Source organism: Muntiacus reevesi, chromosome 17, assembly GCF_963930625.1.
Source record: "Muntiacus reevesi chromosome 17, mMunRee1.1, whole genome shotgun sequence".
In the NCBI taxonomy this organism is placed as follows: Eukaryota; Metazoa; Chordata; class Mammalia; order Artiodactyla; family Cervidae; genus Muntiacus; species Muntiacus reevesi.
Window position 1 is genome coordinate 41,953,863 of NC_089265.1, and position 1,061,981 is coordinate 43,015,843.

At 41.1% G+C, this 1,061,981-nt stretch overlaps 7 protein-coding genes, 1 long non-coding RNA gene and 3 other non-coding genes across 24 annotated transcripts; 6 read left to right on the forward strand and 5 right to left on the reverse strand.

Annotated features, from left to right (window-relative positions):
- Positions 1–23,373: 23,373 nt before the first annotated feature.
- PIP5K1B (phosphatidylinositol-4-phosphate 5-kinase type 1 beta) lies at positions 23,374–362,053 on the forward strand. Its single transcript, XM_065908234.1, has 15 exons — positions 23,374–23,510; positions 146,529–146,612; positions 149,960–150,028; positions 191,526–191,656; positions 208,119–208,236; positions 219,303–219,455; positions 226,512–226,811; positions 249,457–249,668; positions 250,991–251,074; positions 251,198–251,246; positions 254,247–254,331; positions 274,925–275,080; positions 279,851–279,995; positions 342,830–342,947; positions 361,326–362,053. Exons 3-15 carry the CDS (start codon positions 149,960–149,962, stop codon positions 361,326–361,328), a joined length of 1,623 nt encoding a protein of 540 aa, XP_065764306.1. The 5' UTR covers positions 23,374–23,510; positions 146,529–146,612; the 3' UTR covers positions 361,329–362,053.
- Positions 115,743–117,430, forward strand: PABIR1 (PP2A Aalpha (PPP2R1A) and B55A (PPP2R2A) interacting phosphatase regulator 1). Its single transcript, XM_065908235.1, has one exon. It carries the CDS (start codon positions 115,856–115,858, stop codon positions 116,717–116,719), a length of 864 nt encoding a protein of 287 aa, XP_065764307.1. The 5' UTR covers positions 115,743–115,855; the 3' UTR covers positions 116,720–117,430.
- LOC136148807 (small nucleolar RNA U13) lies at positions 275,227–275,331 on the reverse strand. The gene has a single exon (XR_010659578.1). It is a non-coding gene; the product is annotated as a small nucleolar RNA U13 (small nucleolar RNA).
- LOC136148601 (uncharacterized) lies at positions 332,440–456,757 on the reverse strand. Of its 3 annotated transcripts, XR_010659527.1 has the most exons (9): positions 456,210–456,757; positions 384,806–385,297; positions 383,852–383,956; positions 350,259–350,372; positions 346,799–346,958; positions 342,860–343,029; positions 340,363–340,390; positions 338,565–338,712; positions 332,440–338,240 (listed from the first exon to the last, which is right to left on the reverse strand). It is a non-coding gene; the product is annotated as an uncharacterized lncRNA (long non-coding RNA). The 3 variants fall into 3 exon arrangements; XR_010659525.1 differs by having other exon boundaries at positions 332,440–338,712; XR_010659526.1 differs by having other exon boundaries at positions 332,440–338,712; positions 346,799–347,458.
- On the forward strand, positions 396,599–396,671 carry TRNAG-UCC (transfer RNA glycine (anticodon UCC)). Its single transcript has one exon. It is a non-coding gene; the product is annotated as a tRNA-Gly (tRNA).
- On the forward strand, positions 399,634–420,975 carry FXN (frataxin). Its single transcript, XM_065908236.1, has 5 exons — positions 399,634–399,823; positions 403,802–403,899; positions 408,833–408,953; positions 415,348–415,445; positions 418,484–420,975. The coding sequence occupies exons 1-5, from the start codon at positions 399,656–399,658 to the stop codon at positions 418,650–418,652; spliced, it is 654 nt and encodes a 217-aa protein (XP_065764308.1). The 5' UTR covers positions 399,634–399,655; the 3' UTR covers positions 418,653–420,975.
- TJP2 (tight junction protein 2) lies at positions 455,560–579,725 on the forward strand. 4 transcript variants are annotated; one of them, XM_065908229.1, is made up of 24 exons: positions 455,560–455,781; positions 483,406–483,529; positions 541,433–541,486; positions 544,023–544,147; positions 544,799–544,901; positions 546,309–546,870; positions 550,363–550,466; positions 551,105–551,258; positions 552,915–553,023; positions 553,130–553,263; positions 555,152–555,218; positions 556,054–556,204; positions 560,250–560,358; positions 561,495–561,705; positions 562,561–562,748; positions 563,614–563,709; positions 564,422–564,501; positions 564,906–565,116; positions 571,762–571,862; positions 573,065–573,277; positions 574,380–574,490; positions 575,701–576,030; positions 577,506–577,591; positions 578,804–579,725. In XM_065908229.1, the coding sequence occupies exons 3-24, from the start codon at positions 541,442–541,444 to the stop codon at positions 578,967–578,969; spliced, it is 3,456 nt and encodes a 1,151-aa protein (XP_065764301.1). In that variant the 5' UTR covers positions 455,560–455,781; positions 483,406–483,529; positions 541,433–541,441; the 3' UTR covers positions 578,970–579,725. The 4 variants fall into 4 exon arrangements, with proteins under 4 accessions (XP_065764301.1, XP_065764302.1, XP_065764303.1 ...); XM_065908228.1 differs by lacking the exons at positions 455,560–455,781; positions 483,406–483,529 and adding an exon at positions 501,527–501,701; XM_065908230.1 differs by lacking the exons at positions 455,560–455,781; positions 483,406–483,529; positions 574,380–574,490 and adding an exon at positions 501,526–501,701.
- Positions 558,858–558,964, reverse strand: LOC136148827 (U6 spliceosomal RNA). Its single transcript, XR_010659591.1, has one exon. It is a non-coding gene; the product is annotated as a U6 spliceosomal RNA (small nuclear RNA).
- A 41,013-nt stretch (positions 579,726–620,738) lies between the features above and the next one.
- On the forward strand, positions 620,739–688,595 carry ENTREP1 (endosomal transmembrane epsin interactor 1). 2 transcript variants are annotated; one of them, XM_065907880.1, is made up of 12 exons: positions 620,739–621,165; positions 631,503–631,559; positions 660,839–660,949; positions 670,153–670,281; positions 671,773–671,880; positions 672,014–672,147; positions 679,456–679,585; positions 679,758–679,836; positions 681,612–681,764; positions 683,973–684,265; positions 687,732–687,972; positions 688,186–688,595. In XM_065907880.1, the coding sequence occupies exons 1-11, from the start codon at positions 620,755–620,757 to the stop codon at positions 687,933–687,935; spliced, it is 1,809 nt and encodes a 602-aa protein (XP_065763952.1). In that variant the 5' UTR covers positions 620,739–620,754; the 3' UTR covers positions 687,936–687,972; positions 688,186–688,595. The 2 variants fall into 2 exon arrangements, with proteins under 2 accessions (XP_065763952.1, XP_065763951.1); XM_065907879.1 differs by having other exon boundaries at positions 687,732–688,595.
- Positions 688,596–725,331: 36,736 nt separating this feature from the next.
- On the reverse strand, positions 725,332–958,001 carry APBA1 (amyloid beta precursor protein binding family A member 1). 2 transcript variants are annotated; one of them, XM_065908281.1, is made up of 13 exons: positions 957,847–958,001; positions 815,351–816,616; positions 769,585–769,680; positions 765,170–765,209; positions 761,684–761,829; positions 750,430–750,462; positions 749,302–749,388; positions 748,240–748,425; positions 744,536–744,715; positions 741,862–742,074; positions 731,863–731,982; positions 729,726–729,866; positions 725,332–729,063 (listed from the first exon to the last, which is right to left on the reverse strand). In XM_065908281.1, the coding sequence occupies exons 2-13, from the start codon at positions 816,545–816,547 to the stop codon at positions 728,992–728,994; spliced, it is 2,511 nt and encodes an 836-aa protein (XP_065764353.1). In that variant the 5' UTR covers positions 816,548–816,616; positions 957,847–958,001; the 3' UTR covers positions 725,332–728,991. The 2 variants fall into 2 exon arrangements, with proteins under 2 accessions (XP_065764353.1, XP_065764354.1); XM_065908282.1 differs by lacking the exon at positions 750,430–750,462.
- Positions 958,002–982,711: 24,710 nt separating this feature from the next.
- PTAR1 (protein prenyltransferase alpha subunit repeat containing 1) lies at positions 982,712–1,031,025 on the reverse strand. 7 transcript variants are annotated; one of them, XM_065908269.1, is made up of 8 exons: positions 1,027,947–1,028,145; positions 1,023,254–1,023,423; positions 1,011,799–1,011,865; positions 1,009,936–1,009,991; positions 1,004,716–1,004,820; positions 1,002,734–1,002,947; positions 994,347–994,651; positions 982,712–992,046 (listed from the first exon to the last, which is right to left on the reverse strand). In XM_065908269.1, the coding sequence occupies exons 3-8, from the start codon at positions 1,011,847–1,011,849 to the stop codon at positions 991,704–991,706; spliced, it is 1,074 nt and encodes a 357-aa protein (XP_065764341.1). In that variant the 5' UTR covers positions 1,011,850–1,011,865; positions 1,023,254–1,023,423; positions 1,027,947–1,028,145; the 3' UTR covers positions 982,712–991,703. The 7 variants fall into 7 exon arrangements, with proteins under 7 accessions (XP_065764341.1, XP_065764340.1, XP_065764338.1 ...); XM_065908270.1 differs by lacking the exons at positions 1,009,936–1,009,991; positions 1,027,947–1,028,145 and adding exons at positions 993,204–993,265; positions 1,030,836–1,031,025 and having other exon boundaries at positions 992,000–992,046; XM_065908268.1 differs by lacking the exons at positions 1,023,254–1,023,423; positions 1,027,947–1,028,145 and adding an exon at positions 1,030,836–1,031,025.
- Positions 1,031,026–1,061,981: the final 30,956 nt, after the last annotated feature.

Sequence of the window (1,061,981 nt, forward strand, 5' to 3'; positions counted from 1 at the left end):
ATTTTTAAAATCCCACAAACCAATATATATAAGCTGGCAAAGGAAAAACTTATAGAAGTAATGGGTTTAGCAGAGTTGCAGGATTTGAGGTCAATATATAAAAATCAACTTTGTTTCTGTATACTAGCAATTGAAAAGCAATCTTTTTTATTTTTTTAATTTAGTATATTTATTTCCCCTTTTAATTTTTTTTAAAATCAGAGTATAATTGCTTTACAATATTGCGTAGTTTCTGCTATACATTGAAAGTCAATCAGCTGTATGTATACATATATTCCCTACCTCCCACCCCCACCCCCTTTCTACCCATCTAGGTCATCACACAGCACTGAGCTGAACTTTAACACATATATTTTTAGATATTTTTAAATTGAAGTATAGTTGATTTGCAATGTGTTAATTTCTGATATCCAGCAAAGTGACTCCGTTATACACATATATGCATTCTTTTTTGTATTCTTTTACTTTATGGTTTATCCCAGGATATTGAATATAGTAAGCTTCCATCATGGCTCAGATAGTAGAGAATCTGCCCATAATATAGGAGACACAAGTCTGATCCCTGGGTCAGGAAAATCCCCTGGAGAAGGAAATGGCTAACCACTCCAATATTCCTGCCTGAAGAATTCCATGGACAGAGGAGCCTGGCAGGCTACAGTCAATGGGGTCACAAAGAGTCGGACATGACTGAAGCGACTGAGCAGGCACAAACTGCACCCCAAAATAGAAAGTGTGTGCATGCTCAGTCACTTCAATCATGTCTGACCTCATGGACTGTGGACCACCAGGCTCCTCTGTCCATGGGATTCTCCAGGCAAGAATCCTGGAGTGTGTACAGTGCCTTCCTCCAGATGATCTTCCTGACCCATGGATCCAAACGGCGTCTCATGCATGGGCAGGCGGGTTCTTTACCACTAGCGCCACTTGGGAAGCCCTCCAAAAAAGAAATAGTATTAGTGAAATTGCTCAGTTGTGTCCGACTCTTTGTGACCCCATGGACTGTAGCCTACTAGACTCCTCTGTTCATGGGATTTTCCAGGCAATAGTACTGGAGTGGATTGTCATTTCTTTCTCCAGGGGATCTTCCCGACCCAGAGATGAACCGAGGTCTCCCACATTGTAGACAGACGTTTCACCGTCTGAGCCACCAGGGAATACTTCAGTATAAATCTAACAAAATATGTGTAGGATTTGTATGGTAAAAACTGGAAAACACTGAGAAAACAAACAATGACCTATATATATTAAGATACATAGCCTTGGGATAAACCATAATGGAAAAGAATATATAAAAGAATGTGTACAATTTCCTCGGTGGCTCAGTGACAAAGAATCTGCCTGCCCAGGTAAGAGACCTGAGTTTGATCCCTGGTCCGGGAAAATCCCACACACTGCAGAGCAACTAAGGCCGTGTGCCACAACCATCGAGCTGGTGCTCTAGAGCCTGGGAATCGCAACTACTGAGCCCTCAGGCTGCAACTGCTGAAGCTCGCATGCCCTAGAGCCCTTGCTCTGCAACAAGAGAAGGCCCCTCAGTGAGAACTCATGTGCTGCAACTAGAGAGCATCCCCAGGCCCACTCACCGCAACTTGAGAGGAACCCACACAGCAAGGAAGACCCAGCACAGCCATAAATAAATAAATATTATAAAAAAGAATCTGTATATGTATAAAGTTGAGTCACTTTGCTGTAGAGCAGGTATTAACATAACATTATAAATCAATTATACTTCAATGAATTTTTTTTTGCTTTTTATTTTATATTGTGGTATAGGCGATTAAAAATGTTGTGATGGTTTCAGGTGAACAGCAGAGGGACTCAGCATATACATACATGTATCCATTCTCCCCCAAACTCCCCTGCCACCCAGGCTGCCACAAACATTGAGCAGAGTTCCAGGTGCTATACCTACAGTAGGTCCTAGTTATTATTCATTTTAAATAAAACAGTGTGTACATGATCATCCCAAACTCCCTAGCTATCCTTTCCCACCATTCCCATCCCCACAACCATAAATTCATTCTCTAAGTCTGTGAGTCTCTTTCTGCAAAAAAAATTTTTTTAAAGACAGATAAGCATGTTCATTGTTAAAATGTCAGTTTCCCCCCAAATTAATCTATAGATCTGACATAATCCTAATCAAAATCTCAGCAGAATTTTTTGTAGATATCAATAAACTGATTCTAAAACTGATATGAGAGGCAAAGGAATTAGATTAGTCAATACAACTTTGCAAAAGAGGAACCAATTTGAAGAGTCATGCCATCTGATTTCAAGAATTACTATAAATCTCCAGTAATCAAGACAGTGTGGTATTGACAAAAGGAAAGACCTATAGGTCAGTGAAACAGAACAGAGAGCCTAGAAGTTGACCCACATATGTATGTGTGGGTCATAGATTTTTGACAAAGATGCCAAATAGTCTTTTCAACAAAATAGTGCTAGAACAACTGGTCATCCATAAGCCAAAAAAAACAAAACAAAACAAAAATCAACAACAATCTTCAACTCATATCCTGTATTGTATATAACAATTACCTAAAATGATTTATAGATGTACCACAGATCTAACTGTGAAACCTAAAAATATATAAAACTTCTAGAAGATAAAATTGAAAAATCCTTGTAACCTTGGGTTAAACAAAGATTTCTTTGCTTAACCTTGGTTTTAACCTTGGGTTAAGCAAAAGATATGCTACCTGAAACACGATCCATAAAAAACAAACTAATGAACTTGACTTCATCAAAATTTAAAACTTGTGCTCTGTAAAAGACGCTTCAGAGTGTGAGAAGACAAGCCACAGACTGGGAGAAAATATTTGCAACTCATGTATCCAACAAAGGACTTGTATCTATGATGTATAAGAGTTTACAATACTCAATAATAAGAGAACAAAACCCAGTTTTTGAAAAAAGACTGATAAAGAGTTTACTTAGATACAACTGACAAGAAAATATGCAAAACCCAGTTTTTTACAGGGGCAAAAGATTTGAACCAACACTTTACCAAAGAGAATATATGGAGAGAAAGTATCACATGAAAAGATGCTTCTCACTATTACTCATTAGAGAAATATAAATGAAAACTACAATGAAATACAATTTTACATCCACCAGATTGTAAATATGTTTTCACAACTCCAAGTGGTGTGAAAGATGTAGAAAAACGAAACTTCTCATGGCCTATTGATAGGAGTATAAATCTGAACGGTTTCTTTAGCAGGCAATTTGGCATTTATCTCGTTGGGTTGAAGACTCACATACCCCCATGACCCAGTAATTCCACTCCTAGATTGAGAAAATCTTGAACATGTGCACAAAGAAAATAATGTGTACAATAATGTTAGGTACAACATTTCATAGTAACAGCAGAAAATGTAGAAAAATGTCCATCACAGGTGAACAGGCAAACTGTGGTTTATTGCCACAATGTCAAACAATATAGCAGGGGTTATCAGACTATGTAGCCCGTGAGTCAAACCCAGCCCAACACTCTTTGTGTAAATAAACCTTTATTGAAACCCAGCCACCCGCAGTCCTTGATGTACTGTCTATGGATGCTTTCCTGCTACAATGACATCATTGAATAGTTGCAACAGAAACTACACAGCCCACAAAGCCTAAAATATTGACTGTCTGTTTTCCACAAGAAAGCAACACCAATAAATTAATCAGAGGTGTGTATCAGGGTTCAACCCAGAGAAACAAACCATCAGTCAGGGCTCAACCAGAGGGAAAAACCAGTGGGAGATATATGGTAAGAGGTTTATTGCAAGAAATTGGCTTACATGATTGCAGACTTGGCTAATTTAAGTCCAAAATCCACAGGGTAGGCCATCAAGAAGGGCCATCTGGAACTGTTAAGCAGGAGGTGAAGCTGCTGTCCACAGGATTTTTTTCTTCTTCAGAGAAGCCTCAGCTCTGCTCGTGATACCTTTCAACTGATTGAATCTTATTCATCCAAATTATGTGGGATGATCTCCCTTACCTGAAGTCAACTGGTCAAGGGCTTTAATCCCATCTACAGAATACATTCACAATAATATCTAGATTAGCATTTCATTGAATGACTGGACACTAGAGTCAAGTTGACAAATAAAACTGACCATCACATGTATTAATAAAGAAAGATCTTGTAAATATAACACTGAACAACAACAAGTTACAAAATGATATGTGTGGTATGGTAACTTATATAAAACTTAAAATAGTCATAGGAATTTAATGCCATTGATGGATACATGGATATATAAAACTATGTGAAACACTAATGAACAGCTACTGTAGGATACTGTTTGACACTGGGGAGGAAGAAAAGGAATAGAATTGAGGGTGGGTATACTGTATCTATAAATTTTTTTTTTAATGACAAGAGACTCCAAAGCAAGGGAGGCATGTAGGAATCTTATTAAGCTTGACCCTTTATTACAATTTTTAAAATATATCATTGTTAATACTTGTTTGTATGCTTGCAATTCTACATAATCATTAGTTTTTAAAAAATCATAATGATTGGGCTTCCCTGGTGGCTCAGTGGTAAAGAATCCACCTACCAATGCAGGAGATACAGGTTCGATCTCTGATCTGGGAAGATCCCACATGCTACAGAGCATAAGGCCAAGCGCCACAACTATTGAGACGGTGCTCTAGAGCCTGGGAATTCACAACTACCGAGCCCCTGTGCTGAAACTACTGAAGCCCGAACACCCTAGAGACCATGCTCTGCAACAAGAGAAGCCACTGCAGTGAGAAGCCCAAGCATCACGACCTGAGAGTGGCTTCTGCTCTCCACAGCTAGAGAAAGGCCACACAGCAGCGAAGACCCAACACAGCTGAGAAATAAATAAATACACTTTTTAAAAAACTGTAATGATTGCCCTCCTTTGGACAAACCTAAAAAGCATGTTTGCACTGGGCAGTCAACTTTGAAACAGAACCACCCTGGAAAGGACCAGAAAGTAGAAGCTTCTTTTTTCCCCCCCTAAATTCCAAACACCTCTTTGGAGGCTGCATCAGACTTTTTTCCAGGAATCTGTATTTCAGGGACTGAGCCTCACATCCTGGAAGCCGAGCGTGGAAAATCAGTGTTCACTGTGCTGCAGCCTGTGTGCGGAGGAGAGCAGGGGGCAAGCTGTGAGTTATTCTTATTGGAGCCCTGACCTTGGCTGACCTCCACGGTGTCAAGCTCTGTAGCCAAACGGAACTCCTGACTTAAGGAGCTAGAGATAAAGAAGCAGGTGGCCAGTCACATGGCACGTGGTTGCTGATGGAATGAGACCTGTCAGACCTCCCAGGGGGCTCTCACCAGGATCCACATGTGTGTTCACACACTAAGAAACAGCACTGAGCATGCTTCCTGAAGAAAGTCAGATGACTTCAGACTTAAGAGGTGGTTAAGCCTGAGTCCAGAGATGGCAACTTTCAGTATGTCTGCAGAAATCAATCAACTGACATTTCCTACAGCGAAGCAACATAGCTCTTTTTACAAAAAATTAACTTTTTTATGATTTGGAAAAGTACATGTTCTTTGTAAAAATTTAGAATATCTGAAAAGCTAGAGAGAAGAAAACAAAAATTCCCCTATGCAGAGTTATTAGTGGTCATCATCTATTCTTTTCTTTGTCATATATATTTTTTTCCTATAGTTAATTCATCTTTTTATCAATGGTTATTGAGTACCTACTATGTGCCAGGCTTTATTCTAGGTGCTAAAGATATATGAATAAACAAAAACAGCATCAAGTTTCCTACCTTATAGAGCTCACAACGAGGAAGGTAAACCAATCATGGAAAAGTAAACACATAAATATGCAAGATAAATTTAGATCATATGTGCCCTAGTGGAAAAAACAATACCTAAAAATACTGGAGACTTACAATGTGTTCTTCTAAGCCCTTCACCTCATATAATAGTAATACATTGAGTAAAACCGGTGTACGTGGGGTGTGTGCGCGCATGTGTATGTGTTTTAGATAGAAGGTCATCACTGTAAATCTTTCTGTATGGTGGTCAGGGAAGTCCTCTTGCAGGAAATGACACAAGAGTCATTTGTGACTCAGGGAAGAAGACAACTAGAGAAGATCCAGCTTAAGGGCTTTCCTGGCAGAAGGAACAGTAAGTTTAAGTTCCCTGAGTACAAAACAGTTTTAGCATGTTCATGAAATAGAAGGAAAAAGACAAGCATAGCTGAAACTTTGGAGAGCAAGGAGCAGATGGTCTGCAATGACACTGAAGATGTATGTTTTGTGATCAGGCCATGTAGGATCTTGAAGGCCACAGTAAAGAGTTTAACTTTTATTCTAAGACATTACAAATCCTTTAGATTTTAAGCAGCAGAGTGACAACATCTGATTTCCACTGGTTTAGAGATCATGCTGCACAGAGTTTGGCAAATGAATTTTAAGGATGCAAACCAGAATCCGGAAGACGAGTTGAAAGTTTCCTGAGGTCGTCCAAGTGAAAGGCGATGGCCCATTGGACCAGGCTAACAGCAGACTAGATGAACAGAAGTGGGGAGAGTTAGGATTCTATTGAAGTGACACTGTTTTTGTAGTTTTATGTAGGCCCTGTTCATTTTCCTTCATTTGAAAAAATAAAAAGGATTTAGAAAATTCTTCTAAAACAGAATTTTAAAATATGTCAGCCATAGTTCAGAAGACCCAAATTGGGAAACAAGCAGGGAATGCTAAGAATGATAGATCCTAAGAAGATGGAAGGCTAACCCTGGACTGTGATTTGGAGGCTCCAGGGAACTCTTAAGTACAGCAGATCCAGGCAATGTTTTTTCCAGCTGTTTCATTCTCTCCTTATCCCACCTCTGTCTTCACACTCTCACTTAAGTATAATTAAAGGTCTGAACACAGCTGCAACTCATGGAGAAATTGACACCACTCACTGACAGTGCCTGTGCCTGACTTACCAACATCCTACAGTTGGAATTTGAAGCTTGGGGGCCCTTTTTGCTAAAACCTTGCCCACAGTGCAAAGTTGCAGGCAGTTGCAAATGGGGTTTTACCAAAGGCTGTGGAGCCCATATTATTGATTGCTACACAAAGTCACTCTCTAATACTTCTTCCCCCAAGAACCTGCCCTTTACTATAGAGAGTGACAGTGCCAGATATTTTTCCCTAGCTTCCCTTGAGCCAGGCTTCCCTGATTGCTCAGCTGGTAAAGAATCCGCCTGCAATGCAGGAGACCCCGGTTTGATTCCTGGGTCACGAAGATCCCCTGGAGAAGGGATAGGCTTCCCACTCCAGTATTCTTGGGCTTCTCTGATAGCTCAGATGGTAAGGAATCCTCTGGAGAAGGGATAGGCTATCCACTCCAGTATTCTTGGGCTTCTCTGGTCTCAGATGGTAAATAATCCACCTGTAATGCAGGAGACCTGGGTACGATCCCTGGGTCGGGAAGATCCCCTGGAGGAGGGCATGGCAACCCACTCCAGTATTCTTGCCTGAAGAATCAAATTGACAGAGGAGCCTGGTGGGCTACAGTCCAAGGGGTTGCAAAGAGTTGGACACGACTGAGCAACTAACTGACAGCACATCCCTTGCAGCCAGACCTCAAATCTCAAGAGTATTGTCTTGGTTCTCAGATTTGCTCCCTGATGCCCCCTGGAAGGGCTGCCTCTGTTTCCTAACTAGAGTTTCCTACAGTCTAGATTTTGCTGATTGAATTCTTATGATGTCATTTAAGGTGGCCTTCTGTTCTCTGTATTTGCTGTAAAACGATAGTTGTAAACCTCAACACATATAAACCTTGCAGCAACCCAATGAGGCAGGGCTATTAAATGTCCCCATTTTACAGAGGAATAATCAGCTAAAGCTTAGAAAGGCTCTGTACTAGAGGTCACGTGGCCAGAAATTGCATCTAAGCAGATGCTTCTAACCTCTGTGCTGCACACAAGGAAATATATCAACAAGACATTCATGCAGCCCACTTGGCTTGAACATTCTCCAGGAGCAGATGATTGGTTGGCTTGCAAGCCTAGAAATCAATTAAGTCAATTAGCAGCAGCTAGTGCGCATGTATAGCGTGCGCTGGGCTAAGCTGTGGGATGCAAAGAGTGACAAGATGATTTTGAAGATGATGATAGCTGCCCTACCGAGCACTTCCTGTGTACCAGACCCTGGGCTCAGTGCTATGAATACAGCAGTGATCATCACAGTCAAAACGAGTTTCACTATGTATCAGTCTTATGAGAGACGAACCACAGTGTGGTAAGTGCTATGGTGGGGATTGTTGAGAGCTGTGTAAGTTCTATCCAACGGTCACTAGCCCCATGGGGCTATTTCATTTTAAATTAATTACAATTAAATAACACTTAAAATTCAGTCTGTCAGTCTCTGTAGCCGCTTTTAAAATGCTCAATAACCACTTATGGCTAGCGACTACTTATTGGAAAGCACAGATTACAGAATGAAATCATTGCGCTAAGTTCTATGGGACAGTGCTGATTTAGATAATTGGGAAAGCACAGAGAAGAAACACCACCTTATCTGGACTTGGAGGTGAGGTGAGGGTTGAGGGAAGGGGGTCCCAAACAAACGATATTATATTTAAGCTGAGACTTGAAGAATGAGTAATTTTACTCCTTACTGTACTCCTATCCGGAGAAGGCAATGGCAGCCCACTCCAGTACTCTTGCCTGGGAAAGCCCATGGACGGAGGAGCCTGGTAGGCTGCCGTCTGCGGGGTCGCACAGAGTTGGACTCGGCTGACGTGACTTAGCAGCAGCAGTACTCCTATCAGATGTCTTTGTTGTTGTGGTTTAGTCACTAAGTCATGTCTGACTCTCTGCAACCCCATGTACTGTAGCCCACTCGGCTCCTCTTGTTCAGGCAAGAATACTGGAGTGGGTGTCCATTTCCTTCTCCAGAGATCTTCCCAACCCAGGGATTGAACCCACAACTCCTGTACTGCACGTGGATTCTTTACTGCTGAGCCATCAGGCATGTCTTATATACCTGTTTAATGAATGAGGAAATGGACTTTGAAAATTTACAAAATTTGCCCAAAATCTCAAGAAAAAATGTGAGCAGGAACATTTGATCCTAGATCTAAAAAAAAAAAAAAAAAAAGTGAAGTTGCTCAGTTATGTCTGACTTTGTGACTCCATGGACTGTAGCCTACCAGATTCCTCCATCCATGGAATTTTCCAGGCAAGAGTACTGGAGTGGGTTGCCATCTTCTCCAAGGGATTTTCCCAACCCAGTGGTCGAACGTGGGTCTCCCTCATTGCAGGCAGACACTTTGCCATCTGAGCCACCAGGGAAGCCCAGATTTATCTGTCTGCTCAAAACACTAATGCTTGAAATGCTAATTCTAGAAGTAAAGGAACCCTGGGCAAAAGAGACCTCTTTTAGAAGAAAGTGGTGACATCTTCACAAATATTGATTGAACACTTTGTGCTGTATTTCAAAGCGCTCTGTAGGCACTGATGTCATGTGAGCAGTTTACCAAAACTGGGGCCTCTCACTACATGGAGTTTGTCATCTTATTGTGGAATGAGTGCAAAAAAGTGAGTGTACTCTAAGTGCCATGAGAATCCCAAGGGGTAGTGGTGGCTTCCTGTGAAGACTTTGGAAAGAGAAAGAGTTAAAGGGGTCTTGAAAGACACATGGGATGTGACTAGTTGCAGCATTCCAGGGTGGAGGAAAGGCTTGTGGGAAAGCATAGGGTAAGGCGTACAATGCCAGTGCCAAGACTACAGGTAATATCTCCACAGGTTAGAGATTTATTAAGATGAGATGACTCGGTCCTTTCTGCAGACGTGGAACTTCATTGAAAATTCCTCTTGAACAACATTTATGGGTATGTATATGAACTGATCAATTCAGGGGCAGGCCCAAGACTTCACTAATTTCTGCCTGATCTCTGAGAGCATCAGAGATATCACAGCAGAGCTTGTCTCTTTCCATTAGGAAAGTCTTTGGGAATATGTAAGAGAGGTTTGGAGGGTGATGCTTCTTTGTTTTCAGAAAAATTGTGGTTTTTCCCCTGTCTCTCACCCCCCTCTTCAAACCCTTAAATGGACACCAGCTCCAGAGAGGGGAAGACATTTAATCATAGGGTGCAAAATTAATTTGGGGAATTTTATATTTATTTATGTGTTCATTTATTTCTTTGGCTGTTCCAGGTCTTAGTTGCGGCATGTGGGATCTATTAATAATTCCCCAGTTCAGTTCAGTTCAGTTGCTCAGTCGTGTTCAACTCTTTGTGACTCCATGAATCACAGCACACCAGGCCTCCCTGAATAATTCCCCAACCAGGGATCAAACCTGGACCCTCTGTATTGTGATCATGGGATCTTAGCCCCTGGACCTCCAGGGAAGTCCCAGGGAATTTTAAATCAATATATTACTATGCATGTCACTTTATGGGAAAAACAATCCAATTAACAAAAAAATATGAATTGACTTGGGAATTGTACAGACACGATACATCAGTGCCATACAAACATTTTATATAGTAGCGTTCACTGTTCACAAACTGTCTATTGTTCCATTTTTTGGTCTTAAATTATGTCATGTACCTTTTTTTTGCACATCAATATAGTCCAAATAGGGCTTCCCTATTTGGGAAGCTCAGGCAGTAAAGAATCTGCCTGCAAAGGGGGAGACCTGGGTTCCATCCCTGGGTTGGGAAAATCCCCTGGAGGAGGGCATGACAACCCATTACAGAATTCTTGCCTGAAGAAGCCCCATGGACAGAGGAGCCTGGCGGGCTACAGTCCATGGGATTGCGAAGAGTCAGACATGACCAAGAAACTAAGCATAGCACAGCAAAGTCCAAATAATATTTCTTTGGTGATAAGATGTGCATAACATAATCAGTCTTCCACTGTTGACTGTTGAACTTATTTCCTGCCACTATTAATATCAATGCACTGAGTAGTTTTGTGCAATCATTATTTAAGCTATATAATGTTTTAGAATATATTCCCCAAAGTAGGATGTCTGGGACATAGGTAATAATAATTGCATATTTCTTGTTAGCTGCTCTCTAAAAAGACTCTGCCAGTGTTCATTTGGTGTATTTATTCCCTCAAAGTGTCATCAACATTAGGTTTTGAATTATTTCTTTGCTTTCAATAATTTAAGGGATTTGGAGTCATGGAAAATCTTGTTAAGGACTTGACTTACCCTTTCTGCCTCAACTGCTTCATTGTGGAATGGGAATAATAAGACTACTTCTCTGGGTTGGGATTGAATGAGATAGTTCAGATGAAGCAGCTGGCACATTACACAGGTGGCCAGTGTCTACTCCACGTGCCTTAGGGAATTGGAGGTACCTTAGAGCTAAGAGTCGGACACGACTGAGCGACTTCACTTTCACCTTTTACTTTCATGCATTGGAGAAGGAAATGGCAGCCCACTCCAGTGTTCTTGCCTGGAGAATTCCAGGGACGGGGGAGCCTGCTGGGCTGCCCTCTATGGGGTCACACAGAGTCAGACACGACGGAAGCGACTTAGCAGCAGCAGCAGCAGTAGAGCTCCCACTCTGCATTTTCCTTTAATTGCTGCTGAGGTTATGCATTTTTGGGGGTAATTATATATCATGGGATTACCCCTAGAATATTTAAGACCCCCAGTTCCCTCCTGTGCTTGTGCTAAATTACTTCAGTCGTGTCTCTTTGCGACTTTTTGTGACCCTATGGACAATAGCCTGTGAGGCTGCTCTGTCCATTGGATTCTTCAGGCAAGAATACTGGAGTGGGTTCCCATTTCCTTCCTACTCTTCACCATCTCCTCTGTCTCACAGGATGCTTCAGTCTTGAACTAGAGTCCTTTTTATCATCTTTTCTTTCTTTGCCACCTGGTTCAAGGTGATGTTTGCTACCACCATGGCATCCAGACTTGAGGTCCAGTGTTAACAGGATATAGCCTAGCATCCTCCTTACAAACCCAGAGTCCCAGACTTACAGCCTCTCTGAGTTTAAAATAAGCCACAATGGTTATTATCCAACAGTGGAAATGGTCTTTTTTAAAATTGATTAAATGATGCCAATTGGATACATGGGCTTTCCTGGTGGCTCAGGGGTATAGAATCTTCCTGCAATGCAGGAGACCTGGGTTCAATCCCTGGGTCAGGAAGATCTCTTGGAAGAGAGCATGGCAACAAATTTCAATATTCTTGCCTGGAAAATTCCATGGACAGAAGAGCCTGGCAGGCTACAGTCCATAGGGTCACAAAGAGTTGGATGCAACTGAAGCATCTGAAAAGTAGCAGCATTGGATAAACACTATGATGAATTTAAGGTGAGGCCAGAATGTAGTCTCTCTATTCTTGGCCCCCCAGGCAACACAGAATTTTCATCCACTATGGTCAATTCTCAAATAAATTATATTATCACCTAGCCAATTTGTGAAACATCTTTGAGAAATATTTTAAGTTCTGAATGTCATAATTAATAGGCAGCAGTCTTCTGTTAATAGAACTCAGTATTTTATTTAATTGATTTTTCCCATAGTTTATATAGTTATGAAACATCTAAAGTCTACTTCCTTCTAGTTAATAGATGGTGTCTAAAACTAATAAATCAAGAAATAGAGATGAGTATATTATAAAAATGGAAACTATTACAAAAATAAGAAACACAAAAATTGGGAGGCAAAAAAGAGGAGAGGATGTGGGAGTTAGATTAAGAAAAGCAGAACTGTATTATTTAATGTTAAAATGAGAGTCAGATGAAGAACAAAAAAACAGAAACTTAAAAATGGTATTCTCTAGAACTAGAGGTTGGATGGTGAGTAGGAAGAAAAATCTTAGTTTTAACTTTAAACTCTTACATGGTTTGAAATTTTTTGACATATGTATGTTGCTTTTTCCTTTTTAAAAACTGCTTTATTGAGATTAATTTACATACCATTCCATTCACCCACTTAAAATGTACAATTCAGTGTTTTCCAGAATATTCACAGAGTTGTACATCCATCACTGCTATCCACTTCAGAACATTTTCATCATCTCCCCCTAAATCTATTACCTAATTCTATTTTACCTATTCCCTGGTGGCTCAGATGGTAAAAGAATCCTCCTGCAATGTGGGAGATCTAGGTTCGATCCCTGAGTTGGGCAGATTCCCTGGAGAAGGGAACAACTACCCAATCCACTCCACTGGCCCGGAGAATTCCATGGACAGAGGAGCCTGGCAGGCTATAGCCCATGAGGTCACAAAGAGTTGGACATGACTGAACAACTTTCACTTTCACATCTATCACCTATTAGCAGTCACTCCTCATTTCCCCAGGAAGTCCTTCTCTCCCTAGCTCTAGAGAACCCCTAATCTATTTTCAGTCTCTATAGATTTGCTCATTTTGAATATTTAATATAAATGAAATCAAACAACTTATGAACTTTTGTATCTGGCTTTTTTTCAGTTAGCATAATGTTTTCAAAGTTCATCCATGTAATAGCTGTACCAGCACTTCACTCTTTTTTATTGCTGAATAATATTCCATTGTTTGGATATACCACATTTGTTTATCAACTCATCAGTTAATGGTAAGTTGGATTGTTTTTATGAATTTTCCTGTGGATGCATGTTTTCGTTTCTCTTGGGCATATACCTGGCAGTGAAATTGCTGAGTTATATGGTAACTATGTTTAACGTTTTGAGGAACTGTCAGAACATTTTCTAAAATAATTGCATCATTTTATATTCCCACCAGCAACATGTGAGGTTTGCTTCTCCACATCTTCACCAATACTTGCTATAATATCTTTCCAATTTTAGCCATCCTAGTGGGACTGAAGTGGCATTTCATTGTGGTTGTGATTTACATTTTCCTAATAGCTGATAATGTTGAGTATCTTCATATTCTTACTGGCTGTTTGTATTTCTTTGGAGAAATGTCTATTCAGTTCCTTTCCCCCATGCACATGTTATTTTTCACCATTAAAAAATAGTATAAAATATCTTAAATCCTAGTAAGCAAATACTAAATGTTTAATAGTCTCTGAGTGAAGAAAATTGAGCTATTTCTTTTTTCCTTTTCCATTTTTTTTCTAAAATTTTAAAACAAACATAACTTTTAATCATAAAATATTAATGTTTCCTTTATCTTTTTTCTGATTTAAAGTAACACAAGGAATTTTTTTAAAGGAGACACAATATTAAGCTAAAAGCAATAGTAACTAATATTTTAGCAGATTTCCCTCCAAGATATTTTACTAGAAACCTTCTATACTTTTTGAGGTTGAATTGCATGTGCAAATTTAAATTATGCCTTTTGTTTTTATTCTAATGTAGTAAAGAAGCCCCTGCATGTTAAAATTCTTTAGTCACTTCTTCTGAGAGTTTCTAAGGAAAATGCCACTATATCTTTTGGTGTGCAGAATGGTCATGAGAGAGGGCTCCTTTCTCACACTTATTGCTTTAAAATTGAAAAACAGTGAAAATGAAAGTTGCTCAGTCGTGTCCAACTCTTTGAGACCCCATGGACTAGTTCATGGAATTCTCCAGGCCAGAATACTGGAGTGGGTAGCCTTTCCCTTCTCCAGGGGATCTTCCCAACCCAGGGATCAAACCTTTAAAATTAAGGGGAAAAATTAGGTCGCATACGTACATACTGTCCCTTAACCTGTAGAAAACACAAAGCCAGTAGAACTTGGAGAGGACATAGCCTGGTCCTTTGCTTCCGTCTGATGCTCTCTCCCCACTTAAAACAGGGAAAACAAGAAAGGAGTCTTGTGCAGTAGGAAGAAGCTTGACTGCTCTCCACCTTCTTCTATCTTCATGGTGTGGCTTTGCCTTTGGTTTAAAGTATTGGCAAATCCCCACGCTACCACCAATTCCTGTATTTTTCCTTACAGAATATTTGTTCTAAAAAAAAAGTATACTTTTCTTGCTTTCCCCATCCTCTTTCTCTTTCCCTCATTATAACTCTTTCTCCTGAAATCATTCATGCCATTAGGACAGATTGACTGCAGATAGAGCTATGATTTAACGTTTCTTATCCTTTTTTTTCCCCTCGCAAAGCCTCCAAAGTTGCCAATTGCAGCCACTTCAAATGGAATCTGATTGCAGCAGATTCCATTTCCTCCCATGGTGATGGAATCAATAGCCCTCTCCTTCTGGTGAGAGCTCGGAAAAGATACTTTTTATACACTTGCTTCAAGTGTTCAATTTTCTGTAACAATATAGGCTGTTGACTCTTTATGTTCCCATGTATGTCCACAAGCACTTCCCAGACTGCAATACCGTCCCAAACTACACACATACAACAGGCTGCTTCTAGCCTAAAAATGCAGGGGAAGCACCAGGACCCAAGCATAAGAGAATAAACCTGACTGCCTACAACTCTCCCCAGGTCTCCTATCACAGCTGTGCAAAAATAAACAAGATGATTGATTCATCTTTAATTCAGCACACTGGGAAGCAAATACAGTGCTCACTGACACCCATGGTCCCCTCTTCTTCCTAAGGACAGCACTCAGACGTAGCTTTCTAGGCTTCATGCTGATAGGTGGGACCATGGACCAAGTTCTGCCCATTGGATTATGGGTGGATTCGATATTTGCCACTTCCATAGCTGGAGTCTTAAATCTTTTGCCCTCTCTCCCAGTTTAATAGGGATTTTGGAGGGCACTTGTTGAAGATAAGATGCCACCAGATGGAAGCACCCAAAGTCCCTGAATGCAGGAAGCCAATCCCACTACCATATTGAACAGAATCATGAACAAGAAATGAACCTTTGTTATAGTAGTCCACCTTACCTGAGGATTGGGGCTTGTATCTTACATCATTTGCATACCCTGATTAACACATTTCCTTTTTCTATCTCCCACCCCCGCAAAATATTCTAAGTTGCTGTGATAACTTGTAGACAATGTCTTTTAAAAGGGATCACAATAAGGGCTCCATTTTGCTAGCCACGCATTCAAATTCAAATATTACCAAGAGGAGACACTTGCTAGTAAGGTTCTGCCTAAATGGTTTCAAGTCTGAGAAAGTCCAAATTTGGGGGGGGGGGGAAATAAAAGCAAAAATCAATACTGTCTTCCTGGTGCATTCACATGGTGAGGTGTTGTGGGGAACCAGAGAAATCTTAGTGAGGGCTTCACTGGTTGACTGAAGTTAATGTTCGCTTCTCTTTGTCAACTATGTATTATGTCATCAGCATCTTGGCCCCGCCAGCTGCCCTTCCACATGGGGTGTGAGCTCATCTCACTCAGACTGTTAGTACCCGAGCCCTTTCTGAAATGGCTACAGGAAGGTGTCACTTACACCCAGGGCATCTTGGGTGGCCAGTCATTGCCTCTGTTTAGGAAACTCAAGGGTCTTTATTGACTTCATTACCTTTCCTTCTTTTCAAACCTTACTTGTAGATTCCATTGTTTCTTGGTATTGTTTCTAGACCTGTCACTCTTTTTAATACACTTCTATTTATTTATTTTTGGCTGGGCTGGGTCTTCACTGCTGTGCGCAGGCTTTCTCTAGTTGCAGTGAGCAGGGGTTACTCCGTAGTTGTGATGCACAGGCTTCTCGCTGTGGTGGCTTCTTCTTTTACAGACAGGCTCTAGAGCGTGAGGGCTTCAGTACTGCAGCCTGTGGGCTTAGTACTTGCTGTTTGAAGGCTCTAGAGTGTGGGCTCAGTAGTTGTGGGGCAAGGGCTTTGTTGTTCTGAAGTATGTGGGATCTTCCTGGACCAGGAATTGAACTCTGCATTGGCAGGCAGATTCTCAACCACTGGACCATCAGGAATGTCAACCTGTCATTCTTTTATTGTGTCCCATTTCATTTCAAGTGTGCTCATTATTGATGAGAAACTTAAATGGTTCAAGAAGGTAGAACACAAACCGAGTATTTCACATGTTAGAACAAAGCAGACTTTGACATGAAAAACTGGTGCTTAGTCATGAAAAGTCCAGAGCCCATTCTGTTGGCCACTTCCTAATGTAGGGATAAGATGGAAGCCCTAGCTTTTGTTCCTGGTTCTATAGCTGATTTTTGTGACTGTAGATAGACTATTCTAACACACTGTTCCTTGGGGGTATGATCATTGTAACAGATTTTATGAAGTTTTGAGGAACACCGCTGATTCATTTCTGTCTTCTTCCTCTACCTTAAACTTTTCAATCAGTATCTCCAACCAAAAGGGGATTTCTTTCTTGTGAATTATGAAGACCTTGTCTTTCAGGTTCTTTAAAAGCCAAGTTTGGACTTGATACACAAACTGTGTGTAGAAATTTTACATGCCTTTAGTATGCTTTCTTAAATGCAGCTGGATTCTCTGTGCCATCCTCCCAATTCTCTATCTTTCCTTCTTTATTCCCTTCATTCTGCTATTCTTTTGTTTCTTGTTCAGGCTTCACATTGAATGCTATTAAGTTTATGTTGTTTTTGCAACTTCTGGGCAAGGTGAACATTAGAAAAGGTATGTGTGTGAGGTCTGTAACAAGAAAAAAAATCTATTGAAGAGAAAAAGAGTAACTGAACTCCACAGAACACAGTATACAGGCTAGCAGAAATTAGAAGTTGAAAAGGCATATGTATTTTTTAAGTGTAAAAACAACATAACATCAAAACATTTTTTAATCTTAGAATTCCCCTACCCTAGCACAGGCACTTTTCTTTTTAATTGTTTTCTTTTAGAAGCTGTTCATGTGCACATTTTCCCACATAATTATAATCTCAATGCATGTAACTTTGTATTTTGGTATGAATTTGTTACAGAAATCTTTCTTAACTCTTTTTCATAGTTTCTAGATGAGTTATCAGATATTTGGGCAAATATTTTTAGGGTGAGACCTGAACACCTGCTAACAGTGGGCCTCCAGTTTTCATATTGTTTCTGGCCAAAGGATGGAAACAGTAGCTGGTGTCTTGAGAGGATGATACCAACATCCAGGCAAAGAGTAATGAGTTAAATAGGGCTTGTAGGTGCTGGAGTTGCATGTTTTCCAATAGAAAAAATAAATAAAACACCTTAGGAAAAAGTACCTACATGTTGGGAATTGCTTGAGAAGGACTGAGACACGTGTACTTCTTCTAAAGAGTCCTTAATATTCATCCCCTCCAAGTCTTGCACTGTTTATGTGTTGCATAAGGCATATATGGATCATAGACTATCAGGCTTGTAAGTGACCTTTCCCAGAGCATCTCATGATATACCCTCATGATACACACATGAATCTGAATTCAAAGAATCTGGAGCCAAGAGAGAAAGCAGACTTCACTGCTGCTGGGACAGAGGTGGGATGAAAAAGTAGACCTAGGGCTCCTAGTTCAGTGCCTTAGGATTAAGGGAGAAAGGATGCAGCAGGATAAGAAAACAAAGCTAGAGGAAAGGAAGATGGTCCAGGGAGAAAGAAGAGATGGAAGGAAGTTGGGGGGGCGCGGTTTCAAGCCTCTGCTAATTTTAAGAGCAAACCTGAAATTAGAGACTATAAGGTCCCCTAGGTAAATGCACCCTTTGAAATAAGCATCTCAAGTTATACAGGGGAGTCAGCTAAGCATTCAACTTACCTGCTTAGAAATGAAGTTTCTAGAAAGAGGGGACAATGTGATGAAAGATGACCCTTCAGGAGTCGTGAGGGATGCAACCTCCTGCTTTACTGTTTGATGTTCATGGAGGCAGTGCATGTCTTTCATGTGGCTTCTTGAGAATTTTTCCTTGAAAAATAAGTAACAATTGAAATGCTAGAAATACCCATGGTTGACCAATGTGCCCCAAATTCCCTCTAACACCCTTCTAGGTATTTATTGGACTTCAGTTTGCCCTTGAGATATCATCAAAGAAAAGGTTAAATATGCATTAGCAATATGGATAAACTTAACTTCCCTCATTTCATAGAGAGATTCAGAAAGGACTTGTAACTAGTCCAAAGTTCCATAACTTAGCCATGCAGAAAGAGAAAGGTCGTGAGAGGCAGATGGAGGTATCTGATATATGAGTGAAGGTTTCTCGGGCCTTCTAATTTGGACCAGCTGCCAGCGGCCACCTAAATGCAGCCAATTGAGTGACTCTAGCCGAGACCCAGCTGAGCCCAGTTGACGCACAGGCTCATGAGAAATAGTAAATGGTGGTTGGTTTAGGCTGTGAGTTTAGAAGTGGCTTGCTATGCAGCAATAGATAATTAATTGAAGTCAGAACAGCAACCATGTTTTATTTCTCCCAAATCTTTGAGTTGGGTGGGTGGTTCTGCTGGTCTGGGTCAAGCTTGGCAGATCTCATTTGAACTTGTTTGTACCTCTGCAGTCAACTGAGGGCTGACTGGTCAAGGATGACCTCAACTTCAATGACTCAGCTCTGTTCCACAGGGTCTTTCATCCTTCAGTGGGCTTGTTCTCCTGCTGATGGCAGAATTCCAAGAACAGAAGCAGAAATGCACACAACTTAAAAGAAATAGACTCCATTTTTTAGAGCAGTTTTGGTTCATAGCGAGATTGAAGGGAAGGTTCAGAGATTTCTCATATACCACCTGCCCCTACACATGCCTAGCCTCCTCCATTATCAACATCCCCCACCTGAGGGGCACATTTGCTACACCTGGTGAACCTACACAGATGCCATCGTTATCACCAAAGACCATGGTTTACATTAGGATTCATTCTTAATGAATTTTAAGATTTTGGACAAAAGTATAATGACATCTTCATTGTTAAAGAATCATACAGAGTAGTTTCTCTGCCCTAAAAATCCTCTGTGCTCTGCCTATTCATCCCTCCCTCCCCCTAACTCTGACAGCCACTAATCTTTTTACTATCTCCATAGTTTTGTTTTCTCCGGAATATCATATAGTTGAAATCATACCATATGTAGCCCTTTCAGACAGAGTTATTTCACTTAGTAATGTGCATTTAAGTTTCTTCCATGTGTTTTCGTGGCTTGATAGCTCTTTTTTTTTAAAGCACTGAATAATATTCCATTTTATCACAGTTTATCCATTCACCTACCAAGCAAATCTTGATTTACTTCCAAGTTTTCGCAATTTTGAATAAAGCTGCTATAAACATCCACATGCAGGTTTTTATATGGACATAAGTTTTCAGCTCCTTAGGGTATATACTAAGGAGTATGATTGCCAAATCACATGGTAAGAGTATGTTTACTTTTGTAAGGAAGTGAAATACTGTTGTTCAAAGTGGCCATGGAATTTTGCATTGCCACCAGCGATGAATGAAAGTTCCTTTTGCTCTACATTCTCACCAGCATTTGGTTTTGTCAGCGTTCTGGGATTCTGGAAATTTTCATAGATGTATAGTGGTATTTCCTTGTTGACAAACATTTTTCAAACCTCCATTTACATCAAGTCTGCTACTGTCCCACTGATCAAAGTAGAGCAGATGAGTGAACACAGTGGGAGGAGACTACAGAATTAGAAAAAAGGACATGGCTAAAGGGACGTCATTAACTGGGGCCATTAATGCTATTAAATCTGTTATAAGAAATCTATGCCTGTTTCTCATAGGGGAGTACTAAATAACATTATTAAGATTTTGGACTAAGATCTGAAATCAGCTGGAAAAATTATACTCGGAATCAAGGAAAACATTTAGATAAGCATTATCTGATTTTTAAATATTTCCAGAGTTTATGGCCAAGCCACTATTGCAAATGGTTCAGTTCAGTTCAGTCGCTCCGTCTTGTCTGATTCTTTGCGACTCCATGGACTGCAGCACACTAGGACTCCCTGTCCATCACCAACTCCCAGAGTTTACTCAAACTCATGTCCATTGAGTTGGTGATGCCATCCAACCATCTCATCCTCTGTCATCCCCTTCTCCTCCTGCCTTCAATCTTTCCCAGGATCAGGGTCTTTTCAAAGGAGTCAGTTCTTCACATCAGGTGGCCAAAGTTTTGAAGCTTTGCAAAGCTTCAGCATCAGCCCTTCCAATGAATATTCAGGACCGATTTCCTTTAGGATGGACTGGTTGGATCTCCATGCTATTCAAGGGGTTGTCAAGAGTCTTCTCCAACACCACAGTTCAAAAGTATCAATTCTTCAGCACTCAGCTTTCTTTATTGTCCAACTCTCACATCCATACATGACTACTGGAAAAATCAGAGCACCTAGAATCCTGTTTAGCTCTCTAAATAGCCAGTGGGCATTCTGCTTTGTGAGTTTGCTCTGGAAACTGAAGGCTCTTGGCATCTGTGCTTTACAGAAGGGAATCAAACACGCTCTTAATGGAAAAGAAGGACAGGTGTGTACACGTGTGTGTGTCCATTTGTAAGTAGCAGAGGTGACCACATCTGAGCCATTATTTTAATTTTGATTTTATCTGTTTTTATCTCCTCTGTATTCCCAGGAAATATCGAGAACTAACTTTGTATTTTCACTTATCGTTACCACTCTGGGAAGCAGATTTGTTTTCCACTCCTTGGATTTCAGAACAAATATCGGAGAAGCAGAGGAGAAACTGGGATTACCATCCCCAGATCCCAGCAGTCTGCTACTTACAGCGGTATGCTGCTGCCCTCTACACGGTGACTCACACCAGGCAGATGAAGGGTTCTTTGATCTGTGTCTGTTTCCTCCACCCAGGCCTCTTTAGACCCAAACTGAACTTTGTTAGTCCAGCATTTCTGGGAATCAAGGAACCAGTGTTCTGGCCTGTGGGTCACTTAATATTTTGGGGTCTCAGTTTTTACTTCTGTGAAGTAATCATGTTGGACTAGATTTGTGTTCCTGCTCTAAGGCTCTGAAGAGCCTAAGATGCTAAAACCACAAGTCACAGGGTCCTGAACAAGTGATGCCCTAAAACTCCCAGGGGTGGCCTGGCACATCTGGAAGAGGTATGCTAGAAAAAGTTTTACAGATATGTGTTACTAAGGAATTATTACCCTCCATTCTGAACTGGGAAGTACAAGATTTCAACTCAAAAAAGGTTTTTTCATTTGCTGAAAACTAACAGAGTATCCTTTCAAACAAATTCATTTTGACTCACTCATTAGGCCGTATCTGAGGATAAGGACATGAAAGGTTGGTTTTCCTGGGACAGAATGTATCCTACGTTTCCCACGAATGTGTTTGTTTTTTAAATAAGGGTAAAGGGGAAGGGTCAGCCTGCAATGCAGGAGACGCGGGTTCGATTCCTGAATGGGGAAGATCCCCTGGAGAAGGAAATGGCAACTCACTCCAGTATTTTTGCCTGCAAAATTCCACGGACAGAGGAGACTGGCGGGCTACAGTCCAGAGGCTTGCGAAGAGTCGGACACGACTGAGCGACTAAGCAACAAGGTGGAAGGAAGTGGTGAGGGTGAGAAATACCACTTGCTGTGATCCGGCTGGGAGAGATCCGCTACCTTTTCGGTTCCAATTAAGCATATGTAGGTATAGCTTCCATGATAGCAGCTCCCTCCTCCTCCCCCTCTCCCAGACCCAAAAGAGTCCTTTAGACCTGGCCGGTGTCCTCTCCGCTGCTGAACTGACGTCGGGTGAGATTACGAGGGCCCCACGCCCTCTCAGCGCCGTCAGTAAGATTTGGCCCGAATCCTCATCACCGACCATCAGTGCCTGACGTCCCTCCAGCCTTCTCTCTCCCAGAATCCCTTCTCCTACCTATTTCTACCTGTTGGGTAGGTCTTACTTCCTGGGAACACGTGCTGCCTTCAGACTGCCTTGCCCCTTCCTGGTTAAAGTAGGGGGTTCGGCGCAAGCGGAGTCCAGCGGGCAGGAGACCAGGTGTCGAAGAGTTTGGTGGCCCGAGGAAGCGGGAGCCCTGTCCCAAACACAGCCCTGTTTTCCGGGGCTGCAAGACTTTGAGCACCGCCGGGAAGCCCTTGGCTAGCCCTGCAGGAAGCGGCTGGATCTAGGGGCCCACTCCACCCCCGCTCTCTGTCTTAGGCACGCGGCGGCGGGAGCAAGCGCCTTGTCCCCAACGTCGACTCGGACGCCCAGTCCTACTGCGGTACAGGCTCCCGCCGCCGCAGCTGCAAACCGGCCCGGCTTCCCTGCGGGGCGTGCGGGGATGGAGCGAGGGGGTGGAGAGAAAAGGGGAAGAGCCTGGGCGGCCGGCGGGCGGGGCCTGCAGCCTCTCAGAGCCGCGGCCGCCGCCGCGCAGCCCGCTCTCTCCGCTCCTCGCTCCTACTCCGGCGCGCTCTGCGCAGGAACCTGCGCCCAAGCCCGGGGGCGCCCTGCTCCTCAGTCCCCGGCCTCCGACCCCAAACGCGCCGCGGCCAGAGTGCGCCCGGCGGTGGAGCGGCTCAGAGCAGCGGGGGCTTCGGCGGCTGCTCCGGGCTCAGTCTGGCCGCAGGACCGGCGGGGAAGGAAGGGGAAAGCGGGGACACACTCCGGCCGCGGCGCGCGCGCATTGCACACTCGCAGCCGCGCGCCCCCGCTGAGGCGCGTCCGGGGCGAGTTTGGCCCCGCGGCTCGGGCCCCGGCACCTGCCGGCTCCGCGCGCTGCGCCCGGCCCGGGCCCCGCCCCGCTGGCCCCCCCGCCCCTTGCCTGCACGGCTCTCCTTTCGACCCGGGGAAGAGACAACGTCCCGGTAACTTGCACGCTGTGGCGCAACTGGTCTCGACACCGGAGGTGCCCGAAGGCTGTCCCGGTGAGGTAAGTTTCCTGCGCATCCCCTGCCCCTCCTCCCGCGACCCTCCTTTTGGACTCGAGCTTGGGGGCTCTGAGTCTCGGATGAACCCTGGCGATCTCTCGCCGCTCTGACTTTGTCCGTCTGGTGCTGGAGATAGGGCGGACGGGGTTCGCGTGGCCACCGAAGCGGGACCTTCATTCCTCCGGGCCACGGCTGCGCGCTCCCCGCGGGCACCCACTCCGCTTACTACCCGGATCCCCGGGGCCGCAGCGACCCTGGGGGTCACTCTGGGTTCACTGGAGCCGGAGCCCCCTTCCCTTTTTCTCGGTAGCCAGCAGAGTTTGGCTGCAAAAAGAGAGCTCTCCCACCACCCTCTCCGGATATTAAACAGCGGCGAACTTGTTAGGCGCCCCTGGGATCTCAAGAGGGGCTTGCGAGTCGATGTTCTGGTCATTTCTGGCGCCGGAGCCGGATTGAACAGGTGCGGCGTGGTTTCAACCTAAATGCAGCAATATACAGACTTCTGCGTTTCCCCTGCTTCTCTTCCCCAGCCGGGTCAACATGACGCTTCAACAGCTGGGACCGGGGGGGTGGGAGTGTGGGGGCACCTGAGAGGGAGAACTCCGGGGTTTGATTTGCCAAACCGGTGCCAAGAGTCACCTAACAGAAGACAACAAATGGCAGCTTATCGTTCATCTATGCAGATAAGCCTGTTGTCAGTTCTTACCCCCCCACCCCCACCCCTAACTCACTTGTCTCTGATGCCCGGCGTGGTTGAATGGAAACCTGTTCCAGAGTTGTTTGGATAGGCTGATGAATTTTTTCTTCTAATCAACTGAAATCTGGGTTCTTAGCAAGGAAATGCTAGTTACTCTGATTTTTTTTAAGGCAGCTAGCATGTTGCAGACCAAAAATACTGCGCACCCCCACTCCCCCACCCTTCTATTTTTCTATGATAGTCTCAGCCTGCCAGGGGCCCTAGCTCTAAGGTGAGTGACCCTTGAGAGGCCGGTTGGGCCTAAGAATGTGCTAGTCATCCACAAAGAAGCAGCAGTCTCCCCATCAGTACTACCGAGCATGGGTTTGGGTAACCCTTGTTGCCCTTCCGGTGAAAAACATCCACCCAGGCTTCTGTCTCTTCTATGTAAAGGCTGAAGTCCTGGGAGTGGAGAGAAGCCAAAGGGTTGGATTCCTTATCACTTTTAATGTGATGAAGTATAATAGTGTTCATGGAAGCTTTTGTCAGGGCATTTCCAGTCAAAACGAGGCCCTAGAAATAAACCTTTCTCGGATAAGTCCTTGCCAGTGGGAAGTTGAGTAAGCAGCAAGCATGATCTCTGAGCTGAGGGAAATGGTGCCTTCTGTGGAGACTTAGGAAAACTGATGAGAAAGCTGGTAAGACTGAGACTGATGCATAATGACGTCTTAGTTGAGGAGGAACACTTGAAAAAATGATTAAAATCTTGTTATATCTTTGTCCAAATAAGACTAGAGGGATTTGGTAATACCTCACATTTGCATCGATGCCTAGCTTTGTAAATGCTTTTTCATATTCTCTGAAAGGGTTGACCTGGTGGCTCAGTGGTAAAGAACCCGCCTGCTAATGTAGGATGCTCAGGTTGGATCCCTGGTTCTGGAAGGTTCCCCAGATAAGGAAATGGCAACCCACTGCAGTATTCTTCACTGGGAAATCCCATGGACAGAGGAATCCCATGGGCTATAGTCCATGGGGTTCCAAAAGAGTCAGATTTGAGTTAGCAACTGAAACAACAACAACCTTCTCTGAAAAAGTTTTAATTCTGACCATTTCTGGGGGAGGCAGGGCCAGAATTGTTAACCAGATATTCACAAAAGGAATGTGAGGCTCACAGGTTTAATGACTTATCAAGGTAACAAGTGACTGGAATTAAGAGTTGAAGCCAGGTTGTCTGAAGTCATCACCACCACTATTATCATCCACCCAGTGCTAGGTCTGTACTTGTATAAGGTTTTTACAGTGGCCAGACATTTCTGCATTTATTGTGGTTTGCACGGTCTCACTGTGAATTACTGTTCAAATTTCAACAGATGAGAAAACTGAGGTTTAGACAAGTGATTAGTTTTGTATAGTATCATGTCTAATCTAGTAGAGTTCACAAGACTAGAACTGCAAAGCTCTTGATGTCTAGTCCTTTGCTTTGTGGATTGTGACATTGTTTCACTTCTGACAACAATGAAGAGACATCATGGGATACTGGACATCAGGGACTGTTAAGTATGCTTGCTGGTGACCTGGGTTCTAGTTCTGGCAGTATACTTGACTGTATGTTTTTGTTTAGTCTCTAAGTCATGTCTGGCTCTTTTGTGACCCCATGGACTGTAGCCCGCAAGTCTCCTCTGTTCATGGGATTTTCCAGGCAAAAACATATGGGAGTGGGGTTGCCATTTTCTCCTCCAGGGATTTAGCTGTATAACCTGGACCAAATCCTACCACCTTTGAGCCTCAAGTCTCTCACATATAAAACAAGAAGTTTGCATTGAGTTATTTTTCTCTTTCTGGTTTTAGCATTCTATAATGCTTATCAATAAATTTGTAATCCAATAAAATCATTTTTCTAGGGGAAAGAAAATTTTTCACCTTATATTAACTGATAGGTAATCCGAATTACCTGTTCCACTTGTAATTTACTTCCTCTTCATCACATACCACTTAATGAGGTCGTTCAGATGGTAAAGAATCTGCCTGAAGTGCAGGAGACTTGGGTTTGATCCTTGGGTTGGGAGGATTCCCTTGAGAAGGGAATGGCTACCCACTCCAGTGTTCTTGCCCAGAGAATGCCGTGGACAAAGGAGCCTGGTGGGCTACAGTCCATGGGGTCACAGAGTCGGACATGACTGAGAGATTAACACACACACTTCCCCTTCATCACATACCACTTAATGAAGGGAAAGAAAATTCCAAGGGCACTTTAGCTTAGCATCTATATTATTTACTATTATTGTTTTATTTTGAAATATTCTCAGGGGCTGCACTACTCTAAAATAAATGTCAAGATTTACCTGAATATTATAGACTGTCAATTCATACCTTCATTTATTTTTTTGGCTTTGGGATTTGATATAGTAAGTAGTCAATGAAGAGTTGACTGGAGGATAACAAAGCATCTTATCATCCTTAGAAAGAATTTCATCATGTAAATTCCCAGCATCTGCTGACCCATAAGGTAGTTTACCTATGAGAGGTGTGCCTCCTGAAGCTGGCAGGTGCATGTTGTGCCTTTCCTTCCCGAGTACATCAAATAAAGATGAGTTTTTATTTCTCAGTGTAGACCATAAGCTGACATCTATGTCATTCTCTTTTGCTTGCCTCTTGCCTGCCTTAGTTGTTAGTGATGTGCAACTGGCTGAAATATACATTCCTAGAAACTGACTTGTGCCCTTTCCTGAAAGAATATGTCTTGAGATGAAGACACCAACCATTCTTATATTTGGGTAAATTTCAGTATATGCTAATACTGACTCGTGGTTTCAGAGGAGGAACCTAATTAACAAAACCAACCTAGTTTCTCTTCCCTCTAAGAATCCTCTTCTCTTCCCACCCATCCTTCTATATGCACAGAAGAGTGTTTTAGCTCTTAGAAGAATGATGACAGATATTTAGAATGGGTCTTACTGATTCCGCCATGGGGGATTGAGGTAGATTTCTTTCTGATAAAGAATTTAAATATTAACTGGTTCAGAAACTTGGGCCTTTTATGGGTAAAATACTGAGGCTTGGAGAGGTGAATTGACTTGCTTGTAGTCTCACAGATATTTAGCAGGAGGACTACGGCTAATGTGAAATTCTTAAGATTCTTGCTTTACTAGGGATTCTATGGTGAGAGTGCATTTTTGACTTTTAGAAATCATAGAGATTAACAGAAATTTTCTGTTTACTAGTAATTATTCATGAGGTGTCACATTTCTAATGGCTTCGTATTTTTTTTTTACATCTTCTTGTCCAAACAGATGATAAAGGAGACAATGTCCATTTTCATCCATTCACTATGATTCTCTTGGCTTATATATATATATATCACTAGACTCAGAATTAGTACTTTGCTTCCACCAGTGCTTGGAGAGAAGGAACTATATGAATAGAAATACAAATCTATGGTAGTTTTTCAGACTTTTCTTCCTGGTTAATAAAATCAGAAGCCACAGGCTTTGTCATACATGGATAAAGTCATAAATATGTATATATTTAATTTGAATATTCATTTAAGTTGTACTTCTGTTAAATGGTGAGTCAGAACATTTAATATCCTGGAAAAATAATTCTTTTCCCCTATGGCTGGAGCCTTCATTAGTTACTCTGTAAAAATCAAGCCAGAAATATATTTGTTGCAGTAACATGTTCTTTTTGTATCAAGCACGTTAACTGGGGTTGGAAGGAGTCCTTTTATTTTTCTAGAAGCTGCCCAGTTAGAACTGTACATTATGTAGCTCAGCTGTTCATTTGTAGACTTATCTAAGGCAGTTCTTCTAAATGCCAGGGAAATTGAGGAGGGGAGAAAGCTAGCCTTTTGTTTTATTTAGTATTTTTCTTTTTTTTTAAATGTTAAACTTAATCTCTTGATGACATTTTTGAAGTACTGTTTAGTCAAAATTGGCTGCTATTGACAAAGCGTTTTATTCAGTCAGTTTCCTTTTAGGGTAAAAGATTAGGCCAGGGAACCAGGCTTAATATTATGTATTTCATTCTCAATTGTATCTACTTGTGTCTGACTTCATTAGAGGGTTGTGTGTGTGTATGTGTGTTTGTTAGTCACTTGGTCACATCCAGCTCTTTGTGACCCCATGGACTATAGCCTGCCGGGCTCCTCTGTCCATGGAATTTTCCAGGGAAGAATACTGGAGTGGGTAGCTATTCTCTTCCCCAGGGGATCTTCGCAACCCAGGGGTCGAACCCAGGTCTTCCATATTGCAGGCAGATTCTTTACCATCTCAGCCACCAGGGAAGCCCATCAGAGGTGTATAAGGAGATAATATAGGAAAACACTGGAATCTTACCCAAATTAGGTTACTGTTGGGAAGATTTGAAAACATAATAACTGAGATGTCTTTACATGTCCCGTCAACTGACAGTTCTTAGGTGTTGTCATTTTAAGTTAAACCTGTGTTTGAAAGACAACTCCATGAAGTGTGTATTCTTTTAGAAAGTCTTCAGCATTGTTTATGGGGTGAATTAACAGTAGGTGTGCAGTATATTTGGAGGAGTTGACTAATGGGTGAGCAAGTTCTTGAGAACTGTTTCTCTAAAGGTTTTAGAAAGTCAGTTATAAAATTGTATATTGAACTACATAGCATTTGTGTGTAGTAGTGCTCCCACTAAAAATGGGCTTGTGTCTTTCAGTAGAGTTTCTTCAGGCAAGGATGGGGCTTGCAAGCCCTGCAGGCCCAGAAAGGACAATATAATTACCTTGAATTGGAACAAAAATCCCAGGACTAAAGACACAGGACTGTAGAAAATCCCTCTGTTTTGTAAGAGAGAGGTGATACTTAAGCCATTGCTAGCCAGTAATGTTGAGCAAGGGGTTTAGGAGGAAATTATGGCTAGCCATAAAAATGTGTTTCTTTGCTTCATAGATTTGCACAAGAAATTCAGTAGATTCTATTTATTGAGTAGTGAATTTTTTTTCTTTTTTTTTTTTTTTTTGCTTAAGTATAGTTGATTTCCAATGTTACTGATTTCTGAGGTACAGCTAAGTTGTACATATATATACACACACATACACACATGCATTCTTTTAAAAATTTCCATTATGGTTTATCAGAGGATATTGTACATAGTTCCCTGTGCTGTACAATAGGACCTTGTTATTTATCCAGGATTTTCAACAATTAAAGCATACTTTAAAAAAAATACTACGATCAGCATAATTATCTCTTGATCATTTGGTCATAGCATTTACTGATGAAGTAAGGAAACAAAACAACAATAAAAAGAAGCAAAACTATGACCAGCTTGAGGAAGTGGTAAGTGCATCATAGGGGTTTAGCTAATATTTGTCAGTGGGAAAGGTTAGGCATCACATTTTGTTTATTTTTGTATTCTTGGCACTTAGCATTATGTATGGGAAAAGGTGGGGATTTAATAAATATATACTGAACAGCTTATGAATTTACATGAAGATTACTCTTCAAAACCTTGAGACATTTCATGATTATTCTGATTTTATTATTTTCCAGACCCTCTTCGAAATGTCAGGCAAACTGATAAATACTAGCTTTAATAGTTTATAGTAGTCCTTCTTTTTACATCATAAACGGTATTTATTCACCAGACCGCCAACTTTTTTAAACCAATGTTCCTAAGAATGATTTTTTTCTCTTCCTTCACAGAAATAATCTAAATAGGAAATCTGTTCTTTCTGCTGTTTATAATTATCAGATAAACATTTTTAAAGCTCCCAGAGTGGCATAAGAGTGAATTTGGTTCAGGATACATAGACAAGAATGGACTTTAAGCTTCTCTAAGTTAATCAATTTGAATGTCACCTTCTCTAGACACTTTCTCTGATCATCTAACCTAAAGAGGACCTTCTTCATATCTTTTCTTCACCTATCACAGTAGATACTTATACATTTATGTATTTTACTTATTTTTTTATCACCTCTACTCAAACTCACACTCAAGATTGTAAACTCCTTAAAGGTGGATGTCATGGTTCCTTAACATTGCTTATTAAGAAAATGCTTGACATACAGTAGGTGCCCAGTAAACATGTAAGTCAGTGAATGAATAGGTCCCATTCATCCTGTCAAGATGAATTGGGCCACCACTGAGGTTTCTCAAGCCAAGCAGTTTGAGTTGTGAAGATTGTTCTTAAAGACTGGCTATGACAACTTCATGAGAATGACAACTAGGTCCTCCAGAAGAAGGGAACAGTGATGGTTTAGGCTCTGGCATCAGTATGAAGAGGTATCTCTAAAACTCTCTTAAAGAGTTCTTGCTTTTTCTTTTCCAAAAATAACAGAATAAGTAGAAATTGTGAAGCATAAGACAAGACATTAGGAAACTATTAAAATAAGGTCTGAAAGTACCAAAATCCCAAACATAAATAACTCTTAAGTGAGATACTATAGTGATAATATACAGGGCAACTTCCTATGACACTCCAGGTAAACCTTCCCAACTTTCTTTTTAAACGTTTTTAAATGTTCGTTAGACATAGTAATTACCCAGTCTCAGGAAGAAGCCAGGTTCTTGGGTGTTGTCCCTAGAACTGAGGACTTGTTAGAAATGCACTTTCTTATATACCCCAGGCTAACTGAGTCAGAAACTCTGGGGATGGGGAGCAACAATCTGAATGACAAGTGATTCTGAAGCACACTTGATATTGGTGTGTGTGCACATGCGTGCATTCTCAGTTGCTTCAGTCACGTCTCTTTGCAACCCCGTGGACTATAGCCCACGAGGATCCTCTGTCCATGGGGATTCTCCAGGCAAGAATACTAAAGTGGGTTGCCATGCCTTCTTCTAGGGGATCTTCACAACTTAGGGATAGAACCCACTTCTGCTGCATGTCCTGCATTGCGGGTGGATTCTTTACCCACTGAGCCACCAGGGAAATCCCAATATTGGCAGGAAATGGTAAACCCATTGCTTAAAATCTAAGCCTCCTGAAGTGCTTGGTATTCCCAGGTGAATTTCAGGGTGTGTGGCGAGGGTGCCATCTGCCTGCTCTAGAAATACCAGAGGAGAGAGAGAGCCAGTCTTGGCTTTTCTCACATCCTTGTAGACCACAAGAGAACAACTTCATATGACTGGATTGGGTATCAAGGACTTTAGATGGTACAAACAAGCTCTGGATAGTCACTGGCCCCTGCCAAGTGGTGGGTACTCCCAGGGCTGGGAGATGCACCAGGGTATGTGGGTGATGGGAGGAAGATAAGTGTTCCAGGCATAGCTTATGTTTGGGTGTTGCTTCAGTAGGGTGCCAGGTGGAGGAATGATTTTGAGAGCTAGTGGTTGTCTAGGAAATAGTGGTTTGCTGACAATTCTGAGTATTTCAAGTCAGTTGAACATACTAAATGTTGATGGAATCCTTAGCCAGGACAGTATCAAGTGCTAGGGGGTATATAAAAAAGTATAGCATTTTCTGGCTCCACTGTGTGGAGAACTTGCTCTGTTCCAGGCACTTCTCAAGTGCTGTTTCTTCTCATCTTCACCATGCTCTTGATGATGGGCTGCAGCTTCCTCACTGATAAAGGGGAAATTGGAAACCTGATCAGGTTAGATGCATGCTCGTGGACAAAGAGTCAGTAAGAGATGGTTCCATCTCTGGATTTTCTGATTTTAAAGCCCTCGTTCTTTTCTCTGTTTCAAACACTTGTGTCTCAAAATGTAATTTTGGAGTGAGAATTTAAAAAGAAAGACATAGTGAATCTAAAATCTACATCTCCAACCTAGGCCTCTCTATGAGCACTAGATTACATAATTGATATTGCACTTGGCTATCTCAAAGGCACCTCAAATTTTTCATGTCCAAGACCATAATCCTGATCATTTCCTGCCTTGTCCTCTTGCTTAGCTCTGTGATGGACATCACCAGCCACTGCCTCATAGGAGATAGAAACATGGAGCTATCTTTGACCCCATCTTTCTCATCTACCACTTCTAACCGAGCCCCTATTTCTGTCAGTCTTGCTTGCTGAATATCTCCCTCTTCCATCTGGTTCTCATAGTTTCTGCTGATTCTGCCCTAGTCCAACTTCTCATTTCTCTGCTGGATTCTAACCATCACTTCCCTGCGCTCCTGAGTCCACCCTGGCCCTCCTCTAATCCATCATCCATACTGCAGCCAGAGCAAGTGAAGTGGCTGGAAAGGATCGTAGGTTTCCTGGCTGGATTCTTACCTCTCACACCCAGGCAGGCCATTCAGAAAGCAGACACATTTTGGCCCCTGGGGCTCTCCAGATCTGTAGCTTTAGAACTCTCGCACAAGTCTGAGGACTTGCTCTTCCAAACAACATCCTACGTTGATGCTTTTGCTTCCTGGAATGTGGTCAGGCCATGGTCATAACTATAGTTGACTGCTCTTAACAGCCGCAGGATGAAGACTGGTGTGATCCTAGGGTCTTGCCCAAGCCTCACCAAATACCAAGGTTTTGTAGTGCACCTGGGCTTTCCTGGTGGCTCATCAGTAAAGAATCCAACTGCCAATGCAGGAAATGCAAGAGAAATCCAGGGGTTCGACCCCTGGGTGGGAAGATCCCCTGGAGAAGAAAATGGCAACCCACTCTAGTTTTCTTGCCTGGAAGATTCCATGGACAGAGGAGCCTGGTGGGCTACAGTTCATAGGATTGCAAAGAGGTGGACGTGACTGAGCAACTGAGGACACATGCATTCTAACAGGAACCAAAGACTGCTATTGAGATAAGAGAGAAGCAGCTGTTGAGTAAGGAGTTAGTTAAAGGCTAAAAACATTATCTTTGATCTTCTAGGTATTTTTAGGATGAATATGAAACGGGATTGTAGGATCCTTTAGAGACCAGTTAACAGAAATTAGCTTACGCTAAGCTTGTTTTTAATCTTTGCACATGGCTTTTTCAGTTACTCAGTGTCTCTTGAACTGTAAATAATAGAGAAGTACCAAACTCTGTTAATCAGCTTGGGCTACCAAAACAAAGTAACACAGACTGGGTGGCTTGCAAACAACAGGAACTTATTTCTCACAGTTCTGGAGGCTGTTCCTCTGAGATCAGGATGCCAGCATGGTCCGGTTCTGGTAAGAACCTTCTTCTAGGTTGCAGACTGCCAACTTCTTTGTCATCAAATGGTGGAAGGAGAGCAAGAACCCTCTTTGGGGTCCCTTTCATAAGAGCACTAAACCCATTCATAAAGGACCCCCCTACATAGCCAGGTCACCTCCTAAAGGCTCCATCTTCTAATACCATCACACTGGGGGTTAGGATTTCAAAATATGAATTTGGGGGGCGGGGTTCACATACACAACCCTTTGTGGCCAACTCAGTGCCCTTTAAGAAGCACATTCTATGTTGAAAGCCAGGAGAGACATAGACATATAAATAATATATTCAAAACAAAGGTTCATGGAACAATACTTAGCCTAGACTGTGTGAGATGTGCTCTTGTTGTTTAGTTGCTAAGTCATGTCCCTTCTTTGCAGCCTCATGGACTGCAGCACACCAGGCGTCCTTGTCCTTCACTGTTGCCTGGAGTTTGCTCAGACTCATGTTCATTGAGTCTATGATGCCATCCAACCATCTCAGTATTTTCTGATAAGTTCCATCCCACCTCCAACCTCTACCAAATACTGATCTTGATCTGCCATGTTGGTTTTACTCCCCGTTGATGGGCTGAGACCCAATTTGGAAGACACGAATCTATGCTCTTGTCCCCTGCCAGTGCTGCCTTTGCAGAAGCTCAGACCAGAGGTGTACATTCATTGAGGGCCTCTCTGTCATTTCCCATCCACTGCTCTTTCCATCCTTGTGGGTTCAGGGAGGGTTGTGAGTTAACAACCCTAGAAGACCCTCCCTGCAAAGTTTTAATTTCTGTCAAAAAACATTGTGAGATTGGAGAGTAGGTATCTCACAGAACATGGTATTGGGGGAAATTAACCCATAAAACCACTTTGTCTGCTATACAGGGTAAATCACCTACAGTGATGAAATACAACCTTTAAACTGGGGCATGGTTACTTTTTTTTCATAGAATGCTCATTCAAAAGTTCCTAATAATTTATTTTAGCAAGAACCTAAATAGTGCTGTAAGAAGAAAAATGAAACTAACCTAAAAAATATGTCAAGAACAGTTTGACAGCATGTTTTTTTTCTTCTGCCTGAAATTCATTGAGACATCAAGTCTGGCAATTTTAATTGGCCATTCAAGCATAAAATGAAAGGAGCTTAAAATAGGGAACTCTTATTTTTTAACATTATTTATTTATTTTTTTATTGAAGGATAATTGCTTTACAGAATTTTGTTGTTTTCTGTCAAACCTCAACATGAATCAGCCATAGGGATACATATATCCCTTCCCTTTAGAATCTCCCTCCCCATCCCATCCCTCTAGGTTGATACAGAGCCCCTGTTTGAGTTTCCTCTGTTTGAGAGCCATACAGCAAATTCCCGTTGGCTATCTATTTTACATATGGTAATGTAAGTTTCCATGTTACTCCTTCCATACATCTCACCCTCTCCTCCTCTCTCCCCATGTCCATAAGTCTGTTCTCTATGTCTGTTTCTCCATTGCTGCCCTGTAAGTAAATTCTTCAGTACAATTTTTCTAGATTCCGTATAGATATGTTAGAATACGGTATTTATCTTTCTCTTTCTGACTTCACTCTGTATAATAGGTTCTAGGTTCATCCACTTTATTAGAATTGACTCAGAGGTGTTCCTTTTTATGGCTGAGTAATATCCCATTGTGTGTATGTACCACAACTTCTTTATCCATTCATCTGTTGATGGACATCTATGTTGCTCCCATGTTCTAGCTACTGTATATAGTGTTGCAATGAACAGTGGGATCCATGTGTCTTTTTCAGTTTTGGTTTCCTCAGGGTATATGCCTAGGAGTGGGATTGCTGGGTCATATGATAGCTTTATTCTTAGTTTTTTAAGGAATCTCCATATGGTCTTCCAAAGTGGCTGTTATCAATTTACATTCCCACCAACAGTGCAAGAGTGTTCCCTTTTCTTCACACCCTCTCTAGCATTTATTGCTTGTAGACTTTTTGATGATGGCCATTCTGGCCGGTGTGAGGTGATACCTCATTGTGGTTTTGATTTGCATTTCTCTAGTAATGAACGATGTTGAGCATCTTTTCATGTGTTTTACAACAGCGAACTCTTGACTACTCAGAACTTTGGGGAGGGCTGTTTACTTCTAGAACAAATTTCTTGATTGCTAAGGGTTTGCTTACTCAAGAATCCAAATTTATTATAGCCAATTTTTGTATAGAAAATTTCCCCAAAGTTGCTACTACCTTCCCCAATTCTTTAAAAGATTTTACAGCATAGAGTATATCTCATTTGTTATAATAAAGTGATAACTTTCAGATTCATTCAGGGATATAAGGCTCTTTGCTATTGTCCCCAGTGGCCCCACTTTGCTAATTTTGAAAATCTTACCTGCCTTTTAAAAAATATTTTTTGACCCCGTTTCTGTGACTTTAAACAGTGATAACCCTTCCACTCATTGTTTGCTACTGAGAGTATGTTGTGATCTTGGGAGCCAAATAACACCTATGTTATCTGAATTGTGTTTCCCAAATAGACTCATCTTACTCTTTGACTTGAAACTTATTTTAAGAAAGAAAAAGTAGCTTTTTAAGGGAAAATCTCAAGCAAGCAAGCTTTAGTGTTTCTCATTCATTTAGTTCTTTGGCCAATAAAGAGTATGGTTTTCTTATCTATTGTTTTTTGGGCCAAGATAAAGTGCTACCTTCTTAGGCTGAGATAGTCATGGTTTCTTTTTTATTTGTATAAAATATTTGAGTGTGTTTACTACATTATGGTCTAAAGCACACTTTCATAGGCTTTCTTCCCCCCATTTAATTTAAACAGTGGTAACTTATGGGTGTAATGGTGAGACTTTCATTTTTAAAATTTTATGCCTTTGGAAGTTATAGATTACCAAAGGTATCTCATGTTCCATTGAAAAAATTGCATAGAAACTTCTCCAGTTTCTCTTATATCCATCTTCTATTGGAAAAAATAGCTTTAATACCTACAATAAAACAAGTGAGGTGAATATGAAAATTTTAACTTATTTTTAAGAAGTGGTGAGAGCTAGACTGTTCTTAGGCTTATGCATTCATATATGGAAACAGTAGTGTCATTGCTTTGGCAAGCTCTATTTAAACACTCTTTATTGTTTTTCCTGGTAGTTTAGGCAGAGTGGTGAAGATTTATGGAAAATGCAAAATCTAAGGGTTTCTAGAGCAAGGGTTTCATGCTAAGGGTTAAGAGAGAAACATGACTTTGCTTATGTCTGTTTATAAAAGATTGAATGGAAATAAAGCCTTTAAGATTTGTGTGGAGGTGGGCTTCACTATTTAGTTTTGCAGTTTCGCAGAAACTTCCTCTCCTACATGGCAATTTATATTGTAAACATGATGCATCATTTCATTTCGTGCAAACCGTATATAAAGAACAGTCACTCTCCACATATGTCAGAAGACTTCTGGCAGCTTTTTAGAATTGAGCCTGAAGTATCCTCCCCACGCACCTAACAGCTTTAGAGATGGTCGCAAGCACTTCCTGATATTCCATTTTTGTTGTTTTCATCATTGTCCGCCTCTCACAATGGAAGGTGGACTCCTACAAGGGGAGGGACTGTGTTTGTTGGCTCTTGTATGCTCAGCACCTAGAAAAGTGTTTAGCACAGATAACTCAGTGGATGTTTGTTGAATGAATGAATTATTTTCTTAAGGCACAATTGTTTTTTCTTTCTCTTCTTAGGTCCCCCTCCTTTCTAAAATGTTAACAAGTCTAGCTGCTAGTCTTCCAACTGATTTCAAGTTCCTTTCCCAGTGAGCCGCCTTGTTTTTGGCCAAATTTTATTCTTTTTGTTCATCTCTTGCGTTTTGGCCTGTAACGTTTAGAACTATTTAATAATTCATGCTTCACTCTCTCTTAGGCACTTATCCGCTCTTGTGAGCCCAACTCTTACCTCTATGAAAAATACTTATATTATAAAATCTATACTTGTACCTTTTAAAAATATGAATTGATCTGCATCCCCAAATTCTAGATTTTCATCAGATATCTTTTTTTTTATCCTGCTCCTGAAATTTTAGCAGTCTTTCTATTTTGCTCATTGTTATTTCTGTGCAGCTATTAAGTCGCGAGGAATTTTTTAAGTTTTCTTCCATTTTCACGTGTATTTCCTATATTAAACACCTCCTACCTGGACTATCATAGCAGCTTCCCAAATGGTCCCTGTACCTACCCCCCCCCTCCCTTTTTAGTCAGTTATAATACCTGCTACCAGAGATTATAATTTCATCAGTACCATGCCCCTGAATCCTTAGATGCTTTGTTATGCTCCAAATCTAAATGGTTTGGTTTTTGTCCATAAGACCATCCACAGTTTGACCCTAGTTGGCCATTCATCATCATCATCATCCATGTTGTTGTCATTGTCATCCTTGTAGTAGTGATAGAAACTACCATTTCTTAAACTCTTAGTCTGTACCAAGCACAACACAGGAGACATAAAGCCATAAAGTCTCCTGGTATGTTTGGGAGCTATATAATCTGATAATGACTAGGGTATGTGTGGGTGGAAGGAAATCAGGCTGGAGGGGTGTGTTGGGGCCAGACCATGGACATCTTATCAGATGTGCTGAGGAGTTTGAACTTTCATCTATTGGCAGTGAGGCAACACCTAGAAGATTTTCATAGACAAGTGATGAGTCATGCTTTGTGCTAGATTAGCAGCCTGGGCTACAGTTTGGAAGGTGAATGAGATGGGAAAGGGACTGAAGACAGAAAGACTAGTTACAGCAGATGACATAGCTGCAGTAGAGATGATGAGGGCCTCAACTCGGTAGTGAGGATGGGGAAGAATGAGCAGATTTGAGATTGAAGAGGAGAACTGATAAGACTTGGTGACCACCTGCATGTGGATTTTGAGGGAATGGAAGAGGTAGATGATGATGGTTCTCTAGTTTTGGCTTGAGTAGCTGAGGAGATTGGAGAATGATGGTCCACTGAGAGTATGGAGAAGAGACAGCATACATGTGGTGGCAGGGGTGGGAGGGCCGTGATGATGAGTCTAGTTTTGCACATTTATTTGCGATCCCTGTGGGATATGTAGGTGGAGTGTAGCTGTAAGGAGAGAGGTTCATGATGGAGACACTAGCCATGTTATGGTCATGGGTCTCTGAGCAGCAACTCAACCCAGCAGGACATTCCAGTGTGTACAAGTGTGGAGGTGAGGAGAGAGGCCCATGATGGAGACAGTGTCATGATCTCTTGCCAGTGATTAAAGCCATGGAATTAGATGAAACTTCCCTGGAAGGGTTTATAGATCAAGAAGAGAGCATGTCTGAGAACCAACATCATTCCCCGATCTTCACTTGCAATTTCATTTCTTTATACCTTCCTCATTCTATTTTTTTAAAAAATTGAATATTCTTCTATTTTCTTCTCTGTTGAAGGAAATGGTATCAGATTTTCATGATACCACATATGTCCCACTTCTGATCCCCACATGTGCCCAAGAAGGATTTCTCAGGCACTCACTCCGTTTGGCATTCTTGCTCTTACCACTGTCTTGGAACTTTCCCTTGAGGCTGACTTTTCTTTTGTTCTCAGCTTCTCTCTTCTTGCAGGCCCAGTCCTGACAGCCAGGTCCACATCGTCTCCTACTTCATCTTTCCCACCCAGCCTGACAGCTCCAGTGTCTTCCTACACACTGGCTGCTGCTTCTGCTTTTTGTTTATTGTTATTCTCCTTTAGAGGAATAAGGTAAAAAGGTGAACAACTCAAAGTTCTTTAAGGATTTAGAGCAGTTGAGGCCTCTTGAACCAAATTGAAAATGCCTGCTTACAATAAATTTGTGACTAAAAGGGTCTATTTCTTATTAAACAAAAAAGAAACTAGCAAAACAAGTCCATGAAACCATTGTAAAATTCTTGTCATCTGTTATTCTTACTATTTGAAACTTTCAGAGGAAGGGAATTTAGCTGCTTCCCTATAACTATCATTACTTACTGCAGAGTTTATCTCCAGGTTTCATTGGATTGTACTTCCTCTATTTTTATTCCACGGACAGAGGCACCTGGTGGGCTACAGTCCATGGGGTCACAAAGATTCAGACACAACTGAGCAAGCATGCACACGTCATAGGTCTTCACTGGTAGCTCAGCTGGTAAAGAACCCACCTGCCAATGCAGAAGATGCAAGAGATTCGAGTTCGATCCCTGGGTCGAAAAGATCCCTTGGAGAAGGAAATGGCAACCCACTCCAATATTCTTGCCTGGAAAATTCCGTGGACAGAGGAGCCTCACGAGCTACAGTTCATGGGGTCACAAAGAGTTGGACACGACTGAGCAAGCATGCACACATCACATATAGTTGCCTAGCCTGAATCTGGGTGCAGTGAGAGATCTGGCCCTAAAAGCAGAGATTGTGGCTCATCCTGGTCCATCTCCTGACATTTTGGTGACCTCTGGTCAGGGGCTTGACCTCTTTGCACCTTTTTATTCTCATCTATTGGGCTTCCCTTGTGGCTCAGTTGGTAAAGAATCTGCCTGCAATGTGGGAGACCTGGGTTCGATCCCTGGGTTAGGAAGATCCCCTGGGGAAGGGAATGGCTACCCACTCCAGTATTCTGACCTGGAGAATTCCAAGGGGTCACAAAAATTGGACACGACTGAGCAGCCTTCACTAGACTATTCTCATCTATGGAATAAGAATATATACACGGGCTCCCAGCCTAGTTCAAAGGTATGCTGTGAGGTCAAATGGAATGATGGCCTTTGAAGTCCATAGAAAAAAGTCATCATGCACATTAGACAATTTATTTCATAAGAATTACAGGAGGAGGCCAGGCTCCAAACAACCCCCTCTGTAGCCCATAGGTAAAGAGGTCTGAAGTAGAGGTTGTATTAATAGCATGTACTGTAATGGGATTCCATAAAAGAAGTCTGCTCCCCAGTCCGAGACACCATAGGACTCTGCTAAAGCCTGATCAGAGTTCCAGAACTTAAATGTACCCTTAACATGAATGAGGGGAGCAGCATAGTTTTATCTTTAAAAAGAGGTGAATTTTGGACATGGAGATTTGTTGAAGAAAGCGAAATGTCTGTTTACTTGTTAAAGAAAAAGAATGCTCTCCAATTAATCTATAACGAAGAAGGTAAGTATATACAATGGAGAAAAGACTTCAATAAGTGGTATTGGGAAAGCTGGACAGATACATGTGAAAGAATGAGATTAGACCATTTCCTCGCACCGTGTACAAAAATAAGTGAATGACCTAAATGTAAGACCTGAAACTGTAAATCTTCTAGAAGAGAAAATAGAACATTCTTTCAACATAAATTGTAGCAGTATTCTTTGGGATCTGTTTCATAAGGCAAAAGAAAGACGAAAATAAACAAATGGAACTAATTAAATTTAAGAGCTTTTGCACAGCAGAGGACACCATCAACAAAATGAAAACAGCCTACTGGATGGGAGAAAATATTTACAGATGATAGGAAACAGAAGGGGTTAATATCCAAAATATACACAGATAAACAGCAGCCTGGTTAAAAATGGGCAGAAGACCTGAATGGACATTTTTCCAAAGGAGACATACAGATGGCCAACAGGCACATGAAATGATGCTCATCAGCTCTAATCATCAGGAAATGCAAATCAAAGCCATCTGAGATAGCACTGTACATTTTACAGATACACTTTACAGACAGCTATTGACAGATAGCGATGGTGCTGCTGCTGCTGCTAAGTCGCTTCAGTCGTGTCCGACTCTGTGCAACCCCATAGACGGCAGCCCACCAGGCTCCCCCATCCCTGGGATTCTCCAGGCAAGAACACTGGAGTGGGTTGCCACTTCCTTCTCCATTGGATGAAAGTGAAAAGTGAAAGTGAACTTGCTCAGTTGTGTCTGACTCATTGCGACCCCATGGACTGCAGCCCACCAGAACCCTCCGTCCATGGGATTTTCCAGGCAAGAGTACTGGAGTGGGTTGCCATTGTCTTCTCCGGACAGATAGCTATAGCTATCATCAAAAAGTCTAGCAGATGTGGGTGAGGATGTGGAGAAAAGAGAACCCTCATACACTCACCCTCATGCCCATTGTTGGTGGGAATGTAAATTGGGGCAGCCACTATGGAAAACAGTATGGAGGTTCCTCAGAAAACTTTAAACTACCATATGATCCAGCAATTCCACCCCTGGGTATATTTCTGGAAAAAACAGAAGCATTAATTTGAAAAGATACATATATCACAATGTTTATTGAGCAGCATTATTTGTAATAGCCAAGATATGGAAGCAACCCAATTGTCCAACAGATGAATGGATAAAAGAGTTGTATATGTGTGTATATATATGTGTGTGTGTGTGTGAATATATATATGTATGTATATAGTGGAACATTACTTAACCATAAAAATGAAATTCTGCCATTTACAGCAATGTGAATAAACTTGGAGAGTATTATGCTTAATGAAATAAATCAGAGAAAAGTACTGTATGTTATCACTTATATGTAGAATCTAAAAAATAAAACATATATAACAATAGACTCACAGATATAGGAAACAAACTAGTAATTACCAGTGGGGAGAGGGAGATGCATGATAGGGGCATGGGATTAAGCAATACAAAGTACTCTGTGTAAAATAAATTAGCAATACAGATATGTTGTACACCTCAGGCGAATATAGCCATTATTTTGTGATAATGTTAAATGGAGTATAATCTATAAAAATATTGACTCACTATGCTGCATATCTGAAACCAATATATAAATAAACCATATTTCAATTGAAAATATAAGGAATGCTGATGAGTAGCAAATAATTTATGATAGAGACCAAACTAGGATATGATGGTCAGTATATTTTTAAAATTCATTGCTTATTCAGTTTAGATTGAATGGTATGTGGTGGTCATTATCACCCCAGTGCTGTCCCTCACATATAAAATGGTCAGTGTTTGTTAGTGCATATTTAGATGGAGTAGGAGAAGCTCATAAAAGTCATTCAGAAAGCATTTTTGATACCTGTGGAGTCCTTAAAGCTGCTTGAGGTTAACTAGACATTCCTCAAATGCTATTGAAGCTTCAATTAATAATATAAATATTTATAGTTCAGTACTTGTATCAAATGGTGGGGGGAGAGGGCGACTGGGGTTATTGACATAGGTAAGTAATACCTGATCAAAAGTGAGGGGAACTCATAGAGTTTAACATCATTGGCAGAGGGAAGCTACAATGGATGTGTAATCATGACTTGGGATCTCTGGTAAGAGACTGAAGTCTTAATTCCTTCCTTAGCCTGGCTGTGAGCATAGTGGTATTATCATAATTATATAGGTGCTTTTCTTGGTTTCCTGTCCTTAATAGTTGATTATGGACTAAGTGTGCTGGACTGGCTTATGGATGTAGGCTAGATTACAAATGCAGCAACCTCAACAGAGTAAAGCTGTAGCTGAGAGAAGGTGGAATGTGGAAACAGAAGAAAGGACTAAATGTGCTACTATTCTCACCTCATAAAATGTGGAGTAAGATGTGATTGTTAAAAGTTGGTGGAATTCCACCAACTGGAGATGGAGTTGTGCCATCTCGTTTCCCCACTGGTGGCGTATGAGAGTTCCAGTTGCTCCGCATCTTCAATTTCACTTGGTGTGGTTAGTCTTTTTCATTTTAGAGATTTGGATAGGTATACAGTGGTAGCTCACTGTGGCTTTAAATTGTACTTTCCTAGTGGCTAATGGTGTTGAGCGTTTTCTCATATGTTTATTTGCCATCCATATATGTTCTTTGGTGAGCTGTTAAACTCAATGTATTCATTCTCATAACTTCTTTTTTTGTAGTATGCATAGAATTTTTTATAGGGACAATCATGTCTGTGAATAAAGACAGATTCACTTAAAAAACATTGATGGAAACACAAATGAAGACCTGAGTACTTGAAGTTGCAATGATAATGAACAGAGGGGGATAAAATGATATGTCTTAAACTTTGGTTGGAAATCAGGGCAGTATGAGGAAAGTACTTGATGTGAATCAAGAACAAGAGATTTAAGCCTGTTATCACGAGTTATGCAGATAACCACCAGGCGACCAAAACAGAAAATTTTAAGAATTGTTATCTTTAGAGAATGGAACTAATAGCAGGAGTAGGGAAATCAAGAAATGGTTTATTCTTGTAAGATCCTCTATGTCACTTGATATATTACCTTGTACATGCATTTTGTTGATAAAAATAAATCATTGGTATGTTGGACCATAAAGATAAAAGAGAACATGAAATAACTAAAGCAGGTAGAGGGTAAGAGCTGGATATTATAAAATAAACACTGGAGAAATAATCTATGTTCGGAAAGCTGTGTAGAGGAAGGAGGGATCCTAAAATGATAGTCATTGCTGATCTGTACCTAACACTTTGTCGTTGTTTAGTAGCTAAGTCATGGACTGTAGCCTACCAGGCTCCTCTGTCCATGGGGATTTTCCAGGCGAAAATACTGGAGAGGGTTGCCATTGCCTTCTCTACGGGATCTTCCCAACCCAGGGATCAAACCTGTGTCTCCTGCATTGGCAGGTGGATTCTTCACCGTTGAGCCACTGGGGAAGCCACTGGGCACCTACTATACCCCAGGTATTTTTCAAACAGTAGACATGCATTAACTTGTTTAATATTTATAGCAACCTGTGAGGTTGGTACTGTTGTCATTTTATAAGTGAGGCAGCCATGAAGCTGAGATGTAAGTATGTTATTTAAAGTCACACAGTCAGGTTTCAAAGCCAGGTGGTCCAGCTCCAGAACCATCTCTCTTAGCTGTGATACTGTGTGATGTCTCATGGTAGGCAGAAGGGTGTGACATCCCACAGTACACACAATGCATGCTCATTGATTCTAAGATGACTTATTCTTTGAGGCTGTCTCCTGAAGAAGTATTGAACTTGACTTTATAGTTCACTATTCATTCAACAGATGAGTGTCTAGTGACATGGTTTTTGGTTACTAGGATCATTATATCCTAGTGGGGGAAGCCAATGATAATGATGGGGAACTTACATCCACAAAAAATACATGTAGAATTTAATGTAAGATGCTGCAGAGAAAAAAGTAAAGCAGACTAAAGAGCAGAGTGATGGTAGTGGTAGTGGAGGAATGTTATTTCAGAAAGCAAGGTCAAGGAAGACCTCTCTGAGGGACTGTATTTGAACATTGTCTTAGCTCAGGTTGCTCTAGCAAATATACCACGGACTGCATGGCTTAGACAGCAAACATTTCTGAAGATCTCAACAGATGTGTCTGGTGAGAGACTGCTTCCAGGTTTGCAGATGGCCTTCCTTCTTCACATGGTATCCTCATATGGGGAGAACAGAGAGATGGGGGAGCAGAGAGATGGGGGGGCAGAGAGATGGGGGAGCAGGCTCTCTCACATCTTCTGATAAGGGCACTAAGCACGTTTATGAGGACTCTTATCTTCTTAAACCAATTACCTTGCAAAGGCCCTACCTCATAATGTCATATTCAGTTCAGTTCAGTTGCTCAGTCATGTCCAACTCTCAGTGACCCCATGAACCGCAGCACACCAGGCCTCCCTGTCCATCACCAACTCCCGGAGCTTACTCAAACTCATGCCCATCGAGTCGATGATGCCATCCAACCTTCTCATCCTGTGTTGTCCCCTTCTCCTCCTGCCCTCAATCTTTCCCAGCATCAGGGTCTTTTCCAGTGAGTCAACTCTTCACATCGGTGACCAAAGTATTGGAGTTTGAGCTTCAACATCAGTCCTTCCAATGAACACCCAGGACTGATCTCCTTTAGGATGGACTGGTTGGATCTCCTTGTGGTCCTAGGGACTCTCAAGAGTCTTCTCCAACACCACAGTTCAAAAGCATCAATTCTTCAGTGCTCAACTTTCTTTATAGTCCAACTCTCACATTCATACATGACCACTGGAAAAATCATAGCCTTGACCAGACCGACCTTTTTTGACAAAGTAATGTCTCTACTTTTTAATATGCTGTCTAGGTTGGTCATAATTTTCCTTCTAAGGAGTAAGTGTCTCTTCATTTCATTGCTGCAATCACCATCTGCAGTGATTTTGGAGCCCAGAAAAATAAAGTCAGCCACTGTCTCCACTGTTTCCCCATCTACCTGCCATGAAGTGATGGGACCGGATTCCATGATCTCAGTTTTCTGAATGTTGAGCTTTAAGCCAACTTTTGCACTCTCCTCTTTCACTTTCATCAAGAGGCTCTTCAGTTCTTCTTCACTTTCTGCCATAAGGGTAGTGTCATCTGCATATCTGAGGTTATTGATATTTCTCCTGGCAATCTTGATTCCAGCTTGTGCTTCCTCCAGCCCAGCGTTTCTCATGATGTACTCTGCATGTAAGTTAAATAAGCAGGGTGACAGGATATAGCCTTGATGTACTTCTTTTCCTATTTGGAACCAGTCTGTTGTTCCATGTCCAGTTCTTTTTTTTTTAATTTTTTTTTATTAGTTGGAGGCTCATTACTTCACAACATTTCAGTGGGTTTTGTCATACATTGACATGAATCAGCCATAGAGTTACACGTATTCCCCATCCCGATCCCCCCTGCCACCTCCCCCATGTCCAGTTCTAACTGTTGCTTTCTGACCTGCATACAGGTTTCTCAAGGGGCAGGTCAGGTGGTCTGGTATGCCCATCTCTTTCAGAATTTTCCACAGTTTATTGTGATCCATATCTTATTAGGGGTTAGAATTTCAACATGAGAATTTTGAAGGGATACAAACCTTCGGTCCATAACAAGCCTAGATCTAAATGAAGTAGAGAAGGGAAATATCCAATATCTGTTAATTATACTGGGAAAAGCATTCCAGGCAGAAAGAATAGTAAGTGCAAAGCTCCTTTGGTTTGTTTGAGGACCTGTACAAATGGCGGACCTGAGGGAGTGGAGGGGAGTACTTGGTGCCCAGACAAGTAGAGCCTCATAAACCTGATAGTGACTCTTATGTTTAGTGTGATGAGAAGTTCTTTAGAGGGTTAAGAGAAGGGAAGGGAAAGGACATCGTTAAAAACTTCCTTCATTGTAAAAGGTTATTCAGGTTTACATTTTATGGGAAAATTGGAATGAACTCATTGGCCAACCCAGTATCTCTTGAAGAGGCAGTATTTCAAGAAGAGTGTTGAAGCTGAGAGCATCTTGCTGGTCAATGAAGGCAGGAATGAATGAACTGCTAGGGAAGTCAAGTCCTCTGTGAGCAAGGGAAAGTGTGTGTGTTCACCATATTAATACATACCTGCCTTAAAGGTGATTTGTTGGCTGGGACAGTAGTTAAGTTGTGGCTCCTTAGAGATTCTGATTCATGGCACTGTTACTGATTGCTTCTTGTGTTTAATGAAGTTCATATGTTTAACAACCATTAAAAAATTGTCTTTCTTAACTGTAAACAGTTGCAAGGATACATTAGGGAACTGTTTGGGGTGGTACAAAAAGAGATCAGGAATTTCAAAGGGAGAGTTTCACTTGAATTTAAAATATTTGGACAAATGGAGATACTAAATACCTAAACATATTCATCTTTTATAATACTTTTCTTTTTTACTGAAGTATGCTTGATATACAATGTTTCAGGTGTACAGCAAAGTGATTCAATTATTCATATATGTATTATTTATATATATATATATATATATAACTTTTCCATTAAAGTTTTCTACATAGTATTTTTCCTATAAGAACTATTTTTATTTACTTACTCAAGCTATGTATATTTGTAAATAAGTATTCACTGAAGAGTAAGTGTAAATCCTTAATTTCTGTTATACAGAGCAAATTATATCTTGGTTATTTTTGGAAGATACTAAAAATCTCATCTAATGGAGAAAAGGGAACCCTCTTACACTGTTGGTGGGAATGCAAACTAGTACAGTCACTATGGAGAACAGTGTGGAGATTTCTTAAATAACTGGAAATAGAACTGCCATATGACCCAGAAATCCCACTCCTGGGCATACACACCGAGGAAACCAGATCTGAAAGAGACACGTGTATTCCAGTGTTCATCGCAGCACTGTTTATAATAGCCAGGACATGGAAGCAACCTAGATGCCCATCAGCAGACGAATGGATAAGGAAGCTGTGGTACATATACACCATGGAATATTACTCAGCCATTAAAAAGAATTCATCTGAATCAGTTCTAATGAGCTGGATGAAACTGGAGCCCATTATACAGAGTGAAGTAAGCCAGAAAGATAAACACCAATACAGTATACTAACGCATATATATGGAATTTAGAAAGATGGTAATGATAACCCTATATGCAAAACAGAAAAAGACACAGATGTAAAGAAAAGACTTTTGGACTCTGTGGGAGAAGGCAAGGGTGGGATGTTTTGAGAGAACAGCATCGAAACATGTGTGTTATCTAGGGTGAAACAGATCACCAGCCCAGGCTGGATGCATGAGACAAGTGCTCGGGCCTGGGGCACTGGGAAGACCCAGAGGAATCAGGTGGAGTGGGAGGTGGGAGGTGGGAGGGGGGATCGGGATGGGGAATACGTGTAAATCTATGGCTGATTCACATCAAGGTATGACAAAAACCACTACAATATTGTAAAGTAATTAGCCTCCAACTAATAAAAATAAATGGAAAAAAAATCTCATCTAATTTACTTATCCAAAATATGAAAGAAAGGTAATTTCTATTGTTGTTCAATATGTTCTATTGTTTTTAAAAATTATAAAATGAATGCTTTTGAAAAAGCAATGAAATAGGTAAAATATATATATCTATACAAATGCACACATATACACACATATAAAGGTTAGTATTCAGAATGTTTAAGGCATGTATATGTTACAACTAGTCTTTATTTGGATAAATGGCCAAAGGTTAAATACTATCATTTTTACAACATGAAAAAGACCAATGTGTGCAAAAAATTCATGATGATGAAGGAAAGGCAACCTGAGGTAACTGCGATTTTAAAAATTAATTAAAATAAACTACAGTGTTGGTGGGACTTTAAAATTGGAAATATTTGCACATGAGTGGTCGCATTTGAAGTAGTATACTTCCCAAAGGGTGTTAACAATACTTAACAAAAGCTGTAATAGTGAACATACCCTTTGATTCAGGAATTTCTCTTTTGGGGGAAGAAAATCAAAGGAGAAAAACATCTTTTTGCAAACTGTTATTTTTAATAATGGAAAGCTAAAAATAACTTCATTATCTAACATTTGGGAAAATGATTAAATGAACTATAATAGCTCATAATGATGTTCTATCACTTGCACAAAGTGATGTCTATCACAAATACTATGAAAAAGTCTATGTAAGATGACTAGAAAAATACAATATTATGAAAGACAGTTTGTAACCAAGCACACTGATGAGAATGACTTTGTACAATTTGCTTTGATTTTGCTTTTCTAGTGTATATTTGGTTGACTCTATAAGAGTATGATGTGAAGAATGTAAGAGAATATAATTCACATAAGAAAGGATATCATAAGATGTAGAAAATAATGTGTAGGGTTAAGAAAACTGGAGCACTGATACCAGTGCTCTGATACCCAGCCAAGAACTGGGACACAGTTTACTCCGTGCTCCAGTGAAGGTGAGCATGAACGAGGAGGAAATACTCCTCAAGGCTAATTGAACATCAGTTCCCAAAAAATGACTCATATCAGCAGATGAGATTTATTTTGGGGTTAAAGCTGTACTTCAGAGAAGATTTTAGGTCTATTATCATAACTTGTACCTAATTATATTTTTAAAATTCCACTGCTATATTTAAATCAATAACCAACAAGGACCTACTGCATAGCACAGGGAGCTCTGCTCAGCATTCTGTAATAACCTAAATGGGAAAAGATTTTGAAAAAGAATAGATACAAGTATATGTATAACTGAGTCACTTTGCTGCATACCTGAAGGTAACACAACATTGTTAGTCAACTATACTCCAATATAAAGTAAAAAGTTAAAAATAAAGAAAAAATTCCATAAATAAAAGGAAATTTCTCAATTGTTGACCCACTGATCCCTGATTATGAACACAGTTTATGATGTACCACTAAATTCCAGAAAACTGGAGAATATCCAGTAGGCCCACAGGAATCACTGTAATGGAATTTGGCCTTGACTACACCGAGAAATAAAACTCTAGAGGCTGTCTCCTTAGGTCATATTGGAACTGGGCAATAAATTTAAAGGGTTAAATTGGGTCCTTAAAGTGGGCCCCACCCACTTTGTATAGACACTGACTTTAAATAGACATCAACTAGAATAAAAACAGAAAAAAATAATGGGCTTCCTGATTGTTTTGAACTCAGGATGTTGCTCCAGTATGTCTTCTCTTTTCAGCAAAAATGATTATCCCTGAGATTGGGCCTGAATGGGGCACTTGCATAGGTGAAAGCTGGTTACCCCTTACTCATCCTTCAATCATTAACAGATAAATAGATATGACTTCCATAGTCATCACTCTTAAGGAGAGTTACCTTTAGCACAAGCCTTTGGATCCTTTTGAATATGTGTGGTAGTTCAGTTTCAAGGGTCATAGGTCATGTTTGAGTGCCGCTTTAGAATCTTAGAGGCCGTTCTAGAACTCCGGATATCTAAAACTTGTAGCATTTAGGTGTATGAGTATCTGTCTGAAATGATTTCTGATTCTCCTGACGTCTGGGTAGGAGTATGATGTGTATGTTTTGCAGAAGAAAGTGAGTTGAGGGGAAACTGACATTGTGTTGTGTACAGTGGATGAGGTCTTCCTAACAAGAACAGTTTCTAAAATTAGCTAATGGTGCCCACTTCAATGAATTCTTGAGGTAATTAATATAAAGGGATGAGGGTAGTAGAAGCTAAGTACATGTGACTTCCTTTCACTTTTGGTGTGCAAAGCCTTCTGTAATGTGCTAAGGACAAAGGGGTACCATTAGAGTGAGGGGGTGGGGTGAGGAGGCAATAGTGAAAACAGTTGAGTGGTCCTTGCCCTCTCAACTTTACAATAAATGGGGAATTTACACGAGGTGGGGAAGCCAGGCAGAAGGCATCCTTAATTAGGTGAAAGCAGTGCAGTTAAACCTGGAGACGGGAACAGCTACCCACTCCAGTATTCTGGCCTGGAGAATTCCATGGACGCTATAGTCCATGGGGTCACAGAGTCAGACACGACTGAGCAACTTTCACTTCACTACAATGCAGGTAAAAGAAGGCTGGCGAAAGTGCTGTGTGGTTTGAGCTAGGGGAAAAGCCAGCCTCAGGGTTCCAGATTAAGCCTCTGAGGTTGTAGTGTGTGGTGACGGTTCTCTCCAGGTTTCAAAATAGGCTGGTGTCTAGGGATAATGCAGCTATGAGAGTACTCTGAGAGAGTCACACTTTTTTTAAAAGAGTAATAATACTAGAATTATGCTCTTTGCTTTTAAAAGTTGCCTCTTTTTCACTGTATTTCAGGAAGTATTTCATAATAAGTGAATTGAAGTCCTTTTTATTATGTAGATGAAAGGAGGCTGGGAAGACCAGACTTTCAGCTGTTTCTGTTCATCTTCCTCTTTCAGAGGCTTCTGTTACCTAGTCCCAAGGTAGAATTCTTCTAGAAGATCCTGAAACCTTTATGACACGAGTAGACAGGGAGGTCAAGGAGATAAGCATTTTATTTATACTTCTCTGATGGGACTTACCACCTTTCAGGGTTTTTCAGTTATTTTGCAGACGTGTCTTATCTTCCCTGCTAAATTGAAAGTTCCTTGAAGGCAGAAAGGTCTCTTGTCTACTTTTTAATAAATAAAAGTTGTTTAAAGCAGTTCCCTTTATCCGAGAGTCTTGCTGACAGATTGAATTACATGGGTCACTTTTGCTTTATAATGGCAACCCACTCCAGAATTCTTGCCTGGAGAATCCCATGGACGGAGGAGCCTGGTGGGCTACAGTCCACAGGGTCACAAAGAGTCAGACACGACTGAGCGACTTCACTTCCAGGGCTATTCAGGAGGTATCTAGAACTCTGTATTCATTTGGTTTTTGGCATATTTGGAATTCAAAGGAAATTCATTCCCTCACCATCTCTAACTTAATCCTCTGCTAGCATTTTCCCTTCCGTCTACTTAGGAATCAGCTGCAGTATGTTTTAGTCTTCATTCAGGTTTTTTTTTTTTTTTTTGAGACTCAGAACTCTAGCTGAGTACTGTTTGCAAAAGGATATCATAAGAGGAGGCATTGGTCCCAAGTCTGAAAGCTAAACCAGACATGTGTCTGGTAAACAGAAGCTCCTCCGACCCTAAAGAGGAGTAATTAACACATGCAACAGATGTAGGAAGGGCAGTATTTTCCCTGGGCAAGACTTTCTGGGAGTGCTCAGAGCTAAGGAGCCGCTGGCATGAGAGTGATGACAGGAACTGGGCAGAGCATAGAGGTCTTCCTACCCCTTAGGCTTAGCTTGATAATTCTTGATTGTGTGGAGTGGGTTTTACCATTGAATGCTGGCGCAGTGTACTGGCATCCTTTAAAAGCGCATCATCTGGTGGTGGTGATGGTGATGACGATGCTGGTGAAACGGGAGCCCAATACCAATTTTGATGCTTTACATCTGCTGAGGAGTTCAGCATCATCTTCATTTCATAGAAAGTATGGTGGTTTAATTTAGCCGTGAGCTTATATGATAACTGTAAATACTCGTGTACTTGTGTAATTGAATTGGTGGTAATTTATTTTTAGAACTCTTCTAAGAAGCTGATCATCCAAGCACAAAATTGCCAGTAGGAAATGAGAAGCAGATGGCTGAGGAGGACCTCACTGTGCTGGCCGTGCCCATATGGGATGGCACTGGGTGCTGGTTGCTCCTCTAGCGGGGTGCTTTGTCTCTGCCCAGTTTCCTCAAAGCATATGAGCCAGCCTGGCTCTGCAGTCCAAACTGTCCAGGCTTGCATATTTTATTTTCCTCTGTTGGTTCACTCTGTGTCCATCAGTCCTCCTAACTGGTTCGTGTGCAAAGAATGATGGCTCACCACAGTGCTTCCTAAAGAACTGGTTTTTGAAACAGCTTTATTGAGGTAAACTTTATATACCGAAATTTCACCCATTTTAAGTGTGTAATTGGAAGACTTTTAGTAAATTTATATGATTGTGCAACCATCATTACCATCCAGTTTTATAACATTTCTATCACCCCCAAAGTTATCTGGTACCCCTTTTGCAACCAATTCACACTTTATCATTCAGCCTGAGGCAACTACTGACAATAATTTATTTTTCATTAAAAGTACAAATAAGGATTTTTTTTTGGTGAAATGCAATTATTTATTTTATTCATTCACAGCATCAGCTTTAGTGCTAATATATGGGTCTAAATAGACAATGTGGCAGGTTAATCAAAGAGAAACAGTAGAATTATTAAAAAAAAATAGCCTAACCATTGTTACATTATTTGTTGTTTAAACCTAGGTGTATAAACACATGTATTTAAACAAGTAATTAGACAAACCAAAATGTATTTATGTATTTTAATTCCCAATTATGATTAAAAAGATGATGCTCAGTGTCAGAATATATACAATGGAATTACTAAAATCCACAGAAATTTGCACAAATAATGGAGTATATAAAATGCTATTTCCTAAAGGCTTTTAAAAAAGTACTGTCTCCCATGAGTCCTATTGCCTATGCTGTACATAAACTCTAACTTTTAGGTTTTTTGGGGAGGGACAATTGAAAAAAAAAAATCCTTAGTCAATTTGGAATCCACAGACCAAGGGTTTTTAAACTTTCCTTCTAAGATCACCACTTAATACCTAGACTCTGTGAAGGATCACTTATCTAGTAAGTATGAATTAGGAGGCAGTAGAATGTACTATTGGAGAAGGAAATGGCAACTTACTCCAGTACTCTTGCCTGGAAAATCCCATGGACGGAGGAGCCTGATAGGCTGCAATCCATGGAGTGGTGAGGAGTTGGACATGAATGAGCGACTTCACTTTCACTTTTCACTTTCAAGCATTGGAGAAGGAGATGGCAACCCACTCCAGTGTTCTTGCCTGGAGAATCCCAGGGAAGGAGGAGCCTGGTGGGCTGCCGTCTACGGGGTCGCGCAGAGTTGGACACGACTAAAGTGACTTAGCAGCAGCAGCAGCAGAATGTACTATGGTGATTAAGAGCTTGAATGTGGGTTCAAATTCAGGGGCTGCAACTTCCATGTGACCCTAGTAAAGTCACTCAGATCCCTTATTCCTCAGTGTTTTCAGCTCTGAAATGGAGGTCATTATGTGCCTACTTCATTGCTGGCAGATTAAGCATTCAGTGGCAGGTGCTCAAGTATTTGCTGATATTTTCGAGGCAATTGAATGATCAGTGCACTAAGTGTCTACAGAAAAGTAGAGAAAGTTCTCCCCAGTGAGGAGCTGGAATTGTAGTTGAGATAACTCTCATGAAATCAATGGTGCTAAGAATGCAGAGTGACTAAGGTGGGATTTAGGAGGGTTCAGAGAAGGGGAAAATCATTCCTGTGTGGGAGGCACATTGGATTAATGAAGCTGCAAGAAATGAGAATATGGAAATAGCCTCTGGGAAGGCTTAATAGGGAAATGGGAGGGAAGGACGACAAGAACAAGGGCCTAAGCTACACCACGCCAAGTGGGCAGTGCCAAGTAGACCGGTCCTGCTTCTTTTCCCCATACTTCTTTAACGTGGGGTTGATACTTGCTCCCAGGGCTTCCTGCCCATGGGGTCCTGAGACTCACAGGGATGGGACTGTCTCTCCCATCTACGGAAGAGAAGAGGAGAAACAGGATTGATAAATAGGCTTATGTATAAATCTAGTCTGATGGAGGAATCATTCTGCAGAGCATTAGGTGAAGTTAAAAGGGAACAAAACGGAAAAAAAAAAAAAAGTTGTTAGCCTTAACACTAACCACTAAGCAAGAGTTACTTTATGAGGTGGAAGTTAGAGGAGCCTTTGAAGGCAGTGATCAGGATATCTTAAAATAAAACCACAATGAGGTACCATTACACGCCAGTCAGGATGGCTGCTATCCAAAAGTCTACAAGCAATAATTGCTGGAGAGGGTGTGGAGAAAAGGGAACCCTCTTACACTGTTGGTGGGAATGCAAACTAGTACAGCCACTGTGGAGAACAGTGTGGAGATTCCTTAAAAAACTGGAAATAGAACTGCCATATGACCCAGCAATCCCACTCCTGGGCATACACACCGAGGGAACCAGATCTGAAAGAGACACGTGCACCCCAATGTTCATCGCAGCACTGTTTATAATAGCCAGGACAAGGAAGCAACCTAGATGCCCATCAGCAGACAAATGGATAAGAAATCTGTGGTACATATATACCATGGAATATTACTCAGCCATTAAAAAGAATTCATTTGAATCAGTTCTAATGAGATTGATGAAACTGGAGCCCATTATACAGAGTGAAGTAAGCCAGAAAGATAAAGACCAATACAGTATACTAACGCATATATATGGAATCTAAAAAGATGGTAATGGTAACCCTATATGCAAAACACAAAAGGAGACACAGATGTACAGAACAGACTTTTGGACTCTGTGGGAGAAGGCTAGGGTGGGATGTTCTGAGAGAATAACATTGAAACACGTATACTATCAAGGGTGAAACAGATCACCAGCCCAGGGTGGATGCATGAGACAAGTGCTCAGGGCTGGTGCACTGGGAAGACCCAGAGGGATGGGATGGGGAGGGAGGCGGGAGGGGGGATTGGGATGGGGAACACATGTAACTCCATGGCTGATTCATGTTAATGTATGGCAAAAACCACTAAAATATTGTAATTAGCCTCCAACTAATAAAAATACATGGAAAAAAAAGATTTTTAGCACATTTTTTATTTTAAATATTCTTAGATTTAGAGAACTCTTGAGAAGATAGTATAAAAGACTCATAGTTCACGCAGAGTTTTTTTATTCCCTTTCATTGTCTTACGTGAGTGTGGCACATTGGTCCCAATTCATGATCCAACACTGATATATTATTTTTAACTGAAGTCCATTCTTTATTCAGATTTACTGCTTCACCCTGTTTGTTATTGTTGTTTCTCATCTGGGACACCACATTACATCTAGTTGTTGTGATAGTTTCTCGGAATTTTCTTGTTTTTGGTGACCTTACTTAACAGTTTTGAGAATTACTCTCAGAGGTTTACAGAATGTCCTTAAATTGAGATTTGTCTATTTTTTCTCATGATTAAAGTGGGCAATGTGTTTTGGGGGAGATGCAGGGACATTCTCATATCAAGGGGACATACTGTTCATGTGACGTCACTGTTGCAGTTGATTTGGATTACCTGGCTGATGCACTGTTTGCAAGGTTCTTCACAGTAATGTCATTCTTTTCTTTCCTCTCTTTTCCTGTAATGTACTGTTTGCAGCCCACATTGCAAGAGTGGGGAGTTACATTTCTCTTCTTTTAAGGAAGCGTCTCTATAAAAATCATGTGAAATTTTTCTGCATGAGAGATTTGTCTGTTCTCCATTTGTTTACTTATTCTATCATTTATTTATATCACTATGGACTCATATTAATTATACTTTGAGTTACAATCCTGTACTACTTTTGTTTTTCACTCAGATTGCTCTTTGACTCCTTTTTTTGTTTCCTCTTGCAGTCAACTCCTGTATCCCTTGATGTACCCCCTTACTTTCTGAACATTACAAGATGGTCCTGACTCATTTGATGTATTACTGTCTTAGATATCTGGGAATTTGTAACCATAAAGGAAAAAAAAAAACAAAACTCTTGTCATAGACATGTTGCTAGAGCTTTAGCAGAGCAGATTTTAAAACATCCAATAGAAGTACGTTGAATTTTATGGCTTTTGAGGAGCATGTGACCCAAAGGAGATGAGGGTTTCTGAAAAAATGAAATTCTGATCATATAAATACCATGAAACCTCATGAGAGAGATGGGGAGATAGCATCTAAAGCCACTAGTGTGGTTTCAGAGGATACTTTATGATTAATTTGGATTTTAATGAGGTATGCACAGAAGACTTGTGATTGAACTGTTTCTAAAAATAACATCATCAGAATTGACCTAGCAGCTAGTTTGTTAAAACAATGCTATGAGTACACTAAATGAAGTTATTTAGTGTAGGTTCCCCTTTAAAACAGTTCTATTAAAATGGGAGTTCTTTTCATTTCTTTGAAGTCATCTCTACTCTTAAATCATTCCCTTAACAAATATGTATTGAATGCAGAACACATGAGCTTGTTTAGATTGTGTGGATGCATCAATAAACAAAGCTGGGAAAGTCTGCGCTCCTATGGAGTTTACATTCTAAGTCCGAAAGATAGGTAAAAGTAGGTATTGTTTAATATGACAGGTGGTAATAGATGCTGTAGAGAAATTGAGGCAGAAATAGGGGACTGAGGGGTTCTGGGGCTAGGTAATAGGATTTTTACTCAGTATAAGGTGGCCAAGGAAAGCCTTTTCATAAGGTGGTAGTGTGAGAGTGGAGAGAAGCAAGATAGTGAATCATCGACATTCAAATGTCACAGTACAGATGCTACATACTAGATACACAGGCACACACACTTACCGGGAAAAGGTTCAACTTAGCCAGTGACGTGAACACAGCAAAATGTCATAACAAACCTACGAGACACACCTTTTAAGAAATAAAAAGCAATTCTACTGAGGTTGTAGGGAAACAGACACACTCAGGTATTTACTGATGATGTAGCTCTGTGTTTGGAGAGCAAATATATAAGATGTTTATGCCCTTTGTTCCAGGAAACCTGTACCTAGACATTACATGCTTAGGGCATTAGGAACAGTGAATGCAAAAAGTACGAAGGAGTGTGCTTCATATGTGCTAGAAATAGCGAGCTGGCTGGTAAGTCTGGAGTGGTATCAACAAGACAGAAGAAGCGTGAAGGTGAGGGAGATGGGGTGAATGCGGGCAAACCCACACCAGAGAAGGGGGTGTCTTGCATACTTCCAGGATGCCGGTCATATAAAATAAGTGTGAGTGCCACTCCCCAGAGCTTGCACTGCTGTGGACCTGGGCTTTGTAGGTCCTTCTCAGGACTTGGGCTTTTTCTTTGAGGGGATTGGAGCCATTGGAGGATTTTGAGCAGTAGAATCTGATTTCATATTTAAAAGAACCACTCAGACTGTTCTGGGTGTTAGGGGCTCAAGAGCAGAAGCAAGGAGACCAGCTTAGAGGTCTTTTAGTCTATTAGCAGGTTTTAATCTATGAATCTTGTTCTATTTGTAGGTATAGTTTCCATTAGTAGATTACACAATAATTTGAAATAATTATGTACATACAATTTTCAATTTGCATATGTTAATATTTTTCATTTGTTGCTATACAGTCCTCAGATTCATAATATCTGTGCTTAGTTGCTCAGTCATGTCCCAGTTCCTTGTGACCCCATGGACTGTGGCCGGCCAGACTCCTCTATCCATGGGGATTCTCCAGGCAAGAATACTGAAGTGAGTTGCCATGCCTCCCTCCAGGGGATCTTTCCAACCCAGGGATCAAACCCAGGCCTCCCACATTGCAGGTGGATTCTTTACCATCTGAGCCACCAGGGAAGCCCATTTATCTAGTGGCTGCTTAATAGTTGGTGTGTGTGTTCTTTATTATTGCCGTAAAAAATTGCCTCAAATTTAGTGGCTTGGAAGGACACAATATTCAAGTTCTGGAGATCAGAATTCCTGAAATTGAGATGCTGCAGGGCTGTGTTCCTTCTAGAGGCAATAGGGGAGAATCTCTTGCCTTTTCTAGCCTCTAAGGGCCCCTTGCTTCTTTCTGTTTTTTTTTTTTTTTCTTTCCTTTGTCTGTGCCAAGCAGCATGCAGGATCTCAGTTCCCCTCATGCCCCCTGCAATGGAATCTTAACCGCTAGACCCCCAGGGAATTCCCCCTTCCTCTGACTTTAAAGCCATAGTATCTTCATATCTCTCTCCACCCTCCATCCCTCTTCAATCTCTCTGTCTCTCACCTCTGCTTTTGTCATCACATCTTCTCTGATTTTAACCCTCCTGCCTCCCTCTTATATGGACACATGATTACACTGGATCCACCTATATACTTCAGAATAATTTCCGCATCTAAAAATTCACAATTTATTCACATCTGGACAGTTCCTTTTACCACGTAAAGTAGTATATTCCGAGGTTCTGGGATTAGGAGGTGAATGTCTTTGTGGTGGGACTGGGATGACCACAGTTGGTCATCTAGCTAGTTGGTCATCTAGCCATTGTCATGTTGGACACTTAGACTGAATCCAGTTTGGGCTACTGCAGGATTCCTAAAGATGTATTTGTATACTCGGACCTTCTTTTCTTTTTGTAATGTGTTCTTTAACTTAAATGTGCAGGTGTAGGGTTCCTGGAGGAAAGGTCATGAGCATCTTGTATTTGCTCTCCAAATACATAGTTACATTATCAGTAAATATACATATGTTCATTTACTTACAACCTCATCAGCAGTTACTTTGGTTACTTAAAGGGTATGTTTCTGTGGTTTGTTACTAAACTACATTTAACTGTTGTGCTCATTTAATTTCTTTACTGGCTAAGTTGAACATTTTTGGTGCATGTGTGTGTGTGTCAAAGTGTGTAATATGTGTGGTATGTCATTTTTATTCTGAAAGTAGTAGTTTGTTTTTCTTTTTAGTTGTATGTGGAGCTAAAAGCATGGAGACAGAGGCAGACTCTTGCTTAAGTGAGTAAGACCAGTATCAGTAGATGGCATATGCAGAACTACTTTCCATTAAAGAGAATGATCTGCAAAATGAAAAATAATTAATTAAGAGGGATTTAGAAGACAGTGAAAGATCATCTAGGTAATTTGAATGAGTTCACATCTCTAGGGTACACTAGATTGTATCTCAGGGTGTTGAAAGACTTAGCAGATATCATCTGTGAGTCACTGCCAGTGATTGTTGAGTAAATCTTGGAGAGTGGGCAAGCTTCCAGAAGACCAGAGACATGTAGATGTTCTGTGTAGCTTTTGAAAAAGCCCAATTCCTAAAACTATTAACGTAGAAATGCTCTCTTGCAAAAATTCTATATTATCATCTTACAAATGATTATGAGCCTGTAGAAGGCACTGCATTGATCCCTGGGAACCAGTATAATGTTACTAATGTGTAGTGATCAATTCATCACATTTTTTTTAAAGTGAGAGTTTTAGATTAGGAGAGGAAGAAAATGCCAAAGACATTAAGCATTTGACAAAAATCTCCCACAGGTCTCCTTATGTACCTAGTAGAGAAAAGTTCGGGGATGATGGAATAATTACATTCACAACTGATTCTTTTCATAAGCCATAGCATAATTAATGACTGTGCGTCAGCCTGGAAAGAAGTTTCTAGTGTCAGGCCTTCAGATTTTTCTTTGACCCCAACTTAAGAAAGCACCTTAGGACTTGGATAGAAATCTTAAAAAGTCATGGTTTGTGTGATTAGTTAGCCTCATAGAATAAAGATTCACACTGTGAAATACATGTTCACCAATGATGAAAATACCCCAAAACCAACTAGATAGATTTAATAGAAATGATGAGAATTTTAAAAACTGAGGTTTTTAAAATCGAAATTGCAGTTCATTCTCCTCCTTTTTTGGGGCTTTCGTAGACTTCCTCCAAATGAAAATGAAAGCAGTCGTACTTGTTTGGTGAAAATAATTATTTTGAGTTTAATTCATGTATGATGGGAGAATGGTGGGTCCATGGTTGATACTTGAGCAAGGTATAATATAAAAATTGGTGGAATAAGAGGAAAAGATCTGGATGCTAACTCTGGTATTGCTGTGTACTAGTTGTCATCTTGGGTGAACAGTTGGCATCACATTTCTTATCCAAAATTTGGGGACGGCAAAGGGTGGAGTCCAGCTAATTGATTTGTCCTATTCCCACTCTTAGGTTCTGTCAGACTATTACAAGTTCATCCTCATGTTCCTTGGTAAATTTGGCTAAATTTCTAGACTAAGTGGAAGCTTCCAGATTTTTTTGGATTAAATAGGTCCTTTAAGGCCATCTCTGAAAGAGGCTCGATTTTCTTTTAATCTGTAAGTTATCTCCTCCCTTCAAGGTTCTGTTGAGTTGTTGAGTCTCCAAGTTGTGCCCAACTCTGGGACCTCATGTATTGTAGCACGCCAGGCTTCCCTGTCCTCCACTGTCTCTTGGGGTTTGCTCAGATTTATGTCCATTGAGTCAGTGATGCTGCCTAACCATGTCATCCTCTGTTGCCCCCTTCTTTTCCTTCAGCATCAGGGTCTTTTCCACTGAGTTAGCTCTTCACATCAGGTGGCTAAAGTATTGGAACTTCAGCAATAGCCCTTCCAATGAATATTCAGGGTTGATTTCCTTTAGGACTGACTGTTTTGATCTCCTTGCTGTCCAAGGGACTCCAAGAATCTTCTCTAGCACCACAGTTCAAAGCATAAATTCTTTGGCACTCAGCCTTCTTTATGGTCCAACTCTCACATCCTTACCCGCCTACAAGAAAAACCATAGCTTTGACTCTATGAATCTTTGTCCACAAAGTGATATCTCTGCTTTTTAATAACCTGTCTAGATTTGTCATAGCTTTCCTTTAATTTCATGGTGTCGTCATCATCCGCAATGATTTTGGAGCCCAAGAAAAATAAAATCTGTCACTGCTTCCACTTTTCCCCCTTTTATTTGCCAAGAAGTGATGAGACCAGGTGCCATAATCTTTGTTTTTTGAATGTTGAGTTTCAAGCTATCTTTTTCACCCTCCTCTTTCATCCTCAGCAAGAGGCTCTGTAGTTCCTCTTCATTTTCTGCTATTAGAGTGGTATCGTCTCCATATCTGAGGTTGTTGTTATTTATCCTGACAATCTTGATTCCAATATGTGAATCATCCAGCCTGGCATTTCACATGATGTACTCTGCATAACAGTTAAATAAGCACTGTGACAACATACAGCCTTGTCATACTTCTTTCCAAATTTTGAACCAGTCAGTTGTTTCATGTCTGGTTCTAACTGTCACATGGGAAATGATCGCAGTTGTATGGTAGTTTGGACATTCTCTGACTTTGCCCTTCTTTGGAATTGGAATGAAAACCTTTCCCAGTTCCGTGGTCACTTCTGAGTTTTCCAAATTTGCTGACATACTGAGTGGAGCACTGTAACAGCATCATCTTTTGGGATTTTAAATAGCTCAGCTGGGATTCTGTCATGTCCACTAGCTTTGTTCGTAGTTATGCTTTCTAAGGCCCACTTGACTTCACACTCCAGGATGTCTATCTCTAAGTGAGTGATCACACTATCATGGTTATCTGGGGCATTAAGTCCTTTTATGTATAATTCTTCTGTGTATACTTGCCACCTCCTCTTAATGTCTTCTGCTTCTGTTAGGTCCTTACCATTATCTGTCCTTTATCATGCCCATCCTTGCATGAGATGTTCCCTTAGTATCTCTAATTTTCTTGAAGAGATTGCTAGTCTTACGCATTCTATTGTTCTCCTCTATTTCTTAGCATTGTTCATTTAAGAAGGCCTTTTTGTCTCTCCTTGCTATTCTTTGGAATTCTGCATTCATTGGGTATATCTTTCCCTTTCTCCATTGCCTTATGCTTCTCTTCTTTGCTCAGCTATTCGTAAAGCCTCCTCAGACAACCTTGCCTTCATGGCATTTCTTTTTTCTTTGGGATGGTTTTAGTCTCTGCCTCCTGTACAATGTTATAAACTTCCATCTATAGTTCTTCAGGCACTCTATCAGATTTAATCACTTGAATTTATTCATTACCTCCACTGTGTAATCATAAGGGATTTGATTTAGATCACACCTGAATTGCCTAGTGGTTTTCCCTACTTTCTTCAGTTTAAGCCTGAATTTTGCAATAAGGAGCTCATGATCTGAGCCACAGTCAGCTCCAGGTCTTATTTTTACTGGCTGTATGGAACTTCTCATCCTTGGCTGCAAAGAACATAATCAATCTGACTTCAGTATTGACCATCTGGTGATATCCATGTGTAGAGTCACCTCTTGGGTTGTTGGAAAAGGGTGTTTGCTATGACCAGTGTGTTCTCTTGACAAAACTCTGTTAGCCTGTGTCCTGCTTCATTTTGTACTCCAAGGCCAAACTTGCCTGTTATTCTGGGATCTCTTGAATTCTCCTTTTTGCATTCCAGTCCCCTATGATGACAAGGACTTTTTTTTTTTTTTTTTTGCTCTTAGTTCTAGAAGGTTTTGTAGGTCTTCATAGAACTGATCAACTTAAGTTTCTTTGGCATCAGTGGTTGGGGCATAGACTTGGATTACTGTGATGTTGAATGGTTTGCCTTTGAAACGAACTGAGGTCATTCTGTCATTTTTGAGATTGCACCAGAGTTCTGCATTTCTGACTCTTGTTGACTATGAGAGCCATTCCATTTCTTCTATGGGATTCTTGCCTGCAGGTAGATAAAATGGTCATTTGCATGAAATTCGCCCTGTCCTGTCCATTTTAGTTCACTGATTCCTTAGTTGTCAATGTTTACTCTTGCCATCTCCTTTTTGACTACTTCCAATTTACCTTGATTCATGGACCTAACATTACAGGTTCCTATGTAATACTGTTCTTTACAGCCTCGGACATTGCATTTACCACCAGACACATCCACAAGGATATCAGCCCATCCTTTTCTTAACCCTCACATCCAGGAGTAATGAAGCACTGTACTTGGACCCCCTTTAATCTTAGGAAGACCAAAGTGTTTTTTCTTTGTTTGTTTCGGGCACAAGCCCATCCATTGGGATTTCTGGATGAGATTGGAGCCTCTGCTTCACCACTCCAAAAAGTTTTCCATGGCTTTACCCAAGGGTTACTTGCCTACAGCACCTCTGTCCCCCATCCAGTCTACACTGAACCATCTTGTCCTGTTCCTTGACCTTCCTCTGCCTGACACCTTTATAGTATTTTATTTTAGTTGTAGCCATAATGAATGTTTAATTTTGAATTTTAAACTTCATATTGTTTCTCATTTGTATCTTCATGTCATCGTTTTTAAAGTGGTTGAGACGATTTCATGTGTCTTAATTTACTCTTGTCTGATTTTCCCCATCATTAGTCATCAAATAGGATCTAGTGTTTTTGAATCTGTTCTTATAGAATACAGTGTATTATGCATCTTCATACAACCTAACCTTTTGCTCCATTTGTCTTCTTGACTTAGATTCTCAGGTTTGACTTATGTTTTTATTGAAGTTTAGTTGAATTACAATGTTCAATTTTTGCTATACAGCAAAGTGATTCAGCCATATATTTATGTGTATATATATACATTTTTATATTCTTTTCCTTTATGGTTTATCATAGAATATTGAGTATAGTTCCCTGTGTTATGCAGTAGGACCTTGTTGTTTATCCATTCTATGTGTAATATCTTACATCTCCCAGACTCCTACTCCACCCCTCCTCAAGCCCCCTCCCTCTTGGCAACCACAAGTCTATATCCACGAGTCTGTTTCTGTTTTATAGATAGGTTCATTGAAATTCTCAGAATTGGGAGTCTGATTAAGCGGTACTTTGGTAATATCCTTGTTCCATTTTAGATGTTTTTTTTTTTTTTTTTTTTTTTACAAAATAAAGAGAAGAGATCACATTCTGTCCTGTACATTTGGCACCTATAGTTAAACATATGAATTTTAGTCTTTTTCTAGGACTTCCCTCAATTCTGAAATAATTTTGGTGGGGGGAATATTTTGCAACCTGAAATATCTCAGGTTGCAGTACGTTTCAGCCAGCTCTTACCTATATTCTCCTTGGATTCTTCTACTGTAAAGTCTTACAGTGTAAGCATTTTCACATTTTTGTGGCCCATCTTAGGTGCTTCCTGCTCTGCTGTGCCTGTGCGTCCTCTAGGCTTTGCCTTCTTTCATATGATGTACACAGCTAACTTCAGGTTCTAAGCCTAAATTAATTACTGCTTAACCCAGGCAACTGGTGTATTGTTCAGATTCCTGCATGCTCTTTACCCACCGTAAGTATATCTTAGTTCCCTAGTATGTTTCTGGTTAGCACACTGGACCGGAAACGAGCTAGCCGCTGTACCTGTGACCAGGGTTAGAGTCTCTCTGCTTATCTGAAAAAACCAGCTCTTTGACTTGCCAGCTGTGGCCTCTGCTACCGTGTCCTTGGGGACCACCTCCCCACCCCTGGCCCCAAAAGCTTCCCCAGCCCAACCCGCTCAAGATAAGCAGGACAAAATAGGAAACCGTTTCTATGAGGCCCAGGGCGGCTGTGTTTATACCAAATGTCTGAATTTTCTCCCTATAGAAATGAAAGAGGTTGAAACTGTGCTTTTTGTCAGATTTAGATGGCACTTTGCACCTAACAAGGCTTCATGTTTATAAATAGGCAGTACTTAAAGTGAGAGCTACTAAAGAGGCTTTTTGATCTGTTTTTTTCTACGTGTTTGGGAGGTGCATAAATGTTAAGTAGTTCTCATACAGTGTGGTATGGTGGAATGGAAGTTAAGTGGCAGTTGTATGTGACGTTAAGCAACAGTGGAAGACCACAAATAAGCCATTGCTTCTCCATCGTCACTAGGACGCCTAGATGGGTAACCTAAGGACAGAGGTGCCTTTCGATGTATTTTCATCTTGAAAGTCTCTGAAGGTAAACTTCTCTGCAACACAGGAGTAAAAATGGTGAAACCAGGACTCTGGTGCAGTAGCCCCTATGAAGTCACCAGAGCTCCTGTAGCAATCGAATTGTTTGCAGGTCATAAAATTATGATATGACTCTTGGCAAATATTTATTTAGTGAGAAGTGTAGGTGTGTACAGTCAGACTTGCTCCTTCTTTATGGAGTATTTCCTTCTGAAGTTCATTAGTCCCTGACTGTAGGACACACCATGATCTCACGGGAGTGGCACAGGCCATAAATGTCATAGGATCTGAGTTCAAGCCACAGTTTGGCTAGTTCTCTACTAGTTGGAGGACTTTAGGCACATAAGTCACCTGTGGGGCCAGAGGTGTTCTTCCTATATAATTAAGAAGAGTTGGAGGAAGTATTGGATTGGGTAATTTCTAAGGATCCTTTTAGCTTTAAAATCTCTGATTAGAGTTTCTAAATTCCATTTTACCTCTTTTGATAGTTACTCATTTAACCAGACTTCATAGAAAATTATAAGTAAATGAAGTTGTACACATACATGTGTGCATACGTAAACACATTCTGTATTTCTGTAACACAGACAAAATAATTATTCATGTTTTGGAGTCTTTTTCCTTCATAGATATGTAAGAATGTATTAAAATATAGCATGTGCGTGTACTTCAAAATTGAAATCATGCCATATATACATTTTCATAAAACATGTTTTGTTTCATTTAGGACATAATGTATCACATTTGTATCATAATTGTTGTCCCATGTTGTCTGAGTAGTACTTAGAGCTTTTATGCAAAACCAGATTCCCTTGGTCATTTCTGCAGTTTCTGCCGAATTTTCCATATTGGAGGCAACATTATAGACACTCGCCAAGCTAAATACACTTAGCTTGTGAACATCCTGTAAGTATAAACAGCCATTCTCTGCCAATCCAAAGACAAACAGCATGGAATATCCCAGAGCGCTCTGTGCTTTTTTTGCTGCCTACTGCATGAAGTCAGAGTGGGCATAGCCGGGGTCAGACTGAGGTTGACAGATAACCCCTGAAATACTGCATATGCATGGTGACCCATCAGGGTCTCAGATGACCTCCGCAAATAGTTTTAATTTGTGTGCACCAGGTGAAATAGGGCTGTTGCTGGGCAAAATGATAAAGGAGGTGAACTTGGTAACCAAGTTCTTTCCCGTGCCCTGCCCACATCTCATTCCCTTTGACACCCGCCTCTCCTCCCCCAATTGTCTGTCTCTGTGGGTCTGCTGCATTTTGTTCATGCTGCAGATAAGTTCCTGTCTCATGTTAACTGTAAGTTTACCTTGGTAGTTGTTGGATGTGGGGAGGGGCAGAGTGGGTTATAAGAAATAAGAAGCTGTCTCCCTGCTTTCTACATGGATGAGTTTCCAAGTATGGTTAGAAGAACATGTGAAGATAAACTACTGCTCAACACTTGAAAATCATATTCTGCTATTTTTCGTGTGCTTACATGTAGTATTTTAGCTATATTATACATCATGTAAGTTTTGATGGATTTACCTGAAACTTAAACCCCAGGGAGACTGTGTTAGGAGAAGCTCCATTTAGTGGGAAGTTTTATTACGTCACTAGACGAGCTTTGAGGCCCCTTCTAATTGTGAAATTCTGTGATTTATAGCATTGTTCCTATGGGAGAATGCATTCCAAGTTCCAAACAGCTGGGTCTTGGATCTCAGATCCTTTAAGAGTGGTGGACACTCATACATAAAATCATCTTTAAATATGCAGGTAGGTGTATGTAATTTAGTTTATGTGTAGATAATGATAGTAGAACTTTTGTTTGAGCCTGTATTGTATGCCAGATACTATAATCAGAGCCTCCATATATGTTCCTTTGTTCTCCACACAGTGGTTCTTGAAGTGGGCCTTATGGTTTCCATTGTACAGATGGAGAAGCTGAGGCCCAGCAGAGCCAAGGTGTAACTGATTGTAGACCTGTCCAACTCCAAAGCTTGTGACTTTTCTTCTTTGGTGCCTGATGCCTCCCCACCATCTGCTAGCGAACCTTTCCTTTTTCTGCTTCGTCCCCAAGATCCTTCCACAAGAAAGATGAAAGTCAGTGCTTTTCAATGTATCTATTTTAAAGCAGTATTATTCCCTTTGAGAGACCCAAAACATGGATTACCTTAGATGGAGTCGTATACCATGACGGATCTTTGCTGTTGCCTGGTGAGGGTGAATGGCCAGTTGATCTGATCTCGGGGGCCTGTTGAAAGAGTAGCCTCAGAACATTTTTTTAAAAAATACTTGTTTATTTGACTGCACCAAGTCTTAGTTGTGGCATGCAAATCTTTAGTTGAAGCATGTGAACTCTTAGTTGTAGCCTGTGGAATCTAGTACCGTGAGCAGGGATTGAACCCCGGGTCCCTTGCATTGGGAGCACAGAGTCTTAGCCATTGGACCACCAGAGAAGTCTCAGAAATATCTTTTATACAGAGTAACACTAAACTATTCAATTATAAGATTCAAATACACACACTAAAATTAGTAGAGAGAATGGAGTAGTCAGAAATGATGGATAGCCAGTCTGTCCTTTTTTAAAAACATATTTATTCAATTACACTGTTAACATACATCTATCTTGAAATGGAAGCCAGGATATTCATTTGTTTGTTCATTCACTTATCAGCCTTAGGACTTTATTGAACTCTCTATGTACCATATTCTATGTTAGACCCTAAGGGACACAAAAGCAAATGAGACATAGTCTCTGCCTTCGTGGAGCTTGAAAATTAGTGGATGCAGACCCAGAAACACCTTTTAAAATTGTCTTGATTTTAAATGAGCTCTTATCAATGTAGGTTATATATATATATATTGTATAGCATGTATTTGGTAGCAGTATTTCCAATAACATAAAGACTCAGCCTGTGTGTGTCGATTTGCTAAAATTTACACAACAGATAATGATGCTGAAACTGTTGACTTTGCACATTTGCTTGACCAAAGTGCCAGTTTATTGAAGATGAGCTCTGTTTCATGTTTTACTGCTCTGCATTCTATGATATCCTTCTCGTGACCCAAGACACAGGGAGAATGAATGGAAGGGAGTTAGATATTAGATAGGCTGCCATCTTGGGACTGATACCCTTGGTTTACTGCTGGGTGTGAGTTGAGGCTCTGGCTTTACAACTCAGTCTCAGTGGAAGGAATCCTATTAGAGTGATGTCTCAGGAGAAGACTGGTGAGGCTCCAAGTTGGAAACTCAGTCAGAGCCTATTTTATGTGGATTAGCGCTGAGCATGGTGGTGGCTCCTAGTATCAGACATCCCTTCCTGACCCACATGTGTGTTTAGAAGAGGAGAAGGGTGTAAGGAGATGGGCAGCAGATCAGTAGTCTTTGTTGCTGTAGCTTCTGCAGACTCTTTATGGGCCCACCAAGGACATAGGGTGTTCAGAGGGGAACCCAGAACCCATAGCAATCTTCATGTCTGAGTTGGGACACAGTGGACTTCTTTTGTGGAAAGTATAAATTTGCCATGAGATGTGCTGCCACAAAGTGGTTTCGTGTGTAATGTGCCTGCAACAAGTAGGTTTCATGGGGTACTACCAAAAACCGACTTTATCTAGTCTCCTACTCTCCCATTAAAATGTATTCAGCGGAAAGCATCTCCCCTGTTTCTGGATGAAAACATATCCCATGACTATTCCGATTACTCTTACATAATAAAAAGTTTCAGTGTAATGTGCCAAATACTGAAAATGTCTAGTATCATGTCACAGTCAAAGCTTCCAACTTCCAACTTTATTTCTACTTACACCCACTCTCCTACTTTCAGCAAGGGCCTGTTGGAGGGAGAAGGGGCTGGGGTTAGATACGTTCCCCTTGCTTTCTCAGTAGCTCTTGCATCTGGCTTTGGGAGAAGAATGGGCAGGACAGGAAGGGGTGCAGGAAAATTTTGACTGGCAGGCAGCATCACAGAAGAGCTGTCTTTTGTGTCGTGAGTGTTTAGAATTGATTTTTTCTCTGGGAGGACCCTTTGTAGGTTCTTCAGAAATAAAGATATTCTTCAGAAATATCCCCTCTATCTCTGGGAACCTCTCACCTCCAGTATCCTTGATGGGACCACCTGTCCTTTCATAGTCTCCCTGGTCCATGTGGATTCCATCTGCTGGGTTCCTCTGCTGTGCAGGAGATGGCCCTTGTTGGCCAGAAGCTGAGAAGATGGTGCCAGACATGTTCTCAGGGTGTATTCCACATCTGGTCCTTGGGAAAGACTCGCACATCTTGGCTCCCGCAAACTTGAGAACTGCAGGCTCATCCCAGTGCAACTGTTACTTCCTCTGACTTGTCCATCAGCATCCCACCAGCCTACTTCTTGTCCTTTTTCTTAGGCAGAAGTCACTAACGAGGTCACTATGTCTCCCATGTCGCAGGAGTCTTCTGCTCTCCTGCTAGTCCTGCGAGGCCCCTCACTAGACTAGCAAGGGGAGAGCCCAGACTCCTGCCTCTTCCAGAGAAGAACCACAATCTGCTTGCTTTAACTGTTCCCTCCTTAATTTAGCCGCCAACAGCCTGACCCATTTGTGCCCTCACTGTGGGTGAGGAGCTCAAGATTGGTGACAGTGGTTTGGGGCCACTGTCCTTTGAAGGATTGCATCCAGGGCTGGCACTTCATTTTGGAGGGTAGTATCTAGTCTATCTTAGTGGTTGCCATGTCCATGTTGACATCCTGTTAACATTCTTTTGGAAGGCCCTGCTTACCATACTCCTCATTTTGCCTTAGTGTCTTCCTCTTTCTCTTTTTCCTCAAAAATTTTATTGAAGAGAAATAATAGTACATGGACAAGTAGATTATAGCACACAACAAATTCTTCAGATACGTTGTTCAGTGTTCTTCTCAGCTTGTGTCTTTACATTCTTGTTAATCAAAGTGTTCATAACAGATTCTCAGTGCAGAGGAGGTCAGTTCTACCTGATTCTGTCTTTCTTACCTACCCCGCACCAACCACACACCCCCCCAACCATCCTCTCTCTTTTTTCTCCCTTTCCCTCTCCCCCACCACACTCTTTTTTTCCTCTTTTTTTGTAGTTATTTGGCATAAACAAAGGGATTTTCTAAGCCATTTATTTATGTGGATCGAGCAACTAACACTTTCACTTACTTAAATAAAACAGGTAAGGATTGTTTTCCTTCATGGGAAAATTTGATGGGAGTAAAGTAAAAGTTGCTCGGTCGTGTCCGACTCTTTGTGACCCCATGGACTATGTAGTCCATGAAATTCTCCAGGCCGTTACACTGACGTGGGTATTCAAAGAAGTTCCCTCCTCCCACCAGGCTTCTCTCTATATGTGTCTGTGTGTGCTAAGTTGTGTCTGATCTGTGACCTTTTGAACTGTAGCCCAGCAGGATCCTCTCTCTATGGAATTCTCCAGGCAAGAATACTGGAGTGGGTTGCCATTCCCTTCTCCAGGGGATCTTCCTGACCCAGGTATCAAACCCAGCTCTTCCATATTTCAGGCAGATTCTTCACCGTTTGAGCCACCAGGGAAGGCCCCACCCCCCCAACAACTCCATTTATTTAGTTCAGTTCAGTTAGTCACTCAATCATGTCTGACTCTCTGCGACCCCATTACTGCAATATGCCACGCTTCTCTGTCCATCACCAACTCTCGGAGCTTGCTCAAACTCATGTCCATTGAGTCGGTGATGCCATTCAGCCATCTCATCCTCTGTTGACCCCTTCTCCTCCTGCCTTCAATCTATCCTAGCATCAGGTTCTTTTCCAATGTGTCAGCTCCTTGCATCAGGTGGCCAAAGTATTGGAGCTTCAGTTGGTGTTCACTAAATACTTGTTGAATAAGTGAGTGAAGGCACAAATAATCAAGCCAAGTAAATCATTTCCCAAAGCTTCTCTTTTGCGTGCACTCTTAACACCAAGGACTTGGAGGCATGGTATGCCCGGTGGCGTTCGTGAAGTGCTGATGGCTCTGCTCTCTGTCTGCTTTTCACTGTCGTCCCCTTCACTCCATTTTTATTCTCTTTTCCAACAGGAACTTTGAGGCAGGCGGGGCTGAGTGGGGCTACCTCCCCATTTTACAGAGAGCCGCACGAAGGAGGAGGTGTTGCTGCGAGGTCACGGAAGGGGCTACTGGCCAGCATGGCCAGAGATCAGCCCTGCCAGCTCTCTCCTGGGCTTGTCCCTGCCGTCCCTGCTATGGCCTGGCTCACCACTTCTCAGGCACAGAGGTGTCGGGAGCCCAGCTGCCATTTGGGATGGAAGCACTGGTTCCCCGTGCAGAGTCTACCCTACAGGGTGCAGAGCAAGAGAATCTAAAAGTCAGTTCTGTGAATGTGGCACTCCTAAAGATGGCCAGTCCCCTGCCCAACCTCAGCCCACACAGCTGGAGCCTCCTGGGCCTGCCTCCCCAGGGAGCAGTAGCGACTGGATTCTGAAGGATGGTGGTGGGCTTGAACTAAACTTGGTGATCGCCTTAGCTTTCATCCTTTCCCTGGTGCTCAATAGACGGCCCTGACCCCGGCCACAGTCTGAGAGCTTTACATTCTTCCTTTGACGAGTCTTCCGTCGCATAGGGCCCCGGGGCAATCCAGACTCCCAGAGGCAACAACCTAGAGGTGCTCACTTCGGAGGAGGAAGGCTTATCTCCTACGAGCACATTCTTCTGGTCTGTCCCAGCTGGTTATTATCACATCAGAACTGCAGTTCTTGACATTTGCTGCTTAATTACTGTCTGTTGACTGAACACCCGTTCTTTGGTTAGTTGTTACTGCCATGTTGTGGTTTTTTTAAAGCACCCACTGCATCATGGCAGTATTGTACTTGATGCTATCTTTTTTATGAGTATCATTATGTACACCAACAATAATGCCTTGCATGTGAAAGATGCTTCCGAGTTAGAGCATTTTCATTTTATTATCTCATTTGTCTTTTTTTATAGGAAAATCCAAGTAGGCAACTTATTTTAGGAGACTGGGAGGTATAGTTTTTATTATAAGTATTACTTTACTATGAATTTTGGCATAATTATTTTTACACTAGTAGTTAAAAAAAAAAAGGTGAATTAAAAATTTTTATGACCTCTAGTTCTGGAAGACTTCTTATCAGAGTCTAAAAGGTAGAATAGTAGAAGACAGCTTCTGTCCAGGGTCATAAAAAAAATAGATCATAGTTTTTTTTGGCTAGGAATTGAACCAGAATATGATTTAACGCTATATCATAAAGAAGTGAGTTGTCTGCTCCAGAGTTTGCTTAGCATAGAGGTCTCTGATTATTCTTTGTTCATACTGAAGTGAAAGTCACATAACAGAAAATTAACCATATTAAAGTGAAAAACAGAGGCAACCACTCTCTCTGTTTAATTGTAAAACATTTTCATCACTTTACAATAAAACCTCATATCACTAAGCCGTCACTCCCCATTCTCCACTCCCTGCACCCTAGACAACCAGTAATCTGCTTTCTCTTTTTATGAATTTAACTATTCTGGATGTTTTCATACAAATGGAATCATACAGTATGTGTCCTTTTGTGTCTGGCTTCTTTCACTTAGCCTGTTTTTAAGGTTCATCCATGTTGTAGCATATATATGTGCTTCATTCCTTTTAAAGGTTATATACCCAGTATTTTTAATATGACAAAATTTCTGGGGTTACAAAAAGTATAGCATCCACCCACATGTAGACCCACCATATCGTTCCCTCCATTGGCAATAACTTCCTCTCACCAGAAACTTGGCATTTTAGTCCATAATTCCAAATCCTGAAGGAACATGTGCAGTTAAAACTTTAATCATTGCTTGTTACTTAAGATTTGGGGGGAAAGATTGTAGGCTGTTCTTTGAAAGGATTATGGGTAGTTCTTTGTGCAATAAGATACCTCAAAAGGGGATAAGAAATGATCACTGAATAATGTAAAGAAAAAAAATAATGTAAAGAAAATAATGAGTTAATGCAAATACTTTTGAGACCCTCACATCACGGAAGTTTGTGCTTTCATGATTTTCACTGGTTGTGCCCAGAGCATATGTGGAATTTTAGTCTTTTTTGCATTATTTGCTACTTGGAGTTTGAGACTTGCTAGTTTAAGATCTTTTCTTCAGCTTTCCTAAGTGACATAAAGATAAGAAATTGAGATGAACAGAGCTGGGTTCAAATCCCACCTCGACTGCTTGATAGCCTTTTGTCCTTGGGCACATGATTTAAAAGTCCATCATGGATAAAATGTGAGTATAGTATCTACTTGTGGTAAACTGGAAAATGGCCCTCCAAAGTTGCTCAGGCACTCATCCCTACAACCTATAAATGCTACTTTATTCGAACGAGAAGAGTCTTTGCAGATGTGACTCAGGATCTGTTTTTGGTTTTTTTTTGGCTGCACTGAGTCTTGCTCTGGGCTCTCTGTGGTGCACAGGCTTAGTTGCCCTGTGGCATGTGGGATCTTAGTTCCCCAAACAGGGATCAACCCCGTGTCCCCTGCATTGCAGGGTGGATTCTTAACCACTGGATCACCAGGGAAATCCTTAAAGATCTTCAGATGAGGATTTTCATCATCTGGATTATGCTGGATTTTCTAGGCCCTGAATGTCATCACAATGGCCTAATTAACAAGAGAGAGAGGCAAGGGAGACTACACATAGAGAAACAGAAGACTATAATGTGAGGATGGAGGCAGAGACTGAAATGATATGGCCACCAGCCTAGGAGTGCCAGTGCTGGCTGCAACCAGAAGCTGGGAGCAGCAAGGAATGAATTCTCCCTGAGCGCCTCCTGAGGGAGTCTGGCCCTGCCAACACCTTCATTTCAGCACAGGTATACTAGTTTTGGACTTGAATTTTCAGAACTGTGAAGCAATAAATTTTTGTAGTTTTAAGCCAGCAAGTTATCTGTTACAACCTTCTAAGCAAACAAATATACTTCTTTTATGTGGTAACTTATACCTGACTATTACTGGCATGTTCTGCATAATTGTCCTCCTTTAGTCCTTGTGTCAGTGGTGGTGTTTCTAAAACTTTGAGAACAGTGGCTAAGAGTTGGAGCTGCAAGGTTTCTCAGCCTTGGCACTGTTGACATTTTGGGCCAGATAATTCTGTGTTGTGGGGCTGTCCTCTGCATTGTAGGAAGTTTTGTAGCATGTCTACCCACTAGATGCCATCAGCACCTTCCCTCCAGTTGTGACAATAAAAAACACCTCCAGACATTGACAAACAGTACCTGGGAAACAGAACCACTCCCTGTTGGGAACCACTCAGCTGGAGTATGACTCCTGGGTTTGATCCCAGCTCCATCACTATGTAACTTTGTAGTCCCAAGCAGGTTAGGCAACCCCACTGAGCCTCAGTTTCATTATCTATAAAATATTGGGTTGGCCAAAATATTCGTTTGTGTTTTTCAGGAAGATGTTATGAAATACTCGAATGAACTTTTTGGCCAACCAAATAGTACCTACATCACAGGATGGTTATGAGGTTACTCAACTGATGTGACATATGCAAAGGCCTCAAAACTGTGCATGCTACCTAGTAGGTAGGCAGGTGGTTGTGCTCAGTCAGGTCCGGCCCTTTGCAACCCCATGACCATAGCCCACCAGGCTCCTCTGTCCATGGAGTTTTCCAGGCAAAAATACTGAAGTGGGTTACCATTTCCTTCTCTAGGGGATCTTCCTGACCCAGGGATCAAGCAGTGTCTCTTATGTCTCCTGCATTGGCAGGTACATTCTTTACCTTCTGAGCCATTGATACCTAGTAAAATGTTTAATAATTAAAACACCTATTAACCCATGCTCTGCAATACTGATTTATTATAAAGTATTCTCTAATTTTCTTTGCAGAAATAAGCATTTTAAAACATTTCCAAACATGTAGTAACTTCTGTTATAAAGATCAGTGTTTGAAACTGAACATCCATCTTTCATTGCTCCCGCCTCCCATTGCACTACTTCTCAACCTTGTTCCTAAGTGTTGAGGAATCAAGGCTTGGTTTGCATGCTCTGATCATCTGTCAGTCATACTAACTCACAGAACTCTTCATATAATTCCGTGGATAAGCTGTAGCAACAGGAAAAACCCCCTTCCATCTGTCAGTGATATTTCTATTATTCCATAATTACAGCTTTCTTCTCAGTGACGTAGCTGTGTAATTCACAGCTACGGATGTGTCAGTGTCTCCATGCAAACGTACGAAATATTTAGCAGCATTTAGCGGGTTTCGGTGAAATGTTAGAAAGTGTTTTGAATAAATACCATCATCTACTTTTGTAAGGAATAGGAATGAATGCATTCCAACTATGGTTTAGGCCATTGTGTTTCTTAGCACAGGGACACAGCAGTAAACAAAGATTTACTTTGTTTTACAAATAAAACAAAGATTCCCCCATTCTCAGTGAGTGTGCATTCTAGCGCAGAAGAAAAATAATATGCACAGTCCATAAGTCAACTGTGTAGTGTATTAGATGGTGATGAGAACTGTGGGAAAACAGTCTAGGGTGAGGGGGTTGGGAGTGCTGGAGATGGCCCCCAGGGAAAAGATGCGATCTTGTGTAGGGCAGAAATATTTCTGAATATTTTCACAGGGATAAATGAAAATGTCTTTGACGTGGATTGAAATCACTGTTGGCTAATGTATTTCTGCTGATAATGAACAGTTGGAATATCCGAGGAGCTGAGCCTCTGCTCCTTCTCCATAGCACTGCCTGGGAGTGTCTTTCAGAGTTAAGCCATGTGGCTTTTGGTTTATCCCAATTGCCGTGGGAATTTTTGATAGAAATGGTTCAGGGATAATTATTGGTGGTGCAGCCTCAGGGAAGGACTGTGCCTAGCCAGTCAGAGCACTTCTTTTTTTCCTTTTCTTACGTCCTTCCCTTACATCTTTTAAATTCTAGCCTTTCACAGCTAAAGGGGATGGTTTGGGGGCAAGTCGTTTCATTGCACTTCACTTTATTGTAATTCGAAGATACTGCATTTTTTTTTTTTTTTTAAACAAACTGAAAGTTGGTGGCAGTCCTGTATCAAACAAATCTAGAGGTCATTTTTTCAGTGGCACTTGCTCATTTTATGTCTTGTGTCACATTTTGGTAATTCTTGCAATATTTCACACCTCTAGCAAAAAGACTATAACTGACTGGAGGCTCAGGTGATGGTTAGCATTTTTTAGCAATAAAATATTTGAAAATTAAGGTATGTACATTGTATTTTTTTTTAACACATAATGCTACTGCACACTTAATGGACTACAGTATAATGTAAATGTAACTCTTATATGCACTGGGAAGCCAAAAAATTCATGTGGCTTTATTGCAGTATTCATTTTGTTGTGGTGTTCTGGGACCAAACATGTATTATTTCTGAGGTTTGCCTATAGTTGTAATTTTACAGCTAGTACAATAAATATTTCTAAGGTAATGTGTAAATATAGTCACAGTAACTGTGACTGCATTCAAATGTTTCTCTCAAACTCTGTCTGCAAAGTGGGGCTCCTACCTAAAGTGCCTGCGGACTGGGCTCTTGTGAACCTAGGCCCCAAACACACTGCAAGGGCTCTGCAGACTCTCACAAAGGGAGAATGAAATGAGAGCATAGACGCAGTGAATGATTCAGATAGTAAACATCCGGCTGTTGCAAAGATAATTAGTACTGAAGGATGGTTCTATTGATAGGCTTTTCTAAGTAATTGTTTGGCTTGACACTACTGATACTTAGGTGGGCATTGGTTAAGTGATTCTGGAGTTGAGTAAGTTGTCCACTTTTGCTGAATGATGTCAGAAGTCCCTCCAGAAACCAAAGGGCTCACCGGGGAAAGGCCGGGGGCAGGAATGGGGTGTATCTAGGATGTGTTGCCCCACTGCAGAAGTTTCGGAGCTCGTAGAAGTGGTAGCTGCACAACATTGTGACTGTCCTAAGTGCCACTGCGCTGTTCACTTGAAAATGGTTACTTTTATGTTATCTGAATTTCACCTCAGTCAGTTTTTTAAAAATGAAACTCACTGCCAAATTCCCCATCTCCTTGTCTAGTCTTCAAAAGTTATTAAAGAATATGATAGCCTGACATATAAATATTTTTATATATAATATGGGCTTCCCTGGTACCTCAGATGGTGAAGAATCCGCCTGCAATGCAGGAGACCTCGGTTCAATCCCTGGGTTGGGAAGATCCCCTGGAGAAGGGAATGGCTACCCGCTCCTGTATTCTTGCCTGGAGAATTCCATGGACAGAGGAGCCTGGCAGGTTACAGTCCATGGGGTCACAAAGAGTTAGACACGACTGAACGACTTTCACATATATATATTTATATTTTTTATGTACGTAAATATATATATATATATATATATATAATGAAATATTGTGCCTGTTTGCTAATTTATAAAATTCAGTTCTTTCTAGCTGTAAAATTTTATGGTGCTATATTGCTTATTTAGAGGCCAAACCGTATCCCCACAGTATCTATCATGGTATTTAATATCTTGCCCATAGTAGGTGCCCAGTATCTGTTCATTGAATTGAATATATATTGTTTTCTGTGTTGCTCATAGCTTGTAATGTCACCATTTAAAGTTACTGAAGTTAAACTGTTACAGTGTTAGAGATCTTCAGATTGAGTTTGCTATAAGATGTGTAACCTAGGCCCAGAGAGGCTAGATCCCTCCTGGAGCTAGGGGGCGGCCAGGAAGATTCCTGCTGCCACTTTTGTTAAGATCTGACTGACATACAGCAGTGTATAAATTGAAGATGAATGGCATAATGTTTTGACTTACATGTATTGTGAAATGGTTACCATGGTAAGTTTAGGTCCATTATCCCATATAGATATAAAAAGAAAAATTTTTTCCTTATGACTAGAGCTCTTAAGATCTACTCTTAACAGTTTTCAAATATAATACATTTGAAACACATTTCAAATATAACACATAGCAGGGTTAGCTATAATCTTTATGTTGTATGTTATATCCAGTACTTATTTATCTTATAACTGGATGTGTGTACCTTTTGACCACTTTCACCTAATTCCTCCTCCTCCTGTCCCCTACCTCTGGTAAACACAAATATCATTTTTTTTCCTTTGTTTTTTTCTTTTAGATTCCACATATATGTAAGATCTATAGTACTTGTCTGTCTCTGTCTGACTTTTCACTTGGCATAAATCCTTCAAAGCTCATTCATGCTGACACAAATGGCATGATTGCTTCCATTTTTATGGTTGAATAATACTCCGTTGTATGTATGTGTGGTGTGTATCACAAGTTCTTTATCCATTTGTCCATCTGTTGACTCAGGTTGTTTTCATGTTTTGGCTACTGTGAATAATTGCTGCTGTGAATGCAGGGGTGCAGATATATCCTCAACATTGTGGTTAAATTTTTAAAATTTAACTTTTTATTTTATATTGGAGTATTGTTGACTTACAATATTGTGTTAGTTTCAAGTGTCCAGCAAAGTGATTTAGCTCTATATATGTACATATATCCATTCTTTCTCAGATTCTTTCCCCATATATGTTATTACAGAATATTGAGTAGAGTTTTCTGTGCTATACAGTAGGTTCTTCTTGGTTGTCCACTTTCTATATAGTAGTATGTATATACTACTATGGAGCTCCAAACTTCTAATTTATCCCTCCCCTCTAGCTTTCCCCTTTGATAACCATAAGTTTGTCTTCAAAGTCTGTAGGTCTGTTTCTGATTTGTAAATAAGTTCATTTGTATCATTCTTTTAGAGTCCACATGTAAATGATATCATATGGTATTTGTTTTTCTCTGTCTGACTGATTTCATTTAGTATGATCCTCTCTAGGTCCATCCATGTTGCTGTAAGTGGCGCTATTTCATTCTTTTTTATACCACATCTTCTCTATCCATTCCTCTGTTGATGGACATTTGGGTTGCTTCCATGTCTTGACTATTATGAATAGTGCTGCAGTAAATATTGGGGCGCGTGCATCTTTTTGAATTATGTTTTTTTGCATATATATGGCTCAGGGCTTGCTGGTGAACACAGTGTTTTCATTTCCTTCAGTTATATTCTCAGAAGTGGAATTACTGGATCATGTGGTAACTGTTTTTAATTTTTTGAGGAACCTCCATACTGTTTTCCATAATGGTTGCAGTAATTTGCAATCCCATAAACAGTGCATGAGGACTCTCTTTTTCTCCCAGGATGTTATATTTTAACTTAACACTTATAAAAATCATATGTAGGTAATTCATTCAGCCATAAACATTGGAATATGGTTTGGTTTCCTTTTCTTCCCCCTTTTCTCTTCCCTCTTTCCCTCCTTCCTTCCCCTCTTCCTCTCTCCTTTTGTAAAAGATTCATGTGACCTGATACTGTAGAAGAATTGTTTCCATAAACATATCTCCTAGCTTTCATTCTTTCTTTTTGCTACCAGTCACCAGTGTGTGTTTTCACCAGTTCGTCTTCCCTGGGCTTCTCTTACCTCACCTATCCAATGGGGAGAATAGTGCTTTTCCTGCTCTAAGGATCAGGGACCAGACTCAGTGTGCTTTTGAAGCTTCGTTTGATTTCACATCCAAATTCTGTGATTAGTTGGGTTTTCTTTGAGCTGATTCAAAAGATGAGGGACTGTTGCAGGTTCTGTTTATAATTAGTCTTCATACTATCCTTAACCATTTTTCATACCGTTTTCATGATAGTACTTGAGAAAGAATATAGGAGGAATGGATTTTGCTGTGGGAAGGGTAGGAAAGGGTCCTATCTGAGTGCAGACAAAGGTTCTATTGTATGTTAATTTGAGTGTGATGAAGTGTGGTTGGCTGAGATTAGAAAGTTGGAAAGGGGTGTTTGTAAGAAGCAGGATCATAGGTCCGTGGGACTTACAAATGAGGCTGGCAAACTGTGTCCAAAACAAACAAGGTAGTTTTTTTTGTTTGGTTTGATTTTGACTTTTAGTGAAAATAAAGGAGGAAACAGACTTTTTTTTTTTTTTTAAGGTGAAATAGCCCTGGGAGAGCAGGCAAGAGGAGACAATGTGGAAAAGCAAATGGGCAGTAAAAGAAGATAAAACCTCTAGTAACCTCACAATTTAGAATAACTGATTTTAATAATTTTGGTATGTAGCCTTCAGTCTTTTCTGCTTCCAATCACTGCAGATGTTAAAAACATAATCATAGCAGGTATTCTGCTTTAGAATATGCTTTTTAAAAAGTTAGGGTGAAGGCAGAAAAGAAGAACCAAGCAACAACAAAAGTTAAGCTACCTTGAAATATATTTTCTGTCTCTAAATAGTCTCTAATAATATTATTAATCATTGCATCTTCTAATGAATATAGCGTAATGTATACAAATTACTAGTGTCAGAAATGTATTTTAGTCATTATATAAGTGTGCTTTAAACATCCACAGTCATTTCCATGGGATAAATTCCTGGAAATGAAATTACTGCATCAGTGAGTGTTGCAGAATGTTAGGGTTTTTAAATATGCATTGCCAAATTCCTCTCTTGGAAGACAATAAAGAGGTGTGAATCTATAGATTCACACCAGCAGTGGGAGTGGCCAACACCCTCCTTCCTTGAAAACATTGGAGGTGATCACTTTTTTAAAGTCTTTGATATGTTAATGTTGAAAACGTGGTATTGTGTTTTAATTTGCACACATTTGCTTTTGTATATGTTGGAATTTTTTGTATGATTGTTTTTTGTAAATTGTTTTATGTCTCTTCCCTATTTTTAAAAGCAAAATTTTTAATCAGTTCTCAAGAACGCTCTTGGTTAAGGTTATTAACTCCCTTTGTGCTATCTTGTTGTTGTTGTTAAGTCTTTAAGTCATGTCTGACTCTTTCTGATTCCATGGACTAAAGCACACCAGGCTCCTCTGTCTTTCACTGTCTCCCAGAGTTTGCTCAAGTTCATGTCCATTGAGTCGGTGACGCTATCTAACCATCTCATCCTCTGCTGCCCGCTTCTCCTTTCGCCTTCAATCTTTCCCAGCATCAGGGTCTTTTCCAATGAGTTTCTACGCATCAGGGGGCTGAAGTATTGGAGCTTCAGCTTCAGTTGACTGGTTTGATCTCCTTATAGTCCAAGGGACTCTTAAGAGCCTTCTCCAGCCCCACAATTTGAAAGCATCAATTCCTTGATGCTCAAACTTCTTTGTGGTCTAACTTTCTGCCACATTCTGCAAATATTTTAATTCACCTTCCTTTCAGTTTTGTGTTGGTGGTTTTATTTTTCTCAAAGATTAACATTTTTATGCTATCAAATCTAATATTTTTCTGTGATTTTGGTCTAGGTATTAGGCTTAGACAGTTCTTTCCCACCCCATTATTATAAAAATATTACCTTAATTTTCTTTTGTGATCTCCTTTTTCATATTTAAATTTTATTGCATCCAAAATTTATTTTTGTGTATGGTAAGAGATGGGGATCCAACTTAATTTTTTCCAAAAGTGAATAACTGGTTGATGAATCTGATTTAATAATCCATCCTTTTTGCATTAATTTGAAATGTCATTTTATTGTCTGATGAATTTTAGACTATATTTGGACATTCTTGTAAGATCAAAACAGGTTTCAATTCCTATAGCTTACAACACATTTTGATAATATTTGATATCTGATAATGCAAGCTGCATCTAGTTCAGTTCAGTCGCTCAGTCATGTCCGACTCTTTGCGACCATCTAGTTACTCATCCCTATTTCTCCAAATTTCCCTGAATATTCTTGACTATTCTGAATGAACTCTAGATTATTTTTGTCAAGTTTTAAAGACTATTTCTAATGAAGTATTAATTGTAACTGTATTACATTTCTAAATTTATTTGGAGAGAAATTCTAATCTTTACAATTAAGCTTTCACATTCAGCAGGATAATACCTCATTTCATTAATTCAGATCTTCTTTTGTGCCCCACAGAAAAGTTATGTGGCTTTCTTTATATTGGCTCTGTACACCTCCCTTTAAATATATTACTATTTGTTTACTATCTTTTTCTTCCTTTATGAATTGACTTTTACCCTGTTTTATTTTCCTGCTGGTTATTTCTGGAAATGAGGGAAGCTGTGAATTTTGTATATTGACTCTTGAATTATTTTCAAGCATTTCTACTGGGTTATATCAGTGAACTACCATTTCATTTCCAAATAATGTTAGTTACATTTTTCAGTTTCCATTATCTATTATTTTTCACCACTTTGGTGGTAAAATAGATGATTTGTTTTGGTAAAAGAAATATTAAAATGACATTGAGCTAATAGGAGGCCTCCTTGTCTGGTTTCTGACTTTAATAAGGAGAGTCACTAGCCTTTCACCATCATGCGTGCTCTGTGGATCTGTTCCCAGAGTACTTTGGCAGTGCCAGTCTTCCTCTCCAATTAAGATAATTTTAATAATTTATTCTTTGTGTATGATCTTCTTGAATATAGATGTTAAACTCTATGAAAATGGTACCTATATTTGCCTGGAGCCTAGTGGTAAAGAACCTGCCTGCCAGAGCAGACGATGTAAGAGATATGGGTTTGATCCCTAGGTTGGGAAGATCTCCTGGAAGAGGGCATGGCAGCCCACTCCAGTATTCTTGCCTGGAGAATCCCATGGACAGAGGAGCCTGGTGGGCTACAGTCCGTAGGACTGCAAAGAGTTGGACACGACTGAAGCCACTTAGCACGCACACACTATGACTAAAAGGTGGCATATCAATCAAATAAGTACTTTTTGTATTAGCTTAATTTATTAATACAGTAAATACCTCTCTGCCCTGCTGAGCTTTTAAAAAGCTACAAGAAATAATTTGAAATATATCATATTCAAGTTAGAAAAGTGGGTCAAAAGTTCATGTAATGTAGTGTGCTAATTTTTCATGCCGTATTATCCTGAATTTAGATATACAATGTAAATGAATGATTGAAGTGTACATTCATGCTTCAGGGAAGAAATGTTTTAGTCCTATTATGTCTTACTTTGGAGAGCACTTTCCTAAAGGAATACTTTTTAGTACTGATCCTGGTTTTTGGATTAGCAGAGTGGCACACGGAAAGCACACTTATAAGTACTTTTGTTGTTTAGTCATTAAGTTGTGTCTGACTCTTGCAACCCTATGGACTGTAGCCCACCAGGCTCCTCTGTCCGTGGGATTTTGCAGACAGGAATACTGGAGTGGGTTGCCATTTCCTTCTCTTAGGGGATCTTTTTGACACAGGAATCAAACTTGCATCTTCTGCATTAGCAGGCGAATTCTTTACCGCTGAGCCACCCAGCTATACCTGTGCTTAATGATGTTACAAGCAGTTTGCAAAATATATTAGGTGCTAATGTCAAAGGAGCATACTAACTCAAAATATATTCAAGTACCTTAGGAATATGAGTGTTATTTTGTTAACACTCCCCTGTACCAAAAAAAAAAAAAAAAAAGAAAACACCCAAGGAAAATCAGCCTGTATGAGTAATACAGGTCCCCCACCCTGCCCCCAAATGTAGAAAATATTGAAAACTATAAAGAATATTATCCTTCCAATAGAGATACTACTGTTGGTATTTGCATTTCTTTTTCCTGTGTTTGTGTAATTGCTATCACACTGCATATATAGATTTGTATACTGTCCTTTTATCTGAATATTATAATCATGTGTGTTTTGCTTAGAGGTAGCACTTTTAAATAGGAAAGCTGGACTGTTGGGTGGTGGAAATGGAGAATGAGGTGATCCGTGCAGTCTTACAGGCCAGAGTCCTGGGGATGAATCCCAGGGTGAGCTCAGCAAAGTCCACCAGGGTCCTCAAACAATCACTGACCCAAGTGTCCACAGAGAGGCTAGAAAACAAAGCTGAGATTATTCTGCATGACCCTGGGAAGCTTAGGGTCACCTGAACTAAATACCCCTTTTCTTGAGGAACCAGGTGGCCTCTGAAAGCTGGCCTCCTCTGAACTGCAGTGTAGACTGCTGTGACTTTTTGATCAGTCATCTGTCACATGGGGATATTTCCAGTGTAGACGCACTCCTGTTGTGCATATAGAATTGCATGAAAAAGGAAGTCAGATGAATTGGTTTACTGTGCTGTGCTCACTCATGTCCTGCTCTTTGTGACCCTATGGACTGAAGCCTGCCAGGATCCTCCATCCATGGAATTTTCCAGGCCAAAATACTGGAGTGGGTTGCTATTTCCTACTCCAGGGGATCTTCCTGATCCAGGGATTGAACCCACGTCTCTTGCATCTCTTGCTTGGCAGGTGAATTCTTTGCCACTGTGCCACATATCCTAAGGCCAAATTCTAGGGATTTTTATAGGCCCTTTGGCTATGTGATATTTTTACACAAACATTTTTCAAGACCCTTGTCTGATACATCAGCATATCTCTCTCTGTGGTTTATTAATAGTATTAGTTCTGAAAACTTATAGCTGATCCATTACCAAGGCCAAGAAAAGGGAGAGCTTGGATTAGAAGTTTCATGCAAAGAATTTGTGAATCGCTTGTATTCTGTCAGCTTGACACATTTGTAGAAAAAATAGATAATAATAATAAATAAATAAATAGATAATAGAAAAAAGACTGCTATGCAGTCTGTGTGCTCATTCTTATAGTTTTGTTTTATGATGTTATTTGTAAATTAAGAGACTACTAACAAGGTATGTTTTAAGAAGAGCAGGTTTTATTCTAATCATTTTTGTATTCCAACTGATTAAAAATAAAATTTAAAAAAATTTTCCTCTACTGTGACCGTGCTGCAGAGTTTGAAGATTCTTACCATATATGTATATTTTTCTTTCACATGTTCCCTCTATAATTTCTTCTTTGCATCAAACACATACCTGGTATTTTTTGTTGTTTGCATTTTCTAGAATGTCAGATTAAAATGCATGTGTATCTCAATCTATTCCTTTATAACAGTACTGAGAGAAATATGAGAGCCACATGTGTAATTTAAAATTTTATATTAATAGTATAATTTATAATAGTAAATATATTTATATTTATATATTTAATATATTTATAAGTTAAATTTTTATAGTAATATAATTTATAATAGTAAATATATTTATATATTTATTTTATATATTATATATACTTTTATATATTTATATGTATTAAAATTATAATTTATAATAGTAAAATTTTATATTAGTAATAGCTACATTTAAACTTACTAATATATCAAAACTACTTTCATTTCAGTATTTAATCATATGAAAAGTTAAGGATAGACTTTATATTTTTTCTTCAGACTGAATCTTCTAAATCCAGTGTGTATTTTACACTCTCAGTGCATTCAGACACTGGATTTTCATCAGAAATACTTGACCTGTGTTTGGATCTCGGAAGCTTTATGGTTGAAAAAGTAGACGCACATTCCCAGATTGTTCCAAGCATTCCCAGTAACAGAAACATCAGTTTTTTTTAAAAAAGATTTTTAATTAAAATGAAATAAAATTTAAAATTTACCTCCTTGGTTGCCTACTGCTCAAGTGCCGTTTTAGTTGTATGGGCATTTCATTTTAGCTACTAGTAGCATAGGGCGGAGGAAGACAGGGAGGGGAAGAGAGTGAGAGGATGTGTATGGCTTTGTGATTAACTAGCTCTGTGACTTGGAGAATAGTACTGCCCACGGCCTTTGGCCTCGATGTCTTCACTTATAAATTAATTATACGGAATGGACCGGATGTTCTTCTCTGAGGTCCCTCTGGTGCTCATAAAATCTTATGAAACTTGTATGTACAAAGCCTCAAAACGCCACACCAACTTGAATGTATTTCAGACCATGTATGTAAAATAGATGGGTGTAAAGTGTTCTGTTTCATGGTAAGTTTTAGGTGAGGGCAGAGAAGGGGAGGGCCACATCAGACCTGGTCGTCTGCAGGAGCTTCTGGCTCTCCTCTTGGGGGATGGCGGGGTGGGGTGGAATAAATGTTCATATGCTATAGAAATTACAGAAATCGTGTATCTCTTCTCTCAGGTGAAATTCCCTGTATTCCTTTCCTATTGCTCCTGTTACAAATTCCCACGGGGTTAATGGTTTAGAAATAACACAGATCTTATAGTTCTTGAGGTCAGAAGCCCAAAATTGGTCTCACTGGGCTAAAGTTATGGTATCTGCAGGGCTCCCTGCTTTCTGGAGGCTCTGGTGGAGAATTTGTCATCCTGGCCTCTTGCAGATTCTGGAGGCCAGCAGCAGGCCTTGGCTCATGTCCTCCTCCTACCATCAAAGCCAGCAATTTCCAATTCAGCCTCTCTCACTTTGTATCACTCAGTCAGCAACTCTTCTGCCTCCCTCTTCCCTTTTAGGATCAGCTGATTAGCAACCTTAAAATTCCACCTGCAACTTTAATTTCCCCTATGCCACAGTCATACATAGTTACAGGTTTAGAGGATCAGGACTTGGGCATCTTCTGAAGACCATCTTTATGCCTACCAAATTGGTATGTCTCTGAGGTTTCATAGTTTTTATGAATCATTTCAGAGTAAGTTGTTTTTGTCTCTCTGTTTCCCTCTTCCCACACTGAGTTAGGCACGGTCAGCCTGTAGTAGGCGGAAGTCAACTGAAGGGATTAGGCTGAGCAGTGGCCTTGAATGACTGAAGCACTGCTCTTCAGCAAAGCCTGCCTGCATCTCTAGCTGCTTCTTGAAGCTAATTGTGTGTGGAACGTTCTTGGACCAAAACCCATGTTCCCACCCATGGAAAAATAAAACTGTGTCCTTTTAAAGAAAATAAGAATGTATTGCCTGAGTTTTGTCTTTTTTTTTTTACCTCTAATCAAAGATATCATAAATGTTAGCCAAAGTTCGGTGTGTCATTTTTTCTCTCTGCTGAGCAGGTGATTGGAAGTTGTGAAATGTTGTGGAATGTTGTTTTTCTGAATTTAGAATCATACTGTCTTTGTGAATGTGCTCAATAAATAGAAAAATTGAACTGTATTGGTTTACATTTTAGTCCACTCTTTTGGATAGACTTTTGTAACTGGCTCTCACCACCATTATTTGAGTCTGTGACCCTAATCTTTAGCTTGACTGTTGTTTAGACATTACTTTATGGAGTGTTGATTTAGAGGGTAATGAACTGGTTGGGAGACTTCAGTGGTTAAGCACCATTTCCACAATTATTGTGAGCTTTGGTTTGGCCGTTCAGTTACTTAGAAATGTGCCAAATTCTTTGGAAGGCAATGGGGATACTGTCTTTAGAGCTGCTATATTATACAACCCCAAGAGTCACCATTTACATCACTCTGTAGTCTATGAATGGCGCCCCCTGGATATGTGCATTGAAAGACTATGAGGCCTTATCAGTGACCCTGACATTGCCTATGAGAAAGCATGTAAGCCCAGCGGGGGACAGATTTACATACAGACTCTTACAATCTTCATGTTATGTGTGAGTGGATACATATTGGTAATAGGGGTGCAGAAGAGGGTGCATCTAATTTATCTTAGGAAAGTCAGGGTATTTAGAAATGTTTCTTGGCGGAGGCCCTGCTTAACCTGAGTCTTGAAGAATCAATAGGAAATGGTTAGATAAGAAAAAGTGGAATGGTTTTTTGGACAAAGCCAATTGTGTGCAAAAACATATGGCATTTTGTAAGACCTGCAAATATTTCAGTATGACTGAAGTGTGAGATTCATGTTGGAATGTGATGAGGAAAAGCATTTAACCTTCCTGTGCTTTAATCCTCCATTTAATAAACCAAAGAAAATAACACCAGCTACCTTGTGGGGTTTTATGAGTGAAATCTCATAAGTAAAATGCTTAGAACAGGGCCTTGGATATAAAAAAAAAAATCTCTTAACAAAAGTCAGCTGTTGATGTTGATCACAATCATATTACATGAGATTGAAAAAAGGAGGCAAGGTCTGCATAGCCTGTGCTGAGGAGTTTCAGCATCATACTGTTGAGGAAATTGTTAGTTTTTAAAAAATATTATTTGAGCTTTGTGGATTTAAAAACTCTGTCATTATTTTGCAAGGCTGATTAAACCATGATGATTCAATTCATACTACTCAAAATCATCAGAGAGACTGATGAAGAAAAATGCCACTTTTATCAATTTATACTCAAAATGGAAACCTCTCAGCATGCTGTGACAATGATGGCAATGAGGTGGTGTATCTTCTTCCCATGAGCTGGTAAACTTTCTTGAGCTCCTGTGTTAACATCAAATGGTCTTATGAGTGAGATGAAGAGTTGGAGCAAATGCAGACGAATGTTTTGAAGGGCTGGTTTCAACAGATGATGCCGACCCAGTGGATCAGTTTTGCTCACTTATTCCATGTCTGCCAGACAAATGAGAATTCTCAGAGCATTTGGCTCAGGGCACCATCTCTCTGGAAATATCAGAGACACTCTGATTTTCTCTTCTGTCTCTTTTTACAGATAACTCTTTTTTTTTTTTTTTTTTTTGGACATATTCCTCCCCGCATTTTTTTTTTTTAAATTATCACCTTTGTTTCAGCATGCTTTCAGATATCAAGATTTTTCAGTTTACCTTGACTTTCTTTAAAATTGATTGCTTTTTATATTAATCTCAGCAATAAACTTTCCATAGTAGCCATTTTTTTCATTGCATTCGGGAGCTAAGTGGTGGGTTGCTTCTGGGAATATTTAGTTGGTTAAGTCCATCCATTGTGGGTGACTTCACAGTACTATTTTTTTTTCACAGTACTATTAATTCCACAGAATGGTCTTTCCACTTTTTTTTAGTGTCATCTTATTTTCCTAACCTGTTGCTTTAATCATCTCTTATACTAGATTTTAGAATCTGTTAATATTTGGGGGCCTATAGCTCAATGAATGAGTTATGAGGATAAGATTTGTCTCCTGAAGTTGCTATATTTGTCTAGTAATTCTTTGATCAAAGTACTGTTGAAGGACCTTAGAATTTTAGTATTTTCTACTGAATGCTTTAAGAATATAAACTTTTTTTTTTTTTTTTTTACTGAATTTTCATTTAATGCTCAAGTTACTTTACACGTTATATCAAGCATTCCAAGGTCAGATAGATTAGGCAGTACTTTGTCAAAACAGAAAATAAGAATGGTAAAAAGACAGAAGGTTTATTTTATTTTATTTTTTTGATTTTTTTTCCCATTTATTTTTATTTGTTGGAGGCTAGTTACTTTACAATATTGTAGTGGTTTTTGCCATACATTGACATGAATCAGTCATGGATTTACAGAAAGTTTATTTTAATTATACTTGATAAAGTAAACCTTTTCTTGCCCTTACCTTTATTATATGACCTCTTGATCATAAATGTCAGTATTTCCCCCTCCAAAAAGATTTTATGTTTCAAATTATAACTACCTTGATTTCTTTAATGATAGTTATTAATAACACTGAAGCATTTCACATATTTGGCATGTGCATTTTAAAATAAAACTAAAAAAAAAAATGAGAAGGCCTATCTAAATTTGCTGCCTTTGGAATATGTATTCTGAATCTTGTTTTTCAACATTTAAACAAAAATGCTTTGATGGAATGCTACAATTACTGCTCATTATCTTGAATTCACTTGCAGGTCATTTGTTCTTAACTGTTTTTAAAAACGTGAATGTTCACTAAGTTAATGCTCCAAAGGAAATCAGTCACAATTGTTTATAATGGGTGGTTATTTAAAAATGAAAGCTCTGAGAAAAATGACACTCCTTATTTTTAATGCTTCAAACATTACAGATGTTGACAATGTGATGAAATGTGGCCTGCCTTTAGTATTCTTTCAGCAGTCTGTTCCATGGAGCAGTTAGAGATGAGGCTGTATTATATTGTAATATCTATTAAAATTCTTATACTATATTGGAAAGTTGGATGTGTACCTGTGCTACACTGAATTCTGTGCTCCAACAAAGCATTTTATGCTGTTCTGGTACTCATTTATGTTACTACAACAAGAAGAAAATGGCTGCTCTCCCTTACTTGGAATAAACTTAGAGCAAAATTCCAAGAAGAGCACCAGAGCTATTTCTAAAAATACAGGGCATGTTTTTATTTCTTTTTTTTTTTTTAATTCTCCAGAATAGGACTGAAGATTTTAAGAAATAAATATGATTTATTATGACAACTTTGTTTATAGATAGATGCTAGATCATATAAAATGACTTGGCAATTTATTGTGAAGGGACAAAAAGTACATTAAAGAAGTGTCCAATTTATTAATAATTTTTAAATTGCAAAAGACAGCAAACCCAAGTGCCACTATTTGTTATCTAAGTTTAAAAACAAAAATACCGAGATTGAGGTAGCGAAAAAGCACACAGTGGAAATGCTGACTGATGCAGGCTTTCTCAGGGGTCTTGTGTTCATGAGAAGCCTTGAAGTACATACCCTTTGATCTAGCAGTTCCACCTCTGAAAACTTAGCCTAAGGAAGTCATTGAACAATGGAGACCAAACTAAAGAAAATAATACTCATTACATGGGGTTGGCCAAAAAGTTCACTGGGGATTCTCTGTAAAATCCTGTGGAAAAACCAGAATGAACCTTTCGACCAATTCAATACCATTGTTTATAGTAGCAAAAATCGGAAACATCTCACATTACCATCAGTAGATAATTAAATTATGATTATTTTATCCATTGAACATCTTATAACTGTCTAGAATGATGCTGTACAGGAAAAGATGGTATAATATGGAAAGTAAGCTGCAAACTAGTATGTATACTATGGTCCTATTTATAGTTAAAAAAGAAGTGTACACTAAGACTTGGTGGCTATATCGCTACATACTGTGAACAGAAGTTTCACTGGAGAATGGATTGCTGGACATCTTTACTTTGTCCTTTGCTGATTTTTCCTTTGTGGATTATTTTTTATAAGAAATATAAACTTTATAACCAAAGAATTGTTTTTAAACATGTATGTCTTTGACTGGAACTTGCTACTTTAAATAATCTGTCCTACCAGTATAGCTGGATGAACATGCAAAGATGCTGGATAACGTTCAATGCCACATTGTTTAAAATAATTTTAAAAAATAACTTACCTATCCCTTTCTGTTAGGAATTTAAATAGGAAAGTCATGTATAACAATCATGCTTTGCTGCCATTGAAGTTGAAGGTGTAAATATGTATGTGTTGATGTGGGCAAGATGTTCACATCATATAGCATGGAAGAGGCAGGTTAATGAGCACTGTGTGTGGGGAGGTAGGAAGGTAGGTTTGTATACAGCTAAAAGTGTGAAATGCTTCACATGACAGTATCAGTAGTAATTCTGATTAATGGGGCTATAGGTAATTGTAAACTTTTTCTTTGTATATGTTTTTATTTTTAAAATTTTGTACAGTGAACAAATATTTCTTTTGTTATCAGAGAAAATTTTAAAAAATCAACAAAATTAGAGACCAAAAAGAGAAAATAACCAAAAAAATATTGTGAGGTACTATATGAGATTCCATAGAGATAGATATAGGTGGTATTTCTAGGAAAACTTAAGGTATGAAAGTGGTTTCTAGAAGAGAGCTTAAGTCAGTTACCATGGAAGAAATGAAAAAGCTATCAAAAGGTGCTTTCTAAAAGTGCAAGCTCCAGATGGCCTCAGTAAATTCTTCCAACACGCGAGGATATTGATGATAGTAACTAGGGTGACTGTATAATTTATTTATTTTAAATGTTTTGGGTTGCACTGGGTCTTTGTTGCTGCGTGTGGACTTTCTCTAGTTGCAGAGAGTGGGGGCTACTCTCTAGTTGCGGTGCTCCGGCTTCTCATTGCAGTGGCTTCTCTTGTTATGGAGCATAGGCTCTAGGGTGTGCGGGTTTCAGTAGTTGTGGTGTGTGGGGTTAGTTGCTTTGCGGCATGTGGGATCTTCCTGGACAAGTGATTGAACCTGTGTCCCCTGCCTTGGCAGGTGAATTCTTAACCACTGGACCACCAGCAGAGTCCACAATATAACTTATTAAACTGGGTTTTGCTAGGGACAGCTCATGTAAACTGGATGAATGTTCACATTACTATCACAGGTTTTTCTAAGCAAAGAGCAAAAGGAAAACTTCCAAGTTTATTTTATTCCTAAATGATCTTTATATCAGAACTTCACAAAGACAGTGTGTGTGGACATGTACATGTGTCCTGTCACACACACAGAAAATCAATCTGGCTTATGAATACTGATGGAAAACCCTTCAATAAAATGCCATCAGAAAAGTTAGCAGTACATGACTGGTCAAGTGGAGTGCATCACAGGAATGTGGGCTTGGTTTAGTACTAGAGAAACTAGTCTCCATGATAGATCAAAAAAGAAAAATCTATTTGTCATCTTAACAGGTACCAAAAATGCTTTGCTAAAATTCAGCATCCAATGATACATCAATTGTAGCAAATGGTTATGTGCCTATACACATTTATCACAACTCACTGAACTATATTCTACAAGGATGAAAGTTATGAAATGTGAATTATTTGTCGATAAACCTAACTTCATAAGAACAAATAAAATCAGTCTTCGCTAACAGGAAAAAAAATATCTGACAACACATTCTGGATTATAAAGAAATATTTTAAGCTTAGTAAAATTAAAATAAGTGGATTTGTCACCTTTGTTGTTTTATTTTAAATAGTCTCATGACAAAACAGTGTCATATCACGTGAAACATGAGAAACATTCCCAATTATATCAAATGTATAAGAATGCTCAGTTTCTTTGAAATAACAAACTTGACTCACAAAGTACCAGCCAGGAGATAAGAGAAAGTTGTAACAGATATAAACATTGAAGTGGAAGTTGCAAACATCATTATTTGTAGATATTTGAAGTACATACCTAGAAAGAATGGAGAAGGAAATGGCAACCCACTCCAGTATTTTCCTGGAAAATTCCATGGACAGAGGAACCTGGCGGGTTACAGTCCATGGGGTCGCAAAGAGTTGGCCACGACTGAGCACATCAGCACCTCGAAAGAAGAAAATCAACTGGAAAATCATTAGAAACAATAAGAGAAGTCAGTAAGACACATGACTCGCTATAACTGGTACTTGTAGGGACAGAGGTGGGAAGAAAAGGAAAAACTGGATGTACTCGTCACCCACTAGGGGAGGTTTCAGCCGTATCACCCACCATCATTCGCATGTTCCTGACATGCCCCCGCCCTCAGGCCAAGCAGTACAGGACATCACTTCAGCTCTGAGACGTGGTACTGCTGTCTCTTACCCTGGCCAGATACCAGGTGGAGTATAAAGAAAAATGACAAAGGATATTATGGAAGGACATGTCATTGGGCAGCAGAACCTGAATGACAGTCCTGGGGAAAGAGAGCTGAGACTATCAAATAAGGAGGGGAAAGAATGGGTTTTCAGAGGTTATGAGCTTGTGCCTCATAGCCTAAAGCAGCCTTTTTACAGTTTTGATCAGAGTCACCCAGTGTGTTACTTTTTTTTTTTTTTTAACATTTACAAATTGTGAGACTCCATGTTTTTAAAAATCTGAATGTTCGGCATGTCTTGAAAAATTAGAAACTTCAGCATTGCATGACACCTTTTCTGCAAAGGGCAGCAGTTGGCTGGAATTGTGCAGTGGCTGTCTGTCTCCTTTAGATGCCCCCCGGGCTCTCCAGTCTGCTGAGTGCAAATGCTCTTTCTCTTGTAGCACTATCACTCCTCTGTCTGCCCTGGGAGGCATTTCAGTGATTGATAGTAAACCAAAGAGTGATACTGGGTACACGTATAGGCAGTTGACTTGTCATTCTATTGGGAAAAGTGGTGAAATCATTTGAAGAAATTAGGAAATATTTGCTTCTTTACACAAGTTCTTCAAAACCAGTGATACATCTCTGGTTCCCTCATCTTATTTCTACAGTTAAAAATTGTTATTTTAAAAATTCAAAGATTGATTATGGCCATTCTGTCTGGCGTGAAGTGATATCTCACAACAAGTGCTGGAGAGGGTGTGGAGAAAATGGAACCCTCCTATACTGCTGGTGGGAATGTAAATTGATACAGCCATTATGGAAGACAGTATGGAAATTCCTTAAATTCCTTAAATTACACAGGAATAAAACCACCATATAACCCAGCAATACCACTTCTAGGCCTATACCCTGAAGAAATCAGAACTGAAAAAGACACATGTACCCCAGTGTTCACTGAAGCACTATTTACAGTAGCCAAGACAAGGAAGCAACCTAGATATCCATTGACAAATGAATGGATAAAGGAGCTGTGGTACATATATACAATGGAATACTACTCAAACATAAAAAGGAACACATTGTAGTCAGTTCTAATGAGGTGGATGAACCTAGAGTCTATTATACAGAGTGATGTAAGTCAGAAAGAGAAAAACAGATATTGTATATCAATGCACATACATGAAATCTGGTAAGATGGTACTGACAAATTTGTTTGCAAATTTGCAGCAGCAGTGGAGATGCAAACATAGAGAACAGACTTATGGACAAGTGGGGGGAAGAAGAGAAAGAGGGTGAGATAAATGGAGAGAGTAGCATGGATGCATATACAATAATGTATGTAAATAGACAGCCAATGGGAATTTACTGTGTGACGTAAGGAGCTCAAACTAGGCCTCTGTAATAACCTAGAGGGGTGGGAGTGGGTGGGAGGTGGGCGTGAGATTCAGGAGAGAGGGGCCATATGTACCTATTGTTAATTCATGTTGATTTATGACAGAAATCAAACCAATATTGTAAACCAATCATCAATCAATTAAAAATAAATGAATATTTTAAAAAATTCCAAGATTGAGGGCCCATCTTTGCAGAAAAGTAGCCATTGCCTACATTTTCCTCGATGCATTGTTCTTTCTGAATTCTGCAACACATGCAGAATTCATTTTAGCCCAGGGAAATTTTTGTTCTTTCTCATGTCATTAGGATTAATTGAACCTTTAGATTTTACACATTTTATAAAGCACATTAGGTAGGAAAAATGGGACAGGCTTTTGCTGTCATTTAGGCTGTGGTTTTTTTCCTAGCCTATATCAGCCTATATCAGGCTTCCAGATGAGCTAGGTATAGTAGAAGCATGCATTTTCCTTTCATTTTTGCTGAAGAAAGGTGGATGATTTTGTCAGTGAGGAAGTAGATCAAGTATAAGATCAAGTATAACCTTTGAGACTATAACTAGCTGTTGTTGATGAAGCAAACAACAATTTGATTTGACTTATTTAAAGCTAAAGTTTATTTTATAGGCTTCAAATAAATTTTATAACCTATTGCTTGTGCCCCCAATTCCATTTCTTCCATTCACTCCAGGACTTTTTGTCCCAATTATCTTTCCTTTTGTATCACTGGTATTTCTGTTACCACTAGTCACTTTTCAGGAAAAGAAAAAAGCTTAAGGAAATCCCTAAGAACCCTTCCGTGACCCACCACAGTGACATTTAATTGCTTGCTTTCCTTTAAGCCTTATGTGGAAGCACCTGGCACGCCATCAGAAATTGCAAAATGTTTTCTCAATTTGAATCAGCCACATTTTCCAAAACATAGTCTACTGGCTGCCTCTCGTTTCTGACTGTCCACTTAGTGTGTAGCTCCTCCCGGTCTGAATTCTTCATACACATTCCTCTGTCTCTGTTGGGGTCCTCTCTCTAAGACCCCCAGTTGTCTCCTGTACATCATCCTCCATGCTCCCCAAACGAAACCAAACCCATAGTCCTAACATTCTTCAACATTTCGACCATATTTGACATGTGTCACATGTCCTTCTGAGTGTAAGAGGCAGCACTCATGGGATGTAACTAGAACTCTGTTTTTGCCTCTCTGTAAATTTTTTCAGTGTGGAAAAGTCTACTCTTTTATCTGAAGGGAAACTCAGAAACCTGTGTGTTCACTTGCAGGTAATAAAATGTCATTGTTGTCATTCAGTCACTTAGTACTGACTCTGCAACCCCATGGACTGCAGCACACCAGGCTTCCCTATCCTTCACCTTTTGGAGTTTGCTCAAACTCGTGTCCATTGAGTTGATGATGCCATCCAACCATCACATCCTTTGTTGTCCCCTTCTCCCCCTGCCCTCAATTTTCCTCAGCATCAGGGTCTTTTCCAATGAGTTGGCTCTTTGCATCAGGTGGCCGAAATATTGGAACTTTAGTATTAGCTTCAGTATTAGTCCTTCCAATTAACTTCAGTATCAGTCCTTCCAATAAGTATTCAGAGTTGATTTTGTTTCGGATTGACTAGTTTGATCTTCTTGCTGTCCAAAGGACTCTGAAGAGTTTTCTCTAGCACCACAATTTGAAAGCATCAGTTCTTCAGTGGTCAGCCTTCTTCATGGTCCAACTCTCCCATCTATACATGACTACTGGAAAAACCATAGCTTTAACTATACAGACCTTTGCAGCAAAGTGATGTCTCTGTTTTTTAATATGCTGTCTAGATTTGTCATAGCTTTTCTTCCAAGGAGCAAGCATCTTTTAATTTCACGGCTGCAGTCACTATGCACAGTGATTTTGGAGCCCAAGAAGATAAAATCGGTCGCTGTTTCCATTTCTTCCCCATCTATTTGCCATGAAGTGATGGGACTGGATGCCATGATCTTATTTTTTGAATGTTGAATTTTAAGCTGGCTTTTTGACTCTCCTCTTTCACTTTCATCAAGAGGCTTTTTAGTTCCTGTTTGTTTTCTGCCATTAGGGTGATGTCATCTGCATATCTGAGGTTAATGATATTTCTCCTGGGATTCTTGATTCCAGTTTGAGTTTCATTCAGCATGGCATTTCGCATAATGTGCTCTGCATATAAGTTAAATAAGCAGGGTGACAATATATAGCCTTGATGCAGTCCTTTCCCAATTTGCAACCAGTACGTTGTTCCATGCCTGGTTCTAACTGTTGCTTCTTGACCTGCATACAAATTTCTCTAGAGGCAGGTCAGGTGATGTGGTATTCCCATCTCTTTCAGAATTTTCCACACTTTTATGATCCACATAGTCAAAGGCTTTAGCGTAGTCAATGCAGTAGATGTTTTTTTGACATTCCCTTGCTTTTTCTATGATCCAGTGGATGATAGCAGTATGATCTCTGGCTCTTCTGCTTTTTCTGAATCTTGTACATCTGGAAGTTCTCAGTTAAAATGTTCTACTGTTACTTTTTAGGTTATGTATTTATTTATTTTTGGCTGTCCTGGTCCTTCATTGCTGCGTGTGGATTCTGTTTTGTTGTGGAGCACAGACTGTAGAGCCTAGCTTCAGTAGTGTAGCACATGTGTTTAATTGGCCTGTGGCCTATGAAATATCCCCAGAACAGGGATCGAATCTGTGTTCCCTGTATTGATTGGCAGGTGGATTCTTAACCACTAAACCACCAGCGAGGTCTAGTAGTGTCCTTAAATCACTGCTTTCAGCCAGTGTCTCCAGGGTGATTGGAAGAGCCTCCAGCTTCATTTCAGCTCTTCTCCTCTCCTTTGGTAAGACTTGCTGCAGGCAAAAAGCCTCAGCTCCTTCTCCTTTGGCCATCTTGCTGAGGTTCTGTCCTTTCCAGATCACAACATGAATAGGAAGAAGTCCAGATAACAGGAAAAACAAAAACTCTCACTTGAAGATTTTACTCAACTAGTGTTATTAGAAGACGGCTTCTCATGCTGCAAATGAAGCAGACTAGAACAGACACCCTTGGGGTCCTTTTTTCAAGAATTCTTTGTAGACCTCTGTTCTTCCCCTCAATCAGCTAAAAGCAACCTCTTCAAATGTTAATACTTTAATTAGTACTTATGAGCAGTAGAGCTGATTTTCATTCCAATCATTTCCAACCTTTGAGGCACATCAGATTCACTTGGGAAAATTTTTTTTCAATAAAAATACCAATATCAAGCCCCAAGCCTATTGAGTGAGAATCTCTATACTGGGGCTCTGTTCTATTTGTTTTTAAAATTCCATAGATGATTATGATGCTCACTTAAGGCTGAGGACATGAGATCTAACCTAGTTTATAGTTAATAATGTGCTACTTACCTCCTCCCTGGACTCTCAACTTCCCTGAGGTTGTTTTCATCTTTATTATACCCTCTACAGTGGTAAAGAATCTGCCTGCAATGCAGGAGACCCTGTTCATTTCCTGGGTTGGAAAGATCTACTGGAGAAGGGGTAGACCACCCATGCCAGTATTCTTGGACTTCCCTGGTGGCTCAACTGGTAAAGAATCCTCCTGCAATGTGGGAAACCTGGGTTCAATCCCTGGTTTGGGAAGATCCCCTGGAGAAGAGAAAGGCTACCTACTCCAGTATTCTGGCCTGGAGAATTCCATGGACTCTATAGTTCATGGGGTTGCAGAGTCAGATGTGAGTAAGTGACTTTCACTTTTTAGAGATCCTTAATCATACGAGATTTTGAATGTTTTATGGTTTGAAGGAATTCAAAATCTCAAGGTTCTGGCAGAGAAGCTTTGTCACCAGTATTTGTTTAGTTTTCAAACTGAACTGCATATAGCTTCGTCACTCAGTAAATATCGCAGGAAGAGTTGGCTGGCTGGGTGGTGCCTAGGAAGAAGAGGTGAGGCAACAGTCTAGTTAAATAAGATGCACTGTTTATGGTTCCAGGATTTGTTTTGAGATATCTCATGTCTGGCTGTGGAAGAGCTTCCTTCATTTAACCTCAATTCATGTTCAGGACAATCATTCAATAGTGGGACTGTTTACTCTCATTTTTAGATGAGGAAAAAGACTTTTCTGGTGGCTCAGATAGTAAAGCATCTGCCTACAATGAGGGAGACCAGGTTCGATCCCTGGGTTGGGAAGATTCCCTGGAGAAGGAAATGGCAACTCACTCCAGTATTCTTGCCTGGAAAATCCCACGGATGGAGGAGCCTGGTAGGCTACAGTCCACAGGGTCTCAAAGAGTCGGACACGACTGAGTGACTTCACTTTCACTTAGATGAGGAAACTGAGTCTCAGGGAAGGAAAGTAACTTGACTCTCAAGGCCACACACCTGTAAGTTACACAGTCCAGATTTAAACCCAGTTTCTCTGACTTCACAATGCAGATTTCTTAAATACTATTTAAGTAGCACTTTTCAAAGAGAGTAGAGCTTTAGAGCAATTTGGGCACATACTTGGGATTGCCACTTCCATTGCCCCTTCCACTGCCTTCCTTCTTTTTGGTCTGTCTTCCTCTCTATAGGTCTGTTTACCTGCTCTCCTACCATACAGGGTGCAGTAATGGAAGGATTTTAGTGAAAGGAAGGGGCTGTACCCTGATGAGATTATTTCAGAAAGTTCACTCTGGCAGGATTTATGCAAATTGTGTAGGGCTGGAACCATCCTAACATGCCCAAAACTTATTGAAGCTTTTGAAGTAGTTAGGGGCAGACAGAATGCTTTAGTAATAGAGGCAGAAAGAAAGGAGAGGCTATCAACTGTTAAGCAAGTGAAGTTGAAGAGATTTAGTGATGGGTTAGATGGGAGACATGAAGGCTAGAGAGATTTAGAATCTATGGAGTGTTGCTGTGGTTGTCTGTAGAGATTGCTGTGAATTCATTCTCAAGAGAAGTAGTAGATTTGGGGTAGGGAGGAGTGAGTTTGTTTGCAAAGGAGTTTGATGGACCTGTGAAACATAAACTGTGGAATTGTCTTGTAGGTGTTTATATATTACAGCCTAGAGATAAGTCAACCCTATATAGGGATACAAATCTGAGACATCAGCATTTTGGTCATAGTTGAAACCATGGAAGTGGATACTGTTGTTTAGAGAAAGAGTTGAAAGGGCAGCCAGAGAGCACTGAGGAAGTGATTTCTGTGACTTTTAATAAGGCACACTGCCTCTGTCCTAAGGCCTTTTTGACCTTGAAGAAATCTTTGGCTCTCTCTGAACCAATGTCCTTGCTGATAAAGGTTAGTGTAGGGGATGTCTAAAGTCCCTTTTGCAGCTGACATTCTGTGGTACTAATCCTTTGCATTAGTTTTCATTACTGCTTTGGGACAAATATGACATTTATTAATTGCTCGATTTTGTAACCTTGCAAGTATCAGTAAACACATGCAGTCAGCATTGGTCCCTCATCTGTCTGATTTGCAGAATGACTTCCCTGTACATGTCAAGTCCTCTATCATTCTTTTTTTAAAATTATTTTATTTCTGGCTGTGATGGGTCTTCGCTGTTGCCTGAGGGGTTTCTCTAGTTTGGTCAGCGGGGGCTACTTTCTTGGTGCGATGCGTGGGCTTCTCGTTGTGGTGGCTTCTCTTATTGTGGAGCACAGGCCCTAGGGTATATGCTTTCAACAGTGGTGGCACCTGCGTTCAGTAGTTGTGGCACATGGACTTAGTTGCCCCGTGTGGGATCTTTCCAGACCAGGGATCAAACTTGTGTCCACTGCATTGGCAGGTGGATTCCTTTTTTTTTTTTTTTAATATTTTATTAGTTGGAGGCTAATTACTTTACAATATTGTAGTGGGTTCTGTCATACATTGACATGAATCAGCCATGGAGTTACATGTATTCCCCATCCCAATCCCCCCTCCCACCTCCCTCTCCACCCAGTTCCTCTGGGTCTTCCCAGTGCACCAGGCCTGAGCACTTGTCTCATGCATCCAACCTGGGTTGGTGATCTGTTTCATTATAGATAATATACATGTTTCAATGCTGTTCTCTCAAAACATCCCACCCTCGCCTTCTCCCACAGAGTTCAAAAGTCTGTTCTGTATATCTGTGTTTCTTTTTCTGCTTTGCATATAGGGTTATCATTACCATCTTTCTAGATTCCATATATATGTGTTAGTATGCTGTAATATTCTTTATCTTTCTGGCTTATTTCACTCTGTATAATGGGCTCCAGTTTCATCCATCTCATTAGAATGAATTCAAATGAATTCTTTTTAACGGCTGAGTAATATTCCATGGTGTATATGTACCACAGCTTCCTTATCCATTTGTCTGCTGATGGACATCTAGGTTGCTTCCATGTCTTGGCTATTATAAACAGTGCTGCGATGAACATTGGGGTGCATGTGTCTCTTTCAGATCTGGTTTCCTCGGTGTGTATGCCCAGAAGTGGTATTGCTGGGTCATATGGCAGTTCTATTTCCAGTTTTTTAAGAAATCTCCACACTGTTTTCCATAGTGGCTGTACTAGTTTGCATTCCCACCAACAGTGTAAGAGGGTTCCCTTTTCTCCACACCCTCTCCAGCATTTATTGCTTGTAGACTTTTGGATAGTAGCCATCCTGACTGGCGTGTAATGGTACCTCATTGTGGTTTTGATTTGCATTTCTCTGATAATGAGTGATGTTGAGCATCTTTTCATGTGTTTGTTAGCCATCTGTATGTCTTCTTTGGAGAAATGTCTGTCTAGTTCTTTGGCCCATTTTTTGATTGGGTCATTTATTTTTCTGGAATTGAGCTTCAGGAGTTGCTTGTATATTTTTGAGATTAATCCTTTGTCTGTTTCTTCATTTGCTATTATTTTCTCCCAATCTGAGGGCTGTCTTTTCACCTTAGTTATAGTTTCCTTTGTAGTGCAAAAGCTTTTAAGTTTCATTAGGTCCCATTTGTTTAGTTTTGCTTTTATTTCCAATCTTCTGGGAGGTGAGTCATAGAGGATCTTGCTGAGATTTATGTCGGAGAGTGTTTTGCCTATGTTCTCCTCTAGGAGTTTTATAGTTTCTGGTCTTACATTTAGATCTTTAATCCATTTTGAGTTTATTTTTGTGTATGGTATTAGAAAGTGTTCTAGTTTCATTCTTTTACAAGTGGTTGATCAGTTTTCCCAGCAACACTTGTTAAAGAGGTTGTCTTTTTTCCATTGTATATCCTTGCCTCCTTTGTCAAAGATAAGGTGTCCATAGGTTCGTGGATTTATCTCTGGGCTTTCTATTCTGTTCCATTGATCTATATTTCTGTCTTTGTGCCAGTACCATACTGTCTTGATGACTGTGGCTTTGTAGTAGAGTCTGAAGTCAGGCAGGTTGATTCCTCCAGTTCCATTCTTCTTTCTCAAGATTACTTTGGCTATTCGAGGTTTTTTGTTTTTCCATACAAATTGTGAAATTATTTGTTTTAGTTCTGTGAAAAATACCGTTGGTAGCTTGATAGGGATTGCATTGAATCTATAGATTGCTTTGGGTAGTATAGCCATTTTGACAATATTGATTCTTCCAATCCATGAACACAGTATGTTTCTCCATCTGTTTGTGTCCTCTTTGATTTCTTTCATCAGTGTTTTATAGTTTTCTATGTATAGGTCTTTTGTTTTTTAGGTAGATATACTCCTAAGTATTTTATTGTTTTTGTTGCAATGGTGAATGTTATTGTTTCCTTAATTTCTCTTTCTGTTTTCTCATTGTTAGTGTATAGGAATGCAAGGGATTTCTGTGTGTTAATATTGTATCCTGCAACTTTACTGTATTCATTGATTAGCTCTAGTAATTTTCTGGTAGAGTCTTTAGGGTTTTCTATATAGAGGATCATGTCATCTGCAAACAGTGCGAGTTTCACTTCTTCTTTTCCTATCTGGATTCCTTTTACTTCTTTTTCTGCTCTGATTGCTGTGGCCAAAACTTCCAAAACTATGTTGAATAGTAGTGGTGAGAGTGGGCACCCTTGACTTGTTCCTGATTTCAGGGGAAATGCTTTCAATTTTTCACTATTGAGGGTAATGCTTGCTGTGGGTTTGTCATATATAGCTTTTATTATATTGAGGTATGTTCCTTCTATTCCTGCTTTCTGGAGAGTTTTAATCATAAATGGGTGTTGAATTTTGTCAAAGGCTTTCTCTGCATCTATTGAGATAATCATATGGTTTTTATCTTTCGATTTGTTTATGTGCTGTATTACATTTGTTGAAGAGCTGGTTTGATGGTGCTGAATTCTCTCAGCTTTTGCTTGTCTGTAAAGCTTTTGAATTCTCCTTCATATCTGAATGAGATCGTTGCTGGGTACAGTAATCTAGGTTGTATGTTATTCTCTTTCATTACTTTCAGTATGTCCTGCCATTCCCTTCTGGCCTGGAGGGTTTCAATTGATAGATCAGCTGTTATCCTTATGGGAATCCCTTTGTTTGTTATTTGTTGTTTCTCCCTTGACGCTTTTAATATTTGTTCTTTGTGCTTGATCTTTGTTAATTTGATTAATATGTGTCTTGGGGTGTTTCGTCTTGGGTTTATCCTGTTTGGGACTCTCTGGGTTTCTTGGACTTGGGTGGCTATTTCCTTCCCCATTTTAGGGAAGTTTTCAGCTATTATCTCCTCGAGTATTTTCTCATGGCCTTTCTTTTTGTCTTCTTCTTCTGGGACTCCTATGATTCGAATGTTGGGGCATTTCACATTGTCCCAGAGGTTCCTGAAGTTGTCCTCATTTCTTTTGATTCTTTTTTCTTTTTTCTTCTCTGCTTCATTTATTTCCACCATTTTATCTTCTACCTCACTTATCCTATCTTCTGTCTCCATTATTCTACTCTTGGTTCACTCCAGAGTGTTTTTGATTTCATTTATTTCATTATTCATTTTTAATTGACTCTTTTTTATTTCTTCTAGGTCTTTATTAAACATTTCTTGCATCTTCTCAGTCTTTGTCTCCAGGCTATTTATCTGTAACTCCATTTTGTTTTCAAGATTTTGGATCATTTTTATTATCATTATTCTAAATTCTTTTTCAGGTAGATTCCCTATCTCCTCCTCTTTTGTTTGACTTGGTTGGGCATTTTTCATGTTCCTTTACCTGTTGGGTATTTCTCTGCCTTTTCATCTTGTTTAGATTGCTGTGTCTGGAGTGGGCTTTCTGTATTCTGGAGGTCTGTGGTTCCTTTTTATTGTGGAGGTTTTACCCAGTGGGTGGGGTTGGACGATTGGCTTGTTAAGGTTTCCTGGTTAGGGAAGCTTGTGTTGGTGTTCTGGTGCGTGGAATTAGATTTCTTCTCTCTGGAGTGCAATGGAGTGCCCAGTAATGAGTTTTGAGATGGGTCTATGTGTTAGGTGTGACTTTGGGCAGCCTGTATGTTGACGCTCAGGGCTATGTTCCTGCGTTGCTGGAGAATTTGTGTGGTATGTCTTGCTCTGAAACTTACTGGCTCTTGGGTGGTGGTTGGTTTCAGTGTAGGTATGGAGGCTTTTGGACGGTCTCTTATTACTTAATGTTCCATGTAGTCAGAAGTCTTCTGGTGTTCTCACGTTTTGGGCTTAAGTCTCCTGCCTCTGGATTTCAGTTTTATTCTTCCAGTAGTCTCAAGACTTCTCCAACTATACAGCACTGATAATAAAACTTATAGGTTAATGGTGAAAAGATTCTCCACCGTGAGGGACACCCAGAGAGGTTCACAGAGTTACATGAAAAAGAGGAGACGGAGGAGGGAGACAGAGATGAGCAGGAGGAGAAAAAGGGGGACTCAAGAGGAGAGAGACAGATCTACGCAGTTCTCTGTTCCCTAAGTGTTCCCTATAGCCCAGACACCCACAGAGATTCACAGAATTGGATTGGGAAAAGAAGGGGGAGGGAGGAAATAGAAGTGATCTGAGGGAGAAAATGGAGAGTCAAAAGTGGGAGAGAATAATCAACACACTCCTGAATAAAAATTGGAACTGAATATTGGATTCTTAAATGTCCAAAATTTATATCACATACTGAAAAACAGATTAAAAATCAAGAGTAGAGGTTAGACTCTTAAAAATACAATATTGAAAACAAAAACAAAAACAAAATATTTTAGAAATATATATGAAGTTCAGTTTAAAAATAGGGCTTCTCTTTTTTTCTTTTGCAAGGTTATAGTGAAATGAAAATGAAAATTAAGGAGTAGTAGAGGAGTAATAGAGGACTTTAAAAGGAAAGAAGAGAAAAAGAAAAAAAAGAAAAAAATTTTTTTCCTAATTAAAAAAATCGTAAAAATCTATGAAAATGAAAGTTAAGGAGTAATGGGGGAGTAATAGGGAATTTTAAAAGAAAATAAAAGAGAAAAAATAGAAAAGAAAAAAAAAATTTTTTTAATTAAAAAAAGGTAAAAATATATCTAGGAATTTCTCTGGAGCTGTTGCGGTCAGTGTGGGTTCAGTTCAGTTTCAGATAGCTTCTCATTCCAGCTTACACTTCTTAATATCTATAGGCTCCTTCCAGTGTAGTCGGTGTTACCTACAGGGATTTTAATCTGTTGCACTGGTCCCTTCTGAAGCGGTTCCCTTTGTTTATTTGGCTTCTGTTTGCCGGTCTCTTCAGTGCCTAATTTCCGTCCTGACACAGGCCGGCGGAGGTGGTCTCTTGTTCAGGTTGCTAGTTCTGGTTACGCTGCGGGGAGGGAGGAGCGCTGCTTTCCCTTTCTATGCTGCTCAGGCTCCCGGCTGCTCTATATGGAGCGTGCCCTGCGCTGCACGCGGTTCCAGCCCTCGGGTGTTCCACAAAAGCTCGGACTCTGCTGCGCCTGCGTTTTGTGCCTTCCCCGCCCGAGCGGCTCAGGCAGCCAGGAGCTTGACGGGTGCACTCTCCCCAGGTGCGGCGCACCTTCTCCCCTCCGCGGTCCCAGCCTCAGTTTCCTCCCGCGCTGATTGGGTGCGTGTGCCCTCTGCCCTCCACGTCCCCAGCCCCAGTCCCCGCCCACTGGTCGGGTGCATGTGCCCTGTGTCTAGCCGTAACCCTCCAGGCGGATGTTGACCATCCAGAATCTCAGAAGGTCTTTGGTTAGAAACTGGAGGCCTGTTTGCAGTGTGGTAGGGGATGCAGTCCTTGGGACCGAGCCTGCCCCTTTCTCCTCCCCCCTGCCTCCGGCGGGGCTGGGCCGGTCTGCAGCTGTCTAGCTCCTCTGGACTTGCTCGGTCCCTTTGTTCTGTGAACGGCCGGCAGCGTGTTCTGGCCGGTTAATTTTCTCTCTCTTTTGCTATCCCACAGTTTAAGTTGGTAACTCACAAAAGCTCCCTCCGATTGCCCTCTGGGCACTCAGGCCCGTTCCGGTCTTTACCCTAAGCAATGCCGCCTGCTCCTCTCTGTTCCGCCCCCACTCGCTGGTGGCGGATGCAGGCATCTGGGGTACTTTTCTGCTGGGAGTTGCTTTTAGGCACGTAATCTGTGGGTTTTATTTATTTTTCCCCTCCCAGATAGGTTGCCCTCCGAGATTCAGAAACTTCCCCCAGACTCGCCAGTGCGAGGGTTTCCTGGTGTTTGGAAACTTCCTCTATTAAGACTCCCTTCCTGGGACGAATCTCCATCCCTAGCTCTTTTGTCTCTCTTTTTATCTTTTATATTTTGTCCTACCTTCTATTGAAGACAATGGGCTGCTTTTCTGGGTGCCTGATGTCCTCAGCTAGTGATCAGAAGTTGTTTTGTGACGTTTGCTCTGCGTTCAATTGTTCTTTCCATGAATTTGTAGGGGAGAAAGTGGTCTTCCCATCCTATTCCTCCGCCATCTTGGCTCCTCCTTAGCAGGTGGATTCTTAACCACTGGATTACCAGGGAAGCCCCCCCATCATTCTTTGAAAATAGCCTGGAGCACCATGATCATGGCAGGTTTGAGGAATCCACCTGTGTTTCATGAGCTGAGCCTCTGAAGCCAGATCCCTGGGCTTCAGAGACTCAGCTTCCTCTACCACTTAACTGGTTATGTCATCTCAAGCACCTTTTTTTAACCTCTGTTTCTCTTTCCCCTCATCTATAAACTGAGGATAATAATCCTAGAAATGGTGTAGAGATTAAATGAGCTGATATTTACACAGTACTTTGAAGGGTACTTGGCACATATGCCCTCAGTAAAATGTAAGCTCTAAGTGGATGATGATAATGATAACGACAACATTGTCTGGTAAAAAGTGTCATAACCATAGAAGCTGATGAAGTCTCCTCTCTTAGAATTTCAGTTTTCAAATGGAGAGTGAAGAAGAAACATCTGTACCACTTCCTAATAAGTGGGACTTTCAGATGATTGAACTCCATCGATGGTAAAAATTAATTTCCTACCAACAAACTGAACTGCAAGTAAAAGAAGGGATGCAGATGCTGAATTATGGTTGCATTTAGTTTATAAATTAGTACGAGATAGGAGAAAATAGAGCACCCCTCCCCCTATTTAATACACTGTTTTTTGTTGCATTTACTAGTCATATTAGCTTGAAGCTGGATAAAAGCAAAAGGACAAATTAGGAACGTCCCCCTTTCTCAGTAATAGCACTCACTGTCTTCAAGTGTCTTTGAAGTTAGGTAACTCTTGCCTGTGCAACTGTCATCCTCTAAAGCTAAAAATTTTCCCCTAAAGCATGTAGTTTACAAATCTTTAGATTTGGGGCAGCAGCTTCAAGCTTCTGCAGATCATTTGACCTGGTCCTCAAAATATACCTACAAGGTATCAGCTACCTGGAGGGAAAGATGCATCTCAAGGAATGGTAACCCTTGAAACTTCTTGAGTCTTTTTCTGATCTCTTCCCTTTCCTTTCACAATTTTGAGAGGGACTGGGTTCATGGTGTTTATCAGGCTCAGCCAAATGTGTGTCTGTGCATTTTATTATATGCCAGGAAGGACAGTAGCATGACAGCAGGAATTCAAAACAGGGTTTACAATGAATAAATGAGATTAAGCCTCTGGGATTAGTCCCGACTGAAAAGTTCAGCGTAATCAGGGACGGTTGCTCCTGCTATTGGGATGGGCAAATGGTTTGCTGCAGGGAATAGGATTCACTGATCCAGCTACATTTTTAGTTCCTGATGGCCTCTCCACCCCTACAGGGTTCATCTCTCCTCAGACAGACTCAGAGTGAAATTCTTAGAAATGTGTTTTTTCTTATTTTGCCACCTTAGAAGTTGTCCACTTGATTGCAGATGAACTTCTCAGTTCATACCTTTTAGACCACAGAAACTGTGTCTCTCTAAAAATTACTACAGTCTCAGAGAAGAAAATGAGGAGAGAATTTTCTTCCGCAGAATCAAATTAAAAAGCAAAAAAACAAAGGAAGCTTTTTGATGAAAGTAGTGGAAGGGTTTAGTTCAGTTCAGTCACACAGTCATGTCCAACTCTTTGCTACCTCATGGACTGCAGCATGCCAGGCTTCCCTGTCAATCACCAACTCCCAGAGCTTGCTCAAACTCATGTCCACTGAGTCGGTGATGCCATCCAACCATCTCATCCTCTGTCATCCTCTTCTCCTCCTGCCATCAATCTTTCCCAGCATCAGGGTCTTTTCCAAGGAGTCCGTTCTTTGCATCAGGTGGCCAAAGTATTGGTGTTTCAGCTTCAGCATCAGTCCTTCCAATGAATGTTCAAGACTGATTTCCTTAAGGATTGACTGGTTGGATCTCCTTGCAGTCCAAGGAACTCTCAAGTCTTCTCCAGCACAACAGTTCAAAAGCATCAATTCTTTGGTGCTCAGCTTTCTTTATGGGCCAACTCTCCCACCCGTACGTGACTATTGGAAAAACTATAGCTTTGCTAGATGGATCTTTGTCACAAAAGAATGTCTCTGCTTTTTTTGTGTGTGTGTGTGTGTTTGTTTGTTTTATCTCTGCTTTTTAATATGCTATCTAGGTTGGTCATAGCTTTTCTTCAAGGAGCAAGCATCTTTTAATTTCATGGCTGCAGTCACCATCCGCAGTGATTTTGGAGCCCAAGAAAATAGAGTCTGTCACTGTTTCCACTGTTTCCCCATCTATTTGCCATGAAGTGATGGGACCGGATGCCATGATCTTTGTTTTTTGGATGTTGAGTTTTAAACCAGCTTTTTGACTCTCCTCTTTCATTTTCATCAAGAGACTCGTTAGTTCTTCTTTGCTTTCTGCCATAAGTGTGGTGTCATCTGCGTATCTGAGGTTATTGATATTTCTCCCGGCAATCTTGATTCCAGCTTGTGCTTCATCCAGCCCGGCATTTTGCATGATGTACTCTGCATATAAGTTAAATAAGCAGGGTGACAATATACAACCTTGATGCACTCCTTTCCCAATTTGGAACCAGTTTCAGCATCAGAAGAGGCATTTAGAAAAGGCAGAGGAACCAAAGATAAAATTGCCAACATCCATTGAATCATAGAAAAATCAAGAGAGTTCCAGAAAAACATCTACTTCTGCTTTATTGACTATACCAAAGCCTTTGACTGTGTGGATCACAGAAAACTGTGGAAAATTCTTAAAGAGATAAGAATACCAGACCACCTTACTTGCCTCCTGAGAAAATTGTATGCAGTTCAAGAAGCAATGGTTAGAACTGGACATGGAACAATGGACTGGTTCCAAATCAGGAAAGGAGTGGAAGGGTAGGCAGGCTCATTTTCGATCAGAGCATGGAGTATTTTCATTGAGAGAAGCCCATTGTGTTTGGAGTCTTTATTGCTTACAAGGCCTATTATGGACATCATTTGATGTTTACAACAAAGACATTATGTCTCCACTTCATAAATGAGTAAACCAAGCTCAGAGAAGCTGACAAACTTGTCTAAGGTCACTGTGCTGGAAGTACGATTGTCTGACGCCAGGTTTGGAACTTTTTTTTTTATTGCTATAGTCTTACTGGCACTAATATGTTGAACACTTTTAGAAGAGTTTCCCAGATACCCAACTGGAAGGCCCAAGTATATAAACCCTACTATATTTGCAACTTTTGCATGTTTTATAGTTAACTTTATACATTATCCATAAAGCCATCAGTTCTTTTTTTCCCTGCTTGCTGGTTGGGTTAATCCTTGAGAAGAAAGATAGCAAACAGGCAGAGAGAAACGTGTAACATGTAAACAGTAAAGGACAACAATCAAAACCCTGGTTTATGGCCTAGAAGAAGGCACTAAAAAAAATGGGTGCTGCCTAAAATGTATAAAAGTGGTGAAGAACAACAAAGAATGATACCAACTCATTGTTCTATTCTGTTTGAAGGACTTAGTGGGAACTGGATGGCTATTTTTAATATCTTCCCTGATATTCTCTCTTGAAAAAAAATTAAAATAACTACAATTCACATTTATTTGTTTGTCTGAACTTTGCTGAGGCCCTAGACCATAAGTTTCTTCTGCCAGACCTTTGAAGCCCCCATTTTGCCTTTTTACTTCCTACATTTAAAGACTGTGGCTCCATGCAAGTGACATGATAGCCTTTTAGCTATTATCAAAGACGAAAGGTGAGGGGGTCAAAAGCCCCTTAGTAACCTCGTGCTTTGATTTTCTAATCCTTGCTGCTGCTTTTAAGTTTTAAGGATTAGATTCAGCACCCTCAAGGTATATGCTATGAAGGGTCTCTACTTACTGGCTCTCCGAAACTGTCCAGTAAACCATTGATCACAGTTCCTGAGATCATCTATTTTTCTTTCATTATGATAACAAAGTAAGATCTTGCAGCCAGAATCGCATCCTCAAGCACATTTTTCATTCCTTCCATATGTAATAACAGCCCCTGCTGAGTTTCTTTGATGTTACTTTTGTCTTATTTGATGAATTATGCTTCGGAGGAAATGGCAGAACCAACTGGGCAGAATACACAGATTGCAGTTGAGAAAGTCAAAGGCTATGAAATGAGCTTCATTTCCTTGACTTCATGCCGTCTCAGAAATAAATAACTTTGAGGGCTCTTTGGGAACAGTGCCAAGGAGAACCAATGGTTCTGTCGGTGATCTGTAACTCGCCTCAGACAAGTGTCCAGTGTTTGTGTGAGGCTGCTGGAGACTTATTGGTGTTTAGGGCCCCAGTGAAATGTAGCTTGAGGGGTGTGTGTGTATGTTTCTGTCTCCTTTCTTTGTCCTGTCAAGGCCACTGATAATGGTGTGTGTCAAAGAGATTTGGAAGGTTAGCATTCCAGTTTAGACTCGTGGTTAGCATTTAAACAAAGGATCTTCATTCTTATTCTGTTTTGTCTTCCATTTAGATTCCAGTTCCCATTCTGTTTTTCTCTATATTGATACATTTTGAGGACTAACTTCATATGCAATAAACTGTGTACATTTTAATTACTTTTTAAATAATTTTTTGCATATGTTTATGCCTGTGTCAGCAGCACCCAGAGCAGGATATTAGTCCCAAGGGTAGCCACTGTTTTGACTTCTACCTTTGTAGATTGCTTTTGGTTGTTCTGGAACCTCATAAAGAGGGAGTCATAAAGTATGTACTCTCTCATGTTTGATTTTTTTCATTCAACATTATACATGTTGTTGAGTAAAGAATTCATTGTCCAGTGCTGTTCTCGTCAAGGACTTTTGGGTTGTTTCCAGTTTGGGGCTGTTGTAAGTATTACTGCAAGGAACATTCTTGTACATGGCTTTTAGTAGACATAAACACTCATTTCTCTTGGCTGTATACCCCAAAGTGGAATTTCTTAATTGTAGAACATGTATGTATATTTTCTTTTAGTAGGTAGTATGATGTAATACCAAACATTTCCCCTAGGTTATTGTACCAGTAAACACTCCTGAGTTCCTATATTTTGAAAGTACACTTTTCCGCTGCAATATTTTTGTTCTAGATTGGTGATATTAGTTAATGTGGGATATGGAGACATTTTCAGTTCATCTAGGATTATACATGTACACATATTTTTGTATTTCACATTCATTCAGTATGAATTCAGAAGTGCATATTTGCCTTGTCGTATGCTTGAAGATTTAATTTTAAAATGCTCCTAGGAGTTAAAAGGCAGCTATATGTTAGTTTGAAAAAAATATTAAGCACAGTAAAGTTTATTAAGTAGGTGTTTGATTTTTATGATTTACTCTTAAGTGTGGTATTTACTTCATGCTGCTGCTGCTGCTGCTGCTGAGTCACTTCATACCCAGAGTTAAAACCAGAAGGGTGAATTGATTCAGGGAAGAGCTAGATCCTGCATCTGGTGTTATTTTTACAACAGGCTGAAAGGCCTTTTTGCATTTTATTTAAGAGCGGAATTGCTGTTTTCTCTCATTTATTCTTTATTCCTTTGAGAGGAAGGAATAACACAGCTTAGAATTCTCAGCCCTGAGCATTTTGATTCTGTCAAGTGTATATCAGCAGATGGTTAAAAAAAGAATGGAAACTTAGAACTTAAATGTCTTAGTTCACATCTTGGATTCATTCAGGTAACCTACCTGCATGGGCTGGAGGGCACTGTAACTAATGATAGTGTTGATATGAGAAGAATTATCAAAGTAAAAAGCACATAGAATCAGTCTAGAAAGGTCTATTAGGCTGGATTTTCAAAAACTAGAGTTCTCTTCCCTTTTGGACAGAGCTATATTAGTCCGTGTATTCATTCAGCATTCACTTGTACAATGATTCAACACTTGCTTACTGAGTGCTATATGCCAGGCCTTGTTCTGGGTACTAGGTGTATAGCAGGGAGCCCTCATGGAGTTTGCATTCTTGAGGACAAAGAGGCAAGAAAGCATTGTATACCTATTGTCATGTGGTGCCCTGGAGGATAAATGAAAACAGAGTGGGGGGATGGGAGTGTAGGCTTGGTGGTGGACTCTGCTGTTGCATTTTATAAGGAAAGGTCAAGGAAAACCTCTTAGTCAATGACATTTGTACAGAGAGCTGAAGGAATGGAACAGTGTAGATGTCCACTGGAAGGAAAAGTAAGCTGAGTGGAGGGGGAACATGCCTGGTGGGCCAAAGGACAGTAAGGAGGCCTCTGCAGTTGGAGGGAAGGCAGTGAGTGGGGAGAGCAGTTGGAGGTGGGTACGCAGAGGGATGGCAGGGACCCAGACAGAGCACTTACAGGTCATTGTAATGACTTCAGCTTTTTCCCTGAGTGGGAATCCACCAAAGGGTTTTGAACAGGGAAGTGACTATTCAAGTTTTCTTTTTAAGGATGACCTTGTAGGTTGGGTGGAGAAGTGATAAGGGTAGAAACAGGGAAATGGGTGAAGATCTCTAATAGGTGTATTCAGGTAAGAACCAAATAGCACAGATGTTTGATTTTGTGGTTATCACTATCTCTGATCTTTATTAGTGAAGATAATTATTGTTTATCCAGACATGCATGAACAATGTTGGCATGTTTGAGTCATGCTAGAATTAATTTAGTAATATGCAAGTTAGCAATATGCTATGGATTATGGTTAATACTTCTTTTCTACTCATCTAATATTGATTTTCTTCTGGAAACTCTTCCTCTCTCACTTGTTCTTATTCAATACTGTTGTACCATTTGTTCAGTTGTACATGCTTGAACTTCAGTTGTTTGTGACTCCTCTCTCTTCATCCTCTGTACATCCAGACAGTCAGGATCTGGGTTGTTACCTTCCAGTCTCCACATCCGTCTCCTTTTCCTGCCATTCCCAACTTTAGTTTAGATCCTCCTTTCATCAAATGGCAACCCACTCCAGTATTCTTGCCTGGAAAATCCCATGGATGGAGGAACATGGGGGGCTACAGTCCATGGGGTTGCAGAGTCGGAACAACTGAACAACTTCACTTCACTTCATCTCAGAGTTAGCTATCAAATTCTCCATCTTTAATTCATGAAGAAAGCATCAAAAAGAATATGGATTTTGAAGTGACATCTTGATACGGATTCATTCAGATCTTTGTTCTTCCATGTAACTATAGGGCCTTTTGCAATTTTTGAACCTTAATTGTCCCTTTTACAAGATGAGCATAGTAGTATCTGCTTTATAGAATTACAAGGGAAATTAAATGATAAATGTTTAAAGTAACTGGTAGCCCTGGGCACCTAGAAAATGTTGGTTCTTTCCACCTTCCATTCTTCCACTTCTATCTATGATTCATCCACCTGGCAGGCCTTAAAGTGAAGCTCTCATTGTGTTGTTCCTCTTGTTAAAAACCTTCAACAGTTCCCTATTGCCCCACATGTTAAATACAAGCACTTTTCCCTGGCATTTAGAGCTCCAATACTGATTCCAACTTTAATTTCCATCTTTTCCCTATTACCTATTCTTCTCCATGTACTTCATGTATTAGCCAAGTTCACTATTTTATACCTATGCTGCCAAATCTATATAAAATATTGTCTATTAAAATCCTACCTGTCCTTCAAATTCTCTCTCAAATACCATTGCACTTGCAAAGGTGTAGACAATCTGGAAATGGTTTCTCCCTGTCTGAAATGTTACTGCGCATGGAGGAGGCATCATTGTGCCTGTGCTCTGGAGCCAGAAGGACAAGGTCCCACTGCTTCCTGTCATCCTGGACACATTGCTTAATCCTTGCATCTCAGTTTCCCCTGCAATATGGAATAATGATACTTCCTTTATAGTTATTGTGAAGATTAAATGAGGTTCTACATGTAATGCACTTTAAATAGTGTCAGGCACTTGGAAAGCTTAAATCAGTTTCTAGAATTATAGGTATGCATAATCAACATTATTTCATTAGCTGGATGACTAAATGAAATAGGGGGATTTCAAATTAAAAGCTGTTTGAGAGACAGTGGAAAGGGTATGGTCTAGTATTCTCATACTGCATTCTAGTTCTGGTTCCCATTATTAAACAAGCTGTGTGATGTTGACTATGCCAGCCTCTCTGGATCTTACTTTCTTCAGCTGCAAAAAGGAGACCAAACAAAAATCACTAAGCTCTCTTTCAGTTCAAATTAGGCACATGGATATCTGACCCCTCCAAATCAAATCAACCAAAACAGAACTCAATTTCTACTCCAAAAGAACTTTCCCTGCCTCTGTAAATGATGCTGCCATTTACCCAGTTTAAGTAAAACATCTCTGAGTTGCCTTTGGATTATTTCTTTCACCACCATCTAAATCTAATCCATCTAAACATCCTATTAGTTCTACTTTCAAAATATATCCTGAATCCATCTACTTCTCCCCAATCACCACTGATAGAACCCTAGTCCAATAATCTCTTGTCTGCCCTGTTGCCATGGTTCCTAATCCATCTTTCTATCTGCACTCTTAGTCTCTTTCAGCCTGTTTTGCACGGAGCCAAAGTGATATAAAATATCAACCAGATAATATCATTCTCCTGCTCAAAACTTGCAGTGGGTTTTCCTCATACTTAGACTAAGATCCAAACACTTTTACCCCCTCATATCACTCCCTTATGCTTCAGCTGCACGGCCCTTTTGTTTTCTTGCCAGTTCACCACACTTATGTTTGCCTTGGTCCTTTGCATCTGCTATTCTTTGTGGTTGGAATATTCATTCCCCAGATGTCAGCAGGACTTGCTTCTTGTCGTTTTGATCGCAGCTCTGTCTAATTGCACCCTCGCTTCTCCCAGTAGTGCTCCATCACACCACCCTACTTTATTTTTTTCCCTAAGGCTTACAACTATCTAAAAAATAGCTCATGTATTTATCTCTCTCCGCCCCCACCCTGCCCCAAGTAGAAATTAAATGTTTTCATAGGGCCTGATTCCTACCACAGTGCCTGACACATAGTTGGCACACAGAAGAAAAAAAGAATCTGACTGAATACACTAAAGACTAAGTATAAACTGATTTTTAATGAGATATGAAAGTTTATGTTAATTACATGAGCCAAGTATTGTGTTTTTAAAGTTCGAGGTTCTGTTGGTTTTTCCTTCATTTAATCCTTCATACTGAATGAACATGATTGAGCACATATGCTTGTGTCAGATATATGATTGTAAATAAAACAATAGTAATACAATTACAGGTTGGTCTTTTCCCTTTTTGACCTGAATAGTTCCCAGATTTACCACTCTTTCCAACTCCCTTCCTACAGTACCACCTTACTGGAAATTCCCATCTTTCTGGTCTCTGTCTTTTCCTGTCGGTTCTAATCTCCCAGTAACGTATTCTCCGGAATGCAGCCAGAGACCTTTTCAGTCGCTATTATACCCATGCTGAAAAACCTGCTGAGTTTTTCACTGTCCACTCCAGGCCATACTCACTCCCTCCCTTCCTGGTTCCCCCCAGCCACAGGGCTGGTAATCCTCTTTTCCCAGGGAGTTATACACCACATCCTTTGGGCCTGCTTTTCAGGATCTCAAGAAATGGACCCTTCCTCAGAGAAGGCCTCTCAGGTTAAGACCAACTCCTCTCCTCACCATATAACACAAAGTCGCAAAGTGCTTCTTTTTCAGAGCTGTAACTTTATAAACATATACTCCTGAACATGGTAACCTTATTAACATGTGTTAAAGCAAGTTTGCGCTCAAAGCTATTTGCGGAAGAAACATATTGACTGCCTTCCCAACCACTCCTCGCCCCTCCCCCTAGGCCTGCGGCGCAGCTATTACGCTTTCAGCCGGCGCCAGGAACAGATATTGCAGAGCGCTTGCGCGGAGGGGCACGCATGCGCAGAGGGACGAGCCCGCTGACAGATTCTCGGTGGCGGTGGCGGCGGCCGCGGCCCTGGACTGCGGGGAATGGGAATCCTAGGTCTCTGACTGAGCACCGCCCCCGCCTCCGTGCCCGCGACATGGCCCAGGAGAAGATGGAGCTAGACCTGGAGCTCCCTCCGGGCACAGGTGGGAGCCCGGCGGAAGGCAGCAGCAGTGGCGGCGGCGGGGGCCTCAGGAGATCTAACAGCGCCCCCCTGATCCACGGCCTCAGTGACACTTCTCCGGTGTTCCAGGCCGAGGCGCCGAGCGCCAGGCGGAACAGCACAACGTTCCCGAACCGCCACGGCCTGCTTCTGCCGGCCTCCCCCGTCCGCATGCACAGCAGCCGCTTGCACCAGATCAAACAGGAGGAGGGCATGGACTTGATCAATCGAGAGACTGTCCACGAGCGCGAGGTGCAGAACGCAATGCAGATAAGCCACTCCTGGGAGGAAAGTTTCAGCCTGAGCGACAACGACGTGGAGAAATCTGCCTCCCCGAAACGCATCGATTTCATTCCGGTGTCGCCAGCACCGTCGCCTACCCGGGGAATTGGAAAGCAGTGTTTTTCACCATCCTTGCAAAGTTTTGTGAGTAGCAATGGATTGCCTCCAAGTCCTATTCCCAGCCCAACGACCCGATTTACTACCCGGAGAAGCCAGAGTCCCATTAATTGCATTAGACCAAGTGTTCTTGGACCATTGAAAAGAAAATGTGAAATGGAAACTGAATATCAGCCAAAGAGATTTTTCCAAGGCATCACCAACATGCTTTCTTCTGACGTTGCGCAGCTGTCAGATCCGGGTGTGTGTGTATCTTCTGATACCCTTGATGGAAACAGCAGCAGCGCCGGATCTTCTTGTAACTCACCAGCGAAAGTCAGCACCACCACTGACTCTCCTGTGTCTCCTGCCCAAGCGGCCTCTCCGTTTATTCCAGTAGATGAACTTTCATCTAAGTGATTAACCCACCCATCCTGAGACTCGGTTTTGTTTTTGCAATGGAGAGAAAAATCAAGTTGGAACAAGCACTGAACTTTGTCGATTAATTTGAGGCTATTTCCTATTTGACCCTTTTCCTTTTTTGGAATTTCCTGAAATGTTGTTATTCTAGAGAACTTTTATGTCAGATTCTTGGGGATGCCCGTGAATTCAGTGTAGTAATATTTTCAGACATTTTCCCAATAAGTGTGTTGAAGCATACATCTTTACGCTGCTAATATGTCTAAATACATATGTTATCCCTTGATTTTTTAAAAAACTGAGAGCTCTATTTATTTATGGGATTATTAAGTTCTGATGCAAATATAAATGTTGAATTAATCAGCATAGTAAACTGATGTTTTAAAATTCCATACTTCATGCCCACACTAATTTTTAATGTTATTGTCAGTGATTACTAACTTCTATTTGATGAAGAACAATAACTTACTTATGTACAGCTATTTTTAAAGTGTTAGTTTTATCCATCTGGTGGTTGTCAGTTTTACCCAGGAGTCCTTGAATATTTAATTTTCTGGGTTTAGAAGTGGATGGGGGGGAAGCTGATAAAAGAGCAAAATATGAAAGTTTGCAACAGATCTTTTAAATATACAAAAGTAAACATTTAAACATTTTCTAATGAAATTTTAATAGTAATTTAATATGTCATACAAATATAACTACTATACAGAATTTCTTCTTCTTCTTTTTTAACCAGATAGTGCATTCCTGTGGATATATTCCTGAAGTTAAATGGGACAGTGCCTTGCAGTCTTAGCCCACTGTACATAGGCTGAGGCCAGGTTCTTTGTACCACTGCAGACTTTATCAATTGTAGAAAATGTGTGGGAAGCCCTGTTGAACTTGAGCAGAGCACCTAGGCAGATGAAACTCTGTCAGTCATTGATATGCTTTAATAAGATATTCAGTCGTGCCTCAGTGAAAATTCTTGCCAACAAGGAGCTCAAGAAACTTTTGGCTGCTTTTCCACTTTGTCCATCTGTCACCTTCTTGGTTTTCCCTGGCTCAGAAGGAAGCAGCTGTTTCCTTGCCAACAGGTCCTTCCTTTCCACCTCCCAAGAAACTAGGGCATCATCAGTTAGACAAAGGTACAGTGTGACTCAAATTTCTCACAGTAAGCAACAACAGGACTGTGGAATTGTTTCAGGAACCTCTGTGGTTAAAGCTACAGCTGGAGTTGACTGTCTGGGGGATGTCAGTTAATGACTTGTCAGAGAAAATCAGGGGAGAGTCACCTAAGTAAATTATTATTTAATTTAGGTTTTAGTAAAGGTAGAATTATGAAATGTTCTTTTCTTTGCCTTTTACAATTAAGACAAAGTGTGAAAATATTTAATGACAGTTTTTTTCATATGATACTTTTTTATTTCCTGTATCTTCCTTAACTAGATAACTAGGTAGACAGAAAGAAGGGCAAACAAAAGGGAAAGGGGAAAAAAATAAGAGAGACCAAGAAACCAAGAGAAAAATTTCCAGCTCACTTTAAGTTATTGCCTACAGAGACGTTACAGTTATATGGAATTTTTACAACTATGAGAATAAATGGAACTGGTCAACTCAAGAATTCAGTGAATTACAACGAGGGTAAGATTGTGTGCACAGGCTTAAAATTCTCTCTTCTGGGTAATAGTGTTAATATGCTCCAGTTCTGACCTTGTTGCTCAAATTCACATGTATATATCCAACTTCCTGTTGGGCACTTTGACCTACTCCCAGAGGTTCTTTAACCTCAGCATCTCCAGAGCAAAATATATTACCTTTTCTTTTAACCTGTCCTTGGATGATCTAAAATTATGTCATCCTATCTAATTTCCTAAACTCAAAACGGTGGGTAGCATCTTTGACTTTCCCTCTTCTGGTGCTGCCACATCCAGCTCAATCACCATGTCCTGTCTGCTTGTGAACTGAGTGTCCCTTTCTCTGTCTCTGTTGCCCCTGAATTTAGCTTAAGTCCCAGCCTAAGTGATCTCCGAGCCTATTTTCTTACCTCCCTTTTGATCCAGGTTTCGTACTGCCTCTGAAGTGATCTTTCTAAAATACTTGATTTTGTCATCCTCCTGCTTAAAAATTTTATATGCTTCACCATTTTGTACATTTTAGTGAATGCTTTCTTCAGCTTGACATAGGAGGTCCTTCATGAACTGCCTATATGCTAACACAGTATAGGCATCCTCTGCTCATCCTGTCCCAATTACATATCCTTCCTTCTTTGTAAACCCTAGACCAGTTGGTAATCTTTAAATATGCCTGTACTCTCGTGTGTTTGTACCTTTGATTAAATAGTTTCTTTCCCTAAAATGCCATTCCTGTCCTTTTCACCCAGAAAAATGTTTCTTTTTATTGCATTTGAATTTAACTATGAAATAATGTATACCTTCTACTTATAAAAATATTTAAACAATGCAGGTATCTACATAGTAAAAAGTGAAAATCTGTCTGTGTTTACTATGGAAAATTCATCTTCTTTTCCTATAGGTAATTTCTGTTAATAATTCAGTTTATATTGTACAAAATATTACTGTGCATTCCATGTGTATAGGTATATAAATTTCAGAAAAACAACATCTCACTGACATCTCTTTTCTTTCCCTCGTATCTAATCATTCACCAAATCTTATTGATCTTTTCTTCTAGAATCTGTCTTTTCATCTCAGCTGCCACCCCGATCCCGCCTACCATCATGTCTCACTTAGGCCTCCTGATTCCCACTTGTCCCTTCACACTCTGTTTGGGTACCTGTTCATCTTCCATACATCAACCAGAGTAATCCTTTTAAAGTTGCAGATCAGATCCTTACATCTCTCAGCTTAAAGCTTTTCATTTGCTTCCTGTTGTTCTTGTGGTATACCAAAAGGTATTCATTCCAGCTTAGGAGGCCCTGTGCAATCTGGCCCTTGCCTTTCCCTCCCCTTGTTTTCTGCATTCCACCCTTACTGGCTTGCTTCTCATGCAGTACATCTTGTTCTCTCCTGTCTTACCACGTTTTACCAGATCCTCTTCCCTGAAGATATAGAGAAACTTTTATTTCTATAAGTTTGTTTTTCTGTATCGGTGGTAAGTTTTAAATTCAATAAGCCTCTAAGTTTTTATAGACAATTTACATTATTGTTCATAACTTCAGTCATTACTCTGTAGACTGTAAGGGGCTAGCTGATATAAGAATTATCTTTCAAAAAGCATTTTTAAGGTATTAGTATTGCTAATCTATAAACTTGGTGCTAGAAGCCCCAAAGCACATATCAACCTTGAGTTAAAGTGCAGTTCATCATATGTAAGAAACCTCTGTTGTATATTTTCCTGTTATGTTTGTTAAAAACAGCAGTGTAAGTGGAAAAAGTAATTAGTAGTCACCAAATCTGTGACTGCAGGATGTCAGAACCTTTAAGCATACTTAAAAGATTGATTGTAATCAAGAATAGTCGGTATGGGGTTGCCTTCCAGTGGTTCTCATTTATCCGTTCAGTCGGCTACATACCTACAACAAGAGACCTCTCTTAGATATTTGGCATATAATGGGGAAAGGGTCAAGGCTTATGAGGGAAACAGGACTGAGAATTGTTTTCTTATTGGCATGTTTTTAGGTCAGTAGGAAAAGTCTGAAGGCCCAAGAGAGAAGTGGGATCCTGGGGGTGCCGGTGGTGGGGAGGGAATAGTTGCCAAAGCAACAAACCAAAGATGGTGATGTAATTGACATTTCCTGAGTAGCATCAGAGAATAGAAGAAAGAGTTGGTCTTGGAAAGCACTTTTTTTTTTTTCCTTTTGCAATAGGAAGGAGAGTGAAAAGACTAGACAACAATAGCAGTAAATGTTGATTCATGTTGCAGGAGTTTAGGGGTATGGAGGAAGGCATATGAAAATTGAAAGAATTTCTGATTGCTTCTATTTTCCAATTTTTAAGGAGTGTAGGCTATTTGAGGGTAGGGCAGGAGTACTTTTGGTAGCTTGAGTGAAGTAAAGTTTTAGTGCTGCCTCTGTGAGAACCTGTAAAGGAGTGACAAAGGTGAGTAGGAGTTTTGTTAGGCCACATTAGATGGCAGGTGCAAAAGAAGTAGATTGGATTAACCTAGGTTTGGGAGTTGGTTATGCAGGTACTTGGTAAAGCCCAGTGTGTGAAGCAATTAAGGGTTTTGCTGAAAGTGGAGTTCAGTGATTGGCCAAGATCTTGAAGATGTTACACGAAGTCAGCAATGGGTCATGGACTAGGCTGTTTTTTCAAGATCTTACATTCCATTCACCCATGACAAAGTATACAGAAAGTCTGATCTCACTGCAGAACTCAGTTTATCAGTTTTGCCCATGTTTTTTCATGTTCATGTTATTCAGAGAATCAAGCCTAAATCAGCAAGCCTTGAATTCCATTTAGATGATTAAAAAAAACACACACAAAAAAACCTTTTTTTGAGTCAGATTGTTCACTGTAGCCAAGGCAGTTCTTTATGCCTTCCCTACCTTGCCATCCAACTAAAAAAGTTTTCTTAAAAGTTAATGTGACCTTTATATTCAAATGTCTATTAGAGAGTACTTAATGGTGTGTCAGGCTCTGTTCTAGCTGCTAAACAAATGTATTATTTAATCTTCATCACTGTCCTCTGAGTAAATTAGTGCCATTATTAGTCTCATTTTATTAGTGAAGAAATGGAGTCACAAAGAGATCAGGTAACCTGCTCAGGGTTCCGAAGTAGGAGGCAGACAACATACTGTAGTGGTTAAAAACAGGCTGTGGAGCCGGGTGGCTGAGGTAAGGCTTCAGTGGGTCACTATATGTCACGTTCTTACAGCAATGCTGGCAACTTCTGTAGAAGTATCGGCTATCATTACTATCCTTGTGGGGATGGTGGTTGTCATTATATTATTATTGTCATCTCATGTGGACTTGCTGAGGAATCTTTCATCATCCTTGACTGGTGAGGCTCCTCCTTTCACACTAACGACGTTCCCTTTTCCCCTCTAGGCAGCCTGTCCTTTTATAAGGTGAGTGTTTTCAACATCGGCGTCTTCTTAACAGTGAGCAGACATTTCCCTCTGTAAGTTCCACCATTTAATTCATGTCCAGCTCTCTGGAAAATGCAGAATAAGTCTTACCTCTTATTTATATGATAATCTTCCCTTCACAAATCAGAAACACTGATCCCTCAGTAATTACCTCTTCTTCTGGATTTGGGGACTCCTGAGGAGTCTTTTCGATGTGCTTTCTTCATAAAGGAGAGCTATTCTTGCTTGGCAGGTAGGATTTTCACAAGACAGTGATTCCTTTAAGACTGTTTGCATTCCCTCATAGAAAAACAAGAGATGGTCTAATAACTTGAATCGTTGCCAGTAGTAATAATAATTGGCACTAATGTTTATTGAATATTCAGTATGGGCCTAGACACTATTTTCTGTGCTTCAATCCTCATGACAACGCTGTGAGGTAAATGCAATGATTATTCCCATTTAACATGAGAAAGCCAAACACATTTTCTCAAGTCTCTATTACTTTCTTATTTTCTTCTCCTTTTGAATTTAAGTCTTTTTGTCATTTCCTCTGAACAAACTTTTGGTTTGGTTTTTGAGATGAAACCTATTTTCCAGCTTGCTAGTGTTACCACTTCTGTTTTGAATCAAATGATGTGTTTATTTAAAATGATGGCTTTAGACATTATTATCATATTAGAGAAGCGATCAGGAGGATTGTTTTCTTACTAAGAGGTTAGAAAAAGTAGAATAGAAGGAAATCATAATTTACTTATTTTAAAACTGATTTGCTGTTTGAAATAAGAAATCCCAAACTACAAATTTTAGATTGTTTTTAAAAAACATGTATAAATAAAAAATACATATATGTGTTATATATGCTTTGTTATACTTGAGTTGTACAATATCCTTGATTGTCCTTAGATTGTTCTCCTAGGGAAACAAGCAAGAACCACTTAATCCCTCTTCCCCCAGATAAACTCTAATGGTAAAAATGTATCATTTTTAGAGGAAAAGTAACAGGATTTAAATGCGTGATAGTTGCTCAGCCATGTCTGACTCTCTGCAACCCCACAGACTGGAGCCTGCCAGGCTCCTCCGTCCATGGAATTCTCCAGACAAGAACACTGGAGTGGGTTGCCATTTCAGTATTTAAACAGCAGGATTTAAAGTGTGATCCAAAAACCTTTTATTACCTACATAACAAATTCGCCTTCTTTCTCTATAAGACGCTGTCCCCAGAGGTTAGAGATTTAAATTCAGAACAATTGAACAATCCCTGAAAAACTTTTTTTTTTTTTAACCTTTACTTCATAAAAAATCACTTCACTGTTCAGCAAAAGGACCCCAAAAAAGGAGAACTTAGAGTGCATTTAGTTGGTGGTCAGACTTCAAATTTCAGTGTCACATCCCTGCATTAGATACTTGGAAACAAACCATTGAAAGCCACAGTTTATTCTAAAAGGTTGCTGTCATTTTTGGAAGTTCAATAAATATTTTCAGATCACCTCAAAAGTGACTTTTGGTTCTACCTGTAAGAGAAAAGAATCTGAAGAAGCATAGGTAGATAGAGATAATTGAATCACTGTACTGTACCCCTGAAGCTAATGCAGCATTGTAAATCAACTACACTTAAATTGAAAAATAAAAATAAGGAAATTAGCTTTGGAGAAGTTAAGTGATTTACCCAAACTTAGACATAGTAAGTGGATGCAGATAAAATTTGTACATATGTAACTTGCTTGTGAAAATAGTTTTATAACAAGTTAGGAAGATAACATCAAATACTCCAGTCGTGTGCATGTACAACTAAATGTCCACTCACATTCGCACATATACAGACCTGGCCTACTTTGTGAGTCTTGTTCTGTATGCTTGGAGCCACATTTAGCTTTATTTCCATTTTATATTTCCTCTCATTTTCCTCTCCTTAGTTTTCAGATAGGTAGGTTAGATTTTTGTAAATTATACACACACACAAATATATATAGGTACTGTTGGCAAGAGTGTTTTGTGCCTTGATTTTTGCATCAACTTTCCAAATTCCAGTTGCCGCCCTAAAAGAGAGATAGGTATTTTGTTCTCATACTTAGGGTTTCTTTGTGCCTGATTTCTATTTCTCCTGTTTGAATTTTGGAATAAATACTTGGGTAGATGTGAAAATCATTCATTAACAAATTCTCAGAGAGTATGACTGAAGCTAGGGAGCAGAGAACATATCGCTTTTATTTACCTGTGAGAGTTCAGTTCTGTATCAACGCCAGGGGTGGTTCTGGTTCTTTTCCAATTGCCTACAGCGGTCTTCCAAAGCAAACTGACATCTAAGGCTTGGCTAGCAAGGCAGGTTGTGAAAGAAGACAATTGAAAAAGATCTTTTGTGCCCTTGCAAAGTAAAATGATTGGTTGAGGTTACCATTCCTGTGATTCAGACAATCCCTAACCCCTTACTTTCAGGACAAAGAATGGTTTTACTCTTTCAGTGCCAGAAGGGTTACTGGAACATCAGTGACGAGTGGCTATTGAGTGTTGTGTCTTTTGGACAGAAGAATGAGAGCTGTTGAGAAGGGGATGGGAGTGAGGAGATGATGATGGATTGGACGCACCTTTTGGCACCTGAGCCCTCGGACTCCATTGTGAGCTCCCTGTGGGCTAGAGAGTGACATTGATGGTGGTTTTCTCCATGAATCTTTGTTTTTCCTTTGTTCCACTTCATTTGCGATTTGGGGTTGAATCAGTGTGTGTTTAAGAATTTTTTCAAGCATCTTTCCCTTTAAGGTCTCATGTTTTATGTCTTCTAAAAAAACAGTGAATAATAATACAATGATGCTGATAATTATCTTTTGTTATTATTGAAGATTACTTTGAGTCAAGAATTAAAGTTCTTGGAACTCTTTACCACTTTATACTAGGTTTAAAACTCACTTAAAATAGTCTTTCTCAAGGCCCCATTTTACCAGACTCCTTGCTTCCTGAATTTCTAAAATGCGCACCTGAAATCAACTTTAATGGCTACCCCTTCACTTCAGGATTAAGTCCGGTTACTGCGTAACTGGGTAATTTGCGTGTCTCCACAGGCCCCCTGAGCCCCCTAGCTACCCTGCACTGCCTGGGGCTCCCCCAGCTTGCTGCTCCCATACACTAGCTGCGCTTGGACAAGCTGTGTCCTTACTTACAACTGCACCTTCTTCTTCCTCTGCACGCCCTACCAACCTTCTTTCCTTAACCTAGACCGAGGGGATACAGCTTCTGAGAAGCCTTTCCTGATGTCTCTGCCTCTCCAGCCCTGGTCAGTTAGATAGCTTTCCTCTATGATCTTGTTATACTCGGGCCTTGCTTCCATACAGGTCCTTAACAGGCTGATATGTGTTTGTGTGGTTTCTTGACTCTTTAACCTGCTTAAAAGCAAAGCCTCTTTTATTTCTGCCCCTAATGCCTGTGCATAGAACGTTAGAGTTACTCCATTTTATACTGAGTAGATGATTAATGGATGGATAAGTGGGTGGGAAAATGGCACAGATTATTTTAAAGAGAAAGGAATGTAGTAAGATTCTTAGTGGAACAAGCTCAGTCACATGGTTGAGTTCTTTATAGTTTGCTAGGAGACTAGAAATTCATTCACTAAGTAATTTTGAATTGAGCACCTGCCTCACGCTGGCTAGTCCCTTAGGATACGTCAGGGTACAAAACAAAGACTCCCATCCCTATAGAGTCCACATTTTGCTTATATTCTAACAGGGTGGAGGGAGAGCAACTAAACATAATAAATTAAGTAAATTACTATAACAATATATATAGTGAGGAACAGCAAGGACGTCAGGGTGGCAGGAGCAGAGTTATTGAAGGCAAAGATAGTTGGAGGGGCTTAGAGAGGTGGGCAACGGTGGGGACTGTTGCGGGCAGAGGGGGCATAAGGTCTTGTGTGCCATTAACGGACACTGACTCTGAATATGAGAGATGGAGAGTTTTTGCAGGGGGTTGAGCATAGAAATGGCATGACCTATCAGGTTTTAAAAGAAACACTTCTGCTGTCTTGACAGTAGACTATGAGTGGCAGGGGAGGAAGCCAGTAAAGACAGGGGGTAGGAACTCCTCCCATTAGGGGGACCAATTAAGAGGCTTTCCAACATCTAGTAAAAGATGATGGTGGCTTGAATGAGGGTGGTAACATTGGAGATGAGGAGAAGTAGTTAAATTCTAGATTATACTTTGAAGGTAGAACCAATAGATTTTGCTCTACCTTCAAAGAAGATAGAGCTGACAGGTTTAAGGTGGGTGTGAGATGCCTGGTGGAGGAGAGAGAAACTGGAAGGATGGAGTTGCCATCAACTGAGGTGTGGAAGTCTGTGTGTAAGGTAGGATTTTTTGTTCTGGGGGTTTGGTTTGTTTGCTGCTGCTGTTTGGCGGGAGGTGGGCAAGGGAGGTATGGGGACAAGAGGTATCAGGAGCTCAGTCTGAATGTTTTGAGTAAACGAACCTTAGTAGACATTCAAGTGGAGGTGTCAGTAAGCAGTTAGATATCCGAGTCTAGAATTCAGAAAAGAGGACTGGGCTGGAAATACACAACTGGGAGCTGTGTGCCTGTGATGATATTTAGAGTCTAGAGAATACATGAGATCAGTACCAGTCACGTGAATGTGTGTAAAGAATAGAAAAATAGGAACTAACCTTGGAATACTCTGTAATATTGAGAGGTCAGGAAAAATAAACTGAGAAGAAACAACCAGGGAGGTAAGAAAACTGTGAGTGTGGTGTTCTGGAAACTATGTGAAGAAAACGTATGAAAGAGGATGGAGTGATCAAATGTTATCAGTTGCAGCTGATCTGACAAGTAAGGGAGGACCAAGTGTTGAGCCCTGGATTTAGTAATGTGTAAGTTACAGGTCACCTTGGTGAGAGTCATTTCATTGGAATGATGGAGTAAAAGCCTGATTAGAGGAGGTTTAAGAGAGAATAGGATGAGCAGAATTGGAGACAGCCAGATGGCGGAAGAAAGAGATTGAGTTCTTCTAGATCCTTGAGGATAAAGAAGAACTAAAGTGAAAAGGTCACTCCCTTCCCCTTCTTATGGGTAAAATGTTTTTAAGCATTTCAAATATCTCTTTACATATGTATGATTATAATTTGAGAAAAAAGCAAAGTCTAGTAAAATTGTTTTCTGTCCTTTTTTTTTCTTTTTGGGATTGTTATGAGGAGAAGGATCTGTAAGTAAATGCTTTTACTCCAAACATGAGTAGACTGTTCAAGCAAAAGGTTTACAGATTCACTTTCCTCATGAATTCATCTGGTTCATTTTATTCCCTTGTCATCTGTTTCTCTTAATGTCTTTTTTTCCACTTATAAATTTAGTTCCACACCCATGACACAATTATTTCTGTCTGCAAGTTTGGCCCAGTTTCTTAACCCAGAGACGTTTTCCTCTTCAGTGAGTACTGTGAACTTTCTTTTTTTTTTTTAAGTAGTTCATTGTCCTCTTAGGTTTTATTTAGGGACAGATTTTTTTTTTTCCTTATTCCTTTTCGAAATTGTTGCTGATCAGTGAGAGAGGAGAGTGCCAGTTTAAGGAAGGAAGAATGCTTTCCTCACTTTGAATTGCTATGATTTCATTCTGATCATAAACTATTGTCAGATTCATTCTTATGGGTTGGGGAGTCTGTCCCAGTCTTTCACACAAGAGGACTCAAGGACATCCAAACCATATTTGTACTCAGGAGGGAAGAATGCTTTCTCCTGGAATTCCCTCTCTCTCCTGATATTGCATTTCTGCATTTCAAGACTCCAGTCAAGTCCCGTTTACTCCATGGAAACTTCTGTGATTCTCCTGGCTCTGGGTAGTATTGGTTTCCTCTTAATTGCTGTACTTACTGCTTGTAGCCCTTACTTTGTTGGTTGGTTTGGGGATTTTTGTTGTTTTGAGGGAGTAGGAATGGGAGGTGGGCAGTGGAGGGGGTTAAAAACACTGCATCTGCGGACTGGTAGAACTGCTTTCCTACCTCAAAAAAAAAGTTGCTAGAGGAGAGAAAGCATTAAATTCATTTAGCAGAAAATTTATCTGAATAAATGCAAACCTGAAGAATATATATATTATATTTAATAACCCCCTATCTTTATGGCAGATTTCCCGAAAGAGAGAGACAGAGGCTTACATATCTTTCCTGACAACCAGTTCTTCTCTATAGAAAGAACTCGGTTCTTAATAGTGATGATAGATGGAGCTTAGGAAATGTGGTGTGTTTGCAGTCTGGAAACCTGTGATATACGTGTCATAATGTAGTTCATCATTCCACGTTAGTGTTTCAGGCTTTAGGAACTCTCCCAGACTAAAACCCTTCCAGTGCGCAGGCTAGAGATGATGTTGCAGCTTTGATGGTCTGTGAAGTCAATATGCTCTCCTTTTAGTTTTCCTAACACTCATGAAACTTGCTGGGTTTTTTCCTCTCATTCACATTTTCACAGACCAGAATTCAGAAATCTACTTTAATTTTAACACAATCTATCAAATTCTGTATAATTAGGAGAAGAGTTTAGATGACATTTTCTGTTAAGCAGCCTTTCAAAAGCCACATATTTTAATAATGTGAAAAAAAGATTAAAAAGAAAGAACCAGATAGGCTAAAATAAGCAAATACTTTCTGATGATAAAAGCAATACAGATTCATTTCAAAATTAAAAGAATTCGAGTAAGCAAAAATAAGTATACTTCACTGAGATGCTGCTGTTAACCTTCTTGTGAAGGTTGTTCCAGGCTTTTTCTTTGATTAAATATCACGTGTAATTTTTATACAAGAATGGCATTTACTGTATAGGTAGCTCCACAGAGTGCTTTTTTCCATACAACATGCAGTGAATGTTTTAAGTATACTTTTGCATCATTTTGCCCTCTGTGGCTATATACCAGGTAATAGGTCACCAACTGATTTTGGCTCCCCAGGATGTTTCTAACATTTTTTTCACTTACAATGTTCTGATGTACACCTGAACAACCTTTACAATTTAAAGACCACAGAACTTTCTTGGACTTGTCAACATGAAATAGTTGGCATGTTAATTTCAATTCAATTTTGTCCAATTCTAAAGCATTCTTTTCCAAGTCAGTTTTGAGTGATTTATTTGATGCTCATGTTTGGAGATCCCATGTGTGACCTGGGAGGGGAAAAAGTATTGTTCTCTGAAAATAATCTATATTTCAGTTTTTTTTAAAAAAATGAATATGAGATAGCCTTTTCTTTAATCCAGGTTAGAATATTTTGATAATATCATTTAGGAATGTGTGGCCTTGAGATTTTTATCGCTTTCCTATACCTGACTTATCTGTAATTCAGAGTTAGTGAGGTCAGCAGAAGGTCAGTTATTATTGTTCTATCATTTCAGTGGGAGAAAGACTGGACCATGTGGAGGTGAAGAGGGTGCAGAGATTTGTGGGTGGGTGGTGCTGGAGAAGGAGGCCAGAATTAGATAGATATCTGCCTCACAGACTTGAGGGTCCCCACTGTTTTTATCTTTCACAGCTATGGCAACTTGAGATCTCACATTTTCTAAGTTAGTCATTAGTCAAGATATCAAATATTGGCTCCAGCTGCCCATTGAAATGTATCAGAAATCTTGACATTAAAATTGGTATTTTTCTGTTTTATGCATCTGGAAATGACATGAAAATCCTTTGTGATATCATGGTTGTCAGTATTAAGGTTATAAAATATGACCACCAAATTTATAGATTTTAGCAGGAGGAATAATAGAGACAATGTCATGTAACATATGCAAAGAGCAGAGTATGTTCTAGCAATTTCCAGCCAGCAAGAATTTCAATGTTCATTTAAAGTAAATAATTAATTCTTAAGTTTAAAAAATTTTTTCTACTTAATGTTTTCTAATTTCTCTATTTCTGGCTTTTAAGAACCTAATTATTTATTTGTTTATTCCATTTTAGGAAGTTCTTAACTTGTTTGATCCTAAAAGAATAAATGAAATGAACTTGGCTTAATAAGGTGTTCTTGTAACTACTTGTGTCTCAGTGACATTCTTTTTCTGTTGCTTTGAATTTAATAGCTTAGAAATTATGGCTGTAGATTCATAAGGAGATTGAAAGATAGAAAGAGTATGTAGGTCAAATTATCTGTGAATTTTTCATGTTGTTAGTAATGCTTCAAAATGTGATCAAGAGCACTGTGCACATCAGTTGGTCTTAGCATTGGAAAAGCATTCAGCTGTACATCCTGAGACTTCAGATAAAGTGGATTAATAGTGGAAAGGAACCAGAGAGTTAGACTAAATAGATATGTTGTAAGAGAGCCATAATAATCTTATTTAAATATTTTCCACATTAAAATAAGGTATATAGTACTGCTGTGTTACTGCCATGATTTTTTAAAATAAATGAATTTTCATCCATGATAATTTTTTAAAATTCTCCATAGGAAAAAAAAAAAAAAAAGTTAAAAAAAAATTCTCCATAGAGTACCACAAAATAACTAATGTGAATACTTGAATAAAATAATCTGTTGAAGCCCAGATTTGAATTAAGCTTCCTCAAAACATAATGATTCCCTTATTAATTTTAATCTTTTTTAATAAACAAGAATTTTTTTGTTTAGGAAGCCTAATTAACAATATTCTGGAGAGTGATAATTGGGGTGAATTTCTAGTATGGTTGTAACACCGTTTACTTGGTAAATATTTCTCAAGCACCTATTCTAGGCTAGAGACTCACCTTTCATGAGCAGTTTTATCTCAGTTTTCTAAAAGACACATTAATTCTCTTGCTTCATGGAATTTATATTATAGTAAAAGGAAATTTAAAAGACAAAAACAGTGGAATCCTTGCCAATTACAATAAAGATTAGGGACATCTTGTATATAGGGGAGGGAGGATGTCTGCTTTCCTGAGCTAAGACACAGTTGTCCTTAGATTGTGATGAAAGCTGCTCGAGTCGGGCTATTCAAGGGGAAATGACAAGCCTGATGGGCACAGAACTTGAACTTCCAGGGAGACTTAGTGGTACTAACACTAGGGAAAGGGCACATGTTTTTCCATGGATCACTAATAATGACAAAAATGTTCAATCCTTCCTGAATTGCATACAATTGGGCTGAATTTAAGCATCATAGTTTATCCTTTTCCTTGATGTTACGAGGTCATGTTCAATACTGAGATACCAGCACAGTGGTGAGCGTTGAGGCAGCCTGCCAGGTGGGTGGGATTTGAAATAAATTGTAAAGCTAAAGATAGGACATTTCCCCCCCTACTTTCAAAGGAGCTGAAATAGGTTAATAATAAGATTAAAAGTTACTCCTGTGAGCTTAATACCCCACTTGAAAAGAAGTCTTTGCCAGAGTGAACTGAGTTTCATCCAACAGGTAAGTGAAAATCTAGACAGTTTTCACTTAAACTTAAGGTTATTTTGCAGCATAGATTTTCCCCAGTAGAGTGTGAAGATGAAGCCCAATCTCAGGTTGAAGTTCACTCCTTAGAGCGTCTGCTATACAGTCTTCTTATTTTGTCCTGTGACAATGCTACGTTGAATTCTGTTGGAATGAATAAAGTAGGCTTGCCCCAGGGTATCACAGCCCAATTCAGCCCCCGTGCTGTTCTAGAAGCAGTGAGGGGATCAAGAGCAAGGCAGTGTGTGAGCATCATAGAAAGCAGATTAGAAGAGACTCTGAAGGAGCAACAGTGGGTGTCTCTGGGCAGTGAGATTGCTGACCACTTATATTTACTTTGTGATTTACTATGCTTACTCATTATTTCTATAATAGATATGAGTTGCATTTATAGCCATATTTTAAATGCTCAAAAAGAGATTCATTTGAAGAAAATGAGATGGAGGGAGGGATAAGTCAGGAGTTTAGGATTGACAGATGCACACTACTATATATGGAGCTTCCCAGGTGGCGCTAGTGGTAAATAACCCACCTGCCAATGCAGGAAACCTAAGAAACGTGGGTTCAATCACTGGGTCAGGAAGATACCCTGGAGGAGGGCATGGCAACTCACTCCAGTTTTTCTGCCTGCAGAATCCCTTGGACAGAGCTGCCTGGTTGGCTACTGTCATGGGGTTGCAAAGAGTCAGACACGACTGAAGCAACTTAGCATGCACACACTACTATATATAAATTAGATAAATAATAAAGACCTTCTATATAACACAGAGAACTATATTCAATATCATGTAATAACCTACAATGCAAAAGAATCAAAAAGTATACACTCACACTGGATCCCTTTGTTATACTCTTGAAACCAACCACAACATTGTAAATAAACTATTCCTTATTAAAAAGAAAAGAAAATGAAATAAACTTGTGTGAAATAAACCTAAAACAGGGAAGGAGGTAAGGGAGGAGAGAAGGAGGGAGGTAGGAGGAAGGTAGAAAGAGGTTGACCTCTTATAGAAGTATTTGGGATGCTAAATCACCATCCTAGTTTGTCATATTGTTTTCTCACTCTGAAAACCAAACCTTCATTTATTACCAATGATAAAAGGAAAAATAAAACATTTATGAAGCATTGACTTAGCTGAAAATTTAAGACCTCATTTCTGCACTCAAGGTCACTTATCTGAGAAGGTGACAGACATTTTCATGTGTACATTCATTATACTTTCAACTTTTAAGTCTGTTCAGGTGCCAAGCGCTGTGCTAGTTTCTGTGATTTACAGAGAAATACATAGAAGCCCAGAAAAGGCTTATAGTATAGTGGAAAGAAAAGAAATTTAAACTGATAATTATCCTCAGGAAGTGTCACAATAGGGGCAGGACCAGGGCACCCTGAAAACTCAGGGAGGCACAGAGCCCTGAATTGTCAGGAGTAAGGGTGGATTCGAAGAAGGAGGTGATACCTTAGATGCGTCTTGCAGGATAAGGAATGCCTAGCGGGGGAGGGGAAGGAGGAACAGTGGCTTGTCAGGCTCCGGAGGGTGTACAAAGGAAGGAGCAGGAGAGTGCTGTGGCTTCTGGGAACTCCAAGTCATCCCATACGATGGCAACCATGTGGGTAGCATGGAGAGATGAGTTGAAGAGGCCAGGTCATGAGAGGTCATAGGCTGTGCAAAGACTCTGAAATTCTGCCCTGAAGCAGTGGGAAGCCACCAGAGGATTTAAAAGGAGAGTGGCACAGACAGATTTGCATTCTAGAAGGATTCTTCTAGCAATAGTGTGCCCCAGTGAGGCAGACTAATTAAGAGGCTGAGGCAGTAATCTATGCAAGAAATGATGAAGTCTCAATTAAGATTGTAACCAGGAAAATGCCAAGAAAGAGTCAAAACATTAAGGAGATTGATTCAAGAGAACTTGATCGATGGGCTATGGGAGAGCAGTAAGGAGGAGGCAGGATGGCCCCTTGATTTCTGGCTTCGACAACTAGATGGATGCTGGTAGCTTCCTCCGAATGGGGAGAAGTATGGTAAACTGTACAATTTATAGTGCCCCTAAGATGCTATGGGCCTTCCCTGGTGGCTTAGACGGTAAAGAATCTTCATGCAGTTTGGGAGACCCGGGTTTGATCCCTGGGCTGGATGATCCCCTGGAGAAGGGAAAGGCAACTCACTCATTGCCAGGAGAATTCCATGAACAGAGGAGCCTGGCAGGCTACCTTCCATGGGATCACAAAGAGTCGGACATGACTGAGTGACTAGCACTTCATAAGATGCTATATAAAAACCCTGAAATCACTTGAAAATACCGATTTGTGCATGTACATGCTCAGTTGTGTCTGACTCTCTTCGACCCTCTGGACCGTAGCATGCCAGGCTACTCTGTCCATGAGATTTCCCAGGCAGGAATATTGGAGTGGGTTGTCATTTTCTCCTCTGGGGGATCTTCTCAACCCAGGGATCAAACTCACATCTCCTGCATTGGCAGGCAGATTCTTTACTGCTTGAGCCATGGGGGAAGCCCTGAAAATGTAGGTGTAGAGCTCAAGAAAGAGATGTAGGCTCAAGAGTTACTGTAGGGGACTCATCCTACAGTAATAGGTGAACCCTTTGGTAATGGAGGGCATTATGCAGAGTGAGTAAGAAGAAGAGAATACAGACCATGAGGAACGTGAATTTTAAGAGGCAGCCAAAGAAGAGGGAGCATGCCAAAGAGACCAAGATGTGTTCAGAGAGGTAGGGGGGAGACCAGACATGTGAGGAAGGGAAAGTCGGGTATATATGGAATCCTGGTTCAGGTTTACCCTCATGCCTGTTGTCCATGAAATAAAGGGCAAAGAGCACATGACAAGTGGCAGAAATGCCCCCAGTAACTGAGTTTGCCTCTAACAGGTCTCCGTGGACATAAACATCTGCCAGCATTTCATTTCTAAAATGTCTGGGAGTAGAAGTTTTGTTTAACTGAGCATATTGCCTCCCCACACAAAATCAGGGCTCTGTTAGTAAAGACCAAGAGAAAAAGGATTTAGAGTAAGCAGATGACAGTGTTGGCCACGTGGAGTAGCCATGGGAAGAGGGGCTGTTGGTGAAGGAAGGTCTGGTCGTCAGCTCAGCAAGAGTTTCAGAGCCTGTATGGAGGCTACCTAAGGTCAATGCTTCGAAGAAGTCCAGAAAGGTGATAAATGAAACTTCATGGGTGAAGCAACCAGGATTCCACTTGTGAACTTGGAGTGGTTGTGGGGGAGACTGGATTGCTGGTGCATTTGAAAGTGAACGGGCAGGGAAATGGAAGTGAAGGCCGGGAGTATACACTAGTCTTTGGAGGATTTGAACCTAAATGTAAGGAGAGTGAGATGGGATTGCAACCAGAAGAGAGCATCAGAGTGAAGAAGAGGTGTCAGGAGGAAGGGTCTTGGGAAAGGAATTGACATGCTCATATTTTCAAGATAAAGAGCCATATGAAAGAAAGACGTAGAAGGTCCAGGTCAAAGGATAACTGGTGGAGAGAGGGCTCCAGACAGGTGTGTGTCGGGGGAGGGGACACAAAACATGCCCTAGCTGTGCACTTAGCGAGGAGGAGAGAGCCCCAGAGCAGAGAGGAGATGGGAATCGGTGTGCAGGACTGCACAGGAGGGAAGGCAGTATGTGAAGGGGCCATTCGTCCGTCTGTGAAGAAGAAGGCAAGAAGCAGAGATCATCAGGCAGGGGACTTGAGGCCATAAGTGGAGTCTTAGAGTGGGCAGTGTTCACAGAGTGGTTAGGAGCCCCTCTTTGGAATTGGACAGTCTTCATGCTTGCGCAGTCTGATGTCAATCCTGGTTGCGCCCCTTAACTAACTGTGTGAATTCGGACAAGTTATCTTAACCTCTCTGGGCCTTAGTTTTCTCAGTTGCAAAATGAGGGTAATAACAGAAGCCTGTTACTTGGAGTTGTTGAGAGAATTAAATGTGTTAATATAAGTGTGCCTGGCACACACAAAAGAGTGTTCTGTATATATTAACTGTACTAAGTACTGTTAGCAAGATTGAGAGCAAATGCAGCCTGGGCTCACATAAACACCAAAATGTTAAGTGGTTGATGGAGAGATTCTGTGAGCCCAGCCAAGGAAGCTCTGTGTTCTTCTAGGATAGAAGGAATCAAGGAGGTCCTCAGAGATGAGAGAGTCTTGACTGATGCATGGGCCATGGAGAACAGCACTGGGCTTTGGCGAGAGGCTGTGGAAGAGCATGCACTCCCCTGAGACTTGAGAGGGAGCAGGTGAGGTGCGGGGAGCTGTGTGTGTGTGTAAAGGCTCCTCCCGCCTCCAGTGAGGGAGTGAGCCGGCAGAGCAGAGCCATGAGCCCCAGACCTCACAGGACCCTGAATGCTGGGCGCCCTGCCCCACTTGAAGTTTGGAGGCAGAAGAGTGACAAGACCTGCTCCGCCTCACAGGATTCCTGCTGGTGAGAGCAGGTGATGAGGATGATGATGGTGGTGATGACAACATTAGGTATGGAGTGTGTGCCGTATGCCTGGGACCCTGTCTCCTCACTCTGCTCTGTGAGAGAGGTTCTACCGCTTCCCCCATTTCTCAGATGAGGAGGCAAAGTCACTTGAGGAAGCCAGACAGCTGGTAAAGCCTGGCAGTCTGACTCCACCCTCGTTCCCATGACCACCTCGTTGTCACCACTCGACAGGTGGAGGCTGAGGTGATGACCTCAGCTAAGCCTCTGGTGGCGTACTGAGAGTAGATTTTCTGTCTTAGTCCAGGAGAGTTTGGCCATAGGGATTGGAACCCCCTGCAGAGAGCTCAGGGGAATGGTGGGCATGTTTACAGAGATACAGGACTCTCCCAGCAGACAGCTTCTAGCCAGGGAGTGTGACTAGATTCAAGGACTGGGTGTCGGCAGGCAGTAGTACTATCTCTATCTGGACACACAGGGCTTTGTCCGTACGTCTTTCTGCAGTCTGATTAAACTGCCAGGTTCTTAGTTTCACTCTCCTGTGACTTTGGCCGGCCCTGGACCAACCCCACTTGACAGTTCAGTCCCTGCATTGTCAGAACGTTCTCGACTCAGATAATCCAGTGGTTTGGCCTGGGCCTAGCATGCCCCGTTGATTCATTCCAAGGCAGGGATGGAGGTGGGGAGGGGACCACAGGCAGGGAGACAGCTGCTCTTAGAGCTGCCGTGAACCGACACAGTTAGTGAGGCTCGAGAACTCCGTCACCCTGACTGACCCTCATACTCCCGCAGACCCTGGCAACGCCTGTGCTCCGACCATGTTTTTGTTGTCAGCACCACACCGGCTCCATCTGTTCAGGCTCCAGCTCAACCCTGGCCTTCTAAGTTCTCACCACCATGACCGCTCTGGCAGCTGCTACGTTCACTCTTTCAATCCAGTCTTCCCTTCCCAGTCCATCTTGTCTCCTCTTAAGCAATATTATTATTATTTTTAATCTTACTGGCCTCCCACTCAAAAGCCTTCAGCAGTTGTTCTCTGATTTGTCATATCTGTGGTGGGCTCCCAAGGCCGTCTAGCCTGGGACTAACCACTGGCTTCAGCTTGATTGCCTGCTATTGGGTCAGGATGGTCATCTTCTCTCACCGGCAGTTTTCCCATATGTGCCAGCCATAGTCACCTGCCAGCGCCTGCATTTGCTGGGACTGCTTACTTTAGACCCCATCACCTGCTCTTCTCTGAACCAACTCCTTTGGTCTTGACTGTCCAGCTAAACAGTTGGTTTATTGAAAACAGCTCCGTGTCAGGATGTCTCAAAACTGTACACAACCGAGTACATATTAGAACTTGGGAAATTTAATATTTAGGGATTAACAGCTGATTTATGATCTCATGGACTTGGGTTTTGGGGTTAGGTTTTTTGTTTTGGTCTTTAATTTTTAATTGCATTTTTTAGAACATTCCATGTAAGCCCTCTGACTGTGATAATTGAATGCTTGTTAGAGGCAAAGCCAAGTATGGGGTATTAGCTCCTAATCCTGTTAAAGACTTGCCCATTATTCCTGGAGCTTTTGTTTTGGCCTCTTTTTTAAGTACCTTGACAACAGGGACCATCTTATTCCTTGTTGTTTCCCTCCAAGTACTTTTCATAGAAGTTCTGGAATCAATGTTTAGGTAAATGTCATAAGTGGTCACCTCACCAGTTTTCCCTCTATCTCAGTTTTTATATTTGTGCCTTGTTTGAAACTTCTTTCATTACTTGTTGATTTATTAAGGTGTATTAGCCTAGAACTCTAGAAAATTTTTTGTTGGATGAAATTTTTCTCCTGCTCAATCTCTTTTTACTGTTCGGAGCATTCATCATCCCCTTGAACAGTGTGTTTCTTTTAGGGTCCTATCTAGTCCCACTCTTTGTCCTTTCAGACTTCCCCTAGACATACAGCATCCAAACACTGGTAAAAAGAAGGTGCTTTGGGGTAAGCTACTAGCTACCCTTTGTTTCTCTGGCTTTCTCTAAAAAAAGATGAAATAAACCCAGAAATGCCATGCACATTTCTGCAGGAGCAGAACCCAATTGATTTTGGTTATTTTGTTGGGGCTGCCCCTGAGTCCAAATATTTTTCTACCAATCACAACTGCTTTGTTCACATTTGGTTTACACCATTATTATTACTGTAATAATTGACTAATTTCTGAGACATATATTCTTGGGAGGAGAGGAAAAATAGCTTAGAAATAAATGTGGACAGAAAACATAATCTAGTAAATAAAAAAATAAAATTTACAGTGCGGTGGGAATATACTATTGTGAAATCTACCCAATATCAGATGTCTAGTAAAAACTGGGAAAGAAAAAATTTAAGCATTATGCAGAGGTAGAAAGTTCAACTGTGTGAAATTCTTACTGATTATTCCAGATGTTTCTGGGAAGAGGCAAAGTAACAATGATTATAAAGGCTTCGTGGAGGCTTTTCAGAAGTGTAAGTGTCATGACCATATATGAATTTACTCTCCTGACTCTCGGCTTTTTTGTCTTTGTTTAGCTGTGCCAAGCTTTGGCTGTGGCAGGTAGGCTCTTAGTTGTGGCATGCAGGATCTAGTTTCCTGACCAGGGATCGAAGCAGGCCCCCTGCACTGGGAGGACAAAGTCTTAACCACTGGACCACCAGGGGAGTCCCTGACCTTCTGCTTTCCCCCCACCCTCTTATGCTACACACAAACACACAGTAGGTCTTTGTGTATTTACCATGAAAATCGGAGGAGAGGACTGTGCAATCATGTTGTTTTACTGAAAGACTGTGAGTTATACTGGTCTGGAACCAACACATCCCTCACAGTTGTTTCCGTGGGCTGCTTTCTTCTGTCTAATGTTTGCAGTGAAGGCTTGGTTAGAAAAGATGTATGAATTCTTTGAGTACCTTTGTTGGGAAAATGAATTACAAGTGGTTTGTTTTATGCAGAGCCTTTTGTCGATGCCATTTATAGCTATTCTCTGTATTCACTTGGTAAGAGCCACTCTGAGAGTGGATGAATGTGTTTTGTGAGAGACTGTAAGAGCTCTGCAATTTGTTTTGGTTGGTCTCCATTTGGATTCATAGTGAGCAAGTGCCATCATTTGGAATCAGTTTTGGCAGCAGCTTGGTTATATAAATATTAGATACATGAAATGCAACCTCATTTAAATTATTTTCATCAGTAGGAATAGGGGAACCTCATATTGACTATAAGAGCACCACGATTCTATTTTTATGGCTTCTGAGCTTACAAATGTGTAATATATCATATGTCTGAACATATGTGTGTATAGGTGGTCTCCATTGCACAAATACTTAACATGCTGATCTTCTGCATTTTGTTGAGAGTTTATGCAAATACTCTAGGGAAATAAATATGAGCCTCTGATTTCTTAATTTAACAGAAATTTTTTTTTCCGATCAATCCTTAATGTACTTTGGAAAATACATCAAGGATTGTTTTCAGTTTGGTGTGTTTTTGTTGCTTATATATTTAAGCCTTGGAAAATAACCTGTCACATTTTAAAGCTTTTAATTTTTCCTGTGTGTTCTGTTTTTGTTTGTTGCCAAAACCACAGAGTGTCAAACCTCTTCTTAAGTGCCTGGGTGATACTCATTACCTCCCCAGCAAAACTATTTACAAGGCTGACATTTTCCTAAGAATGATTTTCAAGGTTTCCATGAATCCATATACATTTTTAGAAATGTATTTTTAAACAGGCAAAGGATTGAACAGGGACTTGTGATCATAGGTGAAATGAGCAATCTGGATGTTTGTAACCCTTTAAGTAACATCATAAGCCTTCTCCTGGGTATATTCTTAAAATGCAAGATTCAAGATCCTTGAGAACATCCAGGAAAATGTGTTAAGTATGCTTCATGCTACTGGGGCTTTCTTAAATCTGCCATGGCAACTGCTGTCTTCCTCACTCTCTACTTCCCAACCTTGTAGCCCCCAAAACTGCTCAGTTTCAGTATTTCTCATAAGTGACATTTTCCATGATCCCTGCAGGCTGACTCAGGCATTTCTTTCTCCAAGAACCCTAGCAAAGCACGTGTCATGTTGTATTGTACCTGTCCCCATGTCTCTCTCTCCCACTGATGTGACTCAAAATGATTGAAAACATAGAATTGTAGAAGACTCTGAAATAGTATAAATTATCTGTTTCTTACACTAACAGGATCCAGATACCAAAATACCAGAAAGGATAGATAAGTCATCAACTAGTTACAAAAAATTTCATTGTGTGGCGTGTATAATTGTTAGCTGAACTGGTATCATAATTGGATCATGTGACACCATAAATTGACTCTGTTTTATGTCAGAAATAGTTTAAGAAAATAAATTCAAAAAAAAAGAAAAGAAATTCTAACTGGGAGTCTTGTGTCAGATTATGTAGTAACACATCTCCTAAGGAGACCTGAGTCTTATGATTATGCCCTTGCTTGGCCATTAGAATTTTTTCATTCCTAGCTCTTGCCAGGGACTATAATTTTGAGTGCTTGCCTGTCCAATTCTTATCAAAAGGCTTGTTATGAGAAATAATTTTCATAGAGCACTGCCTGAAGGATATGAGTCCATTCATTCATCAACTATATAGCCTACATATTATTCATTCATGAGTTAAGACATCAGATCCCTGTGTAATAGCTTCTTGTTGATTTTCCTTCACTGGGCAGGACTGACAGAAAAAGAAATATCTGTCCTTACAGAATTTTTGAACTCTGTGTTGAAAGAGAAAGCTCTTATAGGTTTCTAGACAGAGAAAACCAATAAGTTATTAGGATAGGAGCATCAGATTAGCATCCAAACTCATCTGTAAGCCAGGAAGCAAGAAGATGGCAGGGTCATTATCAACACATACATGAAAGAAAAGGGCTGGGAGTTAGGAATTCAAGAGATCTAGTGACAAAGGAAAGACATTTCTGGACATGGAGTGACACAGAGTGGACCGTCAATGTGCCACTTCTGAGTAATTATTTGAGAAGTGTGCCAACTGAACGAAAATTGAATCAGAACACAGGTGTTCAGATAGCAGGAGATGAAGAGCCAAAGAAACAATGATGAGCAACAAACCTTGTAAAACTTATGGTCAAAGTCTAAATAAATGATAATAATGTGACCATGAACTATAAACTGTTCATTAAGAAGAGCCATCTCAACAAAGAGGGGATAGTTCAAAATGGAGCAATCATTGAGAGAGTCAAGTTTTTTCATATATCTTGTCTTAGGGATGAGGAAGAAGTGTCATGGGCCAGGCTCTCTGGAAGCACATCCTGGGACTGAGTTTGGGGTGCAAGAAGTTTTTAGGGATCAAAAAACATGTTGAAGTCCTCACCCCAGTACCTGTGAACACTGACCTTATTTGAAAATAGTCTTTGCAGATAAAAATCATTATGTGAAAACTCTTCAATTAGTTGCCCACGCCACCGCCCCCAATCTAGTTTTAAGCTATATGTCAGGAACACAGTTGAAACCAAATGACAAATAAAAAAGCTGAAGTTAAAGAAATGGAAGAGGAGATACCTACCATGTACAAATAAAAGAAAGCAGATGAGGCTATTACCATCAACTAAGATGGAACCCAAGACCAAAAATATTAAATAAGAAAAAAAGATAACTTTACAGATAAGAGTGTGCAGTTCAACAAGGACAGTATTATTCACATATCCTTTGTACACTGACCAGCATAGTTTTAGAAATCTTAAGGCGAAAAAAAAGAAGTAAAAATATATGAGAATATATAACCATATCAGAATTTTAATATTTTTTTTCATAATTTGATAAAGTAGACAGTAGTATAAGATGATATAGTGTTTTTCTACCCTATAAACAGAAACTGCACGCTTCTCTCTTGTGTCTTTGGAACATTTTCAAAAAGTTATTCAATGTCCATAGGAAAAAGCATATTTTGGGGGCCAGGGGTAGCTTTTATTCATTCCGTATTTTGATCCCAGTTCAGTAAGCAAGAATATGGCAATGAATGAAAGAATAATATTAATAATGAAAATGTAAATGCTTAGCACTAAGGAACCCTCTTACAGATGATTTCTAGATCAAGTTGAAAATCAAATCCAAAATGACAAATTTATTTGGAAATAAACTAAACTGAATACTTTATCAAAATTTATGGGGGAATCATTAATATATTCAAGAGTACTTTTAGCCTAAGTGATTTGAATACTGTTTTTTAAAAGAGTGAAAATAAACTAAGCAGTGTATCTAAGAAATTCTTAAAACCTGAAGAAGATATTATTAATAGTAAAAGTTAAAATTAATGGAAGTGGCCACAAAAAACAATAGAAAAAAGAAGTCTTACTAAAAAATACATATTCATGACATATATATGCAATATGTAATACACACATGCACACACACACTCTATCAGGAATAAAGAAGAAGACATTAAAAGAATTCAATAACAATATTATGTTTAACTATATGACAATAAATTTTACAATCTAAAGGAAATTGATGATTTTCTAACAGAATATAAATTATAGAAATTTGACTCAAAGAAAGGTTATAAATTTCAAGAAGTGAATAATCCAAAAAACTGAGTGTACATAGAAAGCCTTTCAATTTTATGAAAATATTCATTTTTTATTAACAAAACCTGATAAAGATAGAAGAAAAATCATTCAACTTCAATTATAAAAATATCCTTTTTAAAATAGTAGCACGTCAAATCCAAGTTAGAGTTTTTCTAGAAATATATAATTTTTCATTGTGAAATTTCTCAATGTTTTATTTGTCAGAGCAGAATAAAAGATAACGATTGTATCAACTGATGTTGAAAATGCACTTGATGTAATTCAGTAGACATTCCTAATAAAAAGTAAAGTAAAGGAGAATATAGCAGAAAGAAGCTACCATGCTACCAGGCAAACGAAAACATTATGGAGGATAGTGACTACTGTAGGATTATATTATAAATATCAAGCACTTCTACTGTTACTCAACCACTATTATTCAGTGTTTTTTTTTTAAAGAAGTACAGTGAATGCAATAAGAAAAGAAATAGAAATAAGATGTATAAATATTGCACGTGATGAAATTGAGACTCTACTTAAAATCTTATTTTTTTTAATGAGACTCTACTTAAAAATCTTTTAAAATTCTGTAAGAGGATTTGGTAAAATGACTAGGTGAAAGATAATAGATGAAACCCAATCATTTTCTTTCTGTGAATTAATAACTGGTTAGAAATACAAATAGAAAAATTTAAATTGTCACCCTATTGAAAAGAGTGGCATGGGGATGAATTTAGTAAGATGTAAGACAAATACAAAAATATGGATGTAGTAAAAGATATAAAATAACATTTGAGGACAGAGAACTAGACCATGTTTTTGAATAAGAAAACTTTAAAAATTCCTAAAATATTAATGCTTCCAAAATTAGTATATAAATTTAATATAATTCTGGTCAGAATGCCAAGTTGACAGGGGTGAATGGGGTGAGCATGTTTTCAGGTCAAGCAATGTGATTTTAAAGTCCATATAAAAATATAAACTTGGAAGAAAAATAGTATGGGAACTTGTAACAGCAGATATCACAACCATGCTGTCTTATTACTGCATTTAAGACAACATGTTAGCTTAGAAATGTCAAAAAGTCTTTTGACTCAGAGAGTCCAGAAATATATTATATTAAAGTATATAGGAAAACTTAGTATTTGCTAAAGGAGGCATGTCTTTCCAGTGAGAAGAAGATAAATTATAAACTAAATGATGCTGGGCAAATTAGCTACCCATCTGAAAGAAGATGAGGTTAGATTCCATTTGAAGTGAAGATCTAATGTTAAAAATGAACTATAAAGCAACTCCTGCAGCTCAATTTCAGAAAAATAAATGACCCAATCAAAAAATGGGCCAAGGAACTAAACAGACATTTCTCCAAAGAAGACTACAGATGGCTAACAAACACATGAAAAGATACTCAACATCACTCATTATCAGAGAAATGCAAATCAAAACCACAATGAGGTACCATTACACGCCAGTCAGGATGGCTGCTATCCAAAAGTCTACAAGCAATAAATGCTGGAGAGGGTGTGGAGAAAAGGGAACCCTCTTACACTGTTGGTGGGAATGCAAACTAGTACAGCCACTATGGAAAACAGTGTGGAGATTTCTTAAAAAACTGGAAATAGAACTGCCGTATGACCCAGCAATCCCACTTCTGGGCATACACACCAAGGAAACCAGATCTGAAAGAGACATATGCACCCCAATGTTCATCACAGCACTGTTTATAATAGCCAGGACATGGAAGCAGCCTAGATGCCCATCAGCGGACAAATGGATAAGAAAACTGTGGTACATATACACCATGGAATATTACTCAGCCATTAAAAAGAATTCATTTGAATCAGTTCTAATGAGATGGATGAAACTGGAGCCCATTATACAGAGTGAAGTAAGCCAGAAAGATAAAGACCATTACAGCATACTAACACATATATATGGAATCTAGAAAGATGGTAATGATAACCCTATATGCAAAACAGAAAAAGAGACACAGAAGTACAGAACAGACTTTTGAACTCTGTGGGAGAAGGTGAGGGTGGGATGTTTCGAGAGAACAGCATCGAAACATATATATTATCTATGGTGAAACAGATCACCAGCCCAGGCTGGATGCATGAGACAAGTGCTCGGGCCTGGTGCACTGGGAAGACCCAGAGGGATCGGGTAGAGAGGGAGGTGGGAGGGGGGATCGGGATGGGGAATACATGTAAATCCATGGCTGATTCTTGTCAATGTATGGCAAAAACCAATACAATATTGTAAAGTAATTAGCCTCCAACTAATAAAAATAAATGAAAAAAAATAAATAAAAAGATTAAAAAAATGAACCATAAAGATGTTTGATGAAAATATAGGAGAATACATGTAGTATAACACCAGACTTGGAAAAACTCTCCCAAGTAAGACAGTAAATCCATAGTCCATATAGGAAAAATAAGTAGATTTGACTATGTAAATATTTAAAATGTCTACCTGACAAGACACCATAAACAGAACCAAAAGATGAACAATACCTCAGCTCATGTGACAAGAGTTAATGTTTAATATACCAGGAGATCTTACAGATTGATTATAAAAGAAAGGTATAAAAGCCCAGTATAAAAATAAGCAAAGGACGTGAACTGAAAATGGGAATCATCAGTAAACCTGTGAAGAGAATAGGCCTCATTAGTGGTGCGTGTGCTAAATCACTTTAGTCATGTCTGACTCTTTGCAATCCTATGGACTATAGCCCAACAGACTCCTCTATCCATGGGATTCTCCAGGAATGAATACTGGAGTGAGCTGCCATCCCCTCCTCCAGGGGATCTTCCCAAGCCAGGGATTGAACCCATGTCTCTTATGTCTCCTGCATTGGCAGGTGGATTCCTTACCACTAGCACCACCTGGAAGCCCATTAGTGGTAAAAGAACATTAATTAAAGTGACTGAGGTGTCATTTTCTGCCCATCAAATTGGCAAACATTTTAAATATGGCAAACATCCAGTGCTAATTAGTATGTCAATAAGCAGATACTCATGCATCATGGAACTGATTTTCTTCACCCTTTTTATACAAAGGAATGTAACAAAGATCCTTCAAATACTTAATGCACTTTACAAGTTGGGATTGATTGCCAGGATTCTTTCCCACAGAAATAAAAGCACTAGAACATTAAAGGTGTTTATGTAAATCTATTTCTTCCTTCTCTGGTTACAGTAGCCCATCCTGGAAACAGTCTGTATGTTCTCCCAGAAGGGAGTGTTTGTTTCAATGATGGTACATCCATTTTGTGGAAACAATGCAGTTATTTGTAAATGAGATAGATATGTAATATAGACCTTCTGAAGAGATATATTTAAAATGCCAATAAAAGTAAATGGCTGAAATAAGTGTGTTCATGTGTATGTATAGGATAGGTAAGATTTTGGGAGGATAGTCAACAAACTGTTCCCATTGATTATCTCATTGGGGAACCTTATTCACTTTTGTTTTCTGTGTGTGTGATGCTAAGTCCTGTCCGACTCTTTGTGACCCCATGGACTGTAGCCCACCAGGCTCTTCAGTCCTGGAGTGAGTTGCCATTCCCTCTCCAGGGGATCTTCTTGACCCGGGGATTGAACTCAGGTCTCCTGCATGGCAGGTGAATGCTTCACCATCTGAGCCACCAGGGAAGCCCATTTTTATTTTAAACTCTCTGTGTTTTTAAAATTGGTTACCATGAGCAAGTATCTCTTTTGTATAAAAGCATAACAAGAGAAAAGGTTTGTTGAACTCTCCTTTGAAGTTGTGTTATTGAAACAACCCTCATGAAAATCATATGATTTATCACAGGGATAATAGTGAAAAATTATCCACACATCACATGGGGTCTCTTTTATGAAGCCCCACAGGAGAAATATTCACTCCAGCCTCAATCCCCAGTGATTTGAGCAACTGACTTGTTTTTATCTTATGAGCATTGGGCATTTATGTAACTGGTTATGTCTTCCTCTGCTATGACCACTAGGAATCTCAGAATCAATGGGAGACTGACCAGGGTATTCAACGACTACAGGATTACATAATGCACATTCTTTGTCCAACCTATACTGCCGGCACCATCTTGTTCCTCACCTTTATCTTCCCTTTATTTACACACATTGCTTCCTTTGTTTTAATTTTGAGTGAGTGAATGAAAGTTGCTCAGTCATGTCCGACTCTTTGGGATCCCATGTAGCCTGCCAGGCTCTTCTGTCTATGGAATTCTCTAGGCAAGAATACTGGAGTGGGTAGCCTTTCACTTCTCCAGGGATCTTACCAACCCAGAGTTCGAACCCAGGTCTCCGCATTGCAGGTGGCTTCTTTACCGTCTGAGTCACCAGGAAGGCCCCTTAGCTGACTGCAGTGTATATATATATCCCTATAGCCACCTCTTATCCTTTCTGAGAGATGAAAGAGAGGTATGAATAAATAATGACCAGTGATTTCTATTTTAACAGAAACCTGGGAAGGGAACAGTCTCAACAATGAATAGGCCACTCAACACCACCAACTACAGATGACTGGCCATTTCATTTACAAAGGTAAGGAAGTACAGTCTATATTTTAATTATTTCCAGTGGATTCATTATGTTTGCAAATACTGTAAATCATGTATCTAGTTCTTGGCCTTTAACTTTGACAGTATCAGATTAAAAACAGAAAATAAGCAAATAGGAAGAGGAAATTTTGTGGATGTTGTTATGCTGAAAAGGGCAGAACCCAGGAGATATGGTCTGTGCTGTTAATTACTGCGTGTGGTTAAATATCTGACACGTGTTAGTGTTTTCATTACTTTTAAATGTAGCAGTGCTTACTGCAGAATGCTTGGACAATATAGCAAAAAGTTAACATGAAAACACAAAGCATTCACAATCTCATCATCTATAGATACTTACCAGTACTTCTGTGAATGTCTTTCCTTCTTCCTTGTACTCATATGTAGAAATATATATGATTATAATGTTTTTGAAAACAATATTTTTAATCCATACTTACCTTGGCTTCCATAGTTATTATATAAGTGATGTACCTTAACTAGTGCAGAACGTTGCAAGTCTAGGAACAAACAGTAATTATCACATTCATGGTAAGTCGCTTCAGTTGTGTACAACTCTTTGCAACCCTAGGACTATAGCCCGCCAGGCTCCTCTGTCCATGGGATTCTCCAGGCAAGAATGCTGAAATGGGTTGCCATGCCCTCCTCCAGGGGCTCTTCCCAACCTAGGGATCGAACCCAGTTCTTCTGAATCTTGGCAGATGGATTCTTTTGCCACTGAGACACCTGGGAAGCCACTGTAATTATCACTGTGACCATTTTAATAACCATTTACAGTTAACCAGGGCATCCCCAAGCATCTCATTTGCCTCTCCTACATGGATATCCTACATGGTGAATAGGTCCACGCGGGCTTTGTTAAACATCATCCTACAGGGGAAAAAAACAGAAAACAGCTTTGAACCCAGGTGATATCTCATGGCCTCCCTTTAACATTATTATCTCTTTTGTACTGTCTAAAGGGAATTGTTGGGTTTTTTTTTTTAATATATTAAGTTTACATATTTCTCTCCTCCTCTGTCCTACTGTCCAGTAAGGAATGATTTGCAAAATAATAAAAACCATCTAATCATCTGTCCTTCATTCATGCCATTTGTCAACCCCTCATTAAGGTTGTATTTTCAAGCCCCTTCAACAATGCTCTTGAAGTTTTTCAGTTTTAAAAGCTGCAAGGGCTTAGATAAAGTGAAATTACTGAAGTGGCATTCTTTACGGAGATCTTCATTCTGTGGGCCCTGTTAAACAGTTGAAGATTAAAGAAAATCCTACTCTTACTTAGTAGTAGTAATATGTACTAAATTACACTAACATACCCTAATATAGAAATTGGGATCAAATATTCGATTACTCCTTGTATATTCTTAAAGTGGTTATGTAATTTGAGCTTTCAAGAGGGATGATACAGGATTGGGTTTGGTTTTTATCCTGAGCCTGATATTATAAAACATGTCAGATATTCTAAGTCTACTAATATATTATTCACATCTCACCAAAATACCATGAAGAGACTAGAAAACTCAATTATTCTTTTAATAAATTAAGCACGTAGAGAGTGGGAAGCAGTAGTGTATGAAACATCTGTCCTTGAAAACTTTATATTCTAGTATGGACAGATTGAATGGAACTGAATGTTTATCTAAGAGGATGCTTGGGTTGGGAGGCAGTCATAGGTCTGGTGAGATTGTCTTGCCGCGGTCCATACTTTCATTTTCTTGGGTGGTTTTTAGTCACATCCAGCTCATGGCAGTCATTTTGTTCCAGTATAGAGAAATGGCTGGCGGGTTCTTAGGCTTCACCCACATTGTTTATTAAAAGCCCAGGATTTAAAGTGTGCTTCAAAGGCTTATGAGAAAGTCAGAAGTTTCTCCGTGGTGTATAGAATGCTCTTCATTGCAATTTAAGATGTGGCCCTTAAATATCACAGCTCTCTGATTATGTCGTTACCCTTATTTACCACGTAAGTAACTGACTTTAAGAAGTCAGATGAATTAGAATATACAAAAATCTTATTATTAAAAGATGAGAGGAATACATGTTTAAATATCTGATACCTCACAATGAAAAAGTTTTTATCTAAAAGCATTGGAATAAATCACAAAGACAGTCAATAGTTTTAAGTATAAAACTATAAAGCTTCTCCATGTTGTAATTATAAACCAAATTAAAAGAAAGGAGCATGGAAGATGCTAATAATGTGCTGTAAGCAGCTTAATAACCTTAATACATTAAACACCAATAAGGAAACCACTAAAAAGGTAAAAAGTCAATACCTAAGACACTAAACCCCAATAGATCAGTGAGCAAAATAATAGAAAAGTTGAAAGAAGAAATACAGAGAGCTAAAAAAATAAAAGACATATAAACAATGTTAACCTTCACTAACAGTTTTCAAAGAGGCAAATTAAAGTCAGCAGGTACTTTCTTTTACCTGTCCAATTAGCAAAGATAGTTAAAGCATGTAATGAAACCAGCTCCCACTCACTGCTGATAGTGTGAATGGGTGTATTCTTCTAGGAAAGAAATCTAGCAACATGTGGTAAGAGCTTTCAATTTTTTAATGACCTGATAATTCTGGGAAACTAGTTCAATAAAACACTGAAGTTGGACAAAGATAGAAGCACAAAATCATTACTATTAAATTATTTGTGGAAACAAAACCCCTGAACCACATCAACTGTTGTTCAATATTGGCATTGTTAACTAAAGCATTAACACACAATCGTGTTCACACAGTGGTGTCTCTTGCAACTAGTAAAAATTATTCCTCCACTGAGGTTTTTGTATTCAAATGGGAAAATGCTCATTACATAAATGTTCAGTGAGAAGTGCTGGATTAAGATGGTATCATAATATTTTTCATATGAAAGTACATGGAACAAAAGGTGGAAACAAATATGCCAAAATGTGAGTGGTAGAGTTGCCCAAGGGCAGTAGAACTGAGTAATTGTTTTGTTGTGATTCATATTTTTTGGGTACTTTCCAGATATTTTTACAGGAGACATATATAACCAGAAGAAAAGGGTTTAAGAGTTTGTAGAAAGAAACTTATACACATGATCTGGGCTTGGACTTCCATGGCACCTTTCTTAGAGCGTATGGAGTAAAGTATGCCACCAAAATGGTTTATAAGTAAAGCGCTATTTTGGAAAGATTGGGGAACACAGAATTTTTTTTTCTTAGTATTTTGAGAAATTTCTTCCTTTCTTAGAGACCACAGCCATAACAACGAAAATGTAATTAACCGAAATAGACTCTCTAGGTAACAATATTATTAGCCTATTGTATTTCAGTGTAGAACTTCTAAATTCAAATAGGTCCGCTTCTTTCTTATAGATGTCGTCTGCTGCTGAGAATGGAGACACGGCACCTGGGAAACAAAATGAAGAGAAAACCTATAAAAAGGTGAATGAGTGTGTTGTTTTCTTTTTTCAGCTCAGAAAGAGGAACTGTTTTATTGCTTAGAATGCTAATATTGCCATAAGCCTTTGCTTCCTCCAAAGCATTTGTATGGAAGTTACTGCCTTAGCTTCCTGTTTCTGTAACAAATGACCAGAAAGGTAGCGGCTTAAACAACATAAATGTATTATCTCACAGTTCTGTAGGTCACCAGTCTGACATAGGTCTCACTAGGTGAGAGCCAGGTGTCCACAGAACTGCCTTCCTTTCTGGAGGCTCCAGGGAAGAATCTGTTTTCTTGCTGTTTCCAGCTTCTTGAGGTTGCCTGTGTTCTCAGAGTCATGATTTCCTTGCAGCCAGGAAAGGCTAATTGAGTCTTTATCGGGCCTTATCATTCTGACACTTTTTTAAACTCTTCATTGAATTTGTTGCAGTATTGCTTCTATTTTATGTTTTGCTTTGGGGGGGAGCTGCCGAGGCATATGGGATCCTAACTCTCTGAGCATGGATTGAACCTGCACCCCCTGCATTAGAAGATAAGTCTTAACCTTTGGACTGCCAGGAAAGTTCCAGTTCTGACACTTTAAATTATAAGTCCATAACTTGCAGGATCTAACTTGCCTGATGATCTGATGTAGAACTGATGTAATAATAATAGAAATGAAGTGCACGATAAATGTAATGCTCTTGATGGTAGTTTACTCACTCAGTCATTCCATCCGACTCTTTGTGACCCTATGAACTGTAGCCCACCAGGCTCTTCTGTCCAAGGGATTTTCCAGGCAAGAATACTGGAGTGGGTTGCCGTGTCCCTCTCCAGGGGATCTTCCTGACCTAGGGATGAAACCCGGGTCTCCTGTATTGCAGGCAGTCTCTTGCATTGCAAGTGGATTCTTTTACCAACTAAGCCACCGAGGCAGCTGCTTTGCTTGAGTTATCCTGAATCACCCCCTCACCCACCCAGTTATTGCTTGTGCAAAGCCAGTACCTGGTACCAAAAAGGTTGGGAACCACTGCTGTAAAGGATGCTTGTGATTACATTGAGCCCCCCTGGATAATCCAGAATACTCCCTTTATTTTAAAGTCATCTGATTAGCAACCTTAATTTCCTCTCCACCCTTACTCCTTGTTGTCATGTAGTGTAGTATATTCACAGATCCCAAGATTTGGGTGTGGACATCTCGGGGTGGGGGTGGGAGACATTTTTCTGCCCACCACAGTTACTGTGATAGAACATCAACAGAAGATAGTTACTTGAAAACCCTTCCTAAGATAAAGGCCCTATGTGTGTGAAGTGCTCTGTGTCTACCATAGAATCTTTTAATTGACTTGCTACTTACCACCAAAATTTTAAACTTTTTCCACCCTTGAAAAGGATTTTTAACATGAAATTTCATCGCACCCCTTACTAAGCCTCTCAGATTCCATGTCTTCAGCCCATTTCACAAAAATCTCTTTCCACACTTCCCAACATATCTTGCCTGACTACTCTTTGACTTCAATAAATTCTTGGTTCCTGGCAACCAAACTGATGTTCAGAAGCATTACTGGGTAATATATGTCCCCAAGCACCACTGTTCCTGATTTTAAATTGACTATACATTTTACCTTTTAAAAGACCTTGCTCTCCTTCTCTCTTGGGAGTAGATGGTTTGTGTACCATAGGTTTATTATACCTTAACGTTTCCTTTTGCATTTTACTCTGTAATGGATAGCTAGCAAGAAGTTCTGTCATAAAGTACATGAGCCATGTGATCTACCCACAGATTCAGGTCGTGGAACTTACACGATATATTTCCTGTTCCATTTTCATGTGGAATAATATGTGCTTTTTCCTGACGTATCTTTTCTTCTGACTTTTCTACTCAGCCAAACCTAGAAGTGTAAACAGAGCAGTCACCACCCAAAGTGGTGATGTGTATGGGGAAGGGTAGGGTAAATATTCACGAGCTCTCATGTGTCATGTTGTAGCTTATAAAATGTGTAAATCTGAACAGAGACAGCAATACATTATTATTTATTTTTAAGCACAGGTAGGAAATGAAATCCTACCTGACATACCCAAGACTCTTTGTAAATTCGGTCAAATATGAGACCAACACAGAGATCATCAGACTGCCAGCCTGACATTGCTTCAGATCGCTTTCAGGCAGTTTTCTCAGTCAGCTTCAAGATGCACTGTGATTCTTGACTCTGTTCCACTTTACAGGAGCTCTCTAGTGATGCACAAGTGATAGAAGGAATGTGACTTTGGAGTCTGCTAAGTCTATCTTGCCCAAGAAGTAGTAAAGTAGGTTTTCAATATTATAGGTATGATTCTGTGATGAATGTCTCTAACAAGAAATTTGGCTTAGCATATTGGGAAGGTTATAAAAACTAAAAATCACATTGTAGGACTGAAAACGATTCTGATAAATAAGAGAAGATGCAGGAAACTTGAGGACAAAAACAATGATGTCTTTTCATGTGTGATGATATAGCTTTTTAATGATCTCTGATTTTAAAAGGAAGATTAACAAGAGAAGAGGTGTTTAGCCTTTTTATAAGAAAAGTACCACAGCACAACACAATGCCTAGAACTGTAACCCTCAGTTAATATTCTGTTGATGCACAAAACGAGAAGAAGGGATTATGTAGAGGAAAAGTGTTGCTTTGCTAACAGGTAATGGCCCAGCTAAAACTATTCAATTTAGTTCTTTAACATTAAGCAAAAGGTCTTTAAACCGGAGGTGTTAATGGTGGCCTTATAAGAGTTGATAGCAGGAGTTACGTTAGCTGCTGCAGATGTGTTTGTCTCTAGGCCCAGTTAAACCATTTCCCAGAAAAAAGAACTCGAAGCTAGAAAAGGGAAACCACTGAGTGAACTTTGAAAAATTTGGAGACTAGAAGACTTACCAAAAGTCAGGAGATGAGCAAATATCATCCCAGTTTTCAAAAATGAGGGAAAGGTACATTCTGGAGACCAGACGTGAAACTGTCCCTCAGCATAATTTGAGCATGGATTAGTATAGCTATGTACATTTAGAGAAGAAACACGTGTCTTTTACAAAGCTGCAGAGGTTCATAAAGATGGAGTTTATGTCAAATTAACTGCACTTCCTGTTATGAAAGAATCATTAAATTGGTTGCAGATAAGGAGAATTCTCAAGTTTAATGAATCTTGATTTAAAGATAGCTGGCATATTCTTGTTGCGTCCTTTCAGACAAGGTGTAAAAGTATGGATAAAGTATTATAGTTAGAAGGTTGTACCTGGTTAGACTAATGTTCCCGAAGAGTAGAAGTTTTGTTCCTTATTCACTTAGTCTTTACCGACAAGATGCATAAATAGTCCCTGTGTAGTTTCATGTTTACCCATGACCTTCATGAAGACATCAGATTTATACTCTGCAAATGTGCAGATGACAGAAAGCTGGGAATAGTAACAGACTAGATTGGTGTCGTCAAACCCACTATACATTTCATAACTCTTGCCCCTTTTATAAATACCTGAAAATTAATTTCTTTCCCAGTCTTGAAACCTTGACCATGGGGTATGCTCCTTTAAATGATCCATTGGATTTTGCCTGGAACTGAAGACAGTCCAGGTTAAGAACACCCTGATCTTGGGTGCTAGGTGTGAGAAGAATATCACAGAGTTTATAAGGAACTGTATTAAGAGTTTATAAGGAACTTACAATTGAGTGGGAGACATGAAAACAATTTTAGAACACAGTAGTCTGTAACAAAGGTTCAGAAGAGAAGAAATCAATATAGGGTTAGAGTTAATGAGAGGGTTTAGGTTTTCTGTATCAAGATTCATTGGGCAGCTGCCAGCAACACTCAGCATCATGAGTGCTGTGATGTCCACGTGTTTTTAGGGAACACTCAGAGTTCGTGGAACACGGTTATGCTCTCTGAGTCTCAATTATTTTCATGTGACTACTTAGGCTGACTGCTTTTTGTTCCTACGGTTGACCATTTCTCTAATCCATTATCAGTTCCTGGCAAGCCCAGGAAGAATAGTTAAAATCAGTTGGGAAGGTTAATGCCTTTAGCTAATGACTGAGATAAGAATTTTGATTTTAGCTGCTTAAAACAAACATGTTGCCTGTGAAGACAGGTATTAAGAGCTGCCTGGCTTTATTAAGGAGTGTGGTGTTTCTGTTCTCAGTTCATTTATTGGGTATCTTCTGCAAGAATTGTAAATGCCCAGGCCTCAGGGGCCAGGCAGATAATAAGGGAATAAAACAAGCGGAGAGAAGGTGGTAAACAAGAGGATACATTCCTTCTGTGAAGGGGACAGATGGCCTTAAGCACTAGCTAATAAACCTTTGTGTGCGGCCTTACTCAGGGTTGCCAGATAACTGATTTTTCAAGAAATAAAGAATGTGGATTCCGATGTAAAACTCCTAACTGTTGAAAGATTGGCAACTGACTCAAAATTATTCAAAAATACACTCAGGAAGTCTGTACACAGTGGACGGTAATAAAGACTCTGACCCTTTCTCTGAATGATTCTCCCTTTAAAAATCTTCATGGTCTGGCAGAATTTTGCAGTTGGTTTCTGGACAGGAATCCACTGTTTCCCCAGGTGCTGGTCTCCTAAATAAAGCAAACTTTCTGTTTCTAGCAAAAGAAAATAAAGCCCCCCCCCCCCCAAAACAAAACAAAGAAAACCACTCTGAAAAAAGCAACAAACTGTATCAATTGTATCTTTTCCTCACATGGGGTCCAGTTTGCAATCTCTGCACTGTTTGGGTAAGGAGGTGAGATAGGAGAGGAAGATGTAAAAGAAATGCATGTAAGACCTGGTCCCTTCTTCCTATATCCATACAGTTTATTTAAGAGAAAAAAAAAATAGGAGACCCACATGAAAAAATTAAATAAGTCAAATTGATGTTAAGTGCCAAGATGAGTGGCATTTTACTTAATTCTCTAGCAAATCCTGATGAGCACAAAGCTCATTACAGTCTTCTGGGGAAGCGTCCTTTTTTGGGACTTGTTTGTTAGCAGAACATTCTGCTGGGATAAAAATTTCTTAGATGCCTCATTGCTTTTTGTCATGGCAGAAAATCCCACTCGTTCAGGGACTGTGTGTTGACTGATCTACTCATGTGTCTCAGTGATGGGGAATCAATAGGCACAGGCACTGAATCTTCGGGGGTGAATGTAATTTGTTTGAGGGACAGGAGTCTGGCCTAAACAAAGCTAAGTGCCATTGTTTGGAGAAAGCAGAGGAAATTTTGGAAGTGTGGCCTGGCTGTACGTGACTGCTAGCTTTGAGTGCTGGTTGAAGGCCTTTGGATTTCATATTCTGAGCCAGCACCGTCCATTAGAACTTTTGGCAGTGATGGAAATGTTCTATGATCTGTACTAATACAGTAGTTAAAAGCTGTATGTTGCTGCTGGACTTTTGAAATGTGACCCATGTGTTTGAGGAAGGAATTTTTTAAATTTTAGTTAAATAAACACATGTAGCTAATGGCTACCATATGACAGCACAATTCTAGGCAGTGAGGTACTGTGACATTGGTTTGGTGGTTAGTGAGATGATGAAATGACAGTACAAATTACAATGAAAGTTGGCCTGGAAGTTTTCAATCATAGTAACTGATAGAAGTTTTCTACTATTGTGGAACTAGAGAAGTTTGAAGATGAGATTTTTTTTTTTTTTTTAACAAGGTCATAAGGAAGGAGCAGAAAGCAGGACATCAGTTCACTTTATGAGTGGTTTAAACTTGAATAAAATACCAATGCTGGAGGCCTGAGTTTTCTTTCTTTTGGATGTGAGGAAATTGCCCACATCTACTCCCACCCTTCCAAAACAAATATGTCATTGTGGTTCAATGGCTTATCCCAGGTCATCTAGCAATTCTCTATCAGGAACATGAAAAGCTCCAGCCCTAGGATGTCCTAATTGTGTGACTTGTCCATCAGAATCAGTCAGTGTTTCCAAGTTGGCTGGCCGTGGACAGGCATGGGAAATTTTTAGTGCCACCATTTGCTTTTCTCCCTCTCACCTCTCTAGCCAAAAGTTGTCATTTCAAGCCTGTCACCCTCCCTCCTCTCTTCCTCCTTCCATCCTGGGGCTGCCCACAACAGGGCCTCCTCCCCTCAGGAGATTCTGGTTTTGATGACTTCCACAGGCTACTGTAGGTCTGGAGGGTCCACCTTTAGCACCAGTACCTCAACTTCAGATGACCTCTTCATTGTGTTAACCAGTTCCCACCAAGATGGGCACACTTCATAAGAGCACTCACAGTGCCCTAGGAGGAAACTGACCGCTCTAGCTATAAACAGGGTCCTTGACCCAAATTCCCAGGGTCTTTTTTTTTTCATTTTGACTTTTAAGACCTAGGTTGTCATGTACATCCATTGTCTCAGCCTGTGACCCTCTCAGTGGAGGCAGGCAGGGACATTTGGGAGGAGCCACGCCTTCCCCCATCCACACTGTCAGTGAAGATATCCTTGATGACTTTTTAAAAAAAATTTATTTATTTATTTTAATTGGAGGCTAGTTACTTTACAGTATTTTAGTGATTTTTGCCATACATTGGCATGAATCAGCCGTGGGTGTACATGTGTCCCCCATCCTGAACCCCCCTCCCACCTCGCTCCCCCTCCCATCCCTCAGGGTTGTGCCTGTGCACCGGCTTTGAGCGCCCTGTTTGATGCACTTGATGACTTTTGAAACATGAGTGAACTCATGACTCAGCAATACTTTGAACTAAGAGGAAATATTTATTTAAATACAAGCTCTTTTATAAAACATCCATGGGAAGATACACAGGCAGATGTCAACATTGTCTGCCTCTGGGGAGAACTGGGTGGTGGGAATCTTGGGTCAAAGGAAGCTTTTCTGTATGTACTTTTGATGCATATTTAACTTTGAACCATATAAATGTTTTGCTTATTCAAAAATTGGAAAAATAACATTTTGAGATGGGAAGAAGGGAGAGTTGGCATGCATCCCAGCGCTAACTGCTCTTCTTCCCTTTAGACTCTAGAAAGCCTCCACTTCCAGAAATAAGACCCTTGCCTCTGCCCTGATGGAGCGACACTCTGTAGCTGAACAGAGACAACCTTGTCTCTGTATTGAGCAGCCCTTGTCTTCAGTAAACCTCCACTGGTCTGTAGGAGAGTGATCCTCTGGCATTCTGAGTGTTAGTGTTAATGTAAGTTCATGTTCCCACACACAGTGAGGTGGAGTTTGGAGCAGAGAAAGGTTTATTGCAGGGCCCATGGAAGCTCAGGCCCTAAAAGCTCTTGAGCTCCCTGAAGGGTTTTGGCAAAGCATTTTTTTGCTTTTATTTATTTATTTTTTTAATGACCTTATTTTTTTAATTGAAGGATAATTGCTTTATAGAATTTTGTGGTTTTCTGTCGCACATCAACAAGAATCAGCCATAGGTACACCCATATCCCCTCCCTCCCGAACCTTCCTTCCACCTTCCTCCCCATCCCACCTTTCTAGATTGTCACAGAGCCCCTGTTTAGCAAAGTATTTTAAAAAACCAGGTGAGACAGTGGAGAGTCACAGGATACTGATCAGATTGTAAACAATTCTGTGATTGGCTGATGCTGAGGGAGCAGGGTGGTGTCATGGGGGTTACCTTCATCAGTCCTTAGGCTCAAAGAGACCTGGGGCTGTTTACTCATGGACATCAAGTGGTTAACATCTTGCATTTGGTGGGGCGTTTTTCACATCTGTGAAACAACTCAGGAAATTTGCATCAAGTACCATTTTCTATGTACTTTAGAGAGGAGCTGAAGCAGAACTTGGGGGGAGGCGGGAAGGCCTGTCCTGGGAAGGCCCCACAGGGTCCTGCTAGGTGACGTTATTCCTAATCCATCTTAATTCACGACACCCTAAACCAGTGGTTCTCAACCAGTGCCCAGGGAACATTCAGCAATGTCTGGATACATTTTGTTTGTCACAATTGGAGGGTGGTGTTATTGAGATTGAGGAGGTAGAAGCCAGTGATGCTGTATCCTACTCTGGCCAGAGCAGAGCTCACAGCAAAGAACTATTAAAATGTTAATAGTGAGAAGGTTTTTCAATCAAACCCAACTACCCTTTTAAGTGGAGGATAGGTGTCAGTGACTGAGCGCAGACTCACAGATATGAGTCCAGCTCTTTTAGACACTAGTTGTATCATCTTGGGCTTCCCAGGTGACTCAGTGGTAAAGAATCTGCCTGCCGAGGCAAGAGACACAGGAGACGTGGGTTCAGTCTCTTCATTGGGAAGATCCCTTGGCAATGGCAACCCACTCCAGTATTCTTGCCTGGGAAATTCCATGAACAGAGGAGCTTGGCAGGCTACACTCCATGGGGTCGCGAAGAGTCAGATATGACTGAGCATCACACACTGTATCATTTTAGACACTTTCCCTAATTGATCTGAATCTTAATGTTTCTCACTAATGAAATGTACTTAATACCTGCCTTTACCAGCTCACAGCACTGTGAGAATCAAACGATTTAATAGTGTGAACAAGTCCTGGGAAAAATGGAATGCCAAAGAGTGAAGTCTCTGTTGAATTAGCAAAGGCAGGATCTCTCAGCCTCTGATTTCTAATCAGATTAGTTCTGTTAGAACAGAGCATGGCAGGCAGTGCAACTACCTCCCCCAGTGCTGGGCTCAGGGGGAGAAGTGTCACTTAGCATTCTGGAGCTGGCCCTGGTCTGGCCTGGGCATCAGAGGGTAGGTGGAGCTGAAAGAAGACAGTCTTTCCTTCCCGACAGCAGGGGTTTCAGAAATAAGAGAGAAAGATGTGCTTCTAGTGGTGGGCTTCCTTGGCGCTTTTAAAATTAAGCAACAAGGAAATGAGCTGCCCCATTCAGAGAGGGGGAGTCCTAATCTCATTTGATGTAGAAGCATGTGTAATCGTCTACCGTTGCCATCCACCCCTTTGTACAGATCTTTCCTCCAAGTCTGTCAGCTTTCATAGAGGATCACCTGCCCTTCTGACTTCTTTCTCGAAAAGTCCTCAAGCAAGTGGTTTGAAATCTTCCTTGATGACTTTCAAGCAAGATGTGGCAGGTAATTAAGCAAAAATGATCTGCAACTTGTAAATAAGAGGAGAAGCTCCCCTATCCCACCCCAGAGTGATTACCTGAGCTCTTCATTCCTAAGTGACCTCTTTTAGCACTCATATGGCCCTGATCCTGTTTGTTAAGCCACCCAGGTTTGTTATGCTTCTGCATCCTGGTTAACCATGGAAACTCCCCCAAACTCTGAGTCCAGGCGATAATAGGCTACACCCCAAACTTACTGCACAGCTTCCTTCCGGGGCAACAAGAAACACGACATTGTTGCATTTGGTGTTCATGGCAGGCTGGGAGGCTGGAGTTTCCAGTGTTTCTATAGCCAGTTGGGCCATCTGAGCTGGAGCTCCTGCTCCCAGGGCACAAGGGCACTTTTGTTTTCAAGTTAAAAGGGTTAATATGTACAGGCCATTTGCATGCCTCCCTGCACAGCTTGGTCAATGGGTTTCTGGTCTGGTCAGCCAGTCCCTGTCGCAATGCTCAGGGCTTAACCATTTTTATCACTACCACCCCGCTCACCTCTCCTTGTGTGCTTAAGGATTTTTAAAGACAACTCTTAAGATATTGCATAAGATCATAGAATTTTAAAATTCTGAAATTCTTCATTCTGGATTCCAAAAAAGATGATAGACAATGTGTGTTAGGTTCTAGGTATTTATCTACTTAACAGATGCTAATAGGACATATGCCATGTGCTTATTCAGGACTTTTAATATTTTATGACGTTTGGATCATTGGTTGCTGGAAGCATCTTATTTATCAAACTCAAGTGGGTATATTCTAGCCTGAAATCTACTATTTCATCAGGATAAAGTGTAATTATTACCAACTAAAAGTACTTTCAAAGCTATGCTGGTAATAAGAGCTAACATTTATTAAGTGCTTAACATATACTAGTCACCATTTTAAATACTTGAGAATTACTAACTCACTGTTATGACAACCCTATGAATTAGGACAGAGGAGAACATGAGGTACTGAGAGGTTAAGTAACCTGCTCTGGGCCACAGAACAACCAGTAAGTGGCAGGATAAAACTGGGATTCTAACCCCAACTGTCTCTCTCTAGAGTCTGTCAGATCCTAGAGATCATGGAACCAGTACACTGTCCTCTGAACACTGTGGTGCCTCCGACAGACAATTAAAATGGAAAAACGCTTCATTATCCAGTAGAACACTGGGGGCCAGCGGCACAGACAAACCCAGCCATCTTTAGAATGGAAAAAATGAACTAAATTCAACAACTTTAAAGCATGATTTCCCTAATTTGGTGGCTCAGGAGCCAAATTTTCTCCTCCAAAGTGTTTCACCTCTGAAGATAGAATCCGAATTGTAGCCTCAAGAATCCTTTTCTCTAGAAAGTACATCATTGTCCAGTCACTAATTCATGTCTGACTCCTTGCAACCCCAAGGACTGCAACACGCCAAGCTTCCCTGTCCTTCACCATCTCCTGAAGTTTGCTCAAACTCATGTCCACTGAGTTGACTAGAGTACATAGTCATTTTGAAATGAAAAAGAAATCGATCCCATGGGCACTGTCCAGAACATGGGAAATAAAATGAGAAAGTCGTAACTTCAAAAATCATTCTTGACCACAGCACTTCAAATTGACAGGGAGGGTTGAGATCTGCTTGGAGGGGTGGCATATTCTGGACTGTTTTAAAAGCTAACCGTTCCATAGACTGTCACAGGGGGAGTGATGTCTCACTAAAAATCTGCTCGATGGCTAAAAGATCTGATAAAGGAAGCGCTGGGTCCAAGGGTGACTATTTTAGAAATTATTTTCCCCTATGGGAATCAGGTTCCCCCCAAAAGCACACCTGCCTTTTCCGGTGAGTGCAGTTCAGTGTCTGATGCTTTTGTTATGAAAGGATGATCTCTTTTAGTGAGTTCAGTTCACTGTGTCTGAGACTTTCCTTAGGAAAGGACAGTGAAGAGGCTGACTCTCTGCTTGGAAGCCTTCACCCCAAAGACACACAGCACATCACTAGGGAGTGGAGAGAAAGAGGGTGGGTGTGGTCTCTGGAGACAGTAGTGATAAGATATCCTATCCTCCTGAATCTATTTTGTTCAACTCCCAGTGCATACACACACACCCCTAGACACCAGAGATATAAATTGGGTGTAATTATAAGGAAAATAAGGAGTGATGAAGAGTTGGGCCCTAGCTGTACTTCCTTCCCAGTGGAGAGAAGATAAGCCGCTCTGACTGTCATGTCAGAGCTTTCTTTTCATCCAAGGTGTGCTATCATCTATTTTGCATTGTGGACCAGGCTGCATTTGGTTATTGAGCACAGAGCTGATATATAGAGTGTCTTGGTGACATTCTAGTTCTTCTGAGCTAATTTTTCATATTGTAGGTTTGTTGTTTTTATGGGTGTGGTCAGTGCCTGGGCTGTAAAACGTATCTCTGATTGTATAATACATCTGTGGATTCACTCATTTATTTAGTTGGCAAATATTTATTTAGCTTGGCACTGAGCTAGGCCTTAGAGGTAAGACAGGGGCAGGATAGACATAATCCGGCCCTGATCCTGCTTTTGTACTTGGGGTAGAGACGACCAGAAAAAGTAGACATAATAAAATGATTACTGCCTTTAAAAAGCGTTATGAAGAAAATCAACACCGGCAGGGCTGCTACCTTTTAGACAAGGTATCCAGGGGGTTCTAAGGAGGTGACCCAGGGCTGGGATCACAAGCTTGAGAAGGAGCCAGCTAACAGAAGAGTGGGATTGAGAACTTTCTTGATAGAACAGCTTCCGCTGAGCCCTGGGGGCAGGAAGGGGGTGCATGAACTCAAGCCCCTAAAGGCGAGGCCAGTGTAATGGAGGGTCCCAAGCCTGGAAGAGAGGGACGGAGTGAAGCGAGAGCAGTGGTTTCGACTAGGGCTGGTGTTGTCCCCCAGAGTCATTAGACAATGCTGTCACATCTCAGGGGAGGGCATGCAACTCGTGTCCAGCGACTAGACCCAGAGATGCTGCTACACACCCTGCGATGCACAGAACTGTCCCCCGAAACAGCTTTCTGCCCACAAATGTCAGCAGTGCTAGCCTGAGAAACCCTGGCTTAGAGCAATAGGCAGAAGCGAGCTAAGGTGGCCGGCTAAGAAGAGGGAAAGGAGTAAATTCCAGGTATACTTCAGAGTTAGGATGGACTGGACTGGTTTGTGGTTGCAAGTGGGGGTGAGGGCATGACTGGAATGATGATGAGCCAGCAATTCTAACTTGAGCACTTGAGTGACTTTTGTGACTATTTATCAAGATGGAAAAGGATGGTATGGGGGAAGGGTTGTGAGGGAAAATCAAGGTCTCCAATCCAGACATGCCAGTTTCAGGGTGTCAGTGAGCCCCTGAAGCGGAGAATCAAGTAGGTAGTTAGAAGTGTGGGTTTAGGACTCAAGGAAGAGGTCAGGGTTTTGCTTTAGTATGTCAGACTGTAGATTCACAGTGAGATAGATGGAAAAGCCAGACCCCCAGACTAAGGAACACCCACATTTTGGTATTACCTCCTAATACCCTCCTCCAGAGTGTCAGATTTTTAAAATAAACAAAATTGACCAAGTCCTTCCCTTAGGATCTTCCACTGGCCTTCTGTTACCTACCCATGCTCCACAGCACACAAATCCTTTATAGTCTTCCCCTCACTGGGCGTGTCCACCTCCCGCTGCTACCTTGAACATACCCCTGACTCCAGCCACACTGAGGTGTCTATCCCAGGTCCTCGGTGCCCATGCTGGTCACTGTGAATGCCTTCTTTCTAGAAGCAGCTCTCTTGTGGCCCTTCCCCATGCTCCCAGGCTGTGACTGGTAGTCACTGCTTCCCAGGCTGCCCTCAGTCTCCTGCACTTACCTCTGTTATATCATGGATGACTTTGTTCTGTAATAATCGCGTGCGGTTACGTCCTGCCTACTGTACCGGGAGCAGCTAGAGAGCAGGGGTCTTGCCCAATCATCCAGACATCCGTAGGGCCCCACACAGTGCCTGGCACATAGTGTTCAAGAGATGTATCACTTTTTTCTTCTTAATTCTAAGATTATTATAGACTTTCCGGAGAGATATGTTCTTGAACCTACAGTTCAGGATCTGCAATTAGAGGTGAGATATGTTGGGGGGAGGGAAGTGGGGAACACAGGAATGGAATTTGGGCTTATCTGTTTTTTTGGCTGCACTGGGTTTTAGTTGCAGCGTGTGGGATCTAGTTCCCTGACCAGGGATTGAATCCCGGCCCCCTGCATTGGGAGTGCAGCGTCTTAGCCGCTGGACCACCAGGGAAGTCACAACAATGAATTTTAAAAGGTATTCTTTTTCAATTTTGGTTTCCTCAGGGTATACGCCTAGGAGTGGGATTAGTTTTTTTTTTAAGGAATCCCCATACCATCTTCCATAGTGGCTGTATCAATTTATGTTCCCACCAACAGTGCAAGAGTGTTCCCTTTTCTCCACACCCTCTCCAGCATTTATTGCCTGTCGACTTTTTGATGATGGCCGTTCTGACCTGTGTGAGGTGATATCTTATTGTGGTTTTGATTTGTATTTCTCTAATAATGAGCAGTGCTGAAGTAAGTCAGAAAGAAAAAGATAAGTATCATATTCTAACACATACATACAGAATCTAGAAAAATGGTACTGAAGAATTTACTTACAGGGCAGCAGTGGAGAAACAGACATAGAGAACAGACTTATGGACATGGGGAGAGGGGAGGAGAGGGTGAGATGTATGGAAAGAGTAACGTGGAAACTTACATTACCATATGTAAAATAGACAGCCAACGGGGAATTTGCTGTCTGGCTCAGGAAATGCAAACAGGGGCTCTGTATCAACCTAGAGGAGTGGGATGGGGAGGGAGACGGGAGGGAGGTTCAAAAGGGAGGGGATATATGTATACCTGTGGCTGATTCATGTTGAGGTTTGACAGAAAACAAAATTCTGTAAAGCAATTATCCTTCAACAACAACAAAAAAAAATTTTTTTTAAAGGTATTCTTTTCCCAACTCTGTCACATAAAGGTTCTATTCTTTCCAGATGTTGGCCCAATTAAAAGCTGCCCTAGATAGCTGCCAGGAATTGTCAGGGGAATCAGGATCTGGAGTTGGGTGGCAGTCTTTCTCTAGCACAGCAGCATAATAAACCCCCTTTTGTTGCTGTTGTTACATAAAAGAAATGGGATGGACAGTTTTTCAGGTTTGCTGTTTCAAAGAGAAAGAGAGGCAATAATAATTTAGCAGTTTTAAAAGCAGCTACATTCTTCATGAAATCATGGAGGAGTGCAGGCCTTAAAGCTGCACTCAGGACCTCAAAACAGACGGTGATGTGAGTGCCAGCCCTTGACTCTGCCAGCCTGCCTTCCTCACCAGCATGGGTGACAGTGGGTGTGGCCGGGCAGGCAGGCTGGCTCTGCCATTTGTGCAGGACAGTGAATGTCTGAGCCCAGCCGTACCAGTGTGGTTTGAGCATTAGATCTGAGAATGTATGAGAAGGTGCTTCGAAGACAGTAGTTGGGTGTACAAATATTAAATCTCTGTTATTGTTGCTGGATTCCCACTCACCTCCTATGGAACTTAAGCCACGTGAGAGCAAGGACTTGGCAAGCTGGGAAGAACTCAGTTCTTAGTGAAGGAATAGACACCAGTCCTCCCTTCTCCCTACTGCTTAAATTTGGAATTCTAAATAACCTGGGACTCTGACCTCTCCTGATGGCAGTTCCTACTATTGGCAGGTCATTTTCAAAAGGCAGTGGGATTCTGTAAAAGAATCTCACTGTAAAAAAGACAAAAGGAAATCTAACTTTTGTCTATTAAGGAAACCTTAAAAAAAAAAAAAAAAAAAACTATGTCCAGAAAGGGGAAATATTGTCTTTGCTTTCCAGCATATTAAGTAAAAATTTGAAGATTTCTGTTGTAGCTTTACTATCTCCTAGAGTCTGAAATAGTTTGCAGAAACTATACTGGGTTTCTTAGGAGTCCTTTCCCCTCATCTATTTCTTCCTTTATATGTTTTATCTGCTTGCTTTGGGGCAGTGGAATTCTCCGGGGGAAATGAGAAGTCGTTCTCTCCAAGGACACAGAGTGCAGTAGAATGGGGTGAAGGTGTGTCATTGAAGAGAGCAGGAGAGGGGAAGTTGGGGTGGACAGGGAAACTCCAGCTTTGCGTTACATGCATTTTCAAGAAAATCATGGAAAAACTAAGCAGTGCAATCAACACAGTCCTCCTCCCGCAAGATTATTTCCTTATTTTTACTTAAAGACAGATCTATTCCCTCGCCCACTATATTCTGTGAAACACTGAAATTGGATATAGCTGTGATATTATAAATTAGGAGTGTCTTAAAGTTGTAAATAGGAAAGGGATTTTGAAGCAGTGAAGCTGTATTTGTGAACAAAATCAAAGGATGAAGTCTTCTGAAATTTTGCTTAGTAAGATGAAATCCTGTTTTTCAAGGGTGTTTACATATGCAAATATCCTAAGATTCAGTTTCCTTTTGAAATTTGTAATAAGCCTACCCAAGCCACCTTGATGTTCTTCTTCACACTTCTTATTCATTCATTCATTTAATTTTAAGTAGGCTTTTAAAAGCATATTGAATACTTTCATTGGCATATTGCTAATTAAAAAAATTTTTTGATTGTGGAGACTAAAATGCTTCAGGCAAGTTTAGAAATGGGTGAGAAGAAACTGCACAGAATGAAAAAGCTCCTGGTTGCTCTAGCCAAGGGAAAAACAGCTGCAGAGGGCAGAAGCAGGTAGAGTATATGGCAGTGGGCATCTCTTGGCCCTCAGAATCCTTTTAGGTACACTCAAGGCAAAGTCTGGCCAAATGTGGGATGCTAGGCCATAACCTTTTACCCTCAGGCCTTTAGCCCAATGTAGGAGGAATTTAAAATAGCAGTCTACTCTTTATTTTTTTTTTTTTTAGTTGGAGGCCAATTACTTCACAACATTTCAGTGGGTTTTGTCATACATTGACATGAATCAGCCATAGAGTTACACGTATTCCCCATCCCGATCCCCCCTCCCACCTCCCTCTCCACCCGACTCCTCAGGGTCCTCCCAGTGCACCAGGCCCGAGCACTTGTCTCATGCATCCCACCTGGGCTGGTGATCTGTTTCACTATAGATAATATACATGCTGTTCTCTCGAAACATCCCACCCTCACCTTCTCCCACAGAGTTCCAAAGTCTGTTCTGTACTTCTGAGTCTCTTTTTCTGTTTTGCATATAGGGTTATCATTACCATCTTTCTAAATTCCATATATATGTGTTAGTATACTGTATTGGTCTTTATCTTTCTGGCTTACTTCACTCTGTATGATGGGCTCCAGTTTCATCCATCTCATTAGAACTGATTCAAATGAATTCTTTTTAACGGCTGAGTAATATTCCATGGTGTATATGTACCACAGCTTCCTTCTCCATTCGTCTGCTGATGGGCATCTAGGTTGCTTCCATGTCCTGGCTATTATAAACAGTGCTGCGATGAACATTGGGGTGCACGTGTCTCTTTCAGATCTGGATTCCTCAGTGTGTATGCCTAGAAGTGGTATTGCTGGGTCATATGGCAGCTCTATTTCCAGTTTTTAAAGAAATCTCCACACTGTTCTCCATAGTGGCTGTCTGTACTAGTTTGCATTCCCACCAACAGCGTAAGAGGGTTCCCTTTTCTCCACACCCTCTCCAGCATTTATTGCTTGTAGAGCAGTCTACTCTTGAATAGCAAACATTACAGCCATCCACAGTCATCCTGCTTTATTGACCTATACACATCCTCAGCAAAGTCACCTGGAGCAGAGAGGCCCCCAGTGACCCCAGCAGGAGAGCATCTTTGTTCTCAGCTTTCCACGGTCTTAGAATACTTATTTCCTGATGTGTTCTTACTCAGTAGATAAATCTGGGTACCTACTGGTGTTAAGCAGCAGGAATGCAGCAATGAATAGGAAGGACTTAGCCACTTACCCCACGGAACCAGGTTAAACTGTCTGGACATTTTAGCACTATTACTGAATTACTTTTCAAAAAGTTATCCCACTTTAGACTCCCTCAGAGGTTTTGATTTGCATTTCTCTGATAATGAGTGATGTTGAGCTTCTTTTCATGTGTTTGTTAGCCATCTGTATGTCTTCTTTGGAGAAATGTCTGTTCAGTTCTATGGCCCATTTTTTGATTGGGTCATTCCCGTGGTATTTTTAATTTTCAAAAATTTCCTAGTTGATGCATTTATATTTATCCCTTTAATTGAACTTTGACTTATAAGGTCATTTCCCCCAAAAAGATTTCTATTGTGATATTTGTTGAAATTAAATTTATTAATGAATTTAGGGAGAAATAGCATCTTTATTCTACCCTTCTAAGAATGAAATGTCTATATATTTATTGTCTTTTCCATTCCTCAGTAAATTTTTATTCAAAGATTCTCTACCTATGTTTGGTTAAATATACTTCTAAGTAAATTATGTGGGAATTTTTTTGTTACTGTTTTGGATTTTCTTTTTCCTACTGTGAATAGGATGCTTTTTTTCCCCCAATTACATTTTCTAGCTAGAAATGTATAAGATCTAGATTTGTGTGAGTACATTTTATAAACTGCCAACTTGATCTTTCGAAACTACTTCACTAGATCCGTGATTGATTCTTGGATATTACAGTTAATAATCATATTATCTGTGAGTTATCATTTTTCTCCTTGTAATCAGTATTTTGTACTTGGTTTTCTTGTCTTACTTTACTAGCTGGATCTTACAAAATCGTATCAAAGAATTTTTATGATAAAAGGACAGCCTTGTTTTGTGCATGACTTTAAAGGGCAAATGGCTCTTGCGCTGTTTCTCAAACTGCGTTCTTTGGCACACACACATCATTAGTAGATACGTAAATGCAAATCCGTTGGTCAAATACATTTGGGAAGTGTCCCTCCAGTGCTTCCAACAGTAAAATGTTGTCACTTAGTTTAAGAATTTTTTTCCATATTAAGAAAGTTTCTTCCTGACTCTAGCTTTACTAAAAGATTTTTTGTAAACTTTAATTGGATATTGACTTTTTTTATAAAATTGATTTAAGCAGACAATGAAAAGGCAGTCATTGGAAACACAGTTCTCTTTTTGATATACTCTAAGTACTTGAAAATAATAAAACTATGTTTTTCAGAAAATATTAATATAGATTTGGTATCAGTCCAGATGAACAGGGTAATTGTATTATTTCTTTATAGATTGGGATGATTTTTAGAATTTCTTCCTATAGGCATGCTGATCTTTCTCCCATATTAGAGTAATCTGTGTGGAAATTATCCTGAGATTCAATTCTTTCTGCAAGCTATTCTGGGGTAGACAGGTTGCTGAAATCATTCTCCTCAGAAATTGTGTTTGGGGGGAAAAAAAAGAGGGGACTTATTTTTCCACCTGAATAGTGTTTATTCAACTTAGTTTTACTTTTGTTTGTAATTTCATATTTGGGCTTCTCTTTCTTCATTTATTAAATTGGGGATGTGAATGACAAGCAAATGCCCTTTAAGTTGCTTGGGTTTTTAATGTTGTTTTATTTGTTGTTTGTGATTCTCTGATCATGCCCTGCAGCCGTTGCTTTGTTAAGTGCATGCAGGATGCTATGGAAGAGAGAAAGAGAAAGAAAGAGGTGAAAGGTGGGCTAGAGGTTACGTTTTATTCCTCAACTGTTTTAAGAAAGTCTGTGCTGGTTTTCTTTTGGTACAAAGGCGATTATTTCTTGCATATTTTCCCACCCTTTCTTCAATATTCTGTGGATTAGAAACTCAAATGACTTTGGGTTTAAAAAGACTAATCCTCTATGGGAAAATGTGGAGATTTCCCCCCTTTTCTATGGTCCAGGGAAAATTAATACACCAGAAAATGATCAAAAGTCTGCCATGACACTTTAAGGACAATCTTGTAAGAAAATAAACTGAAGTATGTATAAACTTAAAACAAATGTGTATAAAGCATGGCACTGTGACCCAACCTCACTTGCTCTTCAAGTCTTGGGGAATCCTGACATAACCAGAATGTAGTATATAGAAGTGGTCTCATGGAAGAAAAAGGAGAAAGACCAGAGCGCTGTATTTCTGTTGAGTCCAAACTTGGTTATCGCTAGTCCACAGAGGTCCTATAGAGACCATTCCTCATCCAGAAGGACAATATGTACTCTTCGGTGTCAGACTCATCAGTCATGGATTCATTCAACAAATGGTTATTGAGAGCCCATTTTATACCTTTGCTGGTACCACAGAGATACAAACCCATCTCCTTAATTTTAACCCAGAGCAAATTAGATAAGAAGAGTGCCTTGGAAATAGTTTTTTTTTTTTTTTTTTTTTTTTTTTTTTTGGGCAAATACTGAGTTTAAAGAAGGAGCTAAGAGGACAGTTCGTCCTGTTGGTCTGACTTTGGTGTGTTTAAACTTACTGTGTACCGACAGCAAGTGTGACTTTTGCCTTTTAAGTAAATAGCTAAACCACTCCAGACAGGTCCCAGTAGAACATTTTGTTTATAAATAGATCCACCCTTTTGGGCCTGATGGAATGAAAAGGTTGGGTTGCCTCAAAAAGACAGGATCTAAAAGTATTGAGAGTGCTTTAAAATTAATATATGCATTAGTTTCCCTGCTGCAGTAAGTTTCCACAGTCTTAGTGGCTTAAAACAGCACAGATTTATTATCTTAAAGTTTTGTATGATGCCCATCCAATACCATCTCCCTGAGCTAAAAATCAAGGTGTCCAGAAGGTCTACATTCCTTTCTGGAAGCTTTGGAGAAGAAACTGTTTCCTCACCTTTTGCAGCTTCTGCAGGTCCTTACACTTTTTGATTTGTTGCCGCTTCCTCCATCTTCAAAGCCAGCAATGGCAGTTGTGTCCTTTTCACATCTCACTCACTTTTTGCCTCCTCTTTTTTTACTTTTCAGGATCCGTATTGTTACACTTAACTCATCTGGATAATTTAGGACAATCTCCCCACTTCACATTCAACTGATTAGCATCCTTAATTGCATCTGCAACCCTGTGGGGTAACATTTTGCCTTCTTAGATAACATTCTCTTAGGTTTCAAGGTTCTAGGTGTTTAGGACATGGACATATGTAAGGGTCAACCTTCAATATAACTTAACAGCATCCTCCTTTGTGTACTAGAGCACTTTGCCATCCTTTTATCATATGCTGTTAGTCTGTCTAGGACTCTCAGTAGATCTTGGTAGGGGTCCCTGAGGTATAGACTGTCTCCTGTCTGGGTTTTTTCCTCTTCCTGTCTTTCCTCTGTTGCTTATATTTAACTCTCTCCGATCAATAAGCATAATAACCTTAACTTCAGGACCTAAATCTTTCTGTAATAAATGTATATAAATAAGAGATCATTTTACAAGGTGTGATCATGAAACTGGGCTTCTGATATTATTCCATATGACTGAAAAGCAAATATGGCTCCTATTTTCAAAGATTGACTGTTTCATGTTACAGTGGTAACATGAGCCATGTTTGCTTTTCAATCTTTGAACACAGTTTTGAAAATCTAATGCTGGGCTCACTGCTGGAGATAGTACAGATGGTGTCCTTCATTTCCTGTATTATTATGCATCTCCCACAGAACCATTCGCCATGTGATTTCTTTGGTGTTTACAGAAGCAGGTCATGTTTATGAAGCATGTCTGGAAGAAGGAAATGATATATGGAAAATCTCTCCATGGGGTATAGAGTCAAGTGATCCTGAGGTTGGAATCAAGGGCCGTAAATACTTTTGGTGATTTCATATGCTCCGTGGGACTGGTATTTTCCATCTTTTAGCACATAGTTTGGATTAACTTGAATGAATTTTTTAGTACTTCTTTGAAAGTGAAATATTAACTGTCCACAGAGATTTAATCTTGGGCAAAAAGAAAAAAAAAAAGGGTAGTAAGGACATCACCTCTAATGACAGGATTAGACCTTTCTCTTGAAAGTAATTGGATATCTCGTGCATTTTTTGCTATTTCTTTTGAATTGCGAATACTCATTATCACTCAAGGTGGAAGTAACAGAAATGATTAATTTAGAAAGGAGAAAGATTGTGAGGTGGGTGGAAGTGACATTTGTCTGCATTATATTCTTAGAAACTTAAACTGTTAGAATTGGAAATGCCTCTGATAAAACTGTTCATTAACATGCAAGGAAATAGAAGCCCAAATCCTTCTCTCTGGCCAAGAGTGCGCTGAGTCCAGAAGCAGAGCTGCAGCTTAAGTTGCAAGTTTCTGAGTCCCCAGTCTTTCTTAGAGCACTGTACTCATCGCTAGTGCCTTTGACGGGTGCACTGGGGTGGCCAGACCGAGCCATCTGCCCCAGAGAGGACCTTCACGTCAGTTTCCAAGTGGGCATTTCTGCTGAACAGATGGCCAAAATACTTCCTGTGCATTTTACCCTGAAGAACTGGGGCGTCATCTACTCTGGGCTGCAGTAGCCCCTGTTTGTGTGTACACGTGCAAGTAGACGGGGAAGGCAGGGAGAGGCACACATACTCTGCCAGCTACATTTTTAAGGACCAAAATCATGACAAAGGTGAACTGAGTGTACTTGCTTGTTCTGCTTCTCCATCATTGATTTTTTTGTTTGTAAATAACTTCAGTACTTGGGTTTTGCACTTGGTTTGGTGCAACAAAACGCAAGTTAAAACAACTGTGAAGCTTTAAGACATTGTTCTTGATAAACTTAACATACAAGGTATTCTGTTGACATGGGCACTGCATATGCAGACAACAAAGTAAGGCAACCATGTGGCACATTCATCTGCAGTTTGGAGGGTGATTTGTCTTGGTGTATATTATGAGAGCTGTGTTTTTCAACCAGGGCTGTTTGTCCCTCTCTGCTCAGTCACCACTTGGCAATATATGGAGGCATTTTTGGTTGTCTCACTTGGAAGAAGTAGTGCTCCTGGCATCTAGTGGGAAGAGACCAAGGCTGCTGCTGAACATCCTATAGCACTGGACACAGAACAAACCCCCACTTATGTAACAAAGAATTATTCAATCTAAAATGTCAGTGATGCCAAGGTTGAGAAACCCAGGCCTCAGGGAATCTATGACTTAACTAATACTTGGCTTTAGAAGGCTATGTAAAGAGTTGATTAATTTAGAAACAGCTTAGCTTATGCAATAAACATGTCAGTTTAATATATGACTTGAGGAAGTTTCTGTAGTCTGGTTGGGTAAAGGAATAAGTTTGCCCCACAGTCCTAGAACTGCCCCTGCGTGCTCACTTTCAGGCCTCTATTCTCAGTGACTCTTAATTGAAAGTTAGCTTCCCTCTGCTCTTCACAACTATGAATTCTGTTGTTGACGGTTTAGATGTGTTGTTTTGTTTGGGGATCATGATATAATTTGCATAAGCAAACATAGTATTAAAGAAGATAGTTAAGGATATAAAGACTAATGAATGTTGTACCCTTATCCATTCTTTACAAAAACAGCCCATTCAGGGGACCCTGTGGCTGGTAAGGGCCTCTTGGCAAAGTCTACGATGGCAGCAGTAGCTGAAAATGGAGAAGAGTCCAGGGGAAAGAAGTGATGAAAAGGCTGCTGGAACCCTTCCCGTATATTATGTTCTACTCGGGCTCTGAGTGTAATAAGAATGATTTGTATTTCCTTGTTCCTTTTTGAATCTTTAAAAATTTCCATATTGTTAGGTTTTTCCCCATTACCAGGTGGCTAAATTCCAAACAAATTAAATCATGATATAGAGACAGCTATTTCCGGTCATGCTCATTTTATAGGACTGGTGGCAGGTGGTTCCCCTCCCCTGAAACTGACTCTGCTTGGTGATGCAGACTCATCAATGTGTGTGACTATGGTGCTTGGCATCAGGACCCCCTGTACTTTTGTCTACCAGCCCTGTTTAGCGGTGGCTGATTGAAGAAACTGGGGCTGCTTTCATCCCCTTCAATTCACAGTGAAACACTGCTCCTCTTGGGAAAAGCTGTTTTCTTACCCAGCCGGACTGTAGAAATTTCCCCCAAGCCACATACTATACCAGGTATGTTTATTTCACAAGCCAAGCTGTTTCTAAGCAACCCTCCACAGAGCTGCCTAAAGTCAAGCGTGAGATATTGGTGCTGGAAAAAGGGTGAAAGGATTGTGCACAGGACCAGGTTGTTTCAAAGTTGACTTGGAAGAGCCAACATTGGAGGTGTGGGTCAGGAATCAGCTAGAGAATCTGCTTTTCTATAGCAGATTCAAAGAACACAGAATCTGCTATAACACAGAACATAACACAGATTTCTAGACAGAAAACTGACTTCCTTATTTGCATCCTGAGAGTCAGCTACTGTGGAGCCTCAAGAGGGAGAACCCCCACGTTAGGCTTGATGTTTCCATAGCATCATAGAATCTTAGTGTTGAGATGGTCTTTATCCATCTGACATCATCTGCCCAGTCATTGAGCAAGGCACTGTGGTTAGATGGCAGACAGGTTAGCATAGTTGGGGAGAGAGAGAGAATGGGGTCAGAGGCTTGGGCTGCAGAAACCCACCACAGTTTCCTCCAACTGTTACCAAGAAAGAGGGAAGGAACCAGCCTTCTATTGAGCAATGGCCTGTAGGTTAGTTAACTTTCTTTGTAATAGCAGGTCATCCACCAGTTGGGGCCATCTATGATCCATCTTGAACTGGGCCTCTGGAAGGCTGGTTTGTTGGGATCAAATCAAGAGCTTCTAAGAAATCTGCTGAGAACAGTCACATCACCTGATGATCCAGAAAGTTTTCTGAATCTGGTGGCAAGCTCCTGTAGGAAGAATCCTGAACTAGGTGTTTATCTGTTGGTAACTCTGACACCAACTTTTATGACTTTAGGCAACATCACAATCAATTTAATAACACTGAGCTCAAAAGAAAAGGACCAAACACATAAGCAGCACCCTCAGCCTTTACCCAGCTGGGGCTTCTGGAAATTGCATGTGGGTGAAGCAAGGTTGCTTCCTCCTCCTTCTGTTGTGAGAAATGACTACCCTGTTCTCCTTTCTCAGTATCAGTCTTACTTACATGAAGGGTTGTAATCTAAAGTAGGCAAGATGCAATTACTTATGCTTTTTAAGGAGCAACTGTAATGGGTGGAAAAAAGCAGAAAATGTTGGAGTGCAATACGTTAAACCTTGCAAAACAAGTGACTTCGGGTTGGTGACTGCATAGACTGCAAAATGAATGTAATTAGAAAGTAGACTTATAGAATATTATGTGGGTAAGAGATTTTGGCTATCATCCAGTCAAATGCCTTCATTTTACAGAGGCGGAAACTGATGCTCAGTTATATCAGTAAGTTTCTCAGTCTCCAGCCACCCTGGTAGTTGAGGGGGCCCCAAACTCAGGTTTTTCTGCCTGTTGCTGATCCCAAATGTCTGTTCGTGTTCAATTGTTAATATGGTGGGCTTTATGAAATGAGGGCAGTAATCATTGTGAATATCTTTTTTTCTTCTATTTTTCTACATTTGGTGAAAAAGCTGGTTGCTGGTAGAGCTAGGAACCTCCAGTCTGGACTTTACACGTGTCTGGACTTCGCCCTGCATTCCCAGTGTCCAGCTCTAGGTGAGAGGAGGGAGGAGACGGCCTAGGACAGTAGATGGTGGCATGGTGCCATGGAAAGGATCTGGGAGAAGCTTCTCCAGCAACCTGGAGTATGGTGAATGCAGAATCATCTTAGGCAGGCAGGGCCCCATGGTAGAGCTTCTCAGGGATGCAGGGAGAGGTACTGGCTGCCACCATTCCATCACATTCGCCTCAGTGACCGGCAGTCCCCTGGCCAGGGACTCTCCCATTCCATCCCTGTTGCAGCCCTGGTGTCCAGCTAGGTTTTGATAATGTTTCTATTCTAGAGACCTAAGGAGTTTTTCTGGCAGAAGGGACTAATCCTAGCTCCTGGGACGAGGAAAACCACAGTTATTTGAAAGGCTCTGATGGGAGGGATCCAGAGACAAGAGAGGAGAAGCCATCAGACATGAATTGAGGGAGCTGCCAACAGATGGGAAAGTCCTGAGCTCCTAAAATGCCTAGGGTTTTGTTGTTGTTCAAATGTATGAGGTTCTAAGAGAATTTTGGAAATGGTTCTATGATTCTAAAAGAGAATGCAATGTAATCCTAGATCTTGAAACATAGCGGTTAGTTACATGGGCTGCTGCTGCTGCTAAGTCACTTCGGTCGTGTCCGACCCTGTGCGACCCCATAGACGGCAGCCCACCAGGCTCCCCCGTCCCTGGGATTCTCAAGGCAAGATCACGAGTGGATAGTTACGTGGGCAAAGCATGTAAGTCCCTACTTGAAGCTGTATACAGTGTTTCAGACTATCCTCTGACTTTAACCTGATTATTGAGGTTATCGAAAGATACATAAATAACCTCAGATATTTCTGTCTGTACTTTTTAATGTATAGTCTTTTGTGAAAAATGACCTAGAATTTATCTTTCAGATATGTTGTGTTTCTGAACTTCAGTTTATTCACCTATGAAAAGGAAATAATAGGGTTATGGTGAGAAATCAATAATGCAAATAACTTGGCCTGTATTAAACACTTAAAACAATAACAGCAGAATCTAAGGCAGTATTATAGAAGTATGTGTGCATATTTATCTCACAAAAGAAAATTTTATATTAGGGCCTTTAAATACTTAGTACCAACCTTTTTGTATTAAGGAAACACCTAAATTCCAAATTGTAAAGCTCCATCAGATAAATACTAGCATTAACATTTCAGATCTCGTTGTTACAAACTCTCTTGACATTGTTCTTCTGTGGTTTACCAAAAATATGGGCAGCACTACCAAGCAAGTAGCAATAACATTAACAATTACTGTTACGATCATTTAACTTAATTGTGAAAGGAGGAATAGCTTCACTCCTCTTTCTTTCAGGAAAGAGCTTGATTATAGGAATTTAAAGAGCAGCCATTTTTTTTTAATCCTTTGTCAGCATCCATCATTCCTTAGTTCTGACAGCTGCTGGTTCTGTTCTGTAAAGAGTGTTAGGGGCTACCTATAGCAGAGAGGTAGAAGATTGACAGATAGCACATCTCTAGCAAATGATGCTTTTCATTATCAGTCTATAGAGATTACTGTATTTTCAGTTTGTAAAATTATTTTTGTTTTATGTATGATTCCATCACATTCAACAATTATAAGATTTCCCCTTCCTTTCTTATAAATCTTTGATCCTTGAGCTTTGCCTATTTCATGAATATTATTTATTTCTGTAAAAAACATATATGCATATGAGTATTATTTTCCATAAGTATTATTTATTCCTGTAACACATGGTGGAATATATTATGTATATATTATGATACCATATGCTATTATGTGTGTGTGTGTGTGTGTGTGTGTGTGTGTATTCATATAAGTTCCCTCTGGCCCACTGAAAGAATTTATCCTGAAAATTAAACTAAGGGGGAAAAAATAAGCTGGAAGAGATTTGAAAGAAGCAAAACTATTTTTACTTCTTATAGGCCTGCCTGTATACCATCTATTATTTTTCTCATTTAATCATTTTTTACAGATCAGCAAACTTAGTTATTAAAAACATTATGACTAATACAAATTGAGGCAAAAATGGAAAAAAAAAAAACCATAAAACCAGCGACTCCCACCTCCCGCTACCACCCTAGGAAGAAGTTTCATTTCTGTTTTTGTTCTCTTTATTCAAGTAAAGATACAGCAATTAAGCCCTCCTGTTTTATGAAGTCAGAGAATTTACTTCCTGAATTAATTAATTGCAGAATAGTGACCAATGGCCCTACCGACACTACTGAGCATTGAAAGATAGTAGATTATTTCTCCTCCTTAATACATTCTTCTTTTATAAGCTGAAGAAGTCAGAGGAGTGAAAGCAAAGGTTTGAGGTCTCTTGAAGTTGATAATAAAAGTGGAACAACACTCTCTTATATACCACTGGTAGTTCCAAAAGTATATTAAATTTCCCTGCAGGTCTTAGCCTTCCTTAAGAAGTTGCAGTTATCCCCTCCCATCACCTGAAACAGCAACAACAGCGGTGCGTGTGTGTCTGTCTCTCTTCGTATTAAGCAAGAGCATAAAAGGGTAGGGGTGTAAGTGGGGCAGGGATTAATATCCTCTCAGTGTAGATGGGTCTAATAGAAGGCTGGGAAGGATGGATGAGAGAGTGGAGGTTCCTCAAGGGTTTCTTTTGGGGGGGAGGGATTGGTGGCTTGTCCTCTAGCTGCCCTGTGGAAAGCTGGTAGACAAGCCTAGATTTTAATTCCGTTTCTAAAGATTCCAAAATGCCAATACTGCAGTGAAACTTTTCTCCTTTGGCCCTATCTAGGAAGCCTTTCCCTCAGGTGCCCACATCTCTATGTACCTGAACTGGCAGAGTTCTGTGAAACTCCGGGCAACTCTGGAGGAGGGGGGCTTGGCTTGGCCCTGGCCCTGGCCCACCTCCACACCTCGGGGCACAGAGAGTTACCATGACCTTGCTGCTCAGTGGAAAATACAAATAAAAAAGGGTAGAAGCTGGCTTGATATTGTCTGGAAATAGGCCCACAGAGCCAAGAAACAAGTAGTTAGACTAACCATAGAATTTAGCTGAGCCTGTCCTGAATTGAAAGACCCAGTCGGCAAAGCTGATATCTCTCTTTCTAGGTCCAGTTATGATGTCAGATGTGACGATTATGAACATGAACTCAGGTTAAGAGATCTGGGTTTGAGAGCTTTATCACTTCCTCGCTGCGTGGCTCTGAATACTTCTTTGTCTTTCTGAACCAGTTTCATCTTAGGTGAATCATCTCACCTAAAGGAGAAAATGGCTCTGACACTCTCAGGAGGAAGCCCAGATGACAGTGAACTCCCAGAAAAATGCCCGCTAGCTAATAGAGTGGCGAAACGGTCTCAGTGTGCCCCATTTATTCCTCCCTAAATGGAATGAAGCAGAGATTTGGTAAGAGTGATACTGCCCTAATGTGCATACAATTCCAGTTCAAGAGACCTGATTGCGTCACACAGCAGGGGTGTAAAACTCTGAAGGGGCAGTTAAACATGCACTTTTACAGTTTCTCTGTATCTCTCTCTGAACAGGTGTGTTTCTCAACCTCCCAAACAGCCCCCAGGCTGTTGGTTTATATTCCTCCAAAAGAATCCCCTGTCCCTATGAGCTGATTATGGAGTACATCTCTTATTTGTTACTGCAAAAAAAAGCATTTTTTAAATTGTGAATATGGGCATAAATTCTGAAGTGCTGCTTCAAATTGGAAAAGCTATCTAGAGAAGTGGAAAATTTTGTTATAGTAAAAAGGAACAAACAAGAACTATCTGGTAGATGACAAGGAATAGCAGTAGTTGCTGCCCTGTGAGAGCCTGAAATTCACCAATAAAAATACTGAAGAGCAGGCATGGAATCTTATTCTTTTTAAGAGTTTCCAGGGTGATTGTTTTGTAAATGTAGTTTCACTGATATAAAATAATTGAGCATGTTATTAGGGTGTAGTGTGTTACCATAAAACAGAAAGAAGAGTATGACATTAAGGGTGCATAATACAAGGAACTCACAAAGGGGGTCTCCCTCATTAATGATCAGGAAGATGGAAACTGAAACAGTAAGATTCACAAAAATTAACAGTATTAATTATAACAGTGTTGGTGAAAGTTTGATGCCAAATTCATTCTTCTGTTGATGAGTATACAAACTGATGAAGTCTTTTTTTTTTTTAATGAAATTTCTTTTGGAGGGCATTTTGGCAGTACCAACAAAAGTATAAATGTGCATATCCTTTAACTCAGTTCTTTTTCTAGGAATCAATGCTGCAGAAATCTGCAAGAAAGAAATGTTCAAAGTTATTTGAGCAAGGATGTTCATTACAGGATATTTTGTCATTAAAAAGAGAGAATAAGAACCCCAATGTCTACCAATAAGAGAGTAGTTGAAGCAGTTGTGTTTACATACAAACTATGAAAACCTGTGTAATTATTAAAAATGAGAATCTGTATAGATAGACATGGAAGAATATTGTGTAATAAAAACACAAAATGCAATAGAGCATGAATAATAAGATCCCATTTAAAAAATTTGTAATGTATATACATGTGCTTATATTAATGTTTTCAATGTGTTATTATAAAGAAAAGATATGCAGAAGGATACACACCAAAGAAGTGATGCTAGTTAACTCTGAAGAGGGAGATTGAGAAAGGGTACTTTTGTGTTTTACTTTCTATAGCTAAGAGTTGTCTGACTTTTCCTCAGTGAGTGTGGGCTACAATTTATTTTTTTTTAATTAAGCAATACTGTCTGCGCAGACATTTCTCTTTCAGTTTGAGTTCTCTCTGAGTCTGCATCACTTTTCAGGTAGAGAGCATTTGGTCATATGTTCATTGATAAACACTTGGAATATAAGTTCAGCTACGTGTAAAAGCAAGAACCTGAGTAACTGTGACTTAACTAAAGTTGAAGTTTGTTTCTCTCTCAAGTAACAGTTCAGAGGTTATTTACCTCCTCTTCGGAGTCACAGGGCCCAGGTTTCAATCTTGTTTTTCTGTTGTCCTCAGTGGACAGCTTCCAGGTAAGATCAGTCAGGGCTGCTTCAGCTCTGGCCACTGCAGAGGGCATTCTCCTCCGTGTTAACTATGAGACCGGCAAGTTGGCCACATCATCTTCTCTCACATCTCAGCGGTCAGAAATTAGACACGTGACTTCACCTAGCCTCAAGAGAACCTAACAACCACCCAACCCGAGTTTCTGTTACCACATGACAGGGGTTCTCAATCTTATCACTATTGGCCTTTGGGACTGGCTAACTCTTTGTTATGGGGACTCGCCAGAGCATTGTAGGACGAGCATCCCTGGCCTCTATCCAATAGATGTCAGTAACACTCCCTAGTTGTGACAGCTAAAATTGTCTCCAGACACTGTTCCATGTCTTCTGGAGGACGAAAATCAACCCTTGCTGAGAAAAACTTCTAAACAAGAGGGTACTGGGGACGGATACTGGGGACAACTAGCAACATCTGCCATAAGCATTGTGTTGTTCCCCCACAAACAATGCTTAGCGCTGATGTAATAGTTCCCCTTAAAAATTGACACCCCCCCCTTACCAGGAAATATCATACTTGAGACCCGAAGTGTTTCTGATTCTAGGAGGACGAAAATCCAATCCTTTGTTATTTTTATTTCTTGAACCTAAATTTGTAGTTGCATCAAGTAAATACTGTTTTTGTTTGAATATACAAACAAATGAAGCTTTTTTCCCTAGTGTTCATTGTAGTATTAACGATACTTGCATTGTGTCACATTTATGATGAATATCTCAGTCTATACTGTAATATTTCTGGAAGACTAATATAGCAGCATTCATAATGCCATTCTGTCCTAAATCAAAAATTTCATCTACAGTTGATGGCATGTCTCTTTTAAGGGCAATTAAGTGTGCATAATTTGCCACTGCTGAACACCTTGAATATAGTATTTTTCTGTTAATGAGAAATGTTTGCTTAATATGCTTTTCCATTCCAGTGAGAGTATGTGCTTCACTGCCAATCATATAAATGAGGGGAAGATCATTTACAAGAGAACACGAAATTAAGTGCTCTTTGTTCTGCCTTTTCTAGCATATTTAGAGAGTCAAATCTTTCTTCAAACAGGTGAATACACTGGGATCTTGTTATAATGGCTGCTTAGCAATAAGGAAAATTTACACAGAAAGTGCATCTGTCTTGGGCTTCTTCCAAAGTTGTTGAGTGCCTAATGTGTCAGAATGACCTTGTTATAAGGCAATTTCACCATGTATAAGGTCCATGCAGGCACAGCGGAGGACATCATTATAATGGTGCTCCAGCATTCTTGTTTTTGAAAGTGTCGATGACTGCAGAAATTGTATCAGAAAAGTAGTTGCCAGCCATGAAAGTAACAGTACCCCCAAAGTATGAAACCACTTGTACTGGGAGAGGAGAGTAGTTGTGTCTAGCCCCTGGGTGAGCAGACACTGTGTGTAGAGATGAATGGAGCACTGGACCTGGAAGACTCAATGGGGAGCAAAGGAAGATGGGAACAACACTGAAGGCAGGGGGATCCGCGTGGGTGGAGGCCAGGAATCACATAGCAAGTTTAGCAGGAGACTGATTGAAGATGTAGATCTGTGCAAAGGCTGTCAGGTGTGTTGTGCAGCCTAAGCAGCAAATTGTCCACCAGAATTTGTGGACATAGCAGAGCAAGACCTGGAAAGCAGCAGCAAAGCCAGCTCTTCTTGTGTCTTGGTGAAGCCATATGGGTCATCCTTACTAGTCAACTATCTTGGGGCTTCCCTGGTGGCTCAGTGGTAAAGAATCCACATGCCAAACAGGAGACTTGGGTTTGATTCCTGAGTTGGGAAGATCCCCTGGAGAAGGGAAAGGCTACCCACTCCAGTATTCTGATCTGGAGAGTTCCATAGACTGTACAGTCCATGGGGTCTCAGAGAGTCGGACACGACTGAGCGACTTTCCCTTTCACTTTCATAAGAGTATAATAGTTACATGGGTTTCTAGCATGAAGGCTTTGTCCTAAAGAAAATTAAGATTTTAAAAAATGTCACTAAGTCATGTATGACTTTTTTATGACCCCATAAGGTTCCTCTGTCCATGAGATTTACCAGGCAAGAATACTCAAGTGGATTGCCATTTTCTAATCCAAGAGATCTTCCCAATGCAGGGATCAAACCCATTTTCTGCATTGGCAGGTAAATTTTTTACCACTGAGCCACCAGGGAAGAAGCCATCTTAAAAATTAGCAAATCCCAAACATGGCTTTGTCATCATTCAAAATGTATTTTTATAAACATAGTAAAAATGCTTTCATGGAAGAGTATTTCCATTCTTACCTATAACACAAAATTTAGAAAATCTGAGAAGTACAAGACTTGAAAGTAAAAGTCACCCAACATCCCACAAGCCAGAGATAATCACACAATTTGATATATTTCCTTCCTGTCTTGCTTTCCTCTGTGGATGTGTATAAAACATTTGTGAGTTTTTCTTTTTCAAATTTTGTTGTATGTATTTTATATCCTGCTTTCTTAATGTAATATTTTTTAAGTTATAGAATATTTTTAAAATATGGTTTAAAGGCACAAATTGACTAGAGTTTATCAAATAATTTTGTCAAATATTCTCAACCTATACTTGGACTTTTTTTTCCCCATAATTTTATTTATTCATTTACTTTTCTCTGTGGTGAGTCTTCGCTGCTGGGCAGGCTTTTCTCTATTTGCGACGAGCAAGGTGGTTGTGGTGCATGGGCTTCAAGTCGCGGTGGCAAGTTGCTCTTCTCTTTCCCAAGGTTATTCATTCAGCCCTTTGGGTTTCAATACCGTTTATATGCTGAAAACACTCAAATTCAGAAGTTCAGCCCAAACCTCTGTTCTAAGCTCCAGACTTGTACCTTGACATCATTTGGATGTCTCACTAGCATCTCAAGTAGAACTCAATCTGCCCCCCAAAATGTGTTCCTCACTCAGTCTTCCCAACTCAGTAAAGCAACCTTGGTCCTCTCCACTGCTCAGGGAAAACACTAGAAGGTATTCCAGGACTCCTCTCTCCCTCATTTCTAGTTCACGGCAAGTTCTGTTTATTTCCCTCCAAAATATATACAGATTCAACTCTTCTTTCCATCTTCTTGTTTATCACCCTACTCTTAAGACATCCACATCTCAACGTGAACCATGACACATGCATGCGTGCTAAATTGTTTCAATTGTGTCCAACTCTTCATGACCCCTGCCAGGTTCCTGTTCCCATGGGATTCTCCAGGCAAGAGTAGTGGAGTGGGTTGTCATGCCCTCCTCCAGGGGATCTTCCCAACCCAGCGATCAAACCCATGAACCTTGACACTTGCCTCCTAATCACTTTTCCTCATATATTCTCTCTAGTCTATACCCCACATGGCAGCCAGAGTGAAGTTTTCAGTTTAGACAATAAGTCTTTCCTTATGGAAACACATCAGATCCTTAGCAGGATCAATGAGGCTCAACCCTAGATTCAGCTCATCTTTGCAGCCTTCAATTCTGATGCTCTCTCTGATGCTCACCTTAATTCATCTACAGTGATTTGCTTTCAGATTCTTGAACTGCTGCTTCTGTATGCCTGGAAATTGATTCCCCTGACCTCCTAATGTGACTTTAAATTCCTTAAGGGCAAGCACTCAGGCCAGGTCATTTCTGTATCCCCAGTGTGTAGATGAGTGCCTGGCACATGGTGGGCATACAGCCAGCGTCTGTTGATATGACCTGCCAAGTGGTTCTCACCTTTCATGTCTCAGACTGTGTTAGACCTTTCCTAACTTTCCCCCATTCTAAAGTGGATCTCCTCACTTTTGGCCTGATCACATCACCCTGTTATTTGTATCAGTGCCTATTATGAATGCATATGTTTAATCTCTCTTTCACTCACTCACCTAGAAGCTCTCATGAGAGCAAGAACAAGACCTTTTTATTTTTTTATTTATGCTTTCCCCAACATCTAGCATAATGCTTAGGTCACAGAAAATTCTCAAATCTTTGAGAATGAAGATCTAAATGAGTGAACAGCATGTGACTGAATGGAGTTCTAAGGGGAGCTCTTCTCTTTACCTAGGCAACACTGGAAACAATTCTGAAATCTATCCTGAAATAGAGGGTAGAGTGTAGAATCATGGGTCCCCAAAAGACAGCCATGCCCTAATCCCTAGAGCCTGTGATATGTTACTTTATATGGCAAAGGGGACTTTGCAGGTGTGATTAAGTTAAAGATCTTGTGATGGGGAGGTGATCTTGAACTATCCAGATGGACCCAATGCAATCACAGAGGTTCTTAGAGAGGCTAAAGAGTCAGAATCAGAGGAGGAGATGTGAGACAAAAGCAGAGGGGAGACAAGAGAGAGATTAAGAGAGATTTGAAGATGCTGTTATTATGAAGATGGAGGAGGGGACCCCAAGGCAAGGAAGAAGGGACACAGCCCTCCCAACACCTCGATTTTAGGACTTCTGATCTCCTAAACTGTGAGATCATACACTGTGTTGCTGGAAGACATGAAGTCTGTGGTCATTTATACAGTAGCAGCAGAAAACCAAATCAAGGAGGGACTGAAGAAATGGGTTGAGGAACCCATAGCAAGAGGTGGTCCCACCTTCTTTCAGAAGACATTCTGCTTGCCTGTCCACAAACTATTCCATTTCCATAGTCCTACAGTCAGTTTTGTGAAACCTGTCCCTTTTTTTTCTTAATTCTCTCATTGGGACAAATAAGAAATCTCTGCTTTCTTTCTTGAGTTCAGGTTCAGAGATAGGAGAGAGAACCCAGAACTGGACTTGAGCTATGGCAATGAAGGAGAGGCAGGGTCTCCCAGCCAGACAAGGGTGGTTTTCTCTCGTTCTTTAGAGGTGTTGGACTCAGTCACTTCAGTCGTGTCTGACTTTGCGACCCCATGGACTGTGACCCACCAGGCTCCTCTGTCCGTGGAATTCTCCAGGCAAGAATACTGGAAGGAGGCCCTCCTCCTGAGAATCTTCCCAATGTGCAGGGATAGAACCCAAGTCTTCTGCACTACAGGTGGATTTTTTTTACCCCTAAACCATGAGCCATGGGGGACGCCCCCTTTAGAAGTGTTACTGAACCAGTTTTTAACATCTTGGTTTCAGGTGCTTGTCAGTGTACATCTCTGGTTTAGAATTAATCTCCACATTTGTGGTTTTGGGAAAGGATATCTTATGAGAAAAAGAGAAAGCATTGGACCTCCTCCTCAGGAAAAATGCACACAGCAGAAAATATCACAGGCAGTTGTTTGGGGTTCATGGACCTGTAAGGTTATCTTGCTCAAAGGATAGAGGGTGTGTTTAGAATCTTTTAAAAAAGATATTTGTTTGTTTGTTAATTTGGCTGTGTCGAGTCTTAGTGGTGGCACACAGGCTCAGTAGTTGTGGCGCATGGGCTGAGTTGCCCCACAGTATGTGGGATCTTAGTTCCCCAGCCAGGGATTGAACCCACGTCCCCTGCATTGCAAGGCGGATTCTTAACCACTGGACCACCAGGAAAGTCCCTTGTTTGTTAGGATGCAGGACTCAGTGTGAGGCTGGGAAGGACTACATTGAAAATTGGTTTCCATGTCAAGCTAAGATATTTGGAGTTAATCCTGTGGTGAGGATACTATACTACACATCCGTTAGTTTTCAAGCAAGGGGGTGACAAGATTAGATCTGTACTTTAAACAGAATTACTCTGGGACAGTTAGGGACTTTGGGAAGGTCATGTACACACTGCTATATTTAAAATGGGTAACCAAGAAGGACCTACTGTATAGGACAGGGAACTCTGCTCAGCGTTATGTGGCAGCCTGGATGGGAGAGGGGTTTAGGAGAGAATGGATACATCTGTATGTATGGCGGAGTCCCTTCACTGTTGACCTGAAACTTTCACAACATTGTTAAATGGCTATACCCCAATACAATACAAAATAAAAAGTTTGAACTTCGGGAGAAAAAAAATCACTCTGGCATCATGTATATTGTCTATAATCATATGCTTAGGCCAGCAGATCACCTGAGATGGGGAGAAATGCTGCTGACTTGAAATGTTTTAGTACTTGCTTTTAAAACCAGTTTTATCAGATTGCATATTAAGTGATCTAATTTCATAGACAATATGCTGTAGAAAGAAGTTTCCTGTGACCAATGTAAAATCATTAAAATCTTACTGCTGTCAGGATCATTGCTCCCCTAATAGCAGGTTTACATGGACATGTAGTCTCATTGTTAGTAATCATCATTATTATCTCTTTGTTCAAGTACTTCTCAGCTTCAATCAGATCCATCTCCTGCAGAGAGAATGGAGGCCAGTAAAGCAGTGCACACTGGTATGACACTGTCCTGGTGCCTTGTAGACCAGGGTATCACTCCTGGCATTATCACGTACTTGGCCAAGGGATTTAGGTCAAGTTAGTCTCCCAGAGTCAGTTTCTTTATAAAATGGACATTAAAACCCCACCTACCTACATAACAATTGTGACAATCGAATGCAGTCATTAGAAGGTAGTATTGTGAAAACCATAGCATATTATCTAAATGCAAACTGACATTAATTTCCCTTTTAGTATTACCATCATCCCTGAACAAATTTGGGTAGTAAAGAGCCATGAATGTAAATATATGCGATTTGCTTTTGTGGTATTAGCTGGTTCTTTCTCCAAATATCACATGCTTTAGAGGTGTTTGTAATATCCATACAATATGTTGCCTCTACTTAGCCCTTGAAAAGTCCTGAATTAAATGTAGACTCTGGCTATGTTCTGAAATCTGAACCTATGTGTTTTGGTGACGCTAATATTAAAGAATCCACCTGCCATTGCAGGGGTTGCAGGGGATGTGAGTTTGATCCCTGGGTCGGGAAGATCCCCTGGAAGAGGAAATGGCACCCCATTCCATTATTCTTGCCTGGAGAATCCCATGGACAGAGGAGCCTGGCGGTCTACAGTCTGTGAGGCTGCAAAGAGTCAGATACTACCAAGCACAGAGGGGAAATGGTTACATATCAACGTGTTTAGAGCCTATGCAAAGCCACACAGAAAATTGGAAGGACCACATCTGTGTGTGTGTGTTTGAATCTGCTAATGAGTTAGCAGGTCTGTTGGTGGGCATGTTGGTCTGAGAGGGCTTGTTGGTCGGCTTCAAGTTTACAAGGAAAGAACTGCTGGTTCTAGAAGAAGACAAACCTGAACTGCACAGGGCAGATTTGTAGTCCTCATGATTTACTGGTCTGCTAATCAGAAACTCTCCCGTTAGCATTTCTGTTTTTGTAATTTTAAAACACATCTTGCTCAAGAGTGACTGTGTCAGAAAATACTGTGGTTTCTCCCATCTTGGTCCCTGTGCCTAATGTCCAATAGGAAAATGCCAGGTGGGGCAGCCTTTCCTGCTGGCAACTTAGAAAGCCATGTGCCACCGTGCAATCAGACATATCCATGAAGTAGTCAAGATGCTTTTTAGTTATATGCAATGCATCTGTGCTAAAGCATTTAATCTTACACAGAGATGAGGAAGAAACCCTGAGGTAGCCAGAGGTAGCCATCCTCCCTTGGCAGCAAAATATCTCCTTTTGTTTGTACCTCCCCATGTTACTAGTAGTGACTTTAACAGAGATGTTCATACTTGTTTACCAGGTGGTTTACAGGTTTCTTTTAGGCTTACCCATGATTGAGTATGATTAGTAGCAAATAAAATATTTTATTCCTATTTCATCAAAAGGCATGGCTCCCACACAGCTGCTTCCTTTGCTGAGGTCAAACAGCCAGGCTTAACACAGAGCTCCTGACTTTGATTCTAGACTCATTTTGAAAAAAAGAGACGGGGAAGCGGCATGGGCTTTGCAGGCAGACTCTGCCATGTGCTAACAATGTGAGAGAGGCAGTCACATAACCTTGCTGAGCTTCACATCCCCACCTGTAAAATGGGTGTGATTCTCCCTCTCTTCAGTGTCCTTGAAAGGGTTAAATGAGGTCAGAGATTCTGATGTTAGAGGCAGCACAGTACTTGTTTATAACCTGGATCTGGACTGTGGAGCCAAACTTGCCAGGTATGAGTCCCAGCTCTACCTCTTTGCTACCCGTGTGACCTCACGTAAGTAACTAAACCTACCTGAGTCAGTAAAATGAAGATAATAATAGTACCTACCTCACAGGGTTATTGTGAGGATAGAAGAGTTAATATAACCAAAAGCACTTAGAATAGTGATTGCCTCATAGTGTTTTCAGTAAACACTCTTTAAGTATATGCCATAATTATGATTGATTGTGATTATTATTGTTGTTATCCATATGTCAAGTCCCTGGCACAAATAGTTGATTAAAAATATTCACTTTTATTAAGACTTCTCTTATTTCTGTCTTCAGAGCACTTGAATTTTAAGGAGCATGACAAGAAAGTAATAGTATTATTATAAGTCTGTTTTTTTTTTTTTTTTTTTATTTAACTAAACGGATGTCAGTGAGCTCCTTTCCAAAATCTTATTCCTTCAGGAACTCAAAATTCAATCTTATACCATAGGAGGAAAAAGTTTCTTGATGCTCCTTAGAGCAAGAGCAAGTTTTTGAGCCTCACTGCAGACTTTCCGAATCAGAAATTCTGGAGATGCAATTCATACGTCACTTTGGTTCTTGTTTTTCAGTGCTTGCTGACATTTTTATAAAGATTTTTTCTTTAGATCAGTTGTAGGTTAACCAAAAAATTGAGAGGAAGATATAGAAATTTCCCACCACCCCCTGTACCCACACATGCACAGCCTGCCCATTGTCAACATCCCCCACCAGAGTGGTTCACTGTCACAACTGATGAACCTCCATGGACACATCATAATCACCCAAAGTCCACAGTTTATATTCCAGCTCACCTTAATGGAGTACATTCTATGGGTTTAGACAAATTCATAATTATGTGTATCCATCATAAAAGTGGACTTCCCAGGTGGCTCAGTGGTAAAGAATCCGCCTGACAATGCAGGAGAGTCAAGGGATGTGGGTTCGATCCCTAGGTCAGGAAGAGCCCCTGGAGAAGGAAAAGGCAACCCACTCCAGTATTCTTGCCTGGAAAATTCCATGGACAGAGAAGCCTGGCGGGCTGTAGTCCATGGAGTCACAAAGAGACACGAAGGAGCATGCATGACACACCATCATAAAGGAATTGTGCAGAGTGTTTTCCCTGCCCTGAAAATCCTCTGTGCTCTACTTCCCCTCCCCAACCCCCTGGCAAGCACTGGTCTTCTTGCTGTCTCCATAGTTGTGGTTTTGGTCCGTTTTAACAAATGACCCAGTGATTCTCAGACTTTCTAAAGTTTGCAAGTACCAGATATAGACTGCTGCAACTTTGACCACCTTCTGTTGCTGGGGGTGGGATAAGACTGCTCCTACTGCTGCTGCTGCTGCTAAGTCGCTTCAGTTGTGTCCGACTCTGTGCGACCCCATAGACGGCAGCCCACCAGGCTCCCCCGTCCCTGGGATTCTCCAGGCAAGAACACTGGAGTGGGTTGCCATTTCCTTCTCCAATGCAGGAAAGTGAAAAGTGAAAGTGAAGACACTCAGTCGTGTCCAACTCTTAGTGACCCCATGGACTGCAGCCTACCAGGCTCCTCTGTCCATGGGATTTTCCAGGCAAGAGTACTGGAGTGGGTCGCCTTTGCTTTCTCTGGGATAAGACTGAAGGGTGATTAACAAGGAATTGGGCATCCCATGTTTCACATGTGTTCCAGTCCAAGAAGCACACTAAATGACTGAATTAAGCAGAAATACAGGTATTTCTGGAAGCAGAGTCAGGGATGTGGTAAAGGGAAGGAAAAACTGAGAGTGTGTGCGTCTGTTGATAGATCTGGAATAGAAAGTTTCAGACCGTAGGTGTCTTCTGGAAAATGCTGATGTCACGTCCTGTGCCATACTGCCCTGTGTGACAGATAGGAGAAGAGAAACCTTTTGAATTTTTATGTGAGGTTAAAATGAGAAAAATCCATTTCAGCCTTCAGAAGTCAGAGCTATCGGTACAAAAGGTCACTGATGCCAACTGGTGGCATTGCTGAGCTCGCAGTGGGAAGATTAAAATAGCAGCTTTTTTTTTTGAAGCACTAGTTGCACTATTTGGGCTTGACTCTCAGTCTTTTGCCATCTTGCTGCTCTGGGATTGTAAGTAAAAAGGCACATGTAAAGAAGAAAAGCCCCAGGATGTTTCTCTTAACTGCACAGAAGGGGATAGATATTATAGTTGTCCTCACACTAAGGCTGATATGATATTTGCAGTGAAATAAGCAGAACGATTGAATGATGACTCCATGGGTTAGTGAGGGTTACTGATTGAATAGTGGAAGTGACTGAGCCGTATGAATGACTGTGACCATTTCAGGCCCAGTCAGCAAATATTTCCTGGAGACCCAGCCCTGCGCAAAATGTGGTTTGCTTGGGGTTCACCCTTCAGTGACAGGAGTACAGAGCTTAGGGAGAGGGACATCAGGGGATTGGCTGTAAGATAATGGTTTGGTGCCACATGTACTGTGTTTGTGATGATAAAACAGTGTCCAAGGAGGTTCTGAAAGTCATATGCATGGAGCCAGTATGTGAAACCATTAGGAAGTATTGATAGTCTACATAACTAAGGAAATTTGAGAATCAAGGATCCAACTTATAGGGACACAGCAATTACAGCAAAAAAAAAAAAAATATGAGAATTTAGTGCAGAAATGAGAGACCATCAGAAAAGGTAGACATGGACACAAGACTGTGTTCTATCATAGAAATCAAGAGGATACATTTTTTCAAGAAGAGAGATATCTTTTGATGTTAAAAGCATGAAGAAATTTTTAAAAAACAGCAGCATCTGGGAAGATGGAGATAGGTCTTGAACTTGTTAAGTGAAAATGTTAACGCAAAAAGAATATTTTTTATTAAGCAGGTGATCTTTATACATTCATGGTTTCTCAGCCTCAGCACTAATATTTGGGACTTGATAATTTGTTGTTATGAGAAGCTGTCCTGTGCATTGTAGGATATTGTAACAGCATTCCTGACCTCTACCCTCTAGATGCCAATAGCACTACCACCACCAGTTACGACAACTAAAAAATGTCTCCAATGGCAAATGTCCCTGGCTGAGAACCAGTGATTTAAGTATTTATTTAGTTCCCACTGTCTGAGTGAGAGTGATAATCACTCTGTTGTGTTGGACTCTATGCAACCAATAGGCTGTAACCTGCTAGACTCTTCTGTCCCAGGGTATACTATATTAAACATTGCAAGGCGTAAAAATATATGCCACACTTGTACCATTAAGAAGAATGTTTTCTGATTTTCTTAAGTTATTCTATTTCTATTATGTTGGTTAAAACTATTTATATATACATGCACACGTGTGAACACACACAAATATGTATGTCATTCCTCCAAGTTAACATTATGTCAGTTTAACTGTGGAATAATATTAGAAAAGCAGTAAATTTGAAATATTGAGGTTCCAAAACTCTGTGTTTTATTATAGATCAGTGAAGGAAATTTTGATTATGAACCCTTGGCAAGACTAGTAAGCAATTTTCAAATTAAATTTTATGTATTCCAAAGGCTGAAATTATTTTTTACTCTCTCATTTCTTATGAAGCCAAAATTCTCTTCCTGATCCATAGATATGTTACAGAACTTCTGATTTTTTAAAAATGTGACTGTACCAATTATCCTTTAGTAGAAATTATATTGCTATATTTTGAAAGTTTTTAAGTTCTTAATAAAAGAAAGATGGAGATTTCGGACAGTAATTTGACCTTAGGAACATTTATAGGAAAGGTAATCACCAAAATAATTTCATGGAAAGAAGGGTCCTTGATGTTTGGAAAGGATTCTCCATCAAAAGAAGCATCCTGTCATCTTTCTAAACCTAGCTTCCTTGTTGCTTAGGAACAAGAGAAGAAATCTAACCTCACTCTCCTGTTTTTGCTACTTGTGACATTGAACAAGGTCCCGACTATTGAGGCTAACGCTGAAATCCTTGTTTTCCCTGCAGACTGCATCATCTGCCATCAAAGGTGCTATTCAGCTGGGAATAGGATACACAGTGGGTAATCTCACCTCCAAGCCAGACCGAGATGTTCTCATGCAAGATTTTTATGTGGTGGAAAGTGTGTTCCTGCCCAGGTAAGAACATTGTTTATTGTGATGATTTCCATGTTAAGGAACCTTTCTTGTGACATCCCCATATTGAAGACTTTTCTGCTGGTACAAGACTTTTCTACCCATGTGTACATCATGTACTGATGTTCATGTTGGACCTTGGTGTGCCCAAAAGTAATCCAAGTAATTATTACTTTCAGTTGCATTAAATGGCTTGCATTTTTTTTTTAACATGGCCTACATTTTTATAGCAGATGGTAAATAGAGTTCATCCTATGGGTCAGCTGTAATTAATTAGTTGTAATAATGCCTGAAAGACTGTATGGAGAAAGACTTTGAAATTCAGTGGGAAAGAATAGAGTAATCACAAAATGATGTCTGCATAGGTTTAGAAAAAGAGAGCACCTGGGACACAGCAGATGGTGGCAGGTTTTTGCTGTAGCCCTAATTTAAGAAATGAGTTGGGGAACCCATAATTGATTCTGCTATCTAAATATTCTCATGTGTTTCCTCTTTTAACTCTCCTCCAGAAAACTTAAGGGAATTCCCCTATTTTGACAGCATATTTGAAAAGACAGCCAAGTTACCCATACATGTCACCTCTAACTTTATCATGTGCATGCTAATGTGCCAAGTCACTTCAGTCGTGTCTGATTCTTTGTGACTTTATGGACTGTAGCCCACCAGGCTCCTTTGTGCATGGGATTTCCCAGGCAAGAATACTGGAGTGGGTTACTATGCCCTCCTCCAAGGGATCTTCCTGATCCAGGGATCAAACTCACATCTCTTAATGTCTCCTGTATTGGCAGTTGAGTTTTCTTTTTTTTAAACCACTAGTGCCACCTGGGAAGCCCCATACTGGGGGGATAAATCAATTAAATAAATCTGAGATGGATGATAGTGATGGTTGCACAACAGTGTGAATGGACATAATGCCACATAAGTATACTTTTAAAAATGGGTAAGATGGTAAATTTATATTATGCATGCTATACCAAAATAAAACAAATAATTTAAAAGTCTAATGCTCAGTTAATGTAAGAAGAGAAGTACTCACTATTAACTTGGAACTGTCACTGCCACTGACAGGACTTTTCAAAGAAAGAAAATATATACTCAACTTAGGGGTTTGGAAGCAATTATATTGTCTTTGTGGCTATAAGGATTAACTTGTCATTTATTTTAAAGTAAATGTTTCTCTCTAAAATAAGTCAATTTTATTATCAATTATTGCTAGGTTTGAATGAGAATGGTTGGGTGACACTTCTCCTCTTCATGTTTTCATTGTCTTTAAAAGTCTTCAGGGAAATGGTACTTACTTTTATTTCTTTGTCCAGGCGTCAGCTTCGTAGAAATAAAACCTTTAGATGAGTGTGTCCATGTAGTCACAACAGAGCACATAAATAAAAGAAAGTCAGTATAAACCCAGGCAGCCTCATTCTTTTAAAATTTATCATCTCGGCATTATTTTTTGAATTGGAGTATAATTGCTTTACCACAATGTTTTGTTACTTTCTACTGTACAGTAAAGCATATCAGCTGTGTGTATACATATATCCCCTCGCTCCCATCCTCCTGCACCCATCTAGGTCATCACAGAGCCCTGAGCTGAGCTTCCTGTGCTAGACAGTGGGTTCCCACTAGCTAGCTATTTTACACATGGTAGTGTATACATGTCAATCCCGATTTCCCAATTCGTCCTACTCTTCCCTTCTCCCCTGTGTCCACATGTCCATTCTCTACATCTGCATCTCTATTCTTGCCCTGAAAGTGGGTTCATCTGTGCCTCATTTTGCTTTAAATCCTCTTAGCTAAAGGACAAAGTTGGCCTATGAAAGGTTAGAAGTTTGCCTCTCTCTCTTTCCCTTGCAGTTATGAGAACTAGTTTTCATGCAGAATATGGACAACTCCAAGCCCTAAGATATAATCCTGTCTGTTCATGACATTGTTATTCTCTCTGTGGCTGGAAATTGTCCTTTGTGTTTGTTTTTTAACAGTCTATCATTCAAAAAAGTATGTATTAAACCATTTTTTCCTCTTTCAAGTCAGGAGGTCATGAGTTTATCTTAATCTTTTGGTATGTTCTCTTAGGCTCAAATTCTTTTAAATGTGTTTACAGAGTATTCTAATTCTCATGGTCTTCTGGGGCCTCTACTCAAACCGTTCAACCTTATTATTATTATTATTTTTTGAGTCCTTTTGTGGAAGGATGGCTGTCAATGAGTTAGGGCGCTAGAGCAGTTATAACAAAGATGGGTGTACAAAGAACAGGGTGTTCCATCCTGGCTGATCTCTTCTACTCACACTGTCCAATCAACAGAGCCAACTGTTGATGGACACCAGGAGAAAGCATATGGTCCTCAGGCCTGCAGCATCAACACCATCTAGAACTAGTTAGACATGCAGGTTCTTGGGCTCCCCGCTCCCAGATCAACAAAATTAGAAACTGTGGGGCTAGGACCCAGGAATCTGTTTAATAATTTCTCCAGGTGACCCTAAGCACATAAAAGTTTGAGAATCACTGAGCTGGCACATTGCTTCCCATTTTAGAGTAACAATTGTTCTAATAGGTAACAAATTTTGTTCTTGGAGCACATGAAACCCCAAGTGATTTTTAAATTAATATCTTAAATATAAAAATCATATATATTTAACAATTGAATTATACACGACACTCTATGAGATACTATACAACAAGGAGTGCATAAATAAGGTCTTCATAGACACTTTTAGGGGGCTTCCCTGGTGGCTCAGACTGTCAAGAATCTGCCTGCATTGTGGACGATCCAGTTCAATTCCTGGGTGAGGAGGATCTCCTGGAGAAGGAAATGGCTACCCACTCCAGTAGTCTTGCCTGGAGAATTCCATGGACAGAGGCTACAGTCCATGGGGTCACAAAGAGTCAGACACAGCTGAGCAACTAGCACTGTTTTCAGGCCCTTCTGAGTGTTTTGATTCCTTTTGTTCATGGACAGTTTAGCATAAGCATACTGCATCTTTATGATTAAGACAAAATGAGACTTTTTTCTTCAGGAATAGAGAACCAAAGTTGTACCTACCTGGATTTTGCATCTTTGACCATAACTCTGTATTCCAAGAGAGCAGCAGCAGCCACTGAGTGACAGGCATGTCCCTGGGGCTGCGAGCACCCAGCTAACTGATCCTATCGAGGAGAGTCCACTGTCACATTCACATACATCATTCAGAGTTGGATAGCTTTTAAATGTCAGTATGACATGAAACATTTGATTCAGACTAGAATTTAAGCAAATACTGTATTGCTTGTTTAAAGAATACACAGTACAAGGAACTCTATTCGGTGCTCTAGTGGTAAACTAAATGGGACAGAAATCTAAAAAAGAAGGATTATATATATGTATATCTAGTTCACTTTACTCTACAGCCAAAACTGACACAGCAGTGTAAAGCAACTATTGTTGTTCAGTCAGTCAGTCGGTCGTGTCCAACTCTCTACAACCCCTTGGATTGCACCATGCCAGGTTTCCCTGTCCTTCATCATCTCCCAGAGCTTGCTCAAACTCATGTCCATGGAGTCGGTGATGCCATCCAACCATCTTGTCCTCTGTCATCCCCTTCTCCTCCTGCCTTCAATCTCTCCCAGCATCAGGGTCTTTTCCAATGAGTCTGCTCTTCACATCAGGTAGCCTAAATATTGGAGCTTCAGCTTCAGCATCAGTCCCTCCAATGAATATTCAGGATTCATTTCCTTTAGTGTTGACTGGTTTAATCTCCTTGCAGTCCATGGAACTCTCAAGAGTCTTCTCCAACACCACAGTTCAGAAGCATCAATTCTTCGGTGCTCAGTCCTCTTTATGGTCCAACTTGCACATCCATACCTGACTACTGAACAACCCGTAGCTTTTACTATACGGACCTTTGTCAGCCAAGTAATGTCTCTGCTTTTTGATATTCTGCCTAAGTTTGTCATAGCTTTTCTTCCAAGGAGCAAGCGTGTTTTAACTTCATGGCTGCAGTCACCATCTGCAGTGATTTTGGAGCCCAAGAAAATAAAGTCACTCACTGTTTCTATTGTTTCCCCATCTATTTGCCATGAAGTGATAGGACTGGATGCCATGATCTTCATTTTTTGAACATTGAGTTTTAAGCCAGCTTTATCACTCTCCTCTTTCACCTTCATCAAGGGGCTCTTTAGTTCCTCTTCGGTTTCTGCCATAAGGGTGGTGCCATCTGCATATCTGAGGTTACTGATATTTCTCCCAGCAGTCTTGATCCTACTTGGGCTTCATCCAGCCTGGCTTTTCGCATGATGTACTCTGCATATAAGTTAAATAAACAGGGTGACAATATACAGCCTTGACATACTCCTTTCCCAGTTTTGAACCAGTCCATTGTTCCATGTCTGGTTCTAACTGTTGCTTCTTGACCTGCGTACAGGTTTCTCAGGAGGCAGGTAAGGTAGTCTGGTATTCCCATCTCTTTAAGAATTTTCCACAGTTTGTTGTGATCCACACAAAGCCTTTAGCATAGTCACAAGTAGATGTTTTTCTGGAACAACTATATTCCAATAATAATTGGAAAGATAATTATTACTCCAATAATAATAATTTAAAAAGAACATATATGCTCCAGATGCATTACATGGAAACAAGAAGCTCACATGGGGTCTTGCCTCAGTTTCCTCATCTGGACTCAGTTTCTTTGGTTTAGCAAAGGGCTTGGTCCCAGTGTTTCTCAACAAATGTGCTATTGACTTTTTTTGGATGAGCTAATTCTTTGTGCAAGACTGAACATTTGTCATCCCCAGGCCATGCCAGTAATATCTCCTCATTACTGTAGCGATCAAAACCCTTCCCACAAAGTGATGGATAAATTCAGTTTCTTGATTCTGGTGGTGGTTTCATAGGTATACACATATGTGAGAACTAAATGTACATTTTATTGTATGTCAGTTACAACTCAGTAAAAGGGGCCAAATAGTGCTCCCTCCCCACCCACCCATATTTCTCTACCTGCCTGGGGGTGAGAGGCCCTTGTTGCAAGCTGTTGAGCCATTCTGAAGTCTCTGGTGGCTATAAAATCCAATGCATTTTTCTGGGTCATAGAACTAATTGCTTAGGGTGCCTTGAGATGTTTTAATTTACTACTGCTCTGAGACTGCAGAATCTGTTTCCCTTAGCAACGGAGTGCACTGTGTTATTTTTTATTTCTTTATTTTAAAATGGCTTGAAGTTATTTTTAGATATTATGTATTTGCACCACAGATTATTTCATTTTGTAGATGGAAAAGAGCTCTAGACCTGTTTAAGATTTTAAGGATGGTATAAAATTCTTTTTAACTGTCTGGTTCCATGATCTTCCAAAACCACAAAATAGATGAGTAAGAGAACCATGACCATATCTTCATCTTTTGACCCCAAATTCTGTACCACCCAGAACTCAAGGTTGTAGATTTTTCATGTGTAAACGGGATTAGGAAGATAGAGACTGTTTTATCATGTTTCTACCATGTAAACTTGAACCTGAAGTGGCAACAGAAGGCAAAGTTTAAGTACCATCTATGAACTAAGCATAGTCTTATTGATAATATTTGTATGTTCTGTAATATTATTGTTATTACTTTTCATCTTTACCATTAAGAAAAAACTATTTTGTATATGAAGTAGCTAAGGCCCTGAGGCATTAGGTATCTTAACCCAAAGTGATAAACCAGTAAATGGTAAAGCCAGGATTTGAACTCAGCGGTGGCTGGCTCCACAGTTTTGCTTCTCCCTATACTATGATGATGAAACACAGGAATGGTATTTCTTTTTGAATTAAAAAAAGAAACAAAACAGAACTTATGAAACTAAATCTACCTGTCTGGCCCCTTGACAACCAGCTTGAATCCATCCCTCTGTTCCCCTGTAGGAGACACCATCACTGCCTTCTCTGGGATGGAAAGTATGGTTTGAAAGCTGGCAATAAATATATCTTTCCATATACAAGAATGATTATCTAATTGAAGAATTTGTTAAAAAAAAAAAAAAAAAGAAAGAAATCGCCTGTATTTTCATCTACTCACTGGAGTTTAACTTGATGTGAAGATCATTGCAGACTGCCCTTAGGTTTGATGGATTTTCTTCTTTGGGATTTATTTGAATCACCAGGTGAAATGAAAGTCACTCAGTCATGTCCAACTCTTTGCGATCCCATGGACTATACAGTCCATGGAATTTTCCAGGCCAGAATACTGGAGTGGGTAGCCTTTCCCTTCTCCAGGGGATCTTCCCAACCCAGGGATTAAAACCAGGTCTCCCGCATTGCAGGCAGATTCTTTACCAGCTGAGCTATCAGGGAAGTCCAAGAATACTGGAGTGGGTAGCCTATCCCCTCTCCATGGGATCTTCCTGACCCAGGAATTGAACTGAGGTCTCCTGCATTGCAGGCAAATTCTTTACCAACTGAGCTATGATATTATTCTAAATGACAAGCAAACATATATGTCAAAGATGCATATAAGCATTGCCAAATATCAGTGCTACATTTAGGGTTTTGACAGACTAGCCAACCACCTGCATTTCAAGTTTCACTGACATAAACTCATTCAAGAATCCATTTGTACCATGAGTCAGCACACTACAGCTCATGAGAAAAAGATGGCCCTGTGCTTCTTTTTTTTCTAAATAAAGTTTAATTGTAACAGCCACGTCCATTCACTTACATAATGTTTAGGGTTCCTTTTCCACTACAACAATAGAGTTGAGTAGTTGTAACAAAGACTGTAAAAGGTTTGCCAACCCTTGATCTATACCTGGTTTTTTCCATACAAGGTTTTATATAGATGTGGATAGAACACAAAGCTACCGGAATATTCTTCTCAGGATTAAATGAGAGGTGTGACTGTTGCTGGTAAAGCCAATAATACAAGGTCCCTTCAAGTCAAAACTTTTCAAATATTTGTTGAATATTTATGTAGTGGGGATGGGGGAAAGATAATTTCCTATCGATAAGAATCATATGCCTCTTCCTTTAATTCAAAAGTGAAAAATTTGTTGCATGCACTGAATATTACATAGCATTTTAACTTATTTGAAATTGCTTGTAAACCTAATTTTTCAGTGTGGTAATAACTACTTTAGAAGTTTAGCATTTAGATGATGAACAATGATATCACACGTTCCCAGTAAATGACACCCTGGAATATGTTCTGTGGTTTTGGAATTTAAGCTGTCTTCAACTACTCACTTTTAAAGACTGGCTGTTAGCTTCTTCGCCTCAAAGCCTTGTGTTCCAGAAGGCAGCTCGGGGTACCATCACAGATGTGTTCAGCAGAAGGAGACTGGCACCTTCAGGGAGTGTGTCTTTTGTTTCATTATGTTTGTTTTGTTTTTCCTTCAGGAGAATGGAATAACAGTCACTGTCTGATTTGGCAAGAGAGAGAACCAATTTCTATTACCCAGGTTAAATAGTTGTATGTGAAAACTAAGCAATGTCCACCTTGACAGAGCTGGCAGAGGCAATTAGTAATGCCTAATGCTGCTTCTGCATACCCTGCCTTACACAGGTTCACTTTGAAGACTGGGTGCCCCCACTAGTTTGTTACTGGACTGTGTCATTGGTCCAATTGTATTACACTTAAGTTTTCTTTGTCTCAGTATCACCGTCTGTATATTAGGACAAAGTCACTTATCCTGCCTCATGGGAGGTGTGATGGTTAAGTTGATGTGTCAACTTGACTGGCTAAGGGATGCCCAGATAGCTGATAAGACATTTTTTCTGGGTGTGTCTGTGAAGATATTTCTAGAAGAAATTAGCATTTGAATCAATAGACTGAGTAAAAAAAGATCACCTCACAGTTTGGGTGGGCATCATCCTGAATAGAACAAAAAGGTGGCAAAAGGGCTGATTCACTCCCTACTTGAGATGGGACATCTGTCTTCTCCTGCTGATGCTGAAAACTCAGCTTCTCGGTACACTGGTGGTAAATCAAATCTTGGAGACAGAGTTTTAGGTGAAGTAGAAAAGGATAGCTTTGTTGCTTTGCCAGGCAAAGGGGGACACAGTGGGCTAATGCCCTTAAACCTTGTGTCCCCAGTTGGGGAGGATAGTGAGAAGTTTTATAGTAATTGTTCAAAGAGGGTGTGATCAGTCCGTGGACATTCTTCTGATGGGTTGGTGGTTAAGTAAGTGGGAGCCTGCCTTCAGGTCTAACTGGGTCTAACTGGTCTGGGGTCTTCATGCTTGTGGGCAGCATACCACCATTAATCATTAACTCCTTCCACCTGGAGGGGGCTTCAGTATCTGCAGAAGAGCTCAAAGATATTTTTGTGTGTATCCACTGATGGGAAAACAGAACCTTGCCCCAAGGCTACTCTTGACTGTTTCTCCCTGGCCTCACATCCCCTCCGTTCCCTAATTAACTGCTTGAATCTGCCCCTTGGAACTCAGGGAAGGTCAGGGAGACTGAAGGAAGGATGTTTCCTATAATCAAAGAAATGGAGGACACAGAAAGGGCTTGTACCCAGGAGCCCCACAGGCCCTCGACCTTATCACTGCCCTGGGACGTCAGTGTTCCTGATTCTTGGGCCTTCAGACTTAGACTGGGACTTTATACCATTGGCTTCCCTGACTTTCAGACCTTTGGGTTTGGATTGGAATTACACTACCAGCTTTCCTGGGCCCCCAGCTTGCATATGGCAGATCGTTGGACTTCTCAGCCTTCATTACCACATGAGCCAATCCCTTATAATAAATCTGTCACCTAGGAGTTGCTGACCCACTCGTTTTGCCAGGAGGCCACTAACAGTTACAGTTTGAAATCAAGGAAGCTCACCATATGTAAAATGTTGCCTCTAAAACATCAAAGCTCTGGGCCTCAGCTCCAATACTGAACCTCTTAAGAGTCCTGGAGATATTAAATCAATTTCACCCCATTGCTGAGCATCGGATCTCTCCACTCAGTGCCACTGAAAACAGTGCTTGGTTATCAGGCTCTGAACCCACACATGCAAAGCAGGGTGTTCACGGTACATACAAATGAGAACCCCTAAATGGCTAATCAAATTCAGCCCACCTGATCCTGTAGCATGATTAGAGATGGGGAGCATGGGGATGGGGAGATAATTGGGGTATTTGGGAAGGTTGTACCCTGAAACCTTTAACAGGATCCTGAAAAGGAAGGCTAACCGAGGAACGTCAAGTTGAAATTAAGGCCAACCTAATTGCTGCTGACTTTTCCACTGCCTTGGTGTAGATCTAATCTCCTCTTGTTTGTTCCTGACTAACTTAGGTCATTACTTTCCCTCCCTAGGCTCTGACTTCCTTATCTGCTAAATGGGAAATTCCAGATGCTGGCTACTGCTTCCTCAAGCTTCAGCATTATAATCCTAAACATTTACTGCCGTTGAGAAATAACATACTTTTGAACTGAAGACAAGCACTAACTTTAAGTTCAGTTAAATTGAAAATTGAACTCACCTCCAAAGAGTAAATATCAAAATCCCAGAGCTGATCCATAATAAACTCTTAACTGCTTTTTGATGAAATAAGGGAGAAAAGAACAAGATAGAGAAAGTACTATTTTTTATTTGAAGTTTCTTCCTCCTTTGGTGAGGTTAACAAACTCTTTCTTTAGTGACTTGATAGGGTAGAACTGTGTGTTGGCTTACTTATTTAGGTTCTTACTTGGCAAAAGAAAACTGGAGATCCTACATGGGCCTCAAAATTTTTTAAAGATTTTTTTTCTTAATATATATTTATTTTATTGAAATATAGTTGACTTACAGCGTTTCAGGTACACAGCAAGGTGATTCAGTCATACATATACACATATATTATTTTTGAAATTATTTTCCATTATAGGTCATTACAAGATATTGACTATAGTTCCCTAAGCTATACAGTAAAACTTTGTTGTGTGTTTCATATCTATTTTTTAAAATCAGAAACTAGCATTCTGTCCATACTGTCAGACAACTAAAAATGTATGACATTTTGGCCTCCAGATTTTTATTGTTGAGATTTTACCAGCTCACGGGATCCAAACATCTCGATTTAGTGCTGATAACATCGCAGCTGAAATTTCTAAAGCCTCAGTTTTTTACTGAGACAGGAAACTGGAGTCTTTTTTAAATGGGTTGAAGAGAACTAAATCTTAAATTGTGAAGACGTCTTCCCTTCGGCAGACTTCATTTTTGCTGAGTCTAGACACCTGACCGGCTCCTGATGGCTGCCACCAGGCTCGGGCCGGAAAGCCTACAGGGGTCTCTGGTGGAGCTCTCCCACTGGCCGGTGGATGAATGCTGCCTGCAGTTGTGTTTGCTGCCTTGGCTCAGCATTTCCTACATGTGCAGAGGAGCCTCTGTGCTGGACATCAGTGGGTCAGCACCCACACTGGTCCCCTCTGGGTCCCCCGTAGGTCTGCTGCTGATCCTCGCTGCACCTGCTGTGTGGTGTTGCTCTTGTTCCCTGTTACCTCCTGACAACCTCCAGCTGGGGCCAACAGCCCAGTAATTTGCATTTTTTTCAGTAGAGCTTCATTCATGTCAGGTTGCTATTTGTTATTCACTGGAGCAGTTTACTAAGCAGAAGGGTTACTGAACCTTTCTGCTGGGTGGTACCGAGTGTGCAGAGCTTTGTTTTGGGCTTATGGCTTTTACCCCCAACTTAAAAAAAAAATTAATGTTGTAAATGGTAATACATAGAAGAGTTAATCCTCATGATGCTTTTAATAGAAATACTGTGAATAGTGCCCCTTTCATTCCTGTCGCTTTGCACCCAGTGTCTAGCTCTACTGACCCCTGTTACTAGGGGTCTGTACATCCTTCAAGAGTTTTTTTATGCAGATACATGCCAAAGATATATTTTTTTGTTTTTGTGTATAAGTGTTGGCATGCTGTACACAGTATTTTGCATCAACCTTCTTTCACTTAATTTGTCTCAGATCTCACCACATCAGTGCGTTTTGTTGTTCAGTCTCTAAGTCATGTCCAACTCTTTGTGACCTCGTGGACTGCAGCATGCCAGGCTCCCCTGTCTTTCAGTCTCAGAGTTTGCTCAAATTGCTGTCCATTGAGTCTGTGATGCTGTCTTACCGTCTCATCCTCTGTTCCCTCTTCCTCCTCCTGTCCTCAATCTTCCCCAGCATCAGGGTCTTTTCCAATGAATTTACTCTTCACATCAGATGGCCACAGTACTGGAGTTTCAGCTTCGGTATCAGTCCTTCCAGTGACTATTCAGGGTTGCTTTAGTGTAGGATTGACTGATTTGATCTCTTTACTGTCCGAGGCACTCTCAAGAGTCTTCTCCAACACCACAGTTTGAAAGCATCAATTCTTTGGTGCTCAGCCACCTTTATGGTCCAGCTGTCACATCCATACATGACTACTGGAAAAACTACAGCTTTGACTTTATGGACCTTTGTACACAAAGTGATTTCTATGCTTTTTAATTAAGCTATCTAGGTTTGTCACAGCTTTCCTTTAAGGAGCAAGTGTCTTTTAATGTCACGACTGCAGTCATTGTCTATAGTGATTTTGGAGCCCAGGAAAATAAAATCTGTCACTGCTTCCATTTTTTTCCCCTCTGTTTGCCATGAAGTGATGGAACCAGATGCCACCATCTTAGTTTTTTGAATGTTGAGTTTTAAGCCAGCTTTTTAACTCTCCTCTTTCACTCTCATCAAGAGGCTCTTTAGTTCCTCTTGACTTTCTGCCATTAGAGTGGTATCATCTGCATAACTGAGGTTACATAAGCTTCCTCATTCTTTTGTAATAATTGCATAGTATTCCGGTGTGTGACTGAAACTTAATTGACTGGTTCCCTTCTGAGAGACATCTAAGTTGCTTCTAATCCTTCATCATTATAAACAGTGCCATAATGAATAACCAGGTACACATATGTCATTTTATACAAACACTAGTTTAGCATATAATAATGAATTTGCTAAATCAGGAGTTATATATACATTTGTAATTTTGACAGTTGTAAAAAATGTCCACCAAAGAAAAAGTATCAGTTTACTTTCCCACTAGTAGTGGCTCAGGGTGCTAGTCTCCCTTGAGCTATAGCAAAGTTTTAAATTTTTACTCATCTGAGAGAGAAAATGATCTCTTGGTGACAGTTAATTTGCATTTATTCTATGACAAATGAGGTTGAACATCTTTTCATATGTGTAAGTCATTTGTACTTCCATTTCTGTGAACTGCCTGATTATACCTTTGGCTATTTTTAAAAAATATTAATATATAACTTTTTGGCCCTTTCTTTGCTGTATCTTAGAGCTCTTTATATTGGGTGGTTAGCTTTTTGTGAAATGAGTTGCATTATGATGGAGTGGCCAAAAAGTTTGCGTTTTTCAGTGCAGTGCTACGGAAAAACCCAAGTGAACGTTTTAGCCAACCCAGTATTTTCTCATTTTGTAACTTTCTTTTTCCTGCTTTTTAAAACCAAAAAAAACCCAGCCACCTCATTCTTCATGTGACATGTTCAACCTTGGGCTATCTCTTGTTTCCATGAAACTCAATCATCCAGACTCACTGAGGGCTCCACATGTGCTGGGGCATGGCCTTCCTTTCACATTTTCACCCACTCTGCCATGTCATTTCTAGAGGTTCAGTACCAGGTCTCAAAGAGCACAACTTGTCAGTGGCAGAGATGGAACTTGAACTCAAGTCTCCCTGCACTACAGGGAGTTAGGAGTATCTCAGCCCCCACATAGGGGGTCCACTGTGATTTGAAAGAATGTAAAATCTTAATATTTATCAAAGGAGCAGAATTCATGAACTACAATCTACTAGGAGAAAAACAAATGAAAAGAGGTCATGTATTATGATCCACTACTAAGGAGCATTGCTCTCCATTCAGGCAAATGGAGAAGTTCAAGATTGTATAACCTCAGCAGTTAATTATTAATATCTGTTAATTATGCTGTGAAGAAATTGCCACTTCCTGTAATGCCTCTGTTAAGTATTATCCTTGTTCTCTGTTCATTGTCTCCATTATACACATATAATTTATTGATGACCCCATACAGGCAAGCCTGTATCATAGTTGATCCATACCTTTCTTTATATCTTAATGTGACCCAAAGCTATTAATAGATTCAGTTTACTTTTTTCATTTTTAGTGATGTAATGGCTTTTTATACCAGCCGTCAGGGGACAGGGTGGATATGTGAAGAAATAAAGGTTCCCTTTCTTTACCTAGAGATGTTCCCTGTGTGTGTGTGTGTGTGTGCACACATGTGTCTACCTGTCTCATCTCCAGGGAAACTTAACACTATCCTTTTCACACCTTTTCTGAATGAGGCACAATAGCCAGGGAGATGTGAATCCAAGGAAAGCTGTTGTAATTAGTGGTAGATTCAGGGAAAGGTGAAGAAGTCAAGAAGCTCTGAGTAACCAAAAATGATAGTAATAATACTGTATCCTCTCTGATAAAATCTTGGGTCCGCAACTGCATGAGAATAATCATTTAAAGAATAATTCCATGTAAGTGGAATGGGTGTTTTATTTTACTCTTAAATGTTGAAGGTGATCTGTAATAGAATGAATTATTATGACTGCATGAGATAGAAAGGAGATAAGAGAGTGGAAGAAAATAAAAAATTGTGGCAACACCCTTGGCCCACTAAAAGTAGCCTGCTTCAGATTATTTTTTTAATATAAATTTTTAAAATTGGAGGCTAATTACTTTATTGGTTTTGCCATACATTGACTTGAATCCGCCACAGGTGTACATGTGTTCCCCATCCTGAACCCCTCTCCCACCTCCCTCCCCATCCCATCCCTCAGGGTCATCCCAGTGCACCACCCCTGAGCACCCTGTGTCATGCATCGAACCTGGACTGGCGATTCATTTCATATGATAACATATATGTTTCAATGCCATTCTCCCAAACCATCCCACCCTTGCCCTCTCCCACAGAGTCCAAAAGACTGTTCTATACATCTGTGTCTCTTTTGCTGTCTCGCATACAGAGCTATCATTACCATCTTTCTAAATTCCATATATATGCATTAGTAATACTGTATTGGTGTTTTTCTTTCTGGCTTGCTTCACTTTATATAATAGGCTCCAGTTTCATCCACCTCATTAGAACTGATTCAAGTGTATTCTTTTTAACGGCTGAGTAATATTCCATTGTGTACATGTACCACAGCTTCCTTATCCATTTGTCTGCCGATGGACATCTAGGTTGCTTCCATGTCCTGGCTATTATAAACAGTGCTGCGATGAACGTTGGGGTACACATGTCTCTTCAATTCGGGTTTCCTCGGTGTGTATGCCCAGCAGTGGGATTGCTGGGTCATATGGCAGTTCTATTTCCAGTTTTTATAAGGAATCTCCACACTGTTCTTCATAGTGGCTGTACTAGTTTGCATTCCCACCAACAGTGTAAGAGGGTTCCCTTTTCTCCACACCCTCTCCAGCATTTATTGCTTATAGACTTTTGGATAGCAGCCATCCTGACTGGCGTGTAATGGTACCTCATTGTGGTTTTGATTTGCATTTCTCTGATAATGAGTGATGTGGAGCATCTTTACATGTGTTTGTTAGCCATCTGTATGTCTTCTTTGGAGAAATGTCTGTTTAGTTCTTTGGCCAATTTTGACCCAATTTTTTGATTGGGTCATTTATTTTTCTGGAATTGAGCTGCAGGAGCTGCTTGTATATTTTTGAGATTAATTCTTTGTCAGTTTCTTCATTTGCTATTATTTTCTTCCATTCTGAGGGCTGTCTTTTCACCTTGCTTATAGTTTTCTTCATTGTGCAAAAGATTACGATTACTTGCTTGCAACAGTGAGAAAAGATGTCAGAGGTCTCTATGAGCCTCTTTGCTCTTAATCTCTTATTTCTACACAGCCTATGTTTTCAAGTTATAATTATGTAAGTTCCAAAATCACTCCTTGTGGCAGTCCCATAAGATGTATAACTGAGTGCATGTCTCATAAATCCCAAAATATGGGATGAGGAAATGTTTGTACACCCTGCCTGGGTATCATACAAGCATTACGAATATTCAGCTGTGCTTGCTTAAGGCAACAATAGCCATCTCAGTGAGCGGATGATCTGGTCATACATGAGTTCTTCTCCCAAGCAGCCTCCATTCCTGTGTCACTCCTGTCCTGTATGTGCCTTGCTGCTGCCTGAGTGCAGTCCTGGCCTTCCCAGAGAAGATTGGTTGTTATAGGATGGCCCCTAACAACACAAGCCTAATACTTCTTTTGGAAGTCACCAAAAGACACGGTCATCTGTAACCATGCATGGGGAAAACTGGTCACACAATATATTGAACAGGTCATTTCCTAAATAGTTTTTAAGGATGATTTTGGACTATATGATTTTTTTTCCTTTTATATTGACTTTTGAACCTAAGCTTCATCTAAGAATCAAGTTTACTGAAGTAGCATTATCTTAAACTCATTTTTTCATTCAAAAAATACTTATTGTCTACCATGTGTCAGGTCTTGACACAAAAATTCTGACAGACCTCAGCAAACTTAAATTGTAGTGGATTCTAAGTACTTGTTGTATGCTGAAAGCCTTTTTATTTGCACAATGTATTTATGTAATATCCATGAAAGACTGGCCTCAGTGTCCCACCTAGAATGTGGTGAAAAAGAATTCTGAACCTCTAAATAACAAAATTTTTTTACAATAAAAGTTAGGTAATGACATGTGAAATATATTACTGCAAGTAGTCAAAGAATAAAATGGATGGTAAACATCATAAACATAAAAATTCAGAGTAGTAGATGTCTCTAAGGAGGAGTATATGATCCATAGAAAGTACTAAAGGCAATTGAACTACATGAATAATATTTTATTTCTTAAGCAACAGTTTAGATGCATGAGTATTTGCTGATCTCCTTATACCTGTCATAAATTTTGCACAAAAATTTTCAAAGATGAACCCAGAAGAGGAAGAAAATCATGATATGTATGGAAATGGAAAATAGGTTTTAAAATTCCTAAATATTTAAGGTCTTTTCCCTGTAACTGTGGGTATAAGAAAGAGTTTAGATTCAGCACCCATCTATTTCCACTGTGTTGGTTCTTTCTGTTGATGAGACATTTTCTAAGTTATTTTACTTATTCCTAGTTTAAAATTTTTATGCAATATTCAAATTTCATGGCCAAAAAAATGCATTTTTGAAATTGCACAAAACACTGGATCTTATACCTAAAGAATTACAGCAGTGGTTTCATTGGAGAGAATTGAGTCATTTTCCCAGAAAGGAGGCACAGGGGGATGAAGAATTTTCAAGCTGAAGATACATTGTGACTGGCAGGGGATGCAAGCTTGGAGTGGCCCTTGCTACATTAGCAGCTGTTTTTCCCTAATGGCCATTGACCTTTGTGACACTAGCTTAGAGAGATTCAGTATCAAGGGATGTTTCACTAGACGGGAAATTGGTACAGGACTAATAGAGCTGGAATTTGAAGTCAAAATTGTCCTTACTGATGTTCTTTATCTCTCTCTCTCTCTCTTTTTTTTTTTTTTTTAACATTTTAATTGCAGTGAAGGGAGCAATCTGACCCCAGCACATCACTACCCAGACTTCAGATTTAAGACATATGCTCCACTAGCATTCCGATATTTCAGAGAACTTTTTGGTATCAAGCCTGATGATTACTTGGTAAGAACTTATCATTTTCCTTCCTTCTCCAGAAATGTGTGATGTCAACATTTGTCTCATAGCAATAGCAACAAGTGTCTCATAGCAACAGCAACAAATGGCCTGCGTCTCTTACTTTACAAAACTCTGGAGCATAGCAAAAGGATCAAGTTTTATAATGATTATAAATTTAGCTTCAGGAAATATGTTTTGACTCTAAGTTTTACCTGATAGCTATAGAATCTACTATGTTAACTGATATTTAGATAAGTGGAATTCAGTTGCTACTTCAGATAATTCTTCTAACAGATATAATTAACTATAAATACTCCTGTGAGTTTTGCTGATTGGGTTCTCTTTGAAAGTCTTCCTATTTTAATTGCCTTATTGATACTATTCATCTCAAACCTGCCATGGCCCATGGCCATGTTCACCTTGACCTACAATTTGAATATGATTTTAGAGAAGCTGGATAGTTTTGTCCTAAACAGCTCTTCGTGTGGACTCTTTCTGAAGGTATTTTTTATTTGGTACGAGGGCATGTATTATCCTTAAGTCTGTCTTTTCTCCCTGTCTGCCTTTTGGCATGCAGCCAGTACAAACAGAGCAGGCTTTTTGTGAGAAAGTCTGATGTGACCTCAGAGTTTTACCTTATTCCTGTTCAAGAAGCCAGGAAGTCTCTTTCTGTTTCAAGAGAAAAATGGTTTATCTTATAATTTGATCACTGTTAACACCCTGGGGCTCTTGAAAATTGGTTTCAAGAAGCTTTAGGAAGGATACCATCAAATATTTATTGTTCATTCCATTCTGAATGCTGTTAGTAAGACTTGAGCCAGATCTGAGAATAATCCTTTGCAGAAGAAGTATAGCAACATGTGTTACTTATTAAAGGAATATTTAAACTCTGTTTTATAATTTGAATATGGTATAAATGATTAAACTCAAAGCTGATTCTGTTCTGAGCTGATAAAACCTATGAATGATCCTCTCCCTTAGTTGGGCCCTAGGGAAAACTTCTGCTTGATGAATGAGAGAATATACTGGTTGCTCAAGGAAGTAATAGTAAGTCTTCACAGAGCATGAGAACTGAGTAGAACTGTGTAGTACTGTGAGCATCCTGCTGGCTTAAATGTGCACTCATACTACTCACATTTGGGATTCCCTGGTAGCTCAGCTCGTAAAGAATCCACTAGTACTGAAGGAGACCCCAGTTCAATTCCTGGGTCGGGAAGATCTGCTGTAGAAGGGATAGGCTACCCACTCCAGTTTTCTCGGGCTTCCCTGGTGGCTCAGTTGGTAAAGAATCAGCCTGCAGCGTGGGAGACCTGGGTTCGATCCCTGGATTGGGAAGATCCCTGGAGAAGAGAAAGGCTACACACTCTAGTATTCTGGCCTGGAGAATTCCATAGGCTGTATAGTTCATGGGGTCTCAAAGAGTCAGACACAACTGAGTGACTTCCACAAACAACATCAAAAATAAATAAACAACCTGATTTAAAAATGAACAGAGGCTCTGAATAGACATTTCCCCCCAAAAAACATACAGATGGCCAACAGGTACATGAAAAGATGCTTAGTATCACTAATCAACAGAGAGATGCAAATCAAAACCACATGAGCTGTCACTTCACATCTGTCAGATGGCTGTGCCGCTCTCTGCCTCCCCACACCCCACACATCTACCTCTCCACACCCCGTTGGTGGAGAGATTAGGTGCTTCTAGAGCAGTGTCAATCCTGCCCTCTTAACCACGCAAGTACATGAACACAGGCATTTGCAAGATGTGGGGCAGGATTTACATTAGGGAAGATCCTTTAGTTTCTGGCCATTTGGCAGTTACTGAGGGTCACTCTGGTTTTAGAAAAGGCAGAGGAACCAGAGATCAAATTGCCAACATCTGCTGGATCATCAAAAAAACAAGAGAGTTCCAGAAAAGCATCTATTTCTGCTTTATTGACTATGTCAAAGCCTTTGACTGTGTGGATCACAATAAACTGTGGAAAATTCTGAAAGATATGGGCATACCAGACCACCTGACCTGCCTCTTGAGAAACCTGTATGCAGGTCAGGAATCAACAGTTAGAATTGGACATGGAACAACAGACTAGTTCCAAATAGGAAAAGGAGTACGTCAAGGCTGTATATTGTCACCCTGCTTATTTAACTTATATGCAGAGTACATCATGAGAAATGCTGGGCTGGAAGAAGCACAAGCTGGAATCAAGATTGCCGGGAGAAATATCAATAACCTCAGATATGCAGATGACACCACCTTTATGGCAGAAAGTGAAGAAGAACTGAAGAGCCTCTTGATGAAAGTGAAAGAGGAGAGTGAAAAAGTTGGTTTAAAGCTCAACATTCAGAAAACAGACCATGGTATCCGGTCCCATCACTTCATGTCAGATAGATAGGAAACAGTGGAAACAGTGGCTAACTTTATTTTTCTAGGCTCCCAAATCACTGCAGATGGTGATTGCAGCCATGAAATTAAAAGACACTTATTCCTTGGAAGGAAAGTTATGACCAACCTAGACAGTGTATTAAAAAGCAGAGACATTACTTTGCCAACAAAGGTCCGTCTAGTCAAGGCTATGATTTTTCCAGTGGTCATGTATGGATGTGAGAGTTGGACTGTGAAGAAAGCTGAGCGCCGAAGAATTGATGTTTTTGAACTGTGGTGTTGGAGAAGGTTCTTGAGAGTCCCTTGGACTTCAAGGAGAGCCAACCAGTCCATCCTGAAGGAGATCAGTTCTGCGTGTTCATTGGAAGGACTGATGCTGAAGCTGAAACTCCAATACTTTGGCCACCTGATGTAAAGAGCTGACTCACTGGAAAAGACCCTGATGCTGGGAAAGATTGAGGGCAGGAGGAGAAGGGGACGACAGAAGATGAGATGGTTGGATGGCATCACCGACTCGATGGACATGGGTTTGGGTGGACTCCTGAACTCAATGGACATGGATTTGGGAGTTGGTGATGGACAGGGAGGCCTGGTGTGCTGCGGTTCACGGGGTCGCAAAGGGTCGGACACAACTGAGCGACTGAACTGAACTAAACTGAAGGTCACTGTTATTCAGGAAACATGTTTGGAGAACCCAGTGGGGTCTTGATACTGTGTTATTGAAAACAAGATTGATGATAGCTCATCTTCTGCCGTATGTTGTAAGTTAATGGATTCTCACTTTCTGATTTACCTTGAGCTTCTGCCAACCAAGGTGATGCCACAGACTTGCATTTCATAACACAGATTCAATCAGTGTGATGAGATTGCTGTCTACCCTGACAAGTCTCTGTTTAGTGGGCCAATGGCCATCAACCCGCAGACTAGGAAGCCCATTAGTCAGTCTGCCTCACAGGATTTCTTTCCTTGGGAAGGCCTTTTTCTAAGCAACAAGTCACACAGCTTATACAGTTTCCTAATGGGCCTTTAAGCTGGAAAAATTACCTTCATAATGAGGTCAGAATTTTTACAAAGGAGCAGGAGGCTATGCTGATGGCTTCTCAAAACAGAAGTCCTCCTTCATATACCTGGCAGAAGGTTGTTCATTGATTATTGGGTACCTTGAACAGCAACTGTAACTAAAATGCTTTGCTAATAATTATGGAGAGATTCAAAAAAATTACAAGTCATGACACTCAAAGAACTTAGAATCCAATTGGGATGATGATTGATGTGGGAAAACCACTCATTCTACCAGGCAGTAAATAAAAAGAGGAAGCGAAACAATAAACGCTCCAAGATTTCAGAGGGAGAAATCGCTCTCTCTTGGATTGATGATTAGGAACGCTTCTTATGGGTGTGGCATGGTTTAAACGTGACCTAAAAATTACAGTTAAATTTGAGTAGGTGGGGAAAAAGGGAAAGATGCTGAAATGGCATGTAAGGATGGGGAGCAGTGTTAGAACTATGAGACCAGAGATGCAAGTGCATTAGATAGGACTTTGAATGACCCAGTATAGCAGGAAGGGAAGGTTTTGATCAAGAATATCAGAAAGATCAGTTCAGTTGCTCATTCGTGTCCAGCTCTTTGTGACCCCATGGACTGCAGCACGCCAGGCCTCCCTGTCCATCACCAACTCCCAGAGTTTACTCAAACTCATGTCCATTGAGGCGGTGGTGCTATCCAAGCATCTCATCCTCTGTTGTCCCCTTCTCCTCCCTCCTTCGATCTTTCCCAGCATCAGGGTCTTTTCAAATGAGTTGGTTCTTCACACCAGGTGGCCAAAGTACTGGCGTTTCAAAGTATTGGAGTTTCAGCTTCAGTTTCAGACCTTAGAAAGATAGGGCCAAATAATTCAAATAACCAGTTTTTGTTTTTGTTTTTTAAATTCTAGGTAATTAGTGAAATGTAAAGACTGACTAGATGTTTGATTATGTGGAAGATATTTTTTGTAAAGGGATGGTATAAGGGTATTGTTGTTCTCTTTTATAAGAGGAATCTCATCCTTTAGAGACAAATAGTAGCTTAGCTGGTAAAGAATCCACCTGCAATGCAGGAGACCCCAGCTCAATTCCTGGGTCAGGAAGATCCGCTGGAGAAGGGAGAGGCTACCCACTCCAGTATTCTTGGTCTCCCCTGGTGGCTCAGCTGGTAAAGAATCTGCCTGCAATGTGGGAGACCTGGGTTCAATCCCTGGGTTGAGAATATCCCCTGGAGAAGGGAAGGGCTACCCACTCTAGTATTCTGGCCTGGAAAATTCGATGGACTGTATAGTCCATGGCGTCACAAAGGGTCGGACACGACTGAGCAACACTCGGTAAAATATTTATTAGAGAAATGATTTAATATCTGTGATTTGCTTTAAAAGAATCTGAGGAAAGCAGGAAGGGGAATGATTGAGGATGTAAAGAGACAAGATAGACTATGAGTTGACAGCTGTTGAAACCGGAAGATAGACACATGAATGTTAATTACATAGTTCTCTACTTTTATGTATATTTGGAATTTTTCGTGATAAAATGCTAGAGGGGGGGAAAGATAAGACTGGGCAGGTTAAGTGTACTTTTGTTTGATTGCATTTTCTACCTCCCTTGTTAATTGTACACACAGTTCCGTAACTAGACCCATCTCTAGGAACTGCAGAAGACAGAACAAGGGCAATGGGCCTTTAACTATATGGCTACCTGGTCCCCAGTGGATAGGACCTCACACAGCCCAGGATGGAGGCAGCTCCCCTTATTGGTCTTGGAGCTTCTGAAGGCTCACCTCCAAATCACTGTATCTGAGGACCCTACCCAGTGATGTGAGTGTGATAGATGAGGAAGGGGTCTTTTGCCTGAGGCATTGTGCTTCAGAGAGTCAGGTAGAACCTCAGAGACTTTTTGGCCCAACTGTTCATTGTAAATGAGGAATCTGAGGCTGGTGAAGGGAAGTGCCCAAGCTTACCCATGCTGAGGGGTGGAGGCACAGCCCAAGCCAGAACAGTAGTCTCACATGCTTCCAGCCCCTGAGTCTTAGACCTGTCATTAGATGGCAGGAATTACCTGGACTCCACACTTTCACTCCCAAGGGCCCCAGCTCAATCCTTGGTTGGGGAACTAAGATTCCACAAACTACACAGCACCCTCCCAAAGAAAACACCAAAAGGTATGGTCTCGAGGTGGTCACTCCCTAGCCATCAAACTGTGAACTGTGGTTATCCATTCTGAAAAATGAGGCAAAGAGGTCAAATACACTTAACAAAGCACATTTTGGAATGGTTAAGCCCAAAAAACAGAAGAATGAAATAAGATGTCCCCTGAAACAGCATGTGAAGGAAAACAAATGAAAGGATAAGGCATACATCACAAATACATCCTGGCATCCACCAAACTCGGGCTATCAAGCCAAATTTGTGAAGATATACTGATCTAGATGGGAGGGGAAAGGCAAAGATGTAGGGATTGGTCACTATAGATAGATTTGATATCAGATCCCTGTGATATGTGTGTATTTCTGCTTAGTCTTACACTGTTGCATCTGGATTTCAGCCTGAATTACTCTGATTACATTCTCAGTACTATTAAAATTCACCAAGTGCATGCTGATTACAGATTCATGTTGAAACGTGCACATTTGGATGTGAGACAGCGTGGTGACGGTGCATCCGCGTGTATTACAAAGCAATGCAAATGCTCCTTCTTCCTTATTTGTTCCTAAATAAGACCTCCCGGGGGAAGGGGCCCCAGAGCATTTCCCCCCCATTTCTGCTTAGGCAACAAACCTTTGGTTCATTTCCTTCTTTTCCAGGTGCCTGGGTATTCCCAAGTCCAGGGTGATTTAGGTTTATTGACACCCATAAGAAAGAGTGCAGGGTAAATAATTAAACACCATTGATGGGAAGAAATGGCAGGGAAAATGATCTCCACCTCACTGTGCAAGTTTACAGCGTTGATTTGCCTTGGCAGATCCCAGCTGGCCTGTGCTTTGCATTCTTTCCAGTGGGTACATAGGGAGGCCCTGCAGGAAATAGAAGGCAGGGAATGAGCACACTGCAACAGCTTGCACAGTGAGGGTGCCAGGAGGGTGCATCAAGGTGCACACAGGGGCTTGTTGATCACAGCTAATTAAAATGTTCCCATAGCTCCTCTTTATTTGCTCTGAAAAGGCAACATTTTGGAGAGGATAGCTTAGCAGAGAACACTGTAACAGAGTTGCAAGGTGAAAAGCCATAGAATCAGAGGTGATAATGGTAGAAGGGGTTCTGCATCCTAATGCCAGCTTATTGTAGACTGACACTGTGCTAGGAGTGACCCCAAAATGATTATTGAAAGAGGTCAAAACAATTGATTTCTCCATTCATATTCATCTGTAAATTGCATAATAAAGGAGAATTTGGCAATTAAGTAACCAATGAAAGAGTCTCCAGTTTGTGTCACTGCTTCTGGAAGAATCTGAGACTTTAATTGGAAGCAGATGTTCACATCTGAATCCAGTTTTCCCTAGACAGCTCTTCCTGAATCACCCCCTAATTTCTCTATTTGCAGCCCCTAATTTCTGCATTCTTTGTTGTTTTTGTACTTTCACAACATTTACTCCTACCCACAAGAGGATTCTATGCCAGAAATCCAAACCCCATGGAACAAAGAATCAAAATCCTTTAGAGAGTCTGGGATCTGCCTTCGTTTTTTATGAGAATGGGGTTTACACCTTTATTTTCCTGAGTCTCAGATTCGTGATTACACAAATCACCCACTTTTTCTTTTTAAAAATGTTAATTTATTTAATTGAAGTATAGTTAACTCGCAATGTTGTATTGGTTTCAAGTGTACTGCAAAGTGATTCAGATACATAGATATATATATATGCATGTACATTCTTTTTAAGATTCTTTTCCATTATAGATTATTACAAGATATTGAGTGGAGTTCCCTGTGGGTCCTTGTTGTTTATCTATTTTATGTAGAGTAATATGTCTTAATCCCAAACTCCTAATTTATCACCCCCACCCATCTCTTTTCTTGCTTCACCAAGATCATCTTAGTGTACCTTTGAGTAGCCTTCTTGTCATGGGAGTTAGGCTGAAACTCTCAGTACATCCTAGGGCACTGCTGAGCATGTACTGAAAAATGGCAACAGCAGTGCATAAATGGTCACTCTTTGCCAGGGATTTCAAAACCATTTATTTTTAAAACTCTGAGATGCTATCAAGTATATATCACCAGCTTTATTTTAGAGATGAGGTTTCTAAGACTCCAAGATGCTAAATTACTCAAGGTCACATTACTAGCCACTGGCAGAGTCATGATTTTACAAACTGTCATTTGATTCCAAACCCAGGCCTTTCCTTCCACGTGGACTCTGCCATGAGCAGGGAAGGTTCCCTCTGCTTCCTCTTGGCTTTTACAGCATCCTGTGTGGAGGCTGATGACTTTTTATTTTCCTTGCTTATCCTCAGCTCATTCTTAAGGGCTTAGGTTGCAGTGCTGCTTAGCAAGAGATCTTCAGGAAGCAAGGCTGGAAGAAAAATGAGAAAGTAGGTTATGAAAGTTGCCAGTGATGTTAAGAAAGGCAGCGAACTCTTGCTTCTTTCTTTTCCTGGTGAATTTTGTTTCCCTTACCCACAGTGCTGCCAAAGCAGGATGATTTAAAAGGTAACATCTAGACACTGCCTTTTAACCATTTTTCTCCCAGTTTCTGTTTCTTCTCCTCCCTCGATTCCCTTCTTCCTCATATCCTCTTAGATGTTTCTGTGAAATGGACTTACATATTCACAAACCCAGATAAAACACTTTGAAGGATGTTCAGCCCTGGTGATTTCAAATGCCTCCATCCTCAAAATACAGTTGCTTAAATCCCTGCTATTGTATCTCACCAGGGCTGGTCTGATCTCACACATTAGCTTCCTTACCTTTTTCTCTGCCCACAATGTTTCTATAAGTCAATAATAGGGATTATTAACTAATAAACACTAAACTCATAAACCTGAAATTGCCTGTTCTGCTGGTTTGGGGCACTACTTGGGGAGACTGACAGCCCTCCATTTGTTGGTAAATTTCAGTTGTTTATTTGACAAAAATTTATTGAGTCCCTTCTGTGTACAAGGCACAGGTCCTGAACCATATCAGAATTTAAGAGAGTCATTGTTTCTGCCCTCATAGAGTTTTACAGTCTAGAGGGAACTTGGAAGTAAATAGGCAATTGAGGTATTTTATGGTACTCAAATGGTAAAGAATCTGCCTGCAATGCCAGAGACCTGGGTTCGATCCCTGGGAGAAGGGAATAGCAACCCACTCCAGTATTGCCTGGAGAATTCCGTTGGCAGAGGGGTCTGGTGGGCTGCAATTCATGGGGTAGCAGAGAGTCAGACATGACTGAGCAACTAACACGTTGACAAGGTGTCCTCTGTGACAATAGCATCCACTGTGATGAGCAGCAGGTGATCTGGACCCAGGCAGAGTTTTCCAGAGCAAGTGCTGTCCAGCAGACACTGAAGGCCAGTGTCACTATACCAGCCTCTCACTGTGTCCTCCTTTTGTCCTCCGACTGGGGCCTCTCAGCACAGCAGATGGAGTGAGTGGTCCTCTGCTCCAGACCCTCCAGTGGCTTTCAGCGCCCCTAAATAGAAGGCCACATTCCTTATATAGCCTATGACTCCCTACTTGTCTGTCCCACCAGACCCTTCTGGCTTCTTCCCCTTCAGCTGTCCTCTCTGCTCCCTCCGCTTCAGCCGTGGCCTCCTTGCTGTGCCATGAACACTCCAGGCCTCAAGATCTTAGCCTTTGCCCTTCCTTCTGCCTTCAGTACCCCTTCTCCAGATATCCCCAGGCCTCTCCTCAAATGCCACCTTCCCAATAAGGCTTTTAGTGACCACCTTGTCTTCATCGTTGATGGTACTCCCTGCACCCCCCTTTCCCTATGTCCTTTCTCTCAACAACACTTAAGCCACATTCTGATGTGTAAGTTATTTACTTTTTTGTTGGCTGTTTCCTCCTACTGCTGTATAAGCTTCCTAAGTGCCTGGGGCAGTGCATCTGTCTGCACTCAGCAGGTACTTTTTAAATGTTGAGTGAACATGGATAATGCATTTCTGGCATAGAACTAGAATCATATGTGATATTAACCAAATTTTCCTAAGGGTTTTCGTGAAGAATCAGCAAGCCAAGTAGATGATAAACCCATATGTCAAGTGTTTAATTTATTGTCATATAATGGTAGTCCTGTGTCTGTTGTCAAGAAAATAAGGGTTTTTTTAAAAAGGAAGTTTTATTTGGTGGTATTCAGTCAGATGAAGGTAGCATGGAGGTGGTTTCTGTTAGAAGAAAATGCAATCAATAGTCAAGAGTGTGTGGCTCACTTGAGAAAACGAGAAGGTTCTCTGGAGTTAGAGGTAGAATTTAAGGAGGAAAGGGACGAGAGAGAAGGCTGAAGAGCAGAGCTTTGTCATCCACGGACTTGAATGCTCTGCTAAGAAACTTGGATGTAATTGTCTCTATTAACAGTGGAACCCATAGAAAGGTTTGAAGGCATGGACGCCTATGCAGTTTGGAAAGATTTCTGGTTTCCTGGTTGAGGATGCTCAGGAGGAGTCGAGAGTGGATAGCTGAGAACAGGTGGAGCTTGCATATAATCAAGGCTGAAATAATGAAACCATTGAACTTCAGGAATTTGAAAAAGAGATGTCATGAATGGGGCAGATATTAGCAGTAGTCTGGATATGGAAGATGAACAAATGTGAAACATCAAGGATGATGTCCCAGTTTCTGGTTTGGAGAACAGAGGGAATGATGCTTCCTTTCTATAAGAGGGAGAGTGAATGATGCTTCCTTTTCATAAGATAGGGAGAAAGAGAGACGATGGAGAATGGGGGAGCAACAGATGATCTAGTCAGCATGTATAGTTGTACAGGGTGCGCACCGCCCAGGAATACCTGGCTAAGGTGAAGGAGTGAAGACTGGAATCTATGTCTTCATCTGTTCACCAACCTGTTTATGGCTCAGAGCTGCATATACCAGGGGAAAAAAAAAGAGTTCCTTCTTTCTAATCACTACCAAGGCACCACATGGGTTAGCCACAGGCTGAGATGAACTTGCTTTTGAAATTGTTACATATGAAGTGTTTGTGGTATAACTAAGTAGAAGTGTCTGTTACATAGTTAGGCATACAGGTCTGGATCCCCCAAGGGAGATCTTGGCTGGAGATGCAGATGTTAGAGTCATCTCTTTGTTGAAATCTTGAGTGAATGACCTCTCTTAGGAGAGTAAACAGTGAGACAAGAAATGTGTTGGTGTCAAGTAAGTGATGAATACACAGTGGGTACCATGGCTTCCATTCTTATTTTGTGGGCACTTGCTAGAAACAAAGGGCCTTGGTCAACACCACTCTTGCGAGTTATCTCATTGAACAAATATGGTGATTCATGATTCTGTGGTACTGGGGGTGGAGGAAGACTTATTGTTTCCTACCATAGAGTTATTAAGGTAAATGGATTAGCTAAATCTTTAGAACTTTCGTAAGAGTTTTTAGTATATCTAGAGTCTCCTCTTAAAGCTCTTGGAGAGGGCTTCCTATTTTAACATGAGTAAGACATGTAATGCTGTGATTTTCTTCATTGGATGCCTCATACACACTAATGTACTTTTACTGCTTATGTATTTGCTCTTGTAGTATTCCATATGCAGTGAACCTCTAATAGAGCTGTCTAACCCTGGAGCCAGTGGATCCTTGTTTTTTGTGACCAGTGATGATGAATTTATCATCAAAACAGTTCAGCATAAAGAAGCAGAGTTCCTTCAGAAGCTACTGCCAGGCTATTACATGGTAAGTGCACATAATTAACTCTTCTACTTAAGATTTAATTACTTTCCTCCATAGTTGTTTTTAATGCTTTGTTTTTTTTCAGTGACTCTGGCATGTTTCTTTCTCTTCGGTGAGGTTTATTTTGCATTTAGAGTATACTATGAAATCGAATGAATAGATTTTGAAAATTAAGTAGAACTATGTATGTAGTAGAGCATAGTTATTGGCTAACTTAGTCCTGGGCTCATATCCCACTCGCCCATCAACTAACTTGTGTGACCAGGAGTAAATGAGGTAAGCCCTGAGCCTCAGTCTTTGAAGGCTGGGAGACACCTGTCTTCCATGGTGGTTGTAATAAAGACAGGATCCAGGATGCAGGATAAAGGAAGCAATGCATTGGAGAGCTCTTTGTACATAGTAGTAATATGAGTAGTTAACATTCATTGAGGACTAAGCTGTAAAACTGATGAGGTAATTGAGACAAAGATAAACGGAATCGGTTGCCAAGGGTTATTTAGCTAATGGGCTGTAGATCCGGGGCTTGAACACAAGCAGTAGGAGTCCAGAGAGTGATCTTTAACCCCTGCACCTTGTAGGGGCCACATTCAGTATTAGCCACTTTTAGCCATCACACTTCAGAATTTAGGATGTCATAGGTTAAATACAACATGAAAATCACCTTCCATGTAATGTTTTAGAGACAAAGAAACTATAACCTAGCCCAGGATTTGGATTTGCTAAACATTTAGACCAGATTTTTAAAAATAAACATTTTCCTCAGTAGTTTTGTTGTTTTCATACCTCTGATTTCTTTGTACTTTCATGGCAATTATTAATTTTCTGTGATTGGAATGGCAGCAGGATTTCAAAAGCCACAGTTCTGCTATTCATTTGCTATGAGAGGTGATAACTGTCATCTTTGTTTCAAAACAAAATTGATGAGATATACCATACAGCTCATTAGTGTGTAAAAATATTTTTTAATTCCCAAATCTGCTCAAGATAACAGTAACTGCTATAAATTAGTCTCATGTATAAATATAAGAATTGAAAATCTAAACAAAAATCTTAGTGGGCAGCATACACAGATTTTAAAAGATTTTGATCCTGAACAAAACTGGAAAATTTTTTTTAGCACAAATTATCTACTTTATATTAGGGAAAATAGAAAATACAGAAAAGGAAAAAATGCAACCAATTGTATTTATTTTCTCAGAGATACACATTGCTAGTATTTGGTGTATATCCTTTCAAATGTATCCTAGTCATATACACATTTTTAAATAATTTAAAATTTCAGTCAAACTCACATAGCACTCTTTGTTAATCTTCTAAGTGAGTAAATCTTAAACTTCTCTATTTCTAAGCTTAGGTAGACTAGTCTCTTATTGTAGAACTGCACTGACAAATATGATAGCCATTAACCATATGTGGTCATTAAATAGAGTAAAATTTTAAAATTTAGCCTAACCAAGTAATTTTATCCCAACCATGTAAGCTAGTATAACAAATAATATAATTCATCTTATTAGCAAGAAAAAATGTAAGCTAATACGTGGTTATCCATCTAGATATCAGGGAGAATTCTTAAAATTGGAAAATTTTACATAATAGGCACATAAACCAATAGGCATAAAAACCAACTTTTATTAATCTCCCAGAGTTCACATAATGTTTCATGGAGAAGAACAAAAGCTCTTTCACTGAAGGTAATAGAAAAAGATAAGGATACTTTCCATCAATGATCTTTTCTAACGTATTTGCTAGAATTTTCAGCAGAACTTTTTGAGTATAAAAAAAATAGAAGAAGAGTATAAACACTGTTCTGTATAGATGATGCAATTGAAAATGAGCAGAACTTCAAGAAAATAAACCAATAGTTTCTAGAGGTAATGAAAATCAGGTAGATTTGCAGGATATTTGATAAACAAAATCCATCATATTCCATTATGTAGATCATATAAAGTTGGAGGGTATAAGAGGGAAAAAAGAATTCCATTCATGATGACAATAATTTATGATGATTATTATTAAAGATATAAATAAATGAAGACATACTATAATTCTGATTGGAAAAACAGCTTATAGTAAGTATAGCATATGAACAATAATCCAAAAAGAAGTCATAAAATTTTATTGAATAAGAACTCAAATGCTTATGTCTATAAACAAAAATGAGCAAGACCAATATGAAGGAAACTACAAAATGTTTTTGAAGGACATAAACAAAGTTCTGAAATAATAAAGAAATGTGCATCATTCCTGAACTCAGAATTGTAATGATTTTAATTGCCCACATCATTTTATAAATCCAGTCTAATTCCAATAAAAAATTCTAATAGGATTTTTTCCCCTGAATTTGACAGAGCTGGTTCATTTGAAAGTGACAATAAAACAAACAAAAAAAAGAAAGTGAAAACAAATATTATGTTAAGAGTAGTTTAAAAAACAAACGGGAAAGCAAGCCTGTAGAAATGGACAAAACATTTTGGCAAAGGAGAAAATGTTAGGCCTGCCATAACATACACCAGTAATGTGTAAATCTATATTAGTATTAAAGTGATGGCATTTGTACAGATCTAGACAAAAAGATCAATGGATTAAAATAAAGTGTCCAGAAATAGACCCATGTGTATTTGACAACTTATTGCATGATATAGGAGGGACTTAAATTCAATTGAGAAAGGACAGACCGTTCAATAAATGGTTATCCATTTGAAAAAAAAATCCCGTATTTCAGATCTTTCACACACAGTTACTTCCAGACAAGGGAAACAAAAGCAAAAAATAAATAAATGCGACTGCATCAGACTAAAACACTTTTGCACAATAAAGGAAACTATCAATGAAATGAAAAGATCACCTACTATATGGGAAAAGATATTCATAAATGATATACATGATAAGGGGTTAATATAAAAAACATACAGGAAACTCATAAAACTCTACATGAAAAGTAAATAATAAACAACCCACTTAAAATATCTTTTAAAAATGTCAGAAACAGGCACATGAAAAGATGCAAATCAAACTAGAGAAATACAGATCAAAACTCCAATGAGCTATCACCTCACACCAGTCAGAATGGTCATCTTTAAAAAGTCTATAAATAATAAGTGCTGGACAGGATGTTTAGAAAAAGAAGCCCTCCTACACTATTGGTGGGAATGTGAATTGGTATAGTCCCTGTGGAGAACATTATGGAAATTCCTTGAAAAACTAAAAATATATCTACTGTATGATTTTGCAATCCCACTCTTGGGCATATAGATGGAGAAACTCTAATTTGAAAAGATGCATCCCAGTGTTCATAGCACTGTTTACAATAACCAAGACATGGAAGCAACCTTAGTGTCCCTCAACAGGTGATTGGATAAAGAAGATATGGTACCTATATAAATAATGGAATATTAATCAGCCATAAAAATTAATGCCAATTGCAGCAACATGGATGGACCTAGAGATTCTCTTACTAAAGGAAATTAAGTCAGGTAAAGAAATGTGTGGTATCACTTACATGCGGAACCAAAAAACAGTGCAAATGAACTTAATTTCAAGACAGAAAGAGTCTCACAGACATAGAAAACAGACTTACACTTACCAAAAGGGAAAGGGGTGGAGAGGTAAATTAGGAATTTGGGATTACAGATATACTAGTTTATATAAAATAGATTAACAACAGGGTCTACTGTATAGCACAGGAAACTATATTCAGTATCTTCTAAAAATATGTAATGGAAAAGAATCTGGAAAAGTTACTTATGTATGTATAAAGTTATATATATGTATATGTGTGTGTGTGTATATATATAAATAGCTGAATCTCTCTGCTGCACACCAGAAGCTAACACATTATAAATCAAATATACTTCAACAAAAAAAATGAAAATAAATTTGGCACACTATCTGACTAGATATTTTCCCAAAGAAGATAAACAGATGGCACAGGAAAAGATGCTTAATATAACTAATCATCAGAGAGATGCAGATCAAAGCCACAGTGAGATGTCACCTCACATCTGTCAGAGTAGGTATTATCAAAAAGACAACAAGTAGAAAGTGTTGGCAAGGATGTAGAGAAAAGGCAACCCTCATGCCCATTGATGGGAATGTAAACTACTTTACTATGGAAAACAGTGTGGAGATTCCTCAAAAAAAATTAAAAACAGAACTACTATATGATCCAGAAATACCACTCCTGGCATTTATTCAAAGAAAACAAAAACACTGATTTGAAAAGACATATGCACCCCTATATTCACTGCACCATTATTTTACAAAAGCCAAGATATGGAAGCAACTCAAGTGCCCATCATTAAATAAATGGAAAAACAAGATATCATGATATACATATGTAATGAAATATTACTCAACCAGAAAAAAAGAATGAAATCTTGCCATTTGTGACAACACAGATAGACCTAGAGGGTATCATGCTGAGGGAAATAAGCCATACAGAGAGAGACAAATACAGTATTGTTTTACTTATATGTGGAATCTAAAAAAATAAATGATCAAACATAAAACAGAAACAGCATCATAGACACAGAGAACAAAGAGGCGGTTGTCAGAGGGAAGAAGGGTCAGGGGAGGAGAGAAACAGGTGAGGGAGATTAAGAGGTACAGACTTCCAGTTGCAAAATAAATGAGTCATGGCTATGCAATGGACGGTGTGGGGACCGTATGCAATATCTTTGTGTTGTGATAGATTTTAACTAGACTTACTGTGGTGATCAGTTTGAAATGTATAGAAATATCTAATCACTATGTTGTATAACAGGAACTGGCATAATTATGTAGGTCAATTTTACTTCAAAAACAAGCACATAGAAAAGGAGATCAGATTTGTGGTTACCAGAGGTGGGAGGTGGGGGGAAGGGGTAGTTAGAGGAAGGTGGTGTAAAGGTACAAGCTTCTAGCTACAAGATAAATAACTACTAGGGATGCTAATGTAAACATGATAAAGATAATGAATACTGCTGCATGTTATATATCACGGGTCCCCAAACTCTAGGCTGCAGACTGGTACTGTTAGGAACCAGGCCGCACAGCAGGAGGGGAGCAAGTGAAGCTTCCTCTGTATTTACGGTCACTCTGTGTTACTCACATTACGGCCTGTGCTCTGCCACCTGTCGGATCAGTGGTGGACTTAGATTCTCATAGGAGTGCAAACCCTACTGTGAACTGCGAATGCACAGGATCTAGGTTGTGCACTCCTAATATGAATCAATGCCTGATGATATGAGGTAGAGCTGAGGCAGTGATGCTAGCCCTGGGGAGCAGCTGTAAATACAGATTATCATTAAAACAATAAATGTAATGTACTTGAGTCATCTAAAACCATCTCCTCCAAAACTCCTGGGTCCATGCATGGAAAAATTGTCTTCCATGAAACCGGTCCCTGGTGCCAGAAAGATTGGGGACTGCTGTTACACATGAAAGTTGTTAAGAGAGTAATCCTAAGAACTCTCTTCTAAACTTACTGTGATACTCATTTCATGATGTATATAAGTCAGAAGATCAGTGCTGTATGTACACTTACCCAGTGCTGTATGTCAATTATATCTCAGTAAAACTGAAAGAAAAAAATTAATCCCATATGAAGTAAAAGCCAAATGTAATCACCAAAACTATTAAAAATTTGTAAGAAGAAGGAAGAAATTTATAACCTTGGGGTATAAAAAGCCTTGCTAAATAAGAAACCAAAAAAAGCATGAGAAACAAGTTCATAAATATAACTACATGAAAAGGCAAAACATCTATAACCAAAAATAATGCCAGATATAAAATTAACATAAGCACATAGAATATTTCCAGAATGATAGAAAGAAAGAGGAAACGGTTTCCGCAAAAGCTGGGAAATGGGGGAAGGATTAAGGATAGAAGAGAAATTTTTCATTATGTAAATGCCTTTTAGTAAACTATTTTTGGTGCTTCCCTTTTGGCTCTGTGGTAAACAATCTGCCCGCCTATGCAAGAGACATGGGTTTGATCCCTGGGTTGGAAAGATCCTCTGGAGAAGGAAATGTCAACCCACCCCAGTATTCTTGCCTGGAAAACCCCATGGACAGAGGAGCCTGGTGGGCTATAGTCCATGGAGTCTCAAAGCAGTTGGACGTGACTTAATGGCTAAGCAACAACCGCAAAAACTATTTTTTAGTTTTCCCATACTTTTAAAGTGAAACAAAAACAGACACATACTCCTTATTTTTATAGCCTAGTGGTCTGATGGTTAAGACTTTGTGTTTCCAATGAAGCGGGGCATGGGTCCCATCCCTGGTTGGGGAAATTCTGCATGCCCTGTGAGGCAGCCAAAAAACAAAGTTAGATTGTCTATTTTTGTAACAAAAAAGACAACATAGTGGAAGAAAATATTTACCCCAAGTAGAAGAGGAAAGTAATAAATATCCAGAATATATCAAGAACTCCAACAATGACAAAAACCTAAGGAAAAAGGAACAAAGGAGAGTAACACAAAATTATCTTTAAGAGGTGGCTAAAAATACATAAGAATATTAAATTTCTCTGGTTCTCTGTGGTATTCACATTTAAATTAACTTGAAAACACGTTTCATTTTTCACCAAGCTTGCTTCCAGAGATTGTAAAGTAGGATAGTATTCAGCATTGGTAAAGAGTGGTGGGATATATGTAACCTTATAAAGTGTGGTTGTGAACTGGTCTGGTCATTTTGGAAGACAGTTTCTCAGGAGCTATTAGGATTTTAAATGTCCACCCTTGTACCCCAGCACCTAATTTTCTCTTGAGCTACCTTAGAGAATAATCACACATGGCACTAATTACATCTCTGCCTGTTTTTAGTTGTAACTAATTAAAGAAGGAAATTCTGTCCATTTTCAGTTCAGCCACTTTTAACACCCTGAGTTCAGAATGATAAAGTTGCAGTTCCCATAAGCTGACTTAGAAACTAGATTCGGAACAGCAAACTTTTAACAATGACTGTTAACAAGAGTAATCACATTCCATTTTTAATTATCATTTTACATGAAAATGCATCACAGCGGAGTGTTGCTTTGTAAAAGTACACTGTAAACATTTTTTTCTTTTTCTCTTTTTAGAATTTAAACCAGAATCCAAGAACTCTTTTGCCAAAATTTTATGGACTGTATTGCATGCAGTCAGGGGGCATTAACATCAGGATTGTGGTGATGAACAACGTTTTACCACGCTCCATGAGAATGCACTTCACGTATGACTTGAAAGGCTCAACCTATAAGCGAAGAGCATCCCGAAAAGAGAGAGAGAAATCTAGCCCCACGTTTAAGGACTTAGATTTCCTGCAGGACATGCATGAAGGATTGTATTTTGATACAGAAACATACAATGCGCTCATGAAGACACTTCAGAGAGACTGCCGGGTAAGGAAATGTCATTGTTGTGAATGCCTTTGCAAAGTTATCTGTGGTAATGTACTTTTTTAAGGAAGGTCCAAAGGCCGACACATGGAATCCCCTCATTCCCAATCCTTGTACTGATCCATGCTTCCCTGTTGTTAAAGGAACTGGTGGATGACGACGCAGTTGTCTGGAGTCTATTAATTCTACTAATAAACGAAGTCAGCCTTCCTTGATCAAATGACACAAAGATTTTTGTTTCTTTTCATCCTCTGTGGGAAAGATAAAGTGAAAGGAAAAGAAATTTGGGTTTTAACACAGTGATTATTGAGAAAAGCTACATATTAATACAAAACTTAGATGAAGTAAGATTCCAACAGGTGAAAGAAGCTTAGAGAAAATGCACTTAATGCAATTGGTCAATGGATCCCTAGAAATCCGTTATAGATGCCAAACCATGGGATGGGTTCATTTACTGAAACTGCTTTATATGATCGGCGTAAGAGGCAATCAGGAGTGAGATTTGACAGAGCAAAGGCCTTTCCATGCAAAGTAACCAAATCCTTTATTTAAAGGATGCGAGTTCTCAGCCGACAATGCATAAGGAAAAAAACTAAAACTAAAGTTGAGGATAAATATTTCTGACATGGTAAATTTACAGAAAGTAGGTAAAAGCCCTTTCGGAGAAATAGATGAGAATGTTATTCTCATTAGAATGCAACTCTGCTGGGTTCTGTAGGGTGATGATCATTTGGTCAAAAGATTGTCAAGGGTGTTATTTCTTGGCCCAGATGAACTTTTGAGAACCACTCAGTTCTCAGCTGAGTTAAGCATGTTGGAAATGGGCCGAAGAAATGATGATAAGGGTTTGGGTCCAAGCCTGACCAGGGCTTTCTAGAAGAGAGGACAGGATTCTTGGGGCCTGATCACTGGGAAATATGCAGTGTGTCTTGGTTTCCTGGGCCTTCTGTGGACCTGGTCAGATGACCCACATTGTTGCTGGGGAGGGAAGATCCCTTCCCTGCCAGGCTTGAGCTCACCTGAAGGTGAAGAATGCAGTCTTGACCTCCCCATGTAATGTATAAAGTAGGGGATCCTCCCCGAGAAGCACAGCCCCACTGTTGCTGCGTTTTGTCTTTCTGTGTGTTAGAACATTTATGAAAACGCAGAAAGATGCGTCCTTGGAATAGTTTCTTTCATTGGTAGGGGATTTATCCCACAGTTCCTGGTCTTTAGCTGTCACTCATTGAATGCTTCAAGTTTGCCAAGCTAGCCTCAGATTTTCCATTTTTAAAAAATATTGAAATATAATTGATTTACCATTACAGTGTTGTGATAGTTTCAAGTATTCAGCAAAGTGATTCAGTTATGCATGAGTATGTGTGTGCATGTGTAATACATCCTTTTTCAGATTCTTTTCCATTATAGCTTATTACGAGATACTGAATATAGTTCCTTGTGCTATGCAGTAGGCTCATGTTGGTAATCTATTTTATATACAGTACTGTGTATATGTTAATCCCATCTCCTGATTTATCCCTTTCCCACCTTTTCCTTTGCTAACCATCACTTTGTTTTCTATGTCTGTGAGTCTATTTGTGTTTCTTAAGTTCATTTCTATTGATATTATTTTTTTACATTCCACATAGAAGTGATACCATATATTTGTCTTTCTCTGTCTGACTTACTTCACTTAATATCCTAAGTGCATTATTTCATTTCATTATCTCAGCCACCATGTGACATCAATACCATTCATATTCCCATTTTTCTCTTTTTCTTTTATTTGGAAGATCATACACCTATTTTAATTGGTGAATAAGTTCTTAAAAAGATTAAGAAACCTGTCCAGCATCACCTAGCAAGTCAGTGGCAGAGCCCACACCTGTTTAGGGACAAAGCATGTGTTCTTAACAACTGAAATTTACAGACTCAAATGTAAGGATTTTTTTTAAAAACTATCTTTTCAGAAATCATAGGCAGAACAGGGGGAACCAAGCAAATAAAAATATCCAGCTGAACTGTTCAGATATCTGGGTGTATATGAGGGACTCATATTTTTCTTTAAAAAAAGAATAAAACATACATACATTTTAGTAGAATCCTTTTTCTATGCTTTTCAACCCTGACAGGATGTGAGTGAAAAGTGACTCTCAGTTCCCCAGAGTTTAGTACAGTTTTAGATTTGCTCTGTGTGTGTGTGTGTGTGTGTGTGTGCGCGCGCGTGCGCATGTGCGTGTGTACATTTCTTGCCTCTTCAATATGGAAAGCCTCTTTCCTGCTGTCTTCTAAGGCTCCTATGCCAGAAAAAAAAAAAAAAAAGGAAAGGTCAAATGTAAAAAACCATTGCACAGGATTTGTCTGTTTATTAGCATTTCCTGAGCTCAGCCCTGATAGAATGAGGTCAAACACGACTCTTCTTCAGCAATGAGACCCTGGAGATTTGCCTTTTTATTTTTTGAGGATTTGTTGTGCTGAGGAACATAAAGGTCAAAGTAGAGGCATCATAAGCCTAACTCCCTCTCTTTCATTGCATTTGAACCTGTAAAAGACACAGATAATGAAACTTCCTTAAATTGCACATTTGTCTTCAAGAAGGCTCTTCTTGAGGTGGTATTTGGGCATGTGAGCGGCATGCTATGGAGGAACCTGGGTCCCTTCTGTGATCTGCCTTGGTGAAGACCAAGGCCTCTGTGATCTGGAGTCAGCAGCTGATTCTCAGATCAGAGCTGCCTGGAGAAGGGCGCGTTTCTAGAATGGTAGGTCTTAATATTTAAAGATCAGGGACCTCTTTGCAAAGCTGATGAAAGCTGTGAACTGTTTCCCCAGAAAAATGCCCATCTACACACCAGTTCATGAATCCCTTGGAGCCCCCTGACCCCCCACCCCTACCCTACCCCACCCCAGGCAGAGTACTCCCATCCTAGAGCCGGGTAGACTCATCTCTCTCTTTCTTCAGGTCATCCCCTGAAGGGCTAGAATGGGTTGTATGGGACCCTGACATTTCCCTCGCTTTGCAGAAAACTGAGCTTTAGTGCCAGACAAGGTGCTATGGAGATCCAGGGAAGGATGTGAAATCACCCTGGGGCTGCTTCCAGCCCCAAAGGATGGAGACTCTCTGCTATTAACGTTCCTCTGAGTGAGGCCGTACTGCTAGGGCACTAGAAACAAGGGAGGCGGGGGACTGCACTGCTGTGTCAGCAGCCCAGCCAAAGAAAGGTGAGCCAGACCCCCATTCAGATGCATCCTTTCACGAACTTATCCGACACATGTATTGCGGGCCTACTGTGTGCCAACATGGGGTAAATGACCTCTATTTTTAATCAATTGCCATTCTGTATATTAGTGCCATGATGATATTCTAAGGTGTTTATAGGGATCAGAGTAAGTGACATCATAGTTTGGTTTTGAAGAAGAGGAATTCTCCCAGTAGGCAAAGAAGTAGAAGCATATTTCCAGGCAGGGAGAATAATATGAGTTAAGTATGACATGGCATAACATGTTCCTAGAATTGTTTGGTGTTGTGACAGTTAATAGGAAAGGAACATGTGAGGTAGGAGAGAAAAGCAGTCAGGAGCCAAATAATGTCAAAAGCCCCTTTCTGGTGGTGCCAGGTCCTCTTAAGGGCTTAGAAGTAGTAAAGCCAGGAATCCCAGACCTTTGGACCCCAGCTTTTCTGCTGTTCCCAGATGGAAAAGATAAGCCTCCTAACCTCTTCCTGCCGTCACTCCTACTTCCTGCCCCACCTCTTTCATATTTCAGCTTGACATCTCAGACCCCAGGGCTCCATATCCCCTGTATGACTGCTGGCTGGAGGATACCTGCCTGACTCACTGACCCAGCTTGACCCACATGCATCGTGCCCTGTTCCCCACAGACTACTTACTTCCCTGACTCCCCATCAGAGCTGCTTCTGGACTCTGCATCCAAAACAGCCAAACCCGCACCGAGTCCTCTTGTCAAGGGCCATCTTCCCCGGCACCCCCTGAGCACCCGAGTCCCTTTCCTCAGCTTTCCCGGCCCAGCCTCAGGCCCTTGCCTGTAAACCTGCCCCCACCCCACTTCTGCTCCATCCCTATCAGCTCCTCCACGTGGCACTCTGGCTGCTTGGCAGTCTTCTGGAAAACAGAATGCACTTTATCCTTCAACCTTGCTGAACCCACTTCCCCACAGAATTCAGAAAAAGGACTCTTTCCAGAAGCAGGAATCCAGATCTTGGTTTTCCTTGACTCCCACACTACTGTTCCCTATAGGCTATGTCTGGGGGAAATGAACATGGAAATAATGGGGTTCCCTTTCTGGAAGCATTACCTCTTCCTTCGCCTCACCCTCTGCCTGCTATGACAGCTATGTGCACCCATAAGAGAACTTGGCTTGGGGTAAGAGTCATGTCAGTAGAAAGTTCCACCGGGACAGCACAGGTCACCTGTCATCAAACACAGAAGGCAGGATTTATTGAAACCACCCCTGTGGTCCCCACGTGACAGGCAAGCTGAGAGGCGCATCCTGTGTGAACACTGCTCTTTCCAGGTGCCCCGTTGTCTCCCCTAGCCTCGTCTTCTGCCTGTCCTCTCTGGCCCGGGGAATGTGATCAGCATGAAGCTAGCTGCCCACTTCACTTCCCTGCAGCTGCCCTTCCCATCCTCCTTCCTTGTTCTCTTTCTCCACACTCAGTAAATCACCACATCCTGTCCAGTCTGCCTCCTAAATAACTCTTGGCTGCCTGCTCCTTCCAGATGCACAGCCTCTGCCCTTGCAGAGACCCCTCTTTGCCTGGCGTTTTCACTAGCATTGTTTTTCAGCATATTTCCAGTGCTGCCCCCAAAGTCATCCTAAGATCGGAAGACCACCAGCTCTTGAAGCCATACATACTTCACAGCTTGAAACTTTCAAACCCTGTCTGATTTGATCCCTGCCGCTTCCCCAGATGCCCCTTCAGCATCCTTCTCCAGCCTTGTCTGTCCCCTTTCCCCGGAGCATCCTTACTGCCCGGTCATTCTGATGGGCTGGACACTTTCTGTAAAGATTTTGGTCTCTTCAGGCATGTCTCACCCCGAAGGATCATTCTCCCACTCTCTCCTTCACCTGGCCCCTGCTTACGCATCTCAGGACTACCTTTCCCCACGACCACCATGCTGTGGGTCCCCCAGGCCTCCAGGGTTAGCCTCTTTTGTGGGATTTAACACATGTAGTTCCTTGAGCCTGAGGATCAAACCTGACTTCATGGCCTGGTGCTTAGTCAGTACTTAGTAACAGTTCATTGAAATACACATTTGAACAAAGGAATTAATTATCTGATGATAGAGGGAGACAGGTTTAGGCATACCTCCAAAAAAAAAAATCTATCTTTGGTGACTTTTACATATCTAGCTGTTTTTTAAGTTCTGTCTTTTGGAAGCGGCATCCAGTTTCTCTGCCATGCCTGCCAGATACAGCCTGCCCTGAGAATTTAATAAAGCAGATGAGTTCCCTTTTGAATCACTTGGGTTTTTTTGAAAAACTGAACTGATTGTCCCCATGTTCAAAGTCATTTGTGCAACAAAAGTATTTTTATCTTTCAATTATTTTCCCATAGAAACATTATTATAGTCATTTGAATTTATTTGATGCTGATTCTTGTTTCCTTTAGATACATGTCCTGTCTCCCTAGCCAGACTAAATGTCTCAGAGCCTAAAGCTCATTCCTTATACCTCTCTCCAACTATGTACCTGGCTTATTGTGTACATTCAGTATGTATAAGATGATAAAATTTAAAATGACTTGAAATTTATGTATTAATTTTGAAAGAACAATTAGGAGCTATTTGGTGTTCATTTTTTTAATTTACTATAATTCTTCTCTGACATAACTTATATGTGAAAAATCTAAAAAGTCTCATATCATTTAATTAGTTTGATACATTACTACATCCTATGGTATTTATTGATAACTCTGGGGACGTGACACTGATACAAAGTACATTAGTGAAAATTCATGTTTGCAATTCAAATAGTTTATTCCTTCATGTGGGAGTCATATCAGACAGTCTTGATAATTAATAACCTAAATGACTTATTTTGCATTTATTGTTTTTTTGTTTAGCAGCAAACTTATTAATTTTTATTTAGTGTGGAACCAATTTTCTTTTTTTACACAAACATCTGTCGCCATAAATATTAATATTAATGAAATATTCATGAAGCTAGTCTTAATACTGAGACTTATTATTTTTTTTGCAAACTGGTATTTCTTTCTGTGTATGGCAAGTTCTAAATTTGCAGATTAGATTCTTCTCAGCTCCGGACATGTTTGCATGGGTTACAATGTAGATTATTTTCTATAATACTTAATTTAGCATAATGTTAGTGCTTACCACATAGCTATAATTTTGTTTAGCAATTTTTTTTTTTTTTGCATTTAGTTTAGACAGGTTCTTTTCTTTTTTTATCTGTATTGGTTGCCTTCCAGTTATCTTTAAGGGGAAAAAAACACCTCAGACCTAACATAAAAAAGATGTATATCTTTTACTGATGACAACACTTAACATTTAGGCTATTTTCTTTATCAGTAAGGAATTGAATTTTGTTTTTAGATTTCAGCTAAAACATGGGAAGAGATATCATTGACTCTGCATCTCTGTTCCAGAGATGAAAGATTACTTCCCTGAAAAGATATAGATGAATGCACTGTTTGGCAAATTAGGTCTTAAAAACACTATAATCTCATGATATATTTATCTGCTCCATTGTTTTAAATTATGAGTTTTGCTATCTCTTATTAGCTATATTGATAACATTGTAATACCTACATAAAGCAAAGATAAAGTTGGTGAAAAAAATAAGTAAATAAAACCAACTTATGGACTCAGAGGCTGTTTGAGCTAGAAAAAAAAAATCATAAAGTTCCTGAGAAACAGTGAAGCAATGCCTTCTATGCTCTGATCTAAGAGAAAATGATCTTGGACATAGATCTCTGTATCTAGCCAGGCCAGATTTCCTTGTGAAACTGCACATAAAGACATTGTCATATGTGCAAGGACTTTTAAAGGCTTTCTACCTGTAAATCTTTTATGAAAAGAAAAAAATTTTTTAAATAATTATAGATTTGCATGCAGTTGAAAGAAAAAGTACAGAGGAAATAGACGTGGGTACATGGGTACATGCAGGGATCTTTTTCAGATTTCACCAGTTTTAGGTACACTCGTTTGTATGTGTGCATGGGTATGTATGTATGTAGCTTATGCAGTGTGATGCATATATGTATTTCTGAAACCAACATGGTCAAGTATCTTGACAAGCAACAAGCGACAATTCTTGACACAAATCCTTCCTGCCCCTGTTTTATATGTAGCCACACACACAGCTTCCTCATCCTGCTCCTCTCCAGTCTCTTGCAGCCATCAGTCTTTTCCATCCCTGCAGTTTTGTCATTTCAAGAATCATTCAGGTGTAACCTCTGAGTTGGGCTTTTTTCACTCAGCATAATACCCTTGTCATCCATTCAAGTTATTTTGTATATTGGTGGTTTGCCCTCTTTTATTGCTGAGTTTCATGGTATGGATATACCACTTGCTGAATAACATATAGTTTTCGACTGGTTACAAATAAAGCTACTGTGAATATTTGCATGAAGGTTTCTGCATAAGCACAAGTTTTCATTTCTTTGTTGTAAATGCCCAAGTGCAGCTTCTGTGTTGTATGGTAAGCACACGTTTACTTGGGGAGAAATTGCTAAACTTTTTCAGAGCAGCAGTATAATTTTGCATTCCCACCAGCAGTGTATGAGTGATCTAGTTCCCCACCAACATTTGCTGTTGTCACTGTATTTTATTTTAGTCATTCTTATAGGTGTTTATTTAAGTTTGTTGTTAAAAAATTACTTAAGTATATACTTCAGCAAAGCAAAAGATAAATCCAATAAAGAAGTAGTTTGGGGATATAAGAAAGAGAGGTGAAAATGAAACAGAAGAACTTACAATTAAGTCTAAAGAGTAATCACACATCTCTGGGCCTTAATGTAATTGCTAGGGATTTCTGAGGAGAGGGCCAAGGTATAGGACTTTAGCACTAATAATTCACTGTGACTTTAATGCTCATAGCACTTGATCTAACTCTGTTCTATAACCTTTGGTATTTCTACATTGTATTGTGATTACATGCATACATGTTTTGTTTGCCTACTCTGCTCTCTAGGAGAATAGAAATTGTGTGATTTCATTTTCTTACCCTTCAAATCACTTAGCAGAATAGCAGTTGTCTTAGTGTTAGTCTCTCTCTCTCTCTTTTTTTTTTTTTTTTACCACTTTCTATAGTTTATTTCTTTACTAGCCTATTCAGTAGGAGAACATTTTTTGTAGTTAAATTATTATCACTTATTTGTCTGTGTCGGGGCTCAGTTGCAGCACATGGGATCTTTGTTGTGGCACACAGACTTGGTTGCTCCATGGCGTGTGGGACTTTAGTTCCCCAACCAGGGATTGAACATCGGGTATATTGGAAGGCGGATTCTTTTTTGTTTTTTTTCAGTGTTAGTCTTTTAATGTCCATGGGGTCACAAAGAGTCAGACACGACTGAGTGACTAAGCACAGCACAAGAGGAAACATTTTTGAAATGATAACTCTTAACCTAATCGATAAATATAAGAGCAAGCTTTGATGATAATGTACCAATGGTCTGATATGAAATAGACCTAGAGTTAATCATCATATCAGTGTTGTGGATTGGAAAATAATTGACGTACATTTATATTGCTTATTTGTCTAGTGTCCATTGTTGTTGTTTAGTCACTATGTCGTGTCTGACTCTTTCTCGACTTCATGGCCTGTGGTCCTCCAGGCTCCACTGTCCTTGGGATTTCCAAGATGAGAATACTGGAGTGAATGGACTTTCCTGGTGACTCAAATGGTAAAGATATGCATGTCTCTCCCTGCAAGGCCAGAGACCAGGTTTGATCCCTGAGTCAGGAAGATCTGCTGGTGAAGGAAATGGCAACCCGCTCCAGTATTCTTGCCTGGAGAATCCCTTGGTCAGAGCAGCCTGGTAAGCTATAGCCCACAGGGTCACAAAGAGTCGGGAATGAATGAGTGACTAACACACTTTTTGTCCAGCTGTGGCACTGGCTGCATTTCAGCTTTCATGCAGATGTGTGATAGAAAGGGACTCCAGTTGCAATAATACACGGGGCAAGGTGGTCAATACCAGAGAATTTCAGGGTAGCTGCAAAAATCAAAATACTCATCTATGTTTCTGTTCATACCCGACTTTCTACTCAGCAACAGATACCTCAGTTTGAGCCAGACAAGTAATTCTCAGTATTTCAAAACCAGCTATTCCAGTTTGGGGTAGAGGGAGAGTTCTGTCTTAGAAATAACCTGTAGATAGATACCAAAGTATCTTAATACCAAATGCATGATTTTATAGACAGTAAGGACACACTTCCAAGGTTCAGTTCATCTCTAGATTGTTTCTAGTAACATTTATTATGAACTTGGTCTGAGCCAGGCAGTACTTGACATCACAGATAGATTGTCTCATTAATCCTCACAACAGCCCTTCAGAGTGAGTGCCATGATTCTGTTTTGACAGATGAAGTGGGGACTCAGGAGAGGTTCAGCTTCTCCAAGCCAGCAGAGCTTACATTGCTGGAGCCACGTCTCTCTGGTTCCAAAATCCAGGTTCTTTCATCTGTACATTCTCTGTAGTAGGAGTAGTGGAGGAAAGTCTGTGGAAGTGAAAGTGTTTAATTGATAACTTGGATGCAGGCGGGATGGGTTGGAAGTGCCTGATAACTGGTTTTCTAGCTCTGAAACTGGTTTTCTAGCTCTGACACAGAGCTGGTGAGGATTTGATGGAGGAGTTAAGAAAGGACTCTATCAAAATAGAGAACTTGGTTTGGACAGCGCAGTGAATTAATGAAGTGTCTCACAACCTACTTCAAGGAAGGAGGCAAAGAGGAACATAGTGCCAAGTGACTGAGAACCACAAAGTAAAACTAGTAATCCAAACATTTAATTTTGAAAGTTTAATGAAAAACATAGTCAAGCCCATTGACACTTGCCAACTGTTACCAACATGTGTGCACATGAAATCCTATTAACTTAAAAACAAAACTTCTTTCTGAGAAATGTGATGGTTTACAGTGGAATTGATTGTTTTTCCAGTCTGGCAGAGAGGGAGATCAGGGACACAAAGTATGTCACTGAATCCTGGGTGGCAGCTTTTAAGAATCCTCATTAACTCCAGAATTGGAAGGATTATCAAGCCAGTAGGTTTTTTTTTAACCCTCACTTCAAACCAAGTGGAACATAATAAGAATTTCTACAGTAAAGAATAGAAATGGGACACTGAAAATATCTTCCTCAACTCCTTTAAAACTCCTTTACCTTTTCTTCCTAAAAGAAATATGACCTAAGGATTAGAAAGCTCACCTATATCCTGAGGTGTGGCAGTGGTGGTGCTGTATTTGCTCAACTTGCATTATAAGTAAATTGTCACATGTAAATAAATATAAATAAGAATAATGCTTGTTCAAGGAAGCTAAAGTCTCTGGGCTTTATGAAATAAATACAGTATGTGAGGGTTTCCTGCTTTTGTGAGAAAAGAACCTACCTGTCTTTGATTTTGTTGATGACGCTAGGTCTAGAGGTGAGGTCAATGGAGGCCCCAAGTGAGAGGACTCACGGAGAATCTGAGGGCAGGGAGCAAAGGGAAGGAAATGTCCCCGTGACCATATCCTCCTCCACTGGGGAAATCCTGGGAAACCAGAGCACAGAGAGCAGGAAGAGGAAGTGGCCACGGAGGGGTGGGCGGCATGATGGTAACATCCCTGGTTTTGAAGATATGTCAGGAAAGGCTATGAAGTTGGCCAGGGTGGATCTGATGTGGATGCCAGGGTAAGTCTGTCACACAGATGACTATGTAAGTTAGAGTAGAGTTGTAAATTCTAAAGCCCAGGGAGACAGAGGGGTGGCGAACCCCAGCAACTAACAAAATGGACTTGAGCTTCCATACTTCAGGAGAAATTTCTGGAATCTGGTAAGAGACTGAGTTCCAGAGACTTAGGAAGTATTTGAGAGTTTTCAGGGCCTGGGAAAATGTTACAAAGTTTAAAAACTGCTTCAGAAATGTGCCCTCTGGAAACACTTTTAAAGGGTGAAATCAGTTTGATTTTTATAGGGCTTTATTTTATTCATTCAGTATTCAGTGCACATTTACTCAAATACTCATTCTGGAAAAACAGGGCTTCCTTGACTGTCACGGGAAAGGCACGGTACTTCTTGGGCCACACTTTGGTTCTAGTTCTTTCCCAAAAGGTCAGCACTTACTGGCCTCTGAGAGGCTTTGGCTCCTGTACACGGCTCTTCGTCCCTGTCCCCACCAGCCAGCACATTTTATATGCCTCCCCTCTCCTGCAAGTGACTGTCCCTTTGATGTCACCAGTGTTCCTCCTTCAAAGTCATTGTTTAATTGAGTATTTCAACCCAGCAAGTATAACACTTCTCTCCTCATTCCTGTTCCTCAAAATTCTGCCCTCTACATTGTGAGGTAGAAAATCTCCGCGGGAGAATTTCTTCCTCCACTCTTAAGAGTGAAATGGCCAAGGACAATCTGTTTTTAATGAATTTTTTAAATTTCAACTTTTTATAAAAGATGCATCTGTGAATTTGTCTACAGGTACACTTGGGGAAAAAAGTATTTTAAAAAGAATGCATAGTCCACTAGATGTACCAGTTGTCCTTAGGTAGTAGGGATGCAGAGAGGTTAAAACCTAATCTTTATTTAAAATGTCCTCATCCACCCTGAAAGTGACCCTGGCTGAAGCCTGATCTTGCTAACATCCTCTCTTCATTTCTCCACACGAAGACCTCATTTTTAAACTTCACCTGTGTTCGGTCAACTCCAACTGTTCTGAAAACGAACCATTCTAGATGCCATCTCACTGTTCGCTGCATTTTCACCTGATAATCTGGCTTCAGATGATAGGGACATTCTCTGTAGGTGGAGATTCACCAGCCTCTGATATTTCTGTTTATGAAAGAGCTATATAACTTTTTCTAGATTATTAGCAATTAGAGAAAATATTTCAACCACTTCATCCTCCAGGAGCAGAGAAAGCAGTGATTTGGGTTTGCAAATTTACTTTCTGTACATTCAGATGTGTAGGAAAATTAGACTCTCTTAATTTTTCCATGATGACTCTTTTTTTTTCTTTTTATTATTTCTTTTGCCGTGCCAGGTCTTAGCTGTGACCCCTGGGATCTTCAGTGCTCGTTGCTGCATGTGGGATCTTTAGCTGTGGCATGCAAACTCTTAGTTGCGGCGTGTGGGATCTAGTTCCCTGACCAGGGATTGAACCCAGTCCCCTTGCATTGGGAGCGTAGAGTCTTAACCACTGGACAGCCAGGGACCAGTAGACTTTTCATAACTACTCTTGTTCACTAAAATCCACAGTCTTGTACTTACCAATTAATATTTGTCTCTTCAAATTTAAACATTCATGTCTGAATTTAAATAATAATCTTACTCAAAATTGAACTCCCTCTCAGGGCTGGTACAGACTGACTTTTGATCACTCCATTTTGTTAGGTAAACATCATCAAAAATGTAGGGTGTAGATCACATCTTGACACAGAGACTAGAATATTGCACCAGAGCCCGCCACTTACTATATTCTCCTTTCACCTCCAACCCTCACCCTCATGCTCTGTGGGACGTGGCACTGAGCTACCATCTTGCACTTTCCTTAATTTTGACCATGTACATATATAGTTGTTTCTTAATTTAAATGCCTCAAGACCCCAAAGAATTCATTTCTAGTGATGCCTCCCACAATCTGGGTTTCCTGTCACTTCTTAAAACTTACCCTATGGGTAGGTACCTATTGTTCTTCGTAAATTGTAAGCTTTTCAGTACAAATGGTGACTTTCCCACACCTGAGGTTCCGCCTGCCTTGCGGAACCCTGAATGATCTCAGAGCACGGTGTGGTTTGATTTCTCTGGCTTCAAACTATCACTGGAATCTCAGTTGACAAATCCTTCCTTACCTTCCTACCAACTTAACTACATGTCATTCAACAAATAGTTTCAAATTCTTGCTCTGCATAAGGCTCTGTGCTAAGTCTGTGGGAGAGAGAAAAGTGAATAGGGTATGGCCCTTGCCTCAAAGAAGCGTAGAATTTAAACCTTAAAGCCACACAATCGAGGTTTTATTTATTGTGGACAGATTCTCCCATTCTTCTTTGCTCTCTTTGTTTATTAAAGTGAAGAGGAGAGGGAGGAGGACTTTTTCCCTCTTTACTCAGAGACAGTTCACTACAAGGAGTGGACTGTAGTAGGCGGGGAGAAGGTGTCAGGAATTGCACCTCCTACATTGAAGTGGGCATGGGAACTTGGGCCACGAGTGGCCTCCGAGTCTCACTAGACAGCTTACCAGCCCAGTTTCTCAACTGTCCCACCACTTAAGCCACAGTGAAGCAAGTCACTTCTAGTGATGGCAACTAGAAGATAGAATGGGAAGTACTTGACAGTTTTAATGTTACTTTTAAATATGTTTATAAAATAATTTATTAAGATATATTAGTGTGTAAAAATAGTCTTTATAAAGAAAAGATCCATAATCCATCTAATATAGAAGCTGATGAATATATATATACATTCCTTCATACATTCATATACATATTAATAGATTGATACAGCTTTTAAAATAATAGTGACTATTTCTAGTGTTATAAGGTATGCTTCTATTTCTTTAAGCTTTTTAAGTGAGCAAAAAAGACCTTGTTACATGTTTATCAAGCACAGCTTGATATTCTAAGTCACCACATTAGACACAGTGAAAAACCACATTATTGCCATCACTAAATTAGAGATTGAATATTTATTTCAGTCTGCTCTACCAGTCAAAATTGCTTGGCTTGTCACAGCATGTTTTTTCTCTTTATCATATTAGCAAAGAACACTCTGAGCTGTATTGAGGAAATTAAATTTAAAAGACAACTTTTGGCTTTAACTGAACTTGCACATGCGAGTAATTCTGGGGCTGTATTCCAAGGAGCCTACTTGGGGAGGCTTGGCATACCCTTGCATTCATTTTACCCTAAGCCAGTGGGTCCAGGAATGTCTACTTGAAGAAAATCTTCAGGATACTGTTTTGTCTTACTGAATTAACATAAATGTTTTTGCCAATCATTTTGCTCAAAGAATCCCTAGTTACTAACGACTCCTTTTTTAAAAAATAACTACAACCTCTTCATCATACCTGTAGAAAATTAATAATTCTTACTAGTCAGTGTTCGAATTTCTAGTTCTATCATGGGGAAAAAAAAGAGCTTTTTTTTATAGTTTGGATCAAGGTTTAAATAGGGTCTACTGGTTAACCACTCCCCTTTACCCTGGTCATTTTTTATTTCATTGATACTTGTTGAAGAAATTGGTTTGTATATGCCATTGTTCAGATTCTACTGGTTATATTTCCCATAATTTCTTTCAGTATATACCTCTTTCCCCTTTCATTTCCTGTAGATTGGTTGTTGGTTTTAGATGTTTGACCACTAACTAGATGCTTTAATTCATTAGGGGTTGTAAAATGGTGGTGTTCTTATTTTACCACACATTAGCTAGACTGCTCAAAGGATTTCTGAACAAGAGAGTGCCAAGCACATAGTTGTTGTTGTTCAGTTGCTGAGCCATGGCCAACTCTTTGCAACCCCATGGACTGCAGCACACCAGGCATCCCTGTCCTTCACCATCTCCCTGAGTTTGCTCAAACTCATGTCCATTGAGTCGGTGACACCATCCAACCATCTCATCCTCTGTCTTCCCCTTCTCCTCCTGCCTTCAATCTTTCCCAGCATCAGGGTCTTTTCCAGGGAGTTGGCTCTTTGCATCAAGTGGCCAAAGTATTGGAGCTTCAGCTTCAGCATCAGTCCTTCCAATAAATATTCAAGGTTAATTTCCTTTAGGATTGACTGGTTGGCTCTCCTTGCAGTCCAAGGGACTCTCAGGAGTCTTCTCCAACACCACAGTTCAAAAGCATCAATTGTTCAGTGCTCAGCTTTCTTTATAGTCCAGCTCTCACATCCATACATGACTACTGGAAAAACCATAGCTTTGACTAGATGGACCTCTGTGAGCAAAGTAATGTCTCTGCTTTTTAATATGGTGTCTAGGTTGGTCATAGCTTTTCTTGCAAGGAGCAAGCGTCTTTTCCTTTCATGGCTACAGTTGCTGTCAAGCACATAATAGGTGCTCAATAAAATAGTTAATGACTTGATTAATTTCCATAAGAGCCCCCCCGACATGAAAAATTATTAGAAACTCTGCTTGCCTAAAATCTGATTAAAGAGCATCTTTTTCCTCCTAGAATCATCCTCCTCCTCCACTTTGCATAAGGCATGATTTACAGATGAATTCTGTTATACTGCCCCTGTGAATATTTCGTGGTGTTCCAAACCATCTTTTAAAAGATTTATTTATTTTTTGGTTGTGGTGGGTCTTTGCTGCTGCACACGAACTTTCTCTCGTTGTGGCGAGAGGCGCATACTCGTTGTTGCCATGTGCAGACTTCTCTCTGCAGTGGGTTCTCTTGTTGTGGAGCATAGGCTCTAGGCTCATGGACTTCAGTTGTTGCAGTGCAGGCTCAGTAGTTGTGGCTTGCTGGCTTAGTTGCTCTGTGGCATGTGGGATCATCCTGGATGAGGGATCAAACCAGTGTCCACCGCATTGCAAGGCAGATTCCTGACCACTGAACTGCAGGGAAGCCTGGGTACCATTTTTAAAATGGAGCCATTTTTCAGCAGTCTTTTGGACTTACCTGGTTATCATCCTTTCTCAGTCTTGTGCCAACTTAACTTCACATATCTTCCAGATTGGAAGAGCAGAGAAATAGAGGACAGGAAAGCTAAGGAAGTCCTGAAATGTGTTTCAGAACAGAGCCTCCAACCTAAACTCAGCACCAAGCACTCTTGGATGGTTAATGGGTCTTTGAACTTGACCCAGCCTGTGACATGCTCTTTTTGCAAAGGCTTCCTTAAAAGAAATGCGGTAGTCTTACCAGATTCCAAGCTCAGCCTAGTTTATAGAAAACAAGCTTGCCTTTTATCTGCCATTTAGTTGTATGCGTACAAAACAGTAAACTAAGAGTCTCTAAATAACAGCTTGATTTTTGTCCTTGACAAAGTGGATATAAATACTTCTGGTGTGGGAAGGTTTGAAAATACTGTAGGCTATTACCTTTATTATTTTTTTTTTTTTCTGACAACATAGAGCACAGAATCACAGTAAATGCTTTCAGTACTGAAGATTTTTCACAAGCATTGTAACTGTGAAGCACAATATCCAAGTTCTTATATTGGAGACATTAATGTAAGATGTATTGCCATACATTCTTTGCTGCTGAATATTTTGTTTTTCCCTTACTTTTTCACATGGAAAGCAGTACAAAAATGCATATTTCTGCTCTGATCAGAGTGCAAGCAGGGAGCACAAAGTAAAACAAGTCTTTGGTGAGTGGAGCAGCCTTATATGTATGATAGGAAAAGCATAGATAAATGGATAGTCGTATTTTATTCCATAGAGGAGTACTAATAATATGCCTGAGTTTTCAGAGGGGAGATGTGTTCCTGATATTTTGTGTAGATCATGAGTCTAGTCTTTATGGAGGCAAGAATTGAGATAGGCTTTGAAAAACCAGTAAGGTTTGAAATAAGGACCTTTAAGAAGAAACGCCTGAGCACATTTAGGGGTAATTATGGGATTTCAGTTTGACTAGCCTGGGAGGTGTCTCTAGACAGCTAAATAGCAGATGTTGGCCGGGGACACAGTAGCAAGGACCTCAGAGTCACCTGAGCAATGGTGAGAGACCGCAGGCTTTGAGGATGGATGTGAGGTGACCTGGTCAAGTGAAGGGGTCAAGAATGAATCAGAAAAAGAAAGGGAAGTTGAAATCAAAGTATTAGCAAGGAGGATGATTTTGATTATAGAAGCTGCAGGGTTAGGAAACTTAATGAAGGGAAAAGGAGTCGTGGAGTCCAAAATCCACACGAGGATGATTTCAGAGAACAAGTGAGAAAGAAGAGCTGGAGGTTGCACAAAGCCGGTGCTCTGTGACAACCTAGAGGGGTGGGATGGGGAGGGAGGTGGGAGGAAGGTTCAAGGAGGAGGGGACACATGTATATCTATGGCTGATTCATGTTGATGTGTGGCAGAAACACATCAAGTAATTATCCTCCAATTAAAAATTAAATTTTAAAAAGAATTTTGGGGTTGCAGCAGGGCAGTGTACAGAAATGTCCAGCAGAAGGCCATAGGAAATATACAGGACTGGAACTTAGGCATTAAGTTCAGATTAAAGATAGCATCTTAGGAATTGTCTGTGGACCAACGATAGTTGGAATCAACCCCTAAAATATTCTTAAATCTATCCATGTCTCCCTTGAGCTCCCCTGCTGCTATGTCATTCAAGTACTATCATTTCTTACCTGCTCTATTGCTACTTTCCCGTAGTTAATAGTAGGTCACCATTTTGTGGCGTATCTCCACAGCACCCTTATTTTTCCCTCCAGGCCTTACTTCAAACTGTGGTGCAAAGCTCGTTTAATTTTGAGGATGGTGTAGTTGTCTGTTTTACTTACCCCCGAAGATCTAGCAACTTCCGTGGGGCCTGGCACAGACTAGACACTCAACTTATTTTTTCCAGGGTACTAAATGAATGTCACTATAGAAAAGTAGACACAGAGGAGTTGAAGAGAGAACTCTGGTGAATAGTCTTAGCGCATAGAGGAAAATACTGGGAAAAACAAACAGAAAGGCAAAGAACCAAGAGAAGGTGGGTCTTATAGCTAAGATGAGTGGAGATTGAGTGGGGGTGGTTTATTCTATGGGTGGTGGAGAGCAAGGGCAGTAAGAACCAGCATGTACTGGATGCTTTCTATTATGTCATGACTGTCCTAAGACTTCGCATGGATGAACTAATCTTCACACTAACTCTGAGATAGGTGTCCCTATTATTTCTATTTCATGAACAAGGATACCAGGCCCAGAGAGGTTACATACTCTGCTCAAAGACAAACCAGTGGGGGAGCCATGAGTCAAACCAGGCCACCTGGCCCTCAGGCATGGAGTCTTCCTCACCATGCAGTCATTCTGGCTCCATCTAGCTGAGGAGCAGAGAACAGTGTGCAGCGGGCTAAGGGCTATGGCACAGAGGATGGAAGAGGAAAAAGAACACCCCTCTTTCTGAACTTTGTCTGTGAAAAGGGCATAGCGGTGCCTGCTGTTCTAAGCTGTGACATCTCCCGTGTTAGGTCACCAAATCTGCAGAGATTGTATGTGGATGAGAGCACCCCTGATGCAATGCCAGCCATGAGAGCCTAGAGGAGATGCTTTATCTTAGAAAACGTAGTTTTGAGCACGTCTTCAGGATAGTGTAGCAGCTGCTTTGACGCTAGCTTTTTTTTTTTTTTTTTAACCACATTCCAATATTATTACTGACTTAAAATAGTCCCTGAGAAAGAAGAGAAAAAATAATCTGGCTCTCAGGATAAAAAAAACACTGTGGTATTTCAACTTACTTTCAGTTTTGCATATGTCTGTGAATCCTTCCTGCTTTCTCTTTTTCACAGGTGAGGGAGTAAGGTCTGGCCCAAGCTGGATGGGAAAGCACCTGGGTTTGCCTTGCAGCTGTTTTGCAAAGCAAATGCACAGGTACAGGATCCACCAGCAACAGTGAAGTCAGGCCAACATTCTGGGGAAAAATGTGCACCTGAGTGACAGACTGGACTGGTGCCTGTCGTGTTGCAGGATGTTGCACCCTCTTAACACTCACACGTTAAGGTTCTGGCAGATTTATTGATTCTTTTCATTAACGATCTGGGAAGATATGAATAACAACTATTTTGTTCCTAATTGATGCAAATCTGTTGTGCACATGGCTAAAATCTGTTCCCAGAATTTTTCATTGCACAAGTTTGGGAACTTCATTTAAAATATGTGACTATATATTTATTTTTTTCTTTCTTAACATTTGTTATGGATGGTGACTTTCCCTAAGCCCAAATCCAACTATCATGCTCAGATTTCCACACAATAGGAAGAGAATGTATCTTTTTTTTTTTTTTTTAAGACTCACTTGGAAAGTAGAAACCTGGCCTCTTGAGGACAATCCGGACCCTTCAGGGATGCTGGCAATCCAATTAAAATGTACAGAGAAATCTAATCTCTGTCTCAAATTTATTTATAGCTTTTTCTTAGTTAATTCTAAGTTTTGGCTTGTATGTTTTTTTTAATAAACCCAGCCTGATATTTGACCACATAAAGCATTGAAATTGCTTCTTGCTTTGTCCAATAGTTAAATTTGGACCATAGCCTGACTTCACATCACTTATAAAACACACATGTTCTCTGTGGCCTGTCCTTGAGAAAGAAAGGAGACTACAAGTACAGGTAAAACAGTTGTTTGAAAAGTGCATTAAGCAATTATTGTAAGAAACTTTAAGGAAAATTATTGTATGAAGAAAGCTTATTTATAAGCAGAATTAATACTTGGGTGCTTTGCAGAGAAAAATGAAACCAATATGATGGTGTTCAGGAGTGCCTTTCAGTTTTCACGCTGGAGGCCTGTGAGGGACGTGTACAACATTGTCCTGGAGACAGACTAGAATTTGCTCTTGAAGCCAGGTCACTGCTTTGGGGGAAACATTTCCCAGTGGGCACTTGGGGCTGTACCGAGCACAAGGCTGCGATTTTCACCCACTGAACACAGGACCGTTCCCTCAGGCAGACTGCAGGGCCATTATTTTATAGCCCATTGACCAGAATTGCTGTGTCAGCCGACCTTTTCCTGTTGAACATCCACGCAGTGCTTCTGGGTACCATGAACCCAGAACTTCTGAAGGAATTGGGACACACCAAAGGGATACTAGCAAGCAGGCTGGAAGTGCAGTCATATTTTTGTTGGCTTTTTATGAATGTCTGTTTTCAGAAGTATAACCCCAGGGTGTCTGCTTCCAGCTGACACCTCACATGTGAGCAATGAGTTGTAACCGTGATGCTAACTAACAATGAACTGAGCACTTTCTTTGTGTTAGGAATTTCTCTAAACACCTTACCTGCATTACCGTGTTTAGTTTTCACAAGCACCCTGTGTGGTAGCTAATGTTGTTGCCACCATTTTTACTGAGGAGGAAACTGAAGCCTGGGGAGGTGACATAATCTACCTAGGGTCACAGAGTTTGTACACTGTATCCTGCGTGTCCCTCTCCAACATTCTTTCTAAGAAGGGACATAGCAGCAGTGCCACATGAGAGCAGGAAAACTGGTATCTCAGACAGTGATCATTGTGCAGGGTCACATTGTCTCCGGATGGGCACTATTCCCAAGCCTTTCTTTCAGGACGGTGGGGGATTGGAAAGGCTAAGATCCATCTATGCTTGTTTCTGTCTGAAGAAAGCATCCAGTGTCTGTTAGTGTTTTCTTTTAAGAGGTTGGGTCCTTGGCAACCCTGATGCAGGCCTGTCTTCCCCAGCTCTGTGTTGTATTCTAGAGGGGCAAGGCATGGGTGCGCCTCCACAGGGAACCAGCCAGCGGGTCTAAGGCTGCAGCGCTGGGTCAGTGGTGAGGAGCTTTTCCCGTCGCCCTTCCTTCTTCCTCCAGTCTTGGAGTCCCTCTTCCTCAGGTTGGGGAAACTGATTCCACTTTGCTGTCAGGCCACTCTGTGATATCCTGGCTTAGAAAGTTCCAGGGCCTATACTGCTTAAATAATGAGATTCTACTCTTATCTCTTGCCTGCCTCCTTCTGAAAGTTTTCAACTCAGTTTACTGAAAGGTAAATGGTGAGCACTCAGGATTAAATAATACTTCCAAACAACTTAAAGTTTCCTCATTGCCAACAAAGATACATAAGACCTAGGAATAACCGTATTTTCCAAAGGCCGTATGTGTCATAGTTCACAAAAATGAAAAGTGAAAGTGAAAGCCACTCAGTCGTGTCCAACTCTTTGTGACCCCATGGACTTTACAGTACATGGAATTCTCCAGGCCAGAATATTGGAGTGGGTAGCCTTTCCCTTCTCCAGGGGATCTTCCCAACCCAAGGACTGAACCCAGGTCTCCTCATTGCAGGTGGATTTTTTTTACCAGCTGAGCCACAAGGGAAGCCCACAAAAAATAGTTCACAAAGCCTACCATTAAATGGCATCCAGTAAGTGGCAGCCACAAGTATTTGAATCCTCAGGCCTAACCCCTCTTTCTTGTTGCTTTAATCATTCAGTCATGTCCGATTCTTTGTGACCCCATGGACTGTAGCCGGCCAGGCTCCTCTGTCCATGGGACTTCCCAGGCACAAGATACTGGAGTGGGTTACCATTTCCTTCTCCAGGAGATCTTCCCAACCCAGGTCTCAAACCTGTGTCACTTGTATTGGCAGACAGGTTTTTTTTTTTTTACCACTGGGCCACCAGGGAAGCCCCAACCACTCTTTAGTATGTCATAAGTGTCTGATCCAAAGCAGTTGACTGAGGGAGAAGGAGAGGTGTAAGATATACTGCATACGTATTCAATCCCCGGTGAAACAATTATCTATGGACTCTGTTCTCCAAAGGCATTTCCTAACTAGGGTACAGAGATACATTGTCATGTTGGTTCGGGGTAGCTATTCGCCATCAGGCTGTTTTGATTTCCTGAGCAGCTTTGTGTGAGAAATGCCAAGTGTCCGAAAAATCTGTTGTAGAGGAGAATCATAGACAAACCATTAGGAAAAAAAAAACTTTATTGTATAATAGAGAATATCCCATTTTCCTGAACTCCCCCTGAACACTTCCTCAGTTGAAGGGTCCTGAGTACCAGACTTACCCATACTCAGGAGCCGTGTGGCTCCCCACCTCACGTCTCGAGCATGTCTCCATTTTTTGTTTTTTTTGTCCTATCTCTTGGTCTGGCTACATCCAGCTACTTTTAATTCCTTCTCTTCCCCACTGTTGGCTGAGTGGATAATTAAACAGTAAGTCCTGTTCTTTGTTGAGACCATACGTTTAAAAAAAGACTTCCTACAGGGAACCGAAGGTAACTTTGAAAGACAAGCTTTGAAAAGGAGGCCCCTGAGCTTTAGGAAGATGAAGGTTTTGAGAACGGAAATCAGGTAAAAGCCCATTCCAGCTGCGTCTTCACACTCAGGAGGGCACAGGTTTTCAGAGACCATTGATTGTTGGTTTCTGTCCTCTACTACTTAAGATGCTGGAGTTGACTACTTGGTTTCAGATCCCAGCAGTGCCACTTACGAGTTGTATGATACTGAACAAATATACTTTCTCTGTGTGTCTCAGTTTTTTTTCATCTGTGAAACAGACAATAATAGCACCTGGCTTAAAGAGTTGTGAGGACTGAATCAAAATGAACCACTTAGCACCTGGACTCACGGAAGACATTCAATAAATGCTTAGTAAAACGTTCATGGACTGCTAAAGAAAAATGTACTTACTCTAGATTTGTATAAAAAGATCATCTTGGAACCATGGTGACAATGGTTACTGCACTTGACCTAATAATAACCGCCAATGTTTTTACTTTGATTTTTCCTGTCAGCCACCCCCTGGGAGGGAAGCAGGAGCTGCTTGTCTGCGTATCTCTCTGATCCTGGGCAGATGAGAATTATAAGCCAGTGGAGTGATGGGCCTCCTGGTTCTTTTTCTTACTCAGGTGCTGGAAAGCTTCAAGATCATGGACTATAGCCTTTTGCTGGGAATCCACATCTTGGACCATACCCTCAAAGAAAAAGAAGAGGAAATTTCTCAAAATGTGCCTGATGCTAAGCGGCCTGGGACGCAAAAGGTTCTCTACTCAACAGCAATGGAATCCATCCAGGGTCCAGGGAAATCGGGAGACGGAATCATCACAGAGAACCCAGACACGTAAGTGCACCCATCTGCCCACACAGTCCTTGATCATGGCAGCTGACGTCATTGGGTAATTAAATGCAATCATATTCCTTTCATGGTGGCTCTTTAGGAATAGATTCCTACCTGGCACTAAAATGGATTAAGCCAGCCTAATTTCCTCTCATCCCCAGATAACTGGATGAGTGGCAGTTTTTTTAGTTGTTATGCTTTCACCCACATGATTTCTCTTTTTACATGGCTTCATAATTTAACAATGGCTAAAAATGTTTTTATTCCTATTTACTACATATTCAAAACATCCTTCACAAACAGAGGGGATATACTTTGAATTTGAATAAGCATGCATTTAAGCAAATACTTGCTAGAAGTGATGTCTGCAATTTAGAACTTTTTATCTGTGTAAGAGGATTCTGTTGTCCTAGTCCTACATCCTGACAGATGTGATCACTTGCTTCAGCCAGATGTGCAGCATTAGTTTGCTTATTGACTAACAGAAACAGTTACAACCAAAGAAAATTATTGAATTGGTTGACTGTATCATGTGTATGTACTAACCGAGCAAAAAGACTGAAAGAAAGAAATCATTTTCCTTGACTAAGTGCCTGTCTTGTAAGCTTCTCCAGCAGTGACTAAACCACAGACATATTTTACTTTTATGAAGGAAATTCATACATGCTAAAGTTTTTAATCCTTCCTATAAATCCATCTAAATATCCAATAATTGATTAAACAAGTTATTCTATGTCAGCATACTGAAGTACTGCACAGTACTACACAATAGCATACTGAAGTACTACACAGCCATTAAAAGCACATTAGCATTGAATATGAAGAAATGGTCATCATTTAGCAAGTGAAAAATTCAGGTTATAAAACATGATAAGTAATAACATGCAGATGAATAAATACAGAGGAAACATGTTAATAGTGGTTATCTTTGCATGCTTGGAATGGATTCTTTATATATTTTTTCCTTTGTGCTCACCTATATTTTATTTTTAAATCTCACAGTAAATATATAAAAGTATTGCATTTTTGATGAGCAGTACTTTTAAATACTTTAAAAATTCTTGCTCATGGTTTTAAAGTCAGAATAATTTTTTAATTGAATTCTTCCCATCCAACTCTTCAGAACTGACAACTATGGTATTCTTCTTCTTCTTGAGAAGTACATCTTTCTTGATTCCCAGGAAGAGTTTAGCTGAAGCCAAAAAAATAAAGATGAGAGTCCATGATTTTTAGAGACTAACCATTTTCATTTACAGTCTATTTATTAGAAATGATTTTTAACTTCCTGTTCACATAAAATGATTTCTCTTTTGCTCTGTTCACAGAATGGGAGGCATTCCAGCTAAAAGCCACAAGGGAGAAAAGCTGCTTTTATTTATGGGCATTATTGACATTCTGCAATCATATAGGTAAAAAATTTGGGAAAATAGTCTTTTATTATTTCAAAATAATTCAGTGAAAAGTTCTGAGAAGTCACCAAATGGGATTGATTTTACATTCTCACTTTTATTTTTCTGTATGTTTACATTTAGGTTAATGAAGAAGTTGGAACATTCCTGGAAAGCTCTTGTTTATGATGGGGTGAGTGATTTATCATGCTCCTTGTTAAACTGGATTATTTTTCTGATTTCTCAGAGACCTCAAAGTATGTCTAGGAAGCTGTGTCACTTGAAAAAGAGAGGAAACAAAGATCTTTATAAACTCAGAATCTCAGGCTTAGCAAATCAGTTCAAATCTAAGAATAAAGACAACATAAATGTGAATGGCTCTTCAAATAGAGGCCATCCAGGTGGGTGAACAGGTACAGGCCAGGAAAACAAAATGATGTCTTATTTTGATGTGCAGTCTAAAGGACCCAATTAGGAGATGATGAGAAAAAGCAAAAGGCTTTTCATAGGCACTGGAAAGACCAGTAGGACAGTTGAAGTTCTCCCAAGACTAGGCTTAGAGGGGTTTGAACCTGAGTTTGATGGTAGACAGCTATAGGCTGGAACCCTACATTTAAACCATGTTACTAACCATGTGACCCAGACACATTGCTTGCTTCTCATCTCTTAGTGTAATTTCCCATTTATAGCAGGAAGCTAGTAATAGTACATATACCTCAGAATATTCCCCTGATGGCATAGTGGTAAAAAAATTCGCCTCCAAGTAGGAAATGCAGGTTCAGTCCCTGGGTTGGGAAGATCCTCTGGAGGAGGAAATGGGAACCCACTACAGTATTCTTGCCTGGAAAATTCCACAGACACAGGAGCCTGGCGGACTGCAGTCCATGGGGTCACAAAGTGTCTGACACAACCTAGTGCATGAACTACTACACTGCCTGCCTCACAGGCTGACATGAGGGTTAAGTTAAATAATGCCCTTTGGTGTTCAACACAATGCATAACACATGAGGACGTGGGAAGGGAAAACTTTTAAATTGTTTTGGATTTAAATATAACAAAGGTTGCCTGAAATGAGAATGTCTTTTGGACCCAGATATGGCATGACTGAAGAAAACAATTATCAAAGAGCAGTCTGTCTACACACACACACACACACACACACAACTTCCTATTTAGAAGTTAAATTTGAACTTCCTGCTGCTTGACAGAACATTTATGGCCTCAGCCTCACTCAGTTAATAACTCAGAGTGACACTTCCAAAGATTGTATTGGTCAAAGATTCACTCACATGTTTTTTAAGATGTTAGCAGATGCTTTCCTTTGAAAAAAAATTATAGATGCTATTCTTCTCCGTTCCTGGAAAAAAACATTCGCTGTCTCAGTTCTGTGGAAGACTGGTAATAACCTCTCAGCATGTCAGATCTGCATTTTTGTCCACAGGCTAAGGAAATGAACTTTGTCAAAATGCACTTTTAAACAACAGGTTCACAAGTTTGTTTCTGAGAATCAAACTTAGGCTTCTTATTCAAATCAAAGATTCTTTTTTAAGAAAAGGCCAAGAAGGAAGGTTAATTTTTTTTCTTCTAGCTGAGAAAAGTACCAATTACATAATGCCTTGAACATGGAAGGGAGAGAGAGTAAACACTCGCTTCATTTTCCTCCTGTTTATTGACAGTTTCAATTCCCTGTTACCAAATGAGACTTCTGCTCCAAATGGTCTAGTCCTCTATCGGTCAGATACTTCTAAGGAGCCCATACCTTTGTTGAAATAAAATATGTCTTCTGTTTTTCAGTGTCCTTTTTGTTTTTTTTTTTTAAGAAAATCTCTGTGCTGATTATATATTTATGTAATTATAAGCAATAATTAGGACTTTTTTTTTTTGTCTTTTTACAATTGTGCCTCTCCTTTAAACATGGTTTCCTCATACCAAAAAGAGCCACAGTTTAATCTCTCATAGGAGGCAAGGGCTGACTCAATCATCTTACATCCTACGTATTTCTAAATGACTGCACTTGTGACTCCATGTCCACTTCCAGCAGAAACTGACAGAACAATGGGGAGAGTGCATGTCAGACCAGTGGGAAGTTTTCCATCACATCTGCAGGATCACTGATAGTCTAGAGAACATTATCACTTGGCAGAGGATTCCTCCATGATGTGTCCTTCATAAAATGCTGATTACAGAATTCTCTTATGCATCATGTAACACCCAATTTCACAGATGAAATGACTGAGGCACTGAGATACTGTCTTTACCCAGGATCACAGAGCTCTTTAAAATTAGAGCTAACATGAGAACCGGGTCTCTGGATTCTGGTCCAATGTGTATTTCTTCTTCCAAACCACTGCAGATGATATTATCTAAATATAAATTTTTAGAAGTTTCCCTGTTGGAATCCATGAACCTCAAATCAAAATGGAACACTAAATAAGCAAATTTACTATTTTTAGGAATGTCTGTCTCAGATAGCAAATAAATGACTACTCAATAAATATATGGAATTAGCTCCTTCATCTATCTTCTTTCCTGAACTTGTGATAAAATGCCCCCTCAATCCTAAAGACTCCTACCAAGCATGAGAGAATTGAGCTAATGATTTAATTCAATTCAACTGTATCTAAATAGTAGCTAATTGAACATAACAGGGGTCATCAGTCAGTCTTGTTTCCTAGGAATCTTCATGGTGTTTACATACCTTATTACTGGAAAGTGAAACCAGCAAACTTTTTTTTGCTCTCTATCTCAACCTTACATTAGGGTTGTTTTGCTTGTTTATGTCCCAGTTTTGTTCTGACTGAAAGTGATTATGTCTTTGTTCCAGATGACACTTGAGGCACTGGTTGCCTATATGTTAAAAAATGGAATTTAAAAGCCCCTCTTGGTGGACAGTGGATCAAGGATTAGCTGTTTGGGTTTATAAAGCAGAGTCTTTGCTATCTCAGCTCTGCCCTGCTTCATGATCTGTTTCACCATCAGTCTGGAATCTTTACTCAGATTGATCCTTATGCTTTTTGCCCCAGACCGGCTCTTGTGCACACAGCACACAGGCATCACTCATGTCTGGCTCCTAACTTCCACACCTTCTGGTTAAGGACTTTGGCTAGCAGAGAGCCAGTTGCATAGAGCTTTCTTCTAGCTCGAAACAAACTGTGTGAGAGGTAAACCTGTGGTACCTGATTTATCTTTTCAGGATACTGTTTCGGTTCATAGACCCAGCTTTTATGCAGACAGATTTCTAAAGTTTATGAATTCCAGAGTTTTCAAGAAAATTCAAGGTAAGATTTTTATGAATTTCTTTTTTTTTCCCACCTTTAGCACTTACTGACTGGTTTCACTTTGTAAGATTTTTATTTATTTATTTTTTAATTGCCAAACCAGTTATTTTCTTTTTTTTTTTTTAATTTTACCTTACAATATTGTATTGGTTTTGCCATACATTGACTTGAATCCACCATGGGTGTACATGTGTTCCCCATCCTGAACCCCCCCTCCCACCTCCCTCCCCATCCCATCCCTCCAAGTCATCCCAGTGCACCAGCCCCAAGGAGCCTGTATCTTGCATCGAACCTGGACTGGTGATTCGTTTCACATATGATAATTTACATGTTTCAATGCCATTCTCCCATATCATCCTGCCCTCGCCCTTACCCACAGAGTCCAAAAGACTGTTCAATACATGTGTGTCTCTTTTGCTGTCTCGCACACAGGGTTATCGTTACCATCATTCTAAATTCCATATATATATTCCAATACAGTTAGTATACTGTATTGGTGTTTTTCTTTCTGGCTTACTTCACTCTATATAATAGGCTCCAGTTTCATCCACCTCATTAGAACTGATTCAGATGTATTCTTTTTAAAGGCTGAGTAATATTCCATTGTGTACATGTACCACAGCTTTCTTATCCATTTGTCTGCTGATGGGCATCTAGGTTGCTTCCATGTCCTGGCTATTATAAACAGTGCTGCAATGAACATTGGGGTGTACGTGTCTCTTTCAGATCTGGTTTCCTCAGTGTGTATGCCCAGCAGTGGGATTGCTGGGTCGTATGGGAGTTCTATTTCCAGTTTTTTAAGGAATCTCCACACTGTTCTCCGTAGTGGCTGTACTAGTTTGCATTCCCACCAACAGTGTAAGGGGGTTTCCTTTTCTCCACACCCTCTCCAGCATTTATTGCTTGTAGACTTTTGGATAGCCGCCATGCTGACTGGCGTGAAATGGTACCTCATTGTGGTTTTGATTTGCATTTCTCTGATAATGAGTGATGTTGAGCATCTTTTCATGTGTTTGTTAGCCATCTGTATGTCTTCTTTAGAGAAATGTCTGTTGAGTTCTTTGGCCGACTTTTTGACTGAGTCTTTTGTTTTTCTGGAATTGAGCTGCAGGAGTTCCCTGTATATTTTTGAGATTAATTCTTTGTCAGTTGCTTCGCTTGCTATTATTTTCTTCCATTCTGAAGGCTGTCTTTTCACCTTGCTTATAGTTTCCTTTGTTATGCAGAAGCTTTTAATTTTAATTAGGTCCCATTTGTTTATTTTTGCTTTTATTTCCAATATTCTGGGAGGTGGGTCATAGAGGATCCTGCTGTGGTTTATATCAGAGAGTGTTTTGCCTGTTTTCCTCTAGGAGTGTAATACTTTCTAGTATTACTTTTTGATCTTTAATCCATTTTGAGTTTATTTTTGTGTATGGTGTTAGAAAGTGTTCTAGTTTCATTATTTTACAAATGGTTAACCAATTTCCCAGTATCACTTGTTAAAGATTGTCTTTTCTCCATTGTATATTCTTGCCTCCTTTGTCAAAGATAAGGTGTCCATAGGTACGTGTATTTATCTCTGGGCTTTCTATTTTGTTCCATTGATTTATATTTCTGTCTTTGTGCCAGTACCACACTGTCTTGATGACTGTAGCTTTGTAGTATAGTCTGAAGTCAGGCAGGTTCATTCCTCCAGTTCCATTCTTCTCTCTCAAGATTACTTTGGCTATTTGAGGTTTTTGTATTTCTATACAAATTGTGAAATTATTTGTTCTAGTTCTCTGAAAAATGCCAGAACTAGAACAAATTGGTAGCTTGATAGGGATTGCACTGAATCTATAGGTTGCTTTGGGTAGTATAGTCATTTTCACTATATTGATTATTCTGATTCATGAACATGGTATATTTCTCCATCTATTTGTGTCCTCTTTGATTTCTTTTACCAGTGTTTTATAGTTTTCTATATATAGGTCTTGTTTCTTTAAGTAGGTATATTCCTAAGTATTTTATTCTTTTTGTTGCAATGGTGAATGGTATTGTTTCCTTAATTTCTCTGTCTGTTTTCTCATTGTTAGTGTATAGGAATGCAAGGGATTTCTGTGTGTTAATTTTATATCCTGCAACTTTACTATATTCATTGATTAGCTCTAGTAATTTTCTGGTGGAGTCTTTAGGGTTTTCTATGTAGAGGATCATCTCATCTGCAAACAGTGAGAGTTTTCCTTCTTCTTTTCCAATCTGGATTCCTTTTATTTATTTTTCTGCTCTGATTGCTGTGGCCAAAACTTCCAAAACTATGTTGAATAGTAGTGGTGAGAGTGGGCACCCTTGCCTTGTTCCTGACTTTCGGGGAAATGCTTTCAATTTTTCACCATTGAGGATGATGTTTGCTGAGGGTTTGTCATATATAGCTTTTATTATGCTGAGGTATGTTCCTTCTATTCCTGCTTTCTCAAGGGTTTTTATCATAAATGGATATTGAATTTTGTCAAAGGCTTTCTCTGCATCTATTGAGATAATCATATGGTTTTTATTTTTTTATTGAAAGAGTTTGAACTATTTATCTCCACAAGGCAGTAATCAGTAATTGTAGTTAAATATCTTAGCTAGGTGCTTATTGATGCCATAATCATTAGAGTCCAATTTTATGCTGGAAAAAATTATAAACTGTATAATATATTGGCTAAATACATTATGATATAATTAAATAATGGGATAATATGAAACCAAAATGATGTATTAAAAGCACATTTAGTCCTTATAGCTTCATTCACATGTATATAGTTATTGCCCTGCATACCTAAATGGACAACAAAATTCTAGTGGGGTATATAAAAATGTAACTAGTCTTATGGAATATTCTCCAGAATAGACCATATGTGAGTCCTCAAAATATATTTCAATAGATTTTAAAAGATTGAAGTCATGCAAAGTGTCTTTTCTGATCACAACAGAATAAATAAAGAGCGAAAACTAGAAAATTCACAAATATGTGAAAATTAACACATGCTCACATATTCAGAAATGTGTGAAAATTAAACAAACAACTACCAATGGGTCAAAGAAAAAAGCACAGAGAAATTAGAAAAAACTTAAAGATAAATGGAAATGAAAATGCGCATTCCAAAAAATTGTCAGTTCAGTTGCTCAGTCATGTCTGACTCTGTGCAACCCTATGGACTGCAGCATGCCAGGCCTCCCTGTCCATCACCAACTCCCAGAGCTTACTCAAACTCCTGTCCATTGAGTTGGTAATGCCATCCAACCATCTAATCCTCTGTCGTCCCCTTCTCCTCCTGCCTTCAATCTTTCCCAGCATTGGTCTTTTCCAATGAGTCAGTTCTTTGCATCAGGTGGTCAAAGTTTTGGAGTTTCAGCTTCAGCATCAGTCCTTCCAATGAACACCCAGGACTGATCTCCTTTAGGATGGACTGGTTGGATCTCCTTGCAGTCCAAGGGACTCTCAAGAGTCTTTTCCAACACCACAGTTCAAAAGCATCAATTCTTTGGTCCTCAGCTTTCTTTATAGGCCAGTTCTCATATCCACACATGACTACTGGAAAAACCATAGCTTTGACCAGACAGAATTTTGTTGGCAAAGTAATGTCTCTGCTTTTTAATATGGTGTCTAGGTTTGTCATGGCTTTTCTTCCAAGGAGTGTCTTTTAATGTCATGACTGCAGTCACCATCTGCAGTGAGTTTGGAGCCCAAGAAAATCAACTCTGCACTGTTTCCATTGTCTCCCCATCTATTGGCCATGAAGTGATGGGACTGGATGCCATGATCTTAGTTTTTTTGAGTGCTGAGTTTTAAGCCAGCTTTTTCGCTTTCCAAAAACTTACAGGATGCTGCAAAGTCAGTGCTGGGAGGGAAATATATAGCTATAGATGCCTACATTCAAAAAGAAGAAAGATCACAAATCAGTACCCTAACTTTAAACTATAAGGAATTAAAAAAGGAAGAACAGACTAAACCCAAAGATAGCAATGGCTATGTGATATTTTCTTTTTCTTTACATCAATATTTATTAAATTTTCTATAACAGATGTGTATAATTTATGTAGAAATGTTTTTAACTATGTTAAAAGAAAAAAATATTGTTCCTTACGTTATCATTTAGGTATTTTGTGGTCCAATTTCATAACAATTTAAAGTGAAAGTTGCTCAGTTATGTCTGACTGTTTGCAACTCCATGGACTATACAGTGCATGGAAGTCTCCAGACCAGAATACTGGAGTGGATAGCCATTCCCTTTTCCAGGAGATCTTCCCAACCCAAGGATCGAATCCAGGTCTCCCACATTGCAGGTGGATTCTATACCAGCTGAGGTACAAGGGAAGCCCCATAACAATTTAGCCATACACAGAAAGCTGAAAAAGTGGAAAATTCGTATTTTTTATTTATATAAGACAGATTTTTTAAATAATATTTGTTGGAGTTTTTTGTTAAGGAAAGTGAAGCACTTTCTTTTTTAAGGCTTTTTCCTCCTAATGTTACATATAGCATTCACATAATGTTACATATAACATTATGTAAGTTTAAGGTATAATGATGTGATGATGTTACATATAACATTTACATGTTAACATATAGCATTTTCCCATAATGTTACATATAACATTATATAAATTTAAGGTATAAAATGTGATGATATGATACATATATATATTGCAAAATGATTATCACAGTTAGGTATCATGAGAATATTTAAGACCTACCCTCTTAGCAACTTTCCAGTGGATAAGACAGAATTCTTAACTGTAGTCACCATGCTGTATATTAGATTTCTAAGACTTATTTATTGTATGAAATGCAAGTTGGTGCCCTTTGACCAATATATCCCCATCTCACCTACCTGTCAGCCCCAAGTAACAATTCTTCTACTCTGTGTCTATGAGTTCAACTTCTTTAGCACATGTAAATGAGATCATACAGTATTTGTCTCTTTCTGGCTTATTTTACTTAACGTAATGCTGTAATGATCCATCTATATTGTCACAAGTGACAGGATTTCCTAATTTTTAACAGCTGAATAATATTCTTATATGTGTCACTTTTTTTTATCCACTCATCTGTTGGTGGACATTTGGGTTGTTTTCATGTCTTGTCTATTGGGAATAATGCCTCACATACATGGAAATGCAGATATCTCTTTGAGATGGTGATTTCATTTCCTTCAGATACATGCCCAGAAGTGGGGACTGCTAGATCATATAATAGTTCTATTTTTAACTTTTTGAGGTGTCTCTATACTGTTTCCATAGTGGCTGATCAATTTACATTCCCACCAACAGTGTACCAGGGTTCCCTTTTCTCCATATCCTGGCAATGATTGTTATTTGTTGTATTTTTTTTATAATAGCCATTCTGACAGGTATTAGGTGATTGTGGTTTTGATTTGCATTTCCATAATGATTGATAATGTTACATATCTTTTCATGCACCTGTTGGCCATCTGTATGTCTTCTTTGAAAAATGTCTATTCAGGACATTTTTTTGCCCACTTTTAAATCAGATTATTTGATTTTTTGCTATTGGATTGTATGAGTTCTTTATATATTGTGAATATTAACCCCTTATTTGAAACATGGTTTGCAAATATTTTCTCCCATTCTGTAGGCTGCCTCTTCATTTTATTGATTGTTTCTTTTGTAGATGCTTTTTAATTTAAGGTAGTCCCACTTGTTTATTTTGCTTTTGTTGCTCATGCTTTTTTGTGTGATATCCAAAAAGTTATTCCCAAGACCACTGTCAAGGAATTTTTCCCTATGTTTTTTAATGCTATTGTTAGTCTTGGGTCTTATATTTAAGTCTTTAACCTGAGTCGTTCCAATGTAAAGATATTAGAAAATGCAAAAGAATGCCAAGAAAACTGTGAAAATTATTTGAAATCCCACTACCCAGAGATATCCACTACAAATATTTTTTCCTCCAGTTTTATTGAGCTATAGTGAACATATAATACTGTTTAAGATGTGCAGCATGCTGATTTGACTTTCATGCATCATGAAATGTTTATTACAATAGTTTGTTGTTGTTTAGTTACTACGTTGTGTCTGATTCTTTGTGACTCCATGGACTGTAGTCCACAAGGCTCCTCTGTTTGTGGGATTTCCCAGGCGAGAATACTGGAGTGGGTTGCCATTTCCTTCTCCAGGGAATCTTCCCAACCAAGGGATCGAACTTGTGTCTCCTGCTTGGTAGGTGGATTCTTTACCACTGAGCCACCTAGACAGCTGTTATCTCAGCTAGGTATAAAATTAAAGACAGAAAAAAATTTTCCTCGTGATGATAAATCCTAGGATTTACTCTGTCAACATCTTTCCTATGTAACATACAGCAGTATTAATCACACTAATCATATTGTACATTGCATCCCTAGTACTTATTTACCTTATAACTAAAAGTTTATCCCTGGAAGGTTTTTTTACATGTATTTATTTTTAATTGAAGGATAATTGCTTTATAATATTGTGTTGATTTCTGCCATACATCAACATGAATCAGCCATGGGTATACATATGTTCCCTCCTTCTTCCACCTCCCTACCACCCCATCCCACTCCTCTAGATTGTCATAGAGCCCTGGTTTGAGTTCACCATGTCATATAGCAATTTCCCACTGGTTATCTCTTTTACTTATGGTAGTGTATATGTCTCCATGCTGCTCTCTCCATTCGTCCTACCCTTTCCTTCCCACCCCCACAACCGATTCCATAAGTCTATTCTCTTTGTCTGTGTCTCCATTGCTGCCCTGCAAATGAATAGGTTCATCAGTACCATCTTTCTAGAATCAATTTCTATGCATTAATATACAATACTTGTTTTTCTCTTTCTAAGTTACTTCACTCTGTGTAATAGGCTCTAAGTTCATCCACCTCATTAGCTCTGACTCAAATGTGTACCTTTTTATGGCTGAGTAATGTTCCATTGTCTATATGCACCACAGCTTCTTTGTCCACTTGTTTTTTGATTGACATCTAGTTTGCTTCCATGTCCTAGATATTGTAAATAGTGCTTCTGTGAACACTGGGGTACATGTGTCTTTTTCAGTTATGATTTTATGATTTTCTCAGGGTATATGCCTAGAAGTGAGGCTGCTCAGTCATGTGGTAGCTTTTTATTCCTAGTTTTTTATGGAATCTCCTGTCTTCCATAGTAGGTGTATCAATTTACATTCCCACCAACAGTGCAAGAGGGTTCCCTTTTCTCCACATCCTCTCCAGCATTTATTATTTGTAGATTTTTTTATGATGATCATTCTGACTGATTTGAGGTGGTATCTCATTGTAGTTTGGATTTGCATTTCTGTAATTAGCTATGCCAAAGCCTTTGACTGTGTGGATCACAATAAACTGTGGAAAATTCGGAAAGAGATGGGAATACCAGACCACCTGACCTGCCTCTTGAGAAATCTGTATGCAGGTCAGGAAGTAACAGTTAGAACTGGACATGGAACAACAGACTGGTTCCAAATAGGAAAAGGAGTACATCAAGGCTGTATATTGTCACCCTGCTTATTTAACTTATATGCAGAGTACATCATGAGAAATGCTGGGCTGGATGAAGCACAAGCTGGAATCAAGATTGCTGGGAGAAATATCAATAACCTCAGATATGCAGATGACACCACCCTTATGGCAGAAAGTGAAGAAGAACTAAAGAGTCTCTTGATGAAAGTGAAAGAGAAGAGTGAAAAAGTTGGCTTAAAACTCAACATTCAGAAAACTAAGATCATGGCACCCGGTCCCATCACTTCATGGCAAATAGATTGGAAAACAATGGTTGATTTTATTTTTCTGGGCTCCAAAATCACTGCAGATGGTGATTGCAGCCATGAAATTAAAAGATGCTTATTCCTTGGAAGGAAAGTTATGACCAACCTAGACAGCATATTAAAAAGCAGAGACATTACTAACAAAGGTCTGTCTAGTCAAGGTTATGATTTTTCCAGTAGTCATGTATGGATATGAGTTGGACTGTAAAGAAAGCTGAGAGCTAAAGATTTGAAATCTGGTGTTGGAGAAGACTCTTGAGAGTTCCTTGGACTGCAAGGAGATCCAGCCATTCCATCCTAAAGGAAATCAGTCCTGGGTGTTAATTGGAAAGACTGATGTTGAAGCTGAAACTCCAACACTTTGGCCACCTGATGCAAAGAGCTGACTCATTTGGAAAGATCCTGATGTTGGGAAAGATTGAAGGCAGGAGGAGAAGGGGAGGACAAAGGGTGAGATGGTTAGATGGCATCACCGACTCAATGGACATGAATTTGGGTAAACTCCAGGAGTTGGTGATGGACAGGGAGGCCTGGAGTGCTGCGGTTCATGGGGTTGCAAAGAGTCGGACACCACTGAGCGACTGAACTGAACTGAACTGAATGAGTGATGTTGAGCACCTTTTCATGTGTTTATTAGCCATCTGTAGATCTTCTTTGGAGTAATGTCTATTTAGATCTTTTGCCCACTCTTTTTTTTTAAAGATCATCATAAAACAAAATCATCATATAGTCCAGTTGTTTTTAAATATGAATGCCCATTAGAAAGGTATCTGGAGTCCTGGAGGAAAAAAGCAACACCTGGGCATTTATATTTTTCAAAAAATTTCAAGATAATTCTGACATGCATCTACATTTTAAAAAGTGATTGCAAGTATTTCTAATAAATCATAGTTTTGGTGATACAGAGTTCTATTATTTTGCTGAATTGACCAATCATGGATATAATGGTATTAAATGAATAATAATTATATAATCAGAATAGTGAAAGATGTTTATCACTTTTCACAATCAATAGTCAAACAAAAACTGAAAGATAATGACAATGGCAAACTATAATGGGAACATGATTAATTTAACTATAAAATAATTACATACAATTTGGGGGGTCAAGCAGCGTAACGTGTTAAGTGGAAGTACATACATGCACGTGTTTTCTTCGGCCCACCCAGTCTGTGTCTTTTGGTGCATTTAATCTATTTAAATTTAAGGTAATTATCAATATGTATGATCCTATTATCATTTTCTTAATTGTTTGGGGTTTATTTTCTGTAGGTCTTTTCCTTCTCTTATGTCTCCTGCCTAGAGAAGTTCCTTTAGCATTTGTTGTAAAGCTGGTTTGGTGGTACTGAATTCTCTTAACTTTTGCTTGTCTGGAAAGCTTTTTATTTCACCATCAGATCTGAAGCAGAGTCTTGCTGAGTAGAGTATTCTTGGTTATAGGTTCTTCCCTTTCATCGCTTTAAATATATCATGCCATTTCCTTCTGGCTTGTAGAATTTCCATTGAGAGATCAGCTGATAGCCTGATGGGAGTTCCCTTGTATGTTATTTGTCATTGTTCCCTTGTTTTCCCTTGTCGCTCACTCGGACATGACTGAGCAACTGAACTGACTTTTTCACTCTCCTCTTTTACTTTCATCAAGAGGCTCTTTAGTTCTTCTTTGCTTTCTGCCATAAGGGTGATCTCATCTGCATATCTGAGGTTATTGAAATTTCTCCTGGGAATCTTGATTACAGCTTCTACTTCATCCAGCCTGGCATTTCATATGTTTGTATTCTGCGCGTAAGTTAAATAAGCAGGGTGACAGTATACAGCCTTGACGTACTTCTCTCCCGATTTGGAACCAATCTGTTGCTCCATGTCCAATTCTAACTGTTGCTTCTTGACCTGTATACAGATTTCTCAGGAGACAGGTAAGGTAGTCTGGTATTCCCATCTCTTTCCGAATTTTCCACAGTTTGTTGTGATCCACACAGTCAAAGGCTTTGGCGTAATCAATAAAGTAGAAGTAGATGTCTTTCTGGAACTCTCTTGCTTTTTTGATGATCCAGTGAATGTTGGCAATTTGATCTCTGGTTCCTCTGCCTTTTCTAAATCTAGTTGAATATCTGGAAATTCACAGTTCACATACTGTTGAAGCCTGGCTTGGAGAATTTTGAGCATTACTTTGCTAGTGTGTGAGATGAGTGCAATTGTGTGGTAGTTTGAACATTCTTTGGCATTGTCTTTCTTTGGGATTGGAATGAAAACTGACCTTTTCCAGGGAGGGACTGATGGTGGGGAAAACTGGGTCTTTCTATGGCAGGCTGGGCCTTGCTCAGTGAAGCTTTAATCCAGTTATCTGCTGATGGGTGGGGTTGCACTCCCTTGCAGTTGTTTGCCCTGAGGTGACCCAGCCCTGGGGTCTACAGGCTAGTTAATGGAGGACTCCAAGAGAGTTTGTGCCAAGGGGGACCTTCCTGGCTTGATGCTGCCAGTGCCCCCATCCCTATGGGTGAGCCCCTGCCAGCCCTTGCCACCACAGGAGACCCTCCAACACTGGCAGGTGGTTTTGGTTCGGTCGCCTGTGGGGTCACTGCTCCTTCCCTCTGAGTCTTGGTGCACACAAGATTTTGACTGTGCCTCCAAGACTGTAGTCTCTGTTTCCCCCAGTGCTGTGGAAGTCCTGTAATCAAATTCCGCTGACCTTCAAGGCCAGATTCCCTGGGGATTCCCAGTCCCTTTGTCAGATCCCTAGGCATGGGGTTCTGAACTTTCAAAACAGTGGGAAAACTTCTTTGGTATTATTGTTCTCCATTTTGCAGTTTACCCACCTGGCAGGTATAGGATGTTAGTTTATCATGATTGCACCTCTCCTATGATTTCTCTGTGGTTTTTTCTTTGTCTTTGGATGTGGGGTCTTTTTTTGGCGGGTTCCAGCATCCTCCTGTCAATGGTTGTTCAACATTTAGTTGCAGTTTTGGTGTTCTGGCAGGCAGAGATGAGTGAACGTCCTTCTACGCCACCTTCTTGAACTGGAAGGTTGCCCACTTTTCAATTGAGTTGTTTGTTTTTCTGGTATTGACTTGCATAAGCTACTTGTGTACTTTTGGAAATTAAGCCTTTGTTGTTTCACTTGCTAGTATTTTCTCCTATTCTGAGAGTTGTCTTTTCACTTTGTTTATAGTTTCCTTTGCAATGCAAAAGCTTTTAAGTTTAATTAGGTCCACTTGCTTATTTTTGTTTTACTTCCATTACTCTAGGAGGTGGGATCATAGAGGATCTTGCTGTGATTTATGTCATAGGGTGTTCTACCTATATTTTTCTCTAAGAGCTTTAAAGTTTCTGGTCTTATATTTAGGTCTTTAATCCATTTTGAGTTTCTCTTTTAATATGGTATTAGGAAGTGTTCTAATTTCATTCTTTTACACTCAGCTGTTCAGTTTTCCCAGCACCACTGATTGAAGAGACTGTCTTTGCCCCACTGTCTATTCTTACCTCCTTTGTCAAAGATAATGTGCCCATAGGTGCATGGGTTTATCTCTAGGCTTTCCATCTTGTTCCATTGGTCTATATTTCTGTTTTTGTGGCAGTACCATACTGTCTTTATGACTGTAGTTTTGTAGTATAGTCTCAAATCAGGAAGATTGAGTCCTCCAGCTCCATTCTTCCTTCTTAAGCTTGCTGTGGATATTCAGGGTCTTTTATGTGTCCATACGAACTGTGAAATTTTTTGCTAGTTCTGTGAAAAATGCCATTGATAATTTGATAGGGATCACACTGAATCTGTAGACTGTGTTTTGTAGTATAGTCATTTTCCCAGTATTGATTCTTCCAACCGAGGAGCATGGAATATCTCTCCATCTATTTATGTCATCTTAGATTTTCTTCATCAGTGTCTTATAGTTTTCTGTATACAGTTCTTTTGTCTCCTTAGGTGGATCTGTTCTAGGTATTTTATTCTTTTTTCCCTGGAAGTTTGGACTGCCTTCATCTAATTTCTCCTCCCCACAACCTCACCCCCAGTCTCTGATAGCCACAGATCTGATCTCTTTTTCTACAAGTTTGTTTTTGAAGTATAATTGATCCACAAAACTATATTAGTTCCTGTTATGCAGCATAGAGATTTGATATTTTTATATATTCCAAACTGATCATCACAATAAGTCTCCTTATAATATGTCACAATGCAAAGATATCACATAATTACTGGCTATTCCCCACACTGTACATTTCATACCTGTGGCTCATTTATTTTGCAAACAAGAGTTTATACCTCTTAATCTTTCTCACCTATTTGCCCCACCACTACCACTACCTGAAATATCCGTATTTATCTTTCTATGTCTGACTTATTTCACTTAGCATAATACCCTCTCAATCTATCCATGAGGTCACAAATGGCAAGATTTCATTCTTTTTTATGGATGAGTAATATTTCTGTGTGCATGAGAGAGAGAGAGAGAGAGATCTTTATCCATTCATGTGTTGATAGGTGGGCACATATTTTGCTTCCATATTTTTACTGATGTAAATAATGCTACAATGAACATAAAGGTGCATATATCCTTTCTAATTAGTGCTTTGTTTTCTTTGGATGAATATCCAACAGTGGAATTGTTGGATATGATAGTTCAGTTTTTAACTCTTTGAGGCATCCCCATACTGTTTTCCATAGTGGCTGATGATTTAACCTTCCCACCAACAGTACCTAAGGGTTCCCTTTTTTCCATATCTTCACCAACATTTGTTATTTGTTGTCTTTCTGATAATAGCCATTCTGGTTGGCAGCTGTATGTCATCTTTGGAAAAATTTCTGTTCAGATCTTCCACACTAATATTTTGACATACTTCCTACCCATCTTTATATCTGTACTTTGTGTATTTATACAAAAGTAGTAGCACAGTGGTGTACAGTTTTATGTCTGTGCCCTCTGTTTTTTACATGAGTAGTTTCCCATATCATTGTATATTGAACAAAGAAGCTGTTTAAAATTATGATACAACATTAAAATTATATGGGTATGCCATAATCTATTTAATGATTCTGTCATTATTGGGCATTTACATTATTTCTCCCTTTTCTAATTAGTATTTTTATGAGCATCATTTTAGATAAATATTATTTCCAAGCTTATGATTATTTCTTTAGGATAGATTCCAAGAGAAGTACCAAGTGTATAAAATGCACATTATTGCACAGAATGATTATGCCATTCTAGACTTTCCACAAGTGCCTATATTCTTCTAGCCTTTAGCCAGAATTATTCTTTTTTAATTATGCTACTCTGATAAGGAAAAAATGTTATCTGGTTGTTTTATTTTGCATGTCTTAAGTACTGGTGAAGTTCAACCATTATTCATGTTTATTAGCCATTTTAGTTCCTTTGAGAATTGAACTTCAAAATATTTGCTCATTTATATTAGTGTTTACTATTTATCCAAATGATTTGTGTGAACTCTACATACTAAATATATCAGTCCCTTTTTCTAAACCTTATTTCATTCTAAGAAAAACTTTTATTTCACATTTGACTGTCTCACTGGTATCTTAAAAATGGTCTAAAATTGAGACCACTACAAATTAAATTCTCTGATTGTCTTTTCTGCCTAAGATAGAGCATAACAGTATTTATTCAGCCTGAAATCCTGTGTGAACACCAACTTGTGGTTCAAATTTTCTGCCTCTCTTCACCCTTTGCTGTGGTTAAAAACATGCATTTCTTTGTGGCCCCTGGTAGATTTATGGAGGAGATAGTCCTTGGGACCCCAGCTTCAGTGAGTCTCCTTCATGAGATTCCCCATCTTCAGAGCTTTTGCTTTCTTAGCAGTGTATAAATTCATGGTACAGTCAGTGGCATCCTCAATTCCATAACATATGGTGTGAGTTGTGGAATCTTTCTAATTTGTATAATTTATTGTGTTTTTAATATTACAGATCTTTTACTCCTCAGGTGGTCAGATCTATTTTTTTCCCCATTTTGATCTCTATGTTTTACAACATCTTTATTCAGATATAATTCACATATTGGGAAAGTCACCTTTCCAAAGTATGTGATTTGGTGATTCTTAATATATTCACAAAGTTGTAAAAATATTACCACTATCTAATTTTAGAATATTTTCATTACCTCAAAAAGAAATCCACATACCCATTAGCAGTTACTTTTCAGTCCTTCCTCTTCCTAGCCCCTGGCAACTACTCATTTATTTTCCCTCTCTCTCTGGATTTGCCTGTTATGGATATGTCATATAGGTGAAAGTATCCAGTATGTGGCCTTTGTGTTTGGTTTTTTCACTTAACATGATGTTTTCAAGGTTTAGTCATCTTATAGTACTTTACTTTTTTATTGCTGGATTATATTCCGTTGTATGGAAAAAATACATTTTGTTTATTGATTCACTGGTTGATGAATATTTGTGTTGTTTACATTTTTGGCTGTTATGCTGCTATGAAAATTCATGCACAAGATTTCTGTGGACATAAGTTTTCATTTCTCTTGGTATATACCTAGGAATGGAATTGGTAGGTCAGATGGTAATTCTATTTAACATTTTGAGGGACTGCCAAACTCTTTTCTAAATCAGCCATACAATCTTGCAGTCTCACTAGCAATGTATGAGAGATCCAGTTTTCCACATCCTCATCAAGGTTTGTTACTGTCTTTTTATTTTAGACATCCTAGTGAATATAAAGTAGTATCTCAGTTTGGTTTTGATTTGTATTTTTCTAATGACTAATGATGTTCAACGTCTTTTTTTTTGTGCTTTTTGTCTATCTATATCTTCCTTGGAGAAATCTCTATTCAAATACTTTGCCTATTTTTAGTTATTTCTCTTTTTATTGTTGAGTTATAGAGAGTTCTTTATATATTCTTGACAGAAATGTCTGTTAGCAGATATATTATTTACAGATATTGATTTAATTTATACTAGATGGTGTGAGGTAGGGTCTGGCTTCATTCTTTTGCATGTGAATATCCAGTTGTCCCGGCATCATTTGTTGAATGGCCTGTTCTTTCCCCCACTGAATTATCTTGGTTTCCTTGTTGAAAATCAGTTGTCCACAAATTAGGACTAATTTCTGGATTGCCCCCAGGGTGCTCAAGAACCTACTGCACATCCTAAGGCCACATATCACTGAAGGCCACCACAATTTACTCAGTCATCCAGACCAGACATGTTGGCATCAAGCTTTGTCAAGGCTTAACCACTGACTTGCAGTCACTCACCAATACCTAGTTGTACCTAGAAATAGCAAGTGTCCATCCCTTCTTCCACAGTGCCTTTCCTTTTTAATTGTGTTTCTTATGATTTGGGTTTGTTTTGTTTGTTTGTGGCCCTCACATTGCTCTCTTAGCACCAGTCATAGCCACCTTGTAGTTTATTTTGTACTACTGAATAATATTCCAATGTATGGATGTAACCCATCCAATCCAGTGTCACCCCACCCAGCCACAGGGATCAATTCAATCGCCTCTTTCTGATTTCCATGCTTAAAAAGAAAACCCTCTCATGTTTCAGAAGTTTTTTTCTTGTTAAGAACTTCAGTGTATTACCTAGTATGCAAAATCCTCAACTCTGCTTCTGCGTCCCAGTGTGAGGCGGCCTCTCTTTCCCTCCCCTGCGATTTCCCTCCCACGTTCCATGCTCTGCCCTATCCTCTAGGCTCCGGCAGCTCTGAGCACCCACAGTTACCCCTACCTTCAAGACTGCCTATGCACCTGTACAGTGCTTGTCCCTTTGCCTGTAACAGTCTCCATCTTTTCCTGGTCTTCCTTCACTTCTCAACTTAGACAATGCTTCTTTCATAGAACTTACTATTCTTTGTCATAGTGAGCTGTTGTCCTATTTCCCCACTTGACTTTGCGTTCCTGAAAAGTAGAGACCATATTTGGTTCTCATTTATATTCCCAGACCCTAGCACATTTCCTGGCACATTGTAGGCAATCATTATTTGATGAATAATTGAATGAATGAATGGAATTTAATTTAAAGTACTTAGGGTAGCAATTTAATTAGTAATGTTGACACTTTAAAATGCAACTTCATGAAAAGACAGCCCTCAGATTGGGAGAAAATAATAGCAAATGAAGAAACAGACAAAGGATTAATCTCAAAAATATACAGGCAACTCCTGAAGCTCAATTCCAGAAAAATAAATGACCCAATCAAAAAATGGGCCAAAGAACTAAACAGACATTTCTCCAAAGAAGACATACAGATGGCTAACAAACACATGAAAAGATGCTCCACATCACTCATTATCAGAGAAATGCAAATCAAAACCACAATGAGGTACCATTACACGCCAGTCAGGATGGCTGCTATCCAAAAGTCTACAAGCAATAAATGCTGGAGAGGGTGTGGAGAAAAGGGAACCCTCTTACACTGTTGGTGGGAATGCAAACTAGTACAGCCACTATGGAAAACAGTGTGGAGATTTCTTAAAAAACTGGAAATAGAACTGCCATATGACCCAGCAATCCCACTTCTGGGCATACACACCGAGGAAACCAGATCTGAAAGAGACACGTGCACCCCAATGTTCTTCGCAGCACTGTTTATAATAGCCAGGACAAGGAAGCAACCTAGATGCCCATCAGCAGACGAATGGATAAGGAAGCTGTGGTACATATACACCATGGAATATTACTCAGCCATTAAAAAGAATTCATTTGAATCAGTTCTAATGAGATGGATGAAACTGGAGCCCATTATACAGAGTGAAGTAAGCCAGAAAGATACAGATCATTACAGCATACTAACACATATATATGGAATTTAGAAAGATAGTAACGATAACCCTATATGCAAAACAGAGAAAGAGACACAGAAGTACCGAACAGACTTTTGAACTCTGTGGGAGAAGGTGAGGGTGGGATGTTTCAAAAGAACAGCATGTATATTATCTGTGGTGAAACAGATTACCAGCCCAGATGGGTGGGATGCATGAGTCAAGTCTCGGGCCTGGTGAACTGGGAAGACCCACCCAGAGGAATCAGGTGGAGAGGGAGGTGGGAGGGGGGATCGGGATGGGGAATACGTGTAACTCTATGGCTGATTCATATCAATGTATGACAAAACCCACTGAAAAAAAAAAAAAACTAAATAAAATTTAAAAAAAAATAAAATGCAACTTCAACATCTTTTATCAACTATGATTAAGTTAAAGCCCTTAGTTCCTTTTTTTTTTCATTTATTTATATTAGTTGGAGGTTAATTACTTTACAATATTGTAGTGGTTTTTTTCCATACATTGATATGAATCAGCCATGGATTTACATGTGTCCGCATCCTGAACCCCCCTCCCACCTCCCTCCCCATCCCATTCCTCTGGGTCATCCTAGTGTACCAGCCCTGAGCACTTGTCTCATGCATCAAACCTATAAAGCCCTTAGTTCCTATAGGCATACTTTCTTTGTAGGTGAACACTTCCCCTCCCTACCCCTAACCTCAAGAAAACAGTACCTGGTCTTTAGGTTTCTTTTTTTTTAATCAAATTTTTTAATCTTCTTAAATCCATTTATCCACCCCAGAATTGAGTCCTGCTGTCAATGTAATAATGTTTGCAAAATCCAATAATGCTTTCTGGAAATATTAGTCACTGTAATGTTGAAACCTCACTAAAATTCTCTACCCAGATAATGTGTCTAAAGTACTAAACCTTAAGTTTTCTGAAAGGAGTATAATAATACATTAATTAGTTAAAAATCAGCTGTCCTAAAATTTTGAAATAGTTCTTTCAACCAACATTTGAGCACATATTATGTACCTAGCACTATGCTAAACATTAATAATATAGAAAGCTTTTTTGAAAAAAATTAATTCCCTTGGTAATTTCATAGCATATTTTGGGTCAGGGATTGGAACTTGTAACAGATTTATAATGTAATAAAGCAACTGTTAGTAGAGTTTTTGCACAGGCTACTGTAGGTACACAGCTAGAAATAAAATTGATCTTCCCAAAAATAACTTCACAATGAAAAGAATACTTAAGTCCTAAAATGCAAGCCAACATTTAAAGTTAGAGGCAAGAAAGACATCTCATGTAGGAGGAGCAGCATGTACAAAGGCCCAGGGGTAGGGTTGAACATAAGAGTTTTCAGGGGTGGCAGATAGGTGAGCTAAAGACAAATTCAGGAGTTTCTGTAGCACAAAAGAAAGTAACCAGCCCAAACCATCCTTTGAGATTCTCCCATCAAAACAAGTCCCTGAGATATTCAATTTCTGCAAGATTCAAGTCCTTATCCACTGAGAGAGTCTCAGATAATTCCTTTGAGGAAGAGTCACCATTTATGACAAAATTAAAGGCTTTCTTAAGATGCTGTGTGGTCCTTGCAGGAATTTGTTTGGGGTCTTCTCTGCTCCATATTGCATGTATGCTGATAATGAGCAAAGAGTTATTTCTTTACTGGGACTCTTGGCCTTTGGTCCATTATAAGTCACAAGTACTTTGACCATGAGCACAGACCTCTGAGCATCTTCCCCTCATTCACCCTTCCATGTCGCTGCCAACATTCTTCTGATCCTAGCTGTTCCTCAGTTTAGGAAATGAGCATTGGCCTAGAACTATGCAGGTCTCAAATCTTTTGGTCTCAGGGCCACATTACATTATTAAAAATGACTTAGGACCCCAAAGATCCTTTATTCATGTCATTATATCTCTTAATATCTATATTTAACCTATTAGAATTTAAAATTGAGGGAAGTTTTAAATATTCATGAATTCTTATAAGATAAAAATAAAAAATTGCATGTCAACAGAAGTCAATATTAACAAAAAAGTAATTTTGAAAAATCATTATATTTTCCAAAATAAATAATTGTATGAGAAAAGTGGCATTATTTTCTATTTTTTCAAATCCCTAATTCTAGCTTAATAGAAGACATCTAGATTCTCATGTCTGCTTCTGAATTCAATCTGTGATTATAACCACAGGTCATGTAGAAAACTCAGGACAGAATAGGAGTGAGAAAGATAAATAACTTATTGATATTATTAAGAAAATTGTTTTAGCATCACAGACCTTCTAAGAAAATTTCAGGGATTCCTAGCAGTCCCTGAACCACACTGAGATCTTCTGACTTAGAAATTTTAAAATACAGTTGACCCTTGAATATCAATGGGAGGAGTGACTAGGAGCACCAACCCCTGTGTGATTAAAATTCCTGTGTAATTTAGTCAGCCATCCTTCGTATGCTTTCTCTGCATCTGATGGTTTAACCAACCCCAGATTATGTGAAACTGTTGTATTTAGTATTGAATTCAAACCTGTGTTGTTCAAGAATCAACTCTACTATAAAGATGAGAGTTGAAGGTTTATAAAAGTTAGCAGATAGAATGTTAAAGCAAAAGCCAGCATATGGTTAATGACTTCAAGCAAATATGACCACTGTTTTGATGGGATGGTGAGTTTAAAAAAATGTGACTTACTTGTTCCACTTATTTACCATTAAAATCCATTTCAATCAGTTTTTAAACATTCAAAATCTTCCTCCTCAAAGAAAAACAAACTCTAGTTTTATCTTTCCCACCCCTCACTTTAATCAGAAGATAGAATGCCAAAGAGCTTGAAAGTGAACCACCAATTAAACAACTTCAAAGAAAGACACCTGGGGTTTCATGCTTTCTAGCTCTGTGACCTTAAGCAGGTCACAACTTTTCTTCTCTCAGTTTCTGGACCCATAAAAGGGCCTACCTCCCTCACATGACCTTCTGGATAATTTGAGATGTGGAATGTTAATGTTGGCTTCCAAACTCTCAAGCCCTCTACACATGTTATTGATTATAATTATGCTATGATCATTTTAATACTGCTCATGGGACACATAAACCTCCACTTCTCTTTAAGTGGAGAGATTGCCCTCTATGCTTTCCTCATTTGTGTGTCCCAAAGCCCTTCTCCAGTTAAGTTCTTGCAAGCTGCCGATGGGAAGGCCCCTGATGAACTGTGTAATCTAAGCTCTGAGATTCCCAAGGCCAAACATCAGCTGTCAGGTTACCCCTACATGCAAACCTCCAAAGGAAGAGAGACACTGCAAAGACCAGGTTCAGGGAGAAGTATAAACAGGCTTCAACTTCCCTCTTCCTCTGCCTTCCAAGGAAATGCTCTCACAATGTTCAGACAAGGAGAATAATTAAAGAGAATATAAATGAAGATGGTCTGGCTGCAGCTGAAGCAGCTCCCACTGACATATCAGAAGTAAAGTCACAGCCTTCGGTGAGCATGATTGATGGTGAAGTACACTTGCCTTGGCACAGGTTTCCAACATACTTCAGAAGTCATAGAATGCTGTTTGGACCAAGATCAGGAGTGAATTATACATCTAATGTAACTATGACCTAGAGAAGACCGAAAGGGTAGGAAATTTCAGTGGAAAGTCACTGAAAAAAGCAAACCAGAAGTAACTTGGCTAAATTGGGTAACGTAAGTATAAGATTAAACATTGGCATGTTTAGAAATTCCCAGTCCCAAGTTAATAAAACTGGGGTCATGAGAATTCTCCTTACTTTACCATCTGCATTTATCAACCCACTCAGCCTCCTCTTAGCACTAGAAAAACATTGCTCAGAGGAGGAAAAATAATTCTTTAGCAATAAACATTTGAATTTCACCTCAAGTAAGACTACATTTCAAAATCTGAAAAGACAGCTCAACCCGGATTTATTCTAAGACATTTTGATTTAAGTCACTTTGGACAAATATTGTCTCCCTTTCCTTGTGTATGTAAAACAAAGCTCTTTGCATCCTACTCAGATAATGACTAAAATGTTAATAAGTCATAATTTTAATTAAAAATATATCTTTAATGTAGTTTTACAATAATTATCTATTCTTTTTCTTTTTCTAGCTTTGAAGGCGTCACCTTCTAAGAAACGGTGCAACTCCATCGCCGCCCTGAAGGCAACCTCACAGGAGATTGTGTCCTCAGTTAGCCAGGAATGGAAGGATGAGAAGCATGATTTGCTTACTGAAGGGCAGAGTTTTAGCAGCCTTGATGAAGAAGGTAAAGACACAGAACTTAAACCACAAGAATTTTTTCTTTCTTCTTTTTTTTATTCATACAAGTAATGTAAACTCACAGTAGAAAAATTAGATGATAGTTTCGCTAAGAAACAAAATCTCTTAACTGATTTTTCTTTTTTTTTTTAACATCAGACAGATAATGTGCCAGTGTCACAACAAGGTTTGCAGGGAGGCACATGTCACGCAGCAGCATGAACACCCAATCATCATGCTCATGAACTACAACAGGATCTTCTTAACTGATTTTTTTAAATATATTTATAGTATGACACAGTTAATGTAAAATTTTTGAAACACATAAACAATCTGGTATTGGTTTATGGTTAAAAAAAAATTAGAACATACTAAAATATTCAGAAACAAAGATCTATAATCCCACTACCTGGAGGTACCAAATCTGAAGGTTTTGGTATTTTCACTAGTAGACCTTGGTCTGTGCATATATATATATATATATTACATATATATAATTTTTTTCCCCCAAACATACATAGACATTGTATACATATGTGAGGCAGGAAAAAAAGGGGACAACAGAGGATCAGATGATTGGATGGCATCACGGACTCTATGGACATGAGTTTGAGCAAGCTTCAGGAGTTGGTGATGGACAGGGAAGCCTAGCGTGCTGCAGTCCATGGGGTCGCAAAGAGTCAGACACAACTGAGCTACTGGACTGACCAACAGCATAGCAGTGAATTACCAATTTATTTTGGTCCTTTTTAACGAGTTTAATAGAAGTTTTCTAATTTTCTCCTGGCATGTCATGTTCCTACTTCATGTTAGATTTATTTCTCAAATGGTTGTAAAGATAAAGATGGAATACGTGTTTTGTGTCTTTTCAGATAGTGTATCTTTAAGATTTGGTTTTTCTGGCTATTTGTTGCTACTGCATAGACCTCACATCTTTCTTACTTGCTGATTAGGGCTTCTGGTACAGTGATGAACAGAAGTCGTGCTTGTGGGCAGTCTTGCCTCATCCTAATTTTAGAGGGAATTCTAATGTTTCACTTCTGAGAAAGTAGTTTGATGTATCATATACCCATAATCAAGTCGAGGAAGTTCCTTTTTATTCCTAGTTTCTAAAATTTTTATCAAGAATGAGTATTGCATTTTATCAAATATTTTTCTCTATTGAGTTAATCATTTGGATTTTCTCTTCTAATCCTATAAAAGGAAGTGACATTTTAGATTTTATTATCAGTTTATTCTTTTGGGAATCCCAGCATTTCCTGAAAATTTCTTTTACTTCCTGTAGAATATTAGATCTCCCCTTGGGGTTTTCTTTTCCTCGGGGTCTTTAAAATAGCGTGTTCATCCTTGGCCGTTTTGCAGCACTTATCCATATGTGCCAAGTTGGATTTCTTTTTTTCTCATCTTATAAACCAACTTTTACCCAGATTTAGTGATTTCAACAAGAGTTACTGAAGTGCCCTTGCTCCTCACTCTGAGTTAATGGCTCCAGTTTCTGACATCCATCCTCTTTCCCTAGCTTCCCTGCATTGGTATCTCCCTACCACACTGCCTAGGTCTCTAGAATTAACTCATTTTTAAACTGTGACAAGCTTTCAGATAGTGTGCTCAGTACGGCTTCTGTCAGCTATACGTATATAAACATGTATTTATTGCTTCTAAAGTGTAAGCTGTGAGTCCAGTTGTTAATCTGAGGGAATAAGTATAATAAATATACTACATAGAATCTAGAAAGTCTGAAAACATAGGAAGCAGTGCACAAATCATGCTTTTTTTCAAATGAACTATTGGACCTGTTGCTTTAAATCAAAAGGCACTTCACCAGAAAAGGTCTCTGAAGGTTGAAAAAGAACCTGTTGAGCATATTCTTTGAAACTGTTGACATATTATTTTTAAATGAATTTATCTGGACAATTCTCTGCATCTACAAAGTTTGCTGCAAGATTCAGTCTTTTTATAATGCTCTGCATTTGGGGACTTCCCTTTCAGGGTGCACCAAGTCATCACCAAACGCCCCTTCAGTTTTTAAACATGTTTTCTGTCATTCTCAGTATGTCTGGTTGTATTCATTTTCTTTTGCCATGTGACAAATTACCAGAAGGTTGGCAGCTTATCATTACCTCTATTTACTATCTCCCAGTTCTGTAAGTCAGAAGACTAGCAAGGTTTACCTGATCCTCTGGACACAACTTTATATCAGGGTCACCTCAGAAATGGGTCATCAAGGTGTCAGCTAGGCTGAGTTCTCATCTGGAGGTTCTGGAGAAGACCCCTTCTCCAAGCACTTCTTATTGTTGGCAGAATTCACTTCCTCGCAGTTGTAGGGCTGAAGTACCCATGTCCTTGCTATCTGACAGGTGTGGACCGGGCTTACCCCTAGAGACCATCCTCGTTCCTTGCCACGCAGCCCCCTCCATCTTCAGATGGAGAATTTCCTGCAAATCAGTGTCCCTCACACTTAGAATCTCTGCCATGACCGTATCTGACCCTTTAATATAGCTAAAGGGTTCACATGATTAGGCCAGGCCTACCTGGATAAAGGGGAGACCCTTTGACTAACTCAGAGTTAACTGATTAGTAACCTTAATTAAATCTGCAAGATTCCTTTTGCCACGTAAGATAAAATAATCACAAGAATAATATCACATCATTCTCACAGCTTCTACCCACACTCAAAGGGAGATTATATAAGGTTGCAGGTCACTGGGGAACATTCTAGAATTCTGCCCGCCACACTAATTAGATTTTTTTAAAACTGAAGGGTGTGGGCACATAAGGAAACAGTTCTCTGGTTCATTGAGCTGCTTCTAAGAGTCAGCTCCCTGGTGTTTGGATGCTCTCTAACCCAGGCCCAAGTCACTGGACAGGTAGTGTTTTTCTATAATCTATCACTCAGGAAGCCTCTGGTTTATGAAGTCAAGCTGAGTATGCCCAGGACCCAAGTCTGTATTAGCTGTTCTCAGTCCAGCTCCATCCACCTTATGTTTAATAGAGATTCATTGGAATCTGATGTGAGGTTGTGTTTCAGTTCCTCTTTTCTGTAATCTTGAGAGTTTTCATATTTTTCTGTGTATTTAATGAGAAGGTGGAATCAAGTATGTTGAAGATTGCCAGCCAGTTGTCAACTGCTAGACTTGTTGGTTTTTGAATGTTGAGTACTTGTGTAATTTTATATGCTCATCATCTGTTAGTCATCATGGCAGTTCTTTATTTTGATCTGACTCAGCGGCAAAACTGCACCATCTCCTACACTTTAATGTGTCTAGTCTCCTAGTCCAGAGTCCAGGCCTTCTGTGCCTGACCTCTTCCCTCCATTACTCACCCCACCTCTCCATCTATGTCCCTCAAAATCCAAAGTCCAAAACCTCACACTCATGTAATTGTGCCAGTTAGGGTCAATTTCCATTCATACACTTCATGACAGTACATAATTCTGAGCCTATGGTACCTATAAAGGAATACCACAAACACCTTAAGGCTATATTGTATTTATTATCATCTGTTTTAGCTTACTTTGGGGAAAGGATTAAAAAGGATCCACAGTACAGCCTAGTGACTCAAGTTAATAACTGTATTGCATATTTGAAAGTTGCTGAGAGAGGAGATCTTAAAAATGCTCATCACCAGAAAAAAATTCTATAAGTGTGCGTGGTGCTGGGATGTTAACTCAACTTATTGTGATGATCATTTCACAATATATATCGGGTTACCCAAAAAGTTCACTCGGGTTTTTCATACCATCTTGCAGAAAAAAACCCAAATGAACTTTTTGGTCAACCCAATAAACATATCAAATCACTCTGTTTTATACCTAAAACTGATCCAGTGTTATTGAATATGTGTCAGCTGTAGTTCCATAAAATTAAAAAATAAAGTGTCTCCATGAGGGGAAATAAGGTCCAACTATGGAATGATAAAAACAAGATTTGTTCACAGTATTCTATCTCTGGGAATTTATATGTCTCTTTTTAAAGGAACTCTGATCTTTGTAGTTGGTCCTTTAAGCAAAATACTGTCTCTGACGGGCTGACCATTGGGAGAGGATGAGTTAAGATGATCCAGATTCAACTATCAAAAAAAAAAAAAAAAAAAAAATCCATGTAGACTCAGAGTGAGCATAGACTTGACTGTTCTACTTTTCTGATGGGGGATACTCTTGCATGAGTATTTCCATAGGTACCTACATTTTAAAGAAAAATGAGTTTTAAAAAAAGCAGTCTTCCTTGTTAAAATATAATATCAAGAAGAGCTGTGAATAATATTCATAGATGCATATGGGCTCAAACAGGGTTAAGGTTTAGCTGGCTGTTAGTCTCTGAAGCATTTGTTTCCTGGCTCTTAGCAAATCTGAGTTTTTAGATCTGCACTGAGAATCACAGATATGAGCATAGCCTCACAAGGGGGATCAGGTTCACTGTTTATACATTTGCCAATCATCCTTTTAATCTCTGTCGAATTATCTCTTCAAGCTCCTAGGAGTTTTTTATGTCATCTTTTGAAAGAGTAAATCACTTTATTAGGTTTGAAAAAGAACATTCATAATGTCATTTCCATTAGCCATTTTGTAAATTAGTCCAATTTCCTTTCTGTTTAAGCTGTTTTTGCAAGGAGCTATTTGCATTTCTGCTGCAGTTCAGAAGAGCACAATTAATTCACAATTTAATTTGCAGCCTGATGTGTAAAATGTATGCTTTTGACTCATTTAGATTATCATAGACACTGAAACAACATTTATTAGTGAGATTCATGAGGGCTTGTTTTGCTTTCTGTCACCCAGCACTGGGATCCCGACACAGGCCAGATCTGGTGCCTAGTACCCCATCGCTGTTTGAAGCTGCTTCCTTGGCGACCACAATTTCATCTTCTTCCTTGTATGTCAATGAACATTATCCACATGACAGGACTACGCTTTATTCAAACAGGTAATACTTAGTACAATCAAATTACCAATCAGCTATTACCATGTTAATGTCACAGCTAGACCAGCGTCTCTGAATGAGTCATCCAGTCATCTGTGACAACCAGGTTGTGACCCTCACCTGCCCTGTAAGAAAAACAGAAAATCTGGACTTTTACTGTGGTAGGAGGGAAAACCCTCCTGATTTTTATTCACAGTTAATCATTATATCCTGTAGAAAGTATATATACTTGATTCTATGGGAAAAAATGTGAATCTTTCATCATTTCTATTTTGACAATCTTATGAATTTTTTTAAAGCGAGCACTCTTGGTTAATATTTTCACAAATAGCTACAAAGATATTTGAATATTTCCTTTTTGTATGAGTGATCTTAGTAGCCATGATAAACAGAATAACAGCTCTCCAAAATTGTCTATGTCCTAATCCCCAGCACCTGTGATGCTCTTCCCTTATATAGTGAAAGGGGCTTTGCCAATATGACTAAATTAAAGATCTGGAAATGAGAAGAGTACCCTGAATTATCCAGATAGACCCAGCACGATCACAGGGTCCACATAAGAGGAAATCAGGCAAGATTAGAGTCAGACAAGGAGGTGTGATGGCAGAAGCAGAGATCAGAGTTAGAGAAAGATTTGAGGATGCTACACTGTTGGCTTTGAAGGTATACAAAGGGGCATGAGCCAAGGAATGCAGGCAGAGTCTAAATGCCAGAACAGACAAGGAAACAGCCTGCCCTAGAGCATCCACAGAGGAACACAGTTCTTCCAACCCTTTGAGTTTTAGGACTCTGACTGATAGAGCTATAAAATAATAAATCTGTCTTATTTTAAGCCATGAAGTTTATGACAGTTTGCTACAGAAGCAATAGGAACCTAATACAGTGACTCTCAAACATTTACTGTGAATCTGAATGTTTAGGTGGGTTACTGAAATTTCGTAGATAGAAAGTGAATTTTTGTTAGATATTTTTCTAATAAAAAATTAGATAAATGTTCTCAAACACTGGTTCTAGTAATAGAAAATATATTTACAAAAAGATCACAACTTTGTGAGACAAACTATTTTTTCTATTTTTATATAGGCATTTCTGTAACTAGCTTCAATTACAGGGTAGGGACTACTGTGTATACCTTCTCAATAATTATCTGTTAAATGTCGAACTGGTTCTTGTTAAAATTCAGCTCTCAAAAATCAAGATCAAATTTGTACAAGGGCTTTTTATACAGTAAGTCATTTCCCCCCTCCAACCTAGCAACTTGGTTCACCTCCAGAAAGAGGACTCAGTGTGATAGATTCATTTTTAATGTGTGCATCCTTGAAAATCCTAGCTTGGTCTTCAGCAGGTTAAGATTTGGTAGTTGAAGCTTCTGTTCAGTTCAGTTCAGTTCAGTCACTCAGTTGTGTCCGACTCTTTGCAACCCCATGAATCGCAGCACGCCAGGCCTCCCTGTCCATCACCAACTCCCGGAGTTTACTCAAACTCATGCCCATCGAGTTGGTGATGCCATCCAGCCATCTCATCCTCTGTCATCCCCTTCTCCTCCTGCCCGCAATCCCTCCCAGCATCAGGGTCTTTTCCAGTGAGTCAGCTCTTCGCATGAGGTGGTCAAAGTACTAGAGGTTCAGCTTCAGCATCAGTCCTTCCAATGAACACCCAGGACTGATCTCCTTTAGGATGGACTGGTTGGACTGATCTCCTTGCAGTCCAAGGGACTCTCAAGAGTCTTCTCTAACACCACAGTTCAAAAGCATCAATTTTTCGGCGTTCAACTTTCTACGCAGTGAAGCTTCTGTAGAAATTCCTTTTTGTTGCTGCTCCCTTGTCTCTCAGCTAGATACAGGTTAGGTGGTAGCAGATGAGACAGTCTGAAAAGAGGAAGAAAGGACAAGATGAATCACAAATCTTGCCTGGACTTCCATTTGGATCACTCTATTCGAGGACCAACAAATAAGGCTCTGTTGTAACTTATTCAACTCATTTGAACTGTAAAAGTCATTTGGGTAGCTTCCTCAAATTAGAAAAATTTAAAGTAATTTATACCTAACATGAACGTGTACCTTGAATGTTCAAATTTGTTATGTAAATTAGTTAAGCAACAGTTTCTCCTATTCATACGGTACAGCTGTGAAGATTGTTCTTTTGCTCTCAAATGTAAATAGCATCTCAAAAGATGACTGGAAAGTCACAGGAAGTTCTTTGAAAGGTCAGAATCAATTCTCATGTGAAGCTGTAGTGATTTCTTTACCATTTGCTAGTGCACTCATTGTCAGGGCAGATAGTTGGATGTGCTGTTAAATTACATACTAGAATTTTCAGCAAAATTACAAGGGTTTTGTATGTTTGTTTTTGGTGGCAGTGGTTGTGGTCAGTCTCTTTACCAGAGGTATTCAACTCTTGGGTATTTATAAGGTTCCTTGAGGATCTGAATCAGAGTTCCTTCTAACTCCCAATCCTTTCTGGCCAGCTTGGGAGATACCTTGCCTGCTCCAGGGCTGTGGTATACAACTCTTGATACCTTTATTTATGCTGATACAGGTTATCATTTAGATGGGCAAAGCGTCAGTGTTGTCTATGATATTTTCCCCTTTCTCTCTCTTTTTTTAAGTGAATTGTTTGAAATTAGTCTTCTGTGGCATTGTATCTCCAAGTTGCAATTTGACATATTTAGCTATCCATCTGGGTTCAGTTGCAAGAACAAGAAACCACTGGGTCTTAAGCAGAAAGGGATTTGATACAGAGAATTCACAAAATCTCTAAAAAGGCTTGGGGGGGCATTGCACTGTGGGTGGGACGTCAGAAAACCTACTCCAGGTACACATCCCCGAGCTGGCCCACCAGTAACCTTGCAACCTTTGTCAATCAAGTGGAGGTCCTGCCCAAGGGATGCAAGCCAGAGAAGAGCATGTTGTGAACCAAGAGTATTTTTTAAAGAAACCAACATTTTAAAATCATATCACTAAATCATCACTAAGTAATCATATCGTATTTCACTAAAATACCCAAATTCTTTTGAAAAATCACTAGTTGTGGCACCACTTGGCTCCCTTGCTTCACGCTGGAGAGGAGAGCATGGATGCTCCGGGTCAGCACCCTCTGCTGTGGTCATCTCTGCTCTGGCCTGCGTGCTCCTGTGGGCATTTCAGCTCTTCACCCATGATGTGTAAGAGAAGTCAAAGACATGCCTCAGATCTTAATGACTGCTGTAGGGAAATCATAAGGAAAAGGTGCAAAAAAGACAGAGGTGCTAAAGAACCTTGAAGAGAAATAATAGTGATTCAACCCCCGGGAATCAATATGCCTAGTTCCCCACCCACCATGCCCACCCCTAATTACTCAGCAGGGAAGCCTTTCCAGCCAATTGAAGAGAAGTTATCATATTTTGTTCCTATCATTTTTTTCCTTTAGAGTCCCCCTAGTCCTACATGGTGTCTCTTGAGGCAATACATAGACAATATTCTAAGTCTCTTCAGGCCCACTAAAGTTTAAAACCTAATCCAGACAGCCTGGAAAGAAGATTGATGTTTATAATTCATGTTAGGTTTTTCCCTTTCTTTATGAATCATTTTTATGTTAAGGCAGAGTGGTCAGTTTTCCCACTTCCACATTATACTATACATATCTGTACTTAAATATGAAATAATAAATATTTCAACTAACAGTTGTCATTGTGTCCATCCTTTCAGAATCTTTTAAGTTTGAAAAGTGTCAGTTAGTGCCTGGATGTTTCCACTCCTAAATTATATACTGTAGTGGGCTGCTGCTATCTCTTAGAATTACTCCTTTTCTTTTTTTAAAAAGATTATTCTTTGTGACTTCAAAAATTCCAGTAGCAATTTATTCTTTTTCTTAAGTGTACTCCAAAAATTGACTAGGAAACAAAAAAAAATACTATCATTTTTAAAGCATATTACCGGAAGTATATATTTTCAAGTTCTACTCAGCAGTCCTATGTTAGAGCATGCAATTCATAAGAATACAAAGAAACTGTTATAAGTTCTTGCTTCCCAGTCAAATGGTGGGATTTTAATTCTGAAGTTTTGATTCTTGAATTTTTCTTTCCTAATAAGAATTCTGTTTTTTGAAAGGAGATACAAATTGAGCACTAAGGAATACAGAGGCAAATGTGTTTTATCTCAAAGTTAAGAACAGTTTAGTGTTGTGGAAGTTGGTTGCACACATGAATTTTAATTCTTTTTGTAATTTCCTGCACAGTTGGTAGCAAACGTGAAGCTCTTATTATATATAAGGATTGAAAGCCCTACTGCATTCCAATATGTTTATCCTTTCCCCACCAAAGATGACTTTACCATCATCACCACTCTGTCTAGTCTCGTGTTTTGCTAGTGGCTATTTCTAATAGTTGGCTCAGACTGAAGACATTTGAAATATTGTGAGAAGGACGGGTAGGTCAGAGAAAAACCACTGGTCATTCGTCCACAGAGGGCCAGCTGGCAAAGGCTCCCTAAGTGAGGAGTCCAACATTTGAGACCTCAAAGGCTGACTCGGTGGCTCCAAGCACAGTTCTCTGCCCTTCCTTCCTGCCAGTAGAGAATGGTGAACCTCAGAGAGGGTGGAACAGTTGTCTCTATCTACAAGCTCCTCCCCACAAATTGTTTATCATTCAAATTTAAAGACATATAGGTAGAGCCATCCCAAAGAATATTAGAGACCCATTATTTTACAGATGTTGTCGAAAAGATAAAGTAAGAAAAATGCAGAGACGTGCATTATATGACATATCCAAAGTCACAGAGCCTGCTAACAGGATTTAAATTGGAACACAGGTCTCTGGAGTCCAAGCCTCATGGTCTTTCCACTGTGCCACCTTTCTCATCATGGTCTCCGAAGACCTCTCGTCTTATCCTTGATATGTATGTTATGCACAAATGGTCAGTTGGGTTTTTTTTCTTAATATGAATTCTGGCCCTCTGAGTATTTTTTTTTTCTTTACTATTTAATAACTAAAGTATTTCCAGTTGGCAAAGTGGTGAGCTTATGTTAACATCTACCTATGATGTTTATTCTAGAAGTCACTGAGCTGAGTTTGCTTACTAAAAACATGATAGTTATGGGAACTTTTCTATCATAGTACTAGTTATACTTCAATCCATCAATAATAATCCAATAATAACTACAAAATAGCTAGTTATTGGGGCTTGTTAAGGATTTGTGTTAGGTTCTTGACTCAAGTCACTTCATTCTCATTGTTGTTCATTCGCTCAATCATGTCCTATTTTTTGCGACCCCATGGCCTACAGCACACCAGGTTTCCCTCTCCCTCACCATCTCCCAGAGCCCACTCGAACTCATGTCCATTGAGTCAGTGATGCCATCCAACCATCTCATTCTCTGTCCTTCCCTTCTCCTGCCTTCAGTCTTTCCCAGCAGTAGGGTCTTTTCTAATGAGTTGGTTCTTCACATCACGTGGCCAAAGTATTGGAGCTTCAGCTTCAGCATCAGTCCTTCCAATGAATAATCAGGGCTGATTTCCTTTAGTAATTCTCACAGCAACCCTGTCTTATCTCCAGTTTACAGATGAGGGATGCTTAGCAATTTAGCTAACTTTCCTGAGGTCACGTGGCTAAAAAATAGAGCCACATAATCTACACAAAGCACTGACAGATAGAGTATTAAGGCATAGCCTCAGCCATTCAACAATTGTCCTTCCCCATCTTCCACATCTCAGACAAGATGGCTTTTAGATGATGCTTTTAATGGAAATTCAGTAACATCCACACATGTTCTCTTCTTCCCTATCTGTTTTGCCTTTTCTTTTTCCATGTGATTTTGAGTAAGGATTTTCACTTTCAGAAATGTTAGTTTTGGTTTTCAAACACTAAAAATATGACATATTAGTTTAAATTCACAAGAAACCTAAAATAGCTGTTTCCTTATGTTTTTATTTTCAGTTCTCCAGATACACTTCAAACTGTTACATGATCATTGAGAGATTTTTTTTTAATTGAACTATAGTTAATTTATAATATATTAGTTTTATATGTACTACATAGTGATTCAATACTTTAGTAGATTATACTCCATTGAAAGTTATTATAGAATATTGGTCAGATTCCCTATAACCTTGTTTCTTATATTTATTTTGTACATGGTAGTTTGTATCTCTTACTCTCCTACCCCTAACTTGCCCCTCCCATCCTCTCTTCCCCCACTGGTAATCACTAGTTTGTTCTCTATATCTGTGAATCTGTTTCTATACTTGTCATATTCATTCACTTGTTTTATTTTTCAGATTTCACGTATAAGTGTTAATATACAGTTTTTGCCTTTCTCTGTCTGACTTTCTGCTAAGCATAATACCCTGTACATAGTACTCGTTACATGGTCATAAATGGCAGAAGTTCACTGAGAAGAGACTTGTTAGGTATGTTTCTGCTGCTTTAGAAAACCCCGTATCCTCTGTTGACATAGTAAGGTTCAAAGGAATCTTTATTACTTACAAAACAAAGGGAGAAAAAGTTGGGGGCACAAACTTGCCAGTAATTCCAGTTCTGTAACCATAATCTCCAGAGAGGGACACTGCATGCCTGCAGTATCTGCTGAGGCCATGGCAGCTCCTTGCTGTACCTAGATGCCAGTTGGGGGCTCTGCCAGCCCATTAGAAGGTCTCTGTAGCCCTTCTGTTGATGCTAGATTTTGAACCTGACCTCGACACACCCTTTGTGCTTTTATGCGACTTCATCTCAGTACTCCTGCCTGCAGATGGACCTTCTTGCCACCATTAACCCCAGTCAGGTTTTTCTCTTTCACTTTCATTATTATAAATCATCAGTTAGGGCATTAGTCCTCAAACTGCCACTTCTACCTCTCGAACATTGGGCAGGTCACCTTAACTTTGTGCATCTCAGTTCCTCATTTGTAAAATGTGGATTATTATGCTACTGCCCCAGAGCATCATTACATTAAATGTAATAATCTTCGGAGAGCACTTATCATGCCTCTTGGCACATAGTAAGCCGCTTCAAAATACTCGTTAAAATAAGTGATTCCAGACCCTGACACTTTGCGGCTTCCCCATAAGTCCCACTCTAAGGGGCAAGATATAGTTATTTTTGGCAAAAAGCCCTCATGGAGTTCTCTGTAGTCAGAGTCCTGTCAAGGAAACAGAAAACACACTTGGAATTTCAGAGAGAATTTAGGAAAGGGTTACAGAGTGTGGGAGGCTGGAAGAGTGAAAACAGGGAGTTGCAGAAACCCAACTAAGTAACTGCAGGAAACAGCTCCAGCAGGAGCCCTGCCATGCCACCAGAACCTCAAACTCAGGAAGGAGGCCACACCTGGGGACACATGCGCCCTGAGGAGCAGGAACAATAGAGAAGGATGTCACCTACAGAGCTGGGAGAGCGGCAGGGACACGGCCAGCTCTGAAGACACCACCCAAAGAAGAAAGAAAGAAAAATGTAGGAAGAGACCCAAGCCTTCTCCCTTCCTCTCACCTCATTTCCTGGCGGTGTCCTCAACTGGCAGAACCTGGCCAAGGAGCCTGAGGAACGTGGTTTGCCAACCCTTGGCCCCAGCTTTGCAAAGGAGAGTTGAGACAGAATATTAATAACAGCTTCAGCACACAAAGGGAAGACTGAGATAGATGTAAGATCTTTCACACAAAAGAATTACAAAAATCAAAGTTTTATAGAGATTGAGTGTGTGCAAGAACAAGAATCAATTTAGACTCTTATAAAGGGAATCAGAGCCAATTTTTACTGTGCCAAGGTAATAACAGAATGTAAGGTAGCTATGATTTTTTTAATAATGTGGGTAATTAGAGACTTCAGTATTTACCAATAAGTCTGATAGCCAGTTATGCTTTCCCTGATACTATACTAGAGTAGATGCTGGTTTTAAATACTCAAAGAAATGTCTTAGCTAATTCCAGGTACATGGGATAGAAGAGAAAGTTTCTTGAGCTCAAGAATTCCACAAAGAGGTTTGTAAACCTGGGGAATCCAGCTGATAGAGCAGGCAATAGCCTTCAGAGACAAGGTAGCCATCACCCCTGCCCTAGGCAATGCACTTTATTGCCAAGACCCCAGTCCACCCCATTTATTTACTGAATATATCTCAGTTTAGAGCAAACACACATTTGAGGGAGTGGAGAGATGTAATGTCATTTCTGTTCTGCTTAGAGTTAAGAGAAGGGTTTAGTGTCTCTAGTGTCAGGAAAGCAGGTCATCAAGCAAATGATGATACACATTTGGGGAGAATAGCAGTCCTGAGAATCCTGAGGCAAAGTCTGCTTTGTTACCCAGCCTCCCTAGAGAACAATGTCTTATTTTAGAAATTAGGACCTCTTTAGGCATGCTGTGTTACAGGCGAACCTAAGAGCCACGTTCATATCCTTTTCCAGTTGTGATTGGGGCCCCTGCAGAGAAAATTGGAGCCTGATAGCGGCATCACAGTATGCCTGTTAGTTTAACTTCCTCTCCACAAACTGAGGCAAAAAAAAACCAAAAAAAACCCAGATTTACATCATATACTCTATGCCTGGATTTTGTTAGATGGCATTTTTTTTTGACAAATTATAAAATTACTTCCGAAGTGATCAGCTTTTCAAATGATCCCTCATATGTTTCAGCCTAGGCAGGAAACTGAAGTGAATTTTTCAGATATTTGACATTTATGAAGAATAATTTAGGATTCAACATTAATTCAAAGAACACTCACATTTTTTGATGAATTGTTACATGGTAATATTTCTAGGTGCTTTTCGTGCATTATTAAAAAGTTTTAATGGATCCAATTGATGAGTAAGCTATATGAGGGGAAAAAAATGTGGAAAAATGTTGGCCAGCCTTTGGATATCTTAACTGATTAAAAATAACCTCTTCAGTCTTTTTTCTACATTGTAGTTCTGGGACCAAACCATCATGTCTCTATTTGCTTGACTTCGGCCACGTCTTGCTGGTGGTAGATGTATCTCTGTACAGACCCCTGCCCTTCTTCACTGAACCTCTAGAGAAATGCATCTCAGAATGTAATTGGTTCCTCCATCTAGGTTTTCCACACTTCTCAAGGAATTCTTCAACTCATGCTAGAGTTGAAGAAAAAAGTTCTTTGAAAGATACTCCTCTCCTTCTCTATTTTTCCTGAGGTATGAAACAATTTCTTTGCCTTGTGGTTAAGCTGATACACAGATGGGCTCATTCAAGGACTTAAGAGGATATATTATGTAATGCCTGCCATATAAATTGGAATGATATCAGATGATAGTGGGGAGACAAGACCTCAATGCCTTTCTTGTACTTCAACTCTACCTGGACATATTCTAAGCAAAGGTTCCCTTGCCTTAAAGGAATTTTAGGTTAGCAATACCTCTGGAAGACTCCAGCCTGCCCTAGACTGGCTTCCCAGCTCAGCCTCTGTGACCTTTGGCCAAACTACATTTCTGCTCTTCTGAACTTGACTAAGTCTACAGAGACCCTTGACTCAGTGGCCAAGCAAAGCCATCTGTTTAAGACCCCATGAACTTCATGACTCTCTTGGTCTACTTAGAGATCAGTTAAGATCCTTCTGGGCCCCTAGAAGTCACCCTCTCGATCCTGACCATCTCCCTCTGCCTGCTTGACTTGTCCACATCACGCTCTAATTTCACCCTTCGGTTTAGCCTGTCTTATGAAGTTGGTGTCTTGCCCTAGCCAACTCCTGTCCAAGTGACCCCACACAGGGCTGCGCCACGGGCTTGTCCTCATCACTTCAGCTGTCACAGCCTCCCTTTGGGGTACCCTCTTCTAGCGCATCTCCTATGTTCCCATTTGCCTTCTCATCTAGTTCTGATAACCGCAATGCAAAGTAATGATGACTGCCAGGGCCTGAGACTGTGATGCGTGAAGTCCTTCCAGGTTCTCTCTACTAGCTCCCTCCCTTCTCCATCCAGGGACCCCCAGGTGCCAGGCTCTGCCAGGATCCCAAGTTTGATTTTGCAACTCTTATATACCTAATATACACAAAGTAACAAACATCGTTTCTTCCAAGGCTCTAGAAGGAAGTTGATCCTCAACATCCTCTGTTTAATCCTGTTATCTATAGAATTATCTCCCAAGTAGCCAGCTTTATCTCCTTGTAATTTAGATGAGTTGGTGATCTTTGAGGGTACAATTTCACTGTGGAAGTCCATAAATGTAAACCTGCTACTGAGGACTCATTAATTTCAGAGAAACTTGACAGACCGCCCCCCCCACCTCCACCCCCACCCCACAGGCCAACTAAACACAACAGCCCTTTGCTTGAAGCTCATTATAATCTGGGTGTCAGGAGAATTAGGTAAGTGTAATGAGGGAATTAGGAGGCATTGATAAAATCTCAAATCAGAATAATACTAATCCAAAATGTAATTATTTAATAACCTGCTTTCAAGAATAAAGTAATAAAGATGAAATATAATGATATAAAGGAGCTTATTAATTAATTTTCTGGCCAGCCATATTAAGAATTAATGTTTGGAAGGTCACAGAAGAACTTAAAAACAACCAGACTTGTTTTCTCAACAAAGGATTTGGCTAAAATGAAAATTCATCATGATGGCTACTTGATAAAATATGGGTTAATTTCTTTTGTAGTTTCTCATCACATTGGAAGAATATTTCTATGTATTCAGGCACTAAGTCTGGGCAAAAGTGTTTTATCTTTTATTTATATGTAAGTGCATCTGGGTTCATGTCCTAATAATTCTAACTGCCATTACTGGCCATTTTCTTTGTCGTCACTGGGTTGTGACAGGAGAGAAGTCAGACATGCCAAGGCCAAGTTAATAAGTGAGTTTCCCTGCTCACCTTCCTCATGCATTTCCAATCCTAGTAGCTAAACTTGCCCTAAAAGAATCATGGAGCTTTGGAAATAGAAGAGTCCTTTTGACATCATAGGAGAAGGAAATGGCAACCCACTCCAGTATTCTTGCCTGGAGAATCCTATAGTCCATGGGCTCACAAAGAGTCGGACACAACTGAGTGTCTAACACACACACTTTGACATCATATCATCCAATTCTTTTTTTCTTTTATATCAAAATTCTATATACTGAGTTAAACAGTCAAATGGTTGTATAAAGTTAATTAGGAAAAAGAGCAGGTCCTTGTTCACCTCCCCTTACACTTTACTGTCCCCAGATGTAACCACTTTCAGCTCTTCTGTCTGATGCATTTGGCAATTAATTCTGTATCTCTAAACAGCATGCTTGTATTGCTGTTTCTTGACATTAGGTTTGGACGTTAGCTAACAATTTCCCATTACAGATGAATATTTAGCTGTCTTTTCACCCCATACATGCACCCTTCCCACCCACCCTTCTATAGAGGCTCCAGTACAGTTACATCATGATTGTGCTTAGATCTATATTGATTGTTTTATTATAACTATGTAAATATTGTGCTTCAGTTTCCTTTTCTGTATGACTTTTTGTTTTCTCTGTAATAAATAATTATCTTGTCCTTTTATTTGCTTAGCTGTCTATGTATTTGTATTTAACAGAAGTCTAAACTCTTTACCAGTTGTCTTAATTGCTTCCCAAACTATTTAGATGCATCCAGTTCTGTTAATTTCATTGTTTCACAGAAGTTTCCCCAAAGTCTTCTGACCTGTTCCCTTCTGGGTTGGACTGCCCTCTGGGGCCTGAAGTTCATATGTTATCTTGGAGTTTCCCTTCTCCACCATCCTGGGATCCTAATCACCTCTTGTCTGTGTTGATTCCCCTGTTTATCATGTCCTGTATCTGCCTCTTTTTTGGTTTACTCCCTCATTTTTGTGGAGCACATCCTCTAGTGTCTTCCTCAGGATTCATCACAAGTAAAATATTCAAGGCCTTGCGTGTCCAAACAAATCTTTATTCTTACCCCTAACACTTGATTGATAGATTAGCTGACATAGAACTCTGCACTGTAAATCTTTCTTGTTTTTAATTGTGAAGGCTTTGCTCTGTTACCTTCTAGTTTCCAGTTACCCTTGAGAAATGCAGTGCTATTCTGATTCCTGATCTTCTGTATGTGGTCTGTGTTTTTTTCTAAAAGCTTATTATCTCTTCAGCTTCCTCCTTGTATCTCAGTGGTTCATGGTGATAGGCTTTGGTCTATTTTCCACCATTATGTTGAACACTCAGAGGACCTTTTTGATCTGCAAATACATGCTTTTGAGTTTGAGAAAATTTTTGCAACTAATTTTTTTTTTTTTTTTAATTTCTTTCCTCCACTTTCTTTCTTCTTACAGCTCCTTTTTTAGGACTCTTTCCTTATTTCACAGTTGAAATTTCTTCTCTTTTCTTTCTGAAGAGATCAGGATTTTTTGTTTGTTTGTTTTGCTCTGATTTTTGTCTCTTCTTATCTCTTGGTCTCAATTTTTACGTGGGTTGTCTTTTTCTGTTTGTTTTGGTCTGCATCTTTCATATTCACAGCTTTCCTCAAATTTCTGAAAAACCTTGCTTTTGCTCAGCCACATGTTTGAATGGGGAATTAAAAATCTGACTGGAAACTTCAGTGTTTGAGTTACCCAAGCTTCACTAAAAGGCATCGGTTGGATTCTTTGATGTTAAACCAGTGTTAGTCACCACCAGTCTTTACTTTGACCTAGTTTGATTTCTTACAGAAGATGCTTCTAGTTTCCTGCTTGACAGATAAAGGACTGGCTGTAAGCCTTGTGGGACCTGTGGCTGGGAAGAGGGCCGGGTGTCTCAGCATCTATTATAATAGGCACACATTCAACCTCATCACACTGTTTTCCTTCAACTGCCTCTGGTGTCCCTGGGTCTACTTGTCCCCTGTTCTATGTGCTCATCAGAGGGGGGAAATGTCTTCCAGTTTTCTGCCAAAATGGGCCTGAGTATTTGGCCTGGCTGTGTGTGTCTCTGCTTTCCCCACTGGTGACTTAGGATTCAGCTCTTTTGGGTTTGCAATCAGTTCTACCTATCTCTGTGCCTTCCAGGCTGGTAAAGAATCTGCCTGCAATGCAGGAAACATGGGTTCAGTCCTGGGGTTGGGAAGTTGCCCTGGAGAAGGGAATGGCAACCCACTCCAGTATTTTGCCTGGAGAATTCCACAGACATAGGAGCCTGGCAGGCTACATTCATGGCATCGCAAAGAGTCAGACACGACTGAGCAACCAACACTTCCTTGTGTGTCTCTGCTTTCCCCACTGCTGGCTTAGGATTCAGCCCTCCTGGGCTGCAACCAGTTACTACCTATCTATGTGCCTTCTAGGCTCCAAAATATCGTGTCTGTTACCCTCTCCCCATCTTCTGCTCTTTTTTAAGTTTATGTCTTTTTTAACCCTTTGTTGTCATTTTAAGGGGCAGGATGTCTGGCTCTGCTTCTTTGTCTATGTGTTAATAGAGGCCCAGAGAGTTGCCAAGTGAGAATTCTGAGGTTGCAACATAACTTAATAGCAGAGCTGGTACTCGGACCTGTACTGTCTGACTCCTTGTTCAGGACATCCTTTTTCAAAACAGGGATAACCATCAATAATGGATTCATCCATAACAAGTGTGTGTCTGGTTGAGTGTGCATGAGTTTAAGAGTCTATTTTGCCATGAGTACTTTGTATTTTTGCTTTGAATTATAGCTCATCACCATGCTGGAAATCGGGAAGCATACCCCACTCTGTGACTTTCTCTGTGTCTCTAGCCCTGGGAATAAAGCATGAGTCCTTAGGGTTAGCCTAACACTAACTAGCCATACCCTCTCATATTTAAGACATAGTTCATCTGCTTTCTTTTTTTTATTATTTTTTTTATTAGTTGGAGGCTAATTACTTCACAACATTTCAGTGGGTTTTGTCATACATTGACATGAATCATCCATGGAGTTACACGTATTCCCCATCCCGATCCCCCCTCCCACCTCCCTCTCCACCCAATTCCTCTGGGTCTTCCCAGTGCACCAGGCCCGAGCACTTGTCTCATGCATCCCACCTGGGCTGGTGATCTGTTTCACCATAGATAATATATATGCTGTTCTTTCTTTTTTTTTTTTTTTTTTTTTTTTTAGGGCTCATTTTCTTTCTTTTTTTTTTTTTTTTTTTTTTAATATTATTTTATTAGTTGGAGGCCAATCACTTTACAACATTTCAGTGGGTTTTGTCATACATTGACATGAATCAGCCATATAGTTACATGTATTCCCCATCCCGATCCCCCCTCCCACCTCCCTCCCCACCCGACTCCTCAGGGTCCTCCCAGTGCACCAGGCCCGAGCACCTGACTCATGTATCCCACCTGGGCTGGTGGTCCGTTTCACCATAGATAATATACATGCTGTTCTTTCAAAACATCCCACCCTCACGTTCTCCCCCAGAGTTCAAAAGTCTGTTCTGTATTTCTGTGTCTCTTTTTCTGTTTTGCATATAGGGTTATCGCCACCATCTATCTAAATTCCGTATATATGTGTGGAGATTTCTTAAAAAACTGGAAATAGAACTGCCATATGACCCAGCAATACCACTTCTGGGCATACACACTGAGGAATCCAGATCTGAAAGAGACACGTGCACCCCAATGTTCATCGCAGCACTGTTTATAATAGCCAGGACATGGAAGCAACCTAGATGCCCATCAGCAGATGAATGGATAAGGAAGCTGTGGTACATATACACCATGGAATATTACTCAGCCGTTAAAAAGAATTCATTTGAATCAGTTCTAATGAGATGGATGAAACTGGAGCCCATTATATGCTGTTCTTTCGAAACATCCCACCCTCACCTTCTCCCACAGAGTTCAGAAGTCTGTTCTGTACTTCTGTGTCTCTTTTTCTGTTTTGCATATAGGGTTATCATTACCATCTTTCTAAATTCCATATATATGTGTTAGTATGCTGTAATGCTCTTTATCTTTCTGGCTTACTTCACTCTGTATAATGGGCTCCAGTTTCATCCATCTCATTAGAACTGATTCAAATGAATTCTTTTTAATGGCTGAGTAATATTCCATGGTGTATATGTACCACAGCTTCCTTATCCATTCATCTGCTGATGGGCATCTAGGTTGCTTCCCTGTCCTGGCTATTATAAACAGTGCTGCGAGTTCATCTGCTTTCTTAAATCTCCCTCAACCCTTAGCAAACAGACTTGCACTGGGCTTGTCCCAGTAGCCTATCAGATCTAAATCCTAAAAACAGACATTGCCCAATCTCAGTGTCTCAGGCTAGGATCTTAGCACATCTATTAACATAGATAATACACATTCTTACATACTTTAATTCAGTATCTCCCAACATTTGGGAAGGACCTTCTAGCCACAGGATATTATTATATAAGATTCTTGGGGGGGGGGGTGGAAAGATGGAAAATCTTTACTCTTAAGAAACCATCATATTTGTATGAATAGATAAAATGGAAGGTGAGCAGTATTCAGAAGTTCAGTGAAAGATCTATGCAAAGTGAGTTAGGAAAACGAAGTTAGGAAAGATAACTTGTCAAGAACTATCTGTGATGCCTACAGCAAAGGAAATGTGCTAGAGTAAAAACTCCATGTCCCTAATGGTAGTGTCTGTTTCTCTGGCTCAGAAAATATTTCTTCATTATCCAAATGCAATATTTGAGATGCATATTCTTAGTTGAACTAAGAAGGGATGTCCAAAAGGGAAATGCCATTTTATTAAAAAGCTTAATTCCAGGAAGATGTGTACTGATCACTTGCTTCTAGCCATATTTGTAACAATAATGAATACATCTACCTTTTCAAGTACAGACAGATGCCTTGAGCTCATCATCCCAGGCTCTGTGAGAGAGCAGAGTTCCCCAGTTTGCCCCTGATTTTCATTCAGCCCCATGTGTCATTCTGTGGCTGAGACAGATTTAAAATTCATTTCCTTGCCTTAGTGACATAAAAGCAATTCTTAATAAACAAGGGGCTCCCACATAAAAACCCTCTCAGCCTGTTCTCTAGAGAACTGGGGAACTGGATATTTTTGTTGAAGAGCACACAGCTCTCCGCCATATCCAGAGCATGATACCTGTTTGCCAAGACAGGAAGGCAGATCACCTGGGAGCTGGCCCAAGACTGAAATAATTACATGAATTCTGGGGATGGTGAGAGCTTCATATTTTATAGCACTTATCTAATAATATTTATAAAGTCTTTTGCTAAATATGGAAGATAATTTTTGAAAACTGATGAGTTGTATGGCTACCATTGTTGTTTAGTCACTAAGCCGTGTCCAGCTGTTTGTGACCCCATGAACTGTAGCATGGTAGGCTCCTCTGTCCATAGGATTTCCCAAGCAATAATACTGGAGTGGGTTGCCATTTCCTCTGCCAACCCAGGGATCCTTCCCAGTCCAAGGATCACCTACTTGGCAGGTGGGTTCTTTAGCACTGAGCCACCTGGGAAGCCCATGGCAATTAATTAAGGCATAATTTTTACATTTCTTGTTGTGATAATAATATTAAGAACATGTATTGGATGCCTACTCTATACCATGTATTCTGCTAGGTACTATACAGGTATTGTTTTATTTAATGCTTCTGTCAACCCTATAGGGTAAGCTAGTGGAATTGGTTAGAGAGAGTTAGAAACATACATGACAGGAATATAGAAAAGTCAGTTATTATCAAGGCCCTGTGTACCCAAACCTAAGACTGTATAAAAATATACAATAACTTGACCCATAAAATGGACTTCTATACACTAATGAATTTTATTCCTCTAAGATTGACAGTTCTTCAATCATGACTATATTCTCAATTGCATTGTTTGAAAGCTTTCCTATTTGAAGTGAAAAGTGAAAGTTGCTCAGTTGTGTCTGACTCTTTGAAACCCCATGGACTATACAGTCCATGGAGTTCTCCAAGTCAGAATACTGGAGTAGGTAGCCTTTCCCTTATCTAGGGGATCTTCCCAATCCAGGGATCGAACCCAGCATTGCAGGCAAATTCTTTACCAGCTGAGCCACAAGGGAAGCCCTTCCTATTTGAAAATCTCATGAAACATGACCTTTGTCAGTTAGAAAGTGGCCCCATATGCCAAAAAAGAACACAAGTTAAATAACATGTAGTCCAGTCAGTGGAAGCTTGTGATTTAGGCTTCAATCATTGTTTCTTATGTATTATATGTTGCTAGAGAATGTAGAAGATACCTTATGAAATCTTGTCACTTTGCATTAAGAAGTAAATGTGAGCCCAGTATAGGTTGGAAGTGCTTTTAGCCCAGGTAACAGAATATATATTGATAAGCACAGCTTAAACTAGAATGATCTAACTTGTATAGTGAGGCCCACAGGTGAACCACAAAAAGAAGAGCAGAAATATTTATCTCCTCGGTCTTAAGGGTGATGAAGGGGATGTAGGACAGCCAAAGCGCCCAGGGCTATTCACCTCAGGTGCCCGCAATCTCCTCCGTGTTTCCCACAAGCAGTACAAATATTATCATGCCCTATGAATGTCATGACACTAAAAAATGGATGAGCAATACTTGCTTTAAAATATAATAAAGAATATCTATTTGAATAAAGTCTGAAAGTGTGGAGTCCAGGATGGTTGCAAGTGCCCAGTGACAGTCTCAGGGATCCAGGCTCTTTCCATATTGTTGCCCCAGAGTCACAAAGTGACTGCCACAGCCTTAGACATTGTGTCCTCACTCCAGGGAATGCATTCAAGAAGGAAACAAAAAGAGCAAAGAAAAAAAAGTGAGGGCATTTCATATTGCAATGGTCTGTTCTTTTATCCAGTGGGCAGGGGAGCTGCGGGGAGCTTTCCCAGTCATGCCTCCCAACAGCATCTTCTTAGTAACTCGTGGCCAGAAGTAGATCACATGACCACTTCTTGTTGCAAAGGACTCTGGGAAGAAGTTTACTTACCTTGTGACTACTGTTCTCCATCCACTACCTAAACTCAAAATTTGAGGCTTCTGTTAGCAAAGACAGAGAGCTATGGCAGTTGTGTAGGCACCAGTGATAGTGCCAAACACAGCCTGTAAGGAAAAAGCTAGTTTTGTTGTTTTTTTTAATGAGACAGATTTTCTGCTTCTTAAGTAACTGTTTAGACTGTTTCAACCAAAAAACTACCCACAGGATCATTTACCCCTGAAACTAAAATCTTCCTCTGTGGAAGTGAGTTGTAAACAGAGCATCCTACAGATAAGGGAAGGGTTTGTACAAATACTAGTCAAAGAAATTCTCAGTGTTCATTTTCATTCAGAGACATCCAAGTGGCATTTATGATTTTGTAGCTTTGAGTTGTGGAACTAGGTATGATTTTTATACTTTTTTCTCCTGTTTGATAATTTACTAAATTTCATTGTGTGTCACATTTGCAACGAAAAGGCATTAGTGTTTTTAATTACTTGTTAAATCCCATGGGATCTTCAGAATGTTGTATGAGGTGTCTCCATAGTTAGACCACAGAGCTGCTTTTGTTTCATTTCTTAAGCATTAAAATTAAACATCATTACTCTACTACAAAGCCACAGTCATCAAGACAGTATGGTACTGGCACAAAGACAGAAATATAGATCAATGGAACAGAATAGAAAGCCCATAGATAAATCCACGAACCTATGAACACCTTATCTTTGACAAAGGAGGCAAGAATATACAATGGAAAAAAGACAACCTCTTTAACAAGTGGTGCTGGGAAAACTGGTCAACCACTTGTAAAAGAATGAAACTAGAACACTTTCTAACACCATACACAAAAATAAACTCAAAATGGATTAAAGATCTAAATGTAAGACCAGAAACTATAAAACTCCTAGAGGAGAACATAGGCAAAACACTCTCCGACATGAATCACAGCAAGATCCTCTATGACCCACCTCCCAGAATATTGGAAATAAAAGCAAAACTAAACAAATGGGACTTAATGAAACTTAAAAGCTTTTGCACTACAAAGGAAACTATAAGTAAGGTGAAAAGACAGCCCTCAGATTGGGAGAAAATAATAGCAAATGAAGAAACAGACAAAGGATTAATCTCAAAAATATACAGGCAACTCCTGAAGCTCAATTCCAGAAAAATAAATGACCCAATCAAAAAATGGGCCAAAGAACTAAACAGACATTTCTCCAAAGAAGACATACAGATGGCTAACAAACACATGAAAAGATGCTCAACATCACTCATTATCAGAGAAATGCAAATCAAAACCACAATGAGGTACCATTACACGCCAGTCAGGATGGCTGCTATCCAAAAGTCTACAAGCAATAAATGCTGGAGAGGGTGTGGAGAAAAGGGAACCCTCTTACACTGTTGGTGGGAATGCAAACTAGTACAGCCACTATGGAAAACAGTGTGGAGATTTCTTAAAAAACTGGAAATAGAACTGCCATATGACCCAGCAATCCCACTTCTGGGCATACACACCGAGGAAACCAGATATGAAAGAGACACTGTTTATAATAACCAGGACATGGAAGCAACCTAGATGCCCATCAGCAAATGAATGGATAAGGAAGCTGTGGTACATATACACCATAGAATATTACTCAGCCGTTACAAAGAATTCATTTGAATCAGTTCTAATGAGATGGATGAAACTGGAGCCCATTATACAGAGTGAAGTAAGCCAGAAAGATAAAGATCATTACAGCATACTAACACATATATATGGAATTTAGAAAGATGGTAATGATAACCCTATATGCAAAACAGAAAAAGAGACACAGAAGTACAGAACAGACTTCTGAACTCTGTGGGAGAAGGTGAGGGTGGGATGTTTCGAACGAACAGCATATATGTTATGTATGGTGAAACAGATCACCAGCCCAGGTGGGATGCATGAGACAAGTGCTCGGGCCTGGTGCACTGGGAGGACCCAGAGGAATAGGGTGGAGAGGGAGGTGGGAGGGGGGATCGGAATGGGGAATACGTGTAACTCTATGGCTGATTCATATCAATGTATGACAAAACCCACTGAAATGTTGTGAAGTAATTAGCCTCCAACTAATAAAAAAAATTTTTTTTAAAGAAAGAAAAATAAATAAAATTAAATGTCATTATAATGCAAATGTCTTACACCACAAATTTTAAAACATTAACTTTTCTTTATTCAAGCAGTATTACCTTGGATATTTGAAGATACTTTTTCTCATTCCCTCAGAATTGACAGAGTAATTGTTTTTATTGTGTTGCAAACACTATAGTTGAGACAATAGCGGCAATGAGTGGAGAAGCTAAATACAAACATTACTTCTGATTAATTGATAATTTTTAGAAACTTGGTTCATAATATTCCTGATACTGATTTGGAAGGAAAAAAGAATAAGAAAGAGAGAAAACACCAGCCACCCAGGATCTCTCCTTGGTAACTTGATCTTGGATTTGGGAAATAGAATTAATTCTGAACCAGTTTTCAGTCCATGATAAGGAAAATACATTTTCAGATTCATGAACTCACTTTCTGATTATCAAGTTATGTAAGCACTTTATAGTGTTGGGAATTTGGAAAAGAAAGCAGTTATTCTTAATCCTACCACCATAATACAATTGTTAATGCCTTTGTAAATCCCAGTCAAGCTCTTTTCGGATGTTATATGATTGTAATCAGAGCATGAGTGCTACTTTGTATCATACATATTTTTGTGGCACTGTCATACTTTTTTTCATGTTTAAGTTTTATTTTTATCAAAGATATACCTCAGAATATACACCAGCCCATCTATCCCTCACCCTCCTTTCCTCCTTCCCACAGGCAATCACTTTCACCTTTTTTGTCTGATCTTTTGGCTGTTTCTCTCCTCTCTATATACAAAATGTTTGTGTTGCTACTTCATGTTGTCATTTTAGAAAAGGATAATATAGCTCTCTTTTATTACCCCTACCTCTTCACTAACCCTTCCCTACACTGCTGTCCCCCTAGTGGAAATGTATCATAATTTTTTACCTTATTATGCCATCATGACTATTCACAACTGCGCATGCATTGTGTTCTAAGTTGCTTCAGTCATGTCTGACCCTTTGTAATCCCATGAACTGTAGCCAGCCAGCCTCCTCTGTCCATGGGACTCTCCAGGCAAGAATACTGGAGTGGGTTATCATGCCCTCCTGCAGGGGATCTTCCTGACTCAGGGATCAAATGCACGTGCCTTATGTCTCCTGCATTGGAGGCGGGTTCTTTACCACTAGCACCACCTGGGAATCCCCATTTACAACTGTGCCTTATTGTAAAATCTCATTACCTTTCCTCGTATTCCCCCCCCCCCCCAAAATAAATGATGTTCTGTTATTTTTTTGTTTCCTTAGTTGTGTAATACTTCTTACTGATTGAATATCGAGCTGTTCACCCTGTGTAATTTGTTCAGATCCATCAGACGTTGCATCACTGTCGTCACCTGAATTCTCTCTCCCCTGTGCCTTCTGACCTGACTCAGCCTGCCCTCTAGGCCTGGTGCACAGCTGTCATACTAAGAACTTCCTTCACCTTTGTTTCTGACAGTGGCTCCCCTGCTTCACGATTCTCAAATCTTCCTCTTCAAGGGATCTTTCCCTTGTTTTTGTGGAGCACATCCTCTGGTATCTTTTTGAGAAAAAAGACTTATAGAGAGCATTTTGTTTTTTGAGGTCAGACATGTCTGAAAATATCTTTATGCTAAGTTCACTCACAAGTAATAATTTGGCAGGATGTAAGATTTTATTCTGGGAATAGTTTCCTTTAGGTTTTTAAAGGCTTTATTCCATTGTTTCAGACTCCCCAGGTTTTGTTAAGAAGTTCAAAGTCATTCTGCTTCCTGATCTTTTACATGCTACCTGTTTGTTTTCCCTATATGAAAGTTTAAAGATCTTCACTTTCTTCTTATAAAGTGCACTAGAGTGAGTCTTATTTTATCCATTCTCCAGGCAAGAATACTGGAGTGGGTTGCCATGTCCTCCTCCAGGGGATATTCCCAACCTAGGGATTGAACCCAGGTCTCCTGCATTGCAGGCAGATTCTTTACCATCTGAGCCACCAGGGAAGCTCAAGAATACTGGAGTGGATAGCCTATCCCTTCTCCAGGGGGTTTTCCTGACCCAGGAATCGAACCAGGGTCTCCTCCATTGCAGGTAGATTCTTTACCACCTGAGCTCCCAGCTGGTAGCTATATATATATATATATATATATATATATATATATATATATATATCGGAGAAGGCAATGGCACCCCACTCCAGTACTCTTGCCTGGAAAATCCCATGGATGGAGGAGCCTGGTAGACTGCAGTCCATGGGGTCACTAAGAGTTGGACACGACTGAGCAACTTCACTTTCACTTTTCACTTTCTTGCATTGGAGAAGGAAATGGCAATCCACTCCAGTGTTCTTGCCTGGAGAATCCCAGGGACAGCAGAGCCTGGTGGGCTGCCGTCTATGGGGTCACACAGAGTCGGACACAACTGAAGCAACTTAGCATATATATGTATGTAGTATATTCAGTGGATCTTTTCAGTTTGCACACTCATGACTTTCAGATTGAGGAAATTTTCTTTTTTCCTTTTTTGCTTTGTTTTTTGACCTGGGACATTTTCTTTTTTTATTGAAGTATAGTTGATTTTTTGTTGTTTTTTAGTCCCTAAGACGTATCTGATTCTTTTGCAACCCCAGGGACTGTTGCCCACCAGGCTTCTCTGTCTATGTGATTTCCCAGGCAATACTGGAGTGGGTCTGTTTGCCAATGCAGGAGATATGAGTTTGATCCCTGGGTCAGAAAAATTCCCTGGAGAAGGAAATAGCAACCCACTGCAGTATGTTCTCATATACACCACATCTTGTTTATTCATTCATCTGTCAGTGAACACTTTGGTTGCTTCCGTGTGTTGGCTATTGTAAATAGTGCTGCTGTGAACATTGGGGTACACGTGTCTTTTTAAATTATGGGTTTCGTCTTTTCCAGATATATGCCAGGAGTGGGATTGGTGGAACATGTGGTGACTCTAGTTTTAGTTTTTCAAGGAGCCTCCATACTGTTTGCCATAGTAGCTGTACAATTTTACATTTCTACCAACAGTCTAGGAGAGTTTCATTTCTAGGACTTCTTTTTTGATGACTTCTTTGCCTCTGTTTTCTCTTTTCTGTCTGTATTTCTTCATTTGAAAGTCAGAACTGCTGGACTGGCCTTCTGTGTTTCTCTTATTTTCTCTGTCTCCCATCTCTTTGTTTCTTTTTTGATTAATTAATTTTAATTGGAGAATAAATACTTTACAATATTGTGATGGCTTTTGCCGTATGTCAGTGTGAATCAGACACAGGTATACTTGTGTCCCACCACCATCCTGAACCCCCCTCCCACTTCCCTCCCCACCCTATCCCTCTGGGTTATCTCAGAGCACTGGCTTGGGGTGCCTTGCATCATGCATCAAACTTGCACTGGTCATCTATGTTACATATGGCAATGTACATGTTTCAGTGGTATTCTGCCAAATCATCCCACCCTGTCCTTCTCCCACTGAGTCCAAAAGTCAGTTCTTTGTATCTGTGTTTCCTTTGCTGCACTGTGTGTAGGATCGTTGGTACCATCTTTCTAAATTCCATATGTATGTATTAATATACAGTATTTGTCTTTCTCTTTCTGACTTACTTCACTCTGTATAATAGGCTCCAGGTTCATCCACTTCATTAGAACTGACTCAGACGTGTTCCTTTTTATAGCTGAGTAATATTCCATTGTGTATATGTACCACAACTTTCTTATCCACTCATCTGCTGATGGACATTCCATGCCCTAGCTATTGTAAATAGTGCTTCAGTGAATATTGGGGTACATGTGTGTCTTTCAGTTCTGGCTTCTTCAGGGTGTATGCCCAGCAGTGGGATTGCTAGGTCATATGGCAGTTCTATTCCTAGTTTTTAAAGAAATATCCACATGTTCTCCATAGTGGCTGTACAAGTTTGCATTCTTACCAACAGTTTCTCCACACCCTCTCCAACAGTTATTGTTTGTAGACTTTTTGATGACTGCCATTCTGATCAGCATGAGATGATACCTCATTGTGGTTTTGATTTGCACTTCTCTAATAATGAGCAGTGTCGAGCATCTTTTCATGTTTTTATTATTGATCTGTATGTCTTTGGAGAAATGTCTGTTTAGGTCTCTTGCCCTCTTTTTAATTGGGTTGTTTGTTTTTCTGGTATTGAGCTGCTTGTATGTTTTAGAGATTAATTCTTTGTCAATTTCATTTGCTATTATTTTCTCCTATTCTGAGGGCTGTCTTTTCACCTTTCTTACATTTTCCTTCGTTGTTCAAAAACTTTTAATTAGGTCCCATTTGTTTATTTTTGTTTTTATTTCCATTACTCTGGGAGGTGGGTCATAGCAGATCCTGATGTGATTTATGTCATAGTGTGTTCTGCCTATGTTTTCCTCTGAGTTTTGTATCTGGTTTCTGGTTTTATATTTAGGTCTTTAATCCATTTTGAGTTTATTTTTGTGTGTGGTGTTAGAAAGTGTTCTAGTTTCAATCTTTTACACATAGTTGACCAGTTTTCCCAGCACCACTTATTGAAGAAACTGTCTTTTGTCCATTGTATATTTTTGCCTTCTTTGTCAAAGATAAGGTGTCCATGGGTGTGTGGATTTAATCTGGACTCTCTGTTTTGTTCCATTGGTCTATATTTCTGTCTTTGTGCCAGTACCATACTATCTTGATGAGTGTAGCTTTGTAGTGTAGTATGAAGTCAGGAAGGTTCATTCTTCCAGTTCCATTCTTCTTTCTCAATTGCTTTAGCTATTCAGAGTCTTTTGTGTTTCCATACAAATTGTGAAATTATTTGTTTTAGTTCTCTGAAAAATACCATTGGTAGCTTGATAGGGATTGCATTGAATCTATAGATTGCTTTGGGTAGTATAGTCATTTTCACTATATTAATTCCTCTAATCCATGAACACAGTATATTTCTCCATCTATTTGTGTCATATTTTATTTATTTCATCAGTGTTTTATAGTTTTCTATATATAGGTCTTTTGTTTCTTTAGGTAGATTTATTCCTAAGTATTTTATTCTTTTCTTGCAAAGGTGAATGGAATTGTTTCCTTAATTTCTCTGTTTTTTCATTGTTAGTGTATAGGAATGCAAGGGATTTCTTTGTATTAATTGTATATCCTGAAAGTTTACTGTATTCATTGATTAAGTCTAGTAATTTTCTGGTGGCATCTTTAAGGTTTTCTATGTAGAGCATCATGTCATCTGCAAACAGTGAGAGTTTTACTTCTTCTTTTCCAATCTGGATTCCTGTTATTTCTTTTTCCTCTCTGATTGCTGTGGCTAGGACTTCCAATACTATATTTAATAGTAGCGGTGAGAATGACCATCCTTGTCTTGTTCCTGATTTCAGAGAAAATGTTTTCAGTTTTTCACCATTGAGGATAATGTTTGTTGTGGATTTGTCATATATGGATTTTATTCAGTTCAGTTCAGTCTCTCAGTCATGTCTGACTCTTTGTGACCCCATGGACTGCAGCACTCCAGGCTTCCCTATCCATCACCAACTCCTGGAGCTTACTCAAACTGATGTCCATCAAGTCAGTGATGCCATCCAACAATCTCCTCCTCTGTCGTCCCCACTCCTCCCACCTTCAATCTTTCCCAGCATCAGGGTCTTTTCCAGTGAGTCAGTTCTTCACCTGAGGTGACCAAAGTATTGGAGTTTCAGCTTCAGCATCAGTCCTTCCAATGAACACCCAGGACTGATCTCCTTTAGGATGGACTGGTTGGATCTCCTTGCAGTCCAAGGGACTCTCAAGAGTCTTCTCAACACCACAGTTCAAAAGCATCAATTCTTCGGAGCTCAGCTTTCTTTACAGTCCAGCTCTCACATCTATACGTGACTACTGGAAAAACCATAGCTTTGACTAGATGGACCTTTGTCAACAAAGTAATGTCTCTGCTTTTTAATATGCTGTCTAGGTTGGTCATAACTTTTCATCCAGGGAGCAACTGTCCTTTAATTTCATGGCTGCAATCACCATCTGCAGTGATTTTGGAGCCCCAAAAAATAGTCTGTCACTGTTTCTATTGTTTCTCCATCTATTTGCCGAGAAGTGATGGGACCGGATACCATGATCTTAGTTTTCTGAATGTTTAGTTTTAAGCCAGCTTTTTCACTCTCCTCTTTAACTTTCATCAAGAGGCTAATTTAGTTCTTCACTTTCTGCCATAAGGGTGGTGTCATCTGCATATCTGAGGTTATTGATATTTCTCCTGGAATCTTAATTCCAGTTTGTGCTTCATCCAGCCCAGCATTTCTCATGATGTACTCTGCATGTAAGTTAAATAAGCAGGGTGATTTGGAGCCCCTTTCCCGATTTGGAACAAGTCTGTTGTTCCATGTCCAGTTCTAACTGTTGCTTCCTGACCTGCATACAGATTTCTCAGAAGGCGGGTCAGGTAGTCTGGTATTCCCATCTCTTTCATAATTTTGCACAGTTTGTTGTGATCCACACAGTCAAAGGTTTTGGTGTAGTCAATAAAGCAGAAGGTGTTTTTCTGGAACTCTCTTGCTTTTTTGATGATCAAACAGATGTTGGCAATTTGATGTCTGGTTCCTCTGCCTTTTCTAAAACCAGCTTGAACATCTGGAAGTATATGATTCATGGAATGTTGAAGCCTGGCTTGGAGAATTTTGAGCATTACTTTGCTAGCATGTGAGATGAGTGCAGTTCTGCAGTAGTTTGAGCATTCTTTGGCACTGCCTTTCTTTGGGATTGGAATGAAAACTGACCTTTCCACAGGTCATATTTCCGTGGCTACTACTGAGTTTTCCAAATTTGCTGACATATTGAGTGCAGCACTTTAACAGGATCATCTTTTAGGATTTGAAATAGCATTTGAAATGGCTTTTATTATGTTGAGGTATGTTCCTTCTACGTCTACTTTCTGGAGAGTTTTTGTCATAAATGGGTGTTGAATTTTGTCAAAGGCTTTCTCTGCATCTATTGAAATAATCATATGGTTTTTAATCTTTCAATTTGTTAATATGGTGTATCACATTCATTGATTTGTGACTATTGAAGAATCCTTTCGTCCCTGGAATAAAGTCCACTTGATCATGATGTGTGGTCTTTTTAGTATGTTGTTGGATTCTGTTTGCTACAATTTTGTTGAGGATTTTTGCATCTATGTTCATCAGTGATATTGACCTTCAGTCTTCTTTTTTTGTGGCATCTTTTTCTGGTTTTGGTATCAGGGTGATGGTGGCCTCATAGAATGAGTTTAGGAGTTTTCCTTCCTCTGCAGTTTTCTGTAAGAGTTTGAGTAGAATTGACGTTAGCTCTTCTCTAAATTTTTGGTAGAATTCTTCTGTGAAGCCATCTGGTCCTGGCCTTTTGTTTGTTGGGAGATTTTTGATTTGTATCTATTTCCATGCTTGTGATTGGTCTGCTCAAATTTTCTATTTCTTCCTGGTTCAGTTTTAGAAGGCTATACTTTTCTAAGAATTTGTCCATTTGTTGCCAAGTTGTCCATATTTGGGGCATATAGTTGCTCATCATAGTCTCTTACGATCATTTGTATTGCTGTGTTGTCTGTTGTAATTTCTACATTTTCATCTCTAATTTTATTGATTTGAGTCTCCTCCATTTTTTTCTTGATGAGTCTGGCTAACAGTTTGTCTATTTTGTTTATGCTCTGAAAGAACCAGCTTTTAGCTTTATTGATCTTTGCTATAGTCTGTTTCATTTCTCTTTCATGTATTTCTGCTCTGATTTTTATTTCTTTCCTTCTACTAACTTTGGGAGTTTTTTGTTCTTTTTCTAGTTGCTTCAGATGTAGAGTTAGGTTGTTTATTTGATGTTTCTTTTGTTTCTTGAGGAAGGCTTGTATTGGTATGAACTTCCCTCTTAGCACTGCTTTTACTGAATCCCATAGGTTTTGGGTTGTCATGTTTTTTATATTTGTGTCTATGCATATTTTAATTTCTTCAGTGATCAGTTGGTTATTCAGAAGTGTGTTTTTCAGCCTCCAAATGTTTGTGTTTTTTTATAGTTTTTTTTTTTTCCTGTGGTTGATATCTAATCTTACAGCATTGTGATCAGAAAAGATGCTTGAAATGATTTCAATTATTTTAAATTTACCAAGGCTAGATTTGTGATCTATCCTGGAGAATATTCTATGTACACTTGAGAAAAAGGTGAAATCCATTGTTTTGGGATGAAATGCCCTATAGATATCAATTGGGTCTAACTAGTCCAACGTATCATTTAAAGCTGTGTTTCCTTGTTAATTTTCTGTCTGGATGATATGTTCATTGGTGTGAGTGTGGTATTAAAGTCCCCTATTACTAATTGTGTTACTGTCAATTTCCTTTTTAACAGTTGTTACCATTTGCCTTATGTTTTGAGATGCTCCTATGTTGGGTGCATATATTTATTGTATCTTCTTCTTAAATTGATCCCTTGATCATTATGTAGTGTCCTTTTGTCCCTTATAATGGTCTTTATTTTAAAGTCTATTTTATCTGATATGAGTATTGCTACTCCTGCTTTCTTTTGGTCTCTATATGCATGAAATATCTTTTTCTAGCCCTTCACTTTCAATCTGTATGTGTTCCTAGGTTTGAGGTGGGCTTCTTGGAGACAGAACATATTGGGATGTTGTTTTTGTATCCGTTCTGCCAGTCTTTGTCTTTTGGTTAGAGCATTTAGCCCGTTTACATTTCAGGTAATTATTGATGAGTATGATCCTATTACCATTTACCATATTATTTTGGGTTAGTTTTTATAAACCTTTTCTGTCTAGAGAAGATCCTTTAACATTTATTTGTTGAAGAGCTAGTTTGGTGGTGCTGAATTCTCTCAGCTTTTGCTTGTCTGTAAAGCTTTTGATTTCTCCATTGAATCTGAATGAGATCCTTGCTGGGTAGAGTAATCTTGATTGTAGGTTTTTTCCTTTCATCACTTTAAGTATGTCCTGCCATTCCCTTCTGGTCTGCAGTTTCTGTTGAAAGATCAGCTGTTGTCCTTACGGGGATCCCAGTGTATGTTGTTTGTTGCTTTTCCCTTGCTGCCTTTAATATTTGCTCTTTGTGTTTAACTTTTGTTAGTTTGATTCATATGTGACCTAGCATGTTTCCCCTTGGGTTTCATTGTTTCTGGTCTTCGCTTTTATGTGTGAGAGGTCCTCAAATTTTCATCCAACTTTATTGTTGAGTCATTTCTATTATATTTTTGCTTTTCTAGACCTTTCTTATCTTTATTATTTTTAAAGTATCATATTTTTTATTTCATAGTTACAGTTACTTATCTGAAGATATGAAACATAGTTAATGTGGATATCTTGGCATTTTCTTCTCCCTGCATAACCTCAGCTTCCCTCTAATTAGTTTTTTGTGTATTTTCCAACTCTGTCTTTAAAATAGTGACTTTTCTCAGGCTTACAGTAGTCTTTGCTTGTCTCTTCATACTTAAAAGGGTGCCACTATAAATCTATAGGAACAGAAAGCTGATTAGTAGTCACCTAGTGCTGAGGAATTAGAGGGTGTCCTACTCATAAGTAGAATTTTTCTTTTCGGGGTTTCTCACTAAAATTAGTTGTGGTGATAGTTGCACAACTCTAAATATACTAAAAACATTGGATTATACACTTTAGATGGATTAATTGTATGGAATGTGTATAATAAATAAAACCACAATAAAACCATTTCAGACAAATAGTGGGATGCTAGTAAGATAATTAAAAGCTCCATGTATGTGGCTGGTGATTATTGTCTGGGGTATCTTTTTCTTCCTAGTTGATTAGATTCCCCAGGAAAGACTCTATCAGTCTCTCCAGGCTGAAAAATAAAAGCTAGCTACAAGCATTCTGGAACTTGACTGAGGTAAGAAGGCTGGTTCTGAATCCAGAAAGCTAATGCCCACCTAGTCTTCTCATTTCCAGGCCTCTTAGTCTTCCATGGTACTCGGCGGACCCCAGTCCTGAGATCTTCTCTTCTATTCACTGTAGAGAATGAATCTCCATTTGTCTGTATGTGTGTGTGTATGTGCACACGCATGCACCAAGATTGAGAAGGGGCAATTGCCCCATGATATGGAGTGGGAGAGATGCTCTGCCTGCTTCTTAATCAGACTTGCAGCCAAATGTTCTGATCTTAGTTGCCCCCCACCATGTACTTGGCTTTGTTGTTTTTGTTTAGACGTTCAGTCCTGTCCAAACTCTTTGTAACCCCTGAACTGCAGCACACCAGGCTTCCCTGTCCTTCACTGTCTCCCAGAGTTTGCACAGACTCATGTCCATTGAGTCAGTGATGCCATCCAACCATCTCATCGCCTCTGTCGTCACTTTCTCCTCCTGCCCTCAGTCTTTCTCAGCATCAGGGTCTTTTCCAGTGAATCAGCTGTTTGCATCAGGTAGCCAAAGTATTGGAGCTTCAGCTTTAGCATCAGTCCTTCCAATGAATATTCTGGGTTGATTTCATTTAGGATTGATTGGTTTGATCTCCTTTCTGTCCAAGGGACTCTCAAGAGTCTTCTCTATCACCACAGTTTGAAAGCGTCAATTCTTTGGCACTCAGCCTTCTTTATGGTCCGATTCTCACATCTGTACATGACTACTGGAAAAACCATAGCTGTGACTATATGTACCTTTGTCAGCAAAGTGATACTTGCCTTAAAGACCCCAGTAATCATTTACTTTGGTTCCGTCATTACAGGGCTGACATTCCTCTTCTCAGGGAGCTTTACTATGAAAGCAGTTGGAGCTTTGATTATACAGTCTTTGCCTAAAACTCTGCATTTCAGGCATATACTGGGGTTCATTCACACAACTGTTATTCGTTCAGACTTCAGCTCCTTGGGCTGCATGCTTTCCATCATGGGTGTTCAGTAATTGGTGGTGGTAATTTCAGGTGCTTTCTTCCTGCTCTGACAGTAGCTTTCAGTCCGTCAAATTCTTCAAGCTAAATTAAATTAAAACACGAGAGTTGATCCCCAAGGGAAAAAGAACTTGAATAAAAATATACTTTCTGTTTCTCGGCTCCCGGCAGTTGGTGGAGCTACTTATTTTTTCCCATCTCACTTGTTTTTCAGCTTCGTGTGTCTGAGCACCTGCTATTCATATCAGAAGGAAATGAAATAAGTCACATTTTTCTTTCCCAGTGGCAGTCTTGAAACTTCCTTCTCTTTTGCCAGTAAGCCATCATTCTTCTTTGAGATTGCTTTTCTATTCAGGCACATCCAAGATTTCCTTGACTTGTTTATTTTGAACTGTGAATCTGATAGACACTTAGAAATGCATGTGGTTGCATCCTCACCCGTAGAGGCACTTTACATGAACACAGTGGACTAAATGTCTCTTAAGGGTTTGCCAAGTGATGATTGTGATCCCATTAAGAGAAGTGAAGGTCCTAAGGGAAGTGCAGAGCTAATATTTATTCATCATGAGTGACAGCTGATCTTTGCTATCTCAGAAGAGGGGCATAAATTAGTACAGTAACTTGGGATAAATTGGCATCTTGGGTCTGTGGTTGTCTTGCTTTGAAGGATGCTCTCTTGGATCCGCTACAAAATAGGCAGTGCCTGACCTGGGGCTAACCCAACTCCCCACACAGTCCAGGAAGCTGATGGTGCTGGCATGTGGAAGCCGACTGAGAGCTAACCCAGCCTAGAAGTTACAAAGAGATGATTGTTCTGTAGAATGAAGAGTTTAATAGTGTGGTTAAAGAAGAAATAGCCTACCTTGGAAACTGCTGAGCCTTTCACTGAAGCTGAGCAACCATCTGGGAGAGGTGCTGGGGAGGGGAGAGAAACATGGCATTTTAGCTAGAATGCCTTTCGGTTTCCTTCTAACTTTGCAGTTCTGGGTTTCTCTTAAGGTAACTCCCAAGAGAAGAATGCTTGTTTTCAACCAATACAGAGCCTCGTGAGAGGAAATCTAACCCCTCTTTGCCCTTTCTTATGAACAGAGCGAAACCAAACCAGCAAGAATGTGGCCTTAAATAGACCTGAGGCTTATACTGCCCAAGCTTGACACAGCAGGCTTCCTTTGAGGGAACTGTAAGATTATATGGCCGTAATTTCAAGTCTGAAGGGGTAAGCTAGCATAGAGACTTTTGAATTAGAATGCCACTCTGCCATTCACCAGTTCTATGACTTAACCTTCCAGGCCCCAATCTCTGTAACAAGAGAATAATGATATCTTCCTACAAAATAATTTTGAGGAGAAGATGAGAAAATATATATGACTATCTACTGCCTAAAATCTAACATATTCTCAAATATCCAGTTTTTTAGTAAGATAGCCCTTCAGACATTTTTGTAGACATACTGCATGCTCAGAACTGTGCCCAACTAGCATAATTAGAGGATACCTGGGTCCCCAAGGATAAATTATTCCATATTCTCTCCACATTAGTGCAGGACCTCCAACCGTGAAACTGGTTCCAACCTGTGATAACCAGTGGACTGCTTCTAACTGGTGATAACCATTTGGATGGTTCCAACCAATGACGGTGAAAGATGTGATTTAATTTGAAAGTACAAGATGAAGTACACAGGAGCAGAGGGTCTCTCAGGAAAGGCTGAAGTTCCAGTACAGTTTACTCCACCACCTCTGATGGACAGCCTAGTTCTGAAAGACCTAGCCTCTCAGTGTGAATTAATACCAGTCGTGCATTGGGAATGATTTAAGGAAACTAACCTTCTGAACCCCTGCACAAAGTTTGTCCCATAAATGAATGATGAAGTATTGAGGTCAGTATTAACCCTTTGAATTAACTGTAAAGTGATACTAGAACTCAATATTTACTAAGGATTAAAAGATTCAGCCTAGTCTCTCAGTGGTTCCATATATAAGCCATCCAAAAATACAAATGCCTATCCTTCCCTGTTAAAGAGAAAGTAATTGGTGTTCAAAGAGCAAAACAACGGGGACATGTCAGAGGGCATGGGAGCCAACTGAAAGAAATCTCAATGGGTAAAACTGGAACAGTTCAAGCAATAGAATAACACAGTATTGAATTATAAGTCAAAGAATAAATAAACATACAAGTCCATACTGATACTACTATATGTTGTGCTCAGTCGCAGCTGACTCTTTGTGACCCCACTGACTGTAGCCTGCCTGACTCCTCCGCCCATGAAATTCTTTAGGCAAGAATACAGGAGTGGGTTGCCATTTCCTTCTCCAGAGATTATCTGTATGGCTGAATAAATAAGTAAATGTGGAAGAAGAAACAAATCTCCCACCTGAAGAATTTCAAATAATTTATGTAGCTACTCTGCCCTCAAAGAGGTGGACCATAACTCCCCATACCTTGCTGCTGCTGCTAAGTCACTTCTGTCGTGTCCGACTCAGTGCGACCCCACCGACCCTTAAGTGTGGGCTATACATAATGGCTTGCTTCTGAAGAACAGGATGGAAAGCGAAGTCAGGGTAACTTTACAGTGGAGCAACCTGATAGCCACCACCTTGACCAGGTTGTCAAGGTTAACGTCATAGTGATCACTCATGTTAATAATACTGTATACCCTTGATACGATGTGATGAGAATGGTACTTTACTCTGTGATCTTCCTCCCAAAATACTGTCTAACAATGAGAAAAACATCAGCCAAACCAAAATAGTGGAACATTCTACAAAATATCTAATGAGTACTCCTGAAAATTATCAAGGTCTTCAAAAATAAGGAAAGTTTAAGAAGCCATCACAGTCTCTAGGAATCCAGGGAAATATGATGACTAAATGTAATATGATAGTCTGATGGGGACCCTGGAACAGAAAAAGAGCATTAAGGAAAACCTACAAAATCCAAATATTGTGTGAAGTTTCATTTTGCTTTTCTTTTAATGATTGGAATGTATTCCCTCAAAGTGACATCACCAAAATCTACACAATAATCATGCATTATCGTATTGAATGGTGTTTTTAAATTTGATTTATTTATTCTTGTCTGTGTTGGATCTTCATTGCTACATGGGCTTTTCTCTAGTTATGGAGAGTGGGGGCTACTCTCTAGTTGCAGTGCAGGTGCTTCTCATTGCCGTGGCTTCTCTTTTTTGCAGAGCATAGGCTCTGGGTCATGGGCTTCAGTAGTTGTAGCACATGAGCTCCATAGTTGCAGCTCCCAGGCTCTAGAGCACAGGCTCAATAGTTGTGGCACATGCGCGTAGTTGCTCCGAAACGTGGGATCTCCCCAGATGAGGGGTTGAACCTGTGTCTCCTGCCTTGGCAGGTGGATTCTTTACCACTGAGCCACCAGGGAAGCCTCTAGGATCATCTTTTAAAACTACTTCTGAGGCTTTACTTGAAATTAGGTGTATTCAATATATGTGTTATGCACACAGGGACACAAGTAACCTGTTGAGTAGTATAGGACTTTTTACAGCCGGGCTTAACCATGATTAATGTATTACATAGATTATATTTTAATCTGCCATGGAACCTTGACCCATAGAAGGCTGCTGTGGATAACTTTGGCCCTTATAGCCAAATTTGCCAGTTTCAAAATTTTGGGGTTGGATCAAAAAAGTGTTTCATGTGTATGTGTCCAGGGTAAGGAAAAGTTTCTTGCTTATATTTAGCTGCCCGTATTGGACATACAGACAACCATAATTTCTTTATGTCCCAAATACAGAAAACCAGGCTGTGTCTCTCCTATGGAAAGTACGTGTAGTCAGACCTAAGTCCCATTCACTACAGGCTTAGGAACTTTACTCAGAGATTGTCGACTTTGCAACACTCGCCATCATCATTACTCTAATGCACTTTTTTTTACATCAGCTCCAGCCCTTTCCACTGTGAAGAAAATGAAAATCAAAGCAAAAAGGCATATGATTTCTTTGAAAAGGCTACTATGCACACTATTGGTTTTTATATATTAATATCATTGCTCAAAACCAAGCAACCCACCTCTTCCTGAGAAGATGCTAATATTTCCTATTAATTCATATGCTGCTTGCAATGATTTCCTTTTCATAACTGCACCTGGATAAATGTATGGAAGTTTGTCCAAGTTTAGGATGAATCAAATGCAGTGTAGAAATAAACCACTTCCTCACATATTGTAGGTGGTCTTTTTCACATGGATCTGTATATGCCACTTAATAAACTATCTCTCCTATGATAATATATAGTCCCTTGATGCCCCAGTTGAAGAATTTTCTATCAGCATCCTTATTTGGGGGTGACATTAGTATGGAAAATACATTGCTATAGAAGAACAGATCACAATAGGACTGTATTCTCAAATATTATGGCACGTGTAACAATGCTGGAAATAATATTGTGATAGGGTTTTTTGCTTGCAAGCATGAGAAGCTGGCATTACAAAAGAAAGGGAAATCTGGCATTGCACTGGGAAAATAGCAATTAATTTACATAATATAGAGAAAAGGCTAAACTGTCCAGCCAAGGGAAGAACATGAAATGCAACAGTTCAGAGGATTCATTCATACATTGAGCAATATTTAATATTTAGTGAGCGTCTGTGACATCACAGGCACTGTGTCCAGGGTGAGGATAGAGCAGTGAGTGTGTGGACTCTGTCATGTTTGTGCTTCCATTGAGCTTGCTTTCAGAGGATACCAAACCTACAGACAGCTTCACATTTGGCTGCTTCTGGTATTATTACTGAGCCCCTCTAGTCTTCATTGATTATTTGTCACACAGTGCAAGATTCAGGTCCCTTACATTGTCCATGAGCATAGGTGAGTCAAAGGCCCCCTCTCACGGGGTGAGGTGCTATCATGGGCATCCCCCATAGGACCACATGGAAAGAGGGGAGGCTAAGTGGGATGCTCTTACCAGCAGTAGAAAGTGTGCTGGGTGGGCAAAAAAAAAAAAAAAAAAGTCACTATATTTAATACTAATATTGTGAGGAAAGGAATGAGGAGACTCAGATCTGGCTTAGAATTCTGGCTAAAGCCACTTATAACTATATAAGTATAATGTAGGCTGTGTTTTCATAACCTAAAGTCCTTTTCATCTGTATAAAGTGGGAATAATAATCCCTACCTGATATTAATAGAATTGTGTTTATTGTTACTGTTTTTCCCAGATGCCCTCTCCAGGCCCTTTGCAATCACTCCCCCTCTTCTCCTTCCCAAATGCCTCCACCTTCCAGACTTCTAACACTGTATATTAGTTTCACCTGATTTTGAACATTCTATAGACAGAATCATACTGTATACTCTTGTATCTACCTCCATATTATATTTGTGGGTCTCATCCATGTTGTGTGGTGTGGCTATATTTCTTGATTCTCTTTGCTAAATAGTATCCACTGTATACCAATATTTCTTTATTCGTTCAATTGATAATGGACATTTGTGTTGATTTTGGTTTAGGGCTACTATATAAAGCTTCTAAAGGCATTCTCATACATGACTTTGGTATCCTGTGGATGCATTTATATGGGCTGTGTACCTAGGATTGAAATTGTTGGGTCAGTGAATAGGTTTTTCTTCATAGTAGTTTTCAGCGTACATTGACCCCAGCAATGTACAGCAGTATTAGTTGTGTCACCACCTTGCCAGTGCTTGGCATTATCATAAAATCATATTGATGTTCACATCTGGATCACATTTAGTAACCAGCTGAGAACTTGTGATAGTTGAGTAATAAAGTTAGTTGTATTCTCATGGCGTTGTGATATATACATAGTATGTATATAATTTTCCCAAATTTTCTAACAAAAGATATTTCAGTACATTTGCAAGTACGACTTTTAGCTTAGCATTGAAAAGACCTTACAGGATTGCACAGTATGTTGGATAGTCCTTAATGAATCTTTTTTTTGCAAGTGTTGAAGTAAAGCTTTGCTTGGAAAAGTGTCACATTCACTTCCAAATGGGCATGCTATCCCATTAACAGTGAAATTGCCAAGCACAAAATCTCTTAGAGCTATTCCACTGCTGTCTTCCCCATTCAAAACCAAGACAGGCATCAGTCCTACTTGAGTCATGCTGGAGTTTTAACTTGCAGTGGCAGGTACTGTGAAGGAGGTCATACACTTGTTGTTTGGTCACTAAGCTGTGTCCGACTCTTTGCGACCCCAATGGATTGCAGCAACCAGGCCTCCCTGTCCCTCACCATCTCCCAGAGTTTGCCCAAGTTCATGTCCACTGAATTGGTGATGCCATCCATCTCATCCTCTGTTACCCTCTTCTCCTTCTGCCTTCAATCTTTCCCAGCATCAGGGTCTTTATCTCTTCGCATCAGGTGGCCAAAGCTTTGGAGCTTCAGCATCAGTCATTCAATGAGTAATCAAGGTTGATTTCTTTTAGGATTGAGCAGTTTGATCTCTTTGTGGTCCAAGGGACTCCCAAACATCTTCTCAAACACATCAATTCTTTGACGCTCTGCCTTCTTTATTGTCCAGATCTCATATCCTTACATCACTACTGGAAAGACCATAGCCTTGACTATGTAGACCTTTGTCAGCAAAGTGATGTCTTTGGTTTTTAACACACTGTCTATGTTTGTCATAGCTTTCCTTCCACAAAGCAATTGCCTTCTAATTTCATGGCTGCAGTCACCATCACCAGTCACAGACAACTAGCCAATCTGATCACACGGACCAAACCCTTGCCTAACTCAGTGAAACTAAGCCATGCCGTGTGGGGCCACCCAAGACGGATGGGTCATAGTGGAGAGGTCTGACAGAATGTGATCCACTGGAGAAGGGAATGGCAAACCACTTCAGTATTCTTGTCTTGAGAACCCCATGAACAGTATGAAAAGGCAAAAAGATAGGACACTGAAAGATGAACTCCCCAGGTCGGTAGGTGCCCAATATGCTACTGGAGATCAGTGGAGAAACAACTCCAGAAAGTATGAAGGGATGGAGCCAAAGCAAAAACAAAACCCAGTTGTGGATGTGACTGGTGATAGAAGCAAGGTCCAATACTGTGTAAAGAGCAATATTGCATAGGAACCTGGAATATTAGGTCCATGAATCAAGGCAAATTGGAAGTGGTCAAACAGGAGATAGCAAGAGTGAATGTCAACATTCTAGGAATCACCAAACTAAGATGGACTGGAATGGGTGAATTTAACTCAGATGACCATTATATATACCACTGTGGACAGGAATCCTTTCCAAGAAATGGAGTAGCCATCATAATCTAAAAAAGAGTCTGAAGTGCAGTACTTAGATGCAATCTCAAAAATGACGCAATGATCTCTGTTCGTTTCTAAGGCAAACCATTCAATATCATGGTAATTCAAGTCTATGCCCTGACCAGTAACGCTGAAGAAACTGAAGTTGAACAGTTCAATGAAGATCTACAAGACCTTCTAGAATTAAAACCCAAAAAAGATGTCCTTTTCATTATAGGGGACTAGAATGCAAAACTAGGAAGTCAAGAAACACCTGGGTAACAGGCAAATTTGGCCTTGGAGTACAGAATGAAGCGGGGCAAAGGCTAACAGAGTTTTGCCAAGAGAATGCACTGGTTATAGCAAACACCCTCTTCCAACAACACAGAGAAGACTCTACACATGGACATCACCACATGGACAGCACCGAAATCAGACTGATTATATTCTTTGCAGTCAAAGATGGAGAAGCTCTATACAGTCAGCAAAAACAAGACCGGGAGCTGACTGTGGCTCCGATCATGAACTCCTTATTGCCAAATTCAGACTTAAATTGAAGAAAGTGGGGAAAACCACTAGACCATTCAGGTATGACCTAAATCAAATCCCTTATGATTCTACAGTGGAAGTGAGAAATAGATTTAAGCGACTAGATCTGATAGACAGAGTGCCTGAAGAACTATGGACGGAGGTTCGTGACATTGTGCAGGAGACAGGGATCAAAACCATCCCCAAGAAAAACAAATGCAAAAAAGCAAAATGGCTGTCTGAGGAGGTCTTACAAATAGCTGTGAAAAGAGAAGCGAAAAGCAAAGGAGAAAAGGAGAGATATACCCATTTGAATGCAGAGTTCCAAAGAATAGCAAGGAGAGATAAGAGAGCCTTCCTCGGCGACCAGTGTAAAGAAATAGAGGGAAACAATAGAATGGGAAAGACTGGAGATCTATCTCATCAAGAAAATCAGAGGTACCAAGGGAACATTTCATGCAAAGATGGGCTCAATAAAGGACAGAAATGGTATGGACCTAACAGAAGCAGAAAATATTAAGAAGAAGTGGCAAGAATACACAGAAGAACTGTACAAAAAAGATCTTCATGACCCAGATAATCACGATGGTGTGATCACTCACCTAGAGCCAGATATCCTGGAATGTGAAGTCAAGTGGGCCTTAGGAAGCATCAACACGAACAAAGCTAGTGGAGGTGATGGAATTCCAGGTGATCTATTTCAAACCCTAAAAGATGATGCTGTGAAAGTGCTGCACTCAATATGCCAGCAAATTTGGAAAACCCAGCAGTGGCCACAGGCCTGGAAAAAGTCAGCTTTCATTCCAGTCCCTAAGAAAGGCAATCCCAAAGAATGCTCAAACTACTGCACAATTGCACTCATCTCACACGCTAGCAAAGTAATGCTCAAAATTCTCCAAGCCAGGCTTCAACAATATGTGAACTGTGACTTCCAGATGTTCAGGTTGGATTTAGAAAAGGCAGAGGAACCAGAGATCAAATTGCCAACACCCACTGGATCATTGAAAAAGCAAGAGAGTTCCAGAAAAACATTTATTTCTGCTTTATTGGCTATGCCAAAGCCTTTGATTGTGTGGATCACAATAAACTGTGGAAAATTGGGAAAGAGATGGAAATACCTGACTACCTGACCTGCCTCTTGAGAAACCTGTATGCAGGTCAGGAAGCAACAGTTAGAACTGGACATGGAACAACAGACTGGTTCCAAATAGGAAAAGGAGTACATCAAGGCTGTATATTGTCACCCTGCTTATTTAACTTATATGCAGAATGCATTGTGAGAAACACTGGGCTGGATGAAGCATAAGCTGGAATCAAGATTGCCGGGAGAAATGTCAATAACCTCAGATATGCAGATGGCACCACCCTTATGGCAGAAAGTGAAGAACTACTAAAGAGCCTCTTGATGAAAGTGAAAAAGGAGAGTGAAAAAGTTGGCTTAAAGCTCAACATTCAGAAAACGATGATCATGGCATCCGGTCCCATCACTTCATGGCAAATAGATGGGGAAACAGTGGAAAGAATGAGAGACTTTATTTTGGGGGGCTCCAAAATCACTGCAGATGGTGATTGTAACCATGAGATAAAAAGACACTTACTCCTTGGAAGTAAAGTTATAACCAACCTAGACAGCATATTAAAAAGCAGAGACATTCCTTTGCCAACAAATGTCTGTCTAGTCAAGGTCTGGTTTTTCCACCAGTTATGTATGGATGAGAGTTGGACTATAAAGAAAACTGAGCACAGAAGAATTGCTGCTTTTGAAATGTGGTGTTGGAGAAGACTCTTGAGGGTCCCTTGGACTGCAAGGAGATCCAACTAGTCCTAAAGGAGATCAGTCCTGGGTGTTCATCGGAAGGACTGATGCTGAAGCTGAAACTCCAATACTTTGGCCACCTGATTCAAAGAGCTGACTCACTTAAAAAGACCCTGATGCTAGGAAAGATTGAGGGTGGGAAGAGAAGGGGATGACAAAGGATGAGATGGTTGGATAGCATCACCGACTCAATGGACATGAGTTTGGGTAAACTCCATGAGTTGGTGATAGACAGGGAGGCCTGGCATACTGTGGTTCATGGGGTCACAAAGAGTCGGACATGACTGAGTGACTGAACTGACTGAGTGACTGAACGGACTGAGTCACCGTTGCAGTGATTTTAGAGCCTAAGCAGAGAAAATGTCACTGCTTCCACCTTCTCCCCTTCTATTTGCCATAAAGTGATGGGATTGGATGCCAAGATCTTAGTTTTTTGAATATTGAATTTTAAGCTGACTTTTTCACTCTCCTATTTCGCCCCTATCAAGAGGCTCTTTTAGTTCCTCTCTGGTTTCTACCATTCTACCATGGTATCATCTACATATCTGAAGTTGTTGATATTTCTCCCGGCAATCTTGATCTAGCTTATAACTCATCTAGCCCGGCATATCTCATGACTTACTCTGCATATAAGTTAAACAAGGTGACAGTATACAGGCTTGTCATACTCCTTTCTCAGTTCTGAACCAGTCAGTTGTTCCATATAAGGTTCTAAGTGTTGCTTCTTGACCCGCATACTTCCTGACTCCAGGTTTCTCAGGAGACAGGTAAGGTGGTCTGGTATTTCCATCTCAAGAGTTTTCCACAGTTCACTGTGATCCACACAAAGGCTTCAGTATAGTCAATGAAACAGAAGTAGATGTTTTTCTGGAATTCCCTTGCTTTCTTTATGATCCAGCGAATGTTGGCAATTTGACCTCTGGTTCCTCTGCCTTTTCTAAATCCAGCTCGTACATCTGAGAAGTTCTTAATTCAAGTACTACTAAAGCCTAGCTTGAAGGATTTTGAGAATAACCTTACTAGCGTGTGCAATTGTTTGGCAGTTTGAACATTCTTTAGTACTGCCCTTCTTGGGAATTGGGATGAAGATTGACCTTTTCCAGCCCTGTGGCCAGTGCTGGGTTTTCCAAATTTGCTGATATGTTGAGTGTAAAACTTTAACAGTATCATATTTTCAGATTTTATATTGCTCAGCTGGAATTCCATCATCTCCACTAGCTTCATTGGCAGCAATACTTCCTGAGACCCACTTGACTTCACACTCCAGGATGTCTGGCTCTAGGTCGGTGACCACATCATCCTGATTATCTGAGTCATTATGACCTTTGTTGTACAGTTCTTCTGTGTATTCTTGCCACACACTGTGTTCTTGTCATACACTTACTGGCCTGCTAAACCTGGGCACAATATATAGCTTCTTGGGGCTTCATTTGCTTCATGTATGAAACTTGAAAATACCCACTTGAGGGGTTGGTAAAATTGTAAACGAAATAATATATGTAAAGCACCAACTTCAGTGCCTCAATAAGGGGCAAGTATTACTGTTCTTAGGTGTGATGGTTACTGTGTTTGTTTAGTCTCAGGCACACATGCTTAAAACTACAAAAATTTTTAATTGGACAGTTCTGAGAAAAGACCACAGACTCAGAATTTTTTTTTTCATTTATTTTTATTAGTTGGAGGCTAATTACAATATTGTAGTGGTTTTTGTCATACATTGACATGAATCAGCCATGGATTTACATGTATTCCCCATCCCGATCCCCCCTTCCACCTCCCTCTCCAGAATTTTTAAATTAAGGTTTAGCCATTTTTAAGAACTGCAGTGAGAGAAGATAGAACAACACTCCCCAGCCCAGGGGCTGGGACCACCACACCTTGTCTTCTTAATACATTGACATTATATCTTTTGTACCTGGGTATGTCCCACACCTCACACCCCAGCCCTTTCTGGGAATTGCTTGCTGATCTACTGGAAAAAGAGAGCCTTGTTCTCTCAAGTAAACAAGCTTCAATAGGGAAAACTGAGAATACACATTTGAAAGGTCAAATGTACATTTAGAAACTAGAGGAATCACAGTGTGTGTTTGCAAGAACAAAGAGGAGTGTGACATTGAAAATCTGCAAGAGGGCTTAACAGTTGTTCAAGAGAGTTACATGGAGGATATATTTGTGGCATTTTTAATTCATATGGGTTTTTTAAGCAGTAGAAAATGCTTTTGATTATGGAGGCTAATTTCCTCACTTTTAAAAACTGGCCATTATTTAGCCCAACAATTTATTTTAAAAATTAGCAAACTAAGGTAAATAGAGGAAACATTACTTACTCAGCATCACTCGAGATAGGTAGTAGCAGAATCAAGACCAGAATCAAGGTCCTTCAACTCTGAATCCAGTGACCTTTCCATTGATCTTTTCCATTGATTATAAGGGATGAGGCTGACTTTCTAAAATCATTGACTGGTGAAGTCTGAATTTGTTTAAAGGAACATTTGTTTTCCCTGAAATTGTTTTTCACTGAAACTCTGTGACATCTAGAATTATAGCCAGGGTTAATTATAGGTTGTCAAGACCAGGCACTGTGCAAGTCTTTTAGATGCTTATTCATTATGTACTTGTAATGGGAAAGGACTAAGCTTTGACAATTACCGCTGGTGTTTGGTTGTTCCCAGCAATTGGTAGGAAACCAGTGTTGCATCAGGGGATCATCTGAGATCATCTTTCCCACAATGTGAGGGAGTGTTGGTAAAACAAAGTAGGTCATTAGTACCAAGATAGACAAACTTATGTCTATCCAAGCATTATAGATTTTATTCCCTTAATATGCATTATTTTTCATTCAAGAAGGTAGTAGACTCCTTTTTTAGTTTGTACTTTTTGAACTAAAAGAAGTGGGCTTGAACTCTTCAAAGTCTGAAGTTCATGTAATTGTATTTTCAATGTCTATTGATTAAGAAATTGCAATGGGTGCATGGACTGAAATTATTCGGAAATCCCACCAGTCTCTATTGTTCACTGGTAACATTATACCAGGAGTCATGGAATCACTGTGATTCCAATGGAAGCAGGAACTCTGATAAATTGTGTCCATAATATCTCCTAAGGTTTTTCTTTAGTTTTTGTCCAGTGGTGTCCTGGAGCCCCCTCTTTATCGCTTTTGAGATTCACTTGTCATATTTTAGAAGCCAGTTGTTAAGCACAGCCATTTTTAGAAATTGATTCGGTTCCGTTCAGTCACTCAGTCCTGTGCGGCTCTTTGCGACCCCATGGACTGCAGCACACCAGGGCTCCCTGTCTATCACCAACTCCCAGAGTTTACTCAAACTCATGTCCATTGAGACAGTGATGCCATCCAACCACCTCATCCTCTGTCATCCCCTTCTCTTCCCACCCTCGATCTTTCCCAGCATCAGGGTCTTTTCAAATGAGTCAGATCTTCGCATCAGATAGCCAAAGTATTGGAGTTTCAGCTTCAACATCAGTCCTTCCAATGAACATTCGGGACTGATTTCCTTTAGGATGGACTGGTTGGATCTCCTTGCAGTCCAAGGGACTCTCAAGTGTCTTCTCCAGTACCACAGTTCAAAAGCATCAATTCTTCTGTGCTCAGCTTTCTTTATAGTCCAACTCTCATCCATACATGACTACCATAAAACCATAGCCTTGACTAGAGGGACCTTTGATGGCAAAGTAATGTCTCTGCTTTTTAATATGCTGTCTAGGTTGGTCATAGCTTTTCTTCCAAGGAGCAAGTGTCTTTTAACATCCTGGCTGCAGACACCATCTGCAGTGATTTTGGAGCCCAAGAAAATAAAGTCTCTCACTGTTTCCACTGTTTCCCCATCTATTTGCCATGGAATGATGGTACTGGATGCCGTGATCTTGGTTTTCTGAATGTTGAGCGTTAAGCCAACTTTTTCACTCTCCCCTTTCACTTTCATCAGGAGGCTCTTTAGTTCTTCACTTTCTGCCGTAAGGGTGGTGTCATCTGCATATCTGAGGTTATTGATATTTTTCCCGGCAAACTTGATTCTAGCTTGTGCTTCCTCCAGCCCAGTATTTCTCATGATGTACTCTGCATGTAAGTTAAATAAGCAGGGTGACAGGTTACAGTCTTGACATACTCCTTTTCCTATTTGGAAACCAGTCTGTTGTTCCATGTCCAGTTCTAACTGTTGCTTCCTGACCTGCATAAAGGTTTCTCAAGAGGCAGGTCAGGTAGTCTGGTATTCCCATCTCTTTCCCAATTTTCCACAGTTTATTGCGATCCACGCACTCAAAGGCTTTGGCATTGTCAATAAAGCAGAAATAAATGTTTTTCTGGAACTCTCTTGCTTTTTCGATGATCCAGTGGATGTTGGCAATTTGATCTCTGGTTCCTCTGCCTTTTCTAAATCCAGCTTGAACATCTGGAAGTTCACGGTTCACATATTGTTGAAGCCTGGCTTGGAGAATTTTGAGCATTACTTGGCTAGCGTGTGAGATGAGTGCAATTGTGCGGTAGTTTGAGCATTCCTTTCTTTGGGATTTTCTTTCTTTGGGATTGGAATGAAAACTGACCTTTTCCAGGCCTGTGGCCACTGCTGAGTTTTCCAAATTTGCTGGCATATTGAGTGCAGCACTTTCACGGCATCATCTTTTAGGGTTTGAAATAGATCACCTGGAATTCCATCACCTCCACTAGCTTTGTTCGTGTTGATGCTTCCTAAGACCCACTTGACTTCACATTCCAGGATATCTGGCTCTAGGTGAGTGATCACACCATCGTGATTATCTGGGTCATGAAGATCTTTTTTGTACAGTTCTTCTGTGTATTCTTGCCACTTCTTCTTAATATTTTCTGCTTCTGTTAGGTCCATACCATTTCTGTCCTTTATTGAGCCCATCTTTGCATGAAATGTTCCCTTGGTACCTCTGATTTTCTTGATGAGATCTCCAGTCTTTCCCATTCTATTGTTTCCCTCTATTTCTTTACACTGGTCGCCGAGGAAGGCTCTCTTATCTCTCCTTGCTATTCTTTGGAACTCTGCATTCAAATGGGTATATCTCTCCTTTTCTCCTTTGCTTTTCGCTTCTCTTCTTTTCACAGCTATTTGTAAGACCTCCTCAGACAGCCATTTTGCTTTTTTGCATTTGTTTTTCTTGGGGATGGTTTTGATCCCTGTCTCCTGCACAATGTCACAAACCTCCGTCCATAGTTCTTCAGGCACTCTGTCTATCAGATCTAGTCGCTTAAATCTATTTCTCACTTCCACTGTAGAATCATAAGGGATTTGATTTAGGTCATACCTGAATGGTCTAGTGGTTTTCCCCACTTTCTTCAATTTAAGTCAATTTGGCTTAATTAAGGAGTGAACTTAAATAAGGAGTTCATGACCTGAGCCACAGTCAGCTCCAGGTCTTGTTTTTGCTCACTGTGTATAGAGCTTCTCCATCTTTGACTGCAAAGAATATAACCAGTTTGATTTCGGTGCTGTTCATGTGGTGATGTCCATGTGTAGAGTCTTCTCTTGTGTTGTTGGAAGAGGGTATTTGCTATGACCAGTGCATTCTCTTGGCAAAACTCTGTTAGCCTTTGCCCCGCTTCATTCTGTACTCCAAGGCCAAATTTGCCTGTTACCCAGGTGTTTCTTGACTTCCTACTTTTACATTCCAGTCCCCTATAATGAAAAGGACATCTTTTTGGGTGTTAATTCTAGAAGATCTTGTAGGCCTTCACAGAACCATTCAACTTCAGTTTCTTCAGCGTTACTGGTCAGGGCATACACTTGGATTACCATGATGTTGAATAGTTTGCCTTGGAAATGAACAGAGATCATTCTGTCGTTTTTGAGACCGCATCCAAGTACTGCATTTCAGACTCTTTTGTTGACTATGATGGTTACTCCATTTCTTCTAAGGGATTCTTGAGCACAGTAGTAAATTTAATTTAGAAATTAAATTGCACAAATTTACAACTAAATCCAATTGTATTTTTTAACAGGTAATACTCAAAAGTGACCCCCTTCTAATTGCTACGTGCCTTTTGTTATTTACCCTTAAGGTTGTTTACGTAGGTTGGATCTGTTTGGCGGGAATGCTGGGTAGTCACAGCTACAGTGCATTTCATTCCAGCTCCTCATTCAGTGACATCACATTGGTAAACTGAAGTAGAAGTGTTTATTCCACAGCAGTTGTCAAGCATTCTAAGTTAGGACTAGATTTGTGTTGATTATCTCTCTCTAAACCTTCAAAGTGTGTCATATCTATAGCCATTGCATTGTCAATAGCATAAAAAACTGAGGAAGTAGTCTTCCATTATTTGAAAACTATTTTTCCATTCATCAGAGAAGTAGCTCATATCATTGACAAATGAGTGAACTTCTTACAGATGTCTTTATTTCATTTTTGTTTTATTAATGTAAAGGAAAATACCAACCAACATCATGTTAAAAGTACATGGTCACCAATTGCAGTCACAAAGTGACTGTGGATGTAAAAGTTCTACCAAAATGAACAAAAGCATTATGTGACCATCAATTGGTTATATGGAATTTATAGTAAAGACTACTGAATATTTTACTATTATTTCTACACTCTGTGTTACACATTTTTTGTCAGTAAAGTTTATTATAAACATATATACACACACACTTTTCCTCAGAATTCTAGTTGTTAAACATTTACCAGTGCACCATTCCTTATGAACTCCATAAAAATACATATTATAATTATCTTTAGTGATCATATTGATAACAGCTAACATGTATTCAACACAAGTGACAGACTTTATAATTTCTGAGACTGAATTCTCAGAAATGCTTTTATTGTTAGAGACAGGGGGACATGAGGAAGGTGTATTTAGGCCTCTCCAGCTTTACTGGAGCAGAGGACCTTCCAAGGGCGAGGAGCATAGTAGACACTTGAATATAAAGTATTCCCGTCAACCTGTGATAAATAAGGAAAGTTATTATATGATAAAGAATAATCTCAGATGGAATAAATGCCTAAGTTGCAGCTAAGTGACACTAGTTAGAAATGGAAACCACAAGGGGAGAATCAAAGCTTTCAGTACGTCTTCCTAAATCAACTCACATGTCCTATAACTACATCATCTAAGGAAATGCTGTGCGGGACTCTAAATGGTAAGAGAGCATTTTTATTAATAGCCATTGAAAATTTTCACGTTTAATAGGATGTAGACATGCCATATGAAAGATAGGCATTATCCAAAATAACTAGAGCTTAAATCAAACCCCTAAAGTGGATAATACAGACTTCTCCAGAGTAGGAAGAATAAATGGGAAAGGGTGTAAGTTCAGTGACAGCCTTTAAACATTATTATTTGCATTTGCAGATTGCAAAGCACATTTATACATAATAAAGAGTCCGGTATATGAACAGTGTGAAATAATGGGTTACCTTTCTGTGATGTTTTTCAAAGTGCCTAATCATTTATTAGTTGACTTATGTGTGCTTTCTGGAAGGTAGGATTTCTTGTGTGTGACACATGGTAAATGCCTCATATCTGATCCAGTAAAGTCAGTCATATTCAGAGCCCCTGAACATCAATTAGGTCCAGCCTACAGAGCCAGATGCCAACCCTTCCAGGCACTCTCAATACCAGCTGCAGGGCAATGCCAGTGTGAGTCCTTGAAGGTGTGGGTAAGGCCCTTCAGCAGTGACCTACATCTTCCTCATGCTTTGCCAGGCTCCCCAGGATGGGCCATTCTTGTCCAGTCATTTGCAGACACACACCACACCACATCTGGACTGTACATCCCACTGCCTTACCATTCTGTTAAGCCAGTTTGGGTTTTCTTTTTTCCTTTTTGTTTTCTTTTCTGGGGGATTTTAGTATTTATTTATGACCATCTGATATATTAATTTGAATGCCAATGACCAATTTCTCTAAAATAGTAGTTTCCCAAGACTTAAATAGGAAACGATACACATGCAATTCATCAAAGTTTTATCATGCTAAATATATTTAGAACTTACATATTTCCTGTTTTGCATGGGTGATTACAAACTGTTCTCCCCTAGAACTGTTTTTACAGTATATATCTTTAACAAAAATGGTATATATTTAAGGCATACAACATAATAATTTGCTGTACATAGTGAAATGATTACTGTATCAAGCTAATGAATTTATTTGTCGCCTCACATAGTTACTTTTTGTTTTGCCTTTTTTTTTTTTTGAGGCTAAGAGTTGGTTTTATTTACTAAAGGTAGGGACTATGTTTTGTGTCTCTTTGTTTTGGCTAGTTTGATTTGATTCGTTTTTAAGATCTACTCTCTTTGCAACTTTAAAGCATAACAGTTTTATTGTTGTTGAGTCGCTAAGTTGTATTCAACTCTTTGCAACCCTGTGAACTGCAGCACAACAGGCTTCCCTGTCCTTCATTATCTCCAGGTACCATACCATCCACTCCATGAATAAGGACTTATTCATCTTATAACTGGAAGGAGTGTGAGTGTGTGTGTGTGTGTGCGCACGCCATCCACTCCATCCCCAGGACTTATTCATCTTATAACTGGAAGGGTGTGTGTGTGTGTACGTACCTGAAATCGTCCCGGGTAAGTGAGATCATGCAGTATATTTCTTCCTATGTCTGTATGTCTGTAAGGCAGTATTTCTCAAGCTATAGGTTCTAGGAGCAACTGCTTCAGGGACAGCAGGTGGGTAAAACAGCATCTTCCTGGCCCTGTACTTCTAGTGCCTGTTCGTTGGAGAGCGACTGTTGTAACTCCTGGGGTGTCCTGACCTTGGATTCTAAAGCACCTAGTTTATTCCTTAACTTACAGGAAGGGGTTCGGTGTATGAAAGGACTGCTGTCAGAAATAATTAAACCTGAGCCATGATTTGAAGTAGAATGAGTCCCAGTTTTTCTCAGAGATGCCAGTACTCTTTTACCTCCCCCATCTCAGCCAGCCACCTCCCATCTTTCGCAAACTAGGGCTCTTCTCTCTCCCTAAACTGCTTATGTTCCTAATGATTCAAGACAGGGTACTGACCTGTCCAGCAGAGGCCAGTAGTTTCTGTGACATTTTCCGATTATTCAAGTCAGAGCTTATAATTAATTTGGCATTGGCCTGACCACGTATGAGAAAGCTTCCAGTCATTCTGCACCTCTCTGAAGCTAGAAGGCCCACTAAAAATTAATGGTGCTTATGGTTTCCCAATAACCCTGAACAGTGATAATTACAGTGCACATCTGTGATGGTAAAGCTGCCTTGTAATCATTTCTCATATTCTTTCCAGTAGCTTCTGCAGACTGGTAGTAATATGGGTTTGGACTAAATGATGCCACTCACATGCTGACGGTGGTCATTTCCACCCTGTACATGTTTAGCATACTGACATAAGGAGGACCTGAGTGAAGTCCAATAGCTAAGTCACAAAAGCTATCTGAAGATTCCTGGTTAGGTAATAAAGGCTTAACAAATATTTGGTTACTTGCTTTTTAAAAATAGGAAATGTGGTGTTTAGAAAAGAACAGGAATGGTAAATGCTCTTTACAGGTACCCAAATTATAAATTTCCTGAAGGTTGAGGTTACTGGTAGTTCTTCCCAGATGGCACTAGTGGTAAAAAACCCACCTGCCAATGCAGAAGGCTAAGAGACTTGGGTTCGATCTCTGGGTTGGGAAAATCCCCTGGAGGAGGGCATGGAAACCCACTCCAGTATTCTTGCCTGGAGAATTCCATGGACAGAGGAGCCTGGTGGGCTGTGGTCCCTGGGGTTGCTATGGGCTAAGGAAAGGGAGGGAAAGCTAGTGAGCCAGCCCCCTGGCCAGGCAGGGTTGTCCTTTAAGCATTTATAACACCTGTACTAGTTTGCTAGCACCATACACCATGTGGCTTAAACAACAAAAGTGTGTTTTCTCACCGTTGTGGAGGCCAGGAGTCTGAGATGTTCACAGTGCTGCTTGCTTCTGAGGACCACGGGGATGAATGTTTCATGCTTGTCACCTGGCTTCTGGTGATTTCCTGTCAGTCTGACATTCCTTGGCTTACAGAGGCATCACCCGATCTCTGCCTTCATCTTCACATGTCCTCCCTGTGTGCATGTCTGTTCAAATCTCCTCTTATGACCTCATCTTAACTAATTGCATCTGCAATTGCCCTTTTCCCAAATAAGGTCACATTCTGAGGTACTGGGGGCTAGGCTGTAAACATACAAATTTTAGAGGGACACAGTTTAACCTATAGTATCATCTCTGAATAAGGCCTACTTTTTCTGGATTTGTTTTTTCCAATCCTGATAGGAAGCAAGTGTAAAGAGATTGCAGAGTATCTGACTACAGACCCCATCTGTGGGAGTTATGTCATTGAGGTGCAGTGTAGAGGTTAAGGGTGCTGTGGTTGAGAATTATTTGTTCACTTTACCTTAAACCCTTAGTGGTTCCCTTAGCTTACACAGCATGGGCATCTCCATTTATGCATACTGTATTCCTGATAGACTGCTGTGACCTCAGGCTTGGTTTTCTGGGGAAGTTGAACAAGGGCCAACTAGGTGGCTAAGGATCAAAGCTTTTGAAAGATGGAAGGACCTCACCAAGTTCAAAGCCCTGATTTTTTACAAAGGAGGAAACTGGGACTCCAGGCAGCTAAACAGCTTACCCAAAGAGAGCACACACCACACTTATTGCTGAGTTAGTACCAGAATTCATCTCCCCTGCCTCCTGATCTAGCTTATTCTTCCACATTCCATGGAGGCCATGAGTCTCTTGTGAATTAAAGGGTTTCCAGTTCCTGTTGCCTTTGTGGTGCAAAGGTGCTGTTTTCAGTGCAGGCCACTTATCTGGCGGTGTTTGTAGACTACTCATATTAGAGTCTTTTTTATCCCCCTAAGCCTTACCTCTGTGTGTGCGTTACTGGCTCAGTCATGTCTGACTCTTTGGATCCCATGGACTGTAGCCCTCCAGGCTCCTCTGTCCATGGGATTCTCCAGGCAAGAATACTGGAGTGGGTTGCCAGTTCCGTCTTCAGGGGATCTTCCCAACCCAGGGATTGAACCTGGGTCTCCACCATCTGAGCCACCAAGGAAGCCCTAAGCCTTACCTCTGGGACCTACTTAACTATATTATCTCTCAGCTTCATAGACAAGAGTCCTGGGGAGAGAACCAATTCCGGTTTTAGACTCTACCAAACATGAACAGGAAAGGACATCTCACAGAAGAACAGAAAGTGTTCAGTTTTATGAAGTCCACTAGAAATTACTTTGTAAAGGTTTTTCATTGTTTGTTGTTTTGAGTGGGGATTTGTTTGTGTTTTTGATGATAATGATAGATATAAGTCATTTTCTTCTTTTTAACATTTTTCATCTCACCAACTTTCTTGAAAGCTCCTTAAGTCAGTGATTCAGCCATGTGTGAACTGTTTACCAACTTTTCACTTTTAGCACAGTAAGTGGGTGAAGTCAGCGCTTGGTGTATGTTTGAATGGATGATTTATAGTTTTGTGAATAAAAAAGCAGGTAGTTTTTTTATGTGGACAGTTCATTGTTGAAATATGATTTGTATATAGCGAAATGCACAGATCCTAAGTATGTAGTTCCATAAAATTTGACAAATGTGTACATTCCAGTAACCATCACCCGACTCTAGATAAAGAATATTCCTATCCTACCAGAAGTTCCCTTCTGCCTCTTCCTAGACATGACTACCCAAGGTCAAGGCGACATTCCCCTTTGTTTTATTCTAGAAGATTAATGGTTTTAGCCTTCACATTTATTTTTATTTTTGGCTGTGCTGAGTCTTCATTGCTGTGCAAGCTTTTCTCTAGTTGTGTCAAACAGTGGCCACTCTCTCGCTGTGGTTTATTGGCTTCTCATTATGGCAGCATCCCTTGTTGAGGAGCACAGGCTGTAGGCACACCGGCTTCGGTAGTTATGGCACGTGGACTCGGTAGTTGTGGCTCTCAGGTCTAGAGCACAGACTTGGTAGTTGTGGCCCATGGACTTGGTTGTCCCACGCAGCATGTGGAATCTTCCTGGATCAGGGATCAAACCTGTCTCCTACACTGGCAGGCAGATGCTTGACCGCTGAGCCACCAAGGAACCACTAGGTTTCACATTTTGTCTGTGGTCCACCTCAAATTAACTTCTGTGTATAAGGTATCCAGGGGATTCCCCAGTAGCTAAGTGGTAAAAAAAAAAAAAAATCCACCTGCAGTGCAGGAGACGTGGGTGCGATCCCTGGGTTGGGAAGATCCCCTGGAGGAGGGCATGACCACCCACTCCCGTATTCTTACCTGGAGAATCCCATGGACACAGGAGCCTGGTGGGCTACAGTCCATGGGGTTGCAAAGAGTCGGACACGACTGAAGGGACTGAGCCCATGGCGGGGGGTATAAAAAATTCTTTTTGCTCTTCTTTCATATCTATTCCTGCCTCTCAAGTCAGATAATCAAGACTGATCTATGATAATAGATTTGTCATTTGGAAACAGATTTATACATCTTTTTTTCTTTTATAACTCAATCATTATTGCTGGGGATATCTTAGGAGCGCAGCAAAGGACGAATTCTCCTCAGTGCTTAGACAGCTTGAGGCAACATGTATAGGGCATGGTATAGCTCCCCAAGCAGGCCTGGTTCAAATCCAGTACCACCATTTATTAACTGCGGTTAGACACGTTAGCCTTAAAACTCACATGTACAAAATAACTAGGTAGAGACCCAGCCTAACAGGGTGATCTCTGATGATTAAACGAAATAATGTCTGTAATGCAATCATCACAGTATAAACATCACCATCCGTGGAGAACTGCTAGCTTCAAAATGGGTGTGGGAGGATGTTGAAAAGAAAAATAAAATCTCCTGGAGATAGATGGTGGGAAAGTTCCATGAACTTGGATGGGGGTTCTTTCTTGAAAGCCTTCTCCCTCTAGCCACCACCCACAGATGCACACCCGCTTTCCTCAAAGGGAGGGCCCTGCCTCCTTCCTCTGCCTGCTTCTGAGGCTGCTGGGGGCAGGAGCTCCGTTGCTTTAGCTCTCTCAGCAGCTGTGGCTTCCTGTCCCCAGAATTAATAGACCTGACAGCACTCTGTTTGCTGCTTTCTTCCCCTGCCAGTTCAAAGCGCAGCTTTTTGCACTGGGTCTCCAGCGGTCTTTGTGCCTCAGGAAACACTTAACGCCGGGAGAGAGGCGGGTTAAACCCCAGCACTAGACCCATAGGTGGCCGTCATTCGATTCCAGAGAGAGAGCTCTGCTTGCCTTCATTAGAAACAGGCAGCCTCCCTGCCTAAAAATAGCCAAAGTGGGAGAGTGTGGAAGAGCAGCAGCCATGCTCATGGCTGCAAAGGAGAAAAGACAGAAAAAGAAAGCAGCAGACCCTGCTGAAAGCCTGGCAGGGTGGGTTAGGAAGGTGGGTGGTATTCTGTATGCAGTAGCCATGGCCAAGGGCTTCCCAGTGCTCTGGGTCCACACTGGGGGTCTTGTAGATGTGCCTATACAATCAACCCTGGAGCTCGTGTGAAGGAGACGCTCATCCTGGCAAGGGTATGAGATTTGCTGCAGGCCGACACTCTCCCGGCTGCAGCTGGGAACCCCTGTGCCAGGGCTTCAGAACTCTACACCCTAGAGCAGCCTCCACCCCCGAGCCACGCCAGCCAGAGGTGAGCTTTTCTAAGACACGCACGTGACCTTGGCTTGACCATCACATCAGAAGTGCCTGAGTCCTGCAGGGAGGGACCTGCTCATAAGCACATGTGTCTCTGGGACTGAATAAGTATTTGTAGCCTTCACGTGAGGCTAGGCTGTACTTGTGGGTTTTCTCTGCGAGGAGAGCTTTCCTGTCCACATTTCTTATCATCAGTCAGTATTCCGGTAGGTAGCTAAACTTAGACTAGCAGAAAAAGAATTCTTCCCCAAGTGTTACAATAAAGCCAACCTCCTCAGACACACCTACCGTCCCTCAGGAAACAAGCAGAGTCCCAGAGGTAGAAGTCATAGTGACACCCTGGGTCGTTTAGACAGAAGAGCATTACCCTCTGTTGGCCTTTCGCTTGCAGGGTCTGACTTGGTCCTCTTGATTGACGGCCCTGGGAGGTGGGCTGGGTGGGAACTGCATTCTCACTTGAAGAGGAGGAACTAGGAGCTCAGAGTCATGACTTGCCCAGTATTATAACTAATAATCGAAGAAGCAGGGCTGGTATTCAGGCCTCCACCCTTAGCCCAGATGCTCCCTAGGTTTACCCCCCATGGCACTCAGTCCATTTCTAAAGGGCAAAAACCTCCAAACATGAAGCAGCCTAAAACATGGTATAAATTTAAGCAAAGATTTTAAAAGACTCCATTTAACCTTGATTTTGGAAACATGTTTCTTCGCATGCCCCAGCAATCATGATTTTGAATTTAGAGAGGAAAATGTAAACCTAACTCAAACTGAACTGACTGAACTCACTGTTGCCTAGGCATTAACAAGATTTTCAAGTCATAATAATAAACTCTATGGAGCGATTTTCTATGTTTAGAATCAATCCATGAACAAAGCACAGGAAAACTGGTTCTAGCTACAAGATAAGAATAAAGGAATATAAATACTAATAGCCATGACAAAGTGGGAAGGCAAGGACAAAGATTAAATAAGGTGGGAAATTAAAGATATATGGTATACGGTTGATGGGATAGAAAAGGTTATTAAGTATATGATTTACAGTTACACAATAAATAAAATATAAATGGCAAATGTTGGGAGGAAGTGCAAAGTAGGAGGAGGCAAACGTCCTTTGTATTGAATCAATAGATGCTGCCTTGGGTTGATAATGTATTTTATTCCCTGATTCATCAAAAGATGAAGGAAACCACCAGAAGGGCTAAAAAGAGAAATGGTGAAAGGCGCTGCCCTTGGGGAGATGACTGGGGTACGGGCGGGAGCAGGAGGTTGTTTACTTTATCATAAGTCATCTGTATCATATGATATATTATGTTATTACTTTAACAAAAAAGGAAGTGAGGGGATAACTTTTGAAAGACAAAAACAGTGCTTTGTACCATATGTTCTCTGAGCAAGTGTCCCCATGAGAATTAGCTATAAAACACTCATTAGGTCTGCAAACAGCAATCAGAGTGTCCCAGGCTATACAATTACCTATGCCTGTTTTCAGCAGTCCAGCCAGGCTAATATTCTCCAATGAAGCCAAACTAATGTTGCTGGTAAAAGAAAGGAACATTTTTGTAAATGACAGAGAGGCCTGAGCAGCATCAGAGAGCCACTAACGTCAGCTCCCAGAGGGAGCTAGGAGGACATAAAATTCCCCCTCCTTATCCTGCTTAACCTGTGACAAGTTTGTGACGTGTGCAGAGACCAGAGCAGCTGAAGAATGTTGGCAGCACCTCTGCTTTTACGAGGGAGGAAGAAAACTAGATAGATTAACAGTTTCCTGAGCGCCTCGCTGCAAATTAGGTGCAATTAGCCCTCAGACCATCTAAATTGAAGGAATTGTGGCAAAACTTGATGGTGCAGAACCCAGGCAGCCAGCCAGACTCAAACCTGTTCACATAAAATTGCTTCTAGAAATGGATCTTCCCAAGCTGCGAGGCTGAAAAATGGCAGGCCTTCTGACAAGATTGCTAAGTTTTGAAGGCACTCCTCCCAAGAGAAAGTGACCCCTAAAATGGAATCTGGAAAACTCTCAGCCAGAGACATTAGAAGCCAATTCCAAATAGGCTTGTGCCCAAGAAAGTCAACAGTGAAATAAGGAAACCGAGCAATAGCAAGACTATTCCCAGTGTCAGAACTGGAGAGGAACAAACATGAAATAGATCAGTGACATAAACATTTAAGTGAAAATTCCTTTTAGAACATATTTTATCTTTCTACTTGGGGCATCTTCAAGGGAAGAGGAATTTGCTGTAGGCTGCGGATGCGTTTGTTTACATTGGATGGTTTATTCTTGCATTATGTCCCTACTCTTTTATGGATTGTACTTCATTAATTTTTTAAGTAGCAATGGACAAACACATGCACATTCAAGTATATAGTATAAAGATTCTTTTTTCCCCCATTTATTTTTATCAGTTGGAGGCTAATTACTTTACAGTGTTGTAGTGGTTTTTGCCATACATTGACATGAATCAGCCATGGATTTATATGTATTCCCCATCCCGATCCCCCCTCCCACCTCCCTCTAGTATAAAGATTCTTAAAGCCCAGATAATACTTTATGTCCTTGTGTGAAGCATTTTCATGTATAACCTTTACTAACCTCTTTGCTAAAAACAGCAGTGGAATGTTAAAATGAAGTATTTTGACTATCCGTTTCAGCAGAGACCCAAAACAAAAGCAAGGTGTGAGATTGCAGGTCATGGGAAGGAAGTGGTGAGAAACCATTTAGCTGACTACCTACCTACAGTCTTTGAGCGAAGGAAGAGTTGGCAGTTTGAATGTGATCTTTAGAGAGAGCTGTAAGGGAGTTGGGGTGCCTGTGCCTGCCCCTACCCAGGGAAAGGGGCTTCAGTGAGGCTTCAGAGACCTTGATAGTGCCCCATGGGGCATAGGGGACCTGGATGTGTCCCCTGGTTTCTGACTCATGCCTAAGGCCCTGAAAACTCCAGTGGCAGAGGAGGGAAACTGTGCTGCTTGAGAATGGTCTATGCTGCTCACTCACCTCTCTCTCTTCTGTGCTTTATTTTTCTCCTTAGTGCTTTTGACCAACATACTATATATTTTAAGTATTTTCCTCCCATTACCTGTTTTCCTCAATGCTATGTAAGTTCCATGAGTCAGAGATCTTTGTTTAATCTCTACTGCATCCTGGCGCCTAGAATACAATGTGCAAAAATGGGTATTTGTGTTGGATGTTTGCTGTTACTCCAGTAATCATGCATGTTCAGTGTTATTATTCTCATTTGACATGTAGGAAACTGGAGTTTCCAATAACTGGAGGGGTTAAGAAACTCATCCAGTATTGCATATACAGCTAAAAGGAAAAACCAGATTTCAAAGCAAAGATGGTGAAAGTGAAAGTCACTCAGTCGTGCCTGACTCTTTGCAACCCAGAATTCTCCAGGCCAGAATACTGGAGTGGGTAGCCCTTCCCTTCTCTAGGGGATCTTCCCAAGGCAGGGATCGAACCCAGGTCTCCCGCATTGCAGACGAATTTTTTCCCAGCTGAGCCATGCCTGTAATGCCTTATCGACTGAGGTATCTGTTTCCCTGAAGTGTATCCTCATCCTTTCTTGGGCAGCAGACAGGACCCAGTCTAAGATTTTTAGGGAAGCAAAATGTCAGTTCTATACTTGGATATCACCCAATACATACTGAATAATGAAGATAACAAATATTTTTTAAAAGATTAATTGGTTACATAGCTTTTGCTATTTAATGTCAGATTATTCCAAGAGCATTTAACGCGACTTTATAAATGCCTAATTATTTACACAGGGCTAAATGTTTACATGTCTTTTTTAAGTGTTAAAACATTAGAAGCTTATATACCTCTATTCTTGTTAACTATCAGATATTCATTTTTAATACGTTACTTTTTAAAAATTGTGGTAACATAACACAAAATTTACCATCTTAACCATTTTTAGGTTAACAGTTCAACATTTAAAGTACATTCACATTGTTGTGCAACCAGTCTCCAGAACTTCTTCATCTTGAAAAAACTGAAACTCTCTGCCCACTAAACTCCCCATTTCACCTCCCCTCAGCCCCTGGCAACCACCCTTCTTTGAATTTGACTACTTACATGAGGAAGTCGGTGAAATTATACCACCTGTTGGTCACTGTGAATAAGGCTGCTGTGAAACTGAAGTGTTAATTTTAGGGCTGCCATAACAGAGTACCACAGACCAAGTGGCTTAAACAACAGAAATGTATTTTCTCACAGTTCTGGAGGCTAGAGGTCCAAGATCAAGGTGTCAGCAAGGTTGGTTTTCTCTGAGGCAGCTCTCCTTGGCGTGTAGATGGCCATCTTCTTCCTCTTCACATGGTCTTTCCTCTGTGTGTCCAAGTCCCAATCCCCTCCTCCTCTTCTCGTAAGGACACAAATCATATTGAATTACAGCCATCCCAGTTATGTCACTTAACCTTAGTTATACCTCTTTAAAGAGCCTATCTCCAAATACCGACACATACTGAAGTACTGGGAGTTAGGACTTAAAGATATAATGGAGGCTGGGGGGAAGCCCATAGTTCAGCCCATAACACTGAGGGAACAAATATCTGAGACCCTGTTTTCCGTTCTTTGGGGTATATATCCAGAAATAAGATAACTGGCTCGTGTGGTAATTCTATTTTAACTTTTTTGAGAAAGATAAATATGTTGCTGTGTACAGCATATTTTGCCTACTTACTTTTCCTCAAACTTCTCTGGCCATCATAGCTCTTCTCAAACAAAAGATCTCCACAGCTCACATCAAGCATCAAATCCGCATACATTTTTGCTGGTTTATGGGATGATCCTCAAGCTCCTGGGCACACTGGTCTCAGCTCCCTCAACTTCTGCAGTGGCAAGTTTATAAAATTTCATCAGGGGTGACCATAGAAAAGGTGTTTAATTGGAAAACAAAGTTCTTATTCTAGCTCTATTCAACTCTAGTGTGACCTTGAGCAAGTTACTATGCCTCTCAAGCCTCAGCTTCTTCATACAGTGCAGTAAGGATATTGGACTGACATACACCCAGAGGGACCAGGCAGAGATGATGCCAATGGCGAGAACAGGCCAGGTATGTGACGCAGAAGACAGCAGTAGGACCCTGGAACAATGGAGGGGACATGCCTCAGCCTCATCACTACTCACAAATGTGGGCTTGGAGTTGCCTGCCCATCTCGTTTCTCATTAGAATCTGTGGAAGACTGGATTTTGTAGGAATTTCCTGTTACTTAATTTAGCAATCATTCAAATTTTTTAAAAAAAATCTCTTTGGGCCCAAAACATACTTCTCCCAGCCAGCCTGGGTCTGTGGGCCAGCAGTTTGCATCTTCTAGGCAGACCATCCTCCAGGATAGAGGTCCCCTTTCCTCTGGCTCCTGCATCATCAGCGCTAGCCCTGGGACACTGCAGATGGTCCCCAGCTTCCCCAGCCTGCAATATAGCATCTCTCCACCATTCTATATGAGTTCCTTTATGACCAGCTTTTTTTCACTTACCAAGGTCCACCTATATTGCTGCATATATGATACTTTACTATATTTATTGCCAAGTAATATTCCATTGTATGAATTACTTATCAACTGGTGGACTTTTGGGTTATTTCCACTCTGTGGCTATTATGAGTAATGCTGCTGTGAACGTTCATGTACAATCCTTTGTGTAGGCATATATTTTTCCATTTTCCTTACATATATACCAAGGAGTGGAATTGCTGAGTTGTAGGTTTTGAAGATTCACCAAAATGTTTTCCAAACTAGCTTCATCATTTTACATGCCTATACACAATTCAGGAGGACTCCAGTTTTTCCATATCATCTGTCTTTTTTATTATAGCCATCCTAGTGGCTGTGAAGTGGTGGTATCTCATTGTGCTTTTGATTTGCATTTTCCTAATAACTAATGATGTTGAGCATCTTGACATGCATTTATTGGTCATTTGTATATCTTCTTTGGAGAAATGTCTGTTCATATCCTATGACCATTTTAAATTGAGTTGTCTTTACTGTTGTACTACAAGAGGTTCTTGTATACTCTGGATATCTCATTTTTGTCCCCCAAATTTAAGGATGCTCAGAATATTCTTCTTACTAAGATAGGATATTATTCTAATATGTGCAAAACAGGACAGATTAACAGAAGGTTTTTTCTTTTAATATGCTTGATGGATGTTATTAAATTTGACCATATGGTATTAAGGAAATATAGTATTTTCTCTGTAATCTATTATATTTTAGTTAAAATAGCTGGAGAAGGAAATGGCAACCCACTCCAGTATTCTTGCTGGGAAAATCCCATAGACAGAGGAATCTGGTGGGCTACAGTCCATGGGGTTGCAACAAGTCAGACACAACTGAGCAACTGACCATAAGCTGATAAATGTACCTGCTAAACCCCAAAGAAAACTAATTATTTTTCTATTTCTATTTGGTTTTAACCATGCTAGTGACTCATTCATAGTTTTCAAAAGTAAAACAAATATTAGGTTGAAAAATACTTACAAAAAGGATTTACTCCTAGGGAGGTAAACTCTGAATCACAGAAGGACCAAAAAAAAGAAAAAAAAAAGAAGGATTACTTTTTGCTATATTTTATACTACAGGTGGTATGCTATTAAAAAATTAAATTTTAAAAAGCACTTATAGAATATCTTGGTTATACCCTTAATCTTAGGATGGAAATAATTTAAAATCATGACCAAAAACTCAGACAAGATGAGAGAAGCTTAGATTTGAACCTCATCAAGTAAATTATGGTTACAAAATAACCCAGAAGCCATTAGAGATTTTTTAACTGTATTAAATGTGAACTATATGTATTTTCCAACCACTTTGTTTCTTGCTTTGATGTTTAAGTAGATAAAGCATTCATCTTTCTCATAAGGCTTAACCAGGCAGGACTGCTCCCAACCCATGGGATTAGTGAGTGGCCATCTTAGCAGTAAAAAGGCAAAAGACAATTAAAGCCCATCACAGCATCCTTGCTCTTGATCCAGAAAATAACCTGAGCAACATTCATTGTCATGCAGTGCCTCTCCAAACAGCATCCCTTGAAACCTGATGATTTATTTAACCCAAGAAATCTGTAAAGGTTTACAATATAAAGTCAACAGCTCGGTGGAAAGAGACCACGTTCACCTTCATCTTTGAAAATCAATCAAAACACACAGTTTCCCACCTTGTATAACCCATCTTGGGTTTTTGAAAAGCAAGAGGACTTTTTTTTTTCCTGGGTCTAGAATTTAAAGAGAAGTTATATCAAGCCAAAGTGAAGTGGCTTCATCCCTGAGTTTCCAAATTCTCAAATATCATCAAATGGAAAACCTATGGGAGAGTCCCTGCTTCCCTTTCCTCTTACTACTAGTCTGGAGTCTCACAATTTTGTGTTATGTGTTCTACAAATGAACCTGATTTCATAAGATCCTTTGAGAAATTTTTTTAATATTGAAGAGCTCAGAACTTCTATTTCATGTATCTTCAATTAACAGGTAAGTATGTACAGAAATAGAATTATGTGCTGTGCCCAGAAGACAGAGGACTGAAGAGTGTAATGTCCTCAATAAGTCACCTATCTATCTGGGATGCTCAGACAAGAAGCCCAGGGGCTGACTTTAGGTGGGAGTTTTCAAGTGGAGTGAGCTAAGAGCTCAGCCCCCAGAGGTGATGGGTCCTGGTGATGGGGAGGTGAGTGAGGAGGCCAAACTTTTCCTCTCCTGCTCTCAGCCCTGGTGCCCAGACAAAGCGCCAGCCAGGTCTGTCCCACGTGGCTGCCAGTCAGCCCCCTAGCCCACCTCTTCTAACACCAACATCAGACTCTTCCACCATTGTGTGTAGATATTTTGCTTCTGAAAACCATCACATGGAAAATTTCCACAGGTTAAAAATATAACTAACTTTTATTTCAGTAGGGGGGAAGACTGTACATTCCTGAGCCACTAAATTCCCAATTTAAACATTATCAATGTTAGCTGAGGCCATGGGGTCGCAAAGAGTCAGACACGACTGAACGACTGAACTGAATGTTAGTGTGTATGTGTGCGCGAGCTTAGTTTTTTTCCAACTCTTCAGGACCCCATGAACTGTAGCCCGCCAGGCTCCTCTGTTCATGGAATTCTCCAGGCAAGAATACTGCAGTGGGTTTCCATTTCCTACTCCAGGGGGATCTTCCTGATCCAGAGCTGGAATCTGTGTCTCTTGCATCTCCTGCACTGGCAGGCAGATAATGGACCAATTACTTAACTCTGGTTATATTATGACAAAACAAGGTGGCTTCCCTTCCATAAAGGACTCTCCAGTACTGTATACCTGAATTCCTTTGGCTTTTGTTGTTATCCTTGTTAGGAAGGGTCCATCTCAACTGTCCTCACAAAGCACATGATGCAGAGCTCTGTATTTAGGTAATTCATTATTACTCTAACTGTTGGCCTTGATCAGCAGCAAGAGCATCACCTGGGAGCTTGTTACCATGGGATCCATGTCAGACCCAATCAAACTCTGCAGGTGGGGCCCAGGAGTTCGGGCTTTCACAAGCCCCCAAGGGGATTCTGCTGCACTTTTAGGTTTGAAAAAAGAAATCATCAATGCTAATGAGGGATCAGGTTATCTTCTATAAGCTAGAAAAACATCAACACTGTTGAGAAAAGGATTTAAGCAGTGAGAGCTAACTATTCAGAGCTGGGGATGGGCCTCTAGATTGCCAGAAGTCTACCCTCACAGGGTGTGGGGCCCACAGATCACCTCTCAGAAATACAAAGTGTCTCATGCACTAAAGTGGACAGAGAAAACGCACTGCCAATAAAGCCAGACTCTTCAGACATAAGTGCACATACCTCTGGTGTGACCATATCTCCTTCAAACACCCCACATTTTTCTTTCCCCCAAAATTTACCCACCTCAGCCACCACTTGGGAGGGGTCCTTGGATTTTGTTCTGAAGGCTACATGCTCATCATTCTTCCTTATTTTTCCAGTAAAGGATTACCTTCCAGTTCCACCTTTACCTTGGAAGAGGGGACCATCTACTTGACTTCTGAGCCAGATGCTCTGGAAATGCAAGATGACAATGCCTCCGTGCTTGATGTCTATTTAGTAAGTAATACCTGGTTTCTTCCCCTTCTTTTCCTCCTCGTTTACAAATGGATCCAGGCCATAGCTCATACAAGAACAAATTCTGTAAGGTAAGGCATATTTGAGTTTTAAAAGAAATAATGGCACCCCATCACTTCTACAAACAGCGCATCTTTTCACAGATTATGTCATCCCACAGTTCTTATAGAACAACACAGAAGAATACGGAGGATAAAATCCTAAATCACCATCTGTAATGAGAACAATCCCCTATTGTTGAAGCCAAGTGGGGCACCTTGGTGTCATTCTTCACAAACTACATCTATTTTGACTCAACTGTATCCACTCGTGTGGGGGCGTGTGGGTTCCTGTAGCCAAATAATGAAGCCAAAGCTGAGATCAGTGCAATGCAAGCTTTGTTCCATGCCCGAAGAATGGAGAGGTCAGAACACAGTTCACAGGTCAGCTTCTCACCCATGTGGTGAGGTTTGATTTTAAAGAGTAAAGACAAGAGGATGAGGAATGAGGCGAATGCTGAGTGGAGGCATGTGCAGTAGTCTGTGTGGGACGGGACAGGGACTTTTGAGGCAGTAGGGTGCCACTCTTTTTATCCTTTTTTGGTCCTTAATTTCCAGTTGTGACCACCAGTGGGTATGTCATTTAATTCACGAATGTAGTAAAATCAGTGTGTAATGAGATTCAGGGTCTGTTTGAGGTCAGATTTATCACCATCTTGGTCCCTGCTGGTGCCATCTGGGTTTTTGGTGTTTTGTTTTTGCTTCTCGCCTTATAATTTCCTTTCTTATCTCTGGATCCTGTGACTTAACTCCTACTGAGGGCAGGTTTTGAGCAAGGACTTGGTGCAGCTCTGGCGACTCTGTGTCCTTATTGACCGAAAGAGGGAATTAACACCTACCTCACAAGGCGGCTTGGTAACAGCCGTTCTGACAGGTGTGTGGTTTTGATTTGCAATCTCCTGATGATTAGTGATGTTGAGTCTCTTTTCATATGTCTATTGGCCATCTGTAGGTCTTTGGAGAAATGCTTATTCAGGTCCTCTGCCTATTTTTTGATCTGGTTGTTTATATATATAAACAACATAATCTATACATAAACGATCAGATTGTTTATATGTACACACACATATATATATGAATAATCAGGTTTCATATATATATATAAATTGTTGAGTTGTATGACTTCTTCATATAGTTTGGATATTAACCCATTATCAGACAATCATTTGCAGATGCCTTCTCTCATTCGGTAAGTTTTCGTAGCATACTATTTTGAGCAATAATTATAATGGCCAAACTGGGTACATACCATACGCAGGCACTATACCAATGCTTTTCTTACACTAACGCTTTCATGAAGGCAGGTGTTCTACTTGCCTCCATTCATGCAGATGAGGAACCCAGGGCTTAACTGATCAGTTCTCAAAGCTTTTAAGTGGCGAAGCCAAAATTCAAATCCAGCTCCCACCTAAGCCCCCCATCACTGTCATATTACCCATGAAGCCCCCTATCACTGTAGGTGTTCCTGATTGATGTATCCATCTCATTGGAATCATGCTCCTGACGAAGGTGAGAAGTGGATCCAAAAAGGAAGGAGTGAGGATTTTTAGTTTTTATAAAATTCCTCTTTTGTCCTTTCTATTTTTTCACGTTTTTGTTGCCTCGGTTCTTAAACCTTTTGATCCCTGGATCCCTTCATATTCTAAAAGTTGAGGATCCCAAATAGCTTTTGTATACGTGGATTATATCAATATTTTGTATTTTTAAAATTAAAATGAGAACTTTCAAAAATATTGATTTGAAACTATTAAAATGTTAAACATATTTTTATGAAAATTTCTATTTTTCAGAATGAAAATAAGCTTAGTGAAAAGAGTGGCATTATTTTACGTTTTTGCAATCCCTCTTGTAAGAAGCTGGGTGTCTGCTTCTACATTGATCTGGCATGATCCGGCATGGGACTGTATTCCAGTGTGCACCCATGAGAGGGAATGAGAAAGGGCAAATAACATCTTAGTATTAGTAGAAAAATAGTTTGACCTCGTGGATCCCCAGAACTGGTCTCCCACACCATTGTTCTAGTACTTTAACTTATCCCCTTCTACTTGTGCAGAACCAAATGAGACAGGAATTAATTAGAAATAGGCACTGAGACTCTATGCTTGTCTCTGCCTCTCATTAATTACTGACAGTGAATTAATCACCCTTTTTGGTCCTTAGTTTTCTCAGCTATGAAATGGATCATTAAATCACCTCTGAAGACCCCTTCCAGCTCTGACTGGTTATGGCCTATTCTAAATTACAAGGAATTCCAGAAACAAGGTGTTTTTTCCCCCCTCAGAATAGCTATAAGCTGTTTTTTCAAATTGCAGTTTCATCACACATTTCACCATCAACCTTCACAGTATTTCAACTTTTGTGGCAACACATTCAGAAAATTCTGCATCAATAACTTATATTTCCAGGGTGCGTTTTCACTCTGGAGATTATTTTGTATGCTCTTCCAGTCTGAGAGGACCCAACTCACTGCCATCCCTTCAATATTTTCATTTGCCTCCACACTATGAAAGAATGGATGGCAAAGAAAAGCATCAGAAAGGAAAACCAATCTTGCCAACATCTTTGTCTCTCCTTCCTCTTGACCTGATTAAAATCCTCTTAATCATAGCCATCTTTACTGAAAGGGCATTTGAAGGTTTCTGTGGTGATATTATACTAGGTGGTGTAACCAAACATAAATTTTTCTTATAATGTTTCTCCTCCTCTAAGAATTGTTGGTTGTGCTACCAATTGCTAGTGCTACTATTTGTATGCTAATGGACAATACTGTTTATATCTCTTTAAAATATAATTTAAACTCAAATGATTTATGCACACCAGATAACATAAGAAATTTCCTTTTAAAAGATGCATTCATAAATATCACTCATTATTAGAGAAATGCAAATCAAAACTACAATGAGGTATTACCTCATATTGGTCAGAATGGCCATCATCAAAAAAATATACAAACAATAAATGCTGGAGAGGGTGTGGAGAAAAGGGAACCCTCTTGCATTGTTGGTGGCAATGTAAATTGATACAGCCACTATGGAGAATACCATGGAGGTTCCTTAAACAACTAGGAATAAAACTACCCTATGACCCTGCAATACCAATACTGAGCATATACCCTGAGAAAGCCATAATTCAAAGGCACATGTAAGCCAGTGTTCATTGCAGCACTATTTGCAATAGTTAGGACATGGAAGCAACCAAGATGTCTATCAATGAATGGATAAAGAAATTGTGGTACATATATACAGTGGAATCTTAATCATTAAAGGGAATGAATTTGAGTGAGTTGTGGTGAGGTGGATGAATGTACAGTCTATTATACTGAGTGAAGTTAAGTCAGAAAGAGAAAAATGTATATTAACACATATATATGGAATCTAGAAAAATGATGCTAATGAACGCATTTGCAGGACAGGAAGAGAGATGCAGACAGAACAGACTTGTGGAGATGGGGGGAAGAGAGGGTGGGATAAATTGACAGAGTAGCATTGACATATATACCACCATGTGTAGAAAGCTAGCAGGAAGCAGCTGTTGGCACAGGGGGCTGAGATTAGTGCTCCGGGACAACCGACTCAGGTGGGATGGGGGCAGAATTGGAGGGAGGCTCAAGAGGAAGGGGATATGTGTGTACTTATGGCTGATTCACGTTGTTGTACGGCAGAACCCACCACAACATTGTAAAGCAATTATCCTCCAATTAAAAATAAAAAGATCCATCCCATTATGTGCATGTAAATTAGGCTAGCTATTCTGCTTTTTCCAGTAGTTTGACAGAAAATGAAAAGGATAGGTTACCTTAAATGGCTGCTAATTGTTCCATTATCCTCATTCAAGCATTTGGTTCAGGTTCCATGTTCCTAGTTATTTCTTGGAAAAAGGCCGTTCACCTTCACGCTGTAGTTCCAGGCTTTCTGATTCATTTTCAAATACTCACATCATCGTGTTTTTTAGGATCCTGTCCAACGACCAGAGAGATGTTTTCCACTGAATTTTGAGTTGATGACACAGATTGGAGTATTTAAAAGAATACAGCAGAGATGAGCAGGCTCCTGATTTTAAATGGCCAATCATGCAGTCTTCATAATACGGCCCGATTCCGCTTTTCGAATTATCTGATATCCTAAGGCACTGATCACGGTAGCCATCATTTGGTGTTAGTACAAAGAGGAACAACCAACAAAGGCAGTGCAGCTGAAAAATGTTGTAGGTGAGAGTGTCCTTTTTCATGACGAACTGGGAGTGAGTGGGCAGGTAGGAGATAATGGAACTGCTTTATTAAATAATAGAGAAGTAAAAGAGGGCTGCCACACAATAACAGTTTTCTTGCTTCTGTTATGTAGTCTTGAAGTCATGCCCTTTTCGCTTTACACTTTATGTATTAACAGCCTACCAATAATATAGCCTATCATCCAGATGTGTGTTTCTGCATGATGGCTGTTTGAAGTACAAAAACAGCTGTGGGCAAAGAAATAGTTAAGCCTTTTTTTTTAGCCATGCAGTATTGGCGATTAGTGTTCTGATATGCAGCTGTCAGACAGCTTGGTTATTTAATGTGTCTTCAGGGTGGTTAAAAATACTATTTGATCATGGGACGAAGGGTGCCAGAGAAGCGAAAATGATTGAATTAACAGCTTATCATACTATTATCTATGAAAAAAAGCTTGAGAAAAAAAAAGAAAGACACTTTAAATTAGGTCACGGGGGTCCTAGAAAGCTCAGTGGAACTTTTTGGCAAGAGACACTGCATTTCTGGACTTGACTTTCCTGACGTTGACATTAATGACTTGTATGTGAAGTGTCGGGTCTCTGGAATCATTCCTTGCCTGAGCCAGCACTGGCTGCAAAGGACGTTTATTTGAAACGGTGGCAATTCTGTTGCTTCTCAGCAGAGAGCTAGCATCCCCACCAACCAGAGATGCTGCTCGCGTTTCTGGTAGGTCTTAGTGTGATCGAAATAGGAAGAGAGAGGCAGTGGCTGCCGTCTTTGGTTTATAAGATGTTTCACCAGAATGCCAGTTTCTTCCACCGTCTGACCACATGGTTGAGAAAGGAAGAGATTTCAGAAAGGGCAAAAAATAGGGCCCTTTTCAAAGAGGGTTTGATCCTTTTAAGTCAGCGACCAAATAATATTTCTGAGACAGGTGGAAAAGCTGACAAAATGGATCTGACTGCCTGCACCCCATGGCAACTAGAAAGGATTCGTCCTGAAACAAGAGTGACGCCAGCTTCAAATTAATGAGGCAACCCGTCAGTCTGGATTAGGTCTCTGTAGGATTTTTTCTTTTTTTTTAACAAACAGCATTAAACTGCTGTTTAAGGATTAGCTTAGGGAATTGGAGTTATAAAGGCATACTGGCTTTTCAGTTAAATTAGGCCCACAGTTAATTGGATGACAGATTGCAGAGCTACGGCAGTTTTTTCTTTTTTGTCCTAGCTTTATAGTGAATCGTGGCCTCACAGGCCAGCTTAATTTCCACCTTCTCAAGGCTGGTTTTGCTCTCAAGCTCGCCTAAGGTTCCTATTCATCCAGGCCCTCGTTGGGGGCCCCTTTATTCTCTGTCTTTACCTCTCAACACCAGGCTCTCTCTCCCTCCCTACTCCCTCCAGAACCTTCTTGTCGCTTCTCTGACTTCGATTTCCGTCTTCTCCCTCGTCAAAGGAAACCAATGTTTGCTAGTCTCCTAATAAGCCTTTTCAACTCTTGGGAAGAGTGTTTGTGGAAGAATAGATTCTAATGGTATGAACCTGGGGTCTACCAGGCCCTGAGCCTTCTGGAAACAAAAAAAAGCAAACTCAAAAGGAGAATTTAGGGAAATGAAAATTTTAGGGAAAGTAAGTTTAAATCATGAGCTGGGCTGTCCTTCACACCATTCGCACTCCTGGGACCTGAGGAGGAACGGGAAAAGTGAGTAGAAGGGAGGACGCCTCCGTACTGTCCACTCAGTAAAAAGTAAGGCCCCTGTGAGTGTGACAGATGGCATGAGGGTGGCTCGAGAGGGGGAGTCCAGGGCCCAGCTTCCCTTGGCCTCTGCCTGTGCTCCCAGGGCTGCCAAGACAAAGTGCCGCAGACCGGGAGGCTTACACAACAGAAATGTGTCTCCAGGTCTGGAGGCCAAAGAAGCCCAAGGTCAAGATGTTGGCAGGGCCCTGCTACCTGTGCAGGCTCTAGGAAAGGATCCTTCCTGGCTTCTTCCGGCTTCTGGTGGTCACGTGGTCCTGAGCACCGTTCCACTTGCAGTATTCTAATCTCTGCCCCAGTCCTCACCCTGTGACTCTCTGTGAGTCCCCTCTTGTGATAACAACTGTCACTGGATTTAGGGCCCACCCCAATACCAGATGACCTCATCTTAACTAATTATATCTGCTAAGACCATATTTCTGAATACGATCACATTTTAAGGTTCCAGGTGGATGTGAATTTTCAGGGGACACTAGTCAACCAACTATACCATGAAGACATGTAAAAGGGCACACACACACTCTTTACTATGTTTGGCCCCATTTGTCCCTTCACTTCCCACCTCCCTGGCTAAGTCTGTGAGGTTGCATGTATGTTTATCAGTCGCTCAGTCGTGTCTGACTCTCCACGATCCCATGGAATGGAGCCCACCAGGCTTCTCTGTCCATGGAATTCTCCAGGCAAGAACACTGGAGTGGGTTGCCATTCCCTTGTCCAGGGGATCTTCCCAACTCAGCAATCAAACCCAGGTTTCCAGCCCTGCAGGCAAATTCTTTAACCATCTGAGCCACCAGGGAAGTGAGGTTGGATATATGTTTCCAAATTATTGTGGACTCCTCGCAAAAAGGTATCAGGTAAGAATGCATTAACAGATACAGTCACATGCTGGGGACATATTGTGTATTAGAAATAAAATCCATGAGAGTGGAGCAGAGCATTGGTATTTTTAAAAGCTCCCCACACATCCAGGGCTGAGACCCAGTCAGCTTGTCGACAGGGTCCTTCCACTCTGAACATCCTGTAATCCTTCTGTGCTGAACGGAAGGGAAAGCTCTCCCCTAAGAGCCCCTAAGACGGTTGGCCAGTTAGGAAAAAGGAACTTGATTCTAAGGTGAACCTTGCCTCCTTCATTTGTGAACTGGATATGGGACTGGATTCCTGCAGCAGACGCTACCGCCACCTAGTGGTAGGAAGCTGCCTCTGACCAACCCGGATTAGGAGTGATTGAGGGCCTGGAATTGACTAGTAAGTGTGAGCTGTGAGGCTCGGGGGAATGTCTCCACACCGTGTACTTACTTAATGGTAGCCTCTCGGTAGCTGTGAACCCACGTTTGGCAGGGGTACATCCTCCAAACAGCAAAGGCAGTTCCCTCTGACAGACATCTTCCACCTTTCAAGTTGGAGTGGAGGCTGCAATTACAATCAGACACAAAAATGAAGGTGCTAATTTTCCCTAGGATCCTAGCATGCCCTTCTCATCCATCAAGGTCAGATACACTTGAGCCTCTTTGTAAGTCCTACAGCAGTTTGGGGGTTAAACACAGAAAACCCTTATTTTTACTGCTTAGGCAGCATCTCTAATGAAGTATCAACAAACATAGGGTGGAAAAGCCTTTTTTTTCATTTTCAGTCTTTGACAGGCTGTTCTTTACAGTCACTCTACCCGCAGGGGACTATAGCTTTTGTGGTGGCTCCCAATAGAATATACAGTTAAGTATGTGTGTGTGCTAAGTCACTTTAATCGTGTCCGACTCTTTGTAACCCGCCAGGTTCCTCTGTCCATGGAATTCTCCAGGCAAGAATAGGGTTGCCATTTCCTCCTCCAGGGGATCTTCCCAACCCAGGGATTGAATTTGTGTCTCTTATGAGTCTCCTGCATTGGCAGGCAGGTTCTTTACCACTAGCACCACCATAATAAAATTCAAATATAGGTCCTTATTTAAAAAAAAAAACCCAAAAAACCAACTTTCTAAATCCCAGTAATAGTACTGTATTTGTTTCCTAGGGCTGCCATAACGAAGTACTATAAACTGGGTGGCATAAACAACAGAACTGTATGTATTGTTTCACAGTTCTGGAGGCTAGAAGTTCAAGGTCAAGGTGTTGGCAGGGTTCATCCCTTCTGAGGGCTGTAAGAGGAGGATCTCTTTCTGGCTTCCCTTCGTGGCTTGTGGATGGCCATTTTCTCCCTGGTCTTCCTTCTGTGTGCCTGTCTCTGTGTTCAAATTTCCCCGTTTTATAAGCATCTCAGTTATATCTAATCAGGGCCAGTCCTAAGGACCTTACTTTATTTAACTCCCTCACCCCTGTAGTACCAGGGGTTAAAGCTTGAACATATGAATGGGCCGAGGGGAACTGGGAGGCACGAAGCAATCCATGCCGGCTACTGTGTTTTTGTGAAGAAAAAAATGGTACCAAGAAAAGTGATGGAAGGGAAAGGCCTAATAAGGGTGCAGCCTCTGGCTATGGCTAGGGGGTCTCTGGCAGCTCACCCTTTTCTTCCACACAGGGAGAAAGGAACCAGTGGCCTCATCCCAAGGCAGTGCTCCCTTTTGAATGAAGCTAGTACCATACTACCCTCTCCAGAATGAAGCTAGTACCATACTACCCACTCACATTCTCCAGAATGAACTCAGTTGCAGCCCCAGGGCTATGGGATACATTAGATAATAAGGTAACCATTTCTATTTACAATTAGCAACAGTCACTATAAAGTGCAATGTAGAACTGTCAGTCACATAAATCACTGATGCCTCCAGCTTCTCTTAGGTCTTTGGAAAACAAATCAATCAGGCCGGGAACTGTGTTAAAATATTGCTGCTATACTAAGAGTTTTGAAATGAGAGGCCATAATCCTAAATCCATCCCTGGAGACATCTAGAATCAGTGCCAGGTTTTTCCTGGGTCTGTTCTCATCTTATCAGTAATCTATCTGCCGGTTGGTGTGGAACACTTTGATAGGGCATTGGAAGGCTGGCAGGAGGCCTGGGACTCCATGTGCTGCCAGCACTCAGAATTCAACAAACATTCTACATGATTGGCACAATGTGCTAGTTTTCTTCCAAATTGTACGTACCCTCCAAGGTCATTCCAAGTCCACTTTTTGCCTCAAGGCTTCTCAATTAAGGCCCTTTAGTCCCTGGTTCTTGGGAAAGAGTAATCTTACCCCGAGTCTAATTTTTTTTTTTTAAAGTACGAAGGTAGGAAACTTAGGTAGGAAGCTTCCTCCCAGCTATAAAAACTCCATAGCAGTGTGATTGGACTCCATACATAGACTGTGTCCTGATTCCTATAGCACTAGTGTCTGTACTTGTTCACTTCCTTAAAAAAATGGTGAGCTTCTGGACACCTGCTACAGTTGTTCAAAGAGAAATCTCCTCCAATCTATTCCCAAGCAGTCATGCCTTGTGAAGTTTCCTAATACGAGGCAGATATGAATATGATAAAATGAAAACATAGAGCCTGATGTTTGAAGAAAAATCCCAGAGTACACGGTGGCTCCTCAGAAAGTCCAGGGTCTTCGAGAAGGCAATCTGGTGAACCCAGAGGAGGAGGGGACGCCGGGCCCCAGGGGATGATGGCGGTGGGACCCTGCGGAGCCTGCTGTGTGTGCGGCAATGCAGAGTTTGGCCTAAAGTGAAGGGCGTGAGGCAGAATGCGCGGGTGTGCTCTCATGGCAACAGAGAGAACTCCGGCCAAAAGAAGAACAATGTGAAATAGGAACAAAAGGCAGCAGGGCTGGGGAAGAGGGGCTTGGAACGGGAAAAGGAAATAAGGGACTTGCCACCTGTGATAGCCTGGAGAGGAATCCGTTTTTTCCTCAGGGTATTTTGGCAAAGAATTTCAACTTAAAATCAGAATGGGGCTGCCCTTGGACCCCAGAGAGGAAAAGATCCTGCTTCCGTGGGATCCTGGGGCTGAACCGTGAGGCAATTGTAGTTAAAGAAGAACATCACCCATGAAGGTCAGGAGCTCATGGAACAATGAGACCTCGGGGACTGTTTAGTGTGGTCATCTTAGCCAGTCTGACAGTCCTGAAGATGCCTTGTTTCAGCTCTGCCCTTAAATCCCCTCACAGCACGTTCCAGATCTTATGAAATTCTATTGGCTAAATATGCCTTTTAAACAGTAGGCTGAGGGTGTGTATGTGTTTCTTGCAGGAAAAAAGGGAGGGATGGAAATGAGCCTAGAAGTGAGACCTCAGAAGAGGAACGTCTCACCCCTGACACCCTCGGCAGAGCACTCTAAAAAGTCACCCTCCAAAACTTAGCCCATCATGCAGTGATCTACTTCAGGGGGACCCCTGGGGTAATCTGGCTGCCCCACAGTGGGGTCCACCCTCAGAACGGGCTTTGTTTTTAGCAAACAGACTGTGTTTTGCTGTGTTCTTCTGTGAGCAGTGTACAGTTTCAGTCATAGGAGTACCTGAGTTTAAGTGGAAATAAACATGTGAACCTCTCACACACCCACAAACCAACATATTTGGATAAATAGTGCTAAGGATTTAGGTCACAGAAATACCTAAATACTCCTTTACCAACCATTATCACACCTTTTCCTTCAGGTCTCAGAATTTAAAACAGATCGTGGTTTCTCAGAGCATCATATGCTTAGGGAATTAACCTTGGCATCTGTGTGGACAGATGATTACGTACATGTGCATACAAGAGCTGTTCAGTTGATGACAAGAGCTCCAATGTCATTCTGTCTGTCCATGCTTCCCTGAGATATGGCTGGGTTCTCCCACCAAAGCACCAGTTCCTGTTTCTACTTCCAAAGCCATCGGGTGAGGAGAGGGTTGAGTTTCAGTACTTCAGAAGAAGTTGCTAGTGTTTGGGGAAGTAATACCTGAAGAGCCCATCCCTGTGTTGGAGAGCTGGAGGGGATCCTACACATACCATATTTTGAAGAATAAACTCAAGCTATGAGTTTCTTCCCAGTGTAGATAGACAGCTGATACTTTGGCTCTTCACTGATGGCTAATAAAGGATTTGTGGATTATAATTTGGAGAAATGAAAATTGTTGCACACTTTATACTAAATATGAGATAATAAAATCACCTTCTTCTCACTGTGGCCAAGTTTATAATCATGGGAATAGTGCTTAAGACCTAAAGACCTATCAGGCCACCTTGTTTTATTAGGGTTATAAATGTCTACTTTCAGGTAACCAAACATGTCATTCCAGGATTACGTTACATGGGTATAGAATTGGCAGTTCTCACCAACTTTGACATCCTTGTACACTGGGGGTAAGAGTGGGTGTTTAATGAAGTTTACGGAAACTGCAACAAGACCCTCCAGTTTAATTAAAAAAAGAAAAAGTTCCAATGGAATGAGAGACAAGATGGCAGAGCAGAAGGACTTGCTCCCCTTCTCTCATGAAAACACCAAAATCACAACTAACTGCTGGACTACAACCATTGACAAAAAAGACCTGAATCTACCAAAAAAGATATTCTACACCAAGAGATGAAGAAGCCACTATGAGATAGTAGGAGGGGCACATTGGCAACAAAATCAAATCGCAGTGGGTGACCCACAGACTGGAAAATAAATATATCATAGAGGTTCCCCCACAGGAGTGAGAGTTCTAAGCCCCACGTCAGGCTCCCCAGCCTGGGTTTCATGACCCCCCAGGGCGTTTGTCTTTGAAGGCCGGTGGGGCTTGAGTGCAGGATCTCCAGAGGTCTGGGGGAAACAGAGACTCCGCTCTTGAAGGGTGCACAGGGGTTTCACATGAATGGGACCCTGGGCAAAGCGGTGAGCCCATAAGGGCCCAGGCCAGACCTACTTGTGGGTCTTGGAGGGTCTCCTCAGGGCCTGGGGGTCAGCTGTGGCTCACTGTGGCGGCAAAGACACTGGTGGAGGCCCCAGGGAATACCCATTAGTGTGAGCTCTTGGGCAGCAAAAGCAGTTCTAAGAGGAAGTTTATAGCCACACAATCTTACCTCAGGAAACAAGGAAAAGCACCTCAAACAACCTAACCTTACATATAAAGCAACTAGAGAAAGAATAAACAAAATCCAAATTAATTAGAAGGAAAAAACTATAAAGATTACAGCAGAAATAAATGAAATAAAGTCAAAGAAAATAGAAAACATCAATGAAACTAAAAGCTGGTTCTTTGGAAAGATTAAAAAATTGATAAACCGTTAGATCACTAAAAAAAAAAAAGAAAGCTCAAGTCAATAAAATTAGAAATAAAGTTAAATCTGACACCACATAAATACAGATGATCGTTAAGAGACCACTACAAGCGACTATATGCCAATAAAATAGACAACCTAGACAAAATGGAAAAATTCTTATTAGAAAGGTACAATCTTCCAAGACTGAACCGGGAAGAAATAGGAAATATGAACAGACCAGTTACAAGTACTGAAATGGAAACTGTGCTTTAAAAACTTTAAACAGACAGAAGTCCAGGACCAGATGGCTTCACAGGTGAGTTCTATCAGACATTTAGAGAAGATGTAACACCTATCCTTCTGAAACTATTCCAAAAAACTGAAGAGGAAGAAACACTCCCAAACTCATTCTAGGAGGCCACCATCACCCTGATACCAGGCAAAGACACCACAAAAAAGAAAATTACAGACCAATATCACTGATGAATGTAGATGCAGAAATTCTCAACAAAATACTAGCAAACGGAATACAACAATACATTAAAAGGGTCATACACCATGATCAAATGGAATTTATCCCAGGAATGCAGAGATTCTTCAATATCCACAAATCAATCAGTGTGATATATCACATTAACAAATTGAAGAATAAAAACCATATGATCATCTCAATAGATGCAAAAAAGCTTTTGACAAAATTCCATGCTCATTTATGATAAAAACTCTCCAGAAAGTGGGCATAAAGGGAACCTACATCAATATGATAAAGGTCATATATGACAGAGCCACAGCTAACATCATACTCAACAGTGAAAAGCTGAAAGCATTTCCTCTAAGATCAGGAATAAGACAAGAACGTCCACTCTTACCTCTTTTATTAAACACAGCTTTGAAAGTCCTAGCCATGGCAATCAGAAGAAAAAAGGAATTCAAATTGGAAAATAGGAAGTTAGCAGATAAAATGATACTATACACAGAAAATCCAAAAGATGGTACCAGATAATTATGAGAGTTCATCAGTAATTTCAGTAAGGTTGCAAGATGCAAAATGAATATACAGAAACCTGTTGCATTTTCAAATAAAAAAAATGACATATCACCTCACATCAGTCATAATAGCCATCATAATCAACACTAAATGCTGGAGAGGGTGTGGAGAAAATGGAACCCTCCTACACTGTTGGTAGGAATGCAAATTGGTACTGTCACTTTGGAGAACAGTATGGAGGTTCCTTAAAAAACTAAAAATAGAGCTACCATATAACCCAGCAATCCCACTCCTGGGCATATATCCAGGGAAAACCATAATCCAAAAGGATGCAGGCACTGTGATGTTCATTGCAGCACTATTTGCAATAGCCAGGACATGGAAGCAACCTAAAAGTCCATTGACAGGAATGGATAAAGATGTGGTACATATACACAATGGAATATTACTTACCATTAAAAAGAATGAAATACATTTACAGAGGTGTGGATGGATCTGGGGCTGTTGTACAGAGTAAAGTAAGTCAGAAAATGAAGCACAAATACTGTATAATATCACTTGTATGTGGAATCTAGAAAAATAGTAGAGATGAACTTATTTGCAAAGCAGAAGTAGAGTCACAGATGAAGAGAACAAACTTATGGTTACCATGAGGGGCGGGTGGGTGGGATGGATTCAGAGATTGGAACGCACACATACACACTCTGATTTATAAAATACATAACTAATGACTTAACTTAATGAGACTCTACCCAATAGCACAGGGAACTCCACTCAGAGCTCTGTGGTGACCTATGTGGGAACAAAATCTAAAAAAGAGGGGGTATGTGTATACATAGGACTAATTCATTATGCTGTACAGCGAGAAACAACAAAACATCATGAAGTAATTGAGTGTTAGTCACTCAGTTGTGTCCAACTCTTTGCAACCCCAAGGACTGTAGCCCATCAGGCTCCTCTGTCCATGGAATTCTTCAGGCAAGAGTACTGGAGTGGGTTGCTATTTCCTTCTCCAGGGGATCTTTCTGACCCAGGGATCAAACCCGGGGTCTCCTGTATTGTAGGTAGATTCTTCACCATCTGAGTCACCAGGGAAAGCAATTATACTCCAGTAAAAATTAATTTTAAATATCTGTTCAATTTCTATACACTTACAGTGAAAGGTCAGAAAGAGAAATTAAGGAAATAATCCCATTTACCATAGCATCAAAAAGAATAAAATACCTAGGAATAAACCTACCTAAGGAGGCAAAAGACCTGTACTCTGAAAACTAAGATGCTGATGAAAGAAACTGTTGCTGTTGTTCAGTCGCTCAGTTGTGTCCAACTCTTTGCGACCCCATGGACTGCAGCACACCAGACTTCCCTGTCCTTCACCGTCTCCCTGAGCTTGCTCAAACTCATATCCATTGAGTTGGTGATGCCATCCAACCATCTCATAAGATGACACAAACAGATGGGAAGATATACCATGTTCTTGAATTGGAAGAATCAATATTGTCAAAAATGACTATAATACTCCAGGCAACCTACAGGTTCAGTGGAATCCCAATCAAATTACCAATGACATTTTTCACAGAACTGGAACAAAAAATTTTTAAAGTTTTATGGAAACACAAAAGACCCTGAATAGCCACAGCAATCTTGAGAAAAAAAACGGAGCTGGAGGAATCAGGCTCCCTGACTTCAGACTGTACTATTAAGGCTACAGTAATCAAAAAAGCATAGTACTGGCACAAAAACAGAAATATATTAATAGGTCAATGGAACAAGATAGAAAGCCCAAAAATAAACCCTTGCACCCATGTCAATTAATCTATGACAAAGGAGGGAAAACTACACAATGGAGAAGAGACAGTCTCTTCTATAAATGGTGCTGGGAGAACTGCAGCACATGGGTGTAACCTTAAAAATGAAAGAATGATCTCGGTTCATTTCCAAGGAAAACCATTCAACATCACAGTAATCCAAGATTATGCACCAACCACTGATGCTGAAGCAGCTGATCAGTTTTATGAAGACCTACAAGACCTAGAACTAACACCAAAAAAAGATGTCCTACTCATCACAGGGAATTAGAATCCAAAAGTAGGAAGTCAAGAGATACCTGGAGTAACAGGCAAGTTTGGCCTTGGAGTATAAAATACATCAGGGCAAAGGCTAACAGAATTCTGTCAAGAGAATGCACTGGTCATAGCAAATTCCCATTTTCAACAACATAAGAGCCAACTTTACACCTGGACATCACCCAGTGGCCAATGCAAAAATCAAACTGAATATATTCTTTGTAGCCAAAGATGGGAAAGCTGTATACACTCAGCAAAAACAATACTGGTGCTGACTCTGGCTCAGATCATCAGCTCCTCATAGCAAAATTCAGGCTTAAACTAAAGAAAGCAGGGAAAACTGTTAGGCCATCAGGTACAATTTAAATCAATTTCCCTAGGAATATACAGTGGAGGTCACAAATAGATTCAAGGAATTCGATCTAGTAAACTATGCCCGAAGAACTGTGGGCAAGGGTCCGTAATATTGTACAGCAAGCAGCAAACAAAACCATCTCAAAGAAAAAGGAATGTAAGAAGGCAAAGTGGTTGTTTGAGGAGGTGTTACAAATAATAGAGGAAAGAAGAGAAGCAAAAAGCAAGGGAGAAAATGAAGGTTACACCCAACTAAATGCAGACTTCCAGAGAATAGCAAGAGAGAGAAAATGAACAATTTTCAATGAACAATGAACAATTCTTCAATGAACAATGCAAAGAAATGAAAATAACAGAAAGGGTAAGACTAGAGATCTCTTCAAGAAAATTGGAAATATCAAAGAAACATTTCTGCCAAAGATGGATACAATAAAGGACAAAAATAGTAAAGACTTAATAGAAGCAGAGAGATCAAGAAGAGATGGAAAGAATACATAGAACTGTACAAAAAAGATCTTAATGACCTGGATAGGTCTCATTTGTTTGTTTTTATTTTCATTACACTAGGAGGTGATTCCAAAAGAACTGTAGCAATTTACATCAAAGAATGTTCTTCTGTATTTTCCTCTAAGACTGGCTTCTACAAATTTGTCCCAGTGCTGGTCTTGGAGTCATTTTTTCTCACCGTTGGCTTCCCCGGTGGCTCAGATGGTAAAGAATCTATCTGTAATGCAGGAGCCCCAGGTTCGATTCCTGGGTTGGGAAGATCCCCTGGAGAAGGGAATGGCTACCCACCCCAGTATTGTTGCCTGGAGAATTCCATGGACAGAGGAGCCTAGAGGGCTACAGTCCACAGAGTCGGACATGACTGAGTGACTAACAGGTTCACTTGAGTCTCAACAGATAACAGATGGGGTTCCTAGGGCCGGGGGCGGGGGGGGTGGGGTGGGGAGTGTGAGTATCACAACACTTGATGGAAGGAGATTGAAAGGGTGACTCTTCCCAGCCCACTCACTCACACATTCTGGTGTTCCTATGCCTGCCCCGAGGATCACGGCCACCTGTGCTGCTGCTGTTGATGACGGTGTCACACTTGCAGTGACATTTCAGCTAGTACCTCTCTCTTCCCCAAAGTGAGTCTTCAGCTATTCAAAGACAACTGTTATGTTTTCTCTTTAAATCTCTTATTTTCTAGACCCAAAAGCCCAGGTCTTAACCAATTCCATGGGGTCCTGGGTTTGGAGACCTTCAGCTGATGGTTCTTTCAGGCAGGGCTCAGATTGGTCAGTGTCTGCCGCAGTTTGGTGCTAGAAACCAGACATGGAACCCCAGCTGGGATCTGTCGGATAAGTAGAGCCGAACTATCACCTCCTTTTGGTTTTAGTTTTTAAGAAAGCAGGACTCAAATCTAATTAGAAGAAACTTGTAGTTTTATGTGGGTGTTTTTATGCCACTGGTCAAGCCTAAATGACGTCGACGTTACAGACATCTGTCCTGAGCAAGGGAGCAACTTCCTCTTTGCCTACTGCTAGAGTGCACACCACCTAATGCTCAGATAATCCTTCAGATACAGCTTGAGTAGCAGTGTGAACATGTACACTTAGGCAGGCAAACCTTTCCACTTTTGATTAATAAGAGGGAGCAGTCTCAACTATGAAACAAAGTGGTAAATAAAAGTTACAACTCATGAAAGGCTCAAATTACAAGAGGAAAAATTCACTTTTAAACAAAATCCTCTTTGACATAGTTTCTTTCCTAATAATTTTCAGTCATTTCAAACTGTGGACTCAAGTTTTTTCAGTCTCCAGATGATTGTGTTGGGCCACACAATGTCTGTGGTCCCAGCTACAGCCTTCTTAACCATTATGTTGGGGACACTAACATATGCCAGGCACTAAATCACATGTATATAATTTGTATGTATGCTATATGTGTGTATATTTCTACCCAGACACTATTTTCCTATAAAAAAAAAAGTTTATCACTTATAAAGAGAGAATTTATTACTCTCATTTTACAGATAGAACAAATGAGGTACAAAGATGGTAACTTGGATACTGTCCTGTAGCTGTAATAATTAGAGGATCAATAGATGTAAGCTGTTACATCTGCCTGAACATGGTACCACTTCTCATAAATATATCCTAGTACAACTGTCAGAGGCTGAATTAGCTGCCTCTGAGCTTAAGTGGCTACCATTTTAGGTCTGATATTTGCTGGACATAGTTTTTATTCCCCAGCCACAGGGACAGTGTGTGAAAATGAACACAGGGTTCGTGAGTTCCAGACCATGTTCAGATTGCTCTGATTTACTTCAGGACTGACATAACCCAGCACAACCCCAAAGCACTTGCCCTAGGAGGGCTTAGTCAGTGTTAATTTCCTTCCAAGTCCCTAGCCCTGAGCTGTGATGTGGTAGAACTTGATAAATCTTGGTGGAATTTACATATTGCAGAAGTTAGATGCTTATCATTGCAAAAGAATCAATCCCAGGGACTTCCCTGCTGGTCCAGTGGCTAAAACACCACACTCCCAGTGCAGGAGACCAGGTTCGATCCCTAGTCAGGGAACTAGATAGCACATGCTGCAGCTGAAAGATCCCACGTGCCTCAACTGAAACCAAGTGCAGCCAAATTGATTAATTAAAATATCTTAAAAAAAAAAAAAAGAATCCATCCCAGGCCTATTCCCCTCCCACTTCTACCTGCATGTTTCTCAGGTATGAGTCATTGAATGAATGAACTTGTGTTCCTACTCATCAGGCACCATTACAAATCAATGCAGAAACTTAGCCTTACCTCTCCTTTCCTTTTTCCCCTCCCAGTAAGTGAAATGGTGACCACCTTGGCAGATGGAGGAGACATGAACACAGTTGTGGGACAGAAGTTTCTCCACTCCAGGACTACCCAAAGGAAATGCCTGAACCCCACTACACACAGAATCATAATCAACTGGACTTGGAGTTTGCAAGATGTCAGGGGAGCCTTGGCAGAAAGGCTGATCAGCAGATGTGAAAAATACCACACTCTTCTGGCATTTGCTGTTGCTTGCTGAACTGTGAAGAACTGCATGAACTCTGTTTAAGCTGCTTTCTATACCATTGCCAATCACCTTTTTGGACTTGGAAGTGCTATTTTCCTATTGACACTTGCATTATTTCATTTTGCATGCATCCAGTGATTATCCATAAGCAACATATGTAATCTGCGCATATATTTTTTAAAGATCCATCCACCCAAAATGGTAAAGTCTAAATTCTATTCTTTTTTGCAAAGTTATAATCATAGCCCATGTCATTAAAAGTTTAAATTGGTTTCATATAAAGATCAGTGTAATAGGTCTGCATATACTTTATAGAAAATTAGCTTCTATAAAGATTTTTTCACTGTTTACTAGTGAAATGAGATAAGCAAAGCTATTTATAAAAGGCCTTATGTCATGTACATACATTGTCTTTGAAATATTTGTGATTTAGTTTATTGCTTGTAAAAGAGAAATTATATAATTTATTTAGTAAATACTATTGTAAACTATAGTTTTATTGAGAGAAATAAAATATTTTGTTCTCAATTGTGGTTTATGGTCTTTATATTTTTCCTTTTGTTAATAAAAAAGAAGTAACTTTGACATTCCTCATTTTTACATATTCTAGACTGCTAAATAAACTGACTCTCATGATAGGTGAAAACTGAGAGAAAATTCTCCAGGCCCTGAGAAAAGATTCAGTAACAGATTCTGCTCAGTTTGCTCAAGATTTTTTTCCCAAATGTTCTGGTGTTAGTCAGCTTTCACTATGTTATATTGTGGTAACAATCCCCAAATCTCCAGACTGGGGATCCAGAGCATCCTCTAGGACATGCCACTTTTCTGGCAGAAGAATAAAAGTGATAATGGAACCATGGAGCTCATAAAGCTAGTGCTTAAATATGGTTTATAGAACTTCTGCTTACATTCCACTGGCCAAAGTAAAAGACACTGACAAGTCTGATGCCAAAGAATTGGGAAATATACTTTTCACATAGGAATAGACATAGCAGAGGGGGACAATGAACATTTTAAGCAGTTAATATATCTGTAGGGGCTTCCCTGGTGACTCAGTGGTAAAGATCCCACCTGCAAGAGACACGGGTTCAATCCCTGGTCTGGGAAGATCCCACATGCCATGGAGCAACTACGCCCATGCACTGCAACTACTGAGCCTGTGCTCTATAACCCGTGCTCCAGAACAACAGAAGCCATGGCAGTGAGAAGCCTGTGCACCATAACAAGAGAGTAGCCCCTGCAGCAACAAAGACCCAGCACAGCTCAAAATAAAGAAAATTATTTTTTTCTAATATTCACTGGATGGACTGATGCTGAAGCTGAAGCTCCACACTTAGGCTACCTGATGCAAAGAGCCAACTCACTGAAAAAGAACCTGATGCTGGGAAAGATTGAGGGCAGGAGAAGGGGCGACAGAGGATGAGATGGTTCGATGGCATCACTGACTCAATAGACATGAGTTTGAGCAAAATCCAGGAGATAGTGAAGGACAGAGAAGCCTGTTGTGCTTCAGTTCATAGGGTCACAAAAAGTCAGACACAACACTGACAGAAGAACAATGATTTTTTTTTTTAAATATATCCAAAATTCTTGAGTGTCCTAAGCAGCAGAAGCTTAAGAGGTTGTGTACTCATACACTATGGAAAAAATCATTAGAAAGCAAAAAGGCATTCCTGGTAAATACTCAATGTAAAATATTAATACTTCAAGTTAAAGCAGACTGATTCTCATAAGCAAACATGGTATTAGCTTTTGTAAATACAGCTTGGAGCCATGGGACAAGTAGTAATTTCACTTGCAGAGTTGGTGCTGGGACTCAGTCCTGGGTTGAGTTGTCAATGGGAAATTCTACTGAAATGGATTGTGGAGGGTTCTTGCTGTCTCTTGCCTTGCTGTCTCTAGTATCCACATGTGCTAGCAGATGCCTGTTCTTCCTACAGGGTTTTTCTTAACTGGAATCCCACTCTTACCTCCTCCCATTTGTAAATCTACCATTTAAGCATGGGTCGTTGAGCGCAGGACCCATTGATTGTATAAGGGTCATAGATGGATATTATTAGGACCATGAAATAATATGCACAAGTTCAGTATGCCTTTGTGTATATGGGGGCTTTTTTTCATGAAGAGAAAGGCTATAATTTCCATCAAATTCACAGTGACAGATCCAAGAATTGTCAGGAACCACTATTTTAAGGCTTAACTCAAATACTACTTCAGTGCCATAAAGCTGTCTGTCTATGATCCCCAACTCCCTCCCCCCACCATCATCACCCTTGGTCAGCCTGTGGTCATCTTACTTTTCTCAGAAAATCTCAACACTTTGTACCTTTTTTCAATGTTGGAAGTATAACTTAAATATAATAAAGTATACAACTACTAATTGCATAGTTCAGTGAATTTTTACATACAAATGCACCCTTGTAACCTGCACCGAGAACAAGTCATAGAATACTTCCAGCTAACCTACATAGGATGAGATGGTTGGATGGCATCATTGACTCAATGGACATGAGTGTGAGCAAACTCTGGGAGATAGTGAAGGACAGGGAGGCCTGGTGTGCTGTCCATGGGGTTGCAAAGAGTTAGACACAACTGAGCAACTGAACAACAAACCTACAGGCTCTTTCATGCCCCCTCCCATCAATACCACTGGTAGGATTGATGCCACCTCTTCAATGCCCCCAAAGGTAACCATAATTATTACTTCTATGATTATGGATTAGTTTTGCCAATTCTAGAACTTCATATAAATAGAAACATAGAGTATGTGCCCTTATTGGCTTTCTGGTATTGCTGTTGTTCAACACTGTATGAGATCCATTCATTTCATTGTATGAAAGCTCATTCTTTCTCATTACTAAGTAGTATTCCATTATATGATTACTCCACAGTTTTCTACACTATTACTGATTGACATTTGGAATCATAAGCATGTACATTCAAAGGTAAATAATGAGTCCCCCAGACTGCTTCTTCCATACAGCTTCTACATGCAGACACCTCAACTTCTAGCACCCATACTGGGTGTTGAAATATTTTCTCTGAAAAAAAAAAAAAAAATCACTATCAGGAAGTAGATGACCATCCTCTAAATTTGCATAGGGTAGTCTGAATTCATGCCTAACACTCAAGCATAATAACAGTATATACTTTCACTCTCAAAAATGTTCCATTTTTTACCACAAATTATATTATTACCTTACCAAGGGGGAAAGCTTAAAGATAAACACTGGGGATTCCTCAATGATTGACTCAGCCAAGACACTCTACAGTGAAATTCAGCTACATCCCCCACACCCAGTGCTCACAGCATTAAGTCCTCACTCAATGAACGGCCAACCAGGATCACAAGACATCTAAGGAATTTCTCTAAAATGAGGCCGAAATATGCAAACAGAAAATTGCAGCTGGGGAAAACAAGGGCTGTGAGAAGTAAACTTCAAATAAAAGGAATCCAAATTGGAAAAGAAGTAAAACTGTTACTGTTTGCAGATGACATAGAAAATCCTAAAGATGTTACAAGAAAACCACTAGAGTTCATCAATGAATTCAGTAAGGCTGTAGGATGCAAAATTAATACACAGAAATCTATTGCATTTCTGTATACTAACAATGAAAGAACAGAAAGAGCAATTAAAGAAATAATCCCATTTACCATCACAACAATGGTACCTAGGAGTACACCTACCTAAGGAAACAAAAGACCTACATGCAGAAAACTATAAGATACTGATGGAAGAAATCAAAGATGACAAAACAGATGGAGAAATATACCATGTTCTTGAATTGGAAGAATCAATATTATGAAAATGACTATACTACCCAAAGTAACCTACAAATTCAATTCAATCTCTATCAAATTACCAATGGCATTTTTCACAGAATTAGAACAAAAAATTATTTAATTTGTATGAAGACAGAAAAGACCCTGAATAACCAAAGGAATCTTGAGAAAGAAAAATGAAGCTGGAGGAATCAGGCTCCCTGACTTCACACTATATTACAAAACTACAGTAAGACACTGTGGTACTGGCACAAAAACAGAAAAATCAACGGAACAAGATAGAAAGCCCAGAGACAAACGCATGCTTCTAAGGCCACCTAATCTATGACAAAGGAAACAAGAATATACAATGAAGAAAAGTAATCTCTTAATAAGTGGATCTGGGAAACTGGACAGTCACATATAAAAGAATAAAATTAGAACACTCTCTAACACCATACACAAAAATAAAATGAAAATGGATTGAAGCCTAAATGTAAGGCCTGATACTATAAAACTCTTAGAGGAAAACAAAGGCAGAACACTCTTTGAAATAAATTGCAGCAAGATCATTTTTCACCCACCTCCTAATGAAAATAAAAGCCAAAAAACAAATGGGACCTAGTTAAATTTAAAAGCCTTTGAAGAGGAAAGGAAACTATAAACAAAACAAAGACAACTTCAGAATGGGTAAAAATGTTCACAAATGAAGCAACTAAGGAGGGATTAGTCTCCAAAATATACAGACAGCTCATGCAACTCATTATCAAAAAGACAACCCAATTAAAAAATAAGCAGAAGACCTAAACAGACATTTCTCCAAAGAAAACATACAAATGCCCAAGAGGCACATGAACAGATGCTCAGTAAAGCTAATTATTAGAGACAAAAAAATCAAAACTACAATGAGATATCACTTCACACCAGTCAAAATGATTATCATAAAAAAATCCACAAACAATAAATGCTAAAGAGTGTGTGGAGAGATGGGGACAGTCATACATTGTTGGTGGGAATATAAATTGGTATAGCTACTATGGAGAACAGTATGGAGGGTCCTTAAAAAATTACAAATAGAACTATCACATCACCCAGCAATCCCACTCCTTGACATATACCCAGAGAATAAAGGATACATGCATTCTGATGTTCACTCATTGCAGTACTATTTACAATAGCCAAGACACGGAAGCACCTAAACGTCCATCAACAGAGGAATGGATAAAGAAGATATAATACATATGTAATAGAATATTACTCAGCCATTAAAAAGAATGAAATAATGCCATTTGCAGCAACATGGATGGACCTAGAGAGGATCATACTGGTGAAGTAAGTCAGATAGAGAAGGAGGAATCTTATATGACATTCCTTGTATGTGGAATGTAAAAAGAAATAATACAAATGAACTGACTTACAAAACAGAAAGAGACTCATAGACTTAGAAAATGAAATTATGGTTGCCAAGGTGGGTAGAATGGGGTAAAAGATAGCTAGGGAGTTTGGGATCAATGTGTACACATGACTATATTTAAAAAGGATAACCAACAAGGTCCTACTGAGCACAGGGAACTCTGCTCAGTGTTATAAGGCAGCCTAAATCAGAGGGGTGTTTGGGAGAGAAGGATACATGTATATGTCTGGTTCAGTCCCTTTGCTGTCCAACTGAAACTATCACAACACTGTTAATCGGCTATATTCCAATGTAAAATTAAAAAAAAAAAATTAAAAAGAGATACAGATGGCCAAGAGATGCAAGAGAAGTTTATCAACATAGATAATTATTAGAGAAATGCAAATCAAAGCTACAATGAGGTATCACCTTACATTGGCTGGAATGGCCATCATCACAAAATCCATAAACAATAAATGCTGGAGAGGGTGTGGAGAAAAGGGAACCCCCTACACTGTTGGTGGGAATGTAAATTGGTTCAGCCACTATGGAAAACAGTATGGAGGTTCCTCAAAAAACTAAAAATAGAGCTACCATATGACCCAGCAATCCCACTCCTAGACACTTATCAGAGAAAGCCATAATTCGAAAGGATACATGCACTCTAATGTTCACTGCAGCCCTGTTGACAATAGCCAAGACATGGAAGCAACGTAAATGTCTACTGTCAGATGAACGGATAAAGAAAATGTGGTACATATATACAATAAAGTATTACTTCGCCATAGTACAGTATTAATCGCTCAGTTGTGTCTGACTCTTTGCGACCCCATGGACTGTAGCCCTCCAGGCTCCTCTCTCTAGGGACTTTCCCAGGCAAGAATACTGGAGTGGGTTGCCATTTCCTTTTCCAGGAGATCTTCCCAATTCAGGGATCAAACCCGGGTTTCTTGCATTGCAGGCAGATTCTGAGCCACCGGGGAAGCAAAAGGTACAAAATAGTAACATTTGCAGAGGCATGGATGGGCCTAGAGATTGTTATATAGAGTGAAGTAAGTCAGAAAAATATATATTATCGCATATATGTGGAATCTAGAAAAATTGTACAGATGAACCTGTTTGCAAAGAAGAAATATAGACAGAGACATAGAGAATAAATATATGGATACCAAAGGGTGGGTAGGATGGGTTGGAAAGTTGAGATTGATGTTTGTACACTACTATGTATGAGGTAGGTGGCTGGTGAGGGCCTACTGTATAGCACAGGGAAGAAAAAATAGAAAATACAATCTGTTTGTAGGCTATATTAAGTTAACCTTAAAAATGCATTCCAATATACATGAGGTACAGAAATATACTGTCTGACCCCACTTATATGAGGTGCCTAGAAAAGTCAAATTCAGAGAGTCAGAAAGTACACTGGTAGATGCCAGGGGCCGAGTGGTGGGGAGGGTGGGTGGGGAAGGGCAATGGGGAGTTAAGTGTTTAATGGGAACAGAGGTTCAGTTTAGGAAGGTGAAAAATTCAGGAAATGGATGATGGTGAGAGGTGCCTAACAATGTGGACATACACAGTGCTACTTAACTGTATAGTTAAATACGGTTAAAATAGTACGTTTTCATACTATGAGACTTTTACCACAATAAAAAAAATTTAATTTCCCACACATCTCCAAAGACAACAAATTATATGTCACCCATGAAACATAACCAGAATGCTGTGACAAAAATGAGCATTCTTACAGATGGCCAAAAAGCACACGAAAAGATGATCAACATCACTAATGATTAAAGAAATGCAAATCTAAACTACATGCACCCATGTTCACTGCAGCACTATTTACAATAGCCAGCACATGGAAGCAACCAAAATGTCCATCAACAGAGGGATGGATAAAGAAGATGTGGTACATATATATACAATAGAATATTACCCAACCATAAAAAAGAACAAAATAATGCCATTTGCATGAGTGGACCTAGAGATTGTTATACTGGGTGAAGGCAGACAAAGACAAATATCGTAAGAAATGCTTATATATGGAATCTAAAAAAAGGGTACAAGTCAACTTATTTCAAAACAGAAACAGAGTCACAGATGTAGAAAACAAACATGGTTACCAGGGGGTAAAGGAGGAGGTATAAATTGGGAAATTGGAATTGACATATACATACTACTATATACAAAATAGATAACTGATAAGGACTTACTGTATAGCACAGGGAACTCTACTCAATACTCTAAAGGCCTATATGGGAAAGAATCCAAAAAAAGAGAGGATACCCTTTGCATCATGTTAGACTTAGTAAATAGGCATGGTAGTCTTGAGCGAACAGAATCTAATAACCTATATTATATATAAATAATAAAATGTACAAAGCCTCCAAATTTTTCTAAAACCTAGACCTAGAGACTGCCTTATTGAGTGAAGTCAGTCCGACAGAGAAGGAGAAAAATCGTTTGATATCCCTTATATGTGGACTCTAGAAAGAAATGATACAAATGTACAAAATAGAAAAAGACTCACAGACTTAGAAAACGAACTCAAGGTTGCCCGGGGGAAGAGATAGTCAGGGAGTTTGGGATCAACGTGTACACACTTCTGTATTTAAAATGGATAACCAGCAAGGACCTACTGTATAGCACATGGAACTCTGCTCAATGTTATGTGGCAGCCTGGATGGGAGGAGGGTTTGGGGGAGAATAGATACATGTATCTGTGTGGCTGAGTCCCTTCACTGTTCACCTGAAATTATCATAATATTGTTAATCAGCTATACTCCAATACAAAATAAAAAGTTCAAAAAAAAAAAATTAAAGTGGATATGTGTGTTAGTCGCTCAGTTGTGTCCGACTCTTTGCGACCCCATGGACTGTAACCTGCCAGGCTCCTCTGGCCATGGGATTCTCCAGCAAGAAGACTGGAGTGGGTTGCCATTTCCCTCTCCAGGGGATCTTCCTGACCCAAGGAGCGAGCCCTGTCTCCTGCATTGCAAGCAGAATCTTTACCATCTGAGCTATCAGGGAAGCCCTTTTGAATATGTGTCTATGTATAGCCTGACTCACTTTGCTATGTACCTGAAACTAACACAACATTGTAAATCAACTATATTTCAATAAAATTTTTAACTTAAATAAATGTAGGGAGTCTAGCCAACTTAAAGAACCCGTACTTCTAACCCCTTATACTATATAACCTCACATATGTAGTAACCTACGTATGTATATACCCTGTATGTGTTATATAACCTCATATATGAAGGCTCTATACAGATGAAAAAAGCAGTAACAAAGGAAGAGACTTATGCAGGGAAAAAGTAGGAAACAAAAAAAAGATAGTTGGAGGATTTTGTATAAGAATTTAAGAGCTGTATGTGTTAAATGAGAATAAGAAAGTATGAAAAAAGTAGATGTTAAAATTACAAGGTTACATATTGAACTGAAACATCTTGGCGTGTTAATATACCCAGGGAAATAGACCTGTGTTGTATTTTAGGGATAACTAGGATTAGTGTAACAGCTAAGAAAAATGAGATAGCATACCCAGATGTTTGCATAAATAGATGAAATTAAATGCAAAAATAATCAGTAAAAATAGCATCTATACATTGGAAACACATTCAAGGACATGTGTTATACTGCACCAAACAAATCAAGGCATTTCCATAATGTGAGCATCATAGAAACATTTATTTAGACTGTTATTAAATACTAACTAGGGATATCAATACTTACAGAATTTTAAGTTTCTAATATGTGAAACAAAAATTAAATGGTAACATTCAAATTTTTGTGCCATGCATTTGCATTGCTGAATTTTTTTTTCTTTTAAACTTTTTATTTTATATTGGGGTGTAGCCAATTAACAATATTGTGATAATTTCAGGTGAAGAGTGAAGGGATTCAGCCATACAGATACATGTATCCATTCTCCCCCAAACCCTCCTCCCATTCAAGCTGCCACACAACACTGAGCAGAGTTCCATGTGCTATACAATAGGTCTTTGTTGGTTATCCATTTTAAATATAGCAGTGTATAAATGTTGATCCCAAATTCCCCGTCTCTTTCCCCCAGCAACCATAAGTTCATTTTATAGGTCTGTGAGTCTCTTTCTGTTTTTTAAGGTCATTTGTATCATTTCTTTTTAGATTCCACATATAAGGAATGTCATACAAGATTTCTCTTTCTCTGACTTATTTCACTCAGTATGATACTCTCTAGGTCCACCCATGTTACAGCATATGGCATTATTTCATTCTTTTAATGGCTGAATAATATTCCATTGTGTGTGTGTATATATATATATACACACCACATATTCTCTATCCACTCCTCTGTCCATAGACATTTATGTTGCTTCCATGTCATGGATATTGTAAACAGTGCTGCCACCTCCTCATGCTCCCCAGTCCAAGCTGAACAAACATCCTGGCCCTTCTTACTCTACACCAGAGCTTGGCATGGGATCTAGGGAAGCCACGTTCTCAAAAAAGACTTGATTGAGCAACACAGAGATGGCCAAGGGACCTGCGGAGTACTCCAGGTGAGGCAGTGGTGGCCACTGTTGGTGCAAAGTCAAATAGCACCACTGAGTTAGACCAGATCTCTGGCGGCAACACAGTCCAAGCCCCTGTGACCAACACACCACAGTCCCCGCTCGCAGCCAAGTGCACACTCCCACACCACTGCTTGACACTGGATCTAGGGCTTCTAGGGCCTGGGAGAAGCCTCAATCTAGGGACACAGGAGCAACCGAGAGCCTCGGGTGTGATTCAGCTGGGGCAGCAGCAGCTTCTCTTGGCACTTGCTCAAACAGTACCCCAGAAGCAGCCCAGAACTTTGACACCTGTGCAACCACTTCAATTCCTATAACCACAAGCCCCAAACCCTGGCCCCAGTACAACAGATGTTCTGGGCCTGCCCACTCCACACCATAGCCTTGCACTAGATTTTCGATGCCCACAACAGGGGAAAGGGTGTGACCTTGGGCTGCCTCTAAGTGGAACCACAGATGCCTACGCAGGCAGCACATCAGACCTCTTCAAGTACACCAGCCTTGCCGACTTCAGGACTCCTCTCTTTTGGGCTAAAGGCCCCAGTGCAGGGAGAAGGAATAACACACACTCAAAGAGAACAGAATCTGGATAAACCTGACACCCCTCCCCAGGCTCTAGCCTCTGGGGAGCAGACCTCATCCCTGACGGGGCAGCAACACCCATGCAGAGAAGGAAGGCCTGCCTCACATCCTGCATAGGCTTCTACCAACACCAACCACACCCCCTACCAAAGTGACCGTGGTCAGCACACCTTGGGGAAAGACGTGGCTGGTGTCCACATCAAACCCAGCCCTCACACCAAACACTGGACACACAATTGAACCCAGGTCTCCGGCATTGCAGGCGAATTCTTTACCAGCTGAGCCACAAGGGAAGCCCCTATACAGGGATATGATACTCCCACATAAAAGCAGCCCTTAAGGCCATGATAGTTAACTGTTTCATCCAAATCCATAGAAACAGAGATTTTATTTTATATTCCTAAAACAAACTTTTGTTCTTTTTTTTAAAAAAAAAGAATAAAGGGAGAGGAACTACTCCCAATTGAAGGAGCAAGAGAAAACCCCTGAAAAAATAAATAAAACAGTTAATTACCAGACACTGAGTTCAAAAACTTGGTAATAAAAATGCTAAGAGGGAATATCCCTATAAACAGATCATTTTAACATGAAAGTAGAAAAGTAAACCAATCAAAAATAGATAATTTCAGCCCACGCCCAGCAGCCATGCCACTGGCCAGCCTGCACCTGCACCACTCAGGATCTTTGTATTAAAGACAGTGAGTGCGGGAAGAATCAAGACGGCAGAGTAGTAGGACAGGAGCTCACTTCCTCCCACCAACACATCAAAAATATATCTACATGTGAAACTGCTCTCACAGAATGGCTACTGAATGCTGACAGAAGACCTCAGACCTCTGAAAGGGCAAGACAATTCCCATGTAACCAGGTAGGACAAAGAAAAAACGCAAGAAAGGAATCAGGATGGGGCCTGTGCCCCTGGGAGGGAATTGTGAAAGAGGAAGGACTCCTGGATGCTGGGAAATCTCCTGGCAAGCGGGGACTCAGCCAGGACAGACGGAGAACTTTGGAACCTCAGAGAAGAGCATGGCAACCAGTTTGCAGCAGCTAGAATGAGGAGAAACCTGCACAGACGGTCAGTGCCGCCACTCTGCACGCTCCAGCTTAAGACATACTCACCAGTGTGGGCAGGGGCTGGGTGTAGAAGCTCAGGCTTTGAAAATCAGAGCCAGGGAGAGAACTGGAGCAGGATGCACAGAAAGAGCCTGAAGTAGCTGGACTCTGGTGTGACCACAACTGAGGGTGTATGCAGAGGAAGCTTGGGCCTCCTTAGAGGTCAGGCACAATTGGGTGAACAGTGTGCAAGGGGAGTGGTGGGACTCGCCATTACAGCCTTTTTTCCTATGCAAGGCAATGGAGATCCTAAATGATACAATAAAACAGTTAAACTTAATTGATATTTTCAGGACATTACATCAAAAAAAAAAAACTCCAAAAAAACAGAACACACATTCTTTTCAAGCACACATGAGATAGTCTCTAGGACTGACCACATACTAGGGCATAAAATAAGACTCAACAAATTTAAGAGTATAGAAATTATTTCAAGCACCTTTTCTGACATATCAGTGTGAAGCTAGAAATCAGACACAGAAAAAGAAATGAGGAAAAATAAAATTACTACATGGAGATTAAACAAAATGCTATTAAAAAACCAATGACTCAACAATGAAATCAAAGAGGAAATTTAAGAATACCTTGATGGAGAAGGGAATGACAACCCACTGCAGTAGTATCAGCTGGGAAATCCCATGGATAGAGAAGCCTGGAAGGCTACCATCCATGCCAAAGAGTTGGACACGACTGAGCAAGTAACACACATACTTTGTTATAGTGGGTGAGAGTCTGACACATTGAGACCCCATGGACTATACAGTCCATGGAATTGTCCAGGCCAGAATAATGGAGTGGGTAGCCCCTCCCTTCTCTAGGGCATCTTCCCAACCCAGGGATCAAAGCCAGGTCTCCCTCATTGCAGGCAGATTCTTTACCAGATGAGCCACCAGAGAAGCCCAAAGAATACTGGAGTGGGTAGCCTATCCCTTCTCCAGCGGATCTTCCTGACCCATGAATCAAACCAGGGTCTGCTGCATTGCAAGAGGATTCTTCACCAGCACCAGCTGAGCTACCAGGGAAGTGTGGGTGTAATTGTGTGTGTGTGTGTGTGTGTGTGTGTGTGTGTGTGTGTGTGTGTGTGTGTGTGTGTGTGTGTGTGTGTGTGTGTGTGTGTGTGTGTGTGTGTGTGTGTCATTAAAAAGAATGAAGTACTGCTATTTGTAGCAACATGAAAGAAACTAGAGACTAGGCTTAGTGAAATTAATTATATAGAAAAAGAAAAATACTATATGATATTCTTTATATGTGGTATCTAAAAAGTAACACGAATGTATATAAAAAACAGACTCACAGACATAGAAGACAAACTGTGGTTACCAAAGAGTGGGGAGGGACAAACTACACATAGGAGATAGATAGATACAAAATGCTATTTATAAAATAATAAGTAAAAAGGATTTTCTGTGTAGCACAGGAAACTATATGTAATAAAATTAGCCCACTAACTGTAGTAACTTTTAATGGAATATAACCTGCTAAAATATTGAATTGCTATGTTGTATACCTGAAACCAACCCTAAAGTTTAAAGCAACTATGCTTCAATTTTTAAAAATCAAAGACAATGAAAGAATTTTGAAGAGAGAAGTTACATACAAGGGAATCCCAATAAGACTACTGGCAGATCTCTCCACAAAAGCTTTTCTGACCAGGAGATAATGGGATGGCATATTCAAAATATTGAAGAAAAAAACTGTCAACAACAAAAATCTATACCCAGTAAAACTGTCCTTCAGAAATGAAGGGGATATAAAGTCTTCCCCAAATAAATAAAAGTTGAGGGACATTATCCTCATTATACCTGTCTTACAAGAAAAACTAAAGGGACTTTTTTAATGGAAGTTAAACTGACAAATTAACATCATAAAAATTTAAGAAAGCAGTTTAAAACTCACTGGTACAGCAAATACATAGTCAAAGTTAGATTCTATAATATGGTAATGGTGGTGTATAATTCATTTACTACTCTAATTTAAAAGTTAAAAACAATTGTAAAGATGACCACAGCTACAACAATTTGTAATTACTATACAATACAAAGGAGAAGGCGATGGCACCCCCACTCCAGTACTCTTGCCTGGAAAATCCCATGGATGGAGGAACCTGGTGGGCTGCAGTCCATGGGGTCGCTAAGTGTTGGGCATAACTGCGCAACTTCACTTTCACTTTTCACTTTCATGCATTGGAGAAGGAAATGGCAACCCACTCCAGTGTTCTTGTCTGGAGAATCCCAGGGACACGGAAGCCTGGTGAGCTGCCATCTATGGGGTCGCACAGAGTCAAACACGACTGAAGTGACTTAGCAGCAGCAGCAGCAGCATACAATACAAAAAATACATCATATTAATGACTGAAATGTGATGGGGAGAAATAAAACTGTAAAGTTTAGGAACTCTATTCATGTGAAGTTTTTATCAGTTTAAAATAGGATATAGGAAAATAGGATAATTTTAAGATATTCTATGCAAGTTTCATGATAACAAGGGAAAAACCTGTAATAATTACACAAAAGAACGTAATAAAGAAGTAAAAGCAAACTAACACCAAAAGACCTCAAAATGTATTTTTTACATTTCTAACACCATACACAAAAATAAACTCAAAATGGATTAAAGATCTAAATGTAAGACCAGAAACTATAAAACTCCTAGAGGAGAACATAGGGAAAACACTCTCCGACATAAATTTCAGCAGGATCCTCTATGACCCACCTCCCAGAATGTTGGAAATAAAAGCAAAAATAAACAAATGCGACCTAATGAAACTTAAAAGCTTTTGCACAACAAAGCAAACTATAAGCAAGGTGAAAAGACAGTCCTCAGATTGGAAGAAAATAATAGCAAATGAAGCAACAGACAAAGGATTAATCTCAAAAATATATAAGCAACTCCTGCAGCTCAATTCCAGAAAAATAAATCACCCAATCAAAAAACGGACCAAAGAACTAAACAGACATTTCTCCAAAGAAGACATACAGATGGCTAACAAACACATGAAAAGATACTCAACATCACTCATTATCAGAGAAATGCAAATCAAAACCACACTGAGGTACCATTACACACCAGTCAGGATGGCTGCTAGCCAAAAGTCTATAAGCAATAAATGCTGGAGAGGGTGTGGAGAAAAGGGAACCCTCTTACACTGTTGGTGGGAATGCAAACTAGTATAGCCACTATGGAAAACAGTGTGGAGATTTCTTAAAAAACTGGAAATAGAACTGCCATATGACCCAGCAATACCAATTCTGGGCATACACACCGAGAAAACCAGATCTGAAAGAGACACGTGGACCCCAATGTTCATCGCAGCACTGTTTATAATAGCCAGGACATGGAAGCAACCTAGATGCCCATCAGCAGACGAATGGATAAGGAAGCTGTGGTACATATACACCATGGAATATTACTCAGCCGTTAAAAAGAATTCATTTGAATCAGTTCTAATGAGATGGATGAAACTGGAGCCCATTATACAGAGTGAAGTAAGCCAGAAAGATAAAGAACATTACAGCATACTAACACATATATATGGAATTTAGAAAGATGGTAACGATAACCCTATATGCAAAACAGAAAAAGAGACACAGATGTACAGAACAGACTTTTGGACTCTGTGGGAGAAGGCGAGGGTGGGATGTTTCGAGAGAACAGCATCGAAACATGTGTATTATCTAGGGTGAAACAGATCACCAGCCCAGGTGGGATGCATGAGACAAGTGCTCGGGCCTGGTGGGCTGGGAAGACCCAGAGGGATCGGGTAGAGAGGGAAGTGGGAGGGGGGATCGGGATGGGGAATACATGTAAATCCATGGCTGATTCATGTCAATGTATGGCAAAGATCACTACAATATTGTAAAGTAATTAGCCTCCAACTAGTAAAAATAAATGAAAAAAAAAAAGAAAGAAAAAAGTAATAAAAAAAAAGCAGAATAAGTAACCAAGAAAAAATGGATTTACAAAATACCAAGTGAACAATTAACAAAATGACAATAGTATTAATAATTCTTTACATTTACTTGAAATGTAAATGGTTTAAACTCAAAAGACATAAAATGTCTGAATGTATATAAACACAAAAACAAAAAACAAGATTCAGTGATACACTGCCAACAACAGACTCACTTTAACCTTAAAGATATAAATAAACTGAGAATAAAAAAAAGATATTGCAAATAAATGGTAACCATCCCAAATAAAAACAGAGGTTGCTAGGTATATTAGACAAAATAGGCTTTGGAAAATGGGAAAGAGACAAAGATGGTCACTATATGATGATAAAAGTGCCAATTCATCAAGAAGATTTAACAATTATAAACTATGTGTATCCAACATAGGAGCACCTAAATAGATAAAGCAAAAATTAACAGAGCTAAAAGTAGAAATAAGCAGCAGTACAATAATAATTGGGGACTTTAATACCCCACTTTCAACAATGAATACATCATCCAGACAGAAAATCAATAATGAAATAGTGAATTTCAGGACTACAGACTAATGACCTTAACACACTTACATAGAACATTCTGATGACAGCAAAATACACATTCATGTCAAGCTCATTTGAGACATTTTATAAGATAGAGACCATATTTTAGGCCACAAAAGAAGCCTTAGCAAATTCAGGAAAACTGAAACCATACAAGGTATCTTCTCTGATCACAAAAATATAAAACTAGATATCACAAGCAAGAGTACAACTGGAAGATCCGTGAATACATGGGAATTAAAGAACTTTTCCTGAACAACAAATTAATCAAAGAAGTAATTAAAGGGAAAATATATAAGTATCTTGAGGTAAATAAACATGGAAAAACAAAACTTACATATGTAGCCAAAACAGTTGAAGGAGAAAAAAATTATACCAATAAACATCCACATGAAGGAACAAGATCCCAAACAACCTAATTACACCTTAAGGAACTAGAAAAAACACAAATTAAGCCCAAAGTTAACAGAAGGCAATAAATAATAGAGATTAAAGCAAAAATAAATAAAACGCAGGAAGGAAAAAACAACTAATTAACAACTATGTAACAGATCAATTACTAGCAAGGAGATTGAATCAGTAATCAAGAATTTCACAATGAAGAAAAGCCCAGGTCCAGATGGCTTCCTGGCATATTTTACCGACATTTAAAATTAATCCTAATACTTTCAAACTCTCCCCACAAAATCAATGAGGTGGAGATACTCCCAAACCCAGTTAACGAGGTAAGCATCATTCTAATACCAAAGCCAGCAAAGGACACCACCAGAAAACTACAGGCCTATATCCATGGTGAATACAGATGCAAAGTCTCAACAAAATACTAACAAACTGAATTCAGTGGCATATTAAAAGGATCATACACAATGATCAAGACGGATTTATCCATGGGATGCAAAGATGGTTCAACATGCACAAAGTCAATGAGATACATCACAATAATAGAATCAAAGAAAAAAATCATGTGATCATCTCTAATTACGCACATAATAATGCTAAGTGAAATAAGTCAGAGAAATACAAATACTGTATGATATATCACTAGCATGCGGAATCTAAAAAAAGCTAAACTGGTGGTCCAGGGGCTGACTCTGAACTCCCAATGCAGGGGGCCAGGGTTCAATCCCTGATCGTTGAATTAGATCCTGCATGCCCATGTGACACAGTTAAAAATCGAAGATGCTGCATGCTGCAAATAAGCCCAGCACAGACAATCATATATACATTTTAAAGCCAAACTTGAAAAAACATCATAGAATGATGCTTACCAGTGGCTGGGGGGTGGGGGTGGGGTGGTGTCAGGGGAAAGGAGAGATGTTATTTAGGTGTACAAACTTGTATATAAATAAATCCTGGAGATCTAATGTACAATACAGTGATTATAGACAATGATATTAAGATAATAATATTATATTATAGATATCGAACTTGATAAGAGACTAGATCTTAAGTATATTCACCAAAGATAATTATGTGATATAATAAAGGTGTTAGCTAATGTTAAATTTATGTATTGCAATATAATTACCATTGTACCAAGTCAACATTTTTTATACCTTAAATTTACATAATCTCAATTAAAATAATAAAAATGAAAAGCTTCTGTAGAGCAAAGGAAACCATTAATAGTACGAAAAAGCAACATACAGAATGTGAGAAGATATTTGCAAATCACATATCTTAAGGGATTAATAACCAAAATAAATAATGAACTCTATAATTGAATTTTTAAAAATCTGATTTTAAAAATGGATGGAAGAACCAAATAAATACTTTTATGAAGATATACAAATGGCCAACAGATACATGAAAATGTGCACAAATATCAGTAATCAAGAAAATGAAAATCAAAACTACAATGAAGTATCACCTCATATCTTAGAATGGCTAGTCTCAAAAAGACAAAACGATGATAAAATACTGGTGAGGATATATAAAAAATGGAACCCCTGTTCATAGACAGAAGAATTAATATTGTTAAAATAGCCATACTACCAAAGCCATCTACAGCTCCAACACAAACCCCATCAAAAGCAAAAGCATTCTTCACAGACACAGAAGAGACAATCTTAAATTGTATGGAACCACAAAGACTTTGAATAACCAGAGCACTGCTGAGAAAAAAAAAATAAAACCACAAACCACACTGCAAAGTCATAATAATAAAACAGTATAAGATACACTGACACTAAAGTAGCCAGATAGACCCATGAAACAGAATAAAGAGCTCAGAATTTAATCCTGGCCTGTATGGTCACATAATGTTCAACAAGGGAGCCAAGAATACCCAGTGGGGAAAGAATAGGGTCTTCAACAAATGGTGCTAGAAAAACTGGAGAAACATGCAGAACAATGAAATTGAACCCCTAATATAACTCACAAAAATTAACTCAAAATGGATCAAAAATTTAAACATAAGACCAAATACCATAAAACTCCAGGAAGAAAATATAGGGAAGAAGCTCATCGATGCTGTTCTTGATGAGGATTTTTTGAACATGACACCAAAAGCACAAACATCAAAAGCAAAAATTAAATGGGGCCACATCAAATGCAAAACTTTGCACAGCAAAGACACTATTAACAAAATGAACAGGCAGTCTTCAGAATAGGAGAAAATTTTTGCAAATCATATATTGGGTAAGGGTTAATATCCAAAATATATAGATAACTAACACAACTTAATAACAAACAATAAAACTATTTTATTTAAAACTTGGGCAGAAGAACTAAATAGTCATTTTTCCAAAGAGGACATCAAAATGGCCATCAGGCCAAAATGGCCATGAACACCATGAGGTGTTCAACATCAATTATCAAAAAATGTAATTCAAAACAACTATAAGATATCACCTCACACGTGGTAGAATGGTTAACATGAAGAAGACAAGTGACCACAATTGTTGGGGAAGATGTGAAAAGGAAACTCTTATACACTGTTTATGGGAATGTAAATTGGTCCTAACACTAAGGAAAACAAGATGGAAGTTCCTCAAGAAATTAAAAATAGATCAACCACACAATCCAGCAATTCCACTTCTGGGAATATACCCAAGGGAAATGAAAATCCTAAGGGATTTCAAGAGATGTGTCCACATCCTGGCATATTGCAGCCTTATTTACAATATCTCATTGTGAAACATATGGAAACAATCCAAATACCCATCAGTGGATGAATGGATTAAAAAAGATGAGACGTATATACAATGTAGTATTATTTAGCCATGAAAAAGAAGGATATCCTGCTTTTTGTGACTACATAGATGGTAGTAGTACATTTTGTTAAGTGAGTAAGCCAGACAGAGAAAGACAAGTACATATTATATAATATCACATACATGTGGAATGTTAAAAAACAAACCAAATACTTTTTAAAAAAGAGTAAAACAGTAGCTACCAGGGGATCAGAGGGTAGTGGGATAAAATTTAGGATGCTTAAGGGTACAAACTTGTAATGAGTACTAATATAGCCATAGAGATTTAAATTACAATACACTACACATAGTAATATTGCACTATAAGTATGCAATCTGATCAGCATTATTACAATGAAACCATATTACAATATGTAAATGTACCAAAGAAACATGATTAAATCTATATAATGTTAACATGTTAAATTTATCCAATTTAAAAAAAATGATACAATGATCTAGTACAGACTCAGGATTTCATAAAAGTGTTTTGATCAGTATCATTATTTTGCACCTTAACAAAATATACTTTATATAATTAGAAAAAAATTTTTGAAGTACATAAATTTTAAATAAAATTGTGATAGGAATAACAAAATTATTCTGATCATGAGAGAATATGGATAAAAAGAGAGAAAAAGGAATGCTCTTACACTGGTGGTATGAATATAAATTGGTATAGGTACTAGGGAAAACAGAATGAAGATTCTTCTAAAATAAAAAATAAAACTACTATATGATCCAGCCATTTCATTTCTGGGTTTTTATCCAAAGGAAACAAAATCACTATTTTGACAAGATATCTATACTGTTGTATTCATTGCATCATCATCGTAAGACGTGGAAACAATCTATGTACCCATTGATGGATAAATGGATCCAGGAAATGTGGTACATGCACACACACACAGAGGAACATTATTCAGCCATAAAAAAGGAAACCCTGCCATTTGCAACAACGTGGATGAAACCTGAGAGCATTATGCTAAGTGAAATAAGTCAGACACAGAAAGACAAATGACTATATGAGGTATTTTAAACAATCACAGATAAGAAAGATTGGTGGTCGCTAGCGGATGGGGAAAGGGGGTGAGGGCAGGCTATCAGTGAAATGGGTAGAGGGGGTCAAACGGTATAAACTTCCAGTTATAAGATAAACTCTATCACACTATCTGAGGATGTAATGTGCAGCATGGTGACTACAGTTTACAATACTATACAGTACATCTGAAAGTTGCAAAGAAATAAGATTTAAAACTTCTATCAAAAGGGGAAAAAATGGTAACTCTGTGAGTGATAGGTATCAACATATAGTGGTAATTATTTCACATTATTAATATATATCAAACTACGTTGGATACCTAAAACAAAAATGTTACATATTAATTACATCTCAATAAAAAATAAAAAATTTTAAATGCATATTAATTTCTTTTTTCTGCTTGCTTTGGGTTTAATGTGCTCTTCTTTTGGTTTCTTAAGGTAGAAACTAAGGTCCTTGATTTGAGATTTTTTCCTAATATAGACTCTTAGTACTATAAATTTTTTTCTAGATATTGCTTTAGTAGCATCCCATAAATTTTGATATGGAGTGATTTCATTTTAATTCATTTCAAAATATTTTCTGTTCCCTTTTGATTTCTTCTTTAATTCATAAGCTACTTTAAAAAATGTATTATTTAGTTTGCAAATGTTTGAGGACTTTCAGAATTTTCCTGCAGTTGAATTCTAATTTAATTCCACTGTGATCAGAGAACATACTTTGTATGACATGAATTCTTTCAAATTTATTGAGACTTGTTTCATGGCCCAGAATATGGTCCATCTTGGTAGATGTTCCATGCGCACTTGAGAATGTTTATTCTGCTGTTGTTGGTTAGAATGTTCTACAAATGTCAATTAGGTCTGGCTGGTTGACAGTATTGTTCAGGGGGTCTGTATTCTTATTTTCTATCTATTCTATGAATTGTTAAAAAAAAAAAATGCCATAGAAATTTGTGAAAAGTCAGTGTATGTAAGTGAGGGCCCTTCAGGACTCCCTCAGGCCACCATGTCAGAACACCCACCAAAAGAGAGTCCTGACAGTCCGCCCCTCTCAATTCCTTACAATAGATTGTATCCCCCATCACAAATGCCTAGCTACAGACATACGCATTTATCCTCCCAATTTCTCTTCATCCTGCCTTTAAGTTTGATGGTCAGTTCTGTGTACCTGTGGTTCTGATTTTACCCCTTGGCTACATCACTTTTAGCTACTACAAGTAAACACAGCACCCTTTCACCCAGCCCTGCAGGCTGCAACCAAACAAAATAAAGAGGAATTCCCAATTGCTTGACGCCAAGTAGAGGGGTTCTACCGTTAACTGTGAATTCTTCTCAGTTAATTCAGCAAATGGTTAAGCAAGTGTATTCTGTGTGCATTGCCCAGTTTTGAGCTTATGCTTTAATCATGGGCCAATGAGTGGGGATTTACTACATGTACAGAGAGGGTCTGATTGGAAGGGAGGTGAAGGACCAAAGACCTAGTGTTGATAACAAGAGGAGCCCAACTGCCACAAAAGGGAAAACCAAATTCCCTCAAGAAGAACATAGCAAGGGTATTTAGCTGTCCCAGAGCCAGCACAGAATAATTATACTTCTGGACTTCCCTGTTGGTGCAGTGGTTAAGAATCGACCTGCAGGGAACAAGGGTTTGATCCCTGGTCAGGGAACTAAGATCCTATACGCCAAGAGGCAACCAAGCCTGAGCTTGTGCTCTAGAGCCTACATACCACAATGAAAGATCCTCCCAGCAGTGACTACTGAAGCCCGGGTGCTCTAGAGCCTGTGCTCCTCAACAAAAGAAGCCACTGCAGTGAGATGCCTGCACGCCACCACCAGAGATAGTCTGTGCACAGCAATGAAGACCCAGCAATTGATTAAAGACCCATAGATTAATTAAATTAAAAAAAAGAATAATTACACTTTTTACTTTTCTCCACTTTACTTCTGCTTCTCATGATCTCAAGAAGCAGAGGAGTTCTTAGCACGCCTAGGGGGATGGCGATCCCTCTGCATTCTCAGAATTCCTTTCATTAGATTAAAAAAGATCCAGAGCAACAGGCCACAGGGTGTCCAGAATGTCCTGCGTGCAGCTCAGTGAAGAGCTAAGAACTGCCCTGCCTCATATGCCCAGCTGACGGCAATCAACACAAGCTTTCGCTCCCAAAATTGCTTACCAGACATCTCACCAGCTGATGCTCCTCTTTACAGCTGATGTAGCTGTTTCCAAATGGTCGACAGTATGAGAAGGTTGTAGCAGTCAAACCCAATGTCCACTCTATCTGTAAAATATTTTATCAGAACAAACAATTATCCCAGAATTCAAACAGAAAAATCCCGCAAATGTCCTTCTCCCTAAGATATGTTCATGTAATACTGCATGTTCTGGTCCAAAGAGAGATACTTATCTAACTGGATTTTGATAAGCCAGTTCTAGTTTATTTCCTTCCTACTAGCAGAACGAAGATCTCTGAACACCGGTTTCTATGTCAGATTTATAAGCAACAAGGATATCTATAAAATGTTGATTTAAAAATTGACCTGGGCCCTGTTACACGAAAAAGATATATTTGGGGAGTCAGGAAGTTAGAAGATGGAGAAAGTTTACTGACAGTAACTTAACAAATACTACATTTCTTAACAAAAATCTTGGCAATCATCTATCCATTGACACTATTGGTTTTGCTCTACTTATGGAAATGGGCTGATAAACATGGTAATTGACATTATAACATTAGTCTACAGAAAGGGAGCAGTCCTAGGAGGCCCTGCTTGTTTACCTTACAGTATTTCTTCTGATATAAAAGAAACTTGCCAGTGGTTACTTCTGGGGAATGGCACTAGGAATTTACGAAAATGTGGATTAGAAGAAAGGAAATTTTTATTTTTCATTAACTTCTGAACTGCTTAAATTAATGCTGACCATGAATTACTTGTTAAAATAGATATGAAGTAGAGCTGTAAGTTTTAAAATGGTAAAGGTCTGTAAATTAAGTGAAGGCAGTACATCATATTCATTTTAAAATAGTTAAACTATTGTGTATATACATATAAGCTTACAGATAAATTTACAATAGCTAAATGTACCAAAAAAAATCTATAAAAAGATACCATATACTGATAGTACTTACCTCTGGGGGGTGAGAGTGAGATAAGAAGTAAGCTATTATTCTATACTCTTCATCATTTGGTTTTTCACAAGTGATTTGCTCACTTGCTACCTGCATAATGTTTAAATCAATAAGATGAGGATGATTTTTATAAAATCCTTTTTCCGTTCCTTAGAAGTTCTTCCCCTTCTCCTAGGAACAGCACTCCACAGGACTGCACCCAGCCTGTTTTATCTGATTCTGGTGGGTTTTCAACCACAGGCTCCATCTACCTGAGTTAAAGTCAGGGGTGGCACATGACCAAAGAAACACCAATCAGCTCATCTTGCTCAGGAATCTGAATCTGAGCAGAAACACATGTGTACTGGAGGTAGTTGTGAATAAGTCATCCAAAGACAGCGTCCTGAAAGGCTGTCCATGTGTATCTGAGGCTCTGAATCCACAAGTGTCCTGGGCTCCTCTCCTTAGTTCTGGTTTATCTGTTCTTCTCTTGTGTGTCGTTTCAGCAAATTCCTTTAGAAAAAAAGCAAATGGAGAGAGATAGAGTAACACATTTATTGAAAATAATAATAAATTCAGGATCGATCACTTTGAGGCCACAGTTCCTATAAGACATTACAGGTGAAAGCGTCTAATAGATTGTTGAAAATATGGGCTTGGAACTCAGCAAAGACTAAGAATTGGTGGCACAGATTTAAGAGGTGTGAGAGTGCAAGCCAATGTGTGTGACCCAAGAGAGATGAGACAACAGAATCAAAGATGCGACTGTGAGAACTACCACCACCCGAGGATGGGGAAGGAATATCAGACGCTGCTATTTGCCCACCATGGTCAACACCACCATCAACCCATGGTACCTGGGGACACCTGCTGCACTCAGTCTGAAGACCTGGAAGATGATTTTGTGTGTATACCTAGCCAATGGGCGTTGTCACATAGTTGCAAGGTGACGGGAGGTGCATGACGTCTAGTCATTATCATATAACACAGAGACAGTGTACCCAGGTGACTGAAAAAGAAACTGCACCCATGGGACTTCTCCAGGAGTCCAGGAGTTAAGATGCTGCCTTCCGGGGCAGCAGGCACAGGCTGGATCCCTGGTCTGGGAACGAAGATCCCACGTGCTACACAGTGCGGCCAAAAGAAAAAGAGCAAACGAAAAAGAAAGAAATTCTACCCAGGTGTGTGTGTGTGTGTAGTAAGACACTCAGTCATGTCTGACTCTTTGTGACCCCACGGACTGTAGCCTACCAGGCTCCTCTGTCCATGGGATTCTCCAGGCAAGAATACTGGAATGGGTTGCCATTCCCTTCTCCAGGGGACCTTCCCAAACCAGGAATTGAACCTGGATCTCAGTTGCAGGTGGATTCTTCACCGTCTGAGCCACCAGGGAAGCCCTTGTATCCAGGACAAGATGTTAAATCAGACAGCGTGCACCATGAAACGAGCCTTTGCTACCGTTTAAAGTGAAACAACACGTGAGCTTCTCAGGAACCGCTTCTGCCATCACCATGAGAACCCACATTTCATGACAGAGTTGGAGACCTCAAGAGAAACCGAAAGGGAGGGCACTTGATGCCTTCCTGTGGAGGCCTCGCCCGGGGCACCTGGCACCCCTGCCAACTAACATTAGAAAAAGCCCGGGTAGGGTAGGGAACCCACAGCTCCTGCTGAAACAGGCCCTTAGAAATCAGAGGTCACACACCGATGGTCATCAGGCCTCGTAGCTCTCAACCTTAACTGCACTTTGAAATCACCTGGGACATTTTAAAAAGACACTGATGATTCATCCTGCTTCCCAACAGGCTGACTTAATTGACTCAAGAGTGTGATTTGGTATCAGCACTTTTAAAGGCTCCCCACGTGATCCTAATGTGCAGCCAAGATTTAGGACCCCAAATGAGCCCACAAATGTTTTGTTTGACTTGCACTATACTGGCCTGAAAGTATTTTTTAATTATTTTTCAATAATAAAAAAATCAGTCAATTTTCATAGAAAACAAACCTGTGATTACCAAAGGAGAAAGGGCAGTGGGGATAAATTAGGAGTGTGGGATTAACAGATACACACTACTATACATAATATAAACAACAAGGACTTACTGTATAGCACAGGGAACTATATTCAATATCTTGTAATAATCTATAATGGAAAACAATCTGAAAAACTACATATATAATTGAATCACTTTGTTGTACACCTGAAACTAACATAACACAATATTGTAAATCAGCAATACTTCAAAAAACAAAAAAGGTCATTAATTTCATACACCCAAGTCACCCAGACTGCTATTGTCTGTTGGAATATCTGTGCACAGTAGACCTGCATTCCCATGGGACATTATTCAGCCGTTCTGAGTTGCAGCCACACTTTATGAAAGCATTTTCTCAGCATTCCACAGTCCTCCCTGGCCCGCCCCACTTATCACCACAGCACAGAACCCATGACAGTTGCTGCTTATCATCCTGCTCGTATTGTGGGACTTTCACATCAGTGTTAAAAGAAGTGAAATAGCGCTTATCTTTGTGTCTCCAGCGGAACAGGAAATAGAAAGGCAGACCAAGGGGGCTGTGTGCTCCATGGGGCCTGCTGCTCGATTCCAGGGGCTGCCTGGCTCTTAACGGCATTTGGGTATGTGTCCTATATTGAAATCTGTTTTCCCAACAGGAAGACCAATATACCCCATAATCTGTGGATCAAAGACCCGAGAAGTGAGAGATCCCACCTCTCATTATCTTAATAATTAGTTACGTATCATACAAAAGAAAACTACATAAAAACAGTAAGAAACAAGAGGCAACCAATGGCACCAGAGATCGAGTTCCAGAATGAAGGCTTCCCTGGTGGTTCAGCAGTGAAAGAATCTGCCTGCCAATGCAAGACACTTGGGTTTGATCCTTGGGTTGGGAAGACCCTCTGGAGAAGGAAATGGCAACCCACTCCAGTATTCTTGCTTGGGAAATCCACGGACAGAAGAGCCTGGTGAGCTATAGTCCATGAGGTCGCAAAAGAATTGTACACGACTTGGAAATTAAACAACACAAAACAAGAAGTCTATATCCTTTGTAGGGGACAAAAGAGGCTAGAGACAAACCTGACCTGTAAGGAGGAAGTGGGGAGTCACTATTCAACAGGTATATAGTGCCAGCTACACAAGATAAATAAGCTCTAGAGACCTGCTGTGATTGTAATTAACAATATTGTATCGTGCACTTCCATGGTAGCTCAGTTGGTAAAGAATCTGCCTGCACTGCAAGAGACCCGGATTTGATCCCCAGGTTGGGAAAATCCTCTGGAGAAGGAAATGGCAACCCACTCCAGTATTCTTGCCTAGAAAATCCCAGGGATAGAGGAACCTTGCAGACTACAGTCCATGGAGTCCCAAGAGTCGGACACAACTTAGCGACTAAACCACCACCAACATGCACTTAAACTTTATCAAGAGGGTACATCTCCAGTTAAATGTTCTTACAAGATTCCAGAACTATGACCCTGGAGTGGGATAAACTATCATCCTTGGACTATTTGAGCTGCCCTTTGATATTCCAGGTGAAATAGAGGGACAAGTATGGCCTGGGGGTCACAGAGCTCAATAAATGTCAATATTTAGGAATGACTTGGAGGACAAGGAAGGGGAAAGTGCATCAGTGTTGCATCACAAGCCTTGTCTGAAAAGAGCAAAGGAGGGGAGGAATATCATGGCAGCTTAGAGATCGAAGTGTGAGTCCCAGCTCAGATATGTCCTAGCTGAAGGATTTGGGCAGTAATGAATTAGCCTCTGAGCCTCGATCTGTAAAGTGGATATAATAATAGCGTACCACATAAAGGCTGTTAGGAGAATTAGGTGAGATAATTATAAATGATAACAAAGTACTTAGCACAGGGCCTAGTGATGGTAGCCATGCAGAAAGTACATCCTCAACTCCAGAACATGAAAACAGGGCTTCCTCCAAGCTCTGGTTCCGAGTCTCTCATGAGGTTTAAGTCTGTTGGCAAGTCCCTTTCCTCACCAGCTTCTGACTGGGTACCTCAGCTCCTTACATGTGGACCTCATCATAGGCTGCCTGACTATCCCCACAGTATGGCAACCAGCTTCCCCTAGAGGGAGAGACCAGGGAGCGAGCCCAAGAAGGAAGCCGTCATCTTCTAAAACCTAACCTGACATGACATTCCATCACTCCTGCCATATCCTATGGGTCACACAGACTAACCCTGGTACAATGTGCAACACTGTGGAGGGAACCACACAAGAGTATGAATGCCTGAGGGGATTCTTGGGGGCCTTTGGGCCTGGCCACTACACTTCCCCTCCTTCTTCCTTGCTTTATTTTTCTCCATACCACCTATCACCAACTAACACATCATTTAACTTATTTCCCTTATCATCAGTCTCAACACAATACAAGATGAAAGAGATTTCTGCTTGTTTTGCTCGCTGTTGTATCATCAGCCCCTAGAACAGTGCTGGCATACAGTGGGGCTTCATTAAACATTCATTCAATGGTGAATACTGGGTCACCCAGCTGCACCATTTTTACCAGAAATGAGCCTGAATTCCCTGCTAGAAAATCACTGCTCATGCGATTTTCACTTTTTTTTTGGGGGGGTGGGGTATAGATGATTTTCTTCACAGTCCAACTCTCACATCCATACATGACCACTGGAAAAACCATAGCCTTGACTACATGGACCCTTGTTGGCAAAGTAATGTCTCTGCTTTTTAATATGCTATCTAGGTTGGTCATAACTTTCCTTCCAAGGAGTAAGCATCTTCTAATTTCATGGCTGCAATCACCATCTACAGTGATTTTGAAGCCCAAAAAAATGAGCACTGAAAAATTGATGCTTTTGAACTGTGGTGTTGGAGAAGGCTCTTGAAAGTCCCTTGGGCTGCAAGGAGACCCAACCAGTCCATCCTAAAGGAAATCAGTCCTGGGTGTTCATTGGAAGGACTGATGCTGAAGCTGAAACTCCAATACTTTGGCCACCTCATGCGAAGAGCTGACTCATTGGAAAAGACCCTGATGCTGGGAGGGATTGGGGGCAGGAGAAAAAGAGGACGACAGAGGATGAGATGGCTGGATGGCATCATCAACTCCATGGACATGAGTCTGAGTACACTCTGGGAGTTGGTGATGGACAGGGAGGCCTAGCGTGCTGCGATTAATGGGGTTGCAAAGAGTTGGACACGACTGAGCAATTGAACTGAACTGATAGGTGATTTTATTTGCAAACCAGAAGTAGAGACACAGATGTAGAGAACAAATGTATGGATAGCAAAAGGGGAAGGGCAAGGTGGAAGGAATTGGGAGGTTTGGATGGACACATATACACTGTAGATATTATGTATAAAATAGATAACTAACGAGAACCTACTGTATAATACAGGGGACTCTCTACTCAGCGCTCTGTGGTGACCTAAATTGGAAGAAAATCCAAAAAAGAGGGGCGATATGTGTGTGTGTATATATATAGCTGATTCAGTTTGCTATACAGTGGAAACTAACACAACATTATAAAGCAACTGTGCTGCCATTTAGTAACGAAGTCATGTCCAACTCTTTTCGACCTCATGGACTGTAGCCCACCAGGCTCCTCTGTCCATAGGATTTCCTAGGCAAGAAAACTGGAGTGGGTTGCTATTTCCTTCTCCCCACTCTCACTTCTTTAAAAAAAAATTCTAGTACATGATTCTTACCATTTCACTTGTGAGGAAAATGAAATCCAAGAGGATTTAAGGGTCTTCTTGCCCAGGGTCAGCAAATGGTGCCATGGATCAAGGACTGGTCACTGTGCCCTTGACCTGCACACCCCATCTTCCAGGGCCTCCCTACAGACCTGAGCAGCATATAACCTTACGGATAAGTCACAGTCCACACAGCGTGCTTCACTAATAATTTACAATTCTTCCTATAATTAATAGCCTGTTTATATTGTTAATAGTTTGTATGGCTTTCACCCAGGCAGCCAGGCATTGCGGAATCAAAGACGGAGCTGAAAGGGCCTGGAGAAAAGGCACCACCCAAATGCTCTGACTTAATTCTCCTTTCCTGGAGAGGCGGTTTCATTTCACTCCAAAGAGAGCCTCGAGCCCAGGCTACCCCTGCTAGTGTTCTATACTCAGCTAATGGGGAGCAGTTGTCCCCCCAGATGGGACACTTCAGGATGAACCAGTTCTGAACCACTGTCCCCTCCCCCACCAAAAAACATCACCACGCATTTTAGCAGTTTGAAAAAGAAAAAAGAAACCCCATTGTAACCGCAGTCCCAGGGCTCTGAGCTTCCTATGCTGGACAACAGAGTCCTATGGCATCCTGCGGAAGGAAACAGCAGCCCACCCCAGTATCCTTGCCTGGAGAATCCCATGGACGGAGGAGCCTGGTGGGCCACAGTCCATGGGTTGCAAAGAGTCAGACACGACTGAGTGACTGAGCACATAGCGTCCCACGGAGGGATCTGGGCTAACCTCAGAATGGCTTCCTAGGTAATCCTCTGTCGCCTCATTCAGGGAGGGGGCCTGGGACCACAAAAGCCCCTTTCCCCTCAACCCGTACACCAAGGTATTAAATACGTTAATAATACACACATGTGCGTGTGGGACTGGAAGATTGGGACTGACATATATATACCAGTATATATAAAATAGATAACTAATAAGACCAACTATATAACACAGGGAACTCTACTTAATACTCCTTAATGGCCTAAATGGGAAAATAATCTAAAAAAGAGTGGATATAAGTATATGTATAACTGACTTACTTTGCTGCATGCCTGAAACACAACACTGTTAGTCAACTAGATGCCAATAAAAATTTTTAAAAATTTTAAAAAGTGAAAACCAATACACACACATGCATTCAATTCAGTTGGTCAACCAGCTCACCTCTGAAAACCAATGGAAGGATAGCAACAAAGATGCCAGTTACAGGTCCATATGGAATTGCTACCCCCTACTTTGAAAGTGAAAGTCGTTCAGTCGTGTCCGACTCTTTGCAACCCCATGGGCTATACAGTTCATGGAATTCTCCAGGAGAGATTACTGGAGTGGGTAGCCTTTCCCTTCTCCAGGGGATCTTCCCAACCCAGGGGTCGAACCCAGGTCTCCCACATTGCAGGCAGATTCTTTACCAGCTGAGTCACAAGGGAAACCCACGAATACTGGAGTAGGTAGCCTATCCCTTCTCCAGAGGATCTTCCCGACCCAGGGATTGAACCAGGGTCTCCTGCATTGCAGGCAGATTTCTTTACCAACTGAGCTATGTACTCTTGACTGAATAAGGCAGAGGAGAGAGAGGAGCACAGCAGGGCCGAAATCCTTGCAGAAAGCAGTGAGGGGTTGACGACGGCATCAGGTTAGAGGGGAAAGAGAGGGCAATATCGTGATGGCCAAGGGTAAAGAAGGGGGGGCAGCCAGCTGCTCCCCGCCCCTCTCCAAAGCCTTGTCAAGACTACCCACTCCTGGGGCTTCCCTGGTGGCTCAGCGGTAAGGAATCCGTCTGCCGATACAGGAGATATGGGCTTGATCCCTGATCCAGGAGGATCCCATGTGCTGCAGAGCAACTAAGCCCGTGATCACGACTACTGAGCCTGTGCTTCAGAGCCCAGGAGACACGACTACTGAAGCCTGCGTGCCCCAGAGCCTGTGCACCACAAGAGAAACCACCGCAGTGAGAAGCCCGTGCACCACAATTAGAGTAGCTGCCCCACAGCAACGGAGACCCAGCACAGACAAAAATAAATAAAATTATTAAAAAAAAAAAAAAAAAAGACAAGCCACTCCTCTGCCCTGCCTGCAGCTGTGAGGGGAGGCACCCAGATCAGCTCCTGGGCCCTGGTACTCTCATTGTCACTGATCATTCACCTCCATCTCTTCCATCCTCTTTGAAACCAGCTTTGCTTTCCTGCATGTTCTCTCTTATCTTTCTCTAGGGCTGCCATAACAGAATACCATACACTGGGTACTTCCACAACAGAAATTTATTTTCTCACAGTTCTAGATGCCAGATATCCAAGATCATGGTGCCAGTGGGGTGGTTTCCTCCATGCCCTGTAGACGACAGTCCTCTTGCTACCTCACATGGTCTTTTCTCTGTATGCATATACCCCTGGGGTTCCTTTCTCTTCTTATAAAGACATCAGCTATATTGCCTTAGGACCCCACCTCTCTAATTAATCTTTAACACATACTCAGCATAGATTTGTATGAGAATTATGACTTTAGCTTTTTTTAAAAATTGTTCTTTGAAAACGTATCTAAGTCCACAGTTTACATGTTTCTACTATATTAGTAGCCTTTAAGGGCTATTGTTGCATGCAGGCTCAGTCGCTCAGTTGGGTCCGACTCTATGACAGTAGCCTGCCAGGGACGTAGCTCTGTCCATGGGATTCTTCAGGCAAGAATACTGAAGTAGGTTGCCCCTCTCCAGGGGATCTTCCTGACCCAGGGGTCAAACCCCCATCTCCTGTGCCTCCTGCATTGCAGGCAGATTCTTTACCCACTGAGCCGCTTGGGAAGCCCTAACAGAAATTCAACAAGAACGACTCTCTCGGAGTGATATTTCAGATATATCCTATGCTTCTCTCCACTTGTCCTCTCAACCAGACTCCATTAGCAATTTTTTTGTAGGGTGAGAGTCCTCTGCCTGAGGCTTTCCACATCTGTCAGATCAAGGACCAAGCACTATCACACATGTCCCCAAAGGATCCTGCAGGGATGCTTCCTCAGCAAATAAAGCCACCCTCTTTTGTTCTGTCCACTGGAAGTTTCACTATTTACCATATTACTTCAATAATCCACATGTTTTGTGTTTATTATCAAAAACACTTTAGAATTACTGATCGATTAATTTGCTGAGTATCTTATGAACTCAATCTACATTATGTTCAAGGCCATGTATTAGATTGCATTCCAGACCTGGGATTCAGATTCTGGCCCCATAATCAGTCTCCTGGGACAAACTGCTATTTCACATCCACCAACCCACCCCACTTACATGAAACTTCGCCCCTGGCAAATGTCAAAGAGGAACATCCTCAGTAATTTCTCTTATCAATCAATCCAAGCAAACACCACGGACTTGCTTTTCCCCAGAGCTGAAGTCACCACCTGGCCAGAAGTTAAGTGTTCGGCTCTGGATCAGGGCACTGAGCTGAAACCCAAGGCCAAGCAAGAATGAGTGAGGATGTGGAGATATCAGTTTTTATCACCTGTGGTGAACTGGGACAGCACTCATTTTTGGAAGGATAGAGAAAGGTTTGCAAGTCAGAAGAAATGCTGGCCCCAGGCAGGTGGGGTCCCGGGGATGTTTTTGCCACCTGTTTTTTTTCTCCTCCCCCTGCCCCTCTCAAGGCCCTCTGGGCAGAAGGCTCTGCTGGCAGTCAGCCAACTCTCCCAGTTCTCATATGCTCTCAGAGGGGATAACTTCAGATCTCATGCCATATCTAGCAAACTCACTTTCAAACATGCACAGTCGGAGGAGATCTGCCAAACCATCAGGGAAAGCCAGTCCTCATCCCTCCTCCAGACAAAACCTAGCCAGGTAATTCCAGTTCCTAAGTGACACAGGATATCAGAGAAAGTGTTTAGACCATCAGACAACTTGGAATCTAAGTCCCCAAAGAGCAGGGACTTATATTTTGCTTATCACCATATTTCCAGCACTAGACCAGTGTGTAGGCACTCAATAAACTCTGACAGCCCAAGAGGTTCTGCTCAAGTTTGCCCAAGCAGGGTCAGAGTTAAGCCTAGAACTCAGAAACAGAGAAAGAAAAGAATAATTGTTGAATCTTACTATGTGCAGACAACCATTTCTTTAAATGTATTCCTTATTTTATCTAACTTTTACTACACATTATGTGGCGGCTACCACTATCATCCTCATCCTACAGAAAGCTTGTCTAACAAGTCACAGAGCAGCAGTGTTCATCCATCCATTTGGCAAACAGTTCTAAGTATCTGCTACTTATCTGGCCCCATATCCAGCATGGGGATACAGTAGTGAACAGGAGCGACATGGAGCTGATATTCTAGGGTGGGAGACATCCAATGAGCCAGCAAGACACAGACTGACAATGTTCTTGCCAGTTAGAATCCAATCTACAAAGGAAATCAATGGAGGGAGGTGAGAGAGAGAGACGGGGTAGAGAGAAAGGTCTCCGTTAGGAAGAGTGGTCTGAGAAGGGCTTTTTAAGAAGGGAACATGGAGACTGAGGACTGAAGGATGAGACGGGTACCCCTGCGATGAGCCTGATGAAGAGCATTCAGGAAGAAGAGCAAGTGCAAAGGCCCGAGAGAGAGACAAGCATGGCGAGTGGAAGGACCAGGAAGGGAGCAGACAGAACAGTGAAGAGGGGGCCTGGGGTGAGTTCCAGGGACAAGCAAAGGTCAGCGCTCTTTCCCCAGGAAAACCTAGGGATGCCTTCCCACTCCAAACAGTTTCTTAGGATGTTTCCGGAGCTTTCTGTTCTCTATCCAAACAAGGAATTAACCCCAGAGAAAGGAAGGCATGGAATTCAGATGGGGAATTTCAGGATGGAATTGTGTCCCCCATCCCCTCGAGCCTAAAGAGAATCATTCCAGGTTGAAACAGGAGGGAGGAATGAGGGGTTTCTGGGGGATAGGATGTTCCAGGGATTTCACACAATGCTGGGGAAGCTGAGGAAGGGAAGAATACAGTCAAGGCAGACAACACAAGTGAAGGGGAGGCAGTTAAAACTCCATGGAAAAAAACACTTAACTCTCCATGAGATGAAAAGTATCAAATATAAAAATTGGCTGTGGGACTTGCCTGGGGGTAAAATGGTTGAGAATCTACCTTGCGAAGGAGAGGACGTGGGTTCAATCCCTGATCAGGGAACTAAGATCCCACATGCTATATTATCTATGGTGAAACAGATCACCAGCCCAGGTGGGATGCATGAGTCAAGTGCTCAGGCCTGGTGGGCTGGGAAGACCCAGAGGAGTCGGGTGGAGAGGGAGGTGGGAGGGGGGATCGGGATGGGGAATACGTGTAACTCTATGGCTGATTCATATCAATGTATGACAAAACCCACTGAAAAAGAAAAAAAAAAAAGAAAAAAAAAAAGATCCCACATGCTACCGGGCAACTAAGTCCTTGTGCCGCAAGTACCAGCCTGTGCAGTTCAGAGCCTGGGCACAACTTAGAAACAAGGAAAAGCTTCTATATGACGTAACAAAGATCCAGTGTACTGCAACTAAGGCCCAATGCAGCCAAATAAATAAGAAAATGTAAACCTTAAAAAAAAAAAATTTGATTGTGCCATGGATAATATTTGCATAGTAATAATTTATTCAACAAATATTTATTGAGGACCTTTTCTATGCCAGGCCCTTATCTGGCTCTGGGGACATATCAGGGAACAAAGGCAAGCTGCTTCCTTTCATGTAAATCATGTTCTGGTTGGGTAGACTCGTGCATTTAAAAAAGAATGAGGTTAGTTTCGTCTTGCATCCTTGTTCCAGTAGGCCAAATAAATACACCTACTGCATCGTCTGGAAGAATGCTCACTACATGTTTACTGTGATTATTCCAAGGGGTGATTTCTTGCTCTCTTTTGAGTACATCTTTTCAAATCTCCTAACATTTTATAAAGTATGTATTATTTGTGCAAAACATTAAATCACTGCTTTGTAAAGAGAAATCACACTGCTTTCTGTGTAAAGCAGAAAGCACTAACTGGGTGGGAGGTGAAAGGCCAGATACGAGGCCATTGCAGTTATCCAAGCCAGATGATGGTTTTAAACTGGGACCAAAAAAAAAAAAACCAAAAAACAAAACCCTGCATCTTCCCTGGTGGTCCAGTGGCTAAGACTCTGCACTTCCAATGCAGAGAGCCCAGGTTCACGCCCTGGTCAGGGAACTAGATCCCACACGTTGCAACTAGACCTGATACAGACAAATAAATAAACATTTTTTTTTAACTGGGCAGATTTGGTATGTATTTTGGAATTAGAATTGATAGAACTCATTGGAGGGTTGAGTGTAAAGAGTGAAGGAAAGGAAGGTGGGAGGGTGACCACCCAGGTTACCATCAAGAACCATTCAGTATCTGAAGATAATATTTATTGAGACGGTATAAACTGGAGAAATTTCAGATTTGGGGTGAGACTTCATTTATTTTTAGTTTTTTTCAGGGGTAAGATTTTTAAAAATCCATTCATTGGGTCCTAAAAGTTTTGAAGACTCCAAGTAAAACACAAATAAATGTGTCAAGGATGACATTACTCTGTAAAGCTCTACAGGTCAGTATTGGTTAATTCCACACTGTTCCCTGGCAGTGAGACCCAGAACAGGAAAAGAACTCCTAGAGGATAACAAAGGAGAACATCATTCATTTTTCCTTTCATTCATTGACTCACTAGTAGAGTGTCTGTTATGTGTCAGAGATACTGGCTAAACAAGGAAGAGTCACAATGGCATTGCAGGCTCTGGAAACACAGAGGGGGCTGCCGAAGACACACTTGTGGGAATAGAGTGGTTTCAGAAAGGACTCTGGAAATGATCACATCTGACATGGAAGAAGATGAGGAGCTAGCCATGTGTTCTAGCCATGATGCAGAGTTCAGTCACTTCAGTCGTGTCCGACTCTTCGTGACCCCGTGGTCTATATAGCCCACCAGGCTCCTCTGCCCATGGTATTCTCCAGGCAAGTGTACTGGAGTGGGTCGCCATGTCCTCCTCCAGGGCATCTTCCCGACCCAGGGACCAAACCTGGGTCTCCTGAGTCTCCTGCCCCACAGGCGGATTCTTCACCACTGAGCCACCGGGGAAGTGCCACGATGACTGCATAAAAAGTTACTCCAAGATATACTGGCTTAAACTCATGCCCACATCTTTTATACTCACAGATTCTGTAGATCTGGAATTCAGACAAGGCATAATGGGGATACACTTTGTCTCTGCTGTGCGGTGTCTGGGGACTCAGCTGGAAGACTCTGAGGCTGGGGCTGGAATCTAAAGACCTCTCACTTGTCCAGCGGTTAATGCTGGAGGCCTCAGTTCCTCTCTATGTGGTCTCTGCTTGGGCTAGTTTTAATTTCCTCAAAATAAGATGTGGTCCCCCAAGCAAGAATTCCAAAACAAGGGAGTTAGGAGAAAGTTAGATCCTTTTTATGACTTAAACATGAAAATCATCTCTTACCTGGTGTGCCCAATTCTCTTCCCACCTCCCAGGACCTGGAGAAGGAAAGATTTCTGAGAGACCTTAATATTTTCTGTTCTGCTATGCTGAGCCTGTTTCCTTGACTGAAAAGATACCAGCAGGGATACCAGCTTTGCTGGGAGTTGGAGCAGGTGCCCTTCTATGCCAGAACACGCTACGCACACTGGTTGATAAAGCTGCAGCTCTCTAAGTATATAACTGCATTCTGAGTATGTGAGGAAGGGCCTCACTGTCAGTGCAGCGGGTTCAGGGCCAAGGTCAACAACCAACACAATTCTCTTTGCCTCAAATGGATTCTTCTGGTCTGGCTTCATGAGTGCTTCTCAGATTTCGCATCCCTGCCATTTTGAACTGGATGATTCTGCGTTGTGGGTGACCTTCCTGTTCGTAATAGGATGTCTGACATCATTCCCCGGCATATATGTAGTAGGTACTCTATAAATGGCTGCTTAGAATTAACTGAATGCAGGAGAACATCTCTCATCCAGAAAAATGCACTGTCAGATAGCCAGTCAGATCCCATCTCCTCTACCCTATTTTTCCAGGTCCTGTGCAAATGCCACTTCCTCCATGAAGACTTCCTTGATTGCCCCCAGCTCTAGTTATAAACACTCTACCAAGCAACTCTGCCACTCTTTAGTTCATGATCCTCTTGTCATTGTCCTAAGTATTTATATATGTGTCTTATCCCCACTATTCACAAAGTACCAAGGTGGCCACTAGCCTATCCATAAAAATTATATTCTCTAGCATGCATATTTGACATTTTCTGAAGCATATACAAAATATGAAAGAACTTTCACAATTTGTATTCCTTTGAAATATACTGCCAAAGTAAAATTTTATTTTAAAACGTATTAACAATATTTCTTGTAAATCAACAAGATCCAGGGCCTGTCCGAGAAAACTTTACAGATTAACTCATTTTATCCTTACAACAACCCTGTGAAGTAGAAACTTTTCTACCCCATTTTACAGAGACGGCACAGAGAGGTTAATTAACTTGCCGACTGGTCACAATGGACTTCCCAGCTGGCTCACGGTAAAGAATTTGCTTGTAATGCAGGAGACCCAGGTTCGATCCCTGGGTGGGAGAGATCTCCTAGAGAAGGGAATGGCAACCCACTCCAGTATTCTTGCCTGGAGAATCACATGGACAGAGGCGCCTGGAGGGCTACAGTCCAGCAGGTCGCGAAGAGTAGGACATGAATGAAATGACTTGGCACGCACTGGTCAGACAGGTATGAAGTGGGCAGAGGTCAGATTTAAACCAGGTAGGCAGTCTCCTGTCTGTACTCTCCTAGGCGCTTTAACCTACACTGGCTTTCAAGCAACTTCCTGCATCCCTCTCAGTTCACAGCAGAACTGCAGCCCCCAAAGCCTTTCTGTAAAGAAATCTCCAGCAACGGGTCACTAAGCTGAAGTCTCCGAGGTCAGAGACCTAGGTTACGCATTCACTACGTTGCCCAAGGGTTAAGCCTCGTGCTTTGCATTAAACAAGCTTTCTATGTCTGTTAAAAGCAGAGGCAGAGCAATGCAGGAACATTCTTCCTAAAGTCTAATTTCTAGTCATTTCCCAAGCCAACAGAAAAAGGGAATCTGCGGCTGCAACCGGTGACCACCAGGTGGCGCCCCGGCATTCCCGGAGCAGGAGGGCGGAGCCGCCGCAGATCGCAAAGAGCATGTGGACGCTCGGGCGCCGCGCGGTTGCCAGCTTCCAGCTCCGCTCGGCGCTCCCGGGCTTCGCCCCTACCCGTACCGGGGCCCCGCGGCCGGCGAAGGACCCCTCGTGCTCCGGCCGCCGGGGCCTGCGCATCGGAACCGCCAAGGCCCGCGCGCGCAGCCGGCCCGTAAGTATCCGCGCCCGCAGCTGCGCAGGCCGCACGCCGGGAGGGAGGCCGCGCACGCCGAGGACGCGCCGCAAGCGCACCGCCCCTGCTCCGGCGGGGCCGCGCTTGGGCGGGGAAAGTGCGGCGGCGCGCGGCCGAGCGGTGCTGAGGCTCCGTTTCTCCCGGTTACTTTTGCACTGACTTCCGCTTTCTGCGGAACAAGGGAGATTATATCCTGCGGTGCAACTGCGGGAACGGCGCGGAAAAAAGCAGGAAAGGTGGGCGGGGACTGTTTCTTAAGGACCAGTGACGGTTCTAAGCTAGTCACTTCTCTTTGCGAGAACTTAAATTTTACTAATAATATATGCTAGGTACTATAATATACATATAATATGTATAATATTAGCATGCTATGAATGTAGAACTGCTTCAATAAAAGTGTGTATATCAATATAATGATATAAATGTGTACTATCAGAGTGATGCTTTCAAGCATGGGCTTTTATGAACGAAATGCTTTCATCTAGCGAGGTGAAGATGTCAGTTTCGGAGCACTGCAGCTAGACCAGCAGGGCTTTTTGGATCGGGCCTGGGTTCCAAAATCTGGCTCCTGGACTCAGCAGAGATACCTTGAGGGATCGTGGAACTAACCCCTCTAAGGCCTGGCTTGTTTTTCTGGGGAGAGGAGATTACCACTGACATGAGTTTTAATTAACATATATAAAGTCTTCAGCACTTAATTTCACCTCCCTCCCCTCCCCCGGGTTACACAGAAATGCCCGATCCAGTTACCCCATGGCTTGGAAGCCCAAAAAAGTACTGTGGGATTAAGGAGGTTACACGGGAGCATGGAGGTGATGTTTAATCAGGGTCTGCAGATAGCAGGAGGCGGTGAGTGCCTTTCAGAAAAGAACCAAATGGGCAAAGGCGGGAAGGCAGGCAGGCAGAGGTTGGCTCTGAGTGGCTGGTCCACTAGATGGACTGTGGGTGGTGAAGGAAGCAGGTGAAATCCAAGTCAGATTGTTCATGGAGCTCTGGAAGTTGAACTTGAGGCTTAACCCTTCCACTGAGGTGTGCTATTTGACTGTGTTGGAAATATCCCCGGGATTGGTTGCCAACACTCAAAGTTGGAATCACCGACTGCTCTTCTCAGGAGAACCAGGCAGTCAGGACCACGCTGGTCGCAGGAGCCCCGTGTGCAGAATGAACGCACATGTTCATTACTGTTCCTTCTGTGCTGCTCTTGCCTGGCATGGAGCTGCTCAGTGGTGCTGCAATGGCATTCCTGTGTGTGTGAGCAGAATCTTGTCTTGGGTGAAGTCCTCGGGCTGGCCTTGCTGAGCGAGGAGCCAGCAAATACTCAACTCGGTTGCTGCCAAGACTGGTTGTGCCCATTTGTCCTCCCAGCAGCGGATGAGAACTGACTCACTTCTCAAGCTTGTGGTTTGGCAGAGCCCAGGGCGACGAGGGGACCCTGGGGTGAAGGCTGGCCTCCCTGCTGGCCACCAGGCCAAGCCTCACCAGAGTGGCCTAGGTTGGGTCATGTCCACGGCCTGAGCTGGAGCCTGTGGAACTATCTAGTCTTTCCTCCAGCGTCTCCCCTTAGCCGGCCTTGTGCCGAGCTCACCAAGTCACTGAACCCTGGACTCTGAGCAGACCTACCACAGACACATAGTCCAAGGGCCCCAGGTAACCTGGCAGCAGGAGGGGTGGCCATGGGTGGCCTAAGAGGGAGCACTTAAAATAGATCCCTCCCCACCGTGAGGTCCATCTGCATCCCACAATCAGTAGGGCAGCTTCTTCCTTGGGCAAAGGCCAGATTTCCCCCCTCTGAGGTCCTACCTCTCCACACTCTTCTGACATGCTTCAAAACAAACTGATTGATCACTGTCAGGCCCCAAGTGTGGGGTATTGCAGTCCTCTTGTTGAATCCTCATAACCAGTCTGCAAGGCACTACCGTGACCGCTGCCTTCAGAGGAGGAAGTAGAGGTCTGAAAGGCTAAGCAGTTATCCAGGAATGTCGGGCTTCCCTGATCGCTCAATCGGTAAAGAATCTGCAATGCAGGAGACCCGGGTTCGATCCCTGGGTCAGGAAGATCTCTTGGAGAAGGAAATGGCTACCCCCTCCAGTATTCTTGCCTGGAAAATCCCATGGACAGAGGAGCCTGGCGGATTACAGTCCATAGGGTCACAAGAGTTGGACACAAATTAGTGACTACACCACCACCACCACAGAGAATGTTAGATTAAGGAGAAGCAGGTAAGAGATGATGGAGGGGGTCTTTGGCAACTGTTCCCTTGTGATTACAATCAGCTAAATAGGGACTTCCCTGGTGGTCTATTGGTTAAGAATCTGCCTTGCAATGGAGGGGACATGGGTTCAGTCCTTGGTGAGGGAACTAAGATCCCACATGCTGTGGAGCAACCGAGCCTGCCTGCCACAACTAGAGAGCCCACGTGCCGCAATGAAAGATCTCGCATGACACACACGAAGGTTCCACGTGTTGCAACTAAGAGCTGACATAGCCAAATTTTAATTCATTCATTAAAAAAAAAAAGGAAAGAAACTTGAAAGAAACAGCTGAATAAAGTCTTCTATTCTGGCTGTGAATGAGTACCTTGCTTTAGACCAGCTGTCCCATCAGAACCGTCGAAGATATACAATTAAAGGACGAAAGAGAAAAACAGCTGTGTGAGGGTAGCAGAGAGACTGAGACAGCTAGGATTTGAGAGGCCAGGATCCGGGAGAGAAGGGAAATTGACTGACGTGAGCCCCGAGTTCTCAGGCCCCTCCCGTCTGTGTCTGGAACCCTGCATCGTTCCCAGGATGCAACAATGTAAAACCAGGTTGTGCCTTGATCATTTGGTGAAGATGAGACCGGAGGCTCACAGGACCCTCTCCATATTTCCCTCAGGAGCAACTCGCTCATCCATCGACTTTACGGGGCATCTCTGTCGTGAATGACGACTGTCGCGGTATAACGCTTCCCTCCTAGGCGGGCAGTGAGGACTCACTGAGCCCCTTCTCCAAAGTCCCATCACCACCCAGATGATGCTGAACTCTCCAGAACACGCTGTGGGCCACCGCTTTTCACAGCCGCTCTCGCTCCTTCAGAGCCAGTGTTCTTAAATGGCCATCTGTGTTCTACACCCCCATTTCCTCCTCCTCTGCTCACGTCTCCGCCTTATCTCAGCTTGCCCAGGGCCCCAATGGCCCAAGAGAGTAACCACAGCCTCTGACCCTCCTCTTGGTGGCGGCCACGGTGCCCTTTGCAGAAGGTGAACCTTGCCGCCACCCTCTGCAGGCCCCTCGGCATCCTCCCCGATGAAGCCCCGCAGCCCGCCTCTCCATCACTCCCCTGCTGCCGCTCCATTCTGCTGGACCACTTTTCTCTCCTTTCGGGCCTCCATCCCCTCTGACAGCTCTCCGGCTGTCATAGCTCAGACCCCCGCTGCTCAGAGGTAGCAGTTAGGTATTGAAAGAGATCAGTATGTCACAGTGTCCCCTGCAGATCGTGTTATTAAGATCTGCCAGGCAGCAGTCCGCAGGTACCGCCTTTCTCCCGGCCACCCAGCTATTTGTGGTTGCCCGTTAGCCGCATTCTAAGACTTTGCTGACATGCCTCACCCTGCCGGTATTCACCACCCCATCCCAGCCAGCAGCACTTCCAGTGATGGTAGGTATGTCCTGAGTCTGTGCCACACGACGCCCGACAGGTAGCTAGTGAGGCCGAGGAACTGACTTTTCAATTTTTATCTTACTTTAGTAAATTTACATTTGAATAGGTGCATGTAGGGAGTGGCTACCGCATTGGGGAGCACAGCCTTAGAGAGAGCCTGGGCTAGCGCACTAAAAGAAGGTAAAAAAAATGCCAAGGAAGAAATAGTCTGAAAAACTTAAACCTGGTTACTCCTGAGTGTGTGCATAATATTTAAACTGGGCATTAATGGACTGTAATATATTGGAAAATGGTAATGTTCTTCACTTTGGCTTTTAGAGTTTGAGCTTCTGCTACCTCAACCAGACCCTGGATGTCAAAAAGCAAAGTGTCTGCTGGATAAATCTGAGGACAGCGGGAACTTTGGGTGATGCTAGGTAAGACAAAGCATCTTCCATGTCAGAGATCACTTCCTCTTTCCACCTTCACCCCACCATGTATAACATATGGACACATATTATACTTGTCTTTTTCTTTCCTTTTCACTTTTTTTTAACAACAAAAAACCCCAAAACCCATCCCACAGAAAACCTGTCTTCTCCCTAAGCAGCAGCGCTCATAAGCATCTTTCCACATCACTAACTATCCACTATACTATTTTTCGTGAAATAATACTAAGTTTTATGGATGTGCCGTAATTCATTTAACCCATTCCCTATTGCTGGACATTTAGGTTTCTTCCAGAATTTCGTTGTTATTCTCTTTGATATCTTAGTCTTTAGGGCCGGCCAAGTTTCTGTAACAAGTAGACCCCAAATTGAAATGGTTCTAACCAGGACCCCTCTCTGTTGGAGCAGGGTGGCCGTGCCTCTGTGAAATGGTTCAGGGAGCCGGACTCCCACCTTCCTGGCTCCTGTCTGCACCATCTGCCCTCTGCGGGTCAAGCCTGGGTCATCCCGGCCACGGTACACTCCCCAGAAATGGACAGGAGCGTGGCAGGCCTAGCAGTGGCATTTGTCCCTCACTCACATTTTAGTGGGAAGGACTTGGTCCCAGGGCCCCAGCTAAGAGCAGGGGAGGCCAGCAAGGTGGTCTAGTGGGTGTCCTGGAGGGAGGAGGTGATGGGTTCTGGGGGAAAGCTGCTGGGCGCTGCTGCAGCCCAGCCCTCTATGCCTGAATCTGCATGATCCCTGGAACCTTCTACACACATCCTGCGGCCGCAGCCACAGGCCCACGGTCCCTCATCCACCTCGAAGGCCGAGGTGCCCAGATGACATGCAGTCCTGTCTCCATGTCTAGGAATGGCTTCTCTGACCTACACACAAACACAGACAGAGAGGGGCAAGATAACCAGTGCATCTATAGCTCGTGTTCAAGACATAACCCTTTTATTTGAAGGGGGCAGCAGTGGAGCCCCCTGGGCTGCCCTGGGACAACCTCTGCCCTGGCTGTGGGGGGCATCCCTCTAGGAAACCCCAGTTCTGCCCCCAGGCGGCTCCTCACTGGCTGGCCCTCCCCGTGGCCTCAGGGGCCACAGGCAGTGGGACGTGTCCCTCCTCGGGGGTGAGCAGTCTTCACAGCCTTCTCCCTGCCAATAGTAACAGTTTCCACAGGCTGTCGTAAGGCTCCAGTCGGCCAGGCTGATTTTTCTTTGATAACAGGATTTTCTCAGAAACCCAGCAGGCATCTGATCTCTTAAGACCTAGTCAGTCTCAGATGCCCGCTACTGGATGGGAGCCTCGTGCGTGTGCCAAGTCACTCAGTCGTGTCCAACTCTGCGGCCCTGTGGACTGTCGCCCGCCAGGCACCTCTGTCCATGGATTCTCCAGGCAAGAAGACCACAGTGGGTTGCCATGCCCTCCTCTGGGGGAATCTTCCCGACCCAGGGATTGAACCTGCGTCTCTTACGTCTCCTGCATTGGAGGGCGGGTCCTTTTCCACGAGCGCCACCTGGGATGGGAGCCTCCCACTGACTGACTTTTGGCATCCTCACTCCCACAGCCACCTCTCTCAACCCAAGAGCATTTCCCTTGAGGTCATAACATTAAAGACTACTCTTAACCTGCTTTTTGCAACAGAATTAGATCCCCTTTTTTGGCTTCATGAGAGGCTTTAGCTTCTCCCCTGGGCTCGTCCACTTTTCAGCTCCCCAGTGCAGACCAGCTGATCTTCTCCTGGCTCACCATTTCTGTGTTCATCAGCTACCGGCAGCAGGGAGCCACCCGCACGCAGGAACATTCTGACTGTCCCCAGAGCTACAGCTCCGCAGCACAGTATGGGCCTCCCAGGTCATCACAGGCAGCAGCTGACAGAGGACCTACAGGCTCCGGGCTCCCATGTCTGTGTCATCGGCCCTTCCCCGCAGCCTCTGAACAAGTGCTGCGTCTGCATGGGTCAGGTTTTCACCTCCGGGGCACCATTTCCAGCCCCTCCTTGCACAGACGCTCTCCTACTGTCCCCCAATCCCTCCAGGCAGCCCTGTGAGGCTGGGTGGGACTTTGGCAGAACGCCCCACACCCAGCTCCCTTCTTCAGGGTCTACTCTGGCCCCTGGGAAGTGTACCTTGACCTGCCACGTGTAGGACAGCCCACTTTGCCATGGCCCACCTGCCACTGCCAGATAGCACCTGCTAAGCTCTTGACTTTGGACTTTATGCCCGAGTCGGGTATGTCTTTATGTTCCCCAAGCTCCTCCGGGCACCTCTCAGTCTGTCCTGCTTCTCTTCAGATCTCCCTCGATCAGCGTTAACTGAGGAGAGGGAGAGGGAAATGCCCGACACCCGCCCCCAGGCCCACCACTCCCCATCAGCCCCGTAACCTTCCCCACATTGGGCCCTTGAGGCGGGTGATGGGCTGGCTGGGGGAGGGATCATACTGCAAATCTTTTCTTCATTGGTTGTTTGGCAGCCACTGGTGTCTTACTTGGGCTTCCCTGGTGGGAATGGTAGCCATTTCTGTTGTTACCAGCACATTTGTAGAAACAGACACATATAGGAATGACATGTTGAGTTAGGGGATTTCACCTATATCCACAGGCTTCCCTGGCAGCTCAGATGGAAAGTGGGCAAGTGATGCTTTAGTTTTGTTGGATCTGACTGCAGTATGGAAGACCCAGGTTCGATTCCTGGATTGGGAAGATCCCCTGGAGAAGGGAATGGCAACCCACTCCAGTATTCTTGCCTGGAGAATCCCATGGACAGAGGAGCCTGGTGGGCTACAGTCCATGGAATGTCTTACTTTGGGCCTCCTAGAAACTTTCCAATGATAGAGTTTTCCAAGACACCTCTTGTAACCTACAGATACGTTCTATACAGAGAGGTTTCTGGCAGTTTTCATTGTCATAATTTACATACCATTAAATTCACCATTTAAAAACGTACCACTGGGACTTCCCTTGTAGTCCAGTAGTTAAGACTGTGTGCCCAGTGCAGGGAGCTCAGGTTCGATCCCTGGTCAAGGAACTAGAATCCCACCATGCCGCAACTGAGCCCGCACAAGGCAATGAAGATCCCCCTCATGATGCAGCTAAGACTTGGTACAGCCAGAAACAAAACAAAAACCCAACCAACCACTTTACATAAAAAATAAAATGTACCATTCAGTGGTTTTTAGTATCCTCACAAAATGATGCAATTTTCACCACTATCTAATTCCAGAACATTTTCATCACTCCAAAAAGAGACCCCATAAGCCATTAGTAATCACTCCCCATTCCTCCTTGCCCCAGACCTCCGACAACCACTTTCTGTCTCTATAGATTTATAGCATTTAATTAAAAAATAATATCTATATAGAATATCTCCAAGTATTCAGCTTGATAAATTTTTAAAAACTGAACATACCATGTAACTCAAGAACTAGCTCAAGAAATAAAATGTTACCAACCCCTTGAGAGCAGGCCTTCTGCTCACTTGTAGTTATTAACCCCTCTGTCCCAGAGTAGCTACCATTCTGATTTCAAACAGCATGGATTAGTTTTGCCTGCTTTTTAAATTTATATAAATGGTATTAAGAATAAGTATGTCTGTGTGTGGCTTCTTTCAGTCACCATTTATTGTGGGATTCATCCATATTGTTATTTTTGTAGACAATTCTGTTTTGCACTGTAGTATCCCATGGTATGAAGGTATCACAGTTTATTTATCCACTGTATTATGTCTGGATACTTGGGCAGCCTCTAATTTGGGCTGTTGGGTAGTTCTGCTGTGAACATTCTAGCCTGGTGCGTGTCTCTTGATGAACCTGGCTATGCATCTCTGTTGGGTATATACCCAAGGGTAGAATTGACGGTCACAGTACCTGAGTGTATTCAACTCTTGTAGAAGTATCAATAGTTTTCCAAAATACTCATCTAGTTTATTTGCCCATCGGCAGTATCGGAACGCTCTGGTTACGGCACTTCCTGATTGACTCTTCATATTATCTATCTCTTTCATTTTAACCTTTCTGGGGGTATCTCATTGTGGTTTTTTAATTTTCATTTTTAATCTTTCATTTGAAGATTAGCAAGGTTGAGCCCCTTTGCATATGTTCTTTGACCATTTGGATATCTTTTTTTAAAATGAAATCTGTTCTACTATTTTGCGTATTTTTCTCTTGGGTTTTCTTGTTGATTTGTAAGAGTTCTTTACATGTCCTGGAAATAAATCCTTTTTCAGATATATGGAATGCATGTATTTTCTCCCACTTTGTGATTTGCCCAACAGATGTTAATAACAAAAGCAACAGAAACAACCTTGATGGCCAGTTGAAAGGGACAAGCTGAATGAATAACATAAGATAAGATACTGTGAAAATCCGTATGTGCCAATATGGAACAATGTCTAAGACATACGAAATGAAAACTGCAAGGTGCTTCATTTCCATATTAAAAAGAATATAACAATTCTAGAAGGATACAGAAGAGCTTGTTCATACACAGATTGCCTGTTTGGGTAGAAAGCCTTACTTTTCATGCTATTTAAATTTTTACTCTGTATATATTGGGCTTCCCTGGTGGCTCAGATGGTAAAGAAATGGTCTGCAGGGCAGGAGTTCAATCCTTGGGTCAGAGAGATCCTCTGGAGGAGAATGGCAACCCACTTTAGTATTCTTGCCTGGAGAGTTCCATGGACAGAGGAGCCTGGTGAGCTACAGTCCATGGGGGGGACTAGAAGGATACAGAAGAGATTGCTCGTCATAGTTTAGCCTGTTTGGGAAGAAAGGCTTACTCCTCTAAATTCTTTCATGCTCTTTAAATTTTTACTCTGTATATGTTAGATATTTCCCATCTATTTAAAAAATTTAAGTAAAAAATAAATATCAATTGATGCTAATAAAATGCAGCAGTTTGGCGATCGCATGATTGGCGTTGCTTCTGTTCCCCCTGCAGCACTTTGGACGATACCACCTACGAAAGACTGGCCGAGGAGACGCTGGACTCCTTAGCAGAGTTTTTTGAGGACCTTGCAGATAAACCGTACACGTTTGAAGACTATGATGTCTCCTTCGGGGTACCTCTTTTCTTCTCTTCATTCTTCTGTGTCCTCCCTAAGAATTTTAGCTCACTGAGATAGAGAATGCCTTTCCAGTAGCGTGCAGTTATGGATGGGGCCAAGAGACTGGGGTTCTGGTTTCAGCTGCACCAGTCTTGTGACCTCAGGCAAGTCACTCAGCCTCTCTGAGCCCTCATTTTTCCTAAAAATACAGATTTTGAACCTTCACTCAATACCCATGAAGGTAGATCAGGGAGGAACCCAGGCATGTGTTTGTGTAGCAAGACAGCCCTCATCACGCAGGCATGGAGAACACTGAACTAGACTGCAAGTTCTTAAGCCGGGTGAGGGACTGCCCAAGACGTATTCAGACTAGACATGTGCCTCACTCCCTGGAAATTCAGGGTGCAGTCCTAGGAAGCCTGTTTTTGAAAAGCTCACCTGAGATTCTAAAGAGCACCTTTGGGTCCCACCTCTAGGAATATTTGACTGGTCTAGGGTGCAGCCCAAGCCAGGCAATGAGGATTTTGAAGTTTTTAGAGTTAACTCCCCAGATGCTTCTAATAACGCATCCAGGGCTGGATGAAACTTAAACCTCAGATCCTAGAAGCCCAGGTAGTGCGTGTGTGTATCAGCTGGCCACCAGGTGGCAGACTTGAGTTAGGGTCAGCCTTTGGATTTATATAGAATTGTTGCCTAGGCCGTAGGGAGCAGCTCCTTTTGACCAGTGGGAGCAAATCCCCTGCAGAAGTTAATCCTCTTGACAGCAATTAATTAATACCAGGAAATGTCATGAAGTGTGCATTTGGGATTAAATCATGGGATTATTTAGGACAACCAGCTGTCAGGCTAAAGTGATAGAAATGGTATGGATATTGGTGTTAGGGGTGCTGGATAGAAAAAGGACTCCATCAGATGGAGCAGGTGTCAAGCCTGGTTGTAAGGACAGTAAGGGATTTGGCGGTAATGGGACAGGGCAGGAAAGGATTAAATGCCTTCCAGGTGGATTCGTTGGAAGCTGTCAGCACCAGAAGATGCAGCAGTGCTCAGGCTGGGCTGTGGACGTGCTTGTGCAGGCAGCCTCAGAAGGGAGAGATACCAGGGAACCCTTACAGGCTGGTCCCTCCAACCTGACCATCTGTGGGATGATTAGACCTAGGGGAAGCTCCAGGTCTCATCTCCCCCAGCCTCCTTCCTGAGTGCAGTAACTGTAGGGAAACCAAGTTTCAGGCTAAGCTCTGCCACACTTGCAGACACCACAGAAGCAGTCACCCCTCCTGTTCCTATAGGATTAGGGAAGCACGCCCCTGCTTCACTCAAATACTTTACATGACAGTTTCATTAGAAGCGAAGGTGCCAGTATTCTAGCAGCTGGATTCTCCTTCCCTCACGGGGCAGGCAACAAAAGCTTGTGCTCAGTGCGGGTCAGGACCTTCCCTACCTTCACAGGGTCTCTCTGAAGAGTGACTCGGCTGCGGCACTTGCCCATTCGTGCAAGGGAAGAGGCACTGAGTTTTTCCAGCCAATCCATACACTGTGTCTTGAGTATCATTCTCCTCCCTACGGAAGAAGTGTATCTAGTAAATCATTTGCTAATTAGGAACATCTCTAGTGTAGATGCAGAAGGCTAATGGCATTTATTAGCTCCCGCTGTTGTTCGGCTACCTCAGGTGTGAATTTCTGATCAGAGTCCTCCAGGTGCTCACTAACTTATGTATTTCACATATAGATAAGTTAGCTGACATTACATTATAGACGGTGGAACACCTGTAACACCATTAGTTGGTTGGGGCACAGCCTTTCCCTGCCCTGAGTCGGATGTCACCTTCTCTGCAGCCCTCCTAAATGCCCCAGGCAGACACCACCAGCCCTCTTGAGTTCGATACTGACACCCTCGGCTGTGTGTCTCCTTACACACCAGCTCCCACGGCTACCGTGAGCTTCTTGGCAGCTGGGACACTGCCCACTCCTGGTTTTCCAATGCCTAGAACATTGCCAAGGACATAGCAGGGACTTAAGAAATGTCGATTCACTGTATAAACGAAATGAGACTCACCTACTTTTCCAGAACATACTTTCAGTGATGGCACTCAGCACAGAGCTGTTTTATCAACTTGCTGTTGGCCCAATAGGCAAATGAAAGCAATACTCTAGATAAACCCGCATTTCTTCTGTTCCCATCTGTGGACTGGGAGACATGGGCAGCTTCGTGGGTCTTGTGTTGTCTGGGTGCGGCAGGTCATGTGGTTGTCAGTGTCTGGGTCCAGGCCTCATCCCTTACTGGTTATGGTTATCAGAGGGAACCGCCTGCAGGAGCCAAAGCCCCACCCATGGCTAGGTAACCATGGAGTCGTTGCACTTGACCCTGGAAACTGTGACAAGCACCATGCTATTTAGAGAGTTACCGCCAAGCTACCTTTGTTTTCTTTTCTAGGTGGAGCCCTAGCTTCTTAGTCACTTTAAGTAGAATTTACTGGTTGCCCTGCCCTTCATTCACTGAGTTTTCTGCATATTACTGCCATAGACAGAGGCTTCTTAACCATTTGGGGATCAGAACACCTTGTGAGAATCTGACTGCTCTGGACCCTCTTCTGACTTAGGAGTTTCTGCTTCCAGGGCTGTGCTGTTTGCAGAGCCCTGAAGACCACCTCTGGGTCCTAGGTCATACACCCCTGCTCGGAGATAACACTTTATTGGATATGGTGGCAGAGGGCCTGGCCTAGCATCCTGCACTTGTTCTTTTTTCCTAGAATGCTTAAGTGAATTATCTAACCATGAGGGCAGGTCCTTTAGCTGTAAAGTGGGTGACAGTACCCTCCTCTTCTCCAGGTGTATTTTAGGATTAAGTAAAACAATGTAGGTAAAAGTGCTGTATATTCATTATTCTTATTCCTTAAGGGGAAGTCAGTGTCCATTTTAGGAGTGGGGGAAGTCACATGCATATAGGTGTGTGTTAGTCGTTCAGTCGTGTCTGACTCTTTGCGATCCCATGGACTGTAGCCTGTAGCCAGGCTCCTCTGTCCATGGGGTTCTCCAGGCAAGCCTACTGGAGTGGGTTGCCATTCCCTTCTCCCAGGGATCAAACCCGGTTCTCCCACATTGCAGTCAGATTCTTTACTGCTTCCCTGAGCCACCAGGGAAGCCTATTCATATAGGTGAAATCCCCTAACATGTCATTCCCATATGTGTCTGTTTCCACAAATGAGCTGGTAACAATGGAAATGGCTACTTTTGCTTCCACTGATGCAGCCAGTCAGAATCAAGCCTCACCTTCTGTGACTGGGGGCTGCTTCCACTGGTCAGTGTCTGGATGTCAGGAGCTAAATACTGCCTCTCTCCCCCACTGCCCCATATTGATGTCTGCCCACTCTCCCCAAGTAGACACTCAGATTGCTCCTTAAGGAATAACATTAATGAACAAAAAGCCCTCTTTTATCTAGGTTACTTGCAGATGGTTCCAAAATCATTAAGAATTCATGGGGAACCAGTAAATGCGGCTAGTTTCCTTTGGAAATGGAAGAAGTTATAACAAATCTGGATAGCGTATTAAAAAGCAAAGACATCACTTTGCCAACAAAGGTCCATCTAGTCAAAGCTATTGTTTTTCCAGTAGTCATGTATGGGTGTGAGAGTTGGACTATAAAGAAGTGCCAAAGAATTGATGCTTTCCAACTGTGGTGTTGGAGAAGACTCTTGAGAGTCCCTTGGACTGCAAGGAGATTGAACCAGTCAATCATAAAGGAAATCAACCCTGAATATTCATTGAAAGAAGTGATACTGAAGCTGAAGCTCTAGTACTTTAGCCAACTAAGACAAAGAGCCGACTGTTTGGAAAAGACCCTGATGCTGGGAAAGATTGAGGGCAAGAGAAGAAAGCGGCTACAGAGGATGAGATCGTTGGATGGCATCACCAGCTGGATGGACATGAGTTTGAGCAAGCTCTGAGAGATAGTGAAGGACAAGGAAGCCTGGCATGCTGTAGTTCACAGGGTCACAAAGAGTCAAGACAAGACTTAGCGACTGAACCACCACAGTAGAAAACTCTAATTGCGCACAATGAGCAGGAGGGGGCGTAGTTGAGCGTTGCCATGTGTGACCTTGCCCTTCCCATTTCAGGGGTTATCACAGTGCCTGGTTATCATCCACTTGGTTCGCTCATTGGGTTTTTTTTAAAATTTCTCAGTTTTTTGCACAAATATTGAAAATGCTAGGATGAAAAGACAAATCTGCTCTCAGGGGGCTTAAAGTAGTGGAGGGAAGGAGCAGGTGAGCAGCAAGCTGGCAGCTCAGATGCATGAGGAAAACCCAGAGGCTATGGGGACACACACAGGCCACAGTCCCGCAGAGGGCTGGCAGGGTAACCTTCCCAGAATCGCCTCCGTTCTCCCATCAGCCCCCGCTGCTCGAACTGTCTCTGAAGGGGGCGGCGCAGCTGTTTTCCTAAGGAAACTGGTGAGGCTGTGCACTCCTAGACCTGGCCCGCCTGCCTTTCCAGCTGTATCATGTACCGCCTGGGCGTAGGGTCACAACATGGCATTTAAGGGCCACAAACAGGTCAAATTAGAAGAAATTATGTCTTGATTCCTTGAGTCTATTATGTGAAAAAATAAGCCATAAACTATATATATGGAGGGGGAAATGAGTGACTGTGATGGGTACAGACCTTCTTTTTGAGGTGATGGAAATAGCCTGGAATTAAATAGTGAGGATGTTTGCACACTTTATGAAAACACATGCTAAAAACTACCAAATTATACAGTTGTAAGAAATTGTGAAATATAAGTGAAAGATAGTCCTAACAAAATAACAGATAGGTTTCAGGGGGAAAAAAAATGTAAAGCAAACTTGAGTGATCATAGCCCTGCATTTTAAAACTGGCAGCTGAACACTACCCTGGTGATCCACTGGTTAACATTCTGCATTCCCAGTGCAGGAGCTCGGTTTGATCCCTGGTCAGGGAACTAGATCCTGCATGCCATCACTAAGACCTAGTACAGCTAAATGAAAAACAAACAAAAGCTGAGCCAATATCACTGATTAACAGGACTGAAAGAGCGCTTCGTGTTGTGGGAAGAACAGCCTCTTCTGGACGGGAGCAGACCTGGATTTAAGATCAGCTTTCCCAGTTACTGAGTTTTCTTTGTTACCCTATCCCTTTGTTGTCCTCATCTGTGAAACTGGGATAATGATTTCCACCTCCCGATGGTTATGGTCATAGAGGAAAGTTTTACACAGAGTGCAAAGCAGTGCCTGGCACAGAGCAGATACTGAAAAATAATAGATGCTATTTTTGTGGATGTCTTCATTTTGTTTATAACATTTATATTTCCAACGTCTCTACAATTTTGCTACATTTCTTTTTCATTGGGAAAAAAATCATTAAAAATAGAACCCACCAGTGTCCTCCCCACCCCCTATCAGTTATACTATTATCGGCACTCTCTCCACCTTTTCAACAGCTCTTTGTGTTTGCAAAGCAAACACAAAACGTTCTAAGAACCGCTGGGGACCCGTTGGTGGACAGGGACTCTGAAAGGCTGCCTGTCTGAGGGCCGTGCAGGGGTTGGAGAGCAGCGAGGCTTGGCGGCGGAGCTGTTTCTCGAGTATCCTGTGCAGTCGAGAGAGACCTCAGGCCTGAGGAGTAACAGGCTCTTTTGTTGAAAGGGTTTTCAAATTTAAATGAGCATTTATTGGGCAAGATAAGACCAAAGGCCTTTTGAAGAATTCGAGGCTCCAGGAGAGGAAAATAAAGCTGGAGAGGGGCATCTGAGAAACTTGTGAGCTGCTTTGGTGGGGGGCGGGCGGCGGGGGCGCGGTGGACAAGAGCCCTCGGGTGCAGAGGGTCTGCCTTCTGCCAGCGGAGCTCAGGCTGCTGCTCTTCTGAGACCAGCAAAGCTGGTGGCTGGATGGCTTCCTTCTCTCTTGCCTTCTCTTCCCTTCTTCGATCATGAACTGGTCTGCCCGATGTTTGCGCTGACTGGGACTGCAGTCGAGTTGGCGCCTGCGTCTTTTAATGTCTTGGTTTCATTGAGAAACCAAGGCAGCAGTCAGGATGCTGATCCTCTCATGTGTCGGCTGCAGTAGAGCGACTGAACACTCCTGTCTCCTTCCCTCAGGAGGGGAAGAAGGGTATTCTTTGCCTTGTCCACCTCAAACGGGATGAGGGGAAACACTCTGAGATACGTGTCGTTGTGATTAATCATCATCTGATTCCAAGAGCAGTGCTCTTTCTGTGGGATCTAATTCCAAAAACTAAATTAAAAAAAAAAACCAAAGACAGTTCCTTTTTGGTGTATGTTGTGCCCTGGTATAAATGCACTGTTGAGATATAACAAAAGAGGAGGCAACTATGACACAGTGATAACCCTGTCTTGTTTTACTTCCTCATGCTTTTTTCCACCTGACACACCAGAGCGGTGTTCTAACAATTAAACTGGGTGGAGATCTAGGAACCTACGTGATCAACAAGCAGACTCCAAACAAGCAAATCTGGTTATCTTCACCATCCAGGTATGTCCGGAAGTGAAAATTTCTCATGGTTTAGCTTGTTTGAAACATGACCTGGTAGACTGTTTAAGAAGTGTCACCCTCGTGTATTAGCACCTATGTAAGGCAACCTTTCCTGAGGTTTTGCAGCATGTCTCAGGCTCAGCAGGAAGGTTTACTCTGGCGATTATGTATGTGGCTGCTATAAGCAGATATCAGGATGTTAACAAGATTGGAAGTGAAAAATTTTCAGAACCCACCTTGCCATTTTTTTCTCTATTAAATCATTGCTGCGCCTTTGAAAAAGCCACCTTTGCTGTTACAGCATGTGAACAAGTTGCAATTTGTCCTCAAAGCGCGTTAAAGTTTGACCTCTGGTCTGTTTCGAGCACCTCCATTAAAAGTTAGTTGAATTCCATTTGCCGAACTGGGCTGTGTGCTCTGTGGAGGTTGGAGAGTGTTTTAAACTGTACTTCCAGGGCATTCCATGCCTCCTACCTTTTTCACTGATGTGCTTTCAATCTAGCAGAATAAAAGATTGTCTTGGAGACCTTCTGTGCTGCGTTTCAAGGCCTGAGAATGTGCAGGGAGAGAGGGTCCTTCATCCCTCCTAGCCTGTAGAAGTGGTTGTAAGAAAGTAAAGGGAGAGGCCTCACCCACAAAGAGCTCTCAGAACAACCTTCCCGGTCCTTCATTAGCACTTCCAAAGAGAACACTCAGACTGTGAAATGGGAAAGGCCCGGATACTACCAGCAGGGAATTCTTTGAAAGCCTCACGGCGTTTGCATTTTTTTAAAGAAAAGTATTTAACTCTTCCCCTGCCTCAGTATTGACATCACTTTTAGGGAGTTAATATTATCCCGTTTATGGTGCTGCAATGTGTGATTCTTTGTTCAAACTAAATCAAGCATTAGGCTTCCTTCATCCCAGCCTCATCTAGGAAGAATGTTATCATTCAAGAAAAACCAATTCCAAGGGATCACTCATTTCTAGCCAGGTGCTTATTCACAGATTGTCTTACTTTTAGATCCAACTTACTTGAAGTTGGGGGAGATTTTACCCTGTGCGGGCCAATTAGCCTGTTCTCTTTGGTCTCAAACAGCCACCTCGACCCTTACTGTGGCCAGGCATGAAGGCTGCACAGTCTTATCCTTCATCTCCAGAGGAATCAGGACAAAAAACTGGGTGGACCAGCTCAAATCCAGCCATCAGCTTTGGGGATCGGTGGCTTTGAAAATAGCAGGCAGAGCACCAGAACCAACTGTGCTGGCTCCACTAAAAGAATTCCCTCATGTTGTATCTTGAGACTGAAAAGTCCTTATCGCATTTGGGCACACCTATCAGCAACAGGATCCTACCTCAGGCATGTTTAGAAAAATACAGCTCTGGATGATAACAAATTTTGAGAAATCCTAAGTTTTTTTTTTTTTTTTTTTAATTCATGATGGGAATCTGGAAAGAAAATATGCCACGTAGCCTTTTACTATCATGGAACTACTATGTTCCTCAAAAAAAAAAAGTTATTTTCCATTCAATTTTTCACATTGACCCAAAAAGCCCTTTCCTAGGGCTGCTTTTCTGATATTATAGGGCTTTTTATTTTATTTTATGGCATGTGGGATCTTAGTTCCCCAACCAGGGATCAAACCCATGCCCCCTGCATTAGAAGCAGAGTCTTAATCCCTGAACTGCCAGGGAAGTCCTGGGGCTTTTTAATTGACAACATTTCAGGTCAGAAGAAACACTGGCTTTGCCTCAATACCTTGCTTGAGGACGTTAAGGATGGAATAAAGGAGAGGTCTGAGTGGACAGCTGGGTGTCCGTGGCTGAGCACAGGGCCCTGGGCAGTGTGGAGGGGCCTGGACGTTCTCATGCTTGCCTGGTATCCTGGCAGCAAATCAGAGTCCAGAGCCAAGGAAACGTTCTCTGCTTTGGTCCAGGTTATTATGCCTCTATGTGGTTGGCTGTTTGTACATGATAAAAGCCCAGTGCTTTTGGTTTGTCCCTTTTATCCCATTAAGAGAGTGCCTTTGGTTGATAATACAGAAATCCTTGATGTTTTCATAGCCCTCAAAAGATGCTTCCCTTCTGAACTTTCCTCCTCCCTGGCAAAGCTGTCCCAGTCCTGCACTTTGGAGAAGCTCCCGTGAGCGCGGTTGGACTTGGCATCCCCTTGCTTCCCGTGGGCTCCCAGTGTCCTCTGCTCCTTCCTCCATCAAGGCGTCACCCTGCAATGCCATCAGTTGCTGGCATGTCTCCTCCTCCACTAGACCCGGAGGAAGTGGAATTAACGGGCACAGGTTGTGTTGGTTTGGAATAATAAGACACTGCAAAAGCTAGTCACACTGGGCCACACAGACACAGTGTTCCCAGCATGAAGTGCATGTACTGTTCTTCTTCACTAGATGAGCTCGAGATGGATGAACTAGCCCATCAGACTCTCACCTTCATGGATTTCAAACTGAATTAAGCAAATTGTTTTTAAAAGTATCAGTAGAGACGGTTACCAGGAGCTGGGAAGAGGAGTGAATAGGGAGTAACTGCTTAATGGATGTGGAATTTCCTTTGGGTGATGAAAATGTTTTGAAACTAGATATAGATAGTGGATTCCCAATGTTATAAAATGTTGTGAAATGATGACAATAACATAGGTAAGGGGCAGATCATGCCAGTAGTGCATGAATGGCCATCATCCTAAAGACACTGTCCTGATATTTCAGGTTATCATATGTGACTCAGGAAAAGCAAAAGATCAGAATGTGATCAATGGAGGCTCATCAGTAGGGTTGAAGTGTTTTCAGGTCTTGAACATTGTTCTGTGAATTGTTCTCGAGGATAATGATGTAATTCTGCTCTTTTAAAAATTAGAGTTGATTTCACAATGTTGTGTTAGTTTCAGGTGTACGGCAAAATGACTCAGTTATATTAAATCAAGCCTAAGACAAGAAGTCAAATACATGCCTTATTACTTTTTAGATCGTCACTACAGTCAATTTCTTGGTGACAGTTTCTTTGGAAGCGCAGTTCTGGTGAACTTACTCTGACTGTGTTTCGTCTTGCAGCGGCCCTAAGCGTTACGACTGGACTGGGAGAAACTGGGTATATTCCCACGATGGCGTATCCCTCCACGAGTTGCTGGCCACAGAGCTGACTCAAGCCTTAAAGACCAAGCTGGACTTATCTGCTCTGGCCTACTCCGGAAAAGACACAGGCTGCCCAGCCCAATGCTAAAGACATGAAAAGCTCTAAAGCCAAGACCCCGGCTTTGTTCTGCAGCTGAATGGCTAGCTTTTTCCATTCCTGCCTTTGAGGACAGTTGTACTGTATGTAACAGCTCTGTGAAAAGACTGTGTCACCTTCCACCCTGCCCCCTGAGTTTAGATTTTTAATTTCCATAGAGTTTTTTTCTGAATGTTTTGTCTGATTTCCTCCCTTACATGATAGCCCTTATGTTTCATAATGTCTGTATGCCCATACCTTTATATATAAACTCACAACTAAGAAAAACAAGAAGGATAAATTCTAGGAGGAGAAATAAATGGGCTTGACCATTCATTCTTTGAAGGACTTACTACAAAAACTGCATGAAGAGTATTTGGCCAACCTCATCATACTATCTCAAAATGAGACTTATTAAAGGGAAGCCTAAAATGTTCCTCCTCCTCTTGAAAGTGTAAACACTTCTAAGCCCTTTAGTACTGAAGCATCAATGGTAACTCAGGAGCTGTCAAACGAAGACTATTTTCTCTTTGTGCTTTGTGACCCAGGGTGTGATGGGGCAACACAGGAAGTGTCTTCCATATGTGCATGTATATGCACATACACATTTACGTGTGTGTATACGTATTTTTTTTAAGGATCGGTATAGCATAAGCTATTGAAACACAGGTCAGAGTATGCAAAAAGTCTCCCAAAGACCGGGGGGAGGCGGGGAGCCATCTCCCTAAACTCGTGGATATAGTATAATAAACGAGGTCATGAAGCTAAGGAGGTGCTTGGCAAATTGTGAAAGCCCACATAAATGAAAAGATGTTGGTGTAGCAGAATAAAACTTAGCTCTCAACTTTTAGGTTGTGAATAATTTTTTAATTCCACACCCCTTTCCTGTTTCCCCATTTCTATTCCCCTCCTACCTTAAAAGAACCTAATTATAAGAATGTGATCACTAAGCAAATGAAACTAACTCCTGAGCCTTGCTCTCCTGCATGTACACCATGCTTTGTCCAACCTGTTGATTCTTTTCTTAGATAAAAAGAAGTCAGACTAGCTCTCTACACCCAAAAGTTTCCCCAAAGCAATCCTGCAGGCAGATCACTCAGGCAAGGTAACTCTGACGAGAAAGCCAGGCGGTCTGCACTCGGTGGACATGCAGAGCCCAGCCTCCTGTCTCGGTGATTCACTGAGATGCTTCCCCCTCCATTTTTCCCATTAAAACTATCCTGCCTGAGCAGAATCTTGGGAGTTGATCTCTGGACACAGATCCACTATCTTCCCAGACTGACAGCTCTTCTAATTAAAGCACCTGTCTTTTCTTTAAAAATAAACAAACGAACAAACAAAAAAAAATCTTGGTGTTAATGAAAGGAACCCTGGTCCTACACCTTGTTTAGTTGCTGAGATTTGGCTCAGCCACAAAAGTGGTTGTCTGTCTCTAGGCAAGTTTCTCAAACTCTCTGGACCTCTGTGTCCCCGCCTTAACAGAGAGGATGAAACTGGATAGAACAGAGTCGATTCCTAAGTCAGACACGCAGTAGTCTCATCAGGCAACTTTCCAGGCTAACTTTAATTTCCTCTAGCAGAGGAGATGACAAGTGGACACTTTTTATAAGCTGCAGAGTGAGTACATGGTTCTGGGTTTAGGTCCACTTCAATTTCAGTTGAATTCACGTTCAGATAATCATCTTTTATTGTGCCATTACTGGCTAAGCCTGTGCTGAAGGCAGAACGTTTAGGTGATGATCCTAACCCCCAATCACAGGCCTCATAAATGAGATTAGTGCTTTTTTACGAGAGACCCCAGGGAGCTGCCTTGTCCCTTGCAACATGTGCAGACACAGGGAGAAGACAGCGGTCTGTGAACCAGGAAGCAGGCCTTCACCCACCACCCAGTCTGCTCTTGGTCATGGACTTCCTAGCCCCCAGAACTGTGAAACAAATGTCCATAAGCCATCCAGTCTCTGGTATTGTTGCCGCAGCCTTGGTGGACTAAGACAGCCTGCTGCACCATCTGAATTGTTACAGCCTTGCATTTTACACATGCAGAAACCAGGGCTTGGGGATATTGAAACTCATTCAAAGCTAGGCTCCTGTTCTACTCCCTTACTAAAGAAAGATTTATTAGTGACTAGTCTATGCAAATATGTAGCAAAGACTTTTTGCACTGGGTAAAGCAAAAATACCCTTTGTAGGGGGGAAAAAAACTCATAACAATAGAACAATATAGACAAATGCTAAATGAGTATTTAAAATACAGTTTTTCTTTTAAAATAAGTTATATTTTAGTCCAGTGAAAATTTTTAAGTGGTAAGTCAGTGCCAGTGAAAAAATAAATATAATCGTGTGTTTGTGTGTCTGTGTATACACTTGTTTCTGTCTCTTGCTTCTGATGAAAGTTTCACTGTTCATTCACCTGGAACTCAGTTAAATTGTGTCCTCTCCTACCTGGGAAACAACATAAAATTTAAAGATGTATTTAATTGGGCTGAGGTAACAGGAAAATAGAAATTAAGGACTGTGCTCTTAATGCTTTTCCTTGCATATCCTTTCAGGCCTATTTACTTTTACTACTGGTTTAAATATTGAGATCCTGACTCTGGCAGATTGCCACTTAAGGCAGTGAAGAGACTGCAAGCACAAGAAGAGCAGCAAGGACAGGAATAAAAATCACTCTGACAAGCAAACTGGAAAAGCTCCAGGTACGGGGCCAGTGCCCCTCGTGCCTCAGACCCTGGGAGCATCATCTCATCTGTTGTGCCACCCATACTAAAGACGAATTCTGGACTTCCCTGGTGGCCCAGTGGTTAAGAATCTTCCTGCCCATGTAGGGGACACAAGATCTCTGGCTCTGAAAGACTCCACATGCCTCAGGGCAACTAAACCCACAAGGCAGAATTCCTAAAGCCCAAGCTCCCATGGGCACATGCTCCAAAACACGAGTCGTTCAGTTGCTCAGTCGTGTCCGACTCTGCGATCCCATGGACCGCAGCACGCCAGGCTTCCCTGTCCTTCATCTCCCTGAGTTTGCTCAAACTCACGTCCACTGACTCAGTGATGCCATCCAACCACCTCATCCTCTGTCGTCCCCTTTTCCTCCTGCCTTCAGTCCTTCCCAGCATCAGGGGCTTTTCTAATGAGTCAGCTCTTCACATCAAGCAAGAGAGGCTACCACAATGAGAAGCGCGTGCACTATAAGCTAGAGTAGCCACTGATCTTTGCTACTAGAGAAAGCCCACGTGCAGCAACCAAGACCCAGCACAACCACAAATAAACAGATAATAAAAATGTTTCAAAAAATTAAGGATGGATTCTCAGGAACACATTGTAAATGTTCCGTATAATACATTCAAGGGGGGAAAGAAAATATATTACTTAATTTTCGAAAGCTTTCTCTTATGTCTCTCTTCCTGAGTGAATAGACCCTTTGCCACTGGAAAATAAAACTATCCAGAATGATTTATTTACCTCTTTCTGAAGATACAGAGAAGCATGGGGTATGTAAAAGAATTTTTTTTAATCAAAGTTTCAAAAATTGTATCCAAAGTCTGCCACTTATTTGTTTGTTGACATGAGCCTCAGTTTTCTGGTCTGTAAAATGGGGAATCTAACCTGTCACATCTGGGCCACATGCAAAGCAAACACATGACAAACATTATCACATGCGCAACATAATCTTATATATAAATGTGAGGTTTTCCTGGGACTTCCCTGGAGTCTGTGCTTCCAATGCAGAGGGCCTGGGGTGTGATCCCTGGTAAGGGAAACAGGCCCCATATACTGCAACTAAGAATTTAAATGCCGCAACAAAAAATCCTGCATGTTGCAACCAAAGATTTCACATGCCACTATGAAGACTGAATATTCCACATGCAACAACTAAGACCCAGTTCAGCCAAATTAATTACATATTTTTTTAAATAATAAAAATTTCAGAAATAAAAATTAAAAGATAAATAAATTTGAGATTTTTCTCCAAAGTAATGATTTATGACATCCTGTGCTCCTCTCAACCTCAAACTTAGTTAAAAAACTTATTTTGGTTATCTTGGTGATGGATTCTCAATTGCCTGGAATAGTTTTTCTTGACTTCTGTGGTACTTATATTTCACTCCATCTTCTGCATAGCTTCTAAAACTAATAAGCCATCCTTAAGTCTGATCGTTTGTATTAAATAATAGGTTTACAATATGTTTCTCAAGCTACACTTGGCCCCATATTCTAAAAAGCCTCATTGCTACTTCTAATGACAGAACCTTGTTCATGAAAGTAAAGTTTATGTGGATTGGCTCTACTAGGTTGCCAAAGAAAGCATACCTTCCAGTACACACTGAGATTAAAGTAATTTTAGGTCGTATCCAGTTGAATTCTTGGCATGGATTTATCTTTTGAAAATAGCTACATACCAGAAGAGGAAGGAGAGGCACAGGTATGAAATTTCATATAAATTCTCCTTGCTATTCAAAACTATGACTTCATGACTGTCTTGCAGCATATAGCTAACGTTAAAGTAAGAAAAGGCTTCAAATTTTTGGTTTAACCTAGTCATGACATTTTAAAGATCCCAACTAATGGCCCCTTGGGAATTTGAAGAACTGACCTGATGTTTGCTCCAGAAACAACCTGAGCTCACATGATCCATTTTCTCTGGATATATTATTTAAGATAAAATGTTTTCACTTTCAACAAATTGGGGGTAGGGTAAATGTACCTCAACATAATAAAGGCCACATATGACAAGCCCACAGCTAACATACTCATGAGAGCCTTTCCCTTAAGATAAGGATCAAGACAAGGATGCCCACTCTCACCACTTTAATTCAACATAATATTAGAAGTCCTAGTCAGAGCAAATAGGCAAGAAAAAATAAAAGGCACCTGAGTCAGAAAGGAAGAAGTAAAACTGTCACTATTTGCAGATGGCTTGATGATATATACACAAAACCCTCAAGACTCCACAAAAAAACTGATACAACTAATATACCATCTCATTAAAGCTGCAGGGTACAAAAATCAATATTAAAAAAATCAAGACAAACAATGAAATATCAGAAAGAGAAATTAGGAAAGCAAGAACATTTATAACTGCATCAAATGAATAAATAAATAAAATGCTTAGGAATCAACTGAACCAAGGAGAAAAATCTGAAACTGAAAACTATGAGAGACTGATGAAACAAATTGAAGAAGATACACATACGTGAAAACTTATTTTATGTTCATGGATTGGATGAATTCAGTTCATTGCAGTCGCTCAGTCAGATCCAACTCTTTGCAACCCCATGGACTGCAGCATGCCAGGCCTCCCAGAGTTTACTCAAACTCATGTCGATTGAGTCGGCGATGCCGCTCAACCATCTCATCCTCTCTCGTCCCCTTCTCCTCCTGCCTTCAATCTTTCCCAGCATCAGGGTCTTTTCCAATGAGTCAGTTCTTTGCATCAAGTGGCCAAAGTATTGGAGTTTCAGCTTCAGCATCAATCCTTCCAATGAATATTCAGGACTGATTTCCTTTAGGATGGACTGGTTGGATCTCCTTGCTGTTCAAGGGACTCTCAAGAGTCGTCTCCAACACCACAGTTCAAAAGCATCAATTCTTTGGATGAATTAATACTATTAAAATGTCCATGATACTCAAAGTTACCTACAGGTTCAATGCAATCCCTATCAAAATTCTGATGACATTTTCACACAAATAGAATAAACAACTGTTAAATTTGTATGGAACCACAAAAGACCCCGAGTAGCCAAAGCAATAGTGAGTAAAAAGAACAAAGCAAGCGGCATAACACTTCCTGATTTCAAACTATATTAAAAAGCAATCAAAACAGTATAGTATTGATATAACATAGACACATAGATCAATGGAACAGGATTGAGAGCCCAGAAACAAACCAGCACAAACATGGTCAACTAATTTACAAGAAAAGACTCAAGAACATATAATAGGAAAAGGAGAATCTCTTCTATAAATGGATTGGAAAAAGTGGACAGTCACATGCAGAAGAACAAAAGTGTACCACTGTCTTATACCACACACAAAAACAACTCACAATGGATTAAATAGAAACCAAGACTTCAAACTATAAGACTCCTAGAAGAAAACACAGGCAGTAAACTCCTTGACATTAATCTTGGTGATGATTTGGATTTGACACTAAAAGAAAAGGTAACAGAAGTAAAAATAAGCAAGTGGGCCAAAACCTTCACCTTACATACCATTTTCAGCTTAAGACACAAAGGATGTTGGGGGTAGTGTTTCAGGACTTTGAAGGGAAAGAAAGAAATTCACATGGAAATGATAGAAAAGCCAGTATTTTAAGGGCCAAGCACAGAAAATGGGACAAAGACAGGAATTTCAACATGGACTGCTAGGTTCCTTGTTGTCTACCACACCTGGTTCTTATAAAACTACAGTTATTTATAGTGATAGTTTCATTCCTGGAACAGGCTCCCTATAAATTATTTTAGGCAGTTAGGAATTCTTCCTGAGGTTTTCAGGCCAAAGAGACACATTTGGGGTGACAAATTTTGCCCCCTCACATCTTCAAATTTCCCATCTGTTCTTCTAAGTGTCCGTTCATCTTCTCTAAAAAATCATTTACTTTTCTCTAAACCAGCTTCCCTTGTGTCTCAGCTGGTAAAGAATCCGCCTGCAATGTGGGAGACCTGGGTCCGATCCCTGGGTTGGGAAGATCCCCTGGTGAAGGGAACGTGACCCAGTCCAGTATTCTGGCCTGGAGAATTCCATGGACTGTATAGTCCCTGGGGTCGCAGAGAGTCGGACATGACTGAGCAACTTTCACTTCACTTTCTCTAAATAGCCTATAATCTTCTCCCTTGCCCAATAAAGTTATTTTATAAACTCTCAAATATCACTGCTTTGGGGGTATTCATTTCTTCCTGTGATGCCTCTGTGCACAGGTTAAAAATTAATAAACCTGTATACCTTTTCTCCTGTTTAATCTGTCTGTTGTCAGTTTTTCATAGACCCAGCTCTGAACCTAGGGTGACATAAGGAAAGTCTTCCCTCATCTGTATCGGTTTCATACAGGGTAGTTGTTGTCATGGTCCGGGCGCGGGTTGGAAAAGAATTTCCAGACATGAGACAGAATGAGAGGGAAATAAAGTTTATTAGAGTGGGTGATGCTGTTACAACAGCGAACCAGCTCAAGGGAGAACTGACGTTGAACAGGGGTCCTTATTCCACTTTACTACCCAGGGTACAAGGAATGGGATAGGGTCTTGCAGGTCATTTGCTGATTGGATGAGGCATGTATACTGGGTGGGGGAAGAGTAGGGCAAATACCTTCTCCCAGTGGGGTAGGAGGGGAGACAGGTCATACTGTTCCATTAATCGTTACAAGGGGGAGGGAAGGACGATGAGGGTCTGGTTTTTCTGTTCCTGCATTCCAAGACCCTCCTTGGTTTTATCTGCTCTTTCATCTTTGGGTCACCACAGTTATGAAACCTTTTACCTCAGACTGAGTCTTGAATCCACGTGACCAGGACTTGAACCCAGCCAAAACCTTGCTAGGGACTCAGGCAAAACCCATGGTCTTCCAACTGAGATCACGGACCCAGTTTTAGGATTTAATGAACTTCTGGTTCTTGACGTCTCCTCACAGAAAGAATTCAGTGAGAGATAAAGGGATAGGTAAGAAAGAGATTTATTTAAAGAATAAATAGCCCACAGAGTGTGGGCTATTGCAGGTGGCGAGTGTGACCTCAAAGTGTGGTACAGTTAATTTTTATGGGCTGGACAATTTCATATGCTAATGAGTGAGAGGATTATTCTAACCATTTTGGGGAAGGGGTGAAGATTTCCAGGACTTGGGTCACTGCCTACTTAAAATTCTTAAAGAGATAGGAATACTAGACCACCTTACGTGCCTCCTTAGAAAACTGTATGCAGGACAAGAAGCAACAGTTAGAACCAGACATGGAACAACAGACTGGTTCAACATTGGGAAAGGAGTACATCAAGGCTATATATTGTCATCCTGGTTATTTAACTTATATGCAGAGTACATCAAGCAAAATGCCGAGCTGGATGAAGCACAAGCTGGAACCAAGATTGCTGGGAGAAATAGCAACAACTTCAGCCATGCAGCCATGCAGATGATACCACTTCAAAGGTAGAAAGTGAAGAGGAACCAAAGAGCCTCTTGATGAAGGTGAAAGAGGATAGTGAAAAAACTGGCTTAAAACTCAACATTCAAAAACAAAGATCATGGCATCTGATCCCATCGCTTCATGGCAAATAGATGGGGGAAAAGTGGGAACAGTGACAGATTTCATTTTCTTGGCCTCCAAAATCACGGCAGATGGTGACAACAGCCACAAAATTAACAGACATTTTCTCCTTGGAAGAAAAGCTATGACAAACCTAGACAGCATATTAAAAAGCAGTGGCATTACTTTATCTACAAAGGTCTGTATAGACAAAGCTACGGTTTTTCCAGTAGTCAGGTACAGATGTGAGACTTGGACCATAAAGAAGGCTGAGCGCTGAAGAATGGATGCTTTTGAACTGTGATGTTAGAGAAGACTTGAGAGTCCCTTGGACTGCAAAGAGATCAAACCAGTCAATCCTATAGGAAATCAGTCCTGAATATTCATTGGAAGGACTGATGCTGAAGCTGAAGCTCCAATACTTTGGCCACCTGATGAGAAGAGCTGACTCACTGCAAAAGACCTGATGCTGGGAAAGGTCAGGAGGAGAAGGGGGCAGCAGAGGATGAGATGGTTGGATGGCATCACCAACTAAATGGACATGAGTTTGAGTAAACTCTGGGAGATGCTGTGTGACTCTGTAGAAGAACTCCAGTTTTGGTCTGGCTGTTCTTTCCTCCCTCAGTATTTTCCACCCCTGTTTACACAAGTTTTGCTCAGATTACCACATGCTCAAGGTAAAAAGTGCAAGCCACACTACAAGGTAAAATCATCTGATTCCCAGGGACAGTTCTGTTCACCAAGCAAACTCCTGGACAAACTCCAGGGGAAGAGCAGAGACATGCATTTTCAACCAACTCCACAGGGGGATTCTTGTGTAAACTGCAACCTGAGCACAGAAGGGGAGAAATTAAGGGCTTTAGAGAGGCTAAGAGGGGTTATTTGGAAAACCTTAGAAAGGGGGGAAGAGGGCAGCGGAGGATGAGATGGTTAGATATCATCTCCAACTCAATGGACATGAATTCAAGCAAACTCCTGGAGATAGTGAAGGACAGGGAAGGCTTGCATGCTACAGTCCATGGGGTCGCAAAGAATCAGACAGGACTTAGGGACTGAACAACTAAAAAGAATAGGAGGGATTCCGAAAAGGAGGCAAATCCAAACCTTTCCTTTCTTTCTGCTCCAAGAGGAGGCTGAAAAGGGCAATTATTTCCTGGAGTGGTAGCCAACTCTGGTGGTAGGAAGGGGCAGGGCTGGCAAGGGAGGGAAGTGGGGATTATTAATGTCCCCTACCTCACCCCTGGTCTCTTCCTATCTCCAAGACTGGTGCTTGGACCCAGAGAGTCAGAGAGGTGGCAGGCTGTGCAGGGGGACATGTTTGCTGCCCAGCCCTAGGGGTGCCAGTGACAAGAAGACAAGAAAGAAAAAGAATCCCAAGGGCAGCTTGAAAAGATAGAGGAGCTTCCTAGGGGTTGTAGGAAGCAAGTCAATATTGGGAAAGCAAAGACTGCCAGCAGAAAGCATTCAGGATTGCATTTGGCTGCAATCCTAGAAATACATTCTTCTCTCAGATCGGTTACACAAGTCTAGAAGACTGGCCATTAAAAAAATAAACAGTATTAATGATATTAATAATCATGAGTGCCAGTAGTGTTGAAATGTTTCTGGAACCCTATCCTAGTTGCCTAATGCATAGAGAAGGAAAATAACAGTGTTTAGTAGACATAAATTATAGGATCAGTGCATGTAGCTATCAATGTGCAGAGATGATGAGCCAAGGCTTGTAAGTTGATTTTGTTTTGGTCTAATTAGATGTTTGTGGTGTGTGTGTGTGTGTGTGTGTGTAATTTCAAAACTTCTTTTTTTTAATGCCTCTGACTCGTCCTGATTCACACACACCAAAAAAAAAAAAAAAAGAAAGAAAAACACCCAACTCTAAAATGGTAGGAAGTGACTTACACCTTTGATGGACCTGTGTTTATGTTACAATACTGGCTTAGTAAATTTAACTGAGAAAAGGAAACTGTTAAAGGCAGCGTTTCTGCCTGCATTTAATGATTCCTTTCTTCAACTGACTTTTATTGATTGCTTATATGATCCAAGCCACGTGCTAGGATACAAAAGTCAATGAAGAAATTCCTTCCCCTAAAGGAAGTCAAGGTCTCCTGGAAGAAACAGAAAAGTGCATGAATAAAATGCATTGTGAAGAGTGTGTACTTCAGGCACAGAAACCACCCTGTATTTATCCAAGCATATTTAAGACTGCTTTTTAAAATTATAGAAGGAAAAAATTTTTTAATTAAATTATGAAAGATACCATACTGTACCAACTGTCCAGCACCTTGCTTTTTTCTCCTTTTTATTGATCCATTCTTTTAACTCAAGTACAGTTGATTTGAGGGCTTTGTGTGTGTGTGCACATGCACGCTTTGTTTTTTACTGTACAATATACCCTAGAGATCATTCTAAGGTAAAAAAAAAAAAATGTTGCCTGCCAATAAGTTCTATAATGATCAAGCCATTATCCACTGCAGTGCACCTTAAGGGATTTCATAATTGAAGAAAACAGGAAGCATTCCCTGCTTTGAATATGCCAGCCCCTAGATATTTAAGATAGGTATCTAAGGAAATTATTTAATGAACCCAGATTCTTGCATGTTTCCATACACAGAAAAGCACCAAAAAAAGAATGAAATAATGCCATTTGCAGCAACATGGATGCTTCTGCTAAGTGAAGTAAGTCAAACAGAAAAACAAATACCGTATGATATCATTTATACGAGATATCTAAAGTAATGACACAAATGAACCTATCTACAAAACAGAAACAGACATGTGGTTATAGAGAATAGACTTGTGGTTGCCAAGGAGAAGGGAACTGGGGGAAGAATAATAGAGTGGGAGGCTGGGGTTAGCAGATGGAAGCTATTATATAAGGTGAAATGAAGTGAAGTAAAAGCCACTCAGTCATGTCCGACTCTTTGTGTCCTCATGGACTACACAGCCCACGGAATTCTCCAGGGCAGAATACTGGAGTGGGTGCCTTTCCCTTCTCCAGGGGATCCTTCCAACCCAGGCATTGAACCCAGGTCTCCTGCATTGTGGGCAGATTCTTTACCAGCTGAGCCACAAGGGAAGCCCAAGAACACTGGAGTGGGTAGCCTAGCCCTTCTCCAGCAGATCTTCCTGACCCAGGAATCGAACCAGGGTCTCCTGCATTGCAGGGGGATTCTTTATGCTATTATATAAAGAACAGATAAAAACCAAGCTCCTACTGTATAGCGCAGGGAACTATATTCAATATCTTGTGGCAAACCATAATGGAAAATTATATTTAAAAAGAATGCATACATATATGTATGTATGAATGTATATTAGTCACTCAATCATGTCTGACTCTTTGTGACCCCATGGACTGTAGCCCACGAGGCTCCTCTGTCCATGGAATTCCCCAGGCAAGAATACTGGAATGGGTTGCCATTCCCTTCTCCAGGGGATCTTCCCTACCCAGTGATCGAACCTGGGTCTCCTGCATTGCAGGCAGATTCTTTACCATCTGAGCCACCAGGGAAGTCCTATAAATCAACTATACTTAAAAAATAAATAAGGAATCACTTTTTTCTCCAATAGATAAAAAAAAAAAAAACCACTAAAGTAAGTACCTTGAGATGTCTGTTCTTGTGATTAGTAACAATATTCTCTGCTTGACTACATGTTTTTCTCAGCAAAAATGTTCATATATATCATATATATCCTGGTCTCTCCCTTACCTCTTCAGAACAGTTTCCCCAGGCTGAATACATTCTACTTACACTCTTCTGTAATGCATTTTTTTTTTTCTCCAAGAGAACACTATTTAGTAGGTGTGCATTTTAAACACATTTTCTGGCCCTAGACAAGTAGTAGGTAGGAGGACCTGGGGCAGTGGAGAGTGAACCAGGGAGAAGAGTTTAGGAACAGAAGGGCTGTTGTCGCATTTTCATGGTTTGATGCCTGGTTGGGAGTGGAAGGTGCCAGGTTGGTGCTCCATCTAATGGACATTTCACTCACCCTCCTGTATTACTTAATGGTTTCTCTAATGGGAGAGGAAGGTGGTGTAACTGCTAAGGCGAGACTGAGAAGCTATTTTATTTACAATGTAGACATGGTGGGCTAAGTGCTGTGCTATGCTCAATAATTATTGTGGTAAGTACAGTTTACTGTAAGGCTTAAGATCTCCTTAAGTCCATAGGAAGATGTTAAGCATCTCTAATTCTGTCATGTGGTTCTTAGGGAAAAAAAAATTGTCATGTCTTGTGTTCAACTCTATAATTATATGTATCCATTAGGGAACAACTTTGATTTTGTTCAATAAATCAAAACCTCTCTCAATTTACCACCACCCCTGTATTGGTTTCCTGGAACTACCAGGACAAAGTACCACAAAGTGGGTGCCTCAAACACAGACATTTATTGTCTTGTGGTTCTAGAAGCCAGAAATCCAAAGACAAGGTGTGGGCAAGACAATATTCTTTTCTTAAAAAATTTTATTGAAGAATATTTGATTTACAATGTTGTGTTAATTTCTGCTGTATAGTGAAGTGTTATATATATATATATATATATATATGGGCTTCCCTGATAGCTCAGTTGGTAAAGAATCTGCCTGCAATGCAGGAGACCTGGGTTCAGTCCCTGAGTTGGGAAGATCCCCTGGAGGAGGGAAAGGCACCCACTCCAGTATTCTGGCCTAGAGAATTCCATGGACTATACAGTCCATGGTGTCACAAGAGTTAGACACGACTGAGCGACTTTCACTTTATATATATATATATATATATACACACACACACACATATATATATATATATATATACACACACATGCTCAGTCGTGTCAGGAAATATATATATACATATACATATATATATTTACCTGGTGGCTCAGTGGTGAAGAATCTGCCTGCAATGCAGGAGACACGGGTTTGATCCCTGGATCAGGAAGATCCCCTGGAGAAGGAAATGGCTACCCACTCCAGTATTCTTGCCTGGGAAATCCCATGGACAGAGGAGCTTTGTGGGCTACAGTTCATGGGGTTGCAAAGAGTCAAACAAGACTAACTGACTCAACAACAACAACAAAATATATATATGTATATATTTTTTTTCAAAAGGGTCATACTCTTTTTGAAGGCTCTAGGGAAGAATCTGTTTCACGCCTTTCAGTTTCTAATGCATTCCATGACTTGCAGCCGCATGACTCCAATCTCTAACTCTGCTGTCACATGACATTCTTCCCTCTGTCTCTGGGTCTTCATGTGGCCATTTTTTTTGTAAGTACATTAGTCCCAGTGGATTAGGTGCCCTCCCTACTACCCCACCATGATCTATCTTAATTGTAACTACTTCTACAATGACCTTACTTCCAAACAAGTTTACATTCTGAGGTACTAGGGGTTAGGGTTTCAACATATTTTGTGGGGAGGACATACTTCAAACTGTAACAACCACTCCACCCATATCTGAATAACCCTAATTATTAAATCTCCAATGTTTCAGACAAACAGGAGTTCAAAAACTTCAATCTGTTTTAAATATTCTACCATATACATTTGTAATTGAAGCATTAAATAAAATTCTGTCATTTGTAGAATCTTCTGGCTCAACTGAAAAATGCTTTGTTAGAATTACTGCTGGCTGATTAGAATTGGGGGTGGATTTTAATTTTCTTTACTTATACTTTCCTGTAATGCTTTTTTTTTTTCAAATAGTCATATCATTTTTATATTTTGACAATGATAGATCTAGATTTTCAGAGAAATGAAGAAAACCATGTGACTCTGTTCACTCTGAGAGGATGATCACTGGGAAATGAACTGATGGGACAAAATGAGGCAGAGTAGGACTCATGCAAAACAAGGCAGAACGTGGCCAGAGATGTCACAGTGAGGCCAGCCATGGGAAGGGCATCTAAGTTCTGAAAGGGAACTTAAGAGATTCTCCATTTTAGCGCCTGCCCAAGGGAGTCCTAAGAGTTCTATGGGTATAAAAGAATCCTGTGGCCAAGGAAATCTGGGATACCCAGCACTATACTTCCTCTTGAGAAGTTACAATGCACACATCTGAGAGGTCCTGCAGTACAGACGCATGTCCAGCCCAGAATTCCCCAGACATCTGGATTTAAAACCCTTTTTGGGAAAGCCTATTACATCTACTGGGCTTCCTAGGTGGCTTAGTGGTAAAGAATCCACCAGCCAGTGCAAAGACACCGGAGATGCGGGTTCAATCCCTGGGTCAGGAAGATCCCCTGGAGAAGGAAATGGCAACCTACTCCAGTAATCTTGCCTAGAGAATCCCATGGCTGAGGAACCTGGTTGGCTACAGTCCACGGAGTTGCAAGAGTCAGACACAACTGAGCGACTAAACCACTGCCATCACCGCCGTGCCTGCATTTCTTCCTGCTCAGGGTTGGTGAAACTTTGTCAGGAATCCTGAACAAGAGAAAGATGAGCAGGGCATTTCCATCAGATTTAGGAAAGGCAGAGTCAGGCTGGTGCTAGAGCAGGAGAAAAGTGTATTTGTTTGGAACAGTTGCTGTGTTGGTTTTTCTTCACCTGTTTGCTCCATCTACTCTCTACCACAATTCTCAAGTAACTTAAAACTTTTAAAAAAATGTTTTCTTCTCTTAGTTCAGACTTCAGAAATCAGCCAAGTTTTGCCCATGAGATTTGCAGCTTGTACACTGAGTCTCCACTTTATGTCCCTCTAATCTCCCCCTGGCCCCGGGTTGGACCCTCCCAAGAGAGAAACATTCATGGTGACGAAGGACAATGGGGTTTCCCGGCAGGTCAGCACGGATCTCTCCCTCCAGGCTGACTCAGAGGCAGAGGCTGACAAAGCTCAGCTTCCCACAGTTTCAGGATCAGCTTATCAGGAGCCCTGGTGCTCCTGTGATGACACACGGGTAAACATCTGCCCTGGCGACTCCCTCAGAAACTCCCTCAGGCCTCAGGGCTCAGTCAGGCGGACACACGCAGGAACCGGCTCTTCTCTCTGCGAGGGAAGTCACGCCCAGCATGCCCAGTGACGTCACGCCCGGCATGCCCAGTGACGTCACGCCCGGCATGCCCAGTGACGTCACGCCCGGCATGCCCGGATTTGGGAATGACACAGCCGCCAGCACCCAGGCCTGAGGCTGACCGACAACAGCGTCCACGGAGGGTCTGACTGCAGAGGGCAGTGTCCCGGAGGCACACGTGAGGAGAACTCAGTTCTCACAGATACGCTTTAAGCACCTGTTGTGTACACTGCCACGCCTCTGCAGCTTTACACTCTGGTCAGGAAGAGAGGCAGAGGCATAAAGGACTTCGATCCAACACCCACAGCAGTGCCTGAGCAGAGACCTAACAAGTCATGTGAAAACTGGGATTGACATATTTACACTAAAATGTATAAAATAGACAATGAATGAGAACCTGATATATAGCACAAGGAACTCAACGCTTGTGGTGATCTAATGGGAAGGAAATCCAAAAAAGAGGGGGTATATGTACACATTTAGCTAATTCACTTCAACATATAGCAGAAACTAATACAACGTTGTAAACCAACTATAATAAGATTTTTCTTAAAATTTTTTTAAAAAAGAGAATGCTTTCCTTATTAAAAAGTTATACTTCTTTATTATCATTAGCCTAGGGGATAATATTTTTAAACACAATTTACAATGAGCTAGGCTTCAGCAGTACATGAACCAAGAACTTCCATATGTACAAGGTGGATTTAGAAAAGGCAAAGAACCAGAGATCAAATTGCCAGTATCTGCTGGATCATAGAAAAAAGCAAGGGAATTCCAAACAAACATCTACTTCTTTTTCTTTGACTATGCTAAAGTCCTTGACTGTGTGAATCACAACAAACTGTGGAAAATTCTCAAAGAGATGGGAATACCAGACCACCTTACCTGTCTCCTGAGAAACCTGTATGCACAACAAGAAGCAATAGTTAGAACTGGACATGGAGCAATGGACTGGTTCAAAATTGGGAAAGGAGTACATCAAGGCTATATTGTCACCCTGCTTATTTAACTTCTATAAAGAGTACATTATGAGAAAAGCTGGGCTGGATGAATTACAAGCTGGAATCCAGATTGATGATTGATGGGAGAAACAACAACCTCAGATATGTGGATGATACCACTCTAAAGGCAGAAAGTGAAGAGGAACTAAAGAACCTCTTGATAAAGATGAAGAAGGAGAGTTAAAAAGCTGGTTTAAAACTAAATATTAAAAAAAAACAAAGATCATGACATCCGGCCCCATCACTTCATGGTAAATAGAAAGGGAAAAGTTAAAAGCAGTGACAAGAGTTCCTCTTCTTGGGCTCTAAAATCACTGCAGATGCTGACTGCAGCCATGAAATTAGAAGACTGCTTCTTGGCAGGAAAGCTATGACAAACATAGACAGTGTGTTAAAAAGCAGACATAAATTTGCCAACAAAGGTCTATATAGTCAAGGCCTTCCTAGTAGTCATGTACATTGTGATAGATGGACTGCAGAGAAGGCTGAGCACCGAAAAATTGATGCCTTTGAACTGTGGTGCTCTCCTTGGAGAACAAGATCAAACTAGTCAGTCTTAAAGGAAATCAACCCTGAATATTCATTGGAAAGACTGATGATAAAGGTGAAGATGCAATATTTTGGTCGCCAGATGTGAACAGCTGACTCACTGGAAAAGACCCTGATGCTGGGGAAGATTGAAGGCAGAAGGAGAAGAGGGTGTCAGAGGATAAGATGGTTCAATGGCATCGCCAAATGCAACGGATATGAACTTTGGCAAACTCTGGGAGATGGTAATCGACAGGAAGGCCAGGTATGCTGCAGTCCATGGGGTCACAAAGAGTCCAACACAACTGGATGACATAACCACTTTAATGGCAGAAAGTGAAGAGGAACTAAAGAGCTTCTTGATGAGTGAAAGAGAAAAGTGAAAGAGCTGGCTTAAAACTCAACATTCAAAAAGCAAAGATCATGGCATCTGATCCCCTCACTACATGGCAAGTAAGAAAAAAGTGTAAATGGTGACAGATGTCATTTTCTTGGTCTCCAAAATCATTGCGGACAGTGACTACAGCCATGAAATTAAGATGCTTGTTTCTTGGAAGAAAAGCTATGACAAACCTAGACAGCATTATTAAAAAGTAGAGACATTACTTTGCTGACAAATGTTGGTCTAGTCAAAGCTATGATTTTTCCAGGAGTCATGTATGGATGTGAGAGTTGGACCATAATGAAGGCTGAATGCCATAGAACTGATGCGTTTGAACTGTGGTGCTGGAGAAGACTCTTGAGAGAGTCCCTTGGACAGCAAGAAGATCAAACCAGTTAATACCAAGGGAAACCAACCCTGAATATTTATTGGAAGGACTGATACTGAAGCTCCAATACTTCGGCCACCTGATGCCAAGAGTCAACTCATTAGAAAAGACCCTGATGCTGGAAAGACTGAAGGCAGGAGGAGAAGGGGGTGACAGAGGATGAGATGATAGGACGGCAGCATCTACTCAATGGACATGAGTTTGAGCCAACTTCAGGAGATAGTGAAGGACAGCGCTTCACAAAGAGTCAGACATGACTAAGCGACTAAACAACAACAACTGTATTAACAACTAGGGGATAATATTTTTGAATTAAATATTTTTAAATAACAATTTACAATGAAGGAAGTAGGGGAAGATCCCCACTTCCCATAATCAGGGAGACAGTGAAGGAAAGGGAAGCCTAGCGTGCTACAGTCCATGGGGTTGCAAAGAGTTGGACACAACTGAGTGAATGGACACAAACAATAGGGTTTCTATGATTAGATAATGAATGAAGCACCCCAGGGAACTTGTACTTGGGATTTAAAACAGAGAAAATAAAGAATAAATGACACATAAAGAAAAATAATAATAATAAAAAATAAAATGTCTCAGGGAAACTACTAATTACTTTTGATGAAGGGAAGGATGGAGAAGGCCTTGAAGGATAAACACAACTGTGGCAGGGGGAGAAGGGAAAGTGGTACTAAGGGGTCAACTGGAAGGGGAGGTGGGGGCCTTCTGGATAGGGGAGAACTTTGAGCAGAGGCAGGCAGGGAAGAACATGGATGTGCATAAAGTGAGCAGAAGAGCCTACTCTTGCTGGACTGCAGGGAGCACAGAGTGGGGGAGGAAGAACATTTCCTCTACCCTTGTAAGTTTTTCTGGCTGGTCTAAGAATTAAACTGACATGAAGCAGATGGACAAGAGAAAAATCAAACAAAAGTTTAATAACATGTATACCTGGGAGAAACCCAGGAAAACTGAGTAACCGCCAAAATGGCCAAACCCCTCTCCTTAAATATCATCTTCAGTTGAAGACAAACGAGGTTGTTGTAGGTAGTGTTTTGGGACTTCAAAGAGGGACTGTACCTGAAGATGGAAAAGCAGGAGTTTGATAAAGAAGTATCTGCTGAGCATGCAGCGACAATGGGACATGGAGTGGACTCTGATCTCTAGGCCCTGCCAAGTTACTCCCACCACGCCTAGCCCATATTCTCTACATCTATCTCTGGAGATCACTCTATTCTAGGGATGGGTTTTTATGGAAAATCACTTAGGCAGTTAAGCGGAAGGTAAGAAGATATCCTTCACATTATAGGGGACTGGAATGCAAAAGTAGGAAGTCAAGAGATACCTGGAGTAACAGGCAAATTTGGCTTTGGAGTACAAAATGAAGCAGGACAAAGGCTAACAGAGTTTTGCCAAGAGAACACATTGGTCATAGCAAACACCCTCTTCCAACAACACAAGAGAAGACTCTATACATGGACATCCCCACATGGTCAACACTGAAATCAGATTAATTATATTCTTTGTAGCAAAGATGGAGAAGCTCTATACAGTCAGCAAAAACAAGATCGGGAGCTGACTGTGGCTCAGATCATGAACTCCTTATTGCCAAATTCAGACTTAAATTGAAGAAAGTAGGGAAAACCACTAGACCATTCAGGTATGACCTAAATCAAATCCCTTATGACTATACAGTGGAAGTGAGAAATAGATTTAAGGGACTAGATCTGATAGACAGAGTGCCTGATGAACTATGGATGGAGGTTCGTGACATTGTACAGGAGACAGAGAGCAAGACCATCCCCAAGAAAAAGAAATGCAAAAAAGCAAAATGGCTATCTGAGGAGACCTTATAAATAGCTATGAAAAGAAGAGAAGCAAAAAGCAAAGGAGAAAAGGAAAGATATACCCATTTGAATGCAGAGTTCCAAAGAATAGAAAGGAGAGATAAGAGAGCCTTCCTTGGCGATCAACATAAAGACATAGAGAAAAACAATAGAATAGGAAAGACTGGAGATCTCTTCAAGAAAATCAGAGATACCAAGGGAACATTTCATGCAAAGATGGGCTCAATAAAGGACAGAAATGGTATGGACCTAACAGAACCAGAAGATATTAAGAAGAGGTGGCTAGAATACACAGAAGAATTATACAAAAAAGATCTTCATGGCCCATGTAATGAGAATGGTATGATCAATCACCTAGAGCCAGACATTCCTGGATTGCGAAGTCAAGTGGGCCTTAGGAAGCATCACTACGAACAAAGCTAGTGGAGGTGATGGAATTCCATTTGAGCTATTTCAAATCCTAAAAGATGATGCTGTGAAAGTGCTGCACTCAACATGCCAACAAATTTGGAAAATTGAGCAGTAGCCAAAGGACTGGAAAAGGTCAATTTTCATTCTAAATCCAAAGAAAGGCAATGCCAAGGAATGTTCAAACTACCACACAATTGCACTCATCTCACACACTAGCAAAGTAACGCTCTAAATTCTCCAAGCCAGACTGCAACAGTACATAAACTGTGAACTTCCGATGTTCAAGCTGGATTTAGAAAAGGCAGAGGAACCAGAGATCAAATTGCCAACATCCTTTAGATCACCGAAAAAGCAAGAGAATTTCAGAAAAACATTGACTTCTGCTTTATTGACTATGCCAAAGCCTTTGACTGTGTGGATCACAACAAACTGTGGAAAATTCTTCAAAAGATGGGAATACCAGACCACCTTACCTGTCTGCTAAGAAATCTGTATGCAGGTCAGGAAGCAACAGTTAGAACTGGACATGGAACAACAGACTGGTTCCAAATAGGAAAAGGAGTAAGTCAAGACTGTATATTGTCACCCTGCTTATTTAACTTATATGCAGAGTACATCATGAGAAATGCTGGACTGGATGAAACACAAGCAGGAATCAAGATTGCTGGGAGAAATATCAATAACCTCAGATATGCAGATGACATCACCCTTATGGCAGAAAGTGAAGAAGAGCTAAAGAGTCTCTTGATGAAAGTGAAAGAGGAGAGTGAAAAAGTTGGCTTAAAACTCAACATTCAGAAAACTAAGATCATGCCATCCGGTCCCATCACTTCATGGCAAACATATGGGGAAACAATGGAAACAGTGACAGGCTTTATTTTCTTGGGTTCCAAAATCACTGTAGATGGTGAATACAGCCATGAAATAAAAAGATGCTTACTCCTTGAAAGAGAAGGTATGACCAACCTAGACAGCATACTAAAAAGCAGAGACATTACTTTGCCAACAAAGGTCAATCTAGTCAAAGCTATGATTTTTCCAGTTGTTATGTATGGATGTGACAGCTGCACCATAAAGAAAGCTGAGTGCTGAAGAATTGATGCTTTTGAACTGTGGTGTTGGAGAAGGCTCTTGAGAGTCCCTTGAACTGCAAGAAGATCCAACCAGTCCATTCTAAAGGAAATCAGTCCTGAATATTCATCAGAAGGACTGATGCTGAAGTTGAAACTCCAATACTTTGGCCACCTGATGTGAAGAGTTGACTCATTGGAAAAGACCCTGATGCTGGGAAAGATTGAATGCAGAAGGGGACAACAGAGGATGAGATGGTTGGATGGCATCACTGACTCAATGGATATGAGTTTGAGTAAGCTTGGGGAGTTGGTGATGGACAGGGAGACCTGGTGTGCTGCAGCCCATGGGGTCGCAAAGAGTCAGACACAACTGAGCAACTGAACTGTGCTGAACTGAAGATTTCATGCCATCTATTAAACTTGGATCTTCTACCATAGTTACTAAAAAGCAAGAGGTGGTTTGGGGAATTTTTGTAGTTGTTGTTATTCATGCCATTGGTTTGTTTATGATTTAGTATCTTTGTTAACTCTTATGTGAGACTTTGACATGCAGAGAAACTAGGATGTTATTTCTCAGAGTCGATCTAGGTGACATTCTGTGGTTATCACTTGCTATTTATTCTTCTCTCTTTAAAATAGAGTTTGTTTTTCTCCTAAATGTACAGAATTTGGGAGTACTAGGATAATAAGATCAAATCTATGTTTTAAAAAGAAAACCCAGGTAACTCTAGGGTCAGTGGCTAGGCTGGATTGGATTAGAGGGAGAGAAACTAGAGGTAGGATTACTAGTTTCAGGCCTACCTTGCTCACTTTTATTTATTAATTCAGAAAATCTCTAGATGTACCTACAGTGTGCCAGACACTGTTCTAGGCATGGCAAATAAAGGTGTGAAGAAAACAAATGAAGCACCAGCTCTCCTGGATCTTCCTTTCATTTGGGGGAGTACAGATAATAGACAAATGAATCTACAGAGTTGGGTACTGATGTGCTAAGAAGGAAAAAGAAGCAGGTGAAAAGGATGGAGTGTACTGGGTTGTACTATTTTTTTTCCCTTCCTTCCCCCCCCCCCCCCATTGTGGTAAATGCCCATAACATAAAATTTACCATGTTAATCATTTTTAAGTTAAAGTTCATGGCATTAAGTATGTTCGCATTGTTATCCAACTGAAACAGCTATTGAGGACACAACATAAACTGTTTAGAACCAACTAGACCCAAGATGGTGGAAGATCTGACTTCCAGTAGACCTAGAGTTTCATTACACACTCACTCTAACACATTAGCATGCTAAATGATACACCCACCAGTGCCATGACAGTTCCAAGGCTAACCATAAAACGCCAAAAGTGGGCAGGGGCCCACTTCCTGGAACTTCCCACCCTTCCTCAAAATAGTCAGACTAATTCTCCCTACTTACTCGTTAGCCTATGAAATTACCCAGTCCATGAAAACTAGCTACCCCATACTTCAGGGCTATCTCACCTTTTGAGACACACTTCATTCTTTCTATGGAATGTATAGCTCTCAAAAATAAATCTACTTCTTACCTGTCACTTTCTCTAATTCCTTTGCATTTCTTCTGCACTGAGACATAAAGAGCCTGAGCTTTATAAAGTCCTGAGACCAGGTGTGCAAGATTTCAATTAAAAGGCACTGGGTTCAAGTCCCATTTTGAGTTGTGTGGTTTCACAATCATCACCACCATCCATCTCCAGAACTGTTTTGGGTGAGCTCAAATTGATAGAGTGGTTGAAGACTTCTACAAATACACTAGCAACTGAGTAGAAGCTTGAACAAAACGAGAAAAAGCTTAGGGTAGTGTGTTCCACACCATGGAAACAGTTAAGACGACATCAGTAGCCCAGGTGACAGTTGATAAATACGTTTTGGTGTAGCTGAAACCCTGCTTCCAGAGCGTGAAGGAGGAGGGAATTGGGAGTCACTTTTCCCTTGGAAGTAATGCATTTAGCAGAGATTCCAAACCAGAACCATGACAGACAAACAATTCATTGCTAAGCACAAGCTCTTTCATCATAGAGAGGATCTTCATATTTGTCCTGGGGTCCTGCATCAAAGAGCATGTGGTGGTTGTGAATGCAAATTTACGAGGCTCTGAAGTTTACTGAGTTTCCTTATTGAGTCATAGAACTTTCTTCCATCAGATATGATCGAGGGGTCATGAGTTTCCTTCAGAATGTCCTTTAGCTTGTTGGTACAAGTTTCTCTGTGACAGGAGCAATTAGTCATACATTATTGGGTACTTTCCAGTTTTCTAGGTACAGAGGAAAATAGGGACATGCCTTTATCTCCTCTACTTTGTAACCAGAAATACCTTTAGACCTTAATCTGTTCAGCTAAGCTAATAATTTGTCATCCAAGAATCTTCCATGTGCTCTGCATTCTGCATCTGATTCCTTCTGTTTATGAAAGATTCAAATCATGATTTCTGACTTAGCTGAACATTTGAAAGATTAACTTGTGCTAATATCATATAGGAGTCACAACACCACGCCTTGTGTCAAAACCACATAAAGGAAATTTAGGGGTACACAAAAGAAACTAAACACGCTGTCCTCCTTGGAGTTACTCTTCAAATTTGCTTTCCTTGGAAACTTCTTGTTGTGGTTGTTTTAGCTGTAAAGTCGTGTCCAACTCTTTTGGGACCCCATGGACCGTAATCTACCAGGCTCCTCTGTCCATGGGAGTTCCAAGATAAGAATACTGGAGTGCCATTTCCTTCTCCAGGGGATCTTCCCAACCGAGGAATGGAACCTGTGTCTCCTGCATTGGCTGACTGACTCTTTACCACTGAGCCACCTGGGAAGCCCCTTAGAAATTTGTAGAGAAACTCAAATATGTTTGCCCAAGGTGGGTGCTTGTTTTTTTTAATGATATGAAAAGCAATAAGAGGAAATGGAGTTGTTTTGCCTGTAAGGAGGAGCAGTCCTTGTAAACAGAGGCAGAGCCAGTGCAAATTCACAGTGTGAGAATTTGGAGGGTGTGTATAATGAGTTTGCAAAATTTTCTGCAGAACTAATACAGCTTGCAATAGTTAGGGTTAGATACATGGTGTGTTTGGGCAGGGAAAGCAGAGACTCTACTGTTTACAAAGAGGCTTCAAGTACAATGTTATATGTTGAATAATCCATCTCTAACTACACATCTCCCTGGGGTTTAACTTTACATGCTCACAAAGCTTTATCTGAAACTCTTGGGCCACATGTTTTGGAATTCAGATTTTTTTCAGAAATATGGTGCATATATTATATAGCATTGCCTGATACTTCCAGCAGAGTCTGGAATTAATTAAACCCATAGATATATTCCCAGTGAAACATATGATTATTTGTACCAAGTAGAATAAATAAGGATCATGAATTGACTTATCTTATCAGTTGAGGTCAGATTTTGCTGCCAAATGAACTTGAGCACCAAACTTGTGATTTCAGAGATAAAACTCTGAAATTTCAGAATTGTGGCTAAGGGGTTGTGGATTTATTAATACCCTAACTTTTCTCTGTGCAATTCCAAAAAGCAAGCAATTGCTTGAACCAATCTAATGAGTAGTTAGGGTGCTATGAACCAAGAATCTGGGTCTGGGCAAAAAGGAATTACTCAACACCACATCCTTGTACACACAGTGGATGTGACTGTATCAGAAGGTCCTTTGTTGGGGGTTAATTAGTATATATTAGTAGGATCTGAAAATACACAAGAACTGATAGACATTTGCAGAGTACTTTTTTCAGGCCACCAGAAGGCAGAAACCAATGGATCATATCCAGCTAGGCAGGTGCAGGCCACAGACAACCGATATGTCCCAAGTGTGTTTTGAAAGGATCTTATTACCTAAGATCCTAAGGGGGGGTGTTGCCTTGTTGCCTTAGGAACCATAGGTAAGGATAATTAAGTCAGCTCCTCATTTTAGTCACTCTTCAGTTCTCAATACACTTTCTCACAGACATGGCTAACAGTTGCCAGACCTGCACTCAGGACATATTTCTTCTCCTGGAAGTTTCACGTGGCACCTGTGGCTGCTCCATTCCTAGGTGGGCTCATGTACCATGCTCTCTCAACAGGCCACACACTGGAAAGCCTCTGGTTTCTGTCTCCTGGGTTTCGGATTAACTAGCCCGAAGCAAAGCAACCTGGACAATGTGGGTCACGGGATGGCTTGGGAGCCAGGTGAGTAGCTTTTTCCTTTTTCCTTACTGTGGGTATTTCCTAGTTAAGGAACATATAGAACTTTCTTGACAGAAGCCTTACTCATATCAGGTCAAGAAATTAATATTTTACTTCTGATTTACTATCCATATAGAAAATCATACCTTAATGAGGAGAAAATTTTTCAACACAACACATTATTTACTGAGCATGTATTAGGTGTCACTGTACCAAGTATAAGCTGTATCTGCAAAGAGTTTAGAGGCTAGAGTGTGTGAGTGTGGGTATGAGTGTGGAGCTAAGAGTAGCCTTGTTGTTTAGTCGCTCAGTCGTGTCTGACTCTTTGCAATTCCTTGGACTGTAGCCTGCCAGGCACTTCTGTCCACAGGATTTTCCAAGGAAGAATACTGGAGTGGGTTGCCATTTCCTTCTCCAGGGGATCTTCCCCACCCAGGGATCAAACCCCTGTCTCCTGCATTGGCAGGCGGATTCTTTACCGCTGAGTCACCTGGGAAGTCCAAGAATAGCCTTAGGACCTGTTTGGCCAATGTAAGCAGAGATGCCTACAGGGAAGCTCATGGGCAGACAGCTTGAGCAGGCTCTTGCTCATACTATACACGAGATGCCTAACGGTGGGGGAGCCCTCTTGGACCCATGAGGATCAAAACCACATGGAGATGGCATAGCAGAAAGAATGGAAAACCTTGTCCCCTGTATTGGTGGTGGTTTCTCTTTCCCCTGCTTTAATCTTAGAATGCTATACAAAGCAAAAACAAATACTGAACAATCTGCCTCCAGATATTTTGTGATGTGGAATAAAATCAAGGTCTATCTTGTTTGGCTACTGTAGTTGAGATTCTGTCATCTATAGCCAATTGTAATTCTGGTACAATAGTCTAGTTTTCTCTCTGCCTGTGTAGATATATGGGCTTCCCTGGTAGCTCAACTGGTAAAGAATCCATCTGCAATGCAGGAGACCCAGATTCAACCCCTGGGCTGGGAAGATCCCCTGGAAAAGTGAATGGCTTCCCACTATTCTGGCCTGGAGAATTCCATGGACTGTATACAGTCCATGGGATCGCCAAGAGTCAGACATGACAGTAAATTTCACTCTCATGTAGATATATAAATTCTAACACTGACAACTATATGAAGCAGGTAATATTAGCCTTCAGTTCAGTTCAGTTGCTCAGCCATGTCCAACTCTTTACGACCCCATGGACCGTAGCACGCCAGGCCTCCCTGTCTATCACCAACTTCCGGAGTTTACTCAGACTCATGTCCACTGAGTTGGTGATGCCATCCAACCATCTCATCCTCTGTCCTTCCCTTCTCCTCCTGCCTTCAATCTTTCCCAGCATCAGGGTCTTTTCTAATGAGTCAGTTCTTCACATCAAGTGGCCAAAGTATTGGAGCGTCAGCTTCTGCATCAGTCCTTCCAATGAATATTCAGGGGTGATTTCCTTCAGGATGGACTGGTTGGATCTCCTTGCAGTCCAAGGGGCTCTCAAGAGTCTTCTCCACCACCACAGTTCAAAAGCATCAATTCTTTGGTACTCAGTTCTTCATAGTCCAACTCTCATACCCATCCATGACTACTGGAAAATCCATAGCCTTGACGAGACGCACCTTTGTTAGCAAAGTAATGTCTCTCCTTTTTAATATGCTGTCTAGGTTGGTCATAACTTTTCTTCCAAGGAGTAAGTGTCTTTTAACTTTATGGCTGCTGTCATCATCTGCAGTGATTTTGGAGCCCCCCAAAATAAAGTCTATCACTGTTTCCATTGTTTCCCATCTGTTTGCCATGAAGTGATGGGACTGGATGCCATGATCCTCATTTTTTGAATGTTGAGCTTTAAGCCAACTTTTTCACTCTCCTCTTTCACTTTCATTAAAGAGACTCTTTAGTTCTTCTTCACTTTCTCCCATAAGGGTGGTGTCATCTGCATATCTGAGGTTACTGATATTTCTCCCAGCAATCTTGATTCCAGTTTGTGCTTCATCCAGCCCAGCATTTTGTATGATGTACTCTGCATATAAGTTAAATAAGCAGGGTGACAATATACAGCCTTGACGTACTGCTTTTCCTATTTGGAACCAGTCTGTTGTTCTATGTCCAGTTCTAACTGTTGCTTCCTGACCTGCATACAGATTTCTCAAGAGGCAGGTCAAGTGGTCTGGTATTCCCATCTTTTGAAGAATTTTCCACAGTTTGTGGTGATCCATACAGTCAAAGGCCTTGGCATAGTCAATAAAGCAGAAATAGATGTTTTTCTGGAACTCTCTTGGTTTTTCAATGATCCAAAGGATGTTGGCAATTTGATCTCTGGTTCCTCTGCCTTTTCTAAATCCAGTTTGAACATCTGGAAGTTCACGAATCATGTATTGTTGAAGCCTGACTTGGAGAATTTTGAGAATTACTTTACTAGCATGTGAGATGAGTGCAATTGTGTGGTAGTTTGAGCATTCTTTGGCATTGCCTTTCTTTGGGATTGGAATGAAAGCTGACCTTTTCCAGTCCTGTGGCCATTGCTGAGTTTTCCAAATTTGTTGGCATGTTGAGTACAGCACTTTCACAGCATCGTCTTTTAGGATTTGAAATCGCTCAACTGGAATTCCATCACACAGCCGCCAAATATTAGCTTTAAAAAATTATTTATTTGACTGTGCCAGGTCTTAGTGCAGCACAAGGGATCTTTAGTTGCACCATGCAAACTCTTGTAGCATGGGGGATCTAGTTCCCTGACCAGGGACTGAACCTGAGCCCTCTGCATTGGGTGCATGGAGTCTTAACCAATGGATCACCAGGGAGGTCCCTAGACTTATTTTTAAAAGAGAAAATAGGTTCAAGTAAATACAGTGAGCTAATCTTGGTCACTCAATTGGAAAGTGACCTGGGATGTACGTCTAGGTCTGTGGGACTCAAATGCCCAATGCTCTTTTTCATGTACCAAGTGCCTTTCTCTAGTTCTTGGACTGACAGGGGAAATGCTCCTCCAAGCCTCTTTTTAAAGCACACATTGTTACAAGACCTGAAGCAGCAGCATTAACACGCACTTGTTAAAAAGAAAAATGAGTTAGCTCAGATCCTATTGCTTTTCCTGATACTTTTCCTATTTGAACAATTGTTTTCAATCCCTGTCCATCTGCACACAGAGCTGCAGCTATTCTATCTGCATTATTTATTATTCTGGTTTTTTCAGCTAACAACAATATTTCTTGATCTTTCTTTATATCTCATATTATTTGAAACAAAAAAAAAAAATACATTCTCTAAAATGATGCAGAGGAGGGAAATCATATGTGCTATCAAAATCCCACAAAGTTTGCATTTTGGTTTTTCATTTCTGCATTGGGGTAATCATAGCATGTGAATTTTATAGTCGGTCATTTACACTGAAAATTATATTGTGTTATCCACGAGCTCCATGAGGACAAAACTTTCTCCATGTTTTTGTTCATCATTGTATCACTTGTGCTTAGTGTGGTAATAGTAAAGCTGACTCAATAAATATTTGTTGGCTGGAAAACTATTTCTAAATACTCTTCATACTTAATATACATATGCCCACATAGTGTTCCTTTTAGTGGACACGCCTCAATTTACCTTCTCATAATTATTGGCTACTTATACTGTTTTCACTTTCTTGCTCTTATGAAAAATATGTTGATGAAAAGTTTTATGCATGTAGTTGTCTCTGCATTTGTACTACTGGCTTAAGATAGAAGAATCTGTGCCCAGGGTAAAATCACAGGGGCAATGATTTTTTTAACAAGTCTTTATATGCATTTTCTGGAAATACTTTTTAAAAGAGAGCAGTTTACAAAGGCAGTAGCAAGGCAGCAGTGTCACCACACTCTCACCTGCCCTGGTTTTTGTTGTGGCTATTCACTTAAGCACAAGAATCCCTCAATCAATTAACATGCTTATATAACCTTAGTTTAGTGTCACAGGCATTCTATGCCAAAGAAATACTCATTAAAATAATTTTGGTCATGTCTTTTTTATTATCTGATGCATAATAAGCACAAGTGCAATTCAACTGTATCTCAGCCTCTAGCTTCTATGATTGAGCTATACATGTAAATATCAGTTGTAATTATCACAAAACTATTATTTTATTGTGTAGCTTTTTTGAGCATCATAATGAGAAAGATGATTTTTATACGAGACACTATAATACATCCTTATTTTCCTACTAAGTTGTTCAGTGAATTTATCCCTATCTCTATATATTTCTATCTCCCTGGAAATTCCATTCCCAAGGAAAGTATGTTTTTCATGCATATTTAAAATTAATATAGACCAGAGGCTTAACTAAAACTACAGAGATCTCTGGACTAACAAGTAATCAAGACAAAGTACTGTACTTTTATGAGCTATTTGTCAAAGTCCAAATAATTAACATTGTTAAATGTTCTAAAGCAGGCAATGTGTCAGGTATTTGAACTGATATTTTCTTAGAAAAACTTCCTAGGCTCTGGCCATAGGAACAGTGAATCTAGAGGTAACTCCTGGCTCTAAACAGAATTATAAATTAAATGACTTAAGGTATCATTCTAAAGTATAGTGGACTATGAAGGGTGTTAAAGGAGATCAAAGTACTCTTCAGCCCAGTGGTCGCTAAGCATGGCTCTTGCTTTTCTTCTGAATACTGTGACTGGTAGCTACATGTGGGGTGTTTACCTGCCCCATATCTGCCTTTGCCCAGGAAGAAGGCGGGGCTGCTGCCTACTATGACCCCATGGAGGAGGTACTTGGCTCTGGAGCAATCCTACTTTCAGGTGTTGCTGGGATGAGGACGGTCAAGAGTGTTGAAAGAGCACTTAGCAGTCCCTTGAGCCATGCAATCATGGCTTGTTCTAGAACCGCAACTGGTCCCATTCAATGTTCAGAGGGCATCCCATTACCACGACCTCCCAAGTCCCCTTTAAGACAGCTGTGCTCCATGACTCTAAGGCCACTGCAAGTGTCAGCTGGGAGACACCCGGCAGGCCTTTTAGTCCACCCCATGCATTCACTTTACTTTTGCTTTTAATTAAATTCAAAACAGTACCCCAAAAGTACAGATCTAGCTTCCTGTCTCCCCCTAAATCACAGCATCTCCCACTCATTTTTCCAGTTAACCACTGTGGCCAAGATGCAAGCATTCTTCCAGTCCTTTTTCTACTCATTTGCAGATAGATACGCATGTATGTATTGCATAAACAGTTTCATACCATATGTATTGTTCTTCGACTTGCCTTTTTTTTTAAGCAACATATCTTGAAGAACTTTCTATGTTGGTTCATACAGATTAGCTTACTGCTTTTAACTTAACTGATGGAAAACATCCCAGAGGCGGTCAGCAGAAATAGCTAAAAGAGTTGTGACCCCGAAATCAGACAGTCAAGAAAGACATCAGAATCCAATTCAATCCCCCTCCCTTAATTTTTATACAGGAAACATTTCAAACATACAAAATAGTGGAAACCACAGGCAACACACACATAACATTTCACTAGATTCAAAAACTGTTACCACTTTCATTGGCTGTTGTTTTAATATCCGCTGGAGTTATGTGGCTCTAAGTTGAGAGGTATATGAAAAGAAGCAGGATTCATGAAGTCCCAAGGTCTTAAGAATTATGAAGAAAAGACAGTTACAAATTATAAGAGCCAAAGAAATATAAAATTTTCTCAAAAGTGCATGTAAGTGTAGATTTCCATGAGTAAAAGGAAGAATTAGTAATCTAGGGATGTGGGCTAGAAGGCTACCCCTTCTTGGAATTAGGGAGTGATTAGCATAAGTGTAAACAACATTTAGTGAGTTCCACCCAGACACATTTTTCTGGGAGCTATGTGTCTTCAGATATACTAGACAAAACCCCCAAAGACATGGGATGATATATGCATTTTCTTGATATGTAGAAAGAAGAATCACTCTTCCTGTCTACAAATTCTGATCTTGTGATGGTCTCGAAATCTTTCCCTTTAAGTTCACTAAGAGAGTAATCATCTGCCTAGAGAGTAGGCATCTTTTAAAAAAATTTTTATTGGAGTATAGGTGCTTTATAACGTTGTGCTAATTTTCACTGTACAGCAAAATGAAACAGACATACATACATCTCCTCTTTTTTTGCATTTCCTTCCCATTTATGTCACCACACAGCATCGAGTAAAATTCTCTGTGCTGTACAATAGGTTCTCATTATTTATCTATCCCATCCATAGTATCAATAGCATAGATAATGTCAATCTCAATCTACCAATTCCTCCCACTCCCCACCATGGGTATCTTTTTATACAAAGAAAAACTTAAAATTAAATAGAGAAATGGAATATTATACAGGAATAAAATTGGATGTAATATAGCTATACTAAGCAATCTGAATAAATCTTAGAAATATAATTTGTAGTGAAAAAGAACTGGTTGCAGAAGACCTCATAGAGTGTGACTCTATTCTTATAAAGCTCAAAAACTAGCAAATCCAAACAATATATTGTTTAGGAATACGTACATGTCTTGGTTAAAAAAAAAAAAAAGCAACTTTTTAAACGAATGCATAATTTAGGATAGTGATTACCTTGAAATGGTTGGGGGATGGGGTTAGGATTTGTAAGCCTGTGGCATCATCAAAAGCATCGGTAATGTTCTATTGATTAATAATGTGGTAGATTCATGTATTCATTTTATTATATGCTCCCAAGTTTATATAGATGTCACTTACATGATTTTGTATGTATCAAATATAACATAAAATTTTTTAAGTGAAAATAAAAACCAGACTTACAAAACAGAGTAACAAAATGTGTAAAGTTAAAGCCTAAAGAAGAACTAGGGTTTTAAATTTATAACTTTAATTAATTGAATACTCATTTTGGACATGCAAATCTCTGAATAGTTCATACAAAAAAATACCTTGAAAGGCACCAAACTACATTTAGTACATCATCCAAATGTACTGTTCATCTAGCCATTCCTTTAGTGGCATTTAATTTTAATTTTTAGCCAGTCTAATACACAGGAATAAGCATTCTTAAATGTATTTCTTTCGATATGTGTGCAAGCATATGTGGGGGATGGGTAGATACCTAGATATTTAAAAATGGAGTTGCCGGGTCAAAGAGTAAAAAGACAGAAGTTGAGAGTCAGGGAAGTTAAATATAAACTTCTGTTGTGGGGGAGGAGGGAAGGAGGAGAAATTGGAGGAAGATGGTCAAAAGGTAAACTTCCAATTATATTACAGGATAAATACTAGGGATATAACATACAACATGCTAACTACCGTACAATATACAGAAAAGTTGTTAAAAGGGTAAATCCTAAGAGTTCTCATCACAAGGAGAACATTTTTTCAACCCTTTTCCTTTTGTTATGAGATGATGCCTATTAGCTGATGATGCCTATTACCTGTTGTAGTAATCATTTCCCAGTATGTGTAAATAAAACTATCATGCTGTATGCCTTAAGCTTATACAGGGATCTATGACAATTATTTCTCAATGAAACTACAAAACATGCAAAACTCAGAATCACATAGCCAGCAAGTATCGAAGTCAAAACTAGAAACAAGGCCCTTTCGGGGGCTCAGTGATAGACCTATTGCCTGTTACAGGAAACACCTGTCTCACCAAGGCAAGTGCCCCATTTAGGCTGAGATTCGACTCTTCCCCCATCCTATTTATCCAGCTTGCAGGTGAAGCACAGTATTGATTTCAGAACCTCAGAACACAAGTACTCCCTGTCACAAGAGGCACAGAATAGGGCTTTGTCTCCCGGGAAGGCAAGACGGTTTCTTATGGAACTGACTTAGCGCCAGTGGCAGGAAGAGAACTTCTGCTGAGCTGAGTCAGAACCCAGAGTTCTTGTCCCATTTTTCACAGTACTGTCCCTATGGCCCATGGAAGTGTCTCTTTATTTCTAAGAGCAGATTTTGCAATGTTAAGTGTTCAAAATGGAAATAATTATGTTACTGAAAATGCTGTTTGCAGGAAAGCACAAAGGCACATATAGAGTCTGTACCCAAAATGAAAAGAATGGATGGGAAAAATAGAAAATGTCAAAAACCAACTGTGCCAGTCAGAGTCCCTTTCTTCCTACCTGAAATGTTCTCTGAAATTAAATATATATATATAACAAACACACCACCCCAACACAGGTAGTGGCAACAACCAACCCCACATACTAAATTAGTGCATGTGATTAAAATATTTAAAAACATTTCCTAAAATTTTTCTACCTTAGGGGTTACCGAGTTTCCCCAAATATCTCCTCACTTTGAATCAGAAACCAAACAAGAAATACATGTTGTATTTCACTGACACCACTTAAGTCTTTTAATCTATGTTTCTTCCCCCATCATTTTTAGTGCCTGCTACTTTTTGAGGAAACTGGGTCATTTGTCTTTTAGAGTTTCTCACATACAGGATGGGATTTTCTTCACATGCCCCTAGTAGTGTTAACACATTCCTCTATTCCAATAGAGGAATTCTAAACTGGTAGTTCAGTTTAGAAGCTTGATCAGATTCAGGTTTGCTCTTTTTTGGCAAAAATGTGACATTTGCAGTATTTTTGCAGCAATTGCATATAATGTCTAGTGATCTTTTCTATATTAGTAGCTGTTGATGACCATTGCCTTGATACATTTTTATTAGAGTTATAGAAAATGCTGATATTCAAATTTTGTCATTTCATTTGCTAGAATAATTTCCTCATCAATTATTTAGTTATCCTGAGATACAGTGTGTACAGCTCATACTTGGGTTTCCCAGGAAGCAGAGTTCTCGAGACATGGGCTGTTTGTGTATTAGTCGCTCAGTGTGTTTGACTGTTTGTGAACCCAGGGACTGTAACCTGCTAAACTCCTCAGCCCATGGAATTCTCCAGGTGAGAATTCTCCAGGCAAACTTTCCAATCCAGGGATCGAACCCAGGTGTCGAACCTAGGACTCCTGCATTGCAGGCAGATTCTTTACCATCTGAGCCACCTGGGAAGCCCCACAGGAAGCATGGTTCTAGGGAAAGCTAGTGGTGGGGGAACCTGAGACAGTCAGTTCAAGGGAGCCTCATCCCATAGTCTTGCGGCTTCAAACATCTGATTAAGTGATTCATTGTTACTTGATTTCTGAGAAGTGATATGAACTGAGCCTCAGAATAGTTCATCCTGGCAGAAAAGGAGGGAATACTTAGTTATCAGCTTCTATCCCCTCACTGGTCCACAGTCAGATCATGAAAAGCTAACTCACCCACCCCTCAGGGTGCTGTATGTATAGACAACAAGATCGTTTTCATGGATTCTCACACTAGTATTAACAGGAAATCGCTGGAGTGGGAGGTAGGAGATGAGGTCATTTGGGTTGTTCCTGCATGAAGCTGGAAAGAGTCCACCTAGAATTTGTTACTACAGCAGTGGCTAGAATAAGAGACAAGTGAGAGATATAATATCTAAAATGGTACATATAAAGTGTTAGATACAGTCCAAAAGAGGCAGATAAAATATGTAATTCTCTCTTACAATTTACCAGCTCTCAAAATAATGAATTAGTTCCACTGAATCTGCAAGGTAACCAACCAATTAGGGCTTTTTGGGTTTTTAAAAAAGTATTCTTATGACTCTCATATATATATATTTATATATATTTGATATGTCTCAATTCATTGCAGTCATTTTTGTTATTAATGCTCAAATTTATCCCACTTTGGCCAGTGGGTGCTTCTATAAGTTGACTTCTTATTTGATTTCATGTGAATCTATTCGTTTTTGATAGCTTCCTTGCTTTCTGAATTGATAAGATACTCCCAGTCTTATTTGGGGTACTTTTTGCCTTTAATCTAAAATAAGTCACTTCTCCAAATAGGTCTAGTTCCTTTCAAAGAAAAATGGTATTTAGAGACCACAATCTGGAATCTAAGAGTGCTTAATCCTGCCAGATTGGTCACTATTCAGTGAACATTTTGAACAACAGACCTTGGGAAAAAAATTTAAGAAAAGTATAAGTTCTAAATGACAATTTCAGTTCAAATTTAATATTGCTTAGCTTTGATCTTATATTTATCTTTTATATTAAAAGATTTGTAAGAACATTAACATAAATTATTACTAACATTATGATTACTAAAAAGCAGTTTATGTTTTGTTTTTTAGCATTCTCTTTATCCTCAAGGTATATTCCTAAGGCATATAGAACCAAACAATTGTGAAAGTTACCTGATATAATTTCCCTTTATATGGGTAAACCACCAACTTGATACCTGTGTTCCTTTTGCTGCATTTTGCTTTTAAAATGTTTAATTTTTCATAATCATAAAAATTTACGGCATCCCAGTCAAATCTACAAAACAAGATAGAGTCAGAGAAGTTTAGCGTCTATTCTTTACTTTCCAACTCGCTCCATCTCTCCCAAATTTAATAATTTATCTTTCCACTTAGAAAATACACAAATGTATGTGTTCCTGCTTTCTCAGATTAACAGCAAGACACCATATTCACCATTATTCATCTTGCCAGCACTATGTTCCTGACAAACTACTGTTCATCTTTTTAAAAACTGTACTGTCCTGTAGATGCAATCTACTCACTTCTTGGAATAACTTGTTGATAGGTACTCCCCAAAGTCTAAAGGGTAAAGAATCCGCCAGCAATGCGGGAGACCTGGGTTCCATCCCTAAATTGGGAAGATCCTCTGGAGGAGTGCGTGGCAACCCACTCCAGTATTCTTGTCTGGAGAATCCTCATGGACAGAGGAGCCTTGGCCAGCTAGAGAAAATGGGGTCTTAAAGTCAGACAGGACTGAGCGCGCGCACACACACATACACAGTCTAAGCTAAATGAAGTTGAGTTCTACTTATTCCATTACTTCTGGCAAAGGTTAGTGTAAGGGAGGAGGGAAGGGGAGCTTGCCAATCAGAAGCAAATCTGTCTTGACTGAATGAAGGTATGATCTTACCATGAATTTTTTTTTTTTTTTGGTGGTAAAATACACATTAAAAATTGACCATTTAAACCATTAAGTTGTGCAACCAACATTTTTCAGAGTTCCAAATTGAAACTCTTCACCCATTAAACAAGTCCCCCAAACCATCGCAGGACCTTTAACAAGACTAAATGAAGACGCACCTGCTAGCCAGTTGCAGGCTTGGGCACTAGGATTCTGCCTTTCCATCTGAGCAGGGATTCCAGTGGAGACTAAGCGAGCTCTCGGTTAACGCTCCCGCCCTCACCTATTGTCCCAGCGGGAGGAACCGGTATTTCCGGATTGGGGCCTCAGACCCAGTGATCCCGGCTAAGGGTGAGGTTGGTGGAGGAGGGGAACGGAAACTAATCATAAAAGTTAACTTTCCATCAAAATAATTAACCTGTTTTCCCATCCCCCTCCCAACAAAAACACCCCGGCGCAGCCTCCAGCAAAAGTTGCCAATCGAACACCCACAATGGCCCCCAACCATCGTCCGCTGGTTTTTGAAAAAGTAGAGACGCTGACCAGTTCCTTGCCCACACCCATGGAGAGGATCGAAAAGCCGACCAGGTCAAGACTAAAGAAAGCAGCACAGCGAATTCCACTCGCCCTTGGGCGGGAAGAAAGCTCAGCGGTAGTTTTGCAGAGAAGAAAAAGGCCAGACCAGTGAGCGCGCGGGCTGGAGTGACCAGGCGGGCAGCCCCTGCGGCCGTAGCCCCTACCCCACCGCTGGGGGGCGTGCGCGAACCTCCCCCGCCTCGGTCCTTCCAGACACCCCAAAGTAAAGCTGCAAGAACCTGCGTTTCCCTCCCCCGGCTGGCACGCCTGGCACCCTTGGGGGCTCGAAGGAGGCAGGCAACAGCCTCTGGCCACCCGAGTCCCCTCCGGGCCGCCGCCCCAACCCCCCTGCCCCCACCCTGAATTTTTTTTTTTTTTTTCTTTCTCCCAAACCTCCAAACAGGAAATAGCTTGAGTCACAATAACACACGGGAGCGGCGGCCGAGGCCACTCGCACCCGCCCATTCCCCGGGCCGCCTCCAGTACTCCGGCTCCGCCAGGCGCCGCCGGCGACGCGCTGGGAGCGCAGGGGACATCGGCCCAGCTGTCGGCGTCGTGTCGGAGGCGCCCAGAGCCGCCTTCACCCTGAGCCCGACCCCGACTGCGCCAACTTCGGCCGCCACCAGCTTGCAGGCGAGTACCCTCCTCCCTCTCCCTCCGGACCAGCGAGCGCCCGCGGGCGTCCCGGCACGGCCCTCCGCGGGGCTGGGAGAGCCGCCCCCAGCGCCGCAGCCGCGCTCCGGCAGCGCCGGGACACCTTGCTCGGTCTCGACTTCGGCTCGGGAGGGCTGTGCGGGGTGCTGGGGGGTGCTCTCTGGACTCATCGTGCGGGCGGAGGAGGGTGGGGAGCGCGAGTAAACGCGAGCTGAGGTCACCCCACGTCGCTGTAGATTCGGGGTATACTTTCTTGGACAGTAACTTTTTTCTCCCCTTTCTGGGGATGCTTAACTGACTTTTGCCTCCCCGCTCCCTCCAGGGGATGACAGTCACAGGGTTCTCCTGCGGAATCGTCTAGGAGCGGGGCGGCTACAGGTGCCTGCGACCCTCTTTCTTTCTCCTACCTGGCCTGGAGTTCTCGCCTCCAAGGGACGGGCAATGTTTCACTTTCTGTTGAGCTTCTCTTTAACCAGATTAAAAGGGCCTCTGAGTTTGTGTTGCAGCGGTCAACCTTCGCAGCGTCCGGAGGCGGCTTTACGCCGGCCGCGGGAGGCGCCGGCTGGTTGAGCGCAGGTGGGGGCTGCCTGCGGGATCCCCGCCTCACACCCGGGAGCCCGGAGATGCTCGTCAGCCTGCGCAGCCCGGGAGCCCCGAGCTCCCACCTCCGCAGAATTTTGGAGAATTGTTTTTTCCCACTTTCTGACCCATTTGTAAGGGAGGGGCCGAGTTCGTCTACGTGCTGGGCGTTGTCAGTCTTCCAGGGCTACATCGCAAAGTTCTTCTATAGGGAGCTCGGTCAAAATTGAGTTGGACATCTTTGTGTTGGAGAAAGGCCACTGAATTCCAGGCATTCTTCGAGGTTGAGCAGGGTGTTTTCAAGACTGTTCTGAAGTCGGCTTGAGGGCTTTCTGCGAAACTACCTCTCGGGCAGCTCTCCCGATCGCCTGCGGCTGTTTTCCAGTCCCGGGGGTGGGTGCGGTTTCTTCGTGCGCTGGGTGCAGTGAGACCTTCCATCTGGTTTCTCAGCGCGTTTTTACGAAGGTTGTGAACAACCCTCCGCGTTTCCCGGTGAGAGGACCGTGGCTCTAGAGCGGTTGGGTTAATAGGCTGGCTGCGTTACTTCAACCGCCCTGGGGCCTTGCTGCTGTGAGTGTCGTCCACGGTCCAGCACCAGCTGGGGGCATGTTGAAATATGGGATTTCAGAGCTACCTGGCCTGCTCAATCAAGGTCCTCAGGGGATGATTTGAGTATTATCGCTTGAGAAACACTGGCAGAAGATTTGTTGGGCTGAAGTTTTTTTGTCCAGTTTAAAGAATTAATTACAGTATATTTCCCTACATTTCCATCCTGTCCTATTTTCGAATCTTCATTTTCCCAGACCAGGACAAACACACTTAACAGCTTTATGGGCACAGCCCCTCCACCCCAGGGAGCTAGGCCCCTTAAGCAAGATTTGGACATGTGGTTAGTACACTAGCTGTGTGTTTTTTGTTTCTAGATACTTTTATTATTATTGTGATAAAATACAACATAAAATTTGTCATTTTAATAATTTTTTTTCTTCTTTTTTTTTTTCACCACACTGTGTGACTTCCTGGTTCTTAGTTCCCTGACCAGGATTGAACCCAGGCCCCAGGCGATGAAAGCCCAGAATCCTCACCCACCACCAGGAAATTCCTAACTGTTTTTAAGAGGACAATTCAGTGGCATTAACCACTGTCACCATGTTGTGCAACCATCACTGCTCTCTTTTTCCAGAACTTTTTCCTTGTCCCAAACAGAAACTCTGTACTTATTACAGAGTTTCTGTAATATTACCCCCCTCTTCCCAGCCCCTGAGCTTCTGGCTACTGTTAATGACATTTTCTGTAGGGCACAGAGAAGGTTGAATAGCAATGTAGAGTAAAAGTAAAATCATGTTTACAGAATATGGATAAACATTTGGAAATTCCTGGGTTGCTGACCTGATGGACTTGGCACCGAAACTCCAGGTTTTTAAAATGCATGTACTTTCTTTGGAGGGAGACAACCTGAACCTATGAGGCCTTCCTTTTTGGTGTGACTGGAGCACTTCATTTAACTGGCTTTATTTTGGGTGTCCTGTTTATATTGGGCTTAGTTTTTTTGTTTTTTAGTAGTGACTCAAACTCATTTTTGAAAGTAGTTGGAATAAACCTTAAGAAAAAGTATTGTTGCTTGGGGTATATATAGCAGGAGATCACAGCAAGACTTCAGAGAGATTTGAAATGATTTTCTAAAAGACCCCAAACTATTTGAATTCTGCTTTAATGTTAAGTGAGTCTAATGGTCCAAGGACATTGTTTCTGGTTCTAAAAATGTTTGTATATAATTTGGGAAAACTTTGTTGTTGTTTTAATTGAAATATAGTTGATTTACAATGTTTATTAGTTTCAGGTATATAGCAAAGTGATTCAGTTACATATATTCTTTTTCTGATTTTTTTTCTATTATAGGTTATTGCAAGATATTGAATATAGTTCACTGTGCTATACAGTAGGTCCTTTTTGTTTATTTTGTATACAGTAGTATATATCTGTTAATCCCAAACTCATAATTTATAGAGACGCTTTGTAATAATGAATGTCATCCTCTTGCATCTGCTTAAAATGGTCCAGGTTGTGATTTGAGGACATGCTTTTCATTGAGAACAGAAATGTGAATTAGCAAACTAGTAAAAATGGTTTCATTCATGATCTAACAAAGACACTGTTATAGATCAAGAATGTGGTTCAGAATACATAAGTGATCAGAGATATTGGGAAGATTTAATACTACACTTTCTAGACTTTGAAACAAATAAAAAGGTGAGCCCAAACTGAAATAAATTCCAAAAGAGCAAAGAAATCAACAGCAAAGGATTCTTTCAATGGTACTACAAGGCCTCTGATTAGTTAGATCATACTTGGCTTCATTTTAGGCATTAGGATAACTAGTCCAGCTCCCAGGAAAATCAAATCATGAGCAATCTCCTTTTTGAGACCAGTCAGCAGTGCTACCTCTGCATATCAACCAGATGGTCTCTACATAGTACCCCAAGATGCTACACAGTGTGGAAAGAAGGGCACAGGATTCAGGTGCAGAAGAACTGGTATTTACTCTGACCAGCTGACAGCCGGAGTAAGCCTCATAAACTCGGAGCCACTCTGTCCCTAAATATAAAATTAGGGAGACAGTTGTCTCTCTCTAAGATTATTTGGTAAGGACTCAAAAGGACCTTACTTATAAAAGTGCTTGTAAACTGTAAAATGACAATAAAAATTTCTTACCTTCATTTGGGAGAAATTTACAGTGCAAAAGAGACAGAAGGAGTCACATATTTGGGGTATCTAACACTTTTTAGTTAACTGAGTTTGTTTGTAATTTTCTTCTAGCTTCAAGGTCATGTTTTTTGTTTTTTTGGTTTTTTTGGCCATGCTGTGAAGCTTGTGGGATCTTAGTTCCCCAAGCCAGGGATTGAACCCACACCCTCTGCAGTGGAAGCACAGCATCTTAACCATTGAATCACCAGGGAAGTCCTCCTCTAGGTCATTTTTTAAAAAACAGTTTTATTGAGATGTAGTTCATATACCATACAATTCACCAATAAAGTGTACAATTCATTGGTATTGAGTATATTCACAGAGCTGTGCAACTATCACCATAATCAATTTCAGAACATTTTTATATCCCTAAAACTAGTACTACTCCTTCCACCCCTTAGCTGACCCCTTCTAATCTCCTGCCTCCCCCAACCTAAATAACCACTAATCTACTTTCTGTCTATAGATTTGCCTATGCTGGACATTCTATATAAATGGAATCATACAATATGTGGTTTTGTTTTCTGACTTCTTTCATTTAGCATAATGTTTTCAAAATTTATCTACATTGCATCATGTATCAAAGCTTTCTTTTTATTGCCAAATAATGTTCTATTGTAAGCGTATACCACATTTTGTTTATCCATTCGTCTGTTGATGGACATTTGTGTTGTTTCTACTTTTTGCCTGTTATAAATAATGCTGCTCTGAACATTCATGTTTTTATGTGGACATATGTTTTCATTTTGGGGGGGTCCGTACCTACAAGTGAAAAACATATGTTAATTCTATATTTAACATTTTCAGGAACTGCCAGACTGTTTTCCAAAGTGACTGCACCATTTACCATCCCATCAGCAATGTGTGAGAGTTTCAGTTTCTCTAGATTTTTTTCCTTAGCCATCCTAGTTGGTGTGAAGTAGTTTTGATTCACACTTCTCTGATGGCCAGTGGTGCTAAACATCTTTTCATGAGCTTATTTATCAAGCCATTCTTTTTTTTTCAAATCATTTTCTAAGGAAAACTAGATAGAGGAAGAGGAAAGTCAGTTTTATTTAGATTCACTAGTTTCAGTGGTCTAGGAAAATACTGAAAATGTAAATTGAGTACTTTGCTCTTCTCAAATTTATTTTGGTTTTGACTCGTCTTTTTATTTGCCTTGAGGCCTAGTACCTATAGTACCTGATGTTCCAAAGGATTTGAGTGAAGAATTAATACATGGATTCTTGGAGGTGATGGGGAGTAAGTAGACAGGGACTTAGTATTGTATGTGCCGACACAATGCCCCTAAAAAATCATGCGCCACTCAAATGTTAATAACGCACCAAAAAATAAATGCACTTGTGCTGATGGTGGACATTTTAAACACTTGAACTAAAATATTGTTTGATATTCTGTTGATTAACATCTGTCTATTCTACTTACTATATAAGAATTTACAGCTCATATTCATAGATTGTAGCTTTTATTAGGCTATCTTTTAAAAAATCTTTTAAAATTTTTATTCATTTTTTTTGTGTGTGTGTGGCTGTGTTGGGTTTTCGTTGCTTGGCACATGTTTTCTGTAGTCACAGCAAGCAAGGGCTATTCTTTGTCGCGGTGTGTGGGCTTCTCGTTGCGGAGCAGAGGCTCCAGGCTCTGGGCTTCCACACTTGTAGCTCACTGGCTCAGTGGTTGTGGTTCACAGGCTTAGTTGCATGTGGAATCTTACCAGACCAGGGATCAAACCCGTCTCCCCTGCATTAGCAGACTATTTTGATTTTATTTTCATATACTTCGAGTAGGCTGATGGGCGTTTTGGCATGAGTTTGTGCATTTCTGTTCTTTTTTTCCCAGGCTGCATGTTAGCGTATTTTCTCTACAGCCATGTGGAGAATCATCTTCATGGTCTATAGTTACAAATGGATCATGAATTTTTAAAATACCTGTAGGCATTTTAGAGGCCCACTATATTGAACTTGGGTTGTGTGTTTGGATCTTTTATTACTGGTGAATGTAGAGAGCAGTAAGAGAAATAGAAAAATCAGCCAGATTTAGAAAATTACTTTCATGTCCTTATTCCTTAGAATAAGCAAATGGAAGTGCATGGTTCAGTAGTCCTCACACACTGACTGTATCTGAATCACCTGGAAGCTTGTTAAAACATATATTGCTGACCACCCCCAAACCCGAATTTGGTTCTTGAGTTAGTCAATCTGGAATGAGACTCTGATAATCTGCATCTCCAATAAGTACCCAGGTGAGGCTGATGCTGCTGGTCTGGAGGCCTCACTTAGAGATCCAGTGAATTGGAGGCATTTGGAAATGGACTGGAATAAGAGTGAGGGAGGGGACAAAGCTAGCGGTGGGCTCCTGCATTCTGTGTGTACAGGAGCTGGATAGAGCCGAGGAGATAGGTGTGACTCAGGAGGGGCATAGACAGGTGCTGGGAACTGGGACATGGGGATTAGTGGGGAGGGGTAGCTGGAAGAGAAGCCTCTGATATGGGGAAGGAGCTGGGAGAGGGTTCTGAGGAGACCAAGGCCAGAGAGGACCCCAACTCCATGGAAACAGGGGAGTGAGGACACACCTCGTCGCTGCTTCCAGAAAGGCCAGTGTTACCAGGTAGTGGGATGGGCTACTTGGGGACAGAGCCAAGTGTGAACTTGCCTTCATAAGATAAGGGATCCCTGTAGGCCTTCAGGCAAAGTCCTGGAGTCATGACTGGCCCCTCCCCATCTTGCCTATTACTGTTAATCATAGTCAACCTAAAATCTGGGGAGCTTTGTAAGCCAGAGCAAGAGCCCTTTGTGCAAGGAGTAGCCATCAAGTTTTAGTTTTCCTCCTCTCACGCCTTTGCCAGCTTAGCTTAATGGCTTAAAATCTGTGCTACCAGGTGTCTAGTCTCCTTAGCATAACTTGGCATAAGCGGATTCTGAGAGTGGGTGCTGACAATCCATGTCATGAAGGTCAGGTTCGCTACAGAAAAGAAATCCGAAAAGGGAGTTAGCCCACTGGTGTTGGGTCCTGTGAAGTTAAGCTGTGTCTCACCTTCCCTGTGATTTCGCAGACTTAAGACTAACATCTAATTTTATTTCATACTTTGCATGAAAGGAATCCTCATTGTATCTGAGGATATAAAGCATCTATCTTGGACTTTGGAACGAGGCCAAAGCCTGCCACCAAAATATTCTGTGTTCCCATCTGGGAGCACCTGCCATCAGCAGAGGGAGAGGGTTTGGTATCCATGGGTGTGATCTCCGCCCAGCTATGCATGTGGTGTGCTGCTGAGGTCAGACCTGGGCAGCTGCCACTTACGTTAGACTCACCTTGGCGTCCTCCACCCCACTCAGCCGGTTGCACAATTTTACATTCCTACTTGGCCCCTGTGGGCCAAGGGTGTGTGATTCCGCTGGTTAATGGTCAGGACTAGACAAGAAGCATCTCTCGGTCTTGCTTCTGGGAGAGATGCTGTTTCAGGATCCCTAGGTCACCTCCAGTTTCTATGATTTGCTAAGAGGACTCAAAGGCTCACCTCTACGGTTATTAGTGTGAGAATACACACAGCAAAATCAGTAAATGGAAGAAGCCACTTGGATCAGAATCTGAGGAAACCAGACACAGGCTTCCAAATGTCCTCTCCTAGGGGAGTCGCATAGGCCATGATTAATTCCAGCAGACCACGCGTATGAAATGTTGCCAACCAGGGAACTTCATTAGAAACTCAGCGCTCAGGATATTTGAGGAGGGGGGACTTATTATGTTGGCATCCTCTGCATAGCACATACCAAAAGTTCAGACTCCCAGAAGGGAAGCAGGTGTTTAACCCAAACCACATTGTTTATGCAAACCGTTCAGGGACAGTGAGCAACCGAAGTCCTGGGAATGGTGGTTGTTGTTGGTCGTTGTTCAGTCGTTAAGTCGTGTCTGACTCTTGGCAACCTCACGGACTGCAGCACTCCAGGCTCCTCTGTCCTTATGGTGGAACCTTCCTTCAATGCAAGTTCCCAGATGCCAGCCACAGACCAACCTTGTCAGCGGGCCTCTTTAAAGGTGTCAACGCATTTGTGCATAGATGGGGATGAGGCTGGTGGTAGAAGCCCCTGCACTTCGTCTGGGCGGGGGGGTGGTTCCATCCATGTAGCTTCAGAGTCCAGTGCTGTAGGAGGTTTTTCTCCCTCTGACCAGAGTAGAAAAGGGCAGAAGTGAACTTGGGTTTTCCACTCAGATCTTGGCTTCAGGATAATGTTACAGATTCCTTCACTTTCAAGGACAGAGAAGGGTGAGAGTGCATATTGGAAGACAGTTCAAAGCCCTGTTCATGCCTGCATTCATTCTCTGCATGCCAGGCCCTGTGGCACATGCTAGGGGTGACTTCCCTGGTGGCTCAGACGGTAAAGCGTCTGCCTACAATGCGGGAGACCCGGGTTCGATCCCTGGGTTGGGAAGATCTCCTGGAGAAGGAAATGGCAACCCACTCCAGTATTCTTGCCTGGAAAATCCCATGGACGGAGGAACCTGTTAGGCTACAGTCCATGGGTTCGCAAAGAGTCGGACACGACTGAGTGACTTCATGAAAAAAACCTTGCCCTCATGAGATCCTAGAGGGAGACAAGTCAGTAAAGAGGGAATTCCATTTCATTGTGATAGGGACATACCAAGGGCCTCAGGTCACCTACACAGGCTCAGTGGGTGTTGGAAGATATGAATTTCGTAATCAGACCAACTTGGGTTGGAGTCACACCTCCAGTACTTATTACTAGTGTGGCCATGAGAGAGTTACCTAGTCATCTGGTGCCTGAGTTTCTTCATCTGAAAGAATTTACATTCACCTCTGAAAGTCATTGTGAGAATGAACTAAGGTAATGCATTTTTAAAATTTTTATTTATTTTTGTTTTTGACTGTGCTGGGTCTTCGTTGCTGTGTGGGCTTTTCTCTAGTGGTGCAAAGCAGGGCTTCTCTCTAGTTGCAGTGCTCGGGCTTCTCATTGCAGTGTCTTCTCTTGTAGAGCACGGGCTCTAGGGTGCATGGGTTTCAATGTTTGCAACTCCCAGGCTCCGGAGCACAGGCTCAGTAGTTATGGGGCATGGACTTAGCTGCTCCATGGCATGTGGGATTTTCCTGGACCAGGGATCAAACCCATGTCTTCTGCATTGGCAGGCAGTTTCTTTACCATTGAGCCACCAGGGAAGCCCAGGTGATGCATTTTAAGGGGAGCACTTATCTCAGTGGCAGACACAGTGAATGTGGTCACTAAACCATGGTTTAGCCACATATCGGCCAGGGGAAGGGTGTGTCGGCCAGAATGGGTGGCATCTGCCATACTTGCTGTGTACAGAGCCTAAGGTCAGAAGATATCTCTAGCCCTGGGCTCATAGGTACACCTTAGGCTGCCTTCTTGCCAGCTCATCCTACCTACTGACCTGGGAATATTCTTTACTGTTTCACTCTTCTGGCTCCTGGGAATATTTTTCCCTCTGCCTGGGATGTCTCAGCTCCTTCCATCAGCCTAAGGAATATCTGCTCATATTTTGAGACCTAACTCAAGCACTTTCTCTGTGAAGACTTTCCCAAGCCAAGCCCCTCGAACAGGCTTATCCACTCTCTCCTGCCTCATCCCTGTTCCATGGTCACTGTGACGCCGACTGCAGTGTGCTGGGTTACAGTTACTTGTTGCTCTGCTAGACTGGGTGGTTCCTGAGGGAAGGGATGGTTTCATATTATTTGTATGTACAGCATCACTCAGAATGTTGGATAGGGAGCAGCTCAGGGGTTGTCCAGGGAGTGAATGAATGAATGGAGTGTTGGGCTGGACCTAGAAATCCCAACAGGATATGGATACAATGTCAGCAAAATAGATGCCTTCAGAGCAGCTGATAGTCTAGAGGTGGAGATAGATAGTAAACAGGTATAATTAGAGAAGTAACTCAAGGGAAGCAGAGTCTGGCCCAGCTGCAGGTGCAAGGGGAGCAGGAACAAGGAGAAAGGGGTGGTCCAAATGTTGATGCCCTGGGTAGTGTGATGTTGTCTGCTGGAGCTTGGGTGGTTGTTGGAGGCTGGAAGAACTGGTCAGGCAGGGAGCCACTCCCCAAGAGCCTGGAATCCTCCAGATGGGAATGGAGAAGTGGATCAAAGGTTACCAGCACTTCAGCTGCCAAAGGGCAGGAAATCTAAGTGGAAACTTGGAAGGTTGAAGTGGTCCAAGTGGGAGCATGGAAAACTGGGGTTGGGGAACATAGTGTTGATTGAAGAAGTGGCACCCAGTGACCTGAAAACTTGTCTGGGAATGGATCTCTGATCTTAGATACCACGGCCTGGGGGCGTTAAGCCACAGACATTTATTACTCACATTTCTGGAGGCTGGAAGTCTGAGATCTGGGTGCTGGCATGGTCCATTTCTGGGTGAGGACCACCGTCCTCGCTTGCAGAAGGAGACCTACTACTGTGCGCTCACACGGCCTTTCTTACGTGCATGCGCACGGAGAGGCAGCCATCTCTGTCTTCTTCCGTATCCCATCATGAAGAACCCACCTTTGTGACCTAACCTAAACCTCACTTACCTTCCAGCTTCCCATCATGATCACTAGCATGCTAGGAATTAGGGCTTTGATTGATGCATTTTAAGAGGACAGAAACATTTAGTCCATAATAACCTGGGCCAATAAATATTTGCTGAGTAAATAATAATCATAGCTAGCACGTAGCACTTCAGATGGTTCAGACCCTAAGTGTTTTGCGTGTATTTTTTAAGTTTAATTTTCACACAACTTTATTAGGCAGGCACCATTATTGTCCCCTATTTACAGAGGAGGAAACTGAGGCCCTGGAGAGGTATGGAGGCTTGCCCAGGCTACACAGCTAATTAAGTATGAAGCTGGGACACATACCGAGGCAGTCCTGTTCTCGAGAACAAGATTTTAACCATTATACCCTGCTGCCTGTTAGTTAGGAAGTAAACTGTGTTGTTATTGGGTATCTGTCATACGCTGATTCCTCAGGAGAGATGCTAGAGATACAAGGATGAATACGACATCTTATCTGCCTTCTAGGCCATCACAGAATGCTTAGAGAAACAGAGCTCTGACTTTTGAAGTCAATGGAAATGTATTGAGGCCAACAGAAACTTGGTTTCACCTTTCTTTTGTAACAACTACACAGAACCATTAGCAAAGGTAAGTGTTTCGCTATTTTAGAATGTATCTGATGGCTGAAGTGCTCACAAAATTACATATATTGTAGGGAGTAGTGGGCTGACTCATCAAATTAGAATTGACTACTTTTACTAGAGTTTCTAATGTAATGACAATAATTAAATGATGGTAATGCACATCCTAAAATTTATCACACTATCAAGATACAATTTGAGAAAGAGTAGGACCACTTATGTAAAAAAGCTTTTTAACTAGAAATAAATATAGATAATTTAGATATATTTTACAGGAAAATTTAAAACAAAGTGAATTAAAAACCTTGTGGTGTTTCAGGATCTTGACTATTAGGGAAGATCATGTACATGCAGAAGCTTAGTAAACCCAGGAGGTAATTTGGTTTTTTTGCCTGGATGGGGGTGTTCAGGGAAGAACCCAGTCCATAAGGAGGAGGATAAGGTGGACAGAGATCCCTAGGTGGGAAGCCAGCTTGGTGATGGTTGGGGTTGGGGGAGAGTGCTTCTTGGAAGGAAGAGAAGGAAGAGGATTTCTTCTTCTATTTATTTATATCTTTTGGCTGTGTTGGGTCTTCATTGCTGTGCACGGGATTTCTCTAATTGTGTCAAGTGGGGGCAACTCTTCATTGCAGTGCTCCAGCTTCTAGGGCACATGTGCTCAGTAATTGTGGCATACCAGCTGCTCCGAGGCATGTGGAATATTCCTGGATGATCGAACCCATGTCCCCTGCATTGGCAGGCAGATTCCTGTCCACTCCCCTGTGCCACCAGAGACATCCCTTTTAATTTAACTTAATTAATTTACTTTTGGCTGTGTGTTGGTTCCTTTTGTGCGGCCTTTCTCTAGTTGCAGCAAGTGGGAGTACTCTTCCTCGTGCTGGTGGGTTTCTTATTGCAGTCACTTCTCTTGTTCTGCAGCCCAGGCTCTCGGAGCATGGGCTTCAGTAGTTGCAGCATTCAGGCTCAGTAGTTGTGGCACATGGGCTTAGTTGCTCTATGGCATGTGGAATCTTCCTGGACCAGGGATCAAGCTCATATTCCCTGTACTGGCAGGTGGACTCGTATCCACCATGCCACCAGGGAAGTCGAAGAGGATGTCTTCTTGCCACAGACTCCACCTTTGGATCCAGTGGAAAAAGCAGATTTGAGAGAGAGGAGGTGAGGGAAGGGGAAAGCCTGCAGCCAAGAGGGGCTTAGAGAGGAGGGCTGAGATATTCTCCTATCTCAGAGGAAGAGCACTTCTGCCAGGGATCAGGAAGAGATGTGCTGTCTGAATCCTCAGATGCACACAGGTTACCCAGGAAGGCACTAGAGCAGAGTGGGAAAGAGTCAGACCTCGGCTTGAATGTTGCCTCTGCCACTTAGGAGCCGTGAGATCTAGGGCAGGTTTCTCCACCCTGAGCCTTAGTTTTCTCTTTGTAAAGGGGGTCAGTAATACTGCCTTCTCCCTGAATTGCTGTGGTTCGAGTTTCATTGCTTTTATGGTTTTTTGTCTCAAATCTGCACTCTTCTGTCTTGAGAAGAGGTTTTATCCAGCCTCCCACGCTCTCAGACCAACAACCATAAGCTTCTTCTGAAGGAATAGAATTTGGCTTTGAGAAGAAGATGGAGTCGTTGCAGCTTTTCTTCAAGTTCTTCTGCTCCTCATGGTCACAGCTCAGCTTGTCATTTGCTTCGGACCTTCCCTCCTCTTTCTCTGTCTTGACAGATAATAGCCCAACGAGCTGCATTTCTTTCTCATGATGGAGTTGCATCATCTCATTTCCTCTCTCGTGAGTGTTTGGGACTACACTTTCACTAGAGGTTTTCTCAATCTGACATCACTAAGATGACCTGTTGACTCTGTTTTTCTGTTTTCTTCCATAGCGTTGGTGAGAATTGATTTTTTTCTCCATCTTGGGTGGTGAGATGCATGCTTGTTTTTGGAATTTTAGTCAGTTCCCTCCTGGATCTTCATGCCTGGTCATCAACATTGTTGACATCCCCTGATTCCAATTTATTACCTTGTTCTCTTCTCCAAGAGAAGCTTATCTCTTTTTAAAAATGTTTTATTGAAATATAGTTGATTTACAATCTTGCATTTTATATATATATATGCTTTATATGTTTTTAAAAATAATTTTAAAAATTATTAATTTGTTTTGTGCTGGGCTGGGTCTTTGTTGCTACACATGGACTTTCTCTAGTTGTGGCGAGTGGGGGCTACTCTTTGTTGCGATGCATAGGCTTTTCATTACAGTGCTTTCTCTTGTTGTGAAACACAAGCTCTAAGCACTCAGGCTTCAGTAGGTGTGGTGCATGGGCTTAGTTGCTCCATGGCATGTGGGATCTTTCCGAACCAGGGATCAAACCCGTGTCCCCTGCATTGACAGGTGGATTCTTAACCTCTGGACCACCAGGGAAGTCCCAATATATATGCTTATAAAGATTCTCTTCCATTATAGGTTATTATAAGATACTGAGTATAGTTCCCTGTGCCATATAGTAGGTCCTTGTTGTTTATCTATTTTATATACTGTATAGTAGTGTGTATATGTTAATCCCAAACTCCTAATTTATCCCTCTCTTCCCCCGTCTTTCCCCTTTTTTAACCACAATTTTATTTTCTACGTCTGTGGGTAGAAGCTGATCTTGAGTGAGCTTCTCCTAGTCCCACCAGACACTTGATCTGACTTTGCAACACAAGCCCTAGAGTGTCATCTGGAGATCCCAAGTCTTTCTCAGTTGCTCATAATACTTTTACATGAGATTTAACTTCTTCCTCTTGTATTTTGTTGGGTGCAGCTTCCAGAGAACAGATCATTCTCATGATACCAGATGCTGGCTCATCTTGAACATGGAACGTTTTTCTTTTCCCAGTTGATTTGCTGTAAAGCATATATGCTAGATCAAATCACAGGCTGAACATGTCCAGGCAACCCATTTCTTCTGGGCTTTTGTCTTTTTCATCTCACTTAATGAGAGCTCCTCCCCCCCCCCCCCCCAATTTTAGGCAGCATTACGGATTGAATTGTATCCCCCTCATTCATATGTTGAAATCCTCACTCCTAGCACCTCAAAACTGATCTTATTTGGAAATGAAGACTTAATTGAAGTAATCGAGTAAAATTGAGGTCATTTAGGTGGGCCCTAAGCTAGTATCACTTGTGTCCTTATAGGAAGAGGAAATTAGAACACAGACACATATAACACAAAGATGATATACAGACATAGGGAGAAGATGGCCATCTAGAAGCCAAGTAGACAGCTCTGCCTTAGGACCCTCAGAAAGAACCAATCCTCTCAACACTTTGATCTTGAACTTCCAGCCTCCAGACTGTAGATTTCTGTTGTTATGGCACCAGTCTGGCCCTCTGTTACTCAGCCCTCGCAAACTAATGCAGTCAGAATGAGAAATTCTGCCTGGAACCAAGAGAGATGTTAACATAGCAGCTGTACGTCCACTCCACCGTCTCCCACTGATGTCCCAGGAAAGTAGGATGGGGGAATCACATCATCAGCTTCTTCTGCCTTGAACTCTGAAGTTTCTCCTGGGTTTGCCCAAAGTATCCTTGTGGGGCAGGACGACACTCTTCCAGGGGCCCCACATTAAGGCTCTGAAGCCAATTTGACCACAATACTGTGATCACTAAACAGGGCTCTGCTTGGAACCAAACCTGTGTCTGATGGCCCAGCAGTCCACCACTGGAGAGGACTGGGTCCAGACCTTGATCAGTGTGGAACTCAAACCCCCCAGTGCTGCCCAGGACGCCTTCTTAACCTTTGATTAACCTTCTTGATGGCCCAGGAGACTCACCTGTATCCTCTGCAGATGCCTAAACACATAATTTAAATTCATTTTGGTTCTCCTTTTAATAGATTAAACAGAACATATTTGAGAGGGCAGTGGAAAGATTAACCTAGCCCTGTCTAAGGGGTTCAACTAAGGAGAGCCTTCTGGAAGAAATGGAGATATAGCTAATGAGCAAGGAAAAGAACACTTTTACATAACACATATGCTGGATTATACGTACTAAGTGCTTTATATGTAAAAACTGATTTAGCTTTTTAAAAAAAATTTTCTCTGTTATTTCTTTTTTTTCCCTTCTAGTTTTATTGAAATATAATTGACATACAGCACTGTGTAAGTTTAAGGTGTACAGCATAATGAGTTGACTTATATACATCACTCAATGAGTATCACAATAAGTTTAGTGAGCATGCTTCATCTCGTATAGATACAAAATTAAAGAAATAGAAAAAAATTGTGATGAGAACTTTAGAATATACTCTCAACAACTTTCATATAAAACATATAGCAGTGTTAATTATATTTATCATGTGTACCTTCCTAGTACTTATTTATAACTGGAAATTTGACCTTTTGACTGTCTCCCCCGACTCCCACCTTTAGTAACCACGTATCTGGTTTTCTAAAAGTTTGTTTTTGAAGAATAACTTACCTACAGTGCTGTGCTGGTTTCTGGTACACAACATGGTGATTTGGTATTTCTATATATTTTAAAATGATCACCATGTTATATCTAGTTATAATGTCACCATAAAAGATATTACACAGTTATTAACTATATTTCCTAGACTGTACATTTCATACCCATGACTATTTTGCAACTGAAAGTTTGTGCCTCTGATTTAGCTTATAAAACAGGCCTGTGAGGTCAGTGCTATGATTAGCCCCACTTTACAAATAATGAAACTGAGGCATAGAGACATTGAGTGACTTATCCATGATCACTACAGCCAGTTAGTGGTGGAGCTGGACTTCAGTCCTGGGTGGTGAGGCACCCCAATTCATGCTAAGGAAGTTGAGGGCACATGTCGGCAGATGAGATGTGAGATTATGTGAACTGCTCTCTCCAGCCAGGGTTTCCCAGGTGACTCAGTGGTAAAAAATCCACCTGCCAATGCAGGAGACACAGGAGACGTGGGTTTGGTCCCTGGGTCAGGAAGATCCCCTGGAGAAGGAAGTGGCAACACACTCCAGTATTCTTGCCTGGAAAATTCCATGGACAGAGGAGCCTGGAGGGCTACATACAGTTCATGGGGTTGTAAAGAATCGGACACGACTTAGCGGCTGAGCACATACACTCTCCAGCCACTGGCTGGATCCTATACTTCACACCTTGTGTAGTCCCTACCAAGTTCTGGAGCTTCTGTGCCTTCCAAAAGTTGCAGGGCAAAGGTGACTAATATCTCCCTAACCCGATGAATGGCCAAGCCCTTCTTGACTTCAGCCAGCTCCTGTTAGTGTTCTAAACTCTGCAGTGCCACTGCTTCTGCTCCCAAGCAAGAGATCTGCTAGAATCCTGCAACTCTAGGTTCAGAGTAGAAATGTAGCATGAACACAGTTTCTTTCCATTTTCTTTCTTTTTTTTTTTTCTTTTGGCCACACAGTGTGGTTTGTGGAATTTTAGTTACCTGACTCGGGATTGAACTGGGGTCATGGCAATGAAAATGCTGAGTCATAACCACTAAGCCACTAGGGAACTCTTTTTTTTTTTTTTTGTACAATTTTTACACTAATAAGGAGTGAATTTCCCTCATATAAGGAGTTTAAATTTTTTTTACCTTTTAGGAAAGAGCGTACTTGTAGGATTACTATGTATTCAAGTTATTTGAGAGATATGGTCCTTTGCCTTTTAATTGTTCAGGCTCAGACAGTAAAGGATCTGCCTGCAGTGCAGGAGACCTGGGTTCGATCCCTGGGTTGAGAAGGTCCCCTGGAGAAGGTAATGGTAAACCACTCCAGTACTCTTGCCTGGAGAGTCCCATGGACAGAGGAGCCTGGTGGGCTACAGTCCTTGGGGTCTCAAAGGGTGGAATACGACTGAGAGATTAATACTTTGCTGCTGCTGCTGAGTCACTTCAGTTGTGTCTGACTCTGCGCGACCCCATAGACGGCAGCCCACCAGGCTCCTCTGTCCCTGGGGTTCTCCAGGCAAGAACCCTGGAGTGGGTTGCCATTTCCTCTCCAACACTTTACTAGCAGAAACTAAAGATCTGTGAAATATGATAAGGAAGAACCTCCCCAGTTGCTGAGTAACACCTAAGCTGGGCCCCTTTCCTCTGCTTCCTTCAGCAAGCCTGGGGACCCTACTTTCTCCCTTTTTCTTTTTTTTTTTTTTTTGATAATTTTAATTATTGATTCTAGCCCCTGGGTTCCTGTACCCTTTCATCAGTCTCCCTATTTTCCCCACAAAACCACTCAGCCTCGGGCTTTTTTTTGTAGCTGCAGGGAAGGGACAGAAGTATGTAAGTACTCCTTATGCTTGCCTGCAAAGAAATGAGGATTTACGGAGGTTTCTTAAAGAGATATTAGGAGTGGGGAAAAGACAGAGGAGATGGGAGGAAGGAGGGAGATACAAATATATCATCTCATTTATTATTTAAAGCCACCCCTGCGTGGTGGTCTTCCAGCTTTACAGGTAATGAAATGGGTTCAGAAGGGTCAAGTAACTTGTTCAGGGTCACATGGTGTTAAACAACAGAGGTGGGATTCAAACCAGGTCTTCTCATTTAACCTCAGCTCTCTGTGCCTGTGGCAGGGGGCTGGTATGACTGGGCACCCCAGGACTGGGTGAGGATGACTTCAAGGTGTCATGCTAGGAGAACCAGGAGGAGGATGCAAGAAACAGGAAAGGCAAGAAGCAGCTGCTGCTGGGGGCTGGGCAGTGGATCCCTTCAGGTAGATACCGGGTTGAGTGGGGGGACAGGATTGGAAGGACAGATTTGGTTTATCCAGTTGAAGGTCATGGTATAAACCCAATACAGTGCATTTTGAGACTTGCTATGAAGAGAGAAGACAGGTTTGAGCTGACAGGGAGGTGGGTGTTAAATCTAGGAGAGGCACAACTTTGAACTCTTTGTAATTCTTTTACACTGTATAGTCTGTTTTTCTAACAGTGTTCTAGTGGCTCATCTGAGTAGCAAATATGTAAAGATGTATTTTAATGAAGCTATTGGGGGTTGGCAGGGATGAAATGATGCCTTAAGTCATAGTTTATTTTGTTTGTAGTGGAGTTAAAAAAAAAAAAGACGGTTTCCCTGACTCTTCTACTTTTAGTTAAGGCTTTTTTCAGCTCCCTTTAAAGCAAACCACACCCTGTATAACAGCCTGTTTGGGGCATTAGTTCATTTCCATTTTTATACTTCTAAAACACAGGAACAGTTAGAATACCCTGTGAAGGAGGATGTCCACTGTTTTCCTCCAGCAGGAATAAGTAGACATCATCAGTTCAAAGGGAAGGCCAGCCTTATCTGTGAATTTTTATATCCAATTTTAATCATTCAGAAATAGAACTTGAGCACCCTGATTTAAAAGGTTTTTGGATCATATATATTTAACAATTTTTAAAAAATAAATGATTTTCAATCAAATAGTTGTAGTTATAAAGAATTTCTAGAACTCTAGAAATTAGTTAACCAAGTAAATGAAAATTTCCAAAGACTTTCTAGAATTACAAAGAAAATAGCCATGTAATTACATATCTGTATATAATTGAAAATATTGGGGGAGGGGGATTTCAGAAAGTTCCAAAAGGCAAAACTTGAGTTTTCAATCCACACATATCTGTATGTATTACATACATATTGCAAATTTTGACTAAATTTATTTTTTCTGTGTTATTGTCTTCATGTAGTATTATGAGGGAGTTCATACGAAGATGACAATTTTTAAAAAAGAATAGAAAACTGAACAACTCATTCATGGAAGAAAACCAAGTTCTTTCTAGTGACTTGCAAAGGGAGAATTCCTAATAAAAGACCAAATTTTAATTTTGTATGAGATCGTCATAGATAAGAATCACTTTGTAAGTTATGTTAAATGCATCAGAAGTTCCTATAGAAAATTAAACTTTAAAACGTACCATTTTTAAAGTATTGTGTCAGTTTCATTGTAGTAAAACAGCTCCCAACGGCTAACAAGTTTAGCTTGCTTTTTTGTTGTTGGTAACTGAGACTTCATTTATTGTTTGAGAGGGTTGTGTAGTAGTTTTTATTGCACGTCATTAGAAATACAAATTGTTAGAACAAAGACTGTTATGTAAGTATAATTACACCATCCCGTATGATTAAATGAGGGCTGTATTAGAGCTTTTTTGAGCAGTGACAGCTGTAGCCAACTAATTTCAGCCTGTAAAAGAATTCCAGTGACTAACTGGTACTAATTGTTTGTAGAACAACCAGTGGGAGTAATATTCATGAATACTATGAAAATGAAATATTTCAAGACCAAATGGTCTGTCCTTTGTCTTCACTACTTGTAGTCAGTTACAGAACAGTATCCTGGGAGATTGGGTCCAGGACCTCCAAGGACACCGACACCCAGAGATGCCCAAGTACCTTATATAAAATGACATAGTATTTGCGAACAGTGTGCAGCCCATTCTCCTGTATACTTTAACTCATCTCTAAATTACCTATAAAATCTAATAGTGTAAATGCTGCATAAATAGTTGTAATTGCAATGTAGATGCTGTGTAAATAGTTGTGAGTACAATGTAAATGCTATATCCTATAGTTGCCAGAGCTAGGCAAACTCAAGTTTTGCCTTTTGGAACTTTGTGGAATCCCCCTCCCCCAGTATTATCAGTCCAAGGTCGGTTTTATCTGTGGATAGTAATCTATGGATATGGAGGGCTGACTATAATATTATAATCGGGAAGTGGAGGCTCATAGTCTGTTACTGTTATTGGAAAATAATTTAGCATTCATCAGTTCAGGCCTTTCATCAAGAGGGAAATTGAGGCTTAGAAAGCAGTTGAAGGGTTAAGTTACTGACCATGAAACTTTTTTGCTCACACACCCTATCAGATTTTTAAGCACACTCTATAATATATATGAGTATATTACTTTATAAATTATATACTTTGGGGACGTCCCTGGTGGTTAAGACTCCAGGTTTCTACTGCAGGGAACACAGGTTCAACTTCTGGTTGGTAACTAAGATCCCACATGCTGTGTGGCCAAAATATATACATATATATACACACACACACACATAGAATTATACTTTTATGTAATTTAAAATATATTAGTTCCAAAAGCAAACATTACAAATATTTAATAACAAATGCTCAAACTAAAATTTTAATGGACAAGAGACAAAAAAGAAATAGATGGTTTAATATTTTCTTTCCACACCCCAAAGATTGTTGGTATATGCACCCACTTTGGAGACCACTGTTTTAGGTCCCTTAGATTAAAAAAAAGTGAAATTTGCTATCAAGAAAGAGATTTTGTGGAAGAAGAGTTCACAATTTGGGGGACATGGGCTTGGTACACTAATTAATTGTGAATGTCTAGGTTAGTCAGAAGTATTATAGGACGATGCTCCTCAATTTTACTTCCCTTCTGTGTATGCATTTGTTTAGATAAGTAGCAGTAGAACTTATGTTGCATTAAATAGAAAATAGCTTGAAGTGGTCAAGGAGGCATATAAATCAGAACTCTTTCAGAATAACAAAATCTCAATTAAAGCTAAGTTTCACAAAAATGAATTCATTATCTTAGTAAAAATGTACCAGATATCTCCTAGCATGGTCAGGCATAGCTGGATTCAGAAACTCAAATGATATCATCACATTTCTCCTCATACTGTTATTCTTATCAACTAGTGGTGACCCCCTCTCTACCTGGTGGGGAGCATGATTGCCAACAGCTCTAATTTCCTTTCAGCCCTGGTTGTCAACACCGGTAGAAAGGGCATTTCTCTCTGAAAGTCTTATTTTCATCCCAGGGAAGGCTAGTCCACCCAGTCTGGGTCCTGTGTACCATGACCCATTAGATGGACCCCTATGATGGAGCATCTACCTTTACCCCATGGAAAAAGGGTAAGAAAAGTCCTTAAGGCTGAGAGGAGACATTTAAAAAAGGGAGAGGGTTAGATTCTGAATATCTTCTAACAGCCTTATTTTCCTGCTAGCAGAGCTCACCCATGCTGGGTTTTAGAGGTAAAGACATTTCGGGACTTCCTTGGTCATCAGTGGTTAACATGTCGCCTTCCAATACAGGAGCATGGGTTCAATCCCTAGTCAGGAAGCTAAGATCCCACATTCCTCTGGCTAGAAAAACAAAACATAAACCAGAAGCAATATTGTAACAAATTCAATAAAGACTTAAAGATGTTCCACATTAAAAAAAAAAAAAAAAAACTTGTAAAAAAAGATAATTAAAAAGAAAAACAATTGTTTCTCAATTAATCTTTGCTTTGCAACTGACTCAAGCAAAAAGTTTATAGCATGTAGAAATTCATTGCCATAAATGACAACTGGAACTCCCTTCTTCAGTGTCAAGTGCAGCCTTTTAAAGAGAAGTAGTTGTAGAAGCAGCAGATCTGCTTCTGATTTTAGTTCACACAGAGGCATGCAGGCTTTTTGGATCAATTATTACCAGACCTTGAGATAAATCACCTCCTGTGCCATTAGTACTTGAAGGATTAGTGGCCTCAAAAGATTTATGTGCGGATTAATTGGGGAGTGTACATTAGATTGCTGTGTTTAGAACCACCATCATCCTGCAAATCATTTTCATTAGTGCTTTATTCAGAATTCTCTAGCCTTATATAATACTGACATTGCAGGGAAATCTGAACAAGGCTTTTATTTATTTATTTATTTGTGGTTTGGCCTTGGCCTCGCCTCCACGCCTGACCCCCCACAGTAGAGTTTAATAGCGCTGGCTGGGGATGCACTGAGCATCTAAAAGTAGAGCGGCTTCCAGTGTTGCAAAGATTACTTCATCTGCTTCAGCGGAACACTGCCCCAAATTTCCTTGACCTTGTACTGAGAGGGACAAGATGAGGTACAAGAAATATATGACTATTCTGGAAGCAGCAGTGGGCATCACTCCACTTAACAAAAGAGAACTTCTACCTGAGAGCAGAAGACACGTGAACCTTTGGCAGCAACCTGGGTAAGCAGAGGAGACCAGAAGGTGCTTTGTGTGTGTGTTTGGGGGCCCAGGTGGACTCAAGGGTCATCCCTGTCATGAGGGTAATAGATGTTGAGTTCTTCATTGGGAGCTTGTTTTCCTTTTTTTTGTAGTTAACCTCCCATTTGTTTAATTCTCATCAGAATTTTAAATAGCACTGCTCCCCAAAGCAATTTATATATATATATCTTGTTTATCACATTCATTTTCTAAGCACACTACCTTTTTTTTTATGGCTGAAGTTAAACTCTATTTCAGGTTCAGCCTGAGCTCGGATTCCAAATTTGTGTTGTCTCAATAAATGCAGATTGTTTCTTCCTGGCAGATATGGTCTCCCCAGACAGAATTAAAGTAGTCAGTAATGAAATTCATGTATAATCTTCTAAGGAAATTCCTGGTCTAGCAGTCAAGAAGATGAAGGAATGCATGTGTTTTGAGCCCATTTTTGCATTCAGATATTTTAATTTTATGATTTTGAAAAAATTTTACATGGTCTATTAATGTAGCAGTTCTTGAAATGTAAATTGCACCTGATTTTTTTCCCCAACAATGCAAGTATTTTTCTGATTGAAGTGTATATGCAGACTTTTTCAGGTAATTACTTATCTTGAAGCAACAGTCTTTGCTTCAACATGTCTTTCTTCAGTGCCGGCACCCCCCCCAACCACCACCCGCCCCTGCCAATCTACCAGTTGAAGAAGGGTTAAGAGGCCTCAGTTCTGATTTTCTTCTCTGAAGTCCCTCTTTTGTGTCTTTTACATTTTGAGATGTTTAACTGAAAGTTCCTCTATGATGCACATGCAAAGACTGAATTCAGTTTTTAAACTGAACAAGTCAAACACTTGGCATTCACTCAAGGATCAACTTGAGGTATCTGTGTAGCTAATGGTATTTCTTTTTAAAAGAAAATGGGAAAAAAATTAAAAATAAATAAAAAGAAAATAGTCTCTAGCTTATTTTTATCATATAAACAATATACATTCAGAAATATAGAAGAAAAATTGTGATCCATAGTTCTACCTTCTAAAAGGTGGAACTTTTAGAAGTTCCTATATAATCATTGAAGCCAGTAGTTTGCAAGGGAGGAGGTGCAGTGGCAGGAATTGTCCCCTAAAGGATATTTGGCAATTTCTGGTTACAGTTTTGGTTGTTCCAACCCTGGGAGGGTGGGGGTGGTACTGGTATCTAGCAGGTAGAGACCTGGGATGCTGCCCAGCCTCCTACAAGGGACAGGACAGCACTCCCTGCCTCCCTCCCCACTCCCCACCCCCCATGCAATAAAGAATTATCCAGTGCAAAATGTCCATAGTATAGCATAGTATTGCTGTTGAGATACTTGATTTAGGTAGATCCTCTTTGACTCTACAAGGTAGATTTTATTGGAAACAAACTAGATGTTTCTTTGAAATTCTTTGAAATGTTTCTTTGACATTTGAAACTAGAAATTTCAGAGATGCTTTAGAATGGAATCCTGAGGCAGCAAGATGATGATGATGATGATTTTGCTGCCCTGGTGGCTCAGATGGTAGAGTCTGCTTGCCAGTGCAGGAGACCTGGGTTTAATCCCTGGGTCGGGAATCTCCCCTAGAGAAGGAAATGGCAACCCACTCCAGTATTCTTGCCTGGAGAATCCCCATGGACAGAGAAGCCTGGTGGGGTCCCCATTGTCCATGGGGTCGCAAGAGTCGGACATGACTTAGTGACTAAATCTACCTACCTACCTGAAAGTAAAGGAAGTGTATACATGTGTAGAGGGTGCAAGAGGTATGGAGTGACCCTAGGAGAGGTGACGTGATGCAGCGTTTAGCGACGGCTGTGGAAAACGTGTTGTAATGACCAAATTGTGATTCTTCAAGGAGCCCCTCGAGATTGGGCATAACTGTTTGTCCCCAAATGACAGAAATTTAGAGCTGGGAGGACCTTTTGTCAAGGATGGCAGGCAAGCTTCATGTGTCATGCCAAAACCTGTTGATGGGTGGACAACTGAGAGGATCAAGTTAGGGAGGATCCTCAGGCCAAATATGGAATATTGTGAATAATGAGTGATACTTGTTCTAGACATATAATTTGGAGAACTGGGAAGCTGCAATACACATGCTATATATCTTTACCATTCTGTAGTTATAATTTAGTCTTCAAATTTTACAAGTGTGAAACAGCCTCATTTGAGTCATCGTGATCGAAGACAGCCCTCAGACAGCAACTGGATGTTCTTAGTTTCTGGCTCAGGACCAGTCATTAAAGGATTCACTCTAAACAAACATGCATGACTCAGATGTGTAAACTGACTGCCACATTATTCATTTCTTTTTGGAGATAACCTTTTCCAGCCATCAAAATGAGTAAATGCCCTAGGTAGAACCACCTCTGGTTATCCTCAGTTTCCCAAACCTAGCCAAACAGAAGTCAAAGCATTCATTCCAAGGTGATCCTTAATAAGGAGAGTTGAGTGTTCCTTTTTTTTTTTTTTAATTCCCTTGAAAAAAAACACTTGTTTAAGCCTGATGAAATATCTGCATCACAGGTCAAGATCTTCCTTATATCTATAGTACTTTGAGTTCTTTGAATATACATGGACAAAAGAGTATTTTGCTGATCCTCATTTTTTTGTTTGCTGACTTTATCACTTGACACAACCTTTCTGTGGACATGTTAATATCCTTCACTAACCTTGTAGTAAACTCTCCTTTCTTGGCATCCTAGGAAGGATTATCTCCTACTGTTTAATTTTGTAAATAAGTTCTAAATTCTTCAGCAGCACCTTGATATTTTATTTCTCACCCTTTAATGTGCATATGAACACTCTGTGAAAATGTAAGTTCTAATGCTGTAGATGTGGTGGGGCCTGAGAGTCTGCATTTGAATATGCTTATAGGTGATACTGTCAACTTTGGTGATGCCCACCCAGTGGATGGTCCATGACCCACACTTGGAGGAACAAGCATCCAGAGCAGCCCATTCCATGATATCCTACTTGTTCCCTCTTGACCTCACATTTCTCTGACCTTCCTAAAAATTTTGTTCCAATACCTCCCCTCACTGCAGCTGTTAGATGTCTCAGTGGTTAGAGGTAGGTAATAAGTTGTGCTTCTGCGGAGGGGAATCTGCTGATGAGCATTCTGACTGGAGATTTCTCTTGAGTTGGTTGACTAAATAGTGGGGCCAGTATTTCTTCCAAGGATTCTGTCCCTTTCATTCTCTTCCAGAACTATTCCAATTGCTACAACATACATGTAATACTGCATGGTAATTATGAGCAGCTCCTTTTGGGTTTTAGAACATGATTGGAAGTCAGGTCATGACTGAGTTTTCAAGACCTCAAGGAATTCTTTCACTACCAGCCCCTTCCTCCTTTTAGTACTCTGTCTTGCTTCTGCAAACAGAGCTGTGCTGGGGCTTCTGCTCTACAAACTGTAATGTAATGTAATCATATGATAGGTCAAGACCAACCAGTTGACTGAATGTTGCAAGCTTATTGAAGCACAGATTGGATAACTTGCACATGTATTTATTGACCCCAATGCCCAACATGATAGGTACACTGGCAAATATTTTGCCATTGCTTTACTTGGTTTTAAAATAGCCCTAGGACATCCCTGGTGGTATAGCGAAGAATCTGCCTGCCATTGCAAGGGACATAGGTTCAATCCCTGGTCTGGAAAGATGTCCCATGTCACGGAACAACAAAGCCGGGTGTGCCACAACTACTGAGCTTGCTCTCTAGAGCCCGCAAGCTCCAACTTGTGCCCAGCCCCTGCAATAAGAGAAGCCACCACAGTGAGAAGCCCATGAACCATAACAAAGAGTAGCCCCCACTTGCCACAACTAGAGAAAGCCTGTGTGCAGCAACCAAGACCATGTGTAACCAACAATAAAAATAAATTATTTAAAAAGTAGCCACAGGTAGAAAAAATTTTTTTTCTCTTAAAAAAATTGACATCCAGGGACTGCCCTGGTGGTCCAGTGGTTAAGACTCCATGCCCCCAATGTAGGAGGCACAGGTTCAATTCCTGGTTGGGAAACTGAGATCTCACATGGTGCATGGCATGATGGAAAAAAAACAACTGAGCCACTTATGGATTTTCCTTTTAAAATTTTGTGAAGTTTTCTAGCACTAACTCATGTTACCTAACAAAAATTTTACATATTTGTCAGTACTATTGAATACCAAGTGTATTTGGTTTTCTTCCAAGCTTTTCCTTAATTTGAAGGTAGCCCTAGTCAATGTTGGAGAAGGAAATGGCACCCCACTCCAGTATTCTCGCCTGGAGAATTCCATGGACAGAGGAGCCTGGAGAGCTACAGTCCATGAGGTCGCAGAGTCGGACATGACTGAGCGACTATCACTAGTCAATAGTTTGTATTTCAGAAATGGCTGGTTGTTATTTGAGGTTCCTATAAATGTCAGAAACTTCAGGCAGTATCATAAAAGATAGTTAAAATCAGGATGTTGTCAAAATGTAGAAAACTGACTTAATTCAAAAGCAAGCCTTTTCAATGAAAGAGGCAAACTCTCTTCGGCGTTGATACATGTAGGAAAATTTCATACTAAGGCCCAAAACATAACCAAGTCCATCTTGATTTGCTGGGCATTTATTTATTGTGGGAAGTAATAGCAGAAACCGTATATGGGCTGGACTCTAATCCTGCTGCTTGCTTTGTAGGATATCCAGATGTCCCTGTCTTAGCCTCTGCCCACACTTCCTGCTGCTCCTTGGAGAAGGGAAATGGATCTCCTGCCTGCACAAATAAAATGGACACTCTGATTTCTGTTCCATTGTGTAGGGAGTGTTTTGCACAGATGCCACAATATCACTTTGTCCAGCGGAGAGAGGAGTGTGTGCAGAACTAGTGAGCAGCACATTCCTCCTCCCACTGGATGTGTCCGCATATGAGGCTGCTGGGTTTCCAGCCCCGCCCAGAAAGGAGCTTGCCTCTTGTGCCGTTTGAAAGGCATGGGCGGAATTCATAAAAATGTCCAGAAAGAAAAAAAAAATGTCCAGAAAGCATTTTCTTGGGATGAGGGGTTAAGATAAAAAGTATCTGCCATCTTTTCTGATTGGGGGAAACCCACATGTATAAATACGGAGACAAGCCAGTGTTGTAATTCCCTTTTAGTTGAAAATGTTTTTTCTATTGTATATTTTAAATGTTGAATTTAAGTTAAGTGTATTTTACCAAAACTAAAAAAAAGTTTTCTCTAGGTGTTTTATCACCTGCTGCGTATTTTTTTTTTAACTTGAAAAGTGAATTTTTTGTTTGTTTGTTTGTTTTGGCTCTACTTTACTGCATGTGGGATCTTAGTTCCCTGATTAGGGGTTGACCCACGCCTCCTGCATTGGGAGCGCAGAGTCTTAACCACTGGACCACCAGAGACATGACATGACGTGTGTGTGCTCAGTCATGTCCAACTCTTTGTGACCCCAGGGACTATAGCCTGCCAGGCTTCTCTGTCCATGGGATTTTCCAGACAAGAATACTGGAGTGGGTTGCTATTTCCTACTCCAGGGGATCTTCCCAACCCAGGGATCAAACCCACATCTCCTGTGTCTCTTGCATTGGCAGGCAGATTCTTTACCACTGTGTCACCTCTGGACTGCCAGGGAAGTACCACCCCCCAAAAGTGAATTCTTTACTCTTCTTTTTTTCTCTTTTTTGAAGAACAGGACAGCAATTGCACTCCTAGATATATAGCTGAGAGAAATGAAAACTAAGTTAATGTACACATTTGAGCATAATAGCTAAAAAGTGGAAACAACCAACCCAAATGTCCATCAGCTGTAAAGTGGATAAGTAAACGATGATATATCCATACAATGGAGTGAGGTTCTGACACAGGCTACAGCCTGGATGCAACTTGAAAATGTTATGCCAAGTGAAAGAAACCAGTCACAAAAGATCACGTATGAGTTCATTTATATGAAATCTCCGGAAGAGGTGACTCTATAGAGACAAAATTAGATTGGTTGGTTGTCTACAGCTGGGAGGAGGAGGGGGGAATTGGAGGATTAAGTGGTTTCTTTTTTGAAGTAATGAAAATGTCCTAAAATGGATTGTGGTCATGGTTGCACAAGCCTGTGAATATATTGAAAGCCATAATGTAACTGGGTGAACTGTATAGAATGTGAGTTTCAGTGCGTTTCAAGGTTCTCGCTAAACTGAGAATGATGGTGCTGAATTTTAACAGTACTGTCTTTTTCAGGGTGCGAAGTGCTCCCTTGCTGTCATCTCCTTGTGAGTGGGATTGGCATCCCAGCTGCACCTCTTGGCACAAGTGCTCCAGGAAACACAGACACGTGCCAACAGACAGGTTGGCACTTTACCAGGTACTTGCCTTTTGGTCTCTCATCAGCTTAGTTACTGGCCTAGTTTGATTAAATAATCTCACATCCTACAAGTCAAGGCCACCCTATTCGATGTTGCTGATGATGAAATTGTATAATAGCCAAGAAAATTTAATTGTCATGGCCTGTTTCCCAAAGATGAGAAAGATCTTACCTGCATTTATGGTCTGAATTGATAGGTAATTCTGGGCAAATGCTGATAAGGCACCTAGGTCTAACTCTTATTATTCAGGATAAATGCATACCAAGGTATTTTGATGTCTAGGGTTTATAAGTCATTCTGGTAGGTCACGTGTTTTCCATTATCTTCGACATAGCAAAATTATATAACAGTGCAAAGTGCTTTGCTGAAAATAAAAAAGACATCAGTCACATTGGCTTCTAAAGATTAATTACGTACAGGCTTTTAGAAAAAGGGCTGAGTATTATCTATTGACTGATTCAGTTTTAAGTACGAATTAAATGGGATTTACAGGGTATTAAATTCTATTTTGACAGATGCTAGAGTGTATTTGTTCTTAGTTACACTTTAACCCCTGGTTATAGGCCAGTCCATGGCTGCTAGAATGGGGTTAGAATTTTTTTTTCATGTGTTTGTTTCTAAATTCCTGTCTGTTTAAACTTGAGGACCTTACTGGGGTGGATTCCAGCTTCATATCAGTGTTGGAATTTAGTGGAGTGTGACTAGCAGATAGCTCTTCAAATCCTAGTGTTCCTGCCTTCTGACTGTGTGATCTTCTTAATGTCTGTGAGCTCCATATCCTTTATCTGTAGAAAGGGCTTGTTAACATGGAGCTGAATGAGTTAACATTTAGCAGGCGTCGGTCACACAACCAAGGCCTTTCTTGGCATCTAGTTGTCCAATTGGGGATACTTGAGTGGGGAATTCCTCAGTTTCCACTGAACTAACAAGGCTAGGAGTGGGTTTCGTTTACTGAGATGTTCTCTATGGAGCTTTTAAACATTCCAAACATCATAAGACAGACGCTTGCCCAAACCCCGAAAGTGGTTTTCCTGAAAGTAGATTTCTAGGTAGGATCCGTTGCTTTAGTCAAGTGATTTAGAGGTGCAGTATGGATACGGCCAAGGAGTAGCTCGAGCCGGCATTGTTTTTGGACAAGGACTCAAACAAACCCCTCTTGATAAATATCTCCCTGGTTCTGATTGCCTATACTAGTGACCACATACCCTTCAACATCAGTTTGGTTTCCCAATCCAGCATCTTACTCCACAGCTCCTTCACAGATAAACACTGAAACCTGAGTTTCTGGGTGAATTAGCTTCAGGCAAACTTGGGTGGTGCGGTTTTCCCCACATGGCTGTAGTTTCAAATCCAGCGGACATTTATTAAGAGCCTTTTATTTGCCAGGGACTGGACAAGGGGCTTTCATCCATCTTGTTTATCCTCAGAACATTCTAGAGGAGCTATTGCCAGCTCCCTTTTGCAAATAAGGAAACAGATTCAAAGATTTTAAATGGTTTCCTCAAGATTGCATAGCCTCTGATTCCCAAGTGCAGTGAGATTCCTTTAATAGCAGCTGTTTTCCATACTAACTCTACAGAACTTGAGGATTTAACTCCTAAACTAGGATAGTAATGGGTTTTTCACACGGGCCAGGTCTGATCAATTGATAGTGGCTGCCTGGAGTTAAAGATTTCTAGATACTGTCCCAGCTGGTGCTAGTGGTAAAGAACCTGCCTGCCAATGCAGAAGACTTAAGAGACACAGATTCAGTCCCTGGGTTGGGAAGATCCCCTGGAGGAGGGCATAGCAACCCACTCCAGTATTCTTGCCTGGAGAATCCCATGGACAGAGGAGCCTGGTGGGCTATGTCCATAGGGTCACAAAGAGTCGGACATGATTGAAGCAACTTAGCATGCAGATACTGCCCACGTTTGTTGAGTAAGAATTTTGTGACCCATTAGCAATGTCTGGCATGGATGGAGGAGGGTCCCTGAAGGCCCTTTACCTGTTTCCGATCACCAGCTTCTACCTGCACGTGCCCGGCTTTACCGTCTTAAAGCCTCTGGAGAGCACTATTCGCCTGGCACTTGTTTGTTGCTACTTTAAGGGGCTTTGGAGTTCACTTTTCTGATGCGGCAAAATCATCTTTGCCTCTTTGCTTTCGGGAAGGATGCTCAGAGTCTGGACAGAGCCTTACTTCCTAGACATGAATTCTCATTGCTGGGTAATTGAGATAGTAACAGTTTAGAGTTGTCACCAGCTCATCCTATAACATGGGTATAGATAAGTGAGTTGAAGGTGAAAATTAAAAACTTTTTTGTTTCTGTGCCCCTGAGAGCCCCTCTGCCGTCCCCTCTCTCCTGGGACTCCTCCTCTGCAGGAATTCCTGGGGAGCTCACAAGCAGCAGCCCAACCCCTTCATGTGGAATTGGAGACAGAACAGCAGCTCACAAACTTTAGCTGCATCAAGTCACCTGGAGGGCTTGGTAAAACACAGATTCCTGGGTTCCCTCCCTAGAGTTGCGGCTTCAGTCCCTCTGGGGTGAGGCCCAGGATATTTGCATTGCTAGCAAGTTCCCATCCAGGCTGATACTTTAGATTTCCCCACCACACTTTGAGAACCGCTAACCTGGACAGTACTTTTAACAGCTATCTTAGAGCCTGGGCTTGTTTGTAGGTAGTGTGTGGCCAGTTTCCCTACCTGTGGTGAAGAGATTCTTTCCTCAAACATTTAATGAGCACCTCACAGGCTCACACGGCACTGCCCGAGGAAAGCTAAGAGCAATGTAAAGGCTTGTCTGGGGGACTTGGGAGTCTAATTTGAGATCAGTTATTACACTGCTGTGTGAAAAGGGCTGCAGAGCAGAAGGTCTGACGCAGTGATTATGTGAGAGGAGGCTCCTGAGGAGGGTAAGTTGTTGGCCAGGCGTGCAGAGAGGGGAAGAAAAACGGGAGGACAGACTGTACCTCAGAGGCCTGGAGATGCTCTACTGTGAGGAGAAAAGTTATTTGTGGTGAGAGTTCCATTGTAATTCTGATGTGAAGTATCAGCCTACAGTAATAAAGATGAAAGCCTTGTACTTATTTGGGTGCTTATTACAGTGTACTAGGTACTGTACTAAATATTTTAGCTGCATCATTTTTCATTTAATTCTCAGACCCACCTATGAGATATGGGTCCAGCTATATCTTAATTTGTATTAGTTTCCTAGGGCTGCAGTAAAAAAAAAAAACCTCTATTGCAGACTGGGTGGTGTAAACAATAGAAATGTATCGTTTCATAGTTTGTATTACATGACTGAGTGACTAAACTGAACTGATAGTTTTGGAGGCTAGAAGTCTGAAATCAAGGTGTTGGCAGCATTGGTTCCTTCTGAGAGTTATGAGGGAAGGATCTGCTCCAGGCTTCTCTCCTTAACTAGAACGTGGTGGTCTTCCCACTATGTGTGTCTGTCTCTTTGTCTAAATTTACCCATTTTAAGATAGCAGTCACACTGCCTTAGCGCCCCCCCCCCCCAAAGACCTCACTTTAACTTGATTGCCTCTGTAAGGATCCTAATTCCAAATAAGATCATATTCTGAGGTGAGGAGAGCTAGGACTTCAACGTGTGAAATTTGGGGAGACACCGTACAACTCACTATACCATTTTACAGATGCAGAGATGGAAACTTAGGGGGTTTAGATAAATCACACGACCGTTAGGTCCAGCTGTGTAACTTGCCATTTTGATAGCTCAGAAACAGCTGAATAGTGGCAGTGGCGTACGTTAAACCTAAGAAGTAGCAGAACCGGGGTTTGTTGAAACCCCAGATCTGACTCATCATTATGTTCTGTCACCCAGTGCTTCGCTTTGTTTACTGGCTTTTCCCTTTTTTTTTTTTCTCCTTCTATGTTTGCTCATGGTTCACTGGGAAAAGCAGTGGTGTGGAGATCAGGATAACCAAGCTGATAGCCTGTTTATTTCTAATTCTTGAGTTTCTGGATCAGATATTTTTATATGTCAGTTTTCTATCCTGCCTGTTTAAGGAGAGTGGTGGGAAACTACCAGATTATATCAGGGATCCCCACCCTCCAGGATCTACTGCTGATGATCTGAGCTGGAGCTGATATATATTAATGATAGTAATAAAATGCACATTGAATATAGTGCTGCTGAATCATCCTGAAACCATTCCCCACCCCACCCCCACCTTCAGTCTATGGAAAAATGGTCTTCCACAAAACTGGTCCCTGGTGCCATAAAGGTTGGGGACCACTGGAGTGTATGAAATTGAAAATTCATTGCTATTAAAACATTAAATCCCTATACATAGGGGCTTCCCTGGTGGCTCAGTGGTAAAGAATCCGCCTACAATGCAGAAGATGTGGGTTTGATCCCTGGGTCATGAAGACTGCCTGGAGAAGGAAATAGGAACCCACTCCAGTATTCTTGCCTGGGAAATTCCATGGACAGAGGAGCCTGGTGGGCTACAGCCCATGGCGTTGCAAGAGTCGGATACAGCTTGGTGACTAAACCACCACTACTTATAAATACATAGGTTATCAGAGTATAGATGTCCTATTCTTAATTTCCTTCTCAAATCAACCTAAATGTTTGTAAGCAATATGTTAGTTCTGCACTTGTATTTTAAGTACCTTTACTTGGAATTGTTTCAACATGCAGGGATTCAAGCATGGAGATTTTAGACAAATAGTTTTGTCAGTACTCACACAATAATTCCATATTTTCTTCTTTAAGTATTTATAATGAAAGAGCATTGCCCCAAATACATATGTACAAAGACTTCTGTTACTTTAGCAATTTAAGCAAAATTTCATCATGAGAAATTTGTGTACCATTGAAGTGGAAGAAAAATAAAAATAAGAAGTGTTTGTTCCCACTTTTGAATGCTGTAATTATAGTCTAATATGTTTTCCAAACAAAAATTAGAGTGCATGCTTCACTCATGAAGTCAGCAAGACAGAATGGTAGCCATTTGCCTATCTCTGGAAATCTGAGATGTCTGGGTATTTAAGTATAGCATATATTAGAGATGAGTAATATTCAACCTAGGTTCTGAAACATAAATTTAATTATACTCCTGAATGTTTTAGAGAACCCAGAACCTAAGAATTAAAACATGACTACTAGCTTGTGATGGAGAAGGAAAGGCAACCCACTCCGGTGTTCTTGCCTGGAGAATACCATGGACAGAGAAGCCTGGTGGGCTACAGTCCATGGGGTCGCAAGAATCAGACATGATTTAGCAACTAAACCACCACCACCAGGAGCTGGTGAAAGGGATTCCCAAATGGCGCCGTAGTAAAGAATCTGCCTGCCAATGCAGGAAACGTGGGTTAGATCCCTGTGTTGGAAGATGCCTTAGAGAAGGAAATGGCATATCCTTGCCTGGAAAATCCCACAGACAGAGGAGCCTGGTGGGCTACAGTCTGTGGGGTCACAGAGAGTCAGACACATACCAGGCCACATACCAGGGGCCTGTGAACCTAGAGCCCTACCTCTCTCTTACTTTTCACAGCTATATTTCTTAAAAGGAATCTCTGTACTTATCACCCTTTTTCCTCTCCTCCACCTGCCTGTCTCTTCAGCACTTCCTCCTCCACATATCCAGCCACTCAGGGTCCAGTAACTGGTTTCTGGTACCCTCTGGGCTAGGCACACAGGCACAGTGCTAGGCACAGCACTGCCTCAGGGAATTTTCACGAATAAGGACTCTTCTCTGGCTGGAGGATGCAGCTGAGTTTTCAATCAGCAGTTACATTGTGTGTGTGCTACCTATACTGGACCCCTGGTACTGTGGCTGCGTGGGGAAGACTGGAGTCTGCTTATTTTATGATTCCCATTATAATAAAATAATGCAGGGACTTCCTGGGTGGTCCAGTGGTTAAGAATCTGCCTTCCAAAGGAGGAGACTCTGGTTCAACCCCTGGTCAAGGAACTGAGGTCCCACATGCTGCTGGGGCAGCTGAGCCCGTGTGCTGCAACAAAGTCTCAGCCCAGCCAAAAATTAAAAGAAAAATAAAATGATGTAATTAGTTGGGAAGGGTGTCATCACTGGAGTCCTGGTTTTGATACCTCACATTTTCATTGGTTGAGTGGTTGGTGATAGCATGTTTCAGTTCAGCCAAAGTTTTGATTTATTTAGAGGTAATTTGATTGTACAGTGAGATTAGATAAAACACCCTAGATAGGAATTCCCCTACCTAATCCTAATTTTATTGATATTTGAAAAAAATTATTGATTTTTGAAAAAAACACGATTGATTATAATTATTCATATTTGACATGGATATTTGTGATATAATTCTTAATAGTCAAAAAATCAAAATAATTACATATATGATTATTTTTAGTTCAGATCTTAAGTCTGATAACTAAAATAACTGGCAACACTTTGAAAGAGGCTTCATACTATGTTAAAGTTAAATTTGTCTCTTCTGATGGCTTCAGCTCAGTAGGATACTTACGGCAAGATTTAGAACAAGAATCAAAATACTTTAGCAAGTGGAGGATGGTTCTAGGCGAGCTAGAAATAAATCAGGGAGAGAGAAGATAGGTGAAAAATAAAATGTCATTGGGAATAACAGCTAAAACTGCTTATGTGATTTAGTGTATAAAATATAAATATCAGAATCTCTTGAAAATAAATTGTGATTGATTCATTTAAAAACTTAGATAATAACTTTGGAGGCAAGAAAAGCTGAAAACCCGGTACATTCCTGAAATTAAATGAAAGATTGCACTTTGTGTTACCCTTGCCCCCATGGCCCAGACTAGCAAAGAATTGATGTACTTTCTATGTGTGTAATTTTAGTCGTGATGGCCCCCCACCCTCCTTACTTCTCTCTATTACTCTAGAAGTGTGGGAAGTAACTTTGATGCAGTCTTAGCCTCCATGAATACCGCCAAGGAAACTCTCCCAGAGATTATGAGACAGAAAGGCTCAGAGAACAAAGTCAGTTGTTCCAGTCACACGATTTATTCACCTTGAAAACATGCTTTGAGATGCAAGGGGAAAAGATTCGAACACTTTTAACATAATTAGGTGAGGGTATAAATAAGGTGAAAGGTCCACACCCTGGAATCCTGTGCTTGCAGTCTTCACATGCCCTGTCTCTGTGCGGTGTTAGCTTTCCCCAATGATGGTTGTGGTCACAGAGACCAGACTTGAGATTGAACAGGAGGCTTAGCAGACAGAAGGTGTCTGAAGTCAGCATAGGTTTGCCCCATAGGAGGGATGCAGGCCAAGTATACTTGGCCAGTAGCTGTAGCTCAGTAGTAATTTGCCTGCATTTGGGGGCAGAGTATACATGTGGCCAGAATTGTACATAATGGGTGTCACCAATGAGTGATCAATTTAGGAATGACATAGCTGTCAATCTAGAGGCAACATGAGCTGGGCTTTATTATGTATTATTAATATTTTATTAGGAAATATGTATTATTAATAATATAAACTATATTATTATATCTAAATAAAATTGTTAGATATTTAGTACATTTATTAATATTCTATTGGGCTTTTCTTGTGGCTTTATTAAATATTAACATTTAAGACTTACTTTGTCCTTCATTGGCACTGTTCTGTTTATAAGTGACATTCTTATTTGTTTCTTTATTTTCATCTATACTTAACACAAAAGCACTTCATTTATCCTATCTTGTTTTTTAGCATGTCTTACTAGCATACTATCTATACTATATACATCTTACGAATTGTGCCTGAGTCTTACAAACTGTGGGACTTCCCAGGTGGCACAGTGGTAAAGAATCTGCCTCAATGCAGGAGACTTGGGTTGGATCCCTGGGTTGGGAACATCCCCTGGAGAAAGAAGGACGTGGCAACTCACTCCAGTGTTCTTGGCTGGGAAATCTCATGGACAGAGGAACCTGGCAGGCTAAAGTCCATGGGGTTGCAAAAGAGTTGGACATGACTTAGCAGCTAAAGAACAACAACTTACAAACTACTTGCTTTCTCATTATCTATAGAAAATAAATTTTAGGAATTTCACCCATCTGATTTTTACCTTGTCCTCTATGCCAGTGGTCCCCAAACTTTTTGGCAACAGGGACCAATTTTGTGAAAGAAAATTTTTCCATGGACCATGGTCGTGGGGTGGGATGGTGGGCCAGGTGGTAATGTCAGTGATGATGAACAGCAAATGAAGCTTTGCTAGCTGTCCAACCATTCACGTCCTACTGTGTGGCCTGGTTCCTAATAGGTTGGGGACCAATACCCATTCACAGCCTGGAGGTTAGGGATCTCTGCTGTATACCATTTTTTAAAAGAACTTTGAAATATTTATTCAGCAAATTATGGTATATTCATACAAATGGGAATATTATGCACTTTCCCACTCCAGTATTCTTGCCTGAAGAATTCTATGGACAGAGGAGACTGGTGGGCTACAGTCCACGGGGTTGCAAAGAGTCGGACATGACTGAGCGACTAACACACAGAAAAGTGATGATATAGAACTATATTGCCATGAAAAAACTGCCTATTCCTATGTAGAAAAAGCAGGTAGCAAAAGGGCATGTCTAGTGTAGCCCCAGATGTATAATATTATATATGATATCTACATGCTTACCTGTGCATGGAGATACCTGGAAGGATGCTCACCCAGTTACTAACAGTAGTTTGCTCTGGATTGTGACATTTTAATTGCATTTTACTATTGTGTGTGTGTGTGTGTGTGTGTGTGTGTGTGTGTGTGTGTGTGAGATCTGTGGTATGGTTTGTGTAAATAAACAAGTATCATTTATTTTAAAATAACAAACTCAAACATGTGTATATACAAATATGTATGCAAATCAACATACCAAGAGGATTATAAGATCTGACCCTTTTGTAAACCAAAGACATTTTGCAAGAAGAAAATTCTTTTTTTTCTAAAATTTTAATTTTGTTTTGGGGAATAACCGATTAACAACAATGGTATTAATAACCCTGGTGGCTCAGTGATAAGGGATGTGCCTGCCAATGCAGTAGCCGCAGAAGATGTGGGTTGGATCCCTTGGTTGGGAAGGTCCCCTGGAGGAGGAAATGGCAACCCATCCCAGTATTCTTGCCTGGAAAATACAGTCTGTGGGGTCACAGAGTCGAACGTGGCTGAACTCCCATGGCATAGCTGATTGACAATGTTGTGACTGCTTCAGGTGAATAGTAAAAGGATTCAGCCATACATATACATGTATCCATTCTCCTCCAAACTCCCCTTCCATCCAGGCTGCTACATAACATTGAGCAGAGTTCCATGTACTATACAGTAGGTCCTTGTTGGTTATCCATTTTAAACATAGTGTGTACATGTCTATCCCCAAATCAGTAACTATCCCTTCCCCTGATCGTTCCCCATAGGAGAATTATTTTCTAACCTTCAAAATGAATGTTTTACCTGCCTTGGAAATGGTAGCCTTGTTATCTTGTGTCAGAGAATTGTAACAATGTCCCTTTAGCAGAATTTCCTAAACCTCCCTGATGATATGACTCATCTGCTGCGTACAGTGCTGAAACCTAAAATTCCCTGGGGCCCTTCTCAGACCCACTGAATCAGGGTCTCAGGGAGGGACCTGGGATGCCTCAGGTGATTCTCATCATCAAGAAGCCGCCTTTACAGAAATATATGTTATGTGTTTTCAAGTTTTTATAGAATGCCTCTTGGAATAGCCTTTCCCAGGACCAGCTTCCTTTATTTTCAGAGGCCTGTACTATTTTGCATGGCTGCCCTGGAAAACTTAACAGCTTTTTTCCTAAGACCCTTTTCAGATCTGAGGATTCTTTGACAATCAAGGAGACACTTCAAGAATTATAATCTGTGTTGGTCAGGGATACTGAATTCTTAGTGCTACAGGATTAACCAATTCAAGTTGCCAGAGGCCCCTCTGGGCTCCCTGGAGGACTTGTATATCACACAGACAGTCCCCTGGGCCACTCTCACCTTAGATTCCCTCCCTTGCATGGGAGATGAGGACTTTTTTCCCTTAAAAAGGAAAAATTTTGCCTTATTAAAGGTTTTTTTTGTGTGTGTGTTTTTTAAGAAACTTATTTGGGGAGAGGAAATTCGAGAATTCTTAGACGCTAGAATCATATTTGATTTCAGAATTCTAATTCCTAGCTCATTGTTGTTGTTTAGTCACTCAGTCGTGTCTGATTCTCTGCAACCCCATGGATTGCAGCATGCCAGGCTTCCCTGTCCTTCACCGTCTCCCAGAATTTGTTCAAACTCATGTCCTTTGAGTCAGTGATGTGCTCCAACCATCTCATCTTCTGTTGCCCCCTTCTCCTCCTGCCCTCAATCTTTCCCAACGTCAGGGTCTTTTCCAATGAGTTGGCTCATCACATCAGGTGACTACAAACTATTGAAGCTTCAGCTTCAGCATCAGTCCTTCCAATGAATATTCAGGGTTGATTTCCTTTAGAATTGACTGGTTTGATCTCCTTGCACTCCAAGTGACTCTTAAGAATCATCTATAGTACCACAGTTCAAAAGCATCACTTCTTTGGCTCAGCCTTCTTTATGGTCCAACTCTCATATCCATACTAGTGATTCGCTCATTGGCTGGAGTCAAATGACATTTGTGGTATTTACCATTTTAATATTGCACAGGAAGATTTTCACAAATATGATTCCTGAGCATTATTTGTTCAGTTGTTGTGTCAGCAAAAGCCCGCTTAAGTCAGTTAAAAAGAACCAAAAGGAAAACAATAACAACAACCAAAGACCTACCTCTGCCCCAGCTCTGTGCAGTTGTCTTATTGCTGTAGACAATGAACTGAGGGACAGGAGAGCAGTGATGAGAATGGGCTTTGAGTCTGATAGGTTTGGAGTCTTACCCATCATCTACTCGGTGATGCCCTTGGACAAGATGTTTTCCACAGGGCAATAATACCAAATATACAGGGGCAATGGAAGGATTTACGTTACATGAGTTAAAATGGTCTTTGAAAGATTTGTGGCACATGATGTGCATGTAATCAATTACTTTTTAATCCAGGTTTCTGGATTTTCTGATGGGGTGTTAACAAGTGGCACCTCTCCCTGAAGGGTGTGGGTTTTATATACTCTGCAATATAAATAGTAGTAAAAATAATTAAAGATGTCAAAATGCAGAGCACAGTGCCTTTAGGATCCAGGGCACCTTGCTAGGAGGAGAGGTCTCCCCATAGGCAGAGCATGCTCCATAGCAGGGTCTGTCCAGACGAAACCACATCCCAGGAAGTGCTTCTGTGATCTCCAGGATTGGACTTGGATTATGCTGTATCTCAACTCCTCTTGAGCAGGCTGAATATACCCAGGCCAGCCCCATAAGTTTCCTAGAAGCTGCCCATCCACAGTCTGGCACCCTGAAGTCAGCCCAGACCACAGCCACCTCCTTCCAGCCAGAACTCCGCCCAGCACCGTTCCAGGGCCGCCTCAGACTTGTAATCCATCCAGCTGATTCTGAGTTGCAAAGCCAATTCTTCTGTCAACTTTGTGGCCAGGTGAACCCATCATGGCCAGAAACATTGCCCAGTCCTTACACAGGATGGAGGGTGGCAACAGGGTGGGCTATGCTGGGGTTTGGAGTTTGTACCATTGGCAGTGAGAGGAGAGGCAAGTAGAAGCCACCATCCATTTAGAACTGAGAACTTTCTTTCCCTGTAAGTCTGATTAGTGATATTTTCGTCCTCTTTGTACTTACTGTAATATCTTTTCATTGTAGTGATAATAGCAGCAATGCCAACATATTATCAGTGGTAATAATGATGATGATGATGATTAAAAAGAGGGAGCCCTTTCTTGGGCTACTCTCCCTTCCTGCTATTGTTGCTCTCTGGTCTTCCTATCCCCTAAATAGACCATCTGCCATTCCCACCCTTTCATACCCTGCACTGGGCTCTCTGAAACCCTTGTTTCATGGTAAATGAAACATTCAGCTGAACTCCACCTCCTTGCTTTAATTTAAACTTGGCTTTCTCCTGAGGGCATCATTTCCTGGTAGTAACCTCAAGGGATGCTTTCTACTTTAGATACAAAGAGAAATCTAAGCAGGAGCTGGCTTTGTGGTCCACGCAGAGAAGCTCCAACAAAGGCTGTGGGGCAGGAATGAGCTTGGCAGGGTCTCAAGAGCAACAACTGCAAAGGAAGGCCAGTGCAGCTCCAGGAAGTGAGCTTGGGAGAGTGCAGGCTGGGCTGAGCCTGGAGAAGGCAGCAGGGTCCACTCATATAGGACACAGAGGCTGCCTTAGCCCAGGCTGCTGCATCAGGACACCGCAGACAGGGTGCTTAAACAGCAGACATTTACTTCTCACAGTTCTGCGAAGTGCAAGATCAAGGTGCTGGCAGACTCGGTCCTCAGTGAGGGCCCTCTTCCTGGCTTCCAAACAGCTGCCTTCCCGCCGTGTGCTCACAGGGCCATTCCTGGGTGCATGCAGGTGGAGTTAACAAACTTGGAAAGTGAGCGAGAGTAACATTAAATAACGAAATGTGAAGGCATGAGGGGCAGAGCAGAACTTTGAATGCCTCTCTCCTGGATGTTCTTTTAGGGGATGTGAGGTGACTGCTTATGGAAGGAGGAGTCCTTTAAGTGAATATGCACAGTTACTGGTATGGTTGGTTGGCTGGGGAAGGGAAAGGAATGCAGGCCTTTTGCAGAGTTTTAACTGCCAGCACCTAAATCATGCACGTACTTGCAATTCTTGTGCCCTATCATCATTTGTGTACATGTCTTTCTCTTCATCATGCTGTGAGCAAGCACCCTGTTGTATATTGCCTTTATCTGCTCTATACCTACCCCAGGGTACCTGCTAGGCATTCAAGAAACACTTATTGAAGGAAAGTATCATTATCATGTGGGCCATTTTAAAAGTATTTATTGCATTTGTTATACTATTGCTTCTGTTTTTATGTTTTATGGGTTTTTTTTTTTTTTTTTTTTTTTTGCCTGTGGGAAGCTGCACCCCCTGCACTAGAAAGCCAAGTCTTAACCACTAGACCACCAGGGAAGTCCTGGGAGTGCCTTCATGATTCTAATCCACCAACCAGTGTACACGCCAACTCAATTGCTTAGTTAGCCTGGAAACTTCATGTTGGGTTCCTTTGCTCCCATTTGATGATACTTTATAAAATCATGTTGCAAATATATATGTGTGTGTGTGTGTGTGTGTGTATTTATCCCCAAATCTTAATGTTCTTGAGGAAATCTGATTAAAAGTGTTTAGTTTTTACAGTTATTTGAGGTCTTCTGACCCTGCTTTAAAGACTTTATACACTGTAATACATAATGACAAGTGTTAAAACATTTCATAAACAATAACTACAATTAAAAAAGAAAAAAAAGGACTGTATACACAGTCCTAACTATTCATCAAATCATGTTCTCATATACTTTCCAATTCTTTTATATATATATAGTAATTTTTTTGTTATTGCCATCAGGATAACAGTATTTTTGTTGGGTTGGTTTTTTTGCCGCACTGTGTGCTTGTGGAATCTTAGTTCCCCAACCAGCCTGGGCCATGACAGTGAAAGTGCAGAGTTCTAACTCCTGGACTGTCAGGGAACTCCCGAGGGTAGATGCTATTTGTACTCTTTCTCATTGGTTATTATATTGTCATTATCCTTGTTGCTATATAGACTTCCTTATATAATTTTGAATGATGACTTGCTATGCCAATTAAGTTGATTTGCTGTAATTTAATAGTTCTCCAACCTTGGACAGTGATGGTTTCCATCTTATGTTATTATAAACAGGCATACAATGAAGTGCTTCCCCACGACCCAGTCACCTGCTGTCATCTACCCTCCCAATCCTATCTTGTTATTGAGACAGCTCTGGCCAGGATGATCCATGGTTCTCTTCTTGGTGAACATCTTCTGTTCTTAACTGAACTCTTCAAAATTCCATGTTGGCTGTTCTTCCCTTCTTGAAATTCATTCTTCTCTTGACTTTTTGGACATCTTACTGCAGTGGATTTTTCTTCCTTCCCTTCTGGCAGTTCCTCTTTTATCTCTACCTGGGGTCGTAAGCTTGCCTCCTAAGTATTGGCATTCCCTGGGATCTTCCCTAAGTATTGGCATACCCTAATTCTTTTCCTGCCTCAGTTTTTGTCATGTCTCTGAATACTCTCATTACCTTCCATGACCTCAGCTTTCTTGATACACTGGCAATCTCCAAATCTCTTCCTCTACCCCACATCTCTCTACCTAAGATCTCGTTAATGCCTGGCACATAGTAGACACTTGAACATCTCCACCTGGAGGACCCATGGCCCTCAAAACTCGGTCAGTCCTTAACTAAATTCACCATCCTTCCTCAAGCCCCTCCCAAGATCTGTTCCCATTCCTTTGTTTCCTCTTTTGACAAAAGACACTGTCATCTACTTAGTTAAGCCAGAAACCTAAGAGTCACCTTAGACTCACTTCCCTTTTCCTTACCTCATATCTGATCAGGCAGTGACCCAGTCTGCGGATTCCACTTCCTTCATCCCTTGAGCTGGCTTCTTTTGTCTAACTTCATAGTCACATCATCTCTCACCTGCATTCCCACAAAAATCCTTTTTTTTGTTGTTGTTGTTGTTGTTGGCCTTGTCATTCTTACTGATGCCCCTCCCTGCAACCCCCAGCCAACTCACCCATTTTCCAAGAAGCTGACAGAGTGATCTTCAAAAAATGCCAGTCTAATCCCACTTCTGCAGTGTCACAGTAGAAGACAAACCCTGTTTGCCTGAGCAACCTTCCCTCCTGCTACCTCAACGGCAAGCCTGTGGTCTCTTCCTTTTTTCCTCCACTTGATATTTGTTGTCTTCACCTGGAAAGCTTTCTCCTCTTTTTGCCTCGCAAAGTCATTGCTCCCTGTCCTTTAGAATGTATAAGCTGCTATCTCATCTCTGGAAAGACTTCTCTAAACCCCATACCCCTATCTAAGTGAGGAACCCCTCCTGAAAGACCCTAGACTACCCTGAGCCGCCAGGAATCTTGGTACTTAAATGGTTTCTTATAATTTACTGATTGTCTACTGTAGTAGGCTGAACTCTGAGGCTAGAGCCTAAGTCTTGTATCGGGGTTCTGACTTTATAGAAAGTGTTTAGTAATTATTTGTTGGATAGAAGTTCTTTGGAAAAACAAGATTCTAGGAATGGGGTTCACATGTGCAAGCCCACTTGTGAGAAATATATACTAGTATAACTTGCTTTTCCAAAGAGTTGTATAGATTTATACTGCCACCAGCAGTGGTACTGTATCAATTGAAAGACTTGTTTCAACATGAGTCAGAACTATGTATTGTGTCAGAATGTTGGTGTTTCTGCTATAAAAGTATGTCATCGTTTGGAGTACTGTAATGTATTAGAAGGGCTTCCCTGGTGGCTCAGTGATAAAGAATCTACCTGCCCAAGCAGGAGACTTGAGTTTGATCCCTGGATCTGGAAGATCCCATGTAGAGGGAAATTACCACCCACTCCAGTATTCTTGCCTGGGAAATCCCAGGGACAGAGCCTGGTGGGCTACAGTCCATAGAGTTGAAAACAGTTGGACACGCCTTAGCAACTAATAAACAGCCACAGTGTAATAGAACTTTATGCAGTGATGGACATCCTATATCTACACTATCCAATATGGGAACCCACAAGTGTATGGCTACTGACTGAGCACTGGAGATATGACTAACATGACTAAGAAACTAGATTTTCTGTTTCTTTTCATTTAAATTTAAATTTAAATGTATCCAGTACTCACATGTGACAAGTGGTTATCATATTGGACAGTGCAACTCTAGAGAGGATAAGGAAAATCATTCAGCAGATATAATTATTACATTCTGGGTTCCTTTCTTTTTAAATGCTAGTGGTATAAGCTCACATCACTAAGGTGTGACCAGTTCACAAATGGTGTCATTGTTATTATTAGTCAGCACTGCCTAATTTGGGAAACATTTTCATGTTTTTAATTGTGCTTTCATCAGGAGAGTAACACCTCACCTCAGGAGTACAACCAAAGCATCTAATTCTGGAGACTTAAAGAAAACTGGGAAATGTTACTCACAGTTCTTTTTATTCAGAGGCAGGCACTTTGCCATTCCAAAGGAGGCCAGAAGCCTAACACTTTCAGAGGCATCTGCTCGACTTGTTTTTCCACATAAGTTGCCAAACTTGTTTTCATTAGGCAGGAAATGAAGCAAATTTTCAGGGAGAGAGCCTGGCATCTGCGTCTGCATCTCTTCAGCGGGTCCATCAACCCTTCTACCTTCTGGTGCTGCGCTCTAGGCGCTGACTCATGTTCAGCTCTTTGCAACCCCGTGGACTGTAGCCCACCATACTCCTCCGTCCATGGGGATTCTCCAGGCAAGAATACTGGAGTGGGTTGCCATGCCCTCCTCCCTCTACCTTCCGGCGGGCCTAGGTAAACTATGCACTATTCAACCTAGGAGCAGGATGGACTCAACTTTTCTCTCTCACAATGTGGTTTCCTTAAGATTTCAAACCCAAAGGTATATTTTTATTCAGTGTACCTGTTTTGATTCTCCAAATAACTTACATGCCTTTAAAATAAGGAAACTTTTATTTATTGTGGACAATTATATACCCGAAGACTTCTCTGGTGACTCAGACAGTAAAGAATCCACCTGCAACGCAGGAGACCTGGCTTCCATTCCTGGGTCGGGGAGAGCCCCTGAAGAAGGGAATGGCTATCTACTCAAATATTCTTGCCTGAAAAATGCGGTTGACAGAGAAACCTGTTGGGCTGCAGTCCATGGGGTCGCCAACAGTTGGACACGACTGAGTGACTAACACACAACAGAGGACTCTACAATGAATAAATGTACTGAGTTGAATTTGATGAATCCTGCCTGATAAGCATTTGTGACCTACTTTGGGGCTTCCCTTCCCTTGTGGTTCAGCTGGTAAAGAATCCCCTGCAATGCGGGAGACCTGGATTCGATCCCTGGTTGGAAAGATCCCGTGGAGAAGGGAAAGGCTACCCACTCCAGTATTCTGGCCTGGAGAATTCCAAGGACTGCTACAGTTCATGGGGTCGAAAAGAGTCGGACAGGACTGAGCGACTTTCACTGAAAAAAAAAACAAAAACTCAGAAGCTGTTGATGGAAGAGGAGTTTTAATCTCTACTGGAGTTGTTGGGAATGTGCCAAAGAGATAACTTAGAATATATTTTCCTCAAAAGTCTCGTTTTATTATTTAACACGAACATCTCACACTCTCCGAATTCAGGGTATCAATTGTTGAGCCGAGAAACGTGGGGGTACCATCCCGGGTGTGTATGTGTGTGCGTTGGCTGGCCGGTCTGGTCTCTAGGCAGAACAAAAACAAAACTTTGGATTCTCCGGTTCTTTCCTTTGGAAGAGAATTGGGAAGAAGGGTCTGCAAACCTCCCCAAAAAGTGTTCCTACAAGATGCGCACGCGACCTTGGGGGCAGAAAGAAAGTGAAAGTGTCAGTCGCTCAGTAGTGTCTAGCTCTTTGCGACCCCGTGGACCCACCAGGTTCCTTTGTCTATGGGATTCTCCAGGCAAGAATACTGGGGTGGGTTGCCATTCCCTTCTCCAGGGGAATCTTCCCGACCCAGGGATCCGAGCCTCCGTCTTCCGCATTGCAGGCAGATTCTTTCCCCGCGGACAATGAGACCACCCCGCACTCGATGCTGCACGCGAACTTGCAGCGCTTCCCCGGCGCGCGCCCGGAGCCGGACCTGCTGCCCCGAGTGCGCGCCGCGGAGCGAACCATCGGGTCCGCCGGAGGGGGGTTGGGCGTGAGGGCCGAGGGACGCTCGGTCCTCGGGGTCTCCCTGCTGCCGCCCCGCTCTTCGGTCCTCGGCAGAGAGTGGCGCACGCCGCTCCGCGGGGACTCCGGAGGCACGGCGCCTGCAAGCCCTCCCCCCGGCCGTGCAGGGGTGGTAGCGGCCCACTTGAGAGTTTCCGCGGCCAGGCAGCCGGCGCAGAGGCGCTGCGTTGGGTAGGGGGCGGGCCGTTGCCGCCGCCGCCGCCGTGGAGGGAGGGACAAAGGGGTGGGTCCCCGCGGACTTGCACCGGGCTAAAACCCGGCTGCGGGGCGGGGGACTGACCTGCAGCCTGGACAAGGAGGAGGAGTGGGGCCCAGGACAGGCGCGCCCACGCGGGACCCGCGCCCGAAGATGCCGGTGCGAGGAGATCGCGGGTTTCCACCTCGGCGGGAAATGTCAGGCTGGCTCCCTGTGAGTTCCATCTTGCGTTCCTCTTGGTTGGGAGAAGGGTCGCGAGGAGAGAGCCTGGGAGCGCGTGGTGGGCTTCCCGGATGCGCCATGGGTGCCTGGGATTCTCCCATGGGGAGGTGGGGTTGAGGGCAGCGGGTAGGTTTCACCGGACGGGGGTGGTGGCTCGTGGCCTTCGAGGCTCCTGGATCCTTCTCTCTGTTCCCTAAAGTCACTTGGACTTCGCCTTAAATCGCGAGTAGGGAAAAAGTTGAACTCTGTCTTGGATCCCTGCTACTTTGGGGGCGTCTCGCTGTGCCTGCTGTGTCGCCTGCCCTGTGCCTGTGTTTTGCTTCTCCGTTCCAAACCTCACTCTCTGGTTGATGCAAAATTACAGGCGTGTGTGCGTGAGACTCACTGACAACTCTTTGGACCAGAATCCTCATTTTCCCTTTTAATCAGTTACAGCTGCAGTAGAAGTAAAAGTTGTTTGCTGTAGGAAGTGGAGATGGGGTTTGGGAGGACGCCACGAGAAGAGAGTGATGAATTGTTTGTACTCTGGTATTATCTTACCTGTCACCAGTCCCTTTTCTGTCTGCATTTGTGAAGTCTCTGCTTTACACAGTAGTTTATTTTAAATTATAAATAATCAGGGGTTTGACTACAGGGTTTTAACATTCTTGAAATGTGGATGAACTTGGGAGTGAATACTCCAGGGCTTAGTAATGGAAAGGAATACAGCCTCCCACCTCTGTTTTAGCTTCAGTTAGGCAGCGCTGCCGTCTTGGCAGCTGTCTAGCCTGAGTAATGGTTGTGGTTTCCCTGCAGTTCCCAGTGGAAACTGCCCTCATAGAAACTGCCCTCATCCCGTCATAGAAACTGCTCTCATCCCATCATAGAAACTGCCCTCCCTTCCTCAGTTAGGGGAATCCCAGCAGAGAAGGCAAGAGGCCCTTGTCCTCAGATCTTTAGGTGGTCTGGGCCAGCTGTGCTGACACTCTGGGAGAACAGGTCCACTGGTGTCTGGATTATTCCTGGGCGAGACAGTCTGCATACAGACCTTGGAATTAGACTTCTCTTTTTAAATGAGGAATTAGTGGTCATGATTGCTTTTGTAGCAGAGTGCCGTGTGATATTCTGCCTTAGAGAATTAAATTTGGTTATTCGATAAATTTTCATGACTGACTTCACTTCAGTGTGGGAATCCCTCTGTCACCCTGTCTTGTTGGGGAAGAATGCAAATCTTTAAGACTGTTTGTATTCCAATTAGAGATATGAACAGGATGCTGTAGTTTTCCCTCTTTGGGGAGATGAAGGAAGGGGGGTGCCTTACTAAGGCGGTGGTGGCTTTTGAGGTTTTTCTTGCACTTTTTCCGAGCTGCTGTCAGAGATTGACGAAGGGAGATTTCCCCCGCCTGATTCGATGCTGCAACTTTTTCAGGACCACGCAGCTAATAGCATAATGAGCATCTACTTGTGCCGGTCCATTGTGAAGAGGTGAGTGCATGAGATAAGCAAGACTCAATTTCTGTCTTTTAAGAGTCTGCTCGGCAAGCTGAAAATTTTAGGTGTGTTTTTAGATGGTGCAGACCCTCTCTGCTGGGATACCTGTGGCTGAAGGAGGGAGTGTGGGATACAGATGCACACTCTGCAATACAGAAATGCAACCAAGTGTGGGATTGTCCTGTGCACACTCCCTTCAGGGATTCTTTTGGGGAAGAAAGTTTGCCATTTGAACAGATTCCTCACAGCATAAGTCAGTCTAGAAGATGGGGCTAGTAACACACCTCACAGGGTTGAGTGAGAACTGAGTGAAATGTGCCAGGGTGCCTGACCAGTGGGTGCTAATAAACAGTAGCTCGTACAGTCGTTCCCTGGTATCATGCAGGGGGGAAGAATGGTTCTGGGACGAACCTCTGTAGGATACCAAAATCCAAAGATGCTCAAAGTCTTTAATATAAAATGGCATACATAGTATTTTCCTCTAACCTCAAGGCATCCTCCTGTGCACTTTAAATCATCTCTAGGTTAAGATCCCCTAGAGGAGGGGCATGGCAACCCACTCCAGTATTTTTGCCTGGAGAAGCCCGTGGACAGAGGAGCCTAGCAGCTGTGTTCCATAGGGTCGGCAAGTAGTCCCATAAGACTGAAGTGACTGAGCATGCAAGCACAGGCTACTTACAATACCATATACAATGTAAATATTATGTAAATAGTTGTAATCACAATGTAAATGATGTGTAAATAGTTCTTGGTACGGCAAATTCAAGTTTTGCTTTCTGGAACTTTCTGGGATTTCTCCTCTGCTCCCATACATTTTTGCTCCATGATTGGTTGAATCCTCAGCATATGGAGGGCTGACTGTAATATGAAACAAAACAAGTGCTGAAAACTCTTACATGCAGAATCCTGGGTTACTAAGGCAAGTGGGACCTAGAAGCACAAGTAGGAGATGCCAGGTAGGTATCAGGGCAGTTGCTGGGGGAAAGAACAAGAGATGCTCACACTCTTGAAAGACCTTGAATGCCAGTAAGAGAACTTTAAGAAAAAGCCACAGAAATCCCTACTGTATTAATGACTTGACTTTTCCTGCAAAGGAGTGAGCCAGTTTCCTAGTAAACACTCTACCCCACACCCCCTACATAGGGAGTATTACTATTTGGGGGGCACTCATATGCTTAAGATCCTAAATTTTTTAGCATCACTTGCTGGGGAGTTCCATTTGCAAGGATTTCTGCCTCCATTTGTTTAACTTTTAGTCTAATTCTTTGTATATTGACAAAAGGTCGCTGCCAGACTTTTCTCTTCCGTGGAAGAAGTGCCTGGGAATTCGAGGGAGCTGATAAAATCCCTGGTGACTTTAGCAAGTTTTTCTTTTCTGAAGACGTTCTTCTTAGGAGACAGATAAGTCCTTGAAACTAGGCAGGGCCACTTGAGTCTTGTGTGCCGTCACATGTTCTATAGTTGAAAAAGTCATGCAGAATTGGTGGGAGAGTAGCTTTATGTGTAGGAAGGGCAGGTGGGGTGAAGAGTTAGGAAGGGTTAGTAGTCATGCTGAGACTTTCAACATACCTCTACCAAAATTATGAGCCATCAGGGAATTCCTTGCCTAATCCCTGAAACAAATCCCATTGAGGAGCTGTGGCTGTAGATTAGTTTATCTAGGTTGAGAGCTGATAACCTATAAAATGTCTTGTTGATCAGACTTGAGGCGGTAATCACGGGGCAACAAGTGCTGGGCAAGAATGGCCTTGGACCAGCCAGCCTTGGGGTTGAGAAGAATTTTCATTGAAAATTAAGTGGGCATGGTAGAATGATTGTCTAAGATGTTTTACTGAGTTCATTTCTTCATCCTAAATCCGAGGGTCAGGGTCAGACACGTAGACTCAAGGGTCAGATTCAACACCTGTTTAGTGGGTTAAAAACTTGTTTTACATGGCCCCTTTTTAAAAAAAAAAATTTTTTTTTTTTTTTTAAATTTTTTGGCTGTACTAGATCTTCATTGCTGAGCACGGGCTTTCTCTAGTTGTAGTGAGCCAGGGCGATGCTCTCGTTGTGGTGCAAGGGTTTCTTGTTGTGGTAACTCCTCTTGTTGAGAAGCACGGGCTGTCGGTGCACAGGCTTCAGTAGTTGGGGCTTGTAGGTTTAGTTGCTCCACAGCATGTGGGATCTTCCTGGACCAGGGATCTAACCCTTGGCCCCTGCAATGACAGGTGGATTCTTAACCACTGGACCACCAGGGAAGTCCTACATGGGCTTTTTTTAAGGTTCAGAAAGAAATATTCCCTAAAACAATTTAATACCTACTTCACCCCACAGGAACTTTTATGATTACCCTTATGAGTAGAAGCTCCTTTAGCTAGCAAATTTATGAGGGTTTGAGATGGTATCTCCTTTAAAAAGTTTGCAAAAGTCATATAACAACAATGGAAAAGTTGTCAGGCACTCAGTCCCACTATCTGCTGTTGGCAATAGCTAGTTCCAGGTTTGAAGGCTACCTAGGAAAGGAGCCAAGTAAATCTGTACGCTGCCCGTGTCACCGTATGAGGAAGAGAGTTCTGAGGTGGGAAGTACCAGCGTCCACTTTTGCAGCTTCATTAGGAAATGCCCTTCCTAGAACTTGGCCTCTGACTGCTAGAGCCCAGGCAGTCCTGCATGGACCTTCCCCTAATGGTGACTGTTTCATTCTGGCTTTTTAAGGGAGCTAGAGTCTCTTTCATCCAAAGCTGCATCAGCCTCAATAACCTGTGAGCTCAAAAGGGAGATGCAGGACTGTCATTGGAAAACCATCTATGAAGTTTGTTATGCATTTTCTCTTGTCTTTTTTGCTATCTCCTGAACAGTGTTTTTTTCCCAAGTGTGTTGTACAGACAGACTGTACAGGGGGGGACATTGCCCTTTCTTTAATTACCATGCATTCCTCTTGTATAAAAAAACGTAAAGCCAGTCTGTAAACTCATTTATTTCATGGATAGATTGCTTAGAATGGGGCAAAAATAAGTATTAAGTAAAACAGTGAGTTTGATGTAAGAAAAATAGTAAATTATCAGGATGAGTGGAGTGAGAATAAGATAAAAAATTGTGAAGAGAGCCCTTGAAATCTGAGTTTTGGAAAATACTCTTAAATTGTGGATGTGACATTTAGGTATGGAGAGCTAGGTATACCTCAACCACACCTTCAGGAAAGTCAGCACAGCATGGCCCAGAAAAGACAGGAAAGTTGAACCTGATGGACTTAGGTCTTAATGTGTGCATGGAGCCATTGTCCACCCAGTTCTCTCATCTGTAACTGCAGACAGTGTATTTGTGAAGCTATTTAATGTCTTCCGTAAGTCTCATTCCTTTCTCTGCTTCCCGTGAGCCATTGTGCAATATTAAGGTCCGTTGGTGTGACATTTGCTATAGGATAGCGTGAAAAGAGGGGAAGAGCTTTGGCATTCCTGGAAGACATACCTCTGTTACCAGATGCATCTTAGTCACCGTTCATCGGTGCTTAAGAGTAGAGAGACCCAAGCAGCCTCCCATGGAATGCATCTAACTCACTAAAAATGAAGCTCATATTGATCTGTAAATTATACTTTAACAAGGATTGTCATAGGAATTGTAAGTCTTGAGATAGGGAAAAGCACCCTGCTGTGACCTGGAGAAAAGAGCAATTGAAGTTCTTCGTGGTGGTCGGTGAATAAAACCATGACAGAAAAAAAAAAATCATGACAGAAAGCACTTTGTTTCAGTCACCAGAATCCCTAATTCTGTGGGTGTGCACAGTTTTCATGAGAACTCCTAGGCTTTCAATTAGTAACTTGTTCTTTAGTCATTTAAAGTCAGTACAGATATTTGTTTAGTGCCTCTGCCAGATGGTTAAAGTTAAATCAGGTCTTTAATCTTAAAAGCAGTGCAGCTTCTCTGTCACTTATACATCATGGTGTGTTGCAAACCATAGCAGTGTAAATTTTTATGATAATGAGTTTTATTTTAGCTTTCAGGCTAAATATTTTGTCTGATTAGATTATAGATTATAGTTTCTACTTATATTTCTGTTCCTCCGTCATTTTCTATGCGTGTGTGGAGAGGGTGGAGAAGAGTTTGGGGGTATTGATAGTAGTGGTAAAAGACTATTGATAGATCTTTTGAAAATAAAATATTTGTCTGGTATTACAGGAAGCTCTTCTGACCCCAGGATTTCAAATTATACCATTAATCGTGGCAAAAACGTCATGTCATATCCTTGAGTACAAATGTTTACTGAACTTTACCCATATGCATATGTGAGCACGGATTTCAGAGATAATCAATACAGTAATTATTATATGTGTTATAGACTTTACTCAGCCATGTGAAATATATACATTATGTTCACAAGAGAAAAATGTCGTCTTTGGAAACTTTAATTGTAGTATGCTTCATCTGACAGACACCCTATATAACCACAGGTCTAAGTATATAGTTATGTTTTTATAGTTAGTGACAATACAGTTAGTGAGAAGTCAGGGGCATTTAGAAGGAACGTGTATAATACACTGTGGAAGAAAATTATTGGGATCGTCTTGCTGGTTGTTAAAGAGTTGGACACGACTGAGCGACTTTCACTAACAGTTATTAGGCTGTAATTAATAGGTAATGATTCGAGTTCAGTTGTATGTGTTGTTTTGTTGGCCCCAGGGCATATAGGATCTTAGTTCCCCCACCAGGGATCGAACCTGGGTCCCTTGCAGTGAAAGTGCAGCGTCCTAACCAGTAGGCCACCAGGAGAGTGCCAGAAGCCGGTTGTATCTTTGCCATTGTATGTGTTAGAAAAAGCTTTGTTAGAGATGAGAGAATACTGCAGATACTTGGTCTTGTCACTTAGTTGGAGGTGAACTGGGGAAATAATGCATTCTAGTCATCAACAGGATTTCATGAACTTCTCTTCTAGGACTTGTAGCTTCATGAACCTTTGTTGTTCTGATGAAATAATGTTCCATGTGTGGCTATTTCTTTCCATTCACCGAGAAACATTTCTTATAAAGGAAGTATTCCAAATCCTGGGTTGCGGGGTTTCTTCTCTGCCTCCTTTTGCAGTGGGCATCTGAGAGGTTGCGTGTGCTGGGCTCGGCAATGGGGAGGAGGGGTGATGTACCCGTCAGAGGCTACCAGCCCATTCTCCATCCTCGGACGACTGTCTCCAAATATATCTAGCAAAGCGGAATGAAGTTCTTTGAAGAAATCAGTATTAGCCAAGCTAGCCATTTCTGCTTTCGAAAAGAATAGTTTAGAAGAAACTTCCTGGTGAGCTCATTTTTAGTTGCTCCCTTATCCTCCTTCCTCAGGCTGAATCAGTTACCTCCTGGCCTGAGATTGGTTATTTGCACACGCCAGTGTTTATTTGAGCCCTTATCATGTCTGCCTTATGCCAGTCACTTCCTGTCAGCTGAGAGCACCTCCCTGGTCTGCGTCATCTTGGTCACCCCAGACACTGACAGGTCACCAAGCACGTTCACTAAAGGATTGACCACATTTTACTGACTTGATTTGAGGAAGCCTTATTGCATAAAGTAGTGAGAATGAAAGACTCATCGAGAACTTGGATTCCTAGATTCCTGGCATTGATAGAGTGAGTGGATGATAGTTTGTCCATAAGAAAAAAATAGTGTAGAATTTTATTAGTATACAGATCCTTTCTTTGATGGTGTATAAGCTATACTAAGAATTAACTTGGTGACTTTAGCTAAGGCATGTAATTCTATTAATAATTCTCAGTTACTTTATAGGGATAACTGTACTTGATCATCTCTGAAGTCTCTTACTGTGCTTAAGATTCTCAGTATCCAGTGTAAAGCCTAGAGAACATCCTAAATTTCTGTTGGTTCTTGTCACCTTGAAGTACTCTCATACTCCTTAGACAAATTGTGTGTTTTCTTTCTCTCTGTTTTCTCTTTGAAGAAGAGATTCAATGCAGTCTCTCTGCAAAGCAGTTTTTTAAGAGTGGCTGTCTTGTTTAGCTCATGAAGTGATGGAAAGATCTATTATTCAGTTGCAGCTTAAATAATGTACCAGCTCAGTGGGTACTGAATTCTCTTCCTCACTCTGCAGCCCCAAGTCAGCAGCTGCAACCATCTCCCAGAGCTTCTTGAGAGTTCTTTTTCCTTCCTCTTCCTTTCCCCCTCCACCCTTCCCAGTGAAAGCTGCATCCTGGGAACCTCCAGTATCCCCTCCCTTCCCCATGGAATCCTCTCCCAGGAACCACATTGCCTGTAGCATCGGCACAGAAGGTAAGGCAGGCCTGTCACTAGGAGCCCTTTCTGATTTGTTCTTCACCATTTGCTGGAGACAGCCTCCCGGTGACTGTTGGAAGACCTCTTTCGTTGTTACTGACTGGCATGAAGTCACTCTCCGGCAGCCACATCTCATGGTTACCTCAGGCACTTGGGATTTTTTCTGCCTAACTTCAGGGAGAGCACTTCGCCTGCCTTGGTCGGGTCTGTTTAGTGTCTGGGTGAGTTTTAAGAGGGGAGAGAGATCTGTGGCATCTCAGACATCCATTGAAATTTTCCAGAAATGCAACTGGAAGCATTTGTGCTTTTCCTTCTGGTGTTATTGTGAAGAGTCTAAAAACAGGCAAGTGGCAATACGTTGAAATCAAGAGGTAATGAGTTCACTTAGAATATCGGAGTTTTTTCAGATTTTAATCAGAGGCCGAGAACGAAATGGCAACCCACTCCAGTACTCTTGCCTAGAGAATCCTGTGGACAGAGGAGCCTGGTGGGCTGCCGTCTGTGGGGTCACACAGAGTCGGACACGACTGAAGCGACTTAGCATGCATGCATGCATTAGAGAAGGAAATGGCAAACCCACTCCAGTGTTCTTGGCCTGGAGAATCCCAGGGACAGAGGAACCTGATGGGCTGCCGTCTGTGGGGTCGTGCAGGGCCGGACACGACTGGAGTGACTTAGCAGCAGCAGTAGAAGAAGCAATACTCGATTGGCTTATAGTGCTTAAGTATAGTTTGCAGATGTCTTTTTTTTTTTTTTTTTTTAATGCAGATGTCTTTACTCAAGAGTTGGGAAGAGACAGGAAAGGTAGACTGAATTTACCAAAGAAGTGAGGTGAAAAATATTTGCCTGAAAGTGAGGAAAATTTTCCTGCGGGAACAGTAGTCTCCTGAGTGTGTCCTCAAAAGCTTACTTACTCACAGCGAAGTTTTTTCTATATTATTATTTTCATGTATTTTTAAAAATTAAATATAGCACATACAGTAAAACCCAGAAGTGGGGCGCTTGATACTTTTTTTTTTTAATTGTAGTAAAACACAGTACAATCCACTATTTTAACCATTCTAAGTGTAAATTCAGTGGCATCTGCTTGTGCAGCCACCGTTACTATCCAGTTGCAGAGCTGGCTGAACTTTTACATGAATGTATGCATTGTGTGGTTACCACCTGGATCAAAAAATAGAACTTTCCATCACTCTAGAAGGTTGTTTTCTCTTGCCACTTTTTCGACTGGTACCACCCCACTGACAAGGGAACCTCTCTTAGCATTGTATAGCTTTGCTTCACACTTTGATAGGATCTGTATAAATGGAATCAGCATTTGGTATCTGGTTTCTTTCCTCAGGGTAACCTTTGTGTGGTTATGTGATTCAGTAGTTTGTTGTTGTTGTTTTTTTGCTCAATAATATATACGTCATTTATATGAATTTACCAGTTTGTTTATTCATTCTTTTGTTGATGGATATTTGGGTTGTTGTCAGATTTTTGTTTTATTTCTATTATGGGTAAAGCTGCTATGAAAGTCACCTAATACTTGGTCCTGTTGACTTGTGCACCCATTTCTCTTGTGTAAATTCCTAGGAGTAGAATTGCTGGGTCATGGGCTGGAGACATGCTTAACTTTCTTTCTGTGACTGTTGAAGTCAGGCAGACCTGGGTGTGAGTTCTTTTTGTCCTGAAACTTGCGTGGCCTTAGGCAGTTTACTCTGCTCACCTGTGAAGTAGGCATTGTATACCTCTGGGTCAGGGCTCAGTGAAGAAGACAGACATTATTCTAGATGTTTCAAGGAGAAAGGGATTTAATGGAGGGAATTAGGTGCCTACAGAACAAAAGGCTGGAGGGATGAAAACTCAGGGCCCATCCCTGGGTCTCTGATTTGCCTCCTAGAAAGTTAGAAAGCTGCTTCCGCCCCTAGCCAGGACCTCTCTGATTTTCTCAGCCTCTGTAGCCAAGAGGAGGCTGAAACGATATGGAGCTTGGAGGTAGCTGCAAAACTCTGTGGTCTGGGAAGTCAGTTTCTGCCTGTGACTGCTGGTACAGGAAAAGAAAAAGGAAAACAAATGGCATCTGTTTCCCTTCATCCTTTTAGATCTTAAGTAAATACTTGCACCTCATTGGTACCCCTTGGGCAAAGGGATTGGGGCTTCTAGCCTCTGGGACTAGGGGAAGCTGAGTGCCAGCAAACAAGAAATGGCATTGGTGCCTCCTGGGGTTGCAGTGGCAATTTCATTGCAGTGGTTCTAATTTGCTTGTATTATCACTATTACCGAGGAACATGATGCCACTGTAGTCACAGGACTGCTTTCTGTAATCTGTGTTCGGAATCAGTACTTTATCAGACTTTATAATCACCAGCTGGACTGTGGATGCCACGTTAAGTTGTCCCAAAGTATTGTCTCTGAAGGGCCTCTGTTTCTCAACTGCTCTGTGATGGTTGGTACTTTTCAGTATGAGTAAGCTTGAGAAGTTTTAATTTGCAGGCCTATAAATTAATACAGGCTGCGAAGTGACTTGGTTCTAAGAGCTGCTCTTTGATGTATAACTTTGTGAAACTTAATGAATATTTCCTGTTAAAAAAAATTATGTATTTACTTTTGGCTGAGCTGGATCTTGGTTTTCTTACCAAGATCGTGGATCGTGGTTTTCTTACCACGATTTTCTAACCGTGGGCTTTCTCTAGTTGTGGTGTGCAGGCTCAGGAGTTGCGGCATGTGGGCTTAGTTGCCCACGTGGAGTCTTCTTGGGCCAGGGGTCAAACCTGTGTCTTGTGCATTAGTTGGTGGATTCTTAACCAACCACTGAACCACCAGGGAAGTCCAAGTATTTTCTTTTTGAAGTCGTTTTGATTTATTAGTTTTATTTTTTTAATGTTTAAAGAATTTTATTGAAATACAGTTGATTTACAATGTTGTGTTTCAGGTGTACAGAAAAGCAACTCTGTTATACACGTAGATAAATATATATATATATTTTAAAATATTTTCTTCCATTATAGGTTATTACAAGATACTGTAATATCCCTGTGCTATATAGTAGCCCCTTATCGGATATCTGTTTTCTCTGTAGTAGCATGTTTTAATCCCAAACTCCTAACTTATCCCTCCCCCTGATTTGTTAGTTATTAATAAAGTAAAAGGTGATATGTAAATCTGGTTTATAGATTGATGGGCTTCCTTGGTGGCTCAGATGATAAAGAATTCGTCTGCAGTGCAGGAGACCCGGGTTCGATCTCTGGGTTGGGAAGATCCCCTGAAGAGAATGTCCCCCTTTCCTCTCTCTCTCTTTTAACTTCTTCTGTCTTTTGACAAGTTAAGTGAAAAGATTCAGTCTTGATCCTGTTTTGTGCCTCACGTCTCATGCTGGCAGCACAGGCTAGTCTACCAAAACAATTGCCAATAGTGTCTGTCCCACTTCTTATCTGCGAAATATGAGCTGTAATGTGTTGCTCTTGAGACATTTAAAAATCTTGACTCGGTTTTTGCAAAACCCTCCCTATATAATGATGCCCCATGTGGAAAGAACTGAGTTTTTCTTAATTTTGAATGTCTGTGAATCTTCTCTCTCATTCAAAGAATTTTGCCTCTGACCCAGACTAATTAGGGACATTACTACTGTTGCTTTCAGGTGAGTAGCTAGAAACAGACTAGCCAAGTGATTTATTGATTCATATTTTATTTTAGGCTTAGATCTATAGTGCTGCTTCTGAAGACTCCTTGCAGATAAATTTGAAGTGGTAAGGAAAGCAGATGTTCTAAGTGCCAAGATAAGCATGAGCAGTAACTTCATTTCAGCCACTGGTTCAGCAGAGTGAGCTGGCTCTGTGCAAAAGCTCGCTTAAATTTTGAACATGCTAGAAATATACTGACAGAATCTCCTGTTTTATCTCTTTTTTCGCCTGACTTAGCCAGTCAACCAGGGCTAACAGTGGATGTCTAAACAGTTTACAGTGGCTAATACAATGCACAAAAGCTTTCTTTGTTTGGAGAGTGGAAAATAGAGCTGAAGGGGGGCTTCTTAAGGGCACTGACCTAATTTCACTCCTACAACAAAAATGATTGGTTTTAAACATATATGTACTTCTGATCCAGGTGTCTATGAATATTTCAGCTAGTAGTGTTACAGCCTGAGGAAGGGTCACACAGTGCTGCTTTGTGTATTTTTACAAAGCAGTCTTATTTTTGACAGTGTCCTTTAAACTTAGAACAAGAAGTCAAATTCTTGCATGAAATGATAATTCCACAAAAGCCAAGGAATTAAGAAAGGCAGCTGGCGTTGCACCATCACCCCTTTCAATCCTTGAAACCTTCTCACATTTGAGAACCGGTTAGTCACCAGCTTTTTAAAAATAAAGTTCTCTGGGGGCCATTCCTGTGTAAAATGTCAGGAAATAGAGCTGAGTTTAAAGTAAAGTTAGTTCAGGCATTGCCAAATTTTCTGAATTTCTTAATTTTCATGTTTATGATTTACTTTGTATGTATCATGTTCATGATTTACTTTAGAAATCACATGTCAGCAATGTTTTTACTATCTATTACCCCAGAATATTTGCAGGCAGTATGCGCTGCCTTAAAAAATCTCTCTCGCTTATTAATAGAACCAAGGAGAGTACACATGTCACTTGGGGGTCGGGCAAGGGAGGAAACTCATTTGGCTTTGGTGTAGTAATGAGCTCCAAGGAACAATGGCGTTGTTGTTCTAAGTGGTCTTTGAGTGTGATTAGTTGGTGACATATAAATGTTGGCCCGATTGGATTATGTCCCAGTGATGAACTGTCCTGAGAAAATGACAGTCACTCACCTATCACTCCAGACAATCACCAGACTTGTCCTTTCGGCTTTACATTTGGGATAATGATTTATGCATCGAGGTGCCCTCGACATGAGCTGGTATTCTGCCTGTCTGCTGTCTGTCTCTTCCGTCTCTTCCAGCTTAGATATTGTTGGCTCCATCTGTGTAGTCTGCAACATGGATAGTTCATTTTCTCCGTGAGAGGCAACATAAGCTTTTTGATTGGGATGAGCTTCGTCAAAATGATTGCTTGGAAAACAGTGAACTGGAAAATAAATGTCCCCAGTTAGATGTAAACCTCATTGCTTGTGTTTATCCTTTTGGAAGAGCAGTGTGTTCTCTGAGAGGCCTGGGTTCTGCCTAGTGTTGGAAGAAGGGTCACTTTTAACACTGGGAGGGGGGGGAGAGCGGTGATTGTGAATTTTTGCATAGAATGGTTGCTCAGTAAATCAGGGAAGGTGAAAGGAGGAGAATGGAGACAGTCCTAGAAAACTGACAAGAGGTTGGTCTGGGTATGTATTCTCTTGCCTTGCTCACTGTGTTTCCCACTGGCCCCCCCTTCCCCCCAAAACCATGCTGGTGGCTTGGAGACTGAAGCTGCAACATTCCATTACATTATTGGATGAACAAATGTAAAATAGGCATTAATGGACTTTATAGAATGGCTCTGAAGCTCTGTCCTTGATTTCTGCAAACAGGGTATGTTGGGGGCTGGCTTACTAAAGTTCCACCCAAGTATCCAATAGATCTCCTGATATCTCTGTAAAATACCTAATGATCAGGGGACCCCAGGACATAAAGTAAGATGCAGACAGACTTTTCTCTGGTGAAGTGAGAGAAGCCACATGGCTGATGCAGTGTTGGTGCAGTGTTAGGCCTTGGTACAGACCTCACTGAATCCTCCCAACCAGCTGGGAGTGGGTGTTAAAACTCAATTTTATAGCTGAGGATAATGAGGCTCAGAAATGTTAAGTAACATGTCCAGTGTTGCATAGCTTGTGTGACAGGGAGGGAATTTGAGTCAAGGTCCATTTAATTTGAAACTTACAGGTGCTTTCAGCTCCCAGCTCTGCTTTCCAGAATCAGATGAGCAGAGAAATTAGAGGGAGAAGCTAATGGCCCTCTCTCTGTTGATTTGTAGGATTTTTTTCACATTATCACTGAAAGTATACAAAAAGTTTTCCTCCAGGGAGCCACAATGAAATAGCAATGTTTAATAAGAATTGTTTTCATTTTTCAATGACCCATGTGTGTCCATTACTGTAGGAAGCCCCAAAGACGCTAAGGTGAGCAAGACACAGTTTTATGGGGAAGTTGATTATGTGTAGGCTACTAGTAAAAATCATAGTTTTGTTATAGAAATATTAAGACTCTCAAGTGAGAGTGTCCACTTTCTTCAAGTCCACAGCCTCTAGTAAGAAATGACTGTGTAATCCCATCCCACAGAAAACAGCAGTTGTTGTTAATGTCAAGAAAAACTTGTTGCGGCTACAAAGCATCTGAGTTGTGGAATCAGAAAGAATGTTCATTTTTGACAGGCAAGTTTGGGAACTTGCCTGTTAAGGATCAGAATTCCATTATTAGTTTCATCAGGATCAAAGTACATCTTTTAAAAAACACTAAGAGGTGTAGATCACCAGGCATGCACAGTTCAGTGGCAGGTAGGTCATCTTCTTGTGATATCTACCTGAGACTGGAAGCATTGATATATAAAACTGAGAGATTGGGTTAAAGATAGAAGGGGAGTTTTGGAGCTTTGTTTGGCGATGGAGTGCTGGAGGGTTCGCCTTTGGAGGCTTTGGGGTAGGAGGACGTTGAAAACCAGAGCAACAAGCACGAGGGGTAGAAAGAGCTAGACAGGCTCCAAGTGCAAACTTTCTCTCCTGTTCCCCCTGGAGTCCTGTTAAGGGCATTTTTGTCATCCTCACAGCCTCACCGCATGGCATTCTTCCCTGAGGACCCAGAATTGAGGAGTTCCATGAGCTTCCATAGACAGTTTAATAAGGCTGACATTGTTTGAAATGTTGGTTCTTGGTTCGAAGCTCAGCCATAACAAAAGCTAGATATGTAATTCTGACCAGATTCTGTGGTGGGTGATGGAAACTTCTAGTGTTCTCATGTTCTCTTTAAAAAATTTCTTCTCCCGTGGCGCTGGTCTTGGTCTGTCGGTGCCACTTGCTCGTTGTCTTTTTGTGGGGGTACACAGGCAGCAGCCCAGCTTGAGAGCAGAACCAAAGTTTTCACTTCTCTGTGTTCAGCACATTTCCTCACAGAGTGTCTTGCCCAATAAGTGTGTTGATAATGCTCCCACCTGTAGTTAATTATCCACTTGGAGGACTATCTGAAGCAAGGTTTTGATCTCAGGCCAGCTTTCTATGTGGTATGTGATTGGAAATTGTTAACAAGTTCAGATTTTTGTTTAGGTAAAATATAACCAGAAGTTCCATTGCTACCAAAACCAAGGGTAGTTCACTTTGAATTGACCTAACTTTGCAATTATGTATCCACTAAGACCTTGTATGTGTATGTGTGTGCTCAGTTTGTGGACTCTTTGTGGCCCCCTAAAGGATAGCCTGCCAGTCTACTCTGTCCATGGAATTTTCTAGGCAAGAAGACTGGAGTGGGTTGCCATTTCCTCTGCCAGGGGATCTTCCTGACCCAGGGATCGAACCCACGTCCCTTGTGTCTCCTGCATTGCAGGTGGATTCTTTACCACTGTACCTCCTGGGAAGCCCCTATTCACTAAGAACTAACACCTTATTAATTAAAAAGAAAAAGAAACAAGAAAATAAAATTATCCCCAAACAGTGACTAGATGGTGAGCCAGTTGAGAAGTTATGAGTGGAGACTTCCTCCAAGTTAAGAAGTAACTTTAGGAGAAAGTGTGGAGAAAGTACATGTCTAAGCACATTTTAAGATGTGGAAAGGCTATAACACTGAACTGCCCTTCAATGATAAAACATTTCGGCCTGAGTTTTGGATGTTGTTATTTATGCTCTGGATTTCCAGCTTTGGGACAAATACTGTCTGTTGTATTTCTAAGTGGTTGGCTATTTCATTTCTAAACAATTCATTCTTTCCTGGGGGATGGAAGGGGCTTCAAAGATATAATAAACCATCACCTTGGTCAAAGTCGTGAAGAAATATTGTGCAGAAGAGGAATTAATGTTGTTCTTTGGATTTGGAAAAACTTGGGGCTGCCAGATCAGCGACTGAGACCCCAGTTCAGTACGCATTCACTGCCATTGTTCCCCAGACTATTCCAAGCCTTTCTACATCCTAAAAAAAAAAGGCATCCTCTGAGGGTGGGGACTGTTGTTCTATGTTGGTAGGCTTTTGTTTTCAAAGCCTGAGTCACTGTAGATACTTAAATGCTGAATGACTAAATGAGATCTTTAAAAAAAATCTTTTATTAAATGTATATACCATATCGCCTTTTTTAGAGTGAGGCTTGTTTAATAGAGGAAGTACCGCCTTGTTTGTGTGACACTTTACAGTTTGTAAAAACTTCCATGTAAAATTCTCAGTTGATTTTCTCAGAGAAGCCTGTGAGGTGGATACTATTACCTGAGCTGTGCAGAGAGCTTAGAGGTTTTATAGCTGGTTAGTGACAAACCAGGGGCGCATCTGTTGACAAACCAGAACAGCTGGGGAAAAAAAAAATAAAACTGGAACAGCTGGTAAGAGCTCCAGAGTGTCGTGTTGTGTTGTCTGGCCCCCGACCCCAGCCTCCAGGGAAGCGGAAGCCTGAGTCTTCGTGGCAAATGCAGGAGAAGCCCTTACCCGAATTTCCTTAATCACGCAGTGGCTCTGATACCTTTGTTCCCCACCGGGAGTTGAACCCTGGGCCCTCAGCAGTGAAAGCTCTGGATCCTAACCCCTGGGCCGCCGGGGAACTCCCCAGTGAAGCGCTTTTCACGGTGCATTTTGTTCCCGCGGTCCTTTGGCTTTTTCCATGTCTGTATCCATTTCTCAGAATGCTCGGTAAACATTCCTGTTGCAGGCCCTGATAGCAGTTTCTTGCCCACTCCTAAATTATGTACTTGCAAAGGTGACTTTGGAATTTGGCTTAGAAATGGTGGTTTGATTTAAACTTTCCTCACCGTAGAAGGGAGATCTTGACTGGGGTTTAAACCCTAGGGTAAGCCCTCAGCCTTGCTGCTCTGAGAAGGCCATTGCTGCCCCAGACTGAAACCGGGAATTCAGTTTAGCTCTCCTTTTCTTCCTCCTTCCCACCTCTTGTATTCTGTAAGCCCCTGGGGCTGTCGACCTCAGCTTAGATTTCTTTCCTGCTTCTCAGGAAGATGAGGAGTCTGGTCTCAAATGTATAAAAATACAGATCCACTCGTGCCCTTGACCCACCTCGGACTTTTACTTACTTTTTTCATGCATGAGACCAGGATGCTTACTGAGACCCAGGTTCCCCCACTGGCCTCCCCCTCTGTGTCCCAGCCGTGAAGGGGTCACTAAAAATGAAAGCCTTCCCTGATCTCCCTAGAGAGGCCAGCGCCTCCTGTTCTATACGTCTCTGTACTTTCCCTTCATAGTGTGTATCACAGTTTTAGTTCTGTCGTTGCTGACAGACTCCTTGATTTACAGCTGAGCCACCGTCAGCCTGTAAGCTCCATGAAGGCAGGATCTTGTTTATTGTTCTCACTGTTTAATCTATAATGCCTAGTACAAAGCCTGGCATGAAAAAGGTGTTTAATAAACAGAATCAATGAATGGATTCCACCTTCTGTTTGAAACTTCAATTCTGATAACTCTTCCTCCTAGAAATTATATTCCAGCAATTAGGTCCAGTGACTAACAATGAGAAAGTGTTGTCTTCTGCCTTCCACATGGTTTAACTTGCCCTGACTCTCCCACAACTAGAGCAGGGTCAAAAACCTCGGAAGGTGTCACTGGATTGTAATACGCTCTAGTGGTTTTGTTTTGTTTTTGGCTGCCCCAAGTGGCATGCAGGATCTTAGTTCCCTGACCTGGGATCAAACCCATGCCCCCTGGAGTCCATCGACTGTTTTGTTTTGTTTTTTCTCTAAACTTTAAACTTTTTATTTTGTTTTGGGGTGTAGCTGATTAACAGTGTGGTGGTAGTTTTAGGTGAACAGTGAGCGGAAGTACTCAGCCACACATATACATGCATCCATTCTCCCCCAAGCCCCTCTCCCAACCAGGCTGGCACATAACTCTGAGCAGAGTTCCATGTGTTTATACAACAGATTCTAGAGTGTGTGTATGTATGTTTTAAATAGTATATGTATGACAACTAAAAGTGTAAAAGTGTAATTTTCCACTTTGGGTTTTCTCCTTTGAATTGCATATGTACCTTGCCTATTATAAAAACTATAGTGGTGGGATTTTATTGTAATTACTAAAGCTCATTTCTAATCTCCGAATTACATTTTGAAATTTTTAATTTGAAAGGAAACAGCATCTCTCCTTTTTTATGTCTGCGTCATTGCGCCACCTAGTGGGTTATGTCTGTTACTATGCGGTGGCTTTGCTGATTTCCTGATAAACACAAATTCCATGAAAGGGTAGTGAATGTTGGGTGCCTTCTTATGCTTTAAGATTGCATACAGTTTCTGCCAATAGTTTATGTTACTAGGCATAGACAAGTTTCTCGAGAGGAGCTCAACATTAATTCAGAATTTAAGAAATAATACTGACCTATGTCTGAAAGTTCCCATGTCACCAGTAAAGGAAAAGAGTGAGGGCGGGGGTGGGGTATTGTACACATTTTTATGGACTGTCCATTTTAACTCAATTTATATAATAATGCCATGCAAGATACTAGATCAAAGAAGGTTGTCTCCTAAGTTTAGCAATAAGGTTGTTATAAACATCTGAACTTTTTCTTTCAGTTTTGTCATGAGAAAAAAAATAGAACGCCAACTGTTTTGATAAAACTTGCTTCAGTTTCATCTCTTCTGTTTTATTATTAAGTCAAAATCATTATTAAGGCTTGCTGATGTGCACTTTCATTATTTTTAATAGTTTGGCTTGGGCTCCCTCCTTTCGTTGGTATGGGAGCTGGATGCAGGAAACCTCACCTTTCCCCTTCCTGTCTCTGGTCTTTGCTGTCCCCTCCCCTTAATGGAGTGTTTTCTTCAACAATCGGACAAGTCTTTGTTTTCCTCCATTGATTCTCTGAGATGGTGCACACTCATCATGATGAATGTACCATGCAAGTATACTTTCCATTGTCAAGTTTATATCTAATATGTACAAGTATACAACTCAACAAGAGAACAACCCAATCGAAAAATGGGCAGAAGACCTAAATATACATTTCTCCAAAGAAGACATACAGATGGCCAAGAGGCACATGAAAAGATGCTCAACATTGCTAATTATTAGAGAAATGGAAGTCAAGACTACAATGAAGTGCCACCTCACACCAGTCAGAATGGCCATCATTGAATGGATAAGGAAGCTGTGGTGCATATATACCATGGAATATTACTCAGGCGTTAAAAAGAATTCATTTGAATCAGTTCTAGTGAGATGGATGAAACTGGAGCCCATTATACAGAGTGAAGTAAGCCAGAAAGATAAAGAACATTACAGCAAACTAACACATATATATGGAATTTAGAAGGATGGTAATGATAACCCTATACGCAAAACAGAAAAAGAGACACAGAAGTACAGAACAGACTTTTGAACTCTGGGGGAGAAGGTGAGGGTGGGATGTTTCAAAAGAACAGCATATATATTATCTATGGTGAAACAGATCACCAGCCCAGGTGAGATGCATGAGACGAGTGCTTGGGCCTGGTGCACTGGGAAGACCCAGAGGAGTCGGGTGGAGAGGGAGGTGGGAGGGGGGATCGGGATGGAGAATACGTGTAACTCTATGGCTGATTCATATCAATGTATGACAAAACCCACTGAAATGTTGTGTAAGTAATTAGCCTCCAACTAATAAAAAAAAAAAAGAATGGCCATCATTAAAAAGTCTACAGATGACAAATGGTACAGAGGATATGGAGAAAAGAGAATCCTCTTACACCATTCGTGGGAATGTGAAGTGATACAGCTACTATGGAGAACAGTATGGAGGGTCCTTAAAAAACTAAAAATATAACCACCATATGATCTAGCAATTCCACTCCTGGGCATGTACTCAGACAAAACTCTAGTTCAAAAAGATATATGTACTCCTATGTTCATAGCAGCGCTATTCACAATAGTCAAGACACGGAAACAACCTAAGTATCCATGAATGGATGAAGGATAAAGGAGATTTGGTACCTACACACAATGGAATACTACTCAGCCATAGAAAGAACAAAATAATGCCATTTGCAGCAGCATGAATGCAATTAAAGATTAAGTAAAGTCAGAAAGAGAAAGACCCAAAGAAAGGCAATGCCAAAGAATGTTCAAACTACCACACAATTGCACTCATCTCACACACTAGCAAAGTAATGCTCAAAATTCTCAAAGTCAGGCTTCAACAGTACGTGAACCGTGAACTTCCAGATGTTCAAGCTGGATTTAGAAAAGGCAGAGGAAGCAGAGATCAAATTGCCAACATCCACTGGATCATCAAAAAAGCAAGAGAGTTCCAGAGAAACATCTACTTCTGCTTTATTGACTACACCAAAGCCTCTGACTGTGTGGATCACAACAGACTGTGGAAAATTCTTCAAGAGATGGGAATACCAGACCACCTTACCTGCCTCTTGAGAAATCTGTATGCAGGTCAGGAAGCAACAGTTAGAACTGGACATGGAACAGACTGGTTCCAAATCGGGAAAGGAGTAAGTCAAGGCTGTATATTGTCACCCTGCTTATTTAACATATATGGAGAGTACATCATGCAAAATGCTGGACTGGTTGAAACACAAGTATGAATCAAGATTGCTGGGAGAAATATCAATAACCTCAGATATGCAGATGACACCACCCTTAAGACAGAAAGTGAAGAAAAACTAAAGAGCCTCTTGATGCAAGTGAAAGAGGAGAGTGAAAAAGTTGGCTTAAAACTCAACATTCGGAAAAGTAAGATCATGGCATCCGGTCCCATCACTTCATGGCAAACAGATGGGGAAACAATGGAAACAGTGACAGACTATTTTCTTGGGCTCCAAAGTCACTGCAGATGGTGACTGCAGCCATGAAATTAAAAGACATTTGCTCCTTGGAAGAAAAGTTATGACCAACCTAGACAGCATATTAAAAAGCAGACGCATTACTTTGCCAACAAAGGTCTGTCTAGTCAAAGCTGTGATTTTTCCAGTAGTCATGTACGGATGTGAGAGTTGGACTATAAAAAAAGCTGAGCACCAAAGAATTGATTATTTTTTCAACTGTGATGTGGGAGAAGACTCTTGAGAGTCCCTTGGACTGCAAGGAGATCCAGCCAGTCCATCCTAAAGGAAATCAGTCCTGAGTATTCATTGGAAGGGCTGATGCTGAAGCTCCAATACTTTGGCCACCTGACACAAAGAACTGACTCATTGGAAAAGACCCTGATGCTGGGAAAGATTGAGGGCAGGAGGAGAAGGGGATGACAGAGGATGAGATGGTTGGATGGCATCACTGACTCAATGGACATGAGTTTGAGTAAGCTTGGGGAGTTGGTGATGGACAGGGAGGCCTGGTGTGCTTCAGTCCATGGGGTCACAAAGAGTCGGACCCGACTGAGCAACTGAACTAAACTGAAGAAAGAGAAAGACAAGTACCGTATGATGTCACTTATATGTGGAATCTAAAATATGACACAAATGAATCTACCTATGAAACAAACATAAAGAACAGACGGGTGGTTGCCAAGGGGGAGGAGGTTAATGGAGGGATAGAATGGGAGGTTGTGGTTAGCAGATGTAGGCTTATATATAGAAAGATTAGATAAACAACAAGGTTCTACTTATAGCACAGAGAACTATATTCAATATCCTATGATAAATCATAGTGAAAAGGAATGTTTTTAAAAATATATATAACTGAATCACTTTGCTGCACAGCAGTAATTAACATTGTAAGTCAACTTTAATTCAGTTTTAAAAATAAAAAATAAATGTATAAGAAATACTTAGGCAGTTGAAGCCGTAAATTGTAAAGTTTTAAATCTCATCCGTAGATAATGGCTAAATAGAAAATTATTGCGTCTCTTACTGAGAGCTGGTTGAATTAGTGTTTTCGAAGGGTCATTTGCAAAGTTTTACCTATGTGCCTACAGAAGGAATTCAGAATATCTTTTCCCCACAGTCTCTTCTTCGTTTTTGCATAAAAGTTTACCAAAAGAGTACCAGAAAAATCTTCAAAGTATGAAAACAAGCACTGCTTCTGTAAATAAGTAGTGTTTTGTCCTCAAAATAGCATTTGACTCATCTTGATACAGTGCTGTAAATTGCTAGAATTTAAGTCATTACACATGAAAAGACTTAGAAATGAGTATGTTCTTTAATTCTGAAATACCACAAATTATGGGGGAGGAGCTGCATAGCAACAGTGTTAACTATATTATTTGTTATAGTAGCAAAAAATTGGTTACTAGGGATATGACTAATTATTTGGTAAGCATGACTGTTTACAAATTTAAGTTAAACATTCGGTTCTTTAATTGCATTTCAGGTGCTCAGTAGGTGCAGGTGGCTAGTGGTTATCATGACAGACAGCTCTGCTATCATGACAGAGTTCTGTTGGGAACACTTGAGTCTCCATCTTTAACGTGCATACTGATCCCATGGGGGCTCTTGTTAAAATGCATATTCTTATCAATAGGTCCAAGGTAGGACTTGAGATTCTGCTTCCAGGTGTTGGCAATACAGTATCGAAATGTGAGGTTCTTTAAGTTCTGTGCTCATTCCCTGATTCTCATAGGAAAGGCATGTCTTTGAGGTGCAGGTCTCTGTAGGTTTCCTAACTTTCTGGATTAGCCAGGTACGTTGATACACGGCGGAAGCACCCAGTGTGAGCTGTCCTCTGATACTGCCTTGAGACTGGGAGTGACAGTTGACCTTGGGTATTTAATACACGGCCAATCCTGCTGGCAGGATTTAGCTGAGCACTGTAATTGGTTTTCTAGCCTGCCTTTTGACAAAGCAGTTTATAATTTTCTTTATCTTGGTACCAGCATGGGTGGTGGCTTGTATGTGTGTTTATTTTTTTAAAGGAAAGCTATGTTTTAAGGTTATACAGGCTTAGTCAGATTTAAAATCATAGAGTAGACAGGGCTGTGACCGTGTTGCCAAATTAGCTCCTTCTTTTTTGGCTTATTAATGGCTTCTTTGTGATTACAAATAAGAATGGCCTGTTAAATTGTAATTATAATTTATAGCTTAGTGTCCAGAACTATGAACATAGAGGTCTTAAGTGTAATTATCTGCTGATGGTATTGTTATTTTTTGCCTCCTGTCTTATTAAAATTGGACTCATACAGATCTGGATTTGGATAGTGACCATTTACCTACTAGCTGTGGGGTTGTGTGCAAGTTCCTTAATATCTCAGGTGATGTACTTATACATATTCATATATATGTGTATATATGGCTTTCCACGTGGCACAGTGGTAAGAATCCACCTGCCAGTGTAGGAGATGCCAGTTCAAGAGATGTAGGTTCAGTCCCTGGGTTGGAAAGATCCCCTGGAGTAGGAATACCAGAGTAGAATACCAGAATGGGTTGCCATTTCCTATGTATGTGTAAGTATGTGTGTGTATATGTATACATATATATTTATATTGCATTCACCTGACAACTTAAGTTATAGAGCATCTTTTCATATGTTTCTTTACTATATATATCAATAACCTCAGATATGCAGATGACACCACCCTTATGGCAAAAAATGAAAATGAATTAAAGAGCCTCTTGATGAAAGTAAAGAGAGTGAAAAAGATGACTTAAAACTCACATTCAGAAAACTAGGATCATGGCATCTGGTACCATCACTTCATGGTAAATAGATGGAGAAACAATGGAAAGAGTGATAGACTTTATTTTGTTGGACTCCAAAGTCACTGCAGATGGTGATTGCAGCCATGAAATTAGAAGACATTTGCTCTTTGGAAGAAAAGTTATGACCGATCAACGTAGACAGCATGTTAAAAAGCAGAGACATTACTTTGCCAACAAAGGTCTGTCTAGTCAAAGCTATGGTTTTTCCAGTAGTCATGTACGGATGTGAGAGTCGGACTATAAAGGAAGCTGAGCACCAAACAGTTGATGTTTTTGAACTGTGGTGTTGGAGAAGACTCTTGAGAGTCCCCTGGACAGCAAGGAGATCCAACCAGTCCATCCTAAAGGAAATCAGTCCTGAGTATTCTTGGAAGGACTGATGCTGAAGCTGAAACTTCAATACTTTGGCCACCTGACACAAAGAACTGACTCATTGGAAAAGACCCTGATGCTGGGAAAGATTGAGGGCAGGAGGAGAAGGGGATGACAGAGCATGAGATGGTTGGATGGCATCACTGACTCAATGGACATGAGTTTGAGTAAGCTTGGGGAGTTGGTGACAGGGAGACCTGGCGTGCTGCAGTCCATGGGGTTGCAGAGTTGGACATGACTGAGCGATTGAACTGAACTGAACTTACCACATATGTATCTTCTCTCTGTTGAGGTCTTTGGCCCATTTTTTTAGTCCAGTAGTTTTCTTATTGTTGAATTTTAGGAGTTCTTTGTATATTTTGGAGAACAGTCCTTTATCAGATGTAATTTTTACAAATGTTTTGTCCCACTCGGGAGTTTATCTTCTTATTCTCTTGACATTGCCTTTCACAGAACAGAAGTTTTTTATTTTAATGAAGTCCAGCTTTTCAATTTCTTGTTTTGTTGGTCATCAGGATTTCTGTTTTCATATGTTAAAAAAGGGAGGGATTGTGTAGAGTTTTTGGAAGGATTACTGGGCAACAGCCATAAAGCATTCAGCACAGTGTCTGGCACATTGTAACATTCAGTTAATGATGATATGTATCAGGCTCCTCATTTAAGCATGTGTTTGCAAGGGCACAGCCATTAGGAAACCTATACTTAACTGGTTATTGGAAGAACCAGAAATAAAGTCCAGCCCAATTCCCTCCCTGCACCCTTTTCTCAGCAAGTCACTGTGGACGAGTTACTGAGCCAGGTTGACTGAACCCAGGCCAACTGCTTGAAAGTGACTGTCATGCTTGTTAAGATGTTCTGAGTTGTCAGAGTGATTGGATCCATTGCAGGTCTGGTGTCCAAGGACCGCCAACCATGTTTTTGGGGTGGGTTCTTCGTTGGCAGGCCTGGGATCAGTCGTCACTCATGGGTAGTTTCTAAAAGGCACAAAGTCTGTACAATGGAAAGAATACAGGCTTGGTAGCCATGCTGACATGGGTTAGAATCTGTCCTCTGCTACCTTTAACTTGTATGACCTCAGACAAGTTTATTTGTCTGACTTCAGTCTTTTCTGTAAAATGAGTCCAATAATTATGATAATGATAATAGCTGGAAATGACAGAGCATTTACTGTTGGGGGGGCATCACCCTGAATTCTGTACATAAATAATCTGATTAAATTCTCACAACAACCCTAGCAGAGTAGGTTTTGTAGCTACCCTTGCTTTGCAGATGGGGGAAACTGAGGCATGCAGAAGTTAAGCATGGAAGTGGTGGAACAAGGATTAGAATCCCCACTTTCTGGGAATTCCCTGGTGGTCCAGTGGTTAGGACTCAGCGCTCTAATGAGTGAGGGCCCGAGATTTAATCTCTGGTCAGGAATCAAGATCCTACAAACCGTGTGGTACAGCCAAAAAAAAAACCCAGGATCCCCACTTTTTGATTGCAGAATCCATGGTGCATTTTTTTGTCTTAAAAAAAAAAAAGAAGCTTTATTGAGATACAGTTCACATATCAAAATAAAGTGTACAATTCAGTGGGTTTTAGTATATTTATGGAGTTGTGACCAACACCATATCAGTTTGAGAACATTTTTATCACCTCAAAAAGGAAACTCCATACCCATTTAGCAAGTTACTCCCCACTTTTCCCCATATTCCCCTATTCCTAGGCAACCACTAATCTACATGTGATCTCTGTAGATTTGCCTCTTCTGGACGGTTTACATAAATGGAACCATAATGTTTTGTGATTCTGCAAAATATAATGCATCTTTTGCTAATAAGGTTTTCAAGGTTTATCCTTGTAGCATGTATTGGTATGTCTTTCCTTATTAGCCTGAATAATAATCCATTGTATTCATATACCGCATTTTGTTTACCCATTTACAGTTGATGGACATTTGGGTGGTTTCCATGTTTTTGCTACGATAAATAATGCCACTGTGAACATCTGTGTACAGGTATTTGTGTGGACATATATTTTCATTTCCCTTGGGTTCCATGATGTGTTCTTAGTTAATCATGCTGTGCTTTTCTGGGAAAAAGAACAGGTTCTTAAATGGGAGTGGTCACCTTATATTACTGCTGCAGAATTATGGTGGGGACTTTTTGGAGGGTGTTAATTGTGTGATGAGCACGGGGTGAGGCTCTTTATAAGCATTTCTCCATTCAGTCCTCACAACAATTATGAAGGATAGTGATTTTGAGCCCATTCTGTAGATGAAGCAGCTGAGCCTCAGCAAGGGAACTGCTCCAGCTCATGGAACTTGTCAGGTGTGCGGGAGCTGAGCTTGGACCCTGGCACGTGCAGTGCTCTGGACAGCTATTCCCACCGTGTTCTGTGGCCGTGGTGGTTGTCAGAGGCATTCATAACCATCCTACCTCCTCCTTGAAAGATTACCGGCCTGGTATTTCCTGTGTTTCTGTGGGAGTTTGCCTCAATTCGCCCTGTGAAAGAGATGAGGATATCCTTGTTTTTACCAACTGGCAGTGGAATTGAGTGGGTGCCCAAGGTCATGGGTCAGTTGGGAGGGGCAGAGTCTTGGCTGGAAGTGTCTTCTTGGAGCCTGGCTTCATTGCTTTTTGCATTTCTGCACAACTGCTTTCAAAATTGCACCTCTAGGCAAACTGTTGTCCTCTCTCTGTTCTCTATTATTTACTTAAATATGCACTGAAACTTCACCTTAGGTAAATAAAAGGTGATGGGGTTAAAATAACAACAACAACAAACCCCTCAAAACTCTGGAACCCATCAGCAGTAGGTCTGGAATCTAAGCCTGTGAATTGTTGAGCCATCAAGAATCCCTCTTTAAACTTCTGTGTGTAAGTTTTTTCTCTCACCCTGGTCACACTCAGCTGCGTCCATTGTGAGTTGTGTGCTCTGAGCACGCTGTGTATGCTAGTTGTCACTGTTCCCCGTCAGCGTTCACCTTCATGAGTTGTGAAGGGAGGGTAAAGAGCTGGTGATGATATTGTTATCATCAAGAACGTGAAATACTTATGGAATCAACTATGAGAGACTGAAAAAAAAAAAAAGAATTACGTAAGGGTTTGTTTAACTCACTGCTGACTTGGTTACTGCTACTGGAAAGGTTTAACTTTGAAGAGACACAGGCAGGTGCCTGGAAGCCAAAATCTTGGTTTATAATTTAAAAAACTACTCATTTTAGGAAGAGCAAGAGTGAAGCTCATTTTCAAACTTTTCTGGGAAAACGGAATTTCTATAGGTTGTGGGCATCTGTGAAAAAACTGTACGGAGCGCTATGGGCAAGGTACCTGCTGGGTGTTAATAGCTTCCTTCCGTTCCAGTTCTCACACTCATCTTGTCTCCTGTCTCTGGGGTGGATGTGTGTTTTGAGACTCCCAAGCTGTAGATTAGGTTATTTAACGCCTCTGTTCCATGCTGAGAGCGTAGCATCCTTTGCTAACCTCCCAGCCACACCAATGCCTGTCTGCATTGCCTTGGACACACCTTACAGGTTGTCCCTCCTGCTCCGCCTGTGGTTCCCTCCCCAGGATATCTGCCCACCCAGAAGGGAATCATCTTTCAGCTCTGGGGTACGTAACCGAACACCCTGGACCTCTCATCCCCATTTCATAAGATACACCCGTGCCATCAGGTCCACATTGCATGTACCTGCCGTTGCCTCAGAGATCACCCTGCTCCAGCCCCATGTGGCCTTTCTTTTCATGATTATAAGCTTGTTTTTCACCTCATGGCCTTTGCATCTACTTTTCCCTCTACTTGGAGAGAGGTCCAGGTTTTCTTATGATTCCTTCTTTCCAGTGTCACATCCCTTGGCAGTTACTGCTACTGGAGATTATATGTTTCCTTGTCTATTGTCTCTTTTCTCTGTTAAAATCCTCCCTGTCTGGGGAGAACTGATTCGTGTACCCCCAGCAATGTCTGACGTGTCCTAGGTTCCTGGGGAATATTTGTTGAGTTTATGAGCCTTGTCTATCCATCTACTGTTGCAGCTGGACTGCATTGTGATTACTGTTTGTGTGTCCTGGTTCCCCCGTGAACTGCCTGAGGTAATGATGTAGGATAATTTTTCTTTTATCCATAGGGTGGGTGCTAATTGCTCAGTAGATGTTTCTTAATTACGTGACTATGAAAGTTAGGGATCTTGAGAAAGGTAAATCCCTAAACTCTTGATCTTCTCATGGAGCCAGCTGTCCCCACAAAGCGTCCTTTTGATGCCACTGATAGAACAACTGCTCATCAGAACAGACTGCAGTGGTTCTGATGGCCTTTTCATTAGTGGCTCTCTACCTTTCTTTTTCAGGGTCTTTGCCCTCTGCTGTTCTTTGGGTCCTGCCCAATCCAGTGCACATGTGTTCAATCATGTTCAACTCTTTGCGACCTTCTTGGACTGTAGCCCGCCAGGCTTTCCTGTCCCTGGGATTTCCCAGGCAAGAATACCAGAGTGGGTTGCTCTTTCCTTCTGCAGAGGGAATCTTGCCAACCCGTGGATCCAACCCGCAACTCCTGCATTGGCAGGCAGATTCTTTACCACTGAACCACTTTGTAAACCCTGCACAACTGACCCCCAACCCCAATTGTATTCATTCTTCAAACCTCATCTCAGTGGCCTTGTTCATGGGAAATAGCCCCTATTCCCCATTCATCCAATGAGATCAGGTGCTAGCTCCTGTCAGACTTCCTGAAGACAGTGCTATATATGGTTTGATCCTCATTCGAACATCAGGGTCTGGCACGTTGCGCTTGGTAAACGTTTGTTGAATGAGTGAGTAAAGAATTAATATGGAAGTATACACACTACTATATGTAAAGTACACAGCCAGTGGAAAATTGCTGTAATACTCAGGGAGCTCAAACTGGTGCTCTGACAACCTAGAGGGTAGAACGAGGTGGGCGGTGGGAGGGAGGTTCAAGAGGGAGGGGACATATGTATGCCCATGGCTGATTCATGCCAAGGTATGGCAGAAACCAACACAGTATTGTAAAGCAATTATCCTTCAATTAAAAATAGATTTAAAAAAAAGAATGAGTATATTTACATACCCATGTTCATAGCAGCAGTATTCACAATTCAAGAGGTAATAGTAACCCAAGTGTCCATTGATGGATGAATAAATAAAATATGGCATACCGCATACAATGGAATATTAGCCTTAAAAAGGAAGGAAAATCTGGCACATGTAGGAAGGCTTAACCTTAAGGACATTATGCTAAATGAAATAACCCAGAACCGAAAAAGTCGAATACTATATGATTTCACTTGCATGAGATATTCAAAATAGTTAGGTTCATGGAAACAGAAAGAATAGTGATTGTGAGGGGCTGAGAAGAGGAGGAAAGAGAAGTTGTTGAAGGGGTCTAGAGTTTCAGTTTTGCAGGATGAGAAAGTACTGGAGATTGGCTGCGTAACAATGTCAGCAGACCTAACACTACTAAACTGAACACTTAGAAATGGTTAAGATGGTACATTTTATGTTATGCAGTGTTTTTTTGTTGTTGTTTTGCTAAGTTGTGTACGTGTTGTTTTGCTGCAGTCATCTCTGACTCTTTGCGACCCTATGGACTGTATGTAGCCCTCCAGGCTCCTCTGTCCATGGGATTCTCCAGGCAAGAATACTGGAGTGGGGATCTTCCCAACCCAGGGATCGAACCCACGTCTCTTATGTCTCCTGCATAATTTAAAAAAGAGTGAGTGATGGCAGAAACCGTAAGTTTTGGAAATCATTGAAGAAAAATCTGGAATTGTTAACTTGTAGAACGCCAGTGACTTCTAGGTAATATTCATGCATTTAAGGGAAAGAAGTCTTTATTTCCTCATCAGGGCAGCAGGAGCGTTTTCCTGAGGATGGTCACAGGAAAGGGGCAAGCTGCTTTGTGCCTTCCATCCATGCTCCTCTGTGCCCGGGGCCCTGGGCTGAGCCCGGCTGGCGTGGGGCGCCTGCACGCCCGGGGTCGAGTCTTGGGCATCCGCTCAGCGCCCAAGGTCCTGCATGGGTAGGGCTCCTTTGTCTTCCGTGCCCTCTCAGTGTAAGATTTGAAACAAACTTTCCTTCATTTCTGATCCCGTCTTGCTGATCATTCCACTTCTGAAGCACCTGCTCTTACGGAGTCCGGGGAAGGCCGTGAACTCTTTTGAGGGCCCATTCAGCTGCGCTTTGCGCTCTGTAGGGAGGGGTTGCCGCCCTCAGGCTGACACTGGCCCTCTGAGGTGTACGTGTGCTTTTTTCATTTAGCAAAGGAGATGGGTTACCCCAGGCCCCGCAGCTCGGCGACAGGACGGAGACTGCCCCGGATCGTCCTTGCCTCTGCGTCAAGTTGCTCCTTTCGTGATCTGCATCTCGTGGTCTACATTTCATTCACATCTCAACCTCAAACTCTGGAGAAGGAAATGGCAACCCACTCCAGTATTCTTGCCTAGAAAATCCCAGGCAATGTTGCAGGAAGGAGGACCCCTTCCAGGGCCCGAAACCGGGCTCTTGTCTAACACTTGGAAATGAATTGTCCGAGGAGACACATCTGCTGACAAAGCCAGAGATTTTATTGGGAAAGGGCACCCAGGTGGAGAGCAGGAGGGTGAGGGAACCCAGGAGGACAGCTCTGTCACGTGGCTTGCAGTCTTGGGTTTTACGGATGGGATTAGTTTCTGGGTTGTCTTTAGCCAGTCATTCTGACTCAGAGTCCTTCCTGGTGGTGCACGCCTTGTTCAATCAACCAAGACAAAGAGAAGGGTTCTGGGAGGTGGTCGGACATGGGGGGTCTCCTTTTGACCTTTCCTGAACTCTTCCGGTTGGTGGTGGCTTATTAGTTCCGTGTTCCTTACCAGGACCTTGTGTCGTAAAACAACTCATGCAAATGGTTACTATGGTGCCTGGCCAGGGTGGGGGGCTTCAATCAGTGTGCTTCCCTAACAGACGGAGGAGGCTGGTGGGCTGCGTAGGGCTAGGGTCAGTGTCAGTGTTACAGTCCATGGGGTCACAAAGCGTCAGACATGGCCGAGCACACAACCTCAAACAATGTAGAGGGCGCGCTCCGCCCTTGCAGCCTGCTCAGTCTGGCCCATCGGTGTAACATACAATATATGGTAACAAGGACCACCACTCCCCAAGATGCTTCCAAAATCCCAACCCAGCTCCCCAGCCCCCAGCATTCCATACAGGCTTTCTTAGATGTTCAAAAACCCAAAATGTGCTTTTCCACCCCCACGCTCTGCAAGTGGTGAAGACAAAGAAATGGAGAGCGGGACTCTTTGTTATTCTTTTATCTGTGAAGTTTACAGAAAGGGGAGAGAGAGGAGGAGGCTCTGCTGAGTGAGCACTCTGCCCCCGCTATGGCCCTGACTGTACCCACTGCCAAGGATGAGCAGCTTCTTATCTTCAAGCCTTTTAATTTTCTAGGTGATAACAGCAATCCCAGGCACCTGAAACATTACCAGTTACTGTTCAGCCAGCTTATGTTTTTTGTGTGTGTGTCCCGGGGCGGGGAGGCATCTATGTAAATAAGTACTTCTCTAAGTGTTCCTTTCCACAATATTGCTCTAGAATGTCTTAACTTAACTTAAAAATTTGTACTCGGATACTGAGTCATTTTACATGTCTAAAAGGAATATTTACTCTTAATTCTCTAGTTCCCCGGCATGGGAGAGAGGGAGGGAAAGAGCCAGCAGAGTGGTGCAAACCCAGAATGCTTTCTTTTTCCTCATAAGCAGCGCTTTTCAGAGCCTTTGGTGTCCCGCTGTATGGATGTGTCACTGTGTGAGATGACAACAGGATTTGCTGGGAATGTGGGCCACTATTGTATCTGCCTTACGTAACCACGTGGAGTGGTGGCAATGGGTGAGCAGGCTGGGATGAAGGCAGTGCCCTGGCCAGTCACCCTCCCAGAGGCCATGAAGACTGCGCAGTTCCTCCAGAGGATGTGGGTCCAGGCTGTTAAAAAGTTGGGGAGATTGAAAGGCCATGTGAGTCCCTCTGCAAGCTCTCCTTTCCCCCTTTTCTTCCCCAACCTTTCTTTGTGGGAAATTGGGAGGGGGGGAGCCTTCTCACAGTGATTCCTTTCTCTTCTGATTTATTTGTGCTTCTGGCAGCCCTCAGGAACAAATTGTGAGATGCAGCTTGTAGTCATTGGTGGGTTTAAAAAAATACTTGTCTTATATTAAGCAGACTTCTGTGAAACTGATAGCCTCTTAATGGGATTTATGAATCAAAGGCTGCTGTATTCCCTGTGTTGGGAATCTGCAAGCACAGCGTTGGTTTCTGGGGAAAGATGTTTGTTTGTATTTGGGTAATTGTAATTTCTTATTTTGGGTAAAGAGCTTTCTGCTTCCTTATCCAGCAGAAATCTATATTTTTCTTCTTCTTATTATTTTTTTAGTATTCTTTTTATCTTGGTTTCTAAATGATAGAAAAAAGTTTTTTCCCTTGTTCTTTTTTTCCCTCAATAGATTGAACATGGAATGCACTGTAACATGTATAAGTGTTTACTTCTATGACAGGATTTTTATCAAACATGTCCCTTATGGGCAGATATTGATTCATCTCTGGCTCTGACTTTCCATCACTGAAAACCAACAGTTTGTAGATAAAAAGCTTAAAAATTTCCTGTTGGGAGAGTCAAGACAGTGAAGACTTTTAGTGACTGCCTCCTAGTTGGTTTTTATCACATTTTGATATTCTTTATGTAAAATACGGAATTTACCTATTTGGCCAAGATTTTTTCACAGGAAAGAAACTTTAACAACTAGAGAGTATTTTTAAAGAGACAAATCAAATAACTATTTGTTCCTTTCTCATTCTTCATGTAAATACGTTACTGCCAACATAAAGCTTTTTATTTACAGTTTTTAAAAAATGGCCCCCGTTTATCTTTCTGTGTTGTCTAAGAATTGAGTCATTACAATTTCGTGGGGGTGGTTATTCACCTTACATACAGAAAAAGTGAAAGTGATGTGGGGAAGAGCACTGGAGATCTTCCTGCTGCTGGAATGCTGTCTCTTGGGTTGAATTGGGGGCTTGGCTTCCTCTGCAGCCTTCTGCTCACCCAGAGCCAGCCTGCTTCTGCACCTTGCCTGCCTTCATGCACCTCTCAAATTACTGCTCCCATCCCCTGCTTGCCCTCTGCCAGTCTGAAGGATCGCACTTTTGCTCTTTGGCTTTGCCGTCTGCACTGCATTAACAAATATTGGTATGAGGTCCTTGGGCCAGGAATCATTGGGTACCTTTGGTGTTCACTAATGAGTCCACCCTTCCTTCCCCCCTGTTTTTTAACTTATAAAGTGTTCGGTGTATAAGAGAATTATGTATCTAAATCATAAAGTGTAATTATAAAATATACTCATGAGCTCATCACGACACCTATGGACCCTCACTAGGGTGGACCCAAGGTCCTTTCTCACTCATCTACCTCATCCTGGGTCACACACACACAAACATCTCTAAACAAAAGTGTACAGTGCAGTGGTGTCCCATATATTCACATTTCCACGAAATAGTGTTTGCTCTTTGAATTATATAAAAATGATAGCTGTCTATATAAATCCTTGTAGGATGTTTTTCACTTAGTGTTATGTTTGAGATGCATCTGTGTTGTGGATGTGTGGCTCTAGTTTTCATTGCATTTTAATAATATATCACAATTTATTTGTCTGTTCAGCTCTTGATAGATCACTCAGGTTGTCTCGGTGTGGGCTGTTGAAACATTCCTGCTGTGAATACTCTGCAGATCTGGGCACACATACTGGCACATTTCCCTTGGGCCTCTGACCAGGAGAGAAATCATTGCATCGTGAATACGAGTGCCTTTACCCTGCCTGATATATGTGTACTTTTCCAATGGCCTTGCACGTGAAGCTTTCCGAAGGCTAAGCGGCTCCCTGCCCGCATTCGTGCAGTGTCTAAATATTGATGGCAGTTCTTGGCTCTCTGCACAGCCCAGCACAGGTTGGGTGGGGCCCGAGCCCATTGGCCCAGTTTGAAAGGCACGGCCTCAGCTGTCAGCTAAGCTGATGCATGCCTGCGGGCTGTCCGTGGGGATGTATCCGGAGCTGATTTTCTGTGATTGTGTAGGGTGCTCTGTGTTTCTGGAAAGATAGTAATACAGATGAGGCAGAGAAGACACTTAGGATTTGCTGTTTTGGGCACACCCGTGGTTGGTAAGCTCTACCTGGGCTTTGGCTGTTTTATTCACCTGTAGTCCAGGTGCCACAAACCCACATGCTTGGCACATAATGGATGCTCAATAAATATTTTCGAGGGAGTGAATAAGTGAACGAATGAAAGAATGAAGGGTTTGCTGTGAGACCTTTGTAAAAAGTCACAGCTTTGTGGGTTGTATGCAACATGGTTTATTTTTAATGCTCAAGAGAGCTATTAAAATTTCTTTTCACTCTAATTTCTTCACCTTTAAAGATTTGAAATTTATCACTTAGTATATTCTCTTAAAATTTAAGTAGTTAATGGTTTGTGTCACAGCCCATTAACTCTAGGTAAGAAAAGGTTGCTTATAATCTGAGCAGTTTCATAACAAGTTGATGAAGTCTTCCCCACCTGGCAAGGTGTGATTGATTAAAAATTTGATTCATTCCTGTGACTGGCACAGTAGTGGTAAGGGATTAATCCTTTCTCTGACAAATCAAATTTAAATTACTCCTGCAGGCAGCACAGGAATACCTAAAGGCAATTTAATCTTATTAAGAAAGAATAGTGAATTACAAAAGCCAGGTTCATACTTGGAGAATGTTTCGAAAATAAAATTTTGAAGTATTTATTTTGATAACTGATAAAAAATTTAAATCTGTTAATAGAGAGTTTTCTGGTTTTTGACACATATTCTAAAAGCAACGTGCTCATATTCTCTAAAGCCTCACAACTCCTGGAGAAATTTAACATTTATTGGTATTTACTCTTCCAGTCCTTTCCCTGTATGCTTACAAAAATAAATAAGTCGGGGAAATAAGAAACAGAAACAATGATGTTTTGTACCTTGATTCTTTTTCCTTTAATAGACATTTAAGTATATATATATACATATATATATATATATATATGTATATATATATGCTCTCCTATTGTTGAGCATTTGATTGATTATTAAAAACTGTAAACAGCTGTATATTTATATAAATTTATATGTATATCTTTGTGCACTTGTACAAGTATTTCTGTAGAATAAATTACTAGAACTGGAATTGATTGATCAAGTGGTATGTAGATTTTACATTTTGAAATACATTAGGCATTTGCCTTCTGGAAGATTTATGCTAATTTATATTCCCACTGCTTCCCAAGAACAGGTTGGCCTAAGAGCATAAAACTAATTCTCTTTCTAATTGAAAATATGGTCATCATGATGAAAAAAACTTTAGAAATGGACAGAAGTTAAATGATTATTTCAGTGCCTGTGTGTTTCACTGTGAATTGATTTATGTAACCTAAAGATCACTGTCCTTTTGGGAATTGTGCTCTCCATCCACCCCATAGCATTGCCCAATCCTCGGGGTCGTTGTCATGGTACTGCTTTTTTCCTGATGACTTTTAAACACTTTTTTGGCGTAGGGTACTGAATGATGGTTCTTCTTAATACATGAGAGTATAGCTATGCTCAAAGAGGAGTTGGCAACTGTATTTATTTTACCACAACTTTCAGAGTAGTTCACTGTTGAAATCTGTTAGCTTTAAAGTAAAGTGCAGAGAAGAAACTTGGAAAATATACATGCTAGTAAGATTACTTCCGGGTGATAGTGGATTGGTTGTATTGAAGCCACATTGAAAACAGGTCTTTGAGATGTTAGGAGGTGTTCTGTGAAAATGGAAAGGGATGATCAATTCTGATCAGCTGGATTTCTGCTTATTATTTTCCTTTAGGAAGAAACACTTTTTTAAAAAAATAGGAAACTTTATTAACATTTTGGAAAAGTTGTGTTATACAGGCACAAATTGGAAAATGCTATATAGACAACAAAAATCCAGAGAGAAATGGCCATAAACTAATTCTGGAACATCAGACCATAGGCACCTGAGTTTCCAGCTAACCACCTCAAGCGTGATATGGAAAAAGCAGAGAGCCACTGAATGGAGTAGAAATTTACTTTAAAGGAAAACTTGTATGTAATAGAAGTTGGTGCCTTCATCATATTAATTGAGTGATGAATGAATAATATATCTGTTAGTTTATTGAAAAGAAAACATTTTTGAGTGCCTACTCTGTGTGCCAGACACTGTTCTAGAAGATATGAGACAAAAGTGAGATAGAAAAAAGTCACTTGAAAATTCATTTTCTTTTTTTTTAATTGAAGAACAGTGGTCGTGGTGAATAAACTTAAACAATGGGAGAGATTTACATATTTTAGACAGTTACCTCCTTTGAATGCTTACATATTTCACTGTGTTACCATGCCTTCATTTAGCCTAAGCATCAACCCTTTTTGGACACTAATGCACCCCCACCCCCAAAGCACTCAGTCCCAGGTGTGCTGGTAGCACAGAAACTAATTTTCACCTTTTCCAGGCACCCTTTTTTGAGTTCTTTCTAACCCTAGAGACAATCTAAGTTCTATTTTTAAATCTCTTTCTGAGAATTCTGATCTCTTGGAGCCAGATGGTATTAACCAGGGAAATGTCCCCACTGTAAGTACATAGAGGGAGGAGGGAACTAAAGGATTATAAACTCCTCTGATTTGAGTAATCAGTGACAGCCACTCAAGAGTAGTCTGGCTCATCTTCTCTGCAAACAAAATTTCCTTTTTCTAACCCCATTCTACCAAAAGAAAGACATTATCTGCTCTAATATATCAGTTGTTAGTTTTTTGTGCTAAGCGGCAGCTCCCCCTCCCCCCCGCCCCCCCCCACCAAGCCTAAGAGTTTAACTGGGTAAAACAGGAGGACAGTATCTGGACGTGTTTTGATTCTCTTCTTTCTGTCTTATTAGTAGCAGTGCAGGAATTGACAAATTTGAGTTTAAAAAATTTTTAATGTAAAATAGTTTTTCTTAAATTATTTGTAAATAAGTACAGTAAAGCTTTTTATTCATATAATTAAATTTCTTTAAGTCCTTATGTTTTAGATATTGTCTATTAAAAAACATATAACTAGATCTTCTTGTTTTTAATCCATTTTGGCCATCTGTCTTTATTGTGATAACTCTTCTACATTCATTTCTACAATCATAGTTTATGTTTTGTACTAATATTTGCCCTCCTTTTACTCAATTTCCCATTTTGTCTCTTCTGCCTTCTTTTGGATTGACTTTTGTTTTCATTTTATTTTTCCCTTTGCTATTTTGGAAGTTATATTCTAATTATTCCCATACCAGAAAATTTAATATGTGGATTTTTCTTAATGAAGTTCAAAATTAATCAACAGTTTAATTCTGCTCTTGAATGCAATATTTAGAATGATTAAATCATGTTACAGTCTTCTAGATTTACCTCCTATGTTTCCTAGTTGTGTGTGTGTGTGTGTGTGTGTGTGTGTGTGTGTGTGTGTGTGTGTGTGTGCGAGCCCTCAGTTGTTGCCGACCTTTTGCGACCCCATGGATGGTAGTCAGCCATGCTTCTCTGTCCATGGAATTTTCCAGGTGAAAATACTGGAGTGGGTTGCCATGCCCTCCTCCAGGGGATCTTCCTGACCCATGGATTGAACCCACATCTCCTGCATCTCCTACTTTAGTAGGTGGATTCTTTACCACTAAGCCACTTGGGAAGCTCACAGAATTTTAGTTCTTAGTTAACTCTCAAAACTTACACGTTTATTATAGTTGCATATAGCCAGTATACATCCGGGTGCACCTCCCTTCTTGTTTTATTCTTCTTTCTGGGATTATTTTCCTTTCTTAAATTTGTCCTTTGGAAGTTCTTTTACTGCTTGTCTGTGGTAATAATCTGTCTCAGTTTTGTTTTTTAAAAAAATGTCTGTCCCCCAAATCAACAGTACTGTTCTAAAGATATAGTTCTACTGAGTTCAGGCTTTTCATTATTGCTGTTTCCAAGCCAAGTGTTATTCTAATTGCTCTTTTGTACTCTTTTCTGCCTAGCTACTCTCAAGTCTCTATATCTTTTTCTGTAGTAAGATTACCATGTTTTTCAAAGTGATTTTTTTAATTTGTTTTTTTAAATTTACCCTGTTTGTGATGTATCAGTCTTGAACCTGAAGAATCATCAGGTCTTATTGTTTTGGAGTATTGCATCTGTCTCACTTTCTTTTTTTTTTTTTTTTCATTTATTTTTATTAGTTGGAGGCTAATTACTTTACAGTATTGTAGTGGTTTTTGCCATACATTGACATGAATCAGCCATGGATTTACATGTATTCCCCATCCCAATCCCCCCTCCCACCTCCCTCTCCACCCGATTCCTCTGGGTCTTTCTTAATTTCTTCTGGAAATCTAGATAGACACATTGTAAGACTATCTCACTTTTAGTTTCTTTCAGCTGTTTCACTTTTTTAATGATTTGTGTTGCACTGGGTAATTTATTCACATCTTTCTTCCAATTCATTATCTTCAACTATCTGTGGTATGTGGTTCAATCCATTTTTAAACATAATTTTATTATCGTATTTTTTTATTTCTAAAAAATTTTAGATTTGCTTGGTCATTTTTGATGCTGTTCTTTGATTACACTTTGAATTTCCCCTTTTTAATTTCTTATGAAAGACACATGAAACATATTATACTTTTCTTTTGGTCTGTGATTGATTTTTTCCAAAATCCACAGACTTTGATTCTGCAGTTTATTTCTCTTAACTCTCACTAATGACGACCTGTTTTGTGTTTGTGTTTAAACTGTGAACTCATGTTCCACAGATACTTGTCTGCAGGATTCTCTGAAGCCTGTTTTGTAGTGTGTTCCTGGGTATTTTTAGTGTGTTCCTGGAGTATTTCGTTCACTCCATGTACCTGGGTGGTGCTGCCAATGAACCACTTTGGGTATGAGTGTTTTAGTAGGGGAGGGTGTCGTCACATCTATAATATGAATTTCAGTCTCAAGCCTGAGTGAGTACAGGTCTATCAATACAGGAATTCTCCAGGGAGATATTTTTAGATATTTCCACTCTGCCCAGAGCCAAGAAAGAGACGGGCAGCTGTGCCTGCTGTCTCCATCTGCCTCGCACGCTTTTCCCCCTTATACATCCACTCTGATCTGATCTCCACCCTGTTTACGTGTACAGTTTTCTCTCTTTGCAGCCTCCTGTTGAAATGCCTGCTGCAGTGCTGCCTTATCTCTCTGTCTTTGAGCTTTCTTGGCATTTCTTGCCTTTAAGGATTTCCCCTCAAAGCCAGCATGCATTTAATGGATTATTATGATTATGAAATGATATCCACTATTTTCAGGTTTGTCTAGACATCTGTTTTAGAATATTGTCAGAAATTGACACCCAGGGGTCTGTTTATGCTGGCATTATCATCTTTTATACCCATAATACTGATGGGGAAAAGGCCAAGGGGTCCCACAGACCTTGATACAAATAGTCTCAAGTTTGGCAGTCTCTTGATAAAGGCCAAGGATTCCCTTAGACTTAAAAATGCATAAACTTGCCTAGGAAGTTGCTTTTGACTGGAGGAAGGGGAATTTTTTTTTTTAATTGAAATATATCTGTTTCCAACTCTAGATAAGGGCTTTTATCATGACCATATTTTGGAGTGGTGATAAGAAAAAAGCATAACACTTAATATTTCTTCCTTTTAGGGTATGCCTCTCAGTATGTATTTCACTAGTTTTCCTTGTATTGTTAAGACTGCCATTTCATTGAAGGAGAGTGTATTTGGAAATAAGTAGTATAATGTTCCCACTCTTTTTGATGTGTGGAATGTGTGAGCTGGACTTTCTATGGAGACATTTTGAATTACAGTTTTATTACCAGCATTGAAATGCTTGTGGTTTTAATCAAATTGGTTTTGATTCTTTTAAAACAGGCTCCAGGCATGGAAGAACTGATATGGGAACAGTACACTGTGACCCTACAGAAGGTGAGTGTGACGTATGTCATATCTGTTCTTGTATTTACAGATCATGGATCTTTTTTTAATTGAAGTATAGTTGATTGACTGTGTTTCAGGTATACATACAGCACAGTGATTCATGTGTATATGTATACAGACACACATACACACTTTTTCAGATTCTTTTCCATTACAGGTTAAGAGATACTGAATTTAGTTTCCTGTGCTATACAGCAGGACCCTGTTGTTTATTTTACATATAGTTGTGTGTATCTGTTCATCTCAGATTCCTAATTTATCCCCCCTTCCTTTTCCCCTTTGGTAGCCATAAGTTTGTTCTCTATGTCTGTTTCTGTTTTGTAGCTTCATTTGTACTAAAATCTTTGCTTGGATTCCACATACAAGTGGACATATAATGACTGAGTATTACTCCGTTTATATATACCATAACAGATCATGGATCTTATTTATTTGTACACAGACACAATTACTGCATTAAAAAGGATTTGTATGTTGTTCTGTTTTTTGGCTAAGATCTGTATAATATAGAAGAATCATAGAGATTCATTAATGTATTAACATATCTTCAGATAGAATATTTTACAGGAGAAAGAGGAAAGAAAGGGAGGAATGGAAATAATCTGTTCTGTTTAATGTTAAGGCAGCTTCTACAACTTCTGTAATTTTAAGTATAGCGTTTATAACATCATTCCCTCAGTGACTTTTAAGTCCAAACTAAACTTTAAAACATTGGTTTAGCACTCAGGAGACATGGGTTGTATTCCTTGTCCCACTCCTGATTGTATTAATGGAGCTAAGTTAATCAGATTTTTAATGATGCCCCCTCACCCTCCCCCCACACACAATGGGATTGAAAGTAGAAGTAAGATCATAAAGTAAGATCATAAAATACATACATGTATTTTACTGAATTTTTTAAGTTATGTCACAGGTATTACCCCTCTTGGTTAAATTAGGTAATACAAAGAACTTCTAGAACTCGGAGTCCAATACACATTAATAATTGCTGCTTAATAAATACTAGATCTATTCCTTTTTATTCTGACAGCAGAGTTTGAGGGAGGCATGATAGGTGTTAGCCCCACTCAAGACAAGTGCAGCCATTAAGAACTTGTAAGTGATTTGTGTGTGCCTAAATGGCTAAATGAACTAAACACACACTCGTGATTCTTATTCATCAAGCTGCCTTGGTTAGCCTCATGATATTCTTGGGCCCTGTACGGGTTTTTTCCCACTCTGAGTCCTTCCAGTCTCTGTCACCATGTAGATGGAGTCTAAGTTCCTCAAAGGGAGAGTTTTCCTTTGACCATCACAACCATGAACTTCAGACCTTGACTTCAGTGGAAACTGGTTTTTGAATAAATGTGTATGGAATCAATTCAGATAGAAAAACACAGATGGATGCTCAGGTGCTGAAACTTCTGGAGCGGTAATCATGAGTTCTTGAGTTGAGGGGCTTCCCCCATTAGGTCTTATTTTTCACCTCTTGTCCTTTTCTGGGGCTTCCATTCTGACTGTTTTCTCTGCCCCTTTGCCATATACCATTTGAATTTGAACCACAAATTGGCAAAGGTGAGAAACATTTTAGGCCTGGTACAGAGGATAGAGCTATCTTTGTGTGAAAACTGGTATCAGGTGACAGTGCTGCCAAATTCAAAGCCATGGGATTAATGAACAACAGCCCAACTTGTTCTGTGTTTTTGTTTGCTGTCAGTTGGCATCGTGGGCCCCACATGGGAACTTTTTTTGGGTGAAGGTTTCTTTATTCTCTGAATAGATTTTAATATAATCAAACTCTTATTTAGCATTATAGCCACATACATCGCTGGATGTAAATATAGTTCACATATAGTCCTGGATGAAATCCAGGAGCTTAGTTTTTTTGAACACTGAAATGAATTAGGATTCTGTATTATTTGGGTTCACCCTTATGCATTTCTAGATTAATCTTGAATCTCATTCATCTCTATTTCCATCCTAAATGCATGTGGAAAAGAATTTAATACTTTGCTGTCTCATAAGATGTCAAAAATAAATTCATCTTCAGATTTTGTCTTTAAAAATTCATATACTTCTTCTTCACTGTATATTAAAATGAGACCATTAGCTCCTCTAACTTGTAAGTTAAAGGTATTCTTTAAATATACGGGTTTCACACAGATTCAGTTGTGACGAGCCTTTCCAGCTCAGGCCTGGATATGAGAACAGGTGTGATTGGTGATTCCAATAGCACATACTTATTTGGACAGAAGATATAATTTCCATCCCCTGCCAGCTTCTAGAGATAACACCAGTCTGTGCTATGAATCTTGTCCAGCTTTCACAAGGCTGTTTCTTTTAGATAAGATATTTCCCTTTATAAACCTGCCAGCTAACCATGATGATGTTATGTTCTGTTTCTCACTTGTTTCTCTAAGCCCTCTGTTTCTGAACTGTCTCTGATTATTGGTTTGACCTTCATTTTATTGACCGCTTGTAATAAATCCTGAAAGCCACTTATAGAGGATTTTATTTTAATTTTTATCTTAACTTCAATGACCAGGATTCCAAGAGAGGATTTGGAATTGCAGTTTCCGGAGGCAGAGACAACCCCCACTTTGAAAACGGGGAGACATCAATCGTCATTTCTGACGTGCTCCCAGGTGGGCCCGCCGATGGACTGCTTCAGTGAGTGTCCTTCCTCCTGCTCCTGATCCCTGCCAGTCCACTGGTTGGCCCTGGAAAGGGAACTTTTGGTGGTGTGCACTTTTAAAATTAAAAAAAGAAAGGAATATATATATATATATGTAAGTTAGTTTTCTTTCACACAGAGAGCATGATAGAATTTTTACATCATTTTCGGCATGAGATAAAGTTGCGAGTTAGGGTTCTGTGACCTCAGAATTTCTTTAAGAAGCTGAGACAACCTCTTGACTTCATCCCCTCCAAAACACAAGTGACTGTCAGCCTCCTTTGGGGGATCTGTAGATTTGCCGGAGCATACCATGTTCTGTGTTCCACCATACACCATGGGTAAGGAGGGCCTGATGTACAGGTTCCTTCTGTGCTCAGACCGTAGTGCCGTCCAGTGACTCCTGGAGGGACCCCGTGGGTTTGGGTCCTTCTCTGCAGGTGGTTTCCAGGAGACACTGTCCAAAGCGCTCTGAGCATCTCTTGGGTTCCTTCCTCTGAAGAGCTCAGACCAACTTGACAGATTAAACCTCAGGAGTCATTAGACACCAAGCCCTTTAATCTTTTCCTTTTATTTGTTCCTAAATGAACGATTCAGAGGGGCAATCTGGGAGTTTTTCATACCCCATTTTTCTGTTTTGTTTGCAGAGAGAATGATAGGGTGGTCATGGTCAATGGCACCCCCATGGAAGACGTGCTTCATTCTTTCGCTGTTCAGCAGCTGAGGAAGAGTGGGAAGATCGCTGCCATTGTACGTCCTGGGTTTGTTCAGCTTGACTCCATAGCGCTTTGTTTTTATGCCCAGAGGAAAATTACTACTTACTCTTTACCACTTGACAGAATTGCACCATCTAGGCACCACTGCCTCTGTACCCTCAGTACGTTGGGAGGATGATGCTAACTAAGGTTGATGTAAAGACCCTTCCTGCCTTCTCATCCTTCTCCTGACTTAAGACCAGTGCTTCTCTTACCTGCATAAATTTGCCTGAAGAGCCAGGTTAGATCATTATTCTCTAAGAGAATTAACTAGATTGCGAACAATGGTAAAACCACATTAGTTTAGAAACTAAATTACGAGCTCATAAACTCATCTGTAACAGCTCTCCCAGGATCATGTTCTTTCTTCATAAACTCGCATTTCTTTGGAGATAACTGGCAGCCTGTGCCATTCACTCATTCATTGGCTCACTCAGTCATTCGGCAAACATTGGTTGAATATCTGCTTAACCCTGGAGCAGGTCTGAGCTGTAAGGAGTGTTCACTCCAGCAGGGCAAGTGGACACAGCGAGCGAGAATTGGAACATGGTGTGTTAGGGACAGTGATGGGGGGATACACGGGGTGTGTGGTGTTTGATTTTTTTTTTCCAACTTTATATGATAAAAATTTTCAAACAAAAAGGGAAGTTCAAAGATTAGTATAATCAACACATATCTGCTATAGTGTTAATATTCTGCCATATTCACTTAATTTTTCTCTGTTTGTGTATATAAAGACATTCTTATTTTTAGTGAACCATTTTTCGGGAAGGGACAAGACATGACTGTTCAACCCTTCTTGCTTCTCAAACCTCCTAAATAAGGACATTCATCTACATAACTCTACTACTGTTATCCTATTAAAGAAAAGTAATAATAACTTCACCATGTCATTTAGTACACAGTCCATGTCCTAAGGTGACTTTGATAGACTGTTTTTGTTCTCCATCCAGGAGCCAGTCAAAGTTCATGAGTCACATTTGGTCCTTGTCTCATCAGTCTTTTTAATCTAGAAGGATCCCTCTTTTCCCTCCTCTCTCCTCCTACATGCCCCCCCCCCACTTTGAATGATATTGATTTATGGATGAACCTAGGCACTCCTACACAGAATGTCTCACTTTCCACATTTTCATTTTTGTAACTTATTGATTTAAAGCCTCTTGGTGCTTTTCACACTTTTGAGTAGAAGCAGATTTTTGGAGACACTGTGCTCGGTTTTATACTCACTGTTTTACTTTCCTCTTAACACTCTGGGGTATTTATCCTTCTTGTTTTAAAGATGAGGAACCTGAGGCTTAGCCTGGGTAGGAACACACAGTTTCGCTGGGAAGGAAAGCCGGGCTCTTAACCACTGTATTCTCTCTGTTTGGTTGTGACTGGTGTCTCCACTGTTTGGTGACAGGTGGTCAAGAGGCCCCGGAAGGTCCAGCTGGCCCCGCTTCAGGGCAGTCCTCCCGTCCACGAAGATGACCGGGCCTTCGAGGTGATGGACGAGTTTGATGGCAGAAGCGCCCGCAGCGGCTACAGCGAGAGGAGCCGGCCCAGCAGCCGCGGAGGGCGCAGCCGCAGCTGGGAGGAGAGCCCTGAGAGGGGCCGTCCCCACGACCGGGCGCGGAGCCAGGATCGGGGCCGGAGCCTGGAGCGGGGCCTGGACCACGACGACGACTACGGGCGAGCCCGGGAGCGCAGCCGCGGCCGCAGCCTCGAGCGGGGCCTGGACCACGATGATTACAGGCGAGCCCGGGAGAGCAGCCGCGGCCGGAGCATTGACCCGGCCTACGATCGCGCCTACACCCCGGAGGGGGAGTACGGCCACAGGGCCCAGCCTGATGCCCGGTATGGGGCGTCCCAGAACCGCAGCCGCGAGCACCTCCACTCCCGCAGCCCCAGCCCGGAGCCCCGGGGGCGGCCGGACTCGGACAAGCCCATCGGGGTCCTTCTGATGAAAAGCAAAGCAAATGAAGGTAGTCATGCATGATGAAGAAAAGCAGTGTAACAATAGCTCTCTCTTCCGTGCCACGCGTTGACCTAAATGCTTTGCACAGATTAGCTCATTTCATCCTCACCACCACCTCCTGTGGGTGTTACTCATATTTTTATTTTATAGACTAGGAAACTTGAGGCGCAGAGAAGTTCGTTGACTTGCACAGAGTTATATCATCGATGGCAGAGCCAGGTGGCAGAAATTTGGCTTTAAATGGTTAGGCCAGTGATTCTCAAAGCTGCATAAGTATCACCTAGACTCTTGTTAGAAAGGCAGATTCTTAGGCCCCAGCCCAGTCCCCACTGAATCAGAGGCACTGGGGTGGCCTCTCCTGTTAACAAGCTCTCTTGGTGAACCCAGAGCTGCTTAAACTAATCATCCATAGTAGAGGATGATACTCCAGCCAGTCTTGATTGAGATTTTGCTCTATGCCACGTCCTTTGTGGAATAAATATTCTCTTATTTAATCCTCACTAGTAAGGTGAGGAGAGATTTATGGTGTGTCCACAGAGGAGGTGGGCTCTGTCCTGCACTGCTGATCCATGTCATGTGCCTGGAGCAGTTGCACACACTTAATCAAGTCTGAATTCACTAAAGCCCTGTGTGATAGGTAGACAAACCAGTATTATTTGCAGTTTAGGTGAAACTCAGAGGTGGGAGGTGACTTGCCCACATCTTGAAGCTGATAAGTGGTAGAGTTGGAACCTAAACTTCATCTCTTGGAAATAAATGACAGGAAACAAGTAGGTGAATGAACGGGGATTTAGAGCCCCGTGTTGTGATATTCCTTGCATTGATTCTTGGCATTCAACATATTAAATTCCTTGTAATATACGTTTTATCTCTTTTCGTTCTCTAATTCTTCTCCTCCAAAGAGGAAAAAAGATGAGTATCCAAGAGTGTAATGTGTAAGATCGCTTGCTTTTTAGGTTGGGAATTTGCATTTTAAAGAGCCTATCAGATGAAAGGGTTTGTTTTCTTTAGCTCTTCTAGAGGTGCATGAAGAGTTGAGTTATAGAACTGGGTACCTGTTGAAAGACCTGATACTGAAAAGATATTGAAATAATTGCAAGGATGTGAATAACAAGATACCTGGAGCACAGGCCCAGAAAGTAATGGTGCAAGTTGAGATTGTATGATCTTTGAGGAATGTGCATCTTAGGTGGTTTAAGGGTTCTAGAGAATCTTATCATCCTAGATAATGACATCATCAACCCCCAAGAATTGCAGAGTGAAAACCATTCTGCTTCCAGATTGTGGACTGTTGAGGAGTTTTGAGACAGATGACTTGATATGAGGCATCCTTCACAGAGGCCTACTGTATGTTCTGTAGGACTTGCACCCAGGTTCCTGAGTTCCCCGCTGCAGTGCTCTTCAGTATTTTCCTCTTCCTCTTTCTCCTCTCCTGCTTCTTCCTCTTTTGCCTTCTCTTCCCCCTCGAACTCCTGCCACAGAAAGAACCACATCCTGCAAATAATTGTGGGTGCACCAATATGTGAAAAACTTGATCAAATGTTTCATGGAACAGTCCTTACTGTGTGTTGGTTTTTGAATAGTTCCATTACATTAAATTAAAAAATACTGGTCACAGCTCACTAAATTGATTTCAAGATTCACTCATGAATTGTGATCCACAGTTAAAAAAGATGTTGCGTGTCCTAAGAAACTGCCCAAGTCACGCCTGGTCTTAGTAATACTACCGAGGAACAAAGGGAGCTCAAGCCCCTTTGCAGATACGACATTTTACTCCTTCTGGGCCATTTTGTTCTTTAAACTTAGAATTCAGTGTTCATTGTTTTCCTCCCAAGGTTCTACTTTTTCAAAAAGATTTTTAAAGCCACCTTTTGCTAAGATTACATAATAATTAAGCATAACTGGCTAGAGTTCCAAAAGAGTTATCTTTAAAAATATCTGGCTGTTGGCAAGGTCTTCATTTGATTAAGATAAATATGATCCACTCATATGGCCAGCATTTACATGTTTCATGGGCATTAGATAGACTTGATGGTAAAAGTCTTAGGAACTGATCAGCTGATTTTTTTCTTCATTTGAAAGATGCCTACAAACACGTCAATAGCAACTTGTTAATTTTACGGTAAGAGTACAGTTTTTAAGAGGATGGAGGAATTGTTGACACATGAGAAGTCATGGCTGAGGTTTGTCTCAGCCTTCTGTGCTGGACTGTGAGGCTGTCTAACCAGTAAGGAGTTGCCATCCTTGAAAGAAAATGTCGTCCATCTTACCCTTATTATTTCTTGAGCGTCATCTTCCTATAAGGTGGGGGTGGACCGCAACACTGTTAATCATTGTAAGATCTGATGCAAACTTACCGTAAGTCACTTAAACCTGATCTTTAAATCTATATCTAAGTAGTAAAAAGTTATTTTGAATTGATAAGATTTTAGTCCATAACAATAATAATGAAAATTTGAATGTGCCTCTTTTAAAACCTGCTAGGTTTAGGTAGCTTTCTAAAATAACCGAAATTCATCCTTAAAATATGTCTATTTACAAGTTTAGTAAAATCAGAATAATATTTAAAATATTTTAAAGTATATATATACTTAGTAAATACAGTGGTTTTTCTTTTGAGATCAACACTAAGTCCATGAATCCCCAGAGCTGTGCCAGTTTTAGTTGAATTCTGTGTCTGTTGCTTTGCTGGTTTATTTATCCCTTTTCTTCACACACTGAAGTTTTTTCAGTGCCAAACCCTACACAATTTAAATTGTTATAGATGGAGAGTATAATATAGGTGGTACCTTCCTATAGGCAACTGGATTGTCAGTAGAACATGCCTGTACTGAATTGTGTTTTTTCCTTCCCCCAACATTTTATTTTGAAAAGTGTTAATTTTGTAACAAATACTCAAATAGCCTTCACCTAGTTTTACCAGTTTTTAACATTTTGCTACATTTGTTCCATTTCTATTTTTTCCCTTTCTCCCTCCCCCTGTTCTTCCCCTGCCTCCTCTCTATCTCTAATTGGTATTTTGGGACCCACTTGAAAATAAATTGCAGGCAACATGAACTTTATCCTTAAATATTTCAGTGGGTATCTCCCAAGGACAAGAATATTCTCTTACATAACCATAATGCCATCATCACTCTTAAGAAATTAGCATGAATATGCCTTTTAATATAGCCCAATTCATTTTGAAGTTATTCCAAAATAATGTAATACACCCTCCCTCCCCACACTGCCCCCTCCGCACCCCGCACATTGAATTGAGGACCTAGTGAAGTTTTACGCAGTGTGTTTGTTTTTTGATATCTCCTTTAATCTAGAACAATCTCTCTGCCTCTTTTGTTTTTTATGACAGTGACAGTTTCGACAAGTTCAAGCCAGTGGTCTTACAGACTCTCTCACATGCAAAATTAACTTTTCATACATATTTTAAAGTAGTTAGGCCTGAAAGGCAGACTCAGTTTTCTGGACATGTTAATGAAATATGTGTATGTTTGTCTCCTAGAATATGGTCTCCGGCTTGGGAGTCAGATCTTCATAAAGGAAATGACCAGAACCGGTCTAGCAACTAAAGATGGCAACCTGCATGAAGGAGACATAATTCTCAAGGTGGGCGGATAAGGGCAGAGAACAACCAGGTCATGCTCAGCTTCATAGTCTGCATTTCCACATTGAAGTTCCAACACAGTGAAACTTTGTTGAGATGGGAGTCTCAATAGTAAGACAAAGCCAGGAAGAAGAGCAGAGAGATCGTTTTTATCAGGAATACCAGACTTAGAGATTTGTAATAGAGGAGTGTCAGTTTAAAGGAAAAAAATCTCAACAAAGACATCCTTCTTCCCCCATTTATTTAAAGCTTAAGCTCCTGTTTTCTGAATGAAGGAAAGATGAGAGGGTGACTTGGTGGTATATGAATGCTGAATATTTAATAGTTTTTGTAAATCTCTCCAGTCAGGAAACATGTTCCAATAGTAAACCAAGCCATTGTCTTGAACTTGGAAGTTCAGTAAATTCAGAGTCACTTGAGTACACTGTAGCTCTCACACCTGTGTTTGGGTTTCAGACATGCAGGGTTATATTTAATTTAAAGGATAATTCATTTTTGTTCATTCTGTCATCTTAAAGCCCATGTCTGTTTGAATAGCTGAGCAAAGCCTTTACATTTTTAGCAGGGGAAATTAAGAACTTTTCTATTTCACTCTGAATAGTTGTATTACATGGGACATTACTGTTCTTCATATACACAGATAAATGGAACTGTAACCGAGAACATGTCTTTAACGGATGCTCGAAAACTGATAGAAAAGTCAAGAGGGAAACTCCAGCTCGTGGTGCTGAGGGACAGCAAACAGACGCTCATCAACATCCCCTCATTAAATGACAGTGACTCAGAAATAGAAGGTAAAGAAAGGGGAGGGTATGAACTTAGCTGGGAGTGAGGAAGGCTGTTGCTTCTGCATTCTCATTTCTATTTATCGTAGCCATTCAGCTGGAAGTTAAATTCCTAACAGAAACCTCTCTTTTAAACTTTAATTCTAAGTTACGTTGTTATTTTCTTATTAAAGGGTCTATTGAAATTAGGATTCCAGTATGGAATTCTGGTGCACTTAAGAATCCCAGTGGACTCTGATTAAAGCCATTGAATACAAAACTTGTGAGTAAACAAATGTACATAGGAGTGGCTCAGAGAACTAACCACAGGACTTCCCTGGCAGTCTAGACTCTGCCCTCCCAAGGCAGGGCGTCTGGGTTCAACCCCTGATCAGACAGCTAAGGTCCAGCCTGCAGCAGCTGAGGATCCTGTGTGCCATATCTAAGACCCTGTGCAGTCAAATAAATATTAAAAAAAAAAAAAGACCTAACCACATGCATTGTAAATTACTCATTCTTGGGCTTTCTTACGTGATATTTTTGAAGTGGCTCTTAATATTTCCAACAAAGAGAAGACAATATGGAGGATGGCTAAAACTGGTAGACACTATAATAAGGAATCAGTTAGAATGAATGAATATTACAGTATTCATTGGTTTGGAATTTGTGTCACCTCTTGTATGAAGATGTAATCATTTCTTTTAGTTTTAACTTGAAGATGAATAGCATAGGATAACATCATTTGTTTAGTTGGTTTAGTCTTTGTTTATTTCCACAAACAAGTCCAACTTCATGTCCTTCAAATTGGTCTTCGATATTCTGTTCTTTATTCTTTTTTTTTTTTTTTTGCTCTTAGGCATGTCTTTATTATGATTTTTTCTTTTTCTTTCTAAATTGAGATATAGTTGATATACAACACATAGGATAACATTTTAACCATGTAAAAATTACCCATTAAAAGAACTGGGCATGGCATTTCCTATATAACCATCTAGTATTGCCTTTGTGCAGAAAAGTTTAGAAAATATTAAGTGCTCAAGTTTAGAAATGGACTTGCTTTTTAAATTACTTCATAAAACCTTAAAACTTAGTTTAATTTCTATTATATAAAATGTTTAATCAAGTGGTTACTGCTTGGAGTACAGGAGAACAAGGAGAGCATGAGAAATAATCCCAACTTGCTAGGAGCTTGCAGTTTACCTCGTTTTTCCAAGTGTCATCCTCAATCCACTAATAGCATTGTGTCATACAGGAGCTTGATAGAATTGCAGAATCTCAGGCCCTCCCTACCCAGAACAACTGCATTTTAACAAGATCCCAGGTGACATGTATGCACATTTAAGTTTGAGAAGCATTGTTCTATGGTAAAAATGAGTTTGTGTATCTCTCCATCTATAAAATCTCCATCATTGACTTTTGACTCTTCAGTGGCAGCTTTGATGGAAAGGATAATAAATGAGGAACATAAAATTCTGAATTTGGATTCCTCTTTGTTAATTAATGTCTTTCCTTTCAAGCTATCAGATTTTTTTTCCCCCCAAGGGAAGACTATCAGACTATTTAATAGCACATTTACTGCCTGCCCTCTCTTCCATTTCCCATGTTTCCTTGCTCAGAGAATTGAATAATTTCTGGCACAGGTCTTAAATGTTTCATTAAAAAGACTTTTCTTATTTTTAAAACCAGATATCTCAGAAATAGAGTCCAACCGATCGTTTTCTCCAGAGGAGAGACGGCAGCAGTATTCTGATTATGATTACCATTCCTCAAATGAAAAGCTGAAGGAGAGACCGAGGTAAGATGATCCATGTTTTTCCCTTGCACATGTCCCTGTGTGTGTATACGCATACCTGTTGGCAGATCTGTCACGTGTTGAAACATTAACATGCTGTGTGCTTAAGTTCAAGAGAGGACACGCAGAGCAGGTGGTCCAGGATGGGCGCCACACCCACGCCCTTTAAGTCCACTGGGGATATGGCAGCCGCGGGCAGCACGGAGCCCAGCAAGGAACCCAGATACCAAGAGGAAGCCCCAGGTGAGGCTCATTTTACACAGTCGTGTTCAGGTGTGTGTGCTTGGTAATTCCAGAGGGTGGTTGGTAGGAGAGAGAATATTTAAAATCATTCTTCTGTATAGAAGAGGCACTCCTAACTTGTTTAATATTAAAAAAAAAAAAAAAAAGGAATTTGCCTTTTGTATGCGCCAACAGGTTGGTCACCTTCTGTTATATTTCATTAGTCATGGTCCTTTTGTCTCCCATCCCTGACCCCAACCTGAACTGTTTTCTGTTCACAACACTTCTGACATCAGCTGCATGGGTTTTGTCTTCCGCCCAACTATCAGTTCTCCAGACACCAACCTGGTGTCCTGCAAGTCAGTTCAGTTCTGACACTGACTACTGAATTCCTGCAAAGCCTGCTGGTTAAGGACTCCATCTCACAAGATGCCCCCACCACAGACACCAGTCACAAGCCTTGGGTTGCCGCCCTAACTTCTGACCAACCAGCTCTAAACTGAGAGGTTCCATGACCCCCTCTTCAAGTTTGATAATTTGCTAGAATAGCTCACAGAACTCTGGAAGGCACTTTATTTACTATTACCGATCAAGTTGCTGCCATTCTGTGTCACTTACATCTAAAATTGTTCAGGAAGGGGAATACCTGGTTAATCAAATATTGATACTTTTTTTTTTTTTTAATATTGATACTTTTAAAAATAAAGGATACAGCCAAATGGAAGAGATATCTAGGGCACAGTATGGGGGGAGGGTGGAGAGGTTTCATGCCCTAACTGGGCAGGTCACTCTACAAGCATCTCAATGATTTCATCCATCCTGAAGTGTTCTGAATCCCTTAGTTTTTGGAGGCTTTGTTATGAGCATGACTTCCTCCTCCTAGTGACCAGCCCCAGCTTGAGGCTGTCCAGAAGCCTACTAGGAGTCATCTCTTTAGAACAAAGGATGCTCCTATCACCCAGCAAATTCCAAAGGATGTAGGAACTCTGTGTCAGAAATTAGGGTTAAAGACCAAACATTAGAGCAAAAGATGTTCCTGGTACCCCTTTCACTCCAGAAATTAATAGGGGTCTTAGGATCTCTGTGTCAGGACCTGGGGGTGGTGCAGAGAGACAAGATACATTCCCCTTAATTATGTCACACTCGCATTTTGTCAGATTGGATTAAAGTCCTTTTATGTCCCATTTCTTTATTTCAGAAATAATTTTATGTATGTATTTTTGGCTGTGCTGGGTCTTTGTTGCTGGGAGGGCTTTTCTCTTGTTGCGGTGCGTGGCTTCTCGTTGAAGCAGCTTCTCTTATGCAGAGCACAGACTCTAAGGCACATGGACTTGCTAGCTGTGGCTCCCAGGCTCTGGAGCGCAGGCTCAGTACTTGTGGCACATGGGCTTAGTTGATCCGTGGCATTTGGGATCTTCCTGGATCAGGGATGGAACCTGTGTCTCCTGTATTGGCAGATGGATTTTTTACCACTGAGCCACCAGGGAAGCCCCTATGTCCCATTTCTGATCTCAACTCCATCCCCTACCCCCCACCACAATAAAATTATCATCATAATTTAAATGCATAAATATCTATCCATGGAAAAAAACAGCATTATTACATGACTTTTAAATTATTTAAAAATGCTACCACTTTGTAAATGTGATTATGCACCTTGCATTTTTAAGTTTCATTTTCCTTCTCACTTATTTTTGAGAAACTACTGACATCTGCTAATGCTTCAAAATTTAACTTTTAAGACTTATTTTTCTTGTTTGTTGTGATGATGTATATGTAGCATAAGGAACAGACTTGAATTTTTTGTGGATTTTATGATCTTCATATTTAGAGACAAAACCTGTTTGTCCTGGTTGCTAACGATATTTTTTTAAAAATTTTATAACTAGTGATGTTTTTTAATCCACAGTTCCTCCACCAAAACCAGTCCCGAGAGCTGTTCTTCGTCCAAGTCCTGAAGATTTAGCGATATATGGGTAGGCATCTCTTCCTGTTCCCCTTTCTTGCTCCACACAGCTCTGTCAACTTAACTGAAATCTGGAGAAATGGTGTTCTTAAACACCATTAAATGGTGATGATTTTGTATATAATCATCTGCCTTTAACCCATCTCTATTGCTAGTGTTTTTAAGAAAGAGAAATCATTCGTAGGAAGAGTAAAATGTGGAAGTAAGTGAGTGTTAACTTTGCCTGCTTGTCTGCTTAGCTGGCTAGTGTCCCAGATGTTATTCTGAATAGCTGAGTTTGCAGATCAAGAATGCCCAGATGGGTGAAGAATTGCTTAACTCTGGTGCCTCTGTAGGGACTGTAGTGATAGCTAGCCCTGGTGTGTGGAGGGAAGGGGGAAGTGATGCAGGGCTCTTCACTGGACAGTGAGAACCCCTGGTTCCGTGGTGTTCCATGGGTTAGGATCCTGCTCCCCTGGACTCAGGCTGTCTCCATTTGACAGGAGCCCTGTGGGATCAGCAGGATTTTCTTTGGAAGAATCCTGAAGTCGGAATCAGATGGCCTTGAAGTTTTACCCCAACCCTGCCCTTTATTTGCTTTTTATCTTGAATGAGTTTACTTAGACATTCTCTCTGTTTCTTTTCTTCACTGGTAAAGTGGCCTCCTGATATTCATCTCACAGCCCCAAGGAAGATAAAATTATAGATATATATAAGAAAGGCAAGAGAGAGTTTATAAAGGGTAAATCACTCTATAGGTAGAAGAAATTAAATCTGTCACTGCTACTGTTGGTTCTCCTTTACAAAAAAAAAAAAAAAATAAGAAAACCTCCCATCTTTCTTTACTGAAACTGAACCCCTTGCAGCCCCAATACCAAAATGGTGAGGTTCAAGAAGGGAGACAGTGTGGGCCTCCGGCTGGCTGGTGGAAATGACGTTGGGATATTTGTGGCCGGCATTCAAGAGGGCACCTCCGCCGAGCAAGAAGGTCTTCAAGAAGGGGACCAGATTCTGAAGGTACGCGATCCCAGCCCTGTTTGTAGGTGTTACTGGGAAGGAGTAGGGTTTCCTGGAGGGTCTTACATAAAGGATGAAGAAGTGGTCCCGCTGGTGAAAATGGACCAGCTGCGGGTTTGTTGCTGCAGAGCATCAGTTTTCTGTTTCTTTCCAGTGGACCCTGTTTCCTCAGTCCTGGAACCCAAAGCTCATCCTTATGTCTGTGGGAATTTATAGCGTTCAGAACCCTCACAAAGGTTTTTATTAGTTTGATTCACAAAACAGTTGAGACTTTAACTAAAGGCCTAGGTGGAAGGTCTTGCTCATGGTTTTTAGCCGATTCTTCTGCCTGGTTATCGCTCTTCAGGCCGTGTGCTGTAACTGAACAAAGGTGAATGTTGCCATCAGATCGTCTGATTTGAATCCTGTCCCAGCTTCATATTAGTTTGTGGCCCTGGCTCCGCAGCTCTGAGACTCAGGTTTCTGTATCTGTTCAATGTGGATAAGCATACCGACCTCACAGGGATCCTGGAGAATTTAGAACAGATGATACTCAGAAGGAATTCAGCAGAGTTCTTAGCACAGAGTAGGAGGGTCAGGGTCCCTTCTTTTTCCCAGGGAAAAATAACAAGTTGCTGCCACTCTTTGTCACTTACATCTAAAATTGTACAGGAAGGGGAACACCTGGTTAATCAAATATTGATACTTTTAAAGCTACTGTGTATGTGTTTGTATAATCTGTTGGTTTAAAAACAACTGATACGCAATTCCTGCTTTGACATTTTATGAAAAACATACCGTGTGTTTTATGTTGACTTGAGCATTAACTTCAAGCATGCTGAGTACCTTGTGATTATAAAAATCTAGAATGCTCGGGAGTTGTCTTCACTGGAATTTCTGCGTCTGTAAACTTGCTTTTCTTATCATGAGTTCCTAGGGGATCTGGTAAGAAGAGCATCTAACCTCAAAGGACAGGGGGAGAAAAGCAGAATTCCCAAGGCAGCAGAGCCCAGAAAGAAGTGGTCCTTTTCCTTCCTGGCCTGTGACCTCATGGTGGTAGTTCAGATTTCATTTCCAGAGCAGATGAAGGGCAGACCTTGACCACGAGGTGCTCTGAAGCTTTCCAGTGACATTCTAGACCCTCTTTGGCTCTAGCCAGGATCCTGGAAGACAAAGTGTACCTGAGTGAACCTCAGGGTACCGCATAAGCCTAGGAAACACTGCTTACCAAGTGCTACCAATAAGAATCCCATTCGAGTGCCAGCTCATACCAGTTTACTCTTGGGCTGATACCAAAGAAGGAGCATGCGTCCTAAATGATGTGGGGCCACAGGAAGTTAGGAATTTGAAAGCTTTTGCTTCTGAAGGTTCAAGGGTAAAATATTTTCCTACCCCAGGGGTGGGAATAGGGTGGCATGGAGAAAGACTTTCTGAATTGGAAAAAAAAAAGTAAATTCATTTAGAGGCTTGACAGACCTATCTCTAAGTTAAAGACAGAGAGAGTCACTTCCATGGGTAAAAATTATGATACGCAATGTTTGCTATTTAAGAAAGTATCTTATTTCCTGTTATCACCCTGGCGACAGGGAAGAAACTGGAGGAACCCACCTCTTTTGCAGTAGTCTCATGGGGAGGTCACACAGTAGATGGTCTTTATTCTTAGGCATGAATAAATTTTCTGTTGACTACAAAAGGAGCCCTGCATTCTGCAAAGAGGTGAAAAACCTTGAGCTCGCCTACTGAGGCAGAGAGGTTGTGACACAGTCTTGGTGTAGCTGACACAGTCCTCTTCAGGCTCACAGCAGACACAGCTGGACCCTGTAGACTATTAAATAGATAACGAAGGAGAATATTTATTGGAGAGGGCTGTACAACCTAGCCAAAGTGCCGTCTTGGCCTTTTTTTCCTTTAGTTTGTCTCAGCACTTCTTTTCATCGTCAGATTGAGCACACTAGGGTCTGATACACATATACCAAGCATTTTCTTTTTTTTTTTTAAGCACTTTCTTCTGTTGCGGGTTTTTAAGTGCAGCTCTTTCTTTTGTAAAGGTGACAGCTTGACATGTGGAATGAAAACACGAGTGTGTTGGGTGGCGCATTATGTGCCGTGTAAATAACCAAAATAACACATGCATTAGTGCTTGGGTTACCTGGTGTGATTGTCATTTCATTTTCAGAAACTATTAGAGAAGAGGAAAGGCAGAAACAAAAAACCTCCTCAGTTTGATTATTAACTGTGTGGATTTTAGCTACCATGTATGCTTTAATTTCGACCATTATAGTGTTTGGCTTGATGGAAAGTCATTCTCAGTTTGTAGAGGTGGACAAGGTCTTCCCCCATTCCCTGTGGCCCTGCTTTATTTAAATAAACAAATGCAAGCATGTGCAGTGCATATAAAGACGTATACATAGCCATATATAGACACAAATGTAGATCTGCAGATAGCACGCAAGAAAGGATTCGATACCAAAGGTCAAATATCCTTAATTCAGAGACCAAGAGATGGAAATGAGCTATCTTAAATGCTAAATATTGTGTCAAAGGAAAAGTTAACGTGATCGGTTTAGTAAATCACCGTTTTTATTTATTTATTTATTTACATAGAAAACTTTTATTTTAATTTACTATACATATTTAAACTTGAGGAAGTAACTAGGTAGATGCACTCTTCTCTAAAAATATGGAACCCTTCATGAATTCGTGTATCATCCTTGCGCAGGGGCCATGCTAATCTTCTCTGTATCGTTCCAATTTTAGTATATGTGCTGCCGAAGCGAGCACTAAATCACCGTTTTTAAAGTACCAAGTATAGCTTTAGTCTCATGCCAAGTTTCACTTTTTTTTTTCTTTTCAACATTCTGTTCTTGTATTTATACAGTTATATTTTACAAAGCAGTAATGCAGTTTAGACACAGCCAAGCTGTCTCCAGAGTAGTTACAACACAAGCATGACGCAGAATGTGATGAGATAAACATTCCCAAAGAGAGCCTAGTTAGTGACAACTCCAAGTCCCTGTGTCTACCTACACTTCGAAAAGGGCTAGCTCAGTTCATCTCCCCACATTGAAAACTTCCATGAAAAATAATATGCCTATTTTCACTTCATTGTAAATTCCAACCTTAATTAAATTAGGCGCAATTAATTATTTTTTTCAGTAGTAAGGCATTACTCTTTGATTAAAAGGTTCTATTAAGTCTTCAATGATTGAAGAAAATATTTCAGAGAAATTCTATATCTTCACTTCTGTAATACCTTTTTAAAACATAAGGTACTTTAAAATCATTTTTGCATTTTACTTAATGTGTATTTCTGTTTTCAAATGGTTTTCAAGGTACAGAGCAAATATGTCAAAATGTCTTTTTCTTTGTACCATTTTTGAGTTTTACTCTTTCTAGCTTGTCTTCCAAAAGCTATTTACAGTGTACCCTACTTGATCATCGGTGGATAAACATGGACTTTTTACCCATTATATGGCAGAAGCTTAAATATAAAAGCCTATACATTAGGTTGATAGTCTACCATGTAAAATTAATGCTCTTCAATTTCAGATGATAGAAGCTATAAGAAAAGGGTAGATTTGGGCAGAATCCTTATTTGCAGGCTTCTACATGAATTAATTTAAAAAGTAGTAATGCCTTAAGCTGAGCCAGCATGCTCATTCGCCATAGACCTCACCACTCCCTATTGAATTCTAGTTACTGGATTCGTAATTGTACATTACCCTCCTGGTCACCCGTGCAGGAGACTCAAAGAAGAGAGGGAGACACACACTCCTAGAAGTTCTCACCCGATCCAGTGACGGGTCTTTGGTGGAATGACACATTCCTAAGGGGTGGTGGGCAATGTGGGGGGCAGGAGGGCGTGGTGGTGTCCACAGTCCAGGCTGGGTGCTTGGCGGGCCTCAGTAGGGCACCAAGGGCTTCTTTACTTGTGGGGCCCTGACCGATGCTTCTTTACATAGGCAGGCCCTGATGGAAACAGGTCAAAAGCTCAGGTGGCACCTTTTAAGAAACAACTTCTTCTTTTCTCTTGCTTTGTCTTTTCTGGTTGCCCCTCCTCCATTAGGTGAACACACAGGATTTCAGAGGACTCGTTCGGGAGGATGCTGTTCTGTACCTGTTAGAAATCCCCAAAGGTGAAATGGTGACCATTTTAGCTCAGAGCCGAGCTGATGGTGAGCAGGTTTGGTTTTGAGTTCAGTGGGCGGTCGGGGAGGGAGGTAGCTTGGGACCAGAATAGGCAAATCTGAGTGTTAAAAAATTGACCTCTATCTAGGTCATAGGTATGTGGAAAGAATTTGGGTGGCATTTAACTTCCTACGGAAATGGTTTCTGTGCACCCACTGAAAGAACTTTACTAGTTGTGTGATTGTGGAATAAAACTGCTTTTCTGAATCCATCCTTAATTACTGCCTGAAGTTATGATTGAGGTTTTCCATATGACAGATGCAGAGGCCACACCTGCAGTTCAGCCCTCATATTAACCCTTATCAGTCTGACAAGTTGATTCACCTTTCCAGGTCTTGTTGTCATCTGTAAAATAGAAGTTAATAGAATCTTCTTGTCTGCTTTAGAGGGTTGATTGGCACCTGTATTAGTCAGGGTTCTCCAGACAAAATGGCACACAGAGAAAGAGAGCTGCTTTTATGAGGAATTGGCTCACGTTATGGTACCTGGCAAGTCCCAGAATCTGCAGGGTGAGTTGGTGAGGTGGAGACTCCAAGAGAGTTGATGATTTACTTCCAGTCCAAGTCCAAAGGCTTGAGAACGAAGAGAGCTGATTGTGTACTTGTTGTCCAATGGTGGATTGGCTCAAGATCCAGGAAGAGCCAGTGTATCTGAGTCTGAAAGCAGGAAAAAAGCTGATGTCACACTTTGAAAGCAAAAAGAATTCATTATCTCTTACTCAGAGAGGGATTTACCTTTCTGTTCTGTTCAAACGTTCAACAGACCAGCTGAAGCCTCCCACATGAGGGAGGGCAGTCTGCTTTACTTAGTCTACGTATTAATGTTAACTCATCCAGAAACACCCCCAACAGACACAGTCAGAATAATGTTTGACCAAATGTCTGTGCATCGCATGGCCCAGTCAAATTGATACAGAAAACTAGCCATCACAGCAAAACTCATGAACTTAGTTACTTGTCCTTCTCCCTGTTTGGGCTGTGGTTACCATGGGGCCTGTGTGCTGAGTTCACTAAATGCATGGAAGGTAAAGAGGGTGATCAGAGCTCAGAGAACCTGATAACCCCTCCAGTAAAGACCCCTGGCCAGGCTGAGCACCGCATGAAATGAGGCTTTTGTCTTTCAGTGTATAGAGACATACTGGCTTGTGGCAGAGGGGATTCATTTTTTATAAGAAGTCACTTTGAATGTGAGAAGGAAACTCCACAGAGCCTGGCCTTCACCAGAGGGGAGGTCTTCCGCGTGGTAGATACACTTTACGATGGCAAACTGGGCCACTGGCTGGCTGTGAGGATCGGAAACGAACTGGAGAAAGGCTTAATCCCCAACAAAAGCAGGTATCTGAGACCACATGATTCCACACAACCCCCTAAGAATCCCCCCTACACATAAACAACATCCCCACATAAAGGAAGCCCCGTATGACTTTGTCCTTTGTCATCATGACCTCTCCCATCATCCACTTCTCATGTATGAAGAGACCTGGGAGAGATGGTGAGTTTGGTTCCAGACCACCATAATGAAACAAATATTGTAATAAAGCAAGGCACACAAATTTTTTGGTTTCCCGGTGCATATAGGAATTATGTTTATATTATACTATTAAGTCTATTTATTGTGCACTAGCATTATGTCTAAAAAAGCAAGGTACATACCCTAATTAAAAATACTTTAGTTCCCCCAAAATGCTAACCATCATCTGAACCTTCAGTGATTCGTAGTGTTTTTTGCTGGTGGAGAGTTTGAAATTTTGAGAGAAACTGTGACACAGAGGCACAAAGCGAGTGGATGCTGCTGGGAAAATGGCACCAATAGACTTGCTTAATGCAGAGTTGCCACATATCTTTATAATTTGTAAAAAAAAAAAAAAAAAAAGATGCAGGGTCTGCAGAGTCTGATAAAGCAAAGTAGAGTAAGACAGGGCATGTCTGTACACCAGCCTAAGCAGAACAAGCCATGTCAGCATGTTTATTACTGCGCTACTCCTGGTAGATTGCATGTGCACCCAGCTTTTCTCTGCCTCCATCCGGATGATAAAGCACCCGTGTTTCTCACCCCTGGCATTGCTCATTGTCACGCTGCATCTTCTCTGATCCAAGTCCATAAGTGATAGTGACTGGATTTAATTAGTGACGCTCACATTTGCGCATTTCCTAACTTAAGAACTTACTTCCCCTGGCTTCTTCTCTCAGAGCGGAACAAATGGCCAGCGTTCAGAATGCCCAGAGAGACACCACCGGAGACAGGGCAGACTTCTGGAGGATGCGTGGCCAGAGATCAGGTGTGAAGAAGAACCTTCGGAAGAGTCGGGAGGACCTGACCGCCGCCGTGACGGTCAGCACCAAGTTCCCAGCCTACGAGAGGGTTCTGCTTCGAGAAGGTGAGGGATCCATGTGGGCCAGGAGATGATCTGACTGGGCTCAGAGCCTCTTTTTCTTCATTTTTAAACTTTAATGGTCACGTTCCAATTTATCTATATCTCTTAGGCGAAGTGAGCTGACAGTTGGAATCATCTTTCAGCACGAAATAAAACTTACAAAAAACTGAACTGTGCAAACTTGTATTTCTACAACCTTGGTTATTTTTTATTTTAATACTACCATTCAGAAGTTTTTATATATTCTGTAGAGCAAAGTTTATCTTGAGTAATAGTGAGGGGAATGAATTATAATAAAAGAGAGAGCTTTTACTCTTCAGAAAAGAGCTGGGCTGAATTGGAGATGGAAGAACACACAGTTTCTTTTATTTAGTTGTGTTATCAATGTGTGTGCTCAGTTGTTCCGTCATGTCTGACTCTTTGTGGCCACATGAACTGTATCCTGCCAGGCTCCTCTGTCCATGGTATTCTCTGGGCAAGAATACTGGAATGGGTTGCCATTTCCTTCTCCAGGGGATCTTCCCAACCCAGGGATCAAACTCGGGTCTCATGCGTCTCCTGCACTGGCAGGTAGATTCGTTACCACGAGCACCGCCTGGGATGTCCACTATTTTGTTATCAATACTCTGTAAAATACATTTGTTTCTTAACAGCTAAAGACTTGGAGGTGTCTTCATGGCTTTTCTTTTTTGTTAATTGAAGTACAGTTGCTGTATAATATGTATAAAATCACAGGTGTGCAGTTTTTAAAGATTATACTTCATTTGTACTTATTATAAAATATTGGCCATATTCCTCATTTTGTAAAATATATCCTTCTAGCTTATTTTACACCTAATTTTCATGACTTTTTCTTTTCTCATTTCAGCTGGTTTCAAGAGACCTGTTGTCTTATTCGGCCCCATAGCAGATATAGCCCTGGAGAAGTTAGCAAATGACTTGCCTGACCTGTTCCAAACTGCTAGTAAGTCTGTCAGTGAATACTTTTTCCTCCCTCAACTTTTATTTAGGAAAATCTCTAACCTGCAGAAAAAATAATGAACACCCACATACCCTTCACCTGGAATCACTTGTCACCAGGTAACATTTGCCATCTATATTCTTCCCCCATAGACACACACATATACACACACACACTTTTTACAGTTGCTGACGTATTTAAAAGTTTAAGTTGTAGGCATTATAATACTTCCTACCTCTGTGAATCTCTTAATTCTCCTCCTATACAACCATAATACCATTATCACAACCAGGAAATTTAACACGGATACAGTAATGTTATTTTGTATATAGTCCCTTTTTCAAATTTCATCAGTTATCCCAATTATGCTTTTCAAGGTAAATTATTGTTTCTTTTTTAAGTTCAGAATGCCGTACTTTTGATTTTTATATCTTTCTGATCTTCTCCTTTTTCTAAATTATTTTGTGGCATGATATTTTGAAGAGTCCAAGCCATTTGTCTCATCGGATGCTCCCTGTTGGCCTGGTCTGTTTCCCTTGGTTAAATTTTGGTGAAACAGGTAGTGTTGGTCCTTCCTATTGCCTCCAGTTAGGAGACAATGAATGTCAGGTTTCCTGTCCTAGTTGATGCTAGGAGGGCGGTACTTGGTTGTCATTGATTTCTAAAATTTTATTCAGTACCCCCCTCCCTACTTTATTTTTTTTTCCTTTTGCAGAAACAGAACCAAGAGACGCAGGATCTGAGAAATCCACCGGGGTGGTGCGGTTAAACACCGTGAGACAGATTATTGAACAGGTAAGAAAAGTCATCTGAAGGCCACGCTGTTGGAAAGAATAGGGTCATGGTTTGCTGCAGTCTTTTTAAGAACAGAGTCTGCATTTTAATAATTATTAAATGTTAGTAAGCTGGATATAAATGTAAGCTGTTTCATTGTGTGACAATCAGTTGATGTTCTGTGAACCAATGTATTGATTCTCTCAGAGTTCTGAGCATTATACCAAAAACTTGTTAATTGGTTTTCTCAGAAGTTCTCATAGACTGGTAATATTAAAGTGGACCTAATGTCAAGGGAAACGTTTTCAGCTTTGTGATTTACATGGGCACATTTTATCTGAAGCGACCTTTACTTATTAACACAAACTCTTTGATGCTATTTGGCTTTTACCCATTTACGTCATCTTTCCCCCCATTTCTAACAGGACAAGCACGCTCTCTTGGATGTAACTCCTAAGGCTGTGGACCTGCTGAACTATACTCAGTGGTTCCCGATTGTGATCTTTTTCAACCCAGACTCGAGGCAAGGTGTCAAAACTATGAGACAGAGGTTGAATCCATCATCCAACAAAAGTTCTCGGAAGTTATATGATCAAGCCAACAAGCTTAAAAAAACTTGTGCACATCTTTTCACAGGTAAGTGAAATGTAAAATGTACTCTTTGCTCGAAAGTAAGGAATGAGGAACTGGAGGATGGAAGGAATAGGAAAATAATCTGAATGGAAAATAGTTATCTGAAATTCTGTTTATGACTCCTCAAAAAGGAACTAATCCTATAAAGTGAGTATACTAGACTCATGGTGTTTGTATATTTAACTTTGTAAGTTTGACTGTTTGAACATGATCATAAAGATCCATAATACACAATACCTGGTCATTTTGATGAGGTTCAGATTTTTTGCGTGGGACTACGAGGCTAGTGATTAAGCCTGGCATAGCACCGAATACCCATATCTGTTATGGGCTGTGTCATTCTTCTCTTCTTACTATCCATGCATACGCTGACTTACAAGGTGATAGGAACTTGGTTTCATTATTTTAAAATGTCTCTGAGATAGCCTTGAATATTCTGGATATTAGATGATATAAGAATTAGATGATATTAAGATATTAAGAATTTGGGAGCTTCCCTGGTGGCTCAGACAGTAAAGCATCTGCCTACAATGTGGGAGACCCGGGTTCAATCCCTGGGTTGGGAAGCTCTCCTGGAGAAGGAAATGGCAACCCACTCCAGTATTCTTGCCTGGAAAATCCCGTGGATGGAGGAACCTGGTAGGCTACAGTCCATGGGGTCACAAAGAGTCGGACCCGACTGAGCAACTTCACTTTCACTTTCAAGAATTTATCACTCCTGTGTTTAAGGTGAAAATGATACTGTGATTATGTTAGGTTTTTTTTTTTAGAAGTTCTCATTTTTAGGCATGTATGGTAAATAAGAGTATTTATGGATGACCTATTATCATATCTGGGATTTGCTTAAATAATCTTCAGTGAGGAGAGTTAGTGTGGCTGTAGACCAGACTGGCCAAGAGTTGATAGTTGTTGACACTGGGTGATGCATTCATAGGTATACTCTTCTCTCCACTTTGGTATGTCTAAAGTTTTCCATAATAGGATATTTTTTAAAATTCCTGAAATGAAGACCTACTGCTGCTATTATTCATGAAAGTAAAATGGTTTAAGAATGTGACCTTTTTAGGAACTGAATGTGTGCACTACCTAAAAATACGACTAGTACTGTGAATGTGGTATAATTAAGAGTTTAAAAGGGTTGCATGAAGTTTTTGGTCATGCAGTTTTATGGAAGCCACATGTAGCAACTGTGTGGATATAATTAATATCCTTAGGGTAATGGTAGCTCTGTGAATTCGGGCTTCCCTTATAGCTCAGTTGGGAAAGAATCTGCCTGCAATGCAGGAGACCTGCGTTTGATTCCTGGGTCGGGAAGATCCCCTGGAGAAGGAAATGGCAACCCACTCCAATATTCTTACCTGGAGAATCTCATCGATAGGGGAACCTAGTGGGCTACAGTCCTTGGGGTGCAAGAGTCGGACACGACTTAGTGACTGAACTGAGCTCAGCACCAGTCATCATCACCCTGTGCCGCTTTTAACTTATCGGACACTGGGAAGGGAAGGGAAGGGGAGAGTGTGAATGAATGTCTCCATTAGACCCTTGTTTTCTTGTTACTGGCTTTTCTTATTAAAGAGTGAGATGCACTATGTACCACTATGGTGAAGTGCTCTAACTGAGAGGTCATCTAACCAAACGCAGAGAAGGTGGTGGTGCTTCATAAACTGGATTTTTGTGAATGTAGAGTCAAGATTAAGCGTGTGCTTTTGGTATGTTCATATATGATCTTTCCTTTGTTTTACTGCTACTACTGGAATTATTATTATCATTACTGTTTTTATTACAGCAATAGCTAACAGTGGTACAGCCTTTCACGGGGGCTGTCTTATTAGGCCATAGGAAAGGCCAGGTGATTTCTGCATGGTCACACAGTGTATGGCTGAGCCCACACTAACACTGTGGTGTCTCTGACTGTGTGTCCAATATTCTATATACTTCACAGCACAGGCGTATTATCCTAATGAAGGGGGTCTTATGTTGTCATTCCTCCGTTTAACAGATAATTCATTGAACTTGAGGTCCGTGTGATTGTGATGCATGTTAAATCTACGCCCACTTCATTTCCCCCCGCCTCCTTACCTTTGTGTAAGTCCATTGAATGGCTAGGGGCTTCCCTCAGAGAGTTGAATTTGGGATTCATGTGAGGATCTGAGATAGCAGGCAGGGAAATAATGAGCCGTAGAGGAAGAGCCAGGCTGAGGGAGGCTAGACGCTGGCCACTTCATTGGTCTGCCTTTGAGTCAGCCTCCTTTGCTGACTCAGTCTTCAGAATGGGTGCAGCAGGGTGCTGAGTAACTTACAAAAGGATGGCCTTTTGCGGCCTTTTCCAGAGGCTTAGTTTAACTCTTGAAACTCTGTGGATGGCCCCACTGAGCACTTTATATGCCCTGTGTCTCAACCTGGCCAGGTTGTGACTTGATGGTGTACGCCAAGGCCAGAATCCAAGGGTTTTTTTTTTTTTATGATTTTTAATTAATGGCATTTATGGCATTTAAGTAAATTAATAGGGGCTTCCCAGGTGGTGCTAGTGGTAAAGAATCTGTCTGCTGGTGCAGGAAATGCAAGAGATGCAGGTTTGATCCCTGGGTCAGGGAGATCCCCTGGAGAAAGAAATGGCAACATGCTCCAGTATTCTTGCTTGGGAAATCACATGAACAGAGGAGCCTGGCAGAGTCCACGGGGTCACAAAGAGTTGGACATGACCGAGTGACTAACAGAACAACTAAGCAACAAGAATCAGATTTACACCGGTGACAACAGTCATCAAGCAATCCCTTCACACACACAATGAATTAATTAGTGGGGAAAATAGAGCTACTGTGATGAACAGTAATTCAAAATCAAGGCTTATGTTACAGGTGGATTAACAAACTCGATGAATATCTTTCTTGTTTCCTCGTTGCACAGTAACAAGAAAATCCCATTTTCCATAGATGAGTATTTAAATTTGACAGTATTAAAATGACTCTCCTTGAAATTACTATGTAATAAAAGTGATTGAGTAGGAGAACTGAAGATCTGTAAACAGTGTCTTGATAAATTGTTAGTATTTCAGATGTAGGACAAATCAGGGCTTAGTGTGATATTAATAGTAGCTGGTTACAAGAAAAACTAGCATTGCTAGTTCTTGTTGGTTTACTTTTTTTGTACTGTTATGCATAATATTATGTCTTGCTCATTTTTGAAAGGTATAAATTATTTTGTCTTTTGTATTTTAACATATATATCCATTACTATTTTTACAATATAATGAAATACCTTTTACCTAAAAAATAAAAATTAAAAAAATTAAAGCAAAATGACTCTTCTTGCAAATTCAAGGTACTTCTCAATTTTGCAGAGATGACAAGGGAAACTTTATTCTGAGATTTGCCCAAAAGCAAGTTAACTTGTCAATGTAAATTAAAATGTTAGGCTTCCCAACCTTCCCCCATCACTTTAAAAAAGTTACTGTAGAATAATACGTTTTGCATGCACATGTTACAAAAGTTATTTTTTAAAACGTGAAGTTTACATTACATATTTTCTTGGAATTGTTGAACATGTTTTACTAAAGCACTCAGTTCATGATTTAAAGACCACAGAAATGGAATTGTGGACTTACAGATCCATGTAGAGCCATCCTTTGTGTGAAATTGTGGGATTTTTAAAGTACCACAGGATGTTCCAGCACTTTTATCAGTTTCCCAGATTTCATTGATGTGAAATTTGTAATTTACAGATCATTACTTTAATTACATTAATTTGCAATTAATGTATAATGCAGTCCTAAGACTTTGGAAGTGGTGAATAAATGCTATTCATTAGTGATACTATTTTATACTTTTTCAAAATCTTTGTTACATATTATAAATCTTTTTCTTTGCCATAATACAGTGTTTGAGACAGAGAAGACAATGGCACCCCACTCCAGTAATCTTGTCTGAAAAATCCCATGGATGGAGGAGCCTGGTAGGCTGCTGTCCATGGGGTCGCTGAGAGTCGGACACGACTGAGCAACTTCACTTTCACTTTTCACTTCCATGCATTGGAGAAGGAAATGGCAACCCACTCCAGTGTTCTTGCCTGGAGAATCCCAGGGACGGGGGAGCCTGGTGGGCTGCCATCTATGGGGTCGCACAGAGTCGGACACGACTGAAGCGACTTAGCAGCAGCAGAAACAGCAGTGTTGGAGAAAGCCTAATGGGGAGGAGTGAATCTTGTACCAGTTAAAAATATCCAAACTGCAATAGGCAATTCTTGATTTCCCAAGGATATGTAGGGACACTGAGGACCACAGGAAGCAGACGGAAGTTGCTACCCTCCCTGGCTGGGCACCTTGGTTGATGCCTCTCCATTTAGAGTCCCTCTAAATGGTAGCCCTGAATAGCATTTTTTAAATTTAATTTATATACCCTGTAATTCACCCGATTTAAGCATGCAGGTCAGTAGTTTTTAGTGTATTCAGAGATGTACAGTCATCACTGCCGCCCATTTTGGAACTGCTCTATCACCTGGAGAGGAACCTCACACCGTGACGGTCACTTCTGACCCTGCTCACCCCCCAGCCTCACGTGTCGCCTTTGTCGCCTTGTGCTCCCCGGCCTCCTTGGTTGTGGAAGGAGGAGCAGCGCCGAGCGCACCCGCGCCTGGGCTGGGAGTGGACGCCCTCAGAAGCCCAGGACTCCCGGCCGTGATGGAGCCTGAAGGAAGCTCCTTCTAGTATTTCACTTTCTGGAGTTTGAGAGATGTATTTAGTCTATCCAAGGGAGCATGAGTCTAGTCCAGAGGTTGGAAATGACAGGAGGTAACCTGATGGCTTGTAGTCAAAGAATCTGAGAAACCTAAAGAGCAAAAGTCAACAGTAAACCAAAGGAACTTGATTCTAAGAGAAAGGAAGGCAGCATCATGGCTGTGCTCCCACCTCTTAAAGAGAGGTAAAGTGCGTGATTTGAATGCTACCAACTCAGTGAGAAATTACTGTTTTTTCTTTCTTTCCATACACTAGACTTCAATGTGAATTCAGTAAGAGGCTTCTGGCTTGTTTCATTTTATCAGGGGGCATAAACCTATTTTCTGCATTTTACAAATGGCCCTTTTAACTAGGTTTTTCTCATGATAAATACAAACTGTACTCATCTTAGACAACTTCAGCATAAAGCTTAAAAAGGTAGCTGAACATTCTGTATACATTTAGTGGAGATCACTCATTTTGTCCCTGGGGTGCCCAATGTCACTTTCGTTACAAAGAGGACAGTCATCTTTACAAGGTACTATGATAAGGCTTCCCAAATGGCGCTAGTGGTAAAGAACCCGCCTGCCAATGTAGGAGATGCTGGAGACGTAAGTTTGATCCCTGGGTTGGGAATTTACCCACTCCAATATTCTTGCCCGGAGAATTCCATGGACAGAGGAGTCTGGCAAACTACAGTCCATGGGGTCACAAAGAGTCGGACACAACTAAGCGACTAATACACACACATGATAACGGTACAAAAATCCAAGGAAACAAGGTTGATTTTCTTTTAGTTGTCCCAGGTATCAGTTTATTCTAATACTATAAATAATTAATAGCCCAGGAAATTGTCAGCTTGTTCAGGATTTTCCAAGGTCAATGCTGGGACTTTTTAAATGAAAGAATGCTGTATGTTACTGGGAAGAAAATCTTGAAGCAAAATTGCTTACAAAATTTGCTTTTTGGTTCTTTGGAGTTATTTATGGAGAAGTATGCAGACTTCAGGATAGGTGGAGCAGGCTGCCTAACAACTTTCAGCAACAAGATCCAGTATTCTTTTGGGTGACACATAATGGCCTTAATAATAGGCCATGATGATGTAGCTCTAAAAAGTACTGATTTACCTAGAGTTTGATCATTGTAGGTCCAAAGTATTGCTGAAGAATGATCACATGTATTTTATTGGTTGGTATTTTATCCTGGTGCTCCAAATTCATGTTTCAGATGGGCTGAGTCATGCAGTGGCTGAAGCCATAAGCTCTAAAAGCAGACTTCTGAGTTTGCATCTAGGCTTTTCCACTTGCTTGGTGTGAGGCCTTAGACTAGTTACTTTCACTGCTGTGCCTCAGTTTTTCATCTACAGAATGGGGATGATGGCAACACCCACCTTGCAAGGTTTGTTTAAGCATAAAATGAACTAATCCATGTAACGTATTTAGGAAAGTGCATGGTCAGTCTTAGTAAGTGCTATTGTGTAAGATGCATTTTGTTCAGATTAGAAAATGTATGTCCCATGAATACACACCTGTAGAGTTTGCTTAGTCTGTATCTATATTCTGAAATGTTTAAGCCTATAATGACATACGTTTAGTTTTTTATTGGAGATAAACAGTACATTGGTATATATTTTTCTTTTACTGTTCACGTCTATATTTTGATTTTTTAAATATGTACTTTTATATTTTATTTAGATGTGTTGTTGTTGCCCCTGAAAGCACACTCTTTAAAAATGTATTTTTTTAATTTATTTTTTAATTGGAAGAAAATTACTTTACCGTGTTGAGTTGGTTTCTGCCATACAACAACATGAATCAGTTATGATTTTATATATGTGTGTGTGTGTGTGAAATATGACAAGTTAGGGTAAGTTATGTCCAATAAGATTTCTAATAAACGCGAAATTGAGGCACACCTTTTGGTTTACATTTCTGTAGCTACAATCAACCTCAATTCAGCCAACGACAGCTGGTTTGGCAGCTTGAAAGACACGATTCAGCATCAGCAAGGAGAAGCAGTCTGGGTCTCCGAAGGAAAGGTATGTGACACAGATGCTCTGCTGCGAGGTGAGAGTCTGTGTTCTGAATTTTTTTCTCACGAGGGTAGTGAATGTAGTAAAAACCATGCACATTTCGAGTGATCTCAACATACCCTTCAATTGTTCAAAAATTTGTAAATTCTCTGGAAAAGTAATAAAACGAAGGGACTTTTACAAGACAAGCAGAATGGGATACACGCGGCCCTACATTCACTTCCCTTTTGCTTTTAACGTAGTAACTAGTGTTGTGTTCCAAGCACACTAATCAGAGCTTACAAGACCTGTGCTGAACTCCACAGCTTATTACCAGGGGCCCGGGACGCCCAGAGTGCAGATGAGGGGTTAGGGTGAGGGTGTGGAGAACATAGTTAAAAATTAATGGAAGGAAGAAAAGCTAATGGAGTTGGAGTCATTGTGTTAGAAAGAAGGTTGGCAGAGGATGCGTTCTAGGGATTTGAGTAGGTGATGAGAGAGCGCTAGAATCTGGTATAGGCTCCTAACCTTGGCTCACTTCTCATCTGTGGAGGAAGTTCCCACAGCCCTACTGCAGGGAGGAAGCAGAGAAATTGTAGAATTCCCTGTGGTACTAGGAGCCCTTGGTGCTGGTATCTGTGGTCCAGCTGATCTGAGGTCATTTGTGAGACATTCAAGGTACGATTTTGTTGCGTAAGTGCCTCTATTACCAGTTAATGGTTGAGTCCTAGCCCTGCCCTTTAGGAACTGCATGTTCAATCAGAGTATCTAGCATGTACTGACTGCTTATACCCACTGTAGCTCTGTGCTAGCCTCTGTGGTGAGAACAGGCTGAGCACGATGGAGCTTCTGCCTTCAAGGATTTGAGAATCTCGTGGGTGAGTGGAGAGGCATACAGCTCCAGACAGCATGCACTTAGCTCTGGGAGACCAGTTCAACAGAAAAAACTGGAGGGGAGCCAGATTCTGGAAGAAAAGTGCACAATGTGAGGAAGCCTGATGGATGGTGGAAAGGAGAGATAGGGTGGAGGGTTTCTAATTTAAGTCTCTACACAAAAAATTTACATAATCATTTAAAGCCAAGTGATTTTAGGAAGATAAAGGTGAACTTCCTTTTCTCGAACAAGTCAAGGTTTCAGTCCCTTGGCTGTGCCCTTGGGAATTTTCTTGAGTCCTCACTCCCAGGAGCCATGTCAGATCCCACTGACCCTCCGAAACAAATTCCTCTAGATGGAAGGGATGGATGATGATCCCGAAGACCGCATGTCCTACTTAACCGCCATGGGCGCGGACTATCTGAGTTGCGACAGCCGCCTCATCAGTGACTTTGAAGACACCGACGGTGAAGGAGGCGCCTACACTGACAATGAGCTGGATGAGCCAGCCGAGGAGCCGCTGGTGTCTTCCATCACCCGCTCCTCGGAGCCGGTGCAGCACGAGGAGGTGAGGCGAGGCAGGCCCGGGCAGCAAAAGGAGGTTCTGGTGTTTCACTCGAATTGCTCTGGCTAACAGCTTATTCAGGGTGCTGAGGCAGGTATTCCTAAGGGTTGGAGTGGCTGATGTCTAGGGAGCCTCCCATTCCAAGCTAATGCCTGTGTGATTGTGGATGTGGTCCAGAGGGGAATGGGGCAGGAACCAAGTGCTGGGAGAGGTTGAGTGACCAGCACTCACCCCACAGATGCCCCTGGGCATGACATCATAATGTGAGGCCAGCTGTCCAAATGACCAGTGGGGCATTACTTTTAAATACAATATTGTTGTATTTACTTGTAACCTTTGATTAGGTCTCTCTCTGTACTCTTAGGTGTCTGTGCTTTTTCTTCTCCACCGTACCTTTAACCTTTCTAATCTTGCCAAAACTCCTGAGTGTTTCCCCATCAGTTTCCTTCTGTCTGGTATTTCAGTTTTTTAATTGAGTTTATTGATTAATTATATGTCTGATCTCACGTACTATGCATCCACTGGCCAGTGAGTAGACTGCTTCTGTGATTCTAGAAATCACATTGCTAGCACTAAGTTAGGACCAGAGCAGTTATTGGTTGCACCTCAGAGAACACTGGGATAATGACCTTTGCAGACAAGAGTCTCCATATATTTGGATTTCTGTGGACTTCTCTTCAGTTTACGTTGTTTCAGTGAATTTTATTCTTTATGATATAGAAGGACTAAATATATAAGTTGAAAGGAGAAACAATTCACCATGACCAAAAAGAAAAATTAGTATATACTGTCGGACAAGTTGTAAAGAATAAAATATTAATAGCTGTTAGTGAGAAAACTTAACGAAAACCTCTTGTTTTCTTACTGTAAAGGGAGAGATGAGCTAGTTTTGGGGAAAATATACCTTAAGCACTTGCTAATGGGAGAGTATACCAGGTATCTGCCTTTTCAGTAAAGAAGCACTGGATCAGTAGCTCAAATTACACACATTAGGAACCTAAACATCTTAATTCCCCCAAGTTTGAAGAACTCCAGCAAAGAAGACCAGTGCTCTCTTCTTCCTGCTGGGATGTTCTTGTTGTGAATGAACCTTTATGTCTTGTAGAGCATAAGGAAACCCAGCCCAGAGCCACGAGCTCAGATGAGGAGGGCTGCTAGCAGAGATCAACTTAGGGACAATAGCCCGCCCCCGGCATTCAAGCCAGAGCCGCCCAAGGTACGTGGCTGGGAAGCCCAGGATGGGAAGGAGGAAGAAACACATTGAGCTCACCTGGAGCTCCTGCGTCGCCAGGGCAGAGCATGCCCAATAAGGTGGCGCTGGATTATGGTTTTGACCAACTGGGTTCTCTACTGGAGCCTATCTTTTGGGTGAATCCAAAAAATTAAGAAATGGCAAAAAAAAGTAAAATGGAAAGGCAGTTTTAGAAGAGGGTACAATTTTAGGACTGTTAGTGTTTGTTTCCTTTTGTTTTTTATTTGTTTGTTTATGTAGAAAGAATAAAAGTTGGATGAATACTGCATGCCCAGAATCACCTGTCAATAGAATCTGTTTTTCTTCTTCTATCCAATTAAATTTTTCTGCCCATAATCTGATTTAGATCCACCTGAAAAAATCCTTCCTGATGACTTGCTAAAGACAACAATCACCACTATTGTTTACAATGCCTCTCATTATGAGGACAGTTTATTTTTTAAATAAACCATTGTCCAGAAAAGAACCAATGTGAGAACACATGTCATATGATTTTTCACCCCTCTCTGAATCACAGCTATAACTATACGCTTTCCCTTGGAACCCAGTGAAGTTTCTCTTCCTAACTCAGTGCTTTAGATAAGAAGAAAGTAATAATTCAATGTGAGCTTTCAGAGGTAATTGGTGACCTAATAATATAGATGAGTGAAAGTTTACAAGTGGCCTAGGATGGAAGTATGAAGACAAAGTGGCCATCAGCATGATATTCTCCCTCACCACTCCCCCCCAGCCTCCTCACTTCTGCGTGGACTTCTGGGGACCACCCACGTCCCCACGTCCATGTGGACCAAGGCACGTCCCCTCAGCCTGGTGTGAACTCAGGAGCCACTCTTCCATCCTGAAGCCTGACTTGTTCTGAGGTCCTCTCTAAGATTCAAATCTCCTCTAGGACAGAGTTAGGTCTGATCCACCTCTGGCACTTGCAGGCCTCCCACCACATCCCCAGCACCCTCGTGGTTTTTTCGAGCACTTAATACTCTTCTGCAGGGAGTGAGGTAGGGCTCTGGATGCCAGGTCTTGGCCATGTACCTTGTTGTATATGATTCCTTGTTGGAGTGGAATTTGTTGACCACCTTTGGAAACTGATCAGGAAATGGAGTGTATTAAATCACTAATAGAGATTTGAAAATAAACTGAAAGCTCAAGGTTAAAACTATGTCATTGCTCTCTGCAGGCCAAAACCCAAAACAGAGAAGAATCTTTTGACTTCTCCAGATCTTATGAATACAAGTCAAACCCCTCAGCCGCTGCTGGTAACGAAATTCCAGGGGCATCTACCAAAGGTTGTCCTCCTCCTATTGCAGCGAAACCCACTTTTGGACGGCCTGTACTGAAGCCCTCCACTCCCGTCCCTCCCCCAGAGAGTGAGGAGGCGGGAGAGGGCAGTGAGGAGCAGCAGAATGCTCCCAAGTCTGTCCTGGGCAAAGTAAAAATATTTGAGAAGATGGATCACAAGGCAAGGTTACAGAGAATGCAAGAGCTCCAAGAAGCACAGAATGCAAGGGTAATTGTTTTCAATCACTGGGTCATTTTAGTGCGTCAGCAATAGGATTTTAAAGAAGTTTCATTGCAGTGTGATGATTTACAGTCCTTTTGCCACTGCCACAAACATGAAAGGGTATGTTGACATTCGTGATACAAAGGCACATCCTATGGGTGTCTCATTTTCAGATTGCCAGCAATTAGCACATCCCTTTTTCTTCCAGTCAAGAAAACCTGACATTGCAGGTGAATAGGATTCTACTCTTTGTGCTTCAGAACTTTATATTGGGTTTTGGAATAATAGGAAAGCGTGACAAGAGATTCTGTGGCCTCTTCAAAATTATTTTTCACTGTAGCATTTGTTAAGTAAAGGTTTCTGGAGCGTTTCGGCCCAGTGGTTATGGGAGTTTTCTTCATTTAAATTTGTCACAACAATTGTAGTGCTTCTGGGCCTTTTTCTCTTTTAGAGGGGAAGGTAGGGGAAAAGAAGGACCTGCAGCAAGTAAGGAGAACACGAGGGATCTTTTCCCAAAGCAGAGTCTCCCTGAACTGCAAATTTGGGGAGGTTTAAGACTAAGGCTCTATGCATATTCATAAGGGGGCTTGAGCAGAGAAGACTGCAGCATGGAATTGGAACAGAGGTTGACAGAGTCCGGGCTGTAGTTGATTGAAGTCAGGAGGGTCCACATAATTCCGTCCTCCAACTGTGGGGGGGCCTTAGTTCCTGGTGTCAGGACTTACTGGAACTCAAGTTCTTTATATCTCACTGCAGAAAGAATTCAGTGAGAGACAAAGTAATGAGTAATAAAGTGGATATATTTAGAGAGATACATTCCACAGACAGAATGCAGTCTGTCTCAAAAGGCAAGAGTGGCCCTGGGAGAAGCATACACTATGGGCAGAGTGTGGGCTGTCCCAGAACGCAAGAGATGACCTACGCTCTTTTTCTTTTTTGCTTCTTTTGGTGGTAAAATATACATGGAACTTACCATCTTTAACATTTTTAAGTGTTTGGTGGCATTAGTATATTCACATTTTTGTGTAGCCATCTCTATCATCGGTCTCTAGAATTTTGTCATCCTCCCCAACTAAAACTCTGTGTATATTAATTATTCCTCATTTTCCCCTCCTCCAGCCCCTTAACCACCATTCTATTTTCTGTCTCTATGAATTTGACAGCTCAGGAGCCTCACAGAAGTGGAATCATACAATATTTGTCTTTTTTGTGGCTGATTTAATTTCACTTAGCATAGTGTCCTGAAGGTTCAACCATGTTGTAGCATGTGGCAGACTTTCATTAGTTTTAAACATTTTTCCTATTTGACATTTACCACTAAGCATCACATACAACCCTGGAAACTAGAAGTTTGCTTCTGTTTTTCCTCTTCTCGGTTAAAATGGGATTGGAGAATGGAACCAGCAGGAAATGAGCAAGCTGACTGGCTAGTCATTCATCCCTTCCCTCTTATTCTTTTTTTACCCCCATAATCTCCACAGATTGAAATTGCTCAGAAGCATCCTGATATCTATGCAGTTCCAATCAAAACACACAAACCGGACCCTGGCCCACCCCAGTACGCAAGGTAAGGGCTGCTCTGAGGATATAGGTCTAAAAAAGGGACTTGTGTAGGACTTTGATGCTTAAGAATTTTTTTTCACCTACATTTCAAAGTAACAAAGTTTGTGTTTTTTTTTTCCTCCTGGTAAACTGTTTACTTATTCAGTCAACTTTAATTATAAAGACCGTAGAGTCAAACTTTTATGGTAGCGTTGATTGTGTGCTAACACTAACATGGTGTTGTTGTTTAGTCGCTCCATCATGTCTGACTCTTTGCGACCCATGGACTGTAGCCCACTAGTCTTTTCTGTCCATGGAGTTCTCCAGGCAAGAATACTGGAGTGGGTTGCCATGCCCTCCTCCAGGGGATCTTCCCTCCCCCAGGGATCAAAGCAACATCTCTTGCAGCTTCTGCATTGCAGGTGGATTCTTTACTACTGAGCCACTGGGGAAATCCAATTGGAGCCACAGATGCGTTAAATTGTGTTAGGATAGTGCATAAGCAAAATTCCTGGGGTTTAGATGCCAGTTGTTTCACTGTTAATATTTTCTAGCTGTTGGCCAACAAGTTCAGTAATCCTTTTGCGTCGCTTAGCCAAGTCAGGCTGTGTGTGAGCTGTGGTCTGAGGGAAAGGGAACATCAATTGACTGGTGTTGGTAGGATGCCTTATTTTTAAAGTGCTGCATAAGCAGTAGTGATTATCACAGTGTCTTCCTGTTGAGGTTTCACACTGGATCATTTCTTGCATCCGAGAATAGGAAACAAAATCACATTTTCTTGCAGCCATTCTGACTGGAAACTGGAGTCTAGTTTTACAGCTATAGAAAATTAGAGGCAAGTTTCTTGTTTACCAATCAGATAGTGGCACAGCTGACCAGGAGGCCCCGGCAACAGAGGGGACTTGGTATAATTGACCAAAACTGGTGAAGAACTCGCTCTGCCTGTGAACTTTTGACCAGTGATCTCAGGAAGGCACCCTCATCAGGCTGGAGGGTTCTTAGGTCAGAGAGTATGTGTCTGTCTTCCCCACTCGCTACTTGAATGGGTATCGGCCTTGACCTGTGATTCCTATCCTCAATTCCACCACTCTGTGAACCTGGGACGGGGCCAGGAGTGCCCTGGTTTGTCAGCAGAGGGTGACTCAGGTAAGTCATCTGTCGTGGGCAGTGGCCCACGGCTTGCAGCACGGACGGGCAGGGAGGCCTGAGGCTGCACGTAACCCTCTCTCTTTGTTAGTTCCAGGCCCCCCGAGCCACAGAAAGGCCCTGCCAGACTTTATCAGGATCCCAGAGGAAGCTATGGCAGTGATGCTGAGGAGGAGGAATACCGGCAGCAGCTGTCAGAACACTCGAGGCGCGGTTATTACGGCCAGCCTTCCCGATACCGGGACACGGAATTATAATGCTGGGGTTTTTGCCTCCTTTGTGCTACGCGGGAACAGCCCTCCCACCAAGCCAAGGAGGATGGATTTCTCCAGTTTCAGTGCACTGTGGCGATGGCGGGGCCCCTCCTGGGGAGCCCAGGGGACTGAGTCTGGGGAATTGAGGGCTTTGGGCTCAGAATTAAGAGAAATACTACAGTCTGATACTGTTACCTGCTTCCACGGACCAAAAGCTGTATTAATTCTGTTTGCGTATTTTTAACATGTATATTAAGAAACGATAACTATTTTTCCTTATTAATAACTGCCTTCCAGGACTGTTTCAATGAGAGACAGAATGTGAAAAAGATAAAAAATACTGTCGGACTCAAAACTAAATTCAAAGAAGTATTTTATTACAATTCTTTAAGTGCCTTTGATGAGAAGTGTCTTCAATTTTCTTCCTTTGAAGCTTTGCAAAGCCATAATGGACTAAAATATTTTGACTAAATTTTTATACCTGTTTCAGAGCTACGGTTTTCTCTGCACTATCATCTTTTTAAGGCATTTGTCTTTGTAATATTTTCCTTAAATTCTGACTGTATATTGTAATATCTATACTTGGTAGTTTGGCTACCAGTGCGAAATAGCTTGAAGACTGAGAAGTTAATATAGAAATATTTTGTCTGTTTAAAATCATGTGCTCCACAAAAGCATAAAAGTGCATTTCCAAAAACGTGTATATTGACAGCAACCAGTTTTATAATTTAATAAAAAGGAGGACATTGCAATCAATAACGTTCTTAGTGGTGAATTTCTATGTTACTTCCTGTGTTAAAGTGCATCTTTTATTTCAGTTACTGATCATGAAAATGAGGACATAATAATTGCAGATTCATAGTGTATGCTTTGACCATTGCTGCCTAAATAGATAGTTCTACTATTGTTGGCCATTTGGATTGTTTCCATTTTTTTTCTTTTAATATGAAATGCATTTTTTTATATATAATCCATTTTTAATTAATATATCAATGATCAGCATTTTAATCCTTCACAGCAGATAGGTTCTCTGAAATGGAATTACTGGGTGAAAGCAGAGGAACGTTTTTAAGGCTCTTGATGTTTACTGCTACATTGCTTCCTAGAAAAGTTGCATCAATTTATTCTCCTGTATTTACTCTTTAAAGGCTAAAATATGTTTGAAATTAAAAAAAACCTAGGAATTTAGGATTGTGTAAATTGGAATTGGAAGTACCTTGAATTTAGGAAAGGAGAAGAGTCTTGGTTCCATTATGGGTTTTTTGTAATATGAATTGACACGATGATAAGCACGTGTTTTAGTTGAGTTGGAAATTCAGCTTACTCATAACTTAGTTATATTATAAATGTATCCTCGGTTGTGTCTGTGGGTGCTGTAATTTATAAACCATTTAGTGCAACACCGTGAATTGAGCAGGTTTCAAGGCACTGACTCAAATCTGCGTATTTCATAATAAAAACCACCTTTTGTGGATAGAAAAAAATGGTTAAATATATGATGGTTTGCTTTGCTTCTGCTCTTTAAATACAAGTATGAGTCCTTTTGCAAACTTCGGGAGAAGAGGAAAGGAAGCTTTTGAGCAGGAGCTTTGCTGTCCCTGGCTGCAGCACTTTTCTGTGATGAGTTAGGTGGTACGCGCAGGAAGGAAGGATCTCTGTTCCCTAGAATGTTCCAGCAGTGCCCAGTGGATCATCAATGTCTGCCCTCAGTTCAGTTGCTCAGTCATGTCTGACTCTTTGCGATCCCATGCACTGCATGCAGCACGCCAGGTTTCCTTGTCCTTCACCAACTCCCAGACCTTGCTCAAACTCAAGTCCATCGAGTCGGTGATGCCATCCAACCATCTCATCCCCTGTCGTTCCCTTCTCCTCCTGCCTTCAGTCTTTCCCAGCATCAGGGTCTTTTCGAAGGAGTCAGTTCTTTGCATCAGGTAACCAAAGTATTGGAGTTTCAGCTTCAGTATCAATCCTTCCAATGAATATTCAGGACTGATTTCCTTTAGGACGTACTGGTTTGATCTCCTTGCTGTCCAAGGGACTCTCAAGAGTCTTCTCCAACACCACAGTTCAAAAGCATCAGTTCTTCGGCACTCAGCTTTCTTTATGGTCCAATTCACATCCATACATAACTACTGGAAAAACCATAGTTTTGACTAGACAGACCTTTGTTGGCAAAGTAATTTTAACATACTATCTAGGTTGGTCATACCTTTTTTTCCAAGGAGCAAATGTCTTTTAATTCCTTGGCTTCAGTCACCATCTGCAGTGATTTTGGAGCCCAAGAAAATAAAGTCTGGCACTGTTTCCATTGTTTCCCCATCTATTTGCCATGAAGTGATGGGACCAGATACCATGATCTTAGTTTTCTGAATGTTGAGTTTTAAGCCAGCTTTTTCACTCTCTTCTTTCACTTTCGTCAAGAGACTCTAGTTCTTCGCTTCCTGCCATAAGAGTGGTGTCGTCTGCATATCTGAGGTTATTGATATTTCCCCTGGCAATCTTGATTCCAGCTTGTGCTTCATCCAGCCCGGATGTACATTTGCATGATGTGCTCTGCGTATAAGTTAAATAAGCAGGGTGACAGTATACAGCGTTGATGTACTCCTTTTCCAATTTGGAACCAGTCTGTTGTTCCATGTCCAGTTCTAACTGTTGCTTCCTGACCTGCATACAGATTTCTCAGGAGGCAGGTCAGGTGGTCTGGTAGTCCCATCTCTTTCAGAATTTTCCACAGTTTATTGTGATCCACACAGTCAAAGGCTTTGGCATAGTCAATAAAGCAAAATTAGATGTTTTTCTGGAACACTGTTGCTTTCTCGATGATCCAGTGGATGTTGGCAATTTGATCTCTGGTTCTTCTGCCTTTTCTAAATCCAGCCTGAACATCTAGAAGTTCACTGTTTGAAGCCTGGCTTGGAGAATTTTGAGCATTACTTTGCAAGCATGTGAGATGAGTGCAATTATGTGGTAGTTTGAACATTCTTTGGCATTGCCTTGAAAACTGACCTTTTCTAGTCCTATGGCCACTGCTGGGTTTTCCAAATTTGCTGGCATATTGAGTGCAGCACTTTCACAGCATCATCTTTTAGGATTTGAAATAGCTCGACTGGAATTCCATCACCTCCACTAGTTTTGTTCATAGTGATGTTTCCTAAAGCCCACTTGACTTCACATTCTAGGATGTCTGACTCTAGGTGGGTGATACACCATCCTGGTTATCTGGGTCATGAAGATCTTTTTTGTATAGTTCTTCTGTGTATTCTTGCCACGCCGTCTTAATATCTTCTGCTTCTTTTAGGTCCATACCATTTCTGTCCTTTATTGTGCCCATCTTTGCATGAAATGTTCCCTTGGTATCTCTAATTTTCTTGATGAGATCTCTAGTCTTTCCCATTCTATTTGTTTCCTCTATTTCTTTGCATTGATCACTGAGGAAGGCTTTCTTATCTTTCCTTGCTATTCTTTGGAATTCTGCATTCAAATGGGCATATCTTTCCTTTTCTCCTTTGCTGTACCCCTTTTAAACTCATATTCAGCTTTGTCCTGGGGAGGATTTAAGGCTGCCTACAATATATATGAAGGTTAAATAAGAAAAAAATGGGTGCTAGGCAAATGAAGAAAGAGGAAAGAATATCAGAATAGGAAGGACAAACATGAGTGAGGATAGTGTTCACTTTACGTGGAGGAAGAGAGGGAAGTTTCTCCAGAAATCTATCCCTTCCCCTTTTCTTTTTATTCTGTGGGGTCTCATTTTGCATCATGCGATTGTGACCAGTTTCTTGCTAGGAGGATTTAGGAGGTCCATTCCTTTCTGTGGTCTTCCCTTGTGTCTCGGTAAAGAATCTGCCTGCAATGTGGAAGACTCAGGTTTGATCCCTAGGTTGGGAACATCTGGAGAAGGAAATGACAACCCACTCCAGTTTTATTGGGCTTCCCAGGTGGCTCAGATGGTAAAGTTTCTACATGCAATGCAGGAGACGGGTCAGGAAGATTCCCTAGAGAAGGAAATGGCAACCCACTCTAGTACTCTTGCCTGGAAAATTCCATGGACAGAGGAGCCTGGTAGGCTCTAGTCCATGGGGTCACAAAGAGTCAGACATGACTGAATGACTTCACTTCGACTTCACTTACTCCTTACTGTGTTCACTGTAGGGCAGTAGCATAATTCCAAAGACCATTGAGTAAAAGTTCTGGAGAAAGCACTGAAAACTGCAGTGTAGAAACTGCCCTGCCTTCGGATCTAATCCACAGATAAAATTCTAGAGCCCTCAGGGCCATTGCCTCTCAAATAGCAGTATGAACCCCCAAGGAAGATAAGTTATCCATCTGTCTGCAAAATCTGTTTTACTCAGAGGTGGGGGTGGGTGTTTGAAGCCCAAGGTAGATCATGCAGCAGAGTGGAGATCTCCCAGGAGTGTGCAGGATAACATGGGGGACTTACGTGATGTTTTGTATCCTCAGAGGTCACTGGGGCACCTTCCGCCCTCTGAAACTCTGCAAATCTGCATGGTAGTCTTGCCTCATCAGCAGCATCTTACAAAAGTCCAGCATAACCTGTCTGTCCCTCACTTCACTGCTTCTGTCAACCTTGACTTTGTCTGGTGAATGAAACAGCAGTAGTTGTGCGGTGGAGGATGGGGGAGCTTGTCATTTGGGTCACAGAACCCAAGACCAGGTTTTGAGTGTAAGTAGTTCGGGATCTTGCCTGGAGAATCCCAGGGACGGGGGAGCCTGGTGGGCTGCCCTCTTTGGGGTCGCACAGAGTCGGACCCGACTGAAGCAGTGCAGCAGCAGCAGTTTGATTGGGAGATGCAGGTGAACTGCAGTGAGAGACCAGAACTTAATCCCGCCCCCACACCCCACCCAGGAAATGCTGCTGAATGGCATGAAACACGTGCCCAGAGTTTTCCCAACTCGTGGTGGGAGAGCCAGGCCGTTTGTTCTAAAACCAGCTGGCTTTAGATTGACTGAGGGCTGCTCAGGTCAAATACGCTTGCATTGATGGGGGAGAGGGTGTCCTGACCCCCTCCCTCTGCTCAACTACCGCTTCCTTCAGGCAGAGCAACTGCAAAGAGGCTGGCAGTTAGGCTGGAGCAGGCACGGTGCACGTCCCGAGGAACCCTGATGGCACGTATGATGGTGATGATTGGGCTGTCAATCTACTGAGGCCTCCAAGGGGAGGGGTTTTTTCCTGTTTGGTGTCTTAGAAACATGGGGGAACATGAGAAGAACTAGGGACCTATCCCCTAGGGAGAGTGGAGGGGGAAAGCCTACGTTCCTATATTAGTCTTCTCCTGAGAAACAGAAGCAGCAGGATGTGTATGTACAAAGAGTTTTATTCTAAGGACTTGCTCCCACCGTGGAGGCTTGTGCTCTGCTGTGTTTAGTCGCTCCGTCATGTCCGACTCTTTGTGACCCCATGGGCTGCAGCCTGCCAGGCTCCTCTGTCCGTGGGACTCTCCAGGCCAGGATACTGGAGTGGGTTGCCATGCCCTGCTCCAGAGGATCTTCCCAACTCAGGGATCAAACCCAGGTCTCTCTCATTGCAGGCGGATATTTTACTATCTGAGCCACCAGGAAAGCCCAAGGAGGCCTAGTAAATCCCAAATCGGCAGGCTAGGCCAGTAGACTAGAGACCCAAGGAAGACTTGGAGGCTTACTGGCAGAATTCCTTCTTGCTCAGGGAAGATCAGCTTTTTTCTATGTTCATGCCTGACTTGAGGCCTACCCACATTATGAAGGACAATCTGTTTTACTCTAAATCCACTGATTTGGATGTTAATCTCATCCCCCAAACACCCTCATAGAAACATCAGAATAAGATTTGACCAAATAATCTGGCCACCATAGCGCAGTCAAGTAGACACAAAATTAACCATCACAGTACCCTTCACTTTGTAGGCTACCCCTGTAGCTGTATATCTCATCCAGTGGTAAAACTGAATGAACCAAAAGAGGGAAAATTATATTTACACCTCTTTATAGATTCTATATGGTACACATTTCACATGCCTATATTATCTATATATTTTGTTTTTTTGTTTTTTTTTTTTCCTCTTTCACTTTCTTTTTATTTTTTATTTTTATTTTTTTTTATTTTTTAAATATTATTTTATTAGTTGGAGGCCAATCACTTCACAACATTTCAGTGGGTTTTGTCATACATTGACATGAATCAGCCATATAGTTACACGTATTCCCCATCCCGATCCCCCCTCCCACCTCCCTCTCCACCCGACTCCTCAGGGTCCTCCCAGTGCACCAGGCCCGAGCACTTGACTCATGCATCCCACCTGGGCTGGTGGTCTGTTTCACCATAGATAGTATACATGCTGTTCTTTCAAAACATCCCACCCTCACGTTCTCCCCCAGAGTTCAAAAGTCTGTTCTGTACTTCTGTGTCTCTTTTTCTGTTTTGCATATAGGGTTATCGCTACCATCTATCTAAATTCCGTATATATCTGTTAGTATACTGTAATGTTCTTTATCTTTCTGGCTCACGTCACTCTGTATAATGGGCTCCAGTTTCATCCATCTCATTAGAACTGATTCAAATGAATTCTTTTTAACGGCTGAATAATATTCCATGGTGTATATGTACCACAGCTTCCTTATCCATTCATCTGCTGATGGGCATCTGGGTTGCATATATTTTGTTTTAAATAAGAATACATACAAAAGCCTTAAAAATTAAGAGCAAAGAGAGGATATATGTATACCTATGGCTGATTCATGTTGAGGTTTGACAGAAAACAACAAAATTCTGTAAATTAAAAAATAAATTAATGAATAAAAGGAGTTCAAGTAATAGTGTTGAGAAATCCCCATAACAATAAGGTAGTTGACATTTTAAAATAACATTTAATGAAATAAATGAGGTTTAAAATAAAAGACTGAATGGCAATTAAAATATTTATATGTATGTATGAAGAGGGAGATAAATATAGCTCTTCACATCGCTATCCTAGCTTTTTTAAGTCACCTCTGTATATATACAGGTATAAAATTGACACAATTCACATTCCCCAGGCTAGTAGTGATTGCAATGGCAATAGTAGTAGTTTGGTATTTGTTTTGTACAATAAAAACAGTGACATGGTTTTATTGCTTCTGCACTGTCCTCAGATGTTATTCTACCTCAGAGAGGACCAGAGTCCAGGTTCCTATGTCCTGAGCTTGAGTCTTTCTCTAGGAGAAATGATTGGGAAAAAATACATTGACTGATGTAAATCATCCTTAGAGAGATGTGTTGAGTTAATGATAGTAGATCTGTCTCTGAGGACAAGAGAAAGGAGTGGAAAGAAGGAGGACTTGGAAAAAATAAGAGGGAAGGGCTGGAGCTGGACTAGAAACTTCTGAACCTGCTTTCTCTTCCTTCCCAGAATCCACACTGAATGCTCTCTTTACTCTCCACCTCTCAGCCATTCTAAAACAAACCCTTTAGGGACTACCATAAATATAGATGGACCAGAAGATCTGTGGGAAACAAATGGTGAACACGCAAAAACCCCATTAGAAGCCTAAGAAGAGGGAATTACAGCAAAGATACTTCAGAAGGATTTGAGAGAGGAGATGGATGTGTGTCTGTGTGTGGGAGTGGTGGGGCGCGGGGAAGATAGGTTCTAAATTTTTCCAAATGAATGCCCCTTTGAGTCAAAATGATTTGAATTTAAGGCATTTAAAAATAATCAAAATGATGTTTTATACCAATAAATACACTAGCACGTTACTACTCAAAAACAGTATGATCGGCCAGGATATAAAGCCGCTAATCCAGTCCCTTCCCCAAGTCAAATGTTAGTTCCCCTGAGATCTGGTTCCCTCATTATCCCTGTCCTGCTGAGGCAGCCCAGAGAGCTTACAAGTTCAGATTCTGGAATCAAAATAATTTTATGTTTAAACCCCAATTTTGTCAAGTATAGCATAAACCTTAGGCAAGGTGCTCAACTATCTTTAAGGCTCAGGTTTTGCATTCATAAAACAGGGATAGAAAACTGTAACATTGTGTTGTGGATTTTGTGTGACATTTTAATCAAATGATAAGTGTAATATGTTTACAATAGTAGCTGGCACAAAATAAATGTTCAGTAAATGTAGCTAGTAATACTTTCAGTCCCATATCAGTTTAGAAATCTGAGTGGTGTCTTTGATTTTCTTATTTTTCTTCCAAAAGATGACCTACTTTATTCTACATAAGAACTATTTTTACTTTGTCCCTCTGTCCCTTTTCCCACAGCCACTACCCTAGTTCAGCTGCTTATAAACTCTCTAAATTCTCCACCTAGCTAGCAGGCAGAATCACCTAACATAGACCTAAGAATGTCTCCTTGCTGCTTCAAAAAAGAGTGATGACTTTCCACTGCTTAGGACAACGTTTAATTCTTTCATTTTTTATTGAGATATAACTGGCATGTAGTACTACTGTGAGCTTAAGGCGTGCAACTTGTTGATTTGATACATTTACATATTGCAGTAGGATGACCACCTTGGTGTTAGCCCCTTTCATGTTATATAATTATTGTTTCTTTTTTGTGATGAGAACAATTAAGATCTAGTTTCTTAGCAGCAAAGTTTAATCTTTATCATGGCATTCAGGTTTCCTGCAGGTTCCCTTGGATGCTGCATCACTGGTTCCACTTCTTCACCCCTCTCTGTATCTATGTTCTTTGCCGTATGACTTTACAGTTTCTTCCACTAATGAGTTGGAATCTATCTCCCCACCCCTTGGCTTTGGATTGATCATGTGGCTTACTCTCCTTCACCTCTGCCATTCTATTCCAGGAAACACCTCAGACCACCTACTGTTTCCTGAGCAGGGTGAGAGGAATGTGGAGCAGAAACATTCTAGATGAGCTCAGCTTAGATCAGCATATATATGAGAAATATTATACAAGTGTTGTGTGCAGTCACTGAGTTTAGGGTTGTTTGCTTTATAACAATAGACTCCTACAGCCTTTTTCGGGTAAGTTTCTCCTTCAAAGCCCAGGTATATTCCAATTTCATAGAAGGATACGTCCCCAGTACATTCCTTGAATTATCTATTTCTTCTGCTGGGAATACCTTTCTTTTCTTCACCATTTTTCAAAATCCTAGTCATCCTTACAGATTCAGTAATATATCACATTCCCTGTCAGGCCTTCTCTGATGCCCTCAATCAAATTTAACACTGACTCCTTCAGTAAGTTTCTATAGCCCTTCATCTGTATCCTCTGATATTCTAGTTATCAATGTATAAACTACTCCCCACTCACTCCTCAACTTCCTTAAAAGGGATGTTTGTTGTGTGTGTGTCTTTTACTCATCATTGTATCCTCTTCAGTGTCCTGCATATATTCCAGAAATGTTTGTTGGAAAATGGGATGTGGAGAAGGAAATGGCAACCCACTCCAGTACTCTTGCCTGGAGAATCCCATGGACGGAGGAGCCTGGTGGGCTACAGTCCACGGTGTCACAAAGAGTCGGATGTGACTGAGCGACTTCACTTTCACTTTCACTTTCAACCCTCAGCTGAGAAGACTTTCAGCCCTTGTGTTTGCTATTGATTGTTTTCTTGAGTTCTCAAAGACCTGTGACCATATTTTTTTTAAGTTGCCTGTATTCTAATTGTATCACTTTACACACTGTTGTCTAATAATATGTGGTATTTAGAATGCCTTCTTAATTACTTTGAGCAGCCATTGCCTGTATTTTCCTAGCACCTCCTTGGTTTTCTCAGGGAAATGCAGCTTTTTTGTTTGCCCTCTCTGCATACTGGACCGTCTGAGTCAGTGTTCTAACTAATCCGTGATGGTCTCTGAGCTACTGTTCTACCAGACTCAGTAGTTATGTGCTTCAGGAATTTTTCGGTAGAATTGGTCCTATTAGGAGACTCTTGGTGTCACCTTTGTTATCTTAAAAGCTGGTCCCTTTGCTGAGGCTCTTAATTTTTTGAAAACTTGATTCTATTTCAGCTGAAAATTGGCAAGGCTATTTAAAAAATTGAGGGAAACCATTTAAGCAATTGAAAAGTAATCGCAAACAACTTTGGGTAATTGTGACTTTCAGTTCTGTATCAGTTGAATTTTTGTGCTCTTTTCCCTGTGTACGTGGTGGTTCTATTTTTCTCCAATAAAACTTTTTATTTAAAAAAAAAAAGAAAGAAAATGGGATGAATGAATGAATAAATAAATTGAAATATATCTGTCCAAAAGCATGTCAGTGATATAAGATTTTCTAACATTGTGCCCAGTTAAACTTCAGCATTTACAGCATTGATATAAACTGGAGAACATTAGTAAAACAAGTTCAGAAAATCAAAGAACTTAGGTTGGCTAAGAAAAGACAGGCTAATATCAAAGTATAGTTTTCAAAAGGATAAATTTTCATTCTCATGCAAATATAATATGAATCCTTGTCAAAGTTTTTTTAATACTGTTATTTAATTAGGCAACCAGGAAGATGTTAGAATTGGTTTAAAGAGCATCTGAGGAACTAGTTATAGATAAATAATTATTCAGTTCATTTCAGTCACTCAGTCGTGTCTGACTCTTTGCAACCACATGAATCGCAGCACGCCAGGCCTCCCTGTCCATCACCAACTCCCGGAGTTTACTCAAACCCATGTCCATCAAGTCAGTGATGCCATAACTGGTTAATATCCTGCAGGGTAGTAATTGATAACCTTTGTCTTTGTTTTCTCCACCAGACAAAAATTATTTGTATCTCTACCAGACAAAGAGCTACATATTAGCATATGATTTCACTATGTCTGGGAACTTTGATCAATAGTTTTAGCACTCATCAGTCACTATGTGAATTATTATGCTTAAGAGTCACACAGAGTATTTTGTAGACTCTGAAAGAGATTAATTCTCTAAATTTGAATTATAGCGAGAATTCTGGTAAGCTGAGTCAGTTAAAAATATTTATTGAATGCATCAGTGTGCAGACAAACACAAACACTATGTACTGTGACCTATTCTTTGCCTTTCAGAAGTTTACATTACAAATTATTTTATTTGCATGAGAAATTCCTCAGTTGACAGTCTGATTTGTTCTTTGCAACAGCCTATGTTTATTAAGAATAGCAGGTGTGGCTATACTAGTTTTATAAGTAATCCATAACTGAGTTGAATAAATTGTTTAGAATCCTTCAGCTAATAAAAAATGCATATAGTTTGGATTCAAAACAAAATTTTCTGCTTCTGAATCCAGTCTTCCAGTGTTTCCTTCCAGAGGCCACTCCTATAGGATCTCTGGAAATAGTTTGTTGATCATGTTGTATTATATTCTACTTACAGTTTTTTTAAAAAGCACTTTGAAACCAGTCTGCAAATCGCCAGAAGCTATGGAACTAATCTAGTTCACTTACATGTTTTGTTTGGCCTGCACAAGGTGATGGAAAAATTTTTCTATTTAAAAATCTGTATATTTTATATATAAGTCAAGATTTGGGGCTTTTCTTCATTAAATGGTAGATTTGGCAGTTTTGGGTGCACATCATTATATGACAGTCGCAGGCGGGAGCTGCATGTTTTCTGCCCAATGTGGAACCCACCCAGCCTCATTCGCCAATATGACCTTCAAGACTGGTGAGGACATTGAGTTTGCAACCCTCCCCCCACTCCCCTCATGGGTGGTGGGTGTGCAGCATCCACATAACTGCAAGGGACCCCCAGCATTCTGAACAAGCAGAAGGAAGTCTGCTCCTCTCTGGCATGGTTTTCAACTTCCTCTATAAGACGGGCCAGAAATTTCACTTGGCTCTAGAAAGCATTGAGTATCTCTCTTCAAGTCCTGTTCTCCATGGCTACTACAGTTGAAATGTGTTGGAATAAAAAATAGAGATTGGGAGAGGGTGGCAAATATACTTTTGTTGCTTAGAAAATTGGCTCCCAGAACTCTGCTGAATAAGGACCAAATGGGATTTCTTCCACCTTTGTCAGCAGGATGATTGTAGAGGTCACATTTGTGGCCTTGGTCTGAGGAAATGCGTTCTGAAATATTCTCTATAGAAATAGAATGTAGTCTAGGACATTCCAGAGGGTTAGATAATGGTTTTAGGCCCAGCTACTGGAATTGTCCCTCAGTCTGGATTCCTCTTCAGGACTAAATGAATTAACATTTCATAAATTAGTCAATACTTATCCATCAATAGATATGCCTGTGACAGAGGGGAGCAGGGCCAACTCTTTAGTTTTCATGCATTTATACTAACCATCTGCTGCACAGATGATTAAGCTCAGAGAGGAAGAGGGTCCTGTGAGAGAGAACCTGAAAGGCTGGGGTAGAGCTACTCATGTCCATCCATCCTGAGTTCAGAGGAAAGGCTAGCATCCCAGCTGATCTGGCTACAGTGATTCACTGGTTCTGGGACCTGGGGTAAGTTGCCTGAGCTGCAGGCTCCTGGTGTACAAAGTAAGGATTGCGGTATTTCCTTCTACAAAATGTGGTGGTGAGAATTAAATGAAGAAACTACCAAAGTGACTGGCCCAGTGTAAGCAGTACAGAAATATTAGCCCAAACTTAACACCAGTGTATGTCATCTTCCTTTCTTTACTGACAAAGCTTAGAGAGTAGAATTCCTCTGAAGGCAGTGATTTCGTAAAGCATAGTAATTGAGGATATCAGCCCCTGAGCAGGCTACCTGTGTTTGAATCCCTCTCTGAAAATTACTCATTAGTGGATCCTGGGCTGATTGTATACAGCCTCAGTTTCCTCATCTGTAAACTAAGTGTAAAATTTGCATCTATCTCAAGAGGTTGATTGTGAGGGTTACATGCTATAATACAGGTAATTTCTTAGCTCAAGGCATGGCACATGAAAAATAAGACAAAAAAGATTTTTCCTCTGTGGGGTATGAAGTAGAGCCTTAGAGTCTCATGTTTTGTTGTTGGAGCAGAACTGGTATACATTTTTTGCAGGATGGCATAACAATATTCATCAAGACCCTTCAACATGTTTGCCTTTGATCAACAGTTCTACTTCAAGAATTTATACTAAGAAAATAATTAATGTTTGAAGATAATCATTTTTATGAGAAGAAACTTGGAAACACCCTAAATATTCAACTATAGGGGCTTGCTTTAAATAAACTATGGTGTATACATGAAACATTATTCAGACATCCAGTCATTCATTCAATAAACATTCATTGAGCACATACATTGAGAGAATATCTTTGTAAAATCTAGGGATACAGGTATCTTTTTTAGTGGAGCTTATATTTTAATGATTGGTGACCTGGAATAAATAGATAAAAACTTTTTTTTATGCTGGGTCGTGTTAGTACTATGATGAAATTGGAAAGGGTGTTGTGATAAAGAGTGACTAGGGGTGGGTCAGCGGAAGCCCGACTGAGATGACATTTAAGTAGAGCTTTACATGGCAAGAAGGACATTAGAAATCACTATTACGTATGCCTGTATTTCTTGACCTGAAAAGATATTATAATCCCTATTTTTTTCATAAAACCATAAGTGTTGGGGTAAGATCAAAGTCCAAAGGAACTGATATTGATTAGAATTTTTTCCCAGCTGCTAATAACTGAAAACTCAACTCACAGCTGACAGAATAATGAAGTCAGTTGATTCCTGTAACTGAAAAGGCTGGATTCCAGGGGCTCAGTGGCAGACATTCTGGAGGGCCTGGTTTCTCTTTCTCTTATGCATTCTTAGAGTTGCTTCTCTCATGATCCCCAGATAGCTGCCAGCAGTCCCTGGGGCTCTGTTTCCCCATCTCACGTAGAACGTAGAGAGCATCTTTGTGTCAGTGTCCCAGAAAAAGACATGAACTTCACTGGAGTTGCTCCGGTTTGGGTCACATGAGCACTCCTGAACCAAATTCCTTGGCCAGGGTGATGAGCTCCAGTGGTAAGCTGAAACCATAAGGGACAATGGAACCGAGAGTGAGGCAATCCCTAACCAACCAGGCTGAGCACTAGAGGGAGAGACAGATGCCAAAATAATTTGGGTAGACTTTTCTGGGAGAAGGAGGGGAAAGTTCTGGGTAGCAAATACCAGTTGTTTGCATACAACAGCAACAAAACTCCACACCATAAAGTGAATAGTGTTTGTATCTCTGAGCTCTGGATAATGGAATTAATGCCAATTTTTACTTTTCTTTTTTAAAAAAAATTTATTGAAGTATAGTTGATTTATGGTGTTATGTTCATTTATTCTGTACAGCAAAGTGACCCAGATGTACATATATATATGTTTATATATATATATATATGCACGTGTGCATGCTAAGTTTCTTCAATCGTATCTGACTCTTTGCAACTCTATGGACTGTAGCCCGCCAGTCTCTTCTGCCCATGGGATTTCCCAGGCAAAAGTACTGGGGTGGGGTGCCACGCCCTCCTCCAGGGGATCTTCCCAACCCAGGGATCAAACCTGCATCTCATGTCTCTTGTATTGGCAGGTGGGTTCTTTACCGCTAGTGCCACCTGGGAAGCCCATATATATATATATTCTTTTCTGCTGTGGTTTGTCACAGGATATTGAAGAGTTCCCTGTACTATATACATTAGGATCATGTTGTTTACTCACTTTCCTTTTTATTCTTTATTATATGTCTGATTTTTTTTTACAATGAGAATATGTTCATTTTATAACTGCAAGAGAACAAAACTATTTCCATTTTTTAGACATACAGATGGCTAACAAACACATGAAAAGATGCTCAACATCACTCATCATCAGAGAAATGCAAATCAAAACCACAATGAGGTACCATTACACGCCAGTCAGGATGGCTGCTATCCAAAAGTCTACAAGCAATAAATGCTGGAGAGGGTGTGGAGAAAAGGGAACCCTCTTACACTGTTGGTGGGAATGCAAACTAGTACAGCCACTATGGAAAACAGTGTGGAGATTTCTTAAAAAACTGGAAATAGAACTGCCATATGACCCAGCAATACCACTTCTGGGCATGCACACTGAGGAATCCAGATCTGAAAGAGACACGTGCACCCCAATGTTCATCGCAGCACTGTTTATAATAGCCAGGACATGGAAGCAACCTAGATGCCCATCAACAGATGAATGGATAAGGAAGCTGTGGTACATATACACCATGGAATATTACTCAGCCGTTAAAAAGAATTCATTTGAATCAGTTCTAATGAGATGGATGAAACTGGAGCCCATTATACAGAGTGAAGTAAGCCAGAAAGATAAAGAACATTACAGTATACTAACACATATATACGGAATTTAGATAGATGGTGGCGATAACCCTATATGCAAAACAGAAAAAGAGACACAGAAGTACAGAACAGACTTTTGAACTCTGGGGGAGAACGTGAGGGTGGGATGTTTTGAAAGAACAGCATGTATATTATCTATGGTGAAACGGACCACCAGCCCAGGTGGGATACATGAGTCAGGTGCTCGGGCCTGGTGCACTGGGAGGACCCTGAGGAGTCGGGTGGGGAGGGAGGTGGGAGGGGGGATCGGGATGGGGAATACATGTAACTATATGGCTGATTCATGTCAATGTATGACAAAACCCACTGAAATGTTGTAAAGTGATTGGCCTCCAACTAATAAAATAATATTAAAAAAAAAAAAAAAAAATCTGACAGAATGAAGAAAAGGCATTAAATGAATAAAGACTGCTTTTTTTTAGCCTTTGTGTACTAGCTCTCTATTCTAAATTTACTTCTTCTCCCCTAAAGCACTGTTTTTATAGCAAAACCAATGATTCCGGCCTTTTCCCTGGGTGAAAAGGAAGGCCCTGTGACCTGGCTTCCAGCATGCCCAGAATCTACCTCCTCCCCACCCAGTTTCTCTTAATGTAGCAGCGCGCCTGCCTGCTCGGCTCGCTACTTCAGATATGCTATTCTGAGCCACTCTAATTATTCAGCCAGTTGAGAGTTCTCATCGGTGACAACTGAGATCCCTCAAACTAAGAATAGGACTCTGACTGATGAAGGAGGAGGACAGTGAAGGGACCACAAGGAACTTCACTTGCTTCCTGCCAGGGAGTCCTTGAGACCTCAAACTCAGTTTTGTGTTTGGATCCTCGGTTTTTCATTGGTCTGTGGTTTTGCAACTCGTGTTCTGTGACGTCTTGTCAGCTGCATCTTCACAAACATAACATGGGCTGGAGAGGCTTATCAAGGATCTCAGAGAATGTTCCTTCTCAGCTGGGCTTCCAGCTGAGTATAAGTTTGCCAGACAATTCCTACTGTACTTTTGGGGACTTTTTCTTCAGAGGCTTTTAATTTGAGGCCAAAAAGATAATTTTGCATTTTCTAAGAGCTTCTGAGAGAGACCAACAAAACTCTGCCCTCTTTGCACAGGAGAAGCTGCTCTAAAGTGGCAAAGGATTTTGATGTTGGAAAGTGGGCTTCCACCTCTGCCAAGCTCTGTGGCTTCAAGCAGTTTAAGCTTTTAAGCCTCAGTTTTGTCATCTATAAAATGGGGATCATTAAAAACCCCCTCATGGTGTTGTTCTGATAATTGAACAGTGTTTGGAAATACATATCACAGTTGGTGCCCAGCAAATGCTAGCCAATATTATCCTGTTCAGATACTCAGTCATGTCTGACTCTTTGTGATCCCATGGACTGTAGCCTGCCAGGCTCCTCTGTCCATGGGATTTCCCAGGCAAGAATACTGGAGTGGATTGCCATTTCCTACTCCAGGGGGTCTTCTTGATCCAAGAATCAAACCCACATCTCTTGCATCTCCTGCATTGGCAGGTGGATTCTTTACCACTGCACCACCTACAGTGGAAAAATTCCATGTGCCTCTCAGGAAGTCCAATGGGATCACACTCCACAATCTAAAGAAGCAACTTCAAAAACGTACCCTTTTAATGTACCCAAATGTTTTTCTGCCTTCCAGGTCTAGTCTCCCCTCTCATTCACTCTCACTCCCTAGGGTCACCTTCCATATAGACTAGCTGCACATAAGTCCTTGTCTTGGGTTCTACTCCAGGGACCTGGAGTAAGATAGCTACAAATGAATAAGAACAGCAGAATATTCTCAAGTGGTTTGGAGTTTTACTTTTCATAAGATTAAGCATCACTTGGTCATATCAGAGATCATAATGACAATAATATTGATAATGAGGGACTTCCCCAGTGGTTCAGTGGTTAGAACTGCACTTTCACTTCAAGGGCCCAGATTCAATCCCTAATAGTCTAAGATCCTGCAAGCCACACAGAGTGGCAAAAAAATCAACAAAAAACAACACCACCACAAAAAACCAATGTTGATTATGATTTGGGGACTACTGGGGGGTTACTGATGGTGCCCCCTCTTATTGGGTGTTCAGCTCACTAAATTCTCAATTTCTTGGTCTTTAGCAAACCAAGCAATAAGGAGTAGATGTGTACAAATAGGAGAGACCTTCTAGGGAAGGAAAAAAGCTGGAGGTAATAAGGCCCAGGGGAATGAAATGATTCAAACCCCCACTGCCCACATATCTTTTCTTCTTTCTTAAAAAAAAGAGGGGGGGGGGCAAGTATAAAATGCCAATGCCAAAAACAGAGTTCTAGCAAGCACAACACCAGGGTCAGAAAAGGTCAGGGTTGGGTAAATAACATTCTATACACTGTACAGTCAATTCCCAATTATTCTTAAGCTTCTGCAGTTCTCTTCCCACTTTCCACATCTTTGCTTCGCTCATGGCCGAGCTGGCCATGGGAGCAGAGCCATCCCTGTGGTTACTCCTCTGGTCTCTGTGCGTTGCTACTGTGACACAGGATGAGTAGGATGTCTGCTGGTGCTGAGATGAGGGCCTTAGCAGGTTTTGTGTTTTATGCTTGGTTTCCTGTCCTAGTTACTCTGGCTGTCTAATAAATTACCCTAAAAGTGAGTGATGGAAAGAGCCATTGATCAAGTTCATGGAGTCTATGGGTTAGGAATTTGGACAGCGTGCAGCAGGGACAGCCTGTCTCTGCTCCACTGTATCTGGGGCCATGAAGGCTGGGGGCTGGAGTCATCTGAGAGTTCATTCATACACGCATCTGGCAGCTGATGCCAGCTGTTGGCTGGAGTCTCCGTTTGTCTCCACTTCAACTGTCCCGTGTGGCTCCTCTATGAGAGTTGGTTTGGACTTCCGCACAGCATGGCGGCCAAGTTCTGAGGGCAAGCCCTGCAAGAGAGGGAGCCAGGAGGAAGTTTTGTCTTCTCTAACTGAGCTTCACAAGTCATGAATCATTATTTCTGCCACATCCTACTCTCTGAAGTAGTCACAAGTCTCATTCAGGTTCAAGGGAAGACTAAATAGAATCCGCCTCTTCTTAAAGGCAAGATTCTGAAACAATGTGGGGCTGGAAATTTTGCTGTGACCTTCTGGGGAAAAACAGCCTTCCACGTTTACATGCAGGTCACTAAGGGGGTTTATACCAAGGTGCTTCCAAGACTGGATAATTACACTTTGAAATAGGGAAAGGTGATGACGTTGGGAAGGAGTGATGGCTGGCTTTCATGCAACAAAGATAGATGTTTGATCTACTTTTCCTTCGAGATCCCTGAGAAGAAGTCCAAGAAAAAGGAGGGTCAAAGGAAGGAGCTTAGGTAAATAGTGATTACCAAGTCTGTTGAAACACACTGCCCCACATCAGAGACCTTAAGTTTTGCGGGGTTTTTTGTTGTTTTGGGGGGAGTTGGTAATTTTTATTGGAGTATAGTTGATTTCCAGTGTTGTGCTAGTTTCTGGTGTACAGCAAAGTGAATCAGTTATACATATACATACATTCACTCTTGGATTATTTTCCCATATAAGCCATTACAGAGTATTGCGTAGAGTTCCCTGTGCTATACAGAAGATTCTTTTTAGTTATCTGTTTTACATATAGTAGTATATAATGTCAATCCCAAACTCCCAATTTATCCCTACCCCCTGGTAGCCATAAGTTTGTTTTCTATATCTGTAATTCTATTTCTGTTTTGTGGATATGTTCATTTGTACCCTTATCTTAGACTCCACATATAAGCGATAACGTATGATATTTGTCTTTCTCTGACTGACTTCACTCAGTATGACGATCTCCAGGTCCATCCATGTTGCTGCAGATGGCATTATTTCATTCTTTTTATGGCTGAGTAATACTCCATTGTACATATGTACCATATCTTCATTATTCACTTATCTGTCGATGGACAGCTACATGTAAACCAATGAACATAGAACACTCCCTTAACACTATACACAAAAATAAACTCAAATAATTAAAGACCTCAATGTAAGGCTGGATACCATAGAACCCTTAGAGGAAAATATAGGCAGGACACTCTTTGACAGAAATCACAGCAAGATCTTTTTGGATCTACCTCCTGGAGTATTGAAAATAAAAACAAAAACAGAGACCTTAAGTTTAAATAGTTGAACCTTCTGTCAGACTTGCAGGACAAAGTCTGTGGAGGCAGAGACGAAGTCAGTCTCATTCTAAGACGTGTTCAAAGTGCCTCACACATACAGCTCTAGCTACTTGTGTGGACAAAGGGGCCCTGGGGAGGGCTGAGTGTTGGCAAAGATCTGAGAGTGAAGATTGCATGCCTAGTTTGACCAGTAGGGTCACATTCTGAACGTCCTATGGGAGGGCTTGTGCTGTCAATGTATTGACATGCCAAGTGTCACACAAGAATCACAAACCTCTGAGGTGCTCTGTGAAGAGGCTCCTCAAACCTAGTAGGTACTTGGGGCACAATTCTTCATTCATTCCCATTTCCTCAGGGAGGGGTCTGAGAGTTGCAGAGATCCCATGAAATATGCAATGCCTGCTGAGAGGGAGCAGATCAGTTGCTTATATTCACATACTCTGAGTGGATTTACTGGGTGATTATGAACCACCAGATCTTGGATTTGGGTGAGATTGGTTCTACTGACTCTGTAGCCCAAACAGTGCTCTAGAATCTGACAGGGAGATGCTAAACAAAAGAAGGAAGAATGAGAGACAAGCAGGTTTGGGGAGAAGTGGCCTGAAGAAGAGTGAGGAGAGGAGACTGATACTGAAGCTTTTGGCCCCTTCCTCTCACTAGCACTTCTGGAGTAGCCCTTAGCAGAGCCCACATGAAGTACCCTTCCAGGTTCCCAGCCAGGACCTAAAAATAGATGAGAGTGAATAGCTAGGGGTGGGGGGTGCTGCTCTCCTGAAGACCCAGGGTTTACAGACTTTTTCTTCCTTCCTTTAACAAGCATATGCTCCTCTAGAAAGTCAGCTGGCACCTGCCCTTTGCTTCCTCTTCATTCTTTCCTTCGTTCTTGGAATATGCACATGATGTCTGGATCTGAAACAGCCATATTATGTCACGAATCAAGAGTCATGTGCAGAAAATGGCAGAACAGTAAGATCAAACATAGCCTATATCCCTGGTAGCTTTGCGATGCTATATGTCCATCCTGTGCAGGCTGCCCCTTCTATATCTTCTATATCTCAGGGAAACAAACGTATAGCTTATTGAGTCAGTGGTATTTTGGTTTGTCTGTCAGCCATTAAGAGCACTGAAAATGTGGCACTTATTTTTTTTAATTAATTAATTATTGGTTGCACTGGGTGTTTGTTGCTGCATGAGAGCTTTTTACAGTTGCAGCGAGCAGGGGGTTACTCTTTGTTGCTGCGCAGAGGCTTCTCACTGCAGTACCTTCTCTTGTTGTGGAATACGGGCTCTAGGCGTGTGAGCTTCAATAGCCGCAGCACATGCGCTCAGTAGTTGAAGCCTGAAGGATCTAGAGCCAAGGCTTAGTACTTGTGATGCACAGGATTAGTTGCTCTGAGGTATGTGGAATCATCATGAACCAGGAATTGAAACTGTCTCCTGCTTTAGCACAGGGATTCTGATCCCCTGAACCACCAGGGCAGTCTGATGTACTACTTAAAGGAATGCTCAACTACTGATTACATGATTTGGGGGGCCAAGTTACTGACACCCATTTTGAAAAGTTTTCTTAGTATATAATGGGCAATTCTTTTCAATGAGTTTTAGTCACAAAATAAAACACAATGTCATCTAATCTTTTCTTCAGTTCAGTTCAGTCGCTCAGTCGTGTCCAGCTGTTTGTGACCCCATGGACTGTAGCACGCCAGGCTTCCCTGTCCATTACCACTCCCAGAGCTTACTCAAACTCATATCCATTGAGTTGGTGATGCCATCCAACCATCTCATCCTCTGTCATCCCCTTCTCCTCCTGCCTTCAGTCTTTCCCAGCATCAGGGTCTTTTCCAAGGAGTCAGTTCTTTGCATCAAGTGGCCAAAGTACTGGAGTTTCAGCTTCAGCATCAGTTCTTCCAATGTATATTCAGGACTGATTTACTTTAGGACCGACTAGTTGATCTCCCTGCAGTCCAAGGGACTTTGAAGAGTCTTCTCCAACACCACAGTTCAAAAGCATCAATTCTTCGGCACTAAGCTTTCTTTATAGTCCAACTCTCACATCCATGCATGATTACTGGAAAAACCATAGCTTTGACTAGACAGACCTTTGTTGGCAAAGTAATGTCTCTGCTTTTTAATATGCTGTATAGGTTGGTCATAGCTTTTCTTCCAAGAAGCAGGTGTCTTTTAATTTTATGGCTTCAGTCACCATCTGCAGTGATTTTGGAGCCCAAGAAAATTAAGTCTGTCACTGTTTCCATTGTTTCCCCATCTATTTGCCATGAAGTGATGGGAGCAGATGCCATGATCCTAGTTTTTGCAATGTTGAGTTTTAAGCTAACTTTTTAACTCTCCTCTTTCACTTTCATCAAGAGGCTCTTTAGTTCTTCGCTTTCTGCCATAATGTTGGTGTCAACTGCATATATGAGGTTATTGATATTTCTCCTGGCAATCTTGATTCCAGTTTGTGCTTCATTCAGCCTGGCATTTCACATGATGTACTCAGCATATAAGTTAAATTAGCAGAGTTACAATATACAGCCTTGATGTACTTCTTTCCCAATTTTGAACCAGTCTGTTTTTCTATGTCCAGTTCTAACTGTTGCTTCTTGACCTGCATACAGATTTCTCAAGAGGCAGGTCCGGTGGTCTGGTATTCCCATCTATTGAAGAATTTTCCACAGTTTGTTATGATCTGCATAGCCAAAGGCTTTGGTATAGTCAATAAAGCAGAATTAGATGTTTTTCTGGAATTCTCTTGCTTTCTCGATGATCCAATGGATGCTGGCAATTTGATCTTTGGTTCTTCTGCTTTTTCTAAATCCAGCTTGAACATCTGGAAGTTCATGGTTCATGTACTGTTGAAGCCTGGCTTGGAATATTTTGAGCATTACTTTGCTAGCATGTGAGATGAGTGCAATTGTGTGGTAGTTTAAAAGGCATTGCCTTTCTTTGGGATTGGAATGAAAACTGACCTTTTCCAGTCCTGTGGCCACTGCTGAGTTTTCCAAATTTGCTGGTATTTTGAGTGCAGCACTTTCACAGCATCATCTTTTATGATTTGAAATAGCTCAACTGGAATTCCATCACCTCCACTAGCTTTGTTGGTAGTGATGCTTCCTAAGGCCCACTTGACTTTGCATTCTAGGGTGTCTGGCTCTAGGTGAGTGATCACACCATTGTGTGTGATCCTTTCTTAGGTCTCATAAAACACAGATCTGCAAGGACATATCTGTCTAATCAAGATCATTTCTCCAACAGTGAAAATTTGTTTCACTAATATCAGTAATCTGTGCAACTGGCCTGCTTCACCACTTTTCTTGGTATACAATAACTTATTTCCATACAGAATTTTGGTCAAAAAATGCAGTCTTTTTGAAGATTAATTAACTAAACATACACGTGTGTGTGTGTGTTAGTCACTCAGTCATGTCTGACTCTTCATGACCCAATGGAATGTAGCCCGCCAGGCTCTTCCGTCCATGGAATTCTCCAGGTAAGAGTGCTAGAGTGGGCTGCCGTTCCCTTCTCCAGGGGACCTTCCCGACCCAGGGATAGAACCTAAGTCTCCCGCATTGCAGGCAGCTTCTTTACCATCTGAGCCACATGCGTATAACAATACATTCTACTCAGCTGAGATGATGACAATGTAAACAGCCATGACCACATTCAGTCTTGTGAAGGCAACAACAAATATGCCCTGATTGCTACTTGATGAAGAGTAATTCCACAATGTCAGAGACTGTTAGATCTATGTAGCCTAACTTCAATGATAATGTGTCTTAGAATCAATGGCATATACTAAGTTTTGATATCTAACAAAGAAAATCCTTCCATCTTGATGATTATTGTTTTAAGTCACTAAATTTGGGAGATGATTTGTTAGGCAACAAAAATTTAGTGATAACGGTCTTTATAAGAATAATCAGGAAATGCATCTGACTCTAAAATTATACAAATTCCTAATTTAAAAAAGTTAAACCTCTGTGCAACTTCCATTTTTGACTGCACATTTTCTGTGCTTGTGATAAAACAAGAAATAACTTCTTAGCCATTGCCTTTATTCAAATGTCAATTTGTTCTTTCTGTAAATAACCATCTAGGCTGCAAAAATCTGAAAGTCACCTAGATTTAAGCCAGGGAGGAAAGACAAGTGAGCTCAGATAAACCAGGAATCACACTATAGCTGACAATTTGAGCTGATATTTATGAGCGTTTATAGTAAAGCTCCAGTCATTTAAAAATAAGCAATGAGTAATAAACCTTTCCAGAATTAAAAGAATTCTTCTTGCTACCAACTCCATTCTAATTCCTGTTCTTTTCTCCAGAGGAATGAAGTTTCAGATTATCACTTGAGCAATCTTATGCCTACATTTTGAAAAGGAGTACCATTTTGCTATTGATAGTCATTGAAGCTGAATGATGGTCACATGGGGGTGCCTTGTTTGATTTTCTCCTGTTTATAGTATGTTTCAAAATTTTTATAATAAAACATTTCTTTAGAAGGCTGCCACTTTAAAGCGCCAAATAGTGATAAACACTCAATGAGTATTTACCCAAATTGGTATTTAGTAGTTAAACACTCACAATGTAAATTTACTCCCTAAAAAAAATAGAAAACAAGAACAAAAACAAAACTCCTTAAAAAAGATCACTTCTGCTAGAAGTAGATTCTGATATATTTATAAATGCAATGATAGGTGTGTGGGTTTGCTTTAGAGTACTCCAGTGGTAAAGGATGGATGCAACAAGATCAGCCATGAGCCAGCAGTGGTTGAAGCTGGGTGATGGGGACATGGGCTGCTTATAATATCCTCTCCACTTGGGTGAATGTTAGAAATTTTCCATCATAAAAATATTTTTAAAAGATAACGCCTATGATCCAGCAGCCCCACTTCTAGGTATACAGTTCCAAAGAATTGAAAGCAGAGACTTGAATAGGTATTTGTATACCTAAGTTCGTAGTAGCCATATTCACAGTAGTCAAAAGGAGGAAGCAACCCAAAAGTCCATTGATGAATGAATGGATAAACAAAATGAATGGTATACACATAATGCAGCCTTAGTCAAACTTACAAAGGAAAGAAATTCTGACATATTCTACAACATGGACAAACCTTGAAAACATTATGCTCAGTGAAATAAGCCAGATACAAAAGGACAAATTGGATGATTCTACTTATATGAAATAGCTAGAGTATTCAAATTTACAGAGACAGAAAGTAGGATTGTGGTTGCCAGGGTCAGGGGGATGAAGAATGGGGGGGTTATTGATATTATTTAATGCGTATAGAGTTCAGTTTGGGAAGATGGCAGAAACTATGGAGGTGTGTGGTGATGTTGGTTGGACAGCAATGTGAATGTGCGTAGTTCCACTGAGCTGTACATTTAAAAATGGTCAAAATTATATGTAATTTACCACATAAAAAGATATGCCTAGTTGTGAAAAAATGATACTAGGTAGAGAAAAGTAGAGAAAAATGGAAATATATGTGAACGTGTTTCTGTATGTGTATTCTGTGTGAGAAAGAAGTGACACAGAAGTAAAAGTCTTTAAGGAACCTCCAGAAGTGGCCAAAAGGGTGCAGTCCAGGTGTATAGTTCTCAGATGACCAGAAGCAGTTGAAAATCAAGGTTAACTTGTGACTATCAAGTGGACTGCGACTAGCGTAACATTCCCCATAATAATACTCTTAGCAAAGGCTGGTCAACAGAAAGAGACACTTCTGACTGACCCTGGGACTTGTCTATGGAACTCGCACCTGCTTCTTGCCTGGACCCTTCCTCTGGATGTGGAAAGCCTTCCATTCACCGTCTGTGACCTGGTTGTCTTTCTTGCACACTGCGCTGGCCAGGGTCTGCCCACACCCTGTGGAGCGAACCCTCATGAACCCAAAGTCCTGTCCCTGTAGTGGTCCTGGGCCCTAATCCTCTGTTGACTAGATATTTAAAGGCACTTCCTGAGAAAGTGAGGCAATCTAGGCAATCCCTGGGTTTGCAAGTTCCTCTGGAGAAGGGAATGGCAATCCACTCCTGTATTCTTGCCTGGAGAATTCCATGGACAGAGAAGTCTGGCGGACTACAGTTCATGAGGTTGCAAAGAGCCGGAGATGACTGAGTGACTAACACAGTCCACAGTCCTGAGAAAGCTCAGCCTCAGTATCTCTTGATTTGACAAAAAAGATAGTGCCAAGAGCAAATCTACTTCCTCTACTAAGCTCTGAATTGCTTTGTTATCTTCCTGGCAGTAGAAGTGATAAAAGCATTCTGATTTGGGACTAGAGCAGATATGTTTATGGGAGTGAAAAAATACAGATTTTCTTTCCTCCTGCAACCTTCATCAATTTAAACTAAAATACTTACATGCAAAATCTAGGACAGAAGTAATAGTTTGTTTTCAATTTTGGTTTAATTGGTGTTTTATAGATCAGCAGTTGTTAACAAAAGCTCAACACAGGGCCAGGCTAGGGCATTTTGTTCAACCCTGCACAGTTGCTATTTTTATGGGCTTGATCCTGTGTGTCCCATGGGAACTCTGAGTGACGGGGGTGGGAAATAACTAGACACATCCATCACTGGGAAGCACTCAAAGCAATAGGCTTCTTTGTTGCCAGGCACAACACAGGAAGAGCATATCTAAAGAACCCCAATCCTAGATCCTAAATAGCCCAGACCAGAGGCATCTCTTCAGCAGGCATTGCCTCGTCTTTGGGACCTCCGAGAGTTGAAGGGAAATTCTCAAAGGGGATCTTTGCCTCCCCTACAACAGATGCTGGGTCTAATCAAAGGACACACAACTGGCTTCTGGCAAATGTGATGGGCTTATAGAGCCCCTCACAAGGAGTGTGGACACCACACTGTTGGTCCGTGCTCAGCCCCCTTCCCGAAGCTCTTGGCTACGGGGAAAGTCAAAGTGTTAGTCACTCAGTCATGTCCAAAACTTTGCGACCCCAGAGACTGTAGCCTTCCAGGCTCCTCTCTCCAGGCAAGAATACTGGAGTGGGTTGCCATTCCCTTCTCCAGGGTGATCTTCCCAGTCCAGGGATTGAACCCAGGTCTTTTGCATTGCAGGCAGACTCTTTACCATCTGAGCTACCACGAAAGCCCTGAATATGGGGACCCACTCCTTATTCTTTAAGAGGGAGGGTTGGCGGTGGGCAGGAGAGAGCTGAGCAGATGAGTTGAACAGCCCTGGAAACCAACATTCTACTCTCTGCCTTTCTGAGTTTGACTATTTTAGATTCCACATATAAATGAAATCATGCAGTATTTGTCTTTCTGTATCTGGCTTATTTCACTTAGCCTCCAGGTTCATTTATGGTTAATGTCCTCCAGGTTTGTACATGTCTGAAATAGCAGAGTTTCCTTCTTTAAGGCTGAATAATATTCCATGTGTGTGTGTGTATGGTGCATACTGTGTATCAAAATGTCCCTTGTTAATGTATATATACATACCTATTTATATGTACAATTTATATATAATATGTCCAATCTGCTAAATCATGCTTTTTCTGGGGAATGAAGTCTGGGACCTCCAAGTCTGCCATCTTGCTGATGTCGCCCCTTTGATACATGACTCTAATTTCCTAAAGTATCTTCACACTTTCTGTCCAATCCTTCCTCTCCGCGGCTGCAGAATAGCCCCTGATAACTTATGTTCATTTTGTCTGTCCTTCTTACATGTTTATTAGTCATGTATATATCTATCCTCTTCTGTGAAAATGTCATCTCATGTCTTCCTCTCATTTTCTAATTAGATTGCTTGTCTTTTCAATTGTTGAGTTTTGAGAATTCCTTATGTATTATAGACACTTGTCCTCTGTCAGATATACAATTGCAAATTTTCTTCTCACTTTGTAGCTTATCTTCACATCCTCTTAACAACTCTTTTGCAAATATTTTTCATTTTGATAAGGTCCAATTTTCAAATTTTCCTTTTGTACATTGTATGATTGATGTCAGAACTAATAAATTCTTTAGCTAGATCTAGATCCCAAAGATTTTCTATTTTTTTCTGAAAGATTTGTAACTCTAATATTACATTTAAACCTGTGATCCACTTTGGCTTAATTTTTGTACAAGGTGTGAGGTTTAGGTCTTTATTGCTTTTTTTCCACCCCCAGGGATTTCCAATTGCTCCATCCCCATTTGTTTAAAGGATCCTTGCTTTTATTTATTTCTCATTCACAAATGGGAGAAGAGACCAATAAATACAGATAATAATGACACAATTGGGTCTAAGCTGTGGCAGGTGTAGGAACACAGGGATAAAAATGATAATTAGATAAGAGACAATAATTGCCCAGGGAGTAATTAGCTTAGATTTTATGCTGTCAAAAACTACAGAAAGTAGGGAGACATTTGACCTATGCGTTTAAGGGGGAGAATAATAGGTGGGAAGGAGAATGGAATAAAACATGTGCATCTTTGTCAGTGGGGGAAGCACAAAGTTGGACTGTCTTGCAGTTCTGTGGAGTAAGGAGGAGGGTGAGGAGTAAACAGGTGGGTGGGTGTTTGAGGGGACTGTGTGCAGCTGATTGGAGCTTGGAAAAGTCGCTATTTCCCTCCATGCAGCCTCCCAGACAAGTGCAGTGGCAACACCTTTTGCAAGGCTCCCTAACCTCTCCAGGGCATGACCAAACTTGGTGTCTCCCTGGAGAGGAATGCCAGGGCTGCCTCTGACACTCTCCTCACTGCATTTGCCCTCTTCAGTTTCCTTGTGATGTTGGAATGTAACTACTTAAGGACTCAAGAGCCTTCCACAGGAGACAGGAAGGTTTTACATTCCAGGGCTTGGTTCCTTGCCGTGTGACCATCTCCAAAATTTTCTGTTATTTTTGGAATGGGAAGACCAAACATGGTATGGTTCTTCGAAAAGCAAGGTGATTGCTCTTCAACTTGTTTTCAGAAAATAGACACTTTCTATTGATTCTTTGCCATAGAAATGTAAAATTCAAGAAGATGAGGCTGTAAGGAAAACAGCTATTTTGACACGGTTAATTCTATGTGTGCACTTTGTTAGTGGTTGTAGTGGAATTTGGAGCAGAACATAACCAAACATTTTGGCACTTACTGTTTGGCACTTGCCTGACTCAAGGTCAGGAAGATTTACTCCTGTGTTTCCTTTCAGGGATTTTATTGTTTTAGCTCATACACTTAGGCTTATGAGGTAATTTTCATATACTATGGAAGTTTAATATTCCATACATGATAAGCAGCTTAAATACAAGTTTTATTGTTGCAGAATTCCCCAAGGCTGTTCACTGTTGACAACTTGGTAATATTGACTATAATCCAACTCTTCTCCTGTGAGCTGGGTTTTCCTGCTGTATAGCTCTTACCTGAATTTGTCAAGGTCCCTGGGAAAGTGCTAAGTTGTTTCAGTCATGTCTGAGTCTTTTGTGACCCCAAGGACTGTAGCTCGCCAGACTCATCTGTCCATGAGATTCTTCAGGCAAGAATACTGGAGTGGGTTGCCATTTACCACTCCAGGGGATCTTCCCGACCCAGGGATCAAACCCTCGTCTCTTATGTCTCCTACATTAGCAGGTAGATTCTTTACCACCTGGGAATATTGAATATGGATATTGAATACTGAATATGTTTGTGTTGCCAGGGGCAGAAATCTGAATCAAAGTAGGCAGAAAAGGAGATTTTGTTGGAAAGATATCAGGTCCCTCAGGTAACTGAAGGAAGAGTTGAAGTCCCTGAATGCAGGAAGTTTGAGTATAGCTGGCCCTGAAGAACGGCTAGAACTTGAATGTGGGCAGGACTATTTTCTCTTCTTCTTCTTAAAATTTTGTATTGGCATATAGTTGTTTTCCAATGTGGTGTGAGTTTCTGTTGTAAAGTGAATGCTATATGTATACATGTATACATTCTTTTTTAGATTTCCTTCCCATTTAGATCACCACAGATCACTGGATAGAGTTCCCTGTGCTAAACAGTATGTTCTCATTAGTTATCTGTTTTATACATAATGCTGTATATATGTCAATCCCAATCTCCCAGTTTATTCCACCACCTCCCCCACCTTCTCTTGCTCTCTCCCTTCCTCTATACCCTTCTCCTTCTTCTCACTCTCACTCTTTCTCTGGGTCTTACTTCCATTTCTCTCTGTCCGTCAGTTACACTTCCATGCAGGCTGGGTTCTCCACGAAGCCCAAGACAAGACGACAGGCAGCTTGCAAGACCCTGGACTTTAAGCTCACACCAGAGACTCTTCCCGCCACCCCCCATCCCGCCCTTTGAAAAATGCTAGGTAAGATCTCTGATTGGCTACTTGGACTGTCAAGTATGAGCCCCTCTGGACTGTCAATACGAGCTTTCTGGTAACATTGAGGATGGGTTTTATTTGTAGAAAAGACTCTTCAGAAGTTTACTTTTGATTTAATCAAGTTGTTCTCAATGTATTATAGTTCTAGTTCTTACAGAAATTTTAGTTCTATCTATAATCTTGCAACTGTTAACAATCACTTTGTAAGTGATTCAAATATTGTTTGGTCTGTTTGAAAACTCAGTTAATGAAATGGTTTCAACATTTCAAACATCATTTATCAATCTAATAAATGTGAGTTTCTTTTAAACCATAATTGCTTGACCAAACAAACCAGTCTTTCTGAAGAAAACTCTTATAAATGCAGTAAATTAGCCTTATAAATAAAGGAAGTCTGAGATTCCAGTTCTGCACATGAACTTGTTGGGATTTCAACATAATATCGTAAGTCTAACTTATTCACTTGAATATTTTAAACTGACTTTACAAGGCTATTACTCTAATACATCAAATTCTCTTCAGTATTAGCCTCTATCCTAGTGGCTCAGATAGTAAATAATCTGCCTGTAATGCAGGAGACCCAAGTTCGATTCCTAGGTTGGGAATATCTCCTAGAAAAGAATTACAGTATCTTCAATATTACAAACATATAGGATATCAAATGTTTACAGAGTCTTTCTAAACACCAAGTGTTAATACCATGGTTTTGGTTCCCTTAAAATTTTTAATGCTTAGTTTTAAATCTTCCCAGAATTAAACCCTGGTACTCACTGAGGAATGGGTTTCCCAGGTGGCGCTAGCAGTCAAGAACCGGCCTGCCAACGCAGGAGACATAAGAGACTTGGGTTCAATCCCTGGGTCAGGAAGATCCTCTGGAGGAGGGCGTGGCAACTTACTCCAGTATTCTTGCCTAGAGAATCCCCTGACAGAGGAGCCTGGTGGGCTACAGTCCATAGAGTTGCAAAGAGTCAGACACGACTGAAGTGACTGAGCACATATGCACTCACTAAGGAGTACTAATAGAATTCCAGAGAGCTCAGAATATTTAATTCTTAATCATCCAGGGGCAAAAGATGCTCATTCACTAAGGAAACTTTATCTTGTTCCAAGTGTGTGCTTTTTTTTTTTTTTTCCACATTTTAACACCTCTGAAATTGGGATGTGTCTTACAATCAGGCACCTTAATTAGCAGCAGTTGAGCCTGGTGGACTGCTGTCTATGGGGTCGCACAGAGTCAGACCCGACTTAGCAGTCTTTATCAATGAAACTTAAAATGATGATGTCTTAAATTAGATGAGATGCGGTGCCGTCTCAGCTAACCATGATTACTGACAACTAGAAATGAAGGCCGTGTGTGAGGCCTGGAGCTGCAGGTGTCCAGAGCATTTCTTCTCACTCACGCCGCTGTCATGGTGAGGTTGCCTGTTTTGTTTATTTTTAAAATTTATTTACTTTTAATTGAAGGATTACAATATTGTGTTGGTTTCTGCCATACATCAACATGAATCAGCCATAGGTATACATATGTCCCCTCCCTCTTGAACAGTTGGATTTTTTTTTTTTTTTGCTACAACTTCAACACTTAAAAAAGAAATGTGGCTCATATGGATCACTGCTTCCCTGGTGGCTCAGATGGTAAAGAATTCACCTGCAATGCAGGGGGCCAAGTTCTGTCCCAGTTGGAAAGATCCCCCAGAGAAGGGAGTGGCAACCCACTCCAGTATTCTTGTCAGGAGAATTGCATGGACAGAGGAGCCTGGAGGACCACAGTCCATGGTGTCGAAAAGAGTGGGGCATGACTGAGCAACTAACACTTTTCACTTTCCTTTAGACCACTAGCTAAATTCAGTTTATCCAAATACTTGAATCTCTGCCTGCTCACATCTAGGAGTCTCACCCAGATGATCACTTGATTGGTTTTGCACTTACCTGATTTTTTGTTTTTTGTTTTTTTTTGTTTTTTTGCACTTACCTGATTTTTGTGTGCAAAAATGTCATTTTTGTTTTTTTTTTTTTTGTTTTTTTTTTTTTCCATCCAGTTCAACACCGATGGGAACCTATGCTATTTAAATAATTTTTAAAATTTAACTTGAAAGGTATTTGAATGTGATAGATTCTTTTCTTCTTTTATGTTCCAGATAGGGTTATCCTACTTTGTCCAGGTATAGGTCATATATTTGAAATTATAATTATTCTTTTCTCCAAACATTTCTCATTGCTTAGCTAGAAAGTAGAGGATGGACATTCTTAACTTTTCTGTAAATTTGATGAAACTGTTTTGAATGTTCTTAATGATGATTGGAGATAGATATAATGTTAAGAAGTTATGCCATTTAAAAATCAGAAATGGATTTTTAAACAACTGGATTGAAATAATTGTTCACATACAGTGTAATCTACCCATTTAAGATGTGCCATTCAGTGGTTTTTAGTATGTTCACAGATATGTGCAACCATCACCCTGTCAATTTTAGAACATTTCATCACTTCGAAGAGAAACCTCATACCATTTGATACTATTTGGCTTTGTCTCCATTCCCTCCCAACCCTAAGCAATGACTTGTCTACTTTCTTTATAAATTTCCCTTGTCTGGATATTTTATGCAAATAGAATCATATAGTATCTGGGACTTTTTTGTAACTGGCTTCTTTCTTTTTTTTTTTGTAACTGACTTCTTTTGCTGGAGAACTAGATGCTGAATTTGATTAAACATCTTTTTAGGAAATATTAGAGGAATATCCTACTTTTTAATTTGGACACTTCATATGGGCTTGTCTGACTTGCAATCACAATGATGAAGTCTTTCTATTGAAATGGACCAACCAGTTGCGGTTCTAAGGGGAGGTGCAGGGAGGGCCCCTTCAGATCACGTGTCTGCCCCGGACCCAAACTCCAGTTGAGGGTGGAGTCAGACAACAACATGGCAGCCCTCACTGGGAATGCATGGTTAAGCAAAGAAAAGTCCCTGGAAAGGAGACGAGACAGAATTGAAGATGGCTTCTTTAATTCAGTTCTTTGAGGGTCCTGTCCCGTGTTTTCTGAATCATGAGTAACGTTGTCCCCAAAATACCGCTGTGGTATACTGGGAAAGAGACTGAAATAGAAGTCAGAAGGCCTAGGTTTTTGCTTTGATTTTGCGGTTTGACTTTAAGGAAGGCAGTCATATCTGCAAACCTCAGGTTCTTCTTAGAGAGTGAAAATTTAGTACCCAGCATGGCTGTTGGTGTATTTGAAAGATTTACACAAACACGAGACGTATGTGTATTCATTGTCTGTCTTCTCACTCTCTCTGACTCTTGGTATCCTGCAAGATTGTACCATAGCCCACTGCTTCCTGGATCTGTTTCAGGTTTAACTCTGGTTAAGTGCAGCATCCATCCTCCCACTTCCTGTTGCCACTGGGGTCTCTGTTTATAAGGCCCATGGTCAGTGGTGTCTAGGGTTCCCAGAGGTTTCCCCAGACTGCATCCATCCACCACTTCCAAGAAGACTGAAAGCCTTGCACCACTGCCCTTTACTCCCCACCCCCACCTCACTGCCACTTTAGGTCTCCACTCACCCACTCAATCCCAGCAAAGATGGTTTGCTTGTTAGTTACGTGAATCCCCTCAGAGGTCTGCCATACCCAAGCTCATCCTTAGTCACATTCTAAGCTGCAGAACCTGTGAGTTCAAGAGGGGAACAGCTCCTGCTCTCTGGGGCTAAGTTCTGAGGCTGACATGTAACACAGCCACCAGGAGTGACACCTGATATGTGGGTGGCCAGCAGCCTGACACCAGGGCTGTGGGCCCCTGGCTTGGCTTTCAGCTTCATTTACACAGACACAAACACACACACAGATACAAACACACCTTTCTTTGTACTTTCACATTGAGATGATTCATAATCAGAATATTCTTCTTTAAAGGAGACCAAGGCACTTGGAGAAGAGAGCAATTCTACATGCTGGCATTTAGAATTATATGTCAGAACTGGAAAGAACCGTACACAATCCAGTCTAAACACCTCCCTACCCACCCACTATCCCACTCCCCATTAATGGAAAAGACTGAAGCCCACGGAGGTGATGTAATTGTCTAAGATCACACAGCAAGTGAGAGAAAAAACAAAGATCATTTGTTTATTCAATACAACTTTATTGATTCATATTTACCAGGCACTGCTCTAGGAGAGAATATAGGCTTATTCCACACAAACTCCCTGGCCTCATGAAGCTTGTATTTGTCATATTGCCATGGAAACAATATACAATGTAATGTCAGATGGTGATAAGTACCATGAAGAAATCTAGAATATGAGGATAGAGAATGAAGGATGTGGGGAGGTGCCACATTTGATAAGAAAGTCAGGAGTGATTCCTCTAAAAAGTGAATTAAATAGGGGATAAGACATACCTGGGAGAAGAACATTTCAGATAGAACAAAAGCGCAAAGCCCCTGGTTTAGTAAAGAGGCCACTAATTTGCCATCCAGAGCTCCTTCATCAAACCACACTGCCTCCAAGTCATCAGGGGTGTCCTAAGAGTCTTCATACCATATAACATGTCCAGGTTTGAGGATTGCTATATAAACCCAGAGTCACCATGCTGCCCAGGATGGAAGAGAACTTGTGTCCCTCATGTGTATGACACTGACCCAATACCTCCATGTAGCATAATAGAAACAGCTCTGAGGTGGGAATCAGGAGACTGGTTCTTCTACTGAGTGAGTGATCTAGGGCAAGCCCTCTTGGGGGATCAGATTATTGTTTTTAAAATTTTAATTAAGGTTTAATGTTTAGTTTAAAATGAGTGAGTACGCAGTTTTTCCACATATTCTGATCTTGTTGTGGTGGTGGTGGTGGTTGTTATAATACAGAGATACACACAAATCCTAAATGCACAGCTTGATGAATTTTTATGCATGTATATATCTAAGACTGTATCACTCATATCAAGATGTAGAGCATTCCAGTGTCTCTGAAGTTTCTTTTATTATGTGCCTTCCCCCACACCCCTCCACTTCCAATGCACCACCCCCACCCTCCCACATGCGGAGTCTAGATAGGAATCTAGACAAGAAATCAGGCAGTCACAATTTGGTGCCGAAGTAGAGAGCAAAATGAAGCACCAAGCAGGTTCACTCTACCTGGCCTCTGTGGGGGAGGTGGCCTTGTGGGGATGTCAAGGACCACTTTTTGGAGCAAAGAAGCTCCAATCTGTAACCTAGGGATGAGTAAGGGTATCCTGGGAGAATGTGTATATGTAAGTTGGGCATCAAGGAGGTAGGCATAGAACAGTATTTTTGGCAGAGGGAACAGCACATTTAAGTGCCCAAAAGTAAAAATGAGCCTGGGATAAAAGACTGATATATGTCAAAATGTTATTGTTGTTATTCAGTCGCTAAGTCATGTCTGACTTTTTGCAACCTCCCTAGACTGTAGTCTGCCAGGCTCCTCTGTCCTGGGATTTCCCAGGCCAAGAACACTGGAGTGGGTTGCCATTTCCTTCTCCAGGGGATCTTCTTGACCCAGAGATCTAACTTGCATCTCCTGCATTGGCAGGTGAATTCTTTATTGATGAACCACCAGGGAAGCCCTATATGTCAAGATACTTATTTATATCATCAGAACAAGGTGTGCAAGCACACAGTTGAATGCACAGAACTCACATCTGTTATCAAGAGCAGCCCGTCAGATCATAAGAGGTGGGAGAATGATTTAGTATCACGCCATTTCATGGAGAGCAACTTATTTTTGTGCTCTGGACTGCTGAAAGACAGATAGAGACTACGAGCAAAAGAGGCTCAAAGGTGAATCATATTTCTTTTGTTTCTTTCTCTTCCTTTCCAGCCCAGTTCAGCCAAGGAGCTACCTCACAGAGATGTATTAGAAATAATGCACGCAAACCTGGTCATAGCAGAACATGAAGACTGGTAGCTGGTGTTACGAGGAGGCTCAGAGGGAGAACGGGGTTGCTCCTCTTCCTGCATCTTGAGCTCCAGGTTGCTCTGTTCTCAGATCCTGTCCCAGGGACCACCTCTCATGGCAGTAGTCATGCCCTCTTCCTGCAGGGAAGACCCTACTTATTTCTTCCTGGGTGACTAAGTGGTCTTCAGTAGGTCAGTGGCTGAGATTTTAAATCCATAGAATCTGTGCATTTCCCAAACGTATACACAGGGACATCAACAGATCAGTCCACATGGGCGGCGCTAAGCCTGGACCAAATCCCCCTCAAGCTGTCTCTTCTAGTTTGACAGGCAGGGACACCCATCCTCTGACTGTCTTTGGGGGCCCAAGGTTTTATCTTCTGTAAATAGTTGCTAGAAAGAAGAACATGTGTACAAGCATATATGCACATACACACATACATACAGGTATATTGGTCTCTGAGACATAGCTTTTGAGGGCATCTCCAACTTCTGGGGAACTTTTACTAAATATAATATGTATGAACCCTACCCAAACACACACCTTATAAATCAGTATCTTGGCAACTGGGGGCTTAGAAATTATATATATAGATACACACATATATATAAAATTATTTTTTTCTTATTGAAGTACAATTAACATATTAGTTTCAAATGTACAGCAGAGATACAGCAGCATTATGAAATGATCACCATGGTCAGTCGAGTTATAATCTGTCACCATCTGTCATCAGTTCAGTCACTCAGTCATGTCCAACTCTTTGCGACCCCATGAACCACAGCATGCCAGGCCTCCCTGTCCATCACCAACTCCCAGAGTTCACCCAAACCCATGTCCATTGAGTCGGTGATGCCATCCAACCATCTCATCCTCTGTCGTCCCCTTTTCCTCCTGCCCTCAATCTTTCCCAGCATCAGGGTCTTTTCCAATGAGTCATCTCTTCGCATCAGGTGGCCAAAGTATTGAAGTTTCAGCTTCAGCATCAGTCCTTCCAGTGAATATTCAGGGCTGATTTCCTTTAGGATGGACTGGTTGGATCTCCTTGCAGTCCAAGGGACTCTCAAGAGTCTTCTCCAGCACCACAGTTCAAAAGCATCAATTCTTTGGCGCTCAGCTTTCTTTATAGTCCAACTCTCACATCCATACATGACCACTGGAAAGACCATAGCCTTGACTAGACGGACCTTTGTTGATAAAGTAATGTCTCTGCTTTTCAAAGGCCATAACTTTCCTTCCAAGGAGTAAGCGTCTTTTAATTTCACCATGCAAAGTTATTGCAATGTTATTGACTCCATTCCCTGTGCTGTATACTGTGTCCCTGTGACTTATTTATTTTATAACTGGGAATGTGTACCTCTTAATCTCCTCACCTATTCAGAGGAGGTTGCCAGAGGGGATGGGGGTTGTGGGATGAGTGGAATAGATGAAGGAGAAGTTGTATATATTTTTAAGCTCCCTTGGTGGTCTGACAAGCACTTCAAACCAAGAGCCCCTTAGTGGAGGGTGAGAACTCTGATCACACCAGGCAAGGACAGCCTCTCTTGTTATCCTCCAGGTTTTTCCTAAACATCTTCTAGTCTTCACATTTGGCATAACTAAAAGATTTGTTCAAGAAATTTCTTCAAAAGTGCTCAAAGGTGAATTACAGCTTTAATGTCTACAGAAACTTGAACCAGGAAGCTCTGAGATTACAAGGTTTCACAACACGCACACACGCAAATATACACATACTCTCTCATAAACACATGCATATAAAACAGTTTATTACATATATATGTGTAACTTATTTCTCCTAGAAAATTATAAGCCATAAATACTTTTTAGAGCAATTGACTTGAATTGTATTTTTTGAGATTTGCATTATAAGAAGTTCTTCAATATTTAATTTCAAAGAGAAAAGTATGGCCGCAGCCCTTCTATTTAATAGATAAGTCTGTCTTGGGGCCAGTGGCATTAGAAATCCTTAACAACCAACCTGCACCATTATTTCAGAAAAGCAAGAGTACCTGGTTTGCCCAGCTATGCTCAAGTTGCTTTCTTTTCTTCCATTTCCCCCCACCCTTTCTCTTAATTAGAAAAAAATTCCACAGCTCTTTCTTTGCAAAGTAAATTTTATAATGCGAGTTGCCACTCAATTTCCTGGACACAGTCCTTGTTCAAAATTGTACCTCAGAGAAAAACATGAGACCATGGTACTTCAGGCCTTAAAGTTTAGAATGAAGCATTTTACCTTTTGTCCTGGGTGTGCTGGGTCTGAAAGTTTAACTATTCCGCACCTTAGTTCCCCTGCTTTTCTTGGTCTCTGCTCTCATGCTGATCACCTGAGAAATCATTGCAGGCCTTGGTAGGCCTCAGGGAGTTGAAGCATCACAAATTCGAACCTGAAACAGATGAAGCAATAGAGGCTAGAGAAGTTTGGAGCTGCTCAGGATCACCGTGTGGAGGAGGGACTGGAACCTGGGCTGTCTGGCTCCTAATTTGGTCCCCTTCCCTGTAGAACCCAGTGGTTTCAGTCCTTCCTGTGCATAAAAATCACCTGGGCAGCAATGCCTGGCTGGGGGCCGGCGAAACCTCTCCCTCCAACATATTTACATCTAAGTTTGCATTCAAGCCAAATCCCTTCCAACTGTTAAGCTACTTCTAGTCCCCTCCCATATAAAAATGTCCATGTAAACATTCTTGAGTCTGACTACTATCATTGTTATCAATTCATGTTTTTTTTTTTTTTTTTAATTTGTTAAAATGCAATTTGCCAGTTCTCTCCAGATTGTCAGGTTCTGTGAATGTAAAGGAAGCCTGTGAACCTGCATTTCAACCTACTTTTCAAGTGGTTCCATAGTCCATGGACCAAACTTAGCAAAGCTGCTCCAGAGACACCAAATTAAAGGAGGACTTCTGGATTCCACTCTGCCTTCTTCAGAGAAGCCTTTCTCCTCGTAAAAGGTAAGTAGTGGAGGCAGGCTGCCAGGGAACATGTTTCTCCTAGCACTCTAATTAGCTGACAGGTTGGGGCTTCTGAGAAATGGTGGGAAGCACTGGGGAGTTTGTATAAAGGTGTCCAGTGTAACCTGAGTGAAAGAATTTGAATTCCTAGGTAGAAAAGGCTTTGAGTGTGGGAAGTGGAAAATGAGGTATGTGGAAGGGAGGAGTGGATGTAAATTTCTCCTTGTAATTTGGCTTTGATATTGAGGAAAGTTGGCAGCTGGGTTCCACCCAACAATATACTACAACCACTGTTTCCTTGCATTTTCGCCCACGTTAACGAAATGCCTGGTCACATTTTCCACATGTTTGTCTTTATTTTAATTATTCTTAATATGTCTTAGTAAGGGCTTTATTAAGAGATAATGATAGATTCACCTGTAATATTTATTGAGATACAGTTCCCCCATTTAGTGTTCGATTCATTGGTTTTTAGTATACTCACAAGGTTGTGCAATCATCACCATAATAGAATTCAAAAGATTTTTTACTTCAAAAAGTCACCTGACCTTTTAGCTATAAACCCCCATTCAATCTTCTAACCACTCCCCCCATTCCAATTCCTAAGCAATCATTAATCTACTTTCTGTCTCTATGGATTTGTCTGCTGCCGAGATTTCATATGAATGGAATCACATGATATATGATCTTGTGGGACTATCTTCTTTCACTTAGCACGATGTTTTGAAGGTTCGTTCATGTTGTAGCATGAACCAGTACTTCACCACTTTATATTGTTGAAGATATCCCATTGTATGACTCTCCTGCATTTTGTTTATCTATTTATCCATAATACCACATTTCATTTACCCATTCACCCACACTTGGGTTGCTCCAACCTTTTGGGCTATTGTGAATAATGCTACTTGTGTATAAACTTTTATGTGGACATATGTTTTCACTTCTTTTGGGTATACACCGAGGAACGGAATTATTGGGTCAAATGATAATTCTTTAACTTTTGAGGAATTGCTTGACTGTTTTCCAAAATCCTCACTTAATTTTTTTTAAGCCAATATGAAGTCAGTGACTCTGAATCATCCTTTAAGAATTTAGTAACATATAACTCAGCCTGATCAGGTATAACTTAGGACTTACTATAATCAATTGTTTGGGGGGGATGCAAATAATCAATCTTGCATCAAATACCCAAGAGTGCTATTTGGCATAATCTTCAAAGTTGGGGCAAAGTTTCATGGATTTGGGTTGATGGAAAAGAATCTTACAGCTATAAATATGGCCAAAAACGACAACATAAAAGAAAATTGCTGTGCAACAACTCTTAATTAGCAGCTTAGGAAAAGGTTTAGTGGCCTGAAAAAATACGTGAAGCTATTGGATAAAACTATCTATGGATTTTAGTTACCTTTGCTGTCATCTGTTTCTATATAGGGAAACAGACAAAAAATTAAGGGTAAAGTACATAGAAAGATTTGAAAATATTTAAATATAAAAAACAGAGCACTGCACAAAGTATAAGTTCATGAATTTTTCTCAGAATGAGTCTCACCCACGGAACTGGCATCCACACCAAGAAAGAGACCGTTACTGGCTCTCCTGGAGCTCTTCCTTTCCAGCCATTAAACATCCAAAGGAAAGGAGGATATCTGACTTCTAGCACCAACCTACACAGACCCAAAGAATACATTTTTGAAGGATGTTTCGGGTGTCACAGACTGACCTGCAGAATAAACTTATTAGCTGACAGAGTTTCTCAAGACTCAGTTAGACTTTTTTACATTACACAATGTAGTAGAATGTTAAAAACTGAATACCTTTAAGCTGTGCATAAATTAAAATGTATACTCTGGCACATGAGAAACTTTCAATTTAACATTACCTGCAATTTAAGAGTATGTACTGGAAGATGTTTTAAAGTGCATGAAATCACATACTTCAAACGTTTATTTTAAAAGACAACTCCTTTTTCTCTTTCCAGGATTTGAAGTTTATTTCCAAGAGGAGTTTGTAAAAGAAATCCTTGAGACTATTAATCACAGGTGCTTTAATAATTCAAAAAGTGTACATGTAAACACACATGCACATTGGCTGTGTATTACATTGTGAGTTGCAGTAAGTAATGAACAAAATAAATACAGCCTTTGTAAGCAGAGCATAAAAACGGATACACGTTTCCTTTGGTTTAGGGGGCAGGAGGATATAAAATACCCTCCCCTTACTTATTACTCACCTAATACTGAGACTGACTTTCTGCAGAGTGACAGTGCTCTGGTTCTTAACCTGGAAAAAATATATTATAATCATTTTATGTATAAGAAGACTTTCAACACATAAGAATTCCTACCATTAGGAAATAAAATTTTACAAAGGCGAGTCATTTCTTTTTCAGTTCTAAATATATTTTATAAATTACCAAAAACAGATTAGAATTTTATGCGGCCGTTTCTTTGAAAGTCTGGGACTTTATGTTCTACCAGATGATGCCTAATACAGCTCAGGAGTCAAGGTGAGACGGCCACAGAGTGTATGTAAGCCTTGCCAACGCTCCAGGCCGTTGGTTCTCTTTCTGGATGCCGGGGTACTTCAAGGAAACTTTGGCTTCCTGCCCACTCCTACGTTGGTGCCAGGAAAGCGCCCCTACCCCTCTTTCCCAACCTCCCAGGCGGAGGGGCTGCAGAGCAGTCAGCGCCGGAAGCCCCACGCGAACGGTGACTTTGCTCTGCGTCGTCCTTTCCCGAAACCCTGAGGCTTAGACTTTTCCCACCAAGTCACCCACAGCTCTCTTCCTGCCATCCTTCCTCTAGGCGGGGGAAAAGTTTAAAGCCGGGCTCCCTTCGTATGAAAGGTCGCCAGAGTCGCGCTCGGGGCTGGACCGGAAGGGGGCGAGGGTCCCCAGCGCTCCTGCGGCGCTCCTGCCGCGCCCCAGCTTGGCGGGCTGCCGGTCCCTGCGCGCCCAGACCGCAGTTCCCTCCTAACCCGAGGGAACCTGTTTTAAAATTGGGGCAGGGCACCTCTCCTGGAGTCCGGGGAGAGAGCGCCGCGTTGGCGGGGCCCCAAAGGGTGCAGGCGCTGCGCGGCGGGGCCTCAGGGCGAGCGCGGTGTGGGGGGCGGGCTGTGGGAGTGGGGCGCGCCCCGGAGGCCGCAGGCTGACCCGCCGGCTGGCAGGTGGGTGCGGCCGGCGGGAGCCGGGGCGGCGGCGGCTGCGGCAGCAAGTGGTTGGGCCGTGCGCATTTTCTTCCCGCCCCCTCCGCGTCCGAGCCCGCCCGCGTGCTCAGAGCGCGGCGCCGGCGGCTCCGCTCCGCGCCCTCTCCCCGCTGCCAACGGCCGCTCCTTTCCCGCTTGTCCATGTCCCTGCCCGTGGTGCTCCCGGGCTCCTGCTGCCCGGTGGCCGGGCTCTCCGGCGGGCCGCAGGCCGGGGGCCCGGGCGCCGCGGCCGCCGCCGCCCAGGAGCCGCCGCTGCCCCCACTCCGGCCGCGCTGGCCCCGAGCTGCGCTGCAGCCCCCGGCGCGGCCTCGCTGCGGGGCCGCCGCCGCCGGGGTGCTGGCCGCGCCGCCTGCGCTCTCCTCCCGCCGGGCCGCCGCCGCCGCCGCGGCCGGGGCCCCGGGCTCCGCGCTGCTGCCCGCTCGCCTGCTCTTGTCGCTCGGTCTGCTGCAGCTGATCCTCGGCTGCTGCATGGTGGCACTCAGCTTCGGGGCGCTGTCGCTGAGCAGCTCCCCGCAGGTGAAGAACTCGTGCCCGTTCTGGGCCGGCTCCTCGGTGAGTGCCGCGCGCGCGTCCCGCTCACCGCGGGGAGCAGGGGTCTTCGGCAGGTTCCCTCCACCGCCTCGTGATTGATCGCCCCGGGGCTGCACTTGGGGAGGAGAACCTCTCAGACCGGTTGAAGTTTTGGGGCCGTTGAGGCTGAAAACAAAAAAAGACGTAAAGAGAGTGTGGAGTTCCATGGTGAATTGGGTTGCACCTGGACGGTGTCTATTACATGTAGACTAAAGGGTTTTGTTATTCCTGTCAAACTAGTAGGATAAACTTGATTTCCAGCCCTTGGCGAGATTGGAAGGGTGGGGATCGGTGGCAAAAAAACAAAAAAAGCGGGAAGAAAATGAGTAACTTTTTTCAGCCATCGAGTGTTTACTTCTCTGACAGCGTCCGCACCGGGAGGGCAAGGCTCTCGATCTGTTTTGCTCACCAGTTTATCAGCAGTGCCAGGCACACAGTAGGGATATTTGTGGGATGGATGAAGTGACAGGTTGGGGCATGTCACTTGTTTTATTCTGCACTGAGGCAAACGTGAACATGAAGTATCTGGTGTAAAGTAACTCCGCTGTGTTTGGGGACGAGTTCAAGAGGTAATAACAGTGTGTGTTTCTTCGCTGTGTACTTGCTCGTTAAAGGAGGGCCCTAGGCCCGCACTGGGTTCCTGGAGCCACACAAATTGCTAGGCAGAATTTAATTCTTGAGAACACAAAGCCATCATGTGGATGAGCTTGGAGATGTCTGGCCCAGCGCCTGGCCCTACGGGACTGGCGCCTCCAACAGAGAAGGCTGATGTGGGGCTAAAGTCTGCTGCCCTCGAGCATCCCTTCCTCCTAAAGATTTCACAGCTTCCAAGGCAACCAGTGTCTTGAGGTTTGCTGGGGATTGAGAGACTGGGGAAACAGGTCTTCAAGGTGAAGTGATTGTGGAAGATGAATATGTAAAGCAAACAGCCTTTCTCTAAATTAAATCTAAAAGCCTGGCAATGCCTATAGTTCTTATTGGGATCTGTAATGAATGTAGGATACCTTAAAAACATTGGGTGGTCCTTGCAAGTCCACACAAGCCCACTTGCAAGACCAATTTTAAGAATATCGTGGTGGTTGTTGCTCACTCCTGTCCGACTGTTTGCAACCCCATGGACTCTATAGCCCACCAGGTTCCTGTGTCCTTGGGATTTCCTAAGCAAGAATCCTGGAGTGGGTTGCCATTTCCTCCTCCAGGGAATCGTCCCCACCCAGGGATCCGTCAGGGTCTCCTGCATTCTCCTCCATTTGCAGGTGGATTATTTATCAAGGAGCCACATGGGAACCAAAGAATTTTAAGATTATAGGGAGAACGAATTGAACCCAAAGTACTTGTTTGAAAGAACTGTAAGAACATTAGGTATGTAGAGCCTGGCCTGATGTTTTTATACTTAAACTGATGCCAGTTTGTTCTTTTGAAATATTTTGATGCCGGATGATTTTCTTGTGGTACAGCCTGTGCTATGGTGGGTGGAATTCACAATCTGTGCAACATATAATAAAGAAATCCCCCCTCCCAGCCCTGCCCTTGGGCTCTCCCACAGGCTTCTGGGAGTTCTTTAAAACTTCACCAGGAGGAATATTCTCAATAGGGTAGGTAGGGGTTGGATCTGTCTTGCTCGTTAGTCCACTTGTCAGCCTAAATTCAGCCAAATGATGGGTACATTTAATTTCTCTAAATACCCTGGACCAGAAATGACTCTTGCATACATTTTAGGGATTTGCTCTTTGTAAAATCATAATCTCTTGTCTTGTCAAAGATAGCTAGTTTAGGATTATGGAAAACTATTTTTTCTCTCCTAAAATTAAACCCCTAAATCAGTGTACTATTGTGAATTCTATCAGAGGTAAATGCATTTTAGATGTCAGTTGAGCCGTGGTTAGATTTGATGAACTAACCACTCCAGTATTCTTGTCTGGAGAATATCATGGACAGAGGAACCTGGTGGGCTACAGTCTATAGGGCTGCAAAGAGTCGGACACGACTGAAGCAACAGCACACACGCACGCATCAGATGGTAAAGGCTACTAGTTTGGGCCTGCTGGCTGGGCATGTTCTTGTCCCCAGGACCCAGCAAAGCAGAGCAGGGAGAGAATCAGTGATTTGGAACTAAGTCTCTTCTGTAGGGTCCTTTTTCCACCCTGTGCCCCCCAACTCTATATGAAACTTGCAGCTGTTACTTTTTGTGGCCTGTTTCTGAGGTTGTCTTCAGAATTTGCAGTGACAGCGGAACTGACAGATACTGCATGTCTAGAACAGCTGAATAGGATTTGAGAATGGCCTTAAGTCCCATAACCCTTGCTGTTGCAGGACAAGAGTCTCAGCAGTAGCATACCTTTTGAATTTATGTGTGTGAGAGGTGTTTGATTGTTTTTTTAAACTCTTCTTTATGGAAAAATTTAAATTTATTAAAAAATTGCACAGTGAATTTTCAGATACCCCTAACCCAGTTGTTGCACACTGGGCTGTTTTATCTATACCTCTTCCTGGTTGTGTTGCTGGCTCTATGCGTCCTCCTCTTCCCCCTGCACCGGGTGGCTTGTGGGATCTCAGTTGCCCAACCAGAGACTGAACCCAGGACCTTGGTAGGGAAAGTGTGGAGTCCTAACCACTGGACCACCAGGGAATTCCCTCTGTGTTCTCTTAACTCCAGAAGGATGGGCTTTCCAAGCAGGGTAGAAATTAGTTTCAGCATGCTCTCTAGTCCATTTGTCAGATTCATTTCCCATGTTATTGTGAAATAAACCTCAGCTATCACATCATTTTATCTGTATTTCAATACATCTGTATTTTTAAAAAGAAAATCTAAGTGGACTAGAGAGATAGCATAGAAGTAACCAGGAAGTCTTAAGAACCTCACTCCACTTTACTATTTTATTGTGAAAATTTTAAATTTCAACTCACATCCAAAGAATAGTATAATGACCACCCTCTACCAGTGACCCATTACCCAACTTTAGTAGCTATCAACACTTACATGATCACTGTATATCAGACTCATTCCCCCTTTGTTACACCCACTGGATTATTTTAAGGCAAATCTCTGTCATTGTAATTTCAACATTAAATATTTCACAATGTATTTCTAAAAGAAAGAGACTTAATAGTTAACAGGAAGGGGCTTGATAGCACATTGTGACTAATTTAACTACAACTAAAGTTTTTATGAAAACTTAAAAAAATTATGACTTGAAGGCTGCAGAATTTTTTTTAATGAACACTTTTGGGATATAATTCACATTCCATTTAAATCTACTTTAATCACCCATTTAAAGTGTGCAATTCAATGACTTTTATTAAATTACAGTTTTGCAGCCACCCCCACTATCAATTTTAGAACGTTTTCATCACTTCCCAAAAGAAACCCTGTACCTATTAGCAGTCACACCCCATTTCTTCCTTACTTGCTTATCAGCAAGCAACTACTTACTTTCTGTCTCTATGGATTTGTTATTCTGGACCTTTCATATAAATGGAATCATTTGTGACTGGCTTCTTTCACTTGGTATAACATTTTCAAGGTTCATCCATGTTGTGGCATGTATCAGTACTTCATTCCTGTTTATAACCAAAGGAGAATCCATTGTATGGCTCTAATGTTTTATTTATCACTCAGAATTTTGACTGGCATACGAAAGTAGGTAGTTGAGTGGCAGTGCCAACTTAAGTCTAAGGTTACTTCACACCCACGTAAGAACACAGTAGAAAGATATCCTCATATTTCAAGTTTTTAATAACTATTATATGTCTGAGTCTGCTATAGCAACTAAATCAGCAGATCTTTTGGCTTCAATAAAAGTTTTGCTCATATATTTGATACAAAATTAAGAGACAAATGTATTCATCTGAGGCTTCTCTGGTGGCTTTCCCGTTGGCTCAGATGGTGAAGAATCTGCCTGCAATGCAGGAGACCTGGGTTCAATCCCTGGGTCAGGAAGATCCCCTGGAGAAGGAAAAGGCAACCTACTCCACTATTATTGCCTGGAGAATCCCATGGACAGAGTTCTGTGTTCCATGGGATAGCAAAGAGTTGGACATGACTGAGGGACTAAACAACAACAGCAACATATTCATTTGTAAGGACCATTTTGTTAAACACACTGTAGTTCAAGAATATTTTTCCATGTATACTCCTGTAAGTAGTGTCACCTTGAGCCTGAGACTTGGAGGCTTCCTTCACTTGTCTGAACCTTGAAGGCGTATTTTACCTGTTGTAATATATGTTTGAGAGTTAGCAAGTCCTGTAAAGACTCTCTCCCCATACTTTACATTCTTAACTTTCAGCAACTTGAAGGGAGTGTTTTTATTTATTTATTTTTTTTGAAGGGAGTGTTTTTAATGTGCTTAATATTTTGAGGCACTCGATGACCATCTGTTTTCTTGCTGGTGTCCTTGATTAATGACTCAATCTATTATTATTCCCGAAGTTCGTGAAGCTAAGAGATTAGACACTTTAAAAATACACTGAAGTTTGACCCAGGTGGGTGGCACAGGGAGGATTTGAATGTCCGTGTTCAGTCCGTGCTGTCCTGGCTCCCGGTTTGGAGGCATAGTGAGTTAATATTACTTAGATCCCACTGGGATTACAGAGACCAGCCTACCACACTTTTAGATTAATGAAAGAGTAGAGAGAATTGCATTGTTTTCTGTCTTCCTCAAAACCCAAAATTCCCCTTATGATCCTTGGGAGATATTTCAGGCAAGGGGTAGAGAATTAGTTACTATTTTTTGTTCTTCTCTGGGAACCCTAATGGCATTTATCATCATTCATGTCTCTGTGTTGAAGTCACTGACCTGAACTCATGGTCACCCCTCCTTTGATTCTGTGATTCTTTGGCAAGATTCCAGTTCCTTATAAAGACACAGACATTGGTGAACCTTAAGGTTAATCTTAAAACAGTTTTACAGTGACAAAATGTAAAAAATGAATGGTTCAAAGGGGAAACTAACACAAAAATTCTAAAATCTCTACCAGTCAGACAATAGTAAATACATTTTTTTCTATCATGGTCATCAAGTACTACCTTAATATTGCAGCAGTTTTTTAAAGTATAACCTTTGAGATGAATTTCATTTTCTTTGGTCCTTTATTTTATACAACAGGAGAGTCATAAGTTCTTGAGCAAATGTTCAGCCTCTCAGCCTCAGTTACTCATCTATAAAAATGAGTGAGATGATTCTTGCCTCAGAGTTGATTTTGTTAAAGTATAATTAGAGAACATTTAGGAAAATGCTTTGTTGCTGAGCACTAGCACCAGGCCTGGTACATACTAGAACTTCTGTCAATGTTTTTTAAACATAAAGACAATATTTAATTAAGGTAAGGTGAACAGACTAGTTAGTTTTTGTGTTTTGTTCTGTGGGATATTGTGGTAACCAACAAGCATACATAAGAAATACCCAGTTGTCTACTTTGTCAGATCTTTTACTGAGTTACCCTGGGCAGATAAAGAATGATACATGCACATATACATTAAAAAAAATTCCCAGTGTAAAAGCTATAGGGCAAGATAAGTTATTAAGAGGTGTGAATATTGTGTGTTTTTTTACAAGGTAAATATGGGATGTCTGTAACATGACTCTTTTTAACTCTGTATTTAGATACAGCAACTTTTGATGAACAGTTCAGAATTCAGAACATTTTTGTGCTACAGCATGTTAATGGATTCCTGGAGGAGGAAATGGCAACCCACTCCAGTATTCTTGCCAGGTAATTCCATGGACGGAAGAGCCTGGTGGGCTATAGTCCGTGGGGTTGTAAAGGCGTGACTGAAGCGACTGAGTATGTATGCATGTGTTAATGGATTAACACAGAAGAATAGGGAAGTAGAATTATTAATATATGCTTTTGACTTTAACGATTTGATTTTTCAGCTGAAAAGTTCAGGCACATTCACAATATATGGTGGGTAACAATGATTCTTGCCTGGAGTATCTCACTATCCTTCTTTGCAATATTAGAAAAAAAGAAAGGCCTCTGCTTTTCCCTATAAGCTACAAGGAATGGGTTTCAAGTGAGTGAAACCAGAATTGTAATAAATCTCATTATAATACTATAGAGATACTTTGATATTAGAAAATAGGTTCTTATCTATTCATTCAGAGCATGTTGTATCTTGCACTGGGCAGAAGGAATGCTAATGGAGTTGCTTCTTACTGTTGCTCTACTCTTAAGAAGCACAAGAGTGAAAAATGTGTTTAGGCTTACACAGTCATCTTTGAGCAAGTCGATCTCCTGTTTTTGACCTTCATTCATTCATTTATTCTTTATCCACTCATTCACTCCTGCTATAACTAACTGAGTGCCCCTCGGAGCCTTTAGTGATACTTGAGTGAATATTCAGAGATCCAAGTCCTCAGGAGATTGCAAGTGAGTATAAAACACAATTGAACAAATCACAGCATTGTGGTGTAATGAAAGGCCAGTGTTAGGGCCCTTCTTGAGTCCCTTCTGATGCGGCTCCAGCTGCTGCTGCCTCTGAGGAGAGTGGAGGCCTTGAATACACTGTGTCTTCCTTTTCACGTCCCCATCCCCTCTCCCCAGGCATGAATTCCACCCCTTTCCCCAGAATGTGAACCTCCATTTCTTAAGTCTTGAGTTCTTAAAGGATTCATCCCCAGCTGCAACACTTTTGTTCAATATTCCAGGGGCTTCTACCTGTCCAGTCCTACTTCCTCTGCTTCCCCTTCTCCGTCTCACCTGTCACAGAGTTCCTCTAGTGTGTTAGGGCTTACTTAAGCTTAAAGAAAGGGGGAAACTGAGTAGAAGCTGGTGTGAGACTTTGTTAAAGGATTCAGGACTGAACAACTCCCCACCTATGACTGGAATATAGTTTCCTGAAGCATCCATAAAAAGTGTTGTTTGCAAAACTCCTCCTGAAATTTAAAATGGGTGTGTGCTAAGTCTGCAGAACAATTCAAATGGAAATGATATCTTTAAGTATTTTGTCTTCCAACTCATGAATGTGATATAGGTCTTGATTTGTTTGGATCTTTATTTAATATTGTTCAGTAAGGTTTTATTTCTTCCTACTGAGGTCTTACGTTTCTTTGTCATATATATTTTGAGATTGTTATTTCTTATTTGTCAAATACTTTTTGTACTTTTTTAACAATTATGTTTTAAATTTAGTTTGCTCGTATATGCTAAGTTCTCCCTAAAGGGAAAAAAGAAAGAAAGCTCAGTTCTTTTGTCCCAGAGACCCTTCATTTGTAATTGTATCTGTCACGATCTATCAAAATATTTTATTTATTCATGTATTTATTTATACACATACGCTCCTTTCAACTTTAGCAATACTACTCCTGGGACTTTCAGTTCAGTTCAGTTCAGTCGCTCAGTCATGTCCGACTCTTTGCGACCCCGTGAATCGCAGCACGCCAGGCCTCCCTGTCCATCACCAACTCCTGGAGTTTACTCAAACTCATGTCCATCGAGTCGGAGATGCCATCCAGCCATCTCATCCTCTGTCGTCCCCTTCTCCTCCTGCCCCCAGTCCCTCCCAGCATCTTTAGTCAGCCAGAAATAAAAAGCCCTTTTTGTAAGGATATATGTCCATGATGTTTGCTACAACATTGTTTCTCTCTTTTTTTTGGCAACCTTGTTAGTGAGGGCAATAAATTGAAAAAAGAGTAAATACCCATGAATATGCAGATGATTGAATACATTAGGTGCTGGCTAGACAAAGGAATATTATGTAGCCATTAAATGGAAATGAATGACAGCTAGTCCAGTAAGCATGAAGTGATTTCCAATGAAGTATTTGTTGAGAGAGAAAAAGAAGGAGGAGGAAGAGTGTCTTTTATGATTTTTTTGGTAAGAATCACACCCCTGTGCACGTGTGTGTATACTTAAAATCCACGTAAGGAACCTGAACCGCAAGGCCTCATGGATTTCAAGTTCCAGGTTGTAAGTAGAAGCAACCCAGTCCCACTAGACCAGCAATCCCCAACGATTTGGGTACCAGGAACTGGTTTTGTGGAAGATAGTTTTTCCCATGGATGGGGAGGGGATGACTTCAGAATGACTGATCTCTTTACATTTATTATGCCTCCCCTGATCTAACAGGAGGCAGAGCTCTGGCGGTAATGCAAGCGGTGGGGAGTGGCTGTAGATACAGATGAAGCTTCGTTCACTGGTCTACCGCTTACCCCTGCTGTGTGTCCCGGTTCCTAACAGGCCACAGACCAGTACTCACCCAGGGGTTGGGGACCCCTGCTCTAGATGAGCCCCACCAAGTATGTTTCCTGGAAGAAATCATTTAAAGGAAGGAAATATCCTATTGAATTTAAGATGATGAAAGCATACAGTGCACAAAACAGGCTGCTGAGAGTATGTTTAAACATAGATATATACAAAGAATCGGTGCCCATATGTATTTCTCGTCCTCGATATAAGTGGGTAGACTTGTCCTCTGCTCGTTTGTTGTGAAATGCTTGCCCTCAGTCAATAAATGGAGAATTGAGAGTATTGCAGGCAGGCCTGTGAGCTTTGGATTTCAAGTAGCACTGTGATCCTTCGAGTTAAATAAAAAGTTCTTGTGAAATAGTGCATTTGAGTGATTTTGGTAAAAAGTGCACTTGAAAGAAAATCCTCATAACTGCCTTCAGGAGATTCACTTTACTGCATACACAAAGATAAATGTGTTCCGATGGCATCAGACTGTCCCTGGGCTGAATAATTACTTTGCTCATCCTTTCTGACCTGCTTATGAACTGTGTTACTCAAAGGGCTGATGCTGACTTCCATGTTATGTTTTGGCAAGATGCTGGTTCTTCTTTACTGAGGATGTTTAGGTTGTTTACTGACATATCATTCTGCAACATGAGATGTTTCTCACTGTATTCCCTCCCTCTTTGTGGAATAAGTGTTCAAGAACATTTTCAAATTGCCAATCGTGACAATCGCTGTGCTAGGAGCTGGGGATTCAGAGAGACAAGACAGGAGTTCATAGTCAGTGGGCAAGACAAAAATGATATAATATTTTGGGGGGAGAAAAATTATGTGTAGAGGGCTTCTAGGAGGGTGGGGTGTTGAGATTAATAAGGCTTAACAGAGAAGGTGACTGTGAGTTGAGGCCTTGCAGAATGCATAGGAGTTCTCAGGCAGGAGAGTGTAGGGGAGTGGAGAGGAGAGATTTCAGTGGCAAAGAGAAGCACAAAGTCCTAGGATGTCTAGAGCCTGGCCAGTCTGAGGAAAGCCAAGTATGCCTGGAAGGAGGGTGTGTAGTGGGTGGAGCAGGGATATGTGGAAACCAGGCTTGAGAAGTAGGTGGGGGAAGATCCTGAAAGGCCTTGTTTACCATTTTGAGGAATTGACTTGCCCCATGAAGGATGGGGCTTCCCAGCTGGCACCAGTGGTAAAGAACCCACCTGCCAAGGCAGGAGACTTAAGAGACGTGGGTTCTATCCCTGAGTTGGGAAGATCCTTGGAGAAGGAAATGGCAACCTGCTCCAGTATTCTTGCCTGGAGAATCCCATGGACAGAGGAGCCTGGAGGGCTGTGGCCCCTAAGGTTGCAAAGAATCAGAAACAACTGAAGCGACTTAGCACGCACGCATGAAGGATGGGTACCTACCTAATGAAGGGAGGGTTGTGGCCAGGCTTTCTTCTTCTTCTTCTTCTTTTTTTTAAACAAAAACGACTTTTATTTCTTTATTTATGGCTTCACTGGGTCTTGTTGCTGCACTTGTACTTTCTCTAGTTGTGGCGAACAGGGACTCAACCTCTAGTTGAGGTCTGCAGGCTTCTCATTGTAGTGGCTTTTCTTACGGAGCGTGGGTTCCAGGTGAGCGGGCTTCAGCAGTTGCGGCTCACTGGCTCTAGAGCACAGGCTCAGTAGCTGTGTTGCATGGGCTTAGTTGTTCCATGGCATGTGGGATCTTCCTGGACCAGGAATTGAACCCCTGCCCCCTGCATTGACAGGCAGATTCTTTACCCTTGAGCCACCAGGGAAGCCCCAGACATTCTTCTTATGAGGCTGACTCTGGCTACAGATTAGGTGCTACTGGGGGCTGGAAGCCTGGATGGGAAATACTGATTCCTTCATTTATTAGAAGGTAGGCTACGTTCTGTTTGTTGTTCTTAACAGACCTTAAGAAAAAACATAGAGTCAGTGAAAACATTTTAGGACCATGGACATCAAAGATAGTCCAAGATGGTCTACCAGGGCCCATGTAATCAATAGGAATAGTAAATGTTTGAGGTAGAAGCCTTTGAAATTTCATGTATTTTTAAAAATATATGCTTTAGAGATTGGGGATTATTTATTGGAACTGGCCCCTTTTCTAGATTTCTGATACTGTTTATCCTTGTAGGTGATACTCTCTGGAATCATAGGATTAACAACATGGAAGCGACCTATGATACTCCTGGTATGTACTGATCTTATAAATTTTTACCCTTTGTAAAATGTGCTATTTATGAAGTGTATAGAGACAAGTTGTTGAAATGCTAAAGCTTTCTTGTTCCTTAAAAAAAGAAGTTAACAATGGACACTATTATCCAGATGTTCTCATAATAGTAAAGTGAGATGATAATTTTGCTATACGTGTGTTTCAAGTTCCAGGATTAGCTCTGTTGTAAAGATATAACAAACACAAAGCAAAGCAAAACTAAACGGCTTACTCTGAACATTCTGATCATACACAGAAGTGGAGGGAATGATATAATGGACTCCCTGTACCGGTCATTCAACTTCAACAATTATCAACTCTTAGCCAGTCTTGAGGAGGTTCTCCACATTCTTTTACTTTCTCATTCTTTTAAAGGAAATCTCAACTTCAATCATGAATACATTATTTTTTATTGTTATAATGTTTTGGTTGGAAAATCTCAGAAATTCCTTGCTTAGATTCCCTATGTTCTCTCTTTATCACATCTATTATATTTTATCACGTATATTTTCATGACAGTAGAGGCATATATTATTGACTTTGTCCTTTTTTAAGGTATTGAGGTAAAACTCACATAGTATAAAATGCACCATTTTAAAGTGTACAATTCATCCTTTTTTTTTTATTATTATTACTTTTAGTTTTTTTCCCCATTTATTTTTATTAGTTGGAGGCTAATTACTTTACAATATTGTAGTGGTTCTTGTCATACATTGACATGAATCAGCCATGGATTTACATGTATTCCCCATCCTTTGTTTTTATTTGCTGTGTCCTTTTGATTCAGTAAATGCTATAAAAAATAGACAAATGTGCAGAGAGGCTAACGTACAAGGATGAGGTAGAGGATCTAGGCAATTTGATATGAAATATAATTAAAAATTATTTTTTCTGTATAGCATTTCGTTTTTATTTTTCTCCTATCCATTTCAAGATAGGGTTAAATGATTTCCTAAACTCATTCTGTAAATATACTTAATCCAGCCAGACTGTCCTTCAGACTACTGTTTACAAGGTGATGGGTAACAAATATAAAACTAGTTAAATTCTTACATTCAAGGAGGAGAAGCCCATTTTAAAATACAATGAGAATAATGGTACTGTGTCTTGAAAAACTAACCTGGAGAGTTTTCAGACCCAGAAGACAATGCAGGCAACATTTTATAACATTTCACATCCCATTTGGTGAAACTTTGCTATTATTTCCAGAAGGAACAAATTATTGATGCAGTATTTTAATATATTAGACTGCAAGATAGGAGAAAAGGAGGCTTTGCATGAATCTTGTGGCGTGTACTATGTGTGCCTGGGGTTTGTTTTGCAACAACTCTCTAGGTTACAGTCTCTGCAGAAAAATTTTTGATGGTGTTCAGTGTTTATACTGGTATTTCACTATACGCGTCATCTTTGCACTGTCCTTTTCCATTGGGTCATTATTGAAATGCTCAGTGAACCTCAGATATTTAAATAAATTAAAATCAGAAAAAAAATTAATATCAGAAAACTATCTAATCTAATGCTATTTTTACTTTTAAAATTTCAAATGGTGAAGAGAGTGACTGCTTGTTCTAGATAGATATTAAGAAAGTCCACCTTTTAAAACATTTCTTTCTTTAACACTCTTTTCTTGTGGAAAGGTGCCTTGTGAATTTATTCTGTGAGCTCAAGCAATTTTAACTGAAAATAACCCTAATAAAAATATATTTCTCATCTTCGTTGATAAGTATATGAACTTTGCCACAAAGTTGTAACCAGTTTGTGCATATCATGTGCCTGCTTTTTCTGTTTAATATTAAATTAAGTTCATATCAGTAGCTATTATGTTTTCCTGAGCAAGGAGTTCATATGCCTATCACTCAGAATTGCTAAGTAGCTTTTTGTCATATTTCTGTATTACCTTTGGTTGTTGAGTCTGTTGGATATTTGAGCGTCTATGTTTTGATTGTTAAGAATATGTATTTAGAAGGCCATTTAGTGATTATTCTGAAATGTTAATTAACATCAATTTATAAAGAAGATAAATTAATTGACAGGAATTGTGCAAAGGAAAATTTTGTGAGTATATTAGTAGGTCATTTGAGCCTTCAGTTCAGTTCAGTCGCTCAGTCGTGTCTGACTCTTTGAGACCCCATGAATTGCAACACGCCAGGCCTCCCTGTCCATCACCAACTCCCGGAGCTTACTCAAACTCATGCCCTTCGAGTCGATGATGCCATCCAGCCATCTCATCCTCTGTCGTCCCCTCCTCCTCCTGCCCCCAATCCCTCCCAGCATCAGGGTCTTTTCCAATGAGTCAACTCTTCGCATGAGGTGGCCAAAGTATTGGAGTTTCAGCTTCAGCATCAGTCCTTCCAATGAACACCCAGGACTGATCTCCTTTAGGATGAACTGGTTGGATCTCCTTGCAGTCCAAGGGACTCTCAAGAGTCTTCTCCAACACTACAGTTCAAAAGCATCAATTTTTCGGCACTCAGCTTTCTTCACAGTCTAACTCTCACATCCATACATGACCACTGGAAAAACCATAGCCTTGACCAGATGGACCTTTGTTGGCAAAGTAATGTCTCTGCTTTTTAATATGCTATCTAGGTTGGTCATAGCTTTCCTTCCAAGGAGTAAGCGTCTTTTAATTTCATGGCTGCAGTCATCATTTGCAGTGATTTTGGAGCCCAGAAAAATAAAGTCTGACACTGTTTCCACTGTCTCCTCATCTATTTCCCATGAAGTGATGGGACCAGATGCCATGATCTTAGTTTTCTGAATGTTAAGCTTTAAGCCAACTTTTTCACTCTCCTCTTTCACTTTCACCAAGAGGCTTTTTAGTTCCTCTTAACTTTCTGCCGTAAAGGTGGTGTCATCTGCATATCTGAGGTTATTGATGTTTCTCCCGGCAATCTTGATTCCAGCTTGTGCATCTTCCAGCCCAGCGTTTCTCATGATGTACTCTGCATATAAGTTAAATAATGTGTATGTGTTAATCAGTTGTGTCTAACTCTTTGCGAGTTAGACATGGACTATAGCCCACCAGGCTTCTCCGTCCATGGAATTCTCCAGGCAAGAATACTGGAGTTGGTTGCCATTCCCTTCTCCAGGGAATCTTCCCAATGCAGGAATCAAACCTTGGTCTTCTGCATTGCAGGTGGATTCTTTACCGTCTGAGTCACCAGGGAAGCCCATTGAGCCTTAGTCAGTATAATAAAGGAAAAAAACAGTCTGTGTGAATCTTAATTGTATATCATTATAATCTGTGCCAAATGATTTTGTTATGTTAAAAATCAAAATGAAAAAAGCCGATGTGCCCGTCAGACACTCCTAGTTTGAGCCCTAGCTCTTCTGTGGAAGAGTTGCGTCACTCTGTGAAGCCATTTGACTTTCCAGTGTCTGGTTTTCTTTTCTGAACAGAGAGGATAATCTAGTGACACCATGGGGTGGCTCTGCCCGCCCTCCCCAGTGGATACTTTCTTTTTCTTTTTTTGCCCCACAAGCATCGCCCTTTGTGAGTTTAGGGAATCTGCGGTTGGATGATTTGAGTGGGAGGCTGTGTTCATTAGAGAAACCAGAAGTGCCCATGTGTTTTCATCACAGACCCCAGCTGAGCTGGTCCAAGTTACAGCCCTAGCCACCGCCACATCCCACACTTTACCGACAGGAGTGCCTTCTGACCCTGGCACAGCCGGGCTGTCCTTCACAGACTAGGACCATCTGTTTGCTTAGCTCCCTCCTCTTCTGGGTCTCAGCTCAGCAGTCATTTTGAGGGAGCGATACCTTCCTGAACCACCCTGATTGAGTGGCCCCTCCTCCATGCCCCTCACCCGGTGCAACCTCTGAGTACTGGCTCCTCGGTCTGAGAGCAGCCTGAGTGCTTTTCCTGGGTGAACCTCTCCTGTGTCCCCAGTAGATGGTCAGTCAGTTCTGTGAGGACAGGAGTCTCTCCCCAGGACCAGGGGGCTGAAGACATACTTCTTTTTGAACAGTGGGGTTGGGTTACTCTGGCAACCAATAAGCTGTTTAGGTTCTGGGTTAGTTCTCAAAGTTTCTCTTTTTGTCTTAAATGTTTCTCACTTGTTTTGGTCCTCTGAACCTTGTGTTTACCTGCTTTTAACTTTAGGGGGGTTAGCGAGTATTTTGGCGGCAGACTTTGGGAGGGGGCTGGTTGGTCTTTTCAGGGGCTTTCCAGTGGCAAGCTGTCCTCAGGCTTGAGTGGCTGTGGTCTGGAACACTGGAGCACTTCCTTTTGAGAGCTGTTTGCATTTGTGCTCCTTTTTGTGTTGTTTCAGTGATTACATCAGGTTTATACTGGTTTGAACAAAGAAGGGCTGGTTTGACCTAGTTCCTTCAAACCCTGGTTTTCATGGAAACTCAGAGTTGGAAACTTCCATTCACTGAGTCCTCTTCCTTTTATTGACAAAATACTCAGATGCCAGAACAAAAATACAATGTTGGGAGATACTTTGTGAATGTTTGTGTCTGTTTTGGCTTTGACTGGAATTAGGATTGGGGGTGCGTGTATGTGCATGCATTTGTGTGTGTATGTTGGGGGTGTTCTATCAAAAATACCTGAGAGGTTTCCATCAAGATCAAACATTTTTGAAAGAATGGTCTTATTTTTTTCTAGTTATCATTCATTTTTTCATTCTAATAAAATGTAGATTTTTTAGAAATCATAGATTTGGTGCTGGGAATGACCTCAAAGACTGTCTTATCTAGGCACCTCAGTTGGAAAGTGGAGTTGTCTTGGTAAGATAGTTGCAGAATGGGTTGACTGCACCTGATATCCCAGGTAGAGAGCCCCTGTCTCAGCCAGGGAAGTTATTTCCTTATTCGGATTTGCACAGCCAGTAATTAAACCATGCCGAGACTGGAATAGCACAAGCTTTAATTGATGGACAGAGGATAGAGAAGAGGGAACCTAGTTCACAAATCAACTTCTCAACCCAGTTTGGGTGAGAGACACCAAATGTATAGGAGAGTCGAGGTAAAAGGGAGGGAACTGGAAAGACTGGAAAGAATATCCATGTGTTATCCAAGAACGGGGCAACAAGTTCCAGGGGACCTGAAACTAACGCAGCTCTCCTTTTCAGTCCTTGGATGGGTTTTTCCAGATGTGGTCATGGCCATCATCAAGTGTCATGGCGCAGGTGGTTGTGTTATAACATGCTAATGCATTACAGTGAACGTATAATGAGGCTGAAGTTCTACTAGAGGTCAGTCTTTGTTTTTCTTTTTTTCTTTGCAACTTCCTCCTGAAACTTAAAGATTAAGACTCATTGGTTTCTGTTTGAGGGAGTAGAAGGGTCTCGCTCTGGGGCAGCAACCTCAGTAACCGGTGTTTTTCTTTGGTGGTATGCTTGGTATCAGTCACCACTGTGAAAGCCCAGTCAGGCATGCTGCCTGCAGTTTTGGTTGCTTATGAAGGGCTAATTTGAGCTATAGTTATTTTTATTTTTCTTGTCAGTTTGGAACAGAGGGGATGAATATGACCTTCAATGACTATCAAAGACAGCTTTATTCTCTAGCACCAAGAATGAAGAAGATTCTGCCCCAGTGATGTTCTTGGGTTATGTATGTGGTTTATTCTCAACTTCAGGTCCTGTTGATTTGAACCCTAGACTAAAAATAGGAGAAGTGAGTGAATTGGCTCTTTTTAGAAAATGATCCATCAGTTTCTCTTCTAACTTCAAGATTATAGTATCTAGGGTAAAACCTCATTCCCCAAAGAGCCTCAAAAAATGGCATGCATAAGGTATACAGAGATTTTATTTCCTCTCAGCTAATAGTCCCAGTAGACTAGGTTGGTAAAATGGTCCTTCTCGATGAAACCATTTGGGGATCCAGTTTCTTTCCATCTTATTGTACCTCACAGGAAGAGTAATGGAACATCCAGACCCTTTTGTCAAAAGAGATTGACAAATTGGCATCACTAGATAGTCAGAAATATACATATAGGTGGTTATGGTGCAGGATAGGTAGTGGCCCTTTCATTCCTGATGACATAAAGAACAGGAGGGGGGCAGAATACCTCGGCACTGTTTAGGAATCTGTCCATTTATAAAAGGAACTCTGAAGCTCTGACTTTGTGCAGTTTGGTTCTTTGAAGTCTATTTCACGGTTGTTAGTAATTTGGAATGAGCTCCCTGGTTTGAAAGTTCAAGAAACCTGTATTTTAATGCTGACATGTTACCACTAATTATTGGATGGTCTTAGAGAAATCTCTTAATTTCCCATTCTATAAAATGAAGGACTTAGAACACTCTCTTTAAGAGTCCTTCTAGCTCTCATATTTTAGGTGTCCAAAATCCTCTGTAGTTACCTGATGGTGTTTTAACTTTAGATGGTCATTTTCACCAGGTTTTTGTAAACTCCTGCACATAAACTGAAGTATTATGATTGTTTCACACTTATTTTAAAAACATGTTTATTCTTGGCTGTGTTGGATCTTCGCCGCGGCCTGTGGGCTCTGCTATAGTTGTGGCTCCCGGGCTTCTCTTGTTGCTGAGCGGACCTAGTTGCTCCAGGGCATGTGGGACCTTAGTTCTCCAACCAGGTATCAAACTCATGTCCCCTGCATTGGAACATGGGTTCTTAACCACTAGACCACCAGGGAAGTCCCCACACTTGGTGTTTTAGGGCATAAATATGGAGGCCTTTTCTCACTCTTTAGAATTGTTAATACTACTCTCTTGTATGCATATAGTGCATAAGAGTTTACCAAGTTCCTTCACTTACCTTTCTTGTATGATTTCTATGGCAGGTATTATTCTTGTTTTGTAGATAATGAACCAGTGGCTCAAGAGTTAACTGGCTGGTCCACTTCCCAAACAGATGAGCTATTATTAGAAGAAGCTAGGAGCTTTGATTCCTAGGTTGTTTGTTTCATTGTGCTAGTATATCACCTCCTCCATTGGCAAATTAGTACGTATTTCTCTGTGGCCAACAGTGCTGTGTATGTGTAACATAATTTAAATAAGTTATTTCCTTGTTGCTGACTGTCTACTTTTTTTTTTTCATGTTCCCGAGTGGCAAAAGCTTAAGGAATTTTGCCCTTGACTCAAAAATATGAGACAGAAGGTGACAGAAGATAAGTTTTGGGGCTTAGTCTTGTCCCTTTCAATCAGTGAGTGGATAAGGAATTTTTTTTTTTTTTTGGATAAGAAATTTATCCACTCAGTTTCCTCATCTGTACAGTGGGAAATCAACCATCCCTTAGGATCTCAATGAGGAACAAAGACACGAATGCACAAGGAAACTACAAAATATAAGGTGAGGCAAGCACATTATGCATTGATTTTCATCATTCATTGGGAAAATCAATCTCCGAGATCTGATCTCTCAGTTTAGTGTGTAATCTGTGGCAGCAAAATATTCATTTAGGTATCATAACATTACCTAGACGGGGTTTGGGCTTATCTATTGGCAATAGAGCTGTTATTTCTCTGCTCTGATCGCCTCTCCCAGGAGGCAATCAGAAATGAGAAAAAATTGTGCAACTCCTTTCTGGGAAGAATCAAGGCTTTGCTTTACAAAATGACCTAACCCATTTGATGAGTAAGCTGTTAGTTTTGATAACTGTTTTAGTTGGCTCACAATCTTACCTTTGAGGAACAAGTATTTCTTAGAGCAAGTAGCTAAGTTGCTGTTTTTTGTTCTCAGTATTGCTTACTATACGGTCAGAAGAGCATGGCCACTCCCAGAATTAATTAACACAGGGACTGAAAGGGATGTTGGTTTTAATTCTCATCATACATTTCATGGGGACTCATTTTTAACATCCTTTACGCTCATTAAGCAAGCCAAGAATTTCATCAATTGACAAACCCATTTCCATTGTCACTGCTCACTTATCTAAGCCGCTTGGGTGCTGTTGGGAGGTAAAGATAAAAGGAGCAGCTTCTGGAGTGTGGCTTTTTCTGTAAGTGCCAGCTGAGTATCCTGGAACATGAATTCTTGGTCATCCTGAGGGTGTAGCTCGAGCAGTCAGTATGTACATGGTATTACCCTGTCTGCGCTGAAGTGTTTCCAAGTGTATTTCAGACACACTGCAGTATGTGTCTGGGTTGTTGAGGGGCCTTCTGACTATCCTGCGTCCAGGCTTTCTGGACCCGACAGACCACAGTGATCAGTTTCTGAATATGACTCTCGGACAACTACGTGAACTGTGACTATCTGGGGCAAGGGAGGAAAGCATTTTGAATCATGGAGCATCTTAAAATAGATGTTACATGAAAAGTCATGGTATAATGTAAATAGTATATGGAATAATGGAATAATGTATATGGTACCACTTGTGTTTTTTCAAAACATCTGGGGAATCACATGTGTGTTTTCAGTTACATTAAAAGTTCCTGAAAAGATGTGTAGGAAACTGTTGAGAGTAGGCACGTCCATTGAGTGCAGTGGGAATGGGCAGGAGGGAGACGATTTTCCAGTTTATATCTGCAGAGGACATGTGGATGAAGTGGAGGATGTTTTAGCTTCCCTATTTTCTTTGGGTCCTGGCTGCTGGTATCTGCATATTTAAACTCCATTTTGAGGGTCGGTTTAACTGCCCTTGTGTGTGTCTTGATGAGAGGCAGGACCCTGCCCCCAGCCGGAAGCCCCTGAGGCCAGACGCCTGCCCTCCTGAAGGCTGGGAGCCAGGGTGGGGGCCCGTGACCTCTCTCCACTGAAGCCTCTGCCCAGGACTTGGAAGCTGGAGCTGCTGATGCAGAATAGCCAGGGCAGCTTAGATTTCATCAGGCAGAAGAGGCCACTGGCGTCCAAGGCTGGCAGCCAGCGCCCTGGCTTTCCTGTGGCATGACCTTGGTAGAGGTCCCAGCACCCAGGTTCACTTGGCTCCTTCCCGGGTCTCTGAGCCTGTCCCTGTGGATTCTGTGAACTACTTGATAGTTTTTATAGATATAGACATCAGAGAATTAGGGAACAGGGCTAGGGTCGTGTGGAATTGGGTCTCAATAAGGATACCAAAGGTTGCCTTGTAGAGCTCTTTAATGAACACAGAAGAAGAATTTATAAATGGATATTGTGTATTAGCAGGTATTGGTGCATGTTGGTAAAGGGGAAAGAGGGTAGATTTGAGTCAGACCTGGATCTGATAGGGGTCGCATAATTAGGTGTATAATTGAGGGCATAATAAACAAATCACCTCTCTGAGACTATTCTCTATTTCTCTTATGTCTATATCTATAAAATATATTTATATGTGATATGTATACATAATACAGTATATGTGTATGTATCAAACATATGTATATATGTAACATATATACACACACACAGATACTATATATATATTTCAAGCATACCACTGTGACATTATGACTTTTATAATTTGCTAAGTGCCTTTTAAGAGAAAATAAACCTTTTAAAAAAAGAGGAGCTCATTAGCTTTCTTACTCTTTTTTTTTTTTTTTTCTTTTCTCTTCTTACTCTTATTGAAAGTGATAGTTAGACTTCTGTGCATGTGTGTGAATGCAGTCAGCACCCAAGAGTGACTACCTTCCCCCAAATTGACCATTTTAGTTTCTCTCTGTACTGTGCCTGGAGGTTGTCTACATCTCACTAAAGGTGATGTTTATTCTCTCCTACCTATCTTCCTCTTCTGTTTTTGAAATTATGTTTGTTTCTCCTATTGATGGCTTTATTATTTTAAATAATATCATAAAGTTCTGTTTCTTCATCAACTTTGAGTAGTATCTGTTGATTCTCTCCCTTTTTCTTGGCTGTGTGGGTCTCTGTCGCCACTTTTGGGCTCTCTCTAGGCACAGTGCATGGGGCCTTTTCTCACTGGGGAGCGTGGGCTCTAGGCACGTGGGCTCAGTGGAAGTATGCTTCGTGGGCTTCATCTGTGAAAAGTACAATTATTTGTACTTTATTGCAGTTGGGAAGTAAATGTACTTTCATAGACCAAGTTGCCACACGGCATGTGAGATCTTAGTTCCCTGACCAGGGACTGAACCCTCATCTCCTGCATTGGAAGGCAGATTCTTAACCACTGGACCACCAGAGAAGTCCCTGATTCTCTCTTTTATAAGATAAAGAAATTAGCAGTTAGCTCTGCTTCTTCCCCCTTCTACCTCCTCTTGATAGTAACACCATTCATTTCCTTTATATAGTCAGTGAGTTAGCATTAACATTTGCTCTTATAACTAAATTATACCACTTGCATATTTAAACTTTGTAAACTGTTTCTAAGAGAGTGAAAACCGATAATAGCGTTTATAATGTTTTCATTATATGAATATAGTTGAAATAGGATGTTATAGTTAGATTCTTGCTTTCCAGATCCACTTGAGGCCAAAATATAACTGGTGTCAACAGCTCCCACATTCCAGTGTGTTAGACTATCTAAGGAGGACTTGCAAAGTTTCTGGGTGAAAACCAGTTTTGCAGTCCTTAGCTGATCTCCACCCCCCAGACTATAAAAAGATTAGGGGTTAAAGAGACAGATGTTTGGAGAAAGTTATTGAATTGCTCTGACATTGAGTTCCACCTCTGTGTGGGGGAGGGGAGAGGTGCTTAACAGTAAGCAGTGGAGAGCCTGCGATGCATCACAGTGGTTGACTAGACCGGTGTCAGACTCCTGGGGAATTTGAAGGGTGGGCTGGAGTGCCTTGAGGCTGAGAGTTGAAGACTGCAGTTGGGAAATAATTGTACTTTCACAGACCAAACCCACGATGCATACTTCCAACTGACCAGAGGGCTGGGGCCCTGTAAGAGAGAGTAGGCCTGGGGTGAGCTTATATCCTGCCCCAGAGAGCCCCTTAGAGGAGCGAGCGGACCACAGCAGAGAGAGGCTGGGCCTGCTCTGCGGGATGCCTGTGTTAAGAGAACTGCAGGTTCCGAAGTGGGTATCTCGGAGGAGCCAGGGGAAGCCTCATTCCGCAGTCTCTCTAAGCGCCTGCCAAGGCCAGTTGTGAACGGTCGTGGGAACTCTCCTTTCCCCTCACCTGTGTACCCGCTTGGCCTGGCCTCCCCTGGCTCCCTCCTCTCCAGGGTGGCAGAGCTGTAGCTGGCAGGCTTCAGGAGGAGAAGTGGACACAAAAACCAGGGAAACCGAGAAGATTGCCTCTTTCCACTGCTGTTCCCACCGTAGGCTTGCTTGCTCCCTACAATGAGAAGATGAGATGGAAAGAAACTGAAATTTAAATGCGGTTTCAGGTTTTGACGGGGACACAGGTCTGGATATTTTAATTACCAAAATGGGACTTTTTGTGAGTCGAAGTACCCGGAGGAGGACCTTTTGTCACTGATATTGTCCAGAAGAATCATGCACCCAGCCTCAAATTTCATCTAAGCAGTCAGGAAGAATTAGCTTACAAAGTGGGAGTGACCCACATTGGGGGAAAAAAGTGGTTTTCTGTTGATGGCCATGAGTCCTGCTTGTTCGAGGGATCAGCTGTATTACTTCATGTAGCACCAGGAAGAAATGATGGAATCTAGAGAGAAGGAAATTTAATCCTGTGTTTAAAGGATTTTAAACTGTGTTTAAGAATAGTTTCGAGCCTCCAAGTCAAATCTGTTATTCTCTTTTATTCTCTATCGTTTGCTTGGTATCATGTCATATTTTAGTTTGCTTCAGTTTTGGACTGTGACTCTGATATGTAGATTTGTCTTTTTACTAGAGTTTTTAAATGATTCTTTTCTTTTTTCTAGTTGACAAGAAAAGAAAAAGTCACCTAATCTCAGAGGTCATCTAGCTGCTTCTTGTATTTTTAAAAATGTGTTATTTATGTATTTATTTTTGGCTGTGTTGGGTCTTCGTTGCTGTGCACGCTTTTCTCCAGTTGCAGGGAGCAGGGGCTCCTCTCCAGCTGCAGCGCAGGGGCTTCTCATTGCGGTGGCTTCTCTTGCCGACTCCCCGCTGTAGGGCTCGCGGGCTTCAGTAGCTGCGGCTCCCAGGCTTTAGAGCATAGACTCAATTGTTGTGGCACGTGGGTTTAGCTGCTCAAGGCATGTGGGGTCCTCCTGGACCAGGGATTAAACCCATGTCTCCTGCATCAGCAGGTGGATTCTTTACCACTGAGCTACCAAGGAAGTCCTCTTATATTTTTAAATACCTTATGGAGATATAATTGACACACCATAACATTTACCCATTTAAACTGTACATTTCAATGGTTGTTAGCATGTTCATAGATATACACAACCACCACCACCATCAATTTTAGAACATTTTCAGATTATCCCCCAGAGGAACCCTGTACCTGTTAGAAGTCACTCCTCATTTCCCCTCAATATTCCCAGCCCTAGGCAACCACTATCTATCTCTATAAAATTGCCTATTTTTGGTATTTCAAATAGAGTCATATAATATGTGATCCTTTGTAACTGGTTTCTTTAACTTAGCAAATTTTTAAACACAATATTTTTAAGGGTCATCATGTTATAGTATGTATCAATACTTTTCCCCCTTTTTATTGTTGAATGATATTCCATTAATGGAATATCATTAACCACTGTTAATTTATCTATTCATCAGTTGATAGACATTTCCACTTTCTGTCTACTATGAATAATGCCACTGTGAACATTGGTGTTCAAGTTTATTTGTGGGTATGTTTTTATTTCTTTTGGCTATAAACCTTGAGGTGGAATTGCTGAGGCATATGGTATACATTCAACATTTTGAAGACCGGTTTTCTGAAATGACTTTTCATTTCCATCAGCAGTGCATGCAGGTCTCAATTTGTCCACATCTTTGTCAACACTTATTACTGTCTGTCTTGTTTATTATGGCCATCTTTATGGGTGTTAAGTGGTACTTCATTGTGTTTTTGACTTGATGTTGAACATTTTCGTGTGTTTACTGGCCATTTGCATGTCTTTGGCTCAGGATAATTCTCTTAGTTGTGATGATGTTATTATGATGAGGTATTGGCTCCCTATCGCATCATAATAACATCATCACAACTAAGAGAATTATCCAGTTTCCCTTTGCAAGTTCCTTATCAGATATTTGATGTGCAAATATTCTCTCTCATTCTGTGAAGTGTCTTTTGGCTTTTTTGATGGCATCCTTTAAAGCACAAAAGTTTTTGATTTTGATGAAGTTCTTTTGTTGCTATACTGTCATATCTATGACAGCTTCTTCTTATTAATAAGAAGCCTGTTCTAGTCCATGGTCATAGAGATTTATTCATATATTTTCTTCTGTGTTATATTGTTATATTGTTTTCGCTTATGATTAGGTCCATAATGTGTTTTGAATTAACTTTTGCATATCCTGTATCAGTAGTCCAAGTTCATTCTTTTGCAGGTGGATATCCAGTTGTCCCAGCATCACTTATTGAAGAGCCCGTTCTTTCCTCATTGAATTATCTTGGAACTTTATTGAAAATCCATTGACTCTTAAGTTGAGTTTTATTCATCTAGCTTCTTAATCATACTCTTTCTGCTAGTTGTTTTATTTCCCCCTTTGGACCTTCTTAAGACTATGAACTTCCTATTCTAGTTTGGATTTAATTGTTTTCTAGGTATCCTATACACATGTCATCTAAATATTTTCTTGGTATCATTGGATTAGAGCCATTAGACCTCATGCCTCACACATTCTTTTTTCTTGAATTCCCTTTTAATTTTGCCAGAGAATGTGCTGTTCTGTACTTAGTCACTCATTCATGACTGGCTCTTTGTGACCCCACGACTGCAGCCCCCAGGCTCCTCTGTCCACGGGGATTCTCCAGGCGAGAATACTGGAGTGCGTTGCCATGCCCTTCTCCAGGGGATCTTCCCAACCCAGGGGTTGAACCCAGGTCTCCCGCCTTGCAGATGGATTCTTTACCGACTGAACCACCAAAATTTTCGTGAAGAATGTGAGGGAAAGGAGCTCTCTAAGAGTTTGAATGCTTGATGTATCTTTGTTTTGCCCTCCCATTTGAATGATAGTTTGGCTGCATGTAGAATTTTGGGTTCAAATGATTTTCCTTCCAAGATTTGAAGGTACTGCTTGATGACTGTTGTCACTGATGTAAATCTGATTCTTGTTGCTTAGTTGTTCCGTTAGTCGCTCAGTCGTGTCCAACTCTTTGTGACCCCGTGGACTGTAGCCCACCAGCCTCCTCCATCCATAGGATTCTCCAAACAAGAATACTGGGATGGGTTGTCATTTCATTCTTCATGTTCCTTAGTGGGCAACCTCTTTTTTTCTATCTGGAAGCTTTTAGGATCTTCTCTTTACGTTGGTATTGATAAAGTTTAATTTTCAAAAGATAAAACCATGACTGTCAGACCAGTACAAAATGAAAAAGTTTAATTTTCAAAAGGTAAAACCATGACTCTCAGGCCAGTACATGTGTCAGTAACAAGGGAAAATTGGTTCAAAGCATAGTTGAGAAGCTCAGTATTCATAGGGGATGTTAGGAGGAGACTGCTGGGATAAATAGAAAACTGGTAGATATCCAGCAGTAAATCTCAAGGTTTTTCTATTACATTGGACAGATTTTATTTCCATCCTTACTGAAAAAGAATCTACAACTTAAGCTCTGCCTCTCCAGAGTTGTAAAATGGCCAAATAACTGAATAGGTAAATGGAACTCCCAGTAATTCCTTCTGCCCATTTCCAAGTTTCTGATAATTTTTCTGGCAGTCTTCTGAAATAACCTAAAGGTATATTTATATGTGGGTCTTTTTTCCTTCATACTTTTGGACTATTTTTACTCTTGAGTTTTTTAAAATTTGAAGACATGTTTCTTGGATTGGAGGAGTGTGGTAGCTTATAGTCCATGGGGTCACAAAGAGTCGGATACAACTGAGCGACTTAACTTTCTTTTTCAACACGAAGCAGTTTCCTATATTGTTTCTTTAGGTTATTTCCTTCCCTCCATTTGCTCTGCTCTGTCTTTCTAGAACACCCAGTAATCAGATGTTGGACCTCTTGAGTTGAGCTACTTTGTTCCTTAACTTTTCAAAGTCTTACACTTTTTATTTCTTTGTCTTTTTCTTTTCTGTTCTGTGAGTGAGCATGTTTTCTCCATGCGGGTCTCCATGACATCTTGGTCCTTCTTTTTTGGGGGCTGTTATGTTTTTGAATGTCTGTTGACCCTTGGTTATTCATTCTAATTATGACTGAAGAACTGGGTTGGTAGTATTTTACTGTTTGTAGTAATTTGTAATAATAATAATAAACACACAAGTGAGATGTATGTATTCATATTAACCCACTAATCCTATAAGATGTTACTAGTATCTTCATTCTGAGGAAACCAAGACACAGAGAGGTTAAGCAATTTGCCCAAGGTCACATAGCTAGTAGTGACAAGAGTTGGGATACCCATTTTTAGGTGGTATCTCTCTAGAGCCCATGCTCTTAATCACTACCCTTGCTTTTGTGGGTGTGTTTTCACAGCAGGCTTATCTCTTAAGGGGTGGGAGGGTTCCCTGGGAGCTCTGTGCTGCTGAGTGGATAGGCTTTAAAGTGTGCTTGAGTGGGAGGGGGGATCGGGATGGGGAACACATGTAAATCCACGGCTGATTCATGTCAATGTATGGCAAAAACCACTACAGTATTGTAAAGTAATTAGCCTCCAACTAATAAAAATAAATGGAAAAAAAAATAATAAAGTGTGCTTGAGAGAAGCAGATAATCCTTTTATGTCAAAAAGAAGATTTGACTTGGAGGGACTGTTCCATCAGGAGCCCTGTATCCCCAGGTAGATGACTCAGTTCTTTTAGAAAGAAGTTCTTTAGTAATAGCTGATGGGCACATGCTTCTGCTTCTTGTTACTTTTGCACCTGCAAAAGCCTCTTCAATATTGTTTTTTAATGTTTTATTATGAAAATTCTCAAACTTACAGAAAAGTTGAGCGAATAACATAATGAATTCTCATATACTTTCCACTTGGATTCAATAGCTTTTAACATTTTGCCTTACTTGCTATGTTTATATATAAATATTTTATATAGAACTATTTTGAAGTTTCAGACGTGTGGTACTTTACCCCCGTGTACTTTAGGAGTTATCTCCTAAAAATAAGACATTCTTCTACCTCACCATAGTAACATTGTCATAAGTAAGAAAATTATTTTTAATTTCTTAATGCCATCTAATATTCAGCCCATATTTAATTTTTCTCAATTATTCCAAAATGTTAGTTTTTATTAACCAGAAAAGTTTTCAACTGAAATATGATTTGTACACATTTTTATATGTATAAGTGTAAAGCTTGATGAATCATCCAGAAGTGAATTCTCCTATGTAAGCCTGTTCTTTTTTCCAGAAGTCAGAACTCAGTCAAGTTTCAGTCATTTCATGGACTATTATGTCTCTTTTGTCCTCTGTTTTCTAGAATACTCTTTCTGCCACTTTTTTTCTTTTTCCAGAAATTGAATTTGTGAAGAGATAAGTCCAGTTGGCTTCTTCAATCTTCATTCCGTCTCCATCTCCTTTCCTCCTCCTCTTTTTCTTCTCCTTCTCCTCCTTTCTCCTCTCCTTCTCCTCTTTCATTTTCTCCTATTCCTCCATTTTCTTCTTTCTTTGCTAGGGAAAATTTCAAATATACTCCTAATTTGAGGGAAATACAACCACCCCACCCCATACTCATTGCCCAGCTACACGTGTTCAAACTCATCTCATCTACACCCCTAACCATTTCTCTTCTCCCTTACCACTGCGTTGTTTTCACTTAAATCCCAGCCTTCACAGCATCTCCTCCTTAAATATTTCAGTACATATTTATAAAAGACATGGCCGGGAGCCCAGCAAGGGCTGTTGACTAGAGCATGAACATGTGACCTCCTCATGTAACAGCCACCCAGCATGGTTTCCAAGAGGGCATGTCTGTGAGGAGTGTTCCAGGAGGCACAGGTGGCTCAGGCGTCTTACCATCTAGCCTGGATGTCCCAGAATATCACCTCTGCTGAATTCTCTTGGTCAAATAAGTTCCCGTGGCTACTTTCGGATCAAGGGGAGGTGAATTGGGAATTGGACTCCACCTCTTTTCCTTTTTGAAACAATTTTGTGATTCTTAAAACCTGGTAAAATATACATATTTAAAATTTTGCAGTTTTAGCCATTTAAAACTGTACAGTTCAACGGTATTAAGTGCATTGTACAAGTACAGTAGAAGGTACAGTGCAGTACAATGCTGTGAAATCAGCAGTACTCTCCACTTCCAGAACTTTTTCATCATTCCCAATGGAAAGTCTGTATCCATTCAACCAGATCTCCAATTCTTCCAGGGTAATTACTGTTCTGCTTTCTGTCTCTATGAATTTGACTCTAGGTACCCCATGTAAGTGCAATCATACATGTCCTTTTGTATCTGGTTTGTTTCACTTAGCATAGTGTTTTCAAGGTTCGTTCATGCTGTAGTATATGTCAATACTTCCTTTTTAAGGTTGGATAATATTTCATTGTATATATTAGCCTTCACCACTTGACATGAGGAACAGCCAGTGAAGTACAGAGGGAAGGACTTGATGGAAGCCATCTTTGAGGACTGTTGTCTCTAGGTAACTTCTCTAGAGCCATGATCTTCATTACTGGGGAGTCATAAAGTGTGAATTTAACTTGCTGAACCTTATGAAGCTAAGAGTAGAGATTTCCCTGATGGTCCAGCGGTTAAGACTCCAAACTTCCAATGCAGGGGGTGTAGGGTTGATCCCTGGTTGGGGAACTAAGATCTCACTTGCCATGCAGCCAAGAAGTTTTTAAAATAAAATAAAATTGGATCTTAAAAACTTTTTTTTTTAAAGAAGAAGCTAAGATCACAATGTTCTTGTTTCAGTGAGAAAATGTAGCCTGGAAAAAGGGCTAGGGGCAGGGAAAGAACGACACACAGATGAAAGGAAAGCATAACAGAGAAGGAAAGTGATGTCTCAAGAGTCATAGCTCTGCAATTTTGTTTAAAAGTTTCTGCTGCCTTTCTTATCTTCAAATCCAAATTTACCTCTGCCTCCTTACCCCGTGGGGTAGAGCAGAACATGATCCTGACTCTTTCACCTTGTTCAAAGAGCAAATCTCAGGGTGTCACATTATCCTCTGATTATTTTGTCTTGAGACTCTCATCAGGATGTTTTCCTCTTAGTCCTCTGCTGCATTGCTGATGGAAACGTGAATTCAGGGTGACAGCTTCCTCCATCGTATCAGGGAACTGTGGAGCCAGATGCATGATGAGTTCACCCCCTTCTCTGCTGATTGCTTAGGTCATGAGAAGAGTCACTTTCCTGAGAAATGAGGGGCATTGCGCTGAAAGGGAGCCCTGGGACTCAGGGGATCCGTAAGAGAAGAGGGCGGCGGGGAGGACCCCAGGAAAGGCAGAATTTCCTCTCACGAGCTGGGAGCCTTGAAAGTACCCTGAGATTTGTGTTTGTGTATTGTTCAGTTTGCGACTCCATGGACTGCAGCATGCCAGGCTTCCCTGCCCCTCACCATCTCCTGGAGTCTGCCCAAGTTCATGTTCGTTGCATTGGTAATGCCGTCAAGCCATCTCATCCTCTGACGCCCCCTTCTCCTTCTGCCCTCAATCTTTCCCAGAATCAGGGACTTTTCCACTGAGTTGTCTGTTCACATCAGATGACCAAACTACTGTATTTGCCTGTGTGTGTGTGTAATTTATCCTTTGGCCATGGCACACAACATGAGAGATCTTAGTTTCCCAGCCAGGGATTGAACCCTGGCCCCCTGCATGGGCGGCGCAGAGTCTTAACCACTGGACTGTCAGGGAAGTCCTGAGATTTGTATGTCTTTATCAGGAATTTGCAAGTCTCAGTTGTAATTGTTTTTTGCCCACCTCAAGACTGTTCCAAACTAATGAAAAGTTGTGTCTTTCACCGGTTGGGAGAGGAAGAAGGCTTTCACTCCTGTTGAAAAAAGAATTAAAAATAAATGTTATTACATTTTAGATATTTTATGAAAAGAGAGTCTGGGACAACCGTAACATGAACAAATCTGACACTTCAACATCTCTGAGAGGAACGAGAGGAAAGGGAGACAGCTGTTTCTGTTCACAGCAACGAGCCTGCGTTTGGCTTGTTGGCAGGGAGCGCCAGTCTGGACGTTGGTAATATATCTGCCAGGCTCCTGGAAGAAGTTGAAAAGATGTCAAGGGAGTGAAGCTCGGGAGCAGGTTCTCTTGGGATCTGAGTTGATTAAAGGCGCGCTGCAAACCAAGTCAGTGCATGTGTTCCTGAAGCAGGGTTAAGCCCAGAGGCTGGCTTTGTGAGTCACAGTGATTTAGCGTGTTTTGTTGGTTGCCATGGTGCTGAACAGTCTATCAGAAGAGTCATTTTACTAAACTAGTTCAGAAAGATTTTAGTTTGGTGTCTTCCTTTTTATCCTCCCCTGGTGTCATTGTGTTGTATTTAGATAACTTGGCCCTACAAGGGCCCCTTGATTCTACATCTGTGTATTAAAATGCTTCTCCAAACTGAATTAAAATTGTAAATGTTAAGAGTCAGGTAAGTGTTTTTGTTCATTGTCATAGGTCCTATGACATTTGTCCTTTTAACCAGTGACTGATCAGTGGTTTGGAGCTGGGACTTCTTGTCTCTGAGAACATAAAAGTTAGAATGTCAGTCACATTCCCAGCCAGATCACATAATGTTCTTGTTTGAATGCGAAAATGTAACCTGAATTCTATGCACTGGGTACTTAGTTCTTCCACCCACTCACTCATTACCCTGACTCGTCCCTATGAAATGATGGGAAAGGAGTCCCAGCCCTCCCCATCTTTGTTCCCCAGGAAGTGGTGAGTTCCCACGGGGAGCAATAGCAGTACCCATTTTCATGCAAGCAGTGGTAGTCAATCTGGTGACTGCCTTTCAGGGCCTGTCTGTGTATGATCCACAATATTGATAAGGATATATGATACCTCCGAATAGTGTTTATCATAAGAATCAATTTTCTTTCAATTATTCATTGATTGATTTGTTCATTCTTTCAGTAATATTTAAGATGACCTGTGTTTTTGTACCCCACTGGAGAATGTATTCTGATTTTCATTTATTTTTCAACAGCATCATCTGAGGAAAAATAAGGCATCATGACTAAATGGGTACCAGTGATGTTTTCTTGGGAAATTAAAAGTTGAAAGAAAGTGTGGAAAAGAAAAGGATTCTGAGGCAGTAGTAGTATTTTTTGAATTAAACCTTTTTGAGAAATTTCTAATGAAAATAATTTGGCGTGCTTTTGATATTTAAATCGAAAAATACACACACAAATTCACTACTCTCCTTGATGAGAAATAAATTCTGTTGTTTTGGCTTTCCTCATTGCTGTTGTAAGATTCAGTTTTCTCAGGACCACTGAGTAGATTCATGCTTGCCCATTATGACCTAATCGCCTCCCAAAGACCCCCCACTCCTAATACCATCACTTTGGGGCTAGGATTTTGATTTATGAGCTTGGGGGAACACAAACATTCAAACCATAGCAGTGGGTTTTATTTCATTTAAGAGGGTACTACAGTTTGTTCCTCCGCTCTTCTATTCTTGGACATTTGAGTTGTTTTCCAGTTTTTGGTTATTATGAACCAATTGCTATGAACTTTCTTGTACATGTCTTTTTGTGGGCATACACGTTACTGTATGTACCTAAATGGGAATTGCTCAATCATAGAATGATAGATACTTAACTTCATTAGAAACTGCCTCTAGTTTCCCATAGTGGATGTACCATTTTCTAATTGCTTCTTAGACTCTCAGCCAATTCTATCTTTAGCCTCACTTGTACATCCAGACGTATCTGCTGCCACCCATTTTTGAACATGTGGCGACTGAGGAATTCTTCTGTTTTGGCTTTCGTCATTGCTGCTGTAGGATTCAGTTTTCTTAGGACCCCTGAGTCAATTCATGCTTGCACACTGGCTTTTTAACTTCTAAAATTTTTCCTTTCGGTCCTTATGAATTTCTGCATTAAAGATATTTCCTTTATTATCAATTTAATGGGTTTTCAGGACTTAGTAGAACTAAATGCTTATGTTCAATTCACTATTTTAAACCTATTCATTTTAAGGTATTCTGCCTTCACACAATTAGTGAAGCTATTTATGTAAAGATTCACAGTTGATTTTCAGGTGAATCTGAGTTTAGAGCACTAGGGAACTAAGAAGCCAAATAAACCTCCTTAAGCAGCAGGGAAAGGTGAGTCTATTTAGAGACAGAAACATTCTATCAAAGAGGATTCAACAGTACCAAGCTGTGATAGCCATAATTATTTAATGATGTTATGAGAGAAAAGTTATAACAAACCTAGACAGTGTATTGAAAAGAAGAAGCATCATTTTGCCCACAAAGGTCCATATAGTCAGAGCTGTGGTTTTTCCGGTAGTCATGTACAGATGTGAGAGTTGGACCATAAAGAAAGCTGAGTGATGAAGAATTGATGCTTTAGAGTTGTGATGTTGGAGAAGACTCTTGAGAGTCCCTTGGACAGCAAGATCAACCCACTCAATTTTAAAGATTTCTACCCTGAATATTCACTGGAAGGACTGATGCTGAAGCTGAAGCTCCAATACTTTGGCCACCTGATGCAAAGAGCTGACTCATTGGAAAAGACCCCGATGCTGGGAGCGATTGAGGGCAGGAGGAGAAACGAATGACAGAGGATGAGATGGTTGAATGGCATCACTGACTCAATGGACATGAGTTTGAACAAACTCTGGGAGGTGATGAAGGACAGGGGAGCCTGGTGTGCTGGAATCCATGGGATTGCAGAGAGTTGGACACAACTGAATGACTGAACAACAGTGTGATGGAAATTATGAAGAACTTTCAGCAAGTTGGAATAAGCAAATTGCAGGTGATGTTTCTTATTGGATGGCTTCCCCAGACTGATTCCTTTATTGGGTCACTTAATTGAGACCTGGAATGGACTGGGGACACATTTTCAAGAGATCAGTGTTAAGGTGAATTCCAAATACTCAGTTGAAAAACATAACCTCCGAGGACTTCCCTGGGGGGTCCAGTGGTTAAGACTCCACACTTATGTTACAGGGGGACAGGTTCCATCCCTGGAGGGGAAGTTTAAGATCCCACATACTGTGTGGGGTGGCCAAAAAATAGAAAAGAAAAGAAAAGACAAACATACCTTTTGTGGCAAGCTACCTGGTGTATAAGTATCAGAAAATACATGTGATTCAAGTTAGTAACAATGAAACTGAAACCATAAAAGGCTTAGCTCATGTTGCCAGTCCTTGTGAAAGGACCACGTCTTTGGATCTTGGATTTTGCATTTTCCTCTTGTAAGCCACAGGATGCAATGAGGCAAACTCTCTACTTCTTGTGTCCCTCAGTCTTTCATGGCTAAAGTATAAATTCTAGAAAGACTTTTCTCCATAAACTTTGGGCTTTTCTGTTTCTTGTTGGTAAATCCTAACTTCCCAGTGGCGTTAGTGGTTAAGAACCCACCTGCCAATGGAGGGGTTGAAAGAGACACAAGTTTGGTCCCTGAGTTGGGAAGAATGCCTGGAGGAAGGCATGGCAACCCACTCCAGTATTCCTGCCTGGAGAATCTGCATGAACAGGAGCCTGAGAGGAGCCTGATGGGCTACAGTCCATAGGGTCGCACAGAGTCAGACATGACTAAAGTGACTTAGCATGCATGTACACACGCGTGTTGGTAAATCACAGTAAGGAATTGGCTTCGGTAGAATTCAGGGACTGTAACCCATGGGGTTCACTTCATTGAGCAAGTAACAATCAGTTTGAAGTGAGAACAATAGGAGATAGGCTTAAAGAGCAGGGAAAAAATTAGGTTAAATATATGGAAAAATTTTATAGAGATGGTCTTGATAAAATGCTATAGTGATAAAATTATAACATGATGAGCTGTTCATTAAGGGCCAGTTCACAAAGATCTGTGCAGGGTGTAGTCCTGACAGGGGAAGGGTAGTCAGAGTCTAGAAGTTGGGATCATGTACTGAGGAGCCCTTGAGAAGACCTGTGGCTTTTCATGAGGGACACAGCCAGCCTGAGGCTGCAGAGGAGGAACCAGGAGAATAACTACCCCAACCTCATCCTCCTCTCTCCCTTGGGTCTTCTTCCAGGGCTCCCATTGACTGAACCAAACCAGACACCAGAGGGCAGAGGAGCCCCATTGATACAGTCTGCAGATCAGTCTCCCCGGGAGGAGGGGAGAAGTATGGGGAGCAGAGAGAGGATCTGGAGGGGCCAGTAGGAGACACCTCACACACATGTGTCAATGGTCAGCGTGGTGGAGTAGGTTCCTAAAGCAGTCTGCAGAGAGAATTTATGGAAGAGTTTTGGAAATAATACACCTCCAGATTATTACAGGTGGACTGTAGTAACTGAGTGTCCTTGCCAGCTGCCATAAATTCATGGGGGCATTTATGCATCACAAGTGTGAGAACCAGTTGCTGCTACTGGAAACTAGTGAAACACATTTTGTGAAATTCATTTTATAATAAAAAGTCTTCCCCACAAAGGCACAGTGCCTATTGTTAGCAATAGTAAAACTGGTTGCCTAGTATTTTGCAGCATATAAGATTTTCATGTACATCATTTTGTGTTATTCTCTCATGAATCTTGGGAAGTACCTGGGATGATAGATCTTTTTTTTAAAACTTATTTTATTGAAGTATAGTTGATTTACTGTGTTGTATTAATTTCTGGTATAGAGCAAAATGGTTTAATTATACATATAAGTACATTATTTTTCATTTTCTTTTCCATCATGGTTTATCATAGGATATTGAATATAGTTCCCTGTGTTATACAGTAGGACCTTATTGTTTATTTATTCTATATGTAATGGTTTGCATCTGCTAATCCCAAACTCCCATTCCATCTCTCCTTTACCCTCTCTCCTGCTTGGCAGCCACAAGTCTGTTCTTTAAGTCTGTGAGTCTGTTTCTGTTTCATAGGTAAATTCATTTTTGTCATATTTTAGATTCCACGTATAAGTACTATCATCATATTTGTCTCTCTCACACTTACTTCATTTAGCATGATAATCTCTAGGTCCATCTATGTTATTGCAGATGACATTATTTTTTTCTTTTTTGTGTGACTGAGTAGTATTCCATTGTATATATCTACCACATTATCTTTATCCATCATCTGTAGATGGGCATTTAAGTTGTTTTCACGTCTTGTATATTATAAATAGCGCTACTATTAACATAGAGATGCATGTATTTTTTCAAATTATAATTCTGTCCAGAATATGCCCCAAGTGGGATTGCTGGATCATATGGTAAATCTATTTTTTTAAAAACCTCCCTGCCATTTTCCATAGTGGCTGCACCAATTTACATTCCCACCAACACTGTAGGAGGATTCCCTTTTCTCCACAGCCTCTCCAGGATTTGTGGTTTGTAGACTTTTTGATAATGGTTATTCTGACTGGTGTGAGATGGTACTTCATTGTAATATTGATTTGCATTTCTCTAATAATCAGTGATGTTAAGCATATTTTCATGTGCATTTTGGCCATCTGTATGTCTTTTTGGAAAAATGTCAGTTTAGATCTTCTGCCCGCTTTTCAATAGGGTTTTTTGTTGTTGTTGAGTTGTCTGAGCGACTTGCTTATGTTGCAATTAAGCACTTGTCGGTTGTATCATTTGCATGTATTTCCTCCTAGGAGGACAATAGACCTTTCTAACAGATGAGAAAAGTAAGTCTTACAGAGTTAGAGATTGTCTAAGATACCATGGCAAGCAAGGAAAAAACCTGAATTTGAACCGAGGGTCCTGATTGAAAATTCAGGTGCCTTCCACTAAGAGAAATCCAGATCACATGCAATGATTTTTTAAAGGCAAGAATTGTTAACAATAGAAGAAAATACCAGTATAAGAAATTCTGCTTTCAAGGTATAGCTGAGTGGGCTTTTGACTATGATGTTCTTTACTAGCAGCTGATTTTTTACTGTCTTCTCTTTGAGAGGCCACCATCTGGTGATAGATGGGGTGGATATTTGAGTCTTGGAAGTTATACCATTATAACTAGGTAAAAGCCAGATGGGTCCATTCTGAAGGTCCCTTTAAATCCTGAGTCCCATATAACTCCAATATTTCATACAGTTGAGCCTGATTTAATCTCTGAAAGACTTAGGCTTGGTATCCTAACAGCCACCATGTCTGATATATGCTACAGTGATCTACACTAGAGTGATTAGGTGACCATTTGGCCAATGTTTGGCCAGAGTTATAATAATAGTCATAAAAAATCCATATCAGGAATAAATTTGGGAAAGAGTACATGCCAATTTTGTACACAGCCTGTGTGCCTTGGGGCAGGTCTTTATTCTGGAGTTTGCAGGTGGCCATTCTGGTGATGTGACTTTGACTTCTCAATAGCAGCCCCTCCACTGTAGAAGGGAAGCCAACCCATTAGGGAGTGAATCCATGGGGCCGTCTCTCATCTTTGTTGTTCCGACATTATATGATCTCACCCTGCTGTCTTGACAGCTGGACTTAGAATTTTCTTCCTTATTTAAAAAATACATATTAAGTATAATTTATATAAACCCCAGATCATAAGTATTCAATTAGTCAAGTTTTGACAGTTGGATATACCCATGTAGCCAATATCCAAAACAAGAGAGAAAACATTTTTATCACTCCAGAAAGTTCCCTTATATCTTCTTAATCAGTCTCTTCACATCACACCTCCTTTGGGAGGGCAACTGCTCTTCTGATTTCTCTCACCATGATTGTTTGTCTGTTCTTGAACTTCATGTAAGTGGAATCATACCGTATCTGGCCTGTTTTACTCAATGTAATGTCTTTGAACTACATGTTGCTTTTGTGTATCAGCAGTTTGTTCCTTTTTATTGCTAGAGGTAGTCCATCATTTGAAAATACCACAATTTGTTTATATATTCTTGTGTTGTTGGTTATTTGAGCTCTTTTCATCTTTTCATTTTTGGCCCAGTTTGAATAATGCTAATGTAAACATCTTTTTGTAAGTCCTTTTGTAGGCAATTGCATTTCTTTCTTTGATCTAGTCCTAGCAGTGAAATTGTAGGTATATATTCAGATTTTTTGCAGTTTTTAAAAAAATTGTTTTTTCATTTTAATTGGAGGGAGATTACTTTCCAGTGTTGTGAGGATTTTTGGCGTACATCAACATGAATCGGCTGCGGGTATACATGTGTCCCCCCGTCCTGAACCCTCCTCCCACCTCCCTTCCCACCCTATTCCTCTGGGTTGTCCCAGAGCGCCGACTGTGGGTGTTGCTTCATGCATTGAACTTGCACTGGTTATCATTTTACATATGGTGATGTACATGTTTCAATGTTATTCTCTCAAATTATCCCACCCTCACCTTCTCCCACTGAGTCCAAAAGTCTATTCTTTACATCTGTGTCTCCTTTGTCGCCCTGCATGTGGGATTGTTGTTACCATCTTTCTTTGTTGTTCAGTTGCTTGGTCATGTCTGACTCTTTGTGACGCTATGGACTGCAGCATGCCAGACTTTCCTGTCCTTCACCATGTCCTAGAGCTTGCTCAGACTCATGTCCATTGAGTCAGTGATGCCATCCAACCATCTTGTCCTTTGTCATCCCCTTCTCCTGCCTTCAGTCTTTCCCAGCATCAGGGTCTTTTCTAATGGGTTGGTAAAGTATCCACATCAGGTAGCCAAAGTATTGGAACTTCAGCTTTAGCATCAGTCCTTCCAATGAATATTCAGGATTGATTTCACATCAGGTAGCCAAAGTATTGGAGCTTCAGTTTCAGCATCAGTCCTTCCAATGAAAATTCAGGACTGATTTCCTTTAGGATTGACTGGTTTGATCTCCTTGCAGTGTAGGGGACACTCAAGAGTCTTCTCCAGCACTACAGTTCAAAAGCATCAATTTTTCAGCGCTCAGCCTTCTTTATGATCCAGCTCTCACATCCATACATGACTACTGGAAAAACCATAGCTTTGACTATATGAACCTTTGTCAGCAAAGTCATGTCTCTGCTTTTTAATATGCTGTCTAGATTGGTCATAGCTTTTCTTCCAAAAACTAAGTGTCTTTTAATTTCATGGTTGCAGTCAGCATTTGCAGTGATTTTGGAGCCCAACTAAATAAAGTCTGTCACTGTTTCCATTGTTTCGCATCTGTTTGCCATGAAGTGATGGGACTGGATGCCATGATCTTAATCTTTGAATGTTGAATTTTAAGTCAGCTTTTTAAAGCTGGGTCATATGGCATTTCTATTTCCAGCTTTTTAAGGAATCTCTACACTGTTCTCCATAGCAGCTATACCAGTTTGCATTTCCACCTGCAGTGTAAGAGGATTCCTTTTTCTTCACAACCTCTCCAGCATTTACTGTTTGTAGACTTAAACTTTTTGACTATGGCCATTCTGACCAGTGTGAGATGATACCTCATTGTGGTTTTGATTTGCATTTTTCTAATGATGAGTGCTGTTGAGCATCTTTCCACATGTTTATTAGCCATCTGTATGTTTTTTATTTTAGAATAGTTTTAGTTTTACAGAAGCGTTTCCCAGGTGATGCTAGTGGTAAAGAATCCATGTGCCAGTGCAGGAGATGCAGGAGATAAGTGTTCGATCCTTAGGTTGGGAAGATCCCCTGGCAGCTCGTTCCAGTATTCTTGCCTGGAAAATTCCATGGAAAGAGGATCCTGGTAGGCTACAGTCCATGGGGCCTCAGAGAGTCAGACACGGCTGTGTAAGCAGAGTTTTATAGAAAAATTGCATAGATAGTACAGAGTGGTCCTGTATACCCCATACCCAGTTTCCTCTATTATTGCTATCTTACGTTGGTATGGTACATTTGGTACAATTAATGAACCAATATTGATATATTGAAAGTGAAAAGTACAAGTGCTAGTCGCTCAGTAGTGTCCAACTCTTTGCCACCCTGTACACTGGCTGGTGGGTATAAGGATTATAGCTATGTTTTCTTTTCAAGTCATCTAATATTCATTGAAAGAAAATTTCCAAAGGCAAGTTCAAGATTCCCCATAGTAACAGTAATTGTGTTGTTGGGTGTGAAGATTCCAGATGTGTTGGGTCTCTTTGAGTAGCAACTGCGAGGACATGGAAGAAACCCATGTAAGAAGACCATGTCCTGTCTTTGGCCAGTTATGAATTCTCATTTCCCAAAAACTTAGGCATGATCAGGGATGACAGTAAAAAGGGGGGCTCTTGCATGGGAGCACAGTGCAAGTCAAGTTTACAGACAGGGAGGAATCTGGCCTGGGAAATGGCAACACAGAGGCCACTTTTAGCATTTTCCCCAAGATTTGGTGACAAGGGCGCATAATCCTTTTACCACTTAACAAAAAAGGAGAGAAGCAGAAGCCAGACTTGGTGAAAAACAAGTCTCCTTGTTCAACAGTCAAGAAAGAGTCTTTAGTCAGGTTCAGGAAGGGTCTGGATTCTTGGAGTCAGTTGGTGTTTACAGTTCTTAAACTCCTCTTGGAGAGGAAGGAAGAATTCCTCTTAAGAAAAGGGACATCATGTAATATTAAATATTGACTCATAAATTGGGTCTGGGAGATACTTTCAAGCTTCTTGAAATACCAGTAGTAAGGAAAGAGCTTTTTCTAGACTTCACATGTTAACTCATTTACCAGCCGGTCCTGACATATTGACTCCCTGATATGATGCTTGCTTCTAAAACTGATAATCATTAGTTTCAATCTTTCATATTTGCAAAAGACTGAAAATCTTTCAGGTTTTCAGTCTTTTGCAAATATGTTTGAAAAATCAGGTTGAACAATCCTTTGTAGTTTCTAATTTGTGCTAAGTAGATACTGGCTTCTTGATTGATTTCTGTCAGCTCTTAATCATTTAGCATAGTATTTGTAATATTTAACTTTGGAGCTGAGTACTTGGAAGATTGTTGCATGCCTTTTCTTTAGTACCAGTGGTGTTTGGAACTGAAAAAAAGACTCATCTTTATTTTATTTTTACACATATAGTATGATTTCTGGCTGGTAATGGCTCTGAACTCCTTGATTTTCCTGGGTTCCACTTATGTTCAAGAATTCTCCATTTATCCAATCACCATGATCCTGTAAAATTTGGAAGAAATAACAGTGGCTCAAGGAGGAAATAGCCATGGCTTCATGTCATGTACAGCTAAAAGTCAGGACTCTATTATTTGCAAAGAGGAAGAAAAATAGGGACTTGAAATTGAGAAGACTTCAGGGTCAGTGGCATTCCTCAGCACAATTTAAAGCATTCTAAAAAGTTGGGGGGGGATTGTCCATTAAAAACATGATTCTGACTTTTCTTTGTTTTCTCTAGGAAAAGAATGAGTCTTTTTACTTAGAAAAAAGCTGTCTCTGAATGTAGCCGTCACCTTTTCTCTAACTGCCCCTTTTCTTGCTGTTTCAGGTGAATCTCTTTGTACTGCTGTCTGTGGTGTGTGTCCTCCTGAATTTAGCCGGATTTATTCTTGGCTGCCAGGGTGCTCAGTTTGTGTCCAGTGTGCCCAGGTGTGATCTGGTAAGCTATCCTGAAACATCACTTCGTGCTTGTGCCAACCGTGGCCTGCCCAGCCTTCTTGGGTGCCAGTGTGTGGCTGGACACAGGACCACGCAGTGTCCTAAAGTGAGACCTGAAGTTGGTAAAAGAAAGTGGGAAAACAAAATAAAGAACTAACTGCTCATTATTGTACTCAGATTGTCGATTAGTTTTTCTGAAGCAGGGACCAGCCAGTAGACCAGCAGGGACCAGCCAAACCACAGCAATATAATGCATCATTAGTCAGTGACTAGATGGATCAGTTGTCCACAATCAGTATCTATCTGCTCTTGTCTAAAGAGGAAAGATGGATATTATCAGAATTCAGGTTAGCAGTCCTTTATCTGAAACTTCTGGAGGCCTTTGAGCATTCAGAGTATTTCCCATTTTTAGAAGATAAATGTGACACATAGACTGTTTTTTATTCTTTAACACCTCAGTGGAATCGGGAGACAGCAGACTGTAATCAAAATTTTTGGTGTCCAGAGCTTTCGGGGTTTCAGAATCATAGATAAGAGGTTGTGAACCTGTACTATCCCAATTTTTTTTCTAATTTTTAATTGTGGTAAAATAAAGATAGCATAAAATATACCATCTTAACCATTCACTGGTGTTAAATACCTTCACTTCATTGTGCAGCCGGTCTTTAGAACTCTTTCCCTCTTGCAAAGCTGACATTATACATTTTATTTTATTTAAAGAATTATTTATTTATTTGTGGCTGCACTGGGCCTCATTGCTGCACATAGGCTTTCTCCAGCTGTAGAGGGCAGGGGCTCCTCTCTAGTTGTAGTGAGTGGGCTACTTACTAGTTGCAGTGTGTGGGCTTCTCATTGCAGTGGCTTCTCTTGTTGCGCACAGGCACAGTTACCCCACTGCATGTAGAATCTTCCCGGACTAGGGATCAAACCCATGTCCCTTGCATGGCAGGTGGGTTTTTGACCACCAGGGAAATCCAACACTATATATTTCAGACTGTTACTCTCCATTCCCTCTTCTCTCTGGCCTCTGCCAACCACTCTTCTACTTTATGATGCTATGGATTTGACTGCTCTGGTTGTCTGATATAAATGGGATCCCCTAGTATTTGTCTTTTAGTAATTGTTTATTTCACTTAGTATAACACCCTTAATACATCTGCATGTTGTAGTATGTGTCAGAATTTCCTTTCTTTTTAAGGCTGAATAATAAATATTTCACTGTATGCAGAGGTCACATTTTGTTTACCCTTCATCCATTGGAGGACACTAGGATTCTTTCTACCGTTTGGCTATTGTAAACAATGCTATCTTGGAAATGGGTCAATTCTCTGGAGTATGTGCCCAGAAGTAAAATTTCTGGCCATCTCTGAACTTTTTAAGAGGACTTTTCCATCACAAATATCTCCCTGTGGCAAAAAGCAAAAGAAGTAGACTCCTGGGAATTCCCTGACCATACAGTGGTTTAGACTCCATGCTCCCAGTGTGGGGGACGCAGGTCAGGAAACTTAAGATTCAACGTGTCTGATGACATGTCCCCTCCCCCCAAAAAAGTGGACTCTTTATGAGTGGTAGGAAACCTCATCTATTTGGAACTGGGTGCCATGGCGTTCTCACCCAGTCAGAACCAGCAGAATGCAAGTGAAGAAGGCGTTTCTTACAACGCTCTGATGGAATCCTTGCAGGAAGCTCATGATCTCCCCAGATGGGAAGATTCCTCGGGGACTCAGTAAAAACTTGTTGCTCTTAACAACCCTTCACAGTTTTAAAAAGTTTTTGTCATTTTGTTGCTTAATAACCTTAAGTTTTGGAAGCACAGGCTTACAGTGTTGCCTGATGTTTGAAAAGTGAAAGTGAAGTCGCTCAGTCGTGTCCGACTCTTTGTGACCCCATGGACAGTAGCCTACCAGGCTCCTCTGTCCATGGGATTTTCCAGGCAAGAGTACTAGAGTGGATTGCCATTTCTTTCTCCAGGGGATCTTCCCGACCCAGGGGTTGAGCCCAGGCCACCCGCATTGTAGGCAGATGCTTATGACTTGCCCTTTTCCCTCTTTCCCACTGTGCTCAAGCCCAAGCCCACAGGCCACCTAGGTTTCTGCCCTCCTTTCCTGTTCCTGACAATGCCTCTCTCCCCTGACCATTCCCTGTCCCTTACTTCCCTGTTCATCCGAATAGGATCAGCCTTTTAACACCTCATTCAATGGTTATCTTTTTAAGGAAGTAGTCCCTGATCCCCAGAGAAGATAATCTTCCAGAATTCCTGTCTGTTCATCTCTGAAACATTTCTCTTTTTCTTTTTTGGGCTAAAGGTGTTCATATACTTGTCTTCTCTCGTCTCCTGTTCTGGAATGTCCCCGAGGATATTGTCTGGCTCTCCATCTTCTGGGGAGTTTTCAACAGCACCTCCTCACACGCTTCTTTATATACACAGAGTCTCCCAGGACAGGGATTGTTCTTCTGTTTGTCTGATCTTTTTATAGCTCATTCTGCCATTTAATGATTTTATTCTTTTTTTAAAAAAAATTAGGATAAAATTTGCCAACAGTTAAATGACCAGGTCTCAAGTGCACAGTTCATCAAGTTTTGACCAGTGTGTATATTCATCATGACAAATACACTCCTGTTCAGACAAGATATGAAGCATTTTCATTACCTCAGAAAGTTCTTTGCTGTCTCCTTTCAACCAATTTCAACTTTCTCATAAGCAAACTGTTCCAGTTTCGTTCACCATAGATTAGTTTTGCCTGTTCTTGAACTTCACACAAGTGGAGGCATGTGGTATGTGTATCTTTTTGTGTCCGACCTGTTTAACTCAGCATGATGTTTTTGAGATTTATCCATGTTTGGGGGTCATATTAGTTGTTTGCTTTTTTTAAAAAATTTATTTATTTATTTTAATTGGAGGCTAATTACTTTACAATATTGTAGTGGCTTTTGCCATACATTGACATGCGTCAGCCATGGGTATACATGTGTTCCCCATCCAGAACCCCCCTCCCACCTCCCTCCCCATCCCATCGCTTAGGGTCATCCAGTGCACCAGCCCTGACCCCCCTGTCTCATGCATCAAACCTGGACCGACAATCCACTTCACATATGATAGTATACACGTTTCAACGCTACCCTCTCAAATCCGACCCTTGCCTTCTCCCACAGAGTCCAAAAGACTGTTCTTTACATCTGTGTCTCTTGCTGTCTCGCATATAGAGTCATCATTACCATCTTTCTAAATTCCATATATATGCGTTAGTATACTGTATTGGTGTTTATCTTTCTGGCTTACTTCACTCTGTAATAGGCTACAGTTTCATCCACCTCACTAGAACTGTTTCAAATGCATTCTTTTTAACGGCTGAGTAATATTCCACGGTGTGTATGTACCACAGCTTTCTTATCCATTCGTCTGCTGATGGACATCTAGGTTGCTTCCATGTCCTGGCTATTATAAACAGTGCTGCGATGAACATTGGGGTCCACATGTCTCTTTCAGATCTGGTTTCCTCAGTGTGTATGCCCAGGAGTGGGATTGCTGGGTCGTATGGCAGTGCTATTTCCAGTTTTTTTAAGGACTCTCCACACTGTTCTCCATAGTGGCTGTACTAGTTTGCATTCCCACCAACAGTGTAAGAGGGTTCCCTTTTCTCCACACCCTCTCCAGCATTTATTGTTTGTAGACTTTTGGATAGCAGCCATTCTGACTGGTGTGAGATGGTACCTCATTGTGGTTTTGATTTGCATTTCTCTGATAATGAGTGATGTTGAGCATCTTTTCATGTGTTTTTTAGCCATCTGTATGTCTTCTTTGGAGAAATGTCTGTTTAATTCTTTGGCCCATTTTTTGATTGGGTCATTTATTTTTCTGGAATTGAACTGCAGGAGCTGCTTGTATATTTTTGAGATTAATTCTTTGTCAGTTGCTTCATTTGCTATTATTTTCTCCCATTCTGAAGGCTGTCTTTTCACCTTGCTTATAGTTTCCTTCGTTGTGCAAAAGCTTTTAAGTTTAATTAGGTCCCATTTGTTTATTTTTGCTTTTATTTCCATTACTCTGGGAGGTGCTCTTTATTTTTTTTAACCAGGGCAATACTTCATGCTATAAAAATACCATAACTTGTTTTATCAGTTCAGCTGATAATTGGGTTGTTTCCAGTTTGGGGGTATTATGAACAAAGCTGTTGTGAACATTTCTGTGTAGTTTTTCTTGGTCAATCTGTTTTCATTTTTCTTGAGTAAACACACAGGTGTAGAATTGTTGGGCTGTGTGGTAAATGTATGTCTATCTTTGTAAGAACTGCTAAATGGTTTTCTGAAGTAGATGGGGAATAAGTATATTTAATTTAAAATGTGTGGACAGTTCCTTTATTAAAGGGCTTTAACTTACTTCTCTATCAGTAACCCTCCACCTACAACATGTTGCTCTAATTTTTACCAGTCTGATGGGACTGAGTCCAGATCTCATTGTTACTTTAAGTTGGAGTTCCTGATTGATAGAGGTGGTACCAGCATTTTGGGGAAAACTTTACAGAAAATTCTAATATGCAGCTAGGGTAGAGAACTGTAGTACTAGTGGATGATGGGAGGAAGAAGAAGATCTTCTATTTTTATATTTAAAGTTGCTCAGTTGTGTCCGACTCTTTGTGACCCCATGAACTAAGTCCATGGAATTCTCCAGGCCAGAATACTGGAGTGGGTAGCCTATCCCTTCTCCAGGGGATCTTGCTAACCTAGGAATTGAACCAGGGTCTCCTGCATGGCAGGGGGATTCTTTACCAACTGAGCTATCAGCGAAGCTAAAAATCTGACGCTTGTAGTTTGTTTCCTCCTGCCACTTAAGAGAGAGAGAAAAGATGTCTGACACTTGCAGCCTGTTTCCTCCATTGGGAGACCCCTAGCCTTCCTACCATGGACGGCAAAGCCTGGTGGGCTGCCGTCTGTGGGGTCGCACAGAGTCTGATGCGACTTAGCAGCAGCAGCAGCCTTCCTACCTATTACCCTCTCATTTCCCCCTTTCCTTTTAGGAGAATTATGTTGCCTAGGGAAAGGTACATCATCCCTAAATCGTTGAGGCAACATATTCTCCTAACCCTCACACTGAGGGTCTCTGATCCAGGAGCCCCAAGTAGTAGTTGGAGGAAGCTGCCGCAGCGGCAGGAATTTGAGCAACCATTTGTAACTTAAAAGCCTTTATGGGGATAGAAACAAATCCAGTCACACAGTTACAGAAAAAGGCAGCAAACAGCAAAAGCAGAACCATCTGCAAAGTTAAAAGTCACATTATGTCTACAGTTAAGGCCCAAAGTGTTGCAGCAGTCCATTTTAGGATTGTTAGGTGTCATCAGATGAAGACGAGGCATCACATATGATTGTTGCTGTCAAAGGTATTTGCGGACTTATAGAAAGTGTGAAAGATGGATGGTTTTCATTTAAGAATGGGGAGATTCTTTTTTTTTTCCCATTTATTTTTATTAGTTGGAGGCTAATTACTTTACAATATTGTAGTGTTTTTTGTCATACATTGACATGAATCAGCCATGGATTTACAGATTCTTAAGAGATGGAAGAGAAGTTCGAATAGATTTTCAGAAATATTGCGCAGAGATGGGATTAAGAAGGCAGGAGAAGGATTAAAAACAGGAAGAACAAGGAACACAAAATGCATGGTTGCCTAGAACCATTTTGTACAGAGCCTAAGGGCTTTCCTGTATTCACTGGGCAAGGTGATAGATATTCACTGTTGTTTGAATAATGATTAACTTTCAGATACTATCTCTTATTTAAAGAAATTAATTCTCACTTATCTGGAAAAATTTTGCCATCCAAACTGGCTCACCCCAAAAGTTTCAGATAGCTGAGGTTTCTGTATATTTGGATGTCCGGGGTTGTGTGAATTACTCAAGCATCTGTACAGCCCACACAGGACTGGTTTGCCTCTTAATATAAAGCCTTGGGTCAAGAATGGACTCATGTAGGAAGGGAGTACTTTGTAAGATGACACCTAATGTTACCTGAGGGAGGTAAACTAGGTAAGATCTTGAGGCTTACACAGCTCTCATTAATGGAAATTGCACTGTGACCTGTTGAGAAACATGAGCTTGGTTCCTGCTTGGGGAGGGAGGGTCTTGTGTACATGAACAGAATGGAGATGTGAGAAGAATGAATAATCTCTATTAGCTGCTGCTTTGTTATACTAAATTATGCTGTTAGTATTAAAAGAGGAAGTTCTCAGCCAGAGACATTCAAGGAGGAAGCCCATTGGGAGTAATATTTACCTTCTGAATTTAGCCTGGTGTAAGGATATTATTAACTGTGGAAGAGGGCCAAGAGAAAGTCAGCCATCCCTGAGGGGAAAGAATAGTTCCCACCTGCCGAGGGAAATCCTGTGTGAATGGCCACAGTAATTTTCCTTTAAAAGGAAGAGTCTCTTATAGATATTGACAGCAGGATGTACCTTCAAAACTGTGAGACAATGAAAGAAACATTCAAATACGAACAGCTTTGTGCCTGTGTGTGTGGAGTTTTGGATCTAGGTGTGGGGACATTGCTGAGGTAACAATTTCTGTGGATAAACCAGGAAAAGACAGAAGCCAAGTGGCTGTGAACTGATCCATTATGGAGTCCATGGAGGTAACTTTAGTTGTAATTTTTTTAATCAGAGGCAGAACTTATATCAAAATCAGCATCAGTGTTTAATACAGTAAGGCCTCCCTTTCAATATGATTTAAGGGCAAGGAATAAAAAGCGTTCTAGGACCCATGGAGTTGTAGAAGAGGCAAAGCTAATCTCTCTCTCTGTCTCTGCTGCACTTTGTGGCATGTGGAGATTTGGTTCCCCGACCAGGGATTGAACCCACAACCCCTGTAGTGAAAGTGTGCAGTCTTCACCACTGGACCACCAGGGAAGTTCCCAAGACAAAACTAATCTAAATATAAAAAATATCCAAGCAGTGGTTGCCTTTAGGAGGGTGTGGGCACAGATCAATGGGGAAGGGGCATGAAGGATTTTCTCTGGTGATAGGATCTTCTGTATGTTATTAAGTGTTTGGGTTACAGAGGTATAGGCATGACTCAAAGTTCCTTGAATGATATGCTTATGATTTGTGTATGTAAATTTTGTGTGTGTACATAGATTTCAGCCCAAAAGAAAAACAAACCAAAACCAAAAAACGCATAATCCAGTGGTACAAATTTCTCCCTTTGGCTTCCTAGTCAACTTGCATTAGAAGGAACTAAGGTTCCCCCTTGGGCTTCCCAGGTGGTGCTAGTGGTAAAGAACCTGCCTGCCAGTGCGAGAGATGTAACAGAAACTGGTTCTGTCCCTGGGTGGGGAATATATCCTGGAGGAGGGCATGGCAACCCACTCCAGTATGCTTGCCTGAAGAATCCCAAGGGCAGTGGAGCCTGGCAGGCTGTAGTCCGTGGGGTTGCAAAGAGTCAGACACAGCTGATGTGACTTAGCACACAGCATGAGTTTCCTCCTAATTTGGAAAATACCATGAAATTTGCCACTAGGATTAGACAGTAAGAATCTTAATTATAAAAAAGACTTTTTTTCTGTTAAGTAACTAAAATGGTTTTATGTTAAGTAACTAAAAAGCAGAGACATTACTTTGCCAACAAAGATCCGTCTAGTCAAAGCTATGGTTTTTCCAGTAGTCATGTATGGATGTGAGAGTTAGACTATAAAGAAAGCTGAGCACCAAAGAATTGATGCTTTTGAACTGTGGTGTTGGAGAAGACTCTTGAGAGTCCTTTGAACTACAAGGAGATCCAACCAGTCCATCCTAAAGGAAATCAGTCCTGAATATTCATTGGAAGGACTGATGCTGAAGCTGAAGCTCTAATACTTTGGCCACCTGATGCGAAGAATGGACTCATTGGAAAAGACCCTGATGCTGGGAAAGATTGAAGGCGGACGGAGTAGGGGACGACAGAGGATGAGATTGTTGGATGGCATCACCGACTCGATGGACATAAGTTTGAGCAAGCTCTGGGAGTTGGTGATAGACAGGGAAGCCTGGTGTGCTGCAGTCCTTGGGGTCGCAAAAAGTTGGACACAACTGAGCAACTGAACTGAACCTGAACTAAAACATTGTAGACATTCAGTCATTCTTAAAGATGCCTGAAAAATTTTGCTGCTAGAGAAGTCAAAACTACCTCTGTAATTTAACAAGTATGAAAGAGGTGTGGCCTTTCTTTTTAGCCAAAATGATACAGCCAACTTTAACAGCTCAAGCTGCAGAGTAAGTATAAATGCAGCTCTGCTCCCAAATTATGGGTCTTATTAGCCCAGTTCAGCTGATAAGTATGTTCCCAACCTGACTCAATAGAAACTTGGAAAAGTGACCAAAAGTTTGCAAAACATCTCACTAAAAATACATGAGATTACTCATCAGTGGTGTTATCACTTCAGATATCACACAGCTTGTGCAAGAATCTGTGAACATATTAAGATGTGAACCAAGAGATCTCTCTAAGCCTACGTGGTTTAGGGCTACTGTTCACCACACAGACCCTGAGCTCATTCCAGGCACACAGCAGACTGAACTTTCTTGCCTTCTTGGGTAAGTAGAACCATATGATTTGTTTTGGAAATGAAATTGAGTTCTTGCGATGAGTGTCATTTCTAAGAAGATTTAAGCTAGGGTGACCAGAAGTAGCAAATCTAAATCTAAAGTAGCAAATCTAAAGCAAATCTAAATCTAAAGGCACCCAGTTAAATTTGACTTTCAAATAAACAGCTAATGGTTTTTGTTTTTTTTTTTACTGTAAACTTAACTTGTGCAATATTTGGGGCATACTGGCTCTAAGGAATGATCTGTTTATCTGAATTCAAATTTCACTGAGCATCTTGCCTTTTACCTTGTAACCCTGCTTTAATAAGTGTCAGTGTACAATTCATCAGGTGCTCTCCATGTCTCTAGCATAGTGATCCTCAGTCCTCAGATAGTGGATGCTCCATCACCCTTGGACCCCACGGCTGACCTGCAGTGGACATATAGCATAGTCAAGAAATAACCTTGGTTGATGAAGCCACTGAAATTTGGGGGCTGGTTGTTAACTTCAGCATACCTAACCTATCCTGACTGCTGTAGACTTTGCCTGACCCTGAACCCAGCCATAACTCATTCTGTGATGTTGCTGCTCCAATGGTGTGGCCTGTGCATTTTTACTTAATAATTAAATTACTGTTCTGCCTTTTCCCCTTAAGGTGGACTTAGGTGAAGGCAAGATTTGCTTCTGTTGTGAAGAATTTCAGCCAGCCAAATGCACAGACAAAGAAAATGCCTTGAAACTCTTCCCGGTTCAACCTTGTAGTGCTGTTCACCTTCTCCTCAAGGTATCTGGAATGGATTCCACCCCCAGCCAGTAAACACACCACAGAGACCCTGAGGAGGGCAAAGCTCCCTGAAATATTCCTCTTCTGTTACCTCCTTCAAATAATGCTCCTAACAGCAGATATGAGTGACTCCTTATCAGTGACCCAAGGACAGAATTGAGAGCAGAAGGGACCACAGGTTATGTATTGTTGCCTCTTTAGTTATCAATAGATGGCTTATTTATGTTCAGAATTATAAGCTAGTAAAAAAGGTAAAGGAGCCTAAATACATACACATGCATATGTGTATGTGTATAAATCTACACATACATATACACATATGCACACCTAACATCCCACTATGTGGCTACACATACATGACGTAGTTTAAGCAGAACCTCTGAGTGCATGCCCATTTGTCACCGTTCTGATGCTCCTTTGTTGACCTAAATGACCTTGTGGGCTACTGAATGTTGCTGTTGTAAGACGCTTAGGCTAAGGAGATGTATTGGCCAAAAAATGAAGGAGAAATTCAAGACACTACCTCTTGTTTAATAGGCTGCAACTACTAAGCCAAAGATATGAAAAACAAATGAAACCAGCTGAAAAGAAATACTAGAGAAATGGATAAAAAATCCTGTCCTCACTTAAGGTCTGTTAGTCCAGTGAGTGACACGATCAGTTGGTAAACCCTGAGATGCTGGCTTTTGGATGGTCCCTCACTGATGGCTTCTTTTAGATCTGAGTTTTGGGTTTATTTTTCGTGGGGAAGAGGAATCTCTAAGCAAAGAGAAGCTGCCAGCTCTCGGAGTTTATGGAGGCTGTAAAAATGGCCTTCTTTCTTTGGCTTCTGGATTTTTGGTAGCTGAGTCACCCCCAAACTTTCTGAGCCAAGACTTTGCTTGGGGAAAGCCCCACTAAGAAGCCAGGACTGTAGCAACAGAAACTTTTGGATTTGGCTTTGCTGCTATTTTGAGGCCTGTGTTTAGAGGAGAGAAGTCCTGTTTACACTCGGGCTGGCCTGCTCCCTGTGTTGTCCTAGTTGGTTCCCCGGGCAGCTCTGCCAGGGGTGCCTGAAATAGAATCTGTGGCCACCAGTGAAGGAGCATGTTGTCCTGGTGGGAAGCTGCGGGAGCATGGAGGCTGGGGCTCACTATCACTGGGCACACCAACTTTAGAAGGGAAATCCAGTACCTTCCTGGAAGAGACGTTTCCAGACAGGATTCTGATGCAAAAAGAAATACGGTAATATCATGTCTACCCGGGACAAGAAGCTTCCAAGATAAGCGTTTAAAATTAAGAAGTACACACTGTTGTGTGACAGTCTTATTAATAGGCAGCGTTTGTTTGGCACCTAGCATGAGCCAAACGCCATGTAAGTCCTTTACGTGCATTTTCACATTAGTATTGGCCTCCTAGGATAGTGTTGTTATCATATTTTGAAAGTTTTTATGTTGCATTCTGGTCATCAGTTTTGAGATACTCAGATGCATCATTGTTTCCTGGTTCCAGAAAGTCCTTTTCACCCTGTGTGCCTTGAATGCCCTGACCACCACCGTCTGCTTGGTGGCAGCTGCCCTTCGCTACCTCCAGATCTTTGCAGCCAGAAGATCCTGCGTCGTAAGTCCATACAAGGTGGCAGCCTTTCGGTGACGCCGCTGAGCCCACCCTCAGATCTTTTTGTGTCATCTGTTGCCTTTCGCCCTGAGCCTTTGTAGCGAAGGTTGTTGACTAACAGATGCTGTTTAATTAGGATGAATCCCAGATTTCTGCAGAAGAAGTGGAGGAACACAGACGCATCCCAGACCCTGATGACTTCGTGCCACCAGCGCCTCCCCCTTCCTATTTTGCCACGTTTTACTCGTGCACGCCCCGGATGAACCGCAGGTATCCTTAGAACTCCTACCCATCCTCTCAGGTTTGAGGCTCAAGGGTCAGAACTCACGGCATGAGCTCTGACTTCTCTCCAGAATCTAGACATTGTTATTTTCCAGGATCTTCTGTTTTTTGTTTTTTTTTCTTCTCTCCTTTTTGGTCTGACAAATTGCATGAAACCAAAGTCAAGTCAAGCCTTGACCTAAGAATATCGTTTTTCAATTTCAATTAGCTTCCCAGGAAAACTGACACCCAGTGAGATAACTACTGTAATTTGACATGATTGAGAACTGCTGTTACCCTGGAAACACTCTCATTTGGGCCAAATCGATATTCATTGTAACACCATCAGCAGGTCTTGAAATCATGAAATTCTTCCCAGCCTTTAAAAAAAGATTAATTATTAATCACATCCCCTTGGTCTAGGAAAAAAAAAAAGACACCGTGTTTACGTTCCTTTTCAAATTCTAGCTCAAAATTTTATCGTCTGTTTCTTAAATCTTTAAAATCATCGTTTGTAGAACAAAATGCCACATGCATTCATCTGGTTGTTAGCCACTTGTAGAATTGTACCTTTCTAAAAAAAAAAAAATGACTTAATTTATTCATTCAACAAGCATTTAATTCACCCTCTGCTGCTTACTAGTCACTGTACTGGGTTTTTGATATTCAAAATGAGTCATACTGACTTCCTTCCCCTAACAAGGAGCTCACAGTCTAGGTCATTAAAACTGAGTGTTGAAAGGATTGTAATAGTACTCAGAAGGAGGTTTTGAGTGCAGGAGCGGGGCTCCCTAACCTGGCATGAAGGGTAGGCTGTGGAGAGATTGAAGGAAGAGTCAGCTCATTAGGGTTGGCCTCCTGTATGAAGTGATGCTCTTAGTCTGAATGTAAAGGACACCTATGTTAAAACTTCTAAAAGGAAAGCATAGAATCCTATAAGAATGACTAGTCCATTGCTAGCGACAGGGCCAGGAATATCTACTTTTAACCCTGAGGTACATGTGAAGAGTTGTCAAACAGATTTGGTGTTAGGCTTGCGGTTTTTGGAAATCCATTTTCTAGTGCTCAGGACAGCCACATGTGATTTTCAAAGAGGTCACTAGTGGCAGCTCCCACTCAGATGCTGTTCACCTTCTTTTCCATGATTTACCTTCCTGACTTTTCCTCAGAATCAAATCTAAACCCTGCTGCAGACCCTCCTCTGCTCACTGTCCTCAGTGGAAGCAGAGATGACCGCAAAGCTGGGGCGGGGGTGGTGTCAGCTGGCTGCCAGATGGCCCCAGGGGACAGCTCAGCCTCTCTGTTGTACAGGGCCTGGTGGACTGGGATTTCGAAACTTCAGGGGCCAGGATGACTTCTGTAGTCGTTTTGGAAACAAACCAAGAATTATGGAGGCCAGAGGGACATAGCAACAAAGCACATATTCTTTATGTACTATGGGACACATTTGCTAAAACCTTAGCCCAATGTCAGGCTGTCTGCAGAGGGCACGCTGAAGGACAGTGACGTGCCTGCTATTTCACGGGATGGGGAGAGAAATGCCCTCTTCATGGAGAATTCCTTGGCTCTCTGGGGTTGTGGGTGAGTGCTTGGTTGACCTAAGTGGAGGCGACAGACGGATTTAATTTCCTGCTGTGGCAGAAAGGGAAAGTGACTCATGTGGGTTTAGAAGTTGTGCTGACCTGTGGGATCTCTCACTCCAGCCTTCCCTTCTCTCTTGCCTTTCTCTTCTCTGCGCCTCCGTGGCATGCTTATCAGTGTGAGTCTTTGAGGATTTGGATGCATCTCTGGACTTGCCCGTCTGAGTCCTGAGCCACCCCCTGGCCAAATCTGAGTTGGAAGAAGACAGACAAACTTCTCATCAAGGGCTTTACCAACCAGAACTTCCTGAGAGGAACGTGGGGGAGGGGGTAAGGCAGAACACCCTTGAGATCTATAAAGTATATACCTGGAGCCCTAGCTCATAACTCCAATGGGCAAACACCCTCATTTTCAGAAATTCCACTAATATCTTTGTGCAGCCCACTTTTTTTTTAACCTTTTATGTATTTTTTTTTATAATTGAAGTTGACTTACAATATTATATTAGTTTTGGGTGGTGTTGTTGTTTAGTCACTAAATCACATCCAACTCTTTACGACCCTCTAGACTAGCCTGCCTTGGAGAAGGAAATGGCAACCCACTCCAGTATTCTTGCCTGGAAAATCCCATGGACAGAGAAGCCTGGTAGGCTACAGTCCACGGGGTCACAAAGAGTCGGACACGACTGAGCGACTTCCCTTTCGGACTAGCCTGCCAGGCTCCTTTGTCAATGGGATTTCCCAGGCAAGAATACCAGAGCGGGTTGCCATTTCCTCCTCCAGGGGATCTTCCCAACCCAGGGATCTAACCCGAGTCTTTTGTCTCCTGCATTGGCAGGCGGATTCTTTACCACTGAGCCACCAGGGAAGTCCATTTTCAGGTGTACAACATAGTGATTCAGTATTTTTTTTTCTTTTTATTTTAATTGGAGGCTAATTACTTTACAGTATTGTGGTGGTTTTGCCATACATTGACATGAATCAGCCATGGGTGTACATGTGTTCCCCATCCCGACCCTCCCTCCCACCTCCCTCCCCATCCCATCTCTCAGGGTCATGCCTGAATTCAGTATTTTTATAGCTTATACTCCATTTAAAGTTATTACAGAACAATGGCTATATTTCCCTGGGCTACACAATATATCCTGGTGCTTATTAATTTTATACATAGTACTTTGTATCTCTTAATCCCATGCCCCTGTCTCCCCCTGCCCCTTGCCCACTTTTCTTTTTAAAATGGCTAAATGTATTCACTTTTAGATACATATTCTCTCAGAGATATTTTTATATTTGACCAACTTTGCTAGATTCTCAGTATAAATCAACTTCATAGGCACTGGCTGTATAAACCCAATTGATAATTTTCTTTCTTATAAGCAGAGCTTCCCTAGTAGCTCAGACAGTAAAGTGTCTGCCTGCAATGCAGGAGACCCAGGTTCGATCCCTGGGTCTGGGAAGATCACCTGGAAAAGGAAATGGCAACCCACTCCAGTACTCTTGCTTGGAAAATCCCATGGCCAGAGGAGTCTGGTGGGCTACAGTCCATGGGCTCCCAAAGAGTCGGACACAACCGAGCAACTTCACTTTCTTATAAGCAGACAGGCAAGAATGTTTGCATTAATATTTCTACAAATAGTTATGCTAGGAATTTTCATGCAACAGAGGTTCCCCATTTTCTGTAAGGTTTTATGACCTCTCAGAAGAGGTTTATTTATTTAACTTCTATAAATACAACCATTTTACGCATTGGTATCTCCTTGAGAAAGGACTTCTTAGGTTACTGTCATAAACAGAAGCCTGATTGCAGTTAAGACTTCTATCCAAAGATGGTTATCTTCTTTGTGAATCACTTTGTCAGTACAGAAGGGGGCTGTGTATCCCCATCTCCTCAGAGAGCCCCCCAGTCTCAGAAATTGGCTTGAGCCAGGAGTCAAAAAGGAGTCTCGAGCCTATTTCATCAGTGTGGATCTAGCTGCACTGTGGGCATATTTCCCGCTAGAGAAAACTGAAAATGAGGGCATGGGAACCAGGTTGGCTTGGGCATTTCAGCCCATCCATTTTCTTTACAAATGAGTGTCAAAACCCAAGCTCAAGTGGAGCTGGACTGCACCAGGGCTGGACTCTGTGCTCAGCTGTTGTTGGGCTGAGTGCCCCTGCCTCACTTCCCACTCCCACACCCCTTCCAAAACATGCCCCATGGAAGGGCCACGCTTTCCCAGCACACAGAGGAGGATCATTCTTTGGCCTAGGTCATATTAGTTGCCTCATCAGCCTCGGATAAGTTCTCAGGTCCTATTTGTAGTATCAAAGCAGAACATATTTTACATGATCCTTTTGGGTTTCTTGTTCATCTTCAGATCTCATGGGCATGAAGCAGCAAAGGTTTCCTGGAGACTTGGAGATGAACTTGCATCAGCCCAGATTTTGGAGTCTCTTAAAAAGCTCACCCCTGGGTGGGTCTCTTAACCATTCGGAGCTCAGTTTCTTCATTCACCTGCCTTGTCACATGGCTCCGGAGCTTGTTATGAGATAATGGGCTAAAAAAAAAAAAATCTTTCTAAAAACAAAAGCTGAGACCATATTCTACCATTGTTACTTGCATGGTTTAAAATGTTCTTGGCATGTGTCTTACTCTTAAGAAACATTTAGCCCCTAATCTTTGTTGTTGTTATTTAGTCGCTTCAGTTGTGTCCGACTCTTTGCAACCCTGTGGGCTGTAGCCCTCCAGTCTCCTCTGTCCATGGGAATTCTCCAGGCAAGAATACTGGAGTGGGGTTGCCATTCCCTTCTCCAGGGGATCTTCCCAATTCAGGGCTCAAACCTGTGTCTCTTTTGTCTGCTGCATTGGCACGTGGGTTAGCCACTTAGGAAGCCCCAGCCCCTAATCTTACCCCGCCTTATCAGGTAGCAGTTATCTAAAAACACTCATTCTGAATAAAAGTTTGATCACCTTTCCCACATATAACAGGGTTTTGATTTCAGCCACTGTAGATTTCAGCCACCGTAATCCGTTTCATTTAGCAGCAGTCTCAATCCTGGCTGGGCCTTGGAACTCCTGGGAACACTGACAGCCTCCAGATACACAGCCCTGTCATAGGCAACTAGGGCAGAATTTCCAGAGGTAAGGCCTGGGGCATACCCAGTGTAGGGATGCTCCTAGGTGATTCTTCTCTACAGCTGGGCTGAGCACCTTAGGGCTGAGGAACAAAAGGTGTGGGAGAGAGCAGACCCATTTCCTTCTGTGGATCTTTATTTACCCAAAAGTGTACAAATGAAAAGTTGCTTAATAGGAAGGGAACTTAGCTTCTGCATCAACTCTAGCAGCATCTTCCATCTACATGAGGCTTTTCTGGTCATATAATAACCACCATAGAAGCCATTCATTTTGTGGTCCCCTCTCCCCACCCCCCACCCCCCTCCCCCGCCCCGCCCAGTTTTCCTTCTTGAAGAGATTCTGTAGTAGGTCAGATCTAAAGTGGAGCCTGTTCCTCCCGTTTCTTGGCCCTAAGCAAGCCCTCTCTTCTGTAGGATCACACAGGCAGCCACTGAACTGGAAATAGGAAAGAAACAGCATCAGAGCTAACAGACAAATGTGGGGGATGAACTTCCAGGCGAGGACTCCGCAGTGAAGAAACACATGGACACTTGGCTGAGGGGGGACTGACCGGGGTTTGTAAGTGCTAGAAAGATGCTCATGGGGTTACGCTAATTAAGGATTGAAGACTGGACCTCTGGACAGGAGTGCATGGGTCTCAGTGAGTAAGTCACGTTGCCTTGTTCATTGGTCAGGAAAGTCTCCAGTCAGGTCCAGGAAGAGTCTGGATACCTGGAGTCACTTGGTGCTTACAGTTCTTAAATGGCTTCGGCTGGAACAGAGAGTTGGTGTGAAACCCATGGGCAAGTCCTGCTCTAAGGGAGAAGAATATCCCTTTCTTGACAACTTTACCAGGACCCCTCCCAGCCAGGCCAGGGAGTGGCCATTCCTGCAGGATCTGCTCCTGGGATGTGCCCCGTGTTAGGCGCTGAGCCCACATGCACCCCAGCCTGGGGTGTCAGCGTGTGACCTTCTCCTTCCCTCTCAGGTGAAACAGGGCTGAGGGTCTTGCTTCTGACCCAACGATGCAGGAAAAAAGGGGAGCACTTTCTCATTTTTTTCATTCAGGCTACAGAAGTGTCATCCTTCTAAATCCCAGACTTCCTGAAGTTTTATTGTTAGGAAGACAGAATATCAGATCTTTTTCAAATTTTTTTTCTTCCACCAATTGCATTTTTGTAAATAGGCACAAATAAAACAATCTTAAATACAGAGAGCACCTTTATGAAAACAAAACAGTCCCCTGCAGGCAACTGGCTCTAGAATTTGTCTTTTCATCAATCTCGTTTAGTTTATGTCCATTATTGCATTTCAAGAGCATACGTTAAGCTTTTGCTATTGTCTCTTTTTTTCATTCTCCAACACTTCATGGTGTGAGTACAGGTTTTTTTTGTCTTCTCTTTTTTGTATTTTTTAAATTGTGATATAATTGGCATATAACATGATGTTAGTTTTAGGTGGACCTTGTAAATAGTGATTCAATACTTTATATATTGTGAAATGATCACCACAGTAGGTTTAGTTAACGTTCATCACTGCATATAATTACAAGTTTTTGTTTCTTGTCATGAAAACTTTTAAGACCTCTTCTTTTAGCAACTATCAAGTATACCATGCAGTGTTATTGACTCTGATCACCATGCCTTGAATTACATCCCCAGGACTTATTTACATGTTCTATAACTGGACGTTTTTATCACAATTGTAAACTTTCATGTATTTTTAACTGTTATTTTCAAATTTAGGTTCTTTGTTATCTATACAGCTTGTATATGTGTGTGTATGTTTGTGTAATTTTCTATGAATGCTGGCAGAAAATCTTGTGCATTTTTGGTTTTTATTTTTGATCTCAAAAGACAAAAGGCACAGTACCCAGCATGTAGCAAGCACTCCATCAGTGTTTGTTGAATGCCCACCTTTAGGAAGAGACTGATTCCTTCAGTGGCATGCTACTTTTTCTCTGAACTATGACATTGTTTGCTTTTGTGTGTGTGTGTTCATTGTTTCAAATATTTATTTAATAAATAGTGAGTTTCTACCATTAATCGGACATTAGGAAAACACAGGCAAGAAACTTTTGTCATGTACTAATGTTAAAAAAAAAAACCCAGTAAATAATTGAGTTTCCCTGAACCCTTAGTTTTGTTTTTTTTCTTGATTGAAATGAAATTCATATAACATGAAATTGACCATTTGGAAGAATACAATTCAATGGCATTTAGTACATTCACAATATGGTGCAACCATCAGCTCCATCTAGTTCTAAAGCATTTTCATCACCTACAAGGAGACCCTGTATCCGTTAAGCTGTCACCCCCATTCACTGCTTTCCCCAACCCCCTGGGCAACCACGAATTTGCTTTCTCTTTCTTACGGATTACTGTTCGCTTTTTACTAGTGGATTTAAAAGGAATGATGGTATTACATTTTCTATGTTGTCCCTTGCCTAAGAATTCCGGGCACTCCATCAGAGAGCAGCTTGTTTGATTATCCTCCTGCTCCTGGACCAGGAGGTTGTGGCATGGAGGGGCGAGGGGCTTTTCCCATTGTCAGTGGATAATGCCACAGTCAAAGGCCAGTATCTAGAGCCACCACCATCAACGAGCCAAAGCAAGCTTTCTGATGCCAAGATGCTCTTCCTAGGATGGTTGGTCCTGATGTTATTCCACTGCCACATATCTATGGAGCACGAATCAAAGGAGTGGAAGTGTTCTGTCCTCTGGACCCCCCACCTCCCTATGAAGCTGTGGTGAGCCAGACAGACCAGCAACAGGTACTGTCTGTGGAGTTTCTCTTTGGTACATTGATGGCAAGTAGGAAAAACAGTTGCAGAGATCAGGGTGGGAGAGGGACCGTGTCTTGTAGATGTTTGCAAGAAGTTCACTTTACTCCAGATGGTGGTTGAGTTGAATATCAACAAATAACCCTATTCCCCTGTGATGCAGGGATCTTCATTCCAAATGCCAGAAGGATCAGAAGCTGCCACCAGTCCACTGGAACCGATCTGCATCCCAGGGACTCAAGGTAATAAATATATTATTGCTGCCCAGACTCAAGATTCAGTAGATATTAATAATGGTCCATATGATATTTTGTTGGAGGTCAGATATTCTTGGAGCAGATGGTTCAAGCTACATTCCTTCTTCCAAATGTAAAAGCGTTATCAACTCCTTAGAGCTACGAGTAGGAGATAATATACGAACACAAATAAAGATATTGTTAGAATCTTTCATGAATAACCAGGCTATTTTCAGAAATGGATTTCAGAGTTTAATTTGGCATTCTTTTTTTAAAAATTTTTTATCTATTTTTTTAATACTCAAAACATTTTGTATTGGGGTACAGCCAATTAGCAATGTTTTGATAGTTTCAGGTGAACAACGAAGGGACTCAGCCATACATGTACATGTATCCTTTCTCCCCCAAACCCCCCTCCCACACAGGCTGGCACATAACCCTGAGCAGAGTTCCATGTGCTGTACAATAGGTCTTTGTTGGTTATCCATTTTAAATACAGCACATTTAAATACATGACCTTCCCAAAGTCCCTCGCTATCCCTTGCCCACTGACAGCGTAAGTTTGTTTTCTAAGTCAATGAGTCTATTTCTGTTTTGTGAGGAAGTTCATTTGTATCATTTCTTTTTTGATTCCACATAGAAGGGATGGCATATGCTATTTCTCCTTTTCTGTCTGACTTACTTCACTCAGTATGACACTCTCTGGGTCCATAATTTGACATTCTTTTATTTTTCTGATCTACGATTTCTTTTTTTCTCCCATTAAGATAAGATGAGCTCTTTTAAAGGGACAAAGAGAGTTTCGTTTATTGCAGAGTGATTCGCTCATTTGTAACCCAGGACCCAGGTCATGCTGCCTTCACATGTACTGAGTGCCAATTCCCAGTCCTCCATTAAATACTAGAGTCAGTTTACATTTATCCTTGTAGCTTAAGGGCACATTGTTACTGCTTTCTCTCTTTGGAGAGGTTTTAAATGACCCAGAGAATTGTCCACAGGACAAAATTGCAGATGGTGATAAATAATGGATTAACTCTTAGCTATTTTAGACAGAACTGATTTTTTCAGCAGCAACATTCGGAATAGGTTTCTGCTCTGTTCACCTTCCATCCTAAGTAGAATTATGAAGCAGGGTTCTATTTCCTAAGTATGTTTTTAATCCTTCCATTTCTTATAAAAAGTTTCCCAGAATACTACTCAGCCTCACAAATGACGGGATTTTGTTTTCCTGAGCAGCAGTCATCCAGTTCCAGAGTGGTTTGACTGATTCGTTTATTGACCACTAGCTCTTTCACGTGGCTTCCCAGGAGTCCCACAGCCCAGTCCGCAGACAGTTCCTCTGCCTGCGTTTGGCCTGCAGCCCCAGGGCAGCATCTCACCTGCACACCTCACCTGTGCTGGTATTCCCTTCCACCTCATCAGGCTCAGCCTGAACAGTCAGAAAGGGTAGATGGCCGGGAGCTTTCCGGTGCCACACCAGCATGCTTCCCTTGGAGAAGATCCTGAGCACCTTCAGGCATTTGGGCATGGCTTGTTTTTCTGCTCTTGGTTCTAAAGTTTTTTGTTTGCTAGTTTTAGGTGTGAAAGGATAGTTTGGGGAGGCAGCATTTCCCACAGTGCTGCCAAATAAAAATGTTCTGGGCCCACAGCCTAAGTAAATATCATTAACTGGACTACCTTTGTCCCAGCAGGTTGGGGTTCACAGGTGTTTCCTGCCCGATATTTGGAAGGCTCTAGCTGGTGAAATAATTTCTGTTTCTCCTCTTAAAAAAAAAAATCAGGTGGGGATATTCCTACCACACCTGGAGAAGAAAGTGCATCCATACCAACTCCCAACGCAAACCAGCTATACCCAGAGAGGAGCTGGAGAGCCCTCCGACCCCTGAGGACAAGATCCAAGAGTGATCCTGTGCTACATCATTCCGCCGAGAGAGGTGATGCCATCCCCCAGGCTCTCCGCAGGGCACTGTGGTTTCTTGTCTACAGATGCTGAGTGGCTCTGGCTACCCAAGGCTCTATGGTTCGAGAGAAAGCTTGGAGGGGGGCTAAGAGGTCTTGGGAAAATAACAAATTCTGCATGCATCTTAGGGATAGATATCCACCACATCTTTTCAGTCTGGTAGGGATTTTTCTTGTCAAGTGAGTATCAAGCATTTGGTTGCATGTGATACTATGTTGGTACCACATGAAGAAGGCAGTGAAACCTAGATCTGATTCCTTAGACGCTTAAAGTTTCGTGGGAACCAATATTCTGTCTCCAGGAAAAAGTCAAAGGGGTGTTATTTCTCCCCCTTCTTCTATAATTTGACACTAATTATCTTTTTATTGTGTGTGCGTAGATTATTTAAATCTGACCTTGCTCTAAGAACTTTGGGTAGAGTGAAAGTCACACTCCATCTCTCTCCCTTTCTGTTTTCAGTTTGTGTATAGATGGTATTCGAATAATTTTAAATTTTAATAATCAGAAATTTTTAAAAACTTGAAATAATCTTGAATCCTCTTTTCTGAATATATGACTACCTGAACATCTCCAAATACTTCTTCATTGTAGAAAGTTATTTTAAAAAATAAGGAAAGAAAGGAAGAAAATGAAAATCTTCTGTAATCCCAGTAACACAGGCTTCTTTCGGTGACCTGTTCTCTCCAGTGACCTGCGCTGTCTTCAAGCTCTGTGCAAATGCAGCTTTGCAAACCCTCTGGCCCCGCTCTGCCCTGGGCCCCACATCATCCCTAGTTGGGTTGCATCCCTCTGACAGCCTGTGTTGTTTGCCACAGCTCTGAACTGACCATGTGGAAGCCAGAGAGAACACTCCTCTTATCTCTCCAGTGGCTTCTGAGCCCCCCAGCAGGCCCCGGCAGCTCCCCAGACCTGTCTTCACCTTGGGATCCTCTGCCCCCCTGGCAAGCTGAGGACTCAAGATGGCCATCTGCAGTTTCCACAGGAACTGGCTGTCTGTGCAGCTTGGTCTGCACATCTTCCTAGAACCTGTTCCCCTTCTGCAGCGCTGCAGGGGTGAGGACTACACGTGCTCACCTGTTGGAGCCTCTGCGGTGGAAGGGACCAGGTCGCCTTCGAGTGACGGTGCAGTGCTGACTGTCTTCCTCACACATGAGTGTCTGTAGCGAGTGGTCCTGGAAGGCTCATGTCCCCTGTGTTGTGTACGTGGCAGCCAAGGAAGGTGGCTGCCAACCCCTGTTTAGAACTCCTCCTACCTTTCTCCAGAGGAAAAGGAATGCTCCCCTGCCTCTACCTGCTCTCCCAGTCCCTGCCTCCTTTCTTCCTTGAATATCTAAATTGCTACATATCAGACCTTCACAGACTGAAAACCTCCAGTGTTGCGTACAGTGAAGGCTGCTGACTGGCTTATGAACACGTGGAGGCCAGGCCTGACTTCGCTGCACCCATCTGCCAGTGCAGTAGCGTCCTGCCAGTCCTTCCACCCTTGCTGAAGCAGGTAGTTGTGGAAATTAGAGCCTGTGGTGGATTTCCCAGGTCTGCTGTGGACTTCCAGAATGACACGTGCTGATCTAGATTTCTGCACTAGATGTGTCTTTCTGTAGCAGTCAGCCGTCGTGCCACCGCCAGCCGTGCTGTGACGTCGACACTGTAAGTCAGGACAGCGCCCCCAGGATGTTTAGGACAAAGGTACCAGTCAGTGTGAGCAGAGCGTTCCATTCATCCCACAAGTCTCGTCTCTCCTCGGTCCCTCTCCTTCAGTGGCTTCTTCATCCTACCCTCTGGAACGTTCTTCCTTCGGTCAACCGTGTTTTTTCTGCCTGTCCAAGCCATCCCCATATATTGGTCATCACCCCATGAAACCATTGTTCCATTATGATATGCATTCTGGATGCTCTTCTCTATCAGCTATGTTTACCCTGATGGTTATTTTTTTTTGTGGCACAATGAAATATTTGGGGGACATGTCCTATTGAAGTTGCACGTCAGGGAACAAGCTCGTGTCACAGTCGTTGGGTTTTTCTTTCTTTCCTCTTCCTTCTGCAAGAGGAAAAGCAAGACGTGCATGACTGTTGGCACCTGTCACATGCTTTCCACATGGAGTTTCATGGTCCGTGCTGTTTCAGGTACAGATGTGTTCACAGGACTTGGCCAACAGGTACATGTCATTTGTCTCTGTCCACAGCTGTCCCTGTGCTCAGCTGTGAGGCCGCGACTCAGACTGAGGGAAGACTGGACCTGGCTGCAGTGACCTTGAGGAGAAGGTTGAGATCCCGAGCTTCAAGATGCAGACCAAGGTCTTTGATAGATTACAAATCTTACATGGACACCAAGCTGCTGGTGGCGAGGTTCCTGGAGCAGTCCTCCTGCACCATGACCCCGGACATCCATGAACTTGTAGAAAACATCAAATCTGTTCTGAAGTCTGATGAGGAGCACATGGAGGAAGCTATCACGAGTGCCAGTTTTCTAGAACAGGTAGTTTTATTATTGGTATCAGGCATAAGTCAGACAGCTCGTTTCCATAGCAGCTGAAGCAGCTTCTCTGGTCTCCTGCCCAAGGCACCGGAAACCCATGGTCACTGTTTCAAGGGGAATGGGCTGTATTAGGGGTTAGGAGGTCTGGGGAGGGAGAAGAAGAAGCAAATCTGCTTTCTTTTTAGGAGTGGTGATTTTTCCACAGCCCTCTTGGCCCAAGAGAAGAGAAAACAATTTTCTTGGAAAATGGAAGCATGCCTGGGAAAAAAAAAGAAAGGGAGCAGCCTGGGATGAAAGCTAGGGCTCTGTGGAGTGCAGAGTATGATCAACATTCCATTTCCTAAGTTGAAAGTTTCCCTTGATCTGGCATGTTTTTGACAATGATGGATGTACGTGAATTTTAATACAGAAAAGATTCTGGGGGCTGGTCACGTTCCCATGAAATGTTTGGCAAGATTACCTAAACTGATAGACTTAAAGGAATAAAAACCACAGGGATTTTGCAGGGATCAATAACCACATAGCAATCCCCAGACAAGTTTCAGGTAAAAAGATAAAACTGAACCTGTAAATATCCCACTTGGGTGTCAGCTTTCTCCTTTGGAAGTGAAGAGTTGGAGTGGGTGGTCTATACACCCACATTTCTGAGTGAATGGGATTTGCCCCTGATGAGAAGTCAGAATGGTCACAGCTTCCCTCACTCATCTCTTTCAAAAGCAGTGTTTGCCTTTGGACGTTTGCTCTGTTCCTCTGTGTCTGGGGTGGGCATTGGAGACCTCAGTGAATAGTGGCCCGCAGGTGTTACTTGGCTGTGCCTGAGGGTGTTATATGCCCATTAAATACTTCTTTTTTATATAATTTATTTATTTCTTTTTGGCTGAGTTGGGTCTTCATTGCTGTGTGTGGGCTTTCTCTAGTTGTATCAAACGGGGCTATTGTTTAGTTGTCGTGCTCAGGCATCTCATTGCGGTGGCTTCTCTTGTTGGGGAGTATGAGTTCTAGGTCTCACGGGCTCTAGTAGTTTTGGCACATGGGCTTCTGTAGTTGTGGTTCCTGGGCTCTAGAGTTGTGGTGCACTGGCTTAGTTGCTCCATGGCATGTGAGGTCATCCTGGATCTGAGACTGAACCCCTTTCTCCTGCATTGGCAGGTGGAGTCTTTACCACTGAGCCACCAGGGAAGCCCCCCAATACTTCTTGAGTTGAGTTGGCCTGATTCTCAGGGTCATTGCCAGCTGCTGTTTCCCTGGGTATGTTTTTGAGGCAGATTGAACAAATCCCCATCTCACTTTCTTTGTTCCTTTTCCCACCTGCTGGCCTCTTCTTACAGAAGCCAAATTCTGTACCATCCGTCAGGGAACGTGGGGAGTAGGAGAGCAGTTGTATGAAGAGGTACATGAACCATGGACTCTCTTATTGTTTGCTTTCTAAAAAAATGGTCAACCAGTGGTCCGAAGTCAGCCCCAACTGGTTGCCTGTGTAGAAGAGAGATTTCTATCTGCATGTCCCTGGTCTACTCCATATGTCACTCCCTGCCCCCTTCCTTCTGTTCAGCCCCAGTTGCCTGATAAACAGAAGCAAGTGTTCGGAGCTGCCAAGTTCTGATGTGGTGAGAGATGGAACATCTGTGGAGCTGTTGGTCTGGACCTTCTGCAAAGTCTTGCTTAATAGAAGATGGCTTTGAGGAGAAAGAACAGACACTGATAGCTTTTTTGATAGATTTTACTGATAGCTCAGCAGGTGCTATCATTATAAATGTTTACTGGGTCTTTCTGCACAGACTGGGTCAAAGTTCAGGTACAAGGTTATTATAATAGACTTCGTGCCACCTGCCGGGGCTTCCAGAGCTGAACCCCAGTAGTCAGGTGTCATAAGACCACATCACTCCTCGGAGAGAAGGATGCAGGGACAAGGGGAAGGGAGCTTTTATTTCTGACTCTGCTCAGCTTTGTACATTTTCTCCTTCTCTAGTATTACTGAAACGTGTTTTTCTTTTTAAAGATTTTTCTTTTGATGTGGACCATTTTTAAAGTCTTTATTGAGTTTGTTACAGTATTGGTTCTGTCGTTTATGTTCTGCTTTTTTTGGCAAGAGGTATGTGAGATCTTAGCTCCCTGACCAGAGATGAACCTGCACCCCCCGCATTGGAAGGTGAAATCTTAACCACTGGACCACCAGAAAGTCCCTGGAATGTGTTTTTATATATCCATTTACATTTTTACCAATATCAAAACCACTTGTCCTAACTTACCATGTAATAATAATAGACAACCATGTAATAATAGTAGACATCTATGAATGTTAGAATTTTCTTCTTAGTCAGGAAACAGCTTTAAAGACAAATATAATAATAGAGTATTGGAAAAATTTAATGTCCCTATTTTGGGGGAATTAAACTTTTAATGACCTTAGAATCTCTGAATGGTGCAAACTAAACGACAAGTCATCCCAGTGATTGTTCTGTGATCTTAGATGGTAATCAAGAACTTGAGTTTTCTCCAAGGTGTTTACAGCAATATGTCATACAGACATGACTGTGTAATTTAAAAAATTTGATGGTTCTCCCGTTATTAGTCTCAACTGGATCAGAGATTGCCCATTTTTGCCTGTATGTGATATATTTAGAAGTTATGTGTGTGCTACCTTGCAAAATAGATCTAGCAGTAGAAGCACTCTTAAGAGTTATCAATAAGTGGTTCTAATTTTTATGAGATTTATCATATTTTTTTATTGAAGTGTTATCAGGTCAATTAGAAACACGTTGGTTTAGGTTGACATAAACTTAACCAGACTAGTGGTTATAAAATTTGCAGGTGTAGCGGTATCACCTTGTGATACACTTTTAATGATACAGATGCCCACACCCATTCCAGACTCCCCTGCTATGGGGGGAGCAGGGATTCTATGTTTCTGACAAGCTCCCCTCCTCTCCAGTGATTTGCAGACCCAGTGAGAATCACAGGGAAATTGGAACAAAAGGTGATAAGAATAATGTTAAACATAAAGCAAGAAGTTGCAGTAGGTAAGTCGATAAGTGTGGCAGGCCTACTGTTGAAATAATAGAAAATTGGGGGAATTTCTTAGGAACTTCAGAAAAGAAGCAGTATGTTAAAAGACTCTTTGGAATTTCAAGTGGGTTCCACTTTGGGAAAACACCCTTTTTTCTTCCCCAAGGCAACTAAAATCATGTCCAACTCTTTGGGACCCCATGTACTGTAGCCCACCAGGCTTCTCTTTCTATGGGACTTCCAGGCAAGAATACTGGAGTGGGTTGCCATTTTCTTCTCCAGGGGATCTTCCCAACCCAGAGATCAAACCTGCATCTCCTGCTTGGCAAGGCAGATTCTTTACCACTGAGCCCCCTGGGAAACCCCATACCAAACATTACCTGGATGGATATTGGAGGCAGGTCTGCGAACCACATCAGGTAAAGTTTAACCTCTTGTCACCCTGTTTATTCTCCCAAAGATCATGGCCCCGATGCAGCCCAGCACTTCCAGGGCCCTGGTGCTGCCCTCGCGGAAACAGCCTGGCCTGCTGCACCTGCGGAGCTGCGGCGATCTGAGCACCTTCGTCCCCGCGGGGAGGCCCCCGGCCGAGAGGAGGCCCCGGCGAGCCGAGGCCGAGAGGCCACACAGCCTCATCGGCGTCATCCGAGAGACTGTCCTGTGAAGCGGCAGGGCCGGGGCTCCTGAGGAGCTGAAGACAGGTGGGCCCTGGAAGGCAGGGAGCTTCTTGAGAGGACGGGTCCCCTGTCTGTTTCCTGATGGGGAGTTAGGGTGCCCTTCTGGCTTTTCTTCAGAAAGAGGGGGCACTCTGGAGAACATTTATTCCTGCTCCTGGGCTCCCGGGTTCTCCTTTCTGCTGGCTGCAGGCCCTTGACGGGGAAATGACAAGTTCTTCTGACCCATTTATCTTCTAGATACACCAAGGGGGAGACTGTGAATGAAGCCCAAACCTCTGCCCAGGTCCGCCCTGCTGTGGGCAGAAGCGGCTCAGGATTCAGTGCCTGCTGTACCTCTCACAATTCTCTTCTGCACTGAGCTCTTGCCTTCTCTGGAAGGGCAGATGTGCTGGCTGCTATGTATTTGCTGCCAACTGAGAGTGGAACTGGCCCAGAAGCAGGGTGATGGACCCCGATATTCTGTGATCGTCAAGCCTCGTGTTAGATCACTTTCAAACCACATTCTCTTAGGGAAAACAGAAAACTTGTTTGGTGACAAATTTTGATGAAAGAAATTTGGGAGAGAATTCTTGTTGATACCATTTATTCATGCTTGCAAAACTAGAGATAGCTAAGGCAGAACTGAGAATAAAACTGTTTACCTTGGACCTCCAGGCTCACTGTGTGACATTTGTTTATGTGTAGGTGGCCAGGCCTTATCGTTACGATGGGTTTGGGACTTGGAGCAGTGGTGGTCAGGTGGGTAGGTCTGGGCAGGCCACCAAACCAGCTTAATCTCGAAAGCACCCAAGCTCCTTGGATAACAATGCTTCCTTCATCCATTCAGCCAGTGCTTGGCTTCACGGAGCTGCCTTCTCCTGGGGCCATGAGCAAGAAATCAGTAAGGTGATTATAGGTTGAGGATTAGTGCCAAGAAGGAAGGGGGCCGTTAGAGAGGGCTTCTTTGAGGAATGACATTTGAGCTGGACTTGACTTTGAGGGTCAGAGAAGAGTGTTTGAACATTCTGCAGGGAGCAGCCAGCAGAAGGACCCCCAGTGCTAGAGACCTTGGTGATAGCAGCCCATGGTGAGGGGAGAGGCAGGAAGAGCTTCAGGCTGGACTTTTTGCTAACAGTGAGTTATGATGGAAGAGCTTGCAGCAGAAGAGTACATATTTAATTATATTTCAGATGATCACCATGCCATGTGGAGACTAGTTTAAGGCAGGATGTGGAATGAGGTGGCAGTGAGGAGTAAACACCGAGGCTCGCTGACCTTTCTGGGCACCAGCTGGGCTGTAGGTACTGTGCTGGGGGCTTTACAGTCTCATGTCACCCTCACAGCAGCCTAAGAGATGGAAGCTGTGACTGTCCCCATTTCACCGACGAGGAAAATGAGGTTCAGTAATTCAGAAGCTAAGTGCTAGAGATGCCACCCAGGCCAGTCATCTCTAGGAAGCACTCCGTTCCTCGACGTCCCAAATAGGAGCAGCTTGCCATTTCATGTTTCTGTGAGAAGGTGGCTGCTGAGATTTCTCGCCTGGTTCATGAAAGCACAGACTCCCCCTGTTCCAAGCCAACAAACCAGGCCAGAGTGGAAACTGGGATGAGGTCAGGGGACTGAGTTAAAAAGAGGGAAGAGACTGGAGGCATGGAGCTGGGGTGGGAAGTGGTCTGTGGCAGCAGACCTGGAGAAGAGGGAGAGAAGAGGGGCTATAACCAGGGTGGGATCTGGCCTACTTTCCTGGGGCGGGCTGTGTTTATAGCGGAGGTTTATAGGGGCTTCCCAGAATGACGGTTTCTCCCTTCTCATCTGCTTGTGCCCAGGCACTGAATTCCCCATGCAAGTGAGCAGTCTTTCCTGGAAGCCCTCGCTGTCAGCATCATAGCTGGGCTTGGCCCACTTCTCTGGGGCACACCCCTGCCCTCTTTGAGGGTCTCCACTGTGGTACAAGCCCCCGCTCAAGCTCGCTGTCACCATAACCTGCCTGTATAGCCCTGTCTGGTTGTTCTTCACTGCTGTTTATTCTCCCCAGCCTTGTGGCTCCAGATGAGGTCCACAAGCTCTCAGTCACCAATCTGCTGCCCCCTCTCCATGTCTGGGGAGAGAAGGACTGCCTTGGCCCTCTCAGCCGTGGCTGGCCTTTCTCACCTTTCTAGGCTTATGGGAGAGCATCCCTTTCCATCTTCCTTCTGAAGTCCTTCCCAGTCACCACCTGCCACTGCGGACCTCACCACGTATCTTGAAGGCTCCACGAAGGTAGGTGGGGGCTGCAGGTGTGGACAGTGTCAGCCTATAGCCTTCAGGGAACAGTCACAGAGGTGGTCCCAGCCACCCTGAGAAAAGGAAAGAGTCAGAAACAACCAGAAAAGGAAAGAGGGACACAAAGACTGAGGGCATCACCTGATGCATATCAGGAGGAAGTGAAGACCTGTCTCAGCTTTGGAGAACTGACCCGCAGCCCGGGGCCTGTCCCATGTGTTTCCGGGATCTGAAGGTATTGGTGAACTCGGATAACTGACTTCTGCCTTGCTTCTCAGGCTTTAAGGAATATGAAAGTAAAAAATGTATGTTACAATATATATTTGCCCTGGGAGGGAACTTAGAGGCCATGCAATTCTTCTCCCTGTGAGGCTGCTGGGTGTGATATACTTTCAAAAATTATTTATTTTTAATTTTAATAGTTGATGCAAAGAACTGGACACAACTGAGCAACTAATACTTTAACTTTCTTTCTCATAGTTGATTTACAATGTTGATTTCAACTGTATGGCAAAGTGATTCAGTTATATATATATACACACACACATATACATATATATACACACACACACACACATATACATGGGCTTCTCAGGTGGTGCTAGTGATGAAGAACCCACCTGCCAATGCAGGAGATGTAAGAGATGCGGTATCGATCCCTGGGTCAGAAAGAACCCCTGGAGAAGGGAATGGCAACCCACTCCAGTATTCTTGCCTGGAGAATCCCATGGACAGAGGAGCCTGGCAGGCTACAGTCCATAGGGTTGCCAAGAGTCGGACACAGCTGAAGTGATTTAGCACACATATATGTATATACGTGTATATATATTCTTTTTCAGATCCTTTGCTCTTATAGGTTATTATAAAGTAGTATAGTTCCCTGTGATATACTTTGAAGCACATCGGCATTAATAATGTGATATTCATGTGTGTGCGTAATTGAATGTACCAGGGAAGGCAGCCCTTTTGTGCTTAGAGTACCTTAAGAATCCAGTCCAGACGTGGTAACAAAATATCTCAAAAGTAGTTATCAAAATTATACCAGATTGATTAATTGGCACGAGGGGTCTTTTCACTGGTGAAATAAATGATGTTTAGGATCTTGGCTGACCCAAAGCACAGGACAGTCAGTTCTGCACCAGCGGGGAATGAGAGCCTAGTCTCCACTCCATGAGACTGTCACATGGATCAAGTCACAGGATCAGGTCAAAGATGGATCAGGTCACAGGCTGCTTCTTCAGAATGTTGCCTTTGCCTCAGCCTTTCATGCAAGTTGTGTGTCCGAGTGTCTGAGGACAGAGCAAAATTTCCCCAAGCTTATGAGCTGTTCCGTGTAGGCTTGCTAGTGAGTATTTGTGTCTGGCTGGCAGAATTTCCCCAAGGCTTGCTTTCTCTTGAAAGTTCCAACTAGCATTTAGGGAGAGGGAAGGGGTCTATGGCCCCTGACTGCCTGAGGTTGTCCATACTTAGTGGAAGAAGCAGTGTTTGCTGAACAGCCACATTTACTAGATCGAGTCACACTGCTTCTTCAGTTGGCAGATGGAGAAACTGAGGCAGAGAGCTAAATGCAGAACAGTGGCAGGAGACCAGTGCTTCTGGCTCCTGGACCGGGTCTGCTGGTGTGGGTCACAGCTTCTCAAACTGAGATGAAGAACCAGTTTTTTCCCTTCCAACCTGTCTCAGACCAAGAATGTCTGTAAATTATAATAAACTGACTGTAAACTGTCATGGCAGCTCAGGCTGCCATAGCAGCATACCACAGATTAGGTGGCTTAAACAATGGAAATATTTATTTCTCACAGTTCTAGAGGCCAGGAAGTCCAAGATCAAAGTGCCAGGTGATTCAGCATCTGGTGAGAAAGGCCACCTTCCTGGCTTATAGACAGCCACCTCCTGCTGTGTCCTCACATGGCGGAGAGTGAGCTCTGGTCTCTTCTTCTTGTGAGGGCACTAATAGCATCATGGGAGCTTCACCCTCACGACCTCCTCTAAACTCAGTCCTCTGCCAAGGGTCCCACATCCAATTACCATGACCCTGAGAATTAGGGCTTCAACATACGAATTTTGAGGGGACATAAATGTTCAGTCTACATAGTGATTTACCTTGGGCTTCCCGGGTGGCAAAGAATCTGCCTGTCAGTGCAAGAGACTCAGGTTCGATCCCTGGGTCAGGAAGATCCCCTGGAATAGGAAATGGCAACCCACTCCAGTATCCTTGTCTGGAAAATTCCTTGGGCAGAGGAGCATGGCTGGCTACCGTTCATGGGGTCCCAAAGAGTCGGACACAACTGACAGACTGAACACACAGTGATTTACCAGGAAACTGAAATAATAGTAATTTATAAAAAGGTATATGAAATGTAACCGCCCCCTTGTATTAGATTTTATTTTTAAGAGCAGTTGTGGCTTCATAGGAAAATGAGTATTCTCATAAACTTTCTGCCCCAACACATGCACAGACTCACCCACAATCAACATCCCTCACCAGAGTTGTATATGCATCATAATCGAACCCATATTTGTGTGATTCTCACCCAAAGTCCATGGTTTATACAGGGGTTTACTGTTGGTGTTGTATAGTCTATGAGTTTTAACAAATGAATGATATGTATCTATCATTATAATGTGTTCAGTCACTCAGCTGTGTTCCCATGGACTGTAGCCCATCAGGCTCCTCTGTCCATGGGATTATCTCAGCAAGAATTCTGGAGTGGGTTGTCATTTCCTACACCAGGGGCTCTTCCTTACCCAGGGATCAAACCCACATCTCCTGCTTTGGCAGGCAGATTCTTTAGCACTGAGCCACCAGGGAAAACCCAACTATCATTATACCATACAGAACACTTTGTCTGCCCTAAATATCCTTAGCGCTCTTCCCTGCAACCCCTGGCAACCAATAGTCCCTTTACTGCCTTCATGGTTTTGCTCTTTCCAAAATGTCATGTAGTTTGAGCACAGAATAGAAAGCTGCTTCAGATTAGCTTCTTTCACTTAGTATTATGCATGCAACTTTCCTCCATATCTTTCCATGGCTTAATGGCTCCTTCGACCCCCTTATTAAATTATTAGATTCAACAGTCATAATAGAATTCTATCCAGTTAACATTTCAAAACACCTTCATTTTCCGAACTTGCTTTTGTCAGGGACCAGGAACAGAGTTCTTGGCTGATCTGCAGCCCACACTTTGCATGGTACTGGTCAGGGTTCTCCCTCTAGCCTGAGTTTGCCAGTTCTGTGTGGTTCCGTGTGGACATTGATGGAGTGGGAGGAATTGATGGACTGGGAGAAGAAGGGCAGGCAGACAGCCTCAGGGTTCATGAGTCTCCAAGGGTTTCTGACAGCTGAGGCTCCCCTCACAGATAAACCCACACTGCCACGGTCTTACACGCTGGCGAGTCCTTTAGGACTAGGAAGAACCTGCAGAGGAAAAAGGCAGCTGTGGCCTCCACCCAGCAGGAGAGGAACTGAGGAAGCAAAACAAAGGAGCGCATCTCCACCCCTCCAGGCGAAGGGGGTGAGACTAGGGGCCTGGACAGGGGCATCTTTGTTTATATCCATTTCCTCCCTGTGACTCTCCAAGTCTGGGGCCAAAAGGCATCACATGTCTTGCATTTGTTTCTGCAGGAGCCTTCATCTTCCCACTCTTTCAGCAGGTATTAATTGAGCTCCTGAGTAGCAGGGAATGAGCCAGGTACTGAGAGAATGCTGAGTAGGGGGAGAAGGACAGACCTCCCCTGGTGACTCAGACGGTAAAGAATTTGTCTGCAATGCAGGACACCTGGGTTCCATCCCTGTGTTTGGAAGATCCCCTGGAGAAGGGCATGGCAACCCACTCCAGTATTCTTGCCTGGGAAATCCCATGGACAGAGGAGCCTGGCAGTCCATGGGGTCGCAGAGTTGGACTTGACTGAGCAACTAACACCACAAATAATAATAATTGCAAAGTTAATATTTCTCTTGACTGCTGCTGGTAGCTCTGAAGGACTGTTCCCAAGAGGTAAGGGAGGGGCCAGTATATACAGGAGTATTTGTTGGAAAAAAAAAACAAACCTAGTATGATATCAAAAGATTACTACTGACTGATCACAAAAAAAACAGGTATCTCAAGGTAATGGTTTTGGTGTTTTTCAATGTGTAAGAAGATGTAAGAACCTGGGCTCCTTGACATTATCCTTTAGACATGAATCTTAACTATCTAGGCCTGATATCTTGTTTTTCTCCACCCTGAGTTCGCCTCTGTGCACAAAATTAGGGACAGCTGCAGTGCAGTGGCTGATGGCAGGTAATATCCTTTGTTTACTGGAATAGCCGGCAGTATTCTTTGTTTTCCAAATTGCAGGTAACATTCTTTTTTGTCTGCAGAGCTATGGAAAGGTAAAGGAAATATACCACTGGAACACATAGGAATTGAAGCATTAACACCAATATATGACTTCAAAGTAGTAATCATAACTAACATTTATTGCGAGCCTTTCTCTTACTAACTTAGGTAGTTTTCATGATAACCTTCATAGTTCAGCGCATGGTCAGCCACCCGAGATGGCTGTCCTTTTGCTCTCCGAACAACCCCTGCATGACCAGTGTCTGCTTTACCTACACCCTACTCACATGACTGACCTTTTTACCTATTCCCCCAGGCCCCAGCTGGTGATTGTTCTTATCAAGGGGGCAGTGAGGGGCGGACCCCCCCCACCCTCTGCTGGTTTCCCTGGTAACCAATGAGCCAACCTGATTTCAATTCTCCTATAAATTGAAAGGCTTCTCCCACTTGGGAGTGAAGCCTGCCGCCATGTCCTGACCGCCATTGGCCACACGCGTTGGGGTGTTGCTCCAGGATATTGCTTCAGAAAAGTAAGCTCTCCTGTTTTTAAACCATTGATGTCTCTGTCACTGACTCTGGGCTCTTTCTACCATCTTGAGGCTGGGCTAGTACAGGTTGTAGGCTTGCTGGGCGCATCCCAACAATTTTAGAAGCAGCAGATGATGGAGAAGACTCCCACGAGCGCTGAGATGTTGGGGAATACGGGACAGGGAATGAAGTGTTGTGGGTCAGGGGTGGGAATGTCCACTAGCATGTGGGGCCCGAAAGTGTTAACACAAGTTTGAAAAGTCAGAGTTTGGAGCACAGAAAGTTTATTGGGAGGCCCATTCAAGGAGGGAGGTGACTCATGTCCTAAAAAGCCTTGAGCCTCCTGAAGGTTTTCAGCGAAGCAATTTTAAAAGCCAGGTGACGGAGCGGGTGTTGCAGGGTCTGTGATCAGCTTCTGCACAATTCTCTGATTGACTGGTGGTGTCACAGGTGTTAACATTATCAGTCCTTAGGCTCCAGGAGGCCTGGGGCTCTGCTCCTGTCCTCAAGTATTTAACATCTTCTGTTTGTTGGAGAGGGAGAGATTTTTCACACCAGCAAAACGACTTAGGAAATGTGTACCAAATATCATCTAGGTCCTTCAGAGAGGAGCTGAAGCAGAGGATGTGGGGGAAGGCCTGTCCTGGGAAGGCCCCACAGGGTCCTGCTTGGTTCCAAAAGTTGCAGGTGTAATCCTGGGGTAGCCGTCCACTAACACGTGGGTGGGTTCCAAAAGTTCCAACGGTGACCCTGAAAGTTGGGGAAATCCCAGGGTGGCCATCCACTAGTATGTGGGGCCCTGTGGTGGCTGTCCTTGATGAATGGGGACTGCCAAGAGACAAGAGATCTGGGGAACAATGGTCTGCATGGGCTCTGTATTGTATCAAAGGTTTGTTATTGCTCAGTCGTGTCCGACTCTGCAGCCCTATAAACTGCAGCATGCCAGGCTTCGTAATTGGTTAAGCTGACTCTCTAGAAGAAACGTATTTATCCTCTTGTGCCTTTGTGATGTAAATGATATACCTGGACTCGCAGGAAGTTTAACCATGAGTGATCTCTAAGAGTGAGGGCATGGGGGAAGGGGAGAACTTTTAAGGTGAACTCTGTAGGAATAATTGTTTTGGGAATGTCTATCTAAAATAATCTCTCCAGATTTCAGAAACTTGAAAGTAAACTAAGTTAGTTTTTTGTCTTTGTTTTTTAATTGGCATATAAATTGATAAATTGATTTGCAGTGTTGTGTTAGTTTCAGGTATATAGCAAAGTGATTCAATTATACATATTTTTAAAATCTGTTTTCTAATTGATGTATAAATTGATAAATGGATTGATTTGCAATGTTGTGTTAGTTTCAGGTGTATAGCAAAGTGATTCAGTTATGCATATACATATATTCACTTTTTTAGATTCTTTTATAGGTCATTGCAGAATATTGAGTAGAGTTCCCTCTGCTGTACCGTCGGTCCTTGCTGGTTATCTACCTTATACATAGTAGTTGTGTGTGTGTGTTCATTGCAAGCTACTGATTCATCCCTCCCCTCCAGGTTTCCCCTTTGGTGATCATAAGTTTGTAAGTCTGTTTCTGTTTTATAAAGAATTCATTTATATCATTTTTAAAAAAATTTCACATGAGGTATATCATATGATGTTTGTCTTTCTCCACCTGACTTACTTAGTGTGATGATCTCTAGGTCCATCCATGTTGTCACAGATGACATGATTTTGTTCTTTTAATGGCTGAGTAATACTCCATTGTATATATATATCACATGTTCTTTATCCATTTCTCTGTTGATGAATATTTAGGTTGCTTCCATTCATTGTCTATTGTGACAAAGAAAGGTTTCCCAGGTAGTTCTAGTGGTAAAGAATCTGCCTGCTTAGGCAGGAGGAGCAAGAGACATGGGTTTGATTCCTGGGCCAGGATGATCCTCTGGAGGAGGAAATGGCAACGCCCTGCAGTATTCTTGCCTGGAGAACTCCATGGATGGAGGAGCCTGAAGGGCTACAGTCCATGGGGTGGCACAGAGCTGGACACGGCTGGAGCAACTGAGCGCAGCACAGATGGTGCTGCAGTGAACGTGGGGGTGCACGTGCCCTTCCAGATTATGGTTTCCTCCAGATACGTGCCCAGGAGTGGGACTACTGGGTCACATGGTAGCTCTGTTTTTAGTTCTTGAAGGAACCTCCATACCGTTGTCCATAATGGCTGCACCAGTTTACATTCCTGCCAACAGTGCAAGAGAATGCTTTTTTCCCCATGCCGTTTCTGTTACTGAAAGGTGAGGGGTCCGGCTTCTCGCTGCTCAAAAGCCAATAAACAAGCCAGGTTGGTGGAAAGAAAAGTTTGCTTTATTTCAGCCAGCACCTAAGGAGGAGGGCAGACATCTGTCCAAAGGCTGACTCCCCCTGACTGGCAACCAGGGGGCAAGAGCTTTAATAGAAAGAGGGGGCTACATGCTGAAACAGCACAATCATCTCTGACGGTGATCTTCAAATTTGTCTTCGGTGGTCTGACCAGTGTCATCTTGGTTGTTTTAGGTACAGTTAATCTTCAGTTGCAGGTTTGGTTTGTTTCCATTTCTTTGAGGCCAGATCTTGGAATTGTGGCCCCTCATGTCATGGGTATAGTCTGGTCATCACATAGTTAACTTCTCCACCTGGGGTTTCAGTGTCTATAAAAGACAGCTCACGGGATATGGCTCAGAATATTATCTAAAGCCCTTGAGCAGGAACTAAAGGTCCTTGACTATACTTAGTTCAGCTCAGTCGTGTCTGACTCTTTGTGACCCCATGGACTGCAGCACATCAGGCCTCCCTGTCCATCACCAACTCTCGGACTTTACTCAAACTCATGTCCATTGAGTCATGACTACATTATTATTATTTGGTCTCCTCTGACTGTTTTCCTTTGTTTTTGTGTGTTCTTATCTCTCAGATTAAACCTATTATTTGACTAAAGTTGTTCACAGGCAAAAGGCAGGCAGAGGACATGGGGTGAGGGGGGTAAGAAACATAGGCTCCTGGCCCGTTGGATCTCCAGCATTTATTATTTGTAGACTTTTTGATGATGACCATTCTAACTGGTGTGAGGTGATACCTCATTGTAGTTTTGATTTGCATTTCTTTGATAATTAGTAATGTTGAACATCTTTTCATTTTTTTTTTTGGCCATCTATATGTCTTCTTTGGAGAAATGTCTGTTTAGATATGCCCATTTTTTTATTTTTATTTTTTGTCATAGAGCTGAATGAGTTGTTTATAAATTTTGCAGATTAATCCCTTATTGGTTGCATCATTTGCAAATATTTTCTACCATTCTGTGGGTTGTCTTTTTTTTTTTTCCATTTATTTTTATTCGTTGGAGGCTAATTACTTTACAATATTGTAGTGGTTTTTGCCATACATTGACATGAATCAGCCATGGATTTACACGTGTTCCCCATCCCAATCCCCCCTCCCACCTCCCTCTCCATCCCATCCCTCTGGGTCTTCCCAGTGCACCAGCCCTGAGCACCTGTCTCATGCATCCAACCTGGGCTGGTGATTTGTTTCATGCTTGATAGTATACTTGTTTCAATGCTGTTCTCTGTGAACATCTGTGGGTTGTCTTTCTGTTTTGTTTATGGTTTCCTTTGCTGTGTAGAAGCTTTTAGGTTTAATTAGGTCCCATTTGTTTATTTTTGTTTTTATCTTCATTACTCTCAGAGGTGGAAAAGATATTGCTGCAATTTATGTCAGAGAGTGTTCTGCCTGTGTTTTCCTCTAAGAATTTTACAGTGTCTGGCCTTGTATTTAGGTTAGAGGACGTTATGATTTCACTTTTTTTACATGTAGCTGTCCAGTTTTCCCAGCACCACTTATTGAAAAGACTGTCATTTCTCTATTATATATTCTTGCCTCCTTTGTCATAGATTAATCAACCATGGGAGCATGGGTTTATTTCTGGGCTTTCTAGCCTGTTCCATTGATCTATATTTGTTTCTGTGCCAGTACCATACTGTTTTGGTGACTGTAGCTTTGCAGTATGGTTTAAAGTCAGGGAGCCTGATTGATCCAGCTCTGTTTTTCTTTCTCAAGATTACTTTGGCTATTTGAAGTCTTTTGTGGCTCCATACAAATTAAAAAAGACTAAATTCTAGTTCTGTGAAAAATGCCCTTGGTAATTTGACAGGGATTGCCTTGAATCTGTGGATTGCCTTGAATCTGTAGATTGCCTTGGGTATTATAGTCATTTTGATAATATTGATTATTCCAGTCCAAGAACATGGTATATCTTTCCATCTGTGTCATCTTTGATTTCTTTCACCATATTCTTATAGTTTTTGGAGTACAGTCTTTTGCGTTAGGTAGGTTTGTTCCTAAGGTATTTTATTCTTTTTGATGCAATCATAAATGGTATTGTTTCCTTAATTTCTTTTTCTGATCTTTCATTGTCAGTGTATAAGAATGCAAGAGATTTCTGTGTATTAATTTTGCATCCTGCAACTTTACTGAATTCATTGATGAGCTCTGATAGATTTCTGGTAGCATCATTAGGATTTCCTAGGTATAGTATCATGTCACTTGCAAACAGTGACAGTTTTACTTATTTTCCAGTTTGGATTCCTTTTATTATTATTATTATTATTTTTTTTTTCTTCTCTGATTGCTGTAACTAGGACTTCCAAAACTATGTTGAATAAAAGTGGCCAGTGGACATCTGAACACTTTCAGCTTTTCACTGTTGAGAATGATGTTGGTTGTGGGTTTGTTGTATATGGCCTTTATTATGTTGAGGTAAGTTTACTCTATTCCCACTTTCTGGAGAACTTTTATCATAAATGGGTGTTGAATTTTGTCAAAAGCTTTTATTGCATCTATTGAAATGATCATACTTTTTTTTTATTCTTCAGTATGCTAATGTGATGAATCACACTGATTGATTTGCAGATATTGAAGAATCTTTGCATTCCTGGGGTAAATCCCAGGTTATCACAATGTATGTCCTTTTAACACATTTTTGACTGGAGATGTATTTGATTGGAGATGTATTTGACTGGAGATGTATTAATACATCTTTTGTTACCTGAATATTATTGGCTGGAGAAGTATCAATATGTTTTTAGAGAGTGATATAATTAACATGACTATGAAAAGTTGTTAAGAGTTTAAAATTGATTAAGGGTTTATTATACAACTTATGATTGTCATTATCATTCACATTTTGCTCCATTATGTTTTTGTTCCAATCTTGTATATATAATAAATGTAAAATTTTCAAAATATGATGCATCATGAAATTATGAGTGAAGAATTTTTCGGTGAATTCTATGCAAATACTGTCTCTGATTGTCTGAGCAACATATATACTAGTGTTTCAGAACATGATAGTTCTTCAGAATATAGTCCTGATTCAAACAATGTGAATATTAGACCAACAAAGAGACAAAAAACCTTAGTGATTGATGTGAAAGTGAAAATGAAAGTGATGATACTGGAGAATGTTCTTTTGCTTCTGTAGATGCCCGAATTGAGATATTTCATGAAAATTAAAAAACTTTACAGGTGTGTCAGGTGTAACCATTGAATGTAATAACCCGCACAGTGCTAGTGAAATAACAATTAATTTTTGGCTGGTCAAAATAAAAGTTGCCAGCCACAGGCATTAGTTTCTGCAAAAAATCCCCCCAGTCAATGAGTTAATGTATTGTTGGATTCAATTCACTAATATTTTGTTGAAGATTTTTGTACCTATGTTCATCAGTGATATTGTCCTGTAATTTTCTTTTTTTGTGTTATCTTTGACTGGTTTTGGTATCAAGGTAGCCTCATAGAATGAGTTTGGGTGTGTTCCTTCCTCTGCAGTTCTTTGGAATAGCTTCAGAAGTATAGGTGTTAACTCTGGATGTCTGATAGAATGTGCCTGTGAAGCCATCTGCTCCTGGACTTCTGTTTGTTGGAAGTTTTTTAAAATTTAATTTTATTTATTTGCTTTTGGTTGCACTGGGTCTTGGTTGCTGTGCAGGGGCTTTTCCTAGTTGCAGTGAGCAGGGGCTTCTCTTCATTGCGGTGCACAGGCTTCAGTGCCTTCTCTTGTTGCAGAGCGCAGGCCCCAGACACCTGGGCTCTAGAGCTCAGGCGCAGTAGTTGTGGCGCATGGGCTTAGCTGTCCCCTGGCATGTGGAATCTTCCCGGGCCAGGAATCAAACCCATGTCCCCTGCATTGGCAGGTGGATTCTTACCCACTGGACCACCAGGGAAGTCCCTGGTGGAAGGTTTTAAATCACAATTTCAATATCAGTACTTCTGGCTGGTCTGTTTATATTTTCTATTTCTTCCTGGTTCAGTCTTGGGAGAGTGTACCTTTCTAAGAAATTGTTCATTTTTTCTAGGTTGTCCATTTTATTGACATGTAGTTGCTTGATGTAATCTCTTAGGAGCCTTTGTATTTCTGTGGAGTCCATTGTAACTTTTTTCAGTTCTGATTTTATTGATTTGTGCCCTGTCCCTTTTTTTTCTTAATGAGTCTGGCTAAAGTTTTATTAATTTTATCTTTTCAAAGAATCAACTTTTATTTCATGGATCTGTGTACTGTTTTCTTCATCTGTATTTCATTTATTTCTGGTTTGATCTTTATGATTTCTTTCCTTCTACTAACTGGGTTCTGTTTGTTCTTCTTTCTCTAGTTGCTTTAGGTGTAACCTTAGGTTGTCTACATGAAACTTTTCTTGTTTCCTGAGCTAATAATTGATGATCTAACCTTCCTGCTTAGGACTACTTTTGCCAGCCTGGCCAGTAGGGAGATGAGACTCCCCTTACCCCATGGGTCAGCAGCTGGGATTAGACCAAGGAGCGGGAGCCTGGGAGCCAGGCAGTGAGGTTCTAGTTGACTACTCACTGTATGACTTTCGCTCAGTCCTATTTCCGTTTAGGACATTTGTTTCCTTATTTGGAGAAGGAAATGGCAACCCACTCCAGTATTCTTACCTAGAAAATCCCATGGATGGAGGAGCCTACTGGAGGTAGGCTACAGTCCATGGGGTCGCAGAGTCAGACACAACTGAGCAACTTCACTCGCTTGGAAAACAAGGGGCCTGCGAAGTGTGTCTAAGATTCTTCATTTGCTCAACCAGTATCTGAGATTTTAACCTGTCTGGATTTGGCATTTCCAAAGGAGTGTCACCAGAGGGCGCCAAATCCTAGCTCTTGCTAGTGATGAGCGCTCAGAGGAGGTGAGGAGGAGTGTGAGCTGAGTGTGATGGGAGTGTGTGGGTTTGAGTGGAAACAAAACCACTCAAGGGGTGTATTGTGTGTATGCATGTGTGCATCACTAGAGTTCTTACCACCACCTACATTTGCCACTGTCACACCCCACCCCACTGCCTTCATCTCCAGCCCCTTGCTGCCTCCCTCTCTGCTCCAAACATGCTGCCTCCGGGACTCCCTTCGGGCCTGTGTGTGTGCTGTCCCTGCAGCTTGGAACCCGCATCTTCTAGACATCCACAGGGCCCTCCTTTCTGTCCCTCAGTGAGGCCTTCTCTATCTCGTATAAAATGATACCTCCAAACTCAGCCCATGTTTGTGTATTTTTATTTAGAAAAATTTGGTAAAATATACATAATATGAAATTTACCTATAACTAGTTTTTAAATGTAAAGTTTTCTAGCATTAAGTATGTTCACATTAATGTGCAACTATAACTACCACCCATGTCCAGAACATTCTCCATCGTCTAAACTGAAATTCCATATCCATTAACCAATAACTCCCCAATCTGCCTTCCCTCACCCTTTAGCAACCACCATTCTTCCTGTGTCTATGAGTTTATCTAGTCTAGGTAGCTCATTAAAGTGGATTCATATAATATTTGTCACTTGCTTGTCTTTAAGCTTTGTCCACGTTGTACATGTGTCAGAATTTGCTTCCTTATTGAGGCTGTATAACATTCCATTTTATATGTATACCACATTTTGTTTATTCATTCATCCCTTGATAGATACTTGACTTGCTTCCACTCTGCCTACTGTGTATAAAGCTGCTATGGACCTGGGTGCACAAATATCTGCTGGAGTCCCTGCTTTTTATTTTTTTCTGTGCTTTATTTTTCTGCAGGGCTTTTATTATCATCCAACAGTCCTCCTCCTCACCCCAACTAGAGATGCAAATGATTTCTGCTTAGAAAAGAGAATTCCAAAGGTGATAATTATAGGGCTTTAAAGGACATTAACCAATTATATCTAACCTAGCAGTTTCATTCTAATTCCTTTTTAAAGGGTTTGTGCAGAGTGGGAGGGAGAAGGGGAACCTAAGCCCTGCCCCCTTCACCTGGAGCAGAGTCTAGCCTGCAGGTGGGGCAGCTTTTTTTTTTTTTAATTGAAGTGTATTCTGTTTGCAATGTTGTGTTAATTACTACTGTATAGCAAAGTGAATCAGGTGTACATACATGTACATTCTTTTTTTTAAGTCGTTTCCATTATGGTTTATCACAGCATGCTAAATATAGTTCTCTGTGCTATACCTAGGACCTTGTGGTTTATCCTTTCTGTATATAGAAGCTGTATCTGCTAACCCAAACCTCCCACTCCATTCCTCCCGCAGCCCCATGCCCCTTGGCAACCACAGTTGTTCTCTATGTCAGGATTCTGTTTCACAGATAGGTTCATTTGTGTCGTATTTTGGATTTTTGGTATAAATGATATTATATGGTATTTCTTTCTGACTTACTTCACTTAGTATGACCATCTCTGGTTGCATCCATGTTGCTGCAAATGGCATTATTTGATCTTTTTATGGCTGAGTAGTGTTCCATAGTGTATATATATACCATATCTTCTTTATTCATTCATCTGTTCATGGATATTTAGGTTGATTCCATTTCTTGACTATCATGAATATTGCTGCTATGAACACAGGCGTGCATGTATCTTTTTGAATTATAGTTTTGTCTGTATATATGCCCAGGAATAGAATATCTGGATCATATAGTAATTCTATTTTTAGTTTTCTGAGTAACTTCCATACTGTTCTCCACAGTGGCTGCATCAACTTATATTCCCACCAACAGTGTAGGAGAGTTCCCTTTTCTATGTACCTTCTCCAGACTTTGTAGACTTTTTAATGATGGCCATTCTGACTGGTGTGAGGTCGTACCTCACTGTAGTTTTGATTTGTAGTTCTCTAATAATTAGTATGTTGGGCATCTTTTTATATGCTTATTGGCCATCAATATTTTTTCTTTTGAGGTTTAGGTCTTCTGCCCTTTTTTGAATACAGTTTTAGGAGTTTTTTTTTTTTGTTGTTGTTGTTGACTTGTATGAACTGTTTGTATATTTTGGAAATTAAGCCTTTGTTTCATTATTTGCCGATATTTTCTCCCATTCTGTAGGCTGTGTTTTCATTTTAAGCTTGTAAGTGTATTAGGTCCCATTTGTTTATTTTTGCTTTTATTTCTGTTGCCTTGGGAAACTGACCTAAGAACATACTAGTACAATGGAGTTCAAAGAATGTTCTGCTTATGTTCTCTGGATTTTATGGTGTCATGTCTTATGTTTAAGTCTTTAAGAGGTGGGGAAGCTTTGACTGAATAGCCATTGAGGTTTACAAAAGATGGGAACCTGGAAAGAAAACTGTAAGAACCAAGAGTGAAAAAAATATAATGCCGAGTTCATCAGCTGTGACAGAACGGGGATCCTAACACAGTTGGAGCAGCTGGAAAAAAAAAAAAAAAAAGTCCGCCTGTTTCCTCATCTAGAAGATGGGTACCCAGTGGGATCCACCTCTTGAGGGCGCTGCAGGGTTAACCGAATTAATCTGTGAAATGCTGAAACAGCGCCTGGCACATAGACGGTGCTGAAAGACGGGCTATTTCTCATTCTCCAAGTTGTGACTTCACATATCAGTGAGATGTGTTTTCTCTCCACTTTCCTGTACAGCGGACATCTCTGTGTGGTGAGACCTGCCTTTGTGAGAGGGGAGAAAGGTGGGGAGGGGCCCTGGGGCCAGGCTGCAGGAGGCTACCCCAGGACCTCTGCTCCAGGCGCAGTTCCATCCCCAAAGACTTGCAGCAGCCCCGACTCGCAGACCCTCAGGGGCTGGGACTGGGCTCTGCAGGAAGCGGTGTCCACAGGGGAGAAGTGTCACGGGCATTTTTACTTTAGGAACAGAGCTGGACACTCTGTTAGTGAACTGGGGGCCCCAACCACCGTGGGCAGACAGCGTGTCATGCCCAGCAAGCTTCAAAACGCAGAATTGCCAAGAGCTCAGAAGAACCTCGAGCCAGTGGGTGTGGGGGAGATGGGGCAGGGAACGTTTTCCTTCTGCAGTCCACTTACGCAGGGCCACCTCCCTCCCTGGAGATTTCTTGGGGCAGGTAATGCACCGCTCCTTCCCTCCCGCACCGAGAAGCCAGAGGGCTCCTGTGTCCCCTGCAGCGTGCTCCCGGGAGGTCGGTGAGACAGTAGACTTGCTGCTTTGACAGTTGACGCAGCCGCTTGTGTTTCCTAGCTGAGCTGATCCACAGGACCTGCCCGTTTAGGCAATGGGGTCTGGGCACTGAGCAGGCCCCGCGGGATGGGCAGGAGGTGGCCTTTTTGAATGATGACCTCTTTCCCTCACTTTCAGGCTTGTCCCTCCCCTGAAACACAAAGACACTCAGCCGGAGCCAAGAGGTGAAGCTCTTGTTTATTGTTGCAGCAACTTTTAGAGACGTTAGTGTCCAGTTAAATAAAGGAAGGGAACACATTAAATACATCACAACCCCCAAAACAGTGGACACCTTTGTGTCTTGTTCCTCATCTCAGAGTGAATGTTTTCAGTTTTTCACTGTTGAGAATGTTGGTTGTGGGTTTGTCGTATATGACCTATGTTATGTTCAGGTTCATTTCCTCTGTTTCCACTTTCTGGAGAGCTTTTATCATAAATGGGTGGTGAATTTTGTCAAAAGCTTTTACAGCATCCATTGAAATGATCATAGTTTTTATTCTTTAGTTTACTAACGTGGTGAATCACACTGATTGATTTGTGGATATTGAAGAATCCTTGCATCCTTGGGATAAATCCCACTTTATCTTGATGTATGTTCCTTTTAACACATTATTGACTGGAGATGTATTAATACATCTTTTGTTACCTGAACATTATTGACTGGAGACATATCAATATGTTTTTAGAGAGTGATACAATTAATATCACCATGCAAAGTTGTTAAGAGTTTAAAATTGATCAAGGGTTTGTTATACAACTTGTGATTGTCATTATCATTCACATTTTGTTGCATTAGGTTTTTGTTCCAATTTTGTGTATATTATAAATTTAAAATTTTCAAAAATGATGCATCATGAAATAATGACTAAAGAGAAATTTTTCGGTGAATTTTATGCAGATATTTTCTCTGATTGTCCAAGCAACATATATACTAGTGTCTCAAAAGATGATAGTTGTTCACTATATTAAACTTATTTAAAAAATAAAAGCTGAAGATGATAGATGTTCAGAATATAGTTATGATTCAGACAATGTGAATATTAGACCAACAAAAAGACAAAAAAGCCTTAGTGTTTGATTTGGATATGGGAAGTGAAAATGAAACTCATGGTGCTGGAGAATGTTTCTTTGCTTCTGCAAAACAGTGAATTGAAGGCAATGTTCCATGAAAATTAAAAGACTTTACAGGTGTGTCAGGTGTAACCATTGAAGGTGATAACCTGCCCAGTGTTCATAAAATAACAATTAATTTTTGGCTGGCCAAAATACAAATTTCCAGCCAGAGGCATACATTTCTGCAACAATCCCCTGGTCGATAATCAGTTAATTGTTGAATTCAATTTGCTGGTGTTTTGTTGAAGACTTTTGCATCTATGTTCATCAGTGATATTGGCCTATCATCTTATTTGAGTGTTATTTTTGGTATCAGTGTAACCTCATAGAATGAGGCGGAGAGTGTCCTGCCTTTGCAGTTCTTTGAAATAGTTTCAGAAGGATAGGTGTTAACTCTTCTCTAAATGTTTGCTAGAATTTGCCTGTGAAGCCGTCCGTTCCTGAACTTTTGTTTGTTGGAAGCTTTTCTTTTTTCGGTTGCACTAGGTCTTGGCTGCTGGATGTGGGTTTTCTCCAGTTGTGGCACTCAGGCTTCTCGTGGTGCTGGCTTCTCTTGTTGCAGAGCACAGGCTTAGGTGCCCGGGCTTCAGTAGTTGCAGCTCACGAGCTCAGTAGTGGTGATGCACAGGCTTAGTTGCTCCATGGAATCTTCTTGGACCAGGGATCAAACTCGTGTCCCCTACATTGGCTGGCTTATTCCCAAACAGACATTTTTTTTCAAAGTAACATTTATTGGCTATGCTGGGTTCATTGCTGCAGGCAGACTTTCTATGCTGGTGGTGACCAGGGGCTATTCTTCATTGTGGTACTTCAGTAGCTTCTCTTGTTGGGACACAGGCTCTAGGCTAGCGGGCTTCAGTACCTTTGGCTCTCAGGCTCTAGAATGCAGACTTACTAGCTGTGGTGCAGCTAGTGGGGCTTAGCTGTTCCCTGGGACATGGAATCTTCCTGGACCGGGGATCAAACCCATCCCCTGCATTGGCAAGTGGATTCTTCTCTACTGTATCACCACTGAAGTCCCTATTGGAAGTTTTTAAACCACAGTTTTGATTTCAGTGCTTGTGATTAGCCTGTTCATATTTTCTATTTCTTCCTAGTTCAGTCTTGAAAGTTTATACTTTCATTAAGAATTTGTCTATTTCTTCTTGGTTGTCCATTTTATTGACATACAGTTGCTTGTAGTAGTCTGTAATGATCCTTTGTATGCCTGTGGTTATCTGTTAGAACTTCTTTCTCATTTCTAATTTTATCGATTTGTGCCCTCTCCCCTTCTTTCTTGATGAGTCTGGCTAAAGGTTTATCAACTTTGTTTCTTTTCAAAGAAACAGCTCTTAGCTTCATTCATCTTTTCCATTGTTTTCGTCATCTGTATTTATTTCTTCTCTGATCTTTATGATCTCTTTTCTTCTTCTAATTGGGTTGTTCGTTCTTCTTTTTCTAGTTGCCCTAGGTGTAAAGGTAGGTTGTCTATTTGAGACTTTTCTTGTTTCCCGAGGTAATACTGTCTTGCTCTAACCTCCCGCTTAGGACTGCATTCGCGGCATCCCGTAGGTTTTGGACCGCTGTGCTTTTGTCTCTAGGTTGTTTTTTTTTTTTCTTCAGTGATCCATTGATTGTTGTTAGTTATTATAATATATTGGCTACATCCCCTGTGTTGTACAAGATACCTTTGTAGTTTACTTTAAACGTAATAATCTGTGCCTCTTAATCCTCCACCCCCGGCAACTCCAACTGCTGCTTCGTTCTCTGTGTCTGAGTGAGCTGCTTCTTCTGTTAGGTCCACTAGTTTCTTGTATTTTTTAGATTCACATGTAAGTGATATCATATATTTTCTTTATCTGTCTGAATTATTTCACATAGGATGATACCTTCCAAGTCCATCCATATCGCTGCTAATGCAAAATTTTGTTCTTTCTTTATGGCTGAGTGGTATTCCATTGTCTGCATATGTGTTTGTATGTATATATTCCATGTCTTCCTTATTTTTCCTTATTCACTTATCTGTTAATGGAAACTTAGGTTGCCTTCAAATCTTGGCTATTGTAAATAAACTGCTGTGGACATTGGGGCGCATGTCTTTTTGAATTAGTGGTTTTCTTTTTCAGGTATTTCTGCTGGAATGGGCTTTTTGGGTCACATGGTAGCTCTGTTTTTTAGTTTTTTGAGAAACCTCCATACTGCTTTCCACAGCGGTTTACCAACAGTGTAAGAGGGATCGAATGCCCTGGGTTTTAGTCCATGTGTGATGAGAGCCAGTTGGAAGGATTTAAATAGGGAGTTAACAAGATTTTGCCATGTTAATTGCTTTATTTTGCCTACTGATTGGAGGGGGAAGTGGAGAGGAATGAAAACAGGGGACCAGTTAGCAGCTTGCTATGTTAATCAAGGTAAGGATGGTGGTGGCTTGTTCTAAGGAAGACAGAGTGGAAGTCATGTCTAACGTGGTTGAACTCAGATGTGGCTCCTGCCACAACTCTTTCTGTTGTGGCGCCACTGAAGTGGTGCCACTAACCTAAGGCAATCAGGTTTCTGCCACTTGAGTAAATTTCTAGCCAATCGGTGACTATTCTTTGAACAAACACCTGTGCTCTATACCGTGTGCCAGGCACTCTGTTAGGTGTAATGGGTAAAGAAGTGAGCAAGACAAACACAGTCCCCACCCACGAGGCATTCAGAAGCAAAGAAAAGTGATGGATTAGAGTTACGATACAGGACATTGAGATAAGTGTGGTGAAAGGTACTCAAGGCATCACGCAGCAGCAAGCAAGTCATTCTGGGAGGAGGCACAGGTGGATGAAGAGGGTTTCCTCGGGCAGGAAGGGTGTTACAGGCAGAGAATAGAGTGGCGATGGGAAAAGCTGTATGAGGAGAAAAGCCAGTATCCGGAAGAAGTGAGGAGCTGCAGAAGGTGAGGCAGGATGCAGAGTCAGAACCAGGCTTGTAAAGGCCCTGGAATGCCTTGCCATGGCCATTGGACTTTATCCTGGAGGCACGTAGGAGTCCCAAACAGAGCCCACAGGCAGTGGGGAGTATAGATGAGCCTGGAAAAATTGGAAATATGGATTCCTTTTGAAATATTATTGCTAATTCTTCAGGATAGGTTTAGAATTTCAGAACAAAGATAATAATTGCAGCACAATTTGAAATACTAAGAAAAAATTAAAATAGGCCTTCTGTCCAGCAAGAAGACTAGTTAAAATATTTTGCATTAAAATGAAAAAAACTATGTGTGTGATAAAATAGTATATTGACATTAAATATATTTTCAGTGAATTCTTACCAGCCTGGGAAAGAGTTTATGATGTGTTTAATGAAAGAAGTAGGATCTAGGAATACAGCGCAATGCATAATACACAGTCGGAAGGGAAAATTCCCCAATGATTCTCTCTGGGTACTGAGACTACATAAGATTGCCATTTTCCCCCTTTTCTACATTTTTTAAAAATTTCACATGAATATGCATCAGTTTTATAATCAGAAAAACTGGTAATAAATAAAAATTAAAAATTAAATAAAGACTTAATATAATTAAAAAGCCTGGCCTTAAGAACCTAATTTGGAGGACTATATACTCTGGAAGCAGAACTGGGAGGACTTGCTGGCTGATATAACGTGGGGGGAAGACTATAAGATGACTAAAGCATCATGTTTTCTTTCTTTCTTTTTTTTAACTTTTTATCTTATCTTAGAGTGTAGCCAATTAACAATGTTGTGATAGTTTCAGGTAAAGGGCAAAGGAATTCAGCCATGTATGCATCCATCCTCCCCCAAACTCCCCTCCCATCCAGTCTGCCACATAACATTGAGCAGAGTTCCCTGTGCTAGACAGTAGGTCCTTGTTGGTTATCTCTTCTAAATATAGCAGCATGTACATGTCCACCCCAAACTCCGTTACTCATCCTTCTACCCATCCTTCCCCCTGGCAACCATAAGCTCATTCTCTAAGTCTGTGAGTCTCTGTTTTGTAGGTAAATTCATTGTGTCATTTCTTTTTAGGTCCCACACATGAGAGGTGTCACATGATACTTCTCTGGCTGACTTCACTCAGTACCACAGTCTCTATGTCCGTCCATGTTGCTACAAATGGTGTTATTTCATTCTTTTTAATGGCTGAGTAATAGTCCATTGTATATGTGCACCACATCCTCTCTATCCACTCCTCTGTCGATGAACGTTTAGCTTTCTTCCATGACTTGGCTACTGTAAACAGTAAAGGCATTGCGTTTTCAATCCTGCTCCATGCAGCAGCCAGAGTAATCCTGTGAAAGCATTCCTGTGGGCATAACCCTCTATGGTTCCCACCTGGCTCAGAATAAAAGCCAGAATCCTAGAGTCACTAATAGGGCCCCACCAAGCCACAGGTAACACCCACCCTGGGGTTATCTGTGGCTTGGTCCTCTCTTACCCTCTCCCCCAGTCCCTTCCTCCCTCTGCTCAGGCTGCTTTGACTCCCTCCATATTTCTAAACATATCCACGTGTTCCTACCCCTGGGCTTTAATACATGCCCTCTCCCTTCTGGGAACGGTTTCCCATCACTTCCCGCCTCACCTCCATTATGTCTTAAACATCTTATCAGTGAAGCCTTTCTGCCTTCCCACCCCCTACCCCCCCCCCCCACTGCCAAGCTGTAACTCTCTGGCATTCCGATGTTTTCTCTGCTTAATTTTTGTCACTTTCATGATTTAAAATAACTATATATTTTATTTATATTTTGGTCTCTTTCACTGGAATGTAAATTGCAGGAGAGCAGGAATTTTATCTGTATTGTTTGCTGTGGTCTCCCCAGTTTCTGGGGCACAGAATTAACCATAAATAAGTGCTGTTTGACTGAATGAATGCCCATATCTAAATAAAGAACCCAAAACACCATCAGATTTACCACCAAAAGACCATCAGATTTACCATTGTTTAGTAAAGGCTATTAGACAGTTAGACTTCTTGGTGCATTTAGAGCCCATTAAAAAGAATTTTATTCCTACATGATTTTGTTTGCTGGTGTCTTTTTTTTTTTTTTTTTCAGGAATAACTAACTCTCTTTGTGACTTAGAGATTAGGGTTGGAGGAAGGTGACTGAGGTGGGGAGCCCAGGATTGCCAAGAGCATATGAAAGCGCCCTCTTTGGTGTGCTTGATCCAGCACGGGGCGCTGGATGTTCTGGTAGCACTTTTTAAAAAAACTTAATTTGCATGTTTTTTTTAAATACCAGAACATTTTGTATTGGGGTATGGCCAATTAACAATGTTGTGATAGTTTCAGGTGAATGGTGAAGGGACTCAGTCATACATATACATGTATCCATTCCCCCCCAAACCCTGGTCTTTGGTAGCAACTTTGGGACTGGTTCTGGGTTGAAGAAGTGCTAGTCCAAGGGTGGCATCAGTGGTTTTCCCTCGGGGGGTTCCTGGCATCAACACCCAGCCTCCACTGAGAAAGCGACTCCAGGCCGATGTCAACACATCCCCGGGCTGCACTGTGCTTGTGGCATCCGAGGTGGTGTCCCTTGATTTTAGTGTCAAAAGCTGCAGAGTCCCAGCCCAGGAAAAACACCCCCGCCTCAGCTGGATTGGCTCGGACCCCTGGAACCTTGGCCAGTGAGAGCCACTGTGCTGGGTGGAGGGTTCTGGAACTCAGGGTGAGGTTCTTGGAGACCTCACCCCTGCCTCCCACCTCGAGCCAGATATTTCCTCTCTACCTATCTATTTTTTAAAATTAATTTTTACTGGAGTATAGTTATTCTTGGGCTTCCCTGGTGGCTCAGTGGTAAAGAATTCACCTGCCAATGCAGTTGACATGGGTTCGAACCCTGGGTTGGGAAGATCCCCTGCAGAAGGAAATGGCAATCCATTCAGGTATTTTTGCCTGGGAAGTCTCATGGACAGAGGAGCCTGAGGGGCTATAGTCCATGGGATTGCAAAAGAGTTGGACGTAACTTAGCGACTGAACGACCGCCATAGTTGCTTTGCAGTGTTGTTAATTTCTATTGTACAGCAAAGTGAATCAGCTGTGTGTGTGTATGTATACATATATCCCCTCTTTTTTGAGTTTCCTTCCCATTTCAGTCACCACAGAACACTGAGTAGGGTTTCCTGTGCTATATAGTAACTTCTCATTATTCATCTATTTTATACACAGTATCAATAGCACATATATGTCAGTCCCTTCTCCCAATTCAGTCCTCTCTTCCCCATTGATGTCCATACTATTGTTCTCTACATTGGATCTCCATTTCTGCTTTGCACATAAGATCATCTATACCATTTTTCTAGATTCCACATATATACGTTAATATACAATATTAGTTTTTCTCTTTCTGACTTCATTCTGCATACACCTAATCTATTTTTGTATGGAAGTAACATGAGCAGAGCAATAGAATAGAAAGGGTTTACTCCATGCTGTCTTCACCCACTGTAGAAGCCTGAGGAGGAGATGAAGTCACTTACCAAAGGCTTCCCTGCTGTTGAGGGCCCAGGTGGTGAGGGAACTAGAACTCACCACGCACTTACATCCCACCACACAGCTGGTGCCAGGTCCGAACTCTGAGCCCCCAGTACCAGTTGGGTCCAGTTCCCCGGTACCCTCAGTCCCAGCACAGTGGTGGCTCCAGGCCGTGCTCAGAAGCTGCAGAAATGGGCGAAGGAAGTCTCAAGGGCGAGAATGGAAACCGGCAAGTGTCAGCACAGGGAGGATTTCTGTGAGCCCTCCCCTAGAGCTCTTCCGTCGTGGAGAGGGAAATCACATGAAGTTGCAAATAGCCTTGCTCCCGGCTGCAGTGAGTGGGCCTCAGAATTTGAGTCTAGCCAACCTATCCTGGTGCGCTGTGACTTGACTCTTCCCCAGACTCCTGATCCTGACCCCTTCCTCTAAGGTGGCTGCACATCCACCTCCCCAGCCCTCTGTCCTCACCCCCAAGCAAACCCCCCGCCGCCGAGCTTGAGCATCCTGCGTGGCCGTCCACACACCTGTGTGCATGGAGGCCCTGCCCCTGCCCACACCCTCCTACAGGAAGAGTGGACGGTTATGCGTGGCCAGGACGGACATGCAGTCATTACTCTGGTACTTCGGGCAACTTCCCTGAGTTCAAATCTTTCCTCGTGGCTGCTTTGGGATACTGCTGTGTGATGAAATGATGTAACTAACATACATGTAACTCCTCTGCCTGCATCTTGCTGCTGCTGCTAAGTCACTTCAGTCGTGTCCGACTCTGTGTGACCCCATAGACGGCAGCCCACCAGGCTCCTCTGTCTCTGGGATTCTCCAGGCAAGAATACTGGAGTGGGTTGCCATTTCCTTCTCCCCTGCCTGCATCTTAGAGGTGGCCAGAGGATGCAAGTTTTCACTGTGACTGGTTAGCGGGGCTGGTTGGAATTTATCAAACCCTGGTGAGTGGTGAGTGTTTTGTTTGGCAAATAAAGATTTGCAGGCAAACTCTCCACAAGTAAGCTTGGAAATGACCCACGCCAACTGGAGAAGCTGGACTGGAGCAGGTGTGCTCATAAGGGCTTAACAACCAGCTTTCTGGTGGAAATGTATGAATATGTGCATAATCACACACATATATACACATATGTGCACATATGTAATGTAAATTCGGTAAGTCCCCTAAGCACAAATGAATTCCATTCCAAGAGCACATTCATAAGTCCAATTTGCTCATAAGTCTGGTGAAGTTAGCCTAGGTGCCCAACTAACAGAATCCGCTATATAGTACTATACTGTAATAGGTTTATAATGCTTTTCACAGAAATAATACCTTAAAAAACAAACATAAAAACAGACATTTAAAATCTTACAGTATAGTACCTTGAAAATTATAGTAGTGCAGTGCAACAGCTGGCGTACAGGGGCTGACATCGAGTGAACAGGCAAGAAGAGTTGCTGACTGAAGGAGGGAGAAGGGGGTGGGAGACGGTGGAGCTGAGGGACTGTCAGCGATAGGAGATGGAGGGCGAGCTGCAGTTTCACCAACGCCGGCCCTGATGGCACAGGCTCTGGTTCGGCGTTGCTGGAAGCAAAGGTACGTTTGCATCTTTGAAAGTTCGTATGTAGGGGACTGACTGTATAGACCTAGCTCAGGACTCAGACTGGAGGAGGGTCTGGAGGCACTGTTGAGGGGTCTCCACTCTGAGCTGACAGTGGAACCAGCAGCCCCGTGACCCTGTGTGTGCGCTGTAGCAGCATTCGGCTCTGCCTGCTCTCAGGGTATTTTGGTTGATGCTTCATATCTGCCCTCCAGATCTCACTCTGACTTCTCTTGTGGTCAACCAACTTCTCTTGGAATCACACAGGGACGGGAAGTCTGGAAAACCAAGACTACGTTAAGTCTTAGCTAAACTGACTCAGTGTAAAGGCAACCACTACACTTCCACAGTACTAACTGCTTCTGTTTTTTTTTTTTTTAAATATGTTTATTTCTTTGGCTGTCCTCAGTCTGAATTGTGGCATGTGGAATCTTTTAATTATAGCATGTGAACTCTTAATTGGGGCATGTGGGTATCTAATTCCCTGACCTAGGATCAAATGTTGGGCCCCTAATTGGGAGCATGGAATCTTAGCCACTGGACCACCAGGGAAAAACCCCAAGTGCGTTTGGATCCTCTTACCACATTCTTCCAGGCCTCTATGCCTCTTCATGGAATGTTCTTCCCAACCATGGCACCTGGCAAACTCCTATTGCCCCTTAAAAACCCTGCAGAAATATCACCTCTTCCAAGAATTCCCTGATGCTTTCCCTCCAGGACCATCTGTACTTTGTACAGGATGATGGCCTATATTGCACTTGCTAAAGCTTCAAGAACAGAATCTCTAATCTTAAGAACTGAGCCTATCTGTGCCTATTTTATAAATGAAGACATAGTAACTCAGAATAGTTAATTAACTTGCCCAGGGTCACACAGGGAGAAAACAATTAATATAACATCTGAGCTATAATTTACATCATGTCTGTGACTCTTCTAATTATAGCCTGTCATGACTAGAAAGTTGAGAAAAATTAGGTCCCTGCCCATAAGAAACTCTGTAGTGGAGGGGAGGAGAGCTGTGTGTAGTCAGGCAGCTGATGAGATGGCCAATAGGAGCAGGGTGTGCGGCGGGCTCTGGGAACGGGGTGCAGAGTAGTGATGAGGCTTCTTTCTCGCAATGGCACCCCCAGGCCTCCAGGAGTGACTTCTCCCAGCCCAGCAGAGGGGTTGGCGAACCAGCAGTTGGCTGTGCTTTTCTGTCTAGCTCTCACAAAGGCTCTGGAGGTGGCCCGAGGCTGAGGTGGCAACAGTGCTGAGCCTGTCTCAAGGCTGCCCCCAGCCTGGCCAACAGGGAGAGGATACTCCCCTCACCCCACGGGTCAGCAGCTGGGATTGGACCAAGGAGCGGGAGCCTGGGAGCCGGGGAGTGCAGTTCTAGCTGACTACTCACGGTATGGCTTTCTGTGGGTCCTATTCTTGTTTAGGACATTTGTTTCCTTATTTGGAAAGCAAGGGGCCTCTGAAGGGTGGCTAAGATTCCTCATTCCCTCCATCACTATCTGAGATTCTAGCTTGTCTGGATTTGGCATTTCCAAGGTTATTTGGCACAAGAGGGAGCCAAATCCTAGCTCCTGTTAGTGATGAGAGCTCAGAGGAGGTGATGAGGCGTGTGAGCTGAGAGTGATGGAGTGTGTGGGTTTGAGTGGTAGCAAAACCACTCAAGGGGTGTATGTGTGTATATGCATGTGTGCATCACTGAAGTTCTTACCACCACCTACATTTACCACTATCACACTCACCCCACTGCCTTCATCTCCAGCCACTTGCTGCCTCCCTCTCTGCTCCAGCGGCTCTGGCCTCCGGCTCTCCCTCAGGCCTCTGTGTGTGCTGTCCCTGCAGCTCGGAACCCTCATCCCCTAGACATCCACAGGGCCCTCCTTTTTCCTCAGTGAGGCCTTCTCTAACTATCTCATATAATATGATACCTCCAAACTCAGTCCATGTTTGTGTATTTTTATTTAGAAAAATTTGGTAAAATATACATAACATGAATGGAAACTGCATATCCATTTAACAATAACTCACCATTCTGCCCTCTCTCAGCCCTTAGCAACCACCATTCTTCTTCCTGTGCTATGAATTTGTCTACTGTAGATAGCTTATCTAAGTGGAGTGTCATACAATATTTTTCCCCTTTTGACTAGCTTGTTTTACTTAGCATGATTGTCTTCAAGCTTCATCCATATTGTAGCAGGGGTCAGAATTTGCTTCCTTATTAAGGCTGTATAATATTTCATTTTATATGTACATGACACATTGTTTATTCATTCATCCCTTGATAGATACTTGGGTTGTTTTCACTCTGACTTCTGTGTATACAGCTGCTGTGAACATGGGTGCACAAATATCTGTTGGAGCCCCTGCTTTTGATTCTTTTTCTGTGCTTTATTTTTCTGTGTGGCTTTTATTATCCCCTAAGAGTCCTCCATCTACCCCCAAATAGAGATGCAAATGATTTCTGCTTAGAAAAGATAATTCCAAAGGTGATAGTTATAGGGCCTTAAAGGACATTAACCAATTACATCTAACCTAGCAGTTTCATTTTAATTCCTTTTTAAAAAAAATTATAAATATTTAGTTCTTCAAAGTACTCTTTAAAATCAGCTTTACCATCTTACTTGTTTCATCGTTAATGAGTTAACAAACCTTTGATACATGTTTGTTCTATATTTGATACATGTTCATTCTGTATTTGTATGAGATTCAGATGTAGTTTAGTCACTAAGTCATGTCCAGCTTGTTTGCAACCTCATGAATTGTAGCTCGCCAGGCTCCTCTGTCCATGGGATTTTCCAGGCAAGAATACTAGAGTAGGCTGCCATTTTTCTCCTCCAGGATATCTTCCTAACCATGGGATTCATAATATATATACATATACATATATATGTATATTCATATACATATACATACACATATATATGCATATGCACATACACATATACATATACACATATATACACACATACAAATTCCTTTTAAATATTCAGTTATATATATTATATAATACATACTATATATATATATATATATATATATAGGGTAGGTTGCCATTTCCTTCTCCAGGGGATATTCCCGACCCAGTGACCAAACCCCGGTCTCCTGAATTGCAGGCAGGTTCTTTATTATCTGAGCCACCAGAGAAGTTGATATATGTATATATATTCTTTACACTTCGGTTTATCACAGGATATTGAATATGGTTCTCTGTGCTATATGGTAGACCTTATCTGTTCAACATACAATAGTTTGCATCTGCTAATCCCAACTTCCCACTTCATCCCTCCACCATCCCCCCGCCCCCGGCTTTGGCAACCACCAGTGTGTTGTCTCATGATTCTGTTTCTGTTGCATAGGTTCCTTTGTGTCAGATTTCAGATTCCACATACAAGTATGATATTTGTCTTTCTTTTTCTGACTAAATATGTCATTTAGTATAATCTAACTTTGCGTCCATGTTTCTACAAATGGCAGTATTTCATTAAAAAGAATGTTTTTATTGCAAAGTATTTGCTTTACAATGCTGTGTTGGTTTCTGCTGCACAGAAAGCTGAATCAGCTACACATATACATAAATCCCCTTTTTTGGACTCCTTTCCCATTTAGGTAACACAGGGCATTGAGTAGAGTTCTCTGTGCTGAACAGTAGGCTCTCATTAGTTGTCTAGTTTATGCAGAGCATTAATAGTGTATATATATCAATCCCATTCTCAGAATTCATCCCACTGTATCTTTCCCCCTTGGTATCCATCTACATCTGTGTCTCTATTTCTTTATAGATGAGAACGTCTATACCAATTTTTTCCGATTCTACATGTAGGCATTAACATGCAGTATTTGTTTTTCTCTTTCTGACTTCACTGTTTGACAGTCTCCAGGTCCTTCTATGTCTCTCCAAATGATCCAGTTTCATTCCTTTTGATGGCTAATATTCGTTGTATATATGAACCACATCTTTATCCATTCATGTGTCTGTGGACATTTAGTTTGTTTTCATGCCTTGGCTCCTGTGAATAACGCTGCTGTGAGCACAGAGGAATGCATGTTATCTCTTTGGATTAGAGTTTTGTCTGGATATATGCCCAGCACAGGGCTTGCTGGATCATGCAGCAATTCTGAGTTTTCCGAGGAACTTCCATCATATTCTTCATAGTGGCTGCAGCAACTATGCACCAACCACCAAGAGTGTAGGAAGATTCTCTTTTATCCACACCCTCTCCAGCGTTTGTTCCTTGTGCAGTTTTTAATGCTGGCCACTATGCCTGGTGGCTCAGACGGTAAAGAATCTGCCTGCAATGTAGGAGACCCAGACCTGATCCCTGAGATGGGAAGCTGTCCTGGAGAAGGGAATGGCTACCCACTCCGGTATTCTTACCTGGAAATTCCCTGGACGGAAGAGTCTGGTGGGGTACATTCCATGGGGGTCACGAGAGTCAGCCATGACTGAACGACTAACACACTTTTTAATCAGACCAAGGTGAGTGGTACCTCGTTGTAGTGTTGATTGCATTTGAGAGTGAGATTTTTGACTTTTAAAAATTGACGCATTGACATTCCAGAAGTTTCTACTAGGAACTAGAGTCTGCATTTGTGGGAGATTAAGTGCCGTGGTAGTGTGCAGTGCTTCCCGAGCCAGGCTGGGGCTGCAGGTGTGCTGGGGTCCCCTCACTAAGTGGAGCCACTATCAGTGCACACGCTTTCAGGGTCGCGGCCCCGCTGAGGTGTGGCCCTTGCTTACAGTCTGAGGATATGCACATCCCAGGGAGCTTATGAGGACCCGGATCTGTGGGGCCAGGAAAGAATGAGCCCCCTGATCCTCACAGTCTGCACAAGGCGGACACCATTTTGCAGGTGAGGGAACAAGCTTTGAGGGGCTCAGGAACTGAGATCATGGTGGTGTAAGGGGAAATAGAGACGGCAGGCTGAGGTGAAGGTTCCGGGATGGTTCTCACATGAATGGTTCTGTGTGTGATGCAATGGGGGCGGATTGTTTTCTGGGTTCCACAATTGCAGTGGAGATCAGAGCCGAGAGGGAAAAGTGTGAGGTCCTGTCTGTGGTAGAGGCAGCCTCACCCATGGGGGCAGACACCACTCGCGGGGGTAGCACACCTCCCGGGCTCTTGAGAGAGGAGCCAAAGGATAGGAGCCTTCAGCAGCTGCCGTCCCTCGGCATCCTGGTGACATGAGGACTGCCGGGGGGTGGGCGTGCCGCCTTGGCGGGGAGAGCAAATGCAAGAAAGAAGCTCTTTACCCCACTTCCTCCCATGGGGTCTAGGCAAGGATGATTTCTCCTGCCCCAAGCCAAGGGAGGGGACCCCAAAAGAACCACTTGTGAAGTTGGGGTGCTCAAACCCGCCCCCCACGCTGGTGACCATCTTATCTGAGGGACTGGCTGATGGGAGGCATTGTTGGTGGAGACAGGCTTCATGGGATGGCCACGTGAGAGGTCAAGGGTGCCTGGCCTTGTGCCCGCTGAGGGGTGAGGGGATTGGATGTCACTGAGCTTGTTGGCTGTTGGGACTCGGGGCTGCAGACTTGCTCAGGACAAAGCTCGGGTTGAAGATGGGTACACTTTAGAAAACTGTGGATTGAGGGGTCAGTGGGGGGATGGAGCCGAGGGCTGGAGGGACCCCCAGTGCCTGGGGGCTGCTCATCATTTGTCTGCATTCAGCCCCTAGAGAGTGAACTGGATTAGCAGAAGGACCCAGACAGGGGGAGGCAGGTGCCCTTGCCAAGAGCAACATCTGAGGTTGGAAATCTCTGTCTAGCTCCCACCCATGCCCTTCCTTAAAGGGTCTGTTGCAGAGAGGGAGGGAGAGGGGGAGGCTAAGCCCTGCCCCCAGCACCTGGAGCCCGTCGAGCCCGCAGGTGGGGCAGCTTTTTGACTTTTTTAAGATTGAAGTATAGTTGGTTTGCAATGTTGTATTAATTACTGCTGCACAACAAAGTGAATCAGGTGTACATACATGTACATTCTCTTTTTTCGGTCTTTTCCATTATGATTTATCATAGGATGCTGAATATAGCTCTCTGTGCTATACAATAGGACATTGTTGTTTATCCAGTCTGCATATAAAAGCTTACATCTGCTAACCCCAACCTCACACTCCATCCCTCCCCCAACCCCCCCCCCCCCCGCCATGGCAACCACCAGTTGCTCTCTCTGTCCATGATTCTGTTTTATAGATAGGTTCATTTGTGTCATATTTTGGATTCCATGTATAGCTGATATCATATGGTATTTCTTTCTGACTTAGTCCACTTAGTATGATAATCTCTGGTTGCATCCGTGTTGCTGCAGATGACATTATTTGATCTTTTTTATGGCTGAGTAGAATTCCATTGTGTATATGAACCACCTCTTTATCCATTCATCTGTCCAAGGACATTTAGGCTGTTTCCATTTCTTGGCTATTGTGAGTAGTGCTGGTATGAACGTAGGGCTGCATATATCTTTTTGAATTATAGTTTTGTCTGGATATGTGCCCAGGAGTGGGCTTGCTGGATCATAATGGTAATTCTATTTAGTTTTCTGAGGCACCTCCCTACATTTCTCTACAGTGGCTGCACTGACTTATATTCCCATCGACAGTGTAGGAGGGTTCCCTTTTCTCTATACCCTCTCTAGCCTTTGTTATTTATAGACTTTTAAATCATAGCCATTCTGACTGGTGTGAGATCATACCTCACTGTAGTTTTGACTTGTATTTCTCTAATAGTAATGTTGAGCATCATTTTATGTGCCTATTAGTTATCTGTCTTTCTTCTTTGGAGGTTTAGGTCTTCTGCCCATTTTTGGTTATGGTTGTTAGGTGCTTTTTTCGTTTGTTTTTGTTGAGTTTTATGAGCTGTTTATATATTTTGGAAATTAAACCCTTGTTGGTTGCATTATTTGCCAATATTTTCTCCCATTCCGTAGGCCGTCTTTTCATTTTGTTGAAGGTTTCCTTTGATGTACAAGAGCTTGTAAGTGTATTAGGTCCCATTTATTTCTGCTTTATTTCTTTTGTCTTGGGAAACTGACCCAAGAGCATACTGGTACAACTGATTTCAGAGAATGTTCTGCCTGTGTTCTCTATGAGTTTTATGGTCTCATGTCTTTAAGTGTAAGTGTTTAAGAGGTGGGATAGTTTTGACAAAATAGCCATTGAGGTATGAAAATATAGGAACCTGGAGAGAAAAGTGTAAGGACCAAAAGACCAAAAAATATAATGCTGAGTTCATCAGCTGTGACAGAACAGGAAGTTCTAGCACAGTTGGGAGCAGCTGGAAAAATAAATGTAAGTCCTTGATTTCCATGTCTCAGTTTCCTCATCTAGATAATGGGCACGCTAGCTGAATCTACCTCTTGGAGGCGCTGTGGGGATTGTGTTAATCTGTGTAAAGTGTTGGAACATTGCCTGGTCCACATAGAAGGTGCTAAAAGATGGGCTATTTCTCATTCTCCAAGTCGTGACTTCCACACACATCAGCGTTTCCTCTCCACTTTCCTTGAAGTGGACATCTCTGTGTGATGAGATCTGCCTTTGGTGAGAGGGGACAAAGGTGGGGATGGGGCCCCTGGGGCCAGGCTGCAGGAGGCTACCTCAGGACCCCTGGAGCAAGACACCGTTCCATCCCGAAAGGCTTGCAGCAGCCCCGATTCGCAGACCCTCAGGGGCTGGACTTGGCTTTGTAGGAAGACTGGGCAGTGTGTCCACAGAGAAAAAGTCTGAAGGGCATTTTGCTTTAGAAACAGGACTAGATACTTTGTACTGGGGAACTGGGTGCCCCCAGCCCACCACTGGCAGCAGAAGAGTTACACACAATGAGCTTCAGAAAGCAGAATTACGAAGAGATCTGACGAACACTCAGCCAGAGGATGTGGGGGAGATGCTATGGGGAACGTTTCCTTCTACACTCCCGATGCAGGGGGCCCAGGTTGATTCCATTGGGGATGTGGAGCTTTAGCCACTGAATCACCAGGGGTCCCTCAAGTGCTCTGGGATCCTCTTACCACGCTCTTCCAGGCCTCCAGGATTCTGCACAGAATGTTCTCACCAGCCATGGTATCTGGCAAACTCCTATTGTGCCTTAAAAACCCTGCAGAAATATACCTCCTCCAAGAAGAGTTCCCCAACAGTTTCTCTCCAGGACCAGTTCTGTACTTTGCAAATGACTGCCACTATTGCACTTCCTGAGCCTCATGGACAGGATCTCTAAGCTTAAGGACTGAGCCAAGCTGTGCCTATTTTACAGATAATACAGAGTAGCTCAGAGTAGTTAATTAACTTGCCCAGGGTCACAGACGGAGCATATAAGTAATATAACGGCCGAGCTGTAGTTTGCATCCCTGTCTGTGACTCTTCTAATTATAACCTGTCATGACCAGAAAGTTGAGGAAAATTAGGTCCCTGCCCATAAAAAACTCTGTAGTGGAGGGGAGGAGAGCTGTGTGTAGTCAGGCAGCTGGTGAGATGGCCAATAGGAGCAGGGTGTGCAGCGGGCTCTGGGAACGGGGTGCAGAGTAGTGATGAGGCTGTGCATCTCCCTTCTTTCTCGCAATGGCACCCCCAGGCCTCCAGGAGTGGCTTCTCCCAGCCCAGCAGAGGGGTTGGCGAACCAGCAGTTGGCTGTGCTTTTCTGTCTAGCTCTCACAAAGGCTCTGGAGGTGGCCCGAGGCTGAGGTCGCAGGCTGAGCCTGTCTCCAGGCTGCCCCCAGCCTGGCCAGTAGGGAGAGGATGCTCCCCTCACCCCATGGGTCAGCAGCTGGGATTGGACCAAGGAGCGGGAGCCTGGGAGCCGGGGAGTGCGGTTCTAGCTGACTACTCACTGTGTGGCTTTCTGTGAGTCCTATTCTTGTTTAGGACGTTTGTTTCCTTATTTGAAAAACAAGGGGCCTCTGAAGGGTGGCTGAGATTCCTCATTCCCTCCATCACTATCTGAGATTCTAGCTTGTCTAGATTGGCATTTCCAAAGTTATGTCACCAGAGGGCGCCAAATCCTAGCTCTTGCTAGTGATGAGCGCTCAGAGGAGTTGATGAGGAGTGTGAGCTGAGTGTGATGGAGTGTGTGGGTTTGAGTGGAAACAAAACCACTCAAGAAGTGTGTGTGTGTGTATGCATGTGTGCATCACCAGAGTTCTCACCACCACCTACATTTGCCACTGTCACACTCACCCCACTGCCTTCATCTCCAGCCACTTGCTGCCTCCCTCTCTGCTCCAGCGGCACTGGCCTCCGGCTCTCCCTCAGGGCCTGTGTGTGTGCTGTCCCTGCAGCTCGGAACCCTCATCCCTAGACATCCACAGGGCCCTCTTCCTTTCAGTGAGGCCTTCTCTAACTATCCCATGTAAAACAGTACCTTTAAACTCAGTCCATGTTTGTGCACTTTTATTTAGAAAACCTTGGTAAGATATGCATAATACGTTTTACCTTTTTAAGCATTTTTAAGGTTAAAATTCTGAGGCATTAAGTACATTCTCATTGTTGTACAACTATAACCACCACCCATATCCAGAACATTCTCCATCTTCCTAAATGGAAACTATATCCATTAAACAAGAGCTCCCCATTCTGTCCTCCCTCAGCCCTTAGCAACCAGCATTCTTCTTCCTGTGTCTATGAATTTGTCTACTCTAGATAGCTCGTATTAAGTTGAGTCATACAATATTTTTCCCCTTTTGACTAGCTTATTTTACTTAGCATGTTTGTCTTCAAGCATCAGCATGTGTCAGAATTTGCTTACTTATTAAGGCTGTATAATAGTCCATTTTATGTGTATACATCTTGGGTATTCATTCATCCCTTGAGAGATACTTGGGTTGCTCTAGTATGACTACTGTGTATTAAGTTGCTATGAACATGGGTGCATGAATATTTGCTGGAGTCCCTGCTTTTGATTCTTTTTTTGTGCTTTATTCTTCTGCTTGGCTTTTATTATCATCCAACAGTCCTCTGTCTACCCTCAACTAGAGATGCAAATGGTTTCTGCTTAGAAAAGGTAATTCCAAAGGTGATAGTTATAGGGCCTTAAAGGACATTAACTGATTATATCTAACCTAGAGGTTTCATTCTAAGTCCTTTTAAAAAACTTAGTTCTTCAAAATACTCTTCCCATCTTACCTGTTTCATCAATTAGTGAGTTAATAAATCTTTGATACATGTTCATTCTATATTTGTATGAGTCAGATTTTCCTTTTATCGTTATAGTTTATTTACAATGTTAATTTTTGCTGTACGGCAATGATTCAGTTATTGTCCCGTCGCTAAGTCGTGTCCGACTCTTGCCACCCCATGGACTGCAGCCTGCCAGGCTCCTCTGTTCCCTGTGATAGCGGCGGGGGATGGGACAGGGAATGTTTTCCTTCTGCAGTCCACTTACGCAGGGCTACCTCGCCTCCCTGGAGATTTCTTGGGGAGGGTAATTCACCGCTACTTCCCTCCCTCACCGAGAAGCCCAGAGGACTCATGTGTCCCCTGCAGCGTGCTCCCGGGAGGTGGACGAGACAGTGGGCTTATTCTACCAGCTGACACAGCCGCCTGTGTTTCCTAGCTGAGTTGGCTTCCCCGTTTAGGTAATGGGCTCTGGGCACTGAGCAGGCCCCGCGGGATGGGCAGGAGGTGGCCTTTTGGGATGATGACATCTTTCCCCCACTTTCAGTCTTGTCCCTCCCCTGAAAACAAGAAGACGCTCAGCCGGGGCCAAGAGGTGACGTTCTTGTTTATTGTTGCGGCAACTCTTACAGACATTAGCGTTCAGTTAAATAAAGGAAGGGAACACATTAAATACATCACAACCCCCAAAACAGTACGGAGGAGGGGAGGGCGGGCCAGCCCAGTGACCAGACTGTCAGGGGAAATACATTCAGTGGGTGTGCGGCATCAACATTCCAGGCTCACGTGTATATATATCTTATTTATATCTATTTATAATTATATATAGAGATCATTGAGTTTTGTGTATACAAAGAACCATATTGTTACAAATACAATACTATACTTCTCCCAACGCTTTACAATAAGCTCTATTTCACCCTCTTTACAGAACAATAGTACAAGTCCAAACTCTAGGGGCTGTGCTGAGTATGTACAAGGAATATCCTCCCCACACAGTTCTCACCATGGCCTTGACGGAGGGTCGGGACGTAAGATCAGGGTTGTGTGTTCAAGTCGGCCTCAACCAGGGAAGGGGCAGATGGACACGAAACTCAAACCAGCAGGTGGCCTTGGGAGTGGGAGAGTAAACACGCCTCAGAGGAGGTGCCCCTAACTGTAAACATTGGTAAGCCTCACTGCTGGGCCCAGGGACCCAAGAAGGGCTCGTGGCGGGTCTCATCTGCGTGCAGACGGGGTGGCGGGTGTGACCGGGATAGCGGGAGCAATGGGGAGGTAGTAGGTTACTCTGGGACTCGCTGAGGCCGGGGCAATGTTGGGAAAGCAGACCCGGATGCAGGGACTCAGAGTCCAGAGCCCCGTGATGGGCTCCAGGCCTGGAGGAGCCGCTCCCGTGAGGGGAGCAGGCTCGGCACTGTCTCTGGGGGCTTCATCCTCTCGTGAACCCAAGGCTGAGGGTGGCTCCCTGAAATGGTCACATTTGAGAAGGCAGAGGCAGGGCGGGTTCTGGCACACCCTGGCTGGACCAGGAGGGAGTAGATGGATCTGGGCATCTATCCCCAAAGCTGAGTCACCAGCATGTCCAAGCCAAGTGGCAAGAGTGGCTTTCTGCCCAGGGCCACGTTTGGGAAGGCTGCTCTGTACATAGTTTTCGCCATTACCTGGGGTTTTCAGATATTTACATATGTAACTATATATACTGGGATGTCAGAGGGAAACAGGCCATCACTTCCCGTGAGACTTCCCAAACGGAGTGTCTGTCAAGATCCTGCCTCCGGGTTAACTCCTGAAGATAGGCTGACTCCCCTCCAGCCCTAGGGAGCAGGCAGGTAAGAATATACCACAGCCCACTGAACCTCCACCAAGCCAGAGATCTGGCTATCCGGGTGCGAGGAGCCACTCCTACTGACACAAAGGTGTGTGGCGGGGTAATCTTACACTAAAATGTTAGTCTCCTGGGAGAGTTTACCAAGCTGGCTTTGTCAAAAATACCTGTCAAACCTTCTAAGATTTTTTGTGCAGTAGCAATAGGAAGTGTAGCCTGCCGCCTCCTCTCCTTTGGGTGAAGACGCTTCGTTGTAATCACGTGGGGATGTGTTGGTGGGGGGCCTGTCCAGTGGCCGACCACCGACGCCTCTGAAGGGGCGTGGGGGCAGGCGGCTCGAGAGCTCACCTGGGAGCAGAGGGTACGAGCCGCTCTCCGGATATTTCCCAGGACCACCCAGAATGCTGCATTCCTGTTTTACCCACTCTCTCTGGCAAAGGTAAGGTGAACTCAGGACTCCTGAGTGTTTAATTGTATGCCATCAGACACTACAGTTTGGTAAACGGTACTGGGGTTCGTGGCTCCTCGTGTTCGCAGTGGGTTAGCCTTGGGGCTGGTCTCCTACTTAGCAGCAACTTAGCAACATTCAGCTAACGGTCCTCAAAAGTCGTCCAGGGGTCCCATACTGCCCGCGCTGGACCCTTGGAGAAGGGGCAGCCCCTTTCCCAGGGGGGATGTGTGGGCAGCATAGCCCCTCTTTGGCAGGGTCTGACCCACGGTCACCCTGGGAGTCCAGCCACCAACGCCACTGAAGCACCTGGCTTTCCTGCCTACGCAGAAGACTCAGCACAGAGATCCCGGGGCACGATTACACAACCTCTCTGGCGGAAGTCTCTTGTTCCCAGTCTGTTCTGATTCACTTTCTCCCTCCCTGAAATCCCTCTGTTCGAGGTATAAATCCATACTCCCCAACATGTGCTCACCAGGTTGCTATTTCCACAGACACAACATAAAGAGCCCAGATGTTGAGAACAGGGACTATAATAATATCACAAAATAGTTTCTCTGACCCTGTCTCTGTGGAGGTCACAAATGGAACACAACGAAAACCAAACGAAGCCACACCCCACCCACATGAAAACAAAAGTGCTCTTTGGACCAAGTAAGTGAAAACTGGCTCAGAATCATGGTATTATGAAAATATCTGCACCGAACTGAGACGAACGAAACCCACGGACATGAGGCGCCTGATGAGAACACGTAACATTCCACACCAAGTAAAAGCTTTTTCAGGCCCCCGAAGCAACAAGATGTTTTTGGAATTCATCTGGGGATTCTTAGGCATCGCCTGAGGTCATGAATGTCCCCTTAGTTTTGTGGTCTATGTACCGCGCTGGCCTCTCAAATGTCACATCCTGCCTCTCATGGTCTTGAGAAGAGGAGGAGACTGGTCCCACCTTGGACCAGGAAGCGTTAACACGATCACACTGGGTTCCTCATCTTCAAGGGGAGCAGTCCATCCTGTCCAGACTCCCAGTGTGCGGGGGGGGGGGGGGGGTGTGTTGGGGTGGGGGTGCATGGGAGTCCAGCAGAACCAGTTGAGCCAAGGAGCTGCTGGCAGGGCTGGACCTCAGCCTCAGAGGGCCGCCTCTCTCCGGACAGGGCTCTCCAGCCCCTGCGGCCCTCACCTGGGGGAAGGGGGCCTCACAGAGAGGCCATGTGGGTTTTCCAGGGGCTCTGGCTGCCTGACTGGTGGCGGGGAGGAGGGCAGGGTGGAATATATGCAAGTGAGACGTGTGTATGTACGTGTGGTGCGGAAGGGGGCAGAAGTACCTGCCTGTTTACCTAACGGTTGGTAACCTCGGGAATCGCCCAGTTCTCTGCAAGGGTATCCGCCTCACAGTCGTTCCCCTTCTGTCCCGGGGTGAAAAGGTTCACACTGGAAAATTAGGTTGAAACTAAAACTGGCTATAGAAGAGGCATAAGGCTGGCTCAGAAATCCTGCAAGGAAATAGCATATGATGCCCCAGGTGGGCCGGCCCCCCATTACCACCATATCCCCATGAACTGACGGGGAGAGCACACATCAGCCACTGGATCGTAGGCACTGCGGAATCGGCTTCCCCACCGTCCCGAGGGGCTCCTCCTCGGAGGTCTGCACCTCCCGGAAAGGGAGGGCGTGGGGTGGCGACAACCCTCCTCAGGCATCCCCCTCCCTCAAGGGAAGGACCTTCAGGAAGGTCCTCGGCAGATTCTGGGTGGCTTTGACCTGCTCTCCAGCCTCAAGGGAGTGCATACAAAACGTCCCTGGCATTGGAAACAAAGAAAGCAAACTGGAGAGAGCGAGAGGGAGGTCGCTGTGGATTCTTTTCCTCCGTGTCAGGCCGAGTGCTGGGCGTGAGCGGGGGAGGTCTCAGTGGGTACACACAGATGCGGCACGAGAAACACAACCACGCGTGAGGAGAGTCCTCCATGCAAGCCACCCCGGGGCGCGGCCTCAGATGTAGACGGGCTGCTCCTGCGCCGTCAGCAGTCTGTACATGGCAGCCGGCATCGTCTTCATGTGGATCTGCAGGCAGAAACACATGGCGGCGGCGGGCTGGGGCGCCGGAGCTGTGTGGGCGCCTTGCAAGGCACACCCCCTTCCCCCTCACCCCATTTCTAACACGGATCTGACCCAGGCAGCCTCGAGTGAAGGATGAAAACCAGGGATGCTCTACTTTCCCCAAAGCTCTGGCTCTCCACCAGGCTTTGGCTTTTTTTTTTTTTTTTTTAAAGGAGAAAACCCCTTAAAACAGGAGGAGGACCACTGTGGGGTTTTGGCTGCTCCTGCCTCCCTCCCTCCCCTAGAACAGCTGTTCAGACCCCTGTTCAGCCTGGCCGTACCAGGGAGCTGCTGATTAGACTTGAATCTGAGACTTAAATCTTACAGGCACATTTGGTGGGATTAGCTGGGAAAAATGGAGAAAACCTGGGTAGCCATGGAGAGAATATGCCCAGATTAGAGAACCAGAAGAGGAGGTGGGTAGACGCTGCTGGGGGAGAAGGCTGAGGTGATGTGATGATGTTTTTAAGGATAAGCTGTCAGACAACCAGTTACTGGGTTTAAATTCTGGTCCAAGACAGTTTGGTTGTGGAGATGCGTTCAGGATGTGGAAGACCTCTCAGGAGGGTTTCCTGGCTGGGATGAGGGGTGCCAGGGGACTCCCGCCCCGGGCCCCCCTCCCTTACCTCCCCCACGGCGTTGGAGAGGATGTGGACGATCTTCTCGTGTGGGGTGGCCACCACGCTCTGCCCGTTGATTTCAATGATGCGGTGTCCCACACGGACGCCTCCTCTCTCTGCTATTCCCCCTCGCATAAGGCTGCAAATCTGTCAGAGTCAAAGGCCAAATTTAGTCAGAGGCCAAGTGACCCATCCCAGGGGGCACTGCCTGTTAGGAAACCCACTGGGGCAGGAGACTGTCTTTTCTAGAATTTTCCACCCCCAGTGTTCTCATCTCTGAAAAGCTGCCATGGTCAGGCTCTGGACATTTACATCTTTGTTTCTACAAGCAAGTGGACTGTGGACCCCCAGACGGCCCCCTCATGTTCACGCAGTCTGCACAGGGAACACAGCACATCACTGGATTTCATGGCCCTGTGAATTCAGACTACTTTTCATCCCGGCTCAGCTTTGGTAAAAAGAGCTGTCTGGGCCTGTCACAGAGCTGCCAGTGTTTTCAAACTGTCGTTTATGTCACGCAGGTCGGTGTTATCTGGGACTCAAACACTGAACTGTGTGATGCTAGCAGCTGGCTTTTTAGGGTCAGTTGCATAACTTACGCTGGGGCTAGAACCTGCGAGAACCCCACTGCGTGTGCCACAGTTTCGCCAGCTGGCGGGCAGAAGCTCAGCGGTCCTTGCTCCATCCGCCCCCCCCCCCCGTCCGGCAGAAATGACAACGTGGCTGTTTTCTGTCTCGGTGCAGCCAGCAGGCACGGTGGTGGGCAGAGGCTGGAGGCTGGTGGAGGGCTCTGGCCTGCACACTGCAGCTGCAGGCACCCCCACCTCACCCACAAAGCAGCTGCAACTGTCCCAGGGGAACATGGTTTGAGTTAGCAGAGCTGACTTCACTCCTGACTCTGCACCTTTCTCTAAAAGCCTATGCAGACGGGACAGCACGCTTTCTGTGTCTGTGAGCGTGTGGACCCTGCAGCCTGTCAGGTCCTCTGGGAGTCGGGCCCTTAGGGGCTTCCCACACTTGGGAGAAAACTGGGGGCTCTGCATCTCTTCTAGGGCAATCCTCTGTTAACAGCTGAACAACTTCTAATATTATTCAACTTTGGAAAAACACACACTGGAAGTTTAAACAGATAAAAACAGGTTGTTAGACTGGAACTATAAGGAATAACCTTGGCTCTTCTCTTAAGAAGGAAATGAGGCTACGTGGGTACAAAAAATAGATAAAGTGGGTTAGGTATTTCAACTCCAACTGGGAACTTCAAAGGTATTTCTTAAGACACACTTGGAATAAAATTTTAATTACCTACAAGTCAATTAAAATATAAGGAAGGAAAAAGTGTAGGTTTTTCTATCTGAAAAGATGAATGCAAAGATCTATAATATCCAGAAGGTTAGAGATTTGTCACCAAAGCCCAGAATTACCATGAGTCTAGGACAAGGCAAACCAGGATGAAAAGGGAGTAGTACTGAATACGGGGTTTCTGTTTGGGGTAAAGAAAAAGTTTTAGAAATACAGTGTTGATGGTTACAACCACTTCATGAATGTCCTATAAAGGCACTGAATTGTATGTTTAAAAATGGTTTAAATGGCAACATACTGTGTATGTTTTATCACAATAAAGGAGAAAAAAGGGAAGTACTGAGTTGAACAAAAATCTGTTTGGGTTTATTCCATAACATCTTGTGGAAAAACCCAAATGAACTTTTTGGCTAACCCAGTATTTGAAGGCAGACATCCAAGTGATGAAAATACACTTTATCCTCAAAGTGCCAAATTCAGGCCAAGAAAGCAAGGAGGAAATTATTCACGCATAAGCCCCACAGGGCTGGGGTCTCAGCCAAGGCTGTGGGGAAGGTGGGTACCTCCCAAGCTATCTCAAGTTGGCAGCTGGGAGGGCCAGCCTGTGCGTCACAGAGACACTGGTCTCCAGGGACCACCGCTCTGGGAGGGCCCTTCTCCTCCCAGGGAAGGCACCGAATTCTCTGCCCCTGGAGGAAGTGGGTCTGCCTTCACCCATCCATCCCTCTCTTGCCAGATTCTTTCTGGGAACTGACCAGCTTTAAAAAATATCCCCCAAAGACCCAACCCCTGGGCCTTGGTTTCGTGGGTCAGACTTCTGGAATAGGTATGGGGCTGAACTTACAATTCCATTCTGGACACTGAACCCCAGCTGGTAGCGAAGGTCCGGTCTCCGGATCAGCACAGTGGTCACCGGCGGACACCTCACGATATTCAGCTTCACCCGGGCCTGATTCTTCAAGCCCTGAAGTGTAAAGAGAAGGGAAACTGATGACCATGGAGGCTGTCACGAGGTAAGGGCAGACGGCACCGCAGGCAGAAGACGCTGCACTGAACCTCGGTACTTGGCCAGCTCTCGCAGTGCCCCTCGTCCAGGGGGACAGCGCCCGAGCTGGACAGTCCAGGCGAAACTCTGTTAACCTAGGAGAGAAAAGTGCCAGGCTTACATGGAGCCCTTTTGTCCCACTCAGCCTGCGAAGAGACTAGTTTCTGTGAGCAGGGAAATGGGCTGCGTTGAAGGCATCTGAAAAAAGCAATCATCTGTACAGTTGAGAGAAAAACTGCCACGTGTGGTTTCTGGCTTGAAGGATGAAGGATGTGCAATCTCTCTTCTAGACAGGTGAGAGACAGGCTTTCAAAAGGGACTTTACTCTGAAAGTCACAGTCGTAGCAATTCCTCCTTTTCTAACAAAGGACATCTAACTCATAGCAATGGCCCAATTCGTCTCTCACCCCTGAGGGGTCCTACTTCCCCATTCTCTCCGCCTGTCAGGGATCTTACAGTTAATGAACATTTCCAGGTGCGCGTGGGGAGAAGCAGGGTACAGGGGCAGGTCGGCAGGCAGGGAAGACCTCCTTGGGAGACTGAAGAGGGTGGTAGGACCAGCGCTGGTAGAGCAGGAAGCAGAAGGAAAAAGGCCTTGGAAATCATCTTCTGATTTCATGCTCCCTGGTAACTTATCCCTCCCTCTAAATTGGAATGGAGTGTAGAAGCAAAGTTGCTTTTTTAAAGATAAAGAGGGACTTCATCTGGCTTCTGAGCCTGAGCCTGGTTCTGACTTCAGCTGAGCTCAGGCCTGTCTTCCCACCCACTGAACATTTGCTCAGCAGGGACCAGGGCCCGGGTCTAAGCAGGAGCACCCCTAGAAAATCACCACAAAGCCCCTCTTTCCCTCATTTAGGCAATGGGAAGATTCTGCCCCTGCTCGTCCCACCACCAGATCGTGAGACTCACCTGAGAGGCAGGGGCCAGACAAAAGTCATTCAGTCCTGAAATGAGCTTCCCTCTCCCGTGTCTGCAAGGCTGTGTGCTCTGCCTCAGGGACCTCCTGCCTGCCCTCTGGCTACAGCAGGTGCTTTCCAGCCCGCTTCAATCTCAGCATGCACGAAGAAAGGCTGGGGTACACAGACCACTGGGCTTGTGGCCAGAGACCCTGCTCTGAGAGTGAGATGAGAAGTCAGTACTCCTGTCAGACGCCTGCCTCACTGGACCAGGAAAGGGTGCAGGCCTGCCACAGCTCCTCTCCTCCAAAGGGGAGAAGCTCTTCCTAAAAGATGGTACTGCAGGGTTGAGGCAGGAGATGGATGGACCCCAGGTTGAACAGTTTCTCCCCTGTGGACATAAACTCCATAAAAGCAGGATGATGTAGGAGGCTGGGCCCTGTCCAGATAAAAGACAAAAGACTACATATTCCTCATTCCTGAAGTTAGGGAGACCTCCCCGACTACACCTGTGCAGAAAATCTCCTTGGAGGTCAAGAGAGAGAGGGTGTCACCCTGTAGTAAGTGATGGCAACCTACCCACAGGCCTCTTCGCTAGAATCCATCTTGGCTAAGAGATACACATGCACACATGGGAGCATCCTGAGACACCTAATACACTCAGGACCAGGCAAAGCAAGATGACTGACCAAAGGAAACTCAGAAGAAATGCCCCATAAAGGTGATTCGAACTACCAGAAAGGCTGAGTCCGTGTGTAAGTCTATCCACACACACACCGTATTCTTGTTCCTCCTAATAAACACTTTACTTGTTTCACTACTTTCTGACTATATGTGGAAATTTGTTTCTGCACAGCTGATGGGTTAGGATCTTGCCACTGGTCCCAGCTGGTCTAGTGCCTGGGATTCAGTGTTCTCCCTGCCAGAGCCTGCCCTCGATATCTGGCTAGGAACCAAAATCCTGCCTCAGGGCGCTGCAGGCCGAGGGCACCCCAGATCAGGGGGAGTGGACATCCCGTCCTCCAGGAGGGAGCAGCCAACAGAGGAAGGACCGGGGAAGGTGGGCTCTGTCCCACCAAGTCTGGAGCGTCCCCTGCAGACGCCCCCCCTCCCCCACATCCCACCACCACCTCCATCATTTCACAGATGGGTCCAGCGTGTTCCCCTTACAGGCAAAGTAGAAAGAGAGGGCCCAGAGGACAATGACAAATTCGTTTCAGCCTGAAGGGTGACCTATAAATAGAAACCTGTAAATTGCACAGTCGCTGTTGCCCACTGTCACTCTCCAAGCAGTCTGCAGACACTCTCTCTGCGGGAGGTCAGGACTCCTGCTTTAGGTTTTTATGGATGAGGACACAGACATGGACATTACACCTGCCTTGTCCGAAGCTCAGTGGGGTCAGCACTGGAGTGATGGAGCCTCTGCTCAGGTCTCTACCTTCCTCACAAGCATCCTGCCAAGCTGAGAGGTGCAACTGGTGTGAGATGACTTCAGTGCCAACAGGATTTGTGGCAAGAGTGTGACCTGCCCCTCTCTGAGTGGCAGGAGTGACCCACACTCTTTCTGCTTCTAAGTAATGGAGATACGCTTTAGACTAACAGATGGATAGGGGGTTTTTTGGCCTCTAGTTGACTGGCTTTCTTATGCCACACATTTTCTGGGGATACACTCAATTTTGAGAACGACGCCTATAAATGGCCACAGTAGAACAACACACTCACCTGCACTCAGGAGTGATCTAAGATATCAGTTTTCTACTCACACTGGTAGCCCATGCTCCGTGACAGCATGGACTAGCCACACCAGGGGGACGGTGACAGCTGGTTGGCCTGGTGCCCAGTCAGCAGCCACCCCCATGCGTGTGAGCACCCCAAGGTCACTGACCATCAAAACCCATCCTGATGATGAAACCAGCCAAGCCACCTGTCACTGCACACTGACTCTTGCAGGCACTCACCTGGAGAGTCACAGGAGCTGTCTCCTTTAATCTCCTTGAAGAACCAATAGCTCTGAATATGCCCATTTCATAGAAGGGGAAACTGAGGCTCCACAACTCACCCAAGTTCACCCTCAGCAAGACAACGTCCCAGGTGTGTTTGTATTTAAACTCAGATCATAGTCTACTCAATGATCCAACACAGAGACAACTGGGTGCTGTGTGCTATTCATGAACAAGGCCTGCTCAACAGAGAAGCCAGGGAGAGTGACGGAAGAACGAACTTGCGCCCCCGGCCTTGCATGGGGCCGTGATTTTACTTTCCTACCTGGGGTGAGACTTCCTCAGGGCTCCTGCTCCCTGGCTGCCCACATCCTTTGGGGGTTCCAGGTTGTCCTCTCAGCATGTGCATTGTGAGGGGTTCAGTTTAACTCCCCAACTCCAGCTGCATCCGCGGGGTCCTGAGTTGCTGTTTTCTGTGGGACTGGAGCTCCCTATGGCTGGGACTGGCTTGCGGTGGTGTGTGTGCATGGCAGGAGCTGTTACCAGCATCTCTCGTGGTTTCTAGAACAGCTCTAGAAGGCTGCTCTGCTTCTAGAAAGGTGTTCAATCAGGAGCAACAGAATGAGCCAAGGTGATTCTGCCAGAGTAAGGGCAGTCTGCAGATCCAGGCCTCCTGCATGACAGCCCATCCTGTCACCTGTGCCCAGGGGGACAAGCGCTGGAATTCTGCCCCCCAGTGTGACCACAGGGACCTGATGAAGGGGCCTCTGCTGTGGCAGCAGACCTGGGCTCCAGCTGCGTTTCCACCACCACAGCCCAGGGGCTTAGGCTCTCTGTTCCACCTCCTTCTTTCTCAGTCTCCATGTCTTCAAAACAAAGGCTGACACCCACTAAGGGCTCTTCCATCTCTAGGTGTGACAGTTTCGACCCTTGTCATGCATTTTTCTTCTTTCCTAAATGCATCTGCTGACAACACCACATCTCAACCATCGTGCTTAGAACCAGCTATTTCTAACGTTACAAATCAGCTTCTCTTCTGGGGGCGTTGCTCAGACACCATTTGTACATGTATTCTCTCCCCCTTGAGTGCTGCCTCTCTCTCATCCAATCAGTAAATGCGTACGGATCCCCTGCAACGTGCCAAGACACGAGGTGCTGGGACTTGGTGGAGCTGGGCCTCGCGGAGCTCGGGGAGGGCTGTGGGCACAGAGGCAGGGCAGCCAGAGTCCCTTCCCTCTGCCTCCTCATCACAACCCCCCACCGCCCACCCCGAGCCCAGGAGGGCGCGGAAAACAAGCGCAAAGAATGCTATAAACAGGGCGGCCAGAGTCCCCTCCCTCTGTCTCCTCGTCACACCTCCCAGAGACCAGAGCACAGAATGCTGAAGACGAGGGGCGTACTGTCAAAAACAACCCTCCAGACAAAGCTCCCTGCTTTAAGTCTAACCCTACGCGTCACTGGGTGGTTCAGGTGTGCCTGTGAGCTAAAGGAAAACCGTGGAGAGCTCCAGAAAAGCAACAGAAGGACTCTGGGTTCTCCATGTTACCTAAAAAGTTCCCGTAGGTCCAGCAGGCTCTTTCCTTTTCTGTGAACGGAATTTAAGATGCTGACGTGTCCCTTGATCTAGACTTGGGATACTTGCTGCAAGATGAACCTCAGAGAGACAGCAATTAAAACAGGCAGACCACGCACACACGTGCTCTGCTGTTCCTCATCTATGCTCCAAGGTGGGTTCCACTAACGTGGGTTTCTCAGCTGCCCTTTTATTGGAGGTGCCAATTTAAATAAATGGTCATTTCATCCCCATGACAACAGTGGAATGGTGCAGCAAATTAAGAAATATGGTGGGAGGGTAAGAGTAGGGAAGAGGGGACGGAAAAAGAGCGAAGTCAGAATGGTCTCCATAGCAACAGGAAAGCAGACCTGTGATGACCCTGTTGAAGGTAAGAAAGCGGTGCTCTACTTTCAAAAAGAAAACAGATCTGAAGGGCAGGACCGTGGAGGTGAGGGTGTGAACAGGTGGTCCGCTAACACGCTTTGCCTACCACTAATTATGCTTTAGGAATTATGACAGGAAAAATAAGAGCAAGGGAAGAAAGTATTTAAAACAATTCAATACCTTAATCTATTCTAGAAATGTACTCTGTCTGCTGTAACCAGGGAGAGAAAAGGCCAACACACATTACAGTGACGAGATGCAGAACACTCGGCTTTAGACTCTTGTTTCTCAAAGTCCAAGGCTGGCCAAGTCATCACGCAGGAGTTTCCTGAAAATGTAGAATCCTATCCCAGGCCCGCCATTTCAGAACGTGCAGTTTAATAAGATCCCTGAGTGATTCAAATCAGAGTTTGCAAAGCACTGGTTTACCAGGATGAGAGCTGCTCATTAAATTCATCGCAAGGAACACAGACACAGCATTGAAACAAGTAATACTAACGCAAAGCCTTGAAGAGGCCCAGGATGGTCCCCTGCAGTGGCCTAGAGGGTGGGGTGGGGCAGTGTGAGCATCCGCTCAGGTGCAAGCAAGAGAGATGTTTTTAGATAAAAACAAGAAAATAAGCCATTAAACATCTTCATTCCATACTGGTAATTCTAGCTGAAATCAGTGGGAAAATGCTCAGGGTGGGAGTGGGGAGAGGGGGATGTGGCAGGGCCAATCACATTTTCCCATTTGACAAGGTCGTGCATCCCACAGCGCCATCCTAGCTGGGGCCTGCCTGCTAAGTGCTTCTCTGCCAAGGGTGGCCACAAAGGTGCTGTCTCTCTTCCTTTCCATCAGTTACATCTCTTTCATCATCACATGGCCTTTTAATTTTCCAGTTCCAGAGAGACTCCATCTATAGACATCAAAGGTCAGCTACGTGTGCAAATAAACCTTTTCCCCTTAGGAAAGTGCTCAGACAACGTGCTGACTGAATCCTGCGCTAGTCTGTCTCCCCTTTGCTGTGTGATGCGCTGGACGGCAGGCCAGTCCCCGGGGGGCCCAGGGGAAGGCAGCGCTGGCCTCACGGGTCTCACAGCCTCACCTATCTGCCTCCTTTGTGCAGAGGCAGGGAGGGGTGGAGGGGGGTCCTGGACATGTCTGCACCTCTGAGGAGCTGATGACTTATCTGTGAACTGGATGTTTGCCATTGCCCTCCCTCGTGGGCTACTTTTTATGAAGAGGAAGGAAGGTGGCTAGTGCCAAGGGCTGGGTGCCGCCCGGCTGGTGTGTAATGGGCTCGGGTATATAGCCCCACAGTCCTTAGGAAGCCCGGCTTATTCCCACCCAGGCCCCAGCCCCATCTGCACTCAAGTTATCCTCTCTTCTGGCTCCTCCTCCCCACACCTTTCCCCAAACAACCCCCACCTTCCGTCACCAACCTCCCTTTCTCTCCCACACTGAACTACCTCCTAAGGCAGGCGTTCTCAACCTACGGACATTGGGCTGGGTGTTCCTTAGTTGGGTGGATCATCCTGTGTATTGCAGGACATTTGGTAGCATCCCTGACCTTAGGAGAGTCCCTTGGACAGCAAGGAGATCAAACCAGTCCATCCTAAAGGAAGTCAACCCTGAATATTCATTTAAAGGATTGATGCTGAAGCTCCAATACTTTGACCACCTGATGCAAAGAGCTGACTCACTGGAAAAGACCCTGATGCTGGGACAGATTGAGGGCAGGAGGATGGGATGACAGAGGACGAGGTGGTTGGATGGCATCACTGACTCAATGGACATGAGTTTGAGCAGGCTCCGGGAGTTGGTGATGGACAGGGAAGCCTGGTGTGCTGCAGTCCATGGGGTTGCAAAGAGTCGGACACGACTGAGCGACTGAACAACAACTGACCTCTACCCACTGGATGCCAGCATCTCCTCCTCCCTAGCGGTGATGACCCAAACAGTCTTCAGACACTGCCCAATGTCCCCCACAGAGCTCAGGATCCCCCAAGCTGAGAACAGCTTCCCTAGGGTCTGACCATAGATGCTGCTGGAATGATATCAGGGTGGCCGAGCAACCTGGCTTCACTACTGACACGTATGACCTTGAATGATTATATCATCTCCCATGCCTGTTTCCTAGCCTGCACAGTGGCACCTACCCTCCAGGAGGCCGCTGTGGGGTTTTTCCAGTGAACATACGCATTCGAGAATGGTCTAGTCACTGCTATTATCTAGAATGATCTACTCACTGCTCTTATCAGCCCTTTCATTCACTCCTCCCCAACGAGACCAAGCTCCTTGGGATGCAGACGGTGTCTAACATATCTGATTCTCAGGGCCCCTCAACGGTTCACACGCATGCACAGGTGTTCAATAAGTAACTTGCTTCTGGTGTGAAAGTGCATGTGTGAACCTTGGCACGTGTGAGTGAGAAGCCAGAGGTGGGTCCTCTCTTTCTATTCCTGGCCCTCCCTGGCTTTTCCATATGGTCACACCATCAGGTCAGCCTTCCCAGGCTGGCTCAAACCTTTCTCTCCCCACCACAAACCTAGTCCACTGTCTTGTCAATTCCAGGAGAAACCCCCAAAGGCCACTTTCCTTACCCCTCCTTCAAGATTCACCAAGATCCCACCACCACCAATCGACTCTAAAAGCTCTTAGCATCTCAGCTCTATGTTGCCATAAGGGTTCCCTGAATCCTTTCAATGATAATTATCCTCCAGATGCATACTGTCATTCTGGCTGCTCCACAGTTCAGCTCAGCCCAACAGAAGCCCAGTTAAACATGTTTGAATGAATATGCATGTTTTAAAGTAGGTTCTGTAATCTTATCTTTAATGTATGTTAAGCAAGAGGTAAAATTTAAGTGTAAGATATAACAAAAAGAAATGAGGCCAGAAAGGGCTATTTCTTTCTGGGTGTGATTATGAGTTTGTTTCATTAAAAACAAACAGGCAAGACACAATGAAAAGACCACCGTCAGACTGGGAGGATGTATTTGCAGCCAAGGCAACCAAGAAGGGTTTAATTTCCAAACCATACAAACAGCTCATACAACTCAACAACAACAACAAAACCCAACTGAAAAATGGGCAGAAAACCTAAACAGACATTTCTCCAAAGAAGAAACACAGATGGTCAATAGGCACATGAAAAGATGCTCAATATCACTAATTATTAGAGAAATGCAAATCAAAACTACAGTGAGGTAGAAACTACCACCTCACTCCAGTCAGGATGACCCTCATTAAGAAGTCTGTAAAAAACAAATGCTGAGAAGGTTTAGAGAAAACGGAACCCTACTACACTGCTGGTGAAAATATAAGTTGGTGCAGCCACCATGGAAAACAGTACGGAGGTTCCTCAGAACACTAAGAATAAAATTACCACAGGATCCAGCAATCCTACTCCTGGGCACATATCCAGACAAAACTATAATTCAAAAAGACATATGCACCCCTGTGATCACAGCAGCACTCTTCACAGTATACACGTCATACAAACAACCTAAATGTCTATGCACAGAATGGATAAAGATGCGGTACACAGATACCACGCATACCACTCAGCCGTGAAAGAGAACCAAACGATGCCATCTGCAGCAACGTGGAGGCAACCAGAGATTATCATATGAAGTGAAGTAAGTCAAAGAGAGAAACAAATACCATATGACATCACTTACATGCAGCGCTAAAAGACGACAGAAATACACCCATCTACGAAACAGAAACACGAAAACAGAGAACAGACTGGTGGTGGCCAGGTGGAGGGAGTTGAGAGAGGGATGAAGTGGGAGGCTGGGGTCAGCAGATGTAAGCTTTTAGATACAGAATGGATAAACAGCAGGTCCTACTGTATAGCACAGAGAACGATAATTCAGTATCCTATGATAAACCATAATGGAAAACAATATACAATAAAGAATGTATACATATGTATAACTGAACAGCAGAAATTAACACATTGTAAATCGACTATACTTCAATAAAAATATTGATTAAAAAGCAGGCAAAAAGAGAAAAATTCCTGTATAACATTAAAAAAGGAAAAAACAAACTGTTCTATACACCTACACCTTGACCTTTCCTCCACCCGAGGCCCCTTGGCCAAGGATATTGTCTCTTGTGATTTCTTCTGCTTAGAATAACTATTACATGAATTCATATTTATTCATATTTATTCTCTCTCTCTCTCACACACAGAGCCATGTTCTAGTTTACAGTCTTTCAGGAAACCCCAAGGAACCAAAGAAAGTCATGGGATCCCAGTGTGCCTGTACCACAGTGCTTGCTACAGAGCTAGTAGGGTCTCCAGATATTGTAGCAGAGGGAAAATATTCTTGTTCCTATTGGCCATGCAATCAGAAAATTCCAATGTGCTCAGGAGACTACACTTGCATGCTTCGTTTCTAAGAAAATCTAATTTCTTCTTCTTAAATACTCGTATTCAATTTTCCTTTAAGTAGCTCTTTTCAGTCTTATGAAACAGCATCAATTCAGGTTGAACAAGAAATAATTAAAAAAAAAAAAGAATTATGTCAGGTTGCAGAAGGTGTACACAGATGGTACCAGTTTCCTTCCTTCCACTTGGCATGAGAATCATGTTATGCGGCTCTGGGGAGCACACACTCACCTGGATCACCGTGGGGGACAGTGCTCTGCCATCTGAGGCATTTCCTTGACTTGTGATAGGGATGGCAAGTCACCTCAGGCACACCTAGCTGACTATATGTGAGTGTTTTGATTACTGAGCTGAGGAAAATTCTGTTGAGGCTGAGTCTTAGTGGGAGAGAGTGCTGTGATTGATTAGTGATGTCTGCAGTGGGCACGGTGTTAGTCAGTGGTGTTATATGAGCCAAAAATACCATCACTGAAAAAAACAGTTTCAGGGAGGAATCTGTACAGAGCAAAAACAGCTCAAGTGCAAGTCCATGCCTTTTGTATTTGTGTCCTTCTTAGTGGCTGGTACTCAGAATATGTTCAATGACTTCACGTCATTTGGGGTTTACAATGGAATTGGACTTTTCCCATCTCTGGTTACCTTAATGATGCTCTGGCAGGTCGACAGAGGCAGGCCCACCAGGCTGGTGCCGTTGATGGACATGATCTGGTCCCCAATATTCAGCTTCCCTGACTTCTCTGCCGGGCCTCCGTGCATCATGTTGGCTATGATCACAGTTGGCAAGATGGATCCCCAGCCAGACTCCACAATCACCACACCTAGGATTTCCCCTTTCTGCTTCTCTATGAAGACCTGAAAGGAGAAACACAACACTTAGAAATGCTGAATCAGCAACCATCCAGGGTAGAGAGAGAGGTCAAGGCATTTCCCCTGTTCCTGTCCTGATGAAACATGACAGACACTTCCCTGATGACTCCAACCCAGACAAATGCTGTCCTCTCTGTATTCCATGGCATCTGGGGATGGTAAGAAACGATGTCATGCAGGCACATACCCCTTTTTTGTAATTCTTATTCTGTAAAAGTCATCCTGCCTTGGGGCTTCCCAGTGGCTCAGTGGTAAAGAATCCACCTGCCAATGCAGGAGATGCAAGAGATGCAGGTTCGGTCCCTGAGTCGGGGAGATCCCCTGGAGTAGGAAATGGCTACCCACTCCAGTATTCTTGTCTGGAAAATCCTATGGACAAAGGATCCTGGCAGGACACAATTCACAGGGTCACAAAGAGTTGGACTTGTACAAGTCAGACTCAGCACTTGTACCTGCCTTGGTACTACAACCACATGGGGTGTCATATTTTGTTTTGTTTTTCCTAAAGTCTCCAGCGAAGGGCAAAAGAGACTGTAGGTGGGGGCTCTGGTGGGATCTTCTGGTTTCCAGAATAGCTTTTGGATTCTACCACAGATCCCCTGTTTCACAGTGCCTCATAAATTCCCTCCAACATTTAAGATTTTTGAGTTAAAAATAAACATGCATTATAGAGACACTTCTCTGCAACAAGAAAGTTAAGAAAAAAGAAAAAGGTTGGTAGTGCAAAAACACTGGTCCTAGATATGCGTCATTACTGTGGCCTTCCCCAGCTGGGCAGAGAAGCCAGGAGCTGGTTTCAGATATGTTCAGTTTGATAAGGCAGACACACCATAGACAGGTAAGATGCTTCTTGGAAGCAACCAACAAAGAGTATGTGTGTATTTATTTCTTCACATTTATAGATCCACACATGCTCAAACACATACTGGAGTGGGGGCGCTGGGGCCTGACAAAGTCCCTTCATAGGCTGCTGTCCTCCTCCCCCCGCTGCTGCCACTCACAACTGGCCCCTTTCCTGCAGAACTGCCCTAAGCCACATGGCCGTCACCACCTACTAGGAGTTGAATCATGTACCCCTCCACCCTCCAAATTCATATGCTGGAGTCCTAACACCTAGTACCTCCAAAGAGGGACTTGTTTGGAGATTGGGCCTTTTCATAGGCAATCAAGCTAAAATAAAAATGATTAGGGTGGGTCCTAGCTCAATATGATTAGTATCTTTATAAAAAGGGGAAATGTGGCCACAGAGTGAAGACAGAGCCGGGATAAGATGACCATCTGCAAGCGAACGAGAGGCCTGGGATGGGTCTTCCCCCTCACAGTCCCTAGGTGGAATCAACCCTGCAGACGCCTTGATCTCAGGCCTCCAGCCTCTAGAACTGGAAGACAATGCATTTCTGCTGTGGAAGCCCCCAGTCTGGGGAACTCTGAGCACAAGCAGACTCACCTACCTCCGTCTGACCTCACTGCCAATGACTGATGAAGCCTGGGCACAGGCCTGCCAGCTCTCTTGGATCCAGGTGGACAAGACGGTTCTGTGATGTGTGGCCTGGTGCTTCCATTTGGATCAGAGGCTGCTCATCCCCAGCAAGGCCACAGTCCTTCGTGGCATCCCCACCACCCACTCACTGTTTCCTGAGTGCACCCTGCCCCCACCTCCCCACAGATCCCTTGAACCAGAATTCCCATCTCGGGCTCTGCTTCCAGGAAACCTAGGACATCTAGCATCCATGAATGAATTGAAAGATCACTGGCCTACATCTTGGGCATAAAGTCCAGGCCCCTCACCTTGGCTGGACTCTCAAGCCTGCCAGTCCTGACCCAGGCCCAGCATTCTCTCATATGCACAGTCCAGCCTCAGTGTCTCATCTGTGGCTCCCCAGATGGTTCCTGAGTGTATGAAACCTCATGCTTCTGTTACTGGGGTCCAGCCCTCTGCACTCCTCTACACTTTTCAGAGAATACCCAGACCCCAGAACAGGTCAGATGGCCCTGCTTTCCTCCAGCTGTTCCTGCAGAGTCCCAGGGAGAGCCCAGCAAACCTCATCTGACCCCAGAGAGCTGAGACTAGCTCCACTCTGCTAGGCACAGCTGTATCTGAATAGTACCCATCCAGCATCATCGTTTAAGATCCTCCCTTTTATAAATGTGTCCTTTCCTAGACCGGGAGCTTGAAAAGACAGGTTTAGGTCCTGTCTGCTTCTGGAACCCATCCCAAAAGTCAGCTGTGGATCACAGGGGGCAGAGGACACCCTGCCTCGCTGGCCACGGCCCTCAGCTGACGTCTTTAATGACCTGGGCCACACACGAGGGGAGCCAGAGATGGGCCTGAGCCCTCAGCAACGTTCTGTGAACACCACGCTCCACCCCGGCACTCTGCCTTCACCTCCTCAGTAGGCAGGCCCAGCTGGCCCCGCCTGGGGAACAGGTTCAGGGAAGTACTTACATCTTTGCAGTTTTCTGACTTGGAGAAGTGGATGAGGTCGTCGTTGTACATGTCCTGGGTGTTGAGCAGGTCACTGTACTCCTTCTGGCTGAGATCTTCAGGGTTAATCCCATTGGCTCTAAGGAACTCCTGGTATGCCACGCTGAAGGCCTGCCCGATGGACTGTGCGATCAGCTGGGCCTGGAGAGGAGAGGCAGGGTAAGCAGGTCAGGGCTGCCGGTAGATGACCTGGGTCCCTGAAGACTGCCGGGCCCTAGGCACTGGCTAGCACAGCGGGTCTCCATGGCGCAGCAGTGCCTTCTAGAGGGCATTTCCAAAATTAGTGGGAACATCTTTTATTATGACAATGATCATAGGGAGCTGCCGGCATTCAGTGGACAGGAGTCAGAGATGCTGGACTTACTGTTGTGCAAAGGACAGTCTTGCTCAAGATGAGCTGTTTCACATCCTGCACAATTTTAAGATATCCCCCCAGACATTCATGTACATATAACACCTGTGCTCAATTGCCTGAATCTAGGATTCAACTCTAATTTATATAAAACCACAAAACTTATGGCATGGCTCTAAAACACAGTGTTCCAAGAATATAACTCTTATGTGAATTGAGAAAAGATGTTTTATCCAGCACTTGACCATGAGTAAGCGTCATGACTTTAGAAAATCATCAGCATCAATGCTGTTTGTGAGATGTGGGTTGCCAATAAATTATCTCCGTCATTCTGCACATTGACTATGGAGTGTAGAGGTTCTTCATGTGTGCGTGTGTGTGCGCTCATGAATGTGTTTATCAACTATTTTATTTTAGCTTTCAACAATCTTACTTTAGATTTCCTTTTATTTCTACTTTGTATTACATTTATGGCAATACTTTGGTTATTTTGTGAAAACTTTTTCAGAAAAGGAGATTATATGATCTGTGAATTTCATTCATATTGTCTATGAACAGGGCATTATAAAATATTTGCTATGTGAAAGGATTGTTGGGTCCAACAGAATTGAGAACCCTGATCGAGTCCAACCCCACATTTTCTACGTGAGGAAGCTAAGAGGTCCAGAGATACAAAGGAACCTGTTTAAGGTCACACAGCTCACAGGCTGGGAACTCTGCTTCCGTTGAGCTTTTTTCCACACTGGAATTTGATAACCTTTCCCTTCATTAATTAATAAACATCACAACTTGGGAGGGCCAGCAGCAACCAAGCCTGTGCCACATCACATCCCATATAAACATCATCACATAAAGTCACATCAAGTCTATGATATAAGTGTGACTGGTCCACAAGTCTTCATCCTAAGCTCTGAGGGCAGAGTTTCAGAATTCAGAAATGTTCAAATTTTACAAAGGTAACAGAGTGCCTACATCATACATTGCGTAAAAACCCCACTAGAGCTTGGAGAAGTGCCTAAACACACTCAGTAATATTCCTGCAACAAAATGTGTGAGATTCATAGTAAGCTGGACAAATCCTATAAAGTGTCTCACTGCAGCTCAGAGCAAGCTTATCAGCCAAATGAGTACAAAAATCTCTTTTGTTTCTCAGAGCTCTTAGACTTTAAAGCTGTGTATCTGTTTTACGTATTGTTTCCTTGTTCGCATTGGGGAGATGAGGAAAAGGAGGTTGGGAGCGTAAGTTGGGGTGGGGTTGGAGGCTGAGAATCCTGGCAGCTTAATTCCAGAGGCCACCACCTGCCCACCCCGGTACTGCTGCTCTCCCAAATTCCAGTGGGTAGAAAACCCACAAAACAACAACATGCTCCAGGGCAACGTTTCAAACTCACAACTGTCGTCTCCAGTCCTCCTTTCCCTATCTTTAGTCATTTTTGCTGAAAGCAGTTAATTAACAGTGATGTCAGAACTTTCTGTGTGGTTGGCTTGGGGGAAAGAAATGCTGCTGACCATTTCTCACTCTGAGAGTCTGGTGACATCACATGTCATGCCAAGGACCACCACACCGCCTCCTGCCGAGGCATCGCTGTGGGCATCAGAGGCTCGTGTGAACAGACAAACTGAAAAAAGTGTCTGAGGACACAGTCAGTGGACTTCCCGACCATCGTGAGTGGATGCACCGGGCCAACAGCTCAGGCTACTCTCATCTCTGCTGGGTCTACCTGAGCCACACGGAAGCCTGTTCTGTAGAATCTCAGCAGCTGCACAGCCTGTACATGAGCTGGGATTCACATCCGAGTCTCCCAGCTCCGGAGCCCATCCTCTCCTCTTCTATCCTGGGCCTTGGAAGCAAAGCAGCAAGATTTCCAGGTCCACTCTTGCTTCTTCCTTCTTCCCCTTCACTGTCTCCCCTACAGACAGACCCAAAGGAGCCCCAAGGGAGACAAAGTCCTCCTTTAGGAGCACCAAGCCTGGGAGAGGTGGCTGAGGGTTGAACCGGGACCTCATGTCTGTGTAAGCAGAGCTAACGCCATCTTTTCACAGGCCTGCAGGACACATGAAACAATATTCTAAATGTAACTCCGTTGGAGCAGTACAAGAACCTTCTCCAGGTTTGCAAGTTTGGTCTCAGTTTCACAGGAGAAGTGGAGAGAATGGCCAGGACAGGTGCTTCAAGCTCTCTGTCTTCTCAGCCCCCTATCTCTGGGCTGAGAACCAGACAAGTAAAAGTTGGTGCAAACACATAAGCGTCTCCTCCTGTCTGAGGCTACAGCCACGAGGGTTCTGCTTCCCTGGATGTTGTCTGACTCCTAACTTCTCAGAGGCAGGCCGCTTACCATGGCTCCATGAATGCTCTCAGGCAGAAAAATGGCCCCTTTCAAGGAGCTAAGGCTATCCGAGGCAATTTTCTTTAAGTAGATAAGGTCTCTCTATTCAGTATGAGAAAGACAGCAGGAGGAAAATTTATCTCAGTCAATGGCACTGACCTGGCCATCTCTGGGGAGGCTCTGCAGTTGGAAACCATCGCGGGGCCGTGGCGCTGGCCTGGAGGGAGCTGCCGAGGCCCGCCGAGCTTTGGGAAAAGGGTGGTGCTGAAATAGCTTGAAGCCCGGTGGCCTCGCCAACAGCTCTAGGGACAACTGGAGAAGAAGGCTGAAGGGAAGGAGGAGCCCCACCTCTGCTCTGAATTAGCTTCCTCTGCGGACTTTATCACGTGCAGAGATGGGTGTCAGGAAGCCCCGGCTCTGTGACTGGAGGAACAGGTGGGTTTGCGAAGGAGTGGGTGGCTGGTGCTCACGCCACGTGGTGGGGAGGGGCAGGGACGCCAACTTTCCTGTTAGCAAAGGGCAGTCCTGCAGAGCCCTCTGGTCGCCTGTCTCCTGGCCTTTTCTCATACTCCGTCAGCAGGCCTCTGTCTCAGGGCCTCTGCACCTGTTCTTTCCTCTCAGCTCTATTCAGGTTCAGCTCCAATGTGACTTCAGAAAGGACTCTGATCATTGCTCTACCTGAAACAGCCCCTGCCCCTCTATCCCTTGACCTAGTTTTTCCTGATTAAACACTCCTCTGCCTAACTTTATATTAAGTATATTTATCTATTCATTTTCTGTCTCTCTACAACCTTCACGAGGAGTACCTTGTCTGTTTTATTCAGCCTCATATCCCCAGCACTAAAACAGTGCTTGACACATAGTAAGTGCTCAATAAGTATTTGTCTCACCTAGAATTCAGGTTCTGAGAACTAGAGGGAACCCGTTTACCCAAGGGCAGTTCAGATCAGATCACGGGGAGGGAGATGAGAGGAGGCCACCCTTACATCTTCAGACTCGAAGACATGGCAGATCATCTTGTACTGCCTTTTTCCATCCTGGGATGGGTGGGAGGCTTCCACGTTCTCCTGGGAGTTGGAGCGGGGCATCCGCCTGCGGGCCATCAGCACAACAATGTTCCCGATATCTGCGATGTAGGAAATGGTCCTCAGAGGGTGGTCCATCATGGTTTCCTGCAGGGGAGACGGGAGAGGCTGGTGAGCCTAGAGAATCAAGAGAGAGTCTGCCACCCACAGTGTAGCCAAGGGCAGTCCACACACACTGCGGGTGCGGGTGGCGGTGCTCTGGGGCTCACTGCAAACACTGTGTTGGCAGATTTACATGTACCCACCCAGGCCTGGGAGCAATTCCCTTGACTGGTGATAACCCAGAGCAGGAAGTGGTCTGTGGTATGTGAAAAGGAATTTAAATCATTTTACAACCAGCAGAATCTCTGTGGGTGTGTGCTGAGTCGCTTCAGTCATGCCTGACTCTTTGTGACCCTCTGGACTACAGTGCCCACCAGGGTCCTCTGTCCATGGGATTTTCCAGGCAAGAATACTGGAGTGGGTTGCCATGCCCTCCTCCGGGGGGGTCTTCCTGACCCAGGGATCGAACCCGCATCTCTTGCATCTCCTTCACTGGCAGGTGGGTTCTTTACCACTAGGGCCACCTGGGAAACCCCTGCTGGGGAAGCTAAAAAAATAAAAAATCTGCATGCAATCACTGTGTTCTGTTTATGTGTGTACGTGTGATTTTAAACAAAATTTCTTGAAAGGCTAATCTGTTCAAATTCATGAATCTTCTGACAAAAGTTTGTGAGAATTATTAACAAACAGTATCTGTGGCTTGTTTTTCCCTTTGATCTTTAACAGCCCCAACCTTCCTTACCAAGTCCCTCCCTAACCTCCACCCCCCACATCAGCAGCAGGCACTGCAGACACAGCCTCCGAGCTTGTGTGGAAGCCAGCCAGCATCTGGGCCCAGCTGCCTGACAGACAAGGAGACAGTCTCCTGGTTGCCATGCTAAGCTTCACCCCCTAGGAAGGTGGGAGCTGGCGAATTAATACCTGCGTGTCGGCGTTCAATACTTTGATTCTCTGGGTAGAAATGAAGAGATCCACCTCGGTCATTGGCTGAGATTCACCTTCAGGAGCCTGAGAAGGAAAACGTACCAAGGGAAAGCTTAACATGTTGCTCTGACCCAGGTGCGTGGGAGCAAGGTTAACTCACACACAGAGGCTTCGAGACACAGTCACCAGAACAGCGATTCAGACTCCAGAATTAGACTGCCAAAGCCAAAGGGACCACACAGAGGACGGCCACGGGGACCAGAGTGAGCACCTCCAGGTGACAGGGAGAAATGTGGACACCCTTTGCTTCTTCCACCATGGAAGCAGTAACTCACTGCAGCAGATCTAACTCTGAACAATGACATGAATGGCGCTTTCTGCAAGGGTTTCAGAGCCCAACAGATTGAAGGAATCAGGGTGACTGACTCATACCCCCAGGACCTTGGAGAAATCAGAGTTTGCTCCTGCTCAAGGGATGGGGCAGGGGGCGGGTGTCGATATTTATAGCAGGTGCAAACAAGGCATCTGGAGGCAGTTCTGGTAAGAGGGTCTTCATGTTCCCACACACCACAGCAACACAGAAGCAGTACCCGCTGTGGAAACCACCCCATTAAGAGCGAGCCCCAATGCCTCAATGTCCCACGGGTAGCTCTAAAGCACCTGGAAGCTCCACAACCAAAAAAAAAAGCGCACCAATCTGGTTCATTTAGGGCTTGATTCTGCACACAAGTGGTTATTAGCGAGTTTTCTTTTTTGCATCCAGCAATCTGACAAATCCACAAATCAAACATGACTAGAATTGAGCAGACCCAGGTCCCTGCCATGTGAATGCTCCTGAATGGTGGGCGCTTGCACACTACTGCAGGATTCCTTCAGCAGTCCGTCTGCTCCCTGGCCTTCCTCTGGAGTGAGATGACTAATGAGCAACAGAAAACAGCCACTTTGGGCAACTGAGTTTTGAGAAACGTTGGCTTATGGGGCGGTTCGAAAAGAAATCTGAACAAAAACTTGCTGGATGCAGAAAACAAAAACACGAAATAAGAAAAAAGGCAAAACATAAATAAATGAAAAATTAAAAAAAAAAACAGGCATAACATCAAGCTGATGAAGTTGTTTGTACTGCACCTTCTTCCTGCTTTTGGCTAATTTCTGGGCCATCTGCTTAGCATGGAACAAACAGAGACAGGAGAACAGTTAGAAAAGAACTTGCAGAGACTCAAAGTTGAAAAGGGAATTGACAAACTAATATCGACAGGGGTATAAAGCATTTCTGTGGGAGGTGGACTGGCTTTAAAAACAAATCCCACTCGACTGCTGATTTCCTAAATCAGAATTTGGTAGCTGGCGGGGGCAGTAGGAGGAAGGACATGTACTGAGGTGCCTTATACCTAACTGCAATTGATGCTTTCAAAGAACCAACCTTTGATTCTGTTGATTTCCTTTATTGTATGTCTATATTCTAATTCATGGACTTCCGCCTGTATCTTTATTTCTTTCTACTTTCTTTGGGTTTAATTTGCCAATTTTTTTCTAGCTTAAGATGAAAACTTAAGTTATGGATTTTCAACCTTTTTTCTTTCCTGATAATATTTAAAGCTATGAATCTTCCTCTAATCTCCACTTTAGCTATATCCCACAAATTTTAATATGTTGCAATTATCGCTTCATTCAAGACACTTTCTAATTTCCACTGTGATGTCTTCTTTGAACCTTATTTGTGTTCTTAATTTAAGCACATTTGAAGATTTCCTAGTTATCTTTTTGTTATTGACTTCTGAATCAACTGTTCTTCCTCTTTAACTCCAGTAATACTTCTTGCCTTAAATTTGTATAATATTAATAGAACCTGTGTGTGTGTGTGTGTGAGTCGCTCAGTTGTGTCCAATTCTTTGCAACCCCATGGACTGTAGCCTGCCAGGGTCCTCTGTCCATGGAATTCTCCAGGCAGGAATACTGGAGTGGGCAGTCATTCCCTTCTCCAGGGGACTTTCCTGACCCAGGGATCAAATTCTCATCTTCTGCACTGCAGGCAGATTCTTCACTATTTGAGCCACCACGGCTTCAATAAAGCCTATTTCTAACTAGAAACGGATATAAGATTTATTCAAGACAGCAGAGTTCTATAAGAGTAGAAACTCTGAGGCCAGACCGTCCAAAACTGAATTCTGACTCTGCTACCTACTAGTCATGTGACTTGGGACAAGACACTTAACATCTCTGTGCTTCAGTTTCCTCAAATGTAAAATGAAGAGAAAACCAGAATTTATTTCATAGGGCTGTTGTGAGGATAAAATGAGTACAGCTGACCCTCAAACAACGTGGAGTTAGGGGTGCCAACCACCACGGGGTCATCCGTGTATAACTTACAGTTAGCCTTCTGTATACACAGCTGGTTCCTCTGCACCCACAGTTCTGCATCCTTAGAGTCTACCAATCACAGAGTCAACTGATCTTGGACCACATAATACTGTACTATTTACTCCTGAAAAATACCCAGGTATAAGTGGACCTGTGTTGTTCAAGGGTCAACTGCATACACAATGCTCTCAAAGCAGTACCTGGTGTGTTTTAAGCACTCTGTCTGTGTTTGCTCTCACAAGATCATGATGTTAGACAACTACAATTTGTCTGTGTTGGGATGCAGCCTCTTGGCTTTGGTAAGGCCTGCCATATGCACGCAGACATGACCTGAATGACGGTGAGTTGGTGGCCGAGCCACGGGCACTGCTGTGACGATGTGGGTGGGGTGCGGGAAGAGCAGCTCCCTCACATCCTTGGTACTCACCTGGCACCAAAGCTCTTGCTCTCAGCAACAAGTCACTACCTCGTAAGCAATTAACTGTGTTGTCTGTGCTACCTCGTGGTGGAGAAACTGGATGAGTCAGCCATCCAAACACTAAACGGCTGATCTGGTGCACCCAGGAGACCAGGGCAGCCCCAGCCTCACAGCTCATACTGGTGGTCAAGACTTCGTGATGCAACAGTCTACTCTGGGAAAGTCTGGAGGCAGCAACTGCAAGCGCTATCCTAACTGCTGCAATGACAGTGGAAATATCTGCGCATCTGAAGAGTGGCCCCTGGCTGATGCTGTGCCCACAGATTCCTGATCTGTACCAGTTATAATCCTCAAGATGAACAACTGCTGGAAGAGCCTAACCTCTGTCTTCTTACCTCCCCTGAAATGATATGGCAGTAATATGTGAATTTCCATTATTTTTGATACCAAAACTTAATGGTCATTGGTCAAAATTCTTCACTTGCAGGGTGAGAAATCTAATCTGAAAGGCCCCTCTCAAAGAAAAGCAAGCCTGCCACCAATGAAACGCCCACTTTCTGTTTTTACTGGGATGGGTGATGAGGAAGAGGATCCAAAAGGCAAACCAAGTTCTGTGAAAGGCATTTTGAGAATTTTTTTATGAAGTCAAAAATGTTTTGTACACTTAAGAGTAACACCACCTTTAAATCACTTATGATGTCCAAGTGCCCTGAAGCAAATTAGAATTAAAAATTTAGGCATAAGTTTGGAAATCATGATGGGGTCAGGGCCAGAATGAGAAGCTGGAGCAGCAGAGAAAGGTCTGTGAGCCTTAAGGCCCACATGCATCTTGAAGCAGGGGCTGACAGCATTCATTTAAAGCCCTGGCTTTCCTGAGACCTGTGACTCATCACCAGCAGGCTGGTGATCACCACAGGACACGTGCAGCACTGTCCATCCAATCACTCCATCCACAACGTGTCCTGAGTACCTGAGGTCGCCAGGACCCTCTAAGGCTAGTTATGCCCGGGATGCTCTGACTATTCTAGCTTTTCTTTCCCCAGCTAACACTGACTGAGCACTTAGCATATGCTCATATCCTTCTAGGCACTTCACATATATCCATATAAAAGATTACAATAACCCTGTGAGGCAGGCAGTACATTATCCTCATCTTTCAGAGGAGAAAACTCAGGCACAGAGAGGCTAATTAACTTGCCCAAGGTCACACAGCTATTAAGTGGCAGAAGAGATAATCAAACTGGAAACCTAACTCTATATTCCAAATTGCTACGGTGCCAGCTGAACACGTTTCTCATCTATAAACTTCTCAGTCTGTCTCAGTCCGGTGGTAAAATGGGGTTAATAATACCTACCTCACAGGATTCCCCACCCTCTCCATTTGGAGGCATAAATGAGATAATGTACGTAAAGGGTCTGCTATCCATGTCAGTATCTTCTTTATCAACCATAGACGACTTCAGGTCAGACGGGAGATCAGCTGGCTTAGACAAGGTTACACTGACAGAAATTCTCATTTTACAATTAAATCATAGTTTTGAAACACCTAAACAAAATCTCCCCATAAAAGAATGGAAAAAAAAAATCTGATCTTTTGGGGCAGGCTAGTAAAGATAGATATAAGAATATTTGATAATGAATATGCCTTATAAAAATGTGTGGACCAAAGAAAATACCAAAAGGCCATGGAGACAAACACACCACATTGTGTGGACATGAAGCGGTTTCTACAGCTCAGGCAGTTTCTGCACCTCGCCCCGTCTTCGGTGGAGGAGCAGGGAATGAAGTGGGAATGAGGGCGAAATGAAGCATGGAGATGCAGTGAGAGGAAGGGGCGAGTGAGCTTGCTATGCAGGTTTCTCAACTGGTTCTCTGGGTAGGGTCAAGCAGGATTCCCACCTGTGGAAGGGCTCGGAAGGGGATGTCTCTGCCTGCTTCAGATCCTGACTGAGTGTAGGGCAAAGCTCCCTCTAGAAGTTTTTCCTAAAACATATTTAAAAGAATCCTAGCAATAAGACCATTAGGTATCACCATAGGGATGATGTATTCTGCTTTCAAGTAATTGTGGAAGCTTCTGGTTAAAAAAATGAATTATATCTCCTTAGTACAGGACTTCTCAGAGCCTTTAATAGGAAAATACATGTGGCAGATACCAAAAGTATCTATTTGGCGGTGTTTCTTGTGCTTATCTGCCAATGGAACCCCATCAGCGAGGAGCGATGCATTTGACCAGAATGAGAGCGCACAGCTGGAGACCAGAGGCTCCTTCACACTGGATGGATGGTCCCCACTTCCCTCAGGGGGTGGGTCCCGACCTGTGCACACATTACCATCTCCCAGAGGGCCTATGAAAACAGGCTCCTGGGCTCTACCTCCCCGAGTCTCTGACTGGGTTGGGGCCTGAGAGTCTGCACTTCTAACAAATTCCCAGCTGATGATGCTGTTGCTGGTCCTGCTCTGAGGACCACTGTTCAATGCATTTCTAAATCATATGGGAAGCTTTCTGGAAGGTTATTCTTACTTCTCAAAAAAAGATGAACCAAGGCAGAAAGAATAGATTAGGGAGAGTACAAAGATGGAAAAAAAGAAAACAACTGCAAAGAACATGGCAGATACTCTCTAACTCTGCTGCTGCATTCAGATGTACCTTGTACCTTACATTTTGGTAGATGGAAATGTCTTAATTACAGATTCCTCAGCCTGCCTTGTTATTTTAGTTACCTAAACACTCCTCCTGGCTCTCTCACGAGACAGCAAGTTTCTCAGGGTCAAGGATGTGGTTGATTTTTATCTGCTAAGAGGCCTTGTCACAGGGATCCTGAATGGGGACAGTTTGCTTTTTGACTCAGATTCATATCTAGAAAAACCACAACTCGAAATCCTCCCCCCATTTTGGCAAATAAACCTGTACATTATTTGTAACTTAAGAAAATTGCAATTCTTTAGACTCCCAAGTGTAAAGCCAGTATCACTATTAAATGTCAGCTCACAGCTGGTGCTACGTGAGTGACAGACACCACATAATTGACGGACAGACCAGGAATTAAAGCCTGCTTTGAAATGGAAACCCAAACATCAGGGGCAGAGCTGGCTCAGAGCAAAAGCACCTCAAACACACGGCCACAGGGCCACAGCGGGGCTCCCGAGAGGAAGGCCTCCCTGGCATCCATCGGGTCAAACAAACAATGCTGGCGGAGGAAGGAGCGGGCCGAGGTGGGGTCCCTGAGGGAGGGAGGCAGGCAGAAGGAATCAGAAAAAGAAAGGAGGAAGCTCCTCTGTGTGTAGGTGAGAGCACCAAGCCAGGAATTACTCATCAGTTTGTGGTGAGGATATCACTAAATGGATTTCCAAATAAATCCACAGAGCATCCCTTCCCCCTTCCTTCCTGGATGGACGTGGCTAGAATATCAGTAGCCTCACTCTGCTTGCTCTGCGTCTCTCTAGAGGTGGCCCAGAGTAACTCATTTCTGAAAGGCCAGCCTCTTTAGGAAGAAGCATACAGCACCTTCCTCAGAGAAGGGAGCACATTGTGGGCATCCCAGTGCAGGCTTCCCTGGACCACCCGAGTTCATCTGGAGACCTGCTCTCAGCCCCGTGGTTCCCCGTGCACGTGGTGAAGTCTCCGCGCCATCCCCACAGTAACTTTCCTGGGGGCGAGGAAATAAACCACGAGTTCTGAACGCGGCCTTCTCCACTCACAATTTGAAAAAGTGGCAGGTTGGGTGTAAAGGCAAACAATCTGACAGGCATTTAAATGCATGCAAAAGGAACACAAGGCAGAAAATATTTAATGATAGGCAACATTCCCTTCAGATGCAAGAAGCACATTGTGAAATGATACTTATACATGAAACGCGACTGTTTAATCTCACCACTCTATAATGAATTCCTCACACTAGAGCAATTTGCTGTAAAGATAAATATACATTTTCCAGCTGCTTACTCTGCTCTAGGCAGGTCTAAAATGGATTTATAATCAGACAGCCTGTCTTGCCTGTTCTGATTGACAAAGCCTTCTAATTTTTTGTTCAAATGATCTGTGGAACTTCTGGATACCAATCCTTTTTGAAGATTCAAAAGTAAACTTTCTGGTTTCTCATCAGGGAGCTGGACTTTGAAAATGGAAAAGACCACTCTCACAAAGTATAATGCGCAGAACACTTGGCGCTTGGAGGGGTCTGGCATGGAGATGCTGGAGTCTGGGGTCTTGCCCAAGACCTGCCCTACATTCGGATGATGTGTCTGTGCCTGGTGTCCCATGAGGTCACTGAACACACACACGTGTCTCAGGGCAGCAGACAGACAGACCTAGCTGTGGGACTCAAGGACGACCCGTCAGGAAGTCCATAAACAGAACCCAGGAAAAACTCGTCTCAAAGCAGCATGCAATACTTGGTCTCAGGGCTCCTCAGTACTCTTTCTGGGGTGGACTATTGCTCTGTTCTGGAGGATTCACCTGAATGGATCCTGGTAGCGTGCCTTGGCAGGGAGGGGTGCTCTGGCAATCTGGAGGAGATAAATCTCTGTCACGTGGCTCTGTCTTGGACATAACAGGGTGGCAAGGCTCTCTGGTTCTAGCCACTCATGCCAATAAAAATGCCCCAGACACTGCAACAACCAAAAGCACTGCCTCTTTTCCAAACACCCCCCTTACTGGTGGTCCCCGTCTATCAGAGAACCATCCAGGGTCTCTGTACTTCCACTGACCCAGGGGGAGCTAACGGTAACATTATTAGCCCAGGAAACTAAGCGCTGGGTCAGAAATTCAAAGTTACTCCATGGTATTACTGCCTCAGCATCCATTCTGTTTGGCCAAGCAGCCTGCCTGAACCTTAAGCTGACATTAGCCCCTTTATGCACGCAAATGCTGTGGAAAGCAGCCCGCAGAATCACATGCATATATCAGCTCCTAAAGGGACCCCGCACCCACTCATCAGCCCTTGTCTTCCCCGGCTGCCCGGGGCCTTCTCCAAGGTGCCCCTTAGCTAATACCTCCATTGAGCTCACCAAACCCCATTTTGGTTCGCACTGACCAATCTGGCCTTCATCTGGGAACCTCAGAGCATCCCACCCATGGACCCCAGTAAAGGCACGTGCCCCGGTCCTGCCAGACCTCCCCACGTGGCCTCTCTGGGTATGCAGGTGCTTCCTCCAGGACTTCTGAGTCTTAAACTTCTCCATCTCAATTTCTCTTGTAGTCTTCTGCTCACCTGGGGGTTTACTTAACAAATGCTGATGTAACAAAATTATAATCATAATATATCTGGTAACCTGGGGATAGGAGGAGTCAGAACTCTGTCCCTAAAGATGGTGCTTTTCAAGTTCTCCAGTATGAGATAAGGCAGGATAGTGCCTGAAAAGCAGCTTGTTCTCAGGCAGTTTTGTGCATTCTTGAACTCTGCACCTGGGAGATCTTAAATTAACATGGAAAACACTGTGGGGACATCTCCAGGTATTAATGTCACCTCTTTATGTTCAGGGAGAGAGTAAAAGGAGATCAAACAAGCTCTGATAGACAGCTCAACAGAAACCTGAGTTTCTACCAGCAGCATTATTGCATCTGAAGGACCCAGAGGGTAGGAGCTTCGGTCTGATACACTGTCAGGAAGTGGTCCAGGTGGAAGTCACAAGGTAAGATGCACCTCTGCAGGTAGGGGTGGGACTTGATATAGCTGTAAATTACTCTCTGGGTCATACATCCTAAATCCTAAAATGTCAGTAGTAGTAGTGTTGGTCGCTCAGTCATATCTGACTCTTTACAACCCAAGGACTGTAGCCCACCAGGGTCCTCTGTCCATGGAATTCTCCAGGCAAGAATACTGGAGTGGGTTGCCATTCACTTCTCCAGGCAATCTTTCTGACTCAGGGATCGAACCTGGGTCTCCTGCAATTGCAGGCAGATTCTTTACCATCTAAGCCACTAGGGAAGCCAATAAATTGTCAATAATGCTATCAAAAGTTGCAGCATGGGCTTCCTGTGCAGTGATGGGTAATGAAGGGAAGGGCCAGCGCTGACCTTGTCTACTATTCAGGGCATAGCAGAGCCCGGGCAAGTTCGTGAGACGAGCATCAGCCCTGGAGGAGGGGTGTGGGAGCGGGGGTAGAAGGACGTGAAGAAGCACCCCTGCTCCGTGTGACCTCCACAACCTCCGTGGTTGCTGCCCTCTCCTCCCTCAGGCTTCCAGGCAGTGTCTGAGCTCACAAGGGCTCCCCGCCCTCCTGTGGCCTTTTGATCCTGACACCCCTCTCTCCTCCTCCGGCAGCCCCTTGTACATGTGCTGGCTTCATTCACTTCTCATTTGTGCTGCTGAACTTGAGGGTAAGGATCTCACCTTATAAATCACTATTTTCCCTCCCTCCCAGGTGCGTTTGCTCAACAAATATTCTTCCCTTGATGAAGAGAGTTAAGGACTCTTGCTTCTCATTCCACACTGCCATACAAAGCCCAGGATGAAGCCTGGGGATGTGTGAGACAGAAGACATGAAAAGGGAACAGTCCCTTGAGAACGGAGTTGATTCTGACCAATGGAAACTGGACAGAACCAAATCTCACAAGTCCTAAGCTATTTCAACTTGCTGGAAGTCCCCAGCTCTGATTTCAGTGGTGATGAAATGCCTGTGGCTCTAGGTGAAAACAGCCTCAGGGGTTCTGGGTGCTGGCAGCACCTGAATGACACGATGGCACCATCAGGGTCCCTGTCACCACTGGCTTGTCCACGGTTCTAGGGGCACTAGCATCGTGGTGGATATTCTAGAGGCTGCATTTCCATGGGGTCAGTTCAGACCAGTTCAAACCAGTTCAAGCTAGTTTGGCTGGTTCAAACTAGCTGTGAATGACTTAAACTAGACAAAAGTGGTTTCAGGGATCAAACAAGCTCGCTCCTTTTAAATTTTGACAGAACAGATGCAAACAGGTTATGACTAATTTGAACCGAGTTAGCCTTGCACTCACTTGGTTTAGATTAGACTTGGTTTAGATCTGATCAAATACTTTCTTTTAGGTGAAGCAAGACAGTTCAGCTGACTGTGGCTCAGATCATGAACTCCTTATTGCCAAATTCAGACTTAAATTGAAGAAAGTAGGGAAAACCTCTAGACCATTCATGTATGACCTAAAACAAATCCCTTACGATTATACAGTGGAAGTGACAAGTAGATTCAAGGGATTAGATCTGATAGAGTGCCTGAAAAACTATAGACAGAGGTTTGTAACATTGTACAGGAGGTGGTGATCAAAATCATCTCCAAGGAAAAGAAATGCAAAAGGCAAAATGGTTGTCTAAGGAGGTCTTACAAATGGCTGAGTGAAGAAGAGAAGTGAAAGGCAAAGGAGGAAAGGAAAGATATCCATCTAAATGCAGAGTTCCAAAGAATAGAAAGGAGAGATAAGAAAGCCTTCCTCAGCAATCAATGCAAAGAAATAGAGGAAAAAAATAGAATGGGAAAGAACAAAGATCTCTTCAAGAAAATTACAGATACCAAGGGAACATTTCATATAAAGATGGGCACAATAAAGGACAAAAATGGTATGGACCTAACAGAAGTAGAAGATATTAAGAAGAGGTGGAAAAAATACGAAGAAGAACTATACAAAAAAGATCTTCACAACACAGATAATCATGATGGTGTGATCACTCACCTAGAGCCACACCTCCCAGAATGCGAGGTCAAGTGGGCTTTAGGAAGCATCATTATGAAGAAAGCTAGTGGAGGTGACTGAATTCCAGCTAACCTATTTCAAGTCCTAAAAGATGATGCTGTGAAAGTGCTGCACTCAATATGCCAACAAATTTGGAAAACTAAGCAGTGGCCACAGAGCTGGAAAAGGTCAGTTTTCATTCCAATCCCAAAGAAAGGCAATGCTGAAGAATGTTCGAACTTCCACACAATTACACTCATCTCACACGCTAGCAAAGTAATGCTCAAAATTCTCCAAGCCAGGTTTTAACAGTACGTGTACTGAGAACTTGCAGATGTTTAAGCTGGATTTAGAAAAGGCAGAGGAACAAGAGATCAAATATCCAACATCCACTGGATCATAGAAAAAGCAAGAGAATTCCAGAAAAGCATCTACTTCTGCTTTATTAATTATACCAAAGCCTTTGACTGTGTAGATCACAACAAACTGTGGAAAATTCTGAAAGACATGGGAATACCAGACTACCTAACCTGCCTCCTGAGAAATCTGTATGTAGATCAAGAAGGAACAGTAAGAATCAGACATGGAACAATGGATTGGTTCAAAATTGGGAAAGGAGTATGTCAAGGCTGTATATCATCACCCTGCTTATTTAACTTACATGCAGAGTACATCAAGCAAAATGCTGGGCTGGATGAAACACAAGCTGGAATCAAGATTGCCGGGATAAATATCAATAACCTCATATATGCGAATGACACCACCCTTATGGCAGAAAGCGAAGAAGAACTAACGAGCCTCTTGATGAAAGTGAAAGAGGAGACTGAAAAAAGTTGGCTTAAAACTCAACATTCAGAAAATGAAGATCATGGCATCCGGTCCTATCACTTAACAGCAAAGAGATGGGGAAACAGTTGAAAGGGTGATATACTTTATTTTCTTGGGCTCCAAACTCACTGCAGATGGTGACTGCAGCCATGAAATTAAAAGACGCTTGCTCCTTGGAAGAAAAACTATGACCAACCTAGACAGTATACTAACAAGCAGAGATATTCCTTTGCCGACAAAGGTCCATCTAGTCAAAGCTATGGTTTTTCCAGTGGTCATATATGGATGTGAGAGTTGGACCAGAAAGAAAGCTGAGTGCTGAAGAATGGATGCTTTTGAACTGTGGTATCGGAGAAGGCTCTTGAGAGTCCCTTGGACTGCAAGATCAAACCAGTCAATCCTAAAGGAAATCAGTCCTAAATATTCATTAGAAGGGCTGAAGTTGAAGCTCCAATACTTTGGTCACCTGATGTGAAGAACTGACTCACTGGAAAAGACCCTAGTGCTTGGAAAGACTGAAGGCAGGAGGAGAAGGGGATGACAGAGGATGAGATGGTTGGATGGCATCACTCAGTCAATGGACATGAGTTTGAGCAAGCTCTGGGAGTTGGTGATGGACAGGGAGGCCTGGTGTGCTGCAGTCCCTGGGGTCGCAAAGAGTTGGACACGACTGAACAACTGAACTGAACTGAAGCCAGTTCAATCTAGCTTAAACAGGATCGACAGGTTCAAAAGCAATGACACCTAGTTTGAGCCACACTGTAGCATGAATGTTTAAGGCACTGATCTCTGTCAGCAGAAATACAGTGATACAGTGCTCACATATTGGAAAGATAATATTTAAAATGCTGTCCTTCCTCATCTTTCCACCTTTCCAAAGCTTATCATCGTATGTACTTCTTCCTCAAGGCTGGCCATAAAGAACAACCAAATTATATAGCATTTATGCATCAAGACTCAAACACGTTTTGGAAATCTTTTTTCTACTGAGAACTTCTACTGAGGCAGGTACAGGTATAAGCCCTGCCTGTCATATCACCTAAACTTGGGACATGTGGTGCGGGGTGATCACTATGGATGGCTCAGCTGCCCACACTGGCCCACCACCCCCCTCGGAGCACAGAGTACCCCCTCACCTTGATCCTGCTTACTGCTTCCTGGGCCTGCATCATTCGCACGTTTTTGGAGGGAGTTTTGTCTGAGAGCAGCTGGGTGGAGCCAAGGTAATTAGCAGCAAAAATGATTCCATCAATCAAGTCCTCAGGGTCACAAGGTCCAGGAACTGTAACACACAGACCGTGGTGGTGAGTGAGGCCACGTGTGCCCCCCATCACGCCCCTTCCCCTCTGCTACATGCCTCCAACATAGGTGGTCAGCTCCCAACACCCCTGAGCAGGTGCATCTACTGAGAGTCTAAGGCATCTCTCTGATCTCCCTTCACTGTCTTCATTTTCAAACAGAAGGGAAAATTCTTCCTGAGAGGAATGTACTTCACCCAGACCATTTACTATGAGAAACAATGTGAATATTTATTTAAACATGAAATATAAAATTCATTGATAAATGATGTTGTTTTTTGGGACAGGAGCACAATACCATCACCTCTGACTTTCCTGTGTCTAGTCAGCGTCTGTCACACAGTGCGTATCAAATAAAAGTTTGCTGGACAAATGGTTAGATGAGCAGAAGGCCATCTTGTTAGACAGCCTTATCATACAGCAGTTCCTTTGCTTGCCACTGATTCATATCACCTACCCCCTCCATTTTATCCATAATGGGGAAATAAATATTATAAGTCAGAGAAAAGAGTATTTGCTGCAGAATGTCTGGATTCCCCAAAAAGCCTCTAACCCGAAGTCTGCAAGAGAGGTAACATGACCCCAGAGTCGTGGTCTCGTGCTAAAAACCTTGTTGACTTACCAGCTGTAATGTGCCCGGCCTGCATCCACATACATACCAATTCCAAGGAAATTTGAAATTTTCTGTTCTCATTCACCAGTCTTTTAAATCAAACCCTTAATTTTAAATATTTAAAATGGAGGCATCTGGTTCTAACCATTGTTGTTGTTTAGTTGCTCAACTGTGTCTGACTCTTTTGCGATCCCATGGACTGCAGTCCATCAGGCTCCTCTGACTATGGCATTTTCCAGGCAAGAATACTGGAGTGGACTGCCATATCCTTCTCCAGGGGATCTTTCTGATCCAGGGACAGAACCCATGTCTCCTGCATTGGCAGGCAGGGTCTTTACCACTGAGTCACCTGGGAAGTTTGATTCTCACCATGATCACCTCTAAACCCCAGTGGAAATTAAAACGTATTTGGGACTAAAACATAACTTTACAACAGATGTGATAAGAAAGGCATTTTAATTCTGCCTTTAAAACATAAGTATTTTCTTTGGCTTGAATGTCATATTTGGAAAGACTAAAATACACTTTTTAACCCACTGTTAAAAACTCAGGGTCTTAAGTTAGACAACTTGAAATGGAAATAATTTGCTTTTTCCTCTTGAAGAGCTAATCTGGAATGATTTTTATTTCTATCCTTACACATCAAGCTCATCTTGAGTTTAAACAGCTGGTTCCCATGATAAGCTACTTATCAGGGTACAGACAACGTAATCTATTCGTTTTCCTAAAACCACGGTGTTGGTGAAAAAAAAAGAAATTAACAATGTTTTAGGAAAGGTCTTCACAAAGCATCTGTGTAGAAATTAAATCAGGAAACCTGTTAAGTTTTCTGATTCTCAATGTTTCTGAGAAAGGTTTCTGAACAAACAGTGAGGGATACAGCCAAACCTGCCTCTACCACATACCAGTCATTTATGTGCTTCTTGAAAGATACATGCTTCCTACCCTGAAGGTTTTACAGATATGAGCAGAATTCAGGCTATTTACAATGTATAACTTTAGTTATATAGCAGGGAAGCACTGCCAAAGTAAAATAATACATGGACAAGTTTGGATCTATACTATGTCTTGTAAAAAGTAAAATATCATCATAAATCCCAGTGATGGATTTATAATGTTACATAAATATAATCATTTTTGACAACCAAGACAAAAAAAGACCTCCTCCAGAATAGCAACTTTTAAAAAACTTCCTTTTGTGAAAATAATGAATGATAGAAGAAAAAAAAAAGAGAAACATCTTCTCTATGGGACTTCCACTATCATCCACTATCATTCATTAGCTCTCTTTACTGAAAAGGTCCCTTTTCAACCACAGTAAGTATGAATATGCAGATGTGTTTAAGAGTAATCCAGGTGATATTTAAGTGACTATATAAATGTCAAGAAGCTGAGAGACAGAAATATTGGACCTGAACAGATACATATTTGAGATACGGTTTTATTTCAATTATTTTCTGGGGAAATTGACTAGAATCAAATGTCACTGTATTACACAAAAAATAATTTCATAATTTCATTTTACACTTAGTGCTAGTGTAACTTTTTTAAAGTTAAAAAAATTAAAGTTATATTTCTCCCAAGTCAAAGAATTTCAGACTTTCCTTTTTAGCGATGCCTTTGTGTTGCTCTATGGGTGAACAAGCACACACATTATATCTTCACATTCATGTTGATGTTGAGCTTGGAAATCGTGAAGAAGAATAGCTTCTAAATTTCTGAAAACTCCCCCAAGTGCTCTTGTGGAGTTCTGGATCTTTGCAAAAACAGTGCATATAATTTCCAGGTTACTCAAGAAAGAAATGAGCTTGTCCTGGGCTTTAGGCCCAAGGGTTCCCCAGAAAACCCTCCTTCAAGGATATGACAAGCCCGCTGGTCCCTCAAATCATCTGCCATCCTCCCCGGCAGAGGATCAGGAGCTGCGCCATCTGTGTGGTCCAACCTCAGGTTGTGGTGCCTAGTCTGCACTGAGTTTTGGCCCCACCAGACCTGCTGATGGAGTCCACTTGGGCAGTGAACAACATGTGCAATCGTGCGTGGCTGTCCTGCACAGACCATCGATTCCATGGAGAACGGCAGAGTTAAGACTGCCGGTTCCCAGCCTGTCTCTGCGATTCTCACTGCAGGATCTTGGGAAGGCTGCTCACCCTCGCTCCATGCCCTAGTTCTCATGCATAACACGGGGACAATGATAAAATCCACTTCACAAGATCAATCTGAGGATTCAATTAGTTATCAGTACCTGGCAGAGTAAGAGAGCTTGATGAGTGTTAATATTACTAGCTCACACAAGTAAGAGGCAGGAATTACTGGGAATTTTTTTTTTTAATGAAAAGGACCAAAACTTCTCCCTTAGTTAAACATTGTTCCTAATTGAATGGTTCCTGATGAATGCAAGAGGTATGCTGGATTGGAGATAAGGAGACATGGGTTTTGAATCCAAAATGGCCAGTTCTAGGCTAGGCAAAACCCCCAGCCACCCCCCAGCCTCACTGTCTCCTGGACAGAATCAGCAAAGGCAGGGAGGCGGGTCTTTGAGAGGTTCATGGCTACTGCTGTTTTAGTCTGAGATTCTAAGACTGAAGACTGTGAATAAGAGACTCTGTGGCCTTTCTTTCCCACTAGTATCTTACAGCCCAGTTCTTCCAATCCCCAAATGCTAAAAGATTCATGAATGACTCAGTGTTTAGTATTTCCTTTTCAGCTCTTACCTTCAACGTAGGTTGGGAATGAAGCCAAGCTTTTTCTTGACTGTAATTAAGACAAAAAGGTTTCAAAAAGGGCAAAGCATCATTAAAAATGCATTAACACAACCATCCATGTAAAATGAAAAATAAATACATCACCAATGGCAGATATTAACCAGCTGTCAACCATTTTTGGCTACAGAAAATGAAGTGTGAATAAATATATGCATTCATTATTAAAAGCTACCTGAAGCCCAGAACCATCCATTCATATTTTAGATAATCTAAAAACCCTACATTCCATGATCAGAGAAATGTTTGTTATCTTAAAAAATAATCCATGGACCAAAATTCATAATCAGCGGTAACAATAGAAGGCTCAATTTATATTTACAAGAATCTAGGTGTGTAAGTGATAAACTGTTGATTAGTAAAGGCACCAATAATATGATTATATGTTAAAATTAAGAATTCCCTTTGAGAATTTTATTCCACTTTAGGTCTTTACAGGGCAAATTTTATTTGTACTTTAGGTCTGATCTCTCATTGTGCTAAAAATGGTTGCTAGGGTTTTTTTTTTATCTCTTCCTTTCATCTCTTACTGGTGTATTTTAGTTTAAAAATTCCATTACATAAGTCATTATTATGTGTTACCATGTATTATATATTATTCTTAAAATAAGAGCCCAATAAACAAAGAAGTTCAAGAAGCAGTTAAAAAATCTGTCGCAATAATGATTTATGTAATGGAATTTTTTATATTAAGTAAAACCCCATAGCAAAGGTTAGTCTCCCAACAGCATCCTTGAAGTGGATATAATCAGTTAGAAACTTTATAGGACCTGACTGGATGACAGTTTAAATGCCAGCTCTCAGAGGACCAACACTTAGCCCTTGGTTCCTTTCACAAGCAAATGTCCCAGAGATAACTCTCGGTGGAATAAGAGTGGGTAATTCATTTCTACTTCAACCAGTAACAGAATTTGCAGCTGACAGTCTGGGGCAGGATGACGTGAGCATTGTAGGAGAGTCAAGAGCTAGTGTAGAAGAGTCCCTAAATGGGCAAAATCAGAGTCTGCGTGGCCAAGGGTTATCTTCAGAAAGCCTACAGATTTTCCCTGCTAAGAATCTACCAGGTGTTAGGTGATGATTTCAGAACAAGATTGTCTAGTACAACACAGCTGCTCAGCAGGGTGACTTGAATTGATGGAATGCTCTGGGGTGCCCAGTGGACTGATAGAGGGAAGGGCCCTGGATGGTGGCTGGGATATCATGGGAAAAACTTCACATCGTAGCACTTTATGTAGTTTATACAGTGCTCTTCATGTGGAAGATGGGAATGGTAAAGGGATGATAAATTAAATTGGCACAACATTAAAAAAAAAAACACAGTAGTGTTAACTGTTGCGTAAAAAACTGGAGGGAGTAAAAGAAACAATTTTAAGACTTTAAAATTGTTAAGACTTTTAAACTCAACCCAGGACAAGGACAAGAATTCAACACTAGCCACACAATACACAAGGCAGGGTAATCTCAGTAAATGTGCTGGAAATGTGCTCACTGGGATGAAAGAGCTCCTCATACCAAAGAAGGTGGGTTTCTGGTTTCAGAAAAGAATCACCATTAGGGACACTAAGGACACAAGTTCACCAGGAATGAAAAGTTACTGGTTGCTAAAGCATTTATGGAAAAATGTACACCTAGTGAACGTCAAGATTATGTGGATAGGAGAAAAAGGGAACTCCAATTTCAAAAATGCTTTACGTTAGAGTTTTACTTTCTATTTACTCAAGTGAGAAGATAGGCCCAGTTGAGTGCCTGCTGGCTTAAACTCTGTTGCTTTAAAGACATAAAATCTGTAACTTCATGGTATGCAGATGAAAGCTAGCTTCTTCACAAGGGCCTAAAGACTTTAAGATTATTATTCCCCAACCATTTCCCTCTCCTTGCGCTCAGCATAGGGGCAATAAGGGCTTTACTTCATCTAATCAAAATGGTTTAGGTACCAGGTACAACTAAAAAGCCAATTTATATTTTCTTGGACTATTCGGATACTTTTCTGAATGCTAATCTCAAGGACAGTGCCCAGATTTGAGCAGAAGCTACAAAAGAACTGCTTTAGTCCACAGCTCTAAAAGCTGCCATTTTCTTTAGAGTCACAACGTAGGGCATTTGGTTCATTCGTTTATTCTCTATTCATGGGCTCATGACTGGCTTTCTTTAGTCTCTGGGGTAGTAAACTTTTTTTTTTTTTAAAGAGTTTTGTGAAATGAAAGAATCTCTAATTATTGCACACAAAGAAGATTTTTATCATTATTTCTAAATATATGCAGAAACATGTGCCAAGTCCTGTAGGAACTGGGAAACTAACACATTTGCCTTGCTTATTATATCTGATGAATAATCAAGTGCTGAACATTCAGATGTCTGATGAGCCCTTTGTTTTCTCACATGTGGACAGAGACGAACATTAGTTGATCCTTAACATTCAAGAATTAACAGAGACACATTCAAGAAGATGAAGGCCAAATTTTTGGGATGTTCAAGAGGTCACACAAACTGTGTGTAGAGCCTGGAGGCCTGAACTTTGAAATAATAACACACAAGCTACCTGTTCATATAGTGTATGCCCTGCAAGTACTCCTTACCCCAGGGACAACAGATTGTGATGTTAAGAGCCTGGGCTCTCCAGAACTCTGGATTTTAAACCTGGCCCTACCACTTGTGACATCTGGGACGTAAGGTAAGTTACTTAACCTCTCAGCTTCCTCCATTGATAAATGAGGACAATAATTCCTACCTCATAGAAGTCATTTAATGCTTAAGTGAGATACTATGTGATTTGCTTGGCCTGGTTCCTGAATGCTATAAATGCTCAAGAAATGCTAACTCCCATTATTGTTATCATCACTGTGGCTTTTCTTCTTGCCATCTGTCCTCACCTATTCGTGCACTATGAATAAAATATCAGGGGTGCAGGGCCAGAAGAAACCGTAACCCCATTACTCCTGTTCTTGAAGCCTGATCAAGACCAGAGAAGGACAAAGCATATTTCAAATCTAAATTCTAATGTTGGTGTCATTTCTGAGACTGTCTCCCTGTGTTTGTTTGCTTTAATATGAATAGATTAATAAAAAAATACTTCTTCCCTGCATGAATATTTAATGGCAAATGTATGTGTATTCAATGATACTTAAAGGGTAAATTTTAACTAAGACTCCTTTTTAGAAGTGATCTGCCACTCAGGTTAAAATAGAGATCACTTTCTCCACTGAATTTAACATAAAGTTATCAGCAAAAGGAAGGAAAATGAGACAATCATTCATTATGTGGTTTATCTATTTCATGCATACCCCCAGTGCTGACTAGGCACCATCTATATTTAGAGCGAGCTGAGCCCACACATAAGATGATGGTGCATGTCAGTAATTACCTGATGTGAGTTCATACACCGGTGGGAGGAGCAGTTAGCCAGGTGTGAAAGGACAATGTGCTGAAGAAGGCAAGGTTTCCCCCTCAGGGAAAAACACCTGCCCTTTTCTAGCCTCAGAAACCTTAGCAGGAGCCAGCAGCATCTTCTCTCTTAAATATTCTCTGCCAGAGCTCAGCCTGGCCTCCATCAGTAGGGTGATCACATGATTTACTGTTCAAAGAGACACTTTACAGTTGCACTTCCCAGCAGCCCCTGGCCACACAGAGTTATTTAATTAAAATGCAATAAAATGAAAAATTCAGTTTCTCAGTGCCACTGGCCACATCTCAAGGGCTAGCGAGGCACACATGGCTAGTGTCTACCATTCACGACAGTCCAGAAGCAGAACATTCCCAGCATCACAGGGAGTCCTCTTGGATAGCACTGCTTTAGAGTGAGAAGGGGTTCTCACCAGGTATACTGACAGCTTGGACGACAAGTATAAACAAGAGTCACCCCAGAGAAACAGGACAAGCAGCTGCCCTGCTGTCAAAAAGCTGTTTCACTTGGGCCTGAAATAATTGAGTATTTAAGAAACCAGTCCACTTCCCAAACCACATAACAACTGTAATGCCATGGCATCGAGGCTCATAACCTCACTGCTCAATAGTTTTTGATGTTCCATGTTTAAAAAAATCTTCTGCAATCAAGGAAATATTCTGTAAACTTTGCTTCCAATACAATAGCCACTAGTCACGTGTGGCTACTGGGCACCTGAAATGTGGCTAGTGTGCCTGAGGAAGTGACTTTTTCATCTTATTTATGAATTAACATAGATACATGTGGCTAGTGGCTATTGAATGGGATGGCATAGCTTTAATCACTGAATTCCATGCTGCAGAGATTAGGCTTGTTCTCCCTACGGTAATCTGGGTCAGCAGCTCTATGGGAGGCCGAGTAAAGCATAAACCAGAATTGGAATAAAACATAATGGATTGATGGCTTTGGAAACAAAATGGTATCCTACCTCTTTATTTGTGGAGGCTTCTGCGGGGTCACCAGGATGAAGGGGTGTGCTCAAAGACTCTGCACCCAGGGGTGAGGAACTGCCTGGAGATGGGGACTGGAAAACAGACAGCAAAGGAAAACAGTGTGAGAACTGCACAGGTAAGGATGGGGTGAACCAGCTGGCCTTGGGGACCTGGGGAGAGAGGAGAAAGTTGCACACGACTGAAGAACATTTCAGCAAGAAAACTTCCTGGAAAGAAGCTGCCGACGGTACCTAGAAGGCTTGGATCTGTCAAGCTTTCTTTAAATTCCTGCCCTATTTTGAAAGAGGCCCTTATAATTCCCCTTCTCCCTCATCCACCACCTCAGGCCAAGGCTTGAAACATAGCAAAAGCTGATGACCAAACTTAAAGCACAGATGAATAAAGCTAACAGTGATACTCAAGTGGTTTCTGTTTTAAAAACATTTTTCTTACTGAAGGATACAAAGACTTTGGATGCTAAATGTCTTAAAAAATCACCTGCCCAAGAGGACCTAAATGAAAAAGCAAAAATTAAAGCATAAATTTTTAGAGAGATAGCTGGGACTGGTTTTGATGAATGGAAACCGAACCAGTTGTAAAATAATTTTGCCTGATTTAACCCAGCAGCCACTGAAAATAGAGATATTTCAGCATCCAAACAACATTACCTTGGCGACTTTAGAAGAGTTAAACTCTTTGTTAAGCAATATATTTAAAAATGAGGCTTACCACTTAAAGTGCACAAACTACAATAAAAGATACAACACGGCTAAATCTCAAGAATATTAAGAAAAAGTTAAAGGCACAGAGAGGCAAAAGCACAGTTTGATTCCTCTTATTAAAGTTCAAATACAAGGAAAATGAAAGAATTTATTATATAAGGAGAAGGAAGAGAAGGGTAGAGACTTGAGGAAGAGAAGAAAGGAGCCTTCAGAATTACTGGTAATTTTCCATTTGTCAAATTAGGTGATGAGAACATGGTTTTATTTGTTATGATAAACACACCTTTTAAAAAATCTATTTTTAATTGGAGGATAACCGTTTTACAGCGTTGTGTTCGTTTCTTCCATACAACAGCATGAATCAGCCCTACGTATACATATGTTCCCCTCCCTCTTGAACCCCCCCCCACCCCCTACCCCATCCCACCCCTCTAGGTTGTCACAGAGCACCAGGTTGAGCCCCTTGTGTTATATAGCAACTTCCCAGTAGCCATCTGTTTTGCCTGGATATGCTTATTATTACCTGGATATACATATACCGGGATATGTAATGGATATGCTTCAAAACTACTTTCTCAATTTGTCCCACCCTCTCCTTTCCCCACTTAAATACACTTTTAGATACTCATTGATCTACTTAATAATAAAAGAGAAAAAGAAAAAAAAAGACTTAGAAAAGGTGTGGGAAGCAGGGGTTCCATCAGGCATGTTACTGCCCCCAGGTGATGAGCTCAGGCTCCCTCTGTGGGCCCTGCTTGAATGGATCTGAAGCTCCAGGCCAGTGAAGGTGCTTAAAACCCTCCCCAGCTGATCCCTGAAGATTTCTGCATGCTCTCAAAATCTGGGGGATGAAGAAAATCTTCAGGTAAGCCACAAGGATGCTTAAGAATTCTGCAGCCATGGTCCTCTGAGAGCAAGAATGTGCCGCTTCACAGCTTGTTTGATGGAAGGCATAAAACCTAGTCCAGGTAAAGATCTATTCTCTGAGGAAGTGCAGGGATATGAGTGAGGAGAGGTACATGCTGGGCAAAGAAAGCAAAATCACACGAGCGGTAGCTTGAGCCTGCTCCTGATCTCTGGAGACTGAGCCCCAGGGGAAGTCGGGGTACAGAGACATCAGGAATGTATCTCTGCTTGGGGAGGGAGAACGTTCCATGGGGCAGCGGTACAGAGGAGGGGAAGGGATATGTTCTTACATGGCGGGGTGGGGCGGAGGGTCAGCAAGCACTGGGTGATATCATAAAAACAATAAATTCTCTCCAAAAAGTCTCAGTTACAGGAAATACCCAATGAACTGAAGGGTGATGTGGTGAGACGCAGAGTTACGCACACAGACGTGGTGCTGTCTTGATCTGTGGCTGCGAGGCCTGGATGTGTTTCCCATGAGCTGATGTACCTGATTCTGAGCAGAGAGGTGAGGACCAGCGAGCTTCTTCATCACTCACGTGCAGAAATCAGCTGCTTCATAGTTAAGCCAAGAGGACACACATCAGGGTGACATGAGGTACAAATTACCTGAGCCCCTCGGTCTGTGATGCAAGAAAGACACCCTGTGTGCCTCCGAAAAGAACACACAGAACTTTTCATCTGGCACCCCAGAAAGGTGGTGGGGACTTGCTGAGTTAGCTCTGTGTCTGGCCTACTCAAAATTAACAGAGTAAAGTTTTCATGAGAATTTAATGTCTTTAAATTTTCCTGGTTTTTCAAATATGAAGCAATTCTTAGATATTTATGTCTATTTTTCCCCAAGTAATTTCCTCTGTCACAAAGATTTCAAAGGTCTAGTCCCTGGGGAAGCTAGCACAGATGCTTTTTCTTTAATTGCCTGGTTTGAGGACAAATGTATCACTTTCATTAAAATTAAAAAAAAAAGCTCCCAAAGTATCCCATAGTGCCTATTTCTCTAATTAGTTTCTGTTGCAAAGCTTCTAAAAATGGAGGCTTTGCAGGGCTGTGAGCACCAGGTCATCTCTGGATGATGTGAGAAGATAGGTTATCTGCAGGGCAGGCTGGGGTACAGAAGAGGCAGGTCGGACCCCACAATAAGGCGTGGTGACCCGCGCCAGTCACCCACCACTGGATCCCAGAGAAGAGGTACACACGTGACTCTGGTGGGCCTTGTCTCGCCGAGGCTCTCATGGGCCCCACACCAGGCCTGATTGGGAGCCACTTCCCTTCCCTAGCCGTCCACATGCAAATGAGGCCCCTTGAGCTTCTTTCTATTTGCACATGCAATTTACTGACCTTCATCTAGAGCGTTCTCCCTTGTTCTCTCCTTTGAAAGCGCTCATCTTGTTGAAGCCTTCTCAGGCTCTGTTCAAGCTACTATTCTCCCCTAATGGCACGTCCCAGGTTTTGTAATTATCTGTTTCGGTGTGTGCCTCCCCTTTCCCAAGAACTCTTTAGCAAAGCTCTTGTATTCATCTTGGTGATCCAAGTGCCTCGCCCTGGGCACTCGTGAACGGCAGGGATTCACTCAGTAAACGTTTACTGAATAAATGATGTCAGTGTGGTTTTCAGCCTTACCACATTTTCCAACTTGTGCCAAAAGCAGTCAACAACTACTCTCCTGTATTATTCTTAGAGGTCGGTGATAAGCATCTTTCTGTTATGCGACCCCTACACTGCTACATCTGTGTTTTGAACTGGAAAACTAGAGAAATGGCCTTTGCCTGTGAAGACTTTGACCTTAGCTCCAGCAAAGTTCCCTTAAAGCAGAAAACTGTCCCCAAGAGATTACCCTACTTGGAAGCCTACTACCCACTACACAGCAGCTGACAAAGTCAAGATGGACAGATGCCTTCAGAGCAGATACAGATTCCATGGAGCCCAAACCAAGGTGTTAATGTCAATTCATCTCAAATGTCTGCTTTAAAAGTCCTTTGTCCGTCACCCCAACTTCTGCCTCTTCATATACTGAAGAGTGGAGAGAAAACCAGAAATTGGAAAATAGTTTTTAGTTTCAAAGAATGTATTGGAGGCAAAATTTAACCAATGAAGTGAGGCAAAAAGTAAAAAACTATCATTACATATTTCTGTCTGGAGTCTCACGCTTTCTGGGTTACTGGATGGATATTCAGTTTCAGGCAAATGAGAACAAGGGTGGGAAGCAAAGGTAGGCTTGGAGATTCACAAAGGTAAGTGCCACATTGGGTCTCTAGGAAGGCACTGTTTAAAGATGACTTGACAACTCCCTGTTCTGGAATTACAGGAGGTCTCCTTAAGCTCAACAATTTGTTTTCTGTAGATGATGCTCTAGCTGATTCACCACAGCTCTGGGGTGGTGAAAGCAGAGCTCCCAGTCTTCAGGCTTAGGCTCTTCAATGCTGGGATAAGAGATGGATAATCCTATCCTTAGGTCCAAGGATGCAACAGCACCTGGAGGGAAAGCCAATCAGTCATTTTCATTCACTGGACATCTCCTAGGGGCACAGAAACTGTTGATGGCTGGGGGCAAGACAGACAAACAGTTCATGGCACTTTCAGGCTATGCCTGTAGGGGTGAAAAGCAGTGCACAAGTAATTATTACTTATTTATTCGTCCAATAGACATTTCAGTGCCTCCTTGTGTTCCTAGCACTGGACCCAGAAACAAAGAGGCAAGAGATGTTGTGGTTGTTCCATCCACCCCTTTCCAGGTAGGAGGTGGAAATGTATGAAGTTGGCACTGCAGAAGGCAGCTGGGACATGCGTTCATACACAGAGACACAGGGTTGGGAGGGAACACTTCTGCAGGAGGGGAGGAGTGTGTTAGCAGTGCTACTACACTGGGAAGGCAGTGCTTCAGCTGAGCCCTGAAAACTGGATGGTCTTCATGCAGCAGGATGGGATTGGGAAGAGGTTGGAGGTACTAGAAACAGAGGCAGGGAGGGATGCACAGCTCTGCAGGGAGGGGAGAACAGCAGGGCTGGGACCAGTCACTGGAGCCCCACTTGGTGACAGGCTGTGCCCACTCTCTGCCCAGAGGCTACTTTCCTTATAAGTCATGGCCTGTCGTCCTCATCGGTAAAGCACAGTCTAGGCACTTTAATAACTATTTCCTGAACTGAACTGGAAGATCTAAAGGACTGAGGGGTTGAGTTACCACTTTGGTCTTCCCCTTCCTCTAATTCTTCATCCTTGGATATCTACAAAAAGAACAGATCATCACCCAGAAAAGCTGACGGAATGACGCTGAGAATGCCCCAAAGCCAGGGGTAAAGAACCCCTGGCTCTCTTAAAATGGACAGAGCTGTTTTCAGAAAAGCCTAAGGACTGAGGCAGCACTGAGAGCCAGGCTGTGATGTGGAGAGGTGTACAGGGATTGTGAAAGACTTCTGGAGGAATTCTAGTCAAAAGACACAAAAAAGTGAGCTTGACCTGGGTCATTCACTCGCTTATCTAACGCGGAAGTGCTGACAGTGTCTGGAGAAGCCCAGGTCCCTGCTGTGCCCAAGGAGCTCCTGGTCTGGCAGGGCAGACAGACCCATGAATACATGCAAGATGTCCTCTGTAAGGAATGTCACCTAGTCCCTGAGAAAACAAGTCACCTTAACATAAAAACCACCGCTAAGGAGCTAACTACTTGCAGGGTTAGTCTTCACAGCCTTCCCTCCCAAACACTAGCGTCTATCTGGTCCACACCTTTGTCAGCTGATCTCTGTTGACTGCTGGGACCATCTGGTGTTTCCAGACAAAACCAAACCAGAACAAAACAGCAACTGCACTGCAGGGCAGAAGCACAAAGACTGCAAAAATAAAGAAAAAGCAGAATCTCAAAACTGAAGGAGGTAAAACTGGAGAATTGCTCAAACCCACTATGAGCCATCGAATAGTTGGTGGAGTTACACCAGTTAACAATTAAAAAGAGAAAAATGGAAGGATAATGATGTTCAGTTCAGTCGCTCAGTTGTGTCCGACTCCGCGATCCCAAGGACTGCAGCATGCCAGGCCTCCTTGTCCATCACCAATAATGATGTTAGAGGTGCTTCAAAAAAAAGCATGACTTAAAAAAAAAAAAAAAGCATGACTGGAACATCTGATAATAGAGGCCCTTGGGAAAACAGTCGTTAAATATTTTTGCTGGAATGGTCCTTTCTATGACTGAAAGGACTGTTTCTGATCATGCTGCAGAAGTCATGTGTGAATTGAAGGCAGTTGTTCTAGTGTATGCTTCAATGACTTTTTTCTGAGAAAAATTATGACTCTTTTAATACTTCTTCTCTAAGCTCACACAACTCAATAACAAAAAACAAACAACCCAGTAAAAAAAAAAGTGGGCAGAAGAACTAAGCAGACATTTCTCAAAAAAATTCATACAAATGGCCAACAGGCACATGAAAAGATGCTCATTACCATGAATTATTACAGAAACGAAAATAAAACTACAGTGAGGTATCATCTCACACTGAGAACAGTGCTGGAGAGGGTGTGGAGAAAAGGAAACCCTCCTAAACTGTTGATGGGAATGTAAGTCGGTCCAGTCACCATGGAAAACAGTATGAGGTTCCGTAAAAACTAAAAACAGAGTATGATCCAGCAATCCCACTCTGGGCTTACATCCAAACAAGACTATATTAAAAAAGATAAGTGTACCCCTACGTTCAGAGAGGATGAGATGGTTGGATGGCACCACCGACTTGATGGACACGAGTCTGAGCAAGCTCCAGGAGTTGGTGATGGACAGGGAAGCCTGGTGTGCTGCAGTCCATGGGGTCGCAGAGAGTTGGACACAACCGAGCAACTGAACTCAACTGAGCCCTCTGTTCAGAGCAGCACGATTCACAGTAGCCATGACAGGGGAGCAACCTACATGCCCGTCAGCAAAGGGGTGGGTAAAGAAGATGTGGTACATATACACGGAATACTAGTCTGCCACAAGTGAGAATGAAATAATGCCATCTGCAGTAACACAGATGGACTGAGATCATACTGGGAGAAGTCAGAAAGACAAATACTATATGATATCATATATGAAGTCAGAAAGAGAAAGAAAATACTGTGTGGAATCTAAAATATGACATAAATGAACTCATCTGTGAAACAGACTCACAGACATAGAGAACACACCTGTGGTTGCCGAGAGGGAGGAGGAAGGAGGGAGGGATAGATTGGGAGTTTGGGGTTAGCAGATGCCAACTATTACATGTTATATATAAGGAAGATAAAAAACAAGGTCCTACTGGGGACAGGAAACTACATTCAATATCCTGTAATAAGCCATAATGGAGAACAATATGAAAAATAACATATATACGTACAACAATCACTTTTCAGCACAGCAGAAATTAACACAACATTGTAAGTCAACTATACTTCAAAGAGATAAACTGAAAAAATACTTCTCGAAGAATTCATATATAGATGAAATTATAATTGACATGTTGTTAATCAAAAAATAAACTAAGGCTATGTTTGTAATTTTTAGTACTGTTTTTCAAGGTAAAGTTCTAATCAAATCCCTTTCTCCCCATACTTACTTTGAAACCCTGGCATTTGTTGTAAGTGAATTAATTTCAAGTAGACCTTTGAAGGTACCCTGACACAAGGATCCTTTGGGACACTCCCTCTGTCTCCCCTGGTTGGTTAAAATATGACATGACAGCAGCCATAACAGGCATGAGCAGGTGGGAGGAAAGACCATCTGGATCAGAGAAAGCTTCCAGTGGAGAAGACACAAGTCTTCTGTGCCACAGTGCCCAGGGCTTGGAAGGCCCTGAGAAAGGCTCCTGGTTGGTGGGAATTTAAAAAAAAAAAATCAATGAATTCCTAAGACACTGGTCAAGTTTTCAAAGCTACCATGTTCTGGCTTTCCAATATTAGAGTCCATTTTCAAAAGCATAGGTGATTATAGGGAACACAAGTTACATTACTCCTTTGAAAAATACTGACGTTTTAATTTTCTATTGTGGTGGAACAAGTAAGACTGCAACTCAGGTTTCAGGATACTGAAGGGGCTAAGTGCTCAAACACCAGCATCTGGCAGAGCTGCGTGTGAATCCTGGCTTCACCACTCACTGCCAGGTTCCCATCCTCTGTGACTCCTCTGAAAATCAGGTGAAACAGTAATAACCCACCTCTTGGGAATGACATGAGGATTAATTGGTAACAATGCACACAGAATCAGCTCAGTGCCTGGGCATGCACAAAGCACTTAACCAATATTTGAGAATCTTTTAAGATTACAATAATAATAAGAGTTATTTTGCCCCTCTGGGAGAGTGTTCACAAGGACAACACATACCCACGGGGATATTTTCTTCATCTCATCTTGCTTCCTTCCTTATTAACATTTTATTCATGAATAAAATTAAAAAGCTCACAGAAGGCTCTATAAAAATCATACCAGAAAGATTTTAAATTACTTTATAAGCCCCCAGACTCTTACTGGTATAATGGCAAGAATAGCTCATTACTGGCTATGGCTAGGGGGTACACAAAATGACTGTATGTAGTTTCTGGCATGTTCACTATCTCCCATTCAAGACCGCATATTGGAACATGAAGATTGAGTATGATACAATTACGGTGACTGATTTACAAAAGAGAACCAAGTTCGTATTCATTGCTCTAGGGTTAAATGACGACAGGTCACGTATGACCACGGCACAATGACACACTCCACTGTTTAGGACACGTGGTAAAAGATCCCAGCTGGCTCTAGCCGAGTCTGATGAATCCCAATATACAAAGATCCATTTCTTCAAAGGGAACTCAGTGACAAAAATTTCACTGCAACCAAGGATAGGAGAAATAATTCTTTAAGAATACAGTTTTATCAAGCCTATGAATTATTTAGCAACTTCAACTATATGGAGAAACTCACAGAGCCTGAAAATAAGGTTTTGTTTTTTTAAGTCACCAAACAGCGGACATATAACATGTAACCCAAACACTAAGAACTCACGAACATTCTTCACAAGTGTTATGGATAATGTCCCTCTCAAACATATATATTAAAGCCCCAGCCTGTCCCCCTCCCCGAAGCAGGAGGAAATGAAGAGGTGGGGCTTCTGGGAGGTGATTAGTCATAGGATGGAGCCCTTGAGAACAGGATTAGTGCCCTTATAAGAGACACAAGAGAACTTGGTTCCTTTCACTGCCTTCCACCCCAACACAGCAAGAAGATGGCCATCTACACACCAGGAAGAGAACACTCACCAGAAGCTGACCATCCTTGTACCCCCATCTCAGACCTCCTAGGCTCCAAAACTGTGAGAAATAAATTTCTGTTGTTTAAGCCACCAGGTCTATGGTATCTTGTTACATCAGGCCAAACTGAGTAAGACATTGAGACCTCTCATGAAGCACCTATTTACTCTCATTATTTTAAATACAATTTTAACAAACTCTGAGGAATTCATTCCTCAATTCAAAAACTTCAGTGGTTCCTTTTTGCTTAAAGAATAAATCCTAGACTCTTTACCTTAGCACTTTAGGCATCCAAGGTTTGGCCTTAATTTCTTTACCATTTTCCACCCTTCCAGCTCCTATTGTCTATGATCAAGCCACTGAACTCCTTTCTGTTCCCCGTGAGTTTCTGCTGTGAACCTTTGTTTATGCTCTTGTCTGAACGCCACCTGTTCATGACCCTCCAAAGGCCCACTTCAAATACTACTTCTCTTAGGCAAAATGAATCCCTCTCCTATGAGAATTGCTTGTATGTTATCTGTGCCATTCTTACGTTGCGTCACTTTCTCCATTATATTTCATAAAATTATAATACTGTTAGATAATATTTTAGTTACAATATTTTCATAATCACTTTGAAGGCAGAATTTATGGTAAACTTACATTTTTTTCTTCAAGTGCTTAATCAGGATTCCCCATAAAAAATACAAAGAGAGTTCCAGAAAAGTGTTAAATATATGGAAGGATGTATGGGCACCAATTCCTTAGTATCAGAGGAAAAAGGAAACACAAAAAATAAAATGGTTTACTTACAAAGTACATTTTGGACACACGTAGCATTGCACTCATGTGCCCGTACGGAAGTTTGTGGGTACATGTGGCTCAGGGTTCTTGTCACTACTTTATTTTTAATTTATTTCATTGATCTATAGTGTTGTGCTAATTTCTGCTGTACAGTAGTGATTTAGTTATACATATACATACATTCTTTTTCATGTTCTTTTTCATTCCAGTTTATCACAGAATATAGAAATATACAGGGCTTTCCTGGTGGCTTAGATGGTAAAGCATCTGCCTGCAATACAGGAGACTCGGAAAAGGTCAGTTTCCATTCCAACCCCAAAGAAGAGCAATGTTAAAGAATGCTCAAACCACTGCACAGGTGTGCTTATTTCACATGCCAGCAAGAAGCTCAAAATCCTTCAAGCTAGGCTCCAGCCGTATGTGAACCAGGAAATTCCATATGTACTAGATGGATTTAGAAAAGGCAAAGGAACCGGACCTCAAACTGCCAACATCCGTTGGATCATAGATAAAGCAAGGGAATACCAGAAAAACATCTGCTTCATTGACTACGCTATAGCCTTTGACTGTGTGGATCACAACAAACTGTGGAAAACTCTTAAAGAGATGGGAATACCAGACCATCTTATCTGCCTCCTGAGAAACCTATATGCAGGTCAAGAAGCAACAGTTAGAATTGGACATGGAACAACGGACTAGTTCAATACTGGGAAAGGAGTACGTCAAGGCTGTATATTGTCACCCTGCTTATTTAACATGTATGCAGAATACATCATGGGAAATGCCAGGCTGGATGACTCTAAGCTGGAATCATGATTGCTGGGAAAAGTATCAAACAACCTCAGATATGCAGATGATACCACTCTAGTGGCAGAAAGTGAAGAGGAACTAAAGAGCCTCCTGAAGAGGGTGAAAGAGGAGAGTAGAAAACCTGGCTTAAAACTCAATATGCAGAAAACAAAGATCATGGCACCTGGTCCCATCACTTCATTGCAAATAGAAAAAGTGGAAGCAGTGACAGATTTCATTTCTGTTGTTGTTCAGTCACTCAGTCTATCCAACTTTTTGTGACCCCATGGACTGCAGCATGCCAGGCTTCCCTGTCCTTCACTATCTCCCAGACTTTGCCAAAACTTATGTCCACAGAGTCAATGATCTCATCCAACCATCTCATTCTTTGTCACTCCTTTCTCCTCCTGCCCTCAATGTTTCCCAGCACCAGGGTCTTTTCCAATGAGCTGGCTCTTCGCATCAGGTGGCCAAAGTACTGGAGCTTCAGCATCAGTCCTTCCAATGAATATTCAGGGTAGATTTCCTGTAGGATTGACTCATTTGATCTTGCTGTCCAAGGGACTCTGAAGTCTTCTCTTTCAGCACCACAGTTCAAAAGCATCAATTCTTTGGCACTCAGTCATCTTTATGGCCCAACTCTGTTTTATTTTCTTGGTCTCCAAAATCACTGTGGATGGTGACTGCAGCCATGAAGTTAAGACACTTGCTCTTTGGAAGGAAAGCTATGACAAACTTAGCATATTAAAAAGAAGAAACATCACTTTGCTGACAAAGTTCCATATAGTCAAAGCCATGGTTTTTCTAGTCACATGTGGATGTGAGAAGTGATGTGTTAGTCACTCAGTCATGTCCAACTCTTTGCGACCCTATGGACTGTACCCTGCCAGACTCCTCCGTCCATGTAATTTTCCAGGTAAGAATACTGGAGTGGGTTGCCATTTCCCTTTCCAGGGGATCTTCTTGACCCAGAGATTGAAGCTGCGTCTCTTACGTCTCCTGGACTGGCAGGTGGGTTCTTTACCACTAGAGCCACAGTGGTTTTCTCAGTAGTCATGTATGGATGTGAGAGCTGGACCATAAAGAAGGCTGAGTGCTGAAGAATGCATATGGACTTTGAAAGGCAGGGGGTTACCCAGGGCAGGTCACAGTACAGGCTCTAGTCTTTCTGAGAAACTTTCACTTTGGGGGTGGGGTGGGGTGCGACTTCTGTGTCTCTGGTGTTCTCATATAGTTTTTTCAGTATGTGCATCAGTTTAACCAGTGTTATCCTTTTCCTCAAGTAAATGCACACTGTTTTCCTCACGGATATAAAGCGTTTTAAATTAACCTATTCTATGTTACGATTATTAGAAGAAAAAAAAAACCCACCAAATATATGATTAGTTTTTTTGTGCTCCAAGATACATTTGTGCTTCTGAAAATCAAAACTGCTGAAGAAACCCATAATTATTCACTTTCCATTCAAACTGTATTATCAATGCACATTTGTATTTCCTTAATGTGGTGAAGCAGGAAAGTTAGCATAGGCATTGTAAGGGCATAATTATGTCATTAAAATGATAATAGCCTGGGCCTAATGAAGTGTTTTATATACACATTTATAATGGATTCAATTAATATCAACGGAACATTTTGAGATAACTGTCAGTCAGAATATTCTAAGCATTTCCATTTTCTTTTCCCACAGGGAAAATGCTCACATTCCCAGTCCCAAGTCTGCTAAACCCTTGGCAAGGCTGCTAGTGTGAGGATCCAGTCCATCTAGCAGCTCAGAGAAAGCCTTGCGCTGCAGCAATCTCCTATGTACAGGCTGCTTTCCTCTTCAGGGGACCACACAGATCACTCATTTTATCACCACCTGAAAGGCTCTACACTTCTGAAACCATGTTCTCAAAGGAAAAAAATTGACTAACTATTAACTAAAGTCATTCCTGAAACATTTGATAACTTATCATCTGATAAAACTGATCTATAAACCAATGTTATCTTTCCCCCTTTGAAATCGCCTCACTGTATTTATTTGAAATGCATTACAACTTGTGATAGACTCATTTATGAAGAGGCCTCCATCATGTTCATTTTCCATCTAGGTCCATATTCCCTGATGGTCCTCCTGCACAAGCATCCTCAGGCCATACTGAACGTGAGCTCAGTGAGAGGAAAACCAAAGTGACTTTTAGTTTGTATTAAAGAGATGCAGCTAAGAGCAAACCATTTGCTGTAATAACATGTTATCTACTAAAAACAATAATAGCTACTATTTGTTGACAGCTTACTATGTGCCAAGTACTATACAGGGTTCACTTTGCCCATCAACTCATTTATCAGCAAACGTGCAAGGCACTAATCTCCATTCATTTTCATTAGCATCATGGAAGCAAAAGACACAACAAAGAGCCTGGAATTAGAGGCTACAGTGCCTAAATGAACTCATTTATCAGAACACAGCAAATAACAATGTGACGCTGATGGAGACGAAGCAAAGTGCAATCTCTCTAAGTGGTCAGCCTTTTCTCTTTTCAGATCGTCTTGGACTTACCAGCAACAGGCAAACCTGATTACAACTCTTCCCATCCCATTCCAGCTCTGTTCACTTAATCCTACTGTCAAGGGAAATGCAGAAAACGAACAATCTGACAGGACTAGAAGAAAACCAAGAGCAAAGCAGCAAACATAGCTGTGAGGCTGAGGATCCACCTACCTCATCTTCGTGACACTCAAACTGGTACATCCAGAAATTCTCCATCTTTACGGGTGCTCTCTGGGTAGCAGGGCCAGCTCTTGAGCATCCACTTGTGAGCTGAGGCTAACTCCTGATCCCAGTGTGTGTCTGGTGGATTGTTTCCAGTGGTGTTAGATGGCCGAGTCAATAATGTAACTTGTAACAGGAGATGTGACCAACTCCCAGGGTGTCTGACCCAGCTGCATTAACCCCGCAGTGCCCGATGATCCCGGCAGTCCTGCGTCACTGCTGGAGCATCATCACCTGATATTTCTGAGGAGGGGCTGGCCTCCCTCTTCTGGCAGTAATGCCTACTATTTCTGGGGGAAAATAAACTCGGTTCTGAGGTGCTACCAGAAACTTTCACACACTCTAAACTCTGCTATGTTTATAGAACCTGTGAAAAGAGCATCCAGTTCGTATGGAAGGAAGGGGCGGGAGATGGGAAAAAGAGGCTTGCTCAGAGCCAGTGTCAGAACAAACCTGGGCATGTGGCCAGCCAGGGCCTGGGGGCACAGGATGCTGAGAGTGGACCCTCCCCACCTCTTCACATTTGCTGAACACCCCCGCACTGAACTCTGAGTAAGTGGGAAGGGTGAGTCAGATACACACACACAAAAAGAAGCTGCTACCACGGTCAACATGGTTGGATACACACCAACAAGAATACACAGAAGAATCACACAAAAAAGGTCTTAGTGACCTGGATAACCATGATGGTGTGCTCACTCACGTAGAGCCAGACTTTGTGGGGTGTGAAGTCAAGTGGGCCTTAGGAAGCATTGTTACAAGCAAAGCTCGTGGAGGTGATAGAATTCCAGCTGAGCTACTTCAAATCCTAAAAGAATGATGCTGTTAAAGTTCTGCACTCAATATGCCAGCAAATTTGGAATACTCAGCAGTGGTCACAGAACTGGAAAAGGTCAGTTTACATTTCAATTCCAAAGAAGGGCAATGCCAAAGAATGATCAAACTACCACACAGCTGCACTCATTTCACATGCTAGTAGGGTCATGCTCAAAATCCTCCAAGCTAGGCTTCAATAGTATGTAAACCGAGAACTTTCAGTTGTAAAAGCTGGATTTAGAAATGGCAGAGAAACCAGAGATCAAATTGCCAACATCCGTTGGATCATAGAAAAAGTAAGAGAATGCCAGAAAAATATCTACTTTGGATTCACTGACTATACTAAAGCCTTTGACTGCGTGGATCACAACAAACTGTGGAAAATTCTTAAAGACATGGGGGTACCAGACCACCTTATCTGTCTCCTGAGAAACCTGTATGCAGGTCAAGAAGTAACAGTTAGAACCAGACAGGGATTAATGGACTAGTTCAAAATTGGGAAAGGAGAATGTCAAGGTTGTATATTGTCACCCTGCATACTTAACTCATATGCAGAATATCATGCGAAATGCTCGGCTGGATGAAACACAAGCTGGAATCAAGAAAGCCACAAGAAATATCAATAACATAAGATATGCAGATGACACCACCCTAATGGCAGAAAGCGAAGAACTCAAGAGCCTCTTGATGAAGGTGAAAGAGGAGAGTGAAAAAGCTGGCTTAAAACCCAGCATTCGAAAAATTAAGATCATGCATCCAGTCCCAACACTTCATAGCAAATGGATGGGGAAGAAATGAAAACACTGACAAACTCTATCTTCTTGGGATCCAAAATCACTGCAGATGATGGCTGCAGCCATGAAATTAAAAAATGGTTGCTCCCTGGAAGAAAAGCTATGACCAACCTAGAGAGCATATTAAAAAGCAGACTCTGCCAACAAAGGCCCAGGTAGTCAAAGCTATGGTTTTTCCAGTAGTTGTGTACAAATGTGACAGGTGGACCATAAAGAAGGCTGAGCACCAAAGAATGGACACTTTCGAACTGTGGTGCTGGAGAAGACTGTTGAGAGTCCCTTGGACTGTAAGGAGATCAAACAGTCAATCCTAAAGGAAATCAAGGCTGAATACTCATTGGAAGGACTGATACTGATGCTGAAGCTCCAATACCTTGGCCACCTGATGCAAAGAGCTGACTCACTGGAAAAGACCCCAATGCTGGGAAAGATTGAGGGCAGGAGAGGAAGCAGGTGACAGAGGATGAGATGGTTGGATGGCATCACTGACTCAATGGATATGAGATTGAGCAACCTCTGGGAGATAATGAAGGATGGGGAAGCCTGGAGTGCTGCCATCCATGGGGTCAGAAGGAGTCGGACACTCCTGAGCAACTGAGCAACAATAGGTAAACCCAAACTGGCTTTGAGAGCTGGACTGTGTCCACTTACTCTCGGGAAAGACAAGACTAATACAGGTGGAACTGAGCTGGAAGGAACTAATGGAAACAGAGTTGGGCAGGGTGGTTCTGAAGGCTGAAGACAGACCTCCTGGAGTCAATCTACCTCTTAACTAGCCATGGCAATGAGGGAGGTTGTGGATGCACAAAAAATGAAAGGTACAGAACATTCAAGACATTCACTGTAACAGATGGCCTCAGCCTTCTTTCTCACCAACCCCTTTAAGAGACAGGATGACAGGTCTCTCTCCCTAGTTTACCTGATGAACTGTAAGAATCAAAAGGTATAAAAGAGAGAAGCAAAGGACCGGAACGATTCACAACTGGAAAATCCACCCATGTTAGGTGACAGTGTCCTGTGCTGTGGACAACTCTGTAGGCCAGGCCAGAGAGGGGAGGTCCTCGGCACTTCTCTGCCCTTTCTCGCTTGTTCTTGTGTTTCTGACCACTCTGCTCACAGTCAGATTGTACCTACTATAATCTGGGTCAGTCTGCTGCAAAACTTGCAGCTGTCAGCCCTGTTCAAGGAGGCTTTTTCTAAATGGTGAGCAATGCAGGAGGTATTTCTTCTGAATTTATAGCACTGGGCATTTCTCCGGATACTGTCTTCTTTCCATCAATTACTTAAAAGACAGAAAACTTTTGGGTGTTGATTCTCAAGTGTCCTGATTGAATAACCCCTACCACTGAACTCCCACGGCTTAAGGGTGGGACCAATCTGCCATTATCACTCTTAAAAACTGCTCTGATTTGAACTCATGAGCCACTCAGGACAGGCTGAAGTCATCAGAATCTTCACTGTTACTGTGGAAAGGTTGGAACTTTTTTAGTCATTAACCAGAGAACCACCATCACACCTAAGACTTAAAAATCACTAGAGAGACTACAAAAGAAAAGCAGATCTTCTGGAAGGTTACAGAAAGCACCTTCACGCAGCATCCTCTTGTTGCAACAGAATCCAGGATGCTTCCCCCGGCTCTCTTCTCTTCAGTCTTCCCTTCCCTTTAATGTTCAGTCTGCACCCGAAACCTGCTGAATTATTCACCACGGCCTTCTCCATGCCTCATCCATAATGGATAACACCTGCGATGGAAAACGGCCCCCACAAGACAACAGTTGAGATGGGAACACAAAGAACGGGAGCCACACCCACATCTGGGGGAGGACTCGGGGCACCGGGATGCCAGCCAGCCTCCAAGGCTGTTCCCTCAGCACCAGCAAGATCCCTCATACTAGGCGCCTCTCCACCTCTTTTAGTGTCATGACATGTGGAGAGATGATAGCATTCAGACAACATTCTGGGTCACCCAGAGAGGGTCTGGAGCCCCAACTGACGCTGCTGGAGTTGAAGGCAACATACTCACTGGTCCAGGCCTCCCCCGTCCCCAAAGTCCAGGGGGATCAGCACAACAGTGGCTGAAAGCTCTGCCTTAGCTCAAGAAGCACTCTTTATGGCAAATGTTTTTGGCCCCGGAAGTCCCTTGACAACAAAATTAAAATGCTTCTACTTAAGAATGCATGTGGTTGTGCATTTTCCTTCAGGACAATCCCTCTTCCTCCCCATTCCCACAGGTTCTTCTGAATCCCAGCTGTCTCTGATCTGGCCACCTGCTTCTCACCCCTATTCTCTTTTGCACCACTCTGGCTTCATTCTTTGCTGGCCAGCAGGATCTGCCCATTCCTGACCAGATGACAAAATTAATACAGCCTATGAGTTGGGAATGGCTGAAGAGGTCAACTGGGGAGGACGAGGCCAGCAGCTGCTGTGTCCTCAGGTTTTAGGCCCAGCAGCTCTTTGCCAACACAAGGTGATGACAAGACATCCAATGGAGTAGATGGACTTCTCGAATGGGCCCTGTGATCCCCAGCTCTTGGTATATAGCCCCTTGTTGATTCTCTTCCTGGGGAGGGAGTGTGGGCTAGTGATATACTCTAAATACAGCAAAGGTGATGGGATGTCATTCTGTAATTAGAAGTCACAGTCTGTTATAACCCAGCTTGCTAACAGAACTCGCCTGGCATACTTTATTAACACAAGCAGCCAAGGAGGAGAGTACCCATGTGGCACAGAACGAGGATGCCTGTGGGCAACAGTCAGCTAGGCACCAAGGTCCTCACTCCAAAGACCCGTGAGGAGCTGTATCCTGCCAACAAGCTCACTGGGAGCACGGCTTTCCCCAGGTGAGCCTTAAGATAACCACAGACCACTGACACCTTGACTGCAGTCTCAGAGAGGCCCCAAAGCAGAGGGCTAGCGAAGTAACGCCGGAATCTTGACCACAGAAACTGTGAGACAATCACCATGGCATGGTTCGTACCACTAAGTTCTGGGGCAATTTGTTACACAGCTATAAGTAGCTGAGACACTAAAGGTGGCTTCAGAGGAAAGCCTGAAGAGCAGGGGAGGCCTGGAGGTAGGACTGAGGGCTCAACAAAGAACTAGCCTAGCACAGATCATAAACTCTGCACCGGCAGGGTCTGTGTCTGTTTTAGACAGCGCCTGCATCTCCATGCCCGCTATATGCCTGGCGTCTTGTATACTGTCTGAGATATAGGAGGAACTCGAAAATATTTGTTAAACGTGCAGATGATAAGTTGAGAGAGACTTTCAATTTCTGATGAGCTACAGTAGTCACCACTCTCTCTGGTTCACTGACAAAGCAAAGAGCAGTGTGGCTTTGTGGCCAGGCTCTATTACCCACAGACAGCATCTTATATGTAGCTTGTGCTCTATTTAAACCCAAAAGTGTTAGCAAAGGAAGAAACAGCTCAACCTAATCACTTCATGGCAGTTTGCATGGCAGATGGTTGAGAGTACATTCATTCCTCTGCTATCATTCACCTAAGAAGAGGTTTCTTATTGGTTTCTGAGGTCTATTTGGCAAACTACACTGCGGCCCATTTTTGCTGTCCTGACAGCAGATCCTTTGGTTCTAAAATTGTGCTTTTGGATAGGTTTCTGGGATGTTAACCTAGAGGGTCTGCCATCCCCCCTTTTCTAAACAGTATGAACCATAGAGTAGAATGAAGTTGGTTTTAGAACCTATACTGGGATGCATATTCTTCTGCAGCAGGCCAGGAGAACACTCTGAGTTAAGGATGCTTGGGGTCTAGTCCTTTTCAAGCCACAAAATGACACAAAAGCGAGTTGACTCTCTTAGGAAAACTGTCCTTCCTGACTCCTACCTGCTAAGAATACATCACATTCCAGCTCAGAATTTATCCACTTAGGGAAATCAGGCCTCAACAGAACACACAATTCATTCTGAAGTCTGTCTACTTGACTATAGATCTCATTTCAACTCCATCCTTTGGTACTCAGATCTTGGAAAATCTATGGCTGGCCAGAGCTCCCTGAGGAGATGTGAACTGGCAAAAAGGACCTCTCAGAGAAAGATACTTTTACAGGAATCCTTCATGAAAACAATCCTTCAGCATCAAAAACAGTTCTTTTCACTCAGTCACATACACTTGACAACACAATCACAACAGGATAAGATGTTGCTAACAAGCCTTAATGAATTAGCACGTACACTTGACCTTGGTCAACAGTTTCCTAGCAACAAGAACAACAATCAAGTCCATGTAGGTTGATGTTGAATTCAGGGCAGAGGGAAAGGGAGAGAGGACAGGGAGCAGGTGAAGCCAAGGAAACCAAGGCGGAGATGAAGCCAGGATGCTTCTCCACCCTCATCACATCATCTTTCTCAAAAAGAAAGAAAGAAAGAAAGAAAAACTGTAGGCACAAAAGTGCACATGATCAGGGCAGGTGTTAACATCAAGCCCTCACTTCCCAGGATTCTGGCAATACCTCCCTCTCAGCAGGAGAGTTGCTGGTTTCTGACTAAGAAGTGTTAGTGCCAAAATCGTTTCCTGCCTCAAGATTTTCACCAGTTGGTCTCTGGAATTGGGGACATCAATAAAAGCTAAATGTTATCTGAAGGGAGTGGTGCAAAGTGCCATTATCACTAATTAGCAGTTTAGTTTGACTTAATCAATCAGACCAGTGGGGGGAGGGGGCGGGAGGGGAAGTGCTTACAATATGACAATATGGTGCTGCTGCTTAAGGTGGAGGTGGAGACCTGAGTCATTCAGAGCGCCTGAGCAGATGGGCAGCACCACGTGAGTGACCGCCGAAAACAGAGCAAGTGGAGAAGGCGTGCTAACGGCCAACTTCTCTAATTCACAGTCTGCCACTGGCCAGCCCTAAATGTTAAATGAATTTCGACCTACTAAGGGCTTCCACTGTGACTCAGCTGGTAATCTGCCTGCAATGCAGGAGACATGGCTTCAATCCCTGGGCTGGGAAGATCCCCTGGAGAAGGAAAAGGCGAAGAATTCCATGGACTATACAGTCCATGGGGTCGCAAAGAGTCGGACACGACTGAGCGACTTTCACTTTCAAGGCAACAAAATACCCCAAAATTGTAATTCTGATTTCACATTTCCATGGATGACTTAGGATCTGCATTTTGCTCCATAATTCTGGGGGAAAAAAATCTGCTAACTTATTTTACTGATGAAGAAACTGAAGTCGAGAAAGAAACCAGGTGACCAAGTCAGTTGAGCTGCAGCAGGCCAACGACAGGGCTAAGATTTACATATAATGAGTGCTTACTGAGCATCATCAACATTGTGCAATTTGCTCTGAGTTACAAGAGGAGGAGAAAACACTACACCTTCAATAGACTGACAGTGACCATCAGAGGCTAATGCATGTGAGACAAGAAAGTAAGATAGCAAAGAATCAAGTGTTAAACTGCAGTTTACAGTTTAAGCTGGTGGTTACCAGTTTTGGGGCTTCCCAAGTGGTTCAGAGATAAAGAATTCGCCTGCCAGGCAGGAGACACAGGTTTGATTCCTGGAGAAGGAAATGGCAACACACTCCAGTATTCTTGCCTGGAAAATTCCATGACAGAGAAGCTTCGTGGGTTCATGGGATCACAAAAGAGTCAGACACGACTCAGCAACTAAACAAGGAAAACAAATTTTGATTGGACCTTAGAAATACTGATGTAAGACCAAATCTCCAGAGATTCTAATCAAGAATCCTGGAATCTATCTATTCAAAGAGTAGGGACCTGACTGCACTATATAGGAATGCAATCTGGACAGAGGTTGAGAGCCAGTTTAAGAAGTGGAGTACAGACCTAAGTCTGTGTAAACAGGAGCAGATTTAGGATTTGTAATTATTAGTCCAATGAGTAAGCCAAAGCAGGGTGGAGTGGGGATACAAACCAAAGGAGCCATGTCATCTCTGTTCAGTGGGGTCTGCCTAATCACACCTGAAATTTACATAAGGAAATTACTTCCTAGAGGAATGTCTGTCTTTGCCCAAGACAAAGGGCACAGACATCCGGGATGATTTGTCTTCTAAAGCTGTGAAATATGTCAAAGACCAGTGGGACTCTGGGAGAGCAAGGTGGCTTTTGTCAAAACAAAATAACATCCTCTCTCTGACTGCACTCAACAAAGTGGTCAGTGAAAATCCGTGTTTCAAAGAAAGTGGACTGACAAGCTACATCTCTGTATAAAGAACATGTCAGTTACACCTGTAACGGGATCACTTCCCATTTAAAAGATGATCACGTTTATAGATAAAGTACATTTCATAATTCCCCAGGACGACGTGGGTCCAGGATTTAATTGGGTTACATGTGGAATTCAATTATCTATGATCTATCTGCTCCTCTCCTTGTACCTTCTCTTCGTCCCCTATACAGCCCCAGTCCACTTACTGAAATAATGCACAGTTGGGAGAGCTGACACGATTTTTCTAAAGACTCCTGGGAAGTTTCTGGAGTCCCAACTTATTAAGCAAGCATGTCAAGACATCCCAATTGTGGTCCCATGTGCTGTGATTCTATCTGGAAAGTGATAACAAAATGCTCTCTGGTGAAATCATCCATTTCCTTCCCTGTTGCTTTCCCCATATTTCCCCGCACAGGAGTTTCACAGATATACTGACTAGTGAGACAATTCATTAAAAAGTTGAGAAAGATTCCTCTTGGGAGTGGAATCAGGTCAAGAGAAAAAAATTGGAGCCTGGGGTTAAAAAAATCAATCTTGCCCATCACTTATCTTCATTCCATTGAGCACAGGGTAGCTGGAGATCTTGCCTTCTGCTGTGCAGATCATCAGACCAGTTTGCTCTGATCATTCCAATACAGTGATGATATAACGACAGTGGGGAGACAAGTGCTTGGTCCTGTAGATAGGGCAGGCCTGGAACTGAACTGACAGGTAAAACTCAAAAGGTGAGATAAATTAATCAGGAAAACTTCAAATCCAGGAGAGAATGCAAAAGCATAGGTTCTTCTAGCTCCTTTTGCTTTTTCATGATTGAAAATAAACTATATATTTGCTCTCTGATAGGAACTTCTAGGTCAAACCTTTTCATTTCCAAGTTGTAACAGCAAGATCATCACACGTTTAAAAACATTACGCTGGTCACATCAGGTCCTCACAGTTCACAGAAAAGTGTATTTTTGTTGTTGTTGTTACTGACAATGAAGTTCTGTTGTTTAAGAGCACTACTCGCCATTGGCAGGGATATGGCAATTCATTGCTGACCCAAAGTTGCAGAATGGGCCATTATATGTACTCTGGTAAAGGTAGTCATGTTGAAAACATTTCATTCTAAAAGTATGGACCATTAACCTAAGTAAGTATATAAACCTGAGGAGAAATCAATGCATCCACTTTGACCTCAGCAAGCATCATTCTCACTGCAGCTGTTCATATTTTGGCTGCCATCCTTCCCACATATGTTCAGCAGTTTCCACACTCTAAGCCCATTAACAAACCCAAAGACCCTGAACTCTTCAAGGTTTTCACTGTCAAGATGCAAATCCACTTACCAATTAGGGCTCTTCACCTGAAGCAGTACAGCCCACTCCTTGACCTACTTTTTACCTTTTTACGCTTAATGTGTGTAATATAAGCCAAATGTAAGTGTGTGTGCTCAGTGCATACACAGACACAGCATGAAATTAAAATGAAAAACTCAGAACACCTAGTTCATCATATAACAGAGATAATACAGTAGTCATTTTCTACAAATTGTGCACATAATATACAGAAGTGTTTGCCTTTATTATTATTTTTTTCAAGAAAGTGGATGGTAATGTGGAAATAATCCCTTTGTTCAGTGACTGATCTCTGAATAATGATTCCAACTCTTATTTTAAAACATAAGGCAAAGAAATACAGAAACATAGTTTTGAAAGTCAAATGGTACTATAAGGTTTACGGCAAAAACCAAAGTCCTTTTCTGTACTCCTCCCCACTCCATGGTTTCCTTTCAGCATTTCTTCCCGTATTTACTTCCACAGGCGTAAAGACTGTGTTTATACTGCCTCACCTTGATTTTCAACTGCATACATTATTTCACAGGGCTCTCCTGGTAAATAATCTGTCTCCAATGCAGGAGACCTGGGTTTGATCCCTGGGTCAGGAAGATCCCCCACAGAAGAGAATGGCAACCCACTCCTGTATTCTTGCCTGGACAGAATTCCATGGACAGAGGAGCCTGGTGGGCTACAGTCCAAGGGGTCACAAAGAGTCAGACACAACTGAGTGGCTAACACTTTCACCTTGATTTTTCAATTGCAGATATTATTTCTTGGCTTCTACTATAAAAGACTAGGATTTATCTCCTTTATACTATACCTTCCCTCATCTACTCAATGTTACTGGTTTTGGTTAATCAATATTGGGTGTTTGCATTCTGAAGACTATGCACATGCTCTTCTCTGAGACACACACAATGTATTATTGCATTTCTTGCATAACAAATGTTTTTAGTGAGGTAAGTAGCTGAACCGTTTTTCCATTTGCTTAGTTTTCTATGTACTGAACAATAACTTATGCCAAACTCAAAGGCAATCTAAGATTCCTCTCACTACAAATGTATTAGGAAATCCAGGACAGACGCAAGATGGTGGAATAGAAGGACATGAGTTCATCTCTTCTTACGAAAACATCAAAATCACAACTAACTGCTGAAAAACCATCAACAAAAAATGCTGAAAGGTACCAATAAAAGATACCCCACACATCTAAAGGCAAGATGCCACAGTGAGATGGTAGGAGGGGCACAGTTATGATAAAATCAAATCCCATATCCGATGGGTGGATGACCCACAAACTGGAAAATAATTGTACTACAGAAGCTCTCCCACAGGAATGAAAAGTTCTGAACCCCACATCAGGCTCCCCAGCCTGGGAGTCTGGCAACGGGAGGAGGAGCCCCCCAAAAATCTGGCTTGATCACAGGAATTTCATGGGGCTCGGGGAAGCAAACTCCACTCTTGGAAGGCACACAAGGTCTTGTGCACACTAGGAACTAGGGAAAAAAACCAGTGACCCCATAAGACACTGGGCCAGACCTATCTGCTAGTCCTGGAGGGTCTCCTGCACAGGCAGGGGGTGGCTGCCGCTCACTGCAGACAAAGACATTGGTGGCAGCAGTTCTGTGGAATATTCACTAGCGGGAGCTCTCCTGAAAGCCGCTATTTTCTCACCAAGACCTGGCCCCACCCGACAGCCTGTAGCTCCAGTGCTGGGACACCTCAGGCTAAACAACCAACAGGCTGGGAATACAGCTCTTCCCATCAGCAGACAGGCTGCTTAAAGCCATCCTGAGCACACAGCTGCCCACTAAACACACCCCTTGACAGAGCCTTGCCCACTAGAAGGACAAACCCAGCTCCATTTGCCAGAGGGCAGGAACCAGTCCCTCCCACCAGGAAGCCTGCACAAGTGTCTTAGACAGCCTCATCCATCGGGGGGCAGACAGCAGAAGTAAGAACTACAACCCTAGAGCCTGCAGAATGAAAACCATAATCACAGAAAGTCAAATGAAATGAGAGAGCAGAGGAATATCTTCAGGATGGAAAAACAAAATAAGACCCTAGAAGAACGACTAAATGAAACGGAAACAGGCAATCTACCTGAAAAAGAAATCAGAGACATGACTGTAAAGACAACTCAAAATCTCAGAAAAAGAATGGAGGCACACACCGAGAAGGCACATGAGATGTTTAACAAAGACCTGGAAGAACTAAAGAACAGTGATGAACAATACAACAACTGAAATTAAAACTACACTAGACGGAATCAATAGCGCAATAACTGAGGCAAAAGAATGGATAAGTAAGCTTGAGGGCAGAATGGTGAAAATCATGTAACAGAATAAAGAAATGAGGACAGTCTTAGAGATCTCTGGGAGAACATTAAATGCAAGAACATTCACATTACAGGAGTCCCAGAAGAGAAGAGAGAGACGAAAGGCTTGAGAAAATATTTTAAGAGATAATAGTTGAAAATTTTCCCAAGGGAAAGGAAACAGTCACCTGAGTATAGAAAGCACAGAGTCCCAGGCAGTATAAATCCAAGGAGGAACACACCAAGACACATAGTAATCAAAATGACAAAAAGCAAAGAAAAAATTTAAGAGTAACAAGACAAAAGGAACAAATAACATACAAGGGAACTCCCATAATGTCATCAGCTGATTTATCAGCAGAAGCTCCGACTCAGTCTTGACAGAGAAATCAAGGTTTTACAGATAAGCAAAATTAAGAGATTTCCGCACTAATAGATCAGCTTTGCAACAAATGCTAAAGAAACTTCTCTAAGCAGAAAAGATCACAACTAGAAATAAGAATATTATGAATGGAAAAGCTCACTGGTAAAGGCAAACATGTAGTAAAGGTAGGAAATAACCTACATACAAATACCCTGCTAACTACCATAGTGCTGTCACCCACCTAGAGCCAGACATCCTAGGGTGTGAAGTCAAGTGGGCCTTAGGAAGCATCACTACAACAAACCTACTGGAGGTGATGGAATTCCAGCTGAGCTATTTCACATCCTAAAAGATGATGCTGTGAAAGTGCTGCACTCAATATGCCAGCAAATTTGGAAAACTCAGTAGTGGCCACAGGACTGGAAAAAGTCAGTTTTCATTCTAATCCCAAAGAAAGGCAATGTCAAAGAATGTTCAAACTACTGCACAATTGTGCTCATTTCACATGCTAGCAAGGTAATGCTCAAAATCCTTCAAATCAGGCTTCAACAGGATGTGAACTGAGAACTCTGAATGTTCAAGCTGGATTTAGAAAAGGCAGACGAACCAGAGATCAAACTGCCAACATTCACTGGATCACAGAAAAAGCAAGAGAATTCCAGAAAAATATCTTCTACTGCTTCATTGCTAAAGACTTTGACTCTGTGGATCACAACAAACTGTGGAAAATTCTTAAAGAGATGGGAATACTTGATCACCTCATCTGCCTCCTGAGAAACCTGTATGCAGGTCAAGAAGCAACAGTTAGAACTGGACATGGAACAATGGACTGGTTCAAAATTGGGAAAGGAGAACGTTAAGGTTGTATATTGCCACCCTGCTTATTTAATTTCTATGTAGTGAAATGCCAGGCTGGATGAATCACAAGCTGGAATCAAGACCGCCAGGAGAAATAGTGATAACCTCTGATACACAGAGGAAACCATCCTAATGGCAGAAAGAAAACAGGAACTAAAGACCCTCTTGATAAAGGTGAAAGAGGACAGTGAAGAAGTTGGTTTAAAACTCAGCATTCAAAAAACTAAGATCAAGGCATCTGCTTTCATCACTTCATGGCAAATGATGCAGAAAAAAATGGAAATAGTGACGGACTTTATTTTCTTGGGCTCCAAAATCATTGCAGATGGTGACTGCAGCCATGAAATTAAAAGGTGCTTGCTCCTTGGAAGAAAAGCTATGAAAAACCTAGAAAGCATATTAAAAAGTAGAGACATCACTTTGCAGACAAAGGTTCATATAGGCAAAGCTATGGTTTTTCCAGTAGTCATGTATGGATGGGAGAGTTGGAATTTAAAGAGGGCTGAGCACTGAAGAATTGATGCTTTCAAACTGTGGTGCTGGAGAAGACTCTTGAGAGTCCCCTGGGCTACAAGGACATCAAACCAGTCAATCCTAAAGGAAATCAGTCCTGAATATTCATTACAAGGACTGATGCTGAAGCTCCAATACTTTGGCTACCTCAGGCAAAGAGTCAACTCAGTGGAAAAGACCATGATTCTGGGAAAGACTGAGGACATGAGGAAAAGGGGGAGACAGAGGATGAGATGGCTGAATGGCATCATCAACTCAACGGACATGAGTTTGAGCAGTCTCTGGGAGATAATGAAGGACAGAGAAACCTGGTTGCTGTGGTCCATGGGGTTACAAAGAGTTGGACATGACTGAGCGACTGACTATTATGATATCAAAACTAGCAATTATGAGAATAGGCACAAATGCAGGGCACAAATTCGAGGGCACAAATGCAGGATATCGGAAATGCATTTGAAATTAAAACTCCTGCAACTTAAAACAATCTTATTTATGTATAGACTGCTATATCAAAAGGGCTTCCCTGGTGGCTCTGATGGTAAAGAATCTGCCTGAGATGAAGGAGAGTCAGGTTTGATATCTGGATTGGGAAGATCCCCTGGAGAAGGGAATGGCAACCCACTCCAGTATATTCTTGCCAGGAGAATTCCAAGGACAGGGACGACTGGTAGGTTACAGTCCATGGGGTCCCCAAGAGTGGGACATGACTGAACCTCATGGTAATCGCAGGCCACATATCTACAACAGATACAAACACACACAAAAGTTAAAGGAACCCTAACATAACACTAAAGTTAGTAATCAAATCACAAGAGAACAGAAAAAAAAAGACCTACACAAATAAATCAAAAACAATCAAGAAAATGGCAGTAAGAACAGAGATATCAAGCTTCCAGTTCAGGATGGCAGAGTAGAAGGATGGGTGCTCATCTCCTGCTGTGAGAGCACCCAAATCACAGCAAACTGCTGAACAACTGTCAACAGGAGGATGCTGGCACCTACCAAAAGAAGGTACCCCATTTCCAAAGACAAAGAAGAAGCCATAGAAAGACAGTAGGAGGGGCACAATCATGATAAAATCAAATTCCCTAGTCACCTGGTGGGTGACCCATAAACTGGGTAACAATAAACCAAAGAAGTTACCCCACTGTCGTGAAGGTTCTGAACCCACGTCAGGCCTCCCAGCCTGGGGATCTCACAAACGGACTGGGAATCCCCAGGGATTCTGACCTTGAAGGCCAGTGGGATTTGATTACAAGACTTCCACAGGACTGGGGGAAAGAGACTCCAGTCCGGGAGGGCACGAACAAAACCCTGGGTGCACCAAGGCCTGAGGAAAGGAGCAGGGACACCACAGGAGACTGAAGAAAAGCCACCTGCCAGTGTCCAAGGGTCTCCTACGGAGGCCTGGGTCGGCAGGGGCTTACCACAGGGACGGGGCTCTGGCTGCAGCACTCTGGGGAGGTCCCCCTTGGCATAAACTCTCTTGGAAGTCCCCATTAACCCCACCATAAAGCCCTTAGACCTGAGGGCTGGGTCGCCTCAGGCCAAAAAACTACCAGGGAGGGAAGTAAGAGAAAGAGGCAACAACAGAATAAAACAATATTAAAAGAGGCCCTTAAGGTCTGTGAACAGGATGAGTGCTTGGGGGGAGATGAGTGATCTGGACGTGCATTTTCTATTTTGATTTGAAAATGCACATTTTTTCTCATCATAATGTCTCTATACTGATGGTATGAAGTGAAGTGTCAGTTGCTCAGTGGTATCCAACTCTTTTGTGACCCCATGGACTGCAGCCCGCCGGGCTCCTCTGTCCACAGAATCTTCTAGGCAAGAATACCAGAGTGGATTGCCATTTCCTTCTCCAGGGAATCTTCCCGACCCAGGAATTGAACCCACATCTCCTGTGTCTGCTGCATTAACAGCAGTGGATTCTTTGCCACTGGGCCCTAATTATTAATTAATAATTATTAATAATACTGTGTTGCATATTTGGAAGTTTCTGAGGGAACAGGTTGTAAAAGTTTTCATCCCAAGAAAAATTTCTGTAACTCTGTACGGTGACAGATGTTATCTAGACTTATCGTGGTGATCATTTCACAATATATACAAATACCACATCATTATGTTTTATGTCAATTACACCTTGAGAATATAAAATAATAATCATAAAAGATAAAAAGAACATACATATTGAAAATTACTTTAAATGCTCCAACCAAAAGACACAGACTGGCTGAGTGGATATAAAAACAAGACTCATATATATGTTGTCTACAAAAGACTCACAATCTAGGGAAACATACAGACTGAAGCTAAGGAGGTGGAAAAAGGGAGTCAATGCAAATGGAAATCAAAAGAAAACTGCAAGAGCAACACTCAGACAAAATAGACTTTAAAGAAAATTACAAGAGATAAAGGAGGACACAACATAATGATCAAGGGATCAAGCCAAGAAGAAGATATAACAATTGTAAATATAAATGCACCCAATGCAACAGCACCTCAATATGTAAGGCAAATACTAACAGCCATAAACAGACATCAACAGTAATACAATAGTAGTAGGCGACTTTAACAGCTCACTTTCATCAATGGACAGATCATCCTGACAGAAAATCAATAAGGAAACACAGGACTTAAAAGATACATTAGACCAGATGAACTTAATTGATATTTACACAGCATTCTATCCCAAAGGCAGCAGGATACACATTTTTCAAGTGCAGATGGAACATGTTCCACAACTGATCACATGCTGGACCATAAAATAAGTGGTGGTAAATTTAAGAAAACTGAAATCCTATCAATCACGTTTTCCCACTACAATGCTACAAAATAAGAAATCAACTATAAGAAAAAGACTGCAAAAAACACAAGCACAAACACACGGAGAGTAAATAATACACTACTAAACAACCAACGGATCACTGAAGAAATAACAAAAAAACCCCTAAAGACAAATGAAAACAAAAGCATGATGATTCAAAACCTATGGGACACAGCAAAAGCAGTTCTAAGAGGGAAGTTTATAGCAATACAATATTACCTCATGAAACAAGGAAAATCTCAAATAAACAACCTAACCTTATTACCTAAAGCAATCAAAGAACAAAAAAACCCCAAAGTTAGAAGGAAAGAAATCATAAAGATCACAGCAAAAATAGAGGCAAAGAAAACAACAGAAAAATATCAATGAAACTAAAAGCTGATTCTTTGAAAAGATAAATGAAATAGATAAACCTTGTAGCCAGACTCACCAAGAAAAAAAGGGAGAGGGTGCAAATCAATAAAACTTGAAATGAAAAAGGGAGAAGTTACAATGGACACCACTGAAATGCAAATGACCATAAGAGACTACTAAAAGAAACTATATGCCAATAAAATAGACAACTTAGAAGAAATGGACAAATTCTTAGAAAGGTATGATCTTCTAAGACTGAACTAGGAAGAAATAGAAAATATGAACATCAATCACAAGTACCAAACTGAAACTGATAAAAATAACTTAAACAAAAGTCCAGGACCGGATGGCTTCACAGGCAAATTCTATTATACATTTAGAGAAGATGTAACACCTATCTTCTGAAACTAGTCCATAAAACTGCAGAGGAAGGAACAAACCCATCTATGAGGTCACTACCACCCTGATACCAAAACCAGACAAAGATAACACACAAAAAAGGAAATTACAGGTCAATATCACTGATGAACAGACACACATAAACAGACATGGTGTATGATTAAAGGGATCACACACCATGATCGAGTGGGATTTATCCCACGGATGCAAGGATTTTTCAAAATCCGCAAATCAATCAGTATGATACACTATATCAACAAACTGAAAAATAAAAACCACATGATCATTTCAATAGATGCAGAAAAAAGCTTTTGACAAAATTCACCACCTACTTACAAGAAAAACTCTCTGGAAAGCACCTCAACATGTTGTTCAGTCTGTAACACCTCAACATAAGCCATATATGACAAACCTACTGCTGATATCACACTCAATGGTGCAAAGCTAAAAGCATTTCCTCTAAGATCAAGAACAAGGCACAGATGCCCACTCTTATACTTTTATTCAACATAGGTTTGGAAGTCTTAGCCAGAGCAAAGAAAAAGAAATAAAAGGAATCCATTTTGGAAAAGGAGTAAAACTGTCACTATTTGCAGACGATATGATACTATACATATAAAATCCTAAAGATGCTACCAGAAAACTACTAGAACTCATCAATGAATTTGGTAAAGTTGCAAGATAAAAAACTAATTCATGGAAATCTCTTGCATTTCTATATGACAACGAAAGATCAGAAAGAGAAATTATGCAAACAATCCTATTTACCATCACAACAACAATAATAAAATTCCTATGAATAAAAACATACCTAAGGAGGCTAACTAAGCACATGTACTCTGATAACTGTAAGCCGCTGATTAAAGAAATCAAAGACGACACAAACAGATGGACAGATATACCCTTTTCCTGGATTAGAAGAATCAATATTATCAAAATGACTATGCTACTCAAGGCAATAAACAGATTCAATAAAAGTCCTTTCAAATTACCAACGGCATTTTTCCAGATTTTTAAATTTGTATGGAGAGACAAAAGACCTCGAATAACCAATGCAATCTTGAGAAAGAAGAATGGGAGCTGGAGGAGTCAGGTACCTTGACTTCAAACTATATTATAAAGTTACAGTCATCAAAAAACAGTATTGTAGTGACAGAAATATAGATGAATGGAACAGGACAGCAAGTGCAGAAATAACCCACTCACCTATGGCCAATCTATGACAAAGGAGGCAAGAGTACCCAATGGAGAAAAGACAGTCTCTTCAGTAAATGGTGATGGAAAAACCAGTTACATGTAAGAAAGATTATAACATTCTTTAACACCATACACAAAAATAAAATGGATTAAAGATCTAAATGTAAGATGGGACAGTGTAAATTCTTAGAGGAAAACATAGGCATAACACTCTGGCATAAACTGCAGCAATATCTTATTTGATCAATCTACGAGAGTAATAGAAATAATCACAAAAATAAACAAATGAGACCTAATTAACCTCAAAAGTTTGCACAGCAAAAGAAACCATAAACAAAATGAAAAGACAACCCACAGAATGGGAGAAAACGTTTGCAAAGGATGCTACTGACCAAGGATTCATCTCCAAAATTTACAAAGAGCTCATGAAGTTGGATATCAGAAAGACAAACAACCCAATCAAAAAATGAACAGAAGATCTAAATACACCTTTCTCCAAAGAAGAGATACAGATGGCCACGAGGTATATAAAAAGATGCTCAACACTGCTAATTATTAGAGAAATGCATATCAAAACTGCTATTAAGGATATGAAAATAAAACATTTCTTACAAAGAAAAAAAAACTGCAATGAGATAACACCTCAGCTTGGTCAGAATGTCCATCATTAAAAAGTCTATAAATAATAAATGCTAGAGAGGGTGTGGAGAAAAAGGATCCCTCCTACAGATGGGAGTATAAACTGGCACAGCCTCTAACGGAGAACAGTATGGAGATTCTTTAAAAAACTAAAAACAGAACTATCATATGACTCAGCAATTCCAATCTTAGGCATGTATCTGGAGAGAACCATGGTTTGAATGGATATGCACCCTGTTTTTCATTGCAGCACTGTTTACAATAGCCAAGACATGGAAGCAATCTAAATGTCCCCAGACAGATGGATGGATAAAGCAGATGTGGTGCGTTTGTGTGTGTATATATATACACACACACACATATATACATATAATGGAATATTACTCAACCATTAAAAAGAATGAAATAATGCCATTTGAAGCAACATGGATGAACCTGGAGATTATCATACTAGGTGAAGTCAGACAGAGAAAGACAAGTATTATTTGATATCACTTATACGCAGAATCTTAAAAAAAATGATACAAATGGTTCTTTGAGCTTGTTTACAAATCAGAACCAGACCATAGACTTAGAGAACTAACTTATGGTTACCAGGGTAGGTGGGATGTGGGGAAGATTCAGTGAAAGGGTAAACTGGGAGTTTGGGACTGACAAGGATCTACAATACAGCACAGGGAACTCTGCTCAATATTTTGCAATAACCTAAGTGGGAAAAGAATTTCAGAAAGAATAGATACATGCATATGTATAACTGAACCACTTTGCCATACACCTGAAAATAAACAACATTGTTAATAAACAACACTCTTAATCCAATATAAAATAAGAAATTTTAAAGTAGTATATCCTTCAAAGATAAAAAGTTCTAATGAAATATAGATTTAAAATATTTTTAAAGTATTAGGAAATCTCTCATTTCCATGCTTTCTGGAAACCTCCCATGTGGAGCCCTCCAAGCTCCAGCCTGCCCTGGAATGGCTTGGCCGCTGCCTTGTCTTTCTACACAGCTATCATCTCCTCCCCTATCATCACAGGCAATTCCTGGTCTCTTTCCTGTGTGAGATTCTGTTTCCCAATTCCTTCTTCTTTCTTGAGTTTGATTTACACTCCCATTTTGCGGGGAGCAATTCTTGAACAGCTTCCTGAGAAAAGGTGCCAGGAGGTAAATTTTCTGGGGTTCTGCATAACGGAAAAAGTCTTACTCCACCTTCACACTTAATTGGGTGTTGGCCAGTTAACTGGCCAATCTCACACTGAGCCTGGGTGTTGGCCTCCCAGGTTCCAATGTTGCTTTTGAAGAGTATACCATTGTGTGATTCCTAATAATTTGTAACCTGTTTCTCCCTCTCTGAAAGCCTGGAGGATATCCTCCTTCCGCCCTGTTCTGAAATTTCTGTGGGTCTTTTATTGTTCTAGGTACCTAGTGGAATTTTCCAATCAGGAAACTCTCATGTCCTTTGCCTTGAGCAAACAGTTTTTCATAATTTCTCCATTTTATCTACGTTCCTAATTCTTTCCATCTAGTGACTTAACTACTCTACTTTCTTGAAGATTTTTTTCTACTTTGTCTTCTAATCAACCCACTGAAGGATTTTAAAAATTCCTGCCATTTTTTAAATTAAACTTTGTTTGGAATGTTTTCTTTTAAAATGGAATCCTATTTTAATTTATGGCTCCCCATCTTCTCATCTGGTTCCATCACTTCATGGCAAATAGATGGGGAAACAGTAGAAACTGACAGACTATTTTGGGGGGCTCCAAAATCACTGCAGATGGTGACTGCAGCCATGAAATAAAAAGACGCTTACTGCTTGGAAGAAAAGTTATGACCAACCTAGACAGCATATTAAAAAGCAAAGACAATACTTTGCCAACAAAGGTCAGTCTAGTCAAGGCTATGGTTTTTCTAATAGTCATGTATGGATGTGAGAGTTGGACTATAAAGAAAGCTGAGTGTCGAAGAATTGATGCTTTTGAACTGTGGTGTTGGTGAAGACTCTTGAGAGATCCAGCCAGTCCATCCTAAAGGATCAGTCCTGGGTGTTCATTGGAAGGACTGATGTTGAAGCTGAAACTCCAATACTTTGGCCACCTGATGTGAAGAGCTGTCTCATTTGAAAAGACCCTGATGCTGGGAAAGACTGAAGGCAGAAGGAGAAGGGGATGACAGAGGATGAGATGGTTGGATGGCATCACCGACTCAATGGACATGAGTCTGAGTAAACTCCGGGAGTTGGTGATGGACAGGGAAGCCTGGCAAAGCGACACGACTGAGCGACTGAACTGAACTGATTTTCTCTTTCTGAGGATATTAGTGAATGTTTTATAATTTTTTCCTGCTCTAAGCACTGCCTTTATTTCTCCAAGTTCCTTTTCCATTTGCTTTTTTTTTGTCTATCTTTCATGTTAGAGATGTTCCTTAAATGTCCATTGATCCTTGGGCATCCACTCATATTTAACAGAGGGTCCCCAAAAAGCCTACTGGAAGATTCATAAGTGGCAGTAAACTTGATTGTCGGGTGATCAGGTGGGGACCAAGAGTTTTGTTGGAAAGCCCCCAAACATTAGTAACTGAAGGTATCTATTCTTGGGCCTTTTTCTTTCCTCAGAAAGGAATATTCTAATCTCTGGCTGGGGGCTGGGAGGGGGTGAGTTCTAAGCCTGATGGCTAAGAATTACAAGACCTTCTCAGGACCAAATGGTTAGTGGGTCCTGTGTTCCATAAGGCACTCCTAAAACCCACTTTCAGCCGTGGCTAGTGTCCCCAGTTCCAGCACTTCTCTGGTCCACGATTTCTTTATAGTAAGCCTCCTACCTTCCATGGAGGCGAGGGGGGAATGGTAATCTGGTGGCATGGGCTGGAGAAGGGATTTGGAGTCTAATTTCTCCAATGACACAACTTCAAACAATCCTCTTTTCTTTTCAGCCATACTCTTGCCATCTGAAACATCCAGTGTTTCATTCCTTAGCCTTTCAAGGGGCCTCACAGACACTAGGCGGAGCAGGGAACACAGAAACCCTATCAGTGTATTAGTGAGAACCCATCAGGCTATGAGGCTATGCTGCGGCCAGTGAACCGCCCCAAATCCCCAAGGTTTAAAGCAACAGACGCTGAGTCCTCTCTCACACTTCATGTCTGCAGGGCAGCAGGGAGCCCTGCTCATCAGTCACCGGGACCCGGTGGACAGAGGCTCTGCCATCCTGTGACACCAGCACTTCCGCCTGAGGCTTCAGTGGAGGCCGGTGCTCCGAGCTGCTCCCGCCCAGAAGCAGCATCACTGCAGGGCTCCCATTTCACTGCCGTGTCACTCCGAGGGGATCAGCAGGGGCGGGGGTCCTCCCTGGGCTTGAAAGCAGAGAACAGCCGGCAACAGAGGGCTGGGGGCACAGATGTCTTCCACAGCCAACCACCACTGCGGTGTTCCAAAATTCTGTTCTCACCTGCTGCTGCTTCCTGTCTCCAGGCACTTACAGGTTTACATATTTTTACTATTTTTGTTGCAGGAAGGGGGACCCCTTCCAGGGCCCGAAACTGGGCTCTTGTCTAACACTCGGAAATGAATTGTCCGAGGAGACACATGTTGACAAAGCAAGAGATTTTATTGGGAAAGGGCACCCGGGTGGAGAGCAGGAGGATAAGGGAACCCAGGAGAACTGCTCTGCCGCGTGGCTCGCAGTCTTGGGTTTTATGGTGATGGGATTCGTTTCCGGGTAGTCTTTGGCCAATCATTTTAGTTCAGAGTCTTTCCTGGTGGCGCACGCATCGCTCAGCCAAGGTGGATGCTAGCAAGAGGGATTCTGGGAAGTGGACGGACAGGTAGTGTCTCCTTTCAATCTTTCCTGAACTCTTCCGGCTGGTGGTGGCTTATTAGTTCCGTATTCCTTATCAGGATCTCCTGTCATAAAACAACTCATGCAAATGGTTACTATGGTGCCTGGCCAGGGTGGGCGGTTTCAGTCAGTGTGCTTCCCCTAACAACTCCCCCCTGAGAGACTTCACACTCAAGATGCTTCTTGGGAATTGGGGCGAAGGTCTCTTTCTTCTGTAACTTCTTCCTGCTGTGCCTGGGCGTAGGCCTGCCTAGTAGAGTAGAAGTCTCTCTCTACCTGATCTAAGTTGGGGTGTTTTATATCTGAAACCAGCTTTCACTCTTGTAATAACAGTGACTGAGTTTGAAACTGTCAGTGCCTCTCAGAGGTAAAATAGACAGGGGCCAAACAGGAGACCTAACAGGATGGTCATCACTGGTCCCCAGAAACAGGAGGCACCGCTGGGATGATTGGCGGGTGGTCAAGCAACAGAGCTGTGTTCTAAGAATCTTATGTTTAGTCTGAAGTTACCATCTTTCACCTGGGTGGGGGCTCTAGTTCTGTAGAAGAACTCAAAAGACATTGTTATGCATATATTTTTTTTGAGTCGGAACCAGGACCCGTCTCAAGGCTGTACCACCGTTTGATTGTTTCCCCTCTGTTTCTGTATTTTTTTTTTCTTCTCTGATTGGTAATTGTTTGAATCTACCCTTTGGAACTCAGGGAAGGTCAAGGAGGCTGAATAAAGCCTATATTTTACAGTTCAGTAGATCTGTACTCCAGAGTCGCCACCCCGCGGAGTCCTGTTTAGTTTTATTTAGGGAACAGGGCAACTATGACTGTGATAACTTTTTGTCAAAATGGGGCACAGGACCGCCTCAGCTTGGAGAAGAGACACTGAATTGGAAGTATTCCTGAGTTCCAAGTCCTAGATTTGAGCCTTGTATGATTAAAATCTCAATCCCTTGGTCTGCCATTTTGTTGTAACATACCCAGTTAGTAGTAGCTGGAGAAGGGATAACTGGAGTTTTAATAGACAAAGTAAATTTCTTTCTTTTAGGAGAATAGGCCTGAAATCCAGTCTGGACCTGGCACTTCAGGGAGACTTGTAGCCAGGTGGCCAGTTGCCTAGTTTTATAAAAAGTAAGGTAGAAGTTACTAGCTTCCAGCAGACACTTTTGAGAATGGTAGCATCTAAGCCTGACACGACTCAGAAAACTCCAGTGTTTAGCAATACAATGTCTAATCTGAAATTACACCCATAGTAACACCTGGTTATTTTTCAGGATGTCTGAACCATAGCTGAGTACTCTATTTTGACTTTTAATTTAAAAATTTTTTCTTTAATAGCCAAAGCAGATGGCACCATTAATGATGTCAGTGTTTCTCTACGTATGAGAAGATGCAAGAATTGGGACTCATAAAATCTCTTGAAAAGATCTAACTATCTGAAGGCCTGTTCTGCCAGTTTTTCCCAGAGCACGGAGCGCCTCATTCCTGATCTTCACCCTGAACTCCTTTCAGGGCCGTTGAAAGTCAGCAGTTGCAGTGGCCATGATATAATCACTGTAGATGTAGATGGCAAGTGTCAATCTTCAGTTGGCAAAGCCCCTTTTTGCTCACAAACTTGACAATGACTTTGAGGGGGGCATTTCATGACCATTTTATCCCATGGTGCTCAGAATGTCCATTCTCAGGTTTGGCAAAGATTTTGTCGACCAGCCTCTCAATGTGCTGTTACTGGATTAGGCCATAAAACAGTATCTAAAATTCTCTGGACCACCTGTCTTACTAGCCTCTGGTCCAGGAAAACATTCCCTCTTGTTGCTTTTTCTCATATCTAGAGTTACACTGTCATCATCATCGATTTCATAAGGAACTATATATTATTTTATCAGAGGCCTCAGTCACACATTTGGCAGTGTAAGAAACAGCAATTTTGTAAAACAGGTGAAATACAAAGAACATAGCCAGCAGTATTAGTAAAGTCACGAGTAAGACTTAAGAGCTTCTATTAGATGTAGCCCAGTATATCCCAGGTCGTCTGACTTAGTCTACTCTGTACGAATCTTTATCTTTCAGGGAAATTATACATTGGCACCACCATCTATAAGGCACACAGCCCAGTTTTCTAGTATTACTAGACTGGTTATCTTTAGTATGATTTAATTGTTTTTAACACAGAGACTTTAAACCTAAATTACCATAGCTTAGTGTTATCTACATAAATCTATCTCATAATTGTGGGAGACTTTTTTCTTTTGCTAAAACTTCTTGTGTTGCTCTGATTGAGCTTGAGGAATAGAAAAAGGCTCAAATTTATGGCCAGAGTCAGAGTAGGCATTATTAATTGGCCCAGTGAAGGGATCCCGTCTGGTAGTATCATAGTAACCTGAATATGACTATAATTTTTTTAAGTAAATTTCCTCAGGGCCAATCAGTTAGAGTCTTGTAGTAGAGAAATTTATCAAGGTAACCCGGAGCTAGACACAGATAATTGGTCACAAACCCAACAATCGGATTGATTTTTAAAACTAGCATAGTATCAGGCCTGTGATAGAAAAGCATTTGATTTATATGCAAAAGTCTAAGAAGTCAAGAAAACATTATAAATGATCATATGAATCAGGTCCAGCATCTTGGACAAGCTGTCTACCTCTGATGTTGTTGTCTTCTCATCCTGGTGTACTGTAGTTTCTCTTGTTTGAACATCATTTTAAGGTGAGATCAGGTCAGCTGTCTTCTCTATAGATTAATCCAGTGTAGGGGCCTTTGGAAGTGGGAATTAATCTAAGAGTTAATTTTCTTCAGTTTCATTGTGCAAGAGTTAGTTAAGAGTACCTGATAAAAAGTCCTTCCATCCACGTTGGAGACAGTCCCTTAAATTATGTCTTTTTCCAGTCCTGGTTGCAGGTCATGAGGCATCCAATTTTCATCCAAAGATAGATTATTGAGGTAAGCTTCAGAAACAAACTTAGGGTGTTCTTTAAGAATTTAATTAAATTTTGCATTAATATCACATAACAGCAAAGAACTATCTAAGAAATGAGTCTTACTACATGCAGACCTCCATGAACAAACTGGGATTTAACATTTTTTGAAATATTTTTTTTTTCCAAAGTTACCCTCATTTTTATCAAATATAACCAAATTAAGGCTATTTTGTTTGCAAAATAGGTCTGTTCTCACTAATTTTGGTCTGATGATTTATATAACCATAATTGATTATAGACTTTTTATTTTGCTGAAACACCTATAGAATCTCAGACTGAACTTTTAATATAAAACAGGGCTGGGAAACTCACACCAAAGGCTTATCACAGATTTTGAATAACAAATCTAGGTGAACTCTTCTCTTTTTAAGGTCTCAAAAATTCCTTGAGATTTTTGTACCTGTTAGTGAGATAACCTTTTTAGCTCATTTGATAAACTTACTGGAAACTTAAGAGTTTCAAATTTCTGGAGGAGTCAGATAGAGAGAAAATATAATTGTTTTGTTTATAACGTAATTTTACCAAATTATTTTTATAATTAGTTTGAGAGGAATGTTTTCCTTACTCCCGGAAAACACAAGATTTAAACCTGTAATTTTTCAGATAGAAACCATAAAAATTATAAGCATATTCGCTGGTTCATTCAGTCCTTTGTTAACTTTTGTGAAGTCATCAGGTTTCTCATTAGAACACCAAGACATATCAAAATGTTAAGAACTCCATATAATTTTTAGGATATCTGTATTAGTAATTTTACCATACATTATAACATGAGCAGATTTTTTTGCTCATTTGATAATCTTTTTCATGTAATTTAACCAACCAAATAAACACAGTTTAATATCTCTCTTTGGGATGTTTCAGGGGCCCTCTGAAGCACCCCAAAGTTAGCTAGAGGTCAAAGGAACTTTAAAAGAATTCGATTTAGGAATTTTTATCGAAAAGATCAATTAAAAGCGTTTAGAACATTTGGTCAGATTTAGTCAATGTTGATGGCTGTATCATTTAACTTGTTGATATGTCACAATGGGCGTAAATACCAAGGCTCAAGGTCTAGTGAAAGTCAGCTCCGCCATCTTGGACCTAATTGGCTCTAAGCAGTTTTCTTACACCCATGTCATTCCTAACAAAATCTACTTATCTAACTAATTGTAATCCAATTTTAGAAAATCCTGATTATGCATAACTCTTTTTAGTATTTTTTTCATACTTTTTTACTGAAATCACTCTTCCTGCTTTCCTTTAGCAACCAAGAGCTAACTTTTATATTAGCATTTTATAGATTGATGAACATAAATACCAGTGATAAATTCTAAAACCCTTGCTTTCTTAAAACATTTTAGGATGGCATCAAACATTATTCATTTATGGTCCCAAATCTCTTTAGTTTTTCTGTAAAAGGAAGTCAGTGTTTAGTAGTAAATGTTTTAAAATCTTATTTCATTTGGAAATGACCTAATTATTTAATAGACTTCTAATACTTAGTTTAGCACAACCCTTAGAAATTTAAGTTACGCCAATCTGGGGAGACTATTGTAGACAGATATTCTTAAAGAATACAAACTCATATCTCATTTACATTTTTTAGAAGTTTCTTCACTCGAGGTAATTTCCTTGTTGACAAACTTGTAACAGATATAATATTTAACTTATATTAAACCTAGGTTTAATCTTTTTCTTGATGTTAATTACTCTAAGACATGTCTATATTAGATAGGTCAACAAACAAACATTAATATCAGATATTTAATACTGAATATTTCCCAGTTCACCTGAACCTGGAATTTATTGTTTAATTTAGAATTATTTGATTTGTAAGTGCTTACCTTTTTTTTTTTAAGCCAATTAAATAGAGCTCATTTACAAATTAACCTAAAAAATATTACCCAGAGACAAAAACATACCAAGACATATTTAGACAGACACACTGCAAGATCTAGCTTCATTTTCTAAGTTTGGTCATGAATTAGATATTACAATATAAAATTTAAATAACATTTTAAAAGGCTTTTTCTTTTTTCTCTCAGTCTCAGGAGTTAGAGATGGTCTAGATAAGTGTTCCTGAGAGCCCTGGTCTCAAGGCACAGGGAAAGAAAATCAAGTTTTAACAAAATGGCGGCAGGTCTAAATGGTGGCTAGACAAAGCAAAACGGCCGTCACAAATCACAACACAGAACAGAGTTAAAACACACAACATATAAACCTGGCAGTCCTCATCAGACACTCCCTTAAATACAAGAATGCAGTCTCTCAGAAAACCTTCCATAGAGACACAGAACTTCAGATGTCTTCAAAGATTTCAAAAGGAGGAAAGGAAGCCAGGTTGAAAGAAGAAGGAGGAGGAAGCGGGAAAGGGGGGCAAAAGGGGTGGCCTTACAGACGTCTCCTGCCACCTGCAGACACCCAGGCGTTACGGGACTTTTCCCTGGGCTTCCAGAGAAGGGAGGACTGGAACTCGGCCCTACCAGAAACAAGACCAGAATTCGAGTTCTCTGCCAAGAGGAGGTGATCAGTCTCCAATCCACAGCTCAGGCTGAGGCCCTTCGACCAGATTCCTGCGTCCAGGACCGGGGGACTAGAAAAACGGGAAGGATAGGAAGGGCTAAGGAGAGGAAAGAGAGAGGGAAGGGGAGAGAGGTCAATAAAATCTCTTGTCCCTTACCGGTCGGGGCACTCTGGCCAGTTGTCCGCGTCAGGAGGAGACCAGGGACAAAAGGGTCCCAGTCGCGGCCGCTGGGTCTGGTCCATTGGCAGGCAAGCTGGCCCCTGAGTACCCCGAGTGGTCAGGATGTCAGTCTCAGCGAAGAAGATGTCCCTTCGTGGTCGCCATTTGTTGCAGGAAGGGGGACCCCTTCCAGGGCCCGAAACTGGGCTCTTGTCTAACACTCGGAAATGAATTGTCCGAGGAGACACATGTTGACAAAGCAAGAGATTTTATTGGGAAAGGGCACCCGGGTGGAGAGCAGGAGGGTAAGGGAACCCAGGAGAACTGCTCTGCCGCGTGGCTCGCAGTCTTGGGTTTTATGGTGATGGGATTCGTTTCCGGGTAGTCTTTGGCCAATCATTTTAGTTCAGAGTCTTTCCTGGTGGCGCACGCATCGCTCAGCCAAGGTGGATGCTAGCAAGAGGGATTCTGGGAAGTGGACGGACAGGTAGTGTCTCCTTTCAATCTTTCCTGAACTCTTCCGGCTGGTGGTGGCTTATTAGTTCCGTATTCCTTATCAGGATCTCCTGTCATAAAACAACTCATGCAAATGGTTACTATGGTGCCTGGCCAGGGTGGGCGGTTTCAGTCAGTGTGCTTCCCCTAACATTTTTACTGTCACTTTAGCGTCGCTTAAAGAGCAAGCAGAGATAAACACCAATTCAAGCCACACAACACACCATTCCAAGTAGCCAAAACGCTCCCATTTATGACTTGTGCTTGCTCCCATCCATGTCTCTGATTCTACCACGACTCTGTTCTTGACTCCGAGTGAATCTGCTACCTAAAGAGAGAGGGGCTCAGCTTGGCGCTCTGTGATGACCTAGAAGGGTGGGAAGGGGATGGGGGTGGGAGGGAGGCTTAAGAGGAAGGGATATAGGAACACGTAGACCTGATTCACTTCGTTGTAAAGTGGAAACTAACACAACGTTGTAAAGCAATTATATGCTAATTAAAAATACCTTTTTTAAAAAGAGAGATGGGTAAACTGTGGGACTTTCAGCACTAGTCATTCATTAACAATATTTTCAAGAAGGGGACTGGAAAGTAGTTCTCAAACATATACCTGGAAAAGAGCCTTTACTAGAAGCAAAGCATTTATAAAGCACTTTTTCCAGAAAACAATTATTTCCACTCACTGCTGAGCATCTAGTCTGCGTTCAGGAAGTCCTTGCTAATGAGCAGTTCTATTTTCGCATTCTGTAGGATTCAGTAGCAAGCAGATGTCAGTTTCCTCCAAGTAAGAGAAAAATGCTAAAGTTCCGAGGGAATTAAAAGTAGTGCAAAGAACAAATTTAGCTAACAGCAGGTATCTCTGGCAGGTAGTAGTACAGGTGGTTTTTATTTCGGTCTATTTGCATCACTGCAGTTTCTGATGTCGCTATTTTGAGAATGCACTGCTTCTGTGACAAGAATTCCAGCGCCCCTTCCCCAGGCCTGTTGACCATAACCAGAGTGGGAGAGACCCTTCCAGGAAACAGCACCCATGGTAATATGAGATTTAGCTAGGTGTCTAATCCATAGGGGCTTACATGGAAAAACTACCCACATGATACTCATCTTATAAATCAGTGGTTCTTCTTTTTTTTTTTAAAAAACACACTCAAGAATGACAGGGAGAATTTACAAAACAAAACAAAGCAAGGAAAACAAACGCAAAGAACAGATCACTGGACCCCCACCTCAGGTATTCCGGTTTGGAAAGGAAAGGTAGTAATTCCATTTTTAACAAGTACCTTCCAGGAAGACTTCAGGCCACAGTGCTTTTAACAGAGCTTTTCCATTTTCTATAACAGCATACATGAAATGAGCACTCCGTAAATATTTTTTGATGCTGAGGTGGAAACTAACAGAATGTATACACTTGTATTTTCCCCCATAATAACATCAAAGAGGGAGCAAATGAAGGGCTTTCCTATAAATATGGCAATGACAGATGAAATGCAACCCACAAATTCAGACGGTTTAAAGACAACTGGTGGATTACTTTAAGGCACAGGGTTTTGGGTTTGCTTTGTGTTAACTATTCATAACTCAGAAAGCCCTATTCACCAATTTCTTAGTGTTAAGTTGAATTTCTGATGAGACGGAATTCTAAAGCATCACCAACTATTCTAAAATCAATTCTACCTTCTGAATGAGACACCTTGTAAGAGGGCTGTTTTATTAGTTCCAACGGATAAAAGCAAGCCCCCAGCCCTAGCAGAGGCTGTGCGGTGGGTTCATCATCAGCCTGCAGGAACCAGGTGATGAAGCCGGTTGTTTCACGGAGCTGTTTCAGGTAGAAGGCTGAAGGAAGAGGCCAGCATCTGTACCGAACGCTCCTGTGGTTTTTTCCCCAACGGCTTTCCAAGTTTCTAAAAGGATTTAGAACCTGGTCTCCTGCCAGCTCCCTAATTTTAAAAGCCTGCTCCATTTCCACTACATTTGCAAAAATGCTAGCTGCATCCCTCCAAGCCAGGAGAAACCTGTAGAGAGCTGGAGGTCACTGAGAATCCTGCACAGGAGCACACCTATTTTAAACTGTTGAATGTGAAGCCTGGAGAACTGACCCAATGCCGCCCCCTGGCTGGGGAAGATGCAGATCCTTTCCCAGCCTGTTCCAACCCTGCCTTAAAGGTGATTCAATCAGCTAACAGCCATTGTTGAAATTTCACTTTAGTGTTAGTTGCTCTGTTGTGTCCACCTCTTTGCAACCCCACGGATTACTATCCCATGGAATTCTCCAGGCAAGAACACCAGTGTGGGGATATTCCTGACCTGGGAATCGAACCTGGGTCTTATGCATGGCAGGCACATTTTTTACCACCTGAGCCACCAGGGAAGCCCATGATGCCTGTGATTTAATCAGCTAACAGCCAATGTTGACTGTTACTAAAAGAGGAGGCAGGTGACATCTCTGACCTGCACAGCCTTTTACCTATAAGCAAAATGAACAAACAGCTTCCAATAGTGGTTTCTCACTCCTAAAGATAAACTCAGAAATAGATAGGTGCAATCATAAAATGCAGAATTAAATGAAATCAAATTTAACCTCTTGACCCTTCTTTTACTCCAAGCTCCCATTTTAAATGAAAGTGCTTAAAAATTATTCAAGAGAATGGAAAAGTGAGAGTCGGAGGAGAAAGAGAATCTTTAGAGTCAGGTAGTGGGGGCAAAGGTTAGCCTTCTTGATTTATTTCTCAATAGACTGTGACACGCAAGCTTGCCGAGTTATCAAATTTCTTGGATATTTCAAAAATGGAAAGTGAAAGGCCAACGAGGCAGCAACAGCTTTCCGTAGCTCTTCACAAGAAAGTATATTTCAGTTCAAAAGCATGTCTTTAGTGAGGTGTGAAGCTCCCTCTAGTACCACCAGAAATGAAAAGTAAGCCCTTCTTGTAAGTCACAAAGAAAAAAAAAAAAAAAAAGCAAACAAACTGTAGACACCCTTGGCTGGAAAGGGCCCAGAAGAATTTCCTTTATTTCCTCTAAAAAGGCCACTATTCAACCTAAACCTTTAAGGGGTTGATTTAAGACAGTGGTTCTCAAGTTGTGGTCCTGGGACTAGCAGCCATCAGCATCACCTAGGAACTTATAAGTGACAACGCTGAACTTAGCCTGAGCCCTGAGATCCCGGAAAACAGCAAAGGTTAAAGACTTCTATCCTCCCATTTTGTGTTGTGAATACGGCTTATGCAAAGAACCTCTTTCCCCTACAACTTGAGTAACTCACAGGTGCCCCTTTGTTTACCTATGACAACGCCACACACAGACCCCTCGAATTCCCATTCTTTGCCTGAGAAATGATTAGCTGAGCTGATTAGTCAAAACAGTGCTTATTAACCAACCTTTGATTAAGCTTCTCACCTTCTTCCAGGTCCCTGGAACTTTTGCCAGCTTACTGCCCCTCCTCACCAGCCCCTCCTGAGAAAAGGTTTTTCTCAGATTAAAACACTATCAAGAGCAGTATGTTCAAACCATGCTTCATTCCACTTCCTCACATCTTGTTCTTTCAGGCCTTGCTTACTCCTAACTATGAAAGAAGAATCCCCTTCTGCCTAACCCTAGAGAGAGACCCTTGCAGATCCCACAGTTTTGTTACTGCAAGAGTTCCTGTTACAACAGTACCTTTCCAATGAAGTCTCTCCTTATTCAATCCAGACTCGTTTTTTATTTAACGTTAGAAATACAAATTCTTGGGCCCTGCCCCAAATATAAGTCTGAAACCAGGGGATGGAAAGAGGTGCGCCTGGAAACCAATTCCTGAACAAGTGCTCCAGCAGCAGTTTGAGAACCACTAATTTATCGCAATCTCTCAAAGCTTAACTCCTTCCCACCTGGTTTTCGCTCACCGGCTCTTAAGCGCAAGCTGTTTCTGAGCATGCCCACAGATCATTTCTGTCATCAAGTCATTTCTAATGACAAATGACGCCACCCAGCGCCCGTCTCCCCTCCTGGCCGCCCGTGGAGCTGAGCGAGCCCGAACCCGCACACACTTACATCGCCATCCACCGGCCTCTGGTCGTCACAATCCCTGGTGGGACTAATGTCCTGGCGCATGACCCAGATGGGCTCTTTGGGCTCGTCGGGGGTGTAAGGCGAACGGATGGTCCTGGTTTTCACCTCCTCGATGGCCTCCTTGATGTCCTTGATGGCCAGCGAGATAGCATCCCTCTTTTCCTTGCTGTACCGCTGCACCGCCTCGCCGCCGGCCGCCCGCTGCGGCCCCGCCGGCGCTTGCAGCCCGGGGCTGTCGGGGCGGCCCCCGCCCGGGGTGGGGGCGCGCTCCAGGTCCTGCTCGGCCTCGGGCATGTCCTCGGCCGCCTTGTCGAGGCTTTGCGAACTCATGCTCTGCTTGACCTCGGCCACGATCTGGTCGATGTCCTCCTCCTGCTCGTAGCTGTCCATGCGGGGGTAGGGCGCGAACTCGGCCTCCTTCTCGGGGCTGTCGGACTCGCCGTCGGAGCGCTCGTCATAGTGGTGCAGCCGCGCGCCCAGGGCCTCCTGGCGGTAGGCGGCCGCCTCGTCGCGCTCCTGCTCGTAGAGCCGCAGACCGTCGCGCGCGTCCAGCTCGGGCGCGTCCCCGATCTCCTCGTACACGTGCTCCTGGAGGCCCCCGTAGTCGGCGTAGGGCTCGGCGTAGGGCTCGTCCTCGCCGCGGTGGAAGAGCCGGTGCGTGTAGACATAGCCCGAGTAGGCCGCGTTCATGGCCTCCTCGTGCTCCAGCGAGTGGAAGTGCATGTGGTTGGGCAGCGCGCGGCGGTGCGTGGCCTCGGCGTGCTCGGCCTCCGCCTGCTCCGTGTACTCCTCGGCCTCGGGCCGGTACTGCACGGCGTACGCGCTCTCGTCGTCGGGGTCCTGCGCGCGCTCGGCGTCGTAGCCGTCGCGGGCCGCGGCGATCACGTCGCCCTCGGCCGTGTCCGTGTGGTTGTGGAAGCCGCTCTCCGTGCTGGCCGAGCGCGCCAGGCAGTCCCCGCGCTCCTCCTCTTCCTGCTGCTGCTGCTGCTGCTGCTGCCCAGGCTGGGCGCGGGGGTCCTCGACGGCGCGCCCGCGCCGGGGGCGGCCCGCATAGTGCTGCTGCTGCTGCTCCTCCTCCACTTCGGGGTGCTCCAGGTCGGCCTCCACCGACTCGTTCACCTCCCCGCCTGCCGCCTCGTCCGTCACCTCCACCTCCGCGGCCCCCTCCAAGTGGTTCATGGTGGGCGTCGGGGACGGCTGGGAGAGAGGCTGGGCCGGCTCACTGCGCGCTCATTTTGCTCCACCCGGCTGGAAAAACAAGAAGGGGGAGGGGCTATTACGTGGTTCAGACTGGAGGCAGAAGCCGAGTACCAAGATAATCATAAAAACAGCTGTTATTGATCTCGTCTGAATCGCGGTCAATTAAAAAGTGATTGCAAATTTAAGCTCAAGCTGACAGTACATAGTTCATCATCTTCGAAGCACGTGTCGTAATTTGTAATTACGTGTCTCCTCGTTCCATTTGCTTACTGGCTTTCTCCCTTCCCCACCCCTCAGACCGACAGGCTTCTGAGCCTCTAAGTTCCCCACCGCGCTTACTATTCAGGTTCTGTTTCTGATGCATATGAATAGAGAGTACTACCAAATTGAATGAGCCAATTGACACATTTTCCATCTGCTAAGGGATAAATCTCTCTAAATTAAACTAGGATCCTAGATACTTTAGAAACGATTTTTAAAATAAATTTCAAGGGAAAAAAGGACTTCCCTGGCGATCCTGTGGTGAGGACTCCGTGCTTCCACTGCAGGGGTAAAGGGTTCAATCCCTGGTGGGGGATCTAGGATCCCGCATGCTGCGGGGCCAGGGAGAAGAGGTATTTCAAGGAGGAAAAAAACCCTTGGGATGTTTTGAATCCATTGCTGTCAGTACAAATTTGCAGCCATTCTGAGAGAGGCTTCAGCCATCAATAGGTTTTCGTCCTGGCATTACTGGCTCTGTCACCTACCGTTAAGTGGTTTAATTTTCTGAACCTCCACCATGAGACTGGACTCATTTCCTGCAGCAGGATGTTAACAGCTATTAACGCAGAGTAAAAAGGCTCCGTGCTCAAGTAAGTTTGGGAGATGCTGACTTAAATTGACTTTCCTTGTGAATATGCAAGGGGAGGAAGATGCGGGATGCAGGGGTTACCCAACCTGTCTGACAGGGAAACACCTTTTTCCTAGAGGTCAGCGTTCTGACAACTGCACTTAAAACACTGACTAGCTAATTTCTAATATTCACTCCCCTCATACACCCTGGATCTAAAATTCTTTGATTCTGTAAGTTAGCATTATAGCTGATACTGGATAACATGCTAACTTCTTTAAAATACGGGTATGTCTCTTTCTCTATTTCCAGAGGGACTTGTGACTACAGAGATGGCTTTGGTTTCAACCACTCTCAAATTTGGTATTTTGGTATTCGGTAAATTTAGTATTTCGGTTTCTTCTTATCCAAAATAGCTTTATAGCATAATCTGCATACAGTGTATGGAAATAATTGCAGGGGATGTAAAGAACAAAAACAGGCAGGATCCCTATGATTTTAAGGCAGTTGTGGTAAATGGGTTCAATGTGTGTAAACTTTTTATAGTATCCTTTTGGGGGGCTCATTTTACAAATGGACAAAACTGGGAAATGAACTCTTTAATGTAAGAGCAGAAAGCTCCAGGAGGACCAGGAACATCTAATGGACTCTCTAATATTAGGATGCATTATATTCTACTCAGCTCCCACCGAAACGATCGCAATTTCCTTCAAGCACTGTGATAGTCCCAGTAGTAAAGGAGGCCATTTTGGACCTGCCGAGTTCATCTTCAAGCAGAAGTTACCATCTTTACCCCCTTCTTTGATGGATCCACCCCTGACTAATACTCACTAGAAAACAATTATGGTTTAGCAGAGATGATCAATCCTTACTGCTTTCCTTCTTGACAAGAATCCCACTTCATACAAATTAGACCCAGTCTTCTTTGAAAAATTGTGGCTTCCTCTTATTTAACCCCTGAGAACGGTGACTGTAGACAAGGTATAAGAAAGTTTTCTTAGTATGTGTTTCTGTTCAGACCAGATGGATGGCTAATGCACGTAACAGAAGAGGCAAACTGGCGCCGACAGCCCCCAGGTTAGGTGGCCTCCAGTGGTACATGAAAGATACAAGGTACGAAACAAATATTCAGTTCCATACAAGGCATGGACAAGAAGAGTCTATCCAAGCTTCCTTTATAAGGACTCTCTGGAAAAGACAACAGATAAAAACCACACTCACGTTCAAATCTGAGTCGGCTGAGCACAAAGCAAGCATTCATGATGGAGGGATACGAAACACGCCAGATGCTTCCCTGGGTACCGCTGCCCTGCAGCGTGGCAGCTGTGTGTAGTCAGTCAGAGATGCAGCGACCACCACCCAAAACACATGAGCAGGCCAGCAGTTCATAATAACCATGTGCAGAACTGACCAAAACCCCACTTTCAGTGAAAATGGCACTTTCCTTTCTAGCCTGATGAAAATCTATTGATATATGTATCAAAAAGAGATTTTAGTTTATTCTGGGTTAAAATCATGTCTGACCAGGAAATAGTGCTTACAGAGCACTGATTGATCCATAGGCAATGCAATTTTTATGCATGTCCATACACTAAGTCATGTAAAGAAAGTGACCAAAAAACAGTTCTTTGGGGGAAAATATGTTAAAATAAGCTAGTTTTGATACACTGAAGCTCTCCTTTCACTGGGTGTATGGTCCTTATACCCCTTCCCCAGCTTCAGGGGAATGTTCACGCACAGAGTAAACCATCCTGGTTTCAAGAATATAGTTTGGGTTACAGTGTTGGTAGTATGTTAATAACAGGCATCAGTTTGAGGGATTCCCTAGGACAAAGGCAACTACCAACTTTTAAAGATGGAGCTGACACTGGTGGTCAGGTTCATTGGTAGCACGCAAGAGGACTGTTCCCTATACCTTGGCAACTTCACTTATTTAAAAAACCTCACTCAAGCTGTTTTCTTATTATTATTATTATTTTTTTAAGAATCCCAGGTTATTGTGGGACTATATATTGGTACCACCTTTTTGATAAGAAATTTGGCAAGATGAATTAAAATCTTCAAAAGGTAATATACCTTTGCCCCAGTAATTCTACTTACAGAAATCTCAAAGGAAAAATGCAGATATGGACAAAGATGTTTGTCATGCTATTTGCTTAAAAGGCAAAGATAAACATTAAATATTAAGCACTAGCATTAAGTATCAATAAGTACAGAGCTAATAAGCACTTTAGCATATTGCAATCCAGGAAGGTGTGGGGGGATCTTCTGGCTGGGTAGCTCCACCTGGAGTTCCCATGGCGCCCAACCTCTACCTGCCACAGCTGAACAAAACATGCCTCCTCATCCTCGTTCCCCATTCCAGCTCCCAAACCTGGCACCCCACCCCCACCCCCATATTTCCTGTACAGGCGAAAGGCACCACCAAGTCCCCAGTCCAGGAATTATTATTGACTTGTCTCTTCCCCTCACCTCCTTCCCCAAACGGATGACCAAGTCCATTGTCTTAGTAACTCTCCCATCATCCTCACTGCCCCTACATTGTCTTGGTCCCTCTCGCCTACAAAATTATTCCCTTAACTAATTTCTCAGTCTCCTCTGACCCATCCTCACCACTGCCAACCTGCTTATCTTTCTAAATACAAACCTCAATCCCATAACCCTATTTCTTAAACTCTTCAGTGACCCTCCCCTGTGTAGTAGATGGTGAAAGCGCTTAGCTATCTACCACACATTACTAGGCATTTTCCACATAATGACTTATTTAATCCTCCCACTAGCCTATGAAGAATGTACTCTCCTATTGTCTTTATAGAGATTATTGTCAGTTCTTTTAAAAATGAGGAAATGGAGGCAAGTGGTATTAGGTGCGGAGAAGGTGATGGCACCCCGCTCCAGTGTTCTTGCCTGGAGAATCCCAGGGATGGCGGAGCCTGGTGGGCTGCCATCTATGGGGTCGCACAGAGTCGGACACGACTGAAGCGACTTTGCAGTAGCAGCAGCAGCAGGTATTAGGTGATTGCCCATTCATGCACCTGGGAGAACTGCTGTCTGATCCATACTCTCTGGCTCTAGGCTCTGGGTACTGGAGTCCTACTCCTGATGCTTCCTCAAACAAATGAAGCCACATCTCTCCTCCAGCCTCATCTTCATGCTTCATCTGTATCCTGCAGTCTAATACACAGAGTCCTGACACTGGCCCTAACTGCCTTCCCTATCCTAGCATATTTTTTCACTTAGAATTTTTTGCTGGTGAATCTGGCTTATCTTCCCCAAACCGAGTTCCTACCTAATGAGTGTCTATTATGTGCCAGCCTCCAGAAGATATTCTGGGCATAAAAGCAGAGCAGTGGTCAAGCTAGAAAGGCTGCTCTGTTCTTGGGAAACCCCCATTCTAATGCATGGAGGTGAAGGGGAAGGAGAGGGGGAAGAGACAATGATTATGTTAATAAACAAATCAGATAACATCAGAGAACAAAAAGACTTATGAAGAAAATGAAACAGGGTAATGGCAGAGAAACTGAGGAGAGAGGGTTATATGGTGGCCAAAGGAAGTGATTTTGGAGCTGAGGCCTGAATGATAAAGAGTCAAGTAAAGATCTGAGGGCAGGGCCTTGAGGTGAGAAAGGACTTGCTGTATTCAAAGACAGAAATAATGTTTGTGACCTGAGTAAGAGATGATGTGGTAGGAGATGACGATGGAGAGATGGGAAGGGGCAGCAGGGCAGGGCCTGGAACATCACGATAAAGCTGTTTTAAGTGCACTGGCACGCTATTGGGCTGCTCTGCTGGCTCAGATGGTAAAGAATCTGCCTGCAATGCAGGGTTTGACCTAGGTTTGATCCTTGTGTCAGGAAGATCCCCTGGAGAAGGGCATGGCTACCCACTCTAGTATTCTTGCCTGGAGAATTCCATGGACAGAGGAGCTTGGTGGGCTATAGTCCATGGGCATGGTGCTGGGGACGGTTTAAGCAGGGGAATAATAAAATCTGATTAACCCTTCCCATCATCCTCACTGAACTCTAACTATCTAAATATCATATTATAACACCTGTTGTTCTGAGTAGCAATTCTTTATAAATATGAAATCCTTAAGAAAAGTGCACAGGTCATTTATCTTTGATTCCCTAGTGCCAAGTACAGAGGAAACATAGTAGGTAGTCAATAAATTTTTAGTGATTAAAAAGAAAATAATTATCTTCCCACTTTTCAATATCAGGGACCTTTTGGACATTGGCATGCCCAGCCTTTTGAGAACTCATTTCTTCTTTCCATCTTGAATCTTTGCTGCCCTCATCCACCCCTGCAACCTTCTCTACCTTCTTTTGATGCTTTAAGTGCCCAAAGAACTCTAGTGATTCAACATTTGCCTGCGTTTGAGGGCATTGATCCAGTAGCAGGCACTGTGCAAGGTGAGGGGGATGCAAGTTTCTAAACATGGTCCCAGCCTTCAAGGGCAGACAAGCTTCAGTAATTGTAATACCTGGTGATGAAGGCAAAGCAGAAACAGGTTCATGCTACAGAAGGAAGCTAGAGTTAAAACAACAACAACTGCATCACCTTTGTGAATCACAAAAGTGCTGCTGTTCTTACGGGTTCTGGATTTCATAGCTCGGAAGGTCCTAGGAACTAAGGCCTAGGTGATGACTGCCATTATCTAACCAGAGTCCTTGATTATGACCCATGTGCCTCCGGAGGCTGGGAGAGTAGAAGGGAGGAGTTACAGCTGGTTGATGAAAATCCCTTCCCTTCTACAAAAAGGCTGGATGACCTGGAAGACACAGGCAAGGCAGACCCCTCTGCAGGCATGACCATGGAACATGAAAAGGAGGTGCTGTGGCGTCTTGGCTGCAGGAGTCAGGGAACCCAGGTTGTAGTGAAGCACTGGTGGCTTTCTGGCTCCTGGTTCTGGAATGCTCTACAGCTGAGTTGGAAAAAGTGAATAAAGGGAGGGAATCCATTGCAGCGCACCATTTGGAAATAAAGCATTTCATGATTCAGCAGTTGAACCCAGGTGGCTCATAATGTTAGCTGAGGCTCATGTTGGTTTGGGATGAATAGAAGGGGAGGCTATAAATTACTTTGGTTGATATGTCCTTAAGTAGTTGTTAAGAAGACTTTCCAATAGACTGTCCCTTTTAACACATTCAGAAGTAGTTTTAGTAGTTCAGTAGTCAGGCTGAAGACAAAATGAAATGTAAACAGTAGCAAAAGGAATGACATAAGCTTGTTAATCTGGAGAGTGTTGTGTGTATGGGGGGAGGGTGGAGCAGTGATGCAGCCGTAGGGGAGACACATGAAGGTGGAGGCGAGAAGAGTGGGAGAAGAAGAAAGTCTGCACTGGCCATTCTTTCCTCTGAAAAAGTTAGAATGAACAAAATGATTCCATTTATATAAGTTTTTATACTTTTGCATGTATTTGAAGTATAAGAGTAAAACTACTTCTCATGGACTTAATGAATGTTGCTTGTCTTCCCCTGCGGGAGTTGGAAGGGAAGTCCTATATCTTGGGACTGCATGCATGCATGCATGCTCAGTTGCTCAGTCACATCTGATTTTTTGTGACCCTATAGACTCTAGCCTGTAAGGCTCCTCTGTCCATGGGATTCTCCAGGCAGCCTGTCCTAATCCACCTGCACATATACTGTTCCAGTCAACACAACATCTGACATCAAGCCTTTGGAGGGGCCGTCGATGACACTGAGACTATTATTGATAATTTCCACGGAAACAGCTTGCCAAACAAGATTATGTCCTATATGTAGTGTAGGCACATGCACACACACACACACACACACACACACACACACACAATTGGCATAGGTTGGGAGATTAATGATTTTCATTCAAGGGGAAAAAAAAGATGAGAGAATAGGAATACCCAGGTATTCTTATCTACCTTCCCTACTGTACAAATGGGTTTCCCTTCCATGAGTGAAATCAGTCATGAAACATCTACTATGGAATCCAAAGAACATCAAGAACCTCACTCAAATCATCAGCTTTTCTAAACAAAACACATCTATTTATAAGAGTAACATAAAAGACAGAAATACAAAAGACTAGAATTCATTAAAGTTTAATCTCCTGTGAATCATTCAGAAATTAAATTTAATGATATTGGGAGCCAAGATGGATACGGAATACACATTTCACCTTCCTAAAATCATTGTCAGTTTAAACAAGCTCACACGGTCAGAAAAAACCTCCTCACACAGAGTTATCTTGCCTCAACAAACTATTATTTTGTTTTTTCTGATATCCTTGTGCCTGAAATTGTGAACTGTGGCCTGGCAGATAGTATTGGTAATGGTTTCAGAGTGAGCTGAGTACCAGATGTCAACCAGGGTGAGGTCTCTGTGGTTGGAACTCAGGGCTATATCCTTGACCCTGTGCAGCTTTGATGAAGACACAGGGGTTGGACATCTTCCATTTCTCTCTCCAAGTTCACTTTGCACCTTCCCTTCCTTACTCTGTTCCCTGCAAGGCTGGCCTTTTTGGGATGCGTCAACAGCTCCCTATTCCTCTGGCTTCTCTTTGGGTCTGGCCAATGGAAAGCTCTGGTGGATCTTCCTATTTCCTGATCTGCCATTCAGGGACTTGTGTTCTTTCTCTGTGGACAGACTGCTCCAATGTTGGCTGCCTCATCACCTTAGATACTCATTTTTTGGATTAAGAATGCCAACGACTTATCTGGATAGCCACTCGTTGATCCCTTAGAGATAATGCACTGCCTGCTGGATTACATGTCTGACCATACTGTAGCTGAATTTGCCTTCTAGCACCTGCCCAGCACAGGTTAGTGGGTCCTGGGCCTTCTCAACAAGCCATGGTACACTCGATACTTGCATGTTTCAAGGCCACTGCCATTGCTCAAAACACTTTGGCCACTCCTTTACAGGAACAACTTTTGAAGTTAATTTATGGGGTTTGAGGTTACCAGAAAATTGTTCTCGATATTCTATTCCAATAATTAGTCATATTGGCTTTTGACTTTAAAGGATTATCCCCCCACCTTATTTAAAAGAGTTGGCTAAAAATGGTGCTTATTAGTTTTCAAATACCAAGTTTATCCCAATAGATCTTCCTGTCACTCACTGTATTTAATAAGGTATTGTAGTGGTTAATGGGCTTCCTAGATGGCACTAGCGGTAAAGAACCCGCCTGCCAATGCAGGAGACACAAGAGATTCGAGTTCGATCCATGGGTTGGGAAGATCCCCTGGAGGAGGGCATGGCAACCCACTCCAGTACTCTTGCCTGGAGAATCTCATGGACAGAGAAGCTTGGTGAGCTACAGTCTATAAAATCACAGAGTCAGAGAGGACTAAAGCAACTGAGCGGGCAGGCTTGCAGGCAGTGGTTAAGGAGACAGGTGTGGGTAAAAGACTGCCTGAATATGCATTCTAATTACATCTTTCAACTTACTAGTTCTTTGACTTTGACTGACTTAATCACAGAAAATGCTCCCATTTTACCATTTCTAAAACCAATATGTGTGCTTAGTTACTCAGCCGTGTCTGACTCTTTGTGACCCCATATATTGTAGCCCGCCAGGCTCCTCTATCCCTGGGGATTCTCCAGGTAAGAATACTGGAGTGAGTTGCCATGCCCTCTTCCAGCAGATCTTCCCAACCCAGGGATCAAACCCAGGTCTCCTGCACTGCAGGTGGATTCTTTACCATCTGAGTCACCCAGGAAGCCCAGTATATGAGTGAGTCTTAGTCACTCAGTTGTGTCTGACTCTTTGTGACCCTACAGACTGTAGCCCATCAGACTCCTCTGTCCGTGGGATTCTCCAGGCAAGAATACTGGAATGGGTTGCCATTCCCTTCTCTAGGGGATCTTCTCAACCCAAGGATTGAACCTGGGTCTCCTGCATTGTAGGCATATTCTTTACCATCTGAGCCACTCATGGTTATTGGGTGATACAAATTAATATGTATATAATACTTAGAACAATGTTTGATATGTTGTAAGGGTTATTTATTTTTTTTGTAAGGGTTATTTAACATCCATTACTGCATTTTCTTACACACTATAGTCAGTATTGAGCAGACAATACAGCATTTTTAAAAAGCAAAATAAGTTAATATAAATGACTAGGGCACATGGTTTACTTACATTTATTAATATTACCCTTTCCTAAATAAGGCTATGTAGGGGTGGAAAACGTACAGTTAAGCTACCTTTAGTCAATTTTGAAACAGGCTGGGTATAAATAAATCCATCAAATAATCACAAATGCTGTACTACATGTAGGCCAATATATGTGGTGTTTTACATGCTGCTGCTGCTGCTGCTAAGTCACGTCAGTTGTGCCCGACTCTGTGCGACCCCATAGACAGCAGCCCACCAGGCTCCCGTCCCTGGGATTCTCCAGGTAAGAATACTGCAGTGGGGAGGAGGAAATGGCAACCTACTCCAATATTCCTGCCTGGAAAAGTCCATGGACAGAGGAGCCTGGCGGACTGCAGACCATGGGGTTACATGACTGAGCGTGTGTGCACGAGTGTGGAGGGAGATGGGTTGGTAGCAATAAAGTGGTAGAACTAAAAAAAAAAAAAAAAGAAAAGAACACGAGTGGGTTGCCATTTCCTTCTCCAGTGCATGAAAGTGAAAAGTGAAAGTGAAGTCACTCAGTCGTGTCCAACTCTTCACGACCCCATGGACTGCAGCCTACCAGGCTCCTCCGTCCATGGGATTTCCCAGGCAAGAGTACTGGAGTGGGGTGCCATTGCCTTCTCCGATGTTTTACATACTATATTTCTAACCCTCACAACAGCCTCAGTGGGAATTATTATCTCCAATTGCTAATTTTGAAGCAGAAGCTAAGATAGCTTAAATAACTTGTCCAAGGTCACTCAGAGCCAGAAGAAGTGAAGGTAGATCCCTCTGGCTTTTTGCTGTTCTCTTACATTGCACTGCACTCATAAAGTGATGTGATTGATTTTTTTTAAACAAACATCTAAATTGGTATAATCCCTTATGAAATAGTCACCTTGGCAGACTCTATACTTACATGTTCCAAGGGCACTGTCTTTGCTCAAAATACTTTAGCCACTCCTTTATTGGAACTGATTTCAAAGTTAATTTGAGGTATTTGAAGCTACCAGCAAACTGTTTTCAATATTCTATAGTCATATCTAGTCACATCTGATGTTTGACCTCAGAGGGTGTCATCCAAATTTATCTTCCACTTTATTTACAAAATTTGGCTGTGAATGCTGTTTGATGTTCTCCAAACACAAATCCATCCCTAAAGAATGAAGATATGCGACAGCCAAGATTATTAAAAAGACTCTGGGCTCTGAAATCAACTCCAATAGAGGGCTTTAAATATTGTTTTGGCCCATGGCCACATTTTTTCACATCTGCTTTTATCCTTGCAGAGTAAACAGAGGAACTGAGGCCATATGAAGCAATACATTCTTGTGTGATGGCTACAAAATCAGGTTCATTATTTTCATCCACCTTGAAATCTGTATAATTGTGGCTAACATTAAACAGGCAGGAAAATTAATTCATTCACTTGGATGAATTTAGTCACTCTGACCTCAAAGCTCTGATCACAACCCAGCCTTTGATGAAAGAGAAACTTCTGAATGGATGCAGATTATCTGATTGTCTGGCTGTTTGTCTAACTCCGGGAGTTAGACAAATCACTCATTTATCATTTTGATTTCAATAAAATGCATGAAATAAGCTTAAGAAAATCATGCAAACTCAGAGGGAAAATCTTGTAAATTTCATAGAAAACTCAAGGGACATTGTCTGGAGATCAAAGCCAATTAAAAGTCTATCTGAATTTTTATGAAATGACCGTGGTATAAAATCAGACATGGCCACATAATCCATATTTACTGCGGGTTACACAAAATTGGCATTTTCCCCTCATTATAATCCCTCTTTTTCATGCCCCATACATAATTTCCTTTCCTTACCCTTCACTTCTTTTACTATCTCTGTGGTACACGACATTCACTTCTGGGGTACTAATCACCAGTTACAATCAATTTGAACCATTTTCCTGGTATTTCTTTTCTGTTATTATACAGAAAGCCATGGACACACCACACTTTCATGTTAAAGACAGTAAATCTCTAAAATCAGTTCAGCCATGTTAGTTTTCAGAGGCTCATTATTTCATCCCAGAAATAGGAAATACCAGGCTCAGGATGAATTGAACTGTTATTCATTAAAATATAGTCCTTCCTTTCAAGCGATATCATCTCAAATTTACCGCTACTGTTACTTTTACAAATTATGTGGCTCATTAGGAAGTCAGTTAACTTGCTTCTCTCTATTCCCTCAAGTTTTCTGTAACTTCCTCTAACATTTTCCTTCCCCCAAATTAACGCCAGAATGTCAGCCACAGTCCTAATTATGAAGCTTCAAATTAAATTCTTGTCTCTGACGTTCTTTTTATTCACAAGAAGACAGCATCAGGTATGCTGGCCATGGTCCTCAGACATTTTTTCTGTTATGCCTCATACCTGATACTCAAGGGTTACAACCGATGATTAAAAACAGCTGTATCCAGGAAGGATCGCTCCCTGACAATTCAGCTTCACAAAACCCAAAGAACAAAAATGCACTAAGCAACTATTAGGTGGCAACATCGGTGATGACTTGAATTTGAATTTGATGAGCCAGAAATCCCATATTGATTCAAAGCCTCCCTGAACAATCAACTCTCTCAATTCTCTCAACTGAGTCACATTAGCACAAGTTAACAGGGAAAAAAACCATAAAGTGGGGAAAGAGGAAAACCATTTTCTCTTAAAAATGATTCACGGATAATCTGGAAACTCTTAAGAGTTCCTTGGACATGCTGACTAGAATGTAAAGAGGTAGAGTATCTAACGCTCGGAATTTCCAATTTACTGATTTCATTTAGGTCCCAAATATAGACCAGTGAAATTCAAACAGTTTTTTTAGGACCCAGAGGCTTTTAGTCACCTCAAGAGAATTCATGAGTTTCTTCAAAAGGAATTATTTTTATTTTATTTAAAATATACCCAAAATATTATCTCAACATATGTCCAATTAAACAATTATTACTGAGACAGTCTGCATTCTTTTTTCCCTAAGTCACCAAAATTCAATGTGAATTTTATACTTAGACGCATCTCAATAGCCATGTGTATCCACTATACTGTACAGTGCAATTCTAGATCTTCCTTTTAGGCTTCCTAAACTCTCTTCTTTTGTTGGAAAATCTATGTTCAAGCTCTTCCAAAAGTATGTAACACCACCCTGTTCAACAAACGAAAGACCTTCCAGTTATCAGAATTTTCCCTCCAAATAGCAGGAGGTTATGAACATATCAATGAATGAGTGAAAAGCCTGATTGTTGTTGTAACCTGGAACCAAGTGTCCCATACCGTCTGGCTTTTGGTCTCTCAAAGGAACTGGTCCCATGTTCTTTCCTCCCCTGATTTTCACTGCTGTCCTTTAGTCTCAGACCTCCGTGTCCCTGAGGCCAGTGTCCCTGCTCCTCTCCTCTCTCCGTCACGTCCAGCCTCACCCTCCCTTTCCCCTCTGTCCTCCTCACTGATAACCCTTAGGCTCGAGCCCCAGCTAACCCACAGCTCCCCGCTCTTCAGCACCCAGGGCTCCTGCTGCAGAGAATGACAGAAGCTGCTCAAAGATTCCTCAGACAGACAGCGAGGCTCTGGGAGAGCCAGGTAAGTAAGAACAGACGGAGCCCTTTTTGCTCACCTGGAGGAACAGTGGGAAGAGTAAAGAGAACCCCAGTGATCGGGGAACCAAATCAGAGGCGGTGCAGCACAGCAGTTAGAACATCCCCGAAGTCACATCGCTAGGTCCAAGTTCAGTTCCAACACTCACTAGCTATGTGACCCTGGCCCATCACTTAACTTTATGTGTCTTAGTTTCCTCTTCTCTAAGTGGGTGTAATAATAGCACCTACCTCACAGGATTGCTGGCGATGTGTTAATGTAGCACCAAGAACAAGAATAAAAAATATACTTGTTGACCCACAGAATGTACAACACCAAAAGTGAGGCTTAAGGTGACCTGTGGACTTTGGGTGATAATGACGTGTCAATGTAGGTTCATCAATTGTAATAAATGTACTGCTCTCCTGTGGGAGGTTGTTAGTGAGGGAGATTATGCATGTGTGTGAGAGAAGGTATATGGGAACTCTCTGCACTTCCCACTTAATTTTTCTGAGAACTTAAAACTGCTCTAAAAAATAAAGTATGTGAAAAATTCCATTACTTAAATATTTATTAAATGTCTTTTAAATGTAATTTATATAAAATGTGTATAATTTATATGTATGCATAATTTCTATTATACATGCTCAGTCATGTCCAACTCTTTGTGACCCCATGGACTGTAGCCCACCAGGCTACATGGACAGGCTCCTCTGTCCATGGAATTTTCCAAGCAAGAATACTGGAGTGGATTGCCATTACCTGCTCCAGGGGATCTACATGACCCAGGGATCAAACCCTTGTCTCTTGCGTCTCCTGCACTGACAGGTGGATTCTTTACCACTGCACCACCTGGGAGGGCATCTGGTCCCATCACTTCATAGGAAATAGAAGGGGAAAAAGTGGAAGCAGTGGCAGGTTTTATTTTCTTGGGCCCCAAAATCACTGTGGATGGTGACTGTAGCTATGAAATTAAAAGATGCTTGCTCCTTGGAAGGAAAGCTATGATAAACCTAGACAGCATGTTAAAAAGCAGAGCCATCACTTTGCCAACAAAGGTCCATATAGTTAAGGCTATGGTTTTTCCAGTAGTCATGTACAGATATGAGAGTTGGACTATAAAGAAGGTTGAGCACTGAATAATCGATACTTTCAAACTGTGGTGTTGGAGAAGACTCTTGAGAGTCCCTTGGACTGCAAGGAGATAAAACCAGTCAATCCTAAAGGAAATCAGTCCTAAATATTCATTGGTAGGAATGATGCTGAAGCTGAAGCTCCAATACTTTGCCCAGGTGCTGGGAGGAGCTGACTCATTGGAAAAGGACACTGATGCTGGGAAAGATTGAGGGCAGGAGGAGAAGGAGACGGCAGAGGATGAGATGGTTAGATAGCATCACTGACTCAACAGACATGAATTTGAGCAAACTCCAGGAAACAGTTAAGGATAGAGGACACTGGCATGCTGTAGTCCATCAGGTCATAGAGTCAGACTCGACTGAGTGACTGGACAAATTAAAAAAATTCTATATATTTATTTGTATATGTAATTATATATGCATACATATTAAAATATACTTCATATTATATGTTATGTATTATATAAGTAAAAATATAGATGTATAATTATATATTATATGTGACATATACAAATAACATAAATATATAAAATATTTAAATATATCTAACATAAATATCATATTATCTCGACCCAGGGATCAAACCGGGGTCTCCTGTATTATAGGCAGATTTCTTACCATCTGAGCTATAATGAGTGGCTGCCATCATATTATATAGGAATATATAAATACACATATATGTATATATATACATATTTTATAATTTAAAATATGCAAGCAAGGCTGCCTCATTTTAACAAAACTACCCCACTATCCCTAACTAAGCTTAAGTGACATGGTTGGTCACAACTCTGCCACTGAGCTATCCGTGTCCCAAGTCTGAGGCCCAGTGACCCTGGGTGTGGGTAGCAGGAAACTGACTGGCACAGAGAATCACCTCCTGGCCACCTGGCTCAAAGACCACCCCGTGACCAGTGTAACTGCTATTTCTGGAGCCTCTACGAGCCAGTGTCCACACCCTGGGCTCTGGCTCAAAAACGCCTGCTCTGACACTGGTCGCGCTCGGCTCCCGTCTGCTTTGCGACTTCCCGGTGCTCCGCTGTGACCAAGCCTCATTCCTCCAGCTTGCACTCTGGTGAGCTGTCCTGCTCGCCCGCCTCACAGCAGCCCCTCTCAGCGCACAACAGCAGACCCATCACAGCCAGCCGGTTCCGACTCAGGAAAATCACACCTGTGAGCAGGCAAGCTGTATACAGCCCATGATTTGCACTTAGAAATTCTTACCACCAGTCCTTATCTATAAAAGGGGTCAGTGAAGGGTAATTTGAAAGTACCTATCAATATTACCACTCTGAGGCATTTATGTATATATTCATATGCAAGTGTATGAAATGACTTATGTACAACTCTATTTAAATTACTAAAGCATAATCTGTATTCACAAAAGGCTAGAAACAAAACAAATAAATTTTAGATAGAATGCTATAAAACACAGGGTGGTTTTTTATGTACAGATAATAGAAAGAACTCCCTGATATATTAAATTAAAGCATGGTCAAAACAGGGTCTAGTGAATATTGTGCTATATGTAGAGGAGGGAAAAGAATAAATATGCATGACAATCTCTAAAATGACAAAAAACCAATACAAGTACTTATTTCTTTGGGGAGGTGGGAGGATGAAGAATGAGAACTGGGCAAATGGGGGGATTTTCATGACATGCCTTTCTATACTTTTTAAGGTTTGAACCATGAAATTATTAAATCTGTAATGAAAATAATACCTGCCCTGCTTACCCTATAGGGATGGTGACGGCTTTATGAGCTGTAAAGTGCCTGGAAAAATTGATCACCCTGAATTGTTGAGGAGGGTTTGTGGTGGAACTAATGAGCTGAACCCCCATAAAAACCTTTCTTTTCTGGAATCAACCCACTCCAGTATTCTTGCTTGCAGAATTCCATGGACAGAGGGGCCTGGTGGGCTACAGTCCATGAGGTTGCAAAGAGTTGGACACGACTGAAGCGACTTAGCATGCGCGCATGCACTGATGGAGATTTCTCGGCATGAGTCTGCTTCCTTGCTAGCACACTGTTTCTCAACCTTGTTTTTCTCTGAGCCTCGCTATTCACGAGTGAAGTCTCTGTGATGGGTTGCAGGGGTGGGTGTGGCGAAGATGACTTTAAGAGTTGCCATACTTCTAGTCCAGACTGTGGTCACTCTGTCTGCACTCCAGAAACTCAGTATTATCAGTTCACTGGTGGAGAGAATTATAAAGGAATAAACAGTAAGAACAGACAGGACTGGCAAAACCCAAGTCCCTTATTTTACAGATAAGGACACCAAGGAGTGGAGAGATTACTTGACCAGTTCAAAGTCACACCCGTGTTAATGAAGCTGTTAATGAAGCTGCCACGAGGGGGCAGCACATTGCCCAGTCTCTCCTTTCACTGTTGAGTCGCCAAGCCAAGTCTGAGTTATTATGACCCCATGAACTGCAGCTCTGTACCATTATGTTAATAACACTGATGTATTAACTTACAAAGAGGACATACTTTCCAGTTAAAAGATACAGGTCTACTAAGTTAAGGGAAATGATTATAGAAACGTGCTTGGTTATATGATATCAAAGCAGAGGAAAGGAATTAAAAATTTTCAAACAACTCAGAGCAAATTTGATCAACAAACCAGCCTTCCTACCTGCAGGGCCCTTGATTCTGCAGGGTCCAGAATCCACATGCCCTTCTGAGGAGGTGCAAGGGGTACATGCCATTTATACTTAGCTATGAGGATATAGAGTGTGGCTGAAATGTTTTGTTTCTGCTTCCCACCAAAACTTGGAGTTCATCCTCCACGATGTAGAACGGTCACCAAGAACTACATTTACAAGCCCTCCTGACATCTAGATGGGGCCATGACTGGTTCTCCCCAAGGGAATGAAAGTGGAAGTGAGGATGTCATTTCAGGCCAGGTCATTTAGGAAGAGAGTTTGCCTTTTCCATGCTGTCCTTCCCCATCCCTGAATACATGCAGAAGAGTCTGAGGTCTGGAGGATATGAGAATCTCAAGAAGGAAGCAGCCTGGATCCCTGAATTGACCACATGGAGGAAAACTGCCTACAGACCAAAAATAACCTGCACTGGACTGCAACTGTTAGTAAATTAACTTTTAACGTGTTACAACAGTAAAATTTGGAGTTTGTTTCTATTATTCTAATCAAGCCATGCACAGGTCCATTTCAGAGAGGCCTCAAAAAAAGTTATTACCTCTCAGCTTTAAAAAAGAATCATTGAGTATCTATCCTGTTACTATTTTTAGTTTTTCTACAGGTTACCTCCTTAGCGCTACATAATATTAATAAGTATCACAATTCACTGACTTAATTTAGGCACTATCTACTGACTTCTTGGCATGAAAGATGATGAAAAATGAGAATTCAGTTCACTTAATCTCCTTTTCCTTTAGTCTCCCAATGTTTAATAATTATATTTTATTGGTTACATTTATAATTTTAAATACTATCTTTTTTTTAAAAAGAAGAGTATTTTTAGAGTAGTTTTAGCTTTATAAGAAAATTGAGAGGGAGGTACAGAGATTTACCATTTACCCCCTGCCCCCACACATGCACAGCCTCCCATATTATCTACATCACTAACCAGGAGGGCAAATTTCTTGTATTTTTTTATTTTTCCTTAAAGTGGGTTTCCCAGGTGGCTCAGTGGTAAAGAATCCACCTTCCAATGCAGGAGACATGGGTTCGATTCCTGAATCAGGAAGACCCCTTGGAGAAGGAAATGACAACCCACTCCAGTATACTTGCCTAGAAAATTCCATGGACAGAGAAGCCTGGCAAGCTACAGTCTATGGGGTTGCAAAAGAGTCAGACATGACTGAGCATGTATGCATGCATGCATTTTGCCTTAAAGTGCTTTGATTCTGCCCTTACACTCGACTGATCATTGGGATAGAATTATAAGTTCATAATAATTTTTTTTTCTTACCCTGAAGTCATGATCCTGTGTGTTCTAGCCTGTCCATGAGCATATGAATCACCTGGGGATCTTCTTAAAATGCAGATCCTGACTGGTGGGTCTGGGATGGGCCTGAGACCTGCATTTCTAGTAAGCCCCCAGGTGCTGATCTCGCTGCTGGTCTGAGGCCCTTGTTCATAGTGAGTTTCCAGCATTTAATGCTGAGGTGTAATTGACATATGACATTGTATAAGTTTAAGGTGTGCAGCATGTTGATTTGTTACACTTATATATATTGCAAGATGATTACCACTATAGTATTAGCTAACGCTTCCAGTATCATGTATGGATGTGAGTAGATCATAAAGGCTGTGTTGAAGAATTCAAACTGGTGTCCGAGAAGACTCTTGAGAGTCCCTTGGACTGCAAAGAGATCAAACCAGGTTTCTTAGGAGAAACAACAATTATATATATATATATATGTATATGTATGTATATATGGGTATATATAAATATGGATATATATTATATATATGATATATATAAATACATATCTATATATATAGAGAGAGATATATAGATCTTTATCTATCTATACCACATTTTCTTTATCCATTCATCATCCGATGGACATGTAACTTTTTTCCATATCTTGGCAATTGTGAATAATGCTGCAATGAACATGGGAGTGCAGAGATCTCTCCAAGATATTTCTCTTTTCTCCACTAACTTCATCTCTTTCTCTTTTTTGCTTCACTTATTTTCCCCAAGGTTTTCTTCCAGATTTCTGGACAGCCTATCTTTAATCTCTAAAAGCTCCTTCTTTTTCTATTATCTGATTTCACGTCATTTCAAAATGGATATTATGAATTCTTGGATCACTCTGAACATACTAATGGAGCTGTTTGAAGTTTCCTGGATTGTCTTTGCTTCCTCTGGGGGTCCATTTTTCTGTTTATCTTAGCCCTTTCTCTTTCATGCTGCTATTATTTTCCCCTATGTATTTGATGGTTCCTGTCTGTTCATACTTAAGAATAAAGGATAAAGTAGATGGTATGAATTTTGCTTGATCCCACACGAGATTTTTTTCCCCTAATTTACTCTGTTTAATACTTAGGTCAACATATATGTTGTTTATATAACCATTTTCTTATTAATGATTATTAGATTATTTCCATATTTTTCTTATACAGTGTCTTAATAAACATCCTCATAGATATATATCCATATGGACAGCTACAGTTATTTCTAAGAAAAATATTCCTAAAAGTGAGAATGCTACTTGAAAGTAATACACATTCTAAAACAATTTTTACTATGGAAAATGTAAAACACATAGAAAGCTAGAGAGAATAGTGTAACTATTCTTTTAATTTGATTGAGAAGATGTAAAAACTTGCAGATATGAAAAAGGACACTTTTGATACTTCCATACCTCTACCCACTGTGCCCTCCTCTTGGATTATGTTGAAGAAAATGGAAGAGACCAAATCACATCATTCAAACGTGAAAGTGAAGTCGCTTAGTTGTGTTCGACTCTTTGTGACCATGTGGACTGTAGCCTACCAGGCTCCTTCATCCATGGGATTCTCCAGGCAAGAATACTGGAATGGGTTGCCATTTCTGTCTCCAGGGGATCTTCCTGAACCAGGGATCGAAACGAGTCTCCTGAATTGCAGGCAAACGCTTTACCCTCTGAGCCACCAGGGAAGCCCATTCAAACGTATACATGTCCAATTAATAGAAACTGCTATAACCAAGCAGGACCCATGGGGCCTTCCAGTGATAGACACCCTGCCCCTCACCCTCATCCTGCTTCTTGTTTGTAGAAAAACCTTAGCCTCCTAGGCTTTCCCTAAAGTCCAAAGAATAAACTTAATGAGAGGAGTGAGAAAATGTAGAAACAAAGGCAAACAGTCAAGCAAGACAAAATAATAATAGTTTGGCCATTAAACAAAGTCAAGTAACTTTAGTTCCTCCTCAAAGGTTGTAGACTGTAGTCTGAGCCATGTCCTTTGAGCTGTTTTGCAGATACTGAAACCCCTACCGGGTGGAAGAAGCTAACTGTGTGCTGACCACAAGCATGTAGACCCCAGACTGACTGGAACCAGAGGCTGATGATATTGACTTCTGGCCACCTCACCACTGACCAATCAGAAGAATGTCTGTGAGCTGATCACATACCTTGCAACTCTTGGCCTCACCTTGTGTTTAAAAACCTTACCCTGAAAGTCTTTGAGAAGCTCAGGGCTTTTGAGCTTCTTGTTTGGCATCTTCAACAAATGCTGAACTTCCCGTCACCACAATCCAGTCTCAGTAGATTGGCCTTACTGTGCTCGGGCGAGTAGACACAGGTTAGGTGTGATAACAGTGGTAGGTATTTCCCCCTAAAGTTTAGTTATTCCCTTCCAACTCCAAGCAATCTCAATCTTCCCATGTGCGGTCATGGATATATGTATTCTTTTCTTTCTGGGAAGAGGGGCATACAGGAATCAATAAACATTCTTCTATTTTCAGGTTATGAGACAGCAAAGAGATATAGGAGGTACACAAATAGAGATTTTAAAACATCATCTGAAAAGCTGGATTGGATGATTTGTCTGTATAGTTTCAGCCAAATTGTCTTACACTTCACCCCTGCATTAAATAAATGTACGCCACCAAGTCACTGGGATATAAGTCAAACACAGGTGTCCCTCACAAGTGCTGTGCCTGTCTGGGGAAGCTTAGCAAATGGTTGGAGCACATCAGAATACACACACACTGCAGGCAGGCAGAACTGGAAAAGAGACAGAGATGGCACCAATCCAACACAGCGTCCTTTCTCAAGTTCATGACACAGTCCTCCTCTTCTAGGCAGAAGGGAATGGGGGCCAAGGAGAGGGGCCACCAGTGTTATTCCACACTGGATCTTGAGACAGAGAAATACTGTTCCCTCAACAGATGCTGAAAGCCAGATATCCTGGAGTGTGAAGTCAAGTGAGCCTTAGGAAGCATTACTATGAGCAAAGCTAACGGAGGTGATGGAATTTCAGCTGAGCTATTTCAAATCCTAAAAGATGATGTTGTGAAAGTGCTGCACTCTATCTGTCAGTAAATTTGGAAAACTCAGCAGTGGTCACAGGACTGGAAAAGATCAGTTTTCATTCTAATCCCAAAGAAAGACAATGCCAAAGAATGTTCAAATTACTATATAATTGCACTCATTTCATATGCTAGCAGGATTATGTTCAAAATCCTTTAAGCTTGGCTTCAGCAGTACATGAACCAAGAACTTCTAGATGTACAAGCTGGATTTAGAAAAGACAGCAGAACTAGAGATGAAATTGCCAACATCCACCAGATGATAGAAAATGCAAGGGATTCCCCCAAAATATTTATTTCTGCTTCATTGACTATGCTAAAGCCATTGTGTTGATCACAACAAACTGTGGAAAATACTGAAAGAGATGGGAATACCAGACCACCTTACCTGTCTCCTGAGAAACCTGTATGCAGGACAAGTAACAACAGTTAGAACCAGACATGGAACAACAGACTGGTTCAAAATTGGGAAAGGAGGACGTCAAAGCTGTATATTGTCACCTTGCTTATTTAACTTAATGCAGAGTACATCATGGGAAATGGCAGGCTGGATGACTCACAAGCTGGAATCAAGACTTCTGGGAAAAATATCAACAACCTCAGATATGCAGATGACACCACCCTTATGGCAGAAAGCGAAGAGGAACTAAAGAGCCTCTTGATGAATGTGAAAGAGAAGAATGAAGAACTTGGCTTAAAATTCAGTATTCAAAAAACTAAGATCATGGTATCCGGTCCCATCATTTCATAGCAAACAGACGGGAGAAAAGTGGAAGCAGTGACAAATGTTCTCTTCTTGGGCTCCAAAATCACTGCAGATGGTTATTGCAGCCACAAAATTAAAAGGCACTTCACCTTGGAAGAAAAGCTATGACAAATCTAGACAGCTCATTAAAAGCAGAGACATCATTTTATACAGCCAACAAACGTCCATATAGTCAAAGCTATGGTTTTTCCAATAGTCATGTATGGATGGGAGAGTTGACAATAAAGAAGGCTGAGCACTGAATTAATGTTTTCCAATTGTGGTGCTGGAGAAGACTCTTGAGAATCCCTTGGACGGCAAGGAGATCAAAGCAGTCAATCCTAAAGGAAATCAGTCCTGAATATTCACTGGAAGGACTTGATGCTAAAGCTGAAGCTTCAATACTTTGGCCACCTGATGTGAAGAGCTGATTCACTGGAAAGGATCCTGAAGCTGCGAGAGACTGAGGGCTAGAGGAGAAGGGGGCAACAGAGGATGAGATGGTTGGATGGCATCACTGACTCAATGGACATCGGTTTGAGCAAACTCCGAGAGATGGTGAAGGGCAGAGGAGACTGGCATGCTGAAGCTCACGGGGTTGTAAAGAGTTGGACACGACTTAGTGACTGAATAACAAAACAACAACAGTTGTTATCAATATATTTCACTTTTGCCAATCTGACATGTCCTGTTTTACCTTGAGTTTCCCTCATCACTAACAAAGAGGACTCTTTTCCACAGGCTTATTGGCCACTGCATTTTCTGTTCTGTGAACTGCCTGCTTTTCTTTCAAGTCCTTTTCTTACCCACTTGGAAGAGGATTTTTAAAAGAGTGAAGAATATTAACCTTTTGACTGTCATACTGTTGCAAATATCTTCTCCCAATGTTTTATTTGTCTTTTGACTGGATTTATAGTTTCTCTTCCTATAGGGAAACAAAATTTTTATTTAGTGGTGCCACTCAGCAGAGATAAGCGCTGCTTGGTTGTGATGAAATACAACAGAATTTTGGCATTCCAGATATATTGAAAATACTGTAAAAGACCACTGAGAAAGTATGAAGCCCCCTTCTCCTTTTTCACTGATGCAGCAAAAAGACAAGCTATAATAGTTTTTATCTTTTTTTTCTCGATTGACAAGGGTAATCTCATTAAAATATTCTAGTAGTTCCCCAGTTATCTATACATTATCTGGCCACTTACATGGGCAGAAAATTGTAAAATCAATTTAAACAGTTTGGGAAATGAATGAGGTCACTTCAAAATGATTTTAATCTGCTGCACTAATTGCACCTAAAGTGTCTGCACACATTTCTCCCAATTTAAAATTCTAATTAAGAGTTGACATCTTTAAAATATCTTGGTGATGCACCCTGGAAGGGTGGGAAATTTGTGCTGATTTTCCCTTCCTCATCTGTAGGTGAAAGGATTTGCTTATATCCCAAATCCATGGAATTTAAGGATAAGAAAGGCTCTTAGAACTTTCCGGGGGCAACCTCATTTGTTTAAGAAGCAATGAGAAGAAGAGCTAAAATGGCTGTTCCTCCTGTCTCTAGGAGCCATCCCTACCTCTCTTTCTAATTCCCTAGTCTGGGTCAGGAGTCTGATATTCATCTCCGTAACCCTCATACCTTACACTGTAATGAAAATCTGGAAAAAAAGGAGAAAAGTTTGATAGCATGTTTCCAAAAAAAAGGTAAATACACTACAGAAAAGCAATTTATCAATAAACATGCTCTTTTAATTTTTCAGTTCCAAATCAGAGAATGTTGCTTGAGAAAGATGATCACACATCTCTGCTCTTTGGGATAATCCCAGTTGATATCCTTTTTTTTTTTTTTAAACAGAAGAATTTTACCTTTGTAAAAATAATCTTAGTTTTGAAAATAGTTAAAAAATATAGCTATCTATAATAAAACTGATTAATACCTATACCCAAAAATTACATAACAAATAATAGACTTTACTTTTTTAGAGTTTTAGCTTCCCAACAAAATTGAGCAGAAAGTATATAGAGTTCCTACATATCTCCCTCCTATGCATCTGTCTCAGCCTAATATCTCCCACTAGTGTGGAATATTTGTTACAACCAATGAAATCTAGTGAGATGTTATTATTATCCAATGTGCATAGTTAATATTAGGGTTTATTTTTTGTGTTGTTCACACTATGTGTTTCGATAAATGTATAATGACATCCGCCATTATAGTATCAAACAGAATAGTTTCACTGCCCTAAAAATCCCCTGTATCCCACCTCTCATCTTTTCCTGCCCCTTAACCCCTGGCAACCACTGATTTTTTTATTGTCTCCATAGTTTTGCCTTTTCCATAATATTATACAATCGGAAACATTCAGTAAGTAACCTTCACAGATTGGCTTCTTTCACTTAAGCAATATGCATTTAAGGTTCTTCCATATCTTTTCATGGTTTGATAGCTCATTTCTTTCTAATGCTGAATATTCCATTGTCTGGATATATCACAGTTTATCTATTCACCGGCTGAAGGACACCTTGGTTGATTCTAAATTTGGGCAATTATGAATAAAGCTGCCATAAAAATCCATGTTCATGTTTTTGTGGACGTAAGTTTTAGACTCCTTTGAGTAAATACCAAGGAGCATGATTGTTGGATCATATATACGCTAAGAGTGTGTTTAGTTTCATCAAGACACTGCTAAATTGTCTTCCAAGAAAACTATATAATTTTAATTATGCTTAGCGCCTCCTTTTATTCCCAAGTGTCCAAATTTTATCCAATTTAAATTGAATGGTGATTTCTATTTAAGACAGATAATCTCTCTTGAATTATAGAAAAACAGTATTTCACCCAACTCTAGGATCTCTGTATAGCTGTATTTTTTTGAGCCAAGTCAAAATGAATTCCAAGTAGCTATTAATCCGTGGATGACTGGGGAGAGGAGAGAGGGCGAGTGAGCGGGCTCTCATTTCCCTTGCAGGGAAAATCAGCTCAACGAGGTTAAGAGGCTTCGCAGCCCCAGCCGGCTGGCTGCAGCGCCGGAGTGCAATCAGGACCTCTGCAAACTCCATTAAGCGCGCCGTCGTCTCTAGACCAAAATCTCCTTTTATTGTCCAATTAGTTAGGGTTCCTTAGTTTCTAAGGATGGCTCTCGATGGATTTAAAATGGAAGTGTGGCCGCCCTGAAAGGGGCAGCAGCTGCTAATTGGAGGGAGGCCCCTGACAGGCCTCGGAGCCTAGACTGCGGGCTGCGCTGGGACTGCCCTGCCTGGCCGGTCTTCCACAGTCCACGCCGCGCCCGGGCTCCTCACTGATGTGTTGGTGCAAAGAGGTCTGGAAACCACTAGCAAGTGGAGAATCACGAGGCTGAAGAAGTACCTGCCGTTGTACCCCACTGCCTTTCCAGACGGCCCCACTGATCTGGCTACTGGATCCCCTGGCTATGTTAACACCCCAAGTGCACAGCGCCTCCAGGCCAATCAGAAGCACCCAGATGGTAGTTTCTGTGTTCCAGGAACTCTCCTATGCACTTAAATATGATTTAACCATCATAGCAACTCAATGAAAGAGTTACTATTCATCTTCACTTAAAGGAGAGGAAATCAAGAACAGACAGGTCAAGTAATTTTTCCAGGGTCTCAAAGCAAGTGAGCAGTGGGGCTGGGATTTGAATGTGCACAATCAGGTTTGTTCCAGGATCCAGTCTTAATGATGAAGCTATGTATCTCTTCAATGTCCCAGCAATGTCTGAATTTTCCCCAGTTAACCTAATGGGTTAATTGGATCTCTATCTGTCAACATTTCTTCCATTCAAGGGAGTATTTTACAAACAGTAAAAACACATCTGGATCCAAGTAATTTGACATAAATTGCAGGCTTCTCAAATTCAACCTCCTTCCTTATAAAAGCAGGGTAGATATGGTATTGACATTTGTTGCAAAAATAAGATGAAAACATGCTTATAAAGTATGGAATTCTTGTATCAAGAAACTGCCACAGTAATACTAGCTTCCACTATTATTTTATTATTACTGTTATTTTTAGGCTGAAATGGGAACTTTTCCTTTGCAATATCTAGTAAGAGAGTTTCTAATAAAATGCTGCAAATAGTACTTTCAGTATTTAAGGTACCGTTAAGGGATATTTTAAAACACTTTAAAAGCATTTGCTCCTGTGTCAACAATCACCATGCAATTACATGCTGGGCTTAAATATTGCTCATGGCACATTACAAAGTTCTTCTCTTTTTAACCCTTTTGTTGGCCAAGTTGCTGAAACTAAACAGAGTTGAAAGTAACACAAAGTCAATTTAAATATTCCTTATTAATCAGAATAGGCTTTCTACCAACGTACTATATCATGGATAAGAAGCACTTCTGTCCAGTAAGGTGGTTATAGACAAATTCATGACAATACAAGAAAATAAAGGAAGGGCGAATAAAATAAAATTCACGTGTCAAGCTTCCTGTAAATAAGCCGTGATCGTCACAGCCAACACTTACAATTATGTACATGATCTCTCAGTCCATACCTAACCTTATACACAGCGGTCTTCAACTATTTTCTCTAAAAGGGACTCTCCTACAAGAAAAGCCTTACTACCAGTGTCTAGTGATTGAAAAAGACACAGGAAGACCAAAAGACAGGATGACTTCATTAACATGTAAAAGAATTTAAATTGTTTTAATGATAAGGGCATCTACACACAATTAAAAACCGCCTACAACTATATGCTCAGGTTCCAAGGCATGACCCACTAATAAGCATGAGACTCTACACTCCCACCTGCATTCCCCACCCGGGGTCGAGGCCCACTGGTTAGAAACCAATGCTTCGTTCTTCAGTCAAACGAGAAGACAGCTTATGACAACCCAACCTTCTCTGGAACTGCTTTTACATCATCCACATGTTCCTAGGGGTTAGCCATTGTTACTCTCGTTAATTCCCCGGGAACTTAGTCAAGTGACCAGGGGTGAGTCCCTCACCCACGACAGGTTAGAGTTCTTTCGGCAGAAACTCAGAAGTGGGACCGAGAGTTTTCAGTTCTCCTCTGGACTGGTTGCATGAATGGAAGTAAAAAAAAAAAAAAATCAACTTAGTCATTGTAAACAAAAGGAGCTTGGTAAAAGAAGTGTTAACTGTCACAGACTGAAACTGAGAAATGGTGGATGAGTGAGGGAAAAAAAGACAAAACAAACACCTGCCTGGATTCTTGCTGGTTTTCCAGTCCCTTCTGTGGTCAGGCTACATGTTATTGGGATCCATAAGATGCTACATATTCTTGACATGCAGACGGCCAAGAGGCATATGTAAAGATGTTCAACATCACTAATTATCACAGAAATGCAAATCAAAACTACAATGAGGTATCACCTCATATGGGTCAGAATCATATGGGTCAAAATGGCCATCATTAACAAATCTACAAATAATAAGTGCTGGATAGGGTGTGGAGAAAATGGAACCTTCCCATATTGTTGGTGGGAATGTAAACTGGTGCAGCCACTATGGAAAACAGTACAGAGGTCCCTTTAAAACCTAAAACTGGAGTTGTCATATGATCCCGCAGACCTACTCCTGGGCCATACATCCAGAGAAAATAATACAAAAAAATACATGCACCACAATGTTCATATAAGCACTGTTTACAATAGTCAAGACATGAAAGCAATCTAGATGTCCATCGACAGATGTATAAAAATGTGGTATATGTATATATATATGTATGTTTATATATATACACAAGTATACATACACACAGTGGAATACTCAGACATAGAAGGAAATAATACCATCTGTAGCAACTTGAATGGACCTTGAGACTCATACAGAATGAAGTCAGAGAAAGACAAATACCATATATCACTTACATGTGGAATCGAAAAAAATGATACAAATGAATTAATTTACAAAACAGAAACAGAATCATAGGCGTAGAAAACAAATTTATGATTACTGAATGGGGAAGAGAATGGGGGGAGGATAAATTAGGAGTTTGGGAATAACAGATACAAACTACTATATATAAAATAGATAAGCACCAAGATTCTTCTATACAGCACAGGGAACTATATTCAATATCCTGTAATAACCATAATGGAAAAGAAAATGAAAAAATATATATATGTAACTGAATCACTTTGCTGTTCACCAGAAACTAACATAACATTGTAAATCAACTATACTTTAATAATAATAAAAAGACACTACATAGTATACTTTCTTGCCTTAATTGAGCTTTCTCCTTAATCTTACTTTCTTCCCTCCTTAATCTATCTTGCCTTGGTTTCTATTAATTACAATCGATAGTCCTAACCGATATAAACAAGATCATGTTAGGTAGGAGACATCTGCTAATTCAGATAAAATGCTTGCAAATTGTCATAAAGACTGCATCACTTTTTTTTTTTTTTTTTTTTTTACTTCCACTTTTTTTTTTTTAAATCAAGTGTTTAGTCTAGCTCTCCCCTTAGATTATAAATATTTCCATGGTAGAGACCAAGCCTCCACTACAATTAGGAGCTCTCAGGGTGCCTTTTATAATGTATATGTTCAGGAAGCCCTCTATAAATTTGCATGTCTCATGATGATTTTTCAGTGTCCTGAATCTTCTCATTTTGACTCAGATATGAAATTATTTTCAATACTAAAAATAAAAAACCCTAGAATTTGAAAACAAGATATTTAAGCCAATTAATTTACCAACAAATGATCTTCAACATAGGGGCTTTTAAACGTCATAGAAGATAGAAGTCAAAGTTGTCACCTTTTCAAAGAAAAGAAAGGCTTTTGAAGAGTGACCTCTGCTCTGCCTGGTGGAAACACTCTTTTTCTCCTCTTTAGTTAATAAATTTTCTAAAGCATTATGATCTTTGAAATTATACAAGATAACATTTACCTTTTAAAATTTCATAATCTGGACTGAGAATTCTTCAGTCCTTCAGATGGGGGCTGTCACTGTACTCTTTGGTGTAGATTTCATGGTTTAATTAGAGGAGGAGGTGGAGAGAGTTGGAGGAAATCAGAGAACCATGGGGTGACACTTGCTAGTGGCTTCTGGGGTCACAGATCAACCCGCAGGGCCTGGCCACCCTCATTTCCAAGAGGTCCCTCTGGCTCTGACCAACTCCTTCTTCATTAGAACCAGCATGCATAAGTTGCCCAATGCTGGGGGGAGAGAAGCCTTGAGAAGGATAATCTTACAGCTTTTCCATGTTAAATACACACCACAGGCAAAGAAAACAATTTTTGTCCTTTTATCACATTTTATGTTAGCAATTCTTTAAAAATATAACATTAAGAAATAAATATTATGAAACCAGGAGCAGGAGAGACCACATGGCTTCGAGTTAAAGACAGAAATAAGGACTCAGGGTCTGTAAGAAGGCCACTAAAGCTCTTTGTGCTTCGTTTCCTGAACTGCAAATGAAAATGCCAGTGTCTGACCTACTTGTCTCATGGGGTTATTCTGATAATAAAATGAGATAATGTGTCTGAAAATGATACTGCAATTCTTTAAATGTATGTTACACATACATGTATACCTACTTTTGTTTTGAAATCATTTGATAGAGTTAAATATATTAAGAAATGGTTCTTTTTCGTAGCTCATTTCCTATTGGCAGGGGGCACTTCAGAATCTGGTGATAGTTCTTAAAGTAATAACCAACTGTGAGGACAAATAAACTAGTGAGGAACTGGATCCAGCTGCTTGGAAACAAACGACCTCTTACTTCCTCTCTCCTCTAACTCTGTCAGTGGCATCTTTTTCTCTCCTAGAAAAGAAACCTAGAAGTGGGCAGTCCAGGGCTGCTCTGGGAGTTCAGCAATCCCGGAGGGCACTTGGCTCTTTCCAGTCTGCCATCCTCAGGGCTTGTCTCATCCACCACTTCCAGGATGGCAGCCTGAGTGCTCGTCGCCATGTCTGCATCCGGGCAGGTAGATGAGGCAGGGCACAGGGCAAGACGGGTGTGCGCCAGCTAAGTCAGTTCCTGCTACAGAGCTTTCCTGGAGTTCCTATTCCGCAATGCCCATTTATTTCTCAACCAAAAATGTGTTGCACTGACCACCTCTGGCTGCGAGGGAAGCGCTAAGCCACAGATGTTGTTATTTGGTTTTTGGCTGTACGCCTCGCTACCTCAACTAAAACCTGGTTTCTCTTAGCAATTAAGAAAGGAAGAATCAGTAGGTCTCTGTCATACCAATAACAGAAAATTCTGGCTACTAGAATGTTAATTTTATTCATCTTTGATTTCTAAGACAACTTAAAGCTGGCCATCTTGGCAGCATCCTAAAAGAAACAAAGCTTCGGAGCCTCAGCTGGGGTCATGACCACAGGACTGGGATGAAATCTAAGCTTTCCCCATCCCTGGCCAAGTGCTTTACTAAGCAGGCCACTCCACATCTGGTTTCAAATACAATTACCATGTGAGGTTCCTACCAATGTAAGAGCCAGGATCAGCCGTGTGGTTAGTAGAATAACGGCTCCCAAAGACATCCATGCCTTGATCCCTGGAATTTGTGCAGATGCTTCCTTATATGATACAGGGACTTGCAGTTGTGATTAAAGGGAGGGACCCTGAGATTGGGGAGATTATCCTGGATTATCTGGGTGGGCCCAACCTAATCACTGGAGTTCTTAAAAGCATGAAATCTTTTCCAACTGTGTCACAGAGATGAGATATAAGGAGGAGGAGAGAGAGATTGGAAACTGGAGGGACTGGAGTCCCATTGCTGACTTTGAGGATGGTCAACGGGGACAGGCTTGAGCCAAGGATTGAAAGTGGCTTCTAGAAGCTGGAAGGGCTGTTAGCTGCTGGCCAGCATGGAAATGCAGACATCAGTCCAACAACCTCAAAGAACTAAATCTGCTGACAATCTGAATGAGCAAAGAAACAGATCCTCCCCAAGTGCCTCCAGCAAGGAACAGAACCCTAAAGACACCCTGATTTTAGCCCCGTGGGGCTCATGTCTGTTTCTGATTTACAGAACTGCAAAATAATTTTTATTGTTTTAAGTTGATAAGTTTGTGATAATGTTATAGCACAACAGGAACGTAACACAAGTAAGTGGATTGACAGCTTTCAGACAGAGGCTGCAAGCTTGTCTACAGCAACAGCTTCGGACAAATTAACAGACAGAAAGCATTAAAGGGTAAAAAGAGGTGGTGACACCCGAATTCCCAAGTATTAGAAGAGCCCCGTCTTAGTAGTAATACAGGCATCACATGCATTGTTTCATTTAAGTAACCTCTGGAGCACAAGCGGGGATCAGAGCTGGGGCTAGGCAGGTAAATTAAATGAATGCAGTTGTAGGTATGTGACTGTCTGAGTGGGAGGGACTGTGGCATGAACTGAACAGCACGCAGTGTCCAAAGACCTTCGAATGCAATTGAGTCAAAACGTACCACTAGCCAAACAACATCCGCTTAAGCACCCAATTCAGCCCGTGTTAGTGTTAGTCGCTCATTTGTGTCTGACTCCTGTAACTCCACGGACTGTAGCCTGCCAGGCTCCCCTGCCCATGGAATTCTTCAGGCAAGAATACTGGAGAGGGTTGCCATTCCCTTCTCCAGGGGATCTTCCTGACCCAGGGATCAAACCCAGGCCTCCTGCATTGCAGGCAGATTGTTTAGCATCTGAGCCACCACCCCTGTATCCCCATCAGTGTCTATTAGAGCCACCAGACGGAGCAGAAAGCAATGAGAAGATAACATGGGATGAAAGAGGTAAAATGGGAAAGATAATGAAATAAGGTAAGAAATAAGAAAAAGGAAAAGATAAAGAGAAATAAAACCTGGGAAGAAAAAGGACAGAGTCACATATGCCACTGAAGGCAGCCTGGTGCCACCAGCATTTGGTCACTGGTGCCCTCAGGGCTAGCCACGTTCAAGATGCTCCAGTTAGATCATCCTGCTCGTCGGTTGGCCCCCCCTCCTCCCCACGAAGCCCTTGGTTCTTCTCTTTGAGGCAAACAAGGTCATTTAACCTCAGATCTCATCTGGAGAAGAAGTAGCTGACACCTCCTTTGTTACAGCAGCTGCTGAGGCAGCAAAGCAGCTGAAGCCCTGAAATGCCCAGGGCAGTGGTAACCAAACCTCTCTCTCTCTCTCTCTCTCTCTCTCTCACACACACACACACACACACACACACACAAAGCCTAGAGGTAGACAGGGTTTGTCTTCACAGTGATAAGGTGAAGGAGGACAGATAGGGAAATCACAGGGACAAAACTCAAATGTCTACAGGAGCCAGGCAGTTAACGTAAAGAGAGTGGAACCAGCTAGGTTTACAATAAAGCAAGCTATAACAGGTATGGGGCAGCATGTGGGCCAACACCAAACACAGCCAGCTGCGGGCCATTGCAGATTTTCTCCTTGCGATCTCACCTCTAAAGCAAAACACAGAGATCAGTGGGCAGAGGCTGTCCGTCACCCTGCTAGACAGTGAGTTTGGGGGAAGAAGGGGCTGTGTCACTGCTGTCATTGTTCAAACATCCAGCACAGTGCCTGAAACACTGCAGGTGATCAGAGTAGTGTTTGCTTAAGATATCAGTTATGTCAAGGTTAATTGTTGCCAGCTGAGTCCTCTGCACTATCTGTTCTCTTGTATTCTGCTACTCGGGGAAGGCAATGGCAACCCACTCCAGTACTCTTGCCTGGAAAATCCCATGGACGGAGGAGCCTGTAGGCTGCAGTCCATGGGGTCGCTAAGAGTCGGATGTGACTGAGTGACTTCACTTTCACTTTTCACCTTCATGCACTGGAGAAGGACATGGCACCCACTCCAGTGTTCTTGCCTGGAGGATCCCAGGGACGGGGGAGCCTGGTGGGCTGCCGTCTATGTGGTCGCACAGAATCGGATACGACTGAAGCGACTTAGCAGCAGCAGCAGCAGCATTCTGCTACTCTCTCATCCAAGGGTGTCCAGAACCCACAGATATTTCAGTCCTTGCCACCTTGATCCAATGAGTCATCAGCTTCACACCACGAGTCCTGACATGGTCTCTAAGTTTGCCAATTCTTTTACCACTTCTCATAAACCCCTCAAGTGGTCTGGCCCCACTGGCCTGTAAGTGCCCTCTTGTGGTCAAAGGGAGTAACTGCAGAGTTAAGTACCTCCTGGGAAGTGAAGTCCAAGTCGCTCAGTGTCCGACTCTTTGTGATCCCATGGACTGTAGCCCGCCAGGCTCCTCTGTCCATGGACTTCTCCAGGCAAGAATGCTGGAGTGGATAGCCATTTCCTTCTCCAGGGGATCTTCCAGACCCAGGGATTGAACCCAAGTCTCCTGTATTGGCAGGCAGATTCTTAACCACTGAGCAACCTGGGAAGCCCTTAGATTCTAAATGCTTGGCATCTAATCTGGAATCTGGTATGCATTAAATGTAAGGTGCATGTCATTTAAAGTCTCTGAGACTGAGTCTCCACATCTGAAAAATGGGAATAATAATTATACCTGTCTCATTGATTTGGTTGTTATGAGGTCAGGTAGTGTTTGCCATATTGGATCTTATACTTCAGAACATAATATACAATCATCATTACTCCTCACATGACCTGCTTTTATTTAGCCACTCAGTTATAAATAATGTCACAAACTATATTTGTAATACACAGATATTATCTTCTCAGGGATTAAGGAATAAAAATAGTAAACTCTGGGACAAATGATGCAGTTTATATCCACCAGCCATCTTTCTGTATATAATAGAGATAAAATAATGGGTCAGGTTGATTTCTTCTTCCTCCCTTTTAGATGCTCTTGAAATTTTCCTTCTCCTCTTTCTCAACTTGGATGGTTACTTATTTTATTTTTATCTCTCTGGACTCTGTTTCCATATTGTTTCCTAAGTACATTTTGATTAATATGTGATTGTAGGTTCTTACGGGGAATGATACAGAGGGAACTCATGTGTGTGGTAGAAGGTTGGCTGATGACTTAAAAGTTATTTATTCAACATTCATTTTGCAAATATTTAATGAGCACCTGTATGTGTGTGCTAAGTACAAGGGATACAAAATGAATAGAACAGACAAGATCCTAGCCCTTGTGGATCCCACACTGAGAAGTTTACAAGTAACCAAATACATATACTGTGAGCTCTGAGAAGGACTGTAAAGGGGGCAAACAAGGATGAAGATACAGATGAGGGAGTGAGCACACAGTGACCTGGGAGGAAAGCATTCCAGAGCAAACAGCAAGTGCAAAGGTCCTGAGGCAGGAGCGAAGGCGAGCATTATACTGCTCCCCCCATCATGTGTAAGTAATCTACTGGTCATCTCGCAGATGTGTAGGTACATACTAGGTGTATATGTAAATATGTATAATATACATAATATAGATATTATATATGTACATAAGTAAAATGGGCTTCTCAGGTGGTGCTAGTGGTAAAGAACCCACCTGCCAATGCAAGAGACGTAAGAAACTCAAGTTTGATCCCTGGGTCAGGAAGATACCCTGAAAGAGGGCATGGCAATTCATTCCAGTATTCTTGCCTAGAGAATCCCATGGACAGAGGAGCCTGGCAGGCGTCAGTTCAAAGGGTCGTGAAGAGTCAGACACAACTGAAGCGACTTAGCATGCACACATACATATATATATAACTAAACTTTCACAGCAGAGTGTGGGGCTTTAAAACTTAACATTAATATTTTAAAATATTAATATTTTAAATTTAATCTGTTTACTGTTTACATTTTAGCATACTGAGTTTAAGAATCAATCTCTCTCTTTTTTTTTTTCCCCTGCAACTGTTAAACTATTTTGTTGCAAGAAGTCTGGGTGATCTTTCACGTTCCTGGAACAAAAATCTTAATTACTCGGTATCATGAAGTTCTGAAGTCAGGGAAAGACAAGGCTTTTGAAAGGTTCCATGAAATCCTTTCTAGTGCAAAACTGTGTACCATGAAATGGTAAATCTGAAACACTTCATCATTTCTTTTCATCTTCACTGTTCAGATAGATGCAAGCTTTCTCTTCACTTAATTCTGTAAACTTTCAATTCCTGTTCTGTGTAAAGCATGGTATTTGTGATTAATTCAGAGGTAGGAAGCACGTGGAAGAGGCCAGAACATAAATGTTGGAAGAATTTTAAAGAAATATCACCATAGTTCATTGCGGATAGAAAGCTAGGGGTAGGGATTCCTTCAGAAAAGTTGGGGGAGATGTCTAGAAAGATTGAGGAAAACGATCATGAAAGGCTTTGAACACTGCAAGAGAAGAAGTTGTTTACAGATTTTTCAGTCAATGTTTTTAAGGAAAAAAGTGAAGTGATACAGCTGATGTTTGCCTTCAGATGATCTTCATAAGCTGGGTATTTATATAGGCGACACCTGGATATGTCCCCCCACCACCCCTTGCTTGATTCATTCATTCATGTGTTTTTTTCTTCAGCCTCAGGAAAAAGCACACTTCTGAGCCAAAGGGGAGCAATCAGCTAACGGCTCACTCTTTCTCATAAAATGAAGGCGTCCTGGATGAAAATCAATTTGAGTTCAAAAACTCTCACATTCAACTCTGAGTAATTTATCCTCCTGCTTCTCCCATGGAGTTTAGCAAACCCAAGGTGGGAAGATGAATCTACAACATCACTTGCTCTTCTCTTTGAACTGAACTGTCAATTCATCCAAAGAGACATTTAAAATCAATATTCCTTCTAAAGTCTAACTTCTGACATTTCAGGGCTGGAACTTACTGGGAAAGTGAGTACTGTTGCCACTATTTATTCAGCCTCAGTTAAAACTTTACCTGAAAAGTAAAGGGATCTAGAACATTCATCTACTGGGAGCTACCCGACAAGTTTTATTTTGTTTTAAAATCAGAATTCAATGATAGATTCATTTTTACAGAAACAGAGCTTATAAAAATGTAAACCCTAGAAAGTTTGTTATTTTAAGAGTTGATTTCTTTCTTACCTCACCTTACTTTCTCCAAACAAAACGGCGCTCTATCTTGGACAATTTGTTTTAATGGAGGTATAACTTACATATTGTATATGGACAGATTTTAAGTGTGCAGCTTGATAAACATGTATATGTATGTGTGTGTGTGTGTGTGCATACATACCTTGTTATCTATAAGCTACAGAACGTTTCCATCACCCTAGAAAATCTTTTTGCCTCTTCCTAGTCACTACCCCAGAGATAACTGCTTCATCCCCAGAGAGCTGCCATTCTGACCTCTGTCCTCACAGACTGGATTTGCCTCTTCTCAAACTTTGCAAAAATGAAAGCTTCAATATTTGCTCTTTTGTGTTTGGCTTCTTTGACTCAATGTGATGTATTTAAGATTCACCCATGTTGTTGCATGTCTTCGTAACAGATTTTTTTAACCATTGGGTAATATTCCATCATATGAATATACAATTAGTTCATCTATTCTCTTACTGATGGGTATTTATAGGGTTGTTTCTAGTGTGAACACTGTTTTTGACAGATCTTCATGAGTTTAGAGAGGTATAAGAAATGACCTAAGCTATAAGCACAGACTTTTTTTTTTAACAGAGTGTTCTGGATACTTTATATTACAAGTTCCTGGCAGAAATAGAATAGATCTTTCTCACACCCTATAAAGTGTCTGAATCAGAATTATTAAGCATCCAATTAAACATATTTGCTTCAGCATGGTGCTAATGAATACCCAATTGTGGGCTGTATCCTGTATGAGCTTGTTGGCTTTTCTGGCAAGAAGAGCTCCACCCCTAGGTCTCAAAAAACAGCAGGGACCCCCCTCCCCCGACCATCTCACCAATGCATGCCGTGGGGCACAAAGCTGGTGGAAAGGGTCTTGTGAACCACTTGGAAAAATCCCACATCTAGACTAGAAATTGAACCCAAAATGCACTGGGTTAATTTAGGCGAATCACAAACTCATAAAAAAAGCAGCTTATTCACGTACTTCCTCATACAATATTAATAAAATGCTAAGGAAGTATTAATTAATTAACATGCTGATTCTTACAGATTACATATATAATCATTATTATCACAACTTTGCCAAGCGAGTGTTGTTATTCCCCACGTCAGGTGAAGAATTAAACTTCACCTGATGCAAGGTTGTGTTAAGTAAATTAAGGTTAAGTAGTTTCTCGGAGAAGGCGATGGCACCCCACTCCAGTACTCTTGCCTGGAAAATCCCATGGGCAGAGGAGCCTGGTGGGCTGCAGTCCATGGGGTCGCGAAGAGTGGGACACGACTGAGCGACTTCACTTTCACTTTTCACTTTCACACATTGGAGAAGGAAATGGCGACCCACTCCAGTATTCTTGCCTGGAGAATCCCAGGGACGGCGGAGCCTGGTGGGCTGCCGTCTATGGGGTCGCACAGAGTCGGACACGACTGAAGCGACTTAGCAGCAGCAGCAGCTAGTTTCTAGCAGAGCCAGAATTTGACGCCCGGGGTGACACAGTCCAAAGTCCACCCAACCTCTTTACGCTAAGACATCTCTATAAAATCTGTGGGCACCATAAATCCCATCCTTGAGGAGTGAGACACAGATGCAACTGGCTCATGTGAGATCCACTCACAGTTTTTGATGGAGAGGAATCCAAACCTCTAACATCTCCATGCCCAAAGTGTCAGCACACAAACAGAGCTCAAAGTTTGCATCAAAACCAAACACTCACAGGGAGCTTAAATATACAACAAAGATTTATCTGATGTGCTCACGAGAACAGCTTTTCTTGGGGCTTCAGTGACATGCCAGTCAAAACAGTTCATCATCTCTAATTTTTTTCTACCTTAAAAATGAAATTATGTTGATTGTGAGGTGTTGCTGCTGCCTCTCAAATGAGGCACACCCTTTAGAAATAGCAAAGCATAGCAGATATTTTTAGGTTGAAAGAAACACGCGTGGCAGTATCTCAGATTCTGAAGGTAAGCCTTTCTTTGAGAGCTGTCTCTATTCATCTTGTTTCAGTGGTAAGGACGCCTGCAGAAAGGTGGGCTGTCTTCACAGGGCGGCCTCTAAAGAATTTGTCACAGACATAAACAGATGACAGGACAGAGATAAACCAAGGGAGCTGAAGAACGACTGATGATTCTGATGTCTTGTGTGCGTGCGTGCTAAGTCACGTCAGTTGCGTCTGACTCTTTGTGACACTGTGGAGTGTACCTTGCCAGGCTCCTCTGTCCATGGGATTCTTCAGGCAAGAATGCTAGAGTGGGTTTCCAAGCCCTCCTCCAAGAGATCTTCCAGACCCAGGGATCGAACCCGAGTCTCTAATGTCTCCTGCATTGGCAGGTGAGTTCTTTACCGCTAGCACCACCTGGGAAGCCCTCCGACGTCCTGCAAATGTGCAAATATCTCCATAACTTAAGTATTCAAGAATAAGCGAGGCACTGCAGGCAAGAATGTCTCAGCATCAGAACTCATTTTGCTTGACGATAATCCAGGTCTCTTCCAAACAGTAGTTGATGTTTTCACCATGGAAATGAGTTTTAGTATTTGCACAACCATTTTCCAGTGCATGGGGGGAAGTGGGCTATACCACCAGGCTGTTTCATCCAGGTGTTAAACATTCCTGAGGCTATATGAAGTGGGAATAAAAGGAATGGTTGACCACCCTGGTGATTAGTGGGTGCTTTTATCCTCCCTTAGAGCCTATTTGCAGCCAGGTGGCTCAGGGTTAAAGAATCCACCTGCCAAGCAGGAGATGTGGATTTGATCCCTGGGTAAGGAAGACCCCCTGGAGAAGGAAATGGAAACTCTCTCCAGTATTCTTGCCTGGGAAATCCCATGGACAGAGGAGCCTGGCGGGCTACAGCCCATGGGGTCACAAAAGAGTCAGACGCGACTGAGCAGTTAAGCAGCCGCAGCAGCAACAGACCCTACCTGACTATGTAAGATGTGCGGCTGGGTCTCTGCAAAGGGTCATTTGTCCTTTTCATGAGCCTCTCCTCTGGGTTACTTAAAATCTTCATAAATATTCATTTATTTATGAAAGTATTATATAGTTATACAATAATTTCTTCTCTCGTTGGCAGCATTTTTAACTTATTTTTCAGTTGGAGTATAATTGCTTTATAGCGTGTTAGTTTCTTTTGTACAGCAATGCATTAGCCGCACTTTAAAAATGGATCATCTCAATGTACACGAGAGTGTAGAGAGACGGGCATGTCCTCCCGTAACTGGCATACCTGCGAGTGTACTTGGTACAATACTTCAGCAAACACTTCAGCAACATACAGTAAAATCTATTAATTCAACAACGTACCTAAACATCTTTAATGCCTCATTATAATTAAAAGTTTTAGAAAAACTTGAGTAACCTACCAAAGTAGGTTGTTTTAACTGACACTTTGATGGTTGTTTTACTGGTGGTTGTTTTAACTGATACTTTGTGGTTGTTTCTATGACCTTATGACACTTCTTTGCTTATTAGTGAGTTGAACAGTTTTTCAAATGCATACTGGCCATCTGGTTTTTCACTTTAGGGAATTGTTCATGTCCTCTACTCACTTAACTGTTGTGGCCTTAGTGTTATTCATAAAAATTATATAAGCTATTTATGTAATGAGGATACTGTTCATTTAACTGTCAAATTTTATGACTCAGGTGCTTGTTATAATCTAAGCTTAAAACTGATGAACCTGAAATGAGGAAAGCAGTTAAGTGGTGAAAAAGAAAACATGGAGAAAAAAGAAAACATCAAAACCAAATCACTTTCATATTTATAGCTCAACATGAATTGCTCTTTGAACCTAAATCAGAAAAGTATTTAAGTAATTTGTCAACTAAGGACTCACATGTGGTGAATGAAGCCTTTCATAGGAACCCTTAAGGCACAGCAACTACCCAAACATGATCCAGAGGAATCTGTCAGTATCACCCTGACGTGTCCCCCACTTTATATCAAGTGGAAAATATTGAATCAGTTCAAACATATCCGGGTCTGCAACAACACCAGCTCTCCTTTGGTCTGGTGTTGAGCAAGGGCAAACCAAAGTATTTACATCTCTGTTCGGTGCACTTGTTAGAATCTTAGGGGTAGTTGTGGGTAACCAGAAAGATGCTGGATGCAGACACCAAGACTGCAAGTTTGTGAACACAACTGAGCTGACAGACTGTCAGATTTTATACAGGTGCAGTCAACGACAACTTCCTCTGTGGCAAGAATTCTGATGCCTAATGTGAGCTTGTGATAAAGTACAGTTGTAGTTTATTACTCTTTGCAAAGGGATCAATGGTTAGTACTCTTAGAAAAACATATAAACCTGAGCATTCTTTATTCCTTAGAGCTAGGGGTGATGTTAACCGTTAACAGATGCTTTAGCTCTTCAATTACACTGTAAAATTAACTATGATGGGTTGTTTTATTTCTCTTTTGTCAACCAAAAACACTCATGGGATACATAATTTGGTGATCAAAGCCTTAACTTAAAAAGTTAAGAAAGATTTTAGGAGACAGATTGATATCTAGTATGCAAAGCCAGAGCAGAGAAGGAAATTAGCAAACATTCAGCTAATATGTTCTCAAGGGCAGGGATTCATGATAATAAATGGAATCATTTCAAGCTTGAAGGAGGTTACCTGTGGGAGACTGCTCAGATCGCTTCAGGGATCACTGCATTTCATCAGCCTAAAAATGGAGCTGCCTGTAAAATTTCTAGGTCAGCAAAAAGAGACATAGGAATCTAACAAAACGAGAAGCTATCATGAATCATTTGTAAGAGGTTAAGACTGCTATAGATTAACAAATTGAAAGGATACACACCAATTCTAGAGTATTACAGCCATGATACTGAACAATATTGAACATTATCCATAAACCACAGGAGAGGAGGTGAGACAATTAGATGTCGAAGTGAAGTCCCACAGTGTTTCTGACAAATTCTGCACTCACCCAGCTCGCAGAGAATCTATGTCCAAGATTTCTCAGGGTTGCAAAATTCTTTCAGCCATGACAAGGTGCAGGCCCTTCCTTAATATGTACAATACAAATAAAGTCTTATCTGAATCCAAGAAGAAAATCATTTGGTAATTCTTCAACATCTTCAGAGAAATATTTCACACAGCCTCTTACAGAGGTGACCTTCTGAGGACCAGGGACAATGAATAATCCAAAATTTATCACAGAATCTTTAAACCTATTTGAGACAATAGCCTCTTCAGCCCTCATGCCCTGTCACCCCACATCAGAAGTGTTGACTTCTGATGACTGATTGTGGGGGAGGGGGTCTTATTCACTGATAACTCTTTTCCCTTCTGTGAATATAGCTGTCGGAATTATCAAAAGATCAGAGTGGGCAACAAGATGGAAAGGTAGCAGCAAAGGTCTGTGCTTGGATGAGTCGAGAATAGTGCAATCACTTAGAAGTTTCTAACCCAGGCTATATTCTGCAGAGTATTCTTCTTCTTGTTTGTTTTTATTGTTAAGAAGGCATACACTCTCATTTGCAACAAGCCTCAACACTCCCAGTTGTTTTAAACTTTGATTTACCTTTACTGATATTTCTTTTATATCAATAATACATGCTCAGATTTATAAATGATGTATGTCGCTTGGAATGTATATTGCCCAAATACTGGGGCAGGGATCTTTATATATTCAAAAGATTAAACATATTAACAGTACTGTTCAACTCTTCCTCATATTTGGTCATTTCTCTCTGCTTAAGCTATCATTTTCTGTGGGATGTGTGTTAAAATCTCCTATTATAATTAAGAATTCATCTATTTCTCCTTGTCATTCTATCAAATAATGCTTGATTTACTTTCAGGGTTCAAGATTAGGGTTTTTATATCTTCCTGATGAATTATTCCTAAAATATATTCTCCCTTAAAGCTTATTTTGCAAGCTATTAATGTAGGTATATCAACTTTCATTTAAAAAAATCTTCCCAATTTATCACATTCTATCCCTGTGGCTTTGCATAATTTGGTTTGGGAATCTCGCTTATAAACAATATGGTAGATTCTCTATCTTCTCACATGTTAAAAAATTACATCTGTTAATAAATTATATTTATAATTACTAACTTAATTGAATCTATTTCTTCTATAATTTTTTCCTATTACTAGGCCTTTACTTTGCCTCTATTTTTCTTTTTTCCTGCTTACTATAAGATTGAATAAGTTCTTTTTTATTTAAAAAATGTTACTGGGGCTTCCCAGGGAGCTGAGTGATAAAGAATCCACCTGCCAAACAGGAGATGTGGGTTTGACCCTTGAGTAGGGAAGATCCCTTGAAGAAGAAAATGGCAACCCACTCCAGTATTCTTGCCTGGGAAATTCCATGGACAAAGGAGCCTGGTGGGCTACACTCCATGGGGTTGCACAGAGTCGGACACGACTTGGTGACTACACAGCAGCATCGGAGCTTTACAACATTGTATTTGTTTCTGCTGTTCCGCAAAGTATCAGCTATGTGTGCATGCTAAGTCACTCCAGTCAGGACTAACTCTTTGAGCCCTACGGGCAAGAATACTAGAGTAGAGTTGCCAGGCCCTCCTCCTGGGGATCTTCCCGACCCAGGGACTGAACCCCAGTTTCTTACATCTCCTGCATTGGCAGGCGGGATAGCTCAGTTGGTAAATGAATCTGCCTGCAATGTAGGAGACCCTGGTTCGATGCCTGGGGTAAGGAAGATCTGCTGGAGAAGGGATAGGGTACCCACTCCAGTATTCTTGGGCTTCCCTTGTGGCTCAGCTAGTAAAGAATCTGCCTGCAATGCAGGAGACCTGGGTTCGATCCCTGGGTTGGGAAGGTCCCCTCCAGGGAAAGGCTCCAGTATTCTGACCTGGAGAATTTCATGGACAGCCCATGGAGTCATAAAGAGTCAGACACGACTCTTTTACTTTTCACTTTTCTTTCCCACTAGTGCCACTTGGGAAGCCAGAATCAGTTACACGTATGCATATATCCCCTCTTTGTTAGCACAGACCCTGAGTAGAGTTCCCTATGCTATACAGTAGGTTCTCATTAGTTACCTATTTTATACATAGCAGTGCATACATGTCAATATTGCAGCCAGTGAGGTTTATCCGAGGAGTGGTTATTAACAATTGAATAACTTCTTAATTCTTATTTTACAATCAATTAACATGAGAGTTAAATATTCTGCCTGTATCATTTTTGTTACTACCTTAAACTTCTAACATTGACTCAAAGTGAATTACATTTCTACCCTCCTCCAGAAAAAAGCAAGAATCTTACAATGCTTTAACTCCAACTGCCAAACACCACACTCACTGGTTGTTATATAGGGTTTAATTCCATCTTGCTTTTAGTTCCCACTCTTCAAAGTCATTATTATTTTTGTGAGTCAATGTTTGTTTAAAAGAAACCTCTTATTTACCACTTTCTTTTCTTACTTCATTATTACAACCCACTCTGATCCTCTGGGTTCTACCTCATTCTCACAGAAATACATCTTTAGCAATTTTTTAGTGACATCTATAAGAAGCAAACTTAAAAAGTCTTTATTATGTCCTCCCTGTTTTGAAAGATATATTCTTCTTGGAGAGGGTCAAAATATATACAGTGAGTACATAATACACATGCATGTAAAGGGCTTATCTCAATTTTGCATGGGTACACACCCAAGCAAATCCCACCCAGATCAAGATTTATAATATTTTCATCACACCAGGGGGTACTCTCACGCCCCTTCTCTGTCAATACTCACCCTCATGGTCCAGACATTTTCCCCTAATGATTATTTAGTTTACTTTTTGAATTTCATATAAATGGAATCATCCAGTAGGTACTCTTTTGTGACTGGTTTCTAACAAACATTCAACATAATGGTTGTGAAATTATTGTTTTTATCAGGCGTTTTTCATATCACTGTGTATTCCATGTCATTATCACTCTTAAACGATGGGTTGCCAGGAAGAGAATTCCAGGTTGATAGCAATTTTTTTTATTAGATGTTATTTCAATGTCTTTTAGTTTTTATTGTTGCCAAAAAGAAGTATTACTGCCAGTTGAATGGTTTTTCCTTTAATAGTAACTTTATCTTTTTTTCCTATTTGCTTTCCTTTCTTTTGGTTATGTTTATATTTAAAACGCCCCTTTCATCCTCGTTGTTCTGAGATTTCATACATTATGTCAGAATGAGGATCTGCTTTTGGTAATGCTAGACGAATGGACAGAAATCAATGTGCTTCCTCAATCTGAAGGATATGACTCTTCGGGTGTAAACAATCTCTCCAAATTTATGCCTCACTGGGGTAGATTTGGACTCCACATCAGTATGTGGAATGAGTTTGATGGATGGAATTTTTCAAGTTTCCTTCATGAAAAAAGGTGAACCCTCGAGGAGTTCATCTTCACATGGAGTTTAAGTTGTAGCTCCCTGCGTGCAGAGGGCCAGTCACTGCATGCCTGGAAATTAACACACGGGTCTATTTCCAGATCCAAGGGGCCTCAGCTCCTAGGGCCCTACCGGCAGCTTTCTCATCAGGCTCCCCTGAGCCTCACTTCCTTTCTTAAACCTGGTGACTTTCTTTCAATCTCAAATGTTACAACATTTTTAGAAAGTTTATCTTAAGCAACTTTTCCATTTGTTTTGCATGAGATTTGTCCACCACGTTGCCAGAATCTGAATCTGATTCACTCATTTATCATTTATCCAGCTGGCCCATATGGACTTCTGAGTAACTAAGAGCAAGGGCCCTGAAGCCAAGTAGATCTGATTTTGAATCACTGCTGTAACGACTGATGAGCTATTTGATACTGAGTTGACTCGTTGGGAAAGACCCTGATGCTGGGAGGGGTAGGGGGCAGAAGGAAAAGGGGACGACAGAGGATGAGATGGCTGGATGGCATCACCAACTCAATGGGCATGAGTTTGAGTAAACTCCGGGAGTTGGTGATGGACAGGGAGGCCTGGCGTGCTGCGATTCATGGGGTCGCAAAGAGTCGGATATGACTGAGTGACTGAACTGAACTGAACTTTCTTTAACTTCTCTAAGCCTTAGTTTTCTCATCTCCAAAAAGAAGATGATCAAAATCTTACTGCAAAGAGTTGTGAGATAAAATACACTAATGCATGTAAAGTACTTGGCAGAGTTCCTTAGTAAGCACTCATCAATAACTATTAATATTATGAAATATTGCATAATATTATTTGATTAATTGATTTGTCTACTTAGGAATCAAGTTATGTACAAGTTGATGCTACATAGAAACAGAAATGTATCTTTTATGAAACAGAAATAAGTTGAATAATAACTAAACATGCTAATATAGACTCTCTATATGTGGGATACAGAATGTTGCTCTTTATAAATACTGCCCTGTAAAAATCTCATGTTCTCATAGTTAATACATTCTGAGTTGAACTTTGCAAGTTTGGAGAAAACCCCTGAAAGTCAGAGAGAGAATATTATACGAGAGGACACTGGCACTTCGTTTCCCAGGATGCAAGTCACGGCACTTGCGTCCTTCATTGAGGAAACCGCCATAATGCAAGATGAACTCAACAGTGTGCTTACTGAAGGAGTGGGTTTCCACGGGGGTGTGAGCTCCTTTAACTCCCGGCAGAGCAGTAACAAGCAGTTCACTGACTGGGTATAACGATCACACTCTGAACAGCATGGCTTTAGGGACATGTCGTGTGCTCAGCTGTTAGACTCTTTGGGGCCCTAGAGGCTGCAGCCCACTGGGTTCCTCTGCCCATGGGGTTTCCCAGGCAAGAAGACTGGAGCGGGTTGCCATTTCCTACTCTAGGGCATCTTCCAGACACAGGGACTGAACCTGCATTTCTTGCAGCTCCTTCACTGGAAGGTACCACCTGGGAAGCCCATGTTAGCACCACTGTAAAGAGTGTTACTATTGTTATACAGGCAGAAAGGTGCCCTTTCTCAGGAAAGGATGCTTGGGATCTGAGTTAAGCAATAACCTCAGATGGAGAACAAAATTTAATTATACTACATATTCAAAGAAAGTTCACTATTGGTGTTTAATAAACAAATCAATATCTGCTAAAGAGTCCAGGGGTCCACTGGCATTTTTACTGGAATTGATTTTGGGACCTATACGGATTTGCCAATCCTACAATTTATCACTTGTGGGTCTAGGGGTCCTTTCAAGGGTATTATGATTACCACAGTACTCATTTCTGCTATTTGCCATCTAACAAGTTTTTGCTTTTTTTGGTAGAAGGTGATAATTTTTCTCATTTTTATTTAATTTCCAATAAAAAAGCAGCAGGTGGAATGACTTGTTGTAGCAGATCTAATAATATTTTCCATGTACATTCAGAAGGTATTAGATTGTGTCTGTAAGGTCAAATCACACATGAAATCCAATTCAGAAGAAGTATTTTCAAGTCTTATAATCAGAACACAAGAGAATTAAAGCCTATCATGTAAGTATTACTGACACTCTCAAAATACGGCAGATTTTGTTGATTTTATTTGAATTTTTGCTTACTCAAAACATTTAAAGATCAAATTCATGGACTAAAAAAGAAGAAAACAAAACCTACAACATGTTGTGTGTGCCTGACCTGTTGTAAAGAGAATATTCTATATCTGCCCAAATAGAAAATTTTAATTCTGGGCTTTAAAATATGTGATCTTTAAAAATATTTATTAAAATAATGAAGTTAGAGACAATCTGATAAAACAATATTTGGTAGACCTGAATGCCACAGAAAATTATTTAAAAACTCACTATCACTATCAATTCCAAGAGGTATGGTTCACAAAATTTACCTGGTTACTTTGTAGATGACTGTTTTCTAAATCTTGGACAGAATTTAAAGTCATCTTATGATATATAAAAGCCTTCAGCTAATCTTTGCTCTGGGTGACATCTTCTGGGCTGGGCCAGTCCATCTATAAACTGAATCTTAACCCCCCTCAAGTCTCAAGTCTATCTTACTCTATAACATAATGTCACTGAAATTTAAAAAATTCTTAAAATCTGAATTACATACTCTTATATTTTTGTTTATATATCCTTTTTAATAAATTTAAGAAAAAGTATATACCTATCCAACTTTTCAAGTTCCAGTTTAAACTGTTCTCTCTATCCACTCAAAAGTGGACTTTGAAATTAAAAAGACTTAAATGTTGAATATCTCTTCCATTTTCACTAGCAAAGGAGATACCAACAAAACCTCTCTTCTTAAATGCTTACAAGGGAAAAGCTGTCCCAGGATTAGCACAATTTTCATCAAGATCCAACTTAAAGACCTACATTGTATTTTCTGAAATAAAAAAATTCTTAAGTACAAAAGTAACAAAGGTAAATATACCAATTAGTACACGGTTGTGTGGCTACCAAACAAGCCACCATGCAACTCCCTAAATTAACCTTTTCTGGTTTGCAATAGTGAATATGTTGATTCATAGTATTCCAAGTTTACTGCTTACTTGGTTTTAATTTATAAAAAGTTGCTAGAGAGACCTGTCTGTCCATCCAGCCATCAAGATTCAGATCATGCTGAAGAAACCAGATCCTTCTAGATGACTTGCTTTGCATCCCAGGGTTCCTGTCCGTCAGAAGGACAGCTTTCTCCAAGATGCCTGTGACAACAGGAGGTCTCTAGCTTTGCCAAAGACTGATTATTTCCATAGCACCCGCTGGCTTTTGTTAATGTAAAAGTCACCAGGATAAAATGTCAAGAAATACAAGCTACAGTCTTTGAAAACACACAGTGCAGCCTATCCTCAATGGGGATTCCCAATCAAGTGTGTATGGCTGCATTCATGTGACAGCAAGACAGTCTTCTCGTGGTAGTGTCCTATTCCCAGTGACATTATCCCCATAAAGTGCACACACAAAAAATGCAATTCCACAAACTATGAATTGCAGACGCTCTTTGCAAGCATTCTCTCCTGACTGCTGCACTTCTAATCATACCTCCCAATTCTAGAAGCACAGGCCTGCAAGTGAACAAGGGAACTCAAACCAAATGCAGTTACTCTGAAGAGCAGTGAAGGCACAGAGCCAATTTCAATTTCATCTCCACGGCAAGGCAATGCTCCGAAACCTGGTGATGACCTTAATGGCTCTAACACCTAATGACAATCTCCTTTCGAGAGTTTTATGAATATTAATACCCTGATCAAAGAGGAATATTTAAAAACAAAAGGTATGTCCTCACTTTTGACTCCTGTATCTCTTAAGTTGTAAAAGTTGTACCCCTTATTTTCACAGGTAATGGATGTGCATTTCAATAAGGTGGACTTGACACTGCTTTTGTTGCTAGGGTGAGAGGTCATGAACTGTTTCTATAATCTTCATGTTGTTCTTTAACTGACAAAAGTCAACTCATTATTTCAATCTGTCAGTTTTTAGATAGATACAAGTAAGTAACTCCCATATATTCAAAACAAGGCTAGAATTACTGGAAGTAAAAAGTAAGAGACATCATTCCTGTCTTCAAGGAGCTTATCCTCAAATTGGAAAAAAATTACTAACGTGAACAATCAGCATACAATATAATATACTTTATTTCTACCCTGTGCCAAGGACTCATTCCCAAGGGCATAACAAGATCATCTAGAACCTTTCCGTAGTCCCTGTGTGGAGGCAACAGACAAGCATTCAATGCAAAAAAATGTAATAATAACAAAACAACAATAATAATGATGAATAAGGATTTGTGAGGACTTACTATATATTAATGTGCCTGGTATTGGAAAGGACTAGCATGAACGTCCACATTGACTTTATTATGGGTGGAAATAAGGAATGAACCAATTCTCATTCTGAGCAATCAAAATAAAAAATATCGCCACAATCAAGTCTCACGAAGAATGATCAATTCTGCTTTGGCCAAATATGGTTCACTAGATGTTTGCTTTTTCATGGCCATACCTCTGAAATCTCAACTATCTGTTACACTTAGTAACCCCTTTGAAGTTGTATGAAATATTTTTCTCCAGCTTTATTGGGATATAATTGATACATAATATTGTATAAGTTTAAGGTGTACCAACATACTGATTTGATAAATGCATGTACTGTGAAATGATTAGACCACAATAAGGTCAGCATACCCTCACCTCACAAAATTACAATCTCTGTGTGTGTGTGTGTGTGTGTGTGTGTGGTGGAAACTTTTAAGAACTACTCTTTTAGCAGCTTTCAGATATACACTATGGTTAACGAGAGTCACTATGCTGTGCCTCACATCCCCAGAATCTGTTCATTTTATAACTGGAAGTCAGTATTCTTGGACCACCTTCAGCCATCCTGAAATTTTGCTAATGTGAATTTAGTGAAAAGCCATAGCTCAAGTCTGTAAGAAAGAAAAAAAAAATGCACATCTTCCTTTGTTGTTCCTCATACAGGATGGGGATGTGGCCAAGAAAAGAAAACATTCTAAAATACTCTTTCTAATCCTGTAGTAAGAAACAGAAAACAAAACCGAGTATTCGCCCGCAAAAGCCTCCAAACAGCTGCGATGAAAAGGTGATGGGAGGCACTTGTCAGGTGGAGACCTGCGCTCATTTATCATCCCGAGGCAGCCTTTACCAGGACCCTCCTATTGCCAGGTGCCTGCCCTGCTCCGCAGTCTCAGAATGCTCACTGCGGCACGGCCTCCGCTGTGCCCATAGCCAGAGCTACTGTGAGAGCGGCGATGGGTCTGAGCCTTAAATAGACAGCCGACGAGAGTCCTTGCTGCTGCTGCTGCTGCTAAGTCGCTTCAGTCGTGTCCGACTCTGTGCGAGCCCACAGGGGTCTGGCCTCAGCCCACCAGGCTCTGCCGTCCCTGGGATCCTCCAAGGCAAAAACACTGGGGTGGGCTGCCACTTCCTTCTCCTTAGGCAGTCTCAAATGTGGGTGCTCATGAATTACACACACACATACACAGACTGCAACACTCTCCCTGAGCGATCCATTCCCATGGCCCTGACTTCCTACATGCTAATTCTCCCAAGGATGCTCTGTGGAGTTTCCTACCAGAACATCCCTGCAGCTGTCTTAAAAAGACCAAAGAGTAACTGACTGTCTTTCTCTCCCATCACATTTCTTCTCCGCATCACATCATTTATCTCGATCAACAGTTCCGACGCCCACCACTTCCAGAGCAGCACCTGGCAGTTTTGACGGTTCATCTTTTATCCTCGCCCTACACATCCAATAATTTGTCCAGTCCTCTCGCTTCATCTCCTACATGCTGCCCCGTTCCCACAATGTCCACTGTCATCTAGGCCACAGGTTAGCCCCTCACTGTTTTCTTCCTTGTCCCTGCTCTTTTCTAGAACATTCTCTGCCATGCAACCAGACTGGTCTTTCTGAAATGCAACTCTAATCATGCCCCTTCTTTCTTTAAAATGCTTCCCCCCGACACTGCTCTCTGAGGAACGACCCAAGCCCTGACCATGGCCCCAAGGCCTCCATCCTCAGATCACCCCAGTCAGGCCAGCTTCATCTCTCCTGCTCCCGCTGCCATCCGGGTCTCCCTGCCCTGTGCTGGGCAGTTATCTGAACTCTCCCTCTTGGCTTGACCAGCTACCAAGCCTAAAAATCCTTTCCTCAAAGATTCTCCTTTCCTTCCCCAGACTGAGGAAGGCCATCCTCTTATGTATCCCCATAGCAACATATCCCCATAGCAACAGATGCTCCTGCTTTTCTGACACAGATTAGGGACATTATTGACAATGACCTCATCTGGAAAAGCTTCTCCTTGGCCCTTGCCCTGGGTTTCTTCATCCTAGCTCCACAGCCCTCCATCATGATGACCACAACAATAACCCAGTATGGAGCTGTCCATTTGCCTAGTGATTTCCACTCTAGACTGCACGTTTCTTGAAAGCACACACTGTGTCTTTTTTTTTTTTTTTTCACACTGTGTCTTTTATCTGTCACTGCCTAGTACCTAGGCCAGGGCCTGCCACTACTGGTGCTTGATGATTGCTGGATGAAGGAAAGGTCATGAAAATGCTCTGAAAGTGATGCTTACAAATACAAGTCTGTGCCTGACACTTTCCTGCTCAATGGCTTTGCATCTTAGTTAGAAGAAAATTCAATGTCCGTTTCATGGCCAATCAAGCTCCGCATGATTTGCCCTTGGCTACGTATCTGACCTAATTTTCTAAAGCCCTCATCAGGGCCTTCGCACATGCTGCTCCCTCCACCTGGAGCCGTGTTCCCACAGAGATCCCTACGGCTGGCTCCACGACTGCATTCAGGCCTCTGCTCAGACGTCTCCCTGCCCAGTCTGACTTGAAGAGCACCAAGACCACTTCACTTCCTATCATGCAGGACTCTGCTGCCCTGCTTTGTATTTCTTCATGGGGCATTATTATCTAACATATATTTGCTTTGCTTACCGTTTGCCTCGTTGTCCTGGAACGTCAAGTTTGAGGGGGCTGAGATTTTGTCCATGTTGCTCCTGCCTGTTTTCCCAGACGTTGGAACAATGCCTGTCACCCAGGAGGTGTGCAGGAAATATCTGATGAATGAATAGTGGATGGATAAGTGCTCAAAACTGAGTGGTGTATACACATCAGCACGTCTTGAGTATTTTTTACAAAGATCATTCATTATAATAGCACTACTGTGTGAAAAACAGATAACTGGTGAGAAGTGGCTGTATAGTACAGGGAAGTCAGTTTGGTGCTCTGTGATGACCTGATGAGTGGGATGGGTGGGGGGAGGGAAGTCCCTAGAAGGAGGGGATATATGTATACATATAGCTGCTTCACGTCATTGTACAGCAGAAACTAACACAACATTTTGAATCAATTATATTTCCAAAACAAATTTTAAAGGTATAGATTCTAGTGTGGAAGTGTCCATTTACTCGATAAACATTTCTGCATTCTGCACATGGCCGTAAAGCACAGAGAAGGAGTCAGCCATTTCCACCCAGAAGATACCTCCCAGACAGGGAAGGAAATGCTACAGAGGAAACTGCACTTGCAGAGGGAGGTCCAGGGGGTATGAAAGCTTCTTTCAACACTAAAGAATTCCTGCCACCCTCACCCCTGCCCAGCTTAACTCGAATTGTTAAGCTTTGAGTGTTCAACACTTTTCATTAACTTGGAATCCCAGGTTGCTGACTGCAAACAAGAGGGGGCTAGAGGAAGCAGAGTTGCTTTAGACAAGGAGGGTCTTGGACATCCTGTGCATCGGTGGGCCCTGCATGCTGAGCTTCTCTGACCTGGGTCCCAGGGCTGGGGGAGTGCTGCATGCCCCAGCTAGAAGGAGGCGGGAGAAATAACCGAGACCTCGGGCTTGTGCTGAGAATTCTGGTAAGGGTGGCCTGCCCTGGATGAGCAACCAAACTGTCTAAGGTTTTCCACTTACAGAAGAGCAACAGAAGTCACTGGGATTTCCTGAGAAGGTCTCACATGCCCTAAGCGAAAGTTCTCATTTCTCAAAAGCTCCTAATCAGAGTCAGCTGGTGATAACACTTCAACAAAGCGGGATATGGGGGTGGGGGTTAAGCCTTATGGTTGAACCAGAGCTTTCTCTTAGTTCTCAGGTGAATCACTCTCTCGTTTGAAAATTTAAATTTGAGGAGAAATATTCTGCCTGTACTCTGCATGTTAGGGCTTTAATATGTTATTCATTTATAAGAAAACTATTTACATCTTTGGGCTTCCCTGGTAGCTCAGTCAGTAAAGAATCTCCCTGCAATGCAGGATACCAGGGCTCAATCCCTGGGCTGGGAAGATCACCTGGAGAAGGAAATGGCAAACCACTCCAGTATTCTTGCCTGGAGAATTTCATGGACAGAGAAGCCTGGCGGGCTACAGTCCATGGGATCACAAGAGTCAGACACGACTTAGCAACTGAACCACCATAACCACCATTTACATCTTTTCCTGGTGGCTCATATGGTAAAGAATCTGCCTGCAATGCAGGAGACTGAAGTTCAATCCCTGGGTCAGGAAGAGTCACTGGAGAAAGGAATAGCTATCCACTCCAGTATTTTTGCCTGGAGAATTCCATGAACGGAGGAGCCTGGCAGGCTACAGGCCATGGGCTTGCAGAGTTGGACACCACTGAGCGACTAACACTTTTAATTTACAACTTTTGCTTAATTAATATAAAAGTACAGCTGGAAAGCATGCATAATATCACATGTAGCCAACAGAAAGAGAATCTGCCTCCCCAACCACATTTCTGGTCTCCTCTACCAAAATTTTAAGTAGATATTCATCTCCTCCAGCCTTCTCTTATTTCAACCAACAACAGAAAAGATCACATAAAGAGGTAAAAGCCATCTATTGGAGTAGCTTTTGATGTAGTCGTTTGAGGTTCTTGAGACGCAAATCTACTGATCTTTTGGGAGGTAACAGTGCAGCGGTCAGGAGTTAGCTGTGTTCAGTGTTCTATACGTGTCTCCTCACATGTCTAACTGCGACAGTCACAGCGCCTACAGCATGAAACTGTTGTGAAGACTAAAAGAAAGAATTCTCTGGCTTTTTCTATGAACCAATAGATGCTGGCAATTTGGGCTCTGGTTCCTCTGCCTTTTCTAAATCCAGCCTGTACATCTGGGAGTTCTTGGTTCAAGTACTGATCTGATGCTGGGAAAGACTGAAGGCAGGAGGAGAAGGGGATGACAGAGGATGAGATGGCTGGATGGCACCATCGACTCAATGGACATGAGTTTGAGCAAAGCTAGGGAGATGGTGAAGGACAGGGAAGCCTGGCGTGCTGCAGTCCATGGGGTCACAAAGAGTCAGACACGATTGAGCGACTGAACAACAACCAAAAGAAATAATATAGGTAAAGCACTTAGGATAGAGTCTGGCATGCAGTAAACAACGCAAAAACAGCTCTGCAACTTCCAGCTAAGTACGTCAGATGTAAATGTGAGCCAGTGTGTAAGACTTGGATGTTTCGGGAAGGTTCAGTCTCTACAATCCAGTAAATTTCCCAAATCCAGCTATGGAAAAGAATGCTCAAAGCCAAGAGGGGAAAGAGGAAAGAGCAAACACGGAACCCTGCTGTGTCAGTAAGTCAGGGCACGGGGATCCTGCAGAGAGTCCATTTACCTCCTGGGTGCTTTCCCCTAAAAGCAAAGTTAACCTGGTCACCTTTCTACGGAGACTAAGGTTTTCACTCGGGTGTGGCTTCATACACCCACAGACACATACACACACTACCCCACACCAGGTCACACCCCTAAACTGGGCAGGTATTTCTAAAAGAAGTGATTTTTATATAAGAAGTGAAAGCCAAATGGGATTTGCCTGTATGAGATTGTGAGCAGGTGTGTTTATGTACAAATTTCTATATATTTGTGTGTGTGTGTGTGTGTGTGTATCCATGGGTCTCAAGACTGGAGACAATTTTGTCCTGCCCCTTCTCCTTGTGATGTCTGTCTGTATCTCAAGAGATTTTTGATCATCGCAAGTGTGTGTGATGGGGGGGGGTGGTTACTGGCATCTAGTGAGCAGAATCCAGGGGTGCAACTAAATACCCCACAATGTACAAGAATCTCCCCCACAAAAAATTAGCCAGTCCTAAATGCCAACAATGCCAAGGTTGAGAAACCCTGAAAAAATATATTCACATATAATTCTGTTATTATTGAAGGTGACTGGATAACAGTGCATGCAAAGTTGCTTCAGTTGTGTCCAACTCTTTGTGACCCTATGGACTATAGCCCACCGACTCCTCTGTCCATGGGGATTCTCCAGCCAAGAATACTGGAGTGGGTTGCCATGCCCTCCTCCAGGGAGTCTTTCTCACCTAGGGATCAAACCCAGGTCTCCTGCATTAGCAGGCAGGTTCTTTACCACTAGTGCCAGCTGGGAAGACCGGGTAACAGGAGAGATTGCTATTATCAGGAAAAAACAATGTTTGTCCACTAGACTTAACATTCTTCTTGTGAAATAAAACTTTACTATGGAGGTGAATGCCAGGCTTAAAAAGGAAAAACAATTATCCCTGCTTTCCTCTGGGATAGCACTGATTCTAAAGTGGACAAGAAACTTACTAGAATCCTTTTTCTTCATAAGCACACAAGAACAGTTTGAATCAAGCTCCAGAAATAATTAAATCAAATTGCCAAGCATGCAATCTTCACTGCGAGTGAGTGATGCTATAAATTCTTGTTCCCTTGCCAGGTAGGTCAGAACTAAGGGAAAAGTTCGAGTGTATTCTAAGACAGAGAATCAGAAAATATTAATCAGGGTTCTGAGAAGCTTGAGAAAGCACTTAACTCACTACCTCTCCTTCTAGCAAAGAGAGGGTGGTGTGGGTGTCATTCAGACCTGGGAACTTGCCTGGATTCTAGGACCTAAAGTCTCCTTAGCACAATTTAATGAGTAACCTGCTTTCTGAAATGGAAGCTTTTAATTCAACATAAAATATATTAAGTGCCTGCTATGTGACAGGTAGTGAGGACATAAATGGAGGTGAGACCCATCCCCTAACCTCCAGTGGCTCACAGTGGAGAGGCCCACAACAAAACAACGATGGGGTTGTGTCACAACACCTAGGGTTCAATGTTCACAGGATCCCAGAGAAAATGCAGAGGAGTCATGGTGTGGGGTAGTTCAAGGAAGGCATGCTGGAACAGGGAATATCTTCCCTGGATTCCAAAGGATGAAGAATATTCTCCAGATGGATTCAGTGGACTGGGGCGGGATGGCTGTGAAGAGGCCCTGAAGTGTCAAATGGCACAGCAAATTCATGAAGCTCAATACACCAGGTTTCTGGAGCTGAAAGAGTGTCCTGGTATGAGGGTAGAAGATACTCTGGGGGATGCTGCTGTAAAGATGGATCAGTTCAGTTCAGTCACTCAGTTGTGTCTGACTCTTTGCAACCCCATGGACTGCAGCACACCACCTTCCCTGCCCATCACCAACTCCCGGAGCCTACTCAAACTCATGTCCACTGCGTCGGTGATGCCATCTAACCATCTTATCCTCTGTCGTCCCCTTCTCCTCCCGCCTTCAATCTTTCCCAGCATCAGGGTCTTTTCCAATGAGTCGGTTCATCTCATCAGGTGGCCAAAGGACTGGAGTTTCAGCTCAGCATCAGTCCTTCAAATGAATATTCAGGACTGATTTCCTTTAAGACTGACTGGTTGGATCTCCTTGGAAAGATGGATGGGGCCCAGCAAACAAATACATTTTTGATGTATAAAGTTAAGTTTTCTCATTGTCATATAGGATTGCTGAGACAGTTTATAATATTATAATCTATCTTTCATCTTAAATTCAAGTGGCTTCCCAAAGATATTGTGGCCCCCTTTAAGCATTCGTTTTTGTTTTTTACATTTAGAGATATATAAGTAGATATGCTCAAACTGCCGCACAATTGCACTTATTTCACACACTAGTAAAGTAATGCTCAAAATTCTCCATGCTAGGCTTCAACAGTACATGAACTGTGAACTTCCAGATGTTCAAGCTGGATTTAGAAAAGGCAGAGGAACCAAGAGATCAAATTGCCAACATCCGCTGGATCATCAAAAAAGCAAGAGAGTTCTAGAAAAACATCTACTTCTGCTTTATTGACTACGTCAAAGTCTTTGACTGTGTGGACCACAACAATCTGTGGAAAATTCTTAAAGAGATGGAATACCAGACCACCTGACCTGTCCCTTAAGAAATCTGTTTGAGAGTTAGGAAGCAACCATTAGAACTGGACATGGAACAACAGACTGGTTCCAAATCAGGAAAGGAGTACGTCAAGGCTGTATATTGTCACCCTGCTTATTTAACTTATATGCAGAGTACATCATGAGAAACGCTGGTCTGGATGAAGTACAAGATGGAATCAAGATTGCTGGGAGAAACATCACTAGCCTCAGATATGCAGATGACACTACCCTTATGGCAGAAAGTGAAGAGGAACTCAATAGCCTCTTGATGAAAGTGAAAGAGTTGGCTTAAAGCTCAAAAGTCAGAAAACTAATATCATGGCATCTGGTCCCATCACTTCATGGCAAATAGATGGGAAAACAGTGGAAACAGTGACAGATTTTATTTTGGGGGGTTCCAAAATCACTGCAGATGGTGACTGCAGCCATGAAATTAAAAGACGTTTGCTCCTTGGAAGAAGAGCTATGACCAACCTAGACAGTGTATTAAAAAGCAGAGACATTACTTTGTCAACAAAGGTCTGTCTGTCTAGTCAAAGCTATGATTTTTCCAGTAGTCATGTATGGATGTGAGAGTTGGACTATAAAGAAAGCTGAGTGCCTAAGAATTGATGCTTTTGAACTGTGGTGTTGGAGAAGACTCTTGAGAGTCCCTTGGATTGCAAGGAGATCCAACCAATCCATCCTAAAGGAAATCAGCCCCGAATATTCAATGGAAGGACTGATGCTGAAGCTGAAACTCTAAATCCTTTGGCCACCTGATGCAAAGAACTGACTCATTGAAAAGACCTTGATGCTGGGAAAGATTGAAGGTGAGAGGAGAAGGGGACGAAAGAGGATGAGATGGTTGGATGGCATCATCGATTCAATGGACATGAGTTTAAATAGGTTCCAGGAGTTGGAGATGGACAGGGAGACCTGGCGTGCTGCAGTCCACGGGGTCGCAAAGAGTTGGACACAACTGAGCGACTGAACTGAACTGGCTTCCTAAAAGAGGGGTAAATAAATTCTTTGTAATAGAAAAGACCTAACCTCCTAACAGTTCTGTAGCTCAAGGAACTTTTGGAGATGTCTTGATAAAGTAGTTCTCTGTCACATTTTCCCCTCACCTCTTGCCCATCTAACAAATTATATCCTCACTGTTACAGGCCAGATCCTATATTTCCTCTCCCTATGAAATGCTGTAGATGCCAAAGTGAGCGAGCTATAACCTGAATTACATTTCACTCTCAGAGCCATGGATCACCAAAGCCTCTGATTAGAATCCTCTATTTTCCCTTTGGTTTGTTTGTGACTATGTTCAGAAGGAAAAAAAAAATCAGACAATAAATCAGCATGAACAATATCAGCCTAACAAAACAAGTCTCTTCTGGTTTTTATTACTTTTTATATTGACAGAGTAATTCTCCATCTCTCAGGTGGGAGTGGGTGCTGTAAGGCAGTCTTTCATCTCCACACCGGGATTTCTACTGGAGAGCACAATTCCCCACTGTTCTGCAGCCACACTCTCATAGTCACACTGTGTTTTCAACAGCAGTGGCATTGAAAGGGCATTGTGCAGAATTTTTCTATCTCCTTCTCTCCTTTCTCTCTCAATGTGCATTTCCTCCAAACCCAAACCCAGAATGGGATGTCAAACTGAAGTACAATTTTATTATTAATTGGTGATTTTGGCAACTGTAAAATGATGAAAAATTTTTCTTTGTTGAATGAGCTAATGCCAAGGGCTGAAAGTTTTTTTAAAATTAAGTCATGAAAATAACCACATTAGAGAAAATAGGAGGAGAAGAAATTCATAACCCCAGCATTATTAATTTGTTACTTATGCCAATTTTACATAGCTGCAATCACAAAGTCCTACAACTCTGTATTCTTGTCTTTTATCCATTTAAATAATTATTTATCTATACAATGGATTATGCATGCATTAAAATGTATGTTTTCTGAGAATACTTAATGATAAGCATGGGAAAATGCTTTTAATATAATGGGACAAGATATAAAACTATACAACTTACAAACCTAATTTTTTGTGTGTATGCACACATATATACACAAGCATGTAGAAGAAAAGTAATTTTTGGAAGGTATGCTTACTTTTTCATTATGGTTTCATTATGGTTTTCATTATGGTTTCATTATGGTTTCATTATGGTTTTTCTGAATTTTTCAATTTCTACAATCAATATTTATCAATTTTGTACTGGAAAAAGTTCTAAATATCAGATTAAGCATTGTCCATATTTCTAGTGTTGACAATTATCATTTTAATGTTTGCACACTATTCTACTGAATGCACATAACTTTTTTGCTGAATTCTTCTTTGTGGGGAAATTGAGGCTATTATAGATCATGTTTTGAATTTCTCCCTGACTCCACATCGAAGCTGCTTTACATGGAAAATGAAGCCTCGATAATTTGACCTCAGTCAGCTGCTTAGCCTCAGGGCAAAGCGAAGAACACAGGCATTGGAGTTCAATGTTCTGGTCAAAACTTTGTTCTGGTCAAAACTTCTTCATAGCATGTTCATGGAATGAAACAACATGTTACTCTACATGGATACATAGTTCCTGGAACATGGAGGGCACTCAGAGAAGGCTACTGCTACTGTGGTTCTCTCTCCCCATGCCCATCCCTTCCCCAGTCACCTGAAGCTCCAGCTAGAATGAATCATTCCAGCTTGCCTGAATAACACCTCCTTTGGAGCTTCTACTGCCTTTGTGTGTACTACTCTTGCTCCAGAAAGCTTCTCCACTTCATCTCTACTGGGGCTAACTCATGCCCACCAAGTTCAAGTGTCCATCCTTTGGTCATCCTGCTGGGACTCCTTGTCTGGGCTAGTTGCCCTCTCTGGGGAGGTGTCCCAGAGCCCCGAGCAAGCACTCCCATCTGCGCACAGCACGCACACTATGCTTGCCTGTTTGTTCCTCTCTCTCCTCCAGGTCAGAGCTGTGGATTCCACCCCAAGCCTTTAGCACGGGGTTTGACACACAGCAGATCCGCAAGATGGTGACTGCCTCAGTGGCTTTTTGCCATGTCACTCATCTTTAAAAATATGACTTTAGTGGTTACATAATATTTAATTGTGCTATAGGCTTTACAATCTATTTAACTATTCTCTTTTTATTATAGTCCTTTTCTGGTTGGTGAGGCAGGTGGGAGGATGGGAGTGTATCGTAAATATATAATTTTACAGGGAACATCCTAATATATATAAATCCTATTCTTTAAAAAAGAGAAGATTTAAGGTAAAGAATTGTTGACTTGCAACATTGTGAGTCTTCAACTACACATTGCCAAAATGGAGAGATTTGTATCTTTAGATTCCAATGTCTGCCCTAAAAGTCTCCCCAGTGGCTCAGCAGAAAAGAATCCACATGCAATGCAGGAGATACAAGAGATGTGGGTTCAATCCCTGACCCTGGAGGAGGAAATGACAACCCATTCCAGTATTCTTGCCTGGAGAATTCCGTGGACAGTCGGTAGGGTCACAAAGAGTTGGACACGAGTGAGCACACATGCTTTGCTTCTCCATCCTACATTTATGGCTGCTGTCTTTTCAATGAATCGACTCAATTGCTTGTACTGACTTCTTGCCCTGTAAAATGGCCTTCCTGCTGAAGAACCTCAGGGTTTCCTTGATTCCCCAGATGCGGAACCTGGGGCCCCGATGACACAGACACATTCCACCCAGAGGGGCACCCTCAGCCACCAGGCCTGGGTGAGCGGAAGGACCTGCTCGGTTCCCTTCAGTTTTCTGCCTGCAGAGGCCACAGAGGTGACCAAAGCTGAAGTTCCTGCAACTCAGTTCAGAAGCTTAGAAAACAACACTTTGATTTCACCGCCTTCATGTTCAGTGGTATCTCCTCTCCCCTGACCCAGTGATGACACATTCTTTTGAACGTTATTTTATCAGGCAATATGAAACTGGTGATCTTCAGACAGTTTTATCCTGAACAAATAGCAATTTCTGTATATATGTGTGTGCATATTTAATGTATCTCCAGATAAATGTTTTATTGATAAAAACAAAAATCTCCCCCACCAAATACCTTTAAAATGGTAAACTTTTGTACCCAGGTAGAGAACTTTAAAGTGTGGTCCAGTCCCTGGACCTGTGTAAGGATCACCTGGGGCCACACCTGCCTGCTGAGTGGGCACAGGGATCTTTATTTAAAATGCTCCCCCAAAAAATAAAAAAAAAATAAAATAAAATGCTCCCAGAAAAGCTCTTTTACCTCCCAATTTTATTGGGCTATAATTTACCTATATAACATGTGTAAATTTAAGGTATACAATCTGATGGCTTAATATGTATATCCACTGCAAAATGTTTACACTCCATCACATCACATAATTTTTCTGTTATGGTGAGAACATTAGGACTCTATTCACATGCCAAGTTTCGAGGACATAATTCAGTAATGTCAACTACTATCCCCGTGCTGAACATGAGCTTCCTGGAACTTGTTCATCTCGTAACTGGAAGTTGGTATCCTTTCTCCCCGTTTCCCTTACCCTTTAGCCCATGGAAATCACATTCTACTCTGTTGCTGTGAGTTCAGCTTTTTTTTTTTAATGATCTCAAATAAAAGTGAAGTCATAAAGTAATAGTTTTTCACTGTTTGATTTATTTCACTTAGTATAATGCCTTCAAGGTCCAGCCATGTTGTTGCAAATGGCAGAAGTTCCATCTTTTTTATGGCTGAATAATATTCCAGCATAAATATAGATATACAACATAGTCTTTATTGATAGACATTTATGTTGCTTCCTTGTCTTGGCTACTGTGAATAATGCTGGAATGAACATGGGGGTGGTGCAGATATCTCTGAGAAAGTGATTTCATTTCCTCCAGATATATTGCTAGATATAGGGCCGGAAGATAATATGATAGTTCTATCTTTAATTTTTTGAGGACCTCTATACTAGTTTTCATAGTGGCTCCACCAATTTACATTCTTATCAACAGTATATAAGCATTCCCTTTTCTCCACATTCCATCATCTCCTATTTTTTTTTTTTAATAATTGCCAAGTGGGAGGTGATATTGTGGTTCTGAGTTGCATTTTCCTTATGATTAGTGATGTTCAATACAATTCATGTACTTGTTGGCTATTTGTATATATTTAGAAAAATGTCTATTCAAGTCTTTTGCTCATTTTTAACTGGATTTCTTTTATGCTACTAAGTCATAGAAAAATTGTGGGCTTGCCAAAGTGTGTAAATCATTACATTAGAGCTTATTTTGTTATAACTATGATACAGTGACTGTCTCCCCAACCTCAAACTTTCCCTTTCTTCAATTTTCAAGGAACCCATTTTCTTCTATGCATCTTTTCTTCACTGACAACTTCACTTGTTTCAGTTGAGCTGAAAATTTTGGATCCAGAATAGGTCCAGGTTACAAAATTTAAAAAAAAATTTAAAGCCTCTTCCATATAGTTAACTGTCCACAAAGAAATGAATTAATTGATCTCATATTGAAACTCTGGCAAAAGAGATCCTAGGGAACTAGAGAAATTTCTAGGGAACTAAAGTTTAAAGAGTGTAAAGGGTCATGATCATTCTTTGGGCTGGTGTGCTGGTTTTACTCTTATTTCAGGTATATGTGAGAAACATCTATAAAAACTTTACAAATAATTCTGAGTAAGAAGTAAATCCGGCCCATCTGAAGAAAATATCAAATCATTGTTAGCAGGCATGGCACACAGACATGGCAACAGCTGAAAGTCAGATGGAACTGAATAGTTGTTGGGAAGCCCTGGATGACCAACCCCACATCATGTGAGACCCAAGTGGTTGTCTGACTTTCTAATAAGGGCCCATCCAGCACTCAACACACAAGGTAAACAGTTTCCCTCAAAACCATCACAAAATGAATGGGCAGGAATAAGACTCTGGAAAGGACATTGGAGGGTTTACAATTCAGGGCCGGAGGCCCAGGGCAAAAAAGGAGTCATGGTCCGCTTGTGAGTGAAATCACATGAGGAAAATAAAATTATTTTAAAGAAATGATTATCATTATTATGAAAATCCAGTATTACTAAACATAAGTGGAATGGACCATGAAAATATATGGCTAGTAAATAAAAAATGCTTATCCTTTAACCAAACTTGAAATGATGTGACTCACCACAGTTGAGGAAATTTTAATTTAGGCTCCTTATATTTCAGATGAGAAAAATACTGTCTAGAGAGGTGCAGTGACTTGACCCAGTTCACACAGTTGGAATCCATGTCTTTGGACTTCTCCACTACGACACCCCCGGTGTAGCAGCAATCCAGGCAGTCACCAGAACTGGCCCTGCTGGAGAAATCCTCGTGTCCCAAGTGACTCTGTAAATACTCTCCTCTGAGCCTCTAAGCTGATCTAAAGTGAGGTGCCTCAGATCTGCTGTGCTGAAGGTAACTGTTAAAGGGGTCTGGAGGCAAATTAGAAAACACCAATTGTACTTTCTTCCTCTAGAGTGAGGCATTAAATCAACCAAGTAAAATTAGAGCATCCCAGTGGCAGAGTTAAGGGAGCCCCTGACAAGGCCCAATACAGCACGAGAAGGAGAGAGGAAGCCCTATAGCTTGGAACACAGAATCCGAGCACTAGGTCCTCACAGATGCTACTGCTCCAAGCCAGGACATGCCTGGGCACCCAGGGGCTTTCTTTGTGATCCTGTGCTGATCGTGCATGGAAGCCGAGGGCAACTAGGGTCAAGATTTTAATCATCTTTTGAGGATTCAGTTCACAGACCATTCCCTGTCTTCTCGCCTGTACTGATTTCTCCTTTCCCTAAATTCTACCCAGATTTTCTGGGTGGATGGGGCTTTGAGGTGGCAATCAGGTTGAAAGTAAGTACATTGTTTTACTTAGTTTATATGCTTTAAATTAAAAAAAAAAACCTGAAGATTTCTAAAAATCCTCTTATTCCTACTTTTAAAGATTGAGAAATCAATTGTCTATAATTGGAAATATTATCACCCAGAAAGGGGAAGATACGGTGGATTTTATGGGAGCACGCAGCCTTCTCCCCTGGCCACCAACTGGTACCTTCTCTGCTCTTCCCCTTTTAGACTTTAGAGTCAAGTCTGGCACATGCAGTCTGTCTGCTACCACAGGATAATAATCTCTGTGTTAGCAAATGCTATTTCATTGGAACTTTGCAAATATTATATGGCTCCACGAGGACAGGGACTCTGTGTATACCATTGTACCCAGCATCTAGCACCATTTTAGCACATATTAGGCACTAAATTTCTGTCAGGTAGGTGGATGAATACATAAATGGATACATGGATGGAAGAGGATGGATGAATCAATGAGAAACCTTGGGCTATCAAAAACTACCTTATAGAATATCATTCTTTCAATGGGTAAAATGGGATCAGGGACCAGAGTTCTAGAAATAACTGAGCTCTCTTTCCTATAGAAATTTCAATAAGCATTTTGTACATGAAAGGGTAAGCAAAAAAAAAAAAAAAAAAAAAAAAAAAACACAAAGCGTTACTAAGAAAACTCAGTGTTTATTAATATTCAGCTCAATGTTAAGGTTTTCCCTTATCTCCCACCAATCATAACGGGACCAAAGTCAGCACAGCATTATCTACACACTGGAGTGATAATATACAAAGCCATACAAAGAGTGCCAATGGGTTGCACTTGGAGTGGCTTTTTTCTAGGGATGGTACTAATTCCTGATCAAGACTGGGTCATCATTGACAACGGCCACGTGATGAACATGATGTGCCCCAGATTATGAACACTCATGTATCAACTTGCTTTATGGGAACCCCAACCATAAGAGGAATGTCTGTATTTTTGTTTTATTTATATTTTGCCAATCTAATTCATCAACGAGCACATAAGCAAGGGCTATGTTTTATCTTCATCTTTGTGACAGTAAAATCATCTACTGGCTTCACAATAAAGTGATGCTGGTGTCAGCTCTGTGCTACCACGGAGATACTGAGGTTTTAAGAAGTCAATTTGGCTGAGGTTTTACAGCTAGTAAGGGGAGAGGGTGAGGGAAGCAAATAGAGACAGTTTGACTTTTAACCCAAAGCTCGTAAGCATCTTGTCAAACCTATTGAGGCACTCACAGAAAAGTTGTAGATTTCAATTAGTGGATGTTACCTGATTCCCATAAATATAAATGAAATAAGAGGGAAAGGGAGAGGTGAATGAGTAGGTGGAAGAGGAGGAAGGAAAGGAGAGAGAACAGAGAAAAGCCAATTTGGGAGTAGATCTGATCTGATTCTTGCTCGTTCTATTCCATTTTCAAAGGCCAATTAGTTGCAGAGTGGTTTTTATGAGTGTACACACTCGAGTGTGTCAGCCAGACTTTGACCCAGAGTTGTGGCTATCTTTAGCTCCATATGGAGGGGTTTTTTCACCTCCACTTCCTTAAAAAAAGTCACATCTGCCTGTGGGTACCCTTAAAATGCAATTACTAATTTAATTTAACATCAGACCTTCACCAGGCAGTGAATGTAGTCAAACATAAGTGAAGAGATAGGAAACTGTGGTCTCTGTCCTTGAAGAAATCACTTTAAATACCCGGATGGCACCCAGCTGCTATTTTTCCTGCCAACCCCCATTGATTGATTGTGGCAGCCAGGAGATTTGCTAAGGATTATGAGCCTGAATCCAGGCTGAATGGGCGAGTATTGTTGTCAATTAGCAATATCTACCAAGGGCATGTAGTGGGGAAGCTTTGAGCACAATGCCTACATTGAAGCTATACTCAACATATAATGTGTCTTTTACTTCAAATTAAGCCCTAGAAACCTTCATATTGACCAGAGCACCAGAGCACAACCTCTTCTGCACCCAGTCTGACTTCAGGACAGAGAACAGGCATTGAGAAAGGAAGATGAACTTTGTGTGAAGGGTAAAAATCCAGATGCCAGTGTTCATGGACAACCCTCCTGGCCTGCGTTAACAAATCCTATTGGCAGTGATTAGATTCCTATTATCCCAGAAAAGCCCTAAGTTCCTCCTCCTAGTGGTATGACATTATCTGATTGGATAGGACTCTTAGTGAAGTTCAACTGTGGCAGTTATTTTTTGCCCCAGGAAACCTGCTGACAGGAGTCCTTTGAAAAACCAAAAGCATGAAATGCTTTTCAGTCCACTGAACGGTATTCCACATGACACGTACTGATTGAGCCTACAGAATCCTGTCGGCTATATAAAGTACCTTCGGCTCCCCACCACACAAACTTCACAGATTTCTCTTCATGTCACCCCGGCAGCTTCATGGAGTTGTTGTCAAGCAGTTAAGTAAAATGAAGCCCCATTAGGAGCTGAACAGTTGTCCCTAAACTGAACACTTGAATTGCTTTTCCAGATGCCTGGGTATCTTGACCCGGATCCATCTTTGACAAGCCTCTGAGCCTCTGATAGCTTATGTAACTGATAGTCACTCATTCCCTAGCAGCAGGTGACAGAGATCAAAGATGGCCCCGATCAGAGACGCCACTGAAGGAAGGGCCCTGCAGATAGCGTCATCTCCAGGTGCCCCTTCCTGGAGTTGGAATTTCCTAAGCCATCTGGCCGAAATCAAATTCAGGTTCGAAGCAGGCCACATGAACAGCATCAGTCAAAGGAACAGTGTCAAAATGCATTTTCCCCTCACCCTGCCCACAGTTTCCTCACCTTGGGATAATATGTTAGCACGGCCACAGCTATTATTTCTGCTGCAAGCAAAAATAAGATCTGCCAGTAAGAGTCACTGAGAAAACATCCCTGACATTTCCCTTAGTGTATCCAAAAGCTTAACTCATCACAGTTCTCTGGGGTCAGGGAAAAAAAAAAAAAAAACAAGAATTCTGACTCCTTCAATGATATAAGGCAGCGGTCTCCAATCTTCTTGGCATCAGGGACCCATTTAATAAAAGACAATTTTCTCACAGACTGGGAGAGGGGTTGGTTTTGGGATGACTCAAGTTCATTACATTTATTATGCATTTTATTTCTATTATTATCACATCAGCTCCACCTCAGATCTTCAGGCATTAGATCCAGGAGGTTGGGGACCTCTGATATAAGGGGTTAGGAAAATATACAGTCTGCAGGTGCATGTGTTTGACCGGAGAGCGGGCTTGACTGCATAGGACTTTCACATTTCAAAGACTCTTGTATTTAGTGTTTTGCAATTTGGTTTTAGAACAAGAAGGCAGAGGCGTGACCAGCCTGGAACAGTCCCAGAACACAGTAGGTACTCAAATATTTAATGAGTGTAAGAAAGCCTCCACAGCAAGATTACTCCTTCTGACAACGGCCGAGGGAATGAGCAGGGTGCAGGGTGACGGCTGCCCAGAGGAGTAGCAGATCTGAGGAAGTCCTATGTCTTACTTCCCAGACACATGATTGGTTCAAGTCACCTCACTGACTGAGTCTGAGTTTTCTTGAGAGTAATTTGAGGATAAGGATAGGGCTGGCTTTTCTCTCAGAAGTGAAGTGAGGGCAAGCTGGCAAAAGTGAAGGTCATCTGTGAAACAGGGACCATGCTTAGTAGGGTCTAGTGAATGGATAAAAGGAGTCCTGGCTTGAAGGCAATGTGTTAACTGTCCTCATGGGACAGAGACAGCTTTACATGGCAGAAAAAAAAATGGTTGCTGCTCGGTGTGACTCTTCTAAAAGGTCTGAGGCCCTTTCTTTAGTGACCTCCTTATTTCCACAGAAGAGAAAAGAGAAGTTACATTTTTAGCCACCAGATATGCCTATTCTAAGTGCCCCTGGGCATCTAAGTTAGCACTCAACCCATTACAGAACAGCACAATTTGTTTTCTGATTTAAATGATCAGATAGAAACTCAAATAAACCAATACTGCGAGGCTTTTAATAGCTAAGCTCTCCCTTTTAGATACTGCAGGAGTCCAAACAAAGAAGTGAAATCTTGTTTGTGTGTGTGTGTGTGTGTGTAAGAATATTTAACGTGAGTTTTACCCTCTTAACAAAATCTTCAGTGTACATTATAGAAGTGAAATCTTGCATTTTCCAACCTACTTCTAGTACAGCTCCAACAGCTCTCCCGCTGTCAGGACCAGTTACTCACCACCCTCATAATCAGAGATGGTGATACAACAGCCCATCAAGCTAAACCACAGACTTTTAGATGAAGGAATGAGTAAACTGGGTATTTTTACAGATTTTTAGGCACAATGCCTGTTACTCTCTCTGGCTTATGTTGTTTCCCATCCCACCTCTCAAATCTCCTCTCCTCCCTGATAAAATGAGGGAAATACTACTGATGCATCCTGCTGTCTCCTTAAGAATCCTCTCCACTTCTACCCTACTGGCTTTTTCTTCCCATTTAGGCTGTTCTCATCTTGGCGTCACTTCACTAGCTCCACCACTAGGGGTGCCTTCTTCTAATCGGGGACTTACCCTGCCTACATTCCTCTTATTTCCTGCCTTCACTCACTTTCCTGGCTCCTTCAGCTATGAAAGTGAGTTAAGATACAGGCAAGCTGGAATCTGTCACGTTCACTTAGAACAGATCCTGTGTAGGCTCACAATACAGATTTGCTGGATAAATGAACGAATGAAGCAAATGAATGAAGACATATACAACCAGCCTATATAGAAATCCCGGCTGTTAATGGTTTTGACAACTGGGATTTATTTTAAATCTATTACTACAAAATAACCCATTATCAATCAGACACTGTTCTTAAGAATCCTATCTTGAGCTTCTATATCTCAAGTAATTACACTAAAATGGTGTTGCTAGAGCTAACTCAAGAAAATATCCAGCAAATGAATGGATTTAAAGGAAAAAAGTCATCATAAAGGAGATTTCTAATCACATAGTTTTTAAAAAATAACCAGGGTTTCCATTCTGACTACATTGCTGTATTGGGTGGTTTTGCAGAATCACTAAAAGCACTGGTTCTGTCGTGCATGCTAGCCAGTTGGGGAACCCCAGGCCAGTACTTAGCCTCTCCAGGCATTCATCTCTTCATCTCCCAAATGTGGATAATAGTATTTAATCTGAAGGCATGTGGTGAGGATTCAAGGGTATAATCCATGTCAAGTACTTAGCAGAGTGTCCAGTCCACAGTGAACACTGAATAAATGTCAGCCATTTTCTTTCTGCTTGTAAAATGCTTTTTATCAGGTTAGTTGAAGAATGGCTAAGATTTGCAATCTCCCCAGCAGTGTTTCACATTCCCTTCCTGTGTGTTTGCTAAATAAACTTCATTTAATATCACTGGCTCTTTCCCCCTGCCTTCTGCCACTGAAATATTGAGCAAGCCCAAATAAAAATCTAATAAAATATATATAGGTATTAAATATCCATAGGTATATAAAAATATAAAACCCATAGATACTTATAAATATCTATATACCCATATATAGATATTTATAAAGCACAGACATCCATGGTTGTCACCTCTACAATACTGTAAGCTTTTGGAGGGTGATGGTGAATGAAAATGAATAACATTTATTCAGTGCTTACCATAGGATAGACACTGTGTTAATTGCTTTGCATGTGTTAACTTGTTTGATCTTCACAAGAAGCCTATGAAGTGGTCAATATGTGTTATTCAGTCTCTATTTACTCAGTTAATGAAGACTAAGGTGATGGTTACCAACATACCATTGTAGGCTGTACTGTCTACTAGTTAAGAATGCTCCTGGCTCCTCTACTTATTAGCAGTATGATTTTAGGCAAGTTACTTAACCTCACTGTACCTCGATTTCTCTAATATAAAATAAGAATAACAATAATAATTACACATGCAACTGTTATAAAGATCTGCTGATAAAGAATGAAGTACAGGACTTAGGTTAGTGCCAGACACAGTAATCATTCAGTAAATTTTAGCAAACTTTACCATGGGTCCATCCGAAAGAGGAAATAATATCCTTCTACATAGTAATACTTGTCTCGATGATTATAAATACAAACAAGAAAAGCTCACTTTTCTTCTCTTGCAGGAAAATGAGAAAAAAGGGTCAAAGTTTGAGTTAACATAAAGACTGGGATTATGCTCAGAGTAGCCAAGAAAACAAAGGAATGTTCACTTATTGTCCAGGATGAAATAGTCATCATTTGCCTACTACATCCAGAGGAAGCTTTTGGTAACAAGTTTGAACCTGTAAATTATCTCCTTCGGGTATAATATGTCAAGGGACAGAATAGAGCTATCTATATCTATTAGAATGGAATGTTCTTTCTTCATTCATTCACTCAGCAAACATGTTGAGCATCTACGCTGTGACAGACGTTGATCTAGGCACTGAGGGGCCCGGGAATGATCAAAACAAAGTCCTTGCCCTCGAGGAGCTGGCACTCTTTTAGGTGAGGTAGACAGCAAACAGGTTAAGTACATAATAACATGTAAGGAGTGATAATACCATGTCTAATTAGTATATTACATTTGCACTTGCAAAATTATCTTTCTCTCAAAATACTTGAAGCAGAGGGGAAAGATTTAAAGACTAAAATAGTTTCTAAACCATAATAATCTGATAGGTCACTAGCTCAGCTATTTGACTCCAAACCTCTGCTGGGATCTTCTGAATGAATGAAAAAGAGATGAAGAGAAGAACCTGGGCCATGAGGGAAGGGGTGTGTGCTGGCTTCCTCCACCCCTAGAGGGGTGGGAGGCTGGCCAAGGTCAAGCTCCCTGGAGATAAGGGGAGTACTGCAGAGACTAGGCCAGCCTTGTCTTTGTTTCCCAGCTTCTGCATCTCTCCCCAGGTCCTAGGGATACCATCTGACCTCCAGCTACAGGCTCAGCCCAACCAAGCCCCCACATCTTATTCCTGACTGGCTGGTAGTGGGATGGCTGGAGCTCTGGTCTGACATCTGGGGCCCAGTATCCAGATCCCCTCGACCATTTCTGATCTGTATTCATGCTCTGAAAAGTGATCTTCCTCCCTCGTCGTGAGTCTTGGTTCGCAACCAATGACTCACTTCTGGTGACAGGATTCCCAGTTTCGTACCAAAGCCCATTCTGGCCATCTATGGCGCACTCCAGAACTCCTTGGACTGGAGTCTCTGCATCTTCTTCTGTTCATCACACATCTCTCATAAAGCCCTGGGGTGGGCGTGCATTCCCAGCATTTTCCAGTCGGGCCTGTTTCTGAACCATCCACTGGTATCTATGCCTGCCCTGTCACTTTATAATGGAACCCTGCCACAGTGACTGATTGGTCCATGAATTTGGCTCTGTTCCCTTGGAGCTTCTGAATCCCTATTGTGGCTGCTCACCAGGATTTCTGCTGGGGCAAGCATTCTGGGTCATCTTGCAACATCCTCTCCCCACCACACATACATCACAACCACTACAAAGGCAGGCGTAGTGGTTGAACCTGGCCACTGCACTAGTAACTCCAAGCATCACGTAGTTGTATCCAGATTGACACCTGGAGTCTTCCTGCTCTCTCCTGCGTAGATTCAGCCCAGAATCAGAACTCTCCATATTAGGCTCTGAATGTCTACACCTCTAATATCAAAGTTTCTATTTAAATATTTGTCTAATTATCTGACTAATGCCTACCTCCTCTACTTGACTGTAAACCCCATGGGGGCAGGGGCCACATCTGCTTTGCTCACACTGTACCTGCTGAACTTAACAGTTCTCTTGACACACCTAGAGAAGTGGTCTCTGATTGACAGACAACACTCTCCTTTGATTCAGCCAATACCTGAGCTGAAATCCTGATAAACTGGCTTCTGGCAAAAGGATCTTAAAGTCAATCATTTTGCTGAACATTATTTTTCTAAGCACAACCTGGTGATTTTATAAAGGCACAGCTGCCCCTCTAAGGTTCTCAAATGGTAGCTAGCTTTCTTTACCACAATCCTTGTTTTCTTAGGCTAAGAGGAGCAGCTGATATCTTCCTCAATCATTGCTGCTTCCAGATAATTCTCTCCTTACTCCCTAAAACTTCCTCAGCTTTGAAACACCCTATCACACAATGAATTAGTCACTACAACTCACTACAACTCAGTCATTCAAAAGTCTGAGTCCCTAAGTTTCATTCCTTGGATTCTGTGATGCCCTTGCCATCACAATCCTGGGTGATTTCAATATACAGGCAGATGATCCTACTAATACCATGACTCCAATTTTTCTCTTCTGATGATCTTGATCTCACCTTCAGCCACTCAATCTTACGCTCAACCTTACCATGAGCTATAACTGCATCCTCTGTAACCTCAGCAGAGGTGGGGTCATAAAGGCAGATCCTCACTGCTCATGGTAACCTACAACTCAAAATACTTATTTTTAAGTGGAATGAAGCCACTGAGGTTTATTCTTGGTCAATAAAAAATTCAAGTAAAGTGAGACCAATCAAAGAATCAAGAGTTTCCACATACTTTCACAAATAGTTGTGGCCATGAACAATATAGCTTCTGGTAGAGACCACTGCTGTCAGGGGTAATTTAAGAAGAAAAACCTTTCTAAAAACGTGGCCTACTGATCCTGAGATAGGTAAATTTGGGAAGTATTTAGAATTGCACTGTGTAGGTTGATAAATGCTATGAGCGGTTGTAGTGAATGTTTGATTTTTTTGTGCCTTTGGCATTTCTTTATCCTACACCCTTAAGAACTGTTTCAATTCCACCTCTTCCCAAATCTTGATCCACTGTGGCTCAGCTGCACTCCCATCTCCCAAATTCAGGGATGGAGAACATAATACTGATCTAAGATCGCATTCCCTTGGTCATAGTAATTAGTTATGTGGTGGGAAGGTAATTCACTCAGAATCAGTGAGACTTCTGCTGAGGTTTCTAGGAAAGGGTCTTACTCTTTATCATTGTAGGTGGCAAGATGTGGAGCTTCTGCACCCGGCTTACTTCACTGAGAGGAAAACCTATCTGAGAAAGGAGGCAAAGTGAAAGAGAGTCCGGAGATGAAGACAGGACAAAAGGATCCTGGTGTCACTTGTATCTTGACAAAACTACACACTTGGATCCTCAGTTGCTGAGCCGTGGCGGTCAACCACGTGTGTTCCCATGCTGTTTCCCTTTCCTGAGCACACAAGAAAGCTACATATCTCAGCCTTCCTTTCAGGGAGGTTGAGTCTATGAGACTGGATTCTGGTTAAAGGAACATGTATAGAACTGAAAGGCTTTTCCAAGCCCTTTCCCCCAAACCCTATGAGATCCTTCAATAGTTCTTCCCATTCTGTAGTACCCTTGGAGATGTTCCAGGAGTACAAAACAAAGCACCGTGATATGTGAAACTGGATGGGGAATGAGTGGGGAGGCAGGGCCAGGGAAGACTTCTTTGTGGGAATGATATTTGAACAGACCTGATATGCAAATGTAAGCAAGCAATGAAGCTAGTACTATGGAGAGGAGAGGAAGAAAGAACATTCCCAGCAGGTAAAACAGCTAGTGCCAAGGCTTTGAGGTAACAAAGGGCTTGCTATACTGGAGGAACAGAAAAGTGATTTAGTGTTATTGGAGCTTAGTGACAGCAGGAGAATGAGTGTCCAATAGTCTAGGTTGGGTAGGCAGGACCTGGTGATTGAGGCAAAAGATGATGGGGCCTTGGACCAGAGCAGTAGCAATGGAGACAATAAAAGAAGTGGGCAAATATGTGATAATTTTTGAGAGCAACATAAACAAAACTTGCTGGGTAGTTGGAAATTAAGGACCAGAAAAAGGGAGGTCTCCTAAGTATTTGGTTTGTGCAACTGATTAGATGGTGATGTCATTTAGTCAGATGGTAAGATGAGAAAAGAACTATTTCGGGGCATAAGTAATTAGGATTTCCATTTTGGGGCCTGCTTAGTTTAACCTTCCTGTTAAAGAGTCATGCGAAGATACTAATGTAGACACCACAGCTTAGATGTCAGAGCTTTGATGCTGTTGTTCAGTCGCTAAAAGTCATGTCTGACTCTTTGTAATCCCATGGACTGCAGCATGCCAGGCTTCCCTGTCCTTCACCATCTCCCCTCAAACTCACGTCCACTGAGTCGGTGATGCCATCCAACCATCTCATCCTCTATTGTCCTCTTCTGATGATGATGATGGCGACAGCTACAATTTACTAAGCATATACTATATGCTAGACATTATGTGAGGTGCTATACATAGACTTAAGACTTAAGATTTAACAAATAGATTTAAGGGACTAGATCTGATAGACAGAGTGCCTGATGAACTGTGGACGAAGATCCAAGACATTGTACAAGATACAGGGATCAAGACCATCCCCAAGAAAAATAAATGCAAAAAAGCAAAATGGCTGTCTGAGGAGGCATTATATACAGCTGTGAAAAGAAGAGAAGCAAAAAGCAAAGGAGAAAAGGAAAGATATTCCCATTTGAATGCAGAGTTTCAAAGAATAGCCAGGAGAGATAAGAAAGCCTTCCTCAGCAATCAGGGTAAAGAAACAGAGGAAAACAATAGAATGGGAACATCTAGAGATCTCTTCAAGAAAATTAGAGATACCAAGGGAACATTTCATGCAAAAATGGGCTCAATAAAGGACAGAAATGGTATGGACCTAACAGAAGCAGAAGATATTAAGAAGAGGTGGCAAGAATACACAGAAGAACTATACAAAACAGATCTTCACAACCCAGACAATCATGATAGTGTGCTCACTCACCTAGAGCCAGACATCCTGCAATGTGAAGTCAGGTGGGCCTTAGGAAGCATCACTATGAACAAAGCTAGTGGAGGTGATGGAATTCCAGTTGAGCTATTTCAAATCCTGAAAGATGATGCTATGAAAGTGCTGTACTCCAGCCACTATGGAAAACAGTGTGGAGATTTCTTAAAAAACTGGAAATAGAACTGCCATATGACCCAGCAATACCACTTCTGGGCATACACACTGAGGAATCCAGATCTGAAAGAGACACGTGCACCCCAATGTTCATCGCAGCACTGTTTATAATAGCCAGGACATGGAAGCAACCTAGATGCCCATCAGCAGATGAATGGATAAGGAAGCTGTGGTACATATACACCATGGAATATTACTCAGCCGTTAAAAAGAATTCATTTGAATCAGTTCTAATGAGATGGATGAAACTGGAGCCCATTATACAGAGTGAAGTAAGCCAGAAAGATAAAGAACATTACAGTATACTAACACATATATACGGAATTTAGAAAGATGGTGGCGATAACCCTATATGCAAAACAGAAAAAGAGACACAGAAATACAGAACAGACTTTTGAACTCTGGGGGAGAACGTGAGGGTGGGATGTTTTGAAAGAACAGCATGTATATTATCTATGGTGAAACGGACCACCAGCCCAGGTGGGATACATGAGTCAGGTGCTCGGGCCTGGTGCACTGGGAGGACCCTGAGGAGTCGGGTGGGGAGGGAGGTGGGAGGGGGGATCGGGATGGGGAATACATGTAACTATATGGCTGATTCATGTCAATGTATGACAAAACCCACTGAAATGTTGTAAAGTGATTGGCCTCCAACTAATAAAATAATATTAAAAAAAAAAAAAAAAAAAAAAAAAAAAAAAAAAAAAAGAAAGTGCTGTACTCAATATGCCAGCAAATTTGGAAAACTCAGAAGTGGCCACAGGACTGGAAAAGGTCAGTTTTCATTCCAATCCCAAAGAAAGGCAATGCCAAAGAATGCTCAACGTGCTTAGTCGCTTCAGTCGTGTCCGACTCTCTGCAGCCCTATGGACCATGGCCTGCCAAGCTCCTCTGTCTATGGGATTCTCCAGGCAAGAACACTGGAGTGGGTTGCCATTTCCTTCTCCAAGAATGCTCAAACTACCACACAATTGCACTCATCTCACATGCTAGTAAAGTAATGCTCAAAATTCTCCAAGCCAGACTTCAACAGTACGTGAACTGTGAACTTCCAGATGTTCAAGCTGGATTTAGAAAAGGCAGAGGAACCAGAGATCAAATTGCCAACATCTGCTGGATCATCGAAAAAGCAAGAGAGTTCCCAGAAAACATATATTTCTGCTTTATTGACTATGCCAAAGTCTTTGACTGTGTGGACCACAACAATCTGTGGAAAATTCTGAAAGAGATAGGAATACCAGACCACCTGACCTGCCTCTTGAGAAATCTGTATGCAGGTCAGGAAGCAACCGTTAGAACTGGACATGGAACAACAGACTGGTTCCAAATCGGGAAAGGAGTAAGTCAAGGCTGTATATTGTCACCCTGCTTATTTAACTTATATGCAGAGTACATCATGAGAAACGCCGGGCTGGAGGAAGCACAAGATGGAATCAAGATTGCTGGGAGAAATATCAATAACCTCAGATATGCAGATGACACCACCTTTATGGCAGAAAGTGAAGAAAAACTAAAGAGCCTCTTGATGAAAGTGAAAGAGGAGAGTGAAAAAGTTGGCTTAAAGCTAAACATTCAGATGTTGAAGATCATGGCATCCAATCCCATCACTTCATGGCAAATAGATGGGGAAACAGTGACAGAATTTATTTTTCTGGGCTCCAAAATCACTGCGGATGGTAATTGCAGCCAAGAAATTAAAAGATGCTTACTCCTTGGAGGGAAGTTACGACCAAACTAGACAGCATGTTAAAAAGCAGAGACATTACTTTGTCAACAAAGGTCTGTCTAGTCAAGGCTATGGTTTTTCCAGTAGTCATGTATGGATGTGAGAGTTGGATTATAAAGAAAGCTGAGTGCTGAAGAATTGGTGCTTTTGAACTGTGGTGTTGGAGACGACTCTTGAGAGTCCCTTGGACTGCAAGGAGATCCAACCAGTCCATCCTAAAGGAGATCAGTCCTGAGTGTTCATTGGAAGGACTGATGTTGAAGCTGAAACTCCAATACTTTGGCCACCTGATGTAAAGAGCCAACTCATTTGAAAAGACCCTGAGGCTGGGAAAGTGAGGGCAGGAGGAGAAGGGGACGACAGAGGATGAGACAGTTGGATGGCATCACTAACTCAATGGAGATGAGTTTGAGTAAACTCTGGGAGTTGGTGATGGACAGGGAGGCCTGGCCGCTGTGGTCCATGGGGTCGCAAAGAGTCGGATACGACTGAGCGACTGAACTGAACTGAACTGATACATAGACTATCTCTTCTAATCTCACCACAGCCCTCTAAGCTAACATTTCCATTTTACAGAGTAGGGACCTGAAGCTCAGACTTGGTAAGACACCTTGTCAACAGTGACATGGCTACCAACTAAACCAGGAGTAGAGTTCTACCTTAGGTGGCCTGAGAGCTTGTCATGAACTGTGCTGTATCTCCTGAACTAGAATATAAGGTGCTTGGGGAAGGACAGTCTTTTCATTCTTTACATTCCCAAAGTACTTTGTCCTTACAAGATGCTCAATCAATACTTGTTGCTCAATTTTATCACTCATGGAAAAAGACCAAATGGCATAAGGCAAGGCCCAAACAAGAAAGTTTCCCCTTTAGTTCTCTTTTCTTCTTCACCTCCCTGTAACAGGCTTCTGACCCATTGGGCCCTCTTTCTCTTTCATAAACATTTAGAACACTCCATGGAGGGGTGTGTACAGTACTTCATGATGAAATTTGGAGCATGAAGTCACCACAAACATGGGCTGGCAGGAGTCATTTAGCACACAGCTTCCATTCAGTAGCTCACACAACCCACAGTTTTCAAGTTAGCCTCTCAAGTTATTGGGGCTGTCTTTAGTACATTAAAGCCAAAACTCACTCTGTACTGTCCTGTAAACTCAGGTAGCTTCCAAAAAAGCTGAAATCATAAGCAGGAAGATCTGCAATCCTGACTGAACCAGATTCAAGTAATTCAAACTAGGATTGCTTTTTTATTTCTGCTTGGCCAAACACTTTAGGTCAATCTTTGACTTGATGAAATAGGAAACAAATAATTTAATACAATTAGGACACCCTCCACCTACAATTTTAAGAGATATGAGGTTACTGAACCCAGAATGAAATCCACACTGCTTCTCAATAGAGGACCACAGGGAGTGGTCGGGCAGGAAAACCTAACGGAGAGGCTGATGCTGTCTCTCTCCTGGATGGCCCTCTCACCTCCTTTCCTCACCAGACTCACCCTCACCTGTCCTGCAGCCTCAGCTCTAATGGCATCCCCTGAAGCACACCTAGGATGACTCTCCCACTGGGTTCCTATGTGTGTACTCATTCTTATTTTAATTTCTGAAAAATGATAAGATATGCTGTCAATCTCACTCTCCCTCCCAGGCTAGAAGTTCCTCATGAACTGCATCTTACTCATCTTACAAACCCCAGTTCAGTGAGATACAGTGAGGTTCAAGAACTAGCTGTTGAATTGAATGGTGCATAGTCTGGCATTGTGCTGTCAGGGGAATAGGAATCTGGGGACACAGGAGAGTCTGGTGCAAGTCCTGGCCTTGGGCCAACTTTCTGTGTGCTGTGGAGTAAGCCCCTTACTCTCTCTGGGCCTGTTTGTTCATCAGCCAAAATCATGGGGCTGGACCAGCTCAGCCCTGAAGGCCCCAGTGCTCTGGCGCTGAGTGAACTGTGTGCACAGATGGGAAAGCAACTGAGGATAATGCATTCATGCAGGCTGGCTCCACAAGGCCCTCAGCATTAATCACAATTCTCCAGTCTGACAAAATCCCTCCCCAAACGATCCCTAAAGGACGTCGCACACAATGAAGGAGAAATAATCACCCTCAATTTCCACACAGAGAGTCATGTTCTAATGTCTGTGAATTGTGTCAGTCTCTTTCAGACACTTCTCCTGGCTTCTCCCCATCCCAGAGCCACAGCCCCTGCCTCTCTAGAGGGATGACGGGCAGTAGACACGCCTGGATATCCAATGCAAGCAGCCTCCTGCTCCCTGGCACGCACTGCACAGAGCTGAACGGCATGGAGAATATTCTGCATATTTTAATCCCTAGATCTGGTTCCAAGCTTAATATTAAGACCAAAGTCCTAAGGGAACGCTGGGGGCTTTCAACAGAAAGATTTTTTGCCAAGATCAAATCTGAACAGATCCAAGAAGAAAACTTTTCCCACTGTTGCCATGACTCCGGAGGGCCCCTGGATCCCTTTTCCCAACTGTGAGAGATGAAAAACTGCATGTGATGCTTCCTCAGTGAGGCCGAGGATGGCTCTGGGCAGACAGAATGCACTGCCTACTCGACTCCATTTTCCAAAATGCTTTCAAGACAGAGCTTCAGATCTGAAGTCCTGATGTTTCCCAGTACTCCATTCCCAATCACTTCTTTCCTACTCTTAATTCTATGTCTTTTAAATACTTTTTCCTCCTATGGATTCCTGAATTCAGTTGATACAAAAACTTCCCAGTAGAATAACATTTTATATTTTCAAATATATTTGTGGCTCACAAATATTCTTAAATGTCTTAAGGTATAAAATGTCCAGTCTCTTCAGTTAAGTGTACCCCTCAAAGCCAAAGGTGAGTATGCCACTTTTGAATGCCTAACACACAAGCCATCAGCAATATAAAGCCCAGTGGCTTTCAGTAAGCTGGTCCTCAGGCCATGCTCCTGCTGTCTTTCATGGGATAGGTGTTTTTAATGATAATGACCAGTCTTCACCTTAATTTCCATTGCTGATAGAAATTTCACAGACTTGTGTTCTAAGTTACATCTTTTTGCTTGGTTTCCTTTTCTATAGATACTTTTATCATTTTCAATAATTACAAAGCCACTTACCCAAATAACCCCTCTTAGAATGCTGAGCAAAAAAACTAAAGTTCCTCCACATCCTATAGTGACAATATTTCATGATAGCGTCACTCTTATGATCCACAAAGCAATATCATTTTTGTGCCAAAGAACATGGTTTCTCATATAAGCTTTTCTTCATTTGTCAAGACTAACATTGTCCTGAAACTGAACTGCAAATATGACTACAGTCCATTAATAGGGCCTGAAGTCTTCTACATACATAGGAATGGTATGTCAGTTTACCATATTGAATGAAGTAAAATGATAAAGGCTTCTGCAATGAAGAAGCGTTATAAAAGTCCATATAATAAATTTACTGGTCATTCAAATACTGCATTTATGATCACTGTTATAAAATCCTAATCATTGGCACTGCAGTGTCTATCTCACACAAGAAAGTATTTTCTGGAGATAATGCATTTAAAATACAAAGCCAAGAGTCTGCATTTCTATTACATTAAAAAAAAATATATCCATTGAAGTCAAATAGCAAACTATAGTTTTACCTGTATTTATCTTTGTCTAGTCATTTATAATCTCTGGGAAGCAAGATATTTCTTCTTCTAGAGCTGGTTTTTAAATCAGCAACCACACTACCATGCATATATGGTATAGGGTTGCTTTGGTAGGAAAAATGCAGTGTGTGGTATCTCACTTGCTCAGATCTCATCCAATTACCATAAAAAAAAAATTCAAGGGATTATCAGTCATCAGTGAGAGAGGAGAAAGCACACAAAGGAAACCCTAAGAAAGGTAGGAGCAGAGTTTCACGTGTAATCAAAGAATAGATATAATATGTGTTTCAGGGAATTACGGGAGGTTAACATAGCAAGCACATGCCTGAAGCAGAAGCATTATTTTTATGCACCAGTTTAGAAAACAATGGAGCAGAAAACAAAGGTTTGACCATTTGCTGAAAGGAAATTTCAAATGAGGTCAATTCTTTCACACCCCTATTGGCCCAGATGAAAGCCAAAATAGAAAAGAGGGTTAGGACTTTAAAAAAACCAAAATATTTAGCAAATAAACAAAATAAAAATCTACTGTTGAAAAAAGGGAAACTTTTTGTTTCATCGGCTCTTTTCATCCCTGAAGGATTCACTACTTAAGCAAAGAAATTTTGTTGAGTGAAGTTCTTTTAAATGAATTCCCTTAAATGACTTTCATGCCCTTGATTACCCAACTCTTATCTAACTCTCTGTAGTTTCCAAGTTGGGCTGACCGTGTTTTAATTGTATTTGTTCAAAATAGAGGTGTTGTTTCTTTTGCTGTTAGATTCCATAATGTTCTTTATTGATTTAGAAGGTGTCTCTCCTTCTTTTGGTTTATCATTCCCCTGAGCTGTGTCACAGGCTCTGGGTCTTCTTCCTGTTGGTTCTGCCCATCCCTTCTGCTTGTAAACAGCCTTTGGGATTAGCTGTGCTGTCATGACTGCAGCAATAGAGAACCCAAATGATTCTCAAATTTTAAATTACCTAAAATTACCTGGGGTGGGGGTGGGTAGGGAGTGTTCTTTAAAATACTGATTCGTTGTGGTGTACAGGCTTCTCAAGAGAAGTCTCTGGAGAGTCCTTTAGATAGCAAGAAGATCAAACCAGTCGACCCTAAAGGAAATCAACCATGAACATTCATTGGAAGGACTGATGCTGAAGCTGACGCTTCAACACTTTGGTCACCTGATGCAAAGAGCTGACTCATTGGAAAAGACCCTGATGCCAGGAAAGATTGAAGGCAGGAGGAGAGGGCAACAGAGAATGAGATGGTTGGATGGCATCACCAATTCAATGGATGCGAACTTGGGTAAAACCTGGGAGATGGAGAGGGACAGGGAGCCTTCGGGTGCTGCAGTCCATGGGGTCATAAAGGGTTGGGCAGGACTGGGCGACCAAACAACAAAGGGCTTCTCTTTGTGGTGGCTTCCCTTGTTGAGGAGCATGGACTCTAGGCACATGAGCTTCAACAGTTGCAGCATGCAGCCTCAGTAGTTGCGGCTCACAGGTTTAGTTGCCCCTCCGCATGTGGAATCCTCCCCAACCAGGGATTGAATCCATGGTCTCCTGCATTGGCAGGTGGATCCTTAACCACTGGACCACCAGGGAAGTCCCCAAAGAGATCTGAAATGCTTTCCAACCTAACATTTTTTAGTTCTTTTCTAATGAACAGACATCCAAAACAATCATAAAATACTTTCTGGTGGGGAAAGAGAACACTGCTTCAGAGGGTGACAAGAGGCCATAATTACACTCTGTTCTTATTAGTTAAACAAGTTACCTTTCTGGACATAAATTTTCTCATCTGTCAAAAGGGATATTAACAACTACAATTTAACTGGAAGAATCAAATGAGAAATGTGGTATGATATACTTAACATAAAGCCTGGCACAGAATAAGTACTCAACTCATAACAACTATTATAAACATTATTAATGATACAATCTAGGTTCTACAACCACGTATTGTTAGAGTTCACCCTTGAGGTGATGATCTGGGCAATGAGGTGAAAAACTGAACCTCAAATAAATCTTGTACGGAAGCTGCCACTGAGTATCCAGGTAATGTCTGCAATGTTGCCTTTTGGCCTGAGGTCTAATACTAAAGTATTAGTTGCTCGGTCCTATCCAACTCTTTGCAACCCCACGGACTGTAGCCCATCAGACTCCTCTGTCCATGGAATTCTCTAGGCAAGAGTACTGGAGTGGGTAGCCATTACCTTCTCCAGGGGATCTTCCTGACCCAGGGATCAAATCTGCCTGGAGAATTCCATGGATGGAGGAGCCTGGTGGGCTACAGTCTGTGGAGTCATAAACAGTTGGACACGACTGAGTGACTAACACTTTCCTTTCTAATACTAAATATCATGCAGGCAGTAAGTCAAAAAAATACTTATCTAATATTTAATTTTTTAACACATATTAAATATTTTCAATAAGTAATTAAATAACTAAATATTTACTATTTCAAATCTTTTTCTCTCTCCTAGTTTGATTTCCATGTAAGTCTGTACTTATGAGAAAGCATGGGCTCTAGGCACATGAAGTTCAACAGGTGTAATATGCAGGCTTAGTAGTTGCAGATCACAAGGTTTAGTTGCCCCTCAGCATGTGGAATCCTTCCCGACCAGGGATTGAACCCATGGTCTCCTGGATTGGTGGGTGTACTTATGGACTAAAGAAAATCCGTTTAGTTCCCAACCTCTGCCTTTCTGTTTACTAATAGAATCATATTTTATTAGAATGGCAAAAACCTCTGGTATTACCTAGTTCAACCTGTTCTCTGGTGCTTGGGGCTATGTCACTCTTTCAGGAAATATGTAAGGGTACCTCTAACTTATATGCCATTTTATGTCCACTGGTGGCAGTCTGAAGGTAGCCCCATGTTTCCCATGCAATAAAGGATATGGGTTGGATGATAACGATTTCCTTTTATTACCAAGCATAGTTTTGTTTATTCATAGATTCCTAGATTATTTATAGGTGGCTAAATTGCTAAAAGTTCACCAGCTTATGGCTAAATCTAACCATATCCACAGTGATCCACTGGGCTGTAAATATCCAGATCCACTGGGCTGGTGTTACATGATGATAATAACAAGATGCCTTTCTGACTTACTTCTTTCTGTATGATAGTTTCTAGATTCATCCACATCTCTGCAAAGGACAATTTGGTTCTTTTTTATGGCTGAGCAATATTCAATTGCACAAATGTGTCACATCTTCTTAGCCATTCCTCTGTTGATGGACATCTAGGTTGCTTCCATGTCCTGGCTATTGTAAATAGTGCTGCAATGAACATTGGGGTGCTTGTATCTTTTGTAATTATGGTTTTCTTTGGGTTTATGCCTAAGAGTGGGATTACTTGGTCATATGGCAGTTCTATTTTCAGTTTTTTAAGAAATTTTCATATTGTTGTCCAGAGGGCTGTATCAATTTACATTTCCACCAACCTACTATATAGCATAGGTAACTCTACTCAACACTCTGCAGTGACAAAGAAGGGACATATGTATACATGTGGATGATTCAATCTACTGTATAGCAGAAACTAACACAACATTATAAAGCAACTAAACACTAATACAAAAAACTGGATACCTAAGGAGCTATCCTAAGGTGAGCCTGACAGTTAGAGTGGTCTGAGGGATGGCTCTATTTACCCCTAAGCTTGGGAAGAGATCTGAAGGTCACACATGCCATTTTTAAACTATGTCCTGCTGCAGCAGTTCATCATTGGAACTGCCTCAGAGTCCCAGCAGAGAGGAAGGAAAGCGGAGCCAGGGGGATTCTGGATACCTCCACTCAATCAGAACTGCTTCCTTTTTATCTGTTTACATGTTGGGGTTCTGCTGCATTTTTTAAACTATTGATGCAGAACTTTTTACTTTCCAGACATCTAAATTTCTTCATCAGATTTATTTATTAGTTACAATGAAGTTTAGCTACAAGTAGCTGAGGTGCAAAGTAATAGTGAAGGAACAAGGTATAAATTTATTTCTTTCACATAAAAATCCGGACTATGGCTGGCATAACAGCACCAGTTATGTGGGACCGTGTGCCACTTCCCAAACGTGTTTTCCTGATCCTCATGGCTCAAGCTAGAGTTCCAGCCATCATATCCACGTACTAAGCATGTTAGAAGAAGGTTATATGCTATTGGTTAAGAACACTCTGTAGAAGATGCATTCTGTCTCCACCTCGTTGGCTAGCACTGTCAGGCTGGCTGCATGAGTAAGGCTGGGAAACTTCCGTGGCCTGCCCTATTTTAGTGACCACGTGCATGCAAGCTCAGTCGCTTCAGCTGTGTCCAACTCTGTGCAACCCTATGAACTGTCTCCCATCAGCTCCTCTGTCCATGGGATTCTCCAGGCAAGAATATTGGAGTGGGTTGCCATACCCTCCTCCAGGGGATCTTCCTGACCCAGGGATTGAACTCGCGGCTGCCTGCATCTCCTGCATTGCAGGAGGATTCTTTACCCACTGAGCCACCTAGGAAGCCCTTAGTGATCCCATGTCCAACTACATATTGGGAATTCTATATATCTGAAGTAGAAAGAGAGACTGAAGAAAAAAAAATCTCTCTTCTGTCACAGTCTATTTTCAGTTAGATGGTTAGAAATATCTGATTTTGTCTTCAGGTCTTCCTAGAGCTAGCAAATGAGAAGGGGCTATGAAGACACCTTGAAAAGTGAGAGCTGAAACTGCAGTGACTGCTAAGTTAAATGCAGCAGCTCACAGCCATTTTAGTGGGGGAACAAACCAATAATTACTATACAGTGAAACACAGACCTGGTTATAGAGGGAAGGCTAAATTATGTTTGGCACATTCTGCTTAAAACGTGGAAGGACAGATACACTATGGAAAGATTCCCATCACGGTTAAAAGTTTTGAATGACATTTAAAGTCACGTGCTCCAGTACCTAGTAAATCTACCTAATGCAGCGTTTCTCATTGTCTTGAGTGTCCCAGGCCTCGATGGAAGCTTTGGGGGTAGAGAGAGGCCTGAGGAAGTATAGGGAATCCAGCTCCCCTCCAGGTCCCTGCACCTAGAACACGGCCTGGCACTTAGTGTGTGCTGAATATGAGTCTGCTGAATTCATAAATGGATGGATGGGGTTGGGGGCCCAAGACTCAGCTCGGCTTTGGGACCTTCAAGGTGACCAGGTTCTTGTAAGAACTAGGAGCAAGATTCACCTAGCACTCTATTTTCTTAAGTCTCTAGAGGATTGTGAAGCATGCCGAAGTTTGAGACTTACTGCTTTAAAGTGTCTATGACCTCCAAAGTGTTGAAAACCAGCATGGTCACTAGAAGGGTGAGCACAGTCAGAAGGTCAATACGTTTCTTTTCTGGGGCTTCAGAAACTTATTCATAAGACTGACCCGATACAGGTCAAAGGTTCACTCTATATTTCTGCAAACGTCTCATCAGATTACAGCCTCACGTCCCCCAGGAAACAAGACTGAAGCTCTCCACACTGACCTTCTGGTTTGTGTCAGGGGAGCAGCAGGGATGGAGTGCTCCCCTGCTGACTTTCTGGTAAGGACCAGGGAAAGAGAATATTTCACCACTGTGGCTATCGCAGAGACCAGGACCTCTGTCAAGCCCCATGGAAGCTTCACAGAAGCTCAGAAAAGGATATGAAAGGGCAGGCTGTGGTTATACACAGCTTCCACTGACTATGGTTAAGGTGATTCCATACAGAAAGCACCAAGTTTCAGGGCTGGAAGACCTCGGTTTAAGTCTACTAACCACATGACCCTGAGCCTTCACTTTCTCATCTGTAACATGGCAGTGGCGGGGTTCTTTAGGAGTTCAAGAAGATGTAAGTGAAAGTCCCTTATGAGAAAGCAGTCCCAGTTCTACCACGTATCAGCTATGCATGACTCAAAACAGGGGTGTCAGGAATTCCTTGGAGTGGACTACAGTGGTTAGAATTTCATGCTCTCACTGCCAAGGGTCAAACAGTGCAGCCAAATAAGTAAACAAATAGTCAAAAAACAGTCATAAAAAATGATAACTACAAGTAAATATAACAAAGTACAGAACCTAAACAGAAAACAATTTTTTAATAAGTGAAAAAAATAGGGATTTCAATCCATCTTCCATCTCAGAGTGGTGTTGTGAGGATTAAATGAGATGGTATAAATAAAGGGCATAGCACACCTCCTAAACATGGTAAAAAATGATAAATGTTTAGGAAGAGAAATAGCAGTAGGAGTAAAGCTTATAGTGTATAGGTATCCTTAGTATAATTTCAGAGCATAAAAAGAGAAAAGAAAAATTGGTAACATAACAACATGTATAGCAGAGTCAGATAGTTTAACAATGGAAGAGATGCAAGCTATTAAGCTCATTGGTTTGATATGAACAAGACAGAATATTCACCTTGCATAAAAATTTTCAAACACGAAAACTTAATATATTCCAAACCCAAAGAGTCTTAAACTCCTGTTTTGATCAGAAGGTCAGTTTCTCTGAACATTGCTCTTTAGACAGAATAAAAATGATACTATTTAATATTCTTATAGCAGTAAACACTCTCTTAACCAATTTCATATCTAATATCTCAGAGAAAAGATAATACAAGAAAATCAGCTGAAGTACAGGAAAGTTTTTTTTTAAGAATTCTATATGACGCTGTGCTAAAGAAGATATAAAACCATTCTCATCTCTACAAACTGCATCTGCTGACTTGACGACTATATAACTACCTGTTGGCAACTAGTAAGTGGCTAAATTACACGAATTCTGATAAATCCTTCCAGGTTAGTTGTCACCGTATAGCCAAATGTTTTGGGTGATGACATAAATCTGTTTTGACAGATTTTGCTCTCTGAAGAGTAACAGATTCATAGGAACTTTAAACTTAACAAGAGCATGGAATAAAAGAGTTGGAAAGATTTGAACTGAAACTGCCTCTGACAGAAGTCTCTCTTCTCCAATATTAAAAAATATTCAGAAAGCATCACACTGCAGTCTCTTTGGTAGTGCAAGAATCAAACAGTCTCTGCAGACAGGCAGTTCTCTTATCTCAGACTCATAAACAAAACTACTTTCCCATAGAGACTCTCCCACATTTTCCAAACTCCCTCTAATCCCAGATGATGCTCAGCCACCACAGTAAGCCCTAAACCCAAATGTTTTTAGCCAGATAACTACCAAGTTTGTGTCACATGTCACAAACTTGCACACACACACACACACACACACACACACACACACACAATGTTTAGAGAGAAACATTTATGTAGCCTATGTTGGTAGAGAAAAGCAGCCATTCATTCATCCAAAACACACATTTATTAAGCACCAACTATGAGTAAAGCATGCAATTCATTCCTTCACTCTTTTCTTTGCAATTAAAAAACTGAGGTATAATTGCTGTTGTTTAGTCACTAAGTCGTGTCCAGCTCTTTTGTGACCCCATGGACTATAGCCCACCAGGTTCCTCTGTCCATGGGCTTTCCCATACAAGAATACTTGAGTGGGTTGCCATTTCCTTCTCCAGGGGATCTTCCCAACCCAGGGATCAAATCTGCATCTCCTGCATTGGCAGGTGGATTCCTTACCACTGAACCACCAGGGAAGCCCTGAAATATAGTTAACATATCATAAACAAAATCTCTTAAAAATGCACAGTTCCATGGTTTTTATTACATTCACAAGGTTGTGTAACCATCACCACTATCTAATTCCAGCAATTTTTTATCGCTCTCTAAAAAAACCATATATTCATTAGCAATCATTCTCATTTCTCTCTCCCTACCTCAGCCCCTGACGCAAGTTAATCTAATTTCTGTCTATGATTCATTCATTCATTCATTACTATTTGTGAAATTTTATTTATTTTTAATTGAAGCATAGTTGCTTCACAGTATTGTGCTGGTCATTTGTTACTATTTTTGAGCACTTTCTCAGTACTTGGTGCTGTTTTAGGCACAGGGGGACAGACTGGTGAATAAACAGGCCACAGGTTTCCTCTAAATGGAGCTTTTCTTTTAGTGACTACATGCATTTCACCAAATTAAAAGCAATATATATTAGTGAGAAGGAAATACAGGCAGGAAAATACTATATTCTCAGTCTGATAAAAAAGAGAACCCAAACACACATATACACACATGCATACCATGAAAATACGCAAAACAGATTCAAACATTTTTTTCTATCAATGACCTTTTTGAGCAAACTGATGTGTAGAAATTTCCCCTTTTTTCTTCCTCCTGGTCCTCTGAGAGGGTTGCAAGAATCAAACTAAACAGCTCAAGAGTAAGAAGCAGGAGGTAAAGCACATTCTGAACCACGGTCAGATTGGACAGTTGGCTCCAGAATACCCAGAGGTCTTTCCTCATCTTGTGTTCATGTGGCCTATACCACAAACCACCAACTAAACCCCCAAACTGGCTTAAGACCTTAAAACCTTCTGATAAAGGTAAGATTATCATCCAAAATAGCAGGTTCCAACCTTAATTTCTGAGCCCGACCCAGGCAATGAGACGCTTTTAAAGGCAGGACACAATGAAACAATTTCACTTTTAATTTTTGAGGAGTGTGTTTAGGTTCTAGAAGTTCACTATAATAGGATTTGCAAGATTTGACTTCCTGGATGTGAAAAGTCCTGATCAGTTCATATTTCACAAAGTTTTGCTGAAGCTCAGACAATCACTGTTCCAAACTGAACAATCCCTGCCATTTCTACGAAAAACTTGCTGTTATCCCTAAGAGATTTCCTACCAACCAGTACATGTATATCGCCGTATCTTTCTTCATAAACACTTCCCAATTGTGAAAACTCAAACATAGATCTATACTTAGGAGTAAATGAAGAAAGAGAATTAGTGATTAAACTGAGTCTGTGAAGCAGTTTCTTTATTTGGATCTAGTAAGACCATAAAGCCAAAGTGTCCTGTGTAACTTGAATACCTTGCAATTTATTATCCAAATAAGATACTTCTGAGAGTGAAAGTGGACACCTTTAATAAGCCGAGACAGCACACATAAGTCTGGACAATGGCAGACAAACAGGGGGACATGTCACCCTGTTTATGGGCACCCTGGAGCCTAGAACCTGGAAGGGGAGATCAGATACTCTATATTACATAGCAGAAAATGCTAATTACTATGAATATATAATCTCATGATTGCTCTTTAATGCTTCTTGGACAGGCTCAAGTCATCCTGAATACCAATACTTTGAAAACAAGTCTTGTAACTTTGCACAAGGAGTTCATAATGAGGACAGGTCCAGAATAAACAAGTGATGAGTTTAATTTAGTCAGAAGGTTATAGGTCGACACTCATGTGAATGTGTAGTCACATGAGTACAAACACGTGTACACATGTGGATAAGCGGACAGGCACGGCAAGAAAGAAAGAAGCTGGTGTAAATTTTTTCTTTTCTAAAAGAATTAATGAGAAATACTTACAATCATGACAACTCAGACATGACTAACATAAAAACAATAGCCTGCAGGATATGGGGGTACAAACAATAGGTACAACCTTTCCACAGAGCCCTTTTCTTATTTTTCTGTGAAAGCAAGGATATAACTAGTTCTTACTAAACTGTCCATATTTCCAAAGACTTTTACCTGTAGAGACACTTTCTCTGGAACATTTCTACACTTAAATAATGGTAGTTAGCCCATCCTTGGGCTAACTAAAAAAATTATAAAGCTGTAAATTCCTTATGTTTTGAGTTCTTGTATAGCTATACAATCAGAACAAATTTATAACTGATAGTACAAACAAACCCACAAGGCCAATAAAATCCAAATGAATCACATTAATTAATCTGATGTGTAAAATACTGTTGAAATTAGATTTCCACACTGTGGCCTGGTTCTTTCAAGTTTGACTTCTTTTTCTATTGTATATGATGTGATAACTCAATGCGCCAACCAATTTCTCCTGTTCAGGCTCCATGTGCAGCTTTCATTGTCACAAACACTGCCTCATATTGTCATCTGACCTTGCCTTAGTTGGAAGGCATCATTTGTGATTATACTCACCTCTGCCCCTTGAGCCACTATTACAGAAAAACCATTTGATGCAAGAGCATTAGGAGCACACATCACTGTGAACACTGAGATCTTGCAGCAGCATTTAGTTTCAAGGTGGTTATCCACTGAGTCTGAGACATGCTGCCACTAAATTTGTTTTTAAATTATCATCAACATGAATTTCATTACCCTTGTAAGCTCCATGAGGTCAGGGATTTGGGTCTGCTTTCTTAACTGTGGTGTTCCAGCACTTAGTAGAATGCCTAGCACAAACTATTAAGAGAAATGCAAATCAAAACAACAACGGGGTGTTACTTCACACAAGTCAGAGTGACGATCATTAAAAAGGTCTACAAGTTACAGATGCTAGAAAGGATGTGAAGAAAACAGGACTCTCCTACACTGTTGGTGGGAATGTGACTTGGTACAGCCACTATGGAAAACAGTATAGAGGTTCCCTAAAAAGCTAAAAACAGAGTTGCCATATGACCCAGCAGCTCCACTCCTGGGCATGTATCCAGGCAAAACAATAATTCAGAAAGACACATGCCCATGATGTTCACAGCATCACTATTCAGAATAGCCAAGACATGGAAACAATCTAAAAGCCCACGGACAGAGGAACGGATAAAGATGTGGTACAATATACAGTGGAATACTCCTCAGCCATAAAAAGAATGAAATAATGCCATTTGCAGCAACATGGGTACAACTAGAGATCATCATACTAAGTGAGGTCAGAAAGAGAAAAATAAATACCATATGATATCACTGACATGTGGAATCTAAAATATAACACAAATGAACTTATCTTTGGAACAGAAATAGACTCACAGACACAGAGAACAGAATTGTGATTGAAAAGGAGGGTGTTGAGGGAGAGAGGAAGCGGGAGTTTGGGGTTATCAGATACAACAAATAAGGTCCTACTGTAAAGCAGAGGGAACTGTATTCAGCATCCTGTGATAAACCATGATGGAAAATAATATTTTTAAAACGTGTTCAGATATGCACAAGTGAATCGCATGGCTGTACAGCAGAAATTAACACTGCAAATCAACTATAATTCAATTTTTAAAAAATTAAAAAGAAGAATACCCTAGTATATAGCTAGCACTCAATATATACTTATTCAATGAATGATTGAGTGAGTGAATGGAAAATTCTCAAAAAGAACTCATATAACCAGAGGAAATATCCATGGTCCTCAGTCTCCTGGAATCTGAAGGAAGAATACAGGCAAAGGGTCCCGCCAACAGACTTCACAACTGTAAATATACACAGAAGAATTCACACATATAGGTACTAGAGTTTATAGCCACACCTTGATAAAAAGCACTCGTGTGCAAGCAAATGAAGTGGTCTTCCTCTAGAGTATTAGTGCAGCAAAGAGAGCTCCTTGCCCTCTATTCATTAGCAGATAATTGCTTTTGATTAACAAAGCCCAGCCCTGGCAAATGGTGGTGTAAAGGAGCAGGGAGAGAAGGGGGAGAGAGGCAGGACCTAAAGTGTGCTGGATCAGGCCCTGTAGTAGGCACTTACTATCCTTCACTTACTGTGAACTTTGTAAGAACTCTACTCCTTAGGCTTTGTTATCATAGCAGTTACACAAGGTTCACACAGCAAGTGACTGGGAAGCTGGTTTTGAATCCAAGTCTGTCCAATTACAGTCCTTTCTCTATTTTCAGGCTATACTGCTTCCTAAAAGAAGTGGCACATGGGAACTTCCCTGATGGTCCAGGGGTTAAGACTTCACCCTCCAACACAGAGGGTGTGAGTTCGATCCCTGATAAGGAAGCTAAGGTCCCACAAGCTTTGGGGCCAAAAACCTAAAACATAAAACAGAAGCAACATTGTAACAAATTCCATTAAAAAAAACTTTTAAATTAGCCCATATTAAAAAAAAAATCTTTCAAAAAAGAAATGATTCATGGCAATAATGGGGCAAGAAAGCAAGAGGTAAAAAATGTGGATGAAGGTACATGAATAGATTAAAAATAAAATGATACTGCCACAATTATTTCTAAGAAACACAGTAGAAGCTCTTTAAAAGAAACCCTCACAGTCTCAACCAGAATTTAATTTGCTTCAAAAATGAAGAGCTCTGCCTTTAGTTGATTCTGTGATCATCTCCCTTGGAGTGAAAAAAGAAAAGCAGCAGCAGCATCCACATTTACCTCTAGAACCAGTGAATGGGTACATTTGCAGTTTTTACTTCAAGCTTCCTCTGACCTTCAAAGCTAAGCTTTATCACATGTACTTTGAATAATACACTGTAGTACTCATCTCTAATAAAAGCACATATTTTCCTTATGTTTCCCCAAAGTATTTTGTGTTAACTTTTGACTTACTAAGTAAAGCATTAATGGGACCAAAACTGGTCAGGTTGTGCCAACCAAGGGAGCATGGGAGGCAGTACTAACCAGTGATGAGACCTGTGCCTCCAGACTCAGACTGAGTGGGTTAGAATTTTGGTGCTGTCTCTTATTGACTGACCTTGAATAAATATTTTAAGTTGGTTAATCCTTAATTTCTCTATCTGTAAAATGGAGATATTACTAGTGGTTCTTTTATAAGATCTTTGTGAAGTCGTGCATGTAACATTACAACATAAAGCCATGTGTGTAACATAAGTCCTGCAAGAAGCCTTGCATGTAACATAAGAAAAGTGAAAGTCACTCAGTTTTGTCTGACTCTTTGTGACCCCATGGACCATATACAGTCCATGGAATTCTCCAGGTCAGAATACTGGAGTGGGTAGCCGTTCCCTTCTCCAGGGGCTCTTCCCAACCCAGGGATAGAACCCAGGTCTCCCGCATTGCAGGCAAATTCTTTATTATCTGAGCCACTAGGGAAGCCCAACATAATAACAACTAAATAAATATCAGTTATTATCATTAGATTATGCCTGGAAAATATTAGTGCTAACAAGATAGCACAGGGTAGAAGCAAGTCACATCTATTTTCAGATTCCTCTGACCACAGGAGATCATCGCCTAATTGGAAGTACATCATACTGTAAACTACCCTACAATTCACCCTTTTTATATGCAATGGTAGTCCCTGAAGAACACTTAGTATCATATTTGGAAAAGAAATCACAAAATCTTTTTAATTATAATCATGAAAACTGTTGGCTGAAAACTCAGTAGTAAAAAATAGAAATGTTTTTACCAAGGTGGAAACTGCTGCAGTGATGAATTAACGCACCCACACACAAGATCAGGTACATCTTAATCCATCCTATTTCCTCTTTTATTTTTTAACTGAAAGGATTTTTATAAAAACTCTATACCATCATCCAATTACTCAAAAGGAAGTGGGGGAGGGTAGGTGGATCAGAGAGTGGAATTATAAACAGTACTCACAGTTAACTTCAAAATATCAAAAACCTCACAGGTAAAGAATAGTGACACTTTGGGAAGGGAAGACAGACCATTACATGCACAAGTCGTCTTTAAGGCACAGGCCCTCATAGAGATAGTGTTTCCAACATACTACTTCAACATACATGGGGAAAAGAGGTCACAAAGTAAAGTTTAAATACCATTATCTTCAAGAGGTCCTCTTTGATTTTCTCCTCCTTAAAAGCAGTGATATAGACCCAGTAGTAATTGACTGCAATTACTTAAAGCAAACAGAATGAAAGAGTATCCATGCTGAGAACCTAGTCCATTGAGTACCAAGAGTCGGACACAACTTAGCAACTAAACCACAACCACCGTGCTGAGAACCTAGGTTTTGGTCATACTCCCATCAAGGATACCAACTTTGACTGCTAATTATGTGATGTTTTCATCATCCTCTGTTCCTGCTCTAAAGATATGACTTTTTTCCATCCTGTGCTACTTTGTTAGCTTTAATATTTTCTAGACATAATCTAATAACAACCACTAATATTTAGTTAGCCCTTCTTATGTGCTAGTAGGTGATATCCACTGTGGGATGGTATCGGCTTTCCATTTAAAATAGCAGTTTAACCTATAATACAAGTAAAGTGCTGCATGTGTGACAGATTATGCCAGGCATTGAAATGAACATAAAAACAAACCAGATGTCAATTCAATTCCTTCATTCAACATTTTTTTTTAAATGCTCACACTTATTTTCTTCTGAGTACTATCCTGGGGATTGGGAAAGAGAAATTATATTAAATGACAGTAATGACAGTTCAGGTCTTAGAGGGTTCATCTTCCAGTGGCTGGCTTATTTCCCATCTGTAGAGAACCTAAAGCCAGATGGAGAAGACTTACACAGTGCCAAGATAGCACAGTGCAGAAACTGACTGAGCAATTGTATTCATACTGGATAACCAGTGACAGAATCTAGTCTAGTGAGTATGTATGTACTCCACCTACATGTAGTTATTATCATCAACAAATATTTATTAACTATTCTCTATACACACAACCCCACTTTAAGAGCCAGAAATACGGTTTAATAATGAATGTACCCCAGATCATGATGCATATCTGCTATAGGCTTAGAAAACTGCTGAGAATTGGGAGTCTGATGGAGAAGAAATAGGGATTACATCCCCCATGCCCCGCCTAAACTGTATTCACCCCTGGATCTCAGACATGCAACTGTCAACACCAAATACCTGGAACTTGTACCTCTGTTTCTGAACTGTGGTAAAATAGACACAATATACAATTTATCATTTTAACCATTTCGGGGGTTTAGAATTCAGTAGCATTAAGTACATTCACAGGATTGTGAAACTACAGTTTCTTTTGGAGAAGAAAATAGCAACCGACTCTAGTATTCTTGCCTGGGAAACGCCATGGACAGAGGAGCCTGGCGGGCTACATCCATGGGTCACAAAAGAGTCAGACACGGGTTAGTGACTAAACAACAACAAATATTTCCTTTTCAATCCTGCTTTCTTGCCAATGAGAAGGTCAAATCTGAGTGTTTACTGACATACTTAAAACAGGCCATGTTAAAGTTCCAGCCTCTCAATGTTTTACTATAAAATCCAGGTGCGCGTACACACACACACACACACACACACACACACACACCCCCAGGTAGACCAAAACAGGAGCAGCAACTACATTTTCACACACACACACACACACACACACACACACACACACACACACACACACACCCCAGGTAGACCAAAACAGGAGCAGCAACTACATTTTCTTAAATGTCAACTTTAATTGCTTGGTAATACTTGCTGGAATGCTGTGTGGGAGGTGGAATGGCAGCATGGATGCTCCATATTTGTCATCCTTGGACTAGTCATTTTAGTACAGGTTCAGAAAAACTGAACAGAGCTCAGTCTCTGACAAGCACACGGCCACAGACAATAGCTTTGTGCAGCACCCCCACCACTTCTCAACCTCCTCGATGACTGCAGATACAAGCAGCCAGCATGGCAGCAATTCTTTTCTAGGAATCAGTCAGCTTCTTTTGATTCAATTTAATTTGCCCAATATTTAGTGTATTCTTGCTCTGTGTAAGAGACACTGCTCCAGATGCTACAATGAAAAGTAGGATAAATTCTAGTCCCCTAAAACTCACAAAGTAGAGGGAGGTTAAGGCAAGTACTAGGATAACTATTACGTTCAAAAGATATGGGACTTTCCATGGAAAGAGACAAGCAAAAAAGGGAGGTATAAAGCAAGTCAATAACACCTGTTACATTCAACTGAGATCGATCATGCTAAACAAAATCAGAGGGTTGTAACCTTGGGAGGATCAGTCAAAGGTGAGAGGTGGGGTGGACCCAGGTAGAAAGAGAAGTATGATTGATGGCTCAGGGCTTAGGCTGAAGCCAGATTCGCTAACACAGAGAGACGTGAGGGCTCAAGTGTCACAAGAAATTCTTAGCAAATATTTTTAGCCTTTATTTTCTTAATTTTTTTTTATTTTCTTAATTTTTAAAAAATTTATTTATATTTTAACACCAAAAACATTTTGTATTGGGGTATAGCCAGTTAGCAATATTGTGACAGTTTCAGGAGGACAGTGAAGGGACTCACCCATACATATACATGCATTCTCGTTCAGTCGTGTCCGACTCTTTGCGACCCTATGGACGGTAGCCTACCAGGCTCTGGGTCCATGGGATTTTCCAGGCAAGAATACTGGAGTGGGCTGCCATTTCCTCCTCCAGGGGATCTTCCCAACCCAGGGATCGAACCCGTGTCTCCTGCACTGCAGACAGACGCTTTACCGTCTGAGCCACTAGGGAAGCCCCATATATGTGTCCATTCTGCCCCAAACCCTCCTCTTATCTGGGCTGGTATATAACATGGAATTGAGTTCTATGTGCTATACATTTTTATTGGTTATCCATTTCAAATACAGCTGTGTGTACATGTACACGCTATTTTTAAAGATATATAGAGGAAAGGTACTAATATGTTGGACCCAGAAAAATCTGGGTTCAAATCCTAAGCTGGCACCTATTAGACTTACTTGGGGGACCTCAGGTAAGTCTCCCAACTTCTCTGAATGTCATACCTATGAAGTAGGGACAATAATGTCTACCTTGATGGGCTGTGTGAAAGTTAATTGAGATGCAGTTTGTGCAGCAGCTAGCAAAATATTCAGCACATGGCAGGTACTTAATAAACACTTCAGTTCCCTTTTATCCAAGGGACTTCTGAGGACTGCACTGGACCACAGCACTACATGAGTCAACATTTATTGAATAAGCACAGGATTTGTTGCTCTGAGGCAATTCAAAAGGGATTGAAGTCTTAGGTCCCACTCTCAAGGAATTCACCCAGTGGTGAAGAAAAAGAAATGTATATCTTCAAGAGCCATCAGAAAAGAAATTACATTCATGGAAAGCAACCCATAATATGAACATTACTTTAGAAACATACTCTCTGAGTGATTACCCAATAGTCATTTGTGAAGGCTGAGAGGACCAGTGAAGCAACTGGAGAGATCTCTGTAGATTAGGGAAGGAAAATATAGATCAGGGAAGGAAATAGGAGACTCATAACAGGATAGTCATAAATACCACAAACATATTCACTATTTCAGTCCCTCTGTTTACTGACTGTGTGACCTTACACAAATTGCTTAACCTCTCTGAAACTCTCCTCCTTCAACCATGAAAGGCAGATTGCATTCTCTCCTGTCTATCTCACATGGGTGTTGTGAAACTCAAAATAATGTGTGGGGACAGACCCTGCCAACTGCCAAGACCATATAAAGACAAGTCATCATCATCATTATTACTATCACCTCAAAGGGCATACCAAATATCTCTCAGTTATTAAAATATAGGCCTCTCCCTGTGCTTAGATTAGGACAAACAGAAAAGCCAAAATGGAATTTTACCTGCTAGCAAAATAAAACCTGATTTATGAGGAAGTTTGAGTCTGATGCACACTTATATCTTAAATTCTGGGTTTTAATAGATGTGTCCTGACCTAATGACATATGCTTAATGACATAAACAGCAAATTTTCCATTCCTTGTTTGCACGACCAACAAAATTCTCTGGTAAAAATACAAATTCTCATTCTGGCTTTCTCTGCAAAAAGTTGCCTGAAATCTCTCAAACACTGGGAAAAAATAAAAAGTTTCCCAACACACTCAAGAACAGGTAATTAAATACTGAACTGAAAACAGTCTTCCCTTGATGTCTTGGTCTCAAAGCTCTGTCTGTCTTCTGGAAAACTAGGTCCCAGTGACTAGCATTGCCTCTTCCTCTCTCTCCCCGAATTAGATCTGGCAGTTCGTATGGTGTATTGCAACTTCTCCGGAGGATAGTCTAGGACATCTAAAAAAATTATTCTATAAGCCAGGGCAAAGCCTGGCATAAATGCTGTTCCCCCTTTTCCCTGCAAAGTCCTCAGGAAGGACAGGAGAGGCTGTAGGGGACAGGCTAAGCTGAGGAGGTGGGTGAGATGAAGAGTCTGTCCCTAGACTGTAGGGAGGTGATACACTACCTCTTCATGCTGTGACACATCAGGGGAAACCCCACAAGTCAGAGAATGGCCGCAGGGCCTGCCCGGGTTCTTTACACCCGCTCACTCCATGGAAAGGTCCAGGTGGGAGGGTGAAGGCCAGGCCAGTCTGGCCACACCTGTGCTCCAGAAAGGAGGAGGCAGCTGGACCAGCACAAGGCAAAGGCAGCAGAAGGAGGTGACGGTGCTGGGGGTGAGCGTGTGAGCTGGGCTTGAGTCTGAGCCCTGCCGTCTTCTAAGTGAGATGCAGGACAAGGTATATAAGATCTCCTGACCTGTAAAATGGGGATGGGTAGGATTTTTGCTAAGATCAGTGCTTGGCTTGGGGTAAGCATTCACCAAATGACGTTATTATCACAGTTATTATCATAAACGAGGTGAGCTTAACTACAGACGCTGAAACAAAAGGTGCTGACTACCCCGTGAGCTGGTCATCTTGATGCAGGTGGGACTTTCTTCAAGTACTAACTCTGAAGGTATTCCTTTGTAGAGTAATTAAGTTAAACACAGCACATCAACATGGTTCCTTGCTGTCTGGTACTTCAACACCCTAAATTCCCTTCTAAAAGTTACTATGAAGCCCTAGTTTTCTATTTGCTTGTCACTGCTCCATCCAACACTGTTTCTCTCTCCTTAATTTGAGAAAATCTGTGTTCTCTTGGTTTTCTCACTCTGTAGCCCCATGGTTCTCCTGTTTCTTCTTTGTTCCTTTGCCCTTGGCCAGCTCCTTGTCCATCTGAGACAGAAGGGAGGCAATCCTCATGGTGGTTGTTCTCTTTGGTTTTCCCAGAACTCTGTATCCTTCTCCTCACCTCCATTACCCATGTCCATTCTAGTATCGCCCCCATTCTTTTCTTCTACCCATGGCTCTACTTCAGAGTCAACTTCTTCCAGGGTCCATGATACATCTCAAACTCTACTTGCCAAATGGATCTTTCCCTGGCAAACCATGGCCCCTCCACCGCCTCGTCTTGAGTTGTACCCGAGCATCCTTCTATTCAATCAGCCTAGCAGTCCACAGTAAAAGCAGACAATCCAGAGACAAACTCTTATCCATGGAGAGACTGTACTAGCACAGAAGCTCAATGTATCATTCTTGAGTAGGCTGCTCAGGTGCAAGTTCAAATGAAAGTGAAAGTCGCTCAGTCGTGTCCGACTCTGCGACCCCGTGAACTATACAGTCCATGAAATTCTCCAGGCCAGAATACTGGAGTGGGTAGCCATTCCCTTCTCCAGGGCATGTGCAACTCCAGGCATCACTACTAATTAGCGAGAGGAAGTTATATATTCTGTGTCTTCAGTTTCCACATCTACAAAATAGGTACCATAATAAGTCCCACAATATAGAGTGGAATATGAATATACAGTGGAGGTGACAAATAGATTTAAGGGATTAGATCTAGTAAACAGTGTGCCTGAAGAACTACGGATGAAGGTCCATAATACTGTACAGGAGGCAATGAACAAAACCAGCCCAAAGAAAAAGAAAAGCAAGAAGGCAAAGTGGTTATCTGAGGAGGCATTACAAACAGATGAAGAAAGAAGTGAAAAGAAAGACAGAAAGGGAAAGGTACACCCAACTAAATGCAGAGTTCCAAAGAATAGCAAGGAGAGACAAGAGGGCCTTCTTCAATGAAGAAGAAGCATTTTAAAATAGAGGAAGATAACAGAAGAGGAAAGACTAGAGATCTCTTCAGGAAAATTGGAAATATCAAGGAGACATTTTTCCCAAAGATGGGCACAAAAAGGACAGAAATGGTAGAGACCTAGTAGAAACTGAAGAGATCAAAAGGAGATGGAAAGAATACACAGAAGAACCGTACAAAAAAGATCTTAATGAACCGGATAACCATGATGGTGTGATCAGTCACTCAGAGCCAGACATTATGGAGTGTGAAGTCAGGTGGGCCTTAGGAAGCACTGCTTTCAATAAAGCTAGGAGATGCGATGGAATTCCAGTAGAATTCCATTCCAAAAACAATAAAAGATGTGTGACACTCAATATGTCAGCAAATCTGGAAGACCCAGCAGTGGCCACAGGACCGGAAAAGGTCAATCTTCATCCCAGTTCCCAAGGAGCAGTACTAAAGAATCAGACAATTGCACTCATCTCCCATGCTAGTAAGGTTATGCTCAAAATCTTGCATGCTAGGCTTCAGCGCTATGTGAACCAAGAACTTCCAGATGTCTAAGCTGCATTTAGAAAAGGCAGAGGAATCAGAGATCAAATTGCCAACATTCACTGGATCATAGAGAAAGCAAGGGAATTCCAGAAAAACATCTACCTCTGTTTCATCAACTACACTAAAGCCTTTGACTGTGTGGATCGTAACAACTGTGGAAAGCTCTTAAGGAGATGGGACTACCAGACCATCTTACCTGCCTCCTGAGAAACATGTATGCAGGTCAAGAAACAACAGTCAGAACCCTGCATGGAACAACTTATTGGTTTAGGATTGAGAAAGGGATACAACAGGGCTGTCCGTTGTCACCCTGTTTGTCTAACTTACACGCTGAGCACATCATGAGAAATACTGATGCACTGATGACATGAGTGCATCAAACTCCAGGAGAAAGTCAGAGACAGAGTGGTTATGAGGATCAAATGAGTACTTGTAGTATCTCAAGTACTTGTATGTATCTCAAATACTTAGAAGAACACCTGGCCCCCAACACTGAGTACTGGTTATCACTACAACTATGCTTTATGAATATGATAGGAAAATAGGAGTGAGTCAGGCTCAGCACGCTTTGTAGGCAAATGTTTTGTGATCTTTAACCAGATATCTACTAGCAAATAAACCACAGCATTTGGCAGAAACAAAGCAATTAATTGGAACCCTATGTTGGCTGTGATAAGCAACAAACCATGTCCTCCTGTCCCAAATGGCAACCCAATGGATAGGTGTTACCTAGTCCATCTGAGCCAGAGGGTTCTGAAAGATCACCTGATGCAGTGACCACCCAGCTTGAAGAGCACCCAAAACACCCGGAGAGTGTGGATTCCCAGGGCCAAGACTCTGCAATTCTGTTTCAGGAGGTCTGGGACGGGTTCCAGGAATCTGGGGTATCTTCCATGTTTGGGATCTGCTGATTCACTCCATTCTCTTTCTGTCAAAGATGATGAAACTAAGGCTGAGCAGAATTAGCCCACCTCCCCCAAGATTTAGAGTCAGTAAAAGACAGACCAAGGCTCACACATGTCACAGATGTCTCCTCCAACAAACCCATCTCTAGAAAGTGAAACAAAGAAATGAATCATACACTGGGGGCTTAATCTCCAAAGGTGACTAGACATGAGTACATTTGTGTCAAGTTCATTCATTACAAGAAGAGGGAGGTTCTGGCTAGGTTTCGTGGGTTCTTTCATTTGCATAGAGAAATGCTGTTGACAAAGGTTTCTGGCCTGTGAAGTCATTCAGTACCAACAGCATTTAAGACCAGCGTGATGAAACCAAGGCCTGTTTTTATACCTCTTTATACCAAGCAGCCTTTGGGGATCTTCTTGCAATTACATGCTCTTCTGTATGTCCTATAACAGCCTATTCGGAGCTCAGGAACTTAATTCCTGCTCAAGCTAAAGATATCTCCCTGGAGGTGTCAGTAACGATGGGGAATACGATTTTCCAACCACTCACTACGAACTCCTCTCATGTTTGCAGAGCAGCTCATGGTCAGCTGTGGTTTTGGCAATCACAGCCCACAGAAACAGCATGTGTTGTCTTCGTGATTAACACAGGCAGCTACAGAATCTGCAACAATGACCTCATGACTCAAGTGTCCACACCCGTGGCATTGCCAGGGGTCATCTCCAAAGACTTAGGAGAGTCCCAAAGGGGGTCTCTAAGGGGGTCCCACTAGAAAGAGAAGAATCAGGCTTGGTTATGAAAGCACCAGTGTCTGACATGATCTTTGGCTCAAACAGCCAAGCTTTATTTGAAAAGTCAAATTAGAATTTCATGGAAGTCTCTAGGCAAGATTACTGGAGTGGGTAGGCCATTCCCTTCTCCAGGGGATCTTCCCAACTCAGGGATCAAACCCAGGTCTCCTGCATTGCAGGCAGATTCTTTATCATCTGCACCACCAGGGAAGTTCACTTGAAAAGTCTGGGAATCAGCAAGTTCAAAATAGGCTCATAGGCACCCTACCCCCAAAACCTATATTATCATTCTGCTGTTGTTTGGAAATTTGCATCTTGTGGGTGAGTGCTATACCCAGAACTGACTGGAGATGGCAATAGAATAGGTGACATGAGGGTGATGCTAGAGGTTCAGGGAGGACCTCATTATCCTTTATTCCTACATGCTTTCTCCATTTCTCCAAAAGATTTTCTTCTTTCTTTCTTTTCCTTCTTTTTAAAACTTAGGTCAGGGTCTCTGTGTTACAAGGCAGAAATCCTATGGAGTGGTACTTTTAGCTCTTGCACACCCTCGTCTCAGATGGGGTCTGATAAAAGAAAGTGGTGAGTAAGATTAATGGCTCAAAGGGAAGTACATTTGGAGTAGGAAGTGGATGGGTCACAGAAAATCATTCCCAAGTTCATGATTTTGCCAAGGGCTGACTGACTAGACCTGTTAACTGTTCTCAATTTTACCACACACAAAAGTGAGCTGGGCCATGGTGCTTGAAAAATACAGATTCTAGCTCCAAACCCCAATCACTAGAGAAAGTGATTCAGGTTTGATGTGGGGTCCCAAACCTGCATTCTGACAGGCTCCATGTCCGTCTGAAAGCACGTGGCTGACCCTGACACTGGAGAACATAGCCCAATCCCCTTCACAATGTGCGAAACATAACTTGTGGGCAGTTCTGTTGTTTTGGGCTTTGTGACCTTGAGTAGATCACCTTAATGTGTCTGAGTCTCCCTTCTAATAGCTCTCTCATGTGGGTATCTTGAGAATTATTATAAGGTAGGTGTGAATGTAGTTTTAGGAATGTAAAGCAACATAAAATGTAAAACATAAATTATCATAATCCTTTTTTTTTTTTCATTTACTCATTTGTAACCTGTATTTAGAACATGCTGGCAAACTGCTTCTGAGGGATTATGGATCTGAAACATAAAGTTCTGGGGGCCCAAATTAGGATACTGTATAGTCTGAGCCAGTTTCTGGTGAAAATCAAACAGCCTCTAAATTTAATAAAGAGAAGCATGAATTTATGATGAAGTGAATTTTAAAAGAGTAACCATACTGTGTAAGATCAACATAAAGATGGATGAGGTACACTTCAGATGAAAACATCCTACACACTTACAGACAAATAATGCTTATTCTCACTGTACCACACAATGTTCTCAGACTGAGAAAGAACCCAAATGAAAACACTGAATTTTGAAAAGATTTTAATAGTTCTAATAATTTCTTTAATTCTCCTCTCTGATTAACTGTTAATTAAAGTATCCACAAAATGGTATTCTTCTTTGAGAGTAGGAGGGTTCATGTTCAATTCCTGCTGCTGGCCTCTTGGAAGGTGAACAGAGCACCCCATCTCAACCTGCAGAGTTCAGGTGAGGTGACTAGCAGGTTACAGACCTGGTTTTACACTCTTACTTAAGCCAGACCTTCCTCCTTCAGTGGAAGGTGAAACATGTTCTTAATTCTAGAAGACAATCCACCGAAGTCAAACTTCCAAGAAATTACATCAGTCTTCACAACAAAATTAAAAGGGTGTGCCCACAACTCTGTTCATGAGCAAGGGTTTTAAAACAAAGCATGATTTACAGTTTAAGACTTCATAAATGCAGAGAAATCCAGATGTGAAACTGAGTTTATATAGATGTCAACAATAAATTTAAAATGTCTTAAATTCTTTCTCCATTGTCAGAGCAGGACATGTTTTTCCAGGTTTTTCTTTTTGTCTTTCAAAGCAAAAAGTAGGTCATGGTCAGCCTTTGTTAGAAATATATAATTGCTGACAACCAAAGCACAGCAATAGTCTGAGGAGCATGGAGGTCCCTTGCCTCCACACTGCCTTCATGGAGCTTCCATTCCAGGGATCTTTGGGCTCTCTCTGTGTTTAATATAAATGCAAGCTCCTTTCCCTACCACATAGTTCTCTGTACAATCTGGCCCCGACTCTGGGCCACCTTTCCCTTTCCTAGTGCATACAGCCCACAAAGGCCTTCTCCCTGGCTTTAAACACCCTGGGCTTGCACTAGCTGTCCCTTCCACCTGGAATGCTTTCTCCCCTCATCTTTCCCAGGACTGCTCCTTTGTGACACTGAGCTCTCCATTTAAAGTCTGTATTTCTCACTGAGACCTTCCCTTTCCAGCCTATTTGAAGTAGCTGCCTGATCAGTCTTCATCATGAGGCCTTATTCAATTCTCTGCATAGGACTTATCTCTGGCTGATACTTCTCTTGAACATTTCTATTTTTGCTTGTTGGCTTCTTCCTCAGAGGGAATGTAATCTCCATAAGACCAGGGATCTTTTCTCAATTGACCACTGCAGTACCCCCGGTACCTGAAACCATCCTTGGCGCAGTCAACCTACCAATATTTACTGGACATGGGAATGGGGGAAACAGGGAGGCTACATTAACTGGGCTTAGAGATATGTCACCCATAGACCAATCAGTTTAAATTGCTATCCTCTGCTGCGGCTAATTTAGTTAAAACATAATTCAAACTTTTCGTTTACTCTTTATAAAATTTAACATTCATCATATTATTATTAGAGAAGTGCTACTAAAGTCTGAAACATATCCCAACAGTTATAAGAGGTTCTGACTCAATGCACGGCCATGAAGTTGAATGTATAAGAGAGCAACATATGTCACTGGGCTTGAGTTTCATCACTGCCTAAATTACTCTCGGAATAAATTCAGCAGCTTAATTCTTAAGCACATTATACGGCAGTATATCCAGTGCTACCCTGATCATCTGAAAAGGTTTTATCTGAGTTATTTGGTAAGGGGATTAACTTGGATACTGGGGGAAACTCAAACATTAACTACCATTTATATATCATTCTAGGTCTAGAAAAAGCAATTTGTTAAGTACAGGTTATGCCAAATTTCCATTCAAGCCTTTAAATGAAGTTGCTATTTTTCCAGGACCAATTGGTAGATTGTAAATATTGTTCACAAGCTTATAAGGTCAGTGAAGGACAACACACACACCAGTGATGTGTGCAGCCATGCTGATGACAAGCTGAGCTTCAGCCATAAGCATCTACCAAAACGTGAAGAGCATCTGTACTGGCTCAGATCTTGACCACAGAGGTCTTCCTAACGCACAGGAATAAACTATTTTTTGACAAACATACATTAGGAGCTGTTAGTACTTTAAAAGGATAATATAAAAGCCAACAGTGGTGATCCAATGAATCAAATTCAAATCCATATTTCTCTATATTAATATGTTATCATGCTTCCCATTAAGGACTAGGAGTCACAGATTTTAAGACAATGCACAAGAAAGTAAGAAAGTGTTGTAAGCTACATGGAATAAATCAACATTTCCTCAAACCTGGAATAGGAAAAATGAGATGTGCTGCTCTCTATCTATCAACTGATTTCTGAGACCTTTGGCTGTTGATATAAATTCTCTTTAAGACTTGGCCAAACCTCCCTGAGAGAATGGAATAGGAACATAAGCTTTCAAAGCCTAAGAAAAGAAAGAAATATTATGATTTTCTGTTCATGTCCTAAGGCACACCAATATCCATAAAAACCAATGGCATCTCTTCTCTTATTTATTTACCTACCAACGCCAGCCATTAAGTCTGTAAAGTTTATAATCCTGAGGCCAGTGGGAGAAAAGCAGCACTTACAAGGGAAAAAAAAGAAAACTTGGATAAATTCAGAAGTATTATTTTCAATAATGCTTCTTTTGCAGATTTCTACCTCACTAATTCCGGTTGTCAGTGCTTAAAAGTGCCTTCCAGTCACTATTCAAAACCTTCCACACAATGGTGCACGCAGCTGATCTATTCTTTATTCTGAATAAAGCTAAAGCACTCTGCGGGCATTTCTTAAAGCACTCCAAAAGCAAGTCATTAGTAAGAATGTAAACACAAATATACTTCATCATATGTACCACAAATATGATTGCTTTCAACGTGACAGAATTTTTAAAATGTCTCAAAATTATGTTTTTAAACTGTGAAGGGTCCCTTTTTGTGTTGGTTTGGTTTAGGTTTTTTTGGTTATCAAATAACACTGGTTTTGGCTTCATTATAGTTCAGTGCAGTTAACAGTCACCCTAGGGTTTTTATTTTTCCTTCTCTCTCTGTCAGTCTGAAAAACAGCTCTTCCGTTAACTAGATCTCTGGGGAATATATCCTTCCTTAACTGGCCTGCATGGGAGGGCAGACGTTCTAATTTTACGGCAAATGCAGAATCTCTGTGGGTGGGATGTGCTTGTTGAGTCCATGTGAACGGGCTCCCACCCTGACTGCAGAATTCCTCTGACAGTGTGTGTGCCGCCTGGGTGTCAACTCGCTGTTGTAACCCAGAGGACTTCTTTCCTCCGTGACGTAATGAGAAGCCAGTGGAAGCTGTGTTCACGCCACATGAAGCGCAGACAACAGCTACCTCAACGCTCTGGAGCCAAACTTCTCCTTCCCGAAGAACAATGTCTCTGATTTTCTTCCATTTCCCTCAAGGGGGCTTCCCTGGTGGCTCAGCTGGTAAAGAATCTTCCTGCAGTGTGGGAGACCCGGGTTCAAGCCCTGGGTTGGGAAGATCCCCTGGAAAAGGGAATGGCCACCCACTGTAGTATTCTGGCCTGGAGAATTCCATGAATTGTACAGCCCGTGGGGTGGCAAAGAGGTGGGGATGACTGAGCGACTTCCACTTTCACTTTCACCCTCCAGGACTCTTTCTCACCCCCAAAGTAACCAAGAAAGACCCCAGAACATAGAAAGAAGCTGGGGAAACAACATGAATTAGTCTCACAATTAGAAAAAAATTAAGATCCAAATTCCTCCATTTTATGCGACCACTCACTTTAGCAAAAGCCGTGACTCACTGAGGCAAAAGCATCAGTGTGGGAAAGAGATACCAGAGCTTGGCAGACAGATCCTAACGTGAGCCTAGTGATGTTGCCTCCTCCTGTTCACACTTTTGTGTGATCCTCTCCCCATGAATGCAAGCAGGACCTGTCGACTTGTTCCTAACCAACAGAACACAGCAAGGGTGAGAGGATGTCACTCCTATGACCATCATATAGTGAGAGATTTTCTTTGCTGACCTGATGAAGTCAGCTCCCATGTTGAGAAGTCCACATGGTAAAGAGCTGTAGGTGGACTCCTGTTCAAGGCTAGCAAAGGCTGGGCCCTCAGTCACACAGCCCCAAGGACATAAATTCTACCAATGACCTGAGTGAGCATGGAAGTGAATTCTTCCCCAGTCAAGCCTCCAGATGCAAACCTAGGCTGGTGGTCACCTTGAGTGAAGTCTTGTGAGTCTCTGAACAGAGGACTGAGCAAAGTTTGGCTCAACTCTTGACCCATGGAAACTGTGAGATAAGAAACGTATGTTTCAAGCTGTCAAGGTTGTGGTAATCAGTTTGGCAGAAACAGAAATCTAATTCACTGAGAGAAGAAATGAAACAAGTCCCTCTGTGCCCACCCTGAAAAGGAATTGAGGTCGTTCTAAGTCTGGGTACACAGCTGTTTGCTAACCCCCCTCCGTACAGATAATCCCAGGAAGAAACATTCAGACAGAGCTGGACAGAGCCAGCTAAGTGCTGTGTCAACCTTTCCAAAGGATGCCTATTAGCTTCTTAGATGTTCTGGGTCCCACGGTGGAAAGCTTATTAACCAGAGAGGAGCTTCTTAAGCAGACAATGAAAAATAATGGGCACAGTGACAAGTTCTAAAATCTTATTATACTATACAGGGAACTTCTAAGTAGCTTTACTCAAAATTCCTGGAAATGCACAACAATGAGACAACCGGTTTTTCTTCATCTGCCTATAGCTCAAGGTTTTGCAAATAGGTTTCCATTAAATTTCTATACCTGTGAGTTTTCATCATACTTCTGGAATAAAAGTGAATTATAAATATAAAAAAAAGAATACCTAATGTGGCCTTCTGCTTTGAAGGTGTTTTTACAGGGACATAAAACTTCATGTGTTAATATCTATCTATGTTAAATCTTAATTACATTTCTTAGACTTTCAATAATTTTTTATACCTTTTTTTATAGGATGGCAACTTTAAAAATTAATCACATAAGACTGCTTATATGAAACTATACAAAAGGTAACTTTAGAATATGTAGCCTGCGTAATAAGTGGAGCATAAATGCAAAAAGGACAACTAAAATCTGAACTGAAACCAATTATAACTCTTAAATATATCCATCATATGTTCAGAATTCTAGCAGGATTTTTCTCCTTCACTTATTTCATGTCTGTGTCAAGTATCTGGTTAATACAAGGTTATATAACATCTAGAATATTTAATTCTTAGTTGAGTTTTTACTACACATTTTAATTAGACAGCTGATGTTAATGTTAGCCCAATTCCTGATATCAGTCATTATACATGATATAGATTTAGATAATCTCTAAGAATAATTCTAGCACTAATAGTTCATGATTAATTTTACCTTCTGAGTCATATTTATTCAGTATATGTAGGTATTAAGAAGCAAAAACAGATATAATATCATCCATATAATGATGACAACAAGTTGCATTAAATGGAGCCAGAATTTATATTTTGTGTTACTGCAGATGTTGAAGTTCCAGAAATTTCCAGAGGGACAGAGCATGGCAAACGAGAGTCCAGGTTGAGAATCTCGATTCAGTAACACTTAAGGCAAATCAAAAATCAAGTCTGAGAGTTCAATCAGTTTAGGGAATGTAATCATCAATCACTCAACAAATATTTATTGAGCACCTGCTATATATTGGCACAGTTCTAGTGCTGGGGTTATGGAAACAAGTAAGACTGACAAGGTCCCTGCTTGCATTCCAGTTGTGGGACAAACGGCTTGTTTATTAACAAGCCGGCCAACAACTGATCAAATATCCTACAGTGGAAAGTTAATTCAAGTGAACATATATTAGGGAGGTCCAATTTCTTGCCAGGCAGTGCTCCACCACTAGAGATGCATCAGTGAACAAAACATAGATTTCTACGCTCATGGAAATCACACTCTACCAGGGGAGAGAAAGAAAAACACAGGTACTTTAGGCACTGTGTTAAGAGGTGATATGTGCTATGTTAAAGAGAGAGAAAGAACAGGATAAAGGTAATTGGAAGTGTGTATGTCGAGGGGCAGTGGGTCACAATTCTAACTGGGGCAATCAGAGTGGGTACCAATAAGGTGCTGGCTTCTGAACAGACCTGAAGAGGAAATGTGCTATGAAGGAGGTGCGTGCACCCTGTCGCTTTAGTCATAGCTGACTCTTTGCGAACCTATGGACTGTAGCCCACCAGGCTCCTCTGTCCATGGGATTCTCCAGGCAAGAATGCTGGAGTGGGTAGCTGTTCCCTTCTCTGGGGGGCCTTCCTGACCTAGGGATTAAACCCCACATCTCTTATGTCTCCTGCATTGGCAGGTGTGTTCTTTACCACTAGCATCACCTGAGAATCCCAGGAAAAAGGTAACACAGGGTTATGATCACGTAAATGTTATTCCCTCTGACAAGTTGCAGGATAAGAGGACTTGTTGACACACCATCTCTCAAATGATTCAAGTTTCCTCTCCATCTGCATACAATCCACCAAGGTATTTGCTACCATGTCCTTAAGAACAAGTTCAAATGCAAGTTTCTCTAACTCTAACTCACCTTTTCCATGCTGGCCTTGAAAAACAGGAGTTGAAAGATACTTCCTGGAGCTCTCCCTATTAACAATCAAGGCAGCAGTAATACTGAATGCCCCGAGGCTGCAGCTCTTAATTATAACCAGGAGCTTAATTTTAGAAGGTGGCACCAGCAGCGGTTACCAGCTTCACCATATGAATTAATCATTAGTTGCATCTTTAGGTCATACTCTATAGGAGAAAATGACTCAATAAAAGTTTGTGGGCTGCTTAGTGCTAAACCATTGGCCCAAGTAAATAAAATGGGTAAAGTTCATTTCAATACCCTGGAGCAGCAGAGGCAGTTCTAACATGGAGAATTTCTCATGCAGAGAAGCTGTTTGTTGTGTATAACACTTTGTATCCATTTAATATAGACCTAAGAGCAAAGGTGATATAAAATATTAAGATTTCAGTATTGACATTGTATTAAAAATTATGATTAATGAACAATAATACTGAAATGACATCTGATTAGGAAAAATGGGTAACAGGTCTAAGAATGGAGCTAAAGAAGAAGTATTTAATATAAGAAAAAAAGAGCCAAGACACATGAGACAAAGGAAATTCAGGAAAATCAGTCTGACTGCATTGTCTAAAACATGTCCAAGACTGGCACATGTTTTACAAATCATCAGGTTACCATGAATTCCTTTTTGCAAAATCCACAACTGAGCAGCATTAGCAGCCTCTGAAAATTGTGTCGTTTCTTCCAAAACAGCGCAGCTGATGAGCTATAATTTTATTGACTCAAGAGAGATGCTGCTGAAGAGCTGCGTACAAATCAGATTTTTGTACAGAGAATCATATTTCAAATGCACTAGGGGATCCAGCTTCATGGACAAAACACTCAAGTGAATACTCTGTAAAGAGAATAATAAAGCCCTTGCCCCCAGCCCTCTCTTCATTTATGTGTATGAGATTAAGCAGTTGGTTTGTGTGGGGATGCATGTGGGTATGCATGAATATGGGTTAAACAGTGTAAAGAATCTCTGGTTCAGCAAAGTCCTTCAGCAAAGGACTCTGAAGTGGTTAAAAATCACATCAAATGTTTACTAAGAAAAGACTATCTTGGAGTCAGTCTGGGCTTCCCAGGTGGTGCTAGTGGTAAAGAATTCACCTGCCAATTCAGGAGACATAAGAGACACAGGTTGGATCCCTGCATCGGGAAGATCCCCTGGAGGAGGGCATGGCAACCCACTCCAGTATTCTTGCCTGGAGAATCCCATGGATAGAGGAGCCTGGAGGGCTACAGTCCATAGGATTGCACAGAGTCGGACATGACTGAGCATCTGAGAATACGTGAGCTAGAGTCAGTCTAAGCAAAGATATGGAAAATCTTTTATATGTCAGATGCATCCGGGCCTGTTCAGAAAGTTCACACACACACAAAAAAAGATAAAACGTTTAACCTTTAATGAAGTCACAAGAGAATAATGTAGAGATTTAGCCTAGGACAGGGCTTCTCAAACATGTGAGTCCATGCTCTGTGCTAGAACTATAGATTTACAAAGGTTTTCATTTCTATAATAATCCAATCTTCTGCTCCCACCACTTGCACTAAATCATCTTATTATTTATAAATGCAAAAAAACCACCCTCTACTTTGTAGAGACAGTTTGTAATTGAAAGACATTTTTATAGTATTATTTTCATCTATTCTTAACTGAGGTCCAAAGCTCATAGAAGCTAAATGGTTCTATGCAAATTTTTCTCTTTTAAAAGGTAGTTATAATCCTGTAGTGTTAAATCTGAATGGGAAGGATCAGTATGAACTTATGATGTGTTTTATCTTTTAAAAAAAATATGCACTTCCCAACTCTGCCAATTATACTAGCCTGGAAATAATGAGCAACCCAGTAGCAATGAGTAGCCCCAGTAGACTGCAGTCTTCACCATTTCTCACTAAAAGGAACCAGTGTTCTTAGGAGAAATGGTTGAATCCTGGTATGGAGCAGGAAATGTGAGAGAGCTGAATCTGGGATATGTATCACACCAGAAGAAAGAGAGACATCAAAGACTAGTAACACTATGTCCAAAGAATACAGGCCAAACTGTAGTGAATGAAAACACAACAAATGTGTTTAAATTCATGGCACTAAAGTCAACAATGGGCTTCCCAGGTGGCACAGTGGTAAAGAATCCACCTGCTAATGCAGAAGCCGCAGGAGATATGGGTTTGATCCCTGGGTTGGGAAGATCCTCTAGAGTAGGAAATGACAACCCCCTCCAGCATTCTTGCCTGGAAAATTCCATGTACAGAGGAATTTGGCAGGCTATGGTCCATGGGGTTGCGAAGAGTTGGATATGATTGAGCACACACGCACCACACAAAATCAACAATAACAATACAAATTTCTCCTTTGGCTACCTCTGGAGGGTGCAAGCAAGCCAACTCCTTACCTTGAAAACTGATAAACAAAGAAAAAGAATCAAGCAATTAGCCTGCCTTGTCAGTGTGAACTGTATTTCACAGTAACCGCATAGCTGACAGGTAAAATTTCTCTTTGTAGAAGACATGCATCTATTAATGAGAAAATTATAAAATTAGAATGTCACCATTTTGTAATGCCCAATAAATTAATAGGTTTAGAAAAACCATTTATGAAATGGTCTTGCAAAAATATCAAAACTGAATCTGATGAAGCTACCAATTTATATAAAATGCAGACACCACAGAGCATGTTAAATGACATCACAGGAGATGGTCAACAAAATACAAACTCTGGGACTACTTACAGGAGAATCGACCTGTTTGTTTTTTCAACAAATAAATTATAAAGGGAAGAAAGAGAACAGAAAATGTGAATGAGAACAAGATTTATTCAGGTTTCATACCAGTCTATTGTTGCACAGTATATGTACGTATAACTTTTGCACAGTATGTATATGTACAACACAGTATGTATATATGTATGTACAATGCATATATACACAGTATGTATATGTACAGTCTATCGTTGCACAGTATGTATATGTACAACTTAAATCCATTACACAAACACAGAAACAAAGATGTCCTACACGCATATGTAAACCAAAAATTGCTTTAAAATTACCCAAAGTTATTACAATTTTAGAATATCATATTTTTGATTGGGAAATCATAGAACATACTGTGAGTCCTCACACTTGGGAAATAAAGAAAGTTTGGAAAACTTATGACAGTTATCCTCAAATAAGGCACAGCACCCTTTAGGGGAAGTTTAGGATGGTTGGGAGTTATATAATTTTCAAAAGTTTGCAAATTATATTAAAATATGTTTATACTTGGAAAATTGAAAAATATTTAATACATATAATACTATTATGAAGAGTCAGCATTTATTGATTTCTTACCAAATGCCAGGTTCTATGCTGGATATTTTTTATATATTACATAACAACCATAGGAACAAGCATTATTATCTCTCTTTCTCATAAGAAAGGGAGTCATTTCCCCAATGCTATATAGGTAGTAAGTGGTGAATCCAGTACATGATTCCAGAAATTTTGTGATTTTGTTTTACCACCTCATCATTCTGCTTCAAGAAAAGCTGGATCAACTCATCTTGGATTCTAGATATATGTGGAATATATGTGGTTTTTAACCAGGATTTGATGTAGAGTATCTGATGGATGAAAAAAAATCCTTCAGAAGCATTCTGGGAATCTCCTAGGGAACATGAGATTTTATATTGGTCATATTACGGCACAGAATTTGAGATGAGGAAATAGTATCTTAAAGCCTAACAGAATACAGAAAAATCTATTAAACCAAACGTTGGTTCTTTAAAAAGAGCAATAGAATAACAACTGATACAGCAGAAATATAAAAAATCATAAGAAAATACTATGAACAGTTAATATGATGACAAATTGGACAACCTAGAAGAAAAATCCAAGTTTCTAGACATACAGCCTGCCAAAACTGAGTCAAGAAGAAACAGATAATTTAAGCAGATCAATCACTGTAAGTCAAACTGCTAAAATCAAACCTGAGGAAAAAGTACAAAGCGGGAGGCACAGCCCTCCATAAACCAAACTTCAGAGAATATTACAAAGCTATAGTAATCAAAACCGTGTGATTAAAAAAAAAAAGTGTGATATTGGCACAAAAATGCACATCATATAGATCAGTGGAAAAGAACAGAGAGCCTAGAAATAAATTCAGACATCTGTAGTCAATTAATCTTTTTTTCAATCAATTAATCTTTGACAAAGGAGGACAATGGAGAAAAGATAGTCTCTTTAGCAAATGGTACTGGGAAAGCTGGACAGCCTCATGTAAATCAATGAAGTTAGGACACTCCTTCATATTATATACTAAAATAAACTCAAAATGGTTTAAAGACCTACATATAAGACAGGATATCATAAAATTCCTAGGAAGGACATAACAAAACATTCTGACATGAACAACAGCAATATTTTCTTTCATCAGTCTCCCAAGACAAAATAAATAAAAGCAAAAATAAGCAAAAGGGAACTAATCAAACTTATGTCTTTTGTACAGCAAAGGAAACCATAATCAAAATGAAAAGACAACCTACAGTCTAGGAGAAAATGTTTGCAAATGATGTGATCGATAGGGATTAATTTCCAAAACATACAAACAGTCCATACAGCTCAACAACGACAAAATCAAACAGCCCAATTAAAAGACGGGCAGAAGACCTGAACAGACATTTCTCTAAAGAATATATACAGATGCACGCGTGCTAAGTTGCTTCAGTCATGTCCAACTCTGTAACCCTATGAACTGCAGCCCACCAGGCTCCTCTGTCCACCGGATTCTCCAGGCAAGAATACTGGAGTGGGTTACTGTGCCCTCCTCCAGGGTACTTTTTTTTTTTTTCAGGGTACTTTTTTGACCCCAGGATCAAACCTGTGTCTCTTACATCTCTTACATCTACCCACTGGGTAGGTTCTTCACCACTAGCACCCCCTGGGAAGCCAACAGGCAAATAAAAAGGAGCTCCATATCAGTAGCTATTAGAGAAATGCAAGTCAAAACTACAGTGGTGTATCACCTCACATTGATCAAAATGGCTATCAGCAATAAGTCTACAATGGAAAAACGGAGCCTTTCTACACTGTTGGTTGGAGTGTAAACTGGTGCAGCCACTGTGAAAGACAGTAGGGAGGTTCCTTAAAAAACTAAAAATAGAGCTACCATATGATCCAGCAATACCAATCCTAGGCATATAACTGAAAAGATAAAAAACCTTAATTCTAAAATATACATGCACCCCAATGCTCATAGCTGTACTATTTACAATAATTAAGACCAAGAATGCTCACAGAAGTACTATTTACAAATGCCCATCAACAAATGATTGGTTTAAGAAGATGTGGTTGTGTATATATATATATACATATATACACACACACATATATATATATATGGAAAAAGGAGAAGGGGGCAGCAGAGGACGAGATGGTTAGATGGCATCACTGACTCAATGGACATGAATCTGCGCAAACTCCAGGAGATAGTGGAGGACACAGAAGTCTGGGATGCTGCAGCCCAGGCGGGTCACAAAAAGTTAAATGCTACTTAGCAGCTCAACAACATGTGTGTGTGTGTGTTGTGTGTGTGTATATAAAGTGGAATATTAATTGGCCATAAATGAAATATTGCCATTTGCAGCAAAAAAAAAAAAAACAAGTTGAAATTCCAAGTGTTGGCAAGGAAGGATGCAAAGCAACTGGAACTTTCATCCGCTGCTGATGGGAAAATCACTATGGTATAGTCATTTTGGTAAACAGTTTGGCAGTATGATGGTTAATTTTATGTGTCAAACTGGCTAGGCCACAGTATCCAGATATTCGGTTAAATATTATTCTCAATGTTTCTGTAGAAATGTTTTTCAGATGAGATTAACACTTAAATTAGCGTTCAGTTTTTTTTTTAAGTAAAGCAGATCACCCTCCATAACATGGGTGAGCCTTTTCCAACCCAATCAAAGTCTTTAATAGAACAAAAACTGACCTCCCCTGAGCAAGAAAGTTTTATCAGCAGATTGCCTTTTCACTCAAACTCTTCCCCAGTTCTCCAGGCTGCTTGCCTACCCTGCAGATTTTAGATTTACTAAGAGTCCACAGTCACATGAATGAAGTCTTTAAAATAAATCTGTCATTCTCTATACATACATATCCTGTTGGTTCCATTTCTCTGGAGAACTCTAGTATAAGGAGTTTCTTATCAAATTACACATATACTTACATATGATCCAGCAATCCCATTCCTAAGGATTTAGCCTTCTTAAAAAAACCAAATATCTACATAAAGACCTTATATGTGAGTATTCTTAATAGTTTTATTCACAATAGTAAAAAATGGGAAAAAGCCCAAATGCACAGAAAGTGGTAAATTGATAAACAAATTGATATGTCTAAATAATAGGACAAAAATAAGAAGACAAAAAAGGAACTACTATTTCATGCAACAACACTGATTAATCCCAAATGTATTAAGTGAAAGAAGACATAAAAGATTATATACTACTAATAAAATATTTCATTTATATGACATTCTTGAAAATAGCAAAACAATAGGGACAGAAAACAGACTGTGGTTGCCAGGGGCTGAGAGGGAGGGGAGGGGATTGACTACAAAGGGGCACAAGAAAACTTTTTCAGGTGGCATAAATGTTCTGTATCTTGACTGTGGTGGAGGTTACAAAACTGCATGTACTAGTGAAAACTCGTCAAACTGTATACTTTACAAATATGACTTTTATTTGTATGCATACTATATCTCAGTTTTTATAATAAGCCTAAGTCAGCTGTGCAGTAAGGATCATAGACACTGAGAGTACTTCCAAAAGTGCCTATAATATTTCCGTTTTTGAGGCCCATGAGGTCTTTCTTCATCTGCCCAGACCTGATGACCTTGCCCTCCTCAACGTCAACAGCCCTCTTTCCATACCACGCATGTGCCGTAGAATGGTGTCTGCCTTCATGCCCACTGGGTTGGAAGAAATAGTATCTGACTCAAGCGAGCTTAAGTATATGTGAATTTACTAATGAGGACATGGACATTTTATGGAATTTGGATGTAGAAAGTACAGGGAGGTTTGAGACCAGGAACTGGCACATCTCTCCTCAAGACCCAGGGTTCTCTCATATCTGCTTCTCCCCACTCATATCTACCTTATGCTTCTTCTATCTTGTTCCAGAAACAGGAGCCAAACATTGTCATCCTGATCCTTTCTGGTCTCCTATCACTTTGCATAGTTTCGCACCCAAATTCTCAGGAGAAAGAACTGAGCCGATTCATCTGGAGTTCTATTCAGCTACGGATACAGAGCTCATACCCCAGGTTCCAATGTTCGGTGAGCAGGGGCTGGCCTAGGAGACAACTCTTGGGGAAGGGGTTCAGCTATCCGATTTGTGAGGTCCTACTTGAGCTCATGCTGACCACCGTTTTTCACACCACTGTCCTTTAGTCTCTTGTTATTCCCAAGGACTCCCGTCATGCCTGGCCTCAGTGTCTCTGCATTTACTGTCTCTTTGTGTTGAAGGCTCTTCCCGCAGATATTCCCAAAGGTGGCTCCCTCACTTCATCAGGCCTCTCTGCTCAAATGTTCAAGTTTTCGCTGGCTGCCATATATCTAATATCTAAAACAACAACCTGTATGCCAAATTCCTGGCCATTACTCTGCTTTATCTGTCCTCAGAGCACTGTTAAAACCACACACACACACACACAAACACACATGTGAATCTATTTTTCTCCATCAGAATGTAAGCTTCACAAGAGTGAGAACTGTTATGTTCTCTGCTGTATCAGTATACCTCTTGGCATCAGGCACAGAGTAAACGTTTTATAACTATGTTTGATAAAGTATTAATTCATTTTTACATACCCAGTTTAATTCAGTGACCACCATCATAGTCCATTTATCCCCACTGATAAGCTCCCATGGTGGGTGGGGTATTTCCTACTGTGTCTATGCCAATATTTTCTACTCTTTCAATGTTGATCTACTTCTTGTCCATCCCCCCAAAGTCTGCTGTTAGTTCTCAATAAGAGGTGCAAATCACTTCCTCTTTACCATTTCGTCACATCCTGGCAGCTTCAGTTTGGCTTTATCCATAAAACTCAAATGCTCTCACTAGGGGTTTCTGTTTCCACAGGTCCAGTAACCCTGTTCTTCTCTCCAACTTGGCCATGTCTTAGATGGGACCTCAAGAACTGAAGCTTCTTTAGACTCACCCAGAGGACTGTGCATAGTAACTTGTAAACAAAATATGCTTAGCAAGTGCTCATAGACCGAGAGTTACTGATTGATCATTCAGTACACAAGAACTAAAAATAAAAACCTTTGTTCTAGACAATTTAATAAGGGTGAGCACATACTATTGTTGCACTGTAGTGGGGGCTGGAGCCAGAAGAGATGAACAATACACAGTCCTTAGACACTGCCAAGGGACAGACTGTTCAGTGCAGGAATTAAAGCATCCATATAAATAACTATTAAGGCAGATTATAAGGCGGGTACTGAGAGAGGGGAAAAGGCTCAAAGTCAAGGAGAGTAGAGTAAAACAGATTCTGGATGTGTGATGAGGGAGGTGTTAGAAAGGAGGAAGCATGTAAAAAACCTTTGAGAATGGAGAAGAGAAATATTTGGAACTGAATTAAAAGGCAGATAAACATTACATATGAAAAATATGGAGTTGTGGCTAAAACAGTACTCAGAGGAAAATTTATAGTTTTAAATATAAGAATCAGGAAACAAGGAAAGCTTTTTATACAAATGAACTAAGCACTCACAAAAAGTTGGAGAAAAAAAATCAGAGAGCAAACCCAAAGTAACAAGAAGAAGGAAATATTTAAGGTAGAAGTCAATAACTTAGAAAACTACAAAAACAAAATTTAAAAATTAGTAAGACCAAAAGATAGTTATTTTTAAAAGTTTGATAAGATAGACATCTGCCAAGACTGCCAAGAAAAAAGGAGTAAAGATTCAAGTAAAACAGAATATGAAAGCAGAAATGAGAACAGACACAACTGAGGTTTAGAAATAAAAGAGTGGAGACTGTCTTAGCAAAAGGAGATGAGGCAGTATGCTCCAGGCGTAGGACATGATGTGAGCAAAACCTGGGGGTGGGCATATTTGGGAGACAATAAGTAATCGGTCTGAGTAGAGGAAGTTGGGGATATCTGTTTATACTGTGAAATAACTCTGGCTGGAGAGTCCGGGTCCTAATGGTGAAGTTCCTTGGAAGGTGATTTTATTCTGAGTAGGGCCTGAATAGGGCTGTCGAAATGGAACTCTAGAAAAGAACAGTGGGGAAAGAATATATCTAGACTGGAAAGTGACTAGAAGTGTGTCTGGGGATGGGAAAGGTGTCAGACTGCTGCCAGAGAGTGAAGTCAGAAGTCACTGGATTGTCTATTAAGAGATGCACAGTAATCATCAAAGTTAACAGTTTCAGATGGTGATTAGACTGCAAAGGAGATAGAAAGAAATTGGTTGAAGGGTTGAATAATTGTAACTTACTTCTTTACTGTTTCCAAAGCATTTTTCACCTTATTTTTGACATAGGCAGGTAAGAAAGACCGTAACTTGTCTAAGTCACATGAGCCAAAAGAACTGAAGTCAGTTTCTCTAATCAAGACAGAAATTCAGTCAGTTATCTGAAAACATCAGTTAAGTAAGGACTCAAAACAACGTGACTCATGTAAAAGATTTTTCTTTCACTGGGCTATCCCTGCCTGGATTTCATTCTGTATTTGGTGAGTTCACTATTTTATGAGTCCAGGTTAAGCGAAGAATGTGAGAGAAGAAAACCAGATACTGGCTTGCCCAGTTTCTCTTGTAGCTCGAGAAAAGGCACATGACCTGGGCTCTGTCAAGCAGGCAAACAAGCACAGAGGCAGACTCAGAGCTCGTGATACAAAGGGGAAGAAGGGAGCTCACTTTCTCTTCAGTGGTGGCAACAGAGTTCATGGCCACTTGGCTGAGTACCTAACACACAGACAGCTTCAGTGATTGTGGGCCCAGCTCCTGTGAGAAAGTTATAGTCCTGCGTGATCATTTTCTGATACACCTGGAACTAGCGTAGTGCTGTAGGTCAATTATAGTTAAAAAAAGAAAAAAAAAGAAAAAACCAAAGAGTAAAAAACAAAGAATAAGTTAAGGTCCTGGCAAAGAAGTCACGTGTCATGAAGCACTCAGAAGAGTTAGCATTTTCTCGTCAGACCAGTTCTGAGGCTTGATAGTGACGGCTGTTCAGGAAACTCAACCTTCATCCCACCCCTGTAGGTCACCCAACAATTTTGCAAGCTATCCTGTAACTTTCCTGAGTGGTCAGCCAATCACTGTCTATTCCTCGTGTCTAAGAACCCTGACTGATAAACATTAATACTATACATGTCACATATTTTGCTCTAAATCCTACATGTATAGATCCATGCACTAATCTTACAACCAGTTAAAGCACTTCCTCCAACATATAAACAAGCTGAAAATAGGAAATGTTTTAGTTTGATAAGCTCCTAGGCATCATCTTCTAGATTTATTAAAATTTATGATATTGTTAAGTGAAAAGAGGCAGGATACAAAATAGCATACATGCTGTATTTTTGTTACACACACAGGAAGAGATTACACCATAATGTGAACAGTCATTGCCTTGGGCTAGCGGGATAAAGAGTGATGCTGATTTCCTTCATTTTGCTTATACACAGTTTATACATTTTCTAACTTGTGTGTGTAACTCAGATGATAAGTGGTCACTGCAGAACACCTAGAAACACGTCTGGTTTTTGTCTGCAGGTATGCCAACCATGACTTTTCTTCATTTTAGGAGCAACTGGTCTGATATTCCCACAAGGGATTTTTGAGGGAGGAACCCTCTGGCCCCACCCTTCTCTTCAACCTTCATCCCCCTACACAAGAAAGGGTGTGTCCCATGGGAGGTGGGAGAGTGGGGAGAAAGCCCTGAGCACGCCCAGCTTCAGCTCTTCCTCTGTCTCACCTCTGCCTGCCCACAGTGGGGTGCACTGCCGTCTGCTCTCTGCCCTGAGTGAGGGTATCTGCCGTGGCAGGGTGGAGGGCATGACTGAGATGGGCTTCAGGCAGTGCTAGTTGGCTGCACACCTAAGGCACAGCTTCCAGCTGGCTTTGTCAGTAACGGAGCTCCGTTTGCCTTCTGCCTTTTGTTCTTATCTGAATCCAGTTGGGAGGGGAATCGTGGGTTGTGATTAAGTGGTTCCAGGCACCCAGGGACCTGTGATGAGCACTATTTCTCTAGGCTTTTCGGTGCCCTCCATGCGTAAGTCCTGGGACACAGGGAATACAGGGTGGTGGACAGTTCCACTGAATCCCCTGTCACTGGGGAGAAGGCAGGCACTCCCGATGCACTGCCGACCTGGCCAGCCTCTCTCCTGGTGCTTCATGGGGAAATATATCATTACTTAATATTCAGAAACCACCCTCTCCCAAATAGGACTCAAGGCCTAGCTACAGCAATACATAACCTGTGCTATCAAAATATCTGAAGCCAGGCCCTGAGGTTTCATTAGCAGCCAGACATTTTAAAGGGATTACAGCTCTTTTTTGTTCAGAAAGCACCGTTCAAGCCTATAAAGCTTATCCATTGATCTTAACCTTTTCCTTCACAAAGTATATGAAAAGGAAGCAAATTATAGAATCTCAAATCTGCTGTTCTACCCTGGCTATTTTATTGTTCCTCGCCTCCCTCAGATAAAACATCTAAGTTTCATAAATCATGACCCTTAAAATCAAGCCATATAAAACACACCCATCTTCCCAAGAGTTTATCAGTATTTTGCAAAGTAGCTGGATGTGGCAAGTGCTTTAAAAACCACAGTAAAGGAGCCAGCCAAATTCCAAATATTACATGTAATCTCTATCTGACAGCTTTCGGGGTAGACAATAACTTCTTTCTCAGGTTTTCTGACAATATTTTTCTCAAATTTATTCTTCAGTTATAACTCAAGGTCATGGAAGCAACAGTTTAAGATGTGCATGTCATTAAATAGAAAAACAAACCTCAAAACACTCAAGCTTTAAAAGCTGCTTCCTTAATGCACCAGAATGTACACTATTAACATATTATGACCCAAGCACACAAAAATACACAGAAAGGAAATAATACTATTGAATACCTAAAAATCTTTAGATAAAATGTTTCTGACAGCATTGTTTTCTAAGAAATCAAGCAAAAGGTGCCAAATGACCAAGGAAGCTCATGATAAGTTTATTTTAATAACAAGAGCACATGGTTGAGTAGGGTACTGGTGCCCGCTTCTCTGGAAGTAGGAACATGGGGGTGACCAAGGAAGGGTTTGAAGGTTGGGCCACACTGCTTGGACCTGAATCCTATCCCAGCCCCCTGTGAGTCTGGGTCAGAGCTTGAAGGCACTCAGATGTTCTTATTTACAGTGTCTTGATGACTGAAGGGATAGTAACCTGCCAGGAAGATCAGACCACAGGTAAAAGTTGTCTGTGCTGGCTTCCCACAGTCTGGCCCCAAGACCTTTGGCCTCACCATTTCTCACTAGAGTGATGCCCTTGGGTCAAGTCTAAAGGATTGTTGTTGTTCAGCCACTGTCATGTCCGACTCTTTGTGACTGCATGGACTGAAGGATATCAGGCTTCCCTGTCCTTCATCATCTCCCAGAGTTTGCACAAACTCCTGTCCATTGAGTCGGTGATGCCATCCAACCATCTCATCCTCTGACACTCCCTTCTCCTCCTGCCCTCAATCCTTCCCCGTATCAGGGTTTTTTCCAATGAGTCAGTTCTTTGCAAAAGTACTGGAGCTTCAGTTTCAGCATCATTCCTTTCAAAGAATATTCAGGGTTGATTTCCTTTAGGATTGACCTGTTTGATCGTCTTGCTGTCCAAGGGACTCTCAAGAGTCTTCTCCAGCACCACAGTTCAAAGATGAAAACAAAGTTAGGAACAAAACTACACCAGAGTCTGTGTCAGAAAACATAGATGGGTTTAACTTCACAACAAAGTTACAAGGAGCACTTGAATAAGCAGCTCTAAAATAACTAAAGCCCAGGACAAAGAAGTAATCTTTCAGTTAATCAGCAATGGATGCTATAAATGTTACTATTAGCAAGTTTACATGTAAACATGTTTATAAACATTTACACAAACCATGCACCTATTTTAAAAACAAATCAATCAAATAGTTCAACAAATTTTCAGTTGAAGAGCAATTGAAAACCTTGGAGCACTCATGCTCTGATAGAGTGCCATGGTTTTAGGACTCCAGATACAGTTTAGAGGAGTGAAGCTTTGAGAGAGGGCAATTCAACTAGCCTAACTCCTGGTTCTCTGCTCTAGCCCTCATCCACACTTTTTTAAAAATAGCACTTGACCTCCCCAAACTCAAGGCATTCCTATGGATAAGAACCTCATTTCTAAAGCTTGATGAGCATGATCTCTAGTCTTGTTAGGTTCTAGACATCCTTATCCAAGCACCCACCTTTTGCCCGTCCTTGCAGATCTCACAGACACCTTACAGTCAGTGTCCTCTTTGCTCCCTGCCCACTCTCCCAATGAGTCACTTTCCATTTTTCCATCTCTTATTTCAGTAACTGGAGACCCCATCCCTCTAGAAGCACAAAATAGAACCTAGGAGCAGGCTGTGATGCCCTTGCCTCCATCCCCAGGTCCTGATGACTTTACCTGCTCAATATCTTTCCTGTCTGTCCATCTCCCAGCTCCTCTGCCAGCATTTCCCAAACCACCACCTCCCCCTTTAGAATCTGTGATGAGCTCTAATGGGAATCACCTTCCCTTTTGCAAAATGTTTACAAATGGGCTTTCCCTTGAGCTCTCTTCCCAATCTACTGTCTCAGAAAAGCACACATCTGACCATGCCTTTCCTTTATTTGGAACATTCAGACGACTCCCTATTGTCCTCAGTGTCCAGGCAGCTGTCCACTCCCCCTCCCAGGACCCTGTGCACCCTCTCCCTTCTGCCTGGGCTTACTTCCCCTACTCCACCTCAGTTACCTCTGCACATAGAGAAGCCCTTCTTGAGAGGCCCCACCAGGGCTGGCTCCCTGTCACACACACGCTCTTACCTGTCCTTCACAGCACACATCAGGTGCAAGAACAGCAATGGCATTTCTATGGTTTGTGTAAGTACCTGTCTCCTGTGCTCACCTTTAAATTAGCTCCCTAAAGAACAGGGCTCCACTCCAATAAACCCCTGGAACCCGCACAGGGTTGGCACACTGTCTGTGCCCACCAAATACGTGTAGGATGAATGTGATGGAGAGGGAACGTGAGAAAGGAATTAGTGCTCAGATCATGGGGGTTAAGACCTCTCTTGCTGAGCATCATTCTCCAGCCTTACGGAGGTCAGTCTTTGAGGGCTGCAGAGGATCTGCCGGAACATCCAGGCTCCTCCCTTAACAGATTTCCCCAATATAACCCAAAGGCTTAAAGTGTGGGAAGGAGGGAGAGAGGTATTCTTTTTTTAAAATTTTTATTGGAATAAAGTTGATTTACAGTGTCATGTCAGTTCCAGGTGTGTGTGTGTATATATATATATTTTTTTTTTTCCCACTCATATAGACCATTACAGAGTACTAACTAGAGTTCCCTGTGCCCACAGTAGGTCCTTATTAGTTATCTGTTTTAAATACAGTAGTTTGAATGTGTCAATTCCAGTCTCTCAATTTATCCCTCCCCCACTTACACCCTAGTAACCATAGGTTTGCTTTCTAAACCTGCAACTCTATTTCTGGGCTTCCCCGGTTGCTCAGTGGTAAAGACTCTGCCTGCAATGTAGGAGATGCAGGAGATGCGGGTTCGATCTCTGGGTCAGAAGATCCCCTAGAGGAGGTCACGGCAACCCATTCCAGTATTCTTGCCTGGAGAATCTCACGGACTGAGGAGCCTGAAGGGCTACAGTCTATACGGTCACAAAGAGTCAGACATGACTGCAGTGACTGAGCATGCATGCATAACTCTATTTCTGTCAGTATTCTTTTAATGTGATTTTTTTTCCAAGACAGTGAGAGCAGGCTGGCAACCTTTAAGCATCCAGTTAATGGAATCTGTTCAATAATAAAGATTTTAACTGCAACAGCTTTAATCCAAACTGAGAAAACTTTTAAGAACTGAAAAAGCAGGAACGCTATTTCCCACAGCCCCCTCCACCATGTATAAACAGAAAGATGAAAAAATGAGTTAAAAGGCAGTGTGGTATAGTGGTTATATATGTACATACTCTGGATCCTGGCTACCTACTGGCTGCGTGATCTTAGGCAAGTCACTTGACCTCTCTGTACCTCAGTGTCCTCATCTATAAAATGTATATAATAATAGCATAGTGTTGTTGTGAGAACTAAATGAATTAATGTACATCAAGTGTTTTGAGCAGTGTTTTAGGTTACTTAACATATTATATAACTTAATATATAAATGTTTTCCCTTCTATTATTACTGTTTTTTTTAAAGCTGTTTTACAGTATTCTAGTGAAAATAAAAATACTTTGATTAGAATGGGGCTCAATTAATGTTTAAACCTAAGATGCTAAAAATGAAAATATGCACTGGCTTGTTCTGTTGTACATAAAACTATTTTTAATGAAAGTATTCTGAATATATAACCTTGTTGATTCAGATAAAGCAAACAAAATGTGTCAGTGGATGGTTGTTGACTTCTTAACAGAGTGTGACAAAAAACACTCTTCAAATATGCATGAATAGCCTATTCAGTATCCAGTGAATTCACAAGCATATGCCTCATTTACCTTTGATATATAAAATAACAAAATCACATTCTGTTAACTGAGGTAGACAATGAAATTAATCAGAAAAGAACCAACAAAACACATCTCAGCCTTAAAGCAGAGTAGTATATCTATATCTATCCTTGAGTTCTGAAGAGGATATGTTAAGATTACATCAAACAGAAAGGTATTCACAAAAACAACTGATTAAAATGTTTCTAATTAGACACACACCTATCCTTGTGATCAAGGAATTCTGTTCCTAAATACATACTCAAAAAATAGGGAAAAAAGCAGAAAGATATACACAAGAATGTTCATAGCAGCATTGTTCATATAGTCAAAAAACTGAAAACTCAAATGTCCATCAACAGGCAGAGATTAACAAATCATTATGTATTTATACAATTGAATACCATATAGCAATGAGAAAAATGACCACTGTTACACATAATAACATGCATGTATCTCATAGATAATATGCCAAGTAAAATAATCTGTACAAAAAAGAAGTACATAAGTGATTCTTTTTAGATGAAGTTCAAGAATCGTCAAATCTGATAAATGATGACAGAAGTCACAACAGTGTTTTCCTCTGAGGAGATGGGAACAGGTATAGACTGGGGGGAACCTATGGGGTGCTGGCAGTATTCTATATCCTGATTTGGGGGCTGGTTACTCAGATTTATACATATGGAAAATTCCTCAAACTGTACACTAAAGATGTATGTACTTTATGTACTTCACTGTATGTGTTTTACTCCCATTATTAAAAAAAAAACTTCCTAATAGTTTAAATCATGACTAACTGTACGCTGATTTAAGAAGACTGACCGCCATTTGAGTTCTTCACACATTGCTGCAGAGCTGGCAGACAGCTCTTTCCACGTACACACCAAACTAAGTGTTACAGAGTGAATTGTGTGCCCCTAGCCCTTCACGTATTGATGCTCCAACCCCCAGTGTGACTGTATTCGGAAATAGGACTGTTAAAGAGGTAATTAAAGTTAAATATGATCATAAGACTGGAGACATAATAGAACATGACTGGGGTCCTTTTAAGAAGAGGAAGTGATATCTCATGTGCCCACATGAGAAAAACCCATGTGAGGACAAGGCGACTAGGTGACTGTCTGCAAGCTGAGGAGAAAGGTCTGCTGATACGTTGATCTTCAGCTTTCAGCCTCTAGTACTGTGAGAAACTGAATTTCTGTTGGCCAAGCTGCTCAGTCTATGGTAGTCTGTTATAACAGCCCTAGTAGACTAACACACCAAGTAAAGAGGCTTCAAGGAAAGCTCTGGGAGCTTGATGTAGGCTCTCTGGAGTTTGTGGTACCCAGGATGTTGCTGTCTGATTCTTGCTGTGAGAAATCAAGAAGGTAGTCAAAATCAGCAGGGCAAAGAGAGAGGGGGCTGTCTTTGCAGCAAAGGCACATAAACCGCCACTGCAACAGGGGTGTGTGTTTCCTGTGGGCTCCTGTGGAAGCAGCCTGCTTGAGCTGGAGGAGAAGTTTTAACACTAGACATATTTAACACCACTACACACCTGAAAGGTCACTTTCCATTCCAATCCCAAAGAAGGGCAGCACTAAAGAATGTTCTAATTACCAGACAATTGCACTTATTTTCCATGCTAGTAAGGTTATGCTCAAAATCCTTCAAGGTAGGCTTCAGCAGTACTTGAATCGAGAACTTCCACATGTACAAGCTGGGGTTAGAAAAGGCAGAGGAACCAACATTTGCTGGATCGTAAAGAAAGCAAGGGAATTCCAGAAAAGATGCTGAAGCTGAAGCTCCGATACTTGGACCGCCTGATGAGAAGAGCTGACTCACTGGGAAAGACCCTGATGCTGGGAAAGATTGAAGGTAAAGGAGAAGAGGGTGGCAGAGGATGAAATGGTTGGACAGCATAACCAACTCAAGGGACAGAAAGCTGGGCAAACTCTGGGAGACAGTGAGGGACAGGGAGGCCTGGCATGCTATAATTCATGGGGTTGCAAAGAGTCAGACACGACTTAGAAACTCAACAACAACAACAACAACACACCTACCAGAATGGCTGGAGCTAAATGAATGATATGAGACCAGGTGCTGACGAGGATGGGGACTAACCACAGCTCTCACAAGCTGCTTTTGGGGGTGTAAATTGGTCCACCACTTTGTAAAACCTTTGGGCCATATCTCAAAACCTAAACATATACCTGTTCCATGACTCAGCTATTTCACTCCTACAGAAATGAGTGCCTATGTGCACCAAAATGTTCAAGAATCTTCAGTGAGACAACCTAACTGTCCAACAGAATAACAGAGAATAGGTATATTCACACAACAGATGCATGCTCATGCTCAGTCGTGTCTGACTCTTTGTGACCCCATGGACTGTAGCCCACCAGGCTCCTTGGTCCATGCGATTTTCCCGACAAGGATACAGGAGTGGATTGCCATGCCCTCCTCCAAGGGATCCTCCTAACCCAGGGATCGAACTGCATCTCCCACACTGCAGGAGGATTCTTTACTGCTGAGTAACTGGGGAAACCCCACACAATGGATTGTCAAACCACAAAAGAAAGGAATGAACTACTGATACATACAACATGGATGAATCTCTAAAAAGTATTGAACAAAAAAGTCAGACACAAAAGGTTACATACTCAAGGATTCCAAGTGTATGAAGTTAAAAGCAAGCAAAATACTCCATGGTGACAGAGGTCAGACAGAGCAGTGGTTACCTTTGGGCTGCAGGTGATACTAACTAGAAAGGGCCATGAGGGAGCTTGGAGGAAGTGGAGGAGGGGCAGGATGTGTTCTGTATCTCATCTAGGTGCCAATTACATGGGTTTTCAGATACACAAAAATTCAACAAATTGCACACTTGAGATTTCTGTACTGTGTTCAGGTTTCACTGCAATTTTTAAAAGTCAAGAATGAGGCAGGAATTTGGAATTTTTGTTATTACACTGGACTGTATTATGTGATTAATAAGCTGGTTTTGACTTTTCACCACTCAAGAGAGGGAAATCTAAAGGACCTGTGCAGGATTGTATTCCAATGGGGAAGAGAAAATAGATCCACTGAGAAAACAGATATGTTTTTTCAGTCCACAATTCTGCTTTAGCTTTTATTTTGAGTAGCTCTGGTTAAAGGTGGCAACTTGACCACATACATTTTTATTAACAGAAAGAGAGAAAATAGCCACAAACAAGAGATTTTTAACACATTTCTTTGTGAGTAGCTGGACTGTAGAGTCCCTGGCCAGGCATACAGGCCTGGCAAGGGATGGAGGTACAGAAGGCTCTGGAAACAGGCGATCCCTGTAACCAGACAGTTGGATCCTGGACCTCTGCTTCATGTGACACACACTTATCACCAGAAGTCAGCAGTCGCTTCTCAGGAAAAAGAGTGGCATGTGGGGATTCCCAGGGAAGTGCTGAACTGGCTCCTTGGTTGACCACTGCAAAGAGAAGCTACTGGTCCGGTGGTGGACAATGTTGGTATCACATCCAAATACTTACCCGGTCAATAGCCAGCATCCATGACACATTGACCAGCTTTGCCTTTTCATATAAAGAACCAGAAATACCTGAGGATGTATGTTCCCCTCCTCGCAGTCCCCTCTTAATGCCCAAGACCCTTACCCAGTGACTGACAGGTATGCAGTGCGTACCACCAAAGCCACTGACTCTGGTAGGGACAGTCCTGAGACCACATCATACCAGAGCTTCCCCACCCTCAAGCCTTTGAGGTCACGCCCTTGTCTGACTGACACCCTCCCCGCCCCTGCACCCCACTTCTCATCCCGGAGCATCTCCTTAATAAAGCAGTGCCTGAACATACCAACCCTCTTCTTAGTTTCTGCTCTGGGGGGCCCAACCTAAGACCTTTACAAACCCTGCCAACTAATACAGACGCCTGGCCATCTGTCATGTCATAGCCCTAATATGAATGGACAATCCATGATGAACAGACATTAGCTGAAAACCTCTGGCAAGGAAGGGAGCCATCCAAATAAGACACGAGATATAAACAAGCCCACTGTAATTCCCCGAATGGAAACAAGAAGGAGGGGGTGGTAAGAGAGGAAAAAATTTAACTCAGGAAAAGAAGAAAAAGTAAGACTCACTGTGCAGATAATATAATGAACAAAACCTTAATCATCCACCTTCGTAAGTACAGTCTCTTTACTTCGTCAAGAGGAGCCTCATTCCATACAAGAAACTGCAGACAGATGGTTAATTACACCCCTTCCACACCTTGCAGTTCTCAGGTAAGCCTGTCCCCCGACCCTGACCCTTGTGCCTTCATCCACTGAGAACAGTTTTGAAATCAGTCTTTGCACTGCCAATAAGTGGCATGTTGTGTCTTACCGGGAGCAGCTCAGACATAATAGCAAACAACATGCTGAGCCTCTCAGCCTCCATTCTTCCCCAAGCAGGCTTCGAATACCTCACACAACTTAAATGTAATATGCACTTCTACCACTGGCTTAACATTCTGTCTTCAAGGCTAGACAGCATCTACCAGAGCAGTACCAATTTATACCAAGCTGAAAGCACACTTAATAATTTCTTTTACACCAGCCATAGATCTTTTCTCCAGGTTAACACATTTTGGCAGGCTAAAAAAGATAAGGGCTTATTTGAAAGCTAACCTAACTGTTCTTTTCCTTAATAAATTTTAATAAGGGGTATAGACTATTAATGATTTTGGTTTCTAGCACATTTCTTTCTTTTCACCCCTTACACACACATATACACACATACATATAGTTTCTTCATGACAGAACACAAAGTAACAGACTATTTGGAAAAATAACACACACCCACACTATAATTTCACCATCCAGTTTTTGTCCATCTCATTTTGAGAAGAAAATTCTAGATTCGTATATTGCCTAATGCTTCCACTCCTGAGCTTATATACCTACTAAGAAATAACATGGGAGTTGTGTTCAAGGCTTTGCTCTTAAAGAGACATGACTCCTTGATACGTGTTGAGAAAATACAGATGAAAAGACACAGTACATTCTATCATTCTATCTTCATTCATGCCTAATGCAGAGTTCTGACCCCTGAGTTAAATTTTGGGTAAAGCACAGCAAAAAGCTGGGCTGCTGGCAGCTGAGGCTCAAAGCACGTCAGCCTCCAGAGCTCCGACAGTGACAGAAAGCCTCAGGGACCAAAGCGAAATGTTTAGCCACTTCAGTTATTCTCTAATAAGCCCTTTTCATGTTGAAATGTTGGCTTTGTTTGCTTTTCTCTTCTTTCTTCCCTGACATTCTTTTCCTTTTTTGGTTAATAGTGGGGGAGGGGGGAACATGATTGCTAAAGCCCTTAAATTTAATTACAAAATGTTAACTCAACCATTCCTAAAGGTTCACTAGAGAATAGACAGAATTCCTTTTAAAGATGGAAAAATAAGATACACAGAAAAGCAACATATTTTCTTATCATATATACCATATATTCAACAAATATGTATTCAGCATATACTATATATGCATATCTGTGTGTGCAGAGTATCCATACACTGTTAGCTCTCCCAGTGCTAAAGAAGATGAGAGAAAGCTCAGTGGGTGGGTGTACACTGTGGAAGGACAAGAGAGGGATGGAATAAAGTAAGCACACAGAGCTGCAGCCCAAAGTGAACGGCAGTTGCTCTCTAACCAGGGGACCCAGGGCTGTGAGCATTTACACCAGAAGTCAGCGAGCTCAGTTCCAGGAAACATATCTGGCCCAGTGCCTGGGAGTTGGGAATGGTTTTACATTTTTAGATGGCTGGAAAAAAATCAAGAGAGGAATCAAAATTTTGTGACAAGTGAAAGTGATACGAAATTCAAATTTCAGCATCCAGAAATAAAGTTTTATTGGAGCACTGCCCTGCTCGCTGCCTTACACGTTGCCCACGGCATTTGTACCACCACAGCAGAGCTGAGAAGTTGTGACAGGCGACAGAGACTATGTGGCCCCGTGGAACCTTTTTTACTATCTGGCCCTTTGCAGAAAGAATGTGCTGACCCCTGGTTTAGAGTGGGGAGATGTCACTTCTGCCCAAGGTCATCATGAGGGGAGTGACACATCTCCCTTACTTTCCTAGAGCCCTTGAGAGCCCAGTGGCCCTGTGTGGGAAGAGAAGGGAAGGGTAGGTTTCATCATCCCTCCTTTTACTGCCGGGGAAGCTGAGGCTCAGCTCAGTCGAGAGAGACTTGATCAATGTTGGCAGCTAATGAACGGCAGCACCACACTCCATCCATCTTGAGGCTTTCCATCACAGCAGGTGGAGACTAGAGAGATGCTGGTGCAACAGCCGCCCACACGCAGACATCCCAGGTGGGACAGCGCATCACAAACAAGGGCGTCCCACTGGGCAGCGGGGGTGGGGGGCTTTTGCTGAGCCCCAGGACAGAAGGGACAGGAGCCCTCAGGGCCTGCTCCCATCCCTGGATCCAAGGTGAGGCCCTCTTGCGCTGTCCTTTAGTCACTGCTAGAACCTCTGAGAGCCTCAAGTCCCATCTGTAACTTAAGTCTTCTCTGATACGGTTATGAGGAGTAGGTGAGGTCCGTACAAGAATCAAGTGAGTTAACTGTGTTCAGTGCTCAGCACAATACCTGGCCCTCTGTAGCTACGATGTTAACCTGCTTTCTTCTACTGGATGGGGAACCTATTGAGGTTATTCCTTCATTATTGCAGTAAAAATGCTTTATAATGTTGTGTGAGTTTCTGCCATACAACGAGAGTCAGCTGTAAGTATACACACATCCCCTCCCTCCGAAGCCTCCCTCCCACGGCACTCTCCCACCCGCCGCCCCAGGTCCTCACAGAGCACGGAGCTGAGTTCCCTGCGCTATACGGGAGCTTCCCACCAGCTGTCAGTTTCACACGTGGTGGTGTGTACATGCCAACGCTACTCTCCCAGTTTGTCCCGCACTCCCCTTCCCTCCTTGCTCCCCATGTACAGAAGTCTGTTCTCTGCATCTGCATCTCTATTCCTGTCTATTAGGCTTTGAAAATAGGAACTGACATGTCCTTCTACTAGAAAACAGGAGAGTCATAAGGAGTGTAATCACACCTCAACACCAGACTAGATTAGACTTTCATACCACCTAAGACCATGGAAACATTCCACCTGTGGAACAAATTCTTGCTTCTTTAGGACCCCCTCCCACCCTGCCCACCCCCACCACACACACACACGCCAGGCATGAGCTCAGGGAAAAAAGATTCCTGTACTTTCAAGTTATTTGGAAGAGAAGTGGGTGTAAAAAGGAGTTTCACATCTAGGAAGAAATATATTAGGTTGAAATTGAGAAGGAAGTAATTGAAGTGAATATCTAGCACTCCTGAGGTTTGGGGGCGGTGGCTTGGGAAAGAAGCAGGAACGGAGGGGAAGGAAAGAACGGTGAGGAGAGATGAGCCAGACTGGGGATGCCGGCCAGTCCAGCCATGCAGTCAGGACCCAGGAGCCGAGCCCGGTTCAAACAGCCCAGGAAGCCGCTAGATCTAAGAACCAATCCACTTGTCTGACTCCACTTTCCACACTAACAGTTTCTTTTGGAAATAAAACATCTACTCAAAAACAAATTTCCCTTTAGTATTCTTGTGACCTCCTACACTCATACTACCCAATATACAGATATGCTAATAATTTGAAACAAATTTTAAAAGTCCTCTGATGTGAAATTATTTCATGCTATAAGGAAACAAGCACTCTTCGGATGGATGTAATACAATAAAACAGTGTTTCTTCAACCGCATGTCAGGAACCATTAGAACTGAAATAAGTTGAGTGAGCTGACAATCATATAGAATAGAATGGAACAGAACAGAAAATATGCAAGGGCTTCACACATAATAAAAACCAGTATTGCCAAGTGAAATTTTTGTTTCAGTGATATATTTGTGTGTGTGTGTGTGTGTGTGTGTGTGTTTATATACACTCATCTATATTGTTAGGCTATGATACAAACTATATTCTCACGAGGGGTCTTGGTCGAACAAGCTTAAAGGCACTGAAATAAAAAATAAATAAATAAATAAAGGCACTGAAATAGAGTGTGATCCACATAGTAAGTCCAGCATAAAAATCCTAATTCATTGACTAGCTGTATAAGAGAGTAGTTACTGCTAATAAATGGAATTTCTTTCAATGATCAGCTCTTCCTCTGAATTTAAGATATGCTACCATTTACAAGAAAAAGGATTTATGCACATCTTGTCAAGTACACCTCTTCTCTAAAATAAAGTGTATCTGTCAATCAATATGGAATTGAACGTGAGATACAAAATTTATCAAAAGTCAGAAATGTAAATGGTCACATTGTTCAGAACAATGGTTAATCACCTGCTCAGTGAAACGAAATCATTACTGTATTTTTCACACTAATTAATCCACTATGGAGCAGAAGAGGAGGAGGCTGGAGAGGAAACTTACTAGGCAAGGATCACCACACCTCAACAACCTCCCATGATGACATGGCATATACAAAATGAGATTCCTAATCCCCCCCAAAAATGAGATTTCAGAAAAGAGAAAGTCATCTTGTGTTTAACCCATATAAAGTCTCCCTTACTAAGAGCCATTCTCTCAGTTACTCTCTTCTGAATGCCAAAAAGCTTATTATCTCCAAGATAACAGGAATTAAAATCAAGCAATACATTAATGTTGGATGTGATGGCCACTGATTTTAAAGGAAAAAGCCATGTCAAAAAATTTACTTGGTAAGACTGAAGGTTTTATGAAAAGATGTAGGTTTCAGAGGTCACCTGAGAACTGTTTGGAGAAGACAGCCAGAAACAACTGCAATCAAAACTAGATAGGGATGCCTATAGAGGTCATGGGATTGAAACAGAATAGGTGAATGAATGAAGGGAGTCAAGATTTTAACACCAATTTAAGTAAATACTCCTTCACAATTGCCTGTATTGGATGACTTTACACAAATCATGCAGAAGTGCTGGGTTGTGGAGGGCATGAATATATCTAGGAAGATAGCAAAAAAATCACTGTTTTTACACTGTGTGAATAGGCATACAAGGCTTAGAATTAAGGGTGGCATCACATGGAAGGACAGCATCACATGGAAATTCAAATGTACTCTATAACATACAAGCTAGATAGATGTGAATATGCCAAAAACGGTGTTTAACAATGAACAGTGTGTGAAACATTTGAATAAATGATTTTGTAAAATGTGAGTGTAGAAGAATGTCATATTTTAAAATGACTAATTTTATATAAGGTGATTTAAAATATATGCAAGTAAATTAATAAATATAGATTATTATTATAGTATAAAGATTTATAGTAAATTATATATAACAATAAAATATTATTTATTAAATATAAAAAATATCCTTTACCTATATCACTACAACGTGCATATTCAAGTTGATGTAAAGACTTTTTAAAAACTACCTCACTGGAAAACAAGGGACTACCTTATAATCCAGGATACCTTATAAATGGGCATACATGGTAATATGCATCCCAGATAATTGAGGATTGTCAACAGTTGGCTTGTGAGTAAACTTGAATAGTAGGAAGCTGCTGCAATATATCAAAACCCCTAAAATAAAATAACAGTAACTGCTATCCCACAGATTCTTACTATTAAAAATCCCCTGTGCTATCCCTGTGCCAATGTGCATAAGAAGCTGTTGTTGCGCTGCCCCCATGCCCCTTTGGAGAAGGCAATGGCACCCCACTCCAGTGCTCTCGCCTGGAAAATCCCATGGACGGAGGAGCCTGGTGGGCTGCAGTCCATGGGGTCGCTAAGAGTCAGACACGACTGAGCGACTTCACTTTCACTTTTCACTTTCATGCATTGGAGAAGGAAATGGCAACCCACTCCAGTGTTCTTGCCTGGAGACCCCCAGGGATGGGGAAGCCTGGTGGGCTGCCGTCTGTGGGGTCGCACAGAGTCGGACACGACTGAAGCGACTTAGCAGCAGCAGCAGCATGCCCCTTTAGCCCACCTGTGAGGTCACGGGTGGCTCTGATGGACAGCTCCCCACACACTGATGGCTTCCTACCTCTACCCTCTTAGCCTCTCTGCTTAGCTACCCACAAGAGTTTTCCCCAGTGCCTACAAAGTTTGCAGCATTACAATGCTTGGGACTTGATGCCCCCAGGATTAAATGGGGGATAAAGCTCCACCTTGCCCACTGCTTGGTAGACAATCATAAAGAATAGAGCCTCTACTGCCCACAGTGGTAATCTGCTCACTAACTTGCCTCTTTTCTTACTTCCCTGTTTTCCTTCCTTCCCTGTCTCACTTTTTTCCCATTCCTCATTTGTGCTTCTTGGGATCACCTCCCAAACAGACTATTTGTACCCAAATCTTCATCTCAGGCCATGAGTGCATAAACTACTTAGCACCAAGGGGAAATTGTGTGTCTTCTTTTAAAAACAGGTGTTTGCAGGGATCAAGGTCAAAAAGCTTTAGCCCCATTCTTTATACCTGGAAATGTCTCATCCATTCCTTGCAATGAGTATTTAATGATCCCTTACTAAGGCCAAGAGTTTTTCTATGGGTTGTAGGGTTTTTCTATGCCCAGATGAACAAAACAGAGCTCTAGTTTCAAAGATCTTAGACCTAAGAATGAGATATGAAATATGGAAGAAGAAAAGGAACCATTGCTGAAAACGGTTCAGTCCAGAGAAGAAGTTTCAAGAAAGGGACCACTTCCAGCTGACTAGTATTTCAGCACTACTCAGACACAGCTAGTCTCCAAGTTTTCTAACTCAAATGTGTGATTCAGGACATATTCTCTTTTTAAAAACCCAGCACCGACTCACCCACAGGTCAGCTTGAACATGGTAGTGTGATACAGCCTTACAGGTGACTGATTCAATATTGAAAGGCAAAGCATCACACTGCAGGGCCCCTAAGTGACTGCTCCGTGTATCCTGTGTGACAGTACACGGCCAGGCAAAGCAAGGAAACCAGCAAGCTTACTTGATTATGCCAAGCGTGTTCCTGTCTCAGGCCCTTTGACATTCTCTACCTAGAAGGCTCAAGTATTGGGTTGGCCAAAAAGTCTGTTCGGGTCTTACTGTCCCATCAGTCAGAAAAACTCAAATGGGCTTTTTGGCCAACCAGATACTTGCATGGCTCAACTCTTCAAGCTCTGAGCTCAAGGCATTCCCTGACCACCCAGTATAAAGTAACAGCCACCCCTACACTCCACACTCTATTCCTTCCTTGCTTTCTTCTTCATAGCACTCACTGCCACCTGAAATATATGTGCTTATTTATTTTTAAATCCCTTCTTCTAAAGGGATCCCTTTAAATCCCTTCGGTGGTAATAGGGACCTTCTTGCCCCTGTTCTATCTTTTGTACCAATAATAGTGAGTAGTGGAGAGAAGATGCCCAGAGAACATTTGTTGAAGGAATGAATAAATGATTTCAACATTAGAACCTCAAAATCACCACTCACCATAGTCAGATTTCTATAAACTTGTCTGGAAACACATATGACCCTGTAGACCCCCTCTGAGGGTCTAAAGCATACAGAATTATTTCGTGAAAAAAATTTTGTAAAGCTTCAATATATGTAGCAGGTATGAATCAACAAAAGCTTTAATGCTGTCATGAACTTGAACAGGCCATGGGATGCAACTTATTCAATGTCCATGATGTAAATAGGAAAGAAATCCTGAAATTTTAGATCTTGGATACTATACCTATCTTCACTAAAAAATTATTTATTCATATATTCATGCAAAAAAAATTTACTGAGCACTTACAATAGGCATGGTGTTGGGTGAAGAGCTATATTTGATTTTTCTTTTGCCATATGTTGGCATTGCAGATAAGGAAAGCTCATCTTTTCAAAAACACTTATATTTTCCTCCATTATTTACTGAAGTCAGCAATCCTTGAGAGAAAATCTTCATAGGAAATACTTCAGGTGGGCTCTTTTATTTAGCTAATTTTAAAGGCAAACATTTTTCTCTTTTCATTGAATTTATGGAAAGGAGCTACTGTATTTAACAACATTTAATGTTATTAATTTTAATAACAAAAATTATATAAGTGGTTGTCAAACTTTAATTATATAGGACTAATTGGTTCTACCACAAATTTATGCTCTCCAAACACAGGAGGCCCTCGCAGTCAGGTGATAATCTTTTACTTACCCCTAACTAACTCACCACTACATTCCCACAACACTTGGTCCAAGTCTTTATTATTCTACCCATGGCTTCAACCCTGCCCAGCTCTCTCTGACTTGACTTAGAAGACCATGGCCAAATTCCTTTCTTTTCGTCTCAAACTTCCCATGCTTCTGCCTCAAAAGAGCCCTTCCCTTGAAGAGTCCTATCTTAAGGATTATGTTCCCATCAGTTTAGCCTCTCCCTTACATTTTCGATCTCTCTCTACCCTTCACTGGTTTCTTCTCCTCCACTTATAAAGTAGGTTCAGGTGTCCCTATACTAAGACATTACTTTCCCTATACCATGCCCTACCTTTGATGTAGCAAACTCTCTCTCTCTCTCCTTCATCCTACTTATTAAAAAAGAAGTCTGTCCTCGCTGCTTTCCATATGCATCACCCTCCCCTATTCAATCCCTCACAGCCTGGATGCACTTCCACCTGCCTCAGGATAATCAAGGAAAGCCAAGTCAAACCCAACGGCTCTTCCTTCCCTGCACCTCCACCCCCTTGAGGCGTGATGGAGGAAGGGTGGTACTCCCTCACCTTCCCCAGCCTCCATGACACCACACTACCGCCACCGCATTCCTCCAACCGCCCCTTGTTTGATGCTCATAACCTCTTTTTTCTCTTTTCCCCTCCGACCCAGACGTTCTCCGAGGAGTCTACCCTTAGCCTTTGCCTCTTCTTGCTCCACTATTGGTCATTCCTGACACATAAGTGAGTGAGTGAAGTCGCTCAGTTGTGCCCGACCCTGTGGACTGTAGCCCACCAGGCTCCTCTGTCCATGGGATTCTCCAGGCAAGAATACTGGAGTGGGTTGCCATCTCCTTCTCCAGGGGATCTTCCCGACCAGGGATCGAACCCAGGTCTCCCGCATTGCAGGCAGACGTTTTAACCTCTGAGCCACCAGGGAAGCCCCCCTGAGACATTAAAACTGCTCCTAAATAAATGACTTACAAATCTCTCTTTGTCACTCTAACCTCTCTCCAAAACCTATACCTGTACTGGAGCCCCTTCATTTGGACAAACCTGTCAGGCTCAAAATGAAACTTCTTTACAAAGAAGTTTGCTCATCCTCCTCTGAAGCTTTCTTGACAATGACCCAATCATTCTCAGAGCTGAGCCTGACAGTGACCTTTGATCTCCCTGGTCAGTGTTCAGATTATTCTTGTAGCCTGTCTCTTGAATTTGCTCTCTCCTTTCACTCCCACTCTCTCATTTCCTCTGACCCTTAATTTAACAACAGAGCTTATCTTGTCTCCCTACTGCCGTTCTTTCCTCATTTCATTACATCCAACACAATTCAAGATTGTCACTGTGAAGCTCAGTTATAGTCTGTCAACCTTCCTCCTCAAAAACCTTCCAAGGTTCCCTGGCAGTAACTGAATAAATCCACATAAAAGTTGCTCCACAACCTTGAATGACTGTCTCTATCTTATCTCTCACCTCATCTCTGGGCATCTCCTATGCTCCAGCACATGCCATTCTTTTTTCCCCCCAGTTTAACTGAGAAAGAATTGTAAGCACACCATTTGGAGGAGGCTGGTAGGCTACAGTCCATGGGATCGCAGAGTCGGACATGACTGAGCGACTTCACTTTCATTCTGTTCCCTGAATGGGCACACACTTCCCACCACCAGGTCTTTGCTATGCTGTTCCTCCCCCAAATATGACCTTGCTTCCCTGCCAGCCCAAAACCCACCTAGGTAAATCTCAGCTCAAAAGCTCATTCTTCCAAATCTTTCTTGATTCTTCCTTCTGAAGTCATTGTTGTATCATGTGAATTCCTATAGCTCTACAGGCATATAGCTTTTTCATCACTTCACCACTTTCCACCATTCTTACATGCATGACTTGTCTCTCCTTCCTGGCCTGAACTTCCTCTGGGTAGGATCTAGGTCTCCTTATTTTTCAAATCTCCAGCCGTCATAACATTTCCTAAACTCTATCCAAAGGTATATACTGCCTAAGATGTTCTAACTAACTAACAAACATTTGTAAATTAATTATTGTAACCTAAAGGGTTAACTCTGGATTTTAGTGCTTGAAAGTCTCTCAATTTTAACAACAATCACTTTTTCTTTATAGGATGTAAGTCCAACCTCGCCCACAGTACCACAGTTTATTCCTTTTGGCCCCACCGGTCAATTTTCAGATGTCTTTTATTCCCAAATCTTCTAAAAAGCAAACTTCTTTAAGAGACCCACTAGTGCAAAAGAACAGAATTAATGTTCCTTTAAGAAAGAAAACGCATCCATGCAAAACAAATGACTTGCTTCAGGCTACAGCAAAAGGTACAACTGTTTACAGACTGAATTACAGGATTCAAGCTGTATCATTAACCTTAATAGTGCAATCTTTAGAAAGCCAGGCATTGCATTTTAAAAATTATCACAGGTTAGAAAGGAAATCACTTATTCCTGAGTCATCAATTGTGCTGTTGTATAATTATTCTTTTTCTAAACAGTTTATTTACCTTGATAATTCCTAATATTCTTAAACTTTATGGTAAGACATTTATATCTCTGGATTTTACTTGCACTATAAACTTTTCTTTAAAAAAACAGCAAAAACCTCTCAGAATGCCTTTTACGTTCCAAAGTACTTTTCTCAGAAAGAAATTGGCAGAACTAATAAGAGAGTTAAGAACTAAGATTCCAAATTCATTTTTATAAATCTATCGTAAAACTTTGGATGCAATCCAACAACCTCACATTAAAATTTTAGAAGGCTTGACTTGAAGGACATGAGGAAATTTATTTTAATGTTCACAGCTCCAAGAAAACCTGGTCTACAGATCATCATTAATTAAGAGAAGACAAATGGGAAGACAAAAAGCATATGTAGACAGCCCTGGTTCTATTATTTTCAATGCAACCTCTGCAAAACAAAACAAAAAATTTTTTAAAGAGAAAGAAACATTTGATGCCAACATGTTGTATACCTACTTGTGTAGCTATGACTGCTATAGGCTTTTCAAGAGGACAGGGGTGGCCAGTTTGGATTCTGACAGCAATGCAGTAGAATTTAAGGTGTTATGATTCAAATGTGTTCTAGGCAGGTTAATCTAGTTTCACAACATTTTAATAAAGAAGTATCAAGAGAGAAAGTGTAACGTGCATCATTCTTATAAATACTGCAGGAGAAAAACAGGAGCTGGGGAGTCAAACTGCAGTGGATGCACATATGAATACAATATCTCCCTTCCTGTCTCTCTCTACCCAACCCCACATAAGCGGATCTTTATCACGCAGAGACAATTAAACAGCTATAGACCCTGGATGCAATTCCATGTCCTGGCTCCCACTGGGTGACTTATTGCCAGCCTGACATTTTCCAAATTTTTAACTTGCAGGCTATATTGGCTAGGAAAGCAGACTCACTAACCTGGGACCCCATCACTATGAACCTTGGGGGATTTCAGTTACCCAGTAATACATGGTACCACCTAGCCATTGTGAAAGCTGGAAGAGTGGATGCCACTAGCATTAGAAATAAAGTATCCCTTTTCCTAAGGAAAACGCCCTGCTTGTGATTGCTGACCAAGGGGTGGGTGGGAGACCAGTTTCTCAATGATTTTTTTTTCTTTTAAAATACTACCCCTTCATCTCTCATACACACCTTCAGAGTTCATTCTACAAGATCCAACATAAATACCATATTCTTCAACCATAATATTTCCAGTGTTTAAATGTGGACGGAGAAGGTATAGTTGACATTCAAAGTTGTGGGGACAGAGAGAAGGATGTGGCCATTAAAGACCCTTCTCCTTCAGGTCAGACAAGAGAAAAACAATAGAAATTGCAGAGTCAGGGCATCTAAGACCCTTACAGACTAGGAGCTGAGGAACGGAGAAGTGTCACAGGATGGAAGCTCCCTTCAAAACCTGAATGCCAGCAAGCCCAGGAACGGTAACCATTATACTGTTTCCCTGCCATGTGCCCAAAGCCACATGCACACTTCCACATCCCCATCTCAAACGACATGTGAAAAAAAGGGGGAAACGAGGGGAAACGAAAGGGAAGTGAGAACCCCTACAGCCGGCCATCCCCAGGCGGGAGCAGAACAGAGACTGTGAACAGAGTTTCAGGGAAGAAATAACACTGTCCCACAGTCAGCGGGTGACAGCAAGTCAGGGCACCCGCAGATCTCTGGGTCTGGAGAGCAGTTTGCAGTCACACGAGCACACACACACACATACACACATAGATTCACACACATGGGATTTTACAAATCCGCACCCACGCCCCTGCCTCCCTCCACACTCACACACCAAGTGCATCCTGCTCACTTCACCGTTGTCATCACCACACTCTTTCTCCCGGAGAGTCAGCCGAGAGCTGAGGGATCCTAGCGGGGATTCCTGGAAATGTCATCCCGCAACACCTTCGCTCCGCCACCCCCATCCCTTCGACTCTACCTTTTACACACACACACAGACACACACACACACTCCTGCCATGACTGTCATCAGACTCACCGCTGCCCCAAAGCACAGCATGTCAGCGCGCACAGGACACCAGGCGTCCGTATCCTCAACGCCCCCTTCCCCCGCCCCGTTAGCTCGATGGCTCTAGGCATTGCCTCCCTGGATGTCGCCGGCTGTCCCCTCTCATCCGCACTATTGTTCCTTGCAGGCGCCCGGGGGCGCCCTTCGGCGAGGACGGGGGCCCCGTCCGGGGCAGCATCAGCGCCGGGGACCCCCCATTCACCCAACCCTCCCTGGAGGTGGTACCTTGCCTGACAGCTGGGTCCGCGGGCCCGCAGGAGCAGGCGGCGCTAACGACAGCGTTGGTGCCAAGTCTGGGAATAAAGCTCCTCTCCAGCCGCTCCTACCTCCAGCGCCACCATCTTCTCCCGCCGCCGCCGCGACCGCAGCCGCCCTCGCCCAGCTCCGGCTGGGGCTTCGCAGCAGCCGCTCAGGCCCCTCCGGTCCTGCGGCCCCACCCCCTTCTCCCCACCCTCCCGCCCGCCCCTCGTGACGCGCGCCGGCGCCGAGCCGGCAGGCGGGCGAGGGAGGGCGCCGCTGGGGGGAGCGCGCGCGCACGCCGCGAGCTCGGAGCGCCCTTGCCTCCCACGCCCACCCGCGCGCACGCGCGGCGCGCGAGCACGAAGCAGCCGGGCGGCGTCCTCCACGCGCAGTCTCTGAAGCGCCCCAGCCGAGGGGCTGGTGGGCGTGAGGGGCTCTACAGCCTTTCGCTGCCTGTCGCGCCTCAGCTCGGGCAGGCGCGTCCTGGCGTGCGCGGGCTCCGTCGGAGCTCCCGGGACATCCCTCCGGCTCTCGGGTCGCCGCACGGAGTGGGCAATGCGGCCGTCTCCCCGAGGAGACTGACAGGGATCTCCACCCTCTTCGGTGGAAGCCCAGAGGGTCCCCGGTTTCCTCAGCAGCAGCAGCTGCGGCCAACGTCTGCGCGCAGAAACAGGCCGCGCTGCCGGACCTCGAATCCCGGCCGCCGCGTCGGCTCCTGAGGGGTGTTCCCTTAACTGAGTTACTGCGGAGCTTTCCCGCTCCCCCGGCCCCTAAAATGACGCCTGTACTGCACTGCCTGGCAGGCACACAAGGCCCCCCAAGGAAAGAGGGTTGCCGGTGCGTCTGGAGCGGGCCGCAGGCCTGCGTTTTCTCCGCTAGGGAGTGAGCCACTCGGGTTCGGGCCGGAGCGGCGCTGACCGCGTGTGCAGCCCTTGAGGGGAACTGCCCAGTCCTGCGGGAAGAGAAGAAAGCCTCTGGATGATGATGCCGGGAGTGTCGTTGAGCCTGGCTTAGGGCATCAGCCCCAGATATGCCTGGGAAGGAGTAAGGCGGGGACCTTGGCAGCAGGGACCGGTGGCAGGTGCTGGGCATTAGTGTAAAGCACTGGGATGGACGGGCCTCAGGAGACCTGGGTTCTGGCGCCGGCCTCCCCTGTAATTGGCAGTGTAATATGAGTGAAATCATTTCCTTTTTTCACAGAATACTCAGTAATAATGAGAGATGATATTTGCACAAAGCCTTATAGTTTTGCAAGGCCATCTTCATAGATACGTTCTTATCTGGTAAAATGAAGATAAGCTTTGGTTATCCAGATTTCTTGGGAAAGGGTTCTTTTATCACACTGTGTTTCCATATTAAGCCGAATGCTTCCAGAAACACATTATCAAAGTCTTGTGTTTTAGCTTTAAAATTCACATGTTTCCATTCTATTCCATAAATATCTTTTTCGCTTTAAAAAAATTAAAAAATAGCTCCCCCCCCCCCAAAAGATCTTTTAGTAAAATTGAAATATTATGTACTAGGAAGGGGGCTTCCCTGGTGGTTAAGTAGTGAAGAATCCGCCTGTAGTGCAGGAGACCTGGGTTCGATCCCTCGGTTCGATCCCTCAGTTGGGAAGATCCCTAGAAGAAGGGCATGGCAACCCACTCCAGTATTCTTGCCTGGAGAATCCCATGGACAGGGGAACCAGGGAGGCTGCGGTGCATAGGGTCGCAGAGTCTGATAAAACTGAAGCACCGCACAGCACATACTAGGAAGATATATCTCTTCATCCTGTACTCTTACGTATTCATTTTTTGCCCCAGCAACTATTGGATATTTATTCCAGACAAGGTCCTTGTTCTCCCAGAGCTCACAGAACAATGGAGGAAACAAGGTATTAAAACAATCAGATGAGTTAAGTGCAACTGTGATCTGTTCTCAAATGCAAAGGTTCACAAGGAAACCTAATGTGAACTGTAAGATTGGGTAAGGCTCTACAGGGAAATGACCTTTCAGGTTGCCCAGGAGAGGCACTTCCAGGTAGACAGAAGGAAATGTGCAGAAGCCCACCCAGGTGTGCCTGAAGTGAGAAGGAATGAGGGATGGGCAGTTGCAGCCAGAACCTTGGGGGCCTTTTTGAATAAGGATTTTATTCTGTGTGCCTTGGAAGGTCACTGCAAGACTGTAAGAGTTGGGAGTGAGTGATCATGATCACATTTTAGTTCCTTAAAAATGGGTGAGGGAACTATGTGAAGAAGTGTTTCATGGAGGGTTGAAACATCCATGCCTGTGTATTTGGTAGGTATTTAGGGTTTTCAGTTTTTACACAGACTGTTCTTCCATTTGTTTTTAGTTATTGCCTCTGCTTCCATTCATACTAGTTTTGCGGTCTTTCTGTAGTAGTGCCTACTTTGTAACTTTTAATCTGCTGTGTTTTAGGAAAGAAATGAACTAATCTTGTTAGAATTTCAGGTTGAGTAAGAGGCTTTTTCTGTGCATACACTTGGTGTCGTTTGGTTTGTTATACTTATTTTCTACTTTTCCGTTGTGCTTACATTGAGGCAAAGTTCCTTGATGCATGAATAAGAGGTACATTATTGCTTTAATAATATAATATCTTGTCCTCAATCTTGCATCACAGGATTTTTGTGCAGATTAAAGAAAGTGTGTGAAATGACTCTGTAAAGTATTAAGTGCCATATAAAAGAAAGTAATGGCAGCTTAGAGACCTCCAAACTAACCACTTACCAAATAGTCACATCTTGGAAACTCCCTCCCTTCTCCTCCCCTGAACCTTCCACAAAAAAAACAGAGATGCCTGTTTTCTTTCGGTGAGCACAAACGTTATCTGAAGTGCTCAAGTTACTCTTTGTGCCTTGGCTGACAGGAAACTCAAGCCCAATTTGCAGGTCATTGTAGGAAATGGGTAAATTCATATGGCATTCTTATCTATGTCATAGCTCTTCCTGTGGTCTTGTTTTTCTGTTCTATCTATAGTTTTCCTGTGCCTGCTTTAATTGGTATTTTCTATTTTATTATAGGTATTCTTGTAAGCCATTTCAAATATTTGTACCCACCTAATTTTAACAAGGGTCAGAACTGCACTTCAAGGTTTCAGAAGCCAGTATATAAAACACTGGCACCCTGCCAGCCATTGTAGCAGGTACAATACTATAGACACTGTGCCAAATGATTTGGGTTTAAATTAGGCCTTGTCCAGGATTGCATGTGGATATGAAGTCTCTGTGCATGCCAGTCTAGAGCCTCCTGTTATAAGCAAGCCAAGTTTGTCTCCCACTGGCTTATAGATAATTTCATAATTTTCTTTAGTGTGATCTCCATGTTCCCAAACTCCATCACCCTGCTCTGTACTTACAAGTATATCTTAGAGGCACAGACACTGTTTGTCACTGGTAAGAGGGCAGGGATCCATGAACTGTTACTCATTTAGGTTTCTTTTTGTCAGCAAAGACCTGAAGATTCTAGGATTCACTAAATTCATTCACATTTTAAAAGAGTGTGACCATGTCTTTCATCCTCTGTTATGATTCTGGACAGCCCAAACTGGACATGTCTCTTTGGATAATTTGTTGTTGTTCACTCGCTAAGTCCTGTCCGACTCTTTGTGACCCCATGGACTGCAGCACACCAGGCTTCCCTGTCCTTCACTATCTCCCAGAGTTTGCTCAAACTCGTCCATTGAGTTGGTGATGCCATCCAACCATCTCATTCTCTGCTGCCCCCTTTTCTCCTGCCCTTTCACAGCATCAGTTCTTTTACATTGAGTTGGCTCTTCCCATTAGGTGGCCAGAGTATTGGAGCTTCAGCTTCAGCATCAGTCTTTTCAATGAGTATCAGGGTTGATTTCCTTTAGGATTGACTAGTTTGATCTCCTTATAGTCCCAGAGGCTCTCGAGAGTCTTATCTAGCACTACAATTTGAAAGTATCAATTCTTCAGCTCTCAGGCTTCTTTATGGTCCAGCTCTCACATCCATATACGACTACTGGAAAAACCATAGCTTTCATTATACGGATCTTTGTCGGCAAAGTGATGTCTCTGCTGTCTAACGTGCTGTCTGGGTTTGTCATAGCTTTTCTTGCAAGGCTCAAGCAACATTTACTTTGGTAATGGTAGATTCTTTTCCTGGATTTCAAGTCCTTATCAATTGCATTTTATCTCAGGCCTTGAGTTTAAGTCTTATGAGCTGAATCTGTATGTAGAACAAATAATCAGCAACCTTCAGGTAGTGAGGTTTTTCTTGAGGATTTCAGCTTTGTTAGCATTTGATAATCTAGCAACCTTTCCAATCTACTGTATAGTTACTTTTGTCACAGAATTTTAAGTATATGGACAAAATAAACAATTATGAAATGTGTGTCTCCTAAACTTCTATGAATCTTTTACATGTCGATTCTTATTTCACCAGCTTTTCCTCTAGATATACCTTCTGTCCTGGTTTCAGCCAGATCCTTGTCTTTTCTATTCCTCAAATAGGTCAGGTTCCCTCTCTCTTTTTTGAGTCACATTCACTGTGCCTTTTAATGGTTCCTACCAGAATTTTGTACTGTAGCTATGTGTATCTGACGCACTGGAAGATATTCTGGTTCCACACATAGTAAGTCTACCACTGAAAATGAAGTTTCTGAATGAGGAGTGTCATGGGATCATATTGTCTTGTTTAAATGGGTATGTGCCCATTCCTGAGTCAACCTCCTGGCTAGCAGCAAGGCCCCCACCCCTGTAGCTGGGTCAGTTCTCCCCAAACCACGTGGTTAATGATAGAAAAAGATCTAAATACTGCTACAAAGAGGGGGAAATGGACAGAAGCAAAGGAAAACAACTATCTTGTTCATCTCAGGCTTATACTAGAGAAAAATAAGAAAATTTAACCCAACTATACAGTAATAAGGGAATTAGTACATAGGTGAATATGTCTTTACAGTGTTATATAATGCAGCCATTAAAAATGTTATGTCCATAGATTTTTTTAGTAATATGGAAGAAATACAAGTTTATGTTCTCATCATAGTTTTTAAAAATTGGGATACCATATTAGGTAGAGAGTTGATCATAACTTTTAAAAAGTGCATAGAAAAAAAAAAGGTACATCAAAATGTTGGCAGTAGTCCTCTTGAGTAGTACTGTTCTTTTCCTCTTTCTATGTTGTAGTAGTTTAAAAAAAAATTTTACACTGTACACATGACCTTAACAATTTGAAAAAATAAGGTTACTAAAAATGTGGTTGTAAAAATTAACATTACCACCAGATGCCTAGTGATGTCCCCAAATAACTGTTGGGTCACTTTGCATTTCTAAAGCATTTTTCCAAATTTGATTTATCCTTCAGGCTTATTTCAAATACCACATACTTGAAGAAAATGTTTTCAGACTGTGCTGCTATCATTGATGTACCTTGCTGTCTAAGCGTTTGTTTGAAGCACTGGGAGCCTTACAGCATCTCTGAAATGTCAGGATAAAAGTAGACAAAAATTGATCAAATTGTTTGCTCATTCTGTTTAACATCTGCTTATGCACTTGGTTGTTTCCCATGTTATTTCAGTAGTAAGACAGCTGAATATTATGATCATCTGGTTGGAGCAGCATAAAATATTGATATATTTAATTCATCATACACACTGGGAACAATTTTACTGGAAGAAAATATGACCATGTGTTCTAGATAAAATATAACAATGCAACCAGGAGTGTATTTATTTAAAAATAAGAAGTTGGGAAATTAAGTGCTCAGCAATTTCAGAAAAATTTGTGTTTGCTACAGATTTATATCTTTTTGCCACTTTACTAATTTTAATAATAAGATTGAGAAAATTCTGATAACCAGTGTTTTCATCAGTGTAAGAAATAGGCAACATTATTCATTTCAGGCAGGAGATCCCCTCAGTACTGCTTTTACAATAACACCGACACATGAAAGTGTAATTTAAAAATCACTGTTCTAGTCCTATTTTCTGTTAGGTATTTTGTTCTGGGTTTGATGTATCACCTCCCCAAATTAGTTCCTGAACACTTAAAGATTAGTGACTAAATGTCAGTTATATTCCCTTTGTGTTCCTTCTACCAAACACCTAGCATATTAATAAAGTATCTAGGAAGTACTCATCAGATATTTGTTGGCTGGTTGCTTTATTCACTCTCATTCCAGTGACTACAGTTGGGTTGTTCAAGAATACTATTGAAGTGATTTGCCTTTAAAATAATTTCTTTTTCCTTCGTTACTATTTTTATTAGAATTCACATGGCCTTAACAATTTGAAAAAATAAGGTTACTAAAAATGTGGCTGTAGGTCTCTCTATTGACTCAAAAATAAAGAGTTCAGGTAAGGCTTTAATAGTAGACAAAACCAGGGTCAGCAGTTTTATCAGAACTTCATGCCCTTTGCCAGCCAAGACGGGTAATGTTTTCTCCCCTTCTCTTTCCCTCCCACTCTCTCCTACCCCTCATATTCAGGATGAGTGGTTAACAATATAAGGGCTTCCCTGGTGGCTCAGCAGTAAAGAATCTGCCTGCAGTGTAGGAGATGCAGGAGATACGGGTTCTATCCCTGGGTCAGGAACATCCCCTGGAGGAGGAAATGGCAACCCGCTCCAGTAATCTTGCCCAGAAAATCTCATGGAAAGAGGAGCCTGACAGGCTACAGTCCATGCAGTGACAAAATAGTCAGACATAACTGAGCGACTAAACAACAAATAACACTATAACTAACAATTATGGCCCTACTGACGATTTTCAGTAGGTTATACTATCAAAAAGTCACTAAATACTGCATTTTCATTCCTCAATCTGCATATGCTAGTCACTGTGGTAGGCATTTGTGAGACCAAGTCAAATACCACACTCTCTCTACCCTTGAGGACTTCTGTACCTTAAAAAAGGCAGACAGATGTACTGGCTGTGATAAAAAGAGGTGCAAAGGAGAACCTGGCAAATTTTTTTTGTTATTATCACTTTGTTTCGCTAAATACTATGTGTTTAGTGAATTAAATAAATTCTCTAGAAGTCAGGTCTGTCATTAAATGAGCAGGACTTTTTTTCCTTAAAAGAAATTTTGTTTCCTAATTTAAAAAAATACTATAATAAACCCAAAACCTTGTGAGTTTCTCCAAGGTGAGAAATACATCTATTTTTAAAGCACCTATGGATAGCCGACCAATGTGTCTGCTTCCAGAAAAATTATTGAGATCATCTTCCTAATGAACAAACCTTCTGAAAGCTGAAAAAAAGGACTTAAAGTCTCTGACTTTTTCTGTCAAACAGAAAACTGACTCTTATAAAAAGGACATTAAAAAAAAACCACCACCACTTTCTACTTTTATTTCTCCGAGAAATTTATCCTTTCTCTGCCTTCCATCTCAATCTCATATCTTTTTATTAAATCTAACTGTGGAGATGCTTCTAAGTTAGGTCAGTTTTGCTGTGGATTGAATTTTGAAAGCACATTTTAATTTCAGCATTCATGCAGCTGAGCACTGTTAAATTGAATAGGCTGTGGTTATGGGAACTGCAGGAACTGAGATGGAACCAAGAAATCTGTTACTGGAGAAACCTTTTGAGAGCTGACAGATTTTAAGTCACTCTTAATAAGGTCTGATGGGTTAAGGAATAACATGTTCTGGAATTTAGGAAAGCAGCTTTTCACCCTTCCTTGCCATTTGGGAATTATTTTCATCCTCACGCTACTGCAAGCCTATCAAGAAAACTGAAATGGGTCTCAGTGAGCTGTGTAGCATAAATCTAAAACATGCAACAATAAAATTCTCTTGCCAAGTGAATAGGTAGGCTGTGTTGCTAGCATGCTCTCAAAGAGAATCAGGTATACATTTTAATTCTGTTTGTATAGAATATAGAGTAATCCTTTAGGTGTCTGATACATATATATATACAGTTGAGAGATTTCATCTACAGACTCTTGATCAATGTTGAATCTTAATGTAATAGAAAGTTAAGTATTTCCCAAATTCTTCTATGGATCACTAGTTCTGCGGGAAGATGGTAGTTATTCAGTTCAGTTCAGTTCAGTTGCTCAATCATGTCCAACTCTTTGCAACCCCATGGACTGCAGCATGCCAGGCCTCCATGTCCATCACCAACTCCCAGAGTTTACTCAAGCTCATATCCATTGAATCGGTAATGCCATCCAACCATCTCATCCTCTGTCATCACCTCCTCCTTCTGCCTTCAATCCTTCCCGGCATCAGGGTATTTTCAAATGAGTCAGTTTTTTGCATCAGGTGGCCAAAGTACTGGAGTTTCAGCTTCAGTATCAGTCCTTCCAATGAATATTCAGGACTGATTTCCTTTAGGATGGACTGGTTGGATCTCCTTGCAGTCCAAGGGACTCTCAAGAGTGTTCTACAACACCACAGTTCAAAGGCATCAATTCTTCAGCACTCAGCTTTCTTTATGGTCCAACTCTCACATCTATACATGACTACACAAGAGAAAACTCTACACATGGACATCACCAGATGGTCAATGCAAAAATCAGATTGATTATATTCTTTGCAACCAAAGATTGAGAAGCTCTATACAGTCAGCAAAAACAAGGGAGCTGACTGTGGCGCAGATCATGAACTCCTTATTGCCAAATTCAGACTTAAATTGAAGAAAGTAGGGAAAACCACTAGACCATTCAGGGATGACCTAAATCAAATCCCTTACAATTATACAGTGGAAGTGAAAAAATAGTAGTTATTATGTGGGAGTAAAAAAGTTCCAGGATCACATAAATCTGAAGAACCTAAAGTAAAATTTACAGTTTGTTGTTGCTTTGTTTTTTAATTTATTGCAGGACTTCCACAAGCCTTTAATTGTGAATTTCCAGGAGAGTAGAGATGAAAGATCTAAAATATTTGGTATTCCCTTTGCAGGACATCTTTTAAGAGACAGACAAGGCTATATTATGACTTTTGCTGGCCCCATCCTTCATAAAAAATAGTAAAGGATACATTTTATAACTATATTTTTACAAAGATGAATATATTAATATTATATAACAAAACATTTTCTTGGACTTAAAAGTTCTTTTTCAACTCCGATTTTAAAAGAAATTAAGACATCTTTATGGGTTCCTTAAAATATTATGGGCCTTAGGCATTGTACCTGCTCTAATAGGTAAGTTGGCCATAGAGATAGGTGCTACATAGGAGGAGTCAATCACTGCACAAAACCCACACAATGGAATTGAGAGGCATAACATGGCATTCAGTCTAAGGTACTAAGATGGGGGGTCCCAGGGTCATTCCTTTCCTTCATGTTATGGGACCTGAAGAAACAAAGGGAGAGACAGTATGGCAGGACTGTGGCAAATCTCTATCATTGATTCTTTGTGAACTCCACCCATTCAGAAGTGTTCCCTTAAACTGAAATACTGTATCTGTTTTTATGTGGTCAGTGTAAATCCACACAGCGTTAGGTACAACAGCTGGAAAAGGAGTCTCGGTTTCTATGCATATGAATATAAACAGCCCCAATGGTCATACTCAAGTTCCATAGCTTAAATTTACATCACCAACCTTTACTATATGCAGTTCTTTCAATTTGTGGTTCTATTATTTAGCCACAGTGAACTGTCTGTTTAGAGATAAGAAATAAACGGTATTGATCCTTACTTGACAAAGTAAGGGTAAGAAACTGTGGATGAAGCCCAAGGTGACTTGGGCATCATACCAAATTTGACCTTTTTAGCCATGTTGACCATATTGCCCAAGACTAATGACTTATCTTGAAAGATAAATTAGTAAGAGGAAATTTTCTATACAGTCTAAAGAGGTTCAACTCCAGAACAATAGTATTTTGTTTTTCTATTAAAAGCGTGTTTACTCAAAGATAAATTGCCCCTTTATGGCTCAGGAGCAAAGGTAAATGGATCCCAGAGATACACAAGGTCTACATCATAAATGTGGCATTTCAAGTTAGTGCAGAAAGATGGATTATTTAATAACTGTTATTAGGTCAGCTGACTAGCCATTTGTGACAAAATAAACTGCATCTCCATCCTACTGTTTGCACCACTTGACCTGTAGGATCATAGTTTCTGGACCAGGGATCCAAAGGCATTCCCCTGCAGTAGAAGTGTGGAGTCTTAACCATTGGGCAGCCAGGGAAGTCCTTATCCCACTCTTGATATAAAAAAAGTGAAAGTGGATTCACTCAGTTGTGTCTGACTCTTTGCTACCCCATGGACTGTAACCTATCAGGCTCCTCCGTCCATGGTATTCTCCAGGCAAGAGTACTGGAGTGGGTTGCCATTTCCTTCTCTAGGGGATCTTCCTGACTCAGGGATCGAACCCAGGTCTCCCACATTGCAGGCAGACGTTTTACCATCTGAGCCACCAGGGAAGCCCCATAGCAAAATAAATTCTACATATTTAAAAAATAAACATGAAAAGACTAAAATATTGAAGAAAACACAGTAGATATTATTTACCATCTTGGAGTGGAAAGGACCTTTCTAAGCATGTCACAAACCCAGAATTAGAACATTCCAATAAATATAACTACATTAAAATTAAAGAATTTCTGCACCAAAAATTGAAAACAAAGCATCAAAAGAAAACCTTAGAAAATTATGCAAATAACGTCATGAAGGGCTACTTTGCCTGATATAAAATCGGCTTTCACAGATCTATAAGAAAAGATAAACAAATAGAAATACAAAGGACAATAATGGCCAATTCCTAGAAGAAAAACAAGTGGTCAACAGATTGGTGAAAAGGTGTTCAACTTCTGCAATAATTAAAGAAATACAAAAGATGATAATATTTTACACCTATTAGATTGGCTAAAATAAAATGATAATAAACTACATTATTAAAATGTAAGAAAACAGGTATTTTCATTATACAGTATTACTGTATAATATGAGTATAAACAATATTTGTAAACGCCTGCTTAGCTAATAAGCTTTGACCCTAAAATTCCATTCTTGGGAATTTATCACACAGAAATACTTGTCATGAATACTTATTGTAAAATAGTCATACAATTCAGATATTTTTTCATTGTACAAGTGTACAAAGACATGTACATATTCAGTGTAGCATTGTTTATAATAATGATTTGGTAACCAAAATGACTCTCAAACGGGAACTAGTTAAATCTATTATACCAAAAATGGAACATTTTAAATCATTAAAACAAAGGAGGGGGCCCATGAATTCTTTCAAGGAAAATTGTCTGCAATATATGGTTAGCAAAGTAGAAAAATAGTATATTTAGAAGGATCCCATTATTATTTTTTAAGTGTTAGGTATTCATAAAAATTTGGAATAACATACACCAAACTATAGTAGAATTAGTCACTCTATCATAAATACCTATAACACTTGAAATGTTTACAACAGGATTTATTATTCTTATATTCAGAACAAGTAGTTTAGCAAAGAAACAAGCAAAAAATTACCATTAGGAAATTTTGATAGAGTTTTAGTTTTTCTAAAAGATGCTTTTTCCTCCTCAGCCACAACTATATCACCAGATGTCTTATAGCACTGAAGCACCAACCAAGTCAAACTTTTTTTTACATACTCAATTTCTGATGGCTTTTATTAATAGTTCTAGAAGGAATTGGCAAAACCATCGCCATTGGCTCAAAAGTTTGTATTGAATTTCATTAAACTCAGAAAACTGGAAATCCATAATAAGCACATACTGTGAGATTTCCCTACTGCCCCAGACATAACAGTGATTGTTTATGAGTCCTATTATATATTACAAAATATAAGCTAATATATTCTTCTCATAGAAAATGTGACCCATGGACTGTAGCCCACCAGGCTCCTACAACCATGGGATTCTCCAGGCAAGAATACTGGAGTGGACAGCCTTTCCTTTCTCCAGGGAATCTTCCCGACCCAAGGATCAAAACCTTGTCTCCTGCATCTCCTGCATTGGCAGGCAGATTCTTTACCATCTGAGCCACCAGAGAAACCCAGTATATTCTGCTCATAGAGAATGCAGTAAATACAAGAATTGAAAGAACAAAATTCGTTACAGCTTCTCCACTCAAAGCTACTATCGTTAGCACCTACTTTTTTTTTTTTAGTTAGCACCTACTTTAAAAAATCATTTTTCCCGTCTTCTTTTTACAGGCATGTGATCATATTGTATAAACAATTCTCCATCTTACTTTCTTCACTTAGCACATTTTGTCACATTATTTTAAAAGTTCTTTTGTAAACATTTATATGGCTATATGATATTTTACTATTTATCTAATAATCCCCTATACAGCTTGACATTTAAGTTTTTTTTTCAAATTTTCATTAATATAAATAATTCTTAGTGAACATTTTTATATATAAAGCTTTTTCTTTTGTTCACAGTTTCTCTTTAGGGTGATTCCTGGAAGTGGGATATCTGTATTCAAGGATGTCAGGATTCTTTATACAAATGACTAAATTTATTATTCTTATTTACACTCCCAACAATAAAGAGAGAGGATGCACCTTTTATTATACTCTTGCAAACATCTGATGCTATTACTGAAAACAAACAAAACCAAAAAACCTTTGCTAATTTGATAGGTATTGAAGTCTTATTTTAATCTGCATTTCTTTGCTACAAAGACGTTATTTTTCTGCTTTGTCTGTTGACCTCATCTTTGTCTTTTGTGAGCGTGTCTGTGCTCGTGGATGTGTGTACTATCAGTTTATATTCTTTGCCCATTCATCTACTGGGCTTTTCATGTTTTTCTTATCAAATTGCAGGAATTCTTATATCAAGAGTGTTTATAATTTTTAAAAATAACCCTAAGCTTACAAAAAAGTTGCAAATAGAGTGTAAAGAGCAACATTCATTTTTGACATTCTTGCAAGTATTACTTTTCCATTGTTTTTCGTTCCATTGTTAGGATTTTAAATTTATATTTAAAATTTGAATTTACTGGGTATTTTTGGGGGGGGGTTGGCCAATTCTTTTTCTAATTGAAAGATAGTTAATTTACAATATTAGTTTTAGGTGTACAATATAGTAATTTGGTATTTTTATAGATTATACTTCATTTAATATTATGATAAAATATTGACTATATTCCCTATGCTATACATTACAACCTTATACCTTATTTAATTTATATCTAGTAGTTTGTACCTCTCAATACACTTCCCCTGTCTTGCCCTTCCCCTCTCCCCACTGGTAACCACTAGTTTGTTCTTTGTTTCTGTCAGTTTCTGTTATATTTGTTTTATTTTTTAGATTACACATACAGATAAAAACATAGAGTATTTTTCTCTGACTTATTTCAGTAAGCATAATAACCTCCAGGTCCATCCACATTATTGCATGTTGCAAAGTTTTGTTCTTTTTAATGGCTGAGTAATAATCCACTGTAGATATGTACCACATCTTTATCCATCCCTCTGTTGATGGACACTTAGGCTACTTCCATATCTTGGTTATTATAAATAGTGCTGCCATGAACACTGGGTACATATATCTTTTCAAATTAGTGTTTTCATTTTCTTCAGATATATTCCCAGTGGTGGACTTGCTAGATCATATAGTAGTTCTAATTTTAAGTTTTTGAGGAAAGCCCCTACTGTTTTGCATAGTGGCTGTACCAATTTACATTCTTACCAACAGTGTACCAAGTTCCCTTTTCTCCACATTTTTGCCAACATTTACTATTTGTTGTCTTTTTGATGACATCCATTATGACAATTATGAAGTGATATTTCATTGTGGTTTTGATTTGCTTGTCCCTTACGATTAGCAATGTTGAACATCTTTTCACATGTCTGTTGGTCATCCGTATGTCTTCTTGGGATAATGTCTACTCAGGTTTTCTGCTCATTAAAAAACTTCTTTTGATACTGAGTTGTAGAGCTCTTTATATATTTTGGATATTAACCCCTTATCAGACATATCACTTACAAATATCTACTTCCATTTAGTAGGTTACTTTTTTGTCAATGGTTTTCTTTGCTGTCAAAAGCTTTTAAGTTGAATTCGGTCCCATATGTTTATTTTTGCTTTTGTTTCCCTTGCCTGAGGAGATAGATTCAAAAAAATATTGCTGAGACTTATGTCAAAGAGTGTACTGCCTAGTTTTTCTTCTAGGAGTTTTCTGGATTTTTCGTCTTTGCACTTATGTCTTTAATCCATTTTTAGTTTATTTTTGTATATGGTATCAGAAAATGTCCTAATTTTTTCTTTTATATGTAGCTATCCATTTTTCCCAATACCACTTATTGAAGAGACAGTCTTTTCACCACTGTATATTTTTACTGTACTCCTTTGATTAATTGACCATATGCATATGGGTTTGTTACTGGGTTCTTTATCCAAAGTTTTAATCATTTCTAAGGTAAATAATTTTCCCCACTTGATAAATTCAATATTCACTTCTATTTTTGTCAAGACCTTTTAAATAGTTTGACTTATTTTACTTTTATGTTTTTATGTATATCTAAAAATATGAGTATCTGAATTGATTTTTCCCAAAATATTTAATGAGTGTTTCCCAAACAATTTACTGAATAATTTTTCCTGTTCTTACTGGTTTACAACGCTCCATTGATCACATATTAAATTCTCATCAACAATAGAGCCTGTTTTATAGGTGTGTCTGCCTACTCCTATGACTATATATGTGTTAAATTACTATAGCTTTAGATATGGCTGTTCTTCCATTGAACAGTCATATTTATTTTTCCAAACTTTACGGTCATTTTATAAAGAAAATTGTGAGTTTAATTGGCATTCGGTTAGATGTATTAAATATGATAAACAAATTTACAAAATGCGTTTTCTCCATCAAAAAATGTGATCTCTCTTTTATATCTTTCAGGAGTTTTGTGAGCTTCTTCATATAGGTCATTCATATTTCTTAGTCTGTTAGAATACATGGTGAATAGAATCTTTTTCCATATTTTATGTTTGATAACTGATTTCTGCTGCTGTGTTGAGAAATAGCAAAAATGTCTTCCAATAACAAAGAACCAATTGCATACTTATTTTATGTCTAGCACCTTATTGAGCTTTGAATCTAGAAATTTCATTTTTTATCATGGTTCTTCTAGTATGTAATACCATTCATAAGTAATGATAATTATGTTTCCTCTTTTCCAAAATTTATATCTCTTTTCTGTGCCATGTATGGTTTGCACTGGCATAATTCCAACTCAGTATTAAACAATAATGGTAGAAGTTATATACCTGAATTTTGTTTCTAATTTTAATGAATATGTTTCTGTGAAGAATTATGTGGCTTTTGGTTTCAGACAGATTATTTTTTTTGGTGTGAATTATATTAACTTACTTTTTTAACCTTAGAATATTTCTTTATTATGAAAATAATACGTGTCCATTAGGAGAAAAATTGGAAGTACAAATAAGAAGAAAAAGATGAAAAGAAATCATTAACAGCAAAACCATCACTAACACTTAGGCATTTCACTCTTCAGGTCTTGTTCTAAGCATGTTAATGCAAATAAACAAATATACATTTTATAAAAGTGAGGATGTAGTATACACAGTTTATAACCTGTTTTACGACTTAAAAACATACAGCTAGTACATTTCCATGTTATTTAATATCAGTGTCCCCAGATATCTGTATTCATGACAACTCCTTAGGAATTATCACGTAGCTTTCTAAATATTCTTTTCTTTTAAATATTTAAAACTATTTACAAATTTTAACTGGAAAACATTTCTTTAAATAGCTTCATGCATACGTTAGAATACCTAACCACATTCATCATTAGACTAAATTATTTTAAATGGAGATGTCAAGTCAAAGTTTTAAAGGTCTCTGAGTCTTGCTAAATTGCTGTCCCAACGATGTGTGGGCTCCACCACCATCAGGAAAGGGAAATGACTGTGTCTGGACCAACTCTGCATGTTGTCATTGTCTTTTTTAAAAAAATTAATTAATTTATTTTAATTGGAGGCTAATTACAATATTCTGGTGGTAGGTTTTTTTGGCATTAAAATAATAGTCTTTAAGTCCTGGGTTATTAAGAGCATTTAAAAAAAAACATGGTTAATCTTATTTTGTGCCTTTCAGCATCAATTAAAATGATCTAGGTTTTTTTTTCTTCCTTAGTTGGGCTACTGATGTTATATATTAATATATTTAAAATTATTAAACAATCTTTAAGTTCCTAAGAAATGTAAGCTTCTCTTCTATATTATAATGTATTATCAATTAAATTATATGTTTATCTATAAGAAATCATTTCCTCCACTTTATCTCAGGGAATTGAAGGTTGCTTTTAAGAGTATGTGAAATAATAGGACAGTAAAAATTCAAAATGGGAAATGATACATAGGCAAGACCAGGGAGAGGTTAAGTGACTTGCCCATGTTCTCACAGCTTATTAAGTGATAAAGCCAAGTTCAAACTCAAAACATATGCTCTTTACTACCACACTTGCTCCAGGAGTACTTGGCTTTCTGATATCCTTCTAGCTTGATCTTGGGAGTACAGGTTTTAAACATGCAAGGACCTTTGTAGCCTTCTGAAATTCTCCACTGTGTTTCTCAGCTGGAGTTTTATTAATGTTGGGCAACAATGAATTTGCACTCCTTAATGAGTTCCCAGACTTATTTTATATTCCCAGCTAAACAGAAACATGTCTTCCATAACAGACAATTCAACTGAGGATAGACCTATATTATCTTAAGGAAACAAAGGAGCTGAAAAAGTTCTAGAGCTGTAAATAAAATGCCCTGCCTGATAGAAATGAGCAAGGGAGGGTTCCCAGAGGCAGGGTCAAGTTTTTCCTTACAAAGAGCTTTGGACCTCCTCTAACATAGGTATAAAAGGGTGGCGTTTGGTGCCAGGTTTTGTTTATTATATCATGGGTATGATATTTTTAGTCAGAATATATTTAAGGCAGTAAAACCAGATGCCTGCTTTAGGGATGAAACATATATTAAAAATCATGGATCGCTAAAAAAATAGAATAACTTCTTAAACTTATGTTACTTCTAGGAGCACTATTCCAGGTAAATGTGTATAACATACCTCTGCTGCTGCTAATCAGTCGTGTCCGACTCTGTGCGACCCCATAGATGGCAGCCCACCAGGCTCCCCCGTCCCTGGGATTCTCCAGGCAAGAACACTGGAGTGGGTTGCCATTTCCTTCTCCAATGCATGAAAGTGAAAAGTGAAAGTGAAGTCGCTTAGTCGTGTCCAACTCTTCACGACCCCATGGACTGCAGCCCACCAGGCTCCTCCATCCATGGGATTTTCCAGGCAAGAGTACTGGAGTGGGGTGCCATCACCTTCTTCTAACATGTTGTTCTTCTATGTTCCTGAAAAGTTAACTGTGTGGAATTATTTTAAATTTGTTGAGTACTGCGGAAGACTTCCATAATTATGAACTTTGCTTCGGAACAATTCATCTATAGTAATTCTGTTATGGCAATAATTAGGGAGCAGTGTCAGTTGTTTTTTCAAGTCACTCTTGGCTTGATATAAAATTATAGTATCTGCACATAAAAGAATGATTTTCTTTCATCTGTTACATTCAGGTAAATCCCCAAATGACAGACTCATTAAAAACATGTTAAACAGCAATCCTGTTTTATACTGTTGGAAAAATTTAACCATTTATGAAGGGGCTATTTCTTCTGAAAGTGTGTCATTCTGTGTAAGACAAGTCTAAGTGACTCTTAAAGTAATCAACAGAGGGTAGATCCTTCACAGGGGCTAGGCTATGTGAATGCGGCTGGCTTAGAACAAGTTCCTATCTGTGGATTCATAAACCAGGGCATGGAAATAAATGTCCTAGTCTAACATTGTTCCTGGAGATTTCTCAAGGTAGTAAAGAATATAACAAAGATTTGAGGAAAAACATTTTGATTTTTGTATGTTGGATCATACAAAAGCCCTTCATTCTTAGGATAAATCCTGCTTGAAAGTGAAAGTCCCTCAGTCGTGTCCGACTCTTTGCGACCCCATGGACTTATATAGTCCATGAAATTCTCCAGGCCAGAATACTAGAGTGTGGTAGCCTTTCCCTTCTCCAGGGGATCTTCCCGACCCATGAATGGAACCAGGGTCTCCCGCATTGCAGGTGGATTCTTTTCCAAGTGAGCTAGCTTGGTTGTGGTATATAATCCTTATATTTTGCTAGATTTAGATTGTTTTTTTTTTTTTTAAAGGATTTTTGTGTCTATATTCATAAGGGATATTGGTCTTGTTTTTTTCAGGTGTGTTGTGTCTGGATTGGGGCTTCCCAGGTGGCGCTAGTAGTAAAGAACCCACCTGTCAATGCAGGAGGTCATAAGAGATGTGGATTCAATCCCTGGATTGGAAAGATCGCTAGAGGAGGGCATGACAACTCACTCTAGTATTCTTGCCTGGAGAAGTGAAGTGAAGTCGCTCAGTCATGTATGACTCTTTGTGACCCCATGGACTGTAGCCTATCAGGCTCCTCCGTCCGTGGGATTTTCCAGACAAGAGTACTGGAGTTGGGTTGCCATTTCCTTCTCTAGGGATCTTCCCCTCCCAGGGATCAAAGCCGGGTCTCCCACATTGTCGGCAGACACTTTTACCATCTGAGCCACCAGGGAAGCCTGGAGAATCCATGGACAAAGAAGCCTGGTAGGCTATAGTACATAGGGTCGCAGAGTCAGACATGACTGAAGCAACTTTGCATGCATTCACGTGTCTGCTTTTGGCATCAGGGTAATATTGACCTTTTAGAATGGGTTCCTTCCTTTTCTATTTTTCGAAATATTTTGTGATGGATTTTTATTTCTCCCTTAAACATTTGGCAGTGTTCACCAATGAAGTCATCGGATTACTGGTGTTTGTGAGAAAAAATTTATTACTGAATCAATCTTTGTTAGAAGTCTGTTTAGATTTTCTATTTAAACCTGAGTCAGTCTGAGTAGTTTGTCTTTTTTTTGGCCATTTTGTATAGGTCATCTAATTTATTGTTCATAAGTACTGTTTATAAGTATTTCTTATTATAATCCTTATTTCTGTTGTTAGTAATGCCTCTCTTTCATTTCTGAGCTTAGTAATTTGTCCTCCTTTTTAAAAAAATGATCAGTCTAGGTTCTTTACTTACATTGATCTTTCCAAAGAATGAACTTTGCTTCATTTGCTCTGTTTTTTTCTATTCTCTATTTTCATGGTTAATTTTATTATTTTCTTCCCCTTGCTTATTTTAGTTTACCCTGCTCCTCCCACTTTGTTAGTTTAGTAAGCTGAAAGTTTAAGCTACTGGTATGACATCTTTCATTTTTTAAACACTGGCATTTACAGCTATAAATCTTCCTCTGAGCACTTTTTTTTGGATGCATCCCATAAGTTTTGGTATGTTGTGTTTTTGTTTGCATTTGCCTCAAAGTATTTCATATTTTAAATTATGATTTTTGTCTTTTACCCACTTATTTATGAGTGTATTGTTTAATTTCCATATTATTTGTGAGTTTCCAAAATTTTTTTTCCTGTTACTGATGTCTGAATCATTCCATGGTGGTCAGAGAATAGACTTCGCATGATTTGAACCTTTTAAATCTAATAACTTATTTTATGGCTTACCACATGGTCTATTTTGGGAAATGTCCCATCACACTTGAGAAAAATGTGTATTTTGCTGTTGGATTCTACAGATGTTAGATTTAGCTGGTTTAGTGTTGCTAAAGAACTTTTATGTCCTTGCTAGTATTCTGTCCAGTTGTTCTATTCATTATTGAAAGTGGTGTACTATGGTCTCCAATGATTTTTGTTGAATTGTATATTTCCCTTTACTTCTATTAATATTGCTTCATATAGTTTGGGGCTGTTGTCACGTGCATATGTAATTGGTAGCTCTCTTGATGGACAGAACATTTTTAGAAAATGTCCTTCTTTGTCTCTAGTAACAAATTTTGTCTTAAAATCTATTTTGTCTGAGCACTACATGCAGTTCTCTTTTGCATAGTATATCTTCCTACATCCTTTCACTTTCAACTTACTTCTATCTGTTTTCAAATCTGAAGTATGAGTCTTGCAGACAGTTTATAGTTGGACCTTGTGTTTTTTAAAACCAACATTTATATGTCCAAATATTACCCAGAGACATACATTTATGTTTTTAAACCACCTTTAAAAATTAAAGTGTCAAATATCTTGAGACTTGTTTCCAAATTTCCATGCCTTCAATAAAAAGCTCAAATTTGAAGTACTAAAATTACATTGCCACTGAGACTTTTTTTTAAACAGATTTTATTTTTTTAGAGTGGTTCTAAGCTCACAACAAAATTGAGACTTCCCATATAAGCTCTGTCCCTACATACATGCATGGCCTTTGCCATTATCAACATCCCCCAACAAAGTGGTACACTTTTGATGGGCCTGCATTGATACCTCATTAAAATATTTTTCTATTATTGTGATAGTAACAATGAGCAAAGTACATAAAACATGTGCCCATGATCCAGTTCAAGACAAGTCTCTACTCAGTAACATAGCGGCCAGCTAATGACTGGACAGAGGTTTCCGTGATTCACATCTCTGTTATTGACAGGACTGTGTGTGCTTGTTGGCGCATGCCTTCCATATTACCCAGGCAATCGAAACTGTCTCAGCCTTCACATCCTGCTTTTGCTGTGCGAGGTGACAGCTTATAACCTTCTCAGGTCTTTCCTGAACATGCACACACTCCTACCCATTTTATGGCCTTCTAGCTTCAAATTTTTTACTGATCAGATTTAGACCTTTTTGTATCCAGTTCAATAAACTGTTTCTACCTTAGGGCTGGAAAACTATTCTCCTGTTTTCTAGAAATATTATGGGTTATTAGTTTTACATTCTGTTCTATGATCCATTTTTAATTAACTTCTATAAATTACAAGAGGTTAAGTGTTGAGGTTCATTTCTTTCCATATAGATATCTTGTTGTTCCAGCACTATTTATTAGATTTCCCCATTGAAACGACTTTAGTACCTTGGTCAAAATTCAGTTGACTGTACATAAGTGAACTGTAGACACTCAGTTGTGTCCGACTCTTTGCGACCCCATGAACTGTAGCCTACCAGGCTCCTCCAACCATGGGATTTTCCAGGTAAGAGTACTGGAGTGGGTAGACATTTCCTTCTCCAGTGCATCTGGGAACAAACTTATTCTGTTCTACTGATCTGTCTATTCTTATGTCAAAAATCAGACTTAATTACTATAGCTTTATAGTAAGCCATCTTTTCAAAATCATTTGGTTATTTTAAATCCTTTTCATTGCCATATAAATTTAAAGTAATTCATTAATTTCACTGAAAAAACCCACTGGAATTTTGATAGACTGTTGAATCTACAGATCAATTTGGGAGGGATATTTTATATGCTGTCAAGTTCATAAATATTGTACTTTAACTTAAAAATAACATTGTACTCTGATTTTAAAATATTTTTCTATTATTGTGATAGTAACAATGAGCAAAGTGCATAAAACATGTGTCCATGATCCAGTTCAAGACAAAACCCCACCAGCATCCCAGATGTTACCCATCTTGATGCAATCCTTGATCATGGTTCCACTATTCCCCAACTAGAAACAAACATTACCTTGACCTTTACAACAATTTTTCTTTTGCTTTTTTCATAGGTTTAACCATCTATTTTAAAGATCTTACATGAAAGGAATTACATATGTATATATATAAAATTCCTCAAATACAATTTATATACAGAATTTCATATATAACTTTAGTAATTAAATTTATACAAAAATATAATTATTTTACATAATATATAATATTGGATTGGCAGAAAAAAATTGTTTGGGTTTTCCCATAGTAGCTTATGGAAAACCCAAACAAACCTTTTGGCCAACCCAATATATATAATTCCTCAAATAGCTTTTTTCTGTATATAGAATTCTATAATGGCAGTTACATCATTCCAGCACATTGAGCTTACCATTCCCACTGTCTTTTGACTTTAAATGTTGCTAATGAGAAGTCAGCTATTGGTATAATGTCTTATCTTCAGTTACTTTTAAGGTTCTATTGCTGCTGTGTCCTGCAGTTTCAGTATGACTGGATTTCTTTCTATTTATCCTGCTTTGAAGAAAAATTTTGGTATTTTTTCCCAAAAGTTTTAGTTGTGTCCAGTTGGAGAAGGCAATGGCGACCCACTCCAGTACTCTTGCCTGGAAAATCCCATGGATGGAGGAGCCTGGTAGGCTGCAGTCCATGGGGTTGTGAAGAGTTGGACACAACTGAGCGACTTCACTTTCACTTTTCACTTTCATGCATTGGAGAAGGAAATGGCAACCCACTCGTGTTCTTGCCTGGAGAATCCCAGGGATGGAGGAGCATTGTAGGCTGCCGTCTATGGGGTCGCACAGAGTCGGACACGACTGAAGTGACTTAGCAGCAGCAGCAGTAGGAGTGTTGATCCTGCCACTACTGGAAATGGAAATTAATCTTAATTTTTAAATAAAATTACAATCTTATATACTTCTTTATAACTTATTTTTTAGATATGAGTTTTTTTTTCCCACATAATTACATACTGGGGTTTTTTGTTAAGGTATGTATTATACCACTGTAGGAAAATGCCAATTTACTGAATCTCTTACTGTTGTGTATTCAAGTTGTTTCTCATTTTACTATAGTAAATACTACATAAAATGCTTTAAAAATTCCTTCACATGGAATAACTAACATTAAGACTTATATGAGATCAATGTCACAAATTAGATGTGTCACCCCTTAATGACAGACAAGAGAGAACTAGTGATTATTTTTGCTCCAGGGGCCCTTAGTAGGTGAGTGAGTGTGTGAGTGAAAGTTGCTCAGTTGTGTCCAAGTCTTTGCGGCCCCACGGACTATAAAGTCCATGGAATTCTTGAGGCCAGAATATTGGAGTGAGTAGCCTTTCTCTTCTCCAGGGGATCTTCCCAACTCAGGGATCGAAATGATGTCTCCAGCCTTGCAGGCAGATTCTTTACCAACTGAGCTATGGTGGTGAGACTATAAAACTTCCTTGGAAATAAAATAAACGGGGTGTCTCATGTGGCAACAATCCCACTTACTCACTCACTTTCCAGTATTCTCTCAACAGTGTGTCTAGGGAGATCACTAGCAATTTAAGAAATATTAGAATACAGAAATATGATGGAGGGCCACTTCAGCCCATTTCTCCCCTACACAGAAAGTTGACCTTGCATCAGTCACTTGTAATTACTGTGAGAGGTACATGAGGAATCTAATATAAGAGATTTATATATCTTCAGAGGATTTATACATATTCAGAGGACTCCAATAATGAAAGTGTAAATTCAAAAGTATTATCTGTCTGTTCATATAATTAAGGAGTGGTAAGGGAATTCCTCCTAGCAACCAGGATTATTCTAAAAATCTTTCTTTGAAAGAGAAGACAATATAAAAATTATTGCATCTATTTTCAACTTCTGCTGTAACATGGGACACATATAATAATATTGTACTTCTTATAAGAAAAAGGCTTACTATAACTTGTTAAATACAGCTGATGCCAGTCTAGCCATTCTGGAGTTGAGTTAAAAGATAGAAGCCATGCCATTTAATTTAAAAAGAAAAAAAAAAACACCAAAAGCAAAAAATTGAGCTTCCAGCATGAGGAAAGTGATACTGCCAAATACAGACAAATGATGAAAGGTATTTAAAAGTTGTAACTGGCTAGTGTATTATCTTGCCTCTGTTATTGTTCAAGGAGCACCCTATTAAGTAAAGCGCTTTGGTAATACTAACTGTTGTTAGATTTCTTATGTAATCTGATTACTCATTGAAATCAAGACTGTCTTTAGTAAACTGCTTCCCTTCCCTAGGATATCAGATCAAAAACAATACTGTGGACTAAACATTGTTCATGATACTTGACCCAATGCAAAGTAAATTCTGTATCTTGCTGTGTGCGCTTAGTTGCTAGGTCATGTCTGACTCTTTGCGACCCGGTGGACTGTAGCCCACCAGGCTCCTCTGTCTATGGGATTCTCTAGGCAAGAATGCTGCAGTGGGTTGCCACCCCCTTCTCTAGGAGCTCTTACCAACGAGGGATGGAACCCGCGTCTCCTGCACTGCAGGCAGATATGAGCCTGTATCTGTATCTATGGATCTATCTCCTATTTCCAACCAAAAACAGACGTAGATAATAGGAGTGCATTATTTAAAGTATAATCCTTAGTAGTCATGGGACAAAGTAACAAAGGCCTTTTCCCACAAAACATCTTTTTGAAACATATATATATATATATATATATATATATATATATATATATATATATAGTCACACACATGTGGCATGTGGGATCTTAGTTTCTTAATCAGGGATTGAACCTGTGCCTCATGCAGTGGGAGTACAGAGCCTTAACCATTGAACCATGGAGGAAGTCCCTGAAATATTTAAAATCTGAGTAAAAAAAAGTGTCCATTTCATCAAATACTTTTTGGAGCTTATGTATGTTTTATCTTTTAAGTAGCTCTAACTCCAAATGCTCTGTCTTATATAGAAGTGAGACTCAAGATTAAGAAAACATGGGATGCAACACAAGATTAAGAAAACATGGGATTATTTCAAATCAAGTAATTCCCTGTTCTATACCTTTATTTGAAATATATAGGAAGTAGTATATCTAGTCATATTGATGATTTCGTTAAGTCAACTACTCATTATTAATGCAGTCTAGAGACAACTATGACAATTTCTCTCATTTGTTTCTGGCTTTTTGTTTTAATATCCTAGACAAAATGATATTTTAAAACTCTGTTTACAAATGTAATCAGATCATTGGTTTCACACAGACAACAGCTCACACCTCCACCCAACTACCACCATCACAGCAATTAAATAAGACAGGCTGGGTGACTGAAGTTGAATTTTAAAAACACCACAAGTAAAAATAAAGTCATAATTAACACTCATTTTAGGAGATGAAAAATTTACTTTAAAATTGCAAACATTTAGCAAAGATAAGACATAAATGCTATTTTCCATATTCTACAGAAATATAGTAATTTATAGCTGGCTTGGTACATGGTCACATGATAAAAACAAATCTAATGGAAAAAAAAAGAATAGTTTCATTCTACTTTTTTGCAACTTATTACAATTTAATAAGTGTACCAATAAGTACTGGAGGACAGCTGCATGGGAAGATTAGAATCCTAGGGCTATTTGCTAAATACACATTATTGTATTATAATGATAAGAACAAAATAGGTACAGATATACAATTAACATGCAATTTAAGCTATTATTTTGAAGAAACAGGATAGAATTAGTGAACACATTGAAAAATGTATTTTTAATAATGTGTGGTTATAATCAGTATATTATGGTATTTTACAAGGCATGGAATAACTTCCTCAAATAAAGCTTGGCAAAATGAAACAGGTTGAGCCAACTTCTAAAGAAAATTTAAAACGAAGGAAAAGAAAAACAAGTGGATAATTCTGTTCGATTCTCTTCTAAGTATAATAAATAATTTTTAAAGTACCATAATTTCATGCCTACCTCAGCATCTCTAAATTAAAACAAAGCCATACTTTGTACTCTATGAATCTGCTTTGTCCAATAGAGCAGCCCCCAGCCATAAGTGGCTTTTTGAGCATTTGAAATGTAGCTAGTCAGAATTGAGATGCTCATGAGTGCAAAATACAAGCTGAATGTTGAGGACTTTCTATGGGAAGAAAAGGTAAAACACCTCAATTCTGTATATAGGTTACACATGTAAAAGATAATATTTTTAATATATTGGGTTAATTAAAATATATTATTAAAGCTAATTTTATGTATTTCTTTTTTTAACGTGGCTACTAGTTTTAAAGATTTAAATTACGTTATGTGGCTTGCATTTGTTTTTACTGGACAGTGCTGATACAGAAAATCTATAGTCATTATATAAGCCTTAGAATTTAGTTATCAGTCTTAAAGCACTGTGGAGTATTAGCTCCCAGAACACCATAAGCACATACTGTAAATACATTATTATAAAATTTATTTTTATCCCTCTGCAAGGTACACGTTTTAAGTGTAAAAAGAATTCACAAAATATTTAATCCTTAAAAAACATCAACTAGAATATGGTAAATGCTAAATGAAATTCAATGCCGACTATAATACCGGGGGAAAATAGTTAAAGAAAAACAGCCGCGCAATCAGAGTGAAGGCAATTAGCATCTTCAGTAAAATAAGTTAGCCAAATTTATCTTTAATACCCAGGATCTGACCTTGTACCACAGATCATACATGTAACTTGTCCCATTTAATCATAATCTACATTGTTCATTTAATCTTAGCACTGACTGCAACTTAACTACTCCATTTTCTGGAAAATCTTTAAGCATGTAAAATTAACAGACCTGGTGAAATCCAATAGCAGAATATAGTGTCTGAGAACTATACTTTAAAGTCCCTCAATGTTAAAGTAAGCAATTGCCTAGTGTCCAAGAGATCTGAGGTGAAAAAAAATTTTTTTAGAAGCTATAAAGAAAAAATAAGATCACTGCTCTTTTAGCATTTTCTTCTTTTTAGTTTCTTTGTAGCAGGGTGTATAAATATTTGGCGTATTTATAAATACATCTTCTATTTTGTCCAATTCAAAAACAAGTTAACCTACTACATACTCCATATATACACCATTATTCTCCTAGGAACAACAAATACCAATATACAATACCGACAGTGGTCACCTCAGTCAGAAGCCAGTGTTAGTCATGCATCAACAATCTCATCAGGAGGCACTGCCTAACGCTGCCTGTGCTGCATATTCCGCTTGTCACATCGCAGGTTGGAATGCTTGTTTTTAAACTGTTTAAATCTGTTTGTATTAGGTAAACTCTGTCAAAAATGCTCTGAAAGTCACTAACAGACTCAAACTACTAGGTTATTCATACAAATTTCTCCCTCATTTTGCTATGACTACTTTTAAGACACTGGAAAGTAACCAAGACTTAGGGAGAAATAAACAGAACTTATACCAGAAAAGAGATTCCCAGGTGGTGCGTGCCAATATAGGAGACAAAGAAACGTGGGTTTGATCCCTGGGTCAGGAAGATCCCCTGGAGTAGGAAATGGCAACCCACTCCAGTATTCTTGCCTGGGAAATCCCATGAACAGAGAAGCCTGGTGGACTACAGCCCCATGGGGTTGCAAAGAGTCAGACACAACTGAGCACGCATGCAGAGAGAGAGAGATACTAGAAAATACTAGACAGACCAACAGAGAATCTGATTGCAGAAGACTATAGCAATTCTCTCTAGAGTTCAGCAGCCTATTAAGACATTTAATCACATTCATCATTGTGCCTTGCACAGAGATAGTACTTAAACTTTTCATATCTATCTTCAGACCATTTCTACATAAACAATTTAAAAATTTTTATTACATGTTACTAACTCCAACCTAAATAAGCCTAATTCATGTCAAATGAGAAAAATTTCCAGTTTCAAACATGTATTACTATAAAAATAAACTCTTCAATGAAAAGATGACAACAGTCTCTTTTCTGAAAGCTGTTACGCTGATGTTAGATCAACAATCCACCACAATCCACCAAGTATTTACTGAGCACCTACTATGAGTGCATTCAGCCTATACTCGTTCTTTAACTAACAGGAAAAAAAAGTCTGCTCTAAATGCAAGATGACATTTGTGAGGGAGGATAAAGTATTAGCATTTCTAACAGACTGCTGTATGAATCAATATCTGAACGTGTGAAACTTCATCCCTATGACATTGAAAAATCTCAAATTTATTATTGATCACTTTATAAAGATAAACTATTTGAAGTATGCTGCATAGTACTTTGAGGAAAGTGACCGCCATACATAAAATTAAGGCTGATTCCCTATAGGTATGGAAGAAGAGTCAAAATGTCACGGTTCATAAGCAACCAAAGATTTACTATGAATAGTTTACACCAATATCTGGTTCATTCAAGCAAACGGGCACGTGTATTAGGTTTCCAATTTTGCTTGAGGGGGGCTGGTGTAACAAAGAAAACTGCTTTTAAACAGGAGCACTTCAAGCAAATACGAAAATAAAAGTCCTTTGGATAAAAATCTTTGTAAAACCACTATGTAAGTTGAAACTCCAAATCTCAATTAAATATATATACATATATATATGTGAACACACACACATATGTATGCCTTAAAAGTATCTAAATTTCACTTACAATGTCACACAGCTGTGTATCATTGCTTTGTATGTTTGAACCTGATTATGTATCTTAAACACAATACTGTATTTCTCCTGAAGCTAAGGATATGGACAGTGATAAGATAAACAAGCTAGTTTTAACTTTCTAGCCTTTAACAATTCTGACCCGCTGAGTTCCTACAAGATGCAAGGCATTATGCAATGTACTGAACATGTATACAAGGCCTCCACACAAAACACTCTCTCAGGGAAACTGAAGTTTTAAGAAGCAAAAGAGTTATCAGTTTGAAAACCAACAGTAACCATTTTTTCAACAGGATTTCCAAACACTGAGACTTAGTCAACTAAAACACCCCTACCTCTGCTAAACATGGAAAATAATACAATACAAAGTCACTTCTGTAGAAGACATGTGTAAGAGAACATTCATAATAGAGCCATAGGGACTAAAGCAGTGAGACGAACAAGGAGGCAGTCACTGAGCATCTATGAGCTACTGCAATGGTAGTAGTTTATAAAAAATACTAAAATTTTTAAGAGCTAGTAATATATTAGCATATTTTCACCTTTTTTTTTTGCCACTGAATATAAAGTTTTGTCCTAAATTTACTAAATTTTCTACACCCTGAGGAATAACAACAGAGTAATAAAAGAAGTGCCAGGGTTAAGCTTTGTCAGCCATATTATTGTGCAGAAAGCACAAACTATATATAGCTGATATGCTTAGAAGCACAAGATTTCATCAACAGAGTAAGCTACTGCTATTTTTTTCTTCTTTCTTTTTTTTAAGTAAACAGTTTGGTTTTATAGTGTTAACATGGCCTGGTTATAGTGTTAACATGGCCTGAGAATATAGAAGTCAAAGTTGGGAACCTGAGGTCCCTAACCCCGAGACCCACAACTGACACAATAGTTTTCTGTTTCTACCATAAACATGACCCATTGCTGTCCTTTAGGAATACATATTCAACAGTTCTCTGAAAAGCACTTTGGAATCTTCAGTTATATGTTTTAATGAAATTATAATTAACAGTTATTTGCTATCTGGAAATATGGAATTCTGATCCTTCCCCTCTTCACACCCAAATACATAAAAAGCCACATTTTAAATTTCATCTCATTATTTACTTCTGTTCCTCCAATATTTGAAAAGATTAAACTTCCTTTTTTTTTCCCCTCTCAACTATCATCCATATGCCTGAATTTCGGAAGGAGTTCTTAAAAGTCCTTAAAATGAGGCAAAGGATTCACTTAGGACAACCATATGGCATTTCTGTTAGGACAGAGAGCCACTGTTTCCCTTTAAATATGGGCTGCACAGGTTTCAGGCTGATCTTTAGTTATGAATATGCCATCCTCTTAAACGTGATGCCTCCAATCCCGAAAAAGTTAGCTGTTTCTGAGAAAGAACTAATTCTTCCTGGTAGGGTGCTTGAAAATGCTAAGTAGTGAAATGCAAACCAAGGCATCCTTCCTGCTCATATCAGTAACTCACTTAAGGATAAAATATTCCACTAGACCATGCCTAGCATTGGAATAAATAAAATAACTAATCAATCAACTGTTTAATAAAATTTTCACCCTTTGATTTTTACCTAAATGTTGATTACAACATAATCTTGCTTCAGCAAAAAGTAAAAAAGGCACTCAAATAAACACAGTATGCACAGTTATTTTTTAAAAGACACTATGTGATGGTAAGTGGAATTCTCAGGGTGGACTTTTCCTGCTCGCTGCCTTCATAACACTGAACTTGCCTAAGCCTTCCTCCACTTTAACGTACTTCTCTAGTGAACAGGAGCACATCACAGAGTATACCCAAGCACAGGAAGCTGGCAGCATGTAAAGTGCTAGGGTGTGTATAGCTCTATTTGAGAAATTTATTTAGAAGACAAAAAGTTCAGTTGTTACAATGCTGTTCAAATTTTCTAGCATACTTTAAATATTTAAAAGTTTTAAAATGTAATTTTCTAGTAAGAAAATAATTAAGCTTACAAAAGCTTTTTGCAAAAAAAAGTGTTTTCTAACTTCCTTGGATAAACTAAATCTTTAGCATCTTCTGTAATACAGGGGAACTAAGGTAGAAATTAGATTGTTGCATAGCAAGTGGTAGCATTCCTAATTTATATTTAGCCCTCATGTCAGATATCATCTTGTGCTATTAACAGAAAAATACTAGACTGACAATTTGTTCTCAAAAATATTAAGTTTTACACACACATACATGTATATACCTAGACAAGCATAAATTCACATGACCTGAATATATCTAAATGATAGTGTATCACCATATATATGTGTTCCTACAAAAAAGACACATAAAAATCCAAGAAGTTCTATTGGCATGTCTTGTGTTACTAAGTCCTTATCTGAAGACTTAAGTGGCTTTGTGTGACATCTTGTATATTTAATCTGATAAATAATGAAGCCTTGAATTTAAATTAGAATTATACCACTGGAATAAGAAATATGACTCAAAGTCTGGGTCCAGAGGTAATAAAATGCTAAAACATAGAAAAGAAAAAGGGGACACTAAAAGGTATCAAATCCTGATGTTTAAAAAAATGACTCACAGGTTTAAGAAATATCAAAAAAGTTCAAGTTGTGGAGGGGAAAAGGAGAAGCATAAAATGACTACTTATGCATAGATACAGATCAACAAATCTTTGAAATCAGTTTCCTCAGATACCCCAAAGTGGCTCTGGCTCTATGGGCAAGATCTGTCCTCCAAAATCATAAATGAATAGGAAGTAGTGTTCTTAGTGAAAATGGTCTTCATTCTTCTATGAATTTTTAAAATATATTAGAGTACAGTTAATTGATATCATACAGCTGCATTTCTTGGCTGGGATTTAACAAGCATAAACAAAGTAGTTTAATGAAGGAAAAAATCTAAATTAACTTATTCTATATGCAATAGCTGCTCCTAAGTATCATGAAGGCAGAATACATCATTCATTGACAATTCAGTGCTCTATTCCATCAATTTCTCAATCATAACTCACTCTATGCATCCTTCATGATTAATTTTCCCATCTTCAGTTAATCAATCATAAATTTAATAAATATTTAATAAGTCCTTACAATATGCAAGGCAGACAGAATCTGGGAACAATTACCAAAATAGGTACACTTAAAAAAGAAAAAGATTGGGGAGGAGTGAGTGTAGAGATATTGTATCTGTAAGATATTTACAGATCTTATTGCCTTTTTTTTTTTTTTTACTTGTCAGTAGTATTCTTGACCCAGGATGGTCTACAATTCTTCCAGTGAAAGTTGGATGAAATGTGTGTTAATCTAAATCATCTTTTCCTTTAACAGTGACATATTTATCGAAAAGTAAGTGAAGACTAACAAATCTCTAAAAATAGATACATCCTTTCCACTGCATGAGCTCATTCAGTCCAAGAGATATTATCACACTATAGCTAGTGAGTTGGATATCAACCACTCAGAGTAAAGCACACAACTATACAGGGCAATATTATGTTTTTCTGTGAATGAACACTTGAAAACTACAAATTTTAGAAATAAAGTAGCACACAAGAGTCAGATACAAACTGTATCCTTTGGATATTTGCATTTTTACTTGGTATTTAAAACTATTAGGAAGACAGGAGACCAAGATATATTAAAGGACTGCATGGCTCTGTGCAGGGGTGAGCTAAGAGACTTACAACACAAGAAGACAGTTAACATCAAAGAAGGGCAAGAAACTTTATGGAAGATATAAAAAAGTGGGGAACATTATAAAATTTAGCTGATGTTTCACAGGAGATTGTCTATGTCTATTGTTATGTCTTGACACTCTCACACTCGCACATCAAAGCATAAGAAGCCCTATTAGTCGGGATACCTTTTTTTTTTTTTTTAGTCGAGATACTTAAAACGATCCTTGGAAGAAAAGTAACAGTGAGGCCAAAATCTAGCAACATACATTAGTGGAACTGACTGAATCTCCATGGCATCTGTGTGTAGTTTGCCCCTCAAGCCCTGCAGCTGCTAAAAATCATAAAGTAATAGCTTTATCCAGAGGTCTAGGAAGACCTTGAGGTATTTGATTCAAAATATGCTTTGTAAATAAAAGGTTATAAAATTATGCTCATAAGGCCAATCATTTTCTCACCTAAATACTACAAAAAGTTATAAAAGGGTAATTTTTGCCCTAGGAGAGAAGAGCAGCTTCTGTCTACAAGTACCAGCCTAGACAAGCTTTTTGGTATTCTTAAGTCTCACTTGATAGTTTGCCACTCAACAAAGTCATGACACACAAGTAAAGGACCTATTCTTTTCCCTTAAGGCAATGTTCCTCACTCAAGTCTAGAGTCTCCATAACAGTGAGATAGGAGAGGTCTGCTTTTTCCTACATGTCTTTCTTACCCTACAGGTAGCCTAGGATAAAAAGAGGAAAACAGGCAAGGCATAGTGGTCACACTGTTTCAGCCACTACTACATTTTATACACATAGGATAATAGACAGCATCATTAGGGTAACTTTTAAGGGGGCAATTTATATTCATATTTTGTGTGTTTAATGGGGTATGGATTAACTGGAAACAGGAGAATATCTTTAGTTTACATCCATGAAATATAACAGACAAGGAAAAAACCATGGATGGGGAAAATAAAGAGAAAGGTGTGTGGAAAGAAGAAATGCAAAGCATTGCTTCATATCAATAAATCAGATATTACCTGGTACTTTCACCACATCTGTCTCACCTACCTGAAAAATGCAGCCCTTATTATTGAAAAGATAAGATGGATACTTTGGTACCTCATCCCTGATAAATTCAGTATCAAAGTTTCTAAATTGTTTTATTTTTTAAAATACACTGAAGAACTAACCTTCAAAACTATTCTTTCCCCCTGGTTTTTGCCAGTAAACTTAATAATCCCTTCATAAAAATTCTGTACTTTATCTAGTGTATCCTCAGTAACTTAAAAACTTTACAAAGGAAGGTTTTTAATGGATACATTTCTATGCATAAGCCTGCCATATTGCATGGTGAATTTGGAGGAAAATAAGTAGTAATAACTAAAAATGGCATTCTAGGTTTTTTTAAAATTGATTTTAATTGAGGTAAAAAAACTGATCAAAGCTAGTAGTAAAAATAAGTTTCCACTACAATTGCATAAACTCATAAAATTAGTTTTTTAAAATAATTAGTTTAAAAATGGATTATATTAGAACTATGTTGTTCATATAAATTCCAATATTTCTGACTTCGGTTATGTTGGCCTATGACTTGACTATAACATGCTAGTGAAAGAGAAATGGTGTGTATTTTCACAAATTCATCCACCTGGCCATCTGATTCTCAAAACAGCAATTAGATAAGTAATTCTGAAATTGTATTTCTTAAGCTAAATTACAGCATAACTTTTTGATTACAAAAAAAAAAAATGCCTATACAGCAACTGCACTGAGGTGGGCTGAGGTGTGTGTGAACCAATCTGGAGAATCAAATGAGAAAAGTCTCAAAGATAGGAATATACAGGATGAGAAGTTAAAAAGAAAAAAGTTAAGACTCACTGTTCAGCAAGAAGGAACTACACAATTATTTTATCGCCAAAGGAATGCCAGTTCTTAACAAAATAAATAAAATGAAAGATTTACTAGGGACTTTTAGCCTAAAGATGAAGAACATATAGTTAGCCAATAGTAGCAAACAGTTCATGCAATTATGTAAATAAGAAAGAAAAGCGATATTGCACTAAAAAGGGGAACTTTGCAGGACTAATTCACCTCTTTCATTGACTCAATGTAACCAGCCATTTTCTGTATGCATTGGCAAACCTGGCTTGTTCCACGTTCCGACAGGTGGACAGTACTTGATCGATGAACCTGTGCTCCATTTCCAGGCCCAGAGAGTCTGGAGCTGGAGTCCGCTTCAGGCGTTTGATTTCCTGGGAATAGCCTTGCTTGCTAAAGTCACTAAGTCCATCCACCTCCATTGCCTGAGATGTGTGGGGGCCTGCTGGGATACTGTGCAAGTCACTCAAAGTTCCCCCAGGACTGTCGGCAGGTGGCAACTGGATCATGCTGTGAGGAAACCTACCGTTTAAGTGATGCTGAAGGTAGAAAATATGCCGCCTGTGAAAGAAGAGGAGGAGGAATAGAACAGAAAAAGAAAAATCACATCACAAAGTCAGGCTTTTCAGAAAAAAACAGAAAAGTAAGTTGACAATTTCAAAACACACAGTATTCAGTTTCACTGCCTTCGGTAACCCAGAGCTATCTAGGGGAAGGAGAACAGTTAAGATGTAGTCTCTGGTATTTGGACAGAGCTTCACAAGTCCAGATTACTGGTTTGTTGAAATACTACCCCAAAGGTTTTTTAAAAAACATTGACTGAGATGATGACAATCACTTGGTGCTGTTACTCTCTGTAACTATAAATTAAAATATAAAATAAAACCAAAAATTAACCTTATTGACAGCCTAAAAGACAAGTGATTTTCAGCAACAAGAGGATTAAATAGCTCCTCTAGAAGATTAGTCTACGGCCTCTATCCAATGCTTTCTTTAATAAGAACAGAACTGCTGCAATTGGACTTACCATCTTAGAAACCCTCTGAACTCCCCCTAATCCAGCACCACATGTGCTAGAATGTGCCGGGCTCTGAGGACAGTAGGTCAAAACACACAGTTCCTGTTCTTCCTCTAAGGAGAGTTTTCCTGCTCTTAGAATCATCTGTAGTTATTTGTTAAAAATGAAGATCCATATGCCTAATTTCCAAAAATTGTGAGAAAGTGAGGTTCACATCTTTGTACAAAATAAGGTAAACTACATAGATTTTAGGTTGTTACATCTCATCATTTATATTAACAATTCTAAGCCTTTAAAAGAGAATTCTATTCATTTTCCTAGCTTATTCTGGAACAGACAAAGGAGCATATAACAGACTCATTTTACAGATAAATCTTAAAGGACAGAGAAGCAGCTTAAGGGCACTGAATCAGTAGCAAACTGGTCTGTATGATATATACGTCTTCCCAACTGTCTCTTCTCCCCATTCCAAACTCCCATTAATCTTATGAAAAAGAAAGTTTCTGTTCTAACAATCTAGCTATCTTCCAAAAACAAATATAATTTTTAATATTCTCTGAGCCTGGCTATTATGTGTCTAAATATGAAACAGCAACAAAAATCTAACACCAAAACATGCAAGTCAAGATCTATCTCCTCTTCTAAAAATGTGGAATAAGACTGTCTTGTTTTTAAGAGAAAAAGACAATTTTGTATTTACAAAGGTGCCAAAGAGGGGAGATTGTCTTTCATCTTCTCATATATCTTCCAAATATATTTAGTCTGGAAAAAGGGAACAAATTTCAATTAACTTAAAAAAATACACAATTTAAATACGCAGTTTAAAATGCCTAACTCTTGCCTAACAGAGGCAAATCATTTGTCTATAAGCATAATCTTGTAACTTGAAGTAAAATCTGTATATTTAATGCCAGAGATGCCTCCAACTAAATGATAATCCAAAATAAACCAATCAGGGGATTTCCATACTTGGATTTCATTTCAACATGAGAAGTACTGTCAAAGGTACTTAAAACTCAAGTTATGAGGTTGCTAACCCTCTTTCACACCTTCATAATAATCCTGAATAGTAAAATTAAACAAATATTAATAAAATATATTTTATTTTACCTTAAAAAATAAAAAAATGTCAAGAGATTATACTCAAAGTAAATTAATCTGCAGGCCACCATGGTTGGGAAGAATAGTAAAGCTTAACCATCTGTGTGTGCTCAGACGTGTATGACTCTCTGCGACCCCATGGACTGTAGCCCGCCAGGCTCCTCTGTTATGTAATTCTCCATGAAAGAATACTAGAGTGGGTTTGCCATTTCCTTCTCTAGGGGGATCTTCCAGACCCAGGGATCAAACCCACGTCTCCTGCATTGGCAGGCAGATTCATTACCACTGAGACATTTGGGAAGCCAAAGCATAACTATTCACAGGGTCTAATCATTGGTCTTAACCCTGACTGTACATCAAATTTACCTGTTAGGGTTTTTTCTTTATTTCTTTAAAAGACAGATGGCAGCACTCTATCGCAGAAACGCTAAGTATCAGGATCTCCAAAGAGGGAGTCCAGAAACGTTTTTTAGTTTGGAAATAACATATGTTATTCTGTTTCACAGTCAAGGATGAACACCATCATCTTGAGCCATTGGCAAAGGTCTGTGTGAAGAACCTCATGTTGATGAAGACTGTGAAGAGGCTATGGTAATACAAACTCCTCTGAATCACTTAGGCAAAGTTCCACAGTCAGATTACCATATTTACCCAAGGAGGCTCGAGTCAGATGTAAGACCTTCTGTAACTCTCATAAAGACACACAGAATTTCATGCAGGAAATACATCTTCCTTCTCTTACCTATGACACCAAAGGGTTTCATGTCCTGGGTAGGCATCAATAAGATCAGTGCTGAATTCAACTTCTTCTTCTAGAAGATGGGGAAGATTTATCCTTGATTCCTCTGCTGAAGCCACTGCTTCTTCATCTTTTGGGAGAACTACAGTTGACTCACTTCTCAAAGGACTTTGCTCCAATACAGAACCATCAGTCACAGTTCGGCTAATCAAAGACTTTAATAAAAATTGGCGGTAGTGAAATCCACTGTGGTCTGAAACATGCATGGATGCCCAGTGTTTAGTAGAAGATAGTTCATCAAGAAGAATCTTGTAGGAAGGAAAAAGGGAAGTGAAATGAGGAATTGCTAAAGGTTTTCTTTTTTCCGTTAATGCTTTGAATTTCTTTCATTCATTCCTTGTTTTGATAATGCCATTCCTACCAATATTTTGTACGTAACATCCAACACAGTGTTGTTGCTTAATATATACTCATGTTCCATTTCTTTTAGAAAATAATAATTTTTTTAATACTACTGAATTTAAGGACCTTTCTAATTGGCATACACATAGAACAGCCAGATTCTAAAATAAGGAGAGACAATGGGTATTCATTTTTAATTTAATGCTTATACTGAAGGGAAAATATAAATTCAGAGGTCACTTTGATGGAAACTTTTTTTGCATTTAATGAATCTGTACTGTATCTAACTATGTGTTCAACAATAGACTTATTTCTTTGGCACTATTAAATGTCATCAGGGCAGAAACCATGTCTATTTCGTTCACTAATTCTAAAGGCTTAGTACAAAAACATGATGCATGACTAACAGGAATTTTCAAGTGCTCATGACTTTCACTACTTGTCTCAAACTTACCACCAATGATAAGAGACTTTTTTAAATAGGTAAGACAAAATTCAGCAGTGAACTGTTTAAATTTGCAAACTAAAGAATTTCAAATGGAGATAAAAAGTAGCATTTATGAAAAAATAAATTATTTGGCAGTGTTCTCAGTCAGGTTAGCAAACAAATAAATTTTGATCAGAAAAAGGTGTATTGAGGGCCTACCACACTTGTCAGAGGATTTTCAGACCAGTTAAGGAAAAATGACATGTACTTATCAGTACTGAACCATACACACCACACAAGGAGCTCAGGCAAATGCCTTCTTCTTAAGCAAGATCCCTCTCTACTTTTCAAAGAGAAAACTAGAAGTCTTTCCTCTTCTCAGCCTCCATAGTTCTTGTATGTTCCACCATATATATTATAGAAATTCCTGTATACCTTTTCATCCCCACTAAACAAGTTTTTTAAGATACTTATTCATTTCTAATTAATGTTCCCATCACCCTATACCCTATATATAAATGTTTAATGAATGAATGAACCAATGAACAATTTAATAAACAAAGTGACTGGTAAAGAGGGATATGATTACTCCCAGCTAGGATGGTCAAGTTTTATCAGTGAAATGTTTTAAACATCTCCTTTAAATTATAATGAGTTAATTCACAGCCACATAAATTTATTTCAGAGGCTATTGCCAGTGAGTCTCTGAGAAATGGAAAACAAATTGCTTATTTGATTTAAAAGGTGGGCAAAATAAATCTACCAGATAAACTTCTACCTGCAAGACAAAAACTAATCTTAAGGTTTTTTTTTTTAAGAATTATATTTTTGAAGAATTAACCTGCAGAAAATTCAGACTATAATACAGCAGCATTTTAATTATGGTACAGCTTCTTACTATGCATTGAAAAGAATATAAAACTCATTTAAAATGAATTTATATAATGTGAAAAACATTTAGATTACTTCTATATTTTCTACATGTAAAAATTAAAAATTTATTGTAATTTTGAGGCAAAAATAGCATATATTTAAACTAATTCAATTCCTAATAACTCTTTCCTGAAACTATTTAAGAGAAAATTCACTATATTCTTTTCCCTAAGATATAAAATGCCTACTAACTAAAGAAGAAATCTTTTAACAGGAATTTCAGGGTGTTTTCTTAGTAGAATAAAAGGCAGTGATTTCTTTCTTTTTTTAAAAAGACAGCAATTATTTTTAAGTGATCTTAAAGATACTGCACAAAGATACAGCTTAACTGGAAGGCACTGACAGAACAAAAGACCTTTGTATAATTATTCTTTTCCAACATTCCACATAAAAATGAGTAAGTGAATAAATAAATTATAAGGAAACTATGAAAGCAGGGCTATGAAACGGAAGATAAGAGGTTTAAAATGAAAGAATACTAGAAATGCTAGTTCTTACAAACACATACACCATGAGTTCCATGAATTTTTTAAAAAACATTTGGTTTTTCTTCTGATTATACAAGATGATTATTATAGAAAAATGTAAAAATACAGAATATAAAGAAGCAAAAAAATCTCCACTTCATTCATTATCCTACTGACCAACAATGACTACTTTTAATATTCTACCATACAACCAATCTCTCAGCTTTTTGCAATAATGCATGTGTTTAATTTACTTAACACACAAATTTCGGATAGCTTTTATATTGAAATTTTATTTCATTTAAAGTATAAATTCCAATTTCATTAAGTATTACTCTACAACATAATTTTAAGCTTTTGCATAATACTTCATCCTAAAGATTATCACAATTAAAACCATTCCATCATTTTGTTTCCACTTTGCGTTAAGTAACATGCCTATGTATACACACATATAAATCTATGTACATGTCTTATTTTTATTTAGAAGAAATTTCTAGAAGTATACTAATTGAAACAGTGAGAAAAATTCTGTAAAGTTCTTGATGTGTATTTCAAACTGCCCTCCCGGAAGGCTGTATAATTTATGCCCCTATTGGAAGAAGATCTTAATGTTTGTTTCCTAAATTCCTCATCAATACTTTAGTTTTAGCTAATTTAGTAAGTGGAAGTCAAAGTTAGAAGTCGCTCAGTCATGGCTGACTCTTTGCGACCCCATGGACTATACAGTCCATGGAATTCTCCAGGCCAGAATACTGGAGTGGGTACCATTCCCTTCTCCAGGGGGTCTTCTCAACCCAGGGACCAAACCCAGGTCTCCTGCACTGCAAGCGGATTCTTTACTGGCTGAGCCAACCAGGGAAGCCCAGTAAATGGAAAATCATGTTTAATTTACATTTCCTTAATTATGATTAAAGCTAAATATTTTTCCTATTCACTTATTCTTGTTTCTTTTACAAACTGCCTGTTTGTCTAATTCTCTTTTATAATTGCTCAACTTATTCTTTGTGAAAGTCATTACTGTTCTTCTGAGTTTGCAAGAGATCTTTATATATTAAAGGTATTAAGTCTCTGTGTTCTAAATATTTTTCTTATATATCACTGCAACTGATTTTTTAAATTCCTTTTTTCTTCACATGTTTTTATTTCACTTAAGAGTTCAGGTTGGTATGTGAGATTAAAATCTAACCATCATTTTCTAAAAACTCAATTTTATTAGCATCACAAATTGAGCAAAGAATCCCTTCTCCAATCATGTGAAATGCCATATTTATCATCAACGAAATTTGTACATACTGTGCACTGGAATTAGTTTCTAGGCTTTTATACTCTATTTCTATAAACATTTATAAATATATAAACATACAGCAATATACAGAGTTCCTTATTTTTCCTTTTTTTCCAACAATTTCTTAGCTATTCTTGAAGCTTTATTTATTAAGATTAATTTTTTGAAGTTGAAAAAAAATCCTGATTTTTAGTACAGTCACAGAGTTGTACACCCACTGCTGCCGCTGAGTCGCTTCAGTCGTGTCCGACTCTGTGCGACCCCACAGTCGGCAGCCCACCAGGCTCCCTCGTCCCGCTGCCGTCATCTAATTCTCATACACTTTCTTTTTTCTTGACATATAATTGATTTATGATATTATATTAGTTTCAGGGGTACAACATAGTGATTCAATATTTTTATAGACTATACTCCATTTAAAATTACTATAAAATGGCTGTATTTCCCTGTGCCACAGTCCATCCCTGCAGCTTATTCATTTCACACACAGTAACTTTTACTGCCTAAATCTCCTACTCTCATCTTCTCCTCATCCCTCCCCTGTCCCTAGGGTAACCACTAGTTTGTTCTCTGTATCTGAGAATGTTTCTGTTCAATTCATTTGTTTACTTCATAGAATCCACATATAAGTGATAACATACAGTATTTCTTTATCTCTGCCTGGGTTATTTCATTATGCGTAATACCCTCTAAGGCCGTCCATGTTGCTGCAAATGCCAGAATTTCATCCTTTTTTATCGCTGAGTAATATTTCATCATGTATATTAATATATACACACATATGTATCAATCACATTTTCTCTGTCCATTCACCTGTTGATGGACACTTAGGTAGGTTTTGTAGCTTGGCTTCTGTAAATAATGCTGCTATGAACACTGGGGTACATCTATCTTTTCAAATTAGTATTTTCTTCATATACGTACCCAAGGGTGGAACTGCTAGATCATATGGTAGTTCTATTTTTAATTTTGTGAGGAAACTTCATACTGTTTTCATTACTGTCTGTACCAATTTACATCCTTATCAACAGTGTACAAGGGTTTCCCTTTTCACTACATCTTTGCCAACATTTATTATTTTTGATGATAAATATTTTGATGACAGCCATTCTGAAAGGAGTGAGGTGATATCTCATTGTAGTTTTGATTTGCCTCTGTCATGATTATAATTTCAAAACACTTTCATCACCTCCAAAACAAAACCCTATTCCTATTAGGAGTCCTCTAATTCCCCATTCCCCCCAGTCTCTGGCACCTACTAATCCACTTTGCTTGTTCTGAATATGTCTCATAAATGGAATATTACTTCTAACAGTGTTTTCAACTGTGACTGTTTCCTTTCACCCCACCCTGAAAAAATAGATTATTCTAAAATTTACTTTAATATATGTCCACTGAAAAACACAAACATCATAGGGAACAAAAAATAGAAAATTAAAACCTCTCATAATTCTACCCCATAGCACTAGTAAGTATTCTTTATTCTGTAACCTATTTTTTTCCTGACTAGAAAACACATGCTTATAGAAAATATAACAAAATATATCCATAATGGCACTGTGTTGGTGTGTATAAATATCTGTTGCACACTTAAAATATGCCAGGTACTATTGAAAATACATTAAATATTATTCAATGCTAATAACATAAAAAATTATTAGGCTCATTTCATATTTAGTTTTATATCCTTAACTTATAATTAACATTTTTCTTTAAATAATCTTAAAAATATAATTTCTAGTAGCAACAAAATATTCTACTTTGTGATGAACTGCAGTGAAATGCATTCTTTCTTATGAGATTAGACTGTTTCCAGTTTTTCACTATTATATACAGTATTTTTATATATCAAACTTCCATATTTAATATAATATCCAGTGTTTACTGATCACTTAGTATGAGCACTAGGGACAGCCACTTTATATGGATTCTCCCACTTAATTTACATCACTCGAGGAGGTAGGAATTGTCATCTTCCCCAGTTTACGGATGAGGAAACTGAGGTTAGAGAGGCTAAGAACCCTATTTAAAGTCACATAGCATATTGCTGGTAGAGTCAGCATTCATATTGTGTTTGTATGATCACTGAGTGAAGCCTTTAATCACTATATCATACTGCATCTCCCATTTTTTCTTTAGGATGAATGCCTAGAAGCAGAATTGCTACATGAGAGATAACACACATTTTAAAGTCTGGTAAACGCTACCATGTTGCCCTTTGGTAAGATTTTTATCAATTTCTATAATGCTTGCCTTTATACCCTTCCTTTGTGGTTCAGCTGGTAAAGAATCTGCCTGCCATGTAGGAGACCTGGGTTCGATCCCTGGGTTGGGAAGATTCACTGGAGAAGGAAAAAGCTACCCATTCCAGTATTCTGGCCTAGAGAATTCCATGGACTGTAGAGTGCATGGAGTCGCAAAGAGACACAACGGAGTGACTTTCACTTTCACTTTACACCCTTACCAAACTAAATATGAGCACTTCAAAAAAATCATTTTCAATTTTCTAAGTAAAAAAATGCCACTCATTTTATATGTATTTTTAAGCTGCTCTAGACAACTAATACTTTTGCGATTACTTCCTCTAACAGACAAAGCACTGTAGGACATGATCTCCCTGTTGTTCAGTTGCTCAGTTGTGTCCGACTCTCTGTGACCCCATGGACTGCAGTACACCAGGCTTCCCTGTCCTTCACCATCTCCTGGAGCTTGCTCAAACTCATGTTCATTGAGACAGTGATGCCATCCAACCATCTCATCCTCTGTTGTCCCCTTCTCCTCCTGCCTTCAATCTTTCCCAGCATCAGGGTCTTTTCCCATCATCATGATCTCCTAGCTGGGCCCAATAGCTTATAAGAACAGAAAGCGGATTTTGTAAATTCAGCACCCTTCACTGAGAGTGAGAGACAGTGGCAGTGGTGACAGGAAAAGTGCCAAGACCCCCAAGGGCAGAGGAGGGCAGGCTGACAACATGTAAGCCCAGCAGTGGGCAAGGGCAGATGAGTTCATACATGACTTATGCACTGTCATCTTTAACAACAGATGGTCTCGAGGAACCAAGAATTTCACCTTGGCCCTGTGGTTCTGATTTATGGACTGCTACTTTAAAAGGTCCACATCAAGGCAAGAAAGTTTCCAAACAGCACTCAGCTCACCTGAACTCTGCCTTCCTTTATCCACAACCTTCCCCTTCCCTCTCCCTACCTCCCACAGGACATCAAGTTGTGTAGCTGAGATGACTGACTTTAAAGCACTCCATATCCCCTATACCCACCAGATAACTTTAATTCACTGCTCCAGGCCCCTGAGAATGTAGCATCGCTCCCTCTGGCAGCTCTTGTCTATGAGCCCAGTCAGGATGAGGACACATTTCTGTGCTCCCGCTGTGCCTGGAAATTCCCTCAGTTTCTGCAAGTGTCACCCTGCTTTGTAACTGTCAGTATCTGTTTCAACTAGATTTTTCAATTTGTTGATAGTAAGCTTTTTGTCTTTATGCCATATCCAATGTATAGGACAGTGTCTGGTAACAATAAAGTTTCACTACTTTTTTCATGAACGAATTGCACTCAGTTGACCTAGCAAGCTGGCAGTCAAGTTTCACCTAAGTTTTCTATCTATGGGGAGCAGAGAAAAGAACTAAAATTCTGTGAGCCTCTACTAGGTGCCCAGTACTTTATATACATTAACACAAGTAATTTTCACCATAATCCACTGAGGCAGGCAGCAGAGCCCCTATCTTATAGATGAAAACATTAAAGCCATACTTTACACAAAAAGCTAACAGGGCCAGAATCTGAACCCAGGTTAATGTGATTCTGTTGTTTCTCTTTCCATTCCATTAGGTGGCCACCCCTGCTGAAATGCAAAGCCATGTAAGCTGCAAAGAATGCCTTCTCTTTCAGAATTGTTGGCTTAAAATCCCTCAGAAGTGAAAGCTCTCCTATTTATTCTGGAGGAGTCTCTGGTTAGCACACAGAGAGAGGAGACGGGGCCTGAAAGGAGATACAGGAAGGGATGGTAAGCAAAAATGGAGAATGCGTCCTCATTAATCTGAAAGCACCATGTGAGACATTCTGACCCCTTTAAATGTCTTAAGCCTGGGAAGCTTTTGGAAGAGTACTCTAGACTCTAAAGCATTGATACCATAAGAAGTAAAGAAAAAATAGAGAAGCGGTAGTATGTAAGAAGGAGTACAAGGATACCTGGCTCTCATTCTGATGAATAATAAATGATACAACTGTGGCTGAGTCCAAGCCATTAAAATTCTCTGGAAACTTCCATTTCCTCATTTCTAAACTAAAAGGATTAAGCAGTGACAGTTCTCAACCTGGTTCTGCATCCAAATAACCCCCCTGAACCTGTGAAAAATACTGATCTTTAAATCCTACCTTCATTTTGATTCAGTAGACGTGGGGTAGGATGTAAGAATCTTCAGGTAATTTACAGACTCAGCCAAGTGTGGGAACACCTGTGTGAGATCTTCTGCTCCCTCCCCAGGAGAAGAGATTGTGAAAAGGCAGCCAGCTGATCTAGCACATTAACTCACATAACAAAAGGCTACCAAGAAAGAACAATTTCAATTGTATAAAGTTTAATAATCTCTTCCTGTTTCAGGGCAAAACAAGCTATACTCAGTCTTCCTCACTGCTTAAACTAAAAGAGTGCCAAAGCCGTGCAGGTGAGGGACGCAAACTTTTTTTAAATTGCCAGTTTCCCCAGAGGAATCAGTTGTTGCAATCCTCTCTGGGCTACTGGGCCATTAGTTCCTCTACTTCTCTCTTTAAAAGCTCCTCTGAGAAGGAACTACTACACACTACCAGATGATGTAAATGGCAGATGGAAGTGTGTCTAGGGACACAAAATAACCCCCTACCTTGGTGTCTAGCTTAGCCAGGTGCTGTAAAACCCAGATGCGATGAGACCAGGCATTATAGTTGCTTGGGTATCTCCCTGCTGCTTCACCACAGACCTCCATCTCTTCTCGTATTAGTTGCTGTGTCCTTTCTGCAGGAATTATTCCCAAGTTTCCTTTGGTCATAAAGGAAGGCAAGGAGGTTTCCTGAATTAGCTGTTGTAGCACCCATCGCCTGTTAAAGTAACATGTGGGCAAGAAATGAGTAAAGAAAATAAACCAGAGAGGAAAACAACCAGAGTTCTCTATGCAAAGTAATGCCCAGTATTCAAGGGTTTTTTTTTTTTGTAGGGGAGAGTTGTTTTTGTTAATGATAATAATTTTAGCACCATGGATGTAGGCGGTGGGGGCGGGGGACGGTGAGGATAAAGGACAAAGATGATAGAAAAAGCGTTCTAAAATGTTAACATCTGTCAAAAAAAGAAATGTCATCAATTTGGAAATGACAACTCCAAAACTTCATTTGGCCAAGAAATGTAAAGGCAACAAGAATGTTTATGCGTGTGTGTCTGATTGGTGATACTGTGTGTATGGGAAGGGGTGATATTAATTAAAGGCTGGTAAATACTCAAAAGAAGCACAGTTCACTTTTAATTATATGTGCATGCCTCATCCTTTGTGTGTTTGCAAAGAAGAAGCTGCATTAAGCATTTATGAAGCAAAATTTCTATATTATAGCATAGAATCTGGAAGGAAAAAAATCAATATAATTAGTGAAACCATCAGGGAGGTTTTAAAATGTCTTCATCTGTAATTTTCCCCTTATCTATTTAAGGTTTTTATTAGCATACATTTAAATGAAAAGCACTCAAAAGTGCCTCTAGCCACTTACTGTCTTTAGTTTTTACAAATATTTTCTCATAAGAAAGCATTCTTTATAAAAATTTTCAAGCCAGGATACAGGAAATTGAGTAACAAAATTCAAACTTACTTTATAAAATATTAGACAAGTCAATAAATCGATGGATGCATCTATGTTAATAATAACTCCCTTCCTCTACCATCACCCCTTTCCTAGTCTCCATACACATAATCAAACACCTCTCTGTAGTCTGCTATCCCAGTTTCTAATAGGGAGAAAGTACAACCAACTGTATCATTTGAAAGCAGCTGCTCTGCAATGCTAGCCAAAGGCAAGACTACAGTTAAGATACCTTAAACTGACTTTAAGATCCTAAAAATGCTCAGGATTTAAGAAAAGTTAAAAGGGGCTTAATAAACTAAGAACAGATTTCTTCAGAGAATGTCCCCATTGACCCCAACCAGGAAGCCCGGACCACCTCATTCTAGTCAAAGATGCTATATGGGATCCAAGAGTGCAATGCTTCCAGAGAGCTAGGCCTTTGAAAAGAGTCCTTACATGCACTTTGATCGTCTGCCTTGGCTTTTAACCTAAAAATTTCCTTTGCAGTTAAGGTCTTAGCAACTTTAATTCAGTCTACACCCCATTCACCTCAGTTGCCTTTATTTGGTTAATTTTAATAACCGTAACAACCACCACCACCATTTTTACCAGGAACATACCTGACTGAATTAAATCCAAATTTAATTAAAACTCAAGTTGTTCATTATAGTTGAATATCTAAGTGCAATTTCCATAACTGCTTCACATAGACAGTAATAACATAAAATTTACCGAGTATTTAACATATGCTGAGCACTGTGCTTGTGTTTACATGCATTACCTCAAGTAAAACTCAACCACTAACTCTGAGATAGATGTAATTATTATTCTCATTTTACAAATGATAAAACCAAAGCTTGAAGAGATTAAATAATCTCTAGATATCACCTAAGTAGAAAGTGATGGCATCTAGGCTTGAATGTAGATATAATTTGATTTCAGAATTCAGTAATCAGTATGTGACCTGCTTCATATTCTGTGTTTTTTTCCCTCCAGCCATTCTAAGCCCTAAGAATTCTGTGGTGTAAATTAACCACACCTGTGAATCCATGTTTCTGGACTCTTCGGAAACTTAGTTAAGGCCAATTTTCCCAGATGTAAGTCCTTAATTGGATTTAAAGTACCTGAGAGGATCAGCTCTTTTCTGTAAAAGAAAAATAAAAAGAACTATTACTTTATCTTTCTACACAAACAAACTGCATGACTATTAACATAATTTCACTGTGAAGCAAATTTCCAAGAATTAAAAAAATAAAACTCTCTTAAAGGTTATACATAGTAATCAAGAATGTATTCTCATAATCTTGAAATAAATTAAAAAACAGAAACGGAAGCTCTTAAATCAGCAGTGGAACTTTAGTTGTCTATTTGATAGAGGGCAAAGGAGTTTTCCGGCTTGTATCATTTCCAAAACTTATAGAGCCTGACATCAATATATGTAGGGCAGATCCAACACTAATCAAGAACTATTCTAGCTTCCTAAGTCGGACTCGATATGGTCTACTTCATTACCAAAAACCACACATACAACAACAAGCACATTGGATTGAGATGTAAGGAAAAAAATCATGCAATAGCCATCATAACAAACTTAGTTTATTTTTTAATTTTTCCCTTCTACCTTTCATATGCATCTATATTTTAACATGTAATTTTATATTCTGCTCTTATATCTTGAGAATTATTTCCACAGTTCTTTATAGTCTTTAAAATAAACATTTTAAATGGTCACATAGTTTTTGTTCAGTAGCATCCATTAGTTTAACAACCCTGCCCCCTATAATTAGACATTTCAGGTTGCTTTCAAGTTTTTGCCATTCTAAAGGCATTCTGAAACAAAAACCTCTGTGCTTATAACTTCATTTGTACTACTACTTAGGATAAATTTCCAAAAGACATTACCAGGAGAAATACTTGAATGGCTCCTGATACACTAGACCATTCCTTTTTGAAATATAAACAAAACTAAAAGGAATATGAACTTTTTGTTATTTTAAAACTGTTCAAAGCTTCAATGCAATTATAAAGTATCTCATGCAAGAGACCTTCACCTATTTCTCAGGTTAATATCAGTTTAGATTGAATTTCTCAGGTAAGTTTTTGATCATAAGCTCTGATATTACTGATTACACTCTGATTTTTCAATTTATCTATTGTTTTATATTAAAATTAGGTCATTTGCTAGTTTCTATTAATCTTAAAATGTCTTTCCTGTGGTAGGGGCTCATCATTTATTTCAGAGATGTTAATCTCAACAAAACTAGAGCACAGACCATATATCTCACCTACTTAGATGGACTTGGTTCCTAAATACCACAATGCATTTTCTTCCCAGCAGATTCTTATTTGATAAGGAAAAGAACTTCCTTTTTAATGAAAATACTAAATAATGATAATAAATACTTGCATTTTACAATCAATTTTATTTCAGGTCAGTAACTTAACTCTGTAAAACAGTCTGAAGTGATACCAAGGTTTATGGCTACTTTAAAAAATGATTTATGATTTATTGACTATTTTTCTTTCAATGTACAGGAAATTTATGTCATCAAAGGAATATTTGTCACAACAGCCAGTTACTTTTATAGTTCTAGATCTTTTTTCTTTTGAAATATGTAGTGTTTTGTTCAAAGGCAAAATACTACTCTATGTAACTTAAACTCTTCAAAATTTTGTAGGCGCAATGTTTCTCAAAATAGGGTCCCTAACTGCAATATCATCATCACTTGGAACCTAAACCTCACCCCAAGCACACTGAATCTAAAAGTCCAGTGGGGCAAAGCAATGTATTTTAAACACTCCTCCAGCTGCTGCTGCATTGCTACTGTAGACAATTTACTACATTAAGCCAAATTTCCATTTACTAAATTTAAACCTCTCCTTACTTACAGCTGCCTACCTATATTCCCGCATATATCTATGTGTGTTTGCGTTAGTCACTCAATCATGTCCGACCCTGTGACTCCATGGGATTCTCCAAGCAAGAATACTGGAGTGGGTAGCCATTCCTTTCTCCAGGGGATCTTCCCAACCAAGGGATCGAACCTGGGTCTCCTGTATTGCAGGCAGATTCCTTACCATCTGAGCCACCAGGGAAGCCCATATGTAGCTATACATAAGAGGAAATAAAATTTTCTTCAGAAAAGAGGAAATTACCCTACAACTGAATCTTTATAAAGTTTCTTAAATAAGGGCCATCTCTTAATCTCTTTATTTTGAACAACAAAGTTATACTTGTAAAGATATCTTAGTCTGAAACAATCTCAATCAATGGTATAGATGGATGCTTAAAAAGACTGCCTGGTAGAATCATTTAAAAAGGAAGCAAAATTTTACCATCAATTTAAGAAATATTCCTAGGAGAAGGACTGAACATTGTAGGTGCTGGATCGTTATAAACAAGTTTTTAAAAGATCACATGAAAAAGAAATACTGTAATCGGTTTAAGTTACAGCTATCAGCAATCACATAACCTAGAGATCCAACAAAAAACAAGTACTTTAATGTATTCAAGTAGGAATATAGCTTGAGATAAAATTTCCAGTCACATGTGAATTTGGAAAGTGTTGTATCTGGAACAACTTAAATGTAAGGAAACACAATATGCTCTGGAAAACTGTGCCGTGTTGTGTGTAGTCGCTCAGTCGTGTCCAGCTCTTTGCGACTCTGTGGACTGTAGCCCCCCAGGCTCCTCTGTCCATGGGATTCTCCAGGCAAGAATACTGAAGTGGGCTGCCATGCCCTCCTCCAGGGGATCTTCCCAACCCAGGATCAAACCCAGGTCTCCTGCATTGCAGGCGGGTTCTTTACCATCTGAACCACCAGGGAAGCCCAGAAAACTGTGCTAGATAACTCAAAAAAATAGTTCTCGTGATGACAAAGTCACTGATGTTAATAAGCCATGTGAGAAGCTTGAATTAAACTGTCTAACGAGATATGTAAATAGGAAAATGAAGAATTTACAAATTAAAATATTTCATGTTAACATGATAAAGGTGAGTAATTAAATTGAAAAAGTAAATATCCTAAGAAGTTAGTTATTCCATGTACTTACACCTTAAAGTTTACAAATTGTTATTAGCATATTTCTGCAAAGTTTATCTTATTCTATAGAGTTTTTATATTTTCTCTCCCTTCTCAAACTATTAGGGGTTCTCTCTGCTGTCACTCTAATCAGAATTTGTAGGAAACCAGGGGCCATGTGTATTATGTGCATGGCAAAATCTCCACTGGTTAGCCCAGTACTTGGTATACAGTAAATATTGACTAAACATATGCCACCTTTTTTTTCACTCTTTAATCTTAAGTTATTGTGTGAAATAATAATGATGATAATAATAAAAGTCACCCACATAAAAACCACCACTTACTGAACACTTCTCCTCAATCAGGCACAGTGTTAAGTGATTTATATATATTTTCTACTTTAATTCTCACAAAAATCCCATATTATGTTGAATAATATGAAACTGCCAACTTCAGTTTTTCTAAAAAATAAACCTTTTATTTAGAATTGCTTTAAATTTATAGAGAACTTTTTAAGAATGATAAAGAGAATTCCTGTATGTCTTGTACCATAATAATATAAAATGTTAATAATAGAAACTGGGTACAAGACATACATCCTAATGGGACTCTAGAATTTAAAAAGAAAAAAAAGGATAAAGGATATTTGATAAAAATGAAGCAATTCTGATTAAAGCATGGACTTCCAATACTAATCTATAAGTAATGGTTCATAAGTTGTGACAGTTGTACCATAATAATATAAAATGTTAATAATAGAAACTGTGGTATATTACTTGACCTGGTCCTAGTCCTCTAAGAAGCCCAGTTCCTTTTATTAGAGAATGGTGTTAGAAACCAAGATCTGGACATTTGGACTTAATCATTTCTGACCTACAAAAAGGATGATTTCATATGGTGCAGCCCAAAGTTACCTCAGTTTTATAGATAAGGAGACTGAAGCTAGGGGAGATTCAGTAACCTGCTCAAGGTCTCCAAATTGCTAATGTCTGAACAAAACATCAAATCTGCACAAAGCTACCAATTTAAATAGGCTGAGGAAAGACTATGAATCACTGGAGCCTGGACACCAGCTCTTCTAGTTGCTCAAAGATGTTTTGCTTACTCTGTGTTCACAGACTGAAGGAAAAATAGGACATTATTATGAAGTCAACCTCTTTCGTCAATTAATTCACCAATTTTCAAAGCAAAATCAAAGCAAAAAGAAAAAGTACTAGTCATTTTTTTCTAGCACCAGCCAGATTTTTAAACTATATACATCATATACTATAATTACAGATCAACTCAAAACCTTATTCTTGCCTGTATTTTTTCCCTGAGACTGCAACAACTACTGTGTTATACAATCTTTTAGCTGTTTATAAAATACAGCCAAAAATCATTCAATGCTTCCGAAAGTTATGTCAGAAGAAATGTACCAACAATCAGACATAAAATGTTGAGTATTTGATCTGTGAGACCTTATAGGGTTACATCAGTTTACTTTCAAAGTTCGTGTTTTGCTCAAAATGTATTAATGATTCTATGTCTTTGTACATCAATCTTACTAATATAAACTAAAATTTACTAGAAAACATATCTACAGTGGATTTTTTAAAAATCAAGATTTCCTTCCTACTCATCTAGCACAAAAGTTACTAAATCATCTTACTAGAAAAGCTTCAAGATTAACAGATACTAACATCATTTAAGATAGATTTATGGAGCAACTTCCCTTCATAAGACTAAACCACACACAATCAAAACACAGACCAAAAGAATCATACCAAAAAAAATAAATAACACCTTATTCAGATCTTTTATTTCAAAGATATGAAAACTAAAACTCCTGAGAAGTTAAAAGTCTTATCAAAAGTCAACTGCTAGTTAACTGATGAACTATGACTAAGATCCATATATCTAAGAACTAGGTTCTTCACCACTAAATTGCCCTATGAATATACAATGAATTACGTGTTTGTGTATATATTATTATGTTAATAAAAATCCTTTCTTGTGGGAGGATTTTTCAATTCATCTGTAATGATGAGGAATATGTGAACATAAAAATGGTACTTCCAGTTCTCTATTACACTCATTCTTTTTCACTGAATTTAATTATTTTCAGTGCCAAGTCTGCAAACTGAGTATCTGTTATATACCAGGCACTGGAGTGTTAAATGCTAGGGAAATAAAAAAAAAAAGAAGATATCGTCTGTACCCTTAAGAAAACTCTGTTTTAAGTTTATAGTACCTTCCTAAAAGTCTCCTTTCTTGATTCTTCCTCATCTCGCAAACTCTAGAACAGGGCTGTCCAACAGAAATATAATGTGAGTCATACATATGAGCCATATATGTGATTTAAAATTTTCTAACAGCTACATTAAAAACAAGTATAAAGTAAAATTTTATTTTATCAATATATTTAAAATATTATAATTTCAACATGTGATCAATATAAAATTATTAGTAAGAAAGATATTTGACTTTGGGGGGTTACTTGGTCTTCAAAATCTGATGTGTAGTTTACACTTACAGGACTTCTCAATGGGGACTGGTCATATCTCAAAGGCTCAACAGCTACACGTGGCTAGAGGCTACTATACTGAACAGTGCTGCTCTAGAAACCTGCAGTGTCCCAGTGTTCAAGTCTTCGGACTGGTTCTTTTCTAATATCTATACCCACTACTGGTATCTCAAACAGCTTCAAGGCTTTAACTATGATACATTTTCCAGTGATTCCCAAATTTTATCTGGCCTAGAACTCTCACCTGACATTTACAGTCACACACAGTTACTTGAACACAAACCTAACATATCCCAAAATGAACTCTTGACTTCCAACCAGCACACACCCCTCTGCTCTTCTCCCAAACATCCCCATTCCAGTAAATAGCAACTTCAACCTTTCAGTTGCTCAGGCCAAAAACCAGAGTCAAGACTGACCCTCTTCATTCTCTCATATTAAATGTATCATCTGGGTCTAGGACCTAGCATATAGTAGTTAATCAATAAATATTTGATGAAAAAATGTTGTCCAGTATTGTGCGGATTAAATGAGGTAACATATAAAGTTGTAGTATGGTCCATGGAATAGAGTAGCCATTCATAAACATTTAGTCTACTCCCTAACCACTTGGAGTTTCCCATAAAAGAACATGAGAATTCTAAAATTTGTAAATTTTTAAAACCTTCTAACACATTCCATCCTTGCTTACTCTTTAAATATCTGATTATTAATTAGTCGGAAGAAAATTTTTAAAAAATTAAGAGGTTGCCTAAATTTAATAAAACCAGCTACAAATACAAAATTAAGTAGGTATTATAAAACACTAACTTGGAATTAAAATTCACAGAAAATTAAAGCATTCTTTAAGTCATCTTTAAAGATAAAGAGCTATAATCTACAGCTCTTTCCAAGAAAATTTTAAATGAATTCACAATGTTCAACAGGACTTTGCTTTTATTTATCTATAATTTATATCCTGCTTTCTTGTAAGAAAACTTGTGTTAGTCTAAAGAACCACCAATTTTTAAAAACCATACACACTGTTTAACTGGAAATTTGAATGTTAATATTTCTATAATGTATTTTGTGTTTAAAGCTACAACAATCAGAATTAAAGAACTTAAGACACTCATAACATGTGGTCCCTCTCCAACATACTGAGTGGCGAGATGTCAAATGATCTGCCCACAGGGGGCACAATGTGACTACCCTAAGAGTCTGTGACCTCTAACGCTTACCTTTACACATTCCACTGCACTGCTGAGCTCCTCAAACTCACTGACCAACACTTTATAACCTGAACAATTATACTGAGTCCCTCTACCCACACTAAAAAAAAGGAAGTTAAGTGCATGCATCAAATGGTATACTGTAATTCAACATGAAAATTTATATTTTCATGAATTTGAGGGAGAATAGACATAAACATGCAAAAAGGAGCAAAGTGTGTATTAGAACTGTCATGGAGATATTATAAAGAAGAAATAAGTGTAAGATGCCATGAACACGTGATTTATATTTCACTTTTCAAAAAGCTAACAATTCCTGGTCTTATATATCTTCAGAAATTTCAACAATTTCATTTTATCACTGATGAGAATGACGTACCTTACGTTCCACGCAGTGGTAAAGTCTGGATTTAGAAGTAGCAGGGTGCATGTGACATCTATCAATTCTAAAATAAAGAGAAGTTATATTAAAAACAAACAGTCCTATCCTTGAGGATGTGGCTTCTCTTTCTTTTAAAGTCCTCTTTATTTTATATATATATATATATATGTCTCACATTATACTTATATTTCATGTCACAGTAATTTTAATGATAACCTTTTTCTAAGCTGTCAGAGATATAAGATTATCCTCAGGTACAAAGATATGAAGATTTTCTTCTACTTATAATATGTGTAACTTTTTAAAAGTTGACAATGAAACAACTTTACAATATGTCTACAAAGAATAGTCAAACAAACCTATTCATTCTGTTAGAAGTTTTGGGCACAAAAAAGAAACAGAATTTCTATACCACTATTCATTTAACTTCACAAATATTTCAAGAATTAACTCTGTGCAAATTTTTAAAAGGGAAAAAGAATCACATGTAATTCAACTTAGTTAACATTTACATTCCCCTGCAAAATTATTTTTATACACATTTTTACACAGTTATAGCAATGATAAATTCACAATTTGTTCTACATTTTTCACTCAACATTATTACTTATGCATTCTCCTATGTTGCGACAGTATACATTTTTAGCTGCATAACCATTTTTTTTATCATTTATCTTATTCTTTAGGCTGTTTCCTGTTTTCTTTTTACTATTATGGATAGTATTACCACAAACATTTTAAGTACACTTTCTGTCTCACAGATTCGTTTCTTTGGATATATTTCCAGGAGTAGAACTGCTATGTCAAGTAATATAAATATCAATATGGCTCCTAATAAGCATTTCCAAATTGTCCTCCAAATGAACGATATCTATCGCCAAGAGTAACATTAGTATACCTATGTCCCTATGACTCTGATTTATACAATTATATTTTAAAAAATGAATGTGGCAGGTAAAAAAGACTATGTTTTTGTTTTAATCTAATATTTATAATTATTAATATGAACATCTTTTCATTTTCTATTTTCATTGTGTAAATAGTCTATTCATATTCATTATGGATCTATCATGATCTCAAATAACCTTCACAAGCCTATATTTAATAACACAAAGTCAATAATATTTAGACATATCATCTTCATTTTAGTAAAATTGAAAAAGAGAATTTTAGGATAAGATGATCAAGCTAGGCATAATACTAAATACAATAACCTCTAGCAAGTTCATATTAAATGCTAAGTAAATAAAACAATAAAAACTGTTATAATTATTTAGAATTATTGTATACCAAGTAAATTGTTATTTATTTACATTATTTCATTTAATTCTCACAATCATAATACAAGATACCTTTATTTCACCTTACAGATAGGGAAACTGACATTTAGAGAGTTTAAGCAATTTCCCCAGAGTCACCCAATTAGTATGTGGCAATGTCTGCATCTGACTGCTTTTAATAACTGCAACTGAAATGTTTGTCTACAATAAATAACTGGAACATTCTCAGTGTTTGAATAAAAGAGAAAATTTAAAAATCTAAGAGTAAATACACATAAACACATTCCTATTGTCATTTAAAAATATTTTAGTGAGCACTAAAATCAATTATTCTATTCTCAATCACCTTAGTAAAAGATTAACATTTATTGTTAGCAATGTGGGAGACCTGGGTTCATTTTCCCTGGGTTGGGAAGATCTCCAAAGGCTACCCACTCCAGTACTCTGGCTTGGAGAATTCCTTGGACTACAGTCCATGGGATCACAAAGAGCTGGACGCGACTGAGCAATGTTCATTTTCACTTTCACAATGTACTATAACATTTACTAAATGAGCAACAAAAGGTAGGATTAGCACACATTTTACTTTTGGCCTTTACCTTCCTCATTGTAAGTATCATGGAATGTCTATACTAATACTTACTATATAATATCAATGTATATACTATATAATGTCAGTATGTCCATAAAGAATAATCTAATAAAATTCTTCCTTCTTTCACTTTTATGCACTAATTTAGTATTTACCAGGGAAATTAAATACAATTTTCTATACCATTATTCCTTTAATTCCAAAATATTCCAAGTATCAACTATGTGCAAAGATTCAACTGGCCACAAGACTGAGAGAATGGTTATTATGAGAAATGGAAGACCTAATCTTGCCTTATAGAATGCTAACCTTTAGCTGGACAGAAGGTATAAACTGTTAGAAGGTAAACTAGAATAACTATGAAATAAAAACATACCACATTGTGAGGACCACCAAAGCAGCCGCAATTAATTCTCACTGGAGTACCCAGGAAAGACTATAAGTGGGTCAAGACAGTAAAGGGAACTGCAGACTGTGCTTTGAAAAAGTATGAGCAAAGGTGAAGAGGGACCTTCACACACAGGATGCTCTTCAAAGATTATGGGTTCCACATGGTGACTAAAGCTCAGGATGCTGGAGAAATATACCTGGAAACTAGAATCTGGTCTGGATCTCCTTATCAGCCTGGTGTTCCATTACTTTCCATTCGTGTGCTATGCTCCAAACCCCTTCATTCCCTAAACATACTGCCCACCTGCCTACCTTTTCTTCTTTGGCTATTAACTCAGATTTATCTGCTTGCTATTCTCTCTGCCAAAAATGTCCTCCCATCCCTGAACTTAAAAAAAAAAAAAAAAAGAAAGCACCTTTATAAAGGCCTTCCTCAGACTTCTCTGGTGGCATAGTGGGTAAGAATCTGTCTGCCAATGCAAAAGACAAGGGTTCAATTCCTGGTCTGGAAAGATTCCACATGCCATGGAGCAACAAAGTCCGTGTGCCCCAACCACTGGGCCCTCAAGCCACAACTACTGAAGCCTGCATGCCTAGACCCTGTGCTCTGCAACAAGAAAAGCCACTGCAACGAGAAGGCCATGCACCACAACGAAGCGCAGCCCCTGTTCACTGCAACTAGAGGAAGCCCACACAAAGCAACGAAGACCCAGCACAGTCAAAAATAAATAAAAATTATTCTTTAAAAAAAAAGAAGGCTTGCTGACCTACTCAGCTGAAAGCAATCTTTCATCTCTCTGTTTTGTGTATATCTTACCTGGTCGTTTAGTTACTAAGTCTTGTCGACTCTTGCGACCCCATGGACTCTAGCCGGCCAGGCTCCTCTGTCCATGGGATTTGCCAGGCAAGAACATTGGAGTGGGTTGCCATTTCCTTCTCCATATCTTACCTAGCTAACTTCGTATAAATATTGTTCTCTTAAAGAGGCTGTACATTTTTTGGATGCAGGTCCTCTTTAATACATCTTCAAATTAGCCACTCAATCATCAAACATGAAAAAAATTATGGTGTCTGCCCAAAAGAAATTCCACGTCTGCCCACAGCAAAGGCTCAAAACTCAACTTCTCTACTTACTGCCCATGTAACTTAATGTCTTTGAATTTCAGTTTTCTTACCTGTGAAATGGGGATTATAACATTAACCTTAGTGTTGTAAGCAATGAGATTCATCCCATTTCTCCAGAGCGGTTTGACACACAGTTTGACTCAATAAATATCTGTTTAACTAACTACCACTGCTACTTACAAAGAAATGAGTATTTTCAACATCAATTAATCAAAGAAGTAAAAAGAAAAAAAAATGAGGCAGTTTTTCTCACGATGAAACAGTCTAAATTTCTAAACTTGTACGATAAGCGATAACCAAAAACCAGTTGGTTATTAATTGACTATATGAAAATGTTTGTACATGATGGGAAGGCCTCTGGAATTTTAAGTCCACAGTTTTTCAAAATCTACTACGCTACCCCAGATAATATGATAAACTGGTATTTAGTTTAGTTTCTGGGACTCTCCTTTTCTGCATTAAAAAAATGTGTACGTGATCAATCGTAGTTGCTATTTGTTCATATTTCTAATACAAATCTCTCCCTCACCAATAAAGGAAGACGAGTTCATCCTCCATAAGATACTTCCCATAGCAGCACAGGCAAAAACTAACACAGAAAATACCCACGTCCCCACTTCTCAATTCGTGGCTGTGTGGAGAGAGAGGAAGGCTAATAAAAGTAACATTTCTTTTACTGGAGTGCAATAGCAGCTGCTGGGTTCAGAGCCCAGGTCTACTAGTAGCTGGGAAGTTCCCAGGCACATCACTTAATCTTTCTGTGCCTTAGTGCTCTCCTCATATATAAAATTGAGCTAATAATAGAGCTATCTCATAGGGGTATGAGATGATTCATGCCCATGATGTGCTAGAGCAGCACCTGACACAGGGAAAGCACTCAATGAGAACTCCTGTCACAAAGCCTGTATCTAGCCCAGTTATAAATGATACTGGGATGGGATGCCACCACAGGGACAAAAAGAACCTCTAGAGCTGGCTGAGCAGTGAATGCTGAGCAGTCTCTCAAACCACCAACCCACTGTCCAATTCTCTAAACATATTTATTCTCTAAATACAATACAAACTGCTAACTCTTCCTGATTTAGGACTCAAGTTCAGATGGGACTGCTTTTAGAAAGCACTCCAGTCAGATCCAAGAGGTGTGGGTGAAATATTGATAGGATATCTGAAATAGAAAAAGGCCAAGGAAGGAGAAATAACTGGGTTATAAATACTGGACATAATTAAGAATCCTTCCTGTATTACATGTTTTTTTCTACTCTTCTCTTCTACTGGCTCTGGATAAGTAAGAGAAAGGAAACCTGTTTCTTGAGTCTATGGCATGCCAGTCTCTGTGCTGGGTGCTTTAAATTCACATGTGATTCTCACAACAGCCCCCTGAGATCTGTTAGAATTCTCTTCTTTGCTGTGGAAGTAGGAGGTTAAGTAATTTGCCTAAAGTCACTGCTGAATGACTTCAGTGTGCTAACAAATTGAGTCTAAATCCAGATATGTTTTCTTGTAAAGAAGATGCTCCTTAGCAACCTAGCACTGTCTACCATTACTTTGTTGTCTTCCAGGGGGCTGAATCAAAGATCTAAAGATAAACATGTAAAAATCAACAATTGACTCTATATTTCATCAATTATATACCATTTCTTTGTGGTTTTACCAAGATGTGAGCTACTGATATCCGTATAGTATCTTGAAATTAAACAGATCTCTCTGAATCAAAGATCTAAAGATAAACATGTAAAAATCAACAATTGACTCTATATTTCATCAATTATATACCATTTCTTTGTGGTTTTACCAAGATGTGAGCTACTGATATCCGTATAGTATCTTGAAATTAAACAGATCTCTCTCTAAACACCAGAACATATACCAGCAAATAACTATTCCATGTTACACTCACTCCAATATATGACTGGCTCATCATCACATCACAAGGAAAAAAATGAATCAGGGTACAGTATACACAGGAAATGAAGTAGCTAGATTTCACCTGTAACAAGAAGATGCAAGGATGCTATAGAACAATCAGCAAAAAATCAATATGCTTTCTTGGCTTCAATGCATTCTAGAAATGGCCCAAGGCAGTCACCTGGTATGGGTCACTGGGTTTGACAACTGTTTCTGAGAGAGATACGTTTTCATGCACCTAAAAATAAATCCAAGATCAACTTGGACTGATTAATCTTTCCTCTAAAATACATGCAGGTTACCACAACAAGAGAGGCTTGAGGTAAGGTTATAAGGTAAATACCAGAAAAACCCTTTTATTATTATAGAATACGTCACTGAATCAATAGCCAGACTAAGCTAAAACCTCTTGCTTACCAAATTCTTGTTATTTATCTGAAAAATGTCTATGAACACATTCAGTTCAGTTGCTCAGTTGTGTCCGACCCTTTGCGACCCCAGCACGCCAGGCCGTGCATGCCAGGCCTCCCTGTCCATCACATTCCCGGAGTCCACCCAAACCCATGTCCATTGAGTCGGTGATGCCATCTAACCATCTCACCCTCTGTCATCCTCTTCTCCTCCTGCCCTCAATCTTCCCCAGCATCAGAGTCTTTTCAAATGAGTCAGCTCTTCACATCAGGTGACCAAAGTATTGGAGTTTCAGCTTCAGCATCAGTCCTTCCAATGAATATTCAAGACTGATTTCCTTTAGGATGGACTGGTTGGATCTCCTTGCAGTCCAAGGGACTCTCAAGAGTCTTCTCCAACACCACAGTTTAAAAGTATCAATTCCTCGGTGCTCAGCTTTCTTTATAGTTCAACTCTCACATCCATACATGACTACTTGAAAAACCATCGGCTTGACTAGACGGACCTTTGCTGACAAAGTAATGTCTCTGCTTTTCGATATGCTGTCTAGGTTGGTCATAACTTTCCTTCCAAGGAGTAAGCATCTCTTAATTTTATGGCTGCAATCACCTTCTGCAGTGATTTTGGAGCCCAGAAAAATAAAGCCAGCCACTGTTTCCCCATCTATTTCTCATGAAGTGATGGGATCAGATGCCATGATCTTAGTTTTCTGAATGCTGAGCTTTAAGCCAACTTTTTCACTCTCTGCTTTCACTTTCATCAAGAGGCTCTTTAGTTCTTCTTCACTTTCTGCCATAAGAGTGGTGTCATCTGCATAGCTGAGGTTATTGATATTTCTCCCAGCAATCTTGATTCCAGCTACATTAACAGTGCTGAATAAAGACAAGTCATAACCCTTCTTTCTAACAAACTCACAACCTAGCTGGGAAAAACACTGTTTAAATAACCAATTACAATAGTGTGTGACACGTTCTACTATGAATTCCTTATGAATAAGGACTCCCAGAGGAGTGCAGAGTAATTATTGTTTCCTGGAGTAGTCAAGATGCTTCACATGTGTGTGTATTAGCAAACACAACAATAACAACAACATTAGACCTGAACCTGACCTCTGCAAAGGCATGGAATTAAGGTAGTGGCACACAGCAAAGTCCAAGAATGGAAGTGTTTGGTATGGCTGAAATGTGTATCAAATAGCTGAAAACTCAAATGTTTCTAGGGTTCAAATAAATGGCAAAAAAGAGGCAAAGCAAACCTAGTTAAGTAGTAATGATACTGCCTCAGTATCTGAGGGACATGGGAGGTTGTGGTCAACTGGAATAGGCTTGTCTTGTCAAGAAAAGCAGAAGCCGACAAAGGTCCGTATAGTCAAGGCTATGGTCCTTCCAGTGGTCACATACAGTTGTGAGAGCTGGACTGTAAAGAAAGCAGAGTGCTGAAGAAGTAATGCCTTTGAACTGTGGTGCTGGAGAAGACTCCCAAGAGTCCTCTGGATAGCAAGATCAAACCAGTCAATCTTAAGGAAAATAAAACCTGAATACTCGTTGGAAAGACTGATGCTGAAGCTGAAACTCCAGTATTTTGGTCATTTGGTTGAAACAGCTGACTCATTGGAAAAGTCCCTGATGCTGTGAAAGATGGAGGGCCGAAGGAGAAGAGGGCGTGAGAGGAGATGGCTGGATGGCATCACCAATGCAATGGACATGAACTTGGGCAAACTTCGGGAGATGGTGAGGGACAGGGAGGCCTGGCATGCTGCAGTCCATGGGCTTGCAAAAAGTCGTACACAACTGGGTGACTGAACAACAAATGATTCCCAACCAACCGCTGCTATGCAGAAATGGACACACCCAACGCTTCTGATGTTTCAAGTGAAGAGAGAAATCCAGATTTCCATCCTAATTTTAAAAGTTCATCATAATTTAGAATGTTTATCCAATTAATTTTTAAAAATTTAACAACATTATATATGCTGAAACTAAATAAACATGTGGGTGGGCTAGCTTCAGCCTGGGGTGTTGACAGCCTACAACCTCTGATGCTGATTATAAAGTAGAGGAAAAAGCTGGGGATGTAGCCTACAGACAGTTTGTGAAGGCCCTTGAATACTATGCCACAGAGAATGACTCAACCTTAACCCTGCAGACATCAAGAAATAAGAAGATAGATATTTCAGTAAAGAATCTTTCAAACTGTGTTTCTAAGAACTGTTGTTTAAAATGACTCATTAGTGGTATGATGAACATGGATTAAAAAGAGACTAAAAATGGGGTAGACCAGCCATGAGGTGATAATATTTGTCCAGATGAGAAATAAGTGAAGGGATGAAACGCATGCTCTGTGACAACCTATAGGGGTGGGATGTGGTGGAAGGTAGGTTGAAGAGAGGGGACATATGTATACCTATGGCTGATTTATGTTGATATCTAGCAGACACCAACACAATATTGTAAAGCAATTATCCTTCAATTAAAAATAAATTTAAAAAAAAAAGTGAAGGGCTAAGAGAGAGCTCAATGATGAACTGAGAGCAGGCGTTGTGAGAAAGAGCAAAGAGCAAAAGACGACAGAAGGGGTGACCTGGGGACAGAGTATGGGACTACCAGGTCAGAACTCCAATGCAATCGACTGCTCCCTTGCTTTCTGTTTCTGTCAGGGATTTTTCATTCATTAGAATTACAGCATCTCACCTCTCCCAAACCAGACATGGCTATTACTGCAGCAGACTTTTAAAAAATATTAGTTTCTAAGTTATTAATCAGGGAGGCTGTGATGGTTAGTTTTGGTTAAACTATGGTTAAATGTGACTGGGGTGCACAGATTGAAGATTATTAAACATGATTTCTGAATGCATCAGTGTGAGGGTGTTTCTAGATGAGCTTAACATTTGAATCTGCAGACTCAGTAGACAGCCTTCCCACTGTGGGTGAACATCAATCTGTTGGGGTTCCTGAATAGAACAAAAGGAGGAAAACAGAAGAATTCAGCCGTTTTGCTTCTTCTGTCTGCTTGAGAAAGGACACCTCATCTTATCTTCTCCAGCTGTCAGACTAAGATTTAAACCACTGGATTCCCTGCTTCTCAGTCCCTCAACTCAAAGAATTAAATCACCAGCTGTTCTGGGTCTCTAGCTCGCAGAAAGCTGAGTGTGGGACTTCTCAGCCTCCATAATCACGTGAGCCAAACTGTCATAACGAATCCTGTTTCTTGTACATAGAAAACTTTACATACATGTAAAAACTTTTCTATTGGTTGTTGCTATGGAGAATCCTGACTAATACAGATGATTTCCAAACATCTAAGGAATTCAGCACATTAATGAGAACATGAATTCAGTTTGGATAAAAGGAAAAACTTATACCTCCAGAATAAAGGTCACCTGCAGTTAAAGATTACATTCTTAGGGGAATGCCTAGGATTTTGGTATGATCAATCACACAGACACTGACATTTCTGAAACTTTTTAAATTGTCAGCTTTCTTCACGTGGCTCTTAAACATGTATTTCTACAAAAACAGTTTTAAAAGTATAGCATTTTCATGAAACAACTGCTTTTTCCTAATACTTTTAACTTTTTCCTTAGTAAAATTCACTACTGTGATCCTCAGTTTCCAAGTTTAGCAGAGTACTTCTATATTAGTCTGCATTTTCAGGTATCTTTTCTGGTCAATCAGAAACTCACTTCCATATTTTTACCAATACACTATACAACCTAAGTAGTATATGACACCTCACTGAACCATGCTGTCCCTCCCTGCTCCCCAAAAAGTGAAACTGAAAACTACTTCATGAGGATATCGGTTAGGATAAAATCAGGCTGCTCCTGTATACATGCACAGTTGCATCAGAATTCAAAGCTTAGATGTCAGCTATTTATGTGAGTGAGCTTAACCATTTGATCTTCTACCTGGGTTCTCCTGGGTCGATCAAGACAAAATTACATGATGAGACGATTTAGCAAAGCCTACAGAACACTGCCCAGAAAGACAAGAAACAGGGAAATAGAGACAAGAACTTGGAAGACTACAGGAAGAAGGCAGGTTCTGCTAGCACATGTCAAGGAGCAAGAGCTAAAGATCTGAAACAACAGCTTTTGCCACTAAAAATTCATACTGTTTCTTCTACACAAGATCATCATTTGTCTTCCCCACACAGAATTAGTTATATATTGGCTCAATTATACATTTCTGTGTGCCAGAATATATACAATATAGCTCTGTTAGGCAAAATAATAACAACTTCATGGATTCACATGGTGCTACTTTGTAACTTAATGTCACTGAAAACTACAATAGAGTAATGGAGAATGAAAAGAGATCTAACAATAGATCAATGTCTTCCCTTTAAATTTATGCCTGACCTATGCCTTTAAATTTTTGCCATAAACTTAACAAAATTAGACATAGCCTTATAATTAATAAATAAATATCAGTGGACTAATTGATTGAAACACAGGAAGTAGAAAATATTTCACATTAAATCTTCAAATCAGATTCTTTTTTCTACTGGTCTAAACAGGGAAAAGTGCTAATAACCTGTAATGACAATACATTAAGGACAATGCTAAGAGGAACACAAGGAAATCAATATGTCACTTTAGGCAACACTATTCTCTACAAAGAGATTGCTTTTGACTCAACTAGAAGCTTTCTGAGTAAAGGAAACATGTATTATGCATCTTTTTATCCTCCACAGTACTTAGAGCAGCTTTTGGTATGAGTAGGCTCGTAGTAATGGTTACTGAACTTATAATTAAAATTCTCTAAGTAACACAGTTCTTACTCAAAATTAGCCACCAGGCATACCGAGACATTTAAGGTACTGGTGCATGTGGGAAGGGAAAGGAGCTTTATAGAAATCGTCAAGAATATTATCTTGGATGAGTATTCTCCAAAAAAGTGAGAACTCAGGTCTCTCTTTTACCTAAAATATAAACAGAATTTGTGTACATGGAGGCTTAGCAGCCTCTGGAGAAGGAAATGGCAATCCACTCCAGTATTCGTGCCTGGAGAATCCCATGGACAGAGGAGCCTGGTGGGCTACAGTTCATAGGGTTGCAGAGTCAGACACGACTGAAGCGACTTATCAGACACAGGGGGAAAACAAGGAAAAGACACCAGGTGGGATGAACAGGAATTGTCTGATGCAGCAAATAAGTTTCTCTGCAGAGAAGCAGAAAAAATGAAGGCTGGGATGGTTTTCTTTTGCTCATTTCAGCACACAACAGGACACAGAGGGCCAGAGCTTAACTGGGATCACAGTACAAGAGCACCACCATAAACCACTGAGCTGCTTCACAGTGTTACCACCACCGTCAAACCTTGGCTATCTCATATGAGCTGTTACTAAGTGAGTTTTGTTGCTCATAACTTACTTAAGGATTAGAAATCAAAGAAACAGAGCTTGTAGGGACTAGAGTGCACTTCACAAATTTTCAAACCTTTTTTAGTCATAAGATATTTTCTTCAAATATTTTACAAATGACTCTAGTACATTAAAAAAAATATCAGAAGTAGGGGACCTGGCACCATGGTTGAAGCACCTTCCAGAGAATCACAATGGATACAAAATTAGAAAATTAGTGATGAGTCCAAACTCATTTGACAGAGAAGTTAAGAGCCTGCCCAGTCAATGAATGAAAAAGCCAGAACTAGAATCCAGGGATGTCAATATCACAGAGGGTTCTTCCTACTATACTTCATGCTGCTTATGAAAAAAATCAAAGAAAAAGGACAGTCTCCATACTCACCATCTTTGTTCAGCCACTGCTTTCTCGTTCTGTACAAAAGGAGCTTGTTGTGGACATATGGTAAAAGGAACTTGACACACCAGCTCTCCACACCAAGTTTGTTTTCAACCAGGACTATGGGACTCCGGTTATACCTAGCTTCAGGACATGGGATCAGGCCAATTTCATCTCTTAATATGTAAAACATAAAAAGAATTAAAGGTAAGAATACTAGCTTAAAAAAATTTTTCAAATCCTACAGGGTATTAAAAAAAGTACATATTTCCTTTTCTTACAAATATTCAGCTAACCCACTGTATTGGTAGAATTTAAAAGTTTTCTAATACTGACAAGAACATGGAAAAAGTACTATTTGTACTTGTGGTGACAGGAATGAAAGCTGGTTTTATCTTGAATAGAGATTTGAAAATGTCTGTCAATTTTTTAAGTACATATACACTTTGACACAGCAATTCTACCGGTCAGAAATTATCCTATGCCAAGATATAGGAATTCATTGGATATTCATGGCAACATTGCAATAAAACTGTTTAAATGTGTATCAAACAATATTAAGACTGGTAAAATAAATGTGGGCCATCCATGTGATAGAGCTGTTAAAAAAAAAAAGGTAAATCTGCATATGCTGGTATGGAAAGGGTGCCAAGATACATGAAACAAAAAAAGCAAAACGCCAAACACAGTGTATGGCACAAAGCCCTTTTAAAAAGACACAGAGTTGCATTAAAATTTTTCCTTTGTATAACCTTTTAAAAAGATACAGAATTGCATTAAAAATTTTCTTAGAAGGATACCAAGAATCTTTGGGGAAGAGGGTTTTTTTTTAACTATATTTTTATATAGTTTAAATTTTCTAATTATTTGTACATATTAGTTTTGTTTTTTAAAAAATGTCAAGATGTATTTATGCTTGCCTGCTAATAAATATATGTAGACCAAATTACTAATAAAATTATATTATCAGTGAGACTGTGAGCCATTTTTTGTCTCCTTTATAATCCTTTATACATCTCTAAAATAAAAAAAATCCTAATAAATGTTGTTAAAACACAAAATACATTTCAAGATTTCATCATTTTCATCTATGGTGGCCTCTAAATCCCTTAATTCACCTCAGCTTAAGCTGAAAATTTACATTACAGGCAGAGATTTAATAAACAAGAGGGAGGGGACATATGTATACCTTTGGCTGATTCATGTTGATGTTTAGCAGAAAACAACAAATTCTGTAAAGCAATTATCCTTCAGCTAAAAAATAAATTTTTAAAAATTTGATAAAAGTGGGGGGAAAAAAAACCAATACATAGGGCAGTTGACTTACACAGTAAATGAAGTAACAAACACCAAAATGTTTTTGTAAAACTTGTACACATGCCTTTCAACTATATAGAATTTACAGTTTTCATGTATGTGAAACATCCTTTCTCAAACAGTATGTTTTTCCCTTAATTAATGAATAACTGAATAACAAGAAGTCTTTTAACAAGAGCAGTTGACATAAATATTGTTAGAGTGTCTAAGCAAAAATTTTTTAATGTGTTTTTAAAAAAACAGAATAAAGAACTGGTTTTCAGAGCTTGTGTGCAACATTATCTATCATGCTCTTGGCTTCCTCTGCCAAAAGTGTGTTGGCTGATAGATGCAAAGAGGAAACTTGTTCGATTACAGATTATGAGACTCCCTTTTTTTTTGGTTAGGTCACCATCACAAGCTGGTGGGAGGCTGTGGAACTAAAATAAAATCCGTCCTGGAAACTCTTAACTGCATAGCTCAGAAGTAACCCAGTTTCTACTGATCACTTCTTTAGTGACGCAGGGATATATCAATAAAAGAGGGTGTGCTAGGGGTTGCAAGTCACTAACTATTCTTTCAAGCTGATCTAACTCTCAAGAAAACTTTGGGACCTAAGGCTTTTTGTCCTGACAACTGACTCAGCTGATTCAGGGTGTTTTGGTACACCATGCCAATACTACCTAAACATCTTCTGAATACTACAATGAATTGTATACTGCATTAGGTTCTGAAAATGCAAAAAATGGATAAAATAAGGTGGTCCCAGACTACACAAAGCTGACGGTTTTGCTGGGGAGTTGTGTCAATATCTGTAATAAAATGTTAACACACTTTGCCATCCTAGTAATATAGATAAGGTTCTTAGGAAGAATGGGACAATAATACCGAGGGCATCTAAGGCCAATGTCCAGTATTTCTAAATATATTTTTGTATTTGGTGATATGAAATCTAAGCTAACTCACTATTAGGATAACTAGCCACATGATCTATAACTGACTAAATACATATATGAATTGCTGACATTTTCTGGGGTTCAGGTGTTACTATGTAAAATATTTTTTAAAAAAACAACTAGAATTACAGTAAAGAAAATAATAAACTCAGTGTAATTATTTTAAGAAGTCTGTTTTCTGAGATCTAACAACCACCTACAATACTTAAAAAGCTGCAAAAGTCAATATGAATGTTAGAGTAACAAGAATAAAAGAACTCTAGCTTCTGGGTACAGTCCATTTTGGGAGAGTATTTTTTACTTAAATTCACAATGTAAAAACCTGCCTTGTTCATGACACCAAACATAAAATGCGCAACTAATAATCTGGTACCTAAATGAAAGGACAGAACTATTTGCACAAATAAAAAACACATTTCTTTAGTTTGGCTACTATTCTTCCAAAAAATAATTTTACAAAACAAGAATGCCTTGGATATAGCAGGTAGCCAATAACTGCTAGTGAAATGCTGATTATCAGTACACTTCAGTGTTATATTCGAATACACCATTTTCAAAGACTATTATTGCTTCTTGAGTCTCCAAAAGAACACTACCTCTGACTTCCTTCTAATGCAGGTCCGAATTCTAGCTCTGTCAATATGAGATAAATACATCTCTCTCTGTATATCATTATCTCTATCTCTATCTCCTATCATTTGGCCCCAGAAGACCTTCATTTTTTTATTTTTCATTTGTAAAATGGAAGAATTACATTATATTTCTAAATAAGGAAAACGGGCTGCTAGGTTTCATCCAGCTTTCAAATTTTATAACCTAGAAACTCCCCTCCCCCCAAAAAAGAAAAAAAGAAACCCAAAAACTATTCTCATGCAAAAAGAATGAAAATGGTTGTATCAGGGAATACAAAGAACTAGGGTGGCGGTTGGGGGACAGGGATGAAAACATTGAAAGAGAGGTAGTAGGATGCAAAGACAAAAGCACTCAATCTTCTAAGGTCCAGGATTCTAGTTAGTCTCCATTCTACCTCTGATCAATGCAGACTTGACTAGGCACTTGCCATCAGTATCCGCATCTGAAATACAGGAATGACAACCCTTTCCCTGCCACTTATGAAAAGCAAGTAATACAATGTAAAGGATGTGGTAAGCTACAAAGTATCAGGCAAAGATGAAGTATATTATCATTAATTCAGTTAAGAGCCTGAAGTCAACCAGAAAAGTTCATTGGTTAGCAAATAATAGGAAAATAAAGCAAAGAAAACTAATAAGCCTTTGTCAAGTTATTTGATCCTAAGATATAGTGCTATGCTGCTTCCTAAAAATATAACATGCACTTTATAGGGATAGGTAGGTCAGTAAGATTCCAAATAACAGTGCGTTTGACTTCAGACTTCTATGTCTAGTCCCTTAGGTCACAGTCCACTTTTTTCAGACACTTTAGAATTCCAGAATCATTCTGAAATTGGAAGGGGTTTCATTCCTCCAGTCTCTCATTTTGTCAGATGAGGAAACAGATCCACTAAGGTAGGTGACTGATTACCGAAGGTCACAGTGCTTGTGGCTTAATTCAAAATCTTAGTCACTCCACATCATACGGTCCAGTTTTAATATTTGGGGACTAACCTTCCCTCCCCAATAGGAAGCTGGTAATTACTACTTTTATAAATAATTGAACCTATTCCAGCTTAAGTGATGTTCCTGAAAAGTAGAGAAAAGAGAAGCTGTCTAAACATGAGGAACAAGGTCTTAGGTCTCCATCTAGATCTGCACTGTGCAATACAGTAGTCACCAGGTATATGTGCCCATTATATATGAATCAATCAAAATTAAATAAAACATAAATTTTAGTTCTTCTTTCACACTAGCCACATTTCAAGCACTCAACAACTATATATGGCTAGTGGCTATGATTTGGACAGGACAGATTAAGAACATTTCCACCATCATAGTTATTTCTGTAAGTGCCTTGAGTATAAGAACTGTATTTTATACTTCCTATTTCTTTCTTTTTTTTCTTTTTTTTTTAGTTGGAGGCTATTTACAATATTGTAGTGGTTTTTGCCATACATTGATATGAATCAGCCATGGGTTTACATGTGTTCCCCATCCTTAACTCCCCTCCCATCTCCCTCCCCATCCCATCCCTCTGGGTCATCCCAGTGCACCAGCCCTGAGAACCCTGTATCATGCATTGACAGAAAAGACGGTAGCTCATAAATAATAAGAGTTCAATCAGTATTACAGTAATAAAAATTAGTAACTTTCTGTATAAAAGAACTTTGACATGACTCTAACTGCACTGTGAAAAGCTGTCCTTCACATTACCACAGTGCCTGTCAGTTCAGTTTAGTCGCTCAGTTATGTCCAACTCCTTGCGACCCCATGGACTTCAGCATACCAGGCTCCCCCATCCATCACCAACTCCCAGAGTTTACTTAAACTCACATCCATCGCATCGGTGATGCCATCCAACCATCTCATCCTCTGTCGTTCCCTTCTCCTCCCACCTTCAATCTTTCCCAGCATCAGGGTCTTTTTCAATGAGTTGGTTCTTTGCATCAGGGAGCCAAAGTCTGCACATTAAAATACCTGTGCTCTGGGCCAAGCCGTCAGCTGTTTTTCCAAAGTATTCTCTAGGAGTCAACTATACAAACATTTGCATGGTATTTTTCAGTTTATAAAGTGTTTCACATTCATCATTCAGTTGGCCAATAGATTTTCTAAGAAACACAGGGATTCAGGTTAAGTCTAATATTTACCTAGTGGCAACTAAGGGCAAGACACTGTGTGAGGTAATTTTCCTATGTTTTCAGGCTGAGAAAGGGTAACCTATCCATACCCACCAGTAATAAAATCCACATTTCACCCACTGCATCTTCAACTCCTACTGGTTAGAAATTTTCAGAGACAAAGTTAATATGTTTAACTACAGTAAATGTTGTCTAAAATTACGATCTATCTTGTATTTGTAGGAAAGAGGAAAACAAAAAGAATGAAAACTTTCTTTTATAATACTGAACAGTATAATTAGGTACTAATTTTGACGTTAACTAGTGCTTTTTTCTTTTAACTAGAAATAGAGCCTTTATATTTTGGAAGTAAAAAGGTTAGTTACATGAGGGAAAGAAGTACGAACAATTCTGAAAAGTCCAAATGTCCAAACACATTTTTAAAGTTACACTGTAATACTATGAAGACATTGTTACTGTGAGGAATATGCACTGAAATATAGCTGAATATTAAATAACAAGTTAAGCTATTTACATTTTTCAGTTCTACATCATTATTTCATATTATTTCTAATGCACGACTAATTTCAAGCTTTAAAATATTGTATGACCCAAATGTTTAGTAACAATTGTAGGTTATGCATTGACAGCACATCGATGAGATCTCATCATAAAAATGCAACTGGGAGGGGGCAATTAAAATCATTTATGAGTTTTAATAAAAACGCTTCCCAGGTGGCTCAATTCTAAAGAAAGCCTGCCTCCCAGTACAAGAGACTCGGGTTCAATCCCAGGGTCACGAAGATCCCCAGGAGAAGGAAATGGCAACCCACTCCAGTATTCTTGCTTGGGAAATCCCATGAACAGAGAAGCCTGCCAGGTTCCAGTCCATGGGGTTGCAGAGTCCAAAACAACTTAGCGACTAAAACAACAACAAGCTTCAATAAATATGATCCAGAAGAATTGGGATGTGTTCCAAACTGCATTGTGTCAACCTGTCAGGCCAAGGAACACTCCATCTCAGGTCTTTCAAACTAAGATGAATACTGTACATTAGATTTCTCTCTAACCTCCTCCTTAATTTATTTTAGAAATTAATTTTTTATGAAAAGTAACCCCAAATGATAAGAAAACAGGCCCTTCATCTGTCCAACTTCTTTTTCTTGAGGATGTCACCTCTTATTTGCAATAAAGTGCTCATTCTCAAAAAGGAACTGAAAGACTAATATACAACAAGGCATCAAAGCATTCTTTAGAAGGCCCAGTACCCACTATGGTTACTGCCAGGAAATCATTCCAAACACTCTCATTCTGAAAAAGGCAGCAGTCACAAGGGGAAAGGAAGTGGATGCTGTCAGAGGTGGCAGGTGTGTTTTGAGGCCAGCAGTGTCCTGTTTTTAATGAGGCACAGCTGCAAGTCTCCAACTGTGTGCCCCAAGGGAACAAGACATCTGAGAGCATCACCTTGAAAGAAAAGAACATTTCATTTAGATGAAGGTTTGGTATCTCTTTTTAAGCAGAAAAACTTAAGGAGTTAGAATGCTTAAAAAGAATAATTCATGCGTTCCAGTTTAAAGGACAAAATATTAAAAAAAAAAAAAAAAACTCCACAAGCAATTAGATAAAGTGAAAATAATGTATTAATAAAACTGGACTCCCTGGTTCTTTCTTTTGAGGAGAGAAAAGGAAGGACAAGAAAAGAGCTACACTCTTGGTTCTTCCTTATTCTTCTGTATAATGTAGATCTATCTCTCCTTTAATACTTTCCTTTTTACTGGTTACATAAAAGCAGAAGTATCAGAGCGAATACAGTCTCTTCTGGGATCTTCCCGGAGAACTCTAAGTAAAATGGAAAGGAAGGAGGGAAAAGATGCATGTGCCAGTTTCTGTGGTGTCCTACTTAAAGAGGGCAGCAGCGTTTGAATAATAAAAAAGAATGAATATGCTCCCTGCAACTATGAATCAACTAATGCTAAAAAGTGTCAAGGTTTCTTTCATCTACTTTACACCACTCAACCTGCGCCTACTGAAGCCACACTCGTGAGAACGCCCTGTTCACCTGCGAAACAAAACGCTTCATCGAAATCCCTCTATAATCTTAGGACAGGTGAGGCCAAAGTCAAAAGCAGCCTCAAACTACCCTGAGCTAGTAAAGTGAGGGGTTTCTGCCCCATAGAGAAGAAGATGATCGGTAACCCCTTCTTACCAAGGTCCGGGATGAACCTCAAGAGCTGTTTTAACAAAGCACAGAACAGACCACACCGAGTGCCTGAAACGGATGTAGGACGTGGACACACGGGTGAAATCTTTCGAGTTTCGTGAACTCCTGGGAAAGGGGTGGCAGGGAGGAGAACAAAGTCACTACGATTTGATTTTCCGAGGTCACTTCTAAGGATTCGCCCGCGAGCGCGTTCCGGTAGCGGAAAGCTGGCCCTGCGGCGGCCGACAACGGTCGGGGACCGACCAGGTTCCATCGGCTCTAGCGAGGAGGGCGCGGGCCAGGACCCGCCATCCGAGGTCAGCTCCAGGCTTGACCCCGCCCCCGCCCGTCCCCGACGACCCCCGCAAGCGGCGGAGGCGGGGGCACCGTCGGCGCGCGACTCACATGTGCGGGTTCCTCCTGAAGGCATTGGTGATGTCCTTCACCACCCGCTGCACCAGCACCGCCACCTCCTCGCTCGTCTCGGCCATGTTGGCGGCGGCCGCGGCGGCTCGGGCGCGCCTCCGGGAGAGCGCCGAGCAGCCCGCGGGAGTTCCGCGGGGAGCGCGCGCGTGTGCGCCGGTTTGGCCGCGCCCCACCCCCACCGCCGAGGCCGCCGCAAAGCACTTCCGGGTCAGGCCGCCGGCGCTAAGGGTGTGGTCGTTAACCGGGCTAGAGTATCGGGTTTGTCGCCTAGTTCCTCTAGTCAGCGAGTTTCACAGTGTCCGATATTATGCCGCAGATTCATTTGCAGAGTTACCTCAGGTCGCTGTTTTACACATTTTATTTTAATTTCTAGTCCACTCGGGGCCGTGGAGTGAGGGGTCACTAAGGTCACTTCCAGAGCCGGAGTCTGGCCTGAGCACCCTGCCCAGACCACCCGTCCTCAGCCTCCTCAGCCGTTGAGGAAAGGAGCCGGGTCCCCGAATGCTCATAGAGAAAAGTTTAACCGAGAGTGAAGGTTCTCTTAAGCTGTTAGTCCCTTGACGTTCTGAGAGTTCGTTCCCTTTACGGAATAAGTTGGAGGGATGAGGCCGTTCAGAGATGTTCTTGGTGAAATGAGTCCCAGTAGGACTACATTGGTGACCTTTTGTAACTCCATGCCAATTTTGGCCACTGAACAGCCGTTTTCAAAAAGTTAATTTTAAAAAGTTAATAAATGGATTAAAGGAAGAAGAAAAGTAAAGGAAAGTTATTTGCTCTCTCTATTTGGGAGTTGAAGTACAGAGCTATTTTTTTAGATTTTTTTTACTTTGTACTTCGTGTTGCACATCCTTTGGTGTCCTTTGAACACTGCATTTTAATTTTGGAGTTAAAAACAAAGTCCCTGGCAAAGTTTGCTCTTAATAGCTATTTGCCTTCCTACAAATAATTTGTATAAGAAAAACTGTTGCAGGAAGGGGGACCCTCTTCTAGGGCCTGAGAGTGGGCTCTTGTCTAACATGCAGAAATTGTTAGAGGACACATACATGACGAGGAAGCAAGAGACTTGCTTGGGAAGGGGTGCCCTGGGTGGAGAACAGCAGTGTAAGGGAATCCAGGAGGGTTGTGTTGCCACAGTCTGGGGTTTTATGGTGATAGGATTAGTTTCAGGGTCGTCTCTGACCAACCATTGTCACTCAAGGTCCTTCCTGGTGACGCAGGCATCACTCAGGCAAGAAGGATTCCAGCATGGAGGATTCTGAGATGTTGGTAGGACATATGGACTCTTTGTCTCCTTTTGACCTTTCCTGAATTCTAGTTGGTGGTGGCTTTTTAGTTCCATGTTTATTATACTCATGCAAATGGTTACTGTGGTCCCTGGCCAGGATGGGCATTTTTCAGTCAGTGTTGCCCCTAACAAAACTGGATTTTTAGTCCATTTGGATTTTGAAATGCTGTAATTCAAATTTTCATATATCAGATTTTCTTTCAATCTTTGTGTTGGAAAAATCCAGCTGCTTTTGGTTCAGTTATTTTTGCTTAAACCTTGAAATCTTGTCTATTAGAAACTTTTGTTTTTAAAGCAAATTCACAATCTGTTATGTAGAGCATTTGAAGCAGGTTTGAGGATTTCAAAAGTAAAACTGTTCATTGGATGCAAAATTATAAAGCAATGAATGAGAATAGGTATTAATCATATTGATTTGTATCCTTGAGTATGTTTAAAAAGGCTAGACTTGCTGTATAGACAATGGCCTTTTGGTTTTAAAAGAAATAATAGACAAATTTCATAAAATTGTAGAAAAGCAAGATGGACAGGTTTGATTTAGTAAAGTCAAACAAACCTTAATCTATTGACAGTTTCTCAAATGAGGGAGTGAAGTGAATATGTGTTTAGATTCCAAGGTCAAAGACAACTTCAAATGTCCTAATTACTCTTAAAATGTAATACCGATGTTGAAATGGTTTGAGTTCACTGGTAAGTTTTCTTCATATTCAATTAATCAGAGCCTTGCATCCTTTCCTAATAAAAGTGGGAATAAATCCTGACTTCTGGGGCAGAGCTTAATGGAACACACTCATAAATATGACATTTTTTGAAATAATTTGTTTTTATCTTAAATATTAGTGTGATTTTTGTATTTCATTCTAATCTATTTAAGAGGAAAAACCAACAAACTTTGTCCCTAAATTCTGAAGGGAAATTGATATTCCGAAAAGATAATTCCTCTGAATGATCTGTGTGTCCCCTTCCCACATGCACAACACATGCACATATACACACTATTTGTACTCATTTGAAAAGTATGAATTATAAATCTCATGTGAAAACTAAGATCATGGCATCTGGTCCCATCACTTCATGGGAAATAGAAGGGGAAACAGTGGAAACAGTGGCTGACTTTATTTTTTGGGCTCCAAAATCACTGCAGATGGTGACTGCAGCCATGAAATTAAAAGATGTTTACTCCTTGGAAGGAAAGTCATGACCAACCTGGATAGCATATTTAAAAGTAGAGACATTACTTTGCCAACAAAGGTCTGTCTAGTCAAGGCTATGGTTTTTCCAGTAGTCATGTATGGATGTGAGAGTTGGACTGTGAAGAAAGCTGAGCACCAAAGAATCGATGCTTTTGAACTGTGGTGTTGGAGAAGACTCTTGAGAGTCCCTTGGACTGAAAGGAGATCCAACCAGTCCATCCTAAAGGAGACCAGTCTGTGTGTTCATTGGAAGGACTGATGCTGAAGCTGAAACTCCAATACGTTGGCCACCTTCTGAGAAGAGTTGACTCATTGGAAAAGACCCTAATGCTGGGAAGGATTCGGGGCAGGAGGAGAAGGAGACGACAGAGGATGAGATGGCTGGATGGCATCACTGACTCGATAGACATGGGTTTGTATAGACTCCGGGAGTTGGTGATGGACAGGGAGGCCTGGCGTGTTGCAATTCATGGGGTCAAAGAGTTGGACACGACTGAGCAACTGGACTGAACTGTTTCTTCTAAGAGTTCACAAGTTGTTTCAACCAATTATTAAAGATATGCTATGTTTAGAACTTGAATTTTTTATAGTTAGAACATACTAGAGCTGGGTCCAAGCCCCCCTTTTTTTTGCAGATAAAGAAGCTGAGGTTCAAATAAGAATTGAAATTCATGTGACTTCAATAAGAATATGTTTATAAGACTGTGTGTGTGCATGTTAAGTTGCTTCAGTCATGTCTGACTCTTTGCAAACCTGTAGACCATAGCCCACCAGGCTTCTCAGTCCATGGGATTCTCCAGGCATGACTACTGGTTTGGGTTGCCTTGCCTTCCTCCAAGGGATCTTTGAATCCAGGAACAAGAAACTTCCTAAGCCAGGGACAAGAAACTGCATTGGTAGATGGGTTCTTTACCACTAGTGCTATGTGGGAAACCCAAGGATATGATAAATTTAGCATGATTTTGATGAAGGAGTGAAAGATTTATGTTTAAGAATCTGCAAAATACACTTACTAATATTGAAATATTGTAAATAGCTTAAATGCTCAATATTGGAGATTGATTAAATTACAGTAAATCTATGTGATAAAATAGTTTCATCATTTAAAAGCTCATTGTAACTAGTACAATATATACCAAACTCTTAGGCAAAGTAAATTTAAAGAAGAATTTTACTTTTCTAAGTAACAGAATAAAATTTTTGTAATTTAAGAAAAGTTTTTTAAAAGTATAAGAAGAGGTGGCAAGAATACACAGAAGAACTGTACAAAAAAGATCTTCATGACCCAGATAATCACAATGGTGTGATCACTCACCTAGAGCCAGACATCCTGGAATGTGAAGTCAAGTGGGCCATAGAAAGCATCACTATGAACAAAGCTAGTGGAGGTGACGGAATTCCAGTTGAGCTATTTCAAATCCACAAAGATGATACTGTGAAAGTGTTGCACTCAATATGCCAGCAAATTTGGAAAGCTCAGCAGTGGCCACAGAACTGGAAAAGGTCAGTTTTCATTCCAATCCCAAAGAAAGGCAATCCCAAAGAATGTTCAAACTACTGCACAATTGCACTCATCTCACATGCTAGCAAAGTAATGTGCAAAATTCTCCAAGCCAGGCTTCAGCAGTACGTGAACCGTGAACTTCCAGATGTTCAAGCTGATTTTAGAAAAGGCAGATGAACCAGAGATCAAATTGCCAACATCCACTGGGTCATCGAAAAAGCAAGAGAGTTCCAGAAAAACATCTATTTCTGCTTTGTTGACTATGCCAAAGCCTTTGACTGTGTGGATCAGAATAAACTGTGGAAACTTCTGAAAGAGATGGGCATACCAGAACACCTAACCTGCTTCTTGAGAAACCTGTATGCAGGTCAGGAAGCAGCAGTTAGAACTGGACATGGAACAACAGACTGGTTCCAAATAGGAAACGGAGTATGTCAAGGCTGTATATTGTCACCCTGCTTATTTAACTTATATGCAGAGTACATCATGAGAAACGCTGGGCTGGAAGAAGCACAAGCTGGGAGAAGCACAAGATTACCGGGAGAAATATCAATAATCTCAGATATGCAGATGACACCACCCTTATGGCAGAGAGTGAAGAGGAACTAAAAAGCCTCTTGATGAAAGTGAAAGAGGAGAGTGAAAAAGTTGGCTTAAAGCTCAAAATTCAGGAAACTAGGATCATGGCATCTGGTCCCATCACCTCATCGGAAATAGGTAGGGAAACAGTGGAAACCGTGTCAGACTTTATTTTTCTGGGCTCCAAAATCACTGTAGATGGTGATTGCAGCCATGAAATTAAAAGATGCTTACTCCCTGGAAGGAAAGTTATGACCAACCTAGATCGCATATTAAAAAGCAGAGACATTACTTTGTCAACAAAGGTCTGTCTAGTCAAGGTTATGGTTTTTCCAGTAGTCATGTATGGATGTGAGAGTTGGACTGTGAAGAAAGCTGAGCACCAAAGAATTGATGCTTTTGAACTGTGGTGTTGGAGAAGACTCTTGAGAGTTCCTTGGACTGCAAGGAGATCCAACCAGTCCATTCTAAAGGAGACCAGTCCTGTGTGTTCATTGGAAGGGCTGAAGCTGAAACTCCAGCCACCTCATGCGAAGAGTTGACTCATTGGAAAAGACCCTGATGCTGGGAGGGATCGGGGGCAGGAGGAGACAGGGACAACATAAGATGAGATGGCTGGATGGCATCACGAACTCGATGGACATGAGTTTGAGTAAACTCTGGGAGTTGGTGATGGATAGGGAGGCCTGGCATGCTGTGATTCATGGGGTTGCAAAGAGTTGGACACGACTGAGCAACTGAACTGAACTGAACTGATGTTATTAAAAACATGGATATATTTGTTAGTCAACAATCTCTTATTATGCTTATTAATTTTCTTAGAGGTTGATTTTTAAGTGACCACAACTCTTGTAACTCCCTCATACCGCCCCCAAGTATGCCTTTCATAGTTTAGAAGACTATTTGACAATCCTATGAATGTATTTGACAGTCCTTCCATACCCCACCAAAATCATTCTTTTTGTATTTTAGAAGATTATTTGATGATGGGGAAAGGTGTGTGTATGTATGTGTGTGTATATATATATATGTGTGTGTGTGTGTGTATAAAATAAATGACAAGTACCAAAACAGCATACAAGACAATTATAAACAATAATTATGCAATAGTTGATCTAAGAAAAAAACAAAATTTTTTTCAAGCCAATCTGAGGATTATAACCCAGGAAATGGTCCTTCAGGAAACTCTGAGAATTGTTCTGCTTATTAGAATGACTGAGCACACACACACACACACACACAAACACACAGACACATTACATGTTAAATGATTTATCATTGACAGTTTACATAATCCAGTTCTGCACATACAAAGTGAGTAGTGAGTCATGGGTCATCATGGCCCCTCACAAGATTAAGAAGGAAGGTTATTTCTTAAGAAGTTGTGATTCTGTGAAATTAATAAGTAACATCTCCTAAGGAGGTCTGGCTAACACAAATTCACAGCACATGCTAAAGGAGAGGGAGGAAGCCCAAACAGGCAAAGAAAAATTTTATGTTTAAGTATTTCTCATCTTGCCTTAAAAATGAATTTTATTTCATCATGTATGAAACAACTTGTACATCATATGTATATGTATTAGATTGGGATGTTATGAACTAAAATGTTAGCAATGGTTATCTCCATATGATAGCACTACTATAGATGATTAGGACCTATGAATATAGATTCTTTATATTACTCTGGATGTTCCAAACTGTCTACAGTAAAAATCTAATGTGAAGCACTATACAAATTATTACTTATTTCTATGAGTAGACACATCAGTATTAAAACACAATAATAAAGCTAATACTAATTTTCAAAATGGAACTCTATTATTTAATACTCTAAATTAGAGAATTATACCATTATTGTGGTATACAATAGTGTCCTAGTTAAAATATGAACTTTTTTAACATATCAGAAAGTAGATAAATGTTCTAAAGATGCTAATCTTGTTGATGACTTTAAATGATCAGTTAATGCTGATGTTAGACTCCATGATGATAGAGAAATGAAGATACTAGTTGCATAATGTGATTTTTGTTGCTGAGTAAAGTGCTGTTTTACATTTCTTGATATTTAATAGTTAAAAAATGTTATCCTTTATTTTCTTCCTACCTAAAGGCACAGGAAACCCCTGATGTAATCTTCAGAAAAGAGAAAATATCTGGAGAGAAAAAGAGCCAATCCAGGCTTTGCATATGGAAATGGCTAGGGAGATGGGTAATGTCTCCATGATGGATTCAATGTTTCTCATGTACAGAAGATATCAAAATTTTTGTAGGGATTTCTTATACTGTTTAATGGATGACTGAAGAAAAGAAGTGTCCAAATATGAGTACATTCTTAAGGAGTTATTTTTTGCTTTATGTTTTTCTTATTCTTCAGTGTAAATATGGCAATAATGTAAACCATAGACTTGGATTTAAAAAATCATAACTGAAAATTTAGGAAAGTAGTAAAAGCTTTATTTTTACTACAGAAGAGGTTTACTCTGAGACTTCTTCAGTAACTTCCTAAAAGTAAGACAGGGCTATATTTCCTCTTCTTTCATCTCACTTCTTTTTTGATATCTTTTTTCCTTTTTCTGGCTGTGTGTCATGTGGGATCTTAGTTCCCAGACCAGGGATCAAACCCTTGTCCCATGCATTGGCAGGCAGATTCTTAACCACTGGACTACCAGGGAAGTCCCCATCTTACTTCTTAAGCTAATTTTTCAACTCAGATTTTATAATCAAAAATATACTTTATTTCTCAGTTTCTTCCTGTTTCCATGTTTTAAGCCACTTCTGAGACTTACCAAAATTAACAACAGGCCAAAATCACCCACAGGAAATGATGAAATTTCTTTATTAAATGACGAATTATGCTCTAACTTATATTAATAGTATGGTATTTATAGAAACTGACAGTCTGAATGTTAGGAAAGAATGCCAAACAGTTATCCCCAATTAGCATCTTCTGGCTTTAGGCACTTGAATTTCTATGGAGAGTCCTCAAGAAAATTGGAGATGTAAAGGGAACATTTCCTGCAAGGATGGGCATAAGAACAGAAATGGTAAGGACCTAACAGAAGCAAAAGAGATTAAGAAGAGGTAGCAAGAATACACAGAAGAACTTTACAAAAAAGGTCTTAATGACCCAGATAACCATGATGGTGTTGTCACTCACCTAGATCCAGACATCCTGGAGTGCTGCCCTCAGTATGTCAGCAAATTTGGAAAACTCAACAGTGTCCAAAGGACTGGAAAAGGTCAGCTTTCATTCTAAATTCCAAAGAAGGGCAATGCCAAAGATTGTTTAAACTACTGTACAGTTGCACTCATTCAACATGCTTCAAAATCCTTCAATCTAGGCTTCAGCAGTACATGAACTGAGAATTCCCATATGGACAAGCTGGATTTAGAAAGGGCAGAGGAACCAGAGATCAAATTGCCAACATTCGTTGGCTCATGGAGAAAGCAATGGAATTCCAGAAAAACATCTGCTTCATCGACTATGCTAAAGCCTTTGACTGTGTGGATCACAACAAACTTTAGAAAATTCTTCAAGAGATGCAAATACCAGACCACCTTACCTGTCTTCTGAGAAACCTCTATGCAGGTCAAGAAGCAACAGTTAGAACTGGACATGGAACAACGGACTGGTTCAAAATTGGGAAAGGAATACAACAAGGCTGTATATTGTCACCCTGCTTATTTAACTTACATGCAGAGGACTTAATGAGAAATGCTGGGTTAGATGAATCACTGGCTAGAATCAAGACTGGTGGGAGAAATAGCAGCAACCTCAGATATGTAGATGATACCACTCTAATGACAGAAAGTGAAGAGTATCTAAAGAGCCCCTTGATGAAGGTGAAAAAGGAGAGTGAAAAAATCTGGCTTGAAACTCCACATTCAAAATCTAAAATCATGCCATCTGACCCCAAGACTTTATGGCAAATAGAAGGGGAAAACTAGAAGCAGTGACAGATTTTCTTTTCTTGGGCTCCAAAATCACTGTGGATGGTAACTGCAACCATGAAATTAAAAGACGCTTGCTCTTTGGAAGGAAAGCTTTGACAAACCTAGATAGTGTATTTAAAAGCAGAGACATCGCTTTGCTGACAAAGGTCCGAATAGTCAAAGCTATAATTTTTACAGTAGTCATGTACAGATGTGAAAGTTGGACCTTAAGGAAGAAAGGCTGAATGCCAAAGAATTGATTCTTTGAAACTGAGGTGCTGGAGAGTCCCTTGGACTGCAAAGAAATTAAACCAGTCAATCCAAAAGGAAATCAACCCTGATTTCTGAAGCTGAAGCTCCAATACTTTGGCAACCTGAGGCAGAGCTGACTCATTGGAAAAGACCCTGATGCTGGTAAAGACTGAAGGCAAAAGGAGAAAGGGGTGTCAGAGGATAAGATAGATAGCATCACCATACTAAATGGACATTGATTTGAGCCAACTCTGAGAGGGGAAGACAGAGGATCCTGGTACATTATAGTCCTTGAGGTTGCAAAGAATCAGACATGAGTTAGAGAGTGAACAACAACAAAAACAGTTCTAACCATATCATTCCTCAGGGCCCCAAAAGTCTACTTATGTCTGTGTCTGAGTGAGTGGGTTTTTCATTGTCATTGATGACATATATTTGAGCCAACAGACCATACTATAATAATAGAACTATCTTTAATAGAAGCTATCTTTTAATCATTTTTTTCATTTTAAAATCCTTAGGTAAGTCCCTGAAATAGTGCCAACTCAATACCAGTATCAAGAAAGGGTTGGCTGTTTATTACTGGCTCTAACAGAGCTGACAGTTCTCTTTAATTTCAATAAGAAAAGTTTATTTCATTAATTTTTTTCAAGAAGAGGGGTGAAGCCATTTTAAAAATTAATTTTATACTCTTCTTTAAAACTTAAAGAAATGATTATCTAAGTAGGGTCTAGTGATAAACCTAAATTGTATAACTTTAATGCAATTTTTCATAGCTAGAACTATTAAGTAATTACTTCTAACTTGATGCAATAAAAAGAGGTGATTTGTTTATGGTTAGCAGCATCCATCTTCACAGAAAACATTCTATATAACGAAGTATTTCAATTGAGCAAACATTTGCTGGGTGTCTGCTATATGTATGGAATGTCCACAAAGGTGACATTGATGACCAAAACTAGACCTTGCTTCTCTAAAACAGATTATCTTATTCACCTATAGTCTTATTTAGATGCAAAACTACTTTGCATACCAAGACTTCCTTTTGAAATCGTGCAAATGAAAACTTCTGAATATCCAAACTTTAGATATTCTCATCTTTCTGATTGAAAGACGAGTAACTCTCAAAACAGTATGGTTCTAATAAAGGACATATAATTTATTTAAGCAAAATATATTCAGGCTTTTATTTCAAAATTTATATTTGGAAAATTCTAAACTGCTGCCTAATACCTTTTTGAATATGTAAATAAGACTTTTTCACTTTAAATAATAAACCAGAATTGAAACTCGATGTCATACAATATAATTTCTTTGTTTTTAAGAGGGAGTTAATTATATGTTATTAGCAATCAAGTGTAGATTTTAAAACCAAGATGGCTTTTAACGAACCTAGGTTTATCTTTTTAAACTCTAGGACAGGATTTTACAAGCAAGCTCTCAGTTCATTACTATACATATGTTGGCTTTAAAACTAGAACTTAGATCTCTAGGATAAGTAATTTTCTGGCCTAGGATATTTTTAAGCTTTTGAGAATTCCTAGAGGAGAATTTACATTATTTTTGATAGCTATTTGCTAGTAGATATGATATGGAAATCCATGAATTATCTGAATGGGGAAAACTGATTTACTTTAATTCCTAGATTTTTTCCCCCCTTTTCTGCCAACATATAGATTGACTCTGCTGCATGAAGTAGACTGGAACTATAAAGCTCCAAAAGTTGCATTTTGAGGCATCACTGTTGACTCTGTGTGTGAGTGAGTGTGTGTATGTGTGCATGCATATGTGCATTCTAAGATCACTCGTTTAGAATGGTCTGTTTCATGCCACGGGCCACCACTCCATATATTTGAACTTAATTAAATTGATATGTTAAGAATATTGATGGAAATATTTTAAAGATTATTTTCAATACTTGCCTTCCCTCTTAGGCAGAATTCTTAGCTTATTTCTTCTTCTCTTGGTGGTATTGATTGTGTAGGTCGTATCTCCAGGCCAAGCCTCTTGCTAACCCCTACAGAACTCTCAAAGTGATTTTTCTAATACTCTTTACCAACCACCAAAGAAAAACCCAGATTTTTTGCTAATGATACAAAAAGCTTCCACAGTCTGACCCAATCTACCATTTCTGGACTTAATTCTCAATATTAGACTCTGTGGTAGGATTGAAAAGACAAATGAGAAGTGGATCTTTAACCTTTAAGAGTTCACAGATTATAAACTGGTGCTGATACTCAGTAGCTGTAATGGCCTGTTTAATGCATAAAGCAGGAATCCTCTTGTGATTTTGTCCAGTAAACAAGCCTATATTGGTCATAGTAAGGATGCCTGGAATTGCCCTGGCAAAAAGAAGACGGGTGTCAGGAAGATGAGACTTGAAAAATTATAGTAATAGAAAAAGTATAGTAACAGTAATAGGAGGAGTCTCTGCTGATAGTATTACCACTCATATGTCTGCAGGTAGAGTAAATAATTATAACCCATGTTTTATGCAAAAATACCATTTCTTAATCCTCTATTTTATGTAGTCCTCAAAAATACAATCTTATCAGTATCCTCAATTCATAAGTAAGGAATGAGATGAAATTACTGTTTAAAGATTAAACAGCAAATTAAGACTTCCCTCTGTCTCCAAATTGTATGATCATCATGGATAAAACATCAAGGTTTACTCTCTGATCCAAGATCAAGGAAGTAGAAAGGAACTGTTTTACAGTTTCTGGACCTGAGCCTTTCCTGAGTCATCATGAAGCAGCCTCATTGAACTATCTGTACTCTTCATCATGACAAAATCAAAACAAGAGACCATCACTGTGTTTACTTTGTGCCTGGTGCTGTGTTAAATTAGCTTTACATATATTGCATTTAATTATCAGCAACCCTTTAAGGTAACTGCTTTGTTTTTCTCCATTGTCTAGATGAGGAAAGTAGGGCTTAGAAAAGTGGCTTAACCCAAAGGCACGTATGAGTTAGTGGCCGAGCTGGATCTGGAACCCAGATCAGCTTTGTGACAGAGCCCATGTTCTTCTGTTAAGCCTCACAACCCAGTGCATGCCTTCCTCTAGAGAATAATAAGAAATTTGGTGGGTTTTTTTTTTTTTTTTCTTTTTAACATTGAGGATAGCAAATTTTAGAATTCTGAATCACACACAGGATCCCTTCTGTTTTCTCTTTAGCTCAAAGCCATACTGATTAAATGAAAGGGTGTGATGACAACTTGTTTCTTCTTTCATTCTTCTCATATCTGCAAACTTACCTTAGTGTTCCAGTATTACTAACCCATTAGAATTGCTGAAAATCTGATTATTACTGCCTTTGTGTAAAATTTCTAGAAAATAAGGATTTTATTGTATAGTAAAAGTAGCTTAGAATAGAAAAAACACCAAAATTAGAATCTGAAAACCTGATTTTCAGTCCTGATTCTGCCCCTTTCTAGCTAGGTGTCTTTATTCCAGCCTTTTGAAATTTTTTGAGGTGTCTGTTTTCTTAAGTTTAAATTGTCAATAACTGTTTCCCCTGCACCTCCCTCACAAAACACATAGAATATTAATCCAATCAGCTTAGTCCATAATTCAGTAAAAACAAACAAAACAATCTTAAACATCTGTGTCCTGAATTCTGTCACTTTTACATTAATTTCTAAGAAAACCCTTGGAGTACCATGTAAGAACACTTTAAGAATTTCGTTGATTCATCTCTGGGAAGCTAAGCCTAACTAATCTCTCTGTTTTTAATTTGGAGGTTTTAAGTTAGAATAGAAAATAGTTTTTTAAATAGTGGCAGTGTACCAATCACTTTATGTTGAAAATTGATATTTAAGACATATACTCAGAGGGAAAAGGCTCTTGAACACCTTTTTCCTCCCTTTCAGTTCATGAATTGCAATTATAACAGTTAAGTAGGTGTGTGAAAAAGTGAAAGGTTTAGTCATTCAGTCGTGTCCAACTCTATGGGACCCCATGGACTGTAGCCCACCAGCCTCCTCTGTCCATGGAATTCTCAAGGCAACAATACTGGAGTGGGTAGCCATTGCCTTCTCCTCCAGGGGTTACTCCTGACCCAGGGATTGAACCTGGGTCTCCTGCATTGCAGGCAGATTTTTTACCATCTGAGCCACCAGGGAAGCCCAAGTAAGTGTGTATTCTATAGTTACTATGAGAGTCCTGATGGTTTCCCCACCAATACACATTATAAGAAAAAGTCATGAATAATACTTCCTTCTTCAGCCTCCCCACAATTCTGTATTTACTGATTCTAAATAGTATCCTTTTTTTTCTTGCCATGGCAAATTAACTGGAATCACTTTGACCTTGGCCAGAGCAAATAGAAGATTAATGAGATAGAGCTGACCCTTTGCTTCTGAATGACAGAGCTAGCTCAACATTCACAACATTCACCTTTTTTTCAGTCCTTTTGCCCATGAGTCTCAATTCTTTCCTTCTGACCCTAATGTTCTCCTACTTTTCATGAGCAAGGGAAATTCCTTTATATGTTGACCTGGAAATCTGAATTTCAGTGGTCATTTTGGTGTGGATATAGTACTTGTAGGAGCAAATGAATGTGAAAGAAAAGAACAGTGTCAACAGGATAATGCTGTGCATGGAAGATCTCATTTATTATGTCAATTTAAATATATCACACCAAATAATTTTCTTGTTGGTATTTGAAAGATTTTCATAGCTAATTATATAATTACACACATACATGAAGTCTGACATTTACTACAAAATCTAAAGTCTTAAGACCTTTAAAAAGAATGAATGGATATACTTGATCTCAGAGTAAGAAGTCTTCTTCTAAATATCCAATGAACATGTTGTTATTGTTCAAAGGGAAATCTTTTAAAAAGAAGGAAATGTAAATTATTAATTACTAAACTATTAATTTACTAAGGTAAATAACTAAATTATTATTTAGTTATAATTAAAATGTATTTAGTTAGTAATAACGTGGAAATGTTTGCAGAAAATGGGTTAAGATAAGGAGGAGACATTGCAGAGCATTTATTGTTGCAAGGGAGTTCAAATTTATGGAGCTGATAGTCTCATTAGAACATGTTGTGTGGGTTCCACTATCAGTGGCATCCAGCTATTCCTAAGTTAATGATATTGCAGTAGAAAACCCATAAGAAAATAAACCAAAGGGTAACTGGAGTTGAAGCTATGATTTATCTAACTTGTTCTATCTTAAGGAAAATTCTGGGGACAAATTTGGGAGAGAAATAGAACACATTATAATATGAAATTACAAGGGGTAATAGTGAGCTGTCAGCAAAACTTAAGAAACTCCTGCCAATGAAAATGTCGTTAGTGCACGTAATGTTTTCTGGATTCGTATTGCCTCACCTGTTCTACTGAGCAGCCATCAGTGCTTGGGTGAAATTCATGGATTTGGCAACGATAAAGAGACTTCTGACGTGGTGGCTTTTGTAAACTACCTTGAGAGTTTAGTATTGATGTCAGCTTGCAAATTGGATTCCTTTCCGTTCTCTCTTCTTTTTGTATGCCACCAAGGATGGCTGTGCCCCACTAAAGCAGTTTAAAAAGAGAATAGAGAGCAGAACATGAGAAAATGTTAATGCAAACTAGTAGTCAAATGCAATTTTAAATAATAACTTCATCAAATAAATTTTCAAAGATTTTTTAAATGTTAATACTCCATATTGTCATATACTAAGGGTTTTATCTCAAGATTCACCCCACCTCAAATCTTTTTTTTCCCACTGACAGAATCCTCATGTTTACTCTCGGAGAGAGTCCAGACATGTGTAAGGGTTAACTGTAAAGTCCTTCTGGTGGTCCCATTCTCCTTATCAGTGACTGGCTTAGAAGAGGGCATGTCACCCACTGCCATCCAGTGGGACCTGAGGGAAGTGTGCTATTTGGTTCCTGGGAAGTATTTCCTCCTAGGAAGGAGACACAAGGAGATATGATCCATTTTTATCTCTGGTTCTGGTTTTCCTGGGATGTTCAGCCCAGAACTGCTTTAGCTATCTTGTAATCTTGAGGGGACTCAGCCTGAGGGCAATGTAGAGAGAAGAATGACTTTATTGAGCCATTTAATCAAGCAGTACTGAAAACTGCTCTATCATTGGTCCTTTTTAATTGAGATATTTTTCCTTATTAACCAGTTTTCACCGGGGCTTTCTTTTCTGTTTAGCTGAATGCAACCTAGTATATCAAAGGACCACAAGAACTTTAGTTTACTGCTAGTAGAGAGTTGGTTTAATATTTTAATATTTTCAGAAGGAAATTTGATGAAGCCTATAAAAAGATTTTGATCCAGCAAAGCCACTTTAGTAGGAAATTTTAATAAGTATATATTAGCTTCAAGTTTACATATGATAATATTGCTTATAATAATGAAAAATTGTAAAAACTAAATTTCCTAAAATAAGGGACAATGATTAAATGAGGTTAAACTATTCAAACAATGCCATGTTCCTTTTCACCAATCAAAATAAAATTATTTAAAAATAAAGTAACTCCTTAGTTATGGCTATAATGATTATATGTATATGTAAGAAAATATAGTACCACAAAGAAAATATGATTTTAGTTGATCATGAATATACCTTCTGTTTTTTTATTTTATACACTCAAACTTTTTGAATGTCAACAGTATGCCATTCAGGTAGCTGCTGGTGATACAGTGGTTTTATGAAAAGTAAGTCACTGGACTCACGGAGGTTACATTCTAGAGACTAAGACAGCAACCAAGTTAGAAAGGAAATAAAGAAGATTGTTTGATTTTCTAACAAAGGAAAAAAATAGGGTTATGTGATGGAGAATTAATGTATTGGTGATTGCAGGCAACCTCAGAAGGATAGTCTTGGAGGCTTTTTCTGAGATGGGACATGATGGGTGAGATCTGTCCATGCATAAAATGAGGAGAAGATTGGCCAAGGAGGTGGAACAGCAGATTGAAAAGTTCTAATGTTGAAAAGAATGTAGCAAACAATAGAAGTAGAATGATGCCAGAGTGGTTGGTGACAGATGATAGAGGGGGAAAGCAGTACCAAATGGCATCAGAGAGTTGGACAGAATCCTACTTGTGTGTAAGGGCTTGTAAGCCACATAAGGTATTGTGATTTCATTCCAAGAGCCAGAGGATGCCACTGAATTCTTTTAAGCTGAGAGATGACATGTTATGACTATCATTCCCTGGCTGCTATGTAGAGAATGGATTGTAGAAGCAGGGAGAACAATTAAGAATCTATGGTCAGATGAGAGATGGCCATAAGAAACAGTAATTTGGAGAAAATTAGACCAGGTAAAGATATATTTTGGAGGAAGAATGAAGCATTTTTTCTAATTGGCTTTATGTTGGTGTGTTGTATCTTGCTGTATGTTGATGTAGTGGTGATAAGAGAAAAACCTAAACAAGTGTAAATGTCAAAATAGGTTGTCACATATGTAAATCTGGCATTTGGGGGTAATATTTAGGCTGAACATTGTATCCAGAAGGTGGTACAAAATATTGATTTGCTTTTCCCACTGAGTCACCTTTCATCCTATTTAGAATCTTTCTTAGATAAACATCTAAGGACTGATTTTCACCTTCCTCATTGTTCCACCCTCCATGCCTTTTTCTGTTAACTGTGCTTTTTCCCCAAAGCCCTTGATCTATCCTGAAGAGGCTAAATTACATCCTTCACATTCTGTGTATCATTGATCCTTGGGATGCATTGTAGTGAAATGTATGTAAGATAAGTAAACTTTTCTCAGGAAAACTCTGGTGCATTACTACATTAACAGGCGACAAGAGTTAGAAAGGAAAGAAAGGCCAAAGTATAATACTCAGACAAAGAGGGTATGTGAGAATGAACACACCCATGCATTGCTGGAGGAGTATAAATTGTTAGCAACCTTTCTGGAAGGGTATTTGGAACACACATCAAAGTAATAAAGGTACGCTTAACTTTTGAGCGATAAATACAATTTCTGTTATAGATACAATTTGTATGATACATATGTATGATAAGTACAATTTCTCTGTTACAGATGCTACATTTTTTTTTTTTTAATGTGGACGTTACCATGCATTCAGGAAAATACTTATTTATGGGGTGTTAATGGCAGCATTCCTTATAATAATGAAAAATAGGAAACAATAAGTATTTAACAATAGAAGACATTGTATGGACTACCCAGACTTTGAAATGTACTCCTGTTATTAACATTTACATTGTGGAATGTTTAATGTTAACATACTGTTGAGTAAAGAAAGTTATAAAATACTTTGTATGTTGTGATTACATGACAACAAGTATAATTTGAAAATTTTATACTCAAATATTAATAGTGATGTTGGTATTGTGATCTCCATCTCTTCCTTCATTCCTTTGTCCCACCTTTCCTCAATCTTTCTTCCCTTCTTTCCTTTATTTCTCTTTCTTTCTTATTTTCTACAATGCCTATAATAAGGCTTCCCTGGTGGTTCAGTAGGTAAAGAATCTGCCTGCAATGTGGGGGACCCAGGTTCGATCCCTTGGTCAGGAAGATCCTCTGGAGAAGGGAATGGCAACCCACTCCAGTTGCCTGGAGAATTCCATGGACAGAGGAGCCTGGCGGGCTGCAGTCCATGGGGTCACAAAGACTTCGTTGTGATTGAGGGACTAACACACATGTATACAAGGACAGAAAAATCTTGAGGTTTAAAAAAGAAAATTGTTGCTATTTTAATGATATGTTGCAAATTGACAGAATCAGGAGCTCTGTTACAGATGCTTACATGAATATTAACAACCATGATTAATATCAAAGAAGGAATTTGCAATACAAAGAGAGAAGTAGACATTCATGTTTAGCACATAATTGTTCTTACCTGATCTTACCCCTGAAAATATTTGCTGACATATTTAGGCCTCAAAGATTGAAAATGAACATCTGGACCGTGTCATGATCACACTTAGAGTCAAATGAGCTGGTGGTGTTTGTGCAGTAGGCATGAAGGAGAACAACAGATGAGAATGTCTTGAGAGCTCAGTTCAGTTCAGTTCAGTTGCTCAGTCATGTCTGACTCTTTGAGACCCCATGAACCACAGCACGCCAGGCCTCCCTGTCCATCACCAACACCCGGAGTCCACCCAAACCCTTGTCCATCTTGTTGATGATGCCATCCAACCATCTCATCCTCTGTCGTCCCCTTCTCCTCCTGCCCTCAATCTTTCCCAGCATCAGGGTCTTTTCCACTGAGTCAGCTCTTTGCATTAAGTGACCAAGTATTGGAACTTCAGCTTCAGCATCAGTCCTTCCAATGAATACTCAGGGTTGATTTCCTTTAGGATTGACTGGTCTGATCTCCTTTCAGTCCAAGGGACTCTCAATAGTCTTCTCCAACACCACAGTTCAAAAGCATCAATTCTTTGGCACTCAGCTTTCTTCACTGTCCAACTCTCACATCCATACATGACTACTGGAAAAACCATAGCCTTGACTAGACAGACCTTTGTTGGCAAAGTAATGCCTCTGCTTTTTAATATGCTGTCTAGGTTGGTCATAACTTTGCTTCCAAGGAGCAAGCATCTTTTAATTTCATGGCTGCAATCACCATCGCAGTGATTTTGGAGCCCAGAAAAATAAAGTCTGACACTGTTTCCACTGTTTCCCCATCTATTTGCCATGAAGTGATGGGACCGGATGCCATGACCTTAGTTTTCTGAATGTTGAGCTTTGAGTCAACTTTTTCACTCTCCTCTTTCACTTTCATCAAGAGGCTCTTGAGAGCTCACTGGTGCCTATATGGATGTATAACCGAAAATTCGGTTCCTATCTCTGAGTCTGAATGAGAATAGTGAGAACAAAGTTTTGAGGATAAAGGAAAGAGAAATTTATTAATTTTCCAGCAAATGAGGAGGACAGCAGACTACTGTCCTACTCTCTAAAAGAGGGCAGGTTTATTGAAAGAGAATTTTGAGGGTAGGGGTCGCAGAACTACATAACAGGAGAACTCGCTGGTCTGGGGTGCTACTTCTTTTGATATTTCTGTGATTCATGGTCATTGTGGCTGTCAGCCTCCAGTCAAGATGTTCTGTATTTCTGTTGACTGCTTGATCCTATGCACCTATGACTCAAGAAGAACTATTCAAACGAGATAGCACTTCTCAGCATAATTAGCAGAGAGAAATAGCATGGGTATATTTTTTAATTTAATGCATGAGTTAAAAGAGATGGTTAGTCAAATGTTTAACTCTGTATTCAGCTATAGATGTTGCTTGTCCCCTTAATACAAGAAAACCCAGGAATAAATAGTGTATAAAAACCTCCCCTCAGGGCAAAGTTTGCTTCAGGGTCTTTCCTTCTCCTATTCCCTCAGCTTATAGAAGTTGGAAGTCTGCATTTGAAGTTTGATGTAAACCATATGGCATCTTCTAGAGGCTCATGAGATGCACAACAGTGCTCTATTGTTCCTGCCTCCTCACCTTTCTTATGCTACGCTCTCTGCCTTTACTGCCCTTTCTTCCTCAAATGGTACTTGGCTCCAGGTAAGAAATACTACTATTAGAAGTTATCTAGAAATTTTAGCCTTAGACAGAAGACAAAAGTCTTTATATTCCTCTCCAAAATATACAAGCCCTGCCTACCTAATCTGAGAAGTAGAATGTGCACAGTCACTATATTGACAATGTCACTTGGAAGCTCAGACTGATGGAAAAACCAGATACATGCTCCTTTGGTAAATCAAGCAGGGTTTAACTATCTAGAGTATGTAAAAGAAATCAGCACAGCCATGGTACATATCACAGAGGTCAGCAACATATTACAGGACAGATGGGGATTCCACCTTTTGAAATCCTCACTATTGGGTACCTGAAGTGAAAGTGGATAAGGTAATCAGATAGTGAAGTTAAAGTCGCTGAGTCATGTCTGATTCTCTGCAACCCCATAGACTTACACAGTCCATGGAATTCTCCAGGCCAGAATACTAGAGTGGGTAGCCTTTCCCTTCTCGAGGGGATCTTCCCAACCCAGGGATTGAACCCAGGTCTCCCACATTGCAGGTAGATTCTTTACCAGCTGAGCCACAAGGGAAGCTCACTGGGTGCGTAGGTACAGATAATAATATCTGAATAAAAATCATTTCAGTCTTCATAATCTTTCTCTTTACATTTTGACTAAAATACACAAGAGTGGATCAGTTCTCTAAGTAGACTAGCCTGGATATGTGCTGGGGACCACTTCTTTGAAGCCAGGAGCACCTTTTTAAACTCAGATTTATACTGTAGAAATAAATGTAGACTAACCAAATGAAAACAAGCAAAGGCTATTTATTCAGAGCTTGCTATAGTAAGCGAGTCAGTCACTGTCACTTGTATTTTAGCAGAGACTCATAGGCAGACAGTTCAGTTCAGTCGCTCAGTCGTATCCGACTGTTTGCGACTCCATGGACTGCAGCATGCCAGGTTTCCCTGTCCATCACCAGCTCCTGGAGCTTGCTCAAACTCATATTCATCGAGTTGGTGATGCCATCCAACCATCTCATCCTCTGTTGTCCCCTTCTCCTCCTGCCGTCAACCTTTCCCAGCATCAGGGTCTTTTCCAGTGAGTCAGTTCGTCACATCAGGTGGCCAAAGTATTGGAGTTTCAGCTTCAGTATCAGTCCTTCCAATGAATATTCAGGACTGATTTCCTTTAGGACTGGTTTGACTGGTTTGATCTCTGCAGTCCAAGGGAATCTCAAATGTCTTCAATACCACAGTTCAAAAGCATCAATTCTTTAGTGCTCAGCATTCTTTATGGTCCAACTCTCACATCCACACATGACTACTGGAAAAATGATAGCTTTCACTAGACAGACCTTTGTTGGCAAAGTAATATCTCTGCTTTTTAGTATGCTGTCTAGGTTGGTCATAGCTTTTCTTCCAAGGAGCAAACGTCTTTTAATTTCATGGCTGCATTCACCATCTGCAGTGATTTTAGAGCCTAAGAAAACAAGGTCTGTCACTGTTTCCATTGTTTTCCCATGTATTTGCCATGAAGTGATGGGACCAGATGCCATGATCTGCATTTTCTGAATGTTGAGCTTTAAGCCAGCTTTTTCACTCCCCTCTTTCACTTTCATCAAGAGGTTCTTTAGTTTTTCTTCACTTTCTGCCATAAGAGTGGTATCATCTGCATATCTGAGGTTATTGATATTTCTCCTGGAATCTTAATTCCAGCTTGTGCTTCATCCAGCCCAGTTTTTTGCATACTGTACTATTCATATAAGTTAAATAAGCAGGCTGACAATATACAGCCTTGACATACTCCTTTCCCAATGTTGAACCAGTCTGTTGTTTCATGTCCAGTTCTAACTGTTGCTTCTAGATCTGCATACAGATTTCTCCATAGGCAGATAAGATGGTCTTGGGTGTAATGCAGTACTTGGGTGCAATCTCAAAAACGACAGAATGATCTCTGTTTTCAAGGCAAGCCATTCAGTATCACAGTTCAGTTCAGTCACTCAAGTTATGTCCGACTCTTTATGACCCCATGGCTGTAGCATGCCAGACCTCCTTGTCCATTGCCAACTCCCAGAGTTTACTCAAACTCATATCTGTTGAGTCAGTGATGCCATCCAACCATCTCATCCTCTGTCATTCTCTTCTCCTCCTTTCAGTCTTCCCAGCATCAGGGTCTTTTCTAATGAGTCAGTTCTTTATATCAGGTAGCCAAAGTATTGGAGTTTTAGCTTCAGCATCAGTCCTTCCAAAGAATATTCAGGACTGATTTGCTTTAGGATGGACTGGTTGGATCTCCTTGCAGTCCAAGGGACTCTCAAGAGTCTTCTCCAACACCACACTTCAAAAATGTCTGTTCTTTGGTGCTCAGCTTTCTTTACAGTCCAACTCTCACATCCATACATGATCAGTGGAAAAACCATAGCTTTGACTAGATGGACCTTTGTTGGCAAAGTAATATTTCTGCTTTTTAATATGCTGTCTAGTTTGGTCATAACTTTTCTTCTGAGGAGCAAGCATCTTTTAATTTCATGGTTGCAGTCACCATCTGCAGTGATTTTGGAACCCGCACCCCCCTCCCCCCCGCCCAATAAAGTTTGTCAATGTTTCCCCACCTATTTGCCATGAAGTCATGGGACCAGATGCCATGATCTTAGCTTTCTGAGTGTTAAGTTTTAAGTCAGCTTTTTCACTCTCCTCTTTCACTTTCATCAAGAGGCTCTTTAGTTCTTTTTCACTTTCTGCCTTAAGGGTGGTGTCATCTGCATATCTGAGATTATTGATATTTCTCCTGGCAATCTTGATTCCAGCTTGTGCTTCATCCAGCCCAGCATTTCTCATGATGTACTCTGCATATAAGTTAAATATCACAGTAATCCAAGTCTATGCTACAACCAGTAATGCTGAAGAAGCTGAAGTTGAATGCAAAAGTAGGAAGTCAATAGATACCTGAAGTAATGGGTAAATTTGGCCTTGGAGGACAAAATGACGCAGGGCAAAGGCTAATAGAGTTTTCTAAGAGAACGCACTGGTTATAGCAAACACCCTCTTCTAGCAACACAAGAGAAGACCCTATGTATGGACATCATCAGACGATCAATAATGAAATCAGATTGATTATATTCTTTGCAGCCAAAGATGGAGAAGCTCTATACAGTCAGCAGAAACAAGACCAGGAGCTGACTGTGGCTCAGATCATGAACTCCTTATTGCCAAATTCAGACTTAAATTGAAGAAAGTAGGGAAAACCACTAGACCATTCAGGTATGACCTAAATCAAATCCCTTACGATTATACAGTGGAAGTGACAAATAGTTTCAAGGGATTAGATCTGATAGAATGCCTGAAGAGGTATGGATGGAGGTTTGTGACATTATACAGGAAGCATTGATCAAGACTGTCCCCAAGGAAAAGAAATGCAAAAAGGCAAAATGGTTGTCTGAGGAATCCTTCCAAAGAGAAAAGTAGAGAAGTGAAAGGCAAAGGAGAAAAGGAAAGATATACTCATTTGAATGCAGAGTTCCAAAGAATAGCAAGGAGAGATAAGAAAGCCGTCCTCAGTGATCAACGCAAAGAAATAGAGGAAAACAATAGAATGGGAAAGACTAGAGATCTCTTCAAGAAAATTAAAGATATCAAGGGAACATTTCATTCAAAGATGGGCACAATAAAGGCCAGAAATGGTATGGACCTAACAGAAGCAGAAGATATTAAGAGGTGGCAAGAATACACAGAAGAACTATATAAGAAAAATCTTCATGACCCAGATAACCACGATGGTGTCATCACTCACCTAGAGCTAGACATCCTGGAATGCAAAGTCAAGTGGGCCTTAGGAAACACCACCATGAACACAGCTAGTAAAGGTGATGGAATTCCAGTTGAAATATTTCAAATCCTGAAAGATGATACTGTGAAAATGCTGCACTCATTATGCAGAATTTGGAAAAGTCAGTAATGGCCACAGTACTGGAAAAGGTCAGTTTTCATTCCAATCCAAAAGAAGAGTAATGCCAAAGAATGTTCAAACTACCGCACAATTGCACTCATCTCACACGCTAGTAAAGTATTGCTCAAAATTCTCCAAGCCAGGTTTCAATAGTACATGAATCATGAACTGCCAGATGTTCAAGCTGGATTTAGAAAAGGCAGAGGAACCAGAGATCAAGTTACCAACATCCATTGGATCATCAAAAGAGCAAGAGAATTCCAGAAAAACATCTACTTCTGCTTCATTGATTATGCCAAAGCCTTTGACTGTGTAGGTTACAACAAACTGTGGAAAATTCTTCAAGAGATTGGAATACCAAAGGCAGACAGAGGAGTGGAAAGAAAAAAAGGCTTCAGATATGCCCTGATTGGAAGCTGTTGGCATGGGAAACCTGTGGGCAGGTTATGGGGAAATATTAGGAATGCTGTCAATTATTAATCAAATCCTGGCCATTTGAAGTTGATCGTTATAGGGTTTTCTATTTGTCTCCCTAGACTGTCACTGGAGATAGAAGTTTGACTTCCTACAAGTCTGACTTATCACAGGCTGGCTTCCTGGGGGTGGTTGATTTCCTGGCCAGTTGTTGCAGGTGGTGGGTCAGAGATCTGTTTTTACTTATGATTTGGTCATTGTTAGCTTTACATTAAATCTCTCAGTGCAAAACACAGTATCATTATAGGAGGCAGTATAGTACAGGAAAGGGCTTCTTAGGTGACTCAGTGTTAAAGAATCCATCTTCCAATGCAGGAGATGCAAGAGAGATGGGTTCGATCCTTGGATTGGGAAGATTGCCTGGAGGAGGAAATAGCAACATACTCCAATATTCTTGCCTGGAGAATTCCATGGACAGAGGAGCCCTGGTGGGCTGCAGTCCATAGTGTCACAAAAGAGTCAGACACAATGGAGCGCAGCAATATAGTAAACCCAAGCCAGCCTGAGCAGCCCCAATTCATTACCCTTGCTGCATGCAATCTACTTTATATCCTGATTCTAGTATATTCTTAAACTTAGCAATGCACAGCCAGAATAGGGATCACTTTGCCAGAAACCTCTGGGAGTCATGCTAACAAACCCTTTTAGATCAGTTGTAAGCTTATCCTAAAATTAGAAAGGTAATGTGACAAGAAATGGAAAGCAAAGAGAAGTGATGACTGCTTTTTCTCCCTAAATTCCTTCATGGCCATCATGTTTCATCCACAAACCTCAATGCAACCACTGTATAAGCCTTTGAAGTAACTCTCCACTGTTCTCTCTCAGATTTAAATGATTTAGGGCTGTGTCATCTGATAAAGCTGTTCATACAGCTTTAGTGATAAGTTGGGCAACTTGCTGAAGAACTTGATGATATATCCTGACAGTTAAATTGCCCTTGAACAGGATGCCACATACAGGTACTCAGAGAATCTCTCTGGGAATTGTAGAGGCACTGCTACATCCATGACATGGGGGTTTAGATTGAAAAGGAGCGTAAGACACTGAAAAGTAAATGAACCAATCATTCTCCCTTGTGTTTTGTTTGAAAGGGAAGACAGATTGATTGTCAACCACTGAATGGATTTTTATACATACCTTTTAAAATGTAGCACTTCAATGAGTTTCAACAATGAGTAGTAACAATATGAAACTTTGAGAGTGCTTTCTTACCATTCATTTAGAAACATCTATGCTTGCATTATCAGAGGCCATATTACTAAACTTCCCCCACTGCCAGCTGTCTGAGATGTTGTATGAATCCCATGTCTCAAATAATTTCCAATGAGATTGAAGAACAAATTGATTTCAACTCAGTCTAATCAAATAAGCCTTTGATGATGGCATATCTTGTATTGAGCAGTGTCATATTACATGTTATTAAGAGGTGATATTTTATTCCTGATCTCAAAACATAAGGAAGTGCAAGTTAAAAACTCTGTTGGAAAAGCTTCATAACCACTAGTAAAATTAAAACAAGTATTTTTACTTTTGACATCAATGGGAAATATGATACCAAATAAAGCATAGTCTGTGGAGCAGAAAGAAAAAACAAAAACAAGAAAATATTGAAAAGAATATAATGTAACTAGACAAAAAGTAAGATGGCAAAGAATTAAATTTCCTTTTTGAAAAGGAAAGATTAACTATTTTCTTATCCATAAATGAATCCCATCCTAAATTATGCTAGATGGCTTAGAAAGAAACTGAGATGCACCAGGAAAATCTAAGTAACCATAGAGTTGCAATACTAATCTCAAACAAGTATAATTCAAAGTCAAAATAATTAAAATGGAACAAAGGACTGAACATTGATGAAAACAACAATCAAAATATCCTCTTTTAGTAAAAATTATAAGAACTACAGTCTTCCCAGGCGGTGCAGTGGTAAAGAATCTACCTGCCAATGCAAGAGTTGCATGTTCAATCCCTGGATTGGGGAGATCCTCCAGAGAAGGAAATGGCAACCCGCTCCAGTGTTCTTGCCTGGGAAATTCCATGGACAGAAGAACTTGATGGGCTACAGTCCATGGAGTCGAAAAGAGCTGGACACTACTGAGCACACACACATACACACACACACATAAGAACTAGGCTCGTTGGAGAGTATAAACTAGCAGACTTTTTTTTCAACCCTCCTCTTCTACTTAATGTCAGTAGTATGGGGGCCATCTGATACAACTCACTTGACCTCTCCAATTCACTTACTGCTCATTAGGGATACTTTCTGTACCTCAAGATGTGACTCATTATCTTTAGGTATTTTTTAGTAGTACTTTCTGATATATCACTTATTTTAGTTTTCTATTGCTACATAACAAATTACCACAGATTTAATGGCTTAAGACAACACTCATATAACAGCTGATAGTTCTGTAGGTCAGAAGCCTGGGCCGACCTCACTGGTTCTCTAAAGAGGGTTTCACATGGCCAAGATAAAGGTGTTAGCTGAACTGGGCTCTTTATGGAGTATCTGGGGAAGAAATCACTTTCAATCTTATTGTTGTTGGCAGAACTCTTTTCCCTACAATTGTAGGACTGGAGTGTCCCCTTTCCTACTAGCTATCAGCTGTGGACTACTATTATAGCTCCTAGAGGCCACTCTCCCATCTTACAAGGCTCCTCCATCTTCAAAACTAGCAACAGTGCCTTGAATCCTTCTGTTTTCTCTCTCTGAGTTTCCCTTATTCCAATAGACAGAGAAAACTGTTTTCAAAGAGCTTGTGTGATTAGATTAAGTTCACCTGGATAATCTTCCTTTTGATTTTCTCAAAATCAACTGATTAGTACTCTTAATTGCATCTACAAAATCTCATTTGCTATGGAATATAACATAATCACAGAGGTATTACTGAATTCATCATATTCATACTCAGATTAGTGAAGGAAGTCTAGGTTGGGTTAACAGGGAGGGAAGCATGAATTTTGGAATTCTGCCTATCACATTGCTCTTAGGCTCTTCTGCACTTAGCACCATATGAATCCTAACGACTCAGCAACCTTTTAAAATATTTGGTAGTCTCTATCTTAATTTTAAATAAAATTAATATTTTTGTTGTCTACATACTTGTGACTTTCATAAGATTTCCATAGTAAGAGGGGAAAACTACTGATTAATGCATCCATGTTCACATTGAAAGTTTCTCTATTTTTGACAGTGATTTATCCCTTAATTAGAATGCTTTATTATCCCAAGGTTTTTGTTTCTTTAGAATTTCCATTCAGAGTTATCTCACATGCTGCATCTAATAATTTGAATATTTGATTTAGGGGGTGGTTGAGGACCTGAATCTATTCCTTGTTGTTTTTGCTCATCCTAGCTTATTTCTTTCTGTGTTTGCTAATCGTTTTTTGTGAACTCACATCTGTTGAGTTTAATCTGGGGGAATTCTGAGAGTCTAAATTGGGGATAGGTTGTTTTAGAAAGGATTTACATTTTCATAGGCTCCTTCATTTGTTGCTTCCAAAGCCCTGGACTTAATGCAGGGTCACATGTCCAGAAGCTTTGTCTCCAGTTGGTAGTTCTGATCCTAGTATTAGCCTTGGGATATACATATATTTTGAATTTGTCTATTTCTCCCTGATTTGATCTCAGTTCATCTATTTTCTGTGTCTGTCTCCCTCCCTTCGTATCCTCTCTTACTTTTTACTTCCTCTCCTGCTTAGGTTGTGCTAATAAGAGCACAGAATCAAATGTATGGGACACAGTAGCTTCACCGTACTCAGCACTGGTCACTGGTGGGAGTGAAATATTGTGCTCTGTTCCAGGAAGACTTTTTTTTAAGGAGATCGTGATCAAAGTGATGCACATCTAGAGATTGTGCCATAATAAAGATGAAGAACAAGTAAGTGTCTTTACTTTGTTTACCTGGAAAAAGAGAAATCATGTATTAACTGTTCAAGTGTCTGAAAGGATCTTGTGCTTGAGAGAACTAAGGCTTATCTTTTATCTTTAAGAAGCAGAACCAACAGGTGCATCAAGCAAGGAGGCTCATATTAGCTCAACATAAGATGGAACTTAACGATTATACTTGTACAAAATTGGAATGGGCCGCCTTTGTGAAGTGTGTCCTCTTGACTCGGAGCTTATGTGGAGGTTGGATAAGTATTTTCAGTAATAGTGTAGGAGCCAGGAATACATTTCTACTTTGGCTAAGATGCTGTATCAAATAACCTTTACTCTTCCTTCCTGTGAGTTCAAATCCTAGGATTTCTTATTCCATGACTCTTATACATTTAAATTAAAAAATAAGAAAGGATAGCCATGTGGAAGAGACATTTATCCTACATTCTGACTATACTGGAAGGAAATTTTGTGTCACAGTTTGAGGAAAACTTTCAAATTGATAAGTCAGAGAGTGGTCATTAATGTATTTTACTTCCAAAATGGTCCTCATAATGTGCCAAGAAAAAGGGCTATTAATTTTTACACAAAATATTCTCCTCATATCCATACTGAGAGAAAGTATGATACATTTTTCAATAATGATAAGGTTCACTCAGAAGTTTAGTTCATTTTAAACTAAATAGAATAGACATTGGTGAGTGAGACGAGATGACACAGAAGAGCTGTGTGATTACATTTAAAATACATTTCAGGGTAGTTTCCTTTAATATTAAATGTTATTCTTCATATTACTAGATAAAGGCTTTTTGAATAATTTTGTAGATGATATTGAGGTCTTGGTTTTTTTTTTTTTTTTCTTGGAGTTTTATCTGAAATTAAAATCATACCTGTTTTAAAATCGTTGCTTTGAGAAAACAGCACATTTAACCTTCCACTGTAGAATAAAGCTTATGTTGAAATATTTTAGAACTTTAGATACGTTTTTCCATCTTTGGATTCTAAAGTGACAAGAGAACTCTGAGGAAGCGACTCAAGTCCTTTGGTCCTCTCGTGGACAACAAACATGACACAGGGGTGTGGGATTACTCAGAGAAAGGAAAATCAATCCAGTCACAGGGAAGATGAGAGCAAAAGAAAGGCAAAATGGGAGCCAGATGTTCTTGAGGGCAAAGTGAAATTTGATCCCAAATGACATGACAAAGGGACAAGAGATCCTTGACTATGCTGTATGAAATTCTCAGGGTATTTAATGTGTAATTTCAGAGGAAATTAACAAGGAGGAATTTTGAAAACATATTGCTAACCTAATGCATGGCTACCCAGTGCCTTAGATGGAAAAGTTATAACATATCCAGGGAGACAAAAATTATAAAGGTTAAGCTGAAGAAATAGTCTTATAGTCCTAGAGACCAGATTCCTGCAATCCTTGGAGTCTAAAGATGACTTTGCTCAACATTATAAACCAATTATCCTCCAATTTAAAATAAATTTTAAAAAGACTGGTTTTGCTTCTTACTGAATGTGTGGTTTAATCATCTTAGAAATAGAAATATTTGTAAAAATATTTCATAAAGTGATTTTATGGATGGGATATCTTATTGTTACTGTCAATCATAGTCTATAGTAGGATATCTATTTTTGCTTTTTGCCTGCCAGACATGCTTTCCCATTATTCTGAAATTAGTAAGCTATTTTTTCCTTTAGTCCAAACCCATACTTTTGGTCTAGATTGCTCAGAAAGGGTAGACTTCACCTTGGAGGGACATCCATGACAGATCAAGCTGGGGACACATCAACTCTGGGCCTGGCACTAGTGATTTTTTCAGAATAATCACAAGAGTGCATTCAGGTCAGTCGGTGCCCAGGGTTTTCGTTGGCACTCAAGGAAAGATAAATACTTTATGTTGTGTGAGAACAGGGGAACAATGTAAATTGGTGCCCATTTAGCAGGGGGTGGGAGGACATGCCTGAGAATAAGCTAACTCTAGAAGGAAAGCAGAACCAAGAAATAGTGGAACAACGTCCCAAAGACATCATCAATGCCTGGGATTCAGATATGTTAGCAGCCAGAAGTGCCTCTGGAATTTTCAGTTACATGAGCCCATAAATTCTTCTTTCCATACTGAGGAGTTTAATTTGGCTTTCTGTTGTCTGCCATCAACAGTGTACTAGCTGAGTCGCTGTTACGAGGAAAACTTTAACTAGAAATCATTAGTGTTACATGGAAAACCTCTGGACCTAATTTATACTAAAACAGTTATGTGACTAGTTCAAAAAGGCGTCCCTTGTGGCTCAGCTGGTAAAGAATCTGCCTGCAGTGCAGGAGACCTGGGTTCGATCCCTGGGTTGCGAAGATCTGCTGGAGAAGGGAAAGGCTACCCACTGCAGTATTCTGGCCTGGAGAATTCCATGGACTGTGCAGTCCATGGGGTCACAAAGAGTCGGACATGACTGAGCGCCTTTCATTTCACTTCAAATTCAGTCCTAAAAACTTGGAAGTTTTAATTTCCTTCTGTATTTTTTCCCCTCAGACTCTGTTTTCCAGAGTTGGCAAAATAGAAAGGTCTTAAAGACATAGAAAAGTTTCCTTTTGGTCTAATGCTACTGAGTTTCTTTCAAAATAGTTTGACTATTATAATTTCAGCCTATCTTTTATTATTGCTAATCTTTCATAATGTTTTTGGTGGATGGTGTTAGTTTTCCTTCAAATATTTTTAGTTATCATTTAGTTACTTTTTCATCCATCAAGCATATATTCAGACTCCTCTAAGCCAGGCTTTCTCTTGGTAAAAAGAAAAAAAGTAGATTAAGGGACAAATATACAGCAGACTTTTAAAAAATTAATAAGTAACTAAGAATTTAGCTGATATTTAATAAATTACTTATATGTTTTACATTTAAGACCAGGGCTTCTTGACTGTTTTGGTGTCTGTGAAATGGACCTTGTGAGCCTCTGGTGAAGTATATAGACCTCTTTTCTGAATAATGATTTTTAAATGCATAAAATAATTATAAGTATAATAACTTATCCAAATCCTAAAAATCCCCACAGATTTTTATATAGTGTTATATGTGATTTTTTTAATTAATGCCTTAATTAAAAAGATCCAGCATGGGTCTAATAAGAATCAGAATTTCAAAGTACATAAGTATAAATGCTATTTTGGAATATTTGCAAGAGCAATAATATTATAAGAAGATATCTATGATTTCTGTTTGTGACATACATGCTAATGCCATTGTAGTCTGCTGCCTATATTCACAATAAAAGGAAATATAAATTTCAATTGGAGGCTAGAAAAATAAAGCTGTAAATTATTGTCTGAGATGTGAATTCTCAGTTAAGAATACCTGTTCTAAATATTTTTATATAATTGATACATGTTAAATAAAATATTAAAAGTTTTTAGAATAAACTTTATAGTAAAATTATATTTAGAGGAAATTTAAAAATTAATTTTGATCAACATTTAAAAATTAATTTTAATCAATTAGAAATGAAGCCATAGAGAACAAGATGGTGGAGGAGTAGGTGGATGTGGACTACATCTCTCTCTACAGATACATCAGGAATACATCTTCAGACACAGAAGTGCATGCAGAACACCTGCTGAGAGTGGACAGGA

What these genes read in the sequence shown, in the direction of transcription:
- PABIR1 (XM_065908235.1), top strand. Translation starts at nt 115,856, where the DNA reads ATGGCCCAGGAGAAGATGGAGCTAGACCTGGAGCTCCCTCCGGGCACA.
- PIP5K1B (XM_065908234.1), top strand. Translation starts at nt 149,960, where the DNA reads ATGTCGTCTGCTGCTGAGAATGGAGACACGGCACCTGGGAAACAAAAT. An exon ending in GAAAGTGTGTTCCTGCCCAG is followed by an intron (nt 191,657 to 208,118) that starts GTAAGAACATTG and finishes TTTTAATTGCAG; the next exon opens with TGAAGGGAGCAATCTGACCC. An exon ending in TACTGCCAGGCTATTACATG is followed by an intron (nt 219,456 to 226,511) that starts GTAAGTGCACAT and finishes TTCTCTTTTTAG; the next exon opens with AATTTAAACCAGAATCCAAG.
- FXN (XM_065908236.1), top strand. Translation starts at nt 399,656, where the DNA reads ATGTGGACGCTCGGGCGCCGCGCGGTTGCCAGCTTCCAGCTCCGCTCG. An exon ending in GGAACTTTGGGTGATGCTAG is followed by an intron (nt 403,900 to 408,832) that starts GTAAGACAAAGC and finishes TTCCCCCTGCAG; the next exon opens with CACTTTGGACGATACCACCT. An exon ending in TGGTTATCTTCACCATCCAG is followed by an intron (nt 415,446 to 418,483) that starts GTATGTCCGGAA and finishes TTCGTCTTGCAG; the next exon opens with CGGCCCTAAGCGTTACGACT.
- TJP2 (XM_065908228.1), top strand. Translation starts at nt 501,642, where the DNA reads ATGCCGGTGCGAGGAGATCGCGGGTTTCCACCTCGGCGGGAAATGTCA. An exon ending in ACACTGTGACCCTACAGAAG is followed by an intron (nt 541,487 to 544,022) that starts GTGAGTGTGACG and finishes TTCAATGACCAG; the next exon opens with GATTCCAAGAGAGGATTTGG. An exon ending in AAGGAGACATAATTCTCAAG is followed by an intron (nt 550,467 to 551,104) that starts GTGGGCGGATAA and finishes TCATATACACAG; the next exon opens with ATAAATGGAACTGTAACCGA.
- ENTREP1 (XM_065907879.1), top strand. Translation starts at nt 620,755, where the DNA reads ATGTCCCTGCCCGTGGTGCTCCCGGGCTCCTGCTGCCCGGTGGCCGGG. An exon ending in AGCGACCTATGATACTCCTG is followed by an intron (nt 631,560 to 660,838) that starts GTATGTACTGAT and finishes TTGCTGTTTCAG; the next exon opens with GTGAATCTCTTTGTACTGCT. An exon ending in ACATCATTCCGCCGAGAGAG is followed by an intron (nt 681,765 to 683,972) that starts GTGATGCCATCC and finishes CTCTGTCCACAG; the next exon opens with CTGTCCCTGTGCTCAGCTGT.
- APBA1 (XM_065908281.1), bottom strand. Translation starts at nt 816,547, where the DNA reads ATGAACCACTTGGAGGGGGCCGCGGAGGTGGAGGTGACGGACGAGGCG. An exon ending in ATGTCTTCGAGTCTGAAGAT is followed by an intron (nt 744,716 to 748,239) that starts GTAAGGGTGGCC and finishes TCTCCTCTCCAG; the next exon opens with GCCCAGCTGATCGCACAGTC. An exon ending in TCAGTGTCCAGAATGGAATT is followed by an intron (nt 729,867 to 731,862) that starts GTAAGTTCAGCC and finishes TGACTCTGACAG; the next exon opens with ATTTGCAGCCTTATGCGAGG.
- PTAR1 (XM_065908266.1), bottom strand. Translation starts at nt 1,030,921, where the DNA reads ATGGCCGAGACGAGCGAGGAGGTGGCGGTGCTGGTGCAGCGGGTGGTG. An exon ending in CCAGAAACATGGATTCACAG is followed by an intron (nt 1,002,948 to 1,004,715) that starts GTGTGGTTAATT and finishes TTACTTTAACAG; the next exon opens with GCGATGGGTGCTACAACAGC. An exon ending in GAAACCCTTTGGTGTCATAG is followed by an intron (nt 992,047 to 994,346) that starts GTAAGAGAAGGA and finishes CTTCTTTCACAG; the next exon opens with GCGGCATATTTTCTACCTTC.